The sequence below is a fragment of the Mastigoproctus giganteus genome, chromosome 5 (genome assembly GCF_048544385.1).
Source record: "Mastigoproctus giganteus isolate SK-2022 chromosome 5, ASM4854438v1, whole genome shotgun sequence".
NCBI lineage: Eukaryota > Metazoa > Arthropoda > Arachnida > Uropygi > Thelyphonidae > Mastigoproctus > Mastigoproctus giganteus.
In genome coordinates this window covers 158,942,802-159,874,653 of record NC_143579.1, presented here as the reverse complement: position 1 = coordinate 159,874,653, position 931,852 = coordinate 158,942,802, and the positions used below count along the sequence as shown (strand labels likewise).

Sequence of the window (931,852 nt, the reverse complement as noted above, 5' to 3'; positions counted from 1 at the left end):
CGTTGGAGCAGCTGCAGTGTTTCCAAATACCGTTATTTCAGCATCCTTGCCATCCGAATTCAGTATCTTCTCAGCTGAATTATATGCTATCAAACTAGCTTTACAGAATCTCTCTTCTGACTGTGCTTTAAAATATGTTATTTACACTGATTCACTCAGCTCAATCTTGGCTTTATGTAACTCCTTAAATAAAGTACACCCTGTTCTAGACGAAATAAAAAGCATATTACTGAAAATTGAAGAACGCCATCAACTGGTCACCTTCTGCTGGATTCCAGCTCATTCTGGCATTTTGGGCAATGAACTGGCTGATAAAGCTGCAAAAAATCCAACTAGCTTCGACTTAACTGATATCCCTGTTCCGCCATCAGATTTTGCATTAACCATTCAGGCTGCATGCCTGTCAAAATGGACAGCAATATGGCACTCTCAAATTAATAATAAACTATTTCAATTTAAACATGATCCAAAAATTTGGCGCTCCAGTGTCCGCACATCAAGACGAGAAGAGGTAGTCCTTTCAAGGGTAAGAATAGGACATACTTACCTGACCCACCTGTATTTACTCACAGGGAATGACCCGCCACAGTGTCCACTTTGTAATATAAATCTGAGTATTAAACACATTCTGATTGACTGCCCTTACTATGAACAAGACAGAACTTCAACCCTACTATCACTGATTAATCTTCGTAGACCAATAACTTTAGAGAATCTCATTGGAGATGACGCAGATATTTCCCAATTTTTCAACTTCTTAAAGCAAACTGGACTTTTTAATCAATTCTGAATTTATGGAACTTTATCATTTCTTTTTATTATAAATGAATAGGCGCATTATAGCCAAAGTAGCTTATGCGCCATCAAACCTCCATATCAACAACAACAACAGTTCTACCGGAAACACTTCCTTCGTTAGTTTGTCTTTTGCTGGAGAAGAGATTTAAATGTATTTTGCAGCTTTGTACAAGCGAGTACGATTAAACTTTATACTCAATTATAATTCAGCGACAATTAGCAGGATATTAACGATTTTGTTTAGGGAGTTTTATTAGTGGTAGAGAGCTTTTAGTTATTATAGGGATATTAAATTTCCCGTAAGAAATTGTAATTCGCATCGCGTTTTGTTTTCAGAGCACAAAAATTTAATGAGTTCTGCGCTTACTCAATGTGATTCAGATGTTGAAATTCCAAACGATATCAGTGTAATTCCAATGAAGAATAATTAAAATGAAAAAACAATAGGTTTGAATAACTCTAACATTAACATTCTTAAACAAATTTGACTAACTTTGTGCTTCTAAAGGAATAAACTGAATGCGCTTATTAAACGATTCTGCACCAGAGTTATCTATATGGTATTTTTTCGCTGTCTCTGAAACACGAATAAATACATAAAGACTAAACCACTGCGCCCAAATTCAGAGTTATCGCTTATTTTTGGGGAACCGTGCGGATTCCAACACAATGTGCGCTTTGTTTGTTTAGTGGTTTTATGGTGCATCAGCATCTGCAGCTATACTACGCCAAATCAAAAGGGTATAAAATATAAAAATACAATATCGTAATAAATTATTATATTATTATAAAATAGTGTACGGTATAAAACAGTTACAGAGCATAAAACACACAACGTGTGCACCTTCGAACAAGCATTCTACCACATGGCTAGCAATATAGTACTTTTTTATGGTAGATTTAGTTAATGGTCACTGATAAAACACCAACCAACTCCTCACAGATGTTTGGACTCTTCAGTGCCTTCTAAATATTCATAAGTTTTAACTCTCATGACCACTACGAACAAGTCTGCTTATGGGAAAGTTATTGACCCAAAAAAGCATGAAGTCAATACGCTACCAGAGCTCCAACTTTCAATGAACAGAGAGGTAGCTCCCAATAGCACGGAGAGTCCAATTAACCCATTTGTTCATATTTCATTTTTGTGCTCTTCATTTCAGTACTCTAGGCTCTTGATTAAGAGGTTGGGATATCGTGAAAAAAAGGACCATTAGCTTTGCCTTTCGCAGCCATCAGAAAAACTTCATATTTTTCTTCTAAGAAAGGGGGTTTATTTTTTTAGTAATGACGCTTACATCATCGCAAAACAGAGAGTTACGTCGATATTTGGCAAGAATGTTATCAGGTTGATTGATGTGTTGTTTAGTGGCACAAGGGCTGCTAAGGTCATATTGTGCCTGATTCTATTCGGTAGTGCAATTACCAGTTAAAATCTGTAAAATCATCCCGTCTGCTTTAAGAAATAAAAGAACTAAGGTAGATTTGCATCGTCTCCAATCAGATGGGGTAATATCAAAGGTTCTTGCAGATGTAAAAGCGATTTGAAAATTGTTTCGATAATTATTATAATGATTGCAATTTATTAGAATATGCCTCACCGTAAGTATAGTCTGATAAAATGTGCAAATAGGCGGATCTGCCCCGTTGAGTATATAAATATGGGTTAGATACGTATGCCCAATACGCATCCTAGCCAGGATCACCTCCTCTTGCCTATTTGAACGCATGCTTGATGGCCACAACTTCGGTTCCTGTTTAAATTGGAGCAGTTTATTGCCGCACTGAGCCTGCCAGATTTGCAACCATTGCTCTTCACACACGTTTTTATGACTGATTTGTAGTCTCTATATGGCACTTGGTAGTTAGGAGATCTTGCAGTGATTGGATGTTTAGCGGCTTGATCTGCATATTCATTTCCTTTGATGCCTGCATGGCCTGGTATCCAACTGATTGGTTTACAGCTTGTAACGCAATAATCTGTAATCTGATTTGCTTCAAGACGGGGTGCATTTGGTTTGGATGGATTTTTCAACGATTTTATTGCACTCGGAGAATCAGAGTAGATCATAATTTGTTTCATGGACAGATTAATCACGTGATCCAGAGATATTTTAATCGCCCACCGTTTAGCAAAATAGACGCTGCATTCCTTTGGAAGGGACACAGAAGTAGAAAAGATAGAAGAAACTGCCGCTGCGCCCACTGTCGTACTTATTTTTGAGCCATCAGTATATATTTGAAAACACCGAGAATTTTCTGCTACATGTGCAGCATGTAGCAGAAAATGTAACAGAAAGGTCTGCTGCTTGCTTTTTCCCCCACTGTTGGAATGAGAAATCACTGACCGGTGTATAATCATATGTACAGTGCTCATTTCCTGAAAGACATTACCCGTGTGGCCCCGAGTGCCAAGCGAGTGATCTAGCGATTTCCAAAGCGATTTTCAAAGCGTATTTACTATAAAGAAGCAGTTAAAATTTCTAAAGTTTTTACTTTCAGAGTTATTTATTTTCTGGCTCTCTATAAATAAAGAAAGAAGCCTCCTAGAAGAAAGGAAAAACACCTTTCTTTTGTATATATATAACTAACTCTTGTAACACACTAACCACTAACTACTTATCGCTTGGTCACTGGTGGCACCGCTCCTGCCTCCACGTGGCGGGGCCGGTAACCTGGGAGAAGGAAGCTTCTCTCCCGGGGCGAAAAGGAGCAACAATGGATTGCGACGAATACCCACCACTAGAGCCAACAGGCTCTCAACCTATTGACACCCGTAGAAGGGAACATGATCCTAGTCTCTCGAAAAGAATGAGAACAGATTCTAACAAACCAGAACCACCAGCTTTTCTGATAATGCATTCATTATCGAATCAACCAGTGAGCAATTTGTCTCCCTTTGTCATTCAAAGCTGTCTCGAGAATTCAGCAGGAACACCAAAAATGGTAAAACGACTCCAGTCAGGAGATATGTTAATTGAAACCACGCAGGCAAGATACTCTGAACTGTTATTGAAACTGTCAACTATAAGCGGAGTTCATACAATAACCAGAATCCAGTTACCTTTCAACAGATCTTAGACAATAATGCGAATATACATGAATTGTTTAATTTTATTCTGCAAATCGGATTTGATAAACAAATCTGAAAAAAAATGTTTGATTTACATTAAAAACTTGGAAAGACACATCTTGGCCATTGATGCCCTTGTGTCTTAAAACCATTAATCAACAACAGCAACCTGAGTAATCTACGCGAACCAATGACATTACAACATATTATTGGAGATGATGCAAACATCAACGATTTTTTCTCTTATCTGAAAATAATTGGACTTTATGATAAATTCTAAAATATCTTTGTAAACACAACCAAGTTGTTATGCCTAAATTATGTTTTCAGTTACGCTTAAATTTTGTTTTTAGCATTTTCCTGTGAATAGGCGCATTATAGCCACAGCAGCTTATGCGCCGTTAAACCCCCATAACACACACACACACACACACATATTCTAATAGAATGCCCTAAATACTCATGTAACCGGCAAACCAGTTTTTATTCACTATACAATCTGCATAAACCTTTAACTTTACCACACATTCTTGGCAATAATGCAAATTTTGAAGCACTGTTTAGATACTTGAAAAACAAATATTTATAATCGCCTCTGATAACCATTATATTAATAACTCAGTCATAAGTTAATAATGAAAAGGCACAATGTGGCCCGGAGGCTCTTGTGCCAAAAAAACCCACAATAACAACAACAAACCTAGAGAATCTTATCGGTGACAATGCAAATGTATCTGAATTTTTCAACTTTCTGAAGCAAATTGGAGTTTTAATCATTTCTGACCTCAGCCTTTTCTGAAGTTATGAAAACTTCTCATCTATTCAATAAATGAATAGGCACATTATAGCCAAAGCAGCTTATGCGTCATCAAACCCCGATAACAACAACAGCAATGCTATTTAACCTTTTAACGAGTTATAATCAAAGGTTGTTGCAATAAAGATTCTGTCTGTCTCTCTCTCTCTCTCACGCACACACACACGATATAACTAGGCCAAAATAATAAAAAAAACTGTTTTAAATAAAAGCAAAGAAATTGCCTTTTATTTCTGCATACTTCTCGAAAAGAATATGTGGAAATAAGACCTTACAGATCTGAACAGTATCCACAGGGGAACGCACACAAGAGGCTGATGGTGAAAAAAAAACTTGACATTTAAATTCTCTTATTTGCAAAAATTCTGCTGCATTATAAGCCAGAGAAGCAGGGTTGTAAACCATTATTATAGTTTGATGTGCTGTGAAGACATAACGTGGCGCGCGTAGTTAATGAAGGAAAACACTTTGATGCCACGTAATTTAAAGGTGTTAATTTATTGGATTACTAGTTGAGTTGCCTTTAGACAATGTTACAAGTGCTTGCTTATAATTGTAGCTGACATGAAGAACACAGTAAATCAAGGTAATTAAACCGGTATGCTGACAGCGTTTCTGGACTCGCTGTGGAATTCCATTGTGAGGATTGGAGTGGATTGTGGGGTGCATAAAGTATGCCGTATTTTTTTAATTCTCATTTTAATAATTCAAAAAGAAATTATACATAGCAAATGTATATAGTTTTAAAAATTAAAAGTTTCTGTGATTACTGGGCCACTTGGACACAATGCAGATTTACAGTCTTTGTGTCAGCAAATTTCGTGTGTTCTCCAATTTGTCCATATATATATATATATATATATTTTTTTTTTTTGGAATGAAAACTGTTGTATTCTAGCTTAAAACTAGTGAATTGAGCCCTCACTCATTTTAAAAGCATGAAATTCCCCCTTTCATTATGATTCAAGCTCGGATATTTCCAAGCGGGTTGGAACGGCATAAAAATGTAGATGCTGAAGGAATTGGTGGAGGTGACTTTTTCTCTCCTTCTGTCAACCAAATTTCGACTTTAAACAATGTTAGTCTAATAATAAACGTATCTTTGTGCATATTTTAATCATAGAGAAACCAAAGAACTAGTTTCTATGAATGGGCCTAAAAATCATATTATCTTCTCATATGCTTCATCCTCTGGACTCTAACATGAACCAGTAATGACGGACAGAGCACACACACGAAACAAATCATTTGTGGATGGTAAAGGAAAAGGTGATATTGGCTTCTCTTCTGCTCTTTACCTGTAGACGGAAAAAAATCCAGCAATCCTAATAACTGTCTTGGCTAATCAACATGTCGCAGAAGACTTAATGACTTTTTCTAGCTTCATCATGGTCAACTTCTTTTGTTGGAATTTTCCTGAAACAAGTTACCGGGAACAAACTCTTAAAAGACTTTGTCATTACTATAATACGCAAACATTTTTCTTTTTCTTTTTTTTTTTTCGCCCTGGAATGCTTGCAATACTCTTCGTTTTTCATTAAGATGGACAATTTGATCAGAATTTTTCTTCCTTAAAGTTAGAAAATGAAATCTGGATCGATAGCGGCTGTTTAAAAGCTACACATTAATTACTCTCAGTGAAGGAATGAACGTATTAATCCGTAAACCTCTATATGCGTTAACATTTTGGGATAATAGAAAGGAATTCAAAGAGTTGAATTATGTACTTCCACACTCATGTTTTAATATATCGAAAGATTATATTCCTTGGTAAAATATCATCCTTAGGAAATGATTCAGCTCACTTTGATATTTCATTAGAGCGAAGCCAATGACCATAGCTAGCGATTTTCTAAGCTTTGTTTCTTTACTCTGATCAATATATCAGAGTAAAGAAACACATAAAGAGCACGCTGTACGAAAAAAAAAATCGTTGTACGGGTGACGAAGGTACCGGACGACACAGTTTTGGAACTCTGCGAAGGAAGAAAAGGAAACACGAGGATAGTGTCCGAACTTAAGTAATGGCCACTTTATACAATAGAATTATCGTGAATTTCGGCGAAATATTGACGACGTATTCGTATGTTAATTCCGTTTATTATGATTTAGTTTTTAACGTTAATTCGCATATTGACGTTTCATTTAGTTCTCTCCATTGGCTAGCTCGAATGTTCAGATTTGCGTTGTTTGTTTATTTAACGTATAGTGGGCAGTGTCCATGCATACTTTAAGACAACGATTTCCAACTGGGAGGCGCGGACTTGTGCAAAAGGAGCTGCGAAAAGTTTAACAGAAATGTAATTTTCATAACATAACATATATAAATAAAAATATATATACATATAAACTTCCATAACATAACATTAAATTTCATAACCTATTTTTTAAAGCATTTACCGCCACCTATCTCACTCTAACTAATTTAGTGCGTAGTGTGTATGACATATATAGGTAGATTGCAGAGTATAGGAATGTTCTGCACAAACCTTGCAGTGTCCAAACTGTAGAGGCAACCATTCCGATTACTCCAAAGACTGTGAAACATGGAAAAAAGAAAAGTGATTCAGAAGTATAAAACCGAGCACAAAGTTTCCTACCCTGAGGCAAAGAAACAAATATCACCAATTACAATAACACGCTCATATGCAGCAACTGTCCAACAGCATAAACAAATAACTGCTGTCACCACCACTACCACTTCAGTTCAAACCAAAGTTACAATTCCCCCAAACATCTCTATTTCTGATTGGGCTCGCTCAATCCTAGCTCCATCAGCAAAATCATCTTCAACCTCAACTTCTAATCAAGCCATAAATACACCTGTTACAATTCCGCCAACAATGCCGTCTATGTCACGGCCAATCACGAATACTAAAAATATAGATAAAGATGACAAACCCCCTACCCACGATCATATGGATACATGTGAAAACGAAGTCCCAGAATAACCAATCTTAGAGATACATGCTGAGGAAGAGATGGAAGTTCGCCCAATCTTCCCCAGAAAAGAGAAAAAGCCTGAGAGATCCAAGCAGACCCCCACTCGTAAAAAGTCAGAGACAAATACAAATACAAAGCCAATATAATGCGCACAATAATACAGTGGAATTGTCGAGGTTTCCGCAGCAACCTGGATGACATTCGCAACCTAGTTGATAAATATCACCCGGTAGGCGTCTGCCTTCAACAACTAACTAACCTAACTCCACAAATAAACGCAGCAGTAAACCACTACGGTACCTATAGACAAGACCGACGATTTTCCGGAGGAGCTCATGGTGGAGTTGCAATCTTAATTGATTCCAAAATTCCGTGTAAACGCCTCCAACTACAAACTCTTTTGGAAGCAGTTACAGTTCAGTCTCAATACATTTTACTTTCTCACTGGTCTCACTCTACCTTCCCCCAAATCAAGAATTTTCATTTTCAGATTTGGAAGCGTTAGTTAATACCCAGCTTCCACCTCCGGTCTGTATCATGGGAGAATTAAATAGTCACCATCCCATGTGGGGATCCCGTCACCAAGACAAACGTGATAAATTGATTGAGAAATTACTGGAAGAGCGAAACCTCTCTCTCCTTAATACTGGTACTGAGACATACATCCATTTTCCCACTGGAACAGCCTCTGCAATTGACGTATCCATATGTTCACCTGTCCTATACCCATTGTTTGAATGGTCAATATTGAATAATCCACTAAATAGCGACAATTTTCCGGTGGTCTGCAAAATACTAACAAATAATGTTACACATCACGATGGCCAAAAAAGATGGAGATTCCATAAAGCTGACTGGACTAAATATAAAACAATTGCAGCAATAGACGAACAAATAATCACCACTCAGCCCATAGGCAATGCTAAAGTTCATGTCAGAAACCAAATTTTAATAGCAGCTGAAGCTACAGTTCCTCGGTCATCCTGAAAATACCATAAACATGACACAGCATGGTGGGCTGAAGAATGCAGTATGGCCAAAGGAGAGAGAAAGAAAGTTTGGAATCTCTTCCGAAAATATCCCATTTTCGTCAATCTCATAAATTTAAAAAAAGCCAGAGCCAAAGCTAGATATCTCCAGCGTAAAAGTGGAAAGGAATCATGGATACGTTTCGCTTGGCGCACTATGGCCATAGTTGCCGTTGCGCTTAATAAATCCCGAAACAAACAAACAAACAAACAATACGTTTCGCCTCCACAATTAACAAAAATACAGATACCCGTGTAATATGGAACAAAATCAGAAAACTAAATGGGAAATTTCTTTCATTTCCAACTCCACTAATAATCTGGAATGGACAGGAGATAACCAACCCTTGCCTTGAGTGACCGGGGTTCAAGCCCGTGACTGCTGAATACGGTGCTGTTTCTTGGCCCCGAGTGCCAAGCGATAGTTCCCAAGCGATCTTTATAGTGCGTTTTCTAGCGTTTTTCCTAGAGTGAGTACTAGTGCTTTCATAAACCCTCCACCGCTCGCAACGTCACTGCTGACCGCTCGCAACGTTACTGCTTCCCTCGCTGAGCAACGTCACTGCTTCAACGCTAGCAACGTTACTGCTAACCCCGCTTGCAACGTTACTGCCATCGCTAGCAACGTACTGCTCTCTTCTTCTTCTTCTGCTGATCGCTTGGTCACTGGTTGGCACCGCTCCTGCCTCCACGTGGCGGGGTCGGTAACCTGGGAGAAGGAATTCCCTCTTCCAGGGCTGAAAGGAGTAACGATGGATTGTGATGCATATCCACCGCTAGAGCCCACGAGCTCCAGACCTGTCAACTCTGATTCAGAGCATGACTTGAATCGTCCGAAGAGACAGCGGACTGAAAAACAGAGTGCAGATATGCCAGCATTTCTAATAATGCACTCATTATCCACACAACCTGTAGGCAAGTTATCGCCATTTCTAATACAGAAATGTTTAGAATCGGTTGTTGGATCTCCCAAAATGGTGAAGCGTCTTCAATCTGGAGACCTTCTAATTGAAGCTTCCAAGCCAAGCCATTCAGAAAAATTGTTAAAATTGACAACCTTTAACAACATTCCAGTGTCAGTTACGCCACATAACACCCTGAACACCTCTAAAGGCGTGGCCCCGGGTGCCAAGCGAATTCGAGGTCAAGCTATTTTTCTGCGAAAACAGAGTGCTCATCAAAAGCGATTAAAGTTTTTTCTAATTTCCTACGTTTCTATTAGCAGCTTTATTTCTATATCATTCTACACTTAAAAGCCACAAGTTAGAACAGAGAAAGGAAACTCACCTTTCTTTATTTATCCATATATTTCTATTTTCGCTAACTAACTAACACTTTAACCGCTTGGCCTCCTAGCGGCACTGCTCCTGCCTCCCCGTGGCGGGGCCGGAAATCTTGGCAAGTAAGACCACTTGCCAAGGGCTAAAAGGAGCAAACATGGCAAACACAGACCATCAGGATATTGAGAACGAAAATCCAAAGAGACAAAAGACTGATCGGATGGAGCAACCTTGCCCATCGTTCTTAATTATCCACTCTCTTACTAGTCAGCCCATTAATAAATTGTCTCCGTTTGTCATACAAAAACATCTGGAGGGTATTGCAGGATCTCCCAAGACGGTGAAGAGACTGCAATCAGGAGACATACTAGTAGAAACCACCAACCACAGACATTCTGAGAAGCTGTTACAGCTTACAAGTTTTGCTGGCATTCCAGTCAAAATATCACCGCACACAACCCTAAATTCATCTAAGGGTGTGATATCCAGTTGGGACTTATTAAACGTTACCGAGGAAGAAATAACCCAAGAGCTGCAGGGACAACACGTAATTGAAGCAAGACGAATAATGATTAAAAAAGATAATGAACTTACACCTACAAGAAATATTATTCTCACCTTCAATACACCCAACTTACCCTCCTCTGTAAAAGCAGGTTATTTACTTTGCCGAATCCGCCCGTACATTCCCAATCCTTTAAGATGTTTTAAATGTCAAAAGTATGGTCACTCACAAACTGTATGCAGAGGAGTTCCTGTCTGTCCCAACTGTGGTTCCTCGGATCACATACAAAGTGACTGTACGACTACTAAAATGACATATCCAAATTGCAAAGGTGATCATCCTGCCTATTCTAGAACTTGTGAAAAATGGAAAACGGAGAAACAAATTGTAAAATACAAGGTCGAGAACAAAGTGAGTTACCCAGAAGCGAGAAGACTAGTGGCACCTACTATGAATAAAAATATTTCCTATGCTAATGCAGTTAAAAAATACCAAACAGTCTCTACTCAAACTAATGTTACAGTTCCTACTAATATTTCAATTTCAGATTGGGCTAGAACTGTCCTCTCTGTTGAAAAACCAAATGTTCCTAAACAACAACCCAAACTCTCAGACCAAGCAAATAATACTCCTCTTACAATACCAGCGGAATCTCCTCCTCCAATGAGTGCTACCACACCATGTATCACAAATTCAAACTTCGCGCCAGTTTATACAGACGGTGTAAGGACCCAGCCTTACAATAAATTATAAAGTTTGTTAAATATTGGAAGAATTAATTGTGGCGTATATAGTTAATTTCAGTCAAGTATCATTTGTTAAGAAACACTGAAATTCGAAGGTTAGTCCAAACACACCCAGTTAGTTAAATCTCGGTTGTAAAGAATTCCTTAAGCGAGTCAGTAAAAGTAATTATAATGAACCGATACAAATCCCACTTAAGACAGGAGCATATACACTATAGAAAGGGCACTGAGTGCGGAAGTGGCCCTATTAATAAATTTCACGGTTCGACCTCTAGCAGGTGTGGGCGACGTAGTAATGGGGGGTGAGGTCACAAAGAAAGCCTGAAACTCTTAGCTGACCGGAACTTACGTTTAAATTCTAGAAATTTCCAGTAATTTCCAGTCTATCGGAAGTTCGGTCACACTAGGAAAAAGAAAGCACGCCCACGGAAATGAAGGGAGACGAATAGGATCACGGATGAAAGGATGTGGAAGTCAACGATTGGCCAGTAAGAAAGCGGTGGGAAATTTGAGAGAAAGGAGAGAAGGGAAGAAAAAATTGATACTGATCATTTCGGAGAGGAGTTTTTGTGGTGGAAGCAGTCCTGGAGAGATGGAAGCTGTAGTGGGAGAATTTATTATAAGAATTTATTTTGTGAAAGTCTAGAGTCGGAAGTATCGTTCCCTTGAAGAAGTTAATGCAGTCTATGGAGGAAGAATGGTGAAACGCCATAGAGGCAAATTTCTCGATTGAGCAGTTGAGTGACTAGTCGACCCGGAAGGTATCCCAGTCCTCGGACGCAACGCAGATGGAGGAAGAAAGGAGATAAGATCCGGTATTATCTTCAGCCGTGCAGTACCCGGTAGAGAAACCCAGGATAGATTACTATGTTCCCCGGATGAGCAACCTTTCGCTTTCCAGTCCTCACCCCGAGCAGATAGGAAGAGAGACCGAGCAGGGAGGAATACCAGACCATTGCGTAAGTGTTAGAATAAGTACTGAGAATATAATTTGTAAAAAGGGGAACTAATTTAATAATGAAAAGGACTCTAGGAGGACGCTATAAGTTTTAAGAGAGAATGTCAAAGTACTAAATATATATACATATATATTTGAACGAGTGTAATACTTAAGGAGTGATAATTTAATTTAGTATAGAGATCAGAGTAATGCAATTTAAGAGTAAGTTAATCTGTAGTAGGAAGAAAAAATTTTGTCCTTGAATTATTGTGAATGTTAAATTGCTGTGAGTATGACTTATTTGGGGTAGAAAATGATTAAACAGGTAAACAATTAAATGAGCATCTAGCCCTAATTGTGAAATAGTGGATTAATTGAACGGAAAGGTAACTAAGTAAATTGGTTGGATATTGTTGACTGTTTGCAAGTAAGGATTCTGGAATGAATATACATGTATTTCCTAATAAGTTGGGAAACGAGCACTTATGAAATTATATTTTGTCTGTTCATTGGCTGATGGTGGTTTATTGACTTACATGGACTGTTAAGGAGCAAAGAGACAGATTGTGCATTGTGAGGGGTAATAAATGCCCGGACCTACTGAAATCTTTGTAGAGCAACATGAAGAGACACAGTGATATATATGTAGATATATATAAGTATTAGGATTTAGTAGTTCTTTTGATAACAAGGTTGACTGTAAATTACAAGATATATACACATTTAAAAATTAGTAAAATAACAAGTGTCAAACTAAATACTGTATTCTGTTAAAGGTTATTGTAATTTTCTTATATATAATATGACAATAAAAAACAAATTTGTATATTCTACATTCTTGTGTGTGTGTGTCTGTCATTTCTAAACTCAGCCAGTCCAGTGGAAGAATACCTTAATATATTAGGGGTCCCCGTGAGTCTGGGAATTTTCTGAAATCAATCAAGTCAGGTGTAAAAGTGGGAGGGGTTAAAATAAGGGGATATAAAAAAAAATATAACATAATATAATATAATTGTAGGCCTCTTTGAGGAATAGGATTTTCAGAATAATAAAAATAGCTTTTTACCCACCCCCACAATTGGCGAGCGAGAGCCAGGATAATTCTTCACGACGGAAGGCTGAGTTCAGAACGACAAAAAAAAAAAAATATATATGTATATATATATGTAATCCAGTTGCTGAAACTGATAGAAAAAAATTCAGCTGGCGAGCCAGAAAGTGAAAAGTGAAAAAAAGTAAGTAGTTAAAGGTTAAAGTGGGTACTGAATTAGAATTTCATGTGTTTTAGAATTAGATGAAATAAGTTATAGAATAAGAAAGGTATTGATAGAAAATAGCTAGTTAATTAGAATAAACCCCACCTCGAAAGATAAGTCATGGCTACAAGGAGAGCGAACAGCAGTAGGGATAGAGAAAGGGAGGAAAATATCAACGGGCAGGAGACATCAGGAGAAACAATTGTTAGTATAGGGAATGATAATAGGGGCCCAATTAAGTTAAGCAAATTTTTAAAAGTATTTAAAGGGGAACCATCAGAAAATGTGGAACATTTTCTGAGAAAACTAAAAATGATTAAGGAAAAGGAAGAATTAACGGAACTAGAAATAGTCATGATGGCGGAATTCAAACTGGAAGGCAGGGCCCAGACTAGGTATTTAGAGGAAACCCAAGGGATGGAAATAGAAACATTAGATAAATTTGAAAAGATATTAAGGAAGTTATTTTCCCCAAAGATCACGTTCCTAGAAGGAATCGGGATATTAAATAATTATAGTCAAAATAATCGCGAAAGCATAGAGGACTATTACAAAAGGTTTTTAACAGTAAAATTAAATACAGAAGTATCAGAAAAAGAAAATAGCGCCTTTGACAAAATCCTGATGGGACAGTTTTTGATGGGGGTCAGGGATAAATATAAGCGAGAGATTCTAAGGAGAAAACCCAATTCATTAGCCGAGGCCATGAAACTAGCCACTGATGAGGAAAAGCTAGATCTCCAAGGTCGGGGGGCAACAAGAGGGGACATAAATATAGTATCAACTGGAGAAGGGACAAAACCGAAAGGTAATAAAGAAAGGGAAGGCGAAATTAAGCTAGAAGGGCTAGAGAAACAGATAGCGGGAATGGAAATAAAATTAAATAAATTATTAGAGCAATTAAACACGAAAAATAATGCACTAGATGAAAATAATAGGCAGGGGGGCGAAAGACCGCAAATAGGGCAGAGCACAAGTGGCAAGTACAGCGACACAGAGGGGTGGAAAGGGGAAGTCAAAGAAGTTAGGCGAGAAAGATATGGAAAGAAATGCTATATATGCGGGCGAAGCAATCACTGGGCCAAAGACTGCTGGTATAGGGATAGATATCACGGGGACAGAAATGAACACTGCCAAGACAGGGGCACAAATCAAGGGCAGCATATAAGTATGAATGCTCTGCATCTTAGACACTGGAAAAATAATTCCTGTGAAAAAGGGAGGAATAAATCAGGCAGCACAAGGACGATGCCCCTCACACATAGAAGTAAGTTTATGAATAAAGAACCAATAGTTTTGGCCAATCGAGGACATAAATGGAATCATCAAGGTCAGGTGAAGTGTTATAGGTGCAGCAGATATGGGCATATAGCCAGATTCTGCCGGACTCAGATGGTGGATCAGGGAGTCAAGTATGGGAATACTGATCCCAGAAAGTCATGGAAGATCAAGAGAGGTCGATTTTATCCTTGGCGCTCAAGAAACCTCATATTTGGTCCAATAGAGTGCAAGGATAGGCCAGAAATGAGAGAGATGAATTATGGAAGTCCGGTAAGTGAGAGAAACGACAAGAGATCAAGCTCGGCAATTGAAAGGAAAGAAAAGAAGTGGAAAGAGACTGAAAAAATTGATGTGAAAGGGCGAAAGAAGGGACCCAGACGGCGGAATAGGACCAAAACACTACACGTGGGAACATTAGAAGTAAAGGAGAAAGATAAAGAGAAACATGAAGATAGCGAACTGTTAAATAAAGTGGAAGAAAGTGGAGGTGAAAAGAATGACAACTTGGTAAATGAATCAACAGAGCCGAAAAGAATCGAATGGCCAGGGAACCACAGAACTGAAACTTCCTATGGGGAAAGGGCCCTCAAGTTGAAAGAAACAAACAGGCTTCAACAAATGTATTTAGGAGCAGCATTTAATGAAAACATGGGATGGGAATAGTTTTAGTGAAAAAAAAAAAAAAAAAAAAAAAAAAAAAATTTATACATTTAATTAATGTACATGTATAGAATTGTATATAGGAATAGGAGAATTATAGGTTGTCGATAATAAGTAGGCCCTGGAAGAAGGCACATCCGCCTGAGGACCTGTATAAAATTTATATATATGGGATATAAATTTTAGGGGGAGAGGGATGCAATGTAAGGACCCAGCCTTACAATAAATTATAAAGTTTGTTAAATATTGGAAGAATTAATTGTGGCGTATATAGTTAATTTCAGTCAAGTATCATTTGTTAAGAAACACTGAAATTCGAAGGTTAGTCCAAACACACCCAGTTAGTTAAATCTCGGTTGTAAAGAATTCCTTAAGCGAGTCAGTAAAAGTAATTATAATGAACCGATACAAATCCCACTTAAGACAGGAGCATATACACTATAGAAAGGGCACTGAGTGCGGAAGTGGCCCTATTAATAAATTTCACGGTTCGACCTCTAGCAGGTGTGGGCGACGTAGTAATGGGGGGTGAGGTCACAAAGAAAGCCTGAAACTCTTAGCTGACCGGAACTTACGTTTAAATTCTAGAAATTTCCAGTAATTTCCAGTCTATCGGAAGTTCGGTCACACTAGGAAAAAGAAAGCACGCCCACGGAAATGAAGGGAGACGAATAGGATCACGGATGAAAGGATGTGGAAGTCAACGATTGGCCAGTAAGAAAGCGGTGGGAAATTTGAGAGAAAGGAGAGAAGGGAAGAAAAAATTGATACTGATCATTTCGGAGAGGAGTTTTTGTGGTGGAAGCAGTCCTGGAGAGATGGAAGCTGTAGTGGGAGAATTTATTATAAGAATTTATTTTGTGAAAGTCTAGAGTCGGAAGTATCGTTCCCTTGAAGAAGTTAATGCAGTCTATGGAGGAAGAATGGTGAAACGCCATAGAGGCAAATTTCTCGATTGAGCAGTTGAGTGACTAGTCGACCCGGAAGGTATCCCAGTCCTCGGACGCAACGCAGATGGAGGAAGAAAGGAGATAAGATCCGGTATTATCTTCAGCCGTGCAGTACCCGGTAGAGAAACCCAGGATAGATTACTATGTTCCCCGGATGAGCAACCTTTCGCTTTCCAGTCCTCACCCCGAGCAGATAGGAAGAGAGACCGAGCAGGGAGGAATACCAGACCATTGCGTAAGTGTTAGAATAAGTACTGAGAATATAATTTGTAAAAAGGGGAACTAATTTAATAATGAAAAGGACTCTAGGAGGACGCTATAAGTTTTAAGAGAGAATGTCAAAGTACTAAATATATATACATATATATTTGAACGAGTGTAATACTTAAGGAGTGATAATTTAATTTAGTATAGAGATCAGAGTAATGCAATTTAAGAGTAAGTTAATCTGTAGTAGGAAGAAAAAATTTTGTCCTTGAATTATTGTGAATGTTAAATTGCTGTGAGTATGACTTATTTGGGGTAGAAAATGATTAAACAGGTAAACAATTAAATGAGCATCTAGCCCTAATTGTGAAATAGTGGATTAATTGAACGGAAAGGTAACTAAGTAAATTGGTTGGATATTGTTGACTGTTTGCAAGTAAGGATTCTGGAATGAATATACATGTATTTCCTAATAAGTTGGGAAACGAGCACTTATGAAATTATATTTTGTCTGTTCATTGGCTGATGGTGGTTTATTGACTTACATGGACTGTTAAGGAGCAAAGAGACAGATTGTGCATTGTGAGGGGTAATAAATGCCCGGACCTACTGAAATCTTTGTAGAGCAACATGAAGAGACACAGTGATATATATGTAGATATATATAAGTATTAGGATTTAGTAGTTCTTTTGATAACAAGGTTGACTGTAAATTACAAGATATATACACATTTAAAAATTAGTAAAATAACAAGTGTCAAACTAAATACTGTATTCTGTTAAAGGTTATTGTAATTTTCTTATATATAATATGACAATAAAAAACAAATTTGTATATTCTACATTCTTGTGTGTGTGTGTCTGTCATTTCTAAACTCAGCCAGTCCAGTGGAAGAATACCTTAATATATTAGGGGTCCCCGTGAGTCTGGGAATTTTCTGAAATCAATCAAGTCAGGTGTAAAAGTGGGAGGGGTTAAAATAAGGGGATATAAAAAAAAATATAACATAATATAATATAATTGTAGGCCTCTTTGAGGAATAGGATTTTCAGAATAATAAAGATAACGAAACCCACCCCCACAACGGTTCGAAGTCGGAATCATATGTGGGATCTGCTGCTGTCTTTACAGACAGCACTACATCGGAGCAGATTCCCTCTGAATGCAGTATATTCACTGCAGAGCTGCATGCTATAGAGTTAGCCTTGGATCACATTAGTGAATGCCAATACCAACGGTTCATTTTATACTCTGATTCTGTTTTTGCGCCACAAAAATCCAAATAAAAAAAAAAAAAAAAAAAAAAAATACTCTGATTCTCTCAGCGTGTTACAGGCTTTAATATCTGTAAGATATAATCCTCATCCAGTTCTGTCTAGTATTCAGCAGAAGATTCACTTCCTCCTCGGATGTGAATATGATATCCGCTTCTGCTGGATTCCCAGCCACATTGGGATTACAGGGAATGATTTGGCTGACGCCGCAGCCAAATCAGCAATTCCCAATAAAAACTGCTGCCTGTCAGTCCCCTATACAGACTACAGGCAAATAATACACGAGAAGATGCACTCCCAATGGCAGGATTTGTGGAATAGACAGACTGGAAATAAACTATATTGTATAAAGCCTGTTATTGAACCGTGGCAGTCTAGTCTGCGCAGGAATCGTAAGGAAGAAGTTGTTCTCGCCCGGACGCGCATAGGACACAGTCATTTGACTCATTCGTTTTTGCTGAGGGCCGATGACCCTCCTATGTGTGAGTCCTGTGGCATAGTTTTAACTATTAGACACCTTTTAATTGATTGTCCCAATTTTAGGAATATCCGTTTTACCGCCTTTAATCATCTGACTGAGCCGTATACACTCAGTCAGATTTTATCCGACAATGACCATGTGTCTGCTGTTTTTAACTATTTTAAATTAATAAAAGTTTTTAATTGTATCTAAAATGCCTCCGTTATTGTTATTTTTTATTGATTTATTTTTAGCTATTTGTTATTATATACCGTGACGTGGTGGCCTAACCAATTAGGTCACCGAGAGCTAAAATTTTTATTTTACCTGTTCTTGGCGCATTATAGCCTCAGTTGCTGATGCGCCAATAAAATACAAACCAACAACAACATCACAAATTCAAATAGAATCAAAAATAATCGAGACACAACCATGGACACAGATGGAACATCTATAGAGGAAGATCCACTTTTAGAAATCCATGCCGAAGAGGAAGAAATGGACACTGGTCGGCCAGTCTTCCAAAAAAAAGACAAACACAAATTGGAACGCCATAAACCAGTCACTTTCAAAAAGCAGTCAGAATCCGCTCCATCAACTAAACACAAATAATGCCTTGTATTTTACAATGGAACTGCAGAGGCTTTCGTTGCAATACAGTCGATATCCAAGATCTAATAAATCGATTTTCTCCAGTTGCCCTTTGTCTTCAGGAAACTTACTTAACTTTGCAAATTTCTCCTTCGATAAAGAACTATTGCCTTTATCGAAGGGATCGTAATACAGCAAATGCTGCCCATGGTGGTGTAGCGATACTGATTAATTCAATGATCCCAACTAAACATATTCCACTTCACACTGAAATAGAAGCTGTTGCTGTGCGTATAACGCTCCATATTGAAATAACTTTAGTATCAATCTACTTACAGCCAAACCGTACCTACTGTTTAAAAGATCTTGAAGATCTCCTTATACAGGTACCTCCACCTCTCTGTATGTTAGGGGACTTCAACGGGCACCACCCCTTATGGGGCGATCCTAAATTAGATAGACGAGGTCGACTCATTGAGAGCCTAATAGAAGCAGTAAACCTCACTATACTCAATACTGGCACACACACTCACGTTCAGCTCCCAAATGGACATACCTCAGCCATAGATCTCTCCATTTGTTCTCCATTACTGGTCCCGACCATAGAGTGGTATGTTTTAAATGATATAATGGGTAGTGATCACTTCCCAATCGTATGCAACCTATTAATAGCACAGACTCCTCCAGCTCAACCCTGCAGAAAATGGAAATTTGCCCGAGCAAACTGGGCAAAATTCCAGTCATCAATATCTCTTGATGAGCAAAAAATCCGTCTCCAGCCTATCGATGATGTGACAGAATACATCACGTCACATCTCCTAAATGTAGCTAAAGAAACAATACCACTGTCAAATCCCTCGGTTCGTAAGCATTATAATTATTGGTGGAATGAGCAATGCACAAAAGCCAAAAAAGCAAAAAATAAAGCCTGGAATTTGTTTCGGAAATATCCAACAACACCCAATCTAATTAATTATAAGAAGTCAAAGGCAAAAGCACGCTTCATACAAAGGCAAGCCAAGAAAGAATCCTGGATCCGTTTTGCATCAAGCATTAACAAAAACACTAACACAAAAATAATATGGAAAAAAATTAGACAACTTTCTGGTAAGTTTCCTACTGTACCTTCACCAATTCTTTCCTATAATGGGCAAGATCTATCTAGTCCTTTAGATATCGCAAATGCTTTGGGCAACACATTTGCTGAAATCTCAGCGTCAGCAGCTTACACTCCACTTTTCCAGAGAATTAAAAACACTGCAGAACAGCACTCTATTAACTTCCAAACTGCTCATCTTCTGCCGTATAATAAACCTCTACAATATTCCGAACTCTTGCATGCGATCGGAACAGCCCACAATGGTGCTGCCGGTCCAGATGGAATCTATTATGTCATGCTACAACATCTTGATGACAAAGCCTTGCGGCCCCGAGTGCCAAGCGTTTCTAGTGATCAGGCGATTTCTGTGCAATTCTAAAGCGATTCATAAAGTGAAAGAGTGTTAGATATATCAAGAGTTTAAAGTTAATTCTCTTCTGTAAATATATATAGTTACTGAAAAGTATCAGTGTAAAGGTTCCTAAGAAAGGAAAGTCACCTTTCTTTTATATATATTCTAGTCCTACTAACCACTAATCTACTTCCGCTTGGTCACTAGGTGGCACCGCTCCTGCCTCCCCGTGGCGGGGCCGGAAACCTGGGAGGAAAAGCTCTCACTCCCAGGGCCAAAAGGAGCAAACATGAATGACTCAAACATTACCACGAATCCCAAAGATCTGACTCCTTTGAGTCGGAAAAATGAGGACAATGTGACTACTGCAACCAAAAGGCAAAAAAAGGAAATAGCATCACTTAATGCACCTACCTTTATTGTCTTTAATTCTACGACAGAACAGCCATTAGGAAAATTGTCGCCATTCGTCATCCAGAAATGTTTAGAAAGTGTGGCTGGAACACCAAAAAATGTTAAGCGACTAAAATCAGGCGACATTCTAGTCGAGACAGCAAATGCCAAACACGCAGAAAGACTGCTTCAAATGAAAACATTTGGTGGGATCCCAGTAAAGGTCTCTCCCCATAATACGCTAAATACATCGAAAGGAGTAATTTCTGAGTGGGACCTTATCAGCGTCTCCGAAGAAGAAATTAAAAATGAACTTGAAAATCAAGGCGTTATAGCTGTGAGAAGGATTAAAATTACAAGAGATGGGACACTTATCCCAACCAGAACTATCATACTAACGTTCAACACTCCTAAACCACCTACAACTGTGAAGGCCGGATATCTAAATTGTAACATCAGACCATACATTCCAAATCCTCTCCGCTGTTTTAAATGCCAAACGTATGGTCATTCACAAATGGCATGCCGTGGTGTAGCTATCTGTTCCAACTGCGGGTCCCAGGATCACAGCAATCAGAACTGTTCATCCGAGAAACCGAAATGTCCAAACTGCAAGGAAGACCATTCTGCCTATTCCAAGAATTGTGAATATTGGAAAAGAGAAAAGCAGATTCAGCGGTATAAAGTGGAACATTCTGTCACATACCAAGAAGCTAAGAGAACTATACACCCGACTATCTTAAACAGACCTTCCTACGCGCAGGTCATAACGAATTGTCGTACAATAGAAACCCAAACAGATTTTACAATTCCACCAAAGAAATCTATCTCAGACTGGGCACGAGCACTACTCACAATTTCCCAGCCAAAACATCAAGAGAAACTCACCAACACACCACTTTCCGTGCCTCCCGATAAGAAACACTCAGAATCGAAAGCACCTCAAGGAAAACATAATGTCATAAGTCAGAAAGCAACCGAACAAATGGAGACAGAAGCAACCAACCAAGCAGATGAACCAGTATTAGAGATTTTCGCGGAAGACGATATGGACACCGGAAAACCATATTTCCCGAAAAAGGAAAAACCAACGTGTGAAAGACTTAAAACAGCATCTAGGAAACAGACCGAAAACCCCTCCAAAATCAAATAATGAAAACCATAATCCAGTGGAATTGTAGAGGACTCCGCACTAACATAGGTGATATATATGACCTGATTACACAGTATGCACCATTATGTCTTTGCTTACAAGAAACCTACCTCAGACCTCAAGACTCTACCTTAATAAAGAACTATACAGCATACCGAAAGGACAGAGTAACAGGTGGCACAACCCATGGTGGTGTGGCAATACTAATAAATTCTCGCATTCCTTCCCAGATTGTCCCGCTAAACACAACCCTTGAAGCGATTGCAGTACGCATAGCCGCTAGATCCGTCATAACAGTAATAACAATTTATGTTCCACCAAACCAAAATTTATTACAACAGGACTTAGAAGACATTGTAAGGCAGTTGCCAACCCCCTTCTGTATACTAGGCGACCTCAATGGGCATAGCCCTGTGTGGGGTAACACAACCACAGATCGGAGAGGAAAACAAATTGAAAAATGGATAGACGAGAATGATTTAACTTTGTTGAACGACGGCACACATACTTATACACATCTTCCATCAGGAAATACTACAGCTATAGACCTGTCTATATGTTCTCCAATACTATTTCCAAGACTTGATTGGTCAGTGCACAGTGATCCTCTCAGCAGTGATCACTATCCAATAATCATCACCATGGCACTAGGAACCACATGCAAGTCACGCAAAACTCCCAGATGGAAAATAAATGAAGCAGATTGGGAAACTTATAAAACATTAGCAAAACTAAATGTTGATACCATCAAGCAAAAACCGTTAGATGCAGCAGTACAATATATAACAAATAAAATAATTCAAGCTGCTGAACACTCTATCCCAAAAACATCGTCCCACTTTCCAACACATCCAAAATCATGGTGGAATGCAGAATGTGCGCAGACTAAGAAAGAGCGAAACAAAACCTGGAATACTTTTCGCAGATATCCAACTTTAGAGAACCTCATATTGTTCAAGAAGGCACGGGCAAGAGCCAGATATATTAGGCGGGCCAGTAGGAAAGAATCCTGGATAAAATTTGCATCTACATTAACAAGTTCCACACCATCTAAAACTGTCTGGAATAAAATTAACAAAATGAGTGGCAGATACCCGATTACCCCAACTCCGATCCTAAACTGGAATGGACAAGTCACTGCAGAGCCATCAGAAATAGCCAATGCACTGGGCGAAACCTTCGCCAGAATATCAGCGACCACATCATATACTCCCAGTTTTCAAATATACAAGGCAAGAATGGAAAGACATAAACTGAATTTTTCCACAAGAAATAATGAAGAGTACAACCTACCCTTAACATTCTACGAATTGAAACACGCTCTATCCCAGACAAAGCAAAGTGCTGTAGGTCCAGACCAAATCCACTATATGATGTTAAAACAACTCGATGATCAATCCCAAATGGCATTACTAGAACTATATAACAGAATCTTCTTAGAAAACCAATTTCCAGACAGTTGGCGTCATGCAATAATTCTTGCTTTCCCAAAATCGGGGAAAGACCTCTCTGACCCACGCAACTACCGTCCAATTGCTCTAACCAGTTGCCTGGGAAAAGTTATGGAGAAAATTATCAATGCTCGTCTAACATGGTTTTTGAACAGAAATAACCTCCTCAATCCAGCACAGCATGGTTTCAGAAAAAATCGTTCAACACTAGATTTACTGATCAAATTAGAAAACAGTGTGCGGAATGCCTTTATCCGAAAAGAGCACCACGTAATGATATGTTTCGACATAGAAAAAGCTTACGATACTGCGTGGCGTTATGGAATTATTCAAAACCTATACCACCTTGGATTACGTGGACATCTTCCTAAATATATTCAAAATTTCTTACTCCACAGGTCATTTCAAGTTAGATTGCAGAATACTCTTTCAAAAGTTTTCACCCAAGAAGAGGGTGTACCTCAGGGGTCTGTGCTTAGCACACCCCTCTTTGCTATCAAAATAAACTCCATAACTGAGCATATACCAAAACCTATTGATACCGCTTTATACGTTGATGATTTCAGTATGTCCTATCATTCTCAGAGTATGCGAACTATAGAACGGCAGTTACAGGGAGCAATAAATAAAATAAGTCAATGGGCACAAACAAATGGCTTCCGGTTTTCCACACAGAAAACTGCATGTATACACTTCTGTAGGAAACGAAACCTACACCCAGATCCTGAACTTAAACTAGATGGATATATGATCCCAGTTGTACCAAACATAAGATTCTTAGGACTTCTCTTAGATAAAAAACTGACATTCCTTGAACATATTAAGCAACTAAGACATTCTTGCATCAAGAAGTTAAATCTACTCAAAGTTCTCTCCGCAACAACTTGGGGTGCAGATCGACATACACTACTTAAACTTTATCGAGCAATAGTGCGTTCCAAGCTGGACTATGGAGCACCAGTTTACGACTCTGCAAGACCAAGTGCACTGAGATGGTTAGATCCCATACACCACAGTGCACTCCGTATAGCACTTGGAGCTTTTCGCACTTCACCTGTACAAAGCCTATATGCAGAAGCCCATGAACCTTCACTACAACTTAGACGACAGAACTTATTATTACACTATGCTGCAAAGATAAAATCCATCACCGACCATCCAAATAGAGAGGTTCTGTTTTCATCGTACTTGGAAAATGTATACCAAGCCCATCCACGAATAAACCGCCCTTCCAACATCCGACTAAAAGATTTACTGTTATGCCGAGAGCTTAATTATGATAGCATAGCTACCACGACTACACACATTATTCCACCATGGATCATAATTCAACCTGTGTGTGACCTGCATTTCCAATCTTGGGGGAAAACAAATCTCCCGAGAACAAACTACCAGCAACTACATGCAGCATACAAAGAAAAATATGAACATTCAACTTTCATATACACAGATGGCTCAAAAACAGAAACTTGTGTAGGAGCTGCGATTCACTCTGAAGACTGTACTCTCATCCAACAACTTCCAAAAGAATGCAGCATCTTTACAGCAGAATTACAAGCCATTTTGATGGCCGTAAACAAAATTAAACATGAACAGATAGCAGACAGCATAATTTTCACGGACTCGCTTAGCTCTGTCATTGCTTTACAGAATGCCAATACTAAAGCACACCCAGTTTTACAACAGGTACAATATACAGTATCTAAGCTATTGCAAAATAATCACAAGATCAGTTTCTGTTGGATTCCAGGCCACACAGGAATAACTGGGAATGAAAAAGCAGATAAAGCGGCAAGAGAAGCTGCTACCTCTTACTATGCATTCTGCTCAATACCATATACCGATTACAAGTCGTTAATCCACCAAAGCAGTTTAAAACAATGGCAGCAACATTGGAAAGATCAAAGTAACAACAAACTTCGTGTAATTAAACAAACACTCCGACCATGGACTACCAGTTGCCGATCCAACAGACACGAAGAAGTGATCCTTGCTCGATTGCGAATTGGGCATACCCATATGACCCATTCTTACCTACTCAGAGGTGAAGACCCTCCTCAGTGCCAAAACTGTCAAGTTCCACTCACTGTACATCACTTCATGGTGAACTGTCCAAGATTTACTTCAGAACGTATAAAAGCCTTTCAAATAACCACGAACGCACAAAACAACCTAACGCTCAAAACAATTTTAGATAACCGGCCAAATATTACCGACGTTTTCTTTTTCCTTAAGTTAATCGGATACTACCAATACATATAAAAATAAATAGTATAACATTTACCAAAAAGTTACGTAATTATAAAATAAAATCTTAGCTTCCCATCTGAACAACATAATAAAAAATGTCGAAATATGAAACTCTAACCTAGATTAGGCGCATTATAGCCTAAGCTGCTCTTGCGCCAATAGCTCTCAAACAACAACAACAACAACAACAAAGCCTTGCATCTCCTTCTGCTCTTTTACAATCGTATTTTTCTAGAAAACGTCTATCCAACCTCTTGGCATCATTCTACTGTTTTGGCATTCCTAAAACCTGGAAAAGATCCAACCAATCCCCATAGCTATAGACCAATATCCCTCTCAAGCTGCCTCAGCAAAATTCTAGAAAAAATTGTCCACTGTCGACTCGTCTGGATCATTGAGTCAGAACAGTTAATGAGCAATAGTCAGTATGGCTTTCGTCAAAACAGGTCATGCTTGGACCTTATGGTGAAGGCTGAATTTGCCATTCGTAATGCCTTTATTAAGCATGAACATCTAGTAATGGTTTCCATAGATATAGAGAAGGCTTTTGATACCACCTGGCGGCATGGCATACTAAGAGATCTTTACTCTCTTGGTCTGCGGGGCAACCTTCCTATATTTATAAAGCATTTTCTACACACTAGATCGTTTCAAGTACGATACCAATATGCCCTCTCTGCAACTTTCATTCAGGAAGAAGGTGTTCCACAGGGATCAATACTGAGTGCCACTCTTTTTGCTCTAAGAATAGATTCTATCACTAAACAACTTCCAAATACTGTAGAAACTTACCTTTATGCAGATGACCTTTCCATCTCCTGTCATTCCCAAAATATGAGATCTATGGAACGACAGCTTCAGATATCATTAAATAAAATACAGCAATGGGCCAGTCTTAACGGCTACAGGCTTTCGCAGCAGAAAACAGTTGCTATCCATTTTTGTAGACAACGCAAACTTCATCTGGATCCTGAACTTTACATCTCTAATATCTCCATCCCAGTCACTAGTAATATTAGATTTCTAGGTTTAATCATGGACAACAAGCTAAATTTCTTAGAGCACATTAAAAAAGTACGTACTGCCTGCTTAAAAAAGATAAACATACTCAGAGCTTTATCTGCACAAACGTGGGGTGCAGATCGTACCTCCCTTCTTCGATTATACAGGGCATTAATCAGATCTCGTCTTGATTATGGAGCTCCCATTTATGACTCTGCCAGAAAGAGCGCATTACGCTGGCTTGATCCAGTACAACACAGTGCACTGAGGATTGCACTTGGCGCATTCAGAACATCGCCAGCACATAGCCTTTACATTGATGCTCACGAGCCGCCACTATCTTTACGTAGGAAATTGCTTTTGCTGAAGTATTCTGTCAAGATACAAAGTTGTGCCTCACATCCCATTCAGCCATATCTTTTCAATCCGCCATTTGAAAATCTGTACAGAAATAAACCTAGCATAATAAAACCAGCTGGCCATCGCCTCCTTGAACTACTGCAGGTTTGGAATGTATCCATCCATTCCGTACAACAAGTCGCCACTTGTACTCAACCACCATGGGTTCCACCTCCTATACCGACCTGTGACACTTACCTCTGTCAGTGGGGAAAGAATATCTTGCAATCATCAAATATCAGACAAGTTCATGCTGTTCACACTCAAAAATATATTGATTTTTTACCAATATACACAGATGGCTCTAAATCAAATTCAAAAGTTGGAGCAGCTGCAGTGTTTCCGAATACAATTGTATCAGCAGCCCTTCCTCCTGAATTCAGTATCTTCTCAGCTGAGTTATTCGCAATTAAACTAGCTTTAAAAAATCTCCCTCCTGACTGCTCATTAAAATCAGCAGTTTACACTGATTCCCTCAGCTCAATCAACGCTTTGTGTAGTTCCTCAGATAAATTTCACCCTGTTATAATTGAAATTAGAAATTTATTACTAAAGATTAAAGAACGTCACCAACTGGTCGCCTTCTGCTGGATACCAGCACATTCTGGTATTTTAGGCAACGAACAGGCTGATAAAGCTGCAAAAAACCCAACCAGCTTAGATTTCACCAATATCCCTGTCCCAGCCTCAGACTATGCGCTAATGATTCATGCTGCATGCCTAACAGAATGGACAGCACTATGGCATTCCCAAACGAATAATAAACTCTTTCAGATTAAACAGGTTCCGAAAATCTGGCCCTCCAGTGTCCGGACATCAAGACGAGAAGAAGTAATTCTTTCAAGAGTAAGAATAGGTCATACTTACCTGACCCATTTTCATTTACTCACAGGAGATGATCCACCACAATGTCCACATTGCTATATAAATATGACTGTTAAACACATTCTCATTGACTGCCCCTATTATAAACAAGACAGATTTTCAACCCTGCAATCACTGGTTATCCTTCAACAACCAATAACCCTAGAGAATTTGATAGGTGACAAGGCAAATATATCTGAAATCTTTTGTTTTCTGAAGCAAATTAGAATTTTTAATCTTTTCTGATTGCAGTACGATTCTTTCCCTTTTCCTTTAATAGAAATGAATAGGCGCATTATAGCCAAAGTTGCTTATGCGCCATGAAACCCCCACAACAACAACATCTAAAGGCGTCATCAGCGAATGGGACTTACTAAATGTCTCCGAACAAGAAATAATACAAGAGCTTAGTGAACAAAAAGTGACTCATGCACGGAGAATCATGACTAAAAAAGATGGCAACCTACTACCAACCAGGTCCATCATTTTAACTTTCAGTACTCCGACTCTTCCATCTTCTGTTAAAGCAGGTTACCTAAATTGTAAGATACGTCCTTACATCCCAAACCCCATTCGCTGCTTTAAATGTCAGAAGTACGGTCATTCTCAAACAGCATGCCGAGGCGATGCTGTGTGTCCTCTTTGTGGTTCCAAGGAGCATTCTCAAGAAGACTGTACAGCTTCCACTCCTATTTGTCCAAACTGTAAGCAAAACCACCCTGCATTTTCTAAAGCATGTGACCTTTGGAAAACAGGTAAAAAAATCCAGAAATATAAAGTTGAACATAAAGTCACTTACCCTGAAGCAAGAAAGCAAGTGCTACTAACCATTCCTAGCCGATCATATGCATCTGTTACTAGAACCAGCCGCTCAGCTGCAACTCAAACAGATGTGTCCATAGAACCGAGAGTTTCCTTTGCCACATGGGCCAAAACTGTTTTATCATGCAATAAGAAACCTACAGTCAACGAAACCAGCAATACGCCGATCAGCATCCCAACTGATGCCATCTCAACTTTGCCCGAAACAACAAAATCAACTACCGTTGAAAATCAGAAAAAGGTGAAGCCACGAAATATCAACAGGGAAACTGATGTTCAATCAGAAGATGACGACACAGTACTAGAGTTACATGCTAGTGACATCATGGATACAGGACGCCCAATCTTTCCCAGAAATGAGAAACCAAAACCAAGCAGACAGAAACCTTCTCAGAAAAAACAGTCAGATCAATCTTCCTCAAACAAATCCAACCAATGAATAAATTCCTACAATGGAACTGTCGAGGATTACGCAGTAATATAGACGACCTCAGTGATTTACTCAGTCAAACTAATGCAGTAGGTGCGTGCTTACAAGAAACATTCTTATCACCACACGCTTCGGCCAAAATCAAAAACTATACTATGTTTAGGCGAGACAGGGTTTCTAACTCTCCTGCTCGTGGTGGGGTAGCTATACTTGTGAAATCTACAATTCCCTCACGACATCTCCAACTAAATACCTCCTTAGAAGTTGTAGCAGTCCGGATAGCAATGGGAATATCGTTATCACTTGCATCCATCTATATACCACCGAATTATCCTTGCTCCCAGACTGAACTCGACAGTCTCATTACGCAACTTCCACCTCCCGTCTGTTTACTTGGTGATTTCAATGGTCACCATCCATTGTGGGGATCCTCCACCATGGATGGTAGAGGCAAACTAATCGAAACATTCCTGGATAACCATAACCTGACTCTTTTAAACTCTGGTTCTCCAACTCATATTCAACTACCTGCTGGTACTACATCCGCCATAGACCTATCCATCTGTTCAGCATCTCTTTTTCCAAGCATGGAATGGTTAGTGCTAAATGATCCATTCCACAGTGACCATTTCCCTATCATTAGTTCAATACAAACACAGGTCATGTCATACCCTAAAGGCCGCATTTCTTGGAGCTTCCAAAAAGCAGACTGGAAAACCTATTCCAGTTGTGTTACATTTGAAAAGCAATATGTACAGCAACAGAATCTTGATAACGTAACTGACCACATTACCAGCCAACTATTATCTGCAGCAGAAATTTCCATTCCAAAATCTAATCTGCACAAGAGTGTACACCAAAATCAGTGGTGGAATGAAGAATGCTCCAAAGCAAAGCGTGATAAAAACCGAGCTTGGAACCACTTTCGTAAATTCCCGACTACCGCCAACCTAATTGTTTACAAAAAACTCAGAGCTAAAGCGAGACAGATTAGAAAAAAAAGCAAAACATGAATCCTGGACTAACTTCGCCTCATCCATTAACAAAAATACTGACACTCGAATTATTTGGAAAAAAATACGAGCACTCAATGGGAAATTTCTACCGCTGCAATCACCAATAATACAATGGAATGGGCAGGAATTATCTTCCCCTAATGATATTGCAAATGCGCTATCAGAGTCTTTTTATGACATTTCCGCCTCATCCTCTTATGTAACATCCTTTCAACGCATTAAAACTAGTGAAGAACGTCAAAAATTAAATTTTCAAACTAGACACTCACTCCCTTATAACCAGCCTTTTACTTTAGTCGAGCTGAAGGAATGCTTAAGCAAATCGTCAAATAGTGCAGCAGGACCAGACGGTATTCACTACAGTATGTTGCAGCATCTATGTGAATCTGACCTCGGCATTTTATTAATATTCTTTAACCGTATCTTTTCAGAAAATACTTATCCTCTGTCCTGGCGGCATTCCTATATTTGTGCTATTCCAAAACCAGGCAAAGATCCCACTCTGGTCCAGAACTACAGACCGATATCATTAACAAGCTGTTTAGGCAAAATCTTTGAAAGGATGGTACATAAGAGGCTCACCTGGTTTCTAGATTCCCAGCATCTTCTCTCTGATCACCAATATGGCTTCCGTAAAAACAGATCCACCCTAGATTTACTTGTAAAACTTGAATGCAACATACGAAATGCCTTCGTCATGAAACAGCACCTAGTGATGGTCAACCTAGATATTCACAAAGCATTCGATACTCCCTGGCGCTATGGCATTATTAAAGATATGCATCAGTTGGGGCTGAGAGGCTATCTTCCTCAAATCATTCAGAACTTTTTAAAATTACGCACTTTTCAAGTCCGATATAAAAACGTGCTGTCTGCAACTCACATTCAAGAAGAGGGTGTCCCACAAGGTTCAATACTGAGTGCTACCCTATTTGCGATTCGAGTCAACAAAATTTTGGAAGATCTTCCAAAAACCATTCAAATTTATATGTATGCAGATGACCTCACTATATCCTGCCAATCACAAAGTATGAATACTATCGAAAGACAGTTGCAAAATGCTCTATACAAAATAGAAACCTGGACCTTATGCAATGGATATCGTCTTGCTGAACAGAAATCCACCACTACTCACTTCTGCAAACTACGGTCACTTCATCCTGATCCTGAGCTAAAGATCAATAGCATGCCAATACCTCTTACTCACACTGTCCGTTTTCTTGGCCTGGTGCTAGTTAGGAAACTAAACTTTCAAGCACATGTGACCTACCTTCGGACCATCTGCTTGAAGAAATTGAACATCCTCCGGTGTGTGTCATCTATGTCGTGGGGTGCTGATCGGCATACCCTGATCCATCTCTATAGAGCTCTCATCAGGTCCCGTTTACACTATGGCTCCCCAGTGTATGACTCTGCTAGGAAAACTATTCTAGAGCGATTGAACACGATCCAGCACAGTGCTCTCAGAGTTTCTCTAGGGGCTTTCAGAACCTCCCCAGTTCAGAGCCTTTATATTGAAGCCCACGAACCTCCCTTACATCTTCGGAGGAAAACATTGCTTTTGATGTATGCCGCAAAAATCCGCAGTCTTCCCTCTCACCCGAATTGGAGATGTCTGTACAATACCGAATGGGAGTCATTCTTCAACAGCAAACCAAATGAAAACAGACCTGCTGCACTTAGACTTAAAGAACTAACTCAAACGTGGAATATTGACATCGGCAATATATATGAGGACATAACACCGCCTGATCCACCGTGGACAAATATCCGTGCAATTTATGATGATTATTTCCAACAGTGGGGAAAGAAAACCTTGTCTCCCTTCAATATCGCACAATTACATGAAACTCATTGTTCTTCTAATTCACAGGCCTGTAAGATCTATACTGATGGATCAAAAACTGAGACCCAAGTAGGCGCTCGGCAATCTTCCCTTCATTCACTACTTCTATCTCATTACCTGTTGAATGCAGTATCTTCACTGCAGAGCTTTATGCCATTAACATGGCCCTAGATCACATTACTCAACTTCTGATTTCTTCTGCCTTAATATACACTGACTCCCTCAGTGTTGTCTCTGCCATAAATAGCAGTACCAACTCCTCTCACCCTGTTATCAAACAAATCCATTCCAAATTACTTGTGTGCAATGAGTCAAACCAAACAGTGACATTCTGCTGGATACCAGGGCATTCTGGAATAGCAGGTAATGAAAGAGCAGATCTTGCAGCCAAACAACCAGATACCAATATTTTACAGAATTGTCAAGTTCCGTATTCCGATTTCAAACATATCATTCGTAAAGCATGCTACAATAGATGGTCACTGATCTGGAGAGGTTATCCAGGAAACAAACTGTACAGAATAAAACCAGAACCAAAGCTGTGGCTCTCCAGTTTCCGGCCCCTCGACGTGGGCACCTGTACGTGGTGAGGGGACCTCCCAGTGACGCTGCTGGACTTCCAGACTAGCATCACTGGGATCCAACGCCCACAGCCTAGGTTCCGGGCTTACATCAATGGAATCCGGCGTGTTTGCCGTGCGCTGCGACCCGTGGAAATTCGGAAAGGGGGATCCTGGTGGTTGAGGGGCCCAGCTTCAATACACCACTTTGGCCCCTGCTTCGACAAGACGGGTGGTCCTGGAAGGCCCGGCTAGGATCAATCGGCTAGTAGGTTCGCCTGCGAGGGTCAACCGTGTCAATGCCACGCCCCTACCCTCATGGTCCGAGGGACAGGATTCAGGCTGGCGGCGGTGCGGGTATAGTGTCTGGGTAGCCCTGGCGTCCCACTCCCGAGCGCATTTATTGCATGCCGGGTAGTGGGCGTCCCTTTGGGCTCCGTGGTGGGTGGGGAGCCCGGGCACTGAACAACTAAATAACCTTCATGAATCCTGAGAAACTTACTTCTTCAGGGGCCCCAACCCGGTCCCTATCTGAAAATATAGACGGAGAGGCAGATATTATTGCAACAAAGAGGCAGCGAACTGAAACATCATCATCAGGGCCTGTCCCAAGATTCCTAATTATTCATTCCACCAGTGAAAAACCGATTGGTAAAATGTCGCCCTTTTTTATTCAAAAAGGGTTAGATGGGTTAGTAGGTTCTCCCAAATCAGTTAAGAGGCTCCGTTCTGGAGGCCTCTTAATTGAAACAAAAAATGACAGGCAATCCGAACATCTACTCCGAGTAACATCAATCGGAGGAATCCCTGTAACAGTGACACCACACAGAACTCTCAATTCATCTAGAGGTGTCATTTCGGAGTGGGACCTTCTCGACGTGATCGAGGAGGAAATCTGCTCCGAATTAAAACCACAGGGAGTCATTGCTGTCAAGAGAATCACTGCGCGAAGGGATGGAAAAATTGTTAAAACCAGGAGCGTAATCCTGACTTTTAACACTCCTAAACCTCCTGACGAGATTAAAGCTGGATACATCAACTGTTCAGTGCGTCCATACGTTCCGAACCCTTTACGGTGCTTTAAGTGCCAGAAGTATGGACATTCTCAAATGGCCTGCCGTGGAGTCCTTGCATGCGCTCGATGCGGTGCAAAGGACCACGAAACAACAGCTTGTTCAGCCGCAAAACCCACCTGTATTAACTGTGAGGGCGAACATCCGGCCTACTCACGAGCATGCCAGAGGTGGAAAGAAGAAAAAGAAATTCAGCGGCTGAAGGCAGAGCTAAATATATCATACCAGGAGGCAAGGAAATCTGTCAAACCCCTGAATATCAACAGACCTACCTACGCCCAGAAGGTAGCAGGGAGATGTTCCGTCGGAACTCAGACGGACATGACCATTCCTCCAAAGGAGTCTTTCACTCCCATCGCGCGGTATCTCTTAAGTTCGCAAAAACCTACACAGAAGGACCAATCAGCTGCCACTCCTATATCGGTACCTCCTAATGCTCCACAAATTACAAAGGTAGTTATGAAAGAAAAGAATAAGAAAGGGGAAGTCTCCCCTAGTACCCAAGAAAAGATGGATGTCGAGCAGAAGGAGGTACCCGAAGAGTCAGTCTTGGAACTCTTTGCGGAGGAGGAAATGGACACGGGACAGCGTCCTTTCTTCCCCAAAAAAGATAAATCCAAGACTGACAAAAGTAAGCCCTCAGCACCTCGGAAGCCGCCTGATGGACCCACCAAGCCAAAATAATGGCTAAATTCCTACAATGGAATTGTCGTGGATTCCGGCGAAATATAGATGACATCAAGGCCCTCCTGCAAAAGCACGAGCCAGTATGCTTTTGCTTGCAGGAGACATATCTAAAGGCAAATGATGATCCCACCATGCACAACATCACAGTTTTTCGAAAGGATAGAATTGCGGACAGCTCTGTACATGGGGGAGTGGCTATCCTTGTGGGTAACCATACCCCAGTAGTAATTAGCTGTAGCTGGTTGTAATTAGCAGTAGCTGGTTGTAATTAGCAAGGGCTGGTTGTAATTAGCAGCCCTTGCTAATTACAACCAGCATAGAGGCTGTTGCAATTCGCCTTTCAGTGGGATTCTTATTAACTGTATGCTCTATTTATTTGCCACCTGGGACTGACATCTCCCAGGCAGACCTTGATGATCTTCTAACGCAGTTGCCTCCCCCTTTATTACTTCTCGGGGATATGAATGGACATAACACCCTGTGGGGTAGTGCTAGCATCAACGGAAGGGGACGAGTCATAGAGCGTATGCTCAATGACAATGACCTTTCCCTTCTAAATACTGGAATAAACACCTTTTTCCACATGCCTACCCGTACCTTTTCTGCCATTGATCTCTCTATCTGCTCCCCTTCTCTGCTCCCTTCACTCACTTGGGAAGTGGAGGAGAATCCATACGGAAGTGATCACTTCCCTGTGATAACCTTGTTACACAGTGGGAGACCATGTCTTCCCTTCAGGTTACCACGGTGGAAGTTTGATCAGGCTGACTGGACTGCCTTCCAACATCAGGCAAATTTTAATCTTAGTACAGTCAGTCAAGAGCCTATCAATGAAGCAGTTAAGTACATCACAGAAAATATTGTCCAAGCAGCTGCGAATACTGTTCCAAAAACATCTGCCCGGTTTCCACCATTTCCCAAAACCTGGTGGAATTCACAATGCACAGCAGCAAAAAAGGCTCAAAACAAAGCGTGGGGGATATTCCGCCGATATCCTACCACGACCAACCTTATAGCCTTTAAACGTGCACGAGCCAAAGCACGCCCCTCAACGTGGGCACCTGTACGTGGTGAGGGGACCTCCCAGTGACGCTGCTGGGTTTCCAGATTAGCATCACTGGGATCTAACGCCCATACCTTGGTTTCAGGGTTACATCTTTGAAATCCGGCGTGTGCAGCCGTGCGCCGCGACCCGTGGAAGCGGAAAGGGGGATCCTGGTGGTTGAGGGGCCCAGCTTCAATACACCACTTTGGCCCCTGCTTCGACAAGACGGGTGGTCCCGGACCGGCCCGACTGGGATCAATCGGCGGGTGGTTTTATACTGCTAGGGTCAACTGCGTTCCAATAAGCCTCCCTCCCTATGGTCCTGGGACGGGATAAAGACTTATTGGTAACGTGGGTATGGTGTTCTAAGCGAACTCGGCGTCCCATTCGTGTACGCAGTACCTGCTAGTTCACGAGTGGGCGTCCCCTCGTAGGGCTCCGTGGTGGGTGAGGTACTTAGGCATCAGACATTTTCTCTTTACTCATATGAGTAATTTAAATCCCCTTTCTTCTGGGGCCCCAACAAGGCCCCTACCTAATCGAGAAGATGAAAAAGAAAACACCTCTGCAAAAAGAGCCAGAACTGAGGATACACCAACACCATCAGTGACACCGCTCTTCCTCATTCTCCATTCCATCGGAGAACAGTCAATTGGAAAGATGTCACCCTTCTTTATCCAGAAAGGATTAGAAGGGTTGGCAGGGTCACCAAAATCCGTTAAACGACTGCGTTCTGGCGATCTTTTAGTTGAAGCTTCCAGCACAAAACAAGCTGAAAAATTCTTAAACTCTACATCCATAGGGGGAATACCTATCACCGTAACCCCCCACAAAACTCTGAACTCTTCACGTGCTGTTATATCAGAGTGGGACCTTCTTCATGTTTCTGAAGAAGAGATCTGCTCTGAATTGAAAGACCAAGGAGTGACAGCTGTGAAAAGAATATCGATACGAAAGGATGGGAATCTCGTCCCTACCCGAGTTCTTATCCTCACGTTCAATACCCCTAGGCCTCCAAGTTCCATCAAGGCAGGCTATCTAAACTGCCCAGTGAGGATTTACATCCCAAACCCACTGAGGTGTTTTAGATGCCAAAAATACGGCCACTCACAAACATCTTGTCGTGGTAACCCTGCCTGTGCTCGATGTGGTGTTAAAGACCACGAGAGCAAGGAATGTTCAGCTTCAAAACCGATCTGTATTAATTGCCAAGGAGAGCACCCCGCCTATTCTCGAGCATGCCAGCGGTGGAAGGATGAAAAAGAAATCCAAAAACTGAAAACAGAGCTGAATATCTCCTACCCAGAGGCCAGAAAACGTATCGAACCAATAAATAACGGGAAACCTTCCTATGCTCAGAAGGTTTCTGCCAAGTGCACTATCGGTACTCAAACTGAGATGACTATACCACCGAAAGAGTCATTCACTCCGATTGCACGCTATTTATTAAATTCACAAAAGCCCACCAAAAAAACACAATCAGTTGCCACTCCTATATCCGTACCTCCTTGTGCTCCACCACTACCAAAACCAAGTGGTAAAAAAGAGCAAAAACGTTCTGAAGAGTCACCCGTAATACCAGAAACAATGGATGTAGAGAACAAGGAGGTACAGGATGAATCAGTCTTGGAACTCTTTGCGGAGGAAGAAATGGACACGGGACATCGTCCATTCTTCCCCAAAAAAGACAAAGCCAAGACTGATAAAAGTAAGCCCTCAGCACCTCGGAAGCCGCCTGATGGACCCACCAAGCCAAAATAATGGCTAAATTCCTACAATGGAATTGTCGTGGATTCCGGCGAAATACTGATGACATCAAGGCCCTCCTGCAAAAGCACGAGCCAGTTTGCTTTTGCTTGCAGGAGACATATCTAAAGGCAAATGATGATCCCACCCTGCATAACATCACAATCTTTCGTAAGGATAGAATTGCGGATGGTCCTGCTCATGGAGGAGTGGCTATCCTTGTGGGTAATCAGACCCCAGTTCAGCCCTTGCTAATTACAACCAGCATAGAGGCTGTTGCAATTCGCCTTACAGTGGGATTTTTAATAACGGTCTGCTCTATTTATTTGCCACCTGGGACTGACATCTCCCAGGCAGACCTTGATGATCTTCTAACGCAGCTGCCTCCCCCTTTCTTACTTCTCGGGGATTTTAACGGACATAACACCTTGTGGGGTAGTGCTAACATCAACGGAAGGGGACGAGTCATAGAGCGTATGCTCAATGACAATGACCTTTCCCTTCTAAATACTGGAACAAACACCTTCTTCCATATGCCTACCCGTACTTTTTCTGCCATTGATCTCTCTATCTGCTCCCCTTCTCTACTCCCTTCCCTCACCTGGGAAGTGGAGGAGAATCCATACGGAAGTGATCACTTCCCTGTGATAACCTTGTTACACAGTGGGAGACCGTGTCTTCCTTTTAGGTTACCACGGTGGAAGTTTGATCAGGCTGACTGGAATGCCTTCCAACATCAGGCAAATTTTGAACTCAGTACAGTCAGTCAGGAGCCTATCAATGACGCAGTAACGTACATCACAGAAATCATTGTCCACGCAGCTGCTACTGCTGTCCCAAAAACATCAGCCCGGTTTCCACCATTTCCCAAACCTTGGTGGAATTCACAATGCACAGCAGCCAAAAAGGCTCAAAACAAAGCGTGGGGGATATTTCGCCGATATCCTACCACGAACAACCTTATAGCCTTCAAACGTGCACGAGCCAAAGCACGCTACATCCGTCGTCAGAGTCAAAAGGAATCGTGGATCCGTTTTACATCATCTATTAACCAGTCTACCAACTCTAAGGTAGTCTGGGATAAAATCCGGAAAATGAAGGGAAAATATACATCCCACCCTTCTTCAATCTTAGATTATAATGGATGCGCTATTGCAGATCCAACTGCAATAGCCAATGCTCTTGGGGAAACATTCTCCAACATCTCCGCAACATCCTCATACTCCCCAGAGTTCCTGGTCCTGAAACATAAACTGGAAAGAGAAGCACTTAATTTTAAGTCCAAGGGCCTCTATCCCTACAACGGGGATTTTACTATTCAGGAACTGAAAAGAGCCCTCGCTCTTTCCAAAGCAAGTGCTGCTGGACCAGATGGCATCCATTACGACATGATTAAACATCTTTCACCAAAATCTATGGATTGTCTGCTCTTTCTGTATAACAGAATCTTTACTGAAGGGCAGTTTCCGGATTCCTGGCGAAAGGCAATCGTTCTTGCCTTCCCTAAGCCAGGAAAGGATCCAAAAGTCACCACCAACTATCGTCCTATTGCTCTGACTAGCTGTCTGTGCAAAATCCTGGAGAGAATGGTTAATTCTCGTTTAATATGGTACTTAGAATCAAATGACCTTCTCTCCAACATACAGTGCGGCTTCCGAAGGAACCGGTCCACTCTGGACCATCTTATTAGATTGGAAGCATCCATCCGGGATGCTTTCCTAAAACGTGAACACTTGGTGTCGGTGTTCTTTGACATGGAGAAAGCGTATGACACAACTTGGAGATTTGGCATCTTGAAAGATCTGCATAGCCTTGGCCTTAGGGGGCAACTCCCCATTTTTATTAAAAACTTTTTAGCCAATCGATCTTTCCAAGTTCGTGTGGGATCCTCACTCTCTCGTTCCTTCAGCCAAGAGGAGGGAGTACCACAAGGATCAGTACTAAGTGTCACGCTTTTTGCCATCAAAGTGAATTCCATCACAGAACAACTTCCTCCAACTGTCAACTGTGCCCTCTATGTTGATGACTTTAGCATATTTTGTCAGTCATGCAACATGAGGGTTATTGAAAGACAACTGCAGAAAGCTATTGATCGCCTCAACTCCTGGGCTCTTGCTAATTGCTTCAGGTTCTCGCCGGAAAAGACCGTTTGCGTACACTTTTGTCGTAAGCGTAATCTTCATCCTGAACCTGAATTAAAGCTCGGACAAAATGTAATTCCAATAGCAGCGGACACAAAATTCTTGGGACTCGTATTCGATAAAAAGCTGACCTTTCTGGATCACATCCGTCAACTCCGCACAAAGTGCACAAGAGGGCTAAATATTCTGCGCTCTCTTTCCTCAACATCTTGGGGTGCGGATCGATGCACCCTACTACGCATATATCGTGCACTTGTACGATCCAGACTGGATTACGGGTCCCTGGTATACAATTCGGCCAGAGACAGTGTACTTCGCTGGCTCGATCCTGTCCATCATCTGGCTCTCCGTACCGCTATTGGAGCATATCGCACATCTCCTGTCCAGAGCTTATACGTCGAAGCAAACGAACCGCCATTATTGCTTCGACGTAAGCAGTTGTCTCTAAACTACGCTCTAAAACTGAAATCCCTGCCAGACCACCCTACGTGGCTAACCGTTTTTGAGCCGCGATGGGAAAATTTGTACAACACCCGTAAGACTGCCAATCGTCCTTTTGGTATTCGTGTCCAAGAGCTACTCAAAGAACTTAATATAAAGGTAGACAGGGTTGCCCAAACACCAAAGCAACCCCTTCCACCCTGGCATGCTCATGTCCCGGCATGTGACTTGTCCCTTAGAAATTGGGGTAAGTCGGACACTCCATCGTCTGTCTACCTGCAGCTTTTTTCAGCACACCGAGCTGAACATTCTGACTTCGCGCCAGTCTACACAGACGGCTCGAAGGCGGAATCATATGTGGGATCTGCTGCTGTCTTTAGAGACAGCACTACTTCGGAGCAGATTCCTTCTGAATGCAGCATATTTACTGCAGAGCTGCACGCTATAAAGTTAGCCTTGGATCACATTAGTGAATGCCAATACCAACGGTTCATTTTATATTCTGACTCTCTCAGTGTGTTACAGGCTTTAATATCCGTGAGGTATAATCCTCACCCGGTTCTGTCTAGCATTCAGCAGAAGATTCACGTTCTCCATGATCGCGAATATGACATCCGCTTCTGCTGGATTCCCAGCCACATTGGGATTAGGGGAAATGATTTGGCTGACACCGCAGCCAAATCAGCAATCCCTAATAATAATCTCTGCCTGTCAGTCCCCTATACAGACTACAGGCAAATAATACACGTGAAGATACATTCCCAATGGCAGGAGTTGTGGAATGGACAGACTGGGAATAAACTATACCGTATAAAGCCTTTAATTGAACCGTGGCAGTCTAGTCTGCGCAGGAATCGTAAGGAGGAAGTTGTTCTTGCCCGGACCCGCATAGGACATAGTCATTTGACACATTCGTTTTTGCTGAGGGCTGATGACCCTCCTATGTGTGTGTCCTGTGGCACAATTTTAACGATCAGACACCTTTTAATTGACTGTCCAGATTTTAGCAGCACTCGTTCTACCGCTTTTAACCATCTGACTGAGCCGTATACACTCAGTCAGATTTTATCCGACAATGACAACGTGTCTGCTGTTTTTAGCTATTTTAAATCGATAAAAGTTTTTAATTGTATTTAAAATTTATGTTATTGTTACGTCTTTATTGATTTATTTTTTTATATCTTTGTTATTATACATCTGGACATGGTGGCCTAACTACTTAGGTCACTGAATGTTTTTTTTTTTTTTTTTTTTTTTTTACATATGACCGGTATTTGGCGCATTATAGCCTCAGCTGCTTATGCGCCAATAAAACTCAAATCAAATCAAAAGCCAAAGCACGCTACATCCGTCGTCAGAGTCAAAAGGAATCGTGGATCCGTTTTACATCATCTATTAACCAGTCTACCAACTCTAAGGTAGTCTGGGATAAAATCCGGAAAATGAAGGGAAAATACACAGCGCACCCCTCATCGGTCCTTGAATATAATGGATGTACTATTGCAGACTTTACTGCAATAGCGAATGCTCTTGGGGAAACTTTCTCTACAATCTCCGCAACATCATCTTACTCCCCAGAGTTTCTGGTCCTAAAGCGCAACGCTGAAAAACAGGCCCTTAAATTCACATCGAAGGGATCCCACCCATACAATGGGCCATTTACTATCCATGAGCTGAAAACAGCACTCGCCCGTACAAAGGCTACCGCTGTTGGACCAGATAACATCCATTATGAAATGATCAAACATCTTTCACCAGAATCCATGGACCGTCTGCTCCTCCTGTACAACAGAATCTTCCTCGAGGAGCACTTTCCGGAAACCTGGCGCAAGGCAACTATTCTTGCTTTTGCTAAGCCGGGAAAGGATCCTAAATATCCAAAAAACTATCGTCCTATTGCTCTGACCAGCTGTCTGTGCAAAATATTGGAGAGAATGGTCAATGCTCGGCTCTTATGGTATTTAGAGTCGAATGACCTTCTCTCCCGCTTTCAGTGCGGCTTCCGAAGAAATAGGTCCACATTGGACCACTTAGTTAGACTGGAAACATCTATCCGAGATGCTTTCCTAAAAAGAGAACATTTGGTGTCGGTGTTCTTTGACATGGAAAAAGCGTACGACACAACTTGGAGATTTGGTATTTTAAGAGACCTATACAATCTCGGTCTGAGAGGCCACCTTCCCATTTTTATTAAAAATTTTTTATCCTGCCGTTATTTCCAAGTTCGTGTAGGATCCTCCCTTTCGCGGCCTTTTTGCCAAGAGGAGGGGGTACCACAAGGATCTGTCTTAAGTGTTACGCTTTTTGCCATTAAAATAAATTCTATTTCGGAACAACTTCCTCCAACTGTAAACAGTGCACTCTATGTCGATGACTTCAGCATATTCTCTCAATCATGCAATATGAGGGTTATTGAGAGACAACTGCAACAAGCTATTGACCGTGTTAACATCTGGGCCACGGCCAGTGGTTTCAGGTTCTCACCGGAGAAGACCGTTTGCGTCCATTTTTGTCGCAAACGTAACCTCCACCCTGAGCCTGAATTACGACTTGGACAAAGCACCATCCCAGTCGTATCAGAGGCAAAATTCCTGGGACTCATTTTTGACAAAAAGTTGACATTTGTTCAACACATTCGTCAGCTACGTACGAAGTGTACGAGAGGGCTTAACATCCTCCGCTCTCTCTCTTCTACTTCTTGGGGTGCAGACCGATGCACTCTACTACGTCTGTACCGTGCACTTGTACGCTCAAAATTAGATTATGGGTCTCAGGTGTATGCATCTGCCAGAAATAGCGCCGTTCGTTGGCTTGACCCCATCCATCACCAAGCCATTCGTATCGCTACTGGTGCATTCCGAACATCACCTGTCCAAAGTCTATATGTCGAAGCAAATGAACCATCGTTGTCGCTTCGACGAATGCAGTTGTCTCTACAATATGCCTTCAAGCTGAAGTCCCTGCCGGACCATCCCACGTGGACATCCGTTTTCGAGCCACGATGGGAAAATCTTTATAACACACGGCGGACCGCCAATCGCCCATTCGGCATTCGTGTTCAAGAGCTACTCAATGAGCTTAACATCTCGGTAGACAAGGTCGCTCGATCACCAAAGGAGCCCCTTCCACCCTGGCATGCACAAACACCAGCATGTGACTTCTCGCTCAAACTTGCGACGAAGTCTAATACTCCAGCCTCTGTCTACCTTCAGCTCTATTCACAACACCGTGCAGAACATTCTGACTTCTTGCCAGTTTACACAGACGGCTCGAAGTCAGAATCGTATGTGGGATCTGCTGCTGTCTTTCCAAATAATACCGTATCAGAGCAGATACCCCTTGACTGCAGCATTTACACTGCAGAGCTGCATGCCATAGAGTTAGCTCTAGATCACATAAGAAAACACCGTTACCAACGGAGTATTATATATGCCGACTCAATGAGTGCACTACAGGCTTTATCAGCGATGTCACACACTAATCATCCAACCCTGTCCCGAATCCAGCAGATATTATACAGCCTCTTTGTAAGTGGATTCGATATCCGATTCTGCTGGATTCCCAGTCACATCGGGATTAGAGGAAATGATTTGGCTGACACTGCAGCCAAATCGGCCGCCCTAACGGATAATCTTGACCTGTTAGTCCCCTATACAGACTACAGGCAAGTGATCCGTAGTAACCTACAATCTCAGTGGCAAGATTCGTGGCATCGACTGATTACTACAAACAAACTATGTCGAATTAAGCCTATGATCCATCCATAGCGGTCCAGCTTACGCAGGGATTGCAAAGAGGAAGTTGTTCTTGCTCGGCTCCGCATAGGACACTGTCATGTTACACACTCCTTTTTGCTGAGGGCTGATAACCCTCCTATGTGCGAGCAATGCGACACCGTTTTATCCATCAAACATATTTTATGTGACTGTACCAATTTTAGAAATGCTCGTTATACCGCTTTTAACCATCTGACTGAGCCATATACACTCAGTCAGATTTTATCCGACAATGACCATGTGTCTGCTATTTTTAGTTTCCTAAAAACAGTAAACCTTTTTACTCGTATTTAAAAAAAAAAAAAAAAAAAACTCTTATTATTTTAAGGTTTACTATTGTTACTCGTTTACAGATATTTGTCTTTTACAGTTTACAATTGTTTTTATACTCTGACTTAGTGACCTAATTCATTAGGTCACTGAATGTTTTACTAATTTTGTTGACAAAGTTTTGGCGCATTATAGCCTAAGTTGCTGATGCGCCAATAAAACTCAACTAACCAACCAACCAACTCCAGTTTCCGGAAAAATAGACGAGAAGAAACAATTTTAGGAAGGCTAAGGATTGGGCATACACACCTCACTCACCTGTATCTATTAAATAATGACAGTGCACCCCAATGCACATCATGCCAAATTCAACTGACCATTCGCCATTTGCTAGTGGACTGTCCCCACCTTCAAACCATTCGCTTAGGCATCTTTAAGTCTATATCTAATACACAGTCATCAGTAAATTTGATGCAGATCCTGGGAGATGATCCTAATAAAAAGGAACTATTTACTTTCTTAAAACAGATAGGAATATACCACAAAATATAGGTATTGTTTCATAGTCACCATTAGAAAGACACAATATGGCCCCAGCAGCCTATGTGTCGTTAAACTCAATAACAACAGCAACAACAACAACAACCAACCCCAAGGAAATCGCAAACTTACTGGCAACTACTTTTGCAAATATATCAGCAGTATCGGCATATACTCCATCTTTTCAGAAAACTAAAACTGTAGCTGAAAAATACAGACTAAATTTTAAAACCAACTAACAACTCCCATAAAACCAACCTTTCAACATAGAATTACAAAAAGCTCTGGCTAAGTCTAGGAAACGTGCAGCAGGACCTGATGGAGTTCACTATGAAATGATCTAGCAACTTAATCAAAAATCTCTAAAGGCATTGCTTATGGTATACAATAAAATTTATATGGAAAACTACTATCCAAATTCCTGGCTTTACTCCCTTATAATTGCCTTACCAAAACCTGGCAAAGATCACACGATCCCTACAAATTATCATCCAATAGCACTAGCAAGTTGCCTTGGAAAATTCTCGAGAAAATGGTGAACAACAGATGAACCTGGTTTCTGGAAACATATAACGTACTTAGCATAACTGAATACGAATTTCGTAAAAACAGATTACCTCTGGACCCCATGATAAAAGCAGAAGCAAATATCCGCAATGCTTTTCTAAGGAATGAGCATCTAATAATGATCAGTCTTGATATAGAAAAAGCCTTTGATACTACCTGGCGATACGGCATTCTTAAAGATCACCACAGTATTGGTTTGCGAAGAAACTTACCACTCTTGGTAAAAAAATTTCTGAAAGTTAAAACCTTCCAGGTAAAATACCAAAACAATCTGTCACAAATATACACACAGGAAGAAAGAGTACCCCAAGGCTCAGTGCTGAGTGCAACCTCATTTGTCATCAAAATAAACTCTATTATAAAAGACTTGCTAAAAACAGTTGAAACATTCCTTTATGCAGATGATGTTACTATCTCGTGCCATTCACAAAACATGAACGTGATAGAAAGACAATTACAAAGCGCAATGAACAAAATAGAATTGTGGACTAAAAACAATGGCTATAGAATTTCACAACAAAAAACAAGTCGTACAAGTAGAAAACAAGTAAAAAAGTACAAGTAAAAGTAAAGTAGAAAACGAAAAATTCACCCAGATCCAGAAATAAAACTAGAAAACCAACTGATACCTCTAGCAAATAGTATACGATTCCTTGGCCTGATTCTTGACAAAAAGCTTTTTGGAACACATCAAATACCTCCGAACAACCTGTCAAAAAAAACTAAATATTCTCAGAGTTCTTTCTGCAATGAAGTGGGGAGCCGATCGGTTCACATCGGAGTATAAACAGAAAATTTATTTTTTTTAATTTTCTTCACCTATACCATGCTATAATCAGATCAAGACTTGACTATGGGGCCCCTGTGTATAGCTCGTGCAGACCAAGTGTCATCAAATGGCTTGATTCCATACATTATAGCGCCTTACGAATCTCTTTAGGTGCATACAAAACATCACCAGTACAAAGCTTACATGCAGAGACTCATGAGCCCTCATTATATCTCCGGAGGCAAATGCTGCTATTAAACTATGCAATTAAAATCCGAAGTCTTCTTCATCATCCTACTTGGCAGTATCTTTTCAATCCACAGTGGGAAATCCGCTACAGCAATAAACCCACAGTAAATAAACCAGCCGGAATACGACTAAAAGAAACAATCTCAAAATGGGGGTGTAAGCTTTGACAATGTACATGAGGATAATAACATAAGCATTCCACCATGGCACACTTTCACGCCAAACTGTGACACTTATTTTCAACAATGGGGAAAAAGCACTCTGGCAAATGTCAACATAAAACAGATGCATGCAGCCCACGCATCACAGTTCTCGGAATACCTTCATATATATACAGACGGCTCTAAAACAGACACCAAAGTTGGTGCTGCAGTGGTCCTTCCACACACTGTTCTCTCACAACAACTTCCAAACCAATGCAGTAGCTGTTCTGCTGAACTATTCGCCCTACAAATGGCATTAAAATACATAGCTTCTTCCCCTCTTCTACCTTCTCTAGTTGAGAATTACAGACCGATATCGTTGACAAGCTGTCTGGGCAAAATCTTTGAAAGGATGGTACATAAGAGGCTCACCTGGATTCTAGACTCCGAAAATCTCCTTTCTGATCACCAATATGGCTTCCGTAAAAACAGGTCCACCCTAGATGTACTAGTAAAAATTGAATCCAACATTCGTAATGCCTTCGTGAGAAAACAACATCTAGTGATGGTCAACCTGGATATTCATAAAGCATTTGACACCACATGGCGTCATGGTATTATTAAAGATATGCATCAGTTGGGGCTGAGAGGACATCTCCCTTTAATAATTCAGAACTTTTTAAAATTGCGTACATTTCAGGTCCGATATAAAAACATGCTGTCAACATCTCACATTCAAGAAGAGGGTGTCCCACAGGGTTCCATATTGAGTCCAACCCTATTTGCAATTAGGATCAACAATATTTTGGAAGAACTTCCAAAAATGATTGAAGTATACATGTATGCTGACGATCTCACTATATCCTGCCAATCGCAAAGCATGAATACTATCGAAAGACAGCTACAAATTGCTTTAACGAAAATTCAATCCTGGACCTTACAAAATGGATATAATCTCGCTGAACAGAAAACCACTACCACTCATTTCTGCAAACTTCGGTCACTTCATCCTGATCCAGAGCTAAAGATAAATAACGTGCCAATTCCTCTTGCTCACAATATCCGTTTCCTCGGTCTGATACTAGACAGGAAACTGAACTTTCAAGCACATGTGGCCTATCTTCGTACCATCTGCTTGAAGAAATTAAACATCCTCCGGTGTGTGTCATCCATGTCATGGGGTGCTGATCGTCATACCCTCATCCATCTGTATAGAGCTCTCATCAGGTCTCGCTTGGACTATGCCTCTCCAGTATATGATTCAGCGAGGAAAAGTACTTTAGAACGGCTAAACACCATCCAGCACTGTGCTTTGAGAGTCGCTCTAGGTGCATTCAGAACTTCCCCGGTTCAGAGCCTGTACATCGAAGCTCATGAACCTCCCTTACATCTTCGCAGAAAATCATTACTTCTGATGTATTCCGCAAAAATCCGTAGTCTGCCCTCTCATCCTTGTTGGAGATGTCTCTACAATACTGAATGTGAGTCATTTTATATCAGTAAACCTAATGAAAACCGACCTGCTGCACTTAGATTTAAGGAACTGGCTCAATCATGGAACATAGATATCAGCAATATATTTCAGGACAAAACACCACCAGACCCACCCTGGGAAAATATCTGTGCAATATATGATGACTACTTTCAACAGTGGGGAAAGAACACGCTGTCTCCTTCCAATATCGCACAGTTACATGCAACTTACACTCTTTCTAATTCAAACGCATGTGAAATATATACAGATGGATCAAAAACCGAGACCCAAGTAGGTGCTGCTGCAATCTTCCCAACATTTAGCACTTCTGTCTCATTGCCAATTGAATGCAGTATCTTCACTGCTGAGCTCTATGCTATAAACTTAGCTCTGGATCACATTATTGAACAACTAATTCCGTCTGCTTTAATATTCACTGACTCACTCAGTGCTGTCTCTGCCATAAATACTAATACCAAATCCTCTCACCCTGTAGTAAAACAGATTCATTCTAAGTTACTTGCCTGTATGGAATTGAACCAAACTGTGACATTCTGCTGGATCCCAGGACATTCTGGAATATCCGGCAATGAAAGAGCAGATCATGCAGCCAAACAACCAGAAACCACTATTTCGCAGACTTTTCAAGTTCCATATACAGATTACAAACACATTATACGTAAAGCATGTTATAACAGCTGGTCATTAATCTGGAAAGGTTATCCAGGAAATAAACTCTACCAAATAAAACCGGAACCAAAGCTGTGGCCCTCCAGCTTCCAGAAAAGCAGACGAGAAGAAACAATCTTAGGAAGGCTCAGGATTGGGCATACTCATCTCACTCACCTGTATCTGTTAACTAATGAAAGCGCTCCACAATGTCCATCATGTCAAGTACAACTGACCATTCGTCATTTGTTAGTGGACTGTCCTCTCTTTCAAAACATCCGCTTAGACACTTTTAAATCGTTAACTAATATGCAGACATCAATAAATTTAACTCAGATTCTGGGAGATGATCTTAATAAAAAAGAACTGTTTACTTTCCTAAACCGGATAGGGATATATAATAAAATATAGTTATTTCATATTCACCATTAGGAAGACACAATATGGCCCAAGTAGCCTATGTGTCGTTAAACACAACAACAACAACAACAACCCCTCTTCTAAAACATCTCATATACACAGATTCATTGAGTGCAATACATGCTCTCCAACAAAGACAGACTCCATCAAATCCCATTCTCTATCAGATACAAGCTCACCTTGTGAAACTTAAATGCAAAATGAGGCAAGTAAAATTCTGTTGGATCCCAGGACATACAGGCATTGAAGGTAATGAAAGAGCTGATCGAGCAGCAAAGAATCCTACAAACACAAACCAAAGGGTTTGCAAAGTTCCATATACCGATTACAGACCAATCATAAAAGAGTTTCTCCACAATCAGTGGTCACAAATGTGGCAAAATCAATTAAACAATAAACTGTTTCAAATAAACCATGAACTTCAGCCAAGGAAATCGAGTCTTCGCAAGAATCGGCAGGAAGAAGTCATTATATCCAGACTACGCATTGGACATACACATCTTACGCACAATTATTTACTCACCAAAGCAAATCCTCCAGAATGCCTTCACTGTTCTTGTCAACTCACTGAAAAACATTTCCTTATAGAATGTCCACAATACCACATGGCGCGACAATCAGCCTTCCATCTCCCTATAAATTTCCAAGATTCTCTGACCTTATCACAAATCCTAGGCGATAACTCCAACATTGAAAATATATTCACTTATTTAAAATTAATAGGATATTTTGACCAGATATAAATCATATTTAAGAAATATAAACGTCCTTGTCACTAAACATTAATAGATAGGCGCAATATGGCCAAAGTTGTTTTTGCGCCAAAAACCCAACAACAACCAACCAACCAACCCCATCTTCTCTACCTCCAACCCAAGTACGGTACTAAGTACTATAGGTTCTAATACCTCTCGTGTTTGGGGTTTACATAAAAAAAAACCTACCCATCAACAGTAAAAGCTGGTTATCTACATTTGTGTTCGCCCGTATATTCCCAATTCCTCGAGATGCGGCCCCGAGTGCCAAGCGTAGTGATTCGAGCGACCTTTCAGCGAATTTTCTAGCGTGCCAGTTATTACAAAGAGCTTATTTTTTGTGTGAGTTTTTGCAATCTCCTTAAACTCCTACTGTATATATTAATAACATTTAGCACATTAAAACTTACTAATACAGAAAGGAAAGTCACCATTCTTTATATTAATCACTTACTAACCTATTTTTTTTTCCGCTTGGTCACTAGGTGGCACCGTTCCTGCCTCCACGTGGCGGGGCTGGAAACCTGGGAGGAAAAGCTCTCACTCCCAGGGCGAAAAGGAGCAAACAGCATGGATTCTGACAACAAAATCACAAAATCCTCTAACATGGCCCAATCAACTCAAGAACATGAAGAAATTTGTACAAACATGGCCAAAAGGCAAAAAACCGATATATATGAGATACCCGCTCCAAAGTATCTCATCATTCATTCTACGGGCGAACAGTCCACTGGAAAATTATCCCCTTTCCTGATACAAAAATGTCTGGAAAGCATAGCTGGAACTCCAAAAGCAGTAAAAAGATTAAAATCAGGCGACCTATTAATTGAGACAGCCAATATACGACAGTCAGAGCACCTAATGAAAACGTCCACTTTTGGAGGAATCCCAGTATCCATTACACCCCATAATACTTTAAACACCTCGAAAGGAGTAATCTCTGAATGGGATCTCCTCAGTATAACAGAAGAAGAAATATTACAAGAAATGAAAGCCCAGGGAGTCATTCATGTTAAAAGAATAACGGTCAAAAAAGAAGGAATAATCATCCAGACCAGAAATATCATTTTAACCTTCAACACTCCAAGTCCACCACAGCATGTGAAAGCAGGATACTTGCTTTGTCAAATCCGACCCTACATACCAAATCCTATTCGATGCTTTAAATGTCAAAAATACGGACATTCACAAACAACATGCAGAGGAACAGCAATATGTGCCAAATGTGGTTCCCGAGAACACACCAATCAAGAATGCACAACCGAGCACCCTAAATGCCCAAACTGTGGTGGAAGCCACACTGCCTATTCTCGAGAATGCGAAAGATGGAAACAGGAAAGGAAAATCCAAAGATACAAAGCAGAACACAAAGTTACATACCAGGAAGCCAGAAAGACGATACAACCAGCCAACACAAGGAAACATACCTATGCACAGATAGCTCAAGTAGTGCAAATAACCCAGAATCAACAAACAACAGGATCACAAACCGACGTTACAATAGCACCAAATGAATCGTTGTCAGACTGGGCACGCAAATGGCTCATGCCCCCAAAACAGCAGAAACGAGAACAGGCGGCAAACACCCCTATCTCAGTTCCACCAACAGTATTTTCACCACCGCAGAGAAAAACCAAAGAAGATACCTCGATAATAATGCACCATGCTGCTGAACAAATGGACACAGCAGGAAAAACACAACAAGAAGAACCCGTTCTAGAAATATTTGCCGAGGAAGATATGGACACTGGAAAGCCATATTTCCCTAAAAAAGACAAATCACGGACAGAAAAATTTAAAACAGTAACGAGAAAACAACCAGAAAACTCATCTAAAACAAAACAATGAGTAGTACTTTTATTCAATGGAATTGCCGAGGTTTCCGTAAGAATATTGACGATGTTCGTGATTTAATTTCTCAATATCACCCGATATGTTTCTGCTTACAAGAAACGTATCTAAAACCTGACGATGCAATCTTAATCAAGAATTACAGTATACATAGACGAGACCGAATAAATAATTCTATAGCCCATGGAGGAGTAGCAATCCTTGTCAACTCTCACATACCAGTTCAAGCAGTCCACCTACAAACCACTCTTGAGGCAGTAGCAGTACGTATAGCAACAAGTCGTTTAATAACAATAGTATCAATATATTTACCTCCGAACCAGGAAATAAATTACGAAGACTTAGAAGAACTAATAGATCAACTACCCCCTCCCTACTGTATAATGGGGGATCTAAATGGACATCACCATTTATGGGGAAATACTGATTTTAATAAAAGAGGACATCAAATAGAAAAAATAATAGATGCCAAAAATCTAATCCTCCTGAACAGTGGAAAACACACGTATTTCCACCTTCCAACAGGAACAAGCTCAGCGATAGACCTTACTTTATGCTCCCCAGCATTATATCCTATTTTAGAATGGACAGTTCATGATGAACCATTACATAGTGACCACTACCCCATTATTGTCACTTTAACAAAAGACACCCTATGTCAATCCAGACGAAAACCCAAATGGAAATTTCACAAAGCAGACTGGGAAAAATTCAAAAATTTAGCAGTAATAGAACAACAGAGAGTCCGACAACTAACCATTGACCAAGCAGTACAATATGTAACGAATCAAATTAGCCAAGCAGCAGAACAATCAATACCAAAAACGTCTACCAAACTTCCCCTATTCCCAAAGCCTTGGTGGAATGAGGAATGTACCCAAGCAAAACGAGATAGAAACAGAGCATGGAATATTTTTCGCAAAAATCCTACCACAGACAATCTAATACATTTTAAAAAAATGAGAGCAAGAGCAAGATATGTCAGACGGGCATGCAAGAAAGCCTCCTGGATACGTTTCGCCTCAACTATAAATAGAACTGCAAATACTAAAACAGTTTGGGATAAAATAAGAAAAATGAACAATAGATACCAAAATTTAGTACATCCAATTATCAACTGGCAAGGACAAGACATCGCTGATCCAAAAGAAATAGCAAATGCATTAGGTGAAACATTCGCCAAAATATCTGCCACCACATCCTATTCACCGGAATTCCAGAAATATAAAAATCATCAAGAAAAATACAACTTAAAATTCTCCACAAAATATATAGAACAATATAACCATCCACTAACCATAGCAGAACTCCATAAGGTACTGTCACAAACAAAACAAAGCGCAGAAGGTCCAGATGGCATTAATTATATAATGATAAAGAAACTCAGCGAAGAATCTTTACAATCTATACTTCTTTTATACAACAGAATTTATATGGAACAAGAATTTCCTAGCAAGTGGCATCATGCAATTGTCCTCGCTTTCCCAAAACCTGGCAAAGATCCTACTAATCTAAACAGCTACCGTCCAATTGCACTTACCAGCTGCCTAGGAAAGTTAATGGAAAAGATTATAAATTCAAGACTCATGTGGTACCTAGAAAACCATAACCTTTTGTGCCCAGTGCAGTGTGGCTTCAGGAAACATAGATCAACCTTTGACCTATTGATTAAAATAGAAAACAACATACGAAATGCTTTCATTAAAAAACAACATTTAGTCATGATATGCTTCGATATCAAAAAGGCATATGATACAGCCTGGCGCTATGGCATTCTCCGGGACATGTATAACTTAAAACTAAGAGGACATCTCCCTGTTTTCATCCAGAACTTTTTACAGCATCGAACTTTCCAAGTACGAATACAAACTACACACTCAAAGGTCTTCCTACAAGAAGAAGGAGTACCACAAGGATCAGTCCTCAGTGCCACCTTGTTTGCAATAAAAATAAACTCTATAACCCAACATATACCATCCTCCATAAATACAGCTCTTTACGTAGATGATTTCAGTATTTCTTTCCAATCCCAAAACATGAGAACAATAGAACGCCAGTTACAAGGTGCAATAAACAAAGTCAGCAACTGGGCTCAGGAAAATGGTTTCACGATCTCAACACAAAAAACTGTAGGCGTACACTTCTGTAGGAAAAGAAACCTTCATTTAGATCCGGAATTAAAACTTAATGGACAGTTAATCCCAATCAAGCCAACCATAAAATTTCTTGGACTTATTCTTGATAAAAAACTAACTTTTTTAGAACATATAAAACAACTAAGAACAAACTGCCTCAAGAAACTAAATCTTTTGAGAGTCTTGTCCGCAACGACCTGGGGTGCAGATAGAGTTACTCTGTTGCGATTATACAGAGCCCTCATAAGATCTCGACTAGACTATGGAGCCCCAGTGTATAACTCAGCCAAACCAAGTGCCCTGAGGTGGCTTGATCCAGTGCACCACAGCGCTTTACGAACAGCTTTAGGAGCATATCGCACCTCACCAGTCCACAGCCTATATGCAGAGGCTCATGAACCACCACTACAACTCCGGAGACAAAACTTGTTGTTATACTACGCTGCAAAGATAAAATCAATACCTGACCACCCGACATGGACAATCCTACACGAACCAAGTTTGGAAAACTTATATAGAGCACATCCAAATGCTAACAAACCAGCAGGCATATATTTAAGAGACCTAATCCAGCAACGTAATTTAGATCTCAGTCAGATAGCAGTTTCTCCTAAAATTCCATATCCACCTTGGGATACCATTCAAACGATATGCGATCTCCATATGCATAAATGGAACAAAGATTCCCTACCTACACAAAATTTCCAACAATTACACGCAGCCTACAGAGACCAACATTGTAATTCTACCTTGATATACACAGATGGCTCCAAAACAGAAACCAAAGTAGGAATAGCAGCCAAATTCCCCAACACCATCATTTCCAAACTACTTCCAACTGAGTGCAGCATTTATACGGCAGAACTGGAGGCTATACAACTAGCCATAAACCATATATGGCTAACCAACATCGCCAACAGTATAATATTTACCGATTCGTTCAATGCTCTGTAAGCCTTAAAGGATAGCACCACCAATACCCATCCGACCGTATGTAAAATACATAACACGCTTTCAAAACTAGCAAAGCGAAAGCAGAACATAAGATTCTGCTGGGCTCCCGGACATGTAGGAATAGATGGCAATGAACAGGCAGACCAAGCAGCAAAACAAGCAGAAGGCCCAATCAACAATAGCATAAAAATACCATACCTGGACTATAAAACTACAATTCGAAATAGTGGCGAAAAGCAGTGGCAACAAAAATGGCAGGAACAGGCTGGTAACAAATTATTACAGATAAAACCGCTGTTACAACAATGGAAAACCAGTACAAGAACCAACAGACAAGAAGAAGTTATACTGAGCAGATTAAGAATAGGACACACCAATGTTACCCACTCCTATCTACTCCGAGCCGAATCTCCGCCGCAGTGCTCCGACTGTCACACAGTGCAAACGATCCACCATATCCTACTTGACTGCCCTAACTTCACACGACAGCGTCAGATTACTTTTAAATCCTTAAAAGGAATGGACACATTTTCATTAAGAACAATATTGTCAGATAAATCTAATATATCCGAAGTCTTCCAGTTTCTCAAACGGATTAACTACTATAATTTGATATAAAATTCATAACAAAAGACATCATTGAATAAGCCATAAATCATAAGTTTGGCGCATTATAGCCATAGAAGCTGATGCGCCAGTAAAATATCCAATCCAACCAACCTCGAGATGCTACAAGTTCCTCCACAATACCCTCAGTGTCTGACCACACTAACAGTGAAGCACATAATCATAGAATGTCCATGATACCAAATTGCCCGCCAATCAGCTTTCAAATTGCATTCAAATGAGTCATTACGCCTTGAACGCATTATGGGAGAAAAATAAAACGTCAGTGATCTCTTTTCATACCTCGGTTTAATAAACTTAACTAATCATATCTAATATATCAAATCAGTAACAATATAACAGGAAATAACAAAACTTGAACAGGCACAATATAGCCGAAGTTGCTCTTGCGCCATTAAACCCCAAACAACAACAATGCTACAAGTACCAAAAGTATGGTCACTCTCAGACAACATGTAGAGGAAACCCAATTTGTCCTAACTGTGGATCTTCCGATCATACTCAGTCTGAATGTTTGGCGATAGAAAAGACATGTCTCAACTGTAAAGGTAACCTGCATATTCTAAAACTTTTGAGAGATGGAAAACTGAGAAACAAATTGTTAAATATAAGGTTGAGAATAAGATAAGCTTTCAAGAAGCAAGGAAAATAATTGCTCCTACTATACCCAAATGTACCTATGCAAATGTTGCACAAAAACAACAAACAGTGTCCACCCAAACTGATGTTACCGTTCCCTCAAACATATCAGTCTCTGACTGGGCTCGAGCTGTCCTCTCTCAGCAACAGTCCAGTATCGCTAATACTTTTGACATTCAAGTTACAGTCTTATAGTACCAGCGACATCTCCTACTCCTCCAGTGATTGCTAGTACATCACATAGTCAAAGTTTCAATTCAAGAAAGAATATCCAAGAACCATCCATGAATGCTGATTATTCTTACAACCAGGACGATCCAATTCTAGAAATACATGTTGAAGAATCCTCTGGACTCAGCTAATGGCAATTCATGCACGTGGTCACCGCATAATTTTTGTTGGATTCCTGGACACTCTGGAATCCCAGGAAATGAACAGGCAGATTTAGCTGCCAGAAATGCTTCAAATCCTATTTCTTCCACTTTCAGGACACCTTATGTTGACTGTAAATCCATTATACAGCAGACCTCTAAAGAACAGTGGAAACATATATGGGAAAAAGAAACAAATAAACTTTTTGAAATAAAGAAAGAACCCAAACAGTGGCACTCCAGTCTGAGAGGAAATAGAAAAGAAGAAACTGTACTAGCACGACTGCGCATTGGTCACACTTACCTCACTCACAGTTATTTATTAAGAAAGGAAGATGCCCCACAATACAGTAACTGTTCATGTCCACTCACTGTCCCCTCGACGTGGGCACCTGTACGTGGTGAGGGGACCTCCCAGTGACGCTGCTGGACTTCCAGACTAGCATCACTGGGATCCAACGCCCACAGCCTAGGTTCCGGGCTTACATCAATGGAATCCGGCGTGTTTGCCGTGCGCTGCGACCCGTGGAAATTCGGAAAGGGGGATCCTGGTGGTTGAGGGGCCCAGCTTCAATACACCACTTTGGCCCCTGCTTCGACAAGACGGGTGGTCCTGGAAGGCCCGGCTAGGATCAATCGGCTAGTAGGCTCGCCTGCGAGGGTCAACCGTGTCAATGCCACGCCCGTACCCTCATGGTCCGAGGGACAGGATTCAGGCTGGCGGCGGTGCGGGTATAGTGTCTGGGTAGCCCTGGCGTCCCACTCCCGAGCGCATTTCTTGCATGCCGGGTAGTGGGCGTCCCTTTGGGCTCCGTGGTGGATGGGGAGCCCGGGCACTGAACCACTTAAAAAACTCATGAATCCTGATAAACTAACTTCTTCAGGGGCCCCAACCCGGTCCCTGTCTGAAACCATTGACAAAGATCCAGATAGCATTATTGCTAATAAGAGGCAGCGAACAGAAGTACCATCAGGGCCTGTAACAAGGTTCCTGATTATGCACTCAACCGGTGAAAAACCGATTGGTAAAATGTCGCCCTTTTTTATCCAAAAAGGGCTAGACGGGTTAGTAGGTTCTCCCAAATCAGTTAAGAGGCTCCGTTCTGGAGACCTCTTAATTGAAACTAAAAATGACAGGCAATCGGAACATCTACTCCGAGTAACATCAATCGGAGGTATCCCTATAACAGTGACACCACACAGAACACTCAATTCATCGAGAGGTGTCATTTCGGAGTGGGACCTTCTCGACGTAACCGAGGAGGAAATCTGCTCCGAATTAAAACCACAGGGAGTCATTGCCGTCAAGAGAATCACTGCGCGAAGGGATGGAAAAATTGTTAAATCCAGGAGCGTTATCCTGACGATTCTCTCTCCTAAACCTCCTGACGAGATTAAAGCTGGATCCATCAACTGTTCAGTGCGTCCGTACGTTCCAAATCCTTTACGGTGTTTTAAATGCCAGAAGTACGGACATTCTCAAATGGCCTGCCGCGGAGTCCTTGCATGCGCTCGATGCGGTGCAAAGGACCACGAAACAACAGCATGTTCAGCCGAGTTCGTTCAGAACTCTTTGCGGAGGAGGAAATGGACACGGGACAGCGTCCATTCTTCCCCAAAAAGGACAAATCCAAGACTGATAAAAGTAAGCCCTCAGCATATCGGAAGCCGCCTGATGGACCCACCAAGCCAAAATAATGGCTAAATTCCTACAATGGAATTGTCGTGGATTCCGGCGAAATATTGATGACATCAAGGCCCTCCTGCAAAAGCACGAGCCAGTTTGCTTTTGCTTGCAGGAAACATATCTAAAGGCAAATGATGATCCCACCATGTACAACATCACAGTTTTTCGTAAGGATAGAATTGCGGATGGCTCTGTACATGGGGGAGTGGCTATCCTTGTGGGTAACCAGACCCCTGTGCAGCCTTTGCTAATTACAACTAGCATAGAAGCGGTTGCAATTCGCCTTACGGTGGGATTTTTATTAACCGTCTGCTGTATCTATTTGCCACCTGGGACTGACATCTCCCAGGCAGACCTTGATGATCTTCTAACGCAGTTGCCTCCCCCTTTCTTACTTCTTGGGGATATGAATGGACATAACACCCTGTGGGTTAGTGCTAACATCAGCGGAAGGGGACGAGTCATAGAGCGTATGCTCAAAGACAATGACCTTTCCCTTCTAAATACTGGAACAAACACCTTCTTCCACATGCCTACCCGTACTTTTTCTGCCATTGATCTCTCTATCTGCTCCCCTTCTCTACTCCCTTCACTCACTTGGGAAGTGGAGGAGAATCCATACGGAAGCGATCACTTCCCCGTGATAACCTTGTTACACAGTGGGAGACCATGTCTTCCTTTTGGGTTACCACGGTGGAAGATTGATCAGGCTGACTGGACTGCCTTCCAACATCAGGCAAATTTTGATCTTAGCACAGTCAGTCAGGAGCCTATCAATGACGCAGTAAAGTACATCACAGAAATCATCGTCCAAGCAGCTGCTAATGCTGTCCCAAAACCATCAGCCCGGTTTCCACCATTTCCCAAACCTTGGTGGAATTCACAATGCACAGCAGCAAAAAAGGCTCAAAACAAAGCGTGGGGGATATTCCGCCGATATCCTACCACGAACAGCCTTATAGCCTTTAAACGTGCACGAGCCAAAGCACGCTACATCCATCGTCAGAGTCAAAAGGAATCGTGGATCCGTTTTACATCATCTATTAACCAGTCTACCAACTCAAAGGTAGTCTGGGATAAAATCCGGAAAATGAAGGGAAAATATACATCCCACCTAGATTATAATGGATGCGCTATTGCAGATCCAACTGCAATAGCCAATGCTCTTGGGGAAACATTCTCTAACATCTCTGCAACATCCTCGTATTCCCCAGAGTTCCTGGTCCTGAAACATAAACTACAAAAACAAGCAGTTAATTTTAAGACCAAGGGCCTCTATCCCTACAACGGGGCATTCAATATAGAGGAACTCAAAAGAGGCCTCACTCTTTCCAAAGCCAGTGCTGTTGGACCAGATGGCATCCATTATGAAATGATTAAACATCTTTCACCAAAATCTATGGATTGTCTGCTCCTTCTGTATAACAGAATCTTTACTGAAGGGCAGTTTCCGGACTCCTGGCGAAAGGCAATCCTTCTTGCCTTCCCTAAGCCAGGAAAGGATCCAAAAGTCACCAACAACTTTCGTCCTATTGCTCTGACTAGCTGTCTGTGCAAAATCCTGGAGAGAATGGTCAATTCTCGTTTAATATGGTATTTAGAATCAAATGACCTTCTCTCCAGCATCCAGTGCGGCTTCAGAACCGGTCCACTTTGGACCACCTTATTAGAATGGAAGCATCCATCCGGGATGCTTTCCTAAAACGGGAACACTTGGTGTCGGTGTTCTTTGACATGGAGAAAGCGTATGACACAACTTGGAGATTTGGCATTTCAAAAGACTTACACAGCCTAGGCCTAAGAGGGCATTTGCCCTTTTTTATTCAAAACTTTTTAGCCAATCGATCTTTCCAAGTTCGTGTGGGATCCTCACTCTCTCGCTCCTTTAGCCAAGAGGAGGGAGTACCACAAGGATCAGTATTAAGTGTCACGCTTTTTGCCATAAAAATAAATTCCATCACAGAACAACTTCCTCCAACTGTAAACAGTGCCCTCTATGTTGATGACTTTAGCATTTTTTGCCAGTCGTGCAACATGAGGGTTATTGAAAGAAAACTGCAGAAAGGCATTGATAGTCTGAATTCCTGGGCACTTACAAATGGCTTCAGGTTCTCGGCGGAGAAGACTGTTTGCGTACACTTTTGTCGCAAGCGTAATCTTCATCCTGAACCCGAATTAAGGCTCGGACAAAATGCTATTCCAATAGCAGCAAACACACAATTCTTGGGACTCATATTCGATAAAAAAACTAACTTTTTTGGATCACATTCGTCAACTCCGCACCAAGTGCACACGTGGACTTAATATTCTCCGCTCGCTCTCCTCTACATCTTGCGGAGCAGACCGATGTACCATTCTTCGGCTTTACCGTGCACTAGTGCGATCCAAACTAGATTATGGGTCCCAGGTATATTCCTCAGCCCGAGACAGTGTCCTGCGGTGGCTGGACCCCGTCCATCATCAGGCTATACGCATCGCTACTGGAGCATTTCGAACATCTCCTGTCCAGAGCTTACACGTCGAAGCAAATGAACCACCGTTATCACTTCGACGTAAGCAGTTGTCTCTAAAGTACGCCTTAAAACTGAAATCCCTGCCAGACCATCCTACGTGGCCATTCGTTTTTGAGCCACTATGGGAAAATTTATACAATACTCGAAAGACTGCCAACCGACCTTTTGGTATTCGTTTCCAAGAATTACTCAAAGAACTTAATATCAAGGTAGACACGGTTGCCCAAACATCAAAGCAACCCTTTCCACCCTGGCATGCTCGTGTCCCGGCATGCGACTTGTCGCTTAGAAACTGGGGAAAGTCGGACACTCCATCATGTGTCTACCTGCAGCTTCATTCAGCACACCGAACTGAATATTCTGACTTCGCGCCAGTCTACACAGACGGTTTGAAGTCGGAATCATATGTGGGATCTGCTGCTGTCTTTACAGACAACACTATATCAGAGCAGATTCCCTCTGAATGCAGCTTATTTACTGCAGAGCTGCACGCTGTAGAGTTAGCCTTGGATCATATTAGTAAATACCAATACCAACGGTTCTTTTATATTCTGACTCTCTTAGCATGTTACAGGCTCTACTATCTGTGAGATATAATCCTCATCCAGTTCTGTCTAGCATTCAGCAGAAGATTCACGTTCTCCATGAACGCGAATATGACATCCGCTTCTGCTGGATTCCCAGCCACATTGGGATTAGGGGAAATGATTTGGCTGACGCCGCAGCCAAATCAGCAGTTCCCAATAATAACCGCTGCCTGTTAGTCCCCTATACAGACTACAGGCAAATAATACACGAGAAAATACATTCCCAATGGCAGGATTCGTGGAATAGACAGACTGCGAATAAATTATATCAAATAAAGCCTGTAATTGAACCGTGGCAGTCTAGTCTGCGCAGGAATCGTAAGGAGGAAGTTGTTCTTGCCCGGACCCGCATAGGACATAGTCATTTGACACATTCTTTTTTGCTGAGGGCTGATGACCCTCCTATGTGTGAGTCTTGTGGCACAGTTTTATCAATTAGACACATTTTAATCGAATGTTCAGATTTTAGCAATATCCGTCTTACCGCTTTTAACCATCTGACTGGGCCCCGGGTGCCAAGCGTTATAGTGATCAAGCAATTTCCTGAGTGATTATTAGAGCGTTTTCTCAAAGATATAGTTCTGTTTCAGTTATAAAAGTTTTCTTACTTTCCTATTATTAGGCAACTTAGTCTTACAAATCGTAAGCTAGTTTAAGAAAGGAAAAACACCTTTCTTTTTTTCTTTAAATTAACGTACTAACTTTTATACCGCTTGGTCACTCTAGCGGCACTGCTCCTGCCTCCCCGTGGCGGGGCCGGTAACCTGGGAGGAGAAATTCACTCTCCCAGGGCTGAAAGGAGCAAAGATGGATAAAAATATATATCCACCTATAGAGCCATTGAGCTCAAGACGAGACAATATAAATGACAATGATAATGACTTCTCTCAACCCAAGAGGCTGAGAACAACCCCTCAAGAGGAGATACCATCATTCCTCATTCTACACTCTCTCTCAGAGCAGCCTCTGAGTAAGTTATCGCCATTCCTTATCCAAAAATGTATTGAGTCTGTTGCAGGTTCACCGAAAATGGTGAGGCGACTTCAGTCCGGGGATATTCTTATAGAGACCAGTAAAGCGCAACACTCTGCAAAGTTATTAAAGCAGACTACCTTTGGTGGACAACCAATAAAAGTCACTCCCCATGCCACCCTAAACTCCTCGAAGGGTGTAATTGCAGAATGGGACTTAGTAAATGTATCAGAAGAGGAAATAGTCCAAGAGCTTCAAGAACAAAAAGTAATCCAAGCAAGGAGAATCCTGACTCGGAAAGATGGTATTCTTGTTCCTACAAGGAGTATAATACTCACTTTTAGTTCTCCTATCCTACCAACATCTGTCAAAGCTGGCTATCTTCATTGCCGTGTGCGCCCTTACATCCCGAATCCAATCAGGTGCTATAAGTGCCAAAAATATGGACACTCCCAAACTGCATGTAGAGGTGAGGCAATATGTCCAAATTGTGGATCAAATGAACATAATCAATCCGAATGCACTGCTACTCCTCATTGCCCAAACTGTAAAGGTAATCACCCAGCTTTTTCCAAAATATGCGAACTATGGAAACAAGGGAAAAAAATCCAAAAATATAAAGTTGAGAATAAAGTCACATACTCAGAGGCAAGAAGACAAATACTCATAACAGAATCAAAGCGTACATATGCCACTGCTGCTAAACAATGTCAGTCAGTAGGTATTCAAACAGATGTTACAGTTCCTCCAAATATATCCATCGCCGATTGGGCACGTTCCTTGCTCTCTGCTTCCAAACAGTGTCCTTCACAGCAAAAAGCTGAACAAGCCAGTAACACCCCAATTACCATTCCAACTGACGTGCCTCAAACAGCCAAACCAAAAGTGGCAGAAACTAAAGTTCTGAACCCACCAGTAGCTACGGGCATGGATGTTGACCAACGCAATGAATCAGATGATGGTATATTAGAACTGCATGCGACTGATGAGATGGATGTCACACGTCCCTACTTTCCAAAAAAAGAGAAAGGGAAATTGGATCGATCTAAGCAAGTTTCAACTAAAAAGCAGTCAGAAACAAAAATAAACAATAAAACCACTTAATGGAAAGATTCCTCCAATGGAATTGTAGAGGCTTTCGCAATACAAAAGACGATTTATATGATCTCATCGACCGGTATGATCTAGCAGGCATAGCCCTACAGGAAACCTACTTAAATGCACGAGTGTGTCCCACCATTAAAAATTACACCATCTTCAGACGAGATAGGAGAATAGACTCGCCAGCCTGTGGAGGAGTGGCAATTCTTGTTAGAAACAACGTTCCATCGAAACATATTGCTCTTCAGACCCCTTTTGAAGCAGTGGCAGTGCGTATTGAAATTGGCATCACTCTTACAATAGCGTCAATATATATCCCTCCTAATTTCTTATTCACTTCAGACGACCTAGAAAATCTAATAGACCAGCTACCATCTCCGTTCTGCTTGCTCGGAGATTTCAATGCACATCATTCGCTGTGGGGATCTCCAACAATTGACAAGAGAGGTAAGCTAATAGAATCCTTTCTTGATGCTTATCAACTCACCATTTTAAATACTGGCGAGCCAACCTACATTCATTTTTCGACTGGATCCATGAGTTCAATAGACCTCTCGATCTGTTCTCCCTCCTTATATACTATTATGGAGTGGTCTGTTCTTAACAATCCAATGAACAGTGATCACCTGCCAATCCTCTGCAAACTCCAAACACGAGCAAACTCCCCTTCCCCACGTCGCTCCATTTGGATATTCCGTAGGGCACACTGGAGTGAATATGCCTCTCATGTTCAATTAGATGATAAAATTATACAATCTCAGACCATAGAAAATGTCACGGAACACATTACTACTCAAATATTACTAGCTGCCACCATTGCAATACCAAAATCTTTACCAGGGAAACGGAAACACAGTAACTACTGGTGGAACCAAGATTGTACGCATGCGAAACGGGAAAAAAACAGATCTTGGAATTTATTTCGTAAATTCCCCACAACTAGTAACCTAATTAACTTCAAAAGACTAAGAGCCAAGTTCCGCAAAATAAGAAGAAATGCAAAGAAAGAAGCCTGGATCAGCTTCTCCTCAAGTATAAATAAGGACACAGATAGTAGAATCATTTGGAGGAAAATTCAAACGCTCAATGGCAAATATGTCCAGTCCCCAGCTACAATACTATATTGGGAAGGGAAGGAGTTGTCATCACCAGCAGATATAGCAAATGCCTTAGCTGAATCATTTGCCAGCATATCAGCAATATCCACCTTTAACCCAACCTTTCAAAGAATTAAAGAATCTGCAGAAAAGCGTAAGATTAATTTTTCTACGGCAGTTTCACATCCATACAACCATCCATTCACATTCGCAGAATTAGTAGGGGCACTCAATAAAACACCAAATAGTGCTGCTGGTCCAGATGGGGTCTATTATATAATGTTAAAGCAACTTGACAACAGAGCAAAAACAACATTGTTAAAATATTACAACCGTATTTTCTTAGAAAATACCTACCCACTCTCCTGGCGTCACTCAATTGTTCTAGCCTTCCCGAAGCCAGGAAAGGATCGTACCTTTCCGCATAACTACAGGCCAATATCACTGACTAGTTGTCTAGGAAAAGTCCTTGAAAAAATGGTTCACAGGCGGCTAACGTGGTTCCTGGAAGCAAACAACTTACTAAACAGCAGCCAGTATGGATTTCGAAAGAACCGGTCCACGCTAGATGTGATGATAAAAGCTGAGGCAAACATCCGAAATGCCTTTATAAGGAGAGAACATCTAGTCATGATCAATCTCGATATTGAGAAAGCCTTCGATACCACCTGGCGATATGGTGTACTAAAAGATCTCCATTCTTTCGGCTTGAGAGGTCAGTTACCTCAATCCATACAAAATTTTCTATGCAACAGAACGTTTCAGGTAAGGTATATGAACAATTTATCCAAATCATTTGAACAAGAGGAGGGTGTACCGCAGGGTTCTATTCTAAGTCCAACATTATTTGCAGTAAGAATTACAAACATGACACGGGAAGTACCAAATACAGTAGAATCCTATATGTTTGCCGATGACCTCATTATCTCCTGTCAATCCCAAACTATGAACATCATTGAAAGACAACTTCAAATTTCCATAGCTAAAATAGAATCATGGGCACTGCGGAATGGTTATTCTTTAGCCGAAAAAAAATCCACTGCAATTCACTTTTGTAAAAAACGAAAACTCCACCCGGATCCAGAAATATTTTTAAAAAACAGCCTGATACCTGTCACTAACAATTTTCGTCTGTTGGGGCTACATTTAGATAATAAACTTAATTTTGCTTCCCATATATCTTACCTTCGAACCACGTATCTTAAAAAACTGAACATCCTAAGAGCCGTTTCCGCCATGTCCTGGGGTGCTGACAGAAGCTCTCTTCTCCATCTCTATAGAGCTTTAATAAGATCACGCTTAGATTATGGATCACCTGTCTATGACTCCGCTAGGAACAGTTCCCTATTACGACTGAACACCATACAGCATAGTGCCCTTAGGATAGCTGTGGGAGCCTTTAGAACATCTCCGATCCACAGCCTGTATATTGAGGCAAATGAACCTCCACTGCACCTAAGGAGAAAATCCTTATTATGTAACTATGCACTAAAGATTAAGAGTATTCCATCACATCCTAGCTGGCAGCACTTGTTCGACCCTAAATACACCATGCTATATCAAAATAAACCTAATGAGAATCGCCCAGCAGGGCTTCGACTGCAAGAGCTCATGATCAGTTGGAACATTAATTTTCATAATGTCTTCCAAGACCTTGGTACTCCCGAACCTCCCTGGACTGAATTCGTACCTCTCTGTGACAATTTCTTTTTAAGATGGGGGAAGACATCCCTGGCTAATACAAATTTTCAACAGCTCCATAAATCGCATTCCTTGGAAAACTCAGCAAAAGTACATATCTATACTGATGGCTCCAAAACGGATACAGCCGTAGGTGCTGCAGCAGTCTCCTCCAACTTCTCAGTAGCTGTTTCTCTTCCCACTGAATGCAGTATTTATACTGCAGAATTATTCGCAATAAAACTGGCTCTAGATAATATAAACAAGTACCATATCAAGGAATCCTTGATATATTCAGACTCCTTAAGCGCTATCACTGCCATTCAATCTACTTTTTGTCCCTCTCACCCCATTCTTAAAGAGATCCGATCTAAGTTATTTCACTATCAAACAGTCAATCAGAAGGTTACCTTCTGCTGGATCCCTGGTCATGTTGGCATCTCAGGCAATGAACATGCGGATGCTGCTGCAAAGCATCCCGACGCTGGATCTTCCAGACAAATAAAAGTTCCCTACACCGATCACAAATTTGTCATTAAAACAACATGCAGGAAACAATGGTCTCTCCTTTGGAAAACTCAAACCAATAATAAATTACTGCAGATAAAAAAAAGAGCCACAACTGTGGACATCTAGTTGCAGGAGAAGCAGGCGACAAGAAGTGATTCTAGCAAGGCTCCGCATCGGCCATTCGCACCCAACTCACCTGTTTTTGCTTATGGGAGAGAATCCTCCTCAGTGTTTCTTCTGTCAGTCGCAGCTCACAATAAAACACATCCTCATAGAATGTCCCCAACTTTCAACAGTCAGAAAATCAAGCTTTAGCTCCCTGTCCAACTTAAAGGAACCATTAACGTTATTTGATATTCTTGGCAATGAAGCAAATTTCGAGGAACTGTTTAATTATTTGAAGCACATAAATCTGTATGATAGACTGTGATCAAAGTGACAAACAAATCCTGAATAGGCACAATATGGCCCACGAGGCCCTTGTGCCAAAAAACCCCAATACAACAACAACAACAACAACAACAACCATCTGACTGAGCCATATACACTCAGTCAGATTTTATCTGACAATGACAACGTGTCTGCTGTTTTTAGCTTTTTAAAATCAATAAATATTTTTACTCATATATAAAATCTTTACATTTTTCTTTTATATATTTGTTATACATTTTGACATAGTGACCTAACTAATTAGGTCACTGAAAGTTTAAAAATTTTTTATAAATGACCTGGTCTTGGCGCATTATAGCCTTAGTAGCTGATGCGCCAATAAAACCAAAAACAATAACAATTACCATTTATCTGTGAGGTGCATTAGCAAAGGCAGTTAAAGAAGAATATTAAGATGATTATATAACGCTACCGTTATTTATGCCAGAATCGTTATTTATACAGTTATATGCAAAATCAAACAAAACTTTATTCACGATTTTTTTCGAAGGATGTTCACTATAAGGAATAAGATCAAAGAACTTTGAAAAAGGTATCTGTTACTGACCTTGAAAACGACCAAGTCTTGGTATAATACAATTCCTTGGATCCGACACATCTAGCGCATTGGTAGCGGTCACCGAATTTCTACACCATTCGGAAGGAAAAGTTCTAGCTTCGAGGCTTATTAAAAGTTCCTTCCGTCCAGACGAGAAGGGATTTAATAGGCTTCTTTCTCACCTTGGCCCAGTTTCTCGTACGACAATTGCATTGCTTTTTCTTTCGGAAAATTCATGATTTTCATCACAAACGGATGTCTACAAGTATCTTGTTGGGGGAAAAAAAAGAAAAGGACTGTATTTATTGTTTATTTTCTTATACTTATACAAATGGTTCATAAGGACCCTCAATCAAGAATAGTCCCTATTCCCATTCTTCATTATTAAGTCACCCTCCATTCACCAAATTCTGCTACCATGAAGGTAAAATCCTAAATATTCGAAAAGAAGAATTTCTGAAGTATACGGTTTCGCCCTTTGTCACTCTTTTGGAGAATTCCAGATTTGATTCGTATCAATGACTAGAGAAATTTCAAAAGTTCTCTTCAATCGAGATTATAAATAGCGATCTCAGGCATCAGTAGTAGGGTCCCCTGCGAGTTATTCCAGTCTTTTCAACCCACATGGCATGCGAATAGGCTCATGAATATACACACTTATACAGTCGACGCTCTTTACGGCGCCCTTCTTTTTAATGTCCCACACTTATAACGTCCTTTGTGGTTTGTTCGGGCCAATTAACCTAATAGTATTTTATGAACAATTGCTATAACGCCATTCCGATATAACGACCATTTTCTCATTCCCTGGGGGTCGTTGTATAGAGCTTCGATTGTAAAAACGTAATACAGTATTCAAGAATGGCTAACAAAGGTTTTTGGAACACAATTTGAATCATACTGTAAACACTTAAATAAAAGAATATATTCCTGACTTAATCTCATTGTGAACATTAAGATATGACTTTTCTGCTGTTTCAGCTGTTCTGATTATAATAAATCTAGTAAAGCCATGTTTAATTGCAGTAGTATACAATAAAGCACATTTGGTTACAGTGAATTTGGTCACTTAAAAGAAACAGATGTATACTATTACCGATATGAAACCCTTCCATTAGGCTTTTCACTGCCTTCCATTTGCTTTTAAAGAAATGCCGGGTTCTGAATAATGAAATTCAGAAACATACACTTCGTCTCTAAAGTAATGTATGATCAATGTTTAATTCATTGATAAATATGTCGCAAAGTATAATTTGAGTAGCTTATCTTTTGAAATATAAATGTCTTTAGCTGCAGCGCTTTCTTATGAAAAGTGAAAGATCTAATGCATTCAAAAACTTTGTATGCATTAAATTTGTCTAATCCCAGGGCAACAAAACATTAGAGTTTAAAAACAACTCCGGATGTTCCTCTCCTCGAAATATATTAGGACAAAGTATTGACTCTCAGAAAATGCTGCAGTGCAAATCACTATTCTGTGTGCACACAATATCACGAGTAGCATCCTTCTTAACATTGTGGAGCCATATGAAAGGCATGTATACTTTTACTTTGTTGGGACGGTCATGCAAACTTAGGTTGTTTTTTGATAGCTAACAGAAATTCACCTTAGGGCGAGGAATCTTGAGAAAAAGCATCGAACTGGGGACTATATTGCTGAACAAAACAAGGATATTCCATTAGTTTTATAAATCATATTTGTTTAAAGAGACCCTTAAGTCTAGATAACGTAAACGTTGTTGATTTTAAAAGAAATAAACAGAATGAAAATGAACGAAAAGAAATACGGAATGAGAAATTTCCTTTTCATAAGATAACTTTGTTTCATATCAAGCATAACGTTCTTACAAATGATGAAAGGAATTTGCTGAAAATATAACACTAAAACTCCTTTTTGAAAAGTGTGCTATATCTGCAAAAAATATAGTTTATAGTTAAGCATAATAGCTGTAGATTCATCAGGAGCATCGAGAGGTTTGATCAGCTGCCCAGATTCCAGACATCGAGAAGAGTGGGTGCCCGGGAATGGAGACCGGGACCTTACGTAGAAAGGTGAACCAGCCTGATGTAGTTGTTTGCTCCAAAGTTCATACTGGCGCTAGACACCCCTACGATTCCTATACGGTAGAAAATTCCGATTATCCGAAGCAACCGAGACCGAGGGTATTTTAGATAGTAAATTTTTTTAATAATCTGTTCTAAATGCATTCTGTCTACATATGAAAGGGAAACAAGAAAAAAAAAAAAAAAATAGTAAAATTATAGTACTTTGCTTATATTATTTACACGTACAGCTTAAAAATAATTGCGAAATGTTGTGTTGCTTGAGAAATGAAATTTTTTTTTTTTTCTGCTGCGAGATTCTGTTTTTATCCATTGCATCTCATTTAGCTCAGCTAGAAATTTGTCCCATCTGGTATCGATTCGGCTTTGTCTTTAGTTTTGTGCGTTGCTTTTGAAATGCATACACAATTTATTACCAAGATCATCGAACTGCACAGATAAAATCCCTTTTTATAGGAAGTTAAACTGAGGTACTACGCAAAGAAAAATTTTAACAAAGACATATTAAAAAAAAAAAAAAAAAACAAATAAGGTGTTTGATGCGCCGTATTTTTTTTACGTTAGTGTGACAGTTTTGTTACTCACTCTTAATATTATATGCGTCAATGTCTTTCAGTGAAATTAGATTATAAAAAATAAACAAAAAAATTTAAATATTTTGTTTCAATTGGAATTCTGTCATCTTGTTTCTGTTTTTTTTTTTTTTTTATTTTTATTATAATTGTATTGATTGTGAAATGTGAGTTTTGAACTTTCATAAAAATGGTTTTCCAGGTTTGTGAACTGTTTATATACCTCGATCAGAATGACCGGTAGTGAGAGTTTTAGATATAGCGGAAAGAAATTCTATAGGCTGTTGAAGTTCGTTTGTTAGCTTATCCCTCTTTTCTCTCTCAATTACCTACTAGACTACTAGTTTGTTGATGTGAAGGGATGGCATTGCAGCGTGAATGACGGTGATCCGTCTACTTGAAATTCTCTATACTATAGGCAACCATTGCCGGTGATTCTAATGTTAAATGATTCCAGAAATAGTTATGTTACATTTCTAGCCAATACGTTATCTAAAATACAGAGATTTTAAACCATTCTGGAAATTTGTTTACGTTTGTCGAAAAAAATACTAAATAATTTCCCTTCAGTTAGAGTGACCTTTTGCTGGATCCCAGTACATTCAGGGAACGAACTCGCTGACAAAACTGCTAAAAATCCATCAACTTTTGATTTAACCTCCGTCCATGTTTCGGCATTTGACTACAATCACATCATACAAACAGCATGTCTCGCGCATTGGAAACAGCTATGCCACAATCAAAACCAATAATAATAAACGCTACCAGTTGAAACAGGACCAGACATGTTTTATCCGACAATGACAAGATGTCAGAACTTATTACTTTTTTACAACTTACTAATTTACATACATGTATATAAAATAAGCTTTATATTTTTAAAATATATACCGCCTTTTAAACTTATACCTAGTCTTTTGACCAAGTTACCTCTTAGAGTTGCCGGAATCTATTTTTACCTTTGTCTTGTCGCATAATAGCCAGTGCTGCTAATGCGCCAGTAAAAATCTGAAATCCAATCCAATCAGAATGCACCTTCTCATGGGTGGAGTATCCCTGTCCCACCCGTCATGGAAGGACTAGAACATGGCAATAACAGCAAGGTTCAATGGAGCCATCGAACCAAGCTTGAATAGTGTTCACACCTGGGTAACGTTGTAATGGTATGAGGAGTGTGTTGTAGTGTACAATGTGCTCTTGATACCAGGGAGCAAATTTTGGCTGCCACAGGTTATCTGGAAATTGTTTTCGGATAACTTGTGGCAGCCAAAAAATTGGAAATTCTTTCCACCAATGGGCTGAACTTTGGCAAACTCAAGTCAATAATAAACTATTATTCTGTTCTTCCAACAGAATAATGATAAACTTTTTCACTTTAAACAAGACCCGAAAGATTGGCGCTCCAGTGTCCGTACATCAAGAGGAGAAGAAGTAGTTCTTTCAAGGGCAAGAATAGGTCATACTAATCTGACCCACCTTTATTTACTCACAGGAGACGATCCACCACAGTGTGCACATTGTTACATAAATCTGACTGTTAAACACATTCTCATTGACGCCCCCCCCCCCGATATGGCAATATCACTTCAGACCAAAATGGGAAAACCTCTATCGAATTAAATCACGTCTCAACAAACCATCTGGCATTAGGCTTCAAGCTCTAAACACTAACTGGGGACTCAACATGAATAACATACTGTAGGCTACTAGCATGGAAATCCAGCCATGGCAAATATCTGCAGTACACGTTGACAGATATTTTCAGAAATGGGGGAAGAATAATCTTCCAGATATTAACATTCGGCAATTACATCTGTCCCACTCCACTCAGTTTAGAAGTTAAAGATGTACACCTATATACAGATGGATCCAAGACTGCCAATAAAGTTGGTAGCCGTAGTCTTGCTGGATGCTATCATCGCCAATCAGCTTCCCTTAGAATGTAGTACTTATACCGCAGAGTTATATGGTATCCTATTAGCCCTCGAGAACATAAAAGAAGTCTCATATACAAACCCATCATATTTATACCGATTCGTTAAGTGCTGTGAATTGTATTCAATGTAAACGCTCCAGCAATTATCCTCTGATACAGAAAATCTGGTCTCAGTTAATGGAAATTCATACGCGTGGCCACCGCACAATTTTTTGTTTGATTCCTGGACACTCTGGAGTCCCAGGGAATGAACAGACAGATTTAGCTGCTAAAAGTGCTTCAAATCCAATATCGCCCAATTTCAGGACACCATCAGTTGACTATAAATCGATTATACAACAGACCTCTAAAGAAAAGTAGAAACGTATATGGGAAAAAGAAACAAATAAACTTTTTGAAATAAATAAAGAGAAATTGAACAGTGGCAGGCCAGTCTAAGAGGAAATAGAAAAGAAGAAACTGTACTAGCACGACTGAGCATTGGTCATACATACCTCATTTATAGTTACCTATTAAGAAAGGAAGATGCCCCACAAAGCAGTTGCTGTTCATGCCTACTCACTATAAAGCATATCGTCATAGAATGCCCACTATAACTAAGAGAACGAAAAACTGCTTTCTCTTCACATTTAAGAAATTGCAATCAATTAACGCTACAGAATGTTCTAGGAGATCGTCAGGATAAGGATGACGTTTTTGCTTTTCTAAAATCGATTGATAAATATCACTTTGTCTGAACTTTCATATTAGAATAAAAAAAAACAAGAAAATATACTAACCAGAACCATGTGCATTATAGCCATTGTTGCTGATGCACCACCAACAACAACATAAACTATCGACCGGTCTTGATGATGCTGCAATTTTACGTATAATTACATCTAATGTTTATAATAATAATGAAAGAAAAAATTTAACTATGCATTGATACAATCACTTAAAAGTAATAAATTACAACAATGTGGGAACAGAATTGAAATTAGTGGAGAAACTGAAAAATTAAAAATGGTCACTCTACCCTGTCCTGCTGTTCACCTATTAAAAGGGGGGGCTCTGACTTAATTTAATTACAATATTTCAACATAATAATAATTTTTTTTCATCTTTGTGTAATTTTTTTGTTTAACTTCAGAGATTTTATCAACTGCATGTTTAATTAAATTGGGGATATTTTATAATAGCCTTGGACTTAGGAATTGATGAGTTCTATAGTTTGTAAAAAACGAGAAAAGGCAAGGTCAAGAGAGATCTTGTATTATCGTAAGTAGAATTCTAATTAGTTTCAATAATTTTATTAAAATCAGACGAGTCGACTTTTTAAATGTTAATTTTTGTACAGTCGTCTGAAGAACAATTATGTAAATCGAACAGCAAAGTTAAAAGGAATATGTCAGCCTTTTGGTTAAATAGGTGAATATCAGAGTTGATATGGGTGTGAACATTATAAAAAGCTAGTTGTCAACTGACATATTATAATGAAGTAATGTAAAAGAGTGAAGTTTGCTGAAGAAATTTGTGGTGTGACAATGCCAGGGCGGTGACAGGTTTCCGAAGACCTATTTGTTGAATACATCACTCCTGGCCTTTCCAGCCATTTCTTTAAGAATGTCAGCCAAGTAATTTATCAGATCTTCCAACTTACACACACACACACACACACACACACTTATTTCTGTAACCTCATTTCCTCATCCTCGAAGCCTTTTGGTGACAGGGTTTGCCGTAGAAGTCGCCGCGTGTCGCTGACATCGTGTCAAGATTAAGAAAAAAGAGCGGTGGTTCGACTGGGGTTTCTGACATCCTTTGATGAGGAAAGAGAAGAAATTTGTCAAGAGTTTGGCAAGTCAGAAACATAAAAAAGAAAGATAGAACATAAGGGTTAATCATTAACTGCAGAGGAGATGCTTCGGTATCGAAAGAATAGGATAAAAAAAAAACAGCATTAAGTGGAAAAAACACGAAGGAAGGAACTGACATTCCCTACCTGGAATAATAAGCAGCGGAAGATAATTTCTGAAGAAATAAAAAGCCAGATGAGATCGTGGAAGAGCTGTCTTCTCGGAATTTCCTCTCAATTTTTGAAAAAAAAAAAAAATAAAATAAAATTAGAATAATTTTATTTAAAGAAACTACAGCATTTTAACCGGGGATGGATTAAAGTGGATTAAAATTACAACACATAAAAAGCGAAAGGTAATCCGGAAATCGAAAAATAAAAATTTTGCACGAGTACACTCATAAATTAATTTCTTCGGAAACAGAACGAAAATCTACATGATCAGATGATATTTTTATTTTAGCGGAAAATAATGCAGGCTCATTGGGGAAACTAGTTATTTTATCATCAAAAATAGATGCAGAGAAATTCGTGGTCGCGTAATCCGGCTACAAAATGTAGTAGTGCTCATATTTTACCAAACTTGAACAGGCGCAATATAACTGATACTGCTCTTGCGCCATTAAACAACAACATTGTATTTTACCATATAAACCGAAGGTTATAGGCCCCGGATATCCAGCTGGCCTACGGCTCCTTGAAATATCACAGAACTGGAATGTTCCTCCCCACAATAGGCAACAGATAAAGAATTACTCTCATCCACCATGGACCACCTTTCCTCAACTGACCTCTGATACCTACAATTTTTTTTTTTGTATTTTCTTCAATGGGGAAAGAATTGCCTACCGGCAGTGACTGTGCAACAACTCCATGCTAGCCATATTCAAACCTATGCTGACCTCTTGCCGATATATACAGATGGTTCCAAATCTCAATCAACTGTTGGAGCAGCAGCTGTGTTTCCCTCTGCTATCATATCAGCTTCTCTTCCACCTGAGTATAGCAACTTTTCAGTAGAACTGTATGCAATACAGTTAGCTCTAGAAAATTTGACTCTACATCCATCTGCAAAATATATAGTTTATACTGACTCTCTCAGCTCAATTAAAGCAATGCAGAATACATCTAAAGAGAATCACCATATTGTAATGAAAATCAGGAGTTTGTTATTGCAGATTTATCATCGTCAACAACTAGTGAAGTTTTGCTGGATTCCATCACATTCAGGCATAAAAGGGAATGAAGTGGCTGACATATCTGCCAAAAGTCCAAGTTGAGACCTAACTTCTGTCCCTATTCCAGCGCCCGATTATAATATCTTAATTCAAACAGCATGCTATGCACAGTGGACAGAATTATGGCATAACTAAACGAATAACAAATTTTTCCAGCTGAAACAATACCCAAAGTTCTGGCACTCCAGCAATCAGACAGTGCGGCGGGAAGAAGTGGTACTCACACGAATGAGAATAGGACACACCCATCTGACTCACCTCCATCTACTAATGGGCATAACAATCGCTGCCTGTCAGTCCCCTATACAGACTACAGGCAAACAATACAGCAGAGATACACTCCCAATGGCAGGACTCGTGGAATAGACAGACTGGAAATAAACTATATCGTATAAAGCCTGTAATTGAACCGTGGCAGTCTAGTCTGCGCGTGAATCGTAAGGAGGAAGTTGTTCTTGCCCGGACCCGCATAGGACATAGTCATTTGACACATTCATTTTTGCTGAGGGCTGATGACCCTCCTATGTGTGAGTCGTGTGGCTCAATTTTAACTTTTAGACACATTTTAATTGATTGCCCAGATTTTAGCAATATCCGTTTTACCGCTTTTAATCATCTGACTGAGCCGTATACACTCAGTCAGATTTTATCTGACAATGACCATGTGTCTGCTGTTTTTACCTTTTTAAAGTCAATAAACATTTTTGATCTTATATAAAATTTGCATTTTTCTTTTATACATATGTTATACATCTTGACATAGTGACCTAACTATGTAGGTCACTGAAAGTTTAAAAATTTTTTTATATACGACCTGGTCTTGGCGCATTATAGCCTCCGTAGCTAATGCGCCAATAAAAACAAAACAAAACAAACAAAATCCATCTACTAATGGGCGATGATCCTCCTCAGTGTCCACACTGCTTAGAATATCTAACAGTCAAACACATTCTCATTGACTGTTCACAGTATCGACAACATCGAGCTGCTATACTTCAAAATCTGCCTAATCGTCGAGAACAGTTGACATTACATCATATCATTGGAGAGGACGCAAGTGTTAACGAACTTTTTTGCTTTTTAAAACAAATTGGAGTGTATCATCTTTTATAAATAGGCTACAGAACTGAAACTAATTTAAACTGGATTATTTTTTAATATTCCTACGAATAGGCGCACTACCGCCATAGCAGCTAATGCGCCAATAAACACCCATACCACACACACACCAACTGTGTGGTACTACACTTAAGGTGGTAGAAAATGAAAAAGATCTGGGAGTAATTGTGCAGTCAGATATGAAGTTTTCTGAGCAATGCAGACAGGCTGTCAGGGCAGGTGATGGAGTTTTGTCAATACAATTTATTAATCTAAATAACTCTATCTAGAATGTTTTTATCGTTTATGCTTTATTAACTTTTTATATCGTATACTCTTTCACAATAATCTACAAACAATTATAATATTATAGTTTTATATTTTACATATTTTTGACTTGGCACATTATAGCCTTAGATGCTAATGCGCCATAAAATCCCAAAACAAACAAACAAAATCAAGAACCTTGGACACTGTCAGCTCATAGGTAATGTTGCAAATCTCCCGGAATTTTCCAGCTTTTTAAAACGGATACATCTGCATAATTGTTTCTTACTGTTCTTACAGACACCGTGTGACCTTCATTTTTTTTTATAGGCGCGATATAGCCTAAGTAGCCCTTGTGCCAGAAATAGCCATACCAATACCTTTTGATCCAATAGTGATCAACCTCTAATTATCCCAAATAACGGTGTTAAGTTAGATCCTCATTCTGCCTTTTGAAGTGTAAATGGTGGCTTCGTTAATCAGATATATGAGAATAACTTGTAGAGCGATTTCATCTCTCAAAAGCCTCGCGAACTTTATTTGATTACATTCGACAATAATTGAAGATGACATTGCTTAAACTAAACGCATTATTACATCCTGAATATGTCGAACCACTGTGTCGCTTGGTTCTCTGTAATTTTCGTCAAATCCTCGGAGAGTCTTTTCATCTTATTATCGAATTTCCTGTTATCTCGCTCATTTTGAACGAGGATAGCTTTAAAATAGGCAAGTTTTCAACGAGGTTGAGGGATCTTTGGGGAAGTATTATAATTAATTTCAGTAACTTATTCTGCAATGCGAAATTCGGGAAAGAGAATTCGAACACCCTGACGGTTACTTTGCTTTCTTTTGTTTAAGTAGTGAATCGTAGTTGACTAAGTTTATGGCTTCATTACATTGGTGGTTACGTCAATTGACTTGAAGTAAATGACTCGGAAACATTTCCCGTCTTCAAATTGTCGTACTGCACAATGAAATATTTTAAAATTTAACGTAACAAATAGAATTGTATGAACAATTTATTATTCTAATTAGTTTAAACAGTTTATTTTCAACGATAATAATTAAAATTAATGAAATAAAAGAATTTGTTATATTTAATTAAATATTTTAAAAAAAATTATACAAGATGAATCATAACACGCTTATTTCAATATTTCAAAAGAAAGAATAAAAGCTGGCTTATATATCATTAATTAAACTACAAAAACAAGGTGTATAGAGAAATTTTTTTACCCCATGGGGTCCACTTTTTTCTTTCATTTTACCAGTTCCACATCCTGAAATCAATTAGGGCGCTCTAGTCGGGAAAGAGAACAGTCAGGGGATTTTTCGCTGCTGTAAAGGGATAAATATTTTTAATTATTACCGTATTCTTCGTTAATTAACATACTACATTATGTTTTACAGAAATATTCATGTGAGTGAGGGACCCAACCCTAATACATTACTTTGGCCCCAGCTTCTGACAAGACGGGCCTTTAGTCCTTGGACGGGATCAAGGCTTATTGCAAATGTGGGTATGATGCTGCTGAGCGAACCTGGCGTTCCATTCGTGTACACAGTACCTGCTAGTTCCGAGTGGTCGTCCCCTCGTATGGCTCCGTGGTGGGTGAGGTACTTAGGGCATCGGAAATTATCTTACTCTTATGAGTACTATAAATCCTAATTATTCTGGGGCCCTAACAAGGCCCCTACCTAATCGAGATGATAGCACGGATAACACTTAAGGTACTACACGGCCTCTATTAACTGGGTAGATATCGCACGCAGAATGAATACATTTGAACGGTGGTATGCTTTTAAAACATTAATCACAGATGCCTTGAATGCGTATATACCATTAAAAAAATACTCCACGAGAAGTGTTCCAAGTTGGATGAATAGTGAAGTTGCCACATTACTTGAGCAGAAAAAGGTGGCATGGAAAGGTTACAGAGCAATAAAAAGTACTGAAGCCTATAACAGCTACAAGGTGATCTGTAAAAGAGCCACAGAAAAGGTTCGATAGGCAAAGGAAGTTTATGAGAATTCACTAGAAAACAGAGCAAAGAGGGGGGATAAGGAATTTTTCACATATATAAATGCCAAGAAGAGCAGGACTAACCAGATCGGACCTTTACGTAAGGGAAAGGGGATAGTATTAAATACACCAGCTGCCATTGCAGATGAACTCAACAGTTATTTTGCATCGATATTTACAAATGAAAAACCTTTTGTGGCAATGGGAAATTGTGGGAGCGAAGTTGAAAAATATTTAATTAATGATATTGAAATTTAGCCAAGATTATTTAACGAAAAAACTTTCGAGCCTACAGGCCAGTAAAGCTCCTGGAGTTGACGGAATATACCCTATAATCTTAAGGGAGGCGGCAAGTGAGTGCATTGAACCATTGAGGCTAATTATGCGAGCATCACTAGACTCTGGGGAGCCCCGAGTGCCAAGCGATAGTGACAAGAGATTTTCTTCCAGTGATTATAGAGTGATCTCCAAAGTGATATAGTTTCATTATTTTCCAGTGCGGCTGTTTTATTTACTTGAAGTGGTTCTGCGCTTTAAAAGTCAAAAGTAAGAAGCCAGAAAGGCAATCCACCTTTCTTATTCTTTATATATATATCACTAACCAAATCCACTAACTTAAACAACCGCTTGGTCACTGGTGGCACCGCTCCTGCCTTCACGTGGCGGGACCGGTAACCTGGGGGAAAAACCGACCCTCGGGGCTAAAAGGAGCAAAGATGGAAATAAGTGAATTTCCACGTTTAGAGCCGAAGTGCTCTCAACATGAACACGACAATCACACCGACAATGACTTCTCTCTTTCAAAGAGACTTAAAAAGGACACTAGGAAACAGGAATCTCCAGCTTTCCTCATAATACACTCTTTCATGGAATACCACTCAGACCACACATCCAAAGTCAGTCGACCCATCATAATTGGTTAATATTTAATGATCGGCCACTCACGATCTTTTATAGAAACAAATCACAAGCAACTAGGCCTGCAGGTATTAGGTTATTGGAACTAGCAGAAAACTGGAATATACAACTCAATAAAGTCCACCAAGAATCCATAGATCACGTTCCTCCATGGTCTCTCATCATGCCGTGTTGTGACTATTATTTCCACCAATGGGGAAACACTCTTTAACGGGTATTAACATCCAGCAGCTGCACACTGCACATTTACAAAGTTATCCCGACTTTGCGAAAATATACACTTGACGGTTCAAAGTCTGAGAATGGATCAGGTGCTGCAGTGGTATTCTATGACACTATCACTTCTTTGTCACTTCCGACAGAATGCAGCAGTTACACCACTGAATTATATGCCATAAAGCTTGCTCTGGAAAACATTTCCTATCTCTCAATCGAAAAGAGTATAATCTACACAGACTCGCAAAGTGCCCTATTAGCAATGCAAAAGATTTCCCCATCTACTCATCCGCTAATCAGATCAGAATTGATTCGTCTCCGAGATCATCGGCAAAATGTTGTCTTCTGCTGGATCCCAGACCATACTGGAATACCAGGAAACGAAATTGCAGATGATGCTGCCAAGCATCAATCCAGCATATCCCCAATGAATTTTCTGGTCTCGTTCAGTGATTACAAAGTACATATACGAAATATATGTAACGAACGATGGAAACTACAGTGGCAAACGCACATTCATAACAAACGTCTTGAAATTAAACCAATACCGCAATTATGGGCCTCCAATTTTCGCACAACAGACAAGAGGTTGTCCTGGCCAGAGCCCGAATAGGCCACACCCATTTGACCCATCTATTCCTGTTATCATGTAATGACCCTCCACAGTGTTCACATTTCCACAAGCCACTCACAATAAAACACATACTCCTGGAATGCATCTTGTATAACAACTCCCCCTTAATTTCATTCACTTCTCTCTCAAACTTACAGGAATTGTCACTTTGCCATATCATAGGCGAAAATTCAAACCTTACAGAATTTTTCTTTCTGAAACGAATAGGTTTATATAACCGTTTCTAACTGCTTCCATAGAAGCCAATAAAATTAGTACTAACTACTATGATAGATGCAATATATCTTAAGTAGCCTCTGCACCATAAAATTCCAAGCACAACAACAACAAAGCCCTGAAAAACCTCACCAATATCACCCACCCAGTCTTAATCAAAGTAACCTCTTCTTTGAATACTTTATTCGAACTTGGGAAAAGCATACACATGTGCTGGGTCCCTGGACATATGGGAACTCCAGGAAATGAATAAGCTGACAGTGCTGCAAAATCTGCCGTCTTATCACCCAACGACAATTGGAAAGTATCATATCAAGACTACAAATCAGTAATCCAGAGAAAATGCATGTACCAGTGGCAATTATCATTGAAAAATCAAAAGCAATAAACTTCGGAGTATCAAGCCAAAACTTGAGCGATGGCTTTCAAGCTTCAACTCAATTCGACAACAGGAGGTAATATTAGCACGCTTACGAATAGGTCACATAAATATCACTCAGTTATCTGTTAAGAGGGGAGCCCCCTTCCTGAGTGTCATCACTGCAACGCAGTACTTTCAGTAAAACATATCCTTGTTGAATGTCTAAAATATACAAGAGAACGCCAGAATCTTTTTACTCCAGCCACTACATAAGACCCCCTTTCGCTTACTTCACTTTTAGGCAATAAAGCAAATGTCTCAAGTATTTTTATCTTTCTAAAAATGGTTAATGTATACCACCTCCTTTAACTAGTTAAAAAAATAATTTGCTGGCACTATTTTTTGCCATTATCATTATCTGACAGGAAATAAAATTAATACTTACCATATGTATTGGCCCCGAGTGCCAAGCGAGTGACTATAGCGATTTCTAAGTGATATTAAAGCGATTTTCTCAAAGAGCGGCTGATAATTATAGTAGTATCCTTCGTTTCTCACAGTTATTTAATTTTGCTGTTCTAAAGTAAAGAATTTAGCGTGCCTAACAGAAAGGAAAGACACCTTTCTTCTTGTACATAGGATTACTTATTAACGCACTAACTACTAACCTTCCTTTATCGCTTGGTCACTGGTGGCACCGCTCCTGCCTCCACGTGGCGGGGCTGGAAATCTGGGAGAAGAAAGTCACCCTCCCAGGGCAAAAAGGAGCAAACATGGACAAAATTAAACAGTCCACTTATGGATCTTTTGATCCAGACCTAGATAGACATGATCGAGATCATGATGACACAACATCTTATGCTAAACGGCAAAAAAAAGAAGGAACGGATAATACCGTACCTCTCTTTTTAATTCTACACTCCTCCACAGACCAACCATTGAGTAAGCTTTCCCCATTTTTGATACAAAAATGTCTTGAAAATGTGGCTGGCCCTCCAAAAATGGTTAGGCGACTGAGATCCGGAGATTTATTAATTGAAATGACCGAACGTAGACACGCTGAGAGACTGTTAAAAGTATCTACCTTTGGTGGAATTCCCACGAAGGTTACCCCACATGCCACCTTAAACTCCTCTAAAGGGGTAATATCAGAGTGGGATCTTTTACACGTATCAGAGGATGAGCTTGTCCAGGAACTACAAGATCAAAATGTGACACACGCAAAAAGAATCGTCATCAAAAAAGATGGAGAGTCTGTCCCTACTCGGACAGTGATACTCACATTTAAAACACCGAACCTGCCTACCACTATAAAAGCTGGCTACCTTAGGTGTCAGGTAAGACCTTACATCCCGAACCCAGTCCGGTGCTTTAAGTGCCAAAAATTTGGCCATTCACAAACTGTATGCAGGGGAGTTTCTGTCTGCCCAAATTGCGGGTCCTCAGATCACAATCAGAGTGAGTGTTCTGCTGCAAAAATGACGTGCGCGAACTGCAAAGGTGATCACCCGGCATATTCCAAAATTTGTGAAAAATGGAAAACTGAAAAAAAAATAGTACGATACAAGATCGAAAACAAAGTCAGCTACCAAGAAGCAAGAAAACTAGTTTCACCTATTATAAACAAAAATAGTACCTATGCTAATGTAGTAAAAAAATTCCAAACAGTCTCCACTCAAACAGATGTCACAGTTCCCATTACAAAGTCAATTTCTGATTTGTCTAGAACTGTCCTCTCTGAGCAACAACCAAGTGTGCATAAACAACAACCCAAACTCTCAGACCAGGCAAATAACACTCCACTGACAATACCAGCTGCATCTCCTCCTCAGATATGTGCTAATACATCCGATATTACAAACCCAAAATCAAAGAAAAATACCCAGGACATAACCATGGATACAGATGGGACAACTATACACGAAGAACCAATTTTAGAAATCTACGCTGAAGAAGAAATGGATACTGGTCGACCAGTTTTCAAAAAAGACAAATCAAAATTGGAACGAAATAAGCCAGTCACCTTCAAAAAGCAGTCAGATACAGCTCCATCAACTAAACATAAATAATGGCCTATGTAATACAATGGAACTGCAGAGGTTTTCGTTGCAACACAGATGACATCAATGCTTTAATTAACCGGTATTCTCCAATTGCTCTTTGTCTTCAGGAAACTTACCTAACCTTACAAATTTCTCCTTCGATAAAGAATTATTGCCTTTATCGAAGAGATCGTAATAGAACAAATGCTGCCCATGGTGGTGTAGCAATCCTAATAAATTCAAATATCCCAACTAAACATATTCCACTTCAAACTGAAATAGAAGCTGTCGCTGTTCATATAACTCACTGTATTTCAATGACAATTGTCTCAATTTACCTACCACCAAACCATACTTACTCCTTAAAAGACCTTGAAGATCTCTTCATACAGATACCTCCACCCCTCTGTATATTAGGAGATTTTAACGGGCACCACCCCTTATGGGGCGATCCTAAACTAGATAGACGGGGTCGACTAATTGAAAGCTTTCTAGAGTCACAAAATCTTACCATACTCAATACTGGTGCACACACTCACATACAACTCCCAACTGGACACACCTCAGCAATAGATCTCTCAATTTGTTCTCCAGTCCTGGTCCCAAGCATAGAGTGGCATGTTTCAAATGATCCTATGGGCAGTGATCACTTTCCAATCATATGCAATTTTTTAATACCAAAGACTCCTTCAAGCAAACCCCGCAGGAAATGGAAATTTGTTCGGGCAGACTGGGCAAAATTTCGGATATCAACCTCTCTTGATGAGGAAAAAATCCAGCTCCAGAATATTGATAATGTGACAGACTACATCACGTCACATATTCTAAAAGTGGCCAAGGAGACAATACCATTATCAAATCCCCCTGGCCGCAAGCATTACAATTACTGGTGGAATGAGGAATGTACAAAAGCAAAGAAAGAAAAAATTAAAGCCTGGAATTTATTTCGGCGATGTCCAACCACAACCAATCTCATTAACTATAAGAAACTAAGAGCAAAAGCACGATTTGTACAAAGGCAAGCCAAGAAAGAATCCTGGACCCGTTTTGCATCGACCTTTAACAGAAACACTGATCAGAAAACTATATGGAAAAAAATTAGACAGTTATCTGGTAAGTTTCCTACTATACCTTCTCCAATTCTCTCCTGGAAAGGACAAGATCTATCCAGTCCCTTAGATATTGCCAATGCTTTGGGCAGTACGTTTGCTGAAATCTCAGCAGCATCAGCCTTTTCTACATCATTCAAACGAATTAAAAACACCAAAGAAAAGCATTCTATAAACTTTCACACTGCCCGCCTTCTTTCATATAATAAACCTCTGCAATACTCTGAACTTTTGCATGCTATTAGAACAGCCCACAATGGTGCTGCAGGGCCAGATGGGATTTATTATGTGATGCTACAACATCTTGATGACAAAGCTTTGCGCTTGCTGCTGGTTTTTTACAATCGTATATTTTCAGAAAATGTTTTTCCAGCTTCCTGGCATCACTCTACTGTTTTGACACTTCTAAAGCCTGGGAAAGATCCAACCAACCCCCATAGCTATAGACCGATATCTCTCTCAAGCTGCCTCAGCAAAATCCTAGAAAAGATTGTCCACAGAAGACTCGTCTGGATCATTGAGTCAGAACATCTAATGAGCCATAGTCAATATGGCTTTCGTAAAAATAGGTCGTGCTTAGATCTTATGGTCAAGGCTGAATTCGCCATTCGAAATGCCTTCGTTAAACGTGAACATCTTGTAATGGTTTCAATAGACATAGAGAAGGCTTTTGACACCACCTGGCGGCATGGCATACTTGGTGATCTATACGCCCTTGGTCTGAGGGGCAACCTTCCTATATTTATTCAAAACTTCTTATGTACCAGATCGTTTCAAGTTCAGTACCAACATGCTCTATCTGCAACGTTCATGCAGGAAGAAGGTGTTCCACAAGGATCAGTACTGAGTGCCACTCTGTTTGCTCTTAGAATAGATTCTATTACAAGACAGCTTCCAAATTCAATCGAGACTTACCTTTATGCAGATGACCTCTCCATCTCCTGCCATTCCCAAAATATGAGATCTATTGAACGGCAGCTTCAGATATCACTAAATAAAATACAACAGTGGGCTAGCATCAATGGCTATCGGCTCTCGCAGCAGAAAACAGTTGCAATTCATTTTTGTAGGCAGCGCAAACTTCATCCAGATCCTGAACTTCAAATTTCTAATGTCTCCATCCCGGTCACTAATAATATCAGATTTCTAGGATTAATCCTTGACAACAAGTTAAATTTTATAGACCATATTAAAAATGTACGTACTTCCTGTCTAAAAAAGTTAAACATTCTCAAAGCTTTATCCGCCCAAACATGGGGTGCAGATCGTACTTCTCTGCTTCGGCTATACAGGTCATTAATCAGATCCCGCCTTGATTATGGAGCTCCCATCTATGATTCTGCCAGAATGAGCGCATTACGCTGGCTTGATCCCATTCAACACTGCTTTGAAGATTGCACTTGGTGCTTTTAGAACGTCGCCCAAACATAGTCTCTATATTGATGCTCATGAGCCCCCATTATCGTTACGTAGAAAAACACTGTTACTAAAGTATGCCGTTAAGATACAAAGCTGTGCCTCGCACCCGATTCAGTCATACTTGTTCAATCCACCACTAGAAAACCTCTTCAGAAATAAACCTAGCATAGTAAAGCCAGCTGGTCTTCGTCTCCTTGAACTGATGGAAGTTTGGAATCTTTCCTTTCATTCCGTACAACAGGTAGCAACCTGCTGCCAACCACCATGGGCTTCTCTTCCTCTGGTGACTTGTGACACTTATCTCTGCCAATGGGGAAAAGACATTTTACAAGCATCTAATATCATATAACTTCATGCAGTTCACACTGAAAGATATAGTGATTTTTCCCCAATTTATACAGATGGCTCTAAATCAAATTCAAACGTTGGAGCAGCAGCAGTGTTCCCGAATACCGTTATTTCAGTGTCCCTTCCATCTGAATTCAGTATCTTATCTTTTCAGCTGAAATATATGCAATTAAACTGGCCTTACAAAATCTCTGTGCTGATCGATCTTTAAAATCTGTTATTTACACCGATTCGCTTAGTTCAATCATGGCTTTATGTAATTTCTCAGATAAAGTTCACCCTGTTATAGAAGAAATACGAAACATATTACTAAAAATTGAAGAACGCCATCAACAGGTCATCTTCTGTTGGATTCCAGCACATTCTGGTATTTTGGGCAATGAACTGGCTGACAAAGCCGCAAAAAATCCAACTAGCTTAGACTTAACTAATATCCCTGTTCCGCCATCAGACTTTGCAGTAGCTATTCAAGCTGCATGATTGTCAGAATGGACAACAATCTGGCACTCTCAAACAAATAATAAATTCTTTCAATTTAAACACGATCCAAAAAATTGGTGCTCCAGTATCCGTACATCAAGACGAGAAGAAGTAGTCCTATCAAGGGCAAGAATAGGTCATACCCATCTAACCCATCTTTATTTACTTAGAGGAGACGATCCACCACAGTGTCCACATTGCTATATAAATCTGACTGTTAAACACATACTCATTGACTGCCCCTACTATAGACAAGACAGAGCATCAACCCTGCTATCACTGGTAAATCTTAATAAACCAATAACTTTAGAGAATCTCATTGGTGACAAGGCAAATATTTTCGAATTTTTCAACTTTCTGAAGTAGATTGGACTTTTTAATCTTTTCTGATTTTATAAAAATTTTTTGATTTCCCTATATAAAAATTGAATAGGCGCATTATAGCCATAGTAGCTTATGCGCCATTAAACGCCCATAACAACAACAACAACCATATGTATGGCGCACTTATGGCCATAGTTGCCGATGCGCCTAATAAATCGCTAAACCAATAACAACAACTATCGTCACCGCCCTCCCCCTACCGGATGGAAAAGGCCTGGGTTCGAATCCCGTCGATGACGCGAGGAACTTTAATGGCTTTTTTCACACCGGGGCTGAGTTAGTCGGTCTCAGGCTGAAATAGCAAAGTATTTTCCCAGGAACTGGGGTTTTTTTCGTCCAGCAAAACAGGCAAATCGACCTGAGAACACACGTAATTTACAGAAATAATATATTAACGGATATATGTAAGAAATTACGGGTGGCCCTAATATATTAATTTGAATTTGATTTGAATTTGTTATAATATGTCTAACGGCCTATTTGCATGTTTCGGGCTGAAAACTTCTGTCACACACACATCAATTTTTACGTATTGAATACTAATTTACATATTCAGTGACGACAACTAGTCCATTAAGAAATCTTTTTAAATAACTGGATATACATTAAGAAGGTTTTTCTCTCTTTATCGGTGTCAATGTCTCAACTTGCAACAGGTGAACACGGGATGGTAACAAAATGATTGGAAGAGCATTAAAAAAAGTGCTCATACTTATTGAATAAATTAAGGATGTTTTTTCTGACTAGAGTAGCAGCAAACGTTACAAACCAAAACAGGATAGCTGTCAAATGTTCCGTCAATATACAAAGAATAGATAGACCCACGAAGAGTTCATTTTATTTTACTTACCAAACTGATTAGTAGCTCGTATTCAACAGGTACGCCAAATCTCACAGTAAACTCTGAAAGAACACACGGATCTCTCTTGTCTGGGAAAAAAATTTCCCCCGTCATCAGAACCCATGCGTAAATTTCCGAAAGATTATTTTTAAATTTTGTTAACAAACTCTCATTGATTTTCTTACTAATCTCGAACGCAAAACATACGCGAAACAGCACCTTTGGTTACTAAGGAGACCAATCGGTATGGAGACTGTGGTATAAAGGAGGCGGTTCGTTCTGTCGAAAAGCAATCCGCCCATAACTTGGTACGAAAGAACACGAGAACACACTAGAGCAGCTGCCGTGACTAGGGGGATGGACAGCTTTTTGCAAAAACCCGAAATTTTGTGCTTTCCGAAGACGCCTAAGCGTCTACATTTGGACTAAACTGGGTGCAGGTCGTAGCATGCAGTTTCTAATTAGAGTGTACAAGAGAGACTGATCGATAGAGACAGAGGTAGGAATTGACAGTTAGGTTAGATTTTCCACCACTCAAATATCCTCGAGACAGCGTCCAACTTAGTTTATCAGACTTTCTGGCTTCAACACGACAACTATGCCGTCATACACAGCATAGCAACCAATGATTTCATCTTAATGGATGCCTCCTGTAAGCTTCATCGCATTCTTTTATAAATAATATGGAAAAGACCTTACAGAAAATAGTTACACAAACACATCTTACAATAAAGAAGATATGGATGTTTTCAGTTTGGGACAACTGAAAGAAAATTGTAGCAGTTCGACCTTATTCAAAGATTACTTTGTGCAATCCAATTTTCTAAATTTCATTCATAAGAATTAATTGCAAAATAAGGATAATTACCCGGATAATTTTGAATTCGTGTATGACAATAGTCGTTCGGGTAATTGAGGGGAATGTCAAAAGCATTTTTGGCATTTATTCTCGCTAAGCTGAAAATAATAAAAATTCTTTCTCACTAGCACTATCTTGATACAAACTTATCAACCAAATTAAAAAATTAAAGGACTGACTGCTGTCCTAGGACGACGTACACAATCACGGGCATATTGTGCTGATCGATGTGCGATACCTAAAAAAAAATTTACAATTCATATAACTGAGCGCTGCTATTTCAGCTTGCTGTCAAAAAATAAAGTTGTGATCTTCCCTTTCTACTGGGTGGCTATAGCGATAAAGGGAGAAAGATGACACGACTCTAGAAATGACACTTATGGTAAGAGTATGATTGGAAGACAAAGTATATTGGAAAACAATGAAATAAACAGTGAGAATCAGCAACACCGTTATTATGTCGTGAGGTCTGACATCATCAATGGTTTAGAAACACTTACATTTAACAATTATTGAAGTATGATAATTGAATGAAATTAAAATTGAAATAGAATAATGACGAGGAGGAAACCTACACAAAAGAAGAAAATATGCGCACTGTTTCACGCTCGCGACGTAACTACTCCCCTCGCTGAGCAATGTCACTGCTTCACCGCTAGCAACGTTACTGCTAACGTCACTCGCAACGTTACTGCTATCGCAAGCAACGTACTGCTCTCCTCCAATGCTCCTGATGAATTATCTTTATTGCAGGCAGTGATTGGTTACACGATTGCCTAATGCAATAATACCCACAACAGCGACAAGCTAGGGGTTTAACATTATATAACTTATACAAGAAAAATTACTTAAAACATATATTAGGACATAAAACGTATAATTACATATTTTACATATAAAATTAATATTAACATGGGAAATGAAAGAACATGAAAAGCGATGAAAGGACGATGGCAGTCACTCGGTTGAAGACGAAAGCTGTTCCCTGATGATGCGTCTTCTGTACGATTTCTCCTCTATGAACTTTTTGTAGTCCACAGCTATCTCCTGGTTGTTTGGAGCATCTCCATGGGCAGGAATCTATCCCCTATTCTGAGCCTCCACGCCACAGACTGCAGAGAGGGGAGGGCTCTTAAGGGTTTTGGGGGGATCCTCCAATTGCACATCTGCCAAAAATTTGCCGTATTGACTTCACCCGCTATCATTTTAATGGACACCAGCAAGCGGAGGGAAAATATCCGTTTGGAGACTTTTCTGTAATTTAGAAGTTGGGTGATATCTGAAGTATGTATGAGTGATGGCAGTTTATGCTTGAAGAGGACCCACCGAAGAAGCCAGTACTCATCAGATGCAAAAGTTTTTAGCGTGGTTTTCGTTGCCGACGCCCAGATTTCTGACCCGTAGGTTATGGCTGGCTGCAGAAACCGGTATGTGTATAGAAGCGTGTACTCAGGCTCTGTGACATGAAGGAGGTGTTGTTTGGCAAGCCATCTTGCTCTGCAGACCTTGTTGTGAATTTCTGCAACATGGTGTCTGAAACTGAGTTTACGGTTGAATATAATGCCGAGATCTTTGTGCTTGATGACTGGAGTGATGGGGGTTCCTTGGATTTCCAGGTTTAATTGCGATGGGTTTGATTTGAAGGAAAATACCATTTGTGCAGATTTATTTTGGTTTTATCTTAAGAGAGAACTGTGCCAAGTATGTAATCAGATTCTTGAGGCTGTTGATAATGTTTTCAGAAACAGAATCAGGTCGGGCGCTCCCGTTGATCCGATAGAGGAGCTTCAAATCGTCTGCATAACTGATAAGGCCCCGGGTGCCAAGCGTTCCGTGGCCAAGCGATTTGTAGTGCATTTCTAAAAGCGATTTCTGCAAAGAGTATTTGAGCAAACAGATTCTATTTTTGTTTCAAAAACCGTTTTCTTAATTTCTTTGTATATCCGAGTAGCACTTTCACTCTACAAGAAGTAGGGAAAGGCCCAGAAAGGGAATCCACCTTTCTGTTTTTTTCTATAAATACTAATTACTAACCCAGCCGCTTGGTCACCTCGTGGCACTGCTCCTGCCTCCCCGTGGCGGGGCCGGTAACCTGGGTGGAAAAGATAATCCCCCAGGGCCAAAAGGAGCCATCATGGATTCCACAAATTTTCCACCCTTAGAGCCTTCAAGCTCAAGACCAGAATATGGTAATGAAGACAAGGAAAATAGCCAACCCAAAAGGCTTCGAACAGAAACACACTGTTCAGATATTCCCAATTTTTTGGTGATGCACTCTCTGTCTACCCAGCCTGTGGGTAAGTTATCTCCGTTCGTGATTCAAAGACATCTAGAATCTATTGCAGGATCACCAAAAATGGTAAAGCGACTCCAATCCGGAGATCTCCTGATTGAAACAGCCACCACAAAACATTCGGAGTGGCTATTAAAGACAACGACATTTGGTGGGTTGCCAGTATCTGTTACTCCCCACAATACCTTAAATTCAAAGGGTGTCATCACAGAATGGGACTTAATTACTGTGTCTGAGGATGAATTAGTACAAGAACTTAGCAACCAAAAGGTAATCAGCGCTAAAAGAATAATGACAAAAAAAGATGGAAATCTCATTCCAACTCGTTCCATCATTTTAACTTTTAGTACTCCTGATTTCCATCCTCAGTAAAAGCTGGATATTTAAACTGCCGAATTCGTCCATAGATCCCAAATCCTCTTCGCTGTTTTAAATGCCAGAAATATGGCCATTCACAGCAGGCATGCAGAGGTGACGCCATCTGTCCTATTTGTGGAGCAAAGGATCATACGCAGGCAGATTGTCCAGCCGCAATTCCCATCTGCCCCAACTGCAAAGGCAATCACCCCGCATTTTCTAAAACATGTGAAATGTGGAAAACAGGTAGGAATATCCAAAAATATAAAGTAGAACACAAAGTCACATATCCTGAGGCACGCAGACAAATAATGCTGACCATGCCAAGTCCATCTTATGCCTCTCGAACCCGAAGTTTTCATACAACTGCAATTCAAACAGATGTGTCGATACCGCCCAACGTCTCGCTAGCTAATTGGGTTAAAGCAACCATATCAACCACAGGAAAAGAAAATTCTAAAACGAAAACCAGCAATACCACCAACACCTCAATTAGTATCCCAAATGATACTGAGACAGTCTCAAATGACACAGAAAAATTCCCAATTGAGACTCCGACAGTTCTGCATAACAAAGAAAAACTTAAAACTGCTAAAGACAACAAAAAACCTGAATCATCCACCAATAGTATGGAAGTAGATGTAAACCCAGATCATGAAGAACCCATACTAGAACTTCATGCAAATGACACGATGGATACTGGACGCCCTACTTTCCCGAAAAAAGACCGAAAAAAATCCTCTTCAAACAAAAAACAGTCAGATGATTCATCCTCAACTAAACCAAAATGAACCACAACATCTTACAATGGAATTGCAGAGGCTTTCGTTCCAACACAGATGATATTCAATACCTAATTAACCAATATTCTCCGGTTGCCTTTTGTTTACAGGAAACTTACCTAACCACACAAATTTCTCCTTCGATAAAGAACTATTGGATTTATCGAAGAGATCGAAATACTGCTAACGCTGCCCATGGTGGTGTGGCAATACTAGTAAATTCAAAGATCCCATCAAAACATATCCCACTCCAAACTAATATAGAAGCTGTTGCTGTTCGTATAACTCTCCATGGTACAATAACACTAGTCTCAATCTATCTACCACCAAACTGTACTTGCTCTATAAAAGATCTTGAAGATCTCTTTATACAGATACCTCCACCTTTCTGTATATTAGGGGACTTTAACGGGCACCACCCATTATGGGGCTCTACTAAATTGGATAGACGAGGTAGACTAATTGAAAGTTTTTTGGAGGCACTAAATCTCACTGTACTCAATACAGGTGCACCGACACACGTACAGCTCCCAGCAGGACAAACCTCAGCAATAGATCTCTCAATTTGTTCACCAGTACTAGTCCCAACCATAGAGTGGTATGTAATAAACGATCCCATGGGCAGTGACCATTTCCCAATAGTATACAACTTTCTGAAAGCAAAGACTCCTTCATTTCAACCCTGCAGAAAGTGGAAATTTGTCCGAGCAGACTGGGCAAAATTTCAGTCATCAATTGACCTTGACGAGGAAAAAATCCGCCACCAGCATATTGATGATGTGACAGAATACATCACGTCGCATCTTCTAAATGTGGCTAAAGACACGATACCACTATCAAATCCGCCGGGCCGAAAGCATTATAATTACTGGTGGAATGACAAATGCACCACAGCAAAGAGAGCAAAAAATAAAGCCTGGAATTTGTTTCGGCAGTGCCCAAGCACAGTCAATCTCATTAATTATACGAAATTAAGGGCAAAAGCACGCTTTATACAAAAGCAAGCAAAGAAAGAATCCTGGACCCGTTTTACATCCAGTTTTCACAGAAATACTGATCCCAAAATAATATGGAAAAGAATTAGACAGCTGTCTGGTAAGTTTCCTACCATACCTTCTCCAATCCTCTTCTGGAATGGGCAAGATATATCTAACCCCGTAGATATAGCCAATGCTTTGGGCAATATTTTTGCAGAAATCTCAGCAACATCAGCATATACTAGCTCATTCTAAAGAATTAGAAACACTAAAGAAAAGCATGGTATTAATTTTGAAACTTCAAACCTTCTCCCATATAATAAACCTCTGCAATATTCTGAACTATTACATGTCATTAGAACAGCCCGCAATGGTGCTGCTGGACCAGATGGGATTTATTATGTCATGCTACAACATCTTAATGACAAAGCTTTGCGCCTCCTCCTAGTCTTTTACAATCGTATATTTTTAGAAAATGTTTTTCCAATTTCTTGGCATCACTCTACAGTTTTGGCATTCCTAAAACCTGGAAAAGATCCATCCAACCCATATAGCTATAGACCCATATCTCTCTCAAGCTGCCTCAGTAAAATCCTTGAGAAAATTATCCACAGAAGACTCATCTGGATCATCGAGTCGGAAGATCTAATGAGCCGTAGTCAATATGGCTTTCGTCAAAACAGGTCATGCTTAGACCTTATGGTCAAGGCTGAATTTGTCATCCGTAATGCTTTTGTCAAACATGAACATCTAGTAATGGTTTCAATAGACATAGAGAAGGCATTTGATACCACCTGGAGGCATGGTATACTTAGTGATCTGTACTTTCTCGGACTACGTGGCAACCTTCCAGTATTTATTAAGAACTTTCTACATACTAGATCATTTCAAGTTCGATACCAACATGCCCTCTCTTCAACTTTCATTCAGGAAGAAGGTGTTCCACAGGGATCAGTATTGAGTGCCACTCTTTTTGCTATTAGAATTGATTCCATCACCAAACAGCTTCCAAACACAATTGAGACTTATCTATATGCAGATGACCATTCCATCTCCTGCCATTCCCAAAACATGAGATCTATTGAAAGACAGCTTCAAATTTCACTAAATAAAATACAACAATGGGCCAGCCTCAACAGCTACCGACTCTCTCAGCAGAAAACAACTGCAATCCATTTTTGCAGACAACGAAAACTTCATCCGGATCCTGAACTTCAAATTTCCAATGTCTCCATCCCAATCGCTACTAACATCAGATTCCTAGGATTAATCCTTGACCACAAATTAAATTTCCTAGATCATATTAAAAATGTACGGACTTCCTGTCTGAAAAAGATAAACATACTCAGAGCGTTATCTGCCCGAACGTGGGGTGCAGATCGTACCTCCCTGCTTCGGTTGTACAAAGCATTAATCAGATCCCGTCTCGATTATGGTGCTCCAATCTATGATTCTGCCAGAAAGAGGGCATTACGCTGGCTTGATCCTATTCAACACAGTGCTTTGAGAATTGCAATTGGTGCGTTCAGAACGTCGCCAGCACATAGTCTCTACATAGAAGCTCACGAGCCCCCACTAACTTTACGCAGGAAAACACTGTTATTGAAATATGCTGTCAAGATACAAAGTTGTGCCTCTCATCCCGTTCAGTCATACCTTTTTAACCCACCGTTAGAAAACCTATACAGAAACAAACCCAGCATAGTTAAACCAGTTGGTCTTCGCCTTCTTGAACTGGTGCAGGTTTGGAATATTTCCATCCGGAAAGTACAGCAGATACCAACCTTTGCTCAACCACCATGGGCTCCTCCTCCTCTTCCAACATGTGACACTTACCTCTGCCAATGGAGGAAGAATACTTTGCAAGCAACAAACTTCAAACAGGGCCCCGGGTGCCAAGCGATTGTGACTAAGCGATTTCTCTGTGCTTTCACTGCGATTCTCAAAAGGTGAATTCTAGTTCTCTTTTACGTTCTTCTCCTTAATAAATCCTTTTATTTAATAGCAGCTCTTTTTTCAAAAGTACTGATCGAGAGCAAGAAAGGAAAGTAACCTTTCTTTTTTCATATTTAATAGACTAATCACTACTAACTTCGCTTGGTCACACCAGGCACTGCTCCTGCCTCCCCGTGGCGGGGCCGGTAACCTTGGCAGAAAAGTCCATCTGCCAGGGGCTAAGAGGAGCCAACATGGAAAAAAATATGTTTCCAACTATAGAGTCGACAAGCTGTCGACCAGATACCGAAAATAAACATGACTCGTCACAAGCAAAGAGGTTGAAAACAAATCCCTCGGTGACAGACTTACCAGCATTTTTAATAATGCACTCACTATCAGAACAGCCTCTCAGTAAGCTATCCCCTTTTCTAATCCAAAAACATCTGGAAAGTATTGCAGGGTCTCCCAAGACGGTTAAGAGACTGCAATCAGGGGACTTACTTGTTGAAACTCAAAACCACAGGCATTCTGAAAAACTACTAAAAATGACAACATTTGCTGGTATTCCAGTTAACGTAACTCCACATGCAACCCTAAATACATCAAAGGGTGTAATATCTAGTTGGGACCTGATGAATGTGACGGAGGAAGAAATTAAAGAAGAACTTAAGGAACAAAATGTCATCGCTGTAAAAAGAATTATGGTCAAAAGAGACAATATACTGATACCTACCAGAAATATAATTCTCACCTTTAACAGCCCAAATCTGCCCTCATCAATAAAAGCAGGATATCTTTTTTGCCGCACTCGTCCTTTTATACCAAATCCGTTGAGATGTTATAAATGCCAAAAGTATGGCCACTCTCAAACGACATGCAGAAGCAACCCAGTTTGTCCCAACTGTGGATCCTCTGATCACATTCAAAGTGATTGTTCAGTGAAAGAAATGATCTGTCCCAACTGCAAAGGCAACCATCCGGCCTACTCTAAGACATGTGAGAGATGGAAAACAGAGAAAAAAATTATGCAATATAAAGTCGAAAATAAAGTTAGTTATCAGGAAGCAAGAAAATTAGTTGCACCCATTATACATAACCGTACCTATGCCAGTATCGCAAAAAAATATCAGACAATAGCCACGCAAACTGATGTTACCATTCCACATAACATATCAATCTCCGACTGGGCTCGAGCTGTCCTCTCTCAGCAAGAGTCCAATACCCTGAAGCACTCAGACCAAGCCAGTAATACGCCTCTTAAAATTCCAGCAAAATCTCCTCCTCCACCAGTGATTGCTACTACTTCAAATAATCCTAATTCATCTACAAAAACGATTATTCAGGACACATCAATGCATTCAGAGTATTCACCCAAACAGGAAGATCCAGTTCTGGAAATATTTGTAGAAGAAGAAGATATGGACACAGGTCGCCCTACATTCCAAAAAGAGACAAACCAAAGCCAGAACGCCATAAGACAGCCACGTCAGGTACAGCTTCTTCTTCTAAATTCAAGTAATGCCTAACATCTTACAATGGAATTGCAGAGGCTTTCGTGGCAACATTGACGACATTCATTACTTAATTAACCGCTACTCTCCAGTTGGTTTCTGCCTGCAAGAAACCTATTTAACTCCTCAAATTTCCATTTCCATAAAAAACTACTCAATCTATCGACTAGATCGGAACACATCCAATTCTGCTCGAGGTGGTGTAGCTATCTTAATTAACACAAGGATTCCAGCTAGGCAAATCACTCTCCAAACCCAAATCGAAGCTGTCGCTGTGCGTCTGATTAGTCAGACTGCTTTAACTCTAGTCTCAGTTTATCTCCCACCAAATCATACTTACTCTTATACTGATCTTAAAGAACTTTTATTACAGCTCCCCTCCCCTATCTGCCTGCTAGGGGATTTCAATGGCCACCACCCTTTATGGGGATCAACTAAATTAGACCCACGCGGCCGACTGATCGAAACTTTGCTGGATAAAGAAAACCTCACTCTTCTTAACAGTGGTTCGCACACCCATATACAGTTACCTAATGGACAGACTTCTGCCATTGACCTATCGATCTGCTCCCCAATACTGTTTTCAGTCATGCAATGGTCCGCTCTGGATAATCCCATGGGCAGCGACCATTTTCCAATTGTTTGTAATCTGATGACTACACAACCACCATTAGACGAACCCTGCAGGAAATGGAAATTTTCTAAAGCTAATTGGGACAAATTTCAGTCAGCAATCACATTGGACAAAAAACTTATACAACTACATCCCATAGATGAAGTTACCGACTATATCACTTCCTGCCTTTTATTTGCAGCTAAAAGCTCAATTCCAATATCAAACTCAAAGACTCGACGCCATTTCAACTGTTGGTGGAATGAGGAATGCACAAAAGCGAAGAAAGAACAAAATAAAGCATGGAATTTATTTCGGCGAACTCCAACTACAGTTAATCTTATTCAATACAAGAAACTAAAGGCAAAAGCTCGTCTCATTCAAAGACAAGCCAAGAAAGATTCTTGGACTCGGTTTGCATCCACTATCAATAGAAACACGAACCCACGATTAATATGGAAGAAAATAAGGCAGCTTTCCGGGAAGTTTCCAACTGTTCCTTCCACAATTCTCTCCTGCAATGGTCTAAACGTTTCTGCTCCTCTGGATATAGCAAATGCCTTAGGCAAAACGTTTGCTGACGTCTCAGCTGCTTCCACCTACTCTCCGGAATTTCAGAAAACTAAGAGCACCGCAGAACAGAGACACATCAACTTTCGAACTTCACTGCTACTTCCATATAACCAGCCGCTCCAAAAATGTGAACTTATGCAAGCCATCAGAACAACACGCAACAGTGCCGCTGGGCCAGATGGGATATATTATGCTATGTTACAGCACCTTGATGAAGAAAACTTACAAATGCTGCTAGCCTTTTTTAACCGAATCTTCCTGGGAAATGTTTATCCCACTTCTTGGCACCATGCTACAGTTCTGGCCTTTTTGAAACCTGGAAAAGACCCCTCCAATCCTAATAGTTACAGACCAATATCTCTGTCCAGTTGCCTCGGTAAAATTCTTGAAAAAATGATCCACAGTCGACTCGCTTGGATCATTGAAAGCGAACATCTACTAAGTAATAGTCAGCATGGCTTTCGCCAAAACAGGTCCTCCTTTGATCTGATGATCAAGGGTGAATCCGAAATTCGCAATGCCTTTGTTAAAAACGAACACCTAGTTATGGTCTCCATAGATATAGAGAAGGCATTCGATACTACCTGGCGTTATGGAATTCTTCGTGACCTCCATAATCATGGTCTCCGTGGCAACCTGCCTATATTTATTAAGAACTTCCTCAAGAGCAGATCCTTCCAGGTGCGATATCAAAATTCCCTTTCTACTACATTCTTGCAAGAAGAAGGAGTTCCACAAGGGTCAGTTTTGAGTGCAACCCTGTTTGCCCTCAGAATTGATTCTATCACAAAAGAACTTCCAAATACTGTAGAGGCGTACCTTTACGCTGACGATCTCTCTCTTTCTTGCCATTCACAGAATATGAGATCTATTGAAAGGCAATTGCAGATATCTCTCAATAAAGTACAAAGGTGGGCTGAGCGCAATGGATATCGTCTTTCCCAACAAAAAACAGTTGCGATCCACTTTTGCAATCAACGCAAACTGCATACGGATCCTGAACTTCGGATATCAAATACCACCATTCCGATCGCCAGCAATATCAGATTCTTGGGACTAATCCTGGACAGTAAGCTGAATTTCTTTGAGCATGTTAAATTGTTACGTACTACCTGTCTCAAAAAGATCAACATGCTAAGAGCTTTATCTGCCCATTCTTGGGGAGCAGACCGTACAACTCTGCTGCTCTTATATAGAGCATTGATCAGATCCCGTTTAGATTATGGTGCTCCAGTTTATGATTCTGCCCGAAAGAGTGTACTACGCTGGCTGGATCCTATTCAACATAATGCACTGCGGATTGCAATTGGTGCGTATAGGACATCTCCAACTCATAGTCTATACATTGAAGCTCATGAGCCCCCTCTGCATCTCCGCAGAAAAATGCTGTTACTTAAATATGCAGCCAAAATACAGACTTGCTCTTTGCATCCTATTCAGCCATACCTTTTTAATCAACCACTAATTAATCTCTATAGAAATAAACCAAGTAAAATCCGACCAGCTGGCCTACGGATTCTTGAAATATCACAGAACTGGAATGTTCCTCTCCACAATAGGCAACAGATAGAGAATTACTCTCATCCTCCATGGACCTCGTTTCCTCAACTAACCTGTGATACTTATTTTCTACAATGGGGAAAGAATCGCCTACCGACACTGAATGTGCAACAACTCCATGCTAGCCATCTTCAAAGCTGTGCTGACTTCTTGCCGGTATATACGGATGGTTCCAAATCTCTTTCAACTGTTGGAGCAGCAGCAGTGTTTCCCTCTGCTATCATATCAGCTTTTCTTCCACCTGAGTATACCAGCTTTTCAGCAGAACTGTATGCAATACAATTAGCTCTAGAAAATTTGACTCTACACCCATCTGCAAAATATATAGTTTACACTGACTCTCTCAGCTCAATTAGAGCAATGCAGAATCCCTTTCAAAAGAATCACCATATTTTAGTTAAAATCAGGAGTTTGCTATCGCAAATTGACCACCGTCAACAACTAGTGAAGTTTTGCTGGATTCCGGCACATTCAGGCATAAAAGGAAATGAAATAGCTGATATATCTGCTAAAAATCCATCAACCTTAGACTTAACCTCTGCCTTCATTCCAGCATCGGATTATAATATCATAATTCAAACAGCATACCATGCACAGTGGACAGCGCTGTGGCATAAAGAAACAAATAACAAACTTTTTCAATTGAAACGGGACCCAAAATTATGGCACTCATGCACTCAGAAAGTTCGACGAGAAGAAGTGGTACTCACACGGATAAGAATAGGGCACACCCATCTGACTCACCTCCATTTACTCACCGGCAATGATCCTCCACAGTGTTCACACTGCTCTGAACATCTAACAGTCAAACATATTTTGATTGACTGTCCACACTATCAACCACATCGTACCTCAACACTTCAAAATCTGGCTAATCTTCATGAACCGCTGACACTACATCATATCATAGGAGAGGAGGCAAATATTAAGGAACTTTTCTGCTTTCTGAAACAAATTAGAGTATATAATCTTTTATGAATAGCGCTCAGTACTGAAATGAATTTGAATTGTTACGTTCTTTATTATTTTCTGATATAACTACGAATAGGCGCACTATAGCCATAGCAGCTGATGCGCCAAAAAAACACCCATATCACACACACTTCAAACAAATTCATGATGTTCACATTCAAAGATATATTGATTTCTACCAAATTTATACAGATGGCTCTAAATCTAATTCAAATGTTGGAGCAGCTGCAGTGTTTCCAAATACAGTTGTATCAGTATCCCTTCCATCAGATTTTAGTATATTTTCTGCTGAATTGTATGCAATAAAACTTGCTTTAGAAAATCTCTATTCTGACTGTTTTTTAAAATCTGTTATTTATACTGATTCCCTCAGCTCAATCATGTCGCTAAGTAATTGCGAAGATAAAGTTCACCCTGTTCTAGATGAAATCAGAAGCTTGTTACTACAAATCAAAAAACGTCAACAACTGGTTGCTTTTTTGTTGGATACCCGCCCATTCCGGTATTTTAGGCAATGAACTGGCTGATAAAGCTGCAAAAAATCCAACTACCTTTGATTTAACCAATATCCCTGTTCCAGCATCGGCCCCGGGTGCCAAGCGTTTCCGTGGTCAAGTGATTATTGTGCGTATATCAAGCGTTTTTCTTGCCAGCGAATAAGTTTTCCTTTGTTTTATCTTGCGGTTATTCAATTTTCTGTTAAGTAGCTCTAGTCTCTTATAAGAAATAAGAAGAGAGCCCAGTAAAAGGAAATCACCTTTTTCTTTAATTTAGATCTACTAACCGTACTAACTCTACGCTTGGCCACAAAGCGGCACTGCTCCTGCCTCCCCGTGGCGGGGCCGGTAACCTGGGTGGTAAAGAGAAACCCCCAGGGCGAAAAGGAGCCATTATGGATAAAAATAATTATCCACCGTTAGAGCCTTCGAGCTCAAGAACAGACACTTATATAAATTATGACCCCAATCACGACTTAGAAAATGATCACCCAAAGAGACAGAAGACTAATCAGATGGAGCAACCCTGCCCATCCTTTTTAATTTTCCACTCCCTTACAAGTCAGCCAATGAGCAAACTGTCTCCCTTCGTAATACAAAAACATCTCGAAGGTATTGCAGGATCGCCTAAGACTGTCAAGAGATTACAATCAGGAGACCTGCTAGTGGAAACTACGAACCATAGGCATTCGGAGAAACTCTTACAGTTAACAAACTTTGCGGGCATTCCGGTAAAAATATCTCCTCACGCAACCCTAAATTCATCTAAGGGTGTCATATCCAGTTGGGACCTGTTAAATGTCACAGAGGAAGAAATTACCCAAGAGCTGCAGGGACAAAATGTAATTCAAGCCAAACGTATAATGACTAAAAAAGATAATCAACTTATCCCAACTAGAAACATTATTCTCACGTTCAATACGCCCAACTTACCGTCCTCTGTAAAAGCAGGTTATTTACTTTGTCGTATCCGCCCATACATTCCCAATCCTTTAAGATGTTTTAAATGTCAAAAGTATGGCCACTCACAAACTGTATGCAGAGGAGTTCCTGTCTGTCCCAACTGTGGTTCCTCGGATCACATACAAAGTGACTGTACGACTACTAAAATGATATGTCCAAATTGCAAAGGTGATCATCCTGCCTATTCCAGAACTTGTGAAAAATGGAAAACGGAGAAACAAATTGTAAAATACAAGGTCGAGAACAAAGTGAGTTACCCAGAAGCGAGAAGACTAGTGACACCTACTATGAATAAAAATATTTCCTATGCTAATGCAGTTAAAAAATACCAAACAGTCTCTACTCAAACTAATGTTACAGTTCCTACTAATATTTCAATTTCAGATTGGGCTAGAACTGTCCTCTCTGAGGAAAAACCAAATGTACGTAAACAACAACCCAAACTCTCAGACCAAGCAAATAATACTCCTCTTACAATACCAGCGGAATCTCCTCCTCCAATGAGTGCTACCACACCATGTATGACAAATTCAAATATAACCAAAAATATTCGAGACACAAGCATGGACACAGATAGCACATATATAGAGGAAGATCCTCTTTTAGAGATCCATGCTGAAGAAGAAGAAATGGACACTGGTCGGCCAGTCTTCCAAAAAAAAGACAAACACAAATTGGATCGCCATAAACCAATCACTTTCAAAAAGCAGTCAGAATCAGCTCCATCAACTAAACACAAATAATGCCTTGTATCTTACAATGGAACTGCAGAGGCTTTCGTTGCAATACAGTCGATATCCAAGATCTAATAAATCGATTTTCTCCAGTTGCCGTTTGTCTTCAGGAAACATACTTAACTTCGCAAATTTCTCCTTCGATAAAGAACTATTGCCTTTATCGAAGGGATCATAATACAGCAAATGCTGCCCATGGTGGTGTAGCAATCCTGATAAATTCAGTGATCCCAACTAAACATATTCCACTTCAAACTGAAATAGAAGCTGTTGCTGTGCGTATAAAGCTCCATATTGAAATAACTTTAGTATCAATCTACTTACAGCCAAACCGTACCTACTGTTTAAAAGATCTTGAAGATCTCCTTATGCAGATACCTCCACCTCTCTGTATGTTAGGGGACTTCAACGGGCACCACCCCTTATGGGGTGATCCTAAATTAGATAGACGAGGTCGACTCATTGAGAGCCTAATAGAGGCAGTAAACCTCAACATACTCAATACTGGCACACACACTCACGTTCAGCTCCCAAATGGACATACCTCAGCTATAGATCTCTCCATTTGTTCCCCATTACTGGTCCCGACCATAGAGTGGTATGTTTTAAATGATATAATGGGTAGTGATCACTTCCCAATCGTATGCAACCTATTAATAGCACAGGCTCCTCCAGCTCAACCGTGCAGAAAATGGAAATTTGCCCAAGCAAACTGGGCAAAATTCCGGTCATCAATATCTTTTGATGAGGAAAAAATCCGTCTGCAGCCTATCGATGATGTGACAGAATACATCACGTCACATCTCCTAAATGTGGCTAAAGAAACAATACCACTATCAAATCCCTCGGTTCGTAAGCATTATAATTATTGGTGGAATGAGCAATGCACAAAAGCCAAAAAAAGAAAAAAAATAAAGCCTGGAATTTGTTTCGGCAATATCCAACAACACCCAATCTAATCCCCTCGACGTGGGCACCTGTACGTGGTGAGGGGACCTCCCAGTGATGCTGCTGGTTTTCCAGATTAGCATCACTGGGATCCAACGCCCATACCTTGGTTCCAGGGTTACATCATTGGAATCCGGCGTGTGCAGCCGTGCGCCGCGACCCGTGGAAGCGGAAAGGGGGATCCTGGTGGTTGAGGGGCCCAGCCTTAATACACCACTTTGGCCCCTGCTTCGACGAGACGGGTGGTCCCGGACCGGCTCGACTGGGATCAATCGGCGGGTGGTATTATACTGCTAGGGTCAACTGCGTTCCAATAAGTCTCCCTCCCTATGGTCCTGGGACGGGATAAAGACTTATTGGTAACGTGGGTATGGTGTTCTAAGCGAACTCGGCGTCCCATTCGTGTACGCAGTACCTGCTAGTTCACGAGTGGGCGCCCCCTCGTAGGGCTCCGTGGTGGGTGAGGTACTTAGGCATCAGACATTTTTCTTTACTCTCATGAGTAATTCAAATCCCCTTTCTTCTGGGGCCCCAACAAGGCCCCTACCTAATCGAGATGATGACGCAGATAACACCTCTGCAAAACGAGCCAGAACTGAGGATAAATCACCACCATTAGTGACACCGCTTTTCCTCATTCTCCATTCCACCGGAGAGCAGTCCATTGGAAAGATGTCACCCTTCTTCATCCAGAAAGGATTAGAAGGGTTGGCAGGTTCACCAAAATCTGTAAAAAGACTGCGTTCTGGCGACCTTTTGGTCGAAGCTTCTACCACCAAGCAAGCGGAAAAAATCATAAAGGCTACATCCATAGGGGGAATACCTATCATCGTAACCCCTCACAAAACTCTAAATTCTTCACGTGGTGTCATATCAGAGTGGGACCTTCTTCATGTTTCTGAAGAAGAGATCTGCTCTGAATTGAAAGACCAAGGAGTGACAGCTGTAAAGAGAATATCGATACGGAAGGATGGGAATCTCGTCCCTACCCGAGTTCTCATCCTCACGTTTAACACCCCACGGCCTCCAAATTCCATCAAGGCAGGTTATCTAAACTGCCCAGTGAGGATTTATATCCCAAACCCACTGCGGTGTTTTAGATGCCAAAAATACGGCCACTCACAAACATCTTGTCGTGGTAACCCTGCCTGTGCTCGATGTGGTGTTAAAGACCACGAGAGCAAGGAATGTACAGCTCCAAAACCCGCCTGTGTTAACTGCCAAGGTGAGCACCCCGCCTATTCAAGAGCATGCCAGCGGTGGAAAGACGAAAAAGAAATCCAAAAACTAAAAACAGAGCTGAATATTTCCTACCCAGAGGCCAGAAAACGTATCCAACCAGTAAATAGCGGGAAACCTTCATATGCCCAGAAGGTTTCTGCTAAGAGCACTATCGGGACACAAACTGAGATGACTATACCACCAAGAGAGTCATTCACCCCGATTGCACGCTATTTATTGAGTTCTCAAAAGCCCACCAAAAAAACACAGTCAGTTGCCACTCCTATATCCGTACCTCCTAGTGCTCCACCACTACCAAAACCAAGTGGTAAAGAGCCTGAAGTAACAACAGAAAGAATGGATGTAGAGAACAAGGAGGTACAGGATGAATCAGTCTTGGAACTCTTTGCGGAGGAAGAAATGGACACGGGACATCGTCCATTCTTCCCCAAAAAAGACAAAGCCAAGACTGATAAAAGTAAGCCCTCAGCACCTCGGAAGCCGCCTGATGGACCCACCAAGCCAAAATAATGGCTAAATTCCTACAATGGAATTGTCGTGGATTCCGGCGAAATACTGATGACATCAAGGCCCTCCTGCAAAAGCACGAGCCAGTTTGCTTTTGCTTGCAGGAGACTTATCTAAAGGCAAATGATGATCCCACCCTGCATAACATCACAATCTTTCGTAAGGATAGAATTGCGGATGGTCCTGCTCATGGAGGAGTGGCTATCCTTGTGGGTAATCAGACCCCAGTTCAGCCCTTGCTAATTACAACCAGCATAGAGGCTGTTGCAATTCGCCTTACAGTGGGATTTTTAATAACGGTCTGCTCGATTTATTTGCCACCTGGGACTGACATCTCCCAGGAAGACCTTGATGATCTTGTAACGCAGTTGCCTCCCCCTTTCTTACTTCTCGGGGATTTTAACGGACATAACACCCTGTGGGGTAGTGCTAACATCAACGGAAGGGGACGAGTCATAGAGCGTATGCTCAATGACAATGACCTTTCCCTTCTAAATACTGGAACAAACACCTTCTTCCATATGCCTACCCGTACTTTTTCTGCCATTGATCTCTCTATCTGCTCCCCTTCTCTACTCCCTTCACTCACCTGGGAAGTGGAGGAGAATCCATACGGAAGTGATCACTTCCCTGTGATAACCTTGTTACACAGTGGGAGACCGTGTCTTCCTTTTAGGTTACCATGGTGGAAGTTTGATCAGGCTGACTGGAATGCCTTCCAACATCAGGCAAATTTTGACCTCAGTACAGTCAGTCAGGAGCCTATCAATGACGCAGTAACGTACATCACAGAAATCATTGTCCACGCAGCTGCTAATGCTGTCCCAAAAACATCAGCCCGGTTTCCACCATTTCCCAAACCTTGGTGGAATTCACAATGCACAGCAGCAAAAAAGGCTCAAAACAAAGCGTGGGGGATATTTCGCCGATATCCTACCACGAACAACCTTATAGCCTTCAAACGTGCACGAGCCAAAGCACGCTACATCCGTCGTCAGAGCCAAAAGGAATCGTGGATCCGTTTTACATCATCTATTAACCAGTCTACCAACTCTAAGGTAGTCTGGGATAAAATCCGGAAAATGAAGGGAAAATATACATCCCACCCTTCTTCAATCTTAGATTATAATGGATGCGCTGTTGCAGATCCAACTGCAATAGCCAATGCTCTTGGGGAAACATTCTCTAACATCTCCGCAACATCCTCGTACTCCCCAGAGTTCCTGGTCCTGAAACATAAACTGGAAAGAGAAGCACTTAATTTTAAGTCCAAGGGCCTCTATCCCTACAACGGGGATTTTACTATTCAGGAACTGAAAAGAGCCCTCGCTCTTTCCAAAGCAAGTGCTGTTGGACCAGATGGCATCCATTATGACATGATTAAACATCTTTCACCAAAATCTATGGATTGTCTGCTCCTTCTGTATAACAGAATCTTTACTGAAGGGCAGTTTCCGGATTCCTGGAGAAAGGCAATCGTTCTTGCCTTCCCTAAGCCAGGAAAGGATCCAAAAGTCACCACCAACTATCGTCCTATTGCTCTGACTAGCTGTCTGTGCAAAATCCTGGAGAGAATGGTTAATTCTCGTTTAATATGGTACTTAGAATCAAATGACCTTCTCTCCAACATACAGTGCGGCTTCCGAAGGAACCGGTCCACTTTGGACCATCTTATTAGATTGGAAGCATCCATCCGGGATGCTTTCCTAAAACGTGAACACTTGGTGTCGGTGTTCTTTGACATGGAGAAAGCGTATGACACAACTTGGAGATTTGGCATCTTAAAAGATCTGCATAGCCTTGGCCTTAGGGGGCAACTCCCCATTTTTATTAAAAACTTTTTAGCCAATCGATCTTTCCAAGTTCGTGTGGGATCCTCACTCTCTCGTTCCTTCAGCCAAGAGGAGGGAGTACCACAAGGATCAGTATTAAGTGTCACGCTTTTTGCCATCAAAGTGAATTCCATCACAGAACAACTTCCTCCAACTGTAAACTGTGCCCTCTATGTTGATGACTTTAGCATATTTTGTCAGTCATGCAACATGAGGGTTATTGAAAGACAACTGCAGAAAGCTATTGATCGCCTCAACTCCTGGGCTCTTGCTAATGGCTTCAGGTTCTCGCCGGAGAAGACCGTTTGCGTACACTTTTGTCGTAAGCGTAATCTTCATCCTGAGCCTGAATTAAAGCTCGGACAAAATGTAATTCCAATAGCAGCGGACACAAAATTCTTGGGACTCGTATTCGATAAAAAGCTGACCTTTCTGGATCACATCCGTCAACTCCGCACAAAGTGCACAAGAGGGCTAAATATTCTGCGCTCTCTTTCCTCAACATCTTGGGGTGCGGATCGATGCACCCTACTACGCATCTATCGTGCACTTGTACGATCCAGACTGGATTACGGGTCCCTGGTATACAATTCGGCCAGAGACAGTGTACTTCGTTGGCTCGATCCTGTCCATCATCTGGCTCTCCGTACCGCTATTGGAGCATATCGCACATCTCCTGTCCAGAGCTTATACGTCGAAGCAAACGAACCGCCATTATTGCTTCGACGTAAGCAGTTGTCTCTAAACTACGCTCTAAAACTGAAATCCCTGCCAGACCACCCTACGTGGCTAACCGTTTTTGAGCCACGATGGGAAAATTTGTACAACACCCGTAAGACTGCCAATCGTCCTTTTGGTATTCGTGTCCAAGAGCTACTCAAAGAACTTAATATAAAGGTAGACAGGGTTGCCCAAACACCAAAGCAACCCCTTCCACCCTGGCATGCTCATGTCCCGGCATGTGACTTGTCCCTTCGAAATTGGGGAAAGTCGGACACTCCATCGTCTGTCTACCTGCAGCTTTTTTCAGCACACCGAGCTGAACATTCTGACTTCGCGCCAGTCTACACAGACGGGTCGAAGTCAGAATCATATGTGGGATCTGCTGCTGTCTTTACAGACAGCACTACATCGGAGCAGATTCCCTCTGAATGCAGCATATTTACTGCAGAGCTGCACGCTATAGAGTTAGCCTTGGATCACATTAGTGAATGCCAATACCAACGGTTCATTTTGTATACCGACGCTCTCAGCGTGTTACAGGCTTTAATATCTGTGAGATATAATTCTCATCCAGTTCTGTCTAGCATTCAGCAGAAGATTCACGTTCTCCATGAACGTGAATATGATATCCGCTTCTGCTGGATTCCTAGCCACATTGGGATTAGGGGAAATGATTTGGCTGACGCCGCAGCCAAATCAGCAATTCCCAATAATGACCACTGCCTGTTAGTCCCCTATACAGACTACAGGCAAATAATACATCAAAAGATACATTCCCAATGGCAGGATTCGTGGAATAGACAGACTGCGAATAAGTTATATCATATAAAACCTGTAATTGAACCGTGGCAGTCTAGTCTGCGCAGGAATCGTAAGGAGGAAGTTGTTCTTGCCCGGACCCGCATAGGACACAGTCATTTAACTCATTCGTTTTTGCTGAGGGCTGATGACCCTCCTATGTGTGTGTCCTGTGGCACAATCCTAACGATTAGACACCTTTTAATTGACTGTCCAGATTTTAGCAGCACCCGTTTTACCGCTTTTAGTCATCTGACTGAGCCTTATACACTCAGTCAGATTTTATCCGACAATGACAACGTGTCTGCTGTTTTTAGCTATTTTAAATCAATAAAAGTTTTTAATTGTATTTAAAATTTGTTATTGTTATCTCTTTATTGATTTAATTTTTATATATTTGTTATTATTTATCTGGACATGGTGACCTAACTAATTAGGTCACCGAGAATTTAAACTTTTAAATATTGCATAGTCTTGGCGCATTATGGCCACAGCTGCCAATGCGCCAATAAAAAACCAAAAACAAACAAACAAACCCAATCTAATAAATTATAAGAAGTCAAAGGCAAAAGCACGCTTCATACAAAGGCAAGCCAAGAAAGAATGCTGGATCCGTTTTGCATCAAGCATTAACAAAAACACCGACACCAAAATAATATGGAAAAAAATTAGACAGCTTTCTGGTAAGTTCCCTACTGCACCTTCACCAATTCTGTCCTATAATGGGCAAGATCTATCTAGCCCTTTAGATATCGCAAATGCTTTGGGCAACACATTTGCTGAAATCTCAGCGGCAGCAGCTTACACTCCACTTTTCCAGAGAATTAAAAACACTGCAGAACAGCACTCTGTTAACTTCCAAACTGCTCTCCTTCTGGCGTTTAACAAACTCCTTCAATATTCCGAACTCTTGCATGCTATCGGAACAGCCCACAATGGTGCTCCCGGACCAGACGGAATCTATTACGTCATGCTACAACATCTTGATGACAGAGCATTGCATCTCCTTCTGCTCTTTTACAATCGCATTTTTCTAGAAAATATCTATCCAACTTCTTGGCATCATTCTACTGTTTTGGCATTCCTAAAACCTGAAAAAGATCCAACCAATCCCCATAGTTATAGACCAATATCCCTCTCAAGCTGCCTCAGCAAAATTCTAGAAAAAATTGTCCACTGTAGACTCGGGCCCCGGGTGCCAAGCGTTTTTCGAGGCCAAGCGACATTACTGCGACTTATAGTGCTCTAGATAAGTGAATAACGTTATTTTTAAGTTCCTGTCTTTCTCCCAACAGTTTCATTTTAACAACAGTTCCATACTTGAAAACTACAAGTCAGAACGCAGAAAGGAAATTCACCTTTCTTTTCCTTTATCATATATTTTTAAGCAACACTAAACAACTAACACTAACCGCTTGGCCTCCTAGCGGCACTGCTCCTGCCTCCCCGTGGCGGGGCCGGAAATCTTGGCGGAAAAGTCCTCCAGCCAAGGGCCAAAAGGAGCAAACATGGCAAACACAGACCATGTTTCTGCTACACAAACTAGCAGAAAACTAGATCAAATGGATTCATGTACAGCAAAGAGACAAAGGACAGAGGATCTCCCTCTAGTCGCACCACTGTTTCTAGTCATTCATTCAAAGAATGAACAACCGATCGGAAGCTTGTCACCTTTCAGAATTCAAAAAACTCTTGAAAGCATAGCTAGTTCCCCTAAAGCAGTCAGAAGACTAAAATCAGGCGATCTACTAGTCGAGATGACAAATCAAAAACAAGCAGAGCATCTAATAAAAGCGAGATATTTCGGAGAAATTCCAATAACAGTTACTCCTCATTCCACCTTGAATACATCGAAAGGAGTAATTACAGAGTGGGATCTTCTCAATGTTCCTGAAGATGAAATAAAAGAAGAGTTGAAAGACCAAGGAGTTATTCAAGTGAAAAGAATAACAATTAAAAGAGAAGGAGAAATTATCCCAACGAGGAATATAATTCTGACTTTCAACACTCCAAAACCACCAAAAACAGTTAAAGCTGGATATCTAAACTGCCCACTGAGACCATATATTCCAAACCCTGTCCGATGTTTTAAATGTCAGAAGTACGGACACTCTCAAGCAGTATGTAGAGGCTTCTCTATCTGCGCCAAATGTGGATCACGAGAGCATACACAACACGACTGTACAGCACAGAATTCAAGATGCCCAAATTGCAGAGGAGAACATGATGCCTACTCAAAAGAATGTGAAGAATGGAAGAGAGAAAAAAGAATACAGAAATATAAGGTAGAAAACAATGTAACATACCAAGAAGCAAAAAAAACAATACAACCACAACGAACAAATAGACCAACGTATGCACAAGTAACACAAACTTATAGGACAATAGAAACACAGACAGATGTAACGATCCCACCAAAAAAATCCATGTCAGAATGGGCACGTTCTCTTCTTATTGAACCAAAAGAAAAACCTGATCAGGCAATAAACACGCCCATCACGATACCACCAACTAGAGAAAACACCAAATCTACAAAACAAGTCAGAACCACTGAAGCAAACAGAAATAAAATGGAAGTAGAAGAAAAGGATCAGACAGATGAAACAATACTAGAAATTTTTGCAGAAGAAGAAGAGATGGATACCGGAAAGCCACACTTCCCTAAAAAAGGAAGACAAAAAACAGAGAACTCAAAGGCAACAACCTCAAGAAAACAAGCTGAAAGTACTAACAAAACAAAATAATGAATAAATTTTTACACTGGAACTGTAGAGGATTCCGCAGCAATTTCGAAGATATCTACGATCTCATATCGGAGTACAATCCGATTAGTCTATGTTTGCAGGAAACATATCTTAAGCCCCAGAATAAAATAACACTAAAACATTACAATATATATAGAAAAGACAGAATTACAGGCGGTACAGCACATGGTGGAGTAGCAATCCTAGTAAATTCCGGCATACCAACTAAACAGATCCCTTTGCAGACTAATCTAGAGATTATAGCAGTACGGATTGCAGTAAACTTTCATGTGACAGTTGCCTCCATCTACCTACCACCAAACGAAGAAATAACCTATGCAGAACTAGAAGACCTAGTAGTTCAATTACCAACTCCTTTATGTATCATGGGAGATATGAATGGCCATCATCCTCTATGGGGAAATGAAAATATAGATAAAAGAGGTCAAATTCTAGAGAAACTACTTGATAAGCTAAACCTAATACTCTTGAATGACGGGACACCCACATATATACGTCTAACCACAGGAACTAGCACAGCTATAGACCTTTCCATATGCTCTCCGTCAATATACCCTCTACTGGTGTGGGCAGTTCATAACGATCCCCTGAGTAGTGATCATTATCCAATAAGGATTACTTTAAAAGAACCTACCACTTGTCAACCACAGAGAGCTCCAAAGTGGAGATTAGATAAAGCAAACTGGACAAGATACAAGCAGCTGGCAATATTAGAACAGCAACAAATCCAACAGGTATCAATTGACTCTGCAGTTAAATATGTGACTGACAAACTCCTCCAGGTTGCAAAATTAACAATACCAAAAACTTCATTAAAATTTCCCATACATCCAAAGCCGTGGTGGAACGATGCATGTTCCCTAGCAAAACGCGAGAAAACCAAAGCATGGAATATTTTCCGAAGACACCCTACCACAACCAACTTGATAATTTTCAAAAAGGCAAGGGCGAATGTCAGACGCATTACAAAGATTAGTAAGAAAAAATGTTGGATCCGTTTTGCATCTACGATTACTAGGAAAACAGACAGCCGGAAAGTTTGGGACAAAATAAATAAAATGAACAACAAATACCAAAGAATTTCTCCTCCTTTTATAAAATGGAATGGACAAGATATAGCTAAACCTAAAGACATAGCAAATGCTCTTGGTAGAACCTTTGAAAAAATATCAGATAGTAACTCCTATAAGGCAGCTTTCCAAAAACATAAAGCCCATGCAGAAACATATAAATTGAATTTCTCTAGTAAAAACAAAGAATGCTATAACCAACCTTTCACCCTCAGAGAACTTTATAAAGCCATTTCACAGACGAAGCAAAGTGCAGCAGGTCCAGATGAAATAGTGTACATGATGGTACAAAAATTAGACGAGAAATCATTGAGATCGTTGCTCCTCTTATATAACAGAATATACCTAGAAAATTCCTTTCCGAATCAATGGCGCCACGCAATAGTCTTAGCCTTCCCAAAGCCAGATAAAGATCCGACAAATCCAAATCACTATCGCCCAATAGCCTTAACTAGCTGCCTTGGAAAAATACTTGAAAAAATGGCAAATGCCCGACTAATGTGGTTTTTAGAAACCCGTAACTTACTAAATACAGCTCAATGTGGTTTCAGAAAGAACAGGTGCACCCTAGACTTAATGATAAAAGCAGAAAACAACATAAGAAATGCTTTCTTAAGAAAACAGCACTTAGTAATGATATTTTTCGATATTGAAAAGGCGTATGACACAGCATGGCGATATGGAATACTTAGAGACATTTTTAACTTTGGAATGAGAGGACATCTACCAATGTATATCCAAAATTTTCTACAACAACGAACTTTCCAAGTTAAGATATTAACCACACTATCGGAAGTCTTTGTGCAGCAAGAGGGAGTACCACAGGGATCGGTACTCAGTGCTACCCTGTTCGCCATAAAAATCAACGCAATAGCTAAACAAGTACCAAATACTATAGACGCAGCGCTTTATGTTGATGATTTTAGCATTTCTTATCAATCACAAAACATGCGAACAATAGAACGTCAATTACAAACAGCAATCAATAAAATAACTGCATGGACTCAAAACAATGGCTTTAAAATCTCTAAACAAAAGACAGTAGGAATGCACTTTTGTCGGAAAAGAAACTTGCACCCAGACCCAGAATTAAAGCTAGAAGAAGAAGTAATCCCAATAACATCCAGCACAAATTTTCTCGGATTAACCCTAGATAAGAAACTGACCTTTTTAGATCACATAAAGCGCCTTAGGATAAACTGTCTAAAGAAATTAAATATTCTTAGAGTCATATCTGCAACAAATTGGGGAGCAGACAGGTACACCTTATTACATCTATATAGAAGCTTGATAAGATCCAAAATCGATTATGGGGCACCTGTTTACAGCTCTGCAAAACCAAGTGCATTAAGATGGTTAGACCCTGTACACCACAGTGCACTCCGCATAGCCTTGGGAGCATTCCGTACTTCTCCAGTTCAAAGTCTCTATGCTGAGGCTTATGAACCACCACTTCACCTCAGAAGACAAGAACTCCTTCTATCTTATGCAGCTAAAATAAAGTGTTTTCCAAACCATCCTGTGTTCAAAACATTATATACACCAATATGGGAAAATATGTACAGAATACACCCAACAGTTAACAAACCAGCAAACATACGCATCAAAGAGCTACTTCCAATTTGGTCTCTTGATTTCAACAAACTAGCTATTATACGAAATGCACCAAAACCCCCCTGGGAAATAACATCACCAAACTATGATACCTACTTTCAAACTTGGGGAAGACATTCCCTACCAGCAAGCAGCTTTCAACAACTACATGCTGCATATCTAGAGAAATATCCACAATATGCACAAATCTATACAGATGGATCGAAAACCGATACAAAAGTAAGCGCGGCAGCAGTTTTCTCTGATACTACAATAATCCAAGTCCTCCCAACAGAATGTAGCATCTTCACAGCTGAATTGCAAGCAGTGAAGTTAGCAATAGACCAAATATGGAAGAAAAAGCTACCCCATAGCCTGATCTTCACAGATTCCCTCAGTACGATGCAAGCAATACAATGTGACACAAAGAATTTCCATCCAACTCTAAGACAAATCCAAGTTACCCTAAACAAAATTCTTAAAAGAAAACAAGACGTCACTTTTTGTTGGATTCCTGGACATATGGGAATTAAAGGAAATGAACAAGCAGACCAAGCAGCAAAAATGGCAACCGGCACCCTTTCTTCAACCACCAAAGTCCCATTTACAGACTACAGACATAGTATCAAAGTGAACAGCAAAAAACAGTGGCAAAGAATATGGAGCGAGCAAACACATAATAAACTTTTTCAAATTAAACCAGTTTTAAATCAGTGGAAATCCAGTGAAAGAGATGTCCGAAAAGAAGAAGTAACCCTTGCCAGGTTACGAATAGGGCACACATATCTAACCCGTTCCTATCTACTTAAATCCGAAGAACCACCTCAATGCAGTCAGTGCCATGTACAACAAACAGTAAAACATTTACTATTAGATTGTCCAGCCTTTATAAATGAAAGAAAAATAGCCTTTAGTTCTGTAACTAAAAATCAAGATGCTCTAGTTTTGGAAAACATTCTAAGTGAAGAAAATAAGGTAAGAGAAGTTTTTCACTACCTAAAATCAATAGGCTTATATAATCAGATTTAAAACACAAAAATCACCACAAGTCAACGAATCCATTTGAACTCCATCTCTTCATAAAGTCAGGTATTATTTAAATCCAAAATTTGAAAGAAACCAGACTAGGAAATCAAAACCGAGAGAGGTGCATTATGGCCACAGAAGCCGATGCGCCAACAACTAATAAACAACAACAACAACAACTGTAGACTCGTCTGGATCATTGAGTCAGAACAGTTAATGAGCAATAGTCAGTATGGCTTTCGTCAAAACAGGTCATGCCTGGACCTTATGGTTAAGGCTGAATTTGCCATTCGTAATGCCTTTATTAAGCATGAACATCTAGTAATGGTCTCCATAGATATAGAGAAGGCTTTTGATACCACCTGGCGGCATGGCATACTAAGAGACCTTTACTCTCTTGGTCTGCGGGGCAACCTTCCTATATTTATAAAGCATTTTCTACACACTAGATCTTTTCAAGTTCGATTCCAACATGCCCTCTCTGCAACTTACATTCAGGAAGAAGGTGTTCCACAGGGATCAGTACTGAGTGCCACTCTTTTTGCCCTAAGAATAGACTCTATCACTAAACAACTTCCAAATACTGTAGAAACTTACCTTTATGCGGATGACCTTGCTATCTCCTGTCATTCCCAAAATATGAGATCTATTGAACGACAGCTTCAGATATCGTTAAATAAAATACAGCAATGGGCCAGCCTTAACGGCTATAGGCTATCACAGCAGAAAACAGTTGCTATTCATTTTTGTAGACAACGAAAATTTCATCTGGATCCTGAACTTCACATCTCTAATATTTCCATCCCAGTCACTAGTAACATTAGATTTCTAGGTTTAATCATGGACAACAAGCTAAATTTCTTAGAGCACATTAAAAAAGTACGTACTGCCTGCTTAAAAAAGATAAACATACTAAGAGCTTTATCTGCACAAACGTGGGGTGCAGATCGAACCTGCCTTCTTCGATTATACAGGGCATTAATCAGATCCCGTCTTGATTATGGAGCTCCCATTTATGATTCTGCCAGAAAGAGCGCATTACGCTGGCTTGATCCAGTACAACACAGTGCACTGAGGATTGCACTTGGCGCATTCAGAACATCGCCCGCACATAGCCTTTACATTGATGCTCATGAGCCGCCACTATATTTACGTAGGAAACTACTATTGCTAAAGTATTCTGTCAAGATACAAAGTTGTGCCTCGCATCCCATTCAGCCATATCTTTTCAATCCACCATTAGAAAACCTGTACAGAAATAAACCTAACATAGTAAAACCAGCTGGTCATCGCCTTCTTGAACTACTGCAGGTTTGGAATATATCCCTCCATTCCGTACAACAAGTAGCCACTTGTACCCAACCACCATGGGTTCAAACTCCTATACCGACCTGTGACACTTACCTCTGCCAGTGGGGAAAGAATATTTTGCAATCATCAAATATCAGGCAAGTTCATACTGTCCACACTCAAAAGTATATTGATTTTTTACCAATATACACAGATGGCTCTAAATCCAATTCAAAAGTTGGAGCAGCTGCAGTGTTTCCGAATACAATTGTATCAGCAGCCCTTCCTTCTGAATTCAGTATCTTCTCGGCCGAATTATTCGCAATTAAACTAGCTTTAAATAATCTCCCTCCTGACTGCTCATTAAAATCAGTAATTTACACGGATTCCCTCAGCTCAATCAAGGCTTTGAGTAATTCCTCAGATAAATTTCACGCTGTTATAAATGAAATTAGAAATTTATTACTAAAGATTAATGAACGTCACCAACTGGTCGCTTTCTGCTGGATACCAGCACATTCTGGTATTTTAGGCAATGAACAGGCTGATAAAGCTGCAAAAAACCCAACCAGCTTAGATTTAACCAATATCCCTGTCCCAGCCTCAGACTATGCAATAATGATTCATGCTGCATGCCTAACAGAATGGACAGCGCAGTGGCATTCCCAAACGAACAATAAACTCTTTCAGATTAAACAGGTTCCGAAAATCTGGCCCTCCAGTGTCCGAACATCAAGACGAGAAGAAGTAATTCTTTCAAGAGTAAGAATAGGTCATACTTACCTGACCCACCTTCATTTACTTACAGGAGATGATCCACCACTGTGTCCACATTGCTATATAAATATGACAGTTAAACACATTCTCATTGACTGCCCCTATTATAAACAAGACAGAATTTCAACCCTGCAATCACTGGTTATCCTTCAACAACCAATAACCCTAGAGAATTTGATAGGTGACAAGGCAAATATATCTGAATTCTTCCGTTTTCTGAAGCAAATTAGAATTTTTAATCTTTTCTGATTAAGGACATCTCAGACAGTATGATTCTTTCCCTTTTCCTTTAATATAAATGAATAGGCGCATTATAGTCAAAGTTGCTTATGCGCCATGAAACCCCCACAACAACAACAACAAATGTTCCAGCATCAGATTGTGTACTAACCGTTAATGCTGCTTGCCTATCACAATGGACAGCACTCTGGCACTCTCAGACTAATAATAAACTCTTTCAGTTTAAACAAGATCCGAAAATTTGGCGTTCCAGTGTCCGTACATCGAGACGAGAAGAAGTAGTCCTTTCAAGGGCAAGAATAGGTCATACTCATCTGACACATCTTTATTTACTCACAGGAGGTGATCCACCACAGTGTACACATTGCTCTAACATCTTGACTGTTAGACATATTCTCATTGGCTGCCCCTACTATAAACAACACAGAGCTTCATCCTTGATCTCACTGATAAATGATCGTAAACCAATAACTCTTGAAAATCTCATTGGTGATAAGGCAAATATTTCTGAATTTTTTGACTTCCTCAAGCAAACTGGACTTTTTAATAATTTCTGATTTAAAATTTTCTTTTGATTTTATGGAAATTCCTCATCTCTTAAAATAATAAGTGAATAGGCACATTATAGCCATAGATGCTTATGTGCCATTAAGCCTCCATAACAACAACAATAACTGATAAATTCTGTTTGCTGACACAGAAATGGGTGGATGTCAGCCGTAAAAAGGAGCCCAGAGAGAACTCCGCCCTCGGGTACACCTACACAAACTTTCCTTGTGAAAGATTTTTTATTCACAGTCCAGTGAAGGACCCTGGTCGTAAGTAGCGACTTCAAGAATTCCAGTATATTGCCTTTTATCTAGTATCCATCCTCAAAAAGTTGCAGAAGGGGCTGGATGTCTATGCTGTCGAATAGAGTGGATATCCAGATAAACAATTGCCATCTCAGCCCTATCTTGTAGTGCCCCCAGAATGGTGTTGGTGGTTTGCAATAGGTTGATAATGGTGGACCTGCGTTTCAAGGCATAGTGAATGTATGGTGATTCACATGGCAGAACCTGGTTGGTTAGGATGGGAAGAAGGCTTCTCCATGACTTCTCCATGACTTTGAGGAGACATGAGGCTTTCATTATTGGCCTGAATGAAATTGATGTCGCTCCTTGTGTTTTGGGGATTGGTCGGACAATATATTGATTCCAGGCTGTTGGGAAACTTTGCGTTTTGAGGATTCCATTGAAGATACCTAGGAGTGCATCAATGATGAAAACACTAACGCTCTTAAGAATGAATTGTGGAACCCCATCATATCCAGTGCAAGACGTTGGTGGGATATCATTGATGGCCTGGATAAGCTCTATTTTTGTGATGATGATGGAAGCGAGGACATCTCGCTGACAACTGTTGTGAATGCTCTTAAGGTCTGACGCTGACTTTGGCTTAAATCTTGCGATGTAGTCTAGCCATTCAATTGGATTAAGTTGTTGAGGGAATTCATCGTGCCTTGCCATAAACGGTGCCTTCCCGATCTTGATTGTTTTTTTTTTTTTTTTTTTTTTTTTTTTTTTTTATGAGAACCCCAAACACGAGAGGTATTAGAACCTATAGTACTTGGTACCGTGCTTGGGTTGGAGGTTGAGAAGACGAAAGAAGATATTTGTTGACATTGGACTTGAACTTCTGTAGATTGTAATTTTCAGGAAACACGTATGAAGGAAGGTTGTTCCAGAAAACGGCAGTTGAATGAATAAATGAGGAAGATGAAAAGTTGGTTCTGTGGGTTTGAAGTTGGACAGTAAATGGATGTTGGCTGGTGGCGGCACGTGTTCGGACTGTTTTGAAAGAGAGAGCGGGAATTATAGAAGCCAATTCAGAAGAACAGTGCCCATGGAAGTATCTGTAGAAGAGGCATGCAGCAGAAACAGTACGTCTATCAGAAAGCGAGTGGAGAGACTCTGTTAGAGATGAATCATTAATTAACCTAACTGCCCTCTTCTGAATGGAATCAAGAAGCCTGAGAGAGGTTTTGGGGGCACCGCCCCAGATGTGGGAACAATATTCCATGGCAGGGCGGATTTGCGATTTATACAGAGTGAGCAGCTGTTTGGAAGAAAAGTAACGCCGAGAGCGAAAGAGAAAACCAAGTTTTTTAGATGCAGAGGAAGCAATATTTGTAATGTGCTTGTGCCAAGAGAGATTAGAAGTCAGGGTAATCCCCAAAAGAGATATATCATTTTGCCTAGAAATCGGAGTGTCACTAAAGATAAGCATAGGAGCAGAAGAATCCTTTTTGCGAGATATAAGACAAGACTGAGTTTTAGAAGGGTTGAAATCAACTAAGTTGTCTTTGCCCCACTGGAGAATTACCTGAAGATCGGCATTTAAGGAATTGGCAGCAGATTTTCGAGAACATGAAGCTGATTGAGCAGGACAAGGTTTCTCAAAATGGAAAGTTGAATGCAATGTGCTATCATCGGCAAAACTATGGATAGGATTTCCAGTCAATTGAAGAAGGTCATTGATATACAAGAGGAAAAGAGTGGGGGAAAGAACTGAACCTTAGGGGACACCGGCATTAATGGAGAAGTTAGAAGACAGAGAGCCATCTACCATTACCTTCAGTGAGCGATCAGAGAGAAAACTGGATAACCAATTACTAAAAACAGTTGGCAAACCATAAGATGGAAGCTTGTTTAGAAGACCTTTATGCCAAACACGATCAAAAGCCTTTGAGATGTCAAGAGCAACTACTTGTGTTTCACCGAACCTTTCCATTGAATTAGTCCATAAATGGGTAACATAAGCCAGAATATCACCAGTGGATCGACACTGACGGAATCCATACTGGCGATCGTTGATCAGACGGAAGGTTTCTAGGTAGTTTAAGAGTTGGCGGTTAATTGATTTCTCCATTACTTCAGAAAGAGTACAAGTAATTGCAATGGGACGATAATTGGATGGGAGGGATTTGTCACCCTTTTTAGGAACTGGCTGGATATGAGCAAATTTCCAAGTAGAAGGAAAAACACCTTTGGAATAAGAAAGTGAAAAAAGGCGGCAAAGAATAGGAGTAAGTTCAGGAGCACAGGTTTTGAGAACAAGTGGAGAAATACCATCAGGACCTGGAGCTTTCTTAGCATCAAGATTCATCAAAATCCTTCTGATATCCTTTTGACGGAAGACCACAGGAGGCATTGAATGGAGCGTATTAGGAATGGTGGGAGGTGTTTTACCAAGATCATTAATACATGAGCTGGAAGAAAAATGGGATGCTAGCAGGTCAGCTTTATCCTTGGCTGAAGTGACAACAGAACCATCTGGTTTGGACAGAGGTGGGAGCAGAGATGGGCAAAAGTTGCGGCCAATAGCTTTGGCAAGAGACCAGAATGCTCGGCTACCATTAGGGCAAGAAGCAAGTTTTCTACTCTTAACCTGTTCAAACTCTAGTTTGGACTCATTAATAACTGCTTTACAATTGTTGCGAGCTTTGGTGTAGGCAGAAAATGAAACTGAAGAATTAGAAACAAGCCAATTACGATATGCAACATTCTTCTCTTGGACAGCCTTAGCACATTTATTGGAAAACCAAGGTTTAGATAAAGGACGAGATTTTAAAGTGGAGTGTGGGATAAAGGATTCCATTCCTGCAAGAATAATTTCACTGACACGATCTGAGCAAACGTTGACATCAGAAGTTTTGAAACAGTAATCAGACCAAGGAAAAGAAGAAAAGTCTCGCAGGTCATCCCATTTTGCATTCTTGTAATGCCAAACAATACGAGGTTGGGAATAGCCATGAGATAAAGGTTCCATTGAAGAAGAGACAATCACCAAGTTGTGATCTGAAGTGCCTAAAGGACCTCTCACTTCGACCTTGTACTTAGAAGGGTTGTTTGTGAGAAAAAGATCAAGCGTATTGGCTGTATGATTAGGATTGTCCGGTATTCTTGTAGGGAAAAGAACAATCTGTGCTAGGTCATTAGTAATTGCAAAAGCCTCAGCATCTCGACCTGCTGGGTCGGTGTGACTAGAAAACGGAAGCCAGCTGGAGTTGTGAACGTTAAAATCACCAAGGAAAATTACCTCACTGTTAGGAAAGCTAGACTGGAGAAAGTCAAGTTGCAAAGAGAGGAAGTCAAAGAGCTCCAAGTGATTAGTGGAGTTGGGAGAACGGTAAAGACAACAGATGAATTTGACACAATGAGGTAGAGAGATTTTAAGCCAGAGAAGATCAAAGAGAGGAGATTCCAAATTGCCAAGTCTCTGACAGGGAATATCAGAACGGACATATGCACAAGTACCACCTTTGAGGCGAAAGGAATCATACAGCAAATAATTTGGACATCTGAGATGAGAAGTAGTTGAATCAACTGATAACTGAGATTCAGTCAGAAAAAGTACATGGGGTTTGGAAGACTGCAAGTGGAAATGGACATCATTGAGATTGGAATTAAGACCACGTATATTTGTGAAATGAATTAGGAAGTCCTTGGGAGGTTTAGATCTTTTCGCAGATAAGCTTGCTCTATTATTTTGACAATTCATGGTGTATTCAATAGTAAGAAAAAGTGGGTGGGACATGCTGTATGAAGTAATGAAATTTTTGGATATGGCGTACATGTGGTAAGAATATATCCAGATCCTTGACATAACGTGGCCTCGACAATGCTCCCCGCATACACACTACTCGGACTCCCTCCAGTCACTATCTGGCAGAGTAGAGGTAGCAAGATTATACACTAGCTGATCCGGAAGCCTCCTAGAGAGTTACCAATAGGTTTGGTCCGGTGTACTATCTAGCGGCCGGCCTGCGAACACCGTTTTAGAGCTGTACCCTCGAAATGTAAGGAATATTGGATCTCGCCACGACATTCATCATAACCTCAAAAATCATCAATCATACTGCATGTTGGAAGAGATAGGGAAGGGTTGGCCAGAACTTAGCTCTAGAGACTAAACATGGGTTCCACCACTTCAAGCCTCCAGTAAGCAAAGTGGTGGTATTTCACCGGTTGATGAGAGTCATCTACCACCTAGTACTGCCTGGTAACATAGAGGGGCGGCGTTCCTCCATGTGGTGTGGGCGCCACACCTCGACCCCTGCTTACGTTGGTTCACACCTGGGTGGTCACCACCATGTACTTGTGCATGGAGGTTATACCCAGGATTACTAACAGTCCCACCATCGTGAAGGTGCAAGCAGAGGATTTGGCTGTCATAGACCGTCCGGACTTCGCCGAAATTGGGTCCACTTGACTTAAGTGTCACCCGAATATCAGTTCCATCAGCGTTTTAGACTCCCAGGTAGCAAGAACAGCTTGTCTGGCATATCTGAGAGAATGTCAGGGACAACCTCAGGGACCAGTTTTGTCGTTGTAGGCTTTAATGGCTTCAGATTGGATTCCATTGAACTGGGCACGGGCTCTTAAGTATACAGTTCTGTCTAGTGGGTCTGATTTTGCTTTCCATTTTGCATGTAGTCTTTGTTTATTCTGAAATTTAAGGCTGAGATCTTGGGTTTACCATGCTTTGCTTCGACAGGAGATTGTTTTTGACGCTGCAATTCGAGCAATAGACTGCAGCCAGCAGGTAAGAAAGTGCAGCCCGAGCTGTGGATCACATTGGTTTAGGGCTTACCAAGGAAAAATGGATGCTGCGAAGCAGAATTTCTCTGGATTGAGGACAGAAGGGCTAATCACTGTCTTCTTAACTGGTGCCTGATGTTGCCAGGATGTCCTGGAAGTGATTGGAAGAATGAGAGCTACTGGTAGATGGTCTGACATGTAGGCTGTTTCCGGTTGGCTGTCAACGGTGAGGGTGTCTGTTGCATATATTAGGTCTAACAGGTTAGCGCCTCTGGTACGAGAAAAATTCTGGAGGGTCAGACCTACTGATGCCAGATTCTGAAGATAACAAAACGACTGAGGAATTAAATATTACTCAGGACGCATCTTCGGTCTATGAAGTGATCTCAAAAATGCGTAAAAATATGAGGAGCTTTGTTTTGGGAAAGACCAATAAAGTAACTAAAAAGGCAGGAGATGCTATTATGGACAAATGGTCCAAACTTGAGAAAGTAACAACGGCCCTCCTGATAGAAAATGAAGTACTGAAGGCCGCTCACTAATCTTGAAATAAATATGCGAGCTAATGTTCTAGACAAAATAATACAAACCTTTTCCACAATAACTCCAAATAAAACAAATTATGTACAAGAGCCAGAAGTTCAGACCCCTGCTGATAGAAAAGTGCAAAATGAGGACCTCCTGCTACAGGGATCCCCTTCTGTTAGATCTTATGCTGATGTAGCCCGAAATAGACCCATACTGAAGGAACAAATAGCTAAACCTAGTGAGAATATAATGGTACTTAGAACGTTAGAGAACAGCAATTTTAAAACCAGCCCTGATGTAAAAACCTTGGTAACCAATACTTTGAAGAGAGAATTTAAAACAGTCAAAATAAAATCAATCAAATTAGCTCGCAGCAAAAGCGAAATTTTGGAAACGGCCTCTAAGTCGGACTTAAATAGTATCTCAACACCTGATTCCTTGTCCTCTGCAGGAATCTCTACGGGAGTTCCTAAAAAAAGTAACCCTTCCATAATTATCTACGACGTGCCCAAGGATCTAAGTAAGGAGGACATAATAGAAGAACCGTACAATAAAAATCTAGCTGACTATGACTTTACAATGGAGGAGATTAAAAAAGAAACCTCGTTCAGATTCACAACTAAGTCAAGGTCCTTGTCATTGGTACACTGGGTAATCAGTTTCTCCCCAAAAATTTACAGGTGTATTTCGTCAATAGACAGAATATTTCTTGCTTGTAGCTCACATAGGCATAGGCCATTTACAATAGTTACTAAGTGCTTTTTGTGCTTGGGATATGGGCCCCGGGTGCCAAGCGTTATAGTGATCAAGCAATTTCCTGAGTGATTTCTAAAGCGTTTTCTCAAAGATATAGTTTTATTTCAGTTATAAAAGTTATCTTACTTTTCTATTATTACGCAACTTAGTCTTGCAAATCGTAAGCAAGTTTAAGAAAGGAAAAACACCTTTCTTCTTTTTACCATACAAAATAACGTACTAACTTTTATGCCGCTTTTTCAATCTAGCGGCACTGCTCCTGCCTCCCCGTGGCGGGGCCGGTAACCTGGGAGAAGAAATCCACTCTTCCAGGGCTGAAAGGAGCAAAGATGGATAAAAATATGTATCCACCTATAGAGCCATTGAGCTCAACACGAGATAACATAAATGATAATAACTTCTCTCAAACCAAGAGGCTGAGAACAACCCCTCAAGGCCCCGGGTGCCAAGCGATTGTGACTAAGCGATTTCTCTGTGCTTTCACTGCGATTCTCAAAAGGTGAATTCTAGTTCTCTTTTACGTTCTTCTCCTTAATAAATCCTTTTATTTAATAGCAGCTCTTTTTTCAAAAGTACTGATCGAGAGCAAGAAAGGAAAGTAACCTTTCTTTTTTCATATTTAATAGACTAATCACTACTAACTTTGCTTGGTCACACCAGGCACTGCTCCTGCCTCCCCGTGGCGGGGCCGGTAACCTTGGCAGAAAAGTTCATCTGCCAGGGGCTAAGAGGAGCCAACATGGAAAAAAATGTTTCCAACTATAGAGTCGACAAGCTGTCGGCCAGATACCGAACATAAACATGATTCGTCACAAGCAAAGAGGTTGAAAACAAATCCCTCGGTGACAGACTTACCAGCATTTTTAATAATGCACTCACTATCAAAAGAGCCTCTCAGTAAGCTATCCCCTTTTCTAATCCAAAAACATCTGGAAAGTATTGCAGGGTCTCCCAAGACGGTTAAGAGACTGCAATCAGGGGACTTACTTGTTGAAACTCTAAACCACAGGCATTCTGAAAAACTACTAAAAATGACAAATTTTGCTGGTATTCCAGTTAACGTAACTCCACATGCAACCCTAAATAGATCAAAGGTGTAATATCTAGTTGGGACCTGATGAATGTGACGGAGGAAGAAATTAAAGAAGAGCTTAAGGAACAAAATGTAATTGCTGTAAAAAGAATTATGGTCAAAAGAGACAATATACTGATACCTACCAGAAATATAATTCTCACCTTTAACAGTCCAAATCTGCCCTCATCAGTAAAAGCAGGATATCTTCTTTGCCGCACTCGTCCTTTCATACCCAATCCGTTGAGATGTTATAAATGCCAAAAGTATGGCCACCCTCAAACGATATGCAGAAGCAACCCAGTTTGTCCCAACTGTGGATCCTCTGATCACATTCAAAGTGATTGTTCAGTGAAAGAAATGATCTGTCCCAACTGCAAAGGCAACCATCCGGCCTACTCTAAGACATGTGAGAGATGGAAAACAGAGAAAAAAATTGTGCAATATAAAGTTGAAAATAAAGTTAGTTATCAGGAAGCAAGAAAATTAGTTGCACCCAGTATACATAACCGTACCTATGCCAGTATTGCAAAAAAAATCAGACAATAGCCACGCAAACTGATGTTACCATTCCACATAACATATCAATCTCCGACTGGGCTCGAGCTGTCCTCTCTCAGCAAGAGTCCAATACCCTGAAGCACTCAGACCAAGCCAGTAATACGCCTCTTAAGATTCCAGCAAAATCTCCTCCTCCACCAGTGATTGCTACTACTTCAAATAATCCTAATTCATCTACAAAAACGATTATTCAGGACACATCGATGCATTCAGAGTGTTCATCCAAACAGTATTCATCCGGTTCTGGAAATATTTGTAGAAGAAGAAAATATGGACACAGGTCGCCCTACATTTCCAAAAAGAGACAAACCAAAGCCAGAACGCCATAAGACAGCCACAGCTTCTTCTTCTAAATTCAAGTAATGCCTAACATCTTGCAATGGAATTGCAGAGGCTTTCGTGGCAAAATTGACGACATTCATTACTTAATTAACCGCTACTCTCCAGTTGGTTTCTGCCTGCAAGAAACCTATTTAACTCCTCAAATTTCCATTTCCATAAAAAACTACTCAGTCTATCGACTAGATCGGAATACATCCAATTCTGCTCGCGGTGGTGTAGCTATCTTAAATAACACAAGGATTCCAGCTAGGCAAATCACTCTCCAAACCCAAATCGAAGCTGTCGCTGTGCGTCTGATTATTCAGAATGCTTTAACTCTAGTCTCAGTTTATCTCCCACCAAATCATACTTGCTCTTATAATGATCTTAAAGAACTTTTATTACAGCTACCCTCCCCTATCTGCCTGCTAGGGGATTTCAATGGCCACCACCCTTTATGGGGATCATCTAAATTAGACAGACACGGCCGACTGATCGAAACTTTACTGGATAAAGAAAACCTCACTCTTCTTAACAGTGGTTCGCACACCCATATACAGTTACCTAATGGACAGACTTCTGCCATTGACCTATCGATTTGCTCCCCAATACTGTTTTCAGTCATGCAATGGTCCGCTCTGGATAATCCCATGGGCAGCGATCATTTTCCAATTGTTTGTAATCTGATGACTACACAACCACCATTAGATGAACCCTGCAGGAAATGGAAATTCTCTAAAGGTAATTGGGACAAATTTCAGTCAGCAATCACACTGGACAAAAAAATTATACAACTACATTCCATAGATGAAGTTACCGATTATATCACTTCCTGCCTTTTATCTGCAGCTAGAAGCTCAATTCCAATATCAAGTTCCAAGACTCGACGCCATTTCAACTGTTGGTGGAATGAGGAATGTACAAAAGCGAAGAAAGAACAAAATAAAGCATGGAATTTATTTCGTCGAACTCCAACTACAGTTAATCTTATTAAATACAAGAAACTAAAGGCAAAAGCTCGTCTCATTCAAAGACAAGCCAAGAAAGATTCTTGGACTCGGTTTGCATCGACTATCAATAGAAACACGAACCCACGATTAATATGGAAGAAAATTAGGCAGCTTTCCGGGAAGTTTCCAGCTGTTCCTTCCCCAATTCTCTCCTGCAATGGTCTAGACGTCTCTGCTCCTCTGGATATAGCAAATGCCTTAGGCAAAACTTTTGCTCACGTCTCAGCTGCTTCCACCAACACTCCGGAATTTCAGAAAACTAAGACCACCATAGAACAGAGACATCAACTTTCGAACTTCACTGCTACTTCCATATAACCAACCGCTCCAATACTGTGAACTTATGCAAGCCATCAAAACAACACGCAACAGTGCCGCTGGGCCAGATGGGATATACAAATGTTACAGCACCTTGATGAGAAAAACTTACACATGCTGCTAGCCTTCTTTAACCGAATCTTCCTGGGAAATGTTTATCCCAATTCTTGGCACCATACTACAGTTCTGGCCTTTTTGAAACCTGGAAAAGACCCCACCAATCCTAATAGTTACAGACCAATTTCTCTGTCCAGTTGCCTAGGTAAAATTCTTGAAATAAATGATCCACAGTCGACTCACTTGGATCATTGAAAGCGAACATCTACTAAGTAATAGTCAGCATGGCTTCCGCCAAAACAGGTCCTCCTTTGATCTGATGATCAAGGCTGAATCTGAAATTCGCAATGCCTTTGTTAAAAACGAACACCTAGTTATGGTCTCCATAGATATACAGAAGGCATTCGATACCACCTGGCGTTATGGAATTCTCCGTGACCTCCATAATCATGGGCTCCGTGACAACCTGCCTATGTTCATTAGGAACTTCCTCAAGAGCAGATCTTTCCAGGTGCGATATCAAAATTCCCTTTCTACTACATTCTTGCAAGAAGAAGGAGTGCCACAAGGGTCAGTTTTGAGTGAAACCCTGTTTGCCCTCAGAATTGATTCTATCACAAAAGAACTCCCAAATACTGTAGAGGCGTACCTTTACGCTGATGATCTCTCTCTCTTTCTTGCTATTCTCAGAATATGAGATCTATTGAAAGGCAATTGCAGATGTCTCTCAATAAATTACAAAAGTGGGCTGAGCTCAATCGATATCGTCTTTCCCAACAGAAAACAGTTGCGATCCACTTTTGCAATCAACGCAAACTGCATACGGATCCTGAACTTCGGATATCAAATACCACCATTCCGATTGCCAGCAATATCAGATTCTTGGGACTGATCCTGGACAATAAGCTGAACTTCTTTGAGCATGTTAAATTGTTACGTACTACCTGTCTCAAAAAGATCAACATGCTAAGAGCTTTATCTGCCCATTCTTGGGGAGCAGACCGTACACGTTTGCTGCTCTTATATAGAGCATTGATCAGATCCCGTTTAGATTATGGTGCTCCAGTTTATGATTCTGCCCGAAGGAGTGTACTACGCTGGCTGGATCCTATTCAACATAGTGCACTGCGGATTGCAATTGGTGCGTATAGGACTTCTCCAACTCATAGTCTATACATTGAAGCTCATGAGCCCCCATGGAGAAAGTATATGACACAACTTGGAGATTTGGCATCTTAAAAGATCTTCATAGCCTTGGTCTTAGGGGACGACTCCCCATTTTTATTAAAAACCTTTTAGACAATCGATCTTTCCAAGTTCGTGTGGGATCCTCACTCTCTCGTTCCTTCAGCCAAGAGGAGGGAGTACCACAGGGATCAGTTTTAAGTGTCACGCTTTTCGCCATCAAAGTAAATTCCATCACAGAACAACTTCCTCCAACCGTAAACAGTGCCCTCTATGTTGATGACTTTAGCATTTTTTGTCAGTCATGCAACATGAGGGTTATTGAAAGACAACTGCAAAAAGCCATTGATCGCCTTAATTCCTGGGCACTTGCTAATGGCTTCAGGTTCTCGCCGGAGAAGACCGTTTGCGTGCACTTTTGTCGCAAGCGTAATCTTCATCCTGAACCTGAATTAAGGCTCGGACAAAATGCTATTCCAGTAGCGGCGGACACAAAATTTTTGGGACTCGTATTTGATAAAAAGTTAACCTTTCTGGATCACATCCGTCAACTCCGCACAAAGTGCACAAGAGGGCTGAATATTCTGCGCTCTCTTTCCTCTACATCTTGGGGTGCGCATCGATGCACCCTACTACGCATCTACCGTGCACTTGTACGATCCAGACTTGATTACGGGTCCCTGGTATACAATTCGGCCAGAGACAGTGTACTTCGTTGGCTGGACCCTGTCCATCATCAGGCCCTCCATATAGCTACTGGAGCATTTCGAACATCTCCTGTCCAGAGCTTATACGTCGAAGCAAACGAACCGCCGTTATCGCTTCGACGTAAGCAATTGTCTCTAAACTACGCTCTAAAACTGAAATCCCTGCCAGACCATCCTACGTGGCTATCCGTTTTTGAGCCACGATGGGAAAATTTGTACAACACTCGCAAGACTGCCAATCGTCCTTTTGGTATTCGTCTCCAAGAGCTACTCAAAGAACTTAATATCAAGGTAGACAAGGTTGCTCAAACACCGAAGCAACCCCTTCCACCCTGGCATGCTCATGTTCCGGCATGTGACTTGGCCCTCAGAAATTGGGGAAAGTCGGACACTCCATCGTCTGCCTATCTGCAGCTTCATTCAGCACACAGAGCTGAACATTCTGACTTTGGGCCAGTTTACACAGACGGCTCGAAGTCAGAATCATATGTGGGATCTGCTGCTGTCTTTACAGACAGCACTACATCGGAGCAGATTCCCTCTGAATGCAGCATTTTTACTGCAGGGCTGCACGCTATAGAGTTAGCCTTGGATCACATTAGTGAATGTCAATACCAACGGTTTATTATATATTCTGACTCTCTCAGTATGTTACAGGCTTTAATAACTGTGAGATATAATGCTCATCCAGTTCTGTCTAGCATTCAGCAGAACATTCACTTTCTCCATGAACGTGAATATGATATCCGCTTCTGCTGGAACCCCAGCCACATTGGGATTAGGGGAAATGATTTGGCTGACACCGCAGCCAAATCAGCAATTCCCAATAATAATCGCTGCCTGTCAGTCCCTTATACAGACTATAGGCGAATAATACACGAAACGATACACTCCCAATGGCAGGATTCGTGGAATAGACAGACTGCGAATAAATTATATCTTATAAAGCCTGTAATTGAACCGTGGCAGTCTAGTCTGCGCAGGAGTCGTAAGGAGGAAGTTGTTCTCGCCCGGACCCGCATAGGACATAATCATTTCACACATTCCTTTTTGCTGAGGGCTGATGACCCTCCTATGTGTGAGTCCTGTGGCACAATTTTATCTATTAGACACCTTTTAGTTGAATGTCCAGATTTTAGCAATATCCGTTTTACCGCCTTTAATCATCTGACTGAGCCGTTTACACTCAGTCAGATTTTATCTGACAATGACAATGTGTCTGCTATTTTTAGCTTTTTGAAAGCAATAAACGTTTTTAATAGTATTTAAAATTTATATGTTATTGTTATATCTTTTATTGATTTATCTTTTTTATACATTTATTATTAGATCTGGACATGGTGGCCTAATTAATTAGGTCACCGAGAGTTTAAATATTACCTAGTCTTGGCGCATTATAGCCGTAGTTGCTAATGCGCCAAAAAACCCAAACAAACAAACAAACAACAACATCATGAGCCCCCTCTGCATCTCCGCAGAAAAATGCTGTTACTTAAATATGCAGCCAAAATACAGACTTGCTCTTTGCACCCTATTCAGCCATACCTTTTTAATCAACCACTAGTTAATCTCTATAGAAATAAACCAAGTAAAATCCGACCAGCTGGCCTACGGCTCCTTGAAATATCACAGAACTGGAATGTTCCTCTCCACAATAGGCAACAGATAAAGAATTACTCTCATCCACCGTGGACCCCTTTCCTCAACTGACCTGTGATACTTATTTTCTACAATGGGGAAAGAATCGCCTACCGACACTGAATGTGCAACAACTCCATGCTAGCCATCTTCAAAGCTGTGCAGACTTCTTGCCGGTATATACGTATGGTTCTAAATCTCTTTCAACTGTTGGAGCAGCAGCAGTGTTTCCCTCGGCTATCATATCAGCTTCTCTTCCACCTGAGTATAGCAACTTTTCAGCAGAACTGTATGCAATACAATTAGCTCTAGAAAATTTGACTCTACACCCATCTGCAAAATATATAGTTTACACTGACTCTCTCAGCTCAATTAGAGCAATGCAGAATCCCACTCAAAAGAATCATATTTTAATGAAAATCAGGAGTTTGCTATTGCAAATTGATCACAGTCAACAACTAGTGAAATTTTGCTGGATTCCGGCACATTCAGGCATAAAAGGAAATGAACTAGCTGATATATCTGCTAAAAATTAATCAACCATAGACTTAACCTCTGCCTTCATTCCAGCATCTGATTATAATATCATAATTCAAACGGCATACCATGCACAGTGGACAGAGCTATGGCATAAAGAAACAAATAACAAACTTTTTCAATTGAAACAAGACCCAAAATTATGGCACTCATGCACTCAGACAGTCCGGCGAGAAGAAGTGGTACTCGCACGGATAAGAATAGGGAATACCCACCTGACTCACCTCCATTTACTCACCGGCAATGATCCTCCTCAGTGTTCACACTGCTCTGAACATCTAACAGTCAAACATATTTTGATTGACTGTCCACACTATCAACCACATCGCACTTCAACACTTCAAAATCTGGATAATCTGCAAGAACCGCTGGCACTACATCATATCATAGGAGAGGAGACCAATATTAAGGAACTTTTCTGCTTTCTGAAACAAATTAGAGTGTATAATCTTTTATGAATAGCTCTCAGAACTGAAATGAATTTGAATTGTTACGTTCTTTATTATTTTCTGATATAACTACGAATAGGCGCACTATAGCCATAGCAGCTAATGCGCCAATAAACAACCATACCACACACACAACCCCTCAAGAGTAGATACCATCATTCCACATTCCACTCTCTCTCTCTCTCTCTCTCTCTCTCTCTCTCTCTCTCTCTCTCTCTCTCTCTCTCAGACCTCTGAGTAAGTCATCGCCATTCCTTATACAAAAATGTATTGAGTCTGCTGCAGGTTCACCGAAAACGGTAAGGCGACTTCAGTCCGGGGATATTCTTGTAGAGACCAGCAAACCTCAACATTCTGCAAAATTATTAAAGCTGGCTACCTTTGGTGGACAATCAATAAAGGTCACTCCCCATGCCACCCTAAACTCCTCGAAGGGGGTAATTGCAGAATGGGACTTATTAAATATATCAGAAGAGGAAATAGTCCAAGAACTTAGAGAACAAAAAGTAATCCAAGCAAGGAGAATTCTGACTCGGAAAGATGGTATCTTTGTTCCCACAAGGAGTATAATCCTCACTTTTAGTTCTCCTATCCTACCAACATCTGTTAAAGCTGGCTACCTTCGTTGCCGTGTGCGTCCTTATATCCCGAATCCAATCAGGTGCTATAAGTGTCAAAAATACGGACACTCCCAAACTGCATGTAGAGGTGAGGCAATATGTCCAAATTGTGGATCAAAGGATCATAATCAATCTGAATGCACTGCTACTTCTCAATGCCCAAACTGTAAAAGGTAATTACCCGGCTTTTTCGAAAATATGCGAATTATGGAAACAAGGGAAAAAAATCCAAAAATATAAAGTTGAGAATAAAGTCACATACGCAGAGGCAAGAAGATAAATACTCAAAACAGAACCAAAGCATACATATGCCACTGCTGATAAACAATTTCAGTCAGTAGGTATTCAAACAGATGTTACAGTTCCTCCAAATATATCCATCGCTGATTGGGCACGTTCCTTGCTCTGCTTCCAGACAGTGTCCTTCACACCAAAAAGCTGAACAAGCCAGTAACACCCCATTTAACATTCCAATCGACGTGCCTCAAACAGCAAAACCAAAAGTGGCAGAAACTAAAGTTCTGAACCCACCAGTTGCTACGGGCATGGATGTTGACCAACGCAATGAATCAGATGATGGTATATTAGAACTGCATGCGACTGATGAGATGGATGTCACACGTCCCTACTTTCCAAAAAAAGAGAAAGGGAAATTGGATTGATCCAAGCAAATTTCAACTAAAAAGCAGTCAGAAACAAAAATAAACAACAAAACCACTTAATGGAAAGATTCCTCCAATGGAATTGTAGAGGCTTTCGCAATACAAAAGGCGATTTATATGATCTCATCGACCGGTATGATCTAGCAGGCATAGCCCTAGAGGAAACCTACTTAAATGCACGAGTGTGTCCCACCATTAAAAATTACACCATCATCAGACGAGATAGGAGAATAGACTCGCCAGCCCGTGGAGGAGTGGCAATTCTTGTTATAAACAACGTTCCATCGAAACGTATTGCTCTTCAGACCCCTTTTGAAGCAGTGGCAGTGCGTATTGTAATTGGCATCACTCCTACAATAGCGTCAATATATATCCCTCCTAATTTCTTATTCACTTCAGACGACCTAGAAAATCTAATAGACCAGCTACCATCTCCGTTCTGCTTGCTCGGAGACTTCAATGCACATCATTCGCTGTGGGGATCCCCAACAATTGACAAGAGAGGTAAGCTAATAGAATCCTTTCTTGATGCTTATCAACTCACCATTTTAAATACTGGCGAGCCAACCTACATTCATTTTTCGACTGGATCCATGAGTTCAATAGATCTCTCGATCTGTTCTCCCTCCTTATATACTATTATGGAGTGGTCTGTTCTTGACAATCCAATGAACAGTGATCACCTACAATTCTCTGCAAACTCTAAACACGAGCAAACTCCCCTTCCCCACGTCGCTCCATTTGGATATTCCGTAGGGCACACTGGAGTGAATATGCCTCTCATGTTCAATTAGATGATAAAATTATACAATCTCAGACCATAGAAAATGTCACGGAACACATTACTACTCAAATATTACTAGCTGCCACCATTGCAATACCAAAATCTTTACCGGGGAAACGGAAACACAGTAACTACTGGTGGAACCAAGATTGTACGCATGCAAAACGGGAAAAAAAACAGATCTTGGAATTTGTTTCGTAAATTCCCCACAACTAGTAACCTAATTAACTTCAAAAGACTGAGAGCCAAGTTCCGCAAAATAAGAAGAAATGCAAAGAAAGAAGCCTGGATCAGCTTCTCCTCAAGTATAAATAAGGACACAGATAGTAGAACCATTTGGAGGAAAATTCAAACGCTCAATGGCAAATATGTCCAGTCCCCAACTACAATACTAAATTGGGAAGAGAAGGAGTTGTCATCACCAGCAGAAATAGCAAATGCCTTAGCGGAATCATTTGCCAGCATATCAGCAATATCCACCTTTAACCCAACCTTTCAAAGAATTAAAGAATCTGCAGAAAAGCGTAAGATTAATTTTTCCACGGCAGTTTCACATCCATACAACCATCCATTCATATTAGCAGAATTAGTAGGGGCACTCAATAAAACACCCAATAGCGCTGCTGGTCCAGATGGGGTCTATTATATAATGTTAAAGCAACTTGACAACAGAGCAAAAACAACATTGTTAAAATATTACAACCGTATTTTCTTAGAAAATACCTACCCACTCTCCTGGCATCACTCAATTGTTCTAGCCTTCCCGAAGCCAGGAAAGGATCGTACCTTTCCGCATAACTACAGGACAATTTCTCTGACTAGTTGTCTAGGAAAAGTCCTTAAAAAATGGTTCACAGGCGGCTAACGTGGTTCCTGGAAGCAAACAACCTACTAAACAGCAGCCAGTATGGATTTCGAAAGAACCGGTCCACGCTAGATGTGATGATAAAAGCTGAGGCAAACATCCGAAATCCCTTTATAAGGAGAGAACATCTAGTCATGATTAATCTCGATATTGAGAAAGCCTTCGATACGACCTGGCGATATGGTGTACTAAAAGATCTCCATTCTTTCGGCTTGAGAGGTCACTTACCTCAATTCATACAAAATTTTCTATGCAACAGAACGTTTCAGGTAAGGTATATGAACAATTTATCGAAATCATTTGAACAAGAGGAGGGTGTACCGCAGGGTTCTATTCTAAGTCCAACATTATTTGCAGTAAGAATTACAAACATGACACGGGAAGTACCAAATACAGTAGAATCGTACATGTTTGCCGATGACCTCATTATCTCCGGTCAATCCCAAACTATGAACATCATTGAAAGACAACTTCAAATTTCCATAGCTAAAATAGAATCATGGGCACTGCGGAATGGTTATTCTTTAGCCGAAAAAAAATCCACTGCAATTCACTCTTGTAAAAAAAGAAAACTCCACCCGGATCCAGAAATATTTTTAAAAAACACCTGATACCTGTCACTAACAATTTTCGTCTGTTGGGGCTACATTTAGATAATAAACTTAATTTTGCTTCCCATATGTCTTACCTTCGAACCACGTGTCTTAAAAAACTGAACATCCTAAGAGCCGTTTCCGCCATGTCCTGCGGTGCTGACAGAAGCTCTCTTCTTCATCTCTATAGAGCTTTAATAAGATCACGCTTAGATTATGGATCACCTGTCTATGACTCCGCTAGGAACAGTTCCCTATTACGTCTGAACACCATACAGCATAATGCCCTTAGAATAGCTGTAGGAGCCTTTAGAACATCTCCGATTCACAGCCTGTATATTGAGGCAAATGAACCTCCACTGCACCTAAGGAGAAAATCCTTATTATGTAACTATGCACTAAAGATTAAGAGTATTCCATCACATCCTAGCTGGCAGCACTTGTTCGACCCTAAATACACCATGCTATATCAAAATAAACCTAATGAGAATCGCCCAGCAGGGCTTCGACTGCAAGAGCTCATAATCAGTTGGAACATTAATTTTCAGAATGTCTTCCAAGACCTTGGTACTCACGAACCTCCCTGGACTGAATGTGTACCTCTCTGTGACAATTTCTTTTTAAGATGGGGGAAGACATCCCTGGCTAATACAAATTTTCAACAGCTCCATAAATCGCATTCCTTGGAAAACTCAGCAAAAGTACTTATCTATACTGATGGCTCCAAAACAGATACAGCCGTAGGTGCTGCAGCAGTTTCTTCCAACTTCTCAGTAGCTGTTTCTCTTTCCACTGAATGCAGTATCTATACTGCAGAATTATTCGCAATAAAACTGGCTCTAGATAATATAAACAAGTACCATATCAAGGAATCCTTGATATATTCAGACTCCTTAAGCACAATCACTGCCATTCAATCTACTTTTTGTCCCTCTCACCCCATTCTTAAAGAGATCCGATCTAAGTTATTTCACTATCAAACAGTCAATCAGAAGGTTACCTTCTGCTGGATCCCTGGTCATGTTGGCATCTCAGGCAATGAACATGCGGATGCTGCTGCAAAGCATCCCGACTCTGGATCTTTCAGACAAATAAAAGTTCCCTACACCGATCACAAATCTGTCATTAAAACAACATGCAGGAAACAATGGTCTCTCCTTTGGAAAATTCAAACCAATAATAAACTACTGCAGATAAAAAAAGAGCCACAACTGTGGACATCTAGTTCCAGGAAAAGCAGGCGACAAGTGATTCTAGCAAGGCTCCGCATCGGTCATTCGCACCCAACTCACCTGTTTTTGCTTATGGGAGAGGATCCTCCTCAGTGTTTCTTTTGTCAGTCGCAGCTAACAATAAAACACATCCTCATAGAATGTCCCCAACTTTCAACAGTCAGAAAATCAAGCTTTAGCTCCCTGTCCAACTTAAAGGAACCCTGCGAAATTTCAATATCATTAATTACATATTTTTTAACTTCGCTCCCACAATTTCCCATTGCCACAAAAGGTTTTTCATTTGTAAATATCGATGCAAAATAACTGTTGAGTTCATCTGCAACGGTAGCTGGTGTATTTAATACTTTCCCTTACGTAAAAGTCCGATCTGGTTTGTCCTGCTCTTCTTGGCATTTATATATGTGAAGAATTCTTTATCCCCCCCCCCCACACTCTTTGCTCTGTTAGATAGTGATTTCTCATAAACTGCCTTTGCCTGTCGAACCTTTTCTGTGGCTCTATTACAGATCACCTTGTAGCTGTTATAGGCTTCAGTACTTTTTATTGCACTGTAACCTTTCCATGCTACCTTTTTCTGCTCAAGTAATGTGGCAACTTCATTATTCATCCAGCTTGGAACCCTCCTCGTGGAGTATTTTTTTTAATGGTATATACGCATTCAAGGCATCTGTGATTAATGTTTTAAAAGCGTACCACAGTTCAAATGTATTCATTTTCTGCACGATATCTACCCAGTTAATAGAGGCCATGTAGTACCTTAAGGCATCGTAATTTCTTTTTCTGAAATTAAAACCCATTCCTTTGCCTTTTACTTCTGCTACCTCTCTCGTCATCATCCACCGTAGAACTCCGTGATCACTTCCTGCTACTGGTTCCTCTACTGTCAGCCCTGTTATGTCACCTGATTCATGTGTGATGATGAGGTCTAGGATATTCTTTTCTCTAGTACTTCCCCTGACATGTTGATACAAATAACAGTCATCTAGTTGATTTAAAAATTTTGTTCCCCATGTCGAGTTTCCTTCCCATTTACTCCAATCAATTAGAGGCAAATTGAAATCACCCATAATAAGGCATTGACGCTTACTTGCCCATTCCATTTGCATGTAGAGGCTTTTGTCATAATCTTCACAATCACCTGGTCTGTAGATTACTCCTACTCGCATTATACCTTTGTTTACAACTATCTCCCACCATACAGACTCTATACTAGCATGTGAAATGTCTGAATCCGGGAAAACTATCGTCGCACTCAAGCTGCTTCTGATAAGAGCATTACCCACCACCCCTTCTATCTACCCTATCCTTCCTAAATACATTATACAAGCCGTACTTAAACTCATCCTCTGCAATTTCTGGGTGGCACCACGTCTCTGTAAGCCCTATTATGTCCGTGTTACTTGTTTTAACCAGCAGTTCGAATTCGCTCATTTTATTGACGACACTTCTAACGTTACTGTATAAACAATTATGGTTTACTGTTCTTGTATATTTAACAACCCTAACACAACCCTTGAAGTTTTTTAGGCTCTCTCCCCTGATATTAGCTACCCGCTCACGTGAAACGTTTCTGCCCCCAGAACATCTAGATAATACGTCCAGTTGGGGTAACAGATAAGAACTCTTAAGATATGTGCAAGAGTTACTTTGACCAATATTATCAGATAAACGCGTGTCAGTATTACCCACATCCCCCTAACTAGCAGTTTCCCTGAACCTTTAAGGTATCCTCAATAATACTGGCAAAAACTTTTGCACCACCTTTGTTTAAGTGTATCCCGTCTCTACAAAACAAATTCCTTCTACCTAGAAGTGTGGGCCATGCTGATAGAAATTTCCCCCCTAAAGCCTTCCATATTCCTTCATGTCTTGAGTTAATCCACAAGGCTCTTAACATATAATCCCTCCTATCGTGTCTGGGCAGAATTGCAGACACAGACATTATGGCCTAGCTCGCGACATTTCCTCAGCATAGTCCTGTACAATTTTTCCAACAAATCGTCAGATCGTGTACGTTTAATATCATTAGTCCCCACATGAATAATAATATTCTCTTTACCCCCTTTAAAATCTGACAATCTGTTGGTGACATCATCAATAGTTGCTCCCGGCAGACATACCCTGGTTCTACTCCACCTATCCTTATTACAAAAAATATTCCCCGTTTCCCTGACAATGGAGTCTCCTAATAAAACAATGTCCTTTTTAACCAGAGTAGTTTGCACTTGGTTTTTCTGTTTTGAGTCTCGAATCGGGTGTGCATCACTTGGTAGATTGCTGGAGTCTTGAGTCCCTGACGAGCTCCCAGATGCATTATTCTCGAGGGCAAGCACCCGTTTTTTCAGGGACTCAAATTGTTCCATCAGTGCACCAAATTGTAATTTAAGATCGGTGCACTCCTTACATCGATCACAAAGAAAAGAATCCCCAGGTGAGGTAGGATTAGTCACCAGGTCGACCTTCGAAAACATTCCACAGGTTCCACAACGGATTAAACATTTCTCACCCGTAAATCGCCATCGGCTATTTCCGTGTGAGTCACGATATCCTGTGACGTGTTTAAGGCAGATCTCCTAACTACCATTATAAAATTAAATAAATATCAGTGAAAGTTAACTTTAAAAAATTATATCTATAATATTATTAAAATCAAACCGTTACAGGAAAACCTAAAACAAAATAATCCAACGATATCTAATTAAATTAAATATTTAAAAGCACTATCCAAAAGTAAACCACTTAACTGAGGAGCCTAAACGCGTCCGCTCACCTCGAATGCCATACCCTGCCAGGTGGAGACTAGCCGGGTGTATCCAGTATCACAACAAATTCTTCTTGCAGGTTCTGCCACCTAGTTTCCTGGGATTTCAGTGGCTAGGACTTTGAAAAAAAAAAAAAAAAAATTTACGCATTTGACGTTAGTGCTTAATGGGATTGCTGTTTGGAAATCGCTGGTTGGGGTTGAACGCTAAAGAGATGTGTTAAAGGCCTAATAGGTCGGGCAAAATTTTGATGTTATTAAATTTAGACGTGAGGTTATACTCTAGATAAAAGCTAATAGTGTTTGTTGTCTTAGAGATTTAGACGAAACCGGTGGAATTTAGACGTTGATTAGAATTTGGCGGCATTGTTAAGGGTGTACCTTGGTCGATTTAGTGAGAGAGGGGGGGAACAGATAGAAGAATAGGGATGATAGAGTAGGCATCCCCAAAGAGGTCAGTGGAGACGAGCTCCACCAGGCGAAGTATGGAAGGTAGGCAGGGAGGGGGAGGAGTCAGAGATCCGTCTCTCCCCCTGCCTGGGGATGGGGTTTTAAAGGAAACCAGGTTAGTGTACCCAGTTCAGATCGCCAATGGCGTGTTGGCAGCAAAACCGCAGAATGTCTTCGTCAATGTCATGTCCAAGCAGTGTCGAATCCGGTATTAAGGTCAAGCTACCCATCCCGCTCTGGGGGTGGGATATGTTAGCTGGCAGTGGGGAACCACCAGGCGCAGGGGTGGGATAGACACATTTATTTCATTCATAATCTGCATTCTCACTCTACTTGAATTTTTTTTTTTTTCATTCACTTTCCTTTTTTTTTTTTTCAGGCCAGGGGAGATGCAGTTGTTGTTGTTGTTGTTGTTGTTGTTGTTGTTTTGGTTTTTAGGAGCATTAGCAACTAAGGCCATATTGCTCCGGGATATGGCCCCGGGTGCCAAGCGTTCCGTGGCCAAGCGATTTCAGTGCGTTTATAAAAGTGAACTATCTAAAGAGCCCCTCGACGTGGGCACCTGTACGTGGTGATGGGGACCTCCCAGTGATGCTGCTGGTTTTCCAGATTAGCATCACTGGGATCTAACGCCCATACCTTGGTTCCAGGGTTACATCATTGGAATCCGGCGTGTGCAGCCGTGCGCCGCGACCCGTGGATTTCGGAAAGGGGGATCCTGGTGGTTGAGGGACCCAGCCTTAATACACCACTTTGGCCCCTGCTTCGACAAGACGGGAGGTCCCGGACCGGTCTGACTGGGATCAATGGGCGGGTGGTTTTTTACTGCTAGGGTCAACTGCGTTCCAATAAGTCTCCCTCCCTATGGTCCTAGGACGGAATAAAGACTTATTGGTAACATGGGTTCGGTGCTCCTAAGCGAACTCGGCGTCCCATTCATGTACGCAGTACCTGCTAGTTCACGAGTGGGCGTCCCCTCGTAGGGCTCCGTGGTGGGTGAGATACTTAGGCATCAGGCACTTTCTCTTTACTCATATGAGTAATTTAAATCCAATTTCTTCTGGGGACCCAACAAGGCCCCTACCTAATCGAGATCATGACGCAGAAAACACTCAAAAAGAGCCAGGACTGAGGAAACACAACCACCATCAGTGACACCGCTTTTCCTCATTCTCCATTCCACCGGAGAGCAGTCAATTGGAAAGATGTCACCCTTCTTCATCCAGAAAGGATTAGAGGGGTTGGCAGGTTCACCTAAATCTGTAAAAAGACTGCTTTCTGGCGACCTTTTGGTCGAAGCTACAAATGTTAAACAGGCGGAAAAAATCCTGAACGCCACATCAATAGGGTGAATACCTATCATCGTAACCCCCCACTAAACTTTGAACTCTTCAAGAGGCGTAATTTCAGAGTGGAACCTTCTTCATGTTTCTGAAGAAGAGATCTGCTCTGAATTAAAAGACCAAGGAGTGACAGCTGTTAAGAGAATATCGATACGCAAGGATGGGAATCTCGTCCCTACCCGAGTTCTTATCCTCACGGATAACACCCGACGGCCTCCAAGTTCCATAAAGGCAGGCTATCTAAACTGCCCAGTGAGCATTTATATCCCAAACCCACTGCGGTGTTTCAGATGCCAAAAATATGGCCACTCACAAACATTTTGTCGTGGTAACCCTGCCTGTGCTCGATGTGGTGTTAAAGACCACGAGAGCAAGGAATGTTCAGCTCCAAAACAGACCGATGTCAATTGCCAAGGAGAGCACCCCGCCTACTCTACGGCACGCCAACGGTGGAAGGATGAAAGAGAAATACACAAACTGAAAACAGAGCTGAATATCTCCTACCCAGAGGCCAGAAAACGTATCCAACCAATAAATAGCGGGAAACCTTTATATGCTCAGAAGGTTTCTGCAAAGTGCACTATCGGGACACAAACTGAAATGACTATACCACCAAGAGAGTCATTCACCCCGATTGCACGCTATTTATTGAGTTCACAAAAGCCCACCAAAAAAACACAATCAGCTGCCACTCCTATATCCGTACCTCCAAGTGCTCCACCACTACCAAAACCAAGTGGTAAAGAAAAGCCAAAAGCTTCAGAAGAGTCATCCGTGACACCAGAAACAATGGATGCAGAGACCAAGGAGGTACCGGATGAAACAATCTTGGGACTCTTTGGGACGGAGGAAGAAATGGACACCGGACAGCGTCCATTCTTCCCCAAAAAAAGATAAATCCAAGACTGACAAAATAAAGCCCTCAGCACCTCGGAAGCCGCTTGACGGACCCACCAAGCCAAAATAATGGCTAAATTCCTACAATGGAATTGTCGTGGATTCCAGCGAAATACTGATGATATCAAGGCCCTCCTGCAAAAGCACGAGCCAGTTTACGTTTGCTTGCAGGAGACTTATCTAAAAGCAAATAATGATCCCACCATGCATAACATCACAATTTTTCGAAAGGATAGAATTGCGGATGGTCCTGCTCATGGTGGAGTGGCTATCCTTGGGGGCAACCAGACCCCAGTTCAGCCCTTGCTAGTTACAGCCAGCATAGAGGCTGAGAATATTAAGAGGCCTTAATATTCTCCGCTCGCTCTCCTCTACATCTTGGGGTGCAGACCGATGCACCCTTCTACGGCTTTACCGTGCACTTGTGCGATCGAAATTAGATTATGGGTTCCAGGTATATTCTTCAGCCAGAGACAGTGCCCTTCGATGGCTGGACCCTGTCAATTATCAGGCTCTCCATATCGCTACAGGAACATATAAAACATCTCCTGTCCAGAGTTTATATGTCGAAGCCAACGAACCACCGTTATCGCTTCGACGTAAGCAGTTGTCTCTAAAGTGCGCTCTAAAACTGAAATCCATGCCAGACCATCCTACCTGGCCATTCGTTTTTGAGCCACGATGGGAAAATTTGTACAACGCCCGTAAGACTGCCAATCGTTCTTTTGGTATTCGTCTCCAAGAACTACTCATAGAACTTAATATCAAGGTAGACAAGGTTGCCCAAACACCAAAGCAGCCCCTTCCACCCTGGCATGCTCATGTCCTGGCATGTGACTTGACCCTTAGAAGTTGGGGAAAGTCGGACACTCCATCATATATCTACCTGCAGCTTTATTCAGCACACCGAGCTGAACATTCTGACTTCGCGCCAGTTTACACAGACGGTTCGAAGTCGGAATCATATGTGAGATCTGCTGCTGTATTTACAGACACCACTACATCGGAGCAGTTTACCTCTGAATGCAGCATATTTACTGCAGAGCTGCACGCTATAGAGTTAGCCTTGGATCAAATTAGTAAATGCCAATACAAACGGTTCATTTTATATACCGACTCCCTCAGTGTGTTACAGGCTTTAATATCTGTGAGATATAATCCTCATCCGGTTCTGTCTTGTATTCAGCAGAAGATTCACTTTCTCCATGAACGTGAATATGATATCCGCTTCTGCTGGATTCCGAGCCACTTTGGATTAGGGGAAATGATTTGGCTGACACCGCAGCCAAATCAGCAATTCCCAGTAATAATCGCTGCCTGTCAGTCCCCTATACAGACTACAGGCAAAGAATACACGAGAAAATACACTCTCAATGGCAGGATTCGTGGAATAGACAGACTGCAAATAAATTATATCATATAAAGCCTGTAATTGAACCGTGACAGTCTAGTCTGCGCAGGAATCGTAAGGAGGAAGTTGTTCTTGCCCGGACCCGCATAGGACATAGTCATTTGACTCATTCGTTTTTGCTGAGGGCTGATGACCCTCCTATGTGTGAGTCCTGTAGCACAATTTTAACTATCAGACACATTTTAATTGATTGTCCAGATTTTAGTAACATCCGTTTTACAGCTTTTAATCATATGACTGAGCCGTATACACTCAGTCAGATTTTATCTGACAATGACCATGTGTCTGCTATTTTTAGCTTTTATAAATCAATAAAGGTTTTTACTTGTATTTAATATTTACTTGTTATTGTTATTTCTTTATTGATTTATCTCCTTGCATTTTATACCTTTGTTATTTTATATTTTGACATAGTGACCTAAGTAATTAGGTCAGTGAAACAAAAAATTTTATATATCACCTGGTTGTGTCGAATTATAGTTAGTGTCGCTAATGCGCCAACATTAGTCGCTAAAGCAACAACAACATGATAGGTGCAATATGGCCTAAGTAGCCTTTGCACCAGAAAAATCCAAGCACGACAACAACAACGATGATCTCACTTTTTTCTTGCAGTTCTCAAAACATGATTTTCATTGAGCGGCAGCTCCAAATTTCAATTAATAATATTCAGTTATGGATGACACAGAATGGGTATCGACTATCTTGTTCAAAATCTAAAGTAGTTCACTTTTGTAACAAACGGAAGATGCATCCAGGTCCAGAGGTACACTTAACAAACCAGCCTACCTCAGTTGTGGACAGCATTCGTCTGCTTGGTCTGACTTTCGATAGTAAGTTGGACTTCATAGAGCACGTTAAACATCTAAAGACGTCTTGCCAGAAGAAAATGAACATACTCAGAGTCATTTCTTCTACATCATGGGGTGCAGATCGGTACACGTTACTTCATTTGTATAGAACCCTAATCAGATCTCGCCTTGACTACGGTGCCCCGGTGCTAGGGAGAGCGTGTTAGCGCCACTTGCACCAATTCAACACTCTGCCCAGAGGATTTCTATAGGCGCTTATAGAACTTCACCAATTCAAAGTCTCTATATTGATGCTCATGAACTTCCTATAAGCCTTAGGAGAAAGATGTTACTTCTTAAATATACAACTAAAATCCAAAGTCTACCTACCCATCCCATTAGGCCGATACTTAATGACCCACAGTTCACAACATTCTATAGAAATAAACCTAGGGCAATTCAGCCTTTTGATCTCAGAGCTCAAGCATTATCGGAAACTTGGAAAATACATCCTGATAAAATATTTCAAGATTTAAGTAGTACGGATCCCCCATGGACGTCTATTAAACCCCTCTGTGACAGTTATTTTTTAAACTGGGGAAAACACACTCTTGCAAATGTTAATATTCAACAACTCCATATTGCCCACACACAAAATTATCTGCATTTTTCAAAAATATACACTGACGGATTAAAATCTGAGAGTGGAGTGGGTACATCAGCCGTTTTCCCTCATAAAACCTTCTCCGTATCACTTCCTAATGAATGCAGCAGCTATGCAGCTGCTGTATATACATACGCCATCAATTATACGAATTATACGCCATCAAACTTGCAGGTCCATAATTGCGGTCCAAACTTGCAGTAGAAAATATCCTCCATCTGTCCATCCATGAAAGCATGATATATACGGACTCCCAGAGTCCGATTATAGCTTTACAGAACAATCCTTCTTAAACACATCCTTTAATAAAGCTCATAAAATCCAAACTGATGCATCTTCAAGAACTCCAACGAGGGGCCATTTTCTGCTGGATCCCAGGCCATGCTGGGATACCAGGAAACGAATGTGCAGACTATGCCGCTAAACATTCATCCAACAGAAAATTATCACAGTATTACGCTCCATATCTTGACTACAAAAGTAACATGCGAAGAATGTGTAAAGAACAATGGAGAATTCAATGGCAAGCCCAAACGCACAATAAACGCGGCCAAATAAAACCTGAACCGCAACTATGGACCTCCAGCTTCCGTATAAACAGGAGGGAGCAAGTAATCTTAACCAGAGCGCGAATTGGCCACAGTCATCTTACACACCTTTATCTCTTCACAGGTAACGATCCTCCACAATGCATACAGTGCAACTGTCCACTCACAATGAAGCATATTCCTATTGAGTGTACTTAATACGCCACTGCCCGCCAAGTCTCTTTTAGCTCTCTGCCAAACCTTAAAGAACCTTTGACACTCTGCCACATCATAGGTAACGACGCTAATCTACTGGAATTCTTTCATTTTACGAAAGGGATATATGATCGTTTTTGATTAGTGCCATCACAATCACCATGCATATGTAACATTCATAACGGTGATAGGTGCAATATGGCCTAAGTAGCCCTTGCACCAAAAAACAACAACAACAACTAAACTCAAATAATGTCTAATATCATACAGCGGAACTGCAGAGGACAAAGAAGCAATTCTGGCGACATAAAAGATTTACTGATTCAATAATAATCCGATAGGAATATATTGAATCTACAAGAAACTTTCTTATCATCTCAAACTTCAAAAAAATTTACAAAATGTACAATATATAGAAAAGACGGGATTTCGGAGTCTCCTGCTCGCAGAGGAGTAGCTGTGCTTATAAAATCAAACATACCGTCCAGGCAAACTCAGTTACAAACTAGTCTAGAAGCTGTGGCAGCATGTATTTCAATCGGTATATCAATTACCCTAACTTCTATATATATTTCCCCTTCTCAACCATTTTCAAATACAGAACCTGATAATTTGGTTATGCAACTACCATCTCCAATCTGCCTTTTTAGTGACTTCAATAGCCACCATCCATTATGGGGGTCGCCTGCGATTTACACAAGAGGCAAATTAATCGAAATGTTCATGAATAATAACAACCTAACTATACTAAATTCTGGATCTCCCACTTATATTCACCTATCTACAGGATCTGCAATAGACTTGTCAATCTGCTCACCAGCAATTCTCCCAAGTATGACATGGTCAGTGCTAAACTATCCTCTAAACAGTGATCACTTTCCAATCCTTTGCTCATTACAATCACGGGTAACTGCAAATCTCGAGCACCGATCCACCTGGCAGTTCAAGAAGGCAAACTCGGAGAGCTACTGTACACAGGTCCAGTTAGACAGGAGTTATGTTCAGCAACATCCAATTGAAGACATAACTAACTACATTACCAATCAGATACTAAATGCAGCAAAAAAATTCAATTCCGAAGTCACGACCTCACAAGCGCTCCCGGCCCTGGGTGCCAAGCGATTGCGACTGAGCGAATTCTTTGTGCTTAAAGAGTGATTTTCCAAAAGTGATATTTTAGTTCTTTTACGTTCCTGTCCTTAAAGCAATTTATTTATTCAGTAAGAGCTCTTGTTAAAAAAGTACTTTACAGAGCAGGAAAGGAAAGTCACCTTTCTTTATTTCTTATATATTTATTACTAACACCTACTACTTCTCGCTTGGTCACACCAGGCACTGCTCCTGCCTCCCCGTAGCGGGGCCGGAAATCTTGGCAGAACAGTTAATCTGCCAAGGGCCAAAAGGAGCAATTATGGAACACAATAAGTTTCCTCCACTAGAGCCGACAAGTTCTCGGCCACACATAGAAAATGAACATGACATGTCTCAACCGAAGAGGTTTAAGACCAACTCATCAAACATAGATTTTCCTACATTTCTCATAATGCACTCACTTACAGATCAGCCTCTCACCAAATTGTCTCCGTTTCTTATTCAGAAACACCTCGAAAGTCTTGCAGGATCTCCTAAAACAGTCAAGCGACTGCAATCAGGAGACCTACTAATAGAAACAATCAGCAGGAAACATTCAGAGCATCTACTAAAAGTTACAAATTTTGCTGGAATTTCAGTAAACGTTTCTCCACATGGTACCCTAAACACATCTAAGGGTGTTATATCTAGCTGGGACCTACTGAATGTCTCGGAGGAGGAGGAGATATGTGAAGAACTTCAGGAGCAAAATGTAATTGCAGTAAAAATAATCATGATTAAAAAGGACAACCCACTGGCACCTACAAGGAATATTATACTCACTTTTAATACCACAAACCTACCTTCTTCCATAAAAGCAGGTTATCTTCTTTGTGGCATTACACCCTACATACCTAATCCATTGAGATGCTATAAGTGCCAAAAGTATGGCACTCTCAAACGGCATGTAGAGGAAACCCAGTCTGTCCCAACTGTGGGTCCACCGATCATACTCAAAATGACTGTTCAGCAACAGAAATGAGCTGTCCTAACTGTAAAGGCAACCATCCCGCCTATTCAAGGACATGTGACAGGTGGAAAACTGAAAAGAAAATTGTGAAGTATAAAATTGAAAATAAAGTAAGCTTTCAAGAAGCGAGAAAATTAATTGCTCCCAGTATTATAAAACGTACATATGCCAGTGTCGCACAAAAATCTCAATCAGTGGCCACCCTGATTGATGTTACAGTCCCTTCAAACAACTCAATCTCTGACTGGGCACGAACTGTTCTTTCCCAACAACAGTCTAATATCCCGAAACAGTTGAACCAGGCAAGCAATACTGCTCTTACAGTACCAGCGAAATCTCCTTCTCCTATTCCTCCAACGAATGCTGCTGCTGCATCAAATAATCGAGGTTCAAACATGAAAATGAATATTAAAGACACGTCCATGGATACAATTGACTCATTCAGACAGGCAGACCCAGTCTTAGAAATACATGTGGAAGAAGAAGATATGGACACCGGTCGCCCTTTCTTCAAAAAAGACAAACCGAAAGCTGAACCCCAAAGACCAGTCACATCAAAAAACAGTCAGATACAGTCTTCTTTTACTAAACACCAATAATGCCTTATATTCTTCAATGGAATTGTAGAGGATTTCGTAGCAGCTTTAACGATAGTCAAGGCTTAATTAACTGCTACACTCTAGTTGGTTTCTGTATACAAGAAACCTATTTAACTTCCCAAATTTCTGCCAACATAAAGAACTATTCTATCTACCGACAAGATCGCAATACTTCAAATTCCGCGCGTGGGGGTGTGGCCATCTTGGTCAGTTCAAAGACCCCAACCAAGCAAATTGTTTTGAAAACTGAAATTGAAGTCATTGCTGTAGGTTTGTTAACACAAATTGAGTTAACATTAGTATCAATTTATCTCCCACCAAGTCATTCCTTCTCTTACCAAGATCTTGAAAACCTGTTAATACAGATAACTTCTCCTATCTGTCTCCTGGGGGATTTCAATGGCCACCACCCCTTATAGGGACCTACTAAATTGGACTGGCATGGCCGACTGATTGAAACCTTCATAGATAAGCAAAACCTTACCATTCTTAATACCGGTGTACTACTCACATACAATTACCAACTGGACAAACTTCTGCAATCGATCTCCCGATATGCTCCCCTATTCTGAATCCAATCATGGAATGGTCTGTTATGAACGATCCCATGGGCAGTGATAATTTTCCGATTATTTGTGATTTGCTCACTGCACCACCGCCAGTAGCCAAACCCTGCAAGAAATGGAAGTTCTCTCGAGCCAACTGGGCCAAATTTCAGTCAACTGTCAATCTGGATGAGAAATTTTAAGAACACAGTCGATAGATGAAGCCACAGATTATGGCCCCGGGTGCCAAGCGTTCCGTGACCAAGCGATTTCTTTGCGTATCTCAAAGCGTTATCTCTAAAGAGCCTTCAAGTGATAGATTATATTTTGTTTCAACAACCGTTTTCTTTATTTATTAATTAGTGTAGCTCTTTTGCACTAGAAGAAGTAGGCAAAGGCCCAGAAAGGAAAGTTACCTTTCTGTTTTTTATTTCTAATAGTACTAACTAACTAACTTAGCCGCTTGGTCACCTTGTGGCACTGCTCCTGCCTCCCCGTGGCGGGGCCGGAAATCTGGGTGGTAAAACCAACCCCCAGGGCCAAAAGGAGCAAAACATGGACTGTGACAATTTTCCACCGATTAGGACTGCAAATCCAAATACATTGGATTTGCACATACCCGATAATGACTTATCCAATCCAAAGAGACTGAGGACGGATGCTCCCCGAATGGAAAACCCAAGTTTTCTGATTCTGCATTCGCTAACTAACCAATCCTTGGGTAGTTTATCACCATTCCTCATTCAAAAATGTCTTGAGAGCGTAGCTGGCTCCCCTAAAATGGTACGACGACTGAAATCTGGCGACCTGCTTGTTGAGACCACCAACTCAAAACACTCTGAGTCTCTACTCAGACTCACCTCATTTGGTGGAGTTTCAGTTAAAGTGTCCCCACATGCCACACTTAATTCATCCAAAGGTGTTATTTCTGAATGGGACCTAATGAACGTATCAGAAGAAGAAATTGTTCAGGAACTGCAGGACCAGAAAGTCACACAGGCAAAACGAATTATGATGAAAAAAGATGGCGAACTCCTTCCAACTCGTAGCATAATTTTGACATTCAGCTCACCTAATTTACCTTCATCCGTAAAAGCAGGGTATTTGCATTATCGCATTCGCCCATATATCCCGAACCCAATAAGATGTTACAAGTGTCAGAAATTCGGACACTCACAAACAGTCTGTCGAGGAGACCCCGTATGTCCTAACTGTGGTTCAAAAGATCATTCCCAGGCTGACTGTAAAGCCCAGGCTCCATTCTGCGCCAATTGTAAAGGTAACCATCCAGCCTTTTCTAAAAATTGTGAACAATGGAAATATGAGAAAAAAATTCAGAAATATAAAATAGAAAAGAAAGTTTCATTCCCAGAAGCCAGAAAGCAAATACAACTAATCACACCTAGACGCACGTATGCTGAAGCCGCTAAAAAGTTTCATTCAGTATCGGTGCAGACTGATACATCAATACCTCCAAATACCTCTATTTCAGAATGGGCTCGTTCCCTGCTCAGTTCTGCACCTCAACCTTCAAAGCAACAGATTTCTACTAGAGCTAATAATACACCAGTCACGATACCACCTTCTGCCGGTGCAGATCCCGTAAGATCCGTCCAAGCAGATAATGCAGATTCTAATCGAAAACAGACATTTGACTCCTCCCTTATGGATACTAATGAAATCTCCAATCAAGATGATACCGAAACCATTCTGGAGATCCATCCAGAGGATGAAATAGACCAAAGACCAGTTTTCTCAAAAAGAGATAGGATTAAAATTGACCGTGCCAAACAGACTTCCAAAAAGCAGTCAGATGCAGTCCCTTCATCTAAATTGAAACAATGAACAACGTTGTCCAATGGAATTGTAGAGGCTTTAGGAGCAACATTGATGACATATACGACATAATTAAGCAGCATAAACCAGCGGGCATCTGCCTACAGGAGACATATCTGACTCCTCAGGTATCTCCTTTGATAAAAAACTATACTCTTTTCAGACAAGATAGACCTATTGCAAATAATGCTCGTGGTGGAGTAGCCATACTCATAGATTCGCGGGTCCCATGCAGACGCATCTCTTTACAAACCTCTATAGAAGCCGTTGCTACCCGAATAGCAATTGGCATCACTCTGACTCTCGTTTCGATCTATCTACCACCCAATCATCCGTGTACTATTCACGAACTTGAAAATCTTATAATGCAGTTGCCAACCCCTTTCTGTTTATTGGGCGACTTCAATGGACACCATCCATTGTGGGGTTCTCCCAATGCAGATGGACGAGGGCAACTCATTGAAATGCTCATTGACAGACAAAACTTAACCATCCTAAATACTGGTTCACCCACTTACATCCATCTCCCAACAGGAACAGTGTCTGCAATAGATCTATCAATATGCTCTCCGATCCTCTTTCCTAATATTGAGTGGACAGCTCTAGATGATCCACTAAACAGTGACCACTACCCATTAATCTGTAAGATGCAAACGTCACGCTCTTCAACTGCAAAAAACCAAATAAAATGGAAATTTACCAAGGCAGATTGGGCCAAGTATACCTCTCATGTTTCATTTGATAAACAGATCATTGAATCCTTCCCAATTGACACAGCCACTGATCATATCACCAAAGAAATTCTAGCAGCTGCATCTATTGCCATCCCACAATCACAATCAGATACCTACAGACCCATAAATTATTGGTGGAACGATGAATGTAAGAATGCCAAAAAAGAAAAAAACCGAGCCTGGAATATATTCCGCAAATACCCTACTACCAACAACCTTATAAATTATAAGAAACTAAGAGCCAAAGCCCGACACATCAGAAAGGAAGCTAAAAAAAACTCTTGGATCCGATTTGCGACTTCAGTAAATAAAAATACTGATGTAAGAACAATATGGAAAAAAATAAGACAGCTAAATGGCAAATTTCCTCCATTATCCTCGCCAATATTCAACTGGAATGGACAGGAGCTCTCTACTCCTGCAGAAATTGCGAATACTCTAGGGACAGTATTCTCCCAGTTGTCTGCCTCGAACTCGTATGATCCGTCATTTCAGAAGATCAAAGCCTCAGCCGAAAAATCAAAACTTAACTTCAAAACCGCTGCTTCTCTACCATACAATCAGACACTTACTATGATTGAACTTCAAAAAGCTATATATTCCTCAAAGAACAGTGCTGCTGGTCCAGACGGAGTATATTACATAATGCTTCAACACTTAGACAATAAATCACTATCCCTGCTGCTGACCTTTTACAACCGTATATTCATTGAACATTCATACCCCACTCGCTGGAATCACTCCTATGTACTGGCAATTCCCAAACCAGGCAAAGATCATTCTATCCCTCACAATTATAGACCCATCTCTCTTACCAGTTGCTTGAGTAAAACATTAGAAAAAATTATACACCGCCGATTAACATGGTATCTGGATTCAAAACATCTAATCTCTGACAACCAGTTTGGTTTCAGAAAACATCGCTCATCCCTAGATCTTATGGTTAAAGCTGAATCAAATATCAGGAATGCATTTATTCGAAATGAACATCTTGTCATGGTCTGCCTTGACATAGAGAAGGCCTTTGACACCACCTGGCGTTTTGGTATCTTAAAAGATCTTCATTCCCTTGACCTGAGAGGTCACTTACCATGCTACATACAAAACTTCCTTCAGTATAGATCTTTTCAAGTTCGCTATAGAGAAGTCTTCTCACAAATCTATATACAAGAGGAAGGAGTACCACAGGGCTCAGTTCTCAGTGCTACTTTATTTGCATTGAGAATAAATCATATTACCAAATGTATTCCCAAGACTGTGAACTCATATCTCTATGCTGATGATCTGACTGTTTCCTGCAGTTCGCCGAATATGAACTTCATTGAAAGGCAACTACAAATCTCACTAAACAATATTGAACTATGGATGACACAGAATGGTTACAGACTATCTCATCAAAAATCGAGTGCCATTCACTTTTGTAACAAACGAGGGATGCATCCTGACCCAGAGCTACACCTAACAAATCATCCTATCTCAGTTATGAGTAGCATTCGCCTCCTCGGCCTAATTTTTGATAGGAAACTTAATTTTTTAGAACATATCAAATATCTCCGGACAACCTGCCAGAAAAAAATGAACATTCTCAGAGTTCTTTCTTCTACAACATGGGGTGCTGACCGTTACACCTTACTTCACCTATATAGAACTCTAATTAGATCTCGTCTTGATTATGGAGCCCCGGTGTATGACTCTGCTAGGGAGAGTGTGCTAGTACGGCTTGCTCCTGTTCAACATTCTGCCCTCAGGATTGCTACAGGTGCTTATAGAACATCGCCAGTACAAAGTCTCTACGCCGAAGCCCATGAAGTTCCACTCTGCCTCAGAAGAAAGGTGTTACTTTTGAATTATGCCGCTAAAATTCGAAGCATGCCTACCCATCCAATTTGGTCTATACTTATTGATCCACAGTTTAAAATGTTCTACAGAAATAAACCCAGATCAGCCCAACCTACTGGCATCAGATTGCAGGCTCTATCTGAAAGCTGGAATGTGCACCTTGAAAAAGTCCTCCAAGATCCAAACACTTCAGTTCCCCCATGGTCCTGGGTTAATCCATCCTGTGACAATTACTTCCTGAACTGGGGAAAAGATTCCCTTGCAAATATTAACGTGCGACAACTTCATACTTCTCACACACAAAATTATCCGCATTTCATAAAAATATACACAGATGGATCAAAGTCTGATAGTGGAGTAGGTGCTGCAGCAGTTTTCCCTTTTAACACCATCTCTGTATCTCTGCCTACTGAATGCAGCAGTTATACAGCTGAGTTGTTCGCCATTAAACTTGCCCTAGAAAATATTATTCATTGCTCCATTAAAAAAAGTATAATATATACCGACTCGCAGAGTACACTAGTAGCCCTACAAAACATCTCCTCACCAACCAATCCTTTAATAAAAACCATAAGAAGTAAGATGATTCTTATTCAGGAACGCCAGCAAGTAGTTATCTTCTGCTGGATCCCAGGTCACACTGGGATCCCAGGAAACGAATGCGCAGACCATGCTGCAAAACATCCATCTAACCCATTATCTTCAGGCTTTTGCGTTCCATATGTTGATTACAGACCTATGATACGAAGGACATGTAAGGAACAATGGACACTTCTATGGCAAGCTCAAACGGGTAATAAGCTATTGGAAATAAAATCAGAACCACAGTTATGGACCTCTAGTTTTCGTACTAACAGAAAGGAAGAAGTCATCTTAACCAGAGCACGAATTGGCCACAGCCAGTTTACTCACCTATTTCTCCTCACAGGAAACGATCCTCCACAGTGTTTTCAATGCAACTGTCAGCTAACAATGAAGCACATTCTTGTTGAATGCACTCTGTACAAACATGCTCGGCAATGTTCATTCAGCTTCCTTCCAAATCTAAAGGAACCTCTAAAACTCTCTCATATCATAGGCAATGATGCTAATCCCTTGGAGTTATTCTGTTTTCTTAAACAAATAAAACTATATGATCGTCTCTGACTGTTTCCATAACAGTCACCATTGATAACTTTCATATCACTGATAGGCGCCATATGGTCTAAGCAGCCCTTGCGCCAAAAATAATAATAACAACAACAACAATAACAACAGCCACAGATTATATTACTTCATAACTACTATCTGCAGCTAACTGTTCAATTCCGCTGTCGAATACCCAGTTCCGACAGCACATTAACTATTGGTGGAATGAAGAATGCACAAAAGCAAAGAAGTTAAAAAATAAAGCATGGAATTTATTTCGTAAATCCCAAACCACAGCTAACCTTATCAACTACAAGAAATTAAGGGCAAAAGCACGTCTCATTCAGAGGCAAGCCAAGAAGAATTCTTGGATCCGGTTTACATCTACCATAAATAGAAACACTAACTCCAGGTTAATATGGAAGAAAATTAGGCAGATTTCTGGCAAATTTCCAACCACCCCTTCGCCAATTCTTTCGTGGAATGGGCAAGAATTCTCTGCTCCTGAAGACATAGCAAATGCCTTGGCTAAAACTTTTGCCGAAGTTTCTGCGGCATCAAATGATTCTCCGGACTTCCAGAAAATAAAGACCACGACTGAACAACGTGCCACCAACTTTCGAACCTCAGTTTCCCTTCCGTATAACCAGCCTCTTCAATATTCTGAACTTCTACACGCCATTAAAACAACGCGCAACAGTGCCGCTGGGCCAGGTGGAATATTTTATATCATGTTACAAAACCTTGGTGACAAAAACTTAGAAATACTGCTGATCTATTATAACCGAATATTTCTGGAAAACATTTATCCCAGCTCTTCGCATCATGCAGGATTTCTTGCCTTTTTGAAACCTGGAAGAGATCCTACCAGTCCGTACAGTTACAGACCAATTTCCGTCTCCAGTTGCCTCAGTAAATTACTTGAAAAAATTATTCATAATCGACTTGTTTGGACCATCGAAACAGAACACCTAATGAGTAATCACCAACATGGGTTTCGTAAGAACAGGTCCTCCTTAGATCTCATGATCAAAGCTGAGTCTGCAATTCGTAATGCCTTTGTAAAAAATGAACATCTTGTTATGGTTTCCATAGACATAGAGAAGGCATTTGATACTACCTGGCGTCGGGGCATTCTCAGTGACCTTTATGCTCTTGGTTTACGAGGCAACCTGCCCATATTCATTAGGAACTTTCTTCAGAATCGTTCATTCCAAGTTCGATATCACAACTCACTTTCTGCGACATTTTCACAGGAAGAAGGAGTGCCACAAGGGTCTGTACTGAGTGCAACCCTATTCGCCCTTAGAATCGATTCCATCACAAAAGAACTTCCAAATGCTGTTCACACCTACCTTTACGCTGATGATCTCTCTATTTCTTGCAACACAACATACTTTCTACACAACATAAACATGTACCTTACACTTTTTAAAATCTCTGGCCTTCACAGGGTTCTGTGTTTCACAAACAGAGTACACAACACGGGGATGGGGGAAACCCCTTGGGCCGTTAGACAATGAACACTTTACACTTTACACTTTGATCAGATCCCGATTGGATTATGGTGCTCCACTCTATGATTCTGCTCGTAAGAGTACACTGCGATGGCTAGATCCTATACAGCATAGTGCATTGCGGATTGCACTTGGCGCGTTCAGGACCTCTCCTATTCATAGTTTATAAATTGAAGCTGCTAATGAGCCACCTCTTTACCTCCGCAGAAAAACGGTGCTTCTTAAGTATGCCCCTCGACGTGGGCACCTGTACGTAGTGAGGGGACCTCCCAGTGACGCCCCTCGACGTGGGCACCTGTACGTGGTGAGGGGACCTCCCAGTGATGCTGCTGGGTTTCCAGATTAGCATCACTGGGATCTAACGCCCATACCTTGGTTCCAGGGTTACATCTTTGGAATCCGGCGTGTGCAGCCGTGCGCCGCGACCCGTGGAAGCGGAAAGGGGGATCCTGGTGGTTGAGGGGCCCAGCCTTAATACACCACTTTGGCCCCTGCTTCGACAAGACGGGCGGTCCCGGACCGGCTCGACTGGGATCAATCGGCGGGTGTTTTTATACTGCTAGGGTCAACTGCGTTCCAATAGGTCTCCCTCCCTATGGTCCTGGGACGGGATAAAGATTTATTGGTAACGTGGGTATGGTGTTCTAAGCGAACTCGGCGTCCCATTCGTGTACGCAGTACCTGCTAGTTCACGAGTGGGCGCCCCCTCGTAGGGCTCCGTGGTGGGTGAGGTACTTAGGCATCAGACACTTTCTCTTTACTCATATGAGTAATTTAAATCCCCTTTCTTCTGGGGCCCCAACAAGGCCCCTACCTAATCGAGAAGATGAAAAAGACAACACCTCTGCAAAAAGAGCCAGAACTGAGGATACACCAACACCATCAGTGACACCGCTCTTCCTCATTCTCCATTCCATCGGAGAACAGTCAATTGGAAAGATGTCACCCTTCTTTATCCAGAAAGGATTAGAAGGGTTGGCAGGTTCACCAAAATCCGTTAAACGACTGCGTTCTGGCGATCTTTTAGTTGAAGCTTCCAGCACAAAACAAGCTGAAAAATTCTTGAACTCTACATCCATAGGGAGAATACCTATTACCGTAACCCCCCACAAAACTCTGAATTCTTCACGTGGTGTTATATCAGAGTGGGACCTTCTTCATGTTTCTGAAGAAGAGATCTGCTCTGAATTGAAAGACCAAGGAGTGACAGCTGTGAAAAGAATATCGATACGAAAGGATGGGAATCTCGTCCCTACCCGAGTTCTTATCCTCACGTTCAATACCCCAAGGCCTCCAAGTTCCATCAAGGCAGGCTATCTAAACTGCCCAGTGAGGATTTACATCCCAAACCCACTGAGGTGTTTTAGATGCCAAAAATACAGCCACTCACAAACATCTTGTCGTGGTAACCCTGCCTGTGCTCGATGTGGTGTTAAAGACCACGAGAGCAAGGAATGTTCAGCTTCAAAACCGATTTGTATTAATTGCCAAGGAGAGCACCCCGCCTATTCTCGAGCATGCCAGCGGTGGAAGGATGAAAAAGAAATCCAAAAACTGAAAACAGAGCTGAATATCTCCTACCCAGAGGCCAGAAAACGTATCGAACCAATAAATAGCGGGAAACCTTCCTATGCTCAGAAGGTTTCTGCCAAGTGCACTATCGGTACTCAAACCGAGATGACTATACCACCGAAAGAGTCATTCACTCCGATTGCACGCTATTTATTAAATTCACAAAAGCCCACCAAAAAAACAGAATCAGTTGCCACTCCTATATCCGTACCTCCTAGTGCTCCACCACTACCAAAACCAAGTGGTAAAAAAGAGCAAAAACGTTCTGAAGAGTCACCCGTAATACTAGAAACAATGGATGTAGAGAACAAGGAGGTACAGGATGAATCAGTCTTGGAACTCTTTGCGGAGGAAGAAATGGACACGGGACATCGTCCATTCTTCCCCAAAAAAGACAAAGCCAAGACTGATAAAAGTAAGCCCTCAGCACCTCGGAAGCCGCCTGATGGACCCACCAAGCCAAAATAATGGCTAAATTCCTACAATGGAATTGTCGTGGATTCCGGCGAAATACTGATGACATCAAGGCCCTCCTGCAAAAGCACGAGCCAGTTTGCTTTTGCTTGCAGGAGACTTATCTAAAGGCAAATGATGATCCCACCCTGCATAACATCACAGTCTTTCGTAAGCATAGAATTGCGGATGGTCCTGCTCATGGAGGAGTGGCTATCCTTGTGGGTAATCAGACCCCAGTTCAGCCCTTGCTAATTACAACCAGCATAGAGGCTGTTGCAATTCGCCTTACAATGGGATTTTTAATAACGGTCTGCTCTATTTATTTGCCACCTGGGACTGATATCTCCCAGGAAGACCTTGATGATCTAGTAACGCAGTTGCCTCCCCCTTTCTTACTTCTCGGGGATTTTAACGGACATAACACCCTGTGGGGTAGTGCTAACATCAACGGAAGGGGACGAGTCATAGAGCGTATGCTCAATGACAATGACCTTTCCCTTCTAAATACTGGAACAAACACCTTCTTCCATATGCCTACCCGTACTTTTTCTGCCATTGATCTCTCTATCTGCTCCCCTTCTCTACTCTCTTCACTCACCTGGGAAGTGGAGGAGAATCCATACGGAAATGATCACTTCCCTGTGATAACCTTGTCACACAGTGGGAGACCGTGTCTTCCTTTTAGGTTACCACGGTGGAAGTTTGATCAGGCTGACTGGTCTGCCTTCGAACATCAGGCAAATTTTGATCTCAGCACCGTCAGTCAGGAGCCGATTAATGATGCAGTAAAGTACATCACAGAAATTATCGTCCAGCAGCTGCGAATACTGTTCCAAAAACATCTGTCCGGTTTCCACCATTTCCCAAACCTTGGTGGAATTCCCAATGCACAGCAGCAAAAAAGGCTCAAAACAAAGCGTGGGGGATATTCCGTCGATATCCTACCACTGTTAATCTAATAGCCTTCAAGCGTGCACGAGCCAAAGCACGCTACATTCGCCGTCAGAGTCAAAAGGAATCATGGATCCGTTTTACATCATCTATTAACCAGGCTACCAATTCTAAGGTAGTCTGGGATAAAATCCGGAAAATGAAGGGAAAATATACATCCCACCCTTCTTCAATCCTAGATTACAATGGATGCGCTATTGCAGATCCAATTGCAATAGCCAATTCTCTTGGGGAAACATTCTCTAACATCTCCGCAACATCTTCGTGTTCCCCAGAGTTCCTGGTCCTGAAACATAAAATCGAAAATCAGGCACTTAATTTCAAGTCCAAGGGCCTCTATCCCTACAACGGGGCATTCACCATGCAGGAACTGAAAAGTGCCCTCACTCTTTCTAAGGCAAGTGCTGTTGGACCAGATTGCATCCATTATGAAATGATTAAACGTCTTTCACCAAAATCTATGGATTATCTGCTCCTTCTATATAATAGAATCTTTATTGAAGGGCAGTTTCCGGACTCCTGGCGGAAGGCAATCGTCCTTGCTTTTCCTAAGCCAGGAAAGGATCCAAAAGTCACCACCAATTATCGTCCTATTGCTCTGACTAGCTGTCTGTGCAAAATCCTGGAGAGAATGGTTAATTCTCGTTTAATATGGTATCTCGAGCCAAATGACCTTCTCTCCAACATCCAGTGCGGCTTCCGAAGGAACCGGTCCACTTTGGACCACCTTATTAGATTGGAAACATCCATCCGGGATGCTTTCCTAAAACGCGAACACTAGGTGTCGGTGTTCTTTGATATGGAGAAAGCGTATGACACAACTTGGAGATTTGGCATTTTAAAAGATCTGCATAGCCTTGGTCTTAGGGGGCAACTCCCCATTTTTATTAAAAACTTTTTAGCCAATCGATCTTTCCAAGTTCGTGTGGGATCCTCACTCTCTCGTTCCTTCAGCCAAGAGGAGGGAGTACCACAAGGATCAGTATTAAGTGTCACGCTTTTCGCCATCAAAATAAATTCCATCACAGAACATCTTCCTCCAACTGTAAACAGTGCCCTCTATGTTGATGACTTTAGCATATTTTGTCAGTCATGCAACATGAGGGTTATTGAAAGACAACTGCAGAAAGCCATTGATAGTCTGAATTCCTGGGCACTTGCTAATGGCTTCAGGTTCTCGCCGGAGAAGACCGTTTGCGTACACTTTTGTCGCAAGCGTAATCTTCATCCTGAACCTGAATTAATGCTCGGACAAAATGGTATTCCAGTAGCAGCAGACACAAAATTCTTGGGATTCGTATTTGATAAAAAGTTGACCTTTCTGAACCACATCCGTCAACTTCGCACAAAGTGCACACGCGGGCTTAATATTCTCCGCTCGCTCTCCTCTACATCTTGGGGAGCAGACCGATGCACGCTTCTTCGGCTTTACCGTGCACTTGTGCGATCCAAACTTGATTATGGGTCCCAGGTATATTCTTCAGCCAGAGACAGTGCCCTTCGATGGCTGGACCCTGTCCATCACCAGGCTCTTCGTATCGCTACTGGAGCATATAGAACATCTCCTGTCCAGAGTTTATACGTCGAAGCAAACGAACCACCGTTATCGCTTCGACGTAAGCAGTTGTCTCTAAACTACGCTTTTAAACTGAAATCCCTGCCAGACCATCCGACGTGGCTATCCGATTTTGAGCCACGATGGGAAAATTTGTACAACACCCGTAAGACTGCCAACCGACCTTTTGGTATTCGTGTCCAAGAGCTACTCGTAGAACTTGATATCAAGGTAGACAAGGTTGCCCAAACACCGAAGCAACCCCTTCCACCCTGGCATGCTCATATTCCAATATGTGACTTGTCCCTCAGAAATTGGGGAAAGTCGGACACTCCATCATCGGTCTACCTGCAGCTTCATTCAGCATACAGAGCTGAACACTCTGACTTTGCGCCAGTTTACACAGACGGCTCGAAGTCGGAATCATATGTGGGATCTGCTGCTGTCTTTACAGACACCACTACATCGGAGCAGATTCCCTCTGAATGCAGTATCTTTACTGCAGAGCTGCATGCTATTGAGTTAGCCTTGGATCACATTAGTGAATGCCAATACCAACGGTTCATTTTATATTCTGACTCTCTCAGCGTGTTACAGGCTTTAATATCTGTGAGGTATAATCCTCATCCAGCTCTGTCTAGTATCCAGCAGAAGATTCACTTTCTCCATGAACGTGAATATGATATCCGCTTCTGCTGGATCCCGAGCCACATTGGGATTAGGGGAAATGATTTGGCTGACACCGCAGCCAAATCAGCAATTCCCAATAATAATCGCTGCCTGTCAGTCCTTTATACAGACTACAGGCGAATAATACACGAAAAGATACACGCCCAATGGCAGCATTCGTGGAATAGACAGACTGCGAATAAATTATATCTTCTAAAGCCTTTAATTGAACCGTGGCAGTCTAGTCTGCGCAGGAGTCGTAAGGAGGAAGTTGTTCTCGCTCGGACCCGCATAGGACATAGTCATTTGACACATTCGTTTTTGCTGAGGGCTGATGACTCTCCTATGTGTGAGTCCTGTGGCACAATTTTATCTATTAGACACCTTTTAGTTGAATGTCCAGATTTTAGCAATATCCGTTTTACCGCCTTTAATCATCTGACTGAGCCATATACACTCAGTCAGATTTTATCTGACAATGACAATGTGTCTGCTATTTTTAGCTTTTTGAAAGCAATAAACGTTTTTAATAGTATTTAAAATTTATATGTTATTGTTATATCTTTTATTGATTTATCTTTTTTATATATTTATTATTAGATCTGGACATGGTGGCCTGATTAATTAGGTCACCGAGAGTTTAATTTTAAATTTTTTTAAAAATATTACCTAGTCTTGGCGCATTATAGCCATAGTTGCTAATGCGCCAAAAAAACCCAAACAAACAAACAAACAAACAAACAAATCCCAGTGACGCTGCTGCACTTCCAGACTAGCATCACTGGGATCCAACGCCCACAGCCTAGGTTCCGGGCTTACATCAATGGAATCCGACGTGTTTGCCGTGCACTGCGACCCGTGGAAATTCGGAAAGGGGGATCCTGGTGGTTGAGGGGCCCAGCTTCAATACACCACTTTGGCCCCTGCTTCGACAAGACTGGTGGTCCTGGAAGGCCCGGCTAGGATCAATCGGCTAGTAGGCTCGCCTGCGAGGGTCAACCTTGTCAATGCCACGCCCCTATCCTCATGGTCTGAGGGACAGGATTCAGGCTGGCGGCGGTGCGGGTATAGTCTCTGGGTAGCCCTGGCGTCCCACTCCCGAGCGCATTTATTGCATGCCGGGTAGTGGGCGTCCCTTTGGGCTCCGTGGTGGGTGGGGAGCCCGGGCACTGAACAATAAAATAAACTCTATGAATCCTGATAAACTTACTTCTTCAGGGGCCCCAACCCGGTCCCTATCTGAAAATACAGACACTGACAGCAATATTGCTTCAAAGAGGCAGCGGACTGAATTACCATCAGGTCCTATCCCGCGGTTTTTAATCATGCACTCCACCAATGAAAAACCGATTGGAAAAATGTCATCTTTCTTTATACAGAAAGGGTTAGATGGGTTAGTAGGTTCACCCAAATCAGTTAAGAGGCTCCGCTCTGGAGACCTCTTAATTGAAACTAAAAATGACATGCAATCCGAACATCTACTCCGAGTAACATCAATCGGAGGAATCCCTATAACGGTGACACCACACAGAACACTCAATTCATCGAAAGGTGTCATTTCGGAGTGGGACCTTCTCGACGTCACCGAGGAGGAAATCTGCTCCGAATTAAAACCACAGGGAGTCATTGCCGTCAAGAGAATCACTGCGCGAAGGGATGGAAAAATAGTTAAAACCAGGAGCGTTATCCTGACTTTTAACACTCCTAAACCTCCTGACGAGATCAAAGCTGGGTACATTAATTGTTCAGTGTGTCCATACGTTCCGAACCCTTTACGGTGTTTTAAATGCCAGAAGTATGGACACTCTCAAATGGCCTGCCGTGGAGTCCTTGCATGCGCACGATGCGGTGCAAAGGACCACGAAACAAAACCATGTTCAGCCGCAAAACCCACCTGTATTAACTGTGAGGGCGAACATCCGGCCTACTCACGAGCATGCCAGAGGTGGAAAGAAGAAAAAGAAATTCAACGGCTGAAGGCAGAGCTAAATATATCATACCAGGAGGCAAGGAAATCGGTCAAACCCCTGAATATCAACAGACCTACCTACGCCCAGAAGGTAGCAGGGAGATGTTCCGTCGGAACTCAGACGGACATGACCATTCCTCCAAAGGAGTCTTTCACTCCCATCGCGCGGTATCTCTTAAGTTCGCAAAAACCTACACAGAAGGACCAATCAGCTGCCACTCCTATATCGGTACCTCCTAATGCTCCACAATTAACAAAGGTAATTATGAAAGAAAAGAATAAGAAAGGGGAAGTCCCCCCTAGTTCCCAAGAAAAGATGGATGTCGAGCAAAAGGAGGTACCCGAAGAATCAGTCTTGGAACTCTTTGCGGAGGAAGAAATGGACACGGGACAGCGTCCATTCTTCCCCAAAAAAGATAAATCCAAGACTGATAAAAGTAAGCCCTCAGCACCTCGGAAGCCGCCTGATGGACCCACCAAGCCAAAATAATGGCTAAATTCCTACAATGGAATTGTCGTGGACTCCGGCAAAATATGGATGACATCAAGGCCCTCCTGCAAAAGCACGAGCCAGTTTGCTTTTGCTTGCAGGAGACATATCTAAAGGCAAATGATGATCCCACCATGCACAACATCACATTTTTTCGAAAGGATGGAATTGCGGATGGCCCTGTACATGGGGGAGTGGCTATCCTTGTGGGTAACCAGACCCCAGTGCAGCCTTTGCTAATTACAACCAGCATAGAGGCTGTTGCAATTCGCCTTTGAGTGGGATTTCTATTAACTGTGTGCTCCATTTATTTGCCACCTGGGACTGACATCCCCCAGGCAGACCTTGATGATCTCCTTACGCAGCTGCCTCCCCCTTTTTTACTTCTCGGGGATTTTAACGGACATAACACCCTGTGGGGTTGTGCTAACATCAACGGAAGGGGACGAGTCATTGAACGTATGCTCAATGACAATGACCTTTCCCTTCTAAATACTGGAACAAACACCTTTTTCCACATGCCTACCTGTACATTTTCTGCCATTGATCTCTCTATCTGCTCTCCTTCTCTACTCCCTTCACTCACTTGGGAAGTGGAGGAGAATCCATACGGAAGCGATCACTTCCCCGTGATAACCTTGTTACACAGTGGGAGACCATGTTTTCCTTTCAGGTTACCACGGTGGAAGATTGATCAGGCTGACTGGACTGCCTTCCAGCATCAGGCAAATTTTGATCTTAGCACAGTCAGTCAAGAGCCGATCAATGACGCTGTAAAGTACATCACAGAAATCATCGTCCAAGCAGCTGCTAATGCTGTCCCAAAAACATCAGCCCGGTTTCCACCATTTCCCAAACCTTGGTGGAATTCACAATGCACAGCAGCAAAAAAGGCTCAAAACAAAGCGTGGGGGATATTTCGCCGATATCCTACCACGAACAACCTTATAGCCTTCAAACGTGCTCGAGCCAAAGCACGCTACATTCGTCGTCAGTGTCAAAAGGAATCATGGATCCGTTTTACATCATCTATTCACCAGTCTACCAACTCTAAGGTAGTCTGGGATAAAATCCGAAAAATGAAGGGAAAATATACCTCCCAACCTTCTGCAATCCTAGATTATAATGGATGCGCTATTGCAGATCCAACTGCAGTAGCCAATGCTCTTGGGGAAACATTCTCTAACATCTCTGCAACATCTTCGTATTCCCCAGAGTTTCTGGTCCTGAAATATGAAATCGAAAAACAGGCACTTAACTTTAAAACTAAGGGCATTTATCCCTACAACGGGGATTTCACTATTCTGTAATTGAAAAGAGCCCTCGCTCTTTCCAAAGCAAGTGCCGTTGGACCAGATGGCATCCATTATGAAATGATTAAACATCTTTCACCAAAATCTATGGATTGTCTGCTCCTTCTGTATAATAGAATCTTTACTGAAGGGCAGTTTCCGGACTCCTGGCGAAAGGCAATCGTTCTTGCCTTTCCTAAGCCAGGAAAGGATTCAAAGGTCACCACCAATTATCGTCCTATTGCTCTGACTAGCTGTCTGTGCAAAATCCTGGAGAGAATGGTTAATTCCCGTTTAATATGGTACTTAGAATCAAACGACCATCTCTCCAAAATCCAGTGCGGCTTCCGACGGAACCGGTGCACTTTGGACCATCTTATTAGACTGGAAGCATCCATCCGGGATGCTTTCCTAAAACGCGAACACTTGGTGTCGGTGTTCTTTGACATGGAGAAAGCGTATGACACAACTTGGAGATTTGGCATTTTAAAAGATTTACATAGCCTAGGCCTAAGAGGGCATCTGCCCTTTTTTATTCAAACTTTTTTAGCCAATCGATCTTTCCAAGTTCGTATGGGATCCTCACTCTCTCGCCCCTTTAGCCAAGAGGAGGGAGTACCACAAGGATCAGTATTAAGTGTCACGCTTTTTGCCATCAAAATAAATTCCATCACAGAACAACTTCCTCCAACTGTAAACAGTGCCCTCTATGTTGATGACTTTAGCATTTTTTGTCAGTCGTGCAACATGAGGGTTATTGAAAGACAACTGCAGAAAGCCATTGATAGTCTGAGTTCCTGGGCACTCGCTAATGGCTTCAGGTTCTCGCCGGAGAAGACCGTTTGCGTACACTTTTGTCGCAAGCGTAATCTTCATCCTGAACCTGAATTAAGGCTCGGACAAAATGCTATTCCAGTAGCAGCGAACACAAAATTCTTGGGACTTATATTCGATAAAAAACTCACGTTTTTAGATCACATTCGTCAACTCCGCACAAAGTGCACAAGAGCCCTTAATATGCTCCGCTCGCTCTCCTCTTTATTTTGGGGTGCAGACCGATGCACCCTGCTACGGCTTTATCGTGCACTTGTGCGATCCAAATTAGATTATGGGTCCCAAGTATATTCTTCAGCCAGAGACAGTGCCCTTCGATGGCTGGACCCTGTCCATCATCAGGCTCTACGTATCGCTACTGGAGCATTTCGATCATCCCCTGTCCAGAGCTTATACGTCGAAGCAAACGAACCACCGTTATCGCTTCGTCGTAAGCAGTTGTCTTTAAAGTACGCCTTAAAACTGAAATCCCTGCCAGACCATCCCACGTGGCCATTCGTTTTTGAGCCACGATAGGAAAATTTGTACAACACCCGTAAGACTGCCAATCGTCCTTTTGGTATTCGTCTCCAAGAGCTACTCAAAGAACTTAATATGAAGGTAGACAAGGTTGCCCAAAGACCAAAGCAACCCTTTCCACCCTGGCATGCTCATTTCCCGGCATGTGACTTGTCCCTTAGAAATTGGGGAAAGTCGGACACTCCATCATCGGTCTACTTGCAGCTTTATTCAGCACACCGAGCTGAACATTCCGACTTCGCGCCAGTCTACACAGACGGTTCGAAGTCGGAATCATACGTGGGATCTGCTGCTGTCTTTACAGACAGCACTACATCGGAGCAGATTCCCTCTGAATGCAGTATCTTTACTGCAGAGCTGCATGCCATAGAGTTAGCCTTGGATCACATTAGTGAATGCCAACACCAACGGTTCATTTTATATTCCGACGCTCTCAGTGTGTTACAGGCTTTAATATCTGTGAGGTATAATCCTCATCCAGTTCTGTCTAGCATTCAGCAGAAGATTCACGTTCTCCATGAACGTGAATATGATATCCGCTTCTGCTGGATTCCCAGCCACATTGGGATTAGGGGAAATGATTTGGCTGACGCCGCAGCCAAATCAGCAATTCCCAATAATAACCGTTGCCTGTTAGTCCCCTATACAGACTACAGGCAAATAATACATCAAAACATACACTCCCAATGGCAGGACTCGTGGAATAGACAGACTGCGAATAAATTATATCGTATAAAGTCTGTAATTGAACCGTGGCAGTCTAGTCTGCGCAGGATTCGTAAGGAGGAAGTTGTTCTAGCTCGTCTCCGCATAGGACACAGTCATCTTACACATTCTTTTCTGCTGAGGGCAGATGACTGTCCTATGTGCGAGCAATGCGACACCTTTTTATCTATTCATCACATTTTAACCATATGTCCACGTTTTAGACATGAACGTGATTTATACTTTACCGTTTTTAGTCATCTGGCTGAGCCTTATACACTCAGTCAGATATTATCTCACAATGACCATGTGTCTGCTGTTTTTAGCTTTTTAAAATCAATAAACATTTTTCCTGCTATATAAAATTTACATTTTATTGTTTTTTTCTATTGATTTGTCTTTTATACTTTTGTTATTGTTTATTTTGACATGGTGACGTAACTAGTTAGGTCACTGAAAGTTTAAATTTTTTATTAATGACATGGTCTTGGCGCATTATAGCCTTAGTAGCTAATGCGCCAATAACATCAAAACAAACAAACAAATCTTAAGTATGCAGCCCGAATACAAAGTTGCTGGCAGCATCCTGTTGAGCCATACCTTTTTAATCCACCACTGCAAAATCTCTATAGAAACAAACCCACTAAAATAAGACCAGCAGGCTTACGCCTAATTGAAATAACACAGAGTTGGAATGTTCCAATATTCAACAGGCAACAAGTAATGAATTACTCTCAACCACCTTGGAGTCCGCCTCTACAATTAACCTGCGATACATATCTTCACGAATGGGGAAAGAATCGCCTACCAATAATCAATGTGAAACAACTCCATGCAAGCCATATTCAAAAATATGCTGATTTTTTAGCGATCTATACTGATGGCGCCAAATCACATTCAGCGGTAGGAGCAGCGGCAGTATTTCCTACATCAATCATTTCGGCTGCTCTTCCAGCTCAGTATAGCAGTTTCTCAGCAGAACTCCATGCAATCAAATTAGCCTTAGAAAATCTGATTCACTACCCATCTGTAAAATACATAGTATACACGGACTCGTTCAGCTCAATTACAGCAATGCAACATTCCTCCTATAATGAGGTGACTCCGTAGCCAGCTGGGAAGGAGCAGCAGTGCATAGCACACGCTTCTTGATTAGACCGGGGTTCAAGCCCGTCACCACCAAATATGGAGGATGCGGAAAGGTCAGGGAATGACCACCGCATATCCCGGAGCAATATGGCCTTAGTTGCTAATGCTCCTAAAAACCAAACAACAACAACAACAACTCCTACAAGGTTCACCCTGTGTTAGATCAAATCAGAAGTCTCCTATTGCAAATAGAAGAACGTCATCAATCAGTGACCTTTTGCTGGATCCCAGCACATTCGGGGATAAAGGGGAACGAACTCGCTGACAAAACTGCTAAAAATCCATCAACTTTTGATTTAACCTCCGTCCATGTTCCAGCCTCTGACTACAATCGCATCATACAAACAGCATGTCTCGCGCAGTGGAAAGATCTGTGGCACTCCCAAACCAATAATAAACTCTATCAGTTGAAACAGCACCCAAAGCTTTGGCACACTAGTACCAAAACAGTGCGAAGAGAAGAAGTGGTACTTGCAAGGGCACGAATAGGACATAAGTATCTCACTCACCTCCATCTACTCACAGGAGAGGATCCTCCTCAGTGTTCACACTGTTTAACACAGTTATCAGTGAAACATATTCTAATTGACTGCCCACAGTATCAACAAGACAGAACATCCGTCGTGTCTTCCCTGAGAAATCTGCGAGAACCGATGACGCTAAATGACATTATTGGCGAGGAAGCAAATATCAATGAATTTTTCTCTTTCCTGAAAAAAATTGGACTATATCATAAATTCTGAAAGATCACTGTAACAAAAATCAAGTTATTACAACAAAAATTTGTTTTTAGCAGTTACTTGAAGAGGACATAGGAAATATGAATAGGGGCACTAGGTGTAAGGTAAGGTGTAAGGTGTGTTTAGTGTCAGACGGCACCAGGGGTTTCCCCCATCTCCGCGTAGTTTTCATTGTGGGTGTACCAGTTCACTGGAAATGCCAGAGATTTAAAAGTGTGTGGATATTGTTTATGTGTAGTGCCGTGTACCGTTGTTCATCTGGTCGTTTAGCCGCTGGACCCCTGCTGAGGCCCAACGTTGCCCCACCTTTGCCCCGTGGAGGCAGACCAGGAACCCATTAGGCTTAAGTTACTCTGGCAGGTCCTGCCACCTAATTTCCTAAGGTTTCAGTGGCTAGGACCTAAAAAAAAAAAAAAAAAAAAATTTATTGTATTTATATTGCATGCATATATGCGTGCATACAAGTACATATATACACACATGCACATATGTACACACAACGTGCATACACATACCAACGTCAATCGTGGGGTTGACGTCGCTTGAGTTGGGCCAGAACGTGGGTGAAGATATTTTGGATGTATTTAAATTTAGGTGTGTGGGGGTTCGCTAGTGTGAAGATAGAGAGGGGGGGGAGGCTGAAGACTGGGGGGAGAAAGACAGAAGTATGGAGCCAATAGGAAAGACAGCCCCAAGTTTCAGTGTGGCATGCCCATGCCCCACCAGAGTAGAAATGAGGGGGGGGCGACGAGAGAATCGTCTCCCCGAGGGAGTAGGATTTAAAGGTGAAGGGGGCTAGGGTTGCCCTCTTCAGGCTGCCGTGAGGCTTTGGGAGCTAGGCTGCAGTTTGTTGTCTCTATTCTTGTCCACTTGATTCAGATTGGGACACTCATGAGGCAATCCCTGTCCTTTTTTTTTTTTTTTTTTTTCCCTGTTGATTCTCTTTTCTTCTTCTTCTTTTTCCCTTCTTCTTTTCTTTATTCCTTTCTTTTCCATTCATTTTCTTTTCTTCCACAGTTTTCTTTTCCAGGAGTTGTCTCTGTCTTTTGTTACTGTACTATCAGTCTCGGTGTATGGCAATTAACACCCTGCTCCTTGTGAAGAGGTCCTGTGCATACTGGGAGAGCGCGCGGTACTCCTCTTCCGTGTCAATGAAGTGATGTTCAAGTCCTTTGGGGAGGTATAGTGTATAGTGTATAGTGTTTTCAGGGTCTAACGGCACCAGGGGTTTCCCCCATCTCCGCGTAATATACATTGTGGTGTTATACAGAACACTGTAGAGGCCAGAGGTTTAAAAGTGTGTGGATATTGTGGCGTGTAATGTTTTGTACCGTTGTTCATCTGGTCTTTTAGCCGTTGGGTCTCAAATGAGGCAATGGATTTTCGTGATGAGGATGCATCTGAGGTCTTCGTATTGTGGGCAGTCGTAAAGCAGGTGGTCCCAGCTTTCGACCTCCCCGCACGTGCAATTTGGGTCATCGACGAGGCAGAAGCTGAACAGTTTCTGGTTGAAGGATCCATGTCCTGTGAGTAACGAGGTCAGTCAAATATACCCAAGGCAACCAGCCCGGTTGCCTTGGGTATATTTTGTTCAGTTCTGGAAAGAATTTACGAGTGATCTCGCCCTTTGTCGTCTCTGTCCATCTTTGTTGCCACTCCTGAAGGAGGTAGGTCTGTAGCCGTGCTCTTTCCGTTTTTTGACTGCTTGCTGGGTTGATTGTGAAGTCCTGATGATTTGCGGCCACTCCCTTTGAGTGCAGGTAGAGCAGTCCTGCTTTCACAGCTTCTAAATCCAGGGGTAGCACTCCAGCAAGCACCTGCAGTGCAGGTGTGCTTACCGTGCGGCAAGCTCGTGTGGTTGTCAATAGGATGGTCCTATGTGTCACATCCAGGATTTTCTTGTTGGTTACCAGTGATGTTTTGGTGTACCATACTGCAGCTGCGTAGATTATTGCTGGGATGAAGGTTGACTTATAATATAGCATTAGGGTTCGTTTTTTCAGTCCCCAATCCTTCCTCGTAATCCTAGCCACTAGGGCTGAGTATCTTCTTATTTTCATTCTTATGTGTTTCAGGTGAGGTATCACGTGAGGTATGAATAGGCGCACTATAGCCTCAGCAGCTTATGGGCCATTAAACCTCCATAACACACACACACAAACACACAGAAATAATTTACAGAAATTAGATCCTGTTGAGGCAAAGCAATCTCATACATTAAGCATGGACACTGATGACATAAATAATCAAGATCTGCTTGAAATACATGTGGGCCCCGGGTGCCAAGCTTTCCGTGGCCAAGCGATTTCAGTGCGTTCGTTAAAGCGATCCTTCTAAAGAGCTTTTGCCAGATATAGATTCTTTTTCGTTCTAAATACCGTTTTCATCATTTTCTATTAGAGTAGCTCTTTCGCACTACAGGCAGTAGGCAAAGGCCCAGAAAGAAAAGTCACCTTTCTGTTTCTTTTTCTTCTCTCACTAACACAACTAACAGCCGCTTGGTCACCTCGTGGCACTGCTCCTGCCTCCCCGTGGCGGGGCCGGAAACCTGGAAGGAAACGTTATCCTTCCGGGGCCAAAAGGAGCAATTATGGAAACCGAAAATTTTCCACCTCTCAAGACTGTAAATCCTGCTTCATTGGATTTGCAGCAAACTGACTCTGACTATCAAACACGGAAGAGGATGAAAACAGATGTACCTCAAATGGAATATCCATCTTTCCTAATTCTGCATTCCTTAACGAATCAGTCTTTGGGTACTTTGTCTCCTTTTTAAATACAGAAATGTCTAGAAAGTGTAGCCGGATCACCAAAAATGGTAAGGAGACTGAAATCTGGCGACCTATTAGTCGAAACCGCCAATCGTAAACATTCTGAGTCCCTTCTGAAACTTACATCGTTTGGTGCAGTTCCTGCTAAAGTAACTCCTCATGCTACCCTGAATAGCTCCAAAGGAGTAATTTCCGAATGCGATCTGTTGAATGTCAAAGAGGAGGAGATTATTCAAGAACTCCAAGACCAGAAAGTTACTGAAGCAAGACGAATAATGGTGAAGAAAGATGGAGAATTTGTTCCTACTCGTAGCATCATTCTCACGTTTTCTACACCGAACCTTCCTTCATCAGTAAAAGCAGGATACCTAAACTGTAGCATCCGTCCATATATCCCCAATCCTATTCGATGCTACAAGTGTCAGAAGTTTGGGCATTCCCAAACTGTCTGCCGAGGAGATTCAGTTTGCTCAAACTGCGGATCAAAAGAACATGTCCATACTGATTGTAATGCTGAATCATGGTGAAGAAAGATGGAGAATTTGTTCCTACTCGTAGCATCATTCTCACGTTTTCTACACCGAACTTTCCTTTCCTGCTCAAACTGCGGATCAAAAGAACATATCCATACTGATTGTAATGCTGAATCATGGTGAAGAAAGATGGAGAATTTGTTCCTACTCGTAGCATCATTCTCACGTTTTCTACACCGAACCTTCCTTCATCAGTAAAAGCAGGATACCTAAACTGTCGCATCCGTCCATATATCCCCAATCCTATTCGATGCTACAAGTGTCAGAAGTTTGGGCATTCCCAAACTGTCTGCCGAGGAGATTCAGTTTGCTCAAACTGCGGATCAAAAGAACATGTCCATACTGATTGTAATGCTGAATCATCACGGTGTCCAAACTGCAAAGGCAACCATTCAGCTTTTTCTAGATCCTGTGAGCAATGGAAGCTGGAGAAAAAAATTCAAAAATACAAAGTGGAGAACAAGGTCACATACCCTGAAGCCAGAAAGAACCTACTACAAAACATGCCTAAGCGTACACATGCTGAAGCATCCAAAAGACAACAAACAGTTTCAACGCAAACAGATATATCAGTCCCACCAAAAGTGTCAATTTCTGAATGGGCTCGATCATTGCTATCACCTGCATCACAGTCAACAAAACACCAAACAGTAGATAGGACAAACAATACCCCGATCTCGATACCATCTACTGCTAAATTAGATTCAGTTACTGCAGATCAGAAGGAAAATTCAGTTCATGTTAGAAAGAAATTATCTGATAACACAGCTATGGATATTGCAGAAAACAATACTTGTAATGAACCCATTCTAGACCTGCATGCAGAAGACGACATGGACACACGTCCATTCTTTTCAAAAAAGGACAAAATAAAAATTGACTGTCACAAGCAGAGCAACATTAAAAAACAGACAGATTCAACTTCTAATTCAAAACCTACACAATGAACAACATAGTTCAATGGAATTGCAGAGGCTTTCGCAGCAACATAGATGACAAATATGAACTAATTGATCGTTATCATCCTGTGAGCATATGCCTACAAGAAACAAATCTAACATCACAAGTGTCCGTGTCAGTTAAATATTACACTCTTTTTCGACAAGACAGGACAAACAGTGCTCATGGTGGAGTGGCCATACTCATAGACTCAAAGGTTCCTTGTAAACAAATTCCTCTTCAAACTGCCTTAGAAGCTGTTGCGGCTCGTGTAATGATTGGCATTTCTTTAACGATCGTCTCAATATATCTCCCTCCCAATCAGCAATGTACGATTCATGAACTAGAAAACCTTGTGTTGCAATTACCGTCACCAGTCTGCCTATTAGGAGATTTTAATGGACACCATCCATTATGGGGATCCCCCGTCTCAGACAGACGCGGAGAACTCATTGAGACACTACTAGACAGACAGAATTTAACATTACTGAACACAGGTTTACCCACTTACATTCATTTTCCTACTGGAGCATCATCTGCAATAGACCTCTCAATCTGCTCACCGATCCACTTCCCAAGTGCCGAATGGACAACACTTGACAATCCTCTCAACAGTGATCACTATCCAGTAATATGCAGAATTCAAACCACGAATTCCAAAACAACTGACACACAAATGAAATGGAAATTTTCTAAAGCAGACTGGACAAAATATAAAAGTCATGTCTCTTTTGATGATCACATCATTGAGTCTTCCTCTATCAATACTGTCACCGAACATATCACAATGCAGGTACTATCAGCTGCAAAGATTGCCATCCCACAGTCTCAATTAAGAAATCGTAGACATACCAATCACTGGTGGAACGATGATTGTAATAAGGTGAAAAGAGAAAAGAATGCAGCATGGAACTCATTCCGAAAATGCCCTACCACTGCCAACCTTATTAATTATAAGAAACTTAGAGCCAAAGCACGGTACATCAGGCGAAAGGCTAAAAAGGACTGTTGGATAAAATTTGCTTCATCAATCAATAAAGACACTGAAGCCAGAATAATATGGAAAAAATAAGGCAGCTAAATGGTAAATACCTTACATTACCTGCACCTATTTTTAATTGGAATGGGAAGGAGATCTCTAATCCCGAAGATATTGCAAATGCCTTAGGAACTGTGTTCTCTGAATTGTCCGCCTCCATTGCGTATCATCCATCATTCCAAAAAATTAAAGCCGATGCTGAGAAATTCAAACTAAATTTCAAAACTACCCTCCGTTTACCCTATAATCAACCGCTCACACTATCAGAATTGAAAGAATCTATAAATATTTCCCACAACACTGCCCCTGGCACTGTTGCGGGAAATAGTGCCCCTGGCCCTGATGGAATTTACTATGTAATGCATAAAAATCTAGATCAGCAATCGTTGTCCTCTCTGCTAAAATTTTACAATCGGATATTTTATGAACACACATTTCCTAGCTCCTGGCAACATTCATATGTAATTGCTATCCCTAAGCTAGGAAAAGATCACTCGATTCCTAACAACTACAGACCGATCTCTCTAACCAGCTGCTTAAGTAAAACTTTAGAAAAAATGGTGCACCGTCGATTAACGTGGTACCTTGAGTCTAGAAACATAATCAGCAACAATCAGTTCGGCTTTCGGAAGAATAGATCATTCTTAGATCTCATGATAAAGGCTGAATCAAACATAAGAAACGCTTTTATCAGGAATGAACATCTCGTCATGGTGTGTCTCGATATAGAAAAAGCTTTCGATACCACATGGCGTTATGGAATTCTAAAGGACATCCATTCTATAGATATGAAAGGGCATTTACCATATTTTATTCAAAACTTCCTTTGCCACAGGACATTCCAAGTTCGATACCGGCAGGCTCTGTCTCACTCATACAGACAAGAAGAAGGAGTCCCTCAAGGCTCTGTCCTCAGTGCCACTCTATTTGCTATACGAATTAATAATATCAGAAACAGCATTCCAAACACTGTTGACTCATATATTTATGCTGATGATCTTACCTTGTCCTGTCATTCTCAGACTATAAATTATATTGAGAGACAATTACAAATATCAATAAATAATATTGAACTGTGGATGACACAAAATGGATATAGACTATCAACCCACAAATCTATGGCCATGCATTTCTGCAACAAGCGCAAAATGCATCCAGAACCCGAGTTACACTTGGCCAATCATCCTCTTCCAATCGTTAACAGTATTCGTGTCCTAGGGCTAAAATTTGATAAGAATCTAAATTTTCAGGAGCATATTAAACACATACGAACCACCTGCTTTAAGAAAATTAACATACTTCGGGTCGTCTCTAGTACATCCTGGGGAGCAGACCGGTACACGCTGCTCCACGTGTATAGGTCTCTAATTAGATCTCGCCTAGATTATGGAGCGCCTGTCTATGACTCTGCTAGAGAGAGTACTTTGGCTCGTCTTGCTCCTATCCAACATGCTGCCCTTAGGATTGCCCTGGGTGCATACAGAACATCACCAGTTCAAAGTCTGTATGTTGAGGCTCACGAACCTCCACTCAGTATCAGGAGAAAGATGCTACTCTTAAACTACTCGGCTAAAATTAAAAGCTTCCCAACTCATCCTATTTGGCCATTACTGTATGATCCGCAGTGGAGAACACACTATGGAAACAAACCCAGAACAATCCGACCTGCTGGCATCAGATTACAGAACCTATTAGAATGCTGGAATATTTCCTTTCATAATATCATCAGAGATTTAAAAGATCCGGATCCCCCATGGATTACCTTAACTCCTTCATACGATGATTACTTTGAAAAATGGGGAAAAGGTGCTGTAGCAGATCTTAACATCAGACAATTGCATCTTGTCCATGAAGAAAATTATTCCCACTTCTCTAAGATCTACACTGACGGTTCAAAGTCGGGCAATAAAGTGGGTGCAGCTGCCGTCTTCCCTAATACAACTGTTTCTATTCCACTTCCAGCTGAATGGAGCAGCTATACTGCTGAACTCTATGCAATTAAACTTGCCCTGGAAAATATTTCACTCCTCTCAACGAATAAAAGTATAGTATACACAGATTCCAAGAGTGCTCTTTTAGCTCTCACAAACACCTCACCTTGCAATCCTTTGGTAAAGCTAATAAGACAAGAACTGATACATCTCCATCAGCAACATCGCACTGTTGTCTTCTCCTGGATCCCAGGTCACAGCGGTATTCCTGGAAATGAGTGCGCTGATGATGCCCCAAAGCATCCCTCCAACGTAGCCTTATCAAATGATCTTGTGCCGTATCCTGATTATAAACATAAAATACAGGAAATATGTATGGAACAATGGACTCTTCTGTGGAAAAAGCAAACAGATAATAAACTGTTTCAATTGAAATCTGAACCACAATTATGGACCTCTAGCTTCCGTAAAATTAGAAAGGAAGAAGTACTTCTAGCCAGAACCCGAATTGGCCACACTCACCTTACTCATCTGTTTCTGCTCACAGGAAACGATCCTCCTCAGTGCACGCACTGTTTGCAGCCGCTATCAGTGAAGCACATTCTGGTTGAATGTAGCTTGTTCGACACTGCCCGACTGTCTACTTTCAGCTCCATCTCAAACCCCTTGTCACTCAATAGCATCATAGGTAATGACGCAAAAACTCTCTGAATTTTTCACCTACTTGAAAAAAATTAAAATGTATGACCAACTCTAATTGCTTCCAGAGCAGTTATCACATGTATACTTACTTACTTTGATAGGCGCAATATGGCCTATGTAGCCCTTGCGCCAGAATTCTCATAACAACAACAACAAATACATGCAAATGGAGATATGGAAGAAAGCAATGACTCAGAACGCCCTAATTTTTTAAGAAAAGAAAAATCAAAACTCGAAAGAGGTAAACAAGTCACCCATAAAAAATAGACTGACTCAACTTCCACCCACAGAACTAAATAATGGAACAGATCTTACATTGGAATTGCAGAGGTTTTCGCAGCAGTATTGACGATATTTATGAATTAATTCACCATTTCAAACCTGCTGCTATGTGCTTACAAGAAACAAATTTAACACCAAAAATCTCCGTTTCAGTCAAAAGTTACACCATCTTCAGAAAAGATCGATCTGAAACTAACAGCCCTCATGGAGGAGTAGCTGTGCTTGTGGAATCAAGAGTCCCTTCCAGGCACATTCCTTTGAAAACACCATTAGAAGCTGTTGCTACACGTATAGTTATCGGTATCACATTGACAGTGGTCTCGATATATCTTCCGCCAAACCATCCATGAACATTTCAGGATCTAGAAAACCTTATTCTCAATTACCATCTCCGATCTGTCTATTAGGCGATTTTAATGGACATCATCCATTGTGGGGTTCGCTGATCTCAGATGGACGTGGCGAACTTATTGAAATGCTACTTGATAGAGAGAATCTGACACTGTTGAACACTGGTTTACCCACCTACATCCATTTTCCTACTGGATCAAGCACTGCTATCGATCTCTCAATCTGCTCTCCAATCCTGTTCCCAACCATAGAGTGGACAGTACACGACAATCCTTTAAACAGCGATCACTTTCCGCTGATTTGTAGCATTCAAACCACCCATTTCAAACAAACAGAAACAAAAACTCAATGGAAATTTTCCAAAGCAAACTGGACAAAATTTACCAATCATGTATCTTTTGATGAGGATATCATTACGTCTTTTCCTATTGACGCTGCCACCGAATATATTACAAAGCAGATACTAACAGCTGCAACAGCCGCCATCCCAAAGTCTCAAATAAGAAACCATCGGCATACCAATCACTGGTGGAATGGTGATTGCAATAAAGCGAAAAAGGAAAAAAATTCAGCATGGAATACCTTCCGCAAATATCCCACCACTGCTAACCTTATTCACTACAAGAAACTGAGAGCCAAAGCTCGTTTCATCCGGCGAAAGGCCAAAAAAGATTCATGGGTAAAATTCGCCTCCTCAATCAACAAAGATACTGATACCCGAATAATCTGGGAAAAAATAAAAAAGCTAAGTGGAGAATATCATGTATCACCTTCTCCAATATTAACTGGAATGGGAAGGAGATCTCCTCTCCTGAAGAGATTGCCAATGCCTTAGGAACTGTGTTCTGTGAATTATCTGCCTCAAGCGCATATCAACAGTCTTTCCAAAAAATTAAAGCCGGAAATGAGAAAAGGAAACTGAACTTCAAAGCTGCATGCCATTTACCCTATAACCAACCATTAACAATATCTGAACTGAAAGAAGCTATGTATACCTCAAGAAACAGTGCTCCTGGCCCTGACGGAATTTACTATATAATGCTTCAACATCTCAATCAGAAATCATTATCTTTATTGCTTAAACTTTACAATCGGATATTCTCAGAACATATATTCCCGACCTCCTGGCAACATTCTTATATAATAGCTATACTGAAACCTGGAAAAGATCACTCGATTCCACACAACTATTGACCAATTTCTCTTACCAGCTGCTTGAGTAAGACTTTGGAAAAAATGGTTCACCATCGTCTCACATGGTATCTTAAATCCCGAAACATAATCAGTAATAATCAGTTTGGTTTTCAAAAGAATAGATCATCCTTAGACCTCATGACCAAAGCCGAATCCAACATAAGAAATGCATTCATCAGAAATCAACATCTCGTCATGATATGCCTTGATATAGAGAAGGCTTTCGATACCACATGGCGATACGGCATCCTAAGAGATCTCCATTCTATTCATATGAGAGGGCACTTACCATATTTTATTCAAAGCTTTCTTCGACACAGGTCTTTCCAAGTTAAGTACCGGCAGGTTTTACCTCAAACATATATACAAAAAGAAGGAGTCCCACAGGGCTCTGTTCTTAGTGCCACTCTATTCTCACTAAGAATAAACAATATTACAAACTGCATTCCAAACACCGTTGACTCATATCTCTATGCGGATGACCTTACCATATCCTGCCATTCCCAGAATATGAACTATATCGAGAGGCATCTACAAATATCCATAAACAACATTGAATTATGGATGGCGCAAAATGGATACAGACTGTCAAGCCACAAATCAACAGCCATACATTTCTGCACAAAGCACAGAATGCATCCTGAACCTAAGTTGCATTTAGCCAATCACCCTACACCAATCGAGAACAGTATTCGTCTCCTAGGGTTAATTTTTGATAAGAAATTAAATTTCCAAGAGCACATAAAATATCTAAGAACCTCTTGCGCAAGGAAAATGAATATACTCCGCGTAATCTCCAGTACATCTTGGGGTGCAGATCGCCATACCCTCCTCCACTTGTATAAGTCCCTAATTAGATCTCGGCTAGACTACGGAGCACCTGTTTATGACTCAGCTAGGGAAAGCACCTTAGCGCGTCTTGCGCCCATCCAACATTCGTCTCTTAGGATAGCCCTAGGTGCATACAGAACATCACCGGTTCAAAGTCTTTACGTTGAAGCTCACGAACCTCCACTTAGCATCAGAAGGAAAATGTTACTGATGAATTACTCAGCTAAAATTAAAAGCCTGCCTACTCATCCTGTTTGGCCACTGCTGCATGATCCTCTGTGGAAAGCCCACTATACAAATAAACCCAGAACAATTCAGCCTGCTGGTATCACACTGCAGATTCTAGCAGAAAGCTGGAACATCCAATTTGATAATATCCTCAGAGAATCAAAAGATCCAGATCCCCCGTGGTCTACTCTTACACTTCCTTCTCATGAATACCTTGATCAATGGGGTAAAAGTTCAATAGCAAAGATTAACATCAAACAACTACATTATGCTCATACACAAAAGTACCCTGAATTCACCAAGATCTATACTGATGGTTCAAAGTCTGACAATCAAGTGGGTGCAGCTGCTGTCTTCCCTAATTCAACTATCTCATTTTCACTTCCAGTCGAATGTAGCAGTTATACCGCTGAGCTTCATGCCATTAAGCTTGCTCTGAAAAATATATCACTGCTGTCAATAAATAAAAGTATAATATATACTGATTCACAAAGTGCTATTTTAGCTTTGAAAGGCATTCCTTCTCCTACCAATCCTTTATTAAAACTGATAAAACATAAGCTGATGCAGCTTCATGAGCATAAACAAACTGTTATCTTTTCTTGGGTCCCAGGCCACAGTGGTATTCCAGGAAATGAATGTGCAGATGATGCTGCAAAGCATCCTTCTAATATAGCCTCAAAAAATGATCTAGTCCCATATCCTGATTACAGACACAAAATACAGAGAACATGCATGAAACAATGGACACTGCTGTGGAAAATGCAAACAAATAACAAGCTATTTCAAATAAAATCTGAACCAGAATTATGGACTTCTAGCCTTCGTAAAAATAGAAAAGAAGAAGCAATCTTAGCCAGAATCTGAATAGGTCACACGCACCTCACACATCTCTATCTGCTTACAGGGAATGATCCTCCTCAGTGTGCAAACTGCTCGCAGCCACTTACAGTAAAACATATACTTGTCGAATGTAGCTTGTTTAACAACGCCCGACGAATGACTTTTAGTTCCATCTCAGATCTGCAACAACCTCTGTCTCTCAATAGCATCATAGGTAAAGAAGCAAATCTCTCTGAATTATTTCTCTATTTAAAACAAATTCAAGTGTATGATCGTTTTTAACTGCTCTATAAGTAGTTGCCGTATGTAAAGTCAATTGATTTGGGAGGTGCAATATGGCCTAAGTTGCCCTTGAACCAAAAAAAACACAACAACAACAACAACTATGTCGGTGCTGCTGTTGTTCTTCCATCATCCATAATCTCTAATCAGTTACCATTAGAATGCAGTATCTTTACTGCTGAACTATATGCCATACAAATGGCGCTAGAAACTATAAACTTGCATCAGTTTACCCATAGTATTATTTTTACCGACTCTCTCAGTGCCCTTCACGCTTTACAGCAACCAAGAAAGCATCATAACTACCTACATGGTAATATTCAAAACTTCCTGGCTCATCTAGCTAAGAACACGAAAGTAGTAAAAGTTTGTTGGGTCGCTGGCCATTTTGGCATACCCGGCAATGAGAGTGTTGACCACTCAGCCAAATCTACTGTGCAACCAATTGATGACTCTATCAAAATTCCTTTCGCTGACTATAAAAGTCTTATAATGAAGCGAAGTATGAATTACTGGCAAACCATCTGGCAAAACCAAGAAGGCAATAAACTCCTTCTGATTAAACCGAAACTCGAGTCTTGGCCATCTAGTTTCCGCTCGAACCGAAAAGAAGAAGTCACACTTGCAAGATTACGAATAGGACATCCACACCTTTATCTTCTTTCTTCCTCAGATCCGCCTTCTTGTCCGAATTGCCATGCTCAAATCACCGTCCAACACATCATTGTTGACTGCCCTCTCTATCATGGAGTACGGCAAACCACCTTCTTATCAAACTATGCAGCCCAAATCACACCTACTTTGCAACAAATATTAGACGACAGATCTGATATTGATGCAGTTTTTACTTTCCTAAAAAGGATAAAATGCTATGACAGAATATAATTCTTAAATTTCACATAATGCACGTATCTCACTTTTAATAAAGCCTGTTACCTCCTACCATTGTTTGGCGCATAATGGCATATAGCTGCCGTTGCGCCGTAAAACATAGAGCAACATCAGAGATATGGTGTCACACAGACAAAAGCTGTGCAGAACTGGAATTTTGGGATTATCCGCATTTCATGAAAATATACATAGATGGATCAAAATCTGATAGCGGAATAGGTGCTGCAGCAGTTTTCCCTTTTAACACCATCTCTGTATCTCTGCCTACTGAATGCAGCAGTTAAACAGCTGAGTTATTCGCCATCAAACTTGCCCTAGAAAATATTGTCCATCGCTCCATTAAAAAAAGTATTATATATACCGACTCGCAGAGTACACTAGTAACCCTACAAAACACCTCCTCACCAACCAATCCTTTAATAAAAACTATAAGAAGTAAGATAATTCTTATTCAGGAACGCCAGCAAGTAGTCATCTTCTGCTGGATCCCAGGAAACGAATGAGCAGACTATGCCGCAAAACATCCATCTAACCCATCATCTTCAGGCTTTTGCGTTCCATATGTTGATTACAGACCTATGATACGAAGGACATGTAAGGAACAATGTACACTTCTATGGCGAGCTCAAACGGATAATAAGCTATTGGAAATAAAACCAGAACCACAGTTATGGCCCTCTAGTTTTCGTACTAACAGAAAGGAAGAAATAATCTTAACCAGAGCACGAATCGGCCACAGCCAGTTTACTCACCTATATCTCCTCACAGGAAATGATCCTCCACAGTGTTTTCAATGCAACTGTCAGCTAACAACGAAGCACATTCTTATTGAATGCACTCTGTACAAACATGCTTGGCAATGTTCATTCAGCTTCCTTCCAAATATAAAAGAACCACTAAAACTCTCTCATATCATAGGCAACGATGCAAATCCCTTGCAGTTATTCTGCTTTCTTAAACGAATAAAATTATATGATCGTCTCTGTCTGTTTCCATGACAGTCACCATCGATAACTTTCTTATCACTGATAGGCGCAATATGGTCTAAACAGCCCTTGCGCCAAAAATAACAATAACAATAATAACTGGAATTTTGGGAGTACAAGGTATACGAAAGGATAGACAGGACAGGAAGGGAGGAGGGATATGCTGTTAGTTAAGAAACTCAATATCTAAGGAAGTGCATCCTGTTGATGTTGGTGGACAACGCAATGTTGAGTCTGTTTGTTGTGACGTAAGCACTGGGTAAGGAAAAATGAGAGTAGGTGTGTGTTATAGTCCTAATGAATTTGAGGAGTATAATGAGCAATTGTGCAGAGAAATAACGTGGGCCAGTAAATTAGAGTGTCTTATAATGGGGGATTTTAATTTCCGGGATACTGATTGGAATTTGTGGGTTGGTCACTCACACACTAGCAAGCCTTTTGTGGATTTATTGGATGATTGTTTTCTACAGCAGCATGTTCGGGAGGCAACTAGAGGGAGTAATACTCTTGATCTGATTATCAGCAGTGATTCTTCATGCATCAAGAATCTGCAGATAAAGAAACCCATAGGTGGCAGTGATCACAGTGTGCCGAAGTGGGATTTACTCAAAGAGGTAACTACCATCCAGAGTAAAGGGAAGGGTTTTTGCTTTCGCAAAGGTGACTACGGGGGTCTGAGAGAATACGGGGGTGCAGTATTTAAATTCTATACGGTGGAACCAACTGATGATGTTACCAACAGCAAATTCAAAATGGGAAGCATTCAAAGAATTAACCTTGGAAGATACTAGGCTTTTCATACCAGCAAAGAAATATTGTTCAAGATTTAGGCCTAAATGGATGTCAGATGAACTAATGAGACATATAGCAGAGAAGCAAAATGCATGGGATATATATAAATTAACATGTGACACAGAAGCCTATGATAGATATAAGCTAGTCTGTAACCAAGTCACAAAGGAGGTTATGCAGGCGAAGGGAGATTACGAGAAATCTTTGGCAAAGGATTCTTTACTTATGTAAACTCTAGAAGGAAGGGGGATGGATCCTTGATATCGATCGTTCAACTGTTGGATCCTGCTCAGGTAACTAACAAACTAAATGAATATTTTGCATCGACATTCACACATGAGAAGTTATTCAGGGAAGTGAATGCCAGAGGTGTATTCAACTCTGGCAGTAAGCTAGATAATCTTGTAATCACTGAGAGTAAAGTGGAGGAGAAATTGTTGAAGATAAACACAAGAAAGGCACCTGGGATGGATGGAATCTATCCAGTTATATTAAAGGAGGCGGCAAAGGAAGTAAGCAAACCCTTAGCCATAATTATGAGAGCTTCCCTAGACTCAGGGGAGGTACCCATGGACTGGAGTTGTGCAAATGTGACCCCAATCCAGAAAGCAAGATCAAAGGGAGACACAGGTAATTACAGAGCTGTTAGTTTAACTTCTGTTCAATGGAAATTAATGGAGGCACTGATTAAAAAGCATTGCAGGATCATCTAGACAAGACTTCAGTTATAGCTCATAAACAGCATGGGTTTGTTAAAGGGAAGTCTTTTCTGACTAATTTGATTGGACACTATGATGTAGTCACAAAGGAACTGGATGCAAAGAATAACTTTGATATCATATATTTGGATCTTTGAAAAGCCTTTGATACTGTTGCACATGGAAGACTGCTGCACAATTTGGAGCAGTGTAGCATTGGAGGCAAATTGCTGCTCTGGATAAAGGGATGGTTGAGTGAGAGAAGACAGAGAGAGTGGTAATCAATGGACACTGCTCTTCGTGGACCAATGTTATTAGTGGAGTCCCTCAGGGTTCAGTGATGGGTCCATTGTTGTTTTCTGTATTTATAAATGATACTGATGATGGTATATCAGGCGTAATATCCAAGTTTGCAGATGATAAGAAGGTTGGCAGGGTTGTTAATGACAATAATGAGAGTACACTCTGCAACAGGATCTAGAAAAGTTGAGCAGATAGGCTGAGAGGTGGCAAATGAAGTTTAACATTAACAAATGTAAAGCATTACATATGGGAGGCAGTAATCCGAGAGAAATGTATCAACTCTGTGGTTCCACACTGACAGTGGTAGAGAATGAAAAGGACCTGGCGGTAATTGTGCAGTCAGATATGAAGTGTTGTGAGCAGTGCAGATTGTCTGCAAGAATAGCTCATGGTGTCTTGTCAATGATATACAGGAATTTTTCTAGCAGGGATAAGGAGGTGATAATCCCCTTTATAAGGCAATTGTCAGACCACACCTTGAGTACTGTATACAGGTCTGGAGGCCTCATTTTAAGATGGATGTAGAGCTGTTGGAACGAGTACAGAGAAGGGCCACACGGTTAGTGAATGGAACAAAGGGTTGCTCTTACGAAGAAAGGCTTAAGTTTTGCGAATTACAGTGTCTGGAGGCTAGGCACCTGTGAGGTGATCTGATTGAGGTGTATAAAGCCTTGAATGGTTTAACCATGCCCAATGATGATGGGATTCTTCCTCTTGCTCAGAATAATCGCCTGAGAGGGCATAAATTCAAATTGAGGAAAAACGGTTGTAGGATAGATGTGCGGAAGTTTGCCTTTAGCCATCGGGTGGTTTATTGGTGGAAAAAACTTCCATCTGTCGTTGTAGAAGTTGATAGTTTAAATAGATCCAAGGCAGAACTTGACAAACGTTTGGGCGAGTGGATGGATGAAATAAGGGTTTTTTTTTTTTTGGCTGTGGTTTCTTGCATCATGTGCCTTTGCTAATGCTAATACTAATTTCCTGATGCTCCCCACCAAATGGTGGTGTACCATTTGGTTTTCAAAAGGAAAACCTCTGAAGAATATATCTCTAGTCACGCAATCTTTACATACTACTTGGTATTTCCTCATAGGTAGGAGAGTAAACCCCTGCAATCTCGATAAATTCACACATTTTGACAATCGCTTAATCATCTGTCTTGGTTTATACTGTGTAGTTTATACGTTAGAGGACTTTGGAGTCAACTCCAAAGTCCTCTAACGTATATAGAAACTCATTTTAACAAGAAAACAAAGAAAAAAAAAAAAACAATCAAGCAGCTGTGCTTGCAGGCACTTAATGCAACCCTGGTGACTTCACCAGGGTCAGCAAAAAGAAATTAATATTAAAACTTACGATATCCAGAAAATCTCCCCTCTTTCAGGATGTCGCCCGACAACAAAATAGCACTGTTGCAGGCTTGCCGGCCTTTCCTCGGAAGTGATTCCACAATATGAGAAAGCCAAATGATGAGCAAATAAGGTATTTAAAGACGAAATGCACAAGGCATAATTATATATGGGTTTAGGTAATTAACTATGGCTCACATCTGGTGAGTATGGGCTTGGCGCTTCGACGTAAGCAGTTGTCTGTAAACTACGCTCTAAAACTGAAATCCTTGCCAGACCATCCTACGTGGCTATCCATTTTTGAGCCACGATGGGAAAATTTGTACAACACCCGTAAGACTCCCAATCGTCCTTTTGGTATTCGTCTCCAAGTGCTACTCAAAGAACTTAATATCAAGGTAGACAAGTTGCTCAAACACCGAAGCAACCCCTTCCACCCTGGCATGCTCATGTTCCGGCATGTGACTTGTCCCTTAGAAATTGGGGAAAGTCGGACACTCCATCGTCTGTCTACCTGCAGCTTTACTCAACACACCGAGCTGAACATTCTGATTTCGCGCCAGTTTACACAGACGGCTCAAAGTCAGAATCATATGTGGGATCTGCTACTGTCTTTACAGACAGCACTACATCGGAGCAGATTCCCTCTGAATGCAGCATATTTACTGCAGAGCTGCACGCTATAGAGTTAGCCTTGGATCACATTAGTGAATGCCAATACCAACGGTTCATTTTATATTCCGACTCTCTCAGCGTGTGACAGGCTTTAATAACTGTGAGATATAATTCTCATCCAGTGCTGTCTAGCATTCAGCAGAAGATTCACTTTCTCCATGAACGTGAATATGATATCCGGTTCTGCTGGATTCCCAGCTACATTGGGATTAGGGGAAATGATTTGGCTGACACCGCAGCCAAGTCAGCAATCCCCAATAATAATCGCTGCCTGTCAGTCCCCTATACAGATTACAGGCAAATAATACAGCAGAATATACACTCCCAATGGCAGGACTTGTGGAATAGACAGACTGGGAATAAATTATATCGTATAAAGCCTGTAATTGAACCGTGGCAGTCTAGTCTGCGCAGGAATCGTAAGGAGGAAGTTGTTCTTGCCCGAACCCGCATAGGACATAGTCATTTGACACATTCGTTTTTGCTGAGGGCTGATGACCCTCCTATGTGTGAGTCCTGTGGCTCAATTTTAACTATTAGACACATTTTAATTGATTGTCCAGATTTTAGCAATATCCGTTTTACCGCTTTTAATCATCTGGCTGAGCCGTATACACTCAATCAGATTTTATCCGACAATGACCATGTGTCTGCCGTTTTTAGCTTTTTAAAATCAATAAACATTTTTGCTCATATATAAAATTTACATTTTTCTTTTATACATTTGTTATACCTTTTGACATAGTGACCTAACCAATTAGGTCACTGAAAGTTAAAAAAATTTTTTTTTTATATATGACCTGGTCTTGGCACATTATAGCCTTAGTAGCTAATGCGCCAATAAAATCAAAACCAACCAACCATGGGCTTGGCACCCCAGGGTTCTGAGCTGGATATCATCATTCTTCTCTTTCCTGGTGATTTCCTTCTACTTCTCTCTTTCTCTGGGTCCTAGGGTAAATTATTTTTTTTTTTTTTTTTTGGCTGGTGCAGCATAAGCCTCAGGCTTCCTTGCACCATTTGGCTAATAATAATAATAATAATAATAATAATAATAATCAGTGTAACCACACCGATATTATATAGTTAATTACCTAAACCCATATATAATTATGCCTTGTGCATTTCTTCTTTAAATACATTATTTATTTTTGTCAGATACAGAAAAAGCCCGCTTCCTTATATCTTTATCCATTATCATACTAATACGAATTCACGGCAAGGAATAGAAACGGAGTTAATAAAAAAGTGTTTTGTTTCTTTGTATTTATTTATTATTTTTTTTTTAATTAAAAATGGATATTTCGGGTGTTTCTATTTTTATCGTTATCCTGTTCAAGTTCATAATTACGAGCTGGCAACCATGAACTATATTCGGGAATTTTTCAGCTCCATCAAATTTTTACTGTAACCTTTGTATACTATGGCAAGATGCACAAAGTACTATTCTGTGGAAAGTTAAAGAAGTGGAAGTGCAGCGAAAGAGATATACGAAAAGAAGAAGTAATCCTTGCGAGGTTAAAGATAGGACATACATATCTTACTCATTCCTATTTACTTAGAGCGGAAGAGCCGCCTCAGTGTAATCAGTGCCATGTGCAACAAACAGTTAAACATTTGTTACTAGATTGTCAAGCCTATACAAACGAAAGAAAAACAGCCTTTAAATCCGTAACTAAAATTCAAGACGCTCCTACTACATTTTAAGTGAAGAAAATATAATACAAGAGGTTTTCCAGCTTTTATAATCAGATTTAAAAAGCAAAAAGTCACTGTAAACCGATGTATACAATCAAACTCCCCCTCTTCATTAAATTCGTTGTGAATAATATCTAATCGGGCATTAATTTGAACGGCAATTGCAAGAGATCAGAGTAGAAAATGCAAAACTTTGGGCGGGGCATTATGGCCATAGAAGCCGATGCGCTAACAACAAGAACAATCTGTAGCAAGATGAGTAACGGCAACGATTGTGGGCGGTGTTACGTTTCAGTAGCAAAGGATTTGTTACATGCACCCGTATGCTAACAAAAAAAAAAATAATAAAAAAATAAAAATAAATAAATAAAAGAAAAGCAATATTGAATTATGTTTGTATTAGTAAAGTTGTGACTTCAGTGAGTTAATGTTTATACATTAAAGTAGCGTTTTCCCAATTTGTATTATGCTTATTTTCAACAACACACTTGAGCTTTTAAGTTCATTTTCACGCAAACTTATCTGATCATTTCAATTAATATCCTTTCTATTAAAACATAAAGAAAAATAAAACATATAGTAATTGTGAACTAGCTTTTGTTGTAAAATCGGATGGCGGGAGGGGGGAAGAAATAACAAAATGCCGGTGGATTTAAAAATAGGTCAATGCAACGGAAACTTGCCTGAGGCACTTATTACCTTTGCTTCGGTGAACGTCTTATTTGTCAGTGGAACTTAAGTTGTATGATAGCTGGACATATGTGTGCACAAAAATGGTTTTCTTATGTTTTCGTTTATTTAAGTATAACTGGTAGAGCTTTACGTTCAAGATGAGATTTCTGAAAAATATATGTTATTTAAGTTTTTTAATTGTGTATTTAACGAGAGGTAAGTCGTTGGAATTATTGAGATATTGTGTTTGGTGAAGGGATTATTTAGAAGCAACGGTCTTTTTTTTCTTAAAGTTTTATGCGTAATTTACTTATTTTAATGTAATCTAGAGTACTGGTTTCTCATCTTTCAAGATAGGGTTACGCACGTGATAGTTGATATATCAAAGTTACGCTTTTTTAAATTGAGAATTCACACACTTTCAATGTAGAGTAGAGCCGCAACGGGCGATGCAGCGACCGCCCGTTGAACCGCTGATTCAAAGCTATTTAATTTAATTAAAAAAATAGCAGCGCTTTTATGTTATGTGTACAGCAATAATTTGCAAGCCGATGCAAACATTAGCTTAGTGTTCATGAATTTGTTTTACAGTTTACACCTCCAGTAGGAAAATAATTATCACAGCTCGTTAATTTTTATGAAACTTTATTGGTAAGGTAAAAATTACCTTGTGTAAATAACCAGTAAATTGGGATAATAGTGACTTATTTTTTTTTTTTACCATATAAGTTTATTTTTTAAAAAATAAAATTCATTTTTCGGACAATTCTTAGTGGCTGACAAGATGCGATTTTCATCGCAACTTGTCCACCGACGAGAAGTAGTTTTTAAATCTGTTTTATTCGTTGCTAAAATAGGTGGTTATTTTAAATTTTATCATCTGGATCTAATCGGTTATATATTTTGTACCGTTTAGCGTAGGTTAAGGAAATTTCCCGAATTCATTCAAAAGTTACAAGTTTAGTGTTGGTGGTAGAGTGGAACCAAAACTATCTGTGGTAATGGCGGGTGAGATGATGCCTAACTCCTAGAAGTGCATCAATAATCAAATCTTGATAGCCAGTATCAAAATTCATATTTTTTTTTTTTTTAACGTTGTGTATTTGTTTTATGATAAAAAAACAGTATCTTGAGAAAAACAAGGGAGACAAGTCTTTCAGATAACCTTAAAATATTTCCCAATTAAAAAAAAAAAAAAAAAAAAAAAACATCTTCAGAGTGTTATCCAGGATGTACTGGACCTTTCACTAGGCATTCTGTCGATCATGGGATTGTTAGTAATGCTTGGGGTAAATTTTATCCAGGTGCTAAATAAACATGCTTACACTGTAGTTCTCAGGTCCACTCAAGAACCTCACACCCCAATATATTATAGATGGAAATGCACTTGAAAGGTAGTACTTGAAGAATGCTAAGGCCATGTATTGGACTGCTCCCAAGATCCATTGAGTAATACCAGCATGTGGTCTCCCAATACAAAAAAAAATAATTTGACTTACAGGAAGTAATTCAGTGTAGTCCCTGCCACCCCACATCATTTAAACTGTTTTTGTGTATGTTGGTACTAATTTTAAAATGGCACATTTATGTTTATTTGAGATTTTATAATGAAAAGATCAGACATCAAGGTGAACAATAAGCTGGCACCCAACTGCTGTTTCAACGTAGGTGGTAGATGACTTTCATCAACCGGTGAAATACCACCACTTTGCTTATTGGAGGCTTGAAGTGGTGAAACCCATGTTTAGTCTCTAGAGCAAAGTTTCCGGCATTCCCCTCCCCCCCATACTTCTTCTTCAACCCATGCACGGTACTAAGTACTATAGGTTTTGATACCTTTCGTGTTTGGGATTTTCATAAAAAAAAAAAAAAAACAGAAACATTCACAAAAATTAGAGTGACAAGTTCATACATCGTGGTCCTACAAAGTAAATTATTTATTATATGATTACAAATAAATATTGTAATTTTTGTTGTTTTGCTCTTTATGTCAAGTTGCTAGCTTCTATGCTTCTCGTCTCATTCCTTCTCATCTTGTGTAGAAAAAAAATATATATATTTTAATGTAGAACCACAATCATGTGAAAGTTTTTTTGTTTTTTTTTTATTAATTCAAAACCTACTCTATCAAAGTTACAAAGCCTGTTTGGATCCCTTGTATTCGGGACACTTGCATTAATGAAAAAATTAGGTCTTGTTATAAGTAGTGTATCAACACAATTCAGCATAGCTGTTCAATCCAACATTAGAAAACCTTTTCAGAAAACCTAGCACAGTAAAGCCAGCTGGTCTTCGCCTTTTTGAACTGATGCAAGTTTGAAATTTTTCCATCCATTCCTTACAACAGGTAACAACTTGTACTCGACCACCATGGGTTCCACCTCCTATACCGACCTGTGACACTTATCTCTGTCAATGGGGAAAGAACATTTTACAAACATCAAACAACTTCAGGAAGCGCACACTCAAAGATATATTGATTTTTCTCCAATTTATACAGATGGCTCTAAATCTAATTCAAACATTGGAGTGGCTGCAGAGTTTCCAAATACCATTATTTCAGCATCCCTTCCATCTGAATTCACTAGCTTCACAGCTGAATTATATGCAATTAAACTAGCTTTACAAAATGTCTCTTCTGACCGGTATAAAATCTGTTATTTACACTGATTCCCTCAGCTCAATCATGGCTTTATGTAACTCCTCAGATAAAGGTTCAGACCTGTTCTAGACGAAATAAGAAGCATATTACTAAAAATTGAAGAACGCCATCAACTGGTCACCTTCTGTTGGATTCCAGCTCATTCTGGCATTTTGGGCAATGAACTGGCTGATAAAGCTGCAAAAAATCCAACTACCTTAGACTTATTAATATCCCTGTTCTGCCATCAGACTATGCATTAACCATTCAGGTTGCATGCCTGTCAGAATGGACAGCAATACGGCACTCCCAAACTAATAATAAACTCTTTCAATTTAAACATGATCCAATTATTTGGCACTCCAGTGTCCGGACATCAAGATGAGAAGAAGAAGTCCTTTCAAGGGCAAGAATAGGTCATACTTATCTGACCCACCTTTATTTACTCACAGGGGACGACCCGCCACAGTGTCCACTTTGTAATATAAATCTGAGTATTAAACACATTCTCATTGACTGCCCTTACTATAAACAAGACAGAACAAAAAAAAAGGAGATAAAGAAAATTGTCAGAATTATAGACCCATTATTACCCTTTTAAACCATATATATAAAATATTTATAAGGATCTTACAAAATAGGATACTTAAAACTCATGAAGAAACAATAGGGGAAGAACAAGCAGGATTTAGAAAGGCAGATCAACAATAGACCAAATATTCACACTAAACATCATTGCAGAAAAATATTGGAATAAGAAGAAACCTCTTTATGTGTGCTTCATCGATTTCAATCAGGCATTTGACTCTGTAAACAGAGAAAATTTAATGAAGCAACTCCAAAAAATCCCACTTGATCATGAAATAATCATGTTTGCAAATAATTTCTACAGAAATACAAGAGCAATAGTAAAATTCAACAACCTTAAAGCAGAGAAATTTGAAATAGAGAAAGGAGTCATGCAGGGATGCCCTTTATCTACATATCTATTTAATATCTACCTAAAAGAACTGATGAAATCAATTGAAGAAAAATGAGGCCCAATAATAAATGGAAAAAATATAAACCACATAAAATATGCAGATGATATTGTGATTTTAACAGAAACCAAAGAACAACTAAAAGAAATATTAACAAACATTTATAAAGCAAGCAACAGTTATGGAATTAATATTAATATAAATAAAACCAAAGTAATGCAAATAAGAAAAAACATAGAAGACATAAACATCCAAAATCAACAAATAGAACAAGTACAAAAATTTGTATACCTGGGCTCTCTAATAACCGGAAACCTAAGTAATATTAACCAAATTAATCTAGAATTAAATAAAATAATTAAATTAATCACAGACTGAACATCGGATGGACAAACATGAACAAACTCAAAAACGTATGGAAGAACAATAAAATCTCAAATAGTCTAAAAATTAAACTATATGAAACTGTCATCATACCCACAGCAACTTATGGATCAGAGAACTGGAGAATAAATAAGAAAGAAAGGCAAAAAATAATGTCATTTGAAATGAGATGTCTAAGGAAAATCAATAAAACAAATTGGAGAGAACATAAAACTAATGAACAAGTAAGGAGAGATCTAAATTTTGAATGCAGAATAATAGAGCAGATCTACAAAAATCAACTTCAGTGGTTTGGACATGTGAACTGGATGAAACAACACAGGCTGCCTAATGTAGTACTGACAGGAAGAATTGGAGATAACAGACCACCAGGAAGACCCAAAAGAGAATGGCTCCAATGCCTAAAGGAAAACACAGGCTTTCAGAGTTATCAACAAATGATGCAAGATTCAAGAGATCGACAACAATAGAGGACAATATCTAAATAGGGACTCAACCCGTGCCAAACAGAAGAGTAGAATGATGATGATGAATTTCAACCCTGCTATCGCTGGTTAACCTTGGTAAACCAATAACTTTAGAGAATCTCATTGGAGACAATGCAAATATTTCTGAATTTTTCAACTTCTTAAAGCAAACTGAACTTTTTAATCAATTCTGAATTTATGAAACTTTCCCATTTCTTTATATAATAAATGAATAGGTGCATTATATCCAAACTAGGTTATGCGCCATCAAACCCCCATAACAACCAGTAATATGCACACTGTCGACTAACTCTCCTCCTCAAACTGAAATAAAAACTGGAAATTTGGCAAAACTAACTGGAAGAAATATCAAAATGTTGTTGTTGTAGTGGGATTTATTGGCGCAAGGGCTACTATGGCCAAATGAAATATCAAAACTGGCACATCTAGATATTCAGACCATTGAGACTCTCACCATTGACTCTGCTGTAACTTACAGAACTCAGCAAATAATGGCAACTGCAGAAATTGGCATACCCAGATCATCCATGAAAATCCGCTCGCACCCAAAAATATGGTGGAATGAAGCCTGTAGCAATGCCAAAAAAGAAAAGAATAGGAAATATAGCACCTCACAAAATAACTTAACCAATGAACTTCAGTACCTCACAGAAAAATTTACAGCTAGGAACTACCCAACCCAACTCATTCAACACACTATTTCCGCCGCCAAAAGTAAAATTAACAATCCACCAAAACCCACCACCAATGCAAATATACGCATCATCCTCCCATACCATAATGAACTTGCCGGACAGTTCTGCCGAGTGTTTACAGGTACAGATATCTCCCTCATTTTTTCAGCTTATAATAAACTCGGATCCTTATTCAACACTTACAAAGACACACACAAATACCCAACCAACGATTTGAACAATATAATTTACTTGATTAAATGTCAAACAAACTGTGATGCCTATTATATTGGTAGTACTGTACTACTACCAAGTTTGGTTCTACCAAAACCTCCAACACTCGTGCATACTACCGCTATAATAGTCTTAGATCGGGACAAGCTAGTACACAACTCACAATACATGCTCAAACCCACAATCACACGGCTTTAATCAACTCCGCTATCACTATTATAAAACTAAAAACCAGCCACAAAATTCTTCATTATGAAGTCCTCATTATCGAATGGTTTCGACACAATACTAATCTCAACATCCTAAATACAAAACTTCCCTTTCACCTTTCTTCGGCTTGGAATCTCTCACATCTGAGATTCCCACGTGTACCAAAGAGCATCACGAGAGTATAGAAAATTCTTTAAAAATACAGCACGCGTTACTTCTTACTTAACACCACCAACTGAAGACGTTATAACTTAACGAAAGTCTGTCGTCACGACTATTGGCATTATCAATTCTTTTATGTTCCAGATTAACTATTTTCTACAACAAGCCAAAAATAATTCCTGGATCCAGTTTACTTCCTCAATAAATAGAACAACAAATACACGGACAATATGGAATAAAATACGGAAAATGAACGGGAAATACAAAAACCAACCATCCTTAGTATTACACTGGAATGGAGAAAGAATTACTGAACCTTCAGAGCCAGCTAATATACTAGGAGAAACGTTTGCCAAAGTATCGTCAAAACCATCATATCGTGAAGAATTATTGACCTATAAAGAGAAAACTGTAAAAAAAACAGAATTAATTTTAACACCAAACATATTGAATCCTATAACCAACCAATTGTATTGCATGAATTACGTGAAGCATTATCAAAAACAAAACCAAGTGCAGTTGGACCAGACAACATACATTATGATATGATTAAACATCTGAAGCAAAAAGAAATAGAAAACCTTCTTAAACTGTACAATCGCATTTTTCAAGAAGAGCAATATCCTGAAGCATGGCATCATGCAATAGTATTAGCTTTCCAAAAACCCAATAAAGATCAGAACAACCGAAACAACTATCGACCGATAGCGCTCACTAGCTGCTTGAGCAAAGTTTTGGAGAAAATAATCAACAAAGGATAATCTGGTTTTTAGAAACAACCAACTGGTTCAACAATATGCAATGCGGGTTTAGAGGTAATAGATCCACCTTAGATCACCTCGTAAGAATAGAAACAGACATAAGAGATACATTTATAAGTTCAAAACATATGGTTACCATATTTTTTGATATAGAAAAGGCATGTGACACAACACGGAGATATGGTATACTACAAGACATCCACGATACAGACCTCAGAGGACATTTACCACTCTTCATCCAAAACTTTATGAAAAATAGAACATTCCAGGTCAGAGTACAGAACACCATGTCAAAAACATATAAACAAGAAGAAGGAGTTCCCCAGGGGTTTCTCCACAATAAATGGCATCACAAAACAACTGCCATCCACGGTGTCGCTTGCACTATGTGTAGTTGACTTCAGTATATCGTATCAAGCACAGAATATAGAAACAATAGAAAGGCAACTACAATGTGCAATTAACAAAATCAGTAGTTGGGCCCAGAAAAACAGATTTAGAATTTCACAACAAAAAACAGTCTGCGTACACTTCTGTAGGAAAAGAAACTTACATCCCGACCCTGAACTAACAATAGAAGGTCACAAAATACCCGTCAAACAAAGCGTATAATTTCTTGGACTCACTTTAGACAACAAATTAACCTTCGTAGAGCATATAAAGCAATTACGAATAAAATGTATGAGACGACTTAACATCCTTAAAGTCTAGATTGTATGTATAGCTTAGCTTAATTTTCAGCACTCACCTCATAGTAATCCGCTTAGCTGGTGGAGAGTTTTACCACATACATAGGATTACTATGAGGTGAGTGCTGAAAATTAAGCTAAGCTATACATACGATCTAGTTATTACATTACAGCACATAAGGACTCCTTAAAAATCAAGAGTATCCTTAAAGTCTTAACATCAGTATCTTGGGGAGCAGACCGTTATACCCTGCTCAATCTGTACAAAACACTAGTAAGATCAAAAATAGATTACGGAGCACCCATTTATGCTTCCGCCAAAAAGAGCGCCCTCAAATGGTTAGATCCAATTCATCATAGTGCACTACGAATAGCAACGGGAGCCTTCTGCACATCACCTTCATACAGTCCTTATACAGAAGCTAATGAACTACCATTGTTCCTCAGGAGACAACAGCTGGCCCTACTCTATGCATACAAGATAAGATCCACAAGAAACCATCTGACTTGGACATCATTATTCTCGCCAAAATGGGAAAACATATATAAGAATCGCAAAAGTGCAAACAAGTGTCTAAGAATCAGACTACAAGAGCTACTGACAACATATGATCTTAACATAGATAATGTTGCAAATCTTGAAAGGCACATAATACCACCATGGATAAACCACTCCACAACTTGTGAACTCTCTACACAAACCTGGAATAAAAATAACTTGTCAGACATTAACTTTCAACAACTGCATGCAGCACATAGAACTAAGTATCCCAACCATGTACTGATATATACAGATGGATCAAAATCAGAGAACCATGTAGAAGCATCGGAGGTATTCCCAGACACTACACTGGCACTCCAACTTCCAAAAGAATGCAGTGTCTACACTGCAGAATTAGTAGCAGTTCAGATAGCCCTGGAGTACTTCAGAACCACATATCATTTGAGAACAGTAATATATTCTGATTCATTAAACGCAATACAAGCCATTCAAACCACAACCAATATAACCCATCCAGTTCTCGTGCAAATCAAACAGATATTAACAGACTTAACAAAAGAAAAACAAGAAATGCTTTTCTGCTGGATACCAGGACACAAAGGGATAAAAGGAAACGAAGAAGCTGACAGAATTGCAAAATCAACAACTAACCTTCAGAAACAACCTTTCCCAGTGCCGTATCAGCATTACAAACCAATTATTCAAAACCGCTCTCTGACACAATGGCAAGAACTCTGGCAAAAACAAACTTCTAATAAATTATATGAAATTAAACCAAAAGTTGAACATTGGAAAACAAGCACAAGGAAATCAAGGAGAGAGGAAGTCGTTCTGACCAGACTACAAATTGGACATACACACATCACACATGGCTATTTACTGCATGCCGAAGAACCTCCAAGATACCAAACATGCAATACCACCCAAACAATCAGACATATACTCATAGAATGCCCAACCTATGAAAATGATCGCCGAAAGATTTTCTCATCATTATATAAAGGAAATCAAGACATCACCCTCAGAGATATCCTAGGTGACAAGGAACGTGTATCAGACATTTTCAGATTCATGCAGACAATCAATGTCTACCATCTACTATAAATAAAGACAGTGTATATAATCACAAAAAAAATTTAACTCCCATGCATTCAACCAAGATATAGAGAATGAATATGCATTCAAAGACATAATATAACAAATGAACTGGCGCACTATGATCTCCGTTGTCAATGCGCCAATAAACAACAAAACAACAACAACTATTTTCTACTTTATGACAACCAGGGACGGAGTAGTGCACTTCTGCTTCCTTGTGCTTATTTTAAAGTTCCATTAAATTAAATTTCAACCCACCTTAATGCATTAACTTAATCATTCCACCTTAAATTTAGCCATCAGTCTTTTCATAAAACTATTGCAGATTATATTCAAGGTGAGTACCGTACTTTAAGCATTTCGCTATTTTTATACTTAGTCTATTATCACGGTATTATAAGAATTTTTATAATACTGTGACAAGACTAAAATTATGGCCATAGTAGCCCTTGCACCAATAAATCAAACAAACAACAACAACATGTCCAGATGGAATCCACTATCAAATGATTAAGCATCTCACTGAAAATTCCTTATGCATGATCCTACTGCTTTATAATAGGATACACCTTGAGGAAGCATATCCAGACTCTTGGCGGCATTCGTTTGTGCTGGCCTTCCCAAAACCAGGGAAGGACCATTCAAATCCAAATAAGATTTCCAGCAAGTTTCCGACAATCCCTTCCCTAATTCTTTCGTGGAATGGGCAAGAACACTCTCTGTTCCCGAGGATATTGCAAATGCCTTGAGCACAACCTTTGCCGAAATTTCAGCGGCATCAACTTAGTCTCTGTATTTCCAGAAAATTAAGACTATGATTGAAGAGCGATCCATCAACTTTCAAATCCCACTACTCCTTCTATATAACCAGCCTCTTCAATATTCTGAACTTCTACATACTGTCGAAACAACACGCAACAGTACCGCTGGGCTAGACAGAATATATTATATCATGTTACAACATCTTGAAGAAAAAAATTTAAAAATACTGATGATCTTCTATAACCAAATCTTTCTTGAACACCTTTACACCACCTCTTGGCACCATGCTACAGTTCTGGCCTTTTTTGAAACCTGGAAAAGATCCGACCATTCCTTACAGTTACAGACCAGTTTTCCTTGGTTAGTTACTCAAAAAAATAATCCATTATCGACTTGTTTCGATCATAGAAATGCAACATCCTCTGAGTAATAACCAGCATGGTTTTTTCCAGAACAGGTCCTCTTTAGATTTCATGATCAAAGCTGAGTCTGCAGTTCATTAATGCCTTTGTAAAAAATGAACATCTTGTTATGGTTTCTATAGACATAGAGAAGGAATTTGACACTACCTGGCATCATAGTATTCTCAGCGACCTCCGTACTTGTGGTCTATGAGGCAACCTGTCTATATTCATCAGGAACTTCCTCCAGAATCGTTCGATACCACAACTCGCTTTCTATGACATTTTTACAGGAAGAAGGAGTATCATAAGGGTCTGTACTGAGTGCAACCCTTTATGCCCTTAGAATCAATTTCATCACAAAAGAACTTCCAAATACTGTTCAGATCTATCTTTACGCTGACGATCTCTCTATTTCTTGCCATTCTCAGAACATGAGATCCATTAAATGGCACTTGCAGATATACCTGAATAAAGTCCAAAGGTGGGAAGTGTGCAATGGTTATCGTCTGTCACAGCAGAAAACTGTTGGAATTCCCTTTTACAATCAATGTGAATTACATACATATCCTGAACTTCAGATGTCAAACTCTACCATTCCAATGACTAACAATGTCAGATTCTTGTAATTAATCCTTGACAGGAAGTTAAATTTCTTTGAGCACATTAAATTTGTGCGTACTACCTGCCTCAAAAAGCTGAACATACTAAAAGCTTTATCTGCCCTGTCTTGGGGAGCAGACCATACATCTTTGCTGCTCTTATATAGAGCATTGATCAGATCCCGTTTGGATTACGGTGCTGCAATCTATGATTCTGCCCAAAAGAGTACACTACGCTGGCTTGATCCTATACAGCAGGGTGGTCAATGAGTCGATTGCGGATTTAATTTCGGTCGATCACGATGAATTTTAAATATACAGTCATCCCCCTATTTGTGCACCTTGTGCAATGAAATTTTTGAGATGGTAGATCGGTGCACATTTTGAAGGAAAAAAGTAGATTGCATCACAAATTAAGTTGGCCACTCCTGCTATACAGCATAGTGTATTGCAGATTGCCCTTGGTGCTTTTAGGACGTCTACCCATAGTTTATATATTTAAGCTCATAAGCCCACTCTTTGCCTCAGCAGGAAAACACTACTTCTCAAGTATGCAGCCCAAATCCTACTGTTGAGCCATACCTTTTTAATCCACCCCTGCAAAATCTCTATGGAAATGAAACTAGTAAAATAAGAACAGCAGGCTTATGCTTCATTGAATTAAATTAGAGTTGAAATGTTCCTATTTTCAACAGGCAACAAATAATGAATTACTCCCAACCACCTTGGACTCCCCCTCCTCAATTATCTTTTGATACTTATCTTCACAAGTGGGGAAAGAATTGTCTACCGACACTCAATGTGAAACAGCTCCATGCAAGCCATATTAGAAATATGCTGATTTTTTGCCAATATATACTGATGGCTCCAAATGACATTCAGCCGTTGGAGCAGCAGCAGTATTTCCCTCTACTATCATTTTGACTGCCCCTCCACCTGAGTATAGTAGCTTCTCTGCAGAACTTCGTGGAATAAAATTAGCTTTAGAAAACCTGAATTTCTACCAATCTCTAAAACATGTAGTATACACGGACTCCCTTAGCTCAATTACAGCAATGCAAAACTCCTCCTACAAGGTTCACCCTGTGTTAAATCAAATCAAATCTATTACAAATTGCAGAATGTCATCAATCAGTGACCTTTTGCTGGATCCCAGCACATTCGGGGATAAAGGGGAATGAACTTGCTGATAAAACTGCTAAAAATCCATCAACTTTTGGTTTAACCTCCATTCTGCTTCCAGCTTCTGACTACAGTCACATCATAAAAACAGCATGTCTCATGCAGTGGAAAGAGCTATGGCACACACACACAAACCAATAATAAACTCTACCAGTTGAAACACTATGCAGAAGATCATGAACCTTCACTACAACATAGACGACAGAACTTGCTACTCCACTATGCCAACAAGATAAAATCCATCACCGATCATCCAAATAGAAAGATTCTGTTTTCATTTAACTGGAAAAACATATACCAAGCCCATCCACGAATGAATCGACCTGCCAAAATCCATCTGAAAGATTTACTACTAAGCGAGAGCTTAATTATGACATTGTAGCTAATACGATTGCACAGACCATTCCACCATGGTGTGTAGTTCAACCCATATATGATATGTATTTTCAAAGCTGGGGGAAAACTACTCTATCAAGAATAAACTACCAACAGTTACATGCAGCATACAAAGAACAATATCCACATCACACTTTCATATATACAGATGGGTCTAAAACAGAGACTTGTGTAGGAGCTGCGATTCATTTTGAGGATAGTACACTCATCCAATAACTCCCAAAAGAATGCAGTATTTTTACTGCCGAATTACAAGCCATTTCGATGGCCGTAAACCAAATCAAACACAAACAGATAGCGAACGGCATAATTTTCACAGACTCGCTTAGCTCTGTTATTGCTTTGCAGAATGCAAATACCACAAGATGCCCAATCCTACAACATATCCAATATTTAGTATCAGAGCTATTACAAAGAAATCACAATATCAGATTCTGCTGGATCCCAGGCCACACAAGAATAACTGTAAACGAAAGAGCAGACAAAGCAGCAAAAGAAACTTTCACCTCTGATTATACCTTTCACACAATACCATATACAGATTACAAGTCCTTGATCCACCAAAGCAGTATAAAACAATGGCAACAACACTGGCTAGATCAGACTAGCAACAAACTTCGTCTAATTAAAGAAACACTTCGACCATGGCCTACTAGCTTCCGATCGAATAGACAGGAAGAAGTGATCCTCGCTCGATTGCGAATCGGGCATACACATATGACTCGCTCTTGCCTACTTGGAGGTGAAGACCCCCCCCTCTATGCCAAAACTGTCAAGTTCCACTGACTATACATCACTTCATGGTGAACTGTCCAAAATTTCATAGAGAACGTCAAAGAGCCTTTTACACAATAATGAATACACAAAACAACACAAAAATGCTTAAAACAATTTTAGATGACCGGCCAAATATCACCGAAGTTTTCTTCTTCCTTAAGTTAACTGGATACTTTCAAAACATATAAAATTAATAGTATACCATTTATAGAGAAGCTACACAAATATATATAGCAGAATCTTGGTTCTGTCCTAAATGACAAGGAAAGTGAAAAAAATGTTGATATATGAAATTCTCCTACCTAGGCTAGGTGCATTATAGCCTAAGCTGCTCTTGCGCCAATAGCTTTTAAATAACAACAACAAGCAACATTCTGTCTCCATCTTCTTTGATAGCCAGTTGATACGACTAGCACCCATTGATGATGTAACTGAGCACATTACTAAGCAAATACTGCCAGCAGCTTCTGAAGCAATACCACAGTCTTCTGCTTTCAAACACAGAAACCTTAAACACTGGAGGAATGATGCTTGTACCATAGCAAAAAGGGAAAGAAATAAAGCCTGGAATCTGTTCCGTAAGTTTCCAACCACAGACAATCTAATTCACTTTAAAAGGCTTAAGGCGAAAGCACGACAAATTAGAAGAAAAGCCAAAAAAGAATCGTGGATTCAGTTTGCCTCCTCTATCACAAAGGATACTAGCAGTTTAATTATTTGGAAAAAAATTCTACAACTAAATGGAAAATATCTCCCGGTTTCTGTTCCAATCTTAATCAAGAGTGGACAAGAAATATCTTCACCACAAGAAATAGCTAACGCACTTGCAGAGACTTTCTCTGAAACGTCTGCCACTACAACTTATGATGCTTCCTTTCTACATATCAAAGCCTCAGCAGAAAGATACAAGATAAATTTCCAAACTACTTGATCTCTTGCCTACAATCAACCTTTTTGTCTATTTGAACTCCAAACAGGATTAAATAGATCACCTAATAGTGCTGCTGTAACAGATGGAATCTTTTGTGTAATGCTGAAACATCGAAACAACACAGATTTAAATTTACTAATACCTTTCTTTAACCGAATCTTTCTTGAAGGTACCTATCCCTCTACCTGGCATCATTCCGTTATTTTAGCCTTTCCCAAACCAGGGAAATATCAATCACTCCCACAAAATTACTGACCAATCTCCCTCACCAGTTGTCTGGGTAAAACTCTAGAAAGGATGATTCACAGACGACTTATCTGGGTTCTTGAAACTGAAAGGCTGCTAAACAACATTCAGTTTGGATTCCGACAAAATAGATCCTCTTAAGATCTCATTTTGAAAGCAGAGACTAATATCCATAATGCTTATGTGAAAAACGAACATCTTGTAATGGTAAGTTTGGATACTGAAAAGGCTTTTGATACAACTTGGAAGTATGGCATATTGCGAGACCTTTACGTCCTAGGATTACGAGGACATGCACCGAAATTCATTTAAAACTTTCTTCGACGCAGAACCTTTCAAGTACGTTACCAAACAGTGCTTTCTTTTAACTTAACTCAGGAAGAAGGGGTCTCACAAAGATCAGTACTTAGTACTACTCTTTTTTCACTTAGGCTGAACACTATAACTCAGAACATTCCCAGTACTGTAGAACTATATATGTACGCCGATGATCTCACTATATCTTGAATTTCAAAAAATATTCATACCATTGAAAGACAGCTACAACTATCCCTAAATAAGTTAGAAATATGGACACTGCAGAATGGATATTGTATGTCTGAACAGAAAACAGTTGCAATTCACTTCTGCAAAAAAAGCAAGCTGCATCCAGAAACAGAACTTGGGCTAAATAATCACCTGATTTCTCTCACCAGTAACCTTCATTACCTAGGTTTAATGATAGACACCAAACTGAACTTTGTCTCACATATAGAATACCTCCAAACAGTATGTCTGAAGAAACTTAACATGCTCAGATCTATTTCTGCCCTGAAATGGGGTGCTGGTAGATACACTCTTCTACATCTGTATCGTGCCCTTATCAGGTCTCATCTAGATTATGGTGCTGTTGTCTGTGACTCGGCTAGGAAAAGTGCACTGACTAGACTGAATACTATCCAACACAGTGCCCTACGAGCTGCTCTAGGAGTGTTTAGAACATCCCCTGTCCAAAGCCTTTACATATAGGCACATGAACCTCCACTTCACCTTAGAAGGAAAATGCTGCTTCTCAATTTTGCAGCCAAAATTCAAAGCCTTCCAGCCCATCCTCTTCGCCCAATTCTTTTCAACCCTGAATGGACCACATTCTACAACAGCAAACTGGCAGGAAATAGACCCACTGGTATTCATCTAAAAGATTTATTGCATACCTGGAACATTCCATTTGACAATATACGTTAAGAGACCGATGTAGCTGATCCACCGTTGTCTGTAAGTCTCGTTCACTGTGATACCTATTTTCATCAATGGGGTAAGAAATGTGTCGAAAATGAAAGTATTAAACAACTTCATAAAGGCCACGCACTTGACAATTCTCAGAATTCTATATACAGATGGTTCAAAAACAGACTCTGCCATTGGTGCCGAAGCTGTCTTTTCTTCTTTTACAGTTTCCATATCACTACCGGTTGAATGTAGCAATTGTACCGCAGAACTATACACAATAAAATTAGCCTTAGAGAATATTAATACTTTCTACAATTCTAGCAGTGTAATATACACCGATTCCATGAGTGCAGTATCTGCATTAAATAATAAGTCTTCAATATCGCATCCCATCATAAAACAAATCTTATCCCGTTTAAATCATCTACGAAGTAAAAATCACTCTGTGAAATTTTGCTGGATCCCCAGGCATTTTGGTATCACAGGTAATGAGAGCAGATCAGGCAGCCAAACAACTGAACAATACAACACCAGCAAAATACCAAGTGCCATATATATTGATTATTTAAAGCATATTAAAAAATTTTACTTTTCAGTGGTCCAAAACTTGAAAGTCACAGTTAAACAACAAATTGCTCCAAATCAAAGAGAAACCAGAATTATAGAATTCTAGCTACAGTCAAAACAGACAGGAAGAGGGTGTACTAGTGAGATTACGCATAGGGCATACACACCAACCCATATGTACCTACTCATGGGGGATGAGCCACTGCTATGCATGCACTATTTGTTGCCACTTACCATCAAACATATGCTCTTGTATTGTGCGCATTATGCTCATATTAGAAAAAAGTGCTTTCCATTCACTATCATGATTACAAGATCCTATATCACTAGTCCATATTATTGGAAATAATGTGAATCTAAATGAGCTCTTTAGCTTTCTCAAGCAAATACGAATATATGAATTCTTATGATGCGAAAATCGGACAGATTAAATACATAAAATTATAATATAAGAATAGGCACATTTTGGCCCCAGTTGCCCTTGTGCCCAAAAACAATCATACCACTATCAATACAAAAAAAAATGCCTGCATATAACAGTATTTTGTGATTCAGACTACTTCTTCGCAGATAGACAGCTATGGTTCTTTTTTCCTATATCATAGGCAAGTCCAGATATTTTTTGCAATACTGTGCATGTGTGTATGAAGATTTTATCCAAACGTTTGGTAAGTGAACTTGTAATTTTTTAACTTATAGTGATAGCTGGAAGATTATGAGTGGAGCTATGTGAGTACTAAGTTTTAACATGTTGCTATTTGTCACCCTAGTGGAAGCTGTTTTAAGTGCCTATTTGTTTTCATCATTTCTCCTGATTGATGATGGAACAATGTGTAGCAAATTATACCTGACAAAACATTCCTGTTGCGCAGAGCCTACCTTGGTTTTCGGATTTTGATATTTTGTGACTTTTGGCTATTTCCACACTTAATTAACAGGACATGAAAGAAAAACAATTTGAGTCAGTTCAAGAAATCTAGTGAAACATGATGGACTGCCCAAAAGTATTCACAAAATCTTTCAAAAATTTTTTGGTCATTGATGGATCAGGTGTTTGATTTCAGAAGGAGATTATATTAAAGAATATTAACTATTATCATTGAATAAATTTTTTTGCAATATTTACTGAATTTTTTTGATCAAACCTTGTGTTTGTGTGTATTATTTTTTAAAATTTATTTGCAATTTAAAAATGCATTAGTTTCTTAATGCAGTTATATATTATAAAACTGTAATTAATATTTGTATATTTTGACAAAAGTTATAAAATTATGCCTAGGTTTTGTTGTTGGTGAAGAATACCAGGGGCTTTATCTTGGCAAATTTAATACATATGCTCACCAAATAACTGGAGAAGTATATGCAGTCGATGAATATACCTTCTTGATTAAAGATTTCATTTATGATGGCCTTGGTCAAGGTAAGTGATATTTGAAAAAAACTATTATAGTTGATATTCTCAAGTAAATATAGTCTAAAAATAAACTCTGTGTATGTGTGAGTAAATTGAAAAATTAACTAGTAATGATAAGAAGAAAATTAGGAATATTAACATCACAAACATCTAGGCTATAATAGCATAATCCACTGCATGCTGCTCATAATAAATCAAAAATAAAATAAAACGAATTAGGATCAAAATAAAACAAATGCCAGTAGCATGGCAAACCAATAGAGTGAAAATGCGGCTATTTTCACTCTGTGAAAAACTACATCCAAGCAAAAACTACATTAGTATATGTCTTATTATTATGAACATAAAGATAGGTCACTGCCATTCAATCTACCTTTTCTTCCTCTCATCTGGCTCTCCGTACCGCTATTGGAGCATATCGAACATCTCCTGTCCAGAGCTTATACGTCGAAGCAAACGAACCGCCGTTATCGCTTCGACGTAAGCAGTTGTCTCTGAAGTATGCTTTAAAACTGAAATCCCTGCCAGACCATCCAACGTGGCCATTCGTTTTTGAGCCATGATGGGAAAATTTGTACAACACCCATAAGACTGCCAATCGTCCTTTTGGTATTCGTCTCCTACTCAAAGAATTTAATATCAAGGTAGACAAGGTTGCCCAAACACCAAAGCAACCCCTTCCACCCTGGCTTGCTCATGTCCCGGCATGTGACTTGTCCCTTAGAAATTGGGGAAAGTCGGACACTCCATCATCTGTCTACCTGCAGCTTTATTCAGCACAACGAGCTGAACATTCTGACTTCGCGCCAGTTTACACAGACGGTTCGAAGTCGGAATCATATGTGGGATCTGCTGCTGTCTTTACAGACAGCACTACATCGGAGCAGATTCCCTCTGAATGCAGCATATTTACTGCAGAGCTGCACGCTATAGAGTTAGCCTTGGATCACATTAGTAAATGCCAATACCAACGGTTCATTTTATATTCTGACTCTCTCAGCGTTTTACAGGCTTTAATATTTGTGAGATATAATCCTCACCCAGTTCTGTCTAGTATTCAGCAGAAGATTCACTTCCTCCGTGAATGTGAATATGATATCCGCTTCTGCTGGATTCCTAGCCACGCTGGGATTAGGGGAAATGATTTGGCTGACACCGCAGCCAAATCGGCAATTCCCAATAATAATCGCTGCCTGTCAGTCCCCTATACAGACTACAGGCAAATAATACACCAAAAGATAAATTCCCAATGGCAGGATTCGTGGAATAGACAGACTGCGAATAAATTATATCTTATAAAGCCTGTAATTGAACCGTGGCAGTCTAGTCTGCGCAGGAATCGTAAGGAGGAAGTTGTTCTTGCCCGGACCCGCATAGGACAGTCATTTGACTCATTCTTTTTTGCTGAGGGCTGATGACCCTCCTATGTGTGTGTGTCCTGTGGCACAGTTTTATCTATTAGACACATTTTAGTTGACTGTCCAGATTTTAGCAATATCCGTTTTACCGCTTTTAATCATCTGACTGAGCCGTATACACTCAGTCAGATTTTATCCGACAATGACAATGTGTCTGCAATTTTTAGCTTTTTGAAAGCAATAAAGGTTTTTAATCGTATTTAAAATTTATATGTTATTGTTATTTCTTTTATTGATTTATCTTTTTTATATATTTGTTATTAGATCTGGACATGGTGGCCTAATTAATTAGTTTACTGAGATGTTAAATTTTTATATATTACCTGGTCTTGGCGCATTATAGCCCTAGTTGCTAATGCGCCAATAAAATCCAAATCAAATCAAACTTCCTCTCATCCTATTCTTAAAGAGATCCGGTCTAAATTATTATACTTTCAAATAAACAACCAGAAGGTTACCTTCTGCTTGATCCCAGGCCATGTTGGCATCCCAGGTAATGAACATGTGGATGATGCTGCTAAACATCCCAACTCTGGATTATCCATTCAACTGAAAGTGCCCTACACTGACTACAAATCCATTATAAAAAAAAGAACATGTAGGAAACAATGGTCTCATCTCTGGCAAACTCAAATCAATAATAAACTGTTGCAGATTAAAAAAGAGCCACAACTGTGGTCATCTAGTTTCAGGAGAAGCAGGCTACAAGAAGTGATTCTGGCAAGGCTCTGCATTGGTCATTCACATCCTCGTCTGTATTTGCTACTGGGAGAAAATTCTCCTCAGTGTTTCATTTGCTAGTCACACCTAACAATAAAACATATTCTCATTGAATGTCCCCAACTTTCAGCTGTCTGAAAATCCAGCTTAAATGCTCTCTCCAACTTGCAGGAACCTTTACCTTATCACATATTCTTGGTAATGAAGCAAATTTGGACGAACTGTTTCAGTATTTAAAATGCATAAATTTGTATTATAGTATCTAATCACAAAAATGTGAAATTAGTGATAACTAAATCATGAGCGGGCACAATATGGCCCAAGAGGCCCTTGTGCCAATAAAACCTCAAATAAGTCCATAACTCCATCTTCTGTCTACCAACAACTCTATGCTGCCCACCAGGCCGAATATTCCGACTTCTTGCCTGTCTTTACTGATGGCTCGAAGTCGGAGTTGTCTGTTGGATCTGCTGCTATCTTTCCAGGTTGTTCTATATCTGGAAAGATTCCCCATGAATGCAGCATATATACAGCTGAGTTTTATGCTACAGAGTTAGCGTTGGATCACATTAAAACCAATAGGTATCAAAGGTGTGTGGTGTACACTGACTCTCTAATACACTGCAGGCTTTATCGGATATGAGGTATAATCCTCATCCATTTGTGACCCGGATTCAGCAGACGCTACACTCTCTCTCTCTCTCTCTCTCTCTCTCTCTCTCTCTCTCTCTCTCTCTGTGTGTTCTTTCGACATTCATTTCTGCCAGATTCTAAGCCACATTGGGATCGGAGGAAATGAACTGGCAGATGTTGCGGCCAGATCACCCCACAACACGTATTGTCTGTTAGTCCCCTATACAGACTACATGCAGCTAATAAACGCTAAATTACGCTCCCAATGGCAACAATCTTGGCATGAGCAAGTCACAAACAAGCCCTATCAGATAAAGCCTGTAATCAGAAACTGGCAGTGTAGTCTGCGCTGGAACCACAGGGAGGAAGTTGTTCTAGCTCACCTCCTTTCTGATCACTGATATGGCTTCCATAAAAACAGGTTCACCCTAGATTTACTTGTAAAAATTGAATCCAACATTCGCAATGCCTTCGTCAGAAGACAACATCTAGTGATGGTCAACCTGGATATTCATAAAGCATTTGACACCACATGGCATCATGCTGTTATTGCAGTTATGTCGACCGTGCCTAGTAGTCATTCCTATGCAGCTCGCACTCGAAACTTTGTTTCTACTGCAGCTCAAACAGATGTATCAGTTCCACCTAACACTTCTCTAGCGAACTGGCTCAAATCTACACTTTCAATCTCTAAAAAAGATAATCCTCCAAAAAAAACCAGCGAAGCCACAAATACTCCAGTCAGCATTCCTACTCATACCCCATCAGTCCCAGTTGAAAAAGAACAATTAAAATTTGAATAATTCTCTAAAAAAATGGAATCTCCCACCAAAAGTATGTGGATGTAGATGAGCTGCTAGATAATGAGGAACCCATTCTAGAACTCCATGGATATTGGACGCCCTACATTCTCAAAAAATTATCGGAAAAAATGTCCCACGTAGATAAAACAGTCAGGTGAGTCATCCTCAGGTAAACCTAAATAATGCATAACATCATACAATGGAATTGCAGAGGACTAAGCAGTCATTCTGATGACTTAAGAGATTTAATGGCTCAATTTAACCCCATAGGTGTATGTTTACAGGAAACATTCTTGTCACCCCAAGTTTTGCCAAATTTTCAAGTTATACCATTTACAGATGAGATAGTAACTCAGAATCGCCTGCATGTGGAGGAGTTGCTATTCTTGTTAACGGTAACATACCATCCAGGCCGATCCAATTGAGAACCTCCCTAGAAGCTGTGGCAGGTCGCATTGCACTTGGTACATCATTTACCATTGTTTCCATTTATATTCCATCTGCACCACTTCTGCTTTCAGAACTTGACAACCTCATTGCACAACTCCTGACTCCAATTTGTCTTTTTGGTGACTTTAATGGACACCATCCATAGTGGGGATCTATCACAATGGATAGAAGAGGCAAATTGATGGAGGAATTCATGCATAATAATGATCTTAATTTATTAAATTTGGGATCTCCTACCTACATCCACTTAGCAACCGGATAGACTTGTCAATTTGTTCACCATCCATATTTCCAATCATGATATGGTTGGTATTAACCGATCCCTTTAACAGTGATCACTTTCCAATTATTTGCATGCTACAAACAGGGGTAACTCCAAATCCTGATCAACGATTCACTTGGCAGATTAAAAACACAAACTGGGGGGGGGGGGCTATTCTGCCCAAATACTCTTAGATAGATTTTATGTTCAAAGACAACATATTGGTGATGTAAACACTTACATAACCAATCAGATTTCAGCCCCAGTGGACCACATTTTATCAAAACAGGCCTATTGGTATAAGGTTGCTACAGTTAACACAATGTTGGAATCTAGACATGGGCTCTAATTTCTTAAAAGGAATAAGAAGAGAGCCCAGAAAAAGGAAAGCACCTTTTTCTTTAATTTAGATACCTTACTAACTGTACTAACCTCAACGCTTCGCCACAAAGCGGCACTGCTCCTGCCTCCCCAGCCCCGGGTGCCAAGCGATTGTGACTGAGCGATTTATCTGTACTTCCAGTGCGATTTCTAGAAAGCGATTTACAGTTCCTTTTTGTCCTTATCGTTAAAAAATCCATTTATTTTATAACAGCTCTCGTAACAAAAGTTCCTGTACAGAGCAGGGAAGGAAAGCCACCTTTCTTTATTTTCTCATAGTATATTACTAACCCCTACTACTCTTCGCTTGGTCACACCAGGCACTGCTCCTGCCTCCCCGTGGCAGGGCCGGAAATCTTGGCAGAAAAATCTCTCTGCCAAGGGCTAAAAGGAGCAAAGATGGACCATACCAATATTGACTCTTGTGGGATCAATGCCCCATCACATTCTAGAGAGCAGGAAGATTACAACCCTTCCTTTGCTAAGAGACAAAAGAAGGATACAGACCAGAATATCTGGCCTTCATAATACATTCTTTGACTGACCAGCCAGTCAGCAAGCTTTCTCCTTTTCTGATTCAGAAAAGTTTACAGAACGTCGCTGGCTCACCAAAAATGGTTCGCAGACTAAAATCAGGTGACCTGCTTGTTGAAACAACACAATCCAAGCATTCTGACAAGCTACTTAAATTGAAAACACTTGGAGGAACTCCCATAGAAGTGTCACCTCATGCCACATGTATCCGAGGAAGAAATTAAACAAGAGCTTTCAGAACAAAATGTTATTCAGGTAAAAAGAATACTAATCAAAAAGGATGGTTCACTACTTCCAAACAGAAACATTATACTAACTTTCAACTTGCCAAATCCACCAACATCTGTAAAAGCTGGATATTTGAACTGTCATGTCCGACCGTATATACCGAACCCAATCAGATGTTATAAATGTCAAAAATTTGGGCATTCACAGACAGTATGTCGAGGGACTGCTGTATGTGCTTCATGTGGATCTAAAGACCATACCCATATACCGAATGCTCTGCACAAATCTTACAGTGTCCAAACTGTAGAGGCAACCATTCCGATTACTCCAAAGACTGTGAAACATGGAAAAAAGAAAAAATGATTCAGAAGTATAAAACCGAGCACAAAGTCTCCTACCCTGAAGCAAAGAAACAAATATCACCAATTACAATAACACGCTCATATGCAGCAACTGTCCAACAGCATAAACAGATAACTGCTGTCACCACCACTACCACTTCAGTTCAAACCAACATTATAATCCCCCCAAACATCTCTATTTCTGATTGGGCTCGCTCAATCCTAGCTCCATCAGCAAAATCATCTTCAATCTCAACTTCTAATCAAGCCATAAATACACCTGTTACAATTCCGCCAACAATGCCTTCCATGTCACGGCCAACCATAAATACTAAAAACATAGATAAAGATGACAAACTCCCTGTCCATGATCATATGGATACATGTGAAAAAGAAGTCCCAGAAGAACCAATCTTAGAGACACATGCTGAGGAAGAGATGGAAGTTTGCCCAATCTTTCCCAGAAAAGAGAAAAAGCCTGAGCGATCGTAAAAAGTCAGAATCAAATACAGCTATAAAGCCAATATAATGCGCACAATAATACAGTGGAATTGTCGAGGTTTCCACAGTAACATTGATGACATTTGCAACCTAATCAATAAATATCACCCAGTAGGTATATGTCTTCAAGAAACTAACCTAACTGCACAAGTAAACACAGCAGTGAACCGTTACAGTATCTATAGACAAGACCGATGCCTTTCCGGTGGAGCTCATGGTGGAGTGGCAATTCTAATTGACTCCAAAATTCCATGTAAACGCCTCCAACTACAAACATCTTTGGAAGCAGTTGCAGTACGAGTCTCAATCCAGTTTACTTTCTCACTGGTCTCACTCTACCTTCCCCCAAATCAAGAGTATGCATATTCAGACCTAGAAGCATTAGTAACCCAGCTACCACCCCCGGTCTGTATCATGGGAGATTTAAATGTACACCATCCCATGTGGGGATCCCGTCACCAAGACAAACGTGGCAAATTGATTGAGAAATTATTGGAAGAGCAAAATCTCTCTCTCCTTAATACTAGAATTGAGACATACATCCATTTGCCCACTGGAACAGCCTCTGCAATTGACATCTCCATATGTTCACCTGTCCTATATCCACTGATTGAATGGACAATCTTGAAAAATCCTCTTAATAGCGACCATTTTCCAGTGGTCTGCAAAATATTAATAAATGATGTTACACATCACGATGGTGAAAAAAGATGGAGGTTTCATAAAGCTGACTGGACAAAATATAAAACAATCGCAGCAATGGACGAACAATTAATCACCACTCAGCCCATAGACGATGCTACAGCTCATGTCACAAACCAAATTTTAATAGCAGCTGAAGCTACAGTTCCTCAGTCATCTGGAAAATATCATAAACACGACACAGCGTGGTGGAATGAAGAATGCAGTATAGCCAAAAGAGAGAAGAATAAGGCTTGGAATCCCTTCTGAAAGTATCCCATTTACATCAACCTCATAAATTTTAAAAAAGCTAGAGCCAGAGCTAGATATATCTAGTAAAAGTAGAAAGGATTCATGGATACGATACGCCTCCACAATTAACAAAAATACAGATACCTGTGTCATATGGAACAAAATCAGAAGACTTAATGGGAAATTTCTTTCAGTTCCAACTCCACTAATAATCTGGAATGGACAGGAAATAACTAACTCCAAGGAAATCACAAACTTACTTGCAACTACTTTTGCAAATATATCAGCAGTATTGGCATATACCCCATCCTTTCAGAAAATGAAAACTGTAGCTGAAAAATACAGACTAAACTTCAATACCAGCCAACAACTCCCATATAACCAACCTTTCAACATAGAAGAATTGCAAAAAGCTCTGGCTAAGTCTAGGAAGAGTGCAGCAGGACCTGATGGAGTTCACTATGAAATGATCCAACAACTTAATCAAAAATCTCTAAAGGCATTACTTATGCTATACAATAGGATTTATAGGGAAAACTACTATCCAAATTCCTGGCTTCACTCCCTTGTAATTGCTTTTCCTAAACCTGGCAAAGATCATACGATTCCCACAAATTATCGTCCAATAGCACTAACAAGTTGCCTTTTGAAAATCCTCGAGAAAATGGTGAACAACAGATTAACCTGGTTTTTAGAAATATAAAATATACTTAACATAAATCAATATGGCTTTCGTAAAAATAGATCATCTCTAGATTCCATGATAAAAGCAGAAGCAAATATCCGAAATGCTTTTCTAAGGAATGAGCATCTAATAATGATCAGTCTCGATATAGAAAAGGCCTTTGATACTACCTGGCGATACGGCATTCATAAAGATCTCCACAGCATTGGTTTGCGAGGCAACTTACCACTCTTGGTAAAAAATTTCCTGAAAGTCAGAACCTTCCAAGTAAAATATCAAAACAATCTGTCACGAATATATACTCAGGAAGAAGGAGTTCCTCAGGGCTCAGTACTGAGCGCAACCTTTTTTTCAATCAAAATAAATTCCATTACAAAAGACCTGCCAAAAACAGTGGAAACATTCCTTTATGCAGATGATATTACTATTTCGTGCCATTCACAAAACATGAACATGATTGAAAGGCAGTTACAAAGCGCAGTGAAAAAAATAGAACTGTGGACTAAAAACAATGGCTACAGAATATCGCAACAAAAAACAATGGCCATACATTTTTGTAGAAAGCGAAAAATGCACCCAGATCCAGAAATAAAACTAGAAAACCAGCTGATACCTCTAGCAAATAGTATACGTTTCCTTGGCCTGATTCTAGATAAAAAACTTTACTTTTTGGATCACATCAAATACCTCCGAACAACCTGTCAAAAAAAACTAAATATTCTCAGAGTTCTTTCCGCAATGAAGTGGGGAGCTGATCGATTCACACTACTTCACCTATAATCAGATCAAGCCTAGACTATGGAGCCCCTGTGTATAGTTCGTGTAGACCAAGTGTCATCAAATTGCTCGATTCCATACATCATAGTCCCTTGTGAATCTCCTTAGGAGCATATAGAACTTCACCAGTCCAAAGCTTATATGCAGAGACCCACGAGCCCTCACTATATCTCCGGAGGCAAATGCTGCTATTAAACTATTCAATTAAAATCTGAAGTCTTCCTAATCATCCTACCTGGCAGTATCTTTTTAACCCACAGTGGGAAATTCTCTACAACAATAAACCTACAGTAAATAAACCAGTTGGAATACGACTAAAAGAAATAGTTTCAAAATGGGGCCTAAGCTTTGACAACATACATGAGGATAATAGCATAAGTATTCCACCATGGTACACTTTCACGCCTAACTGTGACACTTATTTTCAACAATGGGGAAAAAGCACTCTGGGAAATGTAAACATAAAACATATGCATGCAGCCCATTCATCACAGTTCTCTGAATACCTTCATATATATACAGATGGCTCTAAAACAGACACCAAAGTTGGTGCTGCAGTGGTCTTTCTACACACTGTTATCTCACAGCAACTCCCAAACCAATGCAACAGCTATTCTGCCAAGCTATTCGCCCTACTAATGGCCTTAAAATACATAGCATCTTCCCCGCATCTGAAACATCTCATATACACTGATTCATTGAGTGCAATACATGCTCTGCAACAAAGGCAGACTTCATCACATCCCATTCTTTATCAGATACAAACTCATCTTGTGAAACTCAAAAGTAAAATGAGGCAAGTAAAATTCTGTTGGATTCCAGGACATACAGAGATTGAAGGTAATGAAAGAGCCGATAGAGCAGCAAAGAATCCTACAAACACAAACCTAGGGCTTTACAAAGTTCCACATTTCGATTACAGGCCTATTATAAAACAAATTCTCCATACTCAGTGGTCACAAATGTGGCAAAATGAATCAAAAAATAAACTGTTTCAAATAAAACATGAACTTCAGCCATGGAAATCGAGTCTTCGTAAAAATCGGCATGAAGAAGTCATTTTAACCAGACTGCGCATTGGACATACTCATCTCACGCACTTTCACTTACTCACCAAAGCAAACCCTCCAGAATGTTTTCACTGTTCTTGTCAACTCACTATAAAACATCTCCTTATAGAATGTCCACAATACCACATGGCACGACAATCAGCCTTCCATCTCCCTATAAATTTCCAAGATTCTCTGACCTTATCACAAATCCTAGGCGATAACTCCAACATTGAAAATATATTCACTTATTTAAAATTAATAGGATATTTTGACCAGATATAAATCATATTTAAGAAATATAAACTTCCTTGTCACTAAACATTAATAGATAGGTGCAATATGGCCAAAGCTGCTTTTGCACCAAAAAAACCCAACAACAACCAACCAACCAACCTGCCTCCCCGTGGCGGGGCCGGTAACCTGGGTGGTAAAGAGAAACCCCCAGGGCCAAAAGGAGCCATCATGGATAAATATAATTATCCACCCTTAGAGCCTTCGAGTACAAGAACAGAAACATACCTTGACCATCACTCCAGTCACGACTTAGGAAATAATCCAAAGAGACAGAAGACTACTCAGATGGAGCAACCCTGCCCATCATTTCTAATTATCCACTCCCTCACTAGTCAACCTATGAGCAAACTGTCTCCCTTCGTAATTCAAAAATATCTGGAAGGTATTGCAGGATCTCCCAAAAATGTTAAGAGACTGCAATCTGGAGACCTATTAGTGGAAACTAAGAACCAAAAACATTCGGAGAAACTTTTACAGATCACAAACTTTGCTGGCATTCCAGTAAAAATATCTCCCCACACAACCCTAAATTCATCTAAGGGTGTAATATCCAGAGGACCTTCTAAATGTCACGGAGGAAGAAATTACCCAAGAACTGCAGAGAAAAAATGTAATTTAAACAAAACGTATAATGACTATAAAAGATAATCAACTTATACCAACCAGAAATATTATTCTCACGTTCAGTACACCCAACTTACCTGCCTCTGTAAAAGCAGGTTATTTACTTTGCCGCATCCGCCCATACGTTCCCAATCCTTTAAGATTCTATAAATGCCAAAAGTATGGCCACTCTCAAACTGTATGCAGAGGAGTTCCTGTCTGCCCCAATTGTGGGTCTCCAGATCACAATCAGAGCGACTGTTTGGCTACAAAAATGATGTGCCTGAACTGCAAAGGTGACCACCCTGCATATTCCAAAACTTGTGAAAAATTGAAAACTGAGAAAAAAATTGTAAAATTCAAGGTGGAGAAGAAAGTCAGCTACCAAGAAGCAAGAAAACTAGTTGTACCTGCTGTAAACAAAAATATTACCTATGCTAATGTAATAAAAAAATACCAAACAGTTTCCACTCAAACAGATGTCACAGTTCACACTAACAAATCAATTTCTGACTGGGCTAGAACTGTCCTTTCTGAGCAACAACCAAGTATGCGAAAACAACCCAAACTCTCAGACCAGGCAAATAATACACCTCTGACAATACCAGCGGTAACTCCTCCACCAGTGATTGCTACCACATCTTGTATTACAAACACAAATACTGTGAAAAATATTCAGGACACAACCATGGATACATATGCACATCTATACAGGAAGATCCTATTTTAGAAATCCATGCCAAAGAAGAAGAAATGGACACCGGTCGGCCCGTCTTCCAAAAAAAAAGACAAACAGAAATTGGAATGCCATAAACCAGTCACCTTCAAAAAGCAGTCAGAATCAGCTCCATCAACTAAACACAAATAATGCCTTGTATTTTACAATGGTACTGCAGAGGCCTTCGTTGCAATACAGACAATATCCAAGAACTATTTAATTGATTTTATCCAGTTGCCCTTTGTCTTCAGGAAACTTACTTAACTTTGCAAATTTCTCCTTCTATAAAGAACTGTTGCCTTTATCGAAGGGATCGTAATACAACAAATGCTGCCCATGGTGGTGTAGCAATCCTGATAAATTCAAAGATCCCAACTAAACATATTCCACTTCAAACTGGCCCCGGGTGCCAAGTGATTGTGACTGAGTGAATTCTTTGTGCTTAAAGAGTGATTTTCAAAAAGTGATATTATAGTTCTTTTAGTTCCTGTCCTTAAAACAATTTATTTATTCAGTAACAGCTCTTGTTAAAAAAGTACTTTACAGAGCAGGAAAGGAAAGTCACCTTTCTTTATTTCTTATATATTTATTACTAACACCTACTACTTCTCGCTTGGTCACACCAGGCACTGCTCCTGCCTCTCCATGGCGGGGCCGGAAATCTTGGCAGAACAGTTAATCTGCCAAGGGCCAAAAGGAGCAATTATGGAACACAATATGTTTCCTCCACTAGAGCCGACAAGCTCTCGGCCAGACATAGAAAGTGAACATGACATGTCTCAACCGAGGAGGTTTAAGACCAACTCTTCAAACATAGATTTTCCTGCATTTCTCATAATGCATTCACTTACGGATCAGCCTCTCACCAAATTGTCTCCGTTTCTTATTCAGAAACATCTCGAAAATCTTGCAGGATCTCCTAAAACAGTGAAGCGACTGCAATCAGGAGACCTACTAATAGAAACAATCAGCAGGAAATATTCGGAGCATCTACTAAAAATTACAAATTTTGCTGGAATTTCGGTAAAAGTTTCTCCCCACGGTACCCTAAACACTTCTAAGGGTGTTATATCCAGCTGGGACCTACTGAATGTGTCGAAGAAGGAGATATGTCAAGAACTTCAGGAGCAAAATGTAATTGCAGTAAAAAGAATCATGATTAAAAAGGACAACACACTGGCACCTACTAGGAATATTATACTCACTTTTAATACTCCAAACCTACCTTCTTCCATAAAAGCAGGTTATCTTCTTTGCCGCATTAGAACCTCTTTAGAAGCTGTTGCCACACGCATAGTAATTGGAATCACCGTTACATTGGTCTCAATTTATCTTCCACCTAATCATCCATATTCTATTCAGGAAATCAAAGATCTTGTGTTGCAACTACCAGTTCCCTTCTGTCTACTAGGTGATTTTAATGCTCACCACCCATTATGTGGTTCTTCCAGCTTAGACAGGCGTGGAAAGCTTGTTGAAACGTTAATAGATAGACAGGATTTAACATTGTTGAATACTGGCTCTCCTACCTACATTCATTTTCCTACCGGATCAAACTCCGCAATAGACCTTTCCATTTGCTCTCCAGTGCTCTATCCAAGTATCCAGTGGGATACTTGGATAGAGCACTGGAGAGCAAATGGAAAGGCCTAGTCCGGTGCTCTTAATGACCCTCACAACAGTGATCATTTTCCAATAATATGAAACGTTCAAACTTCCTCTTCATTACCAACAGACAATCCAGTAAAATGGAAATTTCCGAAGGCTGACTGGATAAAATATAGCACGCTTGTCTCATTCGACAACCATATCATACAGTGCTCTTCTATCAACCATGTTACTGAACATATAACAAACCAAATTCTAACTGCTGCAATTCCACAATACCAAGTCAGGAAAAGGCGAAAATTAAATTATTGGTGGAACGAAGAGTGCAACAATGCAAAAAAAGAGAAAAACAAAGCTTGGAATTGGTTCCACAAACATTCAACCACTTCCAATCTTATTAATTATAAGCGACTTAGAGCAAGAGCCCGTTACATCAGACGGAGAGCAAAAAAAGAATCTTGGATTAAATTCGCTTCCTCAGTTAATAAAAATACAGACATCAGACTGATCTGGAATAAGATAAAATTGTTAAATGGCAAAATTCTTCCAACATCTACTCCACTAATTAACTGGAATGAAAAGGAACTCTCTACTCCTGCAGAAATTTGTTAGGGTAGCTAAGAAAAAGAACAGGTGCATGTATACTTGTGTGTACACCAATGCTAGGAGTTTAGTAAATAAATTTGATGAATTTGAGGTATTGCTCAAAACATCAAAGGCAGATATTGTGGGGATTTCAGAGACGTGGTGTCACACAGATATAAGGAATGCAGAACTGGAATTTGGGGAGTACAATGTCTACAGGAAGGATAGACAGGATAGGAAGGGAGGAGGGGTTATGCTATTAGTTAAGAAATACATAAAATCCAGGGAAGTGAAGCCAGTCGACATTGCTGGACAGTGCGGTGTCGAGTCAGTTTGGTGTGACATAAGCATTGGGAGATCAAAATTGAGAGTAGGAGTGTGCTATAGGCCTAATGACTCTGATGAGTATAATAAGAAACTGTACAGGGAAATAGAGTGGGCCAGTAAATCGGAGAGTCTTATAATGGGGGATTTTAATTTCCCAGATATTGACTGGAATTTGGGGGCTGGTTACTCACACACTAGCAAGGCTTTTGTGGATTTATTGGATGATTGTTTTCTACATCAGCATGTTCGGGAGGCAAATAGAGGGAGTAATACTCTTGATTTGATTATCAGTAGTGATTCTTCATGCATTAAGAATCTGCAGGTAAATGAACCACTAGGTGGCAGTGATCACAGTGTGCTGAAGTGGGATTTACTCAAAGAGGTAACTACCATTAGGGGTAAAGGGAAGGGTTATTGCTTTTGTAAAGGCGACTACGATGGACTGAGACAGTATTTAAATTCTGTACAGTGGAACCAACTGATGATTTTACCAACACCAAATTCAAAATGGGAAGCATTCAAAGAACTTATCTTGGAAGCTACTAGGCTTTACATTCCAACTAAGAAATATTGTTCAAGGTTTAGGCCTAAGTGGATGTCAGATGAACTAATGAGACATATGGTAGAGTAGAAAAATGCATGGGATACATACAAATTAACACGTGACACAGATGCCTATGATAGATACAAGTTGATCTGTAACCAAGTTACAAAGGAGGTTAGGCAGGCGAAGGCAGATTACGAGAAATTTTTGGCAAGGGATGCAAAGAAAAACAGCAAAGAGTTCTTTACTTATCTAAACTCTAGAAGGAAGGGGGATGAATCAGATTGGTCCATTTGATATCGATGGGTCAACTGTTGATGATCCTTCTCAGGTAGCTAACAAAGTAAATGAATATTTTGCATCGACATTCACACATGAGGAGTTATTCAGCGAGGGGAATGCCAGAGGTGTATTCAACTCTGGCAGTAAGCTAGAGAATCTTGTGATAACTGAGAGTAAAGTGGACGAGAAATTGTTGAAGATAAACACAAGAAAGGCACCTGGGGTGGATGGGATCTATCCAGTTATATTAAAGGAGGCAGCAAAGGAAGTAAGCAAACCCTTAGCCATAATTATAAGAGCTTCCTTGGACTCAGGGGAAGTACCCATGGACTGGAGATGTGCAAATGTGACCGCAATTCACAAAGGAGGATCAAAGGGCGACACAAGTAATTATAGACCTGTTAGTTTAACTTCTGTTCCCGGAAAATTAATGGAGGCACTGGTTAAAGAAGCACTGCAGGATCATCTAGACAAGACTTCAGTTATAGCTCAGACACAGCATGGTTTTGTTAAGGGGAAGTCTTGCCTGACCAATTTGATTGGATACTATGATGCAGTCACAAAAGAACTGGATGCAGGGAATAACTTTGATATTATATACTTGGATCTTAGAAAGGCTTTTGATACTGTTGCACATGGAAGACTGCTGCACAAATTGGAGCAGTGTGGCATTGGAGGCAAATTGCTGCTATGGATAAAGGGGTGGTTGAGGGGAAGAAGACAGAGAGTGGTAATCAATGGACACTGCTCATCGTGGACTAATGTTATTAGTGGAGTCCCTCAGGGTTTAGTATTGGGTCCATTATTGTTTTCTGTATTTATAAATTATATTGATGATGGTATATATCAAGCTTAATGTCCAAGTTTGCAGACGATACGAAGGTTGGCAGGGTTGTCAAGGACACTACTGACACTATGCTACTGCAACAGGATCTGGAAAGGTTGAGCAGATGGGCTGAGAGGTGGCAAATGAAGTTTAACATTGACAAATGTAAAGTACTACATAAGAGAAACAGCAACCCCAGAGTAACGTATCAACTCTGTGGTACTATACTGACTGTGGTAGAGAATGAAAGGGACCTGGGGGTGGTTGTGCAGGCAGATATGAAGTTTTCTGAGCAGTGCAGACGGGCTGCAAGAGTAGCTGATAGTGTATTGTCGATGATATATAGGAATTTTTCTAGCAGGGATAAGGAGGTGATTACTCCCTTGTATAAGGCAATGGTCAGGCCACACCTAGAGTACTGTATACAGGTCTGGAGGCCTCATTTCAAGAAGGATGTAGAGATGCTGGAACGAGTACAGAGAAGGGCAACAAGATTAGTGAATGGAACAAAGGGGTGCTCTTACGAAGAAAGGCTTAAGTTTTGCAAATTACAGTGTCTGGAGACTAGGCACCAGAGAAGTGATCTGATAGAGGTGTATAAAGCCTTGAATGGTTTGAGCATACTCAATGCTGATGGGATTCTTCCTCTTGCTCAGAATAATCACCTGAGAGGGCATAAATTCAAATTGAGGAAGGAAAGATGTAGGGTAGACATGAGGAAATTTGCCTTTAGCCAGCGGGTGGTTGGTTGGTGGAACAGACTTCCATCCCTTGTCGTGGAAGTTGATGGCCTGAATAAGTTTAAGGATCAGTTGGACAGGTATTTGTCCAACTGATCAATTTGTCAAATGCCTCTAATAATGCTAATGCTAAATCGCAAATGCACTAGGATCTGTATTTTCTCAGTTGTCCTCCTTATAACCAATCTTCTTCAAAACTTCTTATAACCAATCATTTCAAAAAATTAAAGGTGTAACTGAAAAATCCAAACTGAATTTCACTGACAGATATGCACTAACACATAATCAACCATTTACCATGGTTGAACTTCAGCATGCTCTTAGCAACACAAGGAACACCGCCGCTGGCCCTGATGAGATAATTTATATAATGCTCAAAAATTTAAATCCAAAGTCACAGTCATCACTGCATTAGCATTAGCATTAGTAGAGGCATTTGATGCAAGAAAGCAAGCTTATGCAGCATCAGCCAAAAAAAAAAAAATAAAATAAATAAATAAATAAAAAATAACCACTTCCACTTCATCCCTCTGTTCGTTCGAAATACCTGTCCAGCTGAGCCTTAAACTTGTTTAGGCTATCAACTTCCACGACAAGGGATGGAAGTCTGTTCCACCAACCAACCACCCTGGCTAAAGGCAAATTTCCGCACGTCTATCCTACATCTGTCTTTCCTCAATTTGAATTTATGCCCTCTCAGATGATTATTCTGAGCAAGAGGAACAATCTCATCAGCATTGAGCATGCTCAAACCATTCAAGGCTTTATACACCTCTATCAGATCACCTCGCTGGTGCCTAGTCCCCAGACACTGTAATTTGCAAAACTTAAGCCTTTTTTCGTAAGAGCACCCCTTTGTTCCATTCACCAATCTTGTTGCCCTTCTCTGTACTCATTCCAGCATCTCTACATCCTTCTTGAAATGATGCCTCCAGACCTGTATACAGTAGTCTAGGTGTGGCCTGACCATTGCCTTAACAAGGGAATAATCATCTCCTTATCATTGCTAGAAAAATTCCTATATATCATTGACAATACACCATGAGCTACTCTTGCAGCCCATCTGCACTGCTCAGAGAACTTCATATCTGCCTGCACAACCACCCCCAGGTCCCTTTCATTCTCTACCACTGTCAGTGTAGTACCACAGGGTTGATATGTTGCTCTGGGGTTGCTGTTTCCCATATGTAGTACTTTACATTTGTCAATGTTAAACTTCATTTGCCACCTCTCAGCCCATCTGCTCAACCTTTCCAGATCCTGTTGCAGTAGCATAGTGTCAGTAGTGTCCTTGACAACCCTGCCAACCTTCGTATTGTCTGCAAACTTGGACATTAAGCTTGACATACCATCATCAATATCATTTATAAATACAGAAAACAATAATGGACCCAATACTGAACCCTGAGGGACTCCACTAATAACATTAGTCCACGATGAGCAGTGGCCATTGATTACCACTCTCTGTCTTCTCCCCCTCAACCACCCCTTTATCCATGGCAGCAATTTGCCTCCAGTGCCACACTGCTCCAATTTGTGCAGCAGTCTTCCATGTGCAACAGTATTAAAAGCCTTTCTAAGATCCAAGTATATAATATCAAAGTTATTCCCTGCATCCGGTTCTTTTGTGACTGCATCATAGAACTGCTGTTCTTCCTCAATCGAATATTCACTGAACATACATACCCAAGCTCCTGGCGTCATTCCTACGTTCCGGCTATCCCAAAACCTGGTAAAGACTATTCTGTTCCTCAAACTACAGACCAATTTCACTTACCAGCTGTCTGAGCAAAACCCTCGAAAAAATGATTCACCGCCGTCTGACTTGGTATCTTGAGACCCAAAATTTAATCAATAACAACCAATTTGGATTCAGAAAAAATTGATCATCATTGGACCTTATGATTAAACCTGAAGCAAACATCAGAAATGCATTCATCAAAAAGGAGCATCTCGTTATGGTCTGTCTGGATATTGAGAAAGCCTTTGACACCACATGGCGTTTCGGCATTTTAAAGGATCTATATTCTCTTGAGCTGAGAGGAAATTTGCCATATTTCATCCAAAATTTTTTAGAACAAAGATCCTTTCAAGTTCGTTACCGAGGAACTCTCTCTAAAAACGTTCAGGAAGAAGGAGTTCCTCAAGGGTCTTTTCTCAGTGCCACTCTATTTGCAATTAGAATTAATCACTTAACTGAACTTATTCCGAAAACTGTGGACCCATATCTTTATGCCGATGATCTCACAATCTCCTGCCACTCTCAAAACATGAACTACATTGAGAGACAATTGGAGATATCAATAAATCAGATCCAGATTTGGATGACACAAAACGGTTACAGACTGTCCAGCCAGAAATCTACTGCCATTCATTTCTGTACCATACGTAAAATGCATCCTGATCGTGAACTCCAATTAGATAACCATCTTATTCCAAAAGCAAATAGTATTCGTCTGCTTGGCTTAATTTTTGACAGTAAGTTAAACTATCAAAAACATATTGAACATCTCGGAACAGCTTGCCAAAAAAAAATGAACATACTCAGAGCCTTATCAGCAACAACCTGGGGAGCAGATCGTTACACCTTGCTTCACTTATATAGATCCATAATTAAATCTCGTCTGACTATGGCGCACCTATCTTCGATTCTGCTAGGGAAAGTACCTTATCTCGTCTCAACCCTATTCAACATTCAGCTCTAAAAATAGCTCTAGGTGCGTTCAGAACATCTCCAGTGCAAAGTCTCTATGTAGAAGCCTACGAAGCTCCTCTAAACATCAGAAGAAAGATGTTATTACTGAACTATGCCACCAAGATCCAAAGTCACTTGACCCATCCTAATTGGTCAATATTTAATGATCCGCCACTCACGATCTTTTATAGAAACAAACCACAAGCAACTAGGCCTGCAGGTATTAGGTTAATGGAACTAGCAGAAAACTGGAATATACAACTCAATAAAGTCCACCAAGAACCTACAGATCACGTTCCTCCATGGTCTGTCATCATGCCGTGTTGTGACTATTATTTCCACCAATGGGGGGAAACACTGTTTAATGGGTATTAACATCCAGCAGCTGCACACTGCACATTTACAAAGTTATCCTGACTTTGCGAAAATATATACTGACGGTTCAAAGTCTGAGAATGGATCAGGTGCAGCAGTGGTATTCCATGACACTATCACTTCTGTGTCACTTCCGACAGAATGCAGCAGTTACACCACTGAATTATATGCCATAAAGCTTGCTATGGAAAACATTTCCCATCTCTCAATCGAAAAGAGCATAATCTACACAGACTCGAAAAGTGCCCTATTAGCAATGCAAAAGATTTCCCCATCTACTCATCCGTTACTACAGCCAATCAGATCAGAGTTGATTCATCTCTGATAATGGGGGATTTTAATTTCCCAGATATTGACTGGAATTTGGGGGCTGGTAACTCACACACTAGCAAGGCTTTTGTGGATTTATTGGATGATTGTTTTCTACATCAGCATGTTCGGGAGGCAAATAGAAGGAGTAATACTCTTGATTTGATTATCAGTTGGGATTCTTCATGCATTAAGAATCTGCAGATAAATGAACCACTAGGTGGCAGTGATCACAGTGTGCTGAAGTGGGATTTACTCAAAGAGGTAACTACCATTAGAGTAAAGGGAAGGGTTATTGCTTTCGTAAAGGCGACTATGATGGGCTGAGACAGTATTTAAATTCTATACAGTGGGACCAACTGACGATGTTACCAACAGCAAATTCAAAATGGGAAGCATTCAAAGAACTTATCTTGGAAGCTACTAGGCTTTACATACCAACTAAGAAATATTGTTCAAGGTTTAGGCCTAAATGGATGTCAGATGAACTAATGAGACATATGGCAGAGAAGAAAAATGCATGGGATACATACAAATTAACACGTGACACAGATGCCTATGATAGATACAAGTTGATCTGTAACCAAGTTACAAAGGAGGTTAGGCAGGCGAAGGCAGATTACGAGAAATCTTTTTCAAGGGATGCAAAGAAAAACAGCAAAGAGTTCTTTACTTATCTAAACTCTAGAAGGAAGGGGATGAATCAGATTGGTCCACTTGATATCGATGGGTCAACTGTTGATGATCCTGCTCAGGTAACTAACAAACTAAATGAATATTTTGCATCGACATTCACACATGAGGAGTTATTCAGCGAGGGGAATGCCAGAGGTGTATTCAACTCTGGCAGTAAGCTAGAGAATCTTGTGATAACTGAGAGTAAAGTGGAGGAGAAATTGTTGAAGATAAACACAAGAAAGGCACCTGGGGTGGATGGGATCTATCCAGTTATATTAAAGGAGGCAGCAAAGGAAGTAAGCAAACCCTTAGCCATAATTATGACAGCTTCCTCGGGTTCAGGGGAGGTACCCATGGACTGGAGATGTGCAAATGTGACCCCAATTCACAAAGGAGGAACAAAGGCTGACCCAAGTAATTATAGACCTGTGAGTTTAACTTCTGTTCCCGGAAAATTAATGGAGGCACTGGTTAAAGAAGCACTGCACGATCATCTAGACAAGTCTTCAGTTAAAGCTTGGACACAGCATGGTTTTGTTAAGTGGAAGTCTTGCCTGACAAATTTCATTGGATACTATGATGCAGTCACAAAAGAACTGGATGCAGGGAATAACTTTGATATTATATACTTGGATCTTAGAAAGGCTTTTGATACTGTTGCACATGGAAGACTGCTGCACAAATTGGAGCAGTTTGGCATTGGAGGCAAATTGCTGCTATGGATAAAGGGGTGGTTGAGGGGAAGAAGACAGAGATTGGTAATCAATGGACACTGCTCATCGTGGACTAATGTTATTAGTGGAGTCCCTCAGGGTTCAGTATTGGGTCCATTATTGTTTTCTGTATTTATAAATGATATTGATCATGGTATATATCAAGCTTAATGTCCAAGTTTGCAGACGATACGAAGGTTGGCAGGGTTGTCAAGGACACTACTGACACTATGCTGCTGCAACAGGATCTGGAAAGGTTGAGCAGATGGGCTGAGAGGTGGCAAATGAAGTTTAACATTGACAAATGTAAATACTATATATGGGAAACAGCAATCCCAGAGCAACGTATCAACTCTGTGGTACTACACTGCAAGTGGTAGAGAATGAAAGGGACCTGTGGGTGGTTGTGCAGGCAGATACGAAGTTCTTTGAGCAGTGCAGACGGGCTGCAAGAGTAGCTCATTGTGTATTGTCAATGATATATAGGAATTTTTGTAGCAGCGGTAAGGAGGTGATTGTTCCCTTGTATAAGGCAATGGTCAGGCACACCTAGAGTACTGTATACAGGCCTGGAGGCCTCATTTCAAGAAGGATGTAGAACTGCTGGATCGAGTACAGAGAAGGGCAACAAGATTAGTCAATGGAACAAAGGGGCGCTCTTGTGAAGAAAGGCTTAATGTTTGAAAATTACAGTGTCTGGAGACTAGGCACCAGCGAGGTGATCTGATAGAGGTGTATAAAGCCTTGAATGGTTTGAGCATGCTCAATGCTGATGGGATTGTTCCTCTTGCTCAGAATAATCATCTGAGAGGGCATAAATTCAAATTGAGGAAAGACAGATGTAGGATAGACGTGCAGAAATTTGCCTTTAGCCAGCGGGTGGTTGGTTGGTTGGTGGAACAGACTTCCATCCCTTGTCGTGGAAGTTGATAGCCTAAATAAGTTCAAGGCTCAGCTGGACAGGTATTTCGAACGAACAGTGGGGTGAAGTGGAAGTGGTTATTTTTTTATTTTTTATTTTTTTTTTGGCTGATGCTGCATAAGCTTGCTTTCTTACATCAAATGCCTCTATTAATGCTAATGCTAATGTCTCCGAGATCATCGGCAAAATGTTGTCTTCTGCTGGATCCCAGGCCATACTGGAATACCAGGAAATGAAATTGCAGATGATGCTACCAAGCATCCATCCAGCACATCCCTAATGAATTTTCTGGTCCCGTGCAGTGATTACAAAGTACATATACGAAATATATGTAAGGAACGATGGAAACTACAGTGGCAAAAGCACATTCATAACTAACTCTTTGAAATTAAGCCTATACCGCAATTATGGGCCTCCAATTTTCACACAAACAGGCAAGAAGAGGTAGTCCTGGCCAGAGCCCGAATATACCACACCCATCTGACCCATCTATTACTGTTATCAGGTAATGACCCTCCACAGTGTTCACATTGCCACAAGCCACTCACAATAAAACACATACTCCTGGAATGCATCTTGCATAACAACTCCCATCTAATTTCATTCACTTCTCTCTCAATCTTACAGGCATTGTCACTTAGCCATATCATAGGCGAAAATTCAAACCTTACAGAATTTTTTTTCTTTCGGAAACGAATAGGATTATATAACTATTTCTCACTGCTTCCATAGAAGCCAATCATATTAGTACTAACTACTATGATAGGTGCAATATGGCCTAAGTAGCCTTTTCACCAGAAAAATCCAAGCACAATAACAACAACAACATATCATAGGTTTCTGTGTCACATGTTAATTTACATGTATCCCATGCATTTTTCTTCGCTGCCATATGTCTCATTAGTTCATCTGACATCCATTTAGGCCTAAACCTTGAACAATATTTCTTAGTTGGTATGTAAAGCCTAGTAGCTTCCAAGATAAGTTCTTTTAATGCTTCCCATTTTGAATTTGCTGTTGGTAACATCATCAGTTGGTCCCACTGTGTAGAATTTAAATACTGCCTCAGACTATCATAGTCTCCTTTATGAAAGAAAAAACCCTTCCCTTTACCCCTGATGGTAGTTACCTCTTTGAGTAAATCCCACTTCAGCACACTGTGATCACTGCCACCTAGTAGTTCCTTTATCTGCAGATTCTTAATGCATGAAGAATCACTACTGATAATCAAATCAAGAGTATTACTCCCTCTAGTTGCCTCCCGAACATGCTGATGAAGAAAACAATCATCCAATAAATCCACTAAAGCCTTGTTAGTGTGTGAGTGACCAACTCACAAATTCCAGTCAATATCTGGGAAATTAAAATCCCCCATTATAAGACTCTGATTTACTGCCCCACTGTATTTTCCTGAACGGTTTCTTATTATACTCATCAGAGTCATTAGGCCTATAGCACACTCCTACTCTCAATTTTGATCTCCCAATGCTTATGTCACACCAAACTGACTCGACACTGCACTGTCCAGTGATGTCGACTGGCTTCACTTCCTTGGATTTCGTGTTTTTTAACTGATAGCATAACCCTTCCTATCCTGTTTGTACACATTGTACTCCCCAAATTCCAGTTCTGAATTCCTTATATCTGCCCCTCGACGTGGGCACCTGTACGTGGTGAGGGGACCTCCCAGTGATGCTGCTGGTTTTCCGGGTTAGCATCACTGGGATCTAACGCCCATACCTTGGTTCCAGGGTTACATCATTGGAATCCGGCGTGTGCAGCGACCCGTGGATTTCGGAAAGGGGGATCCTGGTGGTTGAGGGGCCCAGCCTTAATACACCACTTTGGCCCCTGCTTCGACAAGATGGGAGGTCCCCGATCGGCCCGACTGGGATCAATCGGCGGGTGGTTTTTACTGCTAGGGTCAGCTGCGTTCCAGTAAGTCTCCATCCTTATGGTCCCGGGACGGGATAAAGACTTATTAGTAACATGGGTATGGTGCTCCTAAGCGAACTCGGCGTCCCATTCGTGTACGCAGTACCTGCTAATTCACGTGTGGGCGCCCCCTCGTAGGGCTCCGTGGTGGGTGAGGTACTTAGGCATCAGACACTTTCTCTTTACTCATATGAGTAATTTAAATCCAATTTCTTCTGGGGGCCCCAACAAGGCCCCTACCTAATCGATCAGATGAGAGTGAGAGCAATTCTGCAAAAAGAGCAAGAATTGAAGAAAAAACACCATCTATAACACCGCTTTTCCTCATTCTTCATTCTACCGGAGAGCAGTCAATTGGGAAGATGTCACCCTTCTTTATCCAGAAAGGATTAGAAGGGTTGGCAGGATCACCAAAATCAGTAAAACGGCTGCATTCTGGCGATCTTTTAATCAAAGCTTTAAATACAAAGCAAGCAGAAAGAATATTAAACGCGACATCCATAGGGAGAATACCGATCAATGTAACACCCCACAAAACTTTGAACTCTTCACGAGGTGTCATTTCAGAGTGGGATCTTCTTCATGTGAAGAAGAGATCTGCTCTGAACTAAAAGACCAAGGAGTGACAGCAGTCAAGAGAATATAGATGCGAAAGGAAGGGAATCTCGTCCCTACCCGAGTTCTCATCCTAACATTTAACACCCCACGGCCTCCTAGTTCCATCATGGCAGGGTATTTAAACTGCCCAGTGAGGATCTGTATTCGAAACCCACTGAGGTGTTTTAAATGCCAAAAATACGGCCACTCACAAACGGCTTGTCGTGGTAACCCTGTCTGTGCTCGATGTGGTGCAAAAGACCACGAGTTCAGCTTCTAAACCGATCTGTGTAAATTGCCAACAAGATCATCCTGCCTACTCCAGAGCATGCCAGCGGTGGAAGGATGAAAAAGAGATCCAAAAATTGAAAACAGAGCTGAATATCTCCTACCCAGAGGCCAGAAAACGTATCCAACCAATAAATAGCGGGAAGCCTTCATATGCCCAGAAGGATTCTGCAAAGTGCGCTATCGGTACACAAACTGAGATGACTGTACCACCAAGAGAGTCATTCACACCGATTGCCCGCTATTTATTGAGTTCACAAAAGCCCACCAAAAAAACGCAGTCAGCTGCCACTCCTATATCCGTACCTCCTAATGCTCCACCACTACCAAAACTAAGTGGTAAAGAGCCAACAGTAATAACAGAAATAATGGATGTCCAGGACAAGGAGGTACCGGATGAATCAGTCTTGGAACTCTTTGCGGAGGAAGAAATGGACACGGGACAGCGTCCATTCTTCCCCAAAAAAGATAAAGCCAAGACTGATAAAAGAAGCCCTCAGCACCTCGGAAGCCGCCTGATGGACCCACCAAGCCAAAGTAATGGCTAAATTCCTACAATGGAATTGTCGTGGATTCCGGCGAAATACTGATGACATCAAGGCCCTCCTGCAAAAGCACGAGCCAGTTTGCTTTTGCTTGCAGGAGACTTATCTAAAGGCAAATGATGATCCCACCATGCATAACATCACAATCTTTCGTAAGGATAGAATTGCGGATGGTCCTGCTCATGGAGGAGTGGCTATCCTTGTGGGTAATCAGACCCCAGTTCAGCCCTTGCTAATTACAACCAGCATAGAGACTGTTGCAATTCGCCTTACAGTGGGATTTTTATTAACCGTGTGCTCTATTTATTTGCCACCTGGGAGTGACATCTCCCAGGAAGACCTTGATGATCTTGTAACGCAGTTGCCTCCCCCTTTCTTACTTCTCGGGGATTTTCATGGACATAACACCCTGTGGGGTAGTGCTAACATTAATGGAAGGGGACGAGTCATAGAGCGTATGCTCAATGACAATGACCTTTCCCTTCTAAATATTGGAACAAATACCTTCTTCCACATGCCTACCCGTACCCTTTCTGCCATTGATCTTTCTATCTGCTCCCCTTCTCTACTCCCTTCACTCACTTGGGAAGTGGAGGAGAACCCATACGGAAGTGATCACTTCCCTGTGATAACCTTGTTACACAGTGGGAGCCCATGTCTTCCCTTCAGGTTACCTCGGTGGAAGATTGATCAGGCTGACTGGACTGCCTTCCAACATCAGGCAAATTTTGACCTTAGTACGGTCAGTCAGGAGCAGATCAATGATGCAGTAACGTACATCACAGAAATTATCGTCCAAGCAGCTGTGAATACTGTTCCAAAAACATCTACCCGGTTTCCACTATTTCCCAAACCTTGGTGGAATTCCCAATGCACAGCAGCAAAAAAGGCTCAAAACAAAGCGTGGGGGATATTCTGCCGATATCCTACCACGACCAACCTTATAGCCTTTAAACGTGCACGAGCCAAAGCACGCTATATCCGCCGTCAGAGTCAAAAGGAATCGTGGATCCGTTTTACATCATCTATTAACCAGTCTACCAACTCTAAGGTAGTCTGGGATAAAATCCGGAAAATGAAGGGAAAATATACATCCCACCCTTCTTCAATCCCAGATTATAATGGATGCACTATTGCAGATCCAACTGCAACAGCCAATTCTCTTCGGGAAACTTTCTCTAACATCTCGCAACATCTTCGTATTCCCCAGAGTTCCTGGTCCTGAAACATAAACTCGAAAAACAGGTTCTTAATTTTAATTCAAAGAGCATCTATCCCTACAACGGGTCATTCACTATGCAGGAACTGAAAAGAGCCCTCGCTCTTTCCAAAGCAAGTGCTGTTGGACCAGATGGCATCCATTATGAAATGATTAAGCATCTTTCACCAAAATCTATGGATTATCTGCCCCTTCTGTATAACAGTCTTTATTGAAGGGCAGTTTCCGGACTCCTGGTGAAAGGCAATCGTTCTTGCCTTTGCTAAGCCAGGAAAGGATCGAAAAGTCACTACCAGTTATTGTCGTATTGCTCTGACTAGCTGTCTGTGCAAAATCCTGGAGAGAATGGTTAATTCTCGTTTAATCTGGTATTTAGAATCAAATGACCTTCTCTCCAACATCCAGTATGGCTTCCGAAGGAACCGGTCCACTTTGGACCATCTTATTAGATTGGAAACATCCATCCGGGATGCTTTACTTAAACACGAACACTTGGTGTCAGTGTTCTTTGACATGGAGAAAGCGTATAACGCAACTTGGAGATTTGGCATCTTAAAAGATCTGCAAAGTCTTAGGTCTTAGGGGGCAACTGCCCATTTTTATTAAAAACTTTTTAGCCAATCGATCTTTCCAAATTCGCGTGGGATCCTCACTCTCTCACTCCTTCACCCAAGAGGCGGGAGTACCACAAGGATCAGTTTTAAGTGTTACGCTTTTTGCCATCAAAATAAATTCCATCACAGAACAACTTCCTCCAACCGTAAACAGTGCCTCTATGTTTATGACTTTAGCATATTTTGTCAGTCATGCAACATGAGGGTTATTGAAAGACAACTGCAAAAAGCCATTGATCATCTTAATTCCTGGGCACTTGCTAATGGCTTCAGGTTCTCTCTGGAGAAGACCGTTTGCGTGCATTTTTGCCGTAAGCGTAATCTTCATCCTGAACCTGAATTAAGGCTCGGACAAAATGCTATTTCAGTAGCACCGGACACAAAATTCTTGGGACTCATATTTGACAAAAAGTTGACCTTTCTGGATCATATCCGTCAACTCCGCACAAAGTGCACAAGAGGGCTGAATATTCTCCGCTTGTACTCCTCTACATCTTGGGGAGCAGACCGATGTACCCTTCTTCGGATTTACCGTGCACTTGTGCGATCCAGACTAGATTATGGGTCCCTGGTTTACAATTCGGCCAGAGACAGTGTACTTCGCTGGCTGGATCCTGTCCATCATCTGGCTCTCCGTACCGCTATTGGAGCATATCGAACATCTCCAGTCCAGAGCTTATACGTCGAAGGAAATGAACCGCCGTTATCGCTTCAACGTAAGCAGTTCTCTCTAAACTACGCTCTAAAACTGAAATCCCTTCCAGACCATCCTACGTGGCCATCCATTTTTGAGCCACGATGGGAAAATTTGTACAACACCCGTAAGACTGCCAATCGTCCTTTTGGTATTCGTCTCCAAGAGCTACTCAAAGAACTTAATATCAAGGTAGACAAGGTTGCTGAAACACCGAAGCAACCCCTTCCACCCTGGCATGCTCATGTCCCGGCATGTGACTTGTCCCTTAGAAATTGGGGTAAGTCGGACACTCCATTGTCTGTCTACCTGCAGCTTTATTCAGCACACCGAGCTGAACATTCTGACTTTGCGCCAGTTTACACAGACGGTTCGAAGTCGGAATCATATGTGGGATCTGCCGCTGTCTTTACAGACAGCACTACATCGGAGCAGATTCCTTCGGAATGTAGCATATTTACTGCAGAGCTGCACGCTGTAGAGTTAGCCTTGGATCACATTAGTAAATGCCAATACCAACGGTTAATTTTATATTCTGACTCTCTTAGCATGTTACAGGCTTTAATATCTGTGAGATATAATCCTCATCCAGTTCTGTCTAGTATTCAGCAGAAGATTCACTTCCTCCGTGGACGTGAATATGATATCCGCTTCTGCTGGATTCCCAGCCACACTGGGATTACGGGAAATGATTTGGCTGATGCCGCAGCCAAATCAGCAATTCCCGATAATAATCGGTGCCTGTCAGTCCCCTATACAGACTACAGGCAAATAATACACGAGAAGATACACTCCCAATGGCAGGATTCGTGGAATAGACAGACTGCGAATAAATTATATCATATAAAGCCTGTAATTGAACCGTGGCATTCTAGTCTGCGCAGGAATCGTAAGGATTAAGTTGTTCTTGCCCTGACCCGCATAGGACACAGTCATTTAACTCATTCGTTTCTGCTGAGGGCTGATAACCCTCCTATGTGTGTGTCCTGTGGCACAATCTTAACGATCAGACACCTTTTAATTGACTGTCCAGATTTTAGCAGCACCCGTTTTACCGCTTTTAATCATCTGACTGAGCCTTATACACTCAGTCAGATTTTTTTAGTCTGTTTTTAGCTATTTTAAATCAATAAAAGTTTTTAATTGTATTTAAAATTTATGTTATTGTTATCTCTTTATTGGTTTATTTTTTATATATCTGTTATTATATATCTGGACATTGTGGTCTAACTTCTTAGGTCACTGAATGTTTTAACTTTTTACATATGACCGGTATTTGGCGCATTATAGCCTCAGTTGCTGATGCGCCAATAAAACCCAAACCAAACCAAACCAAACCAAACCTTATATCTGTGTGACACCACGTCTCTGATATCCCAACAATATCCACCTTTGATGCTTTGAGCAATACCTCGAATTCATCAAATTTATTTACCACAGTCTTTCCAGGGTCGAATTGAATGACAAGGCTGTCATCATATACTCCCTCCTATCGTGTCTGGGCAGAATTGCAGACACTTTAAAATTCAACCGTAATTCACGGCTTTTTTTCAACAGTGACCTGTACTTGTTAAGTAATTCTGCTGGTCTTTATCTGGGATTAGGTTCAATCCTCGTCCATCTTTGACCTGGGTCCAGCAGACGCTACTTTCTCTTTCTGAGTGTTCACTCGACATCCGTTTTTGCCGGATACCAAGCCACATTGGGATCAAGGATAACTGGTGAACTGCAGCCAGGTCACCGCAACACGACAATACTCTTTGTCTGTTAGTCTCCTATATAGACTAGATGCATTTAATACATGCAGAATTACTCTCCCAGTGGCAATAATCTTGGCATGGGCAGGCCACAAGCATGCTGTATCAGATAAAGCCTGTAATCCAACACTGGCAGTCTAGTCTGCGCAGGAACTGCAGAGAGGAAGTTGTTTTAGCTCGCCTTCGTATAGGACACAGTCATCTTACCCATGCATTTCTGCTGAGGGAAGATGACTCTCCTATGTGTGAGAATTGTGACACCTTTTTAACTGTTAGTCATATTTTAACGGAGTGTGCATGTTTTAGACACGAACGTGATGTATATTTTACCGCTTTTAGTCGTCTGACTGAGCCATATACACTCAGCCAGATATTAGTAGTAGTAGTAGTAGTAGTAGTAGTAGTGGCACATGATGCAAGAAAGCAAGTGTAGGAGCTTATGCAGCATCAGCCAAAAAAAAAAAAATAATAAAAAAAAAATAAAAAAAAATCAAAAAAAAAAAAAAAAAATCACACCATTCCCTCCAAATGCCTGTCCAGTTCCTCCTTAAATTTATTTAACCTATCAACTTCTACAACGACAGATGGAAGTTTGTTCCAGCAATTAACCACCCGCTGGCTAAAGGCAAATTTCCGCACATCTATTCTACATCTGTCCTTTCTTAATTTGAACTTATGTCCCCGTAGGTTGGTAATCTGAACAAGTGGAAGGATCCCATCAGAATTCAGCGTGCTCAACCCATTCAAGGCCTTATAGACCTCAATCAGATCACCGCGCAGGTGCCTAGTCTCCAGCCACTGCAATTTGCAGAACTTAAGCCTCTCTTGGTAAGAGAATCCCTTCATTCCCCTCACCAATCGTGTTGCTCTTCTCTGTACACGCTCAAGCAAATCTACATCCTTCCTAAAATGAGGCCTCCAGACCTGTACGCAGTACTCAAGGCGTGGCCTGACCATTGCCTTATACAGAGGGACAATCACCTCCTTTTCCCTGCTAGCAAAATTCCTATATAACATTGACAAAACCCCATGACCCGCCCTAGCAGCCTGTCTGCACTGCTCAGAAAACTTCATATCTGACTGCACAATTACTCCCAGGTCTTTTTCATTTTCTACCACCTTAAGTGTAGTACCACACAGTTGGTACGTTTCTCTGGGGTTATTTCTACCCATATGCAGTACATTGCATTTGTCAAGGTTGAACTTCAGTTGCCACTTCTTAGCCCATCTGCCCAAATTATCTAGATCCTGTTGCAGTAGCACACTGCCATTACTGTCATTAACAACCCTGCCAACCTTTGTGTCATCTGCAAACTTCGACATTAAGCCTGATATACCTTCATCAATATCATTGATAAATACACAAAACAACAGTGGACCCAACACCGAACCCTGTGGGACTCCACTAATAACATTAGTCCACGAAGAGCAGCACCCATTGATTACCACCCTCTGTCTTCTCCCACTTAACCATCCTTTTATCCATTGTAGCAACTTACCCTTAATACCATTCTGCTCCAATTTGTACAGTAGTCTTCCATGCGCAACAGTGTCAAAAGCTTTCCTGAAATCCAAGTATATGATATCAAAATTATTTTTTGCATCCAGTTCCTTTGTGACCACATCATAATAACCAATCAAATTTGTCAGACAAGACTTTCCCTTAACAAACCCATGCTGTGTTTGAGTTATCGCTGCAGTCTTGTCTAGATGATCCTGCAATGCATCTTTAACCAGCGACTCCATTATTTTACCCGGAACAGAAGTTAAACTTACTGGTCTGTAATTACTCGTGTCACCCTTCGATCCACCTTTGTGAATTGGGGACACATTTGCACATCTCCAGTCCGTGGGAACCTCCCCTGAGTCCAAGGATGCTCTCATAATTATGGCTAAGGGTTTGCTTAGTTGCTTTGCCGCCTCCTTTAAAATAACTGGATAGATCCCATCCACCCCAGGTGCCTTTCTTATGTTTAACTTCAACAATTTCTCCTCCACTTTGCTCTCAGTTATTACAAAATCATTAAGCACACTGCTACAATTTGATAACCTTCTTCCATTTTCAAATTGTAATAATTCCTCACGTGTGAATGTAGATGCAAAATACTCATTCAGTTTGTTTGCTATCTGAGCAGGATCATCAACAGTCGAACCATCGATGTCAAGTGGTCCAATCATATTCATCCCCTTCCTTTTAGAGTTTATATAAGTAAAGAAATCCTTGCTGTTTTTCTTAGCATCTTTTGCCAAAGATTTCTCGTAATCTGCCTTTGCCTGCCGAACCTCCTTTGTGACCTGATTACAGACTAGCTTTATCTGCTACAGGCTTCTGCGTCGCCTGATAATTTATATGCATCCCATGCATTTTTCTTCTCTGTCACGAGTCTCATTAGTTCATTTGATAACCATTTAGGCCTAAACCTTGAACGATATTTCTTAATCGGTATATAAAGTCTAGTAGCTTCCACGATTAATTCTTTGAATGCTTCCCACTTAGAATTTACTGTTTGTAACATCGTCAGTTGATCCCACTGTACAGAATTTAAAAACTGTCTGAGACCACTGTACTCCCCTTTACGGAAGCAAAAACCCTTTCCTTTACCCCTGACGGTAGTTACCTCTTTGAGTAAATCCCACTTCAGCACACTGTGATCACTGCCACCTAGTGGTTCCTTTATCTGCAAATTCTTAATACACGAATGATCACTGCTGATAACCAGATCAAGAGTGTTACTTTCTCTGGTTGCCTCTCGAACATGCTGCTGCAGAAAACAATCATCCAATAACTCCACAAAAGTCTGACTAGTGTGTGAGTGCCCAACCCACAAGTTCCAGTCAATATCTGGGAAGTTAAAATCCCCCATTATAAGACATTCTGATTTACTGGCCCACTCTATTTCTCTGTACAATTGTTCATTGTACTCATTCAAGTCATTAGGCCTATAACACACTCCTACTCTTATTTTTCCTTTCACAGTGCTTATCTCACACCAAACTGACTCAACAGAGCACTGTTCATCTATATTAACTGGGTGCACTTCCTTTGATTTTATGTTTTTCTTAATTAACAGCATAACACCCCCTCCCTTTCTGTCCTGTCTATCCTTTCTGTACACATTGTACTCCCCAAATTCCAGTTCTGCATTCCTTATATCTTTGTGACACCACGTCTCTGCTATCCCAACAATATCCGCCTTTGATGTCTTGACCAACACTTCAAATTCATCAAATTTATTTACTATACTTCTAGCATTGGTATACATGCAAGCATACATGCTCCTATGCCTATTCCCTGTTACCCTAACACATCCCATATACCCAACTATTCCATGATGACTGCCATCCGTCCCTGAAACCCCCAACACCCCTCGCTCCAGGTCGCTTCTTATTCTAATAGAAGTTGTGCAAGAATCACCTTCACCTCTGCCTGCGGTTACTGTTAAACTATTAGTCTTTGTATCCCCCCAAACTAGCAGTTTTCCGACCCACCTAACACTGCCTCGATAGCATCAGCAAATATTCTTGCACCCTTTCTATTTAAGTGTATCCCATCCCTGTAGAAGCAATCTCTCCTGTTAACAAGTACAGTCCAGGCTGAAAAAAATTCTACCCCTTGAGCCTTGCACAATCTTTCCAGGGCCGAATTGATCGACAAGGCTCTCATCATGTACTCCCTCCTATCGTGTCTGGGCAGAATTGCAGACACTTTCAAATTCAACCCTATTTCACGGCTTTTTTTCAACAGTGACCTGTACTTGTTGAGTAATTCCGCCGGTCTCCTACTCTTAATATCATTAGTACCAACGTGTACAACTATATCACCTTTTGTGCCCTTGAAAGATGATATCCGCTCTACAACGTCATCAACCTTTGCTCCTGGCAGACATACCCTGGTCCTGTTCCACCTATCCTTTTTACAAAATATATTCCTCGTCTCCCTGACAATAGAGTCACCAACAATAACTAGTTCCTTTGGGACCAGCGCATTCTGCTTTGGAGATTGCCGCCGTGTTGCCCGATGCCCAGGAGTGAGCTCTGGCGTTGAGGTGGGCAGCTGAGAGCCTGATGGGCCCCTCAATTTAGATCTTTTGAGGGCATCCACCCTGTCCTTCAAACTCTCATATAAGCCCATAACAACGCTGAGTTGTCGCCTGATTTCCTTACACTCCTTACATCGCGCACACACAAAGACATCCCCCATGGCAATATCATGTTCCGTTCCAGAGAGTTCGGCAAACATTTCACAAGTTGCACATTTTTTTAGGCTGTGATGCGTTGGAGAATTGCCCCCCTCAGTTCTCCCCCGATTCACAGCACTCCTGCCACTTTGTGCCCGTTGCTTTGCTGCTCTAGTCTGGGGCATGGTAGTTTAAATTAATAAAATCAATAAATTAAATATCAATAGTATTTGAATAGAAACTATTAAATAGAAACAGTGAAGCGTATTACTATATAATTATGCGTTAGAGCTACCTAGCTACCTCAATTAAAAAATTTGAATTCCCTACCACTATATCCAAAAACAATGGCTACAAAAATGGAACGAAATAACGGTTTTACCTATCGTAAGTAAAATCCACAAAAACTCTTTATCTAAATTAAAAATAAAAAATAACCAGCGTAACTATAACTATATGACTACGTATTAAGTACAATATAAAATAACAATCATGTAAATAAAAGGCAAACACTTATCGTTTTTGCGGAGCCTGTAACTGTCAGCTGTAACTTTTAAAGAGATTCAGCCCGGCGGACCACTTGTCTGCTATTTTTAGCTTCCTAAAATCAGTAAACCTTTTTTCTTGCATTTAAAACATCTATTTGAAATGCAAGTAACAGTAAACAATAACAATAAACAAGTAACAATAACAATACCTTGTTATTGTTACTTGTTTATTGATATTTGTCTTTTATATTTTGACTTAGTGACCTGATTCTTTAGGACCACTGGAAATTTACGTTTTTTATGATCAGGTTTTGGATCATCTTAGGCTTAGTTGCTAATGCGCCAATAAAACCCAACCAACCTTTCTAGAGCCATTATTTCTAGGTAAGGGTACGAAATTTTTGATATCCCCTCATATATTGCTTTGTTCAATTTTTCTTTCAAAAGAATCAAGTAATGTTAACACAACCTCTTCCTTAGGTTTGATTTGATTATGGATGCCTGAAGTAATAACAACACAAGACAGTTTTAATAAATTTAATTAAATCAATTAATTGATTTCATATTGAAAAATTGTGGTTAATGTCAAAAACTCCATTCCTGATTGTTACTTTTCAAATGATAAATGATTTATTTTCGTAGAAGAAAAATTCAAAGATGATTTTCTGAATAGACATGTATGCAAGAAGAGGTTTGGCAATATGCATTAGATTATTCCATTTATTGAAATTGTAGTTGTGTTGTATTGTATTGTAAATGTATTGTGTTCTTTTTCAGATACCTTTTTCTGGGCAGGATCAACTGTTAGACCAAGCAACATAGGCTTTATCGTTCCTGATGAAGAAGGAAAGTAAGATAAATTACTTGGAACATATATTATTTCTTTGAAACTTTTAAAAGTAGGGTGGAGAACAATGTAGAGTTGTATAGGAAAAGTCATAATATATTTGTTAGTTGCTTATGGCTTAGCATTAGTTGAGGCATACGATGCAACAAGGCAAGCTTATATAGGCCCCAAGTGCCAAGCGATAGCTCCCAAAAGATCTTTCTAGTGTGTTTATCTTCCCTTTTACTGGGGTGGTTACTAGTGCTTTCATAAACCCTCCCGCTCGACGTGGGCACCTGTACGTGGTGAGGGCCCCTCCCAGTGATGCTGCTGGACTTCCAGACTAGCATCACTGGGATCTAATGCCCATACCATGGTTTCAGGGTTACATCTTTTGGAATCCGGCGTGTGCAGCCATGTGCCGCGACCCGTGGATTTCGGAAAGGGGGATCCTGGTGGTTGAGGGGCCCAGCCTTAATACACCACTTTGGCCCTTGCTTCAACAAGACGGGTGGTCCCGGACCGGCCCGACTGGGATCAATTGGCGGGCGGTTCTTACTGCTGTGGTCAACTGCGTTCCAATAAGCCTCCCTCCCTTTGGTCCTGGGACGGGATCAAGGCTTATTGGAAATGTGGGTATGGTGCCTCTAAGCTAACTTGGCGTTCCATTCGTGTACGCAGTACCTGCTAGTTCACGAGTGGGCATCCCCTCTTAGGGCTCCGTAGCGGGTGAGGTACTTAGGACATCTGAAATGTTTATCTTACTCCTATGAGTAATTTAAATTCTTCTTCTTCTGGGGCCCCTACCTAATCGAGACGATGACAAAGAAAACACCTCTGCAAAAAGAGCCAGGACTGAGGATACACCACCACCATCAGTGACACCGCTTTTCCTCATTCTCCATTCCATCGGAGAGTAGTCAATTGGAAAGATGTTACCCTTCTTTATCCAGAAAGGATTAGAAGGGTTGGCAGGTTCACCAAAATCTCTTAAACGACTGCGTTCTGGCAACCTTTTGGTTGAAGCTTCCAGCACAAAACAAGCTGAAAAATTCTTCTGGGGCCCCAACAAGGCCCCTACCTAATCGAGACGATGACAAAGAAAACACCTCTGCAAAAAGAGCCAGGACTGAGGATACACGACCACCATCAGTGACACTGCTTTTCCTGGCCCCGGGTGCCAAGCGTTATAGTGATCAAGCAAATTTCAGAGTGATTCATAGAGCGTTTACTCAGAGCCAAAGTTCTTATTTAGTTCAAAAAAGTTTTTTACATTCGCTTTAATTAATAACTTAGTCTTACAAATTGTAAGCAAGTTTTAAGAAAGGAAATCCACCTTTCTTTTTTCTCTTTAAACTAACGTACTAACCCTTATACCGCTTGGTCACTCTAGCGGCTCTGCTCCTGCCTCCCTGTGGCGGGGCCGGTAACCTGGGAGAAGAAATCCACTCTCCCAGGGCTGAAAGGAGCAAAGATGGAAAACAGTTCATTTCCACCTTTAGAGCCATTGAGCTCAAGACTAGCAAATAAAAATGACAATGAAAATGACTATTCTCAACCAAAGAGGTTGAAAACAACACCTAAAGAGGAGATACCAGCCTTCCTCATCTTGCACTCTCTATCAGAGCAGCCTCTGAGCAAATTATCACCTTTTCTAGTGCAGAAATGCATTGAGTCTGCTGCTGGTTCACCTAACTCAGTAAGGCGACTTCAATCAGGTGATCTTCTAATAGAAACAACTCAACCTCAACATTCTGTAAAGCTATTAAAGCTCACAACTTTTGGAGGACACCAAATTAAAGTTACTCCCCATGCCACCTTAAACTCTTCAAAGGGAGTAATAACAGAATGGGACTTATTACTTGTACCAGAGGAGGAAATTGTCCATGAATTACACGACCAAAAAGTCATCCAAGCAAGGAGAATCCTGACCCGAAAAGACGGTACACTTGTTCCAACAAGAAGCATAATTCTTACCTTTAGCACTCCTAACTTACCAACATCTGTGAAAGCAGGCTACCTGCATTGCCGTGTCCGACCATACATTCCGAATCCCATCAGGTGCTACAAATGCCAAAAATATGGACACTCCCAGACTGCATGTCGAGGTGAGGCAATATGTCCCAACTGCGGGTCAAAAGACCATAACCAATCTGATTGTGCCACTACCACTCCGCATTGCCCAAATTGTAAGGGTAACCACCCAGCTTTCTCAAAAACATGTGAATTATGGAAGCAAGGAAAAAAAATTCAAAAATATAAAGTAGAGAACAAAGTGACATACTCAGAGGCAAGAAGACAGATAATCAAAACAGAGACAAAGCAAACATATGCCACAGCAGCTCAATCTTCACAGTCTGTAGGGATCCAAACTGAAGTATCGATTCCTCCAAATATATCAATTGCGAACTGGGCACGTTCGTTGCTTTCTATTTCAAAACAGTGTCCTACACAAAAAACAAGTGAACAGTCCAATAATACCCCAATTACCATACCAACGGAGGCCTCCTCAACAACAAAACCAAAAGTAATAGAAACCAAGAAACCGCAAACATCCACCACCGGAATGGACATTGACGAACATCACGATTCAGAAGATACAATTTTAGAATTACATGCAAGTGATGAGATGGATGTGACCCGACCCGTCTTTCCTAGGAAAGACAAAGCAAAAATTGATCGATACAAGCAAGCTGCAACTAAAAAACAGTCAGAGTCGAAAACAACACAAAAAACCACGTAATGGAAAAAATCCTTCATTGGAATTGCAGAGGATTTCGGAATGCAAAAGATGATTTGCAGGATATAATTGATCGGTATGAACCAGCTGGCATAGCCTTACAGGAAACTCTTCTAAATTCACGTGTGTCCTTCCGTCAAAAATTATACCATCTTTAGACAAGATAGGAGCATTGACACGCCAGCTCATGAAGGGATGGCTATCATGGTCAGAAATAACATTCCATCCAAGCATGTTTCCCTTCAGACTCCTTTTGAAGTAGTGGCAGTGTGCATTGAAATTGGTATCACCATTACAATAGCCTCTATATATCTCCCTCCTAATTTTGCTTTCTCCTCAGATGATTTAGAAAAGTTAGTAGATCAGCTGCCATCTCCTTTCTGCTTACTGGGTGACTTTAATGCTCATCATCCTCTATGGGGATCGCCAAAAATTGAAAAAAGGGGTAAAATAATAGAATTGCTGCTTGATACTCATAACCTTACTCTGTTAAACACTGGTGAACCCACCTATGTCCATTTTACTACAGAATCCATGACTGCAATAGACCTTTCAATCTGCTCTCCCCCCATTTATGCCAATATGGGGTGGTCAGTTCTTGATAACCTGCTAAACAGTGATCACTTACCGATTATCTGCAATATTCAAACACAAGTAAACTTGTCTCCATTGCAGCGATCCACGCGGAAATTCTATAGGGCAAACTGGCATACATTTTGCTCCCTAATCCAGTTTGATGATGAGATAGTCCAGTCTCAGCCCATAGTTAGTGTCAACGATCATATAACGAATCAAATATTACAAGCTGCAAATTCTGCAATACCAAAATCTTTACCTGGGAAACGCAGACAGAGTCATTACTGGTGGAATCAGGAATGCACACTTGCTAAACAGACAAAAAATCGAGCTTGGAATCTGTTTAGAAAATTTCCTACAACTGCTAATTTTATTAACTTTAAAAGACTCAAGGCCAATTTCTGCCAAACAAGAAGAAAAGCAAAGAAAGATGCCTGGATAGGTTTTGCTTCCACCATAAACAAGGATACAGACAGCAGACTCATCTGGAAGAAAATTCAAGCACTTAACGGTAAATTTGTGCAGTCTCCAGCCTCAATCCTGAACTGGACAGGGCAAGAATTGTCTGATCCAAAAGAAATAGCAAACGCATTAGCTGAGTCTTTCGCCAGTATATCAGCAGTGTCCACATACAGCCAAACCTTCCAAAAAATTAAGCCATCTGCAGAACAACATAAAATAAATTTTTATACTAAGGCATCTCAACCGTACAATCAGCCATTCATGTTAAAGGAACTTTTTGAGTCTCTAAACAAAACATCAAGTACTGTGGCCCGGATGGAGTATGCTATATAATGTTAAAAAAGTTAAATAATAAAGCAATAAGTTCCCTATTGAGATTCTACAATCGAATATATTTAGAAAATACTTATCCGCACTCATGGAGTCACTCAATTGTACTAGCCTTTCCGAAGCAAGGTAAGGATCATACCATACCGAATAATTACAGGCCGATATCGCTGACTAGCTGTTTAGGCAAAGTCTTAGAAAAAATGGTGCACAGGCGGTTAACGTGGCTTCTGGAAACAAACAATCTGCTAAACCGAAATCAGTATGGTTTTCGGAAAAACCACTCAACCTTAGATGTGATGATTAAAGCAGAAACAAATATCCGCCATGCTTTCATCAGGAGACAACATCTGGTTATGGTCAATCTTGATATTGAGAAAGCGTTTGATACCACTTGGCGATATGGTGTCCTTCAGGATCTTCGTTCCTTTGGTCTGAGGGGGCAGTTACCCCAATTTATACAAAATTTCCTATACTACAGAACTTTTCAGGTCAGATAGAGGAACGCTATATCTAAATCATTTGAACAAGAGGAGGGTGTACCGCAGGGTTCCATCCTGAGTGCAACACTATTCACAATAAGAATTACAAATATAACACAAGACATACCAAAAACAGTTGAATCATACATGTTTGCCAATGACCTGATTATCTCTTGTCAGTCACAAACCATGATTTCCATTGAAAGGCAACTTCAAATGTCCATAGCCAGAATAGAATTGTGGGCGCAACGGAATGGCTATTCATTAGCAGAAAATAAATCGACAGCAATTCATTTCTGTAAAATACGAAAACTACATCCAGATCCTGAAATATATTTAAAGAACAATCGGCCCCGGGTGCCAAGCGTATTTCGAGGCCAAGCGATATTTTTGCGATATATAGAGAGCTCTTGTAAAGTGATTGAAGTTATTTCCTTTTAAGTTCCTACATTTCTATCAACAGCTTTTCTTTAAAACTAGTTCTATACTTGAAAACCACTAGTTAGAACACAGAAAGGAAACACACCTTTCTTTTTCCTATATTTCTTATTCTATTAATCAATTAACACTTCAACCGCTTGGCCTCCGAGCGGCACTGCTCCTGCCTCCCCGTGGCGGGGCTGGAAATCTGGGGGAAAAGTTTTCCCCCAGGGCTAAAAGGAGCAACGATGGATAAAAGTGACTATCCACCTCTAGAGCCTTCAAACTCAAGGATAGATAAACCAAACGATGAAGACCTGAATCAACCAAAAAGGCTCCGAAGGGAAGTGCAGTGCAATGAAATGCCAAACTTTCTGGTCATACACACTCTCTCTCCAACCAACCAGTCAGAAAATTATCACCATTCGTCATCCAAAGATTTCTGGAATCGATTGCTGGAACACCAAAAATGGTTAAACGACTGCAATCCGGAGACCTATTAATTGAAACAGCCAACTCCAAACATTCCGAGTGGCTGCTCAAAACAACGACATTCGGTGGCCTGCCAGTAACTATTACTCCACACAACACCTTAAATTCCTCAAAAGGCGTTATAACCGAATGGGACCTACTTACAATATCAGAAGAGGAATTAGTTCAAGAACTGAGTAATCAAAAAGTAACCAACGCCAAACGCATAATGACTAAAAAAGATGGAAATCTCGTCCCAACTAGGTCAATCATTTTAACCTTCAGTACCCCAGATTTGCCATCCTCAGTAAAAGCTGGCTATTTAAACTGCCGAATTCGGGCTTATATTCCTAATCCCATTCGTTGTTTTAAATGCCAAAAATATGGACATTCCCAACAAGCATGCAGAGGAGAAGCTATTTGTCCTATTTGTGGTTCCAAGGAACATACACAAGCAGACTGTTCAGCCTCAAGTCCCATTTGCCCCAACTGCAAAGAAAGTCACCCAGCATTTTCAAAATCCTGTGAAATGTGGAAAACAGGGAAGAAAATTCAAAAATATAAAATTGAACACAAAGTCACATACCCTGAGGCACGCAGACAGGTTATGTTGACCATGCCCAGTCGTTCATATGCATCTCACACTCGAAGCTTTATTACAACAGCAGGACAAACAGATGTATCAATACCCCCCAGCACATCTATGGCTAATTGGGTTAAAAATACATTATCTAATTCAGGAAAAGACACACATCAAACTAAAACCAGTGAGTCGACCAACACTCCAATCAGCATCCCAACTGATACTCGGACAGCCTCGCATGATAAAGAAAAATTAAAAACTACCAAAGACAACAAGAAACCTGAATCATCCGCCAATAGTATGGAAGTAGATGTACACTCAGATCTTGAAGAACCCATACTAGAACTTCATGCAAATGACACTATGGATACTGGGCGCCCCAGCTTTCCAAAAAAAGACCGGAAAAAGTGCTCAAACAAAAAACAGTCTGATGAATCATCCTCAACTAAACCTAAATGAACCAGAGTATCTTACAATGGAATTGCAGAGGTTTTCGTTGCAACACTGACGATATTAAATACCTAATTAACCGATATTCTCCAGTTGCTTTCTCTCTACAGGAAACTTACCTGACCTCACAAATTTGTCCTTCGATAAAGAACTATTGCCTTTATCGAAGAGATCGAAATACCGCTAATGCTGCCCATGGTGGTGTAGCAATTCTAGTAAACTCGAAGATCCCAACTAGACATATCCCACTCCAAACTGAAATAGAAGCTGTTGCTGTTCGCATAACTCTCCATAGTGCAATAACACTTATCTCAATCTACCTACCACCAAACCGTACTTACTCTTTAAAAGATCTTGAAGACCTCTTTATACAGATACCTCCACCTCTCTGTATATTAGGGGACTTTAACGGGCACCACCCATTATGGGGCTCTCCCAAATTGGATAGACGTGGCCGACTAATTGAAAGCTTTTTAGAGGCACTAAATTTCAGTATACTCAATACTGGTGCACCGACACGTACAGCTCCCAGCAGGACACACTTCAGCAATAGATCTCTCAATTCGTTCACCAGTACTAGTCCCAACCATAGAGTGGTATGTAATAAATGATCCCATGGGCAGTGACCACTTCCCAATAGTATGCAACTTTCTGATAGCAAAGACTCCTTCAATTCAACCGTGCAGAAAGTGGAAATTTGTCCGAGCAGACTGGGCAAAATTTCAATCATCAATCGACCTTGATGAGAAAAAAATCCGCCTCGAACATATTGATGATGCCACAGAGTACATCACGTCGCATCTTCTAAATGTGGCTAAAAACACAATACCACTATCAAATCCCCCGGGCCGAAAGCATCATAATTACTGGTGGAATGACAAATGCACCACAGCAAAGAGAGCAAAAAATAAAGCCTGGAATTTGTTTCGGCAATGTCCGAGCACAGTAAATCTCATTAACTATAAGAAATTAAGGGCAAAAGCAAGCAAAGAAAGAACCTTGGACCCGTTTTGCCTCCAGTTTTCACAGAAATACTGATTCCAAAATAATATGGAAAAAAATTAGACAGCTGTCTGGTAAGTTTCCTACCATACCTTCTCCAATCCTCTCTTGGAATGGGAAAGATCTCTCTAATCCAGCAGATATAGCTAATGCTTTGGGAAATACTTTTGCCGAAATCTCAGCAGCAACAGCCTATCCTACCTCATTCCAAAGAATTAAAAACACTGAAGAAAAGCATGCTATTCATTTTCAAACTGCTCGTATTCTCCCATATAACAAACCTCTGCAATATTCTGAACTTTTACATGTCATTAAAACCGCCCGCAATGGTGCTGCCGGGCCAGATGGGATTTATTATGTCATGCTACAACATCTTGATGACAAAGCTTTGCGCTGCCTCCTGGTCTTTTACAATCGCATATTTTTAGAAAATGTTTTTCCAGCTTCTTGGCATCACTCTACAGTTTTGGCATTCCTGACACCTGGAAAAGATCCATCCAACCCGAATAGCTATAGACCCATATCTCTCTCAAGCTGCCTCAGCAAAATTCTTGAGAAAATTATCCACAGAAGACTCGTCTGGATCATAGAGTCGGAACAGCTAATGAGCCATAGTCAATATGGCTTTCGTCAAAACAGGTCATGCCTAGATCTTATGGTCAAGGCTGAATTTGCCATCCGTAATGCTTTTGTCAAACATGAACATCTAGTAATGGTTTCAATAGACATAGAGAAGGCTTTTGATACCACCTGGCGGTATGGTATACTTAGTGATCTTTACCTTCTCGGACTACGAGGCAACCTTCCTATATTTATTCAGAACTTCTTACATACTAGATCATTTCAAGTTCGATACCAACATGCCCTTTCCACAACTTTCATCCAGGAAGAAGGTGTTCCACAGGGATCAGTACTGAGTGCCACTCTTTTTGCTCTGAGAATAGATTCTATCACTAAGCAGCTTCCAAATACAGTTGAGACTTACCTTTATGCAGATGACCTTTCCATCTCCTGTCATTCTCAAAACATGAGGTCTATTGAAAGACAGCTTCAGATATCACTTAATAAAATTCAACAATGGGCGAGCCTGAACGGCTATCGGCTCTCGCAGCAGAAAACAGTTGCCATCCACTTCTGTAGACAACGCAAACTTCATCCAGATCCTGAACTTCAAATTTCTAACATATTTATCCCGGTTACCAGTAACATCAGATTTCTTGGATTAATCCTTGACAACAAGTTAAATTTCCTAGATCATATTAAAAATGTACGGACTTCATGTCTAAAAAAGTTAAACATACTCAGAGCTTTATCTGCCCAAACGTGGGGTGCAGATCGTACCTCGCTTCTTCGTTTATACAGGGCATTAATCAGATCCCGTCTCGATTATGGTGCTCCAATCTATGATTCTGCCAGAAAGAGTGTATTACGCTGGCTTGATCCAATTCAGCACAGTGCTTTGAGAATTGCAATTGGTGCATTCAGAACGTCGCCAGCACATAGTCTCTACATTGATGCTCACGAGCCCCCACTAACCTTACGCAGGAAAACACTGTTACTCAAATATGCTGTAAAGATACAAAGTTGTGCCTCTCATCCCGTTCAGTCATACCTTTTCAACCCACCGTTAGAAATCCTATACAGAAACAAACCTAGCATAGTAAAGCCAGCTGGTCTTCACCTTCTTGAATTGGAGCAAGTTTGGAATATTTCCGTCCATTCCGTTCAACAAGTAGCCACATGTACTCAGCCACCATGGACTCCTCCTCCTCTTCCAACCTGTGACACTTTTCTCTGTCAATGGAGAAAGAATACTTTGCAAGCATCAAAGGTCAAACAAATTCATGCAGTTCACACTCAAAGATATACTGATTTCTCCCCAATCTATACAGATGGCAGGCGCCTCCGTAGCCAGGTGGGAAGGAGCAGCAGTGCGTTGCACACGCTTCTTGATTAGACCGGAGTTCGAGCCCGTCACCACCAAATACGGAGGATGCGGAAAGGTCAGGAAATGACCACCGCATATCCCGGAGCAATATGGCCTTAGTTGCTAATGCTCCTAAAAACCAAATAACAAACAAACAAACAAAACATATACAGATGGCTCTAAATCTAATTCAAATGTTGGAGCAGCTGCAGTGTTTCCGAATACAACTCTATCAGTTTCCCTTCCATCAGATTTTAGTATATTTTCTGCTGAATTATATGCAATTAAACTAGCTTTAGAAAATCTCTGCTCTGACAGTTCCTTAAAATCAGTTATTTACACTGATTCACTCAGCTCAATCACGTCGTTATGTAATTCCTCAGATAAAGTCCACCCTATTCTTAATGAAATCAGAAGCTTATTACTGCAAATTAAAGAACGCAACCAACTGGTCACTTTTTGCTGGATTCCATCCCATTCTGGTATTTTAGGCAATGAACTGGCCGATAAAGCTGCAAAAAATCCAACTACCTTAGATTTAACCAATATCCATGTTCCAGCATCAGATTATGCACTAACTGTTCATTCTGCTTGCCTATCACAATGGACAGCACTCTGGCACTCTCAGACTAATAATAAACTCTTTCAGTTTAAACATGATCCAAAAATCTGGCGCTCCAGTATCCGTACATCGAGACAAGAAGAAGTAGTCCTTTCAAGGGCAAGAATAGGGCATACCCATCTGACCCACCTTCATTTACTCACAGGAGATGATCCACCACAATGTACACATTGTTCTAATAATTTGACTGTAAAACATATTCTTATTGGCTGCCCCTATTATAAACAAGCCAGAACTTCATCCTTGATCTCACTGGTTAATCTCCATAAACCAGTAACTCTTGAAAATCTCATTGGTGATAAGGCAAATATTTCTGAATTTTTTGACTTTCTCAGGCAAACTGGGCTTTTCAATTATTTCTGATTTCAGATTTTCTTTTGATTTAGGGAAAACTCATGTTTTAATATAATAAGTGAATAGGCACATTATAGCCTTAGCAGCTTATGTGCCATTAAACCTCCAGAACAACAACAACAAAAGAACAATCGGATTCCTCTTACCAACAATTTTCGTTTATTGGGTTTATATCTAGACAGTAAACTTAATTTTTCCAATCACATAGCCTACCTTAGAACGGCCTGTCAAAAGAAATTAAACATCTTAAGAGCTGTGTCAGCTACCTCCTGGGGTGCTGATAGACACTCCCTCACACATCTTCATAAAAGTTTTATCCGGTCCCGCTTAGATTACGGGTCACCTGTCTATGACTCTGCAAGAAACAATTTCTTGTTATGTCTAAATACTGTTCAACATAGTGCCCTAAGGATAGCCACAGGAGCCTTCAGAACTTCTCCAGTCCACAGCCTCTATATTGATGCAAATGAACCGCTATTACACCTTAGACGAAAACCCTTACTATGTAGCTATGCTGCAAAAATAAAAAGTATTCCATCTCATCCTTGCTGGGAATACCTGTTTGACCCTCAGTATGAAATGCTATATCGTAATAAACCTAATGAAAACCGCCCTGCGGGTATTAGATTGCAAGAACTGATGCTCAGTTGGAATATTAACTTCCAGCATATCATTGAAGACGTAGCTCCTCCTGAACATCCCTGGTCTCATTACTCACATCGCTGTGATAATTTCTTTCTGAGATGGAGAAAAGGCTCCCTGCCAAACAACAACTTCCAGCAGCTGCATAAAGCCCACTCCTTAGAAAACAGAGAAATTTCATATATATACAGACGGCTCCAAAACAGATGAAGCTGTAGGTGCTGCAGCAATTTCTTCTGCTTTTTCAATAGCTGTGTCTCTTCTTTCAGAATGCAGTACCTATACCGCAGAACTAGAAAACATAACCAAACAGCAAATCAAAAAAGCCCTTATATACACTGACTCCTTAAGTGCCGTCACTAGCATTCAATCTACTACTTTTTCCCAACACCCCATTCTGAAACAGATACGGTCTCTCAAATATACCAATATCAAACATCCAAACAGTTGGTTACCTTCTGCTGGATCCCTGGGCATGTCGGCATCCCAGGCAATGAAAGTGCAGATCATGCTGCTAAACATCCTACCAATGGATCATTCTATCATTTGAAAGTCCCACATTTTGATTATAAATCCACTGTTAAAACAGCATGTAGGCTTCAATGGACTAATCTGTGGCAAACACAAGTGAATAATAAACTGTTTCAGATTAAAAAAGAACCTCAGTTGTGGACTTCTAGTTTCAGGAAAAGCAGACGTGAAGAATAGGGAAATCAAAATTGAGAGTAGGAGTGTGCTATAGGCCTAATGACTCTGATGAGTATAATAATATATTGTACAGGGAAATAGAATGGGCCAGTAAATCAGAGAGTCTTATAATGGGGGATTTTAATTTCCCAGATATTGACTGGAATTTGTGGGTTGGTCACTCGCACACTAGCAAGGCTTTTGTGGATTTATTGGATGATTGTTTTCTACATCAGCATGTTCGTGAGGCAACAAGAGGGAGCAATACTCTTGATCTGATTATCAGTAGTGATTCTTCATGCATTAAGAACCTGCAGATAAATGAACCACTAGGTGGCAGTGATCACAGTGTGTTGAAGTGGGATTTACTCAAGGAGGTAACTACCATCAGAGGTAAAGGGAAGGATTTTTGTTTTCGTAAAGGCGACTATGATGGTCTGAGACAGTATTTAAATTCTATACAGTGGGACCAACTGATGATGTTACCAACAGCAAACTCAAAATGGGAAGCATTCAAGGAACTAATCTTGGTGGCTACCAGGCTTTACATACCAACTAAGAAATATTGTTCAAGGTTTAGGCCTAAATGGTTGTCAGATGGACTAGTGAGACATGTGGCAGAGAAGAAAAATGCATGGGATACATACAAATTAATGGGTGACATGGAAGCCTATGATAGATATAAGTTGGTCTGTAACCAAGTCACAAAGGAGATTAGGCAGGCAAAGGCAGACTACGAAAAATCCTTGGCAAAGGATGCAAAGAAAAACAGAAAGGAGTTCTTTACATACTTGAACTCGAGAAGGAAAGGGATGAATCAGATTGGTCCACTGGATATTGATGGTTCAACAGTTGAGGATCCTGCTCAGGTGGCTAACAATCTAAACGAGTATTTTGCATCTACATTCACGCATGAGGAGTTATTCAGGAAGGAGAATGATGTAGGTAAAGTAAACATTGGCAGTGAGCTGGATGATTTTGTAATAACTGAGAGGAAAGTGGAGGAGAGATTGTGGAGGATAAACATAAAAAAGGCACCTGGGGTGGATGGGATCTATCCAGTTATATTAAAGGAGGCAGCAAAGGAAGTATGCAAACCCCTAGCCATAATTATGAGAGCTTCTTTGGACTCAGGGGAGGTACCCATAGACTGGAGATGTGCAAATGTAACCCCAATTCACAAAGGAGGATCAAAGGCTGACACAAGTAATTATAGACCTGTTAGTTTAACTTCTGTTCCAGGTAAATTAATGGAGGCACTGGTTAAAGAAGCACTGCAGGATCATCTAGACAAGAATTTAGTTATAGCTCAGACGCAGCATGGTTTTGTTAAGGGCAGGTCTTGCCTGACCAATTTGATTGGATACTATGATGTAGTCACAAAAGAACTGGATGCAGGGAATAACTTTGATATTATATATTTGGATCTTAGAAAGGCTTTTGATACTGTTGCACATGGAAGACTGCTGCACAAATTGGAGCAGTGTGGCATTGGAGGCAAATTGCTGCTATGGATAAGGGGATGGTTGAGTGGCAGAAGACAGAGAGTGGTAATCAATGGACACTGCTCAACGTGGACTAATGTTATTAGTGGAGTTCCTCAAGGTTCAGTGTTGGGTCCATTGTTGTTTTCGGTGTTTATGAATGATATTGATGATGGGATATCAAGTTTAATGTCTAAGTTTGCAGATGATACAAAGGTTGGCAGGGTCGTTAAGGACACTACTGATGCTATGCTGCTGCAACAGGATCTGGAAAGGTTGAACAGATGGGCTGAGAGGTGGCAAATGAAGTTTAACATTGACAAATGTAAAGTACTACATATGGGTAACAGTAACCCCAGAGCAATGTATCAACTCTGCGGTACTACACTGACAGTGGTGGAGAATGAAAAGGACCTGGGGGTAATTGTGCAGGCAGATATGAAGTTCTCTGAGCAGTGCAGACGAGCTGCAAGAGCAGCTCATGGTGTCTTGTCAATGATATACAGGAATTTTTCTAGCAGGGATAAGGAGGTGATTATTCCCTTGTATAAGGCAATGGTTAGGCCACATCTTGAGTACTGTATACAGGTCTGGAGGCCTCATTTCAAGAAGGATGTAGAGCTGCTGGAACGGGTACAGAGAAGGGCAACAAGATTAGTAAATGGAACAAAGGGTTGCTCTTACGAAGAAAGGCTTAAGTTTTGCAAATTACAGAGTCTGGAGACTAGGCACCGGCGAGGTGATCTGATAGAGGTGTATAAGGCTTTGAATGGTTTGAGCATGCTCAATGCCAATGGGATTCTTCATCTTTCTCAGAATAATCACCTGAGAGGGCATAAATTCAAATTGAGGAAGGACGGATGTCGAATAGATGTGCGGAAATTTGCCTTTGGCCAGCGGGTGGTTGGTTGGTGGAACCGACTTCCATCACTTGTTGTTGAAGTTGATAGCCTAAACAAATTTAAAGCTCAACTGGACAGGTATTTCGAACGAACGGAGGGGTGAAATGGGAGAGGGTTTTTTTTTTTTTTTTTGGCTGATGCTGAATAAGCTTGCTTTCTTGCATCATATGCCTCTACTAATGCTAATGCTAATTGATTTTGGCAAGACTCCGTTTTGGACACTCATATACAACTCATTTGTTCTTGCTTATGGGAGAAAACCCACCTCAATGTGCATTCTGTCAGACTCAGCTAACAATCAAACATATTCTAATAGAATGCCCTAATTATTCAAGTAACCGGAAATCCAGTTTTTATTCTGCATCCAATCTGCTGGAACCTTTAAATCTACTACACATACTTGGAAATAATGCTAATTTTGAAGCATTGTTTAGATACTTGAAGAGCATAAATGTATATAATGGCCTCTGACAACAATTATATTAATAACTCAGTCATAAGTTAATTATGAAAAGGCACAATATGGCCCAGGAGGCCCTTGTGCCAAAAAACTCAAAACAACAACAACAACCGCTTTTCCTCATTCTCCATTCCATCGGAGAGCAGTCAATTGGAAACATGTCACCCTTCTTTATCCAGAAAGCATTAGAAGGGTTGGCAGGTTCACCAAAATCTGTTAAACGACTGCGTTCTGGCGACCTTTTGGTTGAAGCTTCCAGCACAAAACAAGCTGAAAAATTCTTGAACTCTACATCCCTAGGGGGAATACCTATCACCGTAAACCCCCACAAAACTCTGAATTCTTCACGTGGTGTTATATCAGAGTGGGACCTTCTCCATGTTTCTGAAGAAGAGATCTGCTCTGAATTGAAAGACCAAGCAGTGACAGCTGTCAAAAGAATATCGATTCGAAAGGATGGGAATCTCGTCCCTACACGAGTTCTTATCCTCACGTTCAATACCCCACGGCCTCCAAGTTCCATCAAGGCAGGCTATCTAAACTGCCCAGTGAGGATTTACATCCCAAACCCACTGAGGTGTTTTAGATGACAAAAATACGGCCACTCACAAACATCTTGTCGTGGTAACCCTGCCTGTGTGCTTGATGTGGTGTTAAAGACCACGAGAGCAAGGAATGTTCAGCTTCAAAACTGATCTGTATTAATTGCCAAGGAGAGCACCCCGCCTACTCTCGAGCATGCCAGCGGTGGAAGGATGAAAAAGAAATCAAAAAACTTAAAACAGAGCTGAATATCTCCTACCCAGAGGCCAGAAAACGTATCCAACCAATAAATAGCGGGAAACCTTCATATGCTCAGAAGGTTTCTGCAAAGTGCACTATCGGTACACAAACTGAGATGACTATACCACCGAAAGAGTCATTCACTCCGATTGAACGCTATTTATTGAGTTCACAAAATCCCACCAAAAAAACACAATCAGCTGCCACTCCTATATCCGTACCTCCTAGTGCTCCACCACTACCAAAACCAAGTGGTAAAAAAGAGCAAAAACGTTCAGAAGAGTCACCGTTATACCAGAAACAATCGACGTAGAGAATAAGGAGGTAGCGGACGAATCAGTCTTGGAACTCTTTGCGGAGGAAGAAATGGACACGGGACAGCGTCCATTCTTCCCCAAAAAAGATAAATCCAAGACTGACAAAAGTAAGCCGTCAGCACCTCGGAAGCCGCCTGATGGACTCGCCAAGCCAAAATAATGGCTAAATTCCTACAATGGAATTGTTGTGAATTCCGGCGAAATACTGATGACATCAAGGCCCTCCCGCAACAGCACGCGCCCGTTTGCTTTTGCTTCCAGCAGACTTATCTAAAGGCAAATGATTATCCCACCATGCATAAAATCGCACTTTTTCGTAAGGATAGAATTGCGGATGGTCCTGCTCATGGAGGAGTGGCTATCCTTGTAGGCAACCAGACCCCAGTTCAGCCCTTGCTACTTACAACCAGCATAGAGGCTGTTTCAGTTCGCCTTATAGTATGATTTTTATTTACCATCTGCTGTATTTATTTGCCACCTGGGACTGACATCTCCCAGGAAGACCTTGATGATCTTGTAACCCAGTTGCTTCCCCCTTTTTTACTTCTCGGGGATTTTAATGGACATAACACCCTGTGGGGTAGTGCCAACATCGATGGAAGGGGACGAGTCCTAGAGCGTATGCTAAATGACAATGACCTTTCCCTTCTAAATACTGGAACAAACACCTTCTTCCACATGCCTACCAGTACCTTTTCTGCCATTGATCTCTATCTGCTCCCCTTCTCTACTCCCTTCACTCACCTGGGAAGTGGAGGAGAACCCATACGCAAGCGATCACTTCCCTGTGATAATCTCGTTACACAGTGGGAGACCATGTCTTCCTTTCAGGTTACCACGTTGGAAGATTGATCAGGCTGACTGGACTGCCTCCCAACATCAGGCAAATTTTGACCTCAGTACCGTCAGTCAGGAGCCTATGAATGATGCCGTAACGTACATCACAGAAATTATCGTCCAAACAGCTGCGAATGCTGTTCCAAAAACATCTGCCCGGTTTCCACCATTTCCCAAACCTTGGTGGAATTCAGAATGCCCAGCAGCAAAAAAGGCTCAAAACAAAGCGTGGGGGATATTCCGCCGATATCCTACCACGACCAACCTTATAGCCTTTAAACGCGCACGAGCCAAAGCACGCTATATCCGCCATCAGAGTCAAAAGGAATTGTGGATCCATTTTACATCATCTATTAATCAGTCTACGAACTCTAAGGTAGTCTGGGATAAAATCCGGAAAATGAAGGGAAAATATACATCCCACCCTTCTTCAATCCTAGATTATAATGCATGCACTATTGCAGATCCAACTGCAATAGCCAGTTCTCTTGGGGAAACATTCTCTAACATCTCTGCAACATCTTCGTATTCCCCAGAGTTCCTGGTCCTGAAACATAAACTCGAAAAACAGGCACTTAATTTTAAGTCTAAGAGTGTCTATCCCTACAACGGGGCATTCACTATGCAGGCCTGGTGGGAAGGAGCAGCAGTGCGTAGCACACGCTTCTTGATTAGACCGGGGTTTGAGCCCGTTCCCACCAAATAAGGAGGATGCGGAAAGGTCAGGGAATGACCACCGCATATCCCGGAGCAATATGGCCTTAGTTGCTAATGCTGCTAAAAAAAAAACCAAAACCAAAATCGCTATGCAGGAACTGAAAACAGCCCTCACTCTTTCCAAAGCAAGTGCCGTTGGACCAGATGGCATCCATTATGAAATGATTAAACATCTTTCACCAAAATCTATGGATTATCTGCTCTTTCTATATAACAGAATCTTTATTGAAGGGCAGTTTCCGGATTCCTGGTGCAAGGCAATCGTTCTTGCCTTTGCTAAGCCAGGAAAGGATCCAAAAGTCACTACCGATTATCGTCCTATTGCTCTGACTAGCTGTCTGTGCAAAATCCTGGAGAGAATGGTTAATTCTTGTTTAATGTGGTACTTAGAATCAAATGACCTTCTCTCCAACATCCAGTGCAGCTTCCGAAGGAACCGGTCCACTTTGGACCATCTTATTAGACTGGAAACCTCCAACCGGGATGCTTTCCTAAAACGCGAACACTTGGTGTCAGTGTTCTTTGACATGGAGAAAGCATATGACACAACTTGGAGATTTGGCATCTTAAAAGATTTGCATAGCCTAGTCTTTAGAGAGCATCTCCCCTTTTTTATTCAAAACTTTTTAGCCAATTGATCTTTCCAAGTTCGTGTGGAATCCTAACTCTCTCGTTCCTTCAGTCAAGAGGAGGGAGTACCACACGGATCAGTATTAAGTGTCACGCTTTTCGCCATCAAAATAAATTCCATCACAGAACAACTTCTTCCAACTGTAAACAGTGCCCTCTATGTTGATGACTTTAGCATATTTTGTCAGTCATGCAACATGAGGGTTATTGAAAGACACCTGCAGGAAGCCATTGATCGACTCAACTCCTGGGCACTTGGTAATGGCTTCAGGTTCTCGCTGAAAAAGACCATTTGCGTACACTTTTGTCGTAAGCGTAATCTTCATCCTGAACCTGAATTAAGGCTCGGACAAAATGCTATTCCAGTAGCAGCGAACACAAAATTCTTGGGACTCATATTCGATAAAAAACTGACCTTTCTGGATCATATCCGTCAACTCCGTACAAAGTGCACAAGAAGCCTTAATATTCTCCACTCGCTCTCCTCTACATCTTGGGGTGCAGACCGATGCACCCTTCAACGGCTTTACCGTGCACTTGTGCGATACAAATTAGATTATGGGTCCCAGGTATATTCTTCAGCCAGAGACAGTGCCCTTCGATGGCTGGACCCTGTCCATCCTCAGGCTCTCCGTATCGCTACTGGAGCATTTCGAACATCTCCTGTCCAGAGTTTATACGTCGAAACAAACAAATCACCGTTATCACTTCGACGTAAGCAGTTGTCTCTAACGTACGCTCTAAAACTGAAATCCCTGCCAGACCGTCCTACATGGCCATTCGTTTTTGAGCCACGATGGGAAAATTTGTACAACGCCCGTAAGACTACCAATCGTCCTTTTGGTATTCGTCTCCAAGAGCTACTCATAGAACTTAATATCAAGGTAGACAAGGTTGCCCAAACACCGAAGCAACCCCTTCCACCCTGGCATGTGATTTGTCCCTTTGAAATTGGGGAAAGTCGGACACTCCATCATATATCTACCTGCAGCTTTATTCAGCACACCGAGCTGAACATTCTGACTTCGTGCCAGTTTACACAGACGGTTCGAAGTCGGAATCATATGTGGGATCTGCTGCTGTCTTTACAGACACCACTACATCGGAGCAGATTCCCTCTGAATGCAGCATATTTACTGCAGAGCTGCACGCTATAGAGTTAGCCTTGGATCAAATTAGTGAATGCCAATACAAACGGTTCATTTTATATTCCGACTCCCTCAGTGTGTTAAAGGCTATAATATCTGTGAGATATAATTCTCATCCAGTTCTGTCCAGCATTCAGCAAAAGATTCACTTCCTGCGTGAACGTGAATATGATATCCGGTTCTGCTGGATTCCTAGCCACTTTGGGATTAGGGGAAATGATTTGGCTGACACCGCAGCCAAATCAGCAATTCCGAATAATAATCGCTGCCTGTCAGTCCCTTATAGAGACTACAGGCAAGTAATGCAAATTAAGATACACTCCCAATGGCAGGATTTGTGGAATCGACAGACTGCGAATAAATTATATTGTATAAAGCCTGTAATTGAACCGTGGCAGTCTAGACTGCGCAGGAATCGTAAGGAGGAAGTTGTTCTTGCCCGTACCCGCATAGGACACATTCGTTTTTGCTGAATGCTGATGACCCTCCTATGTGTGTCCTGTGGCACAATTGTAACTATCAGACACATTTTAATTGATTGTCCAGATTTTAGTAATATCCGTTTTACAGCTTTTAATCATCTGACTGAGCCATATACACTCAGTCAGATTTTATCTGACAATGACCATGTGTCTGCTATTTTTAGCTTTTATAAATCAATAAAGGTTTTTACTTGTATTTAATATTTACTTGTTATTGTTATTTCTTTATTGATTTATCTTTTTGCATTTTATACCTTTGTTATTTTATATTTTGACATGGTGACCTAAGTAATTAAGTCAGTGAAACAAAAATTTTTATATATCACCTGGTTGTGGCGCATTATAGCCTTAGTTGCTAATGTGCCAAGAAATCCCAAGAACCAACCAACCAATCATAAACCGTCCACCGCTTGCAACATTACTGCCGACCATTTGCAGTGTCACTGCTTCCCTCGCTGAGCAATGTTGCTGCTTCACCACTAGCAACTAACTGCTAACTCTGCTTGCATCATTACTGCTGCCTCCACTAGTAATGTACTGCTCTCCTCTTCTGATTTCTTGGTCACTGGTTGGCACTGCTTTTACCTTCACGTGGTGGGGCCGATAACCTTTGAGAAGTAATTCCCTCTTTCAGGGCTAAAAGGACCAGCGATGGATTGCGACACATATCCACCCTAGAGCCCACAGGCTCCTGCCTTGAAACAGTGTCTCAGAGCATGACTCAAATCGTTTGAAAAGGCTACGGATGGAAAAACCAATGACAGATATGTCAGCATTTCTCGTAATGTATTCACTATTCACAGGCCCCAGGTTCCAAAAATTCTATGATCAATCGATTTCATTGCGTTATTTAAAGCAATCCTTCTAAAGGGCTTTTGCCAGTATAGATTCTTTTTTGTTCTAAGTACTGTTTTCCTCATTTTCTATTAGAGTAGCTCTTTCACACTACAGGAAGTAGGCAAAGACCCAGAAAAGGAAAGTCACCTTTCTGTTTCATTTTCTTCTCTCATTAACACAACTAACAGCTGCTTGGTCACCTCGTGGCACTGCTGCTGCCTCCCCCATTGGGGGTCCGGAAACCCGGAAGGAAAAATTATCCTGTCTCTTTTTTATATACAAAAATGTTTAGAAAGTGTAGCCGGATCACAAAAAATGGTAAGAAGAGTGAAATCGGGCAACCTATTGGTCGAAACCACCAACCAGAAACAACTCCCCAAGGGTTATTATTTCCAGTACTTCCCACCAAGTACCTCCAGCAGTCCTTTTTCTTGTCTCTTATGAGGGGTCTGTGTGGGTAGCACAGTGGTATCATCCCATTCTCCCCACACTGGGTGGAAAAGGCCTGGGTTCAAATCCAATCGATTACGCGAGGAACTTTAATGGGCTTTTTTTGCACTCCATGGCTGAGTTAGTTGGTCTTGGGCATAGATAACAAGGTTTTTATCCCAGAAACTGGATTGTTCATCCAACAAAACAGGCAAATTGACCAGAGAACATGCAATTTACAGATATAAATATGGGTTTATGTAATTAATTACGGTTACAGATCAAAGCAAATGAAACCATGCTAAACGACAAAAAAAAGAAGGAACGGATAATACTGTACCTCTTTTTTTAATTCTGCACTCCTCCACAGACCAACCATTGAGTAAGCTTTCCCCGTTTTTGATAAAAAAAATGTCTCGAAAATGTGGCTGGCCCTCCAAAAATGGTTAGGCGATTGAGATCCGGAGACTTATTAATTGAAATGACCAAACGTAGACACGCTGAGAGACTGTTAAACGTATCTACCTTTGGTGGAATTCCCACGAAGGTTACCCCACGTGCCACCTTAAACACCTTTAAAGGGGTAATATCGGAGTGGGAGCTTTTAAACGTATCGGAGGATGAACTTGTTCAGGAACTACAAGATCAAAATGTGGTACACACCAAAAGAATCGTCATCAAAAGAGATGCAGAGCCTGTCCCTACTCGGACAGTGATACTCACATTTAAAACACCGAACCTGCCTACCACCATAAAAGCTGGTTACCTTAGGTGTTGACTCCTTAAGTGCCGTCACTGCCATTCTTTCTACTACTTCTTCCCAACATCCCATTCTGAAACAGATACGGTCTCAATTATACCAATATCAAACATCCAAACAGTTGGTTACCTTCTGCTGGATACCTGGGCATGTCGGCATCCCAGGTAATGAAAGTGCAGATCATGCAGCTAAACATCCTACAAATAGATCACTCTATCATCTGAAAGTCCCACACATTGATTATAAATCCACTATTAAAACAGCATGTAGGCTTCAATGGACTAATCTATGGCAAACACAAGTAAATAATAAACTGTTTCAGATTAAAAAAGAACCTCAGTTCTGGACTTCTAGTTTCAGGAAAAGCAGACGTGAAGAAGTGATTTTGGCAAGACTCCGTATTGGACACTCATATACAACTCATTTGTTCTTGCTTATGGAAGAAAACCCACCTCAATGTTCATTCTGTCAGACTCAGCTAACAATCAAACATATTCTAATAGAATGCCCTAAGTATTCAAGTAACCGGAAATCCACTTTTTATTCTGCATCCAATCTGCTGGAACCTTTAAATTTACTACACATACTGGGAAATAATGCAAACTTTGAAGCACTGTTTAGATACTTGAAGAGCATAAATGTATATAATGGCCTCTGACAACAATTATATTAATAACTCAGTCATAAGTTAATAAAGAAAAGGCACAATATGGCCCAGGAGGCCCTTGTGCCAAAAAACCCAAAACAACAACAACAATCTTAGGTGTCAGGTAAGAACTTATATCCTGAACCCAGTCTGGTGCTTTAAGTGCCAAAAATTTGGCCATTCGCAAACTGTATGCAGGGGAGTTCCTGTCTGCCCAAATTGTGGGTCCTCAGATCACAATCAGAGTGACTGTTCTGCTGCAAAAATGACTTGCGTGAACTGCCAAGTTGACCACCCGGCATATTCCAAATTAGTGAAAAATGGAAAACTGAAAAAAAATAGTAAAATACAAGGTCGAGAATAAAGTCAGCTACCAACAAGCAAGAAAACTAGTTTCACCTACTATAAACAAAAATAGTACCTATGCTAATGTAATAAAAACATACCAAACAGTCTCCACTCAAACAGATGTCACAGTTCCCATTACCAAGTCAATTTCTGATTGGGCTAGAACTGTCCTCTGTGAGCAACAACCAAGTGTGCATAAACAACAACCCAAACTCTCAGACCAGGCAAATAACACTCCTCTGACAATACCAGCTGCATCTCTTCCTCAGATATGTGCTAATACATCCGATATTACAAACCCAAAATCAAAGAAAAATACCCAGGACAGAATCATGGATACAGATGGCACAACTTTACATGAAGAACCAATTTTAGAAATATACTCTGAAGAAGAAATGGATACTGGTCGACCAGTTTTCAAAAAAGTCAAATAAAAATTGGAACGAAATAAGCCAGTCACCTTCAAAAAGCAGTCAGATATAGCTCCATCAATTAAACATAAATAATGGCCTGTGTTTTACAATGGAACTGCAGAGGCGTTCGTTGCAACTGAGATGATATCCATGATTTAATTAACCAGTATTCTCCAATTGCTCTTTGTCTTCAGGAAACTTACCTAACCTCGCAAATTTCTCCTTCGATAAAGAATTATTGCCTTTATCGAAGAGATCATAATTGGACAAATACTGCCCATGGTGGTATAGCAATCCTAATAAATTCAAATATCCCAACTAAACATATTCCACTTCAAACTGAAATAGAAGCTGTTGCAGTTCATATAACTCTCTGTATTTCAGTCACAATTGTCTCAATTTACCTACCACCAAACCATATTTATTTCTTAAAAGACCTTGAAGATCTCTTCATACAGATACCTCCACCCCTCTATATTAGGGGATTTTAACGGGCACAACCCCTTATGGGGCAATCCTAAACTAGACAGACGGGGTCGACTAATTGAAAGCTTTCTAGAGTCGCAAAACCTTACCATACTCAATACTGGTGCACACACTCACATACAACTCCCAACTGGACACACCTTAGCAATAGATCTCTCAATTTGTTCTCCAGTGCTGGTCCCTAGTATAGAGTGGCATGTTTCAAATGATCCTATGGGTAGTGATCACTTTCCAATCATATGCAATTTTTTAATATCAAAGACTCCTTCAAACAAACCCCGCAGGAAATGGAAATTTGTTCAGGCAGACTTGGCAAAATTTCAAACATCAATCTCTCTTGATAAGAAAAAAATCCAGCTCCAGAATGGCCCTGACTGCCAAGCGATAGTGACAAGCGATTTCCTCTGAGATATATAGTGTGCTATTTCTAAGCGACAAAGTTTAATTTTATTTCTAGTGTCGTTTTCTCTTTTGTTTAGCTAAAGTGGTTCTGTGCTTCAAGTGTTAAAGTAAGAACCAAGAAAGGAAAACTACCTTTCTTTTTTCAGAGTATATATATTAATTACTAACAAGCTACTAAACTTTACAACCGCTTGGTCACTGGTGGCACTGCTCCTGCCTCCACGTGGCGGGGCCGATAACCTGGGAGAAGAAAGCTCCTCTCCCCGGGGCGAAAAGGAGCAAACATGGAATTTGACAATTTCCCTCCAATTGAGCCTCGGCGCTCATGTCCTAAATCAAATGATAATGACCATGACACATCACAGTCGAAAAGACTGAGGACTGACACAGAGCAAAAGGAATGTCCATCTTTCCTTATCTTCCACTCCTTGTCAAACAAATGCATGAGTACACTCTCCCCGTTTCTGATACAGAAATGTTTGGAAAACACATCAGGTTCACCTAAAATGGTGAAAAGACTTAGATCGGGTGATTTACTAATTGAAAGTGTGAGTCGTCAGCAATCAGAGACTCTGCTGAACCTCTCAGCCTTTGGTGGTATTCCCGTGCAAGTTACCCCACATGCGACACTAAATGCCTCCAAAGGGGTCATCACTGAGTGGGATTTGATTAATGTCACAGAAGATGAATTAGTCCAAGAATTAAAAGAACAAAAAGTCACCCATGCTAAGCGCATTATGATCAAAAAAGATGGCCAGCTGGTTCCAACGCGGAACATCATCCTTACGTTTGTCACACCAAATTTACCATCGAGTGTTAAAGCCAACTATCTCAATTGCCGTATAAGACCCTACATTCCTAATCCCATCAGATGTTATAAGGGCCAAAAGTTTTGACACTCTCAGACCGTCCATCGAGGGGATACAGTGTGCCCAAACTGTGGTTCAAAATCCCACGCACAAACAGAATGTGATGCGGAAACACCACATTGTTCAAACTGTCAAGGCCAACACCCTGCCTACTCAAAGTCCTGTGAACTGTGGAAAACAGGAAAAAAGATCCAAAAATATAAAGTAGAGCGGAAAGTCACTTACCAAGAAGCAAAGAAGCAGATTATGCTTACTACAACTAAACACACCTACTCAGCAGCAACAAAGAAATATCAGTCAGCAGCCACTCAAACTGATGTGTCAGTTCCCCCATCCATGTCTATTGCAGACTGGGCTAGAGAAATACTCTCAAAATCACAGCAATCTACTATGGAACAGCATGTGAATGATAGTGCCAATAACACACCAATTACAGTACCACCAACTGCTTTGCAGTCTTCCTCAGAAACTATAAAAACTAAAACAGCAGTCCCAAGGCAGAAAAGTCAGCAAAATGCAACAAATATGGATACTAATGAAAACATCAGCCCGGATGAGCCAATCTTAGATCTGTACGCAGATGATGACATGGACACAGCAAGTTCTATCTTTTCGAAAAAAGAAAGAATAAAATTTGAGAGACAAAAATAGACTGGACCTAAAAAACAGACTGAATCAAACACAACCGCCAAAAACAAATAATGGATCACATCATACAGTGGAACTGTAGAGGTCTACGTAGTAATATCGATGATATCCATGACCTAATCCAACGGTATAGTCCTGTAAGCATATGTTTGCAAGAAACTAATTTACTTCCGCAAGTAAATTCCAAAAATCAAGAACTATACTATATATCAGCATAATAGAAATAATAATACCACCGTGCGTGGATGTGTGGCCATTCTAGTAAACTCAAGAGTCCCTACTAAACACATTCCACTGCAAACTTCCTTAGAAGCAGCAGTACATGTCTCCTTAGGAATCATGTTAACAGTAGTTTCAATCTACCTATCACCAAACAAAGAATATACTTATAATGAACTAGAAGTACTTCTGCTACAGATCCCTCCTCCATTTTGTTTATTTGTAGATTTTAATGCACACCGCCCGATCTGAGGCTCCCCACGTAGAGACAAACGAGGTAAAGTTCTGGAATCGCTGCTTGACAAACACAATCTAACACTGTTGAATACTGGTGCTGATACTTACATCCATTTCTCCACTAGAACAACTACAGCTATAGACTTGACAATCTGCTGTCCAACATTGTATCCACTCATCCGCTGGACAATTCTGGACAATCCGCTAAACAGTGACCATTTTCCAATAATTTGTGAATTCCAAATAACTAGAATCCCTCAGGTAAATAATTCCCGCTTAAAATGGAAAATTTTCCAAGGCCGATTGGAAGTTATTTGCTCTCAGTATCTCATTCAGTGATGAAATTATCAATTTCCAATCCATTGATGATGCCACACAGCAGATCACATCTCAGATTCTGAATGCCGTGACCAAGGCCATACCAAAAATCCATACTGGTTCGTTTAAACATGCCAATATTTGGTGGAGTGAAGCGTGTCAACTTGCAAAAAAAGAGAAAAACAGGGCATGGAACCTGTTTCGTAAACACCCAACTACCGAGAACCTTATAAATTTCAAAAAACTGAAAGCAAAAGCGCGATTCGTAAGGAAAAAGGCAAAAAAAGATTCTTGGATCCAGTTTGCCTTTACTATAACGAAGAACAGAAACAGCAGAATAATCTGGAATAAAATAAAAAAACTAAATGGTACATCTCTCCCAGCATCTTCTCCAATACTGAGATGGAATGGACAAGATTTATCATCTCCAGTTGAAATAGCTAATGCTCTAGCAGAAAACTTTGCCAATATCTCAGATACAGCTGCATATGAACCATCTTTTCAGCAACTTAAAAGAAGGACTGAGCAAAGCAAATTAAATTTCAGTACAAGAATAGCGCTCCCATATAATCAACCCTTTACAATGTTGAAGCTACAGGTTGCTCTAAACAAATCAATAAATGGGGCATCAGGACCTGATGGTCTTTATTATCTCATGTTACAACACCTAGACAAAAAGGCTCTAAATTCCCTATTGCTTTTTCTGAATCGGGTCTTCTCCGAAAGCTATTATCCTCGCTCATTCATGGTGTCATTCAACAGTGCTAGCTTTTCCCAAACCTGGGAAAGATCAGATGAATCCATGCAACTATAGACCGATATCCCTTACCAGCTGCTTGGGCAAGACATTGGAAAAGATGGTACACGATAGACTTGTATGGTACATAAAATCCCACTCAGTCATCAATAGTAATCAATACGGCTTTCTCAGAAACCGATCCACATTAGACCTTATGGTGAAAGCTGAGTGTAACATACGGATCGCCTTTATTCGGAAAGAACATCTTGTCATGGTGTGCCTGGATATTGAAAAAGCCTTTGATACCACCTGGCACTATGGTATTCTGCAAGACCTATATGCTATAGGACTCAGAGGTCGACTCCCAATGATCATAGAGAGTTACCTTAAAAATAGAACTTTTCAAGTGAGTTATCGTAATGCTGTTTCGCAAGCTCTTATCCAAAGAGAAGGTGTACCACAGGGATCGGTACTCAGCGCTACCCTCTGTGCTCTTAGGATAAACAGTTTAGCGCAGAACATCTTGGGCAATGTAGAAATCTATCTTTATGCTGATGATCTTGCCATTCACAGGATATGCGTTCCATTGAACGACATTTGCAGATTGCAATACACAAAATAGTGTCATGGACTTCACGTAATGGTTATCGTCTATCAGCAACCAAAACTGCAGTCATTCACTTTTGTAAAAAACGCCAACTACATCCAGAACCTGAATTATCACTGGGAAAACAACCGATACCAATTACCACCAATATCCGATTCTTGGGCATAACGCTTGACACTAAACTGACATTCCAGAAACACATACTACAAACACAAACTGTCTGTATGAAAAAGCTGAATATACTTAAAGTCATCTCATCTGTGACATGGGGAGCTGATCGCTATACTCTACTTCACCTATACCGGGCCTTAATGAGATCTCGATTAGATTATGGTGCTCCTGTTTATGACTCTGCCTGAAAGCATCTGTTAGCCTGCCTCAACACAATACAACATAGTGTGCTCAGGATTGCTCTTGGGGCGTTCAGGACTTCGCCGGTGCAAAGCTTATATATAGAGGCCAATGAACCTCCACTCCACCTTCGGAGAAAGATGCTGCTCCTCAATTATGCAGTTAAAATATATAGCCTTCCATCTCATCCTATCTGGTCATACCTCTATGATGCACAATGGGTAAACCTTTTCAGAAATAAGCCTCTTGAAAACAAACCTACAGGAATCAGTCTACGAGAACTGATTCAGCAGTGGAATATGCAGTTGACCAATTTACATCAAGGCAGAGAAATTGTACAGTCTCCATGGAAAGTGTGTATACCTTCGTGTGATGAATATTTCCGATGTTGGGGGAAACACTCCCTGAACAATCCAACCATTCAGAAACTACATACAGCTCACTCTTTGGCAAATGCAGACACTTTGCAAATTTATACTGATGGCTCTAAAAATGACACCCTGTAGGAGCTGCTGTGGTGCTACCAACATCAACAGTGTCTGTTTCATTACCACAAGAATGCAGCGTTTTCACTGCAGAACTCTATGTCATTAAGATGGGTTTGACCTTACTTGCTCATGTTTTCACTCCGAAGACTATTATCTATACAGACTCCTTGAGTGCAGTGACAGCCCTCGAAGGCAATTCTCGCTCTCCACATCCACTGATAAATCAAATAAGAACTCAAATATCCGAATTTCATAACAATAGGCAGACTGTCACATTCTGTTGGATTCCAGGGCACACTGGAATACCAGGAAATGAGAGTGCAGATAAAGCAGCAAGAAATCCCACTAATAATAACCACATCTGGATTCCTTACACAGACTATAAATTAATCATTCATCGAATATGCAATGAAAAATGGCGAAAAATTTGGCACAATCAGTTAAATAACAAGTTACGAAATATAAAACAGAATCCGCAGCTATGGAAATCTAGTTTCCGCTCAAACAGACATAAAGAGGTTGTACTTGCCAGGGCACGTATTGGACATACCCACCTTACGCATCTCTATTTATTGCAAGGAAATACCCCCCCCCCCCACTATGCTTGCATTGTGATTCACCACTAACTATAAAACATAGTCTTGTAGAGTGCGATCATTATCAGTCTATCAGATTAACATCATTTAGATCCCTCCGTAACTTGAATGAATCTCTTCAACTAAGGCATATTCTTGGAGACAACTCTAATCTATCTGAATTTTTTCACTTTCTGAAACAGATTAATATATATATGCTCTTATAAACTCCCTTTACTGACCTGTACAGTGTCTCTCCACAGAAACCCCTCGACGTGGGCACCTGTACGTGGTGAGGGGACCTCCCAGTGACGCTGCTGGACTTCCAGACTAGCATCACTGGGATCCAACGCCCACAGCCTAGGTTCCGGGCTTACATCAATGGAATCCGGCGTGTTTGCCGTGCGCTGCGACCCGTGGAAATTCGGAAAGGGGGATCCTGGTGGTTGAGGGGCCCAGCTTCAATACACCACTTTGGCCCCTGCTTCGACAAGACGGGTGGTCCTGGAAGGCCCGGCTAGGATCAATCGGCTACTAGGTTCGCCTGCGAGGGTCAACCGTGTCAATGCCACGCCCCTACCCTCATGGTCCGAGGGACAGGATTCAGGCTGGCGGCGGTGCGGTATAGTGTCTGGGTAGCCCTGGCGTCCCACTCCCGAGCGCATTTATTGCATGCCGGGTAGTGGGCGTCCCTTTGGGCTCCGTGGTGGGTGGGGAGCCCGGGCACTGAACAATTAAATAAACTCTATGAATCCTGATAAACTCATTTCTTCAGGGGCCCCAAACCGGTCCCTATCTGCAAACATTGACGACGATCCAGATAGTACTATTAGTACAAAAAGGCAGCGAACAGAAGTAACATCAGGGCCTGTTCCAAGGTTCCTGATTATGCACTCAACCGGTGAAAAACCGATTGGTAAAATGTCGCCCTTTTTTTATCCAAAAAGGCCCCTCGACGTGGGCACCTGTACGTGGTGAGGGGACCTCCCAGTGACGCTGCTGGACTTCCAGACTAGCATCACTGGGATCCAACGCCCACAGTCTAGGTTCCGGGCTTACATCAATGGAATCCGGCGTGTTTGCCGTGCGCTGCGACCCGTGGAAATTCGGAAAGGGGGATCCTGGTGGTTGAGGGGCCCAGCTTCAATACACCACTTTGGCCCCTGCTTCGACAAGACGGGTGGTCCTGGAAGGCCCGGCTAGGATCAATCGGCTAGTAGGTTCGCCTGCGAGGGTCAACCGTGTCAAAGCCATGCCCCTACCCTCATGGTCCGAGGGACAGGATTCAGGCTGGCGGCGGTGCGGGTATGGCGTCTGGGTAGCCCTGGCGTCCCACTCCCGAGCGCATTTATTGCATGCCGGGTAGTGGGCGTCCCTTTGGGCTCCGTGGTGGGTGGGGAGCCCGGGCACTGAACCACTTAAAAAAACTCATGAATCCTGATAAACTTACTTCTTCAGGGGCCCCAACCCGGTCCCTATCTGAAAACATAGACGGAGAGGCAGATAATACTATTGCAACAAAGAGACAGCGAACTGAAACACCATCATCAGGGCCGGTCCCAAGATTGCTAATCATGCATTCCACCACTGAAAAACCGATTGGAAAAATGTCACCCTGCTTCATACAGAAAGGGTTAGATGGGTTAGCAGGTTCTCCCAAATCAGTTAAGAGGCTCTGTTCTGGAGACCTTTTAATTGAAACTAAAAATGACAGGCAATCTGAACATATCCTCCGAACAACATCAATTGGAGGAATCCCTATAACAGTGACACCACACAGAACACTCAATTCATCGAGAGGTGTCATTTCGGAGTGGGACCTTCTCGACGTATACGAGGAGGAAATCTGCTCCGAATTAAAACCACAGGGAGTCATTGCCGTCAAGAGAATCACTGCGCGAAGGGATGGAAAAATTGTTAAAACCAGGAGTGTTATCCTGACTTTTAACACTCCTAAACCTCCTGATGAGATTAAAGCTGGATACATCAACTGTTCAGTGCGTCCATACATTCCGAACCCTTTACGGTGTTTCAAATGCCAGAAGTATGGACATTCTCAAATGGCCTGCCGTGGAGTCCTTGCATGCGCTCGATGCGGTGCAAAGGACCATGAAACAACAGCATGTTCAGCCCCAAAACCCACCTGTATTAACTGTGAGGGAGAATACCCGGCCTACTCAAGAGCATGCCAGAGGTGGAAAGAAGAAAAAGAAATACAACGGCTGAAGGCAGATCTAAACATATCGTACCAGGAAGCAAGGAAAGCGGTGAAACCGCTCAACATCAACAAGCCTACCTACGCCCAGAAGGTAGCAGGGAGGTGTTCCATCGGAACACAGACGGACATGTCCATCCCTCCACAGGAGTCTTTCACTCCCATCGCGCGTTATCTGTTAAGTCCGCAAAAACCTGCACAGAAGGACCAATCAACTGCCACTCCTGTATCGGTACCTCCTAATGCTCCTCAAGTAACAAAGGCAATCACCAAAGAAAAAAATAAGAAAGGTGAAGTACCTCCTACTTCCCAAGAAAACATGGAGGTCGAGCAGAAGGAGGTACCCGAAGAGTCAGTCTTGGAACTCTTTGCAGAGGAGGAAATGGACACGGGACAGCGTCCATTCTTCCCCAAAAAAGATAAATCCAAGACTGACAAAAGTAAGCCCTCAGCACCTCGGAAGCCGCCTGATGGACCCACCAAGCCAAAATAATGGCTAAATTCCTACAATGGAATTGTCGTGGATTCCGGCGAAATATAGATGACATCAAGGCCCTCCTGCAAAAGCACGAGCCAGTTTGCTTTTGCTTGCAGGAGACATATCTAAAGGCAAATGATGATCCCACCATGCACAACATCACAGTTTTTCGAAAGGATAGAATTGCGGACGGCTCTGTACATGGGGGAGTGGCTATCCTGGTGGGTAACCAGACCCCAGTGCAGCCCTTGCTAATTACAACCAGCATAGAGGCTGTTGCAATTCGCCTTTCAGTGGGATTCTTATTAACTGTATGCTCTATTTATTTGCCACCTGGGACTGACATCTCCCAGGCAGACCTTGATGATCTTCTAACGCAGCTGCCTCCCCCTTTCTTACTTCTTGGGGATTTTAATGGACATAACACCCTGTGGGGTAGTGCTAACATCAATGGAAGGGGACGAGTCATAGAGCATATGCTCAATGACAATGACCTTTCCCTTCTAAATACTGGAACAAACACCTTTTTCCACATGCCTACCCGTACTTTTTCTGCCATTGATCTCTCTATCTGCTCCCCTTCTCTACTCCCTTCACTCACCTGGGAAGTGGAGGAGAATCCATACGGTAGTGATCACTTCCCCGTGATAACCTTGCTAAACAGTGGGAGACCATGTCTTCCCTTCAGGCTACCGCGGTGGAAGATTGATCAGGCTGACTGGACTGCCTTCCAACATCAGGCAAATTTTGATCTTAGTACAGTCAGTCAAGAGCCTATCAATGATGCAGTTAAGTACATCACAGAAAATGTTGTCCAAGCAGCTGCTAATGCTGTCCCAAAAACATCAGCCCGGTTTCCACCATTTCCTAAACCTTGGTGGAATTCACAATGCACAGCAGCAAAAAAGGCTCAAAACAAAGCGTGGGGGATATTTCGCCGATATCCTACCACGAACAACCTTATAGCCTTCAAACGTGCACGAGCCAAAGCACGCTACATCCGTCGTCAGAGTCAAAAGGAATCGTGGATCCGTTTTACATCATCTATTAACCAGTCTACCAACTCTAAGGTAGTCTGGGATAAAATCCGGAAAATGAAGGGAAAATATACATCCCACCCTTCTGCAATCCTAGATTATAATGGATGCTCTATTGCAGATCCAACTGCAATAGCCAATGCTCTTGGGGAAACATTCTCTAACATCTCTGCAACATCTTCGTATTCCCCAGAGTTCCTGGTCCTTAAAGATAAACTGGAAAAGCAAGCACTTTATTTTAAGACCAAGGGCCTCTATCCCTACAACGGGGCATTCACTATAGAGGAACTAAAAAGAGCCCTCACTCTTTCCAAAGCAAGTGCTGTTGGACCAGATGGCATCCATTATGAAATGGTTAAACATCTTTCACCAAAATCTATGGATTGTCTGCTCCTTCTGTATAACAGAATCTTTACTGAGGGGCGGTTTCCGGATTCCTGGCGAAAGGCAATCGTTCATGCCTTTCCTAAGCCAGGAAAGGATCCAAAAGTCACCACCAATTATCGTCCTATTGCTCTGACCAGCTGTCTGTGCAAAATCCTGGAGAGAATGGTTAATTCTCGTTTAATATGGTATCTTGAATCAAATGACCTTCTCTCCAACATCCAGTGTGGCTTCCGAAGGAACCGGTCCACCTTGGACCATCTTATTAGATTGGAAGCATCCATCCGGGATGCTTTCCTAAAACGCGAACACTTGGTGTCGGTGTTCTTTGACATGGAGAAAGCGTATGACACAACTTGGAGATTTGGCATATTAAAAGATCTGCATAGCCTAGGCCTTAGGGGGCAACTCCCCATTTTTATTAAAAACTTTTTGGCCAATCGATCTTTCCAAGTTCGTGTGGGATCCTCACTCTCTCGTTCCTTCACTCAAGAGGAGGGAGTACCACAAGGATCAGTATTAAGTGTCACGCTTTTTGCCATCAAAATAAATTCCATCACAGAACAACTTCCTCCAACTGTAAACAGTGCCCGCTATGTTGATGACTTTAGCATTTTTTGTCAGTCATGCAACATGAGGGTTATTGAAAGACAACTGCAGAAAACCATTGATCGCCTTAATTCCTGGGCACTTGCTAATGGCTTCAGGTTCTCGCCGGAGAAGACCGTTTGCGTACACTTTTGTCGCAAGCGTAATCTTCATCCTGAACCTGAATTAAGGCTCGGACAAAAAGTTATTCCAGTAGTGTCAGACACAAAATTCTTGGGACTTGTGTTTGATAAAAAGTTGACCTTTCTTGAACATATTCGTCAACTTCGTACAAAATGCACGAGGGGACTCAATATTCTCCGCTCTCTCTCCTCAACGCGTTGGGGAGCAGATCGATGCACCCTACTACGGCTTTACCGTGCACTTGTACGACCCAAATTAGACTACGGGTCCCAGGTATAATCCTCAGCTAGAGATAGTGTCCTCCGATGGCTGGACCCTGTCCACCATCAGGCTATCCGTATCGCTACTGGAGCTTTTCGAACATCTCCTGTCCAGAGCTTATACGTCGAAGCAAACGAACCATCGTTATCCCTTCGACGTAAGCAGTTGTCTTTAAACTATGCTTTAAAGTTGAAATCCCTGCCAGACCATCCTACGTGGGCATCCGTTTTTGAGCCAGTTGGGAAAACTTGTACAATACCCGTCAGACTGCCAACCGACCTTTTGGTATTCGTGTCCCAGAGCTACTAAGAGAGTTTAACATCATGGTAGACAAGGTTGCACAAACACCAAAAGAGACTCTTCCACCCTGGCATGCTCATACTCCATCGTGCTACATCTCCCTTAAGAAATGGGTAAAATCTGAAACCTCGTCATCTGTCTACCAGAAGCTCTACTCTGCACACCAAGCTGAGTACTCAGACTTCCTGCCCGTTTACACAGACGGCTCGAAGTCTGAATCGTGCGTAGGATCTGCTGCTGTGTTTCCGGCCACTATAATATCTCAGCAGATTCCTCCTGAATCCAGCATATACACTGCAGAGCTGTATGCTATAGAGCTAGCCTTGGATCACATTCGAACTTGTCAATATCAAAGGTCAATAATATATTCCGACTCATTGAGTGTATTACAGGCTTTATTATCTCCGAGACACAATTCTCATCCAGTTCTTTGTCGAGTTCAGCAGAAGATACATTCTCTTCATGAATACAAGTTTGATATCCGCTTCTGCTGGATTCCTAGCCACATTGGGATGAAGGGAAATGATTTGGCTGACGCTGCAGCCAAATCAGCAACACCCACTCATAATCATTGCCTGTCAGTCTCCTATACAGACTACAGGCAAATAATACGCAACAAGATATATTCCCAATGGCAAAAACTATGGCACAGACAGAGAACAAATAAATTATATCAAATATAGCCTGTAATAGAAACATGGCAGTCTAGTCTGCGCAGGAATCGGAGCGAGGAAGTTGTTCTTGCCCGGCTAGGACACAGTCATTTGACACATTCTTTTCTGCTGAGGGCGGATGACCCTCCTATGTGCGAGTCTTGCGACACCGTTTTATCTCAAAAGGATATTTTAATAGATTGCGTTCATTATACCCATGTTCGCAATATACATTTTACCGCTCTTACTCATCTGACCGAGCCTTATACACTCAGTCAGATTTTATCAGACAACGACCACGTGTCGGCAGTTTTTAAATTTTTAAAAGCAATTAATATATACTCACGTATATAAATAACAATCTGACGAGGTAACCTTTTTAAAGGTTACCAGAATTTATCTTTATTGTTATTTTAACTGTTTCTTGGCGCAGTATGACCATAGTTGTTTTTGCGCCAATAAACTCAAAATCAAACTCAAACTTTATCCAAAAAGGGTTAGATGGGTTAGTAGGTTCACCCAAATCAGTTAAGAGGCTACGCTCTGGAGACCTCTTAATTGAAACTAAAAATGACAGGCAATCCGAACATCTTCTCCGAGTAACATCAATCGGAGGAATCCCTATAACGGTGACACCACACAGAACACTCAATTCATCGAGAGGTGTCATTTCGGAGTGGGACCTTCTCGACGTCACCGAGGAGGAAATCTGCTCCGAATTAAAACCACAGGGAGTCATTACCGTCAAGAGAATCACTGCGCGAAGGGATGGAAAAATAGTTAAAACCAGGAGCGTTATCCTGACTTTTAACTCTCCTAAACCTCCTGACGAGATCAAAGCTGGATATATCAACTGTTCAGTGCGTCCATACGTTCCGAACCCTTTACGGTGTTTTAAATGCCAGAAGTATGGACACTCTCAAATGGCCTGCCGTGGAGTCCTTGCATGCGCACGATGCGGTGCAAAGGACCACGAAACAACAGCATGTTCAGCCGCAAAACCCACCTGTATTAACTGTGAGGGCGAACATCCGGCCTACTCACGACATGCCAGAGGTGGAAAGAAGAAAAAGAAATTCAACGGCTGAAGGCAGAGCTAAATATATCATACCAGGAGGCAAGGAAATCGGTCAAACCCCTGAATATCAACAGACCTACCTACGCCCAGAAGGTAGCAGGGAGATGTTCCGTCGGAACTCAGACGGACATGACCATTCCTCCCAAGGAGTCTTTCACTCCCATCGCGCGGTATCTCTTAAGTTCGCAAAAACCTACACAGAAGGACCAATCAGCTGCCACTCCTATATCGGTACCTCCTAATGCTCCACAATTAACAAAGGTAATTACGAAAGAAAAGAATAAGAAAGGGGAAGTCCCCCCTAGTACCCAAGAAAAAATGGATGTCGAGCAAAAGGAGGTACCCGAAGAATCAGTCTTGGAACTCTTTGCGGAGGAAGAAATGGACACGGGACAGCGTCCATTCTTCCCCAAAAAAGATAAATCCAAGACTGATAAAAGTAAACCCTCAGCACCTCGGAAGCCGCCAGATGGACCCACCAAGCCAAAATAATGGCTAAATTCCTACAATGGAATTGTCGTGGATTCCGGCAAAATATGGATGACGTCAAGGCCCTCCTGCAAAAGCACGAGCCGGTTTGCTTTTGCTTGCAGGAGACATATCTAAAGGCAAATGATGATCCCACCATGCACAACATCACATTTTTTCGAAAGGATAGAATTGCGGATGGCCCTGTACATGGGGGAGTGGCTATCCTTGTGGGTAACCAGACCCCAGTGCAGCCTTTGCTAATTACAACCAGCATAGAGGCTGTTGCAATTCGCCTTTCAGTGGGATTTCTATTAACTGTGTGCTCCATTTATTTGCCACCTGGGACTGACATCCCCCAGGCAGACCTTGATGATCTCCTTACGCAGCTGCCACCCCCTTTCTTACTTCTCGGGGATTTTAACGGACATAACACCCTGTGGGGTAGTGCTAACATCAACGGAAGGGGACGAGTCATAGAGCATATGCTCAATGACAATGACCTTTCCCTTCTAAATACTGGAACAAACACCTTCTTCCACATGCCTACTCGTACCTTTTCTGCCATTGTTCTCTCTATCTGCTCCCCTTCTCTACTCCCTTCACTCACTTGGGAAGTGGAGGAGAATCCATACGGAAGCGACCACTTCCCCGTGATAACCTTGTTACACAGTGGGAGACCATGTCTTCCTTTTAGGTTACCACGGTGGAAGATTGATCAGGCTGACTGGACTGCCTTCCAACATCAGGCAAATTTTGATCTTAGCACAGTCAGTCAAGAGTCTATCAATGTTGCAGTTAAGTACATCACAGAAAATATTGTTCAAGCAGCTGCGAATGCTGTTCCGAAAACATCTGCCCGGTTTCCACCATTTCCTAAACCTTGGTGGAATTCCCAATGCACAGCGGCAAAAAAGGCTCAAAACAAAGCGTGGGGGATATTCCGCCGATATCCCACCACAACCAACCTTATAACCTTTAAACGTGCACGAGCCAAAGCACGATATATCCGCCGTCAGAGTCAAAAGGAATCGTGGATCCGTTTTACATCATGTATTAACCAGTCTACCAACTCTAAGGTAGTCTGGGATAAAATCCGGAAAATGAAGGGGAAATATACATCCCACCCTTCTGCAATCCTAGATTATAATGGATGCGCTATTGCAGATCCAACTGCAATAGCCAATGCTCTTGGGGAAACGTTCTCTAACATCTCCGCAACATCTTCGTACTCCCCAGAGTTCCTGGTCCTGAAACCTAAATTGGAAAAACAAGCACTTAATTTTAAGACCAAGGGCCTCTATCCCTACAATGGGGCGTTCACTATAGAGGAACTGAGAAGAGCCCTCACTCTTTCCAAAGCAAGTGCTGTTGGACCAGATGGCATCCATTATGAAATGATTAAACATCTTTCATCAAAATCTATGGATTGTCTGCTCCTTCTGTATAACAGAATCTTTACTGAAGGGCAGTTTCCGGACTCCTGGCGAAAGGCTATCGTTCTTGCCTTTCCCAAGCCAGGAAAGGATCCAAAAGTCACCACCAATTATCGTCCTATTGCTCTGACTAGCTGTCTGTGCAAAATCCTGGAGAAAATGGTTAATTCTCGTTTAATTTGGTATCTAGAAACAAATGACCTTCTCTCCAACATCCAGTGCGGCTTCCGAAGAAACCGGTCCACTTTGGACCATCTTATTAGAATGGAAGCATCCATCCGGGATGCTTTCCTAAAACGCGAACACTTGGTGTCGGTGTTCTTTGACTTGGAAAAAGCGTATGAGACAACTTGGAGATTTGGCATTTTAAAAGGTTTACATAACCTAGTCCTTAGAGGGCATCTCCCCTTTTTTATTCAAAACTTTCTCGCCAAACGATCGTTCCAAGTTCGTGTGGGATCCTCACTCTCTCATTCCTTTAGCCAAGAGGAGGGAGTACCACAAGGATCAGTATTAAGTGTCACGCTTTTTGCCATAAAAATAAATTCCATCACAGAACAACTTCCTCCAACTGTAAACAGTGCCCTCTATGTTGATGACTTTAGCATTTTTTGACAGTCGTGCAACATGGGGGTTATTGAAAGACAACTGCAGAAAGCCATTGATAGTCTGAATTCCTGGGCACTTGCTAATGGCTTCAGGTTCTCGCCGGAGAAGACCGTTTGCGTACACTTTTGTCGCAAGCGTAATCTTCATCCTGAACCTGAATTAAGGCTCGGACAAAATGCCATTCCAGTAGCAGCGAACACAAAATTCTTGGGACTCATATTCGATAAAAAACTAACTTTTTTAGATCACATTCGTCAACTCCGCACGAAATGCACACGTGGACTTAATATTCTCCGCTCGCTCTCCTCTACATCTTGGGGAGCAGACCGACGTACCATTCTTCGGCTTTACCGTGCACTAGTGCGATCCAAACTAGATTATGGGTCCCAGGTATATTCCTCAGCCCGAGACTGTGTCCTGCGGTGGCTGGACCCCGTCCATCATCAGGCTATACGCATCGCTACTGGTGCATTTCGAACATCTCCTGTCCAGAGTTTATACGTCGAAGCAAACGAACCACCGTTATCGTTTCGACGTAAGCAGTTATCTTTAAAGTACGCTTTAAAACTGAAATCCCTGCCAGACCATCCTACGTGGCCCTTCGTTTTTGAGCCACGATGGGAAAACTTGTACAACACCCGTAGGACTGCCAACCGTCCTTTTGGTATTCGTGTCCAAGAGCTACTCAACGAACTCAATATCAAGGTAGACAAGGTTGCCCAAACATCAAAGCAACCGCTTCCACCCTGGCATGCTCGTGTCCCGGCATGCGACTTGACATTTAGAAATTGGGGAAAGTCGGACACTCCATCATCCGTCTACCTGCAGCTTCATTCAGCACACCGAACTGAATATTCTGACTTCGCGCCAGTCTACACAGACGGCTCGAAGTCAGAATCATATGTGGGATCTGCTGCTGTCTTTACAGACAGCACTACATCGGAGCAGTTCCCCTCTGAATGCAGCATATTTACTGCAGAGCTGCACGCCGTAGAGTTAGCCTTTGATCATATTCGTAAATGCCAATACCAACGGTTCATTTTATATTCCGACTCTCTTAGCATGTTACAGGCCTTAATATCTGTGAGGTATAATCCTCATCCAGTCCTGTCTAGCATTCAGCAGAAGATTCACGTTCTCCGTGAACGCAAATATGACATCCGCTTCTGCTGGATTCCCAGCCACATTGGGATTAGGGGAAATGATTTGGCTGACGCCGCAGCCAAATCAGCAATTCCCAATAATAACCGCTGCCTGTTAGTCCCCTATACAGACTACAGGCAAATAGTACATCAAAAGGTACATTCCCAATGGCAGGATTCGTGGAATAGACAGACTGCGAATAAATTATATCGTATAAAGCCTGTAATTGAACCGTGGCAGTCTAGTCTGCGCAGGAATCGTAAGGAGGAAGTTGTTCTCGTCCGGACCCGCATAGGACACAGTCATTTAACTCATTCGTTTTTGCTGAGGGCTGATGACCCTCCTATGTGTGTGTGTCCTGTGGCACAATTTTTTGGATCAGACACCTTGTAATTGAATGTCCAGATTTTAGCAATATCCGTTTTACCGCTTTTAACCATCTGACTGAGCCATATACACTCAGTCAGATTTTATCTGACAATGGCAATGTGTCTGCTGTTTTTAGCTTTTTTAAATCAATAAAGGTTTTTACACATATTTAAAATTTATTCTTTATTGTTATTTCTTTTATTGATAAGCTTTTATTATGTATCTGGACATGGTGACCTAATTACTTAGGTCACTGAAAGGATAAATTTTTATTTATTACCTGGTCTTGGCGCATTATAGCCTCAGCTGCTGATGCGCCAATAAAACACAAACAAACAAACAAACAAATCTCCACAGAAATAGGCGCAATTTGGTCATAGTAGCACACAGACGGTTCGAAGTCAGAATCTTATGTGGGATCTGCTGCTGTCTTTACAGACAGCACTACATCGGAGCAGATTCCCTCTGAATGCAGCATATTTACTGCAGAGCTGCACGCAATTGAGTTAGCCTTGGATCACATTAGTAAATGCCAGTACCAATGGTTCATTTTATATTCAGACTCTCTTAGCATGTTACAGGCTTTAATATCTGTGAGATATAATCCTCATCCAGTTCTGTCTAGTATTCAGCAGAAGATTCACTTCCTCTGTGGACGTGAATATGATATCCGCTTCTGCTGGATTCCCAGCCACATTGGGATTACGGGAAATGATTTGGCTGACGCCGCAGCCAAATCAGCAATTCCCAATAATAACTGCTGCCTGCCAGTCCCCTATACAGACTAGAGGCAAATAATACACGAGAAGATACACTCCCAATGGCAGGATTCGTGGAATAGACAGACTGCGAATAAATTATATCATATAAAGCCTGTAATTCAACCGTGGCAGTCTAGTCTGCGCAGGAATCGTAAGGAGGAAGTTGTTCTTGCCCGGACCCGCATAGGACACAGTCATTTAACTCATTCGTTTTTGCTGAGAGCTGATGACCCTCCTATGTGTGTGTCCTGTAGCACAATTTTAACGATTAGACACCTTTTAATTGACTGTCCAGATTTTAGTAGCACCCGTTTTACCGCTTTTAATCATCTGACTGAACCTTATACACTCAGTCAGATTTTATCTGACAATGACAACGTGTCTGCTGTTTTTTAACTATTTTAAATCAATAAAAGTTTTTAATTGTATTTAAAATTTGTTATTGATATCTCTTTATCGGTTTATTTTTTATATACGTGTTATTATATATCTGGACATGGTGGCCTAACTACTTAGGTCACTGAATGTTTTAACCTTTTATAATATGACCGGTATTTGGCGCATTATAGCCTCAGTTGCTGATGCGCCAATAAAACCCAAACAAACAAACGTCATAGTAGCCCTTGCGCCAAAAAACAACAACAACAACAACATCATGTCCCATCTTCTAAAAGTGGCCAAGGACACAATACCATTACCAAATCCCCCTGGTTGCAAGCATTATAATTACTGGTGGAATGAGGAATGCACAAAAGCAAAGAAAGCAAAAATTAAAGCCTGGAATTTATTTCGGTGATGTCCACCCAATCTCATTAATTATAGGAAGCTAAGAGCAAAAGCACGATTTGTACAAAGGCAAGCCAAGAAAGAATCCTGGATCCGTTTTGCATCGACCTTTAACAGAAACACTGATCCGAAAACTATATGGAAAAAAATTAGACAGTTATCTGGTAAATTTCCTACTATACCTTCTCCAATCCTCTCCTCGAAAGGGCAAGACCTATCCAGTCCCTTAGATATTGCTAATGCTTTGGGCAGTACGTTTGCTGAAATCTCAGCAGCATCAGCCTTTTCTGCCTCATTCAAACGAATTAAAAACCCCAAAGAAAAGCATCCTATTAACTTTCACACTGCCCGCCTTCTTTCATATAAAAAACCTCTGCAATACTCTGAACTTTTGCATGCTATTAGAACAGCCCACAATGGTGCTGCAGAGCCAGATGGGATTTATTATGTCTTGCTACAACATCTTGATGACAAAGCTTTGCGCTTGCTGTGGGTTTTTTACAATCGCATATTTTCAGAAAATGTTTTTCCAGCTTCCTGGCATCGCTCTACTGTTTTGGCATTTCTAAAGCCTGGGAAAGATCCAACCAACCCCCATAGCTTTAGACTGATATCTCTCTCAATCTGCCTCAGCAAAATCCTAGAAAAGATTGTCCACAGAAGACTTGTCTGAATCATTGAGTAAGAACATCTAATCAGCCATAGTCAATATGGCTTTCATAAAAATAGGTCGTGCTTAGATCTTATGGTCAAGGCTGAATTCGCCATTCGAAATGCCTTTGTTAAACGTGAACATCTTGTAATGGTTTCAATAGATATAGAGAAGGCTTTTGACATCACCTGGCTGCATGGCATACTTGGTGATCTATATGCCCTTGGTCTGCGGGGCAACCCTACTATATTTATTCAAAACTTCCTACGTACTAGATCGTTTCAAGTTCGGTACCAACATGCCCTCTCTACAACGTTTATGCAGGAAGAAAGTGTTACACAAGGATCAGTACTGAGTGCCACTCTGTTTGCTCTTAGAATAGATTCTATTACAAGACAGCTTCCAAATTCAGTCGAGACTTATCTTTATGCAGATGATCTTTCCATCACCCGCCATTCCCAAAACATGAGGTCTATTGAACGGCAGCTCTAGATATCACTTAATAAAATACAACAGTGGTCCAACCGCAATGGCTATCGACTCTCGCAGCAGAAAACAGTTGCCATCCATTTTTGTGGACAGTGCAAACTTCAACCGGATCCCGATCTAATGTCTCCATCCTGGTCACTAATAATATCAGATTTCTAGGATTAATCCTTGACAACAAGTTAAATTTTATAGACCATATTAAAAATGTACATACTTGCTCTCTAAAAAAGTTAAACATACTCAGAGCTTCATACTCCCAAACACGGGGTGCAGATCGTACTTCTCTGCTTTGGTTATACAGGTCATTAATCAGATCCCGCCTTGATTATGGAGCTCCCATCTATGATTCAGCCACAATGAGCACATTATGCTGGCTTGATCCCATTCAACACAGTGCTTTGAGGATTGCACTTGGTGCTTTTAGAACGTCGCCCACACATAGTCTCTATGTTGATGCTCACGAGCCCCCATTATCGTTATCGTTACATAGAAAAACACTGTTACTAAATTATGCTGTTAAGATACAAAGTTGTGCCTCGCATCCGATTCAGTCATACTTGTTCAATCCACCACTAGAAAACCTCTTCAGAAATAAACCTAGCATAGTACAGCCAGCTGGTCTTCGCCTCCTTGAACTGATGGAAGTTTGAAATCTTTCCGTTCATTCCGTACAACAGGTAGCAACCTGCTGTCAACTACCATTGGCTTCTCTTCCTCTGGTGACTTGTGACACTTATCTCTGCCAATGGGGAAAGGACGTTTTACAAGCATCCAATATCATACAACTTCATGCAGTTTACACTCAAAGATAGTGATTTTTCCCCAATTTATACTGATGGTTCTAAATCTAATTCAAACGTTGGAGCAGCTGCAGTGTTTACGAATACCGTTATTTCAGTATCCCTTCCATCTGAATTCAGTATCTTTTCAGCTGAAATATATGCAATTAAACTGGACGTACAAAATCTCTGTGCTGATCGATCTTTAAAATCAGTTATTTACACCGATTCGCTTAGTTCAATCGTGGCTTTATGTAATTTCTCAGATAAAGTTCATCCTGTTATAGACGAAATATGACGCATGTTACTATAAATTGAAGAAAGCCATCAACAAGTCATCTTCTGTTGGATTCCAGCACATTCTGGTATTTTGGGCAATGAACTGGCTGATAAAGCTGCAAAAAATCCAACTAGCTTAGACTTAACTAATATCCTTGTTCCGCCATCAGACTTTGAATTAACTATTCAAGCTGCATGCTTGTCAGAATGGAAAACAATCTGGCACTTTCAAACAAATAATAAACTCTTTCAATTTAAACACGATCCGAAAATTTGGCGCTCCAGTATCCGTACATCAAGACGAGAAGAAGTAGTCCGATCAAGAGCAAGAATAGGTGATACCCATCTATTCCATCTTTATTTACTTAGAGGAGACGATCCACCACAGTGTCCATATTGTTATATAAATCTGACTATTAAACACATACTCGTTGACTGCCCCTACTATAGACAAGGCAGAACGTCAACCCTGTTATCACTGGTAAATCTTAATAAACCAATAACTTTAGAGAATCTCAATGGTGACAAGGCAAATATTTTCGAATTTTTCAACTTTCTGAAGCAGATTGGACTTCTTAATCTTTTCTGATATTATAAAAATTTTTGATTTCCCTATATAAAAAATGAATAGCCGCATTATAGCCATATTAGCTTATGCGCCATTAAACTCCCATAAGAAGAACAACAATAATGGTCCAGTTGATTCAATGGAATTGTAGAGGCCTCCGTAGCAACATAGACGATATTGACGATGATAAATCAGCATCATCCAGTAGGCATCTGTCTACAAGAAACGAATCTCTCTCTCTCTCCACAAGTGACCCTTTCAGTTAAAAACTATACCTTGTTCAGGCAAGACATGATCTCTGCCCATGGGTCACGTGGTGGTGTAGCTATATTGATTGACAGTAAAATCCCATCCAGACGTATTCCTGTACTAAGCACTTTAGAAGCAGTTGCAGTATGCCTCGCTCTTGGCAGAACGCTTACTTTTGTATCCATATATATCTCACCAAATCAGAACTGCTCGATAATTGAACTAGAGGCCCCGAGTGCCAAGCGATATTAGTGACCACAGCGCCTTTTCATAGTCATTATCTGATACGCTTTACTGTAAATACGTTTCTCCTGAGTTTCGCAAGTCCGTTAACTCTTAAGCATTATAATTAAATAGATCTTTCGAATTATATAACCCAGAAAGGAAAGTACCTTTCTTTAACCCCCTTTTTTATTTTTCGTTAAAACTAACCTTCTCTTCGCTTGGGGCACTAGGTGGCACCGCTCTTGCTTTCACGTGGCGGGGCTGGTAACCTGGGAGAAAAAGATAATCTCCCGGGGCCAAAAAAGAGCACGTCATGAGTAAATCTAACTCGGACTTATCTGGGCTGCCAGATGCGCCCCAGACATCAAAAAAGAAAGATAGTTCTATTGCAGGAACTTCAGAATGGCAGAAAACTGACTCTGACATCTATCCTTCTCCATCTTTCCTGATCATGCACTCAACTGTTGAAAATGCAATTGGTAAAATCTCGCCATTTAGAGTACAAAAGGAATTAGAAAGCAGAGCTGGAGCTCCTAAGTCTGTAAAAAGACTTAGGTCAGGAGATATTCTGATCAAGACCCCTAATAGTAAACACTCAGAGCGGCTCTTGAATATTAATCTCTTTGCTGGAATACCAGTTACTGTGACACCCCCATAGATCACTGAACACCTCTAAAGGAGTGATCTCTGACTGGGATTTAATAGATGTGCCCGAAGAGGAGATGCTTGAAGAACTTAAAGAAGAAGGCGTTATAGAGGTCAAGAGAATTTCCACCAGAAAAGGAGTTCTGACTCCTACACGCAATCTCATTTTAACCTTTAATACACCACATCGCCCAGCATCCATTAAGGCTGGATATCTGGTCTGTAATGTCAGACCTTATATTCCAAACCCATTACGGTGTTTCCGATGTCAGCAGTACGGACATTCCCAGACAGCTTGCCGGGGAACTCCTGCTCGTGCAAAGTGCAGGTCAGTTGAACACAACTGCGAAGCCTGTACTGCTCCCCAACCGATATGTCGAAACTGCAAAAAAGATCATCCTGCTTACGCTAGAACATGCGATCGCTGGAAAACTGAGAAACTTATTCAGATTTATAAAACCAATCATAATGTGTCCTATCAAGAAGCAAAGCGAAACATCTCACCACCAACCCTTGCAAATAGATCTACGTATGCTCAAATCACCAAAAAATTCCAATCAACCTGATCGCAAACTGAACTAACAGTACTCCCAAAAGAGTCTTTCTCGAACTACGTAAAAACACTGTACAATGCAACTCAAACTCAGGCAGTCAATACGCCAGTTTCTATACCAATCGAAAATCTCCACTCCCCGGACGAAGGACGCAAAGAAAAACAAATCGTAACTTCTGGTCACCAACAGGAAATGGATACTAAGGAAATACCCCCAGATGACCCGGTTCTACACATTTTTGTAGAAGAAGACATGGAAACAGAAAGGCCCTACTTTCGAAAGAAAGATAAAAATAAGAGTGAAAAACAGAGCACCTCAGCGCCAAGAAAACGCTCGGAAAGTCTCCCTAGAGATAAACAATGAACACAATATTTCAATGGAATTGTCGTTGTTTCCGTGCCAATATTAATGACCTATACGACCTTACCTCTAAATACACACCAATATGTCTCTGCCTCCAAGAGACGTATTTCAAACCTTAAGACACACCAAAACTGTCTTATTACAATATCTTTAGAAAAGATAGAACCGATCAAAATACTGCACATGGTGGTGTAGCTGTTATAACAAATCCATATGTTCCTGTCAAACAGGTCTTACTGAACTCTCCCCTTGAGGCAATAGCGGTCCGTGTAGCTGCTGACATCCATATTACAATCTGCTCCTTATATATTCCACCAAGCTTTTCATTCCAACAAAATGATCTAAACAACCTCATAGCTCAACTCCCCACACCTTTCCTCATTCTGGGAGACTTAAATGGTCATCACACACTATGGGGTAACAACAATATCGACCAAAGAGGAAAACTAATTGAAAAATGTTTAGATGATAACAACCTTCTCCTTCTAAATGACGGGTCATCTACTTATGTTCACCTTCCTTCCGGAACATATACTGCAATAGACTTATCTATCTGTTCAGCAACTTTGTATCCTACTCTAAAGTGGGCGGCAAGCAATGATCCACTGCATAGTGATCATTTTCCCATTACAATTGAATTACTGAATAAGCCCTCTTATCATCTTACTAGAATTCCTCGGTGGCTAATTGATAAAGCAGACTGGGAGAAGTATAAAAAATTAGCTAAACTGGACCCTGAAATTATACAAAAATCCCCAACCAGGGAAGCGGTTGAGTATGTCACAAAAACTATATTACATGCAGCAGGACAAGCTATACAAAAATCCTCCTCAAAATTACCTGAACACCCAAAAATCTGGTGGAGTGACGAATGCCGTGCAGCATAAAGAGACCAAAATAAAGCTTGGAATACTTTTAGGCGCTATCCAACCACAGCTAATCTCAGTCAGTTTAAACGAGGTATGTTAGACGCAGTAATAAAAAGGCCGCTTGGATTCGCTTCACTTCAACCATCAATCAAGCAACTCCCACACATAAAATTTGGAAAACAATCAGGAAAATGAGTGGTAAATATCAAACGACACCTCAGCCTATCATGGAATGGAGAGGGCAGAACATTTCTGACCCTACTCAAATTGCCAATATACTAGGGGAAACTTTTGCAAAACATCAGCAACAGAAAGTTACATACAGGTGTCTCCGTAGCCAGGTAGGTAGGAGCAGCAGTGCATAGCACACGCTTCTTGATTAGACCGGGGTTCGAGCCCGTGCACACCAAATACGGAGGATGTGGAAAGGTCAAGGAATGACCACCGCATATCCCCGGAGCAATATGGCCCTAGTTGCTAATGCTCCTAAAAACCAAATAACAACAACAACAACAACAAAGTTACATACCAGCCTTCAGAAGATTCAAAGCAAATTCAGAAAAACAAAAGTTAAACTTTTCTTCAAAAGCAGAACAACAATGTAACTTACCATTCACTATCCACGAACTACATAGAGCCTTTTCAACATCTAGGCGTAGTGCTGTAGGGCAAGATAATATCCATTATTCGATGATACAGGAACTAAGTGCTGAATCACTACAGTCACTTCTTGATTTGTTCAATAGGCTCTACCGGGAAGACTCATTCCCTAAACAATGGCACCACGCTGCAGTCCTTGCCTTCCTTAAACCAGGAAAAGACCCGACAAACCCTACTAGCTATAGACCCATTGCCTTGACAAGTTGCCTTTGCAAAATTCTGGAAAAGATGGTGAACCGTCGACTGATATGGTACATTACATCTCTTACATTCTGCACAATTCGGCATTCGACAAAACAGATCAACACTTGATATACTAGTAAGACTTGAGAATTCCATTCGGAATGCATTCCTTAGATTGGAACACCATGTAATGGTTTGCTTTGACATCAGCAAGGCCTATGATTCCACGTGGAAGTATGGAATACTCCGCGAATTACATCGCCGTGGACTTCGGGGCCATCTCCCGGTTTTCATACGCAACTTCCTAGACAAGTGAACTTTCCAGGTTCGATTTAAAACTTCGGTGTCCGAACTATTTTTTCAAGAAGGAGTTCCCCAGGGCTCTGTACTCAGTGCTACACTCTTTATAATTGCGATAAACACCATTGCTGAACAACTTCCAAACACTATCGATAAGGCACTGTTCGTAGATGACCTTAGTATTTCTTGCCATGCGAAAAACATGAATACGATAGAGTGACAGTTACAAGGGGCAATAAATAAGATCAGTACATGGGCACAAACCAATGGTTTTCAGCTTAGTTCTCAAAAAAACGTTGTGCATCCATTTTTGCCGACAACGTAAATTGCACCCACACCCGGAACTACAACTGAATGGACAACCAATAGCAGTTCAACCCAGCATACGATTCTTAGGAATCACCTTAGATCATAAACTTACATTCCTGGAACATATTAAAAGACTAAGAACATGCTGCCAACAAAAATTAAATATCATCCGGGTTCTCTCAGAACAAAGTGGGGAGCTGATCGCCTTACCTTATTACAGCTATACAGATCTTTAATAAGATCAAAACTTGATTATGGGGCACCAGTGTATAGCTCGGGAAGGCCTAGTGTCCTTCGCTGGCTTGATCCTCTCCATCATAGTGCAATGCGCATTGCTCTAGGAGCATATCGCACGTCTCCAATACATAGTCTATATGCCGAAGCTCACAAACCGCCTCTCTCTATCAGAAAGCAACAACTTATATTACGCTATGCATATAAAATTAGATCTATGCCTGAACATCCAAATTGGGAATTACTTTTCACCCCCAAACACAGCAGGTTATACCATAACTGCCTTACTGCTAACCGACCGTTAGGTATAAGAATAAGACATCTTCTAGAAGAAATTAATCTGAGTTTTGATAATATCTCAAATACCCCTCCACTACTCCTTGTTCCATGGAGCATTACTCCACCTTTATGTGATAAATACCTTCATAAATGGGATAAATCTGCACTACATAAAGAAAATTTCTTACAATTGTACCTTGCAGTGGTGGAGCAATTTCCAAACTTTGTTGTAGTTCATACAGATGGGTCAAAGAATGACACCCACGTTGGATTTGGGCCCCGAGTGCCAAGCGATAGTTCCCAAGCGATCTTTCTAGTGCGATTTTCTAGCGATTTTCCTAGGGCGAGTACTAGTGCTTGAATAATCCCTCCACCGCTCGCAACGTTACTGCTGACCGCTCGCAACGTCACTGCTTCCCTCGCTGAGCAACGTCACTGCTTCACCGCTAGCAACGTTACTGCTAACCCAGCTTGCAACGTCACTGCTATCGCTAGCAACGTACTGCTCTCTTCTTCTGCTGATCGCTTGGTCACTGGTTGGCACCGCTCCTGCCTCCACGTGGCGGGGTCGGTAACCTGGGAGAAGGAATTCCCTCTTCCAGGGCTAAAAGGAGCAACAATGGATTGTGATGCATATCCACCGCTAGAGCCCACGGGCTCCAGACCTGTCAACTCTGATTCAGAGCATGACTTGAATCGTCCGAAGAGACAGCGGACTGAAAAACAGAGTGCAGATAAGCCAGCATTTCTAATAATGCACTCATTATCCACACAACCTGTAGGCAAGTTATCGCCATTTCTAATACAGAAATGTTTAGAATCGGTTGTTGGATCGCCTAAAATGGTGAAGCGTCTTCAATCTGGAGACCTTCTAATTGAAGCTTCGAAGCCAAGCCATTCAGAAAAATTGTTAAAATTGACAACTTTTAACAACATTCCAGTGTCAGTTACGCCACATAACACCCTGAACACCTCTAAAGGCGTCATCAGCGAATGGGACTTACTGAATGTCTCTGAACAAGAAATAATACAAGAGCTTAGTGATCAAAAAGTGACTCATGCACGGAGAATCATGACTAAAAAAGATGGCAACCTACTACCAACCAGGTCCATCATTTTAACTTTCAGTACTCCGACTCTTCCATCTTCTGTTAAAGCAGGTTACCTAAATTGTAAGATTCGTCCTTACATCCCAAACCCCATTCGCTGCTTTAAATGTCAGAAGTACGGTCATTCTCAAACAGCATGCCGAGGCGATGCTGTGTGTCCTCTTTGTGGTTCCAAGGAGCATTCTCAAGAAGACTGTACAGCTTCCACTCCTATTTGTCCAAACTGTAAGGAAAACCACCCTGCATTTTCTAAAGCATGTGACCTTTGGAAAACAGGAAAAAAAATCCAGAAATATAAAGTTGAACATAAAGTCACTTACCCTGAAGCAAGAAAGCAAGTGCTACTAACCATTCCTAGCCGATCATATGCATCTGTTACTAGAACCAGCCGCTCATATGCATCTGTTACTAGAACCAGCCGCTCAGCTGCAACTCAAACAGATGTGTCCATAGAACCGAGAATTTCCTTTGCCACCTGGGCCAAAACTATTTTATCATGCAATAAGAAACCTACAGTCAACGAAACCAGCAATACGCCGATCAGCATCCCAACTGATGCTATCTCAACTTTTCCCGAAACAACAAAATCAACTACCGTTGAAAATCAGAAAAAGGTGAAGCCACGAAATATCAACATGGAAACTGATGTTCAATCGGAGGATGACGACACAGTACTAGAATTACATGCTAATGATATCATGGATACAGGACGCCCAGTCATTTCCCAGAAATGAGAAACCAAAACCAAGCAGACAGAAACCTTCTCAGAAAAAACAGTCAGATCAATCTTCCTCAAACAAATCCAACCAATGAATAAATTCCTACAATGGAACTGTCGAGGATTATGCAGTAATATAGACGACCTCAGTGATTTACTCAGTCAAACTAATGCAGTAGGTGCGTGCTTACAAGAAACATTCTTATCACCACACGCTTCGGTCAAAATCAAAAACTATACTATGTTTAGGCGAGACAGGGTTTCTAACTCTCCTGCTCGTGGTGGGGTAGCTATACTTGTGAAATCTACAATTCCCTCACGACATCTCCAACTAAATACCTCCTTAGAAGTTGTAGCAGTCCGGATAGCAATGGGAATATCGTTATCACTTGCATCCATCTATATATCACCGAATTATCCTTGCTCCCAGACTGAACTGGACAGTCTCATTACGCAACTTCCACCTCCCGTCTGCTTACTTGGTGATTTCAATGGTCACCATCCATTGTGGGGATCCTCCACCATGGATGGTAGAGGCAAACTAATCGAAACATTCCTGGATAACCATAACCTGACTCTTTTAAACTCTGGTTCTCCAACTCATATTCAACTACCTGCTGGTACTACATCCGCCATAGACCTATCCATCTGTTCAGCATCTCTTTTTCCAAGCATGGAATGGTTAGTGCTAAATGATCCATCCCACAGTGACCATTTCCCTATCATTAGTTCAATACAAACACAGGTCATGTCATACCCTAAAGGCCGTATTTCTTGGAGCTTCCAAAAAGCAGACTGGAAAACCTATTCCAGTTGTGTTACATTTGAAAAGCAATATGTACAGCAACAGAATCTTGATAACGTAACTGACCACATTACCAGCCAACTATTATCTGCAGCAGAAATTTCCATTCCAAAATCTAATCTGCACAAGAGTGTACACCAAAATCAGTGGTGGAATGAAGAATGCTCCAAAGCAAAGCGTGATAAAAACCGAGCTTGGAACCACTTTCGTAAATTCCCAACTACCGCCAACCTAATTGTTTACAAAAAACTCAGAGCTAAAGCGAGACAGATTAGAAAAAAAGCAAAACATGAATCCTGGACTAACTTCGCCTCATCCATTAACAAAAATACTGACACTCGAATTATTTGGAAAAAAATACGAGCACTCAATGGGAAATTTCTACCGTTGCAATCACCAATAATACAATGGAATGGGCAGGAATTATCTTCCCCTAATGATATTGCAAATGCGCTATCAGAGTCTTTTTATGACATTTCCGCCTCATCCTCTTATGTGACATCCTTTCAACGCATTAAAACTAGTGAAGAACGTCAAAAATTAAATTTTCAAACTAGACACTCACACCCTTATAACCAGCCTTTTACTTTAGTCGAGCTGAAGGAATGCTTAAGCAAATCGTCAAATAGTGCAGCAGGACCAGACGGTATTCACTACAGTATGTTGCAGCATCTATGTGAATCTGACCTCGGCATTTTATTAATATTCTTTAACCGTATCTTTTCAGAAAATACTTATCCTCTGTCCTGGCGGCATTCCTATATTTGTGCTATTCCAAAACCAGGCAAAGATCCCACTCTGGTCCAAAACTACAGACCGATATCATTAACAAGCTGTTTAGGCAAAATCTTTGAAAGGATGGTACATAAGAGCATCTTCTCTCCCAGCATCTTCTCTCTGATCACCAATATGGCTTCCGTAAAAACAGATCCACCCTAGATTTACTTGTAAAACTTGAATGCAACATACGAAATGCCTTCGTCATGAAACAGCACCTAGTGATGGTCAACCTAGATATTCACAAAGCATTCGATACTACCTGGCGCTATGGCATTATTAAAGATATGCATCAGTTGGGGCTGAGAGGCTATCTTCCTCAAATCATTCAGAACTTTTTAAAATTACGCACTTTCCAAGTCCGATATAAAAACGTGCTGTCTGCAACTCACATTCAAGAAGAGGGTGTCCCACAAGGTTCAATACTGAGTGCTACCCTATTTGCGATTCGAGTCAACAAAATTTTGGAAGATCTTCCAAAAACCATTCAAATTTATATGTATGCAGATGACCTCACTATATCCTGCCAATCACAAAGTATGAATACTATCGAAAGACAGTTGCAAAATGCTCTATACAAAATAGAAACCTGGACCTTATGCAATGGATATCGTCTTGCTGAACAGAAATCCACCACTACTCACTTCTGCAAACTACGGTCACTTCATCCTGATCCTGAGCTAAAGATCAATAACATGCCAATACCTCTTACTCACACTGTCCGTTTTCTTGGCCTGGTGCTAGATAGGAAACTAAATTTTCAAGCACATGTGACCTACCTTCGGACCATCTGCTTGAAGAAATTGAACATCCTCCGGTGTGTGTCATCTATGTCGTGGGGTGCTGATCGGCATACCCTGATCCATCTCTATAGAGCTCTCATCAGGTCCCGTTTAGACTATGGCTCCCCAGTGTATGACTCTGCTAGGAAAACTATTCTAGAGCGATTGAACACGATCCAGCACAGTGCTCTCAGAGTTTCTCTAGGGGCTTTCAGAACCTCCCCAGTTCAGAGCCTTTATATTGAAGCCCACGAACCTCCCTTACATCTTCGGAGGAAAACATTGCTTTTGATGTATGCCGCAAAAATCCGCAGTCTTCCCTCTCACCCGAATTGGAGATGTCTGTACAATACCGAATGGGAGTCATTCTTCAACAGCAAACCAAATGAAAACAGACCTGCTGCACTTAGACTTAAAGAACTAACTCAAACGTGGAATATTGACATCGGCAATATATATGAGGACATAACACCGCCTGATCCACCGTGGACTAATATCCGTGCAATTTATGATGATTATTTCCAACAGTGGGGAAAGAAAACCTTGTCTCCCTACAATATCGCACAATTACATGAAGCTCATTGTGCTTCTAATTCACAGGCCTGTAAGATCTATACTGATGGATCAAAAACTGAGACCCAAGTAGGCGCTGCGGCAATCTTCCCTTCATTCACTACTTCTATCTCATTACCTGTTGAATGCAGTATCTTCACTGCAGAGCTTTATGCCATTAACATGGCCCTAGATCACATTACTCAACTTCTGATTTCTTCTGCCTTAATATACACTGACTCCCTCAGTGCTGTCTCTGCCATAAATAGCAGTACCAACTCCTCTCACCCTGTTATCAAACAAATCCATTCCAAATTACTTGTGTGCAATGAGTCAAACCAAACTGTGACATTCTGCTGGATACCAGGGCATTCTGGAATAGCAGGTAATGAAAGAGCAGATCTTGCAGCCAAACAACCAGATACCAATATTTTACAGAATTGTCAAGTTCCGTATTCCGATTTCAAACATATCATTCGTAAAGCATGCTACAATAGATGGTCACTGATCTGGAGAGGTTATCCAGGAAACAAACTGTACAGAATAAAACCAGAACCAAAGCTGTGGCTCTCCAGTTTCCGGAAAAATAGACGAGAAGAAACAATTTTAGGAAGGCTAAGGATTGGGCATACACACCTCACTCACCTGTATCTATTAAATAATGACAGTGCACCCCAATGCACATCATGCCAAATTCAACTGACCATTCGCCATTTGCTAGTGGACTGTCCCCACCTTCAAACCATTCGCTTAGGCATCTTTAAGTCTATATCTAATACACAGTCAGCAATAAATTTGATGCAGATCCTGGGAGATGATCCTAATAAAAAGGAACTATTTACTTTCTTAAAACAGATAGGAATATACCACAAAATATAGGTATTGTTTCATAGTCACCATTAGAAAGACACAATATGGCCCCAGCAGCCTATGTGTCGTTAAACTCAATAACAACAACAACAACAACAACGTTGGATTCGCCGCAGATTTCCCGAACATAACATTGGCCTACCAACTGCCACACGAGTTCAGTATATTTTCTGCTGAACTAATGGCAATTCAGGTTGCACTGAAGCATATCAAGACCTCCAATATTGAAAACAGTATAATTTTCTCTGATTCTCTAAGTGCACTTCAAACCCTGGAAAACACCATGAACATCCCCCACCCAGTCGTAAAAGAAATAATAAACTCTTTATATACCTTATCTGAGCTTGGAAGAACCATACACTTCTGTTGGGTCCCAGGACATATGGGAATTCCAGGAAACGAATTAGCGGACAATGCCACAAAAGCGGCTGACTTACCACCTGATGTACAGTGGAGAGTTCCACATCAAGATTATAGACGAATAATACAGGAAAAATGCATGTACCAGTGGCAATCAACATGGCAAAACCAACTTGAAAATAAGCTTCGAAGTATCAAGCCAAAACTTGAGCAATGGCCTTCAAGCCTCAGTGCAATTCGAGAACAGGAGGTAATACTAGCTCGTCTCCGAATAGGTCACACTAATATTACTCATGGTTATCTTTTGAGAGGGGAGATTCACCCCCAGTGTGATCACTGTAAAACAGTGCTTTCAGTGAAACATATCCTTGTGGAATGCACAAAATTTGCAATAGAATGCCAGAATCACTTCACTCCAGCCACAACTGAAGACCCACTAACGCTTAGTTCACTTTTGGGCAATAAAACAGATGTCTCAAAGATTTTTACCTTTCTCAAAGCGATCAATGTATACCACCTCCTTTAGCTAGTCAACAATCAGTTTCCTGACTCTCGATCCATTAAGAAATAGCATAAATACTAACCTATGTATGGCGCACTATGGCCATAGACGCCAATGCGCCAAAAAAATCCCCAAACAAACAAATAAACAAACTGAACTAGATGATCTTATCTTACAACTACCTTCTCCTTTCTTTTGGGCAATATCTTACAACTTATCTTATCTTACTACCTTCTCCTTTTGGGCAATAAAACAGATGTCTCAAAGATTTTTACCTTTCTCAAAGCAATCAATGTATACCACTTCCTTTAGCTAGTCAACAATCAGTTTCCTGACTCTCGATCCATTAAGAAATAGCATAAATACTAACCTATGTATGGCGCACTATGGCCATAGACGCCAATGCGCCAAAAAAATCCCCAAACAAACTGAACTAGATGATCTTATCTTACAACTACCTTCTCCTTTCTGCATATTGGATGATTTTAATGCGCATCACCAGTTTTGGGGATCTTTACATACAGGCAACCGGGGATGCACAATAGAGGCTTTTCTTGTAAAGCATAACATCACACTGCTGAACAGAGGCTCCGACACCTATGTCCATTTTCCAACAGGCTTAACTTCTGCTATTGATCTGTCATTATGCTCACCTCACCTCATTTCTCCTCTCCTCATCCTACATTGAAAGAAATTCATTCCCAACTATTTTCCTGTAGTGCGTCTAATCAGACAATCAGCTTTTGTTGGATCCCTGGCCATTCTGGCATTCTGGGAAATGAAAGTGCAGACTTTGCCGCTAAACATCCTCAACCCACTCTCTCACAACATCCTCAGGTTCCATACACTGATTACAAGCCTGTTATTCGTAAAGCATGTTATGACAACTGGTCACGGATATGGAAAAGGAATACTAACAGCAAACTTTACCAAATAAAACAAGAACCAAAGCCGTGGCCCTCTTGCTTCAGATCAAACAGACGTGAGGAAGTGGTGTTGGCAAGGCTAAGAATTGGACATACGCATCATACCCATCTCTACTTGCTATTGGGAAAAAGCCCACCTCAGTGCTCATCCTGTAACAGTCGGCTTACGGTCTGCCATTTTCTGCTTGATTGTCCCTTGTATTCAACTATCTGGTCAAACACTTTTCAATCAGTTTCCAGGCTTAACGTATCACATGATTTATCTCATATGATAGGAAACGATGCAAATATTGAAGAACTTTTAATATACTTAAAATGTATTGGCCTATACAAAAGTATATAATTTAACAAATATAAAGATAGGGTCATGCAATTAAACGATGAATAGACACAATTTGGCCTCAGTTGCCCTTGTGTCTTTAAACCCAACAACAAGAACATGCACTAGAATTAAAAGGACATTTACCAGCATTAATTCAGAGCTTTCTCGAATATCGAACTGTCCAAGTCTGTTATCGAGGTATACTCTCCAAAATCTACATACAGGAGGAAGGAGTCCCACAAGGGTCAGTCCTTAGATTTCAGTAGAAACTTCTTTATGCCGATGACCTCACAAATCCAGTCACTCACAAAATATGTACTCTGTTGAAAGGAAACTCCAACTATCAATAAATAAAATACAAATGTGGATGTCACAAAATGGGTACAGACTGTCACCAGAGAAAACTGTCGCTATACACTTCTGCAAGAAGCGAAAACTGCACCCTGATCCTGAATTGCGCCTGGGAAATCATGCTATTCCAGTCAGTGACAATATTACATTCTTAGGTTTAATATTAGATAAGAAATTAAACTTCCTGAAACACATACAGCATGTACAAACTATTTGTTTGAAGAAAATGAATATTCTTAAAGTGCTTTCTGCGATGTCATGGGGAGCTGACCGACTCTCCCTTCTTCACCTGTATAAAACTAGAATCCGATCCAGAGTAGACTATGGTGCACCCGTATATGACTCATGCAGAAAATCAGCATTACAGTCCCTAAATACCATTCAACATAATGCACTTAGAATAGTTCTAGATGCCTTCCGAACGTCGCCAGTCCAGAGTCTTTATATCGATACACATGAACCTCCATTATCGTTTCGGAGACAGATGCTGCTGCTTACATACGATGCCAATCTTCGCAATATGCCCTCACATCCCATCTGGCCTTACATGCTTACTCCATCTTTCCAACCCCTCGACGTGGGCACCTGTACGTGGTGAGGGGACCTCCCAGTGATGCTGCTGGTTTTCCAGATTAGCATCACTGGGATCTGACGCCCATACCTTGGTTCCAGGGTTACATCTTTGGAATCCGGCGTGTGCAGCCGTGCGCCGCGACCCGTGGAAGCGGAAAGGGGGATCCTGGTGGTTGAGGGGCCCAGCCTTAATACACCACTTTGGCCGCTGCTTCGACAAGACGGGCGGTCCCGGACCGGCTCGACTGGGATCAATCGGCGGGTGGTTTTATACTGCTAGGGTCAACTGTGTTCCAATAAGTCTCCCTCCCTTTGGTCCTGGGACGGGATAAAGACTTATTGGTAACGTGGGTATGGTGTTCTAAGCGAACTCGGCGTCCCATTCGTGTACGCAGTACCTGCTAGTTCACGAGTGGGCGCCCCCTCGTAGGGCTCCGTGGTGGGTGAGGTACTTAGGCATCAGACATTTTTTCTTTACTCCTATGAGTAATTTAAATCCCTCTTTTTCTGGGGACCCAACAAGGCCCCTACCTAATCGATCGTCGGAAGAAAGTGAGAGCAATTCTGCTAAAAGAGCCAGAACTGAGGAGAAAACACCATCTGTGACACCGCTTTTCCTCATTCTCCATTCCACCGGAGAGCAGTCAATAGGGAAAATGTCACCTTTCTTTATCCAGAAAGGATTAGAAGGGATGGCAGGTTCACCCAAATCCGTAAAACGGCTGCGTTCTGGAGATATTCTTATTGAAGCATCGAATATAAATCAAGCAGAAAAAATTTTGAAAGCCACATCTATAGGGGGAATACCCATTATTGTAACCCCTCACAAAACTTTGAACTCTTCACGAGGTGTCATATCAGAGTGGGATCTCCTTCACGTTTCTGAAGAAGAGATCTGCTCTGAATTAAAAGAACAAGGAGTAACAGCTGTCAAGCGAATATCCATGCGTAAGGATGGGAATCTTGTCCCTACCCGAGTTCTCATCCTAACATTCACCACTCCAAGGCCTCCAAGTTCCATCAAGGCAGGGTACTTAAACTGCCCAGTGAGGATTTACGTTCCAAACCCACTGAGGTGTTTTAAATGTCAAAAGTACGGCCACTCACAAACAGCTTGTCGTGGTAACCCTGCCTGTGCTCGATGTGGTGCTAAAGATCACGAGAGCAAGGAATGTATAGCTCCTAAGCCTAACTGTATTAACTGCCAAGGAGAGCACCCTGCATACTCTCGAGCATGCCAGCGGTGGAAGGACGAAAAGGAGATACAAAAGTTAAAAACGGAGCTTAACATCTCCTACCCAGAGGCTAGAAAACGCATACAACCAATAAATAGCGGGAAGCCTTCATATGCTCAGAAGGTTTCTGCAAAGTGCACTATCGGTACACAAACAGATATGACTATACCACCAAGAGAGTCATTCACGCCGATTGCACGCTATTTATTGAGTTCACAAAAGCCCACCACAAAAACACAATCAGCTGCTACTCCAATATCCGTACCTCCTAGTGCTCCACCACTACCAAAACCAAGTGGTAAAAAAGAGCAAAAACGTTCGGAAGAGTCACCCGTAATACCAGAAACAATGGATGTAGAGAACAAGGAGGTACAGGATGAATCAGTCTTGGAACTCTTTGTGGAGGAAGAAATGGACACGGGACAGCGTCCATTCTTCCCCAAAAAAGATAAAGCCAAGACTGATAAAAGTAAGCCCTCAGCACCTCGGAAGCCGCCTGATGGACCCACCAAGCCAAAATAATGGCTAAATTCCTACAATGGAATTGTCGTGGATTCCAGCGAAATACTGATGACATCAAGGCCCTCCTGCAAAAGCACGAGCCAGTTTGCTTTTGCTTGCAGGAGACTTATCTAAAGGCAAATGATGATCCCACCATGCATAACATCACAATCTTTCGTAAGGATAGAATTGCGGATGGTCCTACTCATGGAGGAGTGGCTATCCTTGTGGGTAATCAGACCCCAGTTCAGCCCTTGCTAATTACAACCAGCATAGAGGCTGTTGCAATTCGCCTTACAGTGGGATTTTTATTAACGGTCTGCTCTATTTATTTGCCACCTGGGACTGATATCTCCCAGGAAGACCTTGATGATCTTTTAACGCAGTTGCCTCCCCCTTTCTTACTTCTCGGGGATTTTAATGGACATAACACCCTGTGGGGTAGTGCTAATATTAATGGAAGGGGACGAGTCATAGAGCATATGCTCAATGACAATGACCTTTCCCTTCTAAATATTGGAACAAACACCTTCTTCCACATGCCTACCCGTACCTTTTCTGCCATTGATCGTTCTATCTGCTCCCCTTCTCTACTCCCTTCACTCACTTGGGAAGTGGAAGAGAATCCATACGGAAGTGATCACTTCCCTGTGATAACCTTGTTACCAAGTGGGAGACCTTGTCTTCCCTTCAGGTTACCACGGTGGAAGATTGATCAGGCTGACTGGTCTGCCTTCCAACATCAGGCAAATTTTGACCTCAGTACAGTCAGTCAGGAGCCTATCAATGATGCAGTAACGTACGTCACAGAAACTATCGTCCAAGCAGCTGCGAATACTGTTCCAAAAACATCTGCCCGGTTTCCACCATTTCCCAAACCTTGGTGGAATTCACAATGCACAGTAGCAAAAAAGGCTCAAAATAAAGCGTGGGGGATATTCCGCCGATATCCTACCACGACCAACCTTATAGTCTTTAAACGCGCACGAGCCAAAGCACGTTACATCCGCCGTCAGAGTCAAAAGGAATCGTGGATCCGTTTTACATGATCAGTTACTCAGTCCACTAGTACTAAGGTGGTCTGGGATAAAATTCGGAAAATGAAGGGGAAATACACGGCACATCCCTCATCGGTCTTTGATTATAATGGATGTACTATTGCAGACTCTACTGCAATAGCCAATGCTCTTGGGGAAACATTTTCTAACATCTCTGCAACATCATCTTACTCCCCAGAGTTTCTGGTCACAAAGCGCAAAACTGAAAAACAGGCCCTTAAATTCACATCGAAGGGTTCCCACCCATACAACGGGCCATTTAATATCCATGAGCTGAAAACAGCATTCGCCCGTACAAAGGCTACCGCTGTTGGACCAGACAACATCCATTATGAAATGATCAAACATCTTTCATCAGAATCCATGGACCGTTTGCTCTTTCTGTACAACAGAATCTTCCTTGAAGAGCACTTTCCGGATACCTGGCGCAAGGCAACTATTCTTGCTTTTGCTAAGCCAGGAAAGGATCCTAAATGTCCAAAAAACTATCGTCCTATTGCTCTGACCAGCTGTCTGTGCAAAATATTGGAGAGCATGGTCAATGCTCGTCTCTTATGGTATTTAGAATCGAACGACCTTCTCTCCCGCTTTCAGTGCGGCTTCCGAAGAAACAGGTCCACACTGGACCACTTAATTAGACTGGAAACATCTATACGAGATGTTTTCCTAAAAAGAGAACATTTGGTGTCCATCTTCTTTGACATGGAAAAAGCGTACGACACAACTTGGAGATTTGGTATTTTAAAAGACCTTTACAACCTTGGTCTAAGAGGTCACCTTCCCATTTTCATTAAAAATTTTTTATCCTCTCGTTATTTCCAAGTTCGTGTAGGATCCTCCCTTTCGCAGCCTTTTTGCCAAGAGGAGGGGGTACCACAAGGATCTGTCTTAAATGTTACGCTTTTTGCCATCAAAATAAATTCTATTTCTGAACAACTTCCTCCAACTATAAACAGTGCACTCTATGTCGATGACTTCAGCATATTCTCTCAATCATGCAATATGAGGGTTATTGAGAGACAACTGCAACAAACTATTGACCGTCTTAACTCCTGGGCCACGGCCAATGGTTTCAGGTCCTCACCCGAGAAGACTGTTTGCATCCATTTTTGTCGCAAACGTAACCTCCACCCCGAGCCTGAATTATGAATTGGACAAAGCACCATTCCAGTTGTATCAGAGGCGAAATTTCTGGGACTCATTTTTGACAAAAAGCTGACATTTGTCCAACATATTCGTCACCTATGCACAAAGTGCACGAGAAGTCTTAACATTCTCCGCTCTCTCTCTTCTACCTCTTGGGGTGCAGACCGATGCACTCTACTCCGTTTATACCATACACTAATACGCTCCAAATTAGATTATGGGTGCCAGGTGTATTCATCTGCCAGAAATAGCGCTGTTCGTTGGCTTGACCCCGTCCATCATCAAGCCATTCATATTGCTACCGGTGCATTTAGAACAGTGCTTCTCAAAGTGGGCGATATCACACCCTGGGGGACATTTGAATTATCCATGGGGGGTGTTAGGCATGAAAGGTGCAACAGGGGGGGGGCGATAGGCATGAAAGGGGCGGCAGGGGGGGCGATAGGCATGAAATGGGGTGATAGGGGACAGATGGAGCACCATCAATGATTGGCCATTAGAAGGGTTTTATAACTTATTTAAAAAATGCTGTGCCAAATATTATTACTGTTCATTGTGTCATTCACTGTCAGCATTTAGTTGCGAAAAAACTTGGTGATCAACTGCACAATTCTCTACAAACTGTTATTACTGCTATAAACAAAATTAAAGCACATTCTTTGAATGATTGTATATTTCGAAAGCTTTGTGATCAAAACAGTGAAGATTTTGAACGATTGCTACTTCACTCCGAGGTTCAGTGACTGTCAAAAGGCAACTGTCTCAACAGATTTTATGAACTCTTTGATACTGTTGCCGAGTTTTTTGAAGATAGGAATAACGACCTTAGTAATGACCTCAAGAAAATGAAAACAGATATTGCTTATCTTGCAGATTTATTTACTAGATTCAACTCAATGAACTTACATTTACAAGGACAAGATGTAATTCTTATTAAGGAAAAAACTCAAATTTCAGCATTTCTTTCAAAATGAAAGCTTTTTATGCGCAATGTAGGACGACGTGAATTGTATCAATATCGAAATCTGTTGGAAATAGAGAAAAACGAAAAAATAGTTGATGAAACTCTACTTACTTTTTTGTAATTATCTTAGAAACGTTGCACAGAGATATGCAGGAAAGGTTCAAAGATCTCCTTAATTTGAAAATTCCAGATTGGGTTATAAATCCTTTTTTAAATAATGACGATGGTGAATCTTCTGTAGAAGAATTGATTGAGTTACAAAATGAAGTTGAACTGAAGCCAAAATTTCAAAATTCATATCAGGAATTTTGGTTACAAAAGAAAATCTCTGACCATTATCCTGCGTTGTGGGGAATTGTAAAAAAATTACTTATTTCTTTCCAACATCATATCTAGTCGAAACCGGTTTCAGTGCTGTATCTCAATTGCTGACAAAACAAAGAAATTGTCTGGATGTTGTTAAACGTGGCGATTTACGACTTCTACTTACAGATATTAAACCTAATATTGATAATCTAATATATCTCCACCAAGCTCATCCATCGCATTAAATATTAAAATAAAATTAACTATTTCCATTAATATCATGGCTTATTTATGTAATTAAGTTTAATTTTTATGACTTAATTTAAGTGACTATAACTGATTTTATTTATGTAGTTGTAATTTTTTATGAAGAAGGAATAAAGTGCAGTAAATAGTTTTCTTTATAATTCGCACACATACATGCAGGGCTGCATTTACGTTTTTGGAGGCAAACAGACAAATATTCATTTCAGTTATTTAGCTTCACTTTGTATTGGTGGGCTAAAAAAAGCTCTTGGCGAGGGCTTTTTTTTAGGGGGGGGGCGGTGATCCAAAAAAGTTTGAGAAGCACTGATTTAGAACTTCGCCTGTCCAAAGTCTGTATGCCGAAGCAAATGAATCACCCTTGTTGCTTCGACGAATGCAGTTGTCTCTACAATATGCCTTTAAGCTGAAGTCCCTGCCAGACCATCCGACATCCGTTTTCGAGCCACGATGGGAAAATCTTTATAACACACGACGGACCGCCAATCGCCCATTTGGCATTCATGTTCAAGAGCTACTCAATGAGCTTAACATCTCGGTAGACAAGGTTGGTTGATCACCAAAGGAGCCGCTTCCACCCTGGCATGCACAAACACCAGCATGTGACTTCTCGCTCCAGATTGTGACGAAGTCTAATGCTCCGTCTTCTGTCTACCTTCAGCTCTATTCACAACACTGCGCAGAACATTGTGACTTCTTGCCAGTTTACACAGACGGCTCCAAGTCAGAATCGTATGTGGGATCTGCTGTTGTTTTTCCAAATAATACCATATCAGAACAGATACCCCTTGATTGCAGCATTTACACTGCAGAGCTGCATGCTATAGAGTTAGTTCTAGATCACATAAGAAAACACCGATACCAATGGTGTATTATATATGCCGATTCAGTGAGTGCACTACAAGCTTTATCAGAGGTGTCACGCACTAATCATTCAACCCTGTCCCGAATTCAGCAGATAATATACAGCCTCTATGCAAGTGGATTCGATATCCGTTTCTGCTGGATCCCCAGTCACATCGGGATTAGAGGAAACGATTTTGCTGACACTGCAGCCAAATTGGCAGCCCTGATGGATAATCTGGACCTGTTAGTCCCCTATACAGACTACCCGCAAGTGATCCGTAATAACTTACAATCTCAGTGGCAAGATTCGTGGCATCGCCTGATTACTACAAACAAACAATGTCGGATCAAGCCTGTGATCCATCCTTGGCGGTCCAGCTTACGCAGGGATCGCAAAGAGGAAGTTGTTCTTGCTTGGCCCCGCATAGAATACACTCCTTTTTGCTGAGGGCTGATGACCCTCTTATGTGCGAGCAATGCGACACCATTTTATCCATCCAACACATTTTATGTGATTGTACCAGTTTTAGAAATTCTCGTTTTACTTCTTTTACCCATCTAACTGAGCCATATACAGTCAGTCAGATTTTAAATGACGACACTGTGTCAGCAGTTTTTAAATTTTTTAAAATCGATCAATATATATATACACTCATATGAAATATACAATTTGCTTTTATCATTTTACTGATTTTATTTATTTATGTCAGTATATATATGCACCTTTCGAGGAAGTAACCTTTTTACAAGTTACCAGTCTTACCTTTTTATATTTTAACCTTTTCCTGGCGCACTATAACCTTGCTCTTTTTGCACCACAAAAATGAAATGAAATCAAATTAAATAGAGAAAATTTCATTTTGACCGTTTATCATGGTGCCGACTAAGAGAGCGCAGCTACAAGTAAATCTACCAACAAAAGGAAAGCGATCGATTTGGATAAAAAAATTAAAATAATAAAATAAGGATGTAGTCAAAGAAAATGGTCGAACATTAAGAAGTATCACGCTAAATTCAGATTTGTCAATAATAATATACAGTAGTTGCAATACATTACTAGTCATTCCCGAGTTACGTAAAACTCGACGAGGTAAGAAGTCCTGGAAAGTATCTCTTACGTATGTTGGAGACATGTATTTTGGATTAACCAGGAAATCGATTATCCGGGATTTGTTTTTTACCATCTATCCTGGAAAATCGAGAGTCTACTGTATTTTATGCTTAGATTTTACAACAAGCTGACTATGCACCATTAGAAATCAAATCAAATTGATAAATATAGAAATTATAAATTTTGATTTTTTTAAATTTGTTAATATAAAATGTATATTTTATAGGACCAATAAATTGCAGCGATATGTTAACAGGGATTTAACAGTCCGTCTTCCTGATGGTAAGAAAGTTACAAGCATAAGATGGTTGGCTGTATGGGATTTACGTGAACATGTAAGTAGAAACAAAATAAATAAAAAAGAAGTTCAGATTTATTAAACATAAAGATTTCTGAAGGATTTATTATGATTTATTTGAGTTCCCAAGATATATATTTTTTATAATGTTTTTGCTTTCTTTCTGGGCCCCTTGATATGGACACCTAGTCATGTTAAGCTGGACTATTGATGCTTCTGGTCCTTATGACTAGCATTATGTAGGGGTTACTCTCTTCCTACAATAAACTGAATTAGGGTACAAGCTAAGGATAGGATACAAAAAACCGCCAACCAACAACAGTAATATCGAAAAATACTTTATTCACTGTCCCATATGTTGAACAGTGGAACAAGCAGTTTAACTGATTCTTTAAAAATACCCAATTTAAGATTGTGGGCAGACCGATACGGAAATTACATTCTATACTAAACAATCGCTCAGTCCTTTCCTCTTTTGCGACACAAATAAATGACTGGATATACATTTCTTGCAGTGATTGAGATTCGTCTTACCAAGGATCTACACGATTCCTGCTGAATATTCGAGTAAAACAGCATGTGTCCTCAGCGTGCTTCTCATTCAGCAACATCAGAATAAGCCTTCCATTCCATTAATGAAAACCATACATTTTTATTTAACGAGACCAAAATGCTTAGTGTCCAATTATGCAAGACTATTAATTACAGAAATCATCAGAATTAAATTACATGAGAATTCTATGATCGTTCGCGTCCATATCTAATCTCCAATTCATGGTCTTCTGCGCACCTGTGCGAAGACAAATAATCATGCTCTTTCCAGCTCATCAGCGAGGACAAACAATCTATTTAAAATTCAAGCTCACATACTCTGTAATTTCCATTTCTGTGATCATGATATAGAGTTGAAAAGCATTGTCTACTTCAGGAAGGAAAATTGTTTTTCAAAATTTACATTAAACTTTTTGTATTTAATTTTTTGAATTGTTTTCAATTGATTTTTCAGTATAATCATTTTGTTTTAATTTTTTATTCGTTTTAATTTCTGGAGAGTATCATACGGAATCATATGTATCATATTGACATAAATTTCTCTTATTCTTCTACAAGATCAGTATGTATGATATTTCTTACAGGTAGGGATAATTTCGTAACTAGAACTAGAAAATTAATATTTAACTAGTTAAAGGAGGTGATATACGTTAATCATCTTGAGAAAAATAAAGATGTTTGAGACATTTATTTCCGTTTCACAACATCATCACCCAGATGACAAGCCCTAAGGTAGTCTGGGAAAAAATCCGGAAAATACACAGCATACTCCTCATCAGTCCTAGAATATAATAGATGTACTATTGCAGACTCTACTGCAATAGCCAATGCTCTTCGGGAAACTTTTTCTAACATCTCTGCAATGTCGTCTTACTCCCCAAAGTTTCTGGTCTTAAAGCACAACAGTGAAAAACAGGAGCTTAAGTTCACATCAAAGGGTTCCCGCCCATATAATGGGCCATTTACTATCCACGAGTTGAAAACAGTACTTGCCCGCACAAAGACAACATCCATTATGAAATGATCAAACAGCTTTCACCAGAATCCATGGACCTCCTGCTCCTCCTGTACAACAGAATCTTTCTTGAAGAGCATATTCCAGATATCTGGCGCAAGGCAACTATTCTTGCTTTTGCCAAGCCAGGAAAGGATCCTAAATCTCCGAAAAACTATCGTCCTATTGCTCTGACTAGCTGCCTGGGCAAAATATTGGTGAGAATGGTCAATGCTCATCTCTTATGGTATTTAGAATCGAATGACCTTCTCTCCCACTTTCAGTGCGGCTTCCGAAGAAACAGGTCCACACCGGACCACTTCATTAGACTGGACCATCCATCCGAGATGCTTTCCTAAAAAGAGAACACTTGGTGTCCATCTTCTTTGACGTGGAAAAAGCGTACGACAGCTCGGAGATTTGGTATTTTAAAAGACCATTACAACCTTGGTAGAGTGCTCTCAGGATTGGCTTAGTGGTCTTTAAGACATCCCAAGTGCAAAGTATGTATATAGATCCAATGAACCTCCACTATATGCAGTGTTTTCATGGCTGAACTATACGCAATCAAAATGGCATTAAATCTCGTTAACAATGTTCCAAACACCCAGGTAATAATATACACAGACTCCTTAAGTGCTGTGAATGCTCTACAGAATAAATCAGAACATTTGCATCCACTTCTGTCCCAAATCAGGTCACAGTTATGCCATCTCAATAAAAATAAGCGGACTGTCATGTTTTGTTGGATACTCAGCCACGTTGGAATTCCAGGAAATGAGCGTGCAGACTAAGCAGCAGAACACCCCACGTTCTTCGATTCTATCCCAGTTCCTTTTTCTGATTATAAACCAGTCATATGTCCGATATGTACTGAGATGTGGTCTGAAATGTGGCATAATCAAACAGGTAACAAACTTCTTGAAATAAAACAGAATCCACAGCTATGGAGATCCAGTTCCCTATCAAACAGGCAGGAAGAGGTCATGCTGACAAGAGCAAGAATTGGCCATACACATCTTACACATCTATTTTTACTGCTAGGAGATGATCCTCCAATTTGCCCACATTGTAGTTCCATACTTACTGTGAAACATATTATCATTGAGTGTGCACATTATCATTCAGCTAGAATTGCATGTTTCAGATCTTTAATTAGCTCACAAAAACCTCTGCAACTAAGCCATATACTTGGAGATGGTGCCACTTTATCAGAACTGCTCACTTATCTAAAATTGATCAAAGCATACAATCACTTCTAGAATAGTCTCCTTTCCTATATTGACCAACACTCCAAAGTAATAGGCGCAATATGGTCATAGCAGCCCTTGCGCCAGTAACTCCCACTCCAACAACAATAACAACCTTGGTCTAAGAGGTCATCACACGGCTGTCAAATGAATATCGATGCGGAAGGATGGGAATCTCGTCCCTACCTGAGTTCTCATCGTAACGTTCAACACCCAACGGCCTCCAAGTTCCATAAAAGCAGGCTGTTTAAACTGCCCAGTGAGGATTTATATCCCGAACCCACTGAGGTGTTTTAAATGCCAAAAGTATGGCCACTCTCAAACAGCTTGTTGTGGCACCCCTGCCTGTGCTCGTTGTGGTGTAAAGACCACGAGAGCAAGGAATGTTTAGCTTCTAAGCCAAGTTGTACTAACTGGCAAGGAGAACACCCTGCATACTCTTGAGCATGAGAGTGGTGGAAAGATGAGATGAAAATTAAAAAATTAAAAACAGAGATAAACATCTCTTATCAGGAGGCCAGAAAATGCATCCAACCTATAAATAGCGCCAAGCGCTCATACGCCCAGAAAGCTTCTGGAAAAAGTACCATTCGTACTCAGACTGATATGAGTATTCCACCAAGGGAGTCATTTACCCCCATTGCTCGCTATTTATTAAGTTCCCAAAAGCCCACCCAAAAATCACAGTCAGCCGCCACTGCTATATCCGTACCTCCTAGACCCCTCGACATGGGCACCTGTACGTGGTGAGGGGACCTCCCAGTGACGCTGCTGGACTTCCAGACTAGCATCACTGGGATCCAACGCCCACAGCCCTGGTTCCAGGCTTACATCAGTGGAATCCGGCGTGTTTGCCGTGCGCTGCGACCCGTGAAAATTCGGAAAGAGGGATCCTGGTGGTTGAGGGGCCCAGCTTCAATACACCACTTTGGCCCCTGCTTCGACAAGACGGGAGGTCCTGGAAGCCCGGCTAGGATCAATCGGCTAGTAGGCTCGCCTGCGAGGGTCAACCGTGTCAATGCCATGCCCTACCCTCACGGTCCGAGGGACAGGATTCAGGCTGGCGGCGGTGTGGGTATGGTGTCTGGGTAGCCCTGGCGTCCCACTCCCCAGCGCATTTATTGCATGCCGGGTAGTGGGCATCCCTTTGGGCTCCGTGGTGGGTGGGGGAGCCCGGGCACTGAACCAAATAAAATTTCTATGAATCCTGATAAACCTATTTCTTCAGGGGCCCCAACCCGGTCCCTATCCGAAACCAATGATAAAGAAACAGATAGCATTATTGCTAAAAAGAGGCAGCGAACCGAACTACCATCAGGGCCTGTCCCAAGGTTCTTAATTATTCATTCTACCAATGAAACACCGATTGGTAAAATGTCGCCCTTTTTTATTCAAAAAGGGTTAGAAAGGTTAGCAGGTTCACCCAAATCAGTTAGGCTTCGTTCTGGAGACCTTTTAATTGAAACTAAAAATGACAGGCAATCTGAACATCTACTCTGAGTAACATCAATCGCAGGAATACCCATAACAGTGACACCACACAGAACACTCAATTCATCGAGAGGTGTCATTTCGGAGTGGGACCTTCTCAACGTAACCGAGGAGGAAATCTGCTCCGAATTAAAACCACAGGGAGGTATTGCCGTCAAGAGAATTACTGCGCGAAGGGATGGAAAATTTGTTAAAACCAGGAGCGTTATCCTGACTTTTAACTCTCCTAAACCTCCTGACGAGATTAAAGCTGGATCAATTGTTCAGTGTGTCCATACGTTCCGAATCCTTTACGGTGTTTTAAATGCCAGAAGTATGGATACTCTCAAATGTTCTGCCGTGGAGCCCTTGCATGCCCTCGATGCGGTGCAAAGCACCACGAAACAACACCATGTTCAGCCGCAAAACCCACCTGTATTAACTGTGAAGGCGAACACCCGGCCTACTCACGAGCATGCCAGAGGTGGAAAGAAGAAAAAGAAATTCAACGGCTGAAGGCAGAGCTAAATATATCATACCAGGAGGCAAGGAAATCGGTCAAACCCCTGAATATCAACAAACCTACCTACGCCCAGAAGGTAGCAGGGAGATGTTCCGTCGGAACTCAGACTTACATGACCATTCCTCCAAAGGAGTCTTTCACTCCCATCGCGCGTTATCTCTTAAGTTCTCAAAAACCTGCACAGAAAAACCAATCAGCTGCCACTCCTATATCAGTACCTCCTAATGCTCCACAAGTAACAAAGGTAATTATGAAAGAAAAGAATAAGAAAGGGGAAGTCTCCCCTACTACCCAAGAAAAGATGGATGTCGAGCAGAAGGAGCTACCCCAAGATTCAGTCTTGGAACTCTTTGCAGAGGAAGAAATGGACACGGGACAGCGTCCATTCTTCCCCAAAAAAGATAAACCCAAGACTGATAAAAGTAAGCCCTCAGCACCTCAGAAGCCGCCTGATGGACCCACCAAGCCAAAATAATGGCTAAATTCCTACAGTGGAATTGTCGTGGATTCCAGCGAAATACTGATGACATCAAGGCCCTTCTGCAAAAGCACGAGCCAGTTTGCTTTTGCTTGCATGAGACTTACCTAAAGGCAAATGATGATCCCACAATGCATAACACCACAATTTTTCGTAAGGATAGAATTGCGGATGGTCTTGCCCATGGAGGTCACGGGTGCCAAGCGAATTCGAGGTCAAGCGATTTTTCTGCGATATATAGAGTGCTCATCAAAAGTGATTTCTAATTTCGTACGTTTCTATTAGCAGCTTTATTTCTATATCGTTCTACACTTAAAAGCCACTAGTTAGAACAGAGAAAGGAAACTCAACTTTCTTTATTTATCCATATATTTCTATTTCCACTAACCAACTAACACTTTAACCGCTTGGCCTCCTAGCAGCACTGCTCCTGCCTCCCCGTGGTGGGGCCGGAAATCTTGGCAAGTAAGTCCACTTGCCAAGGGCTAAAAGGAGCAAACATGGCAAACTCAGACCATCAGGATGTTGAGAACGAAAATCCAAAGAGACAAAAGACTGATCGGATGGAGCAACCTTGCCCATCGTTCTTAATCATCCACTCTCTTACTAGTCAGTCCATTAATAAATTGTCTCCATTTGTTATACAAAAACATCTGGAGGGTATTGCAGGATCACCCAAGACGGTGAAGAGACTGCAATCAGGAGACTTACTAGTAGAATCCACCAACCACAGACATTCCAAGAAGCTGTTACAGCTTACAAGCTTTGCTGGCATTCCAGCTAAAATATCTCCCCACACAACCCTAAATTCATCTAAGGGTGTGATCTCCAGTTGGGATTTATTGAACGTCACCGAGGAAGAAATAACCCAAGAGCTGCAGGGACAACACGTAATTGAAGCAAGACAAATAATGGTTAAAAAAGAAAATGAACTTACACCTACAAGAAATATTATTCTCACCTTCAATACACCCAACTTACCCTCCTCTGTAAAAGCAGGTTATTTACTTTGCCGCATCCGCCCTTACATTCCAAACCCTTTACGATGTTACAAATGCCAGAAGTATGGCCACTCACAAGCTGTATGCAGAGGAGTTCCTGTCTGCCCAAATTGTGGATCTGCAGAACACATACAAAGTAACTGTGCAGCTACAAAAATGACCTGCCCAAATTGCAAAGGTGACCATCCTGCATATTCCAAGACATGTGAAAAGTGGAAAACCAAGAAAAAAATAGTAAAATACAAAGTTGAGAACAAAGTCAGTTATCCAGAAGCAAGAAAATTAGTTGCTCCTACTATAACCAAAAATATGACCTATGCCAATGCTGTAAAAAAATATCGGACAGTCTCCACTCAAACTGATGTAACAGTTCCCACTAACAAATCAATTTCTGATTGGGCTAGAAAAGTTCTTTCTAAGCAAAAATCCAAGTATTCTGACCAGGCAAACAATACTCCTCTGACAATACCAGGGGCATCTACTCCAGTCATAGATACTATAACCCATAGTTCAAACGCAAATGTAGTAAAAAATTTTGAAGACACAACCATGGACACAGATGGCACGTCCATAGAGGAAGATCCCCTTCTAGAAATCCATGCAGAAGAAGAAATGGACACAGGTCGGCCAGTTGTCTCCAAAAAAGATAAATCTAAATTAGAACGTCATAAGCCAGTAACCTTCAAAAAAGAGTCGGATACATCCCCATCAATTAAACACAAATAATGCCTTGTATTTTACAATGGAATTCCCCTCGACGTGGGCACCCCTACGTGGTGAGGGGACCTCCCAGTGACGCTGCTGGACTCCCAGACTAGCATCACTGGGATCCAACGCCCACAGCCCAGGTTCCAGGCTTACATCAATGGAATCCGGCGTGTTTGCCGTGCGCTGCGACCCGTGGAAATTCGGAAAGGGGGATCCTGGTGGTTGAGAGGCCCAGCTTCAATACACCACTTTGGCCCCTGCTTCGACAAGACGGGAGGTCCCGGAAGGCCCGGCTAGGATCAATCGGGTAGTAGGCTCGCCTGCGTGGGTCAACCGTGTCAATGCCATGCCCCTACCCTCATGGTCCGAGGGACAGGATTCAGGCTGGCGGTGGTGCGGGTATGGTGTCTGGGTAGTCCTGGCATCCCACTCCCGAGCGCCTTTATTGCTGCCGGGTAGTGGGCATCCCTTTGGGCTCCGTGGTGGGTGGGGAGCCCAGGCACTGAACCATTTCAGAACTTCACGAATCCTGATAAATATATTTCTTCAGGGGCCCCAACCCGGTCCCTATCTGAAAACAGAGACGGAGAGACAGATAGCATTATTGCTACAAAGAGGCAGCGAACCGAGCTACCATCAGGGCCTGTCCCAAGGTTCTTAATTATGCATTCCACGAATGAAACACCGATTGGTAAAATGTCACCCTTTTTTATACAAAAAGGGTTGGATGGGTTAGCAGGTTCACCCAAGTCAGTTAAGAGGCTCCGTTCTGGGGACCTCTTGATTGAAACAAAAAAAGACAGGCAGTCTGAACATCTAATCCGAGTAACATCAATCGGAGGAGTACCCATAACAGTGATACCACACAGAACACTCAATTCATCGAGAGGTGTCATTTCGGAGTGGGACCTTCTCGACGTAACCGAGGAGGAAATCTGCTCCGAATTAAAACCACAGGGAGTCACTGCCGTCAAGAGAATTACTGCGCGCAGGGATAGAAAAATTGTTAAAACCAGGAGCGTTATCCTCACTTTTAACTCTCCTAAACCTCCTGATGAGATTAAAGCTGGATACATCAACTGTTTAGTGCGCCCATACGTTCCGAACCCTTTACGGTGTTTTAAATCCCAGAAGTATGGACATTCTCAAATGGCCTGCCGTGGAGTCCTTGCATGCGCTCGATGCGGTGCAAAGGACCATGAAACAACAGCATGTTCAGCCGCAAAACCCACCTGTATTAACTGTGAAGGCGAACACCCGGCCTACTCACGAGCATGCCAGAGGTGGAAAGAAGAAAAAGAAATTCAACGGCTGAAGGCAGAGCTAAATATATCATACCAGGAGGCAAGGAAATCGGTGAAACCCCTGAATATCAACAGACCTACCTACGCCCAGAAGGTAGCAGGGAGATGTTCCGTCGGAACTCAGACGGACATGACCATTCCTCCAAAGGAGTCTTTCACTCCCATCGCACGTTATCTCCTAAGTTCTCAAAAACCTGCACAGAAGGTCCAATCAGCTTCCACTCCTATATCGGTACCTCCTAATGCTCCAAAAGTAACAAAGGTAATTATGAAAGAAAAGAATAAGAAAGGGGAAGTCCCCCCCAGTACCCAAGAAAAGATGGATGTCGAGCAGAAGGAGGTACCCGAAGATTCAGTCTTGGAACTCTTTGCGGAGGAAGAAATGGACACGTGAGAGCGTCCATTCTTCCCCAAAAAGATAAACCCAAGACTGATAAAAATAAGCCCTCAGCACCTCGGAAGCAGCCTGATGGACCAACCAAGCCAAAATAATGGCTAAATTCCTACAATGGAATTGTCGTGCATTCCGGCGAAATATTGATGACATCAAGGCCCTCCTGCAAAAGCACGAGCCAGTTTGCTTTTGCTTGCAGGAGACATATCTAAAGGCAAAAGATGATCCCACCATGGACAACATAACAATTTTTCGAAAGGACAGAATTGCTGATGGCTCTGCTCATGGGGGAGTGGCTATCCTTGTGGGTAACCAGACCCCAGTGCAGCCCTTGCTAATTACAACTAGCATAGAAGCTGTTGCAATTCGCCTTACGGTTGGTCTGCTCTATCTATTTGCCACCTGGGACTGACATCTCCCAGGAAGACCTTGATGATCTTCTAACGCAGTTGCCTCCCCCTTTCTTACTTGTTGGGGATTTTAATGGACATAACACCCTGTGGGGTAGTGCTAACATCAATGGAAGGGGAAGAGTCATAGAGCATATGCTAAATGACAATGACCTTTCCCTTCTAAATACTGGAACAAATACCTTCTTCCACATGCCTACCCGTACCTTTTCTGCCATTGAACTCTCTATCTGCTCCCCTTCTCTACTCCCTTCACTCACTTGGGAAGTGGAGGAGAATCCATACGGAAGTTATCACTTCCCTGTGATAACCTCGTTACACAGTGGGAGACCATGTCTTCCCTTCAGGTTACCACGGTGGAAGATTGATCAGGCTGACTGGACTGCCTTCCAACATCAGGCAAATTTTGATCTTAGTACAGTCAGTCAAGAGCCTATCAATGATGCAGTTAAGTACATCACAGAAAATATTGTCCAAGCAGCTGCGAATGCTGTTCCCAAAACATCTGCCCGGTTTCCACCATTTCCCAAACCTTGGTGGAATTCACAATGCACAGCAGCAAAAAAGGCTCAAAACAAAGCGTGGGGGATATTCCGCCGATATCCTACCACGACCAACTTTATAGCCTTTAAACGTGCACGAGCGAAAGCACGATATATCCGCCGTCAGAGTCAAAAGGAATCGTGGATCTGTTTTACATCATCTATTAACCAGTCTACCAACTCCAAGGTAGTCTGGTATAAAATCCGGAAAATGAAGGGAAAATATACATCCCACCATTCTTCAATCCTAGATTATAATGGATGCGCTATTGCAGATCCAACTGTAATAGCCAATTCTCTTGGGGAAACATTCTCTAACATCTCTGCAACATTTTCATATTCCCCAGAGTTCCTGGTCCTGAAATATAAAATCGAAAAACAGGCACTTAACTTTAAATCTAAGAGCATTTATCCCTACAACGGGGATTTCACTATTCAGGTACTGAAAAGAGCCCTCGCTCTTTCCAAAGCAAGTGCCTTTGGACCAGATGGCATCCATTATGAAATGATTAAACTGCTTTCACCAAAATCTATGGATTGTCTGCTCCTTCTGTATAACAGAATCTTTACTGAAGGACAGTTTCCGGACTCCTGGCGAAAGGCAATCGTTCTTGCCTTTGCTAAGCCAGGAAAGGATCCAAAAGTCACCACCAATTATTGTCCTATTGCTCTGACTAGCTGTCTGTGCAAAATCCTGGAGAGAATGGTTAATTCTCGTTTAATATGGTATCTCGAATCAAATGACCTTCTCTCCAACATCCAGTGCGGCTTCCGAAGGAACCGGTCCACTTTGGACCATCTTATTAGATTGGAAGCATCCATCCGAGATGCTTTCCTAAAACGCGAACACTTGGTGTCGGTGTTCTTTTACATGGAGAAAGCGTATGACACAACTTGGAGATTTGGCATTTTAAAAGATTTACATAGCCTAGGTCTTAGAGGGCATCTCCCCCATTTTATTCAAACATTTTTAGCCAATTGATCGTTCCAAGTTCGTGTGGGATCCTCACTCTCTCGTTCCTTCACCCAAGAGGAGGGAGTACCACAAGGATCAGTATTAAGTGTCACGCTTTTTGCCATCAAAGTAAATTCCATCACAGAACAGCTTCCTCCAACTGTAAACAGTGCCCTTTATGTTGATGACTTTAGCATATTTTGTCAGTCATGCAACATGAGGGTTATTGAAAGACAACTGCAGAAAGCTATTGATCGCCTCAACTCCTGGGCTCTTGCTAATGGCTTCAGGTTCTCGCCAGATAAGACCGTTAGCGTACACTTTTGTCGTAAGCGTAATCTTCATCCTGAACCTGAATTAAAGCTTGGACAAAATGCAATTCCGGTAGAAGCGGACACAAAATTCTTGGGACTCGTATTCAATAAAAATCTGACCTTTCTGGAATATATCCGTCAACTCCGCACAAAGTGCACAAGAGGTCTGTGAATATTCTGCGCTCTCTTTCCTCAACATCTTGGGGTGCGGATCGATGCACCCTACTACGCATCTATTGTGCACTTGTACGATCCAGACTAGATTACGGGTCCCTGGTATACAATTCGGCCAGAGACAGTGTACTTCGATTGTTGGATCCTGTCCATCATCAGGCTCTCCGTATCGCTATTGGAGCATATTGAACATCTCCTGTCCAGAGCTTATACGTCGAAGCAAACGAACCACCGTTATCACTTCGACGTAAGCAGTTGTCTCTAAAGTACGCCTTAAAACTGAAATCCCTGCCAGACCATCCTACGTAACCATTCGTTTTTGAGCCACGATGGGAAAATCTGTACAACACCTGTAAGACTGCCAATCGTCCATTTGGTATTCGTCTCCAAGACCTACTCAAAGAACTTAATATCAAGGTAGACAAATTTGCCCAAACACTGAAGCAACCCCTTCCACCCTGGCATGCTCATGTTCCAACATGTGACTTGTCCCTTAGAAATTGGGGAAAGTCGGACACTCTATCGTCTGTCTACCTGCAGCTTTATTCAGCACACCGAGCTGAACATTCTGACTTCGCGCCAGTTTACGCAGACGGTTCGAAGTCGGAATCATATGTGGGATCTGCTGCTGTCTTTACAGACACCACTACATCGGAGCAGATTCCCTCTGAATGCAGCATATTTACTGCAGAGCTGCACGCTATAGAGCTAGCCTTGGATCACATTAGTAAATGCCAATACCAACGGTTCATTTTACATTCCGACTCTCTCAGCGTGTTACAGGCTTTAATAATATAAATGCCAAAAAGTATGGCCACTCTCAAACGACATGCAGAAGCAACCCAGTTTGTCCCAACTGTGGATCCTCTGATCACATTCAAAGTGATTGTTCTGTGAACGAAATGATCTGTCCCAACTGCAAAGGCAGCCATCTGGCCTACTCTAAGACATGTGAGAGATGGAAAACAGAGAAACAAATTGTGAAATTTAAAGTTGAAAATAAAGTTAGTTATCAGGAAGTAAAAAATTAATTGCACCCAGTATACATAACCGTACCTATGCCAGTATCGCAAAAAAATATCACACAATAGCCACACAAACTGATGTTACCATTCCACATAACATGTCAATCTCCGACTGGGCTCGAGCTGCCCTCTCTCAGCAAGAGTCCAATACCCAGAAGCACTCAGACCAAGCAAGTAATATGCCTCTTAAGATTCCAGTAAAATCTCCTCCTCCACCAGTGATTTCTACTACTTCAAATAATCCTAGTTCAACTTCAAAAAAGATTATTCAGGACACATCAATGCATTCAGAGTATTCATCCAAACAGGAAGATCCGATTCTGGAAATATTTGTAGAAGAAGAAGATATGGACACAGGTCGCCCTACATTTCCAAAAAAGAGACAAACCAAAGCCCGAACGCCATAAGACAGCCACGTCAGGTACACCTTTTTCTTCTAAATTCAAGTAATGCCTAACATCTTGCAATGGAATTGCAGAGGCTTTCGTGGCAACATCAACGACAACGTGGCAACATTAACCGCTACTCTCCAGTTGGTTTCTGCCTGCAAGAAACCTACTTAACTCCTCATATTTCCATCTCCATAAAAAACTACTCAGTCTATCGACTAGATCGGAATACATCCAATTCTGCTCGTGGTGGTGTAGCTATTTTAATTAACACAAGGATTCCTGCTAGGCAAATCACTCTCCTAACCCAAATAAAAGCTGTCGCTGTGCGTCTGATTACTCAGACTGCTTTAACTCTAGTCTCAGTTTATCTCCCACCAAATCATACTTACTCTTATAATGATCTTAAGGAACTTTTATTACAGCTACCCTCCCCTATCTGCCTGCTAGGGGATTTCAATGGCCACCACCCTTTATGGGGATCATCTAAACTAGACAGACGCGGCCGACTGATGAAACTTTACTGGAAAAACAAAACCTCACTCTTCTTAACAGTGGTTCGCACATCCATGTACAGTTACCTAATGGACAGATTTCTGCCATTGACTTATCGATTTGCTCCCCGATACTGTTTTCAGTCATGCAATGGTCCGCTCTGGATAATCCCATGGGCAGCAATAATTTCCCAATTGTTTGTAATCTGATGACTACAAAACCACCATTAGACGAACCCTGCAGGAAATGGAAATTCTCTAAAGCTAATTGGGACAAATTTCAGTCAGCAATCACACTGGACAAAAAAATTATACAACTACATTCCATAGATGAAGTTACCGATTATATCACTTCCTGCCTTTTATCTGCAGCTAGAAGCTCAATTCCAATATCAAGTTCCAAGACTCGACGCCATTTCAACTGTTGGTGGAATGAGGAATGTACAAAAGTGAAGAAAGAACAAAATAAAGCATGGAATTTATTTCGTCGAACTCCAACTACAGTTAATCTTATTAACTACAAGAAACTAAAGGCAAAAGCTCGTCTCATTCAAAGACAAGCAAAGAAAGATTCTTGGACTCGGTTTGCATCGACTATCAATAGAAACACGAACCCACGATTAATATGGAAGAAAATTAGGCAGCTTTCCGGGAGATTTACAACTGTTCCTTCCCCAATTCTCTCCTGCAATGGTCTAGACGTCTCTGCTCCTCTGGATATAGCAAATGCCTTAGGCAAAACCTTTGCTCACGTCTCAGCTGCTTCCACCTACACTCAGGAATTTCAGAAAACCAAGACCACCACAGAACAGAGACACATCAACTTTCGAACTTCACTGCTACTTCCATATAACCAGCCGCTCCAATACTGTGAACTTATGCAAGCCATCAGAACAATACGCAACAGTGCCACTGGGCCAGATGGAATATATTATGTTACAGCACCTTGATGAGAAAAACTTACAAATGCTGCTAGCCTTCTTTAACCGGATCTTCCTGCGAAATATTTATCCCACTTATTGGCGCCACACTACAGTTCTGGCCTTTTTGAAACCTGGAAAAGACCCCTCCAATCCTAATAGTTACAAACCAATATCTCTGTCCAGTTGCCTCGGAAAAATTCTTGAAAAAATGATCCACAGTCGACTCAATTGGATCATTGAAAGCGAACATCTACTAAGTAATTGTCAGCATGGCTTTCTCCAAAACAGGTCCACCTTTGATCTGATGATCAAGGCTGAATCCGAAATTCGCAATGCCTTTGTTAAAAACGAACACCTAGTAATGGTCTCCATAGATATAGAGAAGGCATTCGATACTACCTGGCATTATGGAATTCTCCGTGACCTCCATAATCATGGTCTCCTTCTCAACCTGCCTATATTTATTAGGAACTTCCTCAAGAGCAGATCTTTCCAGGTGCGATATCAAAATTTCCTTTCTACTACATTCTTGCAAGAAGAAGGAGTACCACAAGGATCAGTTTTGAGTGCAACCCTGTTTGCCCTCAGAATTGATTCTCTCACAAAAGACCCCTCGACGTGGGCACCTGTACGTGGTGAGGGGACCTCCCAGTGACGCTGCTGGACTTCCAGACTAGCATCACTGGGATCCAACGCCCACAGCCTAGGTTCCGGGCTTACATCAATGGAATCCGGCGTGTTTGCCGTGCGCTGCGACCCGTGGAAATTCGGAAAAGGGGATCCTGGTGGTTGAGGGGCCCAGCTTCAATACACCACTTTGGCCCCTGCTTCGACAAGACGGGTGGTCCTGGAAGGCCCGGCTAGGATCAATCGGCTAGTAGGTTCGCCTGCGAGGGTCAACCGTGTCAAAGCCATGCCCCTACCCTCATGGTCCGAGGGACAGGATTCAGGCTGGCGGCGGTGCGGGTATGGTGTCTGGGTAGCCCTGGCGTCCCACTCCCGAGCGCATTTATTGCATGCCGGGTAGTGGGCGTCCCTTTGGGCTCCGTGGTGGGTGGGGAGCCCGGGCACTGAACCACTTAAAAAAACTCATGAATCCTGATAAACTTACTTCTTCAGGGGCCCCAACCCGGTCCCTATCTGAAAACATAGACGGAGAGGCAGATAATACTATTGCAACAAAGAGACAGCGAACTGAAACACCATCATCAGGGCCGGTCCCAAGATTTCTAATCATGCATTCCACCACTGAAAAACCGATTGGAAAAATGTCACCCTTCTTCATACAGAAAGGGTTAGATGGGTTAGCAGGTTCTCCCAAATCAGTTAAGAGGCTCCGTTCTGGAGACCTTTTAATTGAAACTAAAAATGACAGGCAATCTGAACATCTCCTCCGAACAACATCAATTGGAGGAATCCCTATAACAGTGACACCACACAGAACACTCAATTCATCGAGAGGTGTCATTTCGGAGTGGGACCTTCTCGACGTATACGAGGAGGAAATCTGCTCCGAATTAAAACCACAGGGAGTCATTGCCGTCAAGAGAATCACTGCGCGAAGGGATGGAAAAATTGTTAAAACCAGGAGCGTTATCCTGACTTTTAACACTCCTAAACCTCCTGATGAGATTAAAGCTGGATACATCAACTGTTCAGTGCGTCCATACATTCCGAACCCTTTACGGTGTTTCAAATGCCAGAAGTATGGACATTCTCAAATGGCCTGCCGTGGAGTCCTTGCATGCGCTCGATGCGGTGCAAAGGACCATGAAACAACAGCATGTTCAGCCCCAAAACCCACCTGTATTAACTGTGAGGGAGAACACCCGGCCTACTCAAGAGCATGCCAGAGGTGGAAAGAAGAAAAAGAAATACAACGGCTGAAGGCAGAGCTAAACATTTCGTACCAGGAGGCAAGGAAAGCGGTGAAACCGCTCAACATCAACAAGCCTACCTACGCCCAGAAGGTAGCAGGGAGGTGTTCCATCGGAACACAGACGGACATGTCCATCCCTCCAAAGGAGTCTTTCACTCCCATCGCGCGATATCTGTTAAGTCCGCAAAAACCTGCACAGAAGGACCAATCAACTGCCACTCCTGTATCGGTACCTCCTAATGCTCCTAAAGTAACAAAGGCAATCACCAAAGAAAAAAATAAGAAAGGTGAAGTACCTCCTACTTCCCAAGAAAACATGGAGGTCGAACAGAAGGAGGTACCCGAAGAGTCAGTCTTGGAACTCTTTGCGGAGGAGGAAATGGACACGGGACAGCGTCCATTCTTCCCCAAAAAAGATAAATCCAAGACTGACAAAAGTAAGCCCTCAGCACCTCGGAAGCCGCCTGATGGACCCACCAAGCCAAAATAATGGCTAAATTCCTACAATGGAATTGTCGTGGATTCCGGCGAAATATAGATGACATCAAGGCCCTCCTGCAAAAGCACGAGCCAGTTTGCTTTTGCTTGCAGGAGACATATCTAAAGGCAAATGATGATCCCACCATGCACAACATCACAGTTTTTCGAAAGGATAGAATTGCGGATGGCTCTGTACATGGGGGAGTGGCTATCCTGGTGGGTAACCAGACCCCAGTGCAGCCCTTGCTAATTACAACCAGCATAGAGGCTGTTGCAATTCGCCTTTCAGTGGGATTCTTATTAACTGTATGCTCTATTTATTTGCCACCTGGGACTGACATCTCCCAGGCAGACCTTGATGATCTTCTAACGCAGCTGCCTCCCCCTTTCTTACTTCTTGGGGATTTTAATGGACATAACACCCTGTGGGGTAGTGCTAACATCAATGGAAGGGGACGAGTCATAGAGCATATGCTCAATGACAATGACCTTTCCCTTCTAAATACTGGAACAAACACCTTTTTCCACATGCCTACCCGTACCTTTTCTGCCATTGATCTCTCTATCTGCTCCCCTTCTCTACTCCCCTCACTCACCTGGGAAGTGGAGGAGAATCCATACGGTAGTGATCACTTCCCCGTGATAACCTTGCTACACAGTGGGAGACCATGTCTTCCCTTCAGGCTACCGCGGTGGAAGATTGATCAGGCTGACTGGACTGCCTTCCAACATCAGGCAAATTTTGATCTTAGTACAGTCAGTCAAGAGCCTATCAATGATGCAGTTAAGTACATCACAGACACTGTTGTCCAAGCAGCTGCTAATGCTGTCCCAAAAACATCAGCCCGGTTTCCACCATTTCCTAAACCTTGGTGGAATTCACAATGCACAGCAGCAAAAAAGGCTCAAAACAAAGCGTGGGGGATATTTCGCCGATATCCTACCACGAACAACCTTATAGCCTTCAAACGTGCACGAGCCAAAGCACGCTACATCCGTCGTCAGAGTCAAAAGGAATCGTGGATCCGTTTTACATCATCTGTTAACCAGTCTACCAACTCTAAGGTAGTCTGGGATAAAATCCGGAAAATGAAGGGAAAATATACCTCCCAACCTTCTGCAATCGTAGATTATAATGGATGCGCTATTGCAGATCCAACTGCAATAGCCAATGCTCTTGGGGAAACATTCTCTAACATCTCTGCAACATCTTCGTATTCCCCAGAGTTCCTGGTCCTGAAATATAAAATCGAAAAACAGGCACTTAACTTTAAAACTAAGGGCATTTATCCCTACAACGGGGATTTCACTATTCTGGAATTGAAAAGAGCCCTCGCTCTTTCCAAAGCAAGTGCCGTTGGACCAGATGGCATCCATTATGAAATGATTAAGCATCTTTCACCAAAATCTATGGATTGTCTGCTCCTTCTGTATAACAGAATCTTTACTGAAGGGCAGTTTCCGGACTCCTGGCGAAAGGCAATCGTTCTTGCCTTTCCTAAGCCAGGAAAGGATCCAAAGGTCACCACCAATTATCGTCCTATTGCTCTGACTAGCTGTCTGTGCAAAATCCTGGAGAGAATGGTTAATTCCCGTTTAATATGGTACTTAGAATCAAACGACCTTCTCTCCAGAATCCAGTGCGGCTTCCGAAGGAACCGGTCCCCTTTGGACCATCTTATTAGATTGGAAGCATCCATCCGGGATGCTTTCCTAAAACGCGAACACTTGGTGTCGGTGTTCTTTGACATGGAGAAAGCGTATGACACAACTTGGAGATTTGGCATTTTAAAAGATTTACATAGCCTAGGCCTAAGAGGGCATCTGCCCTTTTTTATTCAAAATTTTTTAGCCAATCGATCTTTCCAAGTTCGTATGGGATCCTCACTCTCTCGCTCCTTTCGCCAAGAGGAGGGAGTACCACAAGGATCAGTCTTAAGTGTCACGCTTTTTGCCATCAAAGTCAATTCCATCATAGAACAACTTCCTCCAACTGTAAACAGTGCCCTCTTTGTTGATGACTTTAGCATTTTTTGTCAGTCGTGCAACATGAGGGTTATTGAAAGACAACTGCAGAAAGCCATTGATAATCTGAATGTCTGGGCACTTGCCAATGGCTTCAGGTTCTCGCCGGAGAAGACCGTTTGCGTACACTTTTGTCGCAAGCGTAGTCTTCATCCTGAACCTGAATTAAGGCTCGGGCAAAATGTTATTCCAGTAGTGTCAGACACAAAATTCTTGGGACTTGTGTTTGATAAAAAGTTGACCTTTCTCGAACATATTCGTCAACTTCGTACAAAATGCACGAGGGGTCTCAATATTCTCCGCTCTCTCTCCTCAACGCGTTGGGGAGCAGATCGATGCACCCTACTACGGCTTTACCGTGCACTTGTACGCCCCAAATTAGACTACGGGTCCCAGGTATACTCCTCAGCTAGAGATAGTGTCCTCCGATGGCTGGACCCTGTCCACCATCAGGCTCTCCGTATCGCTACTGGAGCTTTTCGAACATCTCCTGTCCAGAGCTTATACGTCGAAGCAAACGAACCATCGTTATCCCTTCGACGTAAGCAGTTGTCTTTAAACTATGCTTTAAAGTTGAAATCCCTGCCAGACCATCCTACGTGGGCATCCGTTTTCGAGCCACGTTGGGAAAACTTGTATAATACCCGTCAGACTGCCAACCGACCTTTTGGTATTCGTGTCCAAGAGCTAATCAGAGAGTTTAACATCATGGTAGACAAGGTGGCAGAAACACCAAAAGAAACTCTTCCACCCTGGCATGCTCATCCCCCACCATGCGACTTTTCCCTTAAGAAATGGGTAAAGTCTGAAACCTCGTCATCTCTCTACCAGAAGCTCTACTCTGCACACCAAGCTGAGCACTCAGACTTCCTGTCCGTTTACACAGACGGCTCGAAGTCTGAATCGTGCGTAGGATCTGCTGCTGTCTTTCCAGACACTATAATATCTCAGCAGATTCCTCCTGAATCCAGCATATACACTGCAGAGCTGTATGCTATAGAGCTAGCCTTGGATCACATTCGAACTTGTCAATGCCAAAGGTCAATAATATATTCTGACTCTTCCAGTGTACTACAGGCTTTATTATCTCTGAGACACAATTCTCATCCAGTTCTTTGTCGGGTTCAGCAGAAGATACATTCTCTTCATGAATACAAGTTTGATATTCGCTTCTGCTGGATTCCTAGCCACATTGGGATAAAAGGAAATGATTTGGCTGACGCTGCAGCCAAATCAGCAACACCCACTCATAATTGTTGCCTGTCAGTCCCCTATACAGACTACAGGCAAATAATACGTAACAAGATATATTCCCATTGGCAAGAACTGTGGCACAGACAGAGAACAAATAAATTATACCAAATAAAGCCTGTAATAGAAATATGGCAGTCTAGTCTGCGCAGGAATCGGAGCGAGGAAGTTGTTCTTGCCCGACTCCGCATAGGACACAGTCATTTGACACATTCTTTTCTGCTGAGGGCGGATGACCCTCCTATGTGCGAGTCTTGCGACACCGTTTTAACTATAAAGCATATTTTAATAGATTGCGTTCATTTTACCCATGTTCGCAATATATATTTTACCGCTTTTACTCATTCGACTGAGCCTTATACACTCAGTCAGATTTTATCAGACAACGACCACGTGTCGGCAGTTTTTAAATTTTTAAAAGCTACTAATATATACCCACATTTATAAATAACAATTTGACGAGGTAACCTTTTTAAAGGTTACCAGAATTTATCTTTATTGATATTTTAATCGTTTCATGGCGCAGTATAACCTTAGCTGTTTTTGCGCCAATAAACACAAAATCAATCAATCAATCAATCTCACAAAAGAACTCCCAAATACTGTAGAGGCGTACCTTTACGCTGACGATCTCTCTATTTCTTGCCATTCACAGAATATGAGATCTATTGAAAGGCAATTGCAGATGTCTCTCAATAAAGTACAAAAGTGAGCTGAGCTCAATGGATATCGTCTTTCCCAACAGAAAACAGTTGCGATCCACTTTTGCAATCAACGCAAACTGCATACGGATCCTGAACTTTGGATATCAAATACCACCATTCCGATTGCCAGCAATATCAGATTCTTGGGACTAATCCTGGACAGCATTAGCATTAGTAGAGGCATTTGATGCAAGAAAGCAAGCTTATGCAGCATCAGCCAAAAAAAAAAAAAAAAAACCACTTCCACTTCACCCCTCTGTTCGTTCAAAATACATGTCCAGCTGAGCCTTAAACTTATTTAGGCTATCAACCTCCACCACAAGGGATGGCAGTCTGTTCCACCAACCAACCACCCGCTGGCTAAAGGCAAATTTCCGCACGTCTATCCTACATCTGTCTTTCCTCAATTTGAATTTATGCCCTCTCAGGTGATTTTTCTGAGCTAGAGGAAGAATCCCATCAGCATTGAGCATGCTTAAACCATTCAAGGCTTTATACACCTCTATCAGATCACCTCGCTGGTGCCTAGTCTTCGGACACTGTAATTTGCAAAACTTAAGCCTTTCTTCGTAAGAGCACCCCTTTGTTCCATTCACTAATTTTGTTGCCCTTCTCTGTACTCGTTCCAGCAGCTCTACATCCTTCTTGAAATGAGGCCTCCAGACCTGTATAGAGTACTCTAGGTGTGGCCTGACCATTGCCTTATACAATGGAATAATCACCTCCTTATCCCTGCTGGAAAAATTCCTGTATATCATTGACAATACTCCATGAGCTACTCTTGCAGCCCGTCTGCACTGCTCAGAGAACTTCATATCTGCCTGCACAATCATCCCCAAGTCCCTTTCATTCTCTACCACTGTCAGTGTAGTACCACAGAGTTGATACGTTGCTCTGGGGTTGCTGTTTCCCATGTGTAGTACTTTACATTTGTCAATGTTAAACTTCATTTGCCACCTCTCAGCCCATCTGCACAACCTTTCCAGATCCTGTTGCAGCAGCATAGTGTCAGTAGTGTCCTTGACAACCCTGCCAACCTTTGTATCATCTGCAAACTTGGACATTAAGCTTGATATACCATCATCAATATCATTTATAAATACAGAAAACAGTAATGGACCCAACACTGAGCCCTGAGGGACTCCACTAATAACATTATAACACGATGAGCAGTGTCCATTGATTACCACTCTCTGTCTTCTCCCCCTCAACCACCCCTTTATCCATAGCAGCAATTTGCCTCCAATGTCACACTGCTCCAATTTGTGTAACAGTCTTCCATGTGCAACAGTATCAAAAAGCCTTTCTAAGATCCAAGTATATAATATCAAAGTTATTCCCTGCATCCAGTTCTTTTGTGACTGCATCATAGTATCCAATCAAGTTGGTCAGGCAAGACTTCCCCTTAACAAAACCATGCTGTGTCTGAGCTATAACTGAAGTCTTGTCTAAATGATCCTGCAGTGCTTCTTTAACCAGTGCGTCCATTAATTTTCCTGGAACAGAAGTTAAGCTCACAGGTCTATAATTACTTGTGTCAGCCTTTGATCCTCTGAACAGTAAGCTGAACTTCTTTGAGCATGTTAAATTATTACGTAGTGCCTGTCTCAAAAAGATCAACATGCTAAAAGCTTTATCTGCCCATTCTTGGGGAGCAGAACGTACAACTTTGCTACTCTTATATAGAGCATTGATCAGATCCCGTTTAGATTATGGTGCTCTAGTTTATGATTCTGCCCGAAGGAGTTTACTTCGCTGGCTGGATCCTATTCAACATAATGCACTTCGGATTGCAATTGGTTCGTATAGGACATCTCCAACTCATAGTCTATACATTGAAGCTCAAGAGCCCCCTCTGCATCTCCGCAGAAAAAAGGTGTTATTTAAATATTCAGCCAAAATACAGACTTGCTCTTTGCATCCTATTCAGCCCGCACTGTTTGCAGCCGCTATCAGTGAAGCACATTCTGATTGAATGTAGCTTGTTCGACACTGCCCGACAGTCTACTTTCAGCTCCATCTCAAACCTCTTGTCACTCAACAGCATCATAGGTAATGACGCAAAACTCTCCGAATTTTTCACCTTCTTGAAAAAAATTAAAATGTATGACCAACTCTAATTGCTCCCAGAGCAGTTATCACATGTATACTGACTTACTTTTATAGGCGCAATATGGCCTATGTAGCCCTTGCGCCAGAAATCCCATAACAACAACAACCTATTCAGCCATACCTTTTTAATCAACCACTAGTTAATCTCTATAGAAATAAACCAAGTAAAATCCGACCAGCTGGCCTACGGCTCCTTGAAATATCACAGAACTGGAATTAGCATTAGTAGAGGCATTTGATGCAAGAAAGCAAGCTTATGGAGCATCAGCCAAAAAAAATAAATAAATAAAAAATAACCACTTCCACCTCACCCCTCTGTTCGTTCGAAATAGTTGTTCCTCTCCACAATAGGCAACAGATAAAGAATTACTCTCATCCTCCGTATATCCCCTTTCCTCAACTGACTTGTGATACTTATTTTCTACAATGGGGAAAGAATCGCCTACCGATACTGAATGTGCAAAACGCCATGCTAGCCATCTTCAAAGCTGTGCTGATTTCTTGCCGGTATATGGTTCCAAATCTCTTTCAACTGTTGGAGAAGCAGCACTGTTTCCCCTCTGCTATCATATCAGCTTCTCTTCCACCTGAGTATAGCAACTTTTCAGCAAAACTGTAAGCAATACAATTAGCTCTAGAAAATTTGACCCTACACCCATCTGCAAAATATATAGTTTACACTGACTCTCTCAGCTCAATTAGAGCAATGCAGAATCCCTCTCAAAAGAATCACCATATTTTAATGAAAATCAGGAGTTTGCTATTGCAAATTGATCACCGTCAACAACTAGTGAAGTTTTGCTGGATTGCGGCACATTCAGGCAAAAGGAAATGAATTATCTGATATATCTGCTAAAAATCCATCAATCTTAGACTTAACCTCTGTTTTCATTCCAGTATCTGATTATAATATCATAATTCAAACAGCATATCATGCACAGTGGACAGAGCTTTGGCATAAAGAAACAAATAACAAACTTTTTCAATTGAAACAGGACCCAAAATTATGGCACTCGTGCACTCAGACAGTTCGGCGAGAAGAAGCGGTACTCGCACAGATAAGAATAGGGCATACCCATCTGACTCACCTCCATTTACTCACCGGCAGTGATCCTCCTCAGTGTTCACACTGCTCTGAACATCTAATAGTCAAACATATTTTGATTGACTGTCCATACTATCAACCACATCTTACTTCAACACTTCAAAATCTGGCTAATCTTCAAGAACCATTGACACTACATCATATCATAGGAGAGGAAGCCAATATTAAGGAACTTTTTTGCTTTCTGAAACAAATTAGAGTGTATAATCTTTTATGAATAGCTTTCAGAACTGAAATGAATTTGAATTGCTACGTTCTTAATTATTTTCTGATATAACTACGAATAGGCGCACTATAGCCATAGCAGCTAATGCGCCAATAAACAACCATACCACACACACACTTCTATATAAAGAAACCCAATGAAAACACACCTGCTGGCATTTTAATGCAGGAGCTAATGCAATCCTGGAACATCTATTTTGGAAATAAATCTCATGCCGCAGATGCAGTACAAGCACCATGGGCAACATATATACCTCTATGTGATAACTCCTTTCTTCAGTGGAAAAAATACTCCCTATCGAATCAAAATCTTAGACAGTTACATGATGCTCATGCATTGGCCAATGCTCACAGCCTTCATGTATATACAGACGGCTCAAAAACTGAAATGTCCGTAGGAGCTGCAGTGGTCCTTCCTTCATCCACTATCTCTGTCCAGTTACCAATTGAATGTAGTGTTTTTACAGCTGAACTGTATGCAATAAAAATGGCTTTGAATCTCCTTAACAACCTATTAAATACCCAGGTCATAATATATACAGACTCTTTAAGCACAATGAGTGCCTTACAAAATAAACTACAACATTCCCATCCACTTCTCACACAAATCAGATCACTGTTATGTAACCTTGATGACAAGAAGCTGACTGTAAAATTCTGCTGGATACCCAGCCACGTAGGAATTCCAGGAAATGAGCGTGCAGATGAAGCTGCAAAGCGCCCTGCTTGTTTTGACTCCATCTCAGTTCCTCCCTCTGATTTCAAACCAATGATACAACGGATATGTACTGAGATGTGGTCTGAAATGTGGCATACCCAGACAGGAAACAAACTTCTTGAGATAAAACAGAATCCACAGTTGTGGAGATCCAGTTTCAGACTAAACAGGCATGAAGAGGTCATGCTTGCAAGAGCATGAATTGGTCATACACATCTAATGCACCTGTTTTTACTGCTAGGAGAAGATTCTAAACTTTGCTTACACTGTAACTGCCTACTTACCCTTAAGCACATCCTAATTGAGTGTGCACATTATCATTCAGTTAGAATTGCATGTTTCAAATCATAGCTAAATTTACAAAAACCTCTACAACTGTCCCAAATACTTGGAGATGAAAGCAATTTCTCAGAACTTTTTACTTACCTGAAAACGATTAACGTCTACAGTCACTTTTAGACCTATTTCCTATAACGTATACAGTCACTTCTAGACCAAAGTAACAGGTGCAATTTGACCATAGTAGCCCTTGCGCCATTAAACCCCACTCCAACAACAACAACAACAGCAAACGGAACCTTCACCCTGAACCAGAACTTAAACTCGGACAAGACATCATTCCAGTAGCACCCGAGACAAAATTCTTGGTGCCCATTTTCGACAAGAAGTTGACATTTTTACATTATATTCGTCAACTGCGGACAAAATGCAGCAGAGAGTTGAATCTCCTACACTCTATTTCCTCCGATAAATGGGGAGCAGACCGCTTCACTTTACTCAGCCTTTATCGTGCCCTTGTCCGATCTAAACTAGACTATGGGTCACAAGTGTACGCATCGGCTAGAAACAGCGTACTTAGATGGCTGGACCCAGTTCACCACCAAGCCATCCGTATTGCTACTGGAGCATTTAGAACATCCCCTGTCCAGAGTTTATATGTTGAAGCAACTGAACCACCACTGTCATTTCAACGAAAGCAATTGTCTTTAAAATATACCTTTAAATTAAAATCCCTGCCAGACCATTCTATATGGACATCAGTTTTCAAGCCACAATGGGAAAACCCATATAACACTTGTCAGACTGCCTACCAGCCTTTTGGTATCCGTGTCCAAGAGCTGCTCAGAGAACTCGACATCATGGTTGACAATGATGCCACTTCCACCCTGGCATGCTCACTTACCATCATGCGACTTTTTCATTAGCAAGAATCTTGGAATGCCCTACCAACAAGCTAAATGCAATTAAGCCTCTAATAATGCCTTGGCATTCTATTCAGCACAGGGTTCAATGGGAGGAAGTAGTTTCTGCTTGGCTACACATAGGACATTCTCACGTGACTCATTTGTATTTTCTGAGGCCTAATGATTGTCCTGTGTGTAGATATTGTAACATAATTTTAACTATTCATCATATTTTAGTAGAATGTACATCTTATAGTAATGAACGCCGTTTATGTTTTACCCATCTGTCTGAGCCTTATACACTTAGGCAGATTTTATCAGACAACAACGATGTGTCAGATGTATTCAAGTTTTTACAACTGATTAATCCATATAGTTTTATTTAGATTGCTTTAATGTTTAATATATTATGAATGTTTTATGCCATATATTTTTTTATAATGTATTAACTAGATATGTTATTTTATATTTTTACGTATTTCCTATATCTTTGTATTTTATTACCTTTTGACTTGGCATTCAATAATATTATATTCTGTGAAATAAGAAGCTTGCTGTTTAAAAAAAAATTCTGTTGTATCGCATTATTATCAGTGCAAAATGAAGAGGCAGTTGTAGGACTATAGCAGTAATTAAAATATTAATTAAACAAGAAAAAGTTCTCTTCTTAAAAGCCTGTCTAGTACCTGTAGATACTTGTATTTTAATCAGTGAATTAGCGTGACATTATCTTATAAAATAGATCTTAATTGAATATTTTCTTCACATGCTTTACAGCTATCAGCTGAGGTTATCACATTGTAGAACATTGTAAGGTTTCATAGTGGGGTGGTTGAGGTATCTTACTTTCTGCTCAGAAGGTACCAGCAATTTCTGAAACATAGCAGATATTCAGGAAGAAAAGCTTCCTTTTTCTTTTTTTTTCCTATAAAGGTTAATCTATTTTCAGAAGCCACTCCTTTTTCTGTTGAAACAAAACTTCTAATGGTCTTGATTTGCTACTCTGAAATCTACCTTTCTTCACTGCTAGATTTAGAAAATCAAATGCTTGTCTTGCTAAATTGATGTCTTATTGTTGTACTCTGTATCATTAAATTCAGGATAAAATTTGCACATATGTGTGGGGATTAAAGTAATTGATAAAGCATATTTTATGCTTAGGCCAATTTTGCAGATGTCTATATTCCTGAGGGATTTGAACCTCCTTCTCCACAAAAAATATCAGAACTTTCTCGGCATGAGCATGGAGTACAGTCTGGTCCAGTGGTTATTTTAGATGCAAAGACGCTTTTAATTCCTGAATTATATTATGATGGTAATGGTACAGGTATGTAAAATTGAATTAACTTTAATTGTGTTAATCCTTTATTACATGTTAAGCTTGAATAAATGTTTATAATATTATACCTTAAAATTAACAATAAAAAAATCATCCATCTAAACTACAGCTGAAACCCATTAAAACCTGATTCGTTAGAATGCAATTCTGCTTATAACGCAATGCAAGCATGGCTCCCATTTTTCATCAGTTGAAATGTGTTTTTAGTCACTGAAGATCAAGATTTTGGATTCCTTCTGAACACTAGCAATATTTTTAGTTTAACTCGAATGCATTATCTTTTGATTTCTGTAAGAAAATAATAAACAACTTGTAACTTTACTGCAAAGTGTTTGAATATACATACTTGCTGGTTTGCAAACTGGACTTAAATTTCTTGAAACAGAAAAGGTAGATTTCCTTTCAATTTCCCAGTTAAAACACCTTATTGAAATTGTTATAAGGAAACAAAGAGATGCAATGAAACAGTCAACCCTTGATACAGTTTTTAAAAAAAAAATTAGACTTGAAAGTAATGTTGCTAATGTCTACTTAGTTGCTGAAAGAACACAGAGTGCATTGTTTTCCTTTTTCTCCCCAATTTTTGACCGTTCTTTAATTTCAAAACACGAACATAACAGTCAATACAAGCACGTGGAAAAGCAATTTTTGTGAGTATTGATTTGTTTTTGTGACAAAAGTTGTGCGATTATCGTGTTTATTTATATTTAGCAACATGATTGTCGGTTTTTTAAGTACTTTATTGCACACTGCATCAGTAAAAGATTGAAACAACGCAACTGCATATTATTTCCATTATTATTCTTTGCGTGATTTTTCTTAGATGTATTATTGCAATTATCACACAAAAAAAGAGATAAGCAAAATTGATAGTAAGTATGAAGTTTGAATGCTGCAAAATGGCTAGAATTTTCGAAGTCGATCCTGCTTATACCGCGATGTGATTCTTTGGAGCCAGAGCATTGCGTTATAATGGATTTCAGCTGTATATGGTTATTCTCTTTACATCCATTCATGTGTTTTAAAATTCTCTACTTCTGAAAACATCTACTCGTTTCCACCTTTTCCCAACCAGGGTGGAATGCATTTGTCCTAGAGGCTGTCATAGTCATTCTCTCAGATATTGCAAGCTGTGCTTTTGATACCTGGGAGTCTAAACCTCTGATGGAACTGATATTTGGGCGATACTGATGTCAAGTGGACCTAATTTCTGCAAAGTGAAGTTGGTCTGTGATAGCCAAATCTTCAGCTTGCACCTTTATGATGGTGGTACTGTTAGTAATGCTGGGTAAAACCCCATGTGAAAGTCCTGAAATACAGCACTGTAGGTGACCATCCAAGTGCAAACCAACATAAACAGGGGTCAAGGTGTGGCACCCAAACCACACAGAGGAATCCACCCCTCTCTGTTACTACGCAATACTAGGTGGTAGATGACTCTCATTAACCGGTGCAATACCACCAATTTGCTTATTGGAGGCTTGAAGTGGTGGAACCCATGTTTAGTCTTCAGAGCAAAGCTTCAGCAAACCGTCTTCCATCATGCAGTATGACTAATATCTTTTGAGGTTATGATGGACATCATGACGAGATCCAATTTTCCTTATATTTCAAGAGTACAGCTCTAAAATGATGTGTGCAGGCCAGCTACTAGATAGTCCACCAGACTGAATCTGTGGGTAATTCTCTCGCTCTCTCTCTCTCTCTGGGAGGCATCCAGATCAGCTAGTGTATAATCTCGCTGCCTCTGCTCTGGCAGATGACTGGGGGAGTTCAAGTAGTGTGTATGTGGGGGGGCTTTGTTGAGACCACATGATGTCAAGGAGCTGGGTATATTCTTACAATGTGTATGCCATATCCAAAAAATTTCCTTACTTCATACGGTATGCCCCCCCACCATTTCTCAATCCTGAATACACCATGAATTGTTAAACTAATAGAAAAAACTTATCTGCGAAAAGATCTAAACCTCCTAAACACCACCTTTTACATTTAACAAATATACGTGGTCTCAGTTCTAATCTCAGTGATGTCCATTTCCACTTACAGTCTGCCAGACCCCATGTACGTTTTCCTGATAGAATCCGAGCAGTTGATTCAAACACTGTTCGGCCCGGTCCCAGGTGCCAAGCGTTTTTCGAGAGAAAGTGATATTACTGCGACTTAGAGTGCTCTTGACAAGTGATTAAAATTATTTTTAAAGTTCCTGTCTTTCTCTCAACAGTCTTATTTAAAACAATTTATTCCTGAAAAACTAAAAGTTAGAAAGCAGAAGGGAAAGTGCCTTTCTTTACATTTTTTATTAATAACCAACAAACATGTCAACCACTTGACCTCCTTGCGACATTGCTTCAATCTCACCCCATTTCAGTATTCCACTGTTCTATAGAGATCTGCTGTATAATGCATTTCATTATAAATGCATTATACAGCAGATCTCTATAGAACAGTGGAAACGCATATGGGAAAAAGAAAAAATAAGCTTTTTGAAATTAAGGGAGAACCCAAAGATTGGCAATCCAGTCTGAGAGGAAATTGAAAAGAAGAAACTGTACTAGGGCAACTGCAAATTGGCCACAATTATCTCACTCACAGTTACCTATTAAGAAAGAAAGTTGCCCCACAGTGCAGTAACAGTTCATGCCCACTCACTGTAAAGCATATCATCAGAGAATGCCCACTATATCTAAGAGCGGACCATATTGTCAAGCGATAGTTCCCAAGTGATCTTTCTAGTGTGATTACCTAGCGTTTTTCCTAGGGTGAGTACTAGTGTTTTCATAAACCCACTGCTCGCAACGTTACTGCTGACTGATTGCAACAGTACTGCTTCCCTCACTGAGCAACGTCATGCTTCACAGCTAGCGATGTACTGCTCTCCTATTCTTCTGATCACTTGGTCATGGCCCCAAGGGCCAAGCGATAGTTTCCAAGTGATCTTTCTAATGCGATTATCAAGCGTTTTTCCTAGGGCAAGTACTAGTGCTTTCTTTAACCCTCCACCACTTGCAACGTTACTGCTGACCACTTGCAATGTCACTGCTTCCCTCGCTGAGCAATGTCACTGCTTCACCACTAGCAACGTTACTGCTATCGCTAGCAATGTACTGCTCTTCTCTTCTTCTGATTGCTTGGCCACTGGTTGGCACCGCTCCTGCCTCCACATAGCGGGATCACTAACCTGGGAGAAGGAATTCCCTCTTCTGGGGCTAAAAGGAGCAGCAATGGATTGCGATGCATTTCCACCGCTAGAGCCCACGGGCTCCAGACCTGTTAACTCTGATTCAGAGCATGACTTGAATCCTTCGAAGAGACAACAGACTGAAAAACAGAGTGCAGATATGCCAGCATTTCTAATAATGCACTCATTATCCTCACAACATGTCGGCAAGTTATTGCCATTTCTAATACAGAAATGTTTAGAATCGGTTGTTGGATCCTCTAAAATGGTTAGTGTCTCCAATCTGGAGACCTTCTAATTGAAGCTTCCAAGCCATTTCAGAAAAACTGTTAAAATTGACAACATTTAACAGCATTCCAGACAGTTACGCCCCATAACACTCTGATCAGAGGCGTAATCAGTGAATGGGACCTACTAACTGTCTCTGAACAAGAAATAATAGAACTTAGTGAACAAAAAATGACTCGTGCACGGAGAATCATGACCTAAAAAGATGGCAATCTAGTTGTTGTTGTTTGGTTTTTAGGAGCATTAGCAACTAAAGCCATATTGCTCCGGGGGGGGATATGTGGTGGTCAATTCCCTGACCTTTCCGTATCCTCCATATTTGGTGGTTACGGGCTCGAACCCCGGTCTAATCAAGAAGCGTGTGCTACGCACTGCGGCCCCGGGTGCCAAGCGTTATTGTGATCGAGCGATTCTCTGAGCTATTTACAAAGCGTTTTCTTACTGCGACAGTTCTTGTTAATTTGGAAAGTTTCTCTTACGTTTAAAACTATTTATTGTTAACTTACTCTTACGAATTGTAAGTAAGTTACAGAAAGGAAAACCACCTTTCTTTTTTCTTTCCTTAAACTAACAAACTAACTTACACCGCTTGGTCACTCTAGCGGCACTGCTCCTGCCTCCCCGTGGCGGGGCCGGTAACCTTGGCAGAAAAGTCTCTCTGCCAGGGGCTAAAAGGAGCTGACATGGATCTCAAAGATAGTTATCCATCTGTTGAGCCTCGTGCCTCAACCTGTCCAAGGACAGACCAAACTGATTTTGACACATCCCATCCTAAGAGACAAAGAACAGAAGTTTCCAAAAAGGAATCGCCTCTGTTTCTTATAATACATTCCCAAACAAGTCAACCAATAGGTGCACTTTCTCCATTTCTTATCGAGAAATGTCTCGAGAATGCTGCCGGACCACCTAAAATGGTGAAAAGACTCCGCTCCGGAGATCTACTTATAGAGACCATGAATAGTAGGCACTCTGAAGCCCTACTGAGAATTTCAAAATTTGCTAATATTCCTGTCACAGTAACCCCACATGCCACCCTAAATTCATCCAAAGGAGTGCTCTCTGAGTGGGACTTATTAAATGTTACTGAAGAGGAATTAGTCCAAGAGCTACAAGATCAAAAAGTTATACAGGCAAAGCGAATTAAAATCAAGAAAGATGGCGAACTGGTTCCGACACGCAGTGTTATACTGACGTTTTCAACACCAATCCTTCCAGCTACAGTTAAGGCTGGATATCTGAACTGCCATATCCGACCTTATATCCCTAATCCGCTCAGGTGCTTCAAGTGCCAAAAATTTGGCCATGCTCAAACAGTGTGTAGAGGGGTTTCAGTGTGCCCCAACTGTGGATCCAAGGAACACACTCAGACAGACTGCCCAGCACAAACACCAGTATGTCCAAACTGCAACGGTAGCCATCCAGCTTACTCAAAAGTTTGTGAAACCTGGAAAACAGGAAAGAAGATACAGAAATACAAAATAGAAAACAAAGTGACTTATCAAGAAGCAAGGAAACAAGTTTTGCTCACAGTACCGAAACTCACATATGCAGCTGCAACACAAAAATACAAATCAGAAGGAACACAAACTGAAGTGTCCATACCACCAGCTACATCCATTTCCGGCTGGGCTCGGACTGTTCTAGCGAATCCGCAGGAGTCCCCTAAAGAAAAAGTAAAAGAACAAGCAAATAATACCCCAGTAACCGTACCACCAACTATTGCTCCATTACGTTCAGATACTGAAAGTCTAAGAAATCTTAAACAGCAAAATACTTTAACCGCAGATATGGAAACCGATAACACCACCAACAATGATGAAACAGTCTTAGAAATACATGCTGAGGAAGACATGGATACTGCACGACCCACTTTCCCGAGAAAAGATAAAATAAAACTGGAACGCCATAAACAGATTGGTTCTAAAAAACAGTCAGAAATAATTTCTACCTCAAAAGCTAAATAATGGAACAGTTGATTCAATGGAATTGTAGAGGCCTCCGTAACAACATAGATGACATTCACGACTTGATAAATCAGCATCATCCAGTAGGCATCTGTCTACAAGAAACGAATCTCTCTCCACAAGTGACACTTTCAGTTAAAAACTATACCTTGTTCAGGCAAGACAGGATCTCTGCCCATGGATCACATGGTGGTGTAGCTATATTGATTGACAGTAAAATCCAATCCAGACGTATTCCTGTCCAAAGCACTTTAGAAGTAGTTGCAGTACGCCTCGCTCTTGGCACAACGCTTACTCTCGTATCTATATATATCTCACCAAATCAGAACTGCCCGATAACTGAACTAGATGATCTTATCTTACAACTACCTTCTCCTTTCTGCATATTGGGTGATTTTAATGCGCATCACCAGTTATGGGGATCTTTACATACAGACAACCGGGGACGCACGATAGAGGCTTTTCTTTTAAAGCATAATATCACACTGCTGAACACAGGCTCCGACACCTATGTCCATTTTCCAACAGGCTCAACTTCTGCTATAGATCTGTCCTTATGCTCACCAATGTTATTTCCAGATTTCGATTGGAGAGTTTCAGAAAATCCATTAAACAGTGATCATTTTCCTATAATCTGTAAGCTCTGCACAAGAAGAAACTTACCAGTAAGTAGTCGAACCAAGTGGAAATTCTCAAAAGCTGACTGGAATAAATATGCATCAAGCGTTACACTAGATGATGATATTATCCATCATCACTCCATAGATGACGCCGTTAAACACATCACAGAAGAAATGCTGGCGGCAGCTGCTATAGCCATTCCTAAAACTTCAATTAAAGGATTCAAACACAAAAATTACTGGTGGAATTCGGCGTGTAACACTGCTAAGGCGGAAAAGAACAAGGCATGGAATCAGTTCCGAAAAAATCCAACCACTGCCAATCTGATTACCTTCAAGAAACTTAAAGCCCAGGCCCGATACATCCGGCGAAAAGCTAAAAAAGAGTCTTGGATTCGTTTTGCCTCATCTGTCACTAAAGACTCAAGTGCAGGACTGATCTGGCGGAAAATAAGATGCCTTACCGGAAAGTCTCCATCAATTCTCTCCTCTATCATTGTCTATAAAGGACAAGAGGTAACCCTTCCCGAGAATATTGCAAACATCCTCGCGGAATCCTTTGCTCACCATTCTGCATCAACCTCATATGATCCAACTTTCTTAAAAAGCGAATCAGTAGCTGAAAAATATAAAATAAATTTCAGAACGAAGTCAGCCCTCTCTTATAATGAACCACTTACCATATATGAATTAGAAGAATCTCTAAAAAAATCTGTCAATAGTGCATCTGGTCCAGACGGCATATTCTACTTAATGATAAAAAATCTAAATGAGAAATCTCGTTACTCTCTCCTAAAACTTTTCAACCGGATATTTGTCACAAATTACTTTCCCCTATCTTGGCGCCATTCTGTAGTCCTACCCATTCCAAAACCAGGAAAAGACCAATCAGACCCACATAATTATAGACCAATCTCACTTACTAGCTGCTTAGGTAAGACCCTGGAAAAAATGGTACATCGTCGCCTCACCTGGTATCTGGAAACTCAAACTACGGTGAACAACGATCAGTTTGGATTTCGTAAAAACAGATCTACCTTAGACCTCATGATAAAGGCTGAGGCAAATGTGCGAAATACATTCATAAAAAACGAACATTTAGTTATGGTGAGCTTAGATATAGCGAAAGCCTTTGAAACTACGTGGCGTCATGGCATCCTTTGTGACCTGCATGCCCTAGGATTAAAAGGACATTTACCAGCATTCATTCAGAGCTTTCTTGAATATCGAACTCTCCAGGTCTGTTATCGAGGTACACTCTCCAAAATCTACATACAGGAAGAAGGAGTCCCACAAGGGTCAGTCCTTAGTGCCACACTCTTCGCAGTTAGAATACACACTCTAACAACAACCATACCGAATTCAGTAGAAACTTATCTTTATGCCGATGACCTCACTATATCCAGTCACTCACAAAATATGTACTCTATCGAAAGGAAACTCCAAATATCAATAAATAAAATACAAACGTGGATGTCACAAAATGGTTACAGACTGTCACCAGAGAAAACTGTCGCTATACACTTCTGCAAGAAACGAAAACTGCACCCTGATCCTGAATTGCGCCTGGGAAACCATGCTATTCCAGTTAATGATAATATTAGATTTTTAGGATTAATATTAGATAAAAAATTAAACTTCCTGAAACACATACAGCATGTACGAACTATTTGTTTGAAGAAAATGAATATTCTTAGAGTGCTTTCTGCGATGTCATGGGGAGCTGACCGACTCTCCCTCCTTCACCTGTATAAAACTATAATCCGATCCAGACTAGACTATGGCGCACCCGTATATGGCTCAGCTAGAAAATCAGCTTTACAGTCCCTAAATACCATTCAACATAATGCACTTAGAATAGCCCTAGGTGCCTTCCGAACGTCGCCAGTCCAGAGTCTTTATATTGATGCACATGAACCTCCATTATCGTTTCGGAGACAGATGCTGCTGCTTACGTACGCTGCCAAACTTCGGAGTATGCCCTCACATCCCATCTGGCCTTACATGTTTGCTCCGTCTTTCCAAAATTTATACAGAAATAAACCAAATGAAAATAAACCTGCTGGAATCAGATTGAAAGATGTTGTACAGAATTGGAGTGTCCCACTCGACAATATCCACCCAGACACGGAAGACATTGAGCCTCCATGGTCCAATTTTACACCTTTAATCGATGAATACTTTCAAAAGTGGGGAAAACAGGCGTTGGACAATCACAATATACAGCAGCTACATTCAACTCATGCATCAGCAAACACTCACTGTTTTCAAATTTATACTGATGGATCAAAATCTGATAAAGATGTAGGTGCTGCAGTAGTTCTTCCAACTTGTGCAATCTCCGAAAAACTTTTCCCAAGTTGTAGTATTTACACCGCTGAACTCCATGCAATAAAAATGGCTATCAAACACGTCAACAACAGGTCTAATGAAGAAATTATAATCTATACCGATTCCTTGAGTGCAGTAACGTCTTTACAACATAAATTTCCGAAATCTCATCCTATTCTGAAAGAAATCAGAGCTCAGCTAATTAATCTCGCAAAACATAACACAGAGGTAAGGTTCTGCTGGATTCCTGGGCATGCTGGAATCCAGGGAAATGAGAAAGCAGATCAAGCAGCAAAAAACCCAGTCAACCCCGTATCTTCACTTGCCTCGATTCCTTATATGGACTGTAAACTTATCATAAAACAGTTATGTATTGACCAATGGACATCAGTATGGCAGCAGCAAACCCACAATAAACTTTTCCAAATCAAGAAAAAGCCACAATACTGGAAATCTAGTTCACGACTAAACAGAAGAGAAGAGGTTGTCCTTGGAAGGACACGCATCGGGCATACCTATCTCACCCACCTCCATCTGTTGACAGGGGATGAACCTCCTCACTGTCGCCATTGTTCCGCCCTACTTACAGTGAAACACATTCTCCTCGAGTGTCCTTACAATCATGCTGCCCGATTAACAAATTTTAAATCGGTTTTAACCCAAAACAATTCATTAGAGATGAACCATATTCATCAGTGATGACGCAAATCTATCCGATTTATTTAGTTTTTTAAAACAAATTCATTTATTTGAACTTGTGTGACGTACGACTGAAAAAAAAAAAAAAAAAAAAAAAAAAAAAAAATTTTTGCACAATTACTGTGACAGGCACAATTTGGCCTTAGTTGCCCTTGTGCCAATAAACTTCCATTTAAACAACAACAACAACAGCTACGCACTGCTGCTCCTGCCCACCTGGCTACGGAGGGTGCCGGCAACCTACTACGAACCATCATTTTAACATTCAGTACTCCGACTCTTCCATCTTCTGTTAAAGCAGGTTACCTATATTGCATGTATTATATATGCCGATTCAATGAGTGCACTACAGGTTTTATCAGCGGTGTCACGCACTAATCATCCAACCCTGTCCCGAATTCAGCAGATAATATACAGCCTCTATGTAAGTGGATTCGATATCAGCTTCTGCTGGATCCCCAGTCACATCGGGATTAGAGGAAATGATTTGGCTGACATTGCAGCCAAATCGGCACCCCTGACGGATAATCTTGACCTGTTAGTCCCCTATACAGACTACAGGCAAGTGATCCATAGTAACCTACAATCTCGCTGGCAAGATTCGTGGCATCGCCTGGTCACTACAAACAAACTATATCGAATTAAGTCTGTGATCCATCCTTGGCGGTCCAGCTTACCCAGGGATCGCAAAGAGGAAGTTGTTCTTGCTCGGCTCTGCATAGGACACTGTCATGTGACACACTCCTTTTTGCTCTGGGCTGATGACCCTCCTATGTGCGAGCAATGCGACACCATTTTATCTGTTCAACATATTTTATGTGATTGTACCAGTTTTAGAAATGCTCGTTTTACCTCTTTTAACCATCTGACTGAGCCATATACACTCTGTCAGATTTTATCCAACAATGACCATGTGTCTGCTATTTTTAGCTTTCTAAAATCAGTAAACCTTTTTACTCACATTTAAAAAGTCTACCTTATTATTGTTACTTGTTTACTGATATTTGTTTGTCTAGATCTATATGCTGAAGACGACATGGATACACGTCCATTCTTCCCAAAAAAGGAAAAAATAAAATTTGACCGTCAAAAACAGAGCACGTCTAAAAAACAGACGGATTCGACTGCTAACTCTAAACCTAAACAATGAATAAAATAATCCAATGGAATTGCAGAGGGTTTCGTAGCAACATAGATGACATATACGAGTTAATCGACCGTTATCATCCTGTGGGTATATGCCTACAAGAGACAAATTTAACACCTCAAGTATCTGTATCAATTAAAAATTATACTCTTTTTCGTCAAGACAGGTCCACTACACAAAATGCTCATGGAGGAGTAGCCATACTGATAGACTCAACAGTTCCTTGTAAGAAAATTGTTCTCCAAACTTCCCTAGAAGCCGTCGCAGCTCGTATAGTGGTTGGCACTGCTTTAACGATCGTCTCAATCTATCTTCCACCCAATAAACCATGTTCAATTCAGGAACTGGAAAACCTTATTCTGCAATTACCTTCTCCCATCTTCCTGTTAGGAGACTTTAACGGTCACAATCCATTATGGGGATCTCCCGTCTCAGATAGACGTGGAGAGCTCATTGAAATGTTACTAGACAGACAGAATTTAACGTTACTGAACACTGGCTTATCCACGTACATTCATTTTCCTACTGGTTCAACCTCAGCAATAGATCTTTCGCTATGCTCTCCTATCCTCTTCCCAAGTGTCGAGGCCCCGGGTGCCAAGCGTTTCCGTGGCCAAGTGATTATTGTGCGTCTATCAAGCGTTTTTCTTCCCAGCGACTAAGTTTTTCTTTGTTTTCTCTTGCAGTTATTAAATTTTCTGTTAAGTAGCTCTAGTCTCTTATAAGAAATAAGAAGAGAGCCCAGAAGAAGGAAATCACCTTTTTCTTTAATTTAGATTTACTAACTGTACTAACTCTACGCTTGGCCACAAAGCGGCACTGCTCCTGCCTCCCCGTGGCGGGGCCGGTAACCTGGGCGGTAAAGACAAACCCCCAGGGCGAAAAGGAGCCATTATGGATAAAAATAATTATCCACCGTTAGAGCCTTCGAGCTCAAGAACAGACAATCATGACCCCAATCACGACTTAGAAAATGATCGTCCAAAGAGACAGAAGACTAATCAAATGGAGCAACCCTGCCCATCCTTTTTAATTTTCCACTCTCTTTCTAGTCAGCCAATGAGCAAACTGTCTCCCTTCGTAATACAAAAACATCTCGAAGGTATTGCAGGATCTCCTAAGACTGTCAAGAGATTACAATCAGGAGACCTGCTAGTGGAAACTACGAACCACAGGCATTCGGAGAAACTCTTACAGTTAACAAACTTTGCGGGAATTCCAGTAAAAATATCTCCTCATGCAACCCTAAATTCATCAAAGGGTGTCATATCCAGTTGGGACCTGTTAAATGTCACAGAGGAAGAAATTACCCAAGAGCTGCAGGGACAAAATGTAATTCAAGCCAAACGTATAATGACTAAAAAAGATAATGAACTTATCCCAACCAGAAACATTATTCTCACTTTTAATACGCCCAACTTACCGTGCTCTGTAAAAGCAGGTTATTTACTTTGCCGTATCCGCCCGTACATTCCCAATCCTTTAAGATGTTTTAAATGTCAAAAGTATGGCCACTCACAAACTGTATGCAGAGGAGTTCCTGTCTGCCCCAACTGTGGTTCCTCGGATCACATACAAAGTGACTGTACGACAACAAAAATGACCTGTCCAAATTGCAAAGGTGATCATCCTGCCTATTCCAGAAGTTGTGAAAAATGGAAAACGGAGAAACAAATTGTAAAATACAAGGTCGAGAACAAAGTGAGTTACCCAGAAGCGAGAAGACTAGTGTTACCTACTATGAATAAAAATATTTCCTATGCTAATGCAGTTAAAAAATACCAAACAGTCTCTACTCAAACTATTGTTACAGTTCCTACTAATATTTCCATTTCAGATTGGGCTAGAACTGTCCTCTCTGAGGAAAAACCAAATGTACGTAAACAACAACCCAAACTCGCAGACCAAGCAAATAATACTCCTCTTACAATACCAGCGGAAACTCCTCCTCCAATGGGTGCTACCACACCATGTAATACAAATTCAAATATAATCAAAAATATTCGAGACACAACAATGGAAACAGATGGAACATCTATAGAGGAAGATCCTCTTTTAGAAATCCATGCCGAAGAGGAAGACATGGACACTGGTCGGCCAGTCTTCCAAAAAAAAGACAAACACAAATTGGAACGCCATAAACCAGTCACTTTCAAAAAGCAGTCAGAATCAGCTCCATCAACTAAACACAAATAATGCCTTGTATTTTACAATGGAACTGCAGAGGCTTTCGTTGCAATACAGTCGATATCCAAGATCTAATAAATAGATTTTCTCCAGTTGCCCTTTGTCTTCAGGAAACTTACTTAACTTTGCAAATTTCTCCTGCGATAAAGAACTATTGCCTTTATCGAAGGGATCGTAACACAGCAAATGCTGCCCATGGTGGTGTAGCAATCCTGATAAATTCAAAGACCCCATCTAAACATATTCCACTTCAAACTGAAATAGAAGCCGTTGCTGTGCGTATAACGCTCCATATTGAAATAACATTAGTATCAATCTACTTACAGCCAAACCGTACCTATTGTTTAAAAGATCTTGAAGATCTCCTTATACAGATACCTCCACCTCTCTGTATGTTAGGGGACTTCAACGGGCACCACCCCTTATGGGGCGATCCTAAATTAGATAGACGAGGTCAACTCGTTGAGAGCCTAATAGAGGCAGTAAACCTCACTATACTCAATACTGGCACACACACTCACGTTCAGCTCCCAAATGGACATACCTCAGCCATAGATCTCTCCATTTGTTCTCCACTACTGGTCCCGACCATAGAGTGGTATGTTTTAAATGATCCAATGGGTAGCGATCACTTCCCAATCGTATGCAACCTATTAATAGCACAGGCCCCTCCAGCTCAACCCTTCAGAAAATGGAAATTTGCCCGAGCAAACTGGGCAAAATTCCGGTCATCAACATCTCTTGATGAGCAAAAAATCCGTCTCAAGCCTATCGATGATGTGACAGAATACATCACGTCACATCTCCTAAATGTAGCTAAAGACACAATACCACTGTCAAATCCCTCGGTTCGTAAGCATTATAATTATTGGTGGAATGAGCAATGCACAAAAGCCAAAAAAGCAAAAAATAAAGCCTGGAATTTGTTTCGGAAATATCCAACAACACCCAATCTAATTAATTATAAGAAGTTAAAGGCAAAAGCACGCTTCATTCAAAGGCAAGCCAAGAAAGAATCCTGGATCCGTTTTGCATCAAGCATTAACAAAAACACTGACACAAAAATAATATGGAAAAAAATTAGACAACTTTCTGGTAAGTTTCCTACCGTACCTTCACCAATTCTGTCCTATAATGGGCAAGATCTATCTAGTCCTTTAGATATCGCAAATGCTTTGGGCAACACATTTGCTGAAATCTCAGCGGAAGCAGCTTACACTCCACTTTTCCAGAGAATTAAAAACACTGCAGAACAGCACTCTATTAACTTCCAAACTGCTCTTCTTCTGCCGTATAACAAACCTCTACAATATTCCGAACTCTTACATGCTATCGGAACAGCTCACAATGGTGCTGCCGGACCAGACTGAATCTATTACGCCATGCTACAACATCTTGATGACAGAGCATTGCATCTCCTTCTGCTCTTTTACAATCGTATTTTTCTAGAAAATGTCTATCCAACTTCTTGGCATCATTCTACTGTTTTGGCATTCTTAAAACCTGGAAAAGATCCAACCAATCCCCATAGCTATAGACCAATATCCCTCTCAAGCTGCCTCAGCAAAATTCTAGAAAAAATTGTCCACTGTCGACTCGTCTGGATCATTGAGTCAGAACAGTTAATGAGCAATAGTCAGTATGGCTTTCGTCAAAACAGGTCATGCTTGGACCTTATGGTGAAAGCTGAATTTGCCATTCGTAATGCCTTTATTAAGCATGAACATCTAGTAATGGTTTCCATAGATATAGAGAAGGCTTTTGATACCACCTGGCGGCATGGCATACTAAGAGATCTTTACTCTCTTGGTCTGCGGGGCAACCTTCCTATATTTATAAAGCATTTTCTACACACTAGATCGTTTCAAGTACGATACCAACATGCCCTCTCTGCAACTTTCATTCAGGAAGAAGGTGTTCCACAGGGATCAGTACTGAGTGCCACTCTTTTTGCTCTAAGAACAGATTCTATCACTAAACAACTTCCAAATACTGTAGAAACTTACCTTTATGCAGATGACCTTTCCATCTCCTGTCATTCCCAAAATATGAGAACTATTGAACGACAACTTCAGATATCATTAAATAAAATACAGCAATGGGCCAGTCTTAACGGCTATAGGCTTTCGCAGCAGAAAACAGTTGCTATCCATTTTTGTAGACAACGCAAACTTCATCTGGATCCTGAACTTTACATCTCTAATATCTCCATCCCAGTCACTAGTAATATTAGATTTCTAGGTTTAATCATGGACAACAAGCTAAATTTCTTAGAGCACATTAAAAAAGTACGTACTGCCTGCTTAAAAAAGATAAACATACTAAGAGCTTTATCTGCACAAACGTGGGGTGCAGATCGTACCTCCCTTCTTCGATTATACAGGGCATTAATCAGATCTCGTCTTGATTATGGAGCTCCCATTTATGACTCTGCCAGAAAGAGCGCATTACGCTGGCTTGATCCAGTACAACACAGTGCACTGAGGATTGCACTTGACGCATTCAGAACATCGCCAGCACATAGCCTTTACATTGATGCTCACGAGCCGCCACTATCTTTACGTAGGAAATTGCTTTTGCTGAAGTATTCTGTCAAGATACAAAGTTGTGCCTCACATCCCATTCAGCCATATCTTTTCAATCCGCCATTTGAAAATCTGTACAGAAATAAACCTAGCATAGTAAAACCAGCTGGTCATCGCCTCCTTGAACTACTGCAGGTTTGGAATGTATCCATCCATTCCGTAAAACAAGTCGCCACTTGTACTCAACCACCATGGGTTCCACCTCCTATACCGACCTGTGACACTTACCTCTGTCAGTGGGGAAAGAATATCTTGCAATCATCAAATATCAGACAAGTTCATGCTGTTCACACTCAAAAATATATTGATTTTTTACCAATATACACAGATGGCTCTAAATCCAATTCAAAAGTTGGAGCAGCTGCAGTGTTTCCGAATACAATTGTATCAGCAGCCCTTCCTCCTGAATTCAGTATCTTTTCAGCTGAATTATTCGCAATTAAACTAGCTTTAAAAAATCTCTCTCCTGACTGCTTTTTAAAATCAGTAATTTACACTGATTCCCTCAGCTCAATCAAGGCTTTGTGTAGTTCCTCAGATAAATTTCACCCTGTTATAAATGAAATTAGAAAATTATTGCTAAAGATTATAGAACGCCACCAACTGGTCACCTTCTGTTGGATACCAGCACATTCTGATATTTTAGGCAATGAACTGGCTGATAAAGCTGCAAAAAACCCAACCAGCTTAGATTTAACCAATATCCCTGTTCCAGCCTCAGACTACGCACTAATGATTCATGCTGCATGCCTATCAGAATGGACAGCACTATGGCATTCCCAAACGAATAATAAACTCTTACAGATTAAACAAGTTCCGAAAATCTGGCTCTCCAGTGTCCGGACATCAAGGCGGGAAGAAGTAATTCTTTCAAGAGCTAGAATAGGTCATACTTACCTGACCCATCTTCATTTACTCACAGGAGATGATCCACCACAGTGTCCACATTGTTCTCTAAATTTGACAGTGAAACACATTCTCATTGAATGTCCATACTATAAACCAAACAGAAATACCACCCTGCTATCTTTGGTTAACCCTCGAAAACCAATAACTCTAGAGAATATCATTGGTGACAATGCAAATATTCCGGAATTTTTTAACTTTCTGAAACAAATTGGAGTTTTCAGTCATTTCTGATTTCTGCCTTTTCTGATGTGACAAGAATTTCTCATATATTAATACAATAAAGGAATAGGCGCATTATAGCCAAAGCAGCTTATGCGCCATAAAACCCCCACAACAACAACAACAACAACAACCAAGTGTCGAGTGGACAATACATGACAATCCTCTGAACAGCGACCACTATCCTGTCATATGCCGAATTCAAACAACCCATTCTAAAACAACTGAAACCCAAACGAAATGGAAATTTTCCAAAGCAGAATGGGCAAAATATAAAAATTATGTCTCTTTTAATGATCACATCATTGAGTCTTCTCCCATCGATACCGTCACAGAGCATATAACAGCACAGATACTTAAAGCTGCAACAATCGCCATACCGCAGTCTCAACTAGGAAACCGCAAGCATATCAATCATTGGTGGAACAAAGACTGTTACACGGTTAAAAGAGAAAAAAATGCAGCACGGAACCAATTCCGCAAATACCCAACCACTGTCAACCTTATTAATTATAAAAGACTTAGAGCCAAAGCACGATACATCCACCGAAAAGCCAAAAAAGACTCTTGGATAAAATTCGCTTCAACAATTAACAAAGATACCGACTCCAGAATAATTTGGAAAAAAATAAGGCAGTTGAATGGCAAATATCTTAAATCACCTTCAGCTATTCTTAACTGGAATGGGAAGGAGATCTCTGATCACACAGAGATTGCAAACACCTTAGGAACTGCGTTCTCTGAGTTGTCCGCCCCAATAGCTTATCAGCCATCATTCCAAAAAATTAAAGCCGAAACTGAGAAATTCAAAATAAATTTCAAAACTACCTATTCTTTGCCTTATAATCAACCACTCACACTATCTGAACTGAAAGAATCCATAAATACCTCTAGAAACAGCGCCCCTGGCCCTGATGGTATTTACTATATAATGCTGAAACAGCGCATTCTGTGGGACCAGAATGCGCTGGTCCCACAGGAACTAGTAGTTGTTGGTGACTCTATTGTCAGGGAAACGGGGAACATACTTTGTAAAAACGATAGGTGGAATAGGACCAGGGTATGTCTGCCAGGGGCAAAGGTTGATGACGTTGTAGAGCGGATATCATCTTTTAAGGGCACAAAAGGTGATATAGTTGTACACGTTGGCACTAATGATATTAAGAGTAGGAGACCGGCGGAATTACTTAGCAAGTACAGGTCACTGTTGAAAAAAAGCCGTGAATTAGGGTTGAACTTGAAAGTGTCTGCAATTCTGCCCAGACACGATAGGAGGGAGTATATGATGAGAGCCTTGTCGATCAATTCGGCCCTGGAGGGATTGTGCAAGGCTCAAGGGGTAGAATTTTTTTCAGCCTGGACTGTACTTGTTAACAGGAGAGATTGCTTCTACAGGGATGGGATACACTTAAATAGAAAGGGTGCAAGAATTTTTGCTGATGCTGTCGAGGCAGTGTTAGGTGGGTCGGAAAACTGCTAGTTGGGGGGGATACAAGGACTAATAGATTAACAGTAGCCACTGGCAGAGGTGGAAGTGATTCTTGCACTGCTTCTATTCAAATGAGCAGAAGTCTGAAAAACAAGATGCAGGATATTTCAGAGACTGCTGGTAGTCATTGCGGTACAAGTAAACACATGGGTTGTGTTAGGGTAGCTAAGAATAGAAACAGGTGCATGTATACCTGCGTGTACACCAATGCTAGGAGTTTGGTAAATAAATTTGATGAATTTGAGGTATTGCTCAAAACATCAAAGGCAGATATTGTTGGGATATCAGAGACGTGGTGTCACACAGATATAAGTAATGCGGAACTGGAATTTGGGGAATACAATGTGTATAGAAAGGATAGACAGGACAGGAGGGGAGGAGGGGTTATGCTATTAATTAAGAAACACATAAAGTCCAAGGAAGTGAAGCCAGTCGACATCGATGGACAGGGCAGTGTCGAGTCAGTTTGGTGCGACATAAGCATAGGGAAATCAAAATTGAGAGTAGGAGTGTGCTATAGGCCTAATGACTCTGATGAGTATAATAAGATATTGTACAGGGAAATAGAGTGGGCCAGTAAATCTGAGAGTCTTATAATGGGGGACTTTAATTTCCCAGATATTGACTGGAATTTGTGGGTTGGTCACTCGCACACTAGCAAGGCTTTTGTGGATTTATTGGATGATTGTTTTCTACATCAGCATGTTCGTGAGGCAACAAGAGGGAGCAATACTCTTGATCTGATTATCAGTAGTGATTCTTCATGCATTAAGAACCTGCAGATAAATGAACCACTAGGTGGCAGTGATCACAGTGTGTTGAAGTGGGATTTACTCAAGGAGGTAACTACCATCAGAGGTAAAGGGAAGGGTTTTTGTTTTCGTAAAGGCGACTATGATGGTCTGAGACAGTATTTAAATTCTATACAGTGGGACCAACTGATGATGTTACCAACAGCAAACTCAAAATGGGAAGCATTCAAGGAACTAATCTTGGAGGCTACCAGGCTTTACATACCAACTAAGAAATATTGTTCAAGGTTTAGGCCTAAATGGTTGTCAGATGAGCTAATGAGACATGTGGCAGAGAAGAAAAATGCATGGGATACATACAAATTAATGGGTGACATGGAAGCCTATGATAGATATAAGTTGGTCTGTAACCAAGTCACAAAGGAGATTAGGCAGGCAAAGGCAGACTATGAAAAATCCTTGGCAAAGGATGCAAAGAAAAACAGAAAAGAGTTTTTTACATACTTGAACTCGAAAAGGAAAGGGATGAATCAGATTGGTCCACTGGATATTGATGGTTCAACAGTTGAGGATCCTGCTCAGGTGGCTAACAATCTAAACGAGTATTTTGCATCTACATTCACGCATGAGGAGTTATTCAGGAAGGAGAATGATGTAGGTAAAGTAAACATTGGCAGTGAGCTGGATGATTTTGTAATAACTGAGAGGAAAGTGGAGGAGAGATTGTGGAGGATAAACATAAAAAAGGCACCTGGGGTGGATGGGATCTATCCAGTTATATTAAAGGAGGCAGCAAAGGAAGTATGCAAACCCCTAGCCATAATTATGAGAGCTTCTTTGGACTCAGGGGAGGTACCCATAGACTGGAGATGTGCAAATGTAACCCCAATTCACAAAGGAGGATCAAAGGCTGACACAAGTAATTATAGACCTGTTAGTTTAACTTCTGTTCCAGGTAAATTAATGGAGGCACTGGTTAAAGAAGCACTGCAGGATCATCTAGACAAGAATTTAGTTATAGCTCAGACGCAGCATGGTTTTGTTAAGGGCAGGTCTTGCCTGACCAATTTGATTGGATACTATGATGTAGTCACAAAAGAACTGGATGCAGGGAATAACTTTGATATTATATATTTGGATCTTAGAAAGGCTTTTGATACTGTTGCACATGGAAGACTGCTGCACAAATTGGAGCAGTGTGGCATTGGAGGCAAATTGCTGCTATGGATAAGGGGATGGTTGAGTGGCAGAAGACAGAGAGTGGTAATCAATGGACACTGCTCAACGTGGACTAATGTTATTAGTGGAGTTCCTCAAGGTTCAGTGTTGGGTCCGTTGTTGTTTTCGGTGTTTATGAATGATATTGATGATGGGATATCAAGTTTAATGTCCAAGTTTGCAGATGATACAAAGGTTGGCAGGGTCGTTAAGGACAATACTGACGCTATGCTGCTGCAACAGGATCTGGAAAGGTTGAACAGATGGGCTGAGAGGTGGCAAATGAGGTTTAACATCGACAAATGTAAAGTGCTGCATATGGGAAACAGTAACCCCAGAGCAACGTATCAACTCTGCGGTACTACACTGACAGTGGTGGAGAATGAAAAGGACCTGGGGGTAATTGTGCAGGCAGATATGAAGTTCTCTGAGCAGTGCAGACGAGCTGCAAGAGTAGCGCATGGTGTCTTGTCAATGATATACAGGAATTTTTCTAGCAGGGATAAGGAGGTGATTATTCCCTTGTATAAGGCAATGGTAAGGCCACATCTTGAGTACTGTATACAGGTCTGGAGGCCTCATTTCAAGAAGGATGTAGAGCTGCTGGAACGGGTACAGAGAAGGGCAACAAGATTAGTAAATGGAACAAAGGGTTGCTCTTACGAAGAAAGGCTTAAGTTTTGCAAATTACAGAGTCTGGAGACTAGGCACCGGCGAGGTGATCTGATAGAGGTGTATAAGGCTTTGAATGGTTTGAGCATGCTCAATGCCAATGGGATTCTTCATCTTTCTCAGAATAATCACCTCAGAGGGCATAAATTCAAATTGAGGAAGGACGGATGTCGGATAGATGTGCGGAAATTTGCCTTTGGCCAGCGGGTGGTTGGTTGGTGGAACCGACTTCCATCACTTGTTGTTGAAGTTGATAGCCTAAACAAATTTAAAGCTCAACTGGACAGGTATTTCGAACGAACGGAGGGGTGAAATGGGAGTGGGTGTTTTTTTTTTTTTTTTTTTTTTTTTTTTTGGCTGATGCTGAGTAAGCTTGCTTTCTTGCATCATATGCCAATGCTAATGCTAATGCTAATCTACATGAGAAATCTCTGTCCTCACTCCTAAAATTCTACAATAGGGTCTATTCTGAACACACATTCCCCTGTTCCTGGCACCATTCTTACGTAATAGCTATCCCTAAACCAGGAAAAGATCACTCGGCTCCATACAACTATAGACCGATATGTCTAACCAGCTGCTTGAGTAAAACTTTGGAAAAAATGGTGCACCGCCGATTAACATGGTACCTGGAGAAAAGAAACATAATCAGCAGCAATCAATTTGGCTTTCGGAGGAATAGATCATCTTTAGATCTTATGGTAAAGGCGGAATCAAACATAAGAAATGCGTCCATTAGAAATCAACATCTGGTCATGGTTTGTCTTGATATCGAAAAAGCTTTCGATACCACATGGCGTTATGGAATCCTAAAGGATCTCCATACTATTGATATGAGAGGCCATTTACCATCTTTTATTGAAAACTTCCTTCGCCACAGGTCTTTCCAAGTCCGATACCATCAGGCTCTGTCACAAACATACATACAAGAAGAAGGAATCCCACAAGGCTCTGTACTCAGTGCCACTTTATTTGCAGTGCGAATCAACAATATCACAAAGAGAATTCCAAACACTGTCGACTCATATCTCTACGCTGATGACCTTACCTTATCCTGTCATTCCCAGAATATGAATTATATCGAGAGGCACTTACAAATATCAATAAATAATATTGAACTGTGGATGACCCAAAATGGATACAGGCTATCAAAGCAAAAGTCTGCAGCTATCCACTTCTGCAACAAACGCAAAATCCATCCAGATCCTGAGCTACTCTTGGACAGTCATCCTATTCCAATCATGAACAATATTCGTCTCCTAGGACTAATTTTCGATAAGAAGCTAAATTTCCAAGACCACATCAAAAACCTACGAACTATTTGCATTAAGAAAATGAACGTACTCCGGGTAATCTCCAGTACATCATGGGGTGCAGACCGTTACACTTTGCTCCGTCTATACAAATCCCTAATTAGATCTCGGCTGGATTATGGAGCACCTGTTTATGGCTCTGCTAGAGAGAGTACCTTAGCTCGTCTTGCTCCCATCCAACACACTGCTCTTAGGATTGCTCTAGGTGCATACAGAACATCGCCAGTTCAAAGTTTGTATGTTGAGGCCCACGAACCTCCATTGAATATCAGAAGAAAGATGTTATTGATGACATACTCTGTTAAAATTAAAAGTCACCCCACACATCCTATTTGGCCACTACTGCATGATCCTCAGTACATAATCCACTATGCAAACAAACCAAGAACAATTCGGCCTACTGGTATCAGATTCCAAAATCTAACAGAATGCTGGAATATTCAACTTCATAATATTCTCAGTGACTTAAGAGATCCAGATCCTCCGTGGATTACCTTCGCGCCTTCTTGTGATGATTACTTTGAGCAGTGGGGAAAAGGAGCTATATCAGATATCAACATCCAACAGCTACATCTTGTCCATACACAGAATTATTCCCTCTTTACTAAGATCTATACTGATGGCTCTAAGTCTGGTAATAAAGTGGGTGCAGCTGCTGTCTTCCCCAACAAAATTATTTCACTTACACTTCCTGCAGAATGCAGCAGTTATTCTGCTGAACTTCATGCCATTAAGCTTGCTTTGGAACATATTTCACTCCTGTCAATCAATAAAAGCATCATATATACGGATTCCAAAAGTGCTCTCTCAGCTCTCAAAAACACGACACCTCACAATCCTTTGCTAAAAATCTTAAGACATGCCCTAATACGTCTTCACGAACATCAGCAAACTGTTGTCTTCTCTTGGATTCCAGGACACAGCGGTATTAAAGGAAATGAATGCGCAGATAATGCTGCAAAACATCCCTCCAGCATAAATTCAACAAATGACCTTGTCCCGTATACTGATTGTAGATGCAATATCCAAAAAAAATGTATGGAGCAGTGGGCACTTATGTGGAGAAATCAAACACAGAACAAGCTGTTTCAGCTGAAACCTGAACCACAATTATGGAATTCCAGCCTGCGTAAAAATAGAAAAGAAGAAGTAATTCTAGCCAGAAGCCGAATAGGCCATACTCACCTCACTCATCTTTTTTTGCTCACATGAAACGATCCTCCGCAGTGTACGCACTGCTTGAAACCACTGACAGTAAAGCATATACTCATTGAATGTAGCCTGTTTAACAATGTCCGACAGTGTATTTTCAGCTCGTTGTCATTACAAGAACCGTTGTCACTCAGCCGCATCATAGGTAATAATGCAAACCTCTCCGAATTCTTTTTGTACCTAAAACGAATTCAAATGTATGATCAATTTTAACTGCTCCCAGAGCAGTCATCACATAGAACTTCACAACCTTTGGTAGGCGCAATATGGCCAAAGTAGCCCTTGCGCCAGAAACTCCAATAACAACAACTGATATTTGTCTTTTACAGTTTATACTCGTTTTTATACCCTGACTTAGTGACCTAATTCAATAGGTCACTGAAAGTTTTACTTTTTTTATGACAAGGTTTTGGTGCATTTTAGCCTTAGTTCTAATGCGCCAATAAAACCCAACCAACCTAAATTGCAAGATTCGGCCTTACATCCCGAACTCCATTCGCTTCTTTAAATGTCAGAAGTACGGCGATTCTCAAACAGCATGCCGAGGCGATGCTGTGTGACCTCTTTGTGGTTCCAAGGAGGTCACACAGCATCAAATAGGAGTGGAAGCTGTACAGTCTTCTCAAGAAGACTGTACAGCTTCCACTCCTATTTGTCCAAATTGTAAGGGAAACGACCCTGCATTTTCTAAAGCATGTGACCTTTGGAAAACAATCAAAAAAATCCAGAAATATAAAGTGGAACATAGTCACTTACCCTGAAGCAAGAAAGCAAGTGCTACTAACCATGCCTTGCTGATCATATGCATCTGTCACCAGAAGCAGCCGCTCAGCTGCAACTCAAACAGATGTCTCCATAGAACCGAGCATTTCTTTTACCATCTGGGCCAAAACTTTGTTATCATACAATAAGAAACCTACAGTCAGCGAAACCAGCAATATGGTGAACAGTATCTCAACTGATGCTATCTCAACCTTACCCGAAACAACAAAATTAACTACCATTGAAAATCAGAAGGTGAAGCCACGAAATAGCAACATGGAAACTGATGTTCAATCAGAGAATGACAAGACAGTACTAGAGTTATATGCCAATGATATCATGGAAACAGGACACCCAGTCTTTCCCAGAAATGAAAAACCAAACCAAAGCAGACAGAAACCTTCACAGAATAAACAGTCAGATCAATCTTATTCAATCAAACCCAACCAATGAATAAATTCCTACAATGGAAAGGATTATGCAGTAACATAGACGACCTCAGTGATTTACTAATTCAAACTAATGCAGAAGGTGTGTGCTTACAGGAAACCCTTTTATCACCACAGGCTTCTATCAAATTGGCCCCGAGTGCCAAGCGATTTTCTCAATGATTTATAGAGTGCCCTTATTAAAGAAAAAGTTTTATTTGTTTTCTAGTGTCTTTTTCTATTTCATTTACTTCCAGTGGTTCTGTGCTTAAAGTATTAAGTAAGAACACAGAAAGGAAAACAACCTTTCTTTATTTAGTATATATATTTTACTAATAACAAACAACTAACTTCTACAACCGCTTGGTCACTAGTGGCACCGCTCCTGCCTCCACATGGAGGGGCCGATAACCTGGGGGATAAGACAACTTCCGGGGCTAAAAGGAGCAGAGATGGAAACAAGCGATTTTCCATGCTTAGAGCAGAAGAGCTCTCAATTACAGTGTCTTTCTTCAATCTCAAAGAGATTGAAGAAAGACACTGGCAGACAGGAATTACCAGCCTTCCTGATTATACATTCTCTGTCAACGCAACCTGTCGGCAAGCTCTCCCCCTTCACCATTCAGAGATCCCTCGAACATGCTGCAGGTTCACCAAAAATGGTGAAACCAAAAATCAATCTGGAGATTTGTTAATACAGACCACTAATTCTAGACACTCTGAGCTACTGCTACGTCTGACATCCTTGAGCGGAATCCCAGTTCAAATCACACCACACACCACCCTCAATTCTTCAAAGGGAGTGATCACTGAATGGGATTGATTGAACATCCCCAAAGATGAAATAGTTCAAGAACTTAAAGAACAAAACGTCACTCAAGCAAAAAGGATCATGATCCGAAAAGATGGCAATTTAGTCCCTACCCGGAGTATAATTTTAACATTCAGTTCTCCAAACCTACCATCTTCGGTCAAGGCAGGATATTTAAACTGTCGTGTTCGGCCCTATAACCCGAACCCTCTAAGATGTTTTAAAGGCCAGAAATTTGGCCATTCCCAGATAGCATGCCAGATAGATGTGGGTGTAAAACTCATACACAAACAGAATGTAAAGCACCAACTCCACAGTGTCCAAATTGCAAAGGCAACCATCCCGCTTATTCCAAAGACTGCGACCTCTGCAAGTTGGGGAAAAAAATACAAAAAAATAAAATTGAAAATAAGGTTTCCTATCAAGAGGCAAGAAAACAAGTAAAATTATGTATGCCAAAACACACCTATGCTTCTGCTACTCACAGTCACCATTCCTCCAGACACATCGATCTCCAACTGGGCTTGGTTAGTCCTCTCGATCGAACATCAATCTCCACCAAACGTAGTAGACCAATGCAGTAATACACCACTAACAGTTCCATCCCAGAGACCTCCCTGTTGTCAAGCAGTAGATAATTTACAGAAATCAGATCCTGTTGAGGCAAGGCAATCTCTCCCCTCGACGTGGGCACCTGTACGTGGTGAGGGGACCTCCCAGTGATGCTGCTGGTTTTCCAGATTAGCATCACTGGGATCCAACGCCCATACCTTGGTTCCAGGGTTACAACATTGGAATCCGGCGTGTGCAGCCGTGCGCCGCGACCCGTGGAAGCGGAAAGGGTGATCCTGGTGGTTGAGGGGCCCAGCCTTAATATACCACTTTGGCCCCTGCTTCGACAAGACGGGCGGTCCCGGATCGCCTCGACTGGGATCAATCGGCAGGTGGTATTTTACTGCTAGGGTCAACTGCGTTCCAATAAGTCTCCCTCCCTTTGGTCCTGGGACGGGATAAAGGCTTATTGGTAACGTGGGTATGGTGCTCTAAGCGAACTCGGCGTCCCATTCGTGTACGCAGTACCTGCTAGTTCACGAGTGGGCGTCCCCTCGTTGGGCTCGGTGGTGGGTGAGGTACTTAGGCATCAGACACTTTCTCTTTACTCTTATGAGTAATTTAAATCTTTCAAACCCCTCTGGGGCCTCTACGAGGTCCCTACCTGAAACTGATGAAGATAATGTATCATCAAAAAAGAAACACCGAACAGAAGCTGCACCACCTCCTGTACCTCGATTCCTTATCATACATTCTACCGGTGAAAAGGAAATAGGTAAAATGTCGCCCTTCTTTCTTCAGAAGGGTCTAGAAGGGCTGGCAGGGTCCCCGAAGTCGGTAAAACGACTTAGATCGGGTGACCTTTTAGTAGAAACTTCCTCAGTGCGACATTCAGAAATGCTTCTCCAAGCAACATCTCTTGGGGGCATTCCAATTAAGACATCACCACACAGGACATTGAATACATCGCGTGGCGTAATTGCCGAGTGGGATCTCCTTGAAACATCTGAAGAGGAGATATGCACCGAACTTAGTGATCAAGGAGTAACAGCCGTTAAGAGGATATTTATGCGTAAGGAGGGAAAACTAGTCCCAACTAGGGTTCTTATCCTTACATTTAACACACCTAAACCGCCTACTTCCATCAAGGCTGGTTATCTGAACTGTCCTGTAAGACTGTATATTCCAAACCCGTTGCGATGTTTCAAATGTCAAAAATATGGCCACTCTCAGATGTCATGTCGTGGATCACCCGCTTGTGCCCGCTGTGGAGCAAAAGAACATGATACAAAGGAATGTTCTGCCTTGAAACCAGCATGCCTGAATTGTGGCGGTGAACACCCTGCATATTCAAGAGCATGCCAAAGATGGAAAGACGAGAAACAAATTCAAAAAATTAAGACTGAACAGAACATCCCATATGTGGAAGCAAAGAAACAGGTAACACCAGTAAACAGTGGAAAATCTTATGCACAAGCAGTTTTGAGGAAGGTTTCAATTTCGACGCAAACTGATATTTCAATATCGCCACGTGATTCTTTTGCACCCCAAGCTAGATACTTGTTGACACAAGTACGGCAAGATAAAGCAGTCGCTACTCCCATTTCAATACCACCCAAGGAAGTAGCACCTAAAGGAAAATCACCTCCAACTAAAACCCCGCCTGTTATTAGTGAGGTACAGGAGGAAATGGAGGTAAATGAACAAGCTGAAAGTGTGGAAGAATCTATTCTGGATCTTCATCCGGAGGAAGAAATGGATATAGGGCGCCCTCAATTTCCCAAAGGCAGAATAAAACCGAAAGCGGGCCAATCAAAACCCGCATCACTTCGGAAGCCAGTCAACGGTTCCACTAATTCCAAGTAATAATGGCTAAATTTCTGCAATGGAATTGTCGTGGATTCCGACAAAATATGGAGGATGTCAAAATGCTAATGCGCAAACACGAACCTGTTTGCTTTTGCTTGCAGGAAACGTACCTAAGGGCAAATGATGACCCCATCTTGCGAAATTTTACTGCTGTTCGTAAAGACAGAAACGGGGATGGTCCGGCTCATGGAGGAGTCGCAATCCTAGTGGGCAACCATACCCCTTTCTCACAAGTTCAGTTGAACACTAACTTGGAAGCAGTAGCCATTCGTTTAGCTATAGGGTCTTTACTTACAATATGTTCTATATATTTGCCTCCTGGGACACACATTTCCCAGGCAGATCTTGACGATCTTATTACGCAATTGCCCTCTCCTCTTCTACTTCTTGGAGACTTTAACGGACATAGTGCTCTGTGGGGTAGTGCAGAAACTAATGAACGAGGTCGTATTGTTGAACGTTTTCTTGACAATAACAGCCTTTCATTACTAAATATGGGAATAAACACCTATTTCCATATGCCTACCCGTACTTTCTCTGCTATCGATCTCTCCATCTGCTCGCCTTGTCTGCTACCTTTGCTTTCCTGGGAAGTGGAACAGAATCCTTATGGAAGCGATCATTTCCCCGTAATATCTACCATAATGGACGGACAACCTTGTCATCCATTTAGAACTCCACGGTGGAAGTATGATCAAGCAGACTGGAGTAAATTTTCACGGCTTACTGAATTTGACCCTGTACAAATTCAACAGGAGTCAATTGATGAAGCAGTGAAGTATATCACAGAGTGTATTATCCACGCAGCGGCAATTGCAATTCCAAAAACATCCTCCCGATTTCCACGCTTTCCAAAGCCATGGTGGAACCAAGATTGTAAAGAAGCAAGAAAGTTACAAAATCGGGCATGGGGAAAATTTCGACGTTATCCCACCACCGCAAATCTTATAGCCTTTAAACGTGCCCGTGCCAAGGCACGATTTATACGCCCACAGAGCCAAAAAGAATGCTGGGTCAAGTTTACATCCTCAATTAACCAGATGCCAAAGTCGTCTGGAATAAAATTCGGAAGATGAAGGGTAAATAAACATCAGTTCCTTCATCTATGTTACAATATAATGGTTGTACATTAGCAGACCCAACTGCTATTGCCAACGCTCTAGGAGAAGTATTCTCCACTATATCTGCTGAAACTTCATACTCTGCTGAGTTTCTAGTCTTAAAGAAGAAAGTGGAGAAACAAAAACTTAACTTCCCTTGGCCCCGGGTGCCAAGCGATTGTGACTGAGCGAATTCTCTGTGCTTAAAGAGTGATTTTCCAAAAGTGATATTATAGTTCTTTTACGTTCCTGTCCTTAAAATAATTTATATTTTCAGTAGCAGCTCTTGTTAAAAAAGTACTTTACAGAGCCGGAAAGGAAAGTCACCTTTCTTTATTTCTTATATATATATTACTAACCCCTACTACTTCTCGCTTGGTCACACCAGGCACTGCTCCTGCCTCCCCGTGGCGGGGCCGGAAATCTTGGCAGAACAGTTAATCTGCCAAGGGCCAAAAGGAGCAATTATGGAACACAATACGTTTCCTCCACTAGAGCCGACAAGCTCTCGGCCAGACATAGAAAATGAACATGACATGTCTCAACCGAAGAGGTTTAAGACCAACTCTTCAAACTTAGATTTTCCTGCATTTCTCATAATGCATTCACTTACGGATCAGCCTCTCACCAAATTGTCTCCGTTTCTTATCCAGAAACACCTCGAAAGTCTTGCAGGATCTCCAAAAACAGTCAAGCGACTGCAATCAGGAGATCTACTAATAGAAACAATCAGCAGGAAACATTCGGAGCATCTACTAAAAGTTACAAATTTTGCTGGAATTTCGGTAAAAATCTCTCCCCATGGTACCCTGAACACTTCTAAGGGTGTTATATCCAGCTGGGACCTACTGAATGTCTCGGAGGAGGAGATATGTCAAGAACTTCAGGAGCAAAATGTAATTGCAGTAAAAAGAATCATGATTAAAAAGGACAACACACTGGCACCTACAAGGAATATTATACTTACTTTTAATACCCCAAACCTACCTTCTTCCATAAAAGCAGGTTATCTTCTTTGCCGCATTAGACCCTACATCCCTAATCCATTGAGATGCTATAAGTGCCAAAAGTATGGCCACTCTCAAACGGCATGTAGAGGAAACCCAGTCTGTCCCAACTGTGGCTCCACCGATCATACTCAAAATGACTGTTCAACAACAGAAATGAGCTGTCCTAACTGTAAAGGAAACCATCCCGCCTATTCTAAGACATGCGACAGATGGAAAACTGAAAAGAAAATTGTGAAGTATAAAATTGAAAATAAAGTAAGCTTTCAAGAAGCGAGAAAAATAATTGCACCCAGTATAACAAAACGTACATATGCCAGCGTCGCACAAAAATATCAATCAGTGGCCACCCAGACTGATGTTACAGTCCCCTCAAACAATTCAATCTCTGACTGGGCACGAACTGTTCTATCCCAGCAACAGTCCAATATCCCAAAACAGTTGAACCAGGCAAGCAATACTGCTCTTACAGTACCAGCGAAATCTCCTTCTCCTACTCCTCCAACGAATGCTGCTGCTCCATCAAAGAATCGAGGTCCAAACAACAAAATGAATATTCAAGACACATCCATGGATACAATTGACTTATCCAGACAGGAAGACCCAGTCTTAGAAATACATGCGGAAGAAGAAGATATGGACATCGGTCGGCCATTCTTCAAAAAAGACAAACCGAAACCTGAACGCCATAAAACAGTCACATCAAAAAAACAGTCAGATACAGCTTCTTTTACTAAACACCAATAATGCCTTATTTTCTTCAATGGAATTGTAGAGGATTTCATTGCAATTTTAATGATATTCAAGACTTAATTAATCGCTACAATACAGTTGGTTTCTGTATACAAGAAACCTATTTAACTTCCCAAATTTCTGCCAGCATAAAGAACTACTCTATCTACCGACAAGATCGTAATACTTCCACTTCCGCTCGTGGGGGTGTGGCCATCTTGGTCAATTCAAAAACCCCAACCAAGCAAATTGCTTTGAAAACTGAAATTGAAGTCATTGCTGTGCGTTTGGTAACCGAAATTGAGATAACATTAGTATCAATTTATCTTCCACCAAATCATACCTTCTCTTATCAAGATCTTGAAAACCTGCTAATACAGCTACCTTCCCCTATATGTCTCCTGGGAGATTTCAATGGCCACCACCCCTTATGGGGATCTACCAAATTGGACAGGCATGGACGACTGATAGAAACCTTGATAGATAAGCAAAACCTTACCATTCTTAATACCGGTGCACCTACTCATATACAATTACCAACTGGACAAACTTCTGCAATCGATCTCTCGATATGTTCCCCTATTCTGTATCCAATCATGGACTGGTCTGTTATGGACGATCCCATGGGCAGTGATCATTTTCCGATTATTTGTGATTTGCTCACTGCACCACCACCAGTAGCCAAACCCTGCAAGAAATGGAAGTTCTCTCGAGCCAACTGGGCCAAATTTCAGTCAGCTGTCAATCTGGATGAGAAATTTATAAGAACACAGTCGATAGATGAAGTCACTGATTATATTACTTCACAACTACTATCTGCAGCTAACTGTTCAATTCCACTGTCGAATACCCAGTTCCGAAGGCACATTAACTATTGGTGGAATGAAGAATGCACCAAAGCAAAGAAGTTAAAAAATAAAGCATGGAATTTATTCCGTAAATCCCCAACCACAGCTAACCTTATCAACTACAGGAAATTAAGGGCAAAAGCACGCCGCATTCAGAGGCAAGCCAAGAAGAATTCTTGGATTCGGTTTACATCTACCATAAATAGAAACACTAACTCCAGGTTAATATGGAAGAAAATTAGGCAGATTTCTGGCAAATTTCCAACCACCCCTTTGCCAATACTTTCGTGGAATGGGCAAGAACTCTCTGCTCCTGAAGACATAGCAAATGCTTTGGCCAAAACTTTTGCCGAAGTTTCGGCGGCATCAAATTATTCTCCGGATTTCCAGAAAATAAAGACCACGACTGAACAATGTGCCATCAACTTTCGAACCTCAGTTTCTCTCCCGTATAACCAGCCTCTTCAATATTCTGAAGTTTTACACGCCATTAAAACAACACGCAACAGTGCCGCTGGGCCAGATGGAATATTTTACGTCATGTTAAAAAACCTTAGTGACAAACACTTAGAAATACTGCTGATCTATTATAACCGAATATTTCTAGAAAACATTTATCCCAGCCCTTGGCATCATGCAACAGTTCTTGCCTTTTTGAAACCCAGTAAAGATCCTACCAGTCCATACAGTTACAGACCAATTTCCCTCTCCAGTTGCCTTGGTAAACTACTCGAAAAAATTATCCATAATCGACTCGTTTGGATCATCGAGACAGAACACCTAATGAGTAATCACCAACATGGGTTTCGTAAGAACAGGTCCTCCTTAGATCTCATGATCAAAGCTGAGTCTGCAATTCGTAATGCCTTTGTAAAAAATGAACATCTAGTTATGGTTTCCATAGACATAGAGAAGGCATTCGACACTACCTGGCGTCGTGGCATTCTCAGTGACCTTTATGCTCTTGGTTTCCGAGGCAACCTGCCCATATTCATTAGGAACTTTCTTCAGAATCGTTCATTCCAAGTTCGATATCAGAACTCACTTTCTGCGACATTTTCACAGGAAGAAGGAGTGCCACAAGGGTCTGTACTGAGTGCAACCCTTTTCGCCCTTAGAATCGATTCCATCACAAAAGAACTTCCAAATGCTGTTCAGACCTACCTTTACGCCGATGATCTCTCTATTTCTTGCCATTCCCAGAACATGAGATCCATTGAACGGCAATTGCAGATATCCCTGAATAAAGTCCAAAGGTGGGCAAGGCTAAATGGCTATCGTCTATCACAGAAGAAGACTGTTGCCATCCATTTTTGTAATCAACGAAAAATGCATACAGACCCTGAACTTCATATATCAAACTTTACCATTCCAGTGACTAACAACATCAGATTCTTAGGATTAATCCTTGACAGGAAACTAAATTACCTTGAGCACATTAAATTTGTACGTACTTCCTGCCTCAAAAAACTAAACATACTAAGAGCTTTATCTGCCTTGTCTTGGGGAGCAGATCGTACATCTTTATTGCTCTTATATAGATCACTGATTAGATCCCGATTGGATTATGGTGCTCCACTCTATGATTCTGCTCGTAAGAGTATACTACGATGGCTAGATCCTATACAGCATAGTGCATTGCGGATTGCACTTGGAGCGTTCAGGACCTCTCCTATTCATAGTTTATATATTGAAGCTAACGAGCCACCTCTGTACCTCCGCAGAAAAACGCTGCTTCTTAAGTATGCAGCCCGAATACAAAGTTGCTGGCAGCATCCTGTTGAGCCATATCTTTTTAATGCACCACTGCAAAATCTCTATAGAAACAAACCCACTAAAATAAGACCAGCAGGCTTACGCCTAATTGAAATAACACAGAGTTGGAATGTTCCAATTTTCAACAAGCAACAAGTAATGAATTACTCTCAACCACCTTGGAGTCCGGCTCTAAAATTAACCTGCGATACTTATCTTCATGAATGGGGAAAGAATCGCCTACCAATAATCAATGTGAAACAACTCCATGCAAGCTATATTCAAAAATATGCTGATTTTTTACTGATCTATACTGATGGCTCCAAATCACATTCAGCGGTAGGAGCAGCGGCAGTTTTTCCTACTTCAATCATTTCGGCTGCTCTTCCAGCTCAGTATAGCAGCTTCTCAGCAGAACTCCATGCAATCAAATTAGCCTTAGAAAATCTGATTCACTACCCATCTGTAAAATACATAGTATACACGGACTCGCTCAGCTCAATTACAGCAATGCAACATTCCTCCTTCAAGGTTCACCCTGTGTTAGATCAAATCAGAAGTCTCCTACTGTAAATACAAGAACGTCATCAATCAGTGACCTTTTGCTGGATCCCAGCTCATTCGGGGATAAAGGGGAACGAACTGGCTGACAAAACTGCTAAAAACCCATCAACTTTCGATTTAACCTCCGTCCATGTTCCAGCCTCTGACTACAATTGCATCATACAAACAGCATGTCTCGCGCAGTGGAAAGATCTATGGAACTCCCAAGCCAACAATAAACTCTATCAGTTGAAACAACACCCAAAGCTTTGGCACACTAGTACCAAAACAGTGCGAAGAGAAGAAGTGGTACTTGCAAGGGCACGAATAGGACATACGTATCTCACTCACCTCCATCTACTCACAGGAGAGGATCCTCCTCAGTGTCCACACTGTTTAACACAGTTATCAGTAAAACATATTCTAATCGACTGCCCACAGTATCAACAAGACAGAACATCCGTCCTTTCTTCCCTGAGAAATATGCGAGAACCGATGACACTAAATGACATTATTGGCGAGGAAGCAAATATCAATGAATTTTTCTCTTTCCTGAAAAAAATTGGACTATATCATAAATTCTGAAAGATCACTGTAACAAAAATCACGTTATTACAACAAAAATTTATTTTTAGCAGTTTCCTATGAATAGGCGCACTATAGCCTCAGCAGCTTATGCGCCATTAAACCTCCATAACACACACACACATTAACTTCCCTTCAAGCAAAGCCGAGATTTATAACCTGCCTTTTAGTGAAGTAGAATTAACTATTGCACTTGATGCCTCGAAAGTGAGTGCCGCAGGGCCAGATGAAATTCAGTATGAGATGATAAAACATCTTTCATCTCACTCTCTAGAGCTGTTGCTACACATCTACAACCGAATTTACATAGAGGATCAATTTCCTGTTTCTTGGAGTAGGGCAACTGTCCTCGCTTTCCCAAAGTCAGGAAAAGATCCAAAAATTCCTAGCAACTATCGTCCAATTGCTCTGACCAGTTGCTTATGTAAGATTTTGGAAAAAATGGTGAACGCCCGCCTTATATATTACCTTGAGGCAAACGACCATTTGAACAAAATTCAGTGCGGCTTCCGAAGGAATCGATCTACTTTGGACCATTTAATCCGACTGGAAACAGCGATTCGCGATGCTTTTTTAAAGCGTGAGCACTTGGTATCAGTCTTCTTTGACCTGGAAAAAGCTTATGACACAACCTGGAAGTATGGTATTTTAAAAGACCTCTATTCCTTTGGTCTGAGAGGCCACCTCCCTATTTTTATTAGAAACTTTTTATCTAAACGACTCTTCCAGGTTCGTGTTAAATCCAGTCTGTCTCGCTTCTTTTGTCAAGAGGAAGGAGTTCCCCAAGGCTCTGTCCTCAGTGTAACGCTGTTTGCAGTCAAAGTTAACTCCATTACAAAACAGCTTCCTCCTTCAGTAAATAGTGCTTTGTACGTTGATGATTTTAGTATTTTCTGTCACTCCTGTAGCATGAGAGTTATTGAACGACAATTGCAGCAAGCACTCAATCACCTTAGTTCCTGGGCTTTAACCAATGGGTTTAAGTTTTCTGCCCAAAAGACCGTTTGCATGCACTTTTGCCGCAAACGGAATCTTCATCCTGACCCAGAACTCAGACTTGGACAAAATCCAATTCCTGTGGTAGCAGAAACAAAATTTTTGGGACTTATCTTTGATAAAAAATTGACATTCCTACACCATATCCGTCAGCTTAGAACAAAATGCATGAGGGGTTTGAACATGCTCAGTGCTATCTCCTCCAACTCTTGGGGAGCAGATAGAAGCACATTATTGCGTCTATACCGAGCACTTGTTCGCTCTAAACTTGACTACGGTTCCCAAGCTTACTCTTCTGCTAGAATTTCTGTACTCCGATGGCTTGATCCAATCCACCATAAAGCCATTCGGATTGCCACGGGGGCTTTCCGCACTTCGCCTGTCCAAAGTCTATACGTTGAAGCGAATGAACCGCCTCTGATGCTTCGACGTCAGCAATTGTCGTTACAATATGCCATAAAAATAAAATCCCTGCCTGACCATCCTACGTGGACATCTATTTATATGCCACGGTAGGAAAATCTATATAATACCCGTAAAACTGCTAGTCGGCCTTTTGGTATCAGGATTCAAGAGCTGCTTCATGATATTAACTTCACGTTGGATAATATATCCACGTCAGTCAAGCAAGTCCTTCCCCCTTGGAATATACGATCTCCGTCTTGTGATTTCACTCTTAGGAGTTGGCTGAAAGCTAACACATCGCCATGTATATATCGGCAACTCTTTGCAGCACACCTTGCCGAATACTCTGAATTCTTGCCGGTTTATACAGATGGCTCGAAGTCTGAAGAGTTTGCGGGATCGGCTTGTATCTTTCCAAGCAAAACAATCTGCAGTCGTATTCCAAGTCAAGTGAATGTAGCATATACACTGCAGAGCTACACGCAGTAGAACTGGCCTTGGATCATATAAAAACCCACCACTACCAAAAGTGCATGCTATATATGGACTCTCTAAGTGTATTACAGGCCCTGTCCAATGTGAGGACCACTCACCCAGTATTATGCCGGGTTCAGCAAATACTACACTCGCTCTTAGAGTTAAAATTTCATATTCGATTTTGCTGGATTCCTAGCCATGTTGGTATCAGAGGCAATGACTTAGCTGATGCAGCGGCAAAATCAGCAGCGCCACAAAATCCCATCCGCTTGTCAGTCCCCTATACAGACTGCAAGCAACTGATCTACAAAAAATTATGTGCGCGTTGGCAAGAATCTTGGAATGGGTGCCCTACCAACAAGCTGAATGAAATTAAGCCTGTAATAATGCACTGGCATTCTAGTCAGCGCAGGGTCCGACGGGAGGAAGTAATTTTGGCTCGGCTACGCATAGGACATTCTCACCTGACGCATTCGTATTTGCTGAGGGCTGATGAATGTCCTGTGTGTAGACATTGTAAAGCAATTTTAACCATCCGTCACATTTTAGTCGAATGTACTTTTTTTAGTAATGAACGCCGCTCATGTTTTAACCATCTGTCTGAGCCTTATACACTCAGACAGATTTTATCCGACGATGACAATGTGTCAGATGTATTCAGGTTCTTACAACTGATTAATTTACATAGTTTTATTTAGATTGCTCTAATGTTTAATATACTGTAAATGTTTTATGCCATATTTTAGTGTTTATAATATATTAACTAGATATGCTACTTTATATTTCTAAATATTTACATTTTATTACCTTAGACTTGGCGCATGATAGCCTTGATGCTGATGCGCCATTAAACATCAAATAACCAACCAACCAAGGCAATCTCATATATCAAGCATGGACACAGATGACATAACTAACCAAGATCTGCTTGAAATACATGCAAATGGAGATATGGAAGAAAGCAATGACTCAGAACGCCGTAATTTTTCAAGAAAAGAAAAATCAAAACTCGAAAGAGGTAAACAAGCCACCCACAAAAAACAGACAGACTCAACTTCCACCCACAGAACTAAATAATGGAACAGATCATACAGTGGAATTGCAGAGGTTTTTGCAGCAGTATTGACGATATTTATTAATTAATTCACCTTTTCAAACCTGCTGCTATGTGCTTACAAGAAACAAATCTAACACTAAAAATCTCTGTTTCAGTCAAAAATTATACCATCTTCAGAAAAGATCGATCTGAAACTAACAGCCCTAATGGAGGAGTGGCTGTACTTGTGGAATGAAGAGTCCCTTCCAGGCACATTCCTTTAAAAACACCATTAGAAGCTGTTGCTACACGTATAGTTATCGGTATCACATCGACAGTGGTCTCGATATATCTTCTGCCAAACCATCCATGCACATTTCAGGATCTGGAAAACCTTATTTCTCAATTACCATCTCCGATCTGTCTGTTAGGCCCTTTTAATGAACATCATCCATTGTGGGGTTCACTGGTTTCAGATGGACGTGGCGAACTTATTGAAATGCTACTTGACAGAGAGAATCTGACACTGCTGGACACTGGCTTACCCACCTACATCCATTTTTCTACTGGGTCAAGCACTGGTATCGATCTCTCAATCTGCTCTCCGATCCTGGCCCCAACTATAGAGTGGACAGTACACGACAATCCTCTAAACAGCGATCACTTTCCACTGATTTGTAGCATTCAAACCACCCATTTCAAACAAACACAAACAAAAACTCAATGGAAATTTTCCAAAGCAAACTGGACAAAATTTACCAATCATGTATCTTTTGATGAGGATATCATTACGTCTTTTCCTATTGACGCTGCCACCGAATATATTACAAAGCAGATACTAACAGCTGCAACAGCTGCCATCCCAAAGTCTCAAATAAGAAACCATCGGCATACCAATCACTAGTGGAATGGTGATTGCAATACAGCGAAAAAGGAAAAAAATGCAGCATGGAATACCTTCCGCAAATATCCCACCACTGCCAACCTTATTAACTACAAGAAACTGAGAGCCAAAGCTCGTTTCATCTGGCGAAAGGCCAAAAAAGATTCATGGGTAAAATTTGCCTCCTCAATCAACAAAAATACTGATACCTGAATAATCTGGGAAAAAATAAAGAAGCTAAGTGGAAAATATCATGTATCACCTTCTCCTATTATTAACTGGAATGGGAAGGAGATCTCCTCTCCTGGAGAGATTGCCAATACCTTAGGAACTGTGTTCTGTGAATTATCTGCCCCAAGCGCATATCAACAGTCTTTCCAAAAAATTAAAGCCGGAAATGAGAAAAGGAAGCTGAACTTCAAAGCTACATGCCATTTACCCCATAACAAACCATTAACAATATGTGAACTGAAAGAAGCTATGTATACTTCAAAAAACAGTGCTCCTGACCCTGATAGAATTTACTATATAATGCTTCAACATCTCAATCAGAAATCATTATCTTTATTGCTTAAACTTTACAATCGAATATTCTCAGAACATATATTCCCGACCTCCTGGCAACATTCTTATATAAAGCTATACCGAAACATGGAAAGGATCACTCGATTCCACACAGTTATAGACCAATTTCTCTTACCAGCTGCTTGAGTAAGACTTTGGAAAAAATGGTTCACCATCATCTCACATGGTATCTTGAATCCCGAAACATAATCAGTAATAATCAGTTTGGTTTTCGAAAGAATAGATCATTCCTAGACCTCATGACAAAAGCTCAATCAATCATAAGGAATGCATTCATTAGAAATCAACATCTCGTCGTGATATGCCTTGATATAGAGAAGGCTTTTGATACCACATGGTGATACGGCATCCTAAGAGATCTGCATTCTATTCATATGAGAGGGCACTTACCATATTTTATTCAAAGCTTTCTTCGACACAGGTCTTTCCAAGTTAAGTACCGGCAGGTTTTCTCTCAAATATATATACAAGAAGAAGGCGTCCCACAGGGCTCTGTTCTTAGTGCCACTCTGTTCTCACTACGAATAAACAATATTACAAACTGCATTCCAAACACCGTTGACTCATATCTCTATGCGGATGACCTTACCATATCCTGCCATTCCCAGAATATGAACTATATCGAGAGGCATCTACAAATATCCATAAACAACATTGAATTATGGATGGCACAAAATGGATACAGACTGTCAAGCCACAAATCAACAGCCATACATTTCTGCACAAAGCACAGAATGCATCCTGAACCTGAGTTGCACTTGGCCAATCACCCTATACCAATCGTGAACAGTATTCTTCTCCTAGGGCTAATTTTTGATAAGAAATTAAATTTCCAGGAGCACATAAAATATCTAAGAACCTCTTGCGCAAGGAAAATGAATATACTCCGGGTAATCTCCAGTACATCTTGGGGTGCAGATCGCTGTACCTTGCTCCACTTGTATAAGTCCCTAATTAGATCTCGGCTAGACTACGGAGCACCTGTTTATGACTCAGCTAGGGAAAGCACCTTAGCGCGTCTTGCGCCCATCCAACATTCTTCTCTTAGGATAGCCCTAGGTGCATACAGAACATCACCGGTTCAAAGTCTTTATGTTGAGGCTCACGAACCTCCACTTAGCATCAGAAGAAAAATGTTGCTGATGAATTACTCAGCTAAAATTAAAAGCCTGCCTACTCATCCTGTTTGGCCACTCCTGCATGATCCTCTGTGGAAAACCCACTATACAAATAAACCCAGAACAATTCAGCCTGCTGGTATCAGACTGCAGATTCTAGCACAAAGCTGGAACATTCAATTTGATAATATCCTCAGAGAATCAAAAGATCCAGATCCCCAGTGGTCTACTCTCACACTTTCTTCTCATGAATACCTTGATCAATGGGGTAAAAGTTCCATAGCAAAGACTAACATCCAACAACTACATTATGCTCATACACAAAAGTATCCCGAATTCACCAAGATCTATACTGATGGTTCAAAGTCTGACAATCAAGTGGGTGCTGCTGCTTTCTTCCCTAATTCAACTATCTCATTTTCACTTCCAGTCGAATGTAGCAATTATACCGCTGAGCTTCGTGCCATTAAGTTTGTTCTGAAAAATATCTCACTGCTGTCAATAAATAAAAGTATAATATATACTGATTCACAAAGTGCTATTTTAGCTTTGAAAGGCATTTCCTCACCTACCAATCCGTTATTAAAACTCATAAAACATAAGCTGATGCAGCTTCATGAGCATAAACAAACTGTTTTCTTTTCTTGGGTCCCAGGCCACAGTGGTATTCCAGGAAATGAATGTGCAGATGATGCTGCAAAGCATCCTTCTAATATAGCCTCAACAAATGATCTAGTCCCATATCCTGATTATAGACACAAAATACAGAGAACATGCATGGAACAATGGACACTTCTGTGGAAAATGCAAACAAATAACAAGTTATTTCAAATAAAATCTGAACCACAATTATGGACTTGTAGCCTTTGTAAAAATAGAAAAGAAGAAGTAATCTTAGCCAGAATCCGAATAGGTCACACTCACCTCACACATCTCTATCTGCTTACAGGGAATGATCCTCCTCAATGTGCAAACTGCTTACAGCCACTTACAGTAAAACATATACTTGTCGAATGTAGCTTGTTTAACAACGCCCGACGAATGGCTTTTAGTTCCATCTCAGATCTGCAACAACCTCTGTCTCTCAATAGCATCATAGGTAAAGAAGCAAATCTCTCTGAATTATTTCTCTATTTAAAACAAATTCAAGTGTATGATCGTTTTTAACTGCTGTACAAGCAGTTCCCGTATGTAAAGTCAATTGATTTGGGAGGTGCAATATGGCCTAAGTTGCCCTTGCACCAAAACAAACACCACAACAACAACATCAACATTCTATCAAATTCAAAAATTGTACTATGTTTAGGAAAGACAAGGTTTCTGACTCTCCTGGTCGTGGTGTGGTAACTCTACTTGTTAAATCTACAATACCCTCAAGACATGGCCCCGGGTGCCAAGCGTTCCGTGGCCGAGCGATTTCAGTGCGTTCGTTAAAGCGATCCTTCTAAAGAGCTTTTTCCAGATATAGATTCTTTTTTGTTCTAAATACCGTTTTCCTCATTTTCTATTAGAGTAGCTCTTTCGCACTACAGGCAGTAGGCAAAGGCCGAGAAAGGAAAGTCACCTTTCTGTTTCTTTTTCTTCTCTCACTAACACAACTAATAGCCACTTGGTCACCTCGTGGAACTGCTCCTGCCTCCCTGTGGCGGGGCCGGAAACGTGGAAGGAAACGTTATCCTTCCGGGGCCGAAAGGAGCAATTATGGAAACGGAAAATTTTCCACCTCTCAAGACTGTAAATCCTGCTTCTTTGGATTTGCAACAAACTGACTCTGACTATCAAACACAGAAGAGGATGAAAACAGATGTACCTCAAATGGAATATCCATCTTTCCTCATACTGCATTCCCTAACAAATCAGTCTTTGGGTACTTTTTCTCCTTTTAATATACAGAAATGTTTATAAAGTGTAGCCGGATCACCAAAAATGGTAAGAAGACTGAAATCTGGTGACCTATTAGTCGAAACCACCAATCGTAAATATTCTGAGTCCCTTCTGAAACTTACATCGTTTGGTGGAGCTCCTGCTAAAGTATCTCCTCATGCTACCCTGTTTAGCTCCAAAGGAGTAATTTCCGAATGGGATCTGTTGAATGTCAAAGAGGAGGAAATTGTTCAAGAACTCCAAGACCAGAAAGTTACTGAAGCAAGACGAATAATGCTGAAGAAAGATGGAGAATATGTTCCTACTTGTAGCATCATTCTCACTTTTTCTACACCGAACCTTCCTTCATCAGTAAAAGCAGGATACCTAAACTGTCGCATCTGTCCTTATATCCCCAATCCTATTCGATGCTACAAGTGTCAGAAGTTTGGGCATTCCCAAACTGTCTGCCGAGGTGATTCGGTTTGCTCAAACTGCAGATCAAAAGAACATGTCCATACTGATTGTAATGCTGAATCATCTCGGTGTCCAAACTACAAAGGCAACCATTCAGCTTTTTCTAGATCCTGTGAGCAATGGAAGCTGCAGAAAAAAATCCAAAAATACAAAGTGGAGAACAAGGTCACATACCCTGAAGCCAGAAAGAACCTACTACAAAACTTGCCTAAGTGTACATATGTTGAAGTATCCAAAATACAACAAACAGTTTCAACGCAAACAGATATATCAGTTCCACCAAAAGTGTCAATTTCTGAATGGGCTCAATCATTGCTTTCACCTGTATCACAGTCAACAAAACACCAAACAGTAGATAGGGAAATACTGACAGCAAATTAATCTGGAAAAAAATTAGACAGCTTTCTGGCAAGTTTCCAACCATACCCTCTCCAGTCCTCTCATGGAATGGGCGAGATCTAACTAGTCCCTCGGATATAGCTAACGCTTTGGGCAATACTTTTGCTGAGATCTCGGCAACATCAGCTTATACTACATCTTTCCAACGAATTAAAAACAGTCGAGAACGGTATTCTATTAACTTCCAAACTGCCCTCATTCTGCCATATAACAAACCTCTACAATATCCTGAATTATTGGATGCCATTAAAACAGCTCGTAATGGTGCCGCCGGACCAGATGGGATCTATTATATCATGCTGCAGCATCTTGATGACAAAGCTTTGCGCCTCCTCCTGGTCTTTTACAACCGTATTTTTTTAGAAAAAACTTATCCAGCTTCTTGGCACCACTCTATTGTTTTGGCGTTCCTGAAGCCTGGAAAAGATCCAACCAATCCCCATAACTACAGACCTATATCTCTGTCAAGCTGCCTCAGCAAAATCCTTGAAAAAATTGTCCACAATAGACTCGTCTGGATCATAGAGTCACAACATCTCATGAGCAATAGTCAGCATGGCTTTCGACAAAACAGATCATGCTTAGATCTCATGATCAAGGCTGAATTTGCCATTCGCAATGCGTTCGTTAAACACGAGCATCTGGTTATGGTTACTATAGATATACAGAAAGCCTTTGACACCACCTGGCGACATGGCATACTTAGTGATCTTTATTCTCTCGGTCTACGCGGAAACCTTCCCATATTTGTACAGAACTTCCTATACACTAGATCGTTTCAAGTAAAATACCAAAATGAGCTCTCTACAACTTTCATTCAGGAAGAAGGTGTTCCTCAGGGATCTGTGCTGAGTGCCACTCTTTTTGCTCTTAGAATAGATTCCATCACTAAACAGCTTCCAAACACAGTTGAGTCATATCTTTATGCTGATGACCTCTCCATTTCCTGCCATTCCCAAAGCATGAGATCAATTGAAAGGCAGCTTCAGATATCACTGAATAAAATACAACAATGGGCCAACCTAAACGGCTATCGACTCTCACAACAGAAAACAGTCGCCATCCATTTTTGTCGACAACGCAAACTCCATCTGGATCCTGAACTCCAAATTTCCAACTTCTCCATCCCAGTCAATAGTAACATCAGATTTCTAGGATTAATCCTTGACAACAAATTAAATTTCTTAGACCATATTAAAAATGTACGTACTTCCTGTTTAAAAAAGTTAAATATACTCAGAACTTTATCCGCCCTAACATGGGGTGCAGATCGCACCTCCTTACTTCGGCTATACAGGGCATTAATCCGATCCCGTCTTGATTATGGTGCTCCTGTCTATGATTCTGCCCGAGCAAGTGTTTTGCGCTGGCTTGATCCAGTTCAGCACAGCGCCTTGAGGACTGCACTTGGGGCTTTCAGAACATCACCAGCACATAGCCTCTACATTGACGCTCATGAGCCCCCGTTAACACTACGTAGGAAAACACTGCTACTGAAGTATGCTGTCAAAATACAAAGCTGTGCCTCGCATCCAATTCAGTCATATTTATTTAATCCACCACTAGAAAACCTCTACAGAAGTAAGCCTAGTATAGTAAAACCAGCTGGTCTTCGCCTTCTTGAACTGATGCAAGATTGGAAAGTTCCCATTCATTCTGTACAAGAAGTAGTAACATGCACTCAACCACCATGGACTCCTACTCCTCTACCCACCTGTGACACTTACCTTTGCCAATGGGGAAAAAATGTTCTTCAAGCATCAAATGTGAAACAACTTCATGCAATTCACACTCACAAATATTTTGACTTTTCTCCAATTTATACAGATGGCTCTAAATCTAACTCAAATGTTGGAGCAGCAGCAGTGTTCCTAAATACCACTATTTCAGCAGCCCTTCCACCTGAATTCAGTATATTCTCAGCAGAATTATATGCAATTAAACTAGCCTTAGAAAACCTCTGTTCTGACTGCTCACTAAAATTTGTTATTTACACTGATTCCCTCAGCTCAATTATGGCATTATCTAACTCCACAGATAAAGTTCATCCTCTTCTAAATGAAATTAGAAGATTATTACTGCAGATTGAAGAGCGCCACCAACTCATCACCTTCTGCTGGATTCCATCCCATTCTGGAATTTCTGGTAATGAACTGGCCGATAAAGCGGCAAAAAATCCATCTACCTTAGATTTAACCACTATCCCTGTTCCAGCATCAGACTACCCACAAATCATTCGTGACGCATGCCTAACAGAATGGACAGCACTCTGGCACTCTCAAACACATAACAAACTTTTTCAATTTAAACAGGATCCTAGAATTTGGCGTTCCAGTGTCCGTTCATCAAGACGAGAAGAGGTACTCCTTTCAAGATCAAGAATAGGCCATACACATTTGACTCACCTTCATTTACTCACAGGAGATGATCCACCACAGTGTCCACATTGTTTTCTAAATCTGACTGTGAAACACATTCTCATCGAATGCCCACACTATAATCAAGACAGAAATACAACCCTGCTATCTTTGGTTAACCTTCGCAAACCAATAACTCTAGAGAATGTCATTGGTGACAATGCAAATATCCCTGAATTTTTTAACTTTCTGAAGAAAATTGGAATTTATAGTCATTTCTGATTTTTGCCTCTTCTGACATAAGAAGAAATTCTTATATATTATTACAATAAAGGAATAGGCGCATTATAGCCAAAGCTGCTTATGCGCCAGAAAACCCCCACAACAACAACAACAACAGTAGATAGGACAAACAATACCCCGATCTCGATACCATCTACTGCTAAATTAGATCCAGTTACTGCAGATCAGAAGGAAAATTCAGTTCATGTTAGAAAGAAATTATCTGATAACACAGCTATGGATATTGCAGAAAACAATACTTGTAATGAACCCATTCTAGATCTTCATGCAGAAGACGACATGGACACACGTCCATTCTTTTCAAAAAAGGACAAAATAAAAATTGACCGTCACAAGCAGAGCAACATTAAAAAACAGACAGTTTCAGCTTCTAATTCAAAACCTACACAATGAACAACATAGTTCAATGGAATTACAGAGGCTTTTGCAGCAACATAGATGACATATTAGAACTAATTGATCGTTATCATCCTGTGAGCATATGCCTACAAAAAAAAAAAAAAATCTAACACCACAAGTGTCCATGTCAGTTAAATTTTACACTCTTTTTCGACAAGACAGAACAAACAGTGCTCATTGTGGAGTGGCCGTACTCATAGACTCAAGGGTTCCTTGTAAACAAATTCCTCTTCAAATTGCCTTAGAAGCTGTTGCGGCTCGTGTAATGATTGGCATTTCTTTAACGATAATGATTGGCATTTCTTTAACGTTTCAATATATATCCCTCCCAATCAGCAATGTACGATTCATGAACTAGAAAACCTTGTTTTGCAATTACCGTCACCAGTCTACCTATTAGGAGACTTTAATGGACACCATCCACTATGGGGATCCCCCGTCTCAGACAGACGCGGAGAACTCATTGAGACACTACTAGACAGACAGAATTTAAAAATACTGAACACAGGTTTACCAACTTACATTCATTTTCCTATTGGAGCATCATCTGCAATAGACCTCTCAATCTGCTCTCCGATCCTCTTCCCAAGTGTTGAATGGACAACACTTGACAATCCTCTCAACAGTGATCACTATCCAGTAATATGCAGAATTCAAACCACGAATTCCAAAACAACTGACCCACAAATGAAATGGAAATTTTCTAAAGCAGACTGGACAAAATATAAAAGTCATGTCTATTTTGATGATCACATCATTGAGTCTTCCTCTATCAATACTGTCACCAAATATATCACAATGCAGATACTATCAGCTTTAAAGGTTGCCATCCCACAGTCTCAATTAAGAAATCGTAGACATACCAATCACTGGTGGAACGATGATTGTAATAAGGTGAAAAGAGAAAAGAATGCAGCATGGAACTTATTCCAAAAATGCCTTACCACTGCCAACCTTATTAATTATACGAAACTTAAAACCAAAGCACGGTTCATCAGGCGAAAGGCTAAAAAGGGCTCTTGGATAAAATTTGCTTCATCAATCAATAAAGACACTGAAGCCTGAATAATATGGAAAAAAATAAGGCAGCTAAATGGTAAATACCCTACATTACCTGCACCTATTTTTAATTGGAATGGGAAGGAGATCTCTAATCCCGAAGATATTGCAAATGCCTTAGGAACTGTGTTCTCTGAATTGTCCGCCTCCATTGTGTATCATCCATCATTCCAAAAAATTAAAGCCGATGCTCAGAAATTCAAACTAAATTTCCAAACTACCCGCCGTTTACCCTATAATCAAACGCTCACACTATCAGAATTGAAAGAATCTATAAATATTTCCCACAACAGTGCCCCTGGCCCTGATGGAATTTACTATTTAATGCTTAAAAATCTAGATCAGCAATCGTTATCCTCTCTGCTAAAATTTTACAATCGGATATTTTATGAACACACACATTTCCTAACTCCTGGCAACATTTATATGTAATTGCTATCCCTAAACCAGGAAAAGATCATTCAATTCCTAACAACTACAGACCGATCTCTCTAACCAGCTGCTTAAGTAAAACTTTAGAAAAAATGGTGCACCGTCGATTAACGTGGTACCTTGAGTCTAGAACTATAATCAGCAACAATCAGTTCGGCTTTCGGAAGAATAGATCATCCTTAGATCTCATGATAAAGGCTGAATCAAACATAAGAAACGCTTTTATCAGGAATCAACATCTCGTCGTGGTGTGTCTCGATATAGTAAAAGCTTTCGATACCACATGGCGTTATGGAATCCTAAAGGATCTCCATTCTATAGATATGAAAGGGCATTTACCATATTTTATTCAAAACTTCCTTTGCCACAGGACATTCCAAGTTTGATACCGGCAGGCTCTGTCTCACTCATACAGACAAGAAGAAGGAGTCCCTCAAGGCTCTGTCCTCAGTGCCACTCTATTTGCTATACGAATTAATAATATCAGAAACAGCATTCCAAACACTGTTGACTCATATATTTATGCTGATGATCTTACCTTGTCCTGTCATTCTCAGACTATAAATTATATTGAGAGACAATTACAAATATCAATAAATAATATTGACTCTGCTAGAGAGAGTACTTTGGCTCGTCTTCCTCCTATCCAACACGCTGCCCTTAGGATTGCCCTGGGTGCATACAGAACATCACCAGTTCAAAGTCTGTATGTTGAGGCTCACGAACCTCCACTCAGTATCAGGAGAAAGATGTTACTGTTAAACTACTCGGCTAAAATTAAAAGCTTCCCCACTCATCCTATTTGGCCACTACTGTATGATCCGCAGTGGAGAACACACTACGGAAACAAACCCAGAACAATCCGACCTGCCGGTATCAGATTACAGAACCTATTAGAATGCTGGAATATTTCCTTTCATAATATCATCAGAGATTTAAAAGACCCGGATCCCCTATGGATTACCTTAACTCCTTCTTATGATGATTACTTTGAAAAATGGGAAAAGGTGCTGTAGCAGATATTAACATCAGACAATTGCATCTTGTCCATGAAGAAAATTATTCCCACTTTTCTAAGATCTACACTGACGGTTCAAAGTCGGGCAATAGAGCGGGTGCAGCTGCTGTCTTCCGTAATACAACTGTTTCTATTCCACTTCCAGCTGAATGCAGCAGCTATACTGCTGAATTCTATGCAATTAAACTTGCCCTGGAAAATATTTCACTCCTCTCAACGAATAAAAGTATAGTATACACTGATTCCAAGAGTGCTCTCTTAGCTCTCAGAAACATCTCACCTTGCAATCCTTAGGTAAAACTAATAAGACAACAAGAACTGATACATCTCCATGAGCAACATTGCACTGTTGTCTTCTCCTGGATCCCAGGTCACAGCACTATTCCTGGAAATGAGTGTGCTAATGATGCCTCAAAGCATCCCTCCAACGTAGCCTTATCAAATGATCTTGTCCCCTATCCTGATTATAAACATAAAATACAGGAAATATGTATGGAACAATGGACTCTTCTGTGGAAAAAGCAAACACACAATAAACTGTTTCAATTGAAACCTGAATCAGAATTATGGATCTCTAGCCTCCGTAAAATTAGAAAGGAAGAAAATACTTCTAGCCAGAACCCGAATTGGCCACACTCACCTTACTCATCTGTTTATGCTCACAGGAAATGATTCTCCTCAGTGCATGCACTGTTTGCAGCCGCTATCAGTGAAGCACATTCTGATTGAATGTAGCTTGTTCGACACTGCCCGACAGTCTACTTTCAGCTCCATGTCAAATCCCTTGTCACTCAACAGCATCATAGGTAATGACGCAAAACTCTCCGAATTCTTCACCTACTTGAAAAAATTGAAATGTATGACCAACTCTAATTACTCCCAGAGCAGTTATCACATGTATACTTACTTACTTACTTTGATAGGCGCAATATGGCCTATGTAGCCCTTGCGCCAGAAATCCCATAACAACAAACAACCCTTAAGACATCTCCAACTACAAACCTCCTTAGAAGTTGTAGCAGTTTGGATAGCAATGGAAATATTGTTAACCCTTCCATCCATTTATATGTCACCGAAGGCCCCGGGTGCCAAGCGTTTTTCGAGGCCAAGCGACATTACTGCGACTTATAGTGCTCTAGATAAGTGAATAACGTTATTTTTAAGTTCCTGTCTTTCTCCCAACCGTTTTCATTTTAAAAGCAGTTCCATACTTGAAAACTACAAGTCAGAACGCAGAAAGGAAATTCACCTTTCTTTTCCTTTATCATATATTTTTAAGCAACACTAAACAACTAACACTAACCGCTTGGCCTCCTAGCGGCACTGCTCCTGCCTCCCCGTGGCGGGGCCGGAAATCTTGGCGGAAAAGTCCTCCAGCCAAGGGCCAAAAGGAGCAAACATGGCAAACACAGACCATGTTTCTGCTACACAAACTAGCAGAAAACTAGATCAAATGGATTCATGTACAGCTAAGAGACAAAGGACAGAGGATCTCCCTCTAGTCGCACCACTGTTTCTAGTTATTCATTCAAAGAATGAACAACCGATCGGAAGTTTGTCACCTTTCAGAATTCAAAAAACTCTTGAAAGCATTGCTAGTTCCCCTAAAACAGTCAGAAGACTAAAATCAGGCGATCTATTAGTAGAGATGACAAATCAAAAACAAGCAGAGCATCTAATAAAAGCGAGATATTTCGGAGAAATTCCAATAACAGTAACTCCTCATTCCACCTTGAATACATCGAAAGGAGTAATTACAGAGTGGGATCTTCTCAATGTTCCCGAAGATGAAATAAAGGAAGAGTTGAAAGACCAAGGAGTTATTCAAGTGAAAAGAATAACAATTAAAAGAGAAGGAGAAATTATCCCAACGAGGAATATAATTCTGACTTTCAACACTCCAAAACCACCAAAAACAGTTAAAGCTGGATATCTAAACTGCCCACTGAGACCATATATTCCAAACCCTGTCCGATGTTTTAAATGTCAGAAGTACGGACACTCTCAAGCAGTATGTAGAGGCTTTTCTGTCTGCGCCAAATGTGGATCACGAGAGCATACACAACACGACTGTACAGCACAGAATTCAAGATGCCCAAATTGCAGAGGAGAACATGATACCTACTCAAAAGAATGTGAAGAATGGAAGAGAGAAAAAAGAATACAGAAATATAAGGTAGAAAACAATGTACCATACCAAGAAGCAAAAAAAAACAATACAACCGCAACGAACAAATAGACCAACGTATGCACAAGTAACCCAAACTTATAGAACAATAGAAACACAGACAGATGTAACGATCCCACCAAAAAAATCCATGTCAGAATGGGCACGTTCTCTTCTTATTGAACCAAAAGAAAAACCTGATCAAGCAATAAACACGCCCATCACGATACCACCAACTAGAGAAACTACCAAATCTACAAAACAAGTCAGAACCACTGAAGCAAACAGAAATAAAATGGAAGTAGAAGAAAAGGATCAGATAGATGAAACAATACTAGAAATTTTTGCAGAAGAAGAAGAGATGGATACCGGAAAGCCACACTTCCCTAAAAAAGGAAGGCAAAAAACAGAGAACTCAAAGGCAACAACCTCAAGAAAACAAGCTGAAAGTACTAACAAAACCAAATAATGAATACATTCTTACACTGGAACTGTAGAGGATTCCGCAGCAATTTCGAAGATATCCACGATCTCTTATCGGAGTACAATCCGATTAGTCTATGTTTACAGGAAACATATCTTAAGCCCCAGAATAAAATAACACTAAAACATTACAATATATACAGAAAAGACAGAATTACAGGCGGTACAGCACATGGTGGAGTAGCAATCGTAGTAAATTCCGGTATACCAACTAAACAGATCCCTTTGCAGACTAATCTAGAGGTTATAGCAGTACGGATTGCAGTAAACTTTCATGTGACAGTTGCTTCCATCTACCTACCACCAAACGAAGAAATAACCTATACAGAACTAGAAGACCTAGTAGTTCAATTACCAACTCCTTTATGTATCATGGGAGATATGAATGGCCATCATCCTCTATGGGGAAATGAAAATATAGATAAAAGAGGTCAAATTCTAGAGAAACTACTTGATAAGCTAAACCTAATACTCTTGAATGACGGGACACCCACATATATACGTCTAACCACAGGAACTAGCACAGCTATAGACCTTTCCATATGCTCTCCATCAATATACCCTCTACTGGTGTGGGCAGTTCATAACGATCCCCTGAGTAGTGATCATTATCCAATAAGGATTACTTTAAAAGAACCTACCACTTGTCAACCACAAAGAGCTCCAAAGTGGAGATTAGATAAGGCAAACTGGGCAAGATACAAGCAGCTGGCAATATTAGAACAGGAACAAATCCAACAGGTATCAATAGACTCTGCAGTGAAATATGTGACTGACAAACTCCTCCAGGTTGCAAAATTAACAATACCAAAAACTTCATTAAAATTTCCCATACATCCAAAGCCGTGGTGGAACGATGCATGTTCCCTAGCAAAACGCGAGAAAACCAAAGCATGGAATATTTTCCGAAGACACCCTACCACAACCAACTTGATAATTTTCAAAAAGGCAAGGGCGAATGTCAGACGCATTACTAAGATTAGTAAGAAAAAATGTTGGATCCGTTTTGCATCTACGATTACTAGGAAAACAGACAGCCGGAAAGTTTGGGACAAAATAAAAAAAATGAACAACAAATACCAAAGAATTTCTCCTCCTTTTATAAAATGGAATGGACAAGATATAGCTAAACCTAAAGACATAGCAAATGCTCTTGGTAGAACCTTTGAAAAAATATCAGATAGTAACTCCTATGAGGCAACCTTCCAAAAACATAAAGCCCATGCAGAAACATATAAATTGAATTTCTCTAGTAAAAACAAAGAATGCTATAACCAACCTTTCACCCTCGGAGAACTTTATAAAGCCATTTCACAGACAAAGCAAAGTGCAGCAGGTCCAGATGAAATAGTATACATGATGGTACAAAAATTAGACGAGAAATCATTGAGATCGTTGCTCCTCTTATATAACAGAATATACCTGGAAAATTTCTTTCCGAATCAATGGCGCCACGCAATAGTCTTAGCCTTCCCAAAACCAGATAAAGATCCCACAAATCCAAATCACTATCGCCCAATAGCCTTAACTAGCTGCCTTGGAAAAATACTTGAAAAAATGGCAAATGCCCGACTAATGTGGTTTTTAGAAACCCATAACTTACTAAATACAGCTCAATGTGGTTTCAGAAAGAACAGGTGCACTCTAGACTTAATGATAAAAGCAGAAAACAACATAAGAAACGCCTTCTTAAGAAAACAGCACTTAGTAATGATATTTTTCGATATTGAAAAGGCGTATGACACAGCATGGCGATATGGAATACTTAGAGACATTTTTAACTTTGGAATGAGAGGACATCTACCAATGTATATCCAAAATTTTTTACAACAACGAACTTTCCAAGTTAAGATATTAACTACATTATCGGAAGTCTTTGTGCAGCAAGAGGGAGTACCACAGGGATCGGTACTCAGTGCTACCCTGTTCGCCATAAAAATCAACTCAATAGCTAAACAAGTACCAAATACTATAGACACAGCACTTTATGTTGATGATTTTAGCATTTCTTATCAATCACAAAACATGCGAACAATAGAACGTCAATTACAAAGAGCAATTAATAAAATAACTGCATGGACTCAAAACAATGGCTTTAAAATCTCTAAACAAAAGACAGTAGGAATACACTTTTGTCGGAAAAGAAACTTGCACCCAGACCCAGAATTAAAGCTAGAAGAAGAAGTAATCCCAATAACATCCAGCACAAATTTTCTCGGATTAACCCTAGATAAGAAACTGACCTTTTTAGATCACATAAAGCGCCTTAGGATAAACTGTCTAAAGAAATTAAATATTCTTAGAGTCATATCTGCAACAAATTGGGGAGCAGACAGGTACACCTTATTACATCTATATAGAAGCTTGATAAGATCCAAAATCGATTATGGGGCACCTGTTTACAGCTCTGCAAAACCAAGTGCATTAAGATGGTTAGACCCTGTACACCACAGTGCACTCCGCATAGCCTTGGGAGCATTCCGTACTTCTCCAGTTCAAAGTCTCTATGCTGAGGCTTATGAACCACCACTTCACCTGAGAAGACAAGAACTCCTTCTATCTTATGCAGCTAAAATAAAGTGTTTTCCAAACCATCCTGTGTTCAAAACATTATATACACCAATATGGGAAAATATGTACAGAATACACCCAACAGTTAACAAACCAGCAAACATACGCATCAAAGAGCTACTTCCAATTTGGTCTCTTGATTTCAACAAACTAGCTATTATACGAAATGCACCAAAACCCCCCTGGGAATTAACATCACCAAACTATGATACCTACTTTCAATCTTGGGGAAGACATTCCCTACCAGGAAGCAGCTTTCAACAACTACATGCTGCATATCTAGAGAAATATCCACAATATGCACAAATCTATACAGATGGATCGAAAACCGATACAAAAGTAAGCGCGGCAGCAGTTTTCTCTGATACTACAATAATCCAAGTCCTCCCAACAGAATGTAGCGTCTTCACAGCTGAATTGCAAGCAGTGAAGTTAGCAATAGACCAAATATGGAAGAAAAAGATACCCCATAGTCTGATCTTCACAGATTCCCTCAGTACGATGCAAGCAATACAATGTGACACAAAGAATTTCCATCCAACTCTAAGACAAATCCAAGTTACCCTAAACAAAATTCTTAAAAGAAAACAAGACGTCACTTTTTGTTGGTTTCCTGGACATAAGGGAATTAAAGGAAATGAACAAGCAGACCATGCAGCAAAAATGGCAACCGGCACCCTTTCCTCAACCACCAAAGTCCCATTTACAGACTACAGACATAGTATCAAAGTGAACAGCAAAAACCAGTGGCAGAGAATATGGAGTGAGCAAACACATAATAAACTTTTTCAAATTAAACCAGTTTTAAATCAGTGGAAATCCAGTGAAAGAGATGTCCGAAAAGAAGAAGTAACCCTTGCCAGGTTACGAATAGGGCACACATATCTAACCCATTCCTATCTACTTAAATCCGAAGAACCACCTCAATGCAGACAGTGCCGTGTACAACAAACAGTAAAACATTTACTACTAGATTGTCCAGCCTTTATGAATGAAAGAAAAATAGCCTTTAGTTCTGTAATTAAAAATCAAGATGATCTAGTTTTGGAAAACATTCTAAATGAAGAAAATAATGTAAGAAAAGTTTTTCACTACCTAAAATCAATAGGCTTATATAATCAGATTTAAAACACAAAAATCACCACAAGTCAATGAATCCATTTGAACTCCGTCTCTTCATAAAGTCAGGTATTACTTAAATCCAAAATTTGAAAGAAACCAGACTAGGGAATCAAAACCGAGAGAGGTGCATTATGGCCACAGAAGCCGATGCGCCAACAACTAATAAACAACAACAACATGTCACCGAATTACCCTTGCTCCCAGACTGAACTGGACAGTCTTATCACAGAATTTCCACCTCCTGTGTGTTTACTTGGTGATCTCATTGGTCACCATCCTTTGTGGGGATCTTCAACCATGAATAGGAGAGGCCAATTATTTGAAACATTCCTGGATAACCACAACCTGACTCTGTTAAATTCTGGCTCTCCAACTCATATTCAACTACCCGCAGGTGCTTCGTCAGCCATAGACCTATCCGTCTGTTCAGCATCTCTTTTTTTCAAGCATGGAATGGTCAGTGCTAAATGATCCATTCCACAGTGACCATTTGCCTATTATCAGCTCAACTCAAACACAGGTCATGTCATACCCTAAAGGCTGTACTTCTTGGAACTTCCGCAAAGCAGATTGGAAAACCTATTCCAGTTGTGTCATACTTGAAAAGTAATATGTACAGCAACAGAATCTTGATGACGTAACTGACCACGTTACTAGCCATGTATTATCTGCAGCAGAAATTTCCATTCCAAAATCTAACCAGTGCAAGAGTGTACAACAAAATCAGTGGTAGAATGAAGAATGCTCCAAAGCAAAGCATGATAAAAACAGAGCTTGGAACCGCTTTCGTAAATTCAGAACTCCAGCCAACCTAATTGTTTACAAAAATCTCAGAGCTAAAGCAAGACAAATTAGAAAAAAAGCAAAACATGAATTCTGGATTAACTTCGCCTCATCCATTAACAAAAATACTGACACTTGAATTATATGGAAAAAAATACTAGCACTCCATGGGAAATTTCTACCGCTGCAATCACCAATAATACAATGGAATGGGCAGGAATTATCTTCACCTACCCAATGTATTAATGGTGAAGATAATTCCTGCCCATAATACAATGGAATGGGCAGGAATTATCTTCACCTACTGATATTGAAAATGAGTTATCAGAGTCTTTTTTGAACATTTCCGCCTCATCCTCTTATTCACATAACGTCACCTTTCAACGCATTAAAACTAATGAAGAACATCAAAAATTGAATTTTAAAATGAGACTCTCACTTCCTTATAACCAGCCTTTTACTCTAGTTGAGCTCAAGGAATGCTTAAGCAAATCGTCAAATAGTGCAGAAGGACCAAATGGCATTCACTACAGTATGCTGAAGCATCTATGTGAAGCCGACCTTGGCATATTATTACTATTCTATAACTGCATCTTTTCAGAAAATACTTATCCTCTGTCATGGCGGCATTCCTATATCTATGCTATTCCAAAACCAGGCAAAGATTCCACTCTGGTCCAGAACTACAAACCGATATCATTAACAAGCTGTTTGGGCAAAATGTTTGAAAGGATGGTGCATAAGAGGCTCACCTGGTTTCTAGATTCCCAGAATCTTCTTTCTGATCACCAATATGGCTTCCGTAAAAACAGATCTACCCTAGATTTCCTTGTAAAACTTGAATGCAACATACGAAATGCCTTCGTCATGAAACAGCATCTAGTGATGGTCAACCTAGATATTCACAAAGCATTCGATACCACTTGGCGTCATGGCATTATTAAAGATATGCATCAGTTGGGGCTGAGAGGCTATCTTCCTCAAATAATTCAGAACTTTTTAAAATTATGCACCTTTCAAGTCCGATATAGAAACATGCTGTCAGCATCTCGCATTCAGGAGGAGGAGGAGGGTGTCCCACAGGATTCAGTACTGAGTGCTACTCTATTTGCGATTCAGGTCAACAACATATTTTGAAGGTCTTCCAAAAACCATTCAAATATATATGTATGCAGATGACCTCACTACATATTTCTGTCTTTCACCTCCCAGTCTTCAGTCTACCTTCCCTCTCTAGCTATCTTGCGACTAGCGTTTGACCCTTGCCAAAACTACACAAGCCCCACACTAAAATTAAAAAAAAAAAAAAAAAAAACTCTAACCCGTATAACTTATATCTCGGCCTGACTCAATTTCTAGCGTTTCTCCCCCTCCTCCATTTTTTTTTTTTTTTTTTTTTTTAAGGTCCTAGCCACTGAAATCTCAGGAAATTAGGTGGCAGGACCTGCCAGAGTAAATAGTAAATTTCTAAAATACTGGTGTACCTGGTCTGCCTCCACGAGGTATAGTGTGGGCAACGGTGGGCCTCATTTGAGACCCAACGGCTAAAAGACCAGATGAACAACGGTACAAAACATTACACGCCACAATATCCACACACTTTTAAACCTCTGGCCTCTACAGTGTTCTGTATAACATCACAATGTATATTACGCGGAGATGGGGGAAACCCCTGGTGCCGTTAGACCCTAAACACACTATACACTATACACTATATCCTGACAATCACAAAGTATGAATACTATTGAAAGACAGTTGCCAATTGCTCTATTCACAATAGAAGCCTGGACCTTACGCAATGGATATAGTCTTGCGGAGCAGAAATCCACCACTACTCACTTTTGCAAACTACGGACACTTCATCCTGATTCTGAGATAAAGATCAATAACATGCAAATACCCCTTGCTCACACTGTCTGTTTTCTTGTGCTGCTGCTAGATAGGAAACCAAACTTTCAAGCTCATGTGACCTACCTTCAGACCATCTGCTTGAAGAAATTGAATATCCTCCAGTGTGTGTCGTTAATGTCATGGTATGTTGATCGACATACCCTGATCCATCTTTATCGAGCTCTCATCAGGTCCTGCTTAGACTATGGCTCCCCAGTGTATGACTCTGCTAGAAAAACTACCTTGGGGCAATTGAACACGATCCAGCACAGTGCAGTGAGAGTTTCTCTAGGGGTTTCAGAACCTCCCTTACATCTTCGGAGGAAAACATTGCTTTTGATGTATGCCGCAAAAATCCGCAGTGTTCCCTCTGATCCAAATTGGAGATGTCTGTACAATACTGAATGGGAGTAATTTTACAACAGTAAATCTAATGAAAACTGAAGACAGATGCAGGTCTGTCTTAAAGAACTAACTCAAACGTGGAATATAGAAATCGGCAATATATATCAGGACATGACACCGCCTGATCCACCATGGACAAATATCCCTGCAATTTACGATGACTATTTCCAACAGTGGGGAAAGATCACCTTGTCTCCCTTCAATATCGCACAGTTACATGAAACTCACTCTGCTTCTAATTCACAGGCCTGTAAGATCTATACAGACAGATCAAAAACTGAGACCGAAGTATGTGATGCAACAATCTTCCCGTCATTCACCACTTCTGTCTTATTACTTGTAGAATGCAGTATCTTCACTGCTGAGCTTTATTCTATTAACTTGGCTCTAGATCACATTATTCAACTTCTAATTTCATTTGCCTTAATATACACTCACTTGCTCAGTGCTGTCTCTGCCATAAATAGTAATACCACCTCCTCTCACCGTGTAATAAAACAAATCCATTCTAAATTACTTGTGTGTAACAAGTCAAACCAAACTGTGACATTCTGCTGGATCCCAGGGCATTCTGGTATAGCAGGAAATGAAAGAGCAGATCTTGCAGCCAAACAACCAGATATTTCTATTTTACAGAATTATCAAGTTCCGTATTCCGATTTCAAACATATCATTGTAAAACAAAAGCCGGTTACTAATATTTAGAGGTTATCCATGAAACAAACTATATCAAATAAAACCAGAACCAAATCTTTGGCTCTCCGGTTTCCGGAAAAGCAGACAAGAAGAAACAATTTTAGGAAGGCTTAGGATTGGGTCATACTCATCTCACTCACCTGTATATATTAACTAATGACAGCGCTCCCCAATGTACATCATGTCAAGTACAACTGACCATTCGCCATTTGCTAGTCGACTCTCCCCACTTTAAAAACATCCACTTAGACACCTTTAAGTCAATTGCTAATATGCAGTCATCAATAAATTTAATGCAGATTCTGGGAGATGATCCTAATAAAAAAGAACTATTTACTTTCCTAAATCGGATAGGAATATATCATAAAATGTAGTTATTGTTTCATTTTCACCATTATAAAAACACAATATGGCCCTAGCAGCCTATGTGTCATTAAACTCAACAACAACATCACTTCATCACTGGTTGCACCTCTTCTGCCTCTATGTGGTGGAGCTGATAGTAACCTGGGAGAAGAGTTACCCTCTCCCAGGGCTAAAAGGAGCAAGCATGGATTTGAATAATTTTCCGCCACTAGAGCACTCAAGCTCAAGATCCGAAATGTCTGATGTCAATCACACTAATCAACTGAGAAGGCTTCGGAGAGAGGCACAGTGCATTGAGATGTCAAACTTTTTGGTGATACAATCTCTCCACCCAGGCACTTCTGTAACCAGGTGGGCAGGAGCAGCAGTGCATAGCACACGCTTCTTGATTAGACCGGGGTTCGAGCCCATGACCACCAAATATGGAGGATGCGGAAAGGTCAGGGAATGACCAGCGCATATCCCTGGAGCAATATGGCCTTAGTTGCTAATGCTCCTAAAAACCAAATAACATACAAACAACGAACTCTCCACCCAGCCTGTAGGCAAGTTATCACCATTTGTTATTCAGAGATATTTGGAATCCATTGCTGGAACACTAAAAATGGTTAAACATCTACAATCCAGAGATCTCATGAATAGAACGAGCCACCTCCAAACATTCTGAGTAGCTGCTGAAAACAACTTTTGGTGGGCTGCCAGTATCTGTCACCCCCCACAATACATTCAATTCATCCAAAGGTGTCATATGGCATCATCACAGAGTGGGACCTAATTACAGAGTCTGAAGAGGATTTAGTTCAAGAATTGAGCAATCAAAAGGTAATCAGTGCCAAACGTATAATTATTATTTTATTATTATTATTAGCCGTATGGTGCAAGGAAGCCTGAGGCGTATGCAGCACCAGCCCAAACAACTTTTGAGTTACCCTAAGAGAGAGAAGTAGAAAGGAATCACCAAGAAAGAGAAGAATGATGATTTCCAGTTTAGGGCCCTGGGTGTGCCAAGCACGTACTCAACAGATGTGAGCCCTAATGCCTAAGAAATATGGAAATCATGTTAATCTTAACTTTCAGCACCACAGAATTTCCATCCTCAGTAAAACCTGGCTATTTAAACTGCAGTAAATCTGCCTTATATCCCTAATCCCATTCGTTGTTTTAAATGCCAGAAATATGGACACTCCCAGAAGGAATGTAGAGGTGATGCCATATGTTCTATTTATGGTTCCAAGGAGCATACACAAGCACATTGTACAGCCTCAACTCCCGTTTGCCCCAACTGTAAAGAAAGTCATCCAGCCTTTCCAAAATCATGTGAAATGTGGAAAGAAGGGAAGAAAATACAAAAATAAAAAACAGAACATAAAGTGACGTACCATAAAGGAGGCAGACAAGTTGTATTGACAATGCTCAGCCATTCTTATGCATCTCAAAGCTCTTGCTGAACAGCAGCTAAAACTGATGTATCAACACAAAACCAGCACATCTTTAGCTAACAGCCCCGGGTGCCAAGCATTCCCTGGACAAGCGATTTCAGTGCGTTTAAGTGATTAAAGTGATCCTTCTAAAAGCTTTTGCCAGTTATAGATTCTTTTTTTGTTCTAAATACTGTTTTCCTCATTTTCTAATAGAGTATCTCTTTCACACTACAGGAAGTAGGCAAAAGCCCAGAGAGGAAAGTCACCTTTCTGTTTATTTTTCTTCTCTCATTAATACTACTAACAGCCGCTTGGTCAACTCGTGGCACTGCTCCTGCCTCCCCGGTAGGGGGTTGGTTAACCGGGAAGGAAAAGTTATCCTTCCAGGGTTAAAAGGAGCAAATATGAAAAACGAAATTTTCCTCCTCTGAAGACTGCAAATCCTGCTCCTATGGATTTGCAACAAAATGATTCTGACAATCAAACCTGGAAGAGGATGAAAACAGATGTACCTCAAATGGAATATCCATCTTTCCTCATACTGCATTTGCTAACGAATCAGTCCTTGGGTACTTTGTCTCCTTTTTATATACAAAAATGTTTACAAAGTGTAGCTGGATCACGAAAAATGGTAAGAAGACTGAAATCTGGCAACCTATTAGTCGAAACCACCAACCGTAAACATTCCAAGTCTCTTCTGAAACTTACCTCTTAAGTTCTCAAAAACCTGCACAAAAGGACCAATCAGCTGCCACTCCTATATCGGTACCTCCTAATGCTCCACAAGTAACAAAGGTAATTATGAAAGAAAAGAATAAGAAAGGGGAAGTCCCCCCTAGTACCCAAGAAAAGATGGATGTCAGAAGGAGGTACCCGAAGATTCAGTCTTGGAACTCTTTGCGGAGGAAGAAATGGACACGGGACAGCGTCCATTCTTCCCCAAAAAAAATAAACCCAAGACTGATAAAAGTAAGCCCTCAGCACCTCGGAAGCCGCCTGATGGACCCACCAAGCCAAAATAATGGCTAAATTCCTACAATGGAATTGTCGTGGATTCCGGAAAAATGCAGAAGACATCAAGGCACTCCTGCAAAAGCACAAACCATCGTGCTTTTGTATACAGGAGACTTACCTAAGGGCAAATGATGACCCCAGGATGCACAACGTTACTATCATTCGCAAGGATAGAACTGGGGATGGCCCCGCTCATGGAGGAGTCGCAATCCTTGTGGGCAACCATACCCCTTTTCAGCATCTGCAACTTACTACCAGCATAGAGGCAGTAGCAATTCGAATAACAGTGGGGTTTGTACTAACCGTTTGCTCTGTATATTTGCCACCTGGTACTGACATCTGCCAGAAAGACCTTGATGATCTCGTAATGCAGTTGCCTCCCCCTTTCTTACTTCTTGGGGACTTTAATGGACATAACACCCTGTGGGGTAGTGCTAGCATTAATAGAAGGGGACGAGTTATAGAGCGTATGCTCATTGACAATGACCTCTGCCTTCTTAATGTGGGAACAAACACCTTTTTCCACATGCCTACCCGTACGTTTTCTGCGATTGATCTTTCTATCAGCTCGCCTTCTCTTCTCTCGTCACTTACCTGGGAGGTAGAAGGGAAGCTGTATGGAAGTGATCACTTCCCCGTGATAACCACCTTAATTACTGGGAGACCTTGTCTTCCTGTCAGGTTACCGCGGTGGAAGTTTGATCAAGCTGACTGGAGTGCCTTTCAACACCTGGCAAAATTTGACAACTCTACAGTCAGTCAGAAGCCTATCAATGATGCAGTTACGTACATAACAGAAAATATTGTCCATGCAGCTGCAACTACAATTCCAAAAACATCCACCCGGTTTCCTCCATTTCCAAAGCCATGGTGGAATCCAGAATGCACAGCAGCTAAAAAGGCTCAAAACAAGGCTTGGGGGATATTTCGAAGATATCCTACCACAGTCAACCTATTAGACTTTAAACGTGCCCGAGCCAAAGCACGCTACATTCGCCGTCAGAGTCAAAGGGAATCGTGGATCCGTTTCACATCATCCATTACCGAGACGACCAGTACTAAGGTGGTCTGGAAAAAAATCCGGAAAATGAAGGGAAAATACACAGCACACCCCTCATCGGTCCTTGAATATAATGGATGTACTATTGCAGACTCTACTGCAATAGCCAATGCTCTTGGGGAAACTTTTTCTAACATCTCTGCAACATCATCTTACTCCCCAGAGTTTCTGGTCTTAAAGCACAACATTGAAAAACAGGCCCTTAAATTCACATCGAAGGGTTCCCACCCATACAATGGGCCATTTAATATCAATGAGCTGAAAACAGCACTCGCCCGTACAAAGGCTACAGCTGCTGGACCAGACAACATCCATTATGAAATGATCAAACATCTTTCACCAGAATCCATGGACCATGTGCTCTTCATGTACAACAGAATCTTCCTTGAAGAGCATTTTCCGGATACCTGGCGCAAGGCAACTATTCTTGCTTTTGCTAAGCCAGGAAAGGATCCTATATGTCCAAAAAACTATCGTCCCATTGCTCTGACCAGCTGTCTGTGCAAAATATTGGAGAGAATGGTCAATGCCCGTCTCTTATGGTATTTAGAATCGAACGACCTTCTCTCCCGCATTCAGTGCGGCTTCCGAAGAAACAGGTCCACACTGGACCACCTAATTAGACTGGAAACATCTATCCGAGATGCTTTCCTAAAAAGAGAACATTTGGTGTCCATCTTCTTTGACATGGAAAAAGCGTACGACACAACTTGGAGATTTGGTATTTTAAAAGACCTTTACAACCTTGGTCTAAGAGGCCACCTTCCAATTTTTATTAAAAATTTTTTATCCTGCCGTTATTTCCAAGTTCGTGTAGGATCCTCCCTTTCGCGGCCCTTTTGCCAAGAGGAGGGGGTACCACAAGGATCTGTCTTAAGTGTCACGCTTTTTGCCATTAAAATAAATTCTATTTCTGAACAACTTCCTCCAACTATAAACAGTGCACTCTACGTCGATGACTTCAGCATATTCTCTCAATCATGCAATATGAGGGTTATTGAGAGACAACTACAACAAGCTATTGACCGTCTTAACTCCTGGGCCACGGCCAATGGTTTCAGGTTCTCACCGGAGAAGACCGTTTGCGTACATTTTTGTCGCAAACGTAACCTCCACCCTGAGCCTGAATTACGACTTGGACAAAGCACCATTCCAATTGTATCAGAGGCGAAATTCCTGGGACTCATTTTTGACAAAAAGCTGACATTTGTCCAACACATTCGTCAACTTCGCACAAAGTGCACGAGAGGGCTTAACATCCTCCGCTCTCTCTCTTCTACCTCTTGGGGTGCAGACCGGTGCACTCTTCTACGTCTGTACCGTGCACATGTACGCTCAAAATTAGATTATGGGTCTCAGGTATATGCATCTGCCAGAAATAGCGCTGTTCGTTGGCTTGACCCCATCCATCATCAAGCCATTCGTATTGCTACTGGTGCATTCAGAACATCACCTGTCCAAAGTCTGTATGTTGAAGCAAACGAACCATCCTTGTCGCTTCGACGAATGCAGTTGTCTCTACAATATGCCTTCAAGCTGAAGTCCCTACCAGACCATCCCACGTGGACATCCGTTTTCGAGCCACGATGGGAAAATCTCTACAAAACACGACGGACCGCCAATCGCCCATTCGGCATTCGTGTTCAAGAGCTACTCAATGAGCTTAACATCTCGGTAGACAAGGTCGCTCGATCACCAAAGGAGCCCCTTCCACCCTGGCATGCACAAACACCAGCATGTGACTTCTCGCTCAAGATTGCGACGAAGTCGAATACTACGTCTTCTGTCTACCTGCAGCTCTATTCACAACACCGTGCAGAACATTTTGACTTCTTGCCAGTCTACAGAGACGGCTCGAAGTCAGAATCGTATGTGGGATCTGCTGCTGTCTTTCCAAATAATACCATATCAGAGCAGATACCCCTTGACTGCAGCATTTACACTGCAGAGCTGCATGCCATAGAGTTAGCTCTAGATCACATAAGAAAACACCGTTACCAACGGTGTATTATATATGCCGACTCAATGGGTGCACTACAGGCTTTATCAGCGATGTCACACACTAATCATCCAACCCTGTCCCGAATACAGCAGAAAATATACAGCCTCTATGAAAGTGGATTCGATATCCGCTTCTGCTGGATCCCCAGTCACATCGGGATTAGAGGAAATGATTTGGCTGACACTGCAGCCAAATCAGCAGCCCTGACGGATAATCTTGACCTGTTAGTCCCCTATACAGACTACAGGCAAGTGATCCGTAGTAACCTACAATCTCAGTGGCAAGATTCGTGGCATCGACTGATTACTACAAACAAATTATGTGAAATTAAGCCTATGATCCATCCTTGGCGGTCCAGCTTACGCAGGGATCGCAAAGAGAAAGTTGTTCTTGCTCAGCTCCGCATAGAACACTGTCATATCACACACTCCTTTTTGCTGAGGGCTGATGACCCTCCTATGTGCGAGCAGTGCGACACCATTTTATCTGTTAAACATATTTTATGTGACTGTACCAATTTTATAAATGCTCGTTTTACCGCTTTTAACCATCTGACTGAGCCGTATACACTCGGTCAGATTTTATCCGACAATGACAATGTGTCTGCTATTTTTAATTTCCTAAAAACAGTAAACCTTTTTACTCATATTTAAAAAAAATCTTATTATTTTAAGATTTACTACTGTTACTTGTTTACAGATATTTGTCTTTTAGTTTATAATTGTTTTATACTCTGACTTAGTGACCTAATTCATTAGGTCACTGAATGTTTTGACAAAGTTTTGGCGCATTATAGCCTAAGTTGCTCATGCGCCAATAAAACTCAACTAACCAACCAACCAACCAACCTCTTCTGAAACTTACATCGTTTGGTGGAGTCCCTACAATGGTATCTCCTCGTTCTACCCTTAATAGCTCCAAAGGAGTCATTTCCAAATGGGATCTATTGAACGTCAAGGAGGAGGAGGAGGAGGAGATTGTTCAAGAACTCCAAGACCAGAAAGTTACTGAAGCAAGACGAATAATGCTAAAGAACGATGGAGAATTTGTTCCTACTCGTAGCATCATTCTTACTTTTTCTACACAAACCTTCCTTCATCAGTAAAAGCAGGATACCTAAACTGCCGCATCCATCCTTATATCCCCAATTCTATTCAATACTACAGTGTCAGAAGTTTGGGCATTCCCAAACTGTCTGCTGAGGAGATTGTTTGCTCACACTGCGGATCAATGGAACATGTCCATACTGATTGTAATGATGAATCATCCCCCTCGACGTGGGCACCTGTACGTGGTGAGGGGACCTCCCAGTGACGCTGCTGGACTTCCAGACTAGCATCACTGGAATCCAACGCCCTCAGCCTAGGTTCCAGGTTTACATCAATGGAATCCGGCGTGTTTGCTGTGCGCTGCGACCCGTGGAAATTCGGAAAGGGGGATCCTGGTGGTTGAGGGGCCCAGCTTCAATACACCACTTTGGCCCCTGCTTCGACAAGACGGGTGGTCCTGGAAGGCCCGCCTAGCATCAATCGGCTAGTAGGCTCGCCTGCGAGGGTCAACCGTGTCAATGCCACGCCCCTACCCTCATGGTCCGAGGGACAGGATTCAGGCTGGCGGTGGTGCGGGTATAGTGTCTGGGTAGCCCTGGCGTCCCACTCCCGAGCGCATTTATTGCATGCCGGGTAGTGGGCGTCCCTTTGGGCTCCATGGTGGGTGGGGAGCCCAGGCACTGAACCACTTTAAATTTATATGAATCCTGATAAACTTACTTCCTCAGGGGCCCCAACCCGGTCCGTATCAGAAACAAATGACAAAGATGCAGATAGCATTATTGCTAAAAAGAGGCAGCGGACGGAATTACCATCAGGGCCTGTCCCAAGGTTTTTAATTATGCATTCTACCAATGAGACACCGATTGGTAAAATGTCGCCCTTTTTTATTCAGAAAGGGTTAGATGGGTTAGCAGGTTCACCCAAATCAGTTAAAAGGCTTCGTTCTGGAGACCTTTTAATTGAAACAAAAAATGACAGGCAATCAGAACATCTACTCCGAACAACATCAAACGGAGGAATCCCTATAACAGTGACACCACACAGAACACTCAATTCATCGAGAGGTGTCATTTCGGAGTGGGACCTTCTCGACGTAACCGAGGAGGAAATCTGCTCCGAATTAAAACCACAGGGAGTCATTGCCGTCAAGAGAATTACTGCGCGAAGGGATGGGAAACTTGTTAAAACCAGGAGTGTTATCCTGACTTTTAACTCTCCTAAACCTCCTGATGAGATTAAAGCTGGATGGATCAACTGTTCAGTGCGTCCATACGTTCCGAACCCTTTACGGTGTTTTAAATGCCAGAAGTATGGACATTCTCAAATGGCCTGCCGTGGAGTCCTTGCATGCGCTAAATGCGGTGCAAAGGACCACGAAACAACAGCATGTTCAGCCGCAAAACCCACCTGTATTAACTGTGAAGGCGAACACCCAGCCTATTCACGAGCATGCCAGAGGTGGAAAGAAGAAAAAGAAATTCAACGGCTGAAGGCAGAGATAAATATATGATACCAGGAGGCAAGGAAATCGGTCAAACCCCTGAATATCAACAAACCTACCTACGCCCAGAAGGTAGCAGGGCGATGTTCCGTCAGAACTCAGACGGACATGACCATTCCTCCAAAGGAGTCTTTCACTCCCATCGCGCGGTATCTCTTAAGTTCACAAAAACCTGCACAGAAGGACCAATCAGCTGCCACTCCTATATCGGTACCTCCTAATGCTCCACAAGTTCCAAAGGTAATTATGAAAGAAAAGAATAAGAAAGGGGAAGTCCCCCCCTAGTACCCAAGAAAAGATGGATGTCGAGCAGAAGGAGGTACCTGAAGATTCAGTCTTGGAACTCTTTGCGGAGGAGGAAATGGACACGGGACAGCGTCCATTCTTCCCCAAAAAAGATAAATCCAAGACTGATAAAAGTAAGCCCTCAGCACCTCGGAAGCCGCCTGATGGACCCACCAAGCCAAAATAATGGCTAAATTCCTACAATGGAATTGTCGTGGATTCCGGCGAAATATTGATGACATCAGGGCCCTCCTGCAAAAGCACGAGCCAGTTTGCTTTTGCTTGCAGGAGACATATCTAAAGGCAAATGATGATCCCACCATGCATAACATCACAGTTTTTCGAAAGGATAGAATTGCAGATGGCTCTGTACATGGGGGAGTGGCTATCCTTGTGGGTAACCAGACCCCAGTGCAGCCCTTGCTAATTAAAACCAGCATAGAGGCTGTTGCAATTCGCCTTTCAGTGGGATTTTTAATAACTGTGTGCTCCATCTATTTGCCACCTGGGACTGACATCACCCAGGCAGACCTTGATGATCTTCTAACGCAGCTGCCCCCCCCCCCTTTCTTACTTCTCGGGGATTTTAACGGACATAACACCCTGTGGGGTAGTGCTAACATCAACGGAAGGGGACGAATCATAGAGCATATGCTAAATGACAATGACCTTTCCCTTCTAAATACTGGAACAAACACCTTCTTCCACATGCCTACCCGTACTTTTTCTGCCATTGATCTCTCTATCTGCTCCCCTTCTCTACTCCCTTCACTCACTTGGGAAGTGGAGGAGAATCCATACGGAAGCGATCACTTCCCCGTGATAACCTTGTTACACAGTGGGAGACCATGTCTTCCTTTTAGGTTACCACGGTGGAAGATAGATCAGGCTGACTGGACTGCCTTCCAACATCAGGCAAATTTTGATCTTAGCACAGTCAGTCAAGAGCCTATCAATGATGCAGTTAAGTACATCACAGAAAATATTGTCCAAGCAGCTGCGAATGCTGTTCCAAAAACATCTGCCCGGTTTCCACCATTTTCTAAACCTTGGTGGAATTCACAATGCACAGCAGCAAAAAAGGCTCAAAACAAAGCGTGGGGTATATTCCGCCGATATCCTACCACGACCAACCTTATAGCCTTTAAACGTGCACGAGCGAAAGCACGATATATCCGCCGTCAGAGTCAAAAGGAATCATGGATCCGTTTTACATCATCTATTAACCAGTCTACCAACTCTAAGGTAGTCTGGGATAAAATCCGGAAAATGAAGGGAAAATATACATCCCACCCTTCTTCAATCCTAGATTATAATGGATGCGCTATTGCAGATCCAACTGCAATAGCTGATTCTCTTGGGGAAACATTCTGTAACATCTCTGCAACATGTTCGTATTCCCCAGAGTTCCTGGTCCTGAAATATAAAATCGAAAAACAGGCACTTAGCTTTAAATCTAAAAGCATATATCCCTACAACGGGGATTTCACTATTCAGGAACTGGAAAGAGCCCTCGCTCTTTCCAAAGCAAGTGCCGTTGGGCCAGATGGCATCCGTTATGAAATGATTAAACATCTATCACCAAAATCTATGGATTGTCTGCTCCTTCTGTATAATAGAATCTTTACTGAAGGGCAGTTTCCGGACTTCTGGCGAAAGGCAATCGTTCTTGCCTTCCCTAAGCCAGGAAAGGATCCAAAAGTCACCACCAACTATCGTCCTATTGCTCTGACTAGCTGTCTGTGCAAAATCCTGGAGAGAATGGTTAATTCTCGCTTAATATGGTATCTCGAGTCAAATGACCTTCTCTCCAACATCCAGTGCGGCCTCCGAATCTTCTGCTGGATCCCAGGTCACACTGGGATCCCAGGAAACGAATGCGCAGACCATGCTGCAAAACATCCATCTAACCCATTATCTTCAGGCTTTTGTGTTCCATATGTTGATTACAAACCTATGATACGAAGGACATGTAAGGAACAATGGACACTTCGATGGCAAGCTCAAACGGGTAATAAGCTATTGGAAATAAAATCAGAACCACAGTTATGGACCTCTAGTTTTCGTACTAACAGAAAGGAAGAAGTCATCTTAACCAGAGCACGAATCGGCCACAGCCAGTTTACTCACCTATTTCTCCTTACAGGAAATGATCCTCCACAGTGTTCTCAATGCAAATGTCAGCTAACAATGAAGCACATTCTTGTTGAATGCACTCTGTACAAACATGCTCGGCAATGTTCATTCAGCTTCCTTCCAAATCTAAAAGAACCTCTAAAACTCTCTCACATCATAGGCAACGATGCTAATCCCTTGGAGTTATTCTGTTTTCTTAAACGAATAAAACTATATGATCGTCTCTGACTGTTTCCATAACAGTCACCATTGATAACTTTCATATCACTGATAGGCGCAATATGGTCTAAGCAGCCCTTGCGCCAAAAATAACAATAACAACAATAACAACAGCGGCCTCCGAAGGAACCGGTCCACTTTGGACCATCTTATTAGATTGGAAGCATCCATCCGGGATGCTTTCCTAAAACGCGAACACTTGGTGTCGGTGTTCTTTGACATGGAGAAAGCGTATGACACAACTTGGAGATTTGGTATTTTAAAAGATTTACATAGCCTAGGTCTTAGAGGGCATCTCCCCCATTTTATTCAAACATTTTTAGCCAATCGATCGTTCCAAGTTCGTGTGGGATCCTCACTCTCTCGCTCCTTTAGCCAAGAGGAGGGAGTACCACAAGGATCAGTATTAAGTGTCACGCTTTTTGCCATCAAAATAAATTCCATCACAGAACAACTTCCTCCGACTGTAAACAGTGCCCTCTATGTTGATGACTTTAGCATTTTTTGTCAGTCATGCAACATGAGGGTTATTGAAAGACAACTGCAGAAAGCCATTGATAGTCTGAATTCCTGGGCACTTGCTAATGGCTTCAGGTTCTCGCCGGAGAAGACCGTATGCGTACACTTTTGTCGCAAACGTAATCTTCATCCTGAACCTGAATTAAGGCTCGGACAAAATGCTATTCCAGTAGCAGCGAACACAAAATTCTTTGGACTCATATTCGATAAAAAATTGACCTTTTTGGATCATATTCGTCAACTCTGCACAAAGTGCACAAGAGCCCTTAATATGCTCCGCTCGCTCTCCTCCTTATCTTGGAGTGCAGACCGATGCACCCTTCTTCGGCTTTACCGTGCACTTGTGCGATCCAAATTAGATTATGGGTCCCAAGTATATTCTTCAGCCAGAGACAGAGTACTTCGATGGCTGGATCCTGTCCATCATCAGGCTATACGTATCGCTACTGGAGCATTTCGAACATCTCCTGTCCAGAGTTTATACGTCGAAGCAAACGAACCTCCGTTATCGTTTCGACGTAAGCAGTTGTCTTTAAAGTACGCTTTAAAACTGAAATCCCTGCCAGACCATCCTACGTGGCCCTTCGTTTTTGAGCCACGATGGGAAAACTTGTACATACCCGTAAGACTGCCAATCGTCCTTTTGGTATTCATCTCCAAGGGCTACTCCATGAACTTAATATCAAGTAGACAAGGTTTCCCAAACATCAAAGCAACCCTTTCCACCCTGGCATGCTCGTGTCCCGGCATGCGACTTGTCGCTTAGAAACTGGGCAAAGTCGGACACTCCACCATGTGTCTACCTGCAGCTTCATTCAGCACACCGAACTGAATATTCCGACTTCGCGCCAGTCTACACAGACGGTTCGAAGTCAGAATCATATGTGGGATCCGCTGCTGTCTTTACAGACAGGACTATATCAGAGCAGATTCCCTCTGAATGCAGCATATTTACTGCAGAGCTGCACGCTGTAGAGTTAGCCTTGGATCACATTAGTAAATGCCAATACCAACGGTTCATTTTATATTCAGACTCTCTTAGCATGTTATAGGCTTTTAATATCTGTGAGGTATAATCCTCATCCAGTTCTGTCTAGCTTTCAGCAGAAGATTCACGTTCTCCATGAATGCGAATATGACATCCGCTTCTGCTGGATTCCCAGCCACATTGGGATTAGGGGAAATGATTTGTCTGACGCCGCAGCCAAATCAGCAATTCCCAGTAATAACCGTTGCCTGTTAGTCCCCTATACAGACTACAGGCAAATAATACACCAAAAGATATATTCCCAATGGCAGGACTTGTGGAATAGACAGACTGCGAATAAATTATATCGTATAAAGCCTGTAATTGAACCGTGGCAGTCTAGTCTGCGCAGGAATCGTAAGGAGGAAGTTCTTCTTGCCCGGACCCGCATAGGACACAGTCATTTAACTCATTCGTTTCTGCTGAGGGCTGATGACCCTCCTATGTGTGTCTCCTGTCGCACAATTTTAACAATAAGACACATTTTAGTTGAATGTCCAGATTTTAGCAATATCCGTTTTACCGCTTTTAATCATCTGACTGAGCCATATACACTCAGTCAGATTTTATCCGACAATGACAACGTGTCTGCTGTTTTTAGGTATTTTAAATTAATAAAAGTTTTTAATTGTATTTAATTTATGTTATTGTTTCTTCTTTATTGATTTATTTTTTATATCTTTGCTATTATATGTCTGGACATGGTGGCCTTACTAATTAGGTCACCGAGAATTTAAAATTTTTTAAATATTACCTAGTCTTGGCGCATTATAGCCGTAGTTGCTAATGCGCCAAAAAAATCCAAACAATCAATCAATCAATCAAGCTTAATCATCACGGTGTCCATACTGCAAAGGCAACCATTCAGCTTTTTCTATAGCCTGTGAGCAATGGAAGCTGGAGAAAAAAATCCAGAAATACAAAGTGTTGAACAAGGTCACGTACCCTTAAGCCAGAAAGCACCTACTACAAAACATGCCTAAACGTACATATGCTGAAGCATCCAAAACATACCAAACAGTTTCAATGCAAACAGACTTATCAGTTCCGCCAAAAGTGTTGATTTCTGAATTGGCTCGATCATTGCTATCATCTGCCTCACAGTCAACAACAACAGTACCTCGATCTCAATACCATCTATTGCTAAACCAGATCGAGTTACGCCACATCAGAAGGAAAATTCAGTTCACGTTAGAAAGAAATTATCTGATAACAGAGTTATGGAGATTGCAGAAAATAATACTTATAACAAACCTATTCTAGATCTTTATGCAGAAGATGACATGGACACACGTCCATTCTTTTGAAAAAAGGATAAAATAAATATTGACCGTCACTAGCAGAGAAACATTAAAAAACAGACAGATTCGACTTCTAATCCAAAACCTACACAATGAACAACAACATAGTTTGGTGGAATTGCAGAGGCTTTCGCAGCAACATAGATGACATATATGAATTAATTGACCGTTATCATCCTGTGAGCAAATGCCTACAAGAAACAAATCTAATACATCAAGTGTCCTTGTCAGTTAAATATTAAATTCTATTTCGAGAAGACAGGACAAACAGTGCTCATGGTGGAGTGGCCATACTCATAGACTCAAGAGTTCCTTGTAAGCAAATTCCTCTTCAAACTGCCTTAGAAGCTGTTGTGGCTCGTGTAATGATTGTCATTGCTTTAACGATTGTTTCAATATATCTCCCTCACAATCAGCAATGTACGATTCATGAACTAAAAAACATTGTGTTGCAATTACCATCACCAGTCTGCTTATTAGGAGAATTTAATGGACACCATCCTTTATGGGGATCCCCCCGTCTCAGACAGATGCTGCCCCAAGTGCCAACCATTCCGTGGCCAAGCAATTTCAGTACGTTCGTTAAAGTGATCCTTCTAAAGGGCTTTTGCCAGATATAGATTCTTTTTCGTTCTAAATACCGTTTTCCTCATTTTCTGTTAGAGTAGCTCTTTCGCACTACAGGCAATAGGCAAACGCCCAGAAACGAAAGTCACCTTTCTGTTTCTTTTTCTTCTCTCACTAACACAACTAACAGCCTTTTGGTCACCTCCTGGCACTGGTCCTGCCTCCCCGTGGCGGGGCCGGAAACCTGGAAGGAAGTGTTATCCTTCCGGGGCCAAAAGGAGCAATAATGTAAACCGAAAAATTTCCACCTCTCAAGACTGTAAATCCTGCTTCTTTGGATTTGCAACAAACTGACTCTGACTATCAAACACGGAAGAGGATGAAAACAGATGTACCTCAAATGGAATATCCATCTTTCCTCATACTGCATTCCCTAAAGAATCAGTCTTTGGGTACTTTGTCTCCTTTTAATATACAGAAATGTCTATAAAGTGTAGCCGGATCACCAAAAATGGTAAGAAGACTGAAATCTGGCGACCTATTAGTCGAAACCACCAATCGTAATCATTCTCAGTCCCTTCTGAAACTTACATCGTTTGGTGGAGTTCCTGCTAAAGTATCTCCTCATGCTACCCTGAATAGCTCCAAAGGAGTAATTTCCGAATGGGATCTGTTGAATGTCAAAAAGGAGGAGATTGTTCAAGTACTCCAAGACCAGAAAGTTACTGAAGCAAGACGAATAATGCTGAAGAAAGATGGAGAATTTGTTCCTACTTGTAGCATCATTCTCACTTTTCTACACCGAACCTTCCTTTATCAGTAAAAGCAGCATACCTAAACTGTCGCATCTGTCCTTATATCCCCAATCCTATTCGATGCTACAAGTGCCAGAAGTTTAGGCATTCCCAAACTGTCTGCCGAGGAGATTCAATTTGCTCAAACTGCGGATCAAAAGAACATGTCCATTCGATTTGGTGTTAAAGACCACGAGAGCAAGGAATGTTCAGCTCCAAAACCGATCTGTGTCAATTGCCAGGGAGAGCACCCCACCTACTCTAGAGCATGCCAGTGCTGGAAGGATGAAAAATAAATCCAAAAACTGAAAACAGAGCTGAATATCTCCTACCCAGAGGCCAGAACACGTATCGAACCAATAAATAGCGGGAAACTTTCATATGCCCAGAAGGTTTCTGCAAAGTGCACTATTGGGACACAAACTGAGATGACTATACCACCAAGAGAGTCATTCACTCCGATTGCACGCTATTTATTGAGTTCAAAAATCCCACCAAAAAAACACAATCAGTTGCCACTCCTATATCCGTACCTCCTAGTGTTCCACCACTACCAAAACCAAGTGGTAAAGAAAAGCCAAAAAGTTCAGAAGAATCACCCGAGATACCAGAAACAATGGATGTAGAGAATAAGGAGGTACAGGATGAATCAGTCTTGCAACTCTTTGCGGAGGAAGAAATGGACACGGGACAGTGTCCATTCTTCCCCAAAAAAGATAAATCCAAGACTGAAAAATGTAAGCCCTCAGCACCCCGGAAGCCGCATGATGGACCCAACAAGCCAAAATAATGGCTAAATTCCCACAATGGAATTGTTGTGGATTCCGGCAAAATACTGATGACATCAAGGCCCTCCTCCAAAAGCACGAGCCAGTTTGCTTTTGCTTCCAGGAGACTTATCTAAAGACAAATGATGATCCCACCATGGATAACATCACAATTTTTCGTAACGATAGAATTGCGGATGGTCCTGCTCATGGAGGAGTGACTGTCCTTGTGGGCAACAAGACCCCAGTTCAGCCCTTGCTGGTTACAACCAGCATAGAGGCTGTTCTAATTTGCCTTTCAGTGGGAATTTTATTAACCGTCTGCTCTATTTATTTTCCACCTGGGACTAACATCTCCCAGGAAGATCTTAATGATCTTGTAACGCTGTTGCCTCCCCCTTTCTTACTTCTCGGTGATTATAATGGACATAACACCCTGTGGGATAGTGCTAACATCAATGGAAGGGGACGAATCATAGAGCGTATGCTAAATGACAATGATCTTTCCCTTCTGAATACTGGAACAAACACCTTATTCAACATGCCTACCCATACATTTTCTGCCATTGATCTCTCTATCTGCTCCTTTTCTCTACTCCCTTCACTGACTTGGAAAGTGGAGGATAACCCATATGGAAGTGATCACTTCCCTGTGATAACCTCGTTATACAATGGGAGACCATGTCTTCCCTTCAGGTTACCATGGTGGAAGATTGATTAGGCTGACTGGTCTGCCTTCCAATATCAGGCAAATTTTGGCCTCAGTACTGTCAGTCAGGAGCCTAACAATGAAGCAGTAACGTACATCACAGAAATTATTGTCCAAGCAGCAGCGAATGCTGTTCAAAAAACATCTGCCCGGTTTCCACCATTTCCCAAACCTTGGTGGAATTCACAATGCACAGCAGTAAAAAAGACTCAAAACAAAGCGTGGGGGATATTCTGCCGACATCCTACCACTGTTAATCTAATAGCCTTCAAGCGTGCACGAGCCAAAGCACGCTACATTCGCCGTCAGAGTCAAAAGGAATCATGGATCTGTTTTACATCATCTATTGGCCCCGAGTGCCAAGCGTTTCTAGTGATCAGGCGATTTCTGTGCAATTCTAAAGCGATTCATAAAGTGAAAGAGTGTTAGATATATCAAGAGTTTAAAGTTAATTCTCTTCTGTAAATATATATAGTTACTGAAAAGTATCAGTGCAAAGGTTCCTAAGCAAGGAAAGTCACCTTTCTTTTATATATATTCTAGTCCTACTAACCACTAATCTACTTCCGCTTGGTCACTAGGTTGCACCGCTCCTGCCTCCCCGTGGCGGGGCCGGAAACCTGGGAGGAAAAGCTCTCACTCCCAGGGCCAAAAGGAGCAAACATGAATGACTCAAACATTACCACGAATCCCAAAGATCTGACTTCTTTGAGTCGGAAAAATGAGGACAATGTGACTACTGCAACCAAAAGGCAAAAAAAGGAAATAGCATCACTTAATGCACCTACCTTTATTGTCTTTAATTCTACGACAGAACAGCCATTAGGAAAATTGTCGCCATTCGTCATCCAGAAATGTTTAGAAAGTGTGGCTGGAACACCAAAAAATGTTAAGCGACTAAAATCAGGCGACATTCTAGTCGAGACAGCAAATGCCAAACACGCAGAAAGACTGCTTCAAATGAAAACATATGGTGGGATTCCAGTAAAGGTCTCTCCCCATAATACGCTAAATACATCGAAAGGAGTAATTTCTGAGTGGGACCTTATCAGCGTCTCCGAAGAAGAAATTAAAAATGAACTTGAAAATCAAGGCGTTATAGCTGTGAGAAGGATTAAAATTACAAGAGATGGGACACTTATCCCAACCAGAACTATCATACTAACGTTCAACACTCCTAAACCACCTACAACTGTGAAGGCCAGATATCTAAATTGTAACATCAGACCATACATTCCAAATCCTCTCCGCTGCTTTAAATGCCAAAAGTATGGTCATTCACAAATGGCATGCCGTGGTGTAGCTATCTGTTCCAACTGCGGGTCCCAGGATCACAGCAATCAGAACTGTTCATCCGAGAAACCGAAATGTCCAAACTGCAAGGGAGACCATTCTGCCTATTCCAAGAATTGTGAATATTGGAAAAGAGAAAAGCAGATTCAGCGGTATAAAGTGGAACATTCTGTCACATACCAAGAAGCTAAGAGAACTATACACCCGACTATCTTAAACAGACCTTCCTACGCGCAGGTCATAACGAATTGTCGTACAATAGAAACCCAAACAGATTTTACAATTCCTCCAAAGAAATCTATCTCAGACTGGGCACGAGCACTACTCACAATTTCCCAGCCAAAACATCAAGAGAAACTCACCAACACACCACTTTCCGTGCCTCCCGATAAGAAACACTCAGAATCGAAAGCACCTCAAGGAAAACATAATGTCATAAGTCAGAAGGCAACCGAACAAATGGAGACAGAAGCAACCAACCAAGCAGATGAACCAGTATTAGAGATTTTCGCGGAAGACGATATGGACACCGGAAAACCATATTTCCCGAAAAAGGAAAAACCAACGTGTGAAAGACTTAAAACAGCATCTAGGAAACAGACCGAAAACCTCTCCAAAATCAAATAATGAAAACCATAATCCAGTGGAATTGTAGAGGACTCCGCACTAACATAGGTGATATATATGACCTGATTACACAGTATGCACCATTATGTCTTTGCTTACAAGAAACCTACCTCAGACCTCAAGACTCTACCTTAATAAAGAACTATACAGCATACCGAAAGGACAGAGTAACAGGTGGCACAACCCATGGTGGTGTGGCAATACTAATAAATTCTCGCATTCCTTCCCAGATTGTCCCGCTAAACACAACCCTTGAAGCGATTGCAGTACGCATAGCCGCTAGATCCCTCATAACAGTAATAACAATTTATGTTCCACCAAACCAAAATTTATTACAACAGGACTTAGAAGACATTGTAAGACAGTTGCCAACCCCCTTCTGTATACTAGGCGACCTCAATGGGCATAGCCCTGTGTGGGGTAACACAACCACAGATCGGAGAGGAAAACAAATTGAAAAATGGATAGACGAGAATGATTTAACTTTGTTGAACGACGGCACACATACTTATACACATCTTCCATCAGGAAATACTACAGCTATAGACCTGTCTATATGTTCTCCAATACTATTTCCAAGACTTGATTGGTCAGTGCACAGTGATCCTCTCAGCAGTGATCACTATCCAATAATCATCACCATGGCACTAGGAACCACATGCAAGTCACGCAAAACTCCCAGATGGAAAATAAATGAAGCAGATTGGGAAACTTATAAAACATTAGCAAAACTAAATGTTGATACCATCAAGCAAAAACCGTTAGATGCAGCAGTACAATATATAACAAATAAAATAATTCAAGCTGCTGAACACTCTATCCCAAAAACATCGTCTCACTTTCCAACACATCCAAAATCATGGTGGAATGCAGAATGTGCGCAGACTAAGAAAGAGCGAAACAAAACCTGGAATACTTTTCGCAGATATCCAACTTTAGAGAACCTCATATTGTTCAAGAAGGCACGGGCAAGAGCCAGATATATTAGGCGGGCCAGTAGGAAAGAATCCTGGATAAAATTTGCATCTACATTAACAAGTTCCACATCATCTAAAACTGTCTGGAATAAAATTAACAAAATGAGTGGCAGATACCCGATTACCCCAACTCCGATCCTAAACTGGAATGGACAAGTCACTGCAGAGCCATCAGAAATAGCCAATGCACTGGGCGAAACCTTCGCCAGAATATCAGCGACCACATCATATACTCCCAGTTTTCAAATATACAAGGCAAGAATGGAAAGACATAAACTGAATTTTTCCACAAGAAATAATGAAGAGTACAACCTACCCTTAACATTCTACGAATTGAAACACGCTCTATCCCAGACAAAGCAGAGTGCTGTAGGTCCAGACCAAATCCACTATATGATGTTAAAACAACTCGATGATCAATCCCAAATGGCATTACTAGAACTATATAACAGAATCTTCCTAGAAAACCAATTTCCAGACAGTTGGCGTCATGCAATAATTCTTGCTTTTTCCCAAAATCGGGGAAAGACCTCTCTGACCCACGCAACTACCGTCCAATTGCTCTAACCAGTTGCCTGGGAAAAGTTATGGAGAAAATTATCAATGCTCGTCTAACATGGTTTTTGAACAGAAATAACCTCCTCAATCCAGCACAGCATGGTTTCAGAAAAAATCGTTCAACACTAGATTTACTGATCAAATTAGAAAACAGTGTGCGGAATGCCTTTATCCGAAAAGAGCACCACGTAATGATATGTTTCGACATAGAAAAAGCTTACGATACTGCGTGGCGTTATGGAATTATTCAAAACCTATACCACCTTGGATTACGTGGACATCTTCCTAAATATATTCAAAATTTCTTACTCCACAGGTCATTTCAAGTTAGATTGCAGAATACTCTTTCAAAAGTTTTCACCCAAGAAGAGGGTGTACCTCAGGGGTCTGTGCTTAGCACAACCCTCTTTGCTATCAAAATAAACTCCATAACTGAGCATATACCAAAACCTATTGATACCGCTTTATACGTTGATGATTTCAGTATGTCCTATCATTCTCAGAGTATGCGAACTATAGAACGGCAGTTACAGGGAGCAATAAATAAAATAAGTCAATGGGCACAAACAAATGGCTTCCGGTTTTCCACACAGAAAACTGCATGTATACACTTCTGTAGGAAACGAAACCTACACCCAGATCCTGAACTTAAGCTAGATGGATATATGATCCCAGTTGTACCAAACATAAGATTCTTAAGACTTCTCTTAGATAAAAAACTGACATTCCTTGAACATATTAAGCAACTAAGACATTCCTGCATCAAGAAGTTAAATCTACTCAAAGTTCTCTCCGCAACAACTTGGGGTGCAGATCGACATACACTACTTAAACTTTATCGAGCAATAGTGCGTTCCAAGCTGGACTATGGAGCACCAGTTTACGACTCTGCAAGACCAAGTGCACTGAGATGGTTAGATCCCATACACCACAGTGCACTCCGTATAGCACTTGGAGCTTTTCGCACTTCGCCTGTACAAAGCCTGTATGCAGAAGCCCATGAACCTTCACTACAACTTAGACGACAGAACTTATTATTACACTATGCTGCAAAGATAAAATCCATCACCGACCATCCAAATAGAGAGGTTCTGTTTTCATTGTACTTGGAAAATGTATACCAAGCCCATCCACGAATAAACCGCCCTTCCAACATCCGACTAAAAGATTTACTGTTATGCCGAGAGCTTAATTATGATAGCATAGCTACCACGACTACACACATTATTCCGTGGTGAGGGGACCTCCCAGTGACGCTGCTGGACTTCCAGACTAGCATCACTGGGATCCAACGCCCACAGCCTAGGTTCCGGGCTTACATCAATGGAATCCGGCGTGTTTGCCGTGCGCTGCGACCCGTGGAAATTCGGAAAGGGGGATCCTGGTGGTTGAGGGGCCCAGCTTCAATACACCACTTTGGCCCCTGCTTCGACAAGACGGGTGGTCCTGGAAGGCCCGGCTAGGATCAATCGGCTAGTAGGCTCGCCTGCGAGGGTCAACCGTGTCAATGCCACGCCCCTACCCTCATGGTCCGAGGGACAGGATTCAGGCTGGCGGCGGTGCGGGTATAGTGTCTGGGTAGCCCTGGCGTCCCACTCCCGAGCGCATTTATTGCATGCCGGGTAGTGGGCGTCCCTTTGGGCTCCGTGGTGGGTGGGGAGCCCGGGCACTGAACAATTTAAAAATCTTCATGAATCCTGATAAACGTATTCCTTCAGGGGCCCCAACCCGGTCCCTATCTGAAAATACAGACGGAGAGGCAGATAGCATTATTGCTACAAAGAGGCAGCAAACCGAACTACCATCAGGGCCTGTCCCAAGGTTCTTAATAATGCATTCCACCAATGAAACACCGATTGGTAAAATGTCGCCCTTTTTTATACAAAAAGGGTTGGATGGGTTAGCAGGTACACCCAAGTCAGTTAAGAGGCTCCGTTCTGGGGACCTCTTGATTGAAACAAAAAATGACGGGCAGTCTGAACATCTACTCCGAGTAACATCAATCGGAGGTATACCCATAACAGTGACACCACACAGAACACTAAATTCATCGAGAGGTGTCATTTCGGAGTGGGACCTTCTCGACGTCACCGAGGAGGAAATCTGCTCCGAATTACAACCACAGGGAGTTACTGCCGTCAAGAGAATCACTGCGCGAAGGGATGGGAAAACTGTTAAAACCAGGAGTGTTATCCTGACTTTTAACTCTCCCAAACCTCCTGATGAGATTAAAGCTGGATACATCAACTGTCCAGTACGTCCATACATTCCGAACCCTTTACGGTGTTTTAAATGTCAGAAGTATGGACATTCTCAAATGGCCTGCCGTGGAGTCCTTGCATGTGCCCGGTGCGGTGCAAAGGACCACGAAACAACAGCATGTTCAGCCACTAAACCCACCTGCATTAACTGTGAGGGAGAACATCCGGCCTATTCAAGGGCATGCCAGAGGTGGAAAGAAGAAAAAGAAATTCAACGGCTGAAGGCAGAGCTAAACATATCGTACCAGGAGGCAAGAAAAGCAGTGAAACCTCTTAACATCAAAAAACCTACCTACGCCCAGAAGGTAGCAGGGAGATGTTCGATTGGGACTCAGACGGACATGTCTGTCCCTCCTAAAGAATCATTTACTCCCATTGCACGTTATCTTTTAAGCTCCCAAAAACCTGCACAAAGGGACCAATCAGCTGCCACTCCTATATCGATACCTCCTAATGCTCCACAAGTAACAAAAGCAAAAGAAAAGAATAAGAAAGGGGAAGTAACACCTAGTACCCAGGAAAACATGGATGTCGAGCAGAAGGAGGTACATGATGAGTCAGTTTTGGAACTCTTCGCTGAGGAAGAAATGGACACAGGACAGCGTCCATACTTCCCCAAGAAAGATAAATCCAAGACTGACAAAATTAAGCCCTCAGCACCTCGGAAGCCGCCTGACGGACCCACCAAGCCCAAATAATGGGTAAATTCCTACAGTGGAATTGTCGTGGATTCCGGCAAAATACTGACGACATCAAGGCACTCCTGCAAAAGCACAAACCAGTTTGCTTTTGCATACAGGAGACTTATTTAAAGGCAAATGATGACCCCACCATGCATAACATTACCATCATTCGTAAGGATAGAATTGTGGATGGTTCTGCCCACGGAGGAGTCGCAATCCTCGTCGGCAACCAGATCCCATTTCAGGCTTTGCAGCTTACAACTAGCATTGAAGCTGTAGCAATTCGCCTTACAGTGGGGTTCTTATTAACTGTCTGCTCTGTTTATTTGCCACCTGGGATTGACATCCCCCAGAAAGACCTTGATGATCTTATCATGCAATTGCCTTCCCCTTGTTTAATTCTTGGGGATTTCAATGGACATAACACTCTGTGGGGTAGTGCTGACATCAATGGAAGGGGACGAGTCATAGAGCATATGCTCACTGACAATGATCTCTCCCTCCTAAATGTGGGAACAAACACCTTCTTCCACATGCCTACCCGTACATTCTCTGCCATTGATCTTTCTATCTGCTCCCCTTCTCTCCTTCCTTCACTTACTTGGGAGGTGGAAGAGAATCCATATGGAAGCGATCACTTCCCCGTGATAACAACCCTAACTAATGGTAGACCCTGTCTGCCAATTAGTTTACCGCGGTGGAAGATCGATCAGGCTGACTGGAATGCCTTTCAATATCTGGGAAACTTTGACATCACTACAGTCAGTCAGGAGCCAATCAATGATGCAGTCATGTACGTCACAGAAAGAATTGTCCAAGCAGCTGCAATTGCAATCCCAAAATCATCCAGCCGGTTCCCACTATTTCCCAAACCTTGGTGGAATTCCGAATGCACAGCAGCAAAAAAAGCACAAAACAAAGCGTGGGGGATATTCCGCCGATATCCCACCACTGAAAATTTAATATCATTCAAACGTGCACGTGCGAAAGCGCGTTATGTACGACGTCAGAGCCAAAGGAAATCTTGGATTCGTTTTACATCTTCCATAACTCAGGCTGCTAGCTCAAAAGTAGTCTGGGATAAGATCCGGAAAATGAAGGGAAAATATCCACCATGCCCTTCTGTGATCCTCGAGCATAACGGATGTCCAATTGCAGATCGAACTGCAGTAGCAAATACTCTAGGGGAAACATTTGCAAAAATATCTGCAATAACATCTTTTCCCGCAGAGTTTTTGGCCCTGAAAGAGAAAAATGAGAAAAACCCCCTGAACTTCTATTCAAAAGGGCTTGAATCATATAACAAGCCCTTTTCACGGGAGGAATTAAATGCTGCACTCTTTCTCACACACGCAAGTGCTGTAGGGCCCGATGACATCCACTATGAAATGCTAAAACACCTCTCACCACAATCTAAGGATCACCTTTTAATTCTGTTTAACAGAATTTTTATTTACAAACAATTTCCGGATTCCTGGCAAAGGGCTATCGTCCTTCCTTTCCCAAAACCAGGAAAAGATCCTAGCAATCCAAGTAACTATCGGCCTATTGCTCTGACAAGCTGTTTGTGCAAAGTCCTGGAAAGAATGGTTAATGCACGACTGGTATGGTATTTAGAAACAAACGGTCTGCTTTCCAGGACACAGTGCGGCTTCCGAAGAAATAGATCCACTCTGGATCATTTAATCCGATTGGAAACGTCCATTCGTGATGCTTTTATTAAATCCGAGCATTTGGTAGCAGTTTTCTTTGATATTGAAAAAGCGTACGACACAGCCTGGCGATTTGGGATTTTGAAAGACCTTTATAACTTTGGTCTTAGAGGTAACCTTCCTCTTTTCATTAAAAACTTTCTTTCGAATCGCCAATTTCAAGTCCGTTTAGGATCCACCCTCTCTCGAGTTTTCTCTCAGGAAGAGGGAGTCCCACAAGGATCCGTTCTAAGTGTCACGCTTTTCGCAATCAAAATAAACTCTATCACAGAACAACTTCCACCCACTGTAAACAATGCCCTCTATGTAGATGACTTTGCTATATTTTGTCACTCATGCAATATGAGGGTCATTGAAAGGCAACTGCAGAAAACCATTGACCATCTTACAGCTTGGTCTTTGGCTAATGGGTTCAGATTTTCATCACAGAAGACGGTTTGTGTACACTTCTGTCGCAAACGTAATCTTCATCCTGACCCAGAATTAAGGCTTGGGCAAAATAACATCCCAGTTTTAGCAGAATTCAAATTCCTTGGACTTATTTTCGACAAAAAGCTGACATTTTTACAACACATTCGTCAGCTGAGGACAAGGTGTATCAAAGGGCTTAACATCCTTCGTGCCCTTTCGTCAACTTCATGGGGCGCAGATCGTTCTACCCTTCTTCGCCTGTACCGAGCACTTGTCCGCACCAAACTTGAATATGGGTCTCAGGTTTATGGTTCTGCTAGAGATAGTGCACTTCGGTGGTTAGATCCAATCCACCATCAAGCCATCCGGACAGCCACTGGAGCATTTCGCACATCTCCTGTCCAAAGCCTTTACGTTGAAGCAAATGAACCATCTCTGTCTCTTCGACGTAAGCAGTTGTCCTTACGGTATGCATTTAAATTAAAATCCCTGCCCGATCATCCCACGTGGCGATCCGTTTTTGAGCCGCGCTGGGAAAACCTCTACAACACCCGTCGGACTGCCAACAAACCCTTTGGTATTCGCATTCAAGGGCTGCTGAATGAGTTAAACTTGACGGTAGACAACGTTGCCCAGTCACCAAGGCAATTCTTTCCACCCTGGCATGCTTATCTTCCAACTTGCGACTTCTCCCTTAAGATCTGGGAGAAGGCTACTACACCGCCATCAGTCTACCAGCAACTCTTTGCATCACATAGACAGCAGTATTCTGACTTTCTGCCAGTCTACACAGATGGCTCAAAGTTAGAATGTCATGTGGGATCTGCTGTTGTATTCCCTCACAAAACATTATCCTATAAGATCCCACAAGAAACTAGCATTTATACTGCAGAGTTGCATGCAATTCAAACAGCCCTAGATCACATTAAAAATCGCGACTACTAGAGTTATATGATTTATTGTGATTCGTCGAGCGTGTTACAGGCTCTGGCATCGGTGAGTTTTAATCCTCATCCGATCCTGTCCGGGATCCGGCAGATTCTTTTTTCCCTCAAGAAATTAGAATTCGATATTCGTTTTTGCTGGATCCCAAGCCACATTGGGATCCGGGGAAATGAATCAGCTGATGCCGCTGCCAAATCAGCCATTTCCCTGGATAATTATTGCCTGTCAGTCCCCTATACAGACTACAGGCAAATAATATGTTCTAAACTACTTTCCCAATGGCAAGATTCTTGGCATGGACAGGCCACAAATAAATTACATCGCATTAAGCCTGTAATTATGCAATGGCAGTCCAGTCTACGCAGGGTCCGAAGAGAGGAAGTTGTTCTTGCTCGGCTCCGCATAGGTCATAGTCATCTAACACATTCCTATTTGCTGAGGGCGGATGACCCACCTATGTGCGAGAATTGTAATGTTATTTTAACCGTCAGTCATCTTTTTGTAGAATGTCCTGTTATTACTGAAGCACGACGCTTGTGTTTTACTGATTTTAATAATTTGACTGAGCCATTTACACTCAGTCAGATTATAGGTGACAGAGACAATATGTCTGACGTTTTTAACTTCTTACAATCTATTAATGTTTATACAAAGATGTAAGTTTTATGGTTTTACTTTTATACCTTGTTAACGTAATAATTCTTTGTTTGACGTGGTAGCTTTTGCTACCAAAATGTTTAATAACATTTTAAATTTGTCTTGGCGCATTATGGCCTTAGCTGCCAATGCGCCATTAAAAACCAAACCAAACCAAACAAACACACATTATTCCACCATGGATCATAACTCAACCTGTGTGTGACCTGCATTTCCAATCTTGGGGGAAAACAAATCTCCCGAGAACAAACTACCAGCAACTACATGCAGCATACAAAGAAAAATATGAACATTCAACTTTCATATACACAGATGGCTCAAAAACAGAAACTTGTGTAGGAGCTGCGATTCACTCTGAAGACTACTCTCATCCAACAACTTCCAAAAGAATGCAGCATCTTTACAGCAGAATTACAAGCCATTTTGATGGCCGTAAACAAAATTAAACATGAACAGATAGCAGACAGCATAATTTTCACGGACTCGCTTAGCTCTGTCATTGCTTTACAGAATGCCAATACTAAAGCACACCCAGTTTTACAACAGGTACAATATACAGTAACTAAGCTATTGCAAAATAATCACAAGATCAGTTTCTGTTGGATTCCAGGCCACACAGGAATAACTGGGAATGAAAAAGCAGATAAAGCGGCAAGAGAAGCTGCTACCTCTTACTATGCATTCCGCTCAATACCATATACCGATTACACGTCGTTAATCCACCAAAGCAGTTTAAAACAATGGCAACAACATTGGAAAGATCAAAGTAACAACAAACTTCGTGTAATTAAACAAACACTCCGACCATGGACTACCAGTTGCCGATCCAACAGACACGAAGAAGTGATCCTTGCTCGATTGCGAATTGGGCATACCCATATGACCCATTCTTACCTACTAAGAGGTGAAGACCCTCCTCAGTGCCAAAACTGTCAAGTTCCACTCACTGTACATCACTTCATGGTGAACTGTCCAAGATTTACTTCAGAACGTATAAAAGCCTTTCAAATAACCACGAACGCACAAAACAACCTAACGCTCAAAACAATTTTAGATAACCGGCCAAATATTACCGACGTTTTCTTTTTCCTTAAGTTAATCGGATACTACCAAAACATATAAAAATAAATAGTGTAACATTTACCAAAAAGTTACGTAATTATAAAATAAAATCTTGGCTTCCCATCTGAACAACATAATAAAAAATGTCGAAATATGAAACTGTAACCTAGATTAGGCGCATTATAGCCTAAGCTGCTCTTGCGCCAATAGCCCTCAAACAACAACAACAACAACAACATCATCTATTAACCAGTCTACCAACTCTAAGGTAGTCTGGGATAAAATCTGAAAAATGAATGGAAAATATACATCCCACCCTTCATCGATCCTAGACTATAATGGATGCACTATTGCAGAGGCCACTGCAATAGCCAATGCTCTTGGGGAAACTTTTTCAAACATCTCTCGGATATCATCCTATTCCCCAGAGTTCCTGGCCCTGAAACATAAAACGGAAAAAGAGGCACTAAATTTAACATCGAAAGGCTTTTTCCCCTACAATCTGCCTTTCACTCAGCAGGAACTAAAAAGAGCTCTCTACCATTCTAAGGCAAGTGCTTTTGGACCAGATGACATCCATTATGAAATGTTTAAACATCTGTCACCTACATCTATGGATCGCCTGCTTCTTCTGTATAACAGAATCTATATGAAAGAGCAATTTACGGATTCCTGGTGCTGGCACTTGTGCTTGCCTTTGTGAAGCCAAAAAAGGATCCTAAACTCGCTACTATTTACCGCCCTATAGCTCTGACGTGCTGTCTGTGCAAAGTCCTGGAGACAATGGATAAATTTTTGGTTAATGTGATATTTAGAATCGAATGATCTTCTCTCCAGCATCCAGTGCGGCTTCTGAACAAACAGATCAACTCTTGATCACTTAATTATACTGGAAACATGCATCCGGGATGCTTTCCTAAAACGCGAACACTTGGTGTCAGTGTTCTTTGACATGGAGAAATCGTATGACACAACTTTGGAGATTTGGCATCTTAAAAGATTTGCATAGCCTTGGTCTTAGACGGCATCTCCCCATTTTTATTAAAAACTTTTTAGCCCATCGATTTTTCCAAGTTTGTGTGGGATCCTCACTCTCTCGTCCTTTCTGCCAAGAGGAGGGAGTACCACAAGAATCAGTATTAAGTGTTACGCTTTTCGCCATCAAAGTAAATTCTATCACAGAACAACTTCCTCCAACTGTAAACAGTGCCCTCTATGTTGATGACTTTAGCATATTTTGTCAGTCATGCAACATGAGGGTTATTGAAAGACAACTGCAACAAGCCATCAATCGCCTTAATTCCTGGGCACTTGCCAATGGCTTCAGGTTCTCGCCGCAGAAGACCGTTTGTGTACACTTTTGTCGTAAGCGTAATCTTCATCCTGAACCTGAATTAAGGCTCGGACAAAATGCTATTTCAGTAGTGTCAGACACAAAATTCTTAGGACTTGTGTTTGATAAAAAGTTGACCTTTCTAGAACATATTCATCAACTTTGTACAAAGTGCACGAGGGGACTAAACATTCTTCGCTCTCTCTCGTCGGCGCCTCCGTAGCCAGGTGGGAAGGAGCAGCAGTGCGTAGCACACGCTTCTTGATTAGAACGGGGTTCGAGCCCGTCACCACGAAATACGGAGCATGCGGAAAGGTCAGGGAATGACCACCGCACCGGAGCAATATGGCCTTAGTTGCTAATGCTCCTAAAAAAAAAAAAAACAAATAACAATAAAATAAAAATAAATCTCTCTCGTCTATGCGTTGGGGAGCAGACAGTTGCACCCTACTATGTATTTATCGTGCACTTGTACGATCCAAATTAGACTACGGGTCCCAGGTATACTCCTCAGCCAGAGATAGTATCCTTGGATGGCTGGACCCTGTTCACCATCAGGCTATCCGTATTGCTACTGGAGCATTTCGAACATCTCCTGTGCAGAGCTTATACGTCGAAGTAAATGAACCACCATTATCCCTTCGACGTAAGCGGTTGTCTTTAAACTATGCTTTAAAGTTGAAACAGACCATCCTACCTGGACATCCGTTTTTGAGCCACGTTGGGAAAACTTCTACAATATCCGTCAGAATGCCAACCGACCTTTTGGTATTCGTGTCCAAGAGCTACTCAGATAGTTTAACATCATGGTAGACAAGGTTGCACAAACACCAAATGAAACTCTTCCACCCTGGCATGCTCATACCCCATTGTGCAACTTTTCCCTTAAGAAATGGGAAAAGTCTGAGACTCTGTCATCTGTCTACCAGGAGCACTATTCTGCACACCGAGCTGAGCACTCTGACTTCCTGTCCGTTTACACAGACTGCTCGAAGTCTGAATCGAGCGTAGGATCTGCTGTTGTCTTTCTGGACACTATAATATCTCAGCAGATTCTTCCTGAATCCAGCATATACACTGCATAGCTGCATGCTATAGAGTTAGCCTTGGATCACATTCGAACTTCTCAATGCCAGAGATCAATAATATATTCTGATTCTTTGAGTGTATTACAGGCTTTATTATCTTTGAGACACAACTGTCATCCAGTTCTCTGTCGGGTTCAGCAGAAGATAGGCTCTCTTCATGAATACAAGTATGATATCCGTTTCTGCTGGATTCTTAGCCACATAGGGATAAGATAAAATGATTTGGATGAGAATGTAGCCAAATCAGTAGCTCCCACTAATAATCGTTGCCTGTCAGTCCCCTACATAGACTACAGGCAAATAATACGCAACGAGATATATTTCCAATGGCAAGAACTATGGCATGGAGAGAGAACAAATAAATTATACTAGATAAAGCATGTAATAGAAACATGGCAGTCCAGTCTGTGCAGCAATCGGAGCGCGGAAGTTGTTCTTGCTCGACTCCGCATAGGACACAGTCATCTGACACATTCGTTTCTGCTGAGGGCAGATGACCCTCCTATGTGCAAGTCTTGCGACACCATTTTATCAATAAAGCATATTTTAATAGATTGCGTTAATTTTAACCAAGTTCGCAATATAGATTTTACTGCTTTTACTCATCCGACTGAGCTTTAGACACTCAGTCAGATTTTATCAGACAACGACCACGTGTCGGCAGTTTTTAAGTTTTTACAAGTTATTAATATATATACACATATATAAATTGGATCATTTACTTTTATATTTATACTGCCTTATATATATATATATATATATATATATATATAAATAACAATTTGACGAGGTAATCTTTTTAAAGGTTATCAGAATTTATCTTTGTTCATATTTTAATCTTTTTTGGCGCAGTATAACCTCAGTCGTTTTTGCGCCAATAAAATTAAAATCATCATCATCATCTTAAAAATAGAGTGTCACTTTTTGTTGGATCCCAGGGCAATCTGGAATACCGGGAAATGAGCATTCAGATAAAGCAGCAAGAAATCCCACTGACAATGACAATATCCAGATTCCTTACACAGACTATAAATTAATCATACACCGAATATGCAATGAAAATGGAGAGAAATTTGGCATAATCAGTGAAATAACAACTTACGAAATATAAAACAGAATCTGCAGGTATGGAAATCTAGTTACCTCTCAAACAGAGACGAAGAAGTTGTACTTGCCAGAGCATGGACATACCCACCTTATGCATCTCTATTTATTGCAAGGAAATAATCCCCCACTATGCTTGCATTGTGATTCACCGCTAACTATAAAACATATTCTTATAGAGTGCGATCATTATCAGTCTGTCAGATTCTCATCATTCCGATCCCTCCGTAACTTGAATGAGTCTCTTCAACTAAGACATATTCTTGGAGACAACTCTAATTTATCTGAATTTTTTAACTTTCTGAAACAGATTAATATATATATGCTCTTATAAACTCAATTTACCGATCTGTACAGTGTCTCTCTACAGAAATAGGCGCAATTTGGTCATAGTAGCCCTTGCACCAAAAAAAAAAAAAAAGAAAAACAACTCCTCCATGCATATTAAAAAAAAAAAACTGGTGCTTTCTATTTCACTATAGAAGCTTTATCTGTAGTTAAGTAGATTTTTCATATCTACTAATCTATTTATAATTTTCTTTTTTTGTAGATGTACATTTTTGGGCTGGAGTGGGTCCTCAACCAAGTTCTTATGGACAGATAATTCCAGATGAAAATGGATAGTAAGTACATCATTCAGATTCATTTTATACCTGTTTGGTTTTAATTTCATAATGGTTGTTTAAAAATAATTATGCAAATAGAATCGAGGTTTCATTTCTACTCCACCCCAAGTTCCAAGCGTTTCTAGTGATCAGGCGATTTCTCTGCGATTATAAAGTGATTTCTAAGGTGATAATGATACACATTTATAGAGTTTAAAGCAAATTCTCTTTTGTGTATATATATATAGTTGCCGAAAAGTATTAGTGCAAAGGATCCTAAGAAAGGAAAGAAACCTGTCTTTTATACATATCCTAGTTCTACTAACTACTACTCTACGTCCACTAGGTCGCTCCTGCCTCCCTATGGTGAGGCCGGAAACCTGGGAGGAAAAACTCTCACTCCCAGGGCTAAAAGGAGCAAACATGAATGATCCAAATATCATAACCACAGATCCCAAAGATCCGACTCCTTTGAGTCGATAAAATTTGGTTGAGACAAATGTAACCAAAAGACAAAAAAAGAACATGACATCGCTTCGTGCACCTACTTTTCTAGTCCCGCATTCAACCTCAGAACAGCCATTAGGAAAATTGTTCCCATTTGTCATCCAGAAATGTCTACAAAGCGTGGCTGGAACACCCAAAAATATCAAGCAACTGAAATCGGGCAACATTCTAGTCGAGACAGCTAATGCAAAACATGCAGACAGACTGCATCAGATGAGAACTTTTGGAGGGATCCCAGTAACAGGGCACCTCCATAGCCAGGTGGGCAGGAGCAGCAGTGCGTAGCACACGTTTGATTAGACCGGGGTTCGAGCCCGTGACCACCAAATACGGAGGATGCGGAAAGGTCAGGAAATGACCACCTCATATCCCTGGAGCAATATGGCCTTAGTTGCTAATGCTCCTAAAACCCAAATAACAACAACAACAACCCAATAACGGTCTCTCCCCACAATAGCCTAAAAACATGAAAAGGAGTAATTTCTGAATGGGAACTTATTAGCGTCTCAGAAGAAGCAATTATAAATGAGCTGGAAGAGCAAGGTGTCATAGCCATGAGAAGGATTAAAGCTACTAGAGATGGGATACTTAGTCCAACCAGAAATCTCATACTGACCCTTAACATCCCCACCCAAACCAGCTAGAAACAGGTGCAGGTATACTTGCGTGTACACCAATGCTAGGAGTTTAGTAAATAAATTTGATGAATTTGAGGTATTGCTCAAAACATCAAAGGCAGATATTGTAGGGATATCAGAGACGTGGTGTCACACAGATATAAGGGATGCAGAAATGCAATTTGGGGAGTACAATGTCTATAGAAAGGATAGACAGGATAGGAAGGGGGGAGGGGTTATGCTATTAGTTAAGAAACACATAAAAACCAAGGAAGTGAAGCCAGTCGACATCGCTGGACAGTGCAGTGTTGAGTCAGTTTGGTGTGACATAAGCATTGGGAGATCAAAATTGAGAGTAGGAGTGTGCTATAGGCCTAATGACTCTGATGAGTATAATAAGGAACTGTACAGGGAAATAGAGTGGGCCAGTAAATCAGAGAGTCTTATAATGGGAGATTTTAATTTCCCAGATATTGACTGGAATTTGGGGGCTGGTTACTCACACACTAGCAGGGCTTTTGTGGATTTATTGGATGATTGTTTTCTACATCAGCATGTTCGGGAGGCAACTAGAGGGAGTAATACTCTTGATTTGATTATCAGCAGTGATTCTTCATGCATTAAGAATCTGCAGATAAATGAACCACTAGGTGGCAGTGATCACAGTGTGCTGAAGTGGGATTTACTGAAAGAGGTAACTACCATTAGGGGTAAAGGGAAGGGTTATTGCTTCCGTAAAGGTGACTACGATGGACTGAGACAGTATTTAAATTCTATACAGTGGGACCAACTGATGATGTTACCAACAGCAAATTCAAAATGGGAAGCATTCAAAGAACTTATCTTGGAAGCTACTAGGCTTTACATACCAACTAAGAAATATTGTTCAAGGTTTAGGCCAAAATGGATGTCAGATGAACTAATGAGGCATATGGCAGAGAAGAAAAATGCATGGGATACTTACAAATTAACACATGACACAGAAGCCTATGATAGATACAAGTTGATATGCAACCAAGTTACAAAGGAGGTTAAGCAGGCGAAGGCAGATTACGAGAAATCCTTGGCAAGGGATGCAAAGAAAAACAGCAAAGAGTTCTTTACTTATGTAAACTCTAGAAGGAAGGGGATGAATCAGATTGGTCCACTTGATATCGATGGGTCAACTGTTGATGATCCTGCTCAGATAGCTAACAAACTAAATGAATATTTTGCATCGACATTCACGCATGAGGAGTTATTCAGGGGAATGCCAGAGGTGTATGCTAGAGAATCTTGTGATAACTGAGAGTAAAGTGGAGGAGAAATTGTTGAAGATAAACACAAGAAAGGCACCTGGGGTGGATGGGATTTATCCAGTAATATTAAAGGAGGCAGCAAAGGAAATAAGCAAACCCTTAGCCATAATTATGAGAGCTTCCTTGGACTCAGGGGAGGTACCCATGAACTGGAGATGTGCAAATGTGACCCCAATTCACAAAGGAGGATCAAAGGCTGACCCAAGTAATTATAGACCTGTGAGTTTAACTTCTGTTCCCGGAAAATTAATGAGGCACTGTTTAAAGACGCACTGCAGGATCATCTAGACAAGACTTCAGTTATTGCTTGGACACAGCATGGTTTTGTTAAGGGGAAGTCTTGCCTGACAAATTTGATTCGATACTATGATGCAGTCACAAAAGAACTGGATGCAGGGAATAACTTTGATATTATATACTTGGATCTTAGAAAGGCTTTTGATACTGTTGCACATGGAAGACTGCTGCACAAATTGGAGCAGTTTGGCATTGGAGGCAAATTGCTGCTATGGATAAAGGGATGGTTGAGGGGAAGAAGACAGAGAGTGGTAATCAATGGACACTTCTCATCGTGGACTAATGTTATTAGTGGAGTCCCTCAGGGTTCAGTATTGGGTCCATTATTGTTTTCTGTGTTTATAAATGATATTGATGATGGTATATCAAGCTTAATGTCCAAGTTTGCAGACGATACGAAGGTTGGCAGGGTTGTCAAGGACACTACTGACACTATGCTACTGCAACAGTATCTGGAAAGGTTGAGCAGATGGGCTGAGAGGTGGCAAATGAAGTTTAACATTGACAAATGTAAAGTACTACATATGGGAAACAGCAACCCCAGAGCAACTTATCAACTCTGTGGTACTACACTGACAGTGGTAGAGAATGAAAGGGACCTGGGGGTAGTTGTGCAGGCAGATATGAAGTTCTCTGAGCAGTGCAGACGGGCTGCAAGAGTAGCTCATGCTGTATTGTCAATGATATATAGGAATTTTTGTAGCAGCAATAAGGAGGTGATTATTCCCTTGTATAAGGCAATGGTCAGGCCACACCTAGAGTACTCTATACAGGTCTGGAGGCGGCCTCATTTCAAGAAGGATGTAAAGATGCTGGAACGAGTACAGAGAAGGGCAACAAGATTGGTGAATGGAACAAAGGGGGTGCTCTTACGAAGAAAGGCTTAAGTTTTGCAAATTACAGTGTCTGGAGACTAGGCACCAGTGAGGTGATCTGATAGAGGTGTATAAATACTCTATACAGGTCTGGAGGCGGCCTCATTTCAAGAAGGATGTAAAGATGCTGGAACGAGTACAGAGAAGGGCAACAAGATTGGTGAATGGAACAAAGGGGGTGCTCTTACGAAGAAAGGCTTAAGTTTTGCAAATTACAGTGTCTGGAGACTAGGCACCAGTGAGGTGATCTGATAGAGGTGTATAAAGCCTTGAATGGTTTGAGCATTCTCAATGCTGATGGGATTCTTCCTCTTTGTCAGAATAATCACCTGAGAGGGCATAAATTCAAATTGAGGAAAGACAGATGTAGGATAGACGTGAGGAAATTTGCCTTTAGCCAGCGGGTGGTTGGTTGGTGGAACAGACTTCCATCCCTTGTAGTGCAAGTTGATAGACTAAATAAGTCTAAGGCTCAGCTGGACAGGTATTTCGAACGAATAGTGGGGTGAAGTGGAAGTGGTTATTTTTTATTTATTTATGTATTTATTTATTTTTTTTTTTTTTTGGCTGATGCTGCATAAGCTTGCTATCTTGCATCAAATGCCTCTACTAATGCTAATGCTAATATATACAGAAAGGATAGGATTACCAACAGTACAGAACATGGAGGAGTAGCAAACTTCGTAAACTCCAGTGTACCTACCCAGCAAGTTCCCTTGCAGACCAATCTAGAGGTCATAGCAGTACGAATTGCAGTAGACTATCATATAACAATCGCCTCTATGTACCTACCACGAAACCAAGATATAAGCTATACAGATCTAAAAGACTTGGTAGTCCGACTACCACCTGCTTTATTTATCATGGGAGATATGAATGGCCATCATCCTCTATCTTGCCTCAAATGCCTCTACTAATGCTAATGCTAATATATACAGAAAGGATAGGATTACCAACAGTACAGAACATGGAGGAGTAGCAAACTTCGTAAACTCCAGTGTACCTACCCAGCAAGTTCCCTTGCAGACCAATCTAGAGGTCATAGCAGTACGAATTGCAGTAGACTATCATATAACAATCGCCTCTATGTACCTACCACGAAACCAAGATATAAGCTATACAGATCTAAAAGACTTGGTAGTCCGACTACCACCTGCTTTATTTATCATGGGAGATATGAATGGCCATCATCCTCTATGGGGAAAGGAAAATATAGATAAAAATTGGTCAAATTATAGAAAAACTACTAGATAAGCTCAATCTTATACTCTTAAATGATGGAACACCGACGTATATATGTCTAAACATAGGAACTAGTACAGCAATAGATCTTTCTGTGTGCACTCTATCGGCCCCGGGTGCCTAGCATTCCGTGGCCAAGCGATCTCAGTGCGTTTCTGAAAGCGAGCTATCTAAAGAGCTTTTGCCATTGTATATATTCTGGTTATTTCCGAATACCGTTTTCCTCATTTTATATTTAAGTAGCTCTTTCATTCTACAACAAGTAGGCAAAGGCCCAGAAAGGAAAGAACCCTTTCTGTTTCATTTTCTTTATTACTAATACAACTAATAGCCACTTGGTCACCTCGTGGCACTGCTCCTGCCTCCCCGTGGCGGGGCCGGTAACCTGGGTGGATATATAAGTAACTATCCACTGTTAGAGCCCTTGAGCTCGAGATCAGAAATTCCTGACAACGACCATGACTCCAATCGTCCGAAGCGACTAAGGACGGAAAATCAGAATAATGACGTGCCAGCATTTCTTATAATGCACTCATTATCCACGCAACCTGTTGGCAAACTATCGCCTTTTCTTATACAGAAATGTTTAGAATCGGTTTGTGGATCTCCTAAAATGGTTAAGCATCTCCAATCTGGAGACCTTCTAATTGAAACCTCTAAGACAACTCACTCAGAGAAGCTGTTAAAATTAACATCATTTAACAGTATTCCAGTGTCAGTTACGCCCCACAACACTCTTAACACCTCTAGAGGCGATATTAGCGAATGGGACTTGCTGTCCGTGTCAGAAGAAGAGATAATACAAGAACTCGGGAAACAAAAAGTGACTCATGCGCGGAGAATAATGACCAAAAAAGATGGCAACCTACTACCAACCAGGTCCATCATTTTGACATTTAGTACTCCGACTCTTCCATCTTCTGTTAAAGCAGGTTATTTAAACTGCAACATTCGGCCCTACATCCCAAATCCCATTCACTGCTTTAAGTGCAAGAAGTATGGCCATTCTCAGACGGCATGCCGAGGCGATGCTGTGTGTACTATTTGTGGCTCTAAGGAGCATTCCCAAGGAGACTGTACAGTTGCCACTCCTACTTGCCCTAACTGTAAAGGAAGCCATCCTGCCTTTTCTAAAGCATGTGACCTTTGGAAAACAGGCAAACAAATCCAGAAATATAAGGTGGAGCATAAAGTCACATACCCTGAAGCAAGGAAGAAAATACTGTTAACCATGCCGAGCCGATCATACGCATCGGTCACTAAAAATAGCCGGTCAATTTCAACTGAAACAGATGTCTCCATAGAACCAGACATTTCATTTGCCACCTGGGCCAAAACTATGCTAACGTACAATAAAAAATCTACAGTTAATGAAACCAGCAACACGCCAATCAGTATCCCAACTGATGCCATCTCAATCTTGCCCGAAAGAACAAAATCTGTTAGTGTTGAAAATCAAAAGACAACATGGAAATGGAGGTTCAATCAGAGGACGAAGACACAGTACTAGAATTACATGCCAATGATACCATGGACACAGGACGCCCAACCTTTCCCAGAAATGAAAAAATCAAAACTAAGCAGACAGAAACCTCAGAAAGAACAGTCAGATCAATCTTCCTCAAATAAACCCAAGCAATGAACAAATTCCTACAATGGAACTGCAGAGGATTACGCAGTTATATAGATGACCTGAATGATTTACTCATACAAACTAACGCATTAGGAGTATGCTTACAGGAAACATTTTTATCACCAAAAGTTTCACTCAAATTCAAAAACTATACTATGTTTAGGCGAGACATTAATTCTGACTCTTCTTCTCGTGGAGGGGTAGGTATTCTTGTCAAAACTACCATACCATCAAGACATCTCCAACTAGAAACCTCCCTAGAAGTTTTAGCAGTTCGGATAGCAATGGGAATATCATTAAACCTTGCATCTGTTTATATACCACCTAATTATCCTTGTTCCCAGACTGAACTTGACAACCTTTTAGCACAACTGCCACCTCCTGTCTGTTTACTCGGTGATTTCAACGGTCACCATCCATTGTGGGGATCCTCCACTATGGATAAGAGAGGCAAATTAATTGAAACATTTCTAGATAACCATAATCTGACTGTATTAAACACTGGCTCTCCAACTTATGTTCAATTACCAACAGGTACAACATCTGCCATAGACTTATCTATCTGTTCAGCCTCTCTTTTTCCAAGTATGAAATGGTTGGTGTTGAATGATCCATTCCACAGTGACCATTTTCCCATCATCAGCTCAATTCAAACACAGGTCGTATCATGCCCTAAAGCCTGTATATCTTGGAATTTCCACAAAGCAGACTGGAAAAACTACTGTACTTGTGTCCTACTAAACAAACAGTATGTACAGCAACAACATATTGATGACGTAACCGAACACATTACCAGCCATATATTGTCAGCAGCCGAAATTTCTATTCCAAAATCCAACCAGAGCAAGCGGGTACACCAAAACCAGTGGTGGAATCAAGATTGTACCATAGCGAAGGTGGGAAAAAACCGTGCTTGGAACCAATTTTGCAAATTCCCCGCTACCGCCAAAATTGTAGTTTTCAAATAACTGAGAGCCAAAGCAAGACAAATTAGGAAAAAAGCAAAACGTGACTCCTGGATTAAATTAGCCTCAACTATTCCCCTCGACGTGGGCACCTGTACGTGGTGAGGGGACCTCCCAGTGACGCTGCTGGACTTCCAGACTAGCATCACTGGGATCCAACACCCACAGCCCAGGTTCCAGGCTTACATCAATGGAATCCGGCATGTTTGCTGTGCGCTGCGACCCGTGGAAATTCGGAAAGGGGGATCCTGGTGGTTGAGGGGCCCAGCTTCAATACACCACTTTGGCCCCTGCTTCGACAAGACGGGTGGTCCTGGAAGGCCCAGCTAGGATCAATCGGCTAGTAGGCTCGCCTGCGAGGGTCAACCGTGTCAATGCCACGCCCCTAACCTCATGGTCCGAGGGACAGGATTCAGTCTGGCGGCGGTGCGGGTATAGTGTCTGGGTAGCCCTGGCGTCCCACTCCCGAGCGCATTTATTGCATGCCGGGTAGTGGGCGTCCCTTTGGGCTCCGTGGTGGGTGGGGAGCCCGGGCACTGAAAAATTTAAAAACTATATGAATCCTGATAAAATTACTTCTTCAGGGGCCCCAACCCGGTCCCTATCTGAAAACATAGACAATGATCCAGATAGCATTATTGCTAAAAAAAGGCAGCGAACTGAAGTACCATCAGGGCCAGTCCCAAGGTTCTTAATTATGCATTCTACGAATGAGACACCAATTGGTAAAATGTCGCCCTTCTTCATACAGAAAGGGTTAGATGGGTTAGCAGGGTCACCCAAATCGGTTAAGAGGCTCCGTTTTGGAGACCTCTTAATTGAAACTAAAAATGACGGGCAATCCGAACATCTACTCCGAGTAACATCAATCGGAGGAATCCCTATAACAGTGACACCACACAGAACACTCAATTCATCTAGAGGTGTCATTTCGGAGTGGGACCTTCTCGACGTAACCGAGGAGGAAATCTGCTCCGAATTAAAACCCCAGGGAGTTATTGCCATCAAAAGAATTACTGCGCGAAGGGATGGAAAAACTGTTAAAATCAGGAGCGTTATCCTGACTTTTAACTCTCCTAAACCTCCTGACGAGATTAAAGTTGTTGTTGTTATTTGGTTTTTAGGAGCATTAGCAACTAAGGCCATATTGCTCCGGGATATGCGGTGGTCATTCCCTGACCTTTCCGCATCCTCCGTATTTGGTGGTGACGGGCTCGAACCCCGGTCTAATCAAGAAGCGTGTGCTATGCACTGCTGCTCCTTCCCACCTGGCTACGGAGGCGCCACGAGATTAAAGCTGGATACATCAACTGTTCAATGCGTCCATACGTTCCGAACCCGTTACGGTGTTTTAAATGCCAGAAGTATGGACATTCTCAAATGGCCTGCCGTGGAGTCCTTGCATGCGCTCGATGCGGTGCAAAGGACCACGAAACAACAGCATGTTCAGCCGCAAAACCCACCTGTATTAACTGTGAAGGCGAACACCCTGCCTACTCACGAGCATGCCAGAGGTGGAAAGAAGAAAAAGAGATTCAACGGCTGAAGGCAGAGCTTAACATATCATACCAGGAGGCAAGGAAATCGGTGAAACCCCTGAATATCAACAGACCTACCTACGCCCAGAAGGTAGCAGGGAGATGTTCCGTCGGAACTCAGACGGACATGACCATTCCTCCAAAGGAGTCTTTCACTCCCATCACGCGGTATCTCTTAAGTTCTCAAAAACCTGCACAAAAAGACCAATCAGCTGCCACTCCTATATCGGTACCTCCTAATGCTCCACAAGTAACAAAGATAATTATGAAAGAAAAGAATAAGAAAGGGGAAGTCCCCCCTAGTACCCAAGAAAAGATGGATGTCGAGCAGAAGGAGGTACCCGAAGATTCAGTCTTGGAACCCTTTGCGGAGGAGGAAATGGACACGGGACAGCGTCCATTCTTCCCCAAAAAAGACAAATCCAAGACTGATAAAAGTAAGCCCTCAGCACCTCGGAAGCCGCCTGATGGACCCACCAAGCCAAAATAATGGCTAAATTCCTACAATGGAATTGTCGTGGATTCCGGCGAAATATTGATGACATCAGGGCCCTCCTGCAAAAGCACGAGCCAGTTTGCTTTTGCTTGCAGGAGACATATCTAAAGGCAAATGATGATCCCACCATGCACAACGTCACAGTTTTTCGAAAGAATAGAATTGCGGATTGCTCTGTACATGGGGGAGTGGCTATCCTTGTGGATAACCAGACCCCAGTGCAGCCCTTGCTAATGACAACCAGCATAGAGGCTGTTGCAGTTCGCCTTTCAGTGGGATTTTTATTAACTGTGTGCTCCATTTATTTGCCTCCTGGGACTGACATCTCCCAGGAAGACCTTGATGATCTTCTAACGCAGCTGCCTCCCCCTTTCTTACTTCTTGGGGATTTTAACGGACATAACACCCTGTGGGGTAGTGCTAACATCAACGGAAGGGGACGAGTCATAGAGCGTATGCTCAATGACAATGACCTTTCCCTTCTAAATACTGGAACAAACACCTTCCACATGCCTACCCATACTTTTTCTGCCATTGATCTCTCTATCTGCTCCCCTTCTCTACTCCCTTCACTCACCTGGGAAGTGGAGGAGAATCCATACAGAAGTGATCACTTCCCTGTGATAACCTTGTTACACAGTGGGAGACCATGTCTTCCGTTCAAGGGCCCCGAGTGCCAAGCGAGTGATCTAGCGATTTCCAAAGCGACTTTCAAAGCGTATTTTCTATAAGGAAGTAGTTAAAATTTCTAAAGTCTTTTACTTTCAAAGTTATTTATTTTCTGGCTCTTTATAAATAAAGAAAGAAGCCTCCTAGAAGAAAGGAAAAACACCTTTCTTTTGTATATATTTAACTAACCCTTGTAACACACTAACCAATAACTTATCGCTTGGTCACTGGTGGCACCGCTCCTGCCTCCACGTGGCGGGGCCGGTAACCTGGGAGAAGGAAGCTCCTCTCCCGGGGCGAAAAGGAGCAACAATGGATTGTGACGAATACCCACCACTAGAGCCAACAGGCTCTCAACCTATTGACACCCGTAGAAGGGAACATGATCCTAGTCTCTCGAAAAGAATGAGAACAGATTCTAACAAACCAGAACCACCAGCTTTTCTGATAATGCATTCATTATCGAATCAACCAGTAAGCAATTTGTCTCCCTTTGTCATTCAAAGATGTCTCGAGAATTCAGCAGGAACACCAAAAATGGTAAAACGACTCCAGTCAGGAGATCTATTAATTGAAACCACTCAGGCAAGACACTCTGAACTGCTATTGAAACTGTCAACTATAAGCGGAATCCCAATCAAAGTCTACCCGCATAATACACTGAACTCCTCTAAAGGAGTAATAAGTGAGTGGGATTTACTAAACGTCACCGAAGAGGAAATAATTACGGAATTACAAGAACAAAAAGTAACACAAGCAAGGCGAATCATGATTAGGAAGGACGATAAACTAGTTCCAACACGAAATATCATATTGACCTTCAGTACACCAAATTTACCAAACTCAATGAAAGCAGGCTACCTCCACTGCCGAGTCCGGGCATACATTCCAAATCCCTTAAGGTGTTTCAAATGCCAAAAATTTGGTCATTCTCAAACAACATGCAGAGGAGAAATTACATGTCCTAATTGTGGTTCGAAAAATCATTCTCAAACAGACTGTACTGCAAAAACTCCAGAGTGCCCAAATTGTAAGAATGATCACCCAGCTTATTCAAAATCATGTGATCTGTGGAAAATGGAAAAAAAGATACAGAAGTTTAAGATTGAAAACAAAGTATCATATCAAGAAGCAAGAAGACAAGTCAAGGTAACTATGCCAAACCGCAGTTATGCAACTGCCACCCAAAACTGTCAAGCTGTTGCTACACAAACAGAAGTGTCAATCCCACCTAACACATCCATTGCAGAATGGGCGCGATCTGTACTTTTGATAAATCAGCCCCCTAACAAACCTGTTTCAATGGACGAAATAAACAATACTCCAATCTCAGTTCCATCTAAAATTACGTCAATCGATAAATTACAAAGGAAGCCACCAAGGCAACGTACCACTGAATTACAACAACCAAATTCAAGCAGCATGGACAGCGAAGCTGTAAATGCACAAGAAGAAACAGTCCTTGATCTTCATGCAGAAGATGACATGGAGACTGGATGTTCATCTACTGGTACCGATGATATAGAAGGGAGTACAGAATATGGACGCCCTTATTTTCCAAGAAAGGAAGAGATAAAGCATGATCGCCAAAAGCAAACTGCTCCCTCCTACAAGAAACAGACAGAATCATCTTCTCTCTCTAAAACCAAATAATGATGCACATTGTACAATGGAATTGCAGAGGTTTACGCAGTACTACTGATGATATATACGATTTGATCTCGCAATATAAACCGGTAGCCATTTGCTTGCAAGAGACTTACTTAAATCCACAGGTAACATATACTATTAAACATTTTACAGCCTATAGAAAAGATAGAATTAGTTCAACCCATGCACATGGTAGAGTTGCAATTCTAGTGAATTGTAAATTTCCAGCAAGAAACATTCCTCTTCAGACTCACTTAGAAGCCGTTGCAGTTCGTGTAGCAATGGGAAAAACAATAACTCTCGTCTCATTGTATCTTCCACCTAACAATATTTACACGTTGAAAGAATTAGAAGATCTTATAAAACAAATACCGTCTCCTTTTTGTCTTCTTGGTGACCTAAATGCACATCAACCGCTATGGGGATCTGCTCACATGGATAATAGAGGGCACTTGCTTGAAAAGCTCATAGACCAACTGAACCTTACTTTGCTGAACACTGGTCATAACACCTACACTCATCTCTCCACGGGATGTATGTCGGCAATTGACTTATCTATATGTTCCCCCGAGTTACTTCCTATTATAGATTGGATGGTTTTAGATGATCTGCACAACAGTGATCATTTCCCAATAATATGCAGAATTCAAACAATGCAGACACCTTGCCCTGACCATCGGGTGTTATGGAAATTTTCTAAAGCAGATTGGGAAAAGTTTTCTGTCTCCATCTCCTTTGATAGCCAACTGATACAACTAGGGTCCATTGATGATGTTGCTGAGCACATTACCAAACAAATACTAGCAGCAGCTTCCAAAGCAATACCAAAATTTTTTACTTTCAAACAGAGACACCTTAAACACTGGTGGAATGACGCTTGTACCATAGCGAAAAAAGAAAAAAATAAAGCCTGGAATCAGTTCCGTAAGTTTCCAACCACCGACAACCTAATCCATTTTAAGAGGCTTAAGGCAAAAGCACGACAAATTAGAAGACAAGCCAAAAAAGAATCATGGATACAGTTTGCCTCTTCTATCACAAAAGACACTAGCAGTAAAACTATTTGGAAAAAAATTCGACAACTAAATGGCAAATTTTTCCCGGTTTCTGCTCCAATTTTAATCAAGAACGGACAAGAAATATCCTCACCACAAGAAATAGCTAATGCGCTTGCAGAGACTTTCTCCGAAATTTCCGCCACTACAGCTTATGATACTTCCTTTCTACAAACTAAAGCCATAGCTGAAAAACATAAGATAAATTTTCAAACTACTCAGTCTCTAGCCTACAATCAACCTTTTTGTCTTTTTGAACTCCAAACAGCAATAAATAGATCACCAAATAGCGCTGCTGGAGCTGATGGAATCTATTATGTAATGCTAAAACATCTAAACAATTTAGATTTGAATTCGCTAATAACTTTCTTTAATCGGATCTTCCTTGAAGGTACATATCCCTCTATCTGGCAACACTCCGTTATTCTAGCCTTTCCCAAACCAGGAAAGGATCAATCACTCACACAAAATTATCGACCAATCTCCCTCACCAGTTGTCTTGGCAAAACTCTAGAAAAGATGGTACACAGGCGACTTACCTGGATTCTTGAAACTCAAAAGTTGCTAAACAACAATCAATTTGGATTCCGACAAAACAGATCCACTTTAGATCTCATGGTGAAAGCAGAAACTAACATCCGTAATGCTTATGTAAAAAACGAACACTTTGTAATGGTAAGTTTGGACATTGAAAAGGCTTTTGACACAACCTGGAGGTATGGCATATTGCGAGAACTTTATTCCCTAGGAATGCGGGGACATTTACCGAAATTTATTCAAAACTTTCTCCAAAACAGAACATTTCAGGTTCGTTATCAAACAGTACTTTCTCGTATTTATACCCAGGAAGAAGGTGTCCCACAAGGGTCAATACTTAGCGCTACTCTTTTTTCACTCAGGCTGAACTCTATAACCCACAACATTCCTAATACTGTCGAATTATACATGTACGCTGATGATCTCACTCTATCTTGCAGTTCAAAAAATATTCCTACTATTGAAAGACAGCTGCAACTCTCCATAAATAAGCTGGAAATATGGACACAGCAGAATGGATATCGTATGTCAGAACAAAAAACAGTTGCAATTCACTTCTGCAAAAAACGCAAGCTGCATCCGAAACCGGAACTTCGGCTAAAGAACCACCCAATACCACTCACCAATAATCTTCGTTTCCTAGGTTTAATGTTGGACACCAAACTTAACTTTGTTTCTCACATAACATATCTCCGAACTATTTGTTTAAAGAAACTAAATATTCTTCGGTCCATTTCTGCCATGAAATGGGGTGCCGATAGATACTCTCTCCTACATCTGTATCGTGCACTTATCAGGTCTCGATTAGATTATGGAGCTGTTGTTTACGACTCTGCTAGGAAAAGTGCACTAACCAGACTGAACACCATCCAACATAGTGCCCTTCGCACTTCTCTAGGAGCCTTTAGAACATCCCCTGTCCAGAGTCTGTATGTAGAGGCGCATGAACCTCCACTTCACCTTAGAAGGAAAATGCTGCTCCTTAATTATGCAGCCAAAATTCAAAGCCTTCCAGCCCATCCTGTTCGACCATTGCTTCTCAACCCTGATTGGATCACGTTTTACAACAGCAAAGTTACAGAAAATAGACCCACTGGTATTCGATTAAAAGAATTGATACATGCCTGGGACATAAACTTTGACAATATGCTTCAAGAGAATGATGTACCTGATCCACCCTGGTCTGTAACTCTCCCTCACTGTGATACCTATTTTCAGCAATGGAGAAAGAAATCTCTGCCAGATGAAATTATTAAACAGCTACATAAAGACCATTCCCTCAACAATGCTCAACGCTGTGTAATATATACAGATGGTTCAAAAACAGACTCTTCTGTTGGTGCTGCAGCCGTCTTTCCCTCTTTTACACTTTCTATATCACTACCAATTGAGTGTAGCAGTTACTCTGCAGAATTGTACGCAATAAAATTAGCCCTAGAAAATATAAACACTTCCCACAACACCAGCAGTATAATATACACAGATTCCATGAGTGCAGTGTCTGCATTAGACAATAAACTTTCAATATCGCATCCCATCATAAAACAAATTTTTTCCTGCTTAAACCACCTACGAAGTAAGAAACATGCAGTGTTATTTTGCTGGATACCAGGGCACTCTGGTATCACAAGTAATGAGAGAGCAGATCAGGCAGCCAAACAACCAATCAGTACAATACCATCACATTACCAAGTACCATACATAGATTACTTGAAGCGCATTAAAAAAATCTGTACAATTCAGTGGTCTGAAATCTGGAAGTCACAAACGAACAATAAATTGCTCGAAATCAAAGAGGAACCAGCACTATGGAAATCTAGCTACAGGCAAATCGGGCAAGAAGAGGTCGTGCTAGCAAGAGTACGCATAGGGCATACACATCCAACCCATATATATCTACTCAAGCAGGAGGTTCCACCTCAATGCGCGAATTGCACTTTACCACTTACCGTCAAGCATATACTATTAGATTGTAAGCAATATTCCTATTTCCGAAAAAATAGTTTCCTTTCACTGTCACGACTGAAAGAGCCCCTATCACTTGCCCACATTATTGGAAACAATGCAAATTTAAATGAACTATTTACCTTTCTTAAGCAGATACAAATATACGATTTTCAATGATGACAAACTGACCGAAATCTTATATTAAAACATATCATAGGAACAGGCAAATTTTGGCCTTAGTTGCCCTTGTGCCCAAAAACACCAATACCAATACCTTCCCTTCAGGTTACCACGGTGGAAGATCGATCAGGCTGACTGGACTGCCTTCCAACATCAGGCAAATTTTGATCTTAGCACAGTCAGTCAAGAGCCTATCAATGATGCAGTTAAGTACATCACAGAAAATATTGTCCAAGCAGCTGCGAATGCTGTTCCAAAAACATCTGCCCGGTTTCCACCATTTCCCAAACCTTGGTGGAATTCACAATGCACAGCAGCAAAAAAGGCTCAAAACAAAGCGTGGGGGATATTCCGCCGATATCCTACCACGAACAACCTTATAGCCTTCAAACGTGCACGAGCCAAAGCACGCTACATCCGTCGTCAGAGTCAAAAGGAATCGTGGATCCGTTTTACATCATCTATTAACCAGTCTACCAACTCTAAGGTAGTCTGGGATAAAATCCGGAAAATGAAGGGGAAATATACATCCCACCCTTCTTCAATCCTAGATTATAATGGATGCGCTATTGCAGATCCAACTTCAATAGCCAATGCTCTTGGAGAAACGTTCTCTAACATCTCCGCAACATCCTCGTATTCCCCAGAGTTCCTGGTCCTGAAATATAAAATCGAAAAACAGGCACTTAGCTTTAAATCTAAGAGCATTTATCCCTACAATGGGGACATCACTATTCAGGAACTGGAAAGAGCCCTCGCTTTTTCCAAAGCAAGTGCCGTTGGACCAGATGGCATCCATTATGAAATGATTAAACATCTATCACCAAAATCTATGGATTGTCTGTTCTTTCTGTATAAAAGAATCTTTATTGAAGGGCAGTTTCCGGACTCCTGGCGAAAGGCAATCGTTCTTGCCTTCCCTAAGCCAGGAAAGGATCCAAAAGTCACCGCCAACTATCGTCCTATTGCTCTGACTAGCTGTCTGTGCAAAATCCTGGAGAGAATGGTCAATTCTCGTTTAATATGGTATTTAGAATCAAATGACCTTCTCTCCAGCATCCAGTGCGGCTTCCGAAGGAACCGGTCCACTTTGGACCATCTTATTAGAATGGAAGCATCCCTCCGGGATGCTTTCCTAAAATGCGAACACTTGGTGTCTGTGTTCTTTGACATGGAGAAAGCGTATGACACAACTTGGAGATTTGGCATTTTAAAAGACTTGCATAGCCTAGGCCTAAGAGGGCATCTGCCCTTTTTTATTCAAAACATTTTAGCCAATCGATCGTTCCAAGTTCGTGTGGGATCCTCACTCTCTCGCTCCTTTAGCCAAGAGGAGGGAGTACCACAAGGATCAGTATTAAGTGTCACGCTTTTTGCCATCAAAATAAATTCCATCACAGAACAACTTCCTCCAACTGTAAACAGTGCCCTCTATGTTGATGACTTTAGCATTTTTTGCCAGTCGTGCAACATGAGGGTCATTGAAAGACAACTGCAGAAAGCCATTGATAGTCTGAATTCCTGGGCACTTGCTAATGGCTTCAGGTTCTCGCTGGAGAAGACCGTTTGCGTACACTTTTGTTGCAAGTGTAATCTTCATCCTGAACCTGAATTAAGGCTCGGACAAAATGCTATTCCAGTAGCAGCGAACACAAAATTCTTGGGACTCATATTCGATAAAAAATTGACCTTTTTGGATCATATTCGTCAACTCCGCACAAAGTGCACAAGAGCCCTCAATATGCTCCGCTCGCTCTCCTCCTTAACTTGGGGTGCAGACCGATGCACCTTTCTACGGCTTTACCATGCACTTGTGCGATCCAAATTAGATTATGGGTCCCAAGTATATTCTTCAGCCAGAGACAGTGTACTTCGATGGCTGGATCCTGTCCATCATCAGGCTATACGTATCGCTACTGGAGCATTTCGAACATCTCCTGTCCAGAGTTTATACTTCAAAGCAAACGAACCACCGTTATCGTTTCGACGTAAGCAGTTGTCTTTAAAGTACGCTTTAAAACTGAAATCCCTGCCAGACCATCCTACGTGGCCCTTCGTTTTTGAGCCACGATGGGAAAACTTGTACAATACCCGTAAGACTGCCAATCGTCCTTTTGGTATTCGTCTCCAAGGGCTACTCAATGAACTTTATATCAAGGTAGACAAGGTTGCCCAAACATCAAAGCAACCCTTTCCACCCTGGCATGCTCGTCTCCCGGCATGCGACTTGTCGCTTAGAAACTGGGCAAAGTCGGACACTCCATCATGTGTTTACCTACAGCTTCATTCAGCACACCAAACTGAATATTCCGACTTCGCGCCAGTCTACACAGACGGTTCGAAGTCAGAATCATATGTGGGATCTGCTGCTGTCTTTACAGACAGGACTATATCAGAGCAGATTCCCTCTGAATGCAGCATATTTACTGCAGAGCTGCACGCTGTAGAGTTAGCCTTGGATCATATTAGTAAATGCCAATACCAACGGTTCATTTTATATTCCGACTCTCTTATCATGTTACAGGCTTTAATATCTGTGAGATATAATCCTCATCTAGTTCTGTCTAGCATTCAGCAGAAGATTCACGTTCTCCATGAACGCGAATATGACATCCGCTTCTGCTGGATTCCCAGCCACATTGGGATTAGGGGAAATGATTTGGCTGACGCCGCAGCCAAATCAGCAATTCCCAGTAATGGCCGCTGCCTGTTAGTCCCCTATACAGACTACAGGCAAATAATACACCAAAAGATATATTCCCAATGGCAGGACTTGTGGAATAGACAGACTGGGAATAAGTTATGTCTTATAAAGCCTGTAATTGAACCGTGGCAGTCTAGTCTGCGCAGGAGTCGTAAGGAGGAAGTTGTTCTCGCCCGGACCCGCATAGGACATAGTCATTTGACACATTCGTTTTTGCTGAGGGCTGATGACCCTCCTATGTGTGGGTCCTGTGGCACAATCTTATCTATTAGACACCTTTTAGTTGAATGTCCAGATCTTAGCAATATCCGTTTTACTGCCTTTAATCATCTGACTGAGCCGTATACACTCAGTCAGATTTTATCCGACAATGACAATGTGTCTGCTATTTTTAGCTTTTTGAAAGCAATAAACGTTTTTAATAGTATTTAAAATTTATATGTTATTGTTATATCTTTTATTGATTTATCTTTTTATATATTTATTATTAGATGTGGACATGGTAGCCTAATTAATTAGGTCACCTAGAGTTTAAATTTTGTTTTTAAATATTACCTAGTCTTGGCGCATTATAGCCGTAGTGGCTAATGCGCCGAAAAATCCCAAACAAACAAACAAAGCCTCAACTATTAACAAAAATACTGGCACTCGGATTATCTGGAAAAAAAATACAAGCTCTCAATGGAAAATTTCCACTGTTACAGTCTCCAGTAATACAGTGGAATGGGCAGGACCTATCTTCTCCTACTGACATCGCAAATGCTTTAACAGAATCTTTCTATAATACTTCCGCTTCAACCACTTATGTGACTGCTTTTCAGAGAATTAAAACTAATGAAGTACGTAAAAAATTGAATTTTTCAACTAATCTCCCACTTTCATATAACCAACCCTTTACTATAGCTGAACTCAAAGAATCCTTGAGTAAATCTCCAAATAGTGCAGCAGGACCAGACGGCATTCACTACAGAATGCTTAAACATCTGTGTGAAGCAGATCTGTACACACTATTACTATTTTATAACAGGATCTTCTCAGAAAACACATATCCTCTCTCATGGCGTCATTCCTATATTTGTGCAATACCAAAACCGGGAAAAGATACCGCTCTAGTTCAAAATTACAGACCAATATCATTGACAAGCTGTTTGGGCAAAATCTTCGAAAGGATGGTGCATAAGAGGCACGTGGATTCTAGACTCCCAAAATCTGCTTTCTGATCACCAATGTGGCTTCCGCAAAAACAGGTCCACCCTAGATTTACTTGTCAAAATTGAATCCAACATACGTAACGCCTTCATCAGGAGACAACATTTAGTTATGGTCAACCTGGATATTCAGAAAGCATTCGACACCACATGGCGTCATGGTATTATCAAAGATATGCATCAGCTGAGAGGGTTGAGAGGCTATCTCCCTCAAATTATTCAGAACTTTTTAAAGTTACGTACCTTTCAAGTCAGATATCAAAACTTCCTATCAACATCTCATATTCAAGAAGAGGGTTCCATACTGAGTCCAACCCTATTTGCAATTAGGGTCAACAATATATTGGAAGATCTTCCAAAAACTATTGAAGTATATATGTATGCAGATGACCTCACCATATCGTGCCAATCACAAAATATGAATACTCTCGAAAGACAGTTACAAATTACTCTAGACAGAATAGAATCGTGGACTTTACACAATGGATACCATCTTGCTGAACAGAAATCCACTACCACTCATTTCTGCAAACTCCGGTCATTTCATCCTGATTCTGAGTTAAAAATAAAAAATGTGTCGGTTCCTCTGGTTAACACTGTCCGCTATCTTGGCCTGATACTAGATAGAAAACTGAACTTTCAAGCACACGTGACCTATCTTCGTACCATCTGCTTGAAGAAATTGAATATCCTTTGGTGTGTGTCATCCATGTCATGGGGCGCTGATCGGCATACGCTTATCCATATTTATAGAGCTCTCATCAGATCCCGTTTGGACTACATTTCTCCAGTGTATGACTCTGCAAGGAAGAGTACTTTAGAACAATTAAATACCATCCAGCACAGTGCGCTTCGAGTTTCTCTAGGGGCTTTCAGAACCTCCCCAGTCCAGAGCCTTTACCTTGAAGCCCACGAACCTCCCTTACATCTTCGGAGGAAAACATTGCTTTTAATGTATGCTGCAAAAATCCGCAGTCTTCCATCCCACCCGAATTGGAGATGTCTGTACAATACCGAATGGCACTCATTTTACAAAAACAGACCAAACAAAAAAAAAGTTTTGTTTGGTTTACTTTTTTTAAAAGTAAACCAAACAAAAACAGACCTGCTGCACTTAGACTTAAAGAACTAACTCAAACGTGGAATATTGATATTGGCAATATATATCAGGATCTAACACCGCCTGATCCACCGCCGCAGCAACTGAGACCCAAGTCTCAGTTGCTGCGGCGATCTAGGTGCTGCGGCGATCTTTCCATCTTTCAGCACTTCTGTCTCATTACCTGTAGAATGCAGTATTTTCACTGCTGAGCTTTATTCTATTAACTTGGCTCTAGGTCACATTACTCAACTTCTAATTTCATCTTCCTTAATATACACTGACTCTCTCAGTGCCCCTCGACGTGAGCACCTGTACGTGGTGAGGGGACCTCCCAGTGACGCTGCTGGACTTCCAGACTAGCATCACTGGGATCCAACGCCCACAGCCCAGGTTCCAGGCTTACATCAATGGAATCCGGCGTGTTTGCCGTGCGCTGCGACCCGTGGAAATTCGGAAAGGGGGATCCTGGTGGTTGAGGGGCCCAGCTTCAATACACCACTTTGGCCCCTGCTTCGACAAGACGGGTGGTCCTGGAAGGCCCGGCTAGGATCAATCGGCTAGTAGGCTCGCCTGCGAGGGTCAACCGTGTCAATGCCATGCCCTACCCTCATGGTCCGAGGGACAGGATTCAGGCTGGCGGCGGTGCGGGTATAGTGTCTGGGTAGCCCTGGCGTTCCACTCCCGAGCGCATTTATTGCATGCCGGGTAGTGGGCGTCCCTTTGGGCTCCGTGGTGGGTGGGGAGCCCGGGCACTGAACAACTTAAAAACTATATGAATCCTGATAAACTTACTTCTTCAGGGGCCCCAACCCGGTCCCTATCTGAAAATACAGACGGAGAGGCAGATAGCATTATTGCTACAAAGAAGCAGCGAACAGAAATATCATCAGGGCCTGTTCCAAGATTTTTAATTATTCATTCTACCACAGAAAAACCGATTGGCAAAATGTCGCCCTTCTTCATACAGAAAGGGTTAGATGGGTTAGCAGGTTCACCCAAATCGGTTAAGAGGCTCCGTTCTGGAGACCTCTTAATTGAAACCAAAACTGACAGGCAGTCTGAGCAGCTACTCCGTGCAACATCAATCGGAGGAATACCCATAACAGTAACACCACATAGAACACTAAATTCATCGAGAGGTGTCATTTCGGAATGGGACCTTCTCGACGTAACCGAGGAGGAAATCTGCGTGGAACTGAAACCTCAGGGAATTATAGCCGTCAAGAGAATTAGTGCGCGTAGGGATGGGAAATTTGTTAAAACCAGGAGTGTTATCCTGACTTTTAACTCTCCCAAGCCTCCTGATGAGATTAAAGCTGGCTACATCAACTGTCCAGTGCGTCCATATGTTCCAAACCCTTTACGGTGTTTTAAATGCCAGAAATATGGACGTTCTCAAATGGCCTGCCGTGGAGTCCTTGCATGCGCTCGATGTGGCCCAAAGGACCACGAAACAACAGCATGTTCAGCCGCAAAACCCACCTGTATTAATTGTGAATGCGAACACCCAGCCTATTCACGAGCATGCCAGAGGTGGAAAGAAGAAAAAGAAATTCAACGGCTGAAGGCAGAGCTAAACATATCGTATCAGGAGGCAAGGAAAGCAGTGAAACCTCTCAACATAAAAAAACCTACCTACGCCCAGAAGGTAGCAGGGAGGTGTTCCATTGGAACTCAGACGGACATGTCCATCCCTCCAAAAGAATCATTTACCCCTATCGCACGTTATCTCTTAAGCTCCCAAAAACCTGCACAGAAGGACCAATCAGCTGCCACTCCTATATCAGTACCTCCTAATGCTCCACAAATAACAAAAGCAATCACGAAAGAAAAGAATAAGAAAGGTGAAATACCACCTACAACCCAAGAAAACATGGATGTAGAGCAGAAGGAGGTACAAGAAGACTCAGTTTTGGAGCTCTTTGCTGAGGAGGAAATGGACACTGGACAGCGTCCGTACTTCCCCAGGAAGGATAAATCCAAGACTGAAAAAGGTAAGCCCTCAGCACCTCGGAAGCCGCCTGATGGACCCACCAAGCCAAAATAATGGCTAAATTCCTACAGTGGAACTGTCGTGGATTCCGGCGAAACAATGATGACATCAAGGCCCTTCTGCAAAAGCATGAGCCAGTCTGCTTTTGCTTACAAGAAACATACCTGAAGGCAAATGAAAACGCTTCGCTTCGTAACACCACTATCATTCGAAAGGACAGAACTGAGGATGGACCTGCTCATGGGGGTGTTGCTATAATTCTGGGCAACCATACCCCATATCAAACTATTGCGCTCACCACCAACATAGAAGCGGTAGCGGTTCGCCTTATGGTAGGTTTTTTAATAACAGTCTGCTCAGTTTATTTATCACCTGGGGCTGATATCTCCCAGACAGACCTTGATGATCTCATTGTGCAGCTGCCTACTCCTGTACTACTCCTGGGCGATTTTAATGGACATAACACCCTGTGGGGTAGTGCAAATGTTAACAGAAGGGGACGTGTCATAGAGCATATGCTCAATGACAATGACCTATCCCTCCTAAATGTGGGAAGTAACACCTTTTTCCACATGCCTACCCGTACGTTCTCTGCTATCGACCTCTCTATATGCTCCCCCTCTCTCCTTCCTTCAATCAACTGGGAGGTAGAGGAGAATCTTTATGGAAGTGATCACTTCCCCGTGATAACCAGCCTACTTAAAGGGATGCCATGCTCACCTTTTAGGTTACCGCGATGGAAGATTGATCAGGCTGACTGGAACACCTTTCAACACCTGGTAGACTTTAACATCAGTACAGTCAGTCGGGAGCCTATCAATGATGCAGTGGCATACATCACAGAAAGAATTGTCCACGCAGCTGCAGCTACAATTCCGAAAACATCTAACCGGTTTCCGCCATTTCCAAAACCTTGGTGGAATAGTGAATGCACAGCAGCAAAAAAGGCACAAAATAAAGCTTGGGGGATATTCCGACGATATCCTACCACAGCCAATCTCTTAGCCTTCAAAGGTGCACGCGCAAAAGCGCGATATATTCGTCGTCAGAGCCAAAAGGAATCATGGGTCCACTTTACATCCACCATTACCCAGTCAACCAGCAGTAAAGCTATCTGGGACAAAATCCGGAAAATGAAGGGTAAATATACATCACACTTTTCATCGGTCCTGGAGTATAATGGATGCGTTATTGCAGACCCAACTGCAATAGCCAATGTACTTGGGGAGACCTTCTCTGCCATCTCGTCAACATCTGCTTACTCCCCAGAATTTCTGGTCTGGAAAGATAAATGTGAAAAGCAGCCAATTAACTTTAAATCGAAAAAGTCTTATCCCTATAACGGGCCCTTTACCACGGAAGAGTTAGAAACAGCTCTAACTCTTACCAAGGCAAGTGCTGCCGGACCAGATCTTATCCATTATGATATGGTCAAACATCTGTCTGCAAAATCCACGGACCAACTGCTTTTTCTATATAACAGAATATTTAAAGAAGAGCAGTTTCCGGATTCCTGGCATAAGGCAATCGTGCTTGCCTTTCCTAAGCCAGGAAAGGATCCTAAAATCCCAACGAACTATCGTCCTATTGCTCTGACTAGCTGTCTGTGCAAAATTCTGGAGAGAATGGTCAATGCCCGCCTTATCTGGTATTTGGAGGCTAATGGGTTCCTCTCCAGATTTCAGTGCGGCTTCCGCAGGAATAGGTCAACTTTGAACTATTTAATCAGGCTCGAAACTTCCATTCGAGATGCCTTCTTAAAAAGAGAACACCTGGTGTCAGTGTTCTTCGATATGGAAAAAGCGTATGACACAACTTGGAGATTTGGAATTTTAAAAGACCTCTACAGCATCGGATTTAGAGGTAATCTCCCCAATTTTATTAATAACTTTTTATGTCACCGTTCTTTCCAAGTCCGTGTAGGATCTACTCTCTCTCGCTCTTTTAGCCAAGAGGAGGGAGTACCTCAAGGATCCGTTTTAAGTGTTACGCTTTTTGCCATTAAAGTGAATTCCATCACAGAACAACTTCCTCCAACTGTAAACTGTGCCCTCTATGTTGACGATTTTAGCATATTTTGTCATTCCTGCAACATGAGGGTAATTGAGAGGCAACTGCAACGTGCCATTGACCATTTGAACTCATGGGCAATGAATAACGGGTTCAGGTTCTCTCCACAAAAGACTGTTTGTATGCATTTTTGCAGAAAACGCAATCTTCACCCTGAACCTGAACTAAGGCTTGGACAAAATGCCATCCCAGTAGTACCTGAGACTAGATTTTTGGGGCTTATCTTTAATAAAAAGCTGACCTTTCTAGAACACATCTTCTGCTGATCGCTTGGTCACTGGTTGGCACTGCTCCTGCCTCCACGTGGCGGGGTCGGTAACCTGGGAGAAGGAATTCCCTCTTCCAGGGCTGAAAGGAGCAACGATGGATTGTAATGAATATCCATCTCTGGAGCCCACAGGTGGCAAAGTTGTTAACTCTGTCTCAGAACACGAGTCCAATCGTCCGAAGAGACTTCGGACGGAAAAACAGATTTCAGATATGCCAGCATTTCTTATAATGCACTCATTGTCCACACAACCTGTCGGCAAGCTATCGCCTTTTCTGATACAGAAATGTTTAGAATCGGTTGTTGGATCCCCTAAAATGGTAAGGCGTCTCCAATCAGGAGACCTTTTAATTGAAACCTCAAAAACATCTCATTCGGAAAAATTGTTAAATTTAACAACATTCAACAATATTCCAGTGTCAGTTACGCCCCATAACACCCTGAACTCGTCTAAAGGTGTTATCAGTGAATGGGACCTATTAACTGTTTCTGAAGAAGAAATAGTACAAGTGCTTAGCGAACAAAAGGTGACACATGCACGGAGAATAATGACCAAAAAAGATGGCAACCTACTACCAACTAGGTCTATTATTTTGACGTTCAGCACTCCGAATCTTCCTTCTTCTGTCAAAGCAGGTTATTTAAACTGCAAGATTAGACCTTACATCCCGAATCCCATTCGCTGTTTTAAGTGCCAGAAGTACGGCCATGCACAGACTGCATGCAGAGGCGATGCTGTGTGTCCTATTTGTGGCTCTAAGGAGCATTCCCAAGGAGAGTGTACGGTTTCCACCCCTACTTGCCCAAACTGTAAAGGAAGCCACCCTGCATTTTCTAAAGCATGTGACCTCTGGAAAACAGGAAAAAAAATCCAGAAATATAAAGTGGAGCATAAAGTTACATATCCTGAAGCAAGAAAGCAAGTGCTATTAACCATGCCTAGCAGATTATACGCATCAGTGACCAGAAGTAGCCGCTCAATTGCAACACAAACAGATGTCTCCATAGAACCAAGCAGTTCTTTTTCCACCTGGGCGAAAACTGCACTGCTAACATCCAAAAAGAAACTTACAGTCAATGAGACCAACAATACACCAATTAGTATCCCAACTGATGCTATCTCATCATTGCCCGAAACAGCAAAATCAGCAAATGTTGAAGACCAAGAAAAAGGGAAACAATGCAATAGGAAAATGGAAATTGATATTCAACCAGAGGATGAAGAGTCAGTTTTAGAATTATATGCTAATGATACCATAGAAACAGGACGCCCAACCTTTTCAAAGAATGAAAAATCAAAACAAAGCAGACTGAAACCTTCTCAGAAAAAACAGTCAGATCAATCTTATTCAATCAAATCCAAACAATGAATAAATTCATACAATGGAATTGTAGAGGATTACGTAGTAATTTTGATGACCTGAGTGATTTACTTTTTCAAACAAATGCAGTAGGTGTATGCTTACAGGAAACATTTCTATCACCAAAAGTCTCTCTCAGATTCAAAAATTACACCATGTTTAGACGAGACAGAGATTCTGATGGTCCTGCCCGTGGGGGCGTAGCTGTTCTTGTAAAATCTACTATACCATCAAGACATCTCCAGCTACAAACTTCCTTAGAAGTTGTTGCAGTTCGGATGGCATTGGGAATATCATTAACGCTTGCATCCATTTATATCTCGCCCAATTATCCTTGCTCCCTGGCTGAACTTGACAATCTAATTGCACAACTGCCACCTCCTGTCTGCTTATTCGGTGATTTCAACGGCCACCATCCATTGTGGGGATCTTCCACCATGGATAGGAGAGGCCAATTAATTGAATCATTCCTGGATAACCATAACCTGACTCTGCTGAATTCTGGCTCTCCGACTTATATACAACTACCTACAGGTACTACCTCAGCCCTAGACTTGTCCATCTGTTCAGCATCTCTTTTTGCAAGCATGAAATGGTTAGTGTTGAATGACCCATTCCATAGTGACCATTTTCCTATTATCAGTTCAATTGAAACCCAGGCTGTGTCATGTCCAAAAGGCCGTACTTCTTGGAATTTTTATAAAGCAGACTGGGTAAACTACTCAGCTTGTGTCCTTCTCGACACTCAATATGTTCAACATCAACATATTGATGACGTAACTGACCACATTACCAGCCAAATCCTATATGCAGCAGAAATTTCCATCCCAAAATCAGACCAATGCAAACATGTACACAAAAACCAGTGGTGGAATACGGATTGCTCTAAAGCAAAAGTAGGAAAAAACCGTGCTTGGAACCGGTTCCGCAAATGCCCAACTACTGCCAACCTAATTTTATACAAAAAACTCAGAGCCAAAGCAAGGCAAATTAGGAAGAAAGCAAAACGTGACTCCTGGATAAGCTTTGCATCAACTATTAACAAAAATACTGACACTCGAATTATATGGAAAAAAATACAAGCTCTCAATGGAAAATTTCCTCCTCAGCAGTCCCCGATAATACAATGGAATGGGCAGGACCTATCCTCTTCTACTGACATTGCAAATGCTTTAGCAGAATCTTTCTATAACATTTCCGCCTCCTCCTCTTATGTCACCTCCTTTCAACGCATTAAATCTGTTGAGGAACGTCATAAATTTAATTTTTCAACTAGACTCTCACTTCCGTATAATCAACCCTTTTCTATAGCTGAACTCAAAGAATCCTTGAGCAAATCTCCAAATAGTGCAGCAGGACCAGACGGCATTCACTACAGTATGCTGAAGAATTTATGTGAAGCTGATCTCTACATACTATTACTCTTTTACAACCGGATCTTCTCAGAAAATACATATCCTCTCTCATGGCGTCATTCCTACATTTGTGCTATTCTAAAACCAAGTAAAGATCCTTCCATAGTTGAGAATTACAGACCAATATCCTTGACAAGCTGTTTGGGCAAAATCTTTGAAAGGATGGTGCATAAGAGGCTCATGTGGGTGCTAGACTCCCAAAACGTTCTTTCCGATCACCAATATGGCTTCCGTAAAAACAGATCTACCCTAGATTTACTACTCAAAATTGAATCTAACATACGTAACGCTTTTGTCATGAGACAACATCTGGTGATGGTGAACCTAGATATTCAGAAAGCATTTGATACCACTTGGCGTCATGGTATTATTAAAGATATACATCAGTTGGGGCTGAGAGGCTACCTTCCACAATTCATCCAGAACTTTTTAAGATTACGCACCTTTCAAGTCCGATACCAAAACATGCTATCAGCAACTCACATTCAAGAAGAGGGTGTTCCTCAGGGTTCCATACTGAGTGCTACCCTATTTGCTATTCGGGTCAACCACATATTGGAAGAACTTCCAAAATCCATACAAATATACATGTATGCAGATGACCTCACCATATCCTGCCAGTCACAAAGTATGAATACTGTTGAAAGACAGTTACAAATTGCTCTTTCCAGAATAGAATCGTGGACCTTACGTAATGGATACCGCCTAGCTGAGCAGAAATCCACCACTACTCATTTTTGCAAATTACGGTCACTGCATCCCGATCCTGAGCTAAAGATCAATAACATTTCAATTCCTCTTGTTGACACTGTCCGTGTTCTTGGTCTCGTACTGGATAAGAAACTGAACTTTAAAGCACATGTAGCTTATCTTAGAACTATCTGCTTGAAAAAGTTGAATATTCTCCGGTGTGTGTCATCTATGTCATGGGGTGCTGATCGACATACCTTGATCCATCTTTATCGAGCCCTCATCAGATCCCGCTTAGACTATAGCTCTCCAGTGTATGACTCTGCGAGAAGAACTACTTTAGAGCAATTAAACACGATCCAGCACAGTGCGCTGAGAGTTTCTCTAGGAGCTTTCAGAACCTCCCCTGTTCAGAGCCTTTATATAGAAGCTCATGAGCCACCTTTACATCTTCGGAGGAAAACATTACTTTTGATGTTTGCCGCAAAAATTCGCAGTTTGCCCTCCCACCCTAGTTGGAAATATCTGTATAATACCGAATGGGAGTCATTTTACAACAGTAAGCCAAATGAAAACCGACCTGCTGCACTTAGACTTAGAGAACTCACTCAAGCATGGAATATAGACATCAGCAATATATTTCAGGACATGACATTTCCTGATCCGCCTTGGACAAATATTTCTGTTAATTACGACGATTATTTTCAACAGTGGGGTAAGAACACCTTGTCGCCCTCCAATATTGCACAATTACATGAAACTCACTCTTCTAACTCAGAGGCCTGCAAAATATATACAGATGGATCAAAAACTGAGACCCAAGTAGGTGCTGCAGCAGTCTTCCCTTCAGTCACCATTTCTGTTTCATTACCAATAGAATGCAGTATCTTTACTGCTGAACTTTGTGCTATTAATTTAGCTCTCGACCGGATAACTGAATTTTTAATTACGACCACTTTAATATACACCGACTCACTCAGTGCTGTCACTGCTATAATAAGTGGTAACAACTCTTCTCACCCTGTAATAAAACAGATTCGTTCTAAGCTACTTGCCTGTAAGGAATTGAAACAAACTGTGACATTCTGCTGGATCCCAGGACATTCTGGAATAGCTGGCAATGAAAGAGCGGATCATGCAGCCAAACAACCAGAAACCACCATTACGCAGAAATTTCAAGTTCCATATACAGATTACAAGTACATTATCTGTAAAGCATGTTATAACAGTTGGTCATTAATCTGGAAAGGTTATCCAGGAAATAAACTCTACCAAATAAAACCGGAACCAAAGCTATGGCAATCCAGCTTCAGCAAAAACAGGCGAGATGAAATAATTTTAGGAAGGCTAAGGATTGGGCATACGCACCTCACTCACCTATATCTATTAACTAATGACAGCTCTCCACAATGTACATTCTGTCAAGTACAACTGACAATTCGCCATTTATTAGTGGACTGTCCCCACTTTCAAAATATCCGCTTAAACACCTTTAAATCAATAGCTAATACACAGTCATCGATAAATTTATTACAGATTCTGGGTGATGATTCTAATGAAAAAGAACTATTTATTTTCCTAAATCGTATAGGAATATATCATAAAATATAGTTATATCCACTATTAGAAAGACACAATATGGCCCTAGCAGCCTATGTGGCGTTAAACACAACAACAACAACAACAACTAGAACACATCCGTCAACTACGTGCGAAGTGCACGAGAGGTTTGAATATCCTACGTGCAATCTCCTCACATTCTTGGGGCGCTGACCGATGTACCCTCATGCGCCTCTATCGTGCACTCGTACGATCTAAGATAGATTACGGGTGCCAGGTATACGCATCCTCTAGACTCAGCGTACTCCGATGGCTGGATCCCATCCACCATCAGGCGATCCGTATTGCCACTGGAGCATTTCGAACTTCTCCTGTCCATAGCCTCTATGTCGAAGGGAATGAGCCCTCGTTATCGCTTCGCAGGAAACAGTTGTCTCTACAGTATGCTTTGAAACTGAAATCCCTGCCAGACCATCCGACGTGGACACCCGTTTTTGAGCCACATTGGGAAAATCTGTACAACATTCGCCAGACTGCCAATCAACCATTCGGTATTCGTATCCAAAGGCTACTCAATGATTTGAACATCACATTAGACAATGTTGCCCAATCACCAGGGCAACCTCTTCCACCCTGGCATGCTCGTGTCCCAAACTGCAACTTCTCCCTTAACAACTGGAGAAAGGGTAATACATCACCCAACATCTACCTGCAGCTCTTTTTAGCTGAGCGCTCGGAACATGCTGACTTCTTGCCCATCTACACAGATGGCTCGAGGTCAGATATGTCTGTCGGATCTGCAGCTGTTTTTCCAGACACCACGGTATCTGAGCAGATCTCCAACGAATGCAGTGTGTTCACTGCAGAGCTGCATGCGGTTGAGCTAGCCTTAGATCGTATACAAACCACCCACCACAAAAAATATATTATATATACCGATTCTCTGGGTTCATTGCAGGCTTTATCATCGATGAGGTTCAACCCTCATCCTGTCCTGACCCGGATACAGCAGAAGCTGCATTCCCTAGCAGAATTCAAATTTGATGTTTGTTTCTGCTGGATCCCAGGCCACATTGGGATCTCAGGAAATGATTTGGCAGACTCCGCAGCCAAATCAGCGAACCTATTTAACTCTTGCCTGTCAGTCCCCTATACAGACTACAGGCAAGTAATTCGAAAGAAACTGATATCCCAATGGCAACACTCTTGGCATGGACAGACTACAAACAAGTTATATGAGATTAAGCCTGTAATTGAACATTGGCAGTCTAGTCTGCGCAGGAACCGAAAAGAGGAAGTTGTTCTATCTCGGCTCCGCATAGGACATTGTCACTTGACACATTGCTATCTGCTGAGGGCAGACGATCGTCCTATGTGTAGAAATTGTGACACCATTTTAACAGTCCGTCATATTTTAATTGAATGTCCATCCTTTTATAATGACCGCCGTTTATGTTTTAGCCATCTGTCTGAACCTTATACACTCAGACAGGTTTTAAACGATAATGACAATATGTCAGCTATTTTTAAGTTTTTACAACTTATTAATCTAAATAATTCTATCTAAAATATTTTTATCGTTTTATGCTATATGAACGTTTTATATCGTTTATTATTTTACAATAATATACAAATAATTTTAATATTATAGTTTTCTATTCTACATCCTTTTGACTTGGCGCATTATAGCCTTAGATGCTAATGCGCCATAAAACCCTAAAACAAACAAACAAACAATCTCTCAGTGCTGTCTCTGCCATAAATAGTAATACCAACTCCTCTCACCCTGTAATAAAACAAATCCATTCGAAATTACTTGTGTGTAATGAGTCAAACCAAACTGTGACATTCTGCTGGATTCCAGGTCATTCTGGGATAGCAGGAAATGAAAGAGCAGATCTTGCAGCCAAACAACCAGATACTACTCTTTTGCAGACTTTTCGAACCCCATATACTGATTATAAACATATCATCCGTAAAGCATGTTACAATAGCTGGTCATTAATCTGGAGAGGTTATCCAGGAAACAAATTATACCAAATAAAACCAGAACCAAAGCTGTGGCCCTCCAGCTTCCAGAAAAGCAGACGAGAAGAAACAATTTTAGGAAGGCTCAGGATTGGGCATACTCATCTCACTCACCTGTATCTATTAACTAATGACAGTGCACCACAATGTACATCATGTCAAGTACAACTGACCATTCGCCATTTGTTAGTGGACTGTCCCCACTTTCAGAACATCCGCTTAGATACTTTTAAATCAATTGCTAAAACACAGTCATCAATAAATTTATTGCAGATTCTGGGAGATGATCCTAATAAAAAGGAACTATTTACTTTCCTAAACTGGATAGAAATATATCATAAAATATAGTTATTATTTCATATTCACCATTAGAAGACACAATATGGCCCAAGTAGCCTATGTGTCGTTAAACCCAACAACAACAACAATGCACTCCATCATTATACCCTCTACTAGAGTGGGCAGTTCACCATGATCCTCTAGGTAGTGATCATTTTCCAGTAAAGATTACTTCAAACAAACCGACCTCTTGTCAACCGGAATGAACTCTAAAGTGGAGATTAGATAAAGCGAATTGGGCAAGATATAAACAGATTGCCATATTAGAAGAAGAACAAACAGGGTTCAATTAACTCTGCAGTGAATTATGTAACAGATAAACTCCTCCATGCAGCAGAACAAAATACAGTAAACCCCCGCTATTCGCGGTATCTGTATTCGCGGTTTCGCGTATTCGCGGTCGCAAATTTAATATAAAATGAAACCTAAAAAATGTGAATTTTAAAGCGCCGTGAATATTTTCCGCCATAAAAAAAACATGGGCGTGGCTAAAATTATCTTTCCCGGTCAAAACAGGGCTCAGTGGGTGGGGGGAGAGGGTGACAAAATCGCGAGCGTGGATGTTTCTTGCTAATCCTTGTTCAATATGTGTTATGCGCTTGTTATGGAAGGTTTCGTCGTTTGCTTTTAATTTATATGCTTATAAATTTATCAATTTATAAATTGATATGCTTACAAAAGTGATAAATCTACCGTTTTGCAGTGTAAAACAGACTTTTTCGAGTGTGTTAACGGAAGAAAGTGACTTTATTGTGGACAAGTTCTTTGTAACCCCTACAAAAATATGACTACGAATAACAAGAGAAATGTGAAAATATCAAAGAAGGTGATGACATTAGCGAATAAAATTGAGTTATTAGATAAAATTTCTAATGGTGAAAGTGTCTCCTCAAAACATTATAAAATCAATGAGTCAACGGTACGATCGATCAAAAAATCGGAAGAAAAATTCCGCCGTAGTGTCTGTGAAAACGCGCTAATTGCTTTAAAAATTTGCTCTGTACCTCGTGATGTTAAATTAGAAAAAAATGGAAAAAGCTTTAAATCTGTGGATAGAAGACCGAACTCAAAATAAAATTCCGTTAAGTTCACTCATCATTCGTGAAAAGGCAAAACTCCTTCTTCAACACTTTAGCGAAACTGGTGATAAGCTCTGGCGGGATAAGTTTTTTTGCTAGCAAAGGCGCTGGTTTGAAAGATTTGTTTGAAATTTCTAATAAATATTACATTTAATATTAAATTGTTTCTTATTTTCATTTCGATGCTGTATGCTTGCATTTCACTATGTACTGTCTATGTACATAGTCATATTATGAAGGTACATATAATACATACATAGACAAAATTTTAGACTAGTTTTTCTTATATATTTCATACTTTGGAACGGAACCCCTTTATTACTATGGGAGCCATAACTCAGTATTTGCGTTTTCGGTATTCGCGGCATTTCTCAGGAACGTAACCCCCGCGAATAGCGGGGGTTTACTGTATACCAAAAACCTCTTCAAAGTTTCCCCTACATCCAAAGCTGTGTTGGAACGATGAATGTACTTTAGCAAAATGAGAGAAAAACAAGGCATGGAATAATTTCTGAAGATACCTTACCACAACTAACCTGATACATTTCAAAAAAGCAAGGGCAAATATCAGACGCCTTACTAAGATCAGTAAAAAAGAATGTTGGATTCGTTTTGCATCCACAATTACTAGAAAAACGGACGGCAGGAAGGTTTGGGACAAAATAAATAAAATAAACAATAATACCAAAGAATTTCTCCTCCTTTTATAAAATGGAATGGAAAAGATATATCAAAGCCTGAAGACATAGCCAATGCTCTTGGTAGAACCTTTGAAAAAATATCAAGCAGTAGCTCGTGTGAACCAGCTTTCCAAAAACATAAAGCCAATACAGAAACATATAAATTAAATTTCTCCAGTAAAAGTAGAGAAGCCTATAACCAACCTTTCACTCTCAGAGAACTTCATAAAGCCATTTCAGAGACGAGGCAAAGTGCAGCAGGTCCAGATAAAATAGTATACATGATGGTACAACAATTAGATTGAGAAATCATTGATATCGTTTCTCTTGTTGTATAACAGAATATACCTAGAAAATTCCTTTCCAAATCAGTGGCGTCATGCAATAGTCTTAGCCTTTCCAAAACCAAATAAAGATCCCACAAATCTGAGCCAATATGGCCCAATAACCTTGACTAGTTACCTTGGAAAAATACTTGGAAAAAATGGTAAATGCCCGATTAATGTGGTTTTTAGAAACCCATAACTTACTAAACACAACTGAATCTGGTTTCAGAAAGAACAGGTGCACTCTAGACTTAATGATAAAAGCAGAAAACAACATAAGAAATGCCTTCATAAGAAAGCAACATCTAGTAATGGTATTTTTTGATATAGAAAAGGCATACGACACAACATGATGATATGGAATACTTAAAGACATTTATAACTTTGGAATGAGAGGACATCTCCCAATATATATCCATAATTTTTTGCAACAACGAACTTTCCAAGTTAGGATATTAACCACACTATCGCAGGTTTTTATACAAGAAGAAGGAGTACCACAGGGATCAGTACTCAGTACCTACCCTTTTTGCCATAAAAATCAACTCAATAGCTGAACAAATACCAAGTACCGTAGATGCAGCACTTTATGTTGACAATTTCAGCATTTCTTGTCACACAAAATATGCGAACAATAGAGCGGTAACTGCAAACAACAATCAATAAAGTAATAGCATGGACCCAAAACAGTGGCTTTCGACTCTCTAAACAAAAGATAGTTGGAATACACTTTTGTCGGAAAAGAAACTTACACCCAGAACCAGAACTAAAGCTCGAAGAACAACTAATCCCAATAACATCCAGCAGAATTTTTCTCGGACTAACCCTTGATAAGAAACTGGCCTTTTTAGATCACATAAAATGTCTTAGAACAAACTGTCTAAAGAAATTGAATATTCTGAAAGTTATATCTGCAACAATGTGGGGGAGCAGACAGGAACACTTTGTTACATCTTTATAGAACCTTGATAAGATCCAGACTCGATTATGGGGTACCAGTTTATAGCTCTGCAAGACCCAGTGCCTTAAATGGTAGATCCTATAGACCATAATGCACTACGTATAGCCCTAGGACCATTTCGTACTTCTTCGGTTCAAAGTCTCAATGCTGAAGCCTATGAACCTCCACTCCACCTCAGAAGACAAGAACTCCTATCTTATGCAGCTAAAATAAAGTGTATCCCTAATCATCCTAGGTACAAAACATTATATGCACCAATATGGGAACATTTGTATAGAGTACTTCCAACAGCAAATAAACCAGCAAACATACGCATCAAGGAGCTACTTCCAATTTGGTCTCTTGATTTCAACAAACTAGCTGCCATACAAAACGTACTAAGACCTCCTTGGGATACAATATTACCATTCTGTGATACCTGCTTCCTTAACTGGGGAAGAAATTCCCTACCAGCAAACAGCTTTCAACTACTACATGCTGCCTATCTAGAAAAATATCCACACTATACACAAATATATACCGATGGATGGAAAACCAATACAAAAGTAGGTGCGGCAGCAGTTTTCTGTGATAGTACTATAACTCAAGTTCTCCCAACAGAATGTAGCATATTTACAGCTGAACTACAGGCAGTGAAGTGAGCAATAGACCGAATATGGCAACAAAGTTTACCCCATAGTCTGATCTTCACGGGCTCCCTCAGTGTAATTCAAACAATACAGTGCGACAGAAAGAATCTCCATCCAACTCTAAGACAAATTCAAGCGACTTTGAACAAGCTCCTTAAAAGAAAACAAAATATAATCTATTGTTGGATCCCTGGACATACAGGAATTAAAGGGAAAGAAGAAGCTGACCATGCAGCAACAACGACAACTGGCACCCTTTCTTCAACCAAAGTACCATGTACAGACTACAGGCATAACATCAAAATGAATAGCAAGGAACGATGGCAAAAAATATGGAGTGAGCAAACTTATAATAAACTCTATCAAATTAAACCAGATTTAAAGAAGTGGAAGTCCAGCGAAAGAGATATACGAAAAGAAGAAGTAATCCTTGCCAGATTAAAGATAGAACATACATATCTTACTCATTCCTATCTACATAGAGCCTAAGAAGCGCCCCAATGTAATCAGTGCCATGTGCAACAAACAGTTAAACATTTGTTACTAGACTGTCCAGCCTTTATAAATGAAAGAAAAACAGTCTTTAAATCCGTAACTAAAATTCAAGATGCTGCTACTCTGAAAAACATTTTAAGTGAAGAAAATAATATACAAGAGGTTTTCCACTATCTAAAATTAATAGGCTTTTATAATCAGATTTAAAAAGCAAAAAGTCACTGTAAATCGATGTATGCAATCAAACTCCCTCTCTCCATTAAATACTTTGTGAATAATTCTAATCGGGCATTTATTTGAACGTCAATTGCAAGAGATCAGAGTAGAAAATGCAAAACTTTGGGAGGTGCTTTATGGCCATAGAAGCTAATGCGCCAACAACTAACAAACAACAACAACCACAGTGTCCACATTGTTCTATAACTCTGACTCTGAAACATATTCTCATTGACTGCCCCTACTATAAACAAGACAGAACTTCAACCTTGCTATCACTGGTCAATCTTCGTAAACCAATAACCCGTGAAAATCTCATTGGTCATAAGGCAAATATTTCTGAATTTTTTAACTTCCTCAGGCAAACCGGGCTTTTTAATTAGTGTTTATTACAGAATTTTTTCTGACTTTATGGAAATTTCTCATCAATCTTTATACAATAAATGAACGGGCACATTATAGCAGTAGCAGCTTATGTGCCATTAAACTTCCATAACAACAACAACTGATTGCCAACTACATCAGATTCTTGGGATTAACCCTTGACAATAAGTTAAACATCCTTGAACATATTAAATTTGTATGTAATACCTGTCTCAAAAAGCTCAAATACTAAGAGCTTTATCTGCCCTGTTTTGGGGAGCTGATCGTTCGTTCCTCATTGCTTCGATTATATATAGCATTGATTATTTCCTATTTGGATTATGGTGCTGCAGTCTATATTCTGCCTGTAAGATTGTACTATGCTGGCTGGATCCTGTACAACACAGTGCATTACGGATTGCACTTGGGGCCTTCAGGACATCTCCAACTCATCGTCTATATATTGAAGCTCACGAATCCCCTTTACACCTTCGCAGAAAAGTGTTACTACTGAAGTATGCAGCCAAAATAAAAAGTTGCTGTTTGCGTCCTATTCACCCATACCTCTTCAATCCTGAACTACCTAATCTCTACTGAAATAAACCTAATAAAATAAGGCCAGTAGGCCTACGGGTTTTTGAAATATCACAGAGTTGGAAAGGTAATGAATTACTTTCATCCAACTTGGACTTCTATTCGTCAACTAAACTTTGATACTTATTTTCTTCAACTGGGTAAGAATCTTCTACCGACTCTCAACCTGAAACAACTCCATGCAAGTCATATTCAGAGCTATCTTGATTTCCTGCCAATATATACTGATGGGTCCAAATCTAAATCAGCCATTGGAGCAGCAGCAGCAGTATTTCCCTCTGCTATCATTTCAGCTTCCTTTCCGCCTGAGTATAGCAACTTTTCTGCAGAACTAAATGGAATTAAATTAGCTTTGTCCTTGAGGTCCATGAGGTTGTCACAGACATTCTCTCAGATATGCCAGACAAGCTGTACTTGCTACCTGGGAGTCTAAAACGCTGATGGAACTGATATTCGGGTGACACTCAAGTCAAGTGGACCCAATTTCGGCGAAGTCCGGACGGTCTGTGACAGCCAAATCCTCTGCTTGCACCTTCACAATGGTGGGACTGTTAGTAATCCTGGGTATAACCTCCATGCACAAGTACATGGTGGGTGACCACCCAGGTGTGAACCAACGTAAGCAGGGGTCGAGGTGTGGCGCCCACACCACATGGAGGAACGCCGCCCCTCTATGTTACCAGGCAGTACTAGGTGGTAGATGACTCTCATCAACCGGTGAAATACCACCACTTTGCTTATTGGAGGCTTGAAGTGGTGGAACCCATGTTTAGTCTCTAGAGCTAAGTTCCGGTCAACCCTTCCCTATCTCTTCCATCATGCAGTATGATTGATGAATTTTGAGGTTATGATGAACGTCGTGGCGAGATCCAATATTCCTTACATTTCGAGGGTACAGCTCTAAAACGGTGTTCGCAGGCTGGCCGCTAGTTAGTACACCAGACTGAACCTATTGGTAACTCTCTAGGAAGCTTCCGGATCAGCTAGTGTATAATCTTGCTACCTCTACTCTGCCAGATAGTGACTGGAGGGAGTCCGAGTAGTGTGTATGCGGGGAGCATTGTCAAGGCCACGTTATGTCAAGGATCTGGGTATATTCTTACCACGTGTACGCCATATCCAAAAATTTCATTACTTCATACAGCATGTCCCACCTACTTTTTCTTACTATTGAATACACCATGAATTGTCAAACTAATACAGCAAGCTTATCTGCGAAAAGATCTAAACCTCCCAAGGACTTCCTAATTCATTTCACAAATATACGTGGTCTCAATTCTAATCTCAACGATGTCCATTTCCACTTGCAGTCTGCCAAACCCCATGTACTTTTTCTGACAGAATCTCAGTTATCGGTTGATTCATCTAGTGCTCATCTCAGATGCCCAAATTATTCGCTGTGTGATTCCTTTCTCCTCAAAGGTGGTACTTGTGCATATGTCCGTTCTGATATTCCCTGTCAGAGATTTGGCAATTTGGAATCTCCTCTCTTTGATCTTCTCTGGCTTAAAATCTCTCTACCTCATTGTGTCAAATTCATCTGTTGTCTCTACCGTTCTCCCAACTCCACTAATCACTTGGAGCTCTTTGACTTCCTCTCTTTGGAACTTGACTTTCTCCAGTCCAACTTTCCTAACAGTGAAGTAATTTTCCTTGGTGATTTTAATGTTCACAACTCCAGCTGGCTTCCGTTTTCTAGTCACACCGACCCAGCAGGTCGAGATGCTGAGGCTTTTGCAATTACTAATGACCTAGCACAGATTGTTCATTTACCTACAAGAATACCGGACAATCCTAATCATACAGCCAATACGCTTGATCTTTTTCTCACAAACAACCCTTCTAAGTACACGGTCGAAGTGAGAGGTCCTTTAGGCACTTCAGATCACAACTTGGTGATTGTCTCTTCTCCAATGGAACCTTTATCTCATGGCTATTCCCAACCACGTGTTGTTTGGCATTACAAGAATGCAAAATGGGATGACCTGCGAGACTTCTTTTCCTTGGTCGGATTACTGTTTCAAAACTTCTGATGTCAATGTTTGCTCAGATCGTGTCAGTGAAATTATTCTTGCACGAATGGAATCCCTTATCCCACACTCCACTTTAAAATCTCGTCCTTTATCTAAACCTTGATTTTCCAATAAATGTGCTAAGGCTGTCCAAGAGAAGAATGTTGCATATCGTGATTGGCTTGTTTCTAATTCTTCAGTTTCATTTTCTGCCTACACCAAATCTCGCAACAGTTGTAAAGCAGTTATTAATTAGTCCAAACTAGAGTTTGAACAGGCTAAGAGTAGAAAACTTGCTTCTTGCCCTAATGGTAGCCGAGCATTCTGCCATCTTTGCTCCCACCTCTGTCCAAACCAGATGGTTCTGTTGCCACTTCAGCCAAGGATAAAGCTGACCTGCTAGCATCCCATTTTTCTTCCAGCTCATGTATTAATGATCTTGGTAAAACACCTCCCACCATTCCCAACATGCTCCATTCAATGCCTCCTGTGGTCTTCCATCAAAAGGATATCAGAAGGATTTTGATGAATCTTGATGCTAAGAAAGCTCCAGGTCCTGATGGTATTTCTCCACTTGTTCTCAAAACCTGTCCCCTCGATGTGGGCACCTGTACGTGGTGAGGGGACCTCCCAGTGACGCTGCTGGACTTCCAGACTAGCGTCACTGGGATCCAACGCCCACAGCCCAGGTTCCAGGCTTACATCAATGGAATCCGGCGTGTTTGCCGTGCGCTGCGACCCGTGGAAATTCGGAAAGGGGGATCCTGGTGGTTGAGGGGCCCAGCTTCAATACACCACTTTGGCCCCTGCTTCGACAAGACGGGAGGTCCTGGAAGGCCCGGCTAGGATCAATCGACTAGTAGGCTCGCCTGCGAGGGTCAACCATGTCAATGCCATGCCCCTACCCTCATGGTCCGAGGGACAGGATTCAGGCTGGCGGCGGTGCGGGTATGGTGTCTGGGTAGCCCTGGCGTTCCACTCCCGAGCGCATTTATTGCATGCCGGGTAGTGGGCGTCCCTTTGGGCTCCATGGTGGGTGGGGAGCCTGGGCACTGAACCACTTAAAAAACTGCATGAATCCTGATAAATTAATTTCTTCTGGGGCCCCAACCCGGTCCCTAACTGAAAACTTTACCGTAGACCAAGAGAACGTCACTTCTGCAAAAAGACAGAAAAAGGAGGTTATATCAGGTCCTACACCTCGGTTCCTGAGAATTCACTCAACTAGTGAGAAGCCTATAGGAAAAATGTCACCCTTCTTTATCCAGAAGGGTTTGGAAGGGTTGGCAGGCTCTCCTAAGTCTGTCAAATGGCTTCGTTCTGGTGACATACTTGTAGAAACCAGAAGTGATATACACTCAGAACAGCTCCTCCGTGCTACATCTATCGGGGGAATGCCTGTCACCATAACCCCCCACAAGACACTGAACTCATCCCGTGGTGTTATCGCGGAATGGGATCTGATGGATGTAACTGAAGAGGAAATCTGTTCAGAGTTAGAACCCCAGGGAGTGACAGCTGCTAAACGTATATCCATGCGTAGGGATGGAAAATTAGTTTCCACTAGAAATATCATCTTAACATTCAATTCACCAACTATTCCTCATGAAATTAAAGCTGGCTATATTAACTGCCCAGTGCGTCCGTATATCCCAAATCCGTTACGGTGCTTTAAGTGCCAGAAATACGGACATTCACAGATGGCTTGTCGTGGAACCCTTGTATGCGCTCGGTGTGGCGCAAAGGACCACGAAACAACTTCATGCTCAGCTGCAAAACCAACCTGCATTAACTGCCAACAAGAACACCCGGCCTACTCAAGGGCATGCCAGAGGTGGAAACAAGAAAAAGAAATTCAGCGACTTAAGGCAGAGTTGAACATATCTTATCAAGAGGCAAGGAAAACGGTGAAACCTATAAATATAAATAAACCAACCTACGCTCAGAAGGTAGCTGGGAGTTGTTCCATCGGAACTCAGACCGAAATGACCATACCACCAAAGGAGTCATTCACTCCTATTGCTCGCTACCTGTTAAGTTCAATAAAACCTGCACAAAAAGACCAATCAGCTGCCACTCCAATATCTGTACCTCCTAGTGCCCCACCAATTAGAAAATCAGTTTCTGGAGAAAAGAATAAGAAATCTGACGTACATCCTAGTTCTCAGGAAAAAATGGATGTTGAGGAGAAGGAGGTACAGGACGAAGCAGTCTTGGAACTCTTTACTGAGGAGGATATGGACACGGGGCAGCGTTCATACTTCCCCAGGAAGGATAAAGCTAAGACTGACAAAAATAAGCCCTCAGCACCTCGGAAGCCGCCTGAAGGAAACACCAAGTCAAAATAATGGCTAAATTCCTACAATGGAATTGTCGTGGATTCCGGAAAAATGCAGAAGACATCAAGGCACTCCTGCAAAAGCACAAACCATCTTGCTTTTGTATACAGGAGACTTACCTAAGGGCAAATGATGACCCCAGGATGCACAACGTTACTATCATTCGCAAGGATAGAACTGGGGATGGCCCCGCTCATGGAGGAGTCGCAATCCTTGTGGGCAACCATACCCCTTTTCAGCATCTGCAACTTACTACCAACATAGAGGCAGTAGCAATTCGAATAACAGTGGGGTTTTTACTAACCGTTTGCTCTATATATCTGCCACCTGGTACTGACATCTGCCAGAAAGACCTTGATGATCTTGTAATGCAGTTGCCTTCCCCTTTCTTACTTCTTGGGGACTTTAATGGACATAACACCCTGTGGGGTAGTGCTAGCATTAATAGAAGGGGACGAGTCATAGAGCGTATGCTTATTGACAATGACCTCTGCCTTCTTAATGTGGGAACAAACACCTTTTTCCACATGCCTACCCGTACGTTTTCTGCCATTGATCTTTCTATCGGCTCGCCTTCTCTTCTCTCGTCACTTACCTGGGAGGTAGAAGGGAACCTGTATGGAAGTGATCACTTCCCCGTGATAACCACCTTAATTACTGGGAGACCTTGTCTTCCTGTCAGGTTACCGCGGTGGAAGTTTGATCAAGCTGACTGGAGTGCCTTTCAACACCTGGCAAAATTTGACAACTCTGCAGTCAGTCAGGAGCCTATCAATGATGCAGTTACGTACATAACAGAAAATATTGTCCATGCAGCTGCAACTGCAATTCCAAAAACATCCACCCGGTTTCCTCCCTTTCCAAAGCCATGGTGGAATTCAGAATGCACAGCAGCTAAAAAGGCTCAAAACAAGGCTTGGGGGATATTTCGAAGATATCCTACCACAGTCAACCTATTAGCCTTTAAATGTGCCCGAGCCAAAGCACGCTACATCCGCCGTCAGAGTCAAAGGGAATCGTGGATCCGTTTCACATCATCCATTACCCAAACGACCAGTACTAAGGTGGTTTGGGAAAAAATCCGGTAAATGAAGGGAAAATACACAGCACACCCCTCATCGGTCCTTGAATATAATGGATGTACTATTGCAGACTCTACTGCAATAGCCAATGCTCTTGGGGAAACTTTTTCTAACATCTCTGCAACGTCATCTTACTCCCCAGAGTTTCTGGTCCTAAAGCACAGCATTGAAAATCATGCCCTTAAATTCACATCGATGTGTTCCCACCCATACAATGGGCCATTTAATATCAATGAGCTGAAAACAGCACTCGCCCGTACAAAGGCTACGGCTGCTGGACCAGACAACATCCATTATGAAATGATCAAACATCTTTCAACAGAATCCATGGACCATGTGCTCTTCCTATACAACAGAATCTTCCTTGAAGAGCATTTTCCGGATACCTGGCGCAAGGCAACTATTCTTGCTTTTGCTAAGCCAGGAAAGGATCCTATATGTCCAAAAAACTATCGTCCCATTGCTCTGACCAGCTGTCTGTGCAAAATATTGGAGAGAATGGTCAATGCCCGTCTCTTACGGTATTTAGAATCGAACGACCTTCTCTCCCGCTTTCAGTGCGGCTTCCGAAGAAACAGGTCCACACTGGACCACTTAATTAGACTGGAAATATCTATCCGAGATGCTTTCCTAAAAAGAGAACACTTCATGTCCATCTTCTTTGACTTGGAAAAAGCGTACGACACAACTTGGAGATTTGCTATTTTAAAAGACCTTTACAACCTCGGTCTAAGAGGCCACCTTCCAATTTTTATTAAAAATTTTTTATCCTGCCGTTATTTCCAAGTTCGTGTAGGATCCTCCCTTTCGCGGCCCTTCTGCCAAGAGGAGGGGGTACCACAAGGATCTGTCTTAAGTGTCACGCTTTTTGCCATTAAAATAAATTCTATTTCTGAACAACTTCCTCCAACTATAAACAGTGCACTCTATGTCGATGACTTCAGCATATTCTCTCAATCATGCAATATGAGGGCTATTGAGAGACAACTGCAACAAGCTATTGACCGTCTTAACTCCTGGGCCACGGCCAATGGTTTCAGGTTCTCGCCGGAGAAGACCGTTTGCGTACATTTTTGTCGCAAACGTAACCTCCACCCCGAACCTGAATTACGACTTGGACAAAGCACCATTCCAGTTGTATCAGAGGTGAAATTCCTGGGACTCATTTTTGACAAAAAGCTGACATTTGTCCAACACATTCGTCAGCTACGCACAAAGTGCACGAGAGGGCTTAACATCCTCCGCTCTCTCTCTTCTACCTCTTGGGGTGCAGACCGATGCACTCTCCTACGTCTGTACCGTGCACTTGTATGCTCAAAACTAGACTATGGGTCTCAGGTATATGCATCTGCCAGAAATAGCGCTGTTCGTTGGCTTGACCCCGTCCATCATCAAGCCATCCGCATTGCTACCGGTGCTTTTAGAACTTCGCCTGTCCAAAGTCTGTATGCCGAAGCAAATGAACCATCTTTGTCACTTCGGCGAATGCAGTTGTCTCTGCAATATGCCTTCAAGCTGAAGTCCCTGCCGGACCATCCCACGTGGACATCCGTTTTCGAGCCACGATGGCAAAATCTTTATAACACACGACGCACTGCCAATCGGCCATTCGGCATTCGTGTTCATGAGCTACTCAATGAGCTTAACATCTCGGTAGACAGGGTTGCTCGATCACCAAAGGAGCCTCTTCCACCCTGGCATGCACAAACACCAGCATGTGACTTCTCGCTCAAACTTGCGACGAAGTCTAATACTCCGCCTTCTGTCTACCTTCAGCTCTATTGACAACACCGTGCAGAACATTCTGACTTCTTGCCAGTTTTCACAGACGGCTCGAAGTCAGAATCGTATGTGGGATCTGCTGCTGTCTTTCCAAATAATACCATATCAGAGCAGATACCCCTTGACTGCAGCATTTACACTGCAGAGCTGCATGCCATAGAGTTAGCTCTAGATCACATAAGAAAACACCATTACCAACGGTGTATTATATATGCCGACTCAATGAGTGCACTACAGGCTTTATCTGCGATGTCACACACCAATCATCCAACCCTGTCCCGAATCCAGCAGATAATATACAGCCTCGATGCAAGTGGATTCGATATCCGCTTCTGTTGGATCCCCAGTCACATCGGGATTAGAGGAAATGATTTGACTGACACTGCAGCCAAATCGACAGCCCTGACGGATAATCTTGACCTGTTAGTCCCCTATACAGACTACAGGCAAGTGATTCGTAGTAACCTTCAATCTCAGTGGCAAGATTCGTGGCATCGCCTGGTTACTACAAACAAACTATGTCGAATTAAGCCTGTGATCCATCCTTGGCGGTCCAGCTTACGCAGAGATCGCAAAGAGGAAGTTGTTCTTGCTCGGCTCCGCATAGGACACTGTCATTTGACACACTCCTTTTTGCTGAGGGCTGATGACCCTCCTATGTGTGAGCAATGCGACACCGTTTTAACCGTCGAACACATTTTATGTGATTGTTCCAGTTTTATAAATGCTCGTTTTACTGCTTTTACCCATCTGACTGAGCCGTATACACTCAGTCAGATTTTAAATGACAACGACAATGTGTCAGCAGTTTTTAAATTTTTAAAGTCGTTCAATTTGTATACACTCATATGAAATATACAATTTGCTTTTGTCATTGAACTGATTTTATGACTGTATGCACCTTAAGACGAAATAACTTTTTTACAAATTACCAGTCCTACCTTTTTATATTTTAACTTTTTCCTGGCGCACTATAACCCTGCTGTTTTTGCGCCAAAAAAAAACAAAATCAAATCAAATCAAATCAAAACCTGTGCTCTTGAACTTACTCCTATTCTTTGCCACCTTTTTTCACTTTCTTATTCCAAAGGTGTTTTTCCTTCTGCTTGGAAATTTGCTCATATCCAGCCAGTTCCTAAAAAGGGTGACAAATCCCTCCCATCCAATTATCGTCCCATTGCAATTACTTCTACTCTTTCTAAAGTAATGGAGAAATCAATTAACCGCCAACTCTTAAACTACCTAGAAACCTTCCGTCTGATTAACGATCACCAGTATGGATTCCGTCAGTGTCGATCCACTGGAGATATTCTGGCTTATGTTACCCATTTATGGACTAATTCAATGGAAAGGTTCGGTGAAACACAAGTAGTTGCTCTTGACATCTCAAAGGCTTTTGATCGTGTTTGGCATAAAGGTCTTCTAAACAAGCTTCCATCTTATGGTTTGCCAACTGTTTTTAATAATTGGTTATCCAGTTTTCTCTCTGATCGCTCACTGAGGGTGATGGTAGATGGCTCTCTGTCTTCTAACTTCTCCACTAATGCCGGTGTCCCCCAAGGTTCAGTTCTTTCCCCCACTCTTTTCCTCTTGTATATCAATGACCTTCTTCCATTGACTGGAAATCCTATCCATAGTTTTGCCGATGATAGCACATTGCATTCCACTTTCCATTTTGAGAAACCTTGTCCTGCTCAATCAGCTTGAACTTCTCGAAAATCTGCTACCAATTCCTTAAATGCCGATCTTCAGGTAATTCTCCAGTGGGGCAAAGACAACTTAGTGATTTCAACCCTTCTAAAACTCAGTCTTATCTTATATCTCGCAAAAAGGATTCTTCTGCTCCTATGCTTATCTTTAGTGACACTCCGATTTCTAGGCAAAATGATATATCTCTTTTGGGGATTACCCTGACTTCTAATCTCTCTTGGCACAAGCACATTACAAATATTGCTTCCTCTGCATCTAAAAAACTTGGTTTTCTCTTTCGCTCTTGCCCGTTACTTTTCTTCCAAACAGCTGCTCACTCTGTATAAATCTCAAATCCGCCCTTCCATGGAATATTGTTCCCACATTTGGGGTGGTGCCCCCAAAACCTCTCTCAGGCTTCTTGATTCCATTCAGAAGAGGGCAGTCAGGTTAATTAATGATTCATCTGTAACATAGTCTCTCCACTCGCTTTCTCATAGACGTACTGTTTCTGCTGCATGCCTCTTCTACAGATACTTCCATGGGCACTGTTCTTCTGAATTGGCTTCTATAATTCCTGCTCTCTCTTTCAAAACAGTCCGAACACGTGCCGCCACTAGCCAACATCCATTTACTGTCCAACTTCAAACCCACAGAACCAACTTTTCATCTTCTTCATTTATTCATTCAACTGCCGTTTTCTGGAACAACCTTCCTTCATACGTATTTCCTGAAAATTACAATCTACAGAAGTTCAAGTCCAATGTCAACAAATATCTTCTTTCGTCTTCTTAACCTCAAACCCAAGCACGGTACTAAGTACTATAGGTTCTAATCCCTCTCGTGTTTGGGGTTCACATAAAAAAAAATAAAAGCTCTCGAAAATTTGAATAAAATTTACCCATCTCCAACATATTTAATTTACACAGAATCTCTCAGCTCAATTAGAGCAATGTGAAATCCCTTCTAATACGAATCACCCTGTTTTAAACTAAATCAGGAATTTGCTGTTAGAAATTGAACATTGTCAACACTTAGTGAACTTTTGTTGGATTATTCCAGCACATTCAGGGATAAAGGGAAATGAACTGGCAGATATATCTGCAAAAAATCTGTCAACTTTAGATTTGACCCCTGTCCATATTCCAGCCTAGGACTATAATGTCATCATAGCAGCAGCATTGGCACACCCATACTAATAATAATCTTTTTCAGTTGAAGCAGGAACCAAAATTTTGGCACTTAAGCATCCAGATGGGAAGAAGGGAAGAAGTGGTACTTGCACTGATTGGGTGATGATCCTCCTCAGTGTCCACACTGCTCAGCACAACTAACAGTCAAACATATTCTTATTGACTGTCCTCATTATCAGCAGGACAGCACATCAGTCCTGCTTTCTCTAACAAATCTTCAACAACCAAGATGACTAGAGCATATTATTAGCGATCAGGCAAATATTAATGAACTTTTCAGCTTTCTGAAAAAAATTGGAATATATCATCGATTCTGAATAGTTTTTCTAAAATGAAATGCCATGTCTTCAATTCTGAATTATTTCCTAACACATATCTATGGTCAGGCATACTATAGTCAGTGTAGCTTATGCACCATTAAACACACACACACACACACACACACACACACACACACACACACACACACACACACACACACACACACACACACACACACACACACACACACACACACCGGCCCTAATCTATACTGACTCTCTCAGTGCAGTCTTTGCCATAAGGGAGAATTTTTCTGCCTGTCATCCAACATCAAAACCTATTCACTATCAGTTACTGTCATGCAAAAGGGTCCAATCAATCAGTAACATTTTGTTGGGCATTGGGACATTGAGGAATTCTGGGAAATGAGTCTGCTGATCTTGCCACTATACAACCTCTTACCACATCCGCACACCTCATTCAGGTTCTATATACAGATTACAAACCTGTAATTCACAAGGCATGTTATGAAAACTGGTCACAAATCTCACAAACTAATAGCAACAACAAACTTTACCAGATCAAACAAGAACCAAGAGTTGTGGCTGTCTGGATTCAGATAAAATAGATGAGAAGTGGCATTGGCAAGACTGAGAATTGGGCATACTCATATTAGTATTAGTATTAGTATTAGTAACGGCCGCATGGTGCAAGAAAGCCTATGGCTTATGCTGCACCAGCCAAAAAAAAAAAAAAAAAAAAAAAAAAAATCCGAACAAAACAATGATAAAAACAAAAAAAAAAAAAAATAACTAAATAATAATAATTAATAAATAAAAAAATAAAATAAAAAATAAATAAAAAGGAAATTAAACCTATCATCCTATGTGCTTCCCTTACCCGAAAGTACTATCCAGATGCCCTTTGAATTTCCCCAAACTGTCGGCCTCTACCACCCATGAAGGCAACTTATTCCAGTAATTTATAACTCGCTGGCTAAAATAGAACTTCCTGCAATCCAATCTAAACATTTCCCCCCGTAACTTGAATTTATGTCCCCTAGTTCTAGCATCATTTATAATCTTGAAAATTTTGTCCTCATTCATTTTACTGATGCCTCTCAGAGCCTTAAACACCTCAATCAAATCTCCTCTAAGGTGTCTAGTTTCCAAACTCTGCAACCCACATATTCGAAGTGTTTCTTCATAAGGACGCCCTTTTGCCGATCTCACCAGGCGAGTTACCCTTCTTTGCACCCTTTCAAGAAGCTCGATGTCTTTCTTCAGGTGCGGTGTCCATACTTGAACACAGTATTCCAAGTGTGGTCTAACATAAGCCTTATATAATGGGATTATCACGTCCCTATCTCTACTTGCAAAAGTTCGATAGATCATCGATAGGACACCATGGGCCTTCCTTGCAACCTGTTTACAATGCTCAGAGAATTTCATGTCTGACCGTATCGTAACACCCAAGTCCCTTTCCTCCAGTACTGGCTTTAGTTGAACTCCACCAAGTGAATAAGTTTTTTTGGGATTACTGTTTCCCAGGTGTAATACCTTACACTTTGTTGGATTAAAGCACAGCTGCCATTTTTCTGACCATTCCTGAAGTCTATCTAGGTCTCTCTGAAGAAGCTCAGCTTGACAGTGATCATTAACTACTCTCCCAATTTTAACATCATCTGCAAATTTAGACATCACGCCCTCTATCCCTTCATCAGTGTCGTTTATGAAAATTAAAAACAACAGTGGTCCTAATACTGATCCTTGGGGAACCCCACTTCTTACATCAACCCAATCTGAGGAATAGCCATTTATCACAACCCTCTGCCTCCTGCCCTGAAGCCATCCTTCTATCCATCTAAGGATTTTCCCAGTGATTCCAACCTGTTCCAGCTTATAAAGCAACCGCTCATGTGGGACTGAGTCAAAAGCTTTGCTGAAATCTAAATAAACAATGTCGAAATTATTCCCTAAATCCAGCTCGTGAGTGACCCTTTCTAAATAGCGAACCAGATTTGTTAAACATGATTTTCCCTTTACGAAACCATGCTGAGTATCCTTGAGAATTTCAATTCGATCCAAATGATCCTGAATTCCACCCTTGATCATTGCCTCCATGATTTTCCCTACTACTGAAGTCAGACTGACAGGTCGATAATTTCCAACTTCACTTTTAGAGCCACCCTTATGTATGGGAGATACATTTGCACTTTTCCAATCCAAGGGAATCTCCCCAGAGTCTAATGATGCTCGCATAATTAGCCTCAATGGTTCAATGCACTCGCTTGCCGCCTCTCTTAAGATTATAGGGTATATTCCATCAACTCCAGGAGCCTTACTGGTCTGTAGGCTCGAAAGTTTTTTCATTAAATAATCTTGCGAAATTTCAATATCATTAATTACATATTTTTTAACTTCGCTCCCACAATTTCCCTTTGTCACAAAAGACTTTTCATTTGTAAATATCGATGCAAAATAACTGTTGAGTTCATCTGCAACGGCAGCTGGTGTATTTATTACTATCCCCTTTCCCTTACATAAAGGTCCGATCTGGTTTGTCCTGCTCTTCTTGGCATTTATATATGTGAAGAATTCTTTATCCCCCCTCTTTGCTCTGTTTGCTAGTGATTTCTCATAAACTGCCTTTGCCTGTCGAACCTTTTCTGTGCCTCTATTACACATCACCTTGTAGCTGTTATAGGCTTCAGTACTTTTTATTGTTCTGTAACCTTTCCATGCCACCTTTTTCTGCTCAAGTAATGCGGCAACTTCACTAGTCATCCAACTTGGAACCCTCCTCGTGGAGTATTTTTTTAATGGTATATACGCATTCAAGGCATCTGTGATTAATGTTTTAAAAGCGTACCACAGTTCAATTGTATTCATTCTCTGCGCGATATCTACCCAGTTAATAGAGGCCATGTAGTACCTTAAGGCATCGTAATTTCCTTTTCTGAAATTAAAACCCATTCCTTTGCCTTTTACTTCTGCTACCTCTCTCGTCATCATCCACCGTAGAACTCCGTGATCACTTCCTGCTACTGGTTCCTCTACTGTCAGCCCTGTTATGTCATCTGATTCATGTGTGATGATGAGGTCTAGGATATTCTTTTCTCTAGTATTTTCCCTGACATGTTGATATTACACATCTGTTTTTATTATTGTGAGAAGATCCACCCTAGTGCACATCCTGTCAGACCCAACTTACAGTTCACCACTCTCTTGTAGACTGTCCTCTTTACTTATCAATTCGTTCTAGCACCTTTCAGTCATTCAGCAAATTAAACAAATCCCAGATTTTATCCCATTTTCTTGGAAATCATGTAAACATAGAAGAACTGTAAACATGCTTAAATTGTACTGGCCTATATGCAAGTATATAATTAAATTGTTAAGAGGTATATGGATATAAGAAATAAATTAATAACTGACACAATTCAGATTTCGTAGTCCTTGTGTCATTAAATTTAATAATAACAACAACAACAACAACTCTCTCTCTCTCTCAATTTAATTTTTTTTTTCCATGTATGTTTATTTATATCATTGCACATTGCTTTTAATTAATATTTCATTCTTCATTACTGTTATTTTTATCCAAATATAAGACATGCATTCATGATATTTCTGTTTTTTTTATTTTGAGAATTTTGTATTGATAATAGTCTCTTCATTCCCTATTTAATTGTCGTGACCTCAGGACACAAACCACAAGATTAGCTGAAAGTCACATGACTCAAAACATGAATATTAGTTTCACCTGAAGCTCAGTCAGTCCCCTCGACTTGGGCACCTGTACGTCGTGAGGGGACCTCCCAGTGATGCTGCTGGTTTTCCAGATTAGCATCACTGGGATCTAACGCCCATACCTTGGTTCCAGGGTTACATCATTGGAATCCGGCGTGTGCAGCCGTGCGCCGCAACCCGTTGACTTTGGAAAGGGGGGATCCTAGTGGTTGAGGGGCCCAGCCTTAATACACCACTTTGGCCCCTGCTTCGACAAGACGGGAGGTCCCGGACTGGCCCGACTGGGATCAATCGGCGGGTGGTTTTTTACTGCTAGGGTCAACTGCGTTCCAATAAGTCTCCCTCCCTATGGTCCTGGGACGGGATAAAGACATTGGTAATGTGGGTATGGTGCTCCTAAGCGAACTCGGCGTCCCATTCGTGTACGCAGTACCTGCTAGTTCACGAGTGGGCATCCCCTCGTAGGGTTCCGTGGTGGGTGAGGTACTTGGGCATCAGACACTCTCTCTTTACTGTTATGAGTAATTTAAATCCAATTTCTTCTGGGGCCCCAACAAGGCCCCTACCTAATCGATCAGATGAGATTGAGAGCAATTCTGCAAAAAGAGCAAGAACTGAGGATAAAACACCATCTATAACACAGCTTTTCCTCATTCTCCATTCTACCGGAGAGCAGTCAGTTGGGAAGATGTCACCCTTCTTTATCCAGAAAGGATTAGAAGGGTTGGCAGGATCACCAAAATCAGTAAAACGGCTGCGTTCTGGCAATCTTTTAATCGAAGCTTCATGTACAAAGCAAGAAGAAAGAATCCTGAATGTGACATCCATAGGGGGAATACCGATCAGTGTAACACCCCACAAAACTTTGAACTCTTCACGAGGTGTCATTTCAGAGTGGGATCTTCTTCATGTCTCTGAAGAAGAGATCTGCTCTGAACTAAAAGACCAAGGAGTGACGGCTGTCAAGAGAATATCAATGCGGAAGGATGGGAATCTTGTCCCTACCCGAGTTCTCATCATAACATTTAACACCCCACAGCCTCTAAGTTCCATCAAGGCAGGGTATTTAAACTGCCCAGTGAGGCTTTACATCCCAAACTCACTGAGGTGTTTTAAATGCCAAAAATACGGCCACTCAAAGACGGCTTGTCGTGGTAACCCTGCCTCTGTTCGATGCGGTTCGAAAGATCACGAGAGCAGGGAATGTTCAGCTTCCAAACCGATCTGTATAAATTGCCAAGGAGAGCACCCTGCCTACTCCAGAGCATGCCAGCGGTGGAAGGATGAAAAACAGATCCAAAAATTAAAAACAGAGCTGAATATCTCCTACCCAGAGGCTAGAAAACGCATGCAACCAATAAATAGCGGGAAGCCTTCATATGCCCAGAAGGTTTCTGCGAAGTGCACTATCGGTACGCAAACTGAGATGACTGTACCACCAAGAGAGTCATTCACTCCGATTGCACGCTATTTATTCAGTTCACAAAAGCTCACCAAAAAAATGCAGTCAGCTGCCACTCCTATATCCGTACCTACTAGTGCTCCACCACTACCTAAACCAAGTGGTAAAGAGCCAACAGTAATAACAGAAACAATGGATTTGGAGCACAAGGAGGTAACGGATGAATCAGTCTTGGAACTCTTTGCGGAGGAAGAAATGGACACGGGACAGCGTCCATTCTTCCCAAAAAAAGATAAATCCAAGACTGAAAAAAGTAAGCCCTCAGCACCTCGGAAGCCACCTGATGGACCCACCAAGCCTAAATAATGGCTAAATTCCTACAGTGGAATTGGCGTTGATTCCGGAGAAATACTCATGACATCAAGGCCCTCCTGCAAAAGCATGAGCCAGTTTGCTTTTGCTTGCAAAGACTTATCTAAAGGCAAAAGATGATCCCACAATGCATAACATCAGAATTTTTCGCAAGGATAGAATTGCAGATGGTGCTGCTCACGGAGGAGTGGCTATCCTTGTGAACAACCAGACCCCAGTTCAGCTCTTGCTAATTACAACTAGCATAGAGGCTCTTGCAATTCGCATTAATTTTTTTTTTTTTTATTAACCGTTTGTTCTATTTATTTGCCACCTGGGACTAACATCTCCCAAGAAGACCTTGATGATCTTGTAATGCAGTTGCCTCCCCCTTTCTTACTTTTCGGGACATAACACCCTGTGGGGTAGTGCTAACATGAATGGAAGGGGACGAGTCATAGAGCGTATACAAAATGACAATGACCTTTCCCTTCTAAATACTAGAACAAACACCTTCTTCCACATGCCTAACCGTACTTTTTCTGCCAGTGATCTCTCTATCTGCTCCCCTTCTCTACTCCCTTCTTTCACTTGGGAAGTGGATGAGAACCCATACGGAAGTGATCACTTCCCTGTGATAACCTCATTACACAGTGGGAGACCGTGTCTTCCTTTCAGGTTACCACGGTGGAAGATTGATTAGGCTGCCTGGACTGCCTTCCAACAATAGGCAAATTTTGACCTAAGTACAGTCAGTCAGGAGCCTATCAATGATGCAATAATGTACATCACCGAAATCATTGTCCAAGCAGAAATGCTGTTCCAAAAACATCTGGCCAGTTTCCACAATTTCCCAAACCTTGGTGGAATTCCCAATGCACAGTAGCAAAAAAGGCTCAAAACAAAGCGTGAGGGATATTCCGCAGATATCCTACCACGACTAATCTTATCGCCTTTAAACGCGCATGAGCCAAAGAACGCTACATCCGTCGTCAGAGTCGAAAGGAATCGTGGATCAATTTTACTTCATCAATTACTCAGTCCACTAGTACTAAGTTGGTCTGGGATAGAATCCGGAAAATGAAGGGAAAATATACAACCCACCCTTCTTCAATCCTAGATTATAATGGATGCACTATTGCAGATCCAACTGCAATAGCCAATTCTCTTGGGGAAACATTCGCTAACATCTCTGCAACATCATCGTATTCCCCAGAGTTTCTGGTCCTGAAAAATCAAATAGAAAAACAGGCGCTTCATTTTAAGTCTAAGAGCCTTTATCCCTACAACGAGGCATTTACTATACAGGAACTGAAAAGAGCCCTCACTCTTTCCAAAGCAAGTGCTGTTGGACCAGATGGCATCCATTATGAAATGATTAAGCATCTTTCAACAAAATCTATGGATTATCTGCTCCTTCTATATATCAGACTCTTTATTCAAGGGCAGTTTCCGGATTCCTGGCGCAAGTCAACCGTTCTTGCCTTTGCTAAGCCAGGAAAGGATCCAAAAGTCACTAGAAATTATCGTCCTATTGCTCTGACTAGCTGTTTGTGCAAAATCCTGAAGAGAATGGTTAATTTTCATTTAATCTGGTATTTAGAGTCAAATGACCTTCTCTCCAACATCCAGTGCGGCTTCCGAAGGAACCGGTCCACTTTGAACCATCTTATTAGATTGGAAACATCCATCCGGGATGCTTTCCTAAAACGCAAACACTTGGTCTCAGTGTTCTTTGACATGGATAAAGCGTATGACACAACTTGGTGATTTGGCATCTTAAAAGATCTGCATAGCTGCTGATTGGCTAAAAAGTTTTTTTTTAAAAACTTTTTAGCCAATCGATCTTTCCAAGTTCGTGTGGGAGCCTCACTCTCTTGTTCCTTTAGCCAAGATGTGGGAGTACCACAGGGATCAGTTTTAAGTGTCACGCTTTTCGCCATCAAAGTAAATTCCGTCACAGAACAACTTCCTCCAACCGTAAACAGTGCCTCTATGTTGATGACTTTAGCATATTTTGTCAGTCATGCAACATGAGGGTTATTGAAAGACAACTGCAAAAAGCCATTGATCGCCTCAATTCCTGGGCACTTACTAATGGCTTCAGGTTCTCGCTGGAGAAGACCGTTTGCATACACTTTTGTCGTAAGTGTAATCTTCATCCTGAACCCGAATTAAGGCTCGGACAAAATGCTATTCCAGTAGCGGCGGACACAAAATTTTTGGGACTCATATTTGATAAAAAGTTGACCTTTCTTGATCACATCCGTCAACTCCGCACAAAGTGCACAAGAGGGCTGAATATTCTGCGCTCTCTTTCCTCTACATCTTGGGGTGCGGATCGATGCACCCTACTACGCATTTACCGTGCACTTGTACGATCCAGACTAGATTACGGGTCCCTGGTATACATTTCGGCCAGAGACAGTGTACTTCGTTGGCTGGATCCTGTCCATCATCTTGCTCTCCGTATCGCTATTGGAGCATATCGAACATCTCCAGTCCAGAGCTTATACGTCGAAGGAAATGAACCGCCGTTATCGCTTTGACGTAAGCAGTTGTCTCTAAACTACGCTTTAAAACTGAAATCCCTGCTAGACCATCCTACGTGGCCAATCGTCCTTTTGGTATTCGTCTCCAAGAGCTACTCAAAGAACTTAATATCAAGGTAGACAAGGTTGCCCAAACACCAAGCAACCCCTTCCACCCTGGCATGCTCATGTCCCGGCATGTTACTTGTCCCTTTGAAATTGGGGTAAGTCGGGCAATCCATCGTCTGTCTACCTGCAGCTTTATTCAGCACACCGAGCTGAACATTCTTACTTCACGCCAGTTTACTCAGACGGCTCGAAGTCGGAATCATATGTGGTATCTGCTGCTGCCTTCACAGACACCACGACATCGGAGCAGATTCCCTCTGAATGCAGCATTTTTACTGCAGAGCTGCACGCTATAGTGTTAGCCTTGGATCACATTAGTGAATGCCAATACCAATGGTTCATTTTATATTCCGACTCTCTCAGCGTGTTAGAGGCTTTAATAACTGTGAGATGTAATTCTCTTCCAGTTCTGTCTAGCATTCAGCAGAAGATTCACTTCCTCCGTGAACGTGAATATGATATCCACTTCTGCTGGATTCCCAGCTACATTGGGATTAGGGGAAATGATTTGGCTGACACCGCAGGCAAATCAGCAATTCCCAATAATAATCGGTGCCTATCAGTCCCCTATACAGACTACAGGCAAATAACACACCAAAAGATACATTCCCAGTGGCAGGATTCGTGGAATAGACAGACTGGGAATAAACTACAGTAAACCCCCGCTATTCGTGGTATCTGTATTCGCGATCGCTGATTTAATATAAAATGAAACCTAAAAAAATGTGAATTTTAAAGGGCCGTGAATATTTTCCGCCATAAAAAAAACATGGGCATGGCTAAAATTATCTTTCCCGGTCAAAACAGCGTTCAGTGGGTAGGGGAGAAGGGTGACAAAATCGCGAGCATGGATGTTTCTCGCTAATCCTTGGTCAGTATGTGTTATGCGCTTGTCATGGAAGGTTTGGTCGTTTGCTTTTAATTTATATGCTTATAAATTGAATAAATTTATCAATTTATAAATTGATATGCTTACATGTGATAAATCTACCATTTTGCAGTGTAAAACAGACTTTTTCGAGTGTGTTAACGGAAGAAAGTGCCTTTATTGTGGACAAGTTCTTTTTTACCCGTACAAAAATATGCTACGAATAACAAGGAAAATGTGAAAATATCAAAGAAGGTGCTTAGCGAATAAAATTGAGTTATTGGACAAAATTTCTAATGGTGAAAGTGTCTCCTCAGTGGCAAAACATTATAAAATCGATGAGTCAACGGTACGATCAATCAAAAAATCGGAAGAAAAAATCCGCCGTAGTGTCCGTGAAAACGCACTAATTGCTTCAAAAATTTGCTCTGTAACTCGTGATGTTAAATTGGAAAAAGCTTAAAATCTGTGGATAGAAGACCGAACTCAAAATAAAATTCCATTAAGTTCACTCATCATTCGTGAAAAGGCAAAACTCCTTTATCAACACTTTAGCGAAACTGGTGATAGCACTGGTGGGATAAGTTTTTTAGCTAGCAAAGGCGCTGGTTTGAAAGATTTGTTTGAAATTTCTAATAAATATTACATTTAATATTAAATTGTTTCTTATTTTCATTTCGATGCCATATGCTTGCGTTTCACTGTGTACTGTCTACGTACATAGTCATATTAGGAAGGTACATATAATACATACATAGACAAAATTTTAGACTAGTTTTTCTTATATATTTCATACTTTGGAACGGAACCCCTTTATTACTATGGGAGCCATAACTCGGTATTCGCGACATTTCTCAGGAACGTAACCCCCGCTATTCGCGCGGGTTTACTGTATATCGTATAAAGTCTGTAACTGAACCGTGGCAGTCTAGTCTGCGCAGGAATCGCAAGGAGGAAGTTGTTCTTGCCCGAACCCGCATAGGACATAGTCATCTGACTCATTCGTTTTTGCTGAGGGCTGATGACCCTCCTATGTGTGAGTCCTGTGGCACAATTTTAACAATCAGACACATTTCAGTTGACTGTTGAGATTTTAGCAATATCCGTTTTACCGCTTTTAATTATCTGACTGAGCCATATACACTTAATCAGATTTTATCCGACAATGACAATGTGTCTGCTGTTTTTAGCTTTTTTAAATCAATAAAGGTTTTTACTCGTATTTACAATTTATATGTTATCGTTGTTTCTTTTATTGATATTTTTTTTATTATATATCTGGACATGGTGTCTTAACTAATTAGGTCACTGAGAGGTTAAATTTTTATATATTACCTGGTCTTGGCGCATTATTTTATTGGCGCATTAGCCTTAGTTGCTAATGCGCCAATAAAATCCAAACCAAACCAAAAAAGCTCAGTCAGTTTTTTCTCTCTTATCCTTCATCCTAAGAGTTTTAGATTTCACTATAAAAAAATTATTTTCATTTAGAAAGTTATTTTTTCTTTAACAATACAGAATTGTTTTCAGTAAATTTTGATAATTTTACCTGAATAATAATTATAATATCCTTATACTTAGCCATATACTGAACCATATATGGTGAAACCATTAAGCTGTATACTTACTGAATGCTACTTTTCAACTGTAGCATTAATGATCTGAGTCATTATCATGGAGAAGATATAACCCTTGAACTTCCAGGAGAAATTACCATTGTTGATATTGATTGGATATCTATTTGGAGTATAACGGATAAAAAGAATTTTGGTTCTGTAATGATACCTGATGGGCTTAATGTGCCTCCTTCTTTATTAGTGATTGTAGTAAGTATTCATGCTTTTTTTTTTTTTTTTTGACATTGTAAATAAAAGTATTTTAACATTTGCTATAGAAGAAAATTATGTAATATGAAAAATTATGAATTATGAAAAAAATTATAAAATATGACTAAATTCATATTTTTGTCTCTCTCTCGAGCAAAATTTTTTCATATGGACATTAAATAAAATGAAATTTTCATGTTATGTATGTATTTTTCATACAACACGCACACTTGCCTCTTAGGGCTAATTTTTTATAAGAAGTTAAACTTTCAGGAGCATATCAAGTATCTAAGAGCCACTTGCACAAAGAAAATGAATATACTCTTGGTCAGGTCATCTCCATAACATCTTGGGGTGCCAATCGATTACCCTACTCCACTTATATAAATCTCTAATTAGATCTCGGCTAGACTATGGAGCACCTGTTTATGACTCAGCAAGGGAGAGCAGCTTGACCCGTCTTGCACCCATCCAACACTCTTCTCTTAGGATAGCCCTAGATGCATATAGAACATCTCCAGTTCAAAGTCTTTATGTTGAGGCTCATGAACTTCCACTTAGGATCAGAAGAAAGATGTTGCTGATGAACTTGTCAGCTAAAATTAAAAGCCTGCCCACTCATCCTGTTTGGCCACTGTTGCATGATCATCAGTTGGAAACCTATTATACAAATAAACCTATTCAGCCTACTGTAGTATCAGGCTGCTGAATCTAACAGAAAGCTGGAACATTCACCTTGATAATATCCTCAGAGAATCAAAAGATCCGGATCCCCCGTGGACTAACTTATACTGATGAATACTGTGAGTAATGGGGTAAAGGTTCTATGGCAAATATTAACATCCAACAACTACATTTTTCACACTCACAAAAGTACCCCCACTTTACCAAGATCTATACTGATGGTTCAAAGTCTGACAATCGAGTGGGTGCAGCTGCTGTCTTCCCTAATACAACTGTTTCAATTTCACTTCCAACCGAATGCAGCAGCTACACTGCTGAGCTCCATGCCATTAAGCTTGCTCTGAAAAACATCTGACTGCTGTCAATAAATAAAAGTATAATATATACTGATTCACAGAGTGCTCTTTTAGCTTTGAAAAGTACTTCCCCACCTAACTATCCTTTATTAAAGCTCATAAAACATAAGCTGATGCATCTTCATGAGCATCAGACAACTGTTATCTTTTCATGGATCCCTGGCCACAGTGGTATTCCAGGAAATGAATGTGCAGATAATGCTGCAAAGCATCCTTCCAACGTAGCCTCAACAAATGACCTAGTCCCATATCCTGAGGCCCTGGATGCCAAGCATTTCCATGGCCAAGCGATTCTTGTGAGTTTAAAGAGGGTTTTTCTCTACTGCAACTGAGTTTTTCATTGTTTACTCTTTTACTTAATCAACTTTTCTGTTAGGTAGCTCTACTTTCTTAAAAGGACTAAGAAGTGAGCCCAGAAGGAGGAGAGTACCTTTTTCTTTAATTTAATACTTTTATTAACTGACTAGTTAATAAAATGACTAGTTAATTAAATGACTAGTTTACCCTCATCAGTATGCTTGGCTGCCAAGTGGCACTGCTCCTGCCTCCCCATGGTGGGGCCGGTAACCAGGGTGGTAAAGATAAACCCCCAGGGCCAAAAGGAGCTGACATGGATACAAGCTGTCAAACATCTTTAGAGGCTTCGAGTCAAGATACAAAGCTGTGCCATGCATCCGACTCAGTCATACCTGTTCAATCCACCATTAGAAAACCTTTTCAGAAATAAATCAAGTATAGTAAAGCCAGCTGGTCTTCGCATTCTTGAACTGATGAAAATTTGGAATGTTTCCATCCTTTCCGTACAACAGGTAACAACTTGTACTCAACCACCATGGTTTCCACCTCCTATACCGACCTGTGACACTTACCTCTCTCAATGGGGAAAGAACATTTTACAAACATCAAATATCAAACAACTTCACGAAGCTCACACTCAAAGATACTTTGACTTTTCTCCAATTTATACTGACGGCTCTAAATCTAATTCAAACGTTGGAGCGGCTGCAGTGTTTCCAAATACCGTTATTTCAGCATCCTTGCCATCTGAATTCAGTATCTTCTCAGCTGAATTATATGCAATCAAACTAGTTTTACAGAATCTCTCTTCTGGCTGTGCTTTAAAATCTGTTATTTACTCTGATTCCCTCAGCTCAATCTTGGTAACCCCTTAGATTAAGTACACCCTGTTCTAGACGAAATAAAAAGCATATTACTACAAATTGAAGAACGCAATCAACTGGTCACCTTCTGCTGTATTCCAGCTCATTCTGGCATTTTGGGCAATGAACTGGCTGATAAAGCTGCAAAAAATCCAACTAGCTTCGACTTAACTGATATCCCTGTTCCGCCATCAGACCATGCATTAACCATTCAGGCTGCATGCCTGTCAAAATGGACAGCAATATGGCACTCTCAAATTAATAATAAACTCTTTCAATTTAAACATGATCCAAAAATTTGGCGCTCCAGTTTCCGCACATCAAGATGAGAAGAGGTAGTCCTTTCAAGGGTAAGAATAGAACATACTTATCTGACCCACCTTTATTTACTCACAGGGAATGACCCGCCACAGTGTCCACTTTGTAATATAAATCTGAGTATTAAACACATTCTCATTGACTGCCCTTACTATGAACAAGACAGAACTTCAACCGTGCTATCACTTGTTAATCTTCGTAGACCAATAACTTTAGAGAATCTTATTGGAGATAATGCAGATATTTCTGAATTTTTCAACTTCTTAAAGCAAACTGGACTTTTTAATCAATTCTGAATTTATGAAACTTTTTCATCTCTTTTTATAATAAATGAATAGGCGCATTATAGCCAATGTAGCTTATGCGCCATCAAACCCCCATATCAACAACAACAAATACTGAATTCTTTTGCTTTATTTCATCCTTAGCTTCTTTTACGATATTGGATACACTCAATAAAGTGTTCCGGGTAATTAGTTTTGAGCACAATTGTAAAGCAAACAACTGTTTATTTGACCATTGAAGATTTCCACATATAGTTTTCTTCTTTGTAAACCATTAAAATTTTGGCAGAGGTGGACTTTGAAAATAATTTTTTTACTGGATTATTTGTTGGAACCATTTCATTCAAATGAGAATTAGAAGCACTAGTAATAAAGGAAGTCATTTTGGATCTGGAAATATTTTTATTATAGTTAAATTTTCATTGACATCATATTGTTTTAATGGAAATGTATTTTGATATTAATGGTATAAAAGTAATAATAGTATTGTTTCGATGGAACTTCGCTGTGCTAATTAAACATTTGTTTTATATCTTGACATTAACATTTTTGATTGTGTATATTTTACCTTTCTCACTGGCAAGTCCTGTCTGTGATGTGCTCAATTTTGTTGAATTCCATATTCATTGCTAATTAGATTGTATTATACTTTTATACTGATTTAGCTGTTTAATTTTTCAATAAGTTAATTAAACTGATATTTGTTGGGTTTTTTTTTTATATCCCTATTTATTTTTTAAATAGAAACAGGAGACTCGGCTGCCCCATTGTGAGCAATTACACAAAAGTCTACAATTGCGTTGGGAAATATTTGGACCTCAGATAACATTTGAATTGTCAGGACAAATAGGTGAGTTTTCTAACTTTAAGAAATTATTTTGTGTGCCACGTCAGGGTACTACCACTCAACTCAAGTGAAGTCTGTTTGATAGTATAATTGAAGTGATGATTTCCATACAATCTGCAGGTAATATATCCTTTCAGTTGAGAAAAAAATTATTTATTTGACAACGTGCATTGTATTGGCAGAGCCACTAATTCTCAAGTAAATAATATTATTATTATTGTATTATTACTAGCCATGTAGTGCAAGGAAGCCTGAGGCTTATGCTGCACCAGCTAAATTAACCATAGCACTTGCTACCTCAAGGGACCAGATGATATTCAGTATGAGATGATAAAACACCTTCCATCTCACTCTCTGGAGCTGTTGCTATAACTCTACAACAGAATTTATTTGGAGGATCAGTTTCCCGATTCTTGATGTAGAGCAATGGTTCTAGCATTCCCAAAGCCAGGAAAGGACCCTAAAACTCCTAATCGCTATTGTCCAATTGCTCTATTGTCCAATTGCTCTGACCAGTTGCTTATGTATGGGTTTGGAAAAAATGGTGAATTACCGGCCTTATATATTATCTTGAGGCAAATCACCTTTTGAACAAGATTCAGTGTGGCTTCCGAAGATATCAGTCCACTCTAGACCATCTAATCTGATTGGAAACAGCGATATACGATGCGTTTGTAAAGCTTGAGAATTTGGTAGCAGTTTTCTTTAACACAAACGACTCTTCCAGGTTCGTATTAGATCCAGTATGTCTTGCCTCTTTTGCCTAGAGGAAGAAGTCCCCCAAGGCTCTGTCCTCAGTGTTACACTGTTTGCAGACAAAGTTAACTCCATTACAAAACAGCTTCCTCCTTCAGTAAATAGTGCTTTTTATGTGGATGATTTTAGTATTTTTTGTCATTCCTGCAGCAAGACAGTAATTGAACTGCAATTGCAACAAGCAGTCAACCACCTTAGTTCCTGGACTTTAGCCAATGGGTTTAGGTTTTCTGCTCAAAAAACTGTGTGCATTTTTTCCGCAAACAGAATCTACATCCAGACTCAAAACACATACTTGGACAGAATCCAATTCCTGTGGTAGCAGAAACAAAGTTTTTAGGACTCATATTTGATCTAAAGCTAACGTTCCTCCACCATATTCGTCAGCTCAGAGAAAAATGTACGAGAGGTTTGAACATGCTCACTGCTATCTCCTCCAACTTTTGGGAAGTAGATAGAAGCAATTATTGCATCTGTATCGAACACTTGTCCACTCTAAATTTGACTATGGTTCCCAAGCTTATTCTTCTGCTATAAATTCTGTACTCCGATGACTCAATCCACCATAGAGCCATATGGATTGCCACAGGATTATTTTGAACTTCACCTGTCCAAAGTATATACATTGAAGCCAATGAACCACCATTGATGCTTCGACATCAGCAATTGTCGTTACTATATGCCATAAAAATAAAATCTCTGCCTGACCATCCTACATGGTCATCTGTTTATATGCCATGGTGGGAAATCTATATAATATGCATAAAACTGTCAGTCGACCCTTTGGTATCAGGATTCAAGAGCTGGTTCATGATATTAACTTAACGTTGGATAATATATCCACGTCAGCCAAGTAAGTCCTTCCTCCTTGGAATATACTATCTCCATCTTGTGACATTAGTCTTAGGAGCTGGCTGAAAGCTAACACATCACCATGTATATATCATCAACTCTTTGCAGCACACCACACCGAATACACATACTTTTTTGCCGGTATATACATATGGCTCAAATAAGAGTTTGTGGGATCTGCTTATGTTTTCCTGAACAAAACAATCTGCAGTCTCCGAATGAATTTAGTATATAGAAGAAGGAATCCCACAAGGCTCTGTACTCAGTGCCACTTTATTTACAATACGAATCAACAATATCACAAACAGAATTCCAAACACTGTCGACTCATATCTCTACACTGATGATCTTACCTTATCCTGTCATTCCCAGAATATGAATTATATCGAGAGGCACTTACAAATATCAATAAATAATATTGAACTGTGGATGACCCAAAATGGATACAGGCTATCAAAGCAAAAGTCTACAGCTATCCACTTCTGCAACAAGCGCAAAATCCATCCAGATCCTGAGCTACTCTTGGACAGTCATCCTATTCCAATCATGAACAATATTCGTCTCCTAGGGCTACTTTTCGATAAGAAGCTAAATTTCCAAGATCACATCAAACACCTACGAAATACTTGCATTAAGAAAATGAACGTCCTCCGGGTAATCTCCAGTATGTCATGGGGTGCAGACCGTTACACTTTGCTCTGTCTGTACAGATCCCTAATTAGATCTCGGCTGGATTATGGAGTACCTGTTTATAACTCTGCTAGAGAGAGTACCTTGGCTCGTCTTGCTCCCATCCAACACACTGCTCTTAGGATTGCCCTACGTGCATATAGAACATTTCCAGTTCAATATCTGTATGTTGAGGCCCACGAATCTCCCCTCGACGTGGGCACCTGCACGTGGTGAGGGGACCTCCCAGTGACGCTGCTGAACATCCAGACTAGCATCACTGGGATCTAATGCCCGTACCTTGGTTCCAGGATTACATCTTTGGAATCCGCCGTGTGCAGCCATGCGCCGCGACCCGTGGATTTTGGAAACGAGGATCCTGGTGGTTGAGGGGGCCAAGCCTTAATACACCACTTTGGCCCCTGCTTCGACAAGACGGGAGGTCCCGGACCGGCCCGACTGGGATCAATCGGCGGGTGGTATTTTACTGCTAGAGTCAACTGCGTTCCAATAAATCTCCCTCCCTTTGGTCCTGGGACGGGATAAAGACTTATTGGTAACGTGGGTATGGTGCTCCTAAGCGAACTCGGCGTCCCATTCGTGTACGCAGTACCTGCTAGTTCACGAGTGGGCGTCCCCTCGTAGGGCTCCGTGGTGGGTGAGGTACTTAAGCATCAGACACTTTCTCTTTACTCTTATGAGTAATTTAAATCCCTCTTTTTCTGGGCCCCAACAAGGCCCCTACCTAATCGATCGTCGGATGAAAGTGAGAGCAATTCTGCTAAAAGAACCAGAACTGAGGAGAAAACACCATCTGTGACACCTCTTTTCCTCATTCTCCATTCCACCGGAGAGCAGTCAATAGGGAAAATGTCACCTATCTTTATCCAGAAAGGATTAGAAGGGATGGCAGGTTCACCCAAATCCGTAAAACGGCTGCGTTCTGGAGATATTCTAATTGAAGCATCAACCAAAAATCAAGCTGAAAAAATTTTGAAAGCCACATCTATAGGGGGGAATACCCATCATTGTAACCCCTCACAAAACTTTGAACTCTTCACGAGGTGTCAAATCAGAGTGGGATCTTCTTCACGTTTCTGAAGAAGAGATCTGCTCTGAATTAAAAGAACAAGGAGTAACAGCTGTCAAGCGAATATCCATGCGTAAGGATGGGAATCTCGTCCCTACCCGAGTTCTCATCCTAACATTCAACACCCCACGGCCTCCAAGTTCCATCAAGGCAGGGTACTTAAACTGCCCAGTGAGGATTTACGTTCAAAACCCACTGAGGTGTTTTAAATGTCAAAAGTACGGCCACTCACAAACAGCTTGTCGTGGTAACCCTGCCTGTGCTCGATGTGTTGCTAAAGATCACGAGAGCAAGGAATGTATAGCTCCACGCCTAATTGTATTAACTGCCAAGGAGAGCACCCTGCATACTCTCGAGCATGCCAGCGGTGGAAGGACGAAAAGGATATACAAAAATTAAAAACGGAGCTCAACATCTCCTACCCAGAGGCTAGAAAACGCATGCAACCAATAAATAGCGGGAAGCCTTCATATGCTCAGAAGGTTTCTGTGAAGTGCACTATCGGTACACAAACAGACATGACTATACCACCAAGAGAGTCATTCACTCCGATTGCACGCTATTTATTCAGTTCACAAAAGTCCACCAAAAAAACGCAGTCAGCTGCTACTCCTGTATCCGTACCTCCTAGTGCTCCACCACTACCAAAAGCAAGTGGTAAAGAAAAGCTAAAATGTACGGAAGAGCCACCCGTAACACCAGAAACAAATAATGGCTAAATTCCTACAATGGAATTGTCGTGGATTCCGGCGAAATACTGATGACATCAAGGCCCTCCTGCAAAAGCACGAGCCAGTTTGCTTTTGCTTGCAGGAGACTTTTCTAAAGGCAAACGATAACCCCACCATGCATAATATAACACTTTTTCGTAAGGACAGAATTGTGGATGGTCCTGCTCATGGAGGAATAGCTATCCTTTTGGGGAACCAGACCGCAGTTCAGCCCTTGCTAATTACAACTAGCGTACAGGCTGTTGCAATTCGCCTTACAGTGGGATTTTTATTAACGGTCTGCTCTTTTTATTTGCCACGTGGGACTGACATCTCCCAGAAAGACCTTGATGATCTTGTAACGCAGTTGCCTCCACCTTTCTTACTTCTCGGGGATTTTAATGGACATAATACCCTGTGGGGTAGTGCTAACATCAAGGGAAGGGGACGAGTCATGGAGAATATGCTAAATGACAATGACCTTTCCCTTCTAAATACTGGAACAAACACCTTCTTCCATATGCGTACCCATACTTTTTCTGCCATTGATCTCTCTATCTGCTGCCCTTCTCTACTCCCTTCACTCACTTGGGAAGTGGAAGAGAATCCATATGGAAGTGATCACTTCCCTGTGATAACCTCGTTACACAGTGGGAGGCCATGTCTTCCTTTCAGGTTACCACGGTGGAAGACTGATCAGGCTGTCTAGACTGCCTTCCAACGTCAGGCAAATTTTGACCTCCGTACTGTCAGTCAGGAGCCTATCAATGATGCAGTAACGTACATCACAGAAATTATAGTCCAAGCAGCTGCGAATGCTGTTCCAAAAACATCTGCCCGGTTTCCACCGTTTCCCAAACCCTGGTGGAATTCACAATGCACGGCAGCCAAAAAGTCTCAAAATAAAGTGTGGGGGATATTCCGCCGATATCCTACCATTGTTAGTCTAATAGCCTTCAAGCATGCACGAGCCAAAGCACGCTACATTCGCCGTCAGAGTCAAAAGGAATCTTGGATCCGTTTTACATCATCTATTAACCAATGTACCAACTCTAAGGTAGTCTGGGATAAAATCCGAAAAAGGAAGGGAAAATATACATCCCACTCTTCATCGATCCCCCTCGACGTGGGCACCTGTACGTGGTGGTGAGGGGACCTCCCAGTGATGCTGCTGGGTTTCCAGATTAGCATCACTGGGATCTAACGCCCATACCTTGGTTCCAGGGTTACATCATTGGAATCCGGCGTGTGCAGCCGTGCGCTGCGACCCGTGGACTTCGGAAACGGAGATCCTGGTGGTTGAGGGGCCCAGCCTTAATACACCACTTTGCCCCTGCTTCGACAAGACGGGTGGTCCCGGACCGGCTCGACTGGTATCAATTGGCGGGTGGTTTTATACTGCTAGGGTCAACTGCGTTCCAATACGTCTCCCTCCCTTTGGTTCTGGGACGGGATAAAGACTTATTGGTAACGTGGGTATGGTGTTCTAAGCGAACTCGGCGTCCCATTCGTGTACACAGTACCTGCTAGTTCACGAGTGGGCGTCCCCTCGTAGGGCTCCGTGGTGGGTGAGGTACTTAGGCATCAGACATTTTCTCTTTACTCATATGAGTAATTTAAATTCTTCTTCTGTGGCCCCAACAAGGCCCCTACCTAATCGATCGTCAGATGAGAGTGAAAGCAATTCAGCTAAAAGAGCCAGAACTGAGAAGAAAACAACATCTGTGACACCTCTTTTCCTCATTCTCCATTCCACAGGAGAGCAGTCACTTGGGAAAATGTCACCTTTCTTTATCCAGAAAGGATTTGAAGGTATGGCAGGTTCATCCAAATCCGTAAAACGGCTGCGTTCTGGAGATATTCTAATAGAAGCATCAAATATAAATCAAGCTGAAAAATTTTTGAAAGCCACATCTATAGGGGGAGTCCCCATCATCACAACCCCTCACAAAACTTTGAACTCTTAAAGAGGTGTGATATCAGAGTGGGATCTTCTTCACGTTTCTGAAGAAGAGATCTGCTCTGAATTAAAAGATCAAGAAGTGACAGCTGTCAAGAGAATATCATTGCGGAAGGAAGGGAATCTCGTCCCTACCCGAGTTCTCATCCTAACATTTAACACCCCACGGCCTCCTAGTTCCATCAAGGCATGGTATTTAAACTGCCCAGTGAGGATCTACATTCCAAACCCACTGAGGTGTTTTAAATGCCAAAAATACGGACACTCACAAACGGCTTGTCGTGGTAACCCTGCCTGTGCTCGTTGTGGTGCGAAAGACCACGAGAGCAAGGAATGTTCAGCTTCTAAACCGATCTGTGTAAATTGCCAACAAGATCATCCTGCCTACTCCAGAGTATGCCAGTGGTGGAAGGATGAAAAAGAGATCCAGAAATTGAAAACAGAGCTGAATATCTCCTACCCAGAGGCTAGAAAACGCATTCAACCAATAAATAGCGGGAAACCTTCATATGCCCAGAAGGTTTCTGCAAATTGTACTATCGGTACGCAGACTGAGATGACTGTACCACCAAGAGAGTCATTCACACCGATTGCCCGCTATTTATTGAGTTCACAAAAGCCCACCAAAAAAACGCAATCAGCTGCCACTCCTATATCCGTACCTCCTAATGCTCCACCACTAACAAAACCAAGTGGTAAAGAGCCAACAGGAATAACAGAAACAATGGATGTCGAGCACAAGGAAGTACCAGATGAATCAGGCTTGGAACTCTTTGCGGAGGAAGAAATGGACACGGGACAGCGTCCATTCTTCCCCAAAAAAGATAAAGCCAAGACTGATAAAAGTAAGCCCTCAGCACTTCGGAAGCCGCCTGATTGACCCACCAAGCCAAAATAATGGCTAAATTCCTACAATGGAATTGTCGTGGATTCCGGCGAAATACTGATGACATCAAGGCCCTCCTGCAAAAGCACGAGCCAGTTTGCTTTTGCTTGCAGGAGACGTATCTAAAAGCAAATGATGATCCCACCATGCATAACATCACAATCTTTCGTAAGGATAGAATTGCGGATGGTCCTTCTCATGGAGGAGTGGCTATCCTTGTGAGTAATCAGACCCCAGTTCAGCTCTTGCTAATTACAACCAGCATAGAGGCTGTTGCAATTCGCCTTACAGTGGGATTTTTATTAACGGTCTGCTCTATTTATTTGCCACCTGGGACTGACATCTCCCAGGAAGACCTTGATGATCTTGTAACGCAGTTGCCACCCCCTTTCTTACTTCTTGGGGATTTTAATGGACATAGCACCCTGTGGGGTTGTGCTAACATCAATGGAAGAGGACGGGTCATAGAGCGGATGCTCAATGACAATGCCCTTTCCCTTGTAAATACTGGAACAAACATCTGCTTCCACATGCCTACCCGTACGTTTTCTGCCATTGATCTCTCTATCTGCTCCCCTTCTCTACTCCCTTCACTCACTTGGGAAGTGGAGGAGGATCCATACGGAAGTCATCACTTCCCTGTGATAACCTTGTTACACAGTGGGAGACCATGTCTTCCTTTTAGGTTACCACGGTGGAAGTTTCATCAGGCTGACTGGAATGCCTTCCGACATCAGGCAAATTTTGACCTCAGTACAGTCAGTCAGGAGCCTATCAATGATGCAGTAACGTACATCACAGAAATCATTGTCAAAGCAGCTGCGAATGCTGTTCCAAAAACATCTGCCCGGTTTCCACCGTTTCCCAAACCTTGGTGGAATTCACAATGCACAGCAGCAAAAAAGGCTCAAAACAAAGCGTGGGGGATATTCCGTCGATATCCTACCACTGTTAATCTGATAGCCTTCAAGCGTGCACGAGCCAAAGCACGCTACATTCGTGTCAGAGTCAAAAGGATTCATGGATCCGTTTTACATCATCTATTAACCAGGCTACCAATGCTAAGGTAGTCTGGGATAAAATCCGGAAAATGAAGGGAAAATATACATCCCACCCTTCTTCAATCCTAGATTATAATGGATGCGCTATTGCAGATCCAACTGCAATAGCCAATGCTCTTGGGGAAACATTCTCTAACATCTCTGCAACATCTTCGTATTCCCCAGAGTTCCTGGTCCTGAAACATAAACTGGGAAAACAGGCACTTAATTTTAAGTCTAAGAACATCTGTCCCTACAATGGGTCGTTCACTATTCAGGAACTGAAAAGAGCCCTTGTCCTTTCCAAAGCAAGTGCTGTTGGACCAGATGGCATGCATTATGAAATGGTTAAACATCTTTCACCAAAATCTACGGATTATCTGCTCTCTCTGTATAACAGAATCTTTATTGAAGGGCAGTTTCCGGATTCCTGGCGCAAGGCAATCGTTCTTGCCTTTGCTAAGCCAGGAAAGGATCTAAAAGTCACTACCAATTATCGTCCTATTGCTCTGACTAGCTGTCTGTGCAAAATCCTGGAGAGAATGGTCAATTCTCGTTTAATATGGTACTTAGAATCAAATGACCTTCTCTCCAATATCCAGTGTGGCTTCCGAAGGAACCGGTCCACTTTGGACCATCTTATTAGATTGGAAACATCTATCCGGGGTGCTTTCCTAAAACGCGAACACTTGGTGTCGGTGTTCTTTGACATGGAGAAAGCGTATGACACAACTTGGAGATTTGGCATCTTAAAAGATCTGCATTGCCTGGGTCTTAGGGGGCAATTCCCCATTTTTATTGAAAACTTTTTAGCCAATCGATCTTTCCAAGTTCGTGTGGGATCCTCAGTCTCTCGTTCCTTTAGCCAAGAGGAGGGAGTACCACAAGGATCAGTTTTAAGTATCACGCTTTTCGCCATCAAAGTAAATTCCATCATAGAACAACTTCCTCCAACTGTAAACAGTGCCCTCTATGTTGATGACTTTAGCATATTTTTCAGTCATGCAACATGAGGGTTATTAAAAGACAACTGCAGAAAGCCATTGATCGTCTCAACTCCTGGGCACTTCCAAATGGCTTCAGGTTCTCGCCGGAGAAGACCGTTAGCGTACACTTTTGTCATAAGCGTAATCTTCATCCTGAACCTGAATTAAGGCTCGGACAAAATGCTATTCCAGTAGTAGCGGATACAAAATTCTTGGGACTCGTATTTGACAAAAAGCTGACCTTTCTGGATCACATCCGTCAACTCCATACAAAGTGCAGAAGAGGGCTGAATATTCTGCGCTCTCTTTCCTCTACATCTTGGGGTGCGGATCGATGCACCCTACTACGCATCTACCGTGCACTTGTACGATCCAGACTAGATTACGGGTCCCTGGTATACAATTCGGCCAGAGACAGTGTACTTCGTTGGCTGGATCCTGTCCATCATCTGGCTCTCCGTACCGCTATTGGAGCATATCGAACATCTCCAGTCCAGAGCTTATACGTCGAAGCAAACGAACCACCGTTATCGCTTCCACGTAAGCAGTTGTCTTTAAAGTACGCTCTAAAACTGAAATCCCTGCTAGACCACCCTACGTGGCTAACCGTTTTTGAGCCACGATGGGAAAATTTGTACAACACCCGTAAGACTGCCAATCGTCCTTTTGGTATTCGTGTCCAAGAGCTACTCAAAGAACTTAATATAACGGTAGACAAGGTTGCCCAAACACCAAAGCAACCCCTTCCACCCTGGCATGCTCAAGTCCTGGCATGTGACTTGTCCCTTAGAAATTGGGGAAAGACGGACACTCCATCGTCTGTCTACCTGCAGCTTTTTTCAGCACACCGAGCTGAACATTCTGACTTCGCGCCAGTCTACACAGACGGCTCGAAGGCGGAATCATATGTGGGATCTGCTGCTGTCTTTAGAGACAGCACTACATCGGAGCACATTCCCTCTGAATGCAGCATATTTACTGCAGAGCTGCACGCTATAAAGTTAGTCTTGGATTACATTAGTAAATGCCAATACCAACGGTTCATTTTATATTCCGACTCTCTCAGCGTGTTACAGGCTTTAATAACCGTGAGATATAATTCTCATCCAGTTCTGTCTAGCATTCAGCAGAAGATTCACGTTCTCCATGCACGTGAATATGATATCCGCTTCTGCTGGATTCCCAGCCACATTGGGATTAGGGGAAATGATTTGGCTGACGCCGCAGCCAAATCAGCAATTCCCAATAATAACCACTGCTTGTTAGTCCCCTATACAGACTACAGGCAAATAATACATCAAAAGATACATTCCCAATGGCAGGATTCGTGGAATAGACAGACTGCGAATAAATTATATCATATAAAACCTGTAATTGAACCGTGGCAGTCTAGTCTGCGCAGGAATCGTAAGGAGGAAGTTGTTCTTGCCCGGACCCGCATAGGACACAGTCATTTAACTCATTCGTTTTTGCTGAGGGCTGATGACCCTCCTATGTGTGAGTCCTGTAGCAAAATTTTAACAATGAGACACATTTTAGTTGACTGTACCAGTGTTAGAAATGCTCGTTTTACCACTTTTAACCATCTGACTGAGCCGTATACACTCAGTCAGATTTTATCCGACTATGACCATGTTTCTGCTATTTTTAATTTCCTAAAATCAGTAAACATTTTTAATCATATTTAAAAAATCTTATTATTTTAAGATTTTCTATTGTTACTTGTTTACTGATATTTGTCTGTTACAGTTTATATTTGTTTTTATAACCTGACGTAGTGACCTAATTCAGTAGGTCACTGAAAATTTTTTACTTTTTAAGACAAGGTTTTGGCGCATTATAGCCATAGTTGCTGATGCGCCAATAAAACTCAACCAAACAAACAAACTTCATCGATCCTAAACTATAATGGATGCAATATTGCAGAGCCCACTGCAATAGCCAATGCTCTTGGAAAAACATTTTCAAACATCTCTGGGATACCATCCTATCCCCCAGAGTTCCTGGTCCTGAGACATAAAAGAGAAAAAGAGGCACTAAATTTCTCATCGAAAGGCCTTTTTCCCTACAATGTGCCTTTCACACTGCAAGAATTAAAAAGTGCACTCTATCATTCCAAGGCAAGTGCTGCTGGACTAGATGGCATCCATTATGAAATGCTTAAACATATCTCACCTACATCTATGGATCCCCTGCTTGTTTTGTATAATAGAATATATATAAATGAGCTATTTCCGGATTTCTGGCGTATGGCCCTTGTGCTTGCCTTTGCAAAACCAGGAAAGGATCCTAAACTCGTTACTAATTACCGTCCTATTGCTCTGACTAGCTGTCTGTGCAAAATCCTGGAGTGAATGGTTAATTTTCGGTTAATGTGGTATATAGAATCGAATGATCTTCTCTCCAGCATCCAGTGCGGCTTCCAAAAAACAGATCAACTCTTGATCATTTAATTTGACTGGAAACATCCATCCGGGATGCTTTCCTAAATCGCGAACACTTGGTGTCAGTGTTTTTTGACATGGAAAAAGCGTATGACACAACTTGGAAATTTGGCATCTTAAAAGATTTGCATAGCCTTGGTCTTAGAGGGCATCTCCCCATTTTTATTAAAAACTTTATAGCCAATCGATCTTTCCAAGTTTGTCTGGGATTCTCCCTCTCTCGTTCGTTTAGCGAAGAGAAGGGAGTACCTGAAAGATCAGTTTTAAGTGTCAGGCTTTTTGCCATCAAAATAAATTCCATCACAGAACAACTTCCTCCGACTGTACACAGTGCCCTCTATGTTGATGACTTTAGCATATTTTGTCAGTCATGCAACATGAGGGTTATTGAAAGACAACTGCAACAAACCATCAGTCGCCTTAATTCCTTGGTACTTGCAAATGGCTTCAGGTTCTCGCCGGAGAAGACTGTTTGCGTACACTTTTATCATAAGCGTAATCTTCATCCTGAACCTGAATTAAGGCTCAGACAAAATGTTATTCCAGTAGTGTCAGACACAAAATTCTTGGGACTTGTGTTTGATAAAAAGTTGACCTTTCTCGAACGTCCCCGGGTGCCAAGCGTTCCGTGGCCAAGTGATTCTAGTGCGTCTGTAAAAACCATTTTTCTAAAGAGATTTTCAGCGAATAGATTCTATTTTTTGTTTCAACAACCGTTTTTCTTGATTTCTCGATCAAAGTAGCTCTTTCGCACTACAAGAAGTAGGCAAAGGTGCAGGAAGGAAAACCACCTTTCTGTTTCTTTTTATATTAATACTAACTTCCTAACTCAGCCGCTTGGTCACCTTGTGGCTCTGCTACTGCCTCCCACTGGCGGGGCCGGAAACCTGGGTGGTAAAGCAAACCCCCAGGGCCAAAAGGAGCAAAACATGGACTTTGAAAACTTTCCCCCGATTCAGACAGCAAATTCAAATTCAAAGGATTTGCATCAACCTAATGATGACAAAACCAACCGAAAGAGACTGAAGACGGATGATTCTCTAAGAGAACATCCGAGTTTCCTGATCCTGCATTCCTTAGCGAACCAGGCCCTAGGCAATCTATCGCCATTCCTCATACAAAAGTGTCTGGAAAATGTAGCAGGTTCCCCCAAAATTGTGCGCAGTCTCAAATCTGGCGATCTGTTGGTTGAGACTACAAGCTCTAAACATTCAGAGTACCTTCTCAAGCTCACAACATTCAATGGAATCCCTGTTAAGGTGTCACCACACGCAACACTCAATACCTCCAAGGGTGTTATCTCAGAATGGGACCTAATGAATGTCTCAGAAGAGGAAATTGTCAACGAATTGCAGGATCAGAAGGTCATACGAGCGAAGAGAATTATGATTAAGAAAGATGGCGAACTTATTCCAACTCGCAGTATCATACTGACATTTAGCTCACCCAACCTACCATCATCAGTAAAAGCCGGGTATTTGAACTGCCGCATTCGCCCGTATATCCCAAACCAGCTAAGGTGTTATAAATGTCAAAAATTTGGACATTCCCAAACTGTCTGTAGAGGTGATGCAGTATGCCCTAACTGTGGATCGAAGGAACATGCCCAAGCTGATTGTAAATCGCAGTCCTCACTTTGCCCTAATTGTAAAGGCAATCACCCAGCTTTCTCAAAAACATGCGATCAGTGGAAATATGAGAAGAAAATCCAAAAATACAAGATAGAAAAGAAAGTGTCATTTTCCGAAGCCAGAAAACAATTACAGCAACTAATACCGATGCCAAAACGTACATATGCCGACGCTTCTCAAAATTTTCACTCAATATCAGTTCAAACAGATATATCAATCCCGCCTAGCATCTCTATTTCTGAATGGGCTCGAACTTTACTCTCTACTGTACCTCAGTCCTCAAAGCAGCAGACTTCTAATAGATCTAATAACACACCAGTCACGATACCTCCTGTTACTCTTACAACTCCTGTAAGATCTACTCAAACAGAAAACTCTGATCCCGGTAACAAGCAGCATGCTGAATCTTTCTTCATGGACACAAATGAGACTTGCTCTCATGAAGAAACGGAAACCATTCTGGAAATTCATCCAGAAGATGTAATAGAGGCCAGACCAATATTTTCAAAGAGAGACAAAATAAAAATTGACCGACAGAAAGAGATTTCCAAAAAGCAGACAGACACAGCTTCTTCATTTAAACCCAAACAATGAAAAACATCATCCAATGGAACTGTAGAGGCTTTCGCAGCAATATCGACGACATCCACGAGATAATTAAGCGTTATAAACCAATTGGAATCTGTTTACAAGAGACATATTTAACACCTAAGGTGTCTACTTCGATAAAAAATTACACTCTCTTTCGGCAAGACAGACCTGCTACTAATAATGCTCACGGAGGGGTAGCGATACTTATAGATGGAAGAGTACCCTGCAAACGCATTCAGTTGCAAACCACTGTTGAAATTGTTGCCACACGAATAGCCATTGGCGTTACCCTAACATTTGCTTCAATCTACCTGCCACCCAGTCGCCCTTGTACCATACATGAACTTGAAGATCTCATTCAGCAGTTGCCAACCCCTTTCTGCTTATTGGGTGACTTCAATGGACACCATCCATTGTGGGGTTCTTCCAATACAGACGGACGTGGAAAAATCATTGAAAAGCTTATTGAAAGACGACATTTAACCATATTAAATACTGGTTCACCAACTTACCTCCAACTCCCAACAGGAACAGTCTCTTCAATAGATCTCTCTCTATCTGCTCTCCAATCCTTTTCCCTAGTATCCAGTGGACAGCTCTGGATGATCCACTCAACAGTGACCACTACCCTATAATATGTAAAATTGAAACGTCACACTGCATACCTTCAGAAACTCACACAAAATGGAAATTTTCCAAGGCAGACTGGGCAAAGTATACCACTAACGTATCCTTCGACAATCAGATCATCAAATCTCATCCGATTGACACTGTTACCGACCATATTACAAAACAGTTTCTAGCAGCTGCATCCACTGCCATCCCACAGCCAAAGTCAAGCACTTGTAGAAACAGAAATTATTGGTTGAACGAGGACTGTAAGAATATAAAAAAAGAAAAAAACCGTGCATGGAATTTATTCCGCAAACATCCTACCACCACTAATCTTATAAATTACAAGAAAATTAGAGCTAAAACCCGTCATATTAGAAAGAAAGCAAAAAGAGACTCTTGGGTTCGATTCGCAACTACAATTAATAAAAATACCAATGTAAGAATTATTTGGAGGAAAATAAGACAATTAAATAGTAAATTTCCCCCTTTGTCGTCCCCACTTTTCACCGTGAATGGACAGGAGCTATCTACTCCTGCAGAGATTGCAAATGCTCTAGGGACAGTATTTTCACAGTTGTCTGACTCTACGGCATATGATCCATCATTTCAAAAGATTAAAGCTTTAGCAGAAAAATCCCATCCGAAATTTAGAATTACATCCTCTTTCCAATACAATACACCACTTACTTTGGTAGAACTTCAAGAAGCTTTATCCACCGCTAAGAACAGTGCTGCTGGCCCGGATGGAATATACTACATAATGTTACAAAATCTACACAATAAATCATTATCTTCGCTACTGACCTTCTACAATCACATATTTATGGAGCATTCCTTCCTTAGCTTCTGGCGTCATGCTTTTGTACTGGCGATACCCAAACCAGGGAAAGATCATTCTATTCCGAACAATTACAGACCCATTTCGCTCACAAGCTGCCTAAGTAAAACCATAGAAAAAATGATACACCGTTGACTAATGTGGTATCTTGATTCCCAAAATATTATCTCTGACAATCAGTTTAGTTTCCGAAAACACCGATCATCTCTAGATCTCATGATCAAAGCAGAAACAGACATCAGGAATGCGTTTATCCAAAACAAACATCTAGTAATGGTATGTCTCGACATAGAGAAGGCCTTTGACACCAATTGGCGGTTTGGTATCCTGAGAGATCTTCATTCCCTGGATCTGAGAGGACACTTACCGTATTTCATACAGAATTTCCTACAACACAGGACCTTTCAAGTTCGCTATCGGCAAGTACTTTCGCAAACATACATACAAGAAGAAGGAGTCCCGCAGGGCTCTGTACTCTGTGCAACCTTATTTGCAATTAGAATAAATTAGATGACAAAAAATATTCCAAAAGCTGTAAACTCTTACCTCTATGCAGATGATTTGACTGTCTCTTGCAGCTCGCAAAACATGAGCTTTATCGAAAGGCAGCTGCAAACATCTATAAATAACATTGAGCTATGGATGACACAGAATGGTTACTGATTATCCTATCAGAAATCTAGAGTCATTCACTTTTGTAATAAACAAAAGATGCATCGAGATCCAGAGGTACAACTAACAAGGCCCCTGTGCCAAGCGTTCCGTGGCCAAGTGATTTCTAGTGCATTTCTAAAAGCGATTTCTGCAAAGAGTATTTGAACAAACAGATTCTATTTTTTGTTACAAAAACCGTTTTCTTGAATTTCTTTGTATATATCAGAGTAGCAATTTCGCTCTACAAATAGTAGGGAAAGGCCCAGAAAGGGAATCCACCTTTCTGTTTTTTTCTATAAATACTAATTACTAACTCAGCCACTTGGTCACCTCCTGGCACTGCTGCTGCCTCCCCGTGGCGGGGCTGGTAACCTGGGTGGAAAAGATAATCCCCCAGGGCCAAAAGGAGCCATCATGGATTCTACAAATTTTCCACCCTTAGATCCTTCAAGCTCAAGGCAAGAATATTGTCATGAAGACAAGGAAAATAGCCAACCCAAAAGGCTTCGAACAGAAACACACTGTTCAGACATTCCCAATTTTTTGGTGATACACTCTCTGTCTACCCAGCCTGTGGGTAAGTTATCTCCGTTCGTGATTCAAAGACATCTAGAATCTATTGCAGGATCACCAAAAATGGTAAAGCGACTACAATCCGGAGATCTCCTGATTGAAACAGCCACCACCAAACATTCGGAGTGGCTATTAAAGACAATGGCATTTGGTAGGTTGCCCGTATCTGTTACTCCCCACAATACCTTAAATTCATCCAAAGGTGTCATCACAGAATGGGACTTAATTACTGTGTCTGAGGATCAATTAGTACAAGAACTTAGCAATCAAAAGGTAATCAGCGCTAAAAGAATAATGACAAAAAAAGATGGAAATCTCATTCCAACTCGTTCCATCATTTTAACTTTTAGTACTCCTGATTTGCCATCCTCAGTAAAAGCTGGATATTTAAACTGCCGAATTCGTCCATACATCCCGAATCCTCTTCGCTGTTTAAATGCCAGAAATATGGCCATTCACAGCAGGCATGCAGAGGTGACGCCATCTGTCCTATTTGTGGAGCAAAGGATCATACGCAGGCAGATTGTCCAGCCGCAATTCCCATCTGCCCCAACTGCAAAGGCAATCACCCCGCCTTTTCTAAATTATGTGAAATGTGGAAAACAGGTAGGAATATCCAAAAATACAGAGTAGAACATAAAGTCACATATCCTGTGGCACGCAGACAAATAATGCTGACCATGCCAAGTCCATCTTATGCCTCTCGAACCCGAAGTTTTCATACAACTGCAATTCAAACAGATGTGTCGATACCGCCCAACATCTCGCTAGCTAATTGGGTTAAAGCAACCATATCAACCACGGGAAAAGAAAATTCTAAAACGAAAACCAGCAATGCCACCAACACCCCAATTAGTATCCCAAATGATACTGTGACAGTCTCAAATGACTCAGAAAAATTCCCAATTGAGACTCGGACAGTCCCGCTTAACAAAGAAAAACTAAAAACTACTAAAGACAACAATAAACCTGAATCATCCACCAATAGTATGGAAGTAGATGTAAACCTAGATCATGAAGAACCCATACTAGAACTTCACGCAAATGACACTATGGATACCGGACGCCCTACTTTCCCAAAAAAAGACCGAAAAAAATCCTCCTCAAACAAAAAACAGTCAGATGATTCATCCTCAACTAAACCAAAATGAACCACAACATCTTACAATGGAATTGCAGAGGCTTTCGTTCCAACACAGACAATATTCGATACCTAATTAACCAATATTCTCCGGTTGCCTTTTGTTTACAGGAAACTTATCTAACCACACAAATTTCTCCTTCGATAAAGAACTATTGCATTTATCGAAGAGATCAAAATACTGCTAACGCTGCCTATGGTGGTGTGGCAATCCTTGTAAATTCAAAGATCCCAACTAAACATATCCCACTCTAAACGAAAATAGAAGCTGTTGCTGTTCGTATCACTCTCCATGGTGCAATAACACTAGTCTCAATCTACCTACCACCAAACTGTAGTTACTCTTTAAAAGATCTTGAACACCTCTTTATACAGATACCTCCACCTCTCTGTATATTAGGGGACTTTAACGGGCACCACCCATTATAGGACTCTCCTAAATTGGATAGACGAGGTCGACTAATTGAAAGTTTTTTGGAGGCACTAAATCTCACTGTACTCAATACAGGTGCACCGACACATGTACAGCTCCCAGCAGGACACACCTCAGCAATAGATCTCTCAATTTGTTCACCAGTACTAGTCCCAACCATAGAGTGGTATGTAATAAATGATCCCATGGGCAGTGACCACTTCCCAATAGTATGCAACTTTCTGAAAGCAAGGACTCCTTCATTTCAACCCTGCAGAAAGTGGAAATTTGTCCGAGCAGACTGGGCAAAATTTCAGTCATCAATCGACCTTGATGAGGAAAAAATCCGCCTCCAGCATATTGATAATGCGACAGAATACATCACGTCGCATCTTCTAAATGTGGCTAAAGACATGATACCACTATCAAATCCGCCGGGCCGAAAGCATTATAATTACTGCTGGAATGCCAAATGCACCACAGCAAAGAGAGAAAAAAATAAAGCCTGGAATTTTTTCGGCAGTGCCCAAGCACAGTCAATCTCATTAATTATAAGAAATTAAGGGCAAAAGCAAGCAAAGAAAGAATCCTGGACCCGTTTTGCATCCAGTTTTCACAGAAATACTGATCCCAAAATAATATGGAAAAGAATTAGACAGCTGTCTGGTAAGTTTCCTACCATACCTTCTCCAATCCTCTCCTGGAATGGGAAAGATATATCTAATCCTGTAGATATAGCCAATGCTTTGGGCAATATTTTTGCAGAAATCTCAGCAACATCAGCCTATACTACCTCATTCCAAAGAATTAAAAACACCAAAGAAAAGCATGGTATTAATTTTGAAACTTCAAGCCTTCTCCCATAGAATAAACCTCTGCAATATTCTGAACTGTTACATGTCATTAGAACAGCCCGCAATGGTGCTGCTGGACCAGATGGGATTTATTATGTCATGCTACAACATCTTAATTACAAAGCTTTGCGCCTCCTCCTAGTCTTTTACAATTGCATATTTTTTCAAAATGTTTTTCCAGTTTCTTGGCATCACTCTACAGTTTTGGCATTCCTGAAACCTGGAAAAGATCCATCCAACCCCTATAACTGTAGACCCATATCTCTCTCAAGCTGCCTCAGTAAAATCCTTGAGAAAATTATCCACAGAAGGCTCGTCTGGATCATTGAGTCAGAACAACTAATGAGCCATAGTCAATATGGCTTTCGTCAAAACAGGTCATATATAGATCTTATGGTCAAGGCTGAATTTGTCATCCATAATGCTTTTGTCAAACATGAACATCTAGTAATGGTTTCCATAGACATAGAGAAGGCTTTTGATACCACCTGGTGGTATGGTATACTTAGTGATCTTTACTTTCTCGGACTACGTGGCAACCTTCCTATATTTATTAAGAACTTTCTACATACTAGATCATTTCAAGTTCGATACCAACATGCCCTCTCTTCAACTTTCATTCAGGAAGGTGTTCCACAGGGATCAGTATTGAGTGCCACTCTTTTTGCTATTAGAATTTATTCCATCACCAAACAGCTTCCAAACACAATTGAGACTTATCTATATGCAGATGACCTTTCCATCTCCTGCAATTCCCAAAAAATGAGATCTATTGAAAGACAGCTTGAAATTTCACTAAATAAAATACAACAATGGGCCAGCCTTAACGGCTACCAACTCTCTCAGCAGAAAACAACTGCAATCCATTTTTGCAGACAACGAAAACTTCATCCGGATCCTGAACTTCAAATTTCCAATGTCTCCATCCCAATCACTACTAACATCAGATTTCTAGGATTAATCCTTGACCACAAATTAAATTTCCTAGATCATATTAGAGATGTACAGACTTCCTGTCTGAAAAAGATAAACATACTCAGAACTTTATCCGCCCGAACGTGGGGTGCAGATTGTACCTCCCTGCTTCGGTTGTACAAGGCATTAATCAGATCCCGTCTCGATTATGGTGCTCCAATCTATGATTCTGCCAGAAAGAGTGCATTACGCTGGCTAGATCCTATTCAACACAGTGCTTTGAGAATTGCAATTGGTGCGTTCAGAATGTCGCCAGCACATAGTCTCTATATAGAAGCTCACGAGCCCCCCTAACTTTACGCAGGAAAACACTGTTATTGAAATATGCTGTCAAGATACAAAGTTGTGCCTCTCATCCCGTTCAGTCATACCTTTTAAACCCACCGTTAGAAAACTTATACAGAAACAAACCCAGCATAGTTAAACCAGTTGGTCTTCGCTTTCCTGAACTGGCGCAGGTTTGGAATATTTCCATCCGGAAAGTACAGCAGATACCAACCTTTACTCAACCACCACGGGCTCCTCCTCCTCTTCCACCATGTGACACTTACCTCTGCCAATGGAGAAAGAATACTTTGCAAGCAACAAATGTCAAACAAATTCATGATGTTCACATTCAAAAATATATTGATTTCTACCAAATTTATACAGATGGCTCTAAATCTAATTCAAATGTTGGAGCTGCTGCAGTGTTTCCAAATACAGTTGTATCAGTATCCCTTCCTTCAGAATTTAGTATCTTTTCCGCTGAATTATATGTAATAAAACTTGCTTTAGAAAATCTCTATTCTGACTGTTCTGTAAAATCTGTTATTTATACTGATTCCCTCAGCTTAATCGTGTCACCAAGTAATTCCGAAGATAAAGTTCACCCTGTTCTAGATGAAATCAGAAGCTTGTTACTACAAATCAATAAACGTCACCAACTGGTCGCTTTTTGTTGGATTCCAGCCCATTCCGGTATTTTAGGCACTGAACTGGCCGATAAAGCTGCAAAAAATCCAACTACCTTAGATTTAACCAATATCCCTGTTCCAGCATCAGATTGTGTACTAACCGTTCATGCTGCTTGCCTATCACAATGGACAGCACTCTGGCACTCTCGGACTAATAATAAACTCTTTCAGTTTAAACAAGATCCGAAAATTTGGCGTTCCAGTGTCCGTACATCGAGACGAGAAGAAGTAGTCCTTTCAAGGGCAAGAATAGGTCATACTCATCTGACACAGCTTTATTTACTCACAGGAGGTGATCCACCACAGTGTACACATTGCTCTCACAATTTGACTGTTAGACATATTCTCATTGGCTGCCCCTACTATAAACAACACAGAGCTTCATCCTTGATCTCACTGATAAATAATCGTAAACCAATAACTCTTGAAAATCTCATTGGTGATAAGGCAAATATTTCTGAATTTTTTGACTTCCTTAAGCAAACTGGACTTTTTAATAATTTCTGATTTCAAATTCTTTTGATTTTATGGAAATTCCTCATCTCTTAAAATAATAAGTGAATAGGCACATTATAGCCATAGCAGCTTATGTGCCATTAAGCCTCCATGACAACAACAACAACTAACAAATCATCCCATCACAGTGGTGAATAGCATTCGTCTCCTTGGTTTAATTTTTGATAATAAACTGAACTACTTCTTAGAATATATCACACATCTAAGGACTGCTTGCCAGAAAAAAATGAACTTATTAAGAATTATCTCTTCTACATCATGGGGTGCAGATCGTTACACCTTACTTCACTTGTACAGAGCCCTAATCAGATTTCGCCTTGATTATGGCGCCCCGGTGTATGGTTCTGCTAGGGAAAGCGTGCTAGCACGTCTTGCCCCTATTGAACATTCTGCCCTCAGAATTGCTGTAGGCGCTTATAGAACATCGCCAGTGCAAAGTCTTTATATCGAAGCCCATGAACCTCCGCTCAGCCTCAGGAGAAAGATGTTACTTCTGAACTATGCAGCCAAAATTCAAAATCTGCCTTCTCACCCCAATTGGCCAATACTTAACAATCCACAGTTCCCAATATACTACAGAAATAAACCTAGAGCAGTTCGACCTGCTGGCATCAGATTACAGGAATTATCACAAACTTGGAATATACATCTGGACAAAACCTCCATGATCTGAACAGTTCAGATCCTCCATGGTCTTTTATTAAAGCATCCTGTGACAGCTATTTCTTAAGCTGGGGAAAACATTCGCTTGCAAATACCAATATACAGCAACTGCATGCTGCTCACACACAAAATTACCCAAATTTTACGCAAGTATACACTGATGGATCAAAGTCTGGTAGTAGAGTCGGTGCTGCAGCTGTCTTTCCCTTTAACACTATCTCTGTTTCACTTCCCACAGAATGCGGCAGTTATACAGCTGAATTATGTGCTACCAAGCTTGCCTTAGAAAACATTCTCCAACTGTCCATCCAAAAAAGTGTAATATATAGTGACTCACTGAGTTCAATCTTAACCTTACAAAATTCTTCCTCAGCAACGCATCCCTTAATAAAATCTATAAAATCTCAACTGATGCATATCCATGATCACCAGCAAGTAGTCATCTTTTGCTGGATCCCAGGTCACACTGCGATATCAAGGAATGAAAAAGCAGACTATGCAGCCAAACATTCATCCAACATAGCATCGCCAGATTACTATGTTCCATATATGGACTACAGATCCCATATAAGAAATACATGTAAGGAACATTGGACACTTCTATAGCAATCTCAACTGAATAACAAGCTCCGTGAAATAAAACCTGAACCACAGTTATGGGTTTCCAGTTTTTGTGTAAACAGAAAGGAAGAAGTCATCCTGGCTAGAGCCCGGATCGGGCACAGTCAGCTCACCCATATTTTTCTTCTTACAGGAAACGATCCTCCGCAGTGTATGCACTGCAACTATGTTCTCACAATAAAGCACATACTCGTTGAATGTACCTTATACACTGATGCCCGAAAAGCTTCATTCAGTAATCTTCAAAATCTTCAACAACCTTTGACACTCCAAAAGTTCATAGGTAATGATGCAAATCTCCCAGAATTTTTCTGCTTCTTAAAACGAATAAATCTGTATAATTGTTTTTACAGACACAGTGAAATCCTCATCTCGTTTATAGGCACAATATGGCCTAAGTAGCCCTTGCGCCAGAAATAACCATACCAATACCAATACCTTTCTTGAACATATTCGTCGACTTCGAACAAAATGCACGAGGGGACTAAATATTCTTCGCTCTCTCTCCTCCACGCGTTGGGGAGCAGACAGGTGCACCCTACTACGTATTTACCGTGCACTTGTACGATCCAAATTAGACTATGGGGCCCAGGTATACTCCTCAGCTAAAGATAGTGTCCTTCGATGGCTGGACCCTGTCCACCATCAGGCTATCCGTATCGCAACTGGAGCTTTTCGAACATCTCCTGTCCAGAGCTTATACGTCGAAGCAAACAAACCATTGTTATCCCTTCGACGTAAGCAGTTGTCTTTAAACTATGCTTTAAAGTTGAAATCCCTGCCAGATCATCCTACGTGGACATCTGTTTTTGAGCCACGTTGGGAAAACTTGTACAATACCCGTCAGACTGCCAACCGACCTTTTGGTATTTGTGTCCAAGAGCTAATCAGAGAGTTTAACATCATGGTAGACAAGGTTGCACACCAAAAGAAACTCTTCCACCCTGCATGCTCATACCCCATCGTGCGACTTTTCCCTTAAGAAATAGGTAAAGTCTGAGACCTCATCATCTGTCTACCAGCAGCTCTATTCTGCACACCGAGCTGAGCACTCAAGACTTCCTGCCCATTTACACAGACGGCTCGAAGTCGGAATTGTGCATAGGATCTGCTTCCGGACACTATAATATCTCAGCAGATTCTTCCTGAATCCAGCATATACACTGCAGAGCTGTATGCTATAGAGCTAGCCTTGGATCACATTCGAACTTGTCAATGCCAAAGTTCAATAATATATTCTGACTCTTTGAGTGTGTTACAGGCTTTATTATCTTTGAGACACAACTCTCATCCAGTTCTCTGTCGGGTTCAGCAGAAGATACATTCTCTTCATGAATACAAGTTTGATATCCGCTTCTGCTGGATTCCTAGCCACATTGGGATAAAGGGAAATGATTTGGCTGACACTGCAGCCAAATCAGCAACACCCACTAATAATCGTTGCCTGTCAGTCCCCTAAACAGACTACAGGCAAATAATACGCAACAAGATATATGCCCAATGGCAAGAACTATGGCATAGAGAGAGAACAAATAAATTATACCAAATAAAGCCTGTAAAAGAAACATGGTAGTCTAGTCTGCGCAGGAATCGGAGCGAGGAAGTTGTTCTTGCTCGACTCCGCATAGGACACAGTCATCTGACACGTTCTTTTCTGCTGAGGGCGGATGACCCTCCAATGTGCGAGTCTTGTGACACCGTTTTAACTTTAAAGCATATTTTAATAGATTGCGTTCATTTTACCCATGTTGGCAATATACATTTTACCCCTTTTACCCATCCGACTGAGCCTTATACACTCAGTCAGATTTTATCAGACAGCGACCACGTGTCGGCAGTTTTTAACTTTTTACAAGCTATTAATATATACACACATATATAAATAACAATTTGATGAGGTAACCTTTTTAAAGGTTACCAGAATTTATCTTTGATGATATTTTAATCGTTTCCTGGTGCAGTATAACCTTAGTTGTTTTTGCGCCAATAAAACCAAAATCAAATCAAATCAACCCACGAACCTCCACTGAATATCAGAAGAGAGAGAGATGTTATTGATGACCTACTCTGTTAAAATTAAAAGTCACCCCACACATCCTATTTGGCCACTACTACATGATCCTCAGTACATAATCCACTATGCAAACAAACCAAGAACAATTCGGCCTACTGGTATCAGATTCCAGAATCTAACAGAATGCTGGAATATTCAACTTCATAATGTTCTCTGACACTTAAGAGATCCAGATCCTCCGTGGATTACCTTCACGCCTTCTTGTGATGATTACTTTGAGCAGTGGGGAAAAACTGCCATATCAAATATCAACATCCAACAGCTACATCTTGTCCATACACAGAATTATTCCCTCTTCTCTAAGATCTACACTGATGGTTCTAAATCTGGTAATAAAGTGGGTGCAGCTGCTATCTTCCCTAATAGAACTATTTCACTTATACTTACTGCTGAATGCAGCAGTTATACTGCTGAGCTTCATTGCCTTGGAATACATTTCACTCCTGTCAATCAATAAAAGCATCATATATACAGATTCCAAAAGTGCTCTTTCAGCTTTCAAAAACACGACACCTCACCATCCTTTGCAAAACTCTTAAAACATCTGCTGATACGTCTTCACGAACATCAGCAAACTGTTGTCTTCTCTTGGATTCCAGTGCACAGGGGTATTAAAAGAAATGAATGCGTAGATAATGCTGCAAAACATCCCTCCATCATAACCTCAACAAATGATCTTGTCCCGTATACTGATTGTAGATGCAATATCCAGAGAAAATGTATGGAGCAGTGGGCACTTATGTGGAGACTTCAAACACAGAACATACTGTTTCAGCTGAAAACTGAACCACAATTATGGAATTCCAGCCTGTGTAAAAATAGAAAAGAAGAAGTAATCCTAGCCAGAAGCCGAATAGGCCATACTCACCTCACTCATTTTTTTTTTTTTTTTTTTTCCTTACAGGAAACGATCCTCCGCAGTGTACGCACTGCTTGCAACCACTTACAGTAAAGCATATACTCATTGAATGTAGCTTGTTTAACAATGCCCGACAATGTATTTTCAGCTCCTTGTCAAATTTACAAGAACCGTTCTCACACAGCCGCATCATAGGTAACAATGCAAACCTCTCCGAATTCTTTTTGTACCTAAAATGAATTCAAATGTATAATCAATTTTGACTGCTCCCAGAGCGGTCATCACTATGGCAATATGGCCAAAGTAGCCCTTGCACCAGAAACTCCCATAACAACAAAAATGTAATATATACACTGCAGAACTACACACAATAGAACTGGCATTGGATCATACAAAATCCCACCAGTACCAAAGGTGCATGTTATATACCGTCTCCTTAAGCATATTACAAGCCTTATCCAACCTGAGAAGCACTTGCCTACTATTGTGCCTGCCCCGAGTGCCAAGCGATTGACTGAGCGATTTCTCTTTGTGCTTTCACTGCGTTGTTGTTGTTGTTGTTGTTGTTGTTGTAGTTGGGGTTTAAAGTGCAATGGCTACTTAGGCCATATTGCACTTATGGAGGTGGTGCATACTGCCTGTGTTTGTTGATTTAGAGGCAGTTAAAAATGGTTATACAATCCTATTCATTTTAGGAAGGAGAAGAATTCTGTGAGATTTGAATTTTCGCCTATGATATGGCTAAGTGACAAAGGTTCCTTTAAATTTGACAGAGAATCAAAAGACATTAGTTGAGCATTATTATATAGAGTACAGTCCAAAAGTATGTGTTTGACTGTGAGTGGTGTCTGACAATGACTACACTGGGGAGGATCATTTCCTGACAAAAGAAACAGATGGGTTAAATGAGTATGGCTGATTCTGGTTCTGGCTAGAATTACTTCTTGTCTGTTTGCTATAGAGCTAGAAGTCCATAATTTTGGTAAGGGTTTTATTTGGAGTAGTTTATTATGGAATTGCGTTGGCCACTGAAGGGTCCATTGATCTCTACATATTCTTTGTATATTCATTTTATAATCTGTGACTGGTACTATGGAATTTGTTGTGGCTGAGCTGGATGGATTTTTGGCAGCATCATCTGCAATTTCATTTCCTGGTATTCCGGTATGGCCTGGGATTCAGCAGAAGATAACCTTTTGCTGGTGTTCTCTGAGATGGATCAACTGTGTTTTGATGAACTTTAATAACGGGTGAGTAGGTGGGGAGTTGTTTTGAAATGCTAATACGAAACCTTGCGAATCTGTGTATATTATGCTCTTTTGAATTGACATATGGAATACATTTTCTAATGCAAGTTTTATGGCATATAATTCTGTCGTGTAGCTACTGCACTCTGTCGGAAGAGATAGAGAAATGATGTTATTTCTCTATCTGCTGCACCCGATCCACTCTCAGACTTCGATCCATCTGTATATATTTTAGAGAAGTCGGGATAATGTTGAGTATGTTCAATGTGTAGCTGTTCGATGGTAAATTATGATAGAGAGTGTTTTCCCCACTGGTGGAAATAATTGTCACAACATGGCATGAGGACTGACCATGGAGGGTCGGGATCTATAGGATCTTGCAAGATCCTATAGATCTTCTCAATCTTCTGCTAGATGTTTTACTCTAATACCAGCAGGCCTAACTGTCTGTGGTTTGTTTCTATACAGGGTCGTATACAGCGGATTATAAAGTATTGACCAATTAGGATGGGTCACCTGGCTTTGGATCTTGATTGCATAGTTCAACAGCAACATCTTTCTCCTGATATTTAGAGGAGGTTCTTGGGCTTCAATATATAAACTTTGCACTGGAGATGTTCTGAACGCACCTAATGCTGTTCTAAGAGCTGAATGTTGAATAGGGTTGAGGCGAGATAAAACACTCTCCCTATCAGAATCGAAAACAGGCGCCCCCATACTCCAGGCGTGATCTAATTATGGTTCTGTATAGGTGAAGCAGGCTGTAACGATCGCTGATAAGACTCTGAGTATGTTCAGTTTCTTTTGACAATTTGTCCGGAGATATTCAATGCGCTTTTGGAAGTTTAACTTTCTGTCGAAAAATAATCCTAGTAGACGAATACTATTAGCTATGGGAAGAGGATGGTTGTTCAAGTGGAGCTCGGGTTCAGGATGCATATTGCGTCTGGTACAGAAGTGAATGGCAGCAGATTTCTGGCTGGACAGTCTATAGCCATTTTGTGTCATCCATGTCAGGATGTGATTAATTGATATTTGTAGCTGGCGTTCAATATAATGCATGTTTTGAGAATGACAGGATATTGAGAGATCATCTGCGAAAAGGTTACGAATCTACAGTTTTCGGAATGAGTTCAATTATATGGTTCATTCTCATTGCAAATAAAGTGGCACTGAGAACCAACCCTTGCAGAATTCCTTCTTCTTGGGTAAAGATCTTAGAGAGGGTTCCCCAGTAACGAACTTGAAAGGATCTCCGATGAAGAAAATTTTGGATAAAGTACGATAAATTTCCTCTCAGGCCAAGAAAATGCAGGTCTTTTAAGAGGCCGAAGTGCAATGTAGTGTCAAAGGCTTTCTCAACGTCAAGACAGACCATGACGAGATGTTCCTTCTTGATGATAGCATTTCTAATGTTTGTCTCAGTTTTGATCATGAGATCCAATGAAGATCGATTTTTCCGGAATCCAAATTGGTTGTTGTTAATCAAGTTTTGGGACTCCAGGAACCAAGTGAGACGGCGATGTAACATTTTCTCGAGGGTTTTGCTTAGACAGCTGGTAAGGGATATCAGTCTGTAATTTTGTGAAATAGAATGATCTTTACCGGGCTTTGCAATTGCTAGTACATAAGAGTGAAGCCAGGAACTTGGGAAGGTATGTTCAGAAAAAATTCGATTGAAAAATATGAGCAGTAATGAGAGTGATCTTTGATCCAAATTTCGGAGCATTATATAGTATATCCCATCTGTGCCAGCAGCACTGTTTCTTGAGTTGTTAAAGGATTGTTGTAGCTCAAGCATAGTAAATGGTTTATTATAAGGTAAAGCGGAATTGTCAGTGAAATTTAGTCTGGATTTCTCTGCAGCTGTTTTAAGTTTTTGAAATGTTTGATCATAGGCGATAGAAGAGGACAACTGAGAAAATGTGGTCCCCAGTGCATTTGATATTTCTGTAAGAGTAGTAAGCTCCTGTCCATTCCAGTTCAGTAGTGGGCTGGATAAAGGAGGGAATTTACTGTTTAAACATTTTATTTTTCTCCAGATTAATCTGATATCGGTATATTTATTTACTGACGGGGCGAATTTAATCCAATTTGCTTTTTTCGCTTTACGTCTGATGTAACAAGCTTTTGCTCTAAGATGTTTATAACTAATAAGATTGGAGGTGGTTGGGTGTTTGCGGAAAAGGTTCCACGCTTTGTTTTTCTCTTTTTTCGCATGGTTGCAGTCTTCATTCCACCAATAATTTGTTTTTCGTCTATTTCCTACTTGATATTGAGCAATGGCAGTGGATGTGGCTGTCAGAATTTGATTTGTGATGTGTTCAGTAACACTGTCGATGGAACAGGACTGAATGATGTAGTTGTCGAATGATATGTACATTCTGTATTTTATCCATTCAGCTCTTGAAAATTTCCATTTAATTGGATTTTCTGTTGGGAAGGAACAGGATGTTTGAATTTTGCAGATTATGGGATAGTGGTCGCTGCTATAAGGATCGCTTAGAGTTATCCACTCTATACTTGGAAAGAGGATTGGGGAACAAGTGGTAAGGTCTATTGCAGAAGTTGAACCTGTAGGGAGATGGATATACGTGGGAGTGCCAGTATTTAGTAAAGTTAAATTCTGCCTGTCTATCAACATTTCAATAAGCCTCCCTCGTCTGTCTGATGTAGGGGGAACCCCATATTGGATGGTGGGCATTAAAGTCTCCTAGTATACAAAATGGAGATGGTAACTGCAAGACAAGATCTTCCATTTCCTGAATGGTATATTGAAGATTTGGTGGAAGATAGATTGAAACCAGTGTCAGTGTAATACCATTTACAACGCGAGTGGCAACAGCTTCTAAGGAGGTTTGTAAATGGATGCGTCTGGAGGGGATGCTTGAATCCACGAGTATTGCTACTCCTCCGTGAGCACTGTTAGTGCCAGCTCTGTCTTGCCTGAACATAGTATAATTTTTGATTTTGATTGAGATCTGAGGTGTCAAATTCGTTTTCTGCAAGCACATTGCAAGAGGTCTGTAGTGGTGAATTAATTCATGGATATCATCGATGTTACTACGAAGGCCTCTACAGTTCCATTAGATGATCTGTTCCATTATTTGGATGTGTAAGAGGGAGATGAATCTGACTGCTTTTTATAAGTGGGTTGTTTGTGACGATCCAACTTAGGTTTTTCTTTTCTGGGGAAGTTGGGGCGTGTTGAATTATTGTTGTCTTCCATTTCACCATCTGCATGTAATTCAAGAAGGTCTTGGGTAGTCGTATCATCAGTATCCATCCTTGTTGAGGGTGGTTGATTAAGCTCGACAGGATCTGATTTTTGCAGTTTTTCTGTTACTTTACCTTGGGTTATGATTTGGGTTGGAACTGTGAGAGGTGTATTCATACTTTGATCTACTGTGTTTGGCTTTGATGTAGGCTGGGTCAATAGAACTGATCGAGCCCAGTCTGCGATTGATTTATCTGGAGAGAGTGACACTTCCGTCTGACATACTACTGATTGGTGAGAGTGGATAACCGAGGCATAAGAGCTATTTGGCATGATTAGTTTAATTTGTTTCTTAGCTTGTTGATAGGAGACTTTATTTTCAGTCTTATATTTTTGTATTTTTTTGCCTATCTTCCAGAGATCACATTCTTTGGAGTATGCTGGATGGCTTCCCCTGCAATTAGGACACTGCGGAGTTTGTGCTTTGCATTTTGACTGGGTATGAGTTGTGGAGCCACAGTTTGGACGTGTTGAAACGCCACGGCATACTGTCTGGGAGTGACCAAATTTCTGGCATTTGTAGCATCTTAGGGGATTTGGGATAAAGGGTCGAACACGGCAATTTAAGTAACCTGCTTTGACTGATGCTGGTAGATTCGGTGTATTGAAATTTAGAATTACGTTACGTGTTGCGACTAAGGTACCATCTTTTCATATCATGATTCTTTTGGCTTGAGTTACATTTTGTGTCTTTAGTTCTTGTACTATTTCTTCTTCAGACACGTTCAGTAGATCCCACTCAGTAATCACTCCCTTGGACGAATTCAGGGTGTTATGTGGAGTGACTTGTATTGGAATTCCGCTTAAAGTGGTGAGTTTCAATAGTTGTTCAGAGTGTCTTGGGAGAGAAGTCTCTATTAGCAAGTCCCCGGATTGGAGACGTTTCACCATCTTTGGTGGTGATGCTGCATGTTCCAGGCATCGTTGGATGATGAAAGGGGAGAGCTTGCTAACAGGCTGTGCCAACAGAGAATGGATAATCAAGAAGGCTGGTGATTCCTGTCTGCCTGCATCTTTTTTCATTCTCTTCGAGGTAGAGAAGTCATGGTCAGTTTCATGATTTTCATATCGAGCACTCTTGGGCTCTAGACGTGGAAATTCACTGGTTTCCATTACTGCTCCTTTTAGATCCGAGGGTTGATTTATCTCCCAGGTTACTGGCCCCGCCACGTGGAGGCAGGAGCTGTGCCACCAGTGACCAAGTGATAAAAGCTTAGTGGTTAGTGTGTTAGAAAAGTAGTTATATATACAAAGGAAAGGTGTCTTTCCTTTCTTGTAGGAGGCTCCCTTCTTTATTTACAAAGAGCCAGAAAAGAAATAACTTTGAAAGTAAAGCCTTTGGAAATCTCTTTAACAAATTCTCTTTAGAAGAACGCTTTCAAATTCACTTTGTAAATCGCTAGATCACTCGCTTGGCATTCGGGGCCTTTCACTGCGACTTTTTGATAGGAGAATTCTGCGTTCTCTTTTACGTTCCTCTCGTTGAGAAATCCTTTTATTTAGTAGCTCTTGTATCAAAAGTACTGGTAGAGAGCAAGGAAGGAAATTAAACTTTCTTTATTTTTCATATCTAATAGACTAATTCCTACTAATTTCGCTTGGTCACTCCAGGCACTGCTCCTGCTCCCCCCCCCCCCCCCCCCCCCCCCCCCCCGAGGGGCCGGTAACCTTGGCAGAAAAGTTCATCTGCCAGGGGCTAAAAGGAGCCAAGATGGAACAAAATATGTTTCCTTCTTTAGAACCGACAAGTCACTAGACACAGAACACGAACGTGACTCTTCACAAGCAAAGAGGTTAAAAACCGTTTCCTTTGTGACCAAGTTTCCTGCATTTTTAATAATGCATTCATTATCAGAACAGCCTCTTAGTAAGCTATCCGCCTTTCTAATCCAAAAACACTTGGAAAGTATTGCAGGGTCTCCCAAGACGGTTAAGAGATTGCAATCAGGGGACTTACTAGTAGAAACTGTCAACTGCAGGCATTCTGAAAAAACTCTTAAAAGTGACAAACTTTGCTAAAATTCCAGTAAAGGTAACTCCCCATGCAACCCTAAATACATCTAAGGGTGTTATATCTAGTTGGGACCTTTTGAATGTGACAGAAGAAGAAATTAAAGAAGAGCTAAATGAACAAAATGTAATTGCTGTCAAAAAAATTATGAATAAAAGGACAATATACTCACACCCACCAGAAATATCATTCTCACCTTTAACAGTCCAAATCTACCCTCATCAGTAAAAGCAGGATATCTAAATTGTCGCATTCGTCCTTATATTCCTAATCCGTTGAGATGCTATAAATGCCAAAAGTATGGCCACTCTCAGACGGCATGCAGAGGGAACCCATCTTGTCCCAACTGTGGATCTTCTGATCACAGTCAAAATGACTGTTCGACAAAAGAAATGACTTGTCCTAATTGCAAGGGTAACCATCCTGCTTACTCTAAAACATGTGAGAAGTGGAAAATGGAGAAAAAAATTGTAAAATATAAAGTCGAAAACAAAGTTAGTTATCAGGAAGCAAGAAAATTAATTGCACCCAGTATACCTAAACGTACATATGCCAGTATTTAAAAAAAAAAATCAAACAATAGCCACGCAAACTGATGTTACTGTTCCATCCAACATATCAATCTCCGACTGGGCACGAGCTGTCCTTTCTCAGCAGCAGTCCAATATCCTGAAGCACTCAGACCAAGCAAGTAATACGCCTCTTATGATTCCAGCAAAATCTCCAGATCCGCCAGTTATAGCTACTACTCCAAATAATCCTAGTTCAACTTCAAAACAGATTATTCAGGACACATCGATGGATCAAGAGTACTCATCAAAACAGGAAGATCTGATTCTTGAAATATTTGCAGAAGAAGAAGAAATGGACACAGGTCGCCCCACCTTTCCAAAAATAAACCAACCAAAGCCAGAACGGCACAAAACAGCCACGTCAGGTACAGCTTCTTCTAAACTCACATAATGCCTTATATTTAACAGTGGAATTGTAGAGGCTTTCGAGGCAACATCGACGACATTCAGTACTTAATTAGACGCTACTCTCCAGTGGGTTTCTGTCTGCAGGAAACCTATTTAACTGCTCAAATTTCTGTTTCTATAAAAAAAACTACTCAATCTATCGAAGAGATCGGAATACATCCGACTCTGCTCGTGGTGGTGTAGCTATTTTGATTAACTCAAAGATCCCTGCTAGCCAAATTATTCTTCAAACCCAAATTTAAGCCGCTGCTGTGTGTCTGATTACTCAGATTGCGTTTACGCTAGTCTCGGTCTATCTCCCACTAAACAATACCTACTCTTATAAAGATATCGAAGAACTTTTAATACAGCTACCCTCCCCAATCTGCTTGCTAGGGGATTTCAATGGCCACCACCCTTTATGGGGATCCTCTAAATTAGATAGACAGGGCCGACTAATTGAAACTCTACTAGATAAACAGAACCTTACCATTCTTAATAGTTGTACACACACCCACATACAATTACCTACTGGACAGACTTCTGCAATTGACCTCTCGATTTGTTATCCGATACTGTTTCCAGTCATTCAGTGGCCCACTATGGACGATCCAATGGGAAATGACCATTTTCCAATTGTTGGTATCCTGCTCACTACACAATCACCATTAGACCAACCCTGCAGAAAATGGAAATTTTCTAAAGCCAAATGGGCCAAATTTCAATCTGCAATCATTCTGGACAAAGAAACTATTCAGCTACAACCTATAGATAAAGTAACTGATTATATCACACGCCGTCTTTTAGTTGCAGCAAAATACTCAATTCCATTATCAAACCCCCCAATCCGACGTCACTTCAACTACTGGTGAAACAAAGAGTGCACGAAAGCAAAGAAGGAAAAAAATAAAGCATTCAATTTATTCCGTCTATTTCCAACGACAGCTAATTTAATTAGCTACAAGAAGCTAAGGGCAAAAGCGCAGTTCATTCACAGGCAAGCCAAGAAAGATTCTTGGAGTTGGTTTGCATATACTATCATCAGAAATACCGACTCCAGATTAATATGGAAGAAAATTAGACAGCTAATATAATTTTAAGTATTTTTCACCAACCGTATGTTGAAATGACAAAATAAAATGAAAGCCAAAATTTTGATAACTTTATAATTAAGCTTACAATATATTACTATTTACAGTAGATATAAAACAATTAAAATAACAGGTTAAAAGCGATAAAATATCTGTAAAACAAATAAAATATCATAAAATACAATAAAATATACCAGGTTAAAAGCGATAAAATATCTGAAGCTTTCGAAGGCTCCGCCTTCTTTCTCAACAGTACCCTTTTTACTTTACAGTGCAACTTTAAATATCCGCAGATTCACAGCACATGTCACGTGATTCGATGGCATGTGCACTGTTCTCGCGCGTGTCTTAACCGGAAGTCGCTTGGGAGCGCGTCAGGTGGAATCATTCATCCCCTCTAAGGATCACTGCCTCAAAGAGGGGATGGATACGCATACCCCTGTTTCTATTAATATTGTTCTGAATGGAACTAATCTGCAAGCTCTCGAGCCACTTGCGGTCCCAAATCCTATGCGCCCGGTCAATGATAACTGCTCCGTCCGGGGAGATATGGTGCTGCTTCTCCCAAAAGTGTTCAGCCACGGCGGATTTTCCGTAGTCCGCATTCCTTATCGCCTTTGTGTGCTCCACCAGACGATCCTTGAGATGCCGGTTTGTTTCCCCCACATAACATTGCCCACAATCCGGGCACTTAATGCTATAGAAAGGGGATGCTTTCCTAAAACATGAATATTTGGTGTCTGTATTCTTTGACATGGAGAAAGCTTATGACACCACTGGAGATTTGGCATCTTAAAAGATTTGCATAGCCTTGGTCTTAGAGGGCAGCTACCCATTTTTATTAAAAACTTTTTAGCCAATTGATCTTTCCAAGTTCGTGTGGGATCCTCACTCTCTCGTTCCTTCTGTCAAGAGGAGGGAGTACCACAAGGATCAGTATTGAGTGTCACGCTATTCGTCATCAAAGTTAATTCCATCACAGAACAACCTCCTCCAACAGTAAACAGTGCCCTCTATGTTGATGACTTTAGCATATTTTGTCAGTCATGCAACATGAGGGTTATTGAAAGACAACTGCGAAAAGGCATTGATCGCCTTAATTCCTGGGCACTTGCTAATGGCTTCAGGTTCTCACTGGAGAAGACCGTTTGCGTACACTTTTGTTGCAAGCGTAATCTTCATCCTGAACCTCAATTAAGGTTCAGACAAAATGCTATTCCAGTTGCGGCAGACACAAAATTCTTGGGACTCGTATTTCATAAAAAGCTGACCTTTCTGAATCATATCCGTTAACTCCGCACAAAGTGCACAAGAGGTCTGGATATTCTGCACTCTCTCTCCTGTACATTTTGGTGTGCAGATCGATGCACCCTACTACGCATCTACCATGCACTTGTACGATCAAGACTAGATTACGGATCCCTGGCCCCTCAACGTGGGCACCTGTACGTGGTGAGGGGACCTCCCAGTGATGCTGCTGGGTTTCCAGATTAGCATCACTGGGATCTAACGCCCATACCTTGGTTTCAGGGTTACATCTTTGAAATCCGGCGTGTGCAGCCGTGCGCCGCGACCCGTGGAAGCGGAAAGGGGGATCCTGGTGGTTGAGGGGCCCAGCTTCAATACACCACTTTGGCCCCTGCTTCGACAAGACGGGTGGTCCCGGACCGGCCCGACTGGGATCAATCGGCGGGTGGTTTTATACTGCTAGGGTCAACTGCGTTCCAATAAGTCTCCCTCCCTTTGGTCCTGGGACGGGATAAAGACTTATTGGTAACGTGGGTATGGTGCTCTAAGCGAACTCGGCGTCCCATTCGTGTACGCAGTACCTGCTAGTTCACGAGTGGGCGTCCCCTCGTAGGGCTCCGTGGTGGGTGAGGTACTTAGGCATCAGACATTTTCTCTTTACTCATATGAGTAATTTAAATCCTTCTTCTGGGGCCCCAACAAGGCCCCTACCTAATCGAGATGATGACGCAGATAACACCTCTGCCAAACGAGCCAGAACTGAGGATAAACAACCACCATCAGTTACACCTCTTTATCTCATTCTCCATTCCACCGGAGAGCAGTCCATTGGAAAGATGTCACCCTTCTTCATCCAGAAAGGATTAGAAGGGTTGGCAGGGTCACCTAAAACGGTAAAAAGACTGCGTTCTGGCGACCTTTTGGTCGAAGCTACCAATTTTAAACAGGCGGAAAAAATCCTGAACGCCACATCAATAGGGGGAATACCTATCATTGTAACCCCCCACAAAGCTTTGAACTCTTCTAGAGGCGTCATTTCAGAGTGGGACCTTCTACATGTTTCTGAAGAAGAGATCTGCTCTGAATTGAAAGACCAAGGAGTGACAGCTGTAAAGACAATATCGATACGGAAGGATGGGAATCTCGTCCCTACCCGAGTTCTCATCCTCACGTTTAACACCCCACGGCCTCCAAATTCCATCAAGGCAGGTTATCTAAACTGCCCAGTGAGGATTTATATCCCAAACCCACTGCGGTGTTTTAGATGCCAAAAATACGGCCACTCACAAACATCTTGTCGTGGTAACCCTGCCTGTGCTCGATGTGGTGTGAAAGACCACGAGAGCAAGGAATGTACAGCTCCAAAACCCACCTGTGTTAACTGCCAAGGTGAGCACCCCGCCTACTCAAGAGCATGCCAGCAGTGGAAGGACGAAAAAGAAATCCAAAAACTGAAAACAGAGCTGAATATTTCCTACCCAGAGGCCAGAAAACGTATCCAACCAGTAAATAGCGGGAAACCTTCATATGCCCAGAAGGTTTCTGCTAAGAGCACTATCGGGACACAAACTGAGATGACTATACCACCAAGAGAGTCATTCACCCCGATTGCACGCTATTTATTGAGTTCTCAAAAGCCCACCAAAAAAACACAGTCAGTTGCCACTCCTATATCCGTACCTCCTAGAGCTCCACCACTACCAAAACCAAGTGGTAAAGAGCCTGAAGTAACAACAGAAAGAATGGATGTAGAGAACAAGGAGGTACAGGATGAATCAGTCTTGGAACTCTTTGCGGAGGAAGAAATGGACACGGGACATCGTCCATTCTTCCCCAAAAAAGATAAAGCCAAGACTGATAAAAGTAAGCCCTCAGCACCTCGGAAGCCGCCTGATGGACCCACCAAGCCAAAATAATGGCTAAATTCCTACAATGGAATTGTCGTGGATTCCGGCGAAATACAGATGACTTCAAGGCTCTCCTGCAAAAGCACGAGCCAGTTTGCTTTTGCTTGCAGGAGACTTATCTAAAGGCAAATGATGATCCCACCATGCATAACATCACAATCTTTCGTAAGGATAGAATTGCGGATGGTCCTGCTCATGGAGGAGTGGCTATCCTTTTGGGTAACCATACCCCAGTGCAGCCCTTGCTAATTACAACCAGCATAGAGGCTGTTGCAATTCGCCTTACGGTGGGATTTTTATTAACTGTGTGCTCTATCTATTTGCCACCTGGGACTGACATCTCCCAGGCAGACCTTGATGATCTTCTAACGCAGTTGCCTCCCCCTTTCTTACTTCTCGGGGACATGAATGGACATAACACCCTGTGGGGTAGTGCTAACATCAACGGAAGGGGACGAGTCATTGAGCGTATGCTCAATGACAACGACCTTTCCCTTCTAAATACTGGAACAAACACCTTCTTCCATACGCCTACCCGTACCTTTTCTGCCATTGATCTCTCTATCTGCTCCCCTTCTCTACTCCCTTCACTCACTTGGGAAGTGGAGGAGAATCTATACGGAAGCGATCACTTCCCTGTGATAACCTTGTTACACAGTGGGAGACCATGTCTTCCTTTTAGGTTACCACGGTGGAAGATTGATCAGGCTGACTGGACTGCCTTCCGACATCAGGCAAATTTCGATCTTAGCACAGTCAGTCAAGAGCCGATCAATGATGCAGTAAAGTACATCACAGAAATCATCGTCCAAGCAGCTGCTAATGCTGTCCCAAAAACATCAGCCCGGTTTCCACCATTTCCCAAACCTTGGTGGAATTCACAATGCACAGCAGCAAAAAAGGCTCAAAACAAAGCGTGGGGGATATTTCGCCGATATCCTACCACGAACAACCTTATAGCCTTCAAACGTGCACGAGCAAAAGCACGCTACATCCGTCGTCAGAGTCAAAAGGAATCGTGGATCCGTTTCACATCATCTATTAACCAGTCTACCAACTCTAAGGTAGTCTGGGATAAAATCCGGAAAATGAAGGGAAAATATACCTCCCACCCTTCTGCAATCCTAGATTATAATGGATGCGCTATTGCAGATCCAACTGCAATAGCCAATGCTCTTGGGGAAACATTCTCTAACATCTCTGCAACATCTTTGTATTCCCCAGAGTTCCTGGTCCTTAAACATAAACTGGAAAAGCAAGCACTTAATTTTAAGACCAAGGGCCTCTATCCCTACAACGGGGCATTCACTATAGAGGGGTGCCCTCTATGTTGACGACTTTAGCATTTTTTGCCAGTCGTGCAACATGAGGGTTATTGAACGACAACTGCAGAAAGCCATTGATAGTCTAAGTTCCTGGGCACTTGCTAATGGCTTCAGGTTCTCGCCGGAGAAGACCGTTTGCGTACACTTTTGTCGCAAGCGTAATCTTCATCCTGAACCTGAATTAAGGCTCGGACAAAATGCTATTCCAGTAGCAGCGAACACAAAATTCTTGGGACTCATATTCGATAAAAAATTGACCTTTTTGGATCACATTCGTCAACTCCGCACAAAGTGCACAAGAGCCCTTAATATGCTCCGCTCGCTTTCCTCCTTATCTTGGGGTGCAGACCGATGCACCCTTCTACGGCTTTACCGTGCACTTGTGCGATCCAAATTAGATTATGGGTCCCAGGTATATTCCTCAGCCAGAGACAGTGTCCTGCGATGGCTGGACCCCGTCCATCATCAGGCCCTACGTATTGCTACTGGAGCATATCGCACATCTCCTGTCCAGAGCTTATACGTCGAAGCAAACGAACCACCGTTATCGCTTCGACGTAAGCAGTTGTGTTTAAAGTATGCTTTAAAACTGAAATCCCTGCCAGACCATCCTACGTGGCCATTCGTTTTTGAGCCACGATGGGAAAATTTATACAATACTCGTAAGACTGCCAATCGTCCTTTTGGTATTCGTTTCCAAGAGCTACTCAAAGAACTTAATATCAAGGTAGACAAGGTTGCCCAAACATCAAAGCAACCCTTTCCACCCTGGCATGCTCGTGTCCCGGCATGCGACTTGTCGCTTAGAAACTGGGGAAAGTCGGACACGCCATCATGTGTCTACCTGCAGCTTCATTCAGCACACCGAACTGAATATTCCGACTTCGCGCCAGTCTACACAGACGGTTCGAAGTCAGAATCATATGTGGGATCTGCTGCTGTCTTCACAGACAGCACTATATCAGAGCAGATTCCCTCTGATTGCAGCATATTTACTGCAGAGCTGCACGCTGTAGAGTTAGCCTTGGAACACATTAGTAAATGCCAATACCAACGGTTCATTTTATATACCGACTCTCTTAGCATGTTACAGGCTTTAATATCTGTGAGGTATAATCCTCACCCAGTCCTGTCTAGCATTCAGCAGAAGATTCACGTTCTCCATGAACGCGAATATGACATCCGCTTCTGCTGGATTCCCAGCCACATTGGGATTAGGGGAAATGATTTGGCTGACGCCGCAGCCAAATCAGCAATTCCCAATAATAACCGCTGCCTGCTAGTCCCCTATACAGACTACAGGCAAATAGTACATCAAAAGGTTCATTCCCAATGGCAGGAATCGTGGAATAAACAGACTGGAAATAAATTATATCGTATAAAGCCTGTAATTGAACCGTGGCAGTCTAGTCTGCGCAGGAATCGTAAGGAGGAAGTTGTTCTTGCCCGGATCCGCATAGGACACAGTCATTTAACTCACTCGTTTTTGCTGAGGGCTGGTGACCCTCCTATGTGTGTGTCCTGTGGCACAGTTTTAACGATTAGACACCTTTTAATTGACTGTTCAGATTTTAACAATATCCGTCTTACCGCTTTTAATCATCTGACTGAGCCGTATACACTCAGTCAGATTTTATCTGACAATGACAACGTGTCGGCTGTTTTTATCTATTTTAAATTAATAAAAGTTTTTAATTGTATTTAATTTATGTTATTGTTACGTTTTTATTGATTTATTTTTTATATCAATGTTATTATATATATGGACATGGTGGCCTTACTAATTAGGCCACCGAGAATTTAAAAAAAAAAAAAAAAATTTTTAAATATTACCTAGTCTTGGCGCACCATAGCCGTAGTTGCTAGTGCGCCAAAAAAATCCAAACAAAACAAATCACTATAGAGGAACTGAAAAGAGCCCTCACTCTTTCCAAAGCAAGTGCTGTTGGACCAGATGGCATCCATTATGAAATGATTAAACATCTTTCACCAAACTCTATGGATTGTCTGCTCCTTCTGTATAACAGAATCTTTACTGAGGGGCAGTTTCCGGATTCCTGGCGAAAGGCAATCGTTCTTGCCTTTCCTAAGCCAGGAAAGGATCCAAAAGTCACCACCAATTATCGTCCTATTGCTCTGACCAGCTGTCTGTGCAAAATCCTGGAGAGAATGGTTAATTCTCGTTTAATATGGTATCTCGAATCAAATGACCTTCTCTCCAACATTCAGTGCGGCTTCCGAAGGAACCGGTCCACCTTGGACCATCTTATTAGATTGGAAGCATCCATCCGGGATGCTTTCCTAAAACGCGAACACTTGGTGTCGGTGTTCTTTGACATGGAGAAAGCGTATGACACAACTTGGAGATTTGGCATATTAAAAGATCTTCATAGCCTAGGCCTTAGGGGGCAACTCCCCATTTTTATTAAAAACTTTTTGGCCAATCGATCTTTCCAAGTTCGTGTGGGATCCTCACTCTCTCGTCCCTTCAGCCAAGAGGAGGGAGTACCACAAGGATCAGTATTAAGTGTCACGCTTTTTGCCATCAAAGTCAATTCCATCACAGAACAACTTCCTCCAACTGTAAACTGTGCCCTCTATGTTGATGACTTTAGCATATTTTGTCAGTCATGCAACATGAGGGTTATTGAAAGACAACTGCAGAAAGCCATTGATCACCTTAATTCCTGGGCACTTGCTCATGGCTTCAGGTTCTCGCCGGAGAAGACCGTTTGCGTACACTTTTGTCGCAAGCGTAATCTTCATCCTGAACCTGAATTAAGGCTCGGACAAAATATTATTCCAGTAGTGTCAGACACAAAATTCTTGGGACTTGTGTTTGATAAAAAGCTGACCTTTCTCGAACATATTCGTCAGCTTCGTACAAAATGCACGAGGGGACTCAATATTCTTCGCTCTCTCTCCTCAACGCGTTGGGGAGCAGATCGATGCACCCTACTACGGCTCTACCGTGCACTTGTACGACCCAAATTAGACTACGGGTCCCAGGTATACTCCTCAGCTCGAGAGAGTGTCCTCCGATGGCTGGACCCTGTCCACCATCAGGCTATCCGTATCGCTACTGGAGCTTTTCGAACATCTCCTGTCCAGAGCTTATACGTCGAAGCAAATGAACCATCGTTATCCCTTCGACGTAAGCAGTTGTCTTTAAACTATGCTTTAAAGTTGAAATCCCTGCCAGACCATCCTACGTGGGCATGCGTTTTTGAGCCACGTTGGGAAAACTTGTACAATACCCGCCAGACTGCCAACCGACCTTTTGGTATTCGTGTCCAAGAGCTAATCAGAGAGTTTAACATCATGGTAGACAAGGTGGCACAAACACCAAAAGAAACTCTTCCACCCTGGCATGCTCATCCCCCACCGTGCGACTTTTCCCTTAAGAAATGGGTAAAGTCTGAGACCTCATCATCCGTCTACCAGCAGCTCTACTCTGCACACCAAGCTGAGCACTCAGACTTCCAGCCCGTTTACACAGACGGCTCGAAGTCTGAATCGTGCGTAGGATCTGCTGCTGTCTTCCCGGACACTATAATATCTCAGCAGATTCCTCCCGAATCCAGCATATACACTGCAGAGCTGTATGCTATAGAGCTAGCCTTGGATCACATTCGAACTTGCCAATTCCAAAGGTCAATAATATATTCCGATTCATTGAGTGTATTACAGGCTTTATTATCTACGAGACATAATTCTCATCCAGTTCTTTGTCGGGTTCAGCAGAAGAGACATTCTCTTTATGAATGCAAATTTGATATCCGCTTCTGCTGGATTCCTAGCCACATTGGGATAAAGGGAAATGATTTGGCTGACGCTGCAGCCAAATCAGCAACACCCACTCATAATCGTTGCCTGTCAGTCCCCTATACAGACTACAGGCAAATAATATGCAACAAAATATATTCCCAATGGCAAGAACTATGGCATAGACAGAGAACAAATAAATTATATCAAATAAAGCCTGTAATACAAACTTGGCAGTCTGGTCTGCGCAGGAATCGGAGCGAGGAAGTTGTTCTTGCTCGACTCCGCATAGGTCACAGTCATCTGACACATTCTTTCCTGCTGAGGGCGGATGACCCTCCTATGTGCGAGTCTTGCGACACCGTTTTAACTCTAAAGCATATTTTAATAGATTGCGTTCATTTTACCCATGTTCGCAATATACATTTTACCGCTTTTACTCATCCCACTGAGCCTTATACACTCAGTCGGATTTTATCAGACAACGACCACGTGTCGGCAGTTTTTAAATTTTTAAAAGCGATTAATATATACCCACATATATAAATAACAATTTGACGAGGTAACCTTTTTAAAGGTTACCAGAATTTATCTTTATTGTTATTTTAATCGTTTCTTGGCGCAGTATAACCTTAGTTGTTTTTGCGCCAATAAACCGAAAATCAAATCAAATCAAATCAAACGGATCCCTGGTATACAATTCGGCCATTGGCAGTGTACTTCGTTGGCTGGATCCTGTCCATCATTAGGCTCTCCGTATCGCTACAGGAACATTTCGAACATCCCTGTCCAGAGCTTATACGTCGAAGCAAATGAACCACCGTTATCACTTTGACGTAAGCAGTTGTCTCTAAAGTACGCTTTAAAACTGAAATCCCTGTCAGACCATCCTACGTGGCCATTCGTTTTTGAGCCACGATGGGAAAATTTGTACAACACCCGTAAAACTACCAATCATCCTTTTGGTATTCGTCTCCAAGAGCTACTCAAAGAACTTAATATTAAGGTAGACAAGGTTGCCCAAACACCAAAGCAACCCCTTCCACCCTGGCATGCTCATGTCCTGGCATGTGATCTGTCCCTTAGAAATTGTGGAAAGTCGGACACATCTATCTACCTGCAGCTTTAGTCAGCACACCGAGCTGAACATTCTGACTTCATGCCAGTTTACACAGATGGTTCGAAATCGGAATCATATGTGGGATCTGCTGCTGTCTTTACAGATACCACTACATCGGAGCAGTTTCCCTCTCAATGCAGTATATTTACTGCAGAACTGCACGCTATAGATTTAGCCTTGTATCACATTGGTAAATGCCAATACCAACGGTTCATTTTATATTCCGACTCTCTGAGCGTGTTACAGGCTTTAATATCTGTGAGATATAATCCTCATCCGGTTCTGTCTTGTATTCAGCAGAAGATTCACTTTCTCCATGAACGTGAATATGATATCTGCTTGTGCTGGATTCCCAGCCACATCGGGATTATGGGAAATGGTTTGGCTGACACAGCAGCCAAATCAGCAATTCCCAATAATAACTGCTGCCTCTCAGTCCCCTATACAGACTACGGGCAAATAATACACGAGAAGATACACTCCCAATGGCAAGATTCGTGGAATAGACAGACTACGAATAAATTATATCGTATAATGCCTGTAATTGAACCGTGGCAGTCTAATCTGCGCAGGAATCATAAGGAGAAAGTTGTTCTTGCCAGGAACAACATAGAACATGGTCATTTGACTCATTCGTTTTTGCTTAGGGCTGATGACCCTCTTATGTGTGAGTCCTGTGGCACAATTTTATCCATCAGACACATTTTAGTTGACTGTCCAGATTTTAGCAATATCTGTTTTACCGCTTTTAGTCATCTGACTGAGCCGTATACACTCAGTCAGATTTTATCCGACAATGACAATGTGTCTGCTGTTTTTAGCTATTTTAAATCAATAAAGGTTTTTACTTGTATTTAAAATTTATATGCTATTGTTATTTCTTTATTGATTAATTTTTTTTTTTATATTTGTTATTATATATCTGGACATGGTGGCCTTACTAATTAGGTCACTGAGAAGTTAAATTTTTATATATTACCTGGTCTTGACACATTATAGCCTTAGTTGCTAATGCACCAATAAAAACCAAACCAAACCAAATCTATAGAAAGATTCTATTGCATTCTTTTAAGCTTTCTGGGAAGTTTCCAATCATCCCTTCGCCAACTCTTTCATACAATGGGCAAGAACTCTCTAGTCCTCTAGATATATAGTGAATACCTTGGGTAAAACCTTTGCCCAAGTCTCAGCTGCATCAAACTACACTCCGAAATTCCAAAAAATTAAGTCCACCACCGAACAGAGGCTCATCAACTTTAGAACGTCACTATCAGTTCCGTATAATCAGCCACTTGAATATTGTTAACTTTTACAAGCCATCAGAAGAACACGAAACAGTGCAGCTGAGCCAGATGGCATATATTACGTCATGCTGCAGCATGTCGATGGGAAAAACTTACACATGCTGCTAGTGTTCTTTAACCGGATCTTCCTGGAAAATATTTATCTAACCTCTTGGCACCATGCTACAGTTTTGGCCTTTTTGAAAACTGGAAAGGATTCTTCCAGTCTTAATAGTTACAGGCCGATCTCTCTGTCAAGTTGTCTTCAAAAAATGATCCACAGTCGACTCACCTGGATCATCGAAACTCAACAACTACTGAGTAATTGTCAACATAGCTTTCGTAAAATATAGGTCCTCTCTAGATCTGATGATCAAGGCCGAATTTGAAATTTGCAATGCCTTTGTGAAAAACGAACACCTTGTCATGGTCTCCATTGATATAGAAAAGGCATTTGATTCTACCTGGCGGTATGGCATTCTCAGTGACCCACATAATCTTGGTCAACGCGGCAACTTGCCTATATTTATTAGGAACTTCCTCCAAAGCCGCTCTTTCCAGGTTCGATACCAAAACTCCTTTTCTTCTATATACTTGCAGGAAGAAGGAGTATCACAGGGGTTGGTATTGAGCGCAACCCTATTTGCCCTTAGAATTGATTTCATCTTGAAAGAACTTCCAAATATGTAGAAGCTTATCTTTATGCTGACGATCTCTACGTTTCTTGCCATTCTCAGAGCATAAGATCTATTGAATGACAATTGCAAATGTCCCTCAATAAAATTCAAAAATGGGCCGAGTTCAGTGGATATCGGCTTTCCCATCAGAAAACATTTGCGACCCACTTTTGCAATCAACGTAAATTACATATAGACCCTGAACTACGGATATCAAATTCCACCATCCCGATTGCCAACAATATTAGATTCTTGGGATTGATACTGTACAGCAAATCAAACTTCTTTGAGCACATTAATACGTACTACCTGTCTGAAATATTTGAACATGCTAAGAGCTCTATCTGACCAGTCTTGGGGAGCAGATCGTACAACTTTGCTGCTCTTATATAGAGCACTGATTAGATCTCGTTTGGATTACGGTGCCCCAGTTTATGATTCATGTTCGAAAGAGTGTATTGCGCTGTCTCGATCCTGTAGAACACAATGCACTGAGGATTGCCCTTGGTGCTTATAGGACATCTCCCACCTATACTCTATATATTGAAGCCCATGAGTCTCCTCTGTATTTCCGCAGAAAAATGTTACTACTTAAATATGCAGTCAGAATACGAAGCTGTTCTCCACACCCCATTTAACCATATCTCTTTAATTCACCATTTCACAATCTCTATAGAAATAAACAAAAGAAAATACGACCAGCAGGCCTATGGCTCCTTGAAATAACACAACATTGGAATGTTCCTCTCTACAGTAGGCAGCAGAGAAAGAATTATTCTCACCCATCATGGATTCCCTTTCCTCAACCGGCTTGCAATAATTATTTTCTCCAATGGGGAAAGAATCGTCTACCGTATCTAAATGTACAACAACTCCATGCTTGCCATATTCAACTATTTTGACTTCTTACCGATATATGCTGATGGTTCCAAATCTCATTCAACTGTTGGAGCAGCAGCAGTGTTTCCCTCTGCTATCATATCAGCCACTCTTTCACCTGAGTACAGCAGCTTTTCAGCGGAATTATATGCAATTCAATTAGCTCTAGAACTTGGAGATTTGGCATTTTAAAAGATTTGCATAGCCTTGGTCTTAGAGGGCATCTCCCCATTTTTATAAAAAACTTTTTAGCCAATCAATTTTTCCAAGTTCGTGTTGGATCCTCACTCTCTCGTCCCTTCTGCCAAGAGAAGGGAGTACCACAAGGATCAGTATTAAGGGTCACGCTTTTTGCAATCAAAGTAAATTCTATTACAGAACAGCTTCCTCCACCTGTAAACAGCACCCTCTATGTTGATGACTTTAGCATATTCTGTCAGTCTTGCAACATGGGGGTTATTGAAAGACAACTGCAACAAGCCATCAATCGCCTGAATTCCTGGGCACTTGCAAATGGCTTCAGGTTCTCGCCGGAGAAGACCGTTTGCGTACACTTTTGTCGTAAACGTAATCTTCATCCTGAACCTGAATTAAGGCTCACACAAAATGCTATTCCAGTAGTGTCAGACACAAAATTCTTGGGACTTGTGTTTGATAAAAAGTTGACATTTTTAGAACATATTCATCAACTTCGTACAAAGTGCACGAGGGGACTAAATATTCTTCGCTCTTTCTCATCTACGTGTTGGGGAGCAGACAGGTGCACCCTACTATGTATTTATCGTGCACTTGTACGATCAAAATTAGACTATGGGGCCCAGGTATACTCCTCAGCCAGAGACAGTGTCCTTCGATGGCTGGACCCTGTCCACCGTCAGGCTATCCGTATTGCTACTGGAGCATTTCGAACATCTCCTGTCCAGAGCTTATACGTCGAAGCAAACGAACCACCGTTTTCCCTTCGACGTAAGCACTTGTCTTTAAACTATGCTTTAAAGTTGAAATCCCTGCCAGACCATCCTACGTAGACATCCGTTTTTGAGCGACGTTGGGAAAACCTGTACAATATGCGTCAGACTGCCAACCGACCTTTTGGTATTCGTGTCCAAGGGCTACTCAGAGAGTTTAACCTCGTGGTAGACAAGGTTGCACAAACACCAAAAGAAACTCTTCCACCCTGGCATGCTCATACCCCATCATGTGACTTTTCCCTTAAGAAATGGGTAAAGCCTGATACTCCATCATCTGTCTACCAGCAGCTGTATTCTGCACAGCGAGCTGAGCACTCTGACTTCCTGCCGGTTTACACAGACAGGTCGAAGTCTGAATCGTGCGTAGGATCTGCTTTTGTCTTTCCGGACACTATAATATCTCAGCAGATTCTTCCTAAATCCAGCATATACACTGCAGAGCTGCATGCTATAAAGTTAGCCTTGGATCACATTCGAAGTTGTCAATGCCAAAGGTCAATAATATATTCTGATTCATTGAGTGTATTACAGGCTTTATTATCTTTGAGACACAACTCTCATCCAGTTCTCTGTCGGGTTTAGCAGAAGATACATTCTCTTCATGAATACAAGTTTGATATCCGCTTCTGCTGGATTCCTAGCCACATTGGGATAAAGGGAAATGATTTGGCTGACACTGCAGCCAAATCAGCAACATCCACTAATAATCGTTGCCTGTCAGTCCCCTATACAGACAACAGGCAAATAATACGCAACAACAAGATATATTCCCAATGGCAAGAACTATGGCATAGAGAGAGAACAAGTAAATTATATCAAATAAAGCCTGTAATAGAAACTTGGCAGTCTGGTCTGCGCAGTAATCGGAGCGAGGAAGTTGTTCTTGCTCGACTCCGCATAGGACACTGTCATCTGACACAATCGTTTCTGCTGAGGGCAGATGACCCTCCTATGTTGAGTCTTGCGACACCATTTTATCAATAAAGCATATTTTAATAGATTGCGTTAATTTACCCATTTTCGCAAAATATATTTTACAGCTTTTACTCATCCGACTGGGCCTTATACCATCAGTCAGATTTTATCAGACAACGACCACGTGTCAGCAGTTTATAAGTTTTTACAAGCCATTAAAATACATACACATATATAAATTGGTTCACTTACTTTTAAACTTATACTGCTTTATATATATATATATATATATATAAATAACAATTTGTCGAGGTAACCTTTTTAAAGGTTACCAGAATTTATCTTTATTGATATTTTAATATTTTCTTGGCGCAGTATAACCTCAGTTGTTTTTGCGCCAATAAAATCAAAATCATTATCATCATCAATTATCTCTAGAAAATTTGACTCTTCACGCATCTGCAAAATATTTAGTTTACACTGACTCTCTCAGCTCAATTAGAGCAATGCCGAATCTCTCTCATAAGGATCACCCTGTTTTAAATCAAATCAGCAATTTGCTGTTGAAAATTGAAGATCGTCAGCAACGAGTGAACTTTTACTGGATTCCAGCACATTCAGGCATTAAAGGGAACGAGCTGGCTGATATTTCTGCTAAAAATCTGTCAACGTTAGACTTAACCTCTGTCTTTATTCCAGTTTCTGATTATAAAATTATAATTCAAACAGCATACCATGTACAATGGACAGAGCTATGGTATAAACAAACAAATAACAAACTTTTCCATTTGAAACAGGACCCAAAATTTTGGCACTCATGCATTCAGACAGTTCGGCGAGAAGAAGTGGTATTCGCCGAAATTAGAATAGGACATACTCATCTAACTCGCCTCCATCTACTCACAGGCGATGATCCTCCTCATTGTTCACAGTGCTTTGAGCATCTAACAGTCAACCATATTTTGATTGATTGTCCACATTATCGACAACATCGAACTTCAATATTTCATTCTGTGGCTAAACTCCAAGAACGGATAACATTAAATGATATCATTGGTGAAAATGACTTTCCTGTTATTTGAAACAAATAGGAATGTATGAACGACTGTGATTAGTTTCTGACATGAAATGACATTGAACTGTCTTCACATTAATTATTTATTTATTTTTATTTTTATTTTTCAACATTCCTATGAATAGGCGCAATATAGCACAGCAGCTTGTGTGCTATTAACACCCATACCACTCACACACACACACATATTAAACTGATAAAGTGGGCACATTTTTATTTTTTGTTTGATGCATAAATTTTTGTGTAATATTTATATTTAAATTATTATTCTTGTTAGCTTTTTTTTATTTTCTTGTTAGATGCAAATGAATATATGGCATTGGGAATCAGTGGATCAACAAACTCCTCACAGATGATAAATTCTGATGTTGCAGTATCATATATGGATGGGTTCTTGGGTATTACCACTGACTACAACATTACAGATAAATTTCCTGTAAGATTTTTTTATCAGTAATTCAATAATTTATTTATTATTATCATAACACATTTTTGATTTCCTGAATAAAGCATTGTTTCTGTTGTTTGAGTATGTAAACCTTACACATATGACTTCCTAAATACATGCATCAGCATGTGGAGGTGGTCAGTTTCTATGTGTAATTTTGAAGTTGTGGGCTTTCAGCTTTCGTTTTCAAGTTGGAACTCCCCATTTTGGAAAATTCAGCACTGTGCACTTTAATAATTTTAGATATTAATTTGTTTCTTTTTGTGATTCAACTGCCCAAAATTAGGGTGAAATTATTGTCCAAAATTAATTCAGAATTTATTTTCATTAATGAATATGGCCATAATAAACCACTGAGAGCAATTGCTGTAATTCTTTAGCTTGCCTTAAAAAAAGTGAACTTTATTCTGCAGGTTTTTTCATTTTCAATGAAATGCATACAATGCTGCTTAAGCACTTAATAAAGAACTTCAGTTATAGGGATCGTCTTAGTGACATTTATACTGTCAGCTCATAGAATCTTTAGGGATGACTCCAATCTCTCTCTCTCTCTCTCTCTCTCTCTCTCTCTCTTCTGTTTTAGTAGTAGTAGTAGTAGTGGCATGTGATGCAAGAAAGCAAATGTATGAGCTTATGCAGCATCAGCCAAAAAAAAATCATACCATTCCCTCCAAATGCCTGTCCAGTTCCTCCTTAAATTTATTCAACCTATCAACTTCCACAACGACAGATGGAAGTTTGTTCCAGCAATTAACCACCCGCTGGCTAAAGGCAAATTTCCGCACATCTATTCTACATCTGTCTTTTCTTAATTTGAATTTATGCCCCCTTAGGTTCGTAATCTGAACAAGTGGAAGGATCCCATCAGAATTCAGCGTGCTCAACCCATTCAAGGCCTTATATACCTCAATCAGATCACCGCGCAGATGCCTAGTCTCCAGCCCCTGCAATTTGCAGAACTTAAGCCTCTCTTGGTAAGAGGATCCCTTCATTCCCCTCACCAATCTTGTTGCCCTTCTCTGTACACGCTCAAGTAAATCTACATCCTTCCTGAAATGAGGCCTCCAGACCTGTACGCAGTACTCAAGGTGTGGCCTGACCATTGCCTTATACAGAGGGATAATCACCTCCTTTTCCCTGCTAGCAAAATTCCTATATATCATTGACAAAACCCCATGACCTGCCCTGGCAGCCTGTCTGCATTGCTCAGAGAACTTCATATCTGACTGCACAATTACTCCCAGGTCTTTTTCATTTTCTACCACCTTAAGTGTAGTACCACACAGTTGGTACGTTTCTCTGGGGTTACTTCTACCCATATGCAGTACTTTGCATTTGTCAAGGTTAAACTTCAGTTGCCACTTCTTAGCCCATCTGCCCAAATTATCTAGATCCTGTTGCAGTAGCACACTGCCATTACTGTCATTAACAACCCTGCCAACCTTTGTATCATCTGCAAACTTCGACATTAAGCCTGATATGCCTTCATCAATATCATTGATAAATATACAAAACAACAGTGGACCTAACACCGAACCCTGTGGGACTCCACTAATAACATTAGTCCAAGAAGAGCAGCACCCATTGATTACCACCCTCTGTCTTCTCGCACTTAACCATCCTTTTATCCATTGTAGCAACTTACCCTTAATACCATTCTGCTCCAATTTGTACAATAGTCTTCCATGCGCAACAGTGTCAAAAGCTTTCCTGAAATCCAAATATATGATAACAAAATTATTTTTTGCATCCAGTTCCTTTGTAATCATATCATAATATCCTATCAAATTTGTCAGACAAGACTTTCCCTTAACAAACCCATGCTGTGTCTGAATTATTGCTGCAGTCTTGTCTAGATGATCCTGCAACGCATCTTTAACCAGCGACTCCATTATTTTACCCGGAACAGAAGTTAAACTAAATGGTCTGTAATTATTCGTGTCACCCTTCGATCCCCCTTTGTGAATTGGGGATACATTTGCACATCTCCAGTCCGTGGGAACCTCCCCTGAGTCCAAGGATGCTCTCATAATTATGGCTAAGGGTTTGCTTAGTTGCTTTGCCGCCTCCTTTAATATAACTGGATAGATCCCATCGACCCCAGGTGCTTTTCTTACGTTTAACTTCAACAATTTCTCTTCCACTTTGCTCTCAGTTATTACAAGATCATTAAGCACCCTGCTACAATTTGATAACCTTCTGCCATTTTCAAACCTTAATAATTCCTCACGTGTGAATGTAGATGCAAAATACTCATTCAATTTGTTTGCTATCTGAGCAGGATCATCAACAGTCGAACCATCGATGTCAAGTGGACCAATCAGATTCATCCCCTTCCTTTTTGAGTTTATATAAGTAAAGAAATCCCTGCTGTTTTTCTTAGCATCTTTTGCCAAGGATTTCTCATAATCTGCCTTCGCCTGCCTCACCTCCTTTGTGACCTGATTACAGATTAACTTATATCTGCCATAGGCTTCTGAGTCGCTTGATAATTTATATGCATCCCATGCATTTTTCTTCTCTGTCACGAGTCTCATTAGTTCATTTGACAACCATTTAGGCCTAAACCTTGAACAATATTTCTTAATAGGTATGAAACTTTTAGTAGCTTCCACGATTAATTCCTTGAATGCTTCCCACTTAGAATTTACTGTTGGTAACATCGTCAGTTGATCCCACTGTACAGAATTTAAAAACTGTCGGAGACCACTGTACTCGCCTTTACGGAAGCAAAAACCCTTTCCTTTACCCCTGATGGTAATTAAATCTTTAAGTAAATCCCACGTCAGTACACTGTGATCACTGCCACCTAGTGGTTCTTTTATCTGCAAATTCCTAATACATGAATGATCACTGCTGATAACCAGATCAAGAGTATTACTTTCTCTGGTTGCCTCTCGAACATGCTGCTGCAGAAAACAATCATCCAATAAATCCACAAAAGTCTGACTAGTGTGTGAGTGCCCAACCCACAAGTTCCAGTCAATATCTGGGAAATTAAAATCCCCCATTATAAGACATTCAGATTTACTAGCCCACTCTATTTCTCTGTATAATTGTTCATTGTACTCATTTGAGTCATTAGGCCTATAACACACTCCTACTCTTATTTTTGCTTTCGCAGTGTTTATGTCACACCAAACAGACTCAACAGTGCACTGTTCATCTATATCAACTGGATGCACTTCTTTTGATTTTATGTTTTTCTTTATTAACAGCATAACACCTCCTCCCTTCCTATCCTGTCTATCCTTTCTGTACACATTGTACTCCCCAAATTCCAGTTCGGCATTCCTTATATCTGTGTGACACCACGTCTCTGATATCCCAACAATATCCGCCTTTGATGTCTTGACCAACACTTCAAATTTATTTACTATACTTCTAGCATTGGTATACATGCAAGTATACATGCACCTATTCCTATTCCCAGCCACTCTAACACATCCCATATACCCACCTGTTTCACGATGACTGACATCCGTCCCTGAAACCCCCAACACCCCTCGCTCCAGGTCGCTACTTATTCTAATAGAAGTTGTGCAAGAATCACCTTCACCTCTGCCTACGGCTACTGTTAAACTATTAGTCCTTGTATCCCCCCAAGCTATCAGTTTTCCGACCCACCTAACACTGCCTCGATAGCATCAGCAAATATTCTTGCACCCTTTCTATTTAAGTGTATCCCATCCCTGTAGAAGCAGTCTGTCCTGTTAACAAGTACAGTCCAGGCTGAAAAAATTCTACCCCTTGAGCCTTGCACAATCTTTCCAGGGCCAAATTTGCCAAGCGAATCTTGAGGCCAAGCGATCTTCCCTGCGAATTCTATTGCGATTATATTAGAGAGATAAGCTTTTCACTTTAAGTTCACACATTTTTTCTTCCGTTATTCAAATATATAATAAAAGTTCTCTTTCTTAAAGTATAAGGAAGAAGTTTCAGAAAGGAAAGTAACCTTTCTTAATTTTTCTGTGTACTAACCTTCTATTTTACTCGCTTGGTCACTTGGTGGCACTACTCCTGCCTCCCCGTGGCGGGGCTGGACCTGGGTGAAAAGACATCACCCAGGACTAAAAGGAGTTGAAAATGGACCAAAATACTAATAACACAAGATTGGAGAAAGCTAACTCCAATAAATGTGACGACTTACAGCTGAACATGTCTCAGGCTAAGAGAATGAAAATCAACAGCTCTCAGTCTACTGTCCCTTTTTTTTTGGTGATACATTCGTTATCATCACAACCTGTGGGAAAATTATCCCCTTTCTTAGTTCAGAAGACTATAGAGTCCATGGTTGGATCACCAAAAATGATAAAACGATTACAATCAGGTGATCTCTTAGTAGAAACCTCATTAAGTCATCAATCGGAAAAATTACTACAAATGAAAACTTTTGCAGGACTACCAGTTGAAATTACCCCACATAATTCCCTGAATACATCGAAAGGTGTTATTACTGAATGGGACCTTTTGACTGTTTCAGAGGAAGAACTACTGAGCGAGCTAACAGAACAACAAGTAATACATGTTAGGAGGATAATGATGAAGAAAGACGGAATTCTCATTCCAACCCGATCAGTAATTCTCACATTTAACAATCCTTCTCTTCCCCATTCAGTTAAAGCAGGATATTTAAATTGCAAAATCCGACCATATATACCAAATCCAATAAGGTGTTACAACTGTCAGCGATACGGACACTCTCAGGCGACATGTCGCAGTGATCCCATCTGTCCACTCTGTGGATCAAAAGACCACAATCAAGCAAACTGCACATCCACTACACCACTCTGTCCCAATTGTCACGAAAATCATCCTGCTTTTTCGAAGACATGCGAAATGTGGGTATTGGGAAAGCAAATTCAAAAATACAAAGTAGAAAATAAAGTGTCTTATCCGGAAGCAAGAAAACAGATACAGTAAACCCCCGCTATTCGCGGTATCTGTATTCGCGGTTTCGCATATTCGCGATCGCCGATTTAATATAAAATGAAACCTGAAAAAATGTGAATTTTAAAACACCGTGAATATTTTCCGCCATAAAAAACATGGGCGTGGTTAAAATTATCTTTCCCGGTCAAAACAGCGCTCAGTGGGTGGGGAAGAGGGGTGAAAAAATCGGGAGCTTGGATGTTTCTCGCTAATCCTTGTTCAGTATGTGTTAGTCATGGAAGGTTTCGTCGTTTGATTTTAATTTATATGTTTATAAATTGAATAAATTTATCAATTTATAAATTGATATGCTTACAAAAATGATAACTCTACCGTTTTGCAGTGTAAAACAGACTTTTTCGAGTGCGTTAACGGAAGAAAGTGACTTTATTGTGGTCAAGTTCTTTCTAACCCCTACAAAAATATGGCTACGAATAAAAAGAGAAATGTGAAAATATCAAAGAAGGTGATGACACTAGCGAATAAAATTTGAGTTATTAGACGAAATTTCTAATAGTGAAAGTGTCTCCTCAGTGGCAAAACATTATAAAATCAATGAGTCAACGGTACGATCAATCAAAAAATCGGAAGAAAAAATCTGCCGTAGTGTCCGTGAAACCGCGCTAATTGCTTCAAAAATTTGCTCTGTAACTCGTAATGTTAAATTTAAAAAAATGGAAAAGCTTTAAATCTGTGGATAGAAGACCGAATTCAAAATAAAATTCCGTTAAGTTCACTCATCATTCGTGAAAAGGCAAAACTTCTTTATCAACACTTTAGCGAAACTGGTGATAGCACACTGGCGGGATGTTTTTTTTTGCAAGCAAAGGCGCTGGTTTGAAATTTCTAATAAATATTACATTTAATATTAAATTGTTTCTTATTTTCATTTCGATGCCATATGCTTGCATTTCACTATGTACTGTCGTGTACAGTCATATTATGAAGGTACATATAATACATACATAGACAAAATTTTAGACTAGTTTTTCTTATATATTTCATACTTTGGAACGGAACCCCTTTATTACTATGGGAGCCATAACTCAGTATTCGCGTTTTCGGTATTCGCGACATTTCTCAGGAACGTAACCCCCGCGAATAGCGAGGGTTTACTGTACTTGCAACCAAACCGTCACGTTCCTATGCTTCAGCAGTGAAACGACAGCAAACTATAGCCACTCAAACGGAGGTAGTAATACCTCTAAACCACATTATAGACTGGAGTAAAGTAATATTGATGACAAAAACAGTTTCACAAGAAACATCCAGTGGTAAAGAGCAGGATACTTCCATGCCTGGAAAGCAGAAATCAGAAGTAAAATCTTCAAAAACAAAGCAAACATCATCTAATAAACCGTGTGAACAGAAACAAACAAATATAGATCAAATGGACACTGATGAACAGAGAGAGAACATACTAGAACTACACCTTGCAGAAGATATTGATACACCTCGTCCTAATTTTCCGAAGAAAGATAGACCCAAATATGATAAACGGAAAAACTCAAAAGCGCAGTCAGATTCAGCAAATCGTCCCGAGACCTAAATAATGCAACATATTATTATACAGTGGAACTGTCGTGGTTTACGTGGAAAATTGGATGAAATAAAAGATATAATTCAGCAGTATAAACCTGCCTGCATTTGCCTTCAGGAGACCCATCTAACACCTCAATCTTCACCCACATTTCAAAATTATACACTTTTCCGGAGAGACAGGAATGATAACAGAACTGCCAAAGGAGGAGTGGCAATTTTGGTAAATACTCATATACCAGCTAAGCAAACAACATTAAGAACCAACTTAGAAGCAGTAGCAGTAAGAATAGCCATCGGAATTTCTATCACAATCTCGTCCATTTATCTTCCACCAAATATCCCCCTCACCAGATCGGAATTAAATGATCTTACTATGCAGCTCCAACCTCCCTACTGCCTTATGGGAGATATGAATGCCCATCATCATTTGTGGGGATCTACTCACACAGACAATAGAGGTAACATAATCGAAACTCTCATAGATGATCAACAACTGAATTTACTGAATACCGGATCTCACACTTATATCAGTTTGTCTACAGGTATCACCTCTGCAATAGACTTAACAATATGTTCTCCATCAATTTATCCTAGTATAGAATGGTTCGTGTTGAATGACCTTACAACAGTGATCATTTTCCGATAGTATGTTCCATACAGACACAATCAACTCCTACAGAAGGAACGAGAACAGTATGGAATTTTAAAAAAGCTAATTGGAGTAAATATATGCAATTAATCAAACTGGATAAGCAATTAATAGAAACCCTGCCAATAGATGATGCTGTCTTATATATCAATGATCAACTGCTAGAAGCTTCCAAAGCTACAATACCTCAAATAAGTAAGGCAAGGCAAGCACGGTACAACTCTTGGTGGAATGCAGAATGTGCAACAGCAAAAACAAAACAAAATCGAGCATGGAATAGATTCCGTCAATACCCAACTACCGCCAATTTAATTGCATATAAAAAAGCCAAAGCTGAAGCAAGGAGAATTCGGAAAAAAGCAAAGAAAAAGTCTTGGATCGTGTTCGCTTCTACACTTACTAGGAACTCGAATCCTGGTTTGGTGTGGAAAAAAATTCGGATTTTAAGTGGAAGATATCCAATCACACAATCTCCAATCTTCCATTGGAAAGGGCAGGACGTTTTTCAAGCAGATCAGATATCAGAAATTTTGGCTGAATCTTTCGCTTCCATATCAGCAGTTACAAGCTACAGCACTGACTTTCAAAAATATAAAGAGCAAGCTGAACGGAGTAAATTGAATTTCTCTACCAAGATATCTCATTCTTATAATCTACCATTTCTAAAAGAGGAATTACTTACAACCATTACAAAATTACCAAATAGCGCACCAGGTCCCGATGGCATTTATTATACTATGATACAACACCTAAACTCTGATTGTCTGGAAATCCTGCTAGCACTATATAATAGAATTTTTCTGAACAACCTGTATCCATCCATATGGCGGCATGCAATTGTCCTTGCATTTCCCAAACCCGGAAAAGATCCTTCCTATACATATAATTATCGCCCGATTTCACTGACCAGCTGCTTGGGAAAAATCCTTGAACGAATGGTGCATAATAGACTTACGTGGTTGCTGAAAAAAGAGAATGTTTTATCACCCCACCAATTTGGATTTAGGAAAAATAGATCAACACTTGACCTACATGTCAAAGTGGAAACAAATATTAGAAACTCATTTATAAGAAAGCAGCATATGGTGATGGTAAATCTAGATCTTGAAAAAGCCTTTGACACAACATGGAGATTCGGAATTCTACGAGATCTATTTCAAATAGGATACAGAGGACAACTTCCACAATTTATAGAAAAATTTCTTGCCGACAGAACATTTCAGGTACGATACAAAGGCTGTTTATCTACAATCTATATACAACAGGAAGGGGTTCCCCAGGGCTCAGTATTAAGTGCAACCCTGTTTGCACTGCGGGTGAACAATATCACAAAGGTTATACCCCCATCATTGCAAATATATATGTATGCAGATGATCTTTCCATTTCATTTCAATCACAAAGCATGAACACAATTGAACGACAGCTGCAATTATCCATAAACAAAATAGAAGTATGGACTCAAAATAATGGCTATAGAATATCTGAGAAAAAATCTGTTGTTATACACTTCTGTAAAATGCGTGGTCTTCATCCTGAACCGGTCTTATACTTAAATAAAATTGCTCTACCTGTTGTTCAAAATTTCTCCTTTTTGGGCTTAACAATAGATAGAAAACTAAACTTTCAGGAACATATACTAAGACTTCGAACTAGTTGCCTCTTAAAACTTAACATCTTGCGCACAGTATCTTCAATGGCCTGGGGAGCCGACAGGTCCACATTATTACTATTATATAAAACTTTGATTAGATCTCGTTTAGACTATGGATCCCCTGTATATGCTTCAGCAAGAAGGAGCATCTTACGTCGTCTAGATACCATTCACCATAATGCTCTCCGCATAGCTCTAGGAGCATTTAGAACTTCACCAATCTACAGCCTGTATGCAGATGCTTCGGAACCCCCGCTGAATCTTCGACGAGATTATTTACTGTGCATGTATGCGGCAAAAATATACAGTCAGCCATCACATCCAAATTGGTCCATTATTCACAATCCACCATGGACGAGTAATTATGATCACAAGCCAAATGAAAATAGTAGGACTGCGCCTCAGACACTTAGCTCAAGTTTGGGAAATACATTTCCAGAACATTTCTGCAGTAGATATAAACTCAGAACCTCCTTGGATTCCGACTGTGCCATTATCCATATCACATCTTACAAACAGGAATAAAAAAGAGATCTCTCCAATCGTTATACAGAAGCTTCATGCACTGCACAGTTTTGAAAATAGAAACAGTCATCAGATTTACACAGATGGTTCAAAATCGAACAACTCAGTAGGCGTCGCAGTAGTTTTACCGGAATATATTATATCTGTCTCCTTGCCTCATGTTTGCAGTATTTTCACAGCAGAATTATATGCTATTAAACTAGCACTGGATGATATTACCCAGCATCAACTTCTACCTGCTCTAATCTATACTGACTCCCTTAGTGCAGTAGCAGCTTTGCAGAACAGCAAACATTCCTCAAATTCCTCGATTCAGCATATCAAAAAACAACTCGGAATTTTTCATAAAGCAAGAAAACAAGTGTCTATCTGTTGGATTCCCAGCCATGCTGGAATTCTAGGAAATAATCATGCAGACCAAGCCGCAAAAAATCCAGATCTTAATATACACGATAACTTTCAGTTTGTACAATTTACAGATTATAGGGATGTATTTCGTACCAAATATACTTCCATCTGGAAACAACTTTGGAGGGACCAATCGTGCAATAAACTTCGCAGAATAAAAAAAGATCTATGTTTGTGGAATTCTAGCTCACGTGCAAATAGACAGGAGGAAGTTATATTAACAAGACTGCGCATTGGACATACCTTCCTTACTCACAAACATTTACTTTTAAGAGAAGATCCACCGCTCTGCTCTGTCTGTCAGATACAACTTACAGTAAGGCATATCCTGATTGATTGTCCATCATATTCAGCCGTTCGAGCCACATCCTTCCAATCATTAGCAAACTTGCAAGCTCCTCTAACCCTCTCTCATGTACTTGGTGACAAAGCAAACCTAAGTGAGCTCTTTATATATATTAAACATCTAGGAATAATAAATGCACTCTGATATATCCATCCTAAATCATTAAAATGAACGTAATGACGCTGACAGACACATATTGGCCACAGTTGCCCTTGTGTCGTGAAATTTTCATAACAACAACAACAACAACCAGGGCCAAATTGATCGACAAGGCTCTCATCTTATACTCCCTCCTATCGTGTCTGGGCAGAATTGCAGACACTTTCAAATTTAACCCTAATTCACGGCTTTTTTTCAACAGTGACCTGTACTTGTTAAGTAATTCTGCCGGTCTCCTACTCTTAATATCATTAGTGCCAACGTGAACAACTATATCACCTTTTGTGCCCTTAAAAGATGATATCTGCTCTACAACATCATCAACCTTTGCCCCTGGCAGACATACCCTGGTCCTGTTCCATCTATCCTTTCTACAAAGGATGTTTCCCGTTTCCCTGACAATAGAGTCACCAACAACTACTAGTTCCTTTGGGACCAGCGCAATCTGCCTTGGGGGTTGCCGCTGTGCAGCGTGATGACCAAGTGCAAGCTCTGGCGTTGATGTGGGCAGCTGAGAGCTTGATAGGCCCCTCAATTTAGATCTTTCGAGGGCATCCACCCTGTCCTTCAAACTCTCATATAGGCCCATAACAACGCTGAGTTGTCGCCTGATTTCCTTACACTCCTTACATCGCGCACACACAAAGACATCCCCCATGGCAATATCATGTGGCCCCGGGTGCCAAGCGATTGACTGAGCGATTTCTACTTGTGCTTCAACTGCGACTTTTTGATAGGTGAATTCTGCGTTCTCTTTTACGTTCCTCTCTTTGAGAAATCCTTTAATTTAGTAGCTCTTGTATCAAAAGTACTGGTAGAGAGCAAGGAAGGAAAGTAACCTTTCTTTATTTTTCATACCTAATAGACTAACTCCTACTAATTTCACTTGGTCACTCCAGGCACTGCTCCTGCCTCCCCGTGGCGGGGCCGGTAACCTTGGCAGAAAAGTTCATCTGCCAGGGGCTAAAAGGAGCCAAGATGGAACAAAATATGTTTCCTTGTTTAGAACCGACAAGCAGTCGGCTAAACACAGAGCACGAACATGATTCTTCGCAAGCAAAGAGGTTAAAAACCATTTCCTCTGCGACCGAGTTTCCTGCATTTTTAATAATGCATTCATTATCAGAACAGCCTCTTAGTAAGCTATCCCCCTTTCTTATCCAAAAACACTTGGAAAGTATTGCAGGGTCTCCCAAGATGGTTAAGAGATTGCAATCGGGGGACTTACTAGTAGAAACTGTCAACTGCAGGCATTCTGAAAAACTCCTGAAAGTGACAAACTTTGCAAAAATTCCAGTAAAGGTAACTGCCCATGCAACCCTAAATACATCTAAGGGTGTTATATCTAGTTGGGACCTTTTGAATGTGACAGAAGAAGAAATTAAAGAAGAGCTAAATGAACAAAATGTAATTGCTGTCAAAAGAATCATGACTAAAAGGGACAATATACTCACACCCACCAGAAGTATCATTCTCACCTTTAACAGTCCAAATCTACCCTCAACAGTAAAAGCAGGATATCTACTCTGTCGCATTCGTCCTTATATTCCTAATCCGCTGAGATGCTACAAATGCCAAAAGTATGGTCATTCTCAGACGGCATGCAGAGGGAACCCAGCTTGTCCCAACTGTGGATCTTCTGATCACAGTCAAAACGACTGTTCGGCAAAAGAAATGACTTGTCTTAATTGCAAGGGTAACCATCCTGCTTACTCTAAAACATGTGAGAAGTGGAAAATGGAGAAAAAAATTGTAAAATATAAAGTCGAAAACAAAGTTACTTACCAGGAAGCAAAAAAATTAATTGCACCCAGTATATCTAACCGTAGCTATGCCAGTGTTGCAAAAAAATATCAAACAATAGCCACGCAAACTGATGTTACTGTTCCATCCAACATATCAATCTCCGACTGGGCCCGAGCTGTTCTTTCTCAGCAACAGTCCAATATCCAGAAGCACTCAGATCAAGCAAGTAATACGCCTCTTACGATTCCAGCAAAATCTCCTCATTCGCCAATGATTGCTACCACACCAAATAATCCCAGTTCAACTTCAAAACAGAGTATTAAGGAAACATCAATGGATCAAGAGTACCCATCTAAACAGGAAGATCCGATTCTTGAAATATTTGCAGAAGAATTAGAAGAAGATATGGACACAGGTCGCCCCACCTTTCCAAAAAGAAATAAACCAAAGCCAGAACGCCACAAGACAGCCACGTCAGGTACAGCTTCTTCTAAACTCAAATAATGCCTTATATTTTACAGTGGAATTGTAGAGGCTTTAGATGCAACATTGATGACATTCAGTACTTAATTAGACGCTACTCTCCAGTGGGTTTCTGTCTGCAGGAAACCTATTTAACTGCTAAAATCTCTGTTTCTATAAAAAACTACTCAGTCTACCGAAGAGATCGGAATACATCTGACTCTGCTCGTGGTGGTGTAGCTATTTTGATTAACTCAAAGATCCCTGCTAGTCAAATCATTCTTCAAACCAAAATTGAAGCCGTTGCTGTGCGTCTGATTGCTGAGATTGCATTTACGCTAGTCTCAGTCTATCTCCCACCAAACAATACCTACTCTTTCAAAGATATTGAAGAACTTTTAGTACAGCTACCCTCACCAGTCTGCTTGCTAGGGGATTTTAATGGCCACCACCCTTTATGGGGATCCTCTAAATTAGATAGACAGGGCCGACTGATTGAAACTCTACTAGATAAACAAAACTTTACCATTCTTAATACTGGTACACACACCCATATACAGTTACCTACTGGACAGACCTCTGCAATTGACCTTTCGATTTGTTCTCCGATACTGTTTCCAGTCATTCAGTGGTCCGCTATGGAAGACCCAATGGGAAGTGACCATTTTCAATTGTCAGTAACCTGCTCACTACACAACTACCATTAGACCAACCCTGCAGAAAATGGAAATTTTCTAAAGCTAAATGGGCCAAATTTCAATCAGCAATCATTCTGGACAAAGAAACTATTCAGCTACAACCTATAGATAAAGTAACCGATTATATCACATCCAGTCTTTTAGTTGCAGCAAAATACTCAATTCCATTATCAAACCCCCCAACCCGACGGCACTTCAACTACTGGTGGAACGAAGAGTGCACGAAAGCAAAGAAGGAAAAAAAATAAAGCATTCAACTTATTCCATCGATTTCCGACAACAGCTAATTTAATTAGCTACAAGAAGCTAAGGGCAAAAGCGCGGTTCATTCACAGGCAAGCCAAGAAAGATTCTTGGACTCGGTTTGCATGTACTATCAACAGAAATACCGACTCCAGATTAATATGGAAGAAAATTAGACAGCTTTCTGGGAAGTTTCCAATCATCCCTTCCCCAATTCTTTCATACAATGGACAAGAACTCTCTGGTCCTCTAGATATAGCGAATGCCTTGGGTAAAACCTTTGCCGAAGTCTCTGCTGTATCAAATTACACTCCGAAATTCCAAAAAATTAAGACCTCCACCGAACAGAGGCCCATTAACTTTACAACCTCACTATCACTTCTGTATAATCAGCCCCTTGAATATTGTGAACTTTTACAAGCCATAAAAACAACGAGAAACAGTGCAGCTGGGCCAGATGGCATATATTATGTCATGCTGCAGCATCTCGATGAGCAAAACTTACAAATTCTGCTAGTTTTCTTTAACCGGATCTTCCTGGAAAATATTTATCCAACATCTTGGCACCATGCTACAGTTTTGCCCTTTTTGAAACCTGGAAAAGATCCTTCCAGTCCTAATAGTTACAGGCCAATCTCTCTGTCAAGTTGCCTTGGTAAAATTCTTGAAAAAATGATCCACAGTCGACTCAGCTGGATCATTGAAACTGAACAACTATTGAGTAATTGTCAACATGGCTTTCGCAAAAATAGGTCCTCTCTAGATCTGATGATCAAGGCCGAATCTGAAATTCGCAATGCCTTTGTGAAAAATGAACACCTTGTCATGGTCTCCATTGATATAGAAAAGGCATTCGATACTACCTGGCGATATGGCATTCTCAGTGACCTACATAATCTTGGTCTACGAGGCAACCTGCCTATATTCATTAGGAACTTCCTCCAGATCCGCTCTTTCCAGGTTCGATACCAAAACTCCCTTTCTTCTACATTCTTGCAGGAAGAAGGAGTACCACAGGGGTCGGTTTTGAGCGCAACCCTATTTGCCATTAGAATTGATTCCATTTCCAAAGAACTTCCAAATACTGTAGAAGCCTATCTTTATGCTGACGATCTCTCCATTTCTTGCCACTCTCAGAACATGAGATCTATTGAACGCCAATTGCAAATGTCCCTCAATAAAATTCAAAAATGGGCTGAGTTCAATGGATATCGGCTTTCCCATCAGAAAACAGTTGCTATCCACTTTTGTAACCAACGCAAATTACATACAGACCCTGAACTCTGGATATCAAATTCCAGCATCCAGATTACCAACAATATTAGATTCTTGGGATTAATATTAGACAGCAAGTTAAATTTCCTTGAGCACATTAGAGTAATACGTACTACCTGTCTGAAAAAGCTGAACATGCTTAGAGCTCTATCTGCCCAGTCTTGGGGAGCAGATCGTACAACTTTGCTGCTCTTATATAGAGCACTGATTAGATCTCGGTTAGATTACGGTGCCCCAGTTTATGATTCTGCTCGAAAGAGTGTATTACGCTGGCTGGATCCTGTACAACACAATGCACTGAGGATTGCTCTTGGTGCTTATAGGACATCACCAACCTATAGTCTATATATTGAAGCCCATGAGCCCCCTCTTTACCTCCGCAGAAAAATGTTACTACTTAAATATGCAGTCAGAATACGAAACTGTTCTCCGCACCCCATCCAACCATATCTCTTTAATCCATCATTTCACAATCTCTATAGAAATAAACCAAATAAAATACGCCCAGCAGGCCTACGGCTCCTTGAAATAGCACAAAATTGGAATGTTCCTCTCCAGAGTAGGCAGCACAGAAAGAATTATTCTTGCCCACCATGGACCCCATTTCCTCAACCAGCCTGTGATAATTATTTTCTCCAATGGGGAAAGAATCATCTACCAACTCTGAATGTGCAACAACTCCATGCTAGCCATATTCAAAACTGTTTTGACTTCTTACCGATATATACTGATGGTTCCAAATCTCATTCAACTGTTGGAGCAGCAGCAGTGTTTCCCTCTGCTATCATATCAGCCTCTCTTCCACCTGAGTACAGCAGCTTTTCAGCGGAATTATATGCAATTCAATTAGCTCTAGAAAATTTGAGTCTTCACCCATCTGCAAAATATTTAATTTACACCGACTCTCTAAGCTCAATTAGAGCAATGCAGAATTTCTCTTATAAGGATCACCCTATACTAAATCAAATCAAGTATTTGCTGTTGAAAATCGAAGATCGCCAGCAACGAGTGAACTTTTGCTGGATTCCAGCACATTCAGGCATCAAAGGGAACGAGTTGGCTGATATTTCGGCTAAAAATCCATCAACAGTAGACTTAACCTCTGCCTTTATTCCAATTTCTGATTATAATATTATAATTCAAACAGCATATCATGCACAATGGACAGAGCTATGGCATAAACAAATAATTAACAAACTGTTCCAGTTAAAACAGGACCCAAAATTTTGGCACTCATGCATTCAGACAGTTCGGCGAGAAGAAGTGGTACTCGCGCGGATTAGAATAGGACATACTCATCTGACTCACCTCCATCTACTCACAGGCGATGATCCTCCTCTTTGTTCACAGTGCTCTGAGCATCTAACAGTCAAACATATTTTGATTGACTGTCCACATTATCAACAACATCGAACTTCAATATTTCATTCTCTGGCTAATTTCCGTGAACGGATAACATTAAATGATATCATTGGTGAAAATGCCAATATTAATGAACTTTTCTGTTATTTGAAACAAATAGGAATGTATAAGCGACTCTGATTAGTTTCTGGCATGAAATGAGATTGAACCGTCTTCACATTAATTATTTATTTTATCTTTTCAACATACCTATGAATAGGCGCAATATAGAAACAGCAGCTTGTGCGCCATTAAACACCCATACCACACACACACACACACACACACACACACACACATGCAATATCATGTTCCGTTCCAGAAAGTTCGGCAAACATTTCACAAGTTGCACATTTTTTTAGGCTGTGACGTGTTGGAGAATTGCCCCCCTCAGTTTTCCCTCGAGTCACAGCACTCCTGCCACCTTGTGCCCGTTGCTTTGCTGCTCTAGTTTGGGGCATGATATTTTAAATTAATAAGATCGATAAATTAAATTAAATTAAATGTCAATACTACGCTATCTAATAGAAACAGTGAAGCGTATTACTGTTTCTATAATTATACGCTAGAGCTACCTAGCTATCTCAATTAAAAATTTGAATTCCCTACCACTGTATACAAAAACAATGCCTGCAATATTCGAACAAACTAACGGTTTTATAAAATATTACGTATATCTACAAAAACTGTTTATATAAATTAAAATAAAAAATAACCAGCGTAATTAGAACTATAAGACTACGTATTAAGTACAATATAAAATAACAATTATGTAAATAAAAAGCAAACACTTATCGTTTTTTTTCGGAGCCTGTAACTCACAGCTGTATTTTCTAAAGAGAGTCAGCGCCCTCTCTACCAATATATTATCCTTTTTATCTAGTTGTGAAATAATCAATATTGAGTGATCCACATAATAGCAATCACTTTTCTGTTATTTATAAAATACAAATTCCAGTGAATCCTCATCATGTAAGTTACACCACTTAACACCTCCATAAGGCAAACTCAAACAGTTAGTTAAGGCACATTTAACTGGGCCCTGGATGCTAAGTGACTTTAAGTACAAATAGTTCCAGTGTGATTTATATAGTGCTCTATTAAAACACCTTTAAAACCCCTTTGTGTTCTTACTTGACTCTTTCTTTATAAATTTATACTGTCTTTTTCCTAGGTGCCTTTCATTTAAAGCAGGTCTCTACTTATTCAAGTAAGAACACACAAGAAATTTCCCTTTCTTTTCTTAGCATTAGTAAAGGCACATGATGCAAGAAAGCAAGCTGATATAGCATCAGCCAAAAAAAAAAAAAAAAAAAAAAAAACCCTTCTAATTTCACCCATCCACTCGCTCCAAAGGTTTGTCTAGTTCTGACTTGAATCTATATAAGCTATCAACTTCCACAGTGACAGATGGAAGTTTGTTCCAGCAATCAACCACACGCTGGCTAAAGGCAAACTTCTGCACATCTATCCTACAACTGTCTTTCCTCAATTTTAGTCAATCCCACCTAACACATCCATTGCAGAATGGGCACTATTTGTACTTTTGACAAATCAGCCCGCTAACAAACCTGTTTCAATCGACGAAATAAACAATACCCCACTCTCAGTTCCATCTAAAATTACATCAATCGATAAATTACAAAGGAAACCACAAAGGCAATGTGCCTCTGAATTGAAACAACCAAATTCAAGCAGCATGGACAGCGAAGCTGTAAATGCACAAGAAGAAACGGTCCTTGATCTTCATGCAGAAGATGACATGGAGACTGGATGTTCATCTACTGGTACCGATGACATAGAAGGGAGTACAGAATATGGACGCCCTTATTTTCCAAGAAAGGATAAGATAAAACATGATCGTCAAAAGCAAACTGCTCCCTCTTACAAGAAACAGGCAGAATCATCTTCCCCTCTCTAAAACCAAATAATGATGCACATCGTACAATGGAATTGCAGAGGTTTACGCAGTAATACTGATGATATATACGATTTGATCCCACAATATAATCCGGTAGCCATTTGCTTGCAAGAGACTTACTTAAATCCACAGGTAACTTATCCGATTAAACATTTTACAGCCTATAGAAAAGATAGAATTAGTTCAAGCCATGCACATGGTGGAGTTGCAATTCTAGTGAATTGTAAATTTCCAGCAAGAAACATTCCTCTTCAGACCCACTTAGAAGCTGTTGCAGTTCGTGTAACAATGGGAAAAACAATAACTCTCATCTCATTGTATCTTCCACCTAACAATATCTACACGTTGAAAGAATTAGAAGATCTTATAAAACAGATACCATCTCCTTTTTGTCTTCTTGGTGACCTAAATGCACATCATCCGCTATGGGGATCTGCTCACATGGAAAATAGAGGGCACTTGCTAGAAAAGCTCATAGACCAACTGAACCTAACTTTGCTGAACACTGGTCATAACACCTACACTCATCTCTCCACGGGATGTATGTCGGCAATTGACTTATCTATATGTTCCCCTGAGTTACTTCCTACTATAGATTGGACGGTTTTAAATGATCTGCACAACAGTGATCATTTCCCAATAATATGCAGAATTCAAACAATGCAGACACCTTGCCCTGATCATCGGGTGTTATGGAAATTTTCTAAAGCAGATTGGGAAAAGTTTACTGTCTCCATCTCCTTTGATAGCCAATTGATACAACTAGGGTCTATTGATGATGTCACCGAGCACATTACCAAACAAATACTAGCAGCAGCTTCCAAAGCAGTACCAATGTTTTCTGCTTTCAAACACAGAAACCTTAAACACTGGTGGAATGACGCTTGTACCATAGCGAAAAAAGAAAAAAATAAAGCCTGAAATCTGTTCCGTAAGTTTCCAACCACCGACAACCTAATTCAGTTTAAAAGGCTTAAGGCAAAATCACGACAAATAAGAAGACAAGCCAAAAAAGAATCATGGATACAGTTTGCCTCTTCTATCACAAAAGACACTAGCAGTAAAATTATTTGGAAAAAAAATCGACAACTAAATGGAAAATTTTTCCCGGTTTCTGCTCCAATTTTAATCAAGAACGGACAAGAAATATCTTCACCACAAGAAATAGCCAACGAGCTTGCAGAGACTTTCTCCAAAACGTCCGCCACTACAGCTTATGATACTTCCTTTCTACAAACTAAAGCCATCGCAGAAAAAATATAAGATAAATTTCCAAACTACCCAGTCTCTAGCCTACAATCAACCTTTTCGTCTTTTTGAACTCCAAACAGCACTAAACAGATCACCAAATAGTGCTGCCGGAGCTGATGGAATCTATTATGTAATGATGAAACATCTAAACAATATAGCTCTGAAATTGCTAATAACATTCTTTAATTGGATCTTCCTTGAAGGTACCTATCCCTCTACCTGGCATCACTCCGTTATTCTAGCCTTTCCCAAACCAGGAAAGGATCAATCACTCAAACAAAATTATCACCCAATCTCCCTCACCAGTTGTCTAGGTAAAACTCTAGAAAAGATGATACACAGGCGACTTACCTGTGTTCTTGAAACTCAAAACTTGCTAAACAACAATCAATTTGGATTCCAACAAAACAGATCCACTTTAGACCTCATGGTGAAAGCAGAGACTAACATCCGTAATGCTTATGTGAAAAATGAACACCTTGTAATGGTAAGTTTGGACATTGAAAAGGCTTTTGACACAACCTGGAGGTATGGCATATTGCGAGAACTTTTTTCCCTAGGATTGCGGGGACATTTACCGAAATTTATTCAAAACTTCCTCCAAAACAGAACTTTTCAGGTTCGTTATCAAACAGTACTTTCTCATATTTATACCCAAGAAGAAGGTGTCCCACAAGAGTCAATACTTAGCGCTACTCTTTTTTCACTTAGGCTGAACACTATAACCCACAACATTCCCAGGCCCCAGGTGCCAAGCGATTTTGTGATCAAGTGTATTTGCCAGTGAATTGCGCTCTCTTGAATAAGTAAAATCGTCTTCTTTATTTACAGCGTTACACTAACAATCAATTAAATAAGCTTCAGTAAAGAAATCACTTTACTTGAACAGGAGGAAAATTAACCTTCTTTCTTTTTTTCCCCCTTTTTTCTTTGCATATTACTACTAACCCACTACCGCTTGGTCACAAAGGTGGCACTGCTCCTGCCTCCACGTGGCGGGGCCGGTAACCTGGAGGGGAAAAGATCTCCCTTCCAGGGCGAAATGGAGCAAGAAGTCCATAAAACCCAGAAAAACACTGGGTACACAGAAGAAACTCTGACAAGGCAAGAACAAGAGGAGTCTGGTTCTGTCGCAGCAAAACGTCAAAAGACTGACGTAGGCAGAATCCGAACCCCAACCTTTTTAATTATACATTCAACTCAAGAACAACCAGTTGGAAAACTCTCCCCTTTCCTAGTGCAAAAAAGCCTAGAAAGCATAATAGGTACTCCCAAGACAGTTCGTCGGTTAAGATCTGGAGACCTACTGGTTGAAGTTGTCACTGCCAGACAATCTGAACAACTACAAAAATTACAATCCTTTGGTGGAATTTCGGGCAGCGTTTCACCGCACGTTTCCTTGAACACGTCAAGAGGTGTCATCACTGAGTGGGACCTCCTCAATTTGTCAGATGAAGAACTCAAACAGGAATTACGAGAAGAAGGAGTCATCAATGTAAGGCGAATTCTCACGAAGAAGGATAATGTACTAGTTCCTACCCGGAATATAATCCTTACTTTTGATAATCCTAAACCACCAACATTGATCAAAGCCGGTTACCTTAACTGCCGAGTTAAACCATACGTACCAAATCCATTACGCTGCTATAAGTGCCAGAAATTTGGGCACTCACAGACGGTCTGCAGAGGAGCAGCTGCCTGTGCCACATGTGGATCCACTGAACATTCTACAAATGACTGCACTAACACAACTCCAAACTGCATTAACTGTAAAGAAGCCCATCCGGCGTATTCGGAGGAGTGTCCCCTTTGGAAACGCGAAAAACAGATACAGCGATACAAAACTGAACATAATGTAACCTACCAAGAAGCTAAAAAATCCTTACCAGTTCCAAATACTAACAAGCCAAGTTATGCCCAAATAACCAAAAATCATGTATCAATTGCTACCCAAACAGAGGTCACCATACCACCAACAAAGTCACTAGCTGAATGGGCAAAGTCAATATTGTCCTCAGTGCCAACACCGCAAACAAAAAGCAAACAAAGCAAAGCAATAAATACGCCGATCACAATACAACCAGATGCCACTCAACAGCAAAATACTACAGTGTCTACCACTCCCGACTCAAACCAAACAGACTACATGGATTCAGAAGATAATTCAAACCAAGATGGACAGATTTTAGAACTTTTTACTGAAGAGGAGATGGATACAGCGAAACCTTATTTCCCAAAGAAGGGAAAAGGTAAACTTGAGCGATCTAAACCTTCTGCACCTCGAAAACAAATCGAGGGCCCCACTAAACCAAAATAATGCTTACTTTCTTACAATGGAACTGCAGAGGCTATCGCAGTAATTTGGCTGACATCCGAGATCTCCTTTCGCAGTATGATCCTATTGCCTTCTGCCTACAAGAAACCAATCTAACACCAAATATAATTGTTTCCCTTCAGAAATACGTAATACATCGGCAAGATCGTGTTGCCCACAATCTGAACAACGTTGCACATGGAGGAGTAGCGCTGATCATCAACTCCCAGATACCCTCAAAAGCAATTCCACTAAAGACAAATCTTGAAGCAGTTGCTGCACGAATCAATGTCAACTTTGATTTAACCATAGTCTCATTATACTTACCACCTAACCAAAACATAAGCACGCTGAATTAGAAGAACTAGTGATCCAGCTTCCCAAACCCTACTGTATCCTAGGAGACCTGAACAGTCACCATCCGCTGTGGGGAAACCACAACCTGGACAAGCGCGGAAAAACTATCGAAAAATTACTTGATCAACACAATCTGATAACTCTCAATAATGGAGCCCACACTTATACGCATCTTCCCACAGGATCTACCTCAGCTATTGATGTCTCTTTATGCTCAGCAACCATATACCCTCTGTTCGGATGGACTATTCACAGCAACCCACTGGGCAGTGATCATTACCCTGTGATATGCCGCATTGATACAAGCGTTCCCCATATTTTTTACCGAATCCCAAAATGGATATTCTCCAAAGCTGATTGGGATATGTACAAGCAGCTAGCTACACTAGAAGAAAAACAAGTTCAACAAACACCTATAAACTTGGCAGTAGAACATATATCTAACAAAATACTGCAAGCAGCGGACAAAGCAATTCCGAAACGATCCACTAAAATATCGGCCCGCTGTAAAGTGTGGTGGAATAATGAATGTAGTGCCGCAAAAAAAGAGAAGAACAGAGCATGGAACATCTTCAGAAAGTTCCCAACAACAGAAAACCTCATCTGCTTTAAAAGGGCAAGGGCAAAAGCAAAACGAGTTAGACAGACCAGCAAAAGGGAAGCATGGAGGCGTTTCGCTTCCACAATTACAAAAATGACAAAAACCCAAACAGTTTGGGCTAAAATACAGCGTATGTATGCAAAACATCCAAGTGTCAACTGTCCCATTCTTAATGTAAATGGCTCTGATATTTCAAAACCAGAGGAGATTGCAAACGCTCTAGGTAGATCTTTCAAGGAAATATCAGCTGTGACATCATACTCGCCACAATTCCAGACACTCAAAGCACAAGCTGAAAAACACTCAATTAATTTTGAATCAACATCCAGTGCTGCATACAATCTCCCTTTCACAATGTCAGAATTACATCATGCTCTAGCCTCCACTAAACTCAGTGCAGCAGGTCCAGATGGAATACATTACATAATGATAGCAAAACTCACTGAATCTGCACTCAAGACACTATTATTGCTCTTCAACAGAATATTCAAAGAAAACACTTTCCCTGACAAATGGCGGCATGCTTATGTTTTGGCTTTTCCAAAACCTGGAAAAGATTCTTCAAATCCGCAGCATTATCGACCTATTGCACTCACCAGCTGTCTATGCAAGGTAATGGAAAAAATGATCAACGCTCGGCTATCCTGGTTTCTAGGTCGAAATAACCTTATGAATCCAGTGCAGTGTGGCTTTCGTGAAGGTAGATCCACTCTTGACCTATTGATTAAGACAAATAAACATCCGTGACGCCTTCGTACGCAAAGAACATCTTGCGATGGGCCTATTTGACATTGAAAAAGCGTTTGACACTGCTTGGAGATACGGTATAATGCGAAATCTATACGATCTGGGATTATGCGGACACCTACCACAGTTTATAAGAAACTTCCTACAACACCGCTCATTTCAAGTTCGATTTCACAACCACTTATCTTCAAAGTTCATACAGGAAGAAGGAGTGCCCCAAGGATCAGTGCTAAGTGCTACCCTCTTTAATATAAAAATGAACTCAATAACACAGGACCTGCCACAAACAATATCCACTACCCTGTATGCCGATGACTTTAGTATCGCCTGCCATTCTCCTAATATGCGGATGGTAGAGAGACAGCTGCAATGTGCAATCAACAAAATAGCAAAATGGGCCCAAAACAATGGTTTTCGCCTGTCAAACCAAAAGACTGTCGGTATACACTTTTGCAGGAAGCGTAACCTACACCTACACCCAGAACTTCGACTAGAAAATCAAATCATACCAGTTGTCCCTAGTGTCCGCTTTCTTGGTGTGATACTTGACCAAAAGCTCACCTTCCTGGAACATATAAAAACACTCAGGATCACCTGTCTTAAAAAGCTAAATATCTTAAGAGTTCTATCAGGCACAACATGGGGAGCTGACCGATACACACTATTACAGTTGTACCATGCGCTAATACGTTCACGTCTAGACTATGGTTCTGTAGTTTATAGCTCTGCTAGTCAAAGTGCTTTACGCTGGCTTGATCCTGTGCACCACAGTGCTCTACGTCTTGCACTGGGGGCGTACCGAACATCACCTGTCCATAGCCTATATGCTGAAGCACATGAAACCTCCCTGCAGCTACGCAGACAAATGCTTCTATTACAATATGCAGTAAAACTCAAAGGGCATCCAAACCATCCCACTTGGAACGGACTTTTCTCCCCTAAATGGATAAACCTATACCAAGCCTATCCATCAATAAATCCACCAACTGGGATACGTCTTTGCTCATTGCAGGCCGATTGGCAAATCGACTTTAGTAAAATGCAGCTCACTGCCTCTCATGAAGTTCCACCTTGGACATACTATATACCACCGTGTGACTTTTCATTGACAGCCTGGGGAAAACACACCTTATCCCAACAGAACACACTGCAAATGTACACCGTACTGAGAACCCAGCACGGCCAGTACACACCAATTTACACAGACGGGTCTAAAACTAACAATCATGTTGGAGCAGCAGCAGTATTTCCCAACACAACTATATCCAAGAAACTCCCTTTAGAATGTAGCAGCTATACTGCAGAACTTTGTGCTATCCACATAGCCTTAAACTATGCACTCTCAAAAACCATATTGCACAGTGTTGTATATACAGACTCCATTAGTGCTATCCAAGCCATACAACGCAATACAAAAAATGATAACCCCTTACTTAGACAGATCTGGAATACTCTGACAAAGTTAAACCAGAAGAAACAACAAGTTCTGTTATGTTGGATCCCTGGTCATGCTGGAATTTCTGGAAATGAACAGGCCGACCTAGCTGCCAAAACTGCTACCGACCCTATAGCCCAAGCCTTTTCTACACCTGCATCTGACTACAAGTACATTATAAAGAAACAATGTATGGAACAATGGCAACGCATCTGGCAGAGTCAGGCCAATAACAAATTACTCGGCATTAAAAAAGATCTCAAACCATGGAAGTCTAGTATTCGTGAGAACCGTCATGAAGAAGTTGTATTAGCCCGATTACGAATAGGTCACACACACCTGACACATCTCTATCTACTTACAGCCGCTGATCCACCACGTTGCACAAACTGCAAAGCCCAACTTACAGTCCAACACATACTCATTGACTGCCCGATTTATAAAAATGAGCGTCAAACTTTATTTGCCTCTTTTTCAGCAACGAATTCTCCGAGCATTGCCCATCTTTTAGCAGATATGCCACATGTAGACAAAGTCTTCACTTTCCTTAAAGAGATAAAACTGTATAACACACTGTAAACGTTAACGGCAATATAAAAAAAAAAAAAAAAAAAAAAAGCACTAAACTTTACCAGAGTTAGGCGCATTATGGCCATGTTGCTCTTGCGCCGTAAAGCCCACACTCAAACAAACAAACAACATTCCCAATATTGACGAATTATACATGTACGCTGATGATCTCACTCTATCTTGCAGTTCAAAAAATATTCATACTATTGAAAGACAGCTGCAACTCTCCATAAATAAGCTAGAAATATGGACACAGCAGAATGGATATCATATGTCAGAACAAAAAACTGTTGCAATTCACTTCTGCAAAAAACGCAAGCTGCATCCGGAACCAGAACTTCGGCTAAAGAACCACCTGATACCACTCACCAGTAATCTTCGTTTCCTAGGTTTAATGTTGGACACCAAACTTAACTTTGTTTCTCACATAACATATCTCCGAACTGTATGCTTAAAGAAACTAAATATTCTTCGGTCCATTTCTGCCATGAAATGGAGTGCCGATAGATACTCTCTCCTACATCTGTATCATGTCTTATCAGGTCCCGATTAGATTATGGAGCTGTTGTCTATGACTCTGCCAGGAAAAGTGCACTAACCAGACTGAACACCATCCAACACAGTGCCCTTCGCACTTCGCTAGGAGCCTTTAGAACATCCCCTGTCCAGAATCTGTATGTAGAGGCGTATGAACCTCCACTTCACCTTAGAAGGAAAATGCTGCTCGTTATTTATGCAGCCAAAATTCAAAGCCTTCCAGCCCATCCTGTTCGACCATTGCTTCTCAACCGGCCCCGAGTGCCAAGTGATATTAGTGACCACAGTGCCTTTCCAGAGTGATTATCTAGTACGCTTAACTGTAAATACGTTTCTCCTGAGTTTCGAAAGTTCGATAACTCCTGAATATTATAATTAAATAGATATATTCAAATACTATAACCTAGAAAGGAAAGCCACCTTTCTTTAATCTCTCTTTTATTTTTAGTTAATACTAACCCTTTTCTTCGCTTGGGTCACTAGGTGGCACCGCTCTTGCCTCCACCTGGCGGGGCTGGTAACCTGGGAGAAAAAGACAATCTCCCGGGGCCAAAAAGAGCATATAATGAGTAAATCAAACTCAGACTTATCTGGGCTGCCAGACGCAACCCAGATACCAAAAAAGAAAGACAGTTCCACAGCAGGAACTGCAAAGTGCCAAAAAACTGAGCCAGAGACCTATCCAATTCCAATTCCAACCTATCTGATCATCCACTCAACTGGTGAGAATGCAGTTGGCAAACTTTCTCCATTTAGAGTTCAAAAGGAATTGGAAAGTAGAGCAGGATCTCCGAAATCCGTAAAAAGACTCAGATCAGGAGATATTCTCATTGAGACATCTAATGCCAAACATTCTGAGCGACTTCTGAAAACTAATTTCTTTGCAGGACTCCCAGTAACTGTAACGCCCCACAGATCACTAAACACCTCTAAAGGAGTGATCTCAGACTGGGACTTACTAGATGTATCTGAAGAAGAAATGCTAGAAGAACTGAAAGAACAAGGAGTTATTCATGTCAAGAGAATCTCCACCAGAAAAGATGGCAATCTGATCCCTACCCGCAACCTGATCTTGACCTTTAATACACCGAATCGTCCATCATCCATAAGGCCGGATATCTGCTATGTAATGTCAGACCATATGTCACAAACCCGCTACGGTGTTTCCGATGCCAGAAGTATGGACATTCCCAAACAGCTTGCCGGGGAACCCCTACTTGCGAAAAGTGTGGTTCAATCGAACATGATTGCGAAAACCATAATGCTCCTCAATCAGTATGTCCAAATTGCAAAAAAGATCATCCCGCTTAGGCTAGAATATGTGAGCGCTGGAAAAGTGAGAAACTTATCCAGAAATATAAAACTGAGCATAATGTTTCTTACCAAGAAGCAAAAAGAATCATCTCACCACCAACTCATGCAAACAGACCTACGTATTCCCAAGCCACCAAAAAATTCCAATCAACCGGATCGCAAACTGAACTAACAGTACCCCCAAAAGAGTCTTTCTCGAATTACTTAAAATCTTTGTACAGTGCAACTCAAACCCAAGCAGTCAATACACCAATTACCATACCACAAGAAAACATACACACTCCGGATGAAGGACTTAAAGAAAAACATATCCTAACTTCTAGTCACCAACAACAAATGGACACTAAAGAAAAATCAGCAGATGACCCTGTTCTTCAAATTTTTGTTGAAGAAGACATGGACACCGAAAGGCCTTCCTTCCCAAAAAAAGATAAAAACAAAAGTGAAAAACAGAAAACGTCAGCAACCAGAAAACATTCAGAAAGTCTAATAAGAGATAAACAATGAACAGAATAATACAGTGGAATTGTCATGGATTCCGTGCCAATATCGATGACCTATACGATCTTTCCTGTAAATACTCACCAATATGTATCTGCCTTCAAGAAACTTATTTAAAACCCCAAAATACACCAAAACTGTCTCGTTATAACATTATTAGAAAAGACAGAACCAATCAGAATATCGCACATGGTGGTGTAGCTATTTTAACAAACCCACATATTCCTACCAAACAGGTCTCACTGAACTCTCCCCTCGAGGCAATAGCAGTCCGTGTAGCTGCTGACATCCATATGACAATCTGCTCCTTATACATCCCACCAAGCTATACCTTCCAACAAAATGATCTCAACAATCTTATAGCTCAACTCCCAACACCTTTCCTCATTCTGGGAGACTTAAATGGTCATCACACTCTATGGGGTAAAAGCAACATCGACCAAAGAGGAAAACTAATTGAACTGTGTCTAGACAATAACAACCTCCTTCTTCTAAATGACGGTTCACCTACATACATTCACCTTCCTTCAGGAACAAGCACTGCAATAGACTTGTCTATCTGTTCAGCAACCTTATATCCTATTCTAAAGTGGACGATAAACAACGATCCACTACATAGCGATCATTTCCCCATAATAATTGAATTACTTAATAAGCCCCCTCATCATCCTACTAAAATTCCACATTGGCTTACTGATAAAGCAGATTGGCAGTCCTATAAAAAATTAACCAAGCTTGATCCCGAAATAATCCAAAATTCCACAACTGACGAAGCAGTTGACTATGTCACCAAAACGATATTACATGCAGTAGAACAAACCGTACCGAAATCCTCATCAAAATTACCGATTCATCCCAAATCCTGGTGGAGTGGTGAATGCCTTGTGGCTAAAAAAGTGCAAAGCAAAGCTTGGAATTCTTTTCACCGGTGTCCAACTACAACCAATCTCATTCAAAATAAGTGTGCTAGAGCAAGAGCGAGATATGTTAGACAATGAAATAAAAAGGCTGCTTGGATTCGCTTCACTTCGACTATTAATCAAGCAACACCTACACATAAAATTTGGAAAGCAATCAGAAAAATGAGTGGCAAATATAAAATGATACCCCTACCCATCATGGAATGGAGAGGACAGAATGTAAATGATCCTGCTGGAATTTCCAATATACTAGGTGAAACCTTTGCAAAAACATCAGCAATAGAAAGTTATACACCGACCTTCAGAAGATTAAAAACAAGTTTAGAAAAACAAAAGTTAAACTTCTCTTGAAAAGGAGGACCCCGGGTGCCAAGCGTTTCCGTGGCCAAGCGATTCTCGTGTGATAGAAAATCGTTTTTCTGTAAGCGACTAGGTTCTATTTTGTTTTCTCCCTTGATTATTAAACTTTTTCGTTAAGTAGCCCTTTTTCTTAAAAGCACTAAGAAGAGAGCCCAGAAGAAGGAAAGAACCTTTTTCTTTAATTAAATTAGTCTTACTAATTGTACTAACCTATACGCTTGGCCACAAGCGGCACTGCTCCTGCCTCCCCGTGGCGGGGCCGGTAATCTGGGTGGTAAAAATATACCCCCAGGGCCAAAAGGAGCTAACATGGATACGACTAATTATCCACCTTTAGAGCCATCAAGCTCAAGGTCAGAAATTCCTGACAACGACCGTGACACCAACCAACCCAAGAGGCTTAGAAGGGAACCTGAATGCCATGATGAATTACCAAATTTTCTTGGTGATTCATTCCTTATCCTCCCAACCTGTAGGAAAATTGTCACCATTCTTGATTCAAAAATATTTGGAATCAATTACTGGATCACCAAAAATGGAGAAAAGACTACAATCCGGAGATCTCCTCATTGAAACTGCCACCGCTAAACATTCTGAGCGGCTCTTAAACACAAAATCATTTTGTGGGCTCACAGTATCAATTGCTCCACACAGAACCTTAAATTCATCAAAGAGTGTAATCAGTGAGTGGGACCTAATTACAGTCTCCGAAGAAGAGCTACTTCAAGAACTAAGTAGTCAAAAAGTTACAAATGTGAAACGGATTATGACTAAAAAAGATGGAAATCTCACTCCAACGAGATCGATCATCTTAACATTCAGTACGCCAGACTTACCATCCTCAATTAAAGCTGGCTATTTGAATTGTCGTATAAGACCATTTATCCCGAATCCCGTTCGCTGCTTCAAATGCCAGAAATACGGGCATTCGCAGCAGGCATGTAGAGGTGAGGCCATATGTCCCATCTGCAGCTCTAAAGATCACACACAAGCGGATTGCTCTGTCAAAATCCCTGTTTGTCCAAACTGCAAAGAAAGCCACCCAGCTTTTTCCAAAACATGTGAGCTATGGATTACAGGAAAGAAAATTCAAAAGTACAAAATAGAAAATAAAGTCACCTTTCCTGAGGCACGTAGACAAGTTATGTCGACCCTGCCTAGTAGTCTTTCCTATGCAGCTCGCACTCGCAACTTCATTTCTACTGCAGCTCAAACAGATGTATCAGTTCCACCTAACACCTCTCTAGCGAACTGGCTCAAATCTACGCTTTCAACCTCAAAGAAAGATAATCCTCCAAAAAGAACTAGCGAAGCCACAAATACTCCAAGCAGCATTCCTACTCATACCCCATTAGTCCCAGTTGGAAAAGAACAATTAAAATCTGAATCAGTCTCAAAAAAAACGGAATCTCCCTCCAAAAGCATGGATGTAGATGAGCTGCTAGACAATGAGGAACCTATTCTAGAACTCCATGCAGATGACACCATGGATACTGGACGCCCCACATTCTCAAAAGAGGACCGGAAAAAATGTCCCACGTACAGAAAACAGTCAGATGAATCATCCTCAGGTAAACCTAAATAATGAATAAGATCATACAATGGAATTGCGGAGGACTAAGCACTCATTCTGATGACGTAAGAGATTTAATAGCTCAATTTAATCCCATAGGTGTATGCTTACAGGAAACATTCTTGTCACCCCCAAGTTTTGCCAAAATTTTCAAGTTATACCATTTACAGACGAGATAGGAACTCGGTATCACCTGCACGTGGAGGAGTTGCTATTCTTGTTAACGCTAGCATACCATCCAAGCCGATCCAATTGAGAACTACCCTAGAAGCTGTGGCTGCTCGCCTTGCAGTTCGTACGTCATTTACCATTGTTTCCATTTATATTCCGCCATCTGCCCCACTTCTGCTTTCAGAACTTGACAACCTCATTGCACAACTCCCAACTCCAATTTGTCTTTTTGGTGACTTTAATGGACACCATCCATTGTGGGGATCGGCCACAATGGATATAAGAGGCAAATTGATGGAGGAATTCATGCATAATAATGATCTTAATTTATTAAATTCTGGATCTCCTACCTACATCCACTTAGCAACCGGATCTGCTTCCGCAATAGACTTGTCAATTTATTCACCATCTATATTTCCAATCATGACATGGTTGGTATTAACCGATCCCTTCAACAGTGATCACTTTCCAATTATTTGCTCGCTACAAACAGGGGTAACTTCAAAACCTGACCAACGATCCACTTGGCAGTTTAAAAAGGCAAACTGGGGTAGCTATTCTGCCCAGATATGCTTAGACAGATTTAATGTTCAAAGGCAACATATTGATGATGTCAACACTTACGTAACCAATCAGATTCTGACTGCAGCTAAGGCCTCCATTCCAAAATCCACACCATATCGAAAACACAGAAATAACTGGTGGAATACAGATTGTTTAATTGCCAAACAGGATAAAAAGCGCCTGGAATCATTTCCGCAAGTATCCCACCACTAGTAACCTAATTGCTTTTAAAAGACTAAAAGCAAAAGCTAGACAAGTTAGGCGGAAAGCGAAACGGGATTCATGGATTGCTTTTGCCTCCACCATTACCAAAGACACAGACACACAAGTGATCTGGAAAAGAATACAGGCACTAAATGGCAAATTTGCTCGGCTGCCCTCTCCGATACTTCATTGGAAAGGGAAAGAAATTTCTACTCCCGAAGAAGTTGCAAATGCATTAGCAGAATCATTTGGAAAAATATCAGCTTCTGCCACTTATGCCTCCACCTTCCAGAAAATCAAAGCAGGTGCAGAACGGTATAAAATTAACTTCTCCACGCGCCGTTCATTCCCATACAAGCTTCTTTGGACTCAGGGGAGGTACCCATAGACTGGAGATGTGCAAATGTAACCCCAATTCACAAAGGAGGATCAAAGGCTGACACAAGTAATTATAGACATGTTAGTTTAACTTCTGTTCCAGGTAAATTAATGGAGGCACTGGTTAAAGAAGCACTGCAGGATCATCTAGACAAGAATTCAGTTATAGCTCAGACGCAGCATGGTTTTGTTAAGGGCAGGCCTTGCCTGACCAATTTGATTGGATACTATGATGTAGTCACAAAAGAACTGGATGCAGGGAATAACTTTGATATTATATATTTGGATCTTAGAAAGGCTTTTGATACTGTTGCACATGGAAGACTGCTGCACAAATTGGAGCAGTGTGGCATTGGAGGCAAATTGCTGCTATGGATAAGGGGATGGTTGAGTGGCAGAAGACAGAGAGTGGTAATCAATGGACACTGCTCAAAGTGGACTAATGTTATTAGTGGAGTTCCTCAGGGTTCAGTGTTGGGTCCGTTGTTGTTTTCGGTGTTTATGAATGATATTGATGATGGTGTATCAGGCTTAATGTCCAAGTTTGCAGACGATACAAAGGTTGGCAGGGTTGTTAAGGACACTACTGACGCTATGCTGCTGCAACAGGATCTGGAAAGGTTGAACAGATGGGCTGAGAGGTGGCAAATGAAGTTTAACATTGATAAATGTAAAGTACTACATATGGGAAACAGTAACCCCAGAGCAACGTATCAACTCTGCGGTACTACACTGACAGTGGTGGAGAATGAAAAGGACCTGGGGGTAATTGTGCAGGCAGATATGAAGTTCTCTGAGCAGTGCAGACGAGCTGCTAGAGTAGCTCATGGTGTCTTGTCAATGATAAAGAGGAATTTTTCTAGCAGGGATAAGGAGGTGATTATTCCCTTGTATAAGGCAATGGTTAGGCCACATCTTGAGTACTGTATACAGGTCTGGAGGCCTCATTTCAGGAAGGATGTGGAGCTGCTGGAACGGGTACAGAGAAGGGCAACAAGATTAGTGAATAGAACAAAGGGTTGCTCTTACGAAGAAAGGCTTAAGTTTTACAAATTACAGAGTCTGGAGACTAGGCACCGGAGAGGTGATCTGATAGAGGTGTATAAGGCTTTGAATGGTTTGAGCATGCTCAATGCCAATGGGATTCTTCATCTTGCTCAGAATAATCAGCTCAGAGGGCATAAATTCAAATTGAGGAAGGACGGATGTCGGATAGATGTGCGGAAATTTGCCTTTGGCCAGCGGGTGGTTGGTTGGTGGAACCGACTTCCATCACTTGTTGTTGAAGTTGATAGCATAAACAAATTTAAAGCTCAACTGGACAGGTATTTCGAACGAACGGAGGGGTGAAATGGGAGTGGTGTGTGTTTTTTTTTTTTTTTTGGCTGATGCTGAATAAGCTTGCTTTCTTGCATCATATGCCTCTACTAATGCTAATAATGCTAATGCTAATGCTACAACCAACCGTTTACGTTAACAGAACTTCAAGAATCATTAAACAGATCTTCCAATAGTGCTGCAGGTCCAGATGGAGTTCATTACATTATGTTAAAGCATTTATTTGGAGAAGACTTAAGAACCCTATTAATTTTTTACAATCGGATCTACTCTGAAAATGCCTATCCATCTTCATGGCGCCATTCGTTCATTATCGCCTTACCAAAACCAGGAAAAAATCCTTCCTGTGTTGAAAACTACAGGCCAATATCTCTTACAAGCTGCATGGGAAAAATTTTCGAAAGAATGGTTCATACTAGGCTCACTTACATCCTGGAGTCAGAGAATCTCCTTCCAGATCACCAATATGGCTTTCAAAAAAATAGATCAACCCTAGATGTGCTCATTAAAGCCGAGTCTCATATCCGAAATGCCTTTGTCATGAAACAACATCTAGTCATGGTAAATTTAGATCTTGAAAAGGCATTTGACACTACATGGCAGCATGGTATTATTATGGACCTTTACTATCTGGGGCTTAGGGGTCATTTGTCAGAAATAATTCAGAATTTCCTGCAATTGCGCTCTTTTCAAGTCCGATACAAAAACGTCCTCTCTACATCTCACATTCAGGAAGAGGGAGTCCCGCAGGGATCAATACTCAGTCCAACACTGGTTTCAATCCGAGTTAGCAGCATGACACGAGATATCCCAAAAACTGTTCAAACTTATATGTATGCAGATGATCTTACCATTTCCTGTCAATCTCAAAGTATGAATACCATTGAACGGCAGCTACAACTTGCCATAACCAAAATAGAATCCTGGACTTCACGGAACGGTTACAGACTGTCAGAAAATAAATGCACTGTCACTCACTTTTGCAAGAAGCGAGCTCTCCATCCTGAACCTGAATTGCAAATAAACAATACTCCAATCCCTCTCGTTAATACCGTTAAATTTCTTGGACTACTATTAGACCGCAAACTAAATTTCCAAGCTCACATCACTTATTTGAGAACTTCTTGTTTAAAGCATTTGAATATACTTCATTCCGTATCATCTATGTCATGGGGAGCTGATCGGTGTACTTTGCTGCATCTTTATAGAAGTTTAATCTGTTCAAGGCTAGATTATGGTTGTCCAGTGTATGACTCTGCCAGGAGCACTGCTTTAAAACGGCTAAATATGATCCATCACAGTGCTCTGAGGACTGCGTTGGGAGCTTTCAGGACTTCTCCGATCCAAAGTCTGTATATTGAAGCGCATGATCCTCCATTACACCTGCATAGAAAAACACTACTGCTTCACTACGCTGCTAAGATCCAGAGTCTACCATCGCACCCAAGTTGGGAGTATCTCTATAATACTCGTTGGGATGTGTTCTATGAGAGCAAGCCAAATGAAAATAGACCCGCCTCTCTCAGGATCAAAGAGCTTGTTCAGACTTGGAATGTCGATTTAAATGAAATCTTCCAAGACACAACTACACCTGTTGCTCCTTGGACATATGTGTCTGTCTCTCAAGATACATACTTCCTCCAGTGGGGGAAAAATATACCTTCCTGTAGCATCAGACAGTTACATTCAGCTCATGCTACGGACAACCATGCCTGTAAAATTTATACCGATGGTTCAAAAACTGAGAGTATGGTAGGTGCTGCGGCAGTTTTTCCTTTATGTACAATTTCAGCCACACTACCGCTTGCTTGCAGCGTCTTCACAGCTGAATTATATGCCATTAAGTTGGCGCTTAGTAAGGTAATTGAGCTTTCCATCTCATCTGCCATAATTTACACAGATTCTCTTAGTGCTGTCTCTGCCATAAGGAAGAATTCCTCCATTTCTCACCCTACATTGAAACAGATTCATTCCCAGCTATTTGCTTGCAGTGTGTCCAATCGGTCAATTAGTTTTTGCTGGATCCCTGGCCATTCAGGCATTCCGGGAAATGAAAGTGCCGACTTTGCCGCTAAACATCCTCAACCCGCTCTCTCACAACATCCTCAGGTTCCTTTCTCTGATTTTAAGTCTGTTGTACGCAAAGCCTGCTACAATAAATGGTCACAGACCTGGAAAAGTGACCCTAACAATAAACTTTACCAGATAAAAGAAGATCCAAAGCTGTGGCTGTCTGGCTTCCGAAGAAACAGACAAGAGGAAGTGGTACTGGCAAGACTCAGAATTGGACACACTCACCATACTCATCTCTTTCTATTATTGGGTGAAAGCCCACCCCAGTTCCCATCCTGTCAGACGCCACTTACAGTCCGTCATTTCCTGGTTGATTGTCCCTTACATTCAACCATCCGGTCAAACAATTTTCAGTCTCTCTCTAAATTGAATATATCACCTGATTTATCTCGCATCTTAGGAAATGAAGCAAACATTGAAGAACTTTTATTATATCTAAAACATATTGGTTTGTACGGAAGCATATAATGTAATTTCTCTAACAATATACTTTTTATCAATTAATGCTGAAGAGACACAATTTGGCCTTAGTAGCCCTTGTGTCGTTAAACCGAACAACAACAACAACTTGAAAAGGAGATGAACAATACAACCTACCTTTTACCATTCACGAATTACATAGAGCTTTGTCAACATCTAGACGCAGTGCTGTAGGACCAGATAACATTCACTATTCCATGATTCAGAAACGAAGTACCGAATCATTACAGTTACTTCTTCATCTATTCAATAGACTCTTCCTGGAAGATAAATTCCCTAATCAATGGCATCATGCTACGGTCCTTGCCTTCCCTAAACCAGGTAAAGACCCTACAAATCCCACTCATTATAGACCAATCGCCTTGACCAGTTGCATTTGAAAAATTCTCGAAAAGATGGTGAACCGCCGACTGATCTGGTACCTTGAAAATCTCAATCTGCTGCATTCTGCACAATACGGTGTCCGACAAAACAGATCTACACTAGATATACTAGTCAGACTAGAGAATTCCATTCGGAATGCATTCCTCAGATCGGATTTTGATTTGGTAGTTGTTGGGGTATCGGCTTCTGTGGCCATATTGCACCTCCCAAGGTTTTTGCAGTACTTTGATCCAAGCCCGAGGCGGGAATCGAACCCGCGACCTTTGGGTTGCTGGGCAGGTACTTTACCCACTCGGCTAGCCCGGTCGGCCCCTCAGATCGGAACAACATGTGTTAGTCTGCTTTGATATCAGTAAGGCCTATGATTCCACGTGGAAGTATGGAATACTCCGTGAATTACATCGCCATGGATTTCAGGGTCACCTCCCGATTTTCATACAGAATTTCCTATGCAAGCGTACATTACAGGTTCGATTCAAAACCTCACTGTCCCAAGTTTTTTCACAAGAAGAAGGAGCTCAAGGCTCTGTACTCAGTGCTACACTCTTTATAATTGCAATAAACACCATTGCCGGACAAATTCCAAACACTATTGATAAAGCACTGTTTGTAGATGACCTTAGTATTTGGTGTCATGCTAAAAACATGAATACTATTGAGAGACAGTTGCAAGGGGCAATAAATAAGATCTGTTCATGGGCTCAGACTGATGGATTTCAACTTTGTCCAGAAAAAACATTTTGCATCCATTTTTGCCGCCAACGCAAACTCCATCCAAATCCGGAGCTACAACTGAGTCGCCAACCAATAGCAGTTCATCCCAGCATACGGTTCTTAGGAATCACTTTAGACAATAAACTCACTTTCGTTGAGCATATCAAAAGACTAAGAACATCATGTCAACAAAAACTAAATATCATCTGGGTTCTCTCTGCAACTAATTGGGGAGCTGATCGCCTTACTTTATTACGGTTATATAGAGCATTAATAAGATCGAAACTTGACTACGGAGCACCAGTCTATAGTTCAGCAAGACCTAGTGCCCTTCGCTGGCTTGACCCTATCCATCATAGTGGAATACGCATTGCATTAGGAGCATATCGCACGTCTCCAATACATAGCTTATATGCTGAAGCACACGAACCTCCTCTCTCGATCAGGCGACAACAACTGATACTACGTTACACCTATAAAATTAGATCTATGCCAGAACACCCAAACTGGCAGATACTTTTCTCATCACAGCACACCAGGTTATACCAAAACCGCCCTGATGCTAATCGTCCTTTGGGTATGGCCCCGAGTGCCAAGCGATATTAGTGACCACAGCGCCTTTCCAGAGTGATTATCTAGTACGCTTAATTGTAAATACGTTTCTCCTGAGTTTCGAAAGTCCGATAACTCCTGAATATTATAATTAAATAGATATATTCAAATACTATAACCTAGAAAGGAAAGCCACCTTTCTTTAATCCCTCTTTTTATTTTTAGTTATTACTAACCCTATTCTTCGCTTGGGTCACTAGGCGGCACCGCTCTTGCCTCCACGTGGCGGGGCTGGTAACCTGGGAGAAAAAGACAATCTCCCGGGGCCAAAAAGAGCATATCATGAGTAAATCAAACTCAGACTTATCTGGGCTGCCAGACGCAACCCAGATATCAAAAAAGAAAGACAGTTCCACAGCAGGAACAGCAAAGCGCCAAAAAACTGAGCCAGAGACATATCCAATTCCAACCTATCTAATCATCCATTCAACTGGTGAGAATGCAGTTGGCAAACTCTCTCCCTTTAGAATTCAAAAGGAATTGGAAAGTAAAGCAGGATCTCCGAAATCCGTAAAAAGACTCAGATCAGGAGATATTCTCATTGAGACATCTAATACCAAACATTCTGAGCGACTTCTAAAAACAAATTTCTTTGCAGGTCTCCCAGTAACTGTAACACCCCACAGATCACTAAACACCTCTAAAGGAGTGATCTCAAACTGGGACTTACTAGATGTAACTGAAGAAGAAATGCTAGAAGAACTGAAAGAACAAGGAGTTATTCATGTCAAGAGAATCTCCAGGAGAAAAGATGGAAATCTGATCATTACCCGCAATCTGATCTTGACCTTTAACACACCGAATCGTCCATCATCCATTAAGGCCGGATATCTGGTATGTAATGTCAGACCATATGTCCCAAACCTGCTACGGTGTTTCCGATGCCAGAAGTATGGACATTCCCAAACAGCTTGCCGGGGAACCCCTACTTGCGCAAAGTGTGGTTCAATCGAACACGATTGCGAAAACTGTAATGCTCCTCAATCAGTATGTCCAAATTGCAAAAAAGATCATCCCGCTTATGCCAGAATATGCGAGCGCTGGAAAAGTGAGAAACTTATCCAGAAATATAAAACTGAGCATAATGTTTCTTACCAAGAAGCAAAAAGAATCATCTCACCACCAATTCATGCAGACAGACCTACGTATGCCCAATCCACCAAAAAATTCCAATCAACTGGATCGCAAACTGAAATAACAGTACCTCCAAAACAGTCTTTCTCAAATTACGTAAAATCTTTGTACAGTGCAACTCAAACCCAAGCAGTCAATACACCAATTACCATACCACAAGAAAAGATACACACTCCGGATGAAGGATTTAAAGAAAAACATATCCTAACTTCTAGTCACCAACAACTAATGGACACTAAAGAAAAATCAGCAGATGACCCTGTTCTTCAAATCTTTGTTGAAGAAGATATGGACACCGAAAGGCCTTCCTTCCCAAAAAAAGATAAAAACAAAAGTGAAAAACAGAAAACCTCAACAACCCGAAAACGCTCAGAAAGTCTAATAAGAGATAAACAATGAACAGAATAATACAATGGAACTGTCGTGGATTCCCCGCCAATATCGATGACCTATACGATCTTTCCTGTGAATACTCACCAATATGTATCTGCCTTCAAGAAACTTATTTAAAACCCCAAAATACACCAAAACTGTCTCATTATAACATTATTAGAAAAGACAGAACCAATCAGAATATCGCACATGGTGGCGTAGCTATTTTAACAAACCCACATATTCCTACCAAACAGGTCTCACTGAACTCTCCCCTCGAGGCAATAGCAGTCCGTATAGCTGCTGACATCCATATGACAATCTGCTCCTTATACATTCCACCAAGCTATACCTTCCAGCAAAATGATCTCAACAATCTTATAGCTCAACTCCCAACACCTTTCCTCATTCTGGGAGACTTAAATGGTCATCACACTCTTTGGGGTAACAACAACATCGACCAAAGAGGAAAACTAATTGAACAGTGTCTAGACAATAACAACCTCCTTCTTCTAAATGACGGTTCACCTACATACGTTCACCTTCCTTCAGGAACAAGCACTGCAATAGATTTGTCTATCTGTTCTGCAACCTTATATCCTATTCTAAAGTGGACGGTAAACAACGATCCGCTACATAGCGATCATTTCCCCATAATAATTGAATTACTTAATAAGCCCCCTCATCATCCTACTAAAATTCCGCATTGGCTTACTGATAAAGCAGATTGGCAGTCCTATAAAAAATTAACCAAGCTTGATCCCGAAATAATCCAAAATTCCACAACTGACGAAGCAGTTGACTATGTCACCAAAATGATATTACATGCAGCAGAACAAACCGTACCGAAATCCTCATCAAAATTACCGATTCATCCAAAAACCTGGTGGAGTGATGAATGCCTTGTGGCTAAAAAAATGCAAAGCAAAGCTTGGAATTCTTTTCGCCGGAGTCCAACTACAACCAATCTCATTCAATGTAAGCGTGCTAGAGCAAGAGCGAGATATGTTAGACGCTGCAATAAAAAGGCTGCTTGGATCCGCTTCACTTCGACTATTAATCAAGCAATGCCTACACATAAAATTTGGAAAGCAATTAGAAAAATGAGTGGAAAATATAAACCGATACCCCTACCCATCATGGAATGGAGAGGGCAGAATGTAAATGATCCTGCTGGAATTGCCAATATACTAGGTGAAACCTTTGCAAAAACATCAGCAATAGAAAGTTATACACCGACCTTCAGAAGATTAAAAACAAGTTTAGAAAAACAAAAGTTAAACTTCTCTTCAAAAGGAGATGAACAATACAATTTACCTTTTACCATTCACGAATTACATAGAGCTTTGTCAACATCTAGACGCAGTGCTGTAGGACCAGATAACATTCACTATTCCATGATTCAGGAACTAAGTACCGAATCATTACAGTTACTTCTTCATCTATTCAACAGACTCTTCCTGGAAGATAAATTTCCTAATCAATGGCATCACGCTACGGTCCTTGCCTTCCCTAAACCAGGTAAAGACCTTACAAATCCCACTCATTATAGACCAATCGCCTTGACCAGTTGCATTTGCAAAATTCTCGAAAAGATGGTGAACCGCCGACTGATCTGGTACCTTGAAAATCTCAATCTGCTACATTCTGCACAATACGGTATCCGACAAAACAGATCTACACTAGATATACTAGTCAGACTAGAGAATTCCATCCGTAATGCATTCCTCAGATCGGAACACCATGTGTTAGTCTGCTTTGATATCAGTAAGGCCTATGATTCCACGTGGAAGTATGGAATACTCCGTGAATTACATCGCCATGGATTTCAGGGTCACCTCCCGATTTTCGTACAGAATTTCCTATGCAAGCGTACATTACAGGTTCGATTCAAAACCTCACTGTCCCAAGTATTTTCCCAAGAAGAAGGAGTTCCTCAAGGCTCTGTACTCAGTGCTTCACTTTTTATAATTGCAATAAACTCCATTGCCGGACAAATTCCAGACACTGTTGATAAAGCACTGTTTGTAGACGATCTTAGTATTTGGTGTCATGCTAAAAATATGAATACTATTGAGAGACAGTTGCAAGTGGCAATAAATAAGATCTGTTCATGGGCTCAGACTAATGGATTTCAACTTTGTCCAGAAAAAACATTTTGCATCCATTTTTGCCGCCAACGCAAACTCCATCCCAATCCGGAGCTACAACTGAATCGCCAACAAATAACAGTTCATCCCAGCATACGGTTCTTAGGAATCACTTTAGACCATAAACTCACTTTCGTTGAGCACATCAAAAGACTAAGAACATCATGTCAACAAAAACTAAATATCATCCGGGTTCTCTCTGCAACCAATTGGGGAGCTGATCGCCTTACTTTATTACGGTTATATAGAGCATTAATAAGATCGAAACTTGACTACGGAGCACCAGTCTATAGTTCAGCAAGACCTAGTGCCCTTCGCTGGCTTGACCCTATCCATCATAGTGGAATAAGCGTTGCTTTAGGGGCATATCTCACGTCTCCAACACATAGCTTATATGCTGAAGCACACGAACCACCTCTCTGAATCAGACGACAACAACTGATACTACGTTATGCCTATAAAATTAGATCTATGCCAGAACACCCGAACTGGCCTATACTTTTCACATCACAGCACAGTAGGTTATACCAAATCCGCCCTAATGCTAATCGTCCTTTGGGTATGAGAATAAAACACCTCTTAGAAGAACTAAATCTAACCTTAGACAATGTGGCACATAGCCTCCCATCCTCTCTTGCTCCTTGGAATATCATTCCACCCTCATGTGACTTACATCTGCATGAATGGAATAAATCTACTTTGCATCGAGAAAACTTCTCGCAACTATACCATGCAGTAGTGGACCAGTTTCCCAGCTTTTCCATAGTACATACTGATGGATCAAAGAATGATGTCCACGTTGGAATCTCCGCAGTTTTTCCAAACATCACATTAGCTTATCAGTTATCACCTGAGTTCGGTATATTTTCCGCCGATCTAATAGCAATTCAGGTTGCACTGAATCATATCGAGTCCTCTAATATTAACAACAGTATAATTTTCACAGATTCTCTAAGTGCACTTCAAGCACTAGAAAACACCATGAACATCCTCCACCCAGTCGTGAAAAGAATAGTCAGCTCTTTACATAGCTTATCAGAACTTGGAAAAAACATACATTTCTGCTGGGTCCCAGGACATATGGGAATTCCTGGAAACGAACTAGCGGACAATGCTGCCAAATCAGCTCACCTACCGCCCGAGAAAAAGTGGAAAGTGCCTCATCAAGACTATCGACCAATAATCCAGGAAAAATGCATGTGCCAATGGCAGTTATCATGGGAAAATCAACCAAATAATAAACTTCGAAGTATCAAGCCAAACCTTGAGCGATGGCATTCCAGCTTTAATTCAATCCGACATCAAGAGGTAATATTGGCTCGACTGCGAATAGGGCACAAAAATATCACTCGTGGTTATCTTTTAAGAGGAGAAATACCCCCTCAATGTCATCACTGTAATACACTGCTCTCAGTGAAACACATTCTGGTCGAATGCACAAAATATACAAGAGAACCCCAGATTCTTTGCACTTCAACCACAACAAAAGATCCTACACTTACCTCACTTTTAAACAATGAAACAAATGTCTCAAGCATATATAACTTTCTGAAGATGATTAAAGTATATCACCTCCTTTAGTTAGGGGAAAAAAAAAAATTATTTTCTGGTTTCTTTTTCTATTTTCTGTAATTGAGAAGAAATAGCATGCATAATTATCATATGTATGGCGCACTATGGTCATAGTTGCCGATGCACCCAATAAATCCCGAAACAAACAAACAAACAAACAAATCCTTTGGGTATGAGAATAAAACTCATCTTAGAAGAACTAAATTTAACCTTAGACAATGTGGCACATAGCTTCCCATCCTCCCTTGCTCATTGGAATATCATTCCACCCTCATGTGACTTACATCTGCATGAATGGAATAAATCTGCATTGCATAGAGAAAACTTCTTGCAACTATACCATGCAGTAGTGGACCAGTTTCCCAGCTTTTCCATAGTACATACTGATGGATCAAGGAATGATGTCTACTTTGGAATCCTGCAGTTTTTCAAAACATCACATTAGTTTATCAGTTATCATGTGATTTCAGTATATTTTCCGCCGAACTAATAGCAATTCAGGTTGCACTGAATCATATCGAGTCTTCTGACATTAGCAACAGCATAATTTTCACTATTTCTTTAAGTGCACTTCAAGCACTAAAAAACACCATGAACATCACCCACCCAGTCGTAAAAAGAATAGTCAGCTCTCTACATACCTTATCACAACTTGAGAAAAACATACACTTCTGCTGGGTCCCTGGACATATGGGAATTCCTGGAAATGAACTAGCGGACAATGCTGCCAAATTAGCCCACCTACCACCCAAGAAAAAGTGGAAAATGCCTCATCAAGACTATCGACTAATAATCCAGGAAAAATGCATGTGCCAATGGCAGTTATCATGGCAGAATCAACCTAATAATAAGCTTCGAAGTATCAAGCCAAAACTTGAGCGATGGCCTTCCAGTTTCAGTTCAATCCGACATCAGGAGGTAATTTTGGCTCGTCTGCGAATAGGACACACAAATATTACTCATGGTTATCTTTTAAGAGCAGAGATACCCCCTCAATGTCATCACTGTAATACAATGCTCTCAGTGAAACACATTCTGGTTGAATGCATAAAATATACAAGAGAACAACAGAAACTTTGCACTTCAGCCACAGCAAAAGATCCTTCACTTACCTCACTTATAAACAATGAAACAAATGTCTCAAGAATTTATAACTTTCTCAAGTTGATTAAAGTATATCACCTCCTTTAGGGAAGAAAAAAAAAAAAAAAAACTTTCTGGTTCCTTTTTTCCATCTTCTCTATTTGAGAAGAAATGGCATGCATAGTTACCATATGTATGGCGCACTATGGCCATAGTTGCCGATGCGCCTAATAAAACCCAAAACAAACAAACAAACAAACAGCTTCTCAACCCTGATTGGCTCACATTCTACAACAGCAAAGTTACAGAAAATAGACTCACTGGTATTCGATTAAAAGAATTGATACATGCCTGGGACATAATCTTTGACAATATGCTTCAAGAGAATGATGTACCTGATCCACCCTGGTCTGTAACTCTCCCTCACTGTGATAACTATTTTCAGCAATGGGGAAAAAAATCCCTGCCATATGAAAGTATTAAATAGCTACATAAAGGCCATGCCCTCAACAATGCTCAACGCTGTATAATATATACAGATTGTTCGAAAAAAGACTCTTCTGTTGGTGCTGCAGCTGTCTTTTACACTTTCTATATCATTACCAGTTGAGTGTAGCAGTTACACTGCAGAATTATACGTAATAAAATTAGCCCTAGAAAATATAAACACTTCCCACTATACTAGCAGTATAATATACACAGATGCCATGAGTGCAGTGTCTGCTTTGGACAATAAACTTTCAATATCGCATCCCATCATAAAACAAATTTTTTCCTGCTTAAACCACCTACGAAGTAAGAATCATGCAGTGCTATTTTGCTGGATCCCAGGGCACTCTGGTATCACAGGTAACAAGAGAGCAGATCAGGCAGCCAAACAACCAATCAGTGCAATACCATCACATTACCAAGTACCATACGTAGATTATTTGAAGCACATTAAAAAAATCAATACAATCCAGTGGTCTGAAATCTGGAGGTCACAAACGAACAACAAATTGCTCGAAATCAAAGAGAAACCAGAACTATGGAAATCTAGGTTAAGGAAAAACAGACAAGAAGAGGTTGTGCTAGCAAGATTACGCATAGGGCATACACATCCAACCCATATATATCTATTCAATGCACTCATTGTGCTTTACCACTTACCGTCAAGCATATACTCTTAGATTGTAAGCAGTATTCCTATTTCCGAAAAAATAGTTTCCCTTCACTGTCACAACTGAAAGAGCCTCTATCACTTGCCCATATTATTGGAAACAATGCGAATTTAAAAGGACTATTTACCTTTCTTAAGCAGATACAAATATATGATTTTCTATGATTACAAACTGGAACCAAATTTTATATAAAAACATGTCATAAGAATAGGCACATTTTGGCCCTAGTTGCCCTTGTGCCCAAAAATACCAATACCAATACCTCAATTTGAATTTATGCCCTCTCGGGCAATTATTCTGGGCCCCGGGTGCCAAGCGGTGTGGTGATCAAGCGATTCCGTGTAATTCATAGAGGCCCCGGGTGCGAAGCGTTATTGTGATCGAGTGATTCTCTGAGCTATATATAGAGCATTTTCTCACTGCGACAGTTCTTGTTAATTTGGAAAGTTTTTCTTACGTTTAAAGTAATTTATTGTTAACTTACTCTTAAGAATTGTAAGTAAGTAAGTTACTGTAAGGAAAACCACCTTTCTTTTTTCTTTCCGTAAAACTAACAAAGTAATCTACACTGCTTGGCCACTCTAGCGGCACTGCTCCTGCCTTCCCGTGGCGGGGCCGGTAACCTTGGCAGAAAAGGTTCTCTGCCAAGGGCTAAAAAGAGCTAACGTGGATCATTAAGACTGTTATCCATCTGGTGAGCCTCATGCCTCAACCTGTTCAAGGACAAACCAAACTGACTTGGACATTTCCCATCCTAAGAGACAAAGAACAGAAGAATCCAAAAAGGAATCACCTCTGTTTCTTATAATACATTCCCAAACAAGTCAACCGATAGGTGCACTTTCACCATTTCTTATCCAGAAATGTCTCGAGAATGCTGCCGGACTACCTAAAATGGTGAAAAGACTACACTCCGGAGATCTACTTATAGAGAATATGAATAGTAGGGACTCTGAAGCCCTACTAAGAATCTCAAAATTTGCGAATACTCCAGTCAAAGTAACTCCACATGCCACCCTAAATTCATCCAAAAGAGTGCTGTCTGAGTGGGACTTAATAAATGTTACTGAAGTGGAATTAGTCCAAGAGCTACAAGACCAAAAATCCGTACAGTCAAAGCGAATTAAAATAAAAAAAGACAGTGAACTGGTTCCAACACGCAGTGTTATACTGACCTTTTCAACACCAATCCTTCCAGTTAAGGCTGGATATCTGAACTGCCATATCCGACCTTATATCCCCAATCCCCTCAGGTGCTTCAAGTGCCAAAAATTTGGCCATGCCTAAACAGTGTGTAGAGGGGTTTCAGTGTGCCCAATTGTGGATCCAAGGAACACACACAGACAGGCTGCCCAGCACAAATACCAGTATGTCTAAACTGTAAGGATGGCCTCCAGCTTACTCAAAAGTCTGTGAAACCTGGAAAACAGGAAAGAAGATACATAAATACAAAATAGAAAACAAAGTGATTTATCAAGAAGCAAGGAAACAGGTTTTGCTCACAGTACCGAAACTCTCATATGCAACTGCAACACAAAAATACAAATCAGAAGGAACTCAAACTGAAGTGTCCACACTACCAGCTACATCCATTTCCGACTGGGCTTGGGCTGTTTTAGCGAGTCCGCAGGAGTCCCCTAAAGAACAAGTAAAAGACCAAGCAAATAATACCTCAGTCACCATACCACCAACTATTACTCCATCATGTTCAGGTACTGAGAGTCTGAGAAATCTTAAACTGCAAAAGACTCTAACCGCAGATATGGAAACGGATGACACCACTAACAGTGAGGAAACCGTCTTAGAAATACATGCTGAGGAAGACATGGATACTGCATAACCCATTTTGCCGAGAAAAGATAAAATAAAATTGGAACGCCATAAACAGATTGGCTCTAAAAAACGGTCAGAAATACTTTCTTCTTCTAAAGCTAAATAATGGATCAGTTGATTCAGTGGAATTGCAGAGGCCTTCGTAGCAACATAGACGATATTCATCATTTGATAAATCAGCATCATCCAGTAGGTATCTGTCTACAAGAAACAAATCTCTCTCCACAAGTGACACTTTCAGTTAAAAACTATACCTTGTTCAGGCAAGACAGGATCACTACCCATGAGTCACATGGTGGTGTAGCTATATTCATTGATAGTAAAATCCCTTCCAGATGCATTCCTGTACAAACCATTTTAGAAGTAGTTGCCGTTCGCCTTGCTCTTGGCACAACACTTACTCTTGTATCCATATATATTTCACCAAATCAGAACTGCTCGATAACTGAACTAGATGATCTTATCCTACAACTACCCTCTCCTTTCTGAATATTGGGTGATTTTAATGCGCATCACCGGTTATGGGGATCTTTACATACAGACAACTGGTGATGCACGATAGAGGCTTTTCTTGTAAAGCATAATCTCACAGTGCTGAACACAGGCTCCCACACTTATGTCCATTTTCCAACAGGCTGAACCTCTGCTATAGATCTGTCTTAGACCGGGGTTCGAGCCCGTCACCACCAAATACAGAGAATGCGGCAAGGACAGGAAATGACCACCACATATCCCGGAGCGATATGGCCTTAGTTGCTAATGCTCCTAAAAAAAACCAAAATAACAAATAGATCTGTCATTATGCTCACCCACGTTATTTCCAGATTTCTATTGGAGAGTTTCAGACAACCCATTAAATAGTGACCATTTTCCTATAATCTGTAAGCTCTGCACAAGAAGAAACTTACCAGTAAGTGGTCGAACTAAATGGAAATTCTCAAAAGCTGACTGGAATAAATATGCATCTAGCATTACACTAGATGATGATATTATCCTACATCACACCATAGATGAGGCCCCAAGTGCCAAGCGATTCTGTGATCAAGTGACTTTTTGCTCTGAATTAGCGCTCTTTCTTGAAGTAGAAATCGTTTCCTTATTTAAAGCATTTATTAACACACAATTAAATAATCCATAGTAAAGAAAGCAACTTTACTAGATTAAAAAGGAAAGCAACCTTCTCTTTCCCTTTTATTTTCTGTTATATCTTAATTAGTAACCTCCTAGTGCTTGGTCACAGGGCGGCACTGCTCCTGCCTCCACGTGGCAGGGCCGGTAACCTGGAAGGGAAAAGCTCTCCCTTTCAGGGCGAAATAGAGCGAACTGACTCCAATACCCAGGAATCCACTGGGTCAACGGACCCGAATAGAACTGATCCAAGATATGAGAAATCTAGTTCTTTCGGAGACACCTCTAAGGCAATCAGAAAAGGCGATAGAAATGACTCTGTCTCCACAAAGAGATTAAAAACTGACTCTCAAGTTTTAATTTCTCCAACATATATTATTATACACTCAAATACTGAGAAAGCGGTAGGACAATTGTCACCCTTTCTCATACAAAAGACTCTTGAGAGTTATGTCGGCCCACCAAAACAAGTTAAAAGACTAAAATCAGGCGACATTTTGGTAGAAACGGCCAATGCTAAACACTCCGAAAAATTAGTACAAATTACAACCTTTGCAGGAATGCCAGTAATAGTATCCCCGCACAATACATTAAATACTTCAAAAGGTGTCATTACGGAATGGGACCTTCTAAATGTGCCCGAAGTGGAAATTCAAATGGAACTTCAGGAACAAGGAGTCATCAGTGTTAAAAGAATTACAATTAAAAAAGAAGGGATAATCTCCCCCACCAGGAATCTGATACTCACTTTCAACACGCCTAAATCACCCAGATCAGTAAAAGCTATATATTTACACTGCAATATAAAACCGTACATCCCGAATCCTCTCCGTTGTTTCAACTGTCAGAAGTTTGGTCACTCACAGACAGTATGTAGAGGAAAATTAACATGTGCAAACTGTGGTTCACAAGAACATGCCACTTCTACCTGCACAGCTGGAAACCATAAATGTGTAAATTGTAAAGGAGATCATACTGCATATTCAAGGAAGTGTGAAATTTGGAAGAAGGAAAAAATGATACAAAAATACAAAGCAGAAAATGGAGTTTCATATCAGTAAGCTAAAAAGGTAATTACAATAAATATAGCAAACAAACCTTCTTATGCGCAGATTACCACAATCAAAAAGGCTCCGGAAATTAAAGTACCCAATTCAAAATGTTGTGGCACACAAACGGATGTTACAATTCCCCCCAGGAGAATCCATTTCAGAATGGGTTCGTGAGTTTTACAAACCATCTCCATCACAAAAACAAGAGGCCCCGGGTGCCAAGCGTTATAGTGATCAAGCGATTCTCAGTGATTTCTAGAGCGTTTTTCTTGAAGCTGCAGTTTTTGTTCAGTTAAAAAAGTTTTCTTACGTTTTCATTAAATACTAGTAAACTTAGACTTACGATCTGTAAGTAAGTTTCAGAAAGGCAAATCACCTTTCTTTTTTTCATTTAAACTAATATACTAACTCTTATACCGCTTGGTCACTCTAGCGGCACTGCTCCTGCCTCCCCGTGGCGGGGCCGGTAACCTGGGAGAAGAAATCCACTCTCCCGGGGCTGAAAGGAGCAAAGATGGATAACAATTCGTTTCCACCTTTAGAGCCTCCGAGCTCAAAACTAGTGACTAAACACACCGATGATGACTTCTCCCAACCCAAGAGGTTGAAAACAAATCCTCAAGAGGAGATACCAGCATTTCTCATACTGCACTCTACATCAGACCAGCCTTTGAGTAAATTGTCCCCATTCCTTGTGCAAAAATGCTTAGAGGCTGTCGCAGGTTCACCAAAATCAGTAAGGCGACTCCAGTCTGGGGATCTTCTGGTAGAGACCATGAAATCCCAGCATTCTGCAAAGCTATTAAATCTGACAACTTTCGGCGGACATCCAATAAAAGTCACTCCCCATGCCACCTTAAATTCCTCCAAGGGAGTAATTGCAGAATGGGACTTATTAACCGTATCAGAGGAGGAAATAGTCAAAGAGCTACGAGAACAAAGAGTCATCCAAGCCAGGAGAATCATGACTCGTAAAGATGGTACTCTCATTCCAACAAGGAGCATAATCCTCACTTTTAGCTCTCCCATCTTACCAACATCTGTCAAAGCAGGCTATCTCCATTGCCGTGTCCGACCCTACATCCCAAACCCAATCAGGTGCTATAAGTGCCAAAAATATGGACACTCTCAGACTGCATGTAGAGGTGAGGCAATATGTCCTAATTGCGGATCGAAAGACCACAATCAATCCGATTGCAATGCTACCACTCCTAATTGCCCAAATTGTAAAGGGAATCACCCAGCTTTCTCTAAAATATGCGAACTATGGAAGCAAGGGAAAAAAAATACAGAAATATAAAGTGGAAAACAAAGTCACTTATTCAGAGGCGAGAAGAGAAATAATCAAAATGGAGCCAAAGCGAACGTATGCCACAGCTGCCAAACAGGTGCAATCAGTAAGTATCCAAACGGACGTTACAGTTCCTCCTAATACATCTATCGCGAATTGGGCACGATCCATACTCACTTCTCCCAAACAATGTCCTTCACAACAAACAACTGAACAAGCCAGCAATACTCCAATCTCCATTCCAGCCGATGCGTCAACAATGAAACCAAAAGCTACAGAAACCCCAATGGTGCATCCACGGATTTCAACGGAAATGGATATTGATCAGGAGAAAAATTCAGATGATGGAATTTTAGAACTCCACGCAACTGATGAGATAGACACAACACGTCCTTTCTTTCCTAAGAAAGACAAAGTAAAAATAGAGAGGTATAAACAAGCTACAACCAAAAAACTGTCAGAAGCAAAAACAACTAACAAGAACGCATAATGGAAAGAATTCTTCAGTGGAATTGTAGGGGCTTTCGTAATGCAAAAGATGACTTGCATGATCTCGTAAACCGCTATGAACCAGCATGTATATCCCTACAAGAAACCTATTTAAATCCACAAGTGTGTCCTACCATTAAAAATTATACCATGTTCAGAAGAGATAGGAGTATCGACTCGCCAGCTCGTGGAGGCGTGGCAGTTCTTGTTAGAAATAATATTCCATCTAAACCTGTTGCTCTTCAGACTCCTTTTGAGGTAGTGGCAATGCGCGCAGAAATTGGCATGACTATTACAATAGCATCTATATATATTCCCCCAAATTCCTCAATCTCCTCAGAAAATCTAGAAAATCTAATAGACCAGCTACCACCTCCTTTCTATTTACTCGGAGACTTCAATGCTCATCACTCGCTGTGGGGATCTCCAACAATCGACAAAAGAGGTAAACAAATAGAAAATCTTCTCGATGTGTGCCAACTTACCCTTTTGAATACCGGAGAGCCTACCTATATACATTTTTCAACAGGATCCATGAGTGCAATAGACCTTTCAATCTGCTCTCCCTCCATATGTACTAATACGGAGTGGTCAGTTCTTGAAAATCCACTAAATAGTGATCATCTACCAATTCTCTGCAAGCTGCAAACACGGGTAAACTCCCCTTTGCCGGGTCGCTCCAAATGGAAATTTCGTAGGGCACACTGGAATGAATATGCTTCAAATGTTCAGTTAGATGATGAAATAATTCAACTTCAACCCATAGATTATGTCACACAACATATAACTAATCAAATATTACAAGCTGCCAACTCTACAATACCAAAGTCCTTGCCTGGGAAACGCAAACACAATAATTACTGGTGGAATCCGGATTGTACATACGCTAAACAGGAAAAAAATAGGGCTTGGAATTTGTTCCGCAAATTCCCCACAACCAGTAACCTAATTAGTTTTAAAAGAATGAAAGCTAAGTTCCGCCAAATAAGAAGGAAAGCAAAAAGAGAAGCATGGATTAGCTTTTCCTCTAGTATAAACAAGGACACAGATATCAGACTCATCTGGAAGAAAATACGAACAATTGATGGCAAATATGTCCAGTCCCCATCCTCAATATTAAACTGGAAAGGAAAGGAGTTGTCCTCTCCGGCAGAAATTGCAAATGCCTTAGCCGAATCATTTGCCAGTATATCAGGTGTATCCACCTACGACCCAATCTTTCAGAAAATTAAAAAATCATCAGAGCAGCATAAGATCAATTTCTCCACCAGAGTTTCACACCCGTACAACCAGCCATTTACATTAACAGAACTTTTAGGGGCGCTCAATAAAACTTCCAGTAGTGCTGCTGGTCCAGATGGGATCTACTACATCATGATAAGCCAACTAAACAACAGAACAAAAAGGGTATTGTTAAAATATTACAATCGAATATTTCTAGAAAATATTTACCCAAACTCATGGCGTCACTCAATTATACTAGCCTTTCCAAAGCCAGGAAAGGATCGCAGCTTTCCACATAATTACAGGCCGATTTCATTGACCAGCTGCTTAGGCAAAGTCTTGGAAAAAATGGTTCACAGGCGGCTAACGTGGTTCCTGGAAACTAACAACTTGCAAAATAACAATCAGTACGGGTTTCGAAAGAACCGGTCCACGTTAGATGTAATGATAAAAGCAGAAGCAAACATCCGAAATGCCTTCATAAGGGGACAACATCTGGTCATGATCAATCTTGATATTGAGAAAGCCTTTGATAACACCTGGCGATACGGTGTACTTCAAGATCTTCATTCTTTTGGCTTGAGAGGTCATTTACCCCACTTTATACAAAACTTCCTATGCCACAGAACATTTCAGGTTAGATACATGAACAATTTATCTAAATCATTTGAACAAGAGGAGGGTGTTCCTCAGGGGTCCATTCTTAGTCCGACGTTATTTTCAATAAGAATTACAAACATGACACAGGATGTACCTAATACAGTAGAATCGTATATGTTCGCTGATGACCTCGTTGTTTCTTGTCAATCCCAATCCATGAACACCATTGAAAGGCAACTCCAAATTTCCATCGCTAAAATTGAATCATGGGCATTGCGGAATGGCTATTCCCTATCAGAAAAGAAATCTAGTGCAATTCATTTTTGTAAAAAACGCAAACTTCACCCAGATCCAGAAATATTTTTAAAAAACAACCTGATTCCTGTCACTAACAGTTTCCGACTGTTGGGGTTATATTTAGATAACAAACTTAATTTTGCTTCCCATATTGCTTTCCTTCGAACTACATGTCTAAAAAAACTGAGCATCCTGAGAGCAGTCTCTGCTAAGTCCTGGGGTGCTGACAGAAGCTCTCTCCTTCATCTGTATAGAGCTTTAATAAGATCACGATTAGACTATGGATCACCTGTCTATGACTCCGCTAGGAAAAGTTCACTATTACGTCTGAACACCATACAGCATAGTGCTCTTAGGATAGCTGTGGGAGCCTTCAGAACATCTCCGGTCCACAGCCTGTATATTGAGGCAAATGAACCCCCTTTGCATCTCAGGAGAAAATCCTTATTGTGTAAGTATGCAGCAAAAATTAAAAGCATGCCATTCCACCCTAGCTGGCAGTACCTCTTTGATCCTCAATATGCTGAATTATATCACAATAAGCCTAATGAAAACCGCCCTGCAGGGATTCGACTGCAAGAACTCACAATCAGTTGGGATCTTAAATTTCACAACATATTCCAAGACCTTGCTACTCCTGAAACTCCCTGGACTGAATTCTCACCTCTCTGCGACAATTTCTTTTCAAGATTGGGAAAATCCTCTCTGGCAAATATAAACTATCAACAGCTCCATAAAACTCATTTGTTGGAAAATTCAGATAAAGTACCTATCTATACTGATGGCTCCAAAACAGATGCAGCCGTTGGTGCTGCAGCAGTTTCTTCTACCTTTTCAGATGCTGTGTCTCTTCCAACGGAATGTACTATCTATACTGCAGAATTATTTGCTATTAAACTAGCTCTAGATAGAATACACAACAGCTGTATAAAGCAATCCCTGATATACACAGACTCCTTAAGCGCAATCACTGCCATTCAAACTACCATGTCGCCCTCACATCCGATTCTTAAAGAGATACGGTCCAAGTTATTTTACTGTCAAAAAGCCAACCAGAAGGTTACCTTCTGCTGGATACCTGGTCATGCAGGCATTCCAGGTAATGAACAAGCGGACGCCGCCGCTAAACACCCTGACTCAAGCAATTCCAGGCAACAAACAGTGCCCTACACCGACTACAAATCCATCATTGAAACAGCATGTAGGAAGCAATGGTCTGACCTCTGGAAAGCTCAAATAAATAATAAACTGCTGCAGATAAAAAAAGAGCCAAAATTGTGGACATCTAGTATCAGGAAAAGCAGGCGACAAGAAGTAATTCTAGCAAGGCTCCGCATTGGACATTCACATCCAACTCATCTGTATTTGCTTATGGGAGAGAACCCTCCTCAGTGTTTGTTGTGCCAGTCGCAGTTGACAATATATCATATTCTCATTGAATGTCCCCAACTTTCAACTACCAGAAAATCAACCTTTACATCCCTATCCCATTTGAAGGAACCGATTACCTTATTGCAGATTCTTGGCAATGATGCAAATTTGGAGGAACTGTTTACTTATTTGAAACAGATAAATCTTTATAATAGCCTATGATCACAATAACATGAGAAATTAGCGATAAGCAAATATCGAACAGGCACAATATGGCCCAAGAGGCCCTTGTGCCAGAAAACCCAAATACAACAACAACAACAACAACAAAAACAAGAAAAGATTATCAATACTCCTTTATCTTTCCCACCAGATAATTCAGAAAATGTAAGAAGAAAAGCAAACAAAGAAAAGATAGGTAGTACAGGAAAAGAGATTGCAGAACAAATGGACACGGATGCAAGAAACCAAGGAGAGGAACCAGTTCTCGAAATCTTCACTGAAGAAGAAATGGATACGGGTAGACCCTATTTTTCAAAAAAAGACAAAACCAAGGTAGACAAAGTTAAATCAGCCCCAAGGAAGCAATCCGAGGGAACATCTAACCCCAAATGACAGATACGATTATCCAATGGAACTGTCGAGGTTTTCGCTCAAACACTAATGATGTTATAGACCTCATCACCCAGTACCACCCACTAAGTATCTGCCTACAAGAAACCTATTTAAAACCACAGGACAATAGTATAATCAAAAATTATATCACATATAGAAAGGATCGCATAACGAATGGAACAACGAGAGGAGGAGTTGCAATACTAGTTAACAGACATGTCCTTTCCCAAACAATACCATTGAACACACCATTAGAAGCAGTTGCAGCCCGTCTAGCAATAGGCTTCAATAATACCATAGCCTCAATATATCTACCCCCAATCAAGAATTCCGATTTAAGGATTTCGAAGAGCTGATCAATCAACTACCACCTCCATTCTGCATCTTTGGTGACCTAAATGGACATCACCCACTATGGGGCGATCACAAAATAGACCAGAAGGGTAAGCAAATAGAAAAATTAATTGTCGAGAACAACCTAATGATTTTAAATGATGGCACACACACATATTTCCACCTTCCATCAAAAAGCAGTTCTGCAATAGACTTATCAATCAGTTCCCCAACACTGTTCCCTATGACTAAATGGAGCATGCACGAGACTCCATTGAGCAGCGACCACTACCCCATTATTTTGAAAATCATGGAAAAAACGCCATGCCAAGCCAATAGGCACCCCAGATGGAAAATATATGATGCAGATTGGGAAAAATTCAGGATACTAGCCAAGCTAGACTGCAACATTATTAAAAGAGAATCAGTACAAACATCAGTAGCCTATGTTACTGATAGTATGCTTCAAGCTGCAGAAAAGACAATACCTAAAACATCTTCTAACATTAGAATATATCCAAAACCATGGTGGAACAAAGAGTGCCGGGAAGCTAAAAAAGAGAGAAATAGAGCCTGGAACCTTTTTCGCAAAAATCCAACAACAGACAATCTGATACAATTCAAGAGAGCCAGAGCTAAGGTCAGGAAATTGCAAAAGATAAGCAAAAAAGCTGCTTGGATGAAATTTGCATCCACTATAACTATTTCCACACCAGCTACATTTATCTGGAAAAAGATCAGAAGGATAACAAACAATTCTCAATTAAACCACTCTCCATTGCTAAATTGGAAGGGACAGTTGGTTACAAATACCTTAGATATAGTCAATGTGCTTGGTGAAAATTTTTCGAATACATCTGCTAATTGTGCATACCCCACTGCTTTCAAAACGTACAAGAAAGAGGCCGAAAAAATAAAATTAAACTTTTCTACCAATCAGTGTGAACAATACAACTTGTCGGTCCTGATGAAATCCATTATGCAATTAGCCCTGTTAGCCCTGTTAGATCTATACAACAAAATATACCTTGAAAATTCTTTCCCAAACAAATGGCACCACGCAATAATACTAGCTTTCCCAAAACAGGGAAAAGATCTCTCAGACCCACAGAACTACCGTCCCATAGCTTTGACTAGCTGCTTAGGCAAGATCTTAGAGAAAATGGTCACATGGTATCTAAAAAATAATGATCTTCTCAACTCGGAACAATTTGGCTTTAGAAAAAAATCGCTGTACCTTGGATGTACTTATACAACTGGAAAATCAAGTAAGAAATGCTTTTCTCAGGAAACAACACCAATTCATGGTTAATGTTGATATCCAAAAGGCATATGATACCACGTGGTGATATGGTATACTTAAAAGGTTACATCAACTTGGCCTTAGAGGACATCTACCCCTCTACATATACAATTTCCTTAAGAATCGGACCTTCCAAGTTCGAATGAACAATACACTTTCCAATATATTTTATCAAGAAGGGGTCCCTCAAGAATCTGTACTTAGTGCCACACTTTTTGCAGTCCACTTCAGCACAATAATAGAACAAATCCCAAACAATACCTTTACAACAGTTTATGCTGATGATTTCAGCATTTCTTATCAAGCGCAGCATATGAGGACAATAGAACAGCAATTGCAAGTAGCCATTAACAGAGTCATAAAATGGACAGAAAGAAATGGATATAGAATATCGGTACAAAAGACTGCATGTATACATTTCTGCAGAAAAAGGAATCTCCATCCTGACCCAGAACTCAGGCTGAAAGAACAGATCATCCCAGTTAAAAATAGTGTCCGCTTCCTAGGATTAGTTTTTGACAAAAAACTGACTTTCCTAGAGCATGTCCCCTCGACGTGGGCACCTGTACGTGGTGAGGGGACCTCCCAGTGATGCTGCTGGGTTTCCAGATTAGCATCACTGGGATCTAACGCCCATACCTTGGTTCCAGGGTTACATCTTTGGAATCCGGCGTGTGCAGCCGTGCGCCGCGACCCGTGGAAGCGGAAAGGGGGATCCTGGTGGTTGAGGGGCCCAGCCTTAATACACCACTTTGGCCCCTGCTTCGACGAGACGGGTGGTCCCGGACCGGCTCGACTGGGATCAATTGGCGGGTGGTTCTATACTGCTAGGGTCAACTGCGTTCCAATAAGTCTCCCTCCCTTTGGTCCTGGGACGGGATAAAGACTTATTGGTAACGTGGGTATGGTGCTCTAAGCGAACTCGGCGTCCCATTCGTGTACGCAGTACCTGCTAGTTCACGAGTGGGCGTCCCCTCGTAGGGCTCCGTGGTGGGTGAGGTACTTAGGCATCAGACATTTTCTTTTTACTCATATGAGTAATTTAAATTCTTCTTCTGGGGCCCCAACAAGGCCCCTACCTAATCGATCGTCAGATGAGAGTGAAAGCAATTCAGCTAAAAGAGCCAGAACTGAGGAGAAAACAACATCTGTGACACCTCTTTTCCTCATTCTCCATTCCACCGGAGAGCAGTCACTTGGGAAAATGTCACCTTTCTTTATCCAGAAAGGATTAGAAGGGATGGCAGGCTCACCCAAATCCGTTAAACGGCTGCGTTCTGGAGATATTCTAATTGAAGCAGCAAATATAAATCAAGCTGAAAAATTTTTAAAAGCCATATTTATAGGGGGAATACCCATCATCGTAACCCCTCACAAAACTTTGAACTCTTCAAGAGGTGTGATATCAGAGTGGGATCTTCTTCACGTTTCTGAAGAAGAGATCTGCTCTGAATTAAAAGAACAAGGAGTGACAGCTGTAAAGCGGATATCCATGCGTAAGGATGGGAATCTTGTCCCTACCCGAGTTCTCATCCTAACATTCAACACCCCACGGCCTCCAAGTTCCATCAAGGCAGGGTACTTAAACTGCCCAGTGAGGATTTACGTTCCCAACCCACTGAGGTGTTTTAAATGTCAAAAGTACGGCCACTCACAAACATCCTGTCGTGGTAATCCTGCCTGTGCTCGATGTGGTGTTAAAGACCACGAGAGCAAGGAATGTCTAGCTCCTAAGCCTAATTGTATTAACTGCCAAGGAGAGCACCCTGCATACTCTCGAGCATGCCAGCGGTGGAAGGACGAAAAGGAGATACAGAAATTAAAAACGGAGCTAAACATCTCCTACCCAGAGGCTAGAAAACGCATACAACCAATAAATAGCGGGAAACCTTCATATGCCCAGAAGGTTTCTGCTAAGTGCACTATCGGTACACAAACTGAGATGACTATACCACCAAAAGAGTCATTCACCCCGATTGCACGCTATTTATTGAGTTCACAAAAGCCCACCACAAAAACACAATCAGCTGCCACTCCTATATCCGTACCTCCTAGTGCTCCACCACTACCTAAACCAAGTGGTAAAGAAAAGCCAAAAACTTTAGAAGAGTCATCCGTGACACCAGAAAGAATGGATGTAGAGAACAAGGAGGTACAGGATGAATCAGTCTTGGAACTCTTTGCGGAGGAAGAAATGGACACGGGACATCGTCCTTTTTTCCCCAAAAAAGATAAAGCCAAGGCTGATAAAAGTAAGCCCTCAGCACCTCGGAAGCCGCCTGATGGACCCACCAAGCCAAAATAATGGCTAAATTCCTACAATGGAATTGTCGTGGATTCCGGCGAAATACTGATGACATCAAGGCCCTCCTGCAAAAGCACGAGCCAGTTTGCCTTTGCTTGCAGGAGACTTATCTAAAGGCGAATGATGATCCCACTATGCATAACATCACGATCTTTCGTAAGGATAGAATTGCGGATGGTCCTGCTCATGGAGGAGTGGCTATCCTTGTGAGTAATCAGACCCCAGTTCAGCCCTTGCTAATTACAACCAGCATAGAGGCTGTTGCAATTCGCCTTACAGTGGGATTTTTATTAACGGTCTGCTCTATTTATTTGCCACCTGGGACTGACATCTCCCAGGAAGCCCTTGATGATCTTCTAAAGCAGTTGCCTCCCCCTTTCTTACTTCTCGGGGATATGAATGGACATAACACCCTGTGGGGTAGTGCTAACATCAATGAAAGGGGACGGGTCATAGAGCGTATGCTCAATGACAATGCCCTGTCCCTTCTCAATACTGGAACAAACACCTTCTTCCATACGCCTACCCGTACTTTTTCTGCCATTGATCTCTCTATCTGCTCCCCTTCTCTGCTCCCTTCACTCACTTGGGAAGTGGAGGAGAATCCATACGGAAGTGATCACTTCCCTGTGATAACCTTGTTACACAGTGGGAGACCATGTCTTCCTTTTAGGTTACCACGGTGGAAGTTTGATCAGGCTGACTGGAATGCCTTCCAACATCAGGCAAATTTTGAACTCAGTACAGTCAGTCAGGAGCCTATCAATGATGCAGTAACGTACATCACAGAAATCATTGTCCAAGCAGCTGCGAATGCTGTTCCAAAAACATCTGGCCGGTTTCCACCATTTCCCAAACCTTGGTGGAATTCACAATGCACAGCAGCAAAAAAGGCTCAAAACAAAGCGTGGGGGATATTCCGTCGATATCCTACCACTGCTAATCTAATAGCTTTCAAGCGTGCACGAGCCAAAGCACGCTACATTCGCCGTCAGAGTCAAAAGGAATCATGGATCCGTTTTACATCATCTGTTAACCAGGCTACCAATTCTAAGGTAGTCTGGGATAAAATCCGGAAAATGAAGGGAAAATATACATCCCACCCTTCTTCAATCCTAGATTACAATGGATGCGCTATTGCAGATCCAACTGCAATAGCCAATGCTCTTGGGGAAACATTCTCTAACATCTCTGCAACATCCTCGTATTCCCCAGAGTTTCTGGTCCTGAAACATAAACTGGAAAAAGAGGCACTTAATTTTAAGTCAAAGAACATCTATCCCTACAATGGGCCGTTCACTATTCAGGAACTGAAAAGAGCCCTCGCCCTTTCCAAAGCAAGTGCTGTTGGACCAGATGGCATCCATTATGAATTGGTTAAACATCTTTCACCAAAATCTATGGATTATCTGCTCTCTCTGTATAACAGAATCTTTATTGAAGGGCAGTTTCCGGATTCCTGGCGCAAGGCAATCGTTCTTGCCTTTCCTAAGCCAGGAAAGGATCCAAAAATCACCACCAATTATCGTCCTATTGCTCTGACTAGCTGTCTGTGCAAAATTCTGGAGAGAATGGTCAATTCTCGTTTAATATGGTATTTAGAATCAAATGACCTTCTCTCCAATATCCAGTGCGGCTTCCGAAGGAACCGGTCCACTTTGGACCATCTTATTAGACTGGAAACATCCATCCGGGATGCTTTCCTAAAACGTGAACACTTGGTGTCGGTGTTCTTTGACATGGAGAAAGCGTATGACACAACTTGGAGATTTGGCATTTTAAAAGATCTGCATAGCCTCGGTCTTAGGGGGCAACTCCCCATTTTTATTAAAAACTTTTTAGCCAATCGATCTTTCCAGGTTCGTGTGGGATCCTCACTCTCTCGTTCCTTTAGCCAAGAGGAGGGAGTACCACAAGGATCAGTATTAAGTGTCACGCTTTTTGCCATCAAAGTAAATTCCATCACAGAACAACTTCCTCAAACTGTAAACAGTGCCCTCTATGTTGATGACTTTAGCATATTTTGCCAGTCATGCAACATGAGGGTGATTGAAAGACAACTGCAGAAAGCCATTGATCGACTCAACTCCTGGGCACTTACAAATGGTTTCAGGTTCTCGCCGGAGAAGACCGTTTGCGTACACTTTTGTCGTAAGCGTAATCTTCATCCTGAACCCGAATTAAGGCTCGGACGAAATGCTATTCCAATAGCAGCGGATACAAAATTCTTGGGACTCGTATTTGACAAAAAGTTGACCGTTCTGGATCACATCCGTCAACTCCGCACAAAGTGCACAAGAGGGCTGAATATTCTGCGCTCTCTTTCCTCTACATCTTGGGGTGCGGATCGATGCACCCTACTACGCATCTACCGTGCACTTGTACGATCCAGACTAGATTACGGGTCCCTGGTATACAATTCGGCCAGAGACAGTGTACTTCGGTGGCTGGATCCTGTCCATCATCTGGCTCTCCGTACCGCTATTGGAGCATATCGAACATCTCCAGTCCAGAGCTTATACGTCGAAGCAAACGAACCGCCGTTATTGCTTCGACGCAAGCAGTTGTCTCTAAACTACGCTCTAAAACTGAAATCCCTGCCAGACCACCCTACGTGGCTATCCGTTTTTGAGCCACGATGGGAAAATTTATACAACACCCGTAAGACTGCCAATCGCCCTTTTGGTATTCGTGTCCAAGAGCTACTTAAAGAACTTAATATCAAGGTAGACAAGGTTGCGCAAACACCAAAGCAACCCTTTCCACCCTGGCATGCTCATGTCCCGGCATGTGACTTGTCCCTTAGAAATTGGGGAAAGTCGGACACTCCGTCATCTGTCTACCTGCAGCTTTTTTCAGCACACCGAGCTGAACATTCTGACTTCGTGCCAGTCTACACAGACGGCTCGAAGGCGGAATCATATGTGGGATCCGCTGCTGTCTTTAGGGACACCACTACATCGGAGCAGATTCCCTCTGAATGCAGCATATTTACTGCAGAGCTGCACGCTATAAAGTTAGCCTTGGATCACATTATTAAATGCCAATACCAACGGTTCATTTTATATTCAGACTCTCTCAGCGTGTTACAGGCTTTAATATCTGTGAGATATAATTCTCATCCAGTTCTGTCTAGCATTCAGCAGAAGCTTCACGTTCTCCATGAACGTGAATATGATATCCGCTTCTGCTGGATTCCTAGCCACATTGGGATTAGGGGAAATGATTTGGCTGACGCCGCAGCCAAATCAGCAATTCCCAATAATAACCACTGCCTGTTAGTCCCCTATACAGACTACAGGCAAATAATACACGAGAAGATTCACTCCCAATGGCAGGATTCGTGGAATAGGCAGACTGCGAATAAATTATATCGTATAAAGCCCGTAATTGAACCGTGGCAGTCTAGTCTGCGCAGGAATCGTACTGAGGAAGTTGTTCTTGCCCGGACCCGCATAGGACACAGTCATTTAACGCATTCGTTTCTGCTGAGGGCTGATGACCCTCCTATGTGTGTGTCCTGTGGCACAATGTTAACGATCAGACACCTTTTAATTGACTGTCCAGATTTTAGCAGTACCCGTTTTACCGCTTTTAATCATCTGACTGAGCCTTATACACTCAGTCAGATTTTATCCGACAATGACAATGTGTCTGCTGTTTTTAGCTTTTTAAAAGCAATAAAGGTTTTTAATCGTATTTAAAATTTATATGTTATTGTTGTTTATTTATGTTTTCAGATCTGGACATGGTGGCCTAATTAATTAGGTCACCGAGATGTTAAATTTTTTAGATATTACCTGGTCTTGGCGCATTATAGCCTTAGTTGCTAGTGCGCCAATAAAACCCAAATCAATCAATCAATCAATCCTAGAGCATGTCAGTCACATAAGAGTCCACTGTTTGAAGAAAATTAACATCTTGAAGGTCCTATCCGCTATATCCTGGGGAGCAGACAGGACAATACTACTACGTTTATATCGCCTTCTCATTCGGTCTAAGCTAGACTATGGTGCCCCAGTCTATGACTCGGCAAGACCTAGTGCTCTGAGATGGCTCGACCCGGTACATCACTGCGCACTACATTTAGCCCTTGGAGCTTTCCGCACCTCACTCGTGCAGAGCCTGTACGCCGAAGCTCAAGAACCTCCTCTGCAAATCAGAAGGCAAAATCAATTACTCTCTTATGCAGCTAAAATAAAATCCTTACCAGACCACCCTCTACAGAAAACTCTTTTTGCTTCTGAATGGGAACAACATTATCAGCAACAACAAAGAATCAATAAACCTGCGAATGTGAGATTAAAAAACCTTCTTCTCAGTAGAGAGCTTAACCTAGATTACATAAATCCGCTGACGAAGCAGTCTACGTCACCATGGATAATCAGACAACTTTTATGTGACTCCTCCTTCCACATTTCAAGCAAACAAATCCTTTCTCATATAAACCATCAACAGCTGCATGCTGCTTATAAGGCACAATTTTCAGATCATTGCTTTCTATATACAGATGGATCCAAAACTGATTCTCATGTGGGAGCGGCAATTTACTTTTCTGACATCACATTGGCCCAAAAACTCCCAAAAGACTGTAGCATTTATACCGCAGAACTGCAAGCCATTATGTTAGCACTAGACGAAATCGACCATTCAAGTTTTCAAAACAGCATAATTTTTACTGACTCCCGTAGTTCTATGATTGCAATACAAAATATCAGTTCTAACAAACATCTACTACAACAGTAGATTCAATACAAAATATCAAAACTCCTTAGAACAACGTCGTAACATTAGATTTTGCTGGATCCCAAGCCATGTCGGAATACATCGTAACGAGCAAGCAGACAGAGCTGCCAAAGAAGCTAACAACAATATTTCTGCATCAGAATATATCCCTTTCTCAGACTATAAACACGTTATTGATCACAGTGGGATACATCACTGGCAGCAGCAATGGCAAGTACTTACCACTAACAAATTGCATCAGATTAAAAGATTACTCCAACCATGGAAATCCAGCATTCAGAAAAATAGACGCGATGAAGTGATACTTGCTAGGTTAAGGATAGGACACACATATTTCAGTCACTCTTATCTTTTGCGAGGAGAGGATCCCCCTCTATGCCCTATCTGTCACACACAACAAACAGTAGAACATGTACTGATTACTTGTCCAGCTTTTACAGATGAGTGCCAAAACTCCTTCAAAGAGCTAAACATCACTCCCTCACTCTCAAAACCATACTGGAAGATAGAAAAAATATAGCAGATGTTTTTCAGTTCCTCAAGAAATAAATTACTACAATCAAATATAAAACTAAATATTATCTCTAAAGCAAGCTATAGTCATTCTCTGTTACTCTTGGAAATCATTAGCAGCAATATACGAATTAGAACAAAACCATTATATAAAATATAAAATTTTACAGGCGCATTTTAGCCGCAGTAGCTCTTGCGCCAAGAATTCTTAAATCAAATCAAATCAAACCATAGATGATCCTGTTAAACACATCACAGAACAAATGTTGGCAGCAGCTGCTACTGTCATCCCTGAAACCTCAATTAAAGGATCCAAACACAAAAATTATTGGTGGAATTTGGTATGTAACACTGCTAAGGGAGAAAAGAACAAGGCATGGAATCAGTTCCGAAAAATTCCAACGGCTGCCAATCTGATTATCTACAAGAAACTTAAAGCCCAGGCCCGTTACACCTGCCGAAAAGCTAAAAAAGAATCTTGGATTTGTTTTGCTTCATCTGTCACTAAAGACACAAGTGCAGGACTGATCTGGCAAAAAATAAGATGCCTTACTGGAAAGTCTCCATCAGTTCCTTCCTCAATCATCGTCTATAAAGAACAGGAGGTAACCCTTCCTGAGAATGTTGCAAACATTCTCGCAGAAGCTTTTGCTCACCATTCTGCATCAACCACATATGATCCAACTTTCCTAAAAGCCAAATCAATAGCTGAAAAATATAAAATAAATTTCAGAACGAAATCAGCTCTCTCTTGCAATGACCACTTACCATGTATGAATTAGAAGAATCTTTAAAAAATCAGCCAATAGTGCACCTAGTCCAGATGGCATATACTACCTAATGTTAAAGAATCTAAATGAGTGAACTCGTTACTCTCAAATTACTTTCCCATTTCCTGGCAACATTCTGTAGTTCTACCTATTCCAAAACCAGGAAAAGTCCACTCAGACCCTCATAATTATAGACCAATCTCACTTACTAGCTGCTTATATGGAAGATGTGGAAAGGTCAGGGAATGACTACCGCATATCCCAGAGCAATATAGCCTTAGTTGCTAATGCTCCTAAAATCCAAAAACAACAACAACAACTAGCTGCTTAGGTAAGACTGGAAAAAATGGTACATAGTCGCCTCACTTGGTATCTGGAAACTGAAACTACTATGAACAACGATTAGTTTGGATTTCGTAAAAACAGATCTACCTTAGACCTTATGCGAAATACATTCATATAAAATAACATTTGGTTATGGTTAGCTTAGATATAGATAAAGCCTTTGAAACCACGTGGCGTCATGCCATCCTTCGTGACCTACATGCCCTAGGACTAAAAGAACATTTACCAGCATTAATTCAGAGCTTTCTCGAATATCGAACTTTCCACATCCGTTATCGAGGTACACTCTCCAAAATCTCCATACAGGAGGAAGGAGTCCCACAATTGGTCAGTCCTCAGTGCCACACTCTTCGCAGTTAGAATACATACTCTAACAACAACCATCCCGAATTCAGTAGAAACTTATCTTTATGCCGAAGACCTCACTATATCCAGTCACTCACAAAATATGTACTCTATTCAAAGGCAACTGCAACTATTAATAAATAAAATACAAACGTCGACGTTACAAAATGGTTACAGACAGTCACCGCAGAAAACTGTCGTGTCACTATACACTTCTGCAAGAAACAAAAACTGCACCCTGATCCTGAATTGTGCCTGGAAAATCATGCTATTCCAGTCAATGACAATATTAGATTCTTTGGTTTAATATTGGATAAGAAATTAAACTTCCTGAAACACATGCAGCATGTACGAACTATTTGTATGAAGAAAATGAATATGCTTAGAGTGCTTTCTGCGATGTCATGGGGAACTGACCGACACTCCCTTCTTCACCTGTATAAAACTACAATCCGATTCAGACTAGACTATGGTGCACCCGTATATGACTCAGCTAGAAAGTCAGCATTACAGTCCCTAAATACCATTCAACACAATGCACTTAGAGGCCCGAGTGCCAGGCGAGTGATCTAACGATTTACAAAGTGAATTTGAAAGTGTTTTTCTAAAGAGAATTTGTTAAAGAGATTTCCAAAGACTTTACTTTCAAAGTTATTTATTTTCTGGCTCTTTGTAAATAAAGAAGGAAGTCTCCTATAAGAAAGGAAAGACACCTTTCTTTTGTATGTATAACTACTTTTCTAACACACTAACTACTAACCTCCTATTGCTTGGTCACTGGTGGCACCGCTCCTGCCTCCACGTGGCGGGGCCAGTAACCTGGGGGATAAATCAACCCTCGGGGCTAAAAGGAGCAGTAATGGAAACCAATGATTTTCCACGTCTAGAGCCCAAGAGTGTTCAATATGAAAATCATGAAACCGACCATGACTTCTCTACCTCGAAGAGAATGAAAAAAGATGCAGGCAGACAGGAATCACCAGCCTTCTTGATTATCCATTCTCTGTCAGCACAGCCTGTTAGCAAGCTCTCCCCTTTCATCATACAACGATGCCTGGAAAATGCAGCGGCATCACCAAAAATGGTGAAACGTCTCCAATCCGGGGACTTCCTAATTGAGACTTCTCTCCCAAGACACTCTGAACAACTATTAAAACTCACCACTTTAAGTGGAATTCCAATACAAGTCACTCCACATAACACCCTGAGTTCGTCCAAGGAAGTGATTACTGAGTGGGATCTACTGAACATTTCTGAAGAAAAAATAGTACAAGAACTAAAGACACAAAATGTAACTCAAGCAAAAAGAATCATGATACGAAAAGATGGTACCTTAGTCCCAACACGTAACGTAATTCTAACTTTCAATACACTGAATCTACCAGCATCAGTCAAAGCAGGTTACTTAAATTGCCGTGTTCGACCCTTTATCCCAAATCCCCTAAGATGCTACAAATTCCAGAAATTTGGTCACTGCCAGACAGCATGCCGTGGCGTTTCAACATGTCCAAACTGTGGCTCCACAACTCATACCCAGTCAGAATGCAAAGCACAAACTCTGCAGTGTTCTAATTGCAGGGGAAGACATCCAACATACTCTAAAGAATGTGATCTCTGGAAGATAGGCAAAAAAATACAAAAATATAAGACCGAAAATAGTCTCCTATCAAGAAGCTAGGAAACAAATTAAACTAATCTTGCCAAATAGCTCTTATGCCTCGGCTATCCACTCTCACCAATCAGTAGCATGTCAGATGGAAGTGCACACGCTTCTTGATTAAACCGGGGTTCGAGCCCGTCACCACCAAATACGGAGGATGCGGAAAGGTCAGGAAATGACCACCGCATATCCTGGAGCAATATGGCCTTAGTTGCTAATGCTCCTAAAAACCAAATAACAAACAAACAATCAGATAGACGGAAGTGTCACTCTCTCCAGATAAATCGTTCCAGACTGGGCTCGATCAATTCTATCGACCCAGCCTACATCAAAGCCAAACACAGTAGATCAAAGTATGAATATGCCTCTCACAGTTCCAACCCAAATCATAACCCACGGTAAAGTAACAGAAAAACTGCAAAAATCGGATCCTGTCGAGGTTAATCAACTACCCTCAACAAGGATGGATACCGATGATATGATCACCCAAGACCTTCTTGAATTACATGCAGATGGTGAAATGAAAGGTAACAATGATTCAACACACCCCAACTTTCCCAGAAAAGAAAAACCTAAGCTAGATCGTCACAAACAACCCATTTATAAAAAGCAGTCAGATTCATCTCCCTCTTACAAATCCAAATAATGGAACAGATCATCCAATGGAACTGTAGAGCCCTTCGCAGTAACATCGATGATATCCATCAATTAATTCACCACTACAGACCTCTTGCAAAAGGTCACGAATTTGACACCTCAAATCTCAATCAAAATCAAAAATTATACCATGTTCAAACAAGACAGAGTTGGCCCTAACAGTGTTCACGGAGGAGTAGCAATACTCGTGGATTCAAGCATCCCCTCCAGACGCATCCACTTACAAACCGCCTTACAAGCTGTTGCCACTCGCGTTGTAAATGGTATTACACTGACACTGGTTTCAATCTATCTTCCGCCAAATCATCAATATACTATTCAAGAAATCGAAGATCTTGTTTTGCTGTTACCATCTCCATTTTGTATACTAGGAGACTTTAATGCCCACCATCCAATATGGGGTTCCTCTATATCAGACAGACGAGGGAAGCTTATTGAAATGTTAATAGACAGGCTGAATTTAACTTTATTAAATACTGGCACTCCCATGTATATTCATCTCCCTACAGGTTCAACATCTGCAATAGACCTTTCCATTTGTTCCCCAATCCTCTTTCCAATTATAGATTGGATAACTCTAAGTGATCCTTATAGCAGCGACCCTTATCCAATAATCTGCAAAATTCAAACATACTGTTCCTTCCCAACAGAAAATCCAATTAAATGGAAATTTTCAAGAGCTGATTGGACAAAATACAGAACGCACATATCATTTGACAACTACAGTATTCATTTCTGTTCCATCGACAGTGTTACTGAGCACATCACAAATCAAATTCTGACAACCGCATCTGCTACCATTCCTAAGTATCAAGTAAGAAATAGACAAAAAAGAAATTATTATTTTATTATTATTATTATTATTATTATGATGCAAGGAAGCCTGAAGCTTATGCTGCACCAGGAAAAAAAAAAAAAGTTCCCGAGTAGCCCTGAGAGAGAGAGAGAGAGAGGGAGGGAGGGAGGGAGAGAGAGAGAGAGAGAGAGAGAGAGAGTGAGAGAGGGAGGGAGGGAGGGAGGAAGAGAGAGAGAGAGAGAGAGAGAGAGAGAGAGAGAGAGAGAGTCAAAAGTAGAAGGGAATCGCCAAGAAAGAGAAGAATGATGATATCCAGCTCAGGACCCTGGGTGTGCCAAGCCCATACTCACCAGATGTGAGCCCCCGGGGTTACTGGTGGAATGAAGACTGTAACCAAGCGAAAAAAGAGAAAAACAAAGCGTGGAACCTTTTCTGCAAACACCCAACCACCTCCAATCTTATTAGTTATAAACGTCTTAGAGCAAAAGCTGGTTACATCAGACGTAAAGCGAAAAAAGAAAATTGGATTAAATTTGCCTCATCAGTAAATAAAAATACCAATATCAGATTAATCTGGAGAAAAATAAAATTTTTAAACAGTAAATTCCTTTCTTTATCCATCCCACTACTGAACTGGAATGGACAGGAGCTTACTACTCCTACAAAAATATCAAATTCACTGGGGATCGTATTTTCTCAGTTGTCCTCTTCTACCGCCTATGATCAAACATTTCAAAAACTTAAAACAGCTGCAGAGAAATCCAGACTAAATTTCACTGAAAATTCCGCTTTATCTTAAAATAAACCATTTACCATGCTTGAGCTGCAACAATCCCTTAACAACTCAAGAAACAGTGCTGGTGGCCCAGATGGGATATACTATGTAATGCTCCGAAATTTGGATCAGAGATCACTCTCCTTACTGCTCATATTTTTCAATCGAATGTTTTCCGAACATACCTTCCCAAGTTCCTGGCGTCATTCTTATGTACTAGCAATTGCAAAGCCCGGTAAAGATCATTCTGTTCCGCAAAATTACAGACCGATATCTGTTACCAGCTGTCTAAGCAAAACCCTTGAGAAAATGTTACATCGCCGTCTCACTTGGTTCCTGGAGTCTCAAAACTTGATTAACAACAACCGATTTGGATTCCGGAAAAATCGATTTTCATCGGATCTCATGATCAAAACCGAGACAAACATTAGAAATGCTTTCATCAAGATGGAACATCTCGTCATGGTCTGTCTTGACGTTAAGAAAGCCTTTGACACTACATGGCGCTTCAGCCTATTAAAAGATCTGCATTCTCTTGGCCTGAGTGGTAATTTACCATACTTTATCAAAAATTTTTTTCATCAGAGATCCTTTCAAGTTCGTTACCGGGGAACCCTCTCTAAGATCTTTACCCAAGAAGAAGGAATTCCGCAAGGGTTGGTTCTCAGTGCCACTTTGTTTGCAATGAGAATGAACCATATAATTGAACCCATTCCGAAAACTGTAGATTCGTACCTTTTCGCAGATGATCTCTCAATATCCTGTCATTCTAAAAACGTGCATTATATTGAACGCCAGCTACAAATATCAATTAATCGCATCCTGACATGGATGACCCAAAATGGTTATAGATATGCTTTCATCGAGAAGGAACATCTCGATTCCCCAGTTCCTGGCAACATTCATATGTGAAAGCTATACGAAAACCAAGAAAAGTTCATTCAACACCTAACGACCATAGACCAACCTCTTTAACCAGCTGCTTCAGTAAAACTTTAGAAACAATGGTGCACCATCGATTGACCTGGTTGCTTGAGTCCAGAAACATAATCTCCATTAATCAGTTTGGTTTTCGGAAGAATAGGTCATCCTTAGATATCATGGTAAAGGCCGAATCAAACATAAGAAAAGCATTTACCAGAAATCAACATCTTGTCGTGGTGTGTCTTGATATAGAAAAAGCTTTTAATACAACATGGCGCTATGGAATTCTAAGGGATCTCCTTTCTATTTATATGAGAGGCCATTTAGAATATTTTATTCAAAACTTCTTTCACCACAGATCTTTCCAAGTCCAATAGCGGTAGGCTCTGACTCAAACATACATACATACATACATACAAGAAGAAGGCCTGGCAACCCAAAGGTCGCGGGTTCAAATCCCGCCTCGGCTTGGATCAAAGTACTGCAAAAACCTTGGGAGGTGCAAAAAAAAAAAAAAAAAACAAGAAGAAGGAGTCCCACAGGGCTCTGTCCTCAGTGCTCCTCTATTTGCTATACGAATTAACAATATTACAAACAGCATTCCAAACACTGTCGCCTCATATCTCTACGCTGACGATCTTATAGTATCATGTCATTCCCAGAATATAAATTACATTGAGAGATAATTACAAATATTGAAAAATAATATTTAACTATGGAGGTACGAAATGGATATAGACTATCAAACCACAAATCTACAGCCATCCACTTCTGCAACAAACGAAAAATCCATTCAGATCCTGAGCTACATTTGGACAATCATCCTCTTCCAATCACGAACAGCATTCGTCTCCTGGGGATAATTTTTGATAAGAAGCTGAATTTCCAAGAGCATGTCAAACACCTACGAACCACTTGTCTTAAGAAAATGAACATACCCCGGGTCGTCTCTAGTACATCCTCAAGTGCAGACCGTTATACACTGCTCCACTGGCCCGGGTGCCAAGCGATTGACTGAGCGATTTCTCTTTGTGATTTCACTGCGACCTTTTTATAGGTGAATTCCGCATTCTCTTTTACGTTCCTCTCCTTGAGAAATCCTTTTATTTAGTAGCTCTTGTATCAAAAGTACTGGTAGAGAGCAAGGAAGGAAAGTAACCTTTCTTTATTGTTCATATCTAATAGACTAACTCCTAGTAATTTCGCTTGGTCACTCCAGGCACTGCTCCTGCCTCCCCTTGCCGGGGCCGGTAACCTTGGCAGAAAAGTTCATCTGCCAGAGGCTAAAAGGAGCCAAGATGGAACAAAATATGTTTCCTTCTTTAGAACCGACAAGCAGACGGCTAGAAACAGAACACAAACATGACTCTTCACAAGCAAAGAGGTTAAAAACCATTTCCTCTGCGACAGAGTTTCCTGCATTTTAATAATGCATTCATTATCAGAACAGCCTCTTAGTAAGCTATCCGCCTTTCTAATCCAAAAACACTTGGAAAGTATTGCAGGGTCTCCCAAGACGGTTAAGACATTGCAATCAGGGGATTTACTAGTAGAAACTGTCAACTGCAGGCATTCTGAAAAACTCTTGAAAGTGACAAACTTTGCTAAAATTCCAGTAAAGGTAACTCCCCATGCAACCCTAAATACATCTAAGGGTGTTATATCTAGTTGGGACCTTTTGAATCTGACAGAAGTAGAAATTAAAGAAGAGCTAAATGAACAAAATGTAATTGCTGTCAAAAGAATTATGACTAAAATGGACAATACACTAACACCCACCAGAAATATCATTCTCACCTTTAACAGTCCAAATCTACCCTCATCAGTAAAAGCAGGATATCTAAATTATTCTTCCTTACATTCCTAATCCGTTGAGATGCTATAAATGCCAAAAGTATGGCCACTCTCAGATGGCATGCAGAGGGAACCCAGCTTGTCGCAACTGTGGATCTTCGGATCACCGTCAAAATTATTGTTCGGCAAAAGAAATGACTCGTCCTAATTGCAAGGGTAACCATCGTGCTTACTCTAAAACATGTGAGAAATGGAAAAATGGAGAAAAAAATTGTAAAATATAAAGTCGAAAACAAAGTTAGTTATAAGGAAGCAAAAGAATTAATTGCACCCAGTATACCTAACCGTATATATGCCAGTATTGCAAAAAAAATATCAAACAATAGCCACGCAAACTGATGTTACTGTTCCATCCAACATATCAATGTCCGACTGGGCTCGAGCTGTCCTTTCTCAGCAGCAGTTCAATATCCTGAAGCACTCAGACCAAGCAAGTAATACGCCTCTTATGATTCCAGCAAAATCTCCAGATCCGCCAGTTATAGCTACTACTCCAAATAATCCTAGTTCAACTTCAAAACAGATTATTCAGGACACATCGATGGATCAAGAGTACTCATCCAAACAGGAAGATCCGATTGTTGAAATATTTGCAGAAGAAGAAGAAGAAGATGTGGACACAGGTTGCCCCACTTTTCCAAAAAGAAATAAACCAAAGCCAGAATGCCTCAAGACAGCCATGTCAGGTACATCTTCTTCTACAATCAAATAATGCCTTATATTTTACAGAGGAATTGTAGAGGCTTTCGAGGCAACATCGACGACATTCAGTACTTAATTAGACGCTACTCTCCAGTGGGTTTCTGTCTGCAGGAAACCTATTTAACTGCTCAAATTTCTGTTTCTATAAAAAACTACTCAATCTATCGAAGAGATCGGAATACGTCCGACTCTGCTCGTGGTGGTGTAGCTATTTTGATTAACTCAAAGATCCCTGCTAGCCAAATTATTCTTCAAACCCAAATTGAAGCCGCTGCTGTGTGTCTGATTACTCAGATTGCGTTTACGCTAGTCTCGGTCTATCTCCCACCAAACAATACCTGCTCTTATAAAGATAACGAAGAACTTTTAATACAGCTACCTTCCCCAATCTGCTTGCTAGGGGATTTCAATGTCCACCACCCTTTATGGGGATCCTCTAAATTAGATAGACAGGGCCGACTGATTGAAACTCTACTAGATAAACAAAACCTTACTATTCTTAAAAGTGGCACAGACACCCACATACAATTACCTACTGGACAGACTTCTGCAATTGACCTCTCGATTTGTTCTCCGATACTGTTTCCAGTCAATCAGTGGTCCGCTATGGAGATCCAATGGGTAGTGACCACTTTCCAATTGTCTGTAACCTGCTCACCAGACAACCAACATTAGAACAACAATGCAGAAAATGGAAATTTTCTAAAGCCAATTGGGCCAGATTTCAATCAGCAATCACTCTGGACAAAGAAACTATTCAGCTACAACCTATAGATAAAGTAACTGATTATATCACATCCTGTCTTTTAGTTGCAGCAAAATACTCAATGCCATATTCAAATCCCCCAACCCGAAGCCACTTCAACTACTGGTGAAACGAAGGATGAACGAAAGCAAAGAAGGAAAAAAATAAAGCATTCAATTTATTCCGTTGATTTCCAACGACAGCTAATTTAATTAGCTACAAGAAGCTAAGGGCAAAAGCGCGATTCATTCACAGGAAAGCCAAGAAAGATTCTTGGACTCGGTTTGCATGTACTATCAGCAGAAATACCGACTCCTGGTTAATATGTAAGAAAATTAGATAGCTTTCTGGGAAGTTTCCAAACATCCCTTCCCCAATTCTTTCATACAATGGGCAAGAACTCTCTGGTTCTCTAGATATAGCGAATGCCTTGGTTAAAACATTCGCCGAAGTCTCTGCTGCATCAAATTACACTCGAAATTCCAAAAAATTAAGACCTCCACCTAACAGAGGCCCATCAACTTTAGAACCTCACTATCACTTCCATATAATGAGCCTCTTGAATATTGTGAACTTTTACAAGCCATCAGAACAACACGAAACAGTGCAGCTGGGCCAGATGGCATATATTATGTCATGCTGCAGCATCTCGATGAGCAAAACTTACAAATTCTGCTAGTTTTCTTTAACCGGATCTTCCTGGAAAATATTTATCCAACATCTTGGCACCATGCTACAGTTTTGCCCTTTTTGAAACCTGGAAAAGATCCTTCCAGTCCTAATAGTTACAGGCCAATCTCACTGTCAAGTTGCCTTGGTAAAATTCTTGAAAAAATGATCCACAGTCGACTCAGCTGGATCATTTGAAACTGAACAACTACCCAGTAATTGTCAACGTGGCTTTCGCAAATATAGGTCCTCTCTAGATCTCATGATCAAGGCCGAATCTGAAATTCGCAATGCCTTTATGAAAAACGAACACCTTGTCATGGTCTCTATTGATATAGAAAAGGCATTCGATACTACCTGGCGGTATGGCATTCTCAGTGACCTACATAATCTTGGTCTTCGAAGCAAGCTGCCTATATTTATTAGGAACTTCCTCCAGGGCCGTTCGTTCCAGGTTCGATACCAAAACTCCCTTTCTTCTACATTCTTGCAGGAAGGAGGAGTACCACATGTGTGGGTTTTGAGCGCAACCCTATTTGCCCTTAGAATTGATTCCATTTCAGAAGAACTTCCAAATACTGTAGAAGCTTATCTTTATGCTGACGATCTCTCCATTTCTTTCCATTCTCAGAGCATGAGATCTATTGAACGGCAATTGCAAATGGCACTCAATAAAATTCAAAAATGGGCTGATTTCAATGGATATCAGCTTTCCCATCAGAAAACAGTTGCGATCCACTTTTGCAATCAATGTAAATAGACCCTGAACTTTGGATATATAATTCCACCATCCCGATCGCCAACAATATTAGATTCTTGGGATTAATATTAGACAGCAAGTTAAATTTCTTTGAGCACATTAAAGTAATACGTACTACCTGACTGAAAAAGCTGAACATGCTAAGAGCTCTATCTGCCCAGTCTTGGGGAGCAGATCGTACAACTTTGCTGCTCTTATATAGAGCACTGATTAGATCTCGGTTGGATTACGGTGCCCCAGTTTATGATTCTGCCAAAAAGAGAGTATTGTGCTGTCTCGATCCTGTACAACAAAATGCACTGAGGATTGCTCTAGGTGCTTATAGGACATCGCCAACCTATAGTCTATATATTGAAGCCCATGAGCCCCCTCTGTACCTCCGCAGAAAAATATTACTACTTAAATATGAAGTCAGAATACGAAACTGTTAAGACATCCAACCATATCTCTTTAATCCACCATTTCGCAATCTCTATAGAAATAAACCAAATAAAATACGACCAGCAGGCTTACGGCTCCTTGAAATAGCACAAAATTGGAATGTTCCTCTCCAGAGTAGGCAGCACAGAAAGAATTATTCTCACTCACCATGGATTCCATTTCCTCAACCAGCCTGCAATAATTATTTTCTCCAATGGGGAAAGAATCGTCTACTGACTCTGAATGTACAACAACTCCATGCTCGCCATATTCAACTAATTTGACTTCTTACCGTATATGCTGATGGTTCCAAATCTCATTCAACTGTTGGAGCAGCAGCAGTGTTTCCCTCTGCTATCATATCAGCCTCTCTTCCACCTGAGTACAGCAGCTTTTCAGCAGAATTATATGCAATAAAATTAGCTCTAGAAAATTTGACTCTTCACCCATCAGTAAAATATTTAAATTACACCGACTATCTCAGCTCAATTAGAGCAATGCAGAATCTCTCTCATAAGGATCACCCTGTATTAAATCAAATCAAGTATTTGCTGTTGAAAATTGAAGATCTTCAGCAACGAGTGAACTTTTGCTGGGTTCTAGCACATTCAGGCATCAAAGGGAACGAGTTGGCTGATATTTCTGCTAAAAATCCGTCAACACTAGATTAACCTCTGTCTTTATTCCAGTTTCTGATTTTAATATTATAATTCAAACAGCATACCATGCACGGTGGACAGAACTATGGCATAAACAAACAAATAACAAACTTTTCCAGTTGAAACAGGACCCAAAATTTTGGCACTCATGCATTCAGACAGTTCGTCGAAGAAGTGGTACTCGCACGGATTAGGATAGGACATACTCATCTAACTCACCTCCATCTACTCACAGATGATGATCCTCCTCGTTGTTCACAGTGCTCTGAGCATTTAACAATCAAACATATTTTGATTGACTGTCCACATTATAAATAATATCGAACTTCAATATTTAATTCTCTGGCTAATCTCCGAGAACAGATAACATTAAATGATATTATTGGTGAAAATGCCAATATTAATGAACTTTAAATAGGAATAAACAAATAAACAAATAGGAATGTATGAACGACTATGATTAGTTTCTGGACAGAAATGAGATTGAACTGTCTTCACATCAATTATTTATTTATTTTTATCTTTTCAACATTCCTATGAATAGGCGCAATATAGCCAAAGCAGCTTGTGCACCATTAAACACCCATACCACACACTCTCATCCGCCCTGGACCACCTTTCCACAACTGACCTTTGATACCTATTTTCTTCAATGGGGAAAGAATCGTCTACCGGCACTGACTATGCAACAACTCCATGCTAGCCATATTCAAACCTAGGCCCCGAGTGCCAAGCAATAGTGACAAGCGATTTTCTTCCAGTGATTATAGAGTGATCTCCAAAGTGATATAGTTTCTTTATTTTCCAGTGCGGCTGTTATTTTATTTACTTGAAGTGGTTCTGTGCTTTAAAAGTCAAAAGTAAGAACCCAGGAAGGCAATCCACCTTTCTTTTCTTATTCTTTATATATATCACTAACCAAATCCACTAACTTAAACAACCGCTTGGTCACTGGTGGCACCGCTCCTGCCTCCACGTGGTGGGGCCGGTAACCTGTCGAGTGGGATCTCCTTGAAACATCTGGAGGAGATATGCACCGAACTGAGAAATCAAGAAGTAACAGCCATTAAGAGGATATTTATGCGTAAGGAGGGAAAACTAGTCCCAACTAGGGTTCTTATCCTTACATTTAACACACCTAAACTGCCTACTTCCATCATGGCTGGTTATCTGAACTGTCCGGTAAGGCTGTACATTCCAAAACCGTTGCGATGTTTCAGATGCCAAAAATATGGCCCCTCTCAGATGTCATGTCGTGCATCACCTGCTTGTGCCTGCTGTGGAGCAAAAGAACATGACAAAAAGGAATGTTCTGCCTCGAAACCAGCATGCTTGAATTGTGGCATTGAACACCCTGCATATTCAAGAGCATGCCAAAGATGGAAAGACGAAAATCAAATTCAAAAAATCAAGACGGAACAGAACATCCCATATGCGGAAGCAAAGAAACAGGGAACACCAGTAAACAGTGGAAAATCTTATGCACAAGCAGTTTTGAGGAAGGTTTCGACTTCGACGCAAACTGATATTTCAATCTCGCCACGTGATTCTTTTGCACCCCAAGCTAGATACTTGTTGACACAAGAACAGCAAGATAAAGCAGTTGCTACTCCCATTTCCATACCAACCAAGGAAATAGCATCTAAAAGAAAATCACCTCCAACTAAAACCCCGCCTGTTATTAGAGAGGTGCTGGAGGAAATGGAGGTAAATGAAGAAGCTGAAAGTGTGGAAGAATCTATTCTGGATCTTCATCCGGAGGAAGAAATGTATATTGGGCGCCCTCAATTTCCCAAAGGCAGAATAAAACCCAAAGCGGGCCAATCAAAACCCACATCACTTCAGAATCCAGTCAGTGGTTCCACTAATTCCAAGTAATAATGGCTAAATTACTGCAATGGAATTGTCGTGGATTCCGACGAATTATGGGAGGATGTCAAAATGATAATGCGCGAATACGAACCTGTTTGCTTTTGCTTGCCGGAAACATACCTAAAGGCAAATGATGACCCCATCTTGCGAAATTTTACTGCTGTTCGTAAAGACAGAAACGGGGATGGCCCGGCCCATGGAGGAGTCGCAATTCTTGTGGGCAACCATAACGGTTTCTCACAAGTTCAATTGAACACTAACTTAGAAGCAGTAGCCATTCGTTTAGCAATAGGGTGTTTACTTACAATATATTCTATATATTGCCTCCTGGGACACACATTTCCCAGGTAGATCTCGACGATCTTATTATGCAATTGCCTCTCCTTTTTTACTTCGTGGAGACTTTAATGGACATAGTACCCTGTGGGGTAGTGCAGAAACTAATGAACGAGATCGTATTGTTGAACATTTTCTTGACAATAACGGCCTTTCTTTTTTTTTTTTTTTTTTTTTTTATGAAAACCCCAAACACGAAAGGTATCAAAACCTATAGTACTTAGTACCGTGCATGGGTTGATGAAGAAGTATGGGGGGAGGGAATGCCGGAAACTTTGCTCTAGAGACTAAACATGGGTTTCACCACTTACTAAATATGTGAATAAACACCTATTTGCATATGCCTACCCGTATTTTCTCTACCATCGATCTTTCCATCTGCTCGCCTTCTCTGCTACCTTTGCGTTCCTGGAAAGTGGAACAGAATCCTTATGGAAGCGATCAGTTCCCCGTAATATCTACCATAGTGGATGGACATCCTTGTCATCCCTTTAGAACTCCACTTTGGAAGTATGATCTAGCAGACTGGAGTAAATTTTCACAGCTCACTGAATTTGATCCTGTACAAATTCAACAGGAGTCAATTGATGAATCAGTGAAGTACATCACAGATTGTATTATCCATGCAGTGGAAATTGCAATTCCAAAAACATCCTCCCGATTTCCACATTTTCCAAAGCCATGGTGGAACCAAGATTGTAAAGAAGCAAGAAAGTTACAAAATCGGTCACGGGGAAAATTCCGACATTACCCCACCACCGAAAATCTTATAGCCTTTAAATATGCCTGTGCCAAAGCACGATTTATACGCCGACAGAGCCAAAAGGAATGCTGGGTCAAGTTTACATCCTCAATTAACCAGACGACCAGTGCCAAAGTCGTATGGGAGAAAATTCGGAAGATGAAGGGTAAATACACATCAGTCCCTTCATCTATGTTACAACATAATGGTTGTACATTAGCAGACCCAACTGCTATTGCCAACGCTCTAGGAGAAGTATTTCAACTATATCTGCTGAAACATCATACTCTGCTGAGTTTCTAGTTTTAAAGAAGAAAGTGGAGAAACAAAAACTCAACTTCTCTTCAAGCAAAACTGAAACTTATAACTTGCCTTTTAGTGAAGTGGAATTAACCATTGCACTTGCTATCTCGAAAGTTAGTGCCACAGGGCCAGATGAAATTCAGTATGAGATGATAAAACATCTTTCATCTCACTCTCTAGAGCTGTTGCTACATCTCTACAACCGAATTTATTTGGAGGATCAATTTCCCGTTTGTTGGCGTAGGGCAACCGTTCTCACTTTCCCAAAGCCAGGAAAAGACCCCAAAATACTAGCAACTATCGTCCAATTGCACTGACCAGTTGCCTATGTAAGATTTTGGAAAAAATGGCGAATGCCCACCTCATATATTACTTTGAGGCAAACGACCTCAAAGTAATATATAATATATGAGTAATATATAAATAAACGACCTCAAATGACCTCAAACGACTGCACTGAACAAGATTCAGTGTGGCTTCCGAAGGAATTGATCCACTTTGGACCAAAGCGATTTGCGATGCTTTTTTTAAGCGTGAGCACTTGGTATCAGTCTTTTTTGACTTGGAAAAAGCTTATGACACAACCTGGAGGAATGGTGTTTTAAATGACCTCTATTCTTTTGGTCTGAGAGGCCACCTCCCTGTTTTTATCAGGAATTTTTTATCTAAACGACTCTTCCAGGTTCGTGTTAAATCCAGTGTGTCCCGCCTTTTTTGTCAAGAGGAAGGAGTTCCCCAAGGCTCTGTCCTCAGTGTTACGCTGCTTGCAGTCAAAGTTAACTCCATTACAAAACAGCTTCCTCCTTCAGTAAATAGTTCCTTGTACATTGATGATTTTAGTATTTTTTGTTACTCCTGTAGCATGAGAGTTATTGAACGACAATTGCAACAAGCAGTCAATCACCTTAGTTCCTGGGCTTTAACCAATGGGTTTAAGTTTTCTGCCGAAAAGATCGTTTGCGTTCATTTCTGCCACAAACGGAATCTACATCCTGACCCGGAACTCAGATTTGGACAAAATCCAATTCCTGTGGTTTGAACATGCTCAGTGCTATCTCCTCCAACTCATGGGGAGCAGATAGAAGCACATTATTCCGTCTATACCGAGCATTCGTTCGCTCTAAACTTGACCACGGTTCCCAAGCTTACTCTTCTTCTAGAAATTCTGTACTCTGATGGCTTGACCCAATCCACCATAAAGCCATTTGGATTGCCACGGGGGCTTTCCGTACTTCCCCTGTCCAAAGTCTATACTTTGAAGCCAATGAACCACCATTGATGCTTTGACGTCAGCAATTGTCTTTACAATATGCTATAAAAATGAAATCCCTGTCTGACCATCCTACGTGGACATCTGTTTATATGCCATGGTGGGAAAATCTATATAATATGCGTAGAACTCCCAGCTGGCCTTTTGGTATCAGGATTCAAGAGCTGCTTCATGATATTTACTTCTCGTTCGATAATATATCCACATTAGTCAAGCAAGTTCTTCCCCCTTGGAATATACGATCTCCGTCTTGTGACTTCACTCTTAGGAGTTGGATGAAAGTAAACACATCGGCATGTATATATCACAACTCTTGGCAGCACACCTTGCCGAATACTCTGAATTCTTGCCGGTCTATACAGATGGCTCGAATTCTGAAGAGTTTGCGGGATCTGCTTGTGTCTTTCCAAGCAAAACAATCTGCATTCGTATTCCAAGTGAATGTAACATATACACTGCAGAGCTACACGCAGTAGAACTGGCCTTGGATCATATAAAAACCCATAAGTACCAAAAGTGCACTCTCTAAGTGTATTACAGGCCTTATCCAATGTGAGGCAGGTGCCTTCGTAGCCAGGTGGAAAGGAGCAGCAGTGCGTAGCACACGCTTCTTGATTAGACCGGGATTCGTGCCCGTCACCACCAAATACGGAGGATGCGGAAAGGTCAGGGAATGACCACCGCATATCCCGGAGCAATATGGCCTTAGTTGCTAATGCTCCTAAAAAAAAAAAAAAAAAACCAAACCAAATCCAATGTGTGAGAAGCACTCACCCAGTATTATGTCGGGTGCAGCAAATACTACAAAATCCAGCAAAAGCGAATATCAAATTTAAAATTTGATATTCGCTTTTGCTGGATCCCTAGCCATGTTGGTATTAGAGGCAATGACTTGGCTGATGCAGCTGCAAAATCAGCAACGCCTCAACGTCGCATCCACTTGTCAGTCCCCTATACAGACTGCAAGCAACTGATCTACAAAATATTATGCGTGCATTGGCAAGAATCTTGGAATGGGTGTCCTACCAACAAGCTGAATGAAATTAAGCCTGTCATAATGCTTTGGCATTCTAGTCAGTGCAGGGTTCAACGGGAGGAAGTAATTCTTGCTCGGCTGCGCATAGGACATTCTCACCTGATGCATTCGTATTTGCTGAGGGCTAATGATTGTCCTGTGTGTAGACATTGTAAAGCAATTTTAACTATCTGTCATATTTTAGTCGAATGTACATATTTTAGTAATGACTGCCATTTATGTTTTAACCATCTGTCTGAGTCTTATACACTCAGGCAGATTTTATCGGACGATGTCAATGTGTCAGATGTATTCAGGTTTTTACAACTGATTAATCTACATAGTTTTTAGATTGCTCTAATGTTTAATTTATTGTAAATGTTTTATGCCATATTTTTGTTTATAATATATTAACTACATATGCTATTTTATATTTTTACATATTTATATTTTATTACCTTAGACTTGGCGCACGATAGCATTAGATGCTGATGTGCCATTAAACTTCCAATAACCAACCAACCATCCATCCTATTGAGCCACGACTGAAAAACGTCTACAGAAATAAACCCAGTAAAATAAGACCAGCAGGTTTACGCCTTATTGAATTAATGCAGAGTTGGAATGTTCCCATTTTCAACAGGTAACAATTAATGAATTTCTCCCAACCGCCTTGGGCTCCCTCTCCTCAGTTATCTTTCGATACTTATCTTCACAAGTGGGGAAAGAACCGTCTATCGACACTCAATGTGAAACAACTCCATGCAAGCCATATTCAGAAATACTCTGATTTTTTGTCAATATATACTGATGTCCCCAAATCACATTCAGCCGTCGGAGCAGCGGCAATATTTCCCTTTACTATCATTTCGGCTGCTCTTCCACCTGAGTTCAGCATCTTCTCTGCAGAACTTCATGTAATAAAATTAGCTTTAGACAACCTGAATCTCTACCCATCTTTAAAATACGTAGTATACACGGACTCTCTCAGCTCAATTACAGCAGTGCAAAACTCCTCCTACAAGGTTCATCCTGTGTTAAATCAAATCAGAAGACTCCTATTACAAATTGAAGAATGTCTTCATTCACTGACCTTTTGCTGGATCCCAGCATGTCTGGGGATAAAGGGGAACGAACTTGCTGATCAAACTGCTAAAAATCCATCAACTTTTGATTTAATCTCCATTCCAGTTCCAGCCTCTGACTACAGTAACATCACACAAACAGCATATCTTGCATAGTGGAAAGAGCTATGCCACACCCAAACCAATAATAAACTCTATCAGTTGAAACACATTCCAAAGCTTTGGCACTCCAGCACCAAAACAGCATGAAGAGAAGAAGTGGTACTTTCACAGGCACAAATCGGACCTACATATCTGACTCACCTCCATCTACTCACAGGCGAAGATCCTCTTCCGTGTCCATACTGTTCAGAAAATTTAGCAATCAAACATATTCTGATTGACTGCCCTCACTATCAACAGGACAGAACATCCGTCCTGTTTCCCCTGAGAAATCTACGAGAACCAATAACATTACAACATATTATTGGAGATGATGCAAACATCAATGAGTTTTTCTCTTATCTGAAAATAATTGAACTATATGATAAATTCTAAAATATTTCTGTAAACCAATCCAAGTGGTTATGTCTAAATTTTGTTTTTAGCATTTTCTATGAATAGGCGCATTATAGCCACAGCAGCTTATGTGCCGTTAAACCACGCACACACACACATAACCGCTAGCTTGCAGCATCTTCACAGCTGAATTATATGCCATTAAGTTAGCATTTAGTAAGATTATTGAGCTTTCCATCTCACCTGCCGACTCCCTCAGTGCTGTCTCTGCCCTAAGGAAGAATTTTTCATATTCTCATCCTATCTTGAAACAGATTCATTCCCAGCTATTCTGCTGCAGTGTGTCGAATCAGTTTTTGTTGGATCCCTGGCCATTCTGGCATTCCTGGTAGTGAAAGTGCTGACTTTTCTACTAAACATCCTCAGGCTGTTCTCTCACAACATCCTCAGGTTCCTTACACTAACTATAAGTCTGTCCTACGTAAAGCGTGCTATGATAAATGGTTCACAGATCTGGAAAAGTAACATCAACAATAAACTTTACCAGATAAAAGAAGATCCAAAGCTGTGGTTCTCTAGCTTCCGACAAAACAGATGAGAGGAAGTGATACTGGCAAGGCTCAGAATTGGACGCATCATATCCATCACTTTCTGTTACTAGGAGAAAACTCACCTCAGTGCTCATCCTGTCAGATGCAACTTACAGTCCGTCATTTTCCGGTTGAATGTCCCTTACATTCAATCAAACACTTTCCGGTTTACTCTTAAATTCGAACATGTCATATAATTTATGTTATATCTTAGGAAATAAAGCCAATATACAAGAACTTTTCATGTATTTAAAACACATTGGCCTGTACAGGAACATATAATTTAATAAATCTGATATATTGCCTGTGAATAAACTGTGAACAGACACAATTTGGCCTTAGTAGACCTTGTTAATCCCAATTACAATAACAACGACAATGCTATTAGCGTAATGTACAACACTCCTATGAGTTCAGTGTCTGCATTGGACAATAAATTTTCAGTATTGCATCCCATAATAAAACAAATCCTTTCATGTTTAAACCATCTATGGAATAAAAAACATAAAAATCATTCAGTAAAGTTTTACTGGATTCCAGGGTATTCTGGTATCATGGGTATTGAGAAAGCAGATCAGGCGGCCAAACAGAAGAACAACTTACCAAGTACCATACATGGCTCGTTTTCAGCATATAAAAAAAGTCCGTACATTTCGGTGGTCAGAAATATGGAAGTCACAAAGGAATAATAAATTGCTTCAAATCAAAGAGGAACCAGCTTTGTGAATTTCCTGCTTCAGATAAAACAAACAGGAAGAAGTATTAGCAAGACTAAGGATAGGACATATGCACCTAACCCATATGTTTTATGGGGAATGGCCCATCTCGATGCATGAATTCTACATTACCACTTACAGTCAAATATATACTCTTAGGTTCTGTGCATTATACCCATTTCGGAAAAAATACTTTCCACTCTCAGTCACGATTACAAAACCATTATTTCTTACCCACATCATTAAAAATATTGCTAATCTAGCTGAACTTCTATACCTTTCTGAAACAAATACACATATATGAATTTTTTCTGATGCCAAAATGGATGATATTATTATATTACTGTAGAATAATAATATAGGAACTGGCACATTTTGGCGTCAGTTGCTGTTGTGCCCCTAAATACCAATACCTGACATGCATTGTCATGTTCAGTGGTACAAAGAGAACAAGTAGTGCAGGAATGTGATGTGGTGTGACAAATCCTACACTCTTTTTGCAACAATTGAATGAGTGCACATGTGCCACCAACTGAAGGAAGCTTGCAACATCTGATTGCTTGTTTCCTACCATTAGAGTTCTGGAGCTTCTGTAATGGTAATTGGGTGCTTTCTTGTGGCATGGCTTGGGTGAACTCATTTTATTAGAAGGCAAAGTTGATGCCAGTGACTATTTAACAGTCATCATCTGAGTGATTACTTTGCTAGCAGGGACACGTAGGTGATTATCCCGTTATACAAGGGAATTCGAGGTCAAGTGTTCAAAGTGCGAATATATAGCGATCTTTCCCAGCGATAAAAGTTCATTTTAAGTTATATCGTTTTTTACTAGAAGATCATTTATAATTCAGTTCTATACTTGAAAAGTCACAAGTAAGAACAAGGAAGGAAACTCACCTTTCTTTTTCATTACATATATTACTCTATTTTACTAACCAATAACTTATCTAAACGCTTGGCCTCCTTGTGGCACTGCTCCTGCCTCCCCGTGTGCTTGGGCCGGAAACTTAGGAGGGAAAGTCCTTGGGAGGGCAAAAAAGAGCCTAACATGGACTATGATAATTACCCAGAGCTTGAGCAGCCTAGGCGCTCATCCAGTACCGTCAACAATGCTGACCATGAAATTTCTCACGATGTAACAAAGTCTATGTGTACAGACACAGACCAACAGGAATGCCCATCATTCCTTATCTTACATAGTCTGTCGGACAAATCTATGAGCACTCTCTAACCATTTCTTATACAGAAATGTTTGGAAAATGTGGCGGGCTCTCCCAAAATGGTGAGAAGACTCAGATCTGGAGACCTCTTGGTAGAAACAGTGAGTTGTGCACATTCTGAGAGACTGTTGAAACTAACGATATTTGGCGGACTACCCATTCAAGTCATCCCTCATGCAACATTAAATACTTCCAAGGGAGTAATTGCAGAGTGGGATCTGATAAATGTAACAGAAGATGAACTGGCCCAAGAACTCAAACATCAGAAAGTGATACAAGCGAAACGCATCATGATCAGGAAAGATGGAGAACTTGTTCCCACCTGCAACATCATCCTGACATTTGGAACACCTATCTTACCATCCAGTGTCAAAGCCAGCTATCTCAACTGCCGAGTACGACCCTTTATCCCGAATCCCATAAGATGCTAGAAGTGCCAAAAATTTGGTCACACTCAAATGGCTTGTCGAGCAGATCCAGTCTGTCCAAACTGTGGGTCAAAAGAACATTCGCAACAGACTGTGATGCCAAAACACCAAACTGTCTAAATTGCAAAGGCGAGCATCCAGCCTACTCCAAATCATGCAACCTCTGGAAAACTGAAAAAAAATCCAGAAGTACAGGGTAGAACGAAAAGTCACATACCAAGAGGCAAGAAAGCAAATTATGCTTAACGCACCTAAGAGCAGCAATGCAAAAATACCAAACAACAGCAACACAAACTAAAGTATCAGTTCTCCCAACCATATCGATTGCAGAATGGGCCCGATCTATACTGTCACCATCAATGAAACAGACTCCAAAAGAGCAAAAGATAGTAGATAGAGCCAACAACACCCCTGTCATAGTCCCACCAGCTACCCCACATAGGCCATCAGATATTTCAAAATAAAAACCGGCTCTGTTCCAAATAGGAAAACAAACAATATCACTTCAGTAAATATGGACACTAATAACAATACTGACCCAAATGAACCTATCCTAGACCTTCATGCAGAAGATGTCATGGATACTGGACGCCCAACCTTTCCAAGAAGAGAGAAAATGAAACTCGATCGCCACAAACAGCTTGGGAATAAAAATTTCTCAGAATCTTCCTCAACTAACAAAACCAAATAATGCACCAAATCATACAGTGGAACTGTAGAGGAATTCGCAGTAACATTGATGATATCCACCAGTTAATTGATCGTTACCATCCCGTAGGCATCTGCCTACAAGAGACAAATTTAACACGGCATGTGTCACTCTCAATTAAGAATTATGCACTCTTTAGAAAAGACAGAACTGCTACAAATAATGCTCACGGAGGGGTAGCCATACTCATAGACTCACGAGTACCTTGCAGATTCATTCCTTTACAGACCTCCATCGAAGCTGTTGCAACACGTATTGTGTTTGGTATTACTTTGAAAATTGTCTCTATCTACCTATTGCCCAATCACTCCTATACCATCCATGAACTGGAAGACCTTATTCAGCAGTTGCCAACCCCTATCTGTTTATTGGGCGACTTCAATGGACACCATCCATTGTGGGGTTCTCCCAATGCAGATGGATGAGGACAACTTATCGAACAGCTTGCTGACAGATAAAATCTGACTATACTAAATACTGGCTTACCAACTTACATCCATCTCTCTACTGGTAGAACTTCTGCAATAGACCTTTCCATATGCTCTCCGATCTTCTTCCCTAGTATTGAGTGGACTGCCCTCGACAATCCGCTAAATAGCAATCACTTTCCGCTAATATGTAAGATTCAAACAGGACATTCCATAATTTCCCAAAACTACGTAAAGTGGAAATTTCACAGAGCAGATTGGGCAAAATTCACTTCCCGAGTGTCCTTTGATGAACAGATCATCGAAACCTGTCCTATTGACAGAGCTACCGATCATATCACGAGACAAATACTGGCTGCTGCATGCACTGCGATTCCACAATCACAGTCAACAACCCATAGAACCATAAACTATTGGTGGAACGAAGAGTGCTAAGGTGCAAAAAAAGAAAAAACCCGAGCATGGAATCTGTTTCGAAAACACTCCACCACTGCCAATCTTATAAACTACAAGAGACTCAGAGCCAAGGCCTGTCACATTAGGAAGAAAGCTAAAAGAGAATCTTGGATTCGATTTGCGAGCTCGATTAATAAAAACACTGATTCAAGAATAATATGGCGGAAAATAAAACAACTAAATGGCAAAGTTCCCCCAATATCCTCCCCACTTCTCAACTGGAATGGGCAGGATCTCTCTTCTCCTACAGATATAGCGAATGCCCTAGGGACTGTTTTCTCACAGTTATCTGCCTCAACAGCATATGATCTATCATTCCAGAAGATCAAAGTATTAACTGAAAAGTCCAAACTGGACTTAAGATCTACGAGTAAATGTTCTTTACCCTATAATGAGCCGCTTACAATGCTTGAACTTCAAGAAGCCATATCTACTTCAAAACACGGTGCTGCAGGCCCTGACGGAATATACTACCTAATGCTCCAACACTTAGATAAAGAATCGGTCTCTTCACTGCTCACGTTTTTCAATTGCATCTTTCTTGAACATTGTTTCCCCAGTTCCTGGCATCACTCCTATATAATAGCAATTCCCAAACCAGGAAAAGATCATTCCATTCCTGAAAACTATAGACCTATTTCTCTCACCAGCTGCTTAAGTAAAACCCTGGAAAAAATAATTCACCGTCGACTTACTTGGTTTCTCGACTCTAAAAATATAATTTCTGACAATCAATTTGGTTTCAGGAAAAATCGATCAGCCCTGGATCTCATGGTCAAAGTGGAAACGAACATCAGAAATGCATTCATTCAAAATGAGCATCTCGTCATGGTATGCCTTGATGTAGAAATAGCCTTCGACACCACATGGCGTTTTGGTATCCTGAGAGATCTGCATTACCTTGACCTGAGAGGCCACTTACCGTACTTCATATTGAATTTCCTTCAGCACAGATCCTTTCAAGTCTGATACCGACAAGTTCTCTCTCAAACATATATACAAGAAGAAGGGGTCCCACAAGGCTCTGTGCTCAGTGCCACCTTATTCGCAATAAGAATAAACTATATGACTAAAAATATGCTCAGCACTGTGAATTCATACCTCTGTGCTGATGATCTCACTTTTTCTTGCAGTTCTCAAAACATGACCTTCATTGAGCGGCAGCTCCAAATTTCAATTAATAATATTCAGTTATGGATGGCACAGAATAGGTATCGACTCTCTTGTTCAAAATCTAAAGTAGTTCACTTTTGTAAGAAACGGAAGATGCATCCAGATCCAGAGGTACACTTAACAAATCAGCCTATCTCAGTTGTGAACAGCATTCGTCTGCTTGGTCTGACTTTCGATAGTAAGTTGAACTTCATAGAGCACGTTAAACATCTAAAGACGTCTTGCCAGAAAAAAATGAACATACTCAAGAGTCATTTCTTCTACATCATGGGGGGCAGATCGGTACACATTACTTCATTTGTATAGAGCCCTAATAAGATCTCGCCTTGACTACGGTGCCCCGGTGTATGATTCTGCTAGGGAGAGCATGTTAGCACAATTTGCACCAATTCAACACTCTGCCCTGAGGATTTCTATAGGCGCTTATAGAACTTCACCAATTCAAAGTCTTTATATTGATGCTCATGAACTTCCTCTAAGCCTTAGGAGAAAGATGTTACTTCTTTTAGGTGCCTCCGTAGCCAGGTGGGAAGGAGCAGCAGTGCGTAGCACACGCTTCTTGATTAGACCGGGGTTCGAGCCCGTCACCACCAAATACGGAGGAGGCAGAAAGATCAGGGAATAACCACCGCATATCCCGGAGCAATATGGCCTTAGTTGCTAATGCTTATAAAACCCAAATAACAAATAACAAGTTACTTCTTAACTATACAACTAAAATCCAAAGTCTACCTACCCATCCCATTAGGTTGATACTTAATGACCCACAGTTCACAACATTGTATAGAAATAAACCTAGGACAATTCAGCCTTTTGCTTTCAGAGCTCAAGCATTATCGGAAACTTGGAATATACATCCTGATAAAGTTTTTCAAGATTTAAGTAGTACGGATCCCCCATGGACATCTATTAAACCACTCTGTGACAGTTATTTTTTAAACTGGGGAAAACACTCTCTTGAAAATGTTAATATACAACAACTCCATATTGCCCACGCACAAAATTACCTGCATTTTTCAAAAATATACACTGTCTGATCAAAATCTGAGAGTAGAGTGGCCGTTTTCCCTCATCTCCGTATCACTTCCCAATGAATGCAGCAGCTATACAGCTGAATTATATGCCATCAAACTTGCAGTAGAAAATATCCTCCATCTGTCCATCCATCAAAGCATGATATATACGGACTCCTAGAGTGCGATTATAAAGCTTTGCAGAACAATTCTTCTCAAACACATCCTTTAATAAAGCTCATAAAATCCAAACTGATGTATCTTCAAGAACTCCAACGAGTGGCCATTTTCTGCTGGATCCCAGACCATGCTGGGATACCAGGAAACGAATGTGCTGACTATGCTGCTAAACATCCCCCCTCAACGTGGGCACCTGTACGTGGTGAGGGGACCGCCCAGTGATGCTGCTGGGTTTCCAGATTAGCATCGCTGGGATCTAACGCCCATACCTTGGTTCCAGGGTTACATCGTTGGAATCCGGCGTGTGCAGCCGTGCGCCGCGACCCGTGGAAGCGGAAAGGGGGATCCTGGTGGTTGAGGGGCCCAGCCTTAATACACCACTTTGGCCCCTGCTTCGACGAGACGGGTGGTCCCGGACCGGCTCGACTGGGATCAATCGGCGGGTGGTATTATACTGCTAGGGTCAACTGCGTTCCAATAAGTCTCCCTCCCTATGGTCCTGGGACGGGATAAAGACTTATTGGTAACGTGGGTATGGTGTTCTAAGCGAACTCGGCGTCCCATTCGTGTACGCAGTACCTGCTAGTTCATGGATGGGCGTCCCCTCGTAGGGCTCCGTGGTGGGTGAGGTACTTAGGCATCAGACATTTTTTCTTTACTCATATGAGTAATTTAAATTCTTCTTCTGGGGCCCCAACAAGGCCCCTACCTAACCGAGACGATAATACTGACACCAACAATGCCAAAAGAGCCAGAACTGAGGATAAAACACCATCTATAACACCGCTATTCCTCATTCTCCATTCTATCGGAGAGCAGTCAATTGGGAAGATGTCACCCTTCTTCATCCAGAAAGGATTAGAAGGGTTGGCTGGATCACCGAAAACCGTAAAACGGCTGCGTTCTGGCGATCTTTTAGTCGAAGCTTCAAGCACGAAGCAAGCAGAAAAAATCCTCAACGCGACATCCATAGGGGGAATACCGATTAGCGTAACACCCCACAAAACATTGAACTCTTCACGAGGTGTCATTTCAGAGTGGGATCTTCTTCACGTTTCTGAAGAAGAGATCTGCTCTGAATTAAAAGACCAAGGAGTGACGGCTGTCAAGAGAATACCAATGCGGAAGGATGGGAATCTCGTCCCTACCCGAGTTCTCATCATAACATTTAACACCCCACGGCCTCCAAGTTCCATTAAGGCAGGCTACTTAAACTGCCCAGTGCGGCTTTACATTCCGAACCCACTGAGGTGTTTTAGATGTCAGAAATACGGCCATTCACAAACAGCTTGTCGTGGTAATCCTGCCTGCGCTCGATGTGGTACGAAAGACCACGAGAGCAAGGAGTGTTCAGCTTCCAAACCAATTTGTATAAATTGCCAAGGAGAACACCCTGCCTATTCTAGAGCATGCCAGAAGTGGAAGGACGAGAAAGAAATTCAAAAAATAAAAACAGAACTGAACATATCCTATCAGGAGGCCAGAAAACGCATTCAACCAATAAATAGTGGGAAACCTTCATACGCCCAGAAAGTTTCTGCAAAGTGCACCATCGGTACACAAACGGAGATGACTATACCACCAAAAGAGTCATTTACTCCGATTGCACGCTATTTATTGCATTCACAAAAGCCCACCCAAAAAACACAGTCAGCTGCCACTCCTATTTCCGTACCTCCTAATGCTCCACCACTACCAAAACCAAGTGGTAAAGTAAAGGTGCAAACATCGGAAGGATCACCTGCAATACGAGAAACAATGGATGTCGAGGATAAGGAGGTATCGGATGACCCAGTTCTGGAAATCTTTGCAGAAGAAGATATGGACACAGGCCAAAGACCTGTGTTTCCAAAGAAAGATAAAGCCAGGACTGAGAAAATGAAGCCCTCAGCCCTTCGGAAACCACCTGATGGACCCAACAAATCCAAATAATGGGAAAGTTTAAATTTCTACAATGGAATTGTCGTGGATTCCGTCGAAATAGTGACGACATCAAGGCGCTCCTGAGTAAGCATGAGCCTACTTGCTTTTGCTTACAGGAGACGTATTTAAAGGCAAATGAGGACCCATACTTGCGTAACGTTTTCGTTATACGAAAAGACAGAGATGCGGATGGACCTGCCCACGGAGGCGTCGCAATCCTTGTGGATAACCACATCCCATTTCAAGCTACACCACTTACCACCAACTTAGAGGCTGTAGCAGTTCAAGTTACTGTAGGGTTTCTTTTAACTGTTTGTTCCATCTATTTGCCACCTGGGAATGACATCCCCCAGGCAGACCTTGATGATCTCATTAGACAATTGCCGCCACCTTTTCTGTTACTAGGGGATTTTAATGGACACAATACTCTGTGGGGTAGTGTAGACATTAATGGAAGGGGTCGGACTATAGAGCACATGCTTGAAAACAATGACCTGGCCCTTCTAAATGTTGGACTTTACACCTTTTGCCACATGCCTACCCGTACATTTACTGCGATCGATGCTGGATACATCAACTGTCCAGTACGTCCATACATTCCGAACCCATTACGGTGTTTTAAATGTCAGAAGTATGGACATTCTCAAATGGCCTGCCGTGGAGTCCTTGCATGCGCCCGGTGCGGTGCAAAGGACCACGAAACAACAGCATGTTCAGCCACTAAACCCACCTGCATTAACTGTGAGGGAGAACATCCAGCCTATTCAAGAGCATGCCAGAGGTGGAAAGAAGAAAAAGAGATTCAACGGCTGAAGGCAGAGCTAAACATATCGTACCAGGAGGCAAGAAAAGCAGTGAAACCTCTTAACATCAAAAAACCTACCTACGCCCAGAAGGTAGCAGGGAGATGTTCGATTGGGACTCAGACGGACATGTCTGTCCCTCCAAAAGAATCATTTACTCCCATTGCACGTTATCTTTTAAGCTCCCAAAAACCTGCACAGAAGGACCAATCAGCTGCCACTCCTATATCGATACCTCCTAATGCTCCACAAGTAACAAAAGCAAAAGAAAAGAATAAGAAAGGGGAAGTAACACCTAGTACCCAGGAAAACATGGATGTCGAGCAGAAGGAGGTACATGATGAGTCAGTTTTGGAACTCTTCGCTGAGGAAGAAATGGACACAGGACAGCGTCCATACTTCCCCAAGAAAGAGAAATCCAAGACTGACAAAATTAAGCCCTCAGCACCTCGGAAGCCGCCTGATGGACCCACCAAGTCCAAATAATGGCTAAATTCCTACAGTGGAATTGTCGTGGATTCCGGCAAAATACTGACGACATCAAGGCACTCCTGCAAAAGCACAAACCAGTTTGCTTTTGCATAGAGGAGACTTATTTAAAGGCAAATGATGACCCCACCATGCATAACATTACCGTCATTCGTAAGGATAGAATTGTGGATGGTCCTGCCCACGGAGGAGTCGCAATCCTCATCGGCAACCAGATCCCATTTCAGCCTTTGCAGCTTACAACTAGCATTGAAGCTGTAGCAATTCGCCTTACAGTGGGGTTCTTATTAACTGTCTGCTCTGTTTATTTGCCACCTGGGACTGACATCCCCCAGAAAGACCTTGATGATCTTATCTTGCAATTGCCTTCCCCTTGTTTAATTCTTGGGGATTTCAATGGACATAACACTCTGTGGGGTAGTGCTGACATCAATGGAAGGGGACGAGTCATAGAGCATATGCTCACTGACAATGATCTCTCCCTCCTAAATGTGGGAACAAACACCTTCTTCCACATGCCTACCCGAACTTTCTCTGCCATTGATCTTTCTATCTGCACCCCTTCTCTCCTTCCTTCACTTGCTTGGGAGGTAGAGGAGAACCCATATGGAAGCGATCACTTCCCCGTGATAATCACCCTAACTAGTGGTAGACCGTGTCTTCCATTTAGTTTACCGCGGTGGAAGATTGATCAGGCTGACTGGAATGCCTTTCAACATCTGGCAAATCTTGACATCGCTACAGTCAGTCAGGTGCCAATCAATGATGCAGTCGTGTACGTCACAGAAACAATTGTCCAAGCAGCTGCAATTGCAATCCCAAAATCATCTAGCCGGTTCCCACTATCCGAAACCTTGGTGGAATTCAGAATGCACAGCAGCAAAAAAAGCACAAAACAAAGCCTGGGGGATATTCCGCCGATATCCCACAACTGAAAATTTAATAACATTTAAACGTGCACGTGCGAAAGCGCGTTATGTACGACGTCAGAGCCAAAGGAAATCTTGGATTCGTTTTACATCTTCCATAACTCAGGCTGCTAGCTCAAAAGTAGTCTGGGATAAGATCCGGAAAATGAAGGGAAAATATCCACCATGCCCTTCTGTGATCCTCGAGTATAATGGATGTCCAATTGCAGATCGAACTGCAGTAGCAAATACTCTAGGGGAAACATTTGCAAAAATATCTGCAATAACATCTTTTCCCGCAGAGTTTCTGGCCCTGAAAGAGAAAAATGAGAAAAACCCCCTGAACTTCTATTCAAAAGGGCTTGAATCCTATAACAAGCCCTTTTCACAGGAGGAGTTAAATGCTGCACTCTTTCTCACGCACGCAAGTGCTGTGGGGCCCGATGACATCCACTACGAAATGGTGAAACACCTCACACCACAATGTAAGGATCACCTTTTAATTCTGTTTAACAGAATTTTTCTTAATAAACAATTTCCGGACTCCTGGCGGAAAGCAATCGTTCTTGCCTTCCCGAAACCAGGAAAGGATCCTAGCAATCCAAGTAATTATCGTCCTATCGCTCTGACAAGCTGTTTGTGCAAAGTCCTGGAAAGAATGGTTAATGCACGCCTCGTATGGTATTTAGAAACAAATGGTCTGCTTTCCAGGACACAGTGCGGTTTCCGAAGAAATAGATCCACTCTGGATCATTTAATCCGATTGGAAACGTCCATTCGTGATGCTTTTATTAAATCCGAGCATTTGGTAGCAGTTTTCTTTGATATTGAAAAAGCGTATGACACAGCCTGGCGATTTGGAATTTTAAAAGACCTCTATAACTTTGGTCTTAGAGGTAACCTTCCTGTTTTTATTAAAAACTTTCTTTCGAATCGCCAGTTTCAAGTCCGTTTAGGATCCACCCTCTCTCGAGTTTTCTCTCAGGAAGAGGGAGTCCCACAAGGATCCGTTCTAAGTGTTACGCTTTTCGCAATCAAAATAAACTCTATCACAGAACAACTTCCACCCACTGTAAACAATGCCCTCTATGTAGACGACTTTGCCATATTTTGCAATTCATGCAATATGAGGGTCATTGAAAGGCAACTGCAGAAAACCATTGACCATCTTACAGCTTGGTCTTTGGCTAATGGGTTCAGATTTTCATCACAGAAGACTGTTTGTGTGCATTTCTGTCGCAAACGTAATCTTCATCCTGACCCAGAATTAAGGCTTGGGCAAAATAACATTCCAGTTGTAGCAGAATTCAAATTCCTGGGACTTATTTTCGACAAGAAGCTGACATTTTTAAAACACATCCGCCAGCTTAGGACAAGGTGTGTAAAAGGGCTTAACATCCTTCGTGCCCTCTCGTCAACCTCATGGGGCGCAGATCGTACTACCCTTCTTCGTCTCTACCGGGCACTTGTCCGTTCCAAACTCGACTATGGGTCTCAGGTTTACGGTTCTGCTAGAGATAGTGCACTTCGGTGGCTAGATCCAATCCACCATCAAGCCATCCGGACAGCCACTGGAGCATTTCGCACATCTCCTGTCCAAAGCCTTTACGTTGAAGCAAATGAACCATCTCTGTCTCTTCGACGTAAGCAGTTGTCCTTACAGTACGCCTTTAAATTAAAATCCCTGCCCGATCATCCCACGTGGCCATCCGTTTTTGAGCCACGCTGGGAACACCTCTACAACTCCCGTCGGACTGCCAACAAACCCTTTGGTATTCGCATTCAAGGGCTGCTGAATGAGCTGAACTTGACGGTAGACAATGTTGCCCAATCACCAAGGCAATTCTTTCCACCCTGGCATGCTTATCTTCCAACTTGCGACTTCTCCCTTAAGATCTGGGAGAAGGCTGCTACACCGCCATCTGTCTACCAGCAACTCTTTGCATCACATAGACAGCAGTATTCTGACTTTCTGCCAGTCTATACAGACGGCTCATAGTTAGAAAGCTATGTGGGATATGCTGTCGTGTTCCCTAACCAAACTTTATCCAATCAGATCCCACAAGAAACTAGCATCTATACTGCTGAGTTGCATGCAATACAATCAGCCCTAGATCACATTAAAAATCGCGACTACCAGAGGTATATGATCTATTGCGATTCATTAAGCGTGTTACAGGCTCTAGTATTGGTGGGGTATAACCCTCATCCGATCCTGTCCAGGATCCGGCATATTCTATTTTCTCTTGTAGAATTGGAGTTTGATATTCGCTTTTGCTGGATCCCAAGCCACATTGGGATTCGGGGAAATGAACTAGCTGATACTGCTGCCAAATCAGCCATTTCCCTGGATAGTCATTGCCTGTTAGTCCCCTATACAGACTACAGGCAAATAATACGCTCTAGATTATATTCCCAATGGCAAGATTCTTGGCACGGACAGACCACAAATAAACTACGTCATATTAAGCCTGTAATTACGCAATGGCTGTCCAGTTTACGCAGGGTCCGAAGAGAGGAAGTTGTTCTTGCTCGGCTCCGCATAGGTCATAGTCATCTAACCCATTCCTACTTGCTGAGGGCGGATGACCCACCTATGTGCGAGATGTGTAATGTCATTTTAACCATCAGTCATATTTTAATAGAATGTCCTACTTTTATTGAAGCACGGTGCTTGTGTTTTACCGCTTTTAATAATTTGACTGAGCCATTTACACTCAGTCAGTTAATAGGTGACAGAGACAACATGTCTGACGTTTTTAACTTTTTACATTCTATTAATTTCTATACAAAGATATAAGTTTTATGCTTTTAATTACTACCTCTTTTACCTAAAAACTAATTGCCTGACGTGGTAGCCTTGGCTACCAAAATTTTTAGTAGTATTTTAAATGTGACTTGGCGCATTATGGTCTTAGCTGCCGATGCGCCATAAAAAATCAAATCAAATCAAATCAAACTGCGATCGATCTCTCTATATGCTCGCCCTCTCTCCTTCCCATGTGTACATGGGAGGTTGAAGACAATATTTATGGCAGTGACCACTTCCCCGTGATATCCACCCTTTGTAAAGGGAGACCATGCCACCCGTCCAGGGTGCCACGGTGGAAGATCGGTCACGCTGACTGGAATGCCTTCAAAAATCTAGCATTATTTGATATCAACACAGTCAGCAAGGAACCGATTAATGACGTGGTAAAGTACATTACAGACGCTGTTGTCCTAGCAGCGGCAATTGCAATACCAAAGACTTCGTCTCGGTTTCCACCATTTCCAAAACCCTGGTGGAATTCCAATTGCACTGCAGCAAGAAAGTCTCAAAACAAGGCGTGGGGTATTTTTCGCCGGTACCCCACTGCAGATAACTTAATAACATTCAAACGTGCACGTGCGAAAGCACGTTACGTAAGACGTCAGAGTCAGAAGGAATCTTGGATCAAATTCACATCTTCTATCAATCAGGCTTCATCATCTAAGCTTGTGTGGGATAAAGTCCGAAAAATGAAGGGGAAATATATATCCCACCCTTTTTCGATTCTGGAGTATAATGGATCTGCAATTGCAGACCAAACTGCAATTGCAAATACTCTTGGGGAGGTATTTGCTAAAGTGTCTGCCAAAACATCTTACCACCCTGAGTTTCTGGCCCTCAAACAAAATGTTGAAAGGCAACCTTTGAAATTGTCGTCAAAGAACTGTGAAGCATACAATCAACCCTTCACTGAATGGGAAATGAAAGCGGCACTATCACTATCCCAGGCGAGTGCCGTAGGGCCGGATGACATCCATTATGAGATGATAAAACATCTTTCGTCTCAATCTCTGGATCAGTTGCTCTGTTTGTACAACAGAGTTTATCTTGAAGATGAGTTTCCGGACTCCTGGCATAAGGCAATCGTGCTTGCGTTTCCAAAATCAGGAAAAGATCCAAAATCTCCGAGTAATTACCGTCCCATTGCTTTGACAAGCTGCTTGTGCAAGATCCTGGAAAGGATGGTGAATGCCCGTCTCATGTGGTATTTAGAAGGGAATGACCTCCTTTCCAAAGTTCAATGTGGTTTCCGAAGGAACAGGTCAACACTTGACCATCTTATAAGACTGGAAACATCTATCCGAGATGCTTTCCTTAAACGTGAACACCTGGTGTCAATTTTCTTTGATATCGAAAAAGCGTATGACACGGCCTGGAGATTTGGAATCTTAAAGGATATCCATGATCTGGGTCTGAGGGGCCATCTAGCCTTCTTTATTAAAAATTTCTTATTGAACCGGTCATTCCAAGTTCGTGTCGGCTCTGTTTATTCTCAATCTTTTTGTCAAGAAGAAGGAGTCCCCCAAGGGTCAGTGTTAAGTGTTACGCTTTTCGCTATCAAAGTTAATTCTATTACTGAACAACTTCCTCGAACCGTAAACAGTGCCCTCTTTGTTGATGACTTTACCATCTTCTGTCAGTCATGCAACATGAGGGTTATTGAACGACAATTGCAGCATGCCATTGACCATGTAAAAACTTGGGCAATGGCTAATGGTTTCAGGCTATCACCACAGAAGACCGTCTGCGTACATTTTTGTCGCAAACGGAACCTTCACCCTGAACCAGAACTCAAACTTGGACAACACATCATTCCAGTAGTACCTGAGACAAAATTCTTAGGTCTCACATTCGATAAGAAGTTGACATTTTTACCACATATCCGTCAACTGCGAACAAGGTGCACGAGGGGATTGAATCTCCTTCGTGCCATCTCCTCAAATAAATGGGGGGCAGACCGATGCACTTTACTGCATCTTTATCGTACACTTGTTCGTTCAAAATTAGACTATGGGTCCCAAGTGTACGCATCGGCTAGAAATAGCGTACTACGGTGGCTAGACCCACTGCACCACCAAGCCATCCGTACTGCAACTGGAGCATTCAGAACATCTCCCGTCCAGAGTTTATACGTCGAAGCAGGTGAACCACCACTATTGCTCCGACGAAAGCAATTGTCGCTAAACTATACCTTCAAACTAAAATCCCTGCCAGACAACCCAACGTGGGCTTGTGTTTTTGAGCCACGATGGGAAATGCTTTATAAAACCCGTCAGACTGCTAACCGATCCTTTGGCATCCGTGTCCAAGATCTGCTCAGAGAGCTCAACATTACGGTAGACAATGTTGCAAAGTCACCAAGGCATCTACTTCCACCCTGGCATGCTCGCTTACCATCGTGTGACTTCTCCATAAAAAGTTGGGGGAAAGCCATAACTCCGTCCTCTGTCTACCAACAACTCTATGCTGCCCATCGATCCGATTACTCTGATTTCTTGCCTGTGTTCACTGATGGCTCGAAGTCAGAGTTGTCTGTAGGATCTGCTGCTGTCTTTCCAGATTGTACTATATCTGGGAAGATTCCCCTCGAATGCAGCATATATACAGCTGAGTTGTATGCTATAGAGCTAGCCTTGGACCACATTAAAACCCGGAAGCATCAAAGATGTATGGTGTACACTGACTCTTCAAGTACACTGCAGGCTTTATCGGGGATGAGATATAATCCTCATCCAATATTGACCCGGGTTCAGCAGACTTTACATTCTTTGTTTGAGAGTTCACTCGATATCCGTTTCTGCTGGATCCCAAGCCACATTGGGATCAGGGGAAATGAACTGGCTGATGCTGCGGCCAGATCACCAGAACCCCAAAACACGTATTGCCTGTTAGTCCCCTATACAGACTACAGGCAAATAATACACCAAAAGATTAATTCCCAATGGCAACAATCTTGGCATGAGCAAGTCACAAACAAGCTCTATCAGATAAAGCCTGTAATCGGACATTGGCAGTCTAGTCTGCGCAGGAACCGCAGAGAGGAAGTTGTTTTAGCTCGCCTCCGCATAGGACACAGTCATCTTACACATGCTTTTCTGCTGAGGGCAGATGACTGTCCTATGTGCGAGAACTGTGGCACCATTTTAACTATTTATCACATTTTAACCGTGTGTCCACGTTTTACCCCTGAACGTGATTTTTATTTTACCGCTTTTAGTCATCTGGCTGAGCCTTATACACTCAGCCAGATTTTATCCGACAATGACCACGTGTCTGCTGTTTTTAGCTTTTTAAAATCAATAAACGTTTTCGCTTATATATAAAATTTACATTTTATTGTGAAATTTTGTTGATTTACCTTTTATACATTTGCTAAATTTTTTGACATAGTGACCTAATTAATTAGGTCACTGAAAGTTTATTCTTTTATACATGACCTGGTCTTGGCGCATTATAGCCTAAGTTGCTAATGCGCCAATAAAACCCAAATCAAACTCAAACGCTAAACATCCATCCAACAGAGAATTATCACAGTATTACGTTCCAAATCTTGACTACAAAAGTAACATTCGAAGAATGTGTAAAGAACAATGGAGAATTCAATGGCAAGCCCAAATGCATAATAAACTCCTCCAAATAAAACCTGAACCGCAACTATGGACCTCCAGCTTCCGTATAAACAGGAGGGAGCAAATAATCTTAACCAGACCGCGAATTGGCCACAGTCATCTTACACACCTTTATCTCCTCACAGGTAACGATCCTCCACACTGCACACAGTGCAACTGTCCACTCACAATGAAGCATATTCTTATTGAGTGTACTTTATACACCACTGCCCGCCAAGTCACTTTTAGCTCTATGCCAAACCTTAAAGAACCTTTGACACTCTGCCACATCATAGGTAACGACGCTAATCTACTGGAGTTCTTTCATTTTACGAAAAAGATAGAATTATATGATCGTTTTTGAGTAGTGCCATCACAATCACCATGCATATGTAACATTCATAACGGTGATAGGTGCAATATGGCCTAAGTAGCCCTTGCACCAAAAAAACAAAACAATAACAAGGCAATGGTCAGGCCACATCTAGAGTACTGTGTACAGGTCTGGAGGCCTCATTTTAGGAAGGATGTAGAGTTGCTTGAACGAGTACAAAGAAGGGCAACAAGATTGGTGAGGCGAACAAAGGGATGCTATCGAGAAAGGCTTAAGTTCTGCAAATTGCAGTACCTGGAGAGTAGGCACCTGCAAGGTGATCTGATTGAGTTGTATAAGGCCTTGAATGGGTTGAGCAAGCTGAATGCTGATGGGATTCTTTCTCTTGCTCAGACTAAGAACCTGAGGGGACACAGTTTCAAATTGAGGAAAGATAGCTGTAGAATAGATATGTGTGCAAATTTGCCTTACGTCAGCAGGTAGTTGATTGGTGGAACAGGCTTCCGTCTTTTGTTGTGGAAGCTAATAGCCTAAATAAATTTAAGGCTGAGCTGGACAGGCATTTGGAACAAATGGGAGGGTTTTTTTTTTTTTGGCTGATGCTGCATAAGCTTGCTTTCTTGCATCATATGCCTCTACTAATGCTAAGGATCAACTTCATCCAGTGGGCAAGCATTGTTTTGATGAAGAGAATGCTGTCTTTCAGGATGACAGTGCTCCAATCCACAGTGCACAGGTGGTCACCCAGTGGTGGCGAGAAGAACAAGACAACTTTTACCCGTACAATGGCCATCACAGTGACCAGGTCTAAATCTGGTAGAAAATCTATGGGGAACTTCTGGAATGAAGTCTCAGGAATCAATTTCTAGCTCCATTGAACAAGCAGAAATTGATCATGTTTCTTGAGGACAAAAGGTGTTGTATCCCTCCTGCTGACTTTCAGACACTTGTAGATTTTATGTCATGACATATACAGGCTGCACCTGACTCACATTTATGGTCCAACACTGTATTAGTGATTTTACATTTGTTACTTCTGGTTTTATTATTTTTAGTTTCATTTTTTAATTTTTAATTTTTTTTTTTTTAATTTTATTTTCAGTGTTCTAATGTATTGGGTCGTAACAGAGGAGTTTGTCCTGACCAGAAAGTTGGAGGTGTAGATAATTTTCAAATACATACATATATAAAAGAAAATGGCATAACAACTATAACTTATAGAAGAAATCTACTTAACACAGGTATGTTAATTGCAAATACAGATATTTAAAATAATTGGATCCTTAAAGGAAGTTCTGAATATATTCTATCACCATCACCAGATATGATGTTGAAAGAGGTGTGTACTTTTCGCATTGCTCATTGACACCCTAAGTGGAAGCATCAGATGATAGAGCTGATATTCAATTTACGTCAATGACCCACGTAAGTACAGATATTTGGCAGTGTCCAGTTTTGCAGTAATTAAATCATCTGATTACAGCTTCACACTGGTGGGTCTATTATAATAACCTCATTTCCCTGACAAAAAGGCAGGGAAGATCTACATCATATTAGACATAATGTCTAGTGTGATGAAGTATGCCTATGATGATTCACATATGGGTGGTTATATCTTCCCATACACTAGACATAACATAGAGCATGGGAATTTCATTCTGTGTACACAATTTATTCTTGAAAACACTTCCTACTTGTAGGAACAAACTAGGCTACAACTTTTTATATCAAAAGATAATCAGAAGCCTGAAATGCTATTTTAGAAAGTTAATATTGCTGAGTTAATTGATGATTAATGTTGATTAATAGAAAATTACAGAAAAGACCACATAATAATAATAATGCTAGATACCCTGTTGGTTATTAAAAAACATGGAGAAGCGGTCCTGAGTGCCAAACGAAAGTGTCAAAGTGATTTAATTCAGCGACATATAGAGTGATTTTTTTCTGAGTCATTTCATTTCTGTTTTATATCTAGCACCTCTCTCTCTATCCTACGTTCATTTTAAGTGATTCTACACCTAAGAACTCACCTAACCCAAAGGAAATCCACCTTGCTTTTCTTAGTATATTTATTAATTTTTTCACTACCAAACTAACTTCACCAGCTGCTTGGTCACTATATCACACTGCTCCTGACTCCCTATAGCGGGACCAGAAACGTGAAAGAAAAAGTAATCCTTTTAGGGCAAACGGAAGCAACAATGGTTTTGAGAAACCAGGTTTAACCTGAATCAATGGGATAAACTGAACATCATCGGCAGCAAGATGATCCTAATCCATCTACACTACCGAGTGACAAAAGAAAGATGTGAACCAAACCATCTCTCAACTCTTTCTGATTTTGCACTTTCTAACAGATCAGCCTCTCAGTAAACTTTCTCCCTTTGTTATTCAGAGGTGTCTTGAACAATTAGCTGGTCCACTGAAAATGGTTTGCCACTTGAAATCAGATGACATACTAACAGAAACAACAGATGACCAATGTTCAGAGCTACTTCTAAAAACCACAGCTTTTGATGGGATTCCCATTAAAGTCACTTTAATGGGAATCCCAACATATCAAAATTTAAACACATCAAAAGAGGTCATTGTGGAATGCAAACATATTAAAAACTCTAAAAAGGAAATTGTACAAGAATTACAAAACCAAAATATTATACATGCCAAAAGAATCCTTATTAAAAAAGATGGAAAACTGACACCAATCCACACTATTATACTTACTTTTAACACTCCATCATTACCAACATCAGTGAAAGCAGGATACATGAACTTCCAGGTAAAACCATACATCCCCACTCCAATAAGGCCCCAAGAGCCAAGCGATCTTTCTAGTGCGATTGTCTAGCCTTTCTTTAGGATAAGTACTAGTGCTTTCACAAACCCTCCACCAGTGCAACGTTACTGCTGACCACTCGCAACATTACTGGGCCCCGAGTGCCAAGCGATCTTTCTAGTGTGATTATCTAGTGTTTTTCCTAGGGTGAGCACTAGTGCTTTCTTAAACCCTCCACCGCTCACAACGTTACTGCTTCCCTCGCTGAGCAACATCACTGCTTCACTGCTAGCAATGTTACTGCTAACCTCACTTGCATCGTTACTGCTAACGATATATACATACGGACATACGATATATACATAACGATATCATATATACGGACTCGTTAAGTGCTGTTAATGCTCTACAGTGTAAATTCTTCCCTAGTCATGCGCTGGTACAAAAAATTTGGGCACAGCTACTAGAACTTCACAGACATGGACAGCTAGTAATATAGTAGTAGTAGTAGTAGTAGTAGTGGCATGTGATGCAAGAAAGCAAGCGTATGCGCTTATGCAGCATCAGCCAAAAAAAAAAAAAAAAAAAATCACACCATTCCCTCCAAATGCCTGTCCAGTTCCTCCTTAAATTTATTTAACCTGTCAACTTCCACATCGACAGATGGAAGTTTGTTCCAGCAATTAACCACCCGCTGGCTAAAGGCAAATTTCTGCACATCTATTCTACATCTGTCTTTTCTTAATTTGAATTTATGCCCCCTTAGGTTCATAATCTGAACAAGTGGAAGGATCCCATCAGAATTCAGCGAGCTCAACCAATTCAAGGCCTTATATACCTCAATCAGATCACCGCGCAGGTGCCTAGTCTCCAGCCACTGCAATTTGCAGAACTTAAGCCTCTCTTGGTAAGAGGAACCCTTCATTCCCCTCACCAATCTTGTTGCCCTTCTCTGTACACGCTCAAGTAAATCTACATCCTTCCTAAAATGAGGCCTCCAGACCTGTATGCAGTACTCAAGGCGTGGCCCGACCATTGCCTTATACAAAGGGACAATCACCTTCTCTCTGCTAGCAAAATTCCTATATATCATTGACAAAACCCCATGACCTGCCCTGGCAGCCTGTCTGTATTGCTCAGAAAACTTCATATCTGACTGCACAATTACTCCCAGGTCTTTTTCATTTTCTACCACCTTAAGTGTAGTACCACACAGTTGGTACGTTTCTCTGGGGTTACTTCTACCCATATGCAGTACTTTGCATTTGTCAAGGTTAAACTTCAGTTGCCACTTCTTAGCCCATCTGCCCAAATTATCTAGATCCTGTTGCAGCAGTGTACTGTCATTAACAACCCTGCCAACCTTTGTATCATCTGCAAACTTTGACATTAAGCCTGATATACCTTCATCAATATCATTGATAAATATACAAAACAACAGTGGACCCAACACCGAACCCTGTGGGACTCCACCAATAACATTAGTCCACGAAGAGCAGCACCCATTGATTACCACCCTCTGTCTTCTCCCACTTAACCATCCTTTTGTCCATTGTAGCAACTTACCCTTAATACCATTCTGCTCCAATTTGTACAATAGTCTTTCATGCACAACAGTGTCAAAAGCTTATCTGAAATCCAAATATATGATATCAAAATATTTTTTGTATCCAGTTCCTTTGTAACCACATCATAATATCCTATCAAATTTGTCAGACAAGACTTTCCCTTAACAAACCCATGCTGTGTCTGAATTATTGCTGCAGTCTTGTCTAGATGATCCTGCAATGCATCTTTAACCAGTGACTCCATTATTTTACCCGGAACAGAAGTTAAACTAACTGGTCTGTAATTACTCGTGTCACCCTTCGATCCCCCTTTGTGAATTGGGGATACATTTGCACATCTCCAGTCCGTGGGGACCTCCTCTGAATCCAAGGATGCTCTCATAATTATGGCTAAGAGTTTGCTTAGTTGCTTTCCCACCTCCTTTAATATAACTGGATAGATCCCATCTACCCCAGGTGCTTTTCTTATGTTTAACTTCAACAATTTCTCCTCCCCTTTGCTTTCAGTTATTACAAAATCATTAAGTATCCTGCTACAATTTGATAACCTTCTGCGACTTTATTGGATCCTTGGACATGTTGGAATACCAGGAAACTAGCAGGCAGATTTAGCTGCTAAATGTGCTTCAAATGTGATACCATCTAATTTCAGGACTCCTTATATTGACCATAAATCCATTATCAAACAGATGTAGAAACAACATTGGATACGAATGTGGCAAGATCAAGCAAATAATAAACTTCTTGAAATCAAGAGAGAACCCAAGCAATGGCAATCCAGTCTGAGACGAAACAGAAAGTAAGAAACCATCCTAGCCAGATTACGCATTAGTCATACATTCCTCACTCATAGCTACCTACTAACAAACGATGATCCTCCACAATGCAGCAACTGCTTATGTTTATTAACAGTAAAACATATCATCCTGGAATGCCCGCTATAACTGAAAAAACGGAAAACTGCTTTCTTCTCTCATTTTCATAACTCCAGCCAGTTATCATTACAGTGTGTTCTAGGAGATCGGGAGGATATGGATGACATTTTTCTCTTCCTAAAATTGATAAATAAATATCACAATATATAAACCATATCACATTTAAGACAAACTAAGAAGATATTAGACAGTAATCAGCGCATTATAGCCTAAGTTGCTGATGCACCAACAAATTTAACAACAACAACTGGAATGAATACGCTTCAAACGTTCAGTTAGATGATGAAATAATTCAACTCCAGCCCATAGATTATGTCACACAACATATAACTAATCAAATATTACAAGCTGCCAACTCTACAATACCAAAGTCCTTGCCTGGGAAACACAAACACAATAATTACTGGTGGAATCCGGATTGTACATACGGTAAACAGGAAAAAAATAGGGCTTGGAATTTGTTCCGCAAATTCCCCACAACCAGTAACCTAATTAGTTTTAAAAGAATGAAAGCCAAGTTCCGCCAAATAAGAAGGAAAGCCAATAAAGAAGCATGGATTAGCTTTACCTCTAGTATAAACAAGGACACAGATATCAGACTCATCTGGAAGAAAATACAAACACTTGATGGCAAATATGTCCAGTCCCCAGTTTCAATATTAAACTGGAAAGGAAAGGAGTTGTCCTCTCCGGCAGAAATTGCAAATGTCTTAGCCGAATCATTTGCCAGTATATCAGGCATATCCACCTACAACCCAATCTTTCAGCAAATTAAAAAATCATCAGAGCAGCATAAGATCAATTTCTCTACTAGAGTTTCACACCCGTACAACCAGCCATTTACATTAACAGAACTTTTAGGGGCGCTCAATAAAACATCCAGTAGTGCTGCTGGTCCAGATGGAATCTACTATGTCATGATAAGCCAACAAAACAACATAACAAAAAGGGCATTGTTAAAATATTACAATCGAATATTTCTATAAAATACTTACCCAAACTCCTGGTGTCACTCAATTATACTAGCCTTTCCAAAGTCAGGAAAGGATCGCAGCTGGCCGCATAATTACAGGCCAATTTCACTGACCAGCTATTTAGGCAAAGTCCTGGAAAAAATGGTTCACAGGTGGCAAACGTGGTTCCTGGAAACTAACAACTTGCTAAATAACATCAGTATGGGTTTCGAAAGAACCGGTCCACGTTAGATGTAATGATAAAAGCAGAAGCAAACATTCGAAATGCCTTCATAAGGAGACAACATCTGGTCATGATCAATCTCGATATTGAGAAAGCCTTTGATAATACCTGGCGATATGATGTACTTAAAGATCTTCATTCTTTTGGCTTGAGAGGTCATTTACCCCACTTTATACAAAACTTCCTATGCCACAGAACATATCAAATCAGATATATGAACGATTTATCCAAATCATTTGAATAAGAGGAGGGTGTTCCTCAGGGGTCCATTCTTAGTCCAACGTTATTTTCAATAAGAATTACAAACATGACACAGGATGTACCTAATACAGTAGAATCGTATATGTTTGCTGATGACCTCGTTGTTTCTTGTCAATCCCAAACCATGAACACTATTGAAAGACAACTTCAAATTTCCATCGCTAAAATTGAATCATGGGCATTGCGGAATGGCTATTCCCTATCAGAAAAGAAATCTAGTGCAATTCATTTTTGTAAAAAACGCAAACTTCACCCGGATCCAGAAATATTTTTAAAAAACAACCTGATTCCTGTCACTAACAATTTTCGTCTGTTGGGGTTATATTTAGATAAGAAACTTAATTTTGCTTCCCATATTGCTTTCCTCCGAACTACATGTCTTAAAAAACTGAACATCCTAAGAGCAGACTCTGCTAAGTCCTGGAGTGCTGACAGAAGCTCTCTCCTTCATCTCTTATAGAGCTTTAATAACATCACGCTTAGATTACGGATCACCCGTCTATGACTCCGCTAGGAAAAGTTCACTATTACGTCTGAACACCATACAGCATAGTGCTCTTAGGATAGCTGTGGGAGCCTTCAGAACATCTCCGGTCCACAGCCTGTATATTGAGGCAAATGTGAACCCCCTTTGCATCTCAGGAGAAAATCCTTATTGTGTAATTATGCAGCAAAAATTAAAAGCATACCATCCCACCCCAGCTGGCAGTACCTGTTTGATCCTCAGTATGCTGAATTATATCACAGTAAGCCTAATGAAAATCGCCCCGCAGGGATTCGACTTCAAGAACTCGTGATCAGTTGGGATATTAAATTTCACAACATATACCAAGACCTTGCTACTCCTGAAACTCCCTCGACTGAATTCTCACCTCTCTGCGACAATTTCTTTTTAAGATGGGGAAAATCCTCTCTGGCAAATATCAAGTATCAACAGCTCCATAAAACTCATTTGTTGAAAAACTCAGATAAAGTACCTGTCTATACTGATGGCTCCAAAACAGATGCAGCCATTGGTGCTGCAGCAGTTTCTTCCACCTTCTCAGTTGCTGCGTCTCTTCCTACGGAATGCAGTGTCTATACTGCAGAATTATTTGCAATTAAACTATCTCTAGATAGAATACACAACAGCCATATAAAGCGATCTCTGATATACACAGACTCCTTAAGCGCAATCACTGCCATTCAAAATGAGAGGTCGCCCTCTCATCCGATTCTTAAAGAGATACGGTGTAAGTTATTTTACTGTGAAAAAGTCAACCAGAAGGTTACCTTTTGTTGGATACCTGGTCATGTAGGCATTCCAGGTAATAAACAAGCGGACGCCGCCGCTAAACACCCTGACTCAGGCTCTTCCAGGCAACAAAATGTGGCCTACACCGACTACAAATCCATCATTGAAACATCATGTAGGAAGCAATGGTCTGACCTCTGGAAAGCTCAAATAAATAATAAACTGCTGCAGATAAAAAAAGAGCCAAAACTGTGGACATCTAGTATCAGGAAAAGCAGGCGACAAGAAGTAATTCTAGCAAGGCTCCGAATCGGTCATTCACATCCAACTCATCTGTATTTTCTTATGGGAGAGAACCCTCCTCAGTGTTTCTTTTGCCAGTCGCAGTTGGCAATAAATCATATTCTCATTGAATGTCCCCAACTTTCAACTACCAGAAAATCAAGCTTTACCTCCCTATCCCACTTGAAGGAACCGATAACCTTATTGCAGATTCTTGGCAATGACGCAAATTTAGAGGAACTGTTTACTTATTTGAAACAGATAAATCTTTATAATAGCCTATGATCACAATAACATGAGAAATTCGTGATAAGCAAATATTGAACAGGCAGAATATGGCCTAAGACGCCCTTGTGCCAAAAACCCAAATACACAACAACAAGTTGCAGCTCCGCTGAACGAGAAGTTTTTTTAGCCATATTTAGCCGCTTTATTGACCAATTGTTACATTAAATTACTTTCTATAAGTAGCTTATAGATCTAGTCAGGATCCTTATTTTATTCTGAATTGAGACCGCGAGATTTGGAAGTTAATTAATACTTAAGTGTCCGTAGATTTTCCGTTCTTAACTTTCCGCAATTGTTATACGATACAACGTTATATCCCGAACTAGATAGCGTAAGCTTAGTATAGTATAGTATATAATATAATATTATCCTCCGGAATCTCTACCTCTGCTTCCTATTCATCCTCTTTCCAAAACATTAAAGCAAGTGCAGAACGGCATAAAAACCCCTCGACGTCGGCACCTGTACGTGGTGAGGGGACCTCCCAGTGACGCTGCTGGACTTCCAGACTAGCATCACTGGGATCTAACGCCCATACGTTGGTTCCAGGGTTACATCTTTGGAATCCGGCGTGTGCAGCCGTGCGCCGCAACCTGTGGATTTCGGAAAAGGGGATCCTAGTGGTTGAGAGGCCCAGCCTTAATACACCACTTTGGCCCCTGCTTCGACAAGACAGGAGGTCCCGGACAGGGCCGACTGGGATCAATTGGCGGTGGTTTTTTACTGCTAGGGTCAACTGCATTCCAATAAGTCTCCCTCTCTTTCGTCCCGGGACGGGATAAAGACTTATTGGTAACGTGGGTATGGTGCTCCTAAGCGAACTCGGCGTCCCATTCGTGTACGCAGTACCTGCTCCTTCACAAGTGGGCGTCCCCTCGTAGGCTCTGTGGTGGGTGAGGTACTTAGGCATCAGACACTTTCTCCTTACTCTTATGAGTAATTTAAATTCTATTTCTTCTGGGGGCCCCAACAAGGCCCCTACCTAACCGATCAGATGAGAATGACACCAATTCTGCCAAAAGAGCCAGAACTGAGAATAAACCACCATCTATACCACCGCTTTTCCTCAATCTCCATTCCACCGGAGAGTAGTCAATTGGGAAGATGTCACCTTTCTTCATCCAGAAAGGATTAGAAGGGTTGGCAGGATCACCAAAATCCGTAAAACAGCTGCGTTCTGGCGATCTTTTTCTCGAAGCTTTAAATACAAAGCAAGCAGAAAGAATATTAAACGCGACATCCATAGGGGGAATACCGACCAATGTAACACCCCACAAAACTTTGAACTCTTCTCGCGGTGTCATTTCAGAGTGGGATCTTCTTCATGTCTCTGAAGAAGAGATCTGCTCTGAACTAAAAGACCAAGGAGTGACAGCTGTCAAGAGAATATCAATGCGGAAGGAAGGGAATCTCGTCCCTACCCGAGTTCTCATCCTAACATTTAACACCCCACGGCCTCCTAGTTCCATCAAGGCAGGGTTTTTAAACTGCCCAGTGAGGATCTATATTCCTAACCCACAGAGGTGTTTTAAATGCCAAAAATACGGCCACTCACAAACGGCTTGTCGTGGTAACCCTGCCTGTGCTCGATGTGGTGCGAAAGACCACGAGAGCAAGGAATGTTCAGCTTCTAAACTGATCTGTGTAAATTGCCAACAAGATCATCCTGCCTACTCCAGAGCATGCCAGCGGTGGAAGGATGAAAAAGAGATCCAAAGATTGAAAATGGAGCTGAATATCTCCTACCCAGAGGCTAGAAAACGCACTCAACCAATAAATAGCGGGAAGCCTTCATATGCTCAGAAGGTTTCTGCAAAGTGCACTATCGGTACACAAACTGAGATGACTGTACCAACAAGAGAGTCATTCACACCGATTGCCCGCTATTTATTGAGTTCACAAAAGCCAACCAAAAAAATGCAGTCAGCTGCCACTCCTATATCCGTACCTCCTAATGCTCCACCACTACCAAAACCAAGTCGTAAAGAGCCAACAGTAATAACATAAACAATGGATGTCCAGGACAAGGAGGTACCGGATGATTCAGTCTTGGAACTCTTTGCGGAGGAAGAAATGGACACAGGACAGCGTCCATTCTTCCCCAAAAAAGATAAATCCAAGACTGACAAAATAAAGTCCTCAGCACCTCGGAAGCCGCCTGATGGACCCACAAAGCCAAAATAATGGCTGGATTCCGGCGAAATACTGATGACATCAAGGCCCTCCTGCAAAAGCACGAGCCAGTTTGCTTTTGCTTGCAGGAGACTTATCTAAAGGCAAATGACGATCCCACCATGCATAACATCACATTTTTTCAAAAGGATAGAATTGCGGATGGTCCTGCTCATGGAGGAGTGGCAATCCTTGTATGCAACCAGACCCGAGTTCAGCCCTTGATAGTTACAACCAGCATAGAGGCTGTTGCAATTCGCCTTTCAGTGGGATTTTTATTAACTGTGTGCTCTATTTATTTGCCATCTGGGACTGACATCCCCCAGGAAGACCTTGATGATCTTGTAACTCAGTTGCCTCCCCCTTTCTTGGTGGAATTCACCTTGGTGGAATTCACAATGCACAGCAGCAAAAAAGGCTCAAAACAAAGAGTGGGGGATATTCCGCCGATGTCCTACCACGACCAACCTTATAGCCTTTAAACGCCTACGAGCCAAAGCACGCTATATCCGCCATCAGAGTCAAAAGGAATCGTGGTTCCCTTTTACATCATCCATTAACCAGTCTACCAACTCTAAGGTAGTCTGAGCTCTTATTCTGGTCCAACAGTCTGGGCTGTTGGACCAGATCGCATCCATTATGAAATGATTAAGCATCTTTCACCAAAATCTATGGATTATCTGCTCATTCTATATAACAGAATCTTTATCGAAGGGCATTTTCCGGATTCCTGGCGCAGGGCAATCATTCTTGCCTTTGCTAAGCCAGGAAAGGATCCAAAAGTCACTACTAATTATCGTCCTATTGCTCTGACTAGCTGTCTGTGCAAAATCCTGGAGAGAATGGTTAATTTTCATTTCATCTGGTATTTAGAATCAAATGACCTTCTCTCCAACATCCAGTGCGGCTTCTGAAGGAACCGGTCCACTTTGGACCATCTTATTAGACTGGAAACATCCATCCGGGATGCTTTCCTAAAACGCGAACTCTTGGTGTCAGTGCTCTTTGACATGGAGAAAGCGTATGACACAACTTAGAGATTTGGCATCTTAAAAGATCTGCATAGCCTTGGTCTTAGAGGACAACTCCCCATTTTTATTAAAAACTTTCTAGCCAATCGATCTTTTCAAGTTCGTGTGGGATCCTCACTCTCTCGTTCCTTTAGCCAAGAGGAGGGAGTACCACAAGGATCAGTTTTCAGTGTCACGCTTTTCGCCATCTAAGTTAATTCCATTACAGAACAACTTCCTCCAACCGTAAACAGTGCCCTCTATGTTGATGACTTTAGCATATTTTGTCAGTCATGCAACATGAGTGTTATTGAAAGACAACTGCAAAAATCCATTGATCGCCTTAACTTCTGGGCACTTGCTAATGGCTTCAGGTTCTGACCGGAGAAGACCGTTTGCGTACATTTTTCTCGTAAGCGTAATCTTCATCCTGAACCTGAATTAAGGCTCGGACAAAATGCTATTCCAATAGCAGCGGACACAAAATTCTTGGGACTCATATTTGATAAAAAGCTCACCTTTCTGGATCACATCCGTCAACTTCGCACAAAGTGCACAAGAGGGCTGAATATTCTGCGCTCTCTTTCCTCTACATCTTGGGGTGCAGATCGAAACACCCTACTACGCATCTACCGTGCATTTGTATAATCCAGACTAGATTACGGGTCCCTTGTATACAATTCGGCCAGAGACTGTACTTCGTTGGCTGGATCCTGTCCAGAGATTATACATCGAAGCAAACGAACCACCATTATCGCTTTGACGTAAGCAGTTGTCTCTAAAGTATGCTTTAAAACTGAAATCCCTGTCAGACCATCCTACGTGGCCATTCGTTTTTGAGCCACGATGGGAAAATTTGTACAACACCCGTAAGACTGCCAATCGTCCTTTTGGTATTCGTCTCCAAGAGCTACTCAAAGAACTTAATATCAAGGTACACAAGGTTGCCCAAACACCAAAGCAACCCCTTCCACCCTGGCATGCTCATGTTCCAACATGTGACTTGTTCCTTAGAAATTTGGGAAAGTCGGACACTCCATCATCGGTCTACCTGCAGCTTCATTCAGCACACCGAGCTGAACATTCTGACTTCGCGCCAGTTTACACAGACGGTTCGAAGTCTGAATCATATGTGGGATCTGCTGCTGTCTTTACAGACAGCACTACATCGGAGCAGATTTCCTCTGAATGCAGCATATTTATTGCAGAGCTGCACGCTATAGAGTTAGCCTTGGATCACATTAATGAATGACAATACCAACGGTTCATTTTATATTCCGACTCTCTCAGCGTGTTACAGGCTTTAATAAGTGAGAGATATAATCCTCATCCAGTTCTGTCTAGTATTCAGCAGAAGATTCACTTCCTCCGTGAATGTGAATATGATATCCGCTTCTGCTGGATTCCTAGCCACGTTGGGATTAGGGGAAATGATTTGGCTGACACCGCAGCCAAATCAGCAACTCCCAATAATAACCGCTGCCTGTCAGTCCCCTATAGAGACTACAGGCAAATAATACACGAGTAGATACACTCCCAATGGCAAGATTCGTGGAATAGACAGACTACGAATAAATTATATCGTATAAAGCCTGTAATTGAACCGTGGCAGTCTAGTCTGCGCAGGAATCGTAAGGAGGAAGTTGTTCTTGCCCGGGCCCCCATAGGACATAGTCATTTGACTAATTCGTTTTTGCTGAGGGCTGATGACCCTCCTATGTGTGAGTCCTGTGGCACGATTTTATCAATAAGGCACATTTTAGTTGACTGTCCATATTTTAGCAATATCCGGTTTACCACTTTTAACCATCTCACTGAGCCGTATACACTCAGTCAGATTTTATCCGACAATGACAATGTGTCTGCTGTTTTTAGCTTTTTGACATCAGTAAACCTTTTTAGTCACATTTAAAAAATCTACCTTATTATAGTTACTCGTTTACTGATATTTATCTTTTAGTTTATACTTGTTTTCATACCTTGACTTAGTGACCTAAATCATTAGGCCACTGAAAATTTTACTTTTTATGACCAGGTTTTTGCGCATTATAGCCTTAGTCGCTAATGCGCCAATAAAACCCAAGCAACAACAACGGCATAAAATCAACTTCTTTACACGCTGCTCTTTCCCATACAACCAACCTTTTATATTAACAGAACTCAGAGAATCATTAAATAGATCATCCAATAGTGCCGCACGCCCAGATGGTATTCATTACATTATGCTGAAACATTTATCTCTACAGGACTTGCTTACTTTGTTGTTCTTCTACAATCGAATTTTCTATGAAAATGCTTATCCTTCTTCCTGGCGCCATTCTTTTATTATTGCCATACCAAAACCAGAACAAGATCCTACCCTGGTTCAAAATTATAGGCCCATATCCCTCACGAGCTGCTTGGGTAAAATTTTCGAAAGGATGGTTCATAGTAGGCTCACATACATCTTGGAGTCACAGAATCTCTTTCCAGATCATCAGTATGGCTTTCAAAAAAATAGATCAACCCTAGATGTGCTCATCAAAGCCGAATCTCATATCTGCAATGCCTTTGTCAGGAAACAACATCTAGTTATGGTCAACTTAGATCTTGCTTTTTCCAAAAGTTTCGAACTTTGGAAGCAAGGAAAAAAAATCCAGAAGTATAAAGTTGAGAATAAAGTGACATATTCAGAGGCGAGAAGGGAAATACTAAAAACAGATCCAAAACGTACATATGCAGCAGCCTCTGCATATGTACGTTTTACCCAAGGTTCTCTAGATATAGCGAGTACCTTGGGTGAAACCCAAGGCATTCGCTATATCTAAGAACCAGAGAGTTCTTGCCCATTGTATGAAAGAATTGGGGAAGGGATGTTTGGAACAGTGTCCTTCGCAACAAAAAACTGAACAAGCCTGTAATACACCAATTACCATTCCAACAGAAATGGAAACCCAAAATAAAAACAAAAAGTGACAGAAACCATGGTACTGAAACCACCAAATTCAACCAGAATGGATATTGACCAGCACAATGACTCAGAAGATGCCATATTAGAACTTCATGCGACTGACGAAATGGATGTAACATATCCCTACTTTCCAAAGAAAGACAAAGTAAAATCGGATTGTTGCAAACAAGTCACAACTAAAAAGCAGTCAGAAACAAAAACAACCAACAAAACCGCTTAATGGAAATAATTCTTCAATGGAATTGTAGAGGGTTTCGCAGTATAAAAGATGATATATGTGATCTCATCCACCGTTATGATCTAGCAAGCATATCCCTACAGGAAACTTATTTCAATTCACAAGTATGTGCTACTATAAAAAATTACTATATCTTTAGAAGAGATAGACATATCCATTCACCAGCCCGCGGAGGAGTGGCGATTCTTATAAGAAACAACGTACCATCCAAACATATTGCTCTTCAGACTCCTTTTGAAGTAGTGGCAGTACGCATTGAAATTGGTCACTCTTACAATAGCATCTATATATATTCCTCCTAATTTCTCATTTTCTTCAGATGACCTAGAAAATCTAATAGAACAGTTACCGTCTCCTTTCTGCTTACTTGGAAACTTTAATGCTCATCATCTGATGTGGGGATCTCTAACAATTGAGGCCCCGGGTGCCAAGCTTTTCCGTGGCCAAGTGATTATTGAGCGTATATCGAGCATTTTTCTTCCCAGCGACTAAGTTTTCCTTTGTTTTCTCTTGCAGTTATTAAATTTTCTGTTAAGTAGCTCTAGTCTCTTATAAGAAATAAGAAGAGAGCCCAGTAAAAGGAAATCACCTTTTTCTTTAATTTAGATTTACTAACTCTACTAACCGTATTAACTCTACGCTTGGCCACAAAGCGGCACTGCTCCTGCCTCCCCGTGGCAGGGCCAGTAACCTGGGCAGTAAGGAGAAATCCCCAGGGCGAAAAGGAGCCATTATGGATAAAAATAATTATCCACCGTTAGAGCCTTCGAGCTCAAGAACAGACAATTATAGTAACCATGACCACAATCACGACTTAGAAAATGATCATCCAAAGAGACAGAAGACTAAACAGATGGAGCAACCCTGCCCATCCTTTTTAATTTTCCACTCCCTTACTAGTCAGCCAATGAGCAAACTGTCTCCCTTCGTAATACAAAAACATCTCAAAGTTATTGCAGGATCTCCTAAGACTGTCAAGAGATTACAATCAGGAGACCTGCTAGTGGAAACTACAAACCACAGGCATTCGTAGAAACTCTTACAGTTAACAAACTTTGCGGGCATTCCTGTAAAAATATCTCCTCACGCAACCCTAAATTCATCTAAGGGTGTCATATCCAGTTGGGACCTGTTAAATGTCACAGAGGAAGAAATTACCCAAGAGCTGCAGGGACAAAATGTAATTCAAGCCAAACATATAATGACTAAAAAAGATAATCAACTTATCCCAAACAGAAACATTATTCTCACGTTCAATACGCCCAACTTACCCTCCTCTGTAAAAGCAGGTTATTTACTTTGCCGTATCCGCCCGTACATTCCCAATCCTTTAAGATGTTTTAAATGTCAAAAGTATGGCCACTCACAAACTGTATGCAGAGGAGTTCCTGTCTGCCCCAACTGTGGTTCCTCGGATCACATACAAAGTGACTGTACAACTACAAAAATGACCTGTCCAAGTTGCAAAGGTGATCATCCTGCCTATTCCAGAACTTGTGAAAAATGGAAAACGAAGAAACAAATTGTAAAATACAAGGTCGAGAACAAAGTGAGTTACCCAGAAGGGAGAAGACTAGTGTCACCTACTATGAATAAAAATATTTCCTATGCTAATGCAGGTAAAAAATACCAAACAGTCTCTACTCAAACTAATGTTACAGTTCCTACTAATATTTCAATTTCAGATTGGGCTAGAACTGTCCTCTCTGAGGAAAAACCAAATGTACGTAAACAACAACCCAAACTCTCAGACCAAGCAAATAATACTCCTCTGACAATACCAGCGTATTCTCCTCCTCCAGTGAGTGCAACCACACCATGTATTACAAATTCAAATATAATCAAAAATATTCGAGACACAACCATGGACACAGATCACACATCTATACAGGAAGATCCTCTTTTAGAAATCCATGCCGAAGAAGAAGAAATGGACACTGGTCGGCCAGTCTTCCAAAAAAAAAGACAAACACAAATTGGAACGCCATAAACCAGTCACTTTCAAAAAGCAGTCAGAATCAGCTCCATCAACTAAACAAATAATGCCTTGTATTTTAAAATGGAACTGCAGAGGCTTTCGTTGCAATACAGTCGATATCCAAGATCTAATAATCGATTTTCTCCAGTTGCCCTTTGTCTTCAGGAAACTTACTTAACTTTGCAAATTTCTCCTTCGATAAAGAACTATTGCCTTTATCGAAGGGATCGTAATACAGCAAATGCTGCCCATAGTGGTGTAGCAATCCTGATAAATTCAATGATCCCAACTAAACATATTCCACTTCAAACCCCTCGATGTGGGCACCTGTACGTGATGAGAGGACCTCCCAGTGACGCTGCTGGACTTCCAGACTAGCATCACTGGGATCCAACGCCCACAGCCTTACATCAATGAAATCCGGTGTGTTTGCCGTGCGCTGCGACCCGTGGAAATTCGGAAAGGCGGATCCTGGTGGTTGAGCGGCCCAGCTTCAATACACCACTTTGGCCCCTGCTTCGACAAGACAGGTGGTCCTGGAAGGCCTGACTAGGATCAATCAGCTAGTAGGCTCGCCTGCAAGGGTCAACCGTGTCAATGCCATGCCCCTACCCTCATGGTCCGAGAGACAGGATTCAGGCTGACGGCGGTGCGGGTATGGTGTCTGGGTAGGCCTGGCATTCAACTCCCGAGCGCATTTATTGCATGCCGGATAGTGGGCGTCCCTTTGTGCTCCATGGTGGGTGGGGAGCCCATGCACTGAACCACTTAAAATTTATATGAATCCTGATAAACTTACTTCCTCAAGGGCCCCAACCTGGTCCCTATCTGCAAACAGAGACGAAGACACAGATAGTATTGTTAGTACAAAGAGGCAGCGAACTGAAGTACCATCGGGACCTGTTCCAAGGTTCCTAATTATACATTCCACCGGTGAAAAACTGATTGGTAAAATGTCACCCTTTTTTATACAAAAAGGGTTAGATGGGTTAGCAGGTTCACCCAAATCAGTTAAGATACTCCGTTCTGGGGATCTCTTGATTGAATCTAAAAATGACAGGCAATCTGAACATCTACTCCGATTAACATCAATCGGAGGAATACCTATAACAGTGATACCACACAGAACACTAAATTCATTGAGAGGTGTAATTTCAGAGTGGGACCTTCTCGACGTTACCGAGGAGGAAATCTGCTCAGAATTGAAGTCACAGGTAGTTATTGCCGTCAACAGAATTATGCGCATAGGGATGGGAAACTTGTTAGAACCAGGAGCATTCAGCCTTTGCAGCTTACAACTAGCATTGAGGCTGTCGCAATTCGCCTTACAGTGGGGTTCTTATTAACTGTCTGCCCTATTTATTTGCCACCTGGGATTGACATCCCACAGAAAGACCTTGATGGTCTTATCATGCAATTGCCTTCCCCTTGTTTAATTCTTGGGGATTTCAATGGACATAATACTCTGTGGGGTTGTGCTAACATCAATCGAAGGGGACGAGTCATAGAGCATATGCTCACTGACAATGACCTCTCCCTCTTAAATGTGGGAACAAACACCTTCTTCCACATGCCTACCTGTACATTCTCTGCCATTTCTATCTGCTCCCCTTCTCTCCTTCCTTCACTTACTTGGGAGATAGAAGAAAATCCATATGGAAGCGATCACTTCCCCGTGTTAACCACCCTAACTAGTGGTAGACCATGTCTGCCATTTAGTTTACCGCGGTGGAAGATTGATCAGGCTGACTGGAATGCATTTCAATATCTGGCAAAACTTGACATCGCTACAGTCAGTCAGGAGCCAATCAATGAAGCAGTCATGTATGTCACAGAAACGATTGTCCAAGCAGCTGCAATTGCAATCCCGAAATCATCCAGCCGGTTCCCACTATTTCCCAAACTTTGGTGGAATACAGAATGCACGGCAGCAAAAAAAGCACAAAACAAAGCCTGGGGGATATTCCGCCTATATCCCACAACTGAAAATTTAATATCATTCAAACGTGCACGTGCGAAAGCGCGTTATGTACGACGTCAGAGCCAAAGGAAACCTTGGATTCGTTTTACATCTTCCATAACTCAGTCTGCTAGCTCAAAAGTAGTGTGGGATAAAATCCGGAAAATGAAGGGAAAATATTCACCATGCCCTTCAGTGATCCTCAAGCACAACAGATGTCCAATTGCAGATTGAACTGCAGTTGCAAATACTTTAGGGGAAACATTTGCAAAAATCTCTGCAATAACATCTTTTCCCACAGAGTTTTTGGCCCTGAAAAAGTAAATTGAGAAAAACCCACCGAACTTCTCTTCAAAAGGGCTTGAATTGTATAACAAGCCCTGTTTACAGGAAGAGTTAAATGCAGCACTCTTTCTCACGCATGCAAGTGCTGTGGTGCCTCATGACATCCACTACGAAATGTTAAAACACCTCTCACCACAATCTAAGGATCACCTTTTAGTCTTGTTTAACAGAATTTTTATTCACAAACAATTTCCAGATTCCTGGCAAAGGGCTATCGTCCTTGCTTTCCCAAAACCAGGAAAAGATTTTAGCAATCCAAGTAACTATCATCCTTTTTGCTCTGACAAGCTGTTTGTGCAAAGTCCTGGAAAGAATGGTTAAGGCATGCCTCGTATGGTTTTTAGAAACAAATGGTCTGCTTTCCAGGACACAGTGCGGCTTCTGAAGAAACAGATCCATTCTGGATCATTTAATGCGATTGTTAACGTCCATTCGTGATGCTTTTATTAAATCCGAGCATCTCGTAGCAGTTTTCTTTATTGAAAAAGCGTACGAGACAGCCTGGCGATTTGGAATTTTAAAAGACCTCTATAACTTTGGTCTTAGAGGTAACCGTCCTGTTTTTATTAAAAACTTTCTTTCGAATCGCCTATTTCAAGTCCGTTTAGGATCCACCCTCTCTCTCGAGTTTTCTCTCAGGAAGAGGGAGTCCCACAAGGATCCGTTCTTAGTGTCACGCTTTTCGCAATCAAAATAAACTATCACAGAACAACTTCCACCCACTGTAAACAATGCCCTCTATGTTGACGACTTTGCTATATTTTGTCATTCGTGCAATATGAGGGTCATTGAAAGGCAACTGCAGAAAACCATTGATCATCTTACAGCTTGGTCTTTGGCTAATGGGTTCAGATTTTCATCACAGAAGACTGTTTGTGTACGCTTCTGTCGAAAACATAATCTTCATCCTGGCCCAGAATTAATGCTTGGGCAAAATAACATCCCAGTTGTAGCAGAATTCAAATTCCTTGGACTTATTTTCGACAAAAAGCTGACATTTTTACAACATATTCGTCAGCTGAGGACAAGATGTGTCAAAGGGCTTAACATCCTTCGTGCCCTTTCGTCAACTTCATGGGGCGCAGATCGTTCTACCCTTCTTCGTCTTTACCGAGCACTTGTCCGTTCCAAACTTGACTATGGGTCTCAGGTTTATGGTTCTGCTAGAGATAGTGCACTTCGGTGGTTAGATCCAATCCACCATCAAGCCATCCGGACAGCCACTGAAGCATTTCGCACATCTCCTATCCAAAGCCTTTACTTTACGTTGAAGCAAATGAACCATCTCTGTCTCTTCGGCGTAAGCAGTTGTCCTTACAGTACGTCTTCAAATTAAAATCCCTGCCTAATCATCCCAAGTGGCCATCCGTTTTTTAGCCGTGCTGGGAAAACCTCTACAACACCCTTCGGACTGCCTTTTGACAAACCTTTTGGTATTCGCATTCACGGGCTGCTGAATGAGCTAAACTTGACGGTAGACAACGTTGCCCAGTCTCCAAGGCAATTCTTTCCACCCTGGCATGCTTATTTTCCAACTTGCGACTTCTCCCTTAAGATCTGGGAGAAGGCTACTACACCGCCATCTGTCTACCAGCAACTCTTTGCATCACATAGACAGCAGTATTCTGATCGATACAAGCAAGCTGCAACTAAAAAACAGTCAGAGTCGAAAACAACACAAAAAACCACATAATGGAAAAAATCCTTCAGTGGAATTGCAGAGGATTTTGGAATGCAAAAGATGATTTGCAGGATCTAATCGATCGGTATGAACCAGCTGGCATAGCCTTCCAGGAAACTCTCCTAAATTCATGAGTATGTCCTTCCATCAAAAATTATACCATCTTTAGACGAGATAGGAGTATTGACACGCCAGCTCATGGAGGGGTGGCTATCAGAAATAACGTTCCATCCAAGCATGTTTCCCTTCAGACTCCTTTTGAAGTAGTGGCAGTGCGCATTGAAATTGGTATCACCATTACAGTAGCCTCTATATATCTCCCTCCTAATTTTGCTTTCTCCTCAGATGATTTAGAAAAGCTAGTAGATCAGCTGCCATTTCCTTTCTGCTTACTGGGTGACTTTAATGCTCATCATCCTCTATGGGGATCGCCAAAAATTGACAAAAGGGGTAAAATAATAGAATTGCTGCTTGATGCTCATAATCTTACTCTGTTAAACACTGGTGAACCCACCTATGTCCATTTTACTACAGGATCCATGACTGCAATAGACCTTTCAATCTGCTCTCCCTCCATTTATGCCAATATGGGCTGGTCAGTTCTCGATAACCCGCTAAACAGTGATCACTTACCGATTCTTTGCAATATCCAAACACAAGTAAACTTGTCTCCATTGCAGCGATCCACGTGGAAATTCTATAAGGCAAACTGGCATAAATTTTCCTCCCTAATCCAGTTTGATGATGAGATAGTCCAGTCTCAGCCCATAGATAGTGTCAACAATCATATGACGAATCAAATATTACAAGCTGCAAATTCTGCAATACCAAAATCTTTATCTGGGAAACGCAGACAGAGTCATTACTGGTGGAATCAGGAATGCACACATGCTTAACAGACAAAAAATGGGCTTGGAATCTGTTTAGAAAATTTCCTACAACTGCTAATTTTATTAACTTTAAAAGACTCAAGTCCAAATTCCGCCAAACAAGAATAAAAACAAAGAAAGATGCCTGGATAAGTTTTGCTTCCACCATAAACAAGGATACGGACAGCAGACTCATCTGGAAGAAAATTCAAGCACTTAACGGCAAATTTGTGCAGTCTCCAGCCTCAATCCTGAACTGGAAAGGGCAAGAATTGTCTGATTGAAAAGAAATAGCAAACGCATTAGCTGAGTCTTTCGCCAGTATATCAGCAGTGTAGCAGTGTCCACATACAGTCAACCCTTCCAAAAAATTAAGGCAACTGCAGAACAACATAAAATAAATTTTTATACTAAGGCATCTCAGCCGTACAATCAGCCATTCACGTTAAAGGAACTTTTTGAGTCTCTAAACAAAACATCAAGTACTGCTGCCGGCCCGGATGGAGTATGCTATATAATGTTAAAAAAGTTAAATAATAAAGCACTAAGTTCCCTACTGAGATTCTACAATCGAATATATTTAGAAAATACTTATCCGCACTCATGGCGCCACTCAATTGTACTGGCCTTTCCGAAGCCAGGTAAGGATCATACCATACCGAATAATTACAGGCCGATATCGCTGACTAGCTGTTTAGGCAAAGTCTTAGAAAAAATGGTGCACAGGCGGTTAACATGGCTTCTGGAAACAAACAATCTGCTAAACCGGAATCAGTATGGTTTTCGGAAAAACCGCTCAGCCTTAGATGTGATGATTAAAGCAGAAACAAATATCCGCAATGCTTTCATCAGGAGACAACATCTGGTTATGGTCAATCTTGATATTGAGAAAGCGTTTGATACCACTTGGCGATATGGTGTCCTTCAGGATCTTCGTTCCTTCGGTCTGAGGGGGCAGTTACTCCAATTTATACAAAATTTCCTACACTACAGAACTTTTCAGGTCAGATATAGGAACGCTATATCCAAATCATTTGAACAAGAGGAGGGTGTACCACAGGGTTCCATCCTGAGTGCAACATTATTCACAATAAGAATTACAAATATAACACAAGACATACCAAAAACAGTTAAATCATACATGTTTGCCGATGACCTGTTTTTTTCTCTTGTCAGTCACAAACAAAGATTTCCATTGAAAGGCAACTTCAACTGTCCATAGCCAAAATAGAATTGTGGGCGCAATGGAATGGATATTCATTAGCAGAAAATAAATCAACTGCAATTCATTTCTGTAAAATACGAAAATTACATCCAGATCCTGAAATATATTTAAAGAACAATCGGATTCCTCTTACCAACAATTTTCGTTTATTGGGTTTATATCTAGACAGTAAACTTAATTTTTCCAATCACATAGCCTACCTTAGAACGGCCTGTCAAAAGAAATTGAACATCTTAAGAGCTGTGTCATCTAACTCCTGGGGTGCTGATAGACACTCCCTCACACATCTTTATAAAAGTTTTATCCGGTCCCGCTTAGATTACGGGTCACCTGTCTATGACTCTGCAAGAAACAATTCCTTGTTACGTCTAAATACTGTTCGACATAGTGCCCTAAGGATAGTCACAGGAGCCTTCAGAACGTCTCCAGTCCACAGCCTGTATATTGACGCAAATGAACCGCCATTACACCTTAGACGAAGATCCTTACTATGTAGCTATGCTGCAAAAATAAAAAGTATTCCATCTCATCCTTGCTGGGAATACCAGTTTGACCCTCAATATGAAAACCGCCCTGCGGGTATTAGATTGCAAGAACTGATGCTCAGTTGGAATATTAACTTCCAGCATATCCTTGAAGACGTAGCTCCTCCTGAACATCCATGGTCTCATTACTCACATCTCTGTGATAATTTCGTTCTGAGATGGAGAAAAAGCTCCCTGCCAAACAACAACTTCCAGCAGCTGCATAAAGCCCACGCCTTAGAAAACGCAGAGAAATTTCACATATATACAGACGGCTCCAAAACAGATGAAGCTGTAGGTGCTGCAGCAATTTCTTCTGCTTTTTCAATAGCTGTGTCTCTTCCGACAGAATGCAGTATCTATACCGCAGAAGTGTATGCAATAAAACTAGCTCTAGATAATATAACCAAACAGCAAATCAAAAAAGCTCTTATATACACAGACTCCTTAAGTGCCATCACTGCCATTCAATCTACTACTTCTTCCCAACATCCCATTCTGAAACAGATACGGTCTCAATTATACCAATATCAAACATCCAAACAGTTGGTTACCTTCTGCTGGATCCCTGGACATGTCGGCATCCCAGGTAATGAAAGTGCAGATCGTGCTGCTAAACATCCTACAAATAGATCACTCTATCATCTGAAAGTCCCACACATTGGTTATAAATCCACTATTAAAACAGCATGTAGGCTTCAATGGACTAATCTGTGGCAAACACAAGTGAATAATAAACTGTTTCAGATTAAAAAAGAACCTCAGTTGTGAACTTCTAGTTTCAGGAAAAGCAGACGTGAAGAAGTGATTTTGGCAAGACTCCGTATTGGACACACATATACAACTCATTTGTTCTTGCTTATGGGAGAAAACCCACCTCAATGTTCATTCTGTCAGACTCAGCTAACAATCAAACATATTCTAATAGAATGCCCTAATTATTCAAGTAACCGGAAATCCACTTTTTATTCTGCATCCAATCTGCTGGTACCTTTAAATTTACTAAACATACTTGGAAATAATGCTAATTTTGAAGCACTGTTTAGATAATTGAAGAGCATAAATGTATATAATGGCCTCTGACAACAATTATATTAATAACTCAGTCATAAGTTAATAATGAAAAGGCACAATATGGCCCAGGAGGCCCTTGTGCCAAAAAACCCAAAACAACAAAACAAACAAAACAGCAGTATTCTGACTTTCTGCCAGTCTACACAGATGGTTCAAAGTTAGAATGTTATGTGGGATCTGCTGTTGTGTTCCCTCACATAACATTATCCTATAAGATCCCACAAGAAACTAGCATTTATACTGCAGAGTTGCATGCAATACAATCAGCCCTAGATCATATTAAAAATCGTGACTACCAGAGGTATACGATTTACTGCGATTCGTCGAGCGTGTTACAGGAGCTGGTATCGGCGAGTTTTAACCTTCATCCGATCCTGTCCAGGATCCGGCGGATTCTTTTTTCTCTCGTGAAATTAGAATTCGATATTCGCTTTTCCTGAATCCCAAGCCACATTGGGATCCGGGGAAATGAATCGGCTGATGCCGCTGCCAAATCAGCCATTTCCCTGGATAATCATTGCCTGTCAGTCCCCTATACAGACTACAGGCAAATAATACATTCTAAATTACTTTCCCAATGGCAAGGTTCTTGGCACGGACAGGCCACAAATAAATTTCATCACATTAAGCCTATAATTATGCAGTGGCAGTCCAGTCTACGCAGTGTCCGAAGAGAGGAAGTTGTTCTTTCTCGTCTCCGCATAGGTCATAGTTATCTAACCCGTTCCTACTTGCTGAGGGCGGATGACCCACCTATGTGCGAGATGTGTAATGTTATTTTAACTGTTAGTCATATTTTAATAGAATGTCCTGTTTTTATAGAAGCACGACGCGTGTGTTTTACCGCGTTTAATAATTTGACTGAGCCATTTACACTCAGTCAGATTATAGGTGACAGACACAATATATCCGATGTCTTTAACTTTTTACAATCTTTTAATTTTTATACAAAGATCTAAGTTTTATACTTTTTATGCTTTTAATTTGTACCTTTTTTTTACATAAAAATTAATTGCTTGACATGGTAGCCTTGGCTACCAAAATGTTTAGTAATGTTTTAAATTTGACTTGGCGCATTATGGCCTTAGCTGCCAATGCGCCATAAAAAATCAAATCAAATCAAATCCACTTCAAACTGAAATAGAAGCTGTTGCTGTGCGTATATATTACTGACTCCCGTAGTTCCATGATGGCAATACAAAATATCAGTTCTAGCAAACATCCACTACAACAGCAGATTCAATACAAAATATCAAAACTCCTTGAACAACGTCGTAACATTAGATTTTGCTGGATCCCAAGCCATGTCGGAATACATGGTAACGAGCAAGCAGACAGAGCTGCCAAAGAAGCTAACAACAATATTTCTGCCTCAGAATATATCCCTTTCTCAGACTATAAACACGTTATTGATCACAGTGGGATACATCACTGGCAGCAGCAATGGCAAGTACTTACCACTAACAAATTGCATCAGATTAAAAGATTACTCCAACCATGGAAATCCAGCTTTCAGAAAAATAGACGCAATGAAGTGATACTTGCTAGGTTAAGGATAGGACACACGTATTTCAGTCACTCTTATCTTTTGCGAGGAGAGGATCCCCCTCTATGCCCTATCTGTCACACACAACAAACAGTAGAACATGTACTGATTACTTGTACAGCTTTTGCAGATGAGCGCCGAAACTCCTTCAAAGAGCTAAACAAACATCACTCCCTCACTCTCAAAACCATACTGGAAGATAGAAAAAATACAGCAGATGTTTTTCAGTTCCTCAAGAAAATAAATTACTACAATCAAATATAAAACTAAATATTATCTCTAAAGCAAGCTATAGTCATTCTCTATTACTCTTGGAAATCATTAGCAGCAATATACGAATTAGAACAAAACCATTATGTAAAATATAAAATTTTACAGGCGCATTTTAGCCGCAGTAGCTCTTGCGCCAGTACTTCTTAAATCAAATGAAAAAATCAAGCTGTGCGTATAACGCTCCATATTGAAATAACTTTAGTATCAATCTACTTACAGCCAAACCGTACCTACTGTTTAAAAGATCCTGAAGATCTCCTTATACAGATACCTCCACCTCTCTGTATGTTAGGGGACTTCAACGGGCACCACCCCTTATGGGGCGATCCTAAATTAGATAGACGAGGTAGACTCATTGAGAGCCTAACAGGGTCAATAAACCTCACTATACTCAATACTGGCACACACACACACACACTCACGTTCAGCTCCCAATTGCCTCAGCCATAGATCTCTCCATTTGTTCTCCATTACTTGTCCCGACCATAGAGTGGTATGTTTTAAATGATATAATGGGTAGTGATCACTTCCCAATCATATGCAACCTATTAATAGCACAGGCTCCTCCAGCTCAACACTGCAGAAAATGGAAATTTGCCCAAGCAAACTGGGCAAAATTCCGGTCATCAATATCTTTTGATGAGGAAAATATCCGTCTCCAGCCTATCGATGATGTGACAGAATACATCACGTCACATCTCCTAAATGTGGCTAAAGAAACAATACCACTATCAAATCCCTCGGTTCATAAGCATTATAATTATTGGTGGAATGAGCAATGCACAAAAGCTGGCCCCGGTGCCAAGCGTTCCGTGGCCAAGCGATTTCAGTGCGTTTATACAAGTGAACTATCTAAAGAGCTTTTGCCAATACATATTCTGTTTATTTCTGAATTGCATTTTCTTCATTTCATTTTATATTTCAGTAGCTCTTTCGCTCTACAAGTAGTAGGCAAAGGCCCAGAAAGGAAAGACACCTTTCTGTTTCTTTTTCCTTTAGTACTAACTCAACTAACAGCCGCTGGTCACCTCGTGGCACTGCTCCTGCCTCCCCGAGGCAGGGCCGGTAACCTGGGAGGTAAAGAAAAACCCCCAGGGCCAAAAGAAGCTAACATGGATAAAAATACTTATCCACCATTAGAGCCTTCGAGCTCCAGGACAGAAAATTACAATGACCGTGACACAAATCTCGATTTAGGTAATAACACCAAAAGACTGAAAACTGACAGGATTGAGCAACCCTGCCCATCGTTTCTAATTTTCCACTCCCTCTCTAGTCAACCTATGAGTAAACTGTCTCCCTTTGTGATTCAAAAACATCTGGAAGGTATTGCAGGATCTCCTAAGACTGTTAAGAGACTGCAATCAACAGATCTATTAGTGGAAACTAATAACCACAGACATTCGGAGAAACTTTTACAACTTAGTAATTTTACTGGTATCCCAGTAAAAATATCTCCTCACGCAACCCTAAATTCATCTAAGGGTGTGATATCCTGTTGGGATCTTCTAAATGTCAGCGAGGGAGAAATAACCCAAGAGGTGCAGGGACAAAATGTCATTGAAGCAAAGCGCATAATGACTAAAAAAGACAATCAACTTACACCTACCAGAAACATTATTCTCACGTTCAATACCCCTGACTTACCCACATCTGTAAAAGCAGGTTATTTACTATGCCGCATTCGCCCATATATTCCCAATCCTTTACGATGTTACAAATGCCAAAAGTATGGCCATTCGCAAACTGTGTGCAGAGGAGTTCCAGTCTGCCCCAATTGTGGGTCCTCAGAACACAATCAAAGTGACTGCTCGGCTACAAAAATGGCGTGCGCTAACTGCAAAGGTGACCACCCTGCATATTCCAAAACTTGTGAAAAATGGAAAACAGAGAAAAAAATAGTAAAATACAAGGTTGAGAATAAAGTCAGCTACCAAGAAGCAAGAAAACAAGTTACACCTGCTATAAACAAAAATTTAACCTATGCCAATGCAGTAAAAAAATATGAAACAGTCTCCACTCAAACAGATGTCACCGTTTCCACTAATAAATCAATTTCTGATTGGGCTAGAACTATCCTCTCTGAGAAACAACCAAGTGTACGTAAACAACAACCCAAAGTCTCAGACCAAGCAAACAATACTCCTCTGACAATACCAGCAGCATCTCCTGCTCCAATGAGTACTACTACATCCAATATTACAAACTCAAATGCAATGAAAAATAACCAGGACACAACCATGGATACAGATGGCACATCTATACAGGAAGATCTAATTTTAGAAATTCACGCTGAAGAAGAAGAAATGGACACTGGTCGGCCAGTTTTCTCCAAAAAAGATAAATCAAAATTAGAACGTCATAAGCCAGTCACCTTCAAAAAGCAGTCAGATACAGCTCCATCAGTTAAACACAAATAATGCCTTGTATTTTGCAATGGAACTGCAGAGGCTTTCGTTGCAACACAGACGATATCCATGATCTGATTAATCGGTATTCGCCAGTTGCTCTTTGTCTCCAAGAAACTTACTTAACTTCACAAATTTCTCCTTCGATAAAGAACTGTTGCCTTTATCGAAGAGATCGTAATACAGCAAATGCTGCCCATGGTGGTGTTGCAATCCTGATAAATTCAAAGATCCCAACAAAGCGTATCCCACTACAAACTGAAATAGAAGCTGTTGCTGTTCGTATAACGCTCCATATTTCATTAACACTTGTGTCAATCTACTTGCAGCCAAACCATACATACTGTTTAAAAGAACTTGAAGACCTCATCATACAGATACCTCCACCTTTCTGTATTTTAGGGGACTTTAATGGTCACCACCCACTATGGGGTGCTACTAAATTAGATAGACGAGGTAGACTCATTGAAAGCCTTTTAGAGGCACTAAACCTAGCCATACTGAATACTGGCATGCACACTCACATTCACCTCCCAACTGGACATACCTCAACAATAAATCTTTCCATTTGTTCTCCAGTACTGGTCCCGACCATAGAGTGGTATGTTATAAACGATCCTATGGGCAGTGATCACTTCCCAATCGTATGCAAGGTATTGATAGCACAGACTCCTTTAACTAAACCCTTCAGGAAATGGAAATATACAAGAGCAAACTGGGCAAAATTTCAGTCATCAATCTCTTTCGATGAGAAAAAAATCCATCTCCAGCGTATTGATGATGTGACAGATTACATCACGTCGCATCTCTTTAACGTGGCTAAAGATACAATACCATTATCAAATCCCCCGGGCCGTAAGCACTATAATTATTAGTGGAATGAGGAATGCACCAAAGCAAAAAAGGCAAAAAATAAAGAACGGAATTTGTTTCGGCAATATCCAATCACAGCCAATCTGATAAATTATAAGAAAGAAAGGGTAAAAGCACGTTTCATACAGAGGCAAGCCAAAAAAGAATCCTGGATCCGTTTTGCCTCAACAATTAACAGAAACACTGACAGCAAATTAATTTGGAAAAAAATTAGACAGCTTTCTGGTAAGTTTCCAACCATACCTTCTCCAGTCCTCTCCTGGAATGGGCGAGATTTATCTAGTCCCTCGGATATAGCCAATGCTTTGGGCAATACTTTTGCTGAGATCTCAGCAACATCAGCTTATACTACATCTTTCCAACAAATTAAAAACAGTCGAGAACAGTATTCTATTAACTTCCAAACTGCACTCATTCTACCATATAACAAACCTCTACAATATTCTGAACTATTGCATACCACTAAAACAGCTCGTAATGGTGCCGCAGGACCAGATGGCATCTATTATGTCATGCTGCAGCATCTTGATGACAAAGCTTTGCGCCTCCTCCTGGTCATTTACAACCGTATTTTTTTAGAAAAAATTTATCCAGCTTCTTGGCACCACTCTATTGTTTTGGCGTTCCTGAAGCCTGGAAAAGATCCAACCAATCCCCATAACTATAGACCAATATCTCTGTCCAGCTGCCTCAGCAAAATCCTTGAAAAAATTGTCCACAGTAGACTCGTCTGGATCATAGAGTCTCAACATCTAATGAGCAATAGTCAGCATGGCTTTTGACAAAACAGATCATGCTTAGATCTCATGATCAAGGCTGAATTTGCCATTCGCAATGCTTTTGTTAAACACGAGCATCTGGTATTGGTTTCTATAGATATACAGAAGGCTTTTGACACCACCTGGCGACATGGCATACTTAGTGATCTTTATTCTCTCGGTCTACGGGGCAATCTTCCCATATTTGTTCAGAACTTTTTATACACTAGATCGTTTCAAGTAAAATACCAAAACGACCTCTCTACAACTTTCATTCAGGAAGAAGGTGTTCCTCAGGGATCTGTACTGAGTGCCACGCTCTTTGCTCTTAGAATCAATTCCATCACTAAACAGCTTCCAAACACAGTTGAATCATATCTTTACGCGGATGACCTTTCCATTTCCTGTCATTCCCAAAGCATGAGATCTATTGAAAGGCAGCTTCAGATATCACTGAATAAAATACAACAATGGGCCAACCTTAATGGCTATCGGCTCTCACAACAGAAAACAGTTGCTATCCATTTTTGTAGACAACGCAAACTCCATCTTGATCCTGAACTTCAAATTTCCAACGTCTCCATCCCAGTCACTACTAACATCAGATTTCTAGGATTAATCCTTGACAACAAATTAAATTTCTTAGACCATATTAAAAATGTACGTACTTCCTGTTTAAAAAAGTTAAATATACTCAGAACTTTATCCGCCCTAACATGGGGTGCAGATCGCACCTCCTTACTTCGGTTATACAGGGCATTAATCCGATCCTGTCTCGATTATGGTGCGCCTGTCTATGATTCTGCCAGAGCAAGTGCTTTGCGCTGGCTTGATCCAGTTCAGCACAGCACCTTGAGGACTGCACTTGGGGCTTTCAGAACATCACCAGCACATATCCTCTACATCGATGCACATGAGCCCCCTTTAACTCTACGTAGGAAAACATTGCTACTGAAGTATGCCATTAAAATACTAAGTTTTGCCTCGCATCCAATTCAGTCATACTTATTCAATCCACCATTAGAAAACCTCTACAGAATTATTTGGAATGTTCCCATTCATTCTGTACAAGAAGTAGTAACATGCACTCAACCACCATGGACTTGTACTCCTCTACCCACCTGTGACACTTACCTTTGCCAGTGGGGGAAAAATGTTCTTCAAGCATCAAATGTGAAACAACTTCATGCAATTCACACTCACATATTTTGACTTTTCTCCAATATATACAGATGGCTCTAAATCTAACTCAAATGTTGGAGCAGCAGCAGTGTTCCTAAATACCACTATTTCAGCATCCCTTCCACCTGAATTCAGCATCTTCTCAGCAGAATTATATGCAATTAAACTAGCCTTAGAAAATCTCTGTTCTGACTGCTCATTAAAATTTGTTATTTACACTGACTCCCTCAGCTCAATTATGGCATTATCTAACTCCGCAGATAAAGTTCACCCTTTTATAAATGAAATTAGAAGATTATTACTGCAGATTGAAGAGCGCCACCAACTGATCACCTTCTGCTGGATTCCGGCACATTCTGGAATTTCTGGTAATGAACTGGCCGATAAAGCTGCAAAAAATCCATCTACCTTAAATTTAACCAATATACCTGTTCCAGCATCAGACTATCCACAAATCATTCGTGGTGCATGCCTAACAGAATGGACAGCACTCTGGCACTCTCAAACAAATAACAAACTTTTACAATTTAAACAGGATCCTAGAATTTGGCGTTCCAGTGTCCGTTCATCAAGACGAGAAGAAGTACTTCTTTCAAGATCAAGAATAGGCCATACACATTTGAATCACCTTCATTTACTCACAGGAGATGATCCACCACAATGTCCATATTGTTCTCTAAATTTGACTGTGAAACACATTCTCATTGAATGCCCACACTATAATCAAGACAGAAATACAACCCTACTATCTTTGGTTAACCTTCGGAAACCAATAACCTTAGAGAATGTCATTGGTGACAATGCAAATATTTCTGAATTTTTTAACTTTCTGAAGAAAATTGGACCTTTTACTCATTTCTGATTTCTCTTCTTCTGACGTGACAAGAAATTCTCATATTTTATTACAATAAAGGAATAGGCGCATTATAGCCAAAACAGCTTATGCGCCAGAAAACCCCCATAACAACAACAACAAGCACAAAAGCCAAAAAAGCAAAAAATAAAGCCTGGAATTTGTTTCGGCAATATCCAACAACACCCAATCTAATAAATTATAAGAAGTCAAAGGCAAAAGCACGTTTCATACAAAGGCAAGCCAAGAAAGAATCCTGGATCCGTTTTGCATCCAGCATTAACAAAAACACTGACACCAAAATAATATGGAAAAAAATTAGACAGCTTTCTGGTAAGTTTCCTACCATACCTTCACCAATTCTGTCCTGTAATGGGCAAGATCTATCTAGTCCTTTAGATATCGCAAATGCTTTGCGGAAACACATTTGCTGAAATCTCAGCGACAGCACCTTATACTCCACTTTTCCAGAGAATTAAAAACACTACAGAACAGCACTCTGTTAACTTCCAAACTGCTCTCCTTCTGCCGTATAACCAACCCCTAAAATATTCCGAACTCTTGCATGCTATCGGAACAGCCCACAATGGTGCTGCCGGATCAGATGGAATCTATTACGTCATGCTACAACATCTTGATGACAGAGCTTTGCGTCTCCTTCTGCTCTTTTACAATCGTATTTTTCTAGAAAATGTCTATCCAACTTCTTGGCATCATTCTACTGTTTTGGCATTCCTAAAACCTGGAAAAGATCCAACCAAATACCATAGCTATAGACCAATATCCCTCTCAAGCTACCTCAGCAAAACTCTAGAAAAAATTGTCCACTGTAGACTCGTCTGGATCATTGAGTCAGAACAGTTAATGAGCAATAGTCAGTATGGCTTTCGTCAAAACAGGTCATGCCTGGACTTTATGGTTAAGGCTGAAATTGCCATTCGTAATGCCTTTATTAAGCATGAACATCTAGTAATGGTTTCCATAGATATAGAGAAGGCTTTTGATACCACTTGGTGGCATGGCATACTAAGAGACCTTTACTCTCTTGGTCTGCGGGGCAACCTTCCTATATTTATAAATCATTTTCTACACACTAGATCGTTTCAAGTTCGATACCAACATGCCCTCTCTGCAACTTACATTCAGGAAGAAGGTGTTCCACAGGGATCAGTACTGAGTGCCACTCTTTTTGCTCTAAGAATAGATTCTATCACTAAACAACTTCCAAATACTGTAGAAACTTACCTTTATGCGGATGACCTTTCCATCTCCTATCATTCCCAAAATATGAGATCTATTGAACGACAGCCTCAGATATCATTAAATAAAATACAGCAATGGGCCAGCCTTAATGGCTATAGGCTATCACAGCAGAAAACAGTTGCTATCCATTTTTGTAGACAATGCAAATTTCATCTGGATCCTGAACTTCACATCTCTAATATTTCCATCCCAGTCACTAGTAACATTAGATTTCTAGGTTTAATCATGGACAACAAGCTAAATTTTTTAGAACACATTAAAAAAGTACGTACTTCCTGCTTAAAAAAGATAAACATACTCAGAGCTTTATCTAAACAAACGTGGGGTGCAGATCGTACCTGCCTTCTTCAATTATACAGGGCATTAATCAGATCCCGTCTTGATTATGGAGCTCCCATTTATGACTCTGCCAGAAAGAGCGCATTACGCTGGCTTGATCCAGTACAACACAGTGCACTGAGGATTGCACTTGGTGCATTCAGAACATCGCCAGCACATAGCCTTTACATTGATGCTCATGAACCGCCACTATCTTTACGTAGGAAATTGCTATTGCTAAAGAATTCTGTAAAGATACAAAGTTGTGCCTCGCATCCCATTCAGCCATATCTTTTCAATCCACTATTAGAAAATCTGTACAGAAATAAACCTAGCATTGTAAAACCAGCTGGTCATCGCCTTCTTGAACTACTGCAGGTTTGGAATATATCCATCCATTCCGTACAACAAGTAGCCACTTGTACCCAACCACCATGGGTTCAAACTCCTATACCGACCTGTGACACTTACCTCTGTCAGTGGGGAAAGAATATTTTGCAATCATCAAATATCAGACAAGTTCATGCTGTTCACACTCAAAAATATATTGATTTTTTACCAATATACACAGATGGCTCTAAATCCAATTCAAAAGTTGGAGCAGCTGCAGTGTTTCCAAATACAATTGTATCAGCAGCCCTTCCTCCTGAATTCAGTATCTTCTCAGCTGAGTTATTCGCAATTAAACTAGCTTTAAAAACTCTCCCTCCTGACTGCTCATTAAAATCTGTAATTTACACGGATTCCCTCAGCTCAATCAAGGCTTTGTGTAGTTCCTCAGATAAATTTCACCCTGTTATAATTGAAATTAAAAAATTATTACTAAAGATTAAAGAACGTCACCAACTTGTCGCCTTCTGCTGGATACCAGCACATTCTGGTATTTTAGGCAATGAACAGGCTGATAAATCTGCAAAAAACCCAACCAGCTTAGATTTAATCAATATCCCTGTTCCAGACTCAGACTATGCACTAATGATTCATGCTGCATGCCTGTCAGAATGGACAGCACTATGGCATTCACAAACAAATAATAAACTCTTACAGATTAAACAGGTTCCGAAAATCTGACTCTCCAGTGTCCGGACATCAAGACGAGAAGTAATTCTTTCAAGAGTAAGAATAGGTCATACTTACCTGACTCACCTTCATTTACTCACAGGAGATGATCCACCACAATGTCCACATTGTTATATAAATATGACTGTTAAACACATTTTCATTGACTGCCCTTATTATAAACAAGACAGAATTTCAACCCTGCAATCACTGGTTATCCTTCAACAGCCAATAACCCTAGAGAATTTGATAGGTGACAAGGCAAATATATCTGAATTCTTCATTTTTCTGAAGCAAACTAGAATTTTTAATCTTTTCTGATTAAGGACATTTCAGACAGTACGATTCTTTCCCTTTTCCTTTAATATAAATGAATAGGCGCATTATAGCCAAAGTAGCTTATGCGCCATGAAACCCCCCACAACAACAACATCTAACAATTGACAAGAGAGGCAAGTTAATATAATCCCTTCTGGACTCTTATCAACTTACCCTTCTGAACACTGGTGAACCTACCTATATTCATTTTTCGACAGGATCCGTGAATGCAATAGACCTGTCGATCTGTTCTCCCTCCTTATATAGTATTATGGAGTGGTCGGTTCTTGAAAATCCACTAAACAGTGATCACTTTTTGATTCTCTGCAAGCTGCAAACATGGGTAAACTCTCCTTCACTACATCGCTCCACTTGGAAATTTCATAGGGCACACTGGTATGAATGAATATGCATCTCATATGCAGTTAGACAATAAAATAATCCAATCTCAACCCATAGACAATGCCACAGAACATATAACTAATCAAATATTACAAGTTGCTACCTCTGCAATACCAAAATCTTTCCCAGGGAAATGGAAACATAGTAATTACTGGTGGAATCAAGATTGCACACATGCCAAACAGTACAAAAATAGAACTTGGAATTTATTTCATAAATTTCCCACAACTGCCAATCTAATTAACTTCAAAAGACTGAAAGCCAAATTCCGCCAAATAAGACGAAAAGCAAAGAAAGATGCCTGGATTAGCTTTTCCTCGAGCATAAACAAAGACACAGACAGCAGAATTATCTGGAGGAAAATACAAATGCTTAATGGAGAATACATTCAGTCCCCAGCTACAATACTAAAGTGGGAAGGGAAAGAGTTGTCATCCCCGGGAGAAATAGCAAATGCCTTAGCGGAATCATTTGCCAGTATATCAGCAATAGCCTCCTACAAACCAAATTAAAAAACTGCAGAGCAGCATAAGATTAATTTTTCCACGAGAGTTTCACATCCACATAACCAGCCATTCACATTAACAGAACTTTTTGGAGCGCTCAATAAAACATCAAATAGTGCTGCTGGTCCAGATGGGATCTACTATATAATGTTAAAACGACTGAACGACAGAGCAGAAAGATCATTGTTAAACTATTATAACCGAATATTCTTAGAAAATGCTTACCCAATCTCCTGCTGTCACTCAATAGTTCTAGCCTTCCCAAAGCCCGAAAAGGATCGTACCTTTCCACATAACTATAGGCCAATTTCACTGACCAATTGTTTAGGCAAAGTCTTGGAAAAAATGGTTCACAGGCGGTTAATCTGGTTCCTGAAAACTAACAACTTGCTAAATAGTAATCAGTACGGGTTTCGAAAAAACCATTCCACCTTAGACATAATGATAAAAGCAGAGTCAAATATACGTAATGCTCGGCGCCTCCGTAGCCAGGTGGGAAGAAGCAGCAGTGCGTAGCACACGCTTCTTGATTAGACCGGGGTTCGAGCCCGTCACCACCAAATACGGAGGATGCGGAAAGGTCAGGGAATGACCACCGCATATCCCGGAGCAATATGGCCTTAGTTGCTAATGCTCCTAAAAACCAAATAACAAACATATACGTAATGCCTTCATAAGGGGACAGCATCTGGTCATGATTAATCTAGATATTGAGAAAGCCTTCGATACCATCTGGCGATATGGTGTTCTTCAAGATCTTCGTTCTTTCGGTTTGAGAGGTCATCTACCCCAATTTATACAAAGCTTCCTATGCCATAGAACATTTCAGGTCAGATACATGAATAATTTATCCAAAACATTTGAACAAGAGGAAGGTGTACCACAGGGTTCCATTCTGAGTCCAACATTATTTGCAATAAGAATCACCAACATGACAAGGGATGTACCAAATACAGTACAATCGTACATGTTTGCTGATGACCTCATTATCTCTACTCAATCCCAGACTATGAATACCATCAAAAGGCAACTTTAAATTGCTATAGCTAGAATAGAATCATGGGCATTGCGGAATGGTTATTCTCTAGCAGAAAAGAAGTCTGCTGCTATTCATTTCGGTAAAAAACGGAAACTATATCTGGATCCAGAAATATTTTTAAATAACAACCTGATTCCTGTCACAACAATTTCCGTCTGTTGGGGTTACATTTAGATAATAAACTTAATTTTGCTTCCCATATGGCGTACCTCCGGAATACTTGTCTTAAAAAACTGAATATCCTAAGAGCTGTCTCTGCTATGTCCTGGGGTGCTGACAGAAGCTCTCTCCTACATCTTTATAGAGCTTTAATAAGATCGCGCTTGGATTATAGAGCACCTGTCTACGACCCCGCCAGGAAAAGTTCTCTGTTACGTCTGAACACCATCCAGCATAGTACCCTTAGGATAGCTGTTGGAGCCTTCAGAACATCTCCGGTTCACAGTCAGTATATTGAGGCAAACGAATCCCCTCTGCATCTCAGGAAAAAAATGTTATTGATAAATTATGCAGCAAAGATTGGAAGTACTCCAGCCCACTCCAGCTGGCAGTATCTGTTTGATCCTCAACGCATCCTGCTAGGCCCCGGGTGCCAAGCGAATGTGATCGAGCGTTTTCTCTGTGCTTAAAAAGTGATTATCTAAAAGCGATTTAAAGTTATATTAAGTTCCTGTCCTTAAGAAATTTATTTTTTATATCAGCTACTGTCACAAAAAGTACTTGTACAGAGCAAGAAAGAAAAGCTACCTTTCTTTATTTTTCATACTTCTTCTACTAACACTTAATACTCTACGCTTGGTCACACCGGGCACTGCTCCTGCCTCCCCGTGGCGGGGCCGGAAATCTTGGCAGAAAAGCTAATCTGCCAAGGGCTAAAAGGAGCAAACATGGATCAACATGCCTTTCCGCCTCTCGAGCCGACAAGCTCTCGGCCAGAGTTAGACAATGAGCATAACACATCACAACCCAAGAGGTTGAAAACCGCTTCTTCAGCGAAAAATTGTCCTGCATTTCTAATAATGCACTCTCTTGGAGATCAGCCTCTCAGTAAGCTCTCTCCATTTGTTATCCAAAAACACCTGGAAAGTCTGGCAGGATCGCCTAAGACAGTCAAGAGACTGCAATCAGGCGATCTACTAGTGGAGACAATAAACCATGGACATTCGCAGAAACTACTAAACCTTGCCAACTTTGCTGGAATTCCAGTAAAGGTTTCTCCCCATGCTACCCTAAATACATCTAAAGGGATTATATCCAGCTGGGATCTTTTGAATGTCACGAAGGAGGAGATAATGCAAGAACTTCAAGACCAAAATGTCATTGCAGTCAAAAGGATTATGACTAAAAAAGACAATATACTTGCACCTACAAGGAACATTATTCTCACTTTCAATACGCCAAATCTACCAACATCGATAAAAGCAGGCTATCTACTTTGTCGCATTAGGCCCTACATCCCTAATCCTTTGAGATGTTTTAAGTGCCAAAAGTATGGCCACTCTCAAATGGCATGCAGAGGAAATCAAGTTTGCCCCAATTGTGGGTCCTCTGAACACACTCAAAGTGATTGCTCAGCAAAAGAAATGGCCTGCCCCAACTGTAAAGGCAACCATCCTGCTTATTCCAGGTCATGCGAGAAATGGAAAACTGAAAAGAAAATTGTGACATATAAGATTGAAAATAAAGTAAGTTTTCAAGAAGCAAGGAAAGTAATTGCTCCCAGTATCACTAAGCGTACATACGACAGTATTGCGCAAAAGTATCAATCAGTGGGCACCCAAACCGATGTTACAGTACCTACAAACACTTCAATGTCTGACTGGGCTTGGGCTGTTCTCTCCCAGCAACAGTCCAATACCCCTAAGCAGATGAACCAGGCAAATAATACTGCAATTACAGTACAAGCAACATCTCCTTCTCCTCCCACAGTGATTGCTTCTACATCAAATAATCAGAGCTCACATTTAAAAAAGAATATCCAAGAAACATCTATGGATACATTCGACTCATCTAGACAAGAAACTATATTAGAATTACATGCGGAAGAAGAAATGGACACCGGTCGATCATTCTTCTCCAAAAAAGACAAACCAAAGCCTGAACATCACAAGCCAACCACATTAAAAAAACAGTCAGATACAGCTTCTTCTACTAAACACCAATAATGCCTTATATTCTACAATGGAATTGCAGAGGATATCATAGTAACCTTAATGATATTCAAGTCCTAATTCACTGCTATTCTCCAGTTGGTTTCTGTCTATAGGAAACCTACCTAACTCCACAAATTTCCACCAACATAAAGAACTATGCCATCTATCGACAAGATCGTAATACTTCAAATGCTGTTCGTGGAGGTGTGGCCATCTTCATCAGCTCAAAGATCCTGACCAAACAAATTGTTTTGCAAACTGATATTGAAGTTGTTGCCGTACGTTTGATAACCCAGATTGCTTTAACACTAGCATCAGTCTATCTCCCAGGTTTCTTGAAAACCTGCTAATGCAATTGCCACCCCCAGTCTGTCTGTTGGGTGATTTCAATAACAACCATCCCTTATGGGGATCAACAAAAGTAGATACACATGGCCGACTAATTGAAACTTTTCTAGACAAACAAAACCTTACTGTTCTTAATACTGGTGCACCCACTCACATACAATTACCAACTGGACAAACTTCTGCAATCGATCTATCAGTATGTTCCCCGATTCTGTTTCCAATCATAGAATGGTCTGTTTTAGATGACCCCTTGGGCAGTGATCATTTTCCAATTATTTGTGATCTGCTCACTGCACAACCACCATTAGTCAATCCCTGCAGGAAATGGAAGTTCTCTCAAGCCAACTGGGTCAAATTTCAATCTTTTGTCACCCTGGATGAGCAATATATACGTACACAGTCGATAGATGAAGCCACAGATTATATCACTTCATACCTACTATCTGCAGCTAAGTGTTCAATTCCATTGTCGAATCCTCGGTCCCGACGGCACCATAACTATTGGTGGAATGAAGACTGCACAAAAGCAAAGAAGTTAAAAAATAAAGCATGGAATTTATTTCGCAGATCACCAACCACAACTAATCTTGTCAATTACAAGAAACTAAGAGCGAAAGCATGTCTCATTCAAAGGCAAGGCAAGAAGAATTCTTGGATTCATTTTGCATCTACCATAAACAGAAACACTAACTCCAGGTTAATATGGAAGAAAATCAGACAGATTTCTGGAAAATTCCCTACAACCCCTTCACCAATTCTTTCATGGAATGGGCAGGAACTCTCTGCTCCTGAGGACATAGCAAATGCTTTGGGCAAAACGTTTGCTAAAGTTTCAGTGGCCTCAAATTATTCTGCGGATTTTCAGGAAATAAAGACCAAGACCGAAGAACGAGCCATAAACTTTCGAACCTCGTTTTCCTTCCGTATAACCAGCCTCTTCAATATCACAAACTTCTACATGCTATGAAAATGACACACAACGCTGCTGCTGGGCCAGATGGAATATCTTATATCATGTTACAAAACCTTGGTGACAAAAATTTACAAATGCTACTGGTCTACTATAACAGAATATTTATGGAAAACATTTATCCCATCTCTTGGCATCATGCCACAGTTCTTGCCTTTTTGAAACCTGGAAAAGACCCTACAAGGCCATACAATTACCGACCAATTTCCCTCTCCAGTTGCCTCAGTAAATTACTTGAAAAAATTATTCATAATCGACTTGTTTGGACCATCGAAACACAACACGTAATGAGTAATAATCAGCATGGCTTTCGTAAGAACAGGTCCTCCTTAGATCTCATGATTAAGGCAGAATCTGCAATTCGCAATGCCTTCGTAAAAAATGAACATCTCGTTTTGGTTTCCATTGACATAGAGAAGGCATTTGACACTACCTGGCGTCATGGCATTCTCAGCGACCTCCATGCCCTTGGTCTACGAAGCAACCTTCCTATATTTTATTATTTTCCTATGAATAGGCGCACTATAGCCCCAGCAGCTCGTGCGCCATTAAACCCCCATCACAACAACAACAACAACAACAACAACATCCTGCTATATCTCAATAAACCTAATGAAAACCGCCCCACAGGGATTCAACTGCAAGAACTCATGATCAGTTGGAAAATTAACTTTAAGAATATATTCCAAGGACTTGCTACTCCTGAACCTCCCTGGACTGAATTCATACCTCTCTGCGACAATTTCTTTTCAAGATGGGGAAAATCCTCCCTTGCAAATACCAACTTTCAACAGCTACATAAACTGCATTATTTGGAAAACTCAGAGCAAGTTCATATCTATACCGACGGCTCCAAAACAGATACGGCTGTTGGTGCAGCAGCAGTTTCCGCCACTTTCTTAACGGCTGCCTCTCTTCCCACTGAATGCAGTATCTATACTGCAGAATTATTTTCAATAAAACCGGCTCCAGATAACATAAACAAATATCATATCAAGCAATCTCTGATATATACAGACTCTTTAAGTGCAATCAGTGCCTTTCAATCTACCTTTCCTCCCTCTCATCCCGTTCTTAAAGAGATCCGGTCTAAATTATTTTGCCATCAAACAGCCAACTACAAGGTTATCTTCTGCTGGATTCCTGGTCATGTCGGCATCCAAGGTAATGATCATGCGGATGAGGCTGCTAAACAACCCGACTCTGGATCTTACAGTCAACTGAAAGTTCCATACACAGACTACAAATCCATTATTAAAAAAACATGTTAGAAACAATGGTCTCACCTCTGGCAATCTCAAACCAATATTAAACTGTTCCAGATAAAAAAAAGAGCCTCAACTGTGGACATCTAGTTTTAGAAGAAACAGGCGACAAGAAGTAATTCTGGCAAGGCTTCGCATCGGTCATTCACATCCAACTCATCTGCATTTGCTTTTGGGAGAGACTCCTCCTCAGTGCTTTTTTTGCCAATTGCACCTAACAATAAAACATATTCTCATTGAATGTCCCCACCTTTCATCTATCTGTAAATCCAGCTTCAGCTTCCTCTCCAACTTGCAGGAACCCTTAACCTTATCACATATTCTTGGTAATGAAGCAAATTTCAAGGATCTGTTTAAGTATTTAAAACGCATAAATTTATATAATAGCATCTGATCATAACGTGAAATCGGTGATACCCAAACCATGAACAGGCGCAATATGGCCCAAGAGGCCCTTGTGCCAAAAACCTCAAATACAACAACAACTGCAAGGAGCTCTTAATAAGATTACAACTTAGGCTGCAAATAACGGTTTTCGCATATCACCTGAAAAAACTGTTGCAATTCATTTCTGTAGAAGACGTAATCTCCATCCTGACCCAATTCTGAAGCTGGGAAACTACGACATACCTGTTGCGCCTACTATCCGATTTCTTGGCTTAACTTTAGATAAAAAATTAAACTTTAATGACCATATCAAACAACTTAGATTCACCTGTTTCAAGAAATTAAATATATTGAGAGTATCATCAGCTACATCATGAAGTGCTGACCATCATACACTTCTTCATTTATATCACGCTATCGTAAGATCAAGATTGGACTATGGATCTCCAGTTTACAACTCTGTTAGACCGAGCATCTTAAGGTTTTTGGACCCTATTCACCACAGTGGCCTGCGCATTGATCTTGGAGCCTACCACACATCTCCAGGCCAGAGCCTTTACGCTGAAGCTAATGATCCTCCACTCTCTCTCTACAAAGACAAATTTTACTGTTAAATTATGCTGTCAAAATCAAAAGTAAACCCTTTCATCCAGCATGGAAACATTTATTTACTCTAGATGGGGAGAACTTGTATGCCATTTATCGATCAATAAATCAACCTGTTGGCATATGTCTTTGCTCATTACTCGAAAATTGGCAGCTAGACCTTTCTAAAATAGCCAAAACTAGTTTCACTGCTCCTTCACAGGTTCTCTGTCCCTGCAAGAATGGGGGAAAAGTACTCTTTCTCAACAGAATATAAAACAGCTTAACAAATCTCTAATTGAACAATATGAAATCTTTTACCCAGATATATATGGCCACTGATGGCCACAGGTATATGATTTATTGCGATTCATCGAGCGTGTTACAGGCTCTGGTATCGGTGAGTTTTAACCCTCATCCGATCCTGTCCAGGATCGGGCAGATTCTTTTTTCTCTCATGAAATTAGAATTCGATATTCGCTTTTGCTGGATCCCAAGCCACATTGGGATCCGGGGAAATGAATCGGCTGATGCTGCTGCCAAATCAGCCATTTCCCTGGATAATCATTGCCTGTTACTCCCCTATACAGACTACAGGCAAATAATACGTTCTAAATTACTTTCCCAATGGCAAGATTCTTGGCACGGACAGGCCACAAATAAATTACATCACATTAAGCCTGTAATTATGCAATGGCAGTCCAGTCTACGCAGGGTCCAAAGAGAGGAAGTTGTTCGTGCTCGGCTCCGCATAGGTCATAGTCATCTAACCCATTCCTACTTGCTGAGGGCGGATGACCCACCTATGTGCGAGATGTGCAACATTATTTTAACCGTCCGTCATATTTTAATAGAATGTCCTGTTTTTATAGAAGCACGACGCGTGTGTTTTACCGCTTTTAATAATTTGACTGAGCCATTTACACTCAGTCAGATAATAGGTGACAGAGACAATATGTCCGACGTCTTTAACTTTTTACAATCTTTTAATTTTTATACAAAGATCTAACTGTTATACTTTTTATGCTTTTAATTTGTACCTTTTTTACATAAAAATTAATTGCTTGACGTGGTAGCCTTGGCTACCAAATGTTTAGTAACATTTTAAATTTGACTTGGCGCATTATGGCCTTAGCTGCCAATGCGCCATTAAAAACCAAACCAAACCAAACCAAATCTGTGGCACCACGTCTCTGATATCCCAACAATATCTGCTTTTAATGTTTTGACCAACACCTCAAATTCATCAAATTTATTTACCAAACTCCTAGCTTTGGTGTACACGCATGTATACATGCACCTGTTCCTATCTTGAAAGCCATTCATTCCCAGCTAATCTCCTGCAGCATGTCCAATCAGTCAATCAGTTTTTGCTGGATCCCTGGTCATTCTGGGATTCCAGGAAATGAAAGTGCTGATCATGTGCTGCTAAACGTCCCCAATTATCTCTCTAACAACATCCTTGGGTTGCTTACAGCGACTATAAGCCTATCATTCACATTGCATGCTACAACAACTAGTCATTGATTTGGAAAAGTAACATCAACAATAAACTTTACCAGATAAAGCAAGAACCAAAGCTGTGGCTCTCTGTCGTAAGTCGAGACAGATGAGAGGAAATGGTGTATTGTAAAGACCCAGAATTGGACACACTCATCTCTTCCTATTATTGGGAGAGAAACCCACCTTAGTGGGTTTTCTCCCAATTTGACATAGTGATCTAATTCTTTTGGTTACTGAAATCTTAAATGTTTCCATTTTATATGACCTGGGACCTGGTTTGTTGCATTTTAGTTGCTGCAAGTAAAACCCAAAATGACAACAATGCTTTGACATGAGACTACCATTTAGACAAGAAGCAAGTTTCTACCCTTAGCCTGTTCAAAATCAAATTTGAACCAATTAATGACCGTTTTACTATTGTTGCAAGCTTTATAAAATGAAAACATTTACAGAAAATAAAGCTGGATGGTTGAACAAAGCAAATTGTAATCTGCTACATTCTTAACTTGAACAGCCTTCTTACTTTTATTACGACATTCAATGTATGAGTTTCTGGACAAGAAAGAACATGATGTAAGTTGTGGTGGGGGGATGAAAAAGTTCAATGCAGGTGAAAATCTAATAAAACAATGCAGAATAATTAAATGTCAGATGCAACTTACGGTCTGTCATTTTTTGGTTGATTGTCGCTTACATTCAACCATCCTGTCAAACATTTTTCAATCACTCTCCATGTTGAATATATCACCTGATTTATCTCATTTCTTAGGAAATGAAACAAATATTAAAGAACTTTTATTGTATCTAAAACATATTGGCTTGTACAGTAGCATATGATTTAACCTCTATAACTATATGTTGCCTGGCCGACCGGGCTAGCCGGGTGGGTAAAGTGCTCGCCTGGCAACCCAAAGGTCGCGAGTTCGATTCCCGCCTTGGGCTTGGATCAAAGTACTGCAAAAACCTTGGGAGGTGCATTATGGCCACAGAAGTCTATGCGCCAACAACTACCAAAAAAAAAAATAAATAAATATGTTGCCTGTAAATATACAATGAACAGACAATTTGCCTGTTAAGTCCAGTACCAACAACAACAGATTTTATCTGACAAGAACCATGTGTCAGCCATTTTTATTTATTTAAAATCATTAAACCTTTTACTCATATTTAAAATATATATTTTTTAATGTATTTTTAATGTTATACGTCTTGACATCATCATCATCAGCCATTTTCAATCCACTGCAGGATGAAGGCCTCTCCAGCAACTTTCCAGTTCCTTCTGTTTTGAGCACTGGCCATCCATTTACTACTCAAAAACTCATGAATTTCATCTATCCATCTCCGCCTTTGTCTTCCAGGTTTTCTTCTAGCTCCTCTTGGGTACCATTCTGTTATTTTCTTAGTCCATCTGTCATCATGTCTTCGAGCTATGTGTCCTGCCCAAGACCATTTTCGTTCTTTAGTTTTGATAAGAATGTCCTTTACTTGAGTTTGCTGCCTAATCCATGTGTTTCTCTTCTTATCTAACAGTCTGATTCCCAATATAATTCGTTCCATTCTTCGCTGTGTAGTTCTTAGCTTCTCTTCCATTCTTTTGGTGAGTGCCCAAGTTTCACTTCCATAAGTCATGGTCTGACGCTGCAGCCAAATCAGCAACACCCACTCATAATTGTTGCCTGTCAGTCCCCTATACAGACTACAGGCAAATAATACGCAACAAGATATATTCCCAATGGCAAGAACTATGGCACAGACAGAGAACAAATAAATTATACCAAATAAAGCCTGTAATAGAAATATGGCAGTCTAGTCTGCGCAGGAATCGGAGCGAGGAAGTTGTTCTTGCCCGACTCCGCATAGGACACAGTCATTTGACACATTCTTTTCTGCTGAGGGCTGATGACCCTCCTATGTGCGAGTCTTGTGACACCGTTTTATGTCTAAAGCATATTTTAATAGATTGCATTCATTATACCCATGTTCGCAATATACATTTTACCGCTTTTACTCATCTGACTGAGCCTTATACACTCAGTCAGATTTTATCAGACAATGACCATGTGTCGGCAGTTTTTAAATTTTTAAAAGCTATTAATATATACCCACATATATAAATAACAATTTGACGAGGTAACCTTTTTAAAGGTTACCAGAATTTATCTTTATTGTTATTTTAATCGTTTCTTGGTGCAGTATGACCATAGTTGTTTTTGCGCCAATAAACTCAAAATCAAATCAAAAATCAAAATCAAACCATAAGTCATGGTGGGGAGTATACATTGGTTCATTATTTTACGTTTCAGACAAACTGGGATATTGCTCTTCAGTATGTGACTATATTTCCTGAATGCTATCCATCCAAAATTTTTTCTTCTCTTGACTTCCAGCCATTTATCATTATTACAGCTAATAACTTGTCCCAGATAAGTATATGACTCCACCTTTTCAATTACTGCTCCTTCAATCATTATTTCCCTTTCCGTGGCATACTTGTTCATCATTACTTTTGTTTTAGCCATATTCATCTTTAGCCCAAAATCCTTACTAACTGTGCATAACTGATTAAGATTTTCCTCTAATTTTTTGGGATCATGGCTTATGATTACAATGTCATCTGCAAATCGTAAATGGTTTAGGTACTCTCCGTTCACATTGACTCCTTTCTGCGACCAGTCTAATCTTCTGAAAGCTTCCTCAAGGGCAGCAGTAAACAGCTTCGGAGATATTGTGTCTCCTTGTCGAACTCCTTTCTCGATTTTAAATTTGCTACTGTCTTTGTCTAGTCTAATAAAGGATGTAGCACTCTCATATATTTTCTTCAAAATCATAATATATGGAGTATCTATGCCTTGTCTTTCCAGTGCCTGAAACACTGCCTTATGCTGTATGGAGTCAAATGCCTTTTCATAATCCACAAATGCCAGGCATAGTGGTGTTTTATATTCATTTGCTTTCTCCATTAGCTGTGATATTACGTGAAGGTGATCCATAGTTGAGAATCCTGTCCTAAAGCCAGCTTGCTCTTTCGTTTGATTCTCATCAAGTATTCTTTCTAATCTGCTAGTAATGACCCTTGTGAACAACTTGTAGATATGGGATAACAAGCTAATTGGTCTATAATTTCCAATTTCTGATTTATCTCCTTTCTTATGCAGCAAAACTATGATTGCATTATTCCACTGCTTAGGCATCACACCTTTTCTAATGCACTTTGTGAAGAGCCGTGCCAGTTTTTGTGTTATGTCTCTTCCTCCCAATTTTAACAACTCTACAGTAACTTCAACTTCCCCCGGGGCTTTCCGATTCTTCATTTTCTTCAATGCATGTTCTACCTCATCAGGAAGAATATCGGGTATGTCGTATGTGTTGCTACTTTGCAATCCATGTTCCCCACTGCTGGTATCATTCCTTCGCTCCTTGTATAATTCTCTATAGTAGTCTTCTGCTATTTGAATTATGCCTTCTCTGCTGTTTATAAGTACACCATCGCTATTCTTCAGTTTCAGTATCATTTGTCTTTCTGTATTACTGCTCATGACTGCTGATTTAAATCCTTTGTTTTCCCTTAATGCTTGTTCTACTTTTCTTGTGTTAAATCTTCTTATGTCCTCTCTGAGTCTCTTTCTAATGGCTTTGCATAACTCAGTATACTCAATTTTCTCCCTGTCAGTGTTTTTCTTGCTCTTCATTTGTCGTCTTTGGTTCATCATGACAAGTGTTTCTTGACTAATTTTTTCTTCTTTGGATTTCTGTTTCCCTATAGGTTTCTTGGGCTTTATCACTTTCAGAAAGTTGTAATATTCCTCGTCGATATCTTGGTCCTGAGCAGTCTGCAGAAGCTCAAACTTGTTCTTAAGTTCCAGTACATACTGCTTTTTTTCCTCCTCTGTTATCTCAAAGACCTTTGTATTATTTACTCGAGTCAGTTTTTTCCTTTCCTTTCCTACATCTATATCAAGTGTACATCTTACCATTCTGTGATCACTTCCAACATTTACCTTATTCAGGACGGTAACATCATTCACAATATATCTTCTGTTAGTGAGGATGAAGTCGATTTCATTAGTTGTTAATCCATTTGGACTCTTCCATGTCCACTTTCTGTTCACCCTTTTCTTGAAAAAAGTGTTCATTACTGACAGTCCTTGAGATTCTGCAAATTCCACAAGTCTCTCACCTATTTTATTTCTTTCACCAATTCCAAAATTTCCTATAGTTCCTCTTTCTGCGCTGTTTTGCCTTTTTCCAACCTTAGCATTGAAGTCCCCCATAATAATAGTGTAGTGGGTTTTCTGCTCATCTAGAAGACTCTCAATTTCAGTGTACATCTTGACATAGTGATCTAATTCTTTTGGTTACTGAAATCTTAAATGTTTCCATTTTATATGACGTGGGACCTGGTTTGGTGCATTTTTGTTTTTTTTTTTATGAAAACCCCAAACACGAAAGGTATCAAAACCTATAGTACTTAGTACTGTGCATGGGTTGAAGGAGAAGTATGGGAGGAGGGGGATGCCGGAAACTTTGCTCTAGAGACTAAACATAGGTTTCACCACTTCAAGCCTCCAATAAGCAAAGTGGTGGTATTTCACCGGTTGATGAAAGTCATCTACCACCTACTTTGCTGCAAGTAAAACCCAAAATGACAACAATGCTTTGACATGAGACTACCATTTAGACAAGAAGCAAGTTTCTACCCTTAGCCTGTTCAAAATCAAATTTGAACCAATTAATGACCGTTTTACTATTGTTGCAAGCTTTATAAAATGAAAACATTTACAGAAAATAAAGCTGGATGGTTGGATAAAGCAAATTGTAATCTGCTACATTCTTAACTTGAACAGCCTTCTTACTTTTATTACAACATTCAATGTATGAGTTTCTGGACAAGAAGGAACATGATGTAAGTTGTGGTGGGGGGATGAAAAAGTTTAATGCAGGTGAAAATCTAATAAAACAATGCAGAATAATTAAATGCAAATAATACTACTTTAAATATGAAATGGATAATTTGAAATAAATTAGAATTATTGATGTATTTGTGGCGATGGGGTTTATTACAATTTTGTAATAAAAAGCCAGTGTCAGATAGGGAGAAGAATGTTTATATTAGGAACATTAACACAAAAATATCTAATTGAGTAGATTACTGTGGCTATTATATTTGGGTTCAACAAAATCAGTCATCACCATACCTATTTGTTACATACCTCCGAAATATTGTTGAAAAAAGGCCAAAAGTACAAAAAAAAAACAATACTATGAATATAAAAAATAAAGGTATAAGTACAAAAATAACTAGCAAAACATGAGAAATGAATTTTGTACCATTAGTAGTGTGGAGCATAGTCCTGACTGTGTATGGATGATTTTTTATTGAATAGTATAAAAATAAATTGAAAATAAAATAATTAAATAAATAAGGTATGTGAAATATTTTCCATGATGAATGATTCATGTAGGAATATACAAGGCCAAGTTGGGTCCAAATCAATTTGGCAAATGACAGTTTGCTGTATGCTTCAATTTCGGTATGACAGTTTGGTGAAATATAGTTTGCTAAAAGACAACTTGGAGGGTACGTCAATCTGGTAAAATAATTCAGTGAATTCTATGCTAGAATTTGATGTATGAACAGAACAAGATCGAAAATATAAGCTTTAAACATGCCATGCTATAGATGGATAATTTAGAGCTCCCAGTATGGTTCTTGATATTTTTTTAAAGAACATACTATATACACCTTCATTTTTAATAGCCAAATCTTGAGCAATGGCCTTCAAGCCTCAGTGTAATTCGACAAAAGGAGGTAATACTAGCTTGTCTCCGAATAGGTCACACTAATATTACTCGTGGTTACCTTTTAAGAGGGGAGATTCACCCCCAGTGTGATCACTGTAAAACAGTGCTTTCAGTGAAACATATCCTTGTGGAATGCACAAAATTTGCAATAGAATGCCAGAATCACTTCACTCCAGACACAACTGAAGACCTACTAACGCTTAGTTCACTTTTGGGCAATAAAACAGATGTCTCAAAGATTTTTACCTTTCTCAAAGCGATCAATGTATACCACCTCCTTTAGCTAGTCAACAATCAGTTTTCTGACTCTCAATTCATAAAGCAATAACATAAATACTAACCTATGTATGGCGCACTATGGCCATAGATGCCCATGCGCCAAAAAAATCCCAAAACAAACAAACAAACAAACATTTTTTAATGTGCATTCTACTTTTTTATAGGGTAATCCTTTAAAAAATATCACAGACAGGTTAAAGATTGGGAAATAAGAAGAAACTTGATACACTTTGCGTTTACTTCTATAAATTCTATTTTTAGGAAATGAGCATGAAGGTAAGTGTTCTGGAGACCAAAAAGTAAAGGTCATTAATGGATACTCATTAATGGTATCCATGGTCATCCGTGATCATCCATTAATCATTAATTAATGGATGATCATTAATGGAGATACTCTAGCTGCTTACTTCAAGATCTGATCTTCAATGCATGTTTTTTTTTTTCAAATTGCATGATACGTTTTATTAAAAGCAGTTAAAGTTAGCAGTGAATTAGTATACTGTGGATGGATTAAGAGCAGGAATACAAAAAAGTGGACAAGTGGGTTAGTTACCCTGAGAATTGTAGAGTGGGCCTGGAATTGGACTCTGGGGTCCTCTTCATGAAAACGTGGTCTGATTGCCAAGGGAGACATTTTCTCTAGGGCCATGGTTAGCTTTTCATGCTGCTGATTAAGGGCTGGTTAGACAAAAGGGGCTTAGAGGGGAACAGGTATCCTGTGTTATCAGACACTCAGCCTAAAACACTGATGGATCCAATATCTCTCTATTACAGAAGATTTAGGAAAGTCCGGTTGGCCTGCCTCCCTAAAATCCACTCATGCACACCTTCTCAATGGTAAGCCCTGTTGCGTCACTTAGGTGGCAACGAACGTGTAGAGTGGTTCTCTTCAAGACGCCTGGTCAGCATGAAGAGGAAAAGACCAAACCCTCCAGCATATGAATGCACGACGAAACAAATGGCCCTCAGTCCCCAGCAGCTTTCACTCTCCCTCTTACGGCAGCGAGAGGATCAGAGTGGAAGCAGAGGGTGCTAAGAATCTCTGGGTACGACCAGGCTGCCATGCACGGAAACTGAACTTGGCCTGTTATAACGTAAGAACACTGATCCGTGAAGACAGGATATTAGAGCTGGAAAAGGAATTAGAAAATGTGAATTGGAGTATCATCGGTTTGGCTGAAACAAGAAGAAGAAATGAATCACTTATAAGTTTATCAAGTGGAAATCTGCTGTACACCAATGGAAACAGTGAAAGGAGTGAAGGTGGAGTTGGGTTTCTGGTCCATAAAGATTTTAAAAACAACATTTTGGAATTCAAAAGTACATCACCAAGAGTGTCAAGACTAATACTCAAGATTTCGAAGAGATACAAGCTAAAGATTATAATGATTTAGGCACCAACATCGAGCCATGATGATGAAGAGGTTGAAGAAATGTACACCGAAATTGAGAGTCTTCTAGATGAGCAGAAAACCCACTACATTATTATTATGGGAGACTTCAATGCTAAGGTTGGAAAAAGACAAAACAGCGCAGAAAGGGGACTATAGGAAATTTTGGAATTGGTGAAAGAAATGAAAGAGGTGAAAGACTTGTGGAATTTGCAGAATATAGAGGAATGTCAGAAATGAACACTTTTTTCAAGAAAAGGGTGAACAGAAAGTGGACATGGAAGAGTCCAAATGGATTAACTACTAATGAAATCGACTTCATCCTCACTAACAGAAGATATATTGTGAATGATGTTACCGTCCTGAATAAGGTAAATGTTGGAAGTGATCACAGAATGGTAAGATGTACACTTGATATAGATGTAGGAAAGGAAAGGAAAAAACTGACTCGAGTAAATAATACAAAGGTCTTTGAGGTAACAGAAGAGGAGAAAAAGCAGTATGTACTGGAACTTAAGAACAAGTATGAGCTTCTGCAGACTGCTGAGGACCAAGATATCAACGAGGAATATTACAACTTTTTGAAAGTGATAAAGCCCAAGAAACCTATAGGGAAAAAGAAATCCAAAGAAGAAAAAATTAGTCAAGAAGCACTTGTCATGATGAACCGAAGACGACAAATGAAAAGCAAGAAAAACACTGACAGGGAGAAAATTGAGTATACTGAGTTATGCAAAGCCATTAGAAAGAGACTCAGAGAGGACATAAGAAGATTTAACACAAGAAAAGTAGAACAAGCATTAAGGGAAAACAAAGGATTTAAATCAGCAGCCATGAACAGTAATACAGAAAGACAAATGATACTGAAACTGAAGAATAGCGATGGTGTACTTATAAACAGCAGAGAAGGCATAATTCAAATAGCAGAAGACTACTATAGAGAATTATACAAGGAGCAGGGGAATGATGCCAGCAGTGGGGAAGATGGATTGCAAAGTAGCAACACATACGACATACCCAATATTCTTCCTGATGAGGTAGAACATGCATTGAAGAAAATGAAGAATCAGAAAACCCCGGGGGAAGATGAAGTTACTGTAGAGTTGTTAAAATTGGGAGGAAGAGACATAACACAAAAACTGGCAAGGCTCTTCACAAAGTGCATTAGAAAAGGTGTGACGCCTAAGCAGTGGAATAATGCAATCATAGTTTTGCTGCATAAGAAAGGAGATAAATCAGAAATTGGAAATTACAGACCAATTAGCTTGTTATCCCACATCTACAAGTTGTTCACAAGGCTCATTACTAACAGATTAGAAAGAATACTTGATGAGAATCAACCGAAAGAGCAAGCTGGCTTTAGGACAGGATTCTCAACTATGGATCACCTTCACGTAATATCACAGCTAATGGAGAAAGCAAATGAATATAAAACACCATTATGCCTGGCATTTGTGGATTATGAAAAGGCATTTGACTCCATACAGCATAAGGCAATGTTTCGGGCACTGGAAAGACAAGGCATTGATACCCCATATATTATGATTTTGAACAAAATATATGAGAGTGCTACCTCCTTTATTAGGCTAGACAAAGACAGTAGGAAATTTAAAATTGAGAAAGGAGTTCGACAAGGAGACACAATATCTCCGAAGCTGTTTACTGCTGCCCTTGAGGAAGCTTTCAGAAGATTAGACTGGTCGCAGAAAGGAGTCAATGTGAACGGAGAGTACCTAAACCATTTACGATTTGCAGATGACATTGTGGTCATAAGCCATGATCCCAAAGAATTAGAGGAAAATCTTAATCAGTTATGCACAGCTAGTAAGGATTTTGGACTAAAGATGAATATGGCTAAAACAAAAGTAATGATGAACAAGTATGCCACGGAAAGGGAAATAATGATTGAAGGAGCAGTAATTGAAAAGGTGGAGTCATATACTTATCTGGGACAAGTTATTAGCTGTAATAATGATAAATGGCTGGAAGTCGAGAGAAGAATAAATTTTGGATGGATAGCATTCAGGAAATATAGTCACATACTGAAGAGCAATATCCCAGTTTGTCTGAAACGTAAAATAATGAACCAATGTATACTCCCCACCATGACTTATGTAAGTGAAACTTGGGCACTCACCAAAAGAATGGAAGAGAAGCTGAGAACTACACAGCGAAGAATGGAACGAATCATATTGGGAATCAGACTGTTAGATAAAAAGAGAAACACATGGATTAGGCAACAAACTCAAGTAAAGGACATTCTTATCAAAACTAAAGAACTAAAATGGTCTTGGGCAGGACACATAGCCCGAAGACATGATGACAGATGGACTAAGAAAATAACAGAATGGTATCCAAGAGGAGCTAGAAGAAAACCTGGAAGACAAAGGCGGAGATGGATAGATGAAATTCATGAGTTTGTGGGTAGTAAATGGATGGCCAGTGCTCAAAACAGAAGGAACTGGAAAGTTGCTGGAGAGGCCTTCATCCTGCAGTGGATTGAAAATGGCTGATGATGATGAGACAAAAGGAACCTGATTATGTTTTGCATAAAACTGCTTAGTCCTTGGGGGTTTGCAATGGCTGTAAATTGCATTTGTTTATTCTATTGTGGGTTTTCCTTATTTGGTTAAAAAAAAAAAAATGAGTTAATTGGGTGGGTGGCATATACCCATTCCTAAAAATTTCTCCTGCCACAGTAAGACTAAAACCAAGTCCTTCTCTGCACAGCGTGGAATGTCAATTATTATTCAAACAATTGTGCTACCCACAAGAATGTTAATATGAAGGCTAGATATAAATAAATTAGGGAACAGTTGTGTTTGTTTATTATTATAATTTTTTTTTTTTTGTTGTGTGTGTGTGTGTGTGTGTGAGTCCACATCATCTTAAATCTTGTTGAAAGAGTGTTCTCCTATGTTAATTTTTAAAAACTAACATAAATATAAAAATGCTGCTATTGCTTGTAAACAGTTGATAGATGGTACTTTTTTGACAATGCATTTAAAGGACAATGAAAAAAGTGCGTGTTCATACTCCTTTGAATCCTTACATGAAAAAATCATACTTGTATACTTGTAAAAAGTTAAATTAAAGTAAGAAAATTCAAGAAATTTCACTTCCTCGTAGAAAAATATAAAACTAGCTTTACACCACATGAGAAAACCTAACATAAAATAAATATTAAAAAAAACCAAGTAATCTAGAAAAAATTTAGAGAAATGTTTTAAGTGAGAAATTAAAATTTTGATTCACCTTTTTATCACAGCATTAGTTATATAATAAAGTACAGCCTTTCTAAGTTGTGTGCTCTTTCAGGTGATGATGGTGATAAAATTTATAATCAGGAAGGAGAAACTTATCTTGTATGGGCCATAGGAAAACTTAACAAATACAAAGAACCTGGCTTTCACCATACCTATTTAAGAGGTAAGATTTTAACAGTACTGCTTATTTGTGTGTGATATTGTAAACAGAGAAACATACATACAAATTTGTATGTATTTAATATGTTGTTGCACTTATGTGTTTTATCAGCAATTTGTGTTCCTGATCAACCCCAGGGGCTCACATCTGATGAGTTTGGGCTTGGCAAACCCAGGGTCCTAAGCTGGATATCATCATCCTTCTCTCTCTCTCTCTCTCTCTCTCTCTCTCTCTCTCTCTCTCTCTCTCTCTCTCTCTCTCTCTCTCTCTCTCTCTCTCAGGGTAACTCAGGAATTTTTTTTGGTTGGTGCATCATAAGCCTCAGGCTTCCTTGCATCATATGGCTAATAACAATAATAATTAAATTAAAGAATAGCTTTTACAGTTCATTCTTCTAAATATTTATTATTCTGATAGCTGTAATAAATATTTAGGAATATTTTTTCTTATTACATCTCTCAGCTACCATAACTTTTTTTTTTTTTTTTCTGAATGAAAATTTCAAGACTAAACCTTTCAACAATGGTGCTCTATTATTATAATTATAATCTTATCTAGAGTACATCCAAATTATTGGCAAAAAAATTTATTTAGCTCGTTGGTTTTTACACTATAATCAGATCTGGATATATCTCAAATTTGCGTTATCAGTAATATGAAACATGTAAAGTATATTTCCATTGAAAATATCATTAGTTTTATAATTAGCTTAAATTTAGTTCAGACTCATGTAGTACACATAATTTCTATATTGTATATAGTTGTTTTACATTTCACTGTTGGGTATATATATCTAGTATAAACAATCATCATTTTACTATAAAATTTACTGTTGCTATTCTGATTATAGATTCCAAATATGGGCCTGAAAATGTAATTTTGCATTTATGTTAAAATATGTATACACATACACCAATTTGCAAAATGTTAGAATGGCAGCTCAAAAAAAATATCTTACCAAGTATGCAACGTATATGTACGACTGAAAAACACTTTTTCTTAAAAAGGTTAGATGCTTAATCAATGAGGTAATATTACGTCAAGTCATAACTGAACTCTTTAGCAGTTATCTTCAATGCATGCACACTCTTATGTGGCCACTGTTAAAGGTTGCAAAACATTTGCCATTCAAACAGGTGTCTTTGTTGCCCTGAACATATCTCTGTCCAGTAATCAGTATTTTTGCCTATCAAAGCAAAACACATCCATAACAGCTGATGAGATAACTAACTCTCCAATCATTATAGCACCTGACAAAGTTCCAGCCCCACAGGAAATAATGAAAACAGAGCTCAATCTTCAGCATGTACATGCTGAAGTTGATATGAATGGGGTTGTCACCTTATTTTCCCAAAAAAAAAAAAAAAAAAAAGGTACTGATATATGCCCGTCTTCTCAAAGAAGCAATCAGGGCTAAGGTAAAGAAAGCCTGCATGAGAAGCACACAAAAGTTCGATGAATTTTACCGGTAAAAGTACTTTGCTGTATCGACATTTGTATTGTCGCTCGCTCGGTAAACAGACGGTGGGTGTTATCGGTCTGGAGTAGAAGTTGAATCCCAAGGGAGCTTGAAACAGTTCCGAAGTGGGGGAGTAACCCGACCTTTTTTCTTTAGAATCACTAATTGAATCATGAACGAGTCATATTGGAAGTTCTGGAGTCGTAAAAAATGTTCGTAACTTAGTTTCACTGGTAAACTTTTTTGACGTTTGCCGTGCTTCTCGTATGGGCTTCCTTTTTCCTAATAAACAACTTATCCATTAGTCCACCATTGATTCTAAAGAAAAAAGGTCAGGTTACCCCTTCCACTTCGCGAGGATTTCAATCTGCCTCGGGATTCAGTTTCTACTCATGACCGATAACATCCACCGTCTATTTACTGAGGGAGCAACAATACAGATGCCGTTACGGCAAAGTACTTTTACCAGTAAATTTCATCAAACTTTTGCATGCTTCTCGTGCAGGCTTTCTTTACCTTTGCGCAATCAGTTCAAGCATTGGTATCTAAACCTAAGTAATACAGAGTATAATGTGGTGGAATTGCCAGGGATTGTGCACCAATATTAATGAACTAGCAGATCTAGTTGAACATTATCATCTTGATGTGTACTTTCGGGAAATGTACCCTAACCTTGGAGTGTCTCCTTAAGATAAGAAACTATACCATGTATGCACTTCACAGAATCCAGATTCCTGCTTGTGGGGGAGTTGCAATTCTAGATAAATCCAATATTACATCCAGACTTATTCCTCTCCAGACTACCTTAGAAATCGTAGTAGTGTGCATCATCATTCGGATCACTTTAACTATATTCTCAAGTTATGTCTAGCCAAACTCTTCACGTGTTCATACTGATCTTGATAATAAAATATAGTAGCTCAACTTCCATCTCCACTGGCGCCTCCGTAGCCAGGTGGGCAGGAGCAGAAGTGCGTAGCACATGCTTCTTGATCAGACCGGCGTTCAAGCCTGTGAGCCACCAAATACGGAGGATGCGGAAAGGTCAGGGAATGACCACCGCATATTCCGGAGCAATATGGCCTTAGTTGCTAATGCTCCTAAAAACAAAAAACAACAACAAACAGCTCCTAAAAAAATAAAATAAAAATGTAAAACAATGTAATCCATCTCCACTTTATATTTTAAGGGATCTTAATAGCCAAATCCGATTATGGAGATCATCTCTCCTAGATGCTAGAGGTAGACTAATTGATTCTTTATTGGATAACTACCAACTCCATTTGTTAAACAACATATCTCACTCCTATATCCACCTCCCGACAAGTTCTTCTGCTGCTTTAGATCTATCAATATGTTCTCCTTCTATCTATTCTAGTATGGAATGGTCCAATATGAGTGCAGAGCGATAGTTTCCAAGCGAATTTTCTAGGGTGAGTACTAGCTTCTCACACCCCTCAATATTGAGCACCTGTACATATTGAGGGAACATCTCAATGACCTGCTGATCCTCCAAATAGCATTACTGGGATCCAATGCTGACAGCCTAGGTTCCCGGCTAACACCATAGGAATCCAGCATGTTTGCCATTCTCTGCGACCTGTAGAAACTCAGAAAGGGAAATCCTGGTGGTTGAGGTGGCTAGCTATGACACACACCAATTTGGCCCCTGCTTCTACAAGATGGATGGTCCTAGATGACTCCAGGACCAATGCAGGTGATGGATGGATGATCCAGGATCAATAGCTAGTGGGTTTGCCTACAAGAATCAACTGTGCCAATGCCATGCCCCTACCCTCATACCCTAAGGGACAGGATCCAGGCACGTGGGGCCCTGGGTGCCAAGCATATTTTGAGGCCATGTGATATTTCAGCGATTTATAGAGTGCTTTTCAAAGCTGATTAAAGTTATTTTTAAGTTCTTACGTTTCTCTAAAGTCTTATTTTTAAAACCATTCTGTATTTGAAAAGCCACAAGTTAGAATACAGAAAGGAAACCCACCTTTCTTTATCCGTATTTCTAGGTCACTAACCAACTAACAATTTAACCGCTTGGCCTCCTAGCAGCACTGCTCCTGCCTGCCTGTGGTGGGGCCAGAAACCTTGGCAGATAGGCTCCGTGTGCCAAGCGTATTTCGAGGCCAAGCGATATTCTTGTGATATATAGAGCGCTCTTGTAAAGTGATTGAAGTTATTTCCTTTTAAGTTCCTACATTTCTATCAGCAGCCTTTCTTTAAAACTAGTTCTATACTTGAAAGCCACAAGTTAGAACACAGGAAGGAAACACACCTTTCTTTTTTCCTATATTTCTTGTTCTATTAATCAACTAACACTTCAACTGCTTGGCCTCCGAGTGGCACTGCTCCTGCCTCCCCGTGGCGGGGCCATTAATCTGGGGAAAAGTTATCCCCCAGGGCTAAAAGGAGCAACGATGGATAAAAATTACTATTCAGCTCTAGAGCCTTCAAACTCAAGGCTAGATAAACCAAATGATGAAGACATGAACCAACCAAAAAGGCTCCGAAGAGAAGTGCAGTGCAATGAAATGCCAAACTTTCTGGTGATACACTCTCTCTCCAACCAACCTGTCGGCAAATTATCACCATTCGTCATCCAAAGATTTCTGGAATCGATTGCTGGAACACCAAAAATGGTTAAACGACTGCAATCCAGAGACCGATTAATTGAAACAGCCAACTCCAAACATTCCGAGTGGCTGCTCAAAACAACGACATTCGGTGGCCTGCCAGTATCTATTACTCCACACAACACCTTAAATTCCTCGAAAGGCGTTATAACCGAATGGGACCTACTTACAATATCAGAAGAGGAATTAGTCCAGGAACTGAGTAATCAAAAAGTAACCAACGCCAAACGCATAATGACTAAAAAAGATGGAAATCTCGTCCCAACTAGGTCAATCATTTTAACCTTCAGTACCCCACATTTGCCATCCTCAGTAAAAGCTGGCTATTTAAATTGCCGAATTCGGGCTTATATTCCTAATCCCATTCGTTGTTTTAAATGCCAAAAATATGGACATTCCCAACAAGCGTGCAGAGGAGAAGCTATTTGTCCTATTTGTGGTTCCAAGGAACATACACAAGCAGACTGTTCAGCCTCAAGTCCCATTTGCCCCAACTGCAAAGAAAGTCACCCAGCATTTTCAAAATCCTGTGAAATGTGGAAAACAGGGAAGAAAATTCAAAAATATAAAATTGAACACAAAGTCATATACCCTGAGGCACGCAGACAGGTTATGTTGACCATGCCCAGTCGTTCATATGCCTCTCACACTCGAAGCTTTATTTCAACAGCAGTACAAACAGATGTATCAATACCCCCCAGCACATCTATGGCTAATTGGGTTAAAAATACATAATCTAATTCAGGAAAAGACACACATCAAACTAAAACCAGTGAATCGACCAACACTCCAATCAGCATCCCAACTGAAACCCCGGACAGTCGCGCATGATAAAGAAAAAATAAAAACTACCAAAGACAACAAGAAACCTGAATCATCCACCAATAGTATGGAAGTAGATGTACACTCAGATCTTGAAGAACCCATACTAGAACTTCATGCAAATGACACTATGGATACTGGGCACGCCAGCTTCCCAAAAAAAGACCAGAAAAAGTGCTCAAACAAAAAACAGTGTGATGAATCATCCTCAACTAAACCAAAATGAACCACAGTATCTTACAATGGAATTGCAGAGGTTTTCGTTGCAACACTGACGATATTCAATACCTAATTAACCGATATTCTCCATTTGCCTTCTGTCTACAGGAAACTTACCTGACCTCACAAATTTCTCCTTCAATAAAGAACTGTTGCCTTTATCGAAGAGATCGAAATACCGCTAATGCTGCCCATGGTGGTGTAGCAATCCTAGTAAACTCGAAGATCCCAACTAGACATATCCCACTCCAAACTGAAATAGAAGCTGTTGCTGTTCGCATAACTCTCCATAGTGCAATAACACTTGTCTCAATCTATCTACCACCAAACCGTACTTACTCTTTAAAAGATCTTGAAGACCTCTTTATACAGATACCTCCACCTATCTGTATATTAGGGGACTTTAACAGGCACCACCCGTTATGGGGCTCTCCTAAATTGGATAGACGGGGCCGACTAATTGAAAGCTTTTTAGAGGCACTAAATTTCAGTATACTCAATACTGGTGCACCGACACACGTACAGCTCCCAGCAGGACAAACTTCAGCAATAGATCTCTCAATTTGTTCACCAGTACTAATCCCAACCATAGAGTGGTATGTAATAAACGATCCCATGGGCAGTGACCACTTCCCAATAGTAGGCAACTTTCTGAAAGCAAAGACTCCTTCAATTCAACCCTGCAGAAAGTGGAAATTTGTTCGAGCAGACTGGGCAAAATTTCAATCATCAATCGACCTTGATGAGGAAAAAATCCGCCTCCAACATATTGATGATGTGACAGATTACATCACGTCGCATCTTCTAAAGGTGGCTAAAAACACAATACCACTATCAAATCCCCCGGGCCGAAAGCATCATAATTACTGGTGGAATGACAAATGTACCACAGCAAAGAGAGCAAAAAATAAAGCCTGGAATTTGTTTCGGCAATGTCCGAGCACAGTCAATCTCATTAATATAATAAATAAAGGGCAAAAGCACGCTTCATACAAAAGCAAGCAAAGAAAGAATCCTGGACCCGTTTTGCTTCCAGTTTTCACAGAAATACTGATTCCAAAATAATATGGAAAAAAATTAGACAGCTGTCCTCTGGTAAGTTTCCTACCATACCTTCTCCAATCCTCTCTTGGAATGGGAAAGATCTCTCTAATCCAGTAGATATAGCTAATGCTTTGGGCAATACTTTTGCCGAAATCTCAGCAGCAACAGCCTATCCTACCTCATTCCAAAGAATTAAAAACACTGAAGAAAAGCATGCTATTCATTTTCAAACTGCCCGTCTTCTCCCATATAACAAACCTCTGCAATATTCTGAACTTCTACATGTCATTAAAACCGCCCGCAATGGCGCTGCCGGGCCAGATGGGATTTATTATGTCATGCTACAACATCTTGATGACAAAGCTTTGCGCTGCCTCCTGGTCTTTTACAATCGCATATTTTTAGAAAATGTTTTTCCAGCTTCTTGGCATCACTCTACAGTTTTGGCATTCCTGAAACCTGGAAAAGATCCATCCAACCCCAATAGCTATAGACCCATATCTCTCTCAAGCTGCCTCAGCAAAATTCTTGAGAAAATTATCCACAGCAGACTCGTCTGGATCATTGAGTCGGAACAGGTAATGAGCCATAGTCAGTATGGCATTCGTCAAAACAGGTCATGCTTAGATCTTATGGTCAAGGCTGAATTTGCCATCCGTAATGCTTTTGTCAAATATGAACATCTAGTAATGGTTTCCATAGACATAGAGAAGGCTTTTGATACCACCTGGTGGTATGGTATACTTAGTGATCTTTACCTTCTCGGACTACAAGGCAACCTTCCTATATTTGTTCAGAACTTCTTACATACTAGATCATTTCAAGTTCGATACCAACATGCCCTTTCCACAACTTTCATCCAGGAAGAAGGTGTTCCACAGGGATCAGTAGTGATTGCCACTCTTTTTGCTCTGAGAATAGATTCTATCACTAAGCAGCTTCCAAATACAGTTGAGACTTACCTTTATGCAGATGACCTTTCCATCTCCTGTCATTCTCAAAACATGAGGTCTATTGAAAGACAGCTTCAGATATCACTTAATAAAATTCAACAATGGGCGAGCCTCAATGGCTATCGGCTCTCGCAGCAGAAAACAGTTGCCATCCATTTCTGTAGACAACGCAAACTTCATCCAGATCCTGTACTTCAAATTTCTAATGTCTTTATCCCGGTCACCAGAAACATCAGATTTCTTGGATTAATCCTTGACAACAAGTTAAATTTCCTAGATCATATTAAAAATGTATGGACTTCATGTCTAAAAAAGTTAAACATACTGAGAGCTTTATCTTCCCAAACGTGGGGTGCAGATCGTACCTCCCTTCTTCGGTTATACAGGGCATTAATCAGATCCCGTCTGGATTATGGTGCTCCAATCTATCTTTCTGCCAGAAAGAGTGCATTACGCTGGCTTGATCCAATTCAGCACAGTGCTTTGAGAATTGCAATTGGTGCATTCAGAACGTCACCAGCACATAGTCTCTACATTGATGCTCACGAGCCCCCACTAACTTTACGCAGGAAAACACTGTTACTGAAATATGCTGTCAAGATACAAAGTTGTGCCTCTCATCCGGTTCAGTCATACCTTTTCAACCCACCATTAGAAATCCTATACAGAAACAAACCTAGCATAGTAAAACCAGCTCGTCTTCGCCTTCTTGAATTGGTGCAAGTTTGGAATATGTCCATCCATTCCGTAAAGCAGGTAGCAACCTATACTCAACCACCATGGGCTCCTCCTCCTCTTCCAACCTGTGACACTTACCTCTGTCAATGGAGAAAGAATACTTTGCAAGCATCAAATGTCAACCAAATTCATGCAGTTCGCACTCAAAGATATAGTGATTTCTCCCCAATCTATACAGATGGCTCTAAATCTAATTCAAATGTTGGAGCAGCTGCATTGTTTCCGAATACAATTGTACCAGTTTCCCTTCCATCAGAATTTAGTATATTTTCTGCTGAATTATATGCAATCAAACTAACTCTAGAAAATCTCTATTCTGACAGTTCCTTAAAATCAGTTATTTACACTGATTCACTCAACTCAATCATGTCGTTATGTAATTCCTCAGATAAAGTTCACCCTGTTCTAGATGAAATCAGAAGCTTATTACTGCAAATTAAAGAACGCAACCTACTGGTCACTTTTTGCTGGATTCCAGCCCATTCCGGTATTTTAGGCAATGAACTTGCCGATAAAGCTGCAAAAAATCCAACTACCTTAGATTTAACCAACATCCCTGTTCCAGCATCAGATTATGCACTAACCATTCACGCTGCTTGCCTATCACAATGGACAGCACTCTGGTGCTCTCAGACTAATAATAAACTCTTTCAGTTTAAACATGATCCGAAAATTTGGCGCTCCAGTATCCGCACATCGAGACGAGAAGAAGTAGTCCTTTCAAGGGCAAGAATAGGACATACCCATCTGACCCACCTTCATTTACTCACAGGAGATGATCCACCACAATGTACACATTGTTCTAATAATTTGACTGTAAAACATATTCTTATTGGCTGCCCCTATTATAAACAAGTCAGAACTTCATCCTTGATCTCACTGATTAATCTTCATAAACCTATAACTCTTGAAAATCTCATTGGTGATAAGGCAAATATTTCTGAATTTTTTGACTTTCTCGGGCAAACTGGGCTTTTTAATTATTTCTGATTTCAGATTTTCTTCTGATTTATGAAAAACTCATGTATTAATATAATAAGTGAATAGGAACATTATAGCCTTAGCAGCTTATGTGCCATTAAGCCTCCAGAATATAATTCCTCTTGATAATTCCTCTTGCCAATGGCTAAAAGGAGCAAATATGGCAAACACAGACCATCAAAATATTGAGAATGATAATCCCAAGAGAAAAACGACTAGTCGGATGGAGCAACGTTGCCCATCTTTCTTAATCATCCACTCACTTACTATGTGAGTGGATGATTAAGAAAGATTGATTAAGTCAGCCTATGAGTCAATTGTCTCCCTTTGTCATACAAAAACATATGGCCCTGGGTGCCGAGCAACTTGTGACTGAGCAATTTCTCTTTGTGCTTTCACAGCGAATTTCTAAAAGGTGAATTCTAGTTCTCTTTTACGTTCCTCTCCTTAAGAAATCCTTTTCTTTAATAGCAGCTCTTGTATCAAAAGTACTGGTAGGGAGCAAAGAAGGAAAGTAACCTTTCTTTATATTTCATATTTAATAGACTAACTCCTACTAATTTCACTTGGTCACATCAGGCACTGCTCCTGCCCCTCTCCGGGGTGGAGCCGGTAACCTTGGCAGAAAAGAGCCAACATGGAACACAATATGTTTCCCTCTTTAGAACCGACAAGCTGTCGGTTCTAAAGAGCGAAACAGAAAAGGAAGGGAAACTAATGACAGAAAATGAGCATGACTCGTCGTAACCAAAGAGGTTAAAAACCATTTCCTCTGCGACCGAGTTTCCTGCATTCTTAATAATGCACTCGTTATCAGAAGAGCCTCTTAGTAAGCTATCTCCCTTTCGGCCCAGGTGCCAAGCGAATTCGAGGTCAAGCTTTCAACGTGCAAATGATATAGCGATTCTTCAGAGAGATAAAAGTTCATTTTAAGTTATATCTTTCTCTATCAACTGTTCATTTATACCCTAGTTCTGCACTTGGAAAATTGCAAGTAAGAACAGAGAAAGGAAAACCACCTTTCTGATTTATTACATATATTTCTTTGTTTACTAACTAACTAACTTCTCTAACCACTTGGCCTCCTTGCGGCACTGCTCCTGCCTCCCTGTGGCAGGGCCGGAAACCTGGACGGGAAAGTTAACCCCCCAGGGCAAAAAGGAGCTAACAATGGAATATGACAATTATCTTGAACTTGAGCAGCCTAGGAGCTCATCTAGTACTATCAGCAATGCTGATCATGACACTGACCAAGACACAACAAAGTCAAAAAGACTGCGCAAAGACCCAGAACAACAGGAATGCCCATCATTCCTTATCTGTCATTCTCTCTCGGACAAGTCTATGAGTACTTTATCACTATTTCTCATACAAAAGTGCTTTGAAAATGTGGCGGGCTCTCCCAAAATGGTGAGAAGACTCAGATCTGGAGAACTGTTGGTCGAGACAGTGAGTCGTAAACATTCTGAGACTGATGAATCTATCAACATTTGGCAGTCTACTCATACAAGTCACTCCACATGCAACATTAAATACCTCCAAGGGAGTAATTGCAGTGTGGGATCTAATGAACGTAACAGAAGCTGGTCCGGGAACTGAAACATCAAAAAGTGATCCAAGCCAAATGCATCGTGATTAGGAAAGATGGAGATTTTATTTCCACCCGTAACATCATGTTGACATTCAGAACACCTATCTTACCATCTGGTGTCAAAGCTGGCTAACTCAACTGCCGAGTACGACCTTATATTCCGAATCCTATAAGATGCTACAAGTGCCAAAAATTTGACCACTCACAAATGGGTTGTCCAGGAGATCCAGTCTGTTCAAACTGTGGGTCAAAAGATCATTCCGAATCAGACTGTGATGCTAAAACATTGCAATGTCCGAATTGCAAAGGCTCACATCCAGCCTACTCCAAATCATGTGATCTCTGGAAAACAGGGAAAAAAATCCAGAAGTATAGGGTAGAGCGAAAAGTTACTTACCAAGCAGCAAAAAGCAAATAATGCTCAATATGCCCAAGAACACATATGCAGCAGAATTGCAAAAATACCAATCAATGGCAACACAAACTGAAGTCTCAGTATCCCCAACCATATTGATTGCAGATTGGGCTCGATCTATTCTGTCATCATCAACGAAACCAACTCCTAAGGAGCAAAGGGTAGTAGACAGAGCCAACAACACTCCAGTCAAAGTTCCACCAACTACACCACAGAGAACAATCAGATAATACAAAATTGAAAACTGATCAGCTCCAAATAGGAAGATACACAATACCGCATTAGTAAACATGGATAACGACAATTATGCAGACCCAAATGAACCTGTCTTAGACCTTCACGCAGAAGGTGACATGAACACTGGACTCCCAACATTTCAAAGAAGAGAGAAAGTGAAGCTCGATCGACATAAACACCCTGCGAACAAAAAAGAGTCAGAACCACCCTCATGTAACAATACCAAATAATGCACCATATCATACAATGGAACTGTAGAGGAATTCGCAGTAACATTGATCATATCCACAAACTGATTTGTCATTATCATTCTGTAGGCATCTGTCTACAAGAGACAAATTTAACACCACGTGTATCTCTCTCAGTTAAAAATTATACTCTTTTTAGAAAAGACAGATCTGACACAAGTAATGCTCATGGAGGGGTAGCAATACTCCTAGATTCATGAGTGCCCTGCAGACATATTCCATTACAAACCTCGATCGGAGCTGTTGCGACACGTATAGTGATTGGTATTACTGTGACACTTGTGTCCATCTACCTACCTACCACCCAGTCAACCCTATACCATTCATGAATTTGAGGACCTTATTCTGCAGTTGCCAACCCCTATCTGTTTATTGGGGGACTTTAATGGACACCATCCATTGTGGGGTTCTCCCAATGCAGATGGACGAGGACAACTTATTGATATGCACGTTGACAGACAGAACCTAACTATACTGAATACTGGCTCGCCAACCTGCATCCATCTGTCTACAGGAACAACCTCCGAAATAGACCTCTCTATCTGCTCTCCATCCCTCTTTCCTAGTATTAGTGGATGGTCCTTGAAGATCCACTCAACAGTGATCACTTTCCCTTAATATGTAAAATTCAAACATCAAATTCCATAATATCAGAAAACCATACAAAATGGAAGTTTTCTAAGGCAGATTGGGCAAAGTACACTTCACTCGTATGTTTTGATCATCAGATTATTAAAATCTGTTCTATTGATACAGTTACTGATCACATTACAAAACAAATACTAGCAGCTGCACTTCTGCGATTCTGGTCATCAGATTATTAAAACCTGTCTTATTGATACAGTTACTGATCACATTACAAAACAAATACTAGCAGCTGCATCTTCTGCGATTCCACAATCGCGGTCAACAATCCATAGAATCACTAACTGTTGGTGGAATGAAGAGTGTGGCCCCTCGACGTGGGCACCTGTACGTGGTGAGGGGACCTCCCAGTGACGCTGCTGGTTTTCCAGACTAGCATCACTGGGATCTAACGCCCATACCTTGGTTCCAGGGTTACATCGTTGGAATCCGGCGTGTGCAGCCGTGCGCCGCGACCCGTGGAAGCGGAAAGGGGGATCCTGGTGGTTGAGGGGCCCAGCTTCAATACACCACTTTGGCCCCTGCTTCGACGAGACGGGTGGTCCCGGACCGGCTCGACTGGGATCAATCGGCGGGTGGTTTTATACTGCTAGGGTCAACTGCGTTCCAATAAGTCTCCCTCCCTATGGTCCTGGGACGGGATAAAGATTTATTGGTAACGTGGGTATGGTGTTCTAAGCGAACTCGGCGTCCCATTCGTGTACGCAGTACCTGCTAGTTCACGAGTGGGCGCCCCCTCGTAGGGCTCCGTGGTGGGTGAGGTACTTAGGCATCAGACATTTTTTCTTTACTCTCATGAGTAATTTAAATCCTTCTTCTGGGGCCCCAACAAGGCCCCTACCTAACCGATCAGATGAGAATGACACCAATTCTGCCAAAAGAGCCAGAACTGAGGATAAACGACCATCTATTACACCGCTTTTCCTCATACTCCATTCTACCGGAGAGCAGTCAATTGGGAAGATGTCACCCTTCTTTATCCAGAAAGGATTAGAAGGGCTGGCAGGATCACCAAAATCTGTAAAACGGCTGCGTTCTGGCGATCTTTTAATCGAAGCTTCCAGTGCAAAGCAAGCAGAAAGAATCCTGAATGCGACATCCATAGGGGGAATACCAATCAGTGTAACACCCCACAAAACTTTGAACTCTTCACGAGGAGTCATTTCAGAGTGGGATCTTCTTCATGTCTCTGAGGAAGAGATCTGCTCTGAACTAAAAGACCAAGGAGTGACGGCTGTCAAGAGAATATCAATGCGGAAGGATGGGAATCTCGTCCCTACCCGAGTTCTCATCATAACATTTAACACCCCACGGCCTCCAAGTTCCATCAAGGCAGGCTATTTAAACTGCCCAGTGCGGCTTTACATCCCAAACCCACTGAGGTGCTTTAAATGCCAAAAATACGGCCATTCACAAACGGCTTGTCGTGGTAACCCTGCCTGTGCTCGATGTGGTTCAAAAGATCACGAGAGCAAGGAATGTTCAGCTTCTAAACCGATCTGTATAAATTGCCAAGGAGAGCACCCTGCTTACTCCAGAGCATGCCAGCGGTGGAAGGATGAAAAAGAGATCCAAAAACTAAAAACAGAGCTGAATATCTCCTACCCAGAGGCCAGAAGACGCATGCAACCAATAAATAGCGGGAAACCTTCATATGCCCAGAAGGTTTCTGCGAAGTGCACTATCGGTACACAAACAGAGATGACTGTACCACCAAAAGAGTCATTCACTCCGATTGCACGCTATTTATTGAGTTCACAAAAGCCCACCAAAAAAACACAGTCAGCTGCCACTCCTATATCCGTACCTCCGAGTGCTCCACCACTACCAAAACCAAGTGGTAAAGAGCTAACAGATAAAACAGATAAAACAGAAACAATGGATGTCGAGCACAAGGAGGTACCGGATGAATCAGTCTTGGAACTCTTCGCGGAGGAAGAAATGGACACGGGACAGCGTCCATTCTTCCCCAAAAAAGATAAAGCCAAGACTGATAAAATTAAGCCCTCAGCAGTTCGGAAGCCGCCTGATGGACCCACCAAGCCAAAATAATGGCTAAATTCCTACAATGGAATTGTCGTGGATTCCGGCGAAATACTGATGACATCAAGGCCCTCCTGCAAAAGCATGAGCCAGTTTGCTTTTGCTTGCAGGAGACTTATCTAAAAGCAAACGATGATCCCACCATGCATAACATCACAATCTTTCGTAAGGATAGAATTGCGGATGGTCCTGCTCATGGAGGAGTGGCTATCCTTGTGAGTAATCAGGCCCCAGTTCAGCCCTTGCTAATTACAACCAGCATAGAGGCTGTTGCAATTCGCCTTACAGTGGGTTTTCTATTAACGGTCTGCTCTATTTATTTGCCACCTGGGACTGACATCTCCCAGGAAGCCCTTGATGATCTTGTAACGCAGTTGCCGCCCCCTTTCTTATTTCTTGGGGATTTTAATGGACATAACACCCTGTGGGGTAGTGCTATCATCAATGGAAGGGGACGGGTCATAGAGCGTATGCTCAATGACAATGCCCTTTCCCTTGTAAATACTGGAACAAACACCTTCTTCCACATGCCTACCCGTACGTTTTCTGCCATTGATCTCTCTATCTGCTCCCCTTCTCTACTCCCTTCACTCACTTGGGAAGTGGAGGAGAATCTATACGGAAGTGATCACTTCCCTGTGATAACCTTGTTACACAGTGGGAGACCATGTCTTCCTTTTAGGTTACCACGGTGGAAGTTTGATCAGGCTGACTGGAATGCCTTCCAACATCAGGCAAATTTTGACCTCAGTACAGTCAGTCAGGAGCCTATCAATGATGCAGTTAAGTACATCACAGAAATTATTGTCCAAGCAGCTGCGAAAGCTGTTCCAAAAACATCTGACCGGTTTCCACCATTTCCCAAACCTTGGTGGAATTCACAATGCACAGCAGCAAAAAAGGCCCAAAACAAAGCGTGGGGGATATTCCGTCGATATCCTACCACTGCTAATCTAATAGCCTTCAAGCGCACACGAGCCAAAGCACGCTACATTCGCCGTCAGAGTCAAAAGGAATCATGGATCCGTTTTACGTCATCTATTAACCAGACTACCAATTCTAAGGTAGTCTGGGATAAAATCCGGAAAATGAAGGGAAAATATACATCCCACCCTTCTTCAATCCTAGATTATAATGGATGCGCTATTGCAGATCCAACTGCAATAGCCAATGCTCTTGGGGAAACATTCTCTAACATCTCTGCAACATCTTCGTATTCCCCAGAGTTCCTGGTCCTGAAATATAAACTGGAAAGAGAAGCACTTAATTTTAAGTCCAAGGGCCTCTATCCCTACAATGGGGATTTTACTATTCAGGAACTTAAAAGAGCCCTCGCTCTTTCCAAAGCAAGTGCTGTTGGACCAGATGGCATCCATTATGACATGATTAAACATCTTTCACCAAAATCTATGGATTGTCTGCTCCTTCTGTATAACAGAATCTTTATCGAAGGGCAGTTTCCGGATTCCTGGCGCAAGGCAATCGTTCTTGCCTTTGCTAAGCCAGGAAAGGATCCAAAAGTCACTACCAATTATCGTCCTATTGCTCTGACTAGCTGTCTGTGCAAAATCCTGGAGAGAATGGTCAATTCTCGGTTAATTTGGTACTTAGAATCAAATGACCTTCTCTCCAATATCCAGTGCGGCTTCCGAAGGAACCGGTCCACTTTGGACCATCTTATTAGACTGGAAACATCCATCCGGGATGCTTTCCTAAAACGCGAACACTTGGTGTCGGTGTTCTTTGACATGGAGAAAGCGTATGACACAACTTGGAGATTTGGCATCTTAAAAGATCTGCATAGCCTTGGTCTTAGGGGACGACTCCCCATTTTTATTAAAAACTTTTTAGACAATCGATCTTTCCAAGTTCGTGTGGGATCCTCACTCTCTCGTTCCTTTAGCCAAGAGGAGGGAGTACCACAGGGATCAGTTTTAAGTGTCACGCTTTTCGCCATCAAAGTAAATTCCATCACAGAACAACTTCCTCCAACCGTAAACAGTGCCCTCTATGTTGATGACTTTAGCATTTTTTGTCAGTCATGCAACATGAGGGTTATTGAAAGACAACTGCAAAAAGCCATTGATCGCCTTAATTCCTGGGCACTTGCTAATGGCTTCAGGTTCTCGCCGGAGAAGACCGTTTGCGTGCACTTTTGTCGCAAGCGTAATCTTCATCCTGAACCTGAATTAAGGCTCGGACATAATGCTATTCCAGTAGCGGCGGATACAAAAGTTTTGGGACTCGTATTTGATAAAAAGTTAACCTTTCTGGATCACATCCGTCAACTCCGCACAAGGTGCACAAGAGGGCTGAATATTCTGCGCTCTCTTTCCTCTACATCTTGGGGTGCGGATCGATGCACCCTACTACGCATCTACCGTGCACTTGTACGATCCAGACTTGATTACGGGTCCCTGGTATACAATTCGGCCAGAGACAGTGTACTTCGTTGGCTGGACCCTGTCCATCATCAGGCCCTCCGTATAGCTACTGGAGCATTTCGAACATCTCCTGTCCAGAGCTTATACGTCGAAGCAAACGAACCGCCGTTATCGCTTCGACGTAAGCAATTGTCTCTAAACTACGCTCTAAAACTAAAATCCTTGCCAGACCATCCTACGTGGCTATCCGTTTTTGAGCCACGATGGGAAAATTTGTACAACACTCGAAAGACTGCCAATCGTCCTTTTGGTATTCGTCTCCAAGAGCTACTCAAAGAACTTAATATCAAGGTAGACAAAGTTGCTCAAACACCGAAGCAACCCCTTCCACCCTGGCATGCTCATGTTCCGGCATGTGACTTGTCCCTTAGAAATTGGGGAAAGTCGGACACTCCATCGTCTGTCTACCTGCAGCTTTATTCAGCACACCGAGCTGAATATTCTGACTTCGCGCCAGTTTACACAGACGGCTCGAAGTCGGAATCATATGTGGGATCTGCTGCTGTCTTTACAGACAGCACTACATCGGAGCAGATTCCCTCTGAATGCAGTATCTTTACTGCAGAGCTCCACGCTATTGAGTTAGCCTTGGAACACATAAGTGAATGCCAACACCAACGGTTCATTTTATATTCTGACTCTCTCAGCGTGTTACAGGCTTTAATAACCGTGAAATATAATTCTCATCCAGTTCTGTCTAGCATTCAGCAGAAGATTCACTTCCTCCGTGAACGTGAATATGACATCCGCTTCTGCTGGATTCCTAGCCACATTGGGATTAAGGGAAATGATTTGGCTGACGCCGCAGCCAAATCAGCAATTCCAAATAATAACCGTTGCCTGTCAGTCCCCTATACAGACTACAGGCAAACAATACAGCAAAAGATACATTCCCAATGGCAGGATTTGTGGAATAGACAGACTGGGAATAAACTATATTGTATAAAGCCTGTAATTGAACCGTGGCAGTCTAGTCTGCGCAGGAATCGTAAGGAGGAAGTTGTTCTTGCCCGGACCCGCATAGGACATAGTCATTTGACTCATTCGTTTTTGCTGAGGGCTGATGACCCTCCTATGTGTGTGTCCTGTGGTACAACTTTAACTATCAGACACCTTTTAATTGACTGTCCAGATTTTAGCAATATCCGTTTTACCGCTTTTAACCATCTGACTGAGCCGTATACACTCAGTCAGATTTTATCTGACAATGACAATGTGTCTGCTGTTTTTAGCTATTTTAAATTAATAAAAGTTTTTAATTGTATTTAATTTATGCTTTTGTTACATTATTATATATTTCGACATGGTGGCCTTACTAATTAGGTCACCGAGAATTTAAACTTTTTAAATATTACCTAGTCTTGGCGCATTATGGCCACAGCTGCCAATGCGCCATAAAAAACCAAACCAATCAATCAATCAATCAATCATGAAGAGTGTAAAGGAGCAAAAAAAGAAAAAACCAAGCGTGGAATTTGTTTCGTAAACATCCTACCACCCAATCTCATAAACTATAAGAGACTTAGAGCCAAGGCGCGTCAAATTCGGAAAAAAGCTAAAAAATATTCTTGGATTCAATTTGCAAGATCAATTAATAAAAATACTGATACAAGAATAATATGGAGAAAAATAAAACAGTTAAATGGCAAATTTCCTGCATTATCCTCCCCACTCCTCAACTGGAATGGGCAGGAGCTTTCTACTCCTGCTGAGACTGCTAATACCTTAGGGACGGTATTCTCACAGTTGTTTGCCTCTTCAGCGTATGACCCATCATTCCAGAAGATCAAAGTAACAGCACAAAAATCCCACCTGAACTACAGATGTACATCTTCTTTACCCTACAATCAACCACTTACGTTGTTTGAACTTCAACAAGTCATATCTACCTCAAAAAATAGTGCTGTAGGCCCCGACAGAATATATTACACAATGCTCCAACACTTAGATAATAAATCAGTCTCTTCATTGCTGAGCTTTTTCAATCGCATCTTCCTTGAATATTCTTTCCCTAGTTCCTGGCACCACTCCTATATACTGGCAATTCCCAAACCAGCGAAAGATCATTCTATTCCCGAAAACTATAGACCCATTTCTCTCACTAGCTGTTTAAGTAAAACTCTAGAAAAAATAATTTGCCATCGACTCACTTGCATCCTTGAATCTAAAAATCTAATTTATGATAATCAATTTGGCTTCAGAAAGAACAGATCAACCCTGGATCTCATGGTCAAAGCGGAAACAAACATCAGGAACTCTTTCATGAGGAATGAGCATGTCGTCATGGTATGCCTGGACATACAGAAAGCTTTTGACACCACATGGCATTTTGGTATCCTGAGAGATCTCCATTCCCTTGACCTGAGAGGCCACTTACCATATTTAAAAAAGAACTTCCTTCAGCATTGATCTTTTCAAGTTCTATACCAACAAGTTCTCTCCCAAACATATATACAGGAAGAAGGAGTTCCACAGGGCTCTGTTCTCAGTGCCACTTCATTCGCAATAAGAACAAACACATGACTAAAAAAATTCCCAATAGTGTGAATTCACAACTCCACCTCTGTGCGGACGATCTGACTGTTTCTTACAGTTCACAGAACATGACCTTCATTGAGCAGCAACTCCAAATTTCAATTAATAATTCAGCTATGGATGGCACAGAATGGGTATCGAATACCTTGTCAGAAATCTAAAGTAGTTCACTTTTGTAACAAATGGCAGATGCATCCAGATCCAGAGCTACACTTAAAAAAACATCCTATCCCAGTTGTGAACAGGATTCGTCTCCTTGGTCTGATTTTCGATAGAAAATTGAACTTCATGGAACACGTTAAATACCTAAGGACGTCTTGCCAGAAAAAAATTAACATACTCAAAGTTATTTCATCAACACCATTGGGTGCAGATCGGTACACGTTGCTTCATTTGTATAGAGCCGTAATCAGATCTCGCCTTGATTACGGTGCACCAGTGTATGATTCTGCTAGGGAGAGCGTGCTAGCGCGACTTTCCCCTGTTCAACATTCTGCCTTGAGGATTGCTATAGGCACTTATAGAACTTCGCCAATTCAAAGTCTTTACATTGATACCCATGAACTCCCTCTACGCCTCAGAAGAAAGATGTTACTTCTCAACTATACAACTAAAATTCAAAGTCTACCTAACCACCCCTTTAAGTCGATACTTAATGATCCTCAGTTCCCAGTTTACTATAGAAATAAACCCAGGGCAATACAGCCTATTGCTATCAGATTGCAGGCATTGTCAGAAACTTTGAATATCCATCTTGACAAAGTTCTCCAAGATCAAATCAATCTGGATCCCCCATGGTACTCAATCAAACCATCCTGTGACAGTTATTTTCTAAACTGCGGTAAGCACTACATTGCGAATGTCAAAAAACAACAACTCCATATTTCCCACACCCAAAATTATTTGCATTTTACAAAAATATATATGGATGGGTCAAAGTCTGATAACGGAGTGGGTGCCGCAGCTGTCTTCCCTCATAAAACCGTTTCCGTATCACTTCCTCCTGAATGCAGTAGTATCTGGGGCCTCAGCTGAGGCCCCAGATGCCAAGTGAATTTCTGATCAAGTGTCTTTGCCAGTGAATTTGCACTCTCTTGAATAAATAAAATCATCTTCTTTATTTACAGCATTACACTAACAATCAATTAAATAAGCTTCAGTAAAGAAATCACTTTACTTGAACAGGAGGAAAAGTGACCTTCTTTCTTTTTTCTTTTTATTTTGCATATTACTACAAACCCACTACCGCTTGGTCACAAAGGTGGCACTGTTCCTGCCTCCACGTGGCGGGGCCAGTAACCTGGAGGGAAAAAGGTCTCCCTTCTGAGGCAAAATGGAGCAAGAAGTCCATAAAACCCAGAAAAACACTGGGTGCACAGAAGAAACCTTGACAAGTCAAGAACACGAAGAGTCTGGTTCTGTCGCAGCAAAACGTCAAAAGACTGACGTAGGCAGAATCTGAACTCCAACTTTCTTGATTATTCATTCAACTCAAGAACAACCAGTTGGAAAACTCTCTCCATTTCTAGCGCAGAAATGCCTAGAAAGCACAATAGGTACTCCCAAGACAGTTCATCGTCTAAGATCAGGGGACCTACTCGTTGAAGTTGCCACTGCTCGACAGGCTGAAAAACTACGAAAACTGAAAACTTTTGGTGGAACTTCTATCACCGTTTCACCACACGTTTCCCTGAACAGGTCAAGAGGTGTCATCACCGAATGGGATCTCATGAACGGGTCAGACGAAGAACTAAAACAAGAACTACATGACCAAGGAATCATTAGTGTGAGAAGAATTATGACAAAGAAAGACGGCATACTAGTTCCTACATGGAACATAATACTTACTTTTGACAACCCCAAGCCACCAACAGTGATAAAAGCAGGCTATCTTAACTGCCGAGTTAAACCGTACATCACGAACCCATTATAAGTGCCAGAAGTTTGGATACTCACAGACAGTCTGCAGAGGATTAGCTGCCTGTGCCATGTGTGGATCCACTGAACACATTAGTACTGACTGCAGAGCCACAACACCAATCTGTCTTAACTGTAAAGAGGCACACCCAGCGTATTCCAAGGAGTGTTCCCTTTGGAAACATGAAAAAAAGATACAGCGGTACAAAACTGAACATAACGTAACCTACCAAGAGGCTAAAAAATCCCTACTGGTTCCAAATACTAATAAGCCCACTTATGCACAAATAACCACAAAACACATATCCATTTCTACCCAAATGGAGGTAACTATACCACCAAGTAAATCACTAGCTGGATGGGCAAGGTCACTGTTGTCCCCAGTACCAAAGCATCAAGCAAGAAAACAAACAAAGCAAAGCCATAAATACGCCAATCTCAGTACGACATGATGCCATTCAACAGAATACCACAGTATCTACTACTCCTGACTCAAACGAAACAGAATACATGGACTCAGAAGACAATTTAAATCACGACAAACAGGTTCTAGAACTGTTCACCAATGAGGATATGGATACAGGGAAATCTTATTTCCCAAATAAGGGGAAAGGTAAACTTGAGCGAAGTAAATCTTCTGTTCCTTGAAATTAAGTCGAGGGTTCCACTAAACCCAAATAATGCTTACTTTCTTACAGTGGAATTGCAGAGGCAATTGTAGTAATTTGTCCAACATCCGAGATCTCCTCTCACAATATGACCCTTTTGCTTACAGGAAACCAATCTGACACCAAATATAAACGTTTCCCTTCGGAAATACATAATACATCGTCAAGATCGTGTTGCACACAATCCGATCAATCTTGCCCACAGAGACATAGCACAGATCATCAACCCCCAGATACCCTCAAAGCCAGTCACGCTAAAAACAACCTTGAGGCATTTGCTGCATGAGTCAATATTAACTTTGATTTAACCATAGTCTCATTATACTTGCCACCTAACCAAAATATAAGCTATGCTGACTTAGAAGAATTGGTGATACAACTTCGCAAAACCTACTGTATCTTAGGAGAACTCAACAGTCACCATCCGCTGTGGGCAAACCATAATCTGGACAAAGAGTACAGCAATAAAGACAAAGAGTCCATCAAATTTTACTAATACAAAGCCATCTAAGCCACAACAAGACGTTCCCAACTCAGGCACATTATTAAAGAAGAAAGATGCTCATCGTACACAAAATAAACCAACTGAACCAACTATGGAAATCGATGAGAAGGTAGATAATGAAGATGCTGTTCTCCTGCTTCATGCTGATGATGAGATAGATATTACACGCCCAGTCTTTTCAAAACGAGAGAAATATAAACATGATCAAGGGAAAAACAAACAATCAGATCAATCCACCTAACCTAAACCCAAATAATGCAGAAAATTATTCAATGGAATTGTAGAGGACTAAGAAGCAATCTTGACGAATTAAAATACTTAATGCACCAGCATGATCCTGCATGTATTTGTCTACAGAAAACTTATTTATCATCAAATTATACCCCATACTTCTCACGGTATATGCTATATAGATGTGACAGATGTTCTGAGTCTCCAGCAAGAGGAGGAGTAGCAATATTAGTTCGTAGTAATGTACCATCGAAACCCGTTCAGCTTTCCACTAATCTAGAAGCAGTAGCCGTTCGAATTGTTCTTGGAATTAATCTCACTCTTATCTCCATTTATATTCCACCACTTTCATGTTCCATTGCAGAACTTGACAATTTACTTAATCAACTGCCCCAACCTGTATGCTTTCTAGGTGATCTAAATGCTCATCATCCTTTGTGGGGTTCCCCGAACGTAGATTGTAGAGGGAGGATGATCAAAACTTCTTGATAACCATCACTTAACACTACGGAATACCGGTGTGCATACTTATATCCACTTGCCTCTGGATCTGTCTATATGTTCCACGTCCATTTATCCTAGCTTTGATTGGACAGTATTAACTGACCTTCACAACAGTGATCACTTTCCTATAATTTGCAAAATACAGACGGATACAAACTATACATCTAACCAAAGAATTACATAGAATTTTCACCGAGCTAACTGGGAAAAGTTTTCGAAAACAGTGCAATTTGATAACCATTGTATTCTGACTGCATCTATTAATAATGCCACTAGACGTCCCCTCGACGTGGGCACCTGTACGTGGTGAGGGGACCTCCCAGTGACGCTGCTGGACTTCCAGACTAGCATCACTGGGATCCAACGCCCACAGCCCAGGTTCCAGGCTTACATCAATGGAACCCGGCGTGTTTGCCGTGCGCTGCGACCCGTGGAAATTCGGAAAGGGGGATCCTGGTGGTTGAGGGGCCCAGCTTCAATACACCACTTTGGCCCCTGCTTCGACAAGACGGGTGGTCCTGGAAGGCCCGGCTAGGATCAATCGGCTAGTAGGTTCGCCTGCGAGGGTCAACCGTGTCAATGCCACGTCCCTACCCTCATGGTCCGAGGGACAGGATTCAGGCTGGCGGCGGTGCGTGTATAGTGTCTGGGTAGCCCTGGCGTCCCACTCCCGAGCGCATTTATTGCATGCCGGGTAGTGGGCGTCCCTTTGGGCTCCGTGGTGGGTGGGGAGCCCGGGCACTGAACAATTTAAAATTTCTATGAATCCTGATAAACTTATTTCTTCAGGGGCCCCAACCCGGTCTCTATCTGAAAATACAGACGGAGAGGGAGATGTTATTGCGAAAAAGAGACAGCGAACTGAAACATCATCATCAGGGCCTGTCCCAAGATTTTTAATTATACACTCGACGAATGAAAAACCGATTGGCAAAATGTCACCCTTCTTTATACAGAAAGGGTTAGATGGGTTAGTAGGATCACCCAAATCAGTTAAGAGGCTCCGTTCTGGAGACCTCTTAATTGAAACCAAAACTGACAGGCAGTCTGAGCAGCTACTCCGTGCAACATCAATTGGAGGAGTACCTATAACAGTGACACCACATAGAACACTCAATTCATCGAGAGGTGTCATTTCAGAGTGGGACCTTCTTGACGTAACCGAGGAGGAAATCTGCTCAGAATTGAAACAACAGGGAGTTACTGCCGTCAAGAGAATTAACGTGCGTAGGGATGGGAAACTTGTTAAAACCAGGAGCATCATCCTGACTTTCAACTCTCCCAAACCTCCTGATGAGATTAAAGCTGGATACATCAACTGTTCAGTGCGTCCGTACGTTCCGAACCCTTTACGGTGTTTTAAATGCCAGAAGTACGGACATTCTCAAATGGCCTGCCATGGAGTCCTTGCATGCGCCCGATGCGGTGCAAAGGACCACGAAACAACAGCATGTTCAGCCGCAAAACCCACCTGTATTAACTGTGAGGGAGAACACCCGCCCTACTCACGAGCATGCCAGAGGTGGAAAGAAGAAAAAGAAATACAACGGCTGAAGGCAGAGCTAAACATATCATACCAGGAGGCAAGGAAAGCGGTGAAACCGCTCAACATCAACAAACCTACCTACGCCCAGAAGGTAGCAGGGAGGTGTTCCATCGGAACACAGACGGACATGTCCATCCCTCCAAAGGAGTCTTTCACTCCCATCGTGCGTTATCTGTTACCCCTCGACGTGGGCACCTGTACGTGGTGAGGGGACCTCCCAGTGATGCTGCTGGTTTACCAGATTAGCATCACTGGGATCTAACGCCCATACCTTGGTTCCAGGGTTACATCTTTGGAATCCGGCGTGTGCAGCCGTGCGCCGCGACCCGTGGAAGCGGAAAGGGGGATCCTGGTGGTTGAGGGGCCCAGCTTCAATACACCACTTTGGCCCCTGCTTCGACGAGACGGGCGGTCCCGGACCGGCTCGACTGGGATCAATCGGCGGGTGGTTTTATACTGCTAGGGTCAACTGCGTTCCAATAAGTCTCCCTCCCTTTGGTCCTGGGACGGGATAAAGACTTATTGGTAACGTGGGTATGGTGTTCTAAGCGAACTCGGCGTCCCATTCGTGTACGCAGTACCTGCTAGTTCACGAGTGGGCGCCCCCTCGTAGGGCTCCGTGGTGGGTGAGGTACTTAGGCATCAGACATTTTTTCTTTACTCCTATGAGTAATTTAAATTCTTCTTCTGGGGCCCCAACAAGGCCCCTACCTAATCGATCGTCGGAAGAAAGTGAGAGCAATTCTGCTAAAAGAGCCAGAACTGAGGAGAAAACACCATCTGTGACACCGCTTTTCCTCATTCTCCATTCCACAGGAGAGCAGTCAATAGGGAAAATGTCACCTTTCTTTATCCAGAAAGGATTAGAAGGGATGGCAGGTTCACCCAAATCCGTAAAACGGCTGCGTTCTGGAGATATTCTTATTGAAGCATCGAATATAAATCAAGCAGAAAAAATTTTGAAAGCCACATCTATAGGGGGAATACCCATTATTGTAACCCCTCACAAAACTTTGAACTCTTCACGAGGTGTCATATCAGAGTGGGATCTCCTTCATGTTTCTGAAGAAGAGATCTGCTCTGAATTAAAAGAACAAGGAGTAACAGCTGTCAAGCGAATATCCATGCGTAAGGATGGGAATCTTGTCCCTACCCGAGTTCTCATCCTAACATTCAACACCCCAAGGCCTCCAAGTTCCATCAAGGCAGGGTACTTAAACTGCCCAGTGAGGATTTATGTTCCAAACCCACTGAGGTGTTTTAAATGTCAAAAGTACGGCCACTCACAAACAGCTTGTCGTGGTAACCCTGCCTGTGCTCGATGTGGTGCTAAAGATCACGAGAGCAAGGAATGTATAGCTCCTAAGCCTAACTGTATTAACTGCCAAGGAGAGCACCCTGCATACTCTCGAGCATGCCAGCGGTGGAAGGACGAAAAGGAGATACAAAAGTTAAAAACGGAGCTTAACATCTCCTACCCAGAGGCTAGAAAACGCATACAACCAATGAATAGCGGGAAGCCTTCATATGCTCAGAAGGTTTCTGCGAAGTGCACTATCGGTACACAAACAGATATGACTATACCACCAAGAGAGTCATTCACGCCGATTGCCCGCTATTTATTGAGTTCACAAAAGCCCACCACAAAAACACAATCAGCTGCTACTCCAATATCCGTACCTCCTAGTGCCCCACCACTAACAAAACCAAGTGGTAAAAAAGAGCAACCAAAATTAACAGAATCAATGGATGTAGAGGACAAGGAGGTACCGGACGATTCAGTCTTGCAACTCTTCGTGGAGGAAGAAATGGACACCGGACAGCGTCCATTCTTCCCCAAAAAAGATAAAGCCAAGACTGATAAAAGTAAGCCCTCAGCACCTCGGAAACCGCCTGATGGACCCACCAAGCCAAAATAATGGCTAAATTCCTACAATGGAATTGTCGTGGATTCCGGCGAAATACAGATGACATCAAGGCCCTCCTGCAAAAGCACGAGCCAGTTTGCTTTTGCTTGCAGGAGACTTATCTAAAGGCAAATGATGATCCCACCATGCATAACATCACAATCTTTCGTAAGGATAGAATTGCGGATGGTCCTGCTCATGGAGGAGTGGCTATCCTTGTGAATAATCAGACTCCAGTTCAGCCCTTGCTAATTACAACCAGCATAGAGGCTGTTGCAATTCGCCTTACAGTGGGATTTCTATTAACGGTCTGCTCTATTTATTTGCCACCTGGGACTGATATCTCCCAGGAAGACCTTGATGATCTTCTAACGCAGTTGCCTCCCCCTTTCTTACTTCTCGGGGATTTTAATGGACACAATACCCTGTGGGGTAGTGCTAACATCAACGGAAGGGGACGAGTCATAGAGCGTATGCTCAATGACAATGACCTTTCCCTTCTAAATACTGGAACAAACACCTTCTTCCACATGCCTACCCGTACTTTTTCTGCCATTGATCTCTCTATCTGCTCCCCTTCTCTACTCCCTTCACTCACTTGGGAAGTGGAGGAGAATCCATACGGAAGTGATCACTTCCCTGTGATAACCTTGTTACACAGTGGGAGACCATGTCTTCCCTTCAGGTTACCGCGGTGGAAGATTGATCAGGCTGACTGGACTGCCTTCCAACATCAGGCAAATTTTGATCGTAGCACAGTCAGTCAGGAGCCTATCAATGATGCAGTTAAGTACATCACAGAAAATATTGTCCAAGCAGCTGCGAATGCTGTTCCAAAAACATCTGCCCGGTTTCCACCATTTCCCAAACCATGGTGGAATTCACAATGCACAGCAGCCAAAAAGGCTCAAAACAAAGCGTGGGGGATATTCCGTCGATATCCTACCACGACCAACCTTATAGCCTTTAAACGTGCACGAGCCAAAGCACGCTACATCCGTCGTCAGAGTCAAAAGGAATCGTGGATCCGTTTTACATCATCTATTAACCAGTCTACCAACTCTAAGGTAGTCTGGGAAAAAATCCGGAAAATGAAGGGTAAATACACAGCACACCCCTCATCGGTCCTTGAATATAATGGATGTACTATTGCAGACTCTACTGCAATAGCCAATGCTCTTGGGGAAACATTTTCTAAGATCTCTGCAACGTCATCTTACTCCCCAGAGTTTCTGGTCTTAAAGTGCAAGACTGAAAATCAGGCCCTTAAATTCACATCGAAGGGTTCCCACCCATATAATGGGCCATTTACTATCCACGAGCTAAAAACAGCACTTGCCCATACAAAGGCTACCGCTGTTGGACCAGACAACATCCATTATGAAATGATCAAACATCTTTCACCAGAATCCATGGACTGTTTGCTTTTCATGTATAACAGAATCTTCCTTGAAGAGCACTTTCCGGATACCTGGCGCAAGGCAACTATACTTGCTTTTGCTAAGCCGGGAAAGGATCCTAAATGTCCAAAAAACTATCGTCCTATTGCTCTGACCAGCTGTCTGTGCAAAATATTGGAGAGAATGGTCAATGCTCGTCTCTTATGGTATTTAGAATCGAACGACCTTCTCTCCCTCTTTCAGTGCGGCTTCCGAAGAAACAGGTCCACACTGGACCACTTAATTAGACTGGAAACATCAATCCGTGATGCTTTCCTAAAAAGAGAACACTTGGTGTCCATCTTCTTTGACATGGAAAAAGCGTACGACACAACTTGGAGATTTGGTATTTTAAAAGACCTTTACAATCTCGGTCTGAGAGGCCACCTTCCCATTTTTATTAAAAACTTTTTATCCTGCCGTTATTTCCAAGTTCGTGTAGGATCCTCCCTTTCACGGCCTTTTTATCAAGAGGAGGGGGTACCGCAAGGATCTGTCTTAAGTGTTACGCTTTTTGCCATTAAAATAAATTCTATTTCTGAACAACTTCCTCCAACTATAAACAGTGCACTCTATGTCGATGACTTCAGCATATTCTCTCAATCATGCAATATGAGGGTTATTGAGAGACAACTGCAACAAGCTATTGACCGCGTTAACACCTGGGCCACGGCCAATGGATTCAGGTTCTCACCGGAGAAGACCGTTTGCGTCCATTTTTGTCGCAAACGTAACCTCCACCCTGAGCCTGAATTACGACTTGGACAAAGCACCATTCCAGTTGTATCAGAGGCGAAATTCCTGGGACTCATTTTTGACAAAAAGTTGACATTTGTTCAACACATTCGTCAGCTACGTACGAAGTGTACGAGAGGGCTTAACATCCTCCGCTCTCTCTCTTCTACCTCTTGGGGTGCAGACCGATGCACTCTTCTACGTCTGTACCGTGCACTTGTACGTTCAAAATTGGACTATGGGTCTCAGGTATATGCATCTGCCAGAAATAGCGCTGTTCGTTGGCTTGACCCCGTCCATCATCAAGCCATCCGCATTGCTACCGGTGCTTTTAGAACTTCGCCTGTCCAAAGTCTGTACGCCGAAGCAAATGAACCATCTTTGTCGCTTCGGCGAATGCAGTTGTCTCTGCAATATGCCTTCAAGCTGAAGTCCCTGCCGGACCACCCCACGTGGACATCCGTTTTCGAGCCACGATGGGAAAATCTTTATAACACACGACGCAATGCCAATCGGCCATTCGGCATTCGTGTTCAAGAGCTACTCAATGAGCTTAACATCTCGGTAGACAAGGTTGCTCGATCATCACAGGAGCCCCTTCCACCCTGGCATGCACAAACACCAGCATGTGACTTCTCGCTCAAACTTGCGACGAAGTCTAATACTCCGCCCTCTGTCTACTTTCAGCTCTATTCACAACACCGTGCAGAACATTCTGACTTCTTGCCAGTTTACACAGACGGCTCGAAGTCGGAATCATATGTAGGATCTGCTGCTGTTTTTCCAGATAAAACCATATCAGAGCAGATACCTGTTAACTGCAGCATTTACACTGCAGAGCTGCATGCCATAGAGTTAGCTCTAGATCACATAAGAAAACACCGTTACCAACGGTGTATTATATATGCCGATTCAATGAGTGCACTACAGGCTTTATCAGCGATGTCACACACCAATCATCCAACCCTGTCCCGAATTCAGCAGATAATATACAGCCTCGATGCAAGCGGATTCGATATCCGCTTCTGCTGGATCCCCAGTCACATCGGGATTAGAGGAAATGATTTGGCTGACACTGCAGCCAAATCGACAGCCCTGACGGATAATCTTGACCTGTTAGTCCCCTATACAGACTACAGGCAAGTGATCCGTAGTAACCTGCAATCTCAGTGGCAAGATTCGTGGCATCGACTGATTACTACAAACAAACTATGTCGAATTAAGCCTGTGATCCATCCTTGGCGGTCCAGCTTTCGCAGGGATCGCAAAGAGGAAGTTGTTCTTGCTCGGCTCCGCATAGGACACTGTTATTTGACACACTCCTTTTTGCTGAGGGCTGATGACCCTCCTATGTGTGAGCAATGCGACACCGTTTTAACCGTCGAACACATTTTATGTGATTGTTCTAGTTTTATAAATGCTCGTCTTACTGCTTTTACCCATCTGACTGATCCGTATACACTCAGTCAGATTTTAAATGACAACGACAATGTGTCAGCAGTTTTTAAATTTTTAAAGTCGATCAATTTGTATACAGTCATATGAAATAAACAATTTGCTTTTGTCATTGTACTGATTTTATGACTGTATGCACCTTAAGACGAAGTAGCTTTTTACAAGTTGCCAGTCTTACCTTTTTATATTTTAACTTTTTCCTGGCGCACTATAACCCTGCTGTTTTTGCGCCACAAAAATCAAAATCAATCAATCAATCAATCAATCAATCGTTATCTGTTAAGTTCGCAAAAACCTGCACAGAAGGACCAATCAACTGCCACTCCTGTATCGGTACCTCCTAATGCTCCACAAGTAACAAAGGCAATCACCAAAGAAAAAAATAAGAAAGGTGAAGTACCTCCTGGTTGGTTGGTTGGTTGGTTGGTTGGTGTCGTGTCCATTTGAAGTCAAATTGAACCATGCGCTGATATCACTGCTTTAGCTAAGTCCACGATCTTTTCGTTATAAAGTTCTCCCTGAAAAGGGGATTCGTCCATGCTTTGCAAAGTCGCCTGAATTGCAGGACAGCTGAAGATGTGTTCCGGAGTAAGCTGTTCTTTCGGACAGTTTCTGCAAAGTTTATAAGTTCTGGTACCATCCGCACTAATTTTCATACCTGCCATGTGTCGAGTTCTCGGTCTGGCAATGGTCTTAGTGATGTTCCTATTTGCATTAATCTCGCAGATTTGGTGATCAGTTTCTATATGTTTCTGTCTGAGTCTGTGTCTGGCGATGGCATTAGCATCATCTAGAGTTATGGTTTTTGAGGTGTTGTGATTTAAGTTTCTTGCCTCTTTTGCCAGTTTATCGGCCGCCTCATTTCCTTCTATACCCACATGCGCAGGCATCCACTGTAGTGTGCAGCTCTTTCCCAATTGATGAACTGTCTCCAAATGTCGGTGAATGTCCTGTGCGTCCATGTTTTATTGCCATCAGGGCCGCTCTTGAGTCGCAGAAGATTACAAGCCCTCTGGCTCTGTCTATGTCTCTTAGTGAAATATAACTATTTAGGGCCTCAAGGATTGCCCTTAGCTCACATGTAAAGTTAGAGGCGATGCTGCCTGCACCTATGCTTTGTTGCATTTTTGTAGTATTTGTCAGGGTGGTGTGTATGCCTGCTCCGCCCTTGAGGATAGTCTCGTCAGAGGATTCATCGGTATACATCTGTACTAAGTCACGCCTCGAATAAGTCTCAATTGTTTTGATTCCTATAGCTTTGACAATGGTCTCGATTTCTTTTTTTGTACAGTGTTCAACGAGATCCAAATTTATTGTGGTATTTTGGGGGATGCAAGATGGTAAGGTAGGCTCTTGAAGTATGTCATATTTTGTGAGTTCAAGATCAAGACTTTCTCTGATTTCCTTATCGTATTTCATGGTAGATGACCTTTTGAGTCTTGACCTGCAGTTCCAATTTATAAAGGTCCTACGGGAGATATGATCAATTGTCTCTGCTGTTAGCCTTATTAGTGAATTTAATTGTGTGATATCTTCTTCTTTGATTGAGTGTCTGAAGGCCGCATTCCCGCTCTGCTTTGGTGTTGTTTGTAGACGAAACAGCCCCGATGATTATTTTGGCTGCTCTTGCTTGGATCCTGTCCAGTTTTCCAAGTGCAGACTCAGAAGCATGCGCCCATATTGGTGCTGCATATTCCAAATTAGCCCTGATAAGTGAGGTATAAGTTGTTTTAAGTGTTTTCTGATTTGCTCCCCAGTTCGTACCACATAAGCTTTTTAGGATGTTTAACTTCTTCAGTGCTCTGTTGGAGCTGTTTTCAATGTGTTTGGTGAAACGTAGTTCTGTGTCGAGGGTTATACCCAGATATTTTGGGTTATCCATTTTTGAAGTGGGCACGCCGTCTATAGCGATAGCTGGGTTAAAGTTCTTTCTGCGGCTTCTGTCTGTGGTAAAAACTGTGTGGTTAGTTTTATGGGGATTTATCTGTAATTTCAGTTCTCTTGCCCAATCCACAATTCCTTTTAGTGATCTGTTTATGGATATTTCTGATTTTGCCATGTCTCTGCTGGTATGCCATATTGCTATGTCATCTGCATAGCATGCAATCTTGGTGTCTTCGTCTATATGTTGATGGACGTTATTAGTGTATAGCAGGAAGAGCAGGGGACTGAGAACAGAGCCTTGCGGGACTCCCTGCCATGTTCTTCTGTCCCTGGAGTAGGCCCCATTATATCTTACTCTGATCTTTCTGTCTCTTAGAAAGTCTGCAATCCATATTAGGGCGTTACCCTTTATACCATGTTTGTATGCTATTTCAATTAATTTCTTTCTCCAGACTGTGTCAAAGGCCGATGTCATGTCGAGGAAGACAGCAATAGTCTTTTTTTGAAGGGTTTTCTTGCAAGCCGTCTATGATTGACTGACATAGATAAAAGAGTTGATCTTCTTTGGCATGTTGTTTCTTGTAAGCTGTTTGGTAGAAATTTAATATTTTCGTTTTTGAGTTCATTCATAATTCTAGAATGTATTATACGTTCCGTGATTTTGCAGAGAATACTAGTGAGTGCAATGGGTCTGTAATGTTTACACTCGGTGGGCGATTTCCCTGGCTTAAGTAAGGGGACAATGATTGAGGTTTTCCATGCCTTGGGGAGTTTTCCCTTTTGCCAAGTTATGTTTATTATTTCCAGTAAGCATTTTGTAGCGGTTTCTCCAAAGTGCTTGACCATCTCCCCAAAAATTAGATCACTGCCTGGAGATTTTCTTGCATCAATGTTCCTGATCGCTGTCTTAAGCTCTTGGCAAGTTATAGCCTGAGTAAAGATATCATCATTTTTGTATCCTCTTGCCTCTGTCAGAAGTCTTCTAACTCTTCTATTCAATTTCTTGTCTTCCCTATTGAAGGATAATTTACTGATGTTGGAGTAGTGTGTTGCTAGCATATTTGCTGCCGCTTTGTTTGTATCTGCATCAGAACCAGAAGAGTTAATGATGTTTGAATTCTGATCTGCTGTACTAGAAGAGCATTTATTTAGGGCTCCGACGACTTTCCAATATTTTGCATCTTTCCTTGGGTCTAAGCTGTTGCAAAATTCTGCCCATTTTTTACTCTTACCCTTTGCTATCTCTTCCTCTACCTTTCTTGTAGCTTCGGCAAGCCTGTTTCTGTTTAGGCTTGTGTTGTTAGTCTTTACTAGTTCGTTTAAATGGTCCCTTTCTTTAATCAAAGAATCAATGTTGAGATCTTTCCAATAAGGGACCCACTGTTTTTTCCTTTTACCTCTGGGTATGAACCTTTTGGCCGCAATTGTGATGTTCTTTGTAAGGTTTGAAGTCTTTTCTTCAAGACATTCAGTTCGAGGCTCATTTAAGCATAGTTTGTCCAGTAACTGTGTAAAACCTGTCCAATCTGCTTTTCTGAAGTTCCATGATCTCTTTTTCTGGTCAACTTCCTCCACTTGAAATTTAAGTGTGGTTATAATGGGGCGATGATCACTCATGGCACTATTCAAGATTCTCCAGCTACAAAGGCTTGAGATATGATAGCTGACTGCTGTGAAATCAAGGGCAGATTCCGTGCCAGTAGTTCTTGATAAGTAGGTATTTTGCTTGTTATTTAATATGATCAGACCTAGATCAATTAGGATATCTTCTACCTGCTGTCCCTTTTCATCCAGGACAGGTGATCCCCAAGTGGGACTTTTTGCATTAAAGTCTCCTACCATAATAACAGAGTCTATTGGGATGCTGCTTATTTCATTTTCTTGGGAAGTACCTCCTACTTCCCAAGAAAACATGGAGGTCGAGCAGAAGGAGGTACATGAAGATTCAGTCTTGGAACTCTTTGCGGAGGAGGAAATGGACACGGGACAGCATCCATTCTTCCCCAAAAAAGACAAATCCAAGACTGATAAAAGTAAGCCCTCAGCACCTCGGAAGCCGCCTGATGGACCCACCAAGCCAAAATAATGGCTAAATTCCTACAATGGAATTGTCGTGGATTCCGGCGAAATATTGATGACATCAAGGCCCTTCTGCAAAAGCACGAGCCAGTTTGCTTTTGCTTGCAGGAGACATCTCTGAAGGCAAATGATGATCCCACCATGCACAACATCACAGTTTTTCGAAAGGATAGAATTGCGGATGGCTCTGTACATGGGGGAGTGGCTATCCTTGTGGGTAACCACACCCCAGTGCAGCCCTTGCTAATTACAACCAGCATAGAGGCTGTTGCAATTCGCCTTTCAGTGGGATTTTTATTAACTGTGTGCTCCATTTATTTGCCACCTGGGACTGACATCACCCAGGCAGACCTTGATGATCTTCTAACGCAGCTGCCTCCCCCTTTCTTACTTCTCGGGGATTTTAACGGACATAACACCCTGTAGGGTAGTGCTAACATCAACGGAAGGGGACGAGTCATAGAGCGTATGCTCAATGACAATGACCTTTCCCTTCTAAATACTGGAACAAACACATTCTTCCACATGCCTACCCGTACCTTTTCTGCCATTGATCTCTCTATCTGCTCCCCTTCTCTACTCCCTTCACTCACCTGGGAAGTGGAGGAGAATCCATACAGATGTGATCACTTCCCTGTGATAACCTTGTTACACAGTGGGAGACCATGTCTTCCTTTTAGGTTACCACGGTGGAAGTTTGATCACGGTGACTGGAATGCCTTCCAACATCGGGCAAATTTCGACCTCAGCTCAGTCAGTCGGGAGTGGATCAATGACGCAGTAAAGTACATCACAGAAACCATCGTCCAAGCAGCTGCCAATGCTGTCCCAAAAACATCTGCCCGGTTTCCACCATTTCCCAAACCTTGGTGGAATTCACAATGCACAGCAGCAAAAAAGGCTCAAAACAAAGCGTGGGGGATATTTCGCCGATATCCTACCATGAACAACCTTATAGCCTTCAAACGTACACGAGCCAAAGCATGCTACATCCGTCGTCAGAGTCAAAAGGAATCGTGGATCCGTTTTACATCATATATTAACCAGTCTACCAACTCTAAGGTAGTCTGGGATAAAATCCGGAAAATGAAGGGGGAAATCTACATCCCACCCTTCTTCAATCCTAGATTATAATGGATGCGCTATTGCAGATCCAACTGCAATAGCCAATGCTCTTGGGGAAACATTCTCTAACATCTCTGCAACATCTTCGTATTCCCCAGAGTTCCTGGTCCTGAAATATAAAATCGAAAAACAGGCACTTAGCATTAAATCTAAGAGCATTTATCCCTACAACGGGGATTTCACTATTCAGGAACTGGAAAGAGCCCTCGCTCTTTCCAAAGCAAGTGCCATTGGACCAGATGGCATCCATTATGAAATGATTAAACATCTTTCACCAAAATCTATGGATTGTCTGCTCCTTCTGTATAACAGAATCTTTACTGAAGGGCAGTTTCCGGACTCCTGGCGAAAGGCAATCGTTCTTGCCATCCCTAAGCCAGGAAAGGATCCAAAGATCACCACCAATTATTGTCCTATCGCTCTGACTAGCTGTCTGTGCAAATTCCTGGAGAGAATGGTTAATTCTCGTTTAATATGGTATCTCGAATCAAATGACCTTCTCTCCAACATCCAGTGCGGCTTCCGAAGGAACCGGTCCACTTCGGACCGTCTTATTAGATTGGAAGCATCCATCCGGGATGCTTTCCTAAAACGCGAACACTTGGTGTCGGTGTTCTTTGACATAGAAAAAGTGTACGACACAACTTGGAGATTTGGCATTTTAAAAGATTTACATAGCCTAGGCCTTAGAGGGCATCTCCCCTTTTTTATTCAAACCTTCTTAGCCAATCGATCGTTCCAAGTTCGTGTGGGATCCTCACTCTCTCGCTCCTTTAGCCAAGAGGAGGGAGTACCACAAGGATCAGTATTAAGTGTCACGCTTTTTGCCATCAAAATAAATTCCATCACAGAACAACTTCCTCCGACTGTACACAGTGCCCTCTATGTCGATGACTTTAGCATTTTTTGTCAGTCATGCAACATGAGGGTTATTGAAAGACAACTGCAGAAAGCCATCGATAGTCTGAATTCCTGGGCACTAGCTAATGGCTTCAGGTTCTCGCCGGAGAAGACCGTTTGCATACACTTTTGTCGCAAGCGTAATCTTCATCCTGAACCTGAATTGAGGCTCGGACAAAATGCTATTCCAGTAGCAGCAAACACAAAATTCTTGGGACTCATATTTGATAAAAAACTAACCTTTTTGGATCATATTCGTCAACTCCGCACAAAGTGCACACGTGGGCTTAATATTCTCCGCTCGCTCTCCTCTACATCTTTGGGAGCAGACCGATGTACCCTTCTTCGGCTTTACCGTGCACTTGTGCGATCCAAATTAGATTATGGGTCCCAGGTATATTCCTCAGCCAGAGACAGTGTCCTGCGGTGGCTGGACCCCGTCCATCATCAGGCCCTACGTATTGCTACTGGAGCATATCACACATCTCCTGTCCCGAGAGCTTATACGTCGAAGCAAACGAACCACCATTATCGCTACGACGTAAGCAGTTGTCTTTAAAGTACGCTTTAAAACTGAAATCCCTGCCAGACCATCCTACGTGGCCATTCGTTTTTGAGCCACGATGGGAAAATTTATACAATACCCGTAAGACTGCCAATCGTCCTTTTGGTATTCGTCTCCAAGAGCTACTCAAAGAACTTAATATCAAGGTAGACAAGGTTGCCCAAACATCAAAGCAACCCTTTCCACCCTAACATGCTCGTGTCCTGGCATGCGACTTGTCGCTTAGAAACTGGGGAAAGTCGAACACTCCATCGTGTGTCTACCTGCAGCTTCATTCAGCACACCGAACTGAATATTCCGACTTCGCGCCAGTCTACACAGACAGTTCGAAGTCGGAATCATATGTGGGATCTGCTGCTGTCTTTACAGACAGCACTACATCGGAGCAGATTCCCTCTGAATGCAGCATATTTACTGCAGAGCTGCACGCTGTAGAGTTAGCCTTGGATCATATTAGTAAATGCCAATACCAACGGTTCATTTTATATTCTGACTCTCTTAGCATGTTACAGGCCTTAATATCTGTGAGATATAATCCTCATCCAGTTCTGTCTAGCATTCAGCAGAAGATTCACGTTCTCCATGAACGCGAATATGACATCCGCTTCTGCTGGATTCCCAGCCACATTGGGATTAGGGGAAATGATTTGGCTGACGCCGCAGCCAAATCAGCAATTCCCAATAACAACCGTTGCCTGTCAGTCCCCTATACAGACTACAGGCAAACAATACAGCAAAAGATACATTCCCAATGGCAGGATTTGTGGAATAGACAGACTGGGAATAAACTATATTGTATAAAGCCTGTAATTGAACCGTGGCAGTCTAGTCTGCGCAGGAATCGTAAGGAGGAAGTTGTTCTTGCCCGGTCTCGCATAGGACATAGTCATTTGACTCATTCGTTTTTGCTGAGGGTGTGTCCTGTGGTACAACTTTAACTATCAGACACCTTTTAATTGACTGTCCCGATTTTAGCAATATCCGTTTTACCGCTTTTAACCATCTGACTGAGTCGTATACACTCAGTCAGATTTTATCTGACAATGACAATGTGTCTGCTGTTTTTAGCTATTTTAAATTAATAAAAGTTTTTAATTGTATTTAATTTATGCTTTTGTTACATTATTATATATCTAGACATGGTGGCCTTACTAATTAGGTGACCGAGAATTTAAACTTTTTAAATATTACATAATCTTGGCGCATTATGGCCACAGCTGCCAATGCGCCATAAAAAACCAAACCAAACCAAGCCACTAGACGTATAGTAGAAGAACTACTTGGAGCTGCTGCCATCGCAATACCGAAAGTTAACCTTACGAAATAAAGGTATAATAGTTGGTGGACAAGAGATTGCTATCTTGCCAAAAGAGAACAAAACAAAGCTTGGAACATTTTTCGCCGAAATGCTACGATGGATAACCTTATAAACTATTAACCGCTGAAAGCTGAAGCACGCCGAATTAGTAGAAAAGCTAAACAGGATGCGTGGATTCGATTCAGTTCTACCATCTGCAGACACACTGACCCCAGAATAATTTGGAGAAAGATCCGTATCCTCAGTGGAAAGTGTCATCAAACCAAAGCCCCAATCCTCTCCTGGAAAGGAATGGATATTTCTTCTCCAACTGATATTGCAGAGGCTTTAGCAGAAACATTTGCAGTCACTTCATCATCTCAATCTTATGAAGACTCATTTAGACGCGGAAAAATATAAAATAAAAATAATAAATTACATAAAATTAAAATAATAAATTAAATAATTAAACAAATTAAATAGTAATTAAAATATAAAAAAATATAAAATTACAAAACAATCTTATTCTTATAACCTTCCGTTCACTATGAATGAACTCAACGAAGCTCTCCAGAATTCTAGAAATAGTTCTGCTGGACCAGATGGCATTTTCTACATAATGCTTCGCCACCTCAACTCAAACTCAAAATATAAACTACTTAAATTTTACAATAAAATCTTTGAGGAGAATGTTTATCCTGATACATGGCAACAGTCAGTTGTGGTAGCCATAGCGAAACCCGGGAAAGATGCTTCCTCCCCCAATAGTTATCGTCCTGTATCTTTGACCAGCTGTTTAGGAAAGATAATAGAAAAGATGGTTCACAAGAGACTTACCTGGATTGTTGAAGATCAAGATGCTATATCATGCCATCAATTTGGTTTCCGCCGTAACAGGTGTACAACTGATGTCCATATCAAGGTTGAAGCTCACATTCGAAATGCTTTTCTTAAAAAACAGCACATGGTAATGATAACTTTCGATATTAGGAAAGCATTCGATACAACCTGGGCGCCTCCGTAGCCAGGTGGGAAGGAGCAGCAGTGCGTACCACACGCTTCTTGATTAGACCGGGGTACGAGCCCGTCACCACCAAATATGGAGGATGCGGAAAGGTCAAGGAATGACCACCGCATATTCCGGAGCAATATGGCCTTAGTTGCTAATGCTCCTAAAAACCAAACAACAACATCAATACAACCTGGAGATATGGAATCATCCAAGACTTATACAAACTTGGACTGAGAGGTAACCTGCCTAGATTCATTCAGAATTTTCTTCACCTCAGAACCTTTCAAGTAAGGTTCCAGAATGAGTGTCCAAAATTCACACACAAGGAGTACCTCAGGGATCGATTTTAAGTGCCACACTCTTTGCGTTACGTACCAGTAGCATTATAACAGACATCCCAGCCATGGCAGAAGTTTATATGTATGCAGAAGATCTTGCTATTTCCTGTCAATCATCGAACATGGCTACCATTGAAAGACAACTACAGATAGCAATAAACAAAATTAAAACTTGGACAGAAAGCCACGGCTATCAATTAACCAAGGGGAAAACAGCAGCAATACACTTCTGTAAATTACGATCACTTCATCCGGAACCTGTATTAAAACTGAAAGGCAGAGAAATACTGATGACAGACTCCATAAGATTATTGGGTCTGAATTTAGACACCAAATTAAATTTTCGTAAACATGTAACCTATCTACGAACTACGTGCCTCCAGAAACTAAACATCCTTCGTGCAGTATCCTCAACATCTTGGGGTGCTGACAGACAGTCATTGCTGAATTTATATCGTGCTCTAATCCGGTCAGGATTAGACTATGGAGCTATAGTATATGCATCAGCTAAAAACAGCATCTTACGGTCTGTAAACACCATTCAACACAGTGCCCTTCGATCGGCACTAGGCGCCTACAGAACCTTGCCAGTACAAAGCTCGTATATAGAAGCACACGACCCTCCACTTTATCTTAGAAGACAACGCCTACTCTGCAATACGCTGCCAAAATAAGAAGCTTTCCAACTCATCCCTGTTGGGTATACCTCAACCAACCTTTATGGCCAGCACTTTATGAATCTAAGCCTAATGAACCCAAACGTGCTGGGATTCGTCTTCAAGAAGTAATAAAAAATTGGAAACTTGATCTCAATAAAATACCGGAAAGTGCAAATATGCCTTTACCTCCATGGAATAGACATCATATAAACATTGATCTTTACTTCGCTCAGTGGCCAAAAAATACCATTCCACTATGTAATATCCGACAGTTGCATGCCAACTATACTTCACTACACACTGGGAAACTCATAATCTATACGGATGGATCTAAGACCCAGTCACATGTAGGTGCAGCAGCCGTGTTCCCTTCGCATGTAATTCCAAAATCTCTTCCAGTTGAGTGCAGCATTCTATCTGCAGAACTGTATGCTGTACAGCTTGCATTAAGTGAAATATGTCAACAGTAATTCCTCTCTGTCTTAATATACTCGGATTCACTCAGTGCTATTTCAGCCATACAGGGTAAATTACATTCTTGTCATCCTCTCCTACAAGAAATTGACTTTCTAATCAACCTCTGTCAAAAGAAACACTCTGAAATAACTCTTTGCTGGATCCCAGGACACTGCGGAATAGAAGGCAATGAAAAAGCAGACATTGCAGCTAAGTCAGCATCAGAACTGCCGGCCCCGGGTGTCAAGCGATTGTGATCGAGCGTTTTCTCTGTGCATAAAGTGTGATTATCCAAAAGCGATTTGAGTTATATTAAGTTTCTGCCCTTACAAATTTATTTATTTAAAATCAGCTACTGTTAAAAAAGTACTTGTACAGAGCAAGAAAGAAAAGTTACCTTTCTTTATTTTTCATATTTCTTGTACTAACACTTACTACTTTACGCTTGGTCACACCGGGCACTGCTCCTGCCTCCCCGTGGCGGGGCCGGAAATCTTGGCAGAAAAGCTAATCTGCCAAGGGCCAAAAGGAGCAAGCATGGACCAAAATACAATTCCGCCTCTAGAGCCGACAAGCTCTCGGCCAGAGATAGACATTGACCATAACATGTCGCAACCCAAAAGGTTGAAAACCACTTCCTCAGCGACAATTTATCCCACATTCCTTATAATGCACTCTCTTACAGATCAGCCTCTCAGTAAGCTCTCTCCGTTCCTTATCCAGAAACACCTGGAAAGTCTGGCAGGATCTCCTAAGACAGTCAAGAGGCTAGAATCAGGCGACCTTCTATTGGAAACAGTGAATTGTAAACATTCAGAGAAACTGCTTAAACTTACAAGCTTTGCTGGAATTCCAGTAAAAGTTTCTCCCCATGCTACCCTAAATACATCTAAGGGTGTTATATCCAGCTGGAATCTATTGAATGTCACGGAGGAGGAGATAACACAAGAGCTTCAAGATCAAAATGTCATTGCTGTGAAAAGAATTATGGTGAAAAGAGAAAATATACTCACACCTACAAGGAATATTATTCTAACTTTTAACACGCCAAATCTACCACCATCGATAAAAGCAGGCTACTTACTCTGCCACATTAGACCATATATTCCTAACCCATTGAGATGTTTTAAGTGCCAGAAGTATGGCCACTCTCAAACGGCGTGCAGAGGAAACCAGGTTTGTCCTAATTGTGGGTCCGCTGACCACACCCAAAGTGACTGCTTGGCAAAAGAAATGACTTGTCCCAACTGTAAGGGAAACCATCCTGCCTACTCAAGGACATGTGACAGATGGAAAACTGAAAAGCAAATCGTTAAATATAAGATAGAAAATAAAGTGAGCTTTCAGGAAGCATGGAAATTAATTGCTCCCAGTATGAATAAACGTACGTACGCCAATATTACGCAAAAATATCAATCAGTGGCCACCCAAACTGATGTTACAGTCCCTTCTACAACCTCAATCTCTGACTGGGCTCGGACTGTTCTCTCTCAGCAACAGTCCAATGTCCCGAAACAGTTGAACCAGGCAAGTAATACTGCACTTACAGTACCAGCTACAACTCCTTCTCCTCCCCCAGTGATTTCTTCTATATCGAATAATCGTAACACAAATTTAAAAAAGAATATCCAAGAAATGTCTATGGATACTATTGATTCATCCAGACAGGAAGAACCGATCTTAGAAATATATGCGGAAGAAGAAATGGACACCGGTCGACCATTATTCCCAAAAAAAGACAAACCAAGGCCTGAACGTCACAAGACAGTCACATTAAAAAAACAGTCAGAAGCAGCTTCTTCTACTAATCATCAGTAATGCCTTACATTCTACAATGGAATTGTAGAGGATTTCGTAGCAACCTTAATGATATTCAAGCCTTAATTAACCGCTACTCTCTAGTTGGTTTCTGTCTACAGGAAACCTATCTAACTCCGCAAATTTCCACCAACATAAAGAACTATGCCATCTATCGGCACGATCGTAATAATTCAAATACTGCCCGTGGGGGCGTGGCCATCTTAGTCAGCTCAAATATCCCGACCAAGCAAATTGTTTTGCAAACTACAATTGAAGTTGTCGCCGTACGTTTGATAACCCACATTGCTTTAACGCTGGTATCAGTCTATCTCCCACCAAGTCATACCTTCTCTTACCAAGATCTTGAAAACCTGCTAATGCAACTAGTACCCCCTGTCTGTCTCTTGGGTGATTTCAATGGCCACAACCCCTTATGGGGATCGACAAAATTAGATATACATGGCCACTTAATTGAAACCTTTCTGGATAAGGAAAACCTTACTGTTCTTAATACTGGTGCACCTACTCACATACAACTACCAACTGGACAAACTTCTGCAATCGATCTATCAATATGTTCCCCGATTCTGTTTCCAATTATAGAATGGTCTGTTATGGACGATCCCATGGGCAGCGACCATTTTCCGATTATTTGCGATCTGCTCACTGCACAACCACCATTAGTCATACCCTGCAGGAAATGGAAGTTCTCTCAAGCCAACTGGGTCATATTTCAATCAGTTGTCACCCTGGATGAACAATATATACGAACACAGTCAATAGATGAAGCCACTGATTATATCACTTCACATATAATATCTGCAGCTAAATGTTCAATTCCATTGTCGAATCCCCAATCCCGACGGCACCTTAACTATTGGTGGAATCAAGAATGCACAATAGCTAAGAAGTTAAAAAATAAAGCGTGGAATTTATTTCGTAAATCCCCAACCACAGCTAATCTTATCAATTACAAGAAACTAAGAGCAAAAGCACGTCGCACTCAAAGAGAAGCAAAGAAAAATTCTTGGATTCGGTTTGCTTCTTCCATAAACAGAAACACTAACTCCGGGTTAATATGGAAGAAAATCAGGCAGATTTCCGGAAAATTTCCAACCACCCCTTCACCAATTCTTTCATGGAATGGGCAAGAACTATCTGCTCCTCAAGACATTGCAAATGCCTTGGCTAAAACTTTTGCTGAAGTTTCTGCGACATCAAATTATTCTCCGGATTTCCAGAAAATAAAGACCAAGACTGAACAACGAGCCATCAACTTTCGAACCTCAGTTTTCTTTCCATATAATCAGCCTCTTCAATATCATGGACTTCTACATGTCATTAAAACAACACGCAACAGTGCCGCTGGGCCAGATGGAATATCTTACAGTATGTTACAAAACCTTGGTGACAGAAATTTACAAATACTGCTGGTCTATTATAACCGGATATTTATGGAAAACATTTATCCCAGCCCTTGGCATCATGCCACAGTTCTTGCCTTTTTGAAACCCGGTAAAGATCCTACCAGTCCTAACAGTTATAGACCTATTTCTCTATCCAGTTGCCTCGGTAAATTACTTGAAAAAATGATCCATAATCGCCTTGTTTGGATCATCGAAACGCAACAACTAATTAGCAATAATCAGCATGGCTTTCGAAAGAACAGGTCCTCCTTAGATCTCATGATCAAAGCTGAGTTTGCAATTCGTAATGCCTTTGTGAAAAATGAACATCTTGTTATGGTTTCCATAGACATAGAAAAGGCATTTGAAACTACCTGGCGTCGTGGCATTCTCAGTGACCTCCATGCTCTAGGTCTACGAGGCAACCTTCCTATATTCATCAGGAACTTTCTGAGGACTCGTTTGTTCCAAGTTCGATACCGCAACTCGCTTTCTATGACATTTTTACAGGAAGAAGGAGTGCCACAAGGGTCCATACTGAGTGCAACCCTATTTGCCCTAAGAATCGATTCCATCACAAAAGATCTTCCAAATACTGTTGAGACCTACCTTTATGCCGATGATCTCTCTATTTCTACCCATTCTCTGAATATGAGATCCATTAAACAGCAGCTGCAGATATCTTTAAATAAAGTCCAAAGGTGGGCAGAGTTAAATGGCTATCACAGCAGAAAACTGTTGCAATCCACTTTTGTAATCAACGGAAAATGCATACAGATCCCGAACTTCAGATGCAAAACTTTACCGTTCCAGTGACTAACAACATCAAATTCTTGAGATTAATCCTTGACAGGAAACTGAATTGGCCCCGAGTGCCAAGCGATAGTGACAAGCGATTTTTCTCTGCGACTCATAAAGTGATCTTTGAAAGTGATATAGTTCTATTTTTTGTTGTACGATTTTCTCCTATTTTGTTCACTTAAAGCGGTTCTTCACTTAAAAAGTCTTACGTAAGAACCCAGAAAGGGAATCTACCTTTCTTTCTTAGTATTTATATTAAATACTCACACTCTACTAACCTTAATATCCGCTTGGTCACTGGTGGCACTGCTCCTGCCTCCACGTGGCGGGGCTGGTAGTCTGGGAGAAGAAAGTACTTCTCCCAGGGCTAAAAGGAGTAAACATGGATACTAATGACTTCCCACGATTAGAGCCAAAGAGCTCGCAACAAGACAACCACGAAACTGATCATGACTTTTCATTGTCGAAAAGACTAAAAAAGGATGCAAACAAGCAGGAAGCTCCAGCTTTCCTGATCATCCATTCTCTGTCTTCACAATCTGTCAGCAAGCTTTCGCCTTTCATCATACAACGATGCCTTGTAAATGCAGCAGCATCTCCAAAAATGGTGAAACGCCTTCAATCTGGCGACTTGCTAATAGAGACCTCTCTTCCAAGACACTCTGACCTCCTGTTAAAACTTACATCTTTAAGTGGAATTCCAATCCAAGTCACTCCACACAACACCCTGAATTCTTCCAGGGGAGTGATCAGTGAATGGGACCTATTGAACGTTTCCGAGGAAGAAATAATTCAGGAACTAAAAGATCAAAATGTAACTCAGGCCAAGAGAATCATGATACGAAAAGACGGCATCTTAGTCCCAACCCGTAGCATAATTTTAACCTTTAGTTCGCCGAATCTACCATCCTCGGTTAAAGCAGGCTATTTAAACTGTCGTGTTCGGCCCTATATCCCGAACCCTCTGAGATGCTACAAATGTCAGAAATTTGGCCACTCCCAGACAGCATACCGTGGAGATGCAACATGTCCAAACTGCGGATGCACAACTCACACTCAATCTGAATGCAAGGCACAAACTCCGCAGTGTCCTAATTGCAAGGGCAATCATCCAGCCTACTCCAAAGATTGTGATCTTTGGAAGTTAGGAAAAAAAATACAGAAATACAAGACAGAAAATAAAGTATCTTTTCAAGAAGCTAGAAGACAAGTAAAATCAAGTATTCCAAAAACTACTTATGCTTCGGCTGCCCATAGTTACAAATCAGTAGCATGTCAAACAGAAGTGTCAGTCTCTCCAGATAAATCGATCGCCGACTGGGCTCGATCTGTACTATCAACTCAGCCTACATCTGAATCACAGTTAGTGGACCAAAGTAATAATACGCCACTCACAATTCCAACTCAAAACCTAACCCACAATACAGTGGCAGAAAAAGTACATAAATCAGATAGTGTGGAGGTGAAACAACCAACAAGCATGGATACAGATGATATACCCAACCAAGAAGATTTTCTTGAATTATATGCAGATGGAGACATGGAGGATAAAAATGATTCAGGACGCCCTTCTTTTCCTAGAAAAGAAAAATCTAAATCTGACCGTCACAAACAACCTACGCATAAAAAGCAGACAGATTCAGCTTCCTCTTACAAAACCAAATAATGGAACATATTATACAATGGAACTGTAGAGGTCTTCGCAGTAACTTAGATGATATATACGAATTAATTCATCACTGTAAACCTCTTGCAATGTGCTTACAAGAAACTAATTTGACATCACTGGTCTCAGTCTCAATCAAAAATTACACTGTATTCAGGCAAGACAGGACTGTGTCTAATAACGCTCATGGCGGAGTAGCGATACTCGTGGATTCCACCATCCCCGCCAGACGTATTCCCTTACGAACATCCTTAGAAGCTGTTGCCACGCGTGTTGTTAGTGGTATTACTTTGACATTGGCTTCCATTTATCTTCCGCCCAATCATCAATATACTATTCAGGAACTTGAAGATCTTGTTATGCAGTTACCATCACCGTTTTGTTTACTAGGAGACTTTAATGCACATCACCCATTATGGGGTTCCCCCACCTCAGACAGACGGGGTAAGCTGATCGAAACGTTGATTGATAGGCAGAATTTATCATTACTGAATACTGGGTCTCCTACATATGTGCATCTCCCTACTGGCTCAATATCTGCTATAGATCTTTCCATATGTTCCCCAATCCTCTTTCCAAGTATAGATTGGATACCTCTGAATGATCCTTATAGTAGTGACCATTATCCATTAATCTGCAAAATTCAAACATCCTGTTCCTACCCAATAGAAAGTCCAATTAAATGGAAATTTTCAAAGGCTGATTGGGAAAAATACAGATCGCACATCTCATTTGACAACGATATCATTCAGTCCGGTTCCATCAATAGCGTTACTGAGCATATCACAAATCAAATGTTGGCAGCTGCATCCGTCGCAGTTCCTCAATATCAAGCAAGTAATAGACGAAAATTAAATTACTGGTGGAATGAAGATTGCAATAATGCAAAAAAAGAGAAAAACAAAGCATGGAATCTTTTCCGCAAAAATCCTACCACCCCCAATCTTATTAACTACAAACGGCTCAGAGCTAAAGCTCGCTACATCAGACGCAAAGCAAAAAAAGAAACTTGGATTAAATTCGCCTCATCAGTTAATAAAAATACCGATATCAGATTAATCTGGAGAAAAATAAAATGTTTAAACAATAAATTTCCTCCTCTATCCACCCCGCTACTAAACTGGAATGGACAAGAACTCTCTAATCCCACAGATATATCAAATGCACTGGGAATTGTATTTTCTCTGTTGTCTTCTTGTAATGCTTATGATCAATCATTCCAAAAACGTAAAACCGTTGCAGAGAGATCCAAACTGAATTACGCTGACAATTCTGCTTTATCGTATAATCAGCCATTTACCATGTTCGAGCTACAGCAAGCTCTTACCAACTCAAGAAACAGTGCTGCTGGCCCTGATGGGTTATATTATGTAATGCTCCGAAATCTGGATCAAAGATCACTGTTTTCGCTGCTCATATTTTATAATCGAATATTTTCTGAACATACCCTCCCCAGCTCCTGGAGTCATTCTTATGTAATACCGATTGCAAAACCCGGTAAAGATCATTCGGTTCCTCAAAATTACAGACCGATATCCCTCACCAGCTGTCTCAGCAAAACTCTTGAGAAAATGATACATGGCCGTCTCACCTGGTTCCTCGAGTCTCAAAACTTGATAAATAAAGAACAATTTGGATTCCGGAAAAACCGATCCGCCTTGGATCTTATGATCAAAGCTGAGTCAAATATCAGAAATGCTTTCATCAAAAAGGAACATCTCGTCATGGTCTGTCTTGATGTTGAGAAAGCCTTTGACACTACGTGGCGTTTTGGAATCTTAAAGGATCTACATTCTCTTGGCCTGAGAGGTAATTTACCATATTTTATCCAAAATTTTCTTCAACGGAGATCCTTTCAAGTTCGTTATCGGGGAACCCTCTCTAAAATCTTTATCCAAGAAGAAGGAATTCCACAGGGATCTGTTCTCAGCGCTACCTTGTTTGCAATGAGAATAAACCATATAATTGAACTCATTCCGAAAACGGTGGATTCATACCTTTTCGCAGATCTCTCGATTTCCTGTCATTCTCAAAACATGCATTACATTGAACGCCAACTTCAAATATCAATGAATCGCATCCTGACATGGATGACACAAAATGGTTATAGACTATCCAGCCAGAAATCTACTGCCATACACTTCTGCTCTAGACGCAATATGCATCCTGAACCTGAGCTGCAATTGAATAACCATCCTCTTCCCATAGCTGACTGTACTCGTCTACTGGGATTGTTCTTTGACAATAAGTTAAATTTCCAAAAGCACATTGAACATCTCCGGACTACTTGTCAAAAAAAACTGAACATTCTCAGAGTCTTATCAGCCACAACATGGGGAGCAGATCGCCAAAGCCTGCTACATATATATAGATCCATAATCAGATCTCGACTGGACTACGGTGCCCCTGTCTTCGATTCTGCTAGGGAGAGCGCTTTATCTCGCCTCAATCCTATTCAACATTCAGCTCTCAGAACAGCACTAGGTGCGTTCAGAACATCTCCAGTGCAAAGCTTGTATGTTGAAGCTCATGAACCTCCCCTAAATATCAGGAGAAAGATGCTGCTGCTGAATTATGCAACCAAGATCCAAAGCCAGATGACCCATCCTAATTGGCCAATACTCTACAATCCACAGTTTATGACCTTATACAGAAACAAACCACAGACAGTTCGGCCTGCTGGTATTAGATTAAAACAGCTAGCAGAAGATTGGGATGTACACTTCAATAAAATTTTACGAGATCCTATAGATCCTGATCCTCCATGGTCTGTCATCGCACCATCTTGTGACAATTATTTCTACCAGTGGGGTAAACACTCTCTATCAGATATTAATATCCAGCAGCTACACATAGCGCATACTCAACGTTATCCTGACTTCGCTAAAATCTATACAGATGGATCGAAGTCTGAGAGTGGATCAGGCGCAGCAGTAGTACTCCCAGATACTACCATTTCTCTATCTCTCCCAACAGAGTGCAGTAGCTACACAACTGAATTATATGCCATAAAGCTTGCTATAGAAAGTATTTTCCATATGTCAATTCAAAAGAGCTTAATTTACACAGACTCGCAGAGTTCCTTATCAGCCTTGCAAAATAATTCCCCGTCTACTCACCCTCTATTAAAGCTCATTAGAACAGAGTTGATACGTCTGAGAGAGTGCCAACAAAAGGTTATTTTCTGCTGGATACCTGGTCATACTGGAATACCAGGAAATGAAATTGCGGATGATGCTGCCAAACATCCATCTAGAGCAGCCCCAACAAATTTCTTAATACCATTTACTGATTATAAAATGAAGATCCGAAGTATATGTAAAGATCGATGGACTCTACAATGGCAAGCACAAATTCATAATAAACTTTTTCAAATTAAACCTGTACCAAAATTATGGGCCTCTAGCCTCATTACTAACAGACAAGAAGAAGTAATCCTAACCAGAGCCAGAATCGGTCATACTCATTTAACTCATTTGTTCCTCCTCTCAGGGAATGACCCTCCTGAGTGTAATCATTGTCATACACCACTTACAGTGAAACACATACTTCTAGAATGTACTCTGTATCATAATGCTCGACTAATGTCATTCAGTTCTCTAGCAAGCTTAAAGGTACCATTGTCACTTAGCCATATCATAGGCGAAAAATCAAACATCGCAGAATTCTTCTCCTTCCTAAAACAAATAGGAATGTATAGCCGTTTCTAATTGCTTCTACATGAAACAAACAGGCAGTATGAACCACTTTTCTAAGTGCAATATGGCCTAAGTAGCCATTGCACTTAAAACCCCATAAACAACAACAACAACAAGAAACTGAATTTCCTTGAGCACATTAAATCTGTGCATATATCCTGCCTCAAAAAGCTGAACATACTAAGAGCTTTATCTGCCTTGTCTTGGGGAGCAGATCGTACATCTTTGTTGCTCTTATATAGAGCATTGATCAGATCCTGATTGGATTATGGTGCTCCTCTTTATGATTCCACCCGTAAGAGTACATTGAGATGGCTGGATCCTATACAGCATAGCGCATTGCGGATTGCACTTGGTGCTTTCAGGACCTCTCCTACTCATAGTTTGTACATTGAAGCTGATGAGCCCCCCCTTCACCTCCGCAGAAAAACGCTGCTTCTAAAGTATGCAGCCCGAATACAAAATTGCGGTCATCGTCCTGTTCAGCCATACCTCTTTAATCCACCACTTCAAAACCTCTATAGAAATAAACCCAGTAAAATAAGACCGGCAGGCTTACGCCTCATTGAGTTAATGCAGAGTTGGAATGTTCAAATTTTCAACAGGCAACATTTAATGAATTACTCCCAACCACCATGGATTCCGCCTCCTCAGTTATATTTGGATACTTATCTTGACAAATGGGGAAAGAATCGTCTACCAACACTCAATATGAAACAACTCCATGCAAGCCATATTCAGAAATACGTTGATTTTTTGCCCATATATACTGATGGCTCCAAATCACATTCAGCCGTTGGAGCAGCGGCAGTATTTCCCTCTACTATCATCTCAGCTGCCCTTCCACCTGAGTACAGCAGCTTCTCCGCAGAACTTCATGCAATAAAATTAGCTTTAGAAAACCTGAATCTCAACCCATCTGTAAAATATGTTGTATACACAGACTCTCTCAGCTCAATAACTGCAATGCAAAACTCCTCCTACAAGGCTCATCCTGTGTTAAATCAAATCGGAAGACTCCTATTACAAATTGAAGAATGCCATCAATCAGTGACCTTTTGCTGGATCCCAGCACATTCGGGGATAAAGGGTAACGAACTTGCTGATGAAAATGCTAAAAATCCGTCAACCTTTGATTTAACCTCCATTCCGGTTCCAGCCTCTGACTACTGTCACATCATACGAACAGCAGGTTTCGCGAAGTGGAAAGAGCTATGGCACACACAAAAGAATAATAAACTCTATCAGTTGAAACAGGATCCAAAGCATTGGCGCTCTAGCACCAAAACAGTGCGAAGAGAAGAAGTGGTTCTTGCACGGGCACGTATTGGACACACATATCTGACCCACCTCCATCTGCTCAGAGACGAAGATCCTCCTCAATGTCCATACTGTTCAGAAAATTTAACAGTCAAACATATTCTGATTGACTGCCCTCAATATCAACAGGACAGAACATCCGTCCCGTGTTCCCTGAGAAATCTACGAGAACCAATGACATTGCAACATATTATTGGAGATGATGCAAACATCAACGAGTTTTTCTCTTATCTGAAAATAATTGGACTTTATGATAAATTCTAAAATATCTCTGTAAACGCAACCAAGCTGTTATGCCTAAATTATGTTTTTAGCTATGCTTAAATTTTGTGTTTAGCATTTTCATGTGAATAGGCGCATTATAGCCACAGCAGCTTATGCGCCGATAAACCCCCATAACACACACACACACATCAGAACTGCCAAACAGAACAAGGATAGTCCCACACACTGATTTTAGTCCAATCATTATTAGAGAAAGTGAAAATGAATGGACCCAAATATGGAAAAATGAAGTCAACAATAAACTACAAGAAATAAAACCTAATCCAGAAATATGGAACTCCAGCATCAGAGAGAGTCGCAGAGAAGTAATACTTGCCAGACTGAGAATTGGCCATACTCATCTTACTCATTTTCATCTATTGACAAACAAAAATCCCCACTCTGTGTTCAATGCCAACTTCAGCTTTCAGAAAAACACATTGTTTTGGTATGCCCTCGATTCAGAAATTCTAAATCCCTTTGTTTTCAGAGTTCATACAATAACCAGAATCCAGTTACCCTTCAACAGATCTTGGACAATTTTGTGAATATAGAGGAATTGTTTAATTTTATTCGGCAAATCGGATTTGATAAACAAATCTGAAAAAATATTTGATTTACATTAAAAACTTGGAAAGACACATCTTGGTCATTGATGCCCTTCTGTCTTAAAACAATTAAACAACAATGCAGCACAAAACAAGCTGTAAAAATCTTAGACTATACATCCATAGGGGGAATACCTATCACCGTAATCCTCCACAAAACTCTGAATTCTTCACGAGGTGTTATATCAGAGTGGGACCTTCTTCATGTTTCTGAAGAAGAGAACTGCTCTGAATTAAAAGACCATGGAATGACAGCTGTCAAGAGAATTTCGATACACAAGGATGGGAATCTCGTCCCTACCAGAGTTCTTATCCTCACGTTTAACATCCCATGGCCTCCAAGTTCCATCAAGGCAAACTATTTCAACTGCCCAGTGAGGATTTATATTCCAAACCCACTGCAGTGTTTTAGATGCCAAAAATATGGCCACTCACAAACATCTTATTGTGGTAACCCAGCCTGTGCTCGATGTGGTGTTAAAGACCACAAGAGCAAGGAATGTTCAGTTCCAAAACCGATCTGTGTCAATTGCCAAGGAGAGCACCCCCGCCTACTCTAGAGCATGCTAGCAGCGGAAGGATGAAAAAGAAATCCAAAAACTGAAAACAGAGCTGAATATCTCCTACCCAGAAGCCAGAAAACAAATCCAACCAATAAATAGCGGGAAACCTTCATATGCCCAGAAGGTTTCTGCTGTGCACTATCGGTACACAAACTGAGATGACTATACCACCAAGAGAGTCATTCACCCCGATTGCACGCTATTTATTGAGTTCACAAAAGCCCACCAAAAAAACAGTCAGCTGTCACTCCTATATCCGTACCTCCTAGTGCTCCACCACTACCAAAACCAAGTGGTAAAGAAAAGCCAAAAACTTCAGAAGAGTCATCCGTGATACAAGAAACAATGGATGTAGAGAACATGGAGGTACTGGATGAAACAGTATTGGAACTCTTTGTGGAGACCGAAATGGACACCGGACAGCGTCCGTTCTTCCCCAAAAAGATAAATCCAAGACTAACAAAAGTAAGACTTCAGAACCTCGAAAACCGCCTGATGGACCCACCAAGCCAAAATAATGGCTAAATTCCTACAATGGAATTATCATGGAATCTGGCAAAATACTGATGACATCAAGGCCCTCCTGCAAAAGCAAAAGCCAGTTTGCAGGAGACTTACCTAAAGGCAAATGATGATCCCACCATGAATAACATCACAATAACAAAACAATAACAATAATACCAAAAGGATGGAATAGCGGATGGTCCTACTTGTGGAGGAGTGGCTATCCTTGTGAGCAAACAGACCCCAGTTCAGCACTTGCTAGTTACAACCAGCATGCAGGCTGTTGCAATTTGCCTTACAGTGGGATTTTTGTTAACCGTCTGCTCTATTTATTTGCCACCTGGAACTGAAATCTCCCAGGAAGACCTTGATAATCTTGTAACGCAGTTGCCTTCCCTTTCTTACTTCTCGGGGATTTTAATGGACATAACACCCTGTGGGGTAGTGCTAACATCAACGGAAGGGGGCGAGTCATAGAGCATATACTAAATGAAAATGACCATTCCCTTCTAAATACTGGAACAAACAGCTTCTTCCACATGCCTACCTGTACTTTTTCTGCCATTCATCTCTCTATCTGCTCCCGTTCTCTACTCCCTTCGCTCACTTGGGAAGTGGAGGAAAACCCATATGGAAGTGATCACTTCCCTGTGATAACCTCGTTACACAGTGGGAGACCATGTCTTCCTTTCAGGTTACCACGGTGGAAGATTGATCAGGCTGACTGGACTGCCTTCCAACATCAGGCAAATTTTGACCTCAATACCATCATTCAGGTGCCTATCAGTGATGCAGTAATGTTCATCACAGAAGTTATTGTCCAAGCAGCTGTGAATGCTGTTCGAAAAACATCTGCCCAGTTTCCACCAATTCCCAAACCTTGGTGGAATTTACAATGCACAGCAGCCAAAAAGGCTCAAAACAAAGCATGGGGGATTTTCTGCCGATTTCCTACCACTTTTAATCTAATAGCTTTCAAAACGTGCACGAGCCAAAGCACGCTACATTCGCCATCAGAGTCAAAAGGAATCATGCATCCGTTTTACATCATCTATAAACCAGTCTACCAACTCTAAGGTAGTCTGGGATAAAATCCAAACAATGAAGGGAAAATATACATCTTAACCTTCATCGATCCTAGACTATAATGGATGCACTATTGCAGAGCCCACTGCCATAGCCAAAGCTCTGGGGGAAACTTTTTCAAACATCTCTGGGATATCATCATATTACTCAGAGTTCCTAGTTTTGAAACATAAAAGAGAAAAAGAGGCACTAAATTTCCCATCGTAAAGCCTTTTTCCCTACAACGTGCCTTTCACTCTGCAGAACAAAAAAGAGCTCTCTGCCATTCCAAGGCAAGTGCTGTTGAACCAGATGACATCCATTATGAACTGCTTAAACATCTGTCACCTACATCTATGGATCGCCTGCTTGTTTTGTATAACAGACTCTATATAGAAGAGCAATTTCTGGATTCCTGGCACATGGCACTTGTGCTTGCCTTTGCGAAACCAGGAAAGGATCCTAAACACCCTGCTAATTACCATCCTATAGCTCTGACTAGCTGTCTGTGGAAAATCCTGGAGAGAATGGTTAATTTTCGGTTAATGTGGTATTTAGAATCGAATGATTTTCTTTCCATCATCCAGTGCGGCTTCCAAAAAAGACAGATCAACTCTTGATCACTTAATTAGATTGGAAACATCCATCCGGGATGCTTTCCTAAAACGTGAAAATTTGGTTTCTGTTTTCTTTGACATGGAGAAAGTGTATGACACAACTTCTAGATTTGGCATCTTAAAAGATTTGCATAGCCTTGGTCTTAGAATGCAACTGCCCATTTTTATTAAAAACTTTTTAGCCAATCGATCTTTCCAAGTTCATGTGGGATCCTCACTCTCTCGTTCCTTTAGCCAAGAGGAGGGAGTACCAGAAGGATCAGTTTTAAGTGTCACGCTTTTTGCCATCAAAGTAAATTCCATCACGGAACAACTTCCTCCAACTGTAAACAGTGCCCTCTATGTTGATGACTTTAGCATCTTTTTCAGTTATGCAACATGAGGGTTATTGAAAGACAACTGCAACAAGCCATCAATCGCCTTAATTCCTGGGCACTTGCTAATGGCTTCAGGTTCTCGCCGGAGAAGACCGTTTGCGTACACTTTTGTCGTATGGGTAATCTTCATCCTGAACCTGAATTAAGGCTCGGACAAAATGCTATTCCAGTAGTGTCAGACACAAAATTCTTGGGAGTTGTGTTTGATAAAAAGTTGACCTTTCTAGAACAAATTCATCAACTTCGTACAAAGTGCACGAGAGGATTAAATATTCTTCGCTGTCTAATGGATTCAGGCACTGTCTAATGGATTCAGATTCTTGCCAAAGAAGACCATTTGCGTACTCTTTTGTTGTAAGCGTAATCTTCATCCTGATCGTGAATTCAGGCTCGGACAAAATGCTATTCCAGTAGCAACAGAGACAAAATTCTTGGGACTTGTATTTGATAAAAAGCTGACCTTTCTGGATCATATCCGTCAACTCCGCACAAAGTGCTCAAGAGGCCTGAATATTCTGTGCTCTCTCTCCTCTCCATCTTGGGGTGCGGATCAATGCACCCTACTACGCATTTACTGTGCGCTTGTACAATCCAGACTAGATTAAAGGTCCCGGTATACATTTCTTCCAGAGGCAGTGTACTTCGATGGCTGGATCCTGTCCATCATCAGGCTCTTCATATCGCTATTGGAGCATATCCAACATCTCCAGTCCAGAACTTATACATCGAAGCAAACGAACCACCATTATCGTTTGGACATAAGCAGTTGTCTCTAAAGTATGCTTTAAAACTGCAATCCCTGCCAGACCATCCTACGTGGCCATCCGATTTTGAGCCACAATGGGAAAATTTGTACAACACCCGTAAGACTGCCAATCGTCCTTTTGGTATTCATCTCGAAGAGCTACTCAAAGAACTTAACATCAAGGTAGACAAGGTTGCCCAAACACCAAAGCAACTCCTTCCGCCCTGGCATGCTCATGTTCCAGCATGTGACTTGTCCCTTAAAAATGTGACTTGTCCCTTTGATACTGAAAAAGCGTACGACACTGCCTGGCGATTTGGAATTTTAAAAGACCTCTATAACTTTGGTCTTAGAGGTAACCTTCCTGTTTTTTATTAAAAACTTTCTTTCGAATCGCTAATTTCAAGTCCGTTTAGGATCCACCCTCTCTTGAGTTGGCCCCGAGTGCCAAGCGAGTGACTATAGCGATTTCTAAGTGATATTAAAGCGATTTTCTCAAAGAGCGGCTGATAATTATAGTAGTATCCTTCATTTCCCACAGTTATTTAATTTTGCTGTTCTAAAGTAAAGAATTTAGCGTACCTAACAGAAAGGAAAGACACCTTTCTTCTTGTACATAGGATTATTTATCAAAGCACTAACTACTAACCTTCATTTATCGCTTGGTCACTGGTGGCACCGCTCCTGCCTCCACGTGGCGGGGCTGGAAATCTGGGAGAAGAAAGCCACCCTCCCAGGGCAAAAAGGAGCAAAAATGGACAAAATTAAACAGTCCACTTATGGATCTTTTGATCCAGACCTAGATAGACCAGATCGAGATCATGATGATACAACATCTTATGCTAAACGGCAAAAAAAAGAAGGAACGGATAATACCGTACCTCTCTTTTTAATTCTACACTCCTCCACAGACCAACCATTGAGTAAGCTTTCCCCATTTTTGATACAAAAATGTCTTGAAAATGTGGCTGGCCCTCCAAAAATGGTTAGGCGACTGAGATCCGGAGATTTATTAATTGAAATGACTGAACGTAGACACGCTGAGAGACTGTTAAAAGTATCTACCTTTGGTGGAATTCCCACGAAGGTTACCCCACATGCCACCTTAAACTCCTCTAAAGGGGTAATATCAGAGTGGGATCTTTTACACGTATCAGAGGATGAACTTGTCCAGGAACTACAAGATCAAAATGTGACACACGCAAAAAGAATCGTCATCAAAAAAGATGGAGAGTCCGTCCCTACTCGGACAGTGATACTCACATTTAAAACACCGAACCTGCCTACCACTATAAAAGCTGGCTACCTTAGGTGTCAGGTAAGACCTTACATCCCGAACCCAGTCCGGTGCTTTAAGTGCCAAAAATTTGGCCTTTCGCAAACTGTATGCAGGGGAGTTTCTGTCTGCCCAAATTGCGGGTCCTCAGATCACAATCAGAGTGAGTGTTCTGCTGCAAAAATGATGTGCGCGAACTGCAAAGGTGACCACCCGGCATATTCAAAAATTTGTGAAAAATGGAAAACTGAAAAAAAAATAGTACGATACAAGATCGAAAACAAAGTCAGCTACCAAGAAGCAAGAAAACTAGTTTCACCTATTATAAACAAAAATAGTACCTATGCTAATGCAGTAAAAAAATTCCAAACCGTCTCCACTCAAACAGATGTCACAGTTCCCATTACCAAGTCAATTTCTGATTGGGCTAGAACTGTCCTCTCTGAGCAAAAACCAAGTGTGCATAAACAACAGCCCAAACTCTCAGACCAGGCAAATAACACTCCACTGACAATACCAGCTGCATCTCCTCCTCAGATATGTGCTAATACATCCGATATTACAAACCCAAAATCAAAGAAAAGTACCCAGGACATAATCATGGATACAGATGGGACAACTATACATGAAGAACCAATTTTAGAAATCTACGCTGAAGAAGAAATGGATACTGGTCGACCAGTTTTCAAAAAAGACAAATCAAAATTGGAACGAAATAAGCCAGTCACCTTCAAAAAACAGTCAGATACAGCTCCATCAACTAAACATAAATAATGGCCAGTGTTTTACAATGGAACTGCAGAGGCTTTCGTTGCAACACAGATGACATCAATGCTTTAATTAACCGGTATTCTCCAATTGCTCTTTGTCTTCAGGAAACTTACCTAACCTTACAAATTTCTCCTTCGATAAAGAATTATTGCCTTTACCGAAGAGATCGTAATAGAACAAGTGCTGCCCATGGTGGTGAAGCAATCCTAATAAATTCAAATATCCCAACTAAACATATTCCACTTCAAACTGAAATAGAAGCTGTCGCTGTTCATATAACTCACTGTATTTCAATGACAATTGTCTCAATTTACCTACCACCAAACCATACTTACTCCTTAAAAGACCTTGAAGATCTCTTCATACAGATACCTCCACCCCTCTGTATATTAGGAGATTTTAACGGGCACCACCCCTTATGGGGGAATCCTAAACTAGATAGACAGGGTCGACTAATTGAAAGCTTTCTAGAGTCACAAAATCTTACCATACTCAATACTGGTGCACACACTCACATACAACTCCCAACTGGACACACCTCAGCAATAGATCTCTCAATTTGTTCTCCAATACTCCTCCCAATCATAGAGTGGCATGTTTCAAATGATCCTATGGGCAGTGATCACTTTCCAATCATATGCAATTTTTTAATATCAAAGACTCCTTCAAACAAACCCCACAGGAAATGGAAATTTGTTCGGGCAGACTGGGCAAAATTTCAGACATCAATCTCCCTTGATGAGGAAAAAATCCAGCTCCAGAATATTGATAATGTGACAGACTACATCACGTCACATATTCTAAAAGTGGCCAAGGAGACAATACCATTATCAAATCCCCCTGGTCGCAAGCATTACAATTACTGGTGGAATGAGGAATGTACAAAAGCAAAGAAAGTAAAAATTAAAGCCTGGAATTTATTTCGGCGATGTCCAACCACAACCAATCTCATTAACTATAAGAAACTAAGAGCAAAAGCACGATTTGTACAAAGGCAAGCCAAGAAAGAATCCTGGACCCGTTTTGCATCGACCTTTAACAGAAACACTGATCAGAAAACTATATGGAAAAAAATTAGACAGTTATCTGGTAAGTTTCCTACTATACCTTCTCCAATTCTCTCCTGGAAAGGAAAAGATCTATCCAGTCCCTTAGATATTGCTAATGCTTTGGGCAGTACGTTTGCTGAAATCTCAGCAGCATCAGCCTTTTCTACATCATTCAAACGAATTAAAAACACCAAAGAAAAGCATTCTATAAACTTTCACACTGCCCGCCTTCTTTCATATAACAAACCTCTGCAATACTCTGAACTTTGGCATGCTATTAGAACAGCTCACAATGGTGCTGCAGGGCCAGATGGGATTTATTATGTGATGCTACAACATCTTGATGACAAAGCTTTGCGCTTGCTGCTGGTTTTTTACAATCGTATATTTTCAGAAAATGTTTTCCCAGCTTCCTGGCATCACTCTACTGTTTTGGCACTTCTAAAGCCTGGGAAAGATCCAACCAACCCCCACAGCTATAGACCGATATCTCTCTCAAGCTGCCTCAGCAAAATCCTAGAAAAGATTGTCCACAGAAGACTCGTCTGGATCATTGAGTCAGAACATCTAATGAGCCATAGTCAATATGGCTTTCGTAAAAATAGGTTGTGCTTAGATCTTATGGTCAAGGCTGAATTCGCCATTCGAAATGCCTTCGTTAAACATGAACGTCTTGTAATGGTTTCAATAGACATAGAGAAGGCTTTTGACACCACCTGGCGGCATGGCATACTTGGTGATCTATACGCCCTTGGTCTGAGGGGCAACCTTCCTATATTTATTCAAAACTTCCTATGTACAAGATCGTTTCAAGTTCAGTACCAACATGCTCTCTCTACAACGTTCATGCAGGAAGAAGGTGTTCCACAAGGATCAGTACTGAGTGCCACTCTGTTTGCTCTTAGAATAGATTCTATTACAAGACAGCTTCCAAATTCAATCGAGACTTACCTTTATGCAGATGACCTCTCCATCTCCTGCCATTCCCAAAATATGAGGTCTATTGAACGGCAGCTTCAGATATCACTAAATAAAATACAACAGTGGGCTAGCATCAATGGCTATCGGCTCTCGCAGCAGAAAACAGTTGCAATTCATTTTTGTAGGCAGCGCAAACTTCATCCAGATCCCGAAATTCAAATTTCTAATGTCTCCATCCCGGTCACTAATAATATCAGATTTCTAGGATTAATCCTTGACAACAAGTTAAATTTTATAGACCATATTAAAAATGTACGTACTTCCTGTCTAAAAAAGTTAAACATTCTCAAAGCTTTATCCGCCCAAACATGGGGTGCAGATCGTACTTCTCTGCTTCGTCTATACAGGTCATTAATCAGATCCCGCCTTGATTATGGAGCTCCCATCTATGATTCTGCCAGAATGAGCGCATTACGCTGGCTTGATCCCATTCAACACAGTGCTTTGACGATTGCACTTGGTGCTTTTAGAACGTCGCCCAAACATAGTCTCTATATTGATGCTCATGAGCCCCCATTATCGTTACGTAGAAAAACACTGTTACTAAAGTATGCCGTTAAGATACAAAGCTGTGCCTCGCATCCGATTCAGTCATACTTGTTCAATCCACCACTAGAAAACCTCTTCAGAAATAAACCTAGCATAGTAAAGCCAGCTGGTCTTCGTCTGGTTGAACTGATGGAAGTTTGGAATCTTTCCGTTCATTCCGTACAACAGGTAGCAACCTGCTGCCAACCACGGTGCCTCCGTAGCCAGGTGGGAAGGAGCAGCAGTGCGTAGCACACGTTTCTTGATTAGACCGGGGTTCGAGCCCGTCACCACCAAATACGGAGGATGCGGAAAGGTCAGGGAATGACCACCGCATATTCCCGGAGCAATATGGCCTTAGTTGCTAATGCTCCTAAAAAAAAAAAAAAAAAAAAAAACCAAACAAACAAGCTGCCAACCACCATGGGCTTCTCTTCCTCTGGTGACTTGTGACACTTATCTCTGCCAATGGGGAAAAGACATTTTACAAGCATCTAACATCATACAACTTCATGCAGTTCACACTCAAAAATATAGTGATTTTTCCCCAATTTATACAGATGGCTCTAAATCAAATTCAAACGTTGGAGCAGCTGCAGTGTTCCCGAATACCGTTATTTCAGTATCCCTTCCATCTGAATTCAGTATCTTTTCAGCTGAAATATATGCAATTAAACTGGCCTTCCAAAATCTCTGTGCTGATCGATCTTTAAAATCAGTTATTTACACCGATTCGCTTAGTTCAATCATGGCTTTATGTAATTTCTCAGATAAAGTTCACCCTGTTATAGAAGAAATACGAAACATATTACTAAAAATTGAAGAACGCCATCAACAGGTCATCTTCTGTTGGATTCCAGCACATTCTGGTATTTTGGGCAATGAACTGGCTGACAAAGCCGCAAAAAATCCAACTAGCTTAGACTTAACTAATATCCCTGTTCCGCCATCAGACTTTGCAGTAGCTATTCAAGCTGCATGCTTGTCAGAATGGACAACAATCTGGCACTCTCAAACAAATAATAAATTCTTTCAATTTAAACACGATCCAAAAAATTGGTGCTCCAGTATCCATACATCAAGACGAGAAGAAGTAGTCCTGTCTAGGGCAAGAATAGGTCATACCCATCTAACCCATCTTTATTTACTTAGAGGAGACGATCCACCACAGTGTCCACATTGCTATATAAATCTGACTGTTAAACACATACTCATTGACTGCCCCTACTATAGACAAGACAGAGCATCAACCCTGATATCACTGGTAAATCTTAATAAACCAATAACTTTAGAGAATCTCATTGGAGACAAGGCAAATATTTTCGAATTTTTCAACTTTCTGAAGCAGATTGGACTTTTTATCTTTTCTGATTTTATGAAAATTTTTTTGATTTCCCTATATAAAAAATGAATAGGCGCATTATAGCCATAGTAGCTTATGCGCCATTAAACTCCCATAACAACAACAACAACTCTCTCGAGTTTTCTCTCAGCAAGAGAGAGTCCCACAAGGATCCCTTCTAAGTGTCACGCTTTTCGCAATCAAAATAAACTCTATCACAGAACACCTTCCACCCACCATAAACAATGCCCTCTATGTTGACGACTTTGCTATATTTTGTCATTCATGCAATATGAGGGTCATTGAAAGGCAACTGCAGAAAACCATTGATCATCTTACAGCTTGGTCTTTGGCTAATGGGTTCAGATTTTCATCACAGAAGACTGTTTGTGTACACTTCTGTCGCAAACGTAATCTTCATCCTGACCCAGAATTAAGGCTTGGGGAAAATAACATCCCAGTTGTAGCAGAATTCAAATTCCTTGGACTTATTTTTGACAAGAAGCTGACATTTTTACAACATATTCGTCAGCTGATGACAAGATGTGTCAAAGGGCTTAACATCCTTCGTGCCCTTTCATCAAATTCATGGGGTGCAGATCGTTCTACCCTTCTTCGTCTTTACCGAGCACTTGTCCGTTCCAAACTTGACTATGGGTCTCAGGTTTATGGTTCTGCTAGAGATAGTGCACTTCGGTGGTTAGATGCAATCCACCATCAAGCTATCCGGACAGCCACTGGAGCATTTCGCACATGTCCTGTCCAAAGCCTTTACGTTGAAGCAAATGAACCGTCTCTGTCTCTTCGACGTAAGCAGTTGTCCTTACAGTACGCATTCAAATTAAATCCCTTCCCGATCATCCCACGTGGCCATCCGTTTTTGAGCCGCGCTGGGAAAACCTCTACAACACTCGTCGGACTGCCAACAAACCTTTTGGTATTCGGATTCAAGGGCTGCTGAATGAGCTAAACTTGACAGTAGACAATGTTGCCCAGTCACCAAAGCAATTCTTTCCACCCTGGCATGCTTGTTTTCCAACTTGTGACTTCTCCCTTAAGATCTGGGAGAAGGCTACTACACCGCCATCTGTCTACCAGCAACTCTTTGCGGCCCCGGGTGCCAAGCGAATTCGAGGTCAAGCGATTTTTCTGCTATATATAGAGTGCTCATCAAAAGTTATTTCTAATTTCGTAAGTTTCTATTAGCAGCTTTATTTATATATCGTTCTACACTTAAAAGCCACAAGTTAGAACAGAGAAAGGAAACTCATCTTTCTTTATTTATCCATATATTTCTATTTCCACTAACCAACTAACACTTTAACCGCTTGGCCTCGTAGCGGCACTGCTCCTGCCTCCCCGTGGCAGGGCTGGAAATCTTGGCAAGTAAGTCCACTTGCCAAGGGCTAAAAGGAGCAAACATGGCAAACACAGACCATCAGGATATTGAGAACGATAATCCAAAGAGACAAAAGACTGATCGGATGGAGCAACCTTGCCCATCGTTCTTAATTATCCACTTTCTTACTAGTCAGCGCATTAATAAATTGTCTCCGTTTGTTATACAAAAACATCTGGAGGGTATTGCAGGATCTCCCAAGATGGTGAAGAGACTGCAATCAGGAGACTTACTAGTAGAAACCACCAACCACAGAAATTCTGAGAAGCTGTTACAGCTTACAAGTTTTGCTGGAATTCCAGTTAAAATATCTCCGCACACAACCCTAAATTCATCTAAGGGTGTGATATACAGTTGGGACTTATTAAACGTTACCGACGAAAAAATAACCCAAGAGCTGCAGGGACAACACGTAATTGAAGCAAGACGAATAATGATTAAAAAAGATAATGTACTTACACCTACATAAATAAATAACCAAAGCAGGTTATTTACTTTGCCGAATCCGCCCTTACATTCCAAACCCTTTAAGGTGTTACAAATGCCAAAAGTATGGCCACTCACAAACTGTATGCAGAGGAGTTCCTGTCTGCCCCAACTGTGGTTCCTCGGATCACATACAAAGTGACTGTACGACTACAAAAATGACCTGTCCCAATTGCAAAGGTGATCATCCTGCCTATTCCAGAACTTGTGAAAAATGGAAAACGGAGAAACAAATTGTAAAATACAAGGTCGAGAACAAAGTGAGTTACCCAGAAGCGAGAAGACTAGTGGCACCTACTATGAATAAAAATATTTCCTATGCTAATGCAGTTAAAAAATACCAAACAGTCTCTACTCAAACTAATGTTACAGTTCCTAAGAATATTTCAATTTCAGATTGGGCTAGAACTGTCCTCTCTGAGGAAAAACCAAATGTACGTAAACAACAACCCAATCTCTCAGACCAAGCAAATAATACTCCTCTTACAATACCAGCGGAATCTCCTCCTCCAATGAGTGCTACCACACCATGTATTACAAATTCAAATATAATCAAAAATATTCGAGACACAACCATGGACACAGATGGCACATCTATACAGGAAGATCCTCTTTTAGAGATCCATGCCGAAGAAGAAGAAATGGACACTGGTCGGCCAGTCTTCCAAAAAAAAAGACAAACACAAATTGGAATGCCATAAACTAGTCACTTTCAAAAAGCAGTCAGAATCAGCTCCATCAACTAAATGCAAATAATGCCTTGTATTTTACAATGGAACTGCAGAGGTTTTCGTTGCAATACAGTCGATATCCAAGATCTAATAAATCGATTTTCTCCAGTTGCCATTTGTCTTCAGGAAACTTACTTAACTTTGCAAATTTCTCCTTCGATAAAGAACTATTGCCTTTATCGAAGGGATCGTAATACAACAAATGCTGCCCATGGTGGTGTAGCAATCCTGATAAATTCAGTGATCCCAACTAAACATATTCCACTTCAAACTGAAATAGAAGCTGTTGCTGTGCGTATAACGCTCCATATTGAAATAACTTTAGTATCAATCTACTTACAGCCAAACCGTACCTACTGTATAAAAGATCTTGAAGATCTCCTTATACAGATACCTCCACCTCTCTGTATGTTAGGGGACTTCAACGGGCACCACCCCTTATGGGGCGATCCTAAATTAGATAAATGAGGTCGACTCATTGAGAGCCTAATAGAAGCAGTAAACCTCACTATACTCAATACTGGCACACACACACACTCACGTTCAGCTCCCAAATGGACATACCTCAGCCATAGATCTCTCCATTTGTTCTCCATTACTGGTCCCGACCATAGAGTGGTATGTTTTAAATGATATAATGGGTAGTGATCACTTCCCAATCGCATGCAATCTATTAATAGCACAGGCTCCACCAGCTCAACCCTGTAGAAAATGGAAATTTGCCCGAGCAAACTGGGCAAAATTCCGGTCATCAATATCTTTTGATGAGGAAAAAATCCGTCTCCAGCTTATCGATGATGTGACAGAATACATCACGTCACATCTCCTAAATGTGGCTAAAGAAACAATACCACTATCAAATCCCTCGGTTCGTATGCATTATAATTATTGGTGGAATGAGCAATGCACAAAAGCCAAAAAAGCAAAAAATAAAGCCTGGAATTTGTTTCGGCAATATCCAACAACACCCAATCTAATAAAATATAAGAAGTCAAAGGCAAAAGCACACTTCATACAACGGCAAGCCAAGAAAGAATCCTGGATCCGTTTTGCATCAAGCATTAACAAAAACACTGACACCAAAATAATATGGAAAAAAATTAGACAGCTTTCTGGTAAGTTTCCCACCGTACCTTCACCAATTCTGTCCTGTAATGGGCAAGATCTGTCTAGTCCTTTAGATATCGCAAATGCTTTGGGCAACACATTTGCTGAAATCTCAGCGGCGGCAGCTTATACTCCACTTTTTCAGAGAATTAAAAACACTGCAGAACAGCACTCTGTTAACTTCCAAACTGCTCTCCTTCTGCCGTATAAGAAACCCCTACAATATTCCGAACTCTTGCATGCTATCGGAACAGCCCACAATGGTGCTGTCGGACCAGATGGAATCTATTACGTCATGCTACAACATCTTGACGACAGAGCTTTGCGTCTCCTTCTTCTCTTTTACAATCGTATTTTCCTAGAAAATGTCTATCCAACTTCTTGGCATCATTCTACTGTTTTGGCATTCCTAAAACCTGGAAAAGATCCAACCAATCACCATAGCTATAGACCAATATCCCTCTCAAGCTGCCTCAGCAAAATTCCAGAAAAAATTGTCCACCGTAGATTCGTCATTGAGTCAGAACAGTTAATTAGTAATAGTCAGTATGGCTTTCGTCAAAACAGGTCATGCCTGGACCTTATGGTTAAGGCTGAATTTGCCATTCGTAATGCCTTTATTAAGCATGAACATCTAGTAATGGTTTCCATAGATATAGAGAAGGCTTTTGATACCACCTGGCGGCATGGCATACTAAGAGACCTTTACTCTCTTGGTCTGCGGAAAAACCCCTCTATATTTATAAAGCATTTTCTACACACTAGATCTTTTCAAGTTCGATACCAACATGCCCTCTCTGCAACTTACATTCAGGAAGAAGGTATTCCACAGGGATCACTACTGAGTGCCACTCTTTTTGCCCTAAGAATAGATTCTATCACTAAACAACTTCCAAATACTGTAGAAACTTACCTTTATGCGGATGACCTTGCCATCTCCTGTCATTCCCAAAATATGAGATCTATTGAACGACAGCTTCAGATATCATTAAATAAAATACAGCAATGGGCCAGCCTTAACAGCTATAGGCTATCACAGCAGAAAACAGTTGCTATCCATTTTTGTAGACAACGCAAATTTCATCTGGATCCTGAACTTCACATCTCTAATATTTCCATCCCAGTCACTAGTAACATTAGATTTCTAGGTTTAATCATGGACAACAAGCTAAATTTTTTAGAGCACATTAAAAAAGTATGTACTGCCTGCTTAAAAAAGATAAACATACTCAGATCTTTATCTGCACAAACGTGGGGTGCAGACCGTACCTGCCTTCTTCGATTATACAGGGCATTAATCAGATCCCGTCTTGATTATGGAGCTCCCATTTATGACTCTGCCAGAAAGAGCGCATTACGCTGGCTTGATCCAGTACAACACAGTGCACTGAGGATTGCACTTGGCGCATTCAGAACATCGCCAGCACATAGCCTGTACATAGATGCTCATGAACCGCCACTATCTTTACGTAGGAAATTGCTTTTGCTAAAGTATTCTGTCAAGATACAAAGTTGTGCCTCGCATCCCATTCAGCCATATCTTTTCAATCCACCACTAGAAAATCTGTACAGAAATAAACCTAGCATAGTAAAACTAGCCTGACATCGCCTTCTTGAACTACTGCAGGTTTGGAATATATCCATCCATTCCGTACAACAAGTAGCCACTTGTACCCAACCACCATGGGTTCAAACTCCTATACTGACCTGTGACACTTACCTCTGTCAGTGGGGAAAGAATATTTTGCAATCATCAAATATCAGACAAGTTCATGCTGTTCACACTCAAAAATATATTGATTTTTTACCAATATACACAGATGGCTCTAAATCAAATTCAAAAGTTGGAGCAGCTGCAGTGTTTCCGAATACAATTGTATCAGCAGCCCTTCCTCCTGAATTCAGTATCTTCTCAGCTGAGTTATTCGCAATTAAACTAGCTTTAAAAAATCTCCCTCCTGACTGCTCATTAAAATCTGTAGTTTACACGGATTCCCTCAGCTCAATCAATGCTTTCTGTAGTTCCTCAGATAAACTTCACCGTTATAATTGAAATTAGAAAATTATTACTAAAGATTAAAGAACGTCACCAACTGGTCGCCTTCTGCTGGATACCAGCACATTCTGGTATTTTAGGCAATGAACAGGCTGATAAAGCTGCAAAAAACCCAACCAGCTTAGATTTCACCAATATCCCTGTCCCAGCCTCAGACTATGCACTAATGATTCATGCTGCATGCCTAACAGAATGGACAGCACTATGGCATTCCCAAACGAATAATAAACTCTTTCAGATTAAACAGGTTCCGAAAATCTGGCCCTCCAGTGTCCGGACATCAAGACAAGAAGAAGTAATTCTTTCAAGAGTAAGAATAGGTCCTACTTACTTGACCCATCTTCATTTACTCACAGGAGATGATCCACCACAATGTCCACATTGCTATATAAATATGACTGTTAAACACATTCTCATTGACTGCCCCTATTATAAACAAGAGAGAATTTCAACCCCGCAATCACTGGTTATCCTTCAACAACCAAGAACCCTAGAGAATTTGATAGGTGACAAGGCAAATATATCTGAATTCTTCCGTTTTCTTAAGCAAATTAGAATTTTTAATCTTTTCTGATTAAGGACATTTCAGACAGTACGATTCTTTCCCTTTTCCTTTAATATAAATGAATAGGCGCATTATAGCCAAAGTTGCTTATGCACCATGAAACTCCCACAACAACAACAACAACAAACAGCAACTCTTTGCATCTCATAGACAGCAGTATTCTGACTTTCTGCCAGTCTATACAGATGGCTCAAAGTTAGAATGTTATGTGGGATCTGCTGTTGTGTTCCCTCACAAAACATTATCCTATAAGATTCCACAAGAAACTAGTATTTATACTGCAGAGTTGCATGCAATACAAACAGCCCTAGATCACATTAAAAATCGTGACTACCACAGGTATATGATTTATTGCGATTCATCGAGCGTGTTACAGGCTCTGGCATTGGTGAGTTTTATCCCTCATCCGATCCTGTCCATGATCCGGCAGATTCTTTTTTTCTCTCGTGAAATTAGAATTCGATATTTGCTTTTGCTGGATCCCAAGCCACATTGGGATCCGGGGAAATGAATCGGCTGATGCCGCTGCCAAATCAGCCATTTCCCTGGATAGTCATTGCCTGTCAGTCCCCTATACAGACTACAGGCAAATAATACGTTCTAAATTACTTTCCCAATGGCAAGATTCTTGGCACGGACAGGCCACAAATAAACTACATCACATAAAGCCTGTAATTACGCAATGGCAGTCCAGTCTATGCAGGGTCCGAAGAGAGGAAGTTGTTCTTGCTCGGCTCCGCATAGGTCATAGCCATCTAACCCATTCCTACTTGCTGGGCCCCGGGTGCCAAGCGATTGTGACTAAGCGACTTCTCAGTACTTCCAGTGCGATTTCCAGAAAGCGATTTACAGTTCCTTTTTGTTGTTATCGTTTAAAAAATCTTTTCATTTTATAACAGCTCTCGTAACAAAAGTCCCTGTACAGAGCAAGGAAGGAAAGCCACCTTTCTTTTTTCTCATAGTATATTACTAATACCTACTAATCTTCGCTTGGTCACACCAGGCACTGCTCCTGCCTCCCCGTGGCGGGGCCGGAAATCTTGGCAGAAAAGTCTCTCTGCCAAGGGCTAAAAGGAGCAAAGATGGACTATACCAACACAGACTCTTGCGGGCTCAATGCCCCATCACATTCTAGAGAGCAGGAAGAATATACCCCTTCCTTTGCTAAGAGACAAAAGAAGGATACAGACCAGAATATCTGGCCTCATTTCCTCATAATACATTCTTTGACTGACCAGCCAGTCAGCAAGCTTTCTCCTTTTCTGATCCAGAAAAGTTTAGAGAATGTCGCTGGCTCACCAAAAATGGTTCGCAGACTAAAATCAGGTGACCTGCTTGTTGAAACAACACAATCCAAGCATTCTGACAAGCTACTTAAATTGAAAACACTTGGAGGAATTCCCATAGAAGTGTCACCTCATGCCACCCTAAACTACTCAAAAGGAGTTGTAACAGAATGGGATCTTCTACACGTATCCGAGGAAGAAATTAAACAAGAACTCTCAGACCAAAATGTCATTCAAGTTAAAAGAATCCTAATTAAAAAGGATGGTTCATTACTTCCAACCAGAAACATCATACTAACGTTCAACTTGCCAAATCCACCAACTACTGTAAAGGCCGGATACTTGAACTGTCATGTCCGACCGTATATACCGAACCCAATCAGATGTTATAAATGTCAAAAATTTGGGCATTCACAAACAGTATGTCGGGGGACTGCTGTATGTGCTTCATGTGGATCTAAAGACCATATCCATACCGAATGTTCTGCACAAACCTTGCAGTGTCCAAACTGCAGAGGCAACCATTCCGCTTACTCAAAAGGCTGTGAAACATGGAAAAAAGAAAAAATGATTCAGAAGTATAAAATCGAGCACAAAGTTTCCTACCCTGAGGCAAAAAGACAAATATCACCAATTACAATAACACGCTCATATGCAGCAACTGTCCAACAGCATAAACAAATAAATGCTGTTACCACCACTACCACTTCAGTTCAAACCAACGTTACAGTCCCACCAAACATCTCTATTTCTGATTGGGCTCGCTCAATCCTAGCTCCATCAGCAAAATCATCTTCAACCTCAACTTCTAATCAAGCCATAAATACACCTGTTACAATTCCGCCAACAATGCCGTCTATGTCACGGCCAATCATGAATACTAAAAATATAGATAAAGATGACAAACCCCCTGTCCATGATCATATGGATACATATGAAAAAGAAGCCCCAGAAGAACCAATCTTAGAGATATATGCTGAGGAAGAGATGGAAGTTCGCCCAATCTTCCCCAGAAAAGAGAAAAAGCCTGAGCGATCCAAGCAGACCCCCACTCGTAAAAAGTCAGAGACAAATACAAATACAAAGCCAATATAATGCGCACAATAATACAGTGGAATTGTCGAGGTTTTCGCAGCAACCTGGATGACATTCGCAATCTACTTGATAAATATCACCCGGTAGGCGTCTGCCTTCAAGAAACTAACCTCACACAAATAAATGCAGCAGTAAACCACTACGGTATCTACAGACAAGACCGAAGTTTTTCCGGAGGAGCTCATGGTGGAGTTGCAATCTTAATTGATTCCAAAATTCCGTGTAAACGCCTCCAACTACAAACTCTTTTGGAAGCAGTCGCAGTTCGAGTCTCAGTACATTTTACTTTCTCACTGGTCTCACTCTACCTTCCCCCAAATCAAGAATTTTCATTTTCAGATTTGGAGCATTAGTAGCCCAGCTTCCACCTCCGGTCTGTATTATGGGAGATTTAAATAGCCACCATCCCATGTGGGGATCCCGTCATCAAGATAAACGTGGTAAATTGATTGAGAAATTACTGGAGGAGCAAAATCTCTCTCTCCTTAATACTGGTACTGAGACATACATCCATTTGCCCACTGGAACAGCCTCTGCAATTGACGTATCCATATGTTCACCTGTCCTATACCCATTGATTGAATGGTCAATATTGAAGAATCCACTGAATAGCGACCATTATCCTGTGATCTGCAAAATACTAACAAATGATGTTGCACATCACGATGGCCAAAAAAGATGGAGATTCCATAAAGCTGACTGGACTAAATATAAAACAATTGCAGCAATAGATGAACAAATAATCACCACTCAGCCCATAGACAATGCTACAGCTCATGTCGCAAACCAAATTTTAATAGCAGCTGAAGCTACAGTTCCTCGGTCATCTGGAAAATGCCATAAACATGACACAGCATGGTGGACTGAAGAATGCAGTATAGCCAAAAGAGAGAAGAACAAAGCTTGGAATCTCTTCCGAAAATATCCCATTTTCATCAATCTCATAAATTTTAAAAAAGCCAGAGCCAAAGCTAGATATCTCCAGCGTAAAAGTAGAAAGGAATCATGGATACGTTTTGCCTCCACAATTAACAAAAATACAGATACCCGTGTCATATGGAACAAAATCAGAAAACTGAATGGGAAATTTCTTTCAGTTCCTACTCCACTAATAATCTGGAATGGACAGGAGATAACCAACCCCAAGGAAATCGCTAACTTACTGGCAACTATTTTTGCAAATATATCAGCAGTATCGGCATATACTCCATCTTTTCAGAAAACTAAAACTGCAGCTGAAAAATACAGACTAAATTTTAAAACCAACAAACAACTCCCATATAACCAACCTTTCAACATAGAAGAATTACAGAAAGCTCTGTCTAAGTCTAGGAAAAGTGCAGCAGGACTTGATGGAGTTCACTATGAAATGATCCAACAACTTAATGAAAAATCTCTAAAGGCATTGCTTATGCTATACAATAGAATTTATATGGAAAACTACTATCCAAATTCCTGGCTTCACTCCCTTATAATTGCCTTACCAAAACCTGGCAAAGATCACACGATCCCTACAAATTATCGACCAATAGCGCTAACAAGTTGCCTTGGGAAAATCCTCGAAAAGATGGTGAACAATAGATTAACCTGATTTCTGGAAACATATAACGTTCTTAACATAACTCAATACGGATTTCGAAAAAACAGATCATCTCTGGACCCCATGATAAAAGCAGAAGCAAATATCCGAAATGCTTTTCTAAGGAATGAGCATCTAATAATGATCAGTCTTGATATAGAAAAGGCCTTTGATACTACCTGGCGATACGGCATTCTTAAAGATCTCCACAATATCGGTTTGCGAGGAAACTTACCACTCTTGGTAAAAAATTTTCTGAAAGTTAGAACCTTCCAGGTAAAATACCAAAACAATCTGTCAAAAATATACACACAGGAAGAAGGTGTACCCCAAGGCTCAGTGCTGAGTGCAACCTTATTTGTCATCAAAATAAACTCCATTATAAAAGACCTGCCAAAAACAGTTGAAACATTCCTTTATGCTGATGATGTTACTATCTCGTGCCATTCACAAAACATGAACATGATAGAAAGACAATTACAAAGTGCAGTGAACAAAATAGAACTGTGGACTAAAAACAATGGCTACAGATTATCAGAACAAAAAACAATAGCTGTACACTTCTGCAGACAACGAAAAATGCATCTAGATCCAGAAATAAAACTAGAAAACCGGCTGATACCTCTAGCAAATAGTATACGTTTCCTTGGCCTGATTCTTGACAAAAAACTTAACTTTTTGGAACACATCAAATACCTCCGAACAACCTGTCAAAAAAAACTAAATATTCTCAGAGTTCTTTCTGCAATGAAGTGGGGAGCCAATCGGTTCACACTTCTTCACCTATACCATGCTATAATCAGATCAAGACTAGACTATGGAGCCCCTGTGTACAGTTCGTGTAGACCAAGTGTCATCAAATGGCTCGATTCCATACATAATAGTGCCTTACGAATCTCTTTAGGTGCATACAGAACATCACCAGTACAAAGCTTATATGCAGAGACTCATGAGCCCTCATTATATCTCCGGAGGCAAATGCTGCTATTAAACTATGCAATTAAAATCCGAAGTCTGCCTCACCATCCTACTTGGCAGTATCTTTTCAATCCACAGTGGGAAATCCTCTACAGCAATAAACCCACAGTAAATAAACCAGCCGGAATACGACTAAAAGAAACAATTTCAAAATGGGGCCTAAACTTTGAAAATGTACATGAGGATAACAGCATAAGTATTCCACCATGGCACACCCACACGCCAAACTGTGACACTTATTTTCAACAATGGGGAAAAAGCACTCTGGCAAATGTCAACATAAAACAGATGCATGCAGCCCACGCATCACAGTTCTCGGAATACCTTCATATATATACAGACGGCTCTAAAACAGACACCAAAGTTGGTGCTGCAGTGGTACTTCCACACACTGTTCTCTCACAACAACTTCCAAATCAATGCAGTAGTTATTCCGCTGAACTATTCGCCCTACAAATGGCCTTAAAATACATAGATTCTTCCCCTCTTCTAAAACATCTCATCTACACAGATTCATTGAGTGCAATACAAGCTCTCCAAAAAAGACAGACTCCATCACATCCCTTTCTCTATCAGATACAAGCTCACCTTGTGAAGCTTAAAAGCAAAATGAGGCAAGTAAAATTCTGTTGGATCCCAGGACATACAGGCATTGAAGGTAATGAAAGAGCTGATCAAGCAGCAAAGAATCCTATAAACGTAAACCAAAGGTTTTGCAAAGTTCCATATACCAATTACAGACCAATCATAAAACAGTTTCTCCACAATCAGTGGTCACAAATGTGGCAAAATGAATTAAACAATAAATTGTTTCAAATAAAACATGAGCTACAGCCATGGAAATCGAGTCTTCGCAAGAATCGGCATGAAGAAGTCATTATATCCAGATTACGCATTGGTCATACACATCTTACGCACAATTATTTACTCACCAAAGCAAATCCTCCAGAATGCCCTCACTGTTCTTGTCAACTTACTGTAAAACATTTCCTTATAGAATGTCCACAATACCACATGGCGCGACAATCAGCCTTCCACCTCCCTATAACTTCCCAAGATTCTCTGACCTTATCACAAATCCTAGGCGATAACTCCAAAATTGAAAATATATTCACTTATTTAAAATTAATAGGATATTTTGACCAGATATAAATCATATTTAAGAAATATAAATGTCTTTGTCACTAAACATTAATAGATAGGCGCAATATGGCCAAAGTTGCTTTTGCGCCAAAAAAACCCAACAACAACCAACCAACCTACTTGCTGAGGGCGGATGACCCACCTATGTGCGAGATGTGTAATGTTATTTTAACCGTCAGCCATATTTTGATAGAATGTCCTGTTTTTATAGAAGCACGACGCTTGTGTTTTACCACTTTTAATAATTTTACTGAGCCATTTACACTCAGTCAAATAATAGGTGACAGAGACAATATGTCCAACGTATTTAACTTTTTACAATCTTTTAATTTTTATACAAAGATTTAAAGTTTTATACTTTTTATTCTTTTAATTTGTACCTTTTTTACATAAAAATTAAGTGCTTGACGTGGTAGCCTTGGCTACCAAAATGTTTAGTAGCGTTTTAAATTTGACTTGGCGCATTATGGCCTTAGCTGCCAATGCGCCATAAGAAATCAAATCAAATCAAATCAAACATACTAGGTCTTTCAAGTTCGATACCAACATGCCCTCTCTGCAACTTTCATTCAGGAAGACGGTGTTCCGCAGGGATCAGTACTGAGTAACACTCTTTTCGCCCTTAGAATAGATTCTATCACTAAACAACTTCCAAATAACGTAGAAACTTACCTTTATGCAGATAACCTTTCCATCTCCTGTCATTCCCAAAATATGAGATCTCTTGAACGACAGCTTCAGATATCATTAAATAAAATACAACAATGGGCCAGCCTTAACGGCTATAGGCTTTTGCAGCAGAAAACAGTTGCTATCCATTTTTATAGACAATGCAAATGTCATCTGGATCCTGAACTTCATATCTCTAATATTTCCATCCCAGTCACTAGTAACATTAGATTTCTAGGTTTAATCATGGACAACAAGCTAAATTTCTTAGAGCACATTAAAAAAGTACGTACTGCCTGCTTAAAAAAAATAAACATACTCAGAGCTTTATCTGCACAAACTTGGGGTGCAGATTGTACTTGCCTTCTTCGAATATACAGGGCATTAATTAGATTCCGTCTTGATTATGGAACTCTGCCATAAAGAGCGCATTACGCTGGCTTGATCCAGTTCAACACAGTGCACTGAGGATTGCACTTGGCGCTTTCAGAACATCGCCAGCACATAGTCTGTACATTGATTCTTACGAGCTGCCACTATCTTTACGTAGGAAACTGCTTTTGCTGATGTATTCTGTCAAGATACAAAGTTGTGCCTCGCATCCCATTCAGTCATATCTTTTCCATCCACCATTAGAAAATCTGTACAGAAATAAACCTAGCATAGGAAAACCAACTGGTCATCGCCTTCTTGAACTACTACAGGTTTGGAATGTTTCCATCCATTCCGTACAACAGAATTGTACTCAACCACCATGGGTTCCACCTCCTATACCGACCTGTGACACTTACCTCTGTCAGTGGGGAAAAAATATTTTGCAAGCATCAAGTATCAGTCAAGTTCATGCTGTTCACACTCAAAAATATATTGATTTTTTACCAATATACACAGATGGCTCTAAATCCAATTCAAAAGTTGGAGCAGCTGCAGTGTTTCTGAATACAATTGTATCAGCAGCCTTTCCTTCTGAATTCAGTATTTTTTCAGCTGAATTATTCGCAATAAACTAGCTTTAAAAAATCTCTCTCCTAACTGCTTTTTAAAATCAGTAATTTTCACTGATTCCCTCAGCTCAATCAAGGCATTGTGTAATTCCTCAGAAAAATTTCACCCTGTTATAAATGAAATTAGAAAATTATTATTAAAGATTAAAGAATGCCACCAACTGGTCACCTTCTGCTGGATACCAGCACATTCTGATATTTTAGGCAATGAACTGGCTGATAAAGCTGCAAAAAACCCAACCAGCTTAGATTTAACCAATATTCCTGTTCGAGCCTCAGACTATGCACTTAATGATTCATGCTGCAAGCCTATCAGAATGGACAGCACTATGGCATTCCCAGACGAATAATAAACTCTTACAGATTAAACAGGTTCCGAAAATCTGGCTCTCCAGTGTCCGGACATCAAGACGAGAAGAAGTAATTCTTTCAAGAGTAAGAATAGGTCATACTTACCTGACCCACCTTCATTTACTCACACGAGATGATCCACCACAATGTCCACATTGCTATATAAATATGACTGTTAAACATATTCTCATTGACTGCCGCTGTTATAAACAAGACAGAATTTCAACCCTGCTATCTTTAGTTAACCTTCGGAAACCAATAACTCTAGAGAATGTCATTGGTGACAATGCAAATATTCCTGAATTTTTTAACTTTCTGAAGAAAATTGGAGTTTTTAGTCATTTCCGATTTCTGGCTTTTCTGACGTGACAAGAAATTCTCATATATTATTACAATAAAGGAATAGCCGCATTATAGCCAAAGCAGCTTGTGCGCCATAAAACCCCCACAACAACAACAATCTAAAATATATACAAATGGATCGAAGTCTGAGCGTGGTTCGGGTGCAGCAGTGGTACTCCCTGATTCTACCATTTCTCTATCTCTTCGAACAGAATGTAGTAGCAATACAACTGAATTATATGCCATAAAGCTTGTGTTAGAAAATAATATTCACAGACTCACAATGTTCTGTATTAGCATTGCAAAACAAATCCCTCCCACTCACCTGTTATTAAAGCTCATCAGATCACAGTTGATACGTTTCAGAGAGCATCAGCAAAAGGTTATCTTCTGCTGGATCCCAGGCCATACTGGAATACCAGGAAATGAAATGGCGGATGATGCTGCCAAACATCCATCCAGCTCAGCCCCAACGAATTCCCTAGTACCATTCACAGATTATAAAATGAATGTACAATGTATATGTAAAGGTTGATGGACTCTTCAGTGGCAAGCACAAAATCATAATAAACTATTTCAAATTAAACCTCTTCCAAAATGATGGCCTTCCAGCCTCATTGCAAACAGACAAGAAGTAATTCTAGCCAGAATCGGCCATACTCATTTAACCCAACTGTTCTTTTAGTCAGGAAATGACCCTCTTCAGTGTAATCTCTGTCATACACCACTCACAGTCAAACACATACTTCTGGATGTACTCTATATAATAATGCTCGACTAATGTCATTCAGTTCTCTGGCAATTTTAAAAGAACCTTTGTCGCTTATCCATATCATAGGTGAAAAATCAAATCTCACAGAATTCTTCTCCTTCCTAAAATGAATAGGATTGTATAGCCGTTTTTAACTGATTATAAATCAACCAACCCAGGCAGTATGAACCACTTTCATAAGTGCAATATGGCCTAAGTAGCCATTGCACTTAAAATCTCATCAACAACAACAACATGGAAAAATCAATATAACAATAAGCTCCGAAGTATGAAGCCAAATCTTGAGTGATGGCTTTCAATCTTCAGCTCAATTTGACAACAGGATTTGATATTGGCACACCTGTGAATAGGTTACACAAATATCGCTCATAGTTATCTATTATGAGGGGAGATCCCCGATTGCCAACACTGCTTTCAGTAAAACATATCTTTGTTGAATGCCCAAAATATGCAAGAGAACGCCAGAATGTCTTCACTCCAGCTACAACAGAAGACCCTCTTTCAATTACTTCACTTTTAGGCAATAAAACAAATATCTCAACTATTTTTACCTTTCTCAAAATGATTAATGAATTCCACCTCCTTTAACTAGTTAAAAAAACTAATTCACTGGTACTGTTTTTTGAAATTATCTCTACCTGACAGAAAATAGCATAAATTCCTACGATATGTAGGGCGTACTATGGCCATAGTTGCTGATGTGCCTAATAAATCTCTAAACCAACCAACCACCCCACTCCAACAACAACAACATGAACTGGCTGATAAAGCTGCAAAAAACCCAACAAAAATGAAAGGATGGCTGTATCCTGCACCATGCCACGGCAATGGCAGTTCTTAGCTGCTAAAAAGTCAGTCTTGCAGTAGCCCCCATACTCCCCAATGTCTGACTCATGGCTGTTCCCTAAACTGAAAATGGGGCTTAAAGATTGTCATTTTGCCACAATGGATGACATCAAAGAAAGTGTTGAATTTTAACTACATCTACTAAAAAAAAAAACGATTTTAAAGGATTTTAATGCTTTTGAAGGCTTATGGAGCAAGTGTGTGTGTGTACATGCATTGAGGGATGCATGTACACACACACACTTGCAGGAATACATTGAATTTACCTCATACATTATTATATATTTATTTACTTACTATGCTTATTTTATTATAGATTTATTCTTAAAATATTAAGTCTTCTTGGGGGAGGGGATAGCGTTTGGCACATTATAGCCTTGATGATGCTGTGCCATTCAAACCAAAACCAAACTTTGTTAAACTGGATCACTTATCTAAATTTGGGTTAGATGAATAACCGGATAAAAAAAGCAGACAATTATGTGACATTAATACTGTTTTTTTTTTTTTTTTTTTTTTTTTTAGTTAATTCTTCATAATTCTATATTCCTCACATCATTTTGTATAATAAATACTAATTCATTTTGCTTTGTGTTTAATTATTTAAATCTGCATTTAATTATTTGGATTATTTTGATTTTTATTATGCTAATCTATACATTTATTCTAAATGTTATGAATTAATCTTTAAGTGTTGTTTCTCTTTGTAGGAAATGCAAAGTTTTTCCTAGGAAGAAAGAAAGGAGAAAAGAACTGTCATCCTTTTACTAGACCTCAAAAGCTAATTAAGCAGGATATCTGGGGACCTTTAATTATTAAGGATAACAGTATAAATACATTTATCGTTAGAGTTGGTCAACCAGGATTGTGGAAAGGGTTTTTAGGAAGAACAAGTATGTTTTCTTGCTATTTTATATAAATCAGTTGATTATACTATTTAAACATTGAATTATTCAGGTCTCCATTTAAGTTGTTAATATAGTGTAAATTATATATATATATGTATATATAATTTACACTATATTAACAACTTAAATGGAGACCTGAATAATTCAATATTCAAATGTGTGTGTGTGTGTGTGTGTGTATATATATATATATATATATATTTTTTTTTTTTTTTTTATTTTTTTATTTATTCTTGATAAATTAACTTTTTTGGATTTATTCAATGATTGTTTTCTACAGCAGCATGTTTGAAAGGCAACCAGAGGAAATCATACTCTTGATCTGATTATCAGCAGTGATTCTTCATGCATTAAGAATCTGCAGATAAAGGAACCACTAGGTGGCAGTGTATGTGATGTGGGATTTACTTAAAGACGTAACTACCATCAGGTGTAAAGGAAAGGGTTTGTGCTTTCGTAAAGTTTACTACAGTTGTCTCAGTGATTTTTTTAAATTTTATAGAGTGGGACCAACTGATGATGTTACCAACAGCAAATTCTAAATGGGAAGCATTCAAGAAATTAATCTTGGAAGCTACTAAACTTTTCATACCAACTAAGAAATACTGTTCAGGGTTTAGACCTAAATGGTGTCAGATTGCCTAATAAGACTCATGACAGAGAAGAAAAATGCATGGTACACATAAATTATCAGGAGACACAGATGCTTATGGTAGATATAAGACAGTCTGCAATCGAGTCACAAAGGACATTAGTAAAGGAAAGGCAGATTACGAGAAATCTTTGGCAAACAATGCAAAGAAAAAGAGTAAAGACTTCTATACTTATGTAAACTAGGCGCCTCCGTAGCCAGGTGGGAAGGAGCAGCAGTGCATAGCACACGCTTCTTGATTAGACCGGGGTTCGAGCCCGTCACCACCAAATACGGAGGATGCGGAAAGGTCAGGGAATGACCACCGCATATCCCGGAGCAATATGGCCTTAGTTGCTAATGCTCCTAAAAACCAAATAACAAACAAACAACATTATGTAAACTAAACTCCTCTTTACATTGACGGTTTGACTGTTGATGAACCTATTGAGCTAGCTGACAAACTGAAAGTGTATTTTGCATCTACATTTACACATGAGGAGGTCTACAGGGAAGTGGAGGGCAGAAGCTTATCAAACTCTGCTAGGTAACTAAATGATTTTGTAATAACTGAGAGTAAAGTGGAGGAGAAATTGTTGAAATTGAACATAGGAAATGCACCTAGGGTGGATGGGATCCATCCAGTTATATTAAAGGAAGCAGCGAACCCTTAGCCATAATTGTGAAAGCTTCCTTGGACTCGGGGGAGGTCCCCATGGACTGGAGATGTGCAAATGTATTCCCATTTCAAAGAGGGGGGCAGGGATCAGAGGGTGACACGAGTAATTTCAGACCTGTTAGTTTAACTTCTGTTGCAGAGAAAATAATTGAGCCACTGGTTAGGGAAGTTCTAGATCATCTAGAACTTCCACTGGTCTAGATCATCTAGACAAGACTGCAGTTATAGTTCAGACACAACATGGGTTTGTTAAGGGGTAGTCTTGTCTGACAAATTTGATTGGCTACTATGATGTTGTTACAAAGGAACTGGAAGCAAAAAATATTTTGATATCATATACTTGGATTTTAGGAAAGCTTTTGATACTGTGGCACACAGAAGACTACTGTACAAATTGGAGCAGTATGGCATTAAGGGCAAGTTGCTACAATGGATAAAATTATTGTTGTGTGGGAGAAGACAGAGTAGTAATCAATTGACACTGCGCTTCTTGGACTAATGTTATTAGTGGAGTCCCCCAGGGTTCGGTTTTAGGTCCATTGTTGTTTCTGATATGAAGATATATCAGGGTTAATACGAAGGTTGACAGGATTTGTTAATAACAGTAATGATAGTACACTACTGCAACAGATTCTGGAAAAGTTGAGCAGATGGGCTGAGAGGTGACAACTGAAGTTTGACCTTGACAAATGTAAAGTACTGCATATGGGTAGCAGTAACCCCAGAGTAATCTATCAACTGGGTGGTACTACATTTAGGGTAGTGGAAAATGAAAACGACCTGGGGGTAATTGTGTAGTCAGCTGTGAATTTTTCTGAGTAGTGCAGACAGGCTGTGAGTGTAGCTCATCTTGTCTTGTGAATGATATACAGGAATTTTGCTAGCAGGGATAAGGGGGTGAACAGTATTCACCTCCTAGGGCTAATTTTTGATAAGAAGTTAAACTTCCAGGAGCACATCAAGTATCTAAGAACCACTTGCACGAAGAAAATGAATATACTCCAGGTCATCTCCAGTACATCTTGTGGTGCCGATCAGCATGCCCTGCTCCACTTATATAAATCTCTAATTAGATCTCAGCTAGACTACGGAGCACCTGTTTATGACTCAGCTAGGATCCCGAGTGCCAAGTGATAGTGACAAGCGATTTTCTTCCTGTGATTATAGAATGATCTCCAAAGTGATATAGTTTTGTTTATTTTCTAGTGCGGCTTTTATTTTATTTACTTGAAGTGGTTCTGCACTTTAAAAGTCAAAAGTAAGAACCCAGAAAGGCAATCCACCTTACTTTTCTTATTCTTTAAACAACTGCTTGGTCACTGGTGGCACCGCTCCTGCCTCCACATGGCGGGGGCCGATAACTGGAGGGAAAACCAACCCTCGTGGCTAAAAGGAGCAAAGATGGAAACAAGTGAATTTCCACATTTAGAGCCGAAGTGCTCTCAACAAAGTGACAAATACAGTACTGACCGTGACTTCTCTCTCTCGAAGAGAATGACATAAGACACTGACAGACAGTTATCACCAGCTTTCCTAATAATACATTCTCTGTCAACACAACCTGTGAGCAAGCTCTTCCCCCCCCCCCTCCCGTCATTCAGAGATGCCTTGAACATGCCGCAGGTTCAACAAAAATGGTGAAACGTCTCCAATCTGGAGATTTGTTAATGGAAACCACCAATTCTTGACACTCTGAACTATTATTACGTCTCACATACTTGTGTGGAATCCCAGTTAAAATCACACCACATAACACCCTCAATTCTTCAAAGGGAGTTCTTCACTGAACTGGATCTATTGAACATCCCTGAAGATGAAATTGTTCAGGAACTTAAAGAACAAAAAGTCATGCAGGGCAAAAAGAATCATGATCCATAAAGATGGCAGTTTAATTATAATTTTAGTTTTATAGTATAATAAAACTTTTAGCTTTCAGTTCTCCAAACCTACCAGCTTCAGTCAAGGCAGGATATTTAAACTGTCGCGTTCGGTTATATATTCCGAACCCCCAACATCCGTCTGAAAGATTTACTACTAAGCCGAGAGCTTGATTATGACAACGTATCTACTGCAATTGCACAGACCATTCCACCGTGGTGCATAGTTCAACCCATATATGATATGTATTTTCAAACCTGGAGGAAAAACACTCTATCAAGAAAAAACTACCAGCAGTTATATGCAGCATACAAAGAACAATATCCACATCACACTTCCATATATACAGATGGATCTAAATCAGAGACTTGTGTAGGAGCTGCAATTCATTTTGAGGATCGTACCTTCATCCAACAACTCCCAAAAGAATGCAGTATTTTTACTGCCGAATTACAAGCCATTTCAATGGCTATAAACCAAATCAAACATAAACAGATAGCAAACAGCATTATTTTCATGGACTCGCTTAGCTCTGTTACTGCCTTGCAGAATGCAAATACCAAAGGACACCCAATCCTGCAACATATCCAATATTCAGTATCAAAGCTATTACAAAGAAATCACAATATCAGATTCTGCTGGATCCCAGGCCACACAGGAATAACTAGAAACGAAAGAGCAGACAAAGCAGCAAAAGAAACTTACACCTCTGATTATGCCTTTCACACAATGCCATACACAGATTACAAGTCCTTGATCCACCAAAGCAGTATAAAACAATGGCTAGATCAGACTAACAACAAACTTCATCTAATTAAAGAAACACTTCGACCGTGGCCTACTAGCTTCCGATCGAATAGACAGGAAGAAGTGATCCTCGCTCGATTGCAAATCGGGCATACATATATGACTCACTCCGAGGTGAAGACCCCCCTCAATGCCCAAACTGTCAAGTTCCGCTGCCTATACATCACTTCCTGGTGACCTGTCTAAAATTTCATAGAGAACGTCAAAGAGCCTTTCAATCAATAATGAATAAATAAAACAACCTAATGCTTAAAACAATTTTAGATGACCGGCCAAATATGATATACGAAACTCTCCTACCTAGGCTAGGTGCATATATATATATATATATATATAACCAATTTCTGTAACAAACTAACCACTAAACTCGTATCGCTTGGTCACTGGTGGCACCGCTCCTGCCTCCACTTGGCGGGGCTGATAGTCTGAGTATAAATCCAATACTTAGGGCGAAAAGGAGCAATTATGGATCCATTAATATCACCGACAGTAGAGCCTACGTGCTCGCATGAACTTGAGTCATCTCAAGCAAAAAGAATCAAAAAAGATGATTCTTCACATGACCTACCTGCTTTTCTAATTTTACACTCTTTATCAACGAAACCTCTTAGTAGCTTATCGCCATTTCTTGAACAGAAAAGCATAGAGGCTGTAACAGGTACTCCCAAAATTGTCAAATGCCTTCGCTCAGGTGATCTTCTTATAGAGACTTCCAATCCCAGTCATTCTAGACAACTCCTGAAGCAAACAACCTTCGGAGGCCTTCCCATTTCGGTATCCCCGCACAGAAGTTTAAACACCTCAAAGGGAGTTGTCTTCCCATCTCGGAATGGGACCTCCTTAATGTTTCTGAGGAAGAAATTGCCGAAGAACTTAAAGCACAACATGTTGTCGGTGCTAAGAGAATTATGACCAAACAAGATGGTGTCCTTGGTTAAGATGGTTACCTTCAGCAGTCCGAATCTCCCAGAATCAGTAAAAGCTGGCTACCTTTCCTGTAAGATCCGACTTTATATACCAAATCCACTTAGATGCTTTAAATGCCAGAAGTATGGTCATTCTCAAACAGCATACCAAGGTAAGACAATCTGCCCCTGTGTGGCTCATCAGACCACTCACAAACTGAATGTACAACAGCAACGCCAAAGTGTACCAGTTGCCAGGGTACTCACCCCGCATATTCTAGAACTTGCGAATTATGGAAAATGGGAAAGAAAATAATGAAGTACAAGGTAGAGAAAAATGTAACTTACCAACAGGCACGTAAACAGATATTAAATGTGATGCCTGCCAAAACATATTCCAATGCAGTCAAAAACACTAAAGAATTTTCTACACAGACTTATATTACTATTCCTCCTAAATTATCTCTTGCTCAATGGGCTAAATCCATCCTTGCGGATGGTGAGACACTGACAGCAACAAAGACAAAGAGTCAATCAAATGTTACTAATACAAAGCCATCCAAGCCACAAGACTTTCCCAACTCAGGCACATTATCAAAGGAGAAAGATGCTCATCGTACACAAAATAAACCAACTGAACGAACTATTGAAATCGATGAGAAGTTAAATAATGAAGATGCTGTTCTCATGCTTCATGCTGATGATGAGATGGATATTACTCGCCCAGTCTTTTCAAAATGAGAGAAATATAAACAGGATCAAGGGAAAAAGAAACAATCAGATCAATCCACCTAACCTAAACCCAAGTAATGCAGAAAATTATCCAATGGAATTGTAGAGGACTAAGAAGCAATCTTGACGAATTAAAATACTTAATGCACCAGCATGATCCTGCATGTATTTGTCTACAGGAAACTTATTTATCATCAAATTATACCCCATACTTCTCACGGTATACGCTATATAGACGTGACAGATGTTCTGAGCTCCAGCAAGAGGAGGAGTAGCAATATTAGTTCGTAGTAATGTATCATCGAAACTCGTTCAGCTTTCCACTAATCTAGAAGCAGTAGCCATTCGTATTGTTCTTGGAATTAATCTCACTCTTATCTCCATTTATATTCCATCAAACGTTCCATGTTCCATTGCAGAACTTCACAACTTACTTAATCAACTGCCCCAACCTGTATGCTTTCTAGGTGATCTAAATGCTCATCATCCTTTGTGGGGTTCCCCGAACATAGATCGTAGAGGGAGGATGATCGAAACTGTACTTGATAACCATCACTTAACACTACGGAATACCGGTGTGCATACTTATATCCACTTCCCTACAGGTACTAGCTCTGCTCTGGATCTGTCCATATGTTCCTCGTCCATTTATCCTAGTTTTGATTGGACAGTATTAACTGACCTTCACAACAGTGATCACTTTCCTATAATTTGCAAAATACAGACTGATACAAACTATACATCTAACTAAAGAATTACGTGGAATTTTCACCGAGCTAACTGGGAGAAGTTTTCGAAAACACTGCAATTTGATAACCATTTGATTCTTACTGCGCCTATTAATCATGCCACTAGACATCTAGTAGAAGAACTACTCGGAGCTGCTGCTATTCAGCGCAATACCAAAAGTTAATCTTACAAAACAAAGGTATAATAGTTGGTGGACAAGGGATTGCTATCTTGCCAAAAGGAAACAAAACAAAGCTTGGAACATTTTTCCCCGAAATGCTACAATGGAGAACCTTATAAACTATAAACGGCTGAAAGCTGAAGCACGCCGAATTCGTAGAAAAGCTAAACAGAATGCATGGATTCGATTCAGTTCTACCATCTGCAGAAACACTGACCCCAGAATAATTTGGAGAAAGATCCGCATTCTCAGTGGAAAGTGTGAACAAACCAAAGCCCCAGTCCTCTCCTGGAAAGGAATAGATATTTCTTCTCCAACTGATATTGCAGAGGCTTTAGCAGAAACACTTGCAGTCACTTCATCATCTCAATCTTATGAAGACTCATTTAGACGCAAAAAAATGTCCATGGAAAAATATAAAATTAACTTTGTTACAAAACAATCTTATTCTTATAACCTTCCATTCACTATGAATGAACTCAACGAAGCTCTCCAGAATTCTAGACATAGTTCTGCTGGACCAGATGGCATTTTCTACACAATGCTTCGCCACCTCAACTCGAACACAAAATGTATACTACTGAAATTTTACAATAGAATCTTTGAGGAGAATGTTTACCCTTATACATGGCATCAGTCAGTTGTGGTAGCCATAGTGAAACCTGGTAAAGAGGCCCCGGGTGCCAAGCGTTCCGTGGCCAAGCGATTTCAGTGCGTTCGTTAAAGCGATCCTCCTAAAGAGCTTTTGCCAGTTATAGATTCTTTTTCGTTCTAAATACCGTTTTCCTCATTTTCTATTAGAGTAGCTCTTTCGCACTACAGGTAGTAGGCAAAGGCCCAGAAAGGAAAGTCACCTTTCTGTTTCTTTTTCTTATCTCACTAACACAACTAACAGCCGCTTGGTCACCTCGTGGCACTGCTCCTGCCTCCCCGTGGCGGGGCCGGAAACCTGGAAGGAAAAGTTATCCTTCCGGGGCCAAAAGGAGCAATTATGGAAACCGAAAATTTTCCACCTCTCGAGACTGTAAATCTTGCTTCTTTGAATTTGCAACAAACTGACTCTGACTATCAAACACGGAAGAGGATGAAAACAGATGTACCTCAAGTGGAATATCCATCTTTCCTCATACTGCATTCCCTAACGAATCAGTCTTTGGGTACTTTGTCTCCTTTTTATATACAGAAATGTCTAGAAAGTGTAACCGGATCACCAAAAATGGTAAGAAGACTGAAGTCTGCCGACTTATTAGTCGAAACCACCAATCGTAAACATTCTGAGTCCCTTCTGAAACTTACATCGTTTGGTGGAGTTCCTGCTAAAGTATCTTCTCATGCTACCCTGAATAGCTCCAAAGGAGTAATTTCCGAATGGGATCTGTTGAACGTCAAAGAGGAGGAAATTGTTCAAGAACTCCAAGACCAGAAAGTTACTGAAGCAAGACGAATAATGGTGAAGAAAGATGGAGAATTTGTTCCTACTCGTAGCATCATTCTCACTTTTTCTACACCAAACCTTCCTTCATCAGTAAAAGCAGGATACTTAAACTGTCGCATCCGTCCTTATATACCCAATCCTATTCGATGCTACAAGTGTCAGAAGTTTGGACATTCCCAAACTGTCTGCCGAGGAGATTCAGTTTGCTCAAACTGCGGATCAAAAGAACATGTCCATACTGATTGTAATGCTGAATCATCACGGTGTCCAAACTGCAAAGGCAACCATTCAGCCTTTTCTAGATCCTGTGAGCAATGGAAGCTGGAGAAAAAAATCCAAAAATACAAAGTGGAGAAAAAGGTCACATACCCTGAAGCCAGAAAGAACCTACTACAAAACATGCCTAAGCGTACATATGCTGAAGCATCCAAAAGATTACAAACAGTTTCAACGCAAACAGATATATCAGTCCCACCAAAAGTGTCAATTTCTGATTGGGCTCGATCATTGCTATCACCTGCTTCACAGTCTACAAAACACCAAACAGTAGATAGGACAAACAATACCCGATCTCGATACCATCTACTGCTAAATTAGATCCAGTTACTGCAGATCAGAAGGAAAATTCAGTTCATGTTAGAAAGAAATTATCTGATAACACAGCTATGGATATTGCAGAAAACAATACTTCTAATGAACCCATTCTAGATCTTCATGCAGAAGACGACATGGACACACGTCCATTCTTTTCAAAAAAGGACAAAATAAAAATTGACCGTCACAAGCAGAGCAACATTAAAAAACAGACAGATTCAACTTCTAATTCAAAACCAACACAATGAACAACATAGTTCAATGGAATTGCAGAGGCTTTCGCAGCAACATAGACGACATATATGAACTAATTGATCGTTACCATCCTGTGAGCATATGCCTACAAGAAACAAATCTAACATCACAAGTGTCCGTGTCAATTAAACATTACACTCTTTTTCGACAAGACAGGACAAACAGTGCTCATGGTGGAGTGGCCATACTCATAGACTCAAGGGTTCCTTGTAAACAAATTCCTCTTTAAACTGCCTTAGAAGCTGTTGCGGCTCGTGTAATGATTGGGATTTCTCTAACGATCGTTTCAATATATCTCCCTCCCAATCAGCAATGTACGATTCATGAACTAGAAAACCTTGTTTTGCAATTGCCGTCACCAGTTTTCCTATTAGGAGACTTTAATGGACACCATCCACTATGGGGATCCCCCGTCTCAGACAGACGCGGAGAACTCATTGAGACACTACTAGACAGACAGAATTTAACATTACTGAACACAGGTTTACCCACTTACATTCATTTTCCTACTGGAGCATCATCTGCAATAGACCTCTCAATCTGCTCTCCGATCCTCTTCCCAAGTGTCGAATGGATAACACTTGACAATCCTCTCAACAGTGATCACTATCCAGTAATATGCAGAATTCAAACCACGAATTCCAAAACAACTGATCCACAAATGAAATGGAAATTTTCTAAAGCAGACTGGACAAAATATAAAAGTCATATCTCTTTTGATGATCACATCATTGAGTCTTCCTCTATCAATACTGTCACAAAACATATCACAATGCAGATACTAACAGCTTCAAAGGTTGCCATCCCACAGTCTCAATTAAGAAATCGTAGACATACCAATCACTGGTGGAACGATGATTGTAATAAGGTGAAAAGAGAAAAGAATGCAGCATGGAACTTATTCCGAAAATGCCCTACCACTGCCAACCTTATCAATTATAAGAAACTTAAAGCCAAAGCACGGTACATCAGGCGAAAGGCTAAAAAGGACTCTTGGATAAAATTTGCTTCATCAATCAATAAACACACTGAAGCCAGAATAATATGGAAAAAAATAAGGCAGCTAAATGGTAAATACCCTACATTACCTGCACCTATTTTTAATTGGAATGGGAAGGAGATCTCTAATCCAGAAGATATTGCAAATGCCTTAGGAACTGTGTTCTCTGAATTGTCCGCCTCCATCGCGTATCATCCATCATTCCAAAAAATTAAAGCCGATGCTGAGAAATTCAAACTAAATTTCAAAACTACCCGCCGTTTACCCTATAATCAACCGCTCACACTATCAGAATTGAAAGAATCTATAAATATTTCCCACAACAGTGCCCCTGGCCCTGATGGAATTTACTATGTAATGCTTAAAAATCTAGATCAGCAATCGTTATCCTCTCTACTAAAATTTTACAATCGGATATTTTATGAACACACATTTCCTAGCTCCTGGCAACATTCATATGTAATGGCTATCCCGAAACCAGGAAAAGATCATTCGATCCCTAACAACAACAGACCGATCTCTCTAACCAGCTGCTTAAGTAAAACTTTAGAAAAAATGGTGCACCGTCGATTGACGTGGTACCTTGAGTCTAGAAACATAATCAGCAACAATCAGTTCGGCTTTCAGAAGAAGAGATCATCCTTAGATCTCATGATAAAGGCTGAATCAAACATAAGAAACGCTTTTATCAGGAATCAACATCTCGTCATGGTGTGTCTCGATATAGAAAAAGCTTTCGATACCACATGGCGTTATGGAATCCTAAAGGATCTCCACTCTATAGATATGAAAGGGCATTTACCATATTTTATCCAAAACTTCCTTTGCCATAGGACATTCCAAGTTCGATATCGGCAGGCTCTGTCTCACACATACAGACAAGAAGAAGGTGTCCCTCAAGGCTCTGTCCTCAGTGCCACTCTATTTGCTATACGAATTAACAAAATCACAAACAGCATTCCAAACACTGTTGACTCATATATTTATGCTGATGATCTTACCTTGTCCTGCCATTCTCAGACTATAAATTATATTGAGAGGCAATTACAAATATCAATAAATAATATTGAACTATGGATGACACAAAATGGATATCGATTATCAAAACACAAATCTGTAGCCATGCACTTCTTCAACAAGCGCAAAATGCATCCAGAACCCGAGTTACACTTGGCCAATCATCCTCTTCCAATCGTTAACAGTATTCGTTTCCTAGGGCTAATTTTTGATAAGAATCTAAATTTTCAGGAGCATGTTAAACACCTACGAACCACCTGCCTTAAGAAAATTAACATACTTCGGGTCGTCTCTAGTACATCCTGGGGTGCAGACCGGTACACCCTTCTCCACATGTATAGGTCTCTAATTAGATCTCGCCTAGATTATGGAGCGCCTGTCTATGACTCTGCTAGAGAGAGTACTTTGGCTCGTCTTGCTCCAATCCAACACGCTGCCCTTAAGATTGCCCTGGGTGCATACAGAACATCACCTGTTCAAAGTCTGTATGTTGAGGCTCACGAACCTCCACTCAGTATCAGGAGAAAGATGTTACTGTTAAACTACTCGGCTAAAATTAAAAGCTTCCCCACTCATCCTATTTGGCCACTACTGTATGATCCACATTGGAGAACACACTATGGAAACAAACCCAGAACAATCCGACCTGCCGGTATCAGATTACAGAACCTATTAGAATGCTGGAATATTTCCTTTCATAATATCATCAGAGATTTAAAAGATCCGGATCCCCCATGGATTACCTTAACTCCTTCATATGATGATTACTTTGAAAAATGGGGAAAACGTGCTGTAGCAGATGTTAACATCAGACAATTGCATCTTGTCCATGAAGAAAATTATTCCCACTTTTCTAAGATCTACACTGACGGTTCAAAGTCGGGCAATAAAGTGTGTGCAGCTGCTGTCTTCCCTAATACAACTGTTTCTATTCCACTTCCAGCTGAATGCAGCAGCTATACTGCTAAACTCTATGCAATTAAACTTGCCCTTGAAAATATTTCCCTCCTGTCAACGAATAAAAGTATAGTGTACACTGATTCCAAGAGTGCTCTCTTAGCTCTCACAAACACCTCACCTTGCAATCCTTTGGTAAAGCTAATAAGACAAGAACTGATACATCTCCATGAGCAACATTGCACTGTTGTCTTCTCCTGGATCCCAGGCCACAGCGGTATTCATGGAAATGAGTGCGCTGATCATCCCGCAGAGCATCCCTCCAACGTAGCCTTATCAAATGATCTTGTTCCCTATCCTGATTATAAACATAAAATACAGGAAATATGTATGGAACAATGGACTCTTCTGTGGAAAAAGCAAACACATAATAAACTGTTTCAATTGAAACCTGAACCACAATTATGGACCTCTAGCCTCCGTAAAATCAGAAAGGAAGAAGTACTTCTAGCCAGAACCCGAATTGGCCACACTAACCTTACTCATCTGTTTCTGCTCACAGGAAATGATCCTCCCCAGTGCACGCACTGTTTACAGCCGCTATCAGTGAAGCACATTCTGATTGAATGTAGCTTGTTCGACACTGCCCGACAGTCTACTTTCAGCTCCATCTCAAACCTCTTGTCACTCAACAGCATCATAGGTAATGACGCAAAACTCTCCGAATTTTTCACCTACTTGAAAAAAATTAAAATGTATGACCAACTCTAATTGCTCCCAGAGCAGTTATCACATGTATTCTGACTTACTTTGATAGGCGCAATATGGCCTATGTAGCCCTTGCGCCAGAAATCCCATAACAACAACAACCTGGTAAAGATGCTTCCTCCCCCAATAGTTATCGTCCAATATCTTTGACAAGCTGTTTAGGAAAGATAATAGAAAAGATGGTTCACAAGAGACTTGTCTGGATTGTTGAAGATCAAGCTGCTATATCATGCCATCAATTTGGTTTCCGCCGTAACAGGAGTACAACTGATGTCCACATCAAGGTTGAAGCTCACATTCGAAATGCTTTTCTTAAAAAACAGCACATGGTAATGATAACATTCGATATTACCAAAGCATACGATACAACCTGGAGATATGGAATCATCCAAGACTTATACAAACTTGGACTGAGAGGTAACCTGCCTAGATTCATTCAGAATTTTCTTCACGTCAGGACCTTTCAAGTAAGATTCCAGAATGAGCTGTCCAAAGTTCACACACAAGAAGAAGGAGTACCTCAGGGATCGATTTTAAGTGCCACACTCTATGCATTATGTACCAGTAGCATTATAAGAGACATCCCAGCCACTGTAGAAGTTTATATGTATGCAGACGATCTTGCTATTTCCTGTCAATCATCGAACATGGCTACCATTGAAAGAGAACTACAGATAGCAATAAACAAAATTGAAACTTGGACAGAAAGCAACGGCTATCAATTAACCGAGGGGAAAACAGCAGCAGTACACTTCTGTAAATTACGATCGCTTCATCCGGAACCTGTATTAAAACTGAAAGGCAGAGAAATACCGATGACAGATTCCATAAGATTATTGGGTCTGAATTTAGACACCAAATTAAATTTCCGTAAACATGTAACCTATCGATGAACTACATGCCTCCAGAAACTAAAGATCCTTCGTGCAGTATCCTCAACATCTTGGGGTGCTGGCATTGCTGAATTTATATCGTTCTCTAATCCGGTCACGATTAGACTATGGAGCTATAGTATATGCATCAGCTAAAAACAGCATCTTACGGTCTGTGAACACCATTCAACACAGTGCCCTTCGATCAGCACTAGGCGCCTACAGAACCTCGCCAGTACAAAGCTTGTATATAGAAGAACACGACCCTCCCCTTTATCTTAGAAGACAACGCCTGCTCTGCCAATATGCTGCCAAAATAAGAAGCTTTCCAGCTCACCCCTGTTGGGTATACCTCAACCAACCTTTATGGCCAACACTTTATGAATCCAAGCCTAATGAATCCAGACCTGCTGGGATTCGTCTTCTAGAAGTAATAAAAAAGTGGAAACTCGATCTCAACAAAATTGCGGAAAGTGAAAATATGCCTTTACCTCCGTGGAATAGACATCATATAAACATTGATCTTTACTTCGCTCAGTGGCCAAAAAATACCATTCCACTATGTAATATCCGACAGTTGCATGCCAACTATACTTCACAACACACTGGGAAACTCATAATCTATACGGATGGATCTAAGACCCAGTCACATGTAGGTGCAGAATCCGTGTTCCCTTCGCATGTAATTTCAAAATCTCTACCAGTTGAGTGCAGCATTCTACCTGCAGAACTGTATGCTGTACAACTTGCATTAAGTGAAATATGTCAACAGTCGTCCCTCTCTGTCTTAATATACTCGTATTCACTCAGTGCTATTTCAGCCATACAGGGTAAACGACATTCTTGTCATCCTCTTCTACAAGAAATTGACCTTCTAATCAACCGCTGTCAAAAGAAACACTCTGAAATAACTCTTTGCTGGATCCCAGGACACTGCGGAATAGAAGGCAATGAAAAAGCAGACATTGCAGCTAAGTCAGCATCAGAACTGCCAAACAGAACAAGGATAGTTCCACACACTGATTTTAGTCCAATCATTATTAGAGAAAGTGAAAATGAATGGGCCCAAATATGGAAAAATGAAGTCAACAATAAACTACAGGAAATAAAACCTAATCCAGAAATATGGAACTCCAGCATCAGAGAGAGTCACAGAGAAGAAGTAATACTTGCCAGACTGAGAATTGGCCATACTCATCTTACTCATTTTAATCTATTGACAAACAAAAATCCCACACTGTGTTCAATGTCAAGTCCGGCTTTCAGTAAAACACATTCTTTTAGTATGCCCTCGATTCAGAAATTCCAGATTCCTTTGTTTTCGGAGTTCATACAATAACCAGAATCCAGTTACCCTTCAACAATCTTAGGCAATAATGCGAATACAGTAAACCCCCGCTATTCGCGGGGGTTACGTTCCTGAGAAATGTCGCGAATACCGAAAACGCGAATACTGAGTTATGGCTCCGATAGTCATAAAGGGGTTACGTTCCAAAGTATGAAATATATAAGAAAAACTAGTCTAAAATTTTGTCAATGTATGTATTATATATACCTTCATAATATGACTGCACATGGTGAAATGCAAGCGTACGGCATCGAAATTAAAATAAGAAACAATTTAATATTAAATGTAATATTTATTAGAAATTTCAAACAAATCTTTCAAACCAGCGCCTTTGCTTGCTAGCAAAAAAAACATCCCATCAGTGCTATCACCAGTTTCGCTAAAGTGTTGATAAAGGAGTTTTGCCTTTCGCGAATGATGAGTGAACTTAACGGAATTTTATTTTGAGTTCGGTCTTCTATCCACAGATTTAAAGCTTTTTCCATTTTTTATAATTTAACATCAAGAGTTACAGAGCAAATTTTTGAAGCAATTAGCACATTTTCATGGACACTACGACGGATTTTTTCTTCCAATTTTTTGATTGATCGTACCGTTGACTCATTGATTTTATAATGTTTTGCCACTGAGGAGACACTTTCACCATTAGAAATTTTGTCTAATAATTCAATTTTATTCGCTAATGTCATAACCTTCTTTGATATTTTCACATTTCTCTTGTTATTCGTAGCCATATTTTTGTACGGATTAGAAAGAACTTGTCCACAATAAAGTCACTTTCTTCCGTTAACACACTCGAAAAAGTCTGTTTTACCCTGCAAAATGGTAGATTTATCATTTTTGTAAGCATATCAATTTACAAATTGATAAATATATTCAATTTATAAACATATAAATTAAAAGCAAACGACGAAACCTTCCATGACAAACGCATAACACATACTGAACAAGGATTAGCGAGAAACATCCACGCTCGCGATTTTATCACCCCTCTCCCCCCCACCTACTGAGCGCTGTTTTGACCGGGAAAGATGATTTTAGGCATGCCCATGTTTTTTATGGCGGAAAATATTCACGGCACTTTCAAATTCACATTTTTTTAGGTTTCATTTTTTATTAAATCGGCGATCGCGAATACGTGAAACCGCGAATACAGATACCGCGAATAGTGGGGGTTTACTGTATACATGAATTGTTTAATTTTATTCGGCAAATCAGATTTGATAAACAAATCTGAAAAAAAATTGTTTGATTTACCTTATAAACTTGGAAAGACACATCTTGGCCATTGATGCCCTTGTGTCTTAAAACCATTAATCAACAACAACAACAACAACAGCTAGGTGCATTATAGCCTAAGCTGCTCTTGCACCATTAGCTTTAAAATAACAACAATAACAACCAAATTTTAATAGCAGCTGAAGCTACAGTACCTCGGTCATCTGGAAAATATCATAAACATGACACAGCATGCATGGTAGAATGAAGAATGCAGTATAGCTAAGAGAGAGAGAAGAATAAGGCTTGGAATCTTTTCCGAAAGTATCCCATTTCCATCAACCTCAGAAATTTTAAAAAAGCTAGAGCCAGAGCTAGATATATCCAACGTAGAAGTAGAAAGGAATCATGGATACGATTTGCCTCCACAATTAGCAAAAATACAGATACCCGTGTTATATGGAACAAAATCAGAAAACTTAATGGGAAATTTCTTTCAGTTCCAACTCCACTAATAATCTGGAATGGACAGGAGAAAACTAACTCCACATAAATCGCAAACTTACTTGCAACTACTTTTGCAAATATATCAGCAGTATCGGCATATATCTCATCCTTTCAGAAAACGAAAACTATAGCAGAAAAATACAGACTAAACTTTAATACCAGCCAACAACTCCCACCTAACCAGTCGTTCAACATATAAGAATTGCAAAAAGCCCTGGCTAAGTCTAGGAAGAGTGCAGCAGGACCTACTGACATCTCCCAGGAAGACCTTGATGATCTTGTAACGCAGTTGCCTCCCCCTTTCGTACTTCTCGGGGATTTTAATGGACATAACACCCTGTGGGGTAGTGCTAACATCAGTGGAAGGGAACGAGTCATAGAGCGTACGTTAAATGACAATGACCTTTCCCTTCTAAATATTGGAACAAATACCATCTTCCACATGCCTACCTGTACTTTTTCTGCCATTGATCTCTCTATCTGCTCCCTTGCTCTACTCCCTTCACTCACTTGGGAAGTGGAGGAGAATCCATACGGAAGTGACCATTTCCCTGTGATAACCTCGTTACACAGTGGGAGACCATGTCTTCCCTTCAGGTTACCACGGTGGAAGATGATCAGGCCGACTGGTCTGCCTTCCAACATCAGGCAAATTTTGATCTCAGCACCGTCAGTCAGGAGCCAATCAATGCTGCAGTAATGTACATCCCAGAAATTATCGTCCAAGCATCTGCAAATGCTGTTCCAAAAACATCTGCCCAGTTTCCACCATTTCCCAAACCTTGGTGGAATTCACAATGCACAGCAGCAAAAAAGGCTCAAAACAAAGCGTGGGGGATATTCCGCCGATATCCTACCACGTCCAACCTTATGGCCTTTAAATGCTTACGAGCCAAAGCACGCTATATCCGCCGTCAAAGTCAAAAGGAATCGTGAATCCGTTTTACATCATCCGTTAACCAGTCTACCAACTCTAAAGTAGTCTGGGATAAAATCCGGAAAATGAAGGGAAAATATACATCCCACCCTTCTTCAATCCTAGATTATAATGGATGCACTATTGCAGATCCAACTGCAATAGCCAATTCTCTTGGGGAAACATTCTCTAACATCTCTGCAACATCATCGTATTCCCCAGAGTTCCTGGTCCTGAAACATAAACTCGAGAAACAGGCACTTAATTTTAAGTCTAAGAGCGTCTATTCCTACAACGGGGCATTCGCTATGCAGGAACTGAAAACAGCCCTCACTCTTTCCAAAGCAAGTGCCGTAGGACCAGATGGCATCCATTATGAAATGATTAAACATCTTTCACCAAAATATATGGATTATCTGCTCATCCATATTAATAGAATCTTTATTGAAGGGCAGTTTCCGGATTCCTGGCGCAAGGCAATCGTTCTTGCCTTTGCTAAGCCAGGAAAGGATCCAAAAGTCACTACTAATTACCGTCCTATTGCTCTGACTAGCTGTATGTGCAAAATTCTGGAGAGAATGGTTAATTTTCGTTTAATTTGGTATTTAGAATCCAATGACCTTCTCTCCAACATCCAGTGCGGCTTCCGAATGAACCGGTCCACTTTGGACCATCTAATTAGACTGGAAACATCCATCCGGGATACTTTCCTAAAACGTGAACACTTGGTGTCAGTGTTCTTTGACATGGAGAAAGCGTATGACACAACTTAGAGATTTGGCATCTTAAAAGATTTACATAGCTGTTGTTGTTTTTTTTTTTTTTTGTTTTTAGGAGCATTAGCAACTAAGGCCATATTGCTCCGGGATATGCGGTGGTCATTCCCTGACCTTTCCGCATCTTCCATATTTGGTGGTGATGGGCTCGAACCCCGGTCTAATCAAGAAGCGTGTGCTATGCACTGCTGCTCCTTCCCACCTGGCTACGGAGTCGCCATTTACATAGCCTACGCCTTAGAGGACATCTCCCCTTTTTTATTCAAAACTTTTTAGCCAATCGATCTTTCCAAGTTCGTGTGGGATCCTGACTCTCTCTTTCCTTCAGCCAAGAGGAGGGAGTACCACAAGAATCAGTATAAGTGTCACGCTTTTCGCCATCAAAATAAATTCCATCACAGAACAACTTTCTCCAACTGTAAACAGTGCCCTCTATGTTGATGACTTTAGCATATTTTGTCAGTCATGCAACATGAGGGTTATTGAAAGACAACTGCAGAAAGCCATCGATCGCCTCAATTCCTGGGCACTTGCTAATGGCTTCAGGTTCTCGCCGGAGAAGACCGTTTGCGTACAATTTTTGTCGTAAGCGTAATCTTCATCCTGAACCTGAATTAAGGCTTGGACAAAATGCTATTTCAGTAGCAGCGGACACAAAATTCTCGGGACTCATATTTGATAAAAAACAGACCTTTCTGAATCACATCCGTCAACTCCGCACAAAATGCACTCGAGGGCTTAATATTCTCCGCTCGCTCTCCTCTACATCTTGGGGAGCAGATCGATGCACCCTTCTACGGCTTTACCGTGCACTTGTGCGATCCAAATTAGATTATGGGTCCCAGGTATATTCCTCAGCCAGAGACAGTGTCCTTCGATGGCTGGACCCTGTCCACCATCAGGCCCTCCGTATCTCTACTGGAGCATATCACACATCTCCTGTCCAGAGTTTATACGTTGAAGCAAACGAACCACCGTTATCGCTTCCACGTAAGCAGTTGTCTTTAAAGTATGCTTTAAAACTGAATCCCTGCCAGACCATCCTACGTGGCCATTAGTTTTTGAGCCACGATGGGAAAATTTGTACAATACCAGTAAGACTGCCAATCGTCCTTTTAGTATTCGTCTCCAAGAGCTACTCAAAGAACTTAATATCAAGGTAGACAAAAACCAAAGCAACCCCTTCCACCCTGGCATGCTCATGTCCCGGCATGTGACTTGTCCCTTAGAAATTGTTGAAAGTCGGACACTCCATTGTTCGTCTACCTGCAGCTTTATTCAGCACACCGAGCTGAACATTCTGACTTCGCGCCAGTTTACACAGACGGCTCGAAGTCGGAATCATATGTGGGATCTGCTGCTGTCTTTACAGACAACACTACATCGGAGCAGTTTCCCTCTGAATGCAGCATATTTACTGCAGAGCTGCACGCTATAGAGTTAGCCTTGGATCACATTAGTAAATGCCAACACCAACGGTTCATTTTATATTCGGACTCTCTCAGCGCGTTACAGGCTTTTTATAACTGTGAGATATAATTCTCATCCAATTCTGTCTTGCATTCAGCAGAAGATTCACTTTCTCCATGAATGTGAATATGATTTCCGCTTTTTGCTGGATTCCCAGCCACATTGGGATTAGGGGAATTAATTTGGCTGACATCGCAGCCAAATCAGCAGTTCCCAATAATAATCGCTGCCTGTCAGGCCCCTGTACAGACTACAGGCAAATAATACACCAGAAGGTATACTCCCAATGGCAGGATTCGTGGAATTTACAGACTATGAAAAAATTCAATCGTATAAAGCCTGTAATTGAACCGTGGCAGTCTAGTCTGTGCAGTAATCATAAGGGGGAAGTTGTTCTTGCCCGGACCCGCATAGGACATAGTCATTTGACTCATTCGTTTTTGCTGAGGGCTGATGACCCTCCTATATGTGAGTCCTGTGGCACAATTTTATCAATTAAACACATTTTAGTTGACTGTCCAGATTTTAGCAATATCCGTTTTACTGCTTTTAATCATCTGACTGAGCCGTATACACTCAGTCAGATTTTATCCGACAATGACAATGTGTCTGCTGTTTTTAGCTATTTTAAATCAATAAAGGTTTTTACTTGTATTTAAAATTTACATGTTATTGTTATTTCTTTATTGATTTATCTTTTTTACATTGTATACCGTTGTTATTTTATATCTTGACATGGTGACCCAAGTAATGAGGTCAGTGAAATTAAAATTTTTATATATCACCTGGTTTTGGCACATTATAGCCTTAGTTGCTAATGCGCCAATAAAACCCAAAAACCAACCAACTATCTACTATCCTGAAAAAACACTGTGCATCCATTTTTTCTGCCAGTGTAAACTGCACCCACATCCCGAACTACAATTGTTAGGAATCACCTTAGATGATAAACTTACCATTTAGAATATATTAAAAGACTGAGAACATCCTGCCAACAAAAACTAAATATCATCCCTGTTCTCTCAGTAACAAAGTGGAGAGCTGATCGTCTTAGCTTATTACAGCTATACAGAGCCTTAATAAGATCAAAACTTGACTATGGAGCACCAGTGTATAGCTCAGCAAGACCTAGTGTCCTTCACTGGCTTCATCCTCTTCATCACAGTGCAATATGCATTGCTCTAGGAGCATATTACACGCCTCCAATACACAGTCTATATCGAACTCCCTCTCTCTATCAGAAGGCAACAACTTATTTTATGCTATGCATATAAAATTAGATCCATGCCTAAACACTCAAACTGGCAAAATACTTTTCATCCCCCCAACACAGCAGGTTATACCAAAACTGCCCTACTGCTAATCAACTGTTAGGTGTAAGAATAAGACATCTTTTAGAAGAACTTAATCTGACTTTTGATAATATTGCATATACCCATCCACTTATCCTTGGTCCATGGAGCATTACTCCACTTGTCATGTGATTTATACCTTCATAAATAGGATAAATCTGCTCTACATAAAGAAAATGTCTTGCAACTGTACTGTGCAGTAGTGGAGCAGTTTTCAAACTCGTTGTAGTTCATACAGATGTATCATAGGATGAAGCCCACCTTGGAATTGCCACAGTTTTTCCGAACATCAAATTGGCCTGTCGTCTGCCACATGAGTTCAGTATATTTTGTAGCAAACTAATGGCAATTCAGGTTGCACTGAAGTATATCGAGTCCTCCAATATTGAAAACACTATAATTTTCTCTGATTAGATAAGTGCACTTCAAGCCCTGTAAAACACCATGAACATCATGGCCCCGGGTGCCAAGCATTATTGTGATCGAGCGATTCTCTGAGCTATTTACAAAGCGTTTTCTCACTGCGACAGTTCTTGTTAATTTGGAAAGTTTTTCTTACGTTTAAAGTTATTTATTGTTAACTTACTCTTACGAACTGTAAGTAAGTTACAGAAAGGAAAACCACCTTTCTTTTTTCTTTCCTTAAAACTAACAAATTAACTTACACCGCTTGGTCACTCTAGCGGCACTGCTCCTGCCTCCCCGTGGCGGGGCCGGTAATCTTGGCAGAAAAGGCTCTCTGCCAAGGGCTAAAAGGAGCAAACATGGATCACGAAGTCCGTAATCCATCTGTTGAGCCTCATGCCTCAACTTATTCAAGGACAGATCAAACTGACTTTGACAGTTCCCATCCCAAGAGACAAAGAACAGAAGGATCCAAAAAGGAAACACCACTGTTTCTTATTATACATTCTCAAACAAGTCAACAAGTAGGTGCACTTTCTCCATTTCTTATCCAGAAATGTCTCGAGAATGCTGCTGGACCACCTAAAATGGTGAAAAGACTCCGCTCTGGAGATCTACTTATAGAGACAATGAATAGCAGGCACTCTGAAGCCCTGCAAAGAATTTCAAAATTCGCGAATATTCCTGTCACAGTAACTCCACATTCCACCTTAAATTCATCCAAAGGGGTGCTGTCTGAATGGGACTTAATAAATGTTACCGAAGAGGAATTAGTCCAAGAGCTACAAGACCAAAAAGTTGTACAGGCAAAGCGAATTAAAATTAAGAAAGACGGTGAATTAGTTCCCACTCGCAGTGTTATACTGACCTTTTCTACGCCAATCCTTCCAGCTACAGTTAAGGCTGGATATCTGAACTGCCATATTCGACCTTATATCCCCAACCCTCTCAGGTGCTTCAAGTGCCAAAAATTTGGCCATGCTCAAACAGTGTGTAGAGGGGTTTCAGTGTGCCCCAACTGTGGATCTAAGGAACACACACAAACAGACTGCCCAGCAGAAACATCAGTATGTCCAAACTGTAAAGGTAACCATCCAGCTTACTCGAAAATCTGTGAAACCTGGAAAACTGGAAAGAAGATTCAAAAGTACAAAATAGAAAACAAAGTGACTTACCAAGAAGCAAGGAAACAAGTCTTACTCTCAGTACCGAAACTCACATATGCAGCCGCAACACAAAAACACAAATCGGAAGGAAGTCAAACTGAAGTGTCCATACCACCAGCTACATCCATTTCCGATTGGGCACGAGCTGTCCTAGCGAGTCCGCTAGAGTCCCCTAAAGAACATGTAAAAGACCAAGCAAATAATACCCCAGTCACCGTACCACCAACTATTACTCCATCACACTCAGATAATGAGAGTAGGAGAAATATTAAACCTCAAAAGATTCTAACCGCAGATATGGAAATTGATGACAAAACTAATAACGATGAAACAGTTTTAGAACTACATGCTGAAGAAGACATGGATACTGCACGACCCACTTTCCCGAGAAAAGATAAAATAAAATTGGAACGCCATAAACAGATTGGATCTAAAAAACAGAAACACCTACTTCAAAAACTAAATAATGGATCAGTTGATTCAATGGAATTGTAGAGGCCTCCGTACCAACATAGATGATATTCACGACATGATAAATCAGCATCATCCAGTAGGCATCTGTCTACAAGAAACGAATCTTTCTCCGCAAGTGACACTGTCAATTAAAAACTATACAATATTCAGGCATGACAGGATCTCTCCACATGGTGGTGTAGCTATACTGATTGATAGTAAAATCCCTTCCAGACGTATACCCCTACAAACCACTTTAGAAGTTGTTGCAGTACGCCTTGCTCTTGGTAAAACGCTTACACTTGTATCAATATATATCTCACCAAATCAGAACTGCTCGATAACTGAAATTAAATGACCTTATCCTACAACTACCCTCTCCGTTCTGCTTGTTGGGCGATTTTAATGCGCATCACCAGTTATGGGGATCCTTTCAGACAGACAATCGGGGACGCACGATAGAGGCTTTTCTTGTAAAGAATAATCTCACTCTGCTTAACACAGGCTCCCACACCTATGTCCATTTTCCAACAGGCTCAACCTCTGCTATAGACCTGTCGATATGCTCACCCACATTATTTCCAGACATCGATTGGAGAGTCTCAGAGAACCCATTAAATAGTGATCATTTTCCTATAATCTGTAAGCTCTGCACAAGGACAAACTTACCAGTAAGTAGTCAATCTAAATGGAAATTCTCAAAAGCTGACTGGAATAAATATGCATCTAGTATTACACTAGAGGATGATATTATCCAACATCATTCCATTGATAACGCCGTTAAACATATCACAGATCTTGACAGCTGCTGCTACTACCATTCCTCGAATTCAAATACAGGATCCAAACACAAAAACTATTGGTGGAATTCAGCATGTAACACTGCTAAGAGAGAGAAGAACAAGGCGTGGAATCAGTTTCGAAAGAGTCCAACCACTGCTAATCTCATTACATACAAGAAACTAAAAGCCCATGCTCGCTACACCCGGCGAAAAGCTAAAAAGGAATCTTGGATTCGTTTTGCTTCATCTGTCACTAAAGACACAAGTGCAGGACTTATCTGGAGAAAAATAAGATGCCTTACTGGTAAGTTTCCATCTATTCCTTCCCCAATCATTGTCCATAAAGGACAGGAGATAACCCTTCCAGAGGATATTGCAAACATCCTCGCGGAATCTTTTGCTCACCATTCTGCCTCAACCGCATATGATCAAACTTTCCTAAAAGCCAAAACAGTAACTGAAAAATATAAAATAAATTTCGGAACGAAGTCAGCCCTCTCTTACAATAAACCACTAACCATGTATGAATTAGAAGAATCCTTAAAAAATTCAGCCAATAGTGCACCTGCTCCAGACGGTATATACTACCTAATGTTAAAGAATCTAAATGAGGGCACACGCTCCTCCATCCTAAAACTTTTCAATCGAATATTTGTTGCAAATTATTTTCCTATTTCCTGGAGACATTCTGTTGTTCTACCCATTCCAAAACCAGGAAAAGACCAATCAGACCCGCATAATTATAGACCAATCTCACTTACCAGCTGTCTGGGTAAAACTCTGGAAAAAATGGTACACAGTCGCCTCACCTGGTATCTTGAAACTCAAACTACTATGAACAACGATCAGTTTGGTTTTCGTAAAAACAGGTCTACCCTAGATCTTATGATTAAGGCTGAGGCAAATGTGCGAAATCCATTCATAAAGAATGAACATCTGGTCATGGTGAGCTTAGATATAGAGAAAGCTTTTGAAACCACGTGGTGTCATGGCATCCTTCGTGACTTACATGCCCTAGGACTAAGGGGGCATTTACCATCATTAATTCAGAGCTTTCTCGAATATCGAACCTTTCAGGTTCGTTTTCAAAGTTCACTCTCGAAAATCTGCATACAAGAGGAAGGAGTCCCACAAGGGTCAGTCTTCAGTAGAAACTTATCTTTATGCTGACGATCTCACTATATCCAGTCACTCACAAAATATGTTCTCCATTGAAAGGAAACTCCAACTATCAATAAACAAAACACAATCATGGATGTTACAAAATGGCTACCGACTATCTCCTCAGAAAACCTTTGCTATACACTTCTGCAAGAAACGAAAACTGCACCCTGATCCTGAATTGCGCCTTGGAAATCATGCTATTCCAGTCAGTGACAATATTAAATTCCTAGGTTTAATATTGGACAAGAAATTAAACTTCCTGAAACACATACAGCATGTACGAACTATTTCTTTGAAAAAAATGAATATCCTTAGAGTTCTTTCTGCAATATCCTGGGGAGCTGACCGATACTCCCTTCTCCACTTATATAAAACCATAATCCGATCCAGACTAGACTATCTTGCACCTGTATATGACTCAGCTAGAAAGTCAGCATTACAGTCCCTAAATACCGTTCAACATAATGCACTTAGAATAGCTCTAGGTGCCTTCCGAACATCTCCAGTGCATAGTCTATATATTGACGCACATGAACCTCCATTATCCTTAAGGAGACAGATGCTGCTGCTTACGTACGCTGCAAAACTTCGGAGTATGCCCTCACATCCTATCTGTCCTTACCTCTTTAACCCGTCTTTCATAAATTTCTACAGGAATAAACCAAATGAAAATAAACCTGCCGGAATCAGATTGAACTATGTTGCTCAATATTGGAGTGTCCCACTCGACAATATCCACCAAGATACCGGAGAAATAGAGCCTCCATGGTCCACTTTTAAAACTTTATGTGATGACTATTTTCGAAAATGGGGAAAACAGGCGCTGAACAATGAAAATGTACAGCAGCTACATTTAGCTCATGCATCAGCAAACAAACACTGTCTGCAAATATATACTGATGGATCCAAATCTGATACACATGTGGGCGCTGCAGTAGTTCTTCCCACTTGTACAATCTCTCAAAAACTTTTCCCAAGTTGCAGTATTTACACCGCTGAACTTCATGCAATAAAAATGGCTATCGAACACATCAAAAACAGGTCTAATGAAGAGATAATAATCTATACCGATTCCTTGAGTGCAGTAACCTCTTTACAACATAAACGTCCAAACTCTCACCCTATCCTGAAAGAAATCAGAGCAGAGTTAATTAATCTAACAGAGCATAACACAGACGTAAGATTCTGCTGGATTCCCGGGCATGCTGGAATCCAGGGAAATGAAAAAGCAGATCAAGCAGCAAAAAATCCAATCAACCCAGTGTCTTCACTTGCCTCGATTCCTAATATGGACTGTAAGCTCATCATAAAACAGTTATGTGTTGACCAATGGACATCAGTATGGCAGCAACAGACCCATAACAAACTTTTCCAAATAAAGCAAAAGCCACAATACTGGAAATCTAGTTCGCGATTAAACAGACGAGAAGAGGTTGTCCTTGCAAGGACACGCATTGGCCATTCCCATCTGACCCACCTCCATTTGTTGACAGGGGATGAACCTCCTCACTGTCGTCATTGTTCTGCGCTACTTACAGTGAAACACATTCTCCTCGAGTGTCCCTACAATCATGCTGCTCGACTAACAAATTTTAAATCTGTTTTAACTCAAAACAATTCATTAGAGATGAACCATATTCTCAGTGATGATGCAAATTTATCCGATTTATTTAATTTTTTAAAACAAATTCATTTATATGAACTTATCTGACATATGACTGGAAAAAATAATAATAATAATAAAAAATATATATACATCATTTGCCGAATTACTGTGACAGGCACAATTTGGCCTTAGTTGCCCTTGTGCCAATAAACTTCCATTAAACCAACCAACCAACCATGAACATCACTCACCCAGTCATAAAAGAAATAACAAACTCTTTATATACCTTATCTGGGCTTAAGAAACACTCCTGTTGGGGTCCCCTGGACATGGGGCAATTCCAGGAAATAAATTAGCAGACAATGCCGCAAAAGCGGCTGACTTACCATCACATTGACTAGTAATCCAGGAAAAATGTATGTACCAGTGACAATTAACATGGCAAGACCAACTTAAAAATAAGCTTTGAAGTATCAGGCCAAATCTTGAGTAATGGCTTTCAAGTTTCAGTCCTATTCGACAACAGGAGGTAATACTAGCTCGTCTGTGAATAGGTCACAGTAATATTTCTCATGATTATCTTTTAAGAGGGGAGATTTCCCCCTCAGTGTAACACCATGCTTTCAGTGAAGCCTACCCTTGTGGAATGCACAAAATTTGCAATAAAATGCCAGAATCTCTTCCTCCAGCCACAACAGAAAACCCCTCTAACACTTACTTCACTTTTGGGCAATAAAACAAATGTCTTAAAGATTTTTACCTTTCTCAAAGCGATCGATGTATGCCACCACCTCCGTTAGCTAGTCAAAAGCCAGTTTTCTGACTCTCGATCTGTAAAGAAATAGCATACATACTATCATATGTATGGCGTACTATGGCCATATATGCCGATGCACCTAAAAAATCCCCAAACAAATAAACAATTGATTTCATAGTCTAAAAATTACTTTTCACGGATATTTTTATTGTAATCAGAAAAACTGATTGTAATTGTAAAAATTATTCTTGCTTTATATTGCCACTAAAACACCAAAAGGACATAGAAAAAATTTATTAGGTGGTCTTTTTGTGTTTTTGAACAAAGCTTCAGTTCAAAAAGAACATAAGTTTTGGATTCATTTTCAGTTGCACAATCCTTTTGAATTAAATGTATGGTTATTGCACTGTGAGTTTTTTATGCTGTTTACAACATTATAAAAGACCTTGCACTGATGTAGTAATATTTGTCATTCAGAATCTAATAAAAGACAATCTGCATTATTAGTTAGTGTTATCAAACTCTTTGTGTGAATTCATTTTGCTTTTACAAAAAGAAGGTACATAATCCAAGCTTGTTTTCATATTACCCCAAAATATATAAATATTGCCTGTTAATCTGTTGCGTAAATTAAAATAATTACAGAAACTTCATCGCCAGGAGTTGTGTGGTATATCAATGGACTTATGGCACCAGAAATTTATGTGAAGAGAGGAAGAAAGTATATTTTTAAAATAGAAGGTGGGAGCAACCCCTACAAAGCTATGTATTATCATCCATTTTATATCACAGATGATTCAGTAGGAGGATATGCTAAATACACAGAAGAACAGCGACAAGTAAGTGAAAGTAAAAATTGTTCTTATAAGCTTTGCTCTTATTAAATAAGAATGATCTTTTATTTGATAAATGGTAGTTTATGTCCAGCTTTGTAGCACAAGTGGGCATTTTGGGTAGATTTCTTTACCAACACTTAACTTTAAATGTTTTTTATGATCTTTTAAACTGAGAGGTGCTCCGTAAGCTTTAGATTTTTTGGTGTGTTCTCCTATCTGTCCTATCATGGAATGATTAGTACTAGATGATCCACATAACAAACTCAGTTGACCCCTTGATTTTAAAGTTACACCGTCTCCTGAAACTTCCATAAGGCAAACTGCAATAATTATTCAAACACTTCCCCTTCTGGCCCCGTGTGCCAAGCAATTCTGACTGTGCAAGTTCTCTTTTACGTTCCTCTCGTTCAGAAATCCTTTTATTTAGTAGCTCTTGTATCAAAAGTACTAGTAGAGAACAAGGAAGGAAAGTAACCTTTCTTTATTTTTTCATATCTAATAGACTAACTCCTACTAATTTCGCTTGGTCACTCCAGGCACTGCTCCTGCCCCCCCCCCCCGGCTGGGCTGGTAATCTTGGCAGAAAAGGTCATCTGCCGGGGGCTAAAAGAAGCCAAGATGGAAAAAACTATGTTTCCTTCTTTAGAACCGACAAGCAGTCGGCCAGACACAGAACATGAGCATGACTCTTCACAAGCAAAGAGTTTAAAAACCATTTCCTCTGCAACCGAGTTTCCTGCATATTTAATAATGCATTCATTATCAGAACAGCCTCTTATTAAGCTATCCCCCTTTCTAATCCAAAAACACTTGGAAAGTATTGCAGGGTCTCCAAGACGGTTAAGAGACTGCAATCACGGGACTTACTAGTAAAAACTGTCAACCGCAGGCATTCTGAAAAACTCTTAAAAGTGACAAACTTTGCTAAAATTCCAGTAAAGTTAACTCCCCATGCAACCCCATGCATAAGGGTGTTATATCTAGTTGGGACCTTTTGAAAGTGACAGAAGAAGAAATTAAAGAAGAGCTTCAAGAACAAAACGTAATCGCTGTCAAAAGAATTATGACTAAAAGGGGCAATGTACTCACACCCACCAGAAATATCATTCTCACCTTTAACAGTCCAAATCGACCTTCATCACTAAAAGCAGGTTATCTACATTGTAGCATTCGTCCTTATATTCGTAATCCGTTGAGATGCTATAAATGCCAAAAGTATAGCCACTCTCAAACGGCATGCAGAGGGAACCCAGCTTGTCCCAACTGTGAATCTCCCAATCACAGTCAAAATGACTGTTAGGCAAAAGAAATGACTTGTCCTAATTGCAAAGGTAACCATCCTGCTTACTCTAAAACATGTGAGAAGTGGACAATGGAGAAAAAAATTGTAAAATATAAAGTCGAAAACAAAGTTAGTTATCAGGAAGCAAGAAAATTAATTGCACCCAGTATATCTAACCGTACCTATGCCAGTATTGCAAAAAAATATCAAACAATAGCCACGCAAACTGATGTTACTGTTCCATCCAACATATCAATCTCCGACTGGGCTGGAGCTGTCCTTTCTCAGCAGCAGTCCAATATCCTGAAGCACTCAGACCAAGCAAGTAATACGCCTCTTATGATTCCAGCAACATCTCCAGATCCGCCAGTTATTGCTACTACTGCAAATAATCCTAGTTCAACTTCAAAACAGATTATTCAGGACACATCGATGCATCCAGAGTACTCATCCAAACAGGAAGATCCGATTCTGGAAATATTTGTAGAAGAAGAAGATATGGACACAGTCGCCCCCCACCTTTCCAAAAAGAGATAAACCAAAGACAGAATGCCACAAGACAGCCAAGTCAGGTAGAGCTTCTTCTAAACTCAAATAATGCCTTACATTTTACAGTGTAGAGGCTTTCGAGGCAACATCGACGACATTCAGTACTTAATTAGACGCAACTCTCCAGTGGGTTTCTGTCTGCAGGAAACCTATTTAACTGCTCAAATTTCTGTTTCTATAAAAAAAACTACTCAATCTATCGAAGAGATCAGAATACATCCGAGACTGCTTGTGGTGGGTTAGCTATTTTGATTAACTCAAAGATCGCTGCTAGCCAAATCATTCTTCAAACCCAAATTGAAGCCGTTGCTGTGTGTCTGATTACTCAGATTGCGTTTACACTAGTCTCAGTCTATCTCCCACCCAAAATACCTGCTCTTATAAAAATATCGAAGAACTTTTAATACAGCTACCTTCCCCAATCTGCTTGCTAGGGGATTTCAATGTCCACCACCCTTTATGGGGATCCTCTAGATTAGATAGACAGGGCCGATTGATTGAAACTCTACTAGATAAACAAAACCTTACCATTCTTAATAGTGGCACAGACCCACACCCACATACAGTTACCTACTGGACAGACTTCTGCAATTGACCTCTCGATTTGTTCTCCGATACTGTTTCTAGTCATTCAGTAGTCCGCTACGGATTATCCAATGGGTAGTGACCACTTTCCAATTCTCTGTAACCTGCTCACCACACAACAACCATTAGACCAACGCTGCAGGAAATGAAAATTTTCTAAAGCCATTTGGGCCAAATTTCAATCAACGATCACTCTGGTCAAAGAAACTATTCAACTACAGCCTATAGATAAAGTAACTGATTATATCACATCCCGTCTTTTAGTTGCAGCAAAATACTCAATTCCATTATCAAACTCCCCAACCCGACGACACTTCACCTACTTGTGGAAATGCGCGCCTCCGTAGCCAGGTGGGAAGGAGCAGCAGTGCGTGTAGCACACGCTTCTTGATTAGACCGGGGTTCGAGCCCGTCACCACCAAATACGGAGAATGCGGAAAGGTCAGGGAATGACCACCGCAGATCCTGGAGCAATATGGCCTTACTTGCTAATGCTCCAAAATAACAACAACAACTTGTGGAAAGAAAAGGGCACGAAAGCAAAGAAGGAAAAAAATAAAACATTCAATTTATTCCGTCGATTTCCAACGACAACTAATTTAATTAGCTACAAGAAGCTAAGGGCAAAAGCGCGGTTCATTCACAGGCAAGCCAAAAAAAGATTCATGGACTCGGTTTGCATGTACTCGGTTTACATCAACAGAAATACCTACTCCAGATTAATATGGAAGAAAATTGGACAGCTTTCTGGGAAGTTTCCAATCATCCCTTCCCCAATTTTTTCATACAATGGGCAAGAACTCTCTGGTCCTCTAGATATAGCGAATGCCTTGTCAGAACCTTTGCCCAAGTCTCAGCTGCATCAAACTACACTCCTAAATTCCAAAAAATTAAGACCCCCACCGAACAGAGACCCATCAACTTTAGAACCTCACTATCACTTCCGTATAATCAGCCTCTTGAATATTGTGAACTTTTACAAGCCATCAGAACAACACGAAACACTGCAGCTGGCCCATATCGCATATATTATGTCATGCTGCAGCATCTCGATGAGAAAAACTTACAAATGCTGCTAGTCTTCTTTAACCAGAGCTTCCTGTAAAATAGGCACCTTCGTAGCCAGGTGGGAAGGAGCAGCAGTGCGTAGCACACGCTTCTTGATTAGACTGGGGTTCAAGCCCGTCACCACCAAATGCGGAGGATGCAGAAAGGTCAGGGAATGACCACCGCATATCCGGGGCAATATGGCCTTAGTTGCTAATGCTTCTAAAAACCAAATAAACAAACAAACAAGCTTCCTGTAAAATATTTATCCAACCTCTTGGCACCATGCTACAGTTTTGGCCTTTTTGAAACATGGAAAAGATCCCTCCAGTCGTAATAGTTACAGGCCAATCTCTCTGTCAAGTTAGCCTTGGTAAAATTCTTGAAAAAATGATCCACAATCGACTCACCTGGATCATTGAAACTCAACGTCTACTGAGTAATTGTCACACAGTGCGCTGAGGATTGCTCTTGGTGCTTATAGGACATCTCCAACCTATAGTCTATATATTGAAGCCCATGAGCCCCCTCTGTACCTCCACAGAAAAATGTTTCTACTTAAATATGCAGTCAGAATACAAAACTGGTCTCCACACCCCATTCAACCATATCTCTTTAATCAACCATTTCACAATCTCTATAGAAATAAACCAAATAAAATACGACCAGCGGGCCTACAGCTCCTTGAAATAGTCTCCTCCGTAGCCAGGTGGGAAGGAGCAGCAGTGCGTAGCACACGCTTCTTGATTAGACCAGGGTTCAAGCCTGTCACCACCCAATACGGAGGATGCGGAAAGGTCAGGAAATGACCACCGCATATCCCGGAGCAATATGGCCTTAGTTGCTAATGCTCCTAAAAACCAAATAACAACAACAACAACAAATAAACAAAAGCAGATAATGCCTTTGTTTATTAAGGTATTATCTGCTAGGGGATTTCAATGGGCACCATCCTATGTAGGGATCTCCGAAGATAGACAAACGAGGAAAATTCATTGAAACAGTTCTTGAAAATCAGAATCTCACATTATTAAATACTGGTGCTAACACTTATTTCCACTTTACCACCGGAGTATCTACTGAAATAGATCTATCAAAACTGTTCCCACTTATTCAGTGGTTAGTTTTAAGTAACCCACTGAATAGTGATCATTATCCGATCATTTGCAAATTGCAAACAAATAGAACCTCACATATAACCAGCCACATAAAATGGAAATTTAACAAGACAGATTGGAACAAGTTCACCAGTACAATTTCCTTTGATGATCTAGTCATCAAAAGCCAACCTATAGATGATGTTTCTGACCACATTACTGCACAGATAAAAACAGCTGCAACTTGCTCTATACCCAAAACCAGAGTTGTTCCTCATAGATATGCCAATGTCTTGTGGAATGATGCATGCCGTGATGCCAAAAAAGAACAGAATAAAGCATGGAATCTATTTCACAAGAACCCAACAACTGACAACCTGATAAATTTTAACAATTGTAAAGCTAAGGCACGTTATGTACAGAAAAAATCGAAAAAAGATTCTTGGATCCGGTTTGCTTCCACCATTAATAAAAATACAGAGAGCAGAAAATTTTGGAACAAAATTTAAAAGCTGAATGGTAAATCCCACCTCGAATCAACACCTGTTATAAGTTGGAAGAGTAAAGATTACTGCTCTGCAATAAAAATTGCAAACGCCGTAGCCGAATCCTTTTCTGAAATCTCTGCCACATCTGCATATGAGTCAGCCTTTAAACAGATAAAAGCCAAAAAAAAAAAACATAAGCTTGCCTTTAATACACCGGCATCTCTTCCATATAATTGACCTTTAACACTACTCGAACTAGAGAGCTCCTTAAATAGGTCAGCTAATAGTGCACCAGGGTCTGATGGAATACACTATATCATGCTCAAACACCTAAAGAAGAAAGCTCTGAACTCATTACTGATATATTTTAACTGGATATTCTCTGAAGGCTACTACCCACTTTCTTTGTGCCACTCAATAGTCGTAGCCTTTGCTAAACCTGGAAACGATCATTCAAATCCACAAAACTATTGGCCAATATCTCTTAGTAGTTGCCTTGGTAAAACATTAGAAAAAATGATTCATGCTCGATTAGTATGGCACCTAGAATCTCACTTGATAATGAACAGGAACCAGTACGGTTTTAGATAAAATCAGCAACTCTAGATCCTATGATCAAGGCAGAATCCAACATACGGAATGCTTTTATCCGTAAAGAACATCTTGTCATTTTCTGTCTGGATATAGAGAAAGCCTTTCATACCACCTGACGCTATGGCATTCTTCAAAATCTGTATGCCACAGGACTCCGGGGTCAGCTACCACTGATCATACAGAGCTTTCTACAAAACAGAACCTTTCAAGTGCATTACTGCAATTCTCTATCCCGCACAATTGTCCAAGAAGAGGGGTCCCACAAGGTTCAGTTCTTAGTGTGACGCTCTTTGCAGTTAAGCTTAACAATGCAACAGAGAACATTCCAGTTAATGTTGATACCTATCTATATGCAGATGACCTTACAATATCCTGCCACTCGCAAAAGATGCGCTCAATCGAGCGTCAATTGCAGCTCTCAATAAACAAAATACAATCATGGGCATCTCATAATGGCTATCGCCTCTCTGCAACAAAAACAACTGCTATCCCCTTTTGCAAAAATTGTCAGCTGCATCCAGATCCTGAACTAAGGTTCGGAATCCAGCAAATACCATTTAGCAACAATATCCGGTTCTTGGGACTAGTACTCAACACTAAACTTACTTTTCAGGCGCATATAAATCAATTATGGATGCAGTGCATGAAAAAGATGAATATCCTGAAAGTTATCTCTTCCTTGGCATGGGGAGCCGATCGCGTCACGCTTCTGCATCTATATCGAACCTTAATAAGATCTCGTGTGGACTATGGAGCTCCAGTTTATGATTCTGCATGTAAGACAGCTTTGGCTTGGCTCAATCCAGTCCAATATAGGGCTCTCAGGATTGCTTTAGGAACCTTTAAGACATCTCCAGTGCAAAGTTTGTATAATAGACGCCAATGAACCTCCACTACATCTTAGGAGGAAAGTATTGCTCCTTAACTATGCAGCCAAATTACATAGCCTCCCTTCTCACCCCATCTGGACATATCTCTTTGAACCTCAGTGGGTAAACTTATATAGAAACAAACCCAATGAAAATAAACCTGCAGGTATCCGGCTACAAGAGTTAACAGAAGACTGGGACATCTATCTTGGAAATATATCTCAAGCTGCAGAAGCAGTACAAGCACCATGGGCAATGTATACACCTCTTTGCGATAACTATTTTCTTCAGTGGGGAAAACACTCCCTATCGAACAACAATATTAGACAGTTACACGCGGCTCATGCATTGGCCAATGCTCGCAGTCTCCAAATATATACAGATGGCCCCAAAACTGATATATCCATAGGATCTGGAGTAATCAGTCCTACAACCACTGTTTCTGTCCAGTTACCTCTTAAATGCAGTGTTTTTACTGCTCAACTGTATGCAATCAAAATGGCTTTAAATGTCCTTAACGATCCTCTAAACACCCAGATCATAATATACACAGACTCTTTAAGTGCTCTGAATGCCCTACGGAATAAATCACAAAATTTCCATCCACTTATCCCACAAATTAGATCTCAGTTATATCACCTCAGTGAAAATAAGCAAACCATCACGTTTTGCTGGATACCCAGCCATGTTGGTATTCCAGGAAAGGAGCATGCAGATGAAGCAGCAAAACACTCTACTTGCTTCAATTACATCCCAATTCCATATTCCGACTACAAATCAATCATATGGCAGATATGCACTGAGATATGGTCTGAAATGTGGCATCATTTCAGACCATATCTCAGTGGTCTCCTTCATATCTCAGTGGTCTCCTATGGAGATCCAGTTCCTGATTAAACAGGCAAGAAGAGGTTGTGCTTGCAAGAGCACGAATTGGCCATACACATCTAACACACCTATTTTTACTGCTAGGTGAAGATCCTCCACTTTGCTCACATTGTAGTACCACACTTACCGTGAAGCATATTATCATTGAGTGTCCACATTACCATTCAGCTAGAATTGCATGTTTCAGATCTCTGCTAAATTCACAAAAACCACTGCAACTCAGACATATACTTGGAGATGATGCAAATTTATCAGAATTGTTTATTTATCTGAAAATGATCAATGTATACAATCACTTCTAGACCCATCTATAAAGTATTGATGAATTTTCTAAAGTAACACGTGCAATTTGGCCATAGTAGCCCAAATCCCACTGCAACAACCAAAACTGATATATCCGTGGGAGCTGCAGTAATTTGCCTTACATCCACTGTTTCTGTACAATTACCATATGAATGCCGTGTATTTGCTGCTGAATTATATGCAATCAAAATGGCTTTAAATCTCCTTAATGATCTTCTAAATACCCAAGTGACAATATACACAGACTCTTTAAGTGCAGTGAATGCCCTACAGGAAAAACCACAAAGTTCCCATCCACTTCTCACACAAATCAGATAACAGTTATGTCACCTCAATAAAAATAAGCTGACTGTCAAGTTCTGCTGGATACCCAGCCACGATGGAGTCCCAGGAAATGAGTGTGCAGACGAAGCAGCAAAACACCCTGCTTGCTCCGATCCCATCCCAGTTCCTTATTCTGACTATAAGCCAATCATACGGAGGATATGTACAGAGATATGGTTTGAAAAGTGGCATAATCAGATATCAAACAAACTTCTTGAAATAAAACAAAATCCACAGCTATGGAGATCTAGTTTCCGATTAACCAGGTACGAAGAGTTTTTTTGCAAGCAAGAGTACGAATTGGCCATATGCACCTAACACATCTTTTTTTACTGCTAGGAGAAGAGCCTCCTCTCTGCTTGCATTGTAGTTCCATTCTTACAGTGAAACATATTATCATTGAATGTGCACAATACAATGCAGCTAGAATTGAATGTTTCAGATCTTTAATCAACACACAAAAACCCTTGCAACTAGCTCATATACTTGGAGATGATGCCAATCTATCAGAGCCGTTTAAATATCTAAAAATGATAAACGTGTACAGTCACTTCTAGAACAATTTCTTCATATATTGACCAACACTCCTAAGTTATAGGCGCATTTCTTGAATCCCACTCCAACAACATATACAACTGAATTTATTTTGAGGATCAATTTCCCCTTTCTTGGCGTAGGGCAACCGTTTTCGCTTTTCCAAAGCCAGGAAAAGACCCCAAAATTCCTAGCAACTATTGTCCAATTTCTCTGACCAGTTGTTTAGGTAAGATTTTGGAAAAAATGGAGAATGCCCGCCTCATATATTACCTACAGGCAAATGACCATTTGAACAAGATTCAGTGCGGCTTCCGAAGGAATCGATCCACTTTGGACCATTTAATCTGACTGGAAACAGCGATTCGCGATGCATTTATAAAGCGTGAGCACTTGGTATCAGCCTTCTTTGACATGGAAAAAGCTTATGACACAACCTGGAGGTATGGTGTTTTAAAAGACCTGTATTCTTTTGGTCTGAGAGGCCACCTCCCTATTTTTATCAGAAATTTTTTTTCTAAACGACTCTTCCAGATTCGTGTTAAATCCAGTGCGTCCCGCCTTTTTTGTCAAGAGGAAGGCATTCCCCAAGGCTCTGTCCTCAGTGTTACCCTGTTTGTAGGAAAAGTTAACTCCATTACAAAACAGCTTCCTCCTTCAGTCCCCTCGACGTGGCCACCTGTACGTGGTGAGGGGACCTCCCAGTGACGCTGCTGGACTTCCAGAATAGCATCACTGGGATCCAACGCCCACAGCCCAGGTTCCAGGCTTACATCAATGGAATCCGGCGTGTTTGCCGTGCGCTGCGACCCGTGAAAATTCGGAAAGAGGGATCCTGGTGGTTGAGGGGCCCAGCTTCAATACACCACTTTGGCCCCTGCTTCGACAAGACGGGTGGTCCTGGAAGGCCCGGCTAGGATCAATCGGCTAGTAGGTTCGCCTGCGAGGGTCAACCGTGTCAATGCCACGCCCCTACCCTCAAGGTCCGAGGGACAGGATTCAGGCTGGCGGCGGTGCGGGTATGGTGTCTGGGTAGCCCTGGCGTTCCACTCCCGAGCGCATTTATTGCATGCCGGGTAGTGGGCGTCCCTTTGGGCTCCATGGTGGGTGGGGAGCCCAGGCACTGAACCACTTAAAAAACTGCATGAATCCTGATAAATTAATTTCTTCTGGGGCCCCAACCCGGTCCCTAACTGAAAACTTTACCGTAGACCAAGAGAACGTCACTTCTGCAAAAAAGACAGAAAAAGGAGGTTATATCAGGTCCTACACCTCGGTTCCTGATAATTCACCCAACTAGTGAGAAGCCTATAGGAAAAATGTCACCCTTCTTTATCCAGAAGGGTTTGGAAGGGTTGGCAGGCTCTCCTAAGTCTGTCAAACGGCTTCGTTCGGGTGACATACTTGTAGAAACCAGAAGTGATATTACCTCAGAACAGCTCCTCCATGCTACATCTATCGGGGGAATGCCTGTCACCATAACCCCCCCACAAGACACTGAACTCATCCCGTGGTGTTATCGCGGAATGGGATCTGATGGATGTAACTGAAGAGGAAATCTGTTCAGAGTTAAAACCCCAGGGAGTGACAGCTGCTAAACGTATATCCATGCGTAGGGATGGAAAATTAGTTTCCACTAGAAATATCATCTTAACATTCAATTCACCAACTATTCCTCATGAAATTAAAGCTGGCTATATTAACTGCCCAGTGCGTCCGTATATCCCAAATCCGTTACGGTGTTTTAAGTGCCAGAAATACGGACATTCACAGATGGCTTGTCGTGGAACCCTTGTATGCGCTCGGTGTGGCGCAAAGGACCACGAAACAACTTCATGCTCAGCTGCAAAACCAACCTGCATTCACTGCCAAGAAGAACACCCGGCCTACTCAAGGGCATGCCAGAGGTGGAAACAAGAAAAAGAAATTCAGCGACTTAAGGCAGAGCTGAACATATCTTATCAAGAGGCAAGGAAAACGGTGAAACCTATAAATATAAATAAACCAACCTACGCTCAGAAGGTAGCTGGGAGATGTTCCATCGGAACTCAGACCGAAATGACCATACCACCAAAGGAGTCATTCACTCCTATTGCTCGCTACCTGTTAAGTTCAATAAAACCCGCACAAAAAGACCAATCAGCTGCCACTCCAATATCTGTACCTCCTAGTGCCCCACCAATTAGAAAATCAGTTTCTGGAGAAAAGAATAAGAAATCTGACGTACATCCTAGTTCTCAGGAAAAAATGGATGTTAAGGAGAAGGTGGTACAGGACAAAGCAGTCTTGGAACTCTTTACTGAGGAGGATATGGACACGGGGCAGCGTCCATACTTCCCCAGGAAGGATAAATCTAAGACTGACAAAAATAAGCCCTCAGCACCTCGGAAGCCGCCTGAAGGAACCACCAAGCCAAAATAATGGCTAAATTCCTACAATGGAATTGTCGTGGATTCCGGAAAAATGCAGAAGACATCAAGGCACTCCTGCAAAAGCACAAACCATCTTGCTTTTGTATACAGGAGACTTACCTAAGGGCAAATGATGACCCCAGGATGCACAACGTTACTGTCATTCGCAAGGATAGAACTGGGGATGGCCCCGCTCATGGAGGAGTCGCAATCCTTGTGGGCAACCATACCCCTTTTCAGCATCTGCAACTTACTACCAACATAGAGGCAGTAGCAATTCGAATAACAGTGGGGTTTTTACTAACTGTTTGCTCTATATATCTGCCACCTGGTACTGACATCTGCCAGAAAGACCTTGATGATCTCGTAATGCAGTTGCCTCCCCCTTTCTTACTTCTTGGGGACTTTAATGGACATAACACCCTGTGGGGTAGTGCTAGCATTAATAGAAGGGGACGAGTCATAGAGCGTATGCTCATTGACAATGACCTCTGCCTTCTTAATTTGGGAACAAACACCTTTTTCCACATGCCTACCCATACGTTTTCTGCCATTGATCTTTCTATCGGCTCGCCTTCTCTTCTCTCGTCACTTACCTGGGAGGTAGAAGGGAAGCTGTATGGAAGTGATCACTTCCCCGTGATAACCACCTTAATTACTGGGAGACCTTGTCTTCCTGTCAGGTTACCGCGGTGGAAGTTTGATCAAGCTGACTGGAGTGCCTTTCAACACCTGGCAAAATTTGACAACTCTGCAGTCAGTCAGGAGCCTATCAACGATGCAGTTACGTACATAACAGAAAATATTGTCCATGCAGCTGCAACTACAATTCCAAAAACATCCACCCGGTTTCCTCCCTTTCCAAAACCATGGTGGAATCCAGAATGCACAACAGCTAAAAAGGCTCAAAACAAGGCTTGGGGGATATTTCGAAGATATCCTACCACAGTCAACCTATTAGCCTTTAAACGTGCCCGAGCCAAATCACGCTACATCTGCCGTCAGAGTCAAAGGGAATCGTGGATCCGTTTCACATCATTCATTACCCAGACGACCAGTACTAAGGTGGTCTGGGAAAAAATCTTCCTTGAAGATTCTGTACAACAGAATCTTCCTTGAAGAGCATTTTCCGGATACCTGGCGCAAGGCAACTATTCTTGCTTTTGCTAAGCCAGGAAAGGATCCTATATGTCCAAAAAACTATCGTCCCATTGCTCTGACCAGCTGTCTGTGCAAAATATTGGAGAGAATGGTCAATGCTCGTCTCTTATGGTATTTAGAATCGAACGACCTTCTCTCCCGCTTTCAGTGCGGCTTCCGAAGAAACAGGTCCACACTGGACCACTTAATTAGACTGGAAACATCTATTCGAGATGCTTTCCTAAAAAGAGAACATTTGGTGTCCATCTTCTTTGACATGGAAAAAGCGTACAACAGAACTTGGAGATTTGGTATTTTAAAAGACCTTTACAACCTCAGTCTAAGAGGCCACCTTCCAATTTTTATTAAAAATTTTTTATCCTGCCATTATTTCCAAGTTCGTGTAGGATCCTCCCTTTCGCGGCCCTTTTGCCAAGAGGAGGGGGTACCACAAGGATCTGTCTTAAGTGTCACGCTTTTTGCCATTAAAATAAATTCTATTTCTGAACAACTTCCTCCAACTATCAACAGTGCACTCTACGTCGATGACTTCAGCATATTCTCTCAATCATGCAATATAAGGGTTATTGAGAGACAACTGCAACAAGCTATTGACCGTCTTAACTCCTGGGCCACGGCCAATGGTTTCAGGTTCTCACCGGAGAAGACTGTTTGCGTACATTTCTGTCGCAAACGTAACTTCCACCCTGAGCCTGAATTACGACTTGGACAAAGCACCATTCCAGTTGTATCAGAGGCGAAATTCCTGGGACTCATTTTTGACAAAAAGCTGACATTTGTCCAACATTCGTCAGCTTCGCACAGAGTGCACAAGAGGGCTTAACATCCTCCGCTCTCTCTCTTCTACCTCTTGGGGTGCAGACCGATGCACTCTCCTACGTCTGTACCGTGCACTTGTACGTTCAAAATTAGATTATGGGTCTCAGGTATATGCATCTGCCAGAAATAGCGCTGTTCATTGGCTTGACCCCATCCATCATTAAGCCATTCGTATTGCTACTGGTGCATTCAGAACATCACCTGTCCAAAGTCTGTATGTCGAAGCAAATGAACCATCCTTATCGTTTCGACAAATGCAGTTGTCTCTACAATATGCCTTCAAGCTGAAGTCCTGCCAGATCATTCCACGTGGACATCCGTTTTCGAGCCACGATGGGAAAATCTCTACAACACACGACGGTCCGCTAATCGCCCATTCGGCATTCGTGTTCAAGAGCTACTCAATGAGCTTAACATCTCGGTAGACAAGGTCGCTCGATCACCGAAGGAGCTCCTTCCACCCTGGCATGCACAAACACCAGCATATGACTTCTCGCTCAAGATTGCGACGAAGTCTAATACTCCGCCTTCTGTCTACCTGCAGCTCTATTCACAACACCGTGCAGAACATTTTGACTTCTTGCCAGTCTACACAGACGGCTCGAAGTCAGAATCGTATGTGGGATCTGCTGCTGTCTTTCCAAATAATACCATATCAGAGCAGATACCCCTTGACTGCAGCATTTATACTGCAGAGCTGCATGCTATAGAGTTAGCTCTAGATCACATAAGAAAACACCGTTACCAACGGTGTATTATATATGCCGACTCAATGAGTGCACTACAGGCTTTATCTGCGATGTCACACACCAATCATCCAACCCTGTCCCGAATTCAGCAGATAATATACAATCTCTATGCAAGTGGATTCGATATCCACTTCTGCTGGATCCCCAGTCACATCGGGATTAGAGGAAATGATTTGGCTGACATTGCAGCCAAATCGGCAGCCCTGACGGATAATCTTGACCTGTTAGTCCCCTATACAGACTACAGGCAAGTGAACCGTAGTAACCTACAATCTCAGTGGCAAGATTCGTTGCATCGACAGATTACTACAAACAAACTATGTCGAGTTAAGCCTGTGATCCATCCTTGGCGGTCCAGCTCACGCAGGGATCGCAAAGAGGAAGTTGTTCTTGCTCGGCTCCGCATAGGACACACTCCTTTTTGCTGAGGGCTGATGACCCTCCTATGTGCGAGCAATGCGACACCGTTTTATCCGTCCAACACATTTTATGCGATTGTACCAGTTTTATAAATGCTCGTTTTAGCGCTTTTACCCATCTGACTGAGCCATATACACTCAGTCAGATTTTAAATGACAACGACAATGTGTCAGCAGTTCGTAAATTTTTAAAATCGATCAATATGTATACACTCATATGAAATATACAATTTGCTTTTATGTATTGATATGTCTGTATATATATATATATACACATGCAACTTTAGACGAAGTAACCTTTTTTAAAACTAACAAGTCTAATCTTTTTTGAATTTTATTCTTTCCATGGCGCACTATAACCTTGCTGTTTTTGAGCCACAAAAATCAAAATCAAATCAAATCAAATCCTCCTTCAGTAAATAGTGCCTTGTACATTGATGATTTTAGTATTTTTTTCACTCCTGTAGCATGAGAGTTATTGAACGACAATTGCAACAAGCAGTCAATCACCTTAGTTCCTGGTTTTTAACCAATGGGTTTAAGTTTTCTGCCCAAAAGACCGTTTGCCTGCACTTCTGCCACAAACGGAATCTACATCCTGACCCGGAACTCAGACTTGGGCAAAATCCAATTCCTGTGGTAGCAGAAACAAAATTTTTGGGACTTATCTTTGAAAAAAAACTGACATTCCTACACCATATCCGTCAGCTTAGAGCAAAATGCATGAGGTGTTTGAACATGCTCAGTGCTATCACCTCCAACCTTTGGGGAGCAGATAGAAGCACATTATTGCATCCATACTGAGCACTCATTCACTCTAAACTTGACTATGGTTCCCAAGTTCCCAAATTCTGTACTGCGATGGCTTGATCCAATCCACCATAAAACTATTCGGATTGCCATGGGGGCATTCCGCACTTCGCCTGTCCAAAGTCTATATGTTAAAGCCAACGAACCACCTTTGATGCTTCGACGTCAGCAATTCTCGTTACAATATGCTATAAAATAAAATCCCTGCCTGACCGTCCTACGTGGACATCTGTTTATATGCCATTGTGGGAAAATCTATATAATACACATAAAACTGCTAGTTGGCCTTTTCGTATCAGGATTCAAGAGCTGATATTAATTTCACATTGGATAATATATCCACTTCAGTCAAGCAAGTTCTTCCCCCTTGGAATATATGATCTCCGTCTTGTGACTTCACTCTTCGGAGTTGGCTGAAAGCTAACACATCGCCATGTATATATCACAACTCTTGGCAGCACACCTTGCCGAATACTCTGAATTCTTGTCGGTTTATACAGATGGCTCGAAGTCTGAAGATTTTGCGGGATCTGCTTGTGTCTTTCCAAGCAAAACAATCTGCAGGTGTATTCCAAGCGAATGTAGCATATACACTGCTGAGCTACACGCCATAGAAATGGCCTTGGATCATATAAAAACCCACCAGTTCCAAAGGTACATGTTATATACCGACTCCCCAAGCGTATTACAGGCTTTATTCAATGTGAGAAGCACTCAACCAGTATTATGTCGGGTGCAGCAAATATTATACTCCCTTTCAGAGTTAAACTTTGGTGTTCGCTTTTGCTGGATCCCTAGCCATGTTGGTATCAGAGGCAATGACTTGGCTGATGCACAATGTGCACGAGAGGGCTTAACATTCTCCCCTCTCTCTCTCTCTCTCTCTCTCTCTCTCTCTCTCTCTCTCTCTCTCTCTCTCTCTCCTACCTCTTGGGGTGCAGACCGATGCAATCTACTCCGTCTATACCATGCACTTGTATGCTCAAAATTAGATTATGGGTCTCAGGTATATTCATCTGCCAGAAATAGCGCTGTTCGTTGGCTTGACCCCGTCCGTCATCAAGCCATTCGTATTGCAACTAGCGCATTCAGAACATCACCTGTCCAAAGTCTGTATATCCAAGCAAATGAACCACCCTTGTCGCTTCGACGAATGCAGTTGTCTCTACAATATGCCTTCAAGCTGAAATCCCTGCGAGATCATCCCACGTGGACATCCGTTTTTGAGCCATAATGGGAAAATGTTTATAACACACGACGCACTGTGAATCGCCCATTCGGCATTCGTGTTCAAGAGCTACTCAATGAGCTTAACATCTCGGTAGACAAAGTAGGTTGCTCGATCACCAAAGGAGCCCCTTCCACCCTGGCATGCACAAACGCCAGCTTGTGACTTCTCGCTCAAGGTTGCGACGAAGTCTAATACTCCGTCTTCTGTCTACCTTCAGCTCTATTCACAACACCGTGCAGAACATTCTGACTTCTTGCCTGGTTACACAGACGGCTCGAAGACAGAATCGTATGTGGGATCTGCTGCTGTTTTTCCTTTTACAGACACCACTACATCGCAGCAGATTCCCTCTGAATGCAGCATATTTACTGCAGAGCTGCACACTATAGAGTTAGCCTTGGATCACATTAGTAAATGCCAATACCAACGGTTCATTTTATATTCCGATTCTCTCAGCGTGTTACAGGCTTTAATAATTGTGAGATATAATTCTCATCCAGTTCTGTCTTGCATTCAGCAGAAGATTCACTTCCTCCATGAACGTGACCCCTCGACGTGGGCACCTGTACGTGGTGAGGGGACCTCCCAGTGACGCTGCTGGACTTCCAGACTAGCATCACTGGGATCCAACGCCCACAGCCTAGGTTCCGGGCTTACATCAATGGAATCCGGCGTGTTTGCCGTGCGCTGCGACCCGTGAAAATTCGGAAAGAGGGATCCTGGTGGTTGAGGGGCCCAGCTTCAATACACCACTTTGGCCCCTGCTTCGACAAGACGGGTGGTCCTGGAAGGCCCGGCTAGAATCAATCGGCTAGTAGGTTCGCCTGCGAGGGTCAACCGTGTCAATGCCACGCCCCTACCCTCATGGTCCGAGGGACAGGATTCAGGCTGGCGGCGGTGCGGGTATAGTGTCTGGGTAGCCCTGGCGTCCCACTCCCGAGCGCATTTATTGCATGCCGGGTAGTGGGCGTCCCTTTGGGCTCCGTGGTGGGTGGGGAGCCCGGGCACTGAAAAATTTAAAAATCTCTATGAATCCTAATAAACATATTCCTTCAGGGGCCCCAACCCGGTCCCTATCTGAAAACATAGACGGAGAGGCAGATAATATTATTGCGACAAAGAGGCAGCGAACTGAAACACCATCATCAGGGCCTGTCCCAAGATTTCTCATTATGCATTCCACCAGTGAAAAACCGATTGGTAAAATGTCGCCCTTTTTTATTCAAAAAGGGTTAGATGGGTTAGTAGGTTCACCCAAATCGGTTAAGAGGCTCCGTTCTGGAGACCTTTTAATTGAATCTAAAAATGACAGGCAATCCGAACATCTACTCCGAGTAACATCAATCGGAGGAATCCCTATAACAGTGACACCACACAGAACACTCAATTCATCGAGAGGTGTCATTTCGGAGTGGGACCTTCTCGACGTAACCGAGGAGGAAATCTGCTCCGAATTAAAACCACAGGGAGTCATTGCCGTCAAGAGAATTACTGCGCGAAGGGATGGAAAAATTGTTAAAACCAGGAGCATTATCCTGACTTTTAACTCTCCTAAACCTCCTGATGAGATTAAAGCTGGATACATCAACTGTTCAGTGCGTCCGTACATTCCAAATCCTTTACGGTGTTTTAAATGCCAGAAGTACGGACATTCCCAAATGGCCTGCCGCGGAGTCCTTGCATGCGCTCGATGCGGTGCAAAGGACCACGAAACAACAGCATGTTCAGCCGCAAAACCCACCTGTATTAACTGTGAAGGCGAACACCCGGCCTACTCACGAGCATGCCAGAGGTGGAAAGAAGAAAAAGAAAAAGAGAAAAAGAGAAAAAGAAGAAAAAAGAAAAAAAGATATATTTAGCTCTGCCTTCAACGGCTGAAGGCAGAGCTAAATATATCATACCAGGAGGCAAGGAAATCGGTGAAACCCCTGAATATCAACATACCTACCTACGCTCAGAAGGTAGCAGGGAGATGTTCCGTCGGAACTCAGACGGACATGACCGTTTTTCCAAAGGAGTCTTTCATTCCCATCGCGCGGTATCTCTTAAGTACTCAAAAACCTGCACAAAAGGACCAATCAGCTGCCACTCCTATATCGGTACCTCCTAATGCTCCACAAGTAACAAAGGTAGTTATGAAAGATAAGATAGGGGAAGTCCCCCCTATAACCCAAGAAAGGATGGATGTCGAGCAGAAGGAGGTACCCGAAGAATGAGTCTTGGAACTCTTTGCGGAGGAGGAAATGGACGCGGGACAGCGTCCATTCTTCCCCAAAAAGGACAAATCCAAGACTGATAAAAGTAAGCCCTCAGATCCTCGGAAGCCGCCTGATGGACCCACCAAGCCAAAATAATGGCTAAATTCCTACAATGGAATTGTCGTGGATTCCGGCGAAATATTGATGACATCAAGGCCCTCCTGCAAAAGCACGAGCCAGTTTGCTTTTGCTTGCAGGAGACATATCTAAAAGCAAATGATGATTCCACGTTGCATAACACCACCATTTTTCGTAAGGATAGAATTGCGGATGGCTCTGTACATGGAGGAGTGGCTATCCTTGTGGGTAACCAGACCCCAGTGCAGCCCTTGCTAATTACAACTAGCATAGAAGCAGTTGCAATTCGCCTTACGGTGGGATTTTTATTAACCGTCTGCTGTATCTATTTGCCACCTGGGACTGACATCTCCCAGGCAGAACTTGATGATCTTCTAACGCAGTTGCCTCCCCCTTTCTTACTTCTCGGGGATATGAATGGACATAACACCCTGTGGGGTAGTGCTAACATCAACGGAAGGAGACGAGTCATAGAGCGTATGCTCAATGACAATGACCTTTCCCTTAAACACCTTCTTCCACATGCCTACCCGTACCTTTTCTGCCATTGATCTCTCTATCTGCTCCCCTCCTCTACTCCCTTCACTTACTTGGGAGGTGGAGGAGAATCCATACGGAAACGATCACTTCCCCGTGATAACCTTGTTACACAGTGGGAGACCATGTCTTCCTTTTAGGTTACCACGGTGGAAGATTGATCAGGCTGACTGGACTGCCTTCCAACATCAGGCAAATTTTAATCTTAGCACAGTCAGTCAAGAGCCTATCAATGATGCAGTTAAGTACATCACAGAAAATATTGTCCAAGCAGCTGCGAATGCTGTTCCAAAAACGTCTGCCCGGTTTCCACCATTTCCTAAACCTTGGTGGAATTCACAATGCACAGCAGCAAAAAAGGCTCAAAACAAAGCGTGGGGGATATTCCGCCGATATCCCACGACGACGAACCTTATACCCTTTAAATGTGCACGAGCCAAAGCACGATATATCCGCCGTCAGAGTCAAAAGGAATCGTGGATCCGTTTTACATCATCTATTATCCAGTCTACCAACTCTAAGGTAGTCTGGGATAAAATCCGGAAAAATGAAGGGGAAATATATATCCCACCCTTCTTCAATCCTAGTTTATAATGGATGCGCTATTGCAGATCCAACTGCAATAGCTAATTCTCTTGGGGAAACATTCTCTAACATCTCTGCAACATCTTCGTATTCCCCAGAGTTCCTGGTCCTGAAACATAAACTAGAAAAACAAGCACTTAATTTTAAGACCAAGAGCCTCTATCCCTACAACGGGGCATTCACTATAGAGGAACTGAAAAGAACCCTCACTCTTTCCAAAGCCAGTGCTGTTGGACCAGATGGCATCCATTATGAAATGATTAAACATCTTTCACAAAATCTATGGATTGTCTGCTCCTTCTGTATAACAGAATCTTTACTGAAGGGCAGTTTCCGGACTCCTGGCGAAAGGCAATCGTTCTTGCCTTCCCTAAGCCAGGAAAGGATCCAAAAGTCACCACCAACTATCGTCCTATTGCTCTGACTAGCTGTCTGTGCAAACTCCTGGAGAGAATGGTCAATTCTCGTTTAATATGGTATTTAGAATCAAACAACCTTCTCTCCAGCATCCAGTGCGGCTTCCGAAGGAACCGGTCCACTTTGGACCATCTTATTAGAATGGAAGCATCCATCCGGGATGCTTTCCTAAAACTGGAACACTTGGTGTCGGTGTTCTTTGACATGGAGAAAGCGTATGACACAACTTGGAGATTTGGCATTTTAAAAGACTTACATAGCCTAGGCCTAAGAGGGCATCTGCCCTTTTTTATTCAAAACTTTTTAGCCAATCGATCTTTCCAAGTTCGTGTGGGATCCTCACTCTCTCGCTCCTTTAGCCAAGAGGAGGGAGTACCCCAAGGATCAGTATTAAGTGTCACGCTTTTTGCCATAAAAATAAATTCCATCACAGAACAACTCCCTCCAACTGTAAACAGTGCCCTCTATGTTGATGACTTTAGCATTTTTTGCCAGTCGTGCAACATGAGGGTTATTGAAAGACAACTGCAGAAAGCCATTGATAGTCTGAATTCCTGGGCACTTACAAATGGCTTTAGGTTCTCGCCGGAGAAGACCGTTTGCGTACACTTTTGTCGCAAGTGTAATCTTCATCCTGAACCCGAATTAAGGCTCGGACAAAATGCCATTCCAGTAGCAGCAAACACAAAATTCTTGGGACTCATTCGATAAAAAACTAACTTTTTTGGATCATATTCGTCAACTCCGCACAAAGTGCACACGTGGGCTTAATATTCTCCGCTCGCTCTCCTCTACATCTTGGGGAGCAGACCGATGTACCATTCTTCGGCTTTACTGTGCACTTGTGCGATCCAAACTAGATTATGGGTCCCAGGTATATTCCTCAGCCCGAGACAGTGTCCTGCGGTGGCTGGACCCCGTCCATCATCAGGCCATACGCATCGCTACTGGTGCATTTCGAACATCTCCTGTCCAGAGCTTATACGTTGAAGCAAATGAACCACCGTTATCACTTCGACGTAAGCAGTTGTCTATAAAGTACGCCTTAAAACTGAAATCCCTGCCAGACCATCCTACGTGGCCATTCGTTTTTGAGCCACGATGGGAAAATTTATACAATACTCGAAAGACTGCCAACCGACCCTTTGGTATTCGTGTCCAAGAGCTACTCAAAGAATTTAATATCAAGGTAGACAAGGTTGCCCAAACATCAAAGCAACCCTTTCCACTCTGGCATGCTCGTGTCCCTGCATGCGACTTGTCGCTTAGGAACTGGGGAAAGTCGGACACTCCATCATGTGTCTACCTGCAGCATCATTCAGCACACCGAACTGAATATTCTGACTTCGCGCCAGTCTACACAGACGGTTCGAAGTCAGAATCATATGTGGGATCTGCTGCTGTCTTTACAGACAGCACTATATCAGAGCAGATTCCCTCTGAATGCAGCATATTTACTGCAGAGCTGCACGCTGTAGAGTTAGCCTTGGATCACATTAGTGAATGCCAATACCAACGGTTCATTTTATATTCTGACTCTCTTAGCATGTTACAGGCTTTAATATCTGTGAGATATAATAATCATCCAGTTCTGTCTAGCATTTAGCAGAAGATTCACGTTCTCCATGAACGCGAATATGACATCCGCTTCTGCTGGATTCCCAGCCACTTTGGGATTAGGGGAAATGATTTGGCTGACGCCGCAGCCAAATCAGCAATTCCCAATAATAACCGTTGCCTGTCAGTCCCGTATACAGACTACAGGCAAATAATACACAAAAAGATATATTCCCAATGGCAGAATTCGTGGAATAGACAGACTGCGAATAAATTATATCGTATAAAGCCTGTTATTGAACCGTGGCAGTCTAGCCTGCGCAGGAATCGTAAGGAGGAAGTTGTTCTAGCTCGTCTCCGCATAGGACACAGTCATCTTACCCATTCTTTTCTGCTGAGGGCAGATGACTGTCCTATGTGCAAGCAATGTGACACCATTTTATCCATTGAACATATTTTATGTAACTGTACCAGTTTTAGAAATGCTCGTTTTACCGCTTTTAATCATCTGACTGAGCCCTATACACTCAGTCAGATTTTATCTGGCAATGACCATGTGTCTGCTATTTTTAGTTTTCTAAAATCAGTAAACCTTTTTATTAATATTTAAAAAAAAAAAAAAATCTTTTTGTTATTTACTGATATTTGTCTTTTATAATTTATACTTGTTTTTTATCCGGACTTAGCGACCTAATTCTTTAGGTCACTGAAAATTTTACTTTTTATAACAAGTTTTTGGCGCATTATAGCCTTAGTTGCTGATGCGCCAATAAAACCCTATCAATCAATCAACCATGAACGTGAATATGATATCTGCTTCTGCTGGATTCCCAGTCACATTGGGATTAGAGGAAATGATTTGGCTGACACCGCAGCCAAATCAGCAATTCCCAATAATAATCACTGCCTGTCAGTCCCCTATACAGACTACAGGCAAATAATACACCAAAAGATACACTCCCAATGGCAGGATTCGGGGAATAGACAGACTACGAACAAATTATATCGTATAAAGCCTGTAATTGAACCGTGGCAGTCTAGTCTGCGCAGGAATCGTAAGGAGGAAGTTGTTCTTGCCCGGACCCGCATAGGACACAGTCATTTAACTCATTCGTTTCTGCTGAGGGCTGATGATCCTCCTATGTGTGAGTCCTGTGGCACAATTTTATCAATCAGACACATTTTAATCGACTGTCCAGATTTTAGCAATATCCATTTTACCGCTTTTAATCATCTGATTGGGCCGTATACACTCAGTCAGATTTTATCCGACAATGACAATGTGTCTGCTGTTTTTAGCTATTTTAAATCAATAAAGGTTTTTACTTCTATATCAAATTTACATGTTATTGTTATTTCTTTATTGATTTATCTTTTCTACATTTTATACCGTTGTTATTTTATATCTTGACATGGTAACCTAAGTAATTAGGTCAGTGAAATTTAATTTTTTATATATATCACCTGGTTTTTGGCGCATTGTAGCCTTAGTTGCTAATGCGCCAATAAAACCCAACAACCAACAGCTGTTTTTCCAAATAATACCATATCAGAGCAGATTCCACTTGACTGCAGCATTTACACTGCAGAGCTGCATGCTATAGAGATAGCTCTAGACAGTGGTGGGATTCAAATAATTTAACAACCGGTTCGCTGCCCTAATGACCGTTCTAAGTATAAAAAAACTACAGGCATACCTCGAATAACGAATAGGATGCGTTCCACGAAATTACTTCGTTAAGCGAAACTTCGTTTTCAGAGGTAAAAATACTATGGCCAGAATAGGGATACGTTCCTACGTAAAGAAAATGAAAAGCTTTTTTTTCGAACAAAGAAAAGTTTTATTAAATAAACAGTCAACTTACATACAAAGTGAAATCACATTTTAAAATACGAGTCTAAAGTTGTTGTTTATGCTCTTTTTCTCTTTCATTTAACAATTGCCTATACAGAGTTATTGCATTTAACACTGATCGCTTAACAATAACACTTCTTCCTAAATCAGGATCATTTTCACTAAAAAAATTTAAAACGTTTTCAATGTCATTTAAGCATCTTTTTAAATCTTTGGTTGTTAACACTTTTTCGGCAGGAACTTCTTTAACCTCGTCTTCATTATCTTTGTCTTCTTTGCTAACAAGGTTTTCTAAATCTTCCACCGAAAAACCATCAGCTTCTGCATTCAATAAATTTCTAACATCCTCTTCATCGACATTTTCGAAACCTATTGATTGAGCCATCTGGATAACTTCATTTCTAATTTCTTGGATGTTATTTTCTTCTTCTAGTACAACTTCTGGCCATATTTTGCGCCAAACTCCGTTTAAGCATTTCTTAGTGATTTCTTTCCAAGAACTATCAATGTTTTCAATTGCGTTTTTAATGGTGTAGTTTTTCCAAAAAGTTTTAACTGTCATTTCCTCTTTATCCTCTAGTTCAGTTAAACTGCTTAATGTTCGACGCAGATAATAAGCTTTAAATGATGCTATTACTCCCTGATCCAATGGTTGAATCAGGGAAGTTGTGTTTGCTGGAAGAAACACAACTTTGACAGGAATGCATGTGTCCAACGTGTTAAGATCAGTAGGATGTCCCGGAGCATTGTCTAACAACAAAAGAGCTTTTTCTTCAAAGTTGTTTTTTTTGACAATACCGTTTTACTTCAGGACAAAAGTGGTTAACAAACCAATCAGTAAATAACTCCTTGGTAACCCACGCTTTTCTATTTGCTTTCCATATTACAGGTAAATTCATTTTTATGTTACCTTTTAACGCCCTCGGATTTTCTGAATGGTAAACTAATAACAATTTTAATTTATAATCGCCAGAGGCATTTGATCCAAAGAGTAACGTTAAACGGTCTTTGGCTGCTTTGAACCCAGCAGCTGATTTTTCTTCAATAGAAATGAAGCTTTTTGTTGGTAGCCGTTTCCAGAACAAACCGCTTTCGTCAACATTGAACACCAAATTTGGAAAATTTTGACGTTCAATGATTTCCTTTATTTTTTCTGGAAACTTATTTGCAGCTTCTCCTGTTAATTTTACACTATGAATCCTGGCCTGTTTTTTAAATTTCTCGAACCAACCGCGAGAAGCCCCAAAAGTTTCCGTAATTTCTTCAGTTTGTTTAGATTTCAGGTGATTGAACTGGAATATATTTTTTTTATGTTAAATGGGGCTTGAAATTGCCGACTTCGTTATATCGAAGCTTCGTTATCAGAGGTAACGTTAACCGAGGTATGCCTGTATATAACGAAAAGTAGTTTATTATTTCATGCAGTTAATACTTTTCCATATTGCGTCTTGATTGGCGTCCTCACTTGCAATTTTCTTCGCTTTTGTCCGAGCATCATCGGCTGAGTGATTTATCCTTAACCATCTTTTCACTTTAGGAGTAGGATCCCATTCCTTTAGAGGTAGGCCAATTAGACTAATAGTCATTGTGTTTGATATATTAGAAACAGTTAGGCGACTTCTCTTCTCTGAACATATTATGTTCATCTTTGAAAAACCCCTTTCCGCTTCTGCTGAACTTACAGCAATTGTTCTGACAATATTTTTAGCTCTTTGAACACTTTCAGGAATTGCATAATTCTGGGAATTTTTTAAAACGTTTTCCACAAAATCTCGATAATCATTAATATCAATTTTGTAATTAAAAATGTCATTAAATACGAGCAATTGTTCTACAGCTGCTTTCCATGGAACTAGTACTTCTTTAATATTTCAGTAATCTGGCTACAAAAAATTGAGAAATTGTAATTTATTCCTATCTTGAAATTGGCTACAACTTGCTTTTCAATGTTCACAATCCATTAGTCTTTTTTTCAAATTCGTTACGAAGTTTTCTAAAAGTCTTCCCCGAGGAAGCCCGACAAATCGATGATTTTCTACAAATTTTATATTTTTGAAGATTTCTGAAGTAATTAATTCATCGACTTTTTTTTCGTATGGACTCTTTTCCTTTCCAAGCATTTGAAATGCTTTAATAGATCTTATCACGAGTTTTTCAACCTTTATTATGTCTATATTTCTTGCTTGCAGTGCATTTGAAAGAAGAGAAATTTCGTTTAAAATATCAATCATCAATGCCAAATCAGTTATAAAATATATATTTTTTCAAGACGGGCAGCCATACCTAAGTACTTTTTATTTGAATGAAAATAGTGATGTAGCGCTGGATAAGTGCGCCACACAGCTAGGGTTGACCTTAAACTACAGGCAGCCCACCTTGGTCCCAAAACTCTACCAATCTTTATAATTTCAATTCCAAGTTGTTCGGATATTTTGGAAAGTTCAATTTGGTTCTTATTGGATTGATGAAAAATAGTATATATCTTATCAATAAATATTTTGAAATGATTTACTTGCTTTGTTTCCTTTGTCGAATCATCTAAAACAAGATGGAGGCGATGATTTAAACAGTGCCATATTATTATGTTTGGAAACTCTTTTGCAATCCTAGTGCTCACTCCAGATTTTCTCCAAAGCATAACGCTGGCACCATCGGAGCAAAATCCTATTAAATTTTTTTCTAGGTAGTTCTTAGTATGCCCAACATTATTTAAACTTTCCATAACTGAAGAACATATTGTCTCTGCATCTTGTTTTTTCAATTCAACTAGTTCAACGAAAATTGTTGGTGATGTAACTGAATCCAAGGCCAATTCTAATACAACAAATTCTGATTTTTGTTTCTTATTCAAAAAATCTGTCAAAAACTCTGTTGCCTTTTCATCCTTTTAAGGGCTACTGCAAAAAATTTTAAAAATGTTTTATTTTAATATATTATAGAGCAGGAGCGGATATGTGCCTATATATTTGAATATTTTTACTGGATCTGTCCACGTGTGGTCATATCATAAACTTTTATAAACCAAGCACTATGCTTATACCATTGATAAACATCAGTCAGAACACACATTTTCTTCATTTTATCGATACTAAACGAAAATTTCTTGCTGGATTAATAAATGGCAGAGAATACCAGGCGCCCAATTTAGAGAGAACCCTGATCACAAGTGCCATTTTAACAACCGGTTCGCCGAACTCAACAAAAAATTAGGTATCGGTTCTGCCGAACCGGTGCGAACCGGCTGAATCCCACCACTGGCTCTAGATCACATAAGAAAACACCGATACCAACGGTGTATTATATATGCCAATTCAGTGAGTGCACTACAGGCTTTATCAGCAGTGTCACACACTAATCATCCAACCCTGTCGCGAATTCTGCAGATAATATACATCCTCTATGTAGGTGGATTCGATATCCGCTTCTGCCGGATCCCCAGTCACATCGGGATTAGAGGAAATTATTTGGCTGACACTGCAGCCAAATCGGCAGCCCTGACGATAACTTACAATCTCAGTGGCAAGATTCATGGCATTGCCTGATTACTACAAACAAACTATGTTAGATTTAGCCTGTGATCCATCCTTGGCGGTCCAGCTTACGCAGGGATCGCAAAGAGGAAGTTGTTCTTGCTCGGCTCCACATAGGACACTGTCATGTGACACACTCCTTTTTGCTGAGGGCTGATGACCCTCCTATGTGTGAGCAATGCGACACCATTTTATCTGTTGAACATATTTTATGTGATTGTACCAGTTTTAGAAATGCTCGTTTTGCCGCTTTTACCCATCTGATTGAGCCACATACACTCAGTCAGATTTTAAATGACAATGACAATGTATCAGCAGTTTTTAAATTTTTAAAATTGATTAATATATATACACATATATTAGATTTATCTCACATTGCTTTTATCATTGTTCTCATTTTTATTTATTGATATGTCTATATATATATATATATATATGCACTTTTCGACGAAGTAACCTTTTTACAAGTTTACTAGTCTTATCTTTTTATATTTTAACCTTTTCTTGGCGCACTATAACCTTGCTCTTTTTGCGCCACAAAAAAAATCAAAATCAAATCAAATCAAATGAGCCATTAAGCCTTGAGCTCATTATGGGAGAAAAATCAAACGTCAGTGAACTCTTTTCATACATCAGTTAAATAAACCTAACCAATCATATCTAATATGTCAAATCAGTAACAACATAAAAGGAAATAAAATTTGAGCAGGCGCAATATAGCCGAAGCTGCTCTTGTGCCATTAAACCCCAAACAACAACAACAACAACCAACATCTTCTTCTTTACACGAGAATGTCAGATTACCTTTAAATCCTTAAAAGGAACAGACTCATTTTCATTACGAATAATATTCTCGGATAAATCTAATATATCCGAAGTCTTCCGGATTCTGAAATGCATAAACTACTATAATTTGATATAAAAAAAAAATCAGAACAAAAGATATCAGTGAATAAACCATAAAACGTTTGGCTCATTATAGCCATAGAAGCTGATGCACCAGGCACCAGTAAATTTTCCAAGTCTCTCTCTCTCCCTCTCCCTCTCTCTATACCCCTCTCTCTCCCTCTCTCTCTCTCTCTCTCTCTCTCTCTCTCCCCTCGACATGGGCACCTGTATGTGGTGAGGGGACTTTCCAGTGATACTGCTGGTTTTCCAGATTAGCATCACTGGGATCTGACACGCCCATATCTTGGTTCCAGGGTTACATCATTGGAATCTGGCGTGTGCAATCGTGTGCCACGACCCATGGAATTCGGAATGGGGATCCTGGTGGTTGAGGGGCCCAGCCTTAATACACCACTTTGGCCCTGCTTCGACAAGAACGGTGGTCCCAGACCGGCCCGACTGTGATCAATCGGCGGGTGGTTCTTACTGCTAGGGTCAACTGCGTTCCAATAAGTCTCCCTCCCTTTGGTTCTGGGACGCGATCAAGACTTATTGGAAACATGGGTATGGTGCTCATAAGCAAACTTGGCGTCCCATTCGTGTATGCAGTACCTGCTAGTTCACGAGTGGGCGTTCCCTCGTAGGGCTCCTTGGTGAGTCAGGTACTTACAGCATCGGAAATTTTTATTTTACTTCTATGAGTATTATAAATTCTAATTCTTCTGCGGCCCTAACAAGGCCCCTACCTAATCAAGATAACTCAGAAAACACCTCTGTAAAAAGAGCCAGAACTGAGGGTACACCATCTTCAGTGACACCGCTCTTCCTCATTCGCCATTTCACCGGAGAACAGTCAATTGGGAAGATATCACTCTTCTTTATCCAGAAAGGATTAGAAGGGTTGGCAGGGTCACCTAAATCTGTAAAAAGACTGCATTCTGGCGACCTTTTGGTCGAAGCTTCTACCACAAAACAAGCGACACAAAAATCATAAACTCTACATCCATAGAGGGAATACCTCTCACCGTAACCCTCCCCCCCACAAAACACTGAATTCTTCACGAGGTATTATATCAGAGTGGGACCTTCTTCATGTTTCCGAAGAAGAAATCTGCTCTGAATTGAAAGACCAAGGATTGACATCTGTCAAGAAAATATCAATACAAAAGAATGGGAATCTCGTCCCTACCCGAGTTCTTATCCTCACATTCAACACCCCACAGCCTCCAAGTTCCATCAAGGCAGCCATCTAAACTGCCTATTGCGGATTTATATCCTAAACCCACTGCGGTGTTTTAGATGGCAAAAATATGGCCACTCACAAACATCTTGTCGTGATAACCCTGCCTGGTGTTAAAGACCCCGAGAGCAAGGAATGTTCAGCTTCAAAACCGATGTGTCAGTTGCCAAGGAGAGCACCCCCGCCTACTCTAGAGCATGCCAGCGGTGGAAGGATGAAAAAGAAATCCAAAAACTGAAAACAGAGCTGAATATCTCCTACCCAGAGGCCTGAAAATGTATGGAAAACGTATCCAACCAATAAATAGCGGGAAACCTTCATATGCCCAGAAGGTTTCTGCTAAGTGCACTATCGGTACACAAACTGAGATGACTACACCACCAAGAGAGTCATTCACTCCGATTGCAGGCTATTTATTGAGTTCAGAAAAGCCCACCAAAAAAACACAATTGGCTGCCACTCCTATATCCGTGCCTCCTAGTGCTCCACCACTACCAAAACCAAGTGGCAAAGAAAAGCTAAAAAGTTCGGAAGTGTCACCCGTAATACCAGAAACAATGGATGTAGAGAATATGGAGGTACCGGACGAATCAGTCTTGGAACTCTTTGCGGAGGAAGAAATGGAAACAGGTCAGCGTCCACACTTCCCCAAAAAAGATAAATCCAAGACTCACAAAATGAAGCCCTCAGCACCTCGGAAGCCGCCTGATGGACCCACCAAGTTCAAATAATGGCTAAATTCCTACAGTGGAATTGTCATAGATTCGGGCAAAATACTGATGACATCAAGGTACTCCTGCAAAAGCTTGTGCTTGGTTTGCATACAGGAGACTTATTTAAAGGCAAACGATGACCCCGCCATGCATAACATTACCATCATTCGTAAGGATAGACTTCAGGAATGGTTAGAAAAATGGCAGCTATGCTTTAATCCAACAAAGTGTAAGGTATTACGCCTGGGAAACACTAATCCCAAAGTAACTTATTCACTTGGTGGAGTTCAACTAAACCCAGTACTGGAGGAAAGGGACTTGGGTGTTACGATACTGTCAGACATGAAATTCTCTGAGCATTGTAAACAGGTTGCAAGGAAGGGACATGATAATCCCGTTATATAAGGCTTTTGTTAGACCACACTTGGAATACTGTGTTCAAGTATGGAGATCGCACCTAAAGAAAGACATTGAGCTTCTTGAAAGGGTGCAAAGACGGGTAACTCACCTCGTGAGATCGGCAAAAGGGCGTCCTTATGAAGAAAGACTTGGAATATGTGGGTTGCAGAGTTTGGAAACTAGACATCTTAGAGGAGATTTGATTGAGGTGTTTAAGGCTGTGAGAGGCATCAGTAAAATGAATGAGGACAGAATTTTCATGGTTATAAATGATGCTAGAATTCAAGTTACGGGGGGAAATGTTTAGATTAAACTGCAGGAAGTTTTAATTTAGCCAACAAGTTATAAATTACTGAAATAAGTTGCCTACATGGATGGTAGAGGCTGACAGTTTGGGGAAATTCAAAGGTCATTTGGATAGTACCTTCGGATCAGGGAAGCGCATAGGATGATAGGTTTAATTTCCTTTTCTTTTACTAATTATTATTATTTATTTATTTTATTTTATTTTATTTATTTTTTTTTTTTTTGGCCGGTGCATCATAAGCCATAGGCTTTCTTGCACCATGCGGCCATTACTAATAGTAATTGTGGATGGTCCTGCTCGCGGAGGAGTCGCTATCCTCGTCGGCAACCAGATCCCATTTCAGCCTTTGCAGCTTACAACTAGCATTGAGGCTGTAGCAATTCGCCTTACAGTGGGGTTCTTATTAACTGTCTGCTCTGTTTATTTCCCACCTGGGTTTGACATCCCCAGAAAGCCCTTGATGATCTTATCATGCAATTGCCTCCCCTTTGTTTAATTCTTGGGGATTTCAAAGGACATAACACTCTGTGGGGTAGTGCTAACATCAGTGGAAGGGGACGAGTCATAGAGCATATGCTCACTGACAATGACCTCTCCCTCCTAAATGTGGGAACAAACACCTTCTTCCACATGCCTACCCGTACATTCTCTTCCATTGATCTTTCTTACTGCTCCCCTTCTCTCCTTCCTTCACTTACTTGGGAGGTAGAAGAAAACCCATATGGAAGTGATCACTTCCCCGTGATAACCACCCTAACTAGTGTTAGACTGTGTCTGCCATTTAGTTTACCGCGGTTGAAGATTCCACCGCGGTAAACTAAATGGCATGTGTCCAATACAATGGATCAGACAATACATGAAGTATAGAGGGATGTTACTGGATGTGCTGGAAAGCAAAATACCGGGAAAAAGAAAACAAGGAAGACCAAGAAACACCATCATAAATACAATTCTGAAGGAAACTGGGCTTCGAAGCTATGCAGAAGTGAAACACCTAGCACAAGACCGGGAGAAATGGAGACAGCTCATCATAGGGGCAAACCAGTCAATAGACTGATACACTGAAGAAGAAAAAGGTTCATTGTATACTTTATTTTGCATTATTTAATTTTGTACATTTCCAGTAATCTGTGTTGCAACCATCAGGGTACTGATGCCTCCAAAAGAGATAAGTACAGAGTAATAAAGTATAGTGAGACTGGTTATTAGGACTGGTCAGTAACAGATTAACTGGTCAGTATCTAGATTAAGATATATATCTATATTAAGATATATATCTATATTAAGATATATATATATATATATATATATATATATATATATCTTAATATATATATCTTAATATAGAGCAATATACATATTTTAATTAATTTTAATTAATACATATATCTTAATATAGCTATGTTTGTTTTAATATATTGAATAAAGTATGCATAAACGGATGTGAAAGTTACACAAAGTGCAGTAACTAGAAGGGTGAGGATAGTTGAAAAAGAAGTGTAGTAGATATGTGATAGGTGAAAGAATGTTAGGATATTAAGGATAAGGATATTATAAGGTTACTTTTAGGATTGTAACATTCTTTCACCTTTCACATATCTACTACACTTCTTTTTCAACTATACTCACTCTTCTAGTTACTGGCACTTTGTGTAACTTTCACATCCATTTATGAACACTTTATTCAATATAATAATACAAACTTATATATACTCTTGCATCCTTTAATGCTGCTTTGCACTTTTAGGTACATCTGTTATTCCTGAATCATTAATCTTTCATCAACTGAATACCTTTTTGTCCTATGTAACTTTTTCAACATTAGCTTTAAGGGGTTACATATAATATTCATTAATATATATATTCAGGGTGATTCACTACCAGTGCGACAAACTTGCAGGAGGTGTAGGGGGCACAAAGATGAATCACATAGCATTGCAGGGTCTGAAATGCCTTCGTCATGGGTTCGTTGAACGGAAGGTTGCGTGAACAGCGATCCCGCTGGAAGTCAGCATTTGCGAACCGTTTCTGTTGAAGAAACCAAGTAAGAAAAGTCCTCCGGAGTGGATAATCCGCAGGCTCCAATGATTGGACGCATTGCAGATGGTATGAACTCATTTGGTTTGTTGACAGTATCCTCCATACAGTGGATTGGGAAATACCCAATCGTTGGCCTGTTGCTCGAGTACTTGTACTCGGATTGCCTTCTGCAAGACGTAGGACATTCTCCTCATTGTCTGGCATCCTCGTTGTTCGCTCTTCATTCATGGTACATCTCGTGAAACAACCAGTCTCACATAACCTTCTGTGCACACGTGCGAAAATCGTATGATGAGGAGCACGCCTGTGCGGGAAACGTTCCTGGTACAAGTGCAGAGCGGCGTGCCCGTTACAGTCTGCAGCTCCATACGCAAGGTGCATGTCGGTCAGTTCAACGTTTGAATACTCGTCCATCCTACTGCCTTGGGAACCGGTTCGCAAATGCTGACTTCCAGCGGGATCACTGTTCACTCGACCTCCCGTTCAACGTCCTCTACCGCATGACGAAGGCATTTTGGACCCTGCAATGCTATGTGATTCCGATTCGTCTTTGTGCCCCCTACACCTTCTGCAAGTTTGTCGCACTGGTAGTGAATCACCCTGTATATATTTCTTAATATGATTACCTAACTTTATGTTTTGAATGCAGAAGTATCGAATTATACGATGTAACAAGCTACGTTATGATATATAGCATATCTATTTGTTCTTTTCAAGAAAATTAAAGTATATGCAGGAGTCGAATTTGATCGACGAAGTCGACCACATCCAACAGCTGGTGAGTGAAATTTTTTTATTTCATAGTAATATATTTTTAGTAAATAATTATAAAAAAATCTAAAAAAAATCAACCCCTTCTTATGTTGTTGTGTCTGAAATAATGATATGTAATTTTACGATGTTGCTAAAGATGAGAATAAACGTCGCTAAAGATGAGAGTGCCGAATTTTTGTACGAAACAATTGGGCATATCGGATTACCTGGTTTATGTAGCTTTATTTTGCCAAAACCAAATAACATACCATTATATCAGACACAACATACAAAGAGGTTGATTCCTCTGTTTTTTTATAATTTAGTAAATAAGTAAGTATAATAAAACCCTAACGTTATATAGGAAGAATGACTATATTCCAATGTCCCCACTTGTTTTGGCCAAATAAAGCTACATAGCAGCGTGTCCAATCAATCAATCAGTTTTTGCTCGATCCCTGGCCATTCTGGCATTCCGGGAAATGAAAGTGCAGACCTTGCAGCTAAACATCCTCAACCAGCTGCCCCAGAACATCCTCTGGTTCCTTACACTGATTATAAGCCTGTTATTCGCAAAGCAAGTTACGACAACTGGTCACAGATCTGGAAAATTAACACCAACAATAAACTTTATCAGATAAAGCTAAAACCAAAGCTGTGGCACTCAGGCTTCTGACGAAACAGACGAGAGGAAGTAGTACTGGCAAGGCTCAGAATTGGACGCACTCATAATACCCATCTGTTCCTGCTACTGGGAGAAGATCCACCCCAGTGTTCATCCTGTGACAGTCAACTTACTGTTAGGCATTTTCTGTTTGATTGCCCCGTTTATTCAACTGTACGTTCAAATACTTTTCAGTCGCTCTCTAGGCTGAATTTCTCACATATCCTTGGAAATTATGCAAACATAGAACTTATAATCTTTTGAAAATGTATTGGACTATACAGGAGTATTTAATTTAACATCTACACCGGTATATTTTGACTGAATAAACTATGAGCAAACACAATTTGGCCTCAGTAGCACTTGTGTCGTGAAGCCAAATACCAACAACAACAAAGCTATGTAAACCAGGTAATCCAATACACCTAATTGTTTCGTACAAAAATTTGGCACTCTCGTCTTTAGCAACATTCGTTTATCCTATTTTAAAACCATTCAGAGATATTTTAAATTAAAAGATATAAAATTATGATTCGCTTTTTATGATATTAAAAGACCATAAAATTAAGAAAGACACCAAATTATACTCTCTTGATTTAATATCTTTTTACACCAGAGTAAACCTTCCATATGCATTAGATATTGTTTGGGACCTGCTTAATGACAGCAATATCAATATATATAACAATAGGCTCCCCAAAGATAAGATTTTTGAATTTACTAAAATATTAGTTTCCACCAATTATATTTTATTTCAAGAAAAAATATACACACAGATTTTTGGCTTGCCAATGGGCATTAGCGTTAGTGGACTTATTGCAGAATTACAGTTCAACAACATAGAGAGTATATATATGAATCCATTTATACCAGAAGTCTCATATTAGGGCAGATACTTAGACGACGTCCTCATCATAACTAATCAGACTACCATAAATTCCGTTTTACAACTTTTTAATAATATCATATGAGACTAAAATTTACTTTAGAAACCGCGAAAGAAGATACAAAATCTATCAACTTTCTTAATTTTACACTGCAAAGGGTAGAGGAAAAACTAAATTTTAGCATTTATAGAAAACCTACTAATATGGGCATGTTATTACACTAAAATAGCTACCACCCATACATATACAAAAAATCGGTCATGCTTAACCAGTTTTTAAATGCTTTCAGATATTATACCACACAAAGGGGGTACAGTTGGAAATTGAGGAATTAACGGGGAAATTACTAAATAGAGGTTATCCAGTTACCTCTATTAATAAAATTAAACTGATTGCCCAGTAAAAGATAACTAATAACAATCCAAAAATAAATACTGATAAAAAGAATTTTATTATAGTACCACATGTAGAAAACTGGTATAACAAATGAAATGATTTATGTAAGGGTACAGATATGAAAGTAATAGCTATATCGAAGAATTAATTACATACATTATTAAAGAAGGGTTCCTCAAATTCTGCCTTTCAACAAATGCATGATCTCGTCTATAGCATTTCATGTAAAGACTGTGACTCGGTTGGCCTTGGGTGCCCAACGATTGTGACCGAGCGATTTCTCCTTGCTCAAAGTGCAATTTTCCAAAAAGTGATTCGATTCATAGTTCTTTTACGTTCTTGTCCTTAAAAAAATTATTTATTTAATAAGAGCTCTTGTTAAAAAAGTACATGTACAGAGCAAGAAAGGAAAGCCACCGTTCTTTATTTCTTATATTTTTATTACTAACACCTACTACTTTGCCCAGACATCATAGGAGGGAGTATATGATGTACATTTTTATACTAAGAATAGTATATTTTTATAACTAACACCTACTACTTTGCCCAGACACGATAGGAGGGAGTATAAGATGAGAGCCTTGTCGATCAAACCCTAGAAAGATTGTGCAAGGCTCAAGAGGTAGAATTTTTTTCAGCCTGGTCTGTACTTGTTAACAGGAGAGACTGCTTCTACAGGGATGGGACACTTAAATAGAAAGGGTGCAAGAATATTTGCTGATGTTATCGAGGCAGTGTTAGGTGGGTCGGAAAACTGCTAGCTTGGGAGGATACAAGGACTAATAGATTAACAGTAGCCACTGGCAGAGGTGAAACTGATTCTTGCACTGCTTCTATTGGAATGAGCAGAAGCCTGGAAAACAAGATGCAGGATATTTCAGAGACTGCTGGGAGTCATTGCGGTACAAGTAAACACATGGGTTGTGTTAGGGTAGCTAAGAATAGGAACAGGTGCATGTATACTTGCGTTTACACCAATGCTAGGAGTTTGGTAAATAAATTTGATGAATTTGAGGTATTGCTCAAAGCATCAAAGGTGGATATTGTTTGGATATCAGAGAGGTGGTGTCACACAGATATAAGGAATGCAGAACTGGAATTTGGGGAGTACAACGTGTACAGAAAGAATAAACAGGATAGGAATGGAGGAGGGGTTATGCTATTAGTTAAGAAACACATAAAATCCAAGGAAGTGAAGCCAGTCGACACCGCTGGACAGAGCAGTGTCGAGTCAGTTTGGTGTGACATAAGCATTGGGAGGTCAAATTTGAGAGTAGCCGTGTGCTATAGGCGTAATGACTCTGAAGAGTATAAAAAGAAACGTTACAGGGAAATAGAGTGGGCCAGTAAATCAAAGATTCTTATAATGGGGAATTTTAATTTAGCAGTTAAATTGTACGTTTAAATAAATACATATAACAACTTAGATTACAAACGTAATATAATTAATTATATTTAACATAATTAATAACATAACATAATTAATTATAATTAATTAATAAATTAATAGAATCATGACTCAGACCAGAGCAGCAAAGCAAAAGGCTCAAGCTAATGGAAGCGCTGTGGCTCAGAGCAGAACTGAGGGGGGCAGTTGTCCTCTGACTCACAGCCTTATAAAATGCACTGTTTGCTTGATGTTTGTAGAGCAATCGGGTACGGGACATGATACTGCCAAGGGGGATGTCTTTGTGTGTGCGCGATGCAAGGAGTGTATCGATATCAGGAAACAACTCGGCGTTCTTGTGGGCCTATATGAGAGCTTGAAGGACAGGGTGGATGCCCTCGAAGAAACTAAATTGAGGGGCCCATCAAGCTCTCAGCTGCCCACATCAACGCCAGAGCTTGCACTTGGGCATCGCGTGACACAGAGACAACCCCCAAGGCAGAATGCGCTGGTCCCGAAGGAACTAGTAGTTGTTGGTGACTCTATTGTCAGGGAAACGGGGAATATGCTTTGTAAAAAAGATAGGTAAAACAGGACCAGGGTATGTCTGCCAGGGGCAAAGGTTGATGACGTTGTAGAGCGAATATCATCTTTTAAGGGCACAAAAGGTGATATAGTTGTACACGTTGGCACTAATAATATTAAGAGTAGGAGACCGGCAGAATTCCTTAACAAGTACAGGTCACTGTTGAACAAAAGCCGAGAATTAGGGTTGAATTTGAAAGTGTCTGCAATTCTGCCCAGACACGATAGGAGGGAGTATATGATGAGAGCCTTGTCGATCAATTCGGCCCTGGAAAGATTGTGCAAGGCTCAAGGGGTAGAATTTTTTTTCAGCCTGGACTGTACTTGTTAACAGGAGAGATTGCTTCTACAGGGATGGGATACACTTAAATAGAAAGGGTGCAAGAATATTTGCTGATGCTATCGAGGCAGTGTTAGGTGGGTCGGAAAACTGCTAGCTTGGGGGGAGACAAAGACCAATAGATTGACAGTAGCCACTGGCAGAGGTGAAAGAGATTCTTGCACTGCTTCTATTAGAATGAGCAGAAGCCTGAAAAACAAGATGCATGGTATTTCAGAGACTGCTGGGAGCCATTGCGGTACAAGTAAACACATGGGTTGTGTTAGGGTAGCTAAGAATAGAAACAGGTGCAGGTATACTTGCGTGTACACCAATGCTAGGAGTTTAGTAAATAAATTTGATGAATTTGAGGTATTGCTCAAAACATCAAAGGCAGATATTGTTGGGATATCAGAGACGTGGTGTCACACAGATATAAGGGATGCAGAACTGCAATTTGGGGAGTACAACGTCTACAGAAAGGATAGACAGGATAGGAAGGGGGGAGGGGTTATGCTATTAGTTAAGAAACACATAAAAACCAAGGAAGTGAAGCCAGTCGACATCGCTGGACAGTGCAGTGTTGAGTCAGTTTGGTGTGACATAAGCATTGGGAGATCAAAATTGAGAGTAGGAGTGTGCTATAGGCCTAATGACTCTGATGAGTATAATAAGGAACTGTACAGGGAAATAGAGTGGGCCAGTAAATCAGAGAGTCTTATAATGGGAGATTTTAATTTCCCAGATATTGACTGGAATTTGGGGGCTGGTTACTCACACACTAGCAGGGCTTTTGTGGATTTATTGGATGATTGTTTTCTACATCAGCATGTTCGGGAGGCAACTAGAGGGAGTAATACTCTTGATTTGATTATCAGCAGTGATTCTTCATGCATTAAGAATCTGCAGATAAATGAACCACTAGGTGGCAGTGATCACAGTGTGCTGAAGTGGGATTTACTGAAAGAGGTAACTACCATTAGGGGTAAAGGGAAGGGTTATTGCTTTCGTAAAGGCGACTACGATGGACTGAGGCAGTATTTAAATTCTATACAGTGGGACCAACTGATGATGTTACCAACAGCAAATTCAAAATGGGAAGCATTCAAAGAACTTATCTTGGAAGCTACTAGGCTTTACATACCAACTAAGAAATATTGTTCAAGGTTTAGGCCAAAATGGATGTCAGATGAACTAATGAGGCATATGGCACAGAAGAAAAATGCATGGGATACTTACAAATTAACACATGACACAGAAGCCTATGATAGATACAAGTTGATATGCAACCAAGTTACAAAGGAGGTTAGGCAGGCGAAGGCAGATTACGAGAAATCCTTGGCAAGGGATGCAAAGAAAAACAGCAAAGAGTTCTTTACTTATGTAAACTCTAGAAGGAAGGGGATGAATCAGATTGGTCCACTTGATATTGATGGGTCAACTGTTGATGATCCTGCTCAGGTAGCTAACAAACTAAATGAATATTTTGCATCGACATTCACACATGAGGAGTTATTCAGCAAGGGGAATGCCAGAGGTGTATTCAACTCTAGCAGTAAGCTACAGAATCTTGAAATAACTGGGAGTAAAGTGGAGGAGAAACTGTTGAAGATAAACACAAGAAAGGCACCCGGGTTGTATGGATCTATCCAGTTATATTAAGGGAGGCAGCAAAGGAAGTAAGCAAACCCTTAGCCATAATTATGAGAGCTTCCTTGGACTCAGGGGAGGTACCCATAGACTGGAAATGTGCAAATGTAACCCCAATTCACAAAGGAGGATCAAAGGCTGACACAAGTAATTATAGACCTGTGAGCTTAACTTCTGTTCCAGGAAAATTAATGGAGGCACTGGTTAAAGAAGCACTGCAGGATCATTTAGACAAGACTTCAGTTATAGCTCAGACACAGCATGGTTTTGTTAAGGGGAAGTCTTGCCTGACCAACTTGATTGGATACTATGATGCAGTCACAAAAGAACTGGATGCAAGGAATAACTTTGATATTATATACTTGGATCTTAGAAAGGCTTTTGATACTGTTGCACATGGAAGACTGCTACACAAATTGGAGCAGTGTGACATTGGAGGCAAATTGCTGCTTTGGATAAAGGGGTGGTTGAGGGGGAGAAGACAGAGAGTAGTAATCAATGGACACTGCTCATCGTGGACTAATGTTATTAGTGGAGTCCCTCAGGGCTCAGTGTTGGGTCCATTATTGTTTTCTGTATTTATAAATGATATTGATGATGGTATATCAAGCTTAATGTCCAAGTTTGCAGATGATACAAAGGTTGGCAGGGTTGTCAAGGACACTATTGACATTATGCTGCTGCAACAGGATCTGGAAAGGTTGAGCAGATGGGCAGAGAGGTGGCAAATGAAGTTTAACATTGACAAATGTAAAGTACTACATATGGGAAACAGCAACCCCAGAGCAACGTATCAGCTCTGTGGTACTACACTGACAGTGGTAGAGAATGAAAGGGACTTGGGGGTGATTGTGCAGGCAGATATGAAGTTCTCTGAGCAGTGCAGACGGGCTGCAAGAGTAGCTCATGGAGTATTGTCAATGATATACAGGAATTTTTCCAGCAGGGATAAGGAGGTGATTATTCCATTGTATAACGCAATGGTTAGGCCACACCTAGAGTACTGTATACAGGTCTGGAGGCCTCATTTCAAGAAGGATGTAGAGCTGCTGGAACGAGTACAGAGAAGGGCAACAAGATTAGTGAATGGAACAAAGGGGTACTCTTACGAAGAAAGGCTTAAGTTTTGCAAATTACAGTGTCTGGAGACTAGGCACCAGCGAGGTGATCTGATAGAGGTGTATAAAGCCTTGAATGGTTTAAGCATGCTCAATGCTGATGGGATTCTTCCTCTACCTCAGAAAAATCACCTGAGAGGGCATAAATTCAAATTGAGGAAAGACAGATGTAGGATAGACGTGCGGAAATTTGCCTTTAGCCAGCGGGTGGTTGGTTGGTGGAACAGACTGCCATCCCTTGTGGTGGAGGTTGATAGCCTAAATAAGTTTAAGGCTCAGCTGGACAGGTATTTTGAACGAACAGAGGGGTGAAGTGGAAGTGGGTTTTTTTTTTTTTTTTTTGGCTGATGCTGCATAAGCTTGCTTTCTTGCATCAAATGCCTCTACTAATGCTAATGCTAAAAGAAACGTTACAGGGAAATAGAGTGGGCCAGTAAATCAAAGATTCTTATAATGGGGAATTTTAATTTCCCAGAAATTGACTGGAATTTGTGGGATGGTCACTCACACACTAGCAAGGTAGGCACTTCCGAAGCCAGGTGGGAAGGAGCAGCAGTGCGTAGCACACGCTTCTTGATTAGACCGGGGTTTGAGCCCGTCACCACCAAATACGGAGGATGCGGAAAGGTCAGGGAATGACCACCGCATATCCCGGAGTAATATGGCCTTAGTTGCTAATGCTCCTAAAAACCAAATAACAACAACAACTAGCAAGGCTTTTGTGGATTTATTGGATGATTGTTTTCTACATCAGCATGTTCAGGAGGCAACTAGAGGGAGTAATACTCTTGATTTGATTATCAGTAGCGATTCTTCATGCATTAAGAATCTGCAGATAAAGGAACCACTAGGTGGCAGTGATCACAGTGTGCTGAAGTGGGATTTACTCAAAGAGGTAACTACCATCAGGGGTAAAGGGAAGGGTTATAGCTTTCATAAAGGCAACTACGATGGTCTGAAACAGTGTTTAAATTCTATACAGTGGGACCAACTGATGATGTTACCAACAGCAAATTCAAAATGGGAAGCATTCAAAGAACTTATCTTGGAAGCTACTAGGCTTTACGCACTAACTAAGAAATATTGTTCAAGGTTTAGGCCTAAATGGATGTCAGATGAACTAATGAGACATATGGCAGAGAAGAAAAATGCATGGGATACATATAAATTAACATATGACACAGAAGCTTATGATAGTTAAGTTGATCTGTAACCAAGTTACAAAGGAGGTTAGGCAGGCGAAGGCAGATTAAAAGAAATCTTTGGCAAAGGATGCAAATAAAAACAGCAAAGAGTTCTTTACTTTAGTAAACTCTAGAGGTACGGGATGAATCAGATTGCTCCACTTGATATCGATGGTTCAACTGTTGATGAACCTGCTCAGGTAGCTAACAAATTAAATGAATATTTTGCATCGACATTCACAAGAAAGGCACCTGGGGTGGATTGGATCTATCCAGTTATATTAAAGGAGGCAGCAAAGGAAGTAAGCAAACCCTTAGCCATAATTATGAGAGCTTCCTTTTACTCAGGGGAGGTACCCATAGACTGAAGATGTGCAAATGTGACCCCAATTCAAAAAGAAGGATCAAAGGCTGACACAAGTAATTATAGACCTGTTAGTTTAACTTCTGTTCCAGGAAAATTAATGGAGGCACTGGTTAAAGAAGCACTGCAGGATCATCTAGACAAGACTTCAGTTATAGCTCGGACACAGCATGGTTTTATTAAGGGAAAGTCTTGCCTGACAATTTGATTGGATACTATGATGCAGTCACAAAAGAACTGGATGCAGGGAATAACTTTGATATTATATACAGTCAATCCTCGTATAGCACGATAGTTGTGTTTCTAGAAACCCTCGTGCAATGCAAAATCGTGCAATATAAACAACAGGCTCTATGGGTAAAATAAGGTTAGGTGCCGACCACCCAAGATTGAACACACATTTGTAACCAAAACATTCCAAACACAATAAATAATCGTAATAAAATACGTAAGTATTTTGTTATGATTATTTATTATTATACGTAATAAAATACGTAATACGTAAGCATTTTAATTACTTAAGTATTTTATTACGACTGTTACGTAATAAAATATTGCTAATGCTTTTGCTTCTATAGTAAGCAAACTTTTTTGGTTGATTTTCTATCCAAACAGATGACAGCGTTTCATCCCTTCCAATTCTTTGTGTCTTAATCTAATGGATTTTAATTATACTTTGAGTTGTTCCTGCTATGAAAGTTGTTTTTATTTTCTCTACATTCTTTGTAATTCTCGGCGTTGCCTCATTTAGGTCTGTAGCACGTGCAATATCACGTGGTCTTTCATTTCGCTCAAAGCGTTTCACAATTTCATGTTTTTTCTCTATCGAAGAGGCGGACTGGCCATAAGCCTTACCGGGGAAACCCCGGTGCGCCGGAGGCCGGTGTGATTTTGGCCATAAACCATAGTATGAGGCCACTATAAATTTTCCCGTGTAAGAATTTCTGACCCAGTCTGCCTCTGTTTATCGATATTGCTTTTGTTTTTCTCTGTGAATCTGCAGTGTCTTCACCAGGACGCTTCCTTTTCACACCTTTTAAGTACTTTACTTATTTTTAGGGAATAAAGCACAATTACAAAACGAGGAGGCACGCTTGACACACATAAACAAGGCTGCGCACGTGTAGCAACTGAATAAACAACACCGTAAAGACAGATACACTATTAACACCTCACATTTTACAAAAGCACATTTCTAGGGGTTACTACCATAAAACAATAAAAACAATTTCCAGTTGCGTTTCTGCTAGTGGAATCTGTTATCAACTGGTAGTAAACTCGATCTAATTGCATTTGCGATTATGTATACCGATAGCTGGAATTGTGTTGCTTTTTACGTTATTATGGTGAAATGTGTTTTCCCTTCACTGATATAAAAAACAAATACATTTTCAGAATCTCCTCTTCATTCCTATCGTGTTGTGTTCAGTTGGGGTGATTCCGCATTGAATGCCATTTCTTGTAAACACAAAGGCGAATCGTGCATAAGTGAATTCGGTTCGTGTTATAAAAGATATCGTTCCCCTATTTATAAATTGTGTATGATTGAATTCGTGTAGTGTAAACACGTGTTATACGAGGACTGACTATACTTGGATCTTAGAAAGGCTTTTGATTCTGTTCCACATGGAAGACTGCTGCACAAATTGGAGCAGTGTGCTATTGGAGGCAAATTGCTGCTATGGATAAACGGGGTGGTTGAGTGGGAGAAGACAGAGAGTGGTAATCAATGGACACTGCTCATCGTGGACTAATGTTATTAGTGGAGTCCCTGAGGGTTCAGTGTTGGGTTCATTATTGTTTTCTGTATTTTTAAGTAATATTGATGATGTTATATCTAGCTTAATGTCCAAGTTTGCAGACGATACAAAGGTTGGCAGGTTTGTTAAGGACACTACTGGCGCTATGCTGCTGCAACAGGATCTGGAAAGGTTGAGTAAATGGCCTGAGAGGTGGCAAATGAAGTTTAACATTGACAAATGTAAAGTACTACATATGGGAAACAGCAACCCCAGAGCAACGTATCAGCTCTGTGGTACTACATTGACTGTGGTACAGAATGAAAAGAACCTGGGGGTAATTGTGCAGGAAGATATGAAGTTCTCTGAGCAATGCAGACGGGCTGCAAGAGTAGCTCATGTTGTCTTGTCAATGATATACAGAAATTTTCTAGCAGGGATAAGGAGGTGATTATTCCCTTGCATAAGGCAATGGTCAGGCCACACCTTGAGTACTGTATGCAGGTCTGGAGGCCTCATTTCAAGAAGGATGTAGAGCTGCTGGAATGAGTACAGAGAAGGGCAACAAGATTAGTGAATGGAACAAAGGGTTGCTCTTACGAAGAAAGGGTTAAGTTTTGCAAATTACAGTGTCTTGAGACTAGCCACCGGCGAGGTGATCTGATAGAGGTGTATAAAGCCTTGAATGGTTTGAGCATGCTCAATGCCGATGGGATTCTTCCTCTTGCTCAGAATAATCACCTGAGAGGGCATAAATTCTAATTGAGGAAAGACAGATGTAGGATAGATGTGTGGAAATTTGCCTTTAGCCAGCGGGTAGTTGGTTGTTGGAACAGACTTCCATCCCTTGTTCTGAAAGTTGATAGCCTAAATAAATTTAAGGCTCAGCTGGACAGGTATTTTGAATGAACGGAGGGGTGAAATGGAAGTGTTTTTTTTTTTTTTTTGGCTGATGCTGCATAAGCTTGCTTTCTTGCATCATATGCCTCTACTAATGCTAATGCTACTTCTCACTTGGTCACACCAGGAACTGTTCCTGCCTCCCCGTGATGTGGCCGGAAACCTTGTCAGAACAGTTAATCTGCCAAAGGCCAAAAGGAGCAATTATGGAATACAATAAATTTTCTGCTCTGGAGGCCCCGGGAGCCAAGCAATTGTGAGTGAGCGATTTATCTGTGCTTTCACTGCGGTTTTCTAAAAGGTGAATTATAGTTATCTTTTATGTTTTTCTCCTTAATATATGCATTTATTTAATAGCAGCTAATTTATCAAAAGTACTGGTAGAGAGCAATAAAGGAAAGTAACCTTTCTTTATTTTTCATATTTTATTAGGCTAACTCCCACTAATTTCGCTTGGTCACACCAGCCCAGTAACCTTGGCAGAAAGTTCATTTGCGAAGGGCTAAAATTAGCCAACATGGAACAAAATATGTTCCAACTTTAGAGCCACCAAACTGTTGGCTAGCCCCTCGACGTGGGCACCTGTACGTGGTGAGGGGACCTCCCACTGATGCTGCTGGTTTTCCAGATTAGCATCACTGGGATCTAACGCCCATACCTTGGGCGTTAGATCACAGTGGAATCCGGCGTGTGCAGCCGTGCGCCGCGTCCCATGGATTTCGGAAAGGGTGATCTTGGTGGTTGAGGGGCCCAACCTTAATACACCACTTTGGCCCCTACTTCGACAAGACGGGAGGTCCCGGACCGGCCCGACTGGGATCAATCGGCGGGTGCTTTTTTACTGCTAGGGTCAACTGCGTTCCAATAAGTCTCCCTCCCTTTGATCCTGGAACGGGATAAAGACTTATTGCTAACTTGGGTATGGTGCTCCTAAGCGAACTAGGCGTCCCATTCGTGTACGCAGTACCTGCTAGTTCATGAGTGGACGTCCCCTCGTAGGGCTCCATGGTGGGTGAGGTACTTCCGCATCAGACACTTTCTCTTTACTCTTATGAGTAATTTAAATCCCTCTTTTTCTGGGGCCCCAACAAGCCCCTACCTAATCGATCACCGTTATCGCTTCGACGTAAGCAGTTGTCTCTAAAGTACGCTCTAAAACTGAAATCCCTGCCAGACCATCCTACGTGGCCATTCATTTTTGAGCCACGATGGGAAAATTTGTACAACGCCCGTAAGACTGCCAATCGTCCTTTTGGTATTCGTCTCCAAGAGCTACTCATAGAACTTAATATCAAGGTAGACAAGGTTGCCCAAACACCGAAGCAACCCCTTCCACCCTGGCATGCTCATGTCCTGGCATGTGACTTGTCCCTTAGAAATTGGGGAAAGTCGGACACTCCATCATATATCTACTTGCAGCTTTATTCAGCACACCGAGCTGAACATTCTGACTTCGCGCCAGTTTACACAGACGGATCGAAGCCGGAATCATATGTGGGATCTGCTGCTGTCTTTACAGACACCACTACGTCGGAGCAGATTCCCTCTGAATGCAGCATATTTACTGCAGAGCTGCATGCTATAGAGTTAGCCTTGGATCAAATTAGTAAATGCCAATACCAACGGTTCATTTTATATTCCGACTCCCTCAGTGTATTACAGGCTTTAATATCTGTGAGATATAATCCTCATCCAGTTCTGTCTAGTATTCAGCAGATGATTCACTTCCTCCACGAATGTGAATATGATATCCGCTTCTGCTGGATTCCCAGCCACATTAGGATTAGGGGAAATGATTTGGCTGACCCCGCAGCCAAATCAGCAATTCCCAGTAATAATCGCTGCCTGTCAGTCCCCTATACAGACTACAGGCAAGTAATACATATGAAGATACACTCCCAATGGCAGGATTCGTGGAATAGACAGACTGCGAATAAATTATATCGTATAAAGCCTGTAAGTGAACCGTGGCAGTCTAGTCTGCGCAGGAATCGTAAGGAGGAAGTTGTTCTTGCCCGGACCCGCATAGGACATGGTCATTTGACTCATTCGTTTTTGCTGAGGGCTGATGACCTTCCTATGTGTGAGTCCTGTGGCGCTATTTTAACTATCAGACACATTTTAATTGATTGTCCAGATTTTAGTAATATCCATTTTACCGCTTTTAATCATCTGACTGAGCCATATACACTCAGTCAGATTTTATCTGGCAATGACCATGTGTCTGCTATTTTTAGCATTTTGAAATCAGTAAACCATTTTACTCATATTTAAAAAATCTCCTTCATTAATGTTACTTGTTTACTGATATTTGTCTTTTACCGTTTATACTTGTTTTTATACTCAGACTTGGTGACCTAATTCGTTAGGCCACTGAAAATTTTATTTTTATGACTAGATTTTGGCGCATTATAGCCTTAGTCGCTAATGCGCCAATAAAACCCAAGCAACAACAACAACAACCTAATCGATCGTCGGATGAAAGTGAGACCATTTCTGCCAAAACAGCCAGAACTGAGGAGAAAACACCATCTGTGACACCTCTTTTCCTCATTCTCCATTCCAGCGGAGAGCAGTCAATAGGGAAAATGTCACCTTTCTTTATCCACAAAAGATTAGAAGGGATGGCAGGTTCACCCAAATCCGTAAAACGGCTGCGTTCTGAAGATATTCTAATTGAAGCATGAAACACAAATCAAGCTGAAAAAATTTTGAAAGCCACATCTATAGGGGGAATACCCATCATCGTAACCCCTCACAAAACTTTGAACTCTTCACGAGGTGTCATATCAGAGTGGGATCTTCTTCACGTTTCTGAAGAAGAGATCTGCTCTGAATTAAAAGAACAAGGAGTAACAGCTGTCAAGCGAATATCCATGCGTAAGGATGGGAATCTCGTCCCTACGCGATTTCTTATCCTAACATTCAACACCCCACGGCCTCCGAGTTCCATCAAGGCAGGGTACTTAAACTGCCCAGTGAGGATCTATATTCCAAACCCACTGAGGTGTTTTAAATGCCAAAAATACGGCCACTCACAAACGGCTTGTCGTGGTAACCCTGCCTGTGCTCGATGTGGTGCAAAAGACCACGAGAGCAAGGAATGTTCAGCTTCTAAACCGATCTGTGTAAATTGCCAACAAGGTCATCCCGCCTACTCCAGAGCATGCCAGCGGTGGAATGATGAAAAAGAGATCCAAAAATTGAAAACGGAGCTTAATATCTCCTACCCAGAGGCTAGAAAACACATTAAACCAATAAATAGCGGGAAGCCTTCATATGCCCGGAAGGTTTCTGAGAAGTGCAGTATTGGTACACAAACTGAGATGACTGTACCACCAAGAGAGTCATTCACACCGATTGCCTGCTATTTATTGAGTTCACAAAAGCCCACCAAAAAAACGCAGTCAGCTGCCACTCCTATATCCGTACCTCCTAGTGCTCCACCACTACCAAAACCAAGTTGTAAAGAGCCAACAGTAATAACAGAAGCAATGGATGTCGAGGACAAGGAGGTACCAGATGAATCAGTCTTGGAACTCTTTACGGAGGAAGAAATGCACACGGGACAGCGCCCATTCTTCCCCAAAAAAGATAAATCCAAGATTGACAAAAGTAAGCCCTCAGCACCTCGGAGCCGCCTGATGGACCCACCAACCCTAAATAATGGCTAAATTCCTACAATGGAATTGTCTTGGATTCTGGCGAAATACTAATGACATCAAGGCCCTCCTGCAAAAGCACGAGCCAGTTTGCTTTTGCTTGCAGGAGACTTATCTAAAGGCAAATTATAACTCCACCAGGCATAACATCACAATTTTTCGTAAGGATAGAATTGCCGATTGTCCTGCTCATGGAGGTGTGGCTATCCTTGTGGGCAACCAGACCCCAGTTCAGCCATTGCTAATTACAATTAGCATAGAAGCTGTTGCAATTCGCCTTACAGTAGGGTTTTTATTAACGGTCTGCTCTATTTATTTGCCACCTGGGACTGACATCTCCCAGGAACACCTTGATGATCTTGTAACACAGTTGCCTCCCCCTTTCTTACTTCTCGGATATTTTAATGGACATAATACCCTGTGGGGTAGTGCTAACATCAACAGAATTGGACGAGTGATAGAGCGTATGCTAAATGACAATGACCTTTCCCTTTTAAATACTGGAACAAACACCTTCCACATGCCTACCCATACCTTTTCTGCCATTGATCTCTCTATCTGCTCCCCCTCTCGACTCCCTTCACTCACTTGGGAAGTGGAGTAGGACCCATACGGAAGTGATCACTTCCCTGTGATAACCTCTTTACACAGTGGGAGACCGTGTCTTCCTTTCAGGTTACCCCGGTGGAAGATTGATCAGGCTGACTGGACTGCCTTCCAACATCAGGCAAATTTTGACCTCAGTACCGTCAGTCAGGAGCCTATCAATGATGCAGTAACGTACATCACAGAAATTATCGTCCAAGCAGCTGCGAATGCTGTTCCAAAAACAACTCCCGGTTTCCACCATTTCCCAAACCTTGGTGGAATTCACAATGCACAACAGCAAAAAAGGCTCAAAACAAAGCGTGGGGGATATTTCGCCGATATCCTACCACGTCCAACCTTATAGCCTTTAAACGCTTACGAGCCAAAGCACGCTATATCCGCCGTCAGAGTCAAAAGGAATCGTGGATCCGTTTTACATCATCCATTAAGGTAGACTGGGATAAAATCCGGAAAATGAAGGGAAAATATACATCCCACCCTTCTTCAATCCTAGATTATAATGGATGCACTATTGCAGATCGAACTTCAATAGCCAATTCTCTTGGGGAAACATTCTCTAACCTTTCTGCAACATCTTCATGTTCCCCAGAGTTCCTGGTCCTGAAACATAAAATTGAAAAACAGGCACTTAATTTTAAGTCTAAGAGCGTGTATCTGTACAACAGGCCATTCACTATACAGGAAATGAAAAGAGCTCTTATTCTTTCCAAAGCAAGTGCTGTTGGACCAGATCGCATCCATTATGAAATGATTAAGCATCTTTCACCAAAATCTATGGATTGTGTGCTCATTCTACATAAGAGAATCTTTATTGAAGGGCAGTTTCCGGATTCCTGGCGCAACGCAATCATTCTTGCCTTTGCTAAGCCAGGAAAGAATCCAAAAGTCACTACTAATTATCGTCCTATTGCTCTGACTAGCTGTCTGTGCAAAATTCTGGAGAGAATGGTTAATTTTCGTTTAATATGGTATTTGGAATCAAATGACCTTCTTTCCAACATCCAGTACGGCTTCCGAAGGAACCGGTCCACTCTGGACCATCTTATTAGACTGGAAACATCCATCCGGGATGCTTTCCTAAAACGCGAACACTTGGCGTCAGTGTTCTTTGACATTGAGGAACCATATGACACAACTTGGAGATTTGGCATCTTAAAAGATCTGCATAGCCTTGGTCTTAGAGGGCAACTCCCCATTTTTATTAAAAAGTTTCTAGCCAATCGATCTTTCCAAGTTCGTGTGGGAACCTCACTCTCTCGTTCCTTTAGCCAAGAGGAGGGAGTACCACAAGGATCAGTTTTAAGTGTCACGCTTTTTGCCATCAAAGTAAATTCCATCACAGAACAACTTCCTCCAACCATAAACAGTGCCCTCTATGTTGATGACTTTAGCATATTTTGTCAGTAATTCAACATGAGGGTTATTGAAAGACAACTGCAAAAAGCCATTGATCACCTAAATTCCTGGGCACTGAGTATCATTTGCATACACTTTTGTCGTAAGCATAAGCTTCATCCTGAAACTGAATTAAGGCTTGGACAAAATGCTATTTCTGTAGCAGCAGACACAAAATTCTTGCGACTTTGTATGGAGTTGATGGATGTGATCCAGAAAGCTGACCTTTCTGGATCACATCCATCAACTCCATACAAAGTGCACAAGAGGCTTGAATATTCTCTGCTGTCTCTGCTCTATATCTTTGGGTGTGGGCCGATGCACCCTACTATGTATTTCCCATGCGCTTGTATGATCCAGACTAGATTACGGGTCCCTGGTTTACAATTCCATCAAAAACAGTGTACTTCAATGGCTGGATCCTGTCCATCATCAGGCTCTCCGTATCACTATTGGAGCATGTCGAACCTCTCCTGTCCAGAGTTTATACGTCGAAGCAAATGAAGCACCGTTATCGCTTCAACGTAAGCAGTTGTCTCTAAAGTATGCTTTAAAACTGAAGCCTCTACTAACAAACTAACAAACGTTAGTTAGCGAATGCTAATTAAGGTTTCTTAGTGTTGATATGTGTTATTGTTATTAAATTTTGCAGAATTATATGTGAAATATTAGTTAAAGTCAGAATTAACACTTAAGAATATGATATAAGCAATTTCTTTTAACAAATGTACAATAAAATTACAAGTGAACTTTTATTTAGTTTCTTAATTTTTATAATAATGACTAATCTATTGCTAAGGATAAAATATTGCAGCATAGATATTTATTTACTATTAATATTAATTTTTTTTTTGTCCTCGCCTTCTTCCCATTATATATATGAGGTCAGCATTTTTACTTTTTTGGCATGAATTTTTTTCGGCCAGATCCACTTCCTGACGCCAACCCTCACCCTTTATCCTGGCTGAGGATATGCAGTGGCCATTCCCTGACCTTCGTCATCTTCTGTATTTGTTGGTCACGGGCTCGAACCCTGGTCTAATCAGGAAGCGGGTGCTACGCACTGCTTCTCCTGCCCACCTTGCTACCGAGGTGCTCACTATTAATATTAATAACACCATTAGGTTTAATGATTATTCCTTTTTTTTTTTTAATCACAATAAAACCTCAATATTAATTTTTGTGACCAAGACCAACTGCTTGGTCACAAAGGTGGAATGCCCTTTCCTACACATTTCCTACACAATGTTTAAATGCTTGAGCATTTGTTATTTAAAAACCTTTATATACTAATTTCATTCATATAAAATGCTCCATTTGCTAAATTTTATTTTTATATTTTTTATTAGCTGGAAGACTTTGTGCATGGTATCATTATAAATCTGAAACCCGTAAAGCTGACAATTATCCTAACTTTCCAAAATTTAGAAATTCGTTAAAGCTGGAGTGTGATGATGGCGAACCTGCAATTTTAGAGTGGATACCTAATTCTAGCATTCCTGATGTGCTGTTTTACCAGGTAAGTATGAATAATTAAGAAGTTCAGATTTTTGAAATAGTTCACAAACCTCCAATTTCATTTCAGTGAATGTGTTATACAAAATTAGTACAACACAACTTATCATAACATATTTATGTTATGTTAGGTCCTGACAAAAATATGTCACATATAAATATGTAAATATGTCCTAACAAAATCATGATAAATAAAGCTCATAAAAAACATAGGATGATAATGAGTTTAAACTGATTATTCAAAATAAACTTTTAAGTTATCATCTGCCAAGATTATTCACTGAAAATCCATATACGCCTAGAAAAAAAAAACTGTAAATATTTCCTAACTAGATTGCTCATAATCTATTAAGGTTATGCAAATTTTGTAAATTTTTCAATTGCTTTTTCATTTTTTTACAAAATTTTCAAAACTACATTCAGCATAGGGAGGCCCCAGGTGTCAAATTATTTTGTGATCAAGTGTCTTTGCCAGTAAATTCACACTCTCTCTTGAATAAATAAAATCGTCTTCTTTACTTACAGCATTACGCTAAAAATCAAGTAAATAAGATTCAGTAAAGAAATCACTATACTTAATCAGGAGAAAACAGAACCTTCTTTTTTTTTTTTCTTTTATTTGCATATTATTAGTAACCCACTACTGCTTGGTCACAAAGGTGGAATGCCCTTTCCTACACATTGGCCCTGAGTGCTAAGCGAAGTGATCTATCAATTTTCCAAAGCAATTTGAAAGTGTCATTTATATAAACGAGTAGTTTAAGTGATTTCTAGTCTTTTCTTTCGAAGGTATTTATTTTTGGCTCCTTCTAAATAAAGAGGCAAGCTCTATAACAAGAAAGGAAATACACCTTTCTTTTGTATTTATTTAACTAACTTCTCGAACACAGTAACTAACCTCTTATTGCTTGGTCACTGGTGGCACCGCTCCTGCCTCCACTTGCCGGGCTGGAAACCTAAGTATAAATTCAATACTCAAGGCTAAAAGGAGCAACACATGGATCCTTTAATATCACCATCTGTAGAGCCTACATTCTCACATGAACCCCCTCGACGTGGGCACCTGTACGTGGTGAGGGGACCTCCCAGTGATACTGCTGGACTTCCAGATTAGCATCACTGGGATCTAACGCCCATACCTTGGTTCCAGGGTTACATCTGTGGAATCCGGCGTGTGCAGACGTGCGCCGCGACCCGTGGATTTCGGAAAGGGGGATCCTGGTGGTTGAGGGGCCCAGCCTTAATACACCACTTTGGCCTTTGCTTCGACAAGACGGGTGGTTCCGGACCGGCCCGACTGGAATCAATCGGCGGGTGGTTCTTACTGCTAGGGTCAACTGCGTTCCAATAGGTCTCCCTCCCCATGGTCCTGGGACGGGATAAAGACTTATTGGTAACGTGGGTATGGTGCTTCTAAGCGAACTCGGCATCCCATTCGTGTACGCAGTACCTGCTAGTTCACGAGTGGGCGTCCCCTCGTAGGGCTCCATGGTGGGTGAGGTACTTAGACATCAGACAATTTTTCTTTACTCTCATGAGTAATTTAAATTCTACTTCTTCTGCGGCCCTAACAAGGCCCCTACCTAACCGAGATGATAACACTGACAACACCTCTGTCAAAAGAGCCAGAACTGATGATAAAACACCAACTGTAACACCGCTTTTTCTCATTCTCCATTCGACTGGAGAGCAGTCAATTGGGAAGATGTCACCCTTCTTTATCCAGAAAGGATTAGAAGGGTTAGCAGGATCACCCAAATCTGTAAAACGACTGCGTTCTGGCGATCTTTTGGTCGAAACTATAAATATAAAACAGGCGGAAAAAATCCTAAAAGCCAAATCAATAGTGGGAATACGTATCATCGTAACCCCCCACAAAACTTTGAAATCTTCACGAGGTGTCATATCAGAGTGGGACCTTCTTCATGTTTCTGAAGAAGAGATCTGCTCTGAATTAAAAGAACAAGGAGTGACAGCTGTCAAAAGAATATCAATGAGAAAGGATGGGAATCTCGTCCCTACCCGAGTTCTCATCCTAACGTTTAACATCCCACGGCCTCCAAGTTCCATCAAGGCAGGCTATCTCAACTGCCCAGTGAGGATTTATATCCCAAACCCACTGCGGTGCTTTAGATACCAAAAATACGGCCACTCACAAACATCTTGTCGTGGTAACCCTGCCTGTGCTCGATGTGGTGTTAAAGACCACGAGAGCAAGGAATGCTCAGGTCCAAAACCTATCTGTGTCAATTGCCAAGAAGGGCATCCCGCCTACTCTAGAGCATGCCAGCGGTGGAAGGATGAAAAAGAGATCCAAAAGTTAAAAACAGAGCTGAATATCTCCTACCCAGAGGCCAGAAAACGTATCCAACCAATAAATAGTGGGAAACCTTCGTATGCCCAGAAGGTTTCTGCTAAGTGCACTATCGGTACACAAACTGAGATGACTATACCACCAAAAGAGTCATTCACCCCGATTGCACTCTATTTATTGAGTTCACAAAAGCCCACCAAAAAAACACAATCAGTTGCCACTCCTATATCCGTACCACCTGGTGCTCCACCACTACCAAATCCAAGTGGTAAAGAGCCTGCAGCAATAACAGAAACAATGGATGTAGAGAACAAAGAGGTACAGGATGAATCAGTCTTGGAACTCTTTGCGGAGGAAGAAATGGACACGGGACAGCGTCCATTCTTCTCCAAAAAAGATAAAGCCAAGACTGATAAAAGTAAGCCCTCAGCACCTCGAAAGCCACCTGATGGACCCACCAAGCCAAAATAATGGCTAAATTCCTACAATGGAATTGTCGTGGATTCCGGCGAAATACTGATGACATCAAGGCCCTCCTGCAAAAGCACAAGCCAGTTTGCTTTTGCTTGCAGGAGACTTATCTAAAGGCAAATGATCATCTCACCATGCATAACATCACAATCTTTCATAAGGATAGAATTGTGGATGGTCCTGCTCATGGAGGAGTGGCTATCCTTGTGGGTAATCAGACCCCAGTTCAGCCCTTGCTAATTACGACCAGCATATAGGCTGTTGCAGTTCACCTTACAGTGGGATTTTTATTAACGGTCTGCTCTATTTATTTGCCACCTGGGACTGACATCTCCCAGGAAGACCTTGATGATCTTGTAACACAGTTGCCTCCCCCTTTCTTACTTCTCGGGGATTTTAATGGAAATAACACACTGTGGGGTAGTGCTAAAATCAACGGAAGGGGACGAGTCATAGAGCGTATGCTCAATGACAATGACCTTTCCCTTCTAAATATTGGAACAAACACCTTCTTCCACATGCCTACCCGTACCTTTTCTGCCATTGATCTTTCTATCTGCTCCCCTTCAATACTTCCTTCACTCACTTGGGAAGTGGGGGAGAACCCATACGGAAGTGATCACTTCCCTGGGATAACCTTGTTACACAGTGGGAGACCATGTCTTCCCTTCAGGTTACCACGGTGGAAGATTGATCAGGCTGACTGGTCTGCCTTCCAACATCAGGCAAATTTTGATCTCAGCACCGTCAGTCAGGAGCCGATCAATGATGCAGTAAAGTACATCACAGAAATTATCGTCCAAGCAGCTGCGAACGCTGTTCCAAAAACATCTGCCCGGTTTCCACCATTTCCCAAACCTTGGTGTAATTCACAATGCACAGCAGCAAAAAAGGCTCAAAACAAAGCGTGGGGGATATTCCGCCGATATCCTACCACTGTTAATCTAATAGCCTTCAAGCGTGCACGAGCCAAAGCATGTTACATTCGCTGTCAGAGTCAAAAGAAATCGTGGATCCGTTTTACATCATCCATTAACCAGTCTACCAACTCTAAGGTAGTCTGGGATAAAATCCGGAAAATGAACGGAAAATATACATCCCGCCCTTCTTCAAATCCTAGATTATAATGGATGCGCTATTGCACATCTAACTGCAATAGCCAATTCTCTTGAGGAAACATTCTCTAACATCTCTGCAACATCTTCGTATTCCCCAGAGTTCCTGGTCCTGAAATATAAAATCGAGAAACAGGCACTTAACTTTAAATCAAAGAGCATTTATCCCTACAACGGGTATTTCCCTACTCAGGAACTGAAAAGAGCACTCGCTCTTTCCAAAGCAAGTGCTGTTGGACCAGATGGCATCCATTATGAAATGATTAAACATCTTTCACCAAAATCTATGGATTATCTGCTCTTTCTATATAACAGAATCTTTATTGAAGGGCAGTGTCCGGATTCCTGGCGCAAGGCAATCGTTCTTGCCTTTGCTAACGCAGGAAAGGATCCAAAAGTCACTACCAATTATCGTCCTATTGCTCTGACTAGCTGTCTGTGCAAAATCCTGGAGAGAATGGTTAATTCTCATTTAATATGGTATTTAGAATCAAATGACCTTCTCTCCAACATCCAGTGCGGCTTCCGAAGGAACTGGTCCACTTTGGACCATCTTATTAGACTGGAAACATCCATCCGGGATGCTTTCCTAAAACGCGAACACTTGGTGTCAGTGTTCTTTGATATGGAGAAAGCGTATGACACAACTTGGAGATTTGGCATTTTAAAAGATTTACATAGCCTAGGCCTTAGAGGGCATCTCCCCTTTAATTCCTCAAAACATTTTAGCCAATCGATCTTTCCAAGTTCATGTGGGATCCTCACTCTCTCGTTCCTTCAGCCAAGAGGAGGGAGTACCACAAGGATCAGTATTAAGTGTCACGCTTTTCGCCATCAAAATAAATTCCATCACAGAACAACTTCCTCCAACTGTAAACAGTGCCCTCTATGTTGATGACTTTAGCATTTTTTGTCAGTCATGCAACATGAGGGTTATTGAAAGACAACTGCAAAAAGCCATTGATCGCCTCAATTCCTGGGCACTTACTAATGGCTTCAGGTTCTCGCCGGAGAAGACCGTTTGTGTACACTTTTGTCGTAAGCGTAATCTTCATCCCGAAGCTGAATTAAGGCTCGGACAAAATGCTATTCCAGTAGCAGGGGTTACAAAATTCTTGGGACTCATATTTGATAATAAAACTGACATATCTGGATCACATCCGTCAACTCCGCACAAAGTGCACACGAGGGCTTAATATTCTCCGCTCGCTCTCCTCTACATCTTGGGGAGCAGACCGATGCACCCCTCTATGGCTTTACCATGCACTTGTGCGATCCAAATTAGATTATGGGTCCCAGGTATATTCCTCAACCAGAGACAGTGCCCTTCGATGGCTGGATCCTGTCCATCATCAGGCTCTCCGTATCGCTACTGGAGCATATCGCACATCTCCTGTCCAGGACTTATACGTCGAAGCAAAGGAACCACCGTTATCGCTTCGACGTAAACAGTTGTCTTTAAAGTACGCTTTAAAACTGAAATCCCTGCCAGACCACCCTACGTGGCTATCCGTTTTTGAGCCACAATGGGAAAATTTGTACAATACCCGTAAGACTGCCAATCGTCCTTTTGGTATTCGTCTCCAAGAGCTACTCAAAGAACTTAATATCAAGGTAGACAAGGTTGCCCAAACACCGAAGCAACCCCTTCCACCCTGGCATGCTCATGTCCTGGCATGTGACTTGTCCCTTAGAAATTGGGGAAAGTCGGACACTCCATCATATATCTACTTGCAGCTTTATTCAGCACACCGAGCTGAACATTCTGACTTCGCGCCAGTTTACACAGACGGATCGAAGCCGGAATCATATGTGGGATCTGCTGCTGTCTTTACAGACACCACTACGTCGGAGCAGATTCCCTCTGAATGCAGCATATTTACTGCAGAGCTGCATGCTATAGAGTTAGCCTTGGATCAAATTAGTAAATGCCAATACCAACGGTTCATTTTATATTCCGACTCCCTCAGTGTATTACAGGCTTTAATATCTGTGAGATATAATCCTCATCCAGTTCTGTCTAGTATTCAGCAGAAGATTCACTTCCTCTGTGGACGTGAATATGATATCCACTTCTGCTGGATTCCCAGCCACATTGGGATTACGGGAAATGATTTGGCTGACGCCACAGCCAAATCAGCAATTCCCAATAATAACTGCTGCCTGTCAGTCCCCTATACAGACTACAGGCAAATAATACACGAGAAGATACACTCCCAATGGCAGGATTCGTGGAATAGACAGACTGCGAATAAATTATATCATATAAAGCCTGTAATTGAACCATGGCAGTCTAGTCTGCGCAGGAATCGTAAGGAGGAAGTTGTTCTTGCCCGGACCCGCATAGGACACAGTCATTTAACTCATTCGTTTCTGCTGAGGGCTGATGACCCTCCTATGTGTGTGTCCTGTGGCACAATTTTAACGATTAGACACCTTTTAATTGACTGTCCAGATTTTAGCAGCACCCGTTTTACCGCTTTTAATCATCTGACTGAACCTTATACACTCAGTCAGATTTTATCTGACAATGACAACGTGTCTGCTGTTTTTAACTATTTTAAATCAATAAAAGTTTTTAATTGTATTTAAAATTTATGTTATTGTTATCTCTTTATTGGTTTATTTTTTATATACCTGTTATTATATATCTGGACATGGTGGCCTAACTACTTAGGTCACTGAATGTTTTAACTTTTTATAATATAACCGGTATTTGGCGCATTATAGCCTCAGTTGCTGATGCGCCAATAAAACCCAAACTCACATGAACTTGAATCATTTCAAACAAAAAGAATTAAGAAAGATGATTCTTCATCTGACATACCTGCTTTCTTAATTCTGCATTCTTTTTAAACGAAACAGTTTAACAACTCCTCTCCATTTCTTGTGCAGAAAAGCATGAAGCTGTAGCAGGTACTCCTAAAATGATCAAATGACTTCGCTCAGATCTCCTTGTAGAGACATCGAACCCAAATAAATCTAGGCAGCTCCTGCAGCAAACGGCCTTTGGAGGCCATCCAATTTCTGTTACCCCACACAGAACTTTAAACACCTCGTAAGGGGTCATTTCAGAATGGGACCTCCTTAATGTTACTAAGGATGAAATTGCGAAGAACCTAGGGCACAATGTCTCATGAGTGCTAAAAAATATTATGACTAAACAAGATGGTATCCTCACACCCACAAGAAATGTAATCCTTACCTATAACACTCCAAATCTTCCTACATCAGTTAAAGCTGGGTATCTTTCCTGTAAGATCCGACCATACATTCCGAATCCATGGACAATAGGAAACCTTATAAATTATAAACATCTGAAAACTGAAGCATGCCGAATTCGTAAGAAAGCAAAACAGGATGCATGGATTCGATTCACTTCTACCATCTGCAGAAACACTGACCCTAGAATAAACTGGAGAAAGATCCGTATCCTCAGTGGAAAGTGCCAACAAACTTCGGCCCCAGTTCTGCCTTGGAAAGGAATGGATATTTCTTCTCCAACTGATATTGCAGAGGCACTAGCTGAAACATTCGCTGCCACTTCATCCTCTCAGTCTTATGAAGGCTCATTTAGATGCACAAAAATATCTGTAGAAAAATATAAAATTAACTTCAATACAAACCAGTCACATTCCTATAACCTTCTGTTCACTATTACTAAACTTAATGAAGCTCTGCAGAGTTCTTGAAATAGTTCTGCTGGGCCAGATGATATTTATTACATAATGTTTCACCACCTCAACTCCAACTCAAAATCTACACTATAAAATTTTACAATACAATTTTTGAAGAGAATGTTTACCCTGATACGTGGCATCAGTCAATAGTGGAAAAGATGCTTCCTCCCCAATAGTTATCATCCTATATCATTGACCAGCTGTTTAGGAAAGAAACTAGAAAAGATGGTTGACGGGAGATTGTCTGGATTATTGAAGATCAAGATGCTTTAACACACCAATTTGGTTTCTGCCGTAACAAGTCTACAATTAATGCAGAAAATCATTCAATCAAATTGTAGAGGCCTAAGAAGCAATTTTGATGAATTAAAATATTTAATACACCAGCATAATCCTGCAATCATTTTTCTACAGGAAACATATAAGAAGGAACGGATAATACCGTACCTCTCTTTTTAATTCTACACTCCTCCACAGACCAACCATTGAGTAAGCTTTCCCCGTTTTTGATACAAAAATGTCTTGAAAATCTGGGTGGCCCTCCAAAAATGGTTAGGCGATTGAGATCCGGAGACTTAGTAAAAGGGTATTATCAGAGTGGGATCTTTTAAACACATCGGAGGATGAACTTGTCTGGGAACTACAAGATAAAAATGTGGTACATGCAAAAAGAATCGTCATCAAAAAAGATGGAGAGCCTGTCCCTACTCGGACAGTGATACTCACATTTAAAACACCGAACCTGCCTACCACCATAAAAGCTGGTTACCTTAGGTGTCAGGCAAGACCTTATATCCCGAACCCAGTCCGGTGCTTTAAGTGCCAAAAATTTGACCATTTGCAAACTGTATGCAGAGGAGTTCCTGTCTGTCCAAATTGCAGGTCCTCAGATCACAATCAGAGTGACTGTTCTGCTGCAAAAATGACGTGCGTGAACTGCAAAGGTGAACACCCGGCATATTCCAAAATTTGTGAAAAACGTAAAACTGAAAAAAAAAATAGTAAAATACAAGGAGCAAGAAGCAAGAAAACTAGTTTCACCTACTATAAACAAAAATAGTACCTATGCTAATGTAATAAAAAAATACCAAACAGTCTCCACTCAAACAGATGTCACAGTTCCCATTACCAAGTCAATTTCTGATTGGGCTAGAACTGTCCTCTCTGAGCAACAACCAAGTGTGGATAAACAACAACCCAAACTTTCAGACCAGGAAAATAACACTCCTCTGACAATACCAGCTGCATCTCCTCCTCATATGTGTGCTAATACATCCGATATTTCAAACCCAAAATCAAAGAAAATTACCCAGGACATAATCATGGATACAGATGGCACATGTATACATGAAGAACCAATTTTATAAATCTACGCTGAAGAAGATATAGATCACTCAATAGTGGTAGCCATAGCAAAACCAGGGAAAGATTCTTCCTCCCCCAACAGTTATCGTCCTATATCATTGACCAGCTGTTTAGGAAAGATACTAGAAAAGATGGTTCACAGGAGACTTTTCTGGATAAGAGATTTATAGCACCTTGATCTTCAACAGAAGATCAAGGTGCTGTAACACACCACCATTTTGATTTCCATCGTATCAGGTCTGCAACTGATGTCCTCATCAAAGTCGAATCTCAGATTCGAAATGCTTTGGTTCAAAAAACATCACATGGTAATGATAACTTTTGATATTACCAAAGCATTCGACACAACCTGGAGAAATGAAATCTTCCAAAACTTATACAACCTTGGACGTAAATTCATTCAGCATTATCTTCACCACAGGACCTTTCAAGTAAGATTCCAGAACGAGCTGTCCAAAATTCACACGCAAGAAGGAGGAGTACCTCAGTGATCGATTTTAAGTGCCACACTTTCTGTATTAAGTACCAGTAGCATTTCATGAGACATCCTAGCTACAGTGGAAACTTATATGTAAGCAGACAATCTTGCTATTTCCTGTCAATCATCAAACATAGCTACCATTGAAAGACAACTACAGTTAGCACTAACCAAAATTGTAACTTAGACAAAATTTCATGGCTATCAATTAACCAAGGGGAAAACAGCAGCAATACACTTCGGTAAGTTATGATCACTTCATCCAGAACCTGTATTAAAACTGAACGGCAGAGAAATACTGATGACCGACTCCATAAGACTATTGGGTTTGATTTTAGACACCAAACTACATGCCTTCATAAATTAAACATCCTTCGCGCAGTATCCTCAACTTCTTGGGGGGGGCCCCCCGAGTGCCAATCGTTTCTAGTGATCAGGTAATTTCTCTGCAAATTCTAAAGTGATAGTGACACACATGTATAGAGTTTAAAGCAAATTCTCTATTGTATATATACAGCTGCTGAAAGGTATCAGCACAAAGGTTCCTAAGAAAAGTAAGACACCTTTCTTTTATTTATTTTATAGTTCTACTAACTACTAATCAACTTCCACTTGGTCACTAGGTGGCACTGCTCCTGCCTCCCCATTGCGGGGGCCAGAAACCTGGGAGGAAAAGCTCTCACTCCACTCTCAGGGCTAAAAGGAGCAAACATGATTGATCCAAATATCACAACCACAGATCCCAAAGATCCGACTCCTTTGAGCCGGAAAAATGAGGATAATGGGACGAATATAACCAAAAGACAAAAAAAAGGACATGACATAGCTTCATGCACCTACTTTTCTAGTCCTTCATTCAACATCAGAACAGCCATTGGGAAAACTGTCGCCATTTGTCATCCAAAAATCTCTAGAAAGTGTAGCTGGAACACAAAAATGTCAAGCGACTCAAATCAGGCGACATTTTAGTCAAGACAGCTAATGCAAAACATGCAGAAAGACTGCTTCAGATGAGAACTTTTGGTGGAATCCCAGTAGCGGTCTCTCCCCATAATAGCCCAAATACATAAAAAGGAGTAATTTCTGAATGGGACCTTATTAGCATCTCAGAAGAAGAAGAAATTAAAAATGAGCTGGAAGATCAAGGTGTCATAGCTGTGAGAAGGATTAAAGTTACTAGAGATGGTATACTTACTCCAACCAGAAATCTGATACTGACCTTTAACACTCCCAAACCACCTACATCGGTAAAGACCGGATATTTAAATTGTAACATCAGACCATACATTCCGAATCCTCTCCGCTGCTTTATATGCCAAAAGTATGGACATTCACAAAGGGCATGCCGTGGAGTTCCTATCTGTTCCAACTGTGGATCTCAGGATCACACCAATCAGAACTGTCCAGCTGAGTAACCAGTGTCCAACTGTATGGGGGCCCATTCCGCCTATTCGAAAAACTGTGAATATTGGAAAAGAGAAAAACAGATACAAAAATATAAAGAAGAACATTGTGTGACATACTAAGAAGCCAAGAGAACCATACTCCTGACTACTATAAACAGACCTTTCTATGCACATGTCATAAAAAAATCACTGTACAGAAACAGATTTCACGATTCCTCCAAAGGAGTCCATTTCAGACTGGGCACGAGCACTACTTATAACATTGCAGCCAAAACAAAAAGAGAAACTCACAAACACACCACTATCTGTCCCTCCCGATGCAAAACATTTAGAAACGAAACCCTCTCAAGAAACATGTAATGCCATAAACCAAAACTCAACGGAACAAATGGACACAGAAGCGACCAATCAAACAGACGAATCAGTACTAGAGATCTTTGGAGAAGAAGATATGGATACTGGTAAACCATATTTTCCAAAGTAAAAATCTAAGTTAGAAAAGCTTAAAGTAACATCTAGAAAACAGTCTGATACATTCTCAAAAACTAAATAATGGGAAGTATAATCCAATGGAACTGCAGAGGATTCCACACTAATATACATGATATATATGATCTGATTGCACAGCATATCCTGCTGTGTCTTTGCCTACAAGAAACATATCTTAGACATCAAGACTCTCCCACAGTAATGAACTATATATCACATACCATAAAGACAGAGTAACAGGAGGCATGACTCATGGTGGTGTGGCAGTTCTGGTAAATTCCCACATTCCTTCCCAGTTTCTTCCGATAAACACAACCCTCGAAGCAGTTGCAGTATGCATAACCACTAAACTCTCATAACTATTATAACAATTTACGTTCCCCCAAGCCAAGAATTGCTACAACAAGATTTAGAAGACATAGTATCTCAGTTACTTCCCCCATTTAGTATAATGGGAGACTTCAATGGACACAACCCTTTGTGGAGTAACACAACCATAGACCAGAGAGGAAGACAAATTGAAAAGTGGATAGAACAGATTGACTTAACCATGTTGAACAACGGAACACATGCATCCATACATCTGCCATCGGGAAACAGCACAGCTATCGACTTATCTATATGCTCCCCAACATTATTTCCGTACTTGATTGGTACACATAGATCCTCTCAGCAGCGATCACAATCCAATAATCATTATCATGTCATCAGGAACCACATGTTAATCACATAGAAATTCCGGATGGAAAATAAATGAAGCGGATTGGAAAATGTATAAATCTTTTGCAAAACTGGATGCAGATATTATCAAGAAAAATCCATTAGAGGCAGCTGTACAATATGTAACAAATAAACTAATCAAACCTGCTGAACAAATTATTCCAAAAACATCATCACACCTCCCAACAGACCCAAAATCATGGTGGAATGATGAATGTTTACAAGCTAAAACAGAAAGAAATAAAACTTGGAATATTTTTCGAAGATGTCCCACTACGGAAAACCTCATATCATTCAAAAAGGCATGAGCGAGGGCCAGAAGGAGAGCATCATGGATAAAATTTGCATCCACTTTAACAAGTTCCACACCATCTCAAAATGTCTGTGAAAAAAAATCAGGAAAATGAATGGCAGATACCAGATTAATCCACCATCAATCCTAAACTGCAACAGACAACTCACCGGACAGCCTTCAGAAATAGCCAATGCACTGAGCGAAACCTTTGCCAAAACATCGGCAACCACCTCATATACTCCCAGTTTTCAAAAATACAAGGTAAGAATAGAAAAACACAAATTCAATTTTTTCACAAGAAATGATGAACAGTACAACCTTCCATTATCTTTCCATGAATTGAAAACTGCTTTATCCCAGACAAAGCAAAGTGCTGTAGGACCACACGAAATTCACTACATGATGTTAAAGGAACTTGATGACCAATCATAAATGATATTACTTGATTTGTATAACAAAATCTTCCTAGAAAACCAGTTTCCAGATAGTTGGCATCATGCAGTAATTCTGCGCCCCAAGTGCCAAGCGATTCTGTGATCAAGTGACTTTTTGCTCTGAATTAGCGCTCTTTCTTGAAGTAGAAATCGTTTCCTTATTTAAAGCATTTATTAACACACAATTAAATAATCCATAGTAAAGAAAGTAACTTTACCATATTAAGAAGGAAAGCAACCTTCTCTTTCCCTTTTATTTTTTTGTTATATCTTAATTACTAACCTCCTAGTGCTTGGTCACAGGGTGGCACTGCTCCTGCCTCCACGTGGCAGGGCCGGCAATCTGGAAGGGAAAAGCTCTCCCTTCCAGAGTGAAATGGAGCAAACTGGCTCCAATACCCAGGAATCCACTGGGTCAATGGACCCGAATAGAACTGATCCAAGATATGAGAAATCTAGTTCTTTCGGAGACACCTCTAAGGCAATCAGAAAAGGCGATAGAAATGACTCTGTCTCCTGAAAGAGAATAAAAACTGACATTGAAGTTTAATTTCTCCAACATATATAATTATACATTCAAATACCGAGAAAGCGGTAGGACAATTGTCACCCTTTCTCATACAAAAGACTCTTGAGAGTTATGTTGGCTCACCAAAACAAGTTAAAAGACTAAAATGGCCCCGAGTGCCAAGCGAGTGACTAAAGCGATTCTATAGTGATTTGAAAGCGATTTTCTTAAAAGAGCGATTGATTGTAGTTGAACGTTAGTTTCTAATTTCCAAAGTTATATAATTTTGCTCTTCTAAAGTAAAGAAGTCAGCTTACTCAACAGAAAGGAAAGCCACCTTTCTTCTTGTATATAAAACTAATCTATTAACGCACTAACACTAACAACCTTATCGCTTGGTCACTGGTGGCACCGCTCCTGCCTCCACGTGGCGGGGCTGGAAGCCTGGGAGGAGAAATCCACTCTCCCGGGACTAAAAGGAGCAACTATGGACAACACAAAACAGTCCTACTATGGATCTCTTGATCCAGATTCAAGTAGACATGACGACCATGATAATTTGAATAAATCCCATGCTAAGAGACAAAAAAAAGAAGGGACAGATTTTTCTGCTCCTCTCTTCTTAATATTACATTCCTCCACAGACCAACCATTGAGTAAACTCTCCCCATTTTTGATTCAGAAATGTCTCGAAAATGTGGCTGGGCCTCCAAAAATGGTTCGGCGACTAAGATCTGGAGACCTATTAGTGGAGATGAGTGAATACAGACATGCTGAAAGACTCTTGAAAATATCTACCTTTGGTGGAATTCCCACAAAGGTTACCCCACATGCCACCTTGAACTCCTCTAAAGGGGTAATATCTGAATGGGATCTTCTAAATGTATCAGAGGATGAACTTGTCTCCGAATTAAGTAACCAAAATGTAGTCCAGGCAAAAAGAATTGTCATCAAAAAAGATGGAGAGTCATATTGACATTTAAGTCACCAAATCTCCCCGCAACTATAAAAGCTGGATATCTCAGATGCCATGTTCGACCGTACATTCCCAACCCAGTTCGGTGCTTTAAGTGCCAAAAATTCGGTCATTCGCAAACTGTGTGCAGAGGTATAGTCACTTGTGCTTCTTGTGGTTCAAAAGAACACACACATACGGACTGTAATAATGAAACCCAAAACTGTCCTAACTGCCAGGGAAATCATTCTGCCTTCTCTAAGGATTGTATCCAATGGAAAAGAGAGAAGAACATTCAGAGATATAAAATAGAGAACAAAGTGTCATATCAAGAGGCAAAGAAACACTTTGCAATCCCTACTAAATCATCTACATACGCCTCAGTTACTCAACAGCTACGCACAATATCAACTCAGACTGACTGCTCCGTCCCTCCAAATATCTCTATATCTGGTTGGGCGAAATCAATACTTACTTCATTAAAAGAACAATCTCCATCCAAATATGCAACCCAAGAAGTAAATACTCCGGTAACAATACCTCCAGATAAGAATCCTAATCAGCAACCGAAAGTACGAACTAAGAGCTCTGAAAGAACTGATACGCACACATTCAGATCTGATACCATGGACACTGATGAAAAAGCGGATGAAGATGACACATTTCTTGAAATTCATCCAGAAGGTGACATTGACACAAGCAGACCAGTCTTCTCAAAGAAGGATAAAGGAAAAATTGACAGGCGTAAGCAAACTACCTCACGGAAGTTAGCAGACACTAGCTAAAACCAAACAATGGATACAATTATTCAATGGAATTGTCGTGGGCTCCGTGCTAATTTTGACGATTTTTACGATCTCCTATCTGAATACAAGCCTGTTGCCGTATGCATTCAAGAAACAAATCTCACAAATGCAATATCTATGAAAATTAAGAATTACAATATGTATAGAAAAGATAGAAACTCATCTAATTTAGCTCATGGAGGAGTAGCACTCATAGTGAACTCTTCGGTGCCCTCTAGACCTATCCCCCTGCAAACATCTTTAGAGGCTGTTGCTGTCCGTGTCACTTTCGGAATCACAATAACATTAGTTTCATTGTATCTATCACCAAATCATACATGCACCTTTGCTGATTTAGATAATTTAGTAATGCAAATACCTGCCCCCTTTTGTATTATGGGTGACTGGAATGGCCATCACCCGCTATGGGGTTCTCAACATCTTGACTCCAGAGGACAGATAATTGAAAAAATTTTAGACAAACATAACCTGACAATTTTAAACACTGGTGCTCACACATATGTGCATTTACCATCTGGCTCAACCTCCGCTATTGATCTTTCTATATGCTCTCCAGTGATATTTCCTCTCATAGACTGGACCGTTACTAATAACCCTCGCGGTAGCGATCACTTTCCTATCATCTGTACTTTCTGTATAAGTTCTACTCCTCAGAGTAACATTAGGACAACCTGGAAATTTGCTAAGGCGAACTGGATTAAATACCAAGAAATAGCTCACTTAGATGCTATCTTCATAGCAACCCACACAATTGACTCTGCAGTAAGCTACATTACAGATACAACAATGAAAGCATCCGAGACTGCTATACCAAAATCATCATCCAAAATCCGGCTTCATCCAAAAATGTGGTGGAAATCTAGCATGCAACAGCGCTAAAAAAGAAAGGAACAAATATTGGAATATTTTTCGAAAACATCCAACCACAGCTAACCTCCTACAGTTTAAGAGAGTCAGAGCTAAAGCTCGTCATATAAGACGGGAGAGTAAAAAAGAAGCATGGGCGCATTATGCCTCCACCATAAACAGATCCACGGATACTTCCACAATATGGAAAAAAATCAAAAGAATTAATGGTAAATACTCGCAGACAACTTCTCCTATTCTACTTGTAAAAGGGAAAGAAATCTCTGAACCTACAGAAATTGCCAATGCCTTAGGTACTACGTTTGAAACGCTTTCAGCTGTTGCCACATATGAACCTGCATTTCAATTGCTAAAATCCCAGACAGAAAAATACAAACTAAATTTTAATACTGCCATCCTTCATTCTTATAATCTGCCTCTGACCATGAATGAATTGCGTAATGCACTTGCACGGGTGAAAAACAGTGCTCCAGGTCCTGACGGAATTTATTACACCATGATCTGTCATCTAAGTGAGGAATCATTAACTGTACTCTTACAACTGTATAACAGAATTTTCTTAGAGGAGTATTATCCTGCTAGCTGGTGCCATTCTTATGTGCTAGCTTTCCCGAAACCGGGAAAAGACCACACAGATCCCAAAAATTACCGTCCTATCTCTCTAACCAGTTGTCTGGGAAAAACATTGGAAAAAATAATTAACGCCAGACTGACATGGTTATTAGAGACTCAAAACATTTTAAGCCCAAGTCAGTATGGTTTCCGGAGAAAAAGATGTACGCTTGATCTCATTATCAAGGCCGAAACAAATATCCGGAATGCGTTCTTGAGAAATGAACACCTAGTTATGGTATGTGTTGACATCGAAAAGGCCTTCGATACAACTTGGCGATATGGGATTCTTCAGGACTTGCATAAATTTGGACTTCGGGGTCATCTCCCAAAATTTATTAAGAACTTTCTAGGCAATAGATCCTTTCAAGTCCGTTTCCACTCTTCATTATCTCGAGCATATGTACAAGAAGAGGGAGTTCCCCAAGGATCAGTGTTGAGCACCACACTCTTTGCCATTAGGATTGATTCTATTACCAAGTGCATACCTAACACAGTTGACGCATACTTGTACGCTGACGATCTTGCCATGTCATGTCATTCTCAAAATATGAGACTTATTGAAAGACAACTACAAAGCACCATTAACAAAATAGTCTCTTGGGCCAAAAATAATGGATATCGGCTTTCTAAACCAAAAACGACTGCTGTACACTTCTGTCACAAACGTTCTTTACATCCGGATCCAGACCTTCATTTGGATTCTCATTGTATTACTTTCCAACCTAGTATTAGATTTCTTGGTGTAATATTTGATAAAAAATTAAACTTCCTGGAACATATAAAACATATTCGTACAAGTTGTCTTAGAAAACTAAATCTTCTCAGAGTAATTTCTTCTATGTCATGGGGTGCAGATCGGTACGTGCTGTTACATCTATACCGCTCACTAATCAGATCCCGGTTAGACTATGGGTCTCCTGCATATGACTCAGCCAGGCCAAGTGTATTGAAATGGCTTGACCCTGTACATCACAGTGCATTAAGAGTTGCACTGGGGGCTTTTCGCACATCACCAATCTTAAGCCTGTATACCGAAGCCTATGAACCACCGTTACACCTTAGGCGTGAAACTCTACTACTAAATTATGCAGCCAAAATCAGCAGTCTCCCACATCATCCCATGTGGCAATACCTCTTCACGCCAAAATGGAGAGAAATCTATCAAACTAAACGGCGTTACAACAAACCATCTGGCATTAGGCTTGAAGCTTTGATCACAAGCTGGGGCCTGAAGTTTTCTAACACCCTCCAGGATACTAGCATGGAAACGCAGCCATGGCTTCCCATGGCTCCAGTAAATATTGATAGACATTTTCAGCAATGGGGAAAGAATAGCTTCTCCGAAATCAACATTAGACAAATACATATGGCTCACTCTACAGAGTTTAGCAGCTTCATTCAGCTATACACAGATGGATCCAAAACTGGTAATAAAGTTGGCACAGCTGTAGTACTACCAAATGCCACCATCTCCAGACAGCTCCCACCAGAATGCAGTAATTATACCTCAGAGTTATATGGTATTCTACTAGCCCTAGAAAATATAAACGAAGCCTCGTACGCTAAATCCATCATTTATACGGACTCGTTGAGTGCTGTTAATGCTCTACAGTGTAAATCCTTCCCTAGTCATCCTCTGATACAGAAAATTTTAGCACAGTTATTAGCACTTCATGGACGTGGACAGCTCGTAATATTTTGCTGGATCCCTGGACACGTTGGAATCGTAGGAAACGAGCAGGCAGATTTAGCTGCTAAAATTGTTACAAATGAGATACCATCAAATTTCAGGACTCCATATATTGATCAAAAGTCTTTTATCAAACAGACATATAAAGAAGTGTGGACACGCTTGTGGAAAGATCAGAAAAATAATAAACTTTTTGAAATCAAGAGAGAACCCAAGCAATGGCAATCCAGCATGAGAAGAAACAGAAAGGAAGAAACTATTTTAGCCAGATTACGCATTGGTCATACTTTCCTCACTCATAGCTATCTACTAACAAACAGTGACCCTCCACAATGCAGTAATTGTTTATGCCCACTAACAGTAAAGCATATCATCATCGAATGCCCGCAATATCAAAAAGAACGGAAAACAGCTTTTTCCTCTAATTTTCATAATTACAATCATTTAACACTGCAGTGTGTTCTAGGAGATCGAGAGAACATAGATGACATTTTTCTTTTTCTAAAATTTATTAATAAATATCACCTTATCTGAACTGCTATCTCCTGTAAGAAAAACGAAGGAAATATCAGACAGTAATTAGTGCATTATAGCCTAAGTTGCTGATGCACCAATAACTCTAACAAACAACAACAACAACAAAAGACTAAAATCAGGCGACATTTTGGTAGAAACGGCCAATGCTAAACAATCCGAAAAATTATTACAGCCTTTGCAGGAATACTAGTAATGGTATCCCCACACAATACATTAAATACCTCAAAAGGTGTCATGACAGAATGGGACCTTATAAATGTGCCCGAAGAGGAAATTCAAATGGAGCTTCAGGAACAAGGAGTCATCAGTGTTAAAAGAATTACAATTAAAAAATAAGGGATAAACACCCCAACCAGAATCTGATACTCACTTTCAACACGCCTAAATCACCGAGATCAGTAAAAGCTGGATATCTACACTGCAATATAATACCATATATCCCGAATCCTCTCCGTTGTTTCAACTGTCAGAAGTTTGGTCACTCACAGACAGTATGTAGAGGAAAATTAACATGTGCAAACTGTGGTTCGCAAGAACATGCCACTTCTACTTGCACAGCTGGAAACCATAAATGTGTAAATTGTAAAGGGGAACATACTGCATATTCAAGGGAGTGTGAAATTTGGAAGAAGGAAAAAATGATACAAAAATACAAAGCAGAAAATGGAGTTTCATATCAAGAAGCTAAAAAGGCGATTGCAATAAATATAGCAAACAAACCTTCTTATGCGCAGATTACCACAATCAAAAAGGCTCCACTTTTGAATTACCCAATTCAAAATGTTGTGGCACACAAACGGATGTTACAATCCCCCCAGGAGAATCTATCTCAGATGGGTTCATGAGTTTTACAAATCATCTCCATCACAAAAACAAGAAAAGATTATCAATACTCCTTTATCTTTCCCACCAGATAATTCAGAAAATGTAAGAAGAAAAGCAAACAAAGAAAGATAGGTAGTATAGGAAAAAAGATTGCAGAACAAATGGATACAGATGCAAGAAACCAAGGAGAGGAACCAGTTCTCGAAATGTTCGCTGAAGAAGAAATGGATACGGGTAGACCATATTTTTCAAAGAAAGACAAAACCAAGGTAGACAAAGTTAAATCAGCCCCAAGGAAGCAATCCGAGGGAACATCTAACCCCAAATGACAGATACGATTATCAAATGGAACTGTCAAGGTTTTCGCTAAAACACTAATGATGTTATAGACCTCATCATCCAGTACCACCCACTAAGTATCTGCCTACAAGAAACCTATTTAAAACCACAAGACAATAGTATAATCAGAAATTATATCACATATAGAAAGGATAGCATAACGAGAGGAGGAGTTGCAATATTAGTTAACAGACATGTACCTTCCCAAACAATACCATTGATCACACCATTAGAAGCAGTTGCAGCCTGTCTAGCAATAGGCTTCAATATTACCATAGCCTCAATATATCTGCCCCCTAACACCGCTTTTCCTCATTCTCCATTCCACCGAGAGCAGCCAATTGGAAAGATGTCACCCTTCTTTATCCAGAAAGGATTAGAAGGGTGGGCGGGTTCACCAAAATCCGTTAAACGACTGCGTTCTGGCGACCTTTTGGTTGAAGTTTCCATCACAAAACAAGCTGTTAAAATCTTGAACTCTACATCCATTGGGGGAATTCCTATCACCGTAACCTCCCCCCCCTGCAAAACTCTGAATTCTTCATGAGGTATTATAACAGAGTTGGACCTTCTTCATGTTTCTAAAGAAGAGACCTGCTCTGAATTAAAAGACCAAGGAGTGACAGCTGTCAAGAGAATATCAATACGAAAGGATGGAAATCTCGTCCCTACCCGAGATCTTATCCTCACGTTCAACACCCCACGGCCTCCAAGTTCCATCAAGGCAGGCTATCTAAATTGCCCAGTCAGGATTTATATTCCAAACCCACTGCGGTGTTTTAGATGCCAAAAATACGGCTACTCACAAACATCTTGTCGTGGTAACCCTGCCTGCGGTCGATGTGGTGTTAAAGACCAAGAGAGCAAGGAATGTTCAGCTCCAAAACTGATCTGTGTCAATTGCCAAGGAGAGCATCCCGCCTACTCTAGAGCATGCTAGCGGTGGAAGGATGAAAAGGAAATCCAAAAACTAAAAACAGAGCTGAATATTTCCTACCCAGAGGCCAGAAAACGTATCCAACCAATAAATAGCAGGAAACCTTCATATGCCCAGAAGGTTTCTACTAAATGCACTATCGGTACACAAACTGAGATGACTATACCACCAAGAGAGTCATTCACTCCGATTGCATGCTATTTATTGAGTTCACAAAAGCCCACCAAAAAAACATAATAAGTTGCCACTCCTATATCCGTACCTCCTATATCCACCACTACCAAAACCAAGTGGTAACGAAAAGCCAAAAAGTCCAGAAGAGTCACCCATGATACCAGAAACAATGGATGTAGAGAATGAGGAGGTACAGGATGAATCAGTCATGGACCTCTTTATGAAGGAAGAAATGGACACGGGACAGCGTCCATTCTTCCCTAAAAAAGATATATCCAAGACTGAGAAAAGTAAACCCTCAGCACCTCGGAAGCTGCCTCATGGACCCACCAAGCCAAAATAATGGCTAAATTCCTACAATGGAATTGTCATGGATTCCGGCGAAATACTGATGACATCAAGGTACTCCTGGAAAAGCACGAGCCAGTTTGCTTTGGCTTGCAGTAGACTTATCTAAACGCAAATGATGATCCCACCAGGCATAACATTACAATTTTTCGTAAGGATAGAATTGCGGATGGTACTGCTCATGGAGGAGTGGCTATCCTTGTGGGCACCCAGACTCCAGTTCAGCCCTTGCTAGTTACAACCAACATAGAGGCTGTTGCAACTCGCCTTACAGTGGGATTTTTATTAACCGTGTGCTCTATTTATTTCCCACCTGGGACTGACACTTCCCAGGAACACCTTGATGATCTTGTAACGCAGTTGCCTCCCCCTTTCTTACTTCTCGGGGATTTTAATGGACATAACATCCTGTGGGGTAGTGCTAACATCAATGGAAGGGGACGAGTCATAGAGTGTATGCTTAAAGACAATGACCTTTCCCTTCTAAATACTGGAACAAACACCTTCCACATACCTACCAGTTCTTTTTCTGCCATTAATCTCTATATCTGCTCCCCTTCTCTACTCCCTTCACTCACCTGGGAAGTGGAGGAGAACCCATATGGAAGTGATCACTTCCCTGTGATAACTTCTTTACACATAGGGAGACCGTGTCTTCCTTTCAGGTTACCACGGTGGAAGATTGATCAGGCTGACTGGACTCCCTTCCAAACATCAGGCAAATTTTGACCTCAGTACCGTCAGTCAGGAGCCTATCGATGATGCAGTAACATACATCACAGAAGTTATCGTCCAAACAGCTGTGAATGCTGTTCCAAAAACATCTGCCCAGTTTCCACCATTTCCCAAACCTTGGTGGAATTCACAATGCACAGCAGCAAAAAAGGCTCAAAACAAAGCGTGGGGGATATTCCGCCAATATCCTACCACTGTTAATCTAATGGCCTTCAAGCGTGCACGAGCCAAAGCACGCTACATTCGCCGTCAGCGTCAAAAGGAATCGTGGATCCGTTTTACTTCATAAATTACTCAGTCCACTAATACTAAGTTGGTCTGGGATAAAATCCGGAAAAATGAAGGGAAAATATACATCCCACCCTTCTTCAATTCGAGATTATAATGGATGCTCTATTGCAGATCCAACTGCAATAGCCAATTCTGATGGGGTAACATTCTCTAACATCTGTGCAACATCTTCGCATTCCCCAGAGTTCCTGGTCCTGAAACATAAAATTGAAAAACTGGCTCTTAATTTAAAGTCTAAGAGCCTTTATCCCTACAACAGGGCATTCACTATACAGGAACTGAAAAGAGCCCTCACTCTTTCCAAAGTAAGTGATGTTGGACCAGATGGCTTCTAAAGGAACCGGTCCACTTTGGACCATCTTATTAGACTGGAAAGATCCATCTGGGATGCTTTCCTAAAACGCGAAAACTTGGTGTCAGTGTTCTTTGACATGGAGAAAGCGTATGATACAATTTGGAGATTTGGCATTATAAGATTTGCATAGCCTTTGTCTTAGAGGGCATCTCCCCATTTTTATTAAAAACTTTCTAGCCAATCGATATTTCCAAGTTTATGTGGGATTCTCACTCTCTCCTGGCTTTAGCCAAGGAGAGGGAGTACCACAGGGATCAGTTTTAAGTGTCATGCTTTTCGCCATCAAAGTAAATTCCATCACAGAACAACTTCCTCCAACTGTAAACAGTGCCCTCTATGTTGATGACTTTAGCATATTTTGTCAGTCATGCAACATGAGGGTTATTGAAAGACAACTGGAGAAAGCCATTGATCGCCTCAACTCCTGGGCACTTGCTAATGGCTTCAGGTTCTTGCCGGAGAAGACCGTTTGCGTACACTTTTGTCGTAAGCGTAATCTTCATCCTGAACCTGAATTAAGGCTCGGACAAAATGCTATTCCAATAGCAGCGGACACAAAATTCTTGGGACTCTTATTTGATAAAAAGCTGACCTTTCTGGATCACATCTATCAACTCCGCACAAAGTGCACAAGCGGCCTTAATATTCTCCACTCGCTCTCTTCTACATCTTGGGGTGCAGACCGATGCACCCTTCTACAGCTTTACCGTGCACTTGTGCAATCCAAATTAGATTCTGGGTCCATGGTATATTCCTCAGCCAGAGACAGTGTCCTTCGATGGCTGGACCCTGTCCATCATCAGGCCCTCCCTATCACTAATGGAGCATATCAAACATCTCCTGTCCAGAGCTTATACGTCGAAGCAAATCAACCGCCGTTATCGCTTCAACATAAGCAGTTGTCTCTATAGTACGCTTTAAAACTTAAATCCCTGCCAGACCATCCTACGTGGCCATCCATTTTTGAGCCACGATGGGAAAATTTTTACAACACCCGTAAGACTACCAATTGTCCTTTTGGTATTTGTCTCCAAGAGCTACTCAAAGAACTTAATATCAAGGTAGACAAGGTTGCTGAAACACCAAAGCAACCACTTCCACCCTGGCATGCTCATGTTCCAACATTTGACTTGTCCCTTCAAAATTGGGGAAAGTCAGACACTCCATCATCTGTCTACCTGCAGCTTTATTCAATACACAGAGCTGAACATTCTGACATACCAAGTGTATGAGCTTATGCAGCATCAGCCAAAAAAAAAAAAAAAAAAATCACACCATTCCCTCCAAATGCCTGTCCAGTTCTCCTTAAATTTATTCAACCTATCAACTTCCACAAGGACAGATGGAAGTTTGTTCCATCAATGAACCACCCACTGGCTAAAGGCAAATTTCCGCACATCTATTCTACATCTGTCCTTTCTTAATTTGAATTTATGCCCCCTTAGGTTCGTAATCTGAACAAGTGGAAGGATCCCATCAGAATTCATCGTGCTGAACCCATTCAAGGCCTTATACACCTCAGTCAGATCACCGCGCAGGTTCCTAGTCTCCAGCCACTGCAATTTGCAGAACCTAAGCCTCTCTTGATAAGAGGATCCCTTCATTCCCCTCACCAATCTTGTTGCCCTTCTCTGTACACGCTCAAGTAAATCTACACCCTTCCTAAAATGAGGCCTCCAGACCTGTACGCAGTACTCAAGGCGTGGCCTGACCATTGCCTTATACAGAGGGATAATCACCTCCTTTTCCCTGCTAGCAAAATTCCTATATATCATTGACAAAACCCCATGACCTGCCCTGGCAGCCTGTCTGCATTGCTAAGAAAACTTCATATCTGCCTGCACAATTACTCCCAGGTCTTTTTCATTTTCTACCACCTTAAGTGTAGTACCACACAGTTGGTACCTTTCTCTGGGGTTACTTCTACCCATATGCAATACTTTGCATTTGTCAAGGTTAAACTTCAGTTGCCACTTCTTAGCCCATCTGCCCAAATTATCCAGATCCTGTTGCAGTAGCACACTGCCATTACTGTCATTAACAACCCTGCCAACCTTTGTATCATCTGTAAACTTCGACATTAAGCCTGATATATGCCTTCATCAATATCATTGATAAATATACAAAACAACAGTGGACCTAACACCGAACCCTGTGGGACCCCACTAATAACATTAGTCCAAGAAGAGCAGCACCCATTGATTACCACACTCTGTCTTCTCCCACTTAACCATCCTTTTATCCATTGTAGCAACTTACCCTTAATACCATTCTGCTCCAATTTGTACAATAGTCTTCCATGCGCAACAGTGTCAAAAGCTTTCCTAAAATCCAAATATATGATATCAAAATTATTTTTTGCATCCAGTTCCTTTGTAACCACATCATAATATCCTATCAAATTTGTCAGACAAGACTTTCCCTTAACAAACCCATGCTATGTCTGAATTATTGCTGCAGTCTTGTCTAGGTGATCCTGCAATGCATCTTTAACCAGTGACTCCATTATTTTACCCTGAACAGAAGTTAAACTAACTGGTCTGTAATTATTCATGTCACCCTTCGATCCACCTTTGTGAATTGGGGATACATTTGCACATCTCCAGTCTGTGGGAACCTACCCTGACTCCAAGGACGCTCTCATAATTATGGCTAAGGGTTTGCTTAGTTACTTTGCCGCCTCCTTTAATATAACTGGATAGATCCCATCCACCCCATGTGCTTTTCTTATGTTTAACTTCAACAATTTCTCCTCCACTTTGCTTTCAGCTATTACAAAATCATTTAGTATCCTGCTACAATTTGATTACCTTCTGTCATTTTCAAACCTTAATAATTCCTCACGTGTGAATGTAGATGCAAAATACTCATTCAGTTTGTTTGCTATCTCAGCAGAATCATCAACAGTCGAACCATTGATGTCAAGTGGACCAATCAGATTCATCCCCTTCCTTTTAGAGTTTATATAAGTAAAGAAATCCTTGCTGTTTTTCTTAGCATCATTTACCAAGGATTTCTAGTAATCTGCCTTCGCCTGCCGAACCTCCTTTGTGACCTGATTACAGATTAACTTATATCTGCCATAGGCTTCTGAGTCGCTTGATAATTTATATGCATCCCATGCATTTTTCTTCTCTGTTACGAGTCTCATTAGTTCATTTGACAACCATTTAGGCCTAAACCTTGAACAATATTTCTTAATAGGTATGAACCTTTTAGTAGCTTCCACGATTAATTCCTTGAATGTTCCCACTTAGAATTTACTGTTGGTAACATCGTCAGTTGATCCCACTGTACAGAATTTAAAAACTGTCGGAGACCACTGTACTCGCCTTTACGGAAGCAAAAACCCTTTCCTTTACCCCTGATGGTAACTAAATCTTTAAGTAAATCCCACGTCAGTACACTGTGATCACTGCCACCTAGTGGTTCTTTTATCTGCAAATTCCTAATACATGAATGATCACTGCTGATAACCAGATCAAGAGTATTAGCCTCTCTGGTTGCCTCTCGAACATTCTGCTGCAGAAAACAATCATCCATCAAATCCACAAAAGTCTGACTGGTGTGTGAGTGACCAAACCACAATTTCTAGTCAATATCTGGGAAGTTAAAATCCCCCATTATAAGACATTCTGATTTACTAGCCCACTCTATTTCTCTGTACAATTGTTCATTGTACTCATTCAAGTCATTAGGCCTATAACACACTCCTACTCTTATTTTTGCTTTTGCAGTCCTTATGTCACACCAAACTGACTCAACAGTGCACTGTTCATCTATATCAACTGGATGCACTTCTTTTGATTTTATGTTTTTCTTAATTAACAGCATAACACCTCCTCCCTTCCTATCCTGTCTATCCTTTCTGTACACATTGTACTCCCCAAATTCCAGTTCGGCATTCCTTATATCTGTGTGGCACCACGTCTCTGATATCCCAACAATATCCGCCTTTGATGTCTTGACCAACACTTCAAATTCATCAAATTTATTTACTATACTTCTAGCATTGGTATACATGCAAGTATACATGCACCTATTCTTATTTTTAGTTACTCTAACACATCCCATATACCCACCTGTTTCACGATGACTGCCATCCGTCCCTGAAACCCCCAACACCCCTCGCTCCAGGTCGCTACTTATTCTAATAGAAGTTGTGCAAGAATCACCTTCACCTCTGCCTGCGGCTACTGTTAAACTATTAGTCCTTGTATCCCCCCAAGCTATCAGTTTTCCGACCCACCTACCACTGCCTCGATAGCATCAGCAAATATTCTTGCACCCTTTCTATTTAAGTGTATCCATCCCTGTAGAAGCAGTCTCTCCTGTTAAAAAGTACAGTCCAGGCTGAAAAAAATTCTACCCCTTGAGCCTTGCACAATCTTTCCAGGGCCGAATTGATCGACAAGGCTCTCATCATATACTCCCTCCTATCATGTCTGGGCAGAATTGCAGACACTTTCAAATTCAACCCTAATTCACGGCTTATTTCATCAGTGACCTGTACTTGTTAAGTAATTCTGCCAGTCTCCTACTCTTAATATCATTAGTGCCAACGTGTACAACTATATCACCTTTTGTGCCCCTAAAAGATGATATCTGCTCTACAACGTCATCAACCTTTGCCCCTGGCAGACACACCCTGGTCCTGTTCCACCTATCCTTTTTACAAAGGATGTTTCCCGTTTCCCTGACAATAGAGTCACCAACAACTACTAGTTCCTGTGGGACCAGCGCATTCTGCCTTGGGGGTTGCCGTCGTGTTGCGTGATGACCAAGTGCAAGCTCTGGCGTTGATGTGGGCAGCTGAGAGCCTGATGGGCCCCTCAATTTAGATCTTTTTAGACGTGTCAGTTCCCCCATCCATGTCTATTGCTGACTGGGCTAGAGAAATACTCTCAATACTTTTCAAATGAGCAATCTACTAAGGAACAGCATGTGATAGATATTGCCAACAACACACCAATTACAGTACTGCCAACTGCTTTCAGTCTTCCTTAGAAACTATAAAAACTAAAACAGCAGTCCCAATGCAGAAATTCGGCAAAATGTAACAAATATGGATACTAATGAAAACATCAACCCGGATGAGCCAATCTTAGATCTGTACACAGAAGACAACATGGACACAGCGCGTCCTATATTCTCGAAAAAAGAAAGAATAAAATTGGAGAAACAAAAGCAGACTGGACCTAAAAAGCAGACTGAATCAAACACAACCACTAAAAACAAATAATGAATCACATTATACAGTGGAACTGTAGAGGTCTACGTAGTAACATCGATGATATCCATGATCTTAGCCAACAATAGCGTCCGGTAAGCATATGTTTGCAAGAAACTAATTTACTTCCGCAAGTAATTCCAAAAATCAAGAACTATACTGTATATCAGCATAATAGAAATCATAATACCACCATGCATGGAGGTGGTGTGGCCATTCTAGTAAACTCAAGAGTCCCTACTAAACACATTCCACTGCAAACTTCCTTAGAAGCAGCAGCAGTGTGTGTCTTCTTAGGAATCATGTTAACAGTAGTTTCAATCTACCTATCACCAAAAAAGAATATACTTATAATGACCTAGAAGTACTTCTGTTACAGATCCCTCCTCCATTTTGTTTATTTGGAGATTTTAATGCACACCACCCAATCTGGGGCTCCACATACAGACAGACGAGGAAAAGTTCTGTAATTGCTGCTTGACAAACAGAATCTAACACTGTTGAATACTAGTGCTGATACTTCCATTCATTTCTCCACAAGAACAACTGCAGCTATAGACTTGACAATCTGCTTTCCAACGTTGTATCCACTCATCTGCTGGACAATTCTGGAAAAACCGCTTAACAGTGACCATTATCCGATAATTTGTGAAATCCAAACAACTAGAATCCCTCAGGCAAATAATTCCCGCTTAAAATGGAAATTTTCCAAAGCCGATTGGAAGTTATTTGCTCTCAGTATCTCATTCAATGATGAAATTATCAATTTCCAATCCATTGATGATGCCACACAGCACATCACATCTCAGATTCTGAATGCAGCGACAAAGGCCATACCAAAAATCCGTACTGGTTCGTTAAACGAACCAGTACGGATTTAAACATGCCAATCTTTGGTGGAGTGAAGCGTGCCAACTTGCCAAAAAAGAGAAAAACAGGGCATGGAACCTGTTTCGTAAATACCCAACTACTGAGAACCTTTTAAATTTCAAAAAAATGAAAGCAAAAGCGTGATTCGTAAGGAAAAAGGCAAAAAAATATTCTTGAATCCAGTTTTCCTCTACTATAATGCACAACACAAACAGCAGAATAATCTGGAATAAAATAAAAAAAACTAAATGGTAGAGTTCTCTCAGCATCCTCTCCAAAACTGAGAGGGAATGGACAAGATTTATCATCTCCAGTTGAAATAACTAATGCTCTTGCAGAAAACTTTGCCAAAACCTCAGATAGAGCTGCATATGAACCATCTTTTCAGCAACTTAAAAGAAGGACGGAGCAAAGCAAATTAAATTTCAGTACAAGAATAACACTCCCATAAAATCAACTCTTTACAATGTTGGAGCTACAGGATGCTCTAAACAAATCAAGAAATGGGGCATCAGGACCTGATGGTCTTTTTTTTTTTTACCTCATGTTCAACACCTAGACAAAAAGGCACTAAATTCCCTATTGCTTTGGCCCCGAGTGCCAAGCGTAGTGATTCGAGTGACCTTTCAGCGAATTTTCTAGCGTGCCAGTTATTATAAAGAGCTTATTTTTAGTTTAAGGAGATTGCAAGTTTTTGCAATCTCCTTAAACTCCTACTGTATATATTAATAACATTTAGCACATTAAAACTTACTAATACAGAAAGGAAAGTCACCTTTCTTTATATTAATCACCTACTAACCTATTTTTTTTTTCCGCTTGGTCACTAGGTGGCACCGCTCCTGCCTCCACGTGGCGGGGCTGGAAACCTGGGAGGAAAAGCTCTCACTCCCAGGGCGAAAAGGAGCAAACAGCATGGATTCTGACAACAAAATCACAAAATCCTCTAACATGGCCCAATCAACTCAAGAACATGAAGAAATTTGTACAAACATGGCCAAAAGGCAAAAAACCGATATATATGAGATACCCGCTCCAAAATATCTCATCATTCATTCTACGGGTGAACAGTCCACTGGAAAATTATCCCCTTTCCTGATACAAAAATGTCTGGAAAGCATAGCTGAAACTCCAAAAGCAGTAAAAAGATTAAAATCAGGCGACCTATTAATTGAGACAGCCAATATACGACAGTCAGAGCAACTAATGAAAACGTCCACTTTTGGAGGAATCCCAGTATCCATTACACCCCATAATACTTTAAACACCTCGAAAGGAGTAATCTCTGAATGGGATCTCCTCAGTATAACAGAAGAAGAAATATTACAAGAAATGAAAGCCCAGGGAGTCATTCATGTTAAAAGAATAACGGTCAAAAAAGAAGGAATAATCATCCAGACCAGAAATATCATTTTAACCTTCAACACTCCAAGTCCACCACAGCACGTAAAAGCAGGATACTTGCTTTGTCAAATCCGACCCTACATACCAAATCCTATTCGATGCTTTAAATGTCAAAAATACGGACATTCACAAACAACATGCAGAGGAACAGCAATATGTGCCAAATGTGGTTCCCGAGAACACACCAATCAAGAATGCACAAGGCCCCGGGTGCCAAGCGAATGTGATCGAGCGTTTTCTCTGTGCTTAAAAAGTGATTATATAAAAGCGATTTAAAGTTATATTAAGTTACTGCCCTTAAGAAATTTATTTTTTATATCAGCTACTGTCACAAAAAGTACTTGTACAGAGCAAGAAAGAAAAGCTACCTTTCTTTATTTTTCATACTTCTTTTACTAACACTTAATACTCTACGCTTGGTCACACCGGGCACTGCTCCTGCCTCCTCGTGGCGGGGCCGGAAGTCTTGGCAGAAAAGCTCATCTGCCAAGGACTAAAAGGAGCAAACATGGATCAACATGCCTTTCCGCCTCTCGAGCCGACAAGCTCTCGGCCAGAGTTAGACCCTGACCATAATACGTCGCAACCCAAGAGGTTGAAAACCACTTCCTCAGCGACAAATTGTCCTGCATTTCTTATAATGCACTCTCTTGCAGATCAGCCTCTCAGTAAGCTCTCTCCGTTCCTTATCCAGAAACAACTGGAAAGTTTGGCAGGATCTCCTAAGACAGTCAGGAGATTACAATCAGGCGACCTGCTATTGGAAACAGCGAACAGTAGACATTCAGAGAAACTGCTAAAACTTACAAGTTTTGCTGGAATTCCAGTAAAGGTTTCTCCCCATGCCACCCTAAATACATCTAAGGGTGTTATATCCAGCTGGGATCTATTGAATGTCACGGAGGAGGAGTTAACACAAGAGCTTCAAGATCAAAATGTCACTGCTGTGAAAAGAATTATGGTGAAAAGAGAAAATATACTCACACCTACAAGGAATATTATTCTAACTTTTAACACGCCAAATCTACCACCATCGATAAAAGCAGGCTACCTACTCTGCCGCATTAGACCATATATTCCTAACCCATTGAGATGTTTTAAGTGCCAGAAGTATGGCCACTCTCAAACGGCATGCAGAGGAAACCAGGTTTGTCCTAATTGTGGGTCCGCTGACCACACCCAAACTGACTGCTTGGCAAAAGAAATGACTTGTCCCAACTGTAAGGGAAACCATCCTGCCTACTCAAGGACGTGCGATAGATGGAAAACTGAAAAGCAAATCGTTAAATATAAGATTGAAAATAAAGTGAGCTTTCAGGAAGCACGGAAATTAATTGCTCCCAGTATGAATAAACGTACGTACGCCAATATTACGCAAAAATATCAATCAGTAGCCACTCAAACTGATGTTACAGTCCCTTCTACCACCTCAATCTCTGACTGGGCTCGGGCTGTTCTCTCTCAGCAACAGTCCAATGTCCCGAAACAGTTGAACCAGGCAAGTAATACTGCACTTACAGTACCAGCTACAACTTCTTCTCCTTCCCCAGTGATTTCTTCTATACCGAATAATCGCAACTCAAATTTAAAAAAGAATATCCAAGAAACGTCTATGGATACTATTGACTCATCCAGACAGGAAGAACCGATCTTAGAAATATATGCGGAAGAAGAAATGGACACCGGTCGACCATTATTCCCAAAAAAAGATAAACCAAGGCCTGAACGTCACAAGACAGTCACATTAAAAAAACAGTCAGAAGCAGCTTCTTCTACTAAACATCAGTAATGCCTTACATTCTCCAATGGAATTGTAGAGGATTTCGTAGCAACCTTAACGATATTCAAGTCTTAATTAACCGCTACTCTCCAGTTGGTTTCTGTCTACAGGAAACCTATCTAACTCCGCAAATTTCCACCAACATAAAGAACTATGTAATCTATCGGCACGATCGTAATAATTCAAATACTGCCCGTGGGGGTGTGGCCATCTTAGTCAGCTCAAATATCCCGACCAAGCAAATTTTTTTGCAAACTACAATTGAAGTTGTCGCCGTACGTTTGATAACCCAGATTGCTTTAACACTGGTATCAGTCTATCTCCCACCAAGTCATACCTTCTCTTACCAAGACCTTGAAAACCTGCTAATGCAACTAGAACCCCCTGTCTGTCTCTTGGGTGATTTCAATGGCCACAACCCCTTATGGGGATCGACAAAATTAGATATCCATGGCCGCTTAATTGAAACCTTTCTGGATAAGGAAAACCTTACTGTTCTTAATACTGGTGCACCTACTCACATACAACTACCAACTGGACAAACCTCTGCAATCGATCTATCAATATGTTCCCCGATTCTGTATCCAATTATAGAATGGTCTGTTATAGACGATCCCATGGGCAGCGACCATTTTCCGATTATTTGCGACCTGCTCACTGCACAACCACCATTAATCATACCCTGCAGGAAATGGAAGTTCTCTCAAGCCAACTGGGTCAAATTTCAATCAGTTGTCACCCTGGATGAACAATATATACAAACACAGTCGATAGATGAAGCCACAGAGTATATCACTTCACATATAATATCTGCAGCTAAATGTTCGATTCCATTGTCGAATCCCCAATCCCGACGGCACCTTAACTATTGGTGGAATCAAGAATGCACAATAGCTAAGAAGTTAAAAAATAAAGCGTGGAATTTATTTCGTAGATCCCCAACCACAGCTAATCTTATCAATTACAAGAAACTAAGAGCAAAAGCACGTCGCACTCAAAGAGAAGCAAAGAAAAATTCTTGGATTCGGTTTGCATCCACCATAAACAGAAACACTAACTCCAGGTTAATATGGAAGAAAATCAGGCAGATTTCTGGAAAATTTCCAACCACCCCTTCACCAATTCTTTCATGGAATGGGCAAGAACTATCTGCTCCTCAAGACATTGCAAATGCCTTGGCTAAAACTTTTGCCGAAGTTTCTGCGGCATCAAATTATTCTCCGGATTTCCAGAAAATAAAGACCCAGACTGAACAACGAGCCATCAACTTTCGAACTTCAGTTTTCTTTCCATATAATCAGCCTCTGCAATATCATGAACTTATACATGTCATTAAAACAACACGCAACAGTGCCGCTGGACCAGATGGAATCTCTTACATTATGTTACAACACCTTGGTGAGAGAAATTTACAAATACTGCTGGTCTATTATAACCGGATATTTATGGAAAACATTTATCCCAGCTCTTGGCATCATGCCACAGTTCTTGCCTTTTTGAAACCCGGTAAAGATCCTACCAGTCCTAACAGTTATAGACCTATTTCTCTATCCAGTTGCCTCGGTAAATTACTTGAAAAAATGATCCATAATCGCCTTGTTTGGATCATCGAAACGCAACAACTAATTAGCAATAATCAGCATGGCTTTCGAAAGAACAGGTCCTCCTTAGATCTCATGATCAAAGCTGAGTTTGCAATTCGTAATGCCTTTGTGAAAAATGAACATCTTGTTATGGTTTCCATAGACATAGAAAAGGCATTTGATACTACCTGGCGTCGTGGCATTCTCAGTGACCTCCATGCTCTAGGTCTACGAGGCAACCTTCCTATATTCATCAGGAACTTTCTCAGGACTCGTTCGTTCCAAGTTCAATACCGCAACTCGCTTTCTATGACATTTTTACAGGAAGAAGGAGTGCCACAAGGGTCCATACTTAGTGCAACCCTGTTTGCCCTAAGAATCGATTCCATCACAAAAGATCTTCCAAATACTGTTGAGACCTACCTTTATGCCGATGATCTCTCTATTTCTTGCCATTCTCTGAATATGAGATCCATTGAACGGCAGCTGCAGATATGTTTAAATAAAGTCCAAAGGTGGGCAGAGTTAAATGGCTATCATCTATCACAGCAGAAAACTGTTGCAATCCACTTTTGTAATCAACGGAAAATGCATACAGATCCCGAACTTCAGATGCAAAACTTTACTGTTCCAGTGACTAACAGCATCAAATTCTTGGGCTTAATCCTTGACAGGAAACTGAATTTCCTTGAGCACATTAAATCTGTGCGTATATCCTGCCTCAAAAAGCTGAACATACTAAGAGCTTTATCTGCCTTGTCTTGGGGAGCAGATCGTACATCTTTGTTGCTCTTATATAGAGCATTGATCAGATCCCGATTGGATTATGGTGCTCCTCTTTATGATTCCGCCCGTAAGAGTACATTGAAATGGCTGGATCCTATACAGCATAGCGCATTGCGGATTGCACTTGGTGCTTTCAGGACATCTCCTACTCATAGCTTGTACATTGAAGCTGATGAGCCCCCCCTTCACCTCCGCAGAAAAACGCTGCTTCTAAAGTATGCAGCCCGAATACAAAATTGTGGTCATCATCCTGTTCAGCCATACCTCTTTAATCCACCACTTCAAAACCTCTATAGAAATAAACCCAGTAAAATAAGACCAGCAGGCTTACGCCTCATTGAGTTAATGCAGAGTTGGAAAGTTCAGATTTTCAACAGGCAACATTTAATGAATTACTCCCAACCGCCATGGATTCCGCCTCCTCAGTTATATTTCGATACTTATCTTGACAAATGGGGAAAGAATCGTCTACCAACACTCAATATGAAGCAACTCCATGCAAGCCATATTCAGAAATACGTTGATTTTTTGCCCATATATACTGATGGCTCCAAATCACATTCAGCCGTTGGAGCAGCGGCAGTATTTCCCTCTACTATCATCTCAGCTGCCCTTCCACCTGAGTACAGCAGCTTCTCCGCAGAACTTCATGCAATAAAATTAGCTTTAGAAAACCTGAATCTCAACCCATCTGTAAAATATGTTGTATACACAGACTCTCTCAGCTCAATAACTGCAATGCAAAACTCCTCCTACAAGGCTCATCCTGTGTTAAATCAAATCGGAAGACTCCTATTACAAATTGAAGAACGTCATCAATCAGTGACCTTTTGCTGGATCCCAGCACATTCGGGGATAAAGGGTAACGAACTTGCTGATGAAAATGCTAAAAATCCGTCAACCTTTGATTTAACCTCCAGTCCGGTTCCAGCCTCTGACTACTGTCACATCATACGAACAGCAGGTTTCGCGAAGTGGAAAGAGCTATGGCACACACAAAAGAATAATAAACTCTATCAGTTGAAGCAGGATCCAAAGCATTGGCGCTCTAGCACCAAAACAGTGCGAAGAGAAGAAGTGGTTCTTGCACGGGCACGTATTGGACACACATATCTGACCCACCTCCATCTGCTCAGAGGCGAAGATCCTCCTCAATGTCCATACTGTTCAGAAAATTTAACAGTAAAACATATTCTGATAGACTGCCCTCAATATCAACAGGACAGAACATCCGTCCTCTGTTCCCTGAGAAATCTACGAGAACCAATGACATTGCAACATATTATTGGAGATGATGCAAACATCAACGAGTTTTTCTCTTATCTGAAAATAATTGGACTTTATGATAAATTCTAAAGTATCTCTGTAAACGCAACCAAGCTGTTATGCCTAAATTAGGTTTTTAGCTATGCTTAAATTTTGTGTTTAGCATTTTCATGTGAATAGGCGCATTATAGCCACAGCAGCTTATGCGCCATTAAACCCCCATAACACACACACACACACAAGAATGCACAACCGAGCACCCTAAATGCCCAAACTGTGGTGGAAGCCACACTGCCTACTCTCGAGAATGTGAAAGATGGAAACAGGAAAGGAAAATCCAAAGATACAAAGCAGAACACAAAGTTACATACCAGGAAGCCAGAAAGACGATACAACCAGCCAACACAAGGAAACCTACCTATGCACAGATAGCTCAAGTAGTGCAAATAACCCAGAACCAACAAACAACAGGATCACAAACTGACGTTACAATAGCACCAAATGAATCGTTGTCAGACTGGGCACGCAAATGGCTCATGCCCCCAAAACAGCAGAAACGAGAACAGGCGGCAAACACCCCTATCTCAGTTCCACCAACAGTACTTTCACCACCGCAGGGAAAAACCAAAGACGATACCTCGATAATAATGCACCATGCTGCTGAACAAATGGACACAGCAGGAAAAACACAACAAGAAGAACCCGTTCTAGAAATATTTGCCGAGGAAGATATGGACACTGGAAAGCCATATTTCCCTAAAAAAGACAAATCACGGACAGAAAAATTTAAAACAGTAACGAGAAAACAACCAGAAAACTCATCTAAAACAAAACAATGAGTAGTACTTTTATTCAATGGAATTGCCGAGGTTTCCGTAAGAATATTGACGATGTTCGTGATTTAATTTCTCAATATCACCCGATATGTTTCTGCTTACAAGAAACGTATCTAAAATCTGACGATGCAATCTTAATCAAGAATTACAGTATACATAGACGAGACCGAATAAATAATTCTATAGCCCATGGAGGAGTAGCAATCCTTGTCAACTCTCACATACCAGTCCAAGCAGTCCACCTACAAACCACTCTTGAGGCAGTAGCAGTACGTATAGCAACAAGTCGTTTAATAACAATAGTATCAATATATTTACCTCTGAACCAGGAAATAAATTACAAAGACTTAGAAGAACTAATAGATCAACTACCCCCTCCCTACTGTATAATGGGGGATCTAAATGGACATCACCATTTATGGGGAAATACTGATTTTAATAAAAGAGGACATCAAATAGAAAAAGTAATAGATGCCAAAAATCTAATCCTCCTGAACAGTGGAGAGCACACGTATTTCCACCTTCCAACAGGAACAAGCTCAGCGATAGACCTTACTTTATGCTCCCCAGCATTATATCCTATTTTAGAATGGACAGTTCATGATGAACCATTACACAGTGACCACTACCCCATTATTGTCACTTTAACAAAAGACACCCTATGTCAATCCAGACAAAAACCCAAATGGAAATTTCACAAAGCAGACTGGGAAAAATTCAAAAATTTAGCAGTAATAGAACAACAGAGAGTCCGACAACTAACCATTGACCAAGCAGTACAATATGTAACGAATCAAATTAGCCAAGCAGCAGAACAATCAATACCAAAAACATCTACCAAACTTCCCCTATTCCCAAAGCCTTGGTGGAATGAGGAATGTACCCAAGCAAAACGAGATAGAAATAGAGCATGGAATATTTTTTGCAAAAATCCTACCACAGACAATCTAATACATTTTAAAAAAATGAGAGCAAGAGCAAGATATGTCAGACGGGCATGCAAGAAAGCCTCCTGGGTACGTTTCACCTCAACTATAAATAGAACTGCAAATACTAAAACAGTTTGGGATAAAATAAGAAAAATGAACAATAGATACCAAAATTTAGTACATCCAATTATCAACTGGCAAGGACAAGACATCGCCGTTCCAAAAGAAATAGCAAATGCTTTAGGTGAAACATTCGCCAAAATATCTGCCACCACATCCTATTCACCGGAATTCCAGAAATATAAAAATCATCAAGAAAAATACAACTTAAAATTCTCCACAAAATATTTAGAACAATATAACCATCCACTAACCATAGCAGAACTCCATAAGGTACTGTCACAAACAAAACAAAGTGCAGAAGGTCCAGATGGCATTAATTATATAATGATAAAGAAACTCAGCGAAGAATCTTTACAATCTATACTTCTTTTATACAACAGAATTTATATGGAACAAGAATTTCCTAGCAAGTGGCATCATGCAATTGTCCTCGCTTTCCCAAAACCTGGCAAAGATCCTACTAATCTAAACAGCTACCGTCCAATAGCACTTACCAGCTGCCTAGGAAAGTTAATGGAAAAGATTATAAATTCAAGACTCATGTGGTACCTAGAAAACCATAACCTTTTGTGCCCGGTGCAGTGTGGCTTCAGGAAACATAGATCAACCTTGGACCTATTGATTAAAATAGAAAACAACATACGAAATGCTTTCATTAAAAAACAACATTTAGTCATGATATGCTTCGATATCAAAAAGGCATATGATACAGCCTGGCGCTATGGCATTCTCCAGGACATATATAACTTAAAACTAAGAGGACATCTCCCTGTTTTCATCCAGAATTTTTTACAGCATCGAACTTTCCAAGTGCGAATACAAACTACACACTCAAAGGTCTTCCTACTAGAAGAAGGAGTACCGCAAGGATCAGTCCTCAGTGCCACCTTGTTTGCAATAAAAATAAACTCTATAACCCAACATATACCATCCTCCATAAATACAGCTCTTTACGTAGATGATTTCAGTATTTCTTTCCAATCCCAAAACATGAGAACAATAGAACGCCAGTTACAAGGTGCAATAAACAAAGTCAGCAACTGGGCTCAGGAAAATGGTTTCACGATCTCAACACAAAAAACTGTAGGCGTACACTTCTGTAGGAAAAGAAACCTTCATTTAGATCCGGAATTAAAACTTAATGGACAGTTAATCCCAATCAAGCCAACCATAAAATTTCTTGGACTTATTCTTGATAAAAAACTAACTTTTTTAGAACATATAAAACAACTAAGAACAAACTGCCTCAAGAAACTAAACCTTTTGAGAGTCTTGTCCGCAACGACCTGGGGTGCAGATAGAGTTACTCTGTTGCGATTATACAGAGCCCTCATAAGATCTCGACTAGACTATGGAGCCCCAGTGTATAACTCAGCCAAACCAAGTGCCCTGAGGTGGCTTGATCCAGTGCACCACAGCGCTTTACGAACAGCTTTAGGAGCATATCGCACCTCACCAGTCCACAGCCTATATGCAGAAGCTCATGAACCACCACTACAACTCCGGAGACAAAACTTGTTGTTATACTACGCTGCAAAGATAAAATCAATACCTGACCACCCGACATGGACAATCCTACACGAACCAAGTTTGGAAAACTTATATAGAGTACATCCAAATGCTAACAAACCAGCAGGCATATATTTAAGAGACCTAATCCAGCAACGTAATTTAGATCTCAGTCAGATAGCAGTTTCTCCTAAAATTCCATATCCACCTTGGGATACCATTCAAACGATATGCGATCTCCATATGCATAAATGGAACAAAGATTCCCTACCTACACAAAATTTCAAACAATTACACGCAGCCTACAGAGACCAACATTGTAATTCTACTTTGATATACACAGATGGCTCCAAAACAGAAACCAAAGTAGGAATTGCAGCCAAATTCCCCAACACCATCATTTCCAAACTACTTCCAACTGAGTGCATCATTTATACGGCAGAACTGGAGGCTATACAACTAGCCATAAACCATATATGGCTAACCAACATCGCCAACAGCATAATATTTACAGATTCGTTCAATGCTCTGCAAGCCTTAAAGGATAGCACCACAAATATCCATCCGACCGTATGTAAAATACATAACACGCTTTCAAAACTAGCAAAGCGAAAGCAGAACATAAGATTCTGCTGGGTTCCCGGACATGTAGGAATAGATGGCAATGAACAGGCAGACCAAGCAGCAAAACAAGCAGAAGGCCCAATCAACAATAGCATAAAAATACCATACCTGGACTACAAAACTACAATTCGAAATAGTGGCGAAAAACAGTGGCAACAAAAATGGCAGGAACAGGCTGGTAACAAACTATTACAGATAAAACCGCTGTTACAACAATGGAAAACCAGTACAAGAACCAACAGACAAGAAGAAGTTATACTGAGCAGATTAAGAATAGGACACACCAATGTTACCCACTCCTATCTACTCCGAGCCGAATCTCCGCCGCAGTGCTCCGACTGTCACACAGTGCAAACGATCCAACATATTCTACTTGACTGCCCTAACTTCACATGACAGCGTCAGATTACCTTTAAATCCTTAAAAGGAATGGACACATTTTCATTAAGAACAATATTGTCAGATAAATCTAATATATCCGAAGTCTTCCAGTTTCTCAAACAGATTAACTACTATAATTTGATATAAAAATCATAACAAAAGACATCATTGAATAAGCCATAAATCATAAGTTTGGCGCATTATAGCCATAGAAGCTGATGCGCCAGTAAAATATCCAATCCAACCAACCCTATTGCTTTTTCTGGATCAGGTCTTCTCCGAAACCTATTATCCTCGCTCATGGTGTCATTCAACAGTGCTAGCTTTTCCCAAACCAGGGAAAGATCAGACGAATCCATGCAACTATAGACCGATATCCCTTACCAGCAAGTTGGGCAAGACATTGGAAAAGATGGTACACAATAGACTTGTATGGTACATAGAATCCCACTCAATCATCAGTTGTAATCAATACAGCTTCCGCAAAAACCGATCCACATTAGACCTTATGGTGAAAGCTGAGTGTAACATACGGAACGCCTTTATTCGAAAAGAACATCTTGTCATGGTGTTCCTGGATATTAAAAAAGCCTTTGATACCACCTGGTGCTATGGTATTCTGCAAGACCTGTATGCAATAGGACTTAGAGGTCGACTCCCAATGATCATAGAGAGTTACCTTAAAAATAGAACTTTTCAAGTGTGTTTTTGTAATGCTCTTTCGCAAGCTCTTATCCAAAGTGAAGGTATACCACGGGGATCGGTACTCAGCGCTACCCTCTTTGCTCTTAGGATAAACAATTTAGTGCAGAACATTTTATGTAACATAGAAATCTATCTGTATGCTGATGATCTTGCAATACCTCGCCATTCACAGAATATGCGTTCCATTGAACGACATTTGCAGCTTCCAATAAACAAAATAGTTTCGTGGACTTCACGTAATGGTTATCATCTATCAGCAACCAAAACTGCAGCCATTCACTTTTGTAAAAAACGCCAACTACATCCAGAACCTGAATTATCACTGGGGAATCAACCGATACCAATTACAAGCAATATCCGATTCTTGGGCATAACCCTTGACACTAAAGTGACATTCCAGAAACACATACTACAAACACGAACTGTCTGTATGAAAAAGCTGAATATACTTAGTCATCTCATCTATGACATGGGGAGCTGATCGCTATACTCTACTCCAACTATACCGGGCCTTAATCAGATCTCAATTAGATTATGGTGCTCCTGTTTATGACTCTGCCCGAAAGATTCTGTTAGCCTGTCTCAACACAATACAACATAATGTGCTCAGGATTACTCTTGGGGCGTTCAGGACTTTGCCGGTGCAAAGCTTATATACAGGGTGATTCACTACCAGTGCGACAAACTTGCGGGAGTTGTAGGGGGCACAAAGACGAATCGGAATCACATAGCTTTGCATGGTTCGAAATGCCTTCATCATGTGGTAGAGGACGCTGAATGGGAGATCGCGTGAACAGCGATCCCGCTGGAAGTCAGCATTTGCAAATCATTTCTGTTGAAGAAACCAAGTAACAAAAGTTCTCCGGAGTGGATAATCCGCAGGCTCCAATGATTGGATGCGTTGCAGATGGTATGAACTCATTTGGTTTGTTGACAGTATCCTCCATACAGTGGATTGGGAAATACCCAATCGTTGGCCTATCGCTCGAGTACTCGTACTCGGATTGCCTTCTGCAAGACGTAGGACATTCTCCTCATAGTCTGGCGTCCTCATCATTCGCTCTCGATTCATGGTACCTCTCGTGAAACAACCAGTTTCACGTAACCTTCTGTGCACGTGTGCACAGAAGGTTACGTGATATCCAGCTGAGAACCCAGGGTTTGCCAAGCCCATACTCATCAGATGCGAGCCCCTGGGGATTTAGAGCCTCCAAGCTCAAAACTAGTGACAAAACACACCGATGATGACTTTTCCCAACCCAAGAGGTTGAAAACAAATCTTCAAGAGGAGATACCAGCATTCCTCATACTGCACTCTACATCAGACCAGCCTTTGAGTAAATTGCCCCCATTCCTTGTTCAAAAATGCTTAGAGGCTGTCGCAGGTTCACCAATATCAGTAAGGCGACTCCAGTCTGGTGATCTTTTGGTAGAGACCATGAAATCCCAGCATTCTGCAAAGTTATTAAGTCTGACAACTTTCGGCGGACATCCAATAAAAGTCACTCCCCATGCCACCTTAAATTCCTCCAAGGGAGTAATTGCAGAATGGGACTTATTAACCGTATCAGAAGAGGAAATAGTCAAAGAGCTACGAGAACAAAGAGTCATCCAAGCCAGGAGAATCATGACTCATAAAGATAGTACTCTCATTCCAACAAGGAGCATAATCCTCACTTTTAGCACTCCCATCTTACCAACATCTGTCAAAGCAGGCTATCTCCATTGCCGCGTCCAACCCTACATCCGAAACCCAATCAGGTGCTATAAGTGCCAAAAATATGCACACTCTCAGACTGCATGTACAGGTGAGGCAATATGTCCTAACTGCGGATCGAAGGACCACAACCAATCCGATTGCAACCACTCCTCATTGCTACCACTCCTCATTGCCAAATTGTAAAGGTAATCACCCAGCTTTCTCCAAAATATGCGAACTATGGAAGGAAGGGAAAAAAATACAGAAATATAAAGTGGAGAACAAAGTCACTTATTCAGAGGCGAGAAGAGAAATAATCAAAATGTAGCCAGAGCGTACGTATGCCACAGCTGCCAAACAGGTGCAATCAGTAAGTATCCAAACAGACGTTACAGTTCCTCATAACACATCTATCGCGAATTGGGCACGAGCCATACTCACTCCTCCCAAACAGTGTCCTTCACAACAAACAACTGAACAAGCCAGCAATACTCCAATCTCCATTCCAGCCAATGCGTCAACAATGAAACCAAAAGCTACAGAAACCCCAATGGTGCATCCACGGATTTCAACGGAAATGGATATTGATCAGCAGAAAAATTCAGATGATGGAATTTTAGAACTCCACGCAACTGATGAGATGGACACGACACGTCCTTTCTTTCCTAAGAAAGACAAAGTAAAAATAGAGAGGTATAAACGAGCTACAACCAAAAAACTGTCAGAAGCAAAAACAACTAACAAGAACGCATAATGGAAAGAATTCTTCTGTGGAATTGTAGAGGCTTTCGTAATGCAAAAGATGACTTACACGATCTCGTAAACCGCTATGAACCAGCATGTATATCCCTACAAGAAACCTATTTAAATCTATTTAATTTTTAAACCCATTAAAAATTATACCATGTTCAGAAGAGATAGGAGTATCGACTCGCCGGCCCATGGAGGCGTGGCAGTTCTTGTTAGAAATAATATTCCATCTAAACCTGTTGCTCTTCAGACTCCTTTTGAGGTAGTGGCAATGCGCGCAGAAATTGGCATGACTATTACAATAGCATCTATATATATTCCCCCAAATTCCTCAATCTCCTCAGAAAATCTAGAAAATCTAATAGACCAGCTACCACCTCCTTTCTATTTGCTTTCTATTTGCACTTCAATGCTCATCATTCGCTGTGGGGATCTCCAACAATCGACAAAAGAGGTAAACAAATAGAAAATCTTCTCGATGTGTGCCAACTTACCCTTTTGAATACTGGAGAGCCTACCTATATACATTTTTCTACAGGATCCATGAGTGCAATAGACCTTTCAATCTGCTCTCCCTCCATATGTACTAATACGGAGTGGTCTGTTCTTGAAAATCCACTAAATAGTGATCATCTACCAATTCGCTGCAAGCTGCAAACACGGGTAAACTCCCCTTTGCCGGGTTGCTCCAAATGGAAATTTCGTAGGGCACACTGGAATGAATATTCTTCAAATGTTCAGTTAGATGATGAAATAATTCAGCTTCAACCCATAGATTATGTCACACAACATATAACTAATCAAATATTACAAGCTGCCAACTCTACAATACCAAAGTCCTTGCCTGGGAAACGCAAACACAATAATTACTGGTGGAATCCGGATTGTACATACGCTAAACAGGAAAAAAATAGGGCTTGGAATTTGTTCCGCAAATTCCCCACAACCAGTAACCTAATTAGTTTTAAAAGAATGAAAGCTAAGTTCCGCCAAATAAGAAGGAAAGCAAAAAGAGAAGCATGGATTAGCTTTTCCTCTAGTATAAACAAGGACACAGATATCAGACTCATCTGGAAGAAAATACAAACAATTGATGGCAAATATGTCCAGTCCCCGGCTTCAATATTAAACTGGAAAGGAAAGGAGTTGTCCTCTCCGGCAGAAATTGCAAATGCCTTAGCCGAATCATTTGCCAGTATATTAGGCATATCTACCTACAACCCAATCTTTCAGAAAATTAAAAAATCATCAGAGCAGCATAAGATCAATTTCTCCACTAGAGTTTCACACCCGTACAACCAGCCATTTACATTAACAGAACTTTTAGGGGCGCTCAATAAAACTTCCAGTTGTGCTGCTGGTCCAGATGGGATCTACTACGTCATGATAAGCCAACTAAACAACAGAACAAAAAGGGCATTGTTAAAATATTACAATCGAATATTTCTGGAAAATACTTACCCAAACTCCTGGCGTCACTCAATTATACTAGCCTTTCCAAAGCCAGGAAAGGATCGCAGCTTTCCACATAATTACAGGCCGATTTCACTGACCAGCTGCTTAGGCAAAGTCCTGGAAAAAATGGTTAACAGGCGGCTAACGTGGTTCCTGGAAACTAACAACTTGCAAAATCACAATCAGTACGGGTTTCGAAAGAACCGGTCCACGTTAGATGTAATGATAAAAGCAGAAGCAAACATCCGAAATGCCTTCATAAGGGGACAACATCTGGTCATGATCAATCTCGATATTGAGAAAGCCTTTGATAACACCTGGCGATACAGTGTACTTCAAGATCTTCATTCTTTTGGCTTGAGAGGTCATTTACCCCACTTTATACAAAACTTCCTATGTCACAGAACATTTCAGGTTAGATACATGAACAATTTATCCAAATCATTTGAACAGGAGGAGGGTGTTCCTCAGGGGTCCATTCTTAGTCCAACGTTATTTTCAATAAAAATTACAAACATGATGCAGGATGTACCGAATACAGTAGAATCGTATATGTTCGCTGATGACCTCGTTGTTTCTTGTCAATCCCAAACCATGAACAGCATTGAAAGTCAACTTCAAATTTCCATCGCTAAAATTGAATCATGGGCATTGCGAAATGGCTATTCCCTATCAGAAAAGAAATCTAGTGCAATTCATTTTTGTAAAAAACGCAAGCTTCACCCGGATCCAGAAATATTTTTAAAAAACAACCTGATTCCTGTCACTAACAATTTCCGTCTGTTGGGGTTATATTTAGATAACAAACTTAATTTTGCTTCCCATATTGCTTTCCTTCGAACTACATATCTTAAAAAACTGAACATCCTGAGAGCAGTCTCTGCTAAGTCCTGGGGTGCTGACAGAAGCTCTCTCCTTCATCTGTATAGAGCTTTAATAAGATCACGCTTAGATTATGGATCACGTGTCTATGACTCCACTAGGGAAAGTTCACTATTACGTCTGAACACCATACAGCATAGTGCTCTTAGGATAGCTGTGGGAGCCTTCAGAACATCTCCGGTCCACAGCCTCTATTTTGAGGCAAATGAATCCCCTTTGCATCTCAGGAGAAAATCCTTATTGTGTAATTATGCAGCAAAAATTAAAAGCATGCCATTCCACCCCAGCTGGCAGTACCTGTTTGATCCTCAATATGCTGAATTATATCACAACAAGCCTAATGAAAACCGCCCCGCAGGGATCTGACTGCAAGAACTTATGATCAGTTGGGATATTAAATTTCACAACATATTCCAAGACCTTGCTACTCCTGAAACTCCCTGGACTGAATTCTCATCTCTCTGCGACAATTTCTTTTCAAGATGGGGAAAATCCTCTCTGGCAAATATAAACTATCAACAGCTCCATAAAACTCATTTGTTGGAAAACTCAGATAAAGTACCTATCTATACTGATGGCTCCACAACAGATGCAGCCGTTGGAGGTGCAGCAGTTTCTTCTGCCTTCTCAGTTGCTGCATCTCTTCCTGCAGAATGCACTATCTATACTGAAGAATTATTTGCAATTAAACTAGCTCTAGAAAAAATACACAAAAGCTATATAAAGCAATCTCTGATATACACAGACTCCTTAAGCACAATCACTGCCATTCAAACTACCATGTCGCCCTCTCATCCGATTCTTAAAGAGATACGGTCCAAGTTATCTTACTGTCAAAAAGCCAACCAGAAGGTTACCTTCTGCTGGATACCTGGTCATGCAGGCATTCCAGGTAATGAACAAGCGGACACCGCCGCTAAACACCCTGACTCAAGCTCTTCCAGGCAACAAACAGTGCCCTACACCGACTACAAATCCATCGTTGAAACATCATGTAGGAAGCAATGGTCTGACCTCTGGAAAGCTCAAATTAATAATAAACTGCTGCAGATAAAAAAAGAGCCAAAATAGTGGACATCTAGTATCAGGAAAAGCAGGCGACAAGAAGTAATTCTAGCAAGGCTCCGCATCGGACATTCACATCCAACTCATCTGTTTTTGCTTATGGATAAGAGAACCCTCCTCAGTGTTTCTTTTGCCAGTCGCAGTTGGCAATAAATCATATTCTCATTGAATGTCCCCAACTTTCAACTACCAGAAAATCAAGCTTTACCTCCCTATCCCATTTGAAGAAACCGATAACCTTATTGCAGATTCTTGGCAATGATGCAAATTTGGAGGAACTGTTTACTTATTTGAAACAGATAAATCTCTATAATAGCCTATGATCACAATAACATGAGAAATTTGTGATAAGCAAATATCGAACAGGCAAAATATGGCCCAAGAGGCCCTTGTGCCAGAAAACCCAAATACAACAGCAACAGCCACCATCCATTTACTGTCCAACCTTCAAACTCACAGAACCAACTTTTCATCTTCCTCATTTATTCATTCAACTGCCGTTTTCTGGAACAACCCCCTCGACGTGGGCACCTGTACGTGGTGAGGGGACCTCCCAGTGATGCTGTTGGGTTTCCAGATTAGCATCACTGGGATCTAACGCCCATACCTTGGTTCCAGGGTTACATCGTTGGAATCCGGCGTGTGCAGCCGTGCGCCGCGACCCGTGGAAGCGGAAAGGGGGATCCTGGTGGTTGAGGGGCCCAGCTTCAATACACCACTTTGGCCCCTGCTTCGACGAGACGGGTGGTCCCGGACCGGCTCGACTGGGATCAATCGGCGGGTGGTTCTATACTGCTAGGGTCAACTGCGTTCCGATAAGTCTCCCTCCCTATGGTCCTGGGACGGGATAAAGACTTATTGGTAACGTGGGTATGGTGTTCTAAGCGAACTCGGCGTCCCATTCGTGTACGCAGTACCTGCTAGGTCACGAGTGGGCGCCCCCTCGTAGGGCTCCGTGGTGGGTGAGGTACTTAGGCATCAGACATTTTTTCTTTACTCTCATGAGTAATTTAAATCCTTCTTCTGGGGCCCCAACAAGGCCCCTACCTAATCGATCAGATGAGAATGACACCAATTCTGCTAAAAGAGCCAGAACTGAGGATAAACCACCATCTATTACACCGCTTTTCCTCATACTCCATTCTACCGGAGAGCAGTCAATTAGGAAGATGTCACCCTTCTTCATCCAAAAAGGATTAGAAGGGTTGGCAGGATCACCAAAATCAGTAAAACGGCTGCGTTCTGGCGATCTTTTACTCGAAGCTTTAAATACAAAGCAAGCAGAAAGAATATTAAACGCGACATCCATAGGGGGAATACCAATCAATGTAACACCCCACAAAACTTTGAACTCTTCACGCGGTGTCATTTCAGAGTGGGATCTTCTTCACGTTTCTGAAGAAGAGATCTGCTCTGAATTAAAAGATCAAGGAGTGACAGCTGTCAAGAGAATATCAATGCGGAAGGAAGGGAATCTCGTCCCTACCTGAGTTCTCATCCTAACATTTAACACCCCACGGCCTCCTAGTTCCATCAAGGCAGGGTATTTAAACTGCCCAGTGAGGATCTACATTCCAAACCCACTGAGGTGTTTTAAATGCCAAAAATACGGACACTCACAAACGGCTTGTCGTGGTAACCCTGCCTGTGCTCGATGTGGTGCGAAAGACCACGAGAGCAAGGAATGTTCAGCTTCTAAACCGATCTGTGTAAATTGCCAACAAGATCATCCTGCCTACTCCAGAGCATGCCAGCGGTGGAAGGATGAAAAAGAAATCCAGAAATTGAAAACGGTGCTGAATATCTCCTACCCAGAGGCTAGAAAACGCATTGAACCAATAAATAGCGGGAAACCTTCATATGCCCAGAAGGTTTCTGCGAAGTGTACTATCGGTACGCAGACTGAGATGACTGTACCACCAAGAGAGTCATTCACACCGATTGCCCGCTATTTATTGAGTTCACAAAAGCCCACCAAAAAAACGCAATCAGCTGCCACCCCTATATCCGTACCTCCTAATGCTCCACCACTACCAAAACCAAGTGGTAAAGAGCCAACAGTAATAACAGAAACAATGGATGTCGAGCACAAGGAGGTACCGGATGAATCAGTCTTGGAACTCTTTGCGGAGGAAGAAATGGACACAGGACAGCGTCCATTCTTCCCCAAAAAAGATAAAGCCAAGACTGATAAAAATAAGCCCTCAGCACTTCGGAAGCCGCCTGATGGACCCACCAAGCCAAAATAATGGCTAAATTCCTACAATGGAATTGTCGTGGATTCCGGCGAAATACTGATGACATCAAGGCCCTCCTGCAAAAGCACGAGCCAGTTTGCTTTTGCTTGCAGGAGACTTATCTAAAGGCAAATGATGATCCCACCATGTATAACATCACAATCGTTCGTAAGGATAGAATTGCGGATGGTCCTGCTCATGGAGGAGTGGCTATCCTTGTGAGTAATCAGACCCCAGTTCAGCCCTTGCACATTACATCCAGCATAGAGGCTGTTGCAATTCGCCTTACAGTGGGATTTTTATTAACGGTCTGCTCTATTTATTTGCCACCTGGGACTGACACCCCCCAGGCAGACCTTGATGATCTTCTAACTCAGTTGCCTCCCCCTTTCTTACTTCTCGGGGATATGAATGGACATAACACCCTGTGGGGTAGTGCTAACATCAACGGAAGGGGACGAGTCATAGAGCGTATGCTCAATGACAATGACCTTTCCCTTCTAAATACTGGAACAAACACCTTCTTCCACATGCCTACCCGTACCTTTTCTGCCATTGATCTCTCAATCTGCTCCCCTTCTCTACTCCCTTCACTCACTTGGGGGGGTGGAGGAGAATCCATATGGAAGCGATCACTTCCCCGTGATAACCTTGTTACACAGTGGGAGACCATGTCTTCCTTTTAGGTTACCACTGTGGAAGTTTGATCAGGCTGACTGGAATGCCTTCCAACATCAGGCAAATTTTGACCTCAGTACAGTCAGTCAGGAGCCTATCAATGATGCAGTAACGTACATCACAGAAATAATTGTCCAAGCAGCTGCGAATGCTGTTCCAAAAACATCTGCCCGGTTTCCACCATTTCCCAAACCTTGGTGGAATTCACAATGCACAGCAGCCAAAAAGGCTCAAAACAAAGCGTGGGGGATATTCCGCCGATATCCTACCACTGTTAATCTAATAGCCTTTAAGCGTGCACGAGCCAAAGCACGCTACATTCGCCGTCAGAGTCAAAAGGAATCATGGATCCGTTTTACATCATCTATTAACCAGGCTACCAATTCTAAGGTGGTCTGGGATAAAATCCGGAAAATGAAGGGAAAATATACATCCCACCCTTCTTCAATCCTAGATTATAATGGATGCGCTATTGCAGATCCAACTGCAATAGCCAATGCTCTTGGGGAAACATTCTCTAACATCTCCGCAACATCTTCGTACTCCCCAGAGTTCCTGGTCCTGAAAAATAAACTGGAACGAGAAGCACTTAATTTTAAGTCCAAGGGCCTCTATCCCTACAACGGGGATTTTACTATTCAGGAACTGAAAAGAGCCCTCGCTCTTTCCAAAGCAAGTGCTGTTGGACCAGATGGCATCCATTATGACATGATAAAACATCTTTCACCAAAATCGATGGACTGTCTGCTCCTTCTGTATAACAGAATCTTTATTGAAGGGCAGTTTCCGGATTCCTGGCGCAAGGCAATCGTTCTTGCCTTTGCTAAGCCAGGAAAGGATCCAAAAGTCACTACCAATTATCGTCCTATTGCTCTGACTAGCTGTCTGTGCAAAATCCTGGAGAGAATGGTCAATTCTCGGTTAATATGGTACTTAGAATCAAATGACCTTCTCTCCAATATCCAGTGCGGCTTCCGAAGGAACCGGTCCACTTTGGACCATCTTATTAGACTGGAAACATCCATCCGGGATGCTTTCCTAAAACGCGAACACTTGGTGTCGGTGTTCTTTGACATGGAGAAAGCGTATGACACAACTTGGAGATTTGGCATCTTAAAAGATCTTCATAGCCTTGGTCTTAGGGGACGACTCCCCATTTTTATTAAAAACTTTTTAGACAATCGATCTTTCCAAGTTCGTGTGGGATCCTCACTCTCTCGTTCCTTTAGCCAAGAGGAGGGAGTACCACAGGGATCAGTTTTAAATGTCACGCTTTTCGCCATCAAAGTAAATTCCATCACAGAACAACTTCCTCCAACCGTAAACAGTGCCCTCTATGTTGATGACTTTAGCATTTTTTGTCAGTCATGCAACATGAGGGTTATTGAAAGACAAATGCAAAAAGCCATTGATCGCCTTAATTCCTGGGCACTTGCTAATGGCTTCAGGTTCTCGCCGGAGAAGACCGTTTGCGTGCACTTTTGTCGCAAGCGTAATCTTCATCCTGAACCTGAATTAAGGCTCGGACAAAATGCTATTCCAGTAGCGGCGGACACAAAATTTTTGGGACTCGTATTTGATAAAAAGTTAACCTTTCTGGATCACATCCGTCAACTCCGCACAAAGTGCACAAGAGGGCTGAATATTCTGCGCTCTCTTTCCTCTACATCTTGGGGTGCGGGTCGATGCACCCTACTACGCATCTACCGTGCACTTGTATGATCCAGACTTGATTACGGGTCCCTGGTATACAATTCGGCCAGAGACAGTGTACTTCGTTGGCTGGACCCTGTCCATCATCAGGCCCTCCGTATAGCTACTGGAGCATTTCGAACATCTCCTGTCCAGAGCTTATACGTCGAAGCAAACGAACCGCCGTTATCGCTTCGACGTAAGCAATTGTCTCTAAACTACGCTCTAAAACTGAAATCCCTGCCAGACCATCCTACGTGGCTATCCGTTTTTGAGCCAAGATGGGAAAATTTGTACAACACTCGCAAGACTGCCAATCATCCTTTTGGTATTCGTCTCCAAGAGCTACTCAAAGAACTTAATATCAAGGTAGACAAGGTTGCTCAAACACCGAAGCAACCCCTTCCACCCTGGCATGCTCATGTTCCGGCATGTGACTTGTCCCTCAGAAATTGGGGAAAGTCGGACACTCCATCGTCTGCCTATCTGCAGCTTCATTCAGCACACAGAGCTGAACATTCTGACTTTGCGCCAGTTTACACAGACGGCTCGAAGTCAGAATCATATGTGGGATCTGCTGCTGTCTTTACAGACAGAACTACATCGGAGCAGATTCCCTCTGAATGCAGCATATTTACTGCAGAGCTGCATGCTATAGAGTTAGCCTTGGATCACATTAGTGAATGTCAATACCAACGGTTTATTATATATTCTGACTCTCTCAGTATGTTACAGGCTTTAATAACTGTGAGATACAATGCTCATCCAGTTCTGTCTAGCATTCAGCAGAAGATTCACTTTCTCCATGAACGTGAATATGATATCCGCTTCTGCTGGATCCCCAGCCACATTGGGATTAGGGGAAATGATTTGGCTGACGCCGCAGCCAAATCAGCAATTCCCAATATTAACCGCTGCCTGTCAGTCCCTTATACAGACTACACTCAAATAATACACGGAAAGATACACTCCCAATGGCAGGATTCATGGAATAGACAGACTGCGAATAAATTATATCTTATAAAGCCTGTAATTGAACCGTGGCAGTCCAGTCTGCGCAGGAGTCGTAAGGAGGAAGTTGTTCTCGCCCGGACCCGCATAGGACATAGTCATTTGACACATTCGTTTTTGCTGAGGGCTGATGACCCTCCTATGTGTGAGTCCTGTGCCACAATTTTATCTATTAGACACCTTTTAGTTGAATGTCCAGATTTTAGCAATATCCGTTTTACCGCCTTTAATCATCTGACTGAGCCGTATACACTCAGTCAGATTTTATCCGACAATGACAATGTGTCTGCTATTTTTAGATTTTTGAAAGCAATAAACGTTTTTAATAGTATTTAAAATTTATATGTTATTGTTATATCTTTTATTGATTTATCTTTTTATATATTTATTATTAGATCTGGACATGGTGGCCTAATTAATTAGGTCACCGAGAGTTTAAATTTTTTTTTTTTTTTTTTTTTTTTTTAAATATTACCTAGTGTTGGCGCATTATAGCCGTAGTTGCTAATGCGCCAAAAAACCCAAACAAACAACAACAACAAACAACATCTGGAACAACCTTCCTTCATACATATTTCCTGAAAATTACAGTCTACAGAAGTTCAAGTCCAATGTCAACAAATATCTTCTTTCGTCTTCTCAACCTCCAACCCAAGCACGGTACTAAGTACTATAGGTTCTAATACCTCTTGTGTTTGGGGTTCACATATAAAAAAAAAAAAAAAAAGATATACACTGACTCCTTAAGTGCAGTCTCCGCCATTCAGTCTGTTACTTCTTCTCACCATCCCATTCTGAAACAGATCCAATACAGATTATATCAGTATCAAACATCAAACCAGATGGTCTCTTTCTGCTGGATTCCTGGTCATGTCGGCATCCCATGTAATGAACATGCGGATCATGCTGCTTAACATCCTGACAGTACATCTGAAAGTCCCATAAATTGATTATAAATCCACTATTAAAACAGCATGTAGGACTCAATGGTCAGAACTTTGGCAAACACAAGTAAATAATAAACTATTCCAGATTAAAAAAGAACCTCAGTTGTGGACTTCTAGTGTCAGGAGAAGCAGTCGAGAAGAATTCATTTTGGCAAGACTTTGAATTGGTCATTCTTATACAACACATCTGTTCTTGTTTATGGGATAGAATCCTCCTCAATGTCTCATCTGTCAGACCCAGCTAACAATTAAACATATTCTAATAGAATGACCTCAGCATGCAACTATCGAAAAATCCATTTTCTATTCTCTGTCCAATTTGCAGGAACCTTTAACTTTATTACACATACCTGAAAGACATAATATACAATTTTCAGTCATAAGAAATTCACGAACAAGCACAATATGGCCCAGGAGGCCCTTGTGCCAAAAATCCTCAATTACAACAACAATAACTTTCCCTTCAAAATTTGCTGATGGTGATGAAATTAAGGTGGACAGGGTTTTACATTTAATATATTATTTTAAGTATAGAAATTTTCAGATACAAGCATAATTAAATAGCATACTTCTATTCCTGATTAAAAATTCCATCTTAGCAACAGTGTTCAACTGCTCAACTTAGTATAAACCTACCTACTTCCTTCTTGCTCTGTTTTTTCCCCCATGAATAAAATAAAGAAAAAAATTAGTGTAATTGCTGTAAGTACTAACTTCAGTCTAAAACTTGTAATTTTTTATTACAGAGTTATACACAGAGAAATATGGGTTCCAAGATCTACATTGTTGATGAAATAGTTAATCATGGGCAAAGAGTAACCTTCAACCTGTTTTGCACCATTTTTATTGTTATACTTTCTTTCAACATCAAACTAATTTTTTAATAAACTTAAGATTCTAAAATTTTGTCTCATCTATAAGCTGTAAATAAATTTTATTCTAAAATTTGTAATTTGTAAAATTTTTCACTTCACTTTGTGTGTATATATTGTAATATAAATAAAGTTTTTTTATATATGTAATTTTTTTATAAAATTTCAAAATGCCATTGCTTTATTTTTGGAAATAGGAGACGTGAAACGCAACAGTGGAATCGCTAAAAGTCAGACTTCATGGAGAACCTAAAAATATTTGAGTTTTAGAATATTCCATTTATGAAAGTATATTTTTCTTGTTTCAGATCTTGTTTTTCTTGTTTATCATCAGATGGATGTTAGCTGCTATCATCTCACAATATTCATCCGCGTACCAAGAAATAAAGGTGGGCCTAGGTGACAGGCATTCTAGGCCAAGTTGTTGTTGTTTTGGTTTTTAGGAGCATTAGCAACTAAGGCCATATTGTTCCGGGAATATGCAATGGTCATTCCCTGACCTTTCCGCATCCTCTGTATTTGGTGGTGACGTCTAGGCCAAGTGACATAGTGCATATATAAAGGGAATATATAAAACATTTTCCTAAAAAGGAATCTCTCTTCTTTTTTTTAGTTTCAAAGTTCATTCATTTAAATTTCAAGATTCATTAATTTAAATTCAATAAACTTCAGGCCTACAAGGATTCCCCTACAGGGAAGAAGAGACAAATTTGCTTTTATTTTTCTTATTAACATAATACTTTTTGGCCACTTATGGCACTACTCTCCCCAACCAAGTGGTGGGGGCAAGTAACCTAAGTGGAGGAACCAACTCTCAAAGCTAAAAGGAATATACTAAAAGGAACCGTATCACGTGGACCATCCCACTTTTCTTCTAATATACTCTCAAATCTTTCTCACGGTAAATTATTTCCATAACTGATTCAGAAATGTTTTGGAAAATACTAAGGGAGACCACTCAAAACAACAAAACATCTGCAATCAGAACACCTGTTAGTAAAACTGCTTAACCAAAACACAAAAAATCACTGTTGATTCTTCATGTTTTGGCTATTCTTCTCAAAGTTGAGGCTATCAACTTTGAACAGAATACCTATTAAAGTTGTACCCCATGCCACTCTAAATACAGTAGAACCTGGATAAGAAATTCCTGCATAAGAAGTTTTCCCCTGTACTAGGTTTGGTTTCTTAACTCCCAATTTCAACCTATGTGCTGTAATGTATTATTTTCCCCTCATAAGAAGTTTCCCAGGTAAAAACTCACCCAGTATTAAAGGAAATAACCTCCCCTTTGCATAATTTATCCAAACTTGGAAAAAGCATACACCTCTGCTGGGTCCCTAGACATATGGGAATCCCAGGAAATTAATTAACTGACACTACTGCAAAATCGGCGATCTTACAACCTGATGACAACTGGAAAGTCCTGTACCAAGATTATATATCAATAATCCAGGCAAAGTGAATGTACCATTGGCAATTATCATGGAAAAATCAATATAACAATAAGCTCTGAAGTATTAAGCCAAATCTTGAGCGATGGCTTTCAAGCTTCAGCTCAATTCAACAACATTAGCATTAGTAGAGGCATATGATGCAAGAAAGCAAGCTTATTCAGCATCAGCCAAAAAAAAAAAAAAAAAAAACACACCACTCCCATTTCACCCCTCCATTCGTTTGAAATACCTGTCCAGTTGAGCCTTAAATTTGTTCAGGCTATCAACTTCAACAACAAGCGATGGAAGTCTGTTCCACCAACCAACTACCCGCTGGTGAACGGCAAATTTCCGCACATCTATCCTACATCTGTCTTTCCTCAATTTGAATTTATGCCCTCCCAGGTGATTATTCTGAACAAGAGGAAGAATCCCATCGGCATTGAGCATGCTCAAACCATTCAAGGCCTTATACACCTCTATCAGATCACCTCACCGGTGCCTAGTCTCCAGACTTTTGCAGACTGTAATTTGCAAAACTTAAATCTTTCTTCGTAAGAGCAACCCTTTGTTCCATTCACTAATCTTGTTGCCCTTCTCTGTACTCATTCCAGCAGCTCTACATCTTTCTTGAAATGAGGCCTCCAGACCTGTATACAGTACTCAAGGTGTGGCCTGACCATTGCCTTATACAGAGGGTAATAGCAGCACTGCTATGAATAGGTTATACAAATATCACTCATAGTTATTAAGAGGGGGAGATCCCCCACCCCCCGAGTGTCATCACTGCAACACAGTGCTTTCAATAAAACATATCCTTGTTCATTGTCCAAAATATGCAAGATTATGCCAGAATCTCTTCACTTCAGCAAACAACAGAAGACGCTCTTTCACTTACTTCACTTTTAGGCAATAAAACAAATGTCTCAAGTATTTTTATCTTTCTCAAAATGATTGATGTATACCACCTCCTTTAACTAGTTAAAAAACTAACTTGCTGGTACTATTTTTTGCAATTATCTCTATCTGACAGGAAATAGCATAAATTCGTACCATATGTATGGCACAATATGGCCATAGTTGCCGATGCGCCTAAGAAATCTCTAAGTCAACCACCCAACCAACAAGTTGCATTGTACTACCTTGAATAAGTAACACTTCAACAGTGGAGAAAACTATTGTTATTTATTCTCAGCTGATATCACCACTACAACAGCACCGTTTCAAAGCTTGTTGGCTTCTCCTTAGAGGGTGGGAAGGTACACTTGTGTTCCAATAGTGACAACTCAGTTATGAAGTATAACTGCACAATGTGAGAGATGCCTGATGGTGTGCAGTGACATAGACAAAAAAATATTTAAGGGCAAAGGCCTCATGCTATGAGGTAGAATGACTAACATATAAGTTAGCCCAAAACCATCAGACCGACTAACTCAGCAATGGAGGGAAAAAAGCCCATTAAAGTTCCTTGCATCGTCGACGGGATTCGAACCTGGCCCTTTTCCACTCGGTGTGGGGAAGATGGTGACGATACCATCCCTCAACATGGGCACCTGTATGTGGTGAGGGGACCGCACAGCGATGCTGCTGGCCTTCCACATTAACATCACTGGGATCTAATGCCCATACCTTGGTTCCAGGGTTACATCAATGGAATGTGGTGTGTGCAGCCATGCGCCACGACCAGTGGAAACTGGAAAAGGGGGGATCCAGTTGGTTGAGGGGCCCAGCATTAACACACCACTTCGGCCCCTGCTTCAACAAGACAGGTGGTCCTGGTCCACCCGACTGGGACCATTGGGCGGGTGGTTCTTACTGCTCGGGTCAACAGCGTTCCAATAAGTCTCCTTCCCTTTGGTTGTGAGACGGATAAAACCTGATTGAAGAAGGGGTATGGTGCTCCTAAACGAACTTGGCGTCCCATTCGTGTATGCAATACCTTCTAGTTCATTAGTGGGCATCCCCTCGGGTTCCATTGTGAGTGAGGTACAGAGGGCGTTGAAAATTTTTATCTTACTATCATTATTAATTTAAACCCTATTTTTTCTGGGGCCCCAACAAGGCCTCTACCTAATCGATCAGAGGACAATGACGAATTCTGTTAAAGGAGTCAGAACTGAGGATAAAACACCATCTGTGACACCTCTTTTCCTCATTCTCCATTCCACAGGAGAGCAATCAATTAGGAAATGTCACCTTTATCCAGAGAGGATTAGAAGGGATGACAGGATCACCCAAATCCATAAAACGACTGCATTCTGGAGATATTTTAGTCGACGCATCAAATGCAATGCATGCTGAAAACATCCCCTCGACGTGGGCACCTGTACGTGGTGAGGGGACCTCCCAGTGACGCTGCTGGACTTCCAGACTAGCATCACTGGGATCCAACCCCCACAGCCCAGGTTCCAGGCTTACATCAATGGAATCCGGCGTGTTTGCCGTGCACTGCGACCCGTGGAAATTCGGAAAGGGGGATCCTGTTGGTTGAGGGGCCCAGCTTCGACAAGACGGGTGGTCCTGGAAGGCCCGGCTAGGATCAATCGGCTAGTAGGCTCACCTGCGAGGGTCAACCGTGTCAATGCCATGCCCCTACCCTCATGGTCCGAGGGACAGGATTCAGGCTGGCGGCGGTGCGGGTATTGTGTCTGGGTAGCCCTGGCATCCCACTCCCGAGCGCATTTATTGCTGCCGGGTAGTGGGCGTCCCTTTGGGCTCCGTGGTGGGTGGCGAGCCCGGGCACTGAACCATTTAAAAATTCCATGAATCCTGATAAACATATTTCTTCAGGGGCTCCAACCCGGTCCCTATCTGAAAATAATGAAAAAGACACTGATAGCATTATTGCTAAAAAGAGGCAGCGAACTGAATTACAATCAGGGCCTGTCCGAAGGTTTTTAATTATGCATTCTACCAATGAGACACCGATTGGTAAAATGTCGCCCTTTTTTATTCAAAAAGGATTAGACGGGTTAGCAGGTTCACCCAAATCAGTTAAGAGGCTTCGTTCTGGAGACCTTTTAATTGAAACTAAAATTGACAGGCAATCTGAACATCTACTCCGAACAACATCAATCGGAGAAATCCCTTTATAACAGTGACACCACACAAAACACTCAATTCATCGAGAGGTGTCATATCGGAGTGGGACCTTCTCGACGTAACTGAGGAGGAAATCTGCTCCGAATTAAAACCACAGGGAGTCATTGCCGTCAAGAGAATCACTGCGCGAAGGGATGGAAAAATTGTTAAAACCAGGAGCGTTATCCTGACTTTTAACTCTCCTAAACCTCCTGACGAGATTAAAGCTGGATACATCAATTGTTCAGTGCGTCCATACGTTCCGAACCGTTTACGGTGTTTTAAATGCCAGAAGTATGGACATTCTCAAATGGCCTGCCGTGGAGTCCTTGCATGCGCTCGATGCGGTGCAAAGGACCACGAAACAACAGCATGTTCAGCCGCAAAACCCACCTGTATTAACTGTGAAAGCGAACACCCGGCCTATTCACGAGCATGCCAGAGGTGGAAAGAAGAAACAGAAATTCAACGACTGAAGGCAGAGCTAAATATATCATACCAGGAGGCAAGGAAATCGGTCAAACCCCTGAATAAAATGTCGCCCTTTATACCTTGCGTGTACACCAATGCTAGGTGTTTAGTAAATAAATTTGATGAATTTGAGGTATTGCTCAAAACATCAAAGGCAGATATTGTTGGGATATCAGAGACGTGGTGTCACACAGATATAAGGGATGCAGAACTGCAATTTGGGGAGTACAACGTCTACAGAAAGGATAGACAGGATAGGAAGGGGGGAGGGGTTATGCTATTAGTTAAGAAACACATAAAAACCAAGGAAGTGAAGCCAGTCGACATCGCTGGACAGTGCAGTGTTGAGTCAGTTTGGTGTGACATAAGCATTGGGAGATCAAAATTGAGAGTAGGAGTGTGCTATAGGCCTAATGACTCTGATGAGTATAATAAGGAACTGTACAGGGAAATAGAGTGGGCCAGTAAATCAGAGAGTCTTATAATGGGAGATTTTAATTTCCCAGATACTGACTGGAATTTGGGGGCTGGTTACTCACGCACTAGCAGGGCTTTTGTGGATTTATTGGATGATTGTTTTCTACATCAGCATGTTCGGGAGGCAACTAGAAGGAGTAATACTCTTGATTTGATTATCAGCAGTGATTCTTCATGCATTAAGAATCTGCAGATAAATGAACCACTAGGTGGCAGTGATCACAGTGTGCTGAAGTGGGATTTACTCAAAGAGGTAACTACCATTAGGGGTAAAGGGAAGGGTTATTGCTTCCGTAAAGGCGACTACGATGGACTGAGACAGTATTTAAATTCTATACAGTGGGACCAACTGATGATGTTACCAACAGCAAATTCAAAATGGGAAGCATTCAAAGAACTTATCTTGGAAGCTACTAGGCTTTACATACCAACTAAGAAATATTGTTCAAGGTTTAGGCCAAAATGGATGTCAGATGAACTAATGAGGCATATGGCAGAGAAGAAAAATGCATGGGATACTTACAAATTACCACATGACACAGAACCTATGATAGATACAAGTTGATATGCAACCAAGTTACAAAGGAGGTTAGGCAGGCGAAGGCAGATTATGAGAAATCCTTGGCAACGGATGCAAAGAAAAACAGCAAAGAGTTCTTTACTTATGTAAACTCTAGAAGGAAGGGGATGAATCAGATTGGTCCACTTGATATTGATGGGTCAACTGTTGATGATCCTGCTCAGGTAGCTAACAAACTAAATGAATATTTTGCATCGACATTCACACATGAGGAGTTATTCAGCAAGGGGAATGCCAGAGGTGTATTCAACTCTAGCAGTAAGCTACAGAATCTTGAAATAACTGAGAGTAAAGTGGAGGAGAAACTGTTGAAGATAAACACAAGAAAGGCACCCGGGGTGGATGGGATCTATCCAGTTATATTAAAGGAGGCAGCAAAGGAAGTAAGCAAACCCTTAGCCATAATTATGAGAGCTTCCTTGGACTCAGGGGAGGTACCCATAGACTGGAAATGTGCAAATGTGACCCCAATTCACAAAGGAGGATCAAAGGCTGACGCAAGTAATTATAGACCTGTGAGCTTAACTTCTGTTCCAGGAAAATTAATGGAGGCACTGGTTAAAGAAGCACTGCAGGATCATTTAGACAAGACTTCAGTTATAGCTCAGACACAGCATGGTTTTGTTAAGGGGAAGTCTTGCCTGACCAACTTGATTGGATACTATGATGCAGTCACAAAAGAACTGGATGCAGGGAATAACTTTGATATTATATACTTGGATCTTAGAAAGGCTTTTGATACTGTTGCACATGGAAGACTGCTACACAAATTGGAGCAGTGTGACATTGGAGGCAAATTGCTGGTATGGATAAAGGGGTGGTTGAGGGGGAGAAGACAGAGAGTGGTAATCAATGGACACTGCTCATCGTGGACTAATGTTATTAGTGGAGTCCCTCAGGGCTCAGTGTTGGGTCCATTATTGTTTTCTGTATTTGTAAATGATATTGATAATGGTATATCAAGCTTACTGTCCAAGTTTGCAGATGATACAAAGGTTGGCAGGGTTGTCAAGGACACTACTGACACTATGCTGCTGCAACAGGATCTGGAAAGGTTGAGCAGATGGGCTGAGAGGTGGCAAATGAAATTTAACATTGACAAATGTAAAGTACTACACATGGGAAACAGCAACCCCAGAGCAACGTATCAACTCTGTGGTACTACACTGACAGTGGTAGAGAATGAAAGGGACTTGGGGGTGATTGTGCAGGCAGATATGAAGTTCTCTGAGCAGTGCAGACGGGCTGCAAGAGTAGCTCATGGAGTATTGTCAATGATATACAGGAATTTTTCCAGCAGGGATAAGGAGGTGATTATTCCATTGTATAAGGCAATGGTCAGGCCACACTTGGAGTACTGTATACAGGTCTGGAGGCCTCATTTCAAGAAGGATGTAGAGCTGCTGGAACGAGTACAGAGAAGGGCAACAAGATTAGTGAATGGAACAAAGGGGTGCTCTTATGAAGAAAGGCTTAAGTTTTGCAAATTACAGTGTCTGGAGACTAGGCACCAGCGAGGTGATCTGATAGAGGTGTATAAAGCCTTGAATGGTTTAAGCATGCTCAATGCTGATGGGATTCTTCCTCTTGCTCAGAAAAATCACTGAGAGGGCATAAATTCAAATTGAGGAAAGACAGATGTAGGATAGACGTGCGGAAATTTGCCTTTAGCCAGCGGGTGGTTGGTTGGTGGAACAGACTGCCATCCCTTGTGGTGGAGGTTGACAGCCTAAATAAGTTTAAGGCTCAGCTGGACAGGTATTTTGAACGAACAGAGGGGTGAAGTGGAAGTGGTTTTTTTTTTTTGGCTGATGCTGCATAAGCTTGCTTTCTTGCATCAAATGCCTCTACTAATGCTAATGCTAATATCAACAACCTACCTACGCCCAGAAAGGTAGCAGGGAGATGTTCCGTCGGAACTCAGACGGACATGACCATTCCTCCAAAGGAGTCTTTCACTCCCATCGCGCGATATCTCTTAAGTTCTCAAAAACCTGCACAGAAGGACCAATCAGCTGCCACTCCTATATCGGAACCTCCTAATGCTCCGCAAGCATCAAAGGTAACTATGAAAGAAAAGAATAAAAAAGGGGAAGTCCCCCTAGTACCCAGAAAAGATGGATGTCGAGCAGAAGGAGGTACCCGAAGATTCAGTCTTGGAAATCTTTGCTGAGGAAGAAATGGACACGGGACAGCGTCCATTCTTCCCAAAAAAGATAAACCCAAGACTGATAAAAGTAAGCCCTCAGCACCTCGGAAACCGCCTGATGGACCACCAAGCCAAAATAATGGCTAAATTCCTACAGTGGAATTGTTGTGGATTCCGGCGAAATATTGATGACATCAAGGCCCTCCTGCAAAAGCATGAGCCAGTTTGCTTTTGCTTGCAGGAGACATATCTAAAGACAAATGACGGTCTCACCATGCACAACATCACAATTTTTCGAAAGGATAGAATTGCGGATGGCTCAGCTCATGGAGGAGTGGCTATCCTCATCGGCAATTAGACCCCAGTTCAGCCCTTGCTACTTACAACTAGCATGGAAGCTGTTGCAATTCGCCTTTCGGTGGGATTTATATTACAGCTTGCTCCCTTTATTTGCCACCTGGGACTGACATCCCCAGGAAGACCTTGATGATCTTGTAACGCAGTTGCCTCCCCCTGTTCTTATTTCTTGGGATTTTAATGGACATAACACCCTGTGGGGTAGTGCTAACATCAACGGGAGGGGACGAGTCATAGAACGTATGCTCAATGGCAAATGACCTTTCCCTTCTAATACTGGAACAAACACCGTCTTCCACATGCCAACCCGTACTTTTTCTGCCATTGATCTCTCTATCTGCTCCCCTTCTCTACTCCCTTCACTCACTTGGGAAGTGGAGGAGAATCCATACGGAAGTGATCACTTCCCTGTGATAACCTTGTTACACTGTGGAGCCCATGTCTTCCTTCCAAGTTACCACAGTGGAAGATTGATCAGGCTGACTGGACTGCCTTCCAACATCAGGCCCCTCGACGTGGGCACCTGTTCGTGGTGAGGGGACCTCCCAGTGACGCTGCTGGACTTCCAGACTAGCATCACTGGGATCCAACGCCCACAGCCTAGGTTCCGGCCTTACATCAATGGAATCCGGCGTGTTTGCCGTGCGCTGCGACCCGTGGAAATTCGGAAAGGGGGATCCTGGTGGTTGAGGGGCCCAGCTTCAATACACCACTTTGGCCCCTGCTTCGACAAGACGGGTGGTCCTGGAAGGCCCGGCTAGGATCAATCGGCTAGTAGGTTCGCCTGCGAGGGTCAACCGTGTCAAAGCCATGCCCCTACCCTCATGGTCCGAGGGACAGGATTCAGGCTGGCGGCGGTGCGGGTATGGTGTCTGGGTAGCCCTGGCGTCCCACTCCCGAGCGCATTTATTGCATGCCGGGTAGTGGGCGTCCCTTTGGGCTCCGTGGTAGGTGGGGAGCCCGGGCACTGAACACTTTAATAAACTCCATGAATCCTGATAAACTCATTTCTTCAGGGGCCCCAACCCGGTCCCTATCTGAAAACACAGACACTGACAGCAATATTGCTTCAAAGAGGCAGCGGACTGAATTACCATCAGGTCCTATCCCGCGGTTTTTAATCATGCACTCCACCAATGAAAAACCGATTGGAAAAATGTCACCTTTCTTTATACAGAAAGGGTTAGATGGGTTAGTAGGTTCACCCAAATCAGTTAAGAGGCTCCGCTCTGGAGACCTCTTAATTGAAACTACAAATGAGAGGCAATCTGAACACCTACTCCGAACAACATCAATCGGAGGAATCCCTATAACAGTGACACCACATAGAACACTCAATTCATCTAGAGGTGTCATTTCGGAGTGGGACCTTCTCGACGTATACGAGGAGGAAATCTGCTCCGAATTAAAACCACAGGGAGTCATTGCCGTAAAGAGAATCACTGCGTGAAGGGATGGAAAAATAGTTAAAACCAGGAGCGTTATCCTGACTTTCAACACTCCTAAACCTCCTGATGAGATTAAAGCTGGATACATCAACTGTTCAGTGCGTCCATACATTCCGAACCCTTTACGGTGTTTCAAATGCCAGAAGTATGGACATTCTCAAATGGCCTGCCGTGGAGTCCTTGCATGCGCTCGATGCGGTGCAAAGGACCACGAAACAACAGCATGTTCAGCCGCAAAACCCACCTGTATTAACTGTGAAGGCGAACACCTGGCCTATTCACGAGCATGCCAGAGGTGGAAAGAAGAAAAAGAGATTCAACGGCTGAAGGCAGAGCTTAACATATCATACCAGGAGGCAAGGAAATCGGTCAAACCCCTGAATACCAACAGACCTACCTACGCCCAGAAGGTAGCAGGGAGATGTTCCGTCGGAACTCAGACGGACATGACCATTCCTCCAAAGGAGTCTTTCACTCTCATCGCGCGGTATCTTTTAAGTTCGCAAAAACCTACACAGAAGGACCAATCAGCTGCCACTCCTATATCGGTACCTCCTAATGCTCCACAAGTATCAAAGACAATTATGAAAGAAAAGAATAAGAAAGGGGAAGTCCCCCCTAGTACCCAAGAAAAGATGGATGTGGAGCAGAAGGAGGTACCCGAAGAGTCAGTCTTGGAACTCTTCGCGGAGGAGGAAATGGACACGGGACAGCGTCCATTCTTCCCCAAAAAGGACAAATCCAAGACTGATAAAAGTAAGCCCTCAGCACCTCGCAAGCCGCCTGATGGACCCACCAAGCAAAAATAATGGCTAAATTTCTACAATGGAATTGTCGTGGATTCCGGCGAAACATTGATGACATCAAGGCCCTCCTGCAAAAGCACGAGCCAGTTTGCTTATGCTTGCAGGAGACCTACCTAAAGGCAAATGACGATCCCACGATGCATAACACCACAATTTTTCGTAAGGATAGAATTGCGGATGGCTCTGTACACGGGGGAGTGGCTATCCTTGTGGGTAACCAGACCCCAGTGCAGCCCTTGCTAATTACAACCAGCATAGAGGCTGTCGCAATTCGCCTTTCAGTGGCATTTTTATTAACTGTGTGCTCCATTTATTTGCCGCCTGGAACTGACATCTCCCAGGCAGACCTTGATGATCTTCTAATGCAGCTGCCTCCCCCTTTCTTACTTCTCGGGGATTTTAACGGACACAATACCCTGTGGGGTAGTGCTAACATCAACGGAAGGGGACGAGTCATTGAGCGTATGCTCAATGACAATGACCTTTCCCTTCTAAATACTGGAAAAAACACCTTCTTCCACATGCCTACCCGTACTTTTTTCTGCCATTGATCTCTCTATCTGCTCCCCTTCTCTACTCCCTTCACTCACTTGGGAAGTGGAGGAGAATCCATACGGAAGCGATCACTTCCCTGTGATAACCTTGTCACACAGTGGGAGACCATGTCTTCCTTTTAGGTTACCACGGTGGAAGATTGATCAGGCTGACTGGACTGCCTTCCAACAACAGGCAAATTTCGATCTTAGCACAGTCAGTCAAGAGCCTATCAATGATGCAGTTAAGTACATCACAGAAAATATTGTCCAAGCAGCTGCGAATACAGTTCCAAAAACATCAGCCCGGTTTCCACCATTTCCCAAACCTTGGTGGAATTCACAATGCACAGCAGCAAAAAAGGCTCAAAACAAAGCGTGGGGGATATTTCGCCGATATCCTACCACGAACAACCTTATAGCCTTCAAACGTGCACGAGCCAAAGCACGCTACACCCGTCGTCAGAGTCAAAAGGAATCGTGGATCCGTTTTACATCATCTATTAACCAGTCTACCAACTCTAAGGTAGTCTGGGATAAAATCCGGAAAATGAAGGGAAAATATACATCCCACCCTTCTTCAATCCTAGATTATAATGGATGCGCTATTGCAGATCCAACTGCAATAGCCAATGCTCTTGGGGAAACATTCTCTAACATCTCCACAACATCCTCGTACTCCCCAGAGTTCCTGGTCCTGAAATATAAAATCGAAAAACAGGCACTTAACTTTAAATCTAAGAGTATTTATCCCTACAACGGGGATTTCACTACTCAAGAACTGGAAAGAGCCCTCGCTCTTTCCAAGGCAAGTGCCGTTGGACCAGATGGCATCCATTATGAAATGATTAAAAATCTTCCACCAAAATCTATGGACTGTCTGCTCCTGTATAACAGAATCTTTACTGAAGGGCAGTTTCCGGACTCCTGGCGAAAGGCAATCGTTCTTGCCTTTCCTAAGCCAGGAAAGGATCCAAAGGTCACCACCAATTATCGTCCTATTGCTCTGACTAGCTGTTTGTGCAAAATCCTGGAGAGAATGGTCAATTCTCGTTTAATATGGTATTTAGAATCAAATGACCTTCTCTCCAATATCCAGTGCGGCTTCCGACGGAACCGGTCCACTTTGGACCATCTTATTAGATTGGAAGCATCCATCCGGGATGCTTTCCTAAAACGCGAACACTTGGTGTCGGTGTTCTTCGACATGGAAAAAGCGTATGACACAACTTGGAGATTTGGCATTTTAAAAGATTTACATGACCTTGGCCTTAGAGGGCATCTCCCCCTTTTTATTCAAATGTTTTTAGCCAATCGATCTTTCCAAGTTCGTGTGGGATCCTCACTCTCTCGCTCCTTTAGCCAAGAGGAGGGAGTACCACAAGGATCAGTATTAAGTGTCACGCTTTTTGCCATCAAAATAAATTCCATCGCAGAACAACTTCCTCCAACTGTACACAGTGCCCTCTATGTTGATGACTTTAGCGTTTTTTGCCAGTCGTGCAACATGAGGGTTATTGAAAGACAACTGCAGAAATCCATTGATAACCTGAATGTCTGGGCACTTGCTAATGGCTTCAGGTTCTCGCCGGAGAAGACCGTTTGCGTACACTTTTGTCGCAAGCGTAATCTTCATCCTGAACCTGAATTAAGGCTCGGACAAAATGCAATTCCGGTAGCAGCGAACACAAAATTCTTGGGACTCATATTCGATAAAAAACTGACCTTCTTGGATCATATTCGTCAACTCCGCACAAAGTGCACACGCGGGCTTAATATTCTCCGCTCGCTCTCCTCTACATCTTGGGGAGCAGACAGATGCACCCTTCTGCTTTACCATGCACTTGTGCGATCCAAAGTAGACTATGGGTCCCAGGTATACTCCTCAGCCCGAGACAGTGTCCTGCGGTGGCTGGACCCCGTCCATCATCAGGCCCTATGTATTGCTACTGGAGCATATCGCACATCTCCTGTCCAGAGCTTATACGTCGAAGCAAACGAACCACCGTTATCGCTTCGACGTAAGCAGTTGTCTCTAAAGTATGCTTTAAAACTGAAATCCCTGCCAGACCACCCCACGTGGCCCTTCGTTTTTGAGCCACGATGGGAAAACTTGTACAATACCCGTAAGACTGCCAATCGTCCTTTTGGTATTCGTTTCCAAGGGCTACTCAACGAACTTAATATCAAGGTAGACAAGGTTGCCCAAACATCACAGCAACCCTTTCCACCCTGGCATGCTCGTGTTCCGGCATGCGACTTGTCGCTTAGAATCTGGGCAAAGTCGGACACTCCATCATGTGTCTACCTGCAGCTTCATTCAGCACACCGAACTGAATATTCCGACTTCGCGCCTGTCTACACAGACGGTTCGAAGTCAGATTCATATGTGGGGTCTGCTGCTGTCTTTACAGACAGGACTATATCAGAGCAGATTCCCTCTGAATGCAGCATATTTACTGCAGAGCTGCACGCTGTTGAGTTAGCCTTGGATCACATTAGTGATTGCCAATATCAACGGTTCATTTTATATACCGACTCTCTTAGCATGTTACAGGCTTTAATATCCTTGAGATATAATCCTCATCCAGTTCTGTCTAGCATTCAGCAGAAGATTCACGTTCTCCATGAACGCGAATATGACATCCGCTTCTGCTGGATTCCGAGCCACATTGGGATTAGGGGAAATGATTTGGCTGACGCTGCAGCCAAATCAGCAATTCCCAATAATACTCGCTGCCTGTTAGTCCCCTATACAGACTACAGGCAAATAATACACGAGAAAATACATTCCCAATGGCAGGTTTCGTGGAATAGACAGACTGCGAATAAATTATATCAAATAAAGCCCGTAATTGAACCGTGGCAGTCTAGTCTGCGCAGGAATCGCAAGGAGGAAGTTGTTCTAGCTCGTCTCCGCATAGGACACGGTCATCTTACACATTCGTTTTTGCTGAGGGCAGATGACTGTCCTATGTGCGAGAACTGTGGCACCGTTTTATCCATGAGACACATTTTAATTGATTGTCCACATTTTAGAAATATCCGTTTTACCGCTTTTAATTATCTGACTGAGCCATATACACTCAGTCAGATTTTATCCGACAATGGCAATGTGTCTGCAGTTTTTAGGTTTTTAAAATCAATATAAGTATTTTTAATCGAGTATAAAATTTACATTCTCCCTTTATATATTTGTTATACCTTTGGACATAGTGACCTGGTAATTAGGTCACTGAAAGTTTAAATTTTTTTATAACTGACATGGTCTTGGTGCATTATAGCCATAGAAGCTAATGCGCCAAAAAAAACCAAAACCAAACCAAACCAATCCAACATCAGGCAAATTTTGATCTTAGCACAGTCAGTCAAGAGCCTATCAATGATGCAGTTAAGTACATCACAGAAAATATTGTCCAAGCAGCTGCGAATGCTGTTCCAAAAACATCTGCCCGGTTTCCACCATTTCCCAAACCTTGATGGAATTCACAATACACAGCAGCAAAAAAGGCTCAAAACAAAGCGTGGGGAATATTTCGCCGATATCCTACCACGAAAAACCTTATAGCCTTCAAACGTGCACGAGCCAAAGCACGCTACATCCGTCGTCAGAGTCAAAAGGAATCATGGTTCCGTTTTACATCATCTATTAACCAGTCTACCAACTCTAAGGTAGTCTGGGATAAAATCCGAAAAATGAAGGGAAAATATACATCCCACCCTCCTTTAATCCTAGATTATAATGGATGCACTATTGCAGATCCAACTGCAATAGCCAATGCTCTTGGGGAAACAATCTCTAACATCTCCGCAACATCCTCGTACTCCCCAGAGTTCCTGGTCCTGAAACATCAACTGGAAAAACAAGCACTTATAAGTCCAAGGGCCTCTATCCCTACAACTGGGCGTTAACTATAGAGGAACTGAAAAGGGCCCTCACTCTTTCCAAAGCAAGTGCTGTTGGACCAGATGCCATCCATTAAGAAATGATTAAACATCTTTCACCAAAATCTATGGATTGTCTGCTTCTTCTGTATAACAGAATCTTTACTGAAGGGCAGTTTCCGGACTCCTGGCGAAAGGCAATCGTTCTTGCCTTTCCTAAGCCAGGAAAGGATCCAAAAGTCACCACAAATTATCGTCCTATTGCTCTGACTAGCAGTCTGTGCAAAATCCTGGAGAGAATGGTTAATTCTCGTTTAATATGGTATCTAGAATCAAATAACCTCTCCAACATCCAGTGCGGCTTCCGAAGGAACCGGTCCACTTTTGACCATCTTATTAGATTGGAAGCATCCATCCGGGATGCTTTCCTAAAATGCGAACACTTGGTTTCGGTGTTCTTTCACATGGAAAAAGCGTATGACACAACTTGGAAATTTGGCATTTTAAAAGATTTACATAGCCTAGGACTTAGAGGGTGTCTCCCCTTTTTTGTTCAAAACTTTTTAGCCAATCGATCTTTCCAAGTTCGTGTGGGATCCTCACTCTCTTGTTCCTTCAGCCAGGAGGAGAGTGTACCACAAGGATCAGTATTAAGTGTCACGCTTTTCGCCATCAAAATAAATTCAATCACAGAACAACTGTAAACAGTGTCCTCTATTTTGATGACTTTAGCATTTTTTGTCAGTCATGTAACATGTGGGTTATTGAAAGGTAACTGCAAAAAGCCATCGATCGTCTGAATTCCTCGGCACTTGCAAATGGCTTCAGGTTCTCGCCAGAGAAGACCGTTTGCGTACACTTTTGTCGGAAGCATAGTCTTCATCCTGAACCTGAATTAAGGCTCGGACAAAATGCTATTCCAGTAGCAGCGGACACAAAATTCGTGAAGAGTGAAGAGTCGCTTCGTGTCTTGCTTCTTCTGTATAACCGAATTTTTACAGAAAATACTTTTCAAAAGGACAAAATGCTATTCCAGTAGCAGCGGACACAAAATTCGTGAAGAGTGAAGAGTCGCTTCGTGTCTTGCTTCTTCTGTATAACCGAATTTTTACAGAAAATACTTCCCCCGATACCTGGAGACATGCATATGTCAGCATTATTAAAACCTGGCAAAGACTCAATAAATCCACGTCATTGCCGACCTATTGCCCTCACTAGCTGTATGGGAAAAATGGTAAACTCTCGTCTCAACTTGTTGCTGAATAAATATAACCTTATCAGTCCTTCGCAGTGTGGATTTCATACAGGTAGATGAACTTTAGACCTCTTGGCTCAAATGGAAAACCAGATTCGCAATACTTTCGTAAGCTAGGAAAATCTGACTACAGTTTATTTAGAAATGGAGAAAGCTTTTGATACAGTTTGGCGATATGGAATTCTTCGTGATCACTACACTTTAGGTTTCAAAGTCAACATGCCACAGTTCATACAGAACTTTCTGAAAGAGCGGTCGTTCCAGGTGCGCATTCAATCCACCCTCTCTCGTAACTTCATCGAAGAAGAAGGTGTTCCACAGGGTTCAGTTTTAAGTGCCACGCTATTCGTTATAAAAATCAATTCTGTAACAAAAGATCATTCCACGCACTGTGTTTACTACTCTATATGCAGATGACTTTAGTATACCTTGTCAGTCCCAGAACATGAGAATGATTGAGAGACAACTGCAAGGAGCTCTTAATAAGATTACAATGTGGGCTGCAGATAACGGTTTTCGCATATCACCGGAAAAAACTGTTGCAGTTCATTTCTGTAGAAGACGTAATCTCAATCCTGATCCAATTGTGAAGCTGGGCAACTACGACATACCTGTTGTGCCTACTATTCGATTCTTGACTTAACTTTCGATAAAAAATTGATGACCATATCTAACAACTTAGAATGACCATATCTAACAACTTAGAATCACCTGTTTCAAGAAATTAAACATATTGAGAATATTATCAGCTATATCATGGGGTGCTGGCCGTCATAAACTTCTTCATATATATCACGCTATCGTAAGATCACGATTAGATTATGGATTTCCAGTTTACAACTCTGCTAGACCCAGCGTCTTAAGGTTTTTGGACCCTATTTGCCACAGTGGCCTGTGCTTTGCTCTTGAAGCCTGCCGCACATCTCCAGTCCAGAGCCTTTCCGCTGAAGCTCATGAACCTCCACTCACTACACGAAGACAAATTTTACTGATAAGTTATGCTGTCAAAATCAAAAGTCAACCCCTTCATCTAACGTGGAAACATTTATTTACTCCGGATTGGGAGAACTTGTATGCCATTTATACATCAAAAAATCGACGTGGTGCCATAGATCTTTGCTCATTACTCGAAAATTAGCAGCAAGACCTTTCTAAAATAGCCACAATAGTGTCAGTGCTCCATTATGGGCTCTCTGTCCTGGAGCTTGTGATCTGTCCCTGCAAGAAACCCCTCGAAGCGGGCCCGTATGTGTTGAGCGGTCTTCACAATGATGCTGCTTGGGTTCGAGATTAGCATCGATGAGATCTAACGCCCATACCTTGGTTCCAGGGTTACATCGTTTAAATCCGTCGTGTGCAGCCGTACGCCGTGACCCGTGGAATTTGGAAAGGAGGAATCCTGGTGGTTGACGAGCCCAGCCTTAATACACCACTTTGGCTCCTGCTTCAACAAGGCGGGTGGTCCAGGACTGACCCGACTGGGATCAATCGGCGGGTGGTTCTTACTGCTAGGGTCAACTGCGTTCCAATAAGTCTCCCTCCCTCCCTTTGGTCCTTTTTTTTTTTTTTTTTTTTGGCTGGCCTTGTGGAATGACCATGAGGCGGGATTGTTGCACTCACTAGTAAGATGTATTCTCCTAGTTGGTGCATTTTTTTTTGCTGGCTCTTGGGTGTGGGCACCCCAGGAGCGGGACTGCTGGCACCCACCAGTCTTGCACCCTTACTGGTGGGTGCGGGATTTAGGTGCAATATGCACAGCCAGAGTTAATAGATCCAGGCATAGCTCCTCGTGCCAGGGATGGGCACCAGGTGGTAATTGCCCAATGGACTATCACCTGGTGGCAGAGTAGCCTGTTTGACTTATAACACATTACACACACGTGTACACACACTTACACTAACAGGCCATTATGAGAATATGATATTATATGATAAATTGGTGGAGATGGGTGTATGTCCGGGTGCCACCCTTCGACAGTTAAATACATACATACATACATACATACATACCTCCCTTTGGTCCTGAGATGGGATCAAGGCTTATTGGAAACCTGGGTATGGTGCTCCTAAGCTAACTTGGCGTCCCATTCTTGTAGGCAGTACCTGCTAGTTCACGAGTGGGCGTCCCCTCATAGGGCTCCGTGGTGGGTGAGGTACTTAGGGCATCGGAAATTTTTATTTTACTCCTATGAGTATAATAAATTCAAATTCTTCTGGGGGCCCCAACAAGGCCCCTAATTAATCGAGACGATGACGTAGTAAACACCACTGCAAAAAGAGCTAGGACTGAGTATACACCAACACCATCACTGACACCGCTTTTCCTCATTCTCAATTCCACCGGAGAGCAGTCAATTGGAAAGATGTCACCCTTCTTTAGGCAGAAAGGATTAGAAGAGCTGGCATGTTCACCAAAATACTTTAAACGACTGCGTTCTGGCGAACTTTTGGTTGAAGCTTCCAGCATAACAAAGCTGTAAAAATCTTTAACTCTACATTCATAGGGGGAATGCGTATCACCGTAACCCCCCACAAAACTCTGTATTGTTTACAAGGTGTTATCACACAGTGGGACATTCATGTTTCTGAAGAAGAGATCTGCTTTGAATTGAAAGACCAAGGACTGACATCAAGAGAATATCGATACGAAAGAATAGGAATCTCGTCCCTACCCGAGTTCCTATCCTGACGTTCAACACGCCACGACCTCCAAATTCCATCAAGACAGGCTATCTAAACTGCCCAGTGATGATTTATAACCCAGACCCACTACGGTGTTTTAGATGCCAAAAATACGGCCACTCACAAACATCTTGTCGTGGTAACCCTGCCTGCGCTCGATGTGGTGTTAAAGACCACAAGAGAAAGGAATGTTCAGCTCCAAAACTGATCTCTGTCAATTGCCAAGGAGAGCACCCGGCCTACACTAGAGCATGCCCCCGGTGGAAGGATGAAAAAGATATCCAAAAACTGAAAACGGAGTTGAATATCTCCTACGCAGAAGCCAGAAAACGTATCCAACCAATAAAGGCGGGAAATATTCATATGCCCAGAAGGTTCTGCTAAGTGAACTATCGGGACACAAACTGAGATGACTATACCATCAAGAGAGTCATTCACTCCGATTGAACACTATTTATTGAGTTCACAAAAGCCCACCAATAAAACACAATCAGCTGCCATTCCTATATCCATACCTCCTACTGCTCCACCACTACCCAAACCAAGTGGTAAAGAAAAGCCAAAAAGTTCAGAAGAATCACCCATGATACCAGAAACAATGTAGATAGAGAATAAGGAGGTATCGCATGAATCAGTCTTGGAACTCTTTGCGGAGGAAGAAATGGACACGGGACAGTGTCCATTCTTCCCCAAAAAAGATACATCCAAGCCTGACAAAAGTAAGCCCTCACCACCTCGGAAGCTGACTCATGGACCCACCAAGCCGAAATAAAGACTAAATTCCTACAATGGAATTGTCGTGGATTCCGGCGAAATACTGATGACATCAAGGTACTCCTGGAAAAGCACGAGCCCGTTTGCTTTGGCTTGCAGTAGACTTATCTAAAGGCAAATGATGATCCAACCAGGCATAACATTGCAATTTTTCGTATGGATAGAATTGCGTATGGTCCTGCTCATGGAGGAGTGGCTGTCCTTGTGGACAACCCGACACCAGTTCTGCCCCTGCTAGTTACAACCAGCATACAGGCTGTTGCAATTCCCCTTACAGTGGGATTTTTATTAACCGTGTGCTCTATTTATTTGCCACCTGGCACTGACATCTCCCAGGAAGACCTTGATGATCTTTTAACGCAGTTGCCTCCCCCTTTCTTACTTCTCGTGGATTTTAATGGACATAACACCATGTGGGGTAGTGCTAACATCAATGGAAGGGGACGAGTCATAGAGCGTATGCTAAATGACAATGACCCTTCCCTTCTGAATACTGGAACAAACACCTTCCACATGCCTACCCGTACTTTTTCTGCCATTGATCTCTCTATATGTTCCCCGTATCTACTCCCTTCACTCACTTGGGAAGTGGAGGAGAACCCACACGGAAGTGATCACTTCCCTGTGATAACCTCTTTACCCAGTGGGAGACGGTGTCTTCCTTTCAGGTTACCACGGTGGAAGATTGATCATGCTGACTGGACTGCCTTCCAACATCAGGCAAATTTTGATCTCAGTACCGTCAGTCAGGAGCCTATCTATGATGCAGTCACGTTCTTCACAAAAATTATTGTCCAAGCAGCTGCAAATGCTATTCCAAAAACATCTCCCCGGTTTCCACCATTTCCCAAACGTTGGTGGAATTCACAATGCACAGCGGAAAAAAAGGCTCAAAACAAAACGTGGGGGATATTCCGCCGATATCCTACCACGACCAACCTTGTAGTCTTTAAACGCGCAAGAGCCAACGCACGCTACATCCGCTGTCAGAGTCAAAAGGAATCGGTTCTCCGTTTTACTTCATAAATTACTCAGTCCATTAATATCAAGTTGGTCTGGGATAAAATCCGGAAAATGAAGGGAAAATATACATCCCACCCTTCTTCAATCCTAGACTATAATCGATGCACTATTAAAGATTTCAATGCACTTTTCGCCATCCAAATGCAATAGCCAATTGTCTTGGGGCAATTCTCTAACATCTCTGCAACATCTTTGTATTCCCCAGAGTTCCTTGTCATGAAACATAAAACCGAAAAACAGGCATTTAATTTTAAGTCTAAGAGCGTCAATCCGTACAACAGGTCATTCACTATACAGGAACTGAAAAGAGCTCTTATTCTTTCCAAAGCAAGTGCAGTTGGACCAGATGGCATCCATTATGAAATGATTAAGCATCTTTCACCAAAATCTATGCATTATCAGCTCCTTCTATATAACAGAATTTTTATTGAAGGGCAGTTTCCGGATTCCTGGCGCAAGACAATCGTTCTTGCCTTTGTTAAACCAGGTAAGGATCCAAAAGTCACTACTAATTATCGTCCTATTGCTCTGGCTACTCTGTGCAAAATCCTGGACAGAATAGTTAATTTTCGTTTAATATGGTATTTAGAATCAAATGACCTTCTCTCCAACATCCACTGCGGCTTCCGAAGAAACCTGTCCACTCTGGACCATCTCATTAGACTGGAAATATCCATCCGGGATGCTTTCCTAAAACGTGAACAATTGGTGTCTGTATTCTTTGACATGGAGAAAGAATGTGACACAACTTGGAGATTTGGCATCTTAAAAGATTTGCATAGCCTTGGTCTTAGAGTGCATCTCCCCATTTTTATGAAAAATTTTTAGCCAATCGATCTTTCCAAGTTCGTGTGGGATCCTCACTCTCTCTCGTTCCTTCAGCCAAGAGGAGAGAGTACCAAAAGGTTCAGTATTAAGTGTCACGCTTTTCGCCATCAAAGTAAATTCCATCACAGAACAACTTCCTCCAACTGTAAACAGTGCCCTCTATGTTGATGACTTTAGCATATTTTGTCAGTCCTGCAACATGAGGGTTATTGAAAGACAACTGCAGAAAGCCATTGATCGCCTAAATTCCTGGGCACTGTCTAATGGCTTTAGGTTCTCGCCGGAGAAGACCGTTTGCGTACACTTTTGTCATAAGCGTAATCTTCATCCTGAACCTGAATTAAAGTTCGGACAAAATGCTATTCCAGTAGCGGCGGAAACAAAATTCTTGGGACTCGTATTTGATGAAAAGCTGACGTTTCTGCATCACATCCGTCAACTTCGCACAAAGTGTACAAGAGGCCTGAATATTCTGCGCTCCCTTCGCTCTACATCCTGGGGGTGCTGATCGATGTACCCTACTACGCATCTACCGTGCACATGTACGATCCAGACTAGATTTCGGCTCCCTGGTATACAATTCTGCTAGAGACAGTGTACTTCGATGGCTGGATCCTGTCCATCATCAGGCTGTCCGTATCGCTATTGGAGCATATCGAACATATCCTCTGTCCAGAGCTTATACGTCGAAGCAAACGAACCACCGTTATCGCTTCGTCGTAAGGAGTTCTCTCAAAAGTACGCTTTAAAACTGAAATCCCTGCGAGACAATCCTATGTGGCCATTCGTTTTTGAGCCACGAGGGGAAAATTTGTACATCACCTGCCAATCGTCCTTTTGGTATTCGTCTCCAAGAGCTACCCAAAGAACTTAATATCAAGATAGACAAGGTTGCCCAAACACCAAAGGAACCCCTTCCACCCTAGCATGCTCATGTCCCTTAAAAATTGAGGAAAGTCGGATACTCCATCATCTGTCTAGCTGCAACTTTATTCAGCACACCGAGCTGAACATTCTGATTTCGCGCCAGTTTACGCAAACGGTTCGAAGTCGGAATCATATGAGGGATCTGCTGCTGTCTTTACAGACACCACTACATTGGAGCAGGTTCTCTCTGAATACAGCATATTTACTGCAGAGCTGCACGGTATAGAGTTAGCCTTGGATCACATTAGTAAATGGCAATACCAACGGTTCATTTTATATTCCGACTCTCTCATCGTGTTACAGGCTTTAATAACTGTGAGATTTAATTCTCATCCAGTTCTGTCTTGCCTTCCGCAGAAGATTCAATTTATCCATGAACGTGAATATGATATCCGCTTCTGCTGGATTCCCAGCCACGTGGGATTAGGGGAAATGATTTGGCCGACACTGCAGCCAAATCAGCAATTCCCACTAATAGTCGCTGCCTGTCAGTCCCCTATACAGACTACAGGTAAATTATACACCACAAGATACGCTCCCAATGTAGGATTCGTGGAATAGACAGACTACGAATAAATTATATCGTATAAAGCCTGTAATTGAAGCGTGGCAGTCTAGTCTGCGCAGGAATCGTAAGGAGGAAGTTTTTCTTGCCCGGACCCGCATCGGACATAGTCATTTGACTCATTCGTTTTTGCTGAGGGCTGATGATCCTCCTATGTGTAAGTCCTGTGGCACAATTTGATCAATTAGACACATTTTAGTTGACTATCCATATTGTAGCAATATCCCTTTTACCTCTTTTAATCATCTTATGGAGCCATATGCACTCAGTCAGATTTTATCCGACAATGACCATGTGTCTGCTATTTTTAGCTATTTTAAATCAATAAAGGTTTTTACTTGTATTTAAAATTTACATGTTATTGTTACAGTGTATTTCTTTATTGATTTATCTTTTCTACATTTTATACCTTTGTTATTTTATATCTTGACATGGTGACCTCAGTAATTAGGTCATTGAAATATAAATTTTTATATATCACCTTGTTTTGACGCATTATAGCCTTAGTTGCTAATTCGCCAATAAAACCCAACAACCAACCAATCAACCTTGTTTAATTCTTAGGGATTACAATGGTCATAACACACTTGTGGATAGTGCTAACATCAATGGAAGGAAACGAATCACAGAGCATATACTCACTGACAATGACCTCTCTCTCCTAAATGTGGGAATTGACACCTTCTTCCACCTGCTTACCCGTACATTCTCTGCCATTGATCTTTCTCTCTGCTCCCCTTCTCTCCTTCCCTCACTTACTTAGGATGTGGAAGAAAACCCATAGGGAAGTGATCACTTCCCCGTGATAACCACCCTAACAAGTGGCAGATCATGTCTGCCATTTAGTTTACCGCTGTGGAAGGTTGATCAGGCTGACTGGAATGCCTTTCAACATCTGTCAAGTATTGATATCGCTACAGTCACTCAGAAGCCCATCAATGATGCAATCATATATATTTACAGAAACGATTGTTCAAGCAGCTGCAATTTGCAATTTCTAAAACATCCGGCTGGTTTCCACCGTTTCCCAAACGATGGTGGAATTCAGAATGCCGAGCAGCGTAAAAAATCACAAAACAAAGCCTGTGGGAAATTTCACCGATATCCCCCGAATGAAAATTTAATAATAATTAAGCAGCAAAGATTGGAAGTGCTCCAGCCCACCCCAGCTGGCAGTATCTGTTTGATCCTCAACACACCACGCTATATCACAATAAACCTAATGAAAACCGCCCCACGGGGATGCGACTGCAAGAACTCATGATCAGTTTGTAAATTAACTTTAATGATATATAGATGGGGAAAATCCTCCCTGGCAAATACCAACTTTGAACAGCTACATAAATTGCATTCTTTGGAAAATCAGCGAAGGTTCATATACCGACAGCTCCAAAATAGATACGACTGTTGGTGCAGCAGCAGTTTCCGCCACTTTCTTGACAGTTGCCTCTCTTCCCACTGAATGCGTCTGCGCGCGTAGCACAGTGGTATCGTCACCGTCCTCCCCACACCGGGCGGAAAAGGCCTGGGTTCGAACCCCGTCGATGATGCGAGGAACTTTAATGAGCTTTTTTCACTCCGTGGCTGAGTTAGTCGGTCTCAGGCGTAGATAGCAAGGTTTTTCTCCCCAGTAACTGGGGTTTTTTCGTCCAGCAAAACAGGCAAATCGACCATAGAACATACGCAATTTACAGACACAAATACGGGTTAATGTATTTAATTACGGGCAACCCGAAAATAATAATAATAATAATTCCCACTGAATGCAGTATCTATACTGCAGAATTATTTTCAATAAAACTGTCTCTAGATAACATAAACAAATATCATATCAAACAATCGCTGATATGTACAGACTCTTTAAGTGCAATCAGTGCCTTTCAATCTACCTTTCCTCCCTCTCATCCCTTTCTTAAAGAGATCCGGTCTAAATTATTTTACTATCAAACAGCCAACTACAAGGTTACCTGCTGCTGGATTCCTGGTGATGTCGGCATCCAAGTTAATGATCGGGCGGATGAGGCTGCTAAACCCCCCGACTATGGATCTTACAGCCAACTGAAATTCCCATGCACAGACTACAAATCCATTATTAAAAAAACATGTTGGAAACAATGGTCTCACCTCTGGCAATCTCAAACCAATTATAAACTGTTCCAGATAAAAAAAATAGCCTCAACTGTGAACATCTAGTTTTAGAAGAAACAGGCGACAAGAAGTAATTCTGGCAAGGCTTCGCATCGGTCATACACATCCAACTCATCTGCATTTGCTTTTGGGAGAGCGTCCTCCTCAGTGCTTCTTTTGCCAATTGCACTTAACAATAAAACATATTCTTATTGAATGTCCCCACCTTTTATCTCTCCGAAATTCTAGCTTCAGCTCCCTCTCCAACTTGCAGGAGAGGGAGTGTGATAACCTTATGTGATAAGGTTATCACAAGAATATGTGATAACCTTATCACATATTCTTGGTAATGAAGCAAATTTCAAGTATCTGTTTAAGTATTTAAAACCCATAAATTTATATAATAGCATCTAATCTTAACGTCAAATCAGTGATACCCAAATCATGAACAGGCGCAATATGGCACAAGAGGGCCTTGTGACAAAAACCTCAAATACAACAACAACAAGTTGATGAACTCCTCAATTGGCTGCTTAACCATCTCCATTCACTGAAACATCTCCTGTGTGGGGATTTTAATCTCCCGAATACTCAGGGGAACCTCAAGAGGAGACTGAATCAGCGTCTTGGTCTATTAGGTCTAAAACTAGTTAGCACACCACCCATGAATGGCGAAAACACATTAGACTTTGTGTTCGTGTTAGCAAATTGTGTGGCTAATCAAAACCCTAAAAGCAACATACTGTCTGATCATAACCCCATCATTCTCTCTGTGCAAATAGAAATACCCTGAAAAGTGTGTTTATGCGGCTGAAGCAATCCCATGGGATGTCCTTGAGGCATGTGATCCCGAATTCGTGACTGACCTGATGACAAGATGGATAGCCACTGTTTCTCTCTATGCTGCAATGAAGAGACTAACCATCACAAAGCATTCAAAGGCCTGGTGGAATCCAAAAGTCTCTTAAAATTTCCACGTTAAACAGAATTTGCACGAAAGTGGAAAAACTCTGGCTCACCCTCGGGCAGAACTGCCTATTCCCGAGATGGGGCGCTTTTTATTTGGAACATGGTGGAGGCTATAAAACTTCACCTAGAGGACACCATAAATAAGGGGAAGCCCTTCCATAGAATCCAATCAGAGGACGCCATTGACTCACTCAATATGAGCAGTTGTCTCGACCATATAACTAGGTTCGCTGCTCAGCCAGAATCCACTACACTAATGGAATTCCCAATCAATCCGATCTCGACAGACCCCTTAAATTCAGTTCACCTCATCAAATACTAGCTGATCGACGCAATGAATAGCTTAGCACCTACGGCTGCATCGTGTGCCGACGGGATTACCCAGTTTATGCTGAAATGCCTCAGTACATTTGTTGTTAATCCTCTCCTGTCGTTATTTAACAAGATCCTTAATCAAAAATTTTTTCCTCCTATGTGGCATGTCTATCTAGTAAGACCGCTACCGAAAACACGCTCTGCTTCTCAGCCCAGTCACTTCTGTCCAATTTCCTCTGCATCATGCCTATTAAAGCTCTTTGAGAAATCTCTTCTAAGAACATTAGCCATCCAAATTATGCCACAACAGCTACCGCATATCCACTATGCTACCCGGTGAAGATCAACTGCTACAAATCTAGTCACCACCACTACCAAGATCCTCGAGGCATTTGAGCACCATTCGGAAATCACCGTTACGTACATCGACGTCCAGGGAGCATTTGATTCCGTATCCATCCGTTCACGCGTTGGCAAGGCTACTACGTGAGTATTACCTCTTTGGTGGAGACGTGCTCTGGTTTATTCAGACAATGCTGGAGAACAGGACCATTATTATTCGCAATGGCGATCTGCGCTATAACAGGATTATTACAGCTGGAGTCCCACAAGGAGTGTTCCTGTCCAGAATCTTGTTTTCAGCTGTTCTCGTGCCATTTGTGACTGGCCGAACTGATATCCTCACCTTTGCCGATGACATAAAACTGTTTACTCCCATCAGCCCTTGAGACACTGATGAATACATCAATTCCTTAATCCTTCAGAAAATCCGGAATCTTGAGGCCTTCCTCCCCGCTTTCGGACTTCAAATCAATCCTGATAAGTCAAAACAGTTGACTTTCTCTCCCAAACGGAGCATAATAATAGTACAACACATTTTAAGAGGATCTCCGATTTCTGCCATTCAACAACACACAGATCTGGGCGTTATTTTTGATCAAAAGCTGTCCTTTCTACCGCACAATGACCACTTGAAAATAAAGTTCTGTCGACTCCGGTGGATGATTAAACAACAACTAATGCACGTCCATGACCAGGCTGTTGGGTGCAGATATATTAAGACATGTTTTTATCCGGTCATACTCTATGGCGCCGAAGTCTGGACTTCAACTGCTACGACCCATCTTTGACGAATTTTCGCGGGGGA

General features: G+C 41.1%; 2 protein-coding genes across 2 annotated transcripts; both read left to right on the top strand.

Annotated features, from left to right (window-relative positions):
• The first annotated feature begins 180,234 nt into the window (after positions 1-180,234).
• Positions 180,235-180,921, top strand: LOC150085795 (uncharacterized). Its single transcript, XM_090374694.1, has one exon. It carries the CDS (start codon positions 180,235-180,237, stop codon positions 180,919-180,921), a length of 687 nt encoding a protein of 228 aa, XP_090230820.1.
• Positions 180,922-188,192: 7,271 nt separating this feature from the next.
• LOC150085794 (protein Skeletor, isoforms B/C-like) lies at positions 188,193-904,061 on the top strand. The gene is made up of 16 exons (XM_090374255.1): positions 188,193-188,316; positions 205,276-205,416; positions 240,440-240,512; positions 306,017-306,125; positions 332,833-332,998; positions 422,714-422,786; positions 481,398-481,572; positions 485,119-485,224; positions 534,637-534,773; positions 636,808-636,946; positions 691,078-691,188; positions 769,930-770,112; positions 798,073-798,266; positions 831,545-831,605; positions 849,789-849,958; positions 903,892-904,061. The coding sequence occupies exons 1-16, from the start codon at positions 188,259-188,261 to the stop codon at positions 904,027-904,029; spliced, it is 2,034 nt and encodes a 677-aa protein (XP_090230381.1). The 5' UTR covers positions 188,193-188,258; the 3' UTR covers positions 904,030-904,061.
• The last annotated feature ends 27,791 nt before the right edge of the window (positions 904,062-931,852 follow it).

Excerpts from the sequence above, each read along its gene's own strand:
- LOC150085795 (XM_090374694.1), top strand. The coding sequence starts at position 180,235 with ATGGCGCTAGAAACTATAAACTTGCATCAGTTTACCCATAGTATTATT.
- LOC150085794 (XM_090374255.1), top strand. The coding sequence starts at position 188,259 with ATGAGATTTCTGAAAAATATATGTTATTTAAGTTTTTTAATTGTGTAT. Across the intron at positions 332,999-422,713 it reads TTATGATGGTAATGGTACAG|ATGTACATTTTTGGGCTGGA; the intron begins GTATGTAAAATT and ends CTTTTTTTGTAG. Across the intron at positions 485,225-534,636 it reads TGAATTGTCAGGACAAATAG|ATGCAAATGAATATATGGCA; the intron begins GTGAGTTTTCTA and ends TTTTCTTGTTAG.